The 1,125,543-nt window shown below is 33.0% G+C and overlaps 2 protein-coding genes, 1 long non-coding RNA gene and 2 other non-coding genes across 9 annotated transcripts; 4 read left to right on the forward strand and 1 right to left on the reverse strand.

The window, feature by feature from the left end:
- The first annotated feature begins 137,457 nt into the window (after positions 1-137,457).
- LOC118184651 (uncharacterized) lies at positions 137,458-155,468 on the forward strand. Its single transcript, XR_004757468.2, has 3 exons — positions 137,458-137,631; positions 155,200-155,315; positions 155,398-155,468. It is a non-coding gene; the product is annotated as an uncharacterized LOC118184651 (long non-coding RNA).
- A 115,615-nt stretch (positions 155,469-271,083) lies between these two features.
- LOC118189561 (calcitonin gene-related peptide type 1 receptor-like) lies at positions 271,084-772,627 on the forward strand. Of its 2 annotated transcripts, XM_035360189.2 has the most exons (15): positions 271,084-272,447; positions 475,549-475,715; positions 477,165-477,355; positions 518,104-518,229; positions 608,993-609,087; positions 610,684-610,775; positions 618,154-618,304; positions 640,826-640,976; positions 650,659-650,719; positions 655,901-655,967; positions 674,901-674,986; positions 678,766-678,904; positions 735,736-735,777; positions 763,459-763,597; positions 768,562-768,696. In XM_035360189.2, exons 1-14 carry the CDS (start codon positions 272,400-272,402, stop codon positions 763,576-763,578), a joined length of 1,536 nt encoding a protein of 511 aa, XP_035216080.1. In that variant the 5' UTR covers positions 271,084-272,399; the 3' UTR covers positions 763,579-763,597; positions 768,562-768,696. The 2 variants fall into 2 exon arrangements, with proteins under 2 accessions (XP_035216080.1, XP_035216072.1); XM_035360181.2 differs by lacking the exon at positions 763,459-763,597 and having other exon boundaries at positions 768,562-772,627.
- TRNAM-CAU (transfer RNA methionine (anticodon CAU)) lies at positions 355,989-356,061 on the forward strand. Its single transcript has one exon. It is a non-coding gene; the product is annotated as a tRNA-Met (tRNA).
- Positions 772,628-1,010,230: 237,603 nt separating the features above from the next.
- On the forward strand, positions 1,010,231-1,108,871 carry LOC118197755 (calcitonin receptor-like). Of its 4 annotated transcripts, none has more exons than XM_085820889.1 (14): positions 1,010,231-1,011,456; positions 1,050,990-1,051,156; positions 1,069,552-1,069,745; positions 1,076,263-1,076,388; positions 1,077,281-1,077,375; positions 1,082,102-1,082,193; positions 1,087,072-1,087,216; positions 1,091,275-1,091,425; positions 1,094,258-1,094,318; positions 1,098,328-1,098,394; positions 1,100,954-1,101,039; positions 1,102,891-1,103,029; positions 1,104,675-1,104,716; positions 1,108,271-1,108,871. In XM_085820889.1, exons 1-14 carry the CDS (start codon positions 1,011,400-1,011,402, stop codon positions 1,108,430-1,108,432), a joined length of 1,584 nt encoding a protein of 527 aa, XP_085677015.1. In that variant the 5' UTR covers positions 1,010,231-1,011,399; the 3' UTR covers positions 1,108,433-1,108,871. The 4 variants fall into 4 exon arrangements, with proteins under 4 accessions (XP_085677015.1, XP_085677014.1, XP_085677016.1 ...); XM_085820888.1 differs by lacking the exon at positions 1,010,231-1,011,456 and adding an exon at positions 1,017,183-1,017,343; XM_085820890.1 differs by lacking the exon at positions 1,010,231-1,011,456 and adding an exon at positions 1,024,202-1,024,387.
- TRNAC-GCA (transfer RNA cysteine (anticodon GCA)) lies at positions 1,102,347-1,102,418 on the reverse strand. The gene has a single exon. It is a non-coding gene; the product is annotated as a tRNA-Cys (tRNA).
- Positions 1,108,872-1,125,543: the final 16,672 nt, after the last annotated feature.

Genomic DNA, 1,125,543 nt, shown 5'->3' on the forward strand with positions numbered 1-1,125,543 from the left:
ATTTAAAGCTGTCTGAGGCCGCCCAGATGGTATAGTGGTTAGAGGAGCCTTATGTGGTACCGAAGGGCCAGGGTTCGAATGTCGGAGAAGGCATGGATGTTTGTAAATATGCAATTTCTTTGCGGCATGGGCGCACTCTAAATATATGGCGAGCCGAAACTCCTCTCGTGTGGTTTGGTGGAGAAGGGTAGAAGACGCTCAGACCACCTCGCGGAGTGCTCTTCCTCAAAACTGGGGTGGAAGAAATCGTCTAATCTCCTTGAGGCTCTGGTAACCATTCTTCCTTGAAATACGTGGACAAGAAAGACAATAACAACAACAATGACAATAAGGCTGTTTTAAATAGATATTCGGGTGAAGAAAGTCCTAGAATAATTCTTCCATAGTATATGTATGCCCTCATGGTCATTTGCATATACAGCATGTTCAAAGAAGTCTTTACTCGACCTTTATTTTCGCAACCATTGGTCGTTGACATATACTTCCAGTTATAAAAATGTTTTCAATGAAGCAAATACTTTTTTTGTCATTTTCAAATTAAATAAAACCAGTTTTTATAAAAATTACAAAATCTAACTTTCCATACGGTCAGACAATTATGCTTATATTTAGAACAATTGTACACTCATTGTACACAGAAAGTTTGACTTTCGTATGACAAAAATTAACCGAAATATTTAATTAAAAAAGTGTGGGATATTTGACATCTTTCCCAACTTGCGCTGAGGGATGGTTAATACATAAATCAAAAAACTTCCAGGTTGATGTTTTCCCCTTAATATGCCATAGGATGATAATTTTTTGTAATTTAGTAGTGTGTAGCATTCTTTAATTTTTAGTTTTGTTACAACTTTATACGAGGAAAGCATTTTCACGAATGTAATGTCTTTAAACGCAGAAAATACGTCATTAATAATTTAATTAAGGTTTTGTTGCTTTATTGTCACTAGTTAATAACCATATATTAAATTCATAAATCTAAAAATTATCAGAATTTTAATTCCGGCCAAAAAACAAATTTCGACCAGGCTATGTGATAACTCTCAACTCTGAAACCTGCCAGTGTTTTCTAGAACACGAATTCTGTAAATAAGGTATCCATTTTAGAAGGTTAAAAATGATGAGTACTTTTCACGGCAGTCTGTATAGAAATGCTTTTTATTTAATCTGTTAACATCAGAAACTTTCTTCTAAACCTATACTTTATTTTCAGTTATGTACAAATACAAATATTTCTCTATTCAATTTCGAAACGGTCATCTGAATATAATCGTTAGCTTTTCAACGAAATATCTTGGTCAATTTTTGTCGTACGGGAGAAAACATTTTCATATTTTGTTTTTCTAATGAGCATAAAATTTTTCTACATGTAAGTATAGGGACCGAGGAGCGTATACAACGTTAGATTTCGAATTTTCAGAAAACTGATTCTTAAAATTAATAAAATGTTGATATGATTTTCGCAATGCAAAAATTGTTTGCTAAAATGTTTGTTATGCTTTCATAAATAAATAATACATTCATAAATAAATAATACAAACATTTTCATATATTTACTTGCAAAATTCCTAGATATATTCTTGTATCATATTTTTAGAGACCAGGTATTAATGTAATAAAAATGTTCTTTTATCTAACTGAGAATCGTTAATAAGGGTCTTATGTAGTTGCTCCTTAAAACTGGTCAAAATGTTTCGAATTTCGCTCAGGAGCAGGAAATGAAAAAGTACTAGTACATACTACCTTTAATATCTCCGAAAGTTTTGTACGTAAACGTATGGAACGCATTGTAATTATAATATATGAAAGCATGATAAACATTTTACAGTTTGGAATTTTTTCCCCATGGCCATAGAGTCTTCTGCCGCCTAAAATGTTAAAACATTTTTCTATGATTCCTTGTTCATTTCACCGCAACTTTGGAATTAAAAAGACGAATCTGGAGTCAATATCTATGGAAACAAAGCCTGCAGTAGTCTTTGTAAAACCTCCTCATGAGGAAACTAAGTTAATAATAACCAGACTGAAAGAAACATTTGCATGAGTGAATGATAGTCCATCTTCGGATTCACTGGAATGTCACAGATGAACTAAGAACAAAGGCATTTTGATTACAGGGTACCTTTGTAAAAAATTATAATAACCTCCACATCATTGAAACGAAAACTGAAATAATTAAGAGATAAGCATTAGCTGAAGTGCTAGAGAAACACCGTTAGGGGTTAAAGAAAGCATTAGACAAGAGTTGCTTCATTGACACACAAACAGGCAATTATCCTCTGCGGTGAGGCACGCGAACGAACGTCGAAAGTGAAAGAGATCGGACTAGTGTTTAATAATGTGAACCATAATGCAGGTTACAGTCGCTGTAAAATTTCAGCTTTGGCCCCAGACTGAACCCCACAATTTTCGATTACCTCTTAGATTAACCTAAAAATTGGGTACACAATGAGTCTATAAAGTTTTAGAACTAATATTTTGTAAAATTCTAGCAAATCTGCCAAACGATAACTGCCAGTGTATATCAATACGACATTCTCAATTTATTTTTCCTAAAATACCGTCTAACTGTGGTCAGAATTCTTTGTGCGCTCAATCACTCGTTTTAATGCAGAGAACACCTTACGTCATAGATTCGAAAGCTGAGTAAAGAACAGCAATAGACATTTGCTATGAAGTCAAGAAAACTGCAACCAAAACATTTAAAATGTGTAGAGCACATTGAATTTTCTACATGTCATGATTTGGCTCATAGAACAGATATTAATTCTTATTTTTTCAAACAAATTGTTATTGGATATAAAATTTGTGGTGCTAATTTACTGGACATGAAACTTGATCCTGACGCTAAACCGTAACCATTTAAATGAATCAAAAATGTCTACCACAGCCAAAAATTTCACTTTCAGAAATCCCGAATAAAAATCCCCTTAGTGATTCTTTTTAGATATAAAGGTGTAATTCACAAAGAATTTTTTACAGGAGGACAGATGGTGAATTACATTCTTTATAAAGACGTAACAGACAGACACTTGAAGAAAATTTAGGGTGTTAGGCCTGAAAAGAATCAAAACAGCTGATGTCTGCTGCAAATAATGTGCCATTACATAATTTCTTTTTCATCAAGCAGTTCCTAGCAAAGAAAAGGGTCATCATTTTCAGCGAATCCACTTATTCATGCCCTTATTTCCAAATCTGGCTCCTGAATAAATTTATCGTGGTTTCTCTTCCCTAAAGTGATGCCTCAGGTTAGAATCGTTATTTTAATAGCACTTAAGAGGTTAAAAAAACCCAAATCACATATGTAAGCCCTATTTTAAAAGATGAGCTCTAGCAGCTTGCAGTGTGAACGTATCACGCGTCATATGGATTTACAAAAACTAAACACCGTGCTCTCAAATGTCCTTACCCGGTCTTTAGTTTCGCTATCGTTGGCCGTAGTACTTCCACTCTTAGAAAAATGTTTTAAATGATGCAAAGATTCGCGTTTTGGAATTTTTAAATTTAAAGACGTAAATTATGAAAAATGTTTGAAATCTGACTTTTTATATGGTTTCTACACTTATGCTTAGAAAAATTTTGTACTCATTATAAAATTCAAACACAAAAAGTTTGATTACCCTGCAATAAAAATTAGCCGAGATATTTCATATAGAAATCAGGAATTATATTCAGGACCGTATACAAATTGAGATGCGAAATGTTTGCAGTTGTACATTAAATATCGGTTAGAAGAAAGTTTCTTATATTTTAACAGATCGCGTTACGAGCAGCGCTATGCTGATTATTATAAAAAATATTGATCAATATAATTTTGTTTTTGAAAAACGAGACCTTATTTACAGAATCTTATACACTTCGTGTTCTAGGAAACACTCGCAGGCTTAAGTTTGGCGTGTTGTAGCCAAGTTGTAATATTATTTGCGTTTATTAAAAATAATAAAAATATTTGCACTTAATGAAATGTTATGATTATTAGATTGGATTCTGAAGTAATAAAACTTCATGAGACTATTAATAACGCATTTCTAGACTTTAAAAATTTACAAATTATTTAAGTTAAAATTCTTTTGGCATATCAAATGTAACAGAATTATAAATAAAAATACTAATAAATTATTAAAGAATGTCACTGAATGACATTTAAGAGGAAAAAAGTAAATCTCGAGTTATAATTTATTTAATAACCGATTTTCAAAGAAAATTCAAAATCGCATCATATATGACAAATTTTAAAATTAAATATCTTAATCCATTTTTGTCGTATGGATGTCAAACCATCGTGTTTCATTTTATATTTACAAAATTTTTACCAATGACGAGCCCTCAGCCGACTTGGCCACTACAAAGGCCGGAAGTGGTTGTCACTTTATGATGGAGGCACCGAATAGGTGGGCCACCTTTGCCTCCTAGGAAGGGACGGATATTGACATTCCATTTTGTATAAAGAACAAGTACTGTTTCTTTCCAGATCTTATTTAAATTTAACGCAGAGCTTTTGAAATTAGGTGATGAAAATTAAAAAAATCTGTTTTATGATGTATCCGATGTATGACTTGACTTCTTTGTACGGAATATTAAATTATACGCATTTTTTTCTTGCATTTCCTATAAATTTACTAGATTAAATTAAACTTACTTCGCCGACAGCGCATAAACCACAATAGAATAAATGCATTCTTTAAAATTCACTTTGTTTACCATAGCGACACTCTGGCGCTAGGTTTACTTAACAGTATTATATTTTGTTCATATTATAAGTCATAATGCACAAAATTTATATCATTTAAAGAATAGAATTATCTAATCGTTGCCACAGGTTCTATTCAAATACTATAACAAAACTAGAACGATGTATAAAAGAAAGTAAGCAAACAAAACAAAAAAAGAAACAGTTTTTCACAGACGATTGAGTATTTCTCATTCAATTAATTCAGTTTTCACTTCGCGACAAATCAAAACTACATAAAAACTCAAAATATCTGTATTAAAAATTACGAAGTAAATCTTAAACGCTTATTTCCTCGAAAAAATTCCAGAAAGGATTAAGCATGATTTAATTCGCAATAATAAATGAATGCGTTATTTTTGTGTTGCGAAGCTTAGTCTCTCTAGATTGGCAACAAATCTACAATTCTGCTGTTTCAAATGTAAACAAATATATCCGCCATGTTATTTAAAACTTAACCGCACTTTAAATTGTTGATAATTGTATAAATATTGCTTCCAGATTTACGAAAGGCATAAAAACTTTAACCGGAAGATAAAAACAACATAATTCAATCATTTTTAAAGAAAAAAATGTACAATTTACAAACATATAAGAGTAAAGAAACTGAGATCACTGAGCCGGGTAACAGAGTGGATATATTTATAAATATATTTATATACGTTTGGCGCGGCCGATTGAAACCAAAATACGAGTTGCACATCTACATGTTATAGTAGTGTTATATACAAAATTTCAACGTTCTGAGGCTAATCGTTTTTGAGTTATGTGAGATACGTACGTACACACGTACGTACGTACATACGTTCGTACAGAGGCCACGAAAAATTCTCTTCAGAATTCATTTTAAAGCAGTTTTTTAGTTTTTTTTGGAGGAAAAGAGTCTTTTATTCTGTCCTTACGTACAGATATCATGCAAAAACATCGTTAAATTGCATTCGAAAGCGGTCAAAGTGGATATCTTCTTTGAAATATGCTGCCTGAAGCTTTTAGCGATTACAATACTTTCTTTTTACTTCGTACAAGGAAGTAAAAGGAGCAAACGATGAATAAAAGAAAGAATAATAAATAATGTATTCGTACTAATGAAACGCTAGCTGCACTCAAAAAGCACGAGTCGGAAATTATTGTAGCGTCGTCTTTTCATCTCCTCCTACCTCATCTCTACTCTCAAGTACCATACGTACAAATCTTGGACTACTACCTTAATTCACCGTAATTCAGCGCCTTCTTGCATCAGCGCCTTCTTCTCCGTTATTCGAGCCCAGGTCCTTTGGTAGTGCAGTCGGTTATTTTCCAAAATAATAAGATTAGGAATTGGAGGAACGTGTAAAAAGTTAGACTTTGTATTTTACACAAAATTGACTTCTTTGAATGTAAAATGAAAGTTTGCTTTATTTAAAACATTTTTATAGTTGGAAATGCATGTCTATGACCAACGAAAATAAAAGCCAGGTGAAGACATTTGTGAACATGGTACACATTGAAGGCTAAAAAACAAGAATCTTTTGAATGTTTTATTTATTTATTTTTCACGAACCTTGTTGCAAAACTTTACAGTTTCTCATAAATAGTTAGCATTTAGCTTTGAAATATATAAATTATATGTAACTTTTATTGAACTTGGCTTTGACTGTCATTTGGTTTCTAAATCTGAAACATGTTTTATCTGTGACAATAATCAATAAAAGCCTGAAAAATCATTCATTTTTTTGGTAGCTTTAAATGCCGTATCCTTGGGTTTACAATCAAATGCCTCTTTTCACTCAAATTGCATTTATGTACGTTCTTTGATATCTTTATTAAATTCACTTCATGATTTCCAGTAAGGTAAGAATATTTTCTCTTGTACTTTTCTGATTTTTACTTTTTGTTGCTGAAGTTTGACAGCTGCGAGGATATGAAAAATTGTCCTTATCGCGTCTTCCCAAACACGGCAAAATTAAAAAAATATGTATTATAACTTTCTTGGGATCGTTCCTTGATCATTTTCGCTTCATAGGTTCTGAAATATCGTCGATTTTTCTTTCTTACATATGTTTTTCATCAAAAAATGAACCAGATATGAAACAATTTGTATTTGAATGCTGGTGATTCATCTTTAGTTGAATTTTTTAAACAGCTTTTAAAACCTTTTTATTACTTCGGACAGCTTCATTTATGAACTAAAATATAGTGAAAAAGTTTTTTTCCTTTACGTTTCCAAATGATTAAAATATTTCCTTGCTACTTAGGCAAAAGCATTAAAATAAGAAAAAAGTATAAATTATGTTTGAATGAATTTTTATGAACTCATAATTCTTTCTTGAAATTCTTTCTTGTCATTTTTGCTACTGGTATATTGTTTTAAACGCAGGTGCGGAGTGAAAAGAGTTATATATGAAGATCACACTATGAAACGTATTTTATTTGACACAGTATGGCATCCTACAAGTTAAATAAAATTTTAAAGTTTACTTTAATTTGGACAATAAAGTTAAGAGAAATTCTTCCAGACCAAACAATTAATCAAACACGAAAAATTCTAATTTTTATAATTGGAGGAGGAGCAAGATAATGTAAAACTCAGATCAGATATAAAACAGTCTTAGCTTGATGTAGATTTTAAATCAAGCATTATGAATTTCGAAGCCTATCTGAGAAATGTGCTTCTTCTTCAGAAGCAAATAATAGACATCTAAAGTAATTTACTTTCTTTAATTAATAACAGGTACAGGTACTCATAGGTGGTAAAACAGAATTACACTATTGGTCGAAGAGGTATAGTCCCACCGCTATACTGTAGCTTTCCACTGTTTTGCTGGAGAACATCCCAATATTCCAATCGCTCTTCCTCTGCCACATATCATTCGAGAGGGCTTTCGGCTTGATAGTATTTTAAGTATCCCCATGCAGCACAAACACTGTACGCCTACAGGTGCAGGTGGAAGCCATACCGGCAGTGCATTCCCGAAGGTATATTAGATATCGTAGGGCCTTGTTAACAGTTAAACGCCACCCCAAAGTTTAATAGAGAACATCCAAGGGAGGCGGCCTGAGTGTCTCCCACCAATGTTTCTTTACTACCAAACACTGGGGAGAGGACTTTCAACTCGCCGTGTATTTTGAGTGCCCCGTTGCCTCACAGAGACTCTACACTTACAAACTTCCATACCTTCTCGGGATTTGAACCGGCTCCATTGATACGACAGCGTCACTAATCGCTATAACGTTTGCGCGGCACAATTCCATATTTCTTTCCAACGCTTCCAGAATTTTAATATCTTAGTTATTACATTTCCTTGCTTTATTCTCGATGTATAGTGTAACGTTTGTTTTCTCTATGCTCAGTCTATTAATTTTCTTACAAATTTTTTGTTACTATTCCAATTTTGCAGTTTTTTTTCTCCTGAAGAACAAAGATGTATGTCAGATCGCTCTAGAAGTCATAAAGTTTCGTTCAAGATCTCTGTTAGCCTGAGTTTATTTTTTCCTTAATTTTAGTTATTAATTCTTATTTATATTTTTTTGGTTGGCAAATTTTACATAAGCTGCAATAATTGTTTTCTCCTGTAAATTTCTATGTATCCCTTAGTTCTCTTTTACATCTAAGACTTTTAACCCTCATTTATATACATAAAGAAATCAAAGTGGGCCGTTTTTTGCAGTACAGTGGTCAACATGTAGAATTCAAAGGATTTCAAGGAATTCAAAGGATTTCAAGAATTTCAAAGATTCAAAGGATTTCAAGGATTTCAAGGAATTCAAAGGATTTCAGTTCGGGCAAGGATACAATTTATTTTTGAGGATTCTTTGCTCCTAAAATTTTGATGTCTCCAAAGGGCCTTGGAGGATTTTAAAGATTACTCTCTCTAAATATTTGAATTTCTTAAATCTCCTAAAAATTTTTATTTATTATTAAATTTATTTTGAAATAAAAACTTTCAATTTTTAATTTAAGTTGAATATCTCTCCATATTTTAACTTAAAATTCATATATTTCTCTCTCTCTCGTGCGGTTACTTTTTTATCGGACTTGGCCTGAATTTTAGCACCTCATAGTTTTGCTTTACATTTGAAGACCGTACATTGAAGAAATAAAATTGTTAAATGGGTTTACTGTTTATTTATTAATATGTAAATAAAGAATAAGATAAAATCTTTTTAGGCCTTGGAAGTTTTTTAAACATTCTACTATATATTTCAAATAAAAAATTATGAATTCTAAGGATCTCGAAGTATACATATTTAAAAATAATATAAAAATAAGATAAATGCTTCTTATTACTTTGTAATTTTAAAATGTTTTCTTTTCTGTACTTCCCCAAAAATGATAGGAAATTTAACATTTAGTTGATATTCATATTTTGCTTGAATTTAAAGATATCATCATAAACATCATGACTTTGTTGTGTCACAGGCTATATCTGGTATTCTCAAAGCGGGCGGAGGGATTCCTCCACGAGGGAAATTTCGTAGCTCCAGGGAGAAAAACTGTGGGGTTCCAGACAGGAACTCGTACGTAATTGTAGCAATATGTTTTCCCGCATCAAAAGCTCTAACATACGCATGGCGAAAAAAATTAAATTGTAAAAACAGGTTTCGCTGATAAAGTATTCGAACCATAGAAATATGAACATTTCCTTGATGATATGCAAACATCATAAATCCAATAAAAATATGGTATTGACAAGTTCAGTTTACACTGCTGGCCATTAAAATTGCAACACCATAAGGAAAGAAAATGCAAAAAAGATAATTATTACACTTAAACAGTATAGCATGAAGACAAAATGATTAAATTTGTAAGCATTTTGGGGGCTTACAGGGCTACGAAATTAGTAGAAGCAGATGCCATCCCTAAGAAGCTAAAATGGTCCTTATACCATTAAGCATGGAGTCAAACTGGGCTTGGATGACAGAAAGGGCATCTCTTTCCATGCTGCTTCAAGTCTATGCCACACTTCATCAACCGTATTAGCCGGAGATGGGTGCCGGGTCAGTCTCTCAGCAACCCATGCCCAGATGTTTTCAATGGGTGACAGATTTGGAGACCGTTCAGGCCAGGGAAGAAATCGAATACTCTTTGTATCGAGGAAGATCAGAACACGACGTGCAACATGTGGTCTTGCATTATCTTGTTGGAACATGGCGTTTGGGGACCTCGGAGGTAGGACAAAGACTGGACCTGAGATGTCAGAACTGTACCGATCCGCGTTCAAATTACCGTCGATTCGAACTAGAGATGTGTTGGGGTCGTGTACCCAATGACTGCCCAAGCCATCACACCACGTGCAGGGCCCGTATGTCAATATCGAATGCAAGCAGGCGACGTGCGGTGTCCTCGGACACTCCAGACACGTGTACGGCCATCAGAATACGGCATGTGGAACCGGAACTCGTTTGAAAATGCGACATTATGCCACTCCTGTACCCAGCTTTGCCGTTTGGCGCACTAGAGTCGCCGTTTCTCTCTATGCTACATTGTCAAGGGAAGCCGAATAATGGGCACCCTGCTGATTGTCCGCACTCCTGGAAACGTTGACGCACCTTACGAGCTGATACTGGACGTGCTGCAAATATGCCCATTTCCTGACTAATGGTCCGTGATGCGGTCGTACGGTTTTGAAGGGCTGACCTCACAATATGTCTGTCCTCTCTGATGGGAGGGGGTTAAGATCTTGCACGCCTTTCAGTATGACCCTTAGTATGACCATTGATTCATATTCGCATGACAGTGGTTGGATGTCGACAAGTGCGACCGGCGATATCACAGAACGGTAATCTGCACATTCGCTAGACAACGATCCTGCCTCTATCGAGTTTTGACACTTCCTGCTAAGTATTTCCTCTTCTTATTCGAGGCATGAAACGATATTCTGAGCAAACTCGAACCTTACAAAGCACTTTCCTACTGAGTAGACTAAGACACAACTTATTTTTTATGCTGTGCTTAAGATGTCGTTTCTCCCTCCTGCGTCATCTAAATGCGCTGAAATACTAATCATTTTGCATTTCCCAACATCTTCTTCCTTTCATGTGATTTAGACATTCGTCATATTATTCTTTCCTGGTGTCGCAATTTTAATGGCCAGAAGTGTATTTTTAATCACACATGATTTTTTTTTTCATTTATTGTGAGATAGCGAACTCGCTCACCTCCATCCTATGATATTTGCAGTTGTTATTCCTATTAAGTACTTTTTGTAAATAAATATATGCTATTACGTTTACGCATTTTACTGTAGAAGCTTATAAAGTGTTGCTCAAAATAAGGGAAACTCTTTGCGCAATAAAAGCTAATTTTTATGGCGTTTTCATGATAGATAATAAAGCAGCCGTCACTTTTTCATGTGATTATTTTACACATACTTTCGAGGTTATGTAAAACTGCAAATTTATGTTATGGTTGTAAAATAAGTGAATAAATTGAGTTGTAAAGAGGTCAGATCATTGGTACTCGACTTGTTAGTGCATACATAATGTCAGTCGCGAAACTGTTAGAGTTGTTAAGAGATACTGTGTGAGAAATCATGAAATTATATAATATTTAAGCAAAAATACCATTTGTGAGACATATTTAAGAAGGAAAGATAAATTTACTGAGCCAAAAGAGGATTGTTATGTCAAAAAGAAAAACAAATTCGATTGTTGAACTTAATATGCACATAGAATTCTAGTATATAAGGAATTTAATATGCACACAGTTTCGGCACATAGACTACAAAAGGAAATGCATAGGCAAAGTATCTATAGCAATAAATGCAAAAAGATGGATACAGTTGTACAGAGGACTTAACAATAATTGATTTCATAAGCAAGTGTATCCGTATCTGGCCCTCATATGCCTTCTAGTAATTTCGAGAAGCAGAAAGTACTAGAAATATCTCGGCAGCCGAGTGAAAAGTATATGAGACCGGAGAGACCATATGCTTTTAGTAGATGTTAGTTGAATTCGGAGTAATGAGATATATCCGTGTTAGCTTTAGTCTTTAAATTACTTTGCATTGCTCTGTGTTGAACGTTTTTAGTAGTATGAAGAGTAACTGCTGATTATACTCTGTAATCCTGAGAGGAGCTGCACGTGTATTTTTAGGAAACGTTCTAGAATTGCAAAGTGTTTCTTTTGGTAAAATACATTTTATCAAGCTATCAAAGATTCTGTATGCATTCACTCCATTACGAATCTGTACGCACGCTACAATGTTATTTCCTATCTGTGCTTAAGAATGCAGAAAACCAAAAGAAGCTTTCTATCTAGACTGCTTGCTTGCTTACACGACTACGACAACTGACAATTAATATTGAAGGCATAAAAATGGTTATTTACAGATAAGTTATTGGTCTCACTTTGTGAGGATCGTGCTAGCTGCAAAATTCTCTTTAGCCGAAAGTCTTAGAGCTTTCTGAGTATTTGCTCTGTCTGGAAGAGTTTGCAGACTTGAGTAGTAACGCCCTTTTAATTTTTCGGTTGTATTTCCCATTTTATGATTCGTTATAGTCGAAGATGATATTAGAAGAGCCGCAGAATCATTGGTCGGTCAGTGGTGCCTGAAATCGAGAGTCTTTAATGACAGACACAGTGCAGATCGCTAAAGATCCCTGACACTGGCCATGGAATTATGGATCTCGTAATGTCTAGTGCCTGCATTACTGAAACGTTATTTCTCACGCAAGGTCAGAGCATGTCGTCTCACACCTCATAAAAGCTTGAAGACTGCAACTTCTGAAGGGACCGCACACATGAATTTCTTACCTTTGTGCGGTCTGTCACAGTCGCGTCCATCGAAGTTAAGCTGTTCAGTCGCAGTTTGAAGAACATGCTAAAATTACACATCTTCCCTAGGCTGAGCAGTTATCAACATATCTAAGAAACACTGTGGTTTGTAATGGAAAATACAGCGAGACTTCGATTTTTTCTTTCATCTTTTAAATAACAGGAGCAGTTGTTGATTGCAGAATCATACAAAATATCTGTAACTAGTATTCGGAATTTGTATCCTACTATACATAGAAGAATTTCAAAATTGTTATTTTTTTTTAAGTTAACGGTATTTTGAACAAGCTACTAAGACAAAAAGTGATCACAATTCATACATTAAATATGAATTTACATTCTTTGTAATCAGTGCAGAAAAGAAGCATCAGAGGGCTTATCTTCAGCAAAGGTCTAGGCGAATGAGTCTATGAAACCAACGCAGTAGAAGAAATATTTGGAGAACGTTCATCATTAAATCCAGATTAGGATAAAATTTGTCTTGAAAATTGCGGAAATTCTCTTAGAAACTTGAAGCTGAATTCAACAAAGATGCTCGATGAAGAGATGCATGCTTCCTTTGTCGTAAAAAGCAAAGAAGATTATACACAAAGGGAAGCGATCAAATAATTTTCTTGTAAAACTGTAATGGAAGAGTAAAAACTCCAAGGAGTTTCACTCTCAGATTGAATTATTGAAAGAAGGATAACCGATATGCGATTTATAACATAAGGATAAAGTTGTACATAAAAAAGTTTACAGAGTTTGGCTTATTTACAAGTCAGCTGAGTGAATCAACTGAAGTAACATCATGTTTCTAGTCGCTGGTGTTTGGAAGGTATGTTAATATCAAAAAGATGTTCTGCTTTTGCTCAGCTTTGGAAACCATTAATAATGCCACAGATATTTTAGGAAAGATTTAATATTCATGTTCTTAGAACTGAAAAACGTTTTTTGGGACATTGCTTTCAGATGCTGTACAGAGAAAGAACCAGCCATGTTAGGGTCAGAATCTGGATTTCAAACTTTCTTAAAAAAACTTTCTTCACAAACGAAAGGAAAACTGTACGTTAATAATATATATTGATCTCAAAAACACTTCCAATTTCAAATAAAAAGGCTATCAAGCAACTGAAACTGTGAATTTTGTGAAAGGAGAAGCCATAAAAGCACAAATTTAACTGAGACGGAAGTTATCGGTCTTATTTTAAATTGGTGGAAACAACAAACATTCCAAGATGCAAAATATTAACTTTATTTTCCTCACTAACTGTGAGTCAGAATAATACAAACGTAGATCTAAATCTCGTCTGGACTGTATTGACTGGAACGTACAATATCGTAATTGGTTACAATCAATGTTTCTACTCAAGGCTACAAATGACACTTCGGACCTCAAGGCTACAAATGACACTTCGGACCTCAAGGCTACAAATGACACTTCGGACCTCAAGGCTACAAATGACACTTCGGACAACCTAACTTTAATTAAAATCATACTTACCAATCCATGCCTAATATCTGGCTATTAGTGTTACCCTAACATCGGCTTCTGATGGTAAGGCAAGTCGACGGAACTAAATCATACTATTCTTCCTCTCAGTTTAAACTTCAGAGCTTGTCCATAAAATCTACATAAAAATCTGTACTAAGCGACTACATGATGAAACAAAGTAGTATAAAGGAAAGGAAGAAAATAAATACTTAACTGCTAGTTAAATGAAATGTCACAAAGTTAGTGAAAAGAAATATTCTTCAATGTCAATTTGAGAGAAAGAGAAATTTCTGAAATCTAGTATCTATATATTTTGCAACTCTTGTGAATAATGATTTTACAATATTGAAACTATTAGTAGAAATGCCTTTTAATTTGTGAACAAACTTAAGCGAATATTTTGCAGTGTAAATACTGCTAGTTACCTTTACCTTTACCTTTAGATTAGGATTTAAGGACTTAGTGTTAAAATTTACGTTATGTATTGCGAGAGAACAAATAATTATTTTCTGTGTTTCCGAATCTTTGCTAAGTTAAAAAGCGTTTTTAGTAGGGAACGAAACTTTGGAATTAGTTGAATTTTCTTTATTATCAGCAGAGCAAATAATCTTAAGCATTCAGTGTAAATGTACAAATGTATGTTTAAAATTCAGTATAACTTTATAATAAATGTAATCTTTAGTAGGATATTTATTCGCGTATTTTACCACCTTTTTTAACTAGTTTCACTGTCCGAAGATCGAGAGGGGCAATTTATGGGAGTAATTTAACTTCCGAAGAACGCGGTTACAGTTAGATAATAACAAATGAAAAATAGTCATGGATAAACTACTGGTGACTATCATAATATTATATCTTCAAAAGAAACGCACATTGCAATAAAAATACATAGTAATGTTAACATAACAATATTTGACAGATACTATATTTAAGTTAACGTCACGCTGTTCGGCTCAATTACTTTTTAAAGACCTACATAAATGAATCTTGACCCGCTCCCAAGAGTATCACCGAGTAACGAAGAAGGAGGCGGACCAACGAAAGATCTGGATTTCTACAGGTCCGAACACATGATTAGCAGATAACGTTACAATGAGGTAGAACGTAAATAAGCGATAAGCGACGGAGGACGTGGGCACTGTCCCTTTACCATTTGGGTTAATCAGTACAGCACCACGTCCACCTTTATCTTACATTTCATATTACATTATATATTACGATACATGATTTACACATTGCATTATATACTACATATCAAATTAATTCCTTATACTAACATTACATTAACTTCACATCAACTTATTACATTAAAATTCTTTTCTAATAAACCCTATATTGGTACATTTAGAACGTAAATAAAAGAAATAAGTTGAAATAATATATTTGTAAAATTTCTGAAGTGCGAAAACACCTGCCACATCCAGGTAACTTAGCGAAGAATCTGCACAAAATACTTTTCAGATGACAAATGCAAGGGGAAATAAAATGGATGAAATGCTAATGCAAAAAGGCGAACACAAATATAATACACAATAAATAAAAATAATCAAGCGAATAAAAATATTAATCAAGGAACTGCTATTTATCAATAAAGTAACCCTCAGAGGGAATAAATGTGCACGACAGAGGGAGGAGAAAATTATATGAATATTTTCAAAATATTCGCATAATTCGCATAAAACTAGAGGGAAGAAATACGTGAGAAAATGCGGCATTTAGTATATGTTTTTAAATTTTAGTGTTTAGCTTTAGTATCTAATATACCATTAGACAACCGAATTCAGTGCTTATATATTGTGCTGTAGACGTCTACAGCAACGTTGCTAATAATCTACAGAAATTAACTTACAGCAGAATGAATGTTTCTGTATTTCAAAATAGTAGCTTATTTTAGGATATTAATTTACCTATTAGTTTTTGCAAATAGTGAAACCTCTCTTCACGAAATAATTCGTTCATAAACATAATTCGTCATCCGATATATTCATTAACAGAAACAGCTTTCTTTCGGTAGGAATTACTAAAATGAATTAATCCGTTTATGAATCCCACATAATTACTTAGAAAAGAGCGCTTTGTATCTAATTCAGCAATTCAAAAAACAGAAGAAATTCGTTAACTCTAATACATGCACAATATTAGCATTTACATAAGATTTAATACAATTCTAAATGTATAAAAATTGAATTAAATTTTACCGTATCTCTACGAAGGAAATTTGACCGTGTAAGCAGAAAATGGTGAAGAAGACAAAAGTGCAAAATGTTTTTATTTGAAAGTTGCATCCTGCTCTGTAAAAATATCAGGTAGCTGCTATCTTTTGGGATAATTTTTCTTTTTGTATTCTCTTTCACATGACATCGCTCGCCTCTATTTAAGAATCGCTGAACCGTTATCCCGTTAAAGATTTGTTCACTGTGATTTGTTTCTGCCTACATTTTAAAATGTTCCTAAAGCAATACGCAACGAGAAATTATTTTTCCAAACGTTTATGCTTCAGCGTATTACTGTTTTATCAGGAGGTTAGCGGTAAAATCGTTGAACACTGGTAGTTCAGTCCGGAGTTCGAATCCAGGCGAACTGGCCGTCCGCATAGTGTTTTCGTGGATTTTCCCGAGTGTAACGTGTATATAAGCCAGTTTCTCTTAGAACGTTCTCCAGGAAGACATGCTTCTCGAGTGGTGTGCCATTATCAAATAAACTAAATCAACTCACTGCATTTGAGAGTATCATATATTGCCAGCTTATTCGTTCTTATTCTTCGGCTTATTCTTTTCAGCTGACGAAACATCGTTCGTTAGCTGAGACCTATTTCATTTAGAATATTTATTAGCGAGCCAAGGTTCCACTGTATTTAGTTCCTACAAGATGAAGGGTACATTGAAATAATAGTAATTTAACAACAACATATTACCCAGAAAGCTGTCTTTCTAATATTTAATAATCTAATTGAAAAAATTCATATAGTTTTAATAATTTTTATTTCTTGGTATTGAAAACCACGAAATGGAACTTCATAAAATTTATTTTAAGATGATATAGTTTTATTTGAGAAAGGATAAAGAACTTTCAAGTCAATGAAGTTTTTCACGTGATTAATCTTAAAAAAAAAAAAAAAAAAAAAATCTGATGTGTACACCACATGACTTCCTTGTACGGAATATTAAATTATACGCATTTTTTCTTGCATTTCATTTAAACTTATTGGATTGAATTAAATCTACTTCGCCGACAGCGCATAAACCACAATAGAATAAATGCATTCTCTAAAATTCAGTCTAGTATTTGTTTACCATAGCGACACTCTGGCGCTAGATTCACTTAACAGTATTAATAATTATATAACAGTTAACTTATATAATAATTATATAACGGAAACTAAGTTAACTGTTATATAATCCAATAATTATATAACAGTTAACTTATATATTTCATTCATATTATAACTCATAATGCACAAAATTTATATCATTTAAAGAATAGAATTATCTAATCGTTGCCACATGTTCTATTCTAATACTATAATAAAGCTAGAATGATGTATAAAAGAAGTTAAACAAACAAAACAAAAAAGAAACAGTTTTTCACAGACGATTGAGTATTTCTCATTTAATTAATTCAGTTCTTACTTCGCGAGAAGGCAAAAATACATAAAAACTCAAAATATCTATATTAAAAATTACGAAGTAAATTTTGAACACTTATTTCCTCGAAAAAATTCCAGAAGGAATTAAGCATGATTTAATTGGCAATAATAAATGAATGCGTTATCTTTGTTGTTGCGAAGCTAAGTTTCTCTAGATTGGCAACAAATCCATTAGTCTCCTGTTTCAAATGTAAACATCAATGGCCGCCATAAAGAAGGCTTAGCGGCACTTGGACAACTTTAAAATTATTGATAATTCTAAAAATATTGCATACAGATTTACTAAAGGCATAAAAACCTTAACTGGAAGATAAAAACAACATAATACAATCTATTTTAAAGCAAAAAATGTACAATTTACAAACATATAAGAGTAAAGAAACTGAGATCACTGAGCCGGGTAATAGAGTGGATATACATATAAATACATTTATATACGTTTGGTGCGGCCGATTGTAACCAAAATACGAGGTGCACATATACATGTCAGTACATATACAGAAGCAGTCCTATATATACAGAAGCAGTCCTATATACAAAATTTCAACGTTCTGAGGCTACTCATTTTTGAGTTATGCGAGATACGTACGTACGTACGTGGCATAACTCAAAAACAGACGTACGCACGTACGTACATACGTTCGTACAGACGCCACGAAAAATTTTCCTCAGAATTAATTTTAAAGCAGTTTTATAATTTTTTTGAAGGAAAAGAGTATTTTATTCTGTCCTTACGTACAGATATCACGCAAAAACATCGTTAAATTGCATTCGATAGCGGTCAAAATAGATATTTTAGTTGAAATATGCTGCCTGAAACTTTTCGCGTTTACAATACATCCTTTTTTCTTCGTACAAGGAAGTAAGAAACAATCTATTTTGTAATTAAATGATCGAAAAATAAGCTCCGTTTTAGCCTAGTATTGGTAGCAGTAATATAAAGTTATGCAGATAATAATGCATTTTAAAAATATTTTATGCATACGCAAAGTTGCTTGTCAAATTAGGATACCTTGTTTTTACTAATTCAAAGACTATAAACAGGAAAATCAACTTTTAGGAATATTTTCTATGCTATACATTAGAAATATGTCACAAATTATAATAAAATGACTTCTTAGACGAATGTTGTAGAACAAAATGAGCTATTAATCTTTGACATATTTTCTGAAAACATAAAACCAACGACAGTCTTCCAAGGAAGAAAAACCTCTACACTTAATTGAGTTTTTCTTTTCAATTACGATACAGAATTTTTCTCCGTGCAGATATTCTTTTAATAATAAATAGCTTTTACGTTATAAATGGATTATTTCACGTGATATATTTTGTAAGATACCCACCTTACTATACAGAAAGCCAGATAAATATTGTTAAAGATAATGTTTCGGTTCTAAAAATGTCTTTTATACTCAAGGGCATAAAATATTTTTTTCTTCCTGAAGTAACTTAAGTTTCGTAAAAGGATTAAACGTTATTTTTTCCTAAGTTTTGTTTGTGCTTTTAGTCATCCAACAAAGACGGAAATAGGAAATGTGACCTACAAAATGTGTTTCCGGAGGTAAGTGCAATCTTATTAAGGAAAGAAAAAGTAACCCCAAGAAATAAAAAGCGAAATAAAGGTAGGTATCAAAATTTATTTATTTATAATTATTATTTTTATTACCTTGCGCATAAAAAGTCAGAAAAAAAGAAGAGAAGTCATCGTTAAGGTCTATTTTAAAACCAAAAATAGTGCATACATGTATGTATACTTAAATCTGAATTTTAATGAAATACAGAATAATACATATATATATATATATATATATATAATTTATTTATATATGTATTTTTAATTTTCGAAATTTTTTAATAGTTTCGATTTTTCTGATGCCTGAAGCTGTTTTAGCGCTTCAAAGAACGTTATTCGAACCCACTAGGTTCGAATAGTTTCGATTTTTCTGATGCCTGAAGCTGTTTTAGCGCTTCAAAGAACGTTATTCGAACCCACTAGCATAAGACAACAAATTTACTTCAAAATTAAAAAAATTCTGATTTGCATTGAAAATGATTTATTTTCGAAAACAATATATTTACTAAGATCCTTCTGGTTATTTTAGACCTCAAGACTATAAATAGAAAATTTTTTGTTTAAAATAACAGCTTCCATACAGCAGTTTTTTTGCAAATACGTATTAGCAGAATTATAAATCAAAATATGTATTGAGAAGGGTTATGAAAAATCGAAACAGCATAATAGATTGTTGTATTCCAAGTATGTTATGCTATCTAACTTCAGGTATGAGTAAGGGCATTCTCTTTGTCCCAAGAAAAAGAACGTCCTCAATAAATAACGGCTATGATGATCACTCATTTGAAAGCAGGAATTAAGAAGAGGAAGTTATGCAATATTCGGGTACTCAAAGGAGAGAAACTACGCAATATTTACTCTACTATAAAGAAATAATACTGGAAAAGGGCATCAAGTTATAAAGAAGAATGCAAGGATGTCTCGCCTAGTGAACATAATCCGTTCCATGAGTTACTATGGAAAGAGCTTTACACTAACCCGGTTCAGAATCGCCAACCTTCCGAAAAAACTCCAGAGAATGTTAGAAATGTCACTAATATTGGAAATATTAAAATTTTACTAAGTAATTAGTTATGCACAATGGATGTAAACTGTGTTACAGTTTTAAAATTTCAATTTCAGTCAGTTTTCTTAAAGGTTGAAGACTCAATTATCCTTGATCTTCTTGCAACCTACAGTTGTTTTAGTTTGTCTAGATTTCAAGAAGTTATTTAAAGTATTTTGCTTCTCCCTCGTCTTCGCACATCTGAAATAATGCCTGGCGTTGTCATGCGTTATTTCAACAGATCATCCACTCTGTCCCGCCAGATTGATTGAGATAGTACTGCTTAGCTGGTGCCTAGCATCTTCCTGTTTCTTTACTCGTAGAAAGTTATTGACGGTTTCAGTAGATACGGGGCTTTCATGGTTTCAGTAGGTACGGTGCTGCGATATTTAATTAATATCGCGACTGATTAAAGTCGTACGAAGATGAGAACGGTATCGATGGATTCGAAGAATGTTTTGGAATCCGAGGATATGCGTCTCGAATTTCAATTCGGCGCCGTTCCTTAGATATTCGAGAAAAAAGAATTTGGCACGTAGTCAAATAACTCTAATAGGGAAAACCCAAGAAAAAAATGGAGAATGTAGGGAAAACGTAGGAGAAAATTAGTTTTTAATTAATATCTCGGCTAATTAAAGTCCCAAGAAGACGTTAATGGTCAAAATGGCGTGCCACGGACCTGCGGAATCCAACTGTGTGCTTCGCTAAGCCCGGGAGCCAGCTGTTTCGGAGGAGAACATGTTACTTCACCCCATATATATATGCGGCTTAAGTGTCAGTTTGTCGCCGATAGTTTATTGGTTGCTTGCGTAACTGTACTAGCCAATGGGGTGAAGTTGCCACAGCACAGGATTGCCGTTTCAATTGAGACGTAGGCAATTTACTGTAAAACTTGCCTTTGCTATGACCATCAATAAGTCTCAGGGCCAAACGCTTCAGCATGTTGGCATTTTTTTTTTTACCTGAGACTGCATTTGAACACGGTCAACGCTATGTTGCCTGTTCAAGAGTTCGCGAAAGAACGGACGTAAAATTAAAAATAATGGATGGTCCTCTGCAAGGCGAGCTTAAAAATGATGGAAAGATCTACACAAGAAATGTTGTGCACAAAAAGATCTTTGACATGTGAATTAACATTTCATTATTTAAATCACCTTTATTGATTGAGCTAGCGGTGGCTCTTAAGAAATGAACCGCCAGTGGTTTCCTTCATTCACTGGATATTTAAGCCAGTAGAAGGGAAAACCCCGTGGGGCAGTAAGCAAAGGGGCGTCCTCGCCGCCTGCCCTGGGTAATTCAGTTTAAATTAGCAGACACCTTTGCACAAATCATTTTAATTACAATTTATAATATCTAGAACAGCGGTGATTTCGTATGTCCGTCGGGCTTTCTAGTACGAGGGCAGTCCCAAAAAAAAAGGTCTCCTATATTTTTAGATATACAAAGAACCGTTTATTTTCTATAATTGCTACATCAATTTAAACATTGAAGCATGCGATATTTTTCAACATAATCGCCATTTCGGTCGATGCATTTTTGTAGACGCTGTGGCAGTTTTACAATGCCCATGTCATACCAGCTTGCCGCCATGCCCTTCAGGAAGCGTTGAGGAGCTTCAGGAGCATCCAGATGATCCTCCGATCTTTACGCATTTTACGAACTCACTCAACAATCGCGAACATCAACTCAACTCAACAATCGCGAAAGTTGAGGACTTGTCGGCCTCCCGCTCCTTTCTTCGTCATGAATTTCAGTACGACCAGCTGTAAACTCTCTACACCACTTGCGAACGTTTTTGACATCCATGCACGACTGTCCATACACTTTCTGTCAATAGGCGGTGAATTTCAACCGGTTTAACGCCTTTTGCGTTCAAAAATTGAATAACTGCGCGCACTTCGCACTTGGCGGTAACGTTTATGGGGAGCTCCATTTTGAATGGCTGCCAAGCCAAGACTGAGCATCCCAGCGAAGCGCCTGCGTGCTTATGTGGTAGCGAAGAAGGCACCACTCACAACAGTGTTGCCAACAACCGTATTAAAACTTTCTCTACGTCCCCCAAAAATAGGAGACCTTTTTTTAAGATTGCCCTCGTATATATATATATATATATATATATATGTATTATTCTTAAATGAAATATTTATTTGTAGGCTACCACAAGCTAACAATTAAACAATGCCTAAAATATTTATTATTCGTAGGTTATTACAAGATAATAATTTAAACAATTCTAATAAATAAATTTAAATAGATTTTTAAAATTATAACAGTGAACTTATTTATGATTAATATTTATTCTATTTATATCTGATTTTTTGCATGACTGCATTGGTGCTTTTAGTGTTAGATGGATGTGTTACTAGGAACACAGTGCATCGTTTGACGCAGATTGAACAGTTGTTGCGAGAAACTTTCATAGCTCTTTAGTTTCAAGGTAGGCTCTTCTTCTTTCTTTCAGGGAATTTATGTCCAAAAGTCTACAAATAATCTTAATATTTACTATTCATACAATTATCTTTAAGCATCAAATGTTGAATATTAAAAAAAATTGTAATACAAAAATTTAAATAAATATAAAAATCTAAAAATGGATTGAAAATTAATATTTTTTGTTTTATTTTTCGAAGAGGGATTCATTCGCAACACTGAGGATACCAGGAGTGGCTACTGCTTCTATGTACTTATAGAAATATTGTTCATTAGAACAATAACGTTCAATAACAAAAAGAATCAATTTCGCCACAGTGGTACCGATTTCTCACTAAAAATGAAACGACTTCCTCTGACTGACTGAATGTGTCTGGATAAGTTAGAGCTTCTTCTTCTTCTTAGAGAATTTCCTATGGGCAGAAATAATATTTTTCCAGACATTTAATGAAGGTTCCTGGAAATACGAGTATCTTCTAGTCTCGAATTTCTGGACTTTTCTATGAAAATTAGTATATTATTATTATTATTAAATTATTTTGTTAATAATATTTTATCATTAACACCTTAGTGCATATTATGGACTTCCGAAATACAGTTTTTTCTTTACAGCTAAGAATGCGTTTCTGGGTCCACTGAAAGCTTCTGTGGTCGCCTAGGTGTTCATGTAGATCTCTGTTGGGAAAGGTTGGTCTCAAGCTAAGTACAGGCGATGCATAAGCGGTTATCAGTCTGTCAGAAAAGACTATTCTCTTTGCATCCAGGCGTTACGTGAACTCCAGTTCCGTTGTAATTACAGTAGAACTGGATAATAAATTATTTTTAATATTAGTTTCACATATTGCGTTATTAAAAGTATATTAAAGTTATATTTTGATGCCTTTTCTAATTTCTTAATATCTGTATTTTTTAATATTTTTTATATTCTTTTTATTTATGTCTATTTTATTTATCTATATTCTTTATATTTTCTTTTCCTATATTTCTTAATATCTAACAGCATATGCTATCCACTTTAGTTACAAAATTTCTACTTAATTATATTATTTGTACATTATTTTGAGTACTGTTGCTAAAATAAAAAATAATGAATTAATATACATGTTTAGCTAAAAGCTGTATTGGACAAAAACTGGGATTTTTGATTCTCAAATCTGCAGTTAGAGGAATATTATTAATAGAAGTATGATTGAAGCCTCTGAACTTAATCAGCTTTACATAGGCATGATTCCAATTACTATCAAACCTTAAAACTCTGTACACGTCTAATTAAACGAGAGGTTTTGCGATGATTGGTACTGTCTTAGACGTTCTTTAGAAACCACAATGTGTTTCAAATCATTTACAAAGAGAACAGTATAAATATTTCTTATTATTATAATTACAAATTTATAAAACGAAGTTTGATAAAGATTTACGCAAATCTTCCTGAAATGTTTACTCTAAATACAAATGGATTTCATATGCTTCCCTGATTTTTGAAAGTTTAGTCTGTTGTATATGAGTGATATTAGATAAGAAGTTATGTAATATGCATTACGGATGTCTTAAAAGCAATTATTATACATTTTTTCCTACTTCAATTCTTACATACATTTATACTCACAAATATTCATAAATGGACATGAGTTTAGAAGTTACTTGAAAATAAAATATGCCTTTTTATTCGAAGCTTTATATTTTAAGCCTTTCCTATTACTAAAACTGTAATTACAGCATTTGGGAGCTTATATGTAGTTTATGAGATGATTGGGGAGAAAATCGGAGCTTAGAAAATGAAATCAAAGCTTTGAAACCGAGTTTTGAAATTTCTTAAGTTGAGAAAAAATTCTAAAGTAGTAGTCACATCAGAAGGCGTAACTATGAAACAAGTTTATAAAAATTATTATTATTGTTAAATTTTTTAATTTTTGCACAGAAAGAGTATCATAAACTATTAAGGTCAACACATTATTGATTCTAGTGTTTTTCAAGAAAATAAACAGAAAATATTAATACTACGGAATTCACTGAAGAAGCTAAGAGTGCGTTTTATTTTCCATTTACAATAAGGAAATTTATAGTCTATAATTTTTTTTTGTTTATCAACATTGGAATTGCTTATTACTATATTACTATGTATGTTTCTTTATAACTGCGCAAGTTAATGTTTACTACAAAAATACTAATTCAGTGTCACTTCTGGATCGTATTTGTGTATTATTGTTTACTGAACTTACAGCAATTTATTAATGTGAAAGCAGATGGTGGTGTGGTGGTGTATTTAATTATGGCACAGCACACTAGGGCTATCTGCCTAAGAGGAGGGATGCCTTCGTGGAGGACTTTCTAAGGGAAACTAGCTCGTATACACCTTACACATGGGGAAAAACACGAAAACACCCATGCAGCCAGCCCGTTCGCGGAATTCGAACCTCGGACCGAACTACCAGTGTTCAGCGACTTTACCGCTCGGCCGCTGGTGGGCCTGAAAGCAGATGGTAAAACTTCTGTATACTAGTTCTATTATGCAGTTTTCATGCACCTCACTGGTGCTGCATTTTTAAGCTATAAGCTAAAGATCAGAATGAGAATATGAAGATATAAAGTATTTAAATAAAGGTTTAATGGAGTTTCATTGAAGTGATTCAAATATGCATTCTGGTTCAAATTTCCTAAATAAAAATTTTCTCAAATCTTAGACGTCTTTTGGTTCTATAAATAAGAAAAATTAAATATTTTTGGCTACCCATCTTGAACTTGCCAGATAATGGCAAAGAATGTAACCTTTTTTTTTTCTAACGTTTTGGCAGTCTTATCTTAAGAAAACGTTTTTACAATTTTAAATCTTGAAATAGTTAATGCAAAAGTTTCTAACTTCAAAATATGCATAGAGATGGGCTGTTACGGAAATATCGGATTATCGTACAAATGCTGAGAAAGCAAATAACGTATTTACCTGCAGTCAGTGAGAATACTTATATTTAAAAATCATTAAAAGCTTATCTGATTCATCAACAGTTTTCGCAAACACAGGTCAGGCGGAAATTTTATTAGAAGCACGCTCTCTCAGACGCAGTTGAAGAAATGATTCTACTTTCAACATTTTACTTCTTAATCTAACAATGCTGCTCCTAACACCCTTTACCCATAGCTCTAGCAATCAGAAAAAAGACATCCAACGAGAGAAACCTTCCTTCGCTAATTCGTGCTATAATGGGTTTATATAGAAGAAAGACAGAAAATGGCGGGAAACCCCCTTTGACAATGTGTACCACAATGGATTTCTGCAAAAGAAATGCAGCAGGATGATTGGAAAAGTCATTTAGGAATGTGAACGGTAATGAATTTGTATACAGTGAACCTTTTCCGAGAGCAGACTTGTTCATCGCGATTTCGCATATACGCGTTAACTTGTTTTCATCTTATTTGCCAAACGCTAAAATTTCATTTAAACATGGTTCAGCATACATTCACCAAGACTGGATGCTTGCTGGCATCAGCTCTGACCAGAAGTTATCAACAATTTTACAGGATTTCTGTTGACTGAAAATAAAGGCAAAGAAATCGTAAGAATTGCAATCGCACTTATTGACAAAGGATTTTCTTATGTAAAAGAAGGAGTTAAAGAATTAATCAAGAAATGACGAATGAAGAGCTAGATAATCTTATAACATCAGCTGACAATGAAAGCAATGAAGAAGGAAAGAGAGCACTTTTGACTCACAAGAGGTTAAAAGAATAGTTAAAAAAAGCACAGGAAATGTATGTCTAATTTTGTAATGGAGATTGGCTTAAATGAAGAATGAAACGGATATTTAAAGTGAGGCATTGAAAAAAACTCTGCGATCTTTGTCGTGGCACTTTTAAAGATTTGCGTCCAAGCAAAAGTTACTGGCTTCCTTTTTTAAAAAAATAATTGTATTATGTACTTATTTAGCAGAATTAAAAATTCCTGCCAGTTAACATTTGCTTAATTTTTTTTTTCTTTTCCATAACACTTAGGTTTGTCTAAAATACGCATAGTTTTTTAATCTGAATTATTCCTGATACTTTTGGTCTGTCGAAAATTAATTTTGCGATATGCGCAATGTACTATTAATGACGTAAGCCCCTTTCGTCAAGGATTTACTGTCTAGCATCTGAGTTAAGTTACCGACTGATGCTAATAGTCTAACTACATAAGCAACATTCTCTGACAGCCGCACAGTCGGTATAGTGATTAGGGAAGCCTACTGCGGTGCCGAAGGGCCCGGGTTCGAATCTCGGAGAAGGCATGGGTGTTTGTAAATGTATAGTGTCTTTGTGGCATGGAGGGACTCTAAACGAGCGGCAAGCAGAAATTCCTCTCGAGAGATTGTTGGCAGGGGAAGAGGGATTGGGAGACCCTCGGACCCGTCCGCCTGGGGAGCTCGCGATCAAAATTGCCGGCGGAGCTGGACGAAGTTGTACTGACACCTGTATGTTGCTTAAGGCTCTTGCTAACGACAGTCACAATCTTGCTGTCCTTGGGATGATGAATTTCGTGGTCTTGTTCTGATATTACTCTTAGCCAAGTGAGATAAGTAACAACACAATAGCAACAACAACAACAGATTGTCTGAAAAGTTGAGGATAGTTTCAAGTTGCTGAATTTAACAGATACAGAAAGCTTCGGAATTCGTTATAGCGAATGCTTCAAAAATGGTTCTAAAGGAGGTACATTAACAAAATAGGGATCCTATCAATTAAGATTTTTTTCTCCGGGGGTACAACATTTTAATTGGACAGTGAAAGAAATGGAATGGGGAATTTTAATTGTTGAAATAAGATAATATGCATATGATTCAAATTTAATAATAATAATAATGCATCTTTAAAATGATTGCAGAAATATCATTCCTATAGTAACAATGAAAATTACTGACACTTAAAAAATACGCCAGGTTTAATATTTAGGTTTTTTTTAAAATTTGAAGTTCTGTAAAAAATTGACTAATTAAAAGTTACATTAAATAAATCTAAAACAAATAAGGAGAACTTCATCTGAAAACACTAATTCTAAAACCATTAATTTATGATGTTGGGAGGCCCCCAACTTGTCAGCAACAGTAGTAGTGACTGCTATGAACTGGAAATTACACAAACTCTTAAGAAGGGCTTAACCCCCTTTTTATTTGACTTTAGAAATCACAGTTGCGTTCACTTGACGCTCACAAACTACGCCGACCCGGCGGTTGAACAAAATAGACAAAAATGCAACTAAAAATAAATGACAGGATGAATAAATGACGAAGTCACTATCTACGAGGCTCTATAATCGTAACTAACTTAACCGCGTGCTAAGATACAGCTGAGATTCAGCAAACTTACTCATTAAGAAGTTGAAAGATTCAAAGAACTGCCGAAATAGGCACACAGGCCGAAACGTGCGGTTCTTAAACTTTCTACCAAACAATCTTCACGCTCGTGATTCAAGAAGCACACCTACAATCTCGTTTCCCTTCTATTTAACTCAAATTACCTCTGCTAAAAATTTGAATACTCTGCGCGTTCTACTACGAATTTACATACTCTGGCATTGGCAATTCTAGGCGAAAGTAAAGGCTTGACAGGAAAGATAGCTTAAAATAAATGTTAGTTAAAATAAATATAAATCCTACAAATTTTTCCTTCAATTTCTATTTCTTCATGGAATAAAAGTTAATATGTTAAATATGATTCTTAAATATATTTTATACAATAACTGTTTTATTTAGATTTTATCACGTGCACTATATCCAAGTATTTACTTTCTTTGAGATTTAAAGCAACGAGAAATAGTTAAAAAAGCATTGTCAGTTTTAAAGAAATATATAGAGTATTATATATCCTATGATACGATAAACATTAAAAAAACTGATTTTAATAAAAGCGAAGAAGTTAAAGAATTTTGTTAATAAAATTAATCAATCTAACATATTTTACCATAAATCATGTGATTTTCCTTGGAATAATGTAGTGTATTTTTTGTGTAAAATACAGCTAGCGATAACATTGCGTTAAGTCCAAATAGATGCTATGAGATGAAAGTATAAGGCCTAAAAATATCCATTATTATCCTAAAAAGTGGTTTCTTTTCTCTATAATCTGTTTTAAAGGGATTAAAGCATGTCTTTTTCATACATTCTTTCAGTAAAGAAAAGCACAAGAGAAGAAGATAATTATTTGCTTACCTTAAGTGATAATTATAATCCTATTATACTTAAAATAGGAAAATAAAATTGATTTATGCAACCAAAAAAGTGCACTAACAAAAATACAAGCTCAACTTATTTCTAGAGAGAAAAGTTGCAATCCGAAAACTTCAGATTATATTTTATCTTTTAGAAGAAAAATTTACCATTAAAATAAAAATATAAAGTAAATAAACAAATAAAAAATTTTAAACTGCAAAAGTCCATGCAAATATTTTGGTTCTCTTCTTAAATAATATCTACAGTAGAAGTTGTAGGATAAACTCATAAAACGAAAGCATTTACTGTTGAATAAAATTAAAACTCAATTCAAAAATAAACTCAGTTTAAAAAGTTTCGTGTGTTTTCGCATTTCGTCTTTTGAACGAAAAATGGCGTAAAATTTAAAATATAAAAACATTGAACAAGCATATTACTATTTGAAAAAAATTAAGAGAAAGAAAATTTATCAAGAGGTCTGTGATCCCTACGTTACTACTTACTTTACCTTACTATCTCATCATAAACATTACATTTCATTTTTAATGCACATGAGATGTACATAAGAAGTCAAGATAAGCCTTTTTTAAGTTCTTGACCGACAAAAACATTTATTTCTACATTAGTCGCGATTTTATAGAATCTGAAAATAAGACCTCTCTTTCCAAATGTCGAGATTCGCCTTCATTTTCTTATTTTTACGTCAAATTTAAAATATTCAAACATACAATCAAGTAATATTAAACTATACTGTAAATGATTTATTCTTATATATATGCCATATTATTATTTCTATTAGCCTAAAGGAGCAATTTGCCCAAAAGGCTATTAATTTAAGTTTGGCGTTTTGCGTCGATTCACTATAAACGGCGAATCATTTTTTACTTCCTTGTACGAAGTAAAAAGGAAGTATTGTAATCACGAAAAGTTTCAGGCAGCATATTTCAATGAAAATATCCATTTTGACAGCTATCGAATGCAATTTAACGATTTTTTTGCGTGATATCTGCACGTAAGAACAGAATAAAAGACTCTTTTTTCTCCAAAAAAAAAAATTATAAAACTGCTTTAAAATGAATTCTCAAGAGAATTTTTCGTGGCGTCTGTACGAACGTATGTATCTCGAATAACTCAAAAACGATTAGCCTCAGAACGTTGAAATTTTGTATATAGGACTGCTATAACATGTAGATGTGCACCTCGTATTTTGGTTGCAATCGGCCGCAGGAAACGTATATAAATATATTTATATATATATCCACCCTACTACCCGGCTCAGTGATCTTAGTTTCGTTACCCTTATATGTTTGTAAATTGTACATTTTTTGCTTTAAAAAAATTGAATTATGTCGTTCTTATCTTCCGGTTAAGGCTTTTATGCCTTTAGTAAATCTGTATGCAATATTTTTAGAATTATCAACAATTTTAAAGTTGTTTAAGTGCCGCTAAGCATTTTATTTGGCAGCGGCCATTGATTGTTTACATTTGAAACAGCAGACTAGTGGATTTGTTGCCAATCTAGAGAAACTTAGCTTTGCAACAACAAAGATAACGCCTTCATTTATTATTTCGAATTAAATCATGCTTAATCCTTTCTGGTATTTTTTCGAGGAAATAAGTGTTTAAGATTTACTTCCTAATTTTTAATACAGATATTTTGAATTTTTATGTATTTTTGCCTTCGCGAAGTGGGAACTGAATTAATTGAATGAGAAATACTCAATCGTCTGTGAAAAACATTATTTTTGTTTTGTTTGCTTAATTTCTTTTATACATCGTTATAGCTATATTATAGAATTTGGATAGAACATGTGGCAACGATTAAGTAATTCTTTAAATGATATAAATTTTGTGCATTCTGAGTTATAATATGAACAAAATATAATACTGTTAATTGAAACTAGCGCCAGAGTGTCGCTATGGTAAAAAAATAGAGTGAATTTTAAAGAATGCATTTATTCTATTGTGGTTTAAGCGCTGTCGGCGATGTAGATTTAATTCAATCCAATAAGTTTCAATGAAATGCAAGAAAAAAATGCGTATAATTTAATATTCCGTACAAGGAAGTCATGTGGTGTACACATCAGATTTTTTTAAACTGTTGCCACTAAATATTAGAGCCCTGTATTATATTTAAAGAAATTCAGTAATGAATAATCTGCATAAATGTATGTATGTTTCTCGCATTGTGATAAAACAACTGTACATAGAGCCATCAAATTTTGAATAACGTACGTCTTCACCCGAATATGGGCACGTGGAAGACAATTTGGAATTTGTTTTATTATCTATTTCATATTTTGTAAAGCATTTATGAGTTTTTGATTAAGAGACTCAACGATTTCAAAGCGAGCAATGGCAACACATTACGGAAAAAAAAAAAAAAAAAAAAGTATCTCTAGCGCGCGAGATTGTATAGCGTAAATTCTAAAGCTATACTCTTTTAAATATTTTGTGATATTGCTGTCGAATTGAATTTTATGTTTATGTGCGAAGAACATGATATTTAATAAATAAAGGTAACATTCAAAATGTTAAAAAACACCCTTTTGGGGGTAATATAAAATCCGAAAGCTTTCAATTTTTTTTTTATTATTATATTTTCTAAATGAACAAGCTTTTATGTCAACGGAAAGAAAAAGCTTAATTAAATTCAAAAATATTAGATAGCAACAGTAGACATTTATTAAATACATCTTTATAACTGAGAAAGATAGTTAATAAATAAAAAAACGAATAAATTCAAAATAATATGTTAAAAACCCGAATATCTGAGACAAAAGTCGCGAAAATTCATTCACTAGTATAATAAGCTTTAATTTAATAAGACATAAAAATTCAAAAATGAGAATAGTAATCTACTTAGGCTTTAATTAAGCTATTAATATTTATTTTCACACCGTCGTATAACCTGATAAAAGCATTTCATTAATTCAATGCTCAGATGATTATGAATGGACCACTGCTCAATCTTCTAAATGCCTCCAAACTATCTTTTTTTTTTTTTTTCTTTTTTTTCTTTTTTTTTTTTTTTAGTAAAGATTGTTAATTGGTGTTAATTGATTGATGTCGCAGTGCTATTCGATTATATGAACTTTATTCATTGCCCTTAAGAAATTTCTTGTAACGTGATACAATTAGAGGGCTTACTGGGGCATATTTATGTAAAAAAGGAACAATCGTAAAATCTGTGATAAAAATACTCACCCCACTGGTAGTTCTTGGCATGCACTGATGACGGAATGGGAAAGATAGCCCTGGGGAAGGAGAAGGAGAAATAGGTCGTTGCTTCACATTATGGATACTGAGGCACTGACAAAATATTGAAGGGCCATTCCAAAATCATACTTTGCTAAAACCCCTAAAAAGGACATTTCTCACCCTAAGCAAGCAGGTTTCAAGCTAAAAAATACAGGTTTCAAGCTTTTATCGTGCGAAATATGTTATAACAGCGTTAATAAATCTTAATAAATAAATTCGGAATTCTTGCAAAGTATTTACGTTATTTTTTAATTAATCACATGTGCAGAATGTATTAAAAACCACATGTGTATGACTGTCTTGCAATGCAGCTTGAAAAATGTGGAAGAGTTTCTTATTTGAAGCATTTGGAGTAAATATTAAGTTTGCATGTGTGGTGTTGAAAATGTGACTTCCTAATCTGGTGTGACACTAGGAGTATCAAATATTAATCATGTCTGCATAAAATTAGCTAGCCTGAAAATTAGTGGAGTACATTGCGTTGACAATTTAATAATAGGAATGCAAAAATGGTTGGCTTACCCAATAACCCCCATGCATGAGATTTGTTGAATCATTTAATCCCACATTTATTTCATAAAAAAACTTCTCTTGAATATTAATATATAACTCATAATACGAAAATCATCATGAAGATCTTAGAAACACAAAACTGATATGTGAAACACGCGTGTCACGAGTACCGTCTATTTTGCAGATAGAGAGTCCGACTTATTAATCTAAGAACATCGGTGGTACAGTGCTCAATACTGATTTCTAATTTTACTATTTTATGTGAAGTGGTTGTATTCTAAACGAAAGGACCCTTCTTTTATCATACATTTCTATTCTTTGAGCACATAGTCGGCTTCTTCCGAGGTTGACGAAACAGGTCTACACATATTAGGAACGGCACAGTTCAGACATTCGATGTAGGTTTACCTTTGGTCTCGCATCACGACAGATTAATTTCCATCCAAAATACTTATCACTAAATCATGCACTTTTTAGAAAATGGAGCATATCTTCTCATCCACCTCAGGGAAAAATAAAATAGCAGAGAGACGTGAGTGATGCTCCATAATACGAGGATGAGATGTGTGAGGCCGAAAGGCCCCACACACTCGGTTGAAACGTTGTCAGCAGAAAGAGATCGAAAAACCAGTCTGTCCAGTTTTTATGCATGCGGCGCACGTGGCAGTCCAGCGATTACGATTACAGTAGCGATGAAGATAAGCTGAGCGGCGTGAGAATTTTATGTTCTCACAATCTGTATGTGAGATAAAAATATGTAAGTATGGATTACACATTAAATTAACAAATCCTTTAATTCCAGTTTTTAATTTGGAGCATTTCCCCCTTTGTATTATGAGAATAAAAATAGCTTTTTCGAAAATGCATAATATCTGAAAACTAATTACGCATTATGTCATCTTAACTTTCTGCACTGTATATAGTTCTTAGCCAATCAAATTAAAGAAAAATTTTACTATAAATACCACTGCAATTCAACAACGCTCTTTCACTACTTCGTCGTCTTCCTGGCAACCTGCTAGCCATTCTCCCTTACGTAAGATTTAATTGGTATTTAAAATTGTTTGGCGCGTTTAGCACTCATAGGGTTTTATCAATTAAGAGGATTTACCAATTAAGGTTTACCAATTTATTACAAGTTAATAAATTCGTCATCCCCAAATAAATTATGTTTAACTTTTAACTTTAACTAACTAATCATGTTCGTGCTTCTTCCAAAATTTCATCCGCTAAACCGCAATTTCCAGTAATCTACGCAGTAATTCTCTCAATCATGACTACAAAGTAAACTGGCGCATTTTCTAATCCAGCTCTCTTAATTTATCGACAACGTAATAAATCATTATATGTGTATGCACGTGTTAGTGTTATATCTATAGGCGTGCTAACTCAAAATCAATATCGAAAAATTATTAAGTATTATACACAAAATACTACAATAATACTACATTTTTATTAAATGCTGATTAACAAAAACGAAAGATTTTTCTTCACTTACAATGAGAGTTGTTTTTATCAATTAAAAACCATTCGCTGGCTTATAATGACAAAATCATACATTTTAATGTCCGCCAAAAATTATTTATAGGATATAAAAAAGTGTTTTTTTTAAATCTGATTTCAAACAGAAGTCCCAATAAAATTTGCTATCTTTTAAGTGAATTTAGCGAATGATTAGATTACGTAATAAATTCCTAAATACCAAAAATCTTTTTTATAAAATTACTGAAAACAAAAAAGTTAATTTTGATAAAAAAACAATGATTCTTTTTCTCATGCACAAATTGAATGCGATTTTAAAATACATAATAAGTTTTGGGTTTAAAATTGCGTTGTTGTGGCTAATCTGCTTATCTGACAAGTCCACGAATTGTATCGTGACAAGGAGTGCAAGATCATATCTGTCCTTGACATAAACCTTCGAGCACCATATAGATGGCAACACGACGTTACACAATTCGTCCTAGTTTTAAAGGAGAGAAACTCGCGGGACAGGTCCGAGAGTAATAATCAAATAAACCAATCCAGTAAAAATTCTACTGACTTATTAAATGTAGTTATTCCTGACACTATATTACTACATTAATTTCATTGTGGATCTGAACGTGGTATTTATGTCCGTCTTTTTATATTTATTAAGTAATCAATAATCTGAAAAGTGCATCTAATAGTAAGAATAATATAAATTTAATAAATAAATAAAAATTTAATGAAAGTAGTTAATTACTTTTGTTCCCAGCGGGATCTAGAAATGATAATTAAAATGCAGAAGATGATTGGGATTTTAAAATACATTATAAGGCTTTTGTTCTCAAACTGCCATACCTAACGGACAATGTAAGTTTGTTTTGTAATGTAAAATTAAATTTTATATGCGAAAGTAAACGTATGCAACGCAAAGAGAGTAAACTTCGATGAAGTTAAAGTAATATATTACAGTGTTTTTAATACAGGATGGCTTGAAAAATTCCAGAAAAAGAAGTGAGAAGCAGAATTTTCTCTGCAAATTAAAGCAGAACAAATTGTCTAAAATTTCGTCGCTTTTACATTTGCATATAAATTAGTTTTATTTTTGTGGGAAGGAGGGATCGCTGTGAAAGAGAATGTTTTAAAGAACGTTCACGTTAAATCCATTTTCTGAAAACGCTAAAAGAACAAATGTGAGCTCTTGGTAAGAAAAAATACGCATTTTCTTCTATTCGTTTTTGCTGATATTCATACAGAAATGCTTATTTATTCAATGAAATCCAAGCTACGTATAAAATTAATTTTATGTTCCAATCTTAACACTAAGTGTTGCGTGATGTTAATAAAGTCATATAAATCTTTCAGCTCATAAATAAATCTCTTTATATGAATATCTAGAAGCTAAGATTCGAAAAAAATGTAGTAATAGCTATGGGATAAACGGGGAAAGGATGACTATAATGTAAAATTTCTCATATAGTGATACTTTATTACCACAATTTTAAACAGATTATAAATTATTATATATTTCTAATTGAAACTGAAAAGTTACTTTTCATTTTGTATGCAAATCGTTATGTACATCGTTTCCAACTAAACAGTGTAATATATGTTTTGATATTGCTATGCTGTAATAAATAACTTTAGCAGAATTCAAGTACAAATATGGAAAAACGCCAACAAATTCACTCTTGTTTATAATTAATTTTAACTGGAAACACAAAATTTATTTCTACAACAAACGAACAATATGTTTTCCTTTCTTCTCTTTTATTCTGCCGAAAATAACTGAAATACAGTCGTATCTAAAATTTAAGGATGGACAAAATTTTGCGTGTCATGAGAAAACTATATGTGAATGGAGACAATAAGATCTTTCTTCCCGATACCTACTGCATAGCAATAATTAATGAACTTTTGCAAATAAAAATCAAAGCAGTAGTAGCAAATTATTTACTGAAATGGGAATTAAACACACTCTTCAAAACATATTTTAATGCTATTTTTAGATAAAGAGGGATGTTATCACCTGTAATAAGAAATGATTCGACAATGGAATCATGAAACATGTGAAACTTTTCACAATAGCGGTATCAGGTTCTGTGTTCCTCCTTACTTGCTTTGGGAACATTAAATGTCTTGACTCGGAACAGGGAGCTTACTAAAGCTATGTTCAATAAATTTGGGAAGTAGACAATACACACAGGAAGGGTATACGAAACCCTTTATTTTTCTCTCTTTACAATGATTTCCGGACTTCGGAATACAGAGACCAACCACTTGTGGTCTGAACGTAAGAATATAAAAATATTAACTAAACTCTAACTATGGATTAATCAAACAAGTGCCTACTCCAAGATTGGCCGTACGTTAGCAAAAAGCCGTATGTAGTACAGAGAACTGCTAACACTACGATACGTTTAAAATTATCAAAAGGATTAAACCTCTGGCCTTGAAGGCAACCAGCAACCGAGTAAAACTACTATGGCAAGCGGCCTGCTTCTAATAGCTCCTTCCTCTCTCTTGCTTGGCAAAAAGCCACAACTTAAGTACTTGGCGTTCGCAAGACAAATTTGCATAAATAAGTTAAAGCTTTTAATTCTGGCCGGAAGTAGAAACTAAGAAGTGATAGTAAAGATTTAAAATAAAATAAACGTTAGTAAAACTTAAAATCCTTACAGCGGTCGCCGGTTATGTTGCCAATAAGGAAGATTTCCTTATTGAGAGAGAATTACTTCAAAGGGAAGCTTGGGAAAGGGAAACTGAGGAGGTGGACGGGTAGTCGCTTTAACTTTTAAGATTTATTGTAAAATAAACTCTCCAAAATGAAATTCCGATTCTTGTAATTCACTTTAAAATTTTCTTCACACTTGCTGTAGGTATTATTGTTGCAAGAGGAGTGTTTCTACGTAGATATAAATCGGTTAAAAAGCAGAGAGCTAAAAAGGAATATTTTATGATATTTAATAATACTTGGTAAGGTACATTTTAATTTTATAACAGTTATTTTAAGCTTTTGCTTCTTTCTTATCCTTCCTAGCTTCAACTTACAGCTCCCTACCAGAATGAGGTTTCAGAATCGCGTTAAATGCAAAAGAGAAGTAAAACAGCATTTAAGTCAAGTTCTACTAACTTCGCTAGTGAAAGTTAGGATTCCTGAATAGCGCACGTTAGCCTCTGGACTACATCTTTCTAAGCTGTTATTACTTTCGGCAGGATTACGTGCCTTTTGATAGTTTCGCTGGCTAATATAATATTACGGCCCAACTAGTTTAGAGCTGAGTTAGCTTCGGCTAAATCTCTTTAGTTAGTCATTAGTTAGTTCTTATTTCTTACATTTTGTGTTTAAGCCTAACTGGAGGCTTTGCTTTACGCCCTGAGAAAGGGACCAACTATTCAATATTTATTTCGAGCAAATAAAGGGTAATTAAACCTTCTTGAGTTTACGTTTCTGTTCTTGGACTTAAGCGATTATTCGCTTAGCAGTTCACTAAGTTATCTTATTACAATTAATAAGATAAAAGTGAGTAACCCTACAACTTTACTGCCAAATGATCTTGTATTCAATAACACAGAAGAGAAAAATCTAGAATGCCATAGACGATTTTGCTAACAGAAAAACAAGCAAAATATCACTTTCAAATGTTGTAGCTAAAATTTTATTTTAAAAATGAACACAAAGCTTTTATTTATTTCCTTATATATCTTTTAAACAATTTATAGATTTGAATTTTAGAATAGACTGAATGCAAAAATCTAACTAAACCTCTATGTTTCACATCTTTATCCTAACATCACCATAAAAATAATTTTCTTATATATACTCCTGCTGATAGGTCTCATCATTTTCACATCCGATGAACTGCATATAGAATCCGATTGCAGACTGAATCGTTTCTCATCGGAGAACAATACAGTGGCCCACTGCTACATCGTCCAGTGGGTCTGATTCTATTGAAAAACCTTTAACTGTATTCTTTGGATTCTGCCACATAAAGCATAATTTTATTTGTCATAAAGTCCTATGCAAATCAAGCTTTGAGCCTTAGTTTGACGGGAAATCCTCATTTCTGTGCTACAATAGAAGTGACTTGCAAGCTGGTTTGGCCGGATAGCGTTGATAGTGCTTCTTTGTTTCTGCTGAATATCGATGTTCTTTTATATTAAGGCGTTTGGAACATACAGTCGTTTGAAACACTTCCAAAGGACTGGACGCAAAACTTTGCTAGATTTCAGATCGCACTGCAACTTTGGTGATTCTGATATCTTTCTTCCAGCTTTTCTGTAATCCTTCAGTATACAAAATTCAATACACAATCACATTTGACCAGATAATGTCATTGAGACATGGCGAAACGTTTTGTTTTTAGATTTATACTGTTACCTTTGGAATTTCTGAAAACGTTAGGTTTGTAAACAGTATTAAGTTCCGAGTTACCGTGTAAATTATAAATAAATAAAAGATGTGGAAATCTGCATATTCACTACTGTAATCTTTAAATACGTAAATCGCAATAAGTTCTTAGTCTGATTCTAAGGCCATAACTTTGGACAGCTGGTGTTCAATCTTTAGACACGTTATAATTTCTTTATTTGGCCAATCAGGTTACGTTAATGCTTTTAACATTTGTAATATTTTGCTAAACATAATCAATTGCTTAAGCTCTAATTTATAGACAGATCATCTCAAAAATATGCATCTCCTTCTTTCCCTGCCCTTCTTATAATTTTGGCATATATCTTTCCATACATTACATTTACAGCAACATAACAAATGGTCATATGCAGATATTTGAGGAGTGATGTAGGTTTGCGTTTTGCAATGAATTGTTCCATTACGAACGGGTAGACAAGTCGAAGTCAGCAAGTGTCTGCAGAAAGATATAAAGCCAGCTTTTAGCCAGAAGATTTCATGGAAGTTATTGGGACTTATCCTTCTGATACGAATATTATCTTGACCAAGGCCCTAGAATTCTTCAAGGCCTGCAGTGAGTTGAAGCCTTGGGCACCATATATAAGAGCACAACTTTGTCGAACTTGATCCCACTTTGGATCCACGTTACCTTAGCAGCGACGAAAATGTCTTGTATTTATATTTATTATTTCTCATTTAGAAGTTTTTAAAAAGCACCGTTTGTCTGCAAAATTAATTTTCATTTCACGTGCTTTCGAGTTATCAAATGAACTCTAAATGCAAGATGCGGAATCCAAGGATCTTGTACACCCTCTTTTCCGTATCGCGAACCTTTTGAGACGGCTATCGATTCGACAGTTACTTTAAGTGCCCGCATGAAAAACACTACATATTTACAAATATTCATGGCTTTTCCGTGATTTGAATCTGGACTGAAAGATATGGCAGAGGCACTGCTAATCACCGATCAGATCAGGGTGACAGAGTCATCTATATCGCTGTCTGTAGTGTAGAAATTTATTTCTCGTATGCAGATTCTTCTCATTTTAGAAATCCTCAGTACTGAGCTAAATTCACAAATCTATCTTAGTTCCTGATGAAAAACAAATGGTGCATTTATTACGGCTAACATTCAAGCATATGAAAAATACCTATTTTTGATGACAAATGAATTTTGAAGCATTAATTTAAACAAAAAAACTAGACAAATACCGGAAATACGACAAATTTAATGTTTGCGGCATATAAATATAATATATTAATAAAAAACGTTTATAGCATGAATTGGACTAGTAAATGAAAGACTGCAGTAACTTTCGGCAGGTTTTAACCATGCATCGTTCTTTGGTTTTGAAATCGTTCACAAAATTTTAATAAACAGATTAGAAAATGTAATTCATTGCAAATAACACGCTTGTTAAGATGTATTCTTCATTTGTATTTGATATGCAAATGAAAATTAAAAATCCACAGAGAATGAGATACATTTAGGTTTACTTTTAAAATTAGCTGCATTTTTCTATCTAGTTACGTTCTGGCGCTATGATGTTGTACTCATGATATTGTGACTACCCTTAGTACTGCAACTTAATTTTCAGATATTAGCTCATTTCAGATTATAACTGTTTATTCCTTTAAATATTTTATTTTCAAAGGATTTATAAGAGAAGCCAGTTTTTACTAGAAATAAGAGAGAAATCATTTCTTTAAAATTCAGTCTTAATAATGTTATGTCATTTCATTTTTTATTATTCTACACGTAGGTTTACTGATTTAGTTTGGTACTATAAGGTAGCTTTCTATTTTATTTATGCAAAACATAATATTTCAAAAAACAATTTAAACTGACATTTTATATTAGGAAGCATATGTTTTATTTCCAGAAAGGCTTGGAATTTATTTTGAAACTGATACTATTCTATATGCAGAAATTCTTTTGAATGCATGCATAATATAATCTATATTGGTACAAAATTCCTGCCGTAACCTATTTTGAATTTTAGTGAAACCATATCCAGCATATCACAAACATAATTCTTATAAAATTGAAAAGACATCTACAGTATTTGCGCCAAAGAAAACTGGAAGCCTCAAATACTCCACAAAAAGTTGGTTAGGAATTCTTAAAATTTTATTGCTTTATCTGAAAGCAATTTTTTTTACTACACATAGCCTATATTTATTAAAAGGAGACTGGGTGCTTTGATGAAAATGTTAAACTTTAATAAAAAATCAGCCATAAAAATAATTCCGTATTTTTATTAGAAACCTCCTGCTTCAATAAATTTTCTTTTCATTCAAACGTCATATTACATTCCAAATATGGAATAGATAGACATGATTAGAAAAATTTAAAAGTTACAAATTTAGTACATCAAGCAGATATATATATATATAAGGTTTTGTCAAATGTATATTCGAAACATATGCAATGCTTTTAGATAGGACTTAAAAGGATAAAAAACGAGGAGAAAAGGTAAAGTTTGAAAGGACTGATTTATGTGGATTCCGAATATCTCAAAGAAGTAATTTTGTTTTGCTAGGAATACAGGGAGAATAATATTTTATCAAAACTTTAATTTTATCTGTAGTATGGAATATAAAAATAAATAAATAAAATTTTTAATTTCATAATTTTTTGAAATTTAATAACATTGCAATGTTAATACACAGTAGAATTTCTCTTAACCGGCGGCAACTGAACCTGACCGATTTCGGATAAGAGTTTCTGTATAATTGAATATATATATATATAACTTACCTGTTCATATTAAAGATGCCATGTGTGAAAATTACAGCATTCAGAGCTCGCTCATCGCGTTTTCCGATTTATCAACTGTTGTTAAATAAATAACATCGAAAATCGTACAGCTTATTTAAAACAAAAACTCATACATATAAGTTTTATATTTCAGAAAAATAAATTAAACAATATTTTAAAATTACCAGATATACTTTCATGAGAAAGTTATGAATTTTCTAGTCCGGTGGTTATAACTTCGAATGTCTGCTTGCTTACAAAAATGCCACCGTAGTTTGTTTATACAACGAAACTTCATAACAACATGCACAGGCATAGATGAACATTTCTCATCAAATCTTGTGGTGAAATTCTGTAATCCTTCGTCAGCTTCATTCCACGTAATTTTCTTGCTCTACGTGTCTTCTTCAGCTTCATCGGATACTTGCTCTTCATCATGTTTCTCCTTTCCCAGTACATGTCCGATTATTTCGTTGTCCTCTGCAGAGAGTTCTACTGAAGTAGAATTGCATACATCCATTCAACATTCAATCCTACACATTATCTTCACTAAACTAATCCTCTGCGGTAACTAAATCTAGTATGTTGGACACCGGATTAGTTTTAAAACCAAGCGTATCTTCGTCGTAAGTTTTGTCAAATATGAACATAAAACCAGGCCACAATTTAAGCCAACAGTGACTTAAACTAATATTCTTAAAATTTCTTCATATAAGAGTTAAAGTAAATGTGGTGTCTTTCAACTCGAATTGTTTTTGAAAGTCATGGACACAACCTTCAAAGGTCCCACATCGATGCATAAAAAGAGATCGTTAGTTCATTTTTATATCCCGGATTATTCATTGGTTGGATGCATTAGTAGTTACAGGGGTTGGACAAAAATATGGAAACACCTTTAAAAAAACATGTTTCTTTGCTTAATATGGTGTAGGAAACCCGTTGGCATCCAAAACAGCTTGCAGTCTTCTCGGAATGGATAAATACAGTTCCTGTATGTTTGCCAAGGGAATATTATACCATTCTTCCTGCCAAACGGTGGCAAGTTCAGATAACGATGTTGGCGGTGGATAACGAGAACGCACTTTCCGTTCGAATGTAGACCACAAAGGTTTGATAATATTCAGGTCTGGTGACTGTGGTGGCCAGGGGAGATGGGACAACTCATCCTCGTGCTCAGAAAACCAGTCCTGGACAACGTGAGCTGTGTGAACAGGGGCTTTGTCGTCTTGGAAGACACCATCACCATCGGGGAACAAAGTTTGTAACATGGGATGAACTTGATCGGCCATAATGTTCACATAAGTCTTGGCAGTCATGTGCCCTGACACAGTTATCATGGGGATAGCAGAGAACCACGATATGGCTGCCCAAACCATAACAGAACCCCTGCCATGTTTCACTCTTGGCAACAAGCAGTCTGTATTATAGGCTTGAAATGGCGTTCTCCAGACGTAAACTCGGCCAGAAGTGGGAAAAAATGTGAAAGAAGACTCGTCAGACCATATTACTCGCTTCCACTGCTCTATAGTCCAGGCTTTATGACTTTAACACCACCTTTTCCTGTTAAGGGCATTAGCATCACTGATGAGTGGCTTCTCAATTGCAGCAAGGCCAGCAATTCCCTGTTTATGAAGCTCCCTTCTAATTGTTTTGGTACTCACAAGGTTCGGTAACACAACATTCATTTCAGCAGTAACTTTTGCAGCTGTGGTCTTCTTATTTTTCGTCACAATTGCCCTTAATGATCGTCTGTCACGATCACTTAGGACACACGTTCGTCCGCGCTGTGATTTAGCAGATGATGTTTTTCCGCTTTTCAAATATGCGGAATAAATCTTCGATACAGTACCTTTTGAAACACTAAACACCTCGGCTACCTTGCTTACGGAAGCACCTACCATACGTGCTCCAACAATTTGCCCACGTTCGAAGTCTGTTAACTCTGACATAATGCAATGACAACCTCACATAACAGTACTCCGACAACAACTGAACTGTTTAGCACATTTACGAAGTTGTATAGGTGGCGTCAGTAGTCAAAAACGCCAGCGCCACCTACATATTTCATTAAAATTAATCTTTTTTTTCAAACATACATTTCACAAGGTGTTTCCATATTTTTGTCCATTCACTGTATGTTAGTCAGCAGAAATATAATGCCTATGTTTCCTTTATTTAATTCTTGAAATTATCAGCGCATTACTTAATTTTATCTTATAGTTCTAAATTTTGGATTTAAAATTTTGACTTACCATTATTTTGATATTGCCGATTATTAGAATGCCGGTTATGAGGGATTTTGTAATTCGCATTATATTTCATACCTATATTTGCGAAATAACGAAGTTTCATTTTCCTATTAAAATGAACTTTGTTTTTCAGTTTTCAAAATCAGTTTTCACAGATTCATCGTTAGAAAATATTTGGCTTTCATAATTGTGCGCTAAAACATTATATCCCTATAAATAACGGCAAATGTACTTTTGCATTATATGTTATTGCAAATTTTGGGTTTATGTTTTGTATTTCGTACTTATGGAGATTTATGTACGTACAGTTGTTCATTTATATGTATAAATATCGCGTTTTAATCGAAAATTCTGTATTTATAAACCATGGTAGCTTTCAAGCTGTATACAGGATATTTCTAATGTGAACGATATTTTAGAATTATTGCCAGATTACTTGAACTTTTGGATTGAAGACTTAGAAACTGATAGGTACAAAGTTTCAAGAAAGTTCTAGATATCTTCTTCACCTCTTACCTCATCTGTGGCAAATGCTAAATATGATTCTTGCCGTCATTGTCGTGAATCAGGGAAGATAGCTGAGTAAGTTAGTGTCTAATTTTAGGGTATTTGAATATGCTAAAGCTACGGGGAGGTAAGTGGAGCTACGATCTTAAGAGCAGAAATGCCTTTGCTGAGGAACATTTGAGGAAAACTAACTAGTATTCACTTTACATAGACAAAACCACGAAGACAACCAACCTTTTCCTGGGATCGAGTTCTAACAATATTCAATGATCTTAACCACTCGGTCGCTGGTGGGGAAGATTAAGTTTGAGATTTTAGGTTTTAGCTTATTAAAGAGATTCTCATTTTAGTGCGACTTTTGAATGTTAGACTTTTATTATATAGAATCTACTTTCGAGGAATTTTCATATATAATGATTTCATTTTCTCCTCTTTGTTGAAGAATTTTTGGGTTATATCATCAGTGATGCTAGATTTATATTTTCTTTTCTGTTTGGATAATAACAAGTTAATCACTTTGGAATTATAATGAAAGTCAAGTTTCGTTACCGTCGATATATTTATTCAGAAGATCACTCATTAACGCCTAAAATGTTATAAAGTATTTCTCCCGCCTTCTTAGCATGCCTTTGTGGTGAAGTTGTCAGCACACTCGGCGCGTATTCGAGAAGTGCATGGATCGAGTCCCGGCGGGGCCATTGCTCATTTTTCATATCTCCTGCTTCCAAGTAAACTAATGTCTCTATAGTGGCGTCCGAACTAAAAAAAAAAAGTGTTGGATGATGATTCTTCACTACCAGGATTTGGCGATTGGATCTCCTAATCCCCAGTCGCCCTTTAAAAGGGGGACTATATAAGGTATTTCTCCCGCCTTCTTACTACGCCTTCGTGGAGTAATAGTCAGCATGCTCGGCACGTATTTCAAGAGGTCCGTGGTTGGAGTCCCGGCGACGGCATTCTTCATTTCTTCAGTTTCCTGACATAAAAAAGACCTAATAACTCTACAGTGGCACCTGAACTAAAAAAAAGGTGGTGGATAATGAATGATTCTTCACCATCAGGATTTGGCGATTGGGCCCTCTAGTCCACAGTAGCCTTTTAAAAGGGGGTATATAAGGTATTGCTCACACCTTTTTAGCATGCCTTCGTGGTGCAGTGGTCAGCACATTCGGCGCATATTCGAGAGGTCTGTGGTTCGAGTCGTGGCTAGGGCATTGCTTATTTTTCATCTCTTCCGCTTCGAATTAACGTAGTCTCTACAAAGTGAGGTGTCTAATCATTTTGTAAGAAATCTTCTGATTCGTTTTGCATTTCTTTAGCACATCTTTTATTTTATTGAGTACAACCAGCCAAATTTCAGATTTGACTTCTGATGCTTCTATTTTTTTAACTTCTGATGCTTCTATTTTTTTAACTTCTGATGCTTCTGTTTTTTTATTTTATTCATATCTTTTAACATAATATAAACGCTTGCGCGGCCAGCTGCCTGAAATAGTAATTATAAAAAAGAAAAGTATATATACAACGATTTTAACAAATCCAGCTAATGTCATTCACGGGTCCAATCTAGTAATTAATAATAATTGAAATGAATCTGCGTTTATTGCTTTTAAATGTCTTAGCTTGTTGACTAATAACAGGATGAATTTCAAAGAAATATGAAATATTATCTCATGTTTTGCTAAACGACAACACACTACCACGTAAAAGATAACAATATTTTAATTCGGAGAGTGGCGACACATTTCTTTCAGATCGCTGAGTTTATTGGTTGACTTTCAAAGATTTCGTGTTTTCTTGAGTGGAAACACATTCCTTTTATATCGCTCAGTTTTCTGATTAAATTTGAAATATAAATATCTAACACTTTGCAGAGTGGCAAAAGCCGTTTGAATCGTTGAGTTTTTAATCAAAAGTTCTTTAAATTCGCACAAAACGCGAAAATTTTTAAAAAAATCGAAATTAAAAATTTGGACTTTGGCATGCACATGCTTAGGTAATACGTGTGATGTTAATTAATCTATTATAATTTAAGTCTTTACTAGAGCTTTTTCTTTGTGTATTTCTCACCGGAATGAAACTTAGGTTTTTGTGTATTTAAGGTGAGGGGTTTTGAATCTTTAGATTAGAGTTTCCTAGGTCATTTTGTCCCAGCGCCAGTTGTAGAAAAAACTCTCTTTCAGAATATCTAGCTCTGCGGATTACTCTGGGATGAGATTCTTCCAGTGGCCATAGCTGCACGTTGGTAGAAATGAACCATTGAGCTACCACTTTTAAATATCTTAGACATTCGACGATGGATTGGACTTTCATCTTCTGAGGTAAATCTTCATGTATTTTGTGATGTTTTCGAGCTAGTATATGGAGTAATGCTGTACATACGTTTACAGAAAAAAATGTTACAAAGGTTTATTTAGTATGCAGCTGTAACTGACTGAGTCCTCTAGAATGTAACTCTGCCTCAACTAGAGCTGTTCGCAACTGTAATTGAAATTCCTTTGCCCCACTATTTCAGTAAAGAAATTAGCTTAGACCTAGTAAAGCAACACTTTAGAGTGACTCCACTGTAGCTTAGATTTGAGGGTATCCCTAACCTTGCAAAGCATTTATCTGCAATCGAATTACTGAAATCTATCATTGCACTTCTCTAGCCCAGTGGCATAATTGCCGAGGTAATCAAAATTCAGCACATCATCTTTCACGCGGTTTTTCACCAGCAGAGCTCTTCACTTTAGCATTGTGCGAAGGACCACCAGGGTTAATGCAAAATGAAGCTGCTTGGCCGATGAAATCTGTATCGATGAACTGCCAACCTTCGGCTGAAGCGAAAACAAGGAAGACAGAATTCCAGTTTTTGTATACGATTAAGTTTACCCTGTCAATTCAATGGTTCAATTAAATGATTCAATGATTGTATCACACTAATCCTTCTGACAGTCTGGATTTCCCACTTCATCCACAATCGTAAATTACAGCAACTTTGATTCTTTGATCTTTTACAGCTGAACTAAGAGAGGCAAAGGATTATTAATATATTCTATGCAGAAAGAATGTTTTCCAACTGAAAAGGAATTTCTACAAAAAAATTTACCATTACTTACCAATTAAGCTAGGTAATTGGTAAGTAATGGTAAATTAATAATTGATACCCTTACCTACCAATTATTAATTTAGCATTACTTACCAATTAAAATGAAAAATTGCTCTTTCCAACTCATTTCTGAAAAAGAATATTTTACATCTAAAAGGCAAATTTTAATTTTCACAAGTATCTTCTTCGACATCCTCTGTTATTTGATGGATCTCATCCTTTTGTTTGCCTTCTGATTCACTGTAGGCGCATTCGTCTACATCGCGTAAGTGCTGGCATAGTTCTTTTCGAATTACACTCTAATTATTGGAGGTCGTGTAAGTCTTGCGAAATCATGAAGCCATTAAACGGACACATCGGAATTGCTTACCTTGTAAATTGTCGCTAGCGTACCGGGTAACCAAACAGATGTTCCCCTGCCGCCAGAAAGAGTTACACCTTTCAAACCATTTACTACAACTAGAATAGATTTTACCTATCTTGTAAGTAAACGTAAGACGAAACCCTTGAATACAGCGCATATTGTGCTAATCATATGTTAAAATACTCGAGCGTTGTACCTGGAACTCGCTTTAGCATTAGCATTTACAACTGATAAATTTTTAATAGCATTTTAGAGGTATTTCGGTCGACGAGAACTCCCTTACACCATCTATACTGACAAAGCCACTATCTTCCAAGCAGCAAATAAAGAATATGTCTCGCTTTGGAATGCCATAACAGCTTATACTGTTCAAAATTTGTATGCTACAAACGGCACTAATGGTAAATTTATTGTCCCACGGAGGGTTTATTGGGTAGGTTGGTGGGGAAGTTTAACAAGAAAACGATGTATTAAGAAATTGATTGGTCTTTCGTCGCTAGAAGAGGAAGCACTCTATGCTGCATGTGTAGGAATAGAAGACACCCTGAACAGCAGACTATTAGTGTATGAAAGAGCAAATGATAATTTCTAAGAAGCTCCAGGTCATTTCCTAACTGGTTAGAAACTGAAAACGTTTGCATTAAAACTGAATCCGAAAATGCGAAATATTCAGGAAATTATAGGATACGAAATTATAGCAAGATTTATTGGATACATTACGGAAGAGGAAATCTAAGGAATATTTACTGGAACTAAGCAGTTATCATAAAGTACGCAGTATCTATAAATGAGTTCCCATTAGGAAAGTAAATCTTGTGTTTCTACAGAAGGATGTAAGGCTTCGGCATTTCGACATATGTAGTAAAGAGTCTTTGTTGAAAGGTAATCAAAGTCCGAGACGGAAAATGCAGATCATGCGTGTTGCGTTTTTAATTGCTAAGAAGTGATTCGATCGGTGTAAATGGTCTTATCTCTCCAGGTTGACTAGGGTGGGGAGGATGTTCCGGATTCTAGATAAGCAATGCTAATCATGACATAGTCACGATTTTCTTTCGCGTCGGAATTTCATTGAACTTTGAAATCAGACAACAGAACAGAAAAAAAAAAAAAAAAAAAAAAAAAAAAAAAAAAAAAAATTAAAAGATGATATGTTTAAAACCATTGCATTTTGGGCAACGTAATAAAATATGCGTACAAGCTCAGTAAGATGGTAACGAATTGATTTAAAATAAAAGTCAGCATTTTATAAATGAGAATAATCAAAAGTTAGACTCTCCAGAAAACAGTTACAAGTTAAGTGAAAATTTAGCCTAAAACATTAGTTACATTTTTGAAATAGGTTAGCGTAGTTACGCTAGACACGAGGTCTAGCGTATCTAAAGCTAAAATAGCATTTTTAGAATGACAGAAGATTTCTTTCGTTAGTAAATTTTCTTTGCAAACAATTATTTTTAGCAAAATGAGGAGGATAAACAAATTGCTGTTTTGATTTTTTAGGCTCTTGAGAGTGATCCGTAATAATGTGGTTCCCTTCCAAAGGAGTAAATACACTTACTGTAAGTTGAAAACATAAGATTTAATAGCTGTTCTGTTTCAGTTTAACAAAAGAGATGAATATATAATGTCGGACTATGACACGTAGTAAAAGTATATAATGAATAACAGATGAATATAGTTGGCTGGTAAACATGAATTGAATTTACATGAGTTAGGTAAGGCAAATACTTGGCGGCGCAGTAAATGTAAATTATTCGGAGTCGCCACACCACGGAATGATTCATGGTTGTTGGTCACGTCGATAAGACACAACAGCACGACTCATAGTCTTCACCCCATTTCTTGGATTCTGTCGCAGGATTATATAAGTTACTCTTTCGGCTCAGCACACCCACAAAAGAGGAATGTAAATTTACCAACATAAAAAAAAAAAAAAAAAAAAAAAAAAAAAATCTTTTAGACGTCTATACGGAAAGCAGTAAAAAGAATCTGTAAGGAAGTAGGAGCTATAAGATATAAAAATCTATAATCCCTAAGAATCTATAAGAAATCTGTATGAAAAGTAGTGTAATATATAATCGCATCATAATTTGGAAACTGAGCTTCTAAACCAATTACGTAGCGTCTAGGAAAGGAGAGAATTTTTCCTTCCTTAAAGCCATTGTGCAGCATGTTTTAAAAATGGAGGAAGCCTTCAAATTAATAACTCTTTATTAGTCTTACTTTGAAAGAGGGCGAAGAGTTTATTTTACAATCTATAAAGATTTCGGAACTTTTCAACACAAACATTTTCAGGTAGTAAAGAAATTTTAAAAATATAAGCGACAAGCAGTCCTGCCTTTCATAAAAATAATCTAACGTTTTCGAACATTTGCCAAAAAATTAGAAATTACATTAAAACTTTCGGTACTATTCCGTTTTAGGAACCGTAAAAAATTGCAGCGAAAATATATGCGCGAAAACGTCAAATCTAGCAAGTGCGCTCATTTAACCCCACGCCAAATCTAGCGAACTTGCCGAAATGCATAAATTTAGATAGTTGCATATTTATACGTCGCCATTGAAATAATAGTTTAATTTTTTAAAATTCTTTTCTAATAACGTTATGGATTTAACAGTTTGGGAATTGCCCAACGACGAAAAGCCTGCAATAAAATTTTTTTAAAGAACAGGCATCATTCATGATAGAAAAATATGTTCGAACAACCACGAGATGAAATTATGCTTTAGCGATAAATCAGTAGCGAAATGGCGGTGCAGGAAAGAAACGTGTCATGAGAAGAAAGGATTAAGAAGTCAAAATTGGTTCGAAAGATCGAAAATCCCCCTTCTTTACAACCGTTTGGTTAATCTATTTTTGGTGTACGGAGATGACATCTATTGAATTTTGTATTGTGGTCCATCTATTGTATTGTGGTCCATCTGAAGATGAACCACAATACAACTGTAGACTGGAACAGTTACATGCGTGAAGTGTGTGCCGCAACTTTATTTACTCGGCTTAACTTGAAAATCGGCGGATGGGGCAAAATTATTGAAGTAGACGAAAGCCTTTTCAGTTTAGAAGAAAGAATAACGTTGGATGTGTCCTTCGCCCCAATGGTGTTTTCGGCGGATTATGCAGAGAATGCAATGAATGTTTCTTCTTAATCGCTCTTCTAGAACAATCGGGGAAACTTTATTGAACGTCATAAAAGAAATTATCGCAGAACGCAAGCATTAATTTATACTGACTGTTGGAAATCATACACGTCGGATGAACTGCAAAATGCCGGTTTTGAACATTTTACTCTCAATCACAACTACAATTTTGTGGACCCCGAAAGTGAGTGTCATAGACAAACAGTAGCGCGGCTGTGGGGCAGTTCTAAATGGCGTAATAAAAGTCGTACTGCTCGGCAGCATTTCGATTATTATTTGTCCGAGTTTATGTACAGACGCTGGCACAAAAAAAACTGAAATATTTTCTGCTATGTTGGAAGACACAAAAAAATTTATATCTCCCGTTTAATTTCAGTTATGTTTAGCCTTTCGTTTATAAATTATAACAAAAAAGTGTATTTACATGAAATTAACCTTTCATCTAGACTAAAACAATAATCTTAGATAGTTATTTACTATTATGTTTCCTTTCTTGCGTTAGGGTTACGGTAATAATTTTTGGCAGCATTGGCATCAACAGTAGTTTGGCGATTTTTTACGACCCTTATAAAGGAATAGTACCAAATTTTCGTATAGATTTAAAGCTATTTTTTCCGCTCTAACCAATGATGCAAGCAATAAATTCTTTTTTAATTTGTTAGATAAATGTGCGAAAAAGGTTTTCATTTTTAAATTTTAAAAAAAGCTAAATAGAATTTGGAAGAAATCTCTAATTAAAGCGTATAATAATAAGCAGCACAATTACCGTGAAAATGATTTAAAATGTTTATTGTTTAGTTTTGAGTGACAACGCATGCGCACAGATAAATGAACGTGTAAATTCTTTAACGGTTAGACGATTGCAAGGCAGCCATAAGAAAAGCTGTGTTCTCTAAAAAATTAGGTTAATATCATTTGAAGGGCAATGCAGTTTAAAACTTTCTATTCTCGTGTCATTTAAAAGAGAAGAATATGTAAAACCAAGGAAAAGTAATCTCTAGTGTGCTATTAAGAACGCAGAATGATAATTTTGAACGTAATCTCTGACATGCATTATTTACGCGCAATATGAAAAGTAGAGTATTTCTGAGTGAAACACAGTCTGTTAAATAAAAATTTTTCTTTAATGTATGACATGGTGTTTATTATTTGCAGTAATGAAGTTAGCTTTCGATAAATTTTGAGAAATATAATTGAGTTTGCTTCATCTTTAATGTTCATTAATATTCTTAAAATTTACCGTGAATGTAAAGAAGTAATAACAATTAACTGGACGAAGATTTTAAATTCGGTCTTTCTGTTTTACACTGCTTTAGTTAATGTTTTAATTTAAAATTTGCTCCACTTCGATTCCGGAAGCTTCCAAATGAATGTTTGGCATTTAATTACATCTCTTCCCAGAGTACAACTTTTAAAACTTAATGAGCTGAATGGGAATCAGAGAAGTGGCGAGTCATTTGTCTCAAATAAATTTGCTAGGAGTAGAACAATTTAATGCGCAATGTTTTAAATAAAGATTCGAATTAATTATTTGTTACTTTCAATTCAAAATTACTCCAGGGCATTTAATGACTCATTTCATTAACTTTCGCCGTTTAAGCATGACATTCTTTCATTCAGAAATTTAATTTTAAAGTGTTTCTAGTTTATAATTTAATGTTGAATAAAACATTTTCAAGGTAAATCAAATTTTGAAACAAAATCTTTCACTTCAATACAACGATTTTCTTAATGAGGCATGAAAAAGTCATTTTTAATTTTCTTTTCCTTCGTGTGCATTTCGGAGGCATACCTATTTAGTGTTTATTTTTGATAAACCACACGTATATTATTATTATTATTTAGCTACCTTAGGTTGGCAACAATGTTCCATTTTTAGTGATCTCTGAGTGAAAGCGAAATGGTAACAACCTTGCATCTCTGTGTAAATAAAGTTATATTATTTATTGTTAACAATAGTTTTGCTTTTCATTTTAAAGTTTGAAACATCTAGCATAAGTTTATTAGTGCAAAAGGGCTTTATCTCTCAATGACTATTGTTTTCGTTTTGCGATTTTGTGTTGAATCACTATAAACGGCGAATCACTTTTCAAACTGTTGCCACCAAAAGTTAGAGTCCTGCATTATATTTGAAGAAATTAAATAATGAAAAATCTGCATAAATGTATGTATGTTTCTAGCATTGTGATAAAACAACGGTACATAAAGCCAACCAATTTTGAATGACGTAATCCTCCCGCGAATATGGGCATGTGGAAGACCAATTTTGAAATTTGGAATTTGTTTTATTAACGATTTCATATTTTGTAAAACTTTAACGAGTTCTTGAGTCACAAACTCAACGATTTAAAAGCGAGCAATGGTAACACTCTAGGGGGAAAAATGACTTTTTTATCTCCAGCGCGCGAATCTATGTATTAAAAATTCTAAAGATATGTTCATTTTAAAATTATTTTGCGACATTGCTATTGAACTGAATTTTATGGTTTAAGTGAAAAGAATATGATATTTAATAAATAGAGGTAACACATAAAACGTTAAAAAAACTCCCCTTTGGAAGTAATTTAAAATTTGAAACCTTTCAGATTAAAAAAACTTTTTTTTCAATATTAAATTTATCTATTTAATAAAGCAATAGTTTAGTAATTTTGTTCAAGTTTCGTTGCGCTAAAATGATTTTATGAACGGTATTACTTCTATATAATATTAGGTAAGGAATAAAAAAAATACAAGCAAAATTGTTATTTACAACTGCCGTGTAAAAATAATTTGAATATCTGTAAGTTTTCCATTGTGATGCTTTCTTCTGATTTTAAAAGCAAGTATGCATTATGTTTCAAAATTTTGTTTATTTTTAAAATTATATTATGCCCATGATTTATTCATGAATGAAAACTTGAACTATTGTATCCAGTCATCTTGGTACTTAACTCCAAAAAATTCTTAGTATGACGAATAAAAGCACATTATAACAGTGACGCGAAGATGCTATCATTTTGATTCAGGGGATAAAATTGCATCCATTTTTAATACAGAGAAAGTGGTATCTTTAAAACATGAAAAACATACTAAACATTTAAACATACTACTAACATGAAGAGAGAGACTAAATCTGATATTACCCTCTTCAAGAAACTAATGCCATTTTGAGAAACGGCAGCTACTTTACTTAATTCAAAATATTATAGGAAGTAGTGGAATATACTTTCTTATAGGTATAACAAGCCAGTAAATAACAAGTACGAATTACCAGTAAATTTAGACTGAAGCATACCTAAAATAACAGCTTTAAATAATTTGGCCAGTATGTTTAATGATTAGCATTTGTTCACTCCTTGCACGTAAGTTGTGGAGAAGTTTCGAGTTTTATAGTCTGTATATGAATTATTTTAAGAAAATGTGCGTCAACGCTCAACCCTTATTTTCTAAAATGCCTTGGCGCCAATATACTATTTTGTTTCACTAACGGATTATGTTTATTATATAGATTTATAATTTACAAATTTATGTATGTTACTGCATGCATGCATAAATATAAATATAAATATAAATTAATATAGATAATATACAGAAAATATTGTTAAATATTTAAATTATATGGAATAGCTTAGATAAATAAATATACAGAAAATATATATACATACATAAATAAATATAAATATAATATTAAATATAAATTTACATATGTTTATTATATGGATTTATAATAACTTATGTATTACGTTTATATATGGATTTATAATTTACAAATTTATTATAGGGATTATTAACCCAAATTTGTCACTAAATTATGTGTTAAATTTTGATTGCTAGAAATGTTAATGTTGTTCTTCGTGATATGTTTGAAGTTCTCAATGGTTTTATGTAGATTTGTGTAGAATGGCAGTGTACTATTGAATTGATGCCGTTCAATTAAAAGAGAATATTTATTTTTTTACGAAGAGTTGTGCAGTTTCGAAAAACAAATATTTTCTTAAAAGGACGTATTCCTTTCGCCTGTGAAAGAAGTTAAATTAAATTGACAAGGAAAGAAAAAGCCATCAGCTGACTCTTTTATTTTAGTCACATATTTTGAAAATTGAAGAGTCATTGTCTGATGCTTGAATTTTTACATTAAAATAAAAAACCTGTTAGTCTAATCCATATAACTGCATTTTGGTTTGTATTTTAATAAAACGGCGTTTTAAAATTCAAAATATTTCGTACTATTTTCACATGCACTCTTAAATACTTTCCATTATTAAAAAATTAAAACACATATGTAAAACTATTTTTATTCTTCGGAGATTTGCATTTACTTCATTGCAAAGAAACCGATTCGTAAGGTCTTTTTAAGTAGAAATTTAAATGTTTAGATTATAAGTTTTGTTTAAATATATTCCTTAAATAATCAGTTAAATGTCTATATATTTTCGAAAGCTTTAGGATCTATCGAAAGTCATCTGCATAGGGAATACGAAGATATCTCTAACTATTTATATTAGCTGTAACTATTAACTAGTATGCAGTGCAATATTTTCTTTATTTATTCTAGCGTAAAGGCTTGAAAATAAGTAAAACTTAATGCTCACTGATTGATGGTAAAAATGCAAAATATCTAGTAAAATAATTAAACTTTGAGATTTTATCAACAGACAACATTAATTATTGAGATTTACCAATGAGCCGCCTAGACGGGATAATAGTTAGTGACTTGCCGTATCGAAGGGCCCGAGTTCAAGTAACCGGGAAAGGTATGAATGACTGTAAATGGATATGTGTCTACTATAAATATATGGCCAGCTGAAAGTCCTCTCATGTCATTTTGCGGTAGGTGATCCTCGGATCATCCACGGGAGTGCTCTTCCTCAAAACTGGGGTGGAAGTGGAAGTTCCTCAAAACTCTTGAGGCTCTGCCAATCAGTCTTTCATGAAATATGGACTCGACAATAAACAAACATTTACCAGTGAAAAATCGCAAAAATATTTGAATAAGATAAATAAGAACTTTCGAATGATATCAAATTCTCGAATGATACAAGGAATTTGTTTTAAATATTTAGGAGTTACATTTTGTTTCTTTACTTAGTAAGGTTTATTTTAATTAATTTCTTATTTCTCTTCTGTACTTCTTCACTTTCATGTTTCTTCTACTCTATTAGAATATGTAAATGAACACAGCTTGAAAGAATGGAGAAAAAGTTTAGGAGAGAAACTCGACATCATTAGCCTAATTTTAGCGAAATTACTGTCTATCTTAAGTGCTGTGGCTACCAAACTGGTGAGTTCATCTTTTATTGGGAATTTAGTTAGTAATCGTAAAATAGAATAGGCCGGTTGTCAGGCTTTATTTTAAATCTTGAATAATTTTTGTTCGCCAATGTTACAAGAAATGAAAGTTAATTTTTTTAGTGTTTCAGTTCTCTACTTCAAGAGAAAGTTCAAATAACTTCTCTAGTTGTTTTGCATTGTTGTCTTTAGTTGATACTAAAAGCGAAGACGGAATGAATTTTTGTCCTGCAGTCTATAAAATTAGAATAGTCCTGAAGTTAAGTCAGATTGAATTTACACGTATAATTTTAGTAAACTTTTTATTGAATTAAAAGTTACTTTTAGCAGCTTAAAAAGGTAAAATGGTTATTAAAAGCGTACTTTTAGTGGTCTTAATCTTTAAACTATTATATTTCACAACACCACTTCATAAAAGCTCAAAATATAAATATGTTGTTAAATATCATCTATTATTAGAATATATTAGACGTAATAGCCATATTCAGAGATTTACCAGCCTTCGAAATTTCGCAGTAGTATTTCCATTTACAGTGGCTCACATTCGTTTTCGGACACATGTGTTCTTAAAAGAAGTTTCTTTATTTACAAATATCAGTTACCAAATATTAGGGATATGACTTTATTTTCCTTTCACATACAGTGTAGATCACCTTTACTTAAACTTGCTTGTTTTGAAAAGAGTTATTCAAAACTTTTTTGTAAAAAAAAAAAAAAAAATCTGAAAAGGAACTCATTAGTATTCGGACAATTTGGACACATAATTTATATTTAATAAAGGCACGGAAACAAAGGGTTATTAAAGTTAGTGTTATATTACTTCTTTTTTTTTGCTGCCTTTGATTATTAGTTTCGTGAATTTTTTCTCTTATATCTTTGATGACGGATCGATGCTTGAACAGTAATAAACGTAATACTGCAGATAAAGAAAATATGTCTTCAATCAGTGGTACACTATGAAGAAAAGAAAATATCGTACATATCATGACGGTTATTTAGAGTTTGGTTTTACGTCAACAAAAACGAACGGTGAAGAGAGACAACAATGTGTATTGGGTATGAAACTATTTATTGTCAACGGAATGTATGATCCTACGCAAACTGAAAAGCCTTTTAGAAACTAATCATCACAGCATGGTTAGCAAACCTCATGATCGTTTTCCCAGGAAGTTAAAGGAACTGAAACAACAACAAAAGCAAACTACATTTTTAAGTTGCTTTATTTTTATTTATTCTATAAGATTACATGCACTTGTTTGAAGCAAATTAGTAAATACATTCTGGACCCATAGCATTTTTTACAGAGAAGCGCTTGCGTCAAAGGATCTGAGTGCTGAACTGAATCTGATGTTAGAATGTGTGGGAAATGTGATAAATTTTATAAAATGCCGTCCATTAAAAGCAAGCTATTTTAAAACACTGCGTGAGAATATGGGAGCCACACGCTCTCTAGCAGAGTATGATTGGATCTTTCGTGGTAATCCTTTGTCATGTACCTTCAAACTGCGGCAAGATATTTTTATTTTCCTTCAACAGGAAGGACAGAAAAATGCAGATTTGCTGATGTCGATTTTTAAACAAAACTATCATATCTATGGAACATTTTTGAAAAACTGAATTCCTTTAATCTCTCTTTGCAAGAAGAAAACATGCACCTGTTTAGGTTAATGGAAAAATACCAGATTTTATAAAAAAATGAAGTTCAAACTATGGAGAAGAAAACTGGATGAAGATGCAAGCAAAGACTAATTTTTAATGCAGCAATCTTTGATGTTAAATGAACTTGATCTTTCTCAATATATAAAATCCGTGACTGAAAGGCACTTATGACAGTTAATTATCTAGTTTCAGAAATAATTCCAAATAAAACGTTCTGTAACTTTGCATGGATTCATAATCCATTCAACACTAGTACTCCATCTGAATTTTCTTCCTCGGAAGAAGAGAATCTTGTCGGGTTATCTTGCTCAACAGTTTTAAAGCATATTTTGTAGGCATGAAATTGATAGAATTTTGGATTTTAATAAAAGATGAATACCCCTTTCTAAGTGCTAATGCTCAGAGGAAGCTGGCATTCATTTAGCAAAATTTCAGCCTAGAAGAATATTGAAAGAGACTCTTTTGAGCTAAAAATAGCTGTTAACACCATTTGCCCAGAATCTGAATTCGCGGCTATTTTGACTATTTCGGCTATTTTGAATTTGCATCTGCTTACTTACATGAACGATTTTGATACTGACTCTATTAATGTTTCAAAACCCGTCGTATTTAATTACTGTAACTTGCATTGCGGACGCTCATCTGCCTGATGAGTTCTAGGTGGAAAGGTATTCAGAACCTTCGGACGTGGATTCAGAAATTATAGTAAGAACGAATATTTGATTTCTCTTCAACAGCGATTCAAGTGGCAGCACGCCAAACCCAACCTAAAGATTGACACTGTGGTTCTCTTCATCAAAGATGGATTCCTCCTTTTATCCTGGTCTGTAGTGCGTATCATCTACATTTCTCCTGGCCAAGATAGATTAATCCTGGTGTCCGCCGAAAACAACGCGGAGAAAACAATGCAAGGAGAAAACGTCTTGGTACAAAACGTCGTGGGAGAAAACACCGCAAAGAGAAAACATCATGGCACAAAATATCATGGTCGGAAACAAAGCGGTTCAAAAACTTTGCAGTTTAAAAATATCGTAAAAAGTATCGAGGTAAGAAATAAAGTACCTACAAATCATCGCAGGACGATAACATCGCACACATGAGTTTTCAGATATTGGAAGTTGTAAATACATGTTCGTATAAAGGTCGTAGAGCACAAGAAGGGATTCTTTTACTTCTATATTTCATATACTTGATTGAACTAATAAAGTTTTGCTGAAAAAATAAGAAGGAAACTTAAGCATTTAAAAATTGAAAATGAGTAGAAAATTAATGCAACTTAAAAAGCTTAATAGAATTTAAAATTTATATAGTTAATTAACAAAAGTCATTAATAAATTAAACTTCTTTTATAAAGTTTACCATAATTTTTCATGAAAAATACAGTCTAAAAATGCTTAGGAAAAGGAAGATAAATAACTGCATGAGGTTACCTTGTAGAGCCATTAGGTATATTTTTTTGGAAGCAGGAGAGATGAAAAATGAGTAATAGCCTTCGCCGGGAATCGAACCACGGTCCTCTGGAATATCAGCCCAGCGTGCAGAAGCACTACACCACGAAGGCACTCTAGGAAGGCAGGAGAAATACCTTATAACCTCTGTAAAAATTGCTTAGTTAAAAACCAAATTATTTTCTTTCACATTTGTTAATCAGATATTGTTTTAATGAAAATTACATATTGTTTTGATTCCGAAAGTTTTCCTTGTTAAGAAAACTTTATTCTTAAAGTGTCGTTAACATTTTCATGTATGGCGCGCAATCAATTTTTTGGATGTCGATTTGTTAGTTATGACGAAAGTCAATTACATAATATGTCACTTTGAGATTTGAAAAATGCATGTATACGATGTTATCGACATCCGATAATTTGTAGTTACTTTCTTTTTTACTACGATATTTTCGACGATGATGTTTTGTGCCACGATATTTTAGAACTGCGATGTTTTCTCTACGCAATGTTTTCTCTCACGATGTTTTGTACCACGACGTTTTCTCCGCAAAGTTTTCGGCTGTAACCATTAGTTCTCTTAACCTCAGTCATAACTAGAATTGGTATCTCTAAAAAACCTAAACAAACTTTCACTTCTACCTTTGTATCAGGACTGAAGCCAGATAAGTTGGAAATCCTCACGCTTGACGGCCGACGTTAAGCAACACCATAATAGAGTATGTTTACTTTCATGCTTCTCGTAGTTAATTTACATTTTATTCATTGACTTACGTTGTAGTTGCCATGGATTTCAGAAGGTAGCTGATCTGCAATTAAGTTGACGTGTACTTTTATGTAAATTATATATTGATTGTATTATATTTAGAAGACGTAGTTTAAATTTATTAAAGTTATAAAAAAGTGAAATTTCATAGTTATTTTATTTATATGAGCGGCCAGTAAACAGATTTCGTCCCTCTGTAAATCGTCCATTGAACCTAAATATATTGAAGATTGATCATATGCAGATATAACGTTGTTACAATATGATCCATTACCATGGATTTTGCGACTGCTAGGCATATTTTCTTGACTTTTTACGAACCCACGTGCCCATGTACTCTAAAGTTTCTTCTAACATTTTCAGTGTTAACTTTTCAAAACTGCTGTTCCTTTTAATTGCCTTTAGAAATATGCTTTGGAGTCCTGAGTGGGAACAGGAAGCTTTCTCAAAACTATGTTTGTGCGTGTGCAGAAGATACAACGATAAGAAGGGTTAAATTTATCCTTTATTACTCACAGCGTACAGCCATTTCAGCACTTCTGGAGACAGAGACCAGCATTTATGGTCTAAAACATAGAATATAAAAAATAAACTAAACTAAACAAGAACTAAACTAAATGCTTTACAGAGACTAGTAACGCGAAGATTGGCCTTTTGACACTACGTATGTAGTGAGCGAAATGCAAAAGACTATAATTACATCTTCAAATATAAGCGAGAACTAAGTTTGGCCTTAAAGGCAGACATGAACTGAAAAGCACGCGCGTGGTAAGGTAGCAAGAAGTCGCTTTCTCTCTTGGCTAAAAGCCACCTTTTAAATAATTATACAGTTTGCAACTTCATTAGCATAAACAATTTTATTAGAGCTTATTCTGGCCGGAAATGGAAAATAAGAAAGGATAGCGAAGTTTTAAAATAAAATAAACGTTAGTAAAATTTAAAATCCTTACAAACTTTTACTGGAAACGTGTGTCTGGTTTAATATGTTATATGATAAATCTCCGATTTCTCGTTGCTAGCTTGGAATATGGTCCAGACTTCAGCGCATTTTCAACAGCCCCGCACAATTTACTTCGTTTTATAACAATTTTCAGCACAATTTCCTTCGTTTTAAATATACTTTAACGCTTTATACCTAGGATGGTTTGGATAAATCGAATACTTTCACCATCTTTAAAATGACGAATAATTAAATTTCTAACAGAACTTTTCTTTAAGTTGTAGCGTCTTGTCATATTCACTTCGGATTAGGAAAGCTGATGTATTTCGCTAAACAAATAGTAATTTCTAAATTCAGATAATTAGTTTTGTAATATATTTTTATTTAAAACAAATAAAATTATGACTAGAAGCATCATCTGATAAAGATCTCAACATTCGAGTATACGAATTAGTATGTAAGTTACTGATAATTATTTTCGAAGAAATTATTTTATTAAAGAACTATTTTATTTTGCAACACGAACGGCAATAAAGAAAAAAATAATACGCAAGAAAAAATTTGAAGTTTATGTTTCAATATTTAGTACAAGAACTACGCAGATAAATTTCAAAAATGTACTTTAAAACATAGAAAAAGAAAAGAAAAGAAAGAAAGAAAACCTGAAAGGATTTCAGATTTTAAGATCACACGAGAAAGTTTGTTAAGATTTTTTATGTTATCACTGAGGAGAACAGGTTACCAAGATGCTCTTAGAGTCACTCCTGCTAACATATTTTTTTTTTTTACCTTTTTAGCTTTTTTTCACCTTTCACCTTTTTAGTTTGAAATTTTAAATTTAAATATCATTTAGGTTTATAATTAAGCATCGCTTTTTTTCGCACCTACCCCACATACAAATTAACAGCAAAATCGCGAAGACGTTTAAAAGCAGCGTAGCAACATATGTTTGGAATTCCCGATGCAAAGTGTAGGTATTTTTCCATATTTTCATTTTTTTCTAACTTCCTTATAGCAATATTCAGTTTTCTTAGTAGCAAGACCCACCTTTTTTTGGTCTTTTTACTATAATTTTTTATGTGTTTTACTTTATTTACAAGATATCCCGCTTTCCGCACTTACGCCTTATGAAATTCACCAGCAAAATAACAAAATATTTAAAAACAGCGTATCTCTAGAATTCCCGCTAGAGTGTTAGCAGGTGCCATGCATTTTTTATATTAACTATATTATTTCCCTGAAAAATAGCAACTCATGCGATTTGCATTCTAAAATAATTATCATAAAAAATAAAAAGTATATTGTACTGTTGCACGCCTCCAACCTGCACGCAACAAAGTGGTGACTGCTGAAACTGTAAATTAGACAGAGTCTTGCGAAGGGTTTAAGTCCCTTTTTATTCAACTTAAGAAATTACAATTGCGTGCTCTTGACGCTCACAAACTACGCCGACCCGGCGGTAAAATAAAAATAAGAACCTGAAAAGAAATAATAACAAGACTCTAACTACGAGGCTCTCTAAACGTAACTAACCTCACCGCGTTTTACAATACCGCTGCTAATTCAGCAAACTTTGAATATCACGTTGAACGATTAACAATTCTCCGAGGCAAGCACACAGGCCGAAACGCGGGGTTCTTCAATTTCTGATTAACTACCTCCGCGCTCGTGAAGTAAGAAAGCACACCTCGAACTCGTTTCCTTTCTATTTAACTCAGAATACTTCCGCTGATAATTTGGATCCTTGCGCGTTCTACTAAAATTTACATACTCTGGCATTGGCAGTTCCAGGGGAAAGTAAGGCTTGACAGGAAAGATAGTTTAAACTTAAAATAAATGTTAAAATTAAAATAAATATAAACCCTACAATATAATGATTTTAATGAGCCTAACGAGTGTTATTTCATAAAAATATTTAATATTTCTAATTAAACATCACAATATTTAAATGTATTTTTTATTTAAATCGATCAAATTAAAGGGTAGAAAAACTATTATTAAGAATTGCGTTTATTGCTTTTTAATCACTTCGTTTGCACAGTAACTGAAAGATTAAATTTGAAATTTAAATATCTTACGCTTTACTGAAGGAAAACATGCTAGGGAGTGGAGACAATAAGTATTCTATTTTAGGCAGTGCTTTCAAATAGCCGAATTTGTGGATTAAAACTGAAAGATGTATACCTTACATTTTACAGAGTGGCAATAGTCTGGCCCGCTGGAGGTTAAAATGCTGTATTTTGAATATTAGTATTACCACTTTTCGCTTTCGAATCACTGAGTTTGCTAAAAAAAATTAGTTAAATTAAAAAAAAATTAGGAAATAAATCTAAAACAAATTGGAAATTCAAAAATCGGGCTTTGATGTGCCTATGTTCGAGTACAGGACTATTCGGTGGCTTTAGGTACCGTCGTTTTATCACAGTGCGAGAAAAATGCACACATACATACACGCAGATTCTTCATTATTTAATTCGTTTTTAATCGCGATAGCATCCGGTGGCAACAATGTGGAAAGTGATTCCGACATAAACTGATACAGATAAAAATGCGTTGCGGGACTAACAGTACTTCTGATGCTAACAAATGTCCGAAAACAAATCTGAGCGTAGTCAAAATAGATAGATGGAAAAATAAAAGGGTATTGCCGGAGAATGAAATATATTATTATCTTAACTACTAATTTCTTTGGAATTTAGAAAATTCATCATTCTAACTAGAAGTTTTAACTAAGTTCTTAACTAATTTTTTTTGAGAGATTTTCTATTGAATATTAATGAAAGGAACATTAAGAAGAAAATATATACGAATGGCAGAAAGGAAAATCTTAACAAAAGAACTGAAATCACTGGAATTTGTTACTCATCTGGTAATAGCACAAAGTTGCCAGTAATACTAATAGAAATAGTAAACGAAGTTCTTGACATAAGTTTTCCCGCTAACACTTTTAGCACGGATAATTATTTTCACAGTTCGATTCGGACTAAGGTTTCTGTAAATAACATTGATCAGGATCCTCCTTTCATTAGTTCAGAAATTAAAAGATGGAAATGTGTTACTAATCCTTTATATCCAGGTTTATAAAATTTCTACAAAGCAGTTAACAAAACGGCCACAGTATGTAAATGCATTACCATATGCCAAAATGTTATTTCGTGACAAACAAGCTTTCCCTGTGATGGCAATTCCGCAAGCCATTTTGCCAGAAAATTTCAGCATGACTACTCTAACATTAATTCTGAGAATGTAGTGCACTTAGAGTTATGTTTATTGCTGTACAAATGCGATTTAACTCATCTTCACGACTCCCCCTTTAAAGATGAATCATCATTCGGTCTCATCGAAGCTTAGCAACTGCTCCTTATATGTCAAAGTCGAGCACGCGCCAAGACCAGCCACTTTGCTCTTATTAATATCTTCAATCTGTCTTCCTTAAAGCAATGTTATTATTGTACTTAGCGGTTATGGTGCAAGCGATAATTCAGAGTTTCGGTGGCAGTTAATAAGTGTTTGGTTAATAGACGTAATTTTAACATCACTTTCAGCCGCACAGAAATGATGAAGTAATTTTACGTCACGATATCGGATTCTTTCTGTGTGTTTATGGAATCCTGAGGAATATGATTCTGGGAATAGGATTGAACGAGATGTAAGCGAAATAAACCTAATTAGCATCCAATGAAGAAAGAATAATTTATGAGATTGTTTTAAGCATAATTAAACTGATAAATCCTCCAAAATTATATGGCAGAGCTGTTAATATATATAGGAATTTTATATAAATTATATAGGAATATAAATGTAAGAACACAATTTTTAATTTCGTTTGACTAATGTAGTATCCTGTACTGTAATTTTCGGAAAAAAAATTAATACTTGAATACTCTTATTACATTTGTTTCAGAAGGCCCTTAAAATTTAGTGTATAAATATACTTCGTCATGTTGAGTAATAAATAAAGAGATGTTAGGATTTCCTTTGAAGTTATAACTGGAAGAGGGCTTTTAAATATTAATCGCAAACTTCTTAAGCAATTTTCAGTGTAAAACTATGCACTGATCAAAATTTTTATTCTCACAGTGGTAAAAATTCTGATGTGACAGCACACGATCTCTTGCACATTCTATGTTAAAACATAGGTTTGTCGAAATAACAACGAAATTTAATCCTTAGAAAACCGAAGCCTTTGCTAACCTATGTGCTTAACATACCGAAATGCTCGAAATGCCCTTCGAGAATCACAGCAATTTCGTCCACTCCCTGTCCATTAACGCTCAAAAAAGTGTGAAGATTTCAAATGGCAGGCGGAACCTAAATATAAGTAACTACAAATAAATTCTTTTAGAGCAAGATGTCTGCAATAAACTGATATTACACTAATTTTCAATTACACTAAATTTTAAGGGCATTTGGAAAAATCTGCACCTCATACCGTAGAGGCAGGTAAGAAACTAACATCGCAATCTCGGCGATTTCGGGCGGTAATGGGTCATTTGTAATATAATCTCTAAAATATAATCTTAATATAATCTCTAAAACATAATCTTTATTTACGCTCTTCATGACAGTGACAACGGCAAGATAGTCTTCAATGTAAAGAAAGCTAACCAGGATAGTTTTTCTCATTCATGTAAGCAGTTGGTTGATAAGCTGGTTTAAGCTGTCAAAGTATATTGATTGTTATAGAGATAACCGTACCTTGAATTCTTTCCGTTCCCATGCCTGTCAAAAAGGCAAGAGTTCACTAGGTACCTTGGTGGGATACTGAAATCGAAATGAATGCGAAAGCAGATTAATGCTGCTAGACGTAGATTTCAACAAATCAAAGACTTATATAAACAAAAATATCTACACTACAATATATAGTTATTGTTCAAAGTTCCAGGAGACAAAGCTTAACTTTTGGAGAGATTTTCTATTGAATATTAATGAAAGGAACATTAAGAAGAAAATATATACGAATGGCAGAAAGGAAAATCTTAACAAAAGAACTGAAATCACTGGAATTTGTTACTCATCTGGTAATAGCACAAAGTTGCCAGTAATACCAATAGAAATAGTAAACGAAGTTCTTGACATAAGTTTTCCCGCTAACACTTTTAGCACGGATAATTATTTTCACAGTTCGATTCGGACTAAGGTTTCTGTAAATAACATTGATCAGGATCCTCCTTTCATTAGTTCAGAAATTAATAGTGCTAATAAAAAGCTCATAAACCAAATAAAATTCCTAGTCTTGGTTCTATTTCAAATGAAATTCTGAAGAAATTCATAAAATGTTTCCAAATTTATTTTCTAAAATCTTCAAAACATGTCAAAATTAATATTTCTTCATTGCTGGAATAGAGCATATGTCGTTTTAATGAAAAATGGTCTTCGCATTCCACATTTAGCTTTCTTCTCAATCTTCGCATTAGCTTTCTTAGTATTAGCTTTCTTCTCAATTTCGGAAAACGCCTACAAAAATTGTTTGTTAATAGAATTACCTGGCTCCTATATAATAGAAAACTGTTAAAAAAGCACAGTTTGGTTTTGCTCCTCTTAAGAGTTGTGAAGATGCTCTCTTGTAAATGAAAGACAGAGTGGATGAGGAATTTACCCAAAGGTCTTGTGGTCCTTGATATGAAAGGCGCTTTTGACCACCCTTGATGGCTTGGAATATTTGTCGTTTTAACGATAGCTGGTGTTCCATATAATATTTCTCGCCTTACTAATCATTATCTGCAACAGAGATCTACATTGTTCTCATCTGGACATGTTTCAATTTCCGCAGTTTAGAAACAGGTTACCCTCAAGGCTTGGTTTCTGGACATTTACTAGGGAATTCAATTATGAATGATCTTGTCACTAGATTCTCAGATTGTCCGGTCTGAATTGCTTTTATTTATTCAGTACTCTTTTTAACACGCCTCAGAACACCCTTTGTAGGGTTTCAGATTGATCTAGAGAGTAGCAATTAAAGTTCAGCCTTAATATATCTAAAATTATCATAATCAAAAGAAAGCACATCATCTGTACAAACCCAACAACTGTACGTTGGTAATATGAAATGAAGTATTTTGGCATTATTTCTTGATCATAAATTTTGCTGGAAAAATCATATTATGTAATTATACAAATGATGGGAAAATGCACTTAGAGGATTTAATCGTATTTCTTAAATACTTCTGGTTTAGAACCTAATGTAACTAATACGATTTGTAAACAGGTTAAAGTCCGTTCCTTTTGTTTACTACACTTTGAGAATGTGGGAAACAGCTTTAGAAAAGAAGATTAATCCCCGTGTTCTTCGCAGAATTCAAAGATGAATTTTACTGAGAGATGCACGTAGCTACAGAACAATCAATTATGAAGCTTGTTGCTTGTTTCACAATTGTGAGGCTCTCGCCGACTGATTTTTATGTTTTACATGATAAAGAGTTTAAAGATAAATACAGCAACTCATGTTCGATACCAAGATGTTGTTTGAGGATATTTCTCACTCTGCTGACCGTTACAAATTCAGAATATAATTTAGGACATTTCCGTTTGAAGATAATTTTTCAGTTGTATTATACAGATGGCAGCAAAATTAATAATCGAGTTGGACTAGATTATGTGGTTTTTCACCATAGCTCAGAACTGGAAAACAAACGATTTAGAATTCTTAATGAATTTAGTATTTTATAAGCTCAATTACTGTCCATTAGTATTATACCATCTTCTGCAATAAATTAACTGTCACTTTGAATGCTATTCTTACAGATCTTAATAACAAAGAGGTTGATGCCATCTTCGCCCATGCACGTAGCTACACTAGGAATCTAGTAAAAGACAGGTCTGCCTGGTTGTAAAATCAAACTGCAAACTTTAAATTAACATCATAGCCTAAGACATTTTTCAAGGAAGAAAGTTTGAACAAAACAATTTTCAAGTGGAGTGAATTATACAGAAATTTTCTTCTGCCTCTCTGACTAAATTATTGTTTCCTTCTATTATTCCCCATAGACTCAGTAATAAATAATTTTTTTCTGCAATTTTAAAGTTCTAAATTTCCAGCTGCACGGTAGTTTTAACTCATATCTGAAGAAATTTGAGCTTTCTGAAACAAGCATGTGTTCATGCAGCTTTGGGGGAGTGCAAAATATCAAATATTTATTGTTCTATTGTTCAAAATTTACAGAAGGAAGAAAAGATTCTCACTTCTTAGTTAAATTCTTTAACATTAAATTCCACTCCTCTTTCCATATCCTTGTTCAAGATAAAATGACATTATCCTCACTCTGTGTATTTATTTATGAGTTCTTCTATTATTTATTTTTTACTTACCTCTGTAAGACTTGTGTAATACTATACGGTGCACTAGGAATTTAAATACACTCACTTCCAAAAGTTAAGCACGGTGGGAAAAATGCTAATTTCCGGAACCCAATCAGAATTGTGTAGGATCGGTACTTACTGTCTAGGAATATGAAGTCTGTAAACTTACGTCTTAGGTAACATCTCCTAGGTAATCATAAACGTCTTAGGTAAAGCATGAAGATGTCTTAGGTCTAGGGACTAATAAACTAGTCCGATTTATGGAAAACTCGATAATTTAATGAAACATGAATAGTTGCTACAAACTACAAAATGATTACATGTGTAGAAGGAAATAGATGATTTTTACAGATGAAGAGAATCGACCGTATTTTACATGCAAACATTTTTTAGTCGCATGATCGTCTTAATGGCGGAATCGTCTGACTTCTATCATCGGAAAAGTAAAAGATTTATTCTCACAGCTTGTCGCGTCATCCGATTATAATGAACGATGCCATCCCACAATTGAAGAGGATGCAATTCGCTGCAGAGGTAGATGGAAGTATGCAAATATGTTAGGTAACAGCCAATCGCGCTTTCATGTCAAGAAATGTGCAAAAAAGGAAGTCGTATAAGAAGCCAGCTTTATGAAGGGTTACAGAAGTTGATTGTTAGTGCTGATAAAAGGTTTTTAAATCTTTCGTATAATTTGTTTTCAAGACATACGTGTTTCTATGACTTCCAGAAGACGAATGGAAGATTCTGAGCGCTGGCGTGCTGTGCGGCGCATTGAAGCAGGACAGTCGATCACAGATGTTGCTCCTTTCTTCGGCGTTCTTCATTCTGTAATTTCACGTTTATGGAAACAATTTCAAACCACACAGACAGTTATCCGAAGACCCGTAGCCAGTCGCCCAAGGGTTACAACCCCCGCGGAAGACCAATATAGTGCTATTGTAGCCAAGCGGAATCGCAGAGCGACCTCCACACGTGTGACATCTATGGTTACAGCATCCATTGATAAGGCGATATCTGCAGCTACTGTACGCCGAAGATTACATATGAGGGGCCTATACGCCCGAGTACCTCGAGTTTGTGTTCCTCTATTCGTCCAGTCAAGAGGGGCACGATTACTGTGGTGCCGGGAACATGTCAATTGGAATGTATCTGACTGGGGTAATGTCATGTTTACTGATGAGTCAAGATTTGCACTGGAGCCAGATGACAAGCGTATAAGGATATGGCGTGAACAACGAACACGCAATCAGTCCCAAAACATCACCGAACATCACGCATTTCGAGGCGGAAACATTATGGTATGGGCAGGGATTTCATTAGGATACTGCACCAACCTGCACATCTTTAAACGGGGTTCTTTGACGGCTGTCCGGTATCGAAATGAAGTCCTAGAACCCATTGTGATATTGTACGCTGCAGTAGTTGGCCCTACTTTTGTTTTAATGGACGATAACACACGTCCCCATAGAGCTGACATCGTCGATGACTAGCAGGAGAGTGAAGGGATTGCACGTATGGCGTGGTCAGCATATTCACCCGACCTCAATCCAATTGAAAATTTTTGGGATGTTCTCAGCCGTGCTGTATCTTCACGTTTCCCACCTCCAGCCATTCTTATTGAGCTGGAAACTGCTCTACAAGAAGAATGGCGATTGCTTAATTCTGCGGTCGTTGACCACCTAATTAAAAGCATGGTCACAAGGTGTAAGCTTTGTATACAGATGAGGGGGATCACATACCATATTATTGTCCTTTTTTCATTTTATGCTGTTTATTTTCACTTTATACATAATTCTTTTTAAGTCTCCAGTATGTCATTATCTGACAACTTACAAAAATTTAATATTGTTTTCATTTCTGTATATAATTATTGATTTTGTTTTATGCATAAATATATATGGTATTTTCTTGCCGAATTTTGTGTCCATCAAATCAGTACTTGTTGATTTTTTTTTGCATTTTACATCTTCATGCTTAATTTTTGGAAGTGAGTGTATTTTTAACATAAAAATGTTTAAAAATAAGTATGTTAAAAAATAAGTTAATATGAAAACCTTTTCCAGTCTTTCAATTAGTTACTTTTGATTTTTTTATTCTTCATAGGTAAATACGCATTTTATAATGAAACATAGTGATCTCAGTGTAAAAATACTGAATTGTAAAATCTTTGTTTAGGAGATAACTCTTTGTATGATGCTAAAAAAACAAGCGTACAAGAAAAGCTACAGGTGAGCGTACAGACGAATTACGTTGTTTATGTAAACTTGGCCTATCTATATATGCACTGCAGCACAGTCACTTGATTAACAATGTTAAACGTATTTATTATTTATTATGGTAGACGCATTTCTATGGTTTGTACGATAAAAATGATATCCGAAATGACTCCGCTTCAATTAGTTCGGATAAATTGGTATTCTTCGGAAAATAGCAGTTGTGGAATCTGGAAAGAATATTGGACAAGCTACATCATTAATTTAATTTAGTAGTTACATAACCCTTTGATTTGCAAATTAAAAAAAAAAAGTAGGAAAATATCATTTGCATTTATTAGGTAAATAAGGGATATACAATGCATTTGCATACTTTTAAATATTTATTTAATTTGTTAAATATACTGTAACAACAAGAATCAATGTAAGTTTCGTAAATTCATGTTGCTGGGATCCCCTTAACATTTGTTCTTCAGCGTGTTATTTTTGTTGAAATTCCTTAAATTTATTTTAGAAAAGGCAGAGAACATTTCTTGCATCCAACTTTGATAGCATAGTGAAAAAATTCAATCATCATATTTTAATGTGTCTATGTAGTTTCTGACAGGGACAATACAAAGAATCAAACTGTAGTTTAGGAATCTGTTGGGCAATATTGCTAGTTGCCTTTATGTAGAATTTTGGGCCAAAAGCTCTCACAGGACTGCATTTATCTTCAATCAAGCCGAAGTTAGTGATGCAATCAAGCCGAAGTTAGTGACTGCAATCAAGTCGCAGCGAAAGGCGACGGATCCTTGCTGCTGGACGTAAACTGATCTTGAATCATACATGAACAACGATGCCAAACTACTGAGCTTGGATACAGGTTGTCCATAAGATCCTTAGAAAATACATGTTACGTCCGAGCAACAATACCAAATATTTAGTTATTTCATTTACATTGCAGTCCAAATAAAGTTTTTTAATTTAGGAAAATAATAAAAATAATACGAAAAATACAATTATAACCTATTTATGATTTTATACTTTTGTTCCTCCCACAAAGAGAAATTTTATTTCCCTTTTACTGGGAAATTCTAGGTACCTGCAAGGAAAACAAAACTTTTTTTCAGGCATGATTTACTTGAATTATGGTTATTTAAAAATAAGTTTAAAATTTTTCTTTTACCTCTCTTGTATTTTATCTGTTAAACTCTCTTTGTTTAAACAGTCCTCATTTCGTGTTCTTTACATGACGTAATGCCACCCCTAAAACCCTTTCCTAGCTACTTTTTTTTCCTCAGATAGATAAAAAGTGGGGAAGTAATAGCATAGGTATAACATACTTAGCTCCGAAAATTCTAACGAGTATTTCTGAGAGTGCTTTGTATTCTTTAATTTAATTTCACTATAGCTAACTAATGGTGTCTGCCGATAACATCGCGGACGAAAACGTCGCGGAGAAAACAACGCAAGGTAAAAACGTCTTGCTACAAAGCATCGTGGGAGAAAACATCGCAATTCTAAAACATCGTGGTACAAAGCATCGACATCGAAAATAAAGCGGTTCAAAAACTTCGCAGTTTAAAAACATCGTCGTCGAAAATATCGTGGTAAAAAATAAAGTATCTACAAATCATCGCTTGAGAATAACATTGCAGACATGCTTTTTTTCAGGTTTTAATAATTGTAAATGGATATTCTCATAATGATTTGCGAGCGCAAGATGTAAAGAAGGATAATTTTTACTTTCACATTTTTTTATTAACTAATAAATTTTTGCTGAAAAAGTAAGAAGAAAACTTAAGCACAGAAAATTAAATGCAATTTATAGATTATACTTTTCATGAAAAATTACCAGTAAAAACTTTATAAAAAATGATTTATTAATGGCCTCTGTTAGTTAACGATGTGGTTTAAAATTGTATTAAGTGCTATAAGTTGCATTAATTTTCTATGCTTAAGTTTCCTTCTTATTTTCTCCGCAAAAATTTATTAGTTAATAAAAAATATGAAAGTTATCCTTCTTACCGTCTTGCGCTCACAAATCATTATGGGAATATCCATTTAAAGTTATCAAAGCCTGAAAAAAGCATGTCTGCGATTTTATCGTCATGCGATTATTTGTAGATACTTTATTTTTTACCACGATATTTTCGACGACGATGTTTTTAAACTGCGAAGTTTTTGAACCGCTTTATTTTCGACGACGATGTTTTGTACCGCGATGTTTTAGAAATGCGATGTTTCCTCTTTGCGACATTTTCTCCCACGATGTTTTGTAGCACGACGTTTTCGCCTTGCGTTGTTTTCTCCGCGACGTTTTCGTCCGCGATGTTTTTGCCGCGATGTTTTCGGCTGTAACTCTAATATATGCAATAGCTTATCTATCAAAACAATTAATTATATTTGTTTACGATTTTTTATGGGATACTCCGACATGTTTTTTCTTCTAGAAGTGATCTCGCTTATAGATTTTGTTGGTAAGTATACGATTACAGGAATGATGCACATTACGCTTATTAGCTTAAAAGACTGACTTAAGTAATAGTACCATTTCTGTAATTAAACTGTTCTGTGGTGAAACGAAAGAAAATTATACCGATGTGAAGCAAGAATTTGGTTTTATCAACTTGATGCATACATTTGTTTTAACCTTATTGGATCTTCCTTTTCTTAACTAGCCTTGAATTGAGATAAAACTAATATCTTGGGAACAAATTCATTGACTGCAATTAAGAAGGCTAGGATATGAACTTTTTTTCTTATTTTATTTCTAAGAAAAGGTTCTTCGTTAAACACTATGTTCAGTGGGAGCAGTAATTTGAATGGATGAAAAGAAATTTGTATAAACGTTTTGTTATTACTTTTAATACAGCTTATTAAAAGTAATATATGATATAAAACATTGAAATGATGTAAAAGTTTTACTATTTAGCATTCATATTTTTACTTTCTTTGAGACATTTACATCTCCTTTATTGGAAAAGGTTATGCGCATGGAAAGAGGTTGCTAAAAGGGTTTTGAAATAAATTTGATCTAGATATATATAACGAAAGCAAGCATAGGAAATCCTCAGAAACCGATTTATTTCGTCTCATGACAGAAATATTTTTTATTTGATTTTTATATTTGCATATTCGGTAAGAATTTTAAATTGTGCTAATTAAATGGCAATCAGATATAAATAAGTTTCACGCAATTATATTGTTGAAATATTTTATAAATATTTGAATTTATTTTTTGTAGTTCCCCCCTAAAAGTCCTCCTTTAAGGTATTCCTTTCCTTAGACAGATATATTACCGAGCCTCTTTGCTATAATCTAAGTAATTCTAATCCATATCTTCCCTTTTTCAGTTCTTCCTTCGCTTAAATTTGATGATATAATTAATGTTCTTTTCAAATTATCATAGTCTCCTTTTATTGAAGTGTTATTTACGCTACTACAAATTACTGAATCGAACATTATAACAGAGTATTAATAAGAATATTAATCACGGAATAATGCAAAATTGAAAAAAAAAATTCTTCGCACGAAATTCTGTTAAATATAGCCTCTTGTACATCCTCTCTTGAAGAAAATTGTTAACATATTTTTGGGAATTTTGTTTATTATAGGAATATATTTTTAAAAATTTCTTTTTAAATTTTTCACCCATGATGGAAACAGCAATACAATCTTATTACCAGTTGTTATGAATTATATCTTAATATTATATCTTAAGTTATGAATTTTTAGTGAATTAGCATAATTTAATAATTGATGAATCTGCGCCATTGAATAATAATGCTTGATTATCATCGTTAATAATAATGCATTGATGAATTAGCATCAATAAATAATTCATTAATGAATTATTAATGCATTGTTATGAATTATTAATGAGTTACCATTTCGGCCAAAAAATTCTATTACCAAAGTTACCTTTACAATTGATCTACGTGATAGTGTCTTTGGGTCTGTTCACCAGTGTAGCGATTGGCGATAAAATTCCACTGAATGGGAAAATATTCAACCGGGTTAAAAGTCAGGAATCAGGAATTGAGAAAAAGATTCAGGAAAAGGGTATACTTTGTCTTGTACTATGGATTATTTGTGAAGGGAGAACATTATAATTTATTTCAGTTATATGTAGAGAATGAGGGTGTATGTAGTTTTTGTTATTTACTGTGTATATAACTTGTCATAGCGATTACGAGCTTGTCATAACGATTACTTTTTACTTCCGAAATAAAAAGGAAGTACTGTAATCGCGAAAAATTTAGGGCATCATATTTCAATGAAAATATCCATTTTGATGGTTATCGATCACAATTTAACGATATTTTTGAGTGATATCTGTACGTAACGACAGAATAAAGGACTCTTTTCCTCCAAAAAAGTCATTGTAAGCTCAATGAGAGAGCTTACAATGAGAAAAATAATTGTTTAATTTTTATTTGAAGAAACTCGATTATTTTATTAAGCGCTCAAAGATTTTATCGTCATACTTGTAGAGATATAAGGTTTTTTGGAGTAGGAAACGGGGAAAATAGTATATATGCCTTTTTCCTGGTTTCGAGCCACCGAACTTCCATCTGATAGTTGAACGTACTGAGCACTAACCCAAACGAAAAGGATAATGCGATAATTACTTGTGCATTAAACTAAATAATGCAAACAATATATATCTAAGATTTATTTTCCCTTCTGGGATTTAGAATTCTTAATTAAAATACAGAATATAACTCGTCATAAGAAGTTACACGTCATTTCTAAGCATAAAAGTGTTTTTTCTAAGCTGTTTGGTAAATTACTTTTGTTTCACAAAAACAGTACATACAATGGATTTAATAACATGTTGTTACCTAACATTCTTTAAGTGTTTATATCAACCATCAAAATAATCCACGAAGCAGATTTTGCGTAATTGTTCTTCAATCGGATTGTCACTTGAGTTAGAAAATTTTACCTTGAGCAATGTATAATCATTTATTTTTCTCTTTAGTCAAATAAAAAGATTAAATTAAGGAGCAACGACAAATTCGAATTCAGATTTATTAATTAATCATAATTCATTTAAACCATTATTGCAGAATTTATATTTAACTAGAGGGGAAACTCGACAGATGAGCGGGCAGCAAAAGTTATAGGTCTATAAACACCAGAAATGAAAGTATATAAAAACATTTCAATATGAATAAAATCGGTTCATTCTTTCCAAGCAACAGCAAATTCTTAAATAATTTTTCTGTTGCCAAACCAGAAAACAAAAACCTTTGACACATCGAGTTAATACATATACATATGATTTAATTTAATGTAATATAACAATTTTTTCTCAATATCAGTAAAAGAATCAACGTCGCAATAACATGAAGTATCAATTATCCTAAACTGAAATAAAAAGATTGCTAAATGCAGCTATTTGATGAATGCTGACACTAATGAAACATTATCGACATAAAGTGACGTCACATGCAATAGCGTGATTTCTTTTACTTCAGAATCGGACCTTACATAATAATAATATATTAAATGTCTGCCAATGCTATTTTTTATTTCATATTTTTAAAACTTACAAATTTTTTATTAATAAACTGTACAATTTGAAAGCGTGCAATGGCAACAGTTTTCGAAATAAAGCAGATCTCCAGCGCGCGAGACATACTATTTTTATGATAAAAATGAAGGCGAAAATTAGCGTTTTCATAGTTTTTAATTAATATCTCGGCTGATTAAAGTCGAGTGAAGATGAGAATAATCTAAATGGCTTTCCACCAATTTTTGGAATCCGGGGTGGGGGAGGGGAGAGGCTTCTTTTGAAACTCAAATCCCTGCTGTTCTGGAGAAGATGATGCCACAAACAAACAGACAAACAGACTGAGGTGCACATATTTTTAATAGTATAAATAGTTGGAATTAGTCATAAACAAAGAATGTAAAACCGACGCTCATTATAGCGAGTGTTCAATTTCAATGACGAGGTCAAAATATCTCTAAATGATGAACGTATATTAAATTCGGTTTCGTTATAACGACTGTTCGTATTGTCCTTTTCCTTTAAAACATATATTTGTGACAATGATTTCCAGCCTTTTTCTTGCATCGAATCATTTTAAAAGGTAATTAGTTTTCTTCATATCCCTTTATATTTTTCCTTACAGTGCACAACTCCCAGCATAAGGAGAAGTGGTTAAAACTTGGGAAAGACGACTGGCAGACAAAAATACCGTCTTTCAGGCAGAGCTTCTTGCATTAAAAGCAGCCATCAATTTGGCAAAATATCAATTAGGATTAAAGGTCAGCATATATAGTGACTCTGCCTCAAGTTTGGAGTCCATCCGAGGGCACAAGACAAGGAGTCCTTTGGTGCAAGATATTCAGAAAATTCTTCTAAGTATCCCACCAGATGACAGACCTATCCTGATCTGGGTTCCAGCTCATGTGGGTATTACTGGCAACGAAGTGGCTGACCTGCTTGCGAAATCTGCTGCCAATGACTTCAGTAGATTGGAAAACGCAGTAAGTGTTCCGAAGTCCTATTTAAAAAAACCACGCTCAATAGCCTTTTACAAGAATGGCAGAAAAGATGCAAAAGGGAAAGCACAGGGAGGAGAACCTACAAGTTCTTTCCAAAAGTCACGTGCTCAGTTAATACATACAGCGGAGCACAAACTCAATTCTACACTGGCCATGGTCCCTTCCCACATTATATTAAGAGATTCGGCATACGAGCATCAGATTTGTGTGAATGTGGTGCGGTAGGTGATGCAGATCAGTTCCTCTTCAACTGCCCACAAACCGATAAACTGCATTTAAAAATGCCAAGCAGTGAATACTGGCCGCAATGGGCGGAGAATACCCGCTGCAACAAGCAGACGAAAACTAAAATAGAGGAGGTAATCAGGCTTTGCTCAGCAAGATACTAAGAAATTCTCCCCCTCTCTTGAGAATTGTATCTTCGCAGCATAATTTTAATAGCAATTCAAAATACTACAACTGAATATCAACACTAGGAAAATAGCTTACCCCGTAGAATAATAACAGGACTGTAAGAGCAAAACTATTGTAATGTAAGCATATTACTATCCAGTTTGTATGTACTTGATAAAAATAATATTGTAAAGCAGTTTAAATGATATTGAAAATCCAGTCAATGTGTAAATGAATTACAAGTTTAATTTTGATTATCTCAGTAAAAGTATTGTAAATATGAATTCATATAATGTTTAAATGTACACATAGCTGTCATGATTTTATGTATCTATCATATTTAACTTGTACAAGACAATGATTGTAATCAACATATCTATGCTTATACACAGGCCCTGTATGCCCATGTAATATTTATATGTATATTTTTACACGGAGGAAATTTTCCCTTCTGCCAGGATGACTACTAACACTATAAGTCTTTTACAACAAAGTCAGGTCAGTGGTTATCTCAGGCGGCCCTCGGCGCTCAGCATAATCATAATATAAGTAATTGCACATAAATAACTTGTGGTGTTCCTCGCCCCTTGTCTGTGATAGAACGTCGAGAAACCTTGTGAACTATGTAGCGACTTATCGCTGAGTTCAAAACGACTAAGACGTACACACGGGAAGGGTTAAGATACCCTTTTCACTCAAATAAGAATAACAGTTGGCCCCCTTCTCGGGCTTACAGGCAAGCCTTTACTCAGAAGGCAAACACGCGACACTAAGGTATCCTAACACTCTCCATCGAAGTCAATTGAACCTTACTTAAATACTTCTAACTGATTAGCATTCAATGCAATTTTAAAATCTCATTCAGGTAGGGAATTGTAAGAGGAAATAATAACAGAAAGGAAAAGGTTCCAGAATTAAAATAACTGTTATAAATTTAAAATATACCTTACAAACTTAAAGACAAGAATTAAACTATTAACATTAACAAAAGTTTAGAAAAATTGTTTATTAAATTTCTGTTTCATTATTTTTCCATTACTATTATTTTTGATTTTACAAATAGCAGTCCACTAGCATCAGTAAATTCGTTTATCACAGGTAGTTCGGTGTGAGGTTCGAATCCCGCGAACAGGCTGGCTGCATGGGCGTTTTCGTGGCTTTCTCCATGCGTAAGCCAGTTCCTCTTAGAAAGTCCCCCATGAAGGCATCCCTTCAGTAAAGATCCTTTCCTTATTTCAATATAATGAATATTGAATCTTGTAGGAAGAATAAAGCTAATTTTCAGAATAAACAAAATACTTTTATTTAAATTTTAAAACAGAACCAAAAAAAAAAATAAATACTGCAGCTCTAAACTCTCAAAATTTTAAACTCTTAACTACTGCAGTTAAAACTCTTACAACTATTAAAAAACTCCAAATCTTATACTCTCTAAAACAAAATATATAAAAATCTTTCGAATCCTCTTCTTGTTGCCACACCGTAAAATGCAAGTTCTTGTCCTATTATTTATATTTCACGTTCTCTTTAAGTCACGATCTTCACAAGTCATGATCTTTACAAGTCACGATCTTTACACCTTCCCTTAGGCAGATAGCCTTGATGCTTTGCAGTAATCACGTAAACAAACAAATAAAAAACTTACAAATATAAACAAGTTTCCAGAAGCAAAATCTTAGATTCTAATTGCAGACAAAAGTTTGATTTGATGTATTGAGGTAGTTTTGTTATATAAACAAAACGGCATAAAGCTGCCTAACTTAATTCTTACACCCATTTTGTTAAAAATTTTAACCGATTTCTTGCTTTCCTTAGTAAACTATTCACTTGACTCAGAACCTGCTTTTACTAGATAAGAAGAAGTCATTAATATTGGGTCGGTAAGAACTATTCATTTTGCGATATTTATATCGGTTTTGAATTTCAAATTTTAGATTTTAACATAACCCATGTGTTTTGAATAGGATTTGATCTTGAATAAATTTTCTTCAATGTAGTCGACTCTTCTTCGAACATAATATCAAGATCAGATATAACGCAATTCAGTGATATGAGGCATGCTACCACATTCAAATTTTCAGTATCTTGGGAGCGAACATTAAAACCTTCTTTTAAATATCGCAAGCGGCTTGTACATAGCAATATATCTTCTGTGGAACTAAATTCCTTCACAAAAGGAAAAAAATCTATTAAGTAATCAAAGTAAGTAATAGACTTCTTTTTGATTTAATATCGATATAAATAAGTCAATTTTATAATGAAAACCTATGATAAATTCTTTCAGCTTTTATGAGACTGATATCTCTTCCTTACAGTTTGTTTGAACTGTGAATGTATGCAATAAATATTGCCGCTGCATAATCTACTATCGATTACCAATCGACCCCTAGCTCATTAGTAAACTCCTTTAAAATTTCCTCGATCCTCCATTTGGGAAAACCTCATTTATAATTTCTGTCTTCCTTTTTTTTTTCAGAGGCGAAAGGCTCATATAACGAGAGTTATTATACAAAAATATTTACATTATTTCTTTATTAACTTTAGTTCCTTGATCAAGTAAATACAGGATAAATATCAAGAAATTTTGCACATGCAGCTTCATCAGCATCTGTACGTGACACCGAAAACATAAAACAAACCCTAATGCTTCGCTTATGTTCCTCCTTACAATAAATATGTAAGATGATATGGAATTATGACGAAGTTTTTCTAGCTTCCTATTCCAGAACTCTCTTTATTTGGATAAGAATACTTTATTTTGGGCACTTTTACAGAGGATTATGGTGATAAATGTTTGACATTTATTGCTTCCCATAGCTTACCAGCTCAGTTTCCTAAACATTGTCATGGTTACCTCTCAGTGTCTTTGTTTATTGGCCAATCCTAAATGCATCTTTGCAACAATGGTAACTTTAGAGTCAAGAATATTGAACATTTTAGGAAAATTTAATTATCGACTAAAACACTGAAATATATGATGCGTATGTAGAACAACTGAGCTTCTTGTGATTGAGTAGTGAAATTTAATATGTAATGTCATTAGAATTTTTCGATGTCACATAACTGAAGAAATCCGCAATGCTCTCTCCGGAATTTAAATTACGGGCCTCCCGAATACGCGTTGAGCGTGCTCCTAGTTACAGCACAGCACGAAGGCATGCGGAAAGGAAGGAGAAAATACTTTATATACTTGCCTTTGAAAGGGCGATTGGGAAGTAGAGGACCCAGTCGCCAAATCCTGGTGGTGACAAGTAGTCTTTCAATTCGAGGGCTATTTATAGAGTCTTTTAGAATGTTTCGAAGCAAGGAAATCGAAGAAATGCGCAATAATTTATCTGAGATTCGAACTCTGGACCTCTCGAATACACGTCGAGGTTCCAACATGAAGAAACGTGAAAATGAGAGAGAAAATACTTTATAAATAATTGGTTGAGAATGATGAGTGATATTAATTACAGAGACATTCTATTACTGACTGTCGCCCAGATGACATAGCGGTTAGGGGAGCCACCTGCGATACAAAAGGGACCGGATTCGAATGCTGGAGAAAGCATGGTTATAAGTGCCCGTCCCTTCATAAGAGGTAGAAGTGGCCCACCTATCAGGTACCCCTATAATAAAGGTGACTACCAATTCTGGCTTTAGTTGTAGCCAAGTCGAAGATCTGAGGGTCCGCCATTGAAGAGGGGGGATCACTGACTTGAACTACAGTCTCAAACAAAGTGGAGAACGTAAATGATGTGAGGTGATGAAGTTACGCGTTAGTATTTCAAGCTGGGGGAGATGGTTGTTGCCTTGAAGTGTCTGTATTAAAGTAACATGTCTTAAAGTAATATGTTTAAAGGTATTCTCTACATTTTAGCTCTTATATCTTTCCTGCGAGAATTCTTTTATGAATGTCTGTCAACGGTGAAGCAAAAGAATGCTGAGGATGTACTGAAGTATGAAATGTTAAACTTTTGAATTTTCTTTTAATTCGTGTCAATTATGATCATAGATGTAAGTCATTTGTAAAATTTTACTGTTCATAAAAATAACTGTAGCATAAAAAGGCATGAAATATTCAAAATATTGAAATTAACTAAACTGAATGAAATTTAGCTCTCTGGCTTTAAAAGCTGGATTTTAAAAATTGAATTAAATGTTCTATTTAAATCTTATTAATATTTTTTCTTATCATGCATTCAGTAAAATAAAATTAATCCACTTTTCGTGTAATCTGATATAAAACTTCTAAGAAAATGAAAATTGAATTTCAATATTTCGAATATTTTGGAAATAATTAGTTTTACCATTTTTTTTCCAAATTCATTTCATATTTTGAAAAAAAATGGTAAAATGAAAGAGCGTAAAAATGAAAATATAGGTGTTGAAATCATTGAGATAACTAACAAATAAAATCACATTCGCCTGCCTTCGTCTCATTAGGGGTTAAATGAGTTTTTTGAAGTTTTAATGACAGGAACAAATGTCGCATTACATAAGAAATGGTATTAATTTAGGAAATTATAGTCACACGCCATGCATGTTAGTTATAGTACTAACACCTTCTTTAGACAGCGAAGATTTTTAATTAGTCATGATTTATGACACAAAGGGGAAAAATTAAACTTTGATTAATGGGGGAAGTTAGCCCATTTGGAAGAAGATTAAAGGTTTTAATTGATTTTTTAAAATTTTAGATTAATTCATGATATTTCGCCTTATGAAAGTGTGTTTTAGTTACAAGCAATTTTATAGTCAGCGTTTGCTTGCATTTGCTATTAACATGCTATGCAGATGCAGGTGTTAACATAACACTGGTTAATATAAATGAGTTTATTAAATTATTAAAAAAGTGAGTTATTATTTATTTATATTGCTTATTTATTTCTTTTTGTGTGGTGATTGCAAAAAGAAATCATATTTTTTAACACCCTCTGTTTTTTGCTTTTTTCCTGCTAAATTATATTTTTGAGTGCCTAGTATTGCTTCAATAGTGTTAAGCGCTTTAAAACATGAATTTAATCATCAAGTGAATAATTTTAATCACGTAGATGTTCACCAATTAATTTTATACCTTGTGTGGTGTTTATACTCGTTACATTTAATTTACCTTCGCAGACATAGTTGTTTGATTAAAACTGAAGTGCTTTTCTGTAATTCATGTCAATAGCAGGGTTAATTGGACTAACAAAGCAGACAGTTAAGCTAATAGTGTCTGATTGTCTATGGCAGTCTGTTTTTCAATTATTTAATTAGAAAATGTCACAAGGAGAACACTTTTATTAATTTCTGCTTCAACTGGATTGCTTTTATGAGATTCTTTCGTAGTGAAAATATTTTTAAAATGTATATCGTCTCAAAATATAAAATTTACTTTTGAAAATAACTTTATGCGTAAAATAATATTTATCAATCCGCTTGAAAATCAAATGTTTGACTTTAAATGTTTTGTTAACTTTTCTGAAGAATTTAACAGTTAATTTTAAGAATATCTGCTGCTAATTATTTTTTAATAAATATGTAGCCTTGCATCCTATGTCTTAAGATGTAAACGCGTAATTAAATTATGCTACTTACTGATAAATTAGAGGGAAAATAAAGATGACTTAGATATTATAGATAAGTAGGTATAAAAATCCTGTCTGCGAAAAGCTCAAATATTTTGAATATCTGTGAAACTATTCATGCAACTTTAGTGTAATATAATAAGTCTGGCCTTGTGAAATGTATGAGTATATAGCAGCGTTTTCCAAAATGTGTTCCTGTACTGGCGTTCCATAAACAGTCAGTAAGAGTTCTGCACAAAGTTATGAAATCCAGGTTTAAAAACACCGAAACTGTGTCTGCTTTAACAGAAGTTAAAGCAATCCTTTAACGAGAAAACATAAAAAAAGTGTTTTGAATAGCGAGTATACTAAATTCAGTAATGTACATGTCACTAGATGGCTGATGTTGCCGGCAAATACATACAGAATGCATTTCTGCTAGTATTTGTTTTTCTATCCTCAGAAGTAAAGCAGTACTTCAGTGTCACTTCGCGATAGAGTGCTAGGAGTTGCACACATTTTTTATATTTACTGAGTTAGTTCTTTGAAAGCTAGCTGCTCGAGCAAACAGCTGCCTAAAAGAGTTATCATAACGAAGTATATAATAATTTTTATAGTCTATGTTGGGAATGGCATCACTATGCCAACGAATCAAAAGCCAGATAGAGACTGACCTCAGGAGACACCAGAGACAAGACGAGTTGTTGCGGTTCAGATAGCTACCTAACGTAACATAACATTTGTGGCGCAAAACGTGGGGCGCGATAACAGCTAAAATAAATTGAAAACGGAGCTTACACAATGGAAATGTCTAAGAACTTCCTTTACCACATGTGCAAACAAAATTGATGGAGAACTGAAATCAGATATTCACAATTTGAAGCTACTTTCGGTTCTGGAACTACAGCTTAAAGACAGGTTTAATCGACTTGAAATTTGCCAAATGGAAGAATTCTTCAATCTAAAGAAGATGAGCCTTATAGAGATAATAATTTTTAACTGTGTTCTTAAATCGAAAAGCTGTTGAAGAATTCTTTACCAACTGAATTACCATTGAAACTGCCGAAAATCTAACTAAAGAAATTCAACGGCGAAGCAAAAGGATTTTTGACGTTTTGGAGGCAGGTTTTGAAGATCCATGAAGATACGACAATTCCAGATGAAGATAAGTTTCAGTACCTTCTGCAAGCTGTTGTTCCTCAGTCCAAAGCCGCTCCGGTAGTGGAGACCTTTCCGGCAACGGCGTCAAATTATCCGAAAGCAATCGCCCAGCTTCGAGAGAGGTTTGGAAGAGAAGACTTACTTGTACAGATATATGTAAGAGATCTTCTAAGCATGGTTATGCGTAAAGCAAGCAGTGGACGTGTGAAGGCGGATCTTCCTGCTCTCTACGGTGATTTAGAAACCAAGATTAGAGCTTTATTAGATTAGTCTTGGAAGAACGCAAGAGAAGTATGGTGATTTCTTAAGGTCTTTAGTTGAATCCTGCCTGCATGAAGAAGTATTAGTTGCTTAGGAGAGAAACAGAAATTTAAAAGAAGCACCTCAACCTGATGACAGATGCCTTGAAAATTTGATGAATGTTCTGAAACATGAAGTGAAAGGAGAAGAAATGATTGTGTTTGCCCGCACCGGGTTTGGTTCAGACCATATTTTGTTTTTTTTTTAAAAAGAATACACTAAATAAAAATCTAGAATCCGCCACCGCAGCTGCGTTAGTAAGTACGTCAAATTCTGAGAGCCCAGATAGGCGCAATTTTAACTGTCTCTTTTGTGAAAAACGGAACCCAACAAAAGAATGTTTTTTTGCTAGAAACATGACATTAGAAACTAAGTAAAATATATTAATTAAAAAAGGTGCCTGTTTTGGATGTTTCAGATTGGGACACACTTGTATAACATGTCGAGTAAACAATTCTTGTATGTACTGTAATAAAAATCACCATTTTTTAATGTATCCCAGTCGCCAACAAAAAAGCGCAAATGAAAAGTCTAGAAGTTACGTAACTGAAACCAGCACATTAACTAATTACTGTAAAATAGAAAATGTTTATTTAATGACTCTAATAGTTAAAATTAAATTCAAGGATGTTGAGCTTAAATTACGCACATGACTGGATACAGCTTCTCAGCATTCGTATGTCAGTAAAAATTAGTAGAGAATTTAAATTTAATTCAGGCAAATTAAATTGATTCGGGGGAAGAGAAACGTAAGCGCAGATTCATGATGTTTATAATTGGTGCATTTTGGGGCTAGATGAAACTTTCTCCTTTAAACTCGAAGCACTATCAGAGAACAAACGTTGTGGCATAGGGCCAAAAGTGAACGATATTAAAATTCTTAATGAATTGAAAGATTGCGGCGTCAATTTGTCTGAATTGGGTTCTGATCCTAAAATAATAAAAAGAATTTAGAACATTCTAGAGTTTTGGAAGAGTTTAAAATAATGTGAAAATTCTTTCGGACGGTAGAAATGAACTTTGTTTACCTTTTAAATTTGATATGGCCGATTTGCCGACAAATAAAGATTTAACTTAAAAGCGTATGCCGCTTTCGAAAGCGTTTGAAAGGATGTGTCAGCGAGCACAAGATAAAGCATTTTTAGAAGAATATACTACGTACGATTGTCCGGGAAGCATATTTCACAAGTGCACATCTGTGTAGCCACCGAGGGAGGGGCTTCTAGGATGGACCAATGAGCATCTAGTAATATTTCTGTCATGTCACATGATCTTTCGCGTGCTTTAAGGCCACTTCCGAAGATTTAAGATTTAAGCAAGATGGTTGAAAATATTCTGCCACGCAATTTTCTGTACAAAATAATTAAAACATCGTCGACTGCTTCTGAAACTTTTTATTGAGAAATTAGATCAAATATAGAAAATTATGAAGATTTCACTACCTGGTTGAAATAAATACAAACACATGTTAGACACTTCGCAAAAATATCGATGTGAAATATTACTTAATAAGTGGTAAATAAGATGAAGAAAGAAATATGTGATAAACATCTGAGCCCAAATGCAATCTTTACATAAAACTATGCGTATGAGAAAAATATTTACACCAATTATATATGTAAATAGAAGTCAGCACTTTTTATTGCAGTCTATATGAAAAAGGTGTTCTATAATAATAACCAATGCAGAATTTTATTCAAAGTGAACTTTACTAATTTGCATTTATATACATTTAGTGCGTTAAATTTCACATTTAATAAATGCTCACTCTTAAATGTACTGTCTACACAAGAAATACCCAACAGAGTGAATTTATCGTACTCACAATGAGTATATTCAATTTATTCACATATAATTTTTAATGTTAACAATGGATATAATCAGATTATATGTGTTCTGAATCTTACACTTTAAAAATCAAAAGAATGCAAGCACTGAAATAAGAAAGCATTAGATTCATTGTAACACTTTCAGTCATTCTCAGCTCAGTTAAAAAAAATATACACTTGAATTCTCTTAATCCACATAATATGCCGTGAACATCAATCCTAATATTAACGCGTGATAAAAATCGCGAAAGTGAGATGTTAGCGATTAATCAAACTCAGAAAACAAAAGCACTACGAGAGTTTTTACTATTACGCCATATATTTATAACTGCGAAACAAATGCAAATTAAAACGTAAGCAAAATACTCTGACGTGCATGAAGATTTAACGTCACAAGAGCAGTAGCAGCTCATTGGTCCATTTTCGAAACCCCCTCCCTCAGTGGCTACGCTGATGTGCACTTGTGAAATATGCGTCCGGGAATGGGAAAAATTGAATGTTTATTGAACAGATAATAGATAATATTGACACGACGCATTTTGTACCTCATGAAGATGTTGTTGATATTAATGATGATGACAACAACGACGACGATGATGATGATGACAGTCATGTAGCTAATGCTGCTGATGATGATGTCGTTGATGATCTAATCGTGAAGAATAATGAAGAAACTGTGTAAAATCAACTAAATCAATTTGAACAAGGATGTGTTGATCAAGCAAATGAGAAAACACTTGCTAAAAGTGCAGAAACTCCCAAAGAACAGAAACATAACTCAAGGAAAATACTTATCTCTGACATTCCAGCTGACACTACGATTTCTCAAATTCCCGAACGTTTCCCAAAAGCATCTCAGATAACTCTGAATTTATCACCTGTACATCCAAATGCTACCATCAGTTACATACAGGAAAAAGATGAAGTTCAGGCTCTCGAGACGACAAAGAATGCTGAAAAATCTGGAAGAAAAATTACTGTTTCATGTTCTTTAGCCGTTTCACGCCCAAAGAAACGCCAGAAAAGAGCCTGAAAATACAAACCTCGAGACCAAATGCCAATCCAACTTGGACTTCGTCCCAAATTCTTCAGTCCTTATGAGACAGCGAAAGTTCATCCCTCTGATTGTTACGAAGTACGAAAGATACGCCATAAAGGCACCATTATCCTGTCAACCTCTGCTGATCAGATGAACTGGTGGTGGTGCACAAAGTTAACATTCGCCACCTGAACATTGATTTTTTTTCTCTTTTTTTAATTTGTTTTTTCCCTTTATTTTCAGATCCACCCCGATCTACGGACCTCACTGATGTTTTCGATGTTTGTGACAGTTCTAAGGAAACAAAGACACGATCTGGTAGAACTTAAAGATGCCTCTTAGATGGAACTTGATAGACTTGAATGTTTTGAGTAGCTACCCAGCAACTCAAAAGGGAGGAGGATGCTGAGAATGGCATCACTAGGCCAACGAATCAAAGGCCAGATAGAGACTGACGTCAGGGGACGCTAGACATGGACCTTATAAGAGATAGATTGACTCAGTGGGCGGGGCACGCGTCACCGACATGTCGGCAAGAAAGAGTAGGGACGATCTGGTTTACTTTAACACTGAAACCTATGGTTTTTGTGTCACATAACTCTTTTTAATTATTAAATGTGATACGTTGTATAGTGATGAGATTATAAAAGCCACAGTTTTTTCCAAATAGGATTTAATATATCTCATTAAAGCATTTTTACTGCATTTCGCCCATTTTTTTACGCGTAACTCTTGTACAAACATCCTTACTTTGGTAAAACGGTAAAAACTCTAAGCACAAAATTTATGAACTTAATTTTGCGTAAAAATAAAGTAAAATTAAATAAGATTGATAGTACGCGATGCTTTGAAATAAATAAGTTAAAATTAAACAAGATCTATTAATTTTTTTAAAATTTAATGAACATTTTCATTCAGTGATTTTCCAAACTGTAATAACATTACAAAACGATCATATTTATTTGATTATATGATCATTAAATTATTAACATTAAAGTGGATTAGTTATTTTAATAATTCGTAAAATTCGGAGCATAAAATGTTCTGAGCGTAATGAAGGAAAAAAATAAAATAAAATAAAATCTAGAAGCACTCAGATTATATATTACGCCCAGAAGGAACCTTTTTTTAAAGTTTTGTGTGTTACCTATATTTATTGAATATCATGTTCTTCCCGTAAACCATATACATTTGAAAACAGCACATCTTTAGAATTTCCACACAGGAGAAAAAACTGTTATTTTTCGTACAGTGCTTGCTCTGAACTCCTTGAGTTTGTTAATCAAAAATTCGTTAAAAGTTTACAAAATATGAAATAGATTAAAACAAATTCGAAATTCGGCCGTCCAGATGCCCAAGTTCGGGTGGAGGATTGCATTATTCAATATTTGATGGCTCTAGATACTGTCATTTTTGTCACAGTGAGAGAAATATACATGAATTCATGCAGATTCTTCATTATTTAATTTCTTTACATATAATATAGGGCGATAATATTTGGTAACAACAATTTGCAAGGAGACACGGACATTTATAGTAATAGTAAAACAGCGCAAAATGCCTCTTCGAAACTAACAGCCTTTCTAGGCTATTGCCGCTTTGGGTTAATAAATTAAATTAACAGTAAATAAAAAAAAATCTTATGCAGAACTAAAAATAAATTTAAAAAAAATAATCACTATAAAATACAAGCAAAATTAACTATTACGGTTAAATACAATTTTAATATTAGAATTAAATGTATAAAAATTAAGATGTCAAAAGTGTTTGTCACTATGATGTATTATGAAATATAATTGAAATAAAATTCCTTTATAGAAATTGTGCCATAATACTCATCTATAATTTTAAAAAAGCAGCACAATTTAGAATTTTAAACACAACTTTCAAAAATTCGTTTTTAATTATTTTAGTATTTTTTACTTATTTACTCCAATAAAAAGCATAAAAATTGCAAGAGAAAATTGCTTGTTTGAAATTTTCTATTAGTTTAGATTTAAAATATTATTTTCTAAAAGAAGTAGTTAAAAATTTCCTTACAGCATAGAAAAAGCTAAAAAAATATCCAGCCCTGAAAGCATGCAATAGCTTTATAATTATTTGGAACGTTAATTATGCTTGATAAATATGCTTAATTTTTAAAAATCAATCTCAATTTCAAAAATAAAAATATGTGAGAATTCTAATTTGTGAAATGAGGCGCCACAACCAGCTTTTTCTTGATAATTAAACAAGCTGCAATAGGCAACCAATGTTAAATTTTTGCAAGTCGTCCCTAATCCTCCGGATGTGATCAAGGTGACAGCCGGCAACGCCTCAGACGAGGGAGAAAACCCGTTTAGGTTAGTCTATTTCTTATAAGGTCCGTGACGCTAGAGGAAAGACGAGTTTTTGCGGTTCAGATAGCTAAGAACGATGTTTGCATGATGTAGCTAGATAGATATTTCTAATTCATTTAATTTGTACAAATGTGTAAATAAACCTTTTTCCTTAAGTTTAAAATATTTGAAGTGCTCCATTTATGATAACATTCATCGGGTAGATGACTTATGAATCCTTTCTGAGCTAGTCATTGTTTGAAACCTAACGCCTTACGTAACATAACAGTCTAGCTAGTGTCATTTCATAAAAATATTTAATAATTCTAATTAGATCTATCATGATTTAAATGTATTTTTGTTTAACTCAATTAGATTAATGAGTAGAAAAAATATTCTTAAGGATTAAGTTTATTTTGTTTTCAATCACTTCGTTTGTTACTCAGTAACAGAAACATTAAACTTGAAAGATAAATATCTTGCGCTTTACTGAATGGCAACATGTTGGTGAACAGAGATAATTCAAGACAGTGCCTTCAAATAATCGTATTTGTGGATTAAAATTGAAAGAAAAATATTTTACATCTTGCAAAATGGCAACAGTCTGGCTCGTTGGAGATGTAAATGTTCTTTTCGAACAGTGTTGCTACTTCTAGCTTTCAAACCGATGAGTTTGCCAAAAAAAAAAAAAAAAAAAAAAAAAATTATAATTTGTATAAAATATAAAAAAAGTCAAAAACGAAATTCGGAAACAAAATCAGATCCAAAACTAGGGTTTCAAGATGCATACGTTCGAATGAAGGAAAACTATGTATATAAAAAATTTCGGTGGTTTTAGGTGTTGTCTTTATCCCACAATGCGAGGAACGTACATGTATGCATGCAGACTCTTCATTATTTATACATCAGCATTCACTGTCAACAATACCATTCGCTGTCAACAATTTGAAAAGTAGTTCAGACACAAGAATTGTACGCACAGAAAGGGAACTCGAGAATTATAGCATATAGACCTTTGATGCTTGAATGTATAACGCGAAGCACATAGTTTCTGATAAAAATGACGGCTGTTGACTCGCCTGAGGTCCCTTAGGTAATGGCCTCAATATGCTTCCGAATTTCGGGAAAAAAAAGGGCCTGGATACATTAAAAATAGCTGTTTGAGCATCCTCCTGTTTTTACTAATATTTTAATACCCGTTAACCAGTTAACTATACCTCGCCTTTATGTATTTATAGTACATCTTTTGTCATCTTTGGTCAGAGTTTGGTGGCTTTAGTTGGGAATAGTTATCAGATTCGATTTGCTCGAATCCGATTTATAATGTCAGAGTAAGAATTATAGAGTCTTTGGGTTCTCTTTGGTAGTATATACTGAAGACTGTACAGTAGACTGCTGTATATGCATATACTGTATATGTAGAATACGAAGTAGCGAATTCTCGTTATGTCTTGACGACTAAACAAAGCAGAATAAGATTTAAATAACCTTTTTATTTCAACCAAATTAAAATAGATGCACGCACTTGGTGTTCACAAATCACCACCACTTTCGGCTAACGTAAATTTAACAGAAAATAAGAATGTAACAAATCACTAATAAATTAAGATATCTAACGACTGGTTCTTTAGCTTAACTAAACGCTAAATTGGCTGCTTATAGCAAAACCGAGCCTAGAAATATTAGTATAAATTAAAAAATATCTAACACGGAGTAGAGAGCTAATTTCAAACACGCAGCATAAACTCGGAACTAAGTCCGATACTACTCTATTCGAACTCTTGAAACGCAGCTTAAATACTGCTTCTGAAACACGTTTAGAATTTGTATCTACGTCATACACAATTTAAATTCCGGCAGGCAACTGAAATCAGGAGGATAGGAAAGTCAAACTAAAAATAATTGGTTAGGATAAAGATCTTACAGAATCATGAAATAAAAATATTTTACCTCTATAATAGGTGCACTTTACTAAAATTGAGGCCAACTATAATCCTAAAGTTAGTATTTTCCCGAAAGAAACTCTTAATGCGTTTAATGAAAATCAAACTAACTCGTTTAATGTATATTTGGGAAACTTTTGCTGATTGTAGTTTTAATTCAGAATATTATTTGCATTTACTTTTCAACATATTATTATATTTTTCAATAAATTCAAGCTAAAATACTCTAAGGTTACGCAGCATAAATTATTTCACTTAAATATAAAATACTACTTCACCTCAATCGTAAATCATTTTCACAGCTTTTTCTTAAACCAGCAGAATAAATAAAAGAAAAGCTAAAGCGAAGAAATCAGTTTCATACAATAGCATATGCATCGAAAAATATCTCTGGACAATATTTTACATGCCAAAATCCTTTACTGCATATTCTGTATTATAGCTTTCTCCTATCGCTGATCTCTTTTTAAGAATACGGCTCTTTAGACGTATCTTATATTTACTGAAAATTTATTTGTCTTTTAAATTTTAAAGAAAGCATTTTTCGTTAAAGAAGTCTGACACGTTCCTCTTCGAAGGCATCTTAAAATTATTTTATGATTCAGTAAAAGGGTTTTCTTTTGAGCTGCCAGGCGCTGATGGTATAGTCATGACGTCACGTTAAATGATTTTGTGTATTTACTGAATCTATTTGAGTTAGTTCTGTATTTTGCATATGACATTCTTTTAGCTTGATAATCTAGATAAATACGAATATTAAAAACGACTGGATTTCTGACAGCAATAAAATATACTATAAACTTATGGGTAAATTCTACCTTTATGTCCGACGTCGAAATTCATAAAACAAGGTCATTATCTCTCCTGAAAGCAGTTGTGAGTGCTATACAGCAAAAGCCCTTGTACCCACACACGAGTATAGAGTAGTTTTTAATTCTCTCGATCATTTGCAAACTCAGTGTTTTCTCAAGAAGTGTGCTGTGGTGTATATAAATTTAAACTTTTATTGTAAAAGAAGAATAAATTAATTTTTGATTCGATCAAAATAATAAAAGACTTTTCGTTTCAGTCCATTCAAAAGTACTGTTAATGTTTGCTGCGTTTGTCCACTTCTATATGACTTTAAACAGCTCTGTATAGTTTAAATACATTACCTAACTAATTTTAATGTGATTTAATGTAACCAAACACTGGTTCTTGATCATAAATGGACTTAGGATTTCTTCATAAATGTTGTTTTATTTAAATAATTAAACTCAATTATTTAAATTTAAATTTCTCTTGTATATATAAATATAATAATTAATTTTAAAATTTCTTTATAAATAAGAACAGCTAACAAAGTATTCAAAATTTAATCAAAAGTTTATACGAACTGTTCATCCACAAAAGTACTACTTCCTTAAGCAAACGGTGCAAAATATCAAAGTGTTTAATTTTATTAATTTTTCTTTTGAATCTGTGGACGGCAACAATGTACAAGACACTTTGAAACGGAATTCTAAATTTCCAAACTTTTATCTTTACTGTAAAAATTGTTTCTGCTTGGAGATCAAAAAGGTTCTATTGATTATTCTTTTTAAGAGAGAAAATCTCTTCCGGCACATTTGTTCACAAAGTTTATACGAAAAGCGCACACACAAAAATTTTAATTCACTACCTCAAAACATTGGAAAATGTCAAAAAAATTAATTTAATTATTTGTCGTTTTGAAGATGTGGATGAAAACGCTTTGTAAAGCAATTTAAGTTTCCTAAGTTTTAAAACTTTAATTTTGGAAAACAGGTAAGATTTTAGTTTTTATGCATTTAAAAAACTGAGTTCAATCTTAGAATAGGCTGCATCAGTCCATACGTTGTTTACATATCTTGGACACTCCTTTTTATGACGTAATATTGGTTACGCCTCTTCTTAAAACAAGTATGCTATAGCTTCTTATTTAAAGAAAATTTAAATTATAATTTGATTTAGTTGAAATGTTAGGTTTATAATGTTCTGCACGAGATTTTTTAAATTATAAATCTACTTTTGTGTGTTGTGTGGTAGAGTTAGCATTTAACGCAATGAGTTATTTCTCACAAATATATTATTAAGATACCAAACGATTGGAAACAATCATTACCAAAGGACTGAAATATTGAATGCATGATTTAAAAATTATAACCGTAACTTCTCAAAATACAGAAAAGAATTCTTGCTTAAAGAATTTTTTGATTATTGATGAGTGTGTTTGATTCGGTGCTTCCTGCAGAACGGATGATTATCTGAATCTGGATTTTTTTTTATCAGTTGGAGCGAAGAGGTAAAAAAAGCATGATTGAGTTGTGTATGGAGAAAGGTTTGATTGCAAGATCGTATAAATGCCCAATTTGTGAAACTGATATGAAACTTGTAGAGCGAAAGAACTGTATAGATGGTTTAGAATGGATGTGTAAAGTTACTGAGGCGAATGTAAGCATCGAATTACAAGGTCTGTTCGAAAGCACTCGTGGTTTGCGAAGAGTAAATTGAGCATGTGTGGTGTTTTGCGAGTTAGCTACATGTGGTTGGGTAAATTCGGGAATGATTTTATACGTTCGGAATTACGTTTTGCTAAAAATTTGGTGACAGATTGGAAACGTTTTTGTAGGGAAGTGTGCATAGAGTTATGCTTGAAGAAGAATGTGGTGTTGGGTGGGGTGTTTGAAGGAGAATGTGATAAGGTGCAAAAGGAGAAAACTGAAGATAAGTTTCATTTATTATTCTTGACTTGAATAAAATAGCGGAGTTATGCTTGAAGAAGAATGTGGTGTTGGGTGGGGTGTTTGAAGGAGAATGTGATAAGGTGCAAAAGGAGAGGACTGAAGATAAGTTTCATTTATTATTCTTGACTTGAATAAAATATCGGGTGCTTGTAAAATATGGCAAATTGGCAATTTGGATGTTCGGTAGTTACTTTATTCTGGTAGCTTTGTTTTCGTTTTTGTAATTTTTCTGGAAACATTTTTTTTTACAACTCGAATCAGTGGAGTTGTTTATGCGCGAGTTTCTGCAATTCTCCGATTTTTTTTAAGTGAAAGCAGATTACTGAGTATGTGAGCAATGCCGAGTTTATTCAATGCCTGATTTTGTTAAGTAAAAAGATATCCCTAATTACATGGACAAAGTGCACAGTGCCGAGGTTGTGCACAATGCCGAGTTTGTGCAATTCTCTGATTTTTTAAGAGAAAATTGATGGATGATTTTTTTTTATTTGTATAAATGCTGAAGCTTAAAAATCTTTGAAAATACTGAAGCTGTATGAAACACAAGTAATAAAGACTACGACGTTATTTATCGTTTTAATAATCGGTAGAATTCGCTTACTGTATCATAGTAATTTTAAATATAAACAATTTATTATACTTATTTTCAGTAACGCCTAAGCTTAAATGTTAGAAATGTAAATTTTAATGAAAGAATTTGATGTTAATTAACAATAATAAACAATTCATTACTGTTATTTTTAAGAGAAAACAGAAAGCACGCGTAGCGTAAATGCGAGAATACATGTGATGTCACAAGCTTAGTCCCACCCATTTATATGGATATCACACGGCTCCAACATCTCAACTTTGCTGATGCAGCCTATTCCTTTTTTACCAAAATCTGAATTTTAAGATTGCAATAATACAATCAATAGCATGCCATAAGTTAACAGCATATTATTATTATGACCTAATTTTTATGATTCGCATTCTGTAAACTGCTTTGATGTAAGTTTTAAGATATTATGAGATGAAGGATAGTTAAAGCTTGAGTTTCATGCTTTAATTATTATTTATTGCTACTTTAGTTATTGTCTTTAACGTTAGTAGTTATATCAGCATATTGGTTAATATCATTCAGAGAGATGAAGAGGAAAAACTGCGAAGGAGAGAAGAATGGCGAAGGAAAAAAAATGTGTGAGTCGCAAATATGTAGCTGCAGCTAGCGGTATTCCAAATAATAAATAATTTATTTATAATTAAATACGTAAGTTTATTAAATAACGTATTTAGAAGACACAAACAATTGGAAACAAACTTCAATAATACGTTATAATACATTTAATTTTAGATGTTTTAGTTTTTCTGTTTTCTTTTTCGTTCTGATGTGCTAAAAATTATTGCAACATCGACACTAGTTGAGATTTACAAACATGAATAAAGATTACGTGTAAAAATATGCATATGTAAGTAAGATAAGGAAAATAAATTGATATTTCGATTTTAAACTGTAAGGATCTTAACTTTTACTAACGTTTATTTTATTTTAAATCTTTACTATCACTTCTTATTTTCTACTTCCGGCCAGAATTATAAGCGTTAAGGTTTTTATGCAAAGTTTGTCTGGCGAACGCCAAGTATTTAAGTTGTGACTTTTTGCCAAGCGAGAGAGAGGAAGCAGTTAATCGAAGCAGGCCGCTTACCTTAAAAGTTTTACTCAGTTGCTGGTTGCCTTCCAGGCCAGAGGTTTAATCCTCTTGATAACTTTAAACGTATTGTAGTGTTCACAGTTCTCTGTATTACATACGGCTTCCTGTTAATATAAGGCCAATCTTCCACGTTTATTATTTTAAAGTTAAATTGGAGTTTAGTTTTATTTTTATATTTTTACGTTTAGACCACAAGTAGTGGGTCTTTGTATTCCGAAGTACGGAAGTTACTGTAAATAGAGAAAAATAAAGGGTTTGGTATACCCTCTTGTGTATCCTGTCTACTTCCCACAGTGATTGAACATAGCTTTAGTAAGCTCTCTGTTCCGAGTCAGGTCCTTGCATGTTCCCGAAGAAGGTAAGACGGAACATTGAACCTGATAGTGGCGCCCAACGAAAAAGAATAACCATGGCCGAGTTTCAAGAAGAACCTGTGCTGCCTGCAGAAGCGGCTCAGAATCCAGAAATGCCAGCTGCCGCCCTGGAAGGATTTGGTTACATCGTCCAGACCATGCGCGCTTCGATGAAACCAGAAGCAACATTTAATGGAAACCACCATGGTTAGCCACTTTTAGAACAGTACCTCAGGGTTTAGAGTTGAAATTAGGGTGTGTTACGAGGTCTTGTTATGTTGAATTTTAACACGTTAGTGTTTTGATTGTAGGAGGAAGTGTGGAACACGTAGACAGAAACACATTCGTGTTTGGTGTTCTTTTACAACACATGTCAGAGAGCACGGAGAGAGATAATTAAAATAGTCATGAATGAAATAAGAATGTTAAGAAAAGTATAATTATACATGTTACTTGCCATTTCATTGTGTAACATTTCATTAAACTAGTTTTCCTTCCAGATCTCTGGAAGGAACCAGATTTGAATAAGAGCTCCTGTTTGGATGCAATACAGATGAAAAAAAATTGTTGTATATCCTGGGAGCTGCTATTGTAAAAAAAAAATTCTTTCTTTTAAATTTCTAGTTTCTAGCGAAGTATGTTTGTAAAAGATTGGCCTCGAGTTAGATTCTAGAGCTAAAAGTTTTCAACAAGGTCGTTTTAGACATCAGTTTCAAACTAATTAACTCTGGCGGGAAGTATGTAAGGATCTTAAGTTTTACTAACGTTTATTTTTATTTTAAATCTTTACTATCACTTCTTATTTTCTACTTCCGGCCAGAATTATAAGCGTGAAGGTTTTTATGCAAAGTTGTCTGGCGAACGCCAAGTATTTAAGTTGTGGCTTTTTGCCAAGCGAGAGAGAGGAAGCAGTGAGTCGAAGCAGGCCGCTTAACTTAGAAGTTACTTAGTTGCTGTTTGCCATCCAGGCCAGAGGTTTTAATCCTCTTGATAAATTTAAACGTATTGTAGTGTTCTCAGTTATCGGTACTACATACGCCTTCCTGTTAATATAAGGCCAATCTTCCACGTTTATTAGTTTAAAGTTAAATTAGAGTTTAGTTTTATTTTTATACTTTTACGTTAGACCCCAAGTGGCGGGTCAGTGTATTCCGAAGTACGGAAGTTATTGTAAATAGAGAAAAATAAAGGGTTTGGTATACCCTTCTTGTGCATCCTGTCTACTTCCCACAGTTATTGAACATAGCTTTAGTAAGCTCTCTGTTCCGAGTCAGGTCCTTGCATGTTCCCGAAGAAAGTAAGACGGAACATTGAACCTGATAAAACTACTGCAGACTTTCTCAGCTGATAAAAGTTTGCATTTCCAAATAATGTCTCCAAGAATGTGAGTATGCGCGAACGTAGTGAAAATATTTTAGTTCTCTCTGTGTGTGAGTTAACATCGACACTGAGCGCTCGAAAAAGGTTTAGTTCTCTTTGTGTGCTGTATAAGATTTAACACAAAGATTAACACATTAAAAATAATTCGAAGTAAATCATTAGACCTGAAACGTTTTCAAGAAATAGGTACATTAGGCTGGCTATTTTAATTTAAAGCACTGTTCAATTCGTCAGAGAATCGAAGGCTTACTAGTTCAGTATAAAACACTGGAAAATAAGATTGCTTGATTTTGAATTGATTTAACAGTTAGAAAACTACCACGATACACAAGAAAATTTATTAATTGTTGATTCTATGAGCTTTTATCATTAGTTATGTTACGGGGCACCGTTCAGATTCGCATGCCCGAAATCAGTTTTGTAATCTAGAAGCAATAAAATAAGTTGTACAAAAAATCACAGAAAAACATCTGGAGAAACATCTAGTTTAAAACAGCTAAACATTGGCTGCTATGTTAGATACTTTATCAAGATTAATTGTTAGCTGTCTGCGAACGTTGTTACTTCATTCCCCTTTTTCAACGGCGTGGAACTAAATTGATTGGATCATTAAAAAATCTGCAGTAAGGACCAACAAAGAAAATTGAAGATAGTTGAACCAATTTTAGATATACTCTCAGTATATGTTCTTAAGTTTGTTTTTATAGATTTTGTTTATGTTTTTTGTATCTTTATGTGACATTTTAAAGAAAATTACATTGACTACGTTTCTTCATGAAACGTATCGTCGGTTGAAGAAATTTCTAAGGCGACAATAAATCTTTTAAAATCTTTTAAAGAACTTAAAATAATAAAAGTGTCTGTGAATGCATGACGACAAATACCGAAAATAATTTCAAACTTATTTCCTAATAAAGTATACTATTTCAATACATTAATTGTTCTTGCAAATTTAAAGTTCAATTTTTAAAACCCTTTTACAACTTTCCAAGTGTTCTAAAATCTTGAATTTATTTTTACAAATATAATATATCTCCTTAAGAGTTAGTTTCATAAATCTCGTCAAGAGATATGAACAAGTAAACAATAAAATAAATTTAATGTTTTTGTATGCAAAAATAATGTGCAATAGCAGTTTCTCGGATAGTCTAGTATTTCAAATATTAGTGTATTACAAAACATCTTAAAAAATCAAGCTGCGTATTAAATATAAAAAATTAATTTATATAAAATTCATTGCTTTCCGAAAATATGAATTTTATCCATATTAATTCATTGATACTACAATCCATTGAACGGAAAGTAGTTTTTCTCAATTTAATGGTTTTATGATACTTGATTATTTAAAAGAATCTTATTTAACACTTAATAAATTTAATGTGAATCAAATCAGTGGAAAAATATTTAGTGGTAAAAGAACATACGTTTCTAAGAATTTTGTTTCGGCCACTAGATAACAGAATAAGCATGAGACTTAATCCAAAGAATTTTAAATGAAATTATTCATTTAATTAAATATGCTAGATATTTTGAATACAGCAAAGCTATGAGGGCTATTTGCATAAGAGGAGGGATGGCTTCGTAGGCGGAGCTTCTTGAGAGGAGCTGGCTTATTTCACATTACAGAGGCGAAAAACCCGAAAATAAACCATACAACTAGGCCATCTGCCTGGACTGGATCCAAAGAAGGCCTAACTACCAGAACTCAGAGGTGTTAACCAATCGGCCACTATTGGGGCCCGTTTAATTAAATAAATAACATTTTTGAAAAAGTAATGTGAGCTCAAACACTGTTTTTATATAAAAAAATATAATATTAAAACTATAAATAGTTCGAAATAGTCTTATTACGGAACTGAAATTTGCTATGTTTATCAAAATTCTATTATCATTTTTGTAGGTTGCGAATACTTCAATTTCCTGCAATTTATACATTGAAATCTGGATTTATAAAAGGCACTAGATTACTTAAAAGCTATGTTAAGTAAAAATAAATAGCTTATCTAATAAGAAATACTCTCGAATTTAGAAATACAAATTTTTGAAAGGTGGGATCTAATTTTGTAGAACTTTTAAAATGAATTAATTACTTTTGCTTAAATTTTCATTGTTCTTTGTTTTTCGTATCCAACCGAGCTTATTCTCTGAGATTCAAATTAACGATTATTTAAGGAGCCCAGCTCAAAGTAAGGACATCAGATTTTGATGATTAGGCTCATAGGTCTTAATACATATAATTGTATTATTATTAATATTCTTATATAGTAAGCAAAATCCTTTCATAACAATGTACTGTTTTTATTTGATTTCAGTGCAAAAAATCAAAGGTTTATTCTCTATTACAATTTAATCAACGCTTAGAAATTCTCACTAAAATTTATTACATGGAAACGGAATTGGATGAAAACATCTTGGAATTTTTATGCTCTTCTAATCTATTCTATTCTTGCATTTATAGCATAGACCTGTGCTTTAACCTCTTTCCTGCAAAGCTGATATATTGCGTCCGTTCACAAGCGTCAAGATCCTATCTGCTTTTTTATGCTTTTAAATTATTTTCTGTTGTTTTGTTATTTAAATATAGATATGACAGATTACTTTAATCAGTAAGAATATGAACACAAATATACTCCTAGATGGCATATGAAATAATATTTTTTATCTCTGAGCCAACTACGAGATAATTCAGAGGTCGCCGCCCAGTGGTCCGCGAAAACATTTTGATGGTCCGCAGAAAAATTGGGACATTATTTATATTTTTATGAGGATTCAGTTTAAAAAATGACGAGTAACAAAAACTATTATGGAATATGGATTATACTTTTTTTAAAATTTTAGCTACTACTTTTAGCGAAATTCCTTCTGAATTTAGCGACTTTTTAATTACTTTTGCAGGTGTATCTAGCGACATTTTAAAGTGACAGTTGGCATCTATGGATATGCTGCTGTTATCAATAATAGCGCGAACTGGAATTCTCTTTCCTTTCGAATTACAAACATATGCTATTGTAGTCGTTAATAACACAATTTTTCTCCGTGTCGGTAATTAACTTGATGGATTTTTCTGAGAACTATGCATTCTTGTTTATAATTGCATTACTGGAAGTTTCCTTTTTTTCTTTTGTCTGACTGTTGATAGATGGCGCCATTGTTGAGTAAGCGATGATTATTATGTTTACAATAATTAAAAATTGGCGGCATAACACTTTCAGTTTATTGCTATTGCTTTGAGTTTGTGAGTTTGTTCTCCTTTTCATGAAATTCCTTTTTAGTAATATGGAAATTTGAAGCTTTCTTCACAAGAAGGGAAGATTTTTGCACTTTTCATATAACTTTTCAATGTGAACATACTATACGTATCAGTGAGATGTTAATAGTGTTTTAATTGTTACTCATAATCAGGGGCATAGCCTGAATTTCCATAAAAACATGCTGCTGAAAACCATGTTTCGAAAATTATATTAACAAATGAAAATTAGAATTACATGTATTGGAAAGTTGAATATAATTTTTGAGTATTAATATATTGTTTTCGAGGTATGTTTTAGTTTTTTAATTCATATTAGTGGTTCGCCAAATATAAAATTATATATGTAGTGGTTCCTGAATTTCTAAGTGTTGATGACCGCTGATATAAACACCAGCTCGGAACTAGTTAAATGATACTCACCCGTTCTGCTCATTCAGGCATATTTCCTCCTCATGGGATACGTTATTGTCCATTAGTCTTACATGAGTCATTGAAATAAGAATTTCATCAGTCTATTTTTAGCATTTCCCAAGTAAATACCGTCTCCAGAAAAAATAAGATTTTGTATTCTACAGATTTAGTAACTGCATCTACGTTTTGAGAAATAAATGATCCATTTAAAGTCGTCAAGTGTGTTATTTAATCCCTTCCTGTATGTCGAACACCTAAACATTGCACATATTAACTACTGCAATACTAGTACTCGGTGATTCAGGTAAGGGGATCAATAACGAGTTATCTCGTAACTGGCAAATTAGTCAACTACGAGTAACTCAATAAGTCAACTACGAGTATTCTCGTGGAAGGTAGCGGACGTGCTAATAAGGAATGGATTGCGGTAAATCAAGCGAGCGCTATATTCCTGAGTGGAAGGATATCTTTATCGAAGAGTTTTCTTAAGAGAAATTGACCTTTATCCACATTACACATGGAGAAAACCACGAAATCTGGAATGCAGGTAGCACATTTGCAGGCATTTGAGCCGGGGTCTAACTGTTAGTTTTCAGTGATAATATCTACATCTTAATGACTATTAGCTTAGATTATGTGAATATGGAAAAGAACACAAGGACTATCTGCCTTCTTAACGACGGTCTTTCTGAAATGATTTGACGATTATTTGCTAAGTAGTAATCTTAACAAATATGTAAGATGGCTATCATTACTATAAAATACAAAATTTGAAGTAAATATACAGCTTTCTTAAAGAATATATCTTTTAATTACCATTTTCAACAAAATGATAATAAATAACTTTCTTTTTAACTTTTTATGAAATGGAGAGCATTGCTTTGAAAGCAAAATGTTTGATTAAAGGTTATCCACTTTATTTAATGAAAGCATTATTTTATGCGTTTTTAAAAGCTCTTTCAAAAGACTGAACGTTTTTAGTGAAGACTATTCATTCTGCGCATTCTTCTGTTTTTTGGGACTTTCATTGGAAGATATGTTTCCGTTCCTATTTTTCTCCTTTTCATTATTTACTACTATGCCCTTTCCCGAATGTCTGCATGAATGTTTGCTTTCTACCTAGTTTCTTTCATTTGATCATCCTTTTCACTGAAATTCTTAGGTTAAATGAAATATATTTGTTTCTTTCTCTCGAAGTTCGTATGAGAAAAGAAGCTATAGAAACAGAAATGACCACTACACAAAAGATACTCGTTAAGAAGGATTTAATACACAAAGTTTGATTATTTATTTATATTAAAAATAAAAATCAGTTTATATATGTATATCATAGGGGATGGTAAATTGAATTTATTACAATTATGTTTCTTTTAATTCTAAGAAAAACAATGTTTATTTGTGTATAGTAGTACGTTTATTCATAAGGTTAACAATTGTAATGGGCTTGAGATAAGGTAATAATAGTAATGTTAGTCACTCATATTCTTTAACAGCTCATTAAAAGGGATTTAAGGTGCTTATTTTTACATATATGGCAAAAAGTAATTGAACTTCGCTCACCATCACTGAACATCCTTTCCTTTGGGAAAAACACTGTTTTTTGAAAGACAAATGTAATACCTACCGAAATGCATTTAGTTTAATTTTTTTTCAATTGAAATCAATGTCTATCAAATGACAGATTTTGTATATTAATTAAGAAACATAAAAATTCATCGCATTAAATTTGAAATATTTCAGTACCACGATTAAAACAGTATGGGTAATATTCAGCTGTTTGAATGAATACTATGTGTAAAAGTTTTATTAATATTGACTACACTTATAATAGATGTGAGGATTACTGATACTTTCTGTGTTTCAAGCTTAATTTTGTTATTTTTTTTAGGTGAACGAATTTTAAAGAACTCTTTTATAGAATAAAATTCTACATATAAATAAAAAGTTCTACATATAAATAAAAAGTTCTACATATCTATTTGGAAGGGCAGCATGAAAATGTAAGATGTGAAGCTAAGGAAGGCAGAGACTGGCAAAGAAGTTAAATAAAATATCTGGGGCAAATTTCTTCAATCCTGAAAAAGAGTAGCACTTGTCTTATGACATCTAAATATACAAGTTGTATTTAAAATCTTCAGTAATCTGCGTTTCTTCTGTTATACTTCCCCTGATCTCATTTTACAAAGTACAACTATTATTTAACTTAAGTACGAAATTTGAAACAAAAGTAGTGTAGTGTGTGTATTTAATTATGGCAAAGCACACTAGGGCTATCTGCCTAAGGGGAGGGATGCCTTTCGTGGAGGACTTTCTAAGGGAAACTGGCTCGTATACACGTTACACATGGGGAAAACCACGAAAACGCCCATGCAGCCAGCCCGTTCGCGGGATTCGAACCTCGGACCGAACTACCAGTGTTCAGCGTCTTTACCGTTTGAAACAAAAGAGTTCTTGGAATTGTGGTGGCTTTGCTCGGCGCGCAAAAAAATCATTGCTCCAAATTAGCCGCTGTAAGGCAGCTGCTTAGTGTGACAACATTAAGCATGGTGCTGTCAGCCAAAAGATCTTGGGTATCGTACTTGGCCAAGAGCAGAGCTGTTAAGGTCATCGATCTTCCTAAGTGCCATATATTGGCGAAGGCGGGCATTAATAACTCTGTTCGACGTAAAAGAAGAAAAAAAATGATCTGCACTAATTACCAAACAAAGATGGGGCCAACGATATCAACAAGGTCTTAAACTGATTGTGGACAACATCGTCTGCTTAAGCGGCCGCAAAATCTGGGTAAGGTCAAACAGAAGACATAATCATACGGCTAATAGTAAATAAGGATTAAAATTTAAACATCAAAAATCAAATTAAAAGAATTTTTGAAAACGCAGAGCTTTCAGAAACCTAACTTAATTCACAGAATTACATAATACCTTTTAATACAAAAACAAAAGAGAAAATATCATTAACCAAGTGGAGCTTTCAGCTGAAAAATTACCGACATAAAAAATTAAATTAAATATTAATTTTGAAACATTTATAGTTTTTGTAAGCTTAAAATATAAGCAAAAAGCAGAACGATGTTTCTTTTTAAGAAAGTTAATTAACAATACGATTTTCGGCACAGCAAGTTAACACGACTTTTCTGCATAGTTTCTGAAAATAGTTTAGGCTATTAGCTCTTCAGATATTATATATATTCTTATAGAATAACACCATATATTCTCCATATTGCTTTCCCAAATGAATAAATTACTGCTACTTAAAATTAACCAATCACATTAGAAAGTGACTTCGAGAAAAGTTGTTGGGGATCTCAAAATATAAATCAAAATGTAGTTTATTAAACTACAGATTTAATCAACAAGTGGGAAGCGTTATCATTGATGAAGCGAGTCAGATTAATCAACCTGATTATGAGTCAGTCATCCATTACTGGCGAGTTTGACACCTCATTGGATTTTAATGCTAAATAACAGACTTTCCCATCACTAAGGATTTCCTGAAATTTCATCCCGCTCTCCTTCAGGTTCATAATCCTTTCCATCTGTGTTGAATCTTCGATTCCATTTCGAGCAGAAGTGTATTAACGCTGTAATAAAGATATATTGCGCTGGATATTTCCACAGTACCATATTTAACAATTAAAATATGTCAGAGAAAATTATAAATTGAAGATCAAGTATTGCATCACTATTCATTAATGCAATTTCAGATAAACCGATAGAAAATAATTAAGTACAGAGTCCTTACAATTAGTGGGCCACAAAGCATTTTATGAATATCATGATAATACTAACATCATTAACAGTAAAACATTTGATATCTGTACCACCTTTTTACAGTAAACGCAGTTTAATGCGATCACGATTAATATTGCCATTGGAAAAGCCTTATCGAATTTCTGAAACCCCGCCCTTTGTATCAGAAAATATGGAAAATATTTCGCTTATTATAAAGAACAACTTAGTTAATACGATTAAAATACTATGGAATAAAATTTTTTAAACTAAGGTAAAGCCGTCAAATAAGATCAAAATAGATTAAAAAAAGATCAGGTGACAGAGAAACATCGCTAAATAAGGGATTAGTCAACAAACAGCTTAGTTTCAATTTTTTAACCATTTAAAACTATGCGAAAAAGCAACCTTAGGTTGGCATAAACTTGCACTAATTCTATATCAATTTTGTTAGCTGCTAAGACATAGATGCAGTAAAAAGCAATCTGCAAAATTTTCGTTTCTTTTTTCCTAGCTTCTGAAAAAAGGAAATTGAACATCTACTCAAGTTGCCATTTTTTTGCCTAAATATTAATTTTAGGTAGCAGGTTCACTTTTAATGCCTCATGACCTCTAAGTATTTAGATTAGGAGCACATAATCAACCAAATAATTTTTAGAAATGTTATGACTACTTCATAAATAAACTTTTGCATGGAAACATTATGAACAATTGATAAACAATTTTACCTTTGCCTAATAAAGTATCTTACTTGAATTAAGAAGTTATTATGATATAAGTAAGTCTTTATTATAACTTCTTCTTTCCGTATACATCACCAGATCTAATTTAGGTTTGCGTATATTTAAACTGAAGGTTTTGAATGTTAGTTCAGAACTTTTGGCAGCCACGTCTTGCGTTTAGATACTCCTTTTTTTTAATTAACTTCCACAAATAACTTGGCACATTAATCGTGTCCGTTGCAGCATATTTATATCTTTCAGGTCTTTGACGGAAGAAGAGAAACTGTAAGCAGCAGTCTACCTAGTTGGAAAAACAGGAGCGAAATGTGATGCGTAAAGCTAATCAATCTTAGCTAAAGAAAACAGTAAATTAGTTTCGATTTCAATATAATTTGATAGGTCAATAAAGAGATCCCTAAAATTAGCATTGGTTGTTTTAGTTCGCAAAATTATTTGCGTCAACAAGGTTTTGTAAAAGTTATATAATATGGATTAATCTGGATATGAATCAATCGAGAGAAATTTTAGTAAATAAGCAATTACAATTTCTAGAAAAGAAAGGGAAAATGTAAATCAAAATGATAATTTAAATTTGTAATAGACCCTTAACTCTTCCTTTTAATTTGGGTATTTTGCCTTCTGTTCTAAAATAATTGCTTGCAGTAAATTTTTTCTGTACTGCGTCATTTTCAGATTAATCCATATCATATGACGTTTACATAATGCTTTGACGAAAATACTTACATAAAACTTCAGCCAATAACAATTTTAGAGCTTTATTAATTAACCGATCAAAATGATATCGAAATCGAAACTAACCCACTCTGAATTAAGATTTTTTTCTGAACACGTTGCCTTTTGCTTTTACTTCTCGTTCTAGCTAGAATGCTGCTTATCGATGCAAAGACCTCAGAAAGTGTAAATACTCTGTAACGGGCACGATTAATGTGGCTCTTTTTCTCCTGGCTCTTTCACCAAACAGCACATGTGGGCACGCCCACGTAAAAGCATACAATACAAAGGCGGTCAAATTTTACGTAAGTTTTAAAACAACTAAAAATATATCTGCAAATATTATTCGAAGGAAATGTTTTCGCCCCGATTTCGACGTTTCGATTTTATTGAATAGTACTGAAATCGTTTTGATTGTACTGATTGACTCAAATTGTGCTATCTTAGTAATTGTCATATGCCATATTTTAACTAATGAAATGTTTTGAATTAATATACCATTCAATGGGAATTTTAATTTGAATGAGAAGCCAAATAACGTAAAAATGAAATTAATTTCAAAATATCAGGTATTTTATCTTCTAAACCTATCAAATTTGAAGCTTTTTTGAGTGTCTGAAACAAAAATTTTCCTAGTAATTGAATTTAGGCAATGTAAAATACATAGCGATGTTTGGTTATGCATATAATATGAAAAATTTCAAATTTAAAATGTCTAAAATCTTAAAAGCCAGATATTTTCACATGAAATTTTATTTTTACGTTATTTTTGTATCAAGCTAAAATTGCCACTGTACTGATTCTAGTAAGATTTTTACTGATGGATTGATAAATGGGTTACTGTACTGATTTCAGTAAAACTATACCGACAAGAATGACACTGATATCCTCGTTGGACTGCGTCCCTGCCTCGATGCAATGCACCCGTTTCATGACCGACTAAAAAAGCAGTCTCGATGTTTAGGTGATTATTGATCACTGGCTCACTTGTTCGCCACACATCACACAAATTCTTGCCAAGTTCCGAGTGCGTAAACTTACCACTTGCTCCCCTATTTGCTCGGAACAGCGTTTTTTCTACTAATAATAAGGTACTCATTTACAAGATCATGTTGCATCCCATTCTGACTTACGCCTTCAAAAGATCTACGCAGAAGTTCCAACATGCACAAAATATTATACTTCGGGAAGCGGTAAACTGCCAGAGCTTCATTAGCAACTCAGCGATTCACCGCGAATTCAAAATCCTTGAAATTAATCAGTATATGACCAAACTAGCTGAGACTTTCGAAAAATTCCGGAAGTTCAAAATGATACAATTCCTATATAATTTAAGTTTAAAAAATGTGGATTTCTAAAGAGATTTCAATAGTTGCACTGTTGATAACTGGCTCTACTCGTATTGACTAATGAGTTTGCCGACCACTGTGCTAAGATATTCGAGGCCGCAAATATTTAATTCAAATAAGCCAAACTACTGAGTTTGCTATGGTTGTCAAGTGTGTTCTTCATTACGGGTCTTTTATGTATGCTTCATTATCTATCTACACGATAAATTCTTTTAAATCACTATATATATTCGAAGGTTTTCAATTTTTTATTTCTACATTTTGTTACATTAGAATTTTTTTATTGAGTTTGTCAGGACAACTGTTCCTTCTAATTGCCTTTCGAAACATTTACTAATTCTGAATGGGAGCAGGGAGTTTACTCGAACTATTCTCGTGTGTGTAGGACAAACAACAACATTAAAAAGGTTTAACTTTACCCTTTATTTCATATAGCGTAAAGCCGCTACCGCACTTCGGGATACAGAGACCAGCACTTATGGTCTCAAACGTAGAAAATAAGAAATAAACTGTACTAAATAAGAACTAAGATGCTTTACAGAGACTAGTAACGTGAATATTGGCCTTTTGACACTACGAATACAAAACCTACAGTACGTGTTCCAATATCAGCAAGAACTAAGTTCTGGCCTGAAAGGCAGACAAGAACCAACTGAAACGCACGCGCGTGGTAAGGCAACAAGAAGTCTCTTTCTTGGCTAAAAGCCTCTTCCTAAATACCTATACAGTTTGCAACCTCATTAGCATAAACAATTCTACTCGCGCTAATTCTGGCTGGAAATGGTAAATAAGAGAGGACAGCGAAGTTTTAAATTAAAATAAACGTTAGTAAAACTTAAAATCCTTACAAGTTTAATCATCTAAAATTCTCAGTTTATCTAATTTCCTTACTTAATACATTTTAGGATTTGCTACTCCATGCTATAGTCTTGTTTTTTTCAGAAAAGTTTGTTTTAATTGTAACTTATTCATCATTAATCATTCAGCATTATTTCTAATTAAATCTGATTTTGAATATTATCAGCTGAAATTTCCGATTCAAATTGAAAATTATAGAATTTCTAACATTTAATTAAGTGAATAGAAATAAAAATTTTCAGTTATATTATGATGTTATATTTTTTCATAACACTATTTACACTGAGTACTCATTCTGCTTTCTTCTTGAATGATTGAAACCTTGTTTGAATAAAAAGGCGAGTTTGTACACATTATTTAAAATTTCTTGTTACCATTTTTATTTTTTCTATCAAAACTGTCTTTTTTTCACAAAATCAAAATTATCCATTCCTTAATTAATTTCTTATTTAAATTATCTATTCCTTATTTAATTTATAATTCTTTACTCTTATTATCAAAATTATCTATTCCTTATTTAATTTATAATTCTTTACTCTTATTATCAAAATTATCTATTCCTTATTTAATTTACAATTCAATATTTAATTTACTATTATTATAAAATTTATCTATTCTTTATTTATCAAAATTATCTTAGTCTTGCTGCCTTTTTTTATCAAAATGGTCTCCCTTGTACGACCTATTAAATTATTCACATTTTTTGCTTCATTTAAGGACCCATCAGTGGCCGAATGATGTCGCGGTTTGAATGAGAGTTTTGAATGCAGATAACGGCTGGCTGCATGGCCGCTTTCGTGGTTTTTTCACATGTGTAACGTGTATACGAGCCAATTTCCCTTAGAAAGTCCTCCACAAAGGCAGCCCTCCACTTAGATAGATAGCCCTCGAGGCTGTCCCGTAATCAAATAAAATCAAACGAATAAAAACAAATCTGCTTAATTTAAACTTATTTACTCGAATTATTCTAACTTAATTAACCAATTCCTTAAGGCAAGTTGAAAATGATATAAAGAACTGCAAACTTTGAAAATAAATATTTTTTGTCAGTTTTTGTCGTACGAATGTCAAATTTCTTATAAATTTATCTCTTCATAACGAGAGCGAAATTTTTGCAAATACAATTAACAGTTAGACCATACTAAAAATAAGATTTCGTTATTTGTCGAAAATAATTTTAAAAAAAAATTGTTATTGCTAAACATGAATATTTTTGTCAATAAAATACTTCTTCAACATGAAATAAAAAATTGCTTTTTAAATCCATTTTATAATACGTTTTGGAAAAAAAAAGATTCCTTTATTCTGTCCGTAAGTACAGACTTCATGCAAAAATATCATACAAATGAATTTGGGAACTGTCAAAATGGATATTTCTGTTGAAATATGGTACTCGAAATTTTTCGCGATTACAATAGTTCGTTTACTTCGTGCAAGGAAATAAAGTGAATTTACTCAAATCCAGACTAACCTTCAGAATTCCTTTTAAGTTATTTCCTTTTCTTGTAGTCCTAAAGTTCAGGTAGATGCTTTTCTTTCTTTAAAAAATTAAGTATCAGAATAAAACCTTTCCCTGTGTTTTCATACATTTAAAACGCATTATTTTGATTTTCTTTTTAATCGTGTATTGACAAAAAGCAACATTTGTAAGGAGTTGTTATCCCCAGTCGACCTTTAAAAGGGCGAGACATTTATTGCTCCAAAAATGCACACTAGAAGTGTTATTGGTTGGTACATATTTGTAAGCTGTCTATGTGCATGAGTGTATAATTTTACATTTGTTGATCAGCTTTCTTTTGAACAAATAAAAGAGTTCAAGTTCATTATTAAAGCAGTCTAAATAATACAATTCTTTCCTATAATTGCATAAAACTATTTTTTTTTAATTTTTAAAAATTAAATTTTTTAATTTTTAATTATATAAGGTATTTTCTCCCTCCTTTCTGCATGTCTTCCTGGTGTAACGGTAGCACAGTCGATTCATATTGAAGAGGTCCAGATTGTTCCAGTCCCGGCGAGGGCAGTGCGAATTTTTTGTATTTCCTACTTCAAAAATCCTAATGATTCTACAAGGCAAAACAGATTCCTGCAGTACTCAAATCGATTCTGCAACCTTTGGACGTACAGGTTAACAAACCGTTTAAAGGCAATATAAGACGAATATATGGAGACTGAATGGCCAATGGGAAGAAAGAAAAAGGTCCCAGTGGAAAAAGAAGACTTTCATCGCTGGGAAAAATGCGTAATTGGATATTACAAATCTGGACTTTAATAACAAGCGATATAATTTTAAAGTTTTAAGAAGACAGGTATCTCCAACGCTGTGGACGGAAGCGAAGATGACACTTTATGGAATGACGGAGATTCTTCAGACACCGATTCTCATTGCAACAGTGATAGTGATAACTTCAGTGAAAGTGATTTATTACGATTTATGTATATGCTATTAGAATATTTTGTGAAAATTTTCAAAAAGATTATTTGTGACTATGTCTATGAAAATATTACCATAAAAAGATAAATGCCGCTTTTTGTGTTCAATTGACGGAAAAACTATTTAACAAACAGCACATCTGGAAACATTTGGTAAATTACTAATTTTTTTAGAATGTATATTTTTATACCAGTAATGTTTTAGGATTAGAGTGTACAATATTTTGTAGTAGATTTCCCAGAATAATAATCGCACCTAGACTTTCACTATGAAAAAATGGCAAAAGACGCGTGAGTAAGCACGGTAATTTTTTATCGTTTAGACATTTATTGCTCCAAAAATGCACACTAGAAGTGTTATTGGTTGGTACATATTTGTAAGCTGTCTATGTGCATGATTGTACAATTTTACATTTGTTGATCAGCTTTCTTTTGAACAAATAAAAGAGTTCAAGTTCATTATTAAAGCAGTCTAAATAATACAATTCTTTCCTATAATTGCATAAAACTATTTTTTTTTAATTCTTAAAAGCATATTTTCCTGGAGGAAGTGTAAAAAAACCTACGGATGCAAAATAATACGGAAATAGAATATATGAGAATGAGTTTTACATCCTTGCTCCGATAATTAATTATAATAATTCTCATATGAGAACTGAAGTTAGAAAAAATAAAGTTGTGTATTCCATAATACATTTTTGAATCAGGAAAGCAACAAAATGTTTTATGAAACAGGCTATATACTTATGTGTCTGCCCAGTTTTAAAAGATATTTTTAAGTGTAACTAATGCGATATCTTAAATTTGAAATAAATCAAATGCCTTAACTTTAGAGAGAATCAAAAGTACCTTCGCTATAATATACACATTATATCTAAAGTACAAATAACTATGAAACGGTGAACAACATACATAAAGCATGAGGAGTTAAAAGAAAATACAGATGCAGTTTAAAGATAAAAACTTCACGTAGTCTTTAGTTGCTGCTAAAAGCAAAGAGAAAATGCAATGCATGTATTTCTCATATACGAGGCTATCATAAATGATTCAGCGTATTTCAAACATACATGACACAAAATACATACTTGAAACAGACTGGAAAATCACTAAGATTTCCTCCACTATAGATGTTTTATATGTATCTCATTGATCACGCCAGCATTCATCCAAGACGCAGAGTGCGCGATTTTTTAGTAGTACGGCCTTCCAGGTTTTCTGATAAAACAATTGTTGATTTATTCCTTTGAGCGTTCCTCTGTTGCCAACAAAACTAGTTGAGTTGAGGAAACGCCCCAGTGTTGCTGCACTAACCACTAACTAGAAGAACGCAACAAAAGGTATGGGCAGAATTCGATTTAGTTGATATGTGTGACCAAACCATAGAATATTTAACAATCTGAGAGGAAATTTTGGGAAGTTTTTGGTTATAATCAGATGTTAATTTTTATCAAATGTATAATATTTAAGATGGTAAGTGTTTTGAAATCCGATGAATAATTTAATATAGCCCTACTTTAATGGAACATAAGGATGTTCAAACTGAATGAATGATGAACTTCAGGAACACAAAATGTTTTCATTCTAGTATTTCATGCATGAAAACATTTTCTATTCATATATTATCATGAAGTGAAAACTATAATAAAATTTATTACTTTAAGAGACTGTCAATAAAAATGCTAAAAATTAGTTTATTCGCAATGATGCCATACGGAACTGTAAACATTTATTGACCTAAGTCATAATTATAATATTTTATGTAGAGTTATTCTAATATAAAATAAATACTAATTCTGCATGTTATATACGTTTAAGACGTTTCCAAATTACTACCACATATGATGGCTGTGTTATTTCAAAAGGATAAACAGTTTGTATGACCGCGAAATTATTGTCTACTATTAGGTCAAAGTATTAGGTGCCTTTTGATCTTTATCTTTCAAAGTTCAGTTGTTGAGGAGTTTGAAACATAAATATTGTCATTGTCAGTATTTTTCTCTAGATGGCGGATACCAAATTTACCGAGGTATCCTGCACAGTTGGGATTATTTGTGTGGCTTAATTTATTCTTTTGATAAAGAGCTAGATAATCTATGATTTTATTGTAAATAAAAGTTCCTGCGTGAGAAACCTTTACAAGGGCTATGCCATAAAGATTCGTTTAGTTAAAGAGACCGTTTTCTTTGGTATTTGTAATACTCTAATCATCATGGCATAATCCTCATATATTTTTAGTAGTTACTGTAGGAAGATATTTTTAGATGTAGTCATTGCAGGAAGAAATGTGCAGAGATGGCGGCGATTATGCTGAAAATAGTAAATATATAAACTTTTAAAGTAAGAAGAAAGTATAAATGATGCAATCTTTTCTTGCATTACTTCATTGTTTACGTAAATCTTGTTGACGAAAAGAAGTTTCTAATAAAAGTCCAATTGATTAATTTCAGTTTGAATTTGACATTCCAATACTAACTCAACATGTAAGGTTTGAGGTTTATCTTTCTTCGTCTGTCTAACATTGGTTTGCTGCTGTGACTTTTCCTCTTCTCAACTAACAAATGAATGATCTTCAAATTAACAAAACGATAACCATTGCTACTTGTTGGGTTTCAAAGTAACACAGTTATTGAAAATATTAAGAACACAGCGTAAGTTTCACTTAGCAAGACTCGTTTCCAAAACCCAGTTCTTCCAGCTAATCCTAAAATTTGACAGTAAACAAAAGTCAATTAACATTCTATCTGACAACGGCTCTCAGCAAAATGTTCTAGCTTTGCCTTATTATTTTAATTCAATCTGCATTCTGATGGTGGTCGACGGTAAAACGGAAGGGAAAGGAAATAATTAATATAAAGTAATTTATTAGCTAAAATAAGCTCATAAATGTTTAAAACGTCAATTTGAATGTAAGTATAATAATAATAATAATAGTCTATGAAATTACAGTGTCATGAGATCATGATTTCAGTTGAAAATTGCTATCATCTGGAAATGGTTGGAAGTCACTGAATTAAAGCTTCAAACGCAAATTTTATTTATAGGGAAGAAAAAACAACTTTCACGCTGGATTTGTGAAGAAATTTTGAGAACAAACAGAAGTTTTTTTTTGAAAACTTGATCAGTGATTTAAAATAGACAAACCGTCCCCAGTAACAAAAATCCCAGTTAAAGTACTCAATAATTCAGATGTAAAATGGACCAGAATGAACTATCATAAATAAACATAAAACAAGGAAATATTATTTTTTTTTCTGTTTAACAAGTGATCAGAATTGGGCACTAGAAAACAAGCAAATAGGAAAAGATTTCTCATGTACGGAAGCTCTGAAAGTACATCTACTTTTGGTTTACAAAATATTTATGAATATTAAATAACTTACATGATTTAAATATAAAAATTTCTTACAATTCATATACTTACAAGCATCAGGGTAAAAATTAGTAAGAACACTTAATTACTGAACTACACAAAATTACAGATCGATCTGAAATAATGAATAATATTCAGTTCTTCCTATTTAATTCTGACACTTCATTTGTATAATTTTTCACATCATGTAATAGTCGTATGTGATTAAGTATTATATAATTCATAAATAACTATTTTTCTGTGTGATAGGAAACAAATATCTTCACCTTTTTTGAAACCTTAAACTGATGCATTGCAATCCATGTTTATTATAGTAAGTAGATGGGTTCAATAGCATTGCAGATTCTCCAGAAAAATATACAAAAATATTGCTGTTATTTTCTCTTCAAAATTAAATGCTGTATTTCGTGAACACACAATTATAATTTTGTATACTGCGGTCGATTTATAAAAGCTCTCTTCTCACTTGGTCCTTCGAGAACCATTCATTTTAAGGGACACGGTACATTTACTGGCTTTGAAAAGTTATAAGGTATTTCCTCCCTCCTTCCAGCATGCCTTCATGGTATAACGGTACCACCCTCGGAGCGTATAAGAGATGTCCAGGTTCGTGTCTTGGTAAGGGCACTGCACATTTTTGAAGTTCCCAATTTTTAAAAAACCTTATTGACTCTACAAAGTTAACTAATGATTTTGGGGCCTTTTGGAAAGCAAGTCGTGATTGCAACTCACACGATTTTTAAGATCTGCGTCTGGTGCGGAGTGGTCATGCAAGTTGTGATATACGAATATTAAAGGCGTGTATGCGACTTGCGCATGTCGCGCAAGTGAAACATATACCTTCTGCAAAAGCGCTCTTGCCTTTAAATACTCAGTTAACTCTATATTATTTATCGAGATTATTTATTTAAAGTTTATCGAAAAAAAGCAGACTTTTCCAGTGAATTTAAGCATCGTAGCTGCCAATAACTGGAACCCATCTTTATGTATTGGTGATTATTTCCAGGTATTTCCATCTCTCGAGTGCGTATAGAATTCGTACTCTAAATTTCTAGTATCTTCCAAAATTGCTAAACTTACCTCTAAGTTTATCAGGTTTCGAATTTCAGCAACATCAAATTTACTAAGGTACGAAGTGGTTATATGTACCAAATTGCTTATGCTCTTGGCTGGAATATGACAAAGTGCAAAATGAAAGAAGTACTTAAAAGTTCTATCCTACCAGGTTTCAACCAAATAATTGCGTCAAATTACATGGATTCCATTGACAAATAGGAAGTATCATTGACCGAGCAGCTCTCTAGGTAACCATGTGGTAGATTGTCTGTTCACTAAAATGATTTCCTGGATTATGAATTTTTTTGTGTTTACTACAAAAAAATATGTGAAATGCTTTTACCCTTAATATATTGTATAAATCATTCTTTAATATCTAATTATGTATTTGTCTTGCTTTAAAGTTTAACAGCGAGTTTAGCAAACGCAACATTTAATTGAAAATCTACGGTCAAATCTCTCTCTCTGTATATACGTATATTTCCCTACCCGCATCCATACCTGAATTATTTACAACAACATGATTGCATGACATATAAATGATTTCAATTTCATGAGTTGCATGACATGTACACGAAAAACCACGAGTATTCGCTAATTGACAGATCCTTGACTATCACGAGATAAATATAAGATATCAGAAATTCTTTAGGTATAGTGAACTAAGTAGTTATAAATCTGCGCATTAGGAAGAAACCTTGAAGAAAGCCCGGAGAAATATTTGCTTTAGTTGAACATACTTTATTTTATTATTGCTTTAGTTGAATATACTTTATTTATGAGACGTACTTTATTTTATTAAAGTTCCTTAAGAATTTTCTCATTACTTGCATTAGAAAGCACCTATATTTTATAAATACATTCTTTATCTTATAGTTAATACTCTTATAATTAAATAAAGCCATAATATATTATAATTAAATAAAACGACTATAATAATGATAATAAACGATTAAAAATAAACGTTTTACTCTTATAATTAAATAAAACGAGAAAGCATGGCAGGAATTTTAAACTCAATTTCTGACTTAAGAAATACCTACAACTTATTCATTCATTGGCTGTTGTACAATCGTTAAGTTACGTTACGTTAATTAATTAATCGTTATTTATCATCCATGTTGCCTTGTAAGGATCTTAAGTTTTACTAACGTTTATTTTATTTTAAATCTTTACTATCACTTCTTATTTTCTACTTCCGGCCAGAATTATAAGCGTGAAGGATTTTATGCAAAGTTTGTCTGGCGAACGCCAAGTACTTAAGTTGTGGCTTTTTGCCAAGCAAGAGAGAGGAAGCAGTGAGTTCGAAGCAGGCCGCTTACCTTAGAAGTTACGCAGTTGCTATTTGCCTTCCAGGCCAGAGGTTTTAATCCTCTTGATAAATTAAACGTATTGTAGTATTCACAGTCTCTGTGCTACATACGCTTCCTGTTATTATAAGGCCAATCTTCCACGTGTATTATTCTAAAGTTAAATTAGAGTTTAGTTTTATTTTGATATCTTTTGCTTTAGACCCCGAGTGGAGGGTCATTGTATTCCGAAGTACGGAAGTCATTGTATATAAAGAAAAATAAAGGGGTTTGCATAACCTTCGTCTGTATCCTGTCTACTTACTACAATTAGTGAACATAGCTTTAGTAAGCTCTCTGTTCCTAGTCAGGTCCTTGTATGTTCCCGAAGAAGATTAGAAGAAACATTGAACCTGATAGTGGCGCCCAACGAAGAAGAATAACCATGGCCGAGTTTCAAGAAGAACCTGTGCTGCCTTCAGAAACGGCTCAGAATCCAGAAATGCCAGCTGCCGCCCTGGAAGGATTTGGGTACATCGTCCAGACCATGCGCGCTTCGATGAAACCAGAAGCAACATTTAATGGAAACTCACCGGTAACCAGTTTTTTGGAAAAATTGGATGACCACTTCATGCTCTACCCCGTGCACGAGTTTCAAAAAGTTACCTTAGCTACCAGCGCTTTGAGGGGCCAAGCGCTTAACTGGTTCAAATGTATCGGCAGAAGTCTCTTGGGTCAAGCAGGAAGTCCCACCTATAGTTACGAAAATTTACTAAACCTACTAAAAGCCTTCCCTGTTGTAAGGGATCGTGCGAAATTAGAAACAGAACTTTTCAGTATATATCAACAAAGAATGGAAAACCTCTCGAGCTTTATTTTAAGAAAAATTCACGTTTTCAAGCTCTTGTATGGAAACCGTCCGGATCCTGAAATAATTCAAGTGATTTTGCCGAGGTTACTACCCCAAGTGCAAGACTTTATTGAATTACGAAATCCGACTACACTGGAAAATTTATTTGAGCTAGCAATCCAGTTTGAAAGTAGAAGAACGGCGGACGTCGAAAGAAGACGCCAATATCAACAGCGAAACCAATTTGGTACGCCAAGACTACAGCAAACTCAAGCACATGGCTACGGAGAAAAAGCGAATCAGTGGGCAAGGAAACCCGAGCATTCAAAAACAGCCGGCGAACGTCGACAGTTCAATAGCAACCCAGGAAAAAAGTCTCAAGGCCAGGGGAAAAAGAAGGAAAGCACGGAAAGGAAAAATAATTTAAACTAAAACGGATTTCTGCTGACGAGAGGGTGCGGAAATCCGAAGGCCACGAAAACCCCTCTTCCTACAAGTTAAATACAGTAATGGTGAAAAATTTAACTCTTCCGAAGATTGAAGTCTTGGTAAATAATATCCCGGCCACCGCACTCCTGGATACCGGCGCGCAGTGTTCCTGTGTGGCAGAAGTCTTTTTTAGAAAGTATTTTCGCAAATACCGCATATATAATTCGGATAATACGACAGTATTAGCGGCGCAAGGAGAAGAATGTAAGTTCGTAGGTAAAGTACCTTTATATATCCGTATCAAAGACGAACAAGTAAAGGTGATGTTTTTATAGTAAAGAATTTGCAAGCACATTTAATCTTAGGAATAGACTTTCTTTCAGACGCACAAGCTACACTGGATTTTAATGAAGCGTCCCTTAGGCTGACAATGAAACCAGTGCGTGTAGAAAAGGTTGAACCGCCAAGGTTAAATCTTGACCACCTGCCTAATGACGAGCAAGATAGAATCCGACAAGTGGTAAGTGAATTTGCTTCCTTATTTAGTGATATTCCAGGATTTACTCAGGTTACTAACCATAGTATTGACACCGGATATGCATTGCCAGTTTGTCAAAAACCATACCGGTATGATAAGAATAAGGAAAAAATTATAGAATGGCATATTACCGATATGCTACGTAAAAAGATCATAACGCCCATCTCAAGTAGTTATGCTAGCCCGGTGGTTTTATGTAAGAAAAATAATGATTATCCTTTGGAGCATCCAAAAAGGTGGAGATTCGCTCTTGATTACCGTAAGTTCAATTCCATAACGAAATATCCGGTATATCCGTTACCGATCATAGAAGAAATTTTAAGGAACATAAAATCAACCAAATTTATGACGACTTTAGACTTAACGAATGGTTATTTTCAAATAGGGGTCAGGCCTGAGGACGTGCCTAAGACTGCTTTTATAACCAAGTCTGGCACTTATGCATTTTTGCGTATGCCGTTTGGCCTTTCTGGGGCCCCAGCAACATTTCAGCGATGCATGGACATTGTGTTAAGACCTGTTCTTGGAAAGTCCACATTTATCTATTTAGACGATATCATTATTACTAGTGATAATCTCGACCAACATATACAGGATTTAAGACAGGAGTTTTCTTTATTAAATGAGGCCGGTCTAAAAGTTAATGTCGAAAAGTGCAAATTTGCAGCCTCTGAATTAAAATATTTAGGTTACAAAATATCGCAAAAAGGGATCGAGCCAGATGAATCAAAAATAATCGCTGTACAAAAGTATCCGACTCCAAACACGGCAAAGAAGCTCTCTTCTTTTCTAGGACTTTGTTCATATTATAGGTCCTTTATAAAAGATTTTGCGGCTATCGCTGAGCCATTGTTAAAATTAAAAAGGAAAAAGGCAAGATTCTCGTGGACGGCCGAAGCCAATAGTGCTTTCGAAAAATTAAAACAAGCATTAACGCAAGCCCCTGTGTTGAAATTTCCTGAAAAGGATGAAAATTTAGAAATTTCAGCGGACGCTTCGGATTATGCGGTAGGAGCGGTACTTTCGCAAAATCAGCAGCCCGTGGCATTTTTTAGCCGAACTTTAAATCAAACACAAAGAAACTATTCCGCGACCGAGAGAGAGGCACTTGCAGTTCTGTTAGCAGTGCAAAAGTTCCGAGTCTATTTTGGAAAGGCGCCGATAACAGTATATTCTGATCATGCGGCGGTAACTAGATTGTACTCAGGGAAAAATTTATCCCCAAGGTTAATAAGATGGGCACTCAAGCTGCAAGAATATAATCTGGTAATCAAGCATACCCCCGGAAAGGAAAATATCGTAGCAGATGCCCTATCACGAATTAAATTAGACGAACAGGGTAATACCGTAAAAGTTGAAATGCTTACAGCGTGTACAATAAATTCCCGAGAAACTGTAATAACCGAACTGGGTAAGGATCCTGAGTTTGGAAGTATTTATGAGTATTTGAAGGATCCTGAAAATTTTAGCCACCAAGATATTGTGGCGATAAGAAATAGGGCGGCCCATTACGAACTAATAGATGGTCTATTATTCTACACAAAAACTACGAATTCCAACAACGAATTTCGACCTGTTATCCCAGCTAGTCTTAGATTAAATATCCTGCAAGAGCTCCATGACAGCCCTTTAGCTTCTCATGCTGGTATTCGAAAAACTATCCAACGCGTACGCGAGGCAGTCTACTTTCCTGAACTGCAAAAGTTAACAAGGGCGTATGTCCAGTCCTGCCCAACATGTCAAGCCGTTAATTATATTAATTTTCGCCCGGCCGGGTTTCTAAATAGTATTAAATCCGAATTTCCAAATGAAATAATCGGCATCGATTTATTGGGCCCTTTCCCAAAAAGTCAGTTAAACAAAAGTCGCTATCTCCTGGTTATGGTTGATCATTTTAGTAAATGGACCGAAATTGTTCCCTTAAAACGAGCCTCCGCGAAATTAGTTACTGATTCTATTTTAAATAAATATATTTTAAAATACGGGGCGCCCCTAAAAGTTATATCGGATAATGGTCCTCAATTTGTAAGTAATATATTTGAAGACGTGCCAAAAACTGGGCATACGTCATTTAAAAATGGTCCCGTATCGGCCGCAATCAAATATAGCGGAACGGGTCAACAGAAATATAGTGAAAATTATCCGTAGTTATGTTAAAAATTTTCATAAAAGCTGGGATAACTATGTCAATGAATTTGCTTTCGCCCTTAGGACCGCAAAACATGATACAACGGGCAAAACTCCTGCTGAGTTATTTCTAGGCAGAAAGGTTATAACACCGTTAGATAAACTATTTTATGTGCAACAAAGAGCCCCAGAATTTAAAATGGGTGATATAGAAAAACTAATAAAAGAAGCAAAAAAGAATACGGAAATAGCACAAAGAAAACAGAAGTTATAGTATGATCTGAAACGACGGGGAGTAACTTATAAAGTAGGGGATGAAGTTTTAAAAATTAAGCATTCACTTTCTTCAGCACCAGAAGATAAAACTGCCAAATTTTTTCCACGCTTTGAAGGACCATATGTTATAGAAAAAATAACTCACGCTGTTGTAGTGTTAAAGGCAAGAAATGGTGAAACCTGTTCCGCAAATATTGATCAGATTAAACCCTACTTCGATCGTAATAAAATGAAAATCTTTTCAGATCTTTTGCAGGATCCGGTACGGCAGACACCGCAGGTACAAGTTCCAGAGGTGGGAAAACGACAAGTACAAGGGCAAGCCAATGAGAGACAGAAGCAAGTGAAAAGAAAATTGCCCCGCGGAAAAATTGAAGGTAAAAAGAAAAAGAAGCCGTTCCACCGTCCAGAAAACAGAGTTCACGAACACCCCCAGAATGAAGAAGGGAGAAGGACGACGTATGTGGAAAGGACCGGGAGAAAGGACGGCAACTATAACCCGGCTTTGAAACGGAAGATTGACTCATCCGACAGAACTCTCCGCAGCAAAAGTCGCCGAACTGCGGAAGGGCCATCAGCGGCGGAGGAAAAAGTACAAGAAAAATTTGAACGGCCAACAACGAGGTCCAAGCAGGATCACGACAGAAGTTTCCCGGTTCCGCCAAGACCAGCTGCCTTCAAACGGCCAAGACCACAGGCAGAGGAGAAAAGGAAGGTGTTCAAGGGTGGCCGTACTGGTGAAAAACGGAAGCTTCCAGAGGAAAGCACTGAAGGGCGAGCCCGTACAAGAAGGAGGATAAACCAGGCTAATATCTGCAGTACCTTTAAAGACTGGGCCCAGAAAAGGATGTCCGAATATTACAAAGATAAGTAAAATTTTATGTTACTTTGCAAACTTAAGTTAATCTTTCATTCTTTCTGCAAGTGGCAGATTTCAAGAAGTTTTACCTCATGCGAGGTCTATCTTTATCGCCAAAAGGGCGAGAAATGAGTTGTGACCGATTTTCGTATTATGTTTTTAAATTACTCTTGAGTAAAACTAAAGTTGATGTATAATAGCGTTGTGTAAAGACTTAAATATTGTAAAAAGTTATTGTATAAATTTTATTTAAAACATTCTAGCAAGAAAGAAGTTTTAGTCTGAAAGACTTTTTGAAATGTAGTATTATTTCAATGTAGAAAGAATTGGCACTTGCTTTGAAAAGAATAGAAGTTAACAATGTACTACTAATGTATGTTTTCAAATGTGTAAAATTAACGGCATGTTGATATGTTCTTATATACATGTGAACTGTTATTTTAAATGTTAAGAAATACCGTGATATGGTAAAAGTGAAAGTAATGTTAAAAATTTGTTATTCGTGTGACTGTAAAGATTAAATCATGGCGAATATGTGGTAAAGGTTGAATGATGTAGTTAGGCTCTCTGACGCTACACTTTAGAGTTAGCCACTTTTAGAATAGTACCTCAGGGTTATAGTTGAAAGTAGGGTGTGTTAAGAGGTCTCGTTATGTTGAATTTTAACACGTTAGTGTTTTGATTGTAGGAGGAAGTGTGGCACACGTAGACAGAAACACATTCGTGTTTGGTGTTCTTTTACAACACATGTCAGAGAGCACGGGGAGAGATAATTTAAATAGTCACGAATGAAATAAGAATGTTAAGAGAAGTATATTCTATATGTTATTTGCAATGTCATTGTGTAACATTTCATTAAACTAGTTTTCCTTCCAGATCTCTGGAAGGAACCAGAATTGAATAAAGCTCCTGGTTAGATGCAGTACAGATGAAAAAAAAGATTGTTGTATATCCTGGGAGCTGCTATTGTAACAAATTTCTTTCTTTTAAATTTTCTAGTTTCTAACGAAGTTATGATTGTAAAAGATTGGCCTCGCGTTAGATTCTAGAGCTAAAAGTTTTCAACAAGGTCGTTTTAGACCTCAGTTTCAAACTAATTAACTCTGGCGGGAAGTATGTAAGGATCTTAAGTTTTACTAACGTTTATTTTATTTTAAATCTTTACTATCACTTCTTATTTTCTACTTCCGGCCAGAATTATAAGCGTGAAGGATTTTATGCAAAGTTTGTCTGGCGAACGCCAAGTACTTAAGTTGTGGCTTTTTGCCAAGCAAGAGAGAGGAAGCAGTGAGTTCGAAGCAGGCCGCTTACCTTAGAAGTTACGCAGTTGCTATTTGCCTTCCAGGCCAGAGGTTTTAATCCTCTTGATAAATTAAACGTATTGTAGTGTTCACAGTCTCTGTGCTACATACGCTTCCTGTTATTATAAGGCCAATCTTCCACGTGTATTATTCTAAAGTTAAATTAGAGTTTAGTTTTATTTTGATATCTTTTGCGTTAGACCCCGAGTGGAGGGTCATTGTATTCCGAAGTACGGAAGTCATTGTATATAAAGAAAAATAAAGGGGTTTGCATACCCTTCGTCTGTATCCTGTCTACTTACTACAATTAGTGAACATAGCTTTAGTAAGCTCTCTGTTCCTAGTCAGGTCCTTGTATGTTCCCGAAGAAGATTAGAAGAAACATTGAACCTGATAGCCTGACAAATGTTGCCATTTATGATGTATCCTTCATCGATATCCATGCACCTCGGCAACCTGTCATTTTTCAAACACTGTCATTTGATATTTTAATGAGATTTTTAATCTACACTCTAACCAAATTAATACATTATTAATCGAATGGTTTAAAAGCAATATGCATGTGTCTCAATTTGTACACTTATTTTACCTTTTAATAATATTAAATAATAGAATTTATAATACATTTATTATAACACACATATATATATCTAACTGCAAATGTTAACAAATATTTGCACTTATAAATTAATTAATAAAAACATTTCCAGCACCACATTTTTTAGCTTTTTGCAAAATAAACGTTTGCGGTCTACATAATGACGTTTCCTTTTTTTTAAATTTCGTTTCGTAATAACTTTATGACCAGTTTTTCATTTGTGGATAAGAAGCATATGGAAATTGTTGCTTCGATGTGGTGTAACAGCTGTTACCAATCTTCTTTCTGCTATTATTTTAGGAAGAAAAAATTAAAATTTGAATTTTCATGGCACGGAAGAGCATTCTTAAGATTCATTTTGAAGTTTGAAGTTTTGCTTTTCAACTAACAGTTATGTTATTACAATAAGGCAATAAAATATGAAGAAACAAACGAAAATTAGAATTTGTGTGGACTCAAGATGGAGATTAAAAATAACATGTTCTCGTGGTACGAACAATTTTCTTTGGAAGTTTTTTTCAGAAAAATCTCCAAGAATTATTTTCATAGTAAGGATAAAAGTAATGTTTATTCATCTGAAGTTCTGTGTTTATAGAAACGGCTATGAAAATATTTTTTGTTATATCGTATATGTATACGTTATATGTATACAAGCGAAAAATGTACCATATTATGCTAATGTTAATATCCCCAATAATTTACGATTAAAATCTTTTCGATAACTTAGATTATTTCGTTAGTTTTCAAAGAATACCAAATGAAGTAGTGTATAGATAAGTTAGATTTCCCGATGCAGTGGTACAAAATATAGATAAAAAATTAAATATATTAAATTATATTAACAAAAATATTATATTTCTAGAAAAAAAATCTGATGTGTACACCACATGACTTCCTTGTACGGAACATTAAATTATACGCATTTTTTTTTCTTGAATTTCATTTAAATTGATTGGATTGAATTAAATCTACTTCTTCGACAGCGCATAAACCACAATGGAATAAATTCACTATATTTCGTTTACTATAACGACACTCTGAATGCACAAAATATATATCATTTGAAGAATTATCGTTGCCACATGTTCTATTCAAATACTATAATAAAACTAAAACGACGTATGAAAGAAATTAAGCAAACAAAACAGAAAAGAAACAGTTTTTCACAGACGATTTAGTATTTCTCATTCAATTAATTCAGTTCTCACTTCGCGACAAGGCAAAAATACATAAAAACACAAAATATCTGCATTAAAAATTACGAATTAAATCTTAAACTCTTATTTCCTCGAAAAAATTCCAGAAAGGATTAAGCATGATTTAATTCGTAATAATAAATGAAGGCTTTATTTTTGTGTTGCGCAGCTTAGTCTCTCTAGATTGGCAACAAATCTACAATTATGCTGTTTCAAATGTAAACAAATATGTCCGCCATGGTATTTAAAACTTAACCGCACTTAAACAGCTTTTAAATTGTTGATAATTGTACAAATATTGCTTCCAAAATTACGAAAGGCATGAAAACCTTAACCGAAAGATAAAAAAAAAACATAATTCAATAATTTTTAAAGCAAAAAATGTACAATTTACAAACATATAAGAGTACAGAAACTGAGATTACTGAGCCGGGTAACAGAGTGGATATATATATAAATATATTTATATACGTTTGCTGCAGCCGATTGCAACCAAAATACGAGGTGCACATATACATGTTATAGCAGTCCTATATACAAAATTTCAATGTTCTGAGGCTACTCGTTTTTGAGTTATGCGAGATACGTACATACGTTCGTACAGACGCCACGAAAAATTCTCTTCAGAATTAATTTTAAAATACTTTTATAATTTTTTTGGAAGAAACGAGTCTTTTATTCTGTCCTTACGTATAAATATCAAGCAAAAACATCGTTAAATTGCATTCGATAGCGGTCAAAATGGATATTGTCCTTGGAATATGTTGCCTGAAACTTTTCGCGATTACAATACTTCCTTTTTACTTCGTACAAGGAAGTAAAAGTAGTGTACAAGGAAGTGTAGGGCAAGTACACGTAAATATAAGCTATTTAAAAGAAGGAATAAACTTTACGATATCGTAGACATCAAAATGATCTTTTTTTTTTTTTTTTTTTTTTTTTTTTTTTTTTTTTTTGTCAAAAAATGCATGGTCGAAAATAAACGTTAAAACGCTACTGGGCGTTTTTTGCAAATAAGTTGAAATTTCACATGCATAAGGGAGCTGCATTTTCAACTACTGAGATAACGGAGCAATAATTAAATTGCATGAACGCCACTATGCACTTCACCATCCGACAAGAGGAAGTACCGCTTTGCCCTTTAAGAATTCTTGCCAAAAATTATAGAGGCTGTTCCGGCAACCATCCGGCTTCGTGTGTGTTCCATCATGATAGAGTACTAGCTCAATTTTGAAAAGACATAAGGAACTATCGGGATATCATCTTTACAGATCGATGGATTCAGCATCGAATTGGTTAAACACTCAGACTCCCACAATCATCCGATCTGCAGTGGCTGGATTTCTTAAGACATCCGAATAACTTTGTCTACATGAGACTTCTTTTGAAATTGACGAGGAATTCGCCTTTATAATTACGGTTAATGCTGAAGCCGTGTGTGATATCTTTGGTGTGTCTAAGGAAGTTCATCAATATCTGTACAGTTTATTGCTCGTTGGCGATTTCTCTTGCGAGGAATTGCTCTAATAGATCTTTATTAAAGTTGTTTTCTGTCTTCCGTGAATTCTTCATTTGGACCTACCCTCTTCGGCTTTATTATCCAATGAAACACCTTTATGTTTCATTTTCGAACACGCATTCTGTAGTAAAAGAGATAATGCGGTGCTTTCTACCAGCTCTTAAAATTTGCCTCATCGTTAAAACAACCTGACTTCTAGTTTACTTCGATATTAAATTGCATTTATCCCTTAGCTCCTGCTAATGAGAAGGTCAACCCTTTCAAGACGGCGCCCGTTTTGTTAAGATGTTCCCTTGGGACGGATGGGAGTCGAAATGTTTCATCCCACAGGACAGAAGTTTTGCATCTGTTACTCCTAACTGTAGAGAAACAGAGAAACGATAACCAAAGAAACGTTTACCTCCTACCGTCATAATTTTTGATACTGTTTTAGATTATTACTTAAGCTATCATATATGTTAAAATTAGCTTTTAATAATCTTCTTTCTTTACTTACTGAAAATATATAAAAAAATCGTTTTCTTTGACAAATAATTTTTAGACTCACTCTTCAAATTATTTCAAGTTTTAATCGATAAAATACAGTAATAAACTTTTGAATTACTAAAAATATACAAGATAGACTAGTGAAAGAAGAATTAACAAAATATTTCACGTAAACCTGAAGGCAGACCCTTATTGAGCTCGGTATCTGAAAAAATACCCATATAAGAATCACTAGAAATATCGCTCTCTAACTCTTTAGAAAATGAGTCTTCACTCTCATTCATGTCACTAATTGGCTCAAAAGCGCTTACTCGCCACAATAAACTTAAGGTGTTCCGAAATAAAAAGGGAAGTACACGAAATGTAAGAGCTAAAAGCAATGCAATGTGTATCGAACCCCACTTAGAACCCTAAAAGAGCCTACATAGCAACATTAGTACATAGTACGTTACAGAACACTGGTACAAATGTGTGACTGTCGGGGTTGAACGAGAAAATGCTCTGGTACTCTAGTGTGCCAGCCAGGAAATGAGTGCATTTGTTGCTGGAACACATGCATGACATTCGACGCAAAAGGACATTCCCAATGAATGCTTTCTAAGAAATATCCCGCCATTTGAGGAAAATATGTTTTAGAATATGAAGGAAAGATGAAGATTGCCATTTAAAACGGAAAGGGCACTGCAATGAAGTATTAAAGGAATTCATTACAAAAGGGTACTTACTTAGCAAACTTTTCTGGCTGTCAGGAAGCTCAGAGATATTATAAATTTAATGACATCAAGCAAGAAAAATAATCGCTTATAAAATTTAGTATCAAAATAACACCTAGGAACATTACAAAGAACAAAACTGAGGATTTTTACACAGCTAGTTTCTTTGCTTGCCCCTATTTTAATCGCCGTGCTCGAAGCAGAAGAATTAACCAAGGGTAATAAATTTGTAAAAAACATACTGCGGGAAGAATAATCCTCCAGTTCGATTACTTGATGAATAAAATTTCTGAAGACTAAACAGGTTCTCAAAATAATCTTTATTGTGCCTTTTATTAGAATATCCACGGACAATAATTTAATTAAAAACTCGTATAAAACTATACTTATTTGTCTAGTTAGGTCAAAATCATGACTGAAATTTCATACGGATTTATGAAATGAATATCAAAACATACATAAAAAGCGTAATGAAACGTAACAGAACCATAAGCTTATTGGCAATTTAACATATAGGTTATAAGTAAACATTTGACTAACGGACATGGAACAATTCTAAAGTTAGAAACAACTGGGGCTAAACGAAACACGGTGTTAGCGAAATTTAGGAAAGACGTGTATTTAACGCCATTAGCTGTAAGTGGAATTAGGGAATGAGCTGAGAGAATACGTGACGATATCACAGAAATGTTAGAGAGAACAGTTTTAGTTGAAGGATCTTTAAGGATTAAATATTAACGGCTTTACTTAACAGCTACGTGATCCGATCAGGGTATGTGTTTTAGCTAATGACAAAGTGTTCTATCATCTGCATCTGTTTCAGAGATACCTCGAATCGACAGAACTTCAGGCGAACTAATTTTATCTTTCGGATTGCGATTATGAATGAATCATTTAATGTTGAGATTTAAGTGTTAAATAATTAAATGACTATTATCCATAATCTCTTGAGCGGTTTGGGAAATGTTGGTTGATTTTGAGTACATATCAATAAAAGAAATTTATTCGTTTTACTATTAGATTATTTGAATATAGCAGCAACAAAGCACACTAGGGCTATCTGTCTAGAAGGAGGGATGACTTCGTTGAGACCTCTCCAAGGAAAACTGACTTACATTTATCAGGTTCAATGTTTCTTCTAACCTTCTTCGGAAACATACAATGACCTGACTAGAACAGAGAGCTTACTAAAGCTATGTTCACTAATTGTAGTAAGTAGACAGGATACAGACGAAGGGTATACAAAACCCTTTATTTTTCTTTATATACAATGACTTCCGTACTTCGGAATACAATGACCCTCCACTCGGGGTCTAATGTAAAAGAAATAAAACTAAACTCTAATTTAACTTTAGGATAAGATTGGCCTTATAATAACAGGAAGCGTATGTACCACAGAGACTGTGAACACTACAATACGTTTAATTTATCAAGAGGATTAAAACCTCTGGCCTGGAAGGCAAATAGCAACTGCGTAACTTCTAAGGTAAGCGGCCTGCTTCGAACTCACGGCTTCCTCTCTCCTGCTTGGCAAAAAGGCCACACTTAAATACTTGGCGTTCGCCAGACAACTTTGCATAAAATCCTTCACGCTTATAATTCTGGCCGGAAGTAGAAAATAAGAAGTGATAGTAAAGATTTAAAATAAAATGAACGTTAGTAAAACTTAAGATCCTTACACATTCACTTGACATATGGAGACAATCACGAAAACCAATCAGGGAGCCTGGCAATTCACCTGAGATCAAAATTGGATCGAATTTCCAGTATTCAACTGTCTTAACCATTCGGCGAGTGGTGGAGCATTCGATTTAAGGAATGGAAAGTTTCTAACTCTGCTATTCTATAGTACATTAGAATGACATGAGCCGAAACTAATTGGAATCACAGATAACTGTAAATAGTTGGATAGCTTTTCTTCCTTTGGCACAAATGCGTATGTTATGCAGTTTATTTTAGGTAAAGAGACTTTAGACGTTTACTAGACTGACTTTATTTTACATAAAGAGTCTCCATCTTCCATTTATCATGCTTACTTTTCCATTTATCATGCTTAGTTTCAAAAAAGGTTATACACATAAAAAGAATAAAGTACTTTTATTTTTATTTAAAAATGCTAAACATAATATACTTTTAGCAAAGGTAAATTATGATATTATCTTTGATGTATATGAACTCTAAAACGGATAACATTTTCTCAAAAATTAAGAGAATCCCATAAAAATTGCAGGGTTTATCAAAAGATATCAGAAAGTAACTGTTTGCAACTACACAGCGCACAATAAGACTTAAATGCCTTGGCTGAAAAGAAAATACATAAAAATATCACATAACGGTTACCTTTTTTTAGAAGAGCTATGCAGTGATGTATATATATGCAATAATTCTAAGGCAGTATATGTGTATGCAATAATTTTATAATATAAGGGTTTTGCATGGCTATGTAATAATTAACAGCGTGAACAAATAATGTATTGCTTTAGATATAGAAAGTAATTGATTTTATATTAACACTTATTATACATAGATTTGCAAATAATATATAGATTTGTATTAATTTTATAATATTTAGATATATGTGATAATATGTTACAGATATAAAATTATATGGTTCTAAATAAAATGAAATAAAATAAATATGTACGGAGCATATGCATATGACAGAGGCAAGATACCAATCACAGAACGCCGATTGACAGCAATTCAGCGTAGGAAATCGATAAAATGCTAGGCAGGTATGCGAAGTCACCATTCGGGAACTACATATTGTGACGAAATGGCTTTTCATGTGAAAGTTCGTGGTGAATTGGTAAAATTGTGTAATCAGAATGGGATAAACGCTGCAGAGGCTTTGAGTGTGTATCGCCGAAATCATCTCCAACGACGTGTCCCATGTACTCCGCAAGCTCTGCGTGATTGATATTTTGCTTTTTAGGAGTTAACATATTTTAGGAGTTAACATATTCATTACTTTGATCAACGGAGAAGTAGTAAAATGGACAAAAATCTTCCATTTGCATTTGTTGTAATTTAGAATGGGTGATTGCTGGTACTACAAATTTTGAATTCCCAAACCATGAGCAAGTTTCAGTCAATACGTTAAACTTAAACAACGAGTAATGGATTAAATCATTTTGGAATTGGGAACAAATTCCCACATCGAAACCTTTAACTAAAGTGAGATTTCGGGAAAAACCATTTCGTGTAAAATCACGTGAAAATGGCCATTATTCAGTAAAATTGCCATTCAAACCTAAATGAAATGTGTTAGGTAATTCCAGACCATCAGCATTTCTCAACTTTCTTAGTCCGGAACAGAAACTAATAAAAACTTCTGAAGTATATCAGCATTATAAAGACTTCCCCCCCCATGTCTGAATATTTATCACTTGGACACATGGAAGAATTATCCGATGATAATCTAGATAAAGTAAATGAGCACTTTTACGTACTTCATCATCACGTGTTAAAAGAATCGAGTCTTTCCACAAAATTACACGTCGTTTTCAATGCTAGTGCCAAATCTACATCAAGAATATCGCTTAATGACACACTTATAAATGGTCCCACGGTACAGGATGACTTATTTACTATTCATTTGAGGTTTAACTGCTATCCCATTGTCATTACCAGTGACATATTGAAAATGTATCGACAATTTCAAACTCATGATAAAGATCGCGATAACCAAAATGTATTGTGAAGAGATGATCCATTTAAGCCGTTTAAAACTTACAGGTTGTGCACAGTTATGTATGGGACTACTTGACCTTCATACTTAGCTAATCGCGTACTCAAACAACTAACGATTGACAAAGAGGCCAAATTCTCAAAGGCGGCTGAAATGATATTACATAACTATTATTTTGATGATGTCTTATTTGGTTCAGGCACAGTAGATAATGCTGTAGAGCTAATTTAATAACGCGGTGAGTGAACTTTTACAAAAGGGTGGCATTCAGTTGCATAAATGGTGTACAAATGATTGCTCGATTTTAAAAATTCCATTGAATGCTCAGAACACTAATCCTTCACAGTTGTTGATATTAAATCAATGAAATTATTAGATTTGGAGTGGTATCCAACGCAAGACGAGTTTACTTGTGACTTTGCAAATCTGGAGAACAGAGAGCATTCTACTAAAAAAATTATTTTTTTTCTATTTCAAAAATCCTTCATCCACTTGGTTGGTTAGCACCTTTCATAGTTACTGCAAAAATCTTGCTATTTAAAGTCTTCAAATAGTTCTTCAGTTTCGGTGCGGCTACTAACATCAAAGCCTCGTGTAGCTCCCTTGAAAATAATTTCTATTCCTTATTTAGAACTCTGCTTTGCCGCTCTATTAGTGCATTTCGTTCAAGCTATGCAGAATTCTTTACAAATTCATGTTGACAATATTTACGCATGGAGTGATTCAATGATTGTTTTTACTTCCTTGTACGAAGTAAAAAGGAAGTATTGTAATTGCGAAAAGTTTCAGGCAGCATATTTCAAAGAAAATATCCATTTTGATCGCTATCGACTGCAATTTAACGATATTTTTGCGTGATATCTGTATGTAAAAACAGAATAAAACACTCATTTCCTTGAGAAAAATTATAAAACTGCTTTAAAATGAATTCTGAAGAGAAAATTTCGTGGCGTCTGTAAGAACATATGTACGTACATATCTCGCATAACTCAAAAACGAGTAGCCTCAGAACGTTGAAATTTTGTATATGGGACTGCTATAACATGTAGATGTGCACCTCGTATTTTGGTTGCAATCGGCCGCACCAAACGTATATAAATATATTTATATATATATCCACTCTGTTACCCGGCTCACTAATCTCAGTTTCTTTACTCTTATATGTTTGCAAATTGTGCATTTTTTGCTTTAAAAATTATTGTATTATGTTGTTTTTATCTTCCGCTTAAGACTTTTATGCCTTTCGTAATTCTGGAAACAATATTTGTACAATTATCAACAATTTAAAAGCTGTTTAAGTGAGGTTAAACTTTAAATGACATGGCGGACATATTTGTTTACATTTGAAACAGCAGAATTGTAGATTTGTTGCCAATCTAGAGAGACTAAGCTTCGTAACAACAAAGTTAACGCCTCCTTTATTATTGCGAATTAAATCATGCTTAATCCTTTCTAGAATTTTTTAGAGGAAATAAGTGCTTAAGATTTACTTCGTAATATTTAAAACAGATATTTTGAGTTTTTATGTATTTTTGCCTTGTCGCGAAGTGAGAACTGAATTACTTGAATGAGAAATACTCAATCGTCTGTGAAAAACTGTTTCTTTTTGTTTTGTTTGCTTAATTTCCTTAATTTCTTTTATACATCGTTCTAGCTTTATTATAGTATTTGAATAGAACATGTGGCAACGATTAGATAATTCTTTAAATGATGTAAATTTTGTGCATTCTGAGTTATAATATGAACGAAATATAATACTGTTAAGTGAACCTAGCGCCAGAATGTCGCTATGATAAACAAATAGAATGAATTTTAAAGAATACATTTATTCTACTGTGGTTTATGCGCTGTCGGCGAAGTAGATTTAATTCAATCCAATACGTTTAAATGAAATGCAAGAAAAAAATGCGTATAATTTAATATTCCGTACAAGGAAGTCATGTGGTGTACACATCAGATTTTTTCTTGTATGCAATCAGAACCCACACACTGGAGAACCGTCGTAGTCAACTGCGTTTCGGAAATTCAATCAGTTCTACCGTCATCGCATTGGAAGCACATAAGAGGAAAAGATAATACTGCTGATCGCTCATCAAGAGGAATTTTGCCTTCAGAACTTTCTACTCATGATTTATGGTGGACAGGACCTCAGTGGCTCAGTTTAAATAATATTTCATTCTCTATCAACTTATTGTTTCAGAAGAGTCTTAAAAAACAATGCAAAAGTGTTTCTTGTTCAATTGGAATGTTCGCTTCGCAAATTCCAGTCCTTAATGAAGTTTCTTCATTCTTGAAACTTAAAAGAATCGTATTTTCGTTTTGCGAATAATTCAGCTAAATCTAGAGCTTCGAGGATTAAAATTTATCTTAAACCGAAGAATTGCAATGTGCTAGAAATGCAAATGTTAGAGTAGTTCAAAAAGGTAAGTTTTTAAATGAATATAATCTTCTGAAGGAGAATCAACCATTAAACTCAAATAGTAAATTACTTTCTTTGAACCCCTTTATCCATAAGAATATGTGTCGGAGGAAGATTAAGACAAGCCAACATCGCGTAAGACAGAAAATATCCTATTTTGTTGCCCAAGAAACATCACATAACGCAAATTACACTGAATTAGTTTCATTAATCCCATCTTCATGCTGGCCCCCTGCTATTGCTCTCAGTGATTAGAAGAGAATATTGGATAATCCAATTTAGGTTAGTTACAAAGCAACAGATTTGGAAATGTGTGAAATGACATCGTTTTACGTACTAAAACTCGTCTACCCAGATATTGTCTGACTTGCCATCGTCTAGAGTCGTTCCGTCGAAAGTTTTCTCCAGGGTTGGAATTGATTGTGCCGGGCTCTTTTACGTCATGCCCAGGCAAGTTCAAGGTGTAAAACCAATGAAATGCTACATTTGTGTATTCGTGTGATTTAGTACAAGAGCTACATATATTGAATTAGTATCGAATCTAGCTTCAGAATCTAGCATCATTTACTGCCACTCTGAAGCGATTTGTATCTCAAAGAGGAAAACCGATAGAAGTGCATAGCGATTGTGGCTCGAATTATATTGCTGCAGATAAAGAACTGAAAATAGTAATAAATTCTTTGAAAGAAAATGGATTCATTAATAAGTATTCATGAACTGAAGATATTAAGTGGATATTTAATACTCCTTCAGCGCCTCGTGTTGGAGGATTATGGAAAACTGTAGTCAAGCCTACAAAGCTATATTTCAAGCAAACCATAGGGAAACAATTTCTGACGCAAGAAGAATTTACGACATTGATAGCTCAAACTGAAGCTTGTTTAAATTCGGTTTAAATTCGGTGTGTCCAATGTCTGAAAATCCATCAGAATTTTCTGCACTTACGCAGAGCCATTTTTTAATTGATACCCCGCTAACTGCCTTACTTGAAGAAAGTCTTCACGATAAAAAAATCTCATATTTGAACGCTGGAAGCTTGTTTATATAATGTTTCAAATTTTTTGGAAAAGATGGTCTAATGAATACATTCCTAATTTACGACGACGTTCAAAATGGTTTAAAGTGCAACCTAATTTAATGATTAGTGATTTAGTTATGATAAAAGAAGACAATTTACTTCTTCTACGATGGAAATTAGGAAGAGTTTTTCTGGAAGTTTTTCCTAGCGCGGATAATATTGTGCATATCCTGAAGTTTAAAACTGCCAATGGTGTTTTCAGATGGCCAATTCACAAACATAGCGTTTTGCTTATCAGTGCTTAAAAGTTTTCGCAAAATATTATAACTTTACATTTTGCTTTAAATATATTAAGTTCCTGAATTGTATAAAGACTTCTTTGCATCTGTTTTGAGAACAATTGTGCTTCATTTTCATAATTTCATATTATGTTTCTTGTGAATATTTTATTGTCTTTTTTACATAATTTAATACTGTTATGAAAATTTCATTTGTTAAAGGTATTTAGATTTGAAACCATGTTTCAACGCCAGGCGGAGTGTTTCAGACACCAGATCGTCTGCCTGTTTGTGAGATTTTATTTTGCATCACGCAGTTCGATACGTAGCCTGCATTTTTTTTTTTTTCATTCTTGTAAACGGTAACTGTAACTTTCACGCTTTGCCTTTTGCAGTATTGTGTTCTAAAGTTTGGGAAAATGAAGATCTTGGGCATCGACACATGTATTAGTTTGCGCTATGTGCTACCTTAAATATTTTTTCGCCTTTAAATATTATTACCTTATTTTTTCCTCATGCTGTTCTTTGCTATATAAGTTTACTGCCCAAACGTGGAATGAATTATTTTACTTTGCCTTGAATAAATTTCTTAGAATTATGAGCTAATATAAATATAGCGTGCCACAATGTATTTAAGTAGCGTTAATTAGCTAGTAATACATTATGATAGTAAACTGGTAATAAGTAAATTAGTAATAAATTATGATAGTTAAATTAATTAATAAATATACTATGTTTAATTAATAAATAAATTAATTGATATTTTGATAATAAACTATGTAATTTTTCTTTTATTTTTTTCTTGCCGATGTTTCGCTTTGTGTATGAATTTATGTTTTTGTCTGCTGCTGTTAAATCTATGAAAATGTTGGCAACGATAATAGCTAAAGTTACTTTAGGGTTAAAGTAATATATACTTTTGTCTGATGTTACGGGTCTTTTTGCTGTTGTGTCGCAGAGTGAAAACATACATATTGCCTTGTATTCCATGCTAAATACCTTGATACGAAGCATCTCAACTCTGTCCATTTTGCATTTTGTTTCTTCCCATCATCACGTCTATTCAGCTTTACCAAACACATTCACTACACACACTTGGAGGACACTATTTATTGTAAATAAACACAGCTTCCTTTCCTTTTGACTACACTCATGGACATAACTGTATTTTAGGAAATTTTCTTTTTCATTTCCTTTTCTTACTATAGGTTCTATTTTCCTTCTATTATTTTGGAGCATTTATTTTATATTTTATTTTATCCCACCTTTTCTTCATGGCCTTTCGGACTCGTATAAAATATACGAAGTTCCTTTTCACTCTCTTCTGAAATACGAAATTGCCCCCTTTCTATTATATAATTACCTTTTCTTCGCACCTAAGCTTGATTTTTCGCCTATCGTTGCAGAAAGTCTTAGCGGGCGCAAAACAAGACATTTGTTTACTTTGGCTGTCTGTGTAAAGTTGAAACAGCTGAATAAAAAGTTCAAAATTGACAGTCTTCTCGCAAATGTTGAATTCTTAATGTTTATTATTTTAAATTTAGGATACCGCGACCCAGCAGAACTTCTATTACTAATTTTCAGTAACTTCTTAAATGCTTGAAAATACTTAGTGTGAATAGAACTGTTTAAACACAGTAAGAAGAACAATGGGAATGAATATTGAGTTAAATTAACCCACAGTGTCTACTTTACAAGGAATTAAACACATTTTACCGCTGTCTTTTAGCTTTTCATCAATTCCAAGTATGCCTGATAATTTTCTTAAATCGTGCATTTTATAACATTTTTAATTGATGGTTTTTCCATTACATATTTATGGATGAAATAATAATATTCGTAAGGCAAAAAGCTGCGCCAAATTTTCACGTACTGAGATACATTAACTTATAGTGTTTATTTTACAAGGAATCAGAAAATTGACTAATGTCTTTTATCTTCGTATCAGTTCCAAATGTACTTGATAATTTTCTTAAACCCGTATTTTATAAATTTTGAATTGATAGTTTGTCCATTACATATTTTTGGATTTGAAATAATGTTCGCAAGGCATAAGTCTGCGCCAAACATTCACTCCCTTATTTGTGTCTAAATGTTTCCTAAAAGTTCAAAAAGATGACGTCCTCAAAGTTGAAAAAAGATAAAAGTGTCTAGAGCTCTTTACATTTTTTCAAACAATTCCTATTGTTAGCGATTTAATAATTAATTAATTAACTTCTTATCTTTCAGTAATTTGATAATGTTTAGTAAAACTAGAGTCTTAGATGTTAAAAATGATGCACTTTAATTAGGGGTAACAGATTATTATTTGTTAATTTATTAATTTCCTTACAGATCTTACAGCACAGATCTAATAGCCGTTTTGCTGAAGTAGGCAACCATGAAATCTATCCCATGAATCTCCACGGAAGAAGCGGAAGCAAAACAACATTAATTTCACGCGACAGTAAGAAAAAGAACCCAAGACCTCATTTGTCAACGTAAACTACCTTTTCGCTGCCATGATAACACCTGTTGAGAACATTTATGTCGCCGAAAAAATGTCTTATCCCCTTCGATTATAGTTCTTTGGCAGCGGCGACGGAAGAAAACGAGAGTTTGATGACGTGGCCAAAATTTCATCCGGGTATTGAAGAACCGGAAGGACGTCACACGACAGGCTGGGAATGATCCAGTTTAAGAATCATCATACTGTCATCAGATATGGGATCATGAAGAAAAATTGCTGGCATTTATTGGGCGAAAAGAGCTTTGAAAACGAAAAGGTATATAAAAATAGCTTTATATATTTTTATATTTTATTTTCAGAATAGAATATAAATTTGCAGTATATGCGACATCCTTTAAACTTTCTCTGATTGTAAGCGCGATTTTTCAGACGTAAAGACGCTTATAAACGATGATTCCGAAGAAATTTTCCTTTTTTTGTTCGAAGTGTTGTTTACCATGCGCACAAATAACGTTTTCATAAATAAAATTGTTGCACTAAATTAGCGTATGAAATGGAGGTATCTATGAAAAAATAATTCTCGGTAAAAATTGGTGGTGTAGAAAATGATAACGAATTATTGCTAAAAACGATCTGGAATCATAAATGCAAATATGAAGATTCTGTTGTGACACGTGACGTTTCGGACTAAATATTAAGCTTTTGAACATTTAATTATGTGACTTACAGGATTTCGTTTTTCAAATAACTATAATAAAAAAAAACACTAAAGTGTTCTCTTAACTTCGTAAATGTAAGGAGTTCCTTTTTTCAGTTGAAATAAGATTTTAACATAAAAGTTTCAAGCCATAATGTGGTTGAATGAAAGGAAAGAAACAGAGGTGTAGTAGAATCAAAAACGCTTATTGCTGAAAAATTATTCCAGCACTGTGTTTAACATCAGTTTAGGTTATTGTCTTCACATATATAAGTACATCTGAACTTATAAGGTATTTCTCCTGCCTTCTTGGCATGCCTTTGTTTTGTGGTTTTCTGCACGCTGGGCACGTATTCCAGAGGTTCGACTCCCGGAAAAGGCGTTGCATATTTTTCATCTTGCATACTTCCAAAAAATATCTAATGGCTCTACAGTGGCGCCCAAACTGAAAGATTGTTGGATGATGATTCTCCACACCCACGATTTGGAGACTGTGTCCCCTAAAAACCCCAGTCGCCCTTTAAAAGGGGGAGTATATAAGGTATTTCTCCCGCCTTCGTGGCATGCCTTCATGGTGTGGTGATCTGTACGCTGATCGCGTATTCCAGAGGTCCGCAGTTCGATTTCCGGCGAAGGCGTTGCATATTTTTCATCTTGCCTGCTTCCAAAAGAATCCCTAATGTCTCTATAAACTTACAGTGGAACTGAGTTACATAAATCGAACACTGTAAATGCTTTTTATTAACGCGACGAATTTAACTCCAAAAGTAAACGTTGGCTACTAACTAGATGGCAGCACCTCATGATGCTTAAAGCTTCATGAAAAGAATAATTTTTATGTTAAATCCAGAATAAATACAAAATTAAAGACAAATACGAAACTACAGAGATACAGAATACAGAGATAAAGATACAGAAATACTGATTTTACCAATAGTTTCAGATTACACAGGAGGCATAAAACTGGCGATTTGATTTAACATTTCCAAAAACATTTAAGACTTTTTTATGCAACCTGTACAACATAAATTGAGGTAGGAATCAAAAACAGGTGCTGCTAGGGCCGCACTGACGTTTATTTCCCCATTTTGCGCATAGAAAGTCTGGATCAGGATCAACAAAGTTATATTTATGGTTAACTTTTAGGTATTCATATCCGGCAACTACCAATTCACCCACTTAAAGAATTGAAAATTTAGGACAGAAAGTTCCTGGCTCCTATAGACTGATGTTCATTCTGTTTGCAATGATGCCTTTGCACAATGATGCCTTTGCACAATGATGCCTTTGCACAATATTCACGATCTGATATAAACCACCCAATTTGGCGCTCTGGATGCACATTTGGAGACTGGCACAGAATTGACGGAAAAGCAATATTATACCGTAAATGAAAAATATCTGTATGGCACAATGTCTTACCAAATTTCATAGCTCAGTTTAGTCTATCTTATCTATATTCATTACACTTTTATTAATTTACACATGAGAAAGATAATTGAATGAGTTACAACCACAACTTCAATAGCTCGTAACTTTAATTGAATTATATTAAAAATATATACTGTTTTAAAATTGAAAGTTAGGTTCGCCTTAGTAGCTAGTATTGTTTGCACAATGTAAGTTGAAATACTGCTACTAGAACAATTGCAAGTCGAAACGGTTACTGGTACAATTCTTTTATTTTTATTAAAGCACTCAATTTATTCATTAAATTCATGTAAAACAATTCGATAGATAATTACACATATCATATACTATCATATATTTAGAATACATAAATCATAAATTGTCATACATTTTTAATGCATCAAATGTACATAATATGACATATACTGTGATAGTTAATACATTAATCATATATTCTCATATACTTTTAATACATAAATCGCCTGCTTCCAAACTTCCATTACTATCGCCATCATTTTCAGTACATAAATCATATGCTATCATAGTTTATTATAGTTTATCGCAGTCACCAACTTATTTAAGAATTTTTGTCAAATGTAATTATTTCCATATGTACGCGTCACATAACTTAATTTTTATTACGGCCAGCGTTTAATTTTTTAATTTTGTGAATTCTCGTTAAATGTATATGGATTGTTTAAATTTTCAACAGTTTAAACTTTCAAATAGATTTTCAGATTTGCTAGATTCAATATTTTTTCTACTTTTCACCCACTTAGGTTTTGGATACCAAGTAATTTGCAAAGCACATAGACCAAGTTTAAATGAAAATATAAGAAATACAGTTTTATTTATATTTGTTTATAAAACAAAAAATTGCATTGTTATAGATTTCTCAAAAGGGTGTAGCGTTAGACATCACCTTAGAGATAAAGATGGAACTGTTCTACTATAACTATGCTGAGCAACTTATTCCTGGTGACACAGGAATTCCTCTCCGGTTTAGATATACATTTACTCCAGTATCATACGATACGTTCTTGACTATTTATTTCCTTGAATAAAACAGCACCGACACTCTCATTGCTCGCATTTGTGTCAAGAATAAATGGCTCATAGAAATATATTATTAATATTATATGATTAATGTATTAACTATCACAGTTTGTCGAGCTGAGGATACGTCAGGATTGTCGCAAATATTAAAGCTCCTTATAAATATAAATCGTCACATTCGTTTGACCACAAGAACCTTTGCAAGCTCACTGTGAGTCTGTAATGGTGTCTTGCCATGGAAGAAAAGACTTTCGCGTGTCTCATATAGTAGATGCAAAGCCGAAGGAAATTTCTCAGGTGATGGACATTTATGCGGCGTTTACAATCTTCAAGTGTTCACATTTTGTTTCGATCCGTATTTACACCTTCGGTAGAAATGACGTGTCCTAGGTCACTCATTTAATGTCAGAACAATTTATATTTGACAGGACTTGGCTTTAAATTGGGTTCCTACAATTTCTAAAACACCTTGCTAATATTTTCTAAATGCTCTTCAAAGCTTTTCCCTACGGTGACCATGTCATCCAGGTATATCATGCATGCTTCGTAGGAAAGACCTCTCGGGGCGGTCTTCATGAGGCTTCCAAATGTCGCAGCCCCATTTCATGATCCAAACGCTTCAGTCTGAATTTCCTGTCCGGTAGTAAATGCCATTATTTCTGCGCCATTATAGATGCATCTACGCTTTCCATCACACATACCTGTAGATAGCTTTAGAGTGGATCGAGTAAGCATGGGTATGAATTTAAAGCCGTAACAATCGTTTCCGGCTATCACTATCAATTCCATTGCTGTCATCTTCGTTTTCGGCAGCAAAAGCTTTGTCATCGATTGGTTTTTCTATAACAGATATTTTTTCTTAGATTTATTGTTCGACAGCAGAAACTGTTTTCTAAAACTTTATTTCCAACCATGTCTATTCTGCTTCTCATTGCTTCGCATTTGATTTTATAATGGCAGAATTTTTTCTTCTCATTTAGACAAGCAGAGCGTATCCAATTGTGAATATAAATTTTAGGAATTTTAAACTTAAGATAGTTAATTATTAAAACCGTCAGTATGTTAATTAAGTTCTGAATTTCTCCTGACCTACTTAAATTCTTAAATTTTTTCTTGAACTCATTTGATCACCCATCCATCTTTCTTGACCCGCTTTCATTTCGTCTTTAACGGACTTGACGGCCCTTTCTATCTCTTTCTTGGAACGCAGCAAACGCTGTCTCCAACTATCTTAGTTACTCATCCATCACTTTGTGCATTGGTATTGAACCCCACTCCTGACACCAAACATTGTTAATTGCGTATGGGACCATAAACTATTGAATTCATACAGAATTGTTTAAAGGATGATGAAATTTATATTTCCAGAAACACTTTACAGTTCTGGACCATTTCACACTAAGGTACTTATAAATCTCTCTTCTGTACGAGATAGCATAATTAGGCGTTACCATTTCAAACTAATAAGCATGCTGAACACAAGTCAATGCAAGATGCATAGAAAAGCGAAACCTCGCACGTTGATCTCTAGATACTCTAAACTCTAAATACTCTGAAACTGAAAACTTATGCTCCCTCGGGTCTTACATTGTTTTCGCTCGTCCAGCAGAGAAATTTTCAGCAGCTTCGATTTCTCGAAATGCGTGGAAGGCATATACAGTTGTAATTACATAAGGCCGGTTACAGTTACATTTACACAGAGATAGGATAAAAATGTCGGCAACTGGTCTCCAAGTTTCGTGACTTTTGATGATTTCTTGTAAAATTTGGCAACAAAATTTAGTTACCAAATTATCGCCAGCTTGGCGCTATCCTCCCTAAGGACATAGCCATTTACCTCAATGTTAAATTGATTTCCCCCTCTACCTATATTTTTCCTGCGATGCTTCATATTCTAAGGCTTTTCATACTACTTATACAAGACATACTACAATTTACTTATAATTTCGCTAAGCTCATTTACTACAATTCTTACAATTAAAGTACATAAAATTCATAACAATATTATTAAAAAAACTTTTAATGACCTTACAATTTTTTTTTCAAATGAAATTAAAACTTGTGTTTTTGCACTTATTTTGTATTGTTTCAAGAATGTTTTTGTGATTTTCTAGATATAATTCAAATAAATGGCTATGTTGTTGAAAATTTTAGGCCAAAGAAATTTTAAAATTTTAATAAGGCCAAAGAATTTTAAATTATTTATTACATAATTTTATTTTTTAATATTACTTTTTAGCTCTTTTCACTTTTCATTTGTATTCATTTTGTTTACCATATTTTGATTTAATTATTATCGCTTGAATATTTGATTAAATTAATTAACATACTGAGCGATTTTAATAATTAATTATCTTAAGTTTAAAATTCCTAAAATTTATATTCACAATTGGATACCCTCTACTGAAGGCATATTTTGCTGTTTCCACTTCACCTGAAATTAATTTTATAGACAACTTAGATTATATAATTTCAGAACTTATTGAGGATTATTAATTAGAGGTATCTGAATTACAAGCAAGTGATCTGCTTAAATGGATTTAATATGCTTAACTTTGCATTTAGTTGAATAGTGACTTTCAAACCAGATGTACCAACTCAGAACCTCTAAAAGGAATTAATTGCTGTTGGGCTTTTTCACGTCTGGGAATAAATTTCCGATTGAAGTGAAAACTTGAACTGATGATGGTATGTAGTGATCTAGAATTACTGCCACATAATATGTTCTATTATGTTTTCCTCCGTTATATGTTTAAGCCACTGTGCTTAAATAAAATTGATGGAATTAGCCTCTGAGATGTTTATAAGTACACTTCAGTATCACAATATGCTAAGTGTCTTTAATCCGCGAAATTTGGAAGAAAATGGGATAAGATGCAACGTTTTCGCGTAAGAATTTAGCCCTGATAAAGTAACAGCAAACTACGATGCAAGCATTTTCAATGTCAATATCAAACCTCACTTAAAAAACTTTTAAGACATAGACAATAGCGAATCACATTTGGTGGTTCGGTGAAATTTTGAGTGAAACAGAGGCCAAATGAGTCTCAAATAGAGTTTAATGTGACTACTACTTTGAGACAAAGATAAAACAAGTTGCTTTTTAAAGATAATTTTTATGGAAGAGATTTTCTCATCTAAATAAAAACATCTTTCTTATCATTTTATAATAATACCGCCCATTCTGCTCTGTACACTCTCTAATATTATGTTTACTTTTTTTTATTATATTTAACATCCATTGGCTTTGCGTTAAGAATTTGTGAACAAAGTACTGTTGCAAAGTTTAAACAAGAAATCATCTCTGATTCAGGAAGGAATTAATATACTTTATATTTATTTCTAAGGTGAAAATTGCTTCGGCTTACGAATATTTCGATTGATGAATAGTCTTTCTAAAACGACGTATACTTGTGAACTGGTTTCATGAAATATTGATCCAGGATTTTGAAATAGAGCCCAAAATATTGTCTGATGTATGTTTAGTTCGTTCAATTAAGGGATAATATTTAACATATGTTGCATAATAATCTCTGATTTCTTCAATTTGATGAATCACTCTTGAGTGATTGCACTAAACTCTCCGAAATGCATAGGATTAATGTAAAATGAAGGCTGAGCTGAAATTCAATATGTGCTAGTTTCAGAAGTTTTAAGGTATATATTAAAAAGATATGTAAATATAATATGTTATATATGGTATATATAAAAGATGTATGAGATTATCCTCCTAACAGCCATATATTTGAGAAATTTTGCATATATATATATGTAGATATTCAGTTCTTCTACTATGTAAAATATGCATTGAAAGCTTTAAATGATTATTGACAAAGGATATTTAAACTAACACAAATTATCATTATGCTCAAATACTTGAAGTAATATTTGTACAGAATAAAATAACCTAAGTATACGTTTATCTTTCATTATTATGTTATTCTTAAACTTGGGGTCGCGGGAACCGCAGTAGGGGTTCGCCAAAAATTATAGCAGTTTTGATATTTCTTTAAGTTATTATAATAATTTTACTATTACGAAATATTTTTAGACAATTTATCTGAAAATAGATAAAAAATAAATCAATATAGACAAAGAAAAAAAAACGAAAACATTTCAACGCATTCTTTTTATAATATAAACGTTCATTTTCCTTACTTTACACGTCACTATATCATTTCGTCTGTTATTTAAAATTTTCACATTGTTCTGTGTCTTAAAATTAATGACCTAAAACTGCAATAGTATACTACAGTACAAGTAAAAAAATTGACAATTTCACTCACGCGTGTGTCGGATTTGGCAATACTTATGGGGTCCCACAAAATATTTGTAAATATTATGGGGTCCCACAAAATATTTGTAAATATTATGGGGTCCTGGGGGTTGCGAAAAAATCTCAGTGATAAAAAGGGGTCGTGACTGAAAAATGTTTAAGGAAACCTGATTTAAACCATTAGCATAAGCAGGAATTTTGAACACAAATATAAAAAGAATAAAATAAATGACAAAGTTCGAGTACTTAGTTTGACCAAAATCTCGTTAATTCCGCAGTTTACTAATACTGAAATTGAGCAATTTACTAATACAATAAAAAGGATTACTAGTGAGATTTGATATATGACGGAAATGAATATGCTTAATAAACTGAATCACAAAATGCATAAAATGTGGCAGTAGAAATGGGATACTATTGTAAATAAGCAATAGAGTTATATTAATTGCTCCGACGATCAAACAGTATTCCTTCTTACTAATTTTTTACTGTTTGGATTTAAAATTGAATAGGCCTTCATTCATGAGCTTTTAATCAGCAATAAATGCGTAACACGGAAAATTGTGAAAAGAAATAGCTGGTAACAAGAATGCTCAAATTCTTCTGTCTCATTTAGCTAGATAAAAAGGAAAGTGAAAATATTTGCTATTAGTCCCTGATGTCGAAATAATTGCTGTCTCGCTCATGTCAAGAGCGAGAGATAAATGGCTCTGTCTTCGACAAGAAGGTAACTCATTAATTCACTTCATATCAAAGAGGCTGCTGTGTTTTTTCCAAGAAATATTTGTACCTTCCAGTATAAGAGAAAATTAACTCGGAAAGCAGCTTCTATCATTTTTAATATTTGAATTTAAACTTTCATGACAATTTGTATTCACGCAAGGAAATATGGGATTTAAAAAGTTTTTTATTATATTTTAATGCCGCCACATTTCCAATTTTGTAAAATTTTCACGTTAAGCTTTAATAAATTGCTGCAGAATAGTATGATGGAATAAAATACATTTTGCTGCTAATGAGTTTATAATACGGTAAACTGTGTATTCATTCTATTATTTAATGAATCTCCCTATATTATTAAACGATGAAGAATGAGTTTGTATATACATGTATGTGTGTGTGTGTCTGCATAGACACTTAAGTATTAATTTTCAATTTATGATTACCTCCTAGGCAAAGAAATGCAAAACTATTTTGCAAACTGAAGTTAGTTGATATAGTTATTCATATATGTGTGTGTATATAGATACTTAATTTTTAATTTTCTGTCTATGATTATATCTTAGGAAAGAAATGCAAACCTATTTTGCAAACTGAAGTTAGGAAACGATAATACTAAAGAGGGCTGTGTTAAAAACTATAAAGAACGTGTAATAAACTTAAAGAAAAATTAAAAATCAATATTTGAAATGATATGCGTCAAAATCCTAAATTTCAAAAAAGAAAAAGTATAATACATACGTAAAATTAAGGTAGAACAGTACCTGCATAAAAAGTAAGTAAATTATTGTTGATTTCCTTGTTAAGTCAAACCCCAGATGAGGGTTGACTTAACAAGGAAAATATTTATATATATGTATGCATGTATGTTCCTAGCTTTGTGGGAAAAAACGGCTGAACCTAGAGCCATCAAATTTTGAACATAATGAGTCTTACCCTTGAACATGGGCATTTCAAAGCCTGAATATTTTTATTTATTTCATATTTTGTGCGAATTAAATAAAACTTTGATTAACAAACTCAGTGAATTTAAATAAAAGAATGCTTTTCCACTGTCCAATAAATATAGGGGTACCTTAATATATGTCCTTAATATGGTCAAAATCCTAGCACGTACACCAAACACACTTCTTCAGTAGGAAATAGAATGAAAAATATAATAAATCCGTTCAATATACGAAAATCCTATTGTTATTATTAAAACACTGTTAAATACTAAAACACAAATGCAGTGGATGAAATATGCACTGTAATTAAATAAAGCACCGCATATGTTTTACATAAGTGTTTTTCCGTTGTCCAGAATAAAAGCAAATTTTAAACATGCTCTAACGTCTCAGATATATGTTTGGCAATTGATTTCATACCTTTCGCGAGGTTAGCCGATTTAATATCATCTTTGCTTTTCACGTTCATAGACACCATTGGTACTAGGCATAAGGTACGCAATAGGTCTAAGTCCCCGATACGCATGCCATCAACAATTTCTTTTTTCACTTTTTAACAACTAATCAACTTAACAACAATCTGTTTCTTTACGGAAATCTAAAGCAAACGATTAGCAGGATAATGTTAAATTACATACAGCGAGAGTCACTTGACAACATCTAAACAACAAGAAAGTCTTAGATACACAGGAAGCGTGAAATGATTTGAGTCTAGTAAGAAATAAATACTGCTAAATAGTTAAAGTAATGCAGGAAGGTAGGGTGTGCTTTGCCACCTTACCTTCCTGCAATTTCATGACATTGTTACGCTTTCTCCTCTGCTTTTTTTCAAGTGGAAAATGAACGGAAATGTCAAGAAAAGGCTGGTAATTCTATCAGAAAGACCTCACTTTAATAGAAATTTACCAGGAAAAGATGCAATAGAAAAATTAAGTTCTATCATTTGCATCTCTTTGACGGTAATTTCTTTAAAGTTCTTTCTCTTTGACGGTAAAAGCTTTTCAGAAGAACCGCACGAACCACAAATAACAGAAACAGTATAGTAAATTACCCGTGCTGGGCTGGATTTCGTCATGGAAAATAGTTGAATGTTATATAAAGAGTGTATGGAAATTTGTACTTATTAGTTAAACATGTGTGGCAAATCCTCCATGAATTTCTCTCCATCACTGAAGTGGCTTATCTACTAAATACCCTGAACTTTACTAAATTAATTAAATTAAAATAGATTTAAAATGGTGAGGAATTTTTAAAACGAAAGAAAAAAAAAAGAAAGACTAATTTTGGCTGATTTTGAGATGAAAGGCTCCATTATCAACATTATCGAGGGGTATATTATCCGAAATTCAACTCACAAGTAGTTTGAGGGTGAAGATATAATGGAAAACAGAAAAGAACTATCCTGCATCAAGAAAATGCCTCTACTAACCGTGCCGCAACGGCATAAGTTGTTTTGATCGACAATCAATTCATCTCACTTCCTCATTCAGCTTATTCGCCCGACATGGTCCCATCAGATTTTCATTTGTTGAAGGAGGATGTCACTCTCACAAGGAATATTATGTCATTGAAGAGGTCACTCAGTAAAATGAGAATCAAGATAAATCATTATTTAAGATGATTGTAAATAAATTACACCACAGATTGCGTTAATAGATTGATGTAGGGCTGCTTAGGTAGAGAAATATTAATGAGAAACTGCAGCTCAAACACTCTCTTCAATATGAGGTTGAAAACATTTCACCCTTTATAATATACGTCCCTAAACACCAAACCTACAGTTGTACCTGTTTCAATCTCTGTATCCTTCTTCTGTTTTCCACAGTAAGCAGGACATTAAGTATTCAATACTAACTAAATGCTTTGCAGCGATATTGAGTAAATTCTTCAAAATAGGATTAAAAATTTGCATAAAAGAAAATTTACTAAAAAGATAGATATTGTTTTTATCAATAAGCAAATTTATAAAACAATATTTTTTACTTATTTTTAATCACCTGTCACAATCCTACAGTACTTCCTGGTCATGTTTGCAAGTCTTAACGTCATTTGGAAAAAAAATTAATTTATCGAATATTCCGAATCATAGATTCCGTTCAACGTGTTAAAGTGCGCTCAACTTATCAAACATTTTAAAGTAACAAAGTTCAAGTAATCGTAGTTATACTGCATGATTTCTTTATGTACTGCTATAGTAACTGGACTAATAGTACGTTTGAATACAGTATTCGCAATACTTATTTTAAATGCATACAACTTTAGCGGGAGAATCAATTTTTAATTTCCATAGGCAATGAGAAATCTTTAAAATATTATAGTTGCTTAGATATTTTTTTAACCTGTAGATGCTTTACGTACTTTCGAAACAGGATACATGAAAAATGAGCAATGAGTTCGGGACTCGAACCACGGATCTCTCGGACGCTCGCCGAGCGCGCTAACCACTAATGCTAACCACTACACCAAGCATGCATGCTCAGAAGGCGGGAGAAATACCTTATATACTTCCTCTTTTAAAGGGCAACTGGGGATTAGCGAACCCAGTTGCCAAATCATGGTGGTGAAAAATTTTACACCACCTTTTTTAGTTCGGGAGTCACTGTAAAGATATTAGGTTGTTTTGAAGCAGGATATACGAAAAATGAGCAAGGCCCTCGCCGGGACTTGAACCACAGTCTCTCGAATACGCGCCGAGCGTGCTAACCGTCACACCACGAAGGCATGCTAAGAAAGCGGGAGAAATACCTTATAAACTTACAATAATTCCGCAGTCTCAAAGAAATAAACCTTTAATAGTCAGTTCCTGCGAGAAACATGGTAAACGTAATTTAAAAATTAAATTACATCTTGCATATAAATTCTGGATTGATGAAATTTGATCACGTTATGAATCGTAGTATTTAGATTTTCCAATTAGTATTTAATTATTGCACTTTTATATAACATTCTCATTTTCGTTATTATGGAAAACGCATCAGTTGAGTTTTAATATTGCGAATAATTTACACTCGTACTCTCCCATTCATAAATGAAAGAATTTGTTACTCCCGAAGTCTTTCGAAATCATCCGGAACAACATTTTTTAATTTCCCATTTCTTTCACTCTCGAGATAACTTGAAATCGGATATGACTCTCCTTCGCTCGAAATAAACTGGCGAAACGAAAGACGATCATTTCTTACCAACTTACTCTTTCAAGAGGCCAGTCTTAACGTGATAAGCTATTTCGGTTGCCTAGGCGACGGGCAACATGTTGACGATTTTTCGGTCTGACTGGGTGAAGAAAGAAGGCCTCATTAAGAAGTACTGGCCGTCATAACAGTTTAGCCAATTTCCTTCTGGCAAGAGACTCTTGGACTGCAGTTTAAGATTCGTTTTTTTTTTCTGTAATTTAAAGCTTCAAGAACTTTTGATGAAACCTTATCAAACAAACTGTGTTTCTCTAAAGTTGAATAATGATATTAAAAATTTTATTTAAATCTCACAATCAATAAGGTGTCTCTTTCTTTTGTGAATTCTACATTGATATAGAAATGAATTTAGTAATAATTTAAGCAACTTAGCATATGTATATATAAAAGTGTAACAGATGATTATAATATTAATTTTTAAAATACGTAACAGCATTTTAATTGAAAGAATGTCATTATATTTGTATTTAATTTTATAGGGACCTAATTGTGTAATTTTAACTAAAATGCCCTTCAGACTCCAGTTGGCGAACAAAAGAGTTATCACTCCGACTAAAAACTAAATCCTTTGAAAGTTTAAATAACTTTTTTTTATCTAACGTGAATTTAAACAAAAGACACCACTTGTGCGCGGAAAGAAAACTCCCACACTTGCGAGTAGTAACATAATAAAGTTGAAATTACAAATTAAAAGTATCACACTACCAGCGAAGATTACATACATTTTGCCTAACTAAACTGAATCAAAATTTTAATGCTGTGTTTTAACGTTGGCTAGCAAAATGGCTAAAGCCGATATATTAACGGGCAGAACTGAGCAGAAGAAAACAAAGCTATAGAGCCGCCAGAAGCTCTGCCTCTAAATCATTCAAAACCATTACAGAAAAAGTTTAATCAAAAGTTTACTCTGCAACCTAATAACGTCTAACGGAGAACAGAAGTTCTAGTAAAGTTTCAAATCTTAATTAATAAAAAAATATCTTAAAATTTTAAATGCGTAATGATCAGTTGTATGTTTGCGTATTTTTAATGTACCAGTTTTAAACAATAGTCAGTTTTATTACTGGAAAGGCTTCATCGCTACAATTTTTAAGAACTTTATTTATTCCAGTGAACCGGATGAAATTACTGTTAAAAATTAAAAGAATGAAACTGTTGCCTAACTGCTTAACATTAATTAGCTTTCAAGAGCCGATCTTATAAAGGCCTACTATATAATTGATCAGTTTTAGAGGGAAAAGCTTCTTCCCAAGTTTTAACTTCTTTTTATTACATTTATTAATAAAGAACTAATATTTTATTGTTCACTTTAAAGTTAGGGGCTCGCTTTGGCTGTCAAAATCATTTTTGTAGCTAAATCTGATTGATTATTCACGCTTTGAGAAAGTTTGGTTGAAACTATTTCTGTTATATGAAATATCTGCCATAGGTTTTGCTAATATACAGGAACCCGAAAAAGACTTTGAATTTACAAAACACAGGGAAAATGCTACAGGATTCTGCTTTTAATTTTATCTGGGTGATTAAAAAATAAGATTTCAACTACGAAAAGCCAGAAATATTTAGAATAGTTTGCAGGGAGTATTGGCTACTTACAGAAAACTATGTAATTGGAAAAAGGGATAAGTTCGTAGAGCCATTAGGATCTTTTGTAGAGAACTTCGTGGAAAAGTTGAGTGAATTTTCACCAGGTAACGAACCTCCGTTTTCAGCATAGGTCACTGATTCAGTAACTCATAGAACTAGTGTCTATAGTTACATACGGAAAGGAATTGGTCACTATTTGGCTAACTGAAGCGACTTTTAATTTGATATCCACATCAAAGCTTTTATATTTAAAAAAAGGCCATATACTTGCTATTTGACACATTTGTCCAGAACGGCTGTAGAAGACGGCCATATAGCCGTCACATCGCCGAGAGCGTTGCCCAGAGTGTACAAAAGGAAGCGGCAGATTTTCACCAAGCAGCAAGAGGGTATAGTTATTTATATACTTATATGCTCTTTCCAGGATTCGATCTTGGGTTCAGAGCTATAGTAGTCGGCTCCTCTGTCTGCGTGCCCAACAGACCGACCCCTAGAATGAGATTAAGATAAGAAAAATTCATCAAGAAGGATTTTTAATTGCAGGACTAATGATGATATTAGTATTCATCAGCTTACAAAAGCTGCATTCAATCGGAAATATTTTAATTATCTATAGATTCACCTTACTTTTAATTTCCGTAATAACTTTTGTGGTATTATGAAGTCTGACGTCAATTATTTTGTTCATTTTCTCTGCTTCCTATAATGTGTTACTTTAAAAAAGGCACTTCAAAATCTTTTAGAACCTTTCCCATTTCCAAACGTAACACTTGTCATTGTAGAGCAGTTATTTTCTCCACCTCATTTGAGATTGTAATTCATCTCAGCTTTCATTAGTGGGAGTTTCACGACGCCAAACTTGATAAATTGAAATAAAGTGGAGAAAGGACAGTTAAGGGACTATGTCATCTGCTGCAACTGTCGTCATCATGGTTACGAGGCAAGCCAGGTGGAAAAATGAACCTACAATGCCTATTCTAGAGTAGAAGTCTATGGAAAGTTGTTTCTTACTATTAGAGATTAATCACTCGTAAATGATAGTTTATGTATTTTACACAGTTAAGATGTTTGAGTACACTATCCTCTATTCAGCACAGTTTTATAAAAGAATTGTAAGTAAGAATAACTGTGAAATCTTTATTTTTTAAGTTAGAGACTTTGCTTAAATGAAACGCAAATATAGAATAGAAATCAAAGCTTTCGGTCTTTACAAAGATTTAAATTGAAGTCTTGAAATAAAGAAATTTCAAGAGACTCATTCATAAGTCTTATATATACCTAGTCTTACCTATTAGGCAATAAAATAGCTGTAGTATATTCCAAAAGGAGAAAGTAATATGTTGAATAAGAAATGAAGCACAAGTATCACGCAAGTACAAAATCTTTTTAAGACTTCTGCACCAGAAAACCTCCATTTAGCTAGCACACAGGTAGAATCCATTCTCTACAATATGCATCGTTTGGCGCTCGTTTGTTATTCATGTTGCCAAGTTTCATTATGTAAAAATAAGACTAATTTACGATAAGTTAAACACGAAACTAGATTAGTCAAAGGTTAGTACAAACCTTAACTTTTAAATAAACTCGGAGAAATCAACATCATAAACTAAAATTTGTTGCTAGACCACATATGAACTTAAAAAATTAAACTGCTTCTGTATTTTAGACTCCCTACAAAAAAGCAGCATTGGTGTCTGCAATGCAAGTTATAGAAGCGAACAATTTTTAAAGTATTAAATAAAATATATTTACGTTCGAGCATGCTTTGTCGAACTTAATCAATACATCTTAAATTCGACTTACCTCTGGAAGGGCATTTTATTTTCTCTCAGTGAGTCTAGTGAGCGACTGAAATAGAGAGTGTCGATAGCATAATCACTAGACAGAAAAGCGAATTCAAGTAACTAATAATATAATTTGCATTTAACTTCACTAAGCTAGTTAAAAAAGCTAGTTATTCTTTTTTTAGTAAGTAGATTAATAGGCGTACATATGAGGCCTAAAACATGAGGAAGATGTCATTGTCATAAAAAAATCAGTATTAAAATTATAAATAGAAATAATATACATTAGAATCAATAATATCACTTGATTTAATGATTTAAAAGTGAGCCTTATTCTCTTGTATGAAGTTATTTATCAGAAGGCTATCCGTATACCTTACAGCTCAGTTTCTTACGTTATGCTATAGATTTTTATACTTTTGAAATGGCTGAATGAAGCGGAAGGGACGTAATCTGCAGGAAAGGATTTAAATGTGTCTATTAAATAAAATACTCTAACACGTTACTGAGCTAGAATGAGCACAAAGGTTAAATTTAGGTTTCCATTAGTTGTACAAGGAATCATTACATGCCAACGGGCATATGTTCAGACTGATAGGGTTTGAAAGAGCAGAACTCGAGCTACGAATCTTTCAATTGCTTGTTGGTTGTGATAATTACTTACACTAATGCATGCTATGAATGCATGGTGTTACGTCATTCATTTACATAATAATGGAAGCATATACGCCAGACAACAGAACTAATTAAAGACTGCATAATTTTCTCTGTTTTAATTTACAGCTCTTTATACTAAATAATTTAGAAAACCTGCTCTATCTCTAATGCAATGATACATTGTATTTATAAACTCAGAAACATACTTGAAATTACAGAGACAACAAGCTATTAGAAAAATTACAAATCTGATTCTTATATAGTTTGGAATAGAATAATATAAATATAGAATAATATAATGTTAACAAAATAATAACAAAACCAAAAGAGTATCTCTAGAAACCTGACCAAAAATTTAACAAAAGTCCCAAAAATAAACAATCTGAAAGTTTTCAGATTTTATATTACACCCAAAGGGTATTTGAGTTTTCATTTACACACACATACACGTTTAGAAAGCATTTGGGCTAACGTCCATTTCGACTAAAAATATTTAAAAACAGCACATCTTTAGAATTTTCCATAGACAGTCTCGCAATCTGGAAATAAAAATGTTTTATTTACTACAGTGTTGGCATTGCTCGCTTTGAAGTTGTTGAGATTTTTAATTAAAAATTCATTGAAGATTTAAAAAATATGAAATAAACAATACAACAAATTCCAAGTTCCAAGTTCCAAATTCCAAGTTCGGGCTTCCAGGTGCCTATGTTTGGATGGAGAACTATGTTATTCAAAATTTGGTGACTTTAGGTACCATTGTGTTTTCACAATGCTAGCAATATACATCCATTCATGCAAATTCTTCATTATTTATTTCTTTTAATATAATGCAGTATGATAATATTTGTGGCAACAATTTGAAAAGTGATACATCACTTGTAGTGAATCGACGCAAAATAAAAATACCGTTTGGAGACTAACAGCTGTTTTGAGCTAACGCTTCTTTGGGCACACAATAATAATAATAATAACTCCTTACAGAATTAAGAGCCATTTTTTGAATCAAATTCATGTATACCTTTTCTAGCAAAATTTCTATCTTTTTCTGAACGATTTTAGTCCCAGGCCATAGCTCGAGATATTAATTTAAAATTTTTTTAAACAATGCGTCTCGAAACTTATCTCTACATATAGTAAAAGAAAGAGTATGTCTGCGTGTATGTATTTCGTTCGTGCTTTTTTGCGCATAAACTAATAGACCCACGGCTACGAAATTTGGTACATAGGTGCATCTAGACAAGAGCCAGTGCACCTTTTTAAAAATTCAAATCAGGTTTTTTTTATTTTATCTTTTTTGGTGAAATCGCATCATTTTGAATAGTTCCATTCTTTTAGAAATGTGATTTTGGCAACAGTTTTTCATTCAATGCTTTGTATACTGGACTGCTGACCTGTTGAAAATATGAGATAAAATACTTTTCACTGTTTTTAAGATAATAAAAATTTTAGCACGATTTTTTTGGCAACGGGAAGTTGGTTAATTTATTTATTAGAATAATTAATATTTGTATTAAGACATATTGCTTATTTCATGCTGCCTATTTTCTTTTGATTTTTAGACACGCAACACACACTTCGCAATCTTCTTATTTTGACGAGCGCGTGTCTCGCGAGGCACAACGAGAAGAATTTCCTTTTTTTCCTCTCTCTCTCTTTATTAGCTAATGGCAAAGAGGTTTGTATATTTTGAATTATGTCATCCACAAAGCATAATTTTGATTGGTTATTGCTTTCTGATGATAGTTTTATTCTTTTAGAAATGTGGTTTTGGCAACAGGTTTTCATTCCTTGATTTGGATACTGGACTACTGACTGTTCTCTTGAAAATGTAAGATTTATTGTTTATTTCATTGTAATTTTTTATGATATTTTAATTATATAAAATGTTTTGCATGATTGTTTTAGGAAAACAGAGTTTTTGACTTCCTTTATACCGTTTGAATTCTTAAGATTTTGCAAATGGAAGTTTGTTAATTTATTTATTAGGATAATTAATATTTGTATTAAGGGATATTGCGTATTTCATCGTAATTATTTTAATATGTGATATATTTTTATTGAAATTTTTTTTTGATAAAGTTGTTCTGCAAAGTAAAATTCTGTGCAGGTTTTAAATTTAATGTTTGGTGTTCTCTTTAGGTATTTTTACGGTACATTTAAAAGCCAGACGAAGGCTGGCCGCTTAGCGGCTAGTAACAGATAAATAATATTAAAGGGGGGATACAAACTTGAAACTTTTTAAAAACAAATAATATTAATGCTAAAATTGAAATTGAAATTTAAACAAATAAGTGAGAATGATGATGTGATACAATTAATTTTTAGACATAACAATGGGGAGAATGAGTTCTGTCTCGCAAAAGCAGAGACATGAGGCCCGCCTAGTAAATTCCGTAATGATGAGTTAAGAGACATTTTTTTTTTACTTCGGTTGCTACTGCAGCCATAAGTATTTGGAAATTAGCAATGTTAAAAACGGATTTACTCCTTCACTGGAATTCAATCCACCAACTTTTTAATGCCAGATTGTTGTACCACTTGCAATATCACAAGAGCATGAGCAGAGGAAAGCCATTATTTCATATAAATTAAAATTCTCTCATTTACTGCAGTTTGCAGTTAGATATACTTTAAGAACACAAATGCCTATCCAAGAACTGAAAATTAACAGATTTAGTACATATTTTTTTACAAGAATTTGGTCTATCGTAAAATTGGAGTCTTTCATATGTAACATACAAACTTTATTTTTTGTCTTTGCAACACTACATAAACTTTTCTAATCCAACGACCTGCAATTATTTTGATTTTTGCAGAAAAGAATTCCTCTTTTCTTTCCCAAAATAAAAGACACATAGAAAACATTCTGAAACGCCCAGAACGCATCAGAGGAATAAGAACAAACACTACAGAAAACATCAAAACAACCTATAAGCTATTATCCCTATCCTTTCGAACATCTTCTTCTCTTATTCGCAAAGGTTTTATTTGCTTCGCTTACATGACCCTAGACTGTTTTGAAACTTCAGAACAAATTCCATTTACTTTTATTGCATCTTGGTCCGCCTTTTGAATCTAAGATGCTTTTTTCAACTATTTCAAGCACTCAAAGGACTGCGATGAATCTATACTGGCCTTGAAGAATTTTTGCTTTGTATATACATATAAGTATATATAAGCACTCTAGTGTTTTAGAACGTATCCAGTAATTTATTTATGAATTCTTAGTATGTGAGAGCCTAGACAGTTTGAGAAACGTTCATCGTATCTCATGAATCTTTCATGTTACAAGTGTATCTTAACATTAATGAAAACTATTAATCAAAGATCTATTTGTTATGGAACGGAGTGAATAGCTATTAAACTTTTAAATGAAAATATGTAATTTTAGAAAAAACTTATAATTTTAGGATTTTAAAATTTTTAATTGTAGAAGAATAATAACCGCTTTGTAGGTATGATCATAGGGCAATAGGCTGCCATAAACTTAGGCGCGTTTCGAATCTTGGAGGAGGCATGTAAGTTGGTAAAGTTATAGTGACTTTCAGCATATAGGTACTGAAATTACAATCGAACCGAAAGTTCTGTCATTACGCTGTGGTAGAAGAAGAAGAGTCAGATGTGAGACACTCGGATTCGCAACATGCAACAAGCTCTTTCGTAATTCTCTTCGTAAACTCTATCGTAATTAATACTTTGTTTTCTCTTTTTAGTGGGTGTAATTCGGTCGTCCTTTAGTCAACGTTATGGGTGATAAGACTGCCAAATGACCGATGAAATTGTCCATTCCCGATAAATGTTTAGCTAATAAAGTGTCCGTCATTGAAAATTTAGGATAATAACAGCTCACAGACAAAGATATCAAATATTACGAAGATTCAAGGATTCTAAGCTTAAAGTGTCGCTTTTTAAAATATAGTTTAAAATATAGTTAAGTAGTTTTCGAAATATAGTTAAAAAGAAACACTCTGATTTACAGGTTCAAATTGTATGCAGATTATATATCAATATATTACTATGTCCTACACGTTATGTTATATCCACATCATGTCATAATACATAACTTTTTTATTATCTGCATTACAAAAAATGTGGTTATTTATGAGGCTGTGCTGTAAGTATTGATACTGGAATAATTTTCTAAACTTCTTGTGCTTTCTGACTCCATAACAATTTAAAATAAAATAAACATCAAATTTTTCACATAACGAAAAAATTTATCAGTCAAAATATATCACAAACAAAACTAAGCATTCATCTAATTTTCCTGTAAAACCTCAAGAAACATTTCAGTTTACAGATAAAGATACATTGCTTAAATGCTAGCTGCCTGGCAATATATGTGCACGAGAAATGGGGTTTAGCATTTCACTTTATTGTAGAGGAGATATGGAATGAAGAAGTTAACCTATGTTTGCGAACATAAATGACAGAAAAACTTTGAAGAAACTGTAACAAAGGCATACATTTTTACCCATAATTATTTTAAAACCTGAATAAAGAGAACAGTAGGAGCGAAAATTGTACCCAGAAATTATTTTAAAAGGTCTTTAACTGTGTTAAATACTGAGGTATTATACTTAAAGATATGAGTTATGTATTTCATGTAACAAATATAAAATACGTTTGCTTTGAATTACATTATTGTATTAACACTAGATGTAAAACTTAGCGATAAAAAATTATATCTCCTGTAATTGTACAAAGAATTTTATAAATTGGTTCTAAATTTTTGCTTAAGCAAATAAACTAGATTTGTTTCAACATTTATTGAATAAGTAAATAGAATCACCTTTTCCTGCAGAGAAAGTAAAATGTGCAAGAAGGTAACATAATATGTATAACGAAAGTATAGATATTAAACTGATCCAGAAAGTAAGAGCCGTTTGCGCATTTGTCCCACACATCTAACAGCATGAAGGTCGCGCATGCCTAGTTACATAGTTCAACTGAAGAACGAATTATCCCAGCAATTTTGTTTGTTTACGGTGATGTTTGAAATCATTGTTTGTCGGTAATCATGTTTAAAACAGTCGATCGGCCCACTAGCTCTGAAATAAGAGCCTTTATTGAGGTTTTGAATGCGAGAAATATTCAACCTTGTGAAATTTATCTTTAGATAAGTGAAACTTACTAAAGAGAGAATGCGAGAGAGAATACTCTTGAGAGAATGCGATGAGTGAAGGTATGGCACGAAAATGGTTTAAGATGTTTAACGAAGGCAGGGAAATGTCCATGACGAGTAGCGCAGTGGCTGCCCGTCATTGATTACTAAAGAACTGGTGCGATGCACCGACGAGAAATTTTGTTCCAACAGGCGATTCAAGATTTCTGATTTGTCAATGCATTTTCAAACATTTGACGTTTTTATTACACGGAATTGTAACTGAACATTCTTATTACGAAAAACTTTGTTCGGAATGGGTACCGAAAACACTAACGTACGTTCAAAAATGGAAACGTATGGGAACAGCTTTAGAGATTTTGCAGCGTTATGCGACTGAAGCAAAGGATTTTTTTTAAAAAATGACTGTCACAGGTGATGAAACATGGATATAGTACAAGACACCTGAAACGAAAATGACAGTTACTGGATTTGATTCCCCTAAACGCAAGAAAACAAAGTTACCGCTTTCTTCACGAAAAATCATGTACACCGTGTTTTGGGACTGCCAACGAATTTTAATAGTGGATTGGATGGAACTGGAGGGACAATAAAGCAGTGTGGTATTTTAGGTGGCGATGAAATGATACTGGTGACCTACGTATTGCTGAAATTACTAAATTCGCATACTTGTTTTAATGAATACCGTTATTGAAAAACAACGAAATTCATCATTCCAAAATATTGTGTTTGAAACTTTGGCCATATTAGTTTCTACGTCAGGTTTGGAAAACTAAAACGGCGCTAAGTTTCGAATATTCAAACTTTAAATTTATTTTCAAGATTCATGGGATTGGAGGATTCAAATGATCATCGAATCACTTCATTCGTGTATAAAATTAATTCTGTTACAAATTCTTTTATTGCCGATCCAAACCATATAAAATTCCTGAATTATAATCTGCTTTACTATATTTCGATTTTATGAGGATAATACAGCATGACAGATTCAATAAATCTATTCCGAAATTGAATTTTTCATACTTTTCAAAATGTTGAGCGAGGATACTGAAAGACATTTTAAGAAAATCCGCTGGTGCGAGAGATGAACCTAGTTGAGTACATACATACACAATGTTTAGGTAATGAAAGGGAATTAAACCACTAAACTATTGAGAAAATGATAATTTTATTATAATATCTGAATAAAAGCTAGGTGCTACTTTGGTAGACGGTTGCACGGATTTTGGCGATTTTTTTTTGGGCGAGAGATACGACTTATGGTAAACCCATTGCTGGACAAGTTATGTATGGTAACCGATACTTTGTTGTCATTTTATTTAAAAAATAATGCATTTTATTATGCATAAATTCCGTGTTTTAAATACTTTTTATGGCTTCTAAATATTAAAAATCAATTTAATTTTGCATTTTTATTTGAAATAAAAATTTTATTGTTTATGATATTTTGTATAATTTATGTTGTGGATGATGTAATCAGTGACGTCACCTTGCTTTAAAAGTGATTGGTTTTCATATTTATAAATTTAATCTAATGTTTTAAACATTATTTATGGCTGTTAAATATTAAAATCCAATTTAAAGTTGCATTTTTTTTGAAAAATGGTTTTATTATGTATGATTATTTAAATAATTTTAATTCTAGGTGTAATGTACTCAGCTCCCTGATTGGTTACAGAATATTTATGCATTAACGAGCTGTAAGCAGCTCCCTAATTGGTTACGGAATATTTTTGCATTACCCCGCCAGTTTAAAATTTTATTGTTCATCTCTTCGAATTCCTTAGATTTCATAGGAAACGGATATGTCATTTGAAAAATTAATGTTGTTATTGATAAGTACCAAGAATTATTGGTATCAGAATAAAAAAAAAATTGTCCTTTAAAACCTTATTTTGGCCAACCTGGCTTTCCTAATCAAAGATTTATTTATAAATTGCTACAAGGATCAGACGTCAGACGAAATTTATTTTAAATTTTTGGAGGAAACCTCGCTAATTGCTTCTTCAATGAAGTGCGAGAAATGTGGATCACAGATGAAGATCGTTAGAAGAGCCGATTCTGAGGACGGCTGTATACGGTATTGTGGCCACGGTGGAAGAAATAATCGCTGTAACGGTAAAAAAAGTGTTAGGCATTACTCCTTTTTTACCGGTAATAAACTAATTGCTGTCATTTTACCTCTAGTGTACGAAACATTCTTATTTAGTTATTTTAAAGTATTTAAGTAGTATTTTAATTCTTTTAAACATTGGTATCATAGTCTTTAAATCGATATTGAATTTATGTAATATTTTAATCCAATTAAACGTTGGCGCAGTGTTTTTATTCTATTTTTGTGCTATATGAAAATAATAATTTTACTTTAGTATTTTATACTCGTAGTAAATGTATCTATTTACATTTGCCTGCCATCTTAAAAAATAACGATTTCAACAAAAAATAATCCATTATTTTTAACTTAATATTAATCCATTATTTAAAGTTTCGAATACTTTACTACGCACTAAAAAAACATAAAAACAGCGTTTTTAAAGATGGCTGACGATTGTAAAAACCGCGCCAACAATTGCGCCAAAGTAAATCGCCAAAAATTCGTGCAACCGTCTATCAAAGTAGCACCAAAAGTTATATTGAAGAAATTCAGCTTGTCAGATTTCTTTACTTGTAATATTCCTGTTGCCCCATTATGGTTTGGAATAGTCAAGGAATAATTTCTGATTTGGACACAATTTCGCATAGCTTATTAAATTCATTTAAAAGATTTAAACATGTTCGCATATAGTCTGCGAATTAGCAGTTAAGTCTTTTCCTCCCACGAATGGACACCTGACGCATAACCATAACATCCCATGGATGGACTCCTGATGCACAACTGAAAAATGGCCTGATCCATTGGATACTTCTTTGTGAAGGAACTCAAAGCACTGCCTATAATTCATTCAACAGTGTTGCTAGAATATTGCATACGAGGACAGCGACAGCCGCATGTTAATCTATGTATGGTTGCCCGAAGATTGAACCCTTGTCCAGCAGAGGAGTAACTGCTTAAGGTATAGCTGTTTTCTTCTTTGCGCTTCTCAGAAATTTTTAAAGTAGGACACTGAACAAATAATAGGATATTTGGCGAATGGAAACTTTACATTAACGTACTGTTCACGCAGTTTGAAAACGGAGCTATAGACTTTTTTCCTGAAATGTTTATTTTTAGATGTATATTTCATGCAATTGCAATTATAAATTTTCTCAAAATAACGTCGAGAACATTATGAGAACAACTTCATCTCTAAGGAAGAGGAAAAGCTTTTGTTAATTTATATAAAGTTAACTACGAACTAACTATTAGCTAAACTACATTAACTAAACTGAAAGAGATATTAGAAACGGCATTTACTGACTGAAACGGCATTTACTGAGAATTTTTCATTGTCATTGTTTAGGGGATTTTGTTTATTTTTCGCAAATTTAGGTAAAGGTTGCAAAACAAAAGTTTCTTTGCTTTGGCCATCAAATCGTATAAAATATCACTTACTAATACCTTAATAACTGGCTCTATTAATTACAGTTATCTCCGAGAATTTTGGGAATCTTGGGTGTGGAATAATTTTAATTACGGCATAATGAACGTTTAATTAATTGAAATCTTTTTCTATTCGGATAGTATAAAAATTTGTATTTTGTGTTCACATTTTATCTGCCACCTGCTTAGGAGTTAAAAATGTTTTTTATTAAGTTCTTTATCTTATGTTGACAAATTTTACGTCTGCTAATAAGCGTTCCGTACCTTGCTCCATAGCACTCTTTTTGAACCCTTTATGGCCTTCATATTTTAAAATGATAGTTAAGCCATTTATATATAATGCAGGATCAACGTAATTAAAAGTGACATTATTTTCAAAAGATTACTTCTTTTACTTTAAGCAAAGCTTAGCATAATACAAATAGGCACGCCAAATGCACTTATTGCCAAAGAGAAGTAAACATTTACAGGACTTGGCGTAATATAAACCAAATGTGCAGTGATATAAACTTCGAAAGTCAAATACTAGTTTCATCTTCATTTGCAAGCGATTTTTCTCAATCATACCTGGAGATGTAGGTAAGGTTTCACTTTTGAATTTATATCAGACATGTTGCAGTGGCATGCATGCTAAAATTTCCGTTTAGGATTTCCGTCTTCTACATTTGAGCTTACATCAGGGCAAAAAAGATTTCTGTGACCTAAAAAGGTATAAATCCTGTTGTTAAGAAATGCTTTCATAAAACTATGAGTTACTATGACATGCTTTCATAAACGTTTCAGCACAAGTTTTTAATTCTCAGCTAATATAAAAATATTACAAAAATTTATTTCTCGGGATTAAAAAGGTACTGACTAGAAAGGCTCCATTAGTTCCCATAAAAAGCAACTATCTCTCGCCAATTTAACGTTTCTTGTAGAAATTTTTCTTTTCCGCGCAATTCAGTAGTGCATAAAAAATTCATTCGCTTTGATGAATAACATTCTAGATAAAGCACAGAGAAGAAAGGAGCTGGACAAAAATGCATAAAAAGAACCCGTGTTACCATTTACGATCCTTTTAAGGGATTAAAGTGAGAGCAGTTTTGGGAATTGGGACTGATACTAAGTATTCCCTTGTAAAGTGTATTTTGGGATGTACTGCTTGTATGTACTGAAAATTAATCCAATTTTAAATATGTTACTTGAATATACTCAGAGGTTAACAAAACATTGCTTTGGCAGATGTACTGCACATTAATCATGTTAAGTGCTTTAACGAATTTTAATTACATTACACATGTATTTGTACTGTCGTCTTTTCATATCCTTTTTCTATTCTTTTATTCTACTTCGGACTTTATTATTTAGAACATTTTGCATGCTATTTTTAAAGGAATGTTAATGTGAGACTAAAATACTTCTTTTTATTTTGAATTTCATTAATAAATATACTATTATATATGTTGTTATGTATCCTTAATTATTCTTTACATAAATACAGGTGTTAAAATAATGTTTTTATTGTATGTGTACAAACGTTCTACCCGTTTCTCATTCGAAATAAAAAACGAAGAGTACTAAAAGTAAAGTAGCTATAATTTCATATAATTGTGAGCATTATGCTCGACTATATTATAGGAGAGTTAATAACAACTAAATAGCTTTGCCCAATGATTAAGTTCTGTCGTTATCATGATGAAAGATAATCGTTTCGTTACTCACGAGTGCTGGCCACTTATATGTGAGTTCTTTTCTCAATCTACTTCTACTCAACTTTCATTAATTGAGTTTCAATTTTATTACATCCCCGTAAATTATTCTTTTAATATTTCATCATACACTTAACAAAATCATTTAGGAATGAAGTACATCTTTAGAGATTAACTGCATAGTTTTGCATCTATGCTCTGTGTTGGATTTATTGCCGAGGTTACTGGGTTGCTGGAGAACAATACCATGATCTAACTTTCAGCACCTCGTTGAATCTGTTTCCAGGTGAATTGCTGCTATTATTAAGACAAAAGGTGGAATGACACAACATTCAATAATATAGTAATTTTTGAAATATATTATATCTAATATATATATTAAAATTTAGATAACTAGATCGAAAGTTAGATAACTGATTGAGCAATGTATTACACCGGATGAGAGTTGATTTGATGGAACAAAGATTTTTATAACAAAAGAGTTAAATAACTACATGTATGTAAAAAAAGATAACTAAAATATATATATCAAAAAATTAAATATTTATATTACAGGAGCTGAAACAGTAATTTAGCTATTTGGGGAATGACTGTGATGAGAGCTGTTTCAGGTTACTGCGTTTTTGCAGCGCAGTAGGTAGTGCTAGCATGTAGTTTCGATAGAGCAACATTTTTATTTTGAATATTATTCCACCACACTGCTCGAAATATGGGTGCTGGTTTTTTTAGATGTAGCTTCGCCGTCAAGCGGCATTAAAAGTGATCCTGGTCTGGACTGCCCATTTTCCCACAGTCGCAGATGTCTGTGTTGGATAGACCAAACCTATGCAGATAGGCTTTGTACGGTCCATGTCCTGTTAGGAAATGTGACATGCTGCCAGTTTTGCTCTGCAGATTGATACTTACACTTGGGAGCATTGCATGTGTACTAGGCTGTATACAATACACTCAATGCGCAATGCATATTCAATGAGTATTGAACGTATGCGTACGCACTTATTCATGCAAATGTATACCCCTGTATGTATATCTAATATAGGCGACCTTTTTTATCCAAGTCAGAACATTATAACCTTCATTATACGTTTCTAAGTATGCGTGCTTACTCAATCATGTTTATGAATTAATTTAATTACCCCAATTAGTAAAACGTCTGGAGGTACTATATACTTAATGCATAATGCGTACATGCATTTAATGTATGCATATTTATTTATCCCTGTATCTGTATTTCTTTACTTATCTATGCATGTGTAATGTTAGTGTAATCCAAGTTATAGGTGATTTTATATATCCAAGACAAATCACTATAATCATAACATTTTGCGACGAGTCCTGTATTCTATACTATGTGCTAATGTATCCTAAACCGCATAATGTTATGTATTTACCCTGTATTATATTAAGTAGCTACTGCATATATATGTAATGTATATAAGTATGTGTTATATCATGCGTATCAGTGTTCATATTTCTATGCATATTTTAAACGTACTTCAAGGTATATTTTAATATTTTAAGCAAGTCATATATTGTCAAAGTATTATTCAATGTAACAATATGTGTAACTATAATTTGTGCGGGTAATTATAATTGTTATCGAGGTCACCGTAGGAAATCTTGTAATATGTATCTTGAACGACGTATAAGACCCTGTATTTATAAATATAATCAATGCATACTAAATCGGCGAGGTGCCAGTGCCCTTCTTGCCATCTGGGGCTGTTCTAGTTAATGGTGGACGTGGTGCTGTACTGATTAACCAGTATGGTAGAGGCACAGTGCCCAGGTACCCCGTCACTTGTACTTGTGCATGCTTGAAAGTGCTTGGAGACTTGAGGCGGAGTCCGTATAAATATGAACTTGATTAAGACCATTCCTACGACTGTGGGTGATTGCTGCGTGTAAGGCTATGAGTTCTGCCTGAAACATTGAATTACTTTCGTAAAGTCTTCGCTTCCAGAAGAAGATAATGCTGCCTTTATCCAATTCGCAGAATCCACATCCTGTGCCAGCCTTTGTCTTAGATCCATCAGTGTATAATGCATAATAATTATGCGCCGGAGAATCTGAGTTTATATGGATGATGTCCATTAAGTCAAATTATGCAGGGTGACCAAAGATAACGAGATTTGTATATTTTTCATAGTCTGTGTGGATTATGCTCTGCCCCCGCAGTGATGTATTTTTATTAAGCCTTGTATCTTTTATCACTGCTGCTTCCCTCTCGACTAGAAGATCAAGAGAGGGAAGACCTGCAATGACTGGTAGAGCAGATGTTGGAGAAGTCCGATAGGCCCGACAGATGAACAGAAGTTGACTTCTTTGTATGGAAAGCAAAGTTTTCCTCATGGTAGAAGTGAGGTTCTGGCCCCAGATGGAGGCTTCGTACAAAATAATGCGTTCTGAAATGGTTTTATACCAAGATTTCAGGAGATTTGCCGGTATGCCCCATTTCATACCTGCAGTACGTTTCATACTGTCAGTGAGATTGCCAATGCGCTGCCTTTAAGATGAGGAGTCCATGAAAGTTTATTATCAAAGGAGAGACCCAGGTATGTCATTTCTGAGACTGTTTTTAATGAATGTCTCCGTGGTTTTAGATAAGTTCTTCTCCTAAGGGGATGACGACGTCCTATTATCATGGCTTGCGCTTTCTTTTTCACTTATTTCAAGTTTATGGAATGCAGTGTTTGCCACTAAGTTCCCCAGGGTGGAAACCTAAGCAAGAACCCTGAGGACAGCCACAAGTAATTTATTTTGGTGATGATGTCATTATTCATCGTGATCTGGACTTCTCTGTTGTCCAGGTAACTTCAAATGAGATCTATTATCACACCAGGGCAGGAAAGAGAGGACAAGCTGCTGATAATGTCTGGCCACCAGATGGTGTCGAATGTTCTCTGGATATTAATGGAAATAATGAGGGAGTGCATGTCTGTGCTCTTATTATTTGACAGCCTTTGTTTTTTCTTGAGATGACGGACAACATGTTATGCCAAGGAATTTACAGACAATGTTAATTATCCGTCAACTGTTCAAATTTTAAAAAATAAATTCAGAGAACTTTCGATTCTCACTTTGCATACCTATCTAAACGTAACTGAAGATTTATATAGTACCATATATTTGATAACAATAAGCATTGATACTGTGGTATCATATGCAGTCAGAAAATAATATCAGTTATGCAACTGTTTGTGAAAACTACATATTGCGGCTTGACTAGTCTATAGCATTTGTGGGAGGAATCCGAATAAGAAGTTTTAAACTTAGGCCCTCTTCACGGCAAGAGTTTAAACCGAGGCTTTTGTTGTAGGATACTTCAGTCGATAGTGCAAAATTAACTTCTTTCTTTGATGAATTTAATGCATCAAGTAAAGAACTTATTGGGAGAAAAAAAAAAGACCAAGCTGCTATAGAAATTATTTTGTTAATAACTAATTCATTTCTGTACAGCTCTATGCAGCTATCTCGATGTGGTTTCAAAGATATGATACAGATTTAATACAAAAGACACTTTGTTATCATAGGATCTTTTAGTGAAATCCACAGTTAACTCTAAAAATAAGCATTTGTGATTATACTCAGATAAATTACTTCTGTGATTCTGTTATTTGCTTTACAGTAATTCTAAATGCAATATCGAGCGGTAAAAAAAAGGCCATCTTTTAGATTTGCTTAGATTCTTTCTTTCTTTCGATTCTGCACAAGTGATGCAGCATAGAGAATGACATATAATCCATGCATAAATAATTGTTTCCGAGTTATAACTTCGGAAGGACTATTTAGGTATTATAGTTGTAAATGCATTATCTTCCTTACTGTTTTGTCGGAAACTAAATAATTATTATACTTTAAAATTAAGAGAAGTTGAGTCTTGGAATGCATATAGATTTTATAGAAAGTTTTATAGAAAATTCTGCATACTTCAAGAAGATTTGATTTATTACCTTTCTTTCAAGTAGAAAATCACTTTGCACCATTTAAAAACTCTGTTGTTTTCAGAAGCGGATAACCACGAAAAATGTGGATAACTAAAATCATGCGGAGGCGTCAGTCGTGTAGTATATAATGATGATTAGTACTGGTGCCAGATGATTTAAATTCAAGAGGGGCAGAACTTACTACTCAAGTCGTGTCCAGTAACAATGTTTATTTACGTTGGGAATACTGGTCACTCCCGAAAGTATTATATTAAAGAAGTATCATGAACAAAATATTCATGGTAGGTGGGAAAAGAAAAAAGACCTTTAAGATTTTTGAACATTAATGAAAAAGAAAGATAAGAAATTAAAAGAGTGAAAAGGTTTTTTGAAGTTGATAGAATCTAATAAAAGCTGAAGAATATAAGGAAACGATATTCACAAATTGGAAGTTGTTTCCATAATTGGAGTAAAAGCAGAATATAAAACAAATTAATGGACAAGCAATGACTAGTGAAAACAATATTACATTGTATTATTCTGAAATAAACATTGTGATTTTAATTAATTAATTTTAACAAAATTATATATGATTGGGAAATAAGAAAGTATTAAAACTTTTCCTGAATTCAAAACTTTATATCGACCAGAACGTGAACTGCGCATCTTAGAGAAGATAATTAATTTAAGGTGTAGCGAATGCGGAGAACTCGTCATGTTGAATTTGCATTTACACTTAAATGAAAACTGGGTTGGTTGTTGTAATAGATAATGATTAAATTTAGTACACTGATTTAAGGTACTATGAGATACGATGATAATTTTGAAATCGCTAGGCTAAAAGTTATATTGTGATGCAAAATATGCTACACATAGCTTACTATAGTATTTGATATTTACAGCTGCACGAATTTCGATCTTTTAATTCTTTATAAGCAGTTTTTTATGAAGTAAGTAACTTCTTTGCATCTCAGTTTAAGTATTTGTACTTTTTTTAAAATTATCTCTTATGAAGCAGATTTAATAACCTCCACCAAAATGTTTTTTTATATAAAAGAAGTTAAAAATGCATTTTTCAAGTTTATATTTGAATCAAAGTGCTTTGATATTATGAAGGAAATATAGCGTAGTATATGTTAAAGAGCTAAAGTAACATTAACGCACTTAAAGACTAACTAAAACAACAAAAATGAAGCAATATTGTGTATTATCTATACTATTGAAAATCTATGCATATCTGTCTGTTTGTTTGTAGTATCATCTCCTCCGGAACGGCGGGGAGTTGTTTCGAAAGAGGTATCCCCCCTCGGCTTCCAAAAATTTGTGGGAAGCCGTTCCGACCATTCTCATCTTTGTACGACTTTAATCAGCCGAGATATTAATGAAAACGGAACATGCTTATTTCCTCACTCATTTTTCCGAGTGGCATCATTCTTGCGCATTGGAAATAAAAATCTGCTTTATTTCGAGAAGCGTTGCCATTCAAATCGTAGAGTTTGTTAAAAAAATTTTGTAAGTTTTACAAAATATGTAATAAATATAGCATTGCCAAACATTAAACATATCATTATATGAGGTCATACTTTTACGCTGAAGAAAGCATGCGATTTCATGACGTCATACTTTTATGCTGAAGAAAGCATGACGTCATTGTACGTCGAAAATGTTTCGTTAATGTCAGCAATAGCTGCTGTTGGCAACTTTTTTGTTTCAGGTTACGAAAACGTAGATGGTATATTACTGCCACGTTAATTCTCTTATTGATATTGAGAAAAAGTTTGTAAAGACATAAGGTATTTTTTTGGAAGCAGGCAAGATGAAAAATTAGCAACCCATTCGCCGGGAATCTAACCGCGGACCTCTGGAATAAGCACCCAGCATGCAGACCACCACACCACGAAGGCATGCCAAGAAGGCGGGAGAAATACCTTATAAATTGTTATATGGCATTAAATTTAAATCATGACGTCATGCGTATAGGTATTAAACTGAAGTATCAAAAGTTTTCGTTTCCTGGTCTGGCAACAAAAAATTATTTACGAATTATTTGTTGTTTGGATACAATGGACTGATTTCTTTCATACTGAAATTATTTTATACATTTTCGTTTCAACTGTACATACATTTAAACGTACAAAGAAATAATAAATTTTGCTTTGGCCGCAGTCCAGCCATCTGACAGTCCTGCCGACTAGTAATTCATAAATCTGCAATAAGAAAATGCAAGTGTACCACAAGCTACAGCTGTTTCAGTTTTATTACGTCTATTTATACGATTATACATAAAAAACAAATTTCATTTTTGAAATCACAGCTTAGCAAAAGATTCAGCTAGAAAGATTTATTTACAGGATGCGTAAGTCATAAAATCTTACTAATAACACGCTACACTTATGCTATTAAATATTACCGGAGCGAAGCATGAAATTAAATTTAAACGCAACCTACGTTTCATTACAAAAATAAGCACTGCTGAATGAACATAACCACGAAACGAACAGCATAAAATGTGTATTTCTTTCTTAAGAAAAGAGGTCTTATTCCTCTTTCGGGCTTGAAGAAAATGGATTTAATACCTCTCTTCTTTAAAATATGCTCTTTCGCTGCGGCCACCAGAAAATCTAATTTATATGCAAATGCAGAAGCGACGAAGCTTTAGATAATTTGTTCTTGTTTAGTTTATATAGCGAATTCTGCTTTTCACTTACTTTTCTGAAAATCATCTAGCCTTTCTATGTTAAAGAATGCTATTAATATTTTGTTTCGATTAGAATGGTGTTTAGCTTTTCTTCCCATTGTGTGAGAATATATTTACTTTAATATCACATATTTAATTTTATTTTGGATTCTAGGTGTATGTTGTCCTCTTGTGTATATTGAAGCTATTCTGTATTTCAGCTGTAAGATAATTTTATACGCAAACATATGTAAGATATTTATTTCATTGTTTATTTCGTAGCTCCATTGTGAGCCTAATAAAAGCTGAAGAAATTGTGAGTAGCTCCATTGTGAATCTAATAAAAGCTGAAGAATATAAGGAAACGATATTCACAAATTGGAAGTTGTTTCCATAATTGGAGTAAAAGCAGAATATAAAACAAATTAATGGACAAGCAATGACTAGTGAAAACTTTATTACATTGTATTATTCTGAAATAAACATTGTGATTTTAATTAATTAATTTTAACAAAATTATATATGATTGGGAAATAAGAAAGTATTAAAACTTTTCCTGAATTCAAAACTTTATATCGACCAGAACGTGAACTGCGCATCTTAGAGAAGATAATTAATTTAAGGTGTAGCGAATGCGGAGAACTCGTCATGTTGAATTTGCATTTACACTTAAATGAAAACTGGGTTGGTTGTTGTAATAGATAATGATTAAATTTAGTACACTGATTTAAGGTACTATGAGATACGATGATAATTTTGAAATTGCTACGCTAAAAGTTATATTGTGATGCAAAATATGCTACACATAGCTTAATATAGTATTTACACACATAGCTTAATATAGTATAGTACACATAGCTTAATATAGTATAGTACATACTATATTAAGCTACACATAGCTTAATATAGTATAGTACATAGAAAGTATACAGGGTTTCTCATAAGCTTCTTGTTAGCAGGTGCGGATATCTCATTGACTATTTGTTGGAGCTTGGAGCAATTAGGAAAATAAAGCAAGCGCAACATTAAGTGAATTACAAGATTAACGCAGTGCAGTCTTTTAAGGAAACACTATCTGCATATTCTCCTTTTCATCACTATGGGTGCGATAAGCACCCTACATATATATTTATATGCGCTTATCACGCTTCTAGACAGTAGATAAAACGGAGAAGCAATGACACGCGCTAGCAGGGCAAGAGATTATAGAAAGGTTTCTGAGCATTACAGCAAAGAACTATAATATAGGGCTGAAATCTTTGTTTTTAATTTTTGAAGTGTTGAATGGTCAAGAACTCTAAGCACTGCAGATGAAATAATGCAGATAAATTTTAAGTGACGCAATTTAGATTTTAAGAAGGGGACGTAGCCAAATTAAAGCTAGTAATTTTGAGTCTCACATTTTTCATGTTATGTATATATATATATAATGTTGCATGATCTTAAATTCACTTAGTACGAAATCGAGTTATTCTACTTGCGCAATAGCTGCAAAGTAAGTTAATAATAATTTATTTACTAAAGAAATATTGATTATATTATCTCCTAAGATTAATTTTAGTAGAATTATCTAAAAAAGAGTGAATCCATAGTTAGTAATTGATAAAATTGATTTTCCATAGTTAGTAAGTTTAATTCCGAAAATGAGTAATTTATCAATAGGGGGACAATTACTCAAGTAATTCATCAATTTTTCTGCATAAATTGCTTTTCACTCAAAATTGAATTAACGAAAATGTTTAATCAGAATGAGTTCTTTAGTGCTCTGCATTGTTTCTTGATCCCTTCAATTCACGGAAATATTTGGCCTAACTTAAACTGCCAGGTTGGCATCGCCTTATTACTTGAGTAAAGCACGAAACACCTTCGTATTTATTTCTTAATTATTGTTCATTGAACGGGATTTGGTTTGCTCTCCTTGAAAAGTTAACTAATTTCCGATCAATGGCAATGATTACTTGCTTTTAATTTAATGACTTGCTTTTAATTTAATGACTTGCTTTTAATTTAATTTCTTTTTACAATTGAAATTTTGTTATTCATGATTTAATTCAAGTCCCCGTTAAACATTTTTAACAATTTACATTCAAGTTACTTTAAAACAATTTTCGGAATTAAACTTACTAACTATGGATTTACTCTTTTTAGATAATTCTACTAAAATTAATCTTAGGAGATAATATAATCAATATTTCTTTAGTAAATAAATTATATATATATATAGACATATAGATAGATGAATAGATATAGATATGAGCGAATCATATGTCGAGAAACACTGGATATTGGTTTCTCAAAATTTATTAACATTTAAAAAAAGTTTTGGATTTTTTGTATTTTCTTAAATTTAATTTTTTTATTATTGACTTTACTCTAAATTACTCAGGTCATTCTATAAAATTTTAATTCTTTCACTTTTAGCTAATTTTAACCATGTTTGTACTATTTCGTGCATTTCATTCTTTTTAAAATCCATAAAACATATATATAAATTTTTATTCAATATAAAGTTTCTGAAATGGGATCTTCGCTTTGATTCGAAATTGAAACTAGTTCGCTTTTTCTATGTATTTAATCATCTTATAAATAATTTTATAAATTTCTTTTAATTGTAAATTCTGCACGGACTCTTAATCTTCCTCCATTCTTTAAAAAAACTGAATCATTGATAGGAAAGTACTGCTTGTCAGATGTAAAGCAGTAAAGCGTCTTGAAATTGCGCCCTGGGACAGCCGGAAAATTCGATTTCTGGATATTTTCTACCATTTTCACAAGGATAATACTAGCGAGATCGTATATAGGCAGCGTTTTCGTGAGCACAGACATGAATACAGCATTTTCACTCCTGTATATACAGATGGGTTTCAAGAGAGTTGATCATGTAGAAGCATTCTTTGTAATTGGATACCATACTGAGGTCAAACGACTGCGAGATGCTTTCTCAGTATATAGTGCTGTGCTGGATTAACTGCTATTTTATCTTGCTTTCAGTTTCATGCCTAAGTTACAGCAGAAAACGTTTATTGTTCATACAGACTCATCTAGTGTCTAAAAGCGTTAAAAAGTTTTTCTGAGGCAGATTAATCCCTTATTAAATGACATCTTAAAATTACAGCAAAAGTTTAAGAGACATGGCTGTGAAATTCTTTACTGCTGGGTCCTAGACATACAGGTATAAAAGGAAATGAGCTAGCGGACAGAACAACAAAGTCTGCATCTGTGTTGTTAAATCTGCCTGCCCTCTACAGCTATATCAAAAAGGCCATCACCGGCAGGATTCTAAACGCGTGGGAACTCTTCCGGGTTGGTCAGCTTCTGAATAAACTGAGAAGCGTGAAGCTTAATGTGGAATGTTGGGAAAACACTAGAAACTGATGGAAGGAAATGTTGTTAACACTTTAAGAATTAGTCACTGTCGTGTCACACACTGAAGTGAGAGTGAAACCTCACCTTCTGAAGTGAGAGTGAACCGAGACTGAACGTGTTTGTTCTCCCTGTGTTAGTGTTCTGACAAAGCGTCACTTTTTAATTGACTACTTGTATTTTAACACATTTCGTTAAAAGTATTTTAATGACTCTGACTTGTCTCTTGACCGAATAACCGAGAAAGAGGTCAATACTAATTTATTTCATTACTCGAAAGAAAAAGAAGCTTTTGTCAGCTAATTTGACTATCTAATTAGATAATACTATCCTTGTATTTTAACGTAATATACTTTAATGTCTCATGTTTTAAGATTTTATACCTGCTTCAAATTTCATCCTCTTATATAAATCATGAGTAACTTCATTTCGATATTAATCATTTTATTACTTCTTTTGATCTTGTATGTCTGTTGTTGTATTAAATTTGTGATTGCACTTGATTGTTTTTTGTGTTTTAATTGTGTATTCTGAACATGTGTCTGCCGCTAATAATCTTTCCACGTTGTGCATATGTGCATTAATCCAATTCAATCCAGTTGATTGTGAAATGTGAAATACATATTTTCTTTAGAGTCGTTGCAAGACAACTTATGTTTCGATATATAATTAAAAAATTCTTTAATTTTTACTTTTCTGTTAATTCTGAAATACTATTTTTATTTTTTTACTTCTTTTATTTTTAACATTTTCTTTTAAATTTAATTTTTAATTTTTGATTTATATTAATTATTTTACATTAGTTTGTATTATTGAAAAAATGAATTTGTAATTTTTACTTTGTATTAATAATTTTTACCTTATTTTTTATAAAATTAAAAATAATTAAATTAATTTTCAATTTACCCTTGTGCTTATTATTATATGTATGAAATTCTTTCAGATGTAATTCAAAAATGAGGCTTAAATGATAATTACCTTGGTTGCTTCTTTGTTAGGACCAAAGAATTATCAATTTTATTTATTTATTTTGTGTTTATTGTTTTGCTTTAATTTGATTAATTCATTTACTTAATAATATGATTCCACGATTAATTTCTATGTTTGTAGTTTGTGTTGTTTGATTTTCCTTTCATATTAGATAGTTGGCCACCTTTACATAGATTAATATTCCAATTTTTCTATTTTATTCATATCAGTTTTGCAACATTTTCTGCAAGATTAATAAAAGTTAGTTAAATAATTTCAACTTTATTTCAACTATTTATCTTATTCTTCTTTTCGCCGTCTTTTCTTTCTTTTAGATCGAAATTAAATTACGTATAGCATTTAAAACACATTTGCTGAGTATGGAAAAATAATTCCGAAATCTTTCCAGTAAGTAACAGGAGCAAATCTCTTATTGGAACTGTTGCTTGTACAAGAATTCTGGATATGATATTTTTCACTTCAATATCTGCAATGAAAGAACGCCTGTGATCAAAAATACATCTAAGCCTTAAAATCGTAACATACTCTTTATATTTTAGTAGTTATCACCAGTTGGTTATATATATGTGTTAAATACAGATTTCCTGTTACTTTAAAATTATCACCACTTTAAAAAAAGGGGAAAATGAGACAGACGTGTATTTTCGGAGGCTCTGTATAAATCACGTATTATACTTCTAGTTATGTAGCCCAAAAGAAGAAAAAACTAGTTGAAGTAAATCAAGTATGTGTAAATCACTGAATAGATTTCAATCTAAGAATAGTGATGTATAGATCGAAACTTACTTCTGACATGTATAATCTATCACTTTGACGTATATGTCCAACTCTTCCTGTATGCTTCCTTTTCACGTTTCCCTTATAGCGACCAAAGATTATATTCAACTCTTTTCTTAAAGCATACTTGATAAAAACTTTGAGTAAGGGTGTTACTTCTAAGGGATGTTATGCCATTTTTCAAAGTGAAAATTCAGTTTCGTCAGTTTTTAAAATATTATATGAGGTTTTGATTCTAAGAGTGGAAATATAATAGATTGTTTTTGAGAATTTAAAGATGTTTGAAGGATAAAATTAAGTAGGAAGAAATATCATAGCAGTCAAATATAATCATAGAGGTTATTGGAGTAATCCATGCCATGCTTTTACTTAATGTATAATATTAAAATAATGTTTTCAAATGCGGTAATATTTTAACAAAATACTTTAAAAGAATCCTATCGATAAAACATAAGATAGATTATTTTATTTATGCCATAATTATAATCTGAATTACTATTGTATAAAATTATACACTAAATGGATCAAATTTGGCGTAAACTATATAAGAAATTTATAAAGTTATAAATTTAGAAGAGGATTTATGGATTTCAATTTTTATGGGAACCCATTATTGATTTAAATTATTATTATAAATGTATAATATTTCCAGAAATTAAAGTAAATTGTAAAAAGAAGATGACTCACAAGTTTATTACTCTTTTTTTCATCAAAATAATGTAAAAAATATCTGATGTGTACACCACATGACTTCCTTGTACGGAACATTAAATTATACGCACTTTTTGCTGCATTTAATTTAAACTTATTTTCTCGAATTTCATTAGATATAGATTTCTCATTCAATTAATTCATCTCTCAATTCGCGGCAAGGCAAAAATACATAAACCCTCAAAATATCTTTATTAAAAATTGAAAAATATAGAAAAATATAAAACGCGAAATGCAGTTAAAACAATTAAAAAAAATTTTGCATATAAAATTAGAATTTCTGCGCAAAAACATGCAACTCGGCCAGCGGGCACGCAGACTTTTCAGTGCACAAAACTGAAAGTTTACTTTTGGTCCCATTCCACAAAAAGCTGCAGAAACTGACTGAATTCACAATTCTGCTAATTTTCAAATGTAAACAATTATGGCTGCTATGGTAATAAAATTAGGCTTAGCTGAACTTAAACAACGTTTACATTGTTGATAATTCTACAACTATTGCATGCAGATTAACTAAAGGCATAAAAACCTTAACCGGAAGATAAGAACAACATAATTCAATCATTTTGAAAGCAAAAATTGCACAATTTACCAACATATGAGAACAAAACATGTCAAGACTTGTGTTTCTCTTGATTTGCTTTGGAAGCATAAATGTTCCTGAATAGGTATACGAAACCCTTTATTTTCAATCTTTTACAGGCATTTCCGAACTTCGGAATACAAAGACCAACCACTTGTGGTCTGAACGTAAGAATATAAAAACTACGAACTAAAATTCTAATTAAAAGCTAACTTTGAATTAGTATACAAATGCCTAGCACTAAGACTGGCCTTTATTTAAAAAGGGTACGTATGTAGTACGCCGAGTCACTGAAACTACGATAGGTTTGCAAATATCAAGAGGGCTAAACCTCTGGCCTTCAAGGCAACCAGCAACCGAGTGAAAACTCGTAAATCTACAGTGGCAAGCGGCTTTCTTCCTAAAACTCCTTCTCTCTCTCCCGCTTGGCAAAAAGCCACAACTTAAGTACTTGGGCGTTAGCAAGACAATTTGCATAAACAAGTTAAAGCATTTAATTCTGGCCGGAAGTAGAAAATAACAAGTGATAGTACACTTTTAAAATAAAATAAACGTTAGTAAAACTTAGGATCCTTACAAAGAAGCTGGGCTCACGGTACTATATTCAAGGAAATAACTTTAAATGAAATGCTGTAAAAAATGTATATAATTTAATAGGCTGTACAAAGAAGTCATGTGGTGTCCACTTCAGATGTTTTAAATCTAGTTTATTCTTCATTATTGTTATTTTACTTGTATATTAATGTAGGCACATTAGAGCTGTTTCTCCAGTTTTGCAATGATAACAACTTATTAATGAAGAGAAAAAGGAAATAATAGAATTCAAGAAAATAACTTTGATTACCTTTGCAATCTTTTTTTCTAATTTGTAACGGAAGGCTATTCAAAAGAGTAATCATACTGCATCTATTACTATTATGCGATATAGTTTTCTGATTTCTGTTTTAAATTGGCAAAATTATGAAAAAGAATTAAATTTTTAAAATTATTAAAAGAAAAATGAAATATTCAAGTTCGTGCGTGATGCATACGCCTATACATAAACGTGTTTGTGTGTAAGTATGATTTAGGTTTGCAAATTCAATTTGCGCTCTGCTTGTATTTGTGCTGTTAATATGCGATACAACTCTGTTAGATTTATGGACATAAAAATGAAAGCAAAGTAGGAGCAAAATTATACGTTTGAATGATTAAATAATAATAAAAAATTAACTAACTTAAGAAAACGGGACGTAAAATGTGACAAAATTTGAATTAACTATGGACAAGGAACTGGTAAACGTGCAGGAATGAAATTCAAAATCAAATACGAAAAAATATTGTCTGATATAAGCTTTCGCTCAACCTCAAACCAATGCGTGTTCTTTGGAGGTAGTAATCAAAATTATAACAAACAACAACAGCCAAGAGGAAATAGCAAGTGGTTAAAAAAAGCAAGGTGTTTGGAAAAATTATGTGAACATTTTTCAACGTCGAATTAAGAAAAGCAGACACAGAAATAAATGAAAGTGGCTTTAGAATGTCGGTTGTTTTACGAGCAAACAAATCAGCCCGAAAGGCGTTTAGTTTTATTAAGAAAAATGTTTGATATCTTCTATAGAAAGTAACTCAAATAAAACCAGGGCTCAAATCATAATTCGTATAAATTCTACATAAACATAATGTAATTTAATATCTCAAAATAAGCAAATAAAAGAAAAGCACTCCCTTTCTTAACAGCAACGGGGCCCACCAGCGGCCGAGCGGCAATATCGCTGAACACTAGTAGTTCGGTCCAAGGCTCGAATCCCGCGAGCAGGCTAGCTAGAGAAGCCTGCGGATTTTTCACGAAAATATAAGTGTGTCATTTAAAGCATATAAAGAATTCATGAAAATTACGATTTCCGAAAGAATACAGTTTAATACCTTAATATTGTTTACTTATTTTAATTAACCCTAAATATAAACTGAGAAAAGATCTAATTTAATACGAAGGAATTTTGCATTAACAGTCTCAAAAATCCTAAGCGAGGAAAGTTACTACAATGTTTACAGAAAACAGATTTAACTCGACTTCTCCACTCATCTTGATAAGCATTCTGCACGTAATGTAAACACTCGCAGGTAGGAAAAAATTCTCATCTTAAGAAAAAACTCTGCGTAGATAACTGCCGTACCTCTTTACGTCGAGCGTTTATTTAAAAATCAAAATCTAAGCTAATTATATATATTAATTATATATGTATAGGCTTTCTTCCCCACCTTGATCAAATATTCGAAGTTAGGATTCAGAATTTTTAAGGCAAGCTTTTTCCATACTTTAAAATTTTGAGCTACCATGCCGAATTAAATTAAATTCTTTTTCAATTAAAACATGTTTCAGACTTCTTTCAGAAGTCCGTCCTTATTAATTCATCAAATTAGTAGTAACAATTTATTCTTTGAGTATATTTGTTGCAATGACCGAAGCTATGTAAATTTCATATAATGAAGCCATGTTTATTTCATATGATGACACCATATTTTATTCCACTGTTTAAATTCGATCACCTGGAGAAGTTTTTCGCAGATTATTGTTAAATGTTTTTTGTTAGGAATAAAAACAAAAACTTATCGAAATGTGCAAATTTAATTTCATTGGTAGGAGAATTCATTTTCATGAGAGATTCATTGGTAGGAGAAGAGAATGCCCGTTAGTGTTCTGTTCTTATATTACAGTTATGATTTATTGCAGAAGAACAAATTCAAATTGCGTTTTTCGTGTCTCGAAAGCTAGACTTAGGATATATATTAGATGTATATATAGCATTGTTCTAATATAGGCATTTTGACACAAACTAGGACTTGTTTTTGAAATGACATGCCGATTGTTTTTCCATATTTCGATTCTACGATTCAAATTATGCCTAAATATTACATTTTGTAAAAATTGGTTCGAAATTTACGGAGAAATTCAGAAATTTATTTTGGCGCATTTGTTTCAGTTTGCGAAAGGAATAATTCACTTGTAGAAATTCTGAATTTATAGCAACCTATTTTCCTTTGCCTTTTTTTTTTGTACGAACTGGAAGAAAAGGTCCATCGTTCATACTTTCAAATAATTTTAATAAAATGCGTAAAACATATTCGGCGTTATCATCGCTTATAACTAATATCTCAAATTCACGTATAACTTTGGGAATTTTGAATAAAAACTCTAAGTTTTTGCAGGTGTGCTTAGAAATACATCTATTTTAAGATGATAGTAAAACATTTATAGGTTATAATTAAATTATTAAAAAATATAAAAAATATTTAAAAACTCAAATTTTAAAAATAAATCATAAAAAAAATCCCTAAATAATAATTGGACTGTGATTGGATTGTTGATAATTGGTTTTAAGCTCTAAAAGTAGCGGGAAAAAAGGCTGACAAATAAATCTATATATATATATACAAAGAAGAATGTATGTTTGTGTGTTTGTTAGCGATAAACTCAGTCACTACTATAGCTATCCTCATCAAACTCTCTATCATTCTTTTATGGGTCCTGGGAAAGGTCAACGTCCACTTCCCCACAAAAAATAATTAAAATTAGAGATATTAATTATAATCTCTGAAAACACTAATTTTCGTCCTCTTTTTCCCGAGTAGCAACAGTCTCGCACGCATTGGTCATTGGTAATCAGGATACAATAGGCATTTAGCATTAAAATATATGATTTTACCTATATTTGAAGTTTTCGCGTGAGGGCGCTGATGTTATTTAAATGTTTAAGAGCGCAGGAGTGCTCAAACCGAAATGGCGAATCCATGGGCTGGCGAATCCATGAGTGCTGCCCACTAACGACTAAAAGAGTCTTTTGAGCTGCAGTAGGGGTAAATTTGAAGATTTAAGCTTGAGAAACAATTAAAAATTTACCATTTTGGATTTTGATGAACGGTTCTTGGCCTTTTGACAGTATGTTCAATAGTTGGGTCATAGTTTATAAGTTATCTTATGTGGTGGTATTCTGAGTTTTGCATTTTCTGGAAAACGTTATGCCAAGTAGAAAATATTTCGTCATGCGTGGAATCAATCATTATTTTGTTAAGTATTTGCTTGTTTCGAACATGCCATGGAGCGTTTAAAATCATCCTTAGTAATTTATTTCGAGAAACTTCTAATTTTTTACGATAGGATTTAGCAGCAGTGCTCCAAGCAAAAATACCGTATAGTAAAATGGGCCGAATCATAGTGAGATATAGCATAGGTTTAGTTCTTACGTGAAATTTCGAGTTTCTTTGGCCATAAAGGCCAATAACCGCTGCGGTCTCGCACGCTGAAGATAAAAATCTGCTTTAATTCGAGAAATGACCACTACTCGCTTTCAAATCGCAGAGTTCGTTAATCAAAAATTTCTAAGTTTTACAATGAAACAAAAATAGCGTTGCCAAATATTAAATACATTATTCCCGATTTCAAAAATTCGTGGAAAGTCATTTCGACTGTTCCCATCTTCGTGCGACTTTAATCAGCCGCGATATTAATTAAAAACCCTGAAAACACTCATTTTTCCATTCACTTTTTCGAGTGGCAACACTCTCGTGCGTTGGAGATAAAAATGCTTTATTTCGAAAAGTGTTGCTATCGCTCGATTTCAAATCGTAGCGTCCGTTAATTAAAAATTTGTAAGTTTTACGAAAACTATATATATAAAAAAGAATGTGTGTTTGTTTGTTTGTTTGCGTTATTGATTTCTGGTCAATTATGATCAATGTTTTGCCACATTTAGTCGACTAAAATTGAATATAGGTGAAATATTGGAAGGATCGTGATCTTTTACGACCATTTTTGATTAAAAAGACGAAAACCATTAAAAAGTGCGTGCATTGTTGCTGATATAATGGGAGAGAATTAGCTTATTTTTCTATGGAAATTTTTTGTGTATGTTCCATATTGCATCAGACTGAAAAATATATTACTATGAATCGTGTGTTTTGCATCCTTATTAAAGAAGGATAACAGCGGTATCGTTCTGTCTGTTGTTAAATAAAATACTCTCAATCTGACTTAACTGGCATAGGGTACTTCCGCTAGTAAATAAATAAAACAACAGATATGATTGTTGTTGACGTGATGCAGGAAAAGAGATATCTGGGTACCAAAACTAATAATCGGCGTAAAATAAGTAAATTTGCAGGACTATAGTTTCAAAGGGAAATAGTATCTTTTTTCTTTACTTTCGGAAGTGAATATGACCAAAACTTGAAACTTAAAAGTTGGCTGTTTTATCGGGTAGTTAGCTACTTAAGTAGCTCTTGCCAGAAGGCTCACTGAATCCCTTGTTTGTGCCTGATGACAAATGAATGCTGATGAAGTGGATTTTATAAAAGAATAAAACTTGAAAAGAGACGAAAATAGAAGGAAAAGCAGACGTATGAAGCCTTTGAGAGAGCTGCATGCTGCTCTGTGTGTTCTTGGAAGACTAAATGCGTTAAAAGATTTCATCGAGGACAGGGAAACCTGCATTTACGGTCCACCAGAGTGTAAAATAAGACCATTTCCTCATAATGGTTATAATATTCCTCTTGGTCTATGCTGAATGTAGAGGAACCTATCGAATTGCGTAGCGACTTACCGCTGAGATCAAGTGTAACGGAAAAGTCCAGGGTTAAAATACCCTTTTATTCACTCAAAGAAATAATACAATTGGCTTCTTCTCGGGCTTACAGGAAAGCTTCCACTCGGAATTTAAATCAAAATAAGAAACTATATTAAACTGGCTTAGCCGAAACTAGACACAATTACCTAACGTAGTTGGCCCTTAATTAAATTAGCTGTCCAATATCAACAGGCACGTACAATACGGCCGAGCGTAGGTGGCTTAATAATGAAGTGTCCTTACAGCAAACACGTACCACTGAGGAACTCTTAAGCTCTCCTTCTGAAGTAAGTTGAACCTTCCTTAAATATTCCTTCTACCTCATTTACATTCAACGCGATTCTAAAAGCTCATTCTGATAGGGAGTTGTGAATGGGAAAGAAGAATTGAAAGGAAAGGGTTTCAAAACTACAAATAACTATTAGAAAAATTACAGGGTACCTTAATCTTGAGTAAAGTTTGGAGAGGAGTCTGTTGGAGTGGAGAGCAGAGAAATCCCTGCTATCACGTGTGTATCAGCATTAAAATTGAGCAGTTCTTGAGAGCAATGATACAGCATTGTAATAAAGGTGATAGTCAGTCATTGAGCGAGTTCCTCCAAGTCAAGCGCCGAGGTGGTCGTCGAGTGCATCGAGAGAGTCTTTTAGTGCATCGTCGAATTTTGTCTTAGATTGTGCTGAGTCGAGAGCTATACTCTTGTGTATCGTCGAGTGCATCGCGTGAAGAGTCTCGAGAGTACGTGGAGTTCCGAGAACGACCAAGCAAAGTTGGGAGATGTACTCGGGTGCTTTGCAGTGAAGCTGTCTCCACCGTTATTGCCTCACAGTGTGAAGGCTGTGTCGCTGAACGTGTCAGCGTGTTTATAACAGTTCGACAACTGTAAAAGTGATTTTGGAGCTATCTGATTAATATTGGTAAATAAAGTATGTTTAGATACTTCATGTCGTCGTTATTCACTCCAAATCTACAAAACCCGTACGAACGTAAAGGAAGAAAATAACGTAACAACTGATGTCAAAAAAAAGCAACAATTACCTGTAATGTGAGATGCTCTAACATGCAGACATGCAGTATGACAAAGTAAACAGTTTCCTCCAGGAAAGCAGCAGAGAAAAATTCCAGAATGTTCCAAATAAGTGATAGGGAAAAAGTGCTCCTAATACCATCCAGTGACTAAAAAGGAACTAAGAAAAAGATTTTTGAAAATCTGGCAAAGGTGTTGTGTGGTTTTTGTTTTCTATTAATTCGACGTTAAAAGAATTCGAGACCTGAACAACTGGGATATATATAGAATTTCTTACCAATTTGGTTTATACACACCAACTGGGTCTTGAAACTTAGTGCTAAAGAACAAGAAAGTTTTATACAGAAAAAAGAAACGCTTAAATCTTCTCTTATTACCTGCTGAGTAAAAGTTCTATTTTCCCTTTCTCTGCTATCAAAACTATTCAAAAAACGTCTTCCGTTGACGAATTAGTTTTCTTGGAACCGTTTCACATTCATAAATATCTTTAAGCCCTAGCTAATGGATGAACTTGGTCAGGTATATAGTGTTCTGATTATAAATATGTAACGTTCCGATTATAAATTTGGTAGTGTTCTGATTGCAAGTAAATGAAAAATTCTCCTAGTTACTGAAACTTAATGTTATATAGTTATCTATCCAATATAAGGAGATAGTAAAAATAATTACAAATCTATGGAAAAAGGAGGGAAATAGCTAAAAGGATTCACATTTTAACATCGCACCAGAAGGTGTTAAGCTCTCCTTCCAGCTCGCAGTTTACAATCTGCCTTTGGACTGACAACTTGCACAATATCTTTTGTCTTTTTAAATTTCTAGAGACATTATGATTTTTTCAAGGCTGGCAAGATGGAAAATTAGCAACGCCTTCGCCAGGAATCGAACCGCGGACCTCTGGAATACGCGCCCAGTGTGCAGACCACTACACCACGAAGGCATGCTAAGAAGGTGGGCGAAATACCTTACACCCTTTTAAAGGGCGATGGGAGTTTTAGGGGAACCAATCACCAAATCCTGAGTGTGGAGAATCATCATCCAACACCCTTTTAATTCGGGCGCCGCTATAGAGACATTAGGTATTTTTTAGAAGCAGGAGAGATGAAAAATTAGCAACACCTTCGCCAGGAATCGGACCTCGGACCTCTGGAATTCGCGATCAGCGTACAGACCACCACACCACGAAGGCATGCCAAGAAGGCGAAAGAAATACCTTATAACTCTACTACCAACATCGTTTTCTTTGTACTTACGCTTCACAAAATTCAATAATAAAATTAAAAATAATTAAAAGCGTATTTTTAGAATTTCAGATAGAGTGCTATCGTTTACTTTTGCTCAGCTTTTCTTCTTTTCTTGTTATTGAGCTTTGCCTTTTTAATTTTATTAAACATTTCTTTTTTCGCATTTACGCTACAAAAAATTTACAACAAATCATATATATTTAAAAACAATATATCTTTAGAACTCCCCATAGAGTGTTAGGAGCTGCCGCTCAATTTTTTTAACATTGGCTATAATATTCGTTTAAATATAATACAAGGCGGTAACATTTGATGGAAATATCCTTTATTTGAAAAAGGATTTGACACTAATTCAATACGGGCAGAAAATAAAGATCGATATTAATAGCAAATCCAGTAACAAATAAAACATTTAGGAATGTAACTTCATTTTGACAACCACAGTCAATACACTTTCATCCACATTGAACTTATTTTAATTTTTTTAAAGATTTTTGTAGACTTTACCTTTTAGATTTACCCGACCAAATAGGTTAGCTTTTACAAAATTTCCAGCATAAGAATTTCTGGCATAAAGCATTATTTTGTGCAGTTAAAGTAGTAAATTTAAAGAAATTATTCGACTATACTGCAAATATAAAGACAATCTCTTAATTAAATAACTTAATAAAGAATTCTCTGATGTGGTTAAAAATAAAATAGAAACGGGTACGTTACAAGATGCATACTAGTATGCGCCGTTCGTATGATTATACTGATACTTGTGCTAACAAAAATGTTCAAGCCAATTTTAATTCTTAACGTAAATCGTAGGAAATGTTTTATTTCAAACATTAGAAAGCTCCTTACTTATAATTTAGTAAAAGAACTTGTATTTAAGTACTCATTATTAAATACTTATATATCACGTGCAGAATCCGTAATGAAATTTAAAATGGTATAACTAACTAAAATGTTATCAGCAATTACATCCGAGACGAATGGAACTGAAATGAAATCGCATACCGAAATCTACTTCCTTAACGCTCTTCAATCTAAAAGGTTTGAGTCACTTTAATTGCTTTCCTTACTTCTGAATTGCACTTTAAACATGAAGAGTAGGATTTTGTCTCCTTTTGAATTTTTTTTTCCGCTTGCGTTCAGTGTGGCGAAAGTCGGACTATTCTAACTTTCACTTTTATGTCTGGGATTTCTTTCTTATTCGTCCCTAAAGACTTCCATTTCGAAAATTGTCTTACTCCATCTGTCTTCTTCAGTTTTCGTAAGTGGCTAGAAAGTGGATTGATCTTTCCATTCCCGCTCCACTTTGAGAATTTATAAATATAAATCACTTATATGTTGTCTAGAAATATAAGAGAGTAAGAATTACGACTTACGGAATAGTAATGAAGAAACGAAATCAATGAAAAAGAGCAGAAGTTTGGGAATTTGACGAAAAGTGCTGCCTGTATTAAAATTATGTTGGTAATTTGAGTAGAGTTCAGCATTTTATCGAAATTAAGCTCGGATATTTTTCTGTTGTGATTATAGAAAAAATTATAGTGTTTCCCTAAATGTTTTGCACAAATATTTATCCTTCACGAAAAGGGTGTACCGCTTAAAGCAAATAAAGTTTCCGAAAAAGAATTTTTATTTATCTACATTACGTATCTCTTTATTCAAAATTAATATGAAATGTTGAATTGAATTTAGTTTAAGAATAAAATTTATGGCAAAGGAAAGGTATAGAATAAATGGCACAAAAGTATTTTCTTAAAGCAGAATCGTTTACCATTGAATTCCAGTTGTCATTATCAGGCAGACAATCTATGTTTCGTTAGTAAAGCAAAATTATTTATTAGATTCTAAAGCATGAAATTTTAAATTGTTCCATTGCGAATTGAAGCATGATTTAGATACTTTTGTTTGTGTGGCAATTGGCTGTATGCTTTGTTTTTGCGATTTTCTCCAAGTAGAACATGAATACGAGCCAATATCCATTAGTCACAAAGTCATTCACAAAGGCATCCATACCTTTAGACTCATAACCCCTTTTCTTCTTTGTTATATTAAAAAAAAACCAACCAACCAGTCTTGAGGGTTTTCACATGGGATTATGATGTAATTCCCATGTTTCGTTATTTTTTATGATCTGATACAGAAAATTGCATGTTTGTAAACGGTATATTTGATTGAGAGGAACTCAAAAATGCTAACCCGATGTAATTTCTGATTCCTTATCAAAGCATGTAGAACTCGGGTTTCAGCTCTACCTTTCTGAGTGTAAAATGCCGGAAAACTGCTATTGCGATTTACATCCGACGCTATTGCAACGTCAAACAATATCTTTTCTGTTTTTTCTTGGACAACAGTTTGAGGCTGTCCTTGATCAGCCGTCTATATCATGTAATATCCAACAAAAAGAAACTGCCAGTTCGAAAATATTTTAAAGCACTCTAGTGTGAAATGCCAGAAGTAGTTTAAAATTTAAATATATCCACTCAGATACTACTGTCGGACACATTTCATTAACGTTGTTTACTGAAAACTTTGTCGTGCTACCTTTACAGAATTCTTTGAGCATGCAACGACAACTCGTTTGAAAAATTATTTACTATTTCAACTCTACCACCCATTCTGTTAAAATTTAACTGGAATACGCGCACAACGCAATATTTTAAACGATAAATGTTCTTGCTGCTCATGTGTGTGTCATAATAAAGCTTTCCAGAAAAATATTCCTGGAAACGACAGAATTGTTAAAATGACCTAATATTTCATTAATATTGTTTATTACTATAATTGTAGGCTGATGAGTTTCAGACGCTTAGTTTTAGCTTATATTTCTAGTAGTTACATTCCTTTTATGCTCATCGGTTTCTGAGGCATGAAGCTTATATTTAGGATTCTGCATGAATTCTAAATCTTTATTGATATTTGGTCGATGCTTAAACCATGGATTTTAATTTACAGGGTTCTGTCTATAGACAGCTCTAGAAATTTCTCAAATTCCTGATTTTTCGTCAGGGCCAAATGTTCATATTGTAGTAAATATTGCTAATTTAACTAAATTCATGTTTTGGAAGTCAAATGCCTAGAGTCTGATATGGCCGATAACCTATGTAATTTCTCCCTATTAATAAAACTCGTGGAAGCTTGGTCATTCAATTCGTTTGAATTAAACAGTGTCTCATATATTAAACTATTCAGAGTTAAAGAAACTATACTTAGGCAACTATAACTTTATAAATGTCGGGAATGAATGAGAATCATGATAAAGTATTTATTTCATTAATATATTTACGAATGAAAAACTGCAGATATCAACCAGAGCTGTAGATATCAGATTTAAATTGGAAAACAACAGCCATTTAGCTATAATTTTAATTATAAAGCTTACGAATCATTAATAAAATTTCTATAGGAGTTAAGTTTAAAGACTGTAACTATTTAAAGTAAGGCAAATTATACTGCAGCACATGGTAAGCTGGATTACGCAAAGTTGAAGGCTTTCCATAAAATTCTGACTGGAATTATTCCAGTTTAATAGTTTTATCCAGTCTGAAATTCGTCGGCGAGAGAAGGAGAATTTTGAGTAGATTTAGATGTTTTAAGCTCGAATAATTGAAACTGATAATTCCTGAAACTAGTTTCATGCTAAGCTGTAAAACTGGTGTTTTAAAATGCGTACTATTTCCATCTAAATTAAATGCTGACTGAATTAAAGAAGACGTCCAATTTAGGCGTTAATAGAAATGTGCAGAAATGAAATGAATATTGGAAGTATTGGTAAATTAAATAGACCTTAAATTTAATTTAATTTATAATTCTTTTATATAACAGTTTATTTGAAAGGACAGTACTATTGAATTTTGTATATTCTTATTATGAAAGTTCTGCAGTTGGGTTAACAAATGCTAATTTTATTTTTGCCAAAATATTTCATTCATTCTTTTATTTTTAAAACACCTTAAGTCTAGATTTGCGGATTCAGCTTATTGCGTCTACATTAATAAAATAGTTTTTGATCTTCTATCTCTCCTTTGAAATTTAGGTCAGAGAAATACTGATAAGGTTCTGTGAAAAGTTGGTCTGAGTTAGAAAACATATTGCATTTGCACTGAGTTTAATACCTATGAAAATTTGATCTCTCAGCTATTTAAGGTAATTTCGGCAATTCGAGTTTTAACTTTTTAAAATTTATGTGAAGAAAAGAAATATCTACGAATAGAAGTTAGCCTTTATTACAGCTCTCTTTCCTGAAATGTAATGCGTGAAATTTTCAAATTTTGATTTTAATTAGTTCCGAAATATTTAAATCACTCTTAAAAGCTTATCATACATCTAAATCAATACTATGTAAGCCCGGTGGCGCAGTGGCTAGCGCGTTGCGCAGCAACACCACAGGTCCGGGGTTCGATCCTCGGGCTCGGCAAGGTTAACTCAGCCTTTCATCCATTGAAATCAGTAGGTTGATAAAATGAGTATCAAGTTCCCTTGGGGACTAAACACCGGGGGTCCTGCGACTAGCTGGCCACTTGTTCAGGGTATAGGCTCGCGAACCCCGGGGCCCACGGTCAAGAAAGCAGATTTCGGGCACTGCAGGCCTTGGCCCATTAGGGCTGTTGCGCCAGTGAGTTTAGTTTTAGTTTAAATCAATACTATACCACTCAGAACTAAAATAAATAAATTAAAGAACCCTATCTCATATAGTAGCTTTCTACAAAGTATATTAGTTTATCATAAATTACTCACATATATTAGTTTCTTATATTATTAGTTTAAGAAACAATTTTAAAGTTGTGGAACACTTCTAGGATAATTAGTAGGAAACATTATTAGTATCGAATAAAATAATTATTAGCAATGGAAACGGAAACATTTTTTGAATATTAGGTAGTTAAATTGGAAAAGAAACACGTCGATGAAAAAAAATTAAATTAAAGAAAAAGAAGCTTAGAATTCATATCCAAGACAATAATATCAATAAAAATTCCCAACATAAAAATGTAGAACCACTTTTTTTTCGTGAGAAAGAAAGACATATGGCAACTTAACCTTGAACAAGGCTGCTTTTATACTTGATTTTAACGTTGGATAGTTATTTGTAGGTACAATGATTAATCTTCGAAAAATGTAAACTGAAAACGTAACATCTGATGTTAGAAAGATTTCCGAAGTTTAAGTATGTTTTTTGTTTTGTATGTCTGAGAACCAAAAACAAAAAGTCTGGCCAGCTTTAAATAGCTTCAGCATTAACGTTCATATTTTACGTCTCCACTGCTTCTAAGCTGAAGATGTAAATGGGAAAGACATCTTGAAGAAACTAACTAGCTGAGATATTTATTATTTACCAATACAGTGTTTTTTATTTCAGTGAAAATCGGAAATAAAATAAATATTTTAAAACGGAAGAATCTGAAATATTTTGCAATTTGTTTCTCCTGACTAACTCCAATTATGGTGTTGAATTTACATTTTATTTCAGATATAAATTTTTTATAGGTAATATTAGTAGACTTTTGCTTTGATGTTATCAATTTCATTGCTGGAAAGAAGTTCGTATTTTTGAAGACTCAGAAAAGAAGTTTTCAAGGGTTGCAGAATCTAGTATCATAAATAGTTTTATTTCACATTCGCATTTACATTTTCAGTACTGTTTATCACTTTTCATATGAATTGAAGCCAATAGAATATTATGTTGAACGAAACAGAGACATAAATGTGAAATATAAAAAATTCAACTAAGTGTAATGAAATGCAATTTTTAATTAGCATAATAATAGCTCAATTAGCTTAAATAATAGCCTACTTAATTAAATAGAAAAAGATCTCAATTAAAATAAGCATATTTTAAAAGTTTATTAACTACATATGACTAGAGAGCATAGTATTGGGCAATATGCCTATTATGAATAGCTAGGGGATGGGAATTAAGAAAGTAAACAACGTTAGACAAGGGTGAGATTAGAAAATGATTTTTCTCCCTCTTTGATGGAGAAATAGCGAAAACAAATTGCCTTCAAAATTCTCGAGAACGAAAACATGAATGAATCTTGTAATTTCATGTTTCCGTATTCGCTTCTGAAGTCCAAGCTGGCTGCGGAAGAGCAGTCAGAAATATTAAAGTTCTTGTCAATTTTACAGGAAGGAAACTATTTCAAATTCAGTAACAACTTAGAAATAAGGAATTCAAAAAACAGTATATCTTTTCTCGAGGTAGAACAAGAAGAGGAAAATAAGAGTTATTGATTCAGTCAGTGTTGGAAAGTTTCTTTTCTGAAGATACTGTGCATAAAAAATGAGAGAAATGCAATGAAACCATCCAGCTCTTCAATCGTATTCGCATATTATTGTTGCAAGTGCGCCTTTTATTTAAAATGATTCCACAGAGATACCAGCCTTTAGACTGTATTAAATGTCTAGCCTTTTGATCTCGTGCCACTCTAAGGCCTAAAAATTCTTCTCTATTGAGTTGAGTAAGGCCTAAAAATTCTTCTCTATTGAGTTGAACCCTGAGATGATATTAATCATAGTTAGAATTCAAGATGAATCTGCCCAATGAAAACTCTCACCAAATTAGCTGGAAAATTCTTTACAGATCTTGTCTTTTATATTGAGGTTAAAAAATGTTTGAATCTGCTTAATAATCTGTCTCAAGTTAGCGTTCTATTAAATTAATAATATCATTGTCTTTGCATAATAGCTGCCACAGTAAGTGAATGCAAATTTTAAGGACTAGGTGAGGAAGTTACGGTTGATTTATTGTGGTAATGTGCTTGATTATTCCTTGTTTAACGAAGTATGCATTTATAAATGCTAACCAGACTATCTTTATAATATGAGCAATAATCTTATCGAAATTTTTGCAACCAAGTATTATAGATTATAGTTACTTTTTAAAATTCGGCTAATAAGAAATTTCGGCTAGAAAGCGTCCAGTGATATGCAACGGACAACCTTGATTCTCTGAAAAGATTCTTCTGGTTTCAAGAGTCATTAAATGTAAGAACCTGATAAGCAAATAGAAATATTGGTATCGTTGCTATGAGACAGTTGAAATGAGAATTTTAAATCCTTTTTTCACTATGTAGCTTTCCCACTCGCGATTATTAAGTATTTCTTCTTCACTTTTGAAGAATCGTGCACTTTCCGTATATTTGCGAGGTACTGTTAAACGCTAGGGATTTTTATACAGCATGCTGTCTAATATATACTTTATGTAAAACTGCAATCATGTAGATGCATGTGAAAAGTTCAGTTTAAATTATGAAAGTTCACAGAATTCAAATTATTGAATTAAATATATACCTTAGATTTTTGAGTTTTTCCTGAGCTTAAGCTAAAAATATATATTTATAAAATTTTTTATCAATTCCTTTCTTGTTGAAAATGTTTAGGAATCTATCGGTTTATTCATATTTTGCATCACATGCTTACATTAGCAACAGCATGTGTTTTCATCTTTCTAAAATACATCTAAAACATTTCATTTTTCTAAAACACATGCTATCCGTTTTTCATATCATCAGAACTTTGCTTTTTGTCTTTTTTATCGCCCGTTATTCTTTCTGATGATTCTTTTGTTTTGGTGAGAATAATAATTATATGCACTGTTTTTATTTCTGAGAAGAAATGTCCGATAAAAACTTTTCTGATTCCGAAGAAATGATTTTTAATTTTCCTTCCAACAATACTCTAATATTTAAAACGAAATAGATATCTGTAACACCTATATGTATTTTTCTCAATGTGTTTTCAGTATGTTGTAATTTTTGTTTCAATGCACAAGTGTTTAGTGACGTTGACTGCCGTACTTGATTATGATCCCGGAGGATGTTTTTTAGCACATAATGGCTGTGCTGCACATGGAGATAGGAAGTATTCTTAGTTCCATGGTGCATCAAGGGGATGGGGACGCAAAAGAAATGGTGAGCTGAAAAGTCCTCGCGAATGGTTTGTGATAGAGGAACTGGGGTGAGAGATATTAGGGCCACAGCCCTGGGCATTCTTTCTCAAAACTGGGGTGGAGCAGCACATTTAGTGCGATGGTATATGAGTACAGCATATGATGAAATTCTAGTGTCCCACTTGTACCTGCCCAAATAGAGTTTTACAACTATTTTCATAATGTTCAGTTCTGAAATGTTTTTTCCGACTGTTGTTTTGTGGATTACTGAAAACTACGTACACTATATAGTTGAAAAACTGTTATCTATTCTAACGTAACACTTCACTTGCAAATGTTTTATTCAAAATTTTTAAAACTTTATCTTGAAGTTAGGAATTTGAAACTTTTTATTTCCAAAAACGTATTAGAACAGTAATTAACACTTATTATAACAGTTCCAAAATCCCAAAGTTGCATTTAAGGTTTAAAATTTCAAGAACATTGAGAAAACTGCATGACGTATACAGTAATAAAAATACTGATTTCTATTTATAGGTTTCGTAAAAATTATCCGCAATGTCTAAAGTAGGGAGAAGGTTACAAGCAATTATTTCAGAAGCTAAAATAATTAACAGAAATGAGCGCTTTACTATGTGAACGTGAACAACATATAACGTCGTAACTTGAAGACAATGATAAAATACAGTATATCTCGTAACAAAATCTATTACATTGAAAAGTAAGTCTTCAGAGTGGATTACATACGCTGCTATCTACGCAAGGAATGACTAGATTCTGTTGAAATTTGCAGAGATTTCCTGCTAAAGTACTGATTTAGTTATTAGTGGAGCTTTTGTTGACTACATATTGTTAGTTTATATTTCGAATGTTCTTTAATATAAGAATCGCTAACAGGGGATTCACAGGAGCACATGCTTATAAGCACAAAACCATAGAAGTGGCAGAAGACAGAAGTACGAAACCAGCAAGCCTCTTCTCACACATTTGACTTTGCGGTGCCTGTTTCATCGACTACGATGCTTCACTACCCTTGGTTGGGGAGCTGTGCTTAGAGACCCTGTAACGAAGCTACTAGAGAATCCTGGTATTAACGTCTGTGTAGCAGTTATCTGGAGCAGTTAGCGAAACACCCCCAATGATGTCGATATCATCAGTATCGTTACCTGACTCCTCTTAGTGGAAACGCAAGTGTTCCCAATAGAATTCATGAGCCGACGACTATACGTATGTTTGAAACCAGCTAGAAATTTATCTTTCATTTTCCTTTGTTAAAAAACTAAGGACTTCGTTTGTTGTGTTGTGGACTGTAAGACAACTGAAATTTAGGGCGAATTATTCTGTTACAATTATTTGCTCTATTTCAAGGAATAACCATATTAACAACACCTGCTTCCTGTATAAAATACAGATGTGTATTCGTTTCTTCCATAAAATCAAATGTCTGCTATAAATCGAACTGTTATTTAGGAGATATTCGAATCTCTAAAACGTAGAAATGCTTAATAGGTTCCTTAAGTGAATTTTGCTTTGCGAAATTATTTTTCTTTCTTCTGAAAATAGTCATAAAATTATATGCTCAGCGAAAGATATTCACGTTTAGGAGAGCTTAACTACATTTGTTTGAAGTAGTGTTTTTATGAGAATGCATTAAGTACAGCCTGAAGCAGAAGTAAATAATAAAGGGAAAGAAATGTAAAAAAGATTTGGAAATATAAAACTCCAAATTTGGAACTTGCATGCAACTTTTATACAAACGTAAATGTAAAAACTTTTCTGCTTCATATTTAACTTTACATCATACCTTAACGATGATGTTTTTTCTACACTTTGCCTTTACATTTCTCATAAAAGGGGCTATAAAATTTAAGAATGTTAATAAAATTATGAGGTTGGTAGACTATGATTTTTCTGATTTTCTGTTGCAAAATTGATATTTTTCGAATGTATCTGTATGAATTTTAAAGCCTAGAATACTGTTTAGGCAAAAATATTCGACAGGTGTGGTACATAATATTGTAATTTATCTTATGTTAATTAACCAGTTATTATGATTTAACTAATATGACTTCTCCTTTCTGTATTCCTCATCAGAATGCAAATTAGCTTTGTGTTTATTTCAGCTGAGGGTTCTGAATATTTAGTTTAGAGGTTCTGACTACCGCCTCTTGTTAGTATTTTGGCCAGCTTTGCTTAAATGTTATATTCCGGCCTTAGCATCTCACCAGGAAGTGTTTTAAATCCGTGTTGTTAAACTATTTGAGCCAGTTTATTTTTTATCTATTTAACTTTCGAAGTGCGCTGATAACGTAGTCTTAAGACTACCTTATCAATGTTTGAATTTAATATTCTGTTATGTTAATTTAAATATGCAGAGTGGTAGAAATTTTGTCTGTAGTACAAGTTGCGACTTCTCTGTTTTATTTAAACTCAATTAAAAGGTTATTTTAAAATTCTTCTTCATTTTTTGAGTTGCTTAAGATGTAGTGGTAAAAGTTTGTCTAGTAGGATCTGCGAGAATTTAGCATCCACTTACAACACAAACCCTATAATGTATTGTTCAAATTATTTTGAAGATACGCTTTTCGATACAGTTTTGTAAATTATCTATCCATCTATTTGTGTATATATATAATATACACAAACAGATGGTATATCCATCTATTTGTGTATAAATGAAAAAAATGGAATTTGGAATTGATTTTCTTTAAGTTTCATGCCAAGCAATTTTTATTACCTTTAGCCCACATTTTAAAATTGTTTTTAGTAAGGTCTTATTTTACTTTTTTCAATAATTTTACTTTACTCATTAGCAAAATGAGAAACTGAAGTCTCAATTAATTTAATTTCAGTTTTTACGAATTATATACTATTTTTTTTTTCTTAGTTGTAATATTAGAACACATTTGTAGTCATCTCTTTTTTAGGACCATAGCAAAATTTATGTGCCATTCATTGCGTCTTATCACATTTATGTTTTTATAGTATAATTATAATGTATAATTATAGTATAATTGTAAATCTTTTTGTAAATCTGCATGAAGAAATGGCATAAAATTATTCAAAAAATTGAAAAACTGCTTGCTAAATGATGTGACAACAAAACGTTTTGAATAATTTTTTTTAAAAGCATATACTACATGGCATAAAAAAGACCATATAATAATTACGTTAAATTCTTACATGGATTAAATAAAATATTTTTAACACCGTTTGATGTTATTATGAAATGCATATACTTAGTTGGTTAAATAAATTTATTGCTTTTTTTCTTTTTCATGTTAAAATGGAAAGGCATGAAAATGGTAAAAAAAGGGTTTTAAATGTTATTAAAATGTTTTATTTTGAATAACTCATGCTTTCATCTTGATTCGCAGTTAAAAGAGCTCCCAAGAAGGCATTCTTGGCTATAAGCAGGTAGTCTTCAATTGCTTTACCTCGACTAATTAACCAATCCCAAAGTCTGACATAAAAAGACTTATTGTGTTCAAAGGATAGCTGCAGCATCTTATATCGCTGCCAACACTTTCATTACTAAACGCCCTGTAAAATAGTCGCGACTATGTGCTGTACTGAAAACCTGTTTGTCTTAATAGTCGCTTCGTAGTTTGAATTCTTACTGATGCGCTTTATTGTAACGTTATTCTTTTGGTATTCCATAGCATCATAAAATGTTAATAAGTTTAAACTTTGAATGATGATATTTTCTGAAAAATAATCAATAAAAAGTAGATTTAAAATTTCCAATGTATATTAATTATGCAGAATTTAATTTCGATATCATATCAAAGTAGGTAATGGTAATCTATTTTCGAAAAAAAACACATAGAAAAAACACATACAGAAGAGAAACCCGCCAAGTGAAACATGAAATTACTAACACAAGAACCTTGAGTTTGTTGTAGATTTATGTTAAAATCTCAATCGATTTCGAGGGCAAGCAGGTACAGGTCCCTTTTCTTCAAGAGCAAAGAAATCTGCAAGACTGGAAACCTGGTAGAGCAAGATGATTACTACTAAAATCATTCTCTCTTGTATGGTTGTTTCTCTTGCAATTGCATTATGTATGCAGAGCAACGACATTTACAGAAACCAAATTATGTAATTGCAGATGAAAATCGATACAATAAAGATGTTGAAATTTTTATTTTTAAGGGCAATTCTGTGTGTAGTTTTAGTCTCGTTCATTGCTACGTTGAGATTTGCTTACACATTTGCTAGAACAAATAGCAAAGTGAATAAAAATCTCCCAGTTTCATATCACATTGGACAAACAACAATGTTGCCACTAACGTAATTTAAAAAAATCCCGCGAGATCATAAGAAATAAAGGAAAATAAATCTCTTTATCTAGAGTGGAAAAAATAATAAGTACAGGAAATATTTATTGATTGCGTTTCTGCTTTTCTAGTATGTCCTTAAAACAACACGAAAAAAATTAAATAAATGTTAGTTTTGAAAATTGTTCTTTGTATACTTCTGAAGATAAGTATAAGGAAGACCATCTATTGTATAAGTTTATCAGTTCGTCAGACAAGGAGTTTGATAAAAGAACAATATGTTCTGCAAAAGAAAATAAATAAATAAATAAACTTCAAAATACAAATACAAATATACAAAGAAATAAAAATTAATTTGTTAACTATAACAATATTCTTGGGCCTGTGCGACTAAATAAAAATCGTCGAACAGCAACTAATGTTGGATTTAAAAAAATATGCCATGAAGAAAATTATATTTTTATTTTCCTATATGTAGGGATTTTTATCATACGAAAAAACGATTCCTTACTTTTAAGTGTATTAATTAAAAGTTCGCAGTTAATTTCTTTAATGCTAATTCAAAATTTTATTCTATCATTTGGGGAAACATAATGATGAACGACAACTGCCATCTTTAAACGCAGTAAAACGATTTGCTTTATCAAGCATACCAAAAGAGTACATGCGATATCATCTTTGTTTTAAGGTCTATCGATGCATTTAATTGCATTAAGATTACATACGATTCATTTAAATTTCTATTTAATTTAGAAATCTAATCTGTCATTATTTAAATTTATGGGGCTGCTAACAATGGGAGATTAAATATTTTGATTTTAAAATAGCAAACATGATAGTAAATTTGTTAGCAAATATGATAGTTAGAAGTATTGAATAAGGTTTGGAAAATCAATAAAATTCCGCATATTCATGATGGAAATGCCTAAAGAAGTTTTTAGAAGGTTATTTTCAATCTATCGAGTGATTCAAAGATAGAAAAGTTTAGAATAATTAATTTATTTTTAAACTAGGATATGGGATAAAAACTCAACGAATAAACAAAATTGTTAGATTTGGAAATAATAATTGCTGAACATTGAACTATTATCCTATTAATACGATGTGTATGGCTTAAATATGTGTACTGATTCAGCTTTACGACTGTACCTGTAGCCAAAACCTGGCTTTATTATAGTTGTATGCCCAACTTTAATGCTATAATAGCAGTGACCCCATCATGTGCTTTTCCTACTTAATTTCGGTAATTTTACAATTCCTTACATCATATAATCGATTTCCAGAGCACATTACATTAAGCTCTATTTTTCTTATTTCCATAGACAGGATCCAACAGGTTGATTAGCACCTAACCCAGTGGACCAGCTGTTGTCGATAGCAGAGCTGCAACGATGAAAAATTTGAAGATATATATTGATTGATCAAGAGTAGTCTTGATCGTTGTTGGGGATAGCAAAAGGGCTGCTAGATATGATTCTGTTGTCGATGTGAAGACGCTTGGTAATAATTCTCAATTTGTGTGTGTGATTTTCGGCAGGTACGCTGGAATCTGTGTTTAACTTATTATAACTTCTGGCCAACCACTATAAATCTACATGAATAATTGGATGTCTGAATTGTGAAAGAGTATGACTACTTCGCTCGTATTAGTAATTCTTTCTAATTCATTAATTTATCAGGTTATATTGAGGCACTAATATTGAAAGTATTAACAGTATTCTAACAATTCTTGTTGCCTACATTTATATTAAAAATCGTAAATACGTATGTATAATAATTTTACTCGGTAGGCAGCAGTCAAATATTAATTCCAAGATTTGACTTTTAAACAAACAAACAGAAGTGGCGTTTGTGCGAAAAAATTAATTTGTGTTTGTTTGGCTCAAATTTTGTCATAAAACCGCGTGAAGTGCTTCCAATACATTGCATTAAGTTAGCAGAATGCAAGAGTGTAATGCAATGCTATATGGAACATAAACTCGATTTTATGTCTAAAAAGTAAGGGCAGAGGATTTTGAACTAAATAGACCTTTCCGTTGCTGCTGATGGGAAAGAGAAACGATATTCTTAGATCTTTTGTTTCAACAGTTACGAAAGCATTTAAAGTACTTAGATGCATATTTTACACATGCGTGATTGAAAATGTGGTAGAAAAAAGAAACATACTTAACGTTTTTAAAATTAAAGTTCATATGCTATTTTCCTCGAATTATTTCACCGTACGAAACTGATTAAAGGTTTTTAGAAAGAAATTTTACATAGTATATTTTCAGATTATTCAGAATTTCAGGTTAAACTAATTCAGTTTTTCCCAAAAGTTAAGAGCCCGCCACTAGTGGATTCAGAATGAGCACTGGACATTGGCAGACCGATTATGGCTCTTATTCCAGCAAACGGGCTGGCTGAAAAACATTTCTTTTCTTTTTTTTTTGTGGTGTTTATGCGTGTGTTTATTTACGTAGTATTACGTAAATACGAATCAATTTAATTCAAAACGTCCTCCAAGAAGGCCACTTCTCATTCATGCTGATGACTTTTGAGTATATTGCCATGATAAATTTATCTAAATTTACAGAAGTTAAAATATGTTGCATACAGGAAATTTATGAATTTTGATAACTTAGTTTTAGAGATTTTAAATTTGTTAAATACATAGACTTTGTTTTCATAACCTTCAGTTTTAGTTTTGTAAAACTATATTAAACTATCTTAATATTTCATTCTTCATAATGGAAAAATTAAATCACAGACCATTAATAATTGAAATATTGCTATTTCGAAAAAGTATCCTCCAACAGATATTTTATGCAATAAAGTTCGTGGCACAAAAGTGAGCTATTCAGTTATGTGCTAAGGATTTCTTAATCATAAACTAGAGATATCGTTCTTATGACTATATCACATTAATTTAATATAAGTCATGAAATCCAGATGATATGCAAGCAGCTTAGCGATTGAATCAGTTCCTTTTAGCCGCGAGTTTTCTCTCCAACTTTGTGAGTAATTTGAGCTAGAAATTTTATTAGAAAGAGGCTCTCGTATCAATTAATTTCCTCTAGTAGATAACTGGAATTTTTTGTTCGATTGATTTACTTGCTTTTGAATTTCATCATATTGGTCAAAATGTGTAATTGTAGAATTAACTGTTATAAGAAAAAATGCAGGCACATATGAATGGCACTTGCTGATTTTTTTTCCTTCTTTGATGATGGAAATGTCTTGCTGCGCAATTATGTTTCTCGAGAGTTTTATACTATTGGGATGAGTCAATAACTGTGATGGATGCTTCACTTAGACAACGTTTCGATCGACTGCGTAGAATAAGGCCGAGCAGTGCTTGAAAGAATATCTAGAGTGATGTTTAATGGCATGGTAATTGCAATCTTATCTGATATGTTATGATTTCCTTCCTGTTTTGCTTTGTATAATATTGAAAACAATCCTTATTTTGAATAAACAACAGATGCACAAAATAGGATTATCTCTGGGTCTTCACTGGTATTCACTGAATGACCTCTCATCATGTCATGCAAGAAATCAAGAAAATCAGGAACGCACCTTGGATAAGCCATTATTATGATATTTTATAATTCACCATCCAGCACGTGACACACAACATTTCTCCTAAAATCTTTCATTTCTCAATTTATTGATCATCTTCGAATAAACAACTACTGATGCTACAAAAGTATTAAGAATAAAACCTTATCATAGTATATACTGTCATCATCAAGTAAAAGCTATACATATTTTTTTTAAATCTGAGATATTGGTATTTTAAATCTAAGTAAAGTTACTTGCTTGTTTAAAATTTAAAAAAAGTTGAAAGGCTATTTTCATAACACATAAGAATGCTTATAATTTGCTATTTAGAAGTTTGTTGAAAAGAATTTGAAGTGTTATTACTGGTGTTCTACCATTATATACTGAGTTGAAAGTTCGGTTTCAGGATGGCAATATAAATTTTATAATTTTCTTCAAGTTTTATTATATCCCATTTTGATGAAGAAATTTAAAATTAAATATGTACGCATGCATTAAAAATGTTTATTTTTTCCCTTTACCCGCCTTTTTTTACGAAATATTTTGATAGCTTTAGAAGTCTCAAATAAATATCAGTATTTTTTGCATCCCATATACAATAGGTTAGATTAAAATATCAATTAGTATTGCTTAGATCGCACATGATTTAACGTTTTAGCCCAAATGGGCTGTTAGTCTCGAAAGGGGATTTTGCGTCGTATACTATAAACTACTGTATCACTTTTTAAATTGCTGTTATCAAATATTATCAAACTGTAGTATTTTTAAAGAAATTAAATAATGAAGACTCTCCACGTATGTATGTGCTCCTCACATTGTGAAGAAACGATGGTACGTAAAGCCATTAAATTTTGAATAATGTAGTTCTCTAACAGAACATATGCATGTGGAAATCTGAAATTTCGAATTTCAAATTTTATATTTCCCATTTTGAATATTCACGTTTCCTCTTCTCACAGGTGGTACGGCTTCGGCCACTTTTTATTGCTCGCTTCTTACTGCTAGTATTTCTCTTTCATCCTCTTGCATTTGGTCATGACTTTTCTTCTCTTGTCTGTAGGCTACTTTACCCTTCTTGTTGCCTCTGATTCTCCGTCGGGAAGCTTTTCCTTTCCGGGCTTTATCCGTACTTGTCGATGGCTCTGCACTTGTTGTTGTTGTGCCGTTTCTTGAGAGGTTGCCTACCGTGCAGGATCCTGGAAAAGATCTTGAAAAATTTTCATTTTGTTTCGGTTTTAGTACGGTTTGATTGAATTTATAAAACTTAAATGAATTTTTATTAATATCAAAGATTTAAATTAGAACAGTTGCAACTCTGTACGGAGTAAAATATTTTTATCCCTCGCGCCAGTCTGTATATCGAAAAATCAAAAAGATTTGTCGTTTTTATTTATTTTGTGATTTTGCTGTTGAATTGCATTTCACGTGGCTCAGCTGTGAAGAGAATGCTATTTACAAAAAAAAAAAAAAATAATTTTGAAAGCCATTTTTAGTAAGGAAACTGAGCATTGATATGATGAACGAAGAAAAGATTTGTAGAGACAGGAGGTATATTTTTGGAAGCAGGAAAGATGAAAAATAGCAAACAAGGCGTTTGCTATTTTTTCATCTTACCAGGAATGCACCAGGTTACACCAGGAATCGAACCACGGACCTCTCGAATACCAGCCCAGCGTGCAGAACCACTACACCACGAAGGCACGTCAAGAAGGTGGGAGAAATATCCCCCTTTTAAAGGGCTACTGGAGTATTTAGGTGACCCAATCTCCAAATCCTGGATGAGGAGAATCACACTTTTAGTTCGGGTGCCACTGTAGAGACACTTGAATTTTTTTGAAAAGCCAGAGAGATGAAAAATTAGCAAACCCTTCGCCGGGGAACCACGTACCTCTGGAATACCGGCTCAGTGTGCCGAACCACTACACCACGAAGACACTCTAGGAAAGTGGGAGAAATACCTTATAGATTGAAAAACAGAAATATTTAGGCCAGCACTTAATACCGCATCAAGAATGCTACATATATATGCTACATATATACTGCTTTTAAAATTTTTATAATTTTGATATGAAATTGTATATGGTGTAAGTGTGAAGAAAATGGCGCTGAAAAATAAGGGTTCAAAAAGAAATGAGAAGAGCGTAATAAATCTTAACAAATTCTTCTGGGCGATCGTTAAAAATCTAAGCCCTTTTAGATTTCCTTTCGTTTCTCTTTTATGAAATGCTTTTTTCACAAGAAATATACTTAGTTTATATTTTAATTTTGAAATAGGTTGAAACTCTTGATAGTAACATAATGTATATTGTAAATTTATATATATAGGTAATTATTATGGAAATATTGACACTCAGTAAGATAAATCAATAGGCATAGCAAAACAGAAATATGTTCATCGGTTTTTCAATTAAAAATAGAATGTAATCAAATAAATGAAGTTAAAAGTATTAATATTGAAATTAATCTCATTGGATGAATTTTGCACAAGATCCCCTTTTTTTACATGAAAAAGGCTTTAAGTTCTTGGTCGCTAATTATAATTTGGAATTCTTTAAATTAACTGAAGGCTATCAAAAGGAATTTGAATTAGTATGCATATTTCTTGGAAAATATTGGAGGTAGTAATTAATTCCTTGATTTAAATATATCTTTCTAATAAACAAAACCATTTAAGCCAAAAATTTTAATTTTATTCATTACAGATCAGGTTAAATAATTTTTTTCTCCTTTCAGTAAGATAAATTCTTTCTTAAATTAAATTAGTAATTTAATTAATTAAAGTTGTTCAACTATTTTTAATACTTTCCGATATTCAGCTTGCTGTTTCTATGTATAGAAATGTATACTTTTTAATTACCTTTTAATTTTGTATAGGAATCATTTTCAAAAGCTTTTAATTCCTAACTTAATTTTTAAAAAACTTACTTTTTAAAATTTTATCTTTGCACAAGCGCTATTCTTTCTTGAGATTTAATTTTTTTAAATAAATTCACTCGATTGCATTGGTTTGTGTATTTCCTGAAGTGATGGACATGAGTATGATAAATTCTTTTAGTTTAACTGCAATATGCAAGGAGCAGTTTCAAGAAAGGGAGAGGAAGACCCTAATCATGTGTAAGGTCCCTAACTTGAAATTCTAAGTTAATGTTGGAAGTGAGGAACCTAGGAACTGATAAGCGAATAATCGCTAGAGTTCGAAGACAGGAAACAACAAGAGAGAAGGGTAAGTAACCCTTTATTATTTCTATAAGATTTCACAAAACTCCGCCTGGGAGTAACAAATAAAGTCCGCACTTTGGACTTGAACTTAAAAGACTAAGAATTAAACTAAAACTAAGATTAACTAACTAAGTATAGCCAAAGCTATCAAGGTACAATGAGAGTTGGCCCCTTAACCTATTTTACTACGAAGCTTAGCAAGGGCCTGAGTACGGCCGAGCGTATAACAGCTTTGAGAGAGAGAGCGGCCAAAAATGCAGACGCGCGTAGTTCAGAAACTCTGTTTCTCTCTCTGTCTCGGTAAGTAACTTCGTGGTTTAAATACCGCTCCTTCTCATTAAATATTCAGCAAATTCCAAAACTACGTTCTGGCCGGAAGTAGTAAGTTGAAGTTAAGAATTTGACAGGAAAGGAACTTTAACTTAAAATTTAACTGTTAATAAAATTAACATAATCCTTACATAGCTTCCGACCAGAGTTTAAATACTCGAAAAATAAGGTCTCAAAACGACCTTGTTTAAGACTTTAAAATCTGAAACTTACATTAACTACACTCTTCCAACTTTTACATTAACTAAATGACTTTAAAGTTTCGTTTTTAGGGCCAACTTTACAACAATTCTAAAAGCTAGACTAAAGGTAGGAAAAATAAAAATTTACAATGCATTATTTCTGGACATTATATCTTGACATAAATCTTCTTCCTACATACTCTTTATTCAGCTAGACTTATTTCAGGTCTTGATCCTTCCATATCTGGAAGGAAATGTCATTAGTAATGCATTTTTACAAAACTTGACTTTAAATCTTCGCTTTACGATTTTAATTTATTATTTGGCCCTTATGCGCTTTCATTCATCTACAGATTTATTTCACCTATGCTCTCCAGCAAATGTACTGAAATGTACTTAGGGTCTTCTATGTTGTGTTACCGCGAACAAACTACCGCTACACAGCACCTAACTTTGTTAAAATGTGACACACTAGACCTGCCAAGACTCCCTACACGAAAACTGTTTCCTACTGTAGTAAGCAAAAGCTTATATTTTACTTTTAAACGTGTTAACTGGAGAGCCTAACATTAAACACATATATATCAATATTGCATTCTTCAGTACTCCCATACACAGAAATAAAAATTTATTTTCTATATCCTTTTAATCTTTACGATATTTCCACACAAAGATCAAACATTTCTACATGAACATGAACATTTAAATATTTACACATTACTTTTGAATTCATTTTACATCAACAGTCATAGTTGCTTAATTACACTTTACCAAAATTTACACGAAATTTTAACTTTACGTTAACATATTATAGTATTTCAATAGTCTTCCGACTAAACTTATTCAGAACTTACTTCTCGCAACTTGCGAGTTCTTAACAAAAAGTATTTAACGCTAGTAGTTTCTCGCCAAATTACTAACATAAAAATCTATGCTTACGAACATTTACAAAATATCGCTATCTGCGATTTAAATTTTCTAAACAGCTTTAGCAATTTATAACAATATGATATAATTTGAACTTCAAAGAAAAATTAGCAAAGAAATTTTCACTTATCTTTTTCTGTACTCCTGCATCCTCTCTTTACAGAATTGATCAAATGTAGAAAACCTGATAACATCCACTCTTCTTCTCGATGTTCGATGTTCCGCTCCATTCAGTTCCAGTGCTTTCCTTTTCTGTCCTTTATGTAGGAATCTGGGACTCTTCCGGGCAGGTTGTGGATTCTGGAATGCCAATTTCCTTTTTGACTCCGGTGGAGCTCTCCGTCCTTCAGGGTCTTTGAATCTTCTCTTGGTCCTTCTAACTTGTTGCTCCGGCACGGTTGTGTCTACAGGTCTTTTCTGGCTTTTCGGTCTCCACGCTGGTCCTCCTTGGGTCTGCCTTGTAGTTGTTGATGCTGTAAACTGTGGTTTACGTCTACTTTTAATTCGTCGTTGAGTTTTCTCCTTTCCTGGAACCTTGTCAGCAGGCCTCCCTCGTGTGGTCGATGGCACTTGAGTTTTTGCAGCATCCTGGGTTCTGACTCGTTGATCTGTCGGTGCTAATTTCCTCCTTTTTTGTGCGCTTGTAGCCTTAGTGGTATGGGTTTCTCTGGTCGAAGTTTGTTGGCTCTGCTTTCTTTTTTGTGTTGGGGGACTCGAGCTGTACTCCTGAGCTGACGGGCTTCTCTCCTTACTTCCAGAATCCTGTAATAAATCCTGCAATATTTTAAAGTCAGTGCAGCTGTAATAAGGTTTTAACTGATCGATATTTGCCACCAGTTGTTGGCCATTTTCGGCCTTTAAATAAAACGTGGCTTCTCTTATTCTTTCCACCATGTACGGGCCTTCAAACCTGGGCTCAAACTTCGCCACTCTGTTTTGTGGTGCCGACGATAACGAATATTTACTGGTTGGACAAAAAAAGCTTCAGCACTTTTTGTCCCACTGTATATTCCAATTCCCTTCTATTTCTATCGTAATAAATCTTTTGTTTTTGTCTTGCTATATCAGAATTTTTAATTGCTTGGTCAATAATTTTTGAACGTCTTTTAACTTAAATTCTTCTTGTCGCTGTTGTACAAAGAATAGCTTATCCAACGGCGTTATGATTTTTCTTCCTAAAAATAACTCCGCGGGTGTTTTCTGCGTAGTATCGTGCTTTGCGGTTCTCAAGGCAAAACCTAACTCATTGACACAGCTGTCCCAGCGGTCATGAAAGTTTTTCACATATCCTCTGATAATTTTTACAATATTCTTATTTACGCGTTCCGCTATATTCGACTGCGGTCTATATGGTACCATTTTTAGATGGCGTATGCCAAGTCCTGTGCACAAATTTTTAAATATACTACTAACAAACTGTTTTACATTTTCTGATATTACTTTTATTGGGGCCCCGTATTTTAACATATATTTATTTAAGAAAGAATCTGTTACTATTTTAGCTGAAGCTCGTTTAAGAGGGACTATTTCTACCCATTTTGAAAAATGGTCAACGATTGTTAAAAGATATCTGTTTTTATTTATTTTTGTCCTAGGGTAGGGTCCTAGCAAATCTATTCCAACTCTTTCGTTTGGAAAAGTGGTCTTTATGTTTTTTAAATAACCGGCCAGGCTGTAATTAACATCGTTTATTAATTGGCACATATGGCACGACTTAACATACGCCGTAACAACTTTCCGTAATTGCGGAAAATAAACCTCTTCGCGTACCCTCTTTAGTGTTTTTCGTATTCCGAAATGTGCTGCAGAAGGTAGATTGTGTAACTCCTCTAAGGTACTTAAACGTAGACTCACTGGGATTACTGGTCGGTATTCCTGATTTTCATTAGTTACTTCTGTGTAAAATAACAATTTGTCGATTATTTCATAATGCTGTACCCTATTGCGGATAGCTGTTAAATCTATATGTTCAAATTTTTCAGGGTCTTCCAAGTATGCGTAAATGTCTTTAAACTCTGGATCCTTTTTTAATTCTTCGATTATCGTTTCACGGGACTCAATAACTTTTGAGGTGAGCATGGCACACTTGATAGTGTTTCCCTCTTCATCAATTTTTATTCGCGAAAGGGCATCGGCGACCAAGTTTTCCTTTCCCGGAGTATGTTTTATAATTAGGTTGAACTCTTGTAATTTTAAAGTCCAACGTATCAAGCAAGGCGATAAATTTTTTCCTGAATACAAGCGACCCAATGCCGCATGATCTGAGTAGACCGTTATCGGTGAACTTCCGAAGTAGACCCGAAACTTCTGAATTGCTAATAACACAGCGAGCGTTTCTCGCTCAGTAGTGGGGCACACCAGCGGCCGAGCGGTAAAGTCGGTGAACACTGGTAGTTCGGTCCGAGGTTCGAATCCCGCGAACGGTCTGGCTGCATGGGTGTTTTCGTGGTTTTCCCCATGTGTAACGTGTATACGAGCCAGTTTCCCTTAGAAAGTCCTCCACGAAGGCATCCCTCCCCTTAGACAGATAGTCCTCGTGTGCTTTGCCATAATTAAATACACCAACACCACACACCTCGCTCAGTAGCGGAATAGTTCCTTTGTGTAGCATTCAAGGTTTTCGAAAAGAAAGCTATAGGTTGCCCATTTTGGGAGAGCACCGCTCGAACTGCATATTCGGATGCATCCGCTGAAATTTCTAGACCTTGCTCGCCTTCTGGGAATTTAAGGACTGGGGCATTGATTAGGGCATTCTTTAATTGTTCAACGCGGTGTTCGCTTCGGCTGTCCAAGAAAATCTACTTTTCTTTCTTTTTAGCCCTAGAAGAGGCTCAACTATTTTCGCGAAGTCTTTTATAAACATTCTATAATAGGAACATAAGCCCAAAAATGAAGACAATTTCTTAGCCGTATTTGGGGGAGGATAACTTTTAATTGACTTAATTTTTGAATCATCAGTCTCTATTCCCTTATTCGAGATTTTGTACCCGAGGTATCGTAATTCCTTCGCCGCAAACTTGCATTTTCTTGCATTTATTTTGAAACTGGCCTCGTTAAGTAAAGAAAAAACTTCTTCCAGATGTTTCAAATGTTCCTCTAATGTTTCGCTGGTAACTATTATCGTCAAGATAAATTACTGTACTTTTACCTAAAACTGGCTTTAAAACTATGTCCATAGCTTTTTGGAACGTAGCTGGCGCTCCGCTCAAACCAAAGGGCATTCTTAAAAAGGCACAGACGCCTGACTTTGTTATAAACGCGGTCTTCTGGACATCCTCCGGCTTCACGGCTATTTGAAAGTAACCCGACGTGAGGTCTAGGGTTGTCATAAATTTAGTCGAGCGAATGTTTCTGATGATTAAATCAATTATTGGTAGGGGATATGTGGGATATTTTGTTATACTGTTTAACTTACGATAATCAACTGCAAACCTATACGCGTATGGGTGTTCAGGCGGTAGCCCGTTCTTTTTTCTACAAAGGACCACCGGACTTGCGTAAGGGCTCGTGCTTGGTACAATTATTTTATTCTTTAACATATTTTTTATATGTGTTTCCAAAATTTCTTCTTTTACTTTATCGTAACAGTAAGGTTTTGACCGGACTAGAGGGGCATTCCCAGTGTGTATGGAATGACTAACTACCTGACAAAACCCAGGTTTTTCGTTAAACAAAGAATTAAATTTTCTTACCAATTCTTCAATCTTCTTTTTCTCTTCTAACTTCAAATGATCCAGATTCGATTCCGGCATGGAACCTTCACCTTCTTGTACCGGGTCCATGTGCACCTGAAGCGTAGAATTCTGAAAATTAAGATTTGCGCCGGATGCGCGCAAAAAATCGATCCCCAATATCACTGATGTGAGTAAATTTTTCACGACTAAAAAATTAATTTTTAGGACCTCGTTTTTAATCTGAACATGCAGTGCGGTTTTCCCCAAACATACGCACTGTTTGCCTTGGGCGGCAATTACTTTCTGCCCCGTGGCTTTAAACAATCTGTAACGACGAAAATGTTTTTTGAAAAACGTTTCCGATAGGAATGAACATTGTTCCCCTGTGTCCAGGAGTGCAGTGGTTGGTACATTATTTACCAAAATCTGTATCTCTGGCATAGCAAGATTTTGTATTACGACTGTATTTAGGCAAATTTCTGAGGGGTCTTCTGTCCTACTCGTTGCCCCTTCTCGATCACCGGAGTTGAGTTTAAAGTCTGATTTCCTGCCGCCTCTTTTCGCTGATTTTTATATCCACCGCCCTTAGATTTTTCTGCGCTCTTGCTATTAAACTTTTCACTTTTCCCGTCTGCCGATATGCCTTGTACTGAACTTGTGGTTTCTTTTGGGGAGTAAATCTTGAGTATTGGCTAAACGGACTTGCACGCGCTTTCTCTGCGTTTCTTCTACTTTGAAATTTCATTGCAAGCTGGAACAGTTGCGGATTACGCACTTCGAGAAAATCTTGCGCTGACGGTAGAAGACGCGGTAGAATTAGTTCGATAATTTCTTTATCGGGCCTTTTCCCGTATAATAAATTAAAAATATGTACTTTTCTTAAAATGAACTCTGTCAAATCCTCGAAACCGCCTTGGTATTTACTATACAGTTCTGATTCAAGCTTCGCACGATCTTTAACCACTGGAAATGCTTTTATTAATGCAGATTTGAAATTTTCCCAGTTATATGATTCAGATCCTGGGTCCCCCAACAAGAACTTTCCTATACTCTTCTGCCAGCTAAGGGCTTGACCTTTTAAGGCTGTCGTAGCGATGATAACTTTTTGTAGCTGATTCACAGGATATAAAGTAAAATGTAGGTCTAGTTGCTCCAAAAATGTCAGGACTGAGCCCTTGCCATCGAAAGTGGCTGTCGGTTTCATGGCTGCATGCAGCGTTTCCACGAGGAATCCAAACCCTTCTACTGGATTCGTGGATATTGTAGGGACCTGAAAGGTCGGAGGGGTCAACGTAAACTTCCCGAACTCTAACGACATGGTCCGTTTAGAATTCTTTTCGGGCGCCAATTGTAAGGTCCCTCACTTGAAATTAATGTTGGAAGTGAGAAACCTAGGAACTGATAAGCGAATAATCGCTAGAGTTCGAAGACAGGAAACAACAAGAGAGAAGAGTAAATAACCCTTTATTATTTCTATAAGATTTCACAAAACTCCGCCTGGGAGTGAACAAATAAAGTCCGCACTTTGGACTTGAACTTAAAGGACTAAGAATTAAACTAAAACTACGATTAACTAAGTATAGCCAAAGCTATCAAGGTACAATGAGAGTTGGCCCCTTAACCTATGTTACTACGAAGCTTAGCAAGGGCCTGAGTACGGCCGAGCGTATAACAGCTTTGAGAGAGAGCGCGTCCAAAAAGGCAGACGCGCGTAGTTTAGAAACTCTGTTTCTCTATGAACTACTATGTATGTATTATGTAGCAGGCTTAATATATTATGTACTATGTAAGCATGTATATGTATGAACTACGTATGTAAGCATGTATATGTATGAACTATGTAAGCAAGTATTATGTAAGCAAGATCTATGTATTATGAACTACTTGTATATAAGCATGTACTATGAACTATGTAACTATGTAAGCATATATTATGAACTATGTAAGCATGTATACAGGACCAACGTATGCCCTTATAGTCCCCATGAGGTGTTGCCCGGATAGTTGCGGAACCTGGACTAGACCCGAATAGTCTTAGTAAGCCGCACGGGTGTCCAGATTCTGCTCTCAACTCAACTCAACTCAACTCTTTGTCTCGGTAAGTGACTTCGTGGTTTAAATACCGCTCCTTCTCATTAATTATTCAACAAATTCCAAAACTACGTTCTAGCCGGAAGTAGTAAGTTGAAGTTAAGAATTTGACAGGAAAGGAACTTTAACTTAAAATTTAACTGTTAATAAAATTAACATAATCCTCACACATGGTTTCCAAAATATTTTCTTGTATCAAGGCTGCTTAAAACAATGTTTTTTTTTTCATCAAACCCCTTATATTTTTCTCTATAATATAAAGCATAAAACATAATTATAATATAAATAATTGCACATAAATAACTAAAAATACAAACAAAAAGAAAAAATGTTTATTAGATTCATGTTTATTATTATTATTTATTTTACAAATGTAAACAAGTTTTCAAAAGCAAAATCACAGACTCTTAATTACATAAGAGTTTGATTTTAATAACTGTAATGCCTGCCATTGATATATTGATAAAATTTTTTAAATATTTATCATAAAATTGTTTACTTAATTTTTAAATTTCTTCTATCAAAATGTTTGATCTCGTTTCTTGTTTTCTATAATAATTATTGACTTGACGAAAGCTTTCTTCTGCTGAGTAGGTAGAATGGGGAAAGTCAATAATGTTGGTTCAGTAACAATTTTCACTTTTCTCTCGGATGGCTTTTATGCAACCAAGATATTTCTCTCGGATGGCTTTTATGCAACCAAATGTAGCGTGCATGTATGTTTTGAATAAGATCAGACATTGCATGCTATAGATTTGTACTAACAAGCAAATAAATATCAATCTTCAGTCTTATTAATGGATATTTTGGAATCAATGAAATTTTTATTATGTCGATCAGCTACTGATGCACATACAATTATCGATAACTGATCATTATTGCTCCTTTTTAAAATTTCATCGTTGCATAGCGGGTCCATACCCCCTATACAACGATGTAATTGTAATAAAATGTTCATCTAGGTCAGGGCTGCCGTTGGGAATCCCTTGTCTAGATGAACAGAGAAAAATGACAAAGCTGTTTAAACATTCAGCATTTATTATTTTTAGCTGTGAATAAAATGATATTACCAGTCGGATTTTAAGGAATGGAATTATTTTTCAAATGAGGAATGGAATTGTTTACTTTTTAACTATTCTGTTTTCTTCTGTCAATTGCATGTAGTTGTTAATCATTTTTTTCGCTTTGAGAGGACACTATAAGATAAAGAACAGGATGAAATTAATAAAATCTCGACTTAGAAAATGCGTGCGAAACATTATAAACAATGAGAACAAAAAACATAAATGCCCATTAATGATAATTAATGGATTTTATTGTAAGTATCAGTAGCTTCTTATGCGATTTCTTACATAGTAGGAAAAATATTTTATTGGCACTCAGATGTTTCCTAAAAAATTCCCCTTCCTGAATAAGAAAATATGCTTTTCCGTTCGGATATATCTGCATTACGGAAGCATTCGTCTCTTCCGTTCTTCTAAATAAAAGGATTTAAATGAAACGTAGAGAAAACACTACAGGAATTTAAACGGTCTTTAAACACAATTTAAATAACAATGATGAGTGAATTTTGCTCTTTTTGTTGTTGTTTGGCAAGCGGATACTTTCGTTCCGCCAGGACATATTTTATGCAAATTTAAAACTTAGCCTTTCATAAAGCCAGCTCAAAATAATATATTTTAAGAACGTTTGAAGCCTTTTTTTTTAAATATCCGTATCAAAATGAATGAGAGATCATGCTTACTTAAATATTAATGATTTGGTACTTTCGACCACCAAATGTATGCAGGTTCTAACATGTCACTAACCACGAGAAAAATAAAAATAGCTTTTAATAGGTATACAAATTAAATAACAAGAATTATATGATAGAAATATAATATCATAATAGCGATTAACAAACAATCAGTATGTTTTTCATGACATTTTTCCTGCAATTCAAGTTTATGCTAGAGTTTCTTCTAATGCATAAAGCAAGTGCAAATTTGTCTAAATTTATGCAATTCAAAACGGTCGTTATTTCCGTTTTTATGTCTTCAATGTCGTCAAATCGATGTCTTTTTATTGCAAATTTTAACGCTGTGAAAACACAAAATTCCACGGCCATCGTATTGTTGTATTTTAGCATTCCAATTGTGTTGTGTTCTGTATTCCGGTTCTGTTGTAAAAAAGTATTATACTTTGACATGCGCAAGAATAACACTTTTTTTCTTGCGAAATATTCAGTTACCAAGAGTGTTGAATGAACCATTACGATATTGTATTGTAAGATCTAGTCACTCGTTGACAACTCAGGGCTTATTTGCACAACTCTGCGTCTTAAACATCAAAAACCTTCACAATGAAAAGTTGCAATAACAGTCTATTTCACTGGTATGAATGTTTTGCTAAATAAATGACGAATATCAGAAAGTTAAGGACCATTTTTAAAACCATGAATCCATTCATATACACGTGACTGTAATAAGAAACATACGCCACACTCTGTGTAAAAAATATTCAACGTTTTGCTCATTTTAACGAAAATCTTAATTCCTCTATTTGATTTTTGTATTTGCCATTTCCGTGACAAACGTTTCAGCGATACCCGTTTCTATAAATCCCTAAATCTGAACCCTCAAATGCAACTGCATATAATGCGATTTACTTGCTTTTTTACGCCTAATAAATGGATTTGAAGCAGTGTTGCCAGTTCTGGAGATACAAATAATTTTGTTTTTATTTAATTCTCATTTTTCCTTTTTTGATCATTTTCTGGGTTAAATTAACAGTTGAAGGATCTTCAAAGGAAAATGTGATATCCGTAGCAAGCTTTATTCCACGAGAAAATATAATTTTATAGGAAGTATTTTTAGGAACAATTACAGCCATAAAAAGAAACGAAACAGATTTCGAAAATCCATTTTCTGATGAGTAAGTTCAGTTTTTCGAGATGTTTCCAGTATCTCGTATTGAATGTGTAAGTCCTAGAAGTATAATTTTTTTATAATCAGCCTTTTTCACTGGCATGACGTCAGTATTTCTCTGTTTGACATAACTAGGGTAAGTTCAATTTCAACACTTCTGTCCTTTTTCAGTTCGAACACAGTATTTCAAAGAGAAATCGTAAACGGAAAAAATAGAATCTCGAAAAATATTTTAAAATGTGCATTCATGAAAAGATAAGTCAAAATCAAGAAAGCTGCCCAAGTATATTTTTTAAATGCTATAAAGAAATGCGTTGCATCAAGTATGATTCGATCAAGTATGATTCGATATAATACAGTAAGTGCATAAAAAGAATTTACAGTATTTTTACTGAAAATAAAATTAAATTTCATAATTAATGTTCTGTATGCTGAGTAATAAGACAATTTCTTGCTAGTTCAATTAAATTTATCGCAAGACTTAATTATATCATCTTGACGATTTTAAAAGTAACACATATATGTTTTTTATGTTATCTGTAATTTTGTTAATTTTTGCAATAGGAAAATTGAAACCATAAGCACTAAACATTTTTCCAAAAAATGTTTGGAAACGGTAAATTATTCATCCTCATAAGCTTATTTTTCTAAAGCCATGACGTGAATGTAATGCTATTAAAAATAAAATGAATTTAGTTATTATTTTTTCGGTATTTAAAAAAATCAAATCATTTCATATGAAAAGAAAGATACTCATTCAAACGATTAAATGAAAGTATTTGTTTGATTCTATTGATTTCATGTTCTGCCTTAGGAAATTTTCCACGTTGCTCAGGGAGTCGTTAAGGAGTTCATTTAATGTTATAGTTTTCACCGCTTTATTAAATTATCTGAAGATATTTGGGGTTGATGCGGTTGCTCGAGGTTTGTTTCAACTAATGAATAGTATTTATGAAACTGCATATTGTTGCCATGGAGTAGTAGTATATCAAGACAGTATTTGCAGGGCACAGAAAGAAACATAATATGAAAACAGCAATTACGCCAAATACTATATCAACAATTAATAGTAAATTATAGCATAAATGACAACAGACATAGAATTCTGCATCACAATACTCTATTTATCTAAAATTACAACAAACTCGGGCTTAGTTCATGGTTTCCTTTACACATATAAATAATGTATTGAAGTAAGAAACAGATGTACTTATTTTTACTGAGATAAAGATTAACAGACCACTATTATTGCGATTACATAAGCAGACAAAACGAACGAAATAAAGATACTAACTTTTATACCACTTACAATTTTCTTTTAGATGTAGATAATCTTATGTATATATATATATATATATATATATATAAAACTACAAAACGTCTCGATATTCAACAAATGTGAACGCTTTCGAACAATAATGAAGTTTGCTATGCCGTCAGAATTTTATAACCAAATAAGCAGAAAGGCGTAACATTGCAGGTCGCGTCTGATTTTAGCTTTTCTGAAACACTTACCAGCTCTTAAAATTTCCATCCATAGCGCCTTAAAATACGAAATTCAAACCGCTGTCACCTGTGAAGAAAATTCCACTAAGTAAGAGTTTTCTTTCTGTAGAGTTTAACGTAAAAAGAATAAACACTTCTACGTTTTAAAATTATTGACTCTCCTTTAATTCGAGGGTGTGCTCAAGAAAATTTAAACCTCAGAAAATATTCTCTAGCACTTAAGCTGATTTGCTGCCATTTTCGCAGAGCAGTTACTCTAAACGGAGGCTGTTAGGCTAATGCTAACAGTTAATCAACTAGACAAACAGATGGGTTGGAAGGTATTTTATTCCTCTTTTGTCACTTAATTCACAGCACTCCTGAAAAACAAATTATCGGAACGTCTTTTCCAAGGAAAGAGAAATTTACTATTAAATGAAAGTAGTTAATGGTCCTTCATGTGGAAATCTGTTTTAGATTTTCTCTAATGGAGTTCGATTTCTAATAATTTCATTACTTAATTTGGAATTTTTACATGCCCGTATGTAAGATATATGAGTTTCGTAATCAGTTTAATTAATCTTTATTTTATTTTATTTAAATCAGGATTATTCGGAACTTTCATATAGTCATCGTTAAGAAAAGTACTTCATTATGCCGTGAAAAGTAGAAGCACCTGAATTAGTTGCATTTCAATGAGAATATCTTCTAATATATGATAAAAGAAAGTCTTTAATAGAACAAACAATTTTAACTGAACAAATGGGTATGCGCTTGTACATGACTAAAGTGTTATGTCGAGAATTTCAATTATTAATATGTGTTTCAAGTTATTATTATTCTAATAGGAATATGTTATGTCGCGAATTTCAATTTTTAATATGTGTTTTAAGTTATTATTATTCTAATACTTTTATTTATATTCATGTGTATTTTAATCTGGAGAAAAGTATTCTTAGGCTCTTAAGGTGTTGTTTAACTTGTTGTTCCTGAGTAGGAATTGTAACAAAGGCGAGAGACGGTTGCGAGGACACACATCTGGTTTATGGCCTTTCCAACAATGAAGGTAGTAGGGTATGTGTGTTGCCTTTTTTTAGCTAATGCGTGTGAAACGGAAATCGTTCTTCCTGTCGCTTTGTAAAGCTTGCAGTTTTGTTTACTTCAAAACAGTGGGTGGTTATACTAAGTTAGATAATTGGATGCTCGTAAAAGCTAGTTTCACTTGTTAGTTGGGGGGTCTACTTCTTTTTCTCACGTTATGTGTACAGATGTTTTTCGGATTGCATTGTCAGATTTTCCGGTGTTTGATTCGTCATGGGTGTATCATTTTCTCAATTTAGATAACATAAAATTCCGGGATTTTTAAGATTTAATTTTATGTTTTTTTTTTGAAAGCCTATGAACTCACAGAGGCGGAGAAACCGAGATTTCCTGGGTGCTTGCACCAGGCTAGAGATCATTCTGTTTCCTGATTCTTTCAAGCTAAGAGTAAGAAGAAAACGAGTGGCGGGGGCTTGACCCCTTTGCGGGTCTTGCTCTCGCGAATGCCGTGTACCAGTGGGCGGCGGTCTTGAATTTCTGTCGGCTTTCAGCTGATGAGAATTTTGCTCGAGTTGAGACTAAGTGCTTATGCAAAATATAGCTTTGCTGCTGCTTCGTTATATTTTCCCAAGAACTTTATTTGACATTCTCGAGGTTACCTTAATACAGATTTTGTTGTAGCGTTAGCGTTCCTGATTTAAAAGCAGTTGGACTAGCTGTTGAACTATCTAAAACTCCGTATTAATCCGGCGATGATGGCATTCTCGATCTCTTCGAATGGTCAACGAAATGAGTAGGACGATCTGTTGAACTATCTGCATTCCATATTAATCAGTCGATGATGGCATAGGAGTTTAGTGTATGAACTTCACCCTGTGAGTGAATTTTTTTCTGTCTTTTGTATTTAAATTGTAACCGAGTATTGATACTATATTAATATACGGTACAACCGCCTAAATTGTGAGTTATGTAATGTTAAAAAAAATTAGTACACCTAACATGAGTATAAGATTTAAAATGATATATATGTTAATTTACCTCTTAAGGTTAATTTGTAGGGGACTGATCAGTTTACCTAGTTATCATATGTTTGAATATTCTAGAAATTAATAAATGTGTTTGATATGTATTTTATGTTTCATTTGTTTAATTTAGTGTAATTTACTGTGGTCTGTCATGTCCCTCCATTGGTTTGAGCCGGGAGGCTTTTAAGAAACATGGAATTTAATTGAATTTGGGGTTATTGATTTTTCCTTGGCATAGGTTACTCACAACGCAAACCTAAAGTTAAATTGTACTACCACTATACGAATGTTTATAAGAATGTCGAAATGATATATGAATAATATGAATTAGATTTTGAATGTGAATTATTTGATATTTCATTTTTTTGTTAATTTATCCGGCACCACAGTCAGTCAGTTAAGTTTATATTATAAAGGAATAAGGTATTAAAACAGCAACATACATTTTTTTCAGATTTAACAATTATTGGATATTGGATTTTTTTTTGAGTATTTTGTCCGGCACCATGAATCAAACTTTAAAGTTAAAAATATTAAAAACATAAATTTTTCTATTTAACAAAAGTTTATGATTACAATTAGTGTTTAAATTTATGATTATGGTTAATACTTTTTATTGATTAATGGTCTTTTCTTAATTCTAGTACAGTACTTAACGTGTAAGATTATTACTTAAATTAAACAGTTATTATGATTTGGATCTTTCTTTGTTATAACATTTCCTTTCCTTTTTCCTAACCAGAATATAAATGAATTGGCTAGTATTTAAATTAAGGTTTTTTGGTTTTAAAACAGAGCGTGTTTCTAGTCTGCATGTGTTCGCTACGTTTAGTTCCTGCCAGCTCTGATAGTCGTAATTATTTAGCTTTGCTTTACTTCACTGCCGACACTTCTGACGCTGTAAAATTAAATTGTGTAGTCTTTGATTATTGTTCCACGCTTAATATGCATTTCACTGTCCTTCGATTGCATCACCATGATCTGTGGCTGATACTGTTGTAGAGTCATTAGAATATTTTTAGAGGCAGAAAAGATGAAAAATAGCAAACGCCTTCTTTGGGAATCGAACCACGGACCTCTGGAATACTGGCCCAGCGTGCAGAACCACTACACCACGAAGGACGCTAGGAAAGTGGGAGAAATACCTTATATACTCTCCTTTTTAAAGGACGACTAGGGTTTTAGGGGACCTAGTCGCCAAATCCTGGGTGCGGAGAATCATCATCCACACCCCTTTTAGTTCGGTCGCCACTTGTAGAGTCATTAGGTTAATTGGAAGCAAACTGGAAGATGAAAAATAAGCAATCGCCTTCGCCGGGAATCGAAACACGGACCTCTGGAATACCGGCCAAGCGTGCTACCGTTACACCACGAAGGCACGCTAGGAAAGTGGGAGAAATACCTTATATGCCGACACAGATATAGACCAAAGTCTCTGTTAATTTTTTGTTATTCGCTCAACAGTTTTTTTTTCTCCTCGCATTTTCCGAAAACTCGCGGCCGGGAAGCCGAATTTTCTTCGTCTCCTTCACAAACACGGACTCCCACAATGGCTTCATTTATCGCCCCCCCATTTGGGATAAAATTTTACGTTTCTACCCTGAATGATAGAAATAAGGGTGATTACACATGCGCGCCCCTTTTCACTTAGCCAACGACCGGACACCCCGATCGCCAAAACCAGATGAATGGCAACCTCTGACCTTTGTGTCACGCACATCCTGTTCTAAAGTCGAATTTTGAAAAAAACATTTCTTTTAGAACATTCTAAATGACGAAACAACCCGCGAAAATCATGACTTAGCAAAACCTCCTCCCTTCTTTTCACATTGAATCAAAGCTTGGAAAAAAATTGCAAATAAAAGGGAAAAAAAGTATTCTTTGAAGCTAAATAATATTCTTAGAAGCATCTGTTTTTTCCCAAAATTAAAGCATTAAAATAATAATTCAGAATTAAATTAAGATTTTCTTAAATCAGAAAAAATAATTCACCTGGTTTTTATAACGCGATCAAACAGTTATCTACACAACAGCTCTGATTAAACAATCTAAAATTTCCCTTTAAATACCATCTCTTCCTAGCTCATCTGAATATGCGTTATCTAAAAATAAACTTTCTGTCAGGAAAATCGAAAGGGAGAATGGTTGTAAAGATACTGGACATAAAATAACTGATTAGATAAAATAAATGAATGCTTTACACATTAAAGACTAAATCATCAAATACAAAACGAAAGGACAAACTGTTAACAATGCTTTTTTTCTACAGAGAAAATCATTCCGCCGATGTTCTTGTTTGGAATTATTTCAACGGATAAGAAACTTTAAATTTTAACAAACAGTTGACAGGGTGCACGTTTTATAGTAAAACATAGCTCAGATAATTTAAATCTTAATATGTATAATGAGAAAAATAAAGGTCATGGAAAGCTTTCATTTAGTTAAAAGTCATACTTAGTACGAATAAATTCTTATGAATTTAATAACTTAAATAATTATCAGAAAATAATCATAAAAGTAATTACTATTTTGAACTAAAGATTTACTTTTTTGTATGATTTTAGCACTGTAAAAACTGAAAAATTGTTGATAAACCAAAAATTAATAAAATAAAATTGGTAAAAATTAAATAATAAATTAATAAATATTGCTTCGCTGCTGCTACACGATTCTTGTTTGCTAATAAGTCAGTTCAAAGCTCTCTTAGTCTGGGAGATACATATCCAGCTGCATTTAGGAAGTATGCATTAATTACCAGAGTTCATATCTGGCATTTTTGTTTTAAGGCTGGGGCTCCAAGGTGCATGAAGAGAACAAAAATAACTTAAAACTGAACTTCCGGAAAATTCGATTAACTTTGTTAGCAATTATAAGAGAAAAGGAAATAAAAATGATATAGTTATGGCAATTTGTAATGAAGAATAACATCTATATAATAGAAAGAAAAACTTCAAAAGCTTTTATAAATTACTGAATGAGAACAAAATGGTGAATGAGACAATAGGTCTTTAAATCACCGAGTTCCGAAGTAATCAAACACCAAAATATGCAGAAATTGCTAAGAAAAGAAGGCATTGAAGAGTCTGTTTGTATTCTTAGCAGGACAAATAGATTTTAATTAAGATCGCGAGCTAAAGTTCATTAAAATTCTTTTCAAAATAATTACTTTCGATGTGCAAAAGGATTAAGCACGGGGGAACTTTTCAGTATTACTATTGCTGATAATTACGGACAGAATATTTTTGCTCATATTGCTTAAAATTCTTTTGATTCCATTCAGGATTAGTGATGTTTGTAAGAAATTACCGTATGTAAGATGTGTAGTGTAAGAAAATAGCCCATACATAGACTGGAAGATCAGTAATGCGAATCTCAACGAGGGTATATTTGATTCTTTTCTCTGAGAAAAATATAAAATGATCTCTACTGTGGCACACCGACTACAGTTGAGTGAGAAGTAACTCGCCTTCTTCTATATTTTCATCGACTGAGTCTTTTACTTCCGCCAAGTCGCTCTTTAATTGGGAGATAATGTTGTAGTGTCATTAGCACATTTTTGAAGCAGGAGATGTGAAAAATAAGTTATGCCCTCTTCGGGACTCGAACCTGGACCTCTCGAATACGTGCCGAGTGTGCTACCGTTACAACACGAAGGCATGCGGAAAGCAGGGAGAAACTACCTTGTAACGTAAGATAATATTTCATTACACTTGTATGTTCTAGCTGTTTTAGGCGGTAGCACGTGCAGTTAATACTTAAAAAATGGTTGCCGACGAACATTAATTTCTCAGCTTCGAGAACCCTATTAGATTAAGTATTTACAATGGCGCCTGCAATTAAAACGTACTGCACAATAACCTGTCGCTACGTGAATTTGCTCGACTGGATCTCGTGCCCCAACCCAGTTTCTCTTTAGATGGCGATATTATAATTAATAGTCGCATTCGGGCTGTATGCTGTTGTGGTTAAAATCTCAGAGAATGCATAGTTGATTTCTCATGTTCTGTGCTTCCAAATATTTAACAGCCTTTATTCGTTTTAAGAGTCATTAAGCTTCTGTTCAGAAGCAGGAGTCATGAAAAATGAGCAATGCCCTCTCTGAGACTCGAACCTGGACCTCTCGAATACGCGCCGAGTGTGCTAGTCGTTACACCACGAAGACATGCTGGAAGGAGGGAGAAAATACCTATACGTTGATATTACCATCACATATTAATTTCAAGGGAGCTTCATAAAAATGTTACGAAATTTTTTGGTGTCATTTTTTTCATCTTCTTTCCGGAATTTCTCATATGGTTTTTATCAGTATGGATTCACATTTATGTTCAATTTACACTTGTAAATCAATATCTATATCCCCTTTTCTTTAAGCTTGACATTTTAAATGTAAATCTAGCACAGCGTAAAGGAAAATGTTTTCTGTTTGTCTGCTCCATCATGCTAAAAGTTTTTTACATACAGCGAAACAAATATTTTCTTTATATCAATATATTTTCATGCATCTGATGTTAATTCGTTGCAGTTTGCATTTATTGACGAGTTTAAATGCGTCAGATCTATTAATCCGCTGACAGAGATTTCTTTCTTTTTGTTTTTTCTTACCTTAATATAAAACACAAGTACCCATTCGGAACAATTAAAAAATATCTTGGTATTATAACTGTCCTTTCCCTTTCACGTTAAATTGCAGAATTATGCAGATTTCCTCTAAGTTTGCATATAAGTCATTTTTCTTACCTCTCTAAATATGGTTCATTACTTAGGTATCCCATCTTAGATTTAAATTCTTGGAGAATGAATTAATATATCATATGCCAATAATCTGGCTTGCGACAAAGAAAACTAGGAAGAGAAAATATCTCAGAAAGTATGTCCTAGCATATATCAGGAAAGGAGAAATTACAAAATCTTCATCTTCATTATTAAATTCATATTTCAACTGGAATTTCAATTTTTCTGCTCCTAAAGTCATGTAGAAATTCTCTTCGACGGATTATTTAGATTTCTTCAAAGCTTTTAGCATTCAGAAAAATATGTCAGTGCCAATTCAGTGTTTTGATTTTAATCCTTTTAGTCTACTAATCTAATGCTCACATAGCTTAAATAGCAGATTTTTGTTTCCTTTACTTTTGTATTTAGACGGTGTATGTTAAAATATTTCATGGGGTTAAATCTGAATACAACCGTGAAGTAATAATTTACTCGCAAGCAAGATATATCGGTTCAGTTTATATTTTGTAAGACATAAACCACTGAATCTAAATTTAGTCAAAAAAAAGGCTAAAATTATTCTCTTATATACATAAAAAATTAGAAGCAATGACTATTCTTTTTACGTTTGAAATTTCTGGTTCTGATTGAATCTTATTTTTTATGACTTCTTTTTAAATTTCAAAATGGTTAGAAATAGAGCCTCTATGCTGTCCTACTTTAAAATACATTCACGCAAACTATATTTGTAACTTTTGCTATAGATATTATCTCTCAGTTTCACTAAAATGTTACTTGAAATCTGTCAGTTGTAAAAGTTATTTTACGCTTTTATATGAAGATAAGACGAATAGAGGTCTAATTTGGATTATGTTAAATTAAAGAATAACCTTTACAGAGGTTACGTTCCCAAGCAGTTTAAAAGCAAGTCAAAGAAATCAGAATAACCACAGAATTAGGAAATGGAAACTTTCTAAACAAAACGTTTTTGAGCTAAAATAATCTACCGAAAGCTAGAAACATGTTTAAGAAATAGGTTTGATTTGGTTTGATTTACTAAACACGTAAAAGCTATGCATTCTTAAAATTAATATATGATCAATAGCTATATATATCGTGAGCTTCGTCTAAAATATCCAGATATCTGGCAGATTTGAAACAGCAGTCGTACCAGAAGTTCCACTAATGATGGATGCTTTAAGTTCTGAAGCAGTTCCATGATTTGGTAGTATTATCAGGTTCAATGTTTCTTCTAACCTTCTTCGGAAACATACAATGACCTGACTAGAACAGAGAGCTTACTAAAGCTATGTTCACTAATTGTAGTAAGTAGACAGGATACAGACGAAGGGTATACAAAACCCTTTATTTTTCTTTATATACAATGACTTCCGTACTTCGGAATACAATGACCCTCCACTCGGGGTCTAACGTAAAAGGTATAAAAAATAAAACTAAACTCTAATTTAACTTTAGAATAATACACGTGTAAGATTGGCCTTATAATAACAGGAAGCGTATGTAGCACAGAGACTGTGAACACTACAATACGTTTAATTTATCAAGAGGATTAAAACCTCTGGCTTGGAAGGCAAATAGCAACTGTGTAACTTCTAAGGTAAGCGGCCTGCTTCGAACTCACTGCTTCCTCTCTTCTGCTTGGCAAAAAGGCCACACTTAAATACTTGGCGTTCGCCAGACAACTTTGCATAAAGTCCTTCACGCTTATAATTCTGGCCGGAAGTAGAAAATAAGAAGTGATAGTAAAGATTTAAAATAAAATAAACGTTAGTAAAACTTAAGATCCTTACATACTTCCCGCCAGAGTTAATTAGTTCGAAACTGAGGTCTAAAACGACCTTGTTGAAAACTTTTAGCTCTAGAAACTAACGCGAGGCCAACCTTTTACAAAAAATGCTTCGCTAGAAACTAGAAAATTTAAAAGAAAGAAATTTGTTACAATAGCAGCTCCCGGGATATACAACAATCTTTTTTTTTTCATCTGTACTGCATCTAAACAGGAGCTTTATTCAATTCTGGTTCCTTCCAGAGATCTGGAAGGAAAACTAGTTTAATGAAATGTTACAGAATGACATTGCAAATAACATATAGAATATACTTCTGTTAACATTCTTATTTCATTCATGACTATTTTAATTATCTCTCCCCGTGCTCTCTGACATGTGTTGTAAAAGAACACCAAACACGAATGCGTTTCTGTCTACGTGTGCCACACTTCCTCCTACAATCAAAACACTAACGTGTTAAAATTCAACATACGAGACCTCTTAACACCCCCTACTTTCAACTCTAAACCCTGAGGTACTATTCTAAAAGTGGCTAACTCTAAAGTGTAGCGTCAGGGAGCCTAACTACATCATTCAACCTTTACCACATATTCACCATGATTTAATCTTTACAGTCACACGAATAACAAATTTTTATCATTACTTTCACTTTTACCATATCACGGTATTTCTTAACATTTAAAATAACAGTTCACATGTATATAAGAACATATCAACATGCCGTTAATTTTACACATTTGAAAACATACATTAGTAGTACATTGTTAACTTCTATTCTTTTCAAAGCAAGTGCCAATTCTTTCTACATTGAAATAATACTACATTCTTATACAATAGTCAATTCTTATACAATAATACACAATAGTCTTTCAGACTAAAACTTCTCTCTTGCTAGAATGTTTTAAATAAAATTTATACAATAACTTTTTTTACAATATTTAAGTTCTTACACAACGCTATTATACATCAACTTTAGTTTTACGCGCGAGTAATTGAAAAACATAATAAGAAAATCGGTCACAACTCATTTCTCGCCTTTTCGGCGATAAAAGTAGACCTCGCATGAGGTAAAACTTCTTAAAATCTGCCACTTGCAGTAAGAATGAAAGATTAACTTAAGTTTGCAAAGTAACATAAAATTTTACTTATCTTTGTAATATTCAGACATCCTTTTCTGGGCCCAGTCTTTAAAGGTATAGCAGATAGTAGCTTGGTTGATCCTCCTTCTTGTACGGGCTCGCCCTTCAGTGCTTTCCTCTGGAAGCTTCCGTTTTTCACCACTACGGCCACCATTGAACATCTTCCTTTTGTCCTCTGCTTGTGGTCTTGGCCGTTTGAAGGCAGCTGGTCTTGGTGGAACCGGGAAACTTCTGTCGTGATCCTGCTTGGACCTCGTTGTTGGCCGTTCAAATTTTTCTTGTACTTTTTCCTCCGCCGCTGATGGCCCTTCCGCAGTTCGGCGACTTTTGCTGCGGAGAGTTCTGTCGGATGAGTCAATCTTCCGTTTCAAAGCCGGGTTATAGTTGCCGTCCTTTCTCCCGGTCCTTTCCACATACGTCGTCCTTCTCCCTTCTTCATTCTGGGGGTGTTCGTGAACTCTGTTTTCTGGATGGTGGAACGGCTTCTTTTTCTTTTTACCTTCAATTTTTCCGCGGGGCAATTTTCTTTTCACTTGCTTCTGTCTCTCATTGGCTTGCCCTTGTACTTGTCGTTTTCCCACCTCTGGAACTTGTACCTGCGGTGTCTGCCGTACCGGATCCTGCAAAAGATCTGAAAAGATTTTCATTTTATTACGATCGAAGTAGGGTTTAATTTGATCAATATTTGCGGAACAGGTTTCACCATTTCTTGCCTTTAACACTACAACAGCGTGAGTTATTTTTTCTATAACATATGGTCCTTCAAAGCGTGGAAAAAATTTGGCAGTTTTATCTTCTGGTGCTGAAGAAAGTGAATGCTTAATTTTTAAAACTTCATCCCCTACTTTATAAGTTACTCCCCGTCGTTTCAGATCATAGTATAACTTCTGTTTTCTTTGTGCTACTTCCGTATTCTTTTTTGCTTCTTTTATTAGTTTTTCTATATCACCCATTTTAAATTCTGGGGCTCTTTGTTGCACATAAAATAGTTTATCTAACGGTGTTATAACCTTTCTGCCTAGAAATAACTCAGCAGGAGTTTTGCCCGTTGTATCATGTTTTGCGGTCCTAAGGGCGAAAGCAAATTCATTGACATAGTTATCCCAGCTTTTATGAAAATTTTTAACATAACTACGGATAATTTTCACTATATTTCTGTTGACCCGCTCCGCTATATTTGATTGCGGCCGATACGGGACCATTTTTAAATGACATATGCCCAGTTTTTGACACATGTCTTCAAATATATTACTTACAAATTGAGGACCATTATCCGATATAACTTTTAGGGGCGCCCCGTATATTAAAATATATTTATTTAAAATAGAATCGGTAACTAATTTCGCGGAGGCTCGTTTTAAGGGAACAATTTCGGTCCATTTACTAAAATGATCAACCATAACAAGGATATAGCGACTTTTGTTTAACTGATTTTTTGGGAAAGGGCCCAATAAATCGATGCCGATTATTTCATTTGGAAATTCGGATTTAATACTATTTAGAAACCCGGCCGGGCGGAAATTAATATAATTAACGGCTTGACATGTTGGGCAGGACTGGACATACGCCCTTGTTAACTTTTGCAGTTCAGGAAAGTAGACTGCCTCGCGTACGCGTTGGATAGTTTTTCGAATACCAGCATGAGAAGCTAAAGGGCTGTCATGGAGCTCTTGCAGGATATTTAATCTAAGACTAGCTGGGATAACAGGTCGAAATTCGTTGTTGGAATTCGTAGTTTTTGTGTAGAATAATAGACCATCTATTAGTTCGTAATGGGCCGCCCTATTTCTTATCGCCACAATATCTTGGTGGCTAAAATTTTCAGGATCCTTCAAATACTCATAAATACTTCCAAACTCAGGATCCTTACCCAGTTCGGTTATTACAGTTTCTCGGGAATTTATTGTACACGCTGTAAGCATTTCAACTTTTACGGTATTACCCTGTTCGTCTAATTTAATTCGTGATAGGGCATCTGCTACGATATTTTCCTTTCCGGGGGTATGCTTGATTACCAGATTATATTCTTGCAGCTTGAGTGCCCATCTTATTAACCTTGGGGATAAATTTTTCCCTGAGTACAATCTAGTTACCGCCGCATGATCAGAATATACTGTTATCGGCGCCTTTCCAAAATAGACTCGGAACTTTTGCACTGCTAACAGAACTGCAAGTGCCTCTCTCTCGGTCGCGGAATAGTTTCTTTGTGTTTGATTTAAAGTTCGGCTAAAAAATGCCACGGGCTGCTGATTTTGCGAAAGTACCGCTCCTACCGCATAATCCGAAGCATCCGCTGAAATTTCTAAATTTTCATCCTTTTCAGGAAATTTCAACACAGGGGCTTGCGTTAATGCTTGTTTTAATTTTTCGAAAGCACTATTGGCTTCAGCCGTCCACGAGAATCTTGCCTTTTTCCTTTTTAATTTTAACAACGGCTCAGCGATAGCCGCAAAATCTTTTATAAAGGACCTATAATATGAACAAAGTCCTAGAAAAGAAGAGAGCTTCTTTGCCGTGTTTGGAGTCGGATACTTTTGTACAGCGATTATTTTTGATTCATCTGTCTCGATCCCTTTTTGCGATATTTTGTAACCTAAATATTTTAATTCAGGGGCTGCAAATTTGCACTTTTCGACATTAACTTTTAGACCGGCCTCATTTAATAAAGAAAACACCTGTCTTAAATCCTGTATATGTTGGTCGAGATTATCACTAGTAATAATGATATCATCTAAATAGATAAATGTGGACTTTCCAAGAACAGGTCTTAACACAATGTCCATGCATCGCTGAAATGTTGCTGGGGCGCCTGAAAGGCCAAACGGCATACGCAAAAATGCATAAGTGCCAGACTTGGTTATAAAAGCAGTCTTAGGCACGTCCTCAGGCCTGACCCCTATTTGAAAATAACCATTCGTTAAGTCTAAAGTCGTCATAAATTTGGTTGATTTTATGTTCCTTAAAATTTCTTCTATGATCGGTAACGGATATACCGGATATTTCGTTATGGAATTTAATTTACGGTAATCAATAGCGAATCTCCACCTTTTTGGATGCTCCAAAGGATAATCATTATTTTTCTTACATAAAACCACCGGACTAGCATAACTACTTGAGATGGGCGTTATGATCTTTTTACGTAGCATATCGGTAATATGCCATTCTATAATTTTTTCCTTATTCTTATCATACCGGTATGGTTTTTGACGAACCGGCAATGCATCTCCGGTGTCAATACTATGGTTAGTAACCTGAGTAAATGCTGGAATATCACTAAATAAGGAAGCAAATTCACTTACCACTTGTCGGATTCTATCTTGCTCGTCATTAGGCAGGTGGTCAAGATTTAACCTTGGCGGTTCAACCTTTTCTACACGCACTGGTTTCATCGTCAGCTTAAGGGACGCTTCATTAAAATCCAGTGTAGCTTGTGCGTCTGAAAGAAAGTCTATTCCTAGGATTAAATTTGCTTGCAAATTCTTTACTATAAAAAACATCACCTTTACTTGTTCGTCCTTGATACGGATGTACAAAGGTACTTTACCTACGCACTTACATTGTTCTCCTTGCGCCGCTAATACTGTTGTATTATCCGCATTATATATGCGGTATTTGCGAAAATACTTTCTAAAAAAGACTTCTGCCACACAGGAACACTGCGCGCCGGTATCCAGGAGTGCGGTGGCCGGGATATTATTTACCAAGACTTCAATCTTCGGAAGAGTTAAATTTTTCACCATTACTGTATTTAACTTGTAGGAAGAGGGGTTTTCGTGGCCTTCGGATTTCCGCACCCTCTCGTCAGCAGAAATCCGTTTTAGTTTAAATTATTTTTCCTTTCCGTGCTTTCCTTCTTTTTCCCCTGGCCTTGAGACTTTTTTCCTGGGTTGCTATTGAACTGTCGACGTTCGCCGGCTGTTTTTGAATGCTCGGGTTTCCTTGCCCACTGATTCGCTTTTTCTCCGTAGCCATGTGCTTGAGTTTGCTGTAGTCTTGGCGTACCAAATTGGTTTCGCTGTTGATATTGGCGTCTTCTTTCGACGTCCGCCGTTCTTCTACTTTCAAACTGGATTGCTAGCTCAAATAAATTTTCCAGTGTAGTCGGATTTCGTAATTCAATAAAGTCTTGCACTTGGGGTAGTAACCTCGGCAAAATCACTTGAATTATTTCAGGATCCGGACGGTTTCCATACAAGAGCTTGAAAACGTGAATTTTTCTTAAAATAAAGCTCGAGAGGTTTTCCATTCTTTGTTGATATATACTGAAAAGTTCTGTTTCTAATTTCGCACGATCCCTTACAACAGGGAAGGCTTTTAGTAGGTTTAGTAAATTTTCGTAACTATAGGTGGGACTTCCTGCTTGACCCAAGAGACTTCTGCCGATACATTTGAACCAGTTAAGCGCTTGGCCCCTCAAAGCGCTGGTAGCTAAGGTAACTTTTTGAAACTCGTGCACGGGGTAGAGCATGAAGTGGTCATCCAATTTTTCCAAAAATCTGGTTACCGGTGAGTTTCCGTTAAACGTTGCTTCTGGTTTCATCGCTGCGCGCATGGTCTGGACGATGTACCCAAATCCTTCCAGGGCGGCAGCTGGCATTTCTGGATTCTGAGCCGTTTCTGCAGGCAGCACAGGTTCTTCTTGAAATTCGGCCATGGTTATTCTTCGTCGGGCGCCACTATCAGGTTCAATGTTTCTTCTAACCTTCTTCGGAAACATACAATGACCTGACTAGAACAGAGAGCTTACTAAAGCTATGTTCACTAATTGTAGTAAGTAGACAGGATACAGACGAAGGGTATACAAAACCCTTTATTTTTCTTTATATACAATGACTTCCGTACTTCGGAATACAATGACCCTCCACTCGGGGTCTAACGTAAAAGGTATAAAAAATAAGACTAAACTCTAATTTAACTTTAGAATAATACACGTGTAAGATTGGCCTTATAATAACAGGAAGCGTATGTAGCACAGAGACTGTGAACACTACAATACGTTTAATTTATCAAGAGGATTAAAACCTCTGGCCTGGAAGGCAAATAGCAACTGCGTAACTTCTAAGGTATGCGGCCTGCTTCGAACTCACTGCTTCCTCTCTTCTGCTTGGCAAAAAGGCCACACTTAAATACTTGGCGTTCGCCAGACAACTTTGCATAAAATCCTTCACGCTTATAATTCTGGCCGGAAGTAGAAAATAAGAAGTGATAGTAAAGATTTAAAATAAAATAAACGTTAGTAAAACTTAAGATCCTTACAGTATAAATTGAATATTTCGAACGGTTTTTTATTAGAGTATCTTTTCAGATGCGTCCGCTAATGATGAATACATATAGAGTTTTACTGGTTTCACTTTTAGTAGAGTATTAAAAAAAAAGGACTGCAATCTGAAAAGTTCAGATTGTGATCAAACAGTTTATTATTAAAGTTTCATAAAGCTAAAAATATTTTAAATACAACAAAAATATAAAATATAAAAATCTGAAAGCTTCCAGATATTATATTACGCCCAAAGTGGTTTTTTTAACATTTTGTGTGTTACCTTTATTAAATATCATGTTCCATGCCCTTAAACCATAAAGTTGAGTTCAATAACAATATCGCAAAATAATTTTAAAATAAGCATATATAAATAAGCCTTTCCGATACACAGTCTTGCGCGCTGGAGATAAAAATGTTTTTTTCCGTCCAGTGTTGCCATTGCTCGCTTTGAAAGCGTTGAGTTTCTTAATCAAAAATTCGTCAAAGTTTTACAAAATATTCAATTGATAAGTTTGTGGATAGAAAGATATGATTCAAGTGAAAAGTGGTGGTTTATCTACGAAGATTTGCCACAAACGTTAGCATCAAATGAATAAGAACCGACTGACAATCAGCCATTAATCAAGGAAATTTCCCATGTATTTTCAAAGGTCTCTTAGATATTTTGAAAAAGGATATTTATGAAACAGATCCTTTCCACTATGTATATCACTGTTCTTGTGTTGAAAGGAAAATGAAGAATGTTCTTTCATAGGCCACTGATAGGTGTAAGTTTAAATATGATTTATTAAATTAACTCTTGTATAGTAAAGTATTTGGACTCGGTTTTGTATATTTACGTATATTGTATAAAACACTCGTACTACAATATTTATGCTATGTAGTTCTTCGCAATAAAGTTATATTACAGTAACATATCTCTTCTCACATTTCTCTTCCTCGAGTTTTAGCTCCAGGGTTTGAACATTTTTAAAATGTTTGCGTAATTTCCCCTTCCTTATTCCGTTCAGAGAATGAGTTACCCTAAATTAAAAAAAAATGGATTCGTCTTCGTAGTGATTGCTTTCGTCTTACTAACAAAGACAGTCTCTCTCAAATTACCTGTAAAAGTCACCTCAAAATTTTCTCATCAAAATGTTGAATTTTATGCTAGCTGACATCACAGCGAAACAAGCACGAACTGACATTCAGTCTATGAAAAACTAAGTCAGCTGCAAATGCATCTTTTCTAATTATTTATGGATGATTTGAGGCCTAAGAAGTAGCACAGACAACAATAAGAAAGGGCGAGATTCAGTTACAGGGAAACAGAAATGAAAATATCTTATTAGATATTATATTGTTAATATCACTTTGTTTTCTTATTGGATTGTAGCTTTCTTTTAAAGAAATAATATTGTGGTAGCTACTTGCAGCTTACCTATGATTACTTTTCATTTGTTATGTTCTTCCTGAAACTGCGTAATTCGGAAATTAAGTCATTTGCATAATGATCCCTTTCGGTTTTCGGTCTATAAAATTAGTACCAAAAGATCGGGAAGAGGCAAAAATAAACGTAGAAATACTGCATTTATAATGCTATGTAATTGAATAAGTTGTCTGAATATCAAGAGCTTAGCTTGTAATGCTTTATATGTATCAGGACAGCAAGGAAATAAAATATTATTCTTTGATGACATTGTTTTTATGGAAGCAGATTGCCAATATCTGAAGTTAGCTAAATATCGATCTACATTCTATTCACTTTTATTATAAACTTTAGATGTAACTTCCATGTTATTGTTCCCTAAAAAATATTTCGAAATATAACGATAATTTATTTCTTCGCCTTGCATGTAAAGCTGTCTTTTTATAACTGCACCTTGTATGTCACGATCAATTGAAATTCCCTGAAAAACGTGCAATACCAAAAGAGGCTTCTGTCATAACACCTGCGTTTGCCTTTATTAAGTAGTTTTCGGGGAGAATTTATTGGAGAGATTTAGAATTTTCTCATATGTTTATTCGCAAGAAATAAGGAAATAAGCTCAAAATTTAATTTAAAATGTTGAGAGCGTTCGTCATTTTATTTTTCTGGAGTGAATGTTTGTGAAAAAGCGTCTCAAGCAGTTCGTTTATTGTTTTCCTTTGCTAAAAAGTTGCAAACATTAAATGGGAAAAACATGTTCATTAAGTTCCACCGTACCCATTCTGTGCTAATGATAAGCTTGGCAAACTTATTTTTTACTAATCTTAAAGTAAACCATTTTTTAAACCTGAAAGTAGTCAGAGGCTTTTCGGTTTACGTTTTTTGATTTTGTTTACGATTAAATATTTTTAAACGAAATAGTATTAGATTATTGTTTTCACATCCTAGCAAAAGTATTTGGTTAATCAAATGCATTTTACATAGTTTGTAATTTCGGTAAGCTAAATTGTTGTAATTTATAGAATGCACACTTTAATAATGAAATTGTGAAAACATAACAGATAACATCGGCTAAAATTGCAGCTTATAAAACATAGATAAAAGAAGGCTGAAGGCACGATTTAAATCAAATGGAATTAATTGAAGAAACTGTGCGTAAAACAAATTAATCAGAAATTTTCATATTCGGATTTAAGGTTTTTGTTTCCGTGATAACGAGGTTAAGTTGTTTGAATGCGACAAAGCCCACTAGTACTATCACCTAAGGAGAGATATCCTCATGGGGGACTCTGAATCGTATTCACGTTACATAGATGTAAACACGATATTTCACAAGTAAATTGAGGAAAACATAATTTAATTTTACTATACCTGTAAGAAGGAAAGAGTGAAGGGGATAGTTGAAACAGATGAGGAAAAGATGTTATTGCTTGGATGAAATGTTATTGCTTGTCGAGTAACCGTTTTCTTGTGGCATGCTGTTTTACCTTTACTTTATCTCTTAACACCAGTTGACTCTTTTGAGTTGCCTTTTCCATAAAGGTTCATATTCTTTTATCTTTTCTTTGTTTCTTAGCACCATTTTTTAGCACTATTTTTGGGTCTCACTAGGCCTTCATTCCACTAAAATATTCTCCCATTTGATTTGCTGTGGTCTACGTTTTAAAATGTCTCTAACGTGAGACATGGCAATGAAAATGTATAGACTTTTGTTTGCTACTGATTTGTCAGTGTAATACAGTTATGTAAAACTTTGCATCTTACTCCATTTTGCAAACGTTTCGCGAGTCAAAGAACTAAGGTTTTAACAAGAACTAACTTTCAGAATTGTATTTTGTTACTGCCTCTAAAGTAAACTGTGGTCCACAGTTCATTGTTAACTTAAAACTCCAGGCCTAGAGAAATAATATCGTAGTAGATAAAATTAACGTCCTAAATGTCAGGGCCTCCAGCGATTTGACTTGCAGCAAAATCTGCCTATTACGTTATAAGGTATTTCTCCCGCCTTCCTAGCGTGCCTTCGTGGTGTGGTGGTTCTGCACGCTGGGCTGGTATTCCAGAAGTCCGTGGTTCGATTCCCGGCGAAGGCGAATGCTCAATTTTCATTCTGCCTGCTTCAAAAAAAAACTACCTATAATTTCTCTACAACGTATTTCATGGTCAGAACGTAATTCATGGTCCTATAGGCCACTTGCTGCCAGCCATAGTCCTATAGGTCACTAGCTAATCTCCATTATTTCATTAAAAGTGCTTTTTGTTCAGCTAAGTTGAAGTCCTCTCATGTACTGAAGTATTCTTATATTTCATACACATAAATATTACATAATTTTAGAATTTCAAACAAATACAACTATAATTTTCGAATTCAAAACTGCAAAACAGAAAATATTCTACTTTTAAGAATATTTTTTTTTATTTCACTTTTAATATTTTTAAATATAATCAGTTGGTTGCGATCAAATTGAAAAAACAAATTACTTAAACTATTAAAAATTCTGATGCAAGGATATTTAAATGATTTGTTTTAAAAATAGAACAATATATATATACATAAAGCAGTTATAAAGAAATGAGAAATTAGACTCGAAATCACATATTTAAATCCTATTGTTAAGGAGTAATTTATTTCTCTTCTGTTGATTATTCATTTTATAAATTCAATATGAATTGCCTTAGAGAGTCCTAAATTTTGTTGAAAACGTCAGAGAGAAATGTAATATATACGAATTATATCTGTTTGCAATAACCTTGTTCACAAACTAAAGCGCACATTAAAATTTTGTTTTAGTGCTTTGAGAAAGCAGAATGAATGAGATCAGTTTTGTAAAGGGGTTGAAATTCAGGGATGAAAGGATGTCTCATGGGAAATATATTCGACTTTAACTAACTGCAAATTAACATTTGAGTTATCTTTGCTTTTCAGAACTTCAAGGAACTCTTCGTTAAAATTCTGCTTGAACTTTCAAGAGTTTAGAATGACGGAAACGAGTCTTTGCCTTTTTAACTTCACAGACACGTCTTTAGTAACTTTATTCAAACTTCACTATCTCCGTTAGAATTTTCTACAAATTATCTTTCCGTCCTCATGTTCCAGATAACTTCTACAGATATTTATCAGATACGTAACAGATCTATTTAATCAAGACAAAGGTTGTATTAATATTAGAAAACATGTTGGAAAGAAAAACGAAATAATGAGTACTTTTCCTGTCTAAGATGCTGATTAAAATATAAACATCTGTTAAAACATTGTTGGCATTTAGCACTGAAAGATCAAAATCATCCGTTAATTTTCTTTTACCTACCGAAATCTTTTAATGACGAAGTATAGGGAATCTTAATACTGTTCTTTTTCATGCATAAGGCTATTAACCTTCAAACTCATAAATCTGAGAATTGTTATATATAAAAAAAGAATGAGCTTTGTGAAACTTGAAATTCATCTACACAATAACACATCTACACATAACGCAATTTGTGATGGGCATTTATTTCGCATCATAATATACAATGGATTTCTTTACAAATGACAGAATACCTTTTTCACTTTGATACAAGTGATTTGTTATTGTAAGCTATAGCGAGATGTATGTTTACCTTATTATTATTTACCATTAAATAATAGGCTAGCGTATTTTTTCTTGTTTAAGGTGTTTACTATATTCTTATGTTCTGAGAAATCTGACAAATAGTAATAGCTTCGTTTGCCCTCTGTTCAGCGTTTTGGTTAGGTCTAGCTGGCTATATCATGGCGCACTGGTGAGTGTTAAATTTTGGATGAACTATCAGATTATGTGTTTGAATCCAAATGAGCAATTTTCTGGTTTTTCCACTGAAAAAGAGATATTTTGTTTTTTCTGTAAGTAACAGAGTTCTGTTATTATTAAACATTTTACAAGTGATGTATAATAGTTTTACATTATTTTATTATTATACAATTAATTTAGCATTTGCTCAATAATTTTATATTAATTTACATAAATATCATTACTAGATTTTTATTGGTATTTATAAAGTGCTAAATGTTTTTTTGGTTTTTTATGCACTTAAAATATACGCTGAATATTTCATTTAATTATCAGTAATGTATACAACATTTTATGCTATGTATCAAGGAGCTATTTATTTTTGCTCTTTTACTCAAACGAATGATTAAATACATATATGCATTACATTTCACAATTAGTTACTTGTCTTTCTCGCTTCATTAATTTTTGTTTAATTTGCAACTTGTATTTATTTTTAGTATTTTGCATTTTTATTGGTTTTTTTTTTCGCTTTGTTACGTCTGTCTACTATTAAGTTTGTTAGTAGTATTCATTTAATACAATTTATTTTAAATCCTGAAACTAAGTAAAGGCATAGAAAACTTTGCAAAGTATTATGTTTGTTATGAGGCCGATGGAGGTCTCATATTGGATACAAATCCCGTCATCTGCTTTGACTGCTCTTATTGGCTTAATAACTCAGAGCAACATAGAAACAAAATCGCCTTGTATAGACGAAATACTAGTCTGAGAAGGAACTTTATTGTTCAGCTGAGCAACTTTGTCTCCTCGTGCAGTCGGCTCGAGTAAGCGGTCCTTAATATTTACACTTCCTTTCAAATAACATGATCACAATGCCTGTAAATATACATCTTCTCATTTAATGGTCCAAACAGAAAAGTCGGCTCGTGTAGGCGGGCCTTAATATTTACACTTCCTTTCAAATAACATGATCACAATGCCTGTAAATATACATCTTCTCATTTAATGGTCCAAACAGAAAATGATTAGAATAAATATTTCACAATGTATGGCAGCTGAAAAGTTTTTTGACTCATTAAAAGACAGAGAAAAACAAAAATGCAACATCGTGCATTTTTTATTCGCTTATATCAAAGGAAATTTAGGTGAGGGCTAGAAATTGCGTTTTAAACCACGTTGGCTTAATTGTTTTCATGAAATGTCACACAAATATGCACTTAGATTAGTAATGTATAATTTCACAGCATTTGTTTCAAAACTGAATATAGGCTATTTTTTAAATTAAGTTTTGAATTGAATATTTACGAATTTTTCGCCGTATGCTAGCTTAAACATTTCGAACTTTGCACAATATGTTTTATTAGAAAATGAACTTCTGAAATGGAATTTATTTAGAATTTCTCCAATGGAAATCCAGTTCTCCAATGGAACTGGATTTTCAGAAGTCAAACAACAGAAATGAGCGTTATATTTTCAAATTTTCACAAGACTAGTTTCTATGGTTTTACTGAATCACCATTGTCAGCTGCAAAAGCACAAATGAACGAGATAGGATATAATGATCAGATAAGATAAGAAAGCCTGGACAGAAAATAAGCTAGTGGCGTCATCTGTTAATGAAACCAGAACTAAAACATAATTTCTTTAAATGCCGAAGGCAAAGATGGATTGGAATTAGGATCGTTAACTAGAACAGAAAGATTTTTTTTGAATGTGAAATGCCTCTAAATGTAGAGGCATTTCACATTCAAAAAAAATCTTTCTGTTCTAGTTAACGATCCTAATTCCAATCCATCTTTGCCTTCGGCATTTAAAGAAATTATGTTTTAGTTCTGGTTTCATTAACAGATGACGCCACTAGCTTATTTTCTGTCCAGGCTTTCTTATCTTATCTGATCATTATATCCTATCTCGTTCATTTGTGCTTTTGCAGCTGACAATGGTGATTCAGTAAAACCATAGAAACTAGTCTTGTGAAAATTTGAAAATATAACGCTCATTTCTGTTGTTTGACTTCTGAATTAGTATTTGTTCGGAGTGTTATTGTGCCTTAATCACCTTGTTTGCTCTAATAGTAATATCGCAGCGGAGTACTTTTTTGAATTTCGATACGGTAAAAAAAAAGAAGCTTCTTTAACTAATTCGATGACTACTTCGTTGAACATTTTTTGGCAGTTTGCTTTAGAACTTTTTCACTTTTAAACTTTTCTGCTTAGTAACTCTTATACTCTCTTATAGCTAAGTATGAGGAACACATGACTCACAGTTTAAAAGGCCAAAGTTCTTTCTTGATTAAATAGCACTTAGATTTAATATTAATTGTTATTTTCCTTTAATTTCAGATAATCATAGAATTTAGTGTTTACCGTATTCAGTTATAGAGCTGAATTCAGTTATAGCGCTTTAAGCAGTAAAAATCATAAATGATTAATACTTTAAAGGTATATTTTGAAAAAAAAAAACAAGAGATGTATTATTTGCTTCTCCTTAAATAGTGTTCTGTCTCTCCGCCTATTTGCATTTCAATGAAAATAAGATTTTTATTTAAGAAATTCGCTTTAAAAAAATCTCGAAGTTCTTTCCTCAGTTTTCGTTTTTATCTTTTAATGTGTTTTATTTTCTTCGCACTGCTTTTTTTTTTTTTTTTGACATTTCTAGTTCTCTCTTTTTTGTTCTCTCTAAACAAAGAAAAGTGTTTGGGACTTAAGAGTTGAAGCATTCAGAACTAAGATGATTTTGTCGTGGAGTTTTCTGCTATTGTTCCAAGGAAAGCTGATTTGAAATGAAATTTTTTCCTAGGTAACAGACTCTGCTATGTTTTGTGTCAAACTATTTTACGACGGTTTCTTTTAAGGTACCTTTTTGTTATCCCAGATAGTTATTTACTTTAGCAAGACTCATCTTTTTTCTTCTATTTCTTGTACAATGCAAAGGCTTTTAGGGTCTCTAAAAAATCTGTTGTATGATGTCAAACCAGTTTTACTTAACGGATAAGATAATTTCAGAGAACTGAATTATTTATTTATTAACTGTATTGTTGATTCATTAGTTGATTTATTAATGAATTACTATTTTATAATTTAAACGTCAATCATTCGGAACCCAAATATTCATCAGAACAAAATATAAAAATAATTTTGCTGCTAATTTGTTCATGTATTCCCAACTTTCGTTCCTTTAAATAATATGAAAAGAGAACACAAACTACAGTACTAAATTTTAAGAGATATATTAAAGCATAAAAGCCTTAAAGGGAGAGAAACTACTGAGTTTTGTGTGTAGGCCTGCCGTTATTTTTTATTGCACAAATCATTTTTAAATTATAGTAACTTATCTCTTTCTAAAACTGAAATAAACAAGAATTATAACATAAATTCAAATATTTCTTGGCTTAAAATATGTAAGATACCATTTATCAATTACATCAGGGGTTCTCAACCGGTGGTACGCATACCACTGGTGGTACGCAAGAGAAAAATAGGTGGTATGCAAAGAAGCAAAGTAGTTTTAACTATATTATTATTATTAATTCAAAAATTAAAACCCTAGTATCCTGATTGAGGTTTTTTCTCCAACATTCGTAAATTTGTTAATGAGAATCATTTTTTACGTCGTTTTGCTGTCTCTAACAGTAGCTATTTTGTCTTCTTGTTGCTTTCTATTCCTTAATTTTCTACGCGATTTGAGACTATCGTTGTCTTTTTGAAGAACTCGTAATATATTGTACATTTAAATATTTGTGAAAAAATAATAAAACAAATCTAGATTCTTTCAAAATGGAAAAATGGCTCGATTGACTAAGCGGAAAAGTGACGATTCACAGGTGATGGATCCAGAACAATCTACTAGCACAAAGAATATCGAAAAGAAAAGAAAAATTGTGTATAGAAAGTATAATGAAATTTATTTATCATTTGGATTTGCTTGGAATGGAGATGAAAAGGACCCTCAACTTCAATGTGTTGTTTGCAGTCTACTATTATCCAATCAAAGTATGAAAACAATCGTTTCTTAAAAGATATCTTGAATCTAAGCATGTCATTTCAAAGTATAAATCTGAAGAATATTTTACGAGGAAATTATCGGAGTTAAAAAAAGTAGATATGTAATGAAAGGTTTTGTTACTTCAAGAGGAAAAGCTTTGGAAGCTAGTTACATGATAAGCCTAAGAATTGCCAAGATAAAGATATCGTTTTAACGTTATTCAACTTAAAAGCGTCTAATGAACTTAATAATATTCAGTTATCAAACGGTACAGTAAGTCGATGAATTCATGAAATGGCAAATTCTATAGAAGGTACACTTATTCAAAAAATAAACGAGAGTGAATAATTTGCATTGCAATTGGATGAAAGTACTGATACTTTATTCAATTATTAGTTTACGTACGTTTCGAAAAAGATTGCCAATGATTATTTATTTTGTGAATCTATTCATGATCTATTCATGATGAAATTTTCAAACAATCTACTAGCACAACGAATTAACAAAGTAATTAACAATTTTATGTCTGAGAATGATATTCCTTGGAATAAGCGCATTGCCGTATGCAGTGATGGAGCTCGAGCTTTAACAAGAAAATATTACGGAGTGATTTCTCAAGTAAAGAAAGTCGCATCTGAAACTAAATTTACTCACTGCTTCATACACAGTGAAGCTTTAGTAGCCAAAACAATCCCTGAAAGCCTGAAAATCGTTTTAAAGCCGTTCGTTAATCGTTCTAAATCGTTTTCAATCGTTATTAAAAGCCGAGCTTTAAATTCAAGAATATTTACGATTTTATGCCAAGAGATGGGCAGTGAACATGAAACGCTTTTGTTACATTCCGAGGTAAAGTTTTAGATCGGCTTTTTGAACTTCGATCAGGAATTCAAATTTTTCTCTGTGATTCAAAATTTGAATTGGAAAAATGTTTATTTAGTGAATTATGGATGGCGCGTTTAGCATATTTAGCTGATATTTCTGGAAAGTTAAATGAATTAAATTTAGGATTACAAGGTCAAAATGTTAATTTTTTTACCGTTAGAGATAAAATAAAGGGAATGATAAAAAAACTCGAGCTAATAATCAAAGAATTGGATAATAATATTTTAAGCTTTTTGCCACTTTTAGAAAGTTTTCTAACCGAAACTAATTTAAAAATAGCAGAATTAGCATCCGACATTAAAAATCATTGTTTTTAATTGATAAATAATTTTAATATGTATTTTATCGAGGATTATGAAAAAGAAAACTGGATTAGAAGTCCATTTTGTTCAAAAACACTTGAATTTTTATCTCGTGAAGAAAAAGAACAATTGATAGAAATTTCCTGTGATCGAACTCTAACTGAAGATTTAAAAAATAAAACACTTGTTAACTTTTGGCTGAACCGAAAAAAAGAATTTAGAAGCATTTCAAATAAAGATATTAAATTTTTATTGTCTTTTTGCACAACCTATATATGTGAACAAGGATTTTCTTCCATGTTATATTTAAAAAATAAGTACAGAGCAAAATTAAAGGTGGATTCTAATTTACGCTTAAAACTAAGTGAAATAAGACCACACATAAAGGAATTGATTTCTTTTAAACAGGCCCAAATTTCGCACTAAATTTCAGAATTAAAGTATTATAACTTAAATTTTGATAGTTAAAATGGTAACCAATTTTTAATTTAATATTTTTATGTGTGCATGTTTAATTCAAATAGTCAATAGGTGTCGCAAATGGCAAAATATTTTAGAGCCCAAAGGTCGTTAACCCAGACGGGCTATTAATTTAAAAACGGCATTTCGCGTGGATTCACTTTTCAAACTGTTGCCACCAAATATTATCGCCATGCATTATATGTAAAGAAACTAATATTCTGAGATAATAAATTAATAAATATTCTGAGAATGAAGTGAATATAAAAAATATGCAAAATTAATACAGATAACTAATATGAAGTTATAAGTAGAGGAAGTACGGATTTTTTTCTTTCTTTTTTTCTTACTTTTTAGTAGATTTGTTTTCGGATTTAAATGGCTATTTTTCTCCACTCGTGGTTTGCTCTGCTTCAATGTCTATGATGAGAACATTTTCTCTTGCACGCAGAAAAGACTTTGTGAGTATTTGGGGTAAGTTATCTTGCAGTCCACACGCAATAACAATTTAGTTTTAAGAAAACAGATAAATATAGGTCCCAGAAGAATGAGAAACAAATTATTAAAAAAATTCGATTATTTTTTCAAGTTTTTATTTCAGTTTTATTACAAAAGGTAATTAAAAAAATAATTTTTAGTTTTTCAAAAAGCTATGTTTCACTTTTTAAATCTTCAGTTTTATTTTCAGCAACATGTTGCGACTACACACAAGTCGGCACAATTAATGTGAATGTTCCAAACGTTCTTACATTTTTGATAACTCTGTAGCAAGAAAGCAGCAGCGGACAGACTACAGTCCAGCTAAGGCAAAGCGTAGAAAGCAAGTGCGTAATGTTCAGGATGAAGTCAAAGTGCGTTAGTTTGGTTCTCAAAGCATTTTGATTAGATAGTTAATATTGCTGTAAAATCACTATTGGCTGGTTGAGTTTTAGTTCCGTTTACATCACTAGAATTACGTAAGAGTCATATGACGTAGATGTTTCTTGAAATGATGCATTGCAAATAGATGTAGCTATTTTTAGAATAGAGAAGTGAAATTAATTTACGCTTCTAATTTGATCTTTCACATATTTAGTTTTCCTACATATATATATATATATATATATATCCACTCTGTTACCCGGCTCAGTGATCTCAGTTCCTTTATTTTTATATGTTTGTAAATTGTGCATTTTGTTATTTTGTTATTTTTATTTATTTATTTATTTATTTATTTTATTTTTGTTTCTTTAAAAATGATTGAATTGTGTTCTTCTTATCTTCCGGTTAAGATTTTTATGCCTTTAGTAAATCTCCATGCAATATTTGAAAAATTATCAAAAATTTAAAAATTAATTAATTGCCTCTAAGCCTAATTGTTTTTCCCGTGGCGGCCAACTTTGTTTACATTTGAAACAGCAGAATAGTGGATTTGTTGCCAATCTAGAGAAACTAAGCTTTGCAATAAGAAAGATAACGCCTTCTTTTATTATTGCGAGTTAAATCATGCTTAATCCATTCTCAAATTTATTCGAGGAACTAAACGGAATTGATTCGATTTACTTCGTAAATTTTAATATAGATATCTTGACTTTTTATGTATTTTTGTCTTGCCGCGAAGTTAGAACTGAATTAATTGAATGAGAAATACTGAATCGTCGGTGAAAAACTGTTTTTTTTTATTTTTTTTATTTCTTTTATACATAGTTTTCGATTATTATAGTATTTGAATAGAACATGTGCAACAATTAGATAATTCTTCAGATAACATAAATTTTGTACATTCTGAGTTATAAAAATGAATGAAATTTAACGCTGTTAAATGAACCTAGCGCCAGAGCGTCGTTATAGTAAACAAATATAGTGAATTTTAAAGAGTGCATTTATTCTATTGTGGTTTATGCGCTATGGACGGCGTAGGTTTAATTCAAACCAATAAGTTTAAATGAAATGCAAAAACAAAAATGAGTATAATTTAATATTCCGTACAAGAAAGTAATGTGGTGTACACATCAGATTTTTTAGTATTCATTTGTTATGATTTCGTATTTAATTGATAATTTTATTTTGAAATGTTTTGCTATGTTTCGTTCCTTATAAATTCAATTTAATAATTTAATAAATAAATCCATATTAAAGTGTTACTCTATACTAAATCAATCCATATACTTCTGTTTCAAAACAATAATAGGCTTATAATTTAGCACATCATCGATTACGGACACTTAGTTGGCAAGACACATACAGGACATTTAGCCTATATGAAATTTTAACCTACAAGACGTTTAGCCGACAAGTGTTTAACCGACGAAGTGGTTTAGCTGACAACCGGTAGGTTTAGACAAAAGCATGCAGTAATTTTTTAATAAAATGTTTCCATATTTATCGCAATAAAGTGCTTTCCGGATTCCTGCGAGAAGGTTTATGGGCAACAACCTTTATTCAATGCTATACAGAATATAAATTTAAAAATTAGACAGAGAAACAGTCTTAGGTTAGCTTAGATTTTGAAATGAATTTCGATAGGGATCAGACATTGGTTCCTCTGTTTCAGGAGAGGAATGGAAAATATCGGCATTGTGAAGAGCGAAACATGATCTAAAATCAAAATTGTGATTAAAGACAAGAACTATCAATACTGTTTCAAACTACTTGATATATGTAAAGACACATCAACATGATATCATGTAATTCTACAAAAAGTAAAATTTTAAATAGCAATTTTAAGAATAGAAAAAAGAATTTTACTGCTGTGAAATTAATGTTTAACATATGGATAATCCAAGCAATTTAGTGATTTATAGAAAGATTTAATAGTCCGTATAAATAGGACCAATGTTGCTAAAACATTGTCACATGTTTTTGTTTAAAAGCCCGCTTTGTTCGATAACGTACTGTCGGCTAAATTTCTTGTGAAAAACTTAAAAGTGTTTTAAGTAAACACTTATATAATTCAATAACAATACACTTTGGTAGAAAACGTTAGTTTAATTACTACCATAAGGAGCTAAATTTTTTCTTAAATTCTAACCTTTTTATCTCAAGGTATAAGTTCATGTTTTAAAAGTGCGAGACACTTGCCTCTTACGATAATATGCTGTATATCTTTATCTTCTATGCTGGAATAACAAACTTATTGTCTATTTTGTGTAAGAAGTCAATGAAATCATTTCTATTTCATAAATTGTCGTCTGCAAAGCTTTAAATTCTTACCAAATCAAAATTATAAGAAAACAACATTATAACTTCTTAGCGTTCACTATACAGTTCTTGTAAGTCTATAAAATGTCATACAGTTGCTTGATTCGTTCCTATAATTATATCTTCTTTTAGAATACTGTTTACCATGCTTTTTTATGAATAATTTCAATTCTGTAAGTCTATAAAATGTCATACAGTTGCTTGATTCGTTCCTATAATTATATCTTCTTTTAGAATACTGTTTACCATGCTTTTTTATGAATAATTTCAATTCTGTAAGTCTATAAAATGTCATACAGTTGCTTGATTCGTTCCTATAATTATATCTTCTTTTAGAATACTGTTTACCATGCTTTTTTATGAATAATTTCAATTCTGTTGAAATAATGAACTGTAATGTAAAACTTTTCTAGAGGGAAGACAGAACAGTTTTCAGATGCCAAGTCTGGTGAATAAGGAGAGTGGAGAATTACAATACTTTCCTTTGTAGAAACTGCTTGATGAGAATGGAATTATATGAGGCGCACTATAGTACAGGAAAAGGAATAAAAAATTATTCGTTTAAGCGCTTATAGACCTAGCCGGCTGCATTCTCTTCAGAAGTCTATCCATTAAGTCTTTATGAAATATGGAGTCCATCACCTGTTCCTCAAGAATAAATTCTTCAGGTTTTATCTCTTCCTAATTAAAAATGGTTATCATCATGCTTTTCACTCGAGATTTCTCAAACCGAATTGTGCATAGTAAACTTCTCCAGCTCAGGCAAATAAATAACATTTTGTCTCAACATACATTTTCAAACAACAAAGATTTATATCGATAATTTGAAACATTTTGCTGCTTTATCTATTTTTATAGCAAGAATTTATTGCTTTTGCGTTTCCAGATTCATGGCAATAAATTTTCAATTTACCCAAGGATATCTGTGCTTAAGTAGACAATACTTTGGCGAAAGCAAATTGAGATGACAAAATTGAAAGCTGTCAGTTACCTCTTGCATTACTTAATAAAATTTGTTAAAAATATTAGACCCGAAATTTTACATTTACACTGTACATATTGTATGTGTAAATAAATTAGGAAAATAAGTCACTTCTCACCAGAACAGCATTTTAAAAATTAATTTAGATTAATTTTAAATTAAGATTAAACTACTGCAAGTAAAAACTAGTTTTATTTGAGAGATTTAAATGTGTGCGAAACAGCATTGACTAAAAAAATGCAAATAAAATATTTAAAAAATGTAGGCTAACTGCCTAAGGGTTGAGTATAAATGATATAACAAACTGAAATATTACATCATGAGGGGATAAATACTTCAAAGTCTTTCCTTTGCTACACTTAAAGCATTTTAGTTGATATTGATAATTAAAAGCTACCCTGAAATTCCATTTCAATCAAGGATGCATTTAAAAATAAAAAAATATCCCGCCGTCGCGTTTTGGAATTCTCATGTTAAAACAAACCAATTATAGCAAAATATTAATTAAGTCCTAAAATTAGTTTACTGGGAATTCTCAGGTTAAAAACGAAGTAATTATAGTAATAAAAAGGAAGTTATGACCAAAAATTGACTAAAGTAATTTAATTTACAAAACAATAAGCAATTTTGGAAAAAACACACATAAAAAATAATCCAAAACACTAAAAATAATAGGAAAATAATTTAATGTAACAAAATATTATACAAGGGATTGGAATTAGAAACATTTAATTCGCGTCTAGAATGTAGATGAAAAGGGTTAACAAATTTTAAAACTGAAAAAAATATTAAAACCAAAAACTTACTTTCTCTACCATTTGTTTCTTTATATGAATGTGTGGCTGACTCGTATCTTTCGGTGTGGTGCTAGAGTTGTCGCGTAACGCAGATGTTACTAAGTTGGTGAGAAAACTGGTGAAAAATATTCTGGCAGAAACTTTTAATTTTGCAAATGGCTAAACGATGAAATTGTAAAAATGCTAAAAAGTTTCTGTTTAGGGAAATTTTGTAAAGAAAAAAAAATAGTATATAGAGAATAGTATATAAAATCTTCACGCTACTTGACTTCGAGATGTCTGACTGAAAATAAAATGGACCTGAATTAAGACACAATAACACGCCGAATAAATACTAATTCAGAAGTCAAACAACAAAAATCAGCGTTAATTTACAAAATTTTCACAGGACTAGTTTCGATGGTTTTACCGAACCATCATCTTCAGCTGCAAAACCGCAAATGAACAAGATAAGAAATAATGTTTAGATAAGATAAGAAAGCCTGCAGACTTATTCTTGTCCAGGCTTTCTTATCTTATCTAAACATTATTGCAGGCGAAGGCACTGCATAGTTTTTCACGTCTCCAGCTTCAGAATAGTCTAATGACTATATAAGTGGCGCTCGAACTAAAAGGGTGGTGGACAATAATTCATCCCCACCAGGATTTGGCGATTGAGTCTCCTAACCTCCAGTCGCCCTTAAAAGGGCAGCAAATAAGGTATTTTCTTCTTCCTTTCTGCATGTCTTCGTGATGTAACTGGAAGCTACGTCTCTTGTATCAAAATAACCTAAAGACTTTACAACATAATTACAAATGCATAAAATTAAAGTTGCTTGCACATTTGCCCCTATCATCCATTCGTTTCGGAAATAGAGCAACATCTAACAGTATCAAGTTTATAATTAGCAGTTAATACTGCTTTTTCTAAAATAGAAGTTAAAGAAATTGTTAGGTGTGTTATTACCTTGCAGTGTGTGTGTAAAAAAAAGTATTATTTCTTCCCGTAGATCATAAAATCTGTACAAATATTTTTAATTCTGCTTAACTGATTAAAAAAGTAAAATACCTTTTACTTTTTCGGCAGTGTTATCAGGTTCAATGTTCCTTCTTACCTTCTTCGGGAACATACAAGGACCTGACTCGGAACAGAGAGCTTACTAAAGCTATGTTCACTAATTGTGGTAAGTAGACAGAATACAGACGAAGGGTATACAAAACCCTTTATTTTTCTCTATATACAATAACTTCCGTACTTCGGAATACACTGACCCGCTACTTGGGGTCTAACGTAAAAGTATAAAAATAAAACTAAACTCTAATTTAACTTTAGAATAATAAACGTGGAAGATTGGCCTTATATTAACAGGAAGCGTATGTAGTACAGAGACTGTGAACACTACAATACGTTTTAAAATTTATCAAGAGGATTAAAACCTCTGGCCTGGAAGGCAACAAACAACTGCGTAACTTCTAAGGTAAGCGGCCTGCTTCGAACTCACTGCTTCCTCTCTCTCGCTTGGCAAAAGGCCACAACTTAAATACTTGGCGTTCGCCAGACAAACTTTGCATAAAAACCTTAACGCTTATAATTCTGGCCGGAAGTAGAAAATAAGAAGTGATAGTAAAGATTTAAAATAAAATAAACGTTAGTGAAACTTAAGATCCTTACAGTGTTAGATCGCTAATTGATTACTTTATTAATGACAAAATTTAAAAGTCTTTATTTAGTTAAATTTTCTTATAATTAAGTATTTTAAATCAAGATATTCAATATTTTCCTAATTCGAATTTATTTATTGAATTTTTGACAGATAGAGTAAATTTGGCTCGTTTCAATTGTTCAAAAGCTGTTAAAGGAAATAACGTTATCTGTGTAGCTGTAGGTAAAAGAATTTGTTTCGATTTGTAATCATAAAGTGTTTGTAAAATACTGAAATCTCATTTCATTGCTGGCTCCTGCAAATATCTACACCTCTATACAAGGAAAGTTTAAATTCAGTACAGGTTTTTTTATTTATTTATTTTTTACCGTACTCAGCATTCCCTACGTTTTATTTTAGCCTAAATATAGGCTTACTGAGTATTAGATTATACTTTCATTACATTTTATTTCGTATACCAAGTTTAGGGTTTAACCATGAGGTAGCAATGCCATGCGGGTGGGCTTCATCCCAGATTCTTACCAAGTTTAGGGTTATTATCTTTCGTTCTTAAGTTTGCTTTTAATTTTAAATAAATTACCTTTTAACGTAATTTCGTATCATTTTCTGAAATTTTATATTTACTACTTTATTACTTTTGTTTTGAATTTTATATTTATTACTTTTGTTTTGAAGCAGCTATTAAGCAGCTTTGAAATTTCTTTGATTCCGCATTTCTTTGGCGCTTTTGATTTACAAAATTATTTTTCTAATTATCAATTTATCGAATTGATTTTCTACTTTCTAATTGAAAAAATTCTAATTTTATACTGTCTTATTTTTCTACTGTATAAATTATTTAGCGTCTAATAACAGATTAGATGTTGACTATTAATTAAATTTAATTTTTATTAAATCCTTAAATTTTCTTGCAATATTATGAAAAAATGTTTAACTATCTAGCAGTACTGCTTTAAATTACTTTGAAATTTTTAACTACTAAATTTTGGGTTTAATTTGATAATCATACGGATATAATTCAGAAAAAGGCTCTGTTGAAAAGTTTCTTTGGTTTGCTTCTTGGAAAACAAACAAACAAACAAAAAATATCCCCAAAACAATTATTCCCTACTTCCTCTATAATTTCGTTTTTCCCACTTCTATAAATGCGACGTCACTGAATTTGAACGTTGAGAAGAGCATAAAATTATTTGTTTTTTCCGTTAGAAATTCTCCATGAAGGTATACCAACATGTAGACAAATAACATTTTTGGATTTTGCAGTAAACAATTTAACAAATATGCAATTATTTTATCTCCATTTGAAGCTTACGGTGTACATAGAATAATGTACAAATACCGTTTGCCCCCCCCCAAATGAAGTCTTGATTGATTAAAAAAAAGACCTTTTTAGAATTTACTTTAATTTCTGTTTTTAATAATTTTTTCTGATTAATAAAATAATTATTTTCTAAACAGTAAAATCATTTCTATAAACAAAATCTAACTTATATAAAGAAAAATTTATTTATATAAACTTTGCTATTGATAAAATGTGCAATTATCAAGCTGCAAGAAAAGTAAAACAGATTGCGTAATTTTATTATTTACAAAGGGAGAAAGAAAATACATTTTTCTTAGTCATAACTTACTCTCAGTTCTTAAACCTTGAAATGACGCTTCAAAAATTTTATTCAATGAAACAGACGGCAAATGTTTTTTGAAAATATGAGACTAATGGAGCTTCATTAAAAAGGACTGTAGTTATAAGTGTTTTAATTAATTAGAAACTGCAAAAATACTTCTATCTCTGAAAATAAAACATATTTGTAAAAACTCACTGGAAGCAATTTTTGTAACTTTAATTAATTTCGTGAGGAAGCGATTTGATTTCACTGCATGTTTAATTTATTCTTACCCAGACAATTCTTTATTCCAATGTTCGTTACTTTTATTACTATATATTTTCTTTTGATACAAGCTAAGTTTAGAAATAATTAAAATTAATAAACAAAAATTTGTGCTTGCCTAACCTGTTTGTGGGATAAAAATGCAATGATTTAATTAAGTTAAACATAGTTTTCTCGAATAGTATTTCATACCACCGAAGTTAAATATATACACTCTTAGACAAAAAAAAAAAAAAAAAAAAAAAAAAAAGACGCACCAAGAAGGAGTTATCCGAATGGGACGAAAATTGGTAGAAGTGATGTACATGTACAGAAAAACAAATTATTACAGTTTGAGAAAAATTGGATGATTTATTGAAGTGATAGAGCTTCACAAAATGAAAAAGTCAGTAGCGTGTTTGTTCACTTCTGGCCCTTATACAAGCAGTTATTCGGCTTGGCATCGATTGATAAAGGTTGCGGATGTCCTCCTGAGGGATATCGTGCCAAATTCTGTCCAACTGGCGCGTTAGATCGTCAAAATCCTGAGCTGGTTAGAGGGCCCTGCCCATAATGCTCCAAATGTGCTCAACAGGAGAGAGATCCGGCGACCTTGCTGGCTAATGTAAGGTTCGGCAAGCACTAAGGCAAGAAATAGAAACATGTGCAGTGTGAGGGTAGCATTATCTTCCTGAAATGTGAACCCAGGGTGGCGTGACATGAAGAGCAAGCAACACAACGGGCCTTAGAACTTCGTCGACGTACCGCTGTGCTGTAAGGCTGCGACGGACGACAACCAAAGGGGTCCTACTATGAAATGAAATGGCAGTCCAGACCATCACTCCTGGTTGTCGGCCTGTCTGCCGGAAGACAGTCAGGTTGGTATCACACCGCTGTCCGCGGCGTCTCCAGACTTGCCTTCGGTGGTCATCGGGGCTCAGTTCAAAGCGGGACTCATCATTGAAGACTATTTTACTCTAGTCAATGACATTCCAGTGTGAATGAGCCCGACACCACTGCAAACGGGTACAGAGGTCAATGGTACGTTGTACAGAGGTCAATGGTAGTCGGCCCAAGGGGCGCCGTGACATCAGCCCCCTTTCTGTGAGCCGTCTGTGAATGATCCTTGCGGTCACTGAAGCACTAGTACAATCGATCATTATGATGCATCTGATGATGCATTGGTCACGTACAATCGATGATTATGATGCATCTGGGGCTGGGAGTGCCGTTCTGACGATTGCTCGGTCTTCACGTTCTATCGTTTCCCTAGACCTACCGCTTCCTTCTTGACACTATCTACGGCCATGGTTCAACCATTCCTGCCAACATCGTCTAATAGTGGCATCGCTCCTGCTCAAATGTCGAGCTATTCGCCGATAAGGCCAACCGAATTCTTTGAGCCCAACTACACGAAATCTCTCAAATTCTGACATCTGCGTATATCGTTCGCGCACCTGTATGCGAGGCATAATTACTGTCTACTAGAGAACACGAAATGAAATTCGTGAAGAATTTGTGATCTGAAATCGCAATTTCTCCTCTTCAATATCATGCCAATTGCGCAGATCAAATGCGCTGTAGCGACAACCGTTCATTCATTGGCAGCCAAAATGTAAAATTTTGCATTTTACGTCGAAAACTGTATGCATATCAATTTGTGTCCAATTTGCTTTATATCATCTCGGTGTGTCATCGTGCGTAGTTTTTTTTTTTTTTTTTTTTTTTTTTTTTTTTTTTTTTTTGTCTAAGAGTGTAAGAGTATATATTCTCTTTGCGGAAGAAAATTATCAACATCGAAAAGTATGTTGCTAGCTGCTTTATATGGCATACATCCAAAACGTATTTAAGGAGGTATATAAAGCAGCTTTTCCAAACGTATCTGCATACTAAGAAAATTATAAGACTCACCGGCGGTGACTGGATAAGACAACTGAATATTGGTAGTTCGTCAAGAATTCAAATCTTGTCCAATGGGCTTGCTGCATGGGTGGTTTCGTACATTTTGTCCTTGCACAACCTTAAATATGAGACAATTTGTCTTTGAAAATCTTTCGCGAAGGCATTTCTACCCTTAAACTGTTAACACTAATAAGCTTTGTTTAACGTGTCAACTAACTGAAAGATTTGAGTTCAATTCAGAGGTGAAATATCCTTGTAGAGCAGAATCCCATTCCTTCAGAATAAAAAAGATAATTTAGTAAAATCTTTTCCATAATTATATAATAACTCATTATACTGCTACAGCATTTTCCCTTCAAAATACTTATGTTTAAAATTACTTTCATAAAAAATGAAAATCGGTTAATTCTGTTCGAGAATTTTGACAAAAATTCTATTTTTATTGCATTTTAAATAAAATTATTTTTAGACTTACAATCCTCTTTTATTTCCGTTTAAAATACTTGAAAAAGATAATGTGACTCTTTAAGGACAAAAACGAAACGCATTATGTTTTCTTTTTACATCCTATAGTTTCTCAATTATTAAACCGATATCTTATTAGATGATGTTCGAGGAATGAATAATTAAAATCAATAAAAATATTTTTTTAATTATTAGATAGAAATGCAGGAATATTTATTAGAAAAGGCAATCTATAAAACGTGTTATAAAAACCAAATACTTAGAATATCCCATAAATGACCATTTTCGGTTTTTAAAGATTTCTCTTTTGAAATAAAATTGTTAGAATCACTAATATTCCTCAGGTAAATTTACAAAAATGATAAAACAGCTATCCACAAAATCAAGCGATATAAGCTGATAGATCCAAACATTTCTGGCCTGATATGTTTCTAAACGAAAGAGTATATTTTCGTAATTTATGTTTTCATTACTGAATATATAATCTGCGTCTTTGTCCTCAAAGTGTTCCGTAATTGCTCTTTTTACGCTATCATCTTCTTTAAATCTCCTTTCACGAAGGTCAGATTTTAGTTTACAGAACGGTTAATAATCATCGGAAGCGAAATCTAGACTGTAATGGGGATGGCCAAGCCCCTTAAATTCACCTTTATTTATTACGTCTCTTTAGCAACGATACCTGAATCCACCGGAATATTGTCATGAGGAACATAACTGAGTGTTATACAGATTTTGTTCTTATTAATCCCACAAAGTACTGCTATAACTGCTTCTTTGATTACTGCAGCGTCGCTTACTAGGTTTAGCGCTTCATTCTTTTTCTCTACTCCATCTATTTGCTTTTCGATAAAGATCACAGAATTACCATTTACGATCGACTGTCAAAAATGTGTCTGATTTGTACTGTAAAGTACAAACAACTGCTCAAAATAAAGAACCAGTTGCTGTTCTTTTAATTGTTGAAAAATGTCGTTGCCATATCATGCAGAGACTGTTATCATGTGAAGATATTCATATGTAATGCAAAAAACAATGCAGAAAAATCCCATTTAGCTGTTGTCTTTTTGAGCTTTAACCTCTCATCATTAAATATTTCTTCTCGTATACGAAAAATATTTTTTTCATGTCAGCGCCTCAAATGTATGACCTTCACAAAAATTAACTACGCGTTCCTGGTCGATGCAAAATTACTTTACTCATTCTTTCATTACCGAATAGGAAGGCGATGAATTACCATACACATGATTCAATTGTTTTATTTATTTGGGAATAATGCCTTTTTTAGACAAAAATGTAATTACAGAATGATACTTTATATTAAAACTTTTAGAAAAATTAACCCATCACTTCATGCAGTAAGCAGACAAAAAATGGACGTAGATAATTTCAGAATGGAAAGGTTAATATTCATTAATTTAATATTGACAGGTATGAAAAGAAATTTGTTGCCAAATGATTTTTCATAAGTGATTTCGAAAACGTTTGGATCAATGTAGGTAAATTTACAAATTTATTTTGGATGCACTGCAAGTACTTTTATGCCCACTGATATCTTGGATGTTTCCACATTTAGTAGCTTATTAACGTTACAGAAATTCTTAATTATAAGAGACTATAATTGGCATGATAGCTAAAACAAATATGGGTTTAAAAATGATGTTCTTAACAGATTCCAATACATGTGATCACTTGTTTGCATTATAAGGTAGTATTAATTCAAAACAATGAGAAAATAAAGAAATGGGGCAAATTATGGAAGCTGAAAGTTTTCCAATTTTATTGATTCCGTATTAATTTCCTTTATCCTTTCCCTAAAGCATGATTTAAGTGAAGTTTATAAAAAGTGACTGATATAACGCTGAAGTTCCTTTCGTTTGATCTTTAAATTCTGGCTGTTCGGAGAAAGCTCGCCCATTCACTTTTAGCACTTTAAACTGTAAAAGGAAAAGCTGTTGGGCAATCAGGAATTATCTGAGCCAAGAATCCTGACTTTTGTAATTTGATTGTGAAGTGGATAAAATGAGTTAAAATTAAAAATTCTGTCCTTCATTTTCAAAACTAAGATATCTTAAAAATGTGTGCTTTATGTATATTTTTGCATGTTATATAGATAGAGAGAGTTTCGTACAGTTAAAGTTTTTTATTGTCAAAAAAAAATGAAAATAATGTTATATGTTTTATCTTTTTGTACTTTTCAAACTGTACCTTAAACATGAGATTTTATCAAAATTGAATCATAAGGATTTTATGATATTTTGCACTTGCATTTGCATCAATTAGCGAGAAGAAATGTACTATATTTTAAACTAAAATGAACATCATTAAGAAATAAATTAGTCACTGAATTTCATACACATTTTTGATTTTAACTGGTCATTATTTCATCAAAAGTCTGATAAAGTCTGAAAAAGATTATCAGCTCCAAAACACGAAACGCAGACATAGCTCTTTTAAGAGGAGATTTTGGATTTTATAAAGAGATACCAGATCTTTAATTAAACTTAATTAGCAAAGGGCAATATAGATGCAAGTGGGTAAAGAGCTGAGGGTAATTTGGGTAAGTGAAAGTTTCGCTGTTATTTTTTCAAATAACTTAAATTTAAAAAAAATCACTAAGTTTTACAGTTTTGCAAATTTAGAAAGTAAATAAAATTTTTAATGGATTTTATTTTATATTCTATAAAATACAACTAAATTATTGCCAATTTTACGTAAAAAATTTGATGCATTATATTTTAGATATTATTCATCTCTTTTTAATTCAATTAACGAAATAATGTACAATCTTCTCCTATAATCCTCCATCGTCCGCAATAAATCTTCAACACGTTTAACCCTTCATAACAGAATGTTCTAGAAAGACATCCTCTATTTATTGTAGGAAAACAAGTCAAGGAATGCGACCAGTTTCAAGAATGCTTTAATTTTATCACAGGATGCATATTTTCAGAACTTAATACCAATTTCCTCATTCTTTTAATTGCATATTTCCTCATAGTTCCTGTAGTTCAAATAAGACGATTTGAGCGAGGGAGAATAAAATACCTCTCCATGCTATTACACACTATATTACATTTATATGAGTAATGCACCATTAAAGTGTGATAAAGGTCGCGTACATCAAATTTTCAAAAATTGGAGCGATTTGAAACCGATACTTATGATAAATTATTTTAATTGACAACAAATTTTTACTGTTATAAGTAACATACCACTCGAAATTCCAGTGAATTTCATTAAATTATAGTTTGATGATGTTACCTTTAAAAATTAATTGCTTTGTGGAAAATGGAGATGAGGGTTTTTGAAGAAGAATGAACTTTTATGACTGAGCATTACTTTGCAATAAATTCTTTAGGGAAATTTGTTGAACCGTTTAAAGACATCTTTCTGAATGTTCGTGAACTTAACAAGACAATGATTTTTCACTTCAAAACTTTATTTCGAGAAATTAAAAGCCATTCATTGTAAAAACGAAGTGGCTCTTCTAAATTCGAACAAAGTGAAAGAAGTTAGAAATAAAATGTTGCAGTCGCCAAAACATGTGAGAAAGTTGACATTGCAATCAAAGTTGTACGCCGCGAAGTTATGTTCAATCATAAAAATTGGTTCTTCTTGGGAAAATCTCACCTCCATCTTGCAGCAAATAAATGCTTTTATAGCTAACAGGGTAAAACGCAAATTAAACTTCAGATGTACTATTCAAAATTCATTTTATGTAAGCCTGTTTATCAGTAAAACTCATAGTGCAGGAATGTCCAAAATCTATATTATAATATCAATTCAAAATTGAGTCTAATACAGGGTATAGTTCCATCCTCACAGCCAGGCAGTTCGCACAGCGTGTCTGCGTACTGGACAAGAGGCAGTTGAGAAAACACTCTGTGGCAGTCAATCCCAGTCCTACAGCCAAGGAGTTTCAACTTCGGAACGGATTTCAGAGGCGGATAGCGAGATGAAATTATCTTCTCAATGGCGTCTCAGAGATGCTGCATATATCACCGTCCAGCAATATCACCGTCACCAGCAATATCACCGTCCAGTCCATGCGGAAGTATCCTCTCTTTCCAGGTAATCGTCGACCAGCTTGACACTATCTGGACGAGCGTTGCCGCTCAAAACCAACCGCGATCCTGAAAATTCGAACATAAGACTCTACAATCTCCTTTCTATATTTCACAGTAGGCAGGAAACCTCTGTCCTGCACACGCAGGGGTGGTCGGCAGAATATAATGCCTATCTAAACCAATAAAACTTCACCACCGTAATGAGACTTTTTCCTGATGCGTAAGTAATAATATTATGCTCAGACTCTCTCCAGATACAGATACGCCGAGAATCAATGACCAGAGTGAATCTCTCCTCATACGTAAAAAGCATTTTGCTCTACTGAAGTCTGTTCCAAGGCGCATGTTGTCTGCATTATACTAAACGCTCTCTCCTATCTATTGAAGTGAATGGGACGCAAACAGTAGGTCTTCTGCCATACAACATTATCTCGTAAAGCCTTCGAGCAACTGTAGACCTTGAAACTCTGGTTCCAATGGCAGTACATAGCTCACGTGAGAGGTGTGAAGCTGCAGTAGCTCTGTATTGTCCCTATTATAAGTTCCAAATAGCTATCCTCATTCGCCGGTGTGCAGTGTGGTCGATCTTGTCCAAGTCTTCTCGATACGGATTTAGTGTCTTGAAACTATTTCCACAAATTGCAAACGACACTGGACGTTGCATTGAGCTCTGTAACCATATGCGCTTGTGACTAGCCTTACGTCAATCTATCGACAGTTCCCTATCTCATTCCATCATGCCTACATTTGTGGCTACTCATTTTATCGGATGCTTTATGAAATTTTCCCAACTCTTCCGAGATACATGGCGAATGTTATGAAGGAAAAAGAGCACACAATTCGCCCAAAACCCCACGTGCACTTATACCCCTTCCACAATCAAAGTTCCGCAGACACGCATGATTCCGCTTACGAATTAGATTCTGAGAAAATAGTATAATATGCACTGGATAATTCTTCGGCGGCCTAATGAGTACTTCTGGTTCAATATTTTGTCGTAAAAATAGACATAATTTGCAAATTCTCTTAATTTTGCACTTGAGTGTTAAAGTTATATGGATCATAAAATTGTAGTTAACTCTTGTTGCAAAATGTTTTCAGATTAGGCTCAAACGATTTACAGTGCTAATTTAGTGAGAAATGTAGTTTCATGTGTATTTTATATCTTATGTATTGTTAGCAATTCCCATTTGGCAGGACGAGAGTTTTAACTTTTAGAGTAGGGAAAACAAGAACATCTAATTTCAGATGTATAGAGTGAAAAATAAATGTTGCATGTAATATGGAAGAGGAATACATAATTTTAAAATTTTAGCAAAATTCAAAATTACGCTAAGTTTGTTAAGTTTCTCATTAAAGCCAGTATTAATCTAATGTTGAATTTTACATAATTTTAAATAACTTTATACATTAATTAGAATATAAAAATTAAATCTTTGGTGGATTATTTTAAAAAGATATATTAAAGATCCGTGAAATATTCATTTCGTCCTCTTTTTACACCAAATGCGATGGAAGGGTAAGTATTATGAGACTATTTCGCTGTAGGGTAAATGTCATCGCAACGCATTTGAAGTAGCAACGCATTTGAAGCTTTAAAATTTCCATCACATATGTATTCCAGAAGGATTAAATTACACCGATGTAGTTTGTCGCCGCAGGAAATCTGAAAATATAATGGCGTGTTCTGGGCCTCCTTTTATAATGCAGCAGCGGAGAAGAGAAAATGCACGTTACTGGATGGTATTTCAAGAAATGTTTCTTGCATGTTTACATTTCTACACTATACTCACGCAGAAGCTTTACTAAGGAAGATTTGTTAGTGGTCAAACATTATGCATTTCTTATAATTTCTTTAGAAATAGTATTAAACAAGAAATCTTGCATTACTATTCACCTTTTGTTTACCTTATTTCTTACTATTTGAGTACTCATTATGTTTAAACATCACGTCTTTTTCTTCCAGAAAATCCTCAAAAATTTGCATGTGAAAATTCACTACCATGTTTTATTTTCAACGTGGAAATTCTGACGTAAGTACGCCGCTAGAAGCACTCTTTAGAGCTCAGAATTGGCACTAGTCATTCACTTTCTTATACGGAAATTCTAGATCACTTAAGTGAAAAATCACAATATATGAACAAAGTCGTAAAAAGAAATCTTGAGTATAGTTCATATTTTGAAAATCTTTTCACATTAAAATTTCTCAGAAGTAAATGAAATGCTAATTTTTATTAAAATTAAGTAATAACGTTTTTCAAAGTTCACAGCCTTTCTCTGAATATAATACCAAGACTGTGCTTACTTTTTTTCATAAATGAGATATGATCTGCTTTCTGTATAAGAAAAGTACAAAATGCTATATTGTTGAGAGTATGAGGAACTTAGGACCATAGCATGCAATCCAAGTTAATGCTACACTTTTTAGAAAAACGCTTTTTTAAGCAGTCTTCCAATTTTTGAATTTTTATTACCGCTAATTGTACTAGCAGTATTCATCTTGGCTCGTTTATTGTTATTTGGTTTCATGTTATTGCATTTTGTTATGAATTATTGTTACCAGTTTTTAAGAAGTAAGTCATCTTTCTCATCATCCAATGTGTTATATATATATAGCACTGCTTCAAATACTATACAAATTTGTCTTCTTTTACAGTTTGCGTACGTAGTTATATAACTGAAATTGTCATTTTTTGCTATTATGTTATTATTTAGCTTTGCCATCAATTCGCTCGCTCCACTGCTTCCGCATAAAAACTTCAAATGATTTATTTGTTGGACACTTAAAAGTCTGTAACTGACTGACAAGATTTATAGAAATAACATCTATACTCATTTAATTTATAATATTCTACGTTTTGTTTCATATCCCCTGAATTGAGTTCATGCTAATAGTGTACAATTTCTTGAGAATGCCTGTGGAGCCTGTGAAGCGTTTGCCTGCATCATTTATTGTAGACTAGGAATAAAAGTACAACATAGAATGATAGCTTTAACATACTGTTTTGGTACTTGAATGTGATTAACAAACTATGGAGAGGAGTGAAAAAGTTTTATTCGTAGAACGAAAGCAAAGTTTGCGTTTTTATAGTTCAAAATTGATCTGTTTAAAGGTACGAGTTCCTTCATGCCAGGACATCTTCCATCTCAAAGAACAGTGTTCAGCTGCAGAAATATGCCAGCACTTTTGTGAAAAGGCAGTGTTATAAAGTGGGCAAGTAACAGAGTACACGTTTTGTCCTTATCAGATGCTCAGAAATTTCTTGGAGCGAATACTGTCTTTACATGTGAACATTGTTCTTTTACAGAGATCTGTCTAACGCTTTCGCGCTCGGGATTTCTGTTATATATCAATTGATTAAAAATGTCTTGATTTTGAACAGGAAATACTGTCTATGACACTTATTAAACGGGTACAAATACTTCATAACATGCATATCAAGGTTTGTTTTCTTCGGTTCGTGCGACATTCTTTTTCCTTCATTTGCATCTTGTCCATTTGGTCTAAATAACTGGAAATCGCTTGTTGACATATTCCTAGCTTAGCAAAATCCGCTATGCGTATGATTTGTTTTGGTTTGTTTCATTATGACAAAGTACTCGAGAGCTATCTGCCTTTGTGGAAGACTTTCTAACAGAAACTGACTCGTATATACGCTGCACAAAATGGAAAAAACACGAAAACGCCCATTCATCCAGCCCATCTGCTGGAATTTGAACCTTGTGCAAAACTACCGAATTTCGGCGGATTTATAGCTCGCCGTTAGTTTTTTTTATTTGGGCTCTTTTTACTTCCTTGTACGAAGTAAAAAGGAAGTATTGTAATCACGAGACGTTTCAGGTAGCATATTTCAACGAAAATATCCATTTTGACCGCTATCGAATGCAATTTAACGATGTTTTTGCGTGATACCTGTACGTAAGGACAGAATAAAAGACTCTTTTCCTCCAAAAAATATTATAAAACGGCTTTAAAATGAATTCTGAAGAGAATATTTCATGGCGTCTGTACGAACGTATGTACGTACGTATCTCGCATAACTCAAAAACGAGTAGCCTCAGAACGTTGAAATTTTGTATATAGGACTGCTATAACATGTGGATGTGCACCTCGTATTTTAGTTGAAATCGGCCGCGCCAAACGTATATTTATATATATATCCACTCTGTTACCCGGCTCAGTGATCTCAGTTTCTTTACACTTATATGTTTGTAAATTGTACATTTTTTGTTTTCAAAATGATTAAATTATGTTGTTCGTATCTTCCGGTTAAGCGTTTTATGCCTTTAGTAATCTGTATGCAATATTTTTAAAATTATCAACAATTTTCAAGTTGTTTAAGTGCCGCTAAGCCTAATAATTTTTTTGATGGCGGCCAATGCTTGTTTACATTTGAAACAGCAGACTAGTAGATTTGTTGCCAATCTAGAGAAACTTAGCTTCGCAACAACAAAGATAACGCCTTCATTTATTATTGCGAATTAAATCATGCTTAATCCTTTCTGGAATTTTTTCGAGGAAATAGGTGTTTAAGATTTACTTCGTAATTTTTAATACAGATATTTTGAATTTTTATGTATTTTCGCCTTGTCGCGAAGTGAGAACTGAATTAATTGAATGAAAAATACTCAATCTTCTGTGAAAAACTGTTTCTTTTTTGTTTTGTTTGCTTAATTTCTTTTATACATTGTTCTAGCTTTATTAAAGTATTTGAATAGAACATGTGGCAACGATTAGATAATTCTTTAAATGATATAAATTTTGTGCATTCTGAGTTATAATATGTACGAAATATAGTACTGTTAAGTAAATCTAGCGCCAGAGTGTCGCTATGGTAAACAAATAGAGTGAATTTTAAAGAATGCATTTATTCTGTTGTGGTTTATGCGCTATCGGCGAAGTAGATTCAATTCAATTCAATAACTTTAAATGAAATGCAAGAAAAAATGCGTATAATTTAATATTCCGTACAAGGAAATCATGTGGTGTACACATCAGAATTTTTTTATAGCAGACGAAGATTTATCCAGTAGTGCTTGCAGTTTCTTCCGTGTAAACTTCTACGGACAGCAATGGTGAATCTTAGTCATAAGAAGCGTTTTAATATATTAGTAAAAGGAATAAATAAGTTGCGCTATGGGACGATAATTATTTTCAGCTTTTTTAATCTGTATGGGAAGATAGTTATTTACAGCTTTTTTAATCCGTGTTTCAACTGCAGGTTTATCATTTTTAACGGTGTCTATAACGTTCCATATCATAATTAAGTACTTCAGCTTACAGACAACTCTTTATATACTCATTACCTACAGTTCAAGATTTATTTGCGTAATCATAGGGGTCGTTTTTCGAAAAAACAAGACTGAAAGTGTACAGACGGAAAAACAGATTTTCCTAACGGAAAGTCAGTACAGATTTAAATGACAAAAATATTCATGCTCTCAGTGGTACCAAAAATCTTTATGCTACAGCTAATGGTACAGCTGCAGACACTAAAATTGAAATTGACGTGAAAAAGTACGCAGCCGTTAATTTGAAAACTGACATTTTAGAGATAGTCGTATTTCTTTCCGATCTTTATTTAAGTGTAAAATGTTACATTCACTTAATAACTGAAATATTGAAATTCTTTCAAGATTTAAATAAGTTTCTCTTACTGTTTATTGCTAAATTTACAAGCGTTGCTTTCGTACACTTATAAGTGGCCTTCAATTGCATTATATTATTAAAAGCAATGAATTACAGTAATATTTTTGTCATTGTCTAATTTCCTTATAAACTATTGCAAATTAACCAGGGTTTTCATAAGTTCAGCGTAAAAGCAGATATTTCGCTGAATGAAATTTATAATACTGTTTCAGATATTAAATCTTGGGTGAATATTTTTTGTTTATCATGTGACTAAACACATTTTCATCGGTTTAAGAAATTTTTTTAAATCTCATATTAGGGAAGCCGAAAATTACCACAGAAATTAAACGACTAATAAATATTTCATTGCAGCGCAGTGTTGAAATTCAGGTACTCTGTAGCTTTTTTCCGTTAAAATTATTAGAACAAGCATCTGTTTTTGATGAATTACATTTTTATATTTATGACGTTCATTAATACCTAAGAATTTAAATAAAAAAATATGATGTGTACACCACATGACTTCCTTATACGGAATATTATATTATACGCATTTTTCTTGCATTTCATTTAAACTTATTGGATTGAATTAAATCTACTTCGTCGATAGCGCATAAACCACCAAAGAATAAATGCACTTTAAAAAAAAAAAAAAAAAAAAAGGAAACAGATTTTCACAAATGATTCAGCATTTCTCATTCAATTAATTTAGTTCTCACTTCGCGACAAGGCAAAAGTACATAAAAACTCAAAATACCTATATTAAAAACTTTGAAGTAAATCTTAAACACTTATTTCCTTGAAAAATTCCAAAAAGGATTAAGCATGATTTAATTCGCAATAATAAATGAAGGCGTTATCTTTGTTGTTGCCAAGCTTAGTCTGTCTAGATTGGCAACAAATCTACTATTCTTCTGTTTCAAATGTAAACAAATATGTCAATGTTATTTAAAAATTAGGCTTAACCGCACTTAAACAGCTTTTAAATTGTTGATAATTTTGCAGATATTGCTTGCAGATTTCCTAAAGGCATTAAAACCTTAGTCGGAAGATAAGAGCAACATAATTCGATCATTTTTAAAGCAACAAATGCGCAATTTACGAACATATAAGAAATGAAACTGAAATCACTGAGCCGGGTATCAGAGTGGATATATATATAAATATATTTATACACATTTGGTGCGGCAGATTGCAATCAAAATACGAGGTGCACATCTGCATGCTATAGCAGTCCTATATACAAAATTTCAACGTTCTGAATTTCAACTTCTTTCTGAAATTTCAACGTTCTCGCATAACTCAAAACTACTCGTTTTTGAGTTATGCGAGATACATACCTACGTACGTATTTACAGACACCACGAAAAAATCCCTTCAGTATTAATTTTAAAGCAGTTTTGTAATTTTTGGGGAGGAAAAGAGTCTTTTATTCTGTCCTTACGTACAGATGTTACGCAAAACATCGTTAAATTGCATTCGATAGCAATCAAAATGGATATTTTCGTTGAAATATGCTACCTGAAACTTTTCGCGATTACAATACTTCCTTTTAACTTCGTACAAGGAAGCAAAAGGTTTATGTATAAGAGCTTCTAGAATGTCTTCTTTAATTGGTATTTGTAACAGCTCTTTTTAAATGCATGTTTTACGATCTGTACCTTAAATTTTGGGAAAATAAATCTTAAGCATAAAACTTAGTGATTCTTAATTATTCTCTTAATTTATCTTATTTTTTATATTTGCTTAGTGAGACTTTTCTTTCTCCTATTACGGTAGAGTTTTATGTTAGGGGTCATAAGAAATATTAAGTTCCTGAAAAATTATACCGTTTTGAAAAAGTGTACTTACTCAGAAAGCAAAGTGCACTCGGAGAAAGTAAAGCGTACTCAGAGAAATCGCTGCTTTCTTTAAAACGTTTTTGTTTTAGTTTCAGAGTATCCGAAAATAAATTTAGGAAAAAAACATTGCTCCATCAGAAACTTTAAAAGCACTAAGAAAGACCGAAGCTTTGAATTTCTATAAGACATAATATGGGTCTACTGAATAAATATCTAATGTACTGATACAAACTTACATGGCCAAATTCGCAACCACAAAGTTCTTAGAGAATAATGTTGATTAAGGAAAGATTAATGTTAATTAATTTCTTGTTCATTCCCACCTGAAATGAAGGACTTTAACAATCATCCCTCAGCGTTACAGACGAAAATTTCCGTATAAAAGGGTGACTTTCGTAATCATAACGCACGAACATTTCTGCCAGCTTTTAATGTTTCCGATTTCGGTTTGGATGTATATTGGAAGAGAAGGAATCAGGGTGCGAAGTGAGACAGTAATTTTTTAATTAAAATCAAGAAAATACCCCTTATTCATGACATTTTGAGGAACTTTGAAATTTCAGGGCTAAGTCCGTAACGCTCGGAGGGTTAAATACATTTTAAATATAAATTATCTTAAACTAATATTTAGAAAGGAAATATATGAAGTAATTCGACCAGTAATAATTATTAATGAAATAAAATTGTACCTATATTACAGTAAGCAATTAATGCACTTGGAAATTTTGTAATTTTAAATAATATGTTGCTGTAATTATTAAATACATCATAACAGAACGCATATCTTCCTGTCTTAAAAATTACTATCAATTTTAGGTAGAGTTTTTTAATTACATAGTATACTAAATAGTTACGATGCTTTCTATAAGATAACGGGGTAAGAATGTATGTCATCGGTTCATTGGTAAAGTTCTGTGTTGCAACTCCTCAAAGCGTAATATATTTAGGTTTAAAATTTAATCGCAAAATTTGATGATATAAAAGAAATGTATTACCTCTCGCAATATTATTACAATATCTTTCGAATTTAATAAACAAACTGAGCAACGTAAAATAAATCTGTTGCCCCTTCCTGGATCAAAATATTTTTATCTTCCTCGGAGCGGTATTTTAGCATTCAGCAAAGTGTAAGATATTTAGCTTTTCTTCCAAATTTATTTGGTTATCAATTGATAAACTAAGCGGTTTACAAGCAACAAACGCTGATTTATCTCAATTATTATTAATTACTAACCGCAGCAGTAAAATTACACTGGTTGGATTCATTAGAGTCATCAATATGTATAAATAAGAGTGTCCTTTTCGTTTGTTTGTGCATGTGCAATTCATGCGAATTTGAGGTTTCATTTCGATTTTCATGAAATTTTGCGCACTTGACCTTCAAAGCAAGAGGATAGTCAATGTCTACATAAGATTTAAAAAATCGCCTCACGAGATCCACACTCAAGGTGCTTATATTGGAACTTGTGCTCATATCTACCATCTTATATTCACGTCGCCACTGCTGTGTTCTGGATGTCATTAGAAGTCATATATGCTAAGCAAAGAATTTATAACTTGTTTACAAAATATAAATATTAATACTCCTACACAGTTTCAATTTTGAAATTGCGTCACCGTTGTTACGTTCCCGCTGTCAGTTCTTACTAAAACCGTTAGACAGAACCGTGTTCCTTTATATCTGAGAAAAGTGTGAGATTTTTCGAAGAGTGTATGAACCTTGAAAATAGAATTTTAGTGCGCTCTCTATCAGTGTTTCGCGAAATTTCTAAAATGGTGAAAAAAATCGGCCAAAGTGGATAGTGCTTTTCCGAAAGCTCATTTCTAAAAAATAAAAACTTAACCGATAACAAGCGAGTACCTGTTCTTACTTAAACCGTTATATGGCGTCGTATTAGTTCTACACTTTTATACAAGCTTTGTAAAATTTTGCACGAGTCGCCTCGAACACTGTCTACTTGAGATTTAAAAAAAAACTATCCCCATCCGCCTAGCTAAAATCTCTTTATTTCGAGTAAAACCCAAGCAACGCTGGGTATTTTGGCTAGTAAAATATACTGGGGAGTTCTTTCAAACTGACGCCAAAAAAGTGGGTAACATTGTTATAAGATGAACATTTTGTTGTGTTTTCAACGATTAATTTTTGTTCGAGAAAAAATGTTTTTCACTTCACTGTCATTATCATTCTTTATCCTGTCTTCCTCAATTTGTGCTGTAAATGTTATCATTCTGCTATCGGACGTCAACGTTATCTTCCTGTCTGCTATCTAAACCTTCCCCTACAGCATCACTTATTCATCATCGCTAGATATTCAGTTACTCAGAGCTTTCTTGGAAATCGCTGGAGTCATATTAACGACAGAAATACAGTCTTTTAGCTATAAATACGTGCAGAACCAAAATAAAAAGAAGACAGAAACAGGCAATAAAATGTCACATAATCGTTAACAAAGCGCTTCCGAGGTGTTTATTAGAGTGTATCAATTAAAAAAGCATAAACGTTCAGAAGAAAAGCATAACAGATATTGGAAACCTTCCTGAACTTTGCTGACCATGTGTGTGTTATTACTCCGTAAAGAATAGTAATAACACAAAGCACCTGCCAAAATGCATTGCGAAATAGCAGGATATTAAAATCGAAGTTGCGCATACAGATGTATAAACAAACGGAAAATGCTGAGTTTTAAATTATATGTTTCATTCATAAGGACAATAGAGTCAACTCCCGAACATACGGAGAACGAACTCCACAATTAAACTCAATATCACTGTTAATCCGAAAGTGGTTAGAAACAAAAGGAAAGAATATTAACCTATACTAGTATTATAACAAAAAATATTCGTAAAAATGTACCTGTATTTTTAAATTAATGTGGAGAATAATTTAATTTAGTTTCGTAAATTAAACCAGCATTAAAACCGAAAGCAGTTCTTGTGTAACAAAATAGCATTTGAAAAGCAGAATATACAATAGGCGCCGTTTAATGTGATCGCGTTTGTCCATGACTACTTTGATAACATTATTAAGCGACAAGAAAATTATTCTTCAAAATATCAATGAAAGGTATCCAAATTAATGGTAAATACAACTAGAAACATATAAATATGTATTTTGACAGTATTATAATCAGAGATAAATTACTATTAGCTGGCTATCAGGGATTGTTAAGGAAAAGTTCATTTAGAAAGAACTCATTATATTTCCGGAAATTATTCGACTGACATCTTCTTCTTCAGAAAGGTTATCACACTATTTTCTTGGATTTCCTTCAAAAGCAATAGGTAGCTATCTTCTGTCAATCATGCTGCAACTTGAGTTTTTTAATCAATATTCATCCAAGCATTAAATTACGTTATCTGCAGAAAAAAAAAATCGTATCTCTTAAAATGGTTGTAAACGGCTCTAATAATCTAAATAGCTATTGCGTGCGTACGGGTTAGTGATAAATTGAAAGTCCAAGTCGATCAAAAAATCAAATTTATTATTATCCCAAGAAATAAAACAAAATGCTGAAATTTCCTGAGAAATATTCGTACAATATGGTAATACGTCACAGTAGATATATTTCGAACTACTAAAACGTTAAATAGAATTAAATCCAAAGCAGAGAAAGCTAATCCGACCTCACCGCGAATTCGCTACAATCAATAATAGCACTAAGTAAACAAATGAACTGTGATTTTTAAATCCGGCTTTTATAATCTTTTTAATCAAGCACGAGAACATTCAGGTATTTTCCTGATTTTAAAAGAGTACAATTACGAGATATCCATTTACCTAAATTTGTATTTGATTTAATTTGTATTTAGTATTTGATAGCATTTGATTTGTTTAAAATTACTTATTGCAAATATTGTTTATGTAGTTATTGTAATGTAATTTTTATTATTGCATTTATGCCTTAGTTGTAAGTTTGGCGCGTGCTCCTGTAATTTTAATGTTTCGGCGTAGCTTTCTCTTAAAACTCGTCACGCATTGCACTGCACGGGGGAAATGAAATAATTTTAATTACAATTCTATTGAAGATAGTAAACTAAATAAAAAAAACCGTAACACTGCCACCTTCCCAAGGACTGCACGTCCTGGGCAGTACAATGCCTGGACAGGAAGCCAACAACTAAGAAATAAATGCAATAATAAACATTACATTACAGTAACAACATAAACAATAATTGCAATAAGTAATTTTAAACAAATCAAATGCTATCAAATACTACATACAAATCAAGTCAAAAACAAATTTAGGAGCGAAAAGGACCATGGATCATTAATTCGATTCTTGCGTCGTTGCTGGGAAATGGTCTTATTTTCCGTACCCTAGGCTCTTCCGCAGTTCCTTCGTACGTGGCCTTCAGCTCCGCAGTTCCAGCACTTTTTTCCGGTCTTTCCGTTTTCGTCACACGTCATTTAATTGTTTGTTTAACTCATCTGGGCTATTTTCCGTGTTCTGTGTGTTCTGCTGTTCCTTCGTATGTGGCCTTCAACACCGCAGTCCAGCACTTTAGATATGGTGTCTTTTCTCTCCTGTTCCGTCTTAAGACACTGACTGGTCTTGTCAAATCATCCGTTTCATTTTCCATGCCCTGGGGTGTTCTGCAATGGCATCGCATGTGGCCTTCAGTACCACTTTCCAACACTTAAGAGCCAGTTTGTTCTCACTCCTACTCCGTATCAAAGCATTGACTTGTCTGGATAAATCACCTGAACGAGCCATCAATTGATCCACTGGCTCGTGGACACGCAGAGCCCTGACTGGGTGGAGATCTCTAAGAGTTGCTTGCTGGACTGCCTCGAATTTCATGGCGTACACTAGAACGCTTTTCAAGTCCTTGACATCCGCCATTCACAGAACTTTCTGTATTTCAGAATCCGGGATGCCGTCGTTAAAGTACTGCAGAGAGAGGATTTCCCTTGTTTCTGTTGGACACTCCGAAAAGGCGAGGTGAGATAGGGTAGCCTTTCAACATCCATGGCGAGCTCCTGGATTGTTTCAGTTGGCTTCTGTTGACGGGATTTTAATTGAAGCTCACTGTAGTCTTTTACACATTTCCTCGCCAAAGCGCAGCTCCAACGCGCAGGACAGAGCTTCAAAATCTAGCCTTTTGTTTTCGGGAAGAGTCCACTGTGTCTGCTCTCGAAGTAGCGACATGACAGGCTTTAGCTTCGTGATCCCATCCATTTGCTTCCGCTACTTTAGAAAACTGTGTCTTATATGCTTGCCAAGAAGTCTTCCCATCAGATGTGGATAACTTCATGGAGGAACGAGAAGGCACAAATAAAAATTTAAATCCATCAGAATTGCTTCCTGCTGTCGCTATTCATTTCTTTCAGGTGTCAACTTCTTTGTCGATTGCAGAGACTCTTTCATCAATTTGTTGTTCAACGGCAGAAACTCTCTCTTCTATTTGTTGTTTCACAGAAGAACCTCTTTCTTCAATGTGTGCAACTTTATTTTCAACCGCGTCAATTCTGGCTTCCATAGCCTCGAATTTATTTTCTATTATGTAGGTAATTTCTCTTTTCATCTTCTCTTTTCATTCTTTACTTGCTTCAGCCCTTCCTTGCGTGGCTTTCATCCCTTTTTTAACTCATTCTTGATTAGTTTCATCTCTCATTTAACAGAATCTTTCATGTCTTCTTTAAATGATGCTTGGCCAGCTTCCATCTTTTCATGGAATCCAGCAAAAGCAATGACGAGCTGTCTCAAGTGTTCTTCCATCGCTCTTGTGACTGGCATTCAAATCCCACTTCTGACACCAAAAAGTATTGAGTTCGTACGGATTCGTAAAGGATTGTATGCACAAGTCTATAAAAAGCTAATAAAATTTATTATTATCCCAGAAATAAAAAATGCCGATATTTCCTCATAGATATTCGTACAATATCGCAATATCTCACAGTAGTTATATTTTGAACTACTACAACGTTAAATAGAACTCGATTCAAAACAAAGAAAGCTAATTCGATCTCACCGCGAATTCGTTACAATCAATAAAAGCTCTAAATAAACAACTGAACTGAGACGTTTTAATCCGGCTTTTATAAGTTTTTCAATCAAGCACGAGAACATTCTGGCATTTGTTCGATTTTTCTGGATAGCAAAAGAGAACAGTTACGAGATATCTATTAGTCCACTTCTGTTTCTTAGAACGAGAATTCTATAGGATTCAGTGAATAAATCTCCAGTTCGGAAACGAATTTCATGTTCTAATACTATTCACAATAATCAGCAGTGAGATGCTGGTCATTTAATCTCTTAATGTCAGAAAATTTTCCGAAACTGATGTTTTATTCTTTCTTACGTACAGATGAAAACATTTCGCTTTTCCGTTTGTTTACACACTCTGAATGTTATGTTCGAAATTAATTTCGAGTTCGGGGGTCCAACCTTTTGTATTTCATGTCTCACAGTAAGTACAAAATTTTCCTAAAGATAAGTATAGAGACCAGATAAACGTAGAATAAGTTAGCTTTCGTCATTTTTACAAAATTGACTTTTAAATGCAAAATTGCTAAAACAGAAAACTAGCTGAATTTGAAGGTCAAATGGGCAAAATTTCTTGAAGTTAGGAATAAAACTGTAGATGTGTATGAATTACATGCACAAACAAACAGACACCCTCTTTGTAAATATATAGATGATTTCAATGAGTATAGCTAGTATACGGTTCCTCTTAGCTATTAATAATAAAAAATGAATTTGCGTTTATTGTTTCTAAATCACTTCATTTGTTAATAAGAAAATCAATTTAACAGGAAAATTAAATACCTTACACTTATCTGAGTGACTAAACGCTGCCGCGTGGAAGATAAAAATAATTTAATTCACGCAGTGGCAACACTATTGAGTAACCTTTGTTTTTTTTATTAAAGTCAAAAGACACATTTATTGCGAGTGGCAGCATACTTCTTTTACACCGCCAAGTTTTATGATTAAATTTGAAACGTAAATATCTTGCACTTTGCAAAGTGGCAACGCAAAGATTTTCCCCTCACTGATGTTACTTTTTCTTCCCGCTTTATATGATAGATAAAATTAAACATTGTTGAAAGCATAAAAGTAACTCCCAAGTATCATCTGCTATGCCTGCAATTCAGTTGCTTTGTTTTTCGTAGTCTGGTTTATTTTAGCAAATTTTCTGTCGTTCCGCAATAACCAAACTGAAATTTTTTTTAAAGATGAAGCCCGTTAATCTATCATCGGATAATCGGGATAAGGTGACTGTATTTACGTTATTGTTAAATTTATTGTTTTTATCGGTTAATTCCCTCCCTTATTTAAGAAGATAACAGAATTTTAATTTTTTAAATTCAACCTCTGATAAACAAAACCATTGCAAAAAACGAATTGTGTGCAATTTTATCGCTTGTCTTCCGGAACAATGCTCGAATTATCGCAACCAGAAACTTTATGGAGTCAACTAATAAAAATAAAAAGTATCTGAAAGGATAAATCCGCTAGAGTGCGAGAGATGGCGCAGCCTTCGTTGACTAGAAAAGCTAAGTTACCCAAGCAATGAATCATTGGTGCGAAAGTGGGAGCCCAGTTCCGAGTTGTCGTTTAAACAGTCTCACAAACTCGACGTCGTAACCCGACGGTGTAGACAGTGTTTTTCGGGAAACTTATCCGGTAAATTGTCACAATTTCTTTAAGAAGCATTCAAAGAATCTGAAGACATATATTTTCTCCTTCTTCTTATAGAGCGTTTTTTAAACTGTTTAAAAACTTTATCGAAAGTTTTACAAAACAATGTATAAGGCAATAAACTATATGGAGAACTGTTGAAAATACTTTTGAAGATTTTTCAGAGGTAATTAATTGGCAAATTTATGTTTGCTTTGATGAAAGAGTTGCGCGTTTCGATTTTAGAATTCTTTCCAGTAAAAATAATTTTGTGAGTTATTTCAGGAACACGATTTGTAGTGTTTTGTCTGATTCTACAAGTAACATCCGAGTAACAGCTGCAAAAATAAGCTGGACTTTCTCTCAAGCTGAATTCGTTCAATAATATGAGAAATGAAATTTCATGTTTAATATTTAATTACAAAGATAGGAAAGTTTCGAATAAGAGTGAGTAAATGTTTATGAATAGATGAGTTAAAAACATTTTGTCAGTAAGCATTTTTATTCGAACAATGTTATAAAGAAATTATTTCTCATATTGTCTTTGTACTTTTCTGCTGTTTTATTACACTGCAAATTTTAAAATGTGGTGTTTTTTGGAAAGCAAAATTATTATATTAAATTCAGATTTGCTTTTTAAAAGATCGAGTCAATTATAAGCACGGAGTCATACCTAAAATAAATATATAAGAAGTTTGTATTTGGAAACCAACAAAAATACAAATAAATTTGCCTTAAAATAATTGACAGAAAAGTCGTTGAAGTTGTATTTTCTTTAAAACGTTTGGCATAGTAGGCTCAAATGAACTGATAAACAATTTTCTATAGGAAATACGTAAAAACAAATTGTGCCAATAAGACTTTGTCACTTAAAAAAAAAGTCGGTTCACAGTGTTCAAAATGATTAAAAAATGACTGATACATTTTGCTCTGAAGTCTGGAGATGCTGCCAATTTTAATTTCTTCCATGTATTAATCAGCGAAGAGACATTTAAATGCTATTGCTCAGTTCCAGTAAAGCAAAAAATAAAATTGCAACACCTTTAGAGTTAATCCTGGCAGATGATAGTAGTTTTTATCTCACAGGACTAAAATTAAAACAGTTAGTGTGACTATTGAAGTTAAATCGCATTTTAAAACGTTTTCAAGTGTTTAACTTATTATTTCTTTGTGTTTGCACCCCTGCTATTTCATTCAACAAAGAACAAAAAAGACTAATTACCATCTACAGACAATGCTATCTATTCAGCACTTTTTAATTTATATGTGGGTTCTTTTCAAGGTAAGTCTTCATTACATTTTTACTAAAAAATATTTACTGTCTTAACGTAAAAAATGTCTACAGTATCGTCTTTCCATCATTCGCGTCACATTACGTTATGCCACCGCAGCATTAGTCATCCAATCAGCTTTGCAAATATTTGCATTGCGAATACTGATACTATTTTTTTATGATTAATTTATTTTTGAAATTTTAGCTCTGCATTGCTTATTAGCCATAAAAATGAATTAATTTATACTTTTAAATATTTTTTATATAAACATTGGTAAAAAAGTGTTTATTAATATTCTTCATAATTATAGCTTTTTATGGAAATATGAGTTTCTGCGTGTTATTAAAAGATATGTTTAGCACCGTACGTTATGCAACTCCGTTGTAGAATTACAATTTGATAATATATAAATAATACTACATTTAATTATTTTACATATTTTTTTTAATTTTGGGGAAACAAAGATTTTCCTTTTGTTGTTTGATATTTGTTTGAAAATCTGTTCAATTTCTAATGAAACTAATTTCTTTTATACAGTTTAGATAAGGACGTAATTAAAAATTGTGTTTTACTTTGTTAAAATACTGATAGAAAATTTCTTTTTCTTACCAAAAATTAAAAAATAATTAGGTTTCTAGATATGAAACTAATCGTTCTGCCTTCCAGATAACCGACTTGTTTTGTTATGTTTGGTGCGCTATGAAGATTTTTGCGATTCACCGAAATCTTCGTTAAAAATAAAGTTACATTTAAAAATTATTTAATTTATAAATATATTTTCCCCATTTTTTTAAATTAAAATAATTACGGAAATATCTAGAAGAGATATTTTACGTACTATATTACTAAATACTAAGTTCTTAGTCTAAAAGGAATTATTAAGTTGAATGTTGAATTATTTTTTAAATGAATGAGAAACTAATATATTTTCATATATTAGCTTTCAATTAAAAACAGACCATTACAGAACTGAATTATGAAACCATGACAGGAGAATAAATAAAATTTCCTTGTAAGATTTTAAAATAAATAATATTTCTCAAATTTAATCGATATACGTTTTTATTATCTACTCTGCACGTGCTGTGAAGAATTTGCTCTTCGCATAGACCTGAAAATTTACGAATATTGCTCTAATTCTTGTTGTCTGAACACCTCTAATAACCATTATTTGACATGCTGTTTTAGATCAAATTTATATAGAGACATGTTTAATTTTGCACTTAAAATCAGTAAGTTATTTCGTTGATTTTCTTGCGAATCTTATACTGAAATATATTTTTCCTGTTAAACTGGGGGGAAAAGGAATAAAGAGCATAACAATAGTATTCACTTGTACATATTTTTATTGTTTTGTGCAAAGTTAAGCACTGAAGTTTTGAAAGCAATTTTGGAAATATTTATTCGATTTTTCAAATTTTGGATCTAATTCTTGATTACATGTTTATAAATCTTTACTGTAAATTTCAAATCGATACTATAATTACGAAATCTATTAAATGTGTTTCTGCGAATATTCAGTTGCATTGAAAATTTTAAATTACACTCTTTAATTCAGTTTTGTCAGTGTTGTGTGCTTCATTGATTTAAAATATTCAGATCTTTAATATTCAAAAGAAAACTGATCACATGGTCTAAGAATGCCACGGCCCTTGCAGTTAATGTATTTAAAAACTGTGTTTTTTTCATTAAACTATGGAATTTTTAATAGCTATTGCAAAGCATGTAAGAATACACCATGAATTAAAATCAAACCTAAAAATCAAACCAAAAAAGATAAAAGCGCTTTTTTTTAAACACTCACTAGTTTGTAATTAAATATTGACAATAATACCGCAAAACATTGGGTCGTACCATTTTAAAAGTTATTAGTTTTAAATATGCTTTTTTAAATATAAAAATATAACATTTTGGAAAACCTAAAATATTATTTTTTCTGATATAAATATTGCAAGATAATGAGAGTTAAAAGAAAACTAAAAGTTCAATCATTTAAACTCATGAATATAATTGTAAAGAAAGTAACTTCAGCTGCATCGTAGTTTGCCTAATTCACCAGAAAAAATGAAAAAAGAGTATTTTTCTAATGACCCTTTGTTTATCTTTGAAAGTTCAGGTTAAGTACTTACTGCTGAATCTTAACTTTCTTTCCTAAAGTGAAACATTTTGCAAATTCCTTATATTAATTGTTCTCAAAGTTTGATTGTTCAGTTTTGGCACATTATTTAGAATTTTAGAAGCAATCTTTCATTAACATGAAGGTTTTAAATTACTGTTCATTGAAAGTCAGATATAATTTATAAATAATTTAAGAATAAATTGAAATTGTGAACTATGTATAAGTTATATATACTTTATCACTGAATGCATTATTAGTACAAAAATAGCCAAATCCTCACAAAAAAGATAATTTTATTATTATGCGGATCATCTGGAGATCTTTCCTAAGCCTCCTGTAAACGCTTACGATGCTCTTTCCCGCTGCTTGTTTCCATTATCGTCACATCATCGGAACAATCTCCTTCAGGGTCACCGATGTAGATAAGAAATAAGTCAAGATCCAGGATAAATTCCTATAGAAGAGCATTATAGCCGAAAAAATCCTTAATGAGTTAATAATTCTGCTTTTACAGGGTCGATTGGACACAGAATAACCGTCTCAGGAAAACGGGAAAATGGCTAAGCGTAGTGTATTATAAAAAGTAAATAACCTGAAGTGAAAATCCAAGCACCGATAATAAGCTCTTTTAAGAATCTTAATCAGAAAAAGTTCTGATTAGGACAGACAACGGGAATTAGCAAAACAACAGGAATGTCATATCAACCTATCAGGCAGTATTACTGAAAATGCCTATGAATGTTTCGTAATGATTAGTAATAGTAAAAAATTCCGAAGGTATTAATAAATAAATAAAATGTAAATAAAATACAATATGCTAGCATACCTTTATTTGCAATTTATTTTTGTATTTATTTTTATCTTTAACTATGTTTTTTATTTAGCATTTATGTAGTTAAATACATATTTGTTGCATCTTAGATTATATTTAACATTTAAATTGTTCTAAGTTTTTTAAAAAAGATTTGAATCGAATATAAACTCGTATACTGAATGTGGCATTCAGAGTTACACAATATATGAATGCTCGTTATTAACGAAACATATCGACCTTTTCTCTGTTACATTAAAATAAGCAACATCAAGATCATTCCTCTTCCCTCATAACTACGGTAATGACTGCTGGGGAAAATGGTCATGTCCTGCAACTTGCTAAAACCTTCTAATCCCTTGTGTGCGCTAATGACGACATAACGTTATCATCATATTATATGAGGGAAGGATGGTAGTATCTTGAAAGAACTACTTTAAAAATAACACAGTCGAATATCTTAGGATTTCTTATTTTTATTTTATTTTATTTTAATCTATTACAACAAATTGCATGAGTGTTACTTGCTTAAGATGATTTCCTATAGTGGGTGAATTTCTAACAGGGCCTGTTTCATATTCACCTTATTCATAAAATTGGGTTAGCCTATTTGGATACGGTAAAGCATTCAAGGGCTATTTTTCTAAGACTTTCATGGAGGTCTTTATATGGATGTTTGTAAATATATAGTGTCTGTATGACATTGGGGCACTCAAAATACGAATGGTTTAGTGGTAAGAAGAGACCTCCTGACCCATCCTCCTTGGTGCTGCCCTTCAAAACTGGGATGGAACTGGACAAAGTCAGGCGTACAGTCATTTATATAGTTCATGACAACGACAAACGCAGTCTTACATTCCTTGTCATGATAACGACAGGCTCATGACAACGACAGATGCAGTCTTGCAGTCCTAATCAGAAAAAGTTCTGATTAGGACAGATAACGGGAATTAGCAAAACAACAGGAATGTCATATCAACCTATCAGACAGTATTACTGAAAATGCCTATGAATGTTTCGTAATGATTAGTAATAGTAAAAAATTCCGAAGGTATTTCTTTTTTTGAATCTACGGTAACTTTTCGTACTTACCTCGGCACGAAGCTCCTGAGCTACATATCGCTGAAATCATATAATGCAAGCTTATATGCCTGTGAGCAGAAACTGTTTGAATCTTTAGTTATCTATGAACGACAATGGCAAGATTGTGAAAGTATTTTTAAAGGCATGTTGATTTGTTTTGCGACTGTTAAATTAATGATTGCATCTGAAAATAACAGCGTTCGATGCGTAATTTGGCTTGGAGAAGTAACCGAAAATATTATTATTATCATACTGGTTTTAGAATCGCTCGGAAATATGGCACAGAGTCATGAAGCCTTTATAGTACGCTGAAAACACTAACTCAACTTAGACTTGCTAATTTGTAGGGAAATTTCGCCTTTCTTACTGCATGGCCAGCTAGCAATCTGGAGGTCTGAAGTTCAAATTCCGGAGAAGGCATCTTGACGCTTTATGTTTCTCGTCTTTGAAACATTTAAAAAAAATTCTATAAGTGACGCTCCGACTAAAATGCGGTAGAAAATTATCCGGCACCACCTGCATTTGACTATTAACTCACCTCTTCTTTAGTCACTCTTTAAGTGAATCAGAATGCAAGGAATTTTCTTCTTCCTCGTCGCGTGCCTTCATGATGTAACAGGAAACTCATCCAGCTGGCAATCGGAAAGTCTGGATTTTGAATCTCGGCGAAGACATCGTGTTTATTTCGGTTGTCTGGCTTCAAAATAGTCCTAAATGTCTCTACGAGCAGAAGACGAACTAAAATATGGTCGATGATAATTCGTAACCAGCCACCTAGATTTGGGCAACTTTGTCCTAGATTTGGGACACCTAGATTTGGGCAACTTCCAAGGCCGATGCTTAAGTGGAGAAGAATATAAGGATTTTTTTCCTTCCTTAAAATTTTATTCCTTGCTCTTCACTTACAGAAATACAGAAAGTTCTGTGAATGGCGGATGTCAAGGACTTGAAAAGCGTTCTAGTGTACCCCATGAAATTCGAGGTAGTCCAGCAAGCGACTCTTAAAGATCTCCACCCAGTCAGGGCTCTACGTGCCAGTGGCTCAATTGATGGCTCGTTCAGGTGATTTATCCAGACAAGTCAATGCTTTGATACGGAGTAGGAGTGAGAACAAACTGGCTCTTAAGTGTTGGAAATGTGGTACTGAAGGCCACATGTGATGCTATTGCAGAACACCCGAGGGCATGGAAAATGAAACGGATGATTTAACAAGACCAGTCAGTGCCTTGAAACGGAACAGGAGAGAAAAGACACCGATTCTAAAGTGCTGTACTGCGGTGTTGAAGGCCACATACGAAGGAACAGAAGAACACCCCAGAGCACGGAAAATAATCCAGACGAGTTAAACAAACAATTAAATGCCATGTGACGAAAAAGGAATGACCGGGAAAAAAGTGCTGGAACTGCGGAACTGCAGGCCACGTACGCAGGAACTGCGGAATACCCCAGGTTACGGAAAATAAGACCATTTCCCAGCAACGACGCAGGAATCAAATTAATGGTCATATCGCGAAGCAGATTTTGAACCAGAGTGAAAGACCCCATTTTAAAGCGTTGAAGATTTCTGCTGTGAGTGGCAGCAGGAATAGACTATCCATCAATGGGCATATCGATGGAGTTTCTTGCAATATGTTCATAGGCACAGGAGCTAATGTTACCGTCATCTGAAAAGATTTAGATCAACAGTTTAAATATAAACTCATTTGGTTTCATTTTTGAAGAATTAATTAATTTTTTATATCCCTGCGCGAAGCAGCACTAGACTTATTTGAAGCGCGCTTTTAATATATATATATATATATATATATGGTAATTGTACGCTTTTGGCTTCCAGAAAAATCGAGAAAATACCAGAATATTCTGGCGTTTGATTAAAAAGCTTATAAAAGTCGAAGGAAAACATCACAGTTCAGTTTCTTACACAGTTGTTTACTTAGTTCTTGCGGTTGATTGTAGCGAATTCGCGGTGAGATCGGATTAGCATTCTATGTTTTGAACTGAGTTTTGTTCAACGTTTTAGTAGTTTAAAATACAAATACTGTCAGATAACCATATTGTACGAATATCTGAGAGGAAATTTCAGAATTTATTTTATTTGTTGTGATAAGAATAAATTTTACTTACTTTTCATCGGACTTGTGCTTTCAATTTATTATGAACCCGTACACACGCAAAAATACTAATCGAAAGAGGTTGCATAACACTGTTAGATAATGTATACATACTAATAATTATCAATTAAAATTACTTCAGATATAGTAATAGTAACCGGGAAATATCAAAAACTACAATTGTGATAATATAATTATTCCTGATTTATAATTTTCCTACAGACTCAAACAATAAAAAAGAAGTCATTTATTTAATCGACAGAGCTTGATTTGTTTAGGTAGCATAAACTAATGTGAAACTCTTAACAGACGCAGAACGAATAATCGCTGGGTTTCAAGCAACAATAGAGTCTTATAAAGTTAAAAAAATCTTTTTGTTTTATACAGAACTTGAACATTTTAAACAACATGTCTTATGCTTGAAATATCAACGACCACTTGTAGAAATATAACTTGTAGCAGCAAAGTAACAGTCAAATTCAAAAGATATACCAAGCCTAGGAGTCAAGGACTACATAAGCAACTTTAAGTTCTATTACCGGCATGCAATTTAAAATACGGCAGCTATAAAGCACAGCCGAATAATTACAGAAATCTAAGTAACTTGGCCTTGTGCGGAAGAAATAATCCAAAAATCTCAGGTTAAATACTCTCTAACATATTTACATGGTCCACCAGCGGCCGAGCGGTAAAAGCAGCTGAACACTGGTAGTTCGTTCCGGGGTTCGAGTCCCGGCGAACGGGCTGGCTGCATGGGCATTTTCATGGTTTTTCCCCATATGTAAGATGGATATGAGCCAGTTGTCCTTAAAAGAAACCTCCAAGGGGCATCGCTCCCTTTCCGTGTAGTGCCTAAAGACGGAGTACGTAATAAGCAAAAATAAATAAATAAATAAATAAATAAAATAAAAAACATATTTACATTTCTGCTGAAAAAACGGAAAAGGAGAAGTTATAGTAAAGACCTAATCATAATAATCAGTTAATTAAAATAATATAACCTTATAGATCACGAGCATTCGCAAGTCTATTTGAATTTCTTCTTACAAATTAATATGACGAATATTTAAAGCCTGGCTGTTTCCCAGACTCTCACCATTATCTTCCTACGCAAATGAAATTCTTCAGAATAGTTTTCTACGTTACCTTATTGTTTTGCAAGCAGAAAATTAAAAATAAATTGTCTGAAAATGTTTAACGAATGAAAGTCAAAGGTATGTTTCACAGTATTACTACATAATCTTGCAATTATTAGAAAAAAATTACAGAGAAAAGTGTGATAAAGCACCTTTTAGGATTTCTGACATGAAATGAAGAAAAAGATAAGACGTTTTTCGTAAGTCTTTACTTTTTCTATTTATTGCGATTAATATACTTAAAGGATTTCAATTTATTTTCAGGTTCACTCAAACTGAAAAATAGTTCCTTACATTTCAACCGAATGTTTTTAAATATTCACGGCATTTAAGAACATTTAAAATAAAAACGATGCAAATTAATCATTTAAAATTTTAATTAATTAAGTAAAAGAATAACAGAATTTCATTTAAACAATTAATTTATAGTTATCGAAAAAAGGTATGCACTTACTATGTTATTATTATTATTATCGGTTAATTACAGTGATTTTTATCCATAACAGAGATATATTAAAATGTTTTAGGAAATATATAAAGGAAGCTTAGACAAGTAAATATTCTTTATCACCGCTGTTATTGCTTTCGTTGGAACAAGTATTTTCTCCTCGACTAGTTATTTTATAAGTTCTGCCAAGTTATTTCTCTATTTCACGGTCTTCCATGTTACAATTTTCTACCTAATTTCATCTATCATCTCCATGTAAATCATCATTTTCATCATCATAGCTAAGTATAAGTTAACATGAGTAAATATATTATATAAATGTAAATAATTTAGCATCGGTGAATGCATCATTAAAGTTCGTCTTAGTTGTTACGTTTAAGGAACAAGAATGATGATTTTTAATGAAAACTTCATTTTAAAATACACTTGGCAGAGGGCTCTTTCTTCCCTGGATTTCTATGCTTTTTTCTTTCTTCAGGGAAATGAATTGTATGTAAGCCAGTGGTGTATAATGAATTTTGTAGCCAGATTAAACCAGACTGTATCCAGATTTGTAGCCAGATTTTGCATAATGAAAATCTTAAAATGCGAATTCATTTTGCATGAATTAAAAATTTAAAGAATGAGTCTGCTAAACTCAAAACAACTAATGGATCAATCTGTCAGACGATAATTCCTTTTTAGAATACTTTCCTGAACACCACACCTGACTTGTATGTTGCTTAAAAAATATAATCACACTGTGTATGACTTTTTCTTTAATTTTTACATTACATGAAAATGTATAAGTAAGTAAATACATTTTCATTTAATGCAAAAGTTTGGTGTATATGTTCAAATGTACTTAGACACCGTATAAGGAATGAATGTACAGTTTTTCAAGCAGAACTTCTGTGCATTTATCTTGCCGCCAAATGGATCCAGGATCATGGGACAGCATCCTCAAAGTACCTTATTTGTTCTTATTATCTTTCTTCTCTTCAACTTTTGAACAGTATTACCAGCTGCGATAAATTAGTTATCGAAACCCTAGTAACTGTTAGTTCACTTAATTAGAGGTATTGATATCTGCTTTGCTTATGTGCGCGCTCATCATGGTTTCTACGGAAATGAAAGAGTTGATTTCTTAGCTAAAGATGCCTTAAATTTACCCATTGATAGCAACATTAGCATTCCAAAGTGTTATTGGAAGTCCTTTCATTATAAAAAGCTTTTAGCTATGTGGAATGAGGAATACATTTCATCTTGTAATGCTGAAGTCACCAAAAGTTCCTTCCTTCTATTTACCATAGACTGAATTCCAAGTCTTTCCTCTCGTTAAATTTTAAAGTGTCTCAGTTTTTATCTGGTCACGGTAAATTTGCAAGTTATCTGTTTCGTTTTAATCTACGATCAAACAATTTATGTGAATGTTCAAAAAGAGTTCCTCAGGATGTGGAACATTTGATTTTCTCGTGCCCTACATTTGATGGCCCTAGATTATGCTTACAGAACGATTTGAAAATGTTCGGAGTGACTTGGCCAGTGAACTTATCTGTTTTCGTGAAGTCCAGACTGCTGTTCTCTGCTTTTGTTCGCTTTATATATGCATGTAATTTTTAATGTTTATTTATACATGTAACCTTTAATGTTCTAGTTAACTTACTTCTGTAAGCCCCGTGTTGTACATATGTGGTGCACGGGGAGTCTGTATGTTCTCAAAGGAAAAAAAAAGTTTGGTATTTAAAGTAATTAAGTATTTTTCTTGGAAAACAACATAAAGAATAAAGATCTTTTAGATCTATGGCGATGGTTTTACAAGAATCGGTCTTCGGCGCCATAGAACTTGCTAGACCGCCAGAGACCGATTTATATTAAAACCTCAATTTTGTTTTAGCAAAACTGTTTTATTCTTCTTTAACTGTTTTGTTCTTCGAAAACGCACTGTGGGTTTTTTCTAAAGCCATATTTACTTACGCAAAATCCATCTTATATGATATATTAAAATAATTAATTCTTGAGTATAACTAATTTATGGCGTACTTAATCCCTGCAGTTTCACAATTTAAATGCAGATTTTACTTGTGGATGTTCGTATATTTTTAAAGGTTTCTCTGTCACTTGAGAATGAATTAGTTAAATGGATGTGATGGTGATATATGCAATTCAAATAAAAATTTAGGAAACTATACACTTGTGCAACTAGCCGTCTATATAAAAAAAGAAATATATATGAAGATTTTAATAAGTCCAGACAGTGTAATTTCATAAAAGTATTCAATATTTATTATTAAATACTTCATGATTTAAATTGATTTTTTTTATTTAAATCAATCAGATGAAAAATTAGACAAAATATTCTTAAGAATTGCATTTATTGCATACTAGAAGATTTTAAGCAACCTAACATATATGTTACTCACTAACAGACAGATTAATGAAAGTTAAAGGTATTTCTCGTAACTGAATGGCAACACGCTGGAGCCTGGAAGATGAAAGTATTTTATTTCAAGCAGTGGCAACACATTGGTTTTAAATAGCGAGTTTTTTGATTAAAATGAAAGACATTTTTCTTACATTATATTACATTTTGCTGAATGATAGCAATCTGGCGCACTAAAGAATAAAATGCTTTATTTTTAATATAGTTGCCACTGCATACCGCTGAGTTTGCTTAATCGAAAATTCATTAAATTCGTACCAAAATATGATATAAATAAACAACCAATTCGAAATTCAAAGGTCGAGCTTCGAGATTAATATGTTCGAGTGGAGGACTATGTGTATTCAAAATTCGGTGACTCTAGGTGCCGTCATTTCCCTGCAGTGCGGAGAAACACACATACCTTCATACATACAGATTCTTTATCAGTTAATAGTGGGGATTATTTACCGAAGAATACACGATGACCAAAAGTTTCTCTAAGTATGACTTTATTATCCAGTTATCTAGCAAAAGCATGAAAAGAACCCTGCAGCTATCTGCTGTGGATAGAGTTCCGGTCTTCAGTGAAGCAGCTGTGAAGGAAAATGGTTTAATATTTATTTGAGAGTTGGGGTAGGTTGAATATACTACGTGAAAGTACTATCAACTAATCCGCTACTTCGGCCATTCTATGTTAATATACCTGGTGTAAAAACATAATTTATCCCAATTATATTAACTAATGATAATGTCTTATATTCAACAAGTCAGTAATGCACCCAAAACATGGAAAACGCTACTATAAAATTTTCTGAAAAAGAGCAATTCGTTTTAACGGTTTAACGGCCATTATCAAAATAACGGAACTTTTTAAAGATTTAAATTTAAATCTGTAATTTATACCTATGAGATAGAATGTATGCAATGGGTTAACAATCTCAACACCTTGAACACGGAAAGCATTTGAGTAACAAACCTTATCAAATGTAAGAAAAGCCAATGAATTTTTCAAAATATAAAGGTGAGCTACAAATCCCCTTTTACAAGTCGATGCCTGAGCTTTTAAGGTAGCGTTCAGGACTTTCAGAAACAATTAACATTGAAAGACGTCACATTTACTTTGGCGTTTGCCTGCTAAAATGAAAATAACATTACGTTTCATCGCTGTTGGGATAAATTTGGGCCTATGATCATACTCATACATAAAGAATCGACTGCTTAAGATTATCGTGGTTTTAAGACATGCCGACATCTTGGTTTTCATTGCATATTCTCAGAAGATTAATGTTAATGCAGAGGAGGTGCAAACTTGGATAGATAGATGTAGTTCCGTTTGGTTCATGTCCGTGGTCGGAAGCCATCATAGCGGTGCACTCACTCACTCACTCACCTTTCTAGTCATACTCAGTGCAAGACGATGGCAAAATAACCGACCATGTACTGGGAAAAGAGAAAGAGGAGGAGGAGTGAGGACACGCAGAATAGAAGAATTCGACGGCAGGAAGCTGCTAAAGGATGGCAGAATTTCATAAGATTTGCCTAGCCAGTGTTCATTTATGTCCGTATATGATGTTAATTTAATAGGCCATACAAGGAAGCCTGAGTGAAACCACATGGCTTCCTTGTATGGCCTATTAAATTATACTCATTTTTTGCCGCATTTCATTTAAACGTATTTTATTATTTAAATTATTTTTATTATTTATTTAATGAGTTATATTTCTCATTCAATGAATTCAGTTCTCATTTTGCGGCAAGGCAAAAATACATAAAAGCTCAACATATCTTCATTGAAAATTGTATATTACGGAAAAACTTGAAAGACGAAATACGGTTAAAAAGCAATTTTTGCAATTAAAATTAGACTTACTGAACAGAAAAAAAAAAAAAAAAAAAAAAAAAAGCAATTCGGCCAAAGAGCAAGAAAACAAAACTTTCGGTGCACAAAAATTGAAAATTAACTTTTAATCCCACTGGGCAAAAAGACACTGAAGTTGGAACACTAGTTGACTTAGCACTAGTAGCACAGTGTACTACTAAGAGTCAATTGTAAACAGATATATGTCACGTTAGGCCTAGCGCTTCTTACACTTTTAAATCTTTGATAATTCTACAACTGCTGTACTTTTAAATGAAAAAAAAAATTCACAATTTACCAATATATATATATATGTACAACGAAACGTATATATACGCTTCCCCAATGGCATATTTCGTAATAGCTGTATCGCCACCGAGGAAGTGGCTTCTAGAATCGACCAATGGGCTTCCAGTAACGCAAGTTCCTGTAATTAAAGCATCGTGGATTTCTTGTGAAAATTTTCAATGCGAAGTTAGTTCAAATATAAGCATAATTATAAATGTAAATAATAGAAGTCTTAGCATTTTTATTGTAGTCTGTATGAAAAAGAGGTTCTATAATAACAGCCAATACAGTTTTATTCAAAGTGAACTTTCCTAATTTGCTTTCCTACACATTAGTGCATGCACATTAATAAATGTTCACTCTTAAATATATTGCCTGCATATGAAATACTAAAAACAGAATGAATTTATCTTTTTCACAGCGAATAAATTTAATTTGGTGTATATATAACCTTTAATGTTAACAATAGGTATAATCAGATTAGTCACAATCTCTATTTGAAGCTTACGCTTCCAAAAATCAAAGTAATGTAAACATTAAGATAAGAAAATACTGGACTCCTTGTAACAAATCTAGTTATTCATAACTCAGTAAAAAAATATACACTTGAATACTCGTAATACACAAGTGTTAGTAAATGCATAATATTCGGAGATAATTGTAGTTTGAGCCAATTCCTCGATATAAAGAACGATAACATGCCATGATCATTAACCTGAGTATTCCAGTGCGTGATAAGTTTCGCGAAAATGAAACGTTGACGATTAAATAAAACTATAAAATGAAAGCATTAGCAGATGTTTTACTAAATTGATAGCAGAACTTATACGCCACACACTTATAATTGCGAAACAAATGCAAAATAAAACGTAAATAACAGCATGCGCTCATATGCATAGTTTGAAAGATTCAGCGTCACAAGAGCAATAGAAGCTCATTGGCCTATTTTTGAAACGCCTCCCTCAGTGGCGATACTGATGTGCACTTGTGAATTATGCTCCTCGATGCAGCAGCCCTCCCTACATATGAAATAAAAATATACAAAAACTAATCCAAATGAAATAAATTCAGTATCCAAAAAAGCAAAAGTAAAGTATTCACTATTTGTTGATACTAAAATTCAAATTAAAAATGTAAAAATTACAAAATATATTAAAATTAACGGAGAATAATAGTTTTTGAATTTCGCACTGGTAGAGCAAATACGTTTGGTGCAGCCGATTGCAACAAGGGAGGTGCGCAAATAGATGGTAAAGCAGTTCCATGTACAAAATTTCAACATTTCTACGATTATTCGTTTTAGAGTTATAAGAGATACATACACACGTACGTATGTACACACGTCACGAAAAAATCCCCTCTGAATCCATTTTACAATCCGCTTTGAAATAAAAGAGTAATTTATTCTGTTCCTACGTACAGATGTCACGAAAAAAATTCTTTCAAATGGATTCGAGAGCGGTCGAAGTGAGTATTTTTGTTGAAATATGATACCCGAAATTTTTCATGATTTCGATACTTTCTGTATTTTGTACAAGGAAGTAAAAGTGAACGTTTTTTAAGCGAACGTTGTAAACAGTCTGGTAAACAAGCAGATATTCAAAGTTATATGTCATCACGCTAGAAAATTCTTAACTTTCATATCCTGATATAAACAATATTAAAATATTGTTTACTTTTTATTAATTTTCTGTTTAAATATTAAATAATCTGTACGATTTTCAGTATTATTTATTTAACAAGGTCCGACAACGAAAACATATGGCCAGCGCACTTGAATGGATCAGTTTGTAGAATGGCATAAAAAACGTAAACAGATAAGTTCTAGAAGTATTCGCGTTCCTGCAGGTTAAGAAAGTTTATATATATTATACTTCAGTCATTGTATTTTTAACCAAGAGAAATGTGAAAATTAGGTTTTTTTCATTAGTTATCACCCTTCACAAAATAAATAAATAAATAAACAGAAGAAGAATAACATCTTACGAATCATTTCTGCTTTAATCACGAGAACAGTTACTAACTTTTGTTTTCTAATATTTCTTTCTTTTAATTTCTCTTTAAGTGAAGGGAAGCTATGATCTTAACGAAACTTTTATATCTTGAGAAAGGCTTAAAAGAAACTTTTCGAATGATCTATTGTTTACGAATTGCTTATTTCTTTCTTTGATTGAGCTTTAATGTTAGCATTTTTATTAGATTTATTTTTTTATTCAGCTTATTGTTTCTTGAAATGCAAGTTTAGCTTTATCATGGATGCCCGCTTAAAATAAATGACTACAGTATAATGTTACATGCAAGTTTTTCTCGTCAACATTCTTTAGCTGAAGAGCTGAAAAAAATCTCAACAGCTTAGTTTTTTGCTCTAGTTTTCGAAAAATATTTCTATTCTTAGATTTTTTTACTTTTAATATTTCTTTTCTTTTAGGCTATCTAGCTCATTTTCATTGAAAAAACATTAAAAAAATGTGTTACTGTCATTATTCGAATTTCCGCGAAAAAAGCTGTTTATTAATTGCATCATAAACATTTATAATAAGGTATATATATTTATTAAACATTAATACTTACCAGAATTTAGGTAGCAATATTAAATCCACAGATCTTTTGTTGCTCACAGCGTTTATTTTTATGGAATTTTCATTTTATCGTAATCTTCTGAATTATTCATTTATTTTCTAGATGCTTATTATGAACGTCACTCAAAAAATAACAAAGCTCTGTTTGCAGTGTAGAGAAGACTGATGCAACACAGCAATTACATTTACATAACACATTTTGAACCTAAATACATAAATCTTTTATCACTTTTTTGGAATGTATGTCCAAATTCCTGCCGCTTTTTTGGGAAAGCGAGAGACGATGACTGCCTTCTAGGTAATAATTACATGCTTTTTTTATCTTTATCAACCTTTCCCCTAATCTTCCTCACCAGACATCCTTTACTACTATATATTTAAACTTGATACAATCTCTGCTGTAATAATCCATGACCTGATCATCTGTAACTGAATTCCATAACCTTCGAAGATCGTATTCTGCTCTTTTAAACGTCTTAGAATTGTCACAGTGTTTGCAGTTTTACATAATCCGCGTCTTGTTATGACGCGTCGAAAGGCAAGGAGATATTTCTCACTTGTTAAGCCTGAAAACATTTCTAAATGTATGGCGCGAGTTACTGTATATGAGAAAACAGCAATATATGATTTTTGAACTATACTTTTCATATAAAGTGGTTCTGCAAATTAAATTTCCGAGACCGCAAACGCACACGATTCTTTAACACTATCAAGAGGCAGTGGAGCTGTTACTTGAGTTCCTTGGCGTAGCTTGAAACTTTCCCATTCATAATAATTGTTCAAAACAATTTTAACGCTTTGGAGACTTCTTACTTATTCAATAACGATCTCTAATTTTCACGAGAGTGACAGAAACACCAGAATCGAACACATTTTACTGTTCTCGTATAATTTACAATTCTGTAAAGCGATGTCTTCTAGGAAATATCCAGGGTTAACAGTTAAACATGAATTCTGAAAAGTATAAGTCCGATTTCATCCACTGTCAGGTCAAGGCCAATCAATCGAGAACAATTATTCACCGCTTTTCCTTGAAAAAATTGTATTCATTCGGTTTTGAACTCGGTTTCTTTAACGTATTTAGCTCAGAACATTCCCGTTTCGGGTAATTATTGTTCTGTCACGAATACATGTTTTTTCTGAGTTCCGTTCGATATTGTGAAGAAACATTTTTATCCATGCTTTTACTCGAATAAACCTATGCAAGCTGCTATAATTTTGCGAGGTCAATAACGGTTCGCGATCTGATTTAACTTCATATGCTATCTGCGTAATATTTCACTGAATTTCATTTTCACTGTCCGAAACGTTTAAAGTTAAATTCCTGAAATTTGGAGTTTTGAGACACCTGAAGCCAGCCAGGTCCATTCCATAAAAGCTTTACTCGACATAAAAGCTTTACTCGACACAATAGAAATGTGTTTCGCTCGCGCGCGTAATCTTGTCGCCTGTAATTTGTTTCGCTGGACTAAAACTCCAATTTTGAGTTTCCTATTTTTGTTGGATTTCTCCAGCACGACTGGAGATAAATTGTTTGATTGAAGTGTAAACTGGACATTATATAATTCCCAAATTTTGCCGCTATTAGAGCTTCCAGAAGCTCGAGTCATGGCAGTGTAATTCGCTTAAGGGACGATAATTCAGACTCATCAGTGTTCATTCTGGGGTATCCGTGGTGACCAACCAAAAGTTTTCAGATTTTTTTTTATTTATTTAATTTTTTACTTTCTAATGCTTTTCAAACCTTTATATAGCAGGAGCAATGAGCGATACTAAATTATTACCTAGTAGGGCAATGAACACTTTGTTGCATGGATATTTCTTTCAAAGCAAGCTTTTTATAAACACAAATTTATATCTTCACTTTGCCGTATGGCATCATGTTAAATTACCTTTTCTTTCTAGTATCCTTTGTTAAATAGCTTTCTCACCATTTATCTGAATCATAAAGCATTTTTGTAAAATATTTTAATTTTAAAAATCATCGTTCAGGCATTCATTGTTATCTGAATTAATTTTCCTACAAGAAAATCTAATGACGTACAACTTTAGCAGTGGTTTTCATTTAAAGACTTTATAATTGAAATAAATGAATTCACTGCTGTTTTACACAATGGATATGAGCTAGTACAGACGTTTGGATCATTATGGAAATTAATGGCATTAACTTAGAGTGTGATTTAACTTCCGAACAATCTAAATGAATTAATGATTTATCTTGACATACTTTTTTAAGATTTCTGAACTTCCCGCTGAGTGAACTTGACTATATGATTAATTAATTTTACGTCACCTGCGTGTAATATTCGTGTGCCCAGCTAGGAAATTCTTTTCTAAAATATGTTAAGAACTATTTTTATTGTTCATAAAGTTTAGTTATTTCTGTCATCTAAGTAATTTTTATGCATATTTTTTAGTTTTGAAACCTTACATCTAGAATAAAAACGTGTATATTTGCCAATTTCCTTTAAAAGCTTGATCTAGTCTAGAGATTTTATGAAACACGTCAGCTTACGTTTATTTGAAATTCAGCTGGAAAGGAATTTTATGCCTATATATTTATTATTTCCATATCTGGCCTAAACATAACAAATATAAACTTTAAATCAAATACCTCTTATATAGAATTCGACCCGGATATTGAAAGCATCATTGTTATATTCACTGATCACTTCACTAATCTTTTGCAGAAATCAGAATTAATCTCAGTCTTTTGTCTTTCAGATTTTTCCATTTCATTGGCTAATTGCTGATACTGCGTCACTGCAAATTGCGCTACGAGAGATGATACGGTTCGTTCACTTCCCTTTCGAGAGGCTACCCTCACAATTTGATGAACTGTGAGCAACAAGAAAAGAACTACTACAGTTACTATTATGCGATTCTTTTCCGACTTAAGTCCATCTAAATTAATTGTGAAAATGTTCTGCCTGTTGGTTCTATAATTTATTTCGTGCAGATGCTTAAAATGTTTATAATTTAGTAGTGGCATATAATTGGTTGGCGATAATTACAGTTAGGTTTCTCTGCTTTTAATTAATTCTTTGAAAACAAATTTTTAATAATAGCTTACTTAATTTATTCGCTTGAAAATGAATTTAACACAGGTAAGACACCAGCTTAATTTTTAATTCTGACTATAAAAACGAAATTTAAGAAAAATGATCTAAATAAAGAAGGTTAATAATAATAAATAAGGTCTCTGCAACATATCTTCCTTACTGGCAGCTGAAATAATTTTATATATTTCTATGGCGGTTTTATTCAAACAGATGAAAAAATTGATAGTTCCCTAAAAGTTTGCTTTTCTCGACCAAGATCATTAGCGTGCTGACGTTCTTGACTCCCAATAGCGTCGGAAAAGAAGTTTATTATTGTCTGTCTACTGACTTTGCTTCTGCTGAGTTGCAATCTAATATTTACGCTGTTTACGACACAAATTTACTGATGCTTATGACGTATTGCGATCTGTTTTATGTTCTATCTCCATCGGAAGTATATTTTCCATCTTATTACGAAACCGTATATACCAAACATATAAAATTTCCCACTAACGGTAGAGCGGTAAAACCTGCTGAATACTAGTAGTTCGGTCCGGGGTTCGTATTAGGGAGCGGGTTGGCTGCGTGGGCGGTTTCATGGTTTTCCCCATGTGTAGCGGGGATACGAGCCAGTTTCAATTAAAAGTCTTCCACGGGTCATCTTTCCTTTGCAATGTTGTGCCTAATGGCGAAGCACTTAATAATAAAAGAAAGAAAAACATATAAAACTATTGGTTGCGATCATAGACATACATATTCTTGTGGTTCTAATTAAGTACACTGATATACTGAAATGGAAATACTTCTTGAACGATACTTTCGCACAGGGTTGCCATTTCAATCCTATGCGAAAATCCGGTCTTGATGTAGTACGAATGATATACAGGTGGCTCTTGAATAAAACATATTAGGACTCTTTTCATACGTTTTTAAGGAATATATTGGAAAATATTCTAAAGTTGGTTATAAACTCGCAAATGAACTGCACAACCTAGAAATATCGAAAACCCTCTGAAACGTTATCTGCAAAGTGTGTCGGTAAAATATATGCTAATACACAATGGTGCTATAATATTATAACTTGGTTTGCTTCTACATAGGACTGTGTTAAGAAAGGGTTTTCATCACTTACACAGATAAAACAAAGGACCGAAATCAACTCTTGATATATATGCCGATCTCAAGCGTACCGGCATACATCCAAACAAAGAACAATTGTACAAGAACAGACAGGCGCATACGTATCATTAATATGACTTATGTCAGTAATATTAATTTAAGTTTAATAACAACATAAGAATTATCCAACTAATAACCTTCAATTATATATATATAAATTTATATATATATGTGTGTAATGAAACAATAGATTTAGATGTAATTATGTAGAAGCTTTGATAGAATAGAACGTAAATGTTGGATCCGCAATAAAAAAACAACAAGTTTGGCAGGAGAGGCAGATTAAATATTCATTTATTTGTTTCAATTGACATTTGCGACTAAAAGGGATTAGCACTCTAATCGAACCTGCTCAAGAACATTTACATTTCTGATACTGTTGCGAGAGGAAGAGAGCAGCGAGACAGCGTCTTACGAGAACAGAGGTAAAAGCAAAACTGCGCCTTTATTCAAAATGGAAACTTGTCAAGAAAAAGGTTTCAGGTCTCGAAATTTGGATTTCAAGTTTTTAATTAACTACGTCATCAGCGTTATACAAGTCATATTGTTGCGTTCTACGGGTCTATGGATTTGGAGTGAATGATGACAACACATGATGAAGAGTCTAAACACAATTTATGCATCAGTATTACATAGGACAGTTCCAAAGACACGTTTACAGCTACCGAAAAACTATAATAAACATTCAGCAATACAACCTTCAGGCTATCAGGCTATAACGGTGAAGATAGATTCACAGCAAAGCACTGAAGTACAGATCCGCGTACAGGCAGGGTATATATAGCGTTTGATGTGTCTTCGAGAACGTTCTCGAGAAATCTGGTAAAAATTCGTTCTAGAAAGTTCTCGCTACATTTATGGCATATCACCGATTTTGTCGCCAAATGGCCGATTTCGCGATAAATCTGGTAATCCTGCCGTTTCTTGCCACTTTTTGGCAATCGTAATCCCGCTTTGCGGGGAAGCTATCTTACCACAGCTGTGCCTTTCGTAGCAATATGATATGGTCTGATCTAGAAATGACACAGTACAGAAATAGTAATTACTATTTTGGGAAAAGAGAGAGGATTACTCAAATTAAAAATGAGGAACTAAGGGCTATTGCTAATATAAATTATAATTTTAATTTATGTCTTTTTACATTAAATACACACACACATAAAGCTTTTCCACTATTTACTTACTTGATTAAAAATTTTAGCTAATTGCATTTAAAAATGTAACTATTCAGGTAGTAACATATTCTAAGTTATTTTCGAAGGGGAAATGAGTAAGGTGGTCCACAGAATATTTTGAAAAATGGTCCCCACTACGAAAAAAGTTTGAGAAACGCCAATGTAAGGCAATACTGATATACGTGCTGACAAATAAACAACTAATCTTAGAAACCGAATAGAATCTTAATGGCAAATATGTTAACATTGATAGCAATATACTGCTTTATTGTTCAAATATTTTTTCAAGATATCTTAAAAACATATTTTCGCAAATTTAATTTATTGTTAGAAGAATATGTAGCATATATAAGACATAAAATGGATTATTAAGCTATTTATATTATTGACATATCTTCCATAAATAATAGGCTAATTAGTAGTTGCGTCTCTAGAGATTGAAAAATTACATTATAGGTTTCAAAAGGCTAATGTTTAATGTTACTCACGGGTTTTGACACGTACTTTCGAGAGTTGCTCAATTTCTAATAAGTGAAAAGTTACATATGGGTTTCATATGGTTTAATGTTACCCACAGGATTTGATTCGTTCTTGAGAAAGTTAATGTCAAATGTCACACCCCTGGACTTTTAGTGTTAGTTTAGGCTTAAAATTAACGTAAACAAATTCAAATTTTGCGTTTTTTATATTAAGTTGTCATTTTTCTCAGTTAGATTGTAAGGATCTTAAGTTTTACTAACGTTTATTTTATTTTATATGTTTACTATCACTTTTTATTTTCTAGTTCCGCCCAGAATTAAAAGCTTTAACTTATTTATGCAAATTTGTCTTGCGAACGCCAAGTACATAAGTTGTGGCTTTTTGCCAAGCGAGAGAGAGAGGAAGGAGTTAGTAGAAGCAGACCGCTGCCTTAGCAGTTTTACTCGGTTGCTGGTTGCCTTCCAGGCCAGAGGTTTAATCCTCTTGATAATTTTAAACGTATTGTAGTGTTAACAGTTCTCTGTACAACATACGGCTTCCTGTTAATATACGGCCAATCTTCTCGGAGGCCCTTGTTTGTTATTCCAAAGTTAAGTTAGAGTTTAGTTAATATTTTTATATTCTTACGTTCAGACCACAAGTGGTTGGTCTCTGTATTCCGAAGTCCGGAAATCATTGTAAAGAGTGGAAAATAAAGGGTTTCGTATACCCTTCCTGTGTATCTTGTCTACTTCCCAAATTTATTGAACATAGCTTTAGTAAGCTCCCTGTTCCGAGTCAGGTTTTTGAATGTTCCCCAAGCAAGTAAGGCGGAACATTAAACCTGATAGTGGCGCCCGACGAAGAAGAATAACGATGGCCGAGTTTCAAGAAGAACCTGTGCTGCCTGCAGAAGCGGCTCAGAATCCAGAAATGCCAGCTGCCGCCCTGGAAGGATTTGGTTACATCGTCCAGACCATGCGCGCAGCGATGAAACCAGAAGCAACATTTAATGGAAACTCACCGGTAACCAGTTTTTTGGAAAAACTAGATGACCACTTCATGATGTATCCCGTGCATGAGTTCCAAAAAGTCACCTTAGCTACCAGCGCTTTGAGGGGCCAAGCGCTTAACTGGTTCAAATGTATCGGCAGAAGTCTCTTGGGTCAAGCAGGAAGTCCCACCTATACTTATGAAAATTTCAAGAGTGCCCTACTAAAAGCCTTCCCTGTTGTAAGGGATCGTGCGAAATTAGAAGCGGAACTTTTCAGCATATACCAGAAACCAATTGAAAATCTCTCAAGCTTTATTTTAAGAAAAATTCACGTCTTCAAACTCTTGTACGGAAACCGTCCGGATCCTGAGATAATTCAAGTGATTTTGCCGAGGTTACTTCCCCAAGTACAAGACTTTATTGAATTAAGGAATCCGACTACACTCGAAAAGTTATTTGAGCTAGCAATCCAGTTTGAAAGTAGAAGAACGGCGGACATTGAAAGAAGACGCCAATATCAACAACGAAACCAATTTGGTGAGCCAAGACCACAGCAAAGTCAAGCACATGGCTACGGAAGCAAAGCGAATCAGTGGGCAAGGAAACCCGAGCATCCAAAAACAGCCGGCAAACGTCGACAGTTCAATAGCAATCCAGGAAAAAAGTCTCAAGGCCAGTGGAAAAAGAAGGAAAGCATGGAAAGGAAAAAAGATTTAAATTAAAACGGATTTCTGCTGATGGGAGGGTGCGGAAATCCGAAGGCCAAGAAAACCCCTCTTCCTTCAATTTAAATACAGTAATGGTGAAAAATTTGACTCTTCCAAAGATTGATGTGTTAGTGAATAGCATCCCAGCCACCGCACTCCTGGATACAGGCGCGTAGTGTTCCTGTGTGGCAGAAGATTTTTTTTAGGAAGTATTTTCGGAAATACCGCATATATAATTCGGATAATACGACAGTGTTAGCTGCACAGGGAGAAAGATGTAAGTGCATAGGTAAATTACCGCTATACGTTCGTATCAAGGACGAACAAGTAAAAATTATGTTTTTATAGTAAAGAATCTGCAAGCACATATCATTTTAGGAATAGATTTTCTTTCGGAGGCAGAAGCAACGCTGGATTTTAATGAAGCGTCCCTTAAGCTGACCATGAAACTAGTTCGAGAAGAAAAAACGGAACCGCCAATGTTAAACCTTGACCACCTGCCTAAGGAAGAGCAACAAAGAATCCGACAAGTGGTAAGTGAATTTGCTTCGTTATTTAGTGATATTCCAGGATTTACTCAAGTTACTAACCATAGTATCGACACCGGAGATTCACTGCCAGTTCGCCACAAAGCATACCGGTATGATAAGAATAAAGAAAAAATTATAGAATGGCACATTAGAGATATGTTACGGAAAAAGATCATAACGCCCATCTCAAGTAGTTATGCTAGACCGGTGGTTTTATGTAAGAAAAATAATGACTATCCATTAACACATCCAAAAAGGTGGCGTTTCGCGATTGACTATCGTAAATTAAACTCCATAACTAAATATCTGGTATATCCGTTACCTATTATTGAAGAAATTCTAAGGAACATAACATCCACCAAATATATGACGACTTTAGATTTAACGACTGGTTATTTTCAAATAGGGATTAGACCGGAGGACGTGCCTAAGACTGCTTTTATAACCAAGTGTGGCACTTATGCATTCCTGCGTATGCCGTTTGGCCTTTCAGGGGCATCGGCAACATTTCAGCGATGTATGGACATTGTGCTAAGGCCTGTTCTTGGAAAGTCCACATTTATCTACTTAGACGATATCATTATTACTAGTGATAATCTGGACCGACATGTACAGGATTTAAGACAGGTGTTTTCATTATTAAATGAGGCCGGTCTAAAATTTAATGTCGAAAAGTGCAAATTTGCAGCCTCTGAATTAAAATACTTAGGTTACAAAATATCTCAGAAAGGAATAGAGACAGACGAATCAAAAATAATCGTTGTGCAAAAGTATCCGCCGCCAAATACGGCGAAGAAGCTCTCTTCTTTTCTCTTCTTTTCTAGGACTTTGTTCATATTATAGGTCCTTTATAAAAGATTTTGCAGCTATTGCTGAACCATTGTTTCTAGGACTTTTCTAGGACTTTGTTCTCTTCTTTTCTAGGACTTTGTTCATATTATAGGTCCTTTATAAAAGATTTTGCAGCTATTGCTGAACCATTGTTAAAATTAAAAAGGAAAAAGGCAAGATTCTCGTGGACGGCCGAAGCCAATAGTGCTTTCGAAAAATTAAAGCAAGCATTAACGCAAGCCCCTGTATTGTTTCCTGAAAAGGATGAGAATTTAGAAATTTCAGCGGATGCATCGAATTATGCGGTAGGAGCGGTACTTTCGCAAAATCAGCAGCCCGTGGCATTTTTTAGTCGAACTTTAAATCAAACACAAAGAAATTATTCCGCGACTGAGAGAGAGGCACTTGCAGTTCTGTTAGCAGTGCAAAAGTTCCGAGTCTATTTCGGAAGGGCGCCAATAACAGTGTATTCTGATCATGCGGCGGTAACTAGATTGTACTCAGGGAAAAACTTATCCCGAAGGTTAATAAGATGGGCACTCAAGCTACAAGAATATAATCTGGTAATCAAGCATACCCCCGGAAAGGAAAATATCGTAGCAGATGCCCTATCCAGAATAAAAATAGATGAAGGTAATACTATAAAGGTGGCAATGCTCACAGCATGTAAAATAAATTCCCGAGAAACTGTAATAACCGAACTGGGTAAGGACTCTGAATTTAGGAACATTTATGAGTATTTAAAGGATCCTGAAAATTTTAGCCACCAAGATATTGTGGCGACAAGAAATAGGGCGGCCCATTTCGAACTAAAAATGGTGTATCATTTTATACAAAAACTACACATTCCAACAACGAATTTCGACCTGGTATCCCAGCTAGTCTTAGATTAAATATTCTGCAGAAGTTACATGACAGCCCTTTAGCTTCTCATGCTGGTATTCGAAAAACTATCCAACGCGTACGCGAGGCAGTCTACTTTCCTGAACTGCAAAAGTTAACAAGGGCGTATGTCCAGTCCTGCCCAACATGTCAAGCAGTTAATTATATTAATTTCCGCCCGGCCGGGTTTCTAAATAGTATTAAATCCGATTTTCCAAATGAAATAATTGGCATCGATTTATTGGGCCCTTTCCCAAAAAGTCAGTTAAATAAAAGTAGGTATCTCCTTGTTATGGTTGATCATTTTAGTAAGTGGACCGAAATTGTTCCCTTAAAACGAGCCTCCGCGAAATTAGTTACTGATTCTATTTTAAATAAATATATTTTAAAATACGGGGCGCCCCTAAAAGTTATATCGGATAATGGTCCTCAATTTGTAAGTAATATATTTGAAGACATGTGCCAAAAACTGGGCATACGTCATTTAAAAATGGTCCCGTATCGGCCGCAATCAAATATAGCGGAACGGGTCAATAGAAATATAGTGAAAATTATCCGTAGTTATGTTAAAAATTTTCATAAAAGCTGGGATAACTATGTCAATGAATTTGCTTTCGCCCTTAGGACCGCAAAACATGATACAACGGGCAAAACTCCTGCTGAGTTATTTTTAGGCAGAAAGATTATAACGCCGTTTGATAAATTATTTTATGTTCAACAAAGAGCCCCAGAATTTAAAATGGGTGATATAGAAAAATTAATTAAAGAAGCAAAAAAGAACACTGAAGTAGCACAAAGAAAACAGAAGCTCTATTATGATATGAAACGACGGGGAGTAACTTATAAAGTAGGAGATGAAGTATTAAAAATTAAGCATTCACTTTCTTCAGCACCAGAAGATAAAACCGCCAAATTTTTTCCACGATTTGAAAGACCATATGTCATGGAAAAAATAACTCACGCTGTAGTGGTGTTAAAAGCCAGGAATGGTGAAACATGCTCCGCAAATATTGACCAGATTAAACCATACTATGACCGTAATAAAATGCAAATATTTAAAGATCTTTTGCAGGATCCGGCACGGCAGGCACAAGCTCCAGAGGTGGAACAACGACAAGCACAAGGGCAAGCCATTAGGAGGCAGGAGCAATTGAAAAGAAGTTTCCCCGTTGGAAAATTGAAGGTAACAAGAAAAAGAAGCCGTTCCACCGACCAGAAAAGAGAGCGCACGACCACTCCCAGAATAAAGAAGGGAGAAGTACGAGGAATGCAAAGAGAGCCTGTAGAAATAACAGCAACTATAACCCGGCTCCCAAACGGAAGATCTATTCATCGGACAGGACTCTACGCAGCAAATGTCGCCGAATTGCGGAAGGAACACTAGCGGCGGAGGAAAAGATACAAGGAAAATTTGAACGGCCAGCAACGAGATCCAAGCAGGAACGAGAGAGAAGTGTCCCGGTTCCGCCAAGACCAGCTGCCATCAAACGGCCAAGACCACAGGCAGAGGCGAAAAAGAAGGTATTCAAGGGTGACCGAACTGGAGGGAAAAGAAAGCTCCTAGAGGAAGGCACTGAAGGGCGAGCCCGCACAAGAGGGAGGATAAATCAAACACGAATCTTCGCTACTTTCCAGGACTGGGCAGAAAAAAGAATGTCCGAATACCACAAAGATAAGTAAAACTTTATGTTACTTTGCAAACGTAAGTTAATTTTTCATTCTTACTGCAAGTGGCAGATTTCAAGACGTTTTACCTCATGTGAGGTCTACCTTATCGCCAAAAAGGCGAGAAATGAGTTGTTACCTATTTTGGTATTATGTTTTTCAATTACTCGCGAGTAAAACTAAATTTGATGTAGAATAGGAATGTGTAAATACTTGAATATTGTAAAAGTTATTGTATAAATTTTATTTAAAACATTCTGGCAAGAAAGAAGATTTAGTCTGAAAGACTTTTGAAATGTAGTATTTCAATGTAGAAGAATTGGCACTTGCTTGGAAAAGAATAGAAGTTATCAATGTACTACTAATGTATGTTTTAAATTGCGTAAAATTAACGGCATCTTAATATGTTCTTATATTAACATGCCGTTAATTTTACGCAATTTAAAACGTACATTAGTGGTATGTTAATATACAATGTGAACTGTTATTTTAAATGTTAAGAAATACTGTGATATGGTAAAAGTGAAAGTCATACCAAAAATTATTGTGAATATGTGTTAAAGGTTGAATGAATGTAGTTAGGCTCTCTGACGCTACACTTCAGAGTTAGCCACTTTCAGAATAGTACCTCAGGGTTTAGAGTTGAAGATAGGGTGTGTTACGAGGTCTTGTTATGTTGAATTTTAACACGTTAGTGTTTTGATTGTAGGAGGAAGTGTTGAACACGTATACATAAACACATTCGTGTTTGGTGTTTTATTTTACAACACATGTCAGAGAGCACGGGGAGAGTTAATTAAAATAAAGTCATGAATGAAATAAGAATGTTAAGAGAAATATAAATATTCATGTTACTTGCCATTTAACTGTGTAACATTTCATTAAACTAGTTTTCCTTCCAGAGATCTGGAAGGAAGCAGATTTCAACTAAAAGCTCCTGTTTAGATGCAGTACAGATGAAAAGTAATTGACCGTGCAGCTGATAATGTAAAAACAATTTTTTTTTTTTAATTTCTAGTTTCTAGTGAGAAATGTTTGTAAAAGATTGGCCTCGCGTTAGATTCTAGAGCTAAAAGTTTTCAATAAGGTCATTTTAGACCTCAGTTTCAAACTAATTAATTCTGGCTGGAAGTATGTAAGGATAAGTTTTACTAACGTTTATTTTATTTTAAATCTTTACTATCACTTCTTATTTTCTACATCCGGACAGAATTAAAAGCTTTAACTTATTTATGCAAATTTGTCTTGCGAACGCCAAGTACTTAATTTGTGGCTTTTTGCCAAGCGAGAGAGAGAGGAAGGAGTTAGTAGAAGCAGGCCGCTTGCCTTAGCAGTTTTACTCGGTTGCTGGTTGCCTTCCAGGCCAGAGGTTTAATCCTCTTGATAATTTTAAACGATTGTAGTGTTAACAGTTCTCTGTACAACATACGGCTTCCTGTTAATATACGGCCAATCTTCTCGGAGGCCCTTGTTTGTTATTCCAAAGTTAAGTTAGAGTTTAGTTAATATTTTTATATTCTTACTTTCAGACCACAAGTGGTTGGTCTCTGTATTCCGAAGTCCGGAAATCATTGTAAAGAGTGGAAAATAAAGGGTTTCGTATACCCTTCCTGTGTATGTCTTCTTCCCACATTTATTGAACATAGCTTTAGTAAGCTCCCTGTTCCGAGTCAGGTTTTTGAATGTTCCCCAAGCAAGCAAGGCGGAACATTGAACCTGCTAAGATCATAGAAATAGTACAACATTTATGCCCCCGAAAACAATAAACAAAAAGGTTTGTGGCTATGCACCATCTTATGGCTGCCTAAATGGTTACCCACATTTGTATAATTCATCTTACATAATTTCCAAGACAGAAGTTCTTGATATTTATCACATTCATTTAAAAAAATGTTGCACGTTGATATTTTAATTTCAAACGTCATACGTAGATTCTAATATTAAAGGTTTTTTAATCAAATATACACACATCTGTAGAAGGAAACCGTTCACGAAAAAACTTGGATTATAAGTATGTGAACTGCAAGATTGTTACGTCATATTATTCTCATTCTCATGTTTTCCAAAATAAAATGATAGGCAGGAATTGATTTGAGATTTAGATTGATGTAACTAACAAGAAATATAAATGCTTCAATGCCTCTGCTTGTATAAAAACTGATTAACTTTTATTTCAGATTTAAAAAGATGACTTTAACCAATGTGATTTCTATAATTCATAACCCAGCATGATTTGCGGGGTTGAAAATAAATACTGGTAGACACGTTTAGACAGGCCGTATAGAACATGACAAACATCGAAGTTTAAAGTTACTTGAGAATATGTTACCCGAAATGACTTTTCTTTTCTTTTCTTTTTTTTTTTTTCTCGATAAACGAGTTCTGCTGTAAAAATTCGATCCAAATAATCATTAGGATGGTTGAAAAATAAATTCCAGTCACCATTTTGTATTCATACGCATAATTTCAGCTTATTCTGTTTTGAAATTGCTTATCTGAATTCGTCCAGTTTAAAAAATTTTTGTAAACGCATTACTGATGAAAAATATTTTCGCTTAGCTGACTCTCGGATTATTAAAATCCCGATTTTAATCATGATGTGTGAAAATTTGCAATGGAAATTTTGATACCGATATGCTTATTCATAATAAATTTGTCGCAAACTGAAAATATTGAGTTTAAATTAACTAGTAAATTCGACAAATTGCATGTAATACAGTTAGCTGTATGTAAAGAAAGCAAAAAAAAAAATGTCTGCTGCTTAGAAAAGTTAAGAAATACAGCGTCGTCTAACGTAGAGTCCATACTAAGATTTTCAAACTTAGAAAGATATTAGATGAAAATAATCTACCATCTTAAAAATGATTGGCGTTTGGAGATTCTGCGATGCATTATTTAGAATTACTTAACAAAAAATTTGAAGAAGCTTTAATTCTTCGCATTTTTCTTCTGTCAGAGAAGATTAAGCACATTTAAGTTTAAAATACATTAGATAATCTCTTCTTTCTAAATTAAACGAATTTTACAAAGATATCTTATTTTGTAATGTGGAGCATTTACCGCGTCTCTTTTATTATTTATTTGATTAATGCTGTGAGTCAAAGCTAAGTGATAAAATGTTTTAATTATTTTCATTGAACTTAGATTTAGTTCACACTTGGATTCAGCACTGTAAAAAAGTATGCACGAGTATAATGCAAAAAAGAATACCCATAATATGCGCATATATAATTAACTGGCTGATAAAAATATGTATTTTTAATTAATTTTTTAAACGGAAATAATATTCAAAAATTAAAATATTTTCCTTTTTTACCCAAAAATTACAATTATTGATAGTTTTACCCCTGAGATTAATTATTAATAAAAATCGTCTTATAGAAATTTTGCATTTTTAAATATAAAATATTTTATTTCTAAATTTATTTCTAAATAATTTACCAATTCTGTATGTTATTATGCTTATGAAGTCTTTACAACACAGTTTATAAACCCACTCCCATATTACTCAACATAAAAGCTTAACATTTCATTCCGACTATAAATAGATTTAATCAATTCTTTTATTTTTTAAAGCGTTTTCGAATGTTGCTTACTTTTTTGAACAAGAACTGGAACTTTAATGTTGGGCAGTGCTACCTGGGTGTAAGTCACTAACCCACTCCATTAATCATTCGACTTACACCAGTTGAAATTTTCAAATAAAAAATAAAGTTAAAATAATTAATTCGTTCTTATAAAAAATCCTGTTCTTATTATTACAACACAGTCTCATACTGTTGCGGGGGTATGGGTTCTTAAGAGATGAATGCACACAGCTCCGATGATAGCTTGCTAAATTTATTTTATCAAAAGAAACACTTCAGAGATATGGAACCTTCCACAAAAATAAATGTACAATTCTTCATAACATCACGGAGTACAATCCGTAGTTACACTTCAAACTACTAGGAACGCTGAACACAGCAGATTGCAAAGAGCATTTAAAAGGCGAAGCTCTCCAAACTTGCTCTCAGCTAACAACTACAACACCAATAACTGAGAGCAGATTCTCTCTTCGGCCTTATATAGTTTTCACCCGGCCGCCGAGATATTTGTAACACCTTCTGCTTCTTGAAATTACTGGAAGGCAATATATGAGGGTCGAATGACGGTTACAGCTAATATAGTGATCAATTACATTTATTCAACTATAATACCTATTATGGTGACACAAGCAGCAGGCCAAAATGTCGTTAAATGCTCGCCAAGTTTGGCGACTTTTGGCGATTTCTCGCTAAACTGGGCGACAAATATTAGTCGCCGTAACCTTTGCTAGCCGATCACCGAGATACCCATTTACTCAATGTTAAATAGATTTGCTCCTTTATTCTTAATTTTCCGGCATAGCTTATCTCTCTAGATTTTCATGCTACATTATACAAAAGAAATACTATTTTATTTATAATTTCATTAAAATGACCCATCTGTGTACAAAATTCGTAACAATACTAAAATACAAATGGAGGGAATTGAAACTATGTTATACGTAAATGAAGCACTGCAGGTGGTACTGCACGTAAATGTTTTTTTTTTGCTATTCAGATCAAAAGCAATTTTTTACGTGCTCTAACGTATCTGCTCTTTGCTTGGTAATTGATTTCATTCCTTTCGAAACTTTTGCCGGTTTAATAACATCATTTTTTCAACAATCGTATATTTGTACTCTGAATACGGTATGCAATAGCCAAGTCTCGGGTACGCATGCCATCTTTTGACTTTTCAACTATTTTTGTCACATTCGTGGTTATCCAAACAATTTTCTTCGTTGTGCGACTCTTCATATTAATATTTTTGAAACTCAGTTTTAATGAATTTGCAAAATATTTGTGCGAAAACAAACCACAAAATCGTTTGAAAATTCAGAGTTATACCGCGAATCGTTTTACTAAGTCGTAGATCTAGGCGTACTAATGCTCATGTATAGTCTTCGCATTATCTTGAAGAAGGTAGGCACGCAGTCATGACTAATCGAACTATAATCGTATGTCAAAGGAACAAAAATTTTAACATTCATAGAAAACGTATACAAGGTTTGACGTATATCAATGCGAGTGTATTCTGGAGTACCACTGAAATCAGTTTTTAATTCTTTCCTTTTTTTCTTGATAGTAAATTAGGTTTAAGGAGAACCGAAAACCTTTTGAATATAAAAAATACGCTTTCCAAATATATAAGCACCATTCTGCATGTGTGTAAATGTCCATTTTTTCAATTATCATCCTTAATATCACAAAATTAAATATGTTTACTTCATTCATTGGGCAACCGATTTGTATAATGATCATCGGTGTATGCGTTATTACTTTAGCTAAGTTTTTTATCCTGGTTAAATTGTGGTTGCTTGAGAAACTAGACCTCTAAACGCCATAGATCTGCCCCAGGAAATTTGACGAAAAGCGAAAAGCACTGCTAACTGCGAGGATTATTCTGGACACAAGTCATATTGCTAGGACTCCCAACAGTAGTATCCGCCTTTGAGCATTGATAACAACACTTCTTGCATAGTTCTTATCTTTTTAGCCCAAAGAGCGTTAGCCCAGAAGGGCTATTAATTTCGTTTTGGCATTTTGCGTCGAAATCTTTAAAAGTCTGTATCATTTAAAGAAATTTTTGCCACCAAATATTACCGCCCTGTATTATATTTAAAGAAATTAAATAATGAAGAATCTGCATGTTTCTCGCGTTGTGATAAAACAACGGTACCTAGAACCATCAAATTTTAAATAACGTACGTCTCCACCCGAATATGGCATCTGGAAGCCTAGATTTGAAATTTTCTTTATTATCTATTTCATATTTTTTAAAGCATTTGTGAGTTTTTTATTAAGAAACTCAACGATTTCAAAGTGAAAAATGGCAACATTGTACCAAAAAAACTCCATGGCGCGAGACTGTGTATCGGAAATTCTAAAGATATCCTATTTTTAAATTATTTTGCGATATTGCTGTTGAATTGAATTTTATGGTTAAGGTGAGATAAACATGATACTTAATAAATAAAGTTAACTCACAAAACGTTAAAAAACGCCCTTTGGGCGTAATATAAAATCTAAAAGCTTTCAGATTTTTTTTATTTATTTAATTTTTTACTTTCTAATGCTTTTCAAACCTTTATATAGCAGGAGCAATGAGCGATACTAAATTATTACCTAGTAGGGCAATGAACACTTTGTTGTATGGATATTTCTTTCAAAGCAAGCTTTTTATAAACACAAATTTATATCTTCACTTTGCCGTATGGCATCATGTTAAATTACCTTTTCTTTCTAGTATCCTTTGTTAAATAGATTTCTCACCCTTTATCTGAATCATAAAGCATTTTTGTAAAATATTTTAATTTTAAAAATCATCGTTCAGGCATTCATTGTTATCTAAATTAATTTTCCTACAAGAAAATCAAATGACGTACAACTTTAGCAGTGCTTTTCATTTAAAGACTTTATAATTGAAATAAATGAATTCACTGCTGTTTTACATAATGGATATGAGCTAGTACAGACGTTTGGATCATTATGGAAATTAATGGCATTAACTTAGAGTGTGATTTAACTTCCGAACAATCTAAATGAATTCACTGCTGTTTTACATAATGGATATGAGCTAGTACAGACGTTTGGATCATTATGGAAATTAATGGCATTAACTTAGAGTGTGATTTAACTTCCGAACAATCTAAATGAATTAATGATTTATCTTGACGTACTTTTTTAAGATTTCTGGACTTCCCGCTGAGTGTACATGACTATATGATTAATTAATTTTACGTCACCTGCGTGTAATATTCGTGTGCCCAGCTAGGAAATTCTTTTCTAAAATATGTTAAGAACTATTTTTATTGTTCATAAAGTTTAGTTATTTCTGTCATCTAAGTAATTTTTATGCATATTTTTTAGTTTTGAAACCTTACAGCTAGAATAGAAACGTGTATATTTGCAAATTTCCTTTAAAAGCGGGATGTAGTCTAGAGATTTTATGAAACACGTGTTAGCATTTAATTAGTTCCTTTATTAAAAACACATTCCGTCAAACATTAATTGTTAAATACTTGCTTTATTCAGAAACATTACCGTCAACATTACTGCTCAAAAACTTACAGTTCAAAAATATTATCGTTCTGAAAAAAAACTGTTGTTGCCAATCGGGAAAATACATTTTAAATAAAATTAATACGTTGCGTTTACATTCGGGCATCCTGACTTAGTTACGACCTCGGAACATTAAGAACTTATATTTAAAAATTTAAATCTGTAATATGAATGTTTATAGTCCGAAAGTCTTTAGCTGTCATATAGATTCACCGTCGTTTTCTATTCTTTTTCCGTGTCCTAGTTTTAGTAATATGCGGCGTGTTGTTATCGTTATCCTCAGTAACACTAATGTCATCACCATCATCATCGTCTTATTCTGATTCAGCTTGACACTGCCATGACTTTAATTGGCTCACATGAGCTGTCGTACTAAAGAAATGTCCTTTCACCTTCTCTTCTAATTCACTCTATAGGTATCACTTGGTAAAACTTCTGTAACTACCAAAGGTCCTCGATACTTTTGTTGTGTTTTGGTTGATTCTCCAGTTGATTTAGGTACTCTTCTCATAACTACTATTTCTCCTCGTTCGAATGTTAAAGAATTACTTTTCTTCTTGTCATAATTTGCTTTCATTTTCATCTGCATATCTTCAATTCTCTTTCTAGCTTCATTCTGTAAGATTACTGGATTCTCCCATTCATCTGCGTCTTCATCTGTAATCATCCTCATCAATCCGTCGTTAAATTTTGGTGAATAACCGTGAAGCATTTCGAAAGGAGTTTTATTTGTAGTCTTATTTATCATATTGTTTAGATTTCTTTCGCATTCCTTAATCTTTTTGTCCCAGTCTCTCTGATTCGGATTTTCCATACTCGTTTTAATCGTAACCAAGATTGTTCGATTTGCTCTTTCCACCATTCCATTACCACTTGGATGTTGAGTTGAATTGAGTGTATGACTGATTCCATTATTTTGACAGTACTCTCGAAATTCCTTCGCTGTGAAACATGTTCCTCTATCGCTGATAATTTTTTCTGGTAACCCAAAATCATCTACAAAACTCTTCAATGCAACTAACACATACTTGGTTGCAGTACTTTTCATAGGATATAAGCGTATAAATCTCGTAAATTTATCAATTATTACAAATAATTCTGTATTTCCTCTTAAACTTTTTACGAATGGTCCTAAATGATCTATATGTATAATTGCAAAGGTCTTCTACCAGGTCTAATTGGATGCAGTACTCCTTGTTTCTTACCACTAGGCATTTTATTTACTAGGCATTCGAAACACATCGAAATGTGACGCATAACATATCGTTTCATTCCTTTAAACAAGTATGATTCCTTGATTTTGGCAACAGTTCTGTCTGCTGAAAAATGTCCCAAAAGATCGTGAAATTTTACTACAATGCCTTTTCTCATCGATTTAGGTATGACATATAACAATTTCTCCTTTTCCTGATCTTTCACTTTACGAAACAATCGATTATTCTTCAAGACGTAATTTTCAGTTACATATTTCTCTGCATTCGTTCTATCATTTATCTTTTTCTTTAAAATGTCTATTAATTTGCGTAATTCTGGATCTGAATGCTGAATCATAAGAATTTGTTCATCTATCGTTAGCGTTAAACAAACTTCCAAGTTGTTTTCAATTATAGAGTCTAAAGTTTCTTCTGCCTGATCAACTGGCGATCGGCTCAATGCATCTATGTGACTCATTTTTTTACCTTGTCTGTGCTTTATTTCAAAATTGTATTCCTGGATCAGATTACTCCACCTTGCTATCTGAGGATTTGAAGTTTTCTTCGCGTTTAAATAAACTAAAGCTTGGCAGTCTGTAATTACCGTAAATCAGATTCCAATTAAAAATTGTCGAAGTCGTGTCAAAGTCCAAACTATAGCCATTAATTCTAATTTGCTTGAATGATAATTCTTTTCTGTTTCTGTTGTTCCTTTACTTACACAATAAACTAAATGCCACTTTCTATCTTCACCTTTTTGCAACAGCATTCCTGCCAGCCCTTTGTTGCTCGCGTCTGTGTGCACTTCAGTCTCTGGTTAGGGATTATATAATGCTAGTATTGGTTCATTAGTTAAATGATCCTTTAAAGTACTGAATGCTTCTTGCTGATCTTCGTTCCAACGAAATGTTTCATCCTTCCTCGTCAGTCTCGTTAGCGGCTCAGCTTTCTCTGCGTATTTCGGTACAAACCTTCTAAAGAAACTTGCAAGACATAAAAATTGTTTAACTTCATGTTCATTGGTTGGTTTAGGAAAGTTTAATATGGCTCGTACTTTTCTTGGTCCAGGTTGCATACCATTTGATTTTATTAGAAATCCCAAATACTCAACTTCATCTTTTCCAAATTCGCATTTTGTTATTTTCAATGTCAGCATTGCTTCTCTCAATCTATCAAACACTTTCCTAAGTTTTTCCATCATTTCTTCCCAAGATTTAGCCGGAATTAATATGTCGTCCAAATAGCACAATACTTCTTCATTAAGCAATGGACCTAAAACTTGATTCATAAGTCTCTGAAATTCTGCAGGTGCATTAGCTAACCCAAAGATCATACGTTCAAATTGACCAGTATCATCTGGAGTGATGAAAGCTGTTTTCAGTTTCGCTTCTTCAGTTAAAGGAATCTGCAAATATCCACGAGCTTAGTTCAATGTAGTGAAAACTTTACACTCACTAAGACATTCAAGAAGATCATCTATCCTAGGGAGTGGAAATTTATCTTTAACAGTTTGCGAATTCAACTTTCTATAATCTATCACTAATCGTAATTCACCTGTTTTTTTCTTTACGAGTAAAACTTGACTAGCATACGGAGATCTTGTTTCAGTAACAATTCCATATTTCTTCCATTAATTTATTATCTTCTTTATAGAAGCACGCTCTTCGGCATTGGTTTTATACGACTTCATGCAAATAGGCTTACTCCCTTCAATTTCTTTAATATCCATTTTTGTTAAGTTTGTACACCCTAATTCCTCCATATTTAATGCAAAACAATCTCGATACTCATTTATCAAATGAAAAACTTCCTGTTTTCTTTCTGGCGTAGTATTATTATTAACTTTAATTTCTTCTAAAGTAATCGGTCTCCTAAACTTCTTAATTTCATTTATTATCAGTATTTCCTTTTGACTTGAATTTTCAGTTTTCTGATCTGAACTTGGTTCAACTAATTCTGCTACTTCCGCTCTACCGATACATTGATTCTCTTTCAAAATTAGTTTTCGATCGCTGTAGTTAGTGACTGGTATCACTGTTTCGCCCTGTATTACTTCGAATAATGAGCCCAACTCATCTTCCGATCCACTTATTAAAACATAACCGTTATTTATTTCATCAGTTTTAACTTTCACGAAATTAACCGTATTACTTTCGATTTGAGTATCTTGGGTAGCCTACAGTTTAATTCGCGGAGTGTTGCTATCATTTTGCAACAGTGAAAATGGGCAGTCATTAGCATAGCGTATGTGCAAGGTATTACCTATCTTGGCGTATGCAATATGCGGTAAATCAATCCATGTTCGACCAACTAATAAGTCGCATGGTTGCGTTTCATCTCCTACAATTAGAACTGTAATGTCCTTTCCTTCCACATTATCTATCTCTGAGTTAACAGTTACTTTTCCCAATGTTCTAGCGGCTGGTTTATTCTGGTTCCGCAGTAATTTCTTCTCCATTATTGATGCGAGCATACTTTAAATATACAGCTGGTGAAACACCTGAATTCTGGTTCACGGATAAATTATTTTTAACATTTGTCAAGTCTGGATTCTTAGACGTACACTTTTTAAAAGTATGACCCTTTTCATTACATTTCCTGCAAATAATTTCTTTTTTAGGCTGAGGACAATCCGTCGCTATACGTCCATTATCATTACAATTGAAGCATTTCGGCTCACCCTTTTCATTGCGGATGCCAGGATTATATTCCCTTTTCCTTTCGTCTGTTTTATAAAACTTATCTCTCAGATTGTATTTATTATCGAAACTGTTTTTAAAACCCACTTTGAAATTACCATCTGTCTGCATGGAATCCTTAACATTTCTTTGTCTTGAATACTGATTATAGGATCCTTCATAAAATTTAGAACCAGATTTGGGCTTAAAATTATGCCTAAAAGTTTTATTTTCTACTTGAAATACTTTTATCCCTGCCCGAATATTTTCATATTCATCTAGTTTTTCAGCCAACTCTTCAGGATTAATGAATTTAGACCAATCATCAATGAAATGGTCTCGGATAGCAGCGGGGACCCTCTTCTTTAATTGATCAGTAATAATAAGTTGTTTTAAAGAGTCAAAATCTGTTACATTTAATCTAGCAAGCCACTCTTCAAAATAATTTTTTAATTCAAACGTGAAGTCCTTCCACGTATTACGCAACGTTTTAATATGATCAACGAACTTTTGCCGAAACTGTTCAGGGCTTAACTTAAATTTTCTCAGTAGCAGTTGTTTAACGTGCTTATAGTCGTTAGCTTTCTCTTCTGATTCACGGGCAATTAATTGAGTTATTTCATAAGGCAATAGACCCAACAGCTGAGAAACCCAGTTTTGTTCTTCTAACCCAATACGTCGTGCCTGTCTCTCAAATAAAACTAAATAAAAACTTATATCACCTTCATTCAAATCATACTTATGCATTAATTTACTCATATCACAAATATTACTTCTACTAACATTAGAAGAAACAGAATCATTTACATTACTACTTCTGATTTCCGCTTCTATTTTCAATTTTTCAAGTTCAAAAGTTCTTTGCTTATCTCTTTCTATAATTTCCATTTCAAATGCTCTTTGCTTCTCTTTTTCTAAAATTTCTAACTTTTCCCTGTCTAAACGATCATTTATAATTCTATCTAGCATTTGTTTAGTAAAGTCTTCGTTATAATTCTTACTATTCAAAATCATATCTCTTAAGCCTACAATTTTAATATCAGAAGTGACATCTACATCAAGTTCCAAAGCAAGTTCTTTTAAATCACATTTTTTGCCTCTTGCCAAATAAGCCATCTTAGAATTCAATTTTCAAATACTAATACAATAATTATACTTAAGTTCTTTCCGTTTAATACTTAGACATAACATAAACAGTTTATAAATTCACGTACCTTTCTACTTTCAGTTTTGGCGAGTTTCCACATTCAGTTTAGGCTTAGCGTACGTTGCAAGGCAATACGTTGTTAAATCTAGATAATAATTCTAGTTCATCCCACTTCTGAAATGTTAGCATTTAATTATTTCCTTTATTAAAAACACATTCCGTCAAACATTAATTGTTAAATACTTGCTTTATTCAGAAACATTACCGTCAACATTACTGCTCAAAAACTTACAGTTCAAAAATATTATCGTTCTGAAAAAAACTGTTGTTGCCAATCGGGAAAATACATTTTAAATAAAATTAATACGTTGCGTTTACACACGTCAGCTTAAGTTTATTTGAAATTCTGTTGGAAAGGAATTTTATGCCTACAGATTTATAATTCTCATATCTGGCATAAACATAACAAATATAAACTTTAAATCAAATACCTCTTATATAGAATTCGACCCGGATATTGAAAGCATCATTGTTATATTCACTGATCACTTCACTAATCTTTTGCAGAAATCAGAATTAATCTCAGTCTTTTGTCTTTCAGATTTTTCCATTTCATTGGCTAATTGCTGATACTGCGTCACTGCAAATTGCGCTACGAGAGATGATACGGTTCGTTCACTTCCCTTTCGAGAGGCTACCTTCACAATATGATGGACTGTGAGCAACAAGAAAAGAACTACTACAGTTACTATTATGCGATTCTGTTCCGACTTAAATCCATCTAAATTAATTGTGAAAATGTTCTGCCTGTTGGTTCTATAATTTATTTCGTGCAGATGCTTAGAATGTTTATAATTTAGTAGTGGCATATAATTGGTTGGCGATAATTACAGTTAGGTTTCTCTGCTTTTAATTAATTCTTTGATTGAAAACAAATTTTTAGTAATAGCTTACTTAATTTATTCGCTTCAAAATGAATTTAACACAGGTAAGACACCAGCTTAATTTTTAATTCTGACTATAAAAACGAAATTTAAGCGAATTTTTATGCATTCCAAAAGCACGCTTGATCCATTGTTTGAACTGAAAAATATTATTCCTTTAACACTTTATAAAAGTAAAACATCATTTATACAAATTTTGTGGAACAGACACATAACTCGATTTATTCTACGTTCTTACTTTTTAGAGTCATTGGGTTTATTTAGGAGTCCTAAGCATGAAAATAACAAAGCCCGCGCCGGGATTCAAACTCCAGATCTACCGAATGGTAGCCGCATGGGCTTCTATTCACGCTAAAAACGCACGCAATAAGAAGGAAGAATGTTCCTTATATTTTTCTTCATTTAAAAGGCGTCTGGGGAGGAAAGGACCCATTTGCCAAATCCAGACGGTGAAAAATTATTGTCGACCACATTTTAGTTCAACCTCCAATTCTAGACTTATGAACTTTATTTCTGCGCCGCTCAGACGGTATAGTGATTAGGGGAGCTTGACTGCGATATCGAAGGGCCCGGGTTCGAACGCCGGAGAAGGCTTGGATGTAATTGTCTGTTCATTCATAAAAGAGACCACCACATCTGGCCGTAGGTGTGGCCGATGCCGACATAGGTAAGTGCCCGTCATTGGGGGGGGGGGCACTTTATTTCCGCGAAGGAAACTTGAAAAATTTGCAGTGCCCTTAGCAAGACTCGAACTTCATACCTTCCGATTGGACGTGCTTTCATTTACATCACGGAAGCACGTTAATAAGAAGAAGACAATTCTTTGCATTCTCCTCCACTTTAAGGGCAGTTGGGAAGGTGTAAACCCAACCGACAAAGCTTAGTAGTAACAAATTTTCGTCAATGATATTTTAGCTCAAAAGCCGTTTTGGAATTATTCAGAACATTTAGAAGGCAGGAGACATGAAGAATCAGTGACGCCGTTGCCGAGATTCGAATTGCGTTCTTTCTGATTGCTAGAAGTGTTTTCTCTAATAATACTGCAAAGCCGCTGGTCGGAAGGGATATAGTGGTTAGAGGAGTCTACTGCGGTACCGAAGGGCCCGGGTCTGAATCCCGAAGTAGGCATGCATCTTTGTAAATGTTTTGTGGCATGGGGCACTTTAAATATATAGCGAGCCGAAGGTCCTCTCGAGTCGATTAGTGGTAGAGAAGAGGGATGGGAGACCCTCGGACCTGGGGTGCTCTTTCTCAAAACTGGGGTGGAAATAGAAGTCTAACTTTCTTGTGCCTCCAGGGTAACCATTCTTCCATGAAACTCATAGACAAGACAAAAACAACAACAATATTACAAAACCACGTGATAGCGAAGCGAAAAATTCCTTACAGCTTCATAATTTCATATCTTAAGACCTTTGTAAATGCTAGATAATTTTTTCTTATTTAGTACACAGGATAAGAAAACTTAAATTAAAAAAAATCTTAAAAATCTTTCACTTCTGAAGCCAAGAAGTAAAAGGTCTTCATGACTACAATCATATTATTACTTTTATTTTATTATTTGATTTTCCTGTGTTGCATACGAAATACAATAGAGGAAAGTGTTGCAATCTTGTGAAACTTCACTATTTTATAATCATATAAACACTGGAATTTTATCTATCGAAAGTTTAGCATTCCCTCGTAAAAGGAAGACAATGGAAGAAAGTGCTGTAGTTATAAAATTTCTGAGATTTGAAAGAAATACAAACAATGAATTTTTGTCTCGAGGAAGTCTGCAGTTAAAGTTCCCATTGGTACAACTGAGGTGAAAATGTGTCTCGAGAAAGTGTTTAAAGATTACACATCTGAGCATGAAGTAAATATTTTATCTGAATAGGAATGCACATAAATAAATAAAAAATATATATGGTATGCAGAGTTAGCGAATAGAAATTTATAGTATACGCAAATCTCTATGATGTAATTTTGTATATTATAAAAAAAAGTTAAAAGAAAAATAAATCAGTCTACCAAAGGGGGGGAACTTAGTGCAAACGTAATTAAATTTAATATTTTGCATGATTGATTGTTCAATGGGAATTAAATAAATTGAATTTGAAAATTGAATATTTCGTCATAGACAAAGGCGCAGAAAAGAAATTAATTGACTATTCTTTTAATAGTTTCAGCATTTCCGTTACGTTTAAATCAAAAAAATGCAATTTTGTACATCTTTATGTATGTAATATTTTAATAGGTGTATTGATATATGAATTTGGAATTTTTAATATGCATTAATGGAACAGATTACTTGGATTATTTTAAAGCACGTGAGAACTACATGTCTAAGGAAGTTGCTTGAATATGGCAAAGTAAACTAGAGATATCTGTCTAAGGGGAAGGGGTGTCTTCGTGAAGGATATTCTAAGGAAAAATATTCGTATATATGTTATGCACGAGAAAATTCACGAAAAACCACATACAATCTATTTTTCTGGGCTCGAACCCAAGTCAAATTACCAATTTCAGCCGTCCTAACCACACGGCCATTACTGAAGCTAATGGCTAAGGGAAGGAACGTTTTCTGTAAAGGGATTTGGTTAAACAATATTGGCTCATATTTTCGTTACGCATGAGGAGACTCATGAAAACAACGCAGCCAGCCTGTTTACACGAATTCGAAAAGTGGCGAAAATACCACTGTTAACTGTCTTACCGCTCGGTCGTTTGTGGAAAAATGTACTAATGAATTTGTTCGAAATCTGATCAGGAAAGTTTGTAAATTTTAACTCAAATCTTAGAAAATAGTGCTACACTAAAATTTAAGAAAGTTATATTATATGAGACTGACCTTACCTGTCAAGAACTAATTTAAATGCTGCTTATTATTTTGTCATCTAAAAGCGATTAATCGCCAAGTTTAACTGTATTTATCGCCGAATGATACGGCAAACCTAAAACCATAATAGCAATAAGAATTGTGAAATCATTTTTCTCGGTTGCAAGAGATTCGCCCCCCCCCCGCCGGATTCAAAATGATTGTAATATTCAATATATCATCATTGGAAAATGGAGTTGTTGGCTATTGAAATCTTTCAAGGAAAGAGTATTAAAGTTTTCTTCCTCATTTCCATTAAAAATGCATTAGTTAAAAAAATACTAATTTTATTTGGTTAAAGGTATATGGCGCCTAAACGAGGCGACATTGTCCGTGGTAGAGCCGAGAAACATCATTTAATTTCATTCTTTGCGAGAATAAATGGGTTAGAAATAAGAGAATGGGTAAATTATTTTTATTAGTATGTAAATAGTATCTGTATTCTTGAGTGTTGTCTTTCTGGAAGACATTCTAATAGAAAGCGGTTATTCACTAGTATTTTATGCAAATAATTCAATGAAAGACCCAGCTAGCCTGATATCACGAGATTGGAACATAATATTACTGAAAATTTTGAATTTCCAATAATATTTTTTGTTCAACTAGTTATATGAAATATGGGTTGTAAGAATTTACAGACATCGCCGAAATTAAAGCTTTAGTTTCAAAAAAATCTTCATGAGCACATTTTCTGCGTCTTGACAGGAATTGGTAAATTAAATCAATGATGCACTCACTGTAAATGTTTTGGTTTCGTTTATTTGATTACGGCAGAACAAGCGAAAGCTATGTGCCAAATGCGATAGATACTTCCGCGGAGGACTGTATGAGGGAAACTGACTCATAACAACCTTACACTTGGAGAAAAAATTGAAAATGCCCATGTTGCCACTTCGTTCACTAGGAATCGAACGCAAGTACTGTGTTCAGCGACTTTATTCCTCTGTCGCTATTCAGTTCTGTACTATAAAAGAAATCCAGAATATAATTATTTTATTCATAGCATAAATATGGCACTGATAGCGCTCATTTTTAAATTTCGTTTGTGTTAAATTGTAGTTACAAAGCATTAAATTATATATACATATATATATTGGCCGTCTATTACTTCTACTTTCATATTACAGATTTTGATTTTTCCCTTAGAATTGAAACAGAAAATGTTTACGCTTTATTTAAATACCAAATTTTCCCACTGTTTTATTAAAAATTTCTAAATTCAAAAACGAAATGAACTGCTGTTCCTGTTTCTAGAACTTAATAACTAGCAATTGTGGTGGAACAGTTGTTTTGAATTTTAATTCTTATAACCTATATTTAAATAGCAACGTTTATTATATTTTGTGACATAATGAGTAAATAGAGGAATAAAATCATATCCTGACTCATAATTTTATAGTTATGGTAAGAAAAGTAAATAATTTTTTAATTTTTCGTCAAAAAAAATTTCCTAAAATCGTTAAGATGAATTTTGAACTCATCTGTGTTAAATTTTTGTTGCTTTGGAAAAATATTTGAACATAAGAATACTAATAAAAAATAACATATTATAGTAATCCATTTCCGATAACTGTTATTACTAAGGCCGATTATTGTTATTTCTGCAATGCTTTCGAAATATTAAATGAAAAAAGAGTTTTTTTATAATCTATTACTCTATATCCATTTCCACTCAACATATTTTGATATTTTTGTAAAATGTCAAACCGCACTTTAACTTTCTTGTCTCCTATACTGACATTACTTGATATGTTATTCGAAAAATGAAACTGAATTAATATTTTGCTTTTACATTAGCCGTTTAAAAACTTTCAAATATTTTTCAAGATTAGAATATTTTTAAATGATATATGAAAGTAAGAATGGTATAGAAGTGTAGAAAAAGAAATGTTTAAAACTGAATGATTTTATCCTACTGGCGTACAGATATTCCGTAAATTCAAAGCTAGCTTTTAATGTATTTTAGTTTCTCAATTCCTCCCAAATTCAATTTCAGTTAAAAAGTTTTCGAAATATGTGAGTTATCAGTTTAATAGTTTTCTTAAATATTACATTAAGAAATGTCACTTTTTAAATTAATAATTTTTTTAATAAAGAGAATATGTTTTTCAAAATCCGATGAAAAGTGGTTAAAATTTAAAAAAAAATAGCGCATTTCGTTCCTGATGTAATTTTAGCGGAATTGAAACTCTAATCAAACAGGAAGTTTTGCAACAGTTTTAAAGAATTTATTTCTTAAAATTAGTTTTCAATAAAGTTAATTGTTTCATATTTGCGATGAATTTATTTTACTATTGCGTAATTTCCTGCTTTAGAAACTAGCGAAAATAAAACAAAGAATATATTTTTATTTTATGAATAGTGAAGTTATAAAGTATTTCTCCCGCGTTCTTAGCATCTGTTCGTGGTGTAATGGTTAGCACGCTCGACGCGAATTGGAGAGGTCCGTGGTTCGAGTCCTGGCAAGGACATTGCTCATTTTTCATGTCTTGTGCTTCTAAATAGCCTAATGTCTGTACAGTGGCACCCGAACTAACATAATTCTGAATAATAATTCTTCACTTTGGATTTGGCGACTGGATTCCCTAATCCCCAGTCACCCTTTAAAAAGGGGAGTATGTAAGGTATTTCTCCAGTCTTCTTAGCATGCCTTAGTAGTGTGGTGGTGAAGACGCTCGGTATGCTCTTATACTCTCAGTCGCCTGGCTGCCACATCATATGGAATATTATGTTTTTTAAAAAAAGCAAGAAATAATTACGAAAGGTACCTATGTGCTCTCGTTCGTACAAGCATGAAATATTATATTCGTCATTTTAAAGCATAATACTGTGCAGTTTGAAAATGATTAAAAATATGCAAAATGAGAAGTAAGCTGGTTTACTAGCCTTAGATTCTCTTTCTGATAGAAATGTTTTGTATGAATCAGTTACTATAACATCCGCCAGATTAAAAGATTGTCTACTCATTGTGGCATGTATGAATCAGTTACTATAACAATCGCCAGATTAAAAGATTGTCTACTCATTGTGGCATAATCGCTTTGAGTTTCACGTTTAGCGGAAAATAAGCGAAAATACAAGAAATGTTCCAACTGATAAACAACTTTTGATTTTTTTTCACAAATAAGCAAATTCACGTTGGATAACAATTTGATTTCTTAACTGACAGAATGTATTACAGTCAGGTTCGATCATGATTCGAATTTAGAATTCCTAGAACAGTGTTATGTAGACAGACATGCAACATAAGCGTTTAGCTTACTAATATTCATTTTTATTATTTATTGACATAAAGTAGTTCGATATCTGAAAATATATAAAATCATCGGAATTATATTGAATCCAAAATACGGCATAAAAATGCCGAGTAAATTCACTATTTGCGTTCGTACCAGACATATAAGAAAATTGACCTACTTAGAACTAAATATAAGTTCGCCTTTAAAAGTCATTTAAACCTGCTAAGAAGAGGTGTTTAATGAGTTCTCATCAACAGAGCAGAGCTACGTTCAGAATTCTCGGTTTTAAGTTTGCAATTCCTACAAAGTAGTAGGCTTGATTGGTAGCATACAAGTACATCATACTAACAGGTGGGTTTCTTATTCCAAGCATACCTACATCACGAAAACTATTGGCGACGCTGATGGCCAAATAACCGTTAGTGGTCGTTGATAGGGAATTGGACTTCCTGTTATCAGGGAATATCTAATTTATATATAGCGATTACAAAACCCGAGCCTTAATTGACAGTACTAGTATAGTCCCTGCTACTCTGAGCCGACCATTGCAGAAAAGATGGCTCTAGTCCTGTGAAGGCAGCATGTATAAACGAAGCTAGTAACAAAGGTGACAGCAATGCTACCCGTTAACAGCATAAGTGGGAAGCACTTTATGCGTTGTTGCATCTCCACCACAAAGAGGATTGCTTAACCTCTTGAGACCCGAGAAGTAATTCCTCGATATTTTTATCTAATTTTTTGTGTGTGTACTTAAAATGGAACTATTAAAAAGAAAAAAATACAAAATGTACATTTTGAAAACTTTATTTATGCTACTTAAGTGGTACCCAAATGGGTATCTTGGAACTACATGCATATAATGTCATTATAATGATGTAAAGAGTTACATCAATTTATATAGTTTTTTAAACAGTTATTTCATATGAAATTCAAAGAAGCAATTTCTTTTTGTAAGCTACAAATCTTATCTAATACATCTTACTCTTGATTTACCTGGGCAACCTGGGAGGCAACATTTCATTTAATTTCCTCTTTTTACATGTTCAGGAAAGTGGCCAATTTGTCATACCGTACATTCTTCACGGGCAAAGGAACAATTTGTTGACTTTTGATACGTTGAGGTCTTCCCTGTATTGTTTCTTCAGAAACTTCTACTTTTATTAAACTCTCAGCTATTACAAGCTTGAAGTCTATCAAATGAAATCTATTTTTTGGAGGAATTTCACATTGCTTACAATGACGAATATACATAATCCACGCATTGCAAGTTGCCATATTCAAAAAAAAAAAGCAAAGACAAGCATTGTCTATTTTTTTTTGTTCGTATGGATATCCGGCAATATGAGATTAGTCTGTCCATCATATCTCCCCCGGGATGGGCGTAGAGAATTCTGCGAAGCTACTGGGTAGGATCTATACCTAGGCAATCTCGGCCGCGTGGGTATAAAATTTATGAACTTGGTGGTTCTAAAGGCCCCGGGAATGGTCACTCATTGGTCGGCCTCGGGGTCGGGCATGTCCTGAGCGGTTGGATCCATAGCCGGGGGGGGGTTTACCCCCGGCTTGCTGGATAACGGCCCTCTGTGACGGGGTCGCCCATGCGACTGGCAGGAGCAATTGATGACCAGTGCTGCCTGGTGTCCTATCCAGGTGGTGTGCTGCTCCCTTGGAAGGGTAATAGGGAAGGGTAATAGTGGAGGTTGAACCTTCACGAAGTGCCAAAGGGAAAGTGGACTTGTAGTGTGCGAGTGCACGGAACAGGGAATGCCCAAATCTTGTTTGTTCGTCCATCATATCAACACCTCCCATATAAGTGTTATACGCCCTTACAATAACAGGTTGTCTGACATCTACTCGCTGTCTTTGTTTTTTTGCCCACCTCTTACAGCTGCTTTCAGGTTTGATACCAAATGCACTTGACAAAAGAAGACTTTCATTTTCTTCATATGTTAGAATGCCTTCATTTTCCAGATGTTCAGAATCAGTATCACTTTCTGGAATATTTTCGAAGTCTGGATAATCAAAATCAGAAAGTTCTCCCATCATTTTGTTCAAGCAACACTTTGATTTCTTCATCTGTCAAATATTTTACTGAAAAAAATGAAAAAAGCATTTAGCATTAGCGGTATACTCTGATTCCAAGGTACCCAAAGGGGTACTTTCTTTTCTAAGTGAAAAAAGTCGAAAACAACAACTAAGTAATTTTACAAAAATGCATGTAGAATAAAGCTTATAGACTTCTTAGTTGAAAAAATGAGTAAAAACTTAATAATTATAATCATTAATATTAAAAAAATAAATCAACTTACCTTTAGTCGGTCGCGACGCCATTTTCTCTCATTTCTCGATTTCAAAGCTGTATAAAGTAGTTTGACATCAGTATGGTGCTGCGCTCTTTTAGCAGACAATAAAGATCAGTTATTTCCCAATTGGGTACTCTGGGATTTAAGTCAAACAAACGTTTATCATTGGAGTAAATGCTAATGTACTGAAGTCCCCAATTGGGTCCCAAGGTTCCCAAGAGGTTAATCTTTCTAATAGGAAGCCGAACTGTAGATCATACCAAGCTGAAAAACACGAATACACTGAGGAAACTGCTTCCTTTTAAATACTGATGTATTGGAACACCTTTCACTCTCAGGAGAGGAAATCTGTTCTTTCTTAAATATTAGAATCAAAAACGGAATGCCAGAGATCACTCGATCTGTTTCATCTCGCAAATTAAACTCACTTCATACCAATACTCTTCATAGTCTATCCTCTGCCCTCCAATTTATTTTTCATCCTTTTTTCACTTTTCTCATTTTCTCATCACGTCAAAACTTCTTGAGAATTTCCATCCCATCGCATGAACTTTCTGCTTCTGTTTCTTTCCTTTTGTTTCTTTCGAGGGCCACCAGCGGCCGAGCGCTGAACACTGGTAGTTCGGTCCGAGGTTCGAATCCCGCGAACGGGCTGGCTCCATCGGTGTTTTTGTGTTTTCCTCATGTGTAACGTGTATACGAGCGAGTTTCCCTAAGAAAGTCCTCCACGAAGGCATCCCTCCCCGTAGGCAGATAGCCCTCGAGGCTTTGTCGTAATTAAATAACTTAACCTTTTTTCTTTCTTGTCAATAACTTAATTATTTTTCTCCTAACCTAATTTGAAATTAAAACTGACTTCTGAAGCAACCACGCTTCACATGATCTTACATTCGTCGAAGAGTCTGTCATACCACATTTTCTGAACCAGTTAGAAATCTGTGACATTTGCAATTATACAGCACACTTTTCCGTTTTGCTCAAAAAAGACTAGCAGATTTTTTTAAATTTTTGCCCGCACAACATGCGATACAGTGCATCAAATAAAACGACTCTTTGGAAATAATGGGTCTCGTAGACGCTCTGTCTGAATTTCCTTTCTTTAGCAGATCGAAACGAGCCAAACAATAAACACCTCCGTATTTACTAAGAGGGAACTTTTACAAAGCCAACCCTTATACTTCAATTTCGTCAGAGAATTTGTTTCCTATATGTATCAATTTTCGCTATTTTCATTTCTAGCTCTTTCAACAATAATACTCAAAGGAAAATATTCTTTCAAAGTAAACGTTCTTTTCTCTGCATCGAGCTCCAACGACTCGGAAACGATTTAGATCATTAGAGCGATACATATATAATTGGGTAGGACACCAGAATTTCACCTTTGTTTGTACAAGTGTAGTCTCATCCCAGGTTTCTTCATCTCCACTCCAATTTTGATGGAGGGCACCTCGGTGTGGCCTCAGGGTCATTCACCCGTTTCCCCTACCACCAACCATCTGAAGATGATTTTCGGCTGGCCAGTATTTTGAGTGCCTCCATGCCGCAAAGGCACTATACATTTACAGACATCTATGCCTTTCCCAGATTCGAGCCGAGATCAGTGGGTATGACAGTCAGCGTTACTAACTACTTATTAAAACAACGATTTATATCGACAGAAAATTTCTGTATTATTGTGCTATGAGAAGCTGTAAAAGAACGAGTCTGTTATTCTGGTATTTTGCTTATCTACTTTCCTGACACTTGTCTCAAAAAGATTATTCCTTTTCATGTTATCCAAATAAACAGTTAGTGTATTATCTCTGAAGGCATACTGCTACATAATTTGCACTTCTTATTCTTTTTTTTTACAAATTTATCAGCTCATACTTTGTATTAATGTAAACTTTGTCCTGAAGGCCACTTGACCAATGCGATCGCTCCTGAAATGCACTAATATTTCAGAGAACCTAAAAAGCAATTTCGAGAAATCAGAGGTATTGTAAATTTTTCCGTGAATAAGAGGAAACCGTATAAGATCCGAGAGTACATTAGTTCTCAGTTGAGTTCAGTACATTGAGAGATCACCGTGAGAGCTCCGCTTTTCGATGTGTTTTGCATGCCATGTGTTCAACGTTCTTCATAGTTCGAAGTGGTAACTACTGATTATGCTGTGATACTGAGAAGAGCAGTACGAGTACTTTTATGTTAATATTAATCGATTAAACGTTTATGTAACAGTACTGATAATTAAACAGTAGCAAGTAAAATGCTATACGTAAGCCGATTTATAGCTTTTCTTTCCTATCTAGTTTATAAAGCATAAATTCAGTACAGAAATATACATGAATAAATTACTGAATCAGAAACGATTGAACAGATTCTAATTTAAGAAAACCTTATTATCAGCTTAAAATGAGCAATAAAATGTAATGTCGTTTCTGTAGTTTTGTTTTAATTTCCTGTAATTTGTTGTTTATAGTATACAGGCTACGGCCAAAATTTGCTTAAATTTGTACAAATATTAGATAAGATTTACAGTTTTTCTAGAACGCACTGTTAATAAGACTCCTAGAAGCTTATCTACGTACTCGTTAATGGACGAATAACAGTTAGACCTAGTTAGTCATTTCCATCACACACAGATAAGAATCCTCTAACTCTTATCTGAAAACGCTCCAGTAATTTCCCTGCAGGAATATGGTTTAGGGTGCTTCCGGCAAGCTATTTGTTGCGCTTTGTGTCGCTTCAGACACAGGAAAGAAATGGCGTTACTCATAGAAATGTGATATTTTTATTGTCTACTACTGTAACTGCTAGAAAAACTTCATTCATGAGCGTTGATTACTATTAAGCATGAGCAGAATAAATCATAAGATAAAGCAGCTAACATATTAGTTTTTTTACTGGAAAGTTATTTCTACAGGTGTAATATTTTGTTCTTAAAATATCGCGTATGGAAAATTTTTATACTATGCAATAAATAAACTATATTTTTAGATCTGAATGGTCAGTGAATGGGATTTTTTTTCATCTTTTCGTTTACAGCACAACATGCAGTGCCTCATTTAACCAATCATGTATCCTATAACAAGATTTTATTTTGGGGATTCTTAATGGAGTCTATACACATCGTGTTCACAAAACTCCTTAAGGGGCCTTTGTTTCACAACTCTTAGTTGTAAAAGTATGCTTAAAGTTCCAAAAAATGCTTCAAATGTTTCAAGTATTTACGCTTTGTCTTTTTGTTTAAATTTTAAAATACAAATATATAAATTACAAACGTTAACTTTTATACGGTTTTCCGGTCCATATATTTAGGAGGGAAATTTTGCATATATTATAAAAATAAAGCACAAAACATTCGATAAGTACGAACAAAAATTGACGATTTATTTAATTTCAAAATTTGGGACATATGACATCATTTGCAATTTCTGCCTTCAGGTTCGAATAATAAATAAATTAGAATGCCTTCAGGTTCGAATAATAAATAAATTAGAATAATTCGAGATAGACATTTTCTACTGAAAAGCCTTTGATGAGATTCTTTTATAGTTTACTAGACTATAATATTTTTAAATTTAAACCTTTGTTACAAAGGGGTTTATAACATTGTTACAATGATTTTTCACACTAATTATAAGTTTTTAAAAGCTAAAGATTCGTTATTAATATTATCATGAAGTTCTATTATTTCAGAATAAATATCTAAGAATCACGCAAAAAACTCATGAATCTGGATACATTTTAACTTTTTAATTAATGCAAGCAATATTATGAATTAGCTATGTGCCAATATGAATATTGCCAAATTTTACTTGCACATGAATATTATAAGATTTTGTAAATAAGGTCTCTTTTTATGAAAAAAAAATTATATTGATCAATAAGTTTCACAACAATTTATGAATCGTCACTTCATCATTTAACATCAGAAACCTTTTTCTATGCCGTTATTAATTACTATTTTAGTTACGTGAAAATGCAAATCTTTCGCTCCGCAAACTTTGTATGGCCCTGAATAAGATCTCCAATTTAAAATGAAGTATTTCGGTCAGTTTCTGCTGTACAGTTTCAAACAATTTTTTTTTTTTATTTTTATATTGATTATGACATTTTCCTAAATTTAAATATGGGGATCGTGCGAGCGTATAAAAATTGTAATTTAATTTTGTTTGCTCCGAAGCCGTGAACATAATAGTAAAATATTTATACTGCATGTTTTAAACTAGTAGATGTTAAATGTTAAGTGTATCACATAAATTCTTGAGGAGTATTTATCAACAGCGAGTCATGCCCATTTGCTATTGAAAAGAAAAAGTTAAAAAAAAAATCGGAAAGGTTTCAGATTTTTAAATTACGTCTAAAGGGGCGTATTTTTAACATTTTGTGAATTATCTTTATTTATTAAATATCATGTTCATTGCACTTAAACTATAACATTCAGTTCAACAGAAATGCCGCAAAATAATTTTAAAATGAGCATATTTTTAGAATTTATGATACGCAGTTCCGCGCGCTGGAGATAAAAAGGTCTTTTTTCCCCCGTAGAGTGCTGCCATTGCTAGCTTTTAAATTGTTGAGTTTGTTAATCAAAAATTTGTTAAAGGTTTACAAAATAAGAAATCGATTATAAAACAAATTCCAAATTTTAAATTTGGGCTTTCAGATGCCCATATTCGTAGTTGGATTACGTCATTCAAAATTGGATGGTTCTAGATACCGTTGTTTTATCACAATACGAGAAACATACATTATGCAGATTCTTCATTATTTAATTTCTTCAAACATAATATAGGGCGATGTATTTGGTAGCAACACTTTGAAAAGTGAAACGGACATTCAGAGTGATTCAACGCAAAATCGCAAAACGAAAACAATAGTCCCTCAGGGACAAAGCCCCTTTGAAAATGTTCATATTTTAAGGGTCATCTAAAAGGCTTCTTTTGAAGTTTAATGGGTTATCAGTAGCGATTATCGACACAGGTGACCCAGGTGAAACAGAGAAACAGTTTTTTTTGTGTACTAGATCAATAGATATTGAGAATAACCTGGGTACGTTACTAATCTTGTAGAGACATTAGGATTTCTTAGAAGCAGGAGAAAGGAAAATTTACAACGCTTTCGCCGGAATCGAACCACGGACCTCTGAATTACGCGCTGAGCTTGCAGAATACTACACCACGAAGGCTCGCTAAGAAGGCGAGAGGAATATCTTATATACTCCCCGCTTTTAAAGGTCGACTGGGGTTTTTTTAGGAGGCCCAATCGCCAAATCTTAGGTGAAGAGAATCATCATCCAACACCCTTTTAGTTCGGGCGCCACTGTAGAGACATTTGGATTTTTTCGAAGCAGGAGAAATGAGAATGAGCCATGGACCTCTCAATTACCGCTACACCACGAAGGCTTGCTAAAAAGGCGGAATAAATACCTTATAATCTTCTGTATATTTGTAAAATGAAAAAATATATAACTCTATAAAATATTTAATGTTTTTAATTAGATATATCATGAATTGAATGCAATTTATTTAAGCAGATCAGATTAAAATGCATAATAATAATAATCTTAAGAAATTCAACAATTGCTTTTAAATAGCTTAACTAATAACAGGCAGATTTATTTTGAAAGATAAATACCTAACATTTCGCCGAATGGTAACAGACTTGAATGAAAAGTGAAACAACGCATTTACAGCGGATGGCATCTAAAGTGAATCAACGCAAAATCAACGCAAAATTATAAATATTTTATTTCCACATTTTTTAACAATTTTTTAATAGAGCTTTGTCCTTTTTGCCTATGTTACCTAATGCTCCTATATTATTAATGCTAGTTACTAGTTCCAGGTTTTATTTCGTAATTTTTATATCAATTACTAGTACCAGAGTTATCAGTCACCTCTACTACAATTTTAACCTTTTTTCCTATGTTACTATTGATTTTGTTTAGTCACTGTGCTACTGTAAATTACTTGCATATCGTCTCAATTGTTACTTCAGTTAATGCAGTTATTTTTATATCCTTGTACGAAGTAAAGGAAGTATTGTAATCATGAAAAATTCCGGGTATCATATTTCAATGACAATATTCCTTTGACTGCTATCGAATGCAATTTGACGATGTTTTTGCGTGACATTTGTACGTAAGGACAGAATAAAGGACTCTTTTTTTCGAAAACGAAATAGAAAATTTATTTAAAATGAATTCAGAAGAGATTTTTTCATGACGTCGTACCTATGAATGTATCACGCATAACTGAAAAATAAGTAGCCTCAGGACATTGCAATTTTGTATATAGGATTGCTATAACATGTAGTTGCGCACCTCCTATTAAGGTTGCAACAAAAAGTATATATATATATATATATATATACACTACGCTCCGTGAGCTCAGTTTCTTACTTCCTTGTACGAAGTAAAAAGGAAGTATTGTAATCGCGAAAAGTTTCAGGTAGCATATTTCAACGAAAATATACATTTTGACCGCTATCGAATGCAATTTAACGATGTTTTTGCTAGATATCTGTACGTAGGGACAGAATAAAATACTCTTTTCCTTCAAAAAAATATAAAACTGCTTTAAAATTAATTCTGAAGAGAATTTTTTGTGGCGTCTGTACGAACGTATGTACGTACGTGCGTACGTCTGTTTTTGAGTTATGCCACGTATGTACGTACGTATCTCGCATAACTCAAAAACGAGTAGCCTCAGAACGTTGAAATTTTGTATATAGGACTGCTATAACATGCATATGTACACCTCGTATTTTGGTTACAATCGGCCGCACCAAACGTATATAAATGTATTTATATATATATTCACTCTGTTACCCGGCTCAGTAATCTCAGTTTCTTTACTCTTACATGTTTGTAAATTGCACATTTTTTGCTTTAAAATAGATTGTATTATGTTGTTTTTATCTTCCAGTTAAGTTTTTTATGCCTTTACTAAATCTATATGCAATATTTTTAGAATTATCAATAATTTTAAAGTTGTCTAAGTGCCGCTAAGCCGTTTTTTTATAGCGGCCATTGATGTTTACATTTGAAACAGGTGACTAAAGGATTTGTTGCCAATCTAGAGAAAATTAGCTTCGCAACAACAAAGATAACGCATTCATTTATTATTGCCAATTAAATCATGCTTAATTCTTTCTGGAATTTTTTCGAGGAAATAAGTGTTTAAGATTTACTTCGTAATTTTTAATGTAGATATTTTGAGTTTTTATGTATTTTAGCCTTCTCGCGAAGTGAGAACTGAATTAATTGAATGAGAAATACTCAATCGTCTGTCAAAAACTGTTTCTTTTTTGTTTTGTTTACTTAATTTCTCTTATACATCATTCTAGCTTTATTATAGTATTTGAATAGAACATGTGGCAACGATTAGATAATTCTATTCTTTAAATGATATAAATTTTGTGCATTATGAGTTACAATATGAACGAAGTATAATACTGTTAAGTGAATCTAGCGCCAGATTGTCGCTATGGTAAACAAATATGCTAGAGTAAATTTTAAAGTATGCATTTATTCTATTGTGGTTTATGCGCTGTCGGCGAAGTAGATTTAATTCATGAAATACAAGAAAAAAATGCATATAATTTAATATTCCGTACAAGGAAGTCATGTGGTCTACACATCAGATTTTTTATTCTTACATTGTGCATAATTGTGCATATTTTGACTAAAATGATTGAATTATATTATTGTTATCTTCCTGTTAAGGTTTTTATGCCTGTAGTTAATCTGTGTGCAATAGTTGTTGAATTACCAGCAAGTTGTTTAAGTGCGGCTAAGCCTAATTCTTTTTTCCATAGCAGCCATATTTGTTTCATTTAACACTTAGCAGAATAGAATAAAGTCTTTCTGCACCTTCAGTGTCTTTTTGCCGAATGGGACCAAAAGGTATCTTTTAGTTTTTCTCACAAAAAAATCTGCCTTCTTGCCTGCTGGCCGAATTGCTTGTTTTTGCGTAGAAACTGCAATTTTAATTGTAATTTTTTTTAAAAATTGTTTTATCTGTATATGGTGTTTTAGTTTTTCCTATATCTTTCAATTTTTAATGAAGATATTTTGTGTTTTTATGTATTTTTTACGGACTGCCACGTGAGAACTCAATTGAATAAGAAATATATATCTAATGAAATTAGAGGAAATAAGTTTAAATGAAATACAGGAAAAATGCATATAATTGAATATTTCGTACAAGGAAGTCATGTGGTGTACACATCAGTTTTTTTGTTAAACATTTAATCTGTAGAGATTATTTTAATTTTCTAATAGTTATTTTTAATTTTGAAACCGTTTCTTATAAATTCTTGTTTCCCACTTACCACTCCCTACCAGAATGATTGTTCAGCATTCCGTTTTATGCAAATCAGGTAAAACCAATATTTAATAGGATGTTCAATTACTTCAGTAGAGGAGCTCAATTCTTAGCACAGCGTGTTTTGCGTTCAGACCCCGTCGTTGCTTTAGACCTTTCTTACTACGTTCGACTGTAGTTTTAAACGCCTGTTAGTATTCGCCGGTGAGGTTTAATTATACGCTAACTCGGTTAGTAACTTCTGTACAGCTTGGGTTAAGTTTTCGTAAGTTAGAATTAGTTTAGTTTAGTATTTTTTATCTTAAGTTAAAGCCGAAGTGGAGGCTTTCCTGTAAGCCCGAGTAGGGCCATCTGCCAAATATTTCTTTGAGTGAATAAAAGGGTGTTTTAACCCTTCCTTGGTTTTATAGTTGTAAGAAGACCAGAGAATCGTTGCTAGACTTTTCCTTAAAGTCCTAGTTGCCAAGTACACTAAATTAAATAGAACTTTTTAAGCCCTTTTATTGCTCAATTGTTTAAGAAACTTTCTTATGTCTCATAGGTTATCAAGCTTCGATAAGTATCACAATATATTGTGATAAAATATATCCATGCTACGAAATGCTATGAAATGTAAGAAATGTTTCAATTTGAACTCGTGTTCAGGTCCTTTCCTAATTATAAGTAAAGCTGGATTTTATAAAGTTGTTTCAGTTTACACGATTTACGAGCACTTCATCTTTATAGCTGTCATAAATCATAATTCGAGCGGACATTGAATTATGTCCTTAACGAGACTTTGCTATAATAAAAATATATCACTAAATAATTTTAAACTATAGCCAGAAGTTTAAACATTGAGTATTTTATGACAAGTAAAATTTTGTTATCCGCGTGAAGATGTTAAATTAAGAAATCTGAAAGAACTAACCAAAAGCATGCAAACTAAAATTAAATTTATTGGAAACTGAAGTTTAAATTAGGAGATTTATAAGAGTTATTGAAAAAGATTCAAAATATAGAAAATTTATGATGTTTTAGCAATGTCAGTTAGAGCAGCTTTTATAGAACTTGTGGTGTTGCGCGGCCCCAACCTGCACGCAACAATAGTAGTGACTGCTATGAACTGGAAAGTACACAAACTCTTAAGAAGGGTTTAACTCCCTTTTTATTCCACTTTAGAAGTTACAGATGCGTGCACTTGACGCTCACAAACTACTCCGACCCGGCGGTAAAATAAAAATAAGAAAGTACAACTAAAAATGAATAATAACAGGTCACTACCTACGAGGCTCTCTAAACGTAATTAACCTAACCGCGTTCTAAGATACAGCTGAGATACTTTCACGCTCGTGAATCAAGAAAGCACACCTACAAACTCGTCCCTTCTATTTAACTCAAAATTACTTCTGCTAAAGATTTGAATACTTTGCGCGTTCTACTAAAATTTACATACTCTGGCATTGGCAATTCCAGGGGAAAGTAAAGGCTTGACAGGAAAGATAGCTTAAAATAAATGTTAGTTAAAATAAATATAAACCTTACAAACTAATTAACTGTAATTGGAAGTGTATGATTACGACTTTTGTAATCGGAATTATATGAGTACGACAAACGACTGCGAAAATAAAGGTCGAGTAAGGACTTTTAAGGCGGGTAAGGAGTGTATTTATATATGTATATAATTTTGGTATTGCAGATTTAATAAAAAAGGGAGAGGCACAAATATATATTATAGCAGTCCCCTATGCAAAATTTCACCGTTTTATGGCTAATCGTTTTTGAGTTATTAGAGATAACAACCCTCACACATACGTACACACTTATGTACGCATACATCTGTATATTTGTATATACGTACTCTGCTGAATCCATTTTAAACCAGTTTTACAATCCATTTTGGGAAAAATTGAACGCTTTATTCTGTCCGTACGTACGTAAGTAAACAAATCGTCCAGATGGATTTAGGAGCAATCAAATTGGATTTTCTTGTTGAAATATGATACCCTCAAATTTTGGCGTTTATAATACTTCTCTTACTTCCTACAAGGAAGTAAAAATACAGATGCAGCATTTACCATCTTTTGATTTTTGGCAGTATTGCCAGCAGATCTTTAATTTATTTTCTACGTGCCCTCCTGCACAAGCAATGTTCAGAGTGCCTCATACTTTGCTCAGTAACACAACGTATCGGTCTTTGTCTCAGAAAATCGCAGTTTCAGCTAAAATCTCAGTCTTACGCTTTTTCATTTGCAGAGCATAAGAACTCTAATTTATTAAAAAAACTAATGTATCTTATTGATGAAGAAACTGGGGAATTTAAAAACAATAAATACACTTCTTTGTAATTTGGATCTTTATTTCATCTCCCTAAATGCATAACAAAATACATTTCATTTGCATTATTATTGAAATCAGTTTTATTTTAAGCGGATTTCAAATTTAGGTTGTAATAATAAATCTGACTGACATAAATTAAAATATATTTAATTTTTAATACTATATTCAATTGATAGTTTTTATCAACAATCGCTTTGCCGTGCTTATTAAAGAATGCTTTTTCGAATGTCATAATATTACAGAAATATAACTTTTGAAATTACTAAAATGATTTAAAATTTTTTTTAACATTTTGTAACTTTTTGAAAATTTTCAAAGATATTTTTTTAATATTTCTTCCCCCGTTCTTACATGGCATTTATCTTAACTGATAAAGGGGAAAATAAAAAAGCTTTTGCCTCAATCTCTAAAGGTTCCTCTACATGCTTATCAGCAGTAACCCAATGGATAAGACCACTGAATACCATTAGCTTCATTCAACCTCTAACCTAGTTGAATGCGCAAGATGCACAGGCATTTTGCAAGATTTCTCACTTTGAAACAGCAGCCCACCAGCAGTCGAGCGGTAAAGTCGCTGAACACTGGTAGTTCGGTCCGAGGTTCGAATCCCGCGAACGGGCTGGCTGCATGGGCGTTTTCGTGGTTTTCTCCATGTGTAACGTGTATACGAGCCAGTTTCCCTTAGAAAGTCCTCCACGAAGGCATCCCTCCCCTTAGGCAGATAGCCCTCGAGGCTTTGATAATCACACACACACACACTCACTGTGAAACAACAATAATACGTGATACCTTTCTTCAGAAAGTGGCGATAAACCATTATTTAAATCGGTTTGTTGCATCACCAGAACAGTTTAAACGATAAGTAAACCACATTGATTTAAAGAGAAGGGATCATTTGGGAAGAGTTTATGATTGCTGAATACGGACACTTCATCCTAAATTCAAAATCAAGCAAAAATAGTGTCTGCGTTGTTGGTTTCGCGGTTTTTTACATGTATAGCATTTATAACAGAAAGTTGTTCTTAGAAAATCCTCTACGAAGGCATACCTACTCTTAGACAGATAGCTATCGTGTGCTTTAACATATTCAAATAAACGTTCAATTAAAAAATATTTTTATTGGAAACTATGAGAAAACGTTTGTGTTTACAATTTAATTATATGACATTATGGATATCAGAAATCACATGATTTATTATAATTCTTACAGAACAATTATTTGCAATAATGATTGCATTAAAATAAAATATGAAAAAATAAATTTGCGCAAAGGTGTTGTCATGACGTGATGACCACGCATGCGCAGTTTAGCCGAACGGCCTGCAACGCCTCTCTCTCATGAGACTTACTAGAGAAGAGTAGTTAGTAGGTAGTAGCGAAGTAACGAAGGAAACGTGTTGTATGTCAGTACGAAGTATTACTTGTGTGTTACTCGTTTGTGTTTATTTGTGTGTTAATAAAGTGTTGTGCCGTTAAAATGGCTGTTTTATGCAACGCACACAATACGATACGTCTACGGTAGGAAGGAAATACATATCCAGAAGCTACACGTCCAAGAAAAAGAAGGATATGACAGTGGTGTCAGAACAGGAGGATATGTCATTCTGCAAAGTTCACGGATAAATGCGTAAGTGAGTCTTCAGAAAGGTAAGAAATTTGTTGAATTTATTTTGTGGTAAAGTGGAATTCAAGGTTACAAAAATGGCTGAAGAGCTAACGAAATCTAAGAAAGAACGGAAAGTTATGCGTTCAGCCATTACTAAAGTAACAAATGCTATTGAATCATTAATTGCAGCCGGTAACCTTGAAGACCTTGAAGAATCACTGGAAAGTTTAAAAGTAAAAGCTATTTCTTTGAAAGCGTTAGACGAAAAAATTAAAACTTTGACTGATGTTAATGACATTGAAACAGAAATCGAAAGTGCCTTGGAATACGAAGAAAAAATTTCGAAATGGAGCTTTAGAGGCACAAAATTATTGAAAGAAAAAAGAAATAGCAATAATTCGCTAGTTTCTAATGGTTCTTCTAATGATAGTAACAATTTATCTATTTCTGGTGTCGATAAAAGTTCTGATTATAATGTTAAATTGCCAAAGATTATGATTGATAAATTTTATGGAAATGCTGAAATGTGGCAGACATTTTACAATTCTTTTGATACGGCAATAAATCAAAACGGAAAACTACCTAAAGTAGATAAGTTCAATTACTTGCTTAGCCTGTTAGGCGGTGCAGCTTTAAAAACAATAGAAGGCTTTTCTTTATCTCCAGAAAACTACGACGAAGCTTTTATGATTCTCAAAGATAGGTATGGTCGAAAAGATCTCCTTATTAATTCTTACATGCATAAACTTTTAAATTTACGGCCTGTCGGAAGTTCTAATGACATTAATTCTTTGAGGGAATTATATGATACCTGCAACGTACAAGTAAGGTCACTAAATTCGATAGGGGTCAAGACCGAATCGTATGGAAAGTTACTATACCCTTTGTTAATGAAATGCATACCTCAGGATATAACGCTTGATTTTGCTCGTCAAAACGCAGATGAGGAAACTTTTAATGTCGACAACCTCATGAAATTTCTAAAACGGGAAATTGAAAGTCGCGAACGAACTTCATTAAATCTATTTTATTCTAAGAGTCACGCTAATTCTCTTGGAAGGCATTCACAACCAAATGAAAAGCGAAACAACTTCCACACTCGGAATTCATTCGACGCCAACAAATTTGGCGCCAGCTATTCCCCTAATGTAAGCAAAATTGCAGTTGTTCGAACTTTCCCTTGCTTATTTTGCGAAAGCGAAAATCATGCTTATGTCTCCGGAAGAAAGGAAAAAGAGTTTAAGGGCTTCTAATCGATGCTTTCTTTGTTTCGAAAGGAATTGTAGAATAAAAAATTGCCCTTCTCAATTAAAATGTTCAAAATGTAATTCTAAGTATCATAATATATTGTTGCATGAAGATAAGGAAAGGGTTGCTAAAGAAGAAATTAAGAATAATTCTAACGCCGTAACTGCAAAGATTTCTTCTAAATATTTTACTGCGAATCAAGAGGTTAAAGAATTAATAGATGACTTGCCAACAGTTAAACTTATATGTGATGGTAAATTAATTAATGCAGTAGCAGATACAGGCACCCAATTAACCGTTGTTAAGACCGACATTGTACCAGAAAAATACCGTACGCCATATGGAAGTGTTATCCTCACGTCAGCTTTCGGGCAAGCTTTAAAAGCTCCTCTCATTAACCTACCTTTAGTAATATATTCTGAAAATGATGAATTTATGTCACCTATTTTTATAACATGTGCAATGGTGGATAAGTTATGTAATGATTTACTCTTGTCGTTAAGTGCTTTTAATGAGTTAAGGGGAGATGATAAAAGAAAGTTTAATTTTGAATGTAAAAATGTAAACATTGCAACTGATAGTTTCGGTGAAATGCCTTTTCATGAAACTGAAAATTTTGACGAAATACTTAACCATGATAGGGAAAACCTAATTAATGAAAAATGTAATGAAACTGTTAAGAAGATAATAGAATGTTGTGCGCTTGTATATGAAGATACAGGTAAGGATGATTCCAAAGGTAGCACAAGACACGATCAATGTGTTTCGGATTCAGAACTGTTTCGAGTGCAACAAATAAATGACCCATCTTTAAAAACATGCTGGCAAAATGTTAAGAACGGAAGTAATAACTTTATTGTTATTGACAACTTTTTGTATCATAAAGATAAAGTTCTAGGAGAAAGAGTTTACCAGTTAGTCGTTCCTAAAGAAAGAAGAAAACAGATTTTGGACTTAGCTCATTCTAGCTTATGGGGAAGCCACCTGCGAACCAAGAAGACAGCCGAACGTTTGAGATATTCGTTCTATTGGCCGGAAATCAAGAAAGATGTAAATGAATACTGCAGTGCTTGTACTTCTTGTCAACTTCAAGCGAAAAAGCGTCCCTTTGATGAAGTTCCGATTACGCCAGTAACACGTCCTAAAGAACCATTCCAGGTAATTAATGTGGATATCCTAGGACCTGTGGAGCCAAGCTGTAGAGGTTACAAATATGTTCTGTGTGCTGTTGATCAATGTACAAGGTGGCCCGAAGCGGTGCCATTGAAGAATTTGAATGCCAAAGCAACATGCGATGCATTGTTGCAAATCTTTTCACGCACAGGAATTCCTCAAATTGTTGCTTCAGATCAAGGAACTAATTTTACTGCTTCGTTGACGCAAGAGTTTTTGGAAAGGATCGGATCGTCCCCAAGGTTCTCGACTCCTTATCATCCAAGTTCAAATGGCCTGGTAGAAAGATTTAATGCTGTTTTAAAGGGAATGATACCGTTAGAGAACATTCGAAAGATTGGGAGAAACATCTACCGTATTTACTTTGGGCCTACCGAGAAGTTCCTAATGCTACGACTGGTGTTAGTCCGTTCCAAATGCTTTATGGAAGACGTCCTAATGGCCCGTTGTCTATTTTGAAATCGTCATGGACTAATGAAACTCCTGTTCCTCATGGACAGTTAAGTTCAGTTACCGATTATCTGAATGATTTGAAGACGAAATTGGAAAAAGCTGCTGAATACGCAGGACTTACAGATGTTGGAAAGCAACAAACTTATGCATTCTACCGTAACCGAAAGACTCGTCATAAAGAATTCAAGGAAGGTGACAGGGTTATAGTTTTAATCCCTGATAGCCAAAATAAAGTTTATGCCAGATGGACGGGACCTGCTACGATCATCAAAAAGCATACTGATTATAGTTACATAGTACAAATGCCTGACAATTCATCGAAGCACGTTCACGCAAACAAGATACGAGAGTTCAATACCGCTGTGAATAATGTCGGTGTGATATATGATACAGATATTGATTTCGGCGAAGTTGAAAACGTTCCAAGAATTGTTCCGCGGAAAGCAAAAGAACACTATTCTAATGAGGAATGTGGTTTTACACACATTGAACCGCATAAGAAGAAAGAACTTATGGAAATTTTAAGAAGGTATAAGGACCTAAGAACTGGTATTCCGAAAATCCCCAATGGGAGAGAACACAGCATCAAACTGAAATCTGGAAGTATGCCAGGAAAGCAGAAACCGTATCAAATACCTGAAATTCTAAGAAATGAAGCTGATCGTCAAATAGATAAGCTTTTACAGCTAAAGCTAATCGTTGAATCCGAAAGTGAATATGTGCATCCAGTAATTTATGCGTTAACAAAATGGAACAGTAACATTATGTGTAGACTAAAAGACTATGCTGAATTTATTGATGACGTGACTTAAAATGACATGATTATATTTCCCAGTGAGTGAAACATGACTGATGTTATGAACTATGAACTATAAGACATTTGACTGTTTAGTTTGATTTTCTTTTAGCTAAAATGCTAATTTTTTTTCTAACGTTAGGTAATGTGTTTAAAGATTTAGCTAGGGTTTGCTAAAGTATTATGTTTAATGTTGATGATTGATTTGTATTGTCTCGTTTATATGATAACTGCTTATATAATTATGATTATGTGAAGGATTTAAGTTTGAAAAGTTAGTTGAATGTTACATCCTTTTAATTGAATAGGATTGCTGAATTTATGTTGAAGTAATTTTAATTTAAAATGGTAAGAATTGGTTAATTAAGTTCGAAAATTTCATGAATGTTATTTTATTTTGTTTCAAGAAATGTTTATATATGTGGATTTGACAGGTCATTGAAAGACGCAATCAAATCTTTTCGAGGGGAGGTGTCATGGCGTGATGACCACGCATGCGCAGTTTAGCCGAACGGCCTGCAACGCCTCTCTCTCATGAGACTTACTAGAGAAGAGTAGTTAGTAGGTAGTAGCGAAGTAACGAAGGAAACGTGTTGTATGTCAGTACGAAGTATTACTTGTGTGTTACTCGTTTGTACTTATTATTTTTATTTGTGTGTTAATAAAGTGTTGTGCCGTTAAAATGGCTGTTTTATGCAACGCACACAATACGATACGTCTACGGTAGGAAGGAAATACATATCCAGAAGCTACACGCCCAAGAAAAAGAAGGATATGACAGGTATAATCACTACCAATTTTACTTGAATATATTTAAACTAGCTCATGTCATATGAAGTTCAAAGATATTAATTTAGCATCTTTTTACATACTATATACGTACAGCTTTAGTTAGATAAGGGAAACGTTTCATTGGTTATTTATCCTTTTATCCCACTAACTCTGATGCACTCATTAATCATTATCAATTACCTGAAGACTTTTTTACTCCTTTACGAAGAGCAGTAAATCTGCAAGTAACTAACAGAAAAAAATTCGGAAGCATAAAAATTAGTGCATTGTTCTTTCAAATAGACGGACAGGAAGAGATTTTTGTGAAAGTAACTTCCAATTAAACATTTTATAATAATAGAAAATTTATGTAAAACACATTTAACTCAATTATGTTGATACCTGTATTATTTTTATAATATACCTGAAATAAAATAAATAATCATATACCTGAATTCATATTAAAAATAATCATATACCTGAATTATTTTTAAGTCAGATCCGTTCTGCAATATAAATAAAATGTTTAAAAAAACCCTAATTTATATGCATTTCTCTACTTTTATACATAATTTAGTTGTCGATTAAACTTTTATAATAACGTATAATAAGTTTTTGAATACTCCTCTGATATAAATCTGTCTCCAGTTATTCTGTGATGACAGCCACTTATTCGTAGCCGCTTTCATTTCTCCACCGGTGTTCAGATCTTTCTCAAACAATTTCATCCATTTTCGCACTCTATTGTCAACAGCTGGAGGTTGTTTTTCACAGTAACTCTTCTGAATTAATAATTTTAGTTGACTTTATTTCAAAACGCAATTTATAACCCTTGAAGATATCTTTGAAAAGAATTTCATTTTTCAAATAGCTTCTTAGTGAAGAATGACCAATGCAGCTCTTCAACGTATTATTCCACCACAAGTTCCAGGTGAATCGATATAAAAGTTTGTCGCTCCCAACCAAATTGTTTTGTGATCCGTGAATGAGAGCAGCGCTGGCCAATGAAATTTGCAGTGATCATAGCAACATTTATTTTAATGTATATACGCCCAATCTTTCTGCAAGAATTAAAAAAAATATATTAAGAATATGAAGTGTTTCAAACTGAAATAAAAGCTTTTCAGTTACTTCTTGGAAATAGACAGCAACTCGAGTTGGAGCTTTATTTGCGTACTTAATCGAAGATCAATTACTTACTTGCAAACAGGTTTTCATTTCTTTTACTCATTTGTGGGTTAACCTTAAGAAATGATTCAAAACAATTGCTGCTTTTAAGGATTTTGAGGCTTACTATATTCCTGCAGAAATTTTACCGCATTTTCTACCATCGCAACTAAGACCCACAACAGCATAATGTGAAATTTAATTTAAAACAACTAATACTATGATTTATCTGTAAACATTTTGAAACTTGCAAAAAGGAAAATGAAAGAATAGAAAATTACGTGATTAAAATTATGTAGTTTATATTTTCTCCCTCCTTACAGCATGTCTTCGTGTTGTAATGGTAGCACACTCGGCGCGTATTTTACAGGTCCGGGTTCGTGTCCCGGCGAAGGCATTGCATATTTTTCACATCTCCAGCAATAAAATCACCTAATGAACTCTACAACCTGACTGTCATAATTTGACGTATTCTGTAAATTTTAAATTTATCAGCTCCTGTTAAGATGGTTGTTATAATACATTAGTACCGTAAATTCTTGGTTACTGAAAGGCTGTGTTGATAATTTTCGCTGAGCAAAAACAAAAGTTAGGTGACCATTTATGATTTACTAGAAAGCCCGGCGGTCATACGAAATGACCGCTGTTCTAGATATTATAAAATGTAATTAAAATGATTTGTGCAAAGGTGTCTGTTAATTCAAACTGAATTACCGAGGGCAGGCGGCGAGGACGCCCCTTTGCTTACTGCCCCACGGGGTTTCCCCTTTCTACTGGCTTAAATATCCAGTGAATGAAGGAAACCACTGGCAGTTCATTTCTTAAGAGCCACCGCTAGCTCAATCAATAAAGGTGATTTAAATAATGAAATGTTAATTCACATGTCAAAGATCTTTTTGTGCACATCATTTCTTGTGTAGATCTTTCCATCATTTTTAAGCTCGCCTCGCAGAGGACCATCAGTTATTTTTAATTTTACTTCCGTTCTTTCACGAACTCTTGAACAGGCAACATAAAGTTGACTGTGCCCAAATGCAGGCTCAGGTAAAAAAATCGCAACACGCTTAAGCGTTTGGCCCTGAGACTTATTGATGGTCATAGCAAAGGCAAGTGTTACAGGAAACTGTCTACGTCTCAATTGAAACGGCAACCTTGTGCCGTAGCAACTTCACCCCATTGGCTAGTACAGTTACCAATATCGACGTCAAACAGACACTTAGCCGCATATAATAAAGATATTTATTTATTTAATTTTATTTTATCATCGTTGCCGTTTTCATATATCCGAATTCTATTATATATAGATGTTAAATTTATGTATTAAATGTTAAATACACGTGCTGTTGTATTTTTAATTTTTCCGGCTTAGCTTTCTCATAATATTCGTCACGCGCTGCACTGCACGGGGAATAAAACAATTTACAGTTACATATGCAACCAATAAACTACCGGCGACAAACACTTAAGCCGCATATATAGTATAAGATTATGTTTATTTATCCGTTTCAAACATAGGAATCGTCTTCTATGATGCGAAATGTCATCACACTATTTCCTCTTTCTATCAGCTACAAAGCTTCTTAAATGGGAATTAAAATCTCCATTAGATCAAATTTTAGGTAATTTTTCATTTACTAATAAAATTAGTTGTACAATTTTTAAAGATCCCACAGATCCCACTGATGAATTTAAATCTTGGTGAGTTTATGGTATATTTTCCCAGTATGGTTTGGCATATTTAAGCCAAGCTAAAAAAAAAAAAAAAGTTTAAATTTCGCATCAAAACCACGAATCTTGTGTTCAGAAAGAAGAAATAAACAATTCTTCAATAGCTAATCATAGTTGGAATCTCAGTTTTGACTTTGATTCAGAGAAAAATGTTTACAAATATCTTCATTTGATGAATTGGATTTCTTTAATGTTTTTATATTCCCGAAACTTTTCCTCTTAGGTTGATGACATTAATTTCAAGCATACCTTGCAAAGGCTTTCAATATTCAAATATCTCAGCTTTTCACTTTTCATCACTATTTCCCTCGACAGTTGGCGATGCAAACTCGTTCTGACAATACTTGATTCTCCTACAATGCTTTCTCTCCTTCCACCTTTGTAAATCGTTTTTAGGTCCTGAAAAAGATAGATCTATATCTGATCATCCTCAAATCGATAGTGCTTTGCTTAATCTGAAGTCGATCTGAGGTCGTTTTTTTTCTGTCTAATTTCAACTTTAAATTATCGAGGATTTTATACAAAGTTCTATTGATTTCGAGAGCATAATACATAGTGGTGCCATTATATATATACTCTATATAACATGAAATGGTATCACATGTGACATATTAAAGGAATGTCAGAAAAGTTGCTCGAATCACAGTAGAGCATAAAGCAAACAGCCGAATAAATAGCAAAAACTGCATGGTTAGGCAGAACCAAAAACAAATAATAAAAAAAAAAAAAAGTACTCAGAAAAACAGAAATTGGAAAAAAAAAAGCTAAACATTCTAAGATTTGGAAAATTTGGGAAAGTTTTCGAATTAGTGTAACGTTTTAGAAGATGCCTTCTTCTTAGAAGCAGCGCAATAATCTTGTTGTGAACACATATGTTCCTTCTGTTCGTTACAAAATCGCTCGATTAAACTTTTAGGTTGCTTCTTACTTAATAAAACTCAGTATTCGAGTTTTAAAGTCTCTGCTTTAGGTTTTAGTTCTTGACGAATTTATAATGTTCCTTTTAATTTAATACTTATCGGTCAAACTAAGGAGAATTAAATTTACCATTATATAACATGACTCCTTTAAGAATAGAAGACATGAGTAAATCTTATCTAATAATAACTACTCGTGAGTTTGCCCTTAATTAAAGTTTTGACTTTGTTTCCTTTAAATTGTTAGTCTAAAGGGGCTTTGTCCCTGAAGGACTATTGTTTTCGTTTTGAGATTTTGCGTTGGTTCCCTATAAATGTCCGTTTCCCTTTTGAAACTGTTGCCACCAAATGGTAGAGTCCTGCCATTATATTTGCGGAAATTAAATAATGAAAAATCTGCATAAATGTATGTATATTTCTCGCATTGTGATAAAACAACCGTACCTAGAGCCATCGAATTTTGAATGACGCAATCCTACTTGGAATTTGTTTTATTATCAATTTCATATTTTGTAAAACGTTTACGAATGTCTAACAAACGTTAGCGAATGTGTAACAAACTCAAGGATTTTAAAGCGAGCAATGGCAACGTTGTACAGAAAACCATTTTTAACTGCAGTGCGCGAGACTCTGTATCGGAAATTCTAAAGATATGCTCAATTTAAAATTATTTTGCGATATTGCTGTTTAACTGAATTTTATGGTTTAAGTGCGAAGAACGTGATATTTAACAAATGAAGGTAACAGACAAAATGTTAAAAAAACCGCCCCTTTGGACGTAATTTAAAATCTGAAACCTTTCAGTTTTTCTTTTCTTTTTATTCTCAAATTTTTTCAGTAGGTGAATTTAAATTTTCTTGAAGCTTCCATTTTTTCAAAATTCGACTTCTGTCAGTAAACAGCAGTAATTTCAATCTAGGGTTTCTTAACGCAGTAAAAGTTTTTTTAAAAAAATTATTTAAATATTACGTTATTTATCACGTTGTTTTTAAAAACTTCGCTAATTTCTTGATTATGAAATTTGCCACCGGTATTTCTAGAACAATAATGCGGAAGTAAAATCTATCTGTAGGTTTTATCGGAGGCATTCCATTCATTTTAATTCTTAGCAGAAAACATTTTTATACGTATTTTCTGTCCACATTTTGAAATTTGTAGTGAAATTAGGTCTTCCATTTGCAAAGCCTTGCAAAACAAAAAGCTAATAATAGCTAGAACTGCTAACAGAAATAACATAAGATTAGTTGCATCTTTAACAAAGTTAAAGAATTGATACTGCAACGTAATCTGAAGTTTCATACGCAACAAGAAAAGTTAAAGATTTAAAGAGAGATCTTTTAAGATATGTTAAAATATTTAGATTTTATGGAATTGATTAATCCTTTAAATATCATAAGATATTTTAGAATTATGATGGAATAACAGGCAATATTAACCATAATTGCTTAAATAATAACAAACTACTGCAAAATTATTCGAATCTCTTAGCCGCATATTACCAAATGCTTTATTGTTGCAATAAGAAAGTTTTTCATAATTAAATAGTCATAGATTATAAAGTTTTTGACTTAGACTGAGTTCCTGAACAGCGCATCCGGTAAGATAGGACTGATACTTAAAAAGGTTTTAAAAAATAAAATAAAATTTTAAATTTAAAAAAATCCTGAAAGGATTCAAATTTTAACGTCGCACTGGAGGGTTTGTTAAGGTTTCTTAATGCTGCTGACATAACATTCTTTATCTTTTAAATTTTTATTATTAGACCTTATTTCCTCCGAATAGAATTCAACAGTAAAATCATATATTATTTAAAATGTCACATCTTTAGATTAGCTGATAACCAGTCAAGTGTTATGATACATGTTTTAGCCTAGGCGGGTTATTATTCTTGAAGCTCACTTTTGCATCGAATCACTTTTGCCACCCGCTCCACTTTTCAAATAACTAGCAGGTGGAGTGGACCGAAATTTAAATAATTACTATAATACTATTAAAAAAGAAAAGAAATATATAATTCAGATAGTGTCATTTCATGAATCCATCTGGTAATTAATAAAAGAGATGAAGAACTGCGTTTATTGCTCTTAAATCGTTTAATTTGCTAATCCGGCAGATTAAATTTAAAAGAAAAGATTAAATATCCGATTATTCTTCAAATGGCAACAAACTGGAGCGTGGAAATTAAAAATAATATCAGACTTTTAAATTCTTATATCAGATTGAAAAATTTATGCCAGATATCTCCAGAGTTCCCGATGATAAATTATTAAATGTTGCCATACCTTTCGCTTTTTCTACATTCGCTCTACTATTTATATAAAAATAATACATGGCGATAACATTTAGCGGGAACATTTGAAAGCTTATACAGACCAAAAAAAATTTGGTTTGTGACTAAATTCACATTTGATGTCAATGAATACAAAGGAGGATCTATTCGAATGTCATAATACTAATAAGTGCTTGAGCTGTAGAAATTTTGTCTCCCATTAAGAGAATCTATTTACAAATTTATAAAATGCGTTTCACTTATAAGGTATTTCTCCTGCCTTCTTGGCATGCCTTCGTGGTGTGGTAGTATGCACACTGGGCGCGTATTCCAGAGGTCCACTGTTCGATTTCCCGCGAAGGCGTTTATTCAATTTTCAACAACCTAATGTCAAATTAACCTAATGTCTCTACAGTGGCGCCCGAACTAAAAGGGTTGTGAGTGATGTATTTCGGTTCCCGGCGAAGGCGGTTGCTTATTTTTCATCTTTCCTGCTCCCAAGTTACCTAATGTCTCTACAAACTTATGTTGTAAAAACGGAAAAAAACTTCTTATTGATTAAACATCTTTCTCTATTTTAATTGTTATTTCGAGTAAAATATTTTAAATACTGTGATTTGAAGAATTAAAATTAGGCGTCATAATCTACAAAAAATTGGGGATATTTAGAAGGTTGTGGAGTTGATTATTTATGTTACATGCTCAAAGTTTCGTGTTCTTGCTTAAAAGCTTTCATTTGCGATAAAAAGCTCGCTTCCCACGCGCAGTTGCTGGGCTGAAAGAGTCGCTTATTAAATCATGAGACTAACATTATCTTAGGTCGTCTGTTATTAGTTTGCGATTCTAAATTTAATTAGGATCGAAGTAACTTCGCATATGCCTTACGTAGGCTGTTTATGAAAATAACTATTATTTTAATTAGTTTTTACTTCAGAAGCAAGAATCTAATTTCGATAGTCTGAAGGTTTTTGCTAAGAATCGATTAAAAACTCAGGAGAATATGCGAATGAAAATATCCTTTAACTTTTTAAGCTAGGAATAGTTACGTTTGGCTAGTATTTTCATGTGTAATAAAAAACATAGCATAATGCGTCTAAATACAATGCAGACGAAATTTCACTACTAGACTAACTAAGGAATTTCTTTAATTGATATTTGAATTTAATATTTAAGTCTAATTCTGTATTTTAAGAATTTATTCTGCAGAACGAATGAGAATTTGGAGATTCCCACTTATTGACTTTAAGCAATTATTTTTTTATAAATATACATAATTGCTGATAGATGGTAAACTATTTATATAAAATATTCTAGTCCTCATGACGTATGATGTTCTGGTGCAGTGGTCGACAGCTGTTTTGTACTGATAAGAACATTTATGATAGAGAGCAGTAAAGCGAGAATCTTCATCTTGAAGATAATTTGCAATTAAACATAAAAGCTAATTTTTCTCGAAACATTGTACATTTAATTGTAATTAATACCATGCATCATACGCTCACAAGCACCAGTAAATATTGCGAAAATATAAATTAATTACTCGAATAGGATTTCATTTAACTCTATAAACCTGGTAAACCGATAAACGGTCCTAATAAACCGATATAAATAAAATTAAATTTCTTGTTTTTGTGACTTATCTCACTTTCCTGACAGTAACATCAGCGCAAGCACAAGAAGTTCATCGTGGCAAGGAGTGTCGTTGGCAACAGCCTTGAGCACAATGCAGGTGATAATACGACTTTGCTCCGTTCGGTCCCCAATTTTGACGGGTACGGTTCCGAGATTGCTCCACCTTTCTTTCCCTACTACCAACCTCTCGAGAGGATATTCGGCTCGCCAAATATTTAGAGTACTTCCATGTCGCACAGACACTATACATTTAAAAATATCCATGCCTTCGGGATTCGAACCCGAGCCTTTCGGTACGGCAGTCAGTCTCGCTAACCAATGTCTAGGTTGGGCGGGGAAATTAAATATTGGTTAGGTAAGCGGAAAAATGGGTTATTAAAAATGTGCTAAACAAATAATTATAATAAACAATAATAATAATAAATTTAGGACAGTGCAATATAGGTATGATTATTGTAAACTTTAATCAATATATGATGTTATCTTTCTGCATCTTTGTATGCGTAGGAAGATAAAATTATATACTGTCACAAACTTTTTGTCTGTCTCTGCACCCCCATGAAGTCAATAGGCCTACGATTATGTTTAAATAACTTTCTTTCCTCATTATGAGATTGAATTCCCCGGAAGGATGTTTTCTCCTTCCCTGTAAGTTTTCAGCTTGGACATTGTCGCACAAAAATCAGACTACTGAAAGCGCCATAGCATAAGAATACGTAATCCAACCCGAACCGCAGTCTATATGTTTGTAAGTATTTTACGTTATGTTTTTAAAGTAAATGTTTTAAAATTCCTTGTCGAGTTTTTATTCTGAAAAAAAGAAACTTATGTTTCTATTACAGTATTGATTTATTTGGGAAAAAAAGAATCGAAACGTAGTCTAATCTTATCCCGGAAATTCTCCCTTAGGTCTTCAAGTATTTTTCTCGCATACATGTTAAAAAAATAGCGTTATTGTGAGGATGCTTTGCGTGATACTCAACCGTAAAGTAAATTGCGCAAGCTAAATGTCCTAGCCAAGCATTACACCCTATAGAATAAAATACGTCACTTGTACATCAACTACCAGCTGGTTTTGAGTTTTCATATTATTTCATATGTTCTAAATCTTATGTCCTTCAATTATTTCGAACTGAGCATCATTATGTACACATATTTTTATATCCGATTTTAGATAAATATAGTTCACCGCTATAATATACTAGAAAGCCCGGCGGCCATACTGAGTGATCGCTGCTCTACATATTATAAATTGCACTTAAAATGATTTGCTCAAAGGTGTCTGCTAATTTAAACTGAATTACCCAGGGCAGGCGGCGAGGACGCCCTTTTGCTTTCTGCCCCACGGAGTTTCCCCTTCTACTTGCTTAATTGCTTAAAGTACAGTACAATGAAGGAAACCACTGGCGATACATTTCTTAAGAGTTCACCGCTAGCTCAATCAATAAAGGTCATTTAAATAATGAAATGTTAATTCACATGTTAAAGATCTCTTTGTACACAGCATTTCTTGTGTAGATATTTCCATCATTTTTAAGCTCGCCTTGCAGACGACGATCCAATATTTTTTTAATTTTATGTCCGTTCTTTCACGAAATCTTGAACAGGCAACGTAAAGTTGACCGTGTCCAAATGCAGGCTCAGGTAAAAAAAATGCCAACACGCGTTTGGCGCTGAGACTTATGGATGGTCATAGCAAAGGCAAGTTTTACAGGAAATTATCTACGTCTCAATTGAAACGGTAACCCTGTGCCGTGGCAACTTCGCCCCATTGGCTAGTACAGTTACGCAAGCAACCGATAAACTATCGGCGACAAACAGACACTTAAGCTGCATATATATATATATACACTGGTGTGCAAAAATTAAGGACGAGACGGTTTTTTTCAATATAACTTTGTACAAAAGCTTTCCAAATCAACACATTTAATACCGTAAGATTCCCAATACGTAAAGATATGAGTAATGTAAGCAACACTTACTAAAAGAGAAATCAGAGGGATAAAAAGAAGCTTTATTGAAAAAGTAGCATGGAGCGCAATGCGACTGAAGGCCGAAACATCCCTGAGATGGGTGTCCAGCAAGAAACATCCGGTCTTTAATCGGGCATATGATCTCCCCTGACTGCTAGGCAGGTTTCACAGCGTCTGCCCATGCTGAGAATGAGGGTGTCAATGAGTTGTTGAGGCATTGCTGCCCATTCGTCTTTCAGCGCCAATCGAAGCTCCGGAATCGTTACTGGTGGTAAGGTACGAGCTGCCAAGCGTCTGCCTAGAAAATCCCATACATGCTCGATAAGATTGAGATCCGGAGATCGTACCGGCCAATCCATACGTTTAATATTCTCACTCTCTAAGAGCTATTCAGCTACTGTGCGATGACATGGTGCATTGTCGTCCTTGAAAAGGAACTGCGGACCCATAGCGCCTTTAAAAGACGCACATATGGAAGAAGAATCTCGTTACAATAACGGGTCCCGTTGACTGAACCTGCGTCGAAGATATGAAGGTCTGTACCACTACCAAGGTCTTTCCAATTCCGGTGTTCCAGGCACCACAGAGAACGCCTTCTCCGATGGGCAGGCTAGAGGTACACACCGTACAGGGCGTCGTGCAAACAGACCACCACCGTGCAGTCTTCTGGCCACGGTAAAACGCGATATCGGTCGTCCAGTCGCCTGTGTCGTGTGTCTAGCGATTTCTCCCGCTGCCTGACGCCTGTTTCTTCTGACCTATAAGGCAATATACCGGTCATCTGCGGGTGTGGTTCCTCGTGGACGACCACTACTAAACCCCCAGATAGCTGTTCCTGTAGTTTGAAATTGTCTCCAAAGTCATGAAACAATGCTGTGTGCAATTCCGAAATCTGCAGCCACACTTGTCACACTGCGGCCTTACTCCAACTTCCCAATGATTCGGCCGCGGGTAAAAGCATCCAGATGTCGTCTAACAGATTAATTATTCGCCATTTCTCGCTGAGGCAGCAACTCGGTGTGATTTTAACTGCTATACGGCGTGCAATCTCTTTGCCAGAAATACTGATCTTACACCGACAACATGCTTTATACTACTCAGACACTCCCCCATTACGTCTACCTGCATATCTGTGCATGTGCTACCGTACATCACCTTACTTAATCTCCTGATTGGTCTTTCTGTCCGCGCTGCCTCTTCGTTCAGCTGATATGCTAATTTTTCGACTTCGTCCTTTATTCGTCGACACCAGTGTATATGAGGTGAAGTAACTTCATCTCCTCCGAAACGGCTGGCTCCCGGGCTTAGCGAAGCACAACGTTGGATTCCACAGGTCCGTGGCACGCCATTTTGACCATTCGTGTCTTCTTGGGACTTTAATTAGCCGAGATATAAATTAAAAACTATTTTTCCTCTACGTTTTTCATACATTTTCCAAATTCTTTCTTGGGTTTTCCCTATTAGAGGGATTTGGCTACGTGCCAAATTCTTTTTTCTCGAATATCTACGGAATGGCGTCGAGTCGAAATTCGAGACACCTATCCTCGCATTCCAAAACATTCTCCGAACCCATCGATACAGTTTTCATCTTCGTACGACTCTAATAGGTTGAGATATTAATTAAAAACTTCCGAAATACAGTAATCTGTCGTCTCACTTTTACTACGAGGACAGAGTAAAGAGCACACTAGAAAATTACAATGATTAGAAAAATCCGAAGAACTAATGTTAAAATAATAATTATCAACAAGAATCAGAGTAACGTGAATGAAAATGTCGATCATTAGTTCAGAAGGTTCAGCAGAGTCTTCATCTTTATCTGGAAGTATGTTGCATTATTACGACTTATCTCACTTGTCTGAGAGTAAAATCAGAACAAGCCCACGAAATTCATCGCGGCAAGAACTGGAGTTGGCAAGAGCCAAAAAACGTCTATGTAAAGAAGGAAAGGCTCCATAGACGTAATGTAAACCAGTTTGTCTTCTACACCGCTAGAAAGAAGAGGGAAAATTTGCCAAGGGATTTGGCGACGGAATTTGGTGAGAATTTCCCCTTCTGTGATATACCGGATCTGGGCGAAATTTTCCTCCTCCGCGACGTGTACAGGAAATTGAGGAACACTGGTTAAGATGAATAAGAAAATTAGGTGAAGTTTAACTTTCGTTTTCACTGAACATGTATTTTCCATATCGCAGTTTGATGATTTTATATCCGTCAATATGGTGGGAAAAAATGAAGTCACACAATTTAAACTCTTGATAAACGTAACCGTCGAACCTGTTCGGACTTCGACATCAGCTTCGAGCTTTGGCGCTTTTAGGCGACACATATTTCACGCATGCGCAGCTGTTTCCCTTTTCGTTCGAAGGGAGCCACTCCTGCTGCTGCGAATTTTTCCTTCTTAGCAATACATATTCTTTGTAAGAGCCTCGAGCGCCGTACAGGTGACAAAACGACTTCTCTGAGTTCCGCGCCCCAATTTTGATGAAGAGCACTCTGGGGGGGATCCGAGGGTCGCCCACCCTTCTTCCCCTACCATCAACCTCTGAAGAGGACTTTCGGCTCGCCGCATTTTAAAGTGCCCCCATGATCTGGAAGTATGAAAAATGACATTAGCGTGATATTTTAACAAAAGCATGGAGCAAGTATAAAATTTCTTGAAAAGCTGATGCTAAAGATGGATTAGAATTGGATAGAGACGAAGAACGGAACGGTTTTTATGAATATAAAACACCTCTCTAGAAGATCTAATTCACGTCTGAAAGTTGTTTTTTTTTTAACAATTTTGGTTACGGTTGTGAGCTTCGATTTTTATTAGCATATATCTCATGCTTAGTGCTAAATTTCAAAGTCTGTTCTTGCTTGATTGATGAGTATTAAGTCACACTGGTTAGGAATACTGTGCACACTGCAAGAGCTCGTACGCGAACTCAGAATCTTTAATTAACGAAGAACCTCGTGAGCACAAAGTCCTCTGTCGCCATCTTCATTCGTGCAGCAGAAGCAGAATGCTATTTAACCGCAAACGCTAGTAAATCCATGTACGTTTTGTTAGTGATATTGATTTACATTTTTAACATTTAATTTTTCTACATGTTTATTTATTTATTTATTATTATTATTATTATACTGAAGAAGGTTTGGCAGGAATTGTATTGTCTTCTTGAATTAAAGGGGGATTAAAAGAGATCTACTCAGAATACTTGTAATGAAAATGTGGAGAGTTGTATTAGATTTTACAAATTTTGAAACTAAAGCCATTTGAAAGTGAATCAACTATTTTGTATCATCCTGCATATATAAATGCTATGCGGGACTGAGATTGTTATGCAAGAGTGATATTCAAAATTTTTGGCAGTGCGAACCTACTTGGGACATCGAGTTAACATGCCGACCCAAAAGTAGTTCTCAAAACAGTTTGTCAATGTATATTTATTCAATGAAATTTATTTACTATTTTTTCATCCGTTTTGCGAACCCAATATAACTTTTCGCGACACTAGATCGAATACCACTGTTATGCAAGATGATTGTAAAAAATTTTGTACAGAAAGAAAGTACAGCCCTAAGCTATTCTATGATAGTTTATCTCTAAATTGCTTAATTTTCTATACGCTGTTAATTTTCTGTACGCTGTATTAGTACTGTTTTTGTATTATGTGGAATATTTGAAAAAACGCTTTGAGTTAGATGCCTATGCAGGAGACAGTTTGCATATCAAAATAAAGCATATTTTGATTGAGAAAATTACAGTTTGTTCCAGCGCCAGATCTTTGACAAATTTGTTTCTGCATAAATGTTTGGATTTCAAGATAAAGAGAATAAAATTCAGAAAATTTATTCTCTTCCAGTTATTCAGCTTAGCCGTTTACCCTAACGCCGTTATATATCTGTAGAAATAGTTTGTAGAAGTTTTGTCTACATGATTTCCATCGTGTATTTATAAATTCACTTTCCGAAACTTTTCCGGCATCATCCTGTTTAAACGGGTCAGAGAAAAATTTTTTGGTTGCCATAGTATCTTTCGTAGATGCCTGAGTTTATTCTGGCGCTGTGATTTTATGAGGGTTTAGAATATGTTGCTTAGTAAACAAATTTCACGACTTTTATGAACACAGAAACGTGAGAAAATTCGTCAACGCTCTGAGATGTTATTCTAAGACTGCTATTTTAAGAAGTAGACGCCAGTGCAATATTTGCTCCGATTTAACTTCCCTGATTAATATTTTTGCGTGTGTTTGTCCAGAGCTTTTACAGTTATTGCACAAATAATTTTTGCTTCCTTTCTAATTTTAAATCAGTTTAATTTAGGAAAATACCTCAAATTATCCTCGTGCTTTTAACCAGATTATTTTAACTAACCATCTTTTTTGACTAATAAAGCAATTTTTTGTAACGTTTATTTTAATGTTGTTGCCTGAGATTTCAAACTTAGTACTCCTAGGGGGCAAAAATTATGAGAAGTATTTTCGGTATTTTAGCTATTGCGTTTTAAATGCTTGAACATTAAATTAGCAAACAGCTGAATAATTTAAAACTTTCATATTTATTTACAAAATAGAATATAACTTTTTCTTTGTTCAGTACTATAGAATGGTTAATAGAATAAAATTGTATAAAAGGTTAGCATTTGTAAAAATGCTTGAGTTACTAGACAACTGATGTAACTAATTAAAACGTTTATGTATACATTTCATTACAATGCTAATCTAGTTTCTTTTAAACATTTCATTTACAATGCTAATCTAGTTTCTTTTAAACATTTCATTTACAATGCTAATCTAGTTTCTTTTAAACTACAGAATAAATATTCATAAATATAAAACTAAAAATCGTCATTTACAAATAAATTCGGAATTAAGAAATAATGCAAATTAATTTTTGCTAATTTCGGATAAAATATTAATAATATAAACTCATTATTTATAAGCAGAATGAATTTGCTAGTTGAAGAGGGATGAGGATAAATCTTCGTCGAAATGCTTAGTTTAATTTTTGTAAATTTTTAATATCAGATTGGTGTATTTATTTTCCTACATAACATTCTGCGTCTTAGAAAAAACTTGCTATAATTATGCCATTGTATTCATTTCCCTAAAACGTCACGTATACATATTCTTAAAGTACTTAACAATTCTGCTATGCATTATTTAAATATTATCTTTATAAGTAATTAAACAAAAATAATATATATAATATTTATATTCATAAATAATTTAATAATAATACACCCAAACGCGCGTTTTTTTCATTTACAGACTTTCGAGTGTATTTCGAGTGTCAGTGTATTAATGGGCTAAAAATTACACACTTACAATTTTAAATTGGCAAGAATAAATTTGTAGTTGCCTTTTACTCTGAAAAAATATAATTTTTCATGTGATTTTCAGTTTGAGTGTATTTCTAATTGAACTAACAAAAGTTCTCATTTCCTGAGATTTATTTTTCCTTCGTGATTATATATAATTGGGAAATACTACTCTAGAAAATGTAATCAAGAGCAATGAACTTAGTTGGGAAAATATCTTATGACTTTGATGGAAATACCGGGAATGAATGTGTTGCTTCACCTTTCTCAGGTAATGCATTGTCCTGTTTCGATTTTTTTTTTACTTCTTCAATTCTTTCATTAATGAGCTTTTGTTTTTGCTATCTGTGGAAAAAAATAATCTGGTTTTTAGATGTGAGTGAAGAATGACCAAATTCAATAAATTTGTTGTGGAATTCTCCCTAAATTTGCATGTAATGTACAATTTTTGGGGTAATTTTTTAAATTTTATAGCTCTAATTTAAAATTCTCGTGAAATTGTATCTAAATCCCAAAGGCTAAGCTTAGGCTATCTCATTGTCACTTTGAATTATTGCAAAGAATTTAACAATCATTTAGAGAACAAAATCAATGACAAAAAAGGAAATGTATTGGTCGTTGTTTGTGACTTTAAGAACCTAAAATAAATTGCAGAACAACACAATGGCTTGTGGAGTGAAAGTGATCCTGAGCAATTCTTATAATTTCTTTTAAAACATGTATAATTTCTGCTATCTGGCCCATTAAAAATGATAATCCAGCTATTGAAATTGTTGTGAAAAGGCGCCCCTCTATTCATCACAACTCAGAACTTTACTATGAGCATTTAGATTTCGGGTTGGGGCCCCGAATTTTGAACTACACTTACTTTTACAATAATTTGCGTCTCCCTTTGTTTTAAAGATTGCGATTTCTTCATTTTATTTCATGCATTCTCTGCCTGTATACTTTTTAATTTACCCAAGAAAGCTTATTCTAAATGACGAATCCTGAGCCATCTCCATTCCTCCATTCCATAAGAAAGACGATAGCACCAGCGTGGGAATTTCTGCATTATACCTGCAATCAACTTCCCTGGATCATCTCATCATTTCGAAGAACAGTGCGAAGGCTTTAAACAAATACTCCGTGAAAGACCCTAGGGTGAAATCAAGATTTTTTGGGTCAAATGTTAACAGTTGATGCCAATTACAAAGTGAAGATCCTGATCCTTCCTCATAATTTGCACTGCTTTTAGTTCTAAAGAAGAGTGACTTGTCCCTGAGAACCTTGGGAATAGTTAAAGACTTCTTAAAAATCTAGATCAAAGTAAAATTGCTTTTTACTTAACTTTAAGTGTAAGTAATTTAGAAAAGATGTTGGAATATTTTGACAATCCTTTGACAATTCTTTCTTCTAAACTTATTTATATTTGATTCGATAGTTTAAAATGTAACATTTTATCACTTTACCTACTAGTGGCTTTTTAATCGCTATCGTTTATCGACCAGAAATCTACCATTCCACTATTTTCTCAACAGCTCTTATCGTTAACAAGGTTATTATTACGCTTTAGTTTAGTACGACGAATAATTTACAGTATGGAATTTTTATTACTTGCGCTTTTCTTTTCAGCAAATATTCATATGTATTAATTACTCTCTATCAAAAATTTGGGACCACTAAAAATGATTTCAAACCGAGTTTATTATCTATGGATTAGATATTTGTCACTGTATAATTTCTTCTAATGATATTTTAGTTTTTAAAAGACTAGGTTTATTTTATAATTTATATTTAACTTTATTTAATTAATGTTTACTTAATTTTAGTTTTTTTAATTGTTTTAGACTTCGGAAAAATAAAATTCTTTTCCTATGTAAATTAACGTAATCGTTTATTTGCTTTATGTTATTTCGGCTTACCAAGAGTTTTACAGGAATTTTATACTTACGCAAAGCACAGAAATCCTTATTAGGTATTTATTTCCTTTCTTCTTTCGGTATGCCTTCGAGCGGTTAGTACACTTGGCGCGCGTTGTAGATGTCCAGGTTCGAGTCCCGGCGAAAGCATTGCTTATTTTTCATGATCTCCTGCTTCAACAAAATCTTAATGACTCTACAGTGGCGTCCGAACTAAAAACGTTGGTGGATGATGATTCTTAACCACCAGGATTTGGCGACTACTCCTCGTAAACCTCAGCCGCCCTTTAAAATGGGAGTATATATTTCCTCCCTCCTTTCGGCATGCTTTCGTGGTGTAACGGTTAGCACACTCGGCGCCTAATTGAGAGGTGCACGTTCGAGTCCCGGCAAGGGCATTGCTTATTTTTCATAATTTCCTGATTCAAGAAAAAATTCTAATGACGCTACATCCTTACTTTCGATTTTCCAATTTCATGATAATTCAAATACAGTAGACATTGTGGTCATGTTGGTTTGATAACATTAAACAAATGAAAACATTAAACGATGACGAAATATATCCTTTAAACCCTCAACGACATTTAACTAATTTAATATAAATATAACTAGAAACATAAGCACTTTCACTGCATTTGCATCAAGAAAAGACGAAATCATTCATAAAGTGTTCAAAACGTTTCTAGAAATTTCTTGACCGATGCTTAACCACCAATCTTAAAATTCGTCGGGCATCCCTCATTGGAAAAGAATTTGCCAATGCAGACTATAAAATTGGAGAAAATAGCAACCGTAATTTGGCGCAGGTATTTTATGAAAAAGAAAAAGTTCCGCAGACTTTTTTTGCTGCTAAAGAAGAGGGACTTTTGTCTCTCGAAATCAATAGAGTTATTGAAAATATACTTTAAACTGAGATTAATTGATTCTCTAATTTTAAATGGTTAACGAATGAAACCAAGATATTTGGCGACTTAATCCCTCACTTGGCGACATTTTTCTGCAACCTGGTAATTTTTATAATGAATTTAAAATTTATTTGGCGACTTTAATTCCTTTTAAAAAATGTATTACAAAATAATGTGATTATATTAACCGAATTGTTGACCACAAAAGTGACGTATTTTCCTTGTTTTCATATACAAAAGGGCTGGATCTCGGCCATTCCATAACATTCAATAATATTCGGAAGTTGATAATTCGAATGATAACATTAATCGCAATAAGCAGCATCTACTGTAGTTTTGTTAACCTCTACGAGTTCATATTAACTAGAGTTCATCCTATTTATTTGCTTTCTAAAGGCGGCTTAAGAACAATGAATAATAGTTCAATAGACCGGCGGTGCATAATACTGATTTATTTCATAGTTTTGTTGACGTTTATTCCGTTAAGTCCAGTTTAACGATGCAGTCTTCATACAAACATTAACCGAATATTAATTTTCCAAACTTAGTTCAGCTTGGCACTTTAACAATGAATTCCAAGATGCAAGAAAAAATTCCCATTCTTTACTTTAACATTTAACTTCGCCACCCTGATTTATTGCGGTTTTGTCATTATGTTACGTGACGCAAGAGGGCGTTTACCTACCATCTTGAATGAGATATTGTTTTATTAATAGACCGGTGATTTACATCAACGGTGGCTTCCAACAAGTTGACAACTAACACGTGACACTTCCATTTTACTTTATGTGAAACTTCCGACGGTAATCTAAATATGGGCAGATTATGAGGCTAGACTCACTGATTTATCTTTCCGTGATTGTTGCAAATCTAGAGTTTTAAGTTCTTTATCAGTAATACTAGCAAAGCACTCTGAAAAATGTCACCCGCATGGAGTAGTACAGCTAAGATTCTAACGTTTTACGTAAAAAATATAAGTATAATATTATCTCCTAACCTTTTATAAATAATGTATAATCGCACATCATTTTCTATACTCCTATTCAGCAGATAGACAAATAATGGATACTACAATGTGTAAATCCTTTTACACATAATGTATAATACAACTCGTATCATTTTCGTCACTCCTATTCAGCAAGTAGATGATATTCAGAAGGTTTAGATATTAAAATAAATTTGCTAAAATTGTGTGCTCTTTTAGAGACACCAAAAAGACACCAAAGCAGAAAGCTTAAGAGTTAGCTTATAAGATATTTCTTCTGCCTTCTTAGCATGCCTTCGTAGTGCAGTGGTGAGCACGCTCGACGCATATTCGAGAGGTCCATGGTTCGAGTCCCGGCGAAGGCACTGCTAATTTTGCATCTCTCCTGCTTTCAGAAATACCTAATGTCTCTACAGTGGCGCCCGACTTAAAAACGGTGGTGGATGATGTTTCTCCACCACCAGGATTTGATGACTGGGTCCCCTAATCCCCAGTTGCCCTTTAAAAAGGGGAGTATGTAAGGTATTTCTCTCGCCTTTTTAGAATGCCTTCGTAGTGTAGTGGTCAGCACGCTCGGCGCGTATTCAAGAGGTCTGTGGTTCGAATCCCAAAGAGGGTATTGCTCATTTTTTATCTCTCCTGCTTTCGAAATAAACCTAATGTCTCTACAATCTATACTCTCACCAAGCTTCAAACCGCTGAACAAATCCTCGTTGAGCAGGCTACCATTTACAGAATGAAAGTATGCATGGGGAAATGCGTAGTCCTGTTTATACTTAGAAAAGTCTGTAGCCTGTAGAAATTAGTATTAACACTTTCACTAACTAACAGAATTCATCAAATACTAAGAAAATCATATACTAAAGATTTCAGATTTCTTTTCCATCTAAATCACATTTTTTAAACACTTTGAAAACGTGCTATTGATTTAAAGTTAGCGATAAAATCTTGTCGGTTATAATTAAATGTCAGAAGCACGGCAGCAGCAATGTTGCAGCAAATCAATGATACAGAATTTGTTTTATTATATTCGGTGTAACAAATGAGCTTGGCCATGAAACGAGGAACATGAAAAATATAAAAATTTATTTATCTGTATTTTTCACCTGCATTCTTCTATAAATATTACTTTATATAATGCATGTGATAAATACAATATTTTTTTCATTGCATAATTTATGAATTACTAAATTCTCCTCTTAAGTATGCTTTTATCCACATCTAAACTAAAAGGAAGTGGTGGTATGAATTTTTATATTATCGCAGCGACTGTAAGGTTTCTCCCTCTATTATTTTAAAGTTAATTCCGAAGGTGTTGTATATCCTCTTAGTATTTTAGTTCTTAACCATTTCAGGGCGGAAAGGCGGGAAAAAACCGAAGCTTTTTCAATCGAAACCCTTTTGCATTTAATTTTATTTGATGAAAAATATTTACTTTTATTAATTCGCAACAAGAAACATTACAGCGAAATCTTCTCTGACGAACTTAATTCGTTTCTGGAGATAGTTTGTCGTCTGAAATATTCATAAACCAAAACAATTTTTTACAACAGGAATTAATGTGAAGTGAATTATCAGATCCCAAATGATTGCATAGAAAAACGTTCTGTGTGTCAATTGCAATCCAAAAATAATGGAATTCATTAAATCTAACATATACACAGTGTTTAACGCAATAATAAATACATAAAAAATAGGAAACTTTGAATTAAATTTTATTGCTTCTCTACAGTTGACAACATAAGGAGAAAAAGCTGAAGGAGTCAAGAGTGCAAAATGTTATTGTTTTGAAGGGGAAATCTTATTGCGTAAAATATTAAGCAGCTGTTGCCTTTCTCAATTTTTTACCGCCCTTCAATCTATATAATATATATGTGTAACGGATGTAATGTTTTCGGTACAAAAATTCAATAGTGAGTTTTCAGTGAATAAGCACGAATTTTTGTTCCCGTAGCTCGTTTTAGCTATTGACGTCTTTCGGAGTGTGTGCATGTGTATGACATTTTTTTTTTTATCTCGCGATAATTTTTATATGAAATTTCCCAAAATTTCTATTTGTAGTATTAAAGCTTTCTTCATTCATGTAAAGAGTGTTTTTATATTGGATAAAATTGTGCAAACGGAAGTGGTACTCTAACTGAACAGCTTTCAATGAACAAGCGGAAGAGGTGTTTTACTTGAAGAAAATAACAGTTATTAATAAAAAACTGCACGAAAATATAATGCAAAACTTTCCAGTTTTAGAATTGCTACATGCGTGCGGGTTCGTAGATTGAATGCACACAGAATTTATGATAGCTTAATAAAATTTATTTTATTCAAAGAAGCATTTCACAGTTTTAGAACTTTCCACAATAATACACAGCTCTTCACAGTATCACACTTCAGTATCACACAGCAGTACAGCTCTTCACAGTATCATACAGTGCAATCAAAATTTACACTTCAAACCAATAAGAATGCTAAACACAACGCAATGCAAATCGCAACTAAAAGAAGAAACCCTCACGGATATTTCAATACACCGAAGTCGCTCTGAACTAACAACTACTCAGAAAATAAGGTTCTTTCAGTTCTTATGTAGTTTTCTCCCTGTCGTCGAGAAATATCCAGTACTTTCCACTTCCCAAATTATACGGAAGGCTTATACCTGCCAGATACGGTTACAGCTACATATAGCATCAATTACAGTTATTAGTTACAATACCGATTACAGTTATACAGGCACCAAATGCCATCAAATATTCGCCAAGTTTGGCGACGTTTCGCGATATTTTGGCTATCAAATTTGGTGACAAAAATTAATCACCAAAACCGTCGCCAACTTGCGATAGCTCATCAATTTAACGAGATAGCTATTTAGTCAATGTTATACAGTATCCTTAATTTTCCGAGAAAGCTTCGCTCATTTAGATTTTCATATTACAGTATACAAAAAAACGTGTATGGCAAGCATTTAACCCTCAATCGGGAAATTCTATATATTCTATAAAAATATGCTGCTTTTAAATTTGTCTTTGTTGTCATTCATTTGTAAATTCAAAACACTATATGATCAGAAGATATACTACGTTTGATGCGATGTTTTCAAATGAAAGCAGGAAAACTGATGTGTACATGAGCACGTATAGTTATCATTTTCCATTATATGGGAGAATAGAATAATGAAAAAAGAGTAGTATTTATAGTCATTGAGCCATAATATTTGAAAACATCTAGATTTTATTTACAAACTATCAACCAGTTTCATGCTTTAAATAGCAACGAGCTTTAAGTAAAAATCACTTGAAAGTTTACTTAAAGCTTATTGTCATATAAAATGCGGAATTGGCGGAAGGTCATGGGCTGACCACATCATAATCGTTCCTTTTTCTCTGAACACCGCTGAGCCTTTCTCTCCTTAAAATTTTGTATCTGTCTATGCTTCAAAATGATCCTAAGGCAAGACAAGACATTGTCACTAAAAATATTTATGATACTGTTTACTACTGCTTTATCAGGGTTGTAATATTCTATGAATCTTTGCACGTTACCCCATTTTGCACGAATTTCGCTGTTCAAATACCTAGGAATATCTCACTTCTGTCTCCTTCTGAAGACATTTCCTCCACTGTATTAACTGCATTTTTGAGTATCATTTATGGCCAGCTTGTTAATACTATTTCAAAACAATGCTGAAAGTTTTTTTTTTCGTTTAGAAATGTTTTCTTGAACCGATTAGGTCGGGATCCAAGGCCTTTGTGGATCAGGGTTCCACTGTATACGCATATTTATATATAATGCACTGCAAGTAATTCGATGCAAAAGTGAAGGTACATTAGTAGCGTTATGTGTATTATTAGTAAATTCAATTCCTCAAGCGTAGAATTTCATTAGCCATATGGCGATGCTGCAAAGGCTGAAAGATGGTTTGTCTTGCGCTGAGTGTAGAGCCAACAGTTTCCTGTTTCGACAAGAAATGATTTTCTGAGGATACAAATTTTACCACGTAGTGAAAGTATTAGAATATATTTTTTGAAGTTTAAAATTTTCAAACTAATAACACTTTGCATGAGAAATTGAAACTTTGCGTATATCTGTTCAATACAGTGAAACACATTCGATCCATCACTCTATCAGGTAGTGTTAAGATGCGCATCTGTTCATGGTTTATGAATTATGGATTTGAAGTATCTACCTACACATTACATAATATCAAAGTGTGATGCTAAACTCTACAAATATGACACAAATTGTATTATCCTTGTTTGGCTTTGAAAAGTGATGAGTTATCTTCAATCACAGTTAATATTTCGCTTTCTATTTAGACCATATTTTATTAAGAAGGCTTGGCTGATAGAGTTTCCGTCTTGCTAGAGTCTCTCAATCGGAAGCTTTGTTGAAAACTTCTGTAAAATTTAAAAGGAAAATTGACATCTTCGCGCCCTGGAAGTAAGAAATGCGATGATGTGAGATGCGAGGTCCATTTAACTCATTACACTCGCAAATTAATGGTCTGTTGTTTAAAACTCATTCTATTTCACTAGGTATTGTTATTAATTCCTCGTATGTCAATAAATCTGTTACTGCTATTTTGTTTAGATATTTCGATACTGTTTGTCAGGCGTTCCCCAAATTATCATCGCCATGACGAACTTTCAGGGATGAATTCTCAAGTGACACATATAGACGTTATAAAGTCTCTCAGTGTTGGATCTATGATAATCATTTTAAAACCCTTGAGTATTTCACATATGATACAAAATGATTTTGCATTATCTGAATTACTTTGAAGATAGGAAATGTCGAAGAAATAGAATGAAGCTGTAGAGACATTAGGATTTTTGGAAGCTGGAGAGATGAAAAACTAGCAATCGCCTTCGCCGGGAATCGAACCACGGACCTCTGGAATACCGGGCCCAGCGTGCAGAACCACTACACCACGAAGGCATGCTAGGAAGGCGTTAGAAATACCTTATATATCCCCTTTTAAAGTTCGACTGGGGTTTTTAGGGGACCCAATTGCCAAATCCTGGGTCAGGAGAATCATCATACAGCACCCTTTTCAGTTCGGGCGCCACTCTACAGACATTAGGATTTTTGGAAGCTGGAGCAGAACCACTACACCACGAAGGCATGCTAGGAAGGTGGTAGAAATACCTTATAAAGATTTTTCTTGACATATCTAAGACCACAACAATATTCACTGCTCGAGTAACTAGCTGCAGACGTTGAGAATAATTTTATCATTACTCGTCATCGATGGTTCTTGTTGTCATGTTGTCTCAAGTAAACTTAATACTTTATTTCCTACTAATACTCCATGAATCAAAGTATACAAAATTAGTGAAATTTACTTTAATACCTGGTTAAATTTTCTTTCGCCACACCTCTTCACACTATCCAAAAATTGAAAATTTTTGTTCATACATACTCGCGGCGCAGGGGCATTTACAACGTTTTCCACATTTAACAACATGATACAAGCAACTTTTATAAATGATAATATAGATTTTATGTGATTTCAAATTGTAATCAATTTCTTTCTATTGCGAATATAAGCTTAAGTAAAACTTACTTAAACATTTTCTTCACGGCAGAGAGAACGGGATAATAATAATAATAATAATAATAATAATAATAATGATAATAATAATAATAATAATAATAATAATAATAATAGATGGTATAATTTGAGTGGGATAAATTACAGATTGAGTTTCATAGCACGGCAACTTAAAAAGAATGATTTACGGCAAGCAACTTCAGCTTGCAACTTTAGATTATACGAGTGATTTAGAAATTAGGATATGATCAACTATATCTGTACAGTAACATTGCGGAGGATAAATCCATCATGCCATACATATCTACTTCTACCACAATCCGATGATTACTAAGTGACATGAGATATATATTCGTAATCTTTTATCTATCATTTGAATCCACGCAATGTCATGTTTGTGTGTAGCGATAAAGAGGAAAGAAAGCTCTCCTGTAGAAGAATGACATTCTGTCATTTGGATTATGTAACGACAATATGTTTTTATAAAGACATAGAAATGACAGAAATATTTCAGTACTTTCACAAGAATATGCATAGCTGTGATATAAAGAATATGTTAGCTGCACTATTCAATCATCTGATTGTTTAGAATAAAAATTTAATGCTGACAAGATATATTCAATCTCTGATACGGCATCAGCAAAAAATGTCTCAGCAGAGCAATATAAGTTCTTAAAGCAATCGATCACTTACATTTTTTCAATAATATTGAAAGGTTAAGCTTAACTTAGATTAATTTATACTGACTTATCTTCTCGTGATTAAAAGAATTACAGTTAAATTAACTAAAGTTTCAGTAAGACAAAAATACAATCTGAAGTAAAGATTTATAAGCTACTAGTAGCTACGCGGCCAGCGTTTGGATATTAAATGTACCGCGAAAATGCCTAAAGGGACTACTAAACGTTAAATTTAAAAATTGCGCAGAATTTTATAAAAAAAATTTTAAAAAACCCTCACAAATTAAAAATAAAAACCTGTATTACACATAACAAAATTACAATGAAATAAGCAATATCCCTTAATACAAATATTAATTATCCTAATAAATAAATTAATCAACTTCCCGTTGCAAAATCTTAAGAATTCAAATATTATAAAGGAAGATACTGTAACACGCCGAAAAACTATCAATTCAGAACTCAAACAACAAAAATCAGCGTCTGGTCATTGTACCTTATCTCGTTCATTTGCACTTTTGCAGCTGAGGTTGATAGTTCGGTAAAACCATCGAAGCTAGTCATGTGAAAATTTGAAAATATAACGCTGATTTTTGTTGTTTGACTTCTGAATTGACGGTATAAAGGAAGTTAAAAACTTTGTTTCCCACAAACTTCATGCAAAACCTTTTATATAATTAAAACTATATGTAATTAAAACATAATATAAAAAATTACAATCAAATAAGCAATAAGTCTTATATTTTCCAGCGAAAACAGTCAGCAGTTCAGTAACCAAAGCAGTGAATGAAAAACTGTTGCCAAAACCACATTTCTAAAAGAATGAAACTATCATCAGAAAGCAATAACCAATCAAAATTGTGCTTTGTGGATGACATAATTCAAAATATACAAACCTCTTTGCCATTAGATAATAAAGAGTGAGGGTAAAAAGAAAAGGAAATTCTTTCTGTTGTTCCTCGCGAGACACATGCGCGTCAAAATAAGAAGATCGCGATGTGCGTGTTGCGTGTTCAAAAAATCAAAAGAAAACAAGCAGCATTTTATCTCATATTTTCAACAGTCCAATATACAAAGCATTGAAGGAAAACTGTTGCCAAAACCACATCTCTAAAAGAATGAAACTATTCAAAATGATCCGATAAAATCGAAAAAATAAATTAAAAAAAAATATGATTCGAATTTTGAAAAAATCGCTTCGAGGTCCACTGGCTCTTATCTAGATGTACCTATATACTAAATTTCAAAGCCCTGGGTCCACTAGCTTACGCGCAAGCACGAACGAAAGACACACAGACTCTTTTATTATATGTAGAGATTACTAGTAGACTGCAAATTAAAACCAAAAACGAAACTAATCTACTTGATACTATTGTTTACGCCTCCGAACATCGTCACCGACTCACTCTACTCCGCCTAATATTAGGCCTCCACTGTTCATTGAGTGGTTTATGCCTCTGACTATGGGGAGTTCGACCTCGGTTCAATCCCAGGCTCGCTGCATGATTGTGCTTTGTGGTTTTCATTGTGTGTAACGAAGATATGAGCTAATTTCGTTTAGAAAGCACTCCTCGACAGTTTCAGTGAATTCCGCATGTTAGTATCCAGTAACAGTTTTCTCATCATTCACTTAGATTTAGAAGAGCTACCTATAATAGTTTAGCTTTATTCATAGATTTTATTATGTAACTTTTACCACAGTTTAAGGAACATGATTCAAAAATATGTCGAAGACTTTTCTGTGTATTACAATGTATTTGGAAATAATACATATTAAAGAACATTTAATTGAAATTTCAAATTTAGCTCGAATATAGTTGCGTAATTTAAAAAATACGGTATTCTGACGATATTGGCAATATTTATTATTCGCAGTGCACACACTAGAAGAACTGAAGAATTAAAAATTTCTGAAATTTCTTGTTATTTCCACCGAAAGAACAAAAATTGTGAAATTTTCTGGATTATTAGACGTCTATTATGAAACAATGTAAGAGAAGAACCGCGTAGGAAAGGTTCAGTAATGTTCGGCAAATATTTAGAGAGGCAGGTGAGCTCAGAGTATGAAAATGTTTTGAAATTTTATTTTGATCTTGAAAAACCTAAATTTGCATTAAATTTTGGAAGGAACAAGTTGATTCTCTTTTTGTCTATACTGATTGTTTGCGATAGTTAATGATATTCCAGGCATCCAGTATTAAGGTATGCTGATAATTTTATTTCATGTAGCATAGTTCTTTGAATATATAATTTTGTTGTTTTTGATCACGCGAATGATTTTTATAGAAGATAATACCGTTACTTTAGAACAATATCTTCAGGCTTTTTGAGAGTTATTTATCGTAAAATTTCTTCATAGCATTATAAAATATTTAAAAACTTTATTTCATAATTAGCATTTAAAAAATTCCTTTTTAACCTCCTTGGACGACGTAAAGGGAGTATTATAATCGCAAAAAAATTTCGGGTATCATATTTCAACGATATATATATTTTAACCGCTCTGGAAACTATTTGAACAATGGTTTTGCTTGACATCTGTTCCTACGGACAGAATAAAGGACTGTTTTTACCAAATAGAATTGTAAAATGGATTGAAAAAAGATTTTTTCTTGATTTTGTATGTACGTTCTTTGTATGCATTTCACATAACTCAAGAACAATTAGTCATAGAGCGTTGGAATTATGCATAAGAGACTGCTATAACATGTAGTTGTGTACCTCCATCTTTCGTTGCAATCGGCTGCACCAGTCGTATAGCTCTCTCTTTATATATATTCCCACTTTGTTGTCTGGTTTGGTGATCTAAGTGTTTTCATTCTTATATGTCGGTAAATTGTGCATTTTTTCTTTAAAAGTGATTCAGTTATGTTGTTTTATGTTTTAATTAAGTTTTTTATGCCTTTCTTTAATCTACATGCAGTAGGTATAGAATAGTGGCGAGTTAAGCCTAACGAATCTCCATTTGTTTACATTTTAAACTCAATAGAATAAAGAATTAATTTAGTTTCTGCACCTTCAATGTCTTTGTGCGGAGTAAGACAAAATTAAACCTTTAAAAAAAAAAAAAAAAAAGATTTTAAATTACGTCTAAAGAAGCATTTTTAACGTCTTCTGTGTTACCTTTATTTATTAAATATCACATTCTTTGCACTTAAAACATAAAATTCAGTCTAATAGCAATGCCACAAAATAATTTTAAAATGTGCATATCTTTAGAATTTCCGATACCAGTTCTGCGCTGGAGATAAAAAGCTCTCCCCCCCCCCGTAGAGTGCTGCCATTGCTCGCTTTTAAATCGTTGAGTTTGTTACTCAAAAATTCGTTAAAGTTTTACAAAATATGAAATCGATAATAAAATAAATTCCAAATTTCAAATTTGGTCTTCCACATGCCCATATTCGTAGGAGGATTACGTCATTCAAAATTCGGTGGCTCTATGTACCGCTGTTTTATCACAATGAGAGAAATATGCATACATTTATGCAGATTTCTCATTATTTAATTTCTTAAAATATAATGCAGGACTCTAACATTTGATGACAATAGTTTGAAAAGTGATTCGCCGTTTATAGTGATTCAACGCAAAATCGCAAAACGAAAACAATAGTCCTTCCGGGACAAAGCCCCTTGGAACTAGAAAAAAAAATTTCATCGACAAATCTGCCTTTTTGACCGCTGGCCTAATTGCTTGTTTTTGGTTAGAAACTCTAATTTTAATTGTAAAAATTGTTTTTTTTAAATTGTTTTAACTGTATTTGGTGTTTTATGTTTTGAGGTTTTTCGCATTTTTGCTTTGCCGCGATGTGAGTACTGAATTAATCGAATGAGAAATATATCTCCAATAATATTCGGGGAAATAAATTTAAATGCAGCAAAAAATGTGTATGATTTAATGGTCCATACAAGCGAGTCACGTGATGTCCACATCAGATTTTTGTTGTTGATTTTAAAACACTTTATTATTAATGTGTTGAATTAATGCATTGTAATTTTAAAGTACTTGGAATACGGGAGAGTGTTATTATAATTTTTATGTATAATTTACGTTCGTTGAATAACTAAATGTGAACATAAGGTACAATAATTTAAACAGCAAAATATTTAAAATATTTCATCTACATAATGGTCTAAAACGTTTATTCTAGAATGTTTGAAAACAGAACATTTTTTGTGGGCGCAGCTGCTTCTTCCTGGAATTTAAATATTATATTTTATGCTAATTATACTTCTTGATGATTAAGTACTAATTTCCTTCTTCCAGAACCATTTTTTCATTAAACACCAATTCCCTTTTATTAAAGATAATACTTTTTATTAAATATTAATTCCATAGAAACCTTTTGCAAACGTTTTAGAATTTTCTTAACTTTTAATACCTTTAATAATAAAGTTATTTGGAGTGGAAAAGAATAAAATAAAGTTTTTCCTCGTTAGGAAGTTTGGTTGAAACCATATAAAATTGAAAGTTATTAAATTTAATAATTTTAAGCTAGAAATATCTTAGAAAATATTTCCCGAATTTTTCTTTTGTCTTTAACCTTTCTAAAAGAAAACTTAAACAATCAGAAAACTTTAAACTTCTTTCACTTTTGCTGAAAGTTGTCAGAAATTCCTAAGTAATTTCATATTAAAAAGAACATTATTAACTTTAGAAAGAAAATATAATAGAGTAATTTTTCTTTTTTTTTTTTTGGAAATCTGCATGAAAAATTTAGATTTAGTGGACTAGTAAAATTCAAAAAACCTTTTTCATCTTTCTTGCATACGAAATCATTTGCAATATTTTAAAATCTGAAATCTGTTTCGACTGTATGTAGTGCCTTAATACTAGACAATTACTGAATGTTAATGAAATGTATTAAGACTAATAATTCATAATAAGTATTTTTTGAAACATGCTTAAAGTTTTATATATTTAAAGATTATTTTGTAAAAAAAATATCGCACTCCTTCATATATATTCTTTGATTATATAACCGGTTAGCAAGCCCAGAAATGGAAAAAAGATCCATAACTCAAATTCCAGACATGACACGGCTGATTCTTCATGTTTCTTTGTTCGAAAAATTGAGTATCTCTACTGACGTTTGTATGCATTTTCCTCGTATTTTAGAAAGACGGTGGCATCTAGAAGTAAAAATTTTGAACACACGTAGTCATTCATCCAAACCTCGAAACTCTAATTTCCGAATTTCAAAATTTTTTTTTATTTATTTCGTACGAATTTAAGACGGCTTAGATTAAAAAATATCTCCGATTTATAAGACTTGTGTTGCCACTCGGAAGGATGCATATATTTCAGATTTAGTCAGAAAACTCAGCGATATAAAAGAAGTGTTTTGCCACTCGACAAAACGCAATATATTTATCTTTCGAATTTAATCAACAAAATCAACGATTTGTTGCCAAATGCAGAAATATGTTGCCGCTATTCATGTGGCAGTGTGTTGGCGTTCACAAAAGCGTAAGATATTTAATTTTTTCAAATTTATTCTGTTATTAATTAACAAACTAAATGAATTAAAAGCAATAAACGCAAATTCTTTTCCATTGTTATTAATTACTAAACTGCATCCATAAAATTACATTAGCTAGAATCATTATACATGTATACATATATGTGCGTGTGTATATTATAATAATAACAACATTTGGCGTCTGGCTGCGCAAACGGCTACTTAACCAAAACATTTTCTGTACGCCATTTTTGTATTAGAACATTTTATATTCGAAAAATTTAGTATGGTACTCCAACTAAAATGTGATGGATGATAATTATTCACTCTGTTCGTTGCTGCGTTCCCACTTTCCCAATCATCAATTAGATTTGGTCAATTAAATCTGATGCCTCTCCCCAGACATTCTATAAATAGAAAAAAAGTTACGAACTATCGCATTTCCTTAGTGGCGTGCTCTGGCGATAACTGATGAACATATCCAACTGGAAATAAGAAGATCCTTTGTTTAACAATTCAACGATTTGAAAACCAGCAATGGCAACACGGCATGGAAAAAAAAATTTTTTTCTCCAGCGCGCCAGACAAACTATCGAAAATTCTAAAGCTGTACTGTTTATAAATATTTTTTGATTTTGCTGTGGAAATGACTTAATGTGGCGTAAGTGTGAAGAATGTGATATTTAACAAATATCAAATGTTAACACACAAAGTGTTAATAAAAAACAAAAACAAGTCTAAGTCATCTTACTAAGAAAACTGATCATGGCTATAATGAATAGGTTAGGTTATTTAATTACGGCAAAGCCTCGAGGGCTATCTCGCCTAAGGGAAGGGACGCCTCCGTGGAGGAATTTTTAAGGGAAACTGGCTCGTATACACATTACACATGGGGAAAACCACGAAAACACTCATGCAGCCAGCCCGTTCGTGGGTTTCGAACCTCAGACCGAACTACCAGTGTTCAGGGACTTTACCGCTCGGCCGCTGGTGAATAGATAAAAAATAGCACTAGAAAAAAATATACGTATAGCAGTACTTAACATTGCATTGGGAAATCTAAACATTATGTTGCTATGATGCATTTAAAATTTTGTGATTATGCTTTCGAATTATGGTTTAAGTGCTAATAAAACGATACTTAGTAATAAAGTTAAAAAGATGAAGAAAAAGGGTTGTGTAGAAGTTAGTACAATAGCTGACTGGGTAGACTGCAAGCTCACCGAGAAAGTAAAAAACCTTAAACCTTTCAGGCAACTGTTCAAAATCTGAAATCTTTCAGATCTTTTCTCTTTAGCCCAAAGGGCTATTAATTTCGTTTTGACATTTTGCGTTGATTCACTTTTCAAACTATTGCCATTAAATATTACAGCCCTGTATTATATTTAAAGAAATTAAATAATAAAGAATTTGCGTAAATATATGTATGTTTCTCGCATTGTGATAAAGCAACGGACCTAGAGCATCAACTTTTGAATAACGCCATCCTCCACCAATTATGGGCATCTGGCAGCCCTAATTTGGAATTTGTTTTATTATCTATTTCACATTTTGTCAGACAGTAAAGAATTTTTTCAACAAACTCAACGATTTGAAAGCGATGAATTGCAACACTGTAAATAAAAAGTATCTCCGGCGCGCAAGATCATTTTAAAATTATTTTGCGATATCGCTGTTGAACTGAATTTTACGGTTTAAGTGCGAAGAACATGATATTTAATAAAAAGTAACACACAAAAACGTTAAAAAAACGCCCCTTTGGGCGTAATTAAAATCTGAAAACTTTCAGACTTTTTTGTTCTTTTGTTCTTTTTTTAATGCTTTTCTAATTATTAAAAAAAAATTAAAAACGCGTAATTAAAATCTGAAAGCTTTCCGACTTTTTTGTTCTTTTTTTCTTTTCTTTTTTTTATGCTCTTCTAATTATTAGCACCATTTGTTTGAACTGTGCTATAAGATCAGAACTATATTCTATCCACTGTTTACCCTAATCAGCTCGAGAGCTGCAGTGAAAATGAATTGTAATCGCGTCTGACCGTCTCTAGATATTTTATCTTTTCATGAGTTATATACATCTTAAGTTAAAGTTTCAACTATTATAATACATATACGTTTATACAAACGTTCTTGATTTGGAGTAAAGATTTGCAACCCAGGTATCCAGGTGTATAACGCCATTCTTTCAATTAAAGTGGCTCAATTTTTATGCGATATTGACTTCCTAAGTATGCGGAAACTGTATTTAGCTACCCAGTGTAACTTTGTCATGAGCTATGCCTTTGAAGGCTTACAGATATAACATAAAAATGACATGAATTATGTATTATGAATCATTGGTAAAAATTAATTCACAATACACTCTTATATGATCTTCGTTTTTCATTTGTAGAAATTATAAAATACATTTATCACTTTCGACCAAAATTTTCAAAGGAAAAAAAGTCGAAGGCCAAGCATTAGTTTCAACTTTGTACATTATTATTATAAACAGTTAGCTGCGGAAATAACTTCTCAGAAATAAAAGTAGGCGATTAATTCTCAAATTCTGGAACAGAAAGTCACGCAGTTAAGATCAAATACAGTAAAACTCCCGACGAAAAAGAACCATTAAAACTATATTGATAGTTTAATAGTTTTCAGCGAAAATTTATGTTTTAAATTTCACGTAACTTAAATTCAAAATAACGCAGCAAATTTCGCAAATGTAAAACATAAACATTATGGAAAGTAGTAACGCAGCTATGTAGAACATCTTTTACGACTTCTAAACTATTTAAAAAGGAAATTAGATTATTAATGTATAATATTAATACATGTTACATACTTTAGGTGCGTTAACTGAAAGTTTATACTTTTTGGAAAACGCGAAGAGAATTTAAAATACCAGAGGTAAACCGTTGAGCCATGTACTTAGGGATTAATACGAAAATAAAGGAAATATTAATTTTTACTAAGGGATAATTTCTCCAACTGTAGTAAAAGTTTAACCATTAAACCTTTAAAATAATGTTTCTTCCACTAATATAAACGTCATTAGTACACACACTGGAATAAGTAAGGAAAGCTACATTTAAAGCCTATAAACGGCAGGCAATCTTTGATTCAATTTCTTAAAATATTCATATCTGAATTTATCGAATTCTTGAAAGCATAAAACATTTTCATTTCTCAATCAGCATCACATCTTTCTGCTTCAAGAAATCTACAGAATTATATGCATGCGGAAAACACACGGTCACAGTCAATTCACTCTGGTTATCTATTATTAGAGGCAGCTACTTTAGAACAAGTACTTCAAGGTCATGTCTCCATTTGGCTTTACTTATAACTATGGTAATGACTGCTGCAGAATCTTCTAATTTATTAGAATCCTCTGCTTCTTTCTGTGTTGTGATGGTGACACTGATCGTAAAAGGCAGGAAGGTTGTAACGAACTTGAAGTGCATTATTTTAAAGTAATAGATCATAGGAACATAATAATCCGAGGGCAGAAACGATGTGATAAAATTTTCTAATAAATCTCTAAGGCTGGAAAATTTCATGACCTGATAAATGAGAATATTTCCAAAATATTGAATTAAAAGAGGTTCTTAAACTGATTTGATTGATGTGGAATCTGAAAATATATAGATAAGCCTAAATATATCAGCGAATGATAGCTAAAACAAAAATTGCGAAATTAAATTTTCTCACTAAAATTCCCTTAAGAAAGTCTAAATTTACGCTAAAATTTTAGTTTTTGAATAGAAATAAAAAAATGTCTGTTCAAACAAAAGAAACAAGGAATTCAAAAGAAAATTTCGTTAAGTTTATCTTCGAGATGAAAAATTTTTAAAGATCTGTTCAGGGAAAAATGTGAAGATTGAATTATGTAGAACAGCCCGAAAAAAGATTTTACGCTTTCTTAAAATGTTTAGCGTTACGTATACATTAAAATAAAAATATCATTTCCGAAAAATATATTCGACATGTTAAAGTTTATTAAAATTGTTTTCTTTCAGCCCGTCTTGAATAATCGTGTTATATGCATACTAAACGTGTGCTACACAAAATATTTAATTTAGAAGCGACATATTTACCATAAAACTAAAAATTAATTTAATGCAATAGTCTCGAATTCGGTATTCAAACTCGAGCGAACTTCGCTGAATAGAATAATACCTATCGTAATATAGGCAAGAAACTATCTGTCATTAAGAGTGATTGCTTTACGTGCGTGTCCATGTTAAAGTACTCTTACATTAGTAGGTCCTAACATTTCAGGCTTAACGTTTGAAAGAAAGAGACTAAATTTTAATATTTTAATTTTAATGTGACCTTTTTGTACCTTGATATAATTCTCATATCATTTAATGAGAAATAAATACCACTGAAAAGTAATCTGAAGTTTTATTCTCAAGATGTTTCATAAATGCTTCTTTCATGGGATCATTAAATCTTTCTCCATGACAGTCAGATTTCAGTTTGGAGAATAAATAGTAGTTACTTGATTGCAAAGGTGAGGGATGTAAGCTCCTTAAAGTCACACTTCTGTTTCTGAATTGCATTGACCAGTTGCTGTTTTTGAATTGCTGAAAGAAATCAGGGTGTCTATCTTGCAGAGTGTTGACGGGAAGATGCTCAGGCAGAATACTCAAAACACTTATTTAGATAGATTCAGCGTTACAATGATCTTGAAATTTAATCTCCTGTCATTCAATATTTAACATAAGCCTTTATTTCCTAATGACCATCAATTCATATATTTCCTTCTGACCACAAGCAACATTTTCTTATGTCAGTACCTCCAATGGGTGACCTTTGTGAGAATCATCTTCTACGGATTTTCCACACATGCGAAATTGTTTGGCCAATTCTTTCCCTATAGAGTAAGAAGGAGGCAAATAAAATTGTATATAACCCAAGTGTTGTAATTCTTTGTTGAGATTAATGCATTCTTTTAGTTAAAATTACATTTTTGAACAAACAAGCTCATAATTTCATGTAATAAAGAGCCGAAAATGAACGTAGATGACTTCACCAGTGCAGTTTTCAAATATATTCATTTATTATTCTGACTATCAGTACGCTAGCGGAATTTATTGACAAGCAATTTTTAAATGCTTGAGGTCGAGCATATTTGAATCTACGTACCTATATTCTTTTTAGGCTTAAAACTTTACGGAAACTCGTTCACATGTACGTTTGCTGTACAATCCCGAATTAAATTGATTTTGACTAACGGGTCGAATTTCTCTTTCAGAAAACGTACTTTTGATATAAAGAAGTTCGCTAAAATTACTAATGTTTTCTTTCAATTTAAGTATTTCGCTTGAACTGGTAGTAACAATTTAGCATATTTTTATTGATGAGAGTTTCAGCTATGTGAATGATTACCCAAATAAATGGATTACTGCTGAGACATATATATAAAGTAAATTACTTTGCTACTGCTGAAATGTTCAAACAGCAAAATAAAATGATTTACTGTTCGTTCCAAATCATGCTATGACTATCAGGAACAGCTGCTGCTGAAGCCCTGATAAACACTCTGTTTAACTACGCGCATGTCTAAAACTTAAGGATGTGCAAGAGTAATGTGTATATACATATATATCGCGTCCGTAGTGCATCGAGCCTTTATGTTTGAAACCTCGGTTGTAAACATATATTTCCAATTAAAATATGTTTTAAATAAACCGAAAGATACATGCTTTCGTATTTTTATTAAAGAAAAAGAATCCATTTTACATAAAGTATGAAATCTAGCTTTTTACACGCTTCTTCAGTTCTGACACTTAGTTTAGGAAAATTTTTTATTCGTTATAAAAAATGAAAAAATTTGACTGTTGTACAACTAAAGCTAATTTTTAAATACATAAAACATTTCTGCAGTTCGAACATAAACATTTTTGTATTTGTTTTCTCATAAGCTGTTCGATAAAAAATTAGATATCTAATGTCCTTTCCGAACGGATGTTTTACTCTAGATCTTCATTATTTATAGTAATTATTGCAAAATAATCAGCAATAACTGCAATGAATTTCTGTAAGTATTGCTTATACACACAATTTTAGTTTAGGCAGTTTTTTTTTTTTTTTTTTTTTTTTTTTTTTTTTGTCCTTTAAGACCGCATCTGCATCTACCTCAACAGCTGAAGGCTCTTCCTCACAGGTGTGTCTTCATTACTTTGGATAATGTAATATTGTAGGTTTTAAATTTTCAATTCAGCAGTGTTAAGTGATGAGACCAAATAAACATTTTAATGAATATTTCAAATTTAAAGTACCATGAACAAACTTAAAGTATCATTAAAATGTAAGAACTAGTCATTTAAGCATTTATTTGGGGTCATAATTGTGTAGAAGGACTTTGCGTTGTGATTTTTCCATTAATTTCCGGGACCGTGCTCAGGAAACGATATGTAAGTTACAATACACAAGGGAAATCATAATATAAATTTTAAATTAATAATTTTAAGTCTCAGGTTATTTTCACATTTTTTGTTATAAATTACCTATTTTATAAATTTTGGCCTCAAAATTTATAATAAGACATATTTATTTACGAATAATAATTTTAAAAAAATACACTCTTAATTAGATGGAGTTTTCAGCCCAAATATATTTTTCCGAAGAAAAAGGATACAGGATAAAGACGTAATTCCAAACTGGAACAATTAAAGTCTCTTACAGATTTGAATTCCTAAATTACTATTCATCCTAAATTAATTATAGTCTACTAATTAAATAATGTGTTTTGCTATTTCACAAAAGAAAGGAAAAAATGATTTATTTGGTTGCTGGACATCTTGAAGTGGTTTGGTTGAGTTTATTTAATTATAGCAAAGCACACTAGGGCTACCTGCCTAAGGGAAGAGATGCCTTCGTGCAAGACTTTCTAAGAGAAATTGGCTCGTATACACGTTACACATGGGGAAAACCACGAAAACGCCCATGCATCCAGCCCGTTCGCGGGATTCGAACCTCTGACTGAACTACCAATGTTCAACGACTTTACCGCTCGGCCGCTGGTGGGCCCCATCTTGAAGTGGAAAGGAGCCATTTTTCTTAGGCGCCACCCTGAAAAACCATAGGCTAGGCCTAAACTATGCATCACGTGGCCTCTCAGCATCAGAAGTAGAACATGGAAGTTGAGTAGGTCCTCTTTTCTCGTCTTCTTTTTATAATTGAGTTTTCTTTTTATAATTGAGCTCGCTACCAATATGTCGGAAATCCGGAACTAACGGGCATTTCTACTGAGCAATCGATGTAAGTCAGCTACAATATCTAACGGCTGCTAGTTGCTAAAACCTTAAGCCTTGCATCCTTGGAAATACAGTCCGTAAGTAAGTCGTTGGCCCATATCTTTTCCAGCCTATGACTACTTCCTACTGCAAGGAAAAACTCCAGTCTTAACTGTTAGTGGTTCCAGGAAAAATAGAAGTTCCTCAAAGAAAAGAATAAACTTCTAGGAAGTCTCCAAAGGGTCCCAACATCCAAACAAGGCCAATTAGTCCGCTGTCCATAGACGCGGAATAGAGTTAACTACTAACGAAGAACTAAACAAAGCCGAGTCGCAACCAGCTAATGCTACGAACAGCCCAGCCAAAATTCTCTAGTTACTTCATTAGTTCCGACGATTGCCAAGCAAATTGTGTTCCCCAAACTGCCAGTGGGACCTACAGACAGAGAGCATAATTGCCTCTCCCCTGATTTAACAATTGCAAGAAGATCTAGGGTATATAGATGAAGCGAAAAATATCCTATTAGTTTTAGCCAAATACTAAGGTACAGCATTTGCCAAGTTAGCGAGCATATTGTCCCCATGAATGCGCAGTGAAAGGAAGAATCCACGATACCGAATACAGTTGGCATACCAGAAAAGCAACTGCTTAACCTAAGCTAATGATAATTTGGAAGAGGTTCGCTATTAACTCTCCTTCACAGTGATGATAATTTCTCAAGGCCTGAAGTTTGTTTATAGTCAGTTTTTATTTGAATTATTTGGAAGTACTATCGCTAAAAAACGCCCTTCATAAAAAATAACTTAAATGTTTTAGATTGGTTTGTTGTGCGTCCTGTCAAAGGGCAACTGAAGCATTTTTGGCTATCTGGGTTGTATTTTTGGCTATCTGGGTCATAAGGTACTTTTTAAGGGACTTTGTTTTAGGTTAGACTCAAAGAAAGGTGACAATCTTTCATTAAGCGAACTATTTAGCTGAAATTTGAGCCTGAGTGAACTACCAGTGTTCAGAGATTTTACTTGTTGGCAACTGATGGGCACGTCCCATCTTGTGTGAAATTCAAGGTGCACTGATAATCTTTTTTTTCCCTTGGTGTTCCACTAATAATTTGTATGATCGCTGTACTGAAGGTCAAATGAATTTACCTTCGAAAATGTTTTACATTCTTAGAGTAAATATTTAGAGAATGAGCTCAGGAACTTCTGAATTTACCTTCGCTGAACTTCTGAATTTACCTATTTACGTTTGGACTATTGGGCCTTTTACTGGTAGAATTATCTCTTATCAATTCTAGTGGAGAAAAGGGATAAATTACTAGAGAAAAGGGATGTTAGAATATTTGATTACTTTAAGTTGACTCCGTTTACTGCATGGTTGCAACAGTTATACTTCATACATTTCTACTGCCTTTTTAAACTTTCATTATAAATAGTATATGTGATAAAAAAATTTCCTTCCACAGTTAAAAAAAAAGATCGAAATTCATAACTTTTTTAATAGATGCCAGATTTTATATTTCCGCTGTAAACAATACAGCAATAAAAAATACTGATATTTTGTTATATACTTAATAAATAATTAATAAGACAAGAACATATTTATGTATAGGTATAGAGGAAAACTGTTTTTACCTGTAAAAAGAGAAATTACTTTAAAAAACGAAAATTTTAGATGCTATTTTACCTTTACAACTACTTTTCTTCAATTCACATGTTCGCAAAATATACGAAAAACATATTCATGTTTTTTTTTATTTTCAAAAGAGTTTTATATTTGAAGAATTAAGTACATTTACACTGTATAGTAAATTATTTTATCTGTTTTGTGTGCCTTACTATTCACTACATAAATACCCTAACTTAACAAAAGCGAATAGGTAGAACAGGACGAATACTTATCAGATGTTGACAGAATGGCAGAGAGTGGCAACTTAAAGAACCGGAATTTGATAGAACTGGCGGGAACTAAGCCGAAGTAAGAGGATTTAGCAAATGCAAGATTCTGTGGAAGAAAAAATGTAGTTTATCAGGAAATAGCTATTGAAGATTTTCGCATCCGGATTAGGGGAACCAAATATCCTGTTCATATTTTTCGTACAGATTTATGTCAACAATACAAATGATACAATTGTCAAGTTTAGCGTTTGATAAATCAGAAGGAAGAAATATTTACCTATTTATTTGATGCTTGCAACCGTTCAATAACAAAGAGAAAGCGATCATTCATTTGAATCATAAATTAATCATTTCTAGGATTTGAGTCGAAAATGTTATAAAAATGTTGAATCTTTTAAATCTGATTTAGAGAAGAAATACAGGAAAATGATATACAACATTATTTATTTCAAAGAAATATTGCGTAGTGATGAATAATTATTTAAAAACCTGATTTTGATTTTAGGCAGACTTATAATGGGGAGTGAATTTTTTTGAAATGTTAAATCAGATTTTATGTATTATACTGCTTATCAGCTTCTAAGTTTTTGAAACAATGATGAGACTTGTTTTAGGTGAGGGGGAAATGCAGTGCAGTAAAATACAGGTTACATAATTTCGACCAACCTCTTCTTTACTTTTGCTCGCTAGTGCCTGAGCGGATAAGACAATTAAACATTGCTAGTTCGGTTCGAATTTAAATTCCGGCGAAATGTCTGGCTGCATTGGGGTTTTCGTTATTTTATCTAAGTATAATAGTAGTAAAGTAGATACAAGTGACTTTTGCCAGAAAGTTCTTGGTAAAAGTATGCTTCCCATTCGATAAGTAATCATAATCAAAAACTCGAAACCAGACTTTTCTGTCGCCTTCTAAAGAATGACTTGCACGCTCTCCTCCTTCATGGTATTAAGAATAAACTTTATAGAGAATACTTTTTTATACTTCAGATCAGTACTGATGAAAACTAGCATTCTAAGAAGCTGTTTCTGCAAAGGAACAGTAAAACGTGTAACGAGATGAAGTTATTCGTAGGTTATACGTTTTTCTCACTGGGAAACAGAGAAAGGAAACTGTTACAGTAATACATCATTATACGTCCACTTTGAAATACGTCCAACTCGGTATACGTCCTATTTAGTAGCGAAACGTTTTGTTTGGTACGCGATATTTATTTGGAATATAACTCGAATTTCATGAGTCACGATTTCATACACTACAATTGTTTACCCCTTTCGAGATACTACTACAACTGCCCACGATTTCAGTACGCGCATCGTTATTATTTAAGTAACAATCCGCGCATAACTCTGAATTTCTGAGTGTTTTTTTTTTGTTTTTATGCGGGAATGCGTTTACGTTCCGTAACAATGAGTTGTAAAAATGTTAACGAGAAGAGTCAAGCAACGAAGAAAATTGTTAGGTTCACCTTGGATATGAAAAAAGATGTCGTTAAAAAGCACGAAGGTAGCGTATATATCTGAAACTTGACTATTGCATACTGTATGATGATTACAATAGTGTCCACAACTGAGAAAACAAAAATGCTATTAAATCGGCTAAAGTTGCGAAGAGGTGAAATAGATTACCAAACAAAGATCAGAAATGTTAGAGCACGTTGAAAAATTGCTTTTGATCTAGATAAGCAGAACAGCATTTACGCACAGTATCATGTGTACTGCTTCATTTATGTACACATTATATATTTCATCCACTGCATTTTAGTACTAAATCTTATTTTATATATGCGGCTTAAGTGTGTGTCACCGATAGTTTATTGATTCCACTCGGAAAAATAAGAGCAGAAATTAACGTTTTCACAGTTTTTAATTAATATCTCGGCCGATTAAAATCGTACGGAGATGAGAATGGTATCAATGGATTCGGAGAATTTTTTGGAATCCGAAGATAAGCGTCTCGAATTTCAATTCGGCGCCGTTCCGTAGATATTCGAGAAAAAGACTTTGGCACGTAGCCAAATCCCTGTAATTGGGAAAACCCAAGAAAGAAAGTGGAAAATGTGGGGAAAACGTAGGGGGAAATTAGTTGTTAATTAAAGTCTCGCCTAATTAAAGTCCCACGAAGACGCGAATGGTCAAAATGGCGTGCCACGGACTTTCGAAATCCAACGGTGTGCTTCGCTAAATCCGGGAGCCAGCCGTTTCGGAGGAGATGATGTTACTTCACCCCATATATATATGCGGCTTAAGTGTCTGTTTGTCGCCGATAGTTTATTGATTGCTTGCGTAACTATACTAGCCAATGGGGTGAAGTTGCCACCTCACAGGGTTGCCGTTTCAATTGAGACGTAGACAATTTCCTGTAAAACTTGCCTTTGCTATGACCATCAATAAGTCTCAGGGCCAAACGCTTAAGCGTGTTGGCATTTTTTTACCTGAGCCTGTATTTGGACACGGTCAACTTTATTTTGCCTGTTCAAGAGTTCGTGAAAGAATGGACTTAAAATTAAAAATAATGGATGGTTCTCTGCAAGGCGAGCTTAAAAATGATGGAAAGATCTAAACAAGAAATGCTGTGTACAAAGAGACCTTTGACATGTGAATTTTATTATTTACATGACATTTTATTATTTAAATCACCTTTATTTATTGAACCAGCGCTCTTAAGGGCTCTTAAGAAATGTATCGCCAGTAGTTTCCTTCATTGCACTCAACTAAGCAACTAAGCAAGTAAAAGGACGAAACCCCGTGGGGCAGTAAGCAAAGGGGCGTCCTTGCTGCCTGGCCTGGGTAATTCAGTTTCAATTAGCAGACATCTTTGCACAAATCATTTTAATTACAATTTATAATATCTAGAACAGCGGTCATTTCGTATGACCGCCGGACTTTCTATAACAGAAATAACAAGATTTGCTTTAATAAAAGTGGATTAGTTATGTTCCCTTTGTTTCTTATTGGAAAAATCGTTTGATATTAGTCCTAGCATCAAGAATAGATAAATGATGTATATCAAGGTATCACTGTAGTACATTATGTTGAGATCTGTGCAGTTTTAAGGAACTATAAAATCATTGCATCTTTTTACTCATGAACACTGAAAACTTTGGTCCAGATCGCTTTGACATAGTTATGCCCTTTTGCCACGTGAAGATAATGCGGTAGACTTTATGGCTGCTGTATTTCACTATATTACAACACCTTCTCGACTAATTTTATAACTCATTATTCATTTATTGGTTTTAGGTTTAAACATACGTAAAGTAATAAATATTGATACCTGAGCCATTAATAATGAATAATGCGAACGTGTCTGAGCGTAATTTTAAAATAAAGTTTCATGGTTGTTCTAAAAGGGCAAATATAAATATAAAAATGTCATTACTAACTGTTACGTTTGTTTTACTAAATTTTAGTTTCCACTAACACCCTCTGGCGGAGTGACTAGATTCGAACGCTCTGTGAGGAGCGTCAGGACAAAAACTTCTGCCTTAAAAAAACCAGATACATGCAATATATGAGATAGCTTGTCTTAAAATAATTAGTACCTATTTTGTAAATAATGCATATTAATATATCTTTGAATAAATTATTAAAGACAAGATGGCCTCTTAATTGAAATAAACTCTTATTGGGAAGAGAAAGTTTATTAGAAGCTGGCGATGATCAGGTAAGAGATTTTATATTACTTTTTGTAACAGAGAAACCTGATGCAAAAATTTTACAACTAATTCTGTAATTTCATTCAGAACTATTATCTTAATCACAAATAAGTCAGCTTTCTTTATCTTATCTCTAGCCTTAAAATGAGTTAATTTTTATCATAACTGCATTTTTATTTTATCTCTTCCAGAAGACTTTTTTTTTGGTTCGCTTTTTAGCATATCTTCACCATCTGTGCAGCAGTGAGTCCAATATTGGTGTTTTGGGGTACACCGCTTAACAAACGTTTGCCTTATCTTTATAGTATTATGGAATGGCGAAGGGAGAATATTGATGAGATTTGAATGATTATTTATAAGGCATATGGGGGAAATATTTATGAGATTTGAATGAAGGCATGTGATGGGAAATATTGATGAGATTTGAATGATTATTTATGTTTTGTTTAACTACTTTTACAATGTACGAAAACTCTGATTCTTGAACGAATCCCCACTGCTATTTGGCATTACATGATAATTAATATTCATTATTCATATTGATTTAGGTTTTGTTGAACTAAAGGATATTGCTTAATTAATATCTGCTAAGAAGGGCGTTGGAAGAGAGCCTTTCCAAATAATTTTAATTTTCCCATTAATTCGTTACATCTGATTCCTTGACTTTAGAGATGGCAGTCTTTGAATGTCGAAGTCTTAAATAAGAAATCAGAAGTTAAGTGCATCTTAGTTTTAATAAGCGAAAAAGGAATTTTTTAAGTAAGGCATCGAGAGTTGTTCCTCTTTCAACAATCGATCATAGATTGTATAACAAGAGAAGCATTAAATTTGTGGGCATTCGCCCACACACTGATGTACGAGTCAATTTAACGCTTTATAAATTTGTGATTAATTTTATTAATACTGCGATTACGCTTGCATATTCATTTTGAGTTTTCAAGTAGCTCAAATAATAGACCTTAATATGCTTTTCACATAGGATATGCCCGTGAAATAGGTTTTGCAGAAGAAATTTGCACAAAAAATAATTTATACGGAATCTGTACTTGCGCTGGTACAACATGTATTAATCTGGTACAGTACAAGAAAATGAATCCGGCAAACGGAAAAGCCAGAGCCAGATTTAGACTTAAGGTACTAATCTATTTGAGATATGAGGCCGTTTATAAATCTGTTATAATACATTTTAATACTATTTATACTATATTTTAATTTGGGGGGGGCTCCGACAAAGTGGGGGCTTTAGCTATAGCTTGTGTAGCTTATATATAAATCCGGCCCTGGGAAAAGCAGTGCTATAATCTCGCATAGTAGAAATTCTGCTTTTGAAGTATCTAGTTTCTTTTCAAGGTCTAAAGAAACAGAAAACTACTTTCTAGATGTGAAAGGCTAATAAGTTGTTTCTAAACAAATCACATCAAATCCTTACTTAATTTAGCTTTTATTATTTAATGAATTTAAACGAAATTTTAGTATTTATTTAAATGTAGTAAATTTAGTTCCTGAACTTAGATGATGTACATGCATTACATTCTTAATATTTGGAGTTATTCTGATTACAGTTTAATCCCTCTACATTCCGAGCGAAACTGACTTTGTAAATATTTCCGCAATTTACCTTAGAGCTAAATAAATTAATTCTGTTGTAGTTTACGTCTCGTCGTAGACTTAAATTTGTGTTTCTGTAGGATTTGAAGTTATTTTAATACTATATTTATTAAGACTAAACGTTTTGCTAGATAAAATAAAGAATTTCTTGAGATTTTATTGGGGAAAATTTATTATGGAGCATTATAAAAGAGTAAATTTTAAATTGGGATTTTAGTGCATAAAATATCAAACTGCTGCGAAAAATGTGCCCTTAAGTGTCATCATTTTTTATAAATTTTAATTTGAGCAAAAGTCATGTTTAAGACCCAAGTTCAAACTGAGATTTAAAAAAGGTATTATTTGAACAATTTTACTAGTCAGAAATTATCTGCACTCCTATTTTTTTTCTTTCAGCACATTCGCATAAAAGTGAATATTCAGCAAAACATTTTCCTAGACAATATCTTCTTTCTTTACATTGAGGACCCCGGCGGCCAAGCGATAGTCACTGATCACTGCTAATTCGACCTGGATTCTAGTCCCGGTAAACGGGCTGGCTGCATGGGTATTTTCGTGGTTTATAATGTGAATACGAGCCAGTTTCCTTTAGAACGTTTTCTACGAAGGCATGGCTACTCTTAGGCAGATAGTCCTAGTATGCTTTTTCATAATCAAATAAACCAAATAAAAGCTTCTTTAAATTAAATTTAGTCCTATTGTTCCCAAACTTGCGTATTCTTGCAAAGAGGAAGGTTTATGGCTCAGGCTCAAACATATGATAGTCGGAGAAGAGGAAAATTATGTGCTGGAGATAAGGCCCTGCAGTACCTCGATATCCAAATTGCTAACGATTTCTACAGTCTTGTCTTTTTGCGATAATCTCTCTCTTGGCATCAATTTGCATTTATTTTATGAAACCCAAGATCTTCATAAATGACTTAATAGGTAGAACCTTGACTAATCTGTAGAAAACACGTTATCGTCTTGGTGGTAACTTGACAATTCACCAGTATCATCTCTCGAGCTTCCTGCCTCCTCAGTCAGTGATCGAAGCTTACAAGCGTCCTTTACTATACCTGAGTACCACGTTTTTCTCTTTACTGTCAAACTTCGGTACTTACGTATTAAAGCAACCACCTTGGAGAGATGTAGCGTCTTTTCACCGATAAAAAAGCAAAAGTTACTTTTGCGTTCAAGTTGGTACCTTTTGTCTAATTTTTTAAAAGGATTCTGAAACTACAGTTATTTAACGCAAATTAACCTTCGACATCAATATATGAAAAGCCAACATACTTTAGCAATTAAAAATAGAATTTGTAATTGTTAAATAAGGGATACGTGCCATATTAAAAAACAACTTACATTTGTTTTTAAATTTATCTCTTATTTTTTTTGCGCCATTTTTTCTCCATAGCAACCTTTGTTCCACCGGCTGTCTGTTAAACGCATCTTCTTGTTTTCTTTAGAGATTTTGAGGCAAAATTCTATATTCTTGCAGAAATTTTACCGACGTTTCTTCGCTGCCGGGAAATTTTTCGAACTCATATTTTAAAATTACGTTTAAGGCAAAAAAAATCACGGTTTGTATATAGGAACGGTTAGAACATGGAATACAGCATACGAAAATGGCAACGTTGCTTGACTGAAGGCTTGTTATAGCATAGCTTTCTGAAGAATATATATACTTACGGTTGCATAAGGTTTTCACATTCTGAAATTTGGCGATTTCTACTAAGGTGTTCCGATAATTCGTAAGTACCCAAACTTCTCGATGCATTCACACACACTTCTATGTAACACACAGCTGTCCCCCTAATCTTTTGAATCGGCCTGCAATTGATATTTGGTCCTTGGCACATCTTCAAACCAGAGATTTCTGACTAACAGACAAACTATATTCAAATGATCAACTAGAAAATAGCACTATAAAGGATAAATTTTGACCATATCAGCACATTAGTATGATCTCTACTTATGCATGCGCAGTAGGTAGCATGACAAAATTAAAGAATTTTAATGGTGAAAGGGCAGGTAACTTGCCACTTAGTTTTGTAGGTAACAAAACACGGGATTTTAAAAGAATTGCATTATTTTTAATCCGCATCCAAATAAAATGGTTTAAAAATTGCGTATAGAAGAGTTAAAACAGAATTGGGTATACTCATATTCTTTCGACAGGAACTAGAGAAAATACTTTACTCCTTCTGTCCAGAAATAAAGTGTTTGATCTTCAGATTTTAAAAACGTTTTGAGAAGTGCAAATCTTGATTTTAAGGAAATACATGGCATATATGGCACTTATGTTATAATATTTGGATTAAAGAAGAGAGTTTTTCAGGTTACTTTAAAATAGAAGAGTTTGGAATTTGAAACAATTAATTTTTTTTTCCTAAATGATTACTTTCCACTAAAATATGAATATAAAATTATAAAACAACGTGGAAACTTCTTAAAAAACCACTTTAGGGGGAAAAACCCAACAAAAAAATTTGCTGATAATGATAATCTTAACTTTCCAGCACGCGCGCTTGGCAATTTTACATGAGCAACGCGCGCGTCTTATTTTTTACGACATCCGTCATTTTACCGTTTTGGGTACGAAAAACGACAGAAATGAGTGAATATTTATAATAAATTTAAGAAATAAAATATTAATCTTATTATTGCAAAATACAAATGATATCACATTCAAATGTAAATTAATTTTAAGTTTTTATATTAGTGAGATGGAAATGCAATGATGAGCATTTTAAATTTATTATTTAATAATTATATTTTAAAATCGAAGCTAATTTTAATATTTATCAAAGGCTAGACAAATAGAAAAGGAAAACACCTTCGTAGGGAAAAAAAGTAAGTTTAGCATTACTTTGCTTCTGCAAGGAAATTTATTTCTTACTGTTTACAAAAAAGAACTTTAATATTTTTATTTATTTCTAAAAGAATAGAAATAAAAGAAAATAAGGAATGGAAATCGCTATTGTTCTCCCATCCAAAGGTTTCCTTGTCTTCCTTTTCTTCATCAGATAATTCTTGAAGAATGCGAGCAAAGTCAGCTGGTTGCACATATTTTTTGCCATGAAAACTGTTATAAAATTTATAGAGCCAAATGTATTCAAATTAAAATAATACACGGTAATTAATAACACAAAATTACAAAATATTTGAGAAAAAAAATATTTTCCGAATTTTCACCCACGAACACGCGCGTATCGTAACTTTTACGAAAAGGCTGCCACGTAGCACAAATGCCCAGTAAAAAAAAGCCAAATGAAAAAGAAAAGCCCACCACATTCCATGATGTGGGGAAGGGTAGAAAGGAGGAATAGAAATGACATTCAGACGTCTCAGGTTCGATATGCAAAAAATGTGCATTAAAAACTGAATCTGTCGTAAATTTTGCTCATACGCGCGTGCTGGAAGGTTAAACACTGCTAAATCAAAATTGTTACTAATTCTATAACACGTACATTGCGTGAAAATTACAAGCCATCGGAATCGTACCCTAATGTTAAATACAGCATAATTATTGTTATATAAATAAAATGTTGTGTTCTGTTTAGTAATAGTGTAGATTAAATTATATTTAACTGATTCTTAGCAGTTAAATATAACTTAATCATGAACACTCTCTTTGTAGATACGTAAACTTATCCACAAAGAAAGAAACATTTCAAATCAGTTTTTAATCAATCTAATCTTATTTCTTGGCAGAAGAAGTATCATTTTTACACTGTAATCTGTTACTTAAGAATAGGAAATTCAATGTTATTTCCGCCGTCCGATGTGGTTTGTAAGTATGGGAACAACTGTGGCGGAAGAAAAGCTCCGCATCGCTTAATTCCTCTCCGCCCATTTCATTTCCTTTTTAATGGGCGTTTTCGTGGTTTTCCCCATGTGTAACGTGTATACGAGCCAGTTTCCCTTAGAAAGTCCTCCACGAAGGCACCCCTCCCCTTAGGCAGATAGCCCTCGTGTGCGTTGCCATAATTAAATGCCCAAAATGCACCATTTCCTTTTAGTATGTTTCGCTTCATGGAAAGCATGCGAATGAAAGCTGACTTGAAATGGGGTGTCAAATGAAGTAGAGGGAATAAATACTGTGCGGTGTTGGCGATATGCGTTATGAGCACCAATGGGGAGAGCTAGCACGTCCTTGAAGTTCCTGTTTTAAAGTAACGGACTATAATAATGCTTTGAAAAATTGATTTTTATATCATTAGTGTAGTGACGTAAAATTGCGTTTTAAAAACGGTGTAATGTAATGTAGCGCTTTTCACCACTACTGTAGTGCAGTGATAATTATAACATTCTTAATGTTGTTGTGCTTTAAAAATATTAATTAGAATCATAACAAATAGATCAAATAAGGAAGTTAACGAGAAGTAAATTTTTGTTAAATAACTTAGTTTATTGCTCTTTGCGAACTGTACGCCTATGTTTACTCAAGACTGGCGGTTTGCCAGGAAAGTAACCAAAAAAACAAAAAAAAAAAAAAAAAAAAAAAAACACTTTTGCCTTAAAAAAAAATTGTGAGTACTAACAGTTTCCAGGCTAGTGGAAGAAAATTGATGGGATAGCGTAACGTAACGCTGCTTAATGCAACGGACACAACCCAGAAAAGTTACTAATATAGATATTTCTCACATTAAATTTAAATGAATAATGTTCTGAAAATTCATTCAAGCAATTATCGCAAATAAATTAATTCTTTTATGTTATGGCAGAGTCTATTTCAATCAGCATGATATGATTATTAAATTATATGACAACTCCAAGAATAGTGCGAAAAATAGTTTATTTAGGACAGAAAAGTATAATATAGGCTAAATCGAAAACACGTCCTGCCTTTAACCTTAAGAAATACAAGAGGATCTTAAATTATTCGATTTTCCCCTCACATGTCATCATTTTATGGACACGTAATATGTCAACCAGAGTAGAAACTCCCCACTTGTTACGATACCATAAAAATAAACGTTTTCCTTACTTCGATATAACAAATATTGCATATAAATCACATCTAGAAATGCCTTTCACGGACTCTAAACTGTATTCGTAAGCCCTTCGGAATTCCATCGCCCACCAACGTGACTGGCTTCGGTCTCTCTTAGAATTCCAAGAAGTCTAGTCACGTGCATCCAGGGATTTGTCCGCAAGTTGTCAGTTTTCTGCGAAGGAGGATTTATCGGAGTTAAAAGATTCCAATTTAAAAGGAATCGTTAGTCCAATAATTCCCATTCCCATCTTCCCAAAATATTTGTGAAGTCTCGGATGGCGGGCAAATCTCAGAAAACGACCTTGAAAGCAACTTCATTTATGAAGAATGTTTAATGAAATCATTTGGGAATATTTGTCTTTCCAGAATTCTTTTCATCGAAAGCTATCATTCAAGAATGCTGAAATGTATTCTGTAAATAAATTATTTGGGATAGAAAATATTTTATTTTCACCGAAGATCGTTTAAAAATACTGAGAGGAATGGCGTATTGCAAAGTGTACAGGTGCGCGAAAAATGAAGTTACAGGTTTTTATTCCTTAAATATTGATTCCTGATACTTACTCAAATTCTCAAATTACACTGGTCATCAAAATTAAAGCACAGTGACAGAAATAAAACGTTCCTGATAATTATTGAAAAAACTGTTAACAGAAGTTTGTACAAACACATTAATTAACATAAATTACAATGTTTGGCAGTTTATTAATTGCGAACTATTGAAATTAGAACCAAATTTATGGAAATTGGAAAATGACGGAAAAGTCACCTCTTGTGGAAAAAATTTCTTTAGTTTGGTGCATGGTCTCCTCGGAGAGACATACATACCTCACATCTTGACTTTCATACACTTTACCAAAGTGTTCAAGTCATGTGAAATTACAAGCCACTCTTCTAAATGTGTATTTATCAGCTCCTGGAGTGTCTGTAAAGGAATTTGGAGTGCTGCAATTCGCCGCCGTAAGGCATACTACACATGCTCAAAGAGGTTCAAGTGCCGTGAGTAAGGTGGCCAATCTATTCAAGTGATATCTTCTGTTTGCAAGTATTCTGACTCCACATATGCTCGATGATCCCGAGCAATGTCATCCATTAGTGAAAACTCTAGCATCAACAGCACTCTTTAAAAGACTAACTTGGAGTTTCCTCATCTACATATCTTCGAGCCGTTACGAAACCACTTGAAAGATATGTAGCTCCACGCGGCAATTTGTTGTGCTTTCTCCCAAAACCATTAAACCGCGGTCGCGGAAACGGGATATTTCACGGACAAGGGAAGACAACTTTCTTATTCCTTCTTCCTTCCAGATCAAAACTCTACTAGAATGACTGTTCAGACTCTATTTGGACGCGTCAGAAAACAATACTCTGGCCCAGTCATCTTGATTCGACTGAACATGATGACGGCACCGTTTAAACGAGCTTCTGTGAAAGCCGGATTGAGCGAAACACAAACCATTGGTTTATCGCATACAGTGCAAACTTGATAGACCCTCGTCTTACAGTCATCGAGTCTTCGTTAGTAGAACGGCTAATTTGAGTTTCTGTGTCAGCCTGAAAGTATAAAACCAAATCTCTTGTAGTCGCTTCGCGGTTTCTTCAAGCCGAACTCGACAGGAAACGGTCTTATCTGATGCAATTGTTGCTCTTGGTCTCATTTGACAGGCTGTCTGCCAACTGATCCATTGCTTTAGAAGAGGCTCCAAATTCTTGATATGACACTTTGAAGGATATTCAAATCTTGGGCGACCTTGCATTTGTGTTTGACCTTCCCCTCCGATTCCATCAATTATTTCCCTATGCCTTTAAGCCATAACTACTGAATTTTGATCACTCTCAGAAATCACATTCACTTTAAACAACACTACAGACCGGAACTCCATACATCCATTGCGCACCATATTGTCAGCTATCGAATTTGCATATTTTCGGCGCTAACGTATGCGTGGAAGTGCAATTCTGTGTTCAACAGCAATTAATTACCATAAATAATCACAGCATTGGGCACTGGTTGCATCTCATTATCTTTTAGTTCTGATGACCAGTCTACAACACGCAGAACACGCTTACAAGAAATGCAGAATTTTATCAAAAATGACTTTTTATGACTATGTATGCGGAAATTTCTAATACCTGAAACGATGAAAAGGATACATTTTAAGATATTTATGCAGAAATATAAATAATAATAGCATATATAAATAAAATCTATTTTTATATAGCATCCTTCGAATAAATAAGGCAGTTAAACATTAATCCGAGTATCATTAGTTAAAACAAAAGTTTCATACTTCTGTGAGTTATATTTGGAAAGATATTCAAAACTAAATTTACCGTCATATATCATTTTTCTACGGCTATTACCTAAACAGGATATCTGAGATTAAATTTTATTAAAGATTAGGAAAACACAATAAAAAAGATCTTGTTTAGGCAATTAATGTTTTGCACCGAGAAAAAACGCTTTCATTATTAACTTTATAGTTTGTCTTTGAAAATAAAATTCTATAAAACTTTTTCAACTAACTAATGAGTAATAAATAATACAATGTAGCGGAAATTTCACTCCAAAGAGACCATATAACTATGCTAATTAATAAGTAGAATTTGAATTTTCGCAGTGCTTCTCATTTACGAGTTCGGAGCCCGTTTTCTCCATAAAATTTAGCATTTGCTTCAGAAATCTAAGGCTACTTTATAACAAATAATATTCTTGTGAAATGCTCAGCGGCTGTCTTGTGAGATAGCTTCCCCGCAAAGCGGGCCGGAAACGAAGCTCCTCCAGCGGAGCGGAGAAAGAAGTTTCCATTCAGAAATTCACATATATCTTACGAAATTTCGGATAAAAAGCTCTAATGTTTTGCAGGTATGCTTAGAAATACATAAGATGATGGTAAAAGTTTTATACGTTATAATTCAAAATGTTGTAAACATTTATAAAATTATTTTAAAATACAAATTTTAAAAATAAATCATAAAATATGGGCGAATTTTGTTTGGAATGAACCTAAATTTCGAAATGTGAAAGGAAGAATCAAAAAAATTTATTAAAAAGTGATATTAATAAATGTATATCATATTCGAGTAACATTAAGAAACTGAAATTTTGAGAGCTAATTTTTTAGAAACCTTTCGTGCGATTTTTACACAACTTCGCAGTTTGGCGTAATTTGAGTCATAATATCGAAATATGGAAAAAATCGCATGTCATTTCGGTAAAACTCCGATTTTGTGTCAAAATACGTATACTAGAACAATGCTATTTATAAATATAATATATATCCTAAGTCGCGCTTTCGAGACATGGAAGTTGAATTTCGTCAATCGGCTCAGTAAAACGGGAGATATAGGACCTGTGCCTTTTTTTTTCGCAGTGTACATGTGAATCTACTTCTGTTATGTCTTCTACCAGCCAGTATTAATGCATAGAAAGCATCAATAATTTTTATTAGCTGTTTAGTATCTGTTTAAAAGCTAAACTGTATCGAAAATATTGTTACGTTTTCCCTTTCTTCTGACACCAGTTGTTACGTTATTTTCTTCCTTCACGTTCGTACGGGGTTTGTAGATTTGGAGTGAATAACGACGACACTTGATGAAGTATCGAAACACACTTTATTTAGCTAATATTAATCAGGGACAGCTTTACAGTCGTAGATGAACTACTATAAACACGCTGACACGATCAGCCTTCAGATTATCAGGCTATCACGATGGAGACAACTTCCCGGAAAGCACCCGACTCTGCTTTCCGGAGTAGAGCTCCCGACTCCGCTTGGTCATTCTCGGAACTCCACGTACTCTCGAGACTCTCCGTGCTGCAACTCGCGATGACTCGACGACACACAGAGCACAGCTCCTGACTCTTCGGTTCAGTCGTTCCCGGAGCTCAACACGCTCTCTCGACGATGCATTAACCGCGATACACTACGAGACTCTTTCGGTGCACTCGACGACCCACTCGGCACTCGCTGGCCGGCTGTTAACGCGATCGCCTCTGCAGGGATTGACTCGCTAGACGAGACACACTCACTCGATGAGAGGCGCACACTGACTGCGGACCAGCAGGGTTTATGTAGCTTTCAGCTTGTGTTCGAGAACATTCTGGGCTAAACTGGTAAGAATTCGTACCAGAAGTTCTCCATTCGTCCATGGCATATCGCCAATATTGTCAGTTAATATACACACAGAATATTTCAGAAATGTAGGATTATAAATCCAGGGTATAAAATGAATCAGGATGGGTTTTCAAACTATGAAAATTCTTGTGAAGCGGATATTTTATCAAAAATTTAGAATATTTGAGTTTTTATTGATGTTCTATGCAACTTATGAAGTTTAGATTAGCTACTTATGAAGAACATGCAAACTGAGATGTCAGCCTAACAAAATCAAAGCTAAATTCATTTCAAGAATTCATTGAAAACGCAAGTACGATTTCATTACTCGGAGCTTGTGGTCAGAAATATCATTAGATGATATTCTTGTGTGATCTAGTAGTGAGTAAAATTCTTTAATTTATAATTTGTTTGTAATTAGGATACTGAAATAGTTTCCATACTAAAAGTTTTCCAAAGCTTTAAAAATATGTTATTAATAGTCATATAAAGTTTTATTACTTTAGAATTATAGCATCATACCCATATAAAAATTCATCAAATTGAAATATCCTTTTAATTTTAATTTATGAAAATAATATCACGATTTGGCTGTGTTTTAATTCTGAAGATTGATAGTGTTTTCATGAGTTTTTTAGGATTCTGTGAATAAGGCCACTTTAAAAAAGTTATAATTGCTCTTTTTTTTACAGCAATCAAAGAATTGTTCGTTACTTGGTATTTTGACATCAGGAACCTTTTTCTAAACTGCCATTTTCTTTTCAGTTACGTACAAATGCAAATATTTCGATTTTTATTTTGGGCACGGTCTCTGAGAATGCTTTCAAGTTTTAAAGTTAAATATCGCGGTCAATTTTCGTCGTATAGGAATCACACGTTTTATGTTTCACTTTTTATAACTAGTATAAAATTCTTCTAAATTCAAATACAGAAGCAGTACAAGGATTATTTATCTATTTTAAATTTTTACAAAATTCATTTTAAATTACAAAGTGCTAAAACCTGAACATTTACGTCATTGAGATATTTTTTTAAAATTAGAAATACGTATCTGCGACTAATAGCTTCGAAAACACAACGCCGCACAAGAACATTCTTGGACGCAATGTGTCTAAACCCATGCTGAGAATTGAATACCATACAAATAATACATGTTATAAAATGAAAGGTCTAATGAAGATATTAAACTCGTGTTAAATATTTGCCGACCGTACAATTAATTACAGTAAACTAAATATGGCTAATTACTAATCTCATCTGACCTTTAAATAAGAAATATAAATTTAGATTTAACGATGACAGACTTATGTGACAGTTAGTATTAGTTTTTTTCAGCTGAAGTCCTTATATGCTTTCAACAAGAACATGCGTCTTGCTATTTTCAATAGAGTTTTACATGTAGTACATCATTCATCATAGTCTAAATCTTAAAGATTAAAAAAGTATTCTTTCGTAAAGCAAGAACACTATGAATAAGTTCCTGAAATTACTTGTAGTCCATTAACCTGATGTTAAAGTCGATTTTTGATACTTTGATCAGTTAATGAATTATAGTGACATATTCTTCGACATGTTAATCGTCGATGATTGATGCTGAACCTTGCACTCACGTCTCATCAGTCACCAATGACTGATAGAGTTAAATTTCTCACTGGTACACTTAATAGACGTTATTACTTACTCCTCTAAATTCGAAACATTAATTGTTATGAAAATCACCTTTACGTAAATATATTAACAAAGAAGTGTTGTTAAGGAAATGAAAAGGAAAACGCACGGAACATAAAATAATATAATGAGCAAGCAATGAAGATTTTTTATGGCATTTGTTTTTCGGCCATTTTGCTTTTTCCTACACAGATGCTTCTTGGCGACATTTGCAATTGATTATTGATTGCATGTGTGTGAAAGTCAAGACCATGATTTTCACCAGGCTTTGTTAGATTTTTATAGCTTCTTCGTATTAGGATCATGCATGCTTTCGTTTACTTATCATATTAACTTTTAAGTTTGGTTGCCTAATTGGGAAATTCGCCTAACAAAATTCCGCTAATGGCTCAATAATCATTCACTGAGTTTAATGCTTTATTTTTCTTCAGATTTTGTATCTACTTCTTCAATTCTTGATAATATATCTCCCAATTTTTGGAATACTGAATGCATGCTATTTTAGTTTTTTTTTCCGCATGTATTATCGTTATAGTTTAACTGTGCATTGTTTAATCTCCTCCCCTTTCATTAATTAGAGTGGTTAAAAATATAAAAAAAAATTTAATTTATTTTGTCTGTCATACTGGTAGGATTTCTCTGTCGAAAATTCCCTTACTTTAGAACATGAGTTACATTGTATTGCAATCAAGTGCAACCAGGCTTTTTCTTCAATTGATTATTTCATTCCATGAAAGCTATAACTTGATCATGAGAAGATTGTTGATAATAAATAATAGGATAATTTAAGGCATTGTTTCCTTGCAAAATACTCATAAAATGTTGCTTAGTTAACTTCTTTTCTTTTATTAAGGCAAAGCAATAAAGATAATTTTACGAATGAAATACGAAATTTTAAAAACCAGTCATTTATACAATAAGTCGTATTAAACAGGTTTGAGGATAAACATAAGCGTCTTATCTTAAAGAGGAATTACTATAAAATGGAATAAAAATATAGAATGAAGTATGGTATATTGCTTCGAAAAGTGCTGTAAGCAGGAAGAACTGCTGTTAGAAGAGAGCATGGTGTTTTAGCTGATTCTCCGAAACTGTAACGCAAATAAGAACTGGTTTTTATTCCCCAAATTTTTTGCACGAAGTCCTCCCTCTCCTTAGATAATACATGGGTGCTTTGCCATATTCAAATAAACAGAAAACAGAAACTGCAACAATTTTAGTTCTTTCAAAACTGCATTTCTTACTAGCTTCTATATGGGATTTTATGTTTTCGTCAGTATGACACTTTGATTCGGAATAAATGCTTTTGTTTGTTACCTCGCAGTTATCTGATAATCTGATGAAAGATATGTATTTGTATACTAGATTTCTATTATAGGTTTTCTGAATTCCATATATTCTTTTACATATACTTACATTTCTTTCCATTAAAAAACGTCCCCAAAAGCATTTTTTTTTCATGGGAGGTCGCATGCTTTCCTTTAAATAAATCAACCAAATGTTTAATTTAATTTTCATAGCAGTGTATATATAATTATATTTTATTTGTGGTTTATAAATAGAATATTTTTAAATAAAAAAATTAGAGTCAATAAGTAAGCTATTCATTATGATTAAACTAATCACAAGACAGGCTTCTAAAAATCCCTTTGTAGAATGAAACAAGTCTTCTATTCCATCTACCTGAATTATTTAAAATAACTTTTTTCATAATTTTTGAAGCATATTTGTTATTCTGTTAATAAGATATTCAATACAGTTTAGGTATTAAATACCTTCCTCAGGTTATACGAAACGGTTTCTAAATTTTATTAGGGGCCAGAATTGGCCATGAACGTCTTTTCCGTTTAAATTTCCAAATTTTAACGGTGAGATGTGAACCCTTTAATAATGCCATTACGCACGCAAAGATGAAGAAAGGTTTATCCCTTGTGAGAGAGAATTTACCGATAATATGACAAGAGCGCACTTTAAATCTCATCAATCAAATCTTCTTTCATCATTTCAGCTTTATTTCGCTCTTGTTTTTCGGTAAGTGGTTGCCAGGAAGTTTATATTCTATTAGATGAGATGTTATTTTATCTAACTATTTAACTACTGTTGTGTTATAGTATTTTTATTATTCAGAAAGTTATAGCTATTGTAATTTTCAGTTTAGAATTCGGTTAAGATTACAAAGAAACAAAAGCATCGAGAAAAAAGTCAGATGAAATTAATTACGTTTATGCATAATACATCAGGGTAATTATAATTAGGCCTATTTAGAGCTCGCTCTGATTGGTGTATTTCGTTGAAACATGGTATACTTGTTATACGGTCCATGGGGAAAAGAAATCTCCAATAAAAGGGAATAATTTTGACCACCAGGTGAAAAGCTGGGGCTTAAACAGTAAGCTCAAATTAGAAATATGAAACTTTACTTAACCACATACATGTATTCAGTATGAATTCCAGTAGCGTTAATCACATGTTCAAAGCGCTTTATAACATTTTCAACAGTAGCGCGAATAATATTTTCAGGAATTGCAACAACATGGCATTCACTTCAAGATTCCGTATGATTCCTACATAGACACATCCTTTAGGACAGGTGTAGGTAGGTATTGAGTATCGTCTTCTGCTACACTGAATAGTAAAATTGGAAATAAATTTTCAGTTGAATACAAATTTTTAGAACAGTTCAAATCATATTTATACTTTTTGAGTTTGGTATATTTACTCCAGCAGGAAAATCAAAATACGAATTCAAATAAAAAATTATTCCTCTTCAACTAATAATACCTTGTTGAGCGTTCCACTAAATGACTATTAAATAAACTTTGATTTGTTATTTAATTAATTATGATCAGCATTCAAAAACTGTCTCTTCTGTCAAAAACTGCCAAAAACTGTCTGAGGTGTCTGAGGGAAGATTAAATTTTGGAATAACTTCGAGGCAAGAAGACCATGTTGCGGCTGCGCAGTCATCTCGTTTCGCCATCTAGAATCATTTGTAATGCTATGGTAAATTTTACCTCACGGCTGCTGTTTGGTTAAGAATCAGTACACTGAAGAGTTGTAAATGCACCTGTCTGCGCAGTGGATGTAACTTAAACAATATTGCGTTATTATGTATTTGATGTATATGGTAGCTTGAAGATTTGTCTCTTCAACTACTTGTCGTAGATCTATGATTCTAGTTTCAGAAAAGATTCAAATAAGGTGGGCTTTGAAGCAGCAGTAAGTTTGTGTATACGATGTCGTGTGATAAAAATAAAATTTATGTGGGCGATAACTAGCAAAGAAAGCTGTGATTATTAAATGGTCGCTTACCTCACTAAAGAAACTTTAAGTTATATGACATATTAAATAGTATGTTTTATGGCATGTTATGTACATTATGTACTGCGTCATTGAGTGAACATGTGAAACTACATTCTGCCGGAAAAATGTCTAGTGTAAAAACCGAACAGCGAATCAACATCAAGTTTCTTGTAAAATTTAAGAAATCAACCACGGAGGAAACATTTCAAATGTTAACCGAGGCTTTTGGAAATGAAACTCTGTCTCATGCACGTGTGTTTGAAGGGCATAAGCGGTTTTCAGGAAGGGACAATGTGGAAGATGATGAACGTGCTGGGGGTCATCACGGTTTAATGTGTTCCCAGTGGTCAGACTGTTAATCAATACTATTACATACTATTACGTATACTAAAAAGACCCCGAGAAAAATTAAGAAAAAAGGCCACAGTTGTGGAGTGATGGATGGCTGTTGCACCAGGACAATGCACCCGCTCGCACGGCCCTATCTGCCAAGCAATTTCTGACCAGCAAAAACATTACTGTGATGGGGCATCCTCCTTATTCACCTGACTTTGGTCCATGTGTCTTTTTTATTTCCTAAATTTAAATCTTACTTAAATGGAACCCATTTTACCTTAGCTGAAGAGGTTTAAGCAAAAACACAGAATCTCCTGAAGGGCTTTCCAAACCTCGTTCGAGAATTGTTACTAGCAATGGCAGCACCGAATGCAGAAGTGTCGGAGTGCTGAAGGGAACTACTTTGAAGGTGATAATGTCATGAAGAAGTGATTCTTTAAGTACAATGATTTATTGGACCAGTCTCGTTTTTTCTGTGTCACACCTTGTATATTATCATATGTTACTTTTAAATAAAAAAATGTGGGTAAAGCCCGAAACATTTCACTAGATCACCTTCTTCTACTATATTAAATGCAATTACTGATAAATCATTTCTAATTCCTAATATTGCCTAATATTAGATTCTCAGCCTGGATTATTTTATGGTTATAGAAAGCCACATAGCCTGCAAGGTAGAACGTGCTGCGACCAAGATAGACATCAAATTTTTCTTGATACACAAACCGAGCATAATAACCCCTCAAACAACTCTCCGTCACGCCAATCATTGTAGTCATTAACTAGCAAATACAACTGAAAGTAATATAACAGGCATTAACTAACAAACAGTATATTTCTTAACATCTTGCTTTGCCATCTAGTAACAAAGAATTTTTAAACGTCATTCGACATTTCTTTTAAAAATTCTTTCGCTCCTTTTTTGACAATAATTATTATCAAATAGAATCCTTTTATTCCGCTAAGAACATTCCTTTTATTCCATTAACATGATTGGAAACTTTAGAATTACATGATAAGTTTCATGTACATAGGCTATCAAATCACGAACCATTTCTTCTTCTCTCCTCCAACTCATAAAAGGCAACATTACAGAACGCTATCTATATTGTTGAAATTTACTTTCAATTTATTATCATTTCATAAGTAAATGATGAGTTTCAAATTACCACGTGCTTTATCCTTTCCGCGTATCAACATATCCCTAAGCTCCACATTCTTAGGTTAACAGATAAATCCAGTTAAAAATATAATTACTTTCTCTAACGCACTTTAAATAAGCTCCAATGTAATTGTAAACTGCGTATCATAAGGAGCTGTCACTAGAAATAATGGCACTAATTAAGCTTGTCTTACCCTAGGAAATAGATAGTCGGCACTATTTGACTTATAAATTCTAGATCTCAGCCTGCTTTAGAATTAGAAAATAAGGGACTTTTACGGAAAGCAATGTTCTTAACTGAATAGTATTGTTTTAAGAAATAAATCTTCTTTAGGCACGGCGTCACAAGTACTGTCCTTTTTTCGGACAGCTTCTTAAGCACACGTATATGTAACGTCAATTTTCACACAAATTGTTAAGTACACTGCGGGAAAAAAAGGGACAGTTTTATATCTCCCATTCTACTGGGCCGATTGACGAAATTCAAATTGCGTTTTCATGTCTCGAAAGCGTGACATAGGATATATATTAGATTTTTATATATTATTGTTCTAACATAGGTATTTTGACACAAAATGGGACTTTTTTTGAAATAACATACCAATTTTTTTCCACATTTCAATTCTACGACTCAAATTGTGCCTAAATATTAAATTTTGGTGAGAAATTTAATGAGAAATTTAAACAATTAACTGGTACATTTTTTCAGTTTGCGCTAAGAATAATTCACTTGGCGAACTTCTTAATATATGGCAACCTATTTTCCTTTTCCTTCCATTGTGCAGGAGCAGAAAAAAAGACACAGCGTTCTTAGCTTTTTACATTGTGCATGAGCGAGGGAAAAAGTCATATCGTTTCTACTTTCAACTACTTTTAACAGTGCTTAAACCACGTTTGATGTTATTATCGCTTTCAACAAATATGTCAAATTTCAAAACGTGCCAGTCTATAAATTCACCTATATCTTCGGAAATTTTGAATAAAAAACTGTAATTTTTTGCAGGTATGCTTAGAAATACGTCTACTTTAAGATGATCGTAAAATTTTTTATAGATTATAATTCAAGATCTTTTTCGAAAATTTATTGAAATTATTTTGAAATACAAATTTTAAAAATAATTCAGAAAACATTGGTGAATTTTATTCGGAATGAAACTAAATTTCGAAATACAAAGGAGGAATCAAATAAGTTTAATAAGAAAAGAGATATTAATAAATATATATCAAATTCAACATTGAGGAGCTAAAATTTTGAGAGATAATTTTTTAAAAACTACTCGTACAATTTTTACAAAGCATGGCAATTTGGCATGATTTGAGTCGTAGAATCGAAATATGGGAAAAAATTGGCATGTCATTCCAGAAAAAGTCAGATTTTGTGTCAAAATACCTGAACAATGCTATATATATAAATCTAATATATATATATATAAGTCGTGCTTTCGAGACATGAAAAACGCAAGTTGATATAGATTTTTTTTTTTTTGGTGCAGTGTACATGGGAAAATTTTCATGCATTATGTAATAGTCGTTTACACCAAGGTTTAGAAATTGATATAGCGTAGTGATATGCTCCATGATACATATAACAATTCTGTAAGTGATGCGTTTACTAGTTTTCCAATATATTTGTGTTATTTGTCAATATTTAATTAAAATATATATTTTAATTTGGAAGAAAACTAATACGAAAATCTGCAAAATAAATCGTTAGGGTTCTTTGATTTTATTCTTCTAACATTCATCTAGAGATTAGGATAACTTTTTAATTTGGTACATAATGCTCAGTGAAATTTAACACATCGCATTTCAACTAAAGTATTTCATTTTTCGAATATATGCTTCAAATTCAAAATCCTAAAATTTCCCTAACAGAAATTAACTTAAATTAATTAAATATAATTAGTTCATTAGTTATAGCTGAAGACAAATCAATTAACATAATATAATAAGAAAAATAAAATTAATTAAGTAATTTTTTATCCTGTAAAAATGAGAGAAATAAAATTTAACGCTACCCGGAACGTTATTATTAACACATACTCATTAAGTACTCTTGTTTAATAGTACATTAAATATCTGATTTTGCTTAATTTTGGTAATTTGGGAATGATGGTTTCCTTTTAAAATTTGCTAAACTTATTATAACACCGCTGTTACAAATTTCTGCAACCTCTGTTGTAACGTTGGTCGACATTATAACGTTTATTATTCCGCGGATGTTACTCGTATTTATGTTCTGTCCTAAATAACACTGCTCGCTTGAAAAGAAAATAGCAACTAGTATGTTAGTAATAAAAAAGAAATTAAGTTTTTAAAAATATATAGATCAAATGGCAGCTGAAAATTTGCGACATGTTTTTAAAGATAAGTTTATAAAATTTGCACCCGTTGTTGCACCATTTATATTTTGAAAAACCTGTATAAGTACATGCATGTGATGGCCTACTTTTCCTTTGTTACTACAACTTATATTTCTTTCTCAAATGCTCTTGGAAGCACATGCACACTTGAGATCACATGAGACTCTTTTCGGCATTAGAACCACGATTGTACGAGCAAATGTGGACCGGGCTAACTCGGATAACACGGACTGATACAAAGAAAATTTTACAGTATAGTTTTATTGTACGTACTTTTTTTTACGAACGGCAGGAACTATTTCTTCTTTTTTCAACACTGGCCACTCCTACGGTCGAAAGTGGTGGCCATTTTATTGTGAAGGTACCTAATAGGCAACCACCGTTATTTCCTTTGAAGGGACGGATTCGAACTCGAGCCGTTTGTTATCTTAATCGCATTTCCTAACCACTGTACTCTCTGGGCGACTTGCTATAAGGAATTTATTAACGTACAGTATTCAGGCAGTTACATAACGATGTAAAACATATTTACGTACAAATGTACAGACATACCTCGTACTACAAATCAGGTGCTGTACAGTATGCATAACATATCACACGTTTTTTTTTAAAAACATCAATAACAGCCGTCAGTTTTATAGTGCCGCCTCGTTTTCTTGGCGCCGTAATGCATAGATGTCGAAACATTGTAACTTCACTGATAGTGTGTCTTCTTGCTGTTCAGCACAGAACAGTGTCTTTTGGATGGTGTTAAAGCCATCTGAATCACAGAACAAATCGTATGTCTTCATCATTACAGCTTTCATTGTGTGTGACTAAGCTTACAGTGACCTCATCAGACAGTTCAAATTGTTCATCACTTGTATTCGAATCATTCACATCTTTATTCATTACCGCCTCTGTAACTTGTAGCCACCAATTTTTCATCATCTGCTTCTTCAGTTTGTGTCACTGTCATTTGGCAAATCATTTTTCGAGCTTTTCAGAATGGTAGATTGTTTCACGTCGTTCCATGATTCTCGCAGTAATTAAATGACATCTTTCAGATTAACCTAGTTTAGACTTTCAACAATTGTTTTGCTAATTTCTAAAAACTTCTTCAAGAGCCTGCTTCGGTAATTTCTTTTTAGGTTTACTGAACGTCGTTTCAACGACTGAATGACACTGATCAGAGTAGAAAATTAAGTCCGCCTTATCGGGCAAACTATTTTCATCAAAAAATCGCTTAACACTTAACATAAACACTTCGTGGAACCATGACTTGAATATTGCTGAACCCATTCAAGCGTTTTTTGGTTTGCGTACTTTACAGGAAGAGTTTTCACTATTTACATTTTTAAATACCTATGAGCGTTTCCTAACAGTGAAATCTAAGCTTGTTATCGCCAGATTTGTTGGCACATGCAAATATGTCAACTTTCCTCAACTTCGCTTGTAGCCAGCAGCTGATTGGTCTTGTTTTGATGCTACTGACTTTCTGGGCAACATTTTAAAAATCAGAATCTTTTTGGCACAAATTTAAGTTTGCTTTGCGCCTAGTTTATTTTCTTGATTGATGTGATCCAATTTTTTAATAAAGGAAGTCACTTCATCTGAGTTAGTTGACAAATTCTCATCTGTCATGGTTAATTTTCGCATGTCATATCGTTATATTAAACGAACAAGCCAATAAGTGGTGGCGGCGAATTCATCATCAGTGTCTTTATAATGTTTGAAAAATTTCAAAGCCTTGACTTGTAATATCGAACCTGATAATGGATGTCCCTTTCGTCTCGTCTGATGAAACCATAAAAACAATACTTCTAATGGCTGTTCGTAATCGCTGTCTTTCATTACTTTTCTTTTCTTTGTGACATTATCCTCTCCATTGGCGTGTGCACGCCCGTATCGCCTATATTTCTATTTCTCCAAGTCGCCAACTGTCTCTAGCCACCTTTTTAATCGTTTCACTGCGATCCAGCCTGTTAATAGCAGCAAATTTTTCTTCTAATGATAGAACCACACGTTTTCTTCAACAAGCAGTCATTAGAACACAGACACACAAAAAAAGGCTAAAGTCACTCATTGTTTCTCAATCAGCCGTGTACTCTAGCTCCTGTGCGATAACTAAACACTAACTGATTTTTCGCTCAAAGCTCGTAAGAATCAAGCTCAAAAGATTAACGACAGGTTTCTTGCTTTACGGTTTGAATTAATTGCTAAACGTCAAGCATATGGATTTTAATCTTTTGAGCGAGACTATTTTAAAGACTTTTCTTGATTTATGGCTTTGGGCTAGGATAACGCTGAACCTCGGTTAATCAAAACCTAGATAATCGATGTTCTACCGTATTTTAAGTTTTGTTCTTATATGTCAAAATTGTGGCTCTGCTATTGAATTTTATCTATACTTTTCATAATCTATTTTATTTGCATTTTATGGCATAAAGACAAGTTTACAAAGGTTGTTTGTGACCTGGAGACAAAATTAAATGTATAAACATACTTTACATAATAATGATTTATGTATACATATAATGGCATGTGATCATACATATAATGGCATGTGATCATACATATAATGGCATGTGATTTCTGTAGTATACAGGTACTTCATTTTCATACAATTTCTTCGATTTAGTATTTTTTTATTTCATTTGCTACCTTTTTACATCGAAAACATCTGAACAGATATGTAGGAAAACAGCTCTGAAACTAAATTTTAAATATGCGTGTAGATACAATTTATAAATATTCGATTTTTTAACTGGAAAACATGTCACTTTTGCATAATATCTATATCCTATGATATGTATTAATTTTGCCCTTTTGTTGCGCTGCAGTGAGGTCTCACTTTTTGCATGATCCAAGTTATCAATTTGAGCACTTGTTTAATTGATAAAAGTGATAACTACATTTATGTATGTAATAATATCCATGCAGTTTTATTTTAATACTGTAATTAACATATGTTAATTTAGGAGTCAAATTTAAAAATGAGATAATAGCGATTTAGAATATTAATAATGCATTTTGTGGTATCTTAGATTTCATAAAAATAGAGAAACCCAGAAAATTTAAAATGCTTGTTTTAAAGTGGATCATGATTTCCTAAATTTTAGTCAAATTATTTTATTGAAATGTATATGTCTAAATAAATAAAAATTTTAAAAAAAATCATGAAATGTAGGAAAAGATCTTCTGTCTAAAATTTAAATAATATCTTTATTTGAACTGGAAATTGCACCATTAGATCGATATCTTATTCCAGTTGCTGTTAGAGTAAATGCTTTAATGTTGCCATATTGAGGATCTAAGTTCCTGCACAATATGTTTAATAGGGATTAAGCGATCATCCGGTTTTAGACATGTTTACTTGAGCATAATAAGGTAATTCATTCAAGCATAATTTTCATTGGATAAACTGAAGTAGCGTTTCATATTCGAACAGCATCTATTAAATATGCCTCACTAATAACTTTGCTGATTTCACAAATATAAATTGAAATTAATATACGCAATAATGTTTTTAAGCCCTTGAAACGGGTTTCCGAAAAGAACATGCAAGAAGGAAAAAAATCAATGCATGCTGAGGAGAATGTAAGATTGTTTGCAAGAATGAAAACACGGTCGAAAAAATAAATTGTGTACAAGCATTATGGCATCACAATATTTAATTTAATTTAAATTCGGGTAAAGCGGATTTTAACTGCTTTATGCTTTTATAAACCTACAAAACCACAACTACAGGGAATCATCCTTTGCAAATAAGTATAGGAAAATAGGTATACAGAGAATCAACCTTTACAAAGAAAACAATATATTACTGCTCAATATATTGTTATCAGTAAGTTATTATTTGAATAATTTATAAGAAGAATGCAAAAGTTGCATTAAAATAGGACTTACGTTTATGCTTATTGATTAGGATTTAATCTTAGCTTTTATCTGAACAATTTATGGTGCTATTCCTAGATGAACCAGGCTTACTAAATGTTTTCGTTTAAAGGGTTTCGCTGTTAAAATTACCATATTTTTCAGGATAAATGTATCAATTTATGACTTGTCTATCACTTACTAAAATATTTTTAACACGTTCACCCACGCATCGTTAAATTAAATTTGTTTTTATGTGTGCAGTTAAGCTAGCAGATTTAAACAAAGTGTTTCATTAAACCAAAGAAGAAATATTTATTGATACTGCAGATCAAAATAAAGGGTAATATAGGTAAAATATTATGTATGCTCATTTAATTTCTGTTTTAGAAAATTTAGCCCAAAAAACTAATATTGTTATAGTGAAAAGAATTGGAAATTTGTGGTTAGAAATTTTTGGTTCTTGATAATTGGATAAATATTATACGTATTATATGATCATATTAAAATGAATAAAACCTACTTTATTTTTGCTGCCTTGAGAAAGCGAGAAAAGTTTATTTTGATGTCTCCTAACATTTTAATTAATAGCACTAATTTTCTTTTGTACTTTTATAAATGAACTTGCATTTGGAAATTCGAACAAAAATGGTGGACTAAAATGGCCGTCAGTTGCCCCTCAGCTTTTCTAAAACCCTAAATTAGGTTACTGAAAAGGATTATTATCTGTGAACGATGTGACAGTTAACACAAAACAATGCTGTAACTTACTTGGGTGTTAAGCTTTTATTATGCTAATGTCGAAGAGTTTCGGTTTGCTTTATTCGATTACATGTGTCAAATAAATTCAGGTAAGGCTTTTGAATTAGTTAATCTGGGTAAATTGTGTTAAGCTGATATTTTTCAATCTGGAAATTTCCTTGGGTTGAGTTTGATTTTTGATACTTAAAACACTGAAATTTTGCCTTGATATTTTAATAAAATTCAAGAAAAAGGTTTGAAATTTTATAAGAAACTTTCAAATTAAAGTAAATAATATTCATCATTTTTTAATTAAAAAATTTGATAACAGCATACTTAAAACTGGAGCATTTTAGTTCAATTGACTAACTGGATTTGATATATAAAATTGACAGTTACGCATGCGTCAATAAATAAGGATCGTATTTTAACCAGTCGGGGATTCCTGGTTTGGTTAAGTTTATTATGGCAAATCACACTAGGGCTATCTGCCTAAGGGGAGGAATGCCTTTATGGAGGGCTTTCTAAGGGTATTGGTTCGTATACACGTTACACATGGGAAGAACGACGAAAGCGCCTATGCAGCCATGCCCGTTCGCCGCTCGAACCCAGGTGGGAACTGAGTTCAGCGATTTTTCGCTCGGCCGCTGAGGGGGGGGGGGCGTCCATTGATTCCTGTTTCATCACTAAAGCCTAAACTAGTTGTTAGAAGTGAGATTCGGGAAAGCATGGCTATGAAGAACACGAAATTTAACCGTTATTAGAAAACATTAGAGGATTTGCTGGAGGTGCTCTTGAGAGCATAGAGTGGATCATTATGATGTTTGTTGATATCCCACTTTGAAACTCTTTTTTGTAACCTCTCTTATACTAAATTCAATTAGTACTTCTGGGTCCAGTAGTGTTCGATCGAATAAGACAGGTAAACACTGGTAATTCAAATGTCGTGAGAAAACGATGACTGCATTTTCATAATTTTGCCCATGCATGTACGTGAATATGAATCAATTTTTCTTACAATGTTCTCTGGGAAGACAACTGTTTCCTTAAGCATATGGTTCTAACATGCTTAACGATAATATAATGAATCCAGATTACTATTCTGGTGAGAACTGCGGATTTTGTAAATGAATGGACAAATAACAGAGCAATAAAAATTTTATTTAGCAGAATTAAACTATTAAAAGTCAATTTTTATTCCGCTATGTATTAGAGATTAGTATGAGCTTTTAAAATGTTCGCGGTTTCTTTTCTGTGACAGAAGATGATATTGTGACTATTTATGTGCGTTTTGTGTTCATTTATTCTTATTTATTTATTAGTCCAAAGGGGCAATTTGCCCAGAATTTTGCCAGAACTGTGCGATTTTTGTAACAGAAAATTATATTAAGCAAAAACCTACGACAAAAAAATTATCTTCAACCATTTTTCTTGCGATGAAATTATAAAATTTCACTGATAATGCTGAGTTAGTTCGTTTCTGTTTCAGTGAGTGAAGAACACACTCACTGAAATTGTTTTTGAACTAAACGAAAATATTTGCAATTTACTGCATTCTGTTGAAGGTCTATGCAATGAATTTTTGCCATCAAGTGGTATTTGGAACTAATACAAAAATTTGTGTTTTTATTTCGAGAAAGATTGGATGGTATTGTTGTACTGATGGCATTACATTCCATTTTTACAACTTGTTCGTATTGATCTGTTTTCTCTTGCAGCTGCAAAAAGGATCAAGTTTTAATTTTCTATCTGTCTGTTTTATTTGATAAATCGGCGAGAATGGTCTAACGTGTAACAATAGATGTCGTTCCTTCTGTTAAACATTTTCTCCGTTTACGAGTGTTCTGTGAAAATGAAGTACAAATTGATAATATTCAACATCAATTTTACAATAACATTTAATCTCCTTTAAAACAACTTACATCTGATATTCGAATTGCAGAATATTTTGTATTTAACTCGCAAAGAACTAGAATACCGCGTATTAATAAATATACTAACAGATACGTGAAACACAGATGTATGCAGTGCTGCTCCAGATAAAAAAAAATCTAGTTGTTGCCATTCAGAAAATTTTAATTTTTCCGTGCAGACTAGAAAGTTTTGAGAAATTATGCATTGGGAGAAGAAGAGTAAACTATCACAATTTCTAAATTATAGCATATTCAACTTAAATAGCAGCATCATTCGAACTTCCCAAATAAATGAAACTAAAAAAAAACCTTACAATAAGCTATTTTATCATAATTTTTCTCTAGGGAAGCTTTAGTACTAATGATATACTTTATTTGAAATCTGGCAAACAGCACCATTTTATTCCGAAAGTAATAGCAATGAAACTTATTGGTAAAAAAACGAAAAATTTAAGAAATGTTTCCCCATATTCCTATAAAGAAGAATTTTTGTTTTTTTCTGTAGTTAAAAGTCATTTCTGAGAGGATAAACGAAACTTAAAAGAAGAGAACCCTAGACATACGGTGAGACATTTTTCCTTGCTCTGTGTTCTTTGCTGAATATTTAATTTATAACAAAAATAGTATAATTTATAATAATAGTATCTACTGGGGTTAGTTAAATGTTTTATAATACAATGTTATTATCTTTTAAGTGTTAAGCATTATCTTCTTGAAACTCCGTATACCACGCTTTCATCTGCATTCTTAAGTAACATAAATTGTCGTTTGAATAATTAAGAAAAGCTTCTAAGTAAACATTATTTGCCTATAACAAGGAAATTAGTGCACGTTATTAAAAATAACGTGCGAGAATTCGCAAGAATTAAAACTTAGGTGAGTCTACTCACATTTTATGACAGCTAAAGGAACTAAATCTTACAGTTGGAGCCCAAATGAATCCGGACAAATGGTCCAAAATCGGCCTACTTTCTCGCTGGCCTTACCAACGTCGCACACCCCACTGGCTTCCCTGTAAAGCCATGGAAGGGTTTGAATTGTTAATTGATACAGTGCAGGTCCCCGTTAAACCGCGGTGACATTCGATTGGAGAACATCGCTCATAATATTTTTGGAACGGCTGGATGATCACATTTTTCTGTACCCATCCCAAAAGTTCAACGCATTACGATTGCAATTGCCGCCCTACGAGGACAGGCTTTAAGATGCTAATTCAGAAGTCAAACAACAAAAATCAGCGTTATATTTACCAAATTTTCACAGGACTAGTTTCGATGGTTTTACCGAACCACCATCTTCAGCTGCAAAACCGCAAATGAATCAATTTAAGATGGTTTAAAGGGGTCGGAAATTTTTTACTAGCAGAAATAGGCAGTGAGAGGAATATCTCTGAAAGTTTCCAAAACGGCCTTTTTAAAGGCATTTCCCATGGTCCAAGACAGAATACAGTTAGAAGTTGAATTTTTCAGTAAATATCAAATTAAAGTCGAGGAGTTAGAAAATTTATTTTAAGAAAAATTCAAGTCATTAATTTACCATTTAATACTACGCAACAAATAAGTAAATAAACACATATAAACAATGCATAGATAGCATTATAACAATGCACAGAAACAGAAGTACAATCAAATGGACTCAATATTTGCAACAATTTACAATGACAGTATATTAATAATAATAATAATAATAACATATTTTTTTAAAACAATCATGTAGTACATTAAGTATAATTAAACATGTACTTTTAAACAATATATATTTATTAAATGCTTGCAAAAAATTACAATCCTTTACAATTTCATAAACTGACATTTGGATAAATACAATCTTTTACAATTTCATAAACTGACATTTATTTGGATAAATACAATCTTTTACAATTTCATAAACTGACATTTGGATAAATACAATCTTTTACAATTCCATAAACTGAAATTTGGATAAATACTTAAATACGCCATTAAGCTATCAAAGGTTTTATAACAATTAAAATGTTTTCATTTCTCTTGAAAATCAATTTTTAAAATTTTGCTTATTACTTTTATACATATTTGCTCAGTATTGATAGAATTGTAAAACAATATGGCTTTCAAATTAATTATTATACCATTTCGCATTAAGAAAATGCTAATAAAATATTTTTATTGGTAGTACAAGAGCTGGAACATGGATTTAGTAGACACCGAAGTAATATCTAAAAAAACTAACTCGCTGAATAAATAAGTGACATCCATTTAAAATCAATAGCAAGTTATGTCAATTAATTTTATTCATCTCACATATTTAGGAAGCTTAATTTTATTAAAACGCGTTTACTTGCTCCTTAGAGATAGTAATTACCCTTTAAAAACATTCCTGGTACGAGACAAGACCTTTTCCAAAGAAATTTTAATTACCGTAATTGCTATCGAGTTAGACGAGGAAAGTTTAAATTTTTTAACTTCGTTTTTGTAGGGGAATATCTTAAAAGCTTTCACTTTTTGTTATATTAAAAAATAACATTGTGGTTGTGAAAAATCTGACGTTTATTACCTCTTCTTCCTGTCCTGTCATAAAAATTTTAATTAAATGCTACGGAATGCATTGTCTTCGTTACTTGTATGGATAAGCGGTATTTTGAAGAAAACAATTAAGTCTAGGAATTCTTTCAAAAGGAAGAAAATGTCAAATTTTCGTTATTAAATATAACGCTTTTGATGACTTTGAATGTGTAAAATGAAAGTTGTATTTCATTCTTTTCTTAATTTAATCAGTATTACGTTTCTTTTTAAATACTACATATTTTAATATTCTTAGTATTTCTTCATATACTCTTGATGCTTTGGGCGATTACTAAATTATACTCTAATAAGTAATACAAATATTGTATAATTACAGTTAATAGGAACCAGTCTAATGTGTACTGGCTGTAATATTAAGGAAAGACATGTTTTATGAATAGAATCAATTGATCATACTATTATTTCTGTTACTTAAAAAATATGTAGAAAATATACTGGAATCTCTCTTACCCGAAGCGGACCTCGCCAGTTACGGATAAGAGATTTTTCCGATTAGTTGAACATATATATCTAGAAAAAAACTTGTTCATGTCTTGTAATACCATTTCGTGAAGGCAAGCGTTATAATATTGTGATATTTTAACACACATATAGAATCGAAGTGTGCTGGTAGTGTTTTTTATCAATTAGCCACAATTACATACAGATTATTTAAAACTAAACCACATAAGCAGTAACCAAGCAGATAAATGCTCTAAAGATGAATAGTTTGACATGGGTTCGAATTTTGGGATCACTCGTCCACGTAAACACCCTCAATTTTTTCCCCGAGTGTAACGTGAGTATGAGCCAGTTTGCCTTAGAAAATCACCTGCTATTCTAGCAAGTCAAGAAACTGGAAGTATTATAAAGCCATGTTGCTTTCACGTTAATTCTAATAGGTGTTTAAAGATTATTGTGTGACTTGATTATATTGGATAACACACTGAACGACTAATCGCAGAAAATGACTTCAGGTTAATATCAAACAATGTAGGACAGAGGTTCTGAAACAGGGGGAATTCTAACCTTGGGAAATTTCCTGGTTTCAGGGAGGAAGGCACTCAGCCTTTTTTCACCTGTTAAACATTTAGTTCTAGTGTATACATATAAAAAAAATATTTTTATTCAAGTTTTGGTATTTATCAATATTTTCTATCTTTTCCCTTAATCCATATTGGACCACTCTCAAACATTTCCGCCGGAAAATGTAACGCTTTAGAGATAACAATAACATAAGTATAAGATAAACATGTACATGCAACGTATACAAGTATAAGATAAACATGTACATGCAAGGTATACAAGTATAAGATAAACATGTACATGCAATGTATACAAGTATAAGATAAACATGTACATGCAAGGTATACAAGTATAAGATAAACATGTACATGCAAGGTATACAAGTATAAGGTAAACATAAGGTACACATGTAAAACAAAATTTTTCAGATATTATTTGGATTTTATTAAGTTACAGCCTGTCTTATTAATAGGACGACGGTCCAATACATTACTAAATTTTACAAAAATTTTGCTTACTTACTCAAGAGGCAATTAGCAATGAAAACAGTCGATACAAAGTCTAATATTGCATAATTTTCAAATAGTTGTAGGTTCTCTATTGTATGTCTTTAACTGGCATCGTCCAGTCCTCGGGAATTTTTACTTTGAATGGCACTAAAAGAATAATTATTTGCTTGTTTTACATACCGGTTAGTCTCTACAAATGTACGTGATATCATGTCTTCAGCCATCACGTTAAAAAGTTCAACTAGAGTTTTCCCTAACACTCCATTTAGAATGTTTTGGTGTTCTTGAAAAGAACCACAGCTCGGTGAATACATGAATTGGCATTCACATTTTTTCCACTTAGGGGCTTTTACATCAAAATTAGGTTCTTCAAAGTTTTTTGATAAAATCTTTGTAGTTCCTGCGATATCATCTGTTTCATATTCGCCACATGGTACTGATATGTTACGTTTTGTGACAGAATCATCTTTCTTCATCACTAACTGAATCAGGTTCAGGGAGAATAATAACCACTTGAGGCTCATCTACACTCATGTCCATAAATAAAGGATAATGCAAAATCAGGCAAAGGAAGAGTTAGAAGCAAAACAAATTTGACTTATTTGTAAAGCTTATTTATTAAACAAAAGGTAAAGAGCAGAAAAAGATGCTATATGTTTGATATTATTAAAAAAAAACAGCGATTTTTTCTCCCTGGAGCAAATTACAAAAAATACCTATTTACAAAACACCAATATTACATGGTTGGTATGATTGTGAATACATTGTATGTCTCCCAGACGATGCAATACAGTCCGTACAACGCCTAGGCATGCTGAGTATCAAATTATCGATCTTATCTTGCGGGATATTACACCATTCAAAAAGCAATGCTCTCCGAAGTGCCGGTAGACATGTAGGAGGAGGTTGACGGGCTGCAACTCGTCGGCCAAGCATATCCCACACGTGCTCTACTGGGTTAAAGTCCGGTGAGAATGCTGGACAGTCCATACGGATGATATCCTCCGATTGAAGGCATTCGCTTACTATGTTTGTACGGTGAGGACGGGCGTTGTCATCCATAAACAAAAATTGTGCGCTCATGGCGCCCCGAAACAAACGTACATGTTGTTCCAAAATGACGTCCCGATAGATTTGGCTTGTCATGGTTCCAATTTGAACGTGTAGATCAGTTCTGGAACCCAGAATAATTCCACCCCAAACGAGCACTCCTGCACCACCGTAACGGTGTCGTTCAATGATGTTTTCTTGCTGGTAACGGGTACCTGGAGCTCTCCGTATGAACGTCCGGCGAGAATCAGACTGCAAGCTAAACCTGGACTCGTCGGAAAACATCGCACAAGCCCACAGTTGAGGTGTCCACACTGCATGCTCTCTACTCCAGGCTAACCGCAGGCGACAGTGAGTTCCAGTAAGTGGAACGCATCTGTCATGTCTACGAGCATATAGACCAATCTGCCCTAAGCGTCTGTACACGGTCTGCCTTGAAATTGTCGTACCAGTGGCTGAAGAGAGCTGACGTAACAGGTCTGAGACTGTGCTCCGCCTGTTTGTTTTGGCAGTAACTACCAAATACCGGTCCTCGTTCGGCGTTGTAATTCTGGGGCGACCTGTGCTGTAACGTCTAATCACATTACCATCATCTTGGAATCGTTGCCAAAGCATAGAGATGACACTCTGGGCAATTACAAGTTCGTCTGATACTTGCAGTTGGGTACGCCCACATTCCGGACCGATAATTCTACCACGTTAAAAATAATCCAAATGCGTCCTCTGTGTCATAACCATTCGGTTATTGCACTGAAATGCTTATGAAGCGCCTGCAAACAATTTTACTTCTTTGCCTGTATTCCTTATATATCATTCTCGTCATTGTGACGTTCCATCGGTGTCATCTGGTTACTTCCTGAAATTTGCATATGATTCTTGAAGATGTGTGTAGTGATTTTACAGGTGATAATTTTATTTTAGGGTTCGATTTCCGCGTGACTCCGAATTATCCTTAATTTATGGACATGAGTGTATTTAAAATATTCAACAGAGGAAGAATACGTATATTCAAGAGCCTTTAGAGCTGTTAGAAATTTCCTTGCCATTTTAAAAACAGTGATCTTTCAAAGACAATTGATATTTTCATTCAAGTAATAAGCAGAGAAGTAACTGATTTACTTAAAAAAATACTACGGATTATTTCTCCCCGAAGAACAAGCGCATGTGCAGTTCTATAGAAAGGTTTCATCTCACGTCACAGCTTTAAATGCCCACAAGGGAACCATTAGGATCCAAGGTCAAAAATAAGCTTTCCAGGCTAATTTCTATTTAGAATGTATATTTTATACAAAAGTACACCTGCTACTAATATTGCCAAGAAAACATTATATAGATTAACTTTCTTTTATTCTGAAAAACCTTTTTAGTAGGTTGTGCGACATTTTACTTTTGTAATGTAGTACAAAAGGTACCCAAAAAAAATTCCAGAATAATCTATTCCCTAACCCTTCCATATGTCACTCTAATGTCATTCTATGAATAGCTATTGTTCAAAATTCGTTTAAAAGAATGTGATGCATGAATTTCGGGAGTGACGAACGAAATAAAACTGGGGATCAAACCGTTGTTATATTTACAGGACATATATTTAGGACAGCGGTCCAGTGTTGCTTAATTTAAGAAAACACATTTAACACCGTAACTGTGGCGTGAGTCACTGGGAGATCGTGATAGGTTTGTTTCTGGGGCCTCGTGATCCACTGTTGGATCACAGAATCGTTTACGTTTGTAGCCACATGTACCAATGGTAGGTCACTTTTTCTGCAGTTTTATATGGGAATATAAATTTATTCGGCCTCTAAATCACTCTGCTCAAACTGGACCCAAATTGTAAACGTATACAATTTCATCAATAAATTAGATAAAGTTAATAAGTAAAGAGGAAGAGGATATGAAACCAAAACTATGGTATTTAGAAAAATGGAGACAGGTCTAAAATGTCGTGTCCGGCGTAAAGAAAATCAGCGCTTTCGCTCAGTACGCACGTCCCTCGGGGATGACACGCGGTGTGGAGAACCAAAGTGTGTCACAGACTAGCATGCTGCGAAAGTGGAGGAGCTCACCAAGAAAAACCGTCATGTAACAGTAGATGAAATTTCTGCTTTAGTAGGGATTAGCATGGTAAGCTTCGTGCAGTCATCGCAGACACGTTGAAATTCCATAAAGTGTGCGCGCAATGGGTCCTTCATCAGTTGACACCAGAGTAAGAGGGTTGTTGCATGGCCATGTCTACAACAGTGTTACACTGATGATGGTGACGACATTCTCTCAGCAGTTGTCATAAATGACAAATGTTGGAGCTACCAGTTTGAGGTATCGAAACGGCATAATCTGCATTGGAAGAACACAAATTCCTCCACCAAAAACGCTTTCGCAGTAGTGGTGCCAAGGTAAGGCTTTTGTTGTTCTTCGATCGCTATGGGCCGCTTCTCGTCCAATTCCAGGAGAACGGAGCTACAGACAACGGTAACAAAGATCGTGAAACGGTAACAACGGTAACAAAGATTGTGAAACGGTAACAAAGATCACGAAGGCAATCCAATCGAAACGCCCCGGTGAACATCTTCGTGGTGTCATCCTGTCGCACACATCCAAGGGAACAAAGTTCTACAGAAGTTCAAATAGAAAATATGGAACCTCCCATCCTATACTCATTTGCCCTCCACTTCAGTGAGCTCAACACGCATTGCAGAACAACGCTTTGAAACGGACGATGAAGTCAAGGAGTGCGTCCACAACTGGTTCAAACAGCAGCCAAAGATTTTTACAAGCGTGGCGTTCTGCTACTACTGTCTCAATGGGATAAATTCTTGAATAATTGTGGACAAAACGTTTGAGTTGTACTAAATAATTTTTTGGAATATCCTATGCCTCATTATTTATTGACTGTACCAAATATTTTTTATAACTCGCAAAAATATATAAACCTCTAAAATTTTGAAAATAATATTCATTTTATTTTCTTACAAAATGCTTTTCAAAATATATGAATATGTGCTGCAGTGTTCTGGAAATCATAAGGTATTGTTCAAAAACGAAGAAAATTCATAGCAAATAACATTTTGCGTAATATGCATAATAACTTGCAGTTATGTTTTCAAACTTATCTTATAAATTAAAATATATTTAAGTGTTGCAATATGCCGAACACCTTTATGCGTGTTGGCAGTCAACGTGTTAAAATGAATATTTGAAGTTAAATACATGTATATATTTGTTTTACAGTTTTGGAAAGGGAGAGTGAACCATTAGGAATGGTGAAAGGGATGCACGAGACAAAAAATTTTGAGAACTACTGATATAGGATTTTGATCACTTAATTCATTTAGTGAAAAAGATACAGAACTTAAATCCTCATATGAGATCTGTAGCACAAAATACTGAATGAGAATAACGACTTCCATAACCTAATAGGTGAAAAATTTCCTTATCCTCGTATAATCGAATTACTTAAGTTCGCAGACAGGAATTGCGGATTTTATACATTTTATGCAAAGGAGAGCTACTGATTTAATTTTAAATATTAAATTTCTGAAAATTTTTATGGGTGCGAAATTGGAAGATGAATTTATGTGGTTGGGAATATGTGAAATTTCAATTATATGTTTTCAAGCGGAATTCCATTTTATTGTAGTACGATCTTTAAAATCCATGCTTTTGTTATTTTTCTTCTTTCAAAAATTTTTTGAACTATATAATTTTGATAAATTTTTTGTGGGTCAGTCATTCATGTAACGAAACCACGGTTAATTTCTTTGTACAGAAGTTTTCTTGTAAGGAAAAATTTAGCAGTTAGAATTTTCTCTGGAGAAACCTGCAAAGGAATTAAATGTTGTTTAGTTCTATTAAAATGTCATATGATCAAAATTTTCATAGTCTGAATAGTTAATCTTAATGTGTTAATTTCTTATAATGCAACCAAACGTTTTGTGAAAGAATATTTATAGAGAATGTAGTAATGTTTTCCGCTATTAATACTTCCCAAGAAAACGAATTTTTATTTAAAGGAACCTATTTCATTTTTACGGTTTCGGGCAAACCTTAATTTTCTCCCAAATTACTTACAAAAGTTTTAATGTAAAACATTCTAAAGTTTAAGATTTTACAAACTGGCATCCATTCATTTTATCAGATAGCTATACATTTATCTTTAAAAAATAAATTATTATAAAATAAACAGTAAAGTTCCAGAAAAGTATGCAAAAGTTTAAAATCTATGTTATTTAGTGTCAGAGCATTTTTATCTAATGTTTTATTGTAATAATAATGCTTCGTGATTTTCGACTCAAAACTTACGTAGTTTCTGCATAAATAATGAAATCATTAAAAGTTTTCAACAGATATACTAATGTAAAGTGAAGTCTAACGTTGTTATCTTATACAATCTGAATCTCATTTGAATTCAGAACATTCAAACCACTTTTTTAGAAAAAATAAATAAAATAGTGAGGTAATTTCATTAACGTTTAGCTATTTAATGGATTAAAGAAATATTAAACGTGTTTACAGAATTTTAATTTGCATATATATTTTATGTTAGAAATAAATGTATTTTTTTCTCTTCCAACGAAATCGTCGTAAATTATATTAGTGTGCATCTAGTACTATCACTTCCAGTGATATTATAAATTATTCTGCTTTCATTATTGATTTGAGCCAGATAAAGTTACTCTCAGTATTTCATATTCTTACGCTTTTCGAATCTTATTACTCTTTTAAAGTATTCAGCAACTTAAAGAAATATTCTTGTTCAATTATGCTTCTGAATATTAATATCAGGCTATTAGAACAAGTTTTTAAATTCTTTCAATTCAAAGTGTTTATGACGATATATCTAAGAATACTTCTAGATAAAGAGAAAAACTTTTCTTCCTCAATTAATTAATAAATCATATATAAGACTCATATTTTTCAGGCTTATTAATAAGTATGTGAAAATTGGAAAGCACTGAATATAAAAGTTCTTAGAATCAGTTGAAAACTTATTCGTTTTCTTCCAAGGTTCCATATTTTGCGCCTTGTGTTTCAATGTATCAAAGCATTAAGAACATCTGGTAAAGAAATAGCAGTTTCTTTTCAGGCTAAATTTTTTCTTATGGTGAAGTATGAACGAGGCCTGAAAAAATGTTGAATTGTTCTTCCAATATTGTTTGTTCTTAGCATGTTGCCATTACTTTTTATTTAATTCAAAAGTGTTCAGTAGCTTCTTTTTGTGGAAAGTCGAGAAGTTTGAAGAACTGAAATTTTTACAAAATGCGTATGAATCAATTAATTAAGCAAATTTCATCTTCCTTTAATTAAATTGATGAAATGTCTTTTTTTTTTTTTCATTTCTACATTCATTGCTACTCCGCCAGTCTACACGAACTTAATTAAAAAATTCTTTTGTCACTGAGTTTTAAATATTCCCGAATGATGAATTCCAGACATAATTCTGTGACATTTCATTTTCCGAATGTACTTTTTTTAGCAGAAGAGATGTTAGTTGAACCAAGGTGGGTTGAAATACATCTGAGAAACTTTAGTTGAATGATTTACTTGAATGTAATTTTGGAATGAATATTTGTTATTAATTGGGAACTTTTTTATGAAGATCGTAGCAAGAGTAATGCTACGACAGAATCTACAGAAACCACAGAATGCATCCTCATAGACCACTTTTATAAACTGAAATGTATAATTTAAACACATATGTTGTTGAAGCGATTGTTTTCTTTTCACGTGTATAATAACACGTGAATAGAAATAGTGAATAGAACACGTGAATAGAAATAGTGAATAGAACACGTGAATAGAATAGATAACGTGTTTCATCTTTGCAAGTAATTAATAGAGAAGAAGTACAAACTGCATGCATAATTGAGTTTCTGATGAAAAAAAAGTATGGACGCCACATGCCTTCTTTGTACGGCCTTAATTATACAACTTTTTGCTGTACTTCATTTAAATTATTTCTTCGTATTTCATTAGAGATACAGTTTTCGTTCAATCAATTCAGTTCTCATACCGCGGCAAGGCAAAAAGACATAAAAACTCAAAACGTTTCCATTACAAGTTGAAAAATAATAAAAAAACCTAAAACATCGAATACAGTTAAAAACAGTAGAAAAAAATTACAATAAAAATTCGAGTTTTTACGAAAAAAAAAAAAAAATAATTCGGACAACGAATGAAGAGACAAAATTTTCGGGGCAGCAAAATTTAAAGTCAACTTCTGGTCCCACTGGGCAAAGTGACAGTGAAGTTGGTCACGAACTGGATTTAATTCGCTGTACTACTAAGAGTTACAAATATAAACAAATTCGCGCCACATTAGGCCTGGGTCCACTTACACTTTTAAATTGCTAGTAATTCTACAACTGTTCAATGCAGATTAACTAAAGGCATAAAAACGTAATCAGAACATAAAAATATTATAATTCAATCACTTTTAAAGGGGCAAAAGTCTAATTTATCAGCATAAGACTAAGAAATAGACCTCAACGAACCGGGTAAGAAGTTGGGTATTTTGTACACATTTGTGAGATAAAAAATACGTAATTCGAAATTATAATTTAAGTTATCAATAGGTTTTTCATTCCTCATTTTAATTTGGGTATTTCCCCTCTCTATTCTAAAAATAGTAATAACTGTTCCTGGACAGCGTAATTTATAGATCATTTCATATCGTATGATTTGCATAACTCTGATGACGTAGCGTTAGGGAAGTCGTTTGATATGGAGTGATGAAGAGGAATATTTAATTCAAAATTTCGAGACTTGAAACTTTTTCCATGTGAGCTTCTATACTGGATAACTGCGCAGCTTTGCTTCTACCTCTGTTCTCTCTAATACGCTGCCTCACTGCTGCTCTCTTGCTATCGCAACAGTATTAGAAATGTAAATGCGCTTGAAGGCATGACTTGAGTGTCGAATGAATCGTAAGCGCAAATACCAATTGTAATAAAGATGCATATTTAATCTACCTCGACTATCAAGTTTGCCATTTATTATGGATTCAGAATTTTCTGTGATCTACTCTGTAAATGCTTCTATATCATTACATATAAGTCTCCTGCTTCATTACTATGTACACCAATTCATTTTTCATCAAAAGACTTCCATGTGTCAAGACAAAATTACTGTTCCATTCTATACGAAATGCAAGTAAAAAATGGAAGTGTTAATGGATCTTCGAAATTAGTGTTATTCGATATATTCTACATTTAAAGCCATTTTGTTTAGTTTTTCGTCATGCTTGACATTTATTTTGTGCCTGCATAATATTTTGACCATTTATTCCAATCCTCACTTACATAAGATGTTCAATGGCAATATCTAAAAATGGAAAGAAAAAAAAATCTGTCATCGTTTTACTGCAGTATACCAGCTCTAAAATTTCAATCTGAATGTTTAGAAGAGAGGGATTTCAAGGATCAGGCCAGATGTTTTTCGTCTACTTGAGGTTTAGATATAAGTTAACAGAGATGACACACCATCCCTTCGTGAAACGGAGAGAGATGAATTTGAAATAAAGATGAATATTTAATCTGCTTTGATTCTCATGTTTGCGCTTCATTATAGATGAACATTTTGTAAATCAATATTTCTACAACATAATCACTTCCAAGTCTGCTTCATTACATATATATACTATAAATATATATAAGTAAAAAAAATATGTAAATCAAAATTACAATTTAAACTAACGGCAACCCTTTTGTTCTCCCTCTATATGTTTTACAAATTGTAATAACTTCTCTGGATTGCGTCATCTCTAGACCATTCCATTTCGGATAGCCTGCTCTTCTTTTCAGTAATGCTAATGCTGTGAGTTTTTAGCTTAGCATGATGCCTTCGATTCAAATCAAAATTTTATAGCTTTAAATTAGCAGTTTCGGAAGAGCATATTAATAGTTGTTTGAAAATAAATAAAATGTAAGGTTTCTTTTCTTTAAATGATTTTGCAGTTCTAAAATGTGTGAGTACTTTTAATGTTGTCTTAGTAATGTGCTAAATCTGTTCCATGTCGTTAAAGCAATTTATACATTTAGTAGAGCAGATAAAAATATTTTGCGTTGTAATTGAATTGGAAATTGTTAATTTTTCATTAAATTGTATTTAAAATATGTAACGGTTTTATAAAAATTTAAAATAAAATTTTGTGGTATTAGAAATATAAATTTAAATACCTGTTTTTTAATTAATTTATGATGTTGCGTGGGCCCAACTTGTCAGCAAGAGTAGTAGTGACTGCTATGAACTGTAAATTACACAAACTCGTAAGAAGGGTTTAAATCCCTTTTTATTTCATTTTAGAAATCACAGTTGCGTTCACTTGACGCTCACAAACTACGCCGACCCGGCGGTGTAACAAAATAGAAAAGTACTACTAAAAATAAATGACAGGATGAATAACTAATGAAATAACTATCTACGAGGCTCTATAATCGTAACTAACTTAACCGCGTCTAAGATACAGCTGAGATTCAGCAAACTTACTGATTAAGAAGTTGAAAGATTCAACGAACTGCCGAAATAGGCACACAGGCCGAAACGCGCGGTTCTTAAAATTTCTACCAAACAACCTTCACGCTCGCGAATCAAGAAGCACACTTACAATCTCGTTTCCCTTCTATTTAACTCAATTTACTTCTGCTAAAATTTGAATACTCTGCGCGTTCTACTAATTTACATACTCTGGCATTGCAATTCCAGGGGAAAATAAAGGCTTGACAGGAAAGATAGCTTAAACTTAAAATAAATGTTAGTTAAAATAAATATAAACCCTACAAATTAAGTAAGAGTTTTAATATTATACGTAGTAATAATAATTTTTGGACTGTGTCATTTCTAGATCAATCCACATCATATAATTTGAACAACGCTGATGCTGTAGCTAGTTTGGAAATCGAACTGATAAAATTTTGAGAACTGAAACCTCTTTCTTAGTCAGCTTCCATATGGGATAAATGCAAACTTTTGCTTCTATGTCTGTTCTTGGTTCTATCGCAACTGCATCAAAAATGTTAACATTTTTGAAAAGGCATGATTAGAGTGACAGGTGAATTTTGGCCGTAAATGTCAGTTGAAATAAAGATGAATATTTAATCTGCTTTGATTCTCATGTTTGCGCTTCATTATAGATGAACATTTTGTAAATCAATATTTCTACAACATAATCACTTCCAAGTCTGCTTCATTACATATATATACTATATATATATAAGTAAAATAAAAAATATGTAAATCAAAATTACAATTTAAACTAGCGGCAACCCTTTTGTTCTCCCTCTATATATTTACAAATTGTAATAACTTCTCTGGATTGCGTCATTTCTAGACCATTCCATTTCGGATAGCCTGCGCAACGCTGATGACGTAATAATTGGGAACTGAAACTTTTATCTCAAACCAAAACCTTTTCCTTCGTGTGCTTTCATTTTGGATAACTACGCACTTTAGCTTTTGCCTGTGTTTCGCTTAGACGCTTCAGCAATATCGAAAACGTAAATTTTATTGAAGAGGCACGACTAGAGTGCCAATTGAAATGTAGCCACAAATTTCAATTGCAAATAAAAATGGAATTAAAACTGCCTCGACTGCCAAATTTTTTAGATATTACGAAGTCAACATATTAGCACACTACGAAATCAGAATTCTTCCTGTTCAATATGTATTTACGATCTATAATATCTAGGTATTACGCATCGATGCTGCTCCATCTTTTCCTTGCTATTATTACATATATAAGTAAAACAAAAAACATTTAAATCAAAATTATAGTTTAAACTAGCGGTAACCCTTTATTCTTCCTCTCTATTCTAAAAATCGTGATAACTTCTGTGGACTTTCTTTTTTGTCGTTTCTAGATCAATCCATTTTGCATGTCTTGCGAAACGGTACTGACGTAGCTAATTTTGAACCTGAACTCAAAATTTTGATAACTGAAACCTTTCTAACCTAAACAAAAACCTTCTATTGGTGAGTCTTCATATTGGATAATTGCGCACTTTAACTTCAGCTCTCTTGCTGTTAAGACGCTTCTTCGCTCCCTTTACTTAGTCGTGCTGTACCTAAGCTGTTATCTAAAACGTGTTATTATGTATATAACTGTGAGGTGCGTATTGCGTCCATGATCATGTGTGACGAAAAATACATTTTCGATAAGTAATTCGTATCCACCAATAAAAAATGTATTTAATTTAACGGCGTCTGTCTACAAGTCTCTCTTTTGAATGTTATCTTTCTAACTACTCAGTGAAATCTCCCCAGGATATAACTTAGAGAACCATCATCAATCCGTTGCATTTTTTTTCCAGGTGATCCTATGACACACACACATATACATTTGTTGTGGCCGATTGCCGTAAAAAGGGGAGGTGCGCAAATAGATGTTATATCAGTTCCATATACAAATTTCGATGTACTACGGCTAATCGTTTTTGAGTTATGCGGGATTACTGGAAAAAAAAAGGACAGTTCTATATCTCCCGTTCTACTGGGCCTATTGTCGAAATTCAAATTGCGTTTTCTATGTCTCGAAAGCGCAAATTAGGATATATATTACATTTATATATAGCTTTTTTCTAACATACATATTTTGACACCAAATCCGAAATTTTTCTGAAATACATACTAGTATTTTTCCATAGTTCGATTCAATGACTCAAATTATGCCTAGATATTAAATTTTGTAATTTTTCGTTATAAATTTATGGAGAAATTTAAAAATTTATATTTGCAAATTTTTTTCCAGTTTGGGCCAAGAATAATTCACTGGGCAAACTTCTTTATTTATGGCAACCTATTTTCCTTTCCTTTTTCTTCATTGTCCACGAGCGGAAAAAAAGGTGATTGTTCATACTTTAAAATAATTTTAACAAAGTGCGTAAACCATATTTTCGTTATTATCGCTTATAGTTGGTGTTGGTGTATTTAATTACGGCAAAGCTCATTGGGGCTATCTGCCTAAGGGGAGGGATGCCTTCGTGGAGGACTTTCTAAGGGAAACTGGCTCGAATACACGTTACACATGGGGAAAACCACGAAAACACCTATGCAGCCAGCCCGTTTGCGGGATTCGAACCTCGGACCGAACTACCAGTGTTCAGCGACGTTACCGCTCGGCCGCTGGTGGGCTCTATTATCGCTTATAATAATTATGCCAAATTTACCGACCGATCGCCTATTAATCGGCTTTTTTTCGCCAAAGCCAAGCAAACGATAGCCTATTAATCGGCTTTTTATCGCCAAAAAAGGGACAGTTCTATACCTCCCATTCTACTGGGCCGTTTGACGGAATTCAACTTGAGTTTTTCATTTTGTCAACTTGAATCGGAATTCAACTTGAGTCCGATTTTGTGTCAAAATACCTATATTGGAACAATGCTTGTATAAATCTAATACATATCCTAAGACTTGCTCTCGAGATATGAAAACGCAATTTGAATTTCGTTAATCGGTCCAGTAGAACGGGAGATATCGAACTGTTCCATTCTTTTGGGGAGGGGGGGCATTGTACATACATACTGACATTGACGTCTCAAAAGCGCGACTTAGAATATGTATTAGATTTATATACAGCATTGTTTTAATATTTTGATTTTGGCACAAAATTAGACTTTTTCTGAACTAACATACCAATGTTTTTCCATATTTCAATTCTACGATTCAAATTACATCAAACTACCAAGTTTTATAAAAATCGCACGAGTAGTTTTTAAAAAAATCAGCACTCAAAATTTTAGCTTCTCAATGTTAATTGAGTTTGGTATAGATTTATTAATCTCTCTTTTTTATTAAACTTATTTGATTCTTCCTTTCACACTTCGAAATTCAGGTTCATTCAAAATAAAATTTACCCATTTTTATGATTTAATTTAAAAATTTGTATTTTTAAATAATTTTTTATGAATTTTTCAAAAACAATTGAATTATAATTTATAAAATTTTTACCACCAGCTTAAAGTAGACGTATTTCTAAGCATACCTGCAAAAAATTAAGAGTTTTTAATTCAAAATTTCCGGAGATATACGTGAATATTGGCGCGTTTTAAATTTGGCATATTTTATGAAGGCGATAAAACATCAAATGTGGTTTAGAACACTTTGCTAAAGTTATTTCTAAGTAGAAACGATGCGACTTTTTCTGCTCATGCATAATGTAAAAAGGTAGGAACGAGGTGCCTTTTTACCCGCTCCAGCATAATGGAAGGGAAAGGGAAAATTGGTTGCCGTATATTAAGAAGTTCTCCAAGTGAATTATTCTTGGCGCAAACTGAAAACATTGCGCCAAGATAAATGTTTGAATTTCTCCGTAAATTTCGCACTAAATTTTACAAAATTTAATATGTAGGCATAATTTGAGTCTTAGAACCGAAATATGAAAAAAAAAGTATGTTATTTCAGAAAAAGTCCGATTTTGTGTCAAAATACCTATATTGGAACAATGCTTGTATAAATCTAATACATATCCTAAGACTTGCTCTCGAGATATGAAAACGCAATTTGAATTTCGTTAATCGGTCCAGTAGAACGGGAGATATCGAACTGTTCCATTCTTTTGGGGAGGGGGGGCATTGTACATACATACTGACATTGACGTGACTCTCGTACATACAGACAGCACAAGAAAATTCCTTTTGAATCCATTTTAAATCTATTTTACGACCCATTTTGGAAAAAAAAGAGTCATTTATTCTGTGCGTTAAAAATTTATAAAATTCCATTATAAAAATTAAAGAGTTCTGTGGATACGAATATCCGATAATTTATGTTGCCCATACGCAGCATTCGATTTAAAATACTTTTAATTGCAAGCTGTTTGATTCAACTGAACCATCAGAAATTCACTTTAATTTGTTCTATGGAAAAGATATCAGGGTATCAACAGTAAATTTTTTCAAAGTAGTACTAGTTCCAGTACATGTTTTTAAAAGGGGGTGGAAACAAACTTTTGAAATATTCTTCTAAATTATTTAATTTTAGAAATCACAAACCGAAATTTAATACCTCTAAAATTTTATTTAAAACTGTCTCTTATGAGAATTTCAGAAAATTAAATTCAGGTTGAGTAATTGTGGAAAATTTAATATAGTGGAAAACTTAGAAGTGAAGTGAATGGAAATTTTGTGAATTATAAAGCTAAACTACGCAAACTCATAATTATATGACAGTAAAGAAAGATGCATAAAATGGATTCTAATACAAGTATTAAAAAGAAACATAAATACATTTAGAAATAAAATAAATGTATATACATGGGATAATTTGCAATTATGTAATCCTATTATTTTTGAGATACCAGTAGTGAATTTTTATAGAATGAAGGGGATTTTAGGAGATTAATAGCATGTTTGGTGCTAAACACAAACGATGGCCGCTATGAGAAGCACAGCATAAAAGCCGTTTCTGAGACACTTGTATTTGTTCAAATGCATGCGAGAGTGCCATTGCTTCCTTGAAAACTGACCTTTCTAAAGCTAAATGTCTCGAATAAACTTTAGAGGCACATTCTCTCCACACTAGCTTGAAATAATGTTTTTGAAACTTAATGTACTGTAGTACATTTATGCATTTATCCTTCCTTAGTGTGACAAAACATTTACTATAATGCATGAGTTTCTACGCGGTTTAGAAGTAATTTTTCTTTTATGAGATAGTTCATTCCCCGGATTTTAAAAGAAAAAAATGAAAAAAATCTGGCGCTGACGCCACTTCCTTATACGGCCTCTTAAATTATACATGTTTTGGCTGCATTCCATTTTAACTTATTTCCTCGAATTTCATTAGAGATATATTTCTTATTCAATTAATTCAGTTCGAACTTCGCGGAAAGGCAAAAATGCATAAAACTCTAAACATCTTCATTAAAAATTGTAAAAGACAGAAAAAAAAATTAAACACCAAATACAGTTAAAAATAATGGTTACAGCCGAAAACATCGCGGCAAAAACATTGCGGACGAAAACGTCGCGGAGAAAACAACGAAGGCGAAAACGTCGTGATACAAAACATCGTGGGAGGAAACATCGAAAAGAGAAAACATCGCAGTTCTAAAACATCGTGATACAAAATATCGTCGTCCAAAATAACCCGGTTCAAAAATTTCGCAGTTTAAAAACATCGTCGTCGAAAATATCGTGGTAAAAAATAAAGTATCTACAAAATCATCGCATGACGATAACATGGCAGACATGCTTTTTTCAAGTTTTAATAATTGTAAATGGATATTTCCATAATGATTTGTGAGCGCAAGATGGAAAGAAGGATAATCTTTACTTTCATATTTTTTATTAACTAATAAATTTTTGCTGAAACAGTAAGAAGGAAATTTAAGCATAGAAAATTAATGCAACTTATAGCACTTAATAGAATTCATTATGGGAATATCCATTTACAATTATTAAAGCCTGAAAAAAGCAGGTCTGCGATGTTATCGTCCTGCGATTATTTGTCGATACTTTATTTTTTACCGCGATATTTTCGACGACGATGTTTTTAAAATGCGAAGTTTTTGAACTACTTTATTTTCGACGACGATATTTTGTACCACGATGTTTCAGAAATGCGATGTTTTCTCTTTGCGATGTTTTCTCCCACGATGCTTTGTAGCACGACGTTTTCGCCTTGCGTTGTTTTCTCCGCTACGTTTTCGTCCGCAATGTTTTTGCCGCGATGTTTTCGGCAGACACCAAAATAATTTTGCAATAGGAATTAAAGTTTGTATGCCAAAGCAAGCAATTCGGCCAGCAAGTAGGAAGACGGACTTTTCGGTGCATAGAATTGAAAGTTTATTTCTGGTCCCACTCGGCGAAAAGAAAACGTACTGAATTTTGTGCGCAGATGGACTTAATTTACTATTCTACTAAGAGTTTCAAATGTAAACAAATAGCAGCCTCGTTAGGCTTAGTATAACTTAAACAAATTTTTAAATGTTGATAATTGTACAACTATTGCATGCATATTAACTAACGGTATTAAAACGTTAACCCAAACTTAAGAAACACATAATTCAATCACTTGTAAAGCAAAAATTGCACAGTTTACCAACATATAAGAACAAAACATTTTAGTTCACTGAGCCGAGAACAGAGTGAGTACATATATATATGTATGTGTGTGTGTGTGTGTATCATTGTGAGTTACATGAGTTGCAAAACTGCACGAGGACGCGTAAAAATATTTAAAATCTGAAAAGTATGTGAAAGATGAAATAAAAATGAAAATGGAAGTCAAAATGAATTCCAAAATGAAAATGGAAGACAAGAAATGTTTTTTTTCTAATAATTGGCCAAGCATTTTTTGCTTTGCTGAGGCATCTATATAAAAATTGTGGTGCCTGTATCACAGAGAAAATTGAAATAATAATAGAAAAAAAAAAAAAAAACAGAACTGTGACTTTCAGTTTGGATACAGACACGACATACTGATGTTCCGCTGTATATACCTTAAATTTTAAATCCTTTGAAATAAGCGGTAGCAGAAAAAAGAGAACAGAAATACTAAACCGAAAAAAAAAAAAAAAAACCCGAATCGTTAGTATATGTAAAATGTTAGTTAATGTAAAATGTTAGTTAATGTGAAATTTTACATGTTTCAGTAAATGATTTCATTCTCCCCGAATTACATGAATCTTAATTATGCCGAATGAATAATTCTTAATCATATAAACGTAAATTTTGCCTCTGGACACCGGTATAGGGCCTCTTTTTTCTACATAGCTTTATGTTAATGTTAGCACATGTTCTCCTTTATATGGCCTTTTCAAAATGTTGTCTCTATATAATGCACTGTCTATAAAATTCGATCTGTCAATTGATATTAAACTTTAATAGAGAAATATATTCAAATAGAGCTTCAAAATATAAAATTTCTAATGCAATAATGTAAATAAATAAGGTGAATTCGGAATTTAGTCAGATATTTGGCAACAAAACCAGATATTCGAAAGTATTGTTATGTTAATTCATGTTCCCAAAATATGAATATTTTTTTTTCTTTTACCTTATCCTTTCGGCAAGTGTACACCATATACGTATTATTGTGCAGGTAATGGAATTTTAGTTCTCCTTTTATCATATTCTAATTCATCGAATATTATACAGTTAAAATAATAAAATATGTTTGTTTTCCTTAAAATAAAAATATATTTTGTTTTCATTAAAAAAAATCTTTTTTTAAAAAAAGATTTTTTTTAATTAAGCAATTAAATTATTACGTTTTCTCAACACATAATTCCTTTTAGTTGAAATAAAATAAAAATTATTTTTATTCACATGAAGATTTAAAACTTATTACATAAATTACTCTAAAAAGTATTTTTTTAATTAAGCAATTAAATTATTACGTTTCTCAACACATAGTTCCTTTTAGTTGAAACAAAACAAAAATAATTTTTATTCACTTAAAGACTTAAAACTTATTACATAAATTACTCTTAACTTTTACGAAATTAAAACGATTTTTTTTTTTTTTTTTTTTTTTTTTTTTTTTTTTTTTTTTTGCTGCGTAAAAAATACGTAACCCTTTTTTAGATACTAAAATTACGTAAAATCATTATTTTATTCAGTGTAAAATAATAAAATGAAAAGACGGTATTGCTAAATTTTAGCTCTTTGCATTTGCTTGTAAAGTTATAGTTTTAATTAAAAAATCAAGGAAATTGTTACGGTAGCAGTGTAGTTTATTTTATGCATTTATTATTATCACAGCAATTAGTAGCGAATCTCATTTGGTGTACATATCACTCCTCAAATTGTTGCCGGGAAATGTTATCATCATGTTGTAGAGACATTAGGTATTTTTTGGAAGCAGGAAAGATGAAAAATTAGCAACCGTCTTCGCCGGGAATCGAACCACGGGCCTCTGGAATACCGGCCCAGCGTGAAGAACCACTACACCACGAAGGTACTCAAGGAAAGCGAGAGAGATACCTTATAATGTATTATTTAAAAAATTAACTCTTTCGCATCGAGTGAGGGCAAAATCTCAATTCCCCAAACATCGAAAACGCCCGTATCTAAGAATTTCTCCTGGAATGCTTTTCCTTCGCCCATGACAAGTTGAATACTACAGTGCTAACAATAGCCTTACTTAAGGAAAGCTAAAAACTTCTTTCTTCGACGCTTTGACACTGTGTGAAGTTCCCCCTTGGGACGGGATTGCAACTTCGGGCATCAAAAGTTAACACTGACAGTAAACAAAGGAAAGAGAAGGTGATAAGAACTACTTTTAGTAGCTTCAAGAGATTGATTGACATGCCATTTAACAACACCTGCAAGCGATGAGTAATGCAGTAAAGTGATGGGGGAAAACACTGCGTAGGAAATTATTCAGGCGTTTCGGGCGTCCAGCCGATGTCTGAATGTTCGGGCGTTTGGGGCGGCTTCGATGCGAAAGAGTTAAATAATGAAGAATCTGTATGCTTGCAGGTGTTGTACGTATGTTCTTCTCACTGTGGACAAACGACGACACGCAGAGCCACCAAATTGTAAATACGCATAATCTCCTACCTGAACATATACACCTAAAATCGGATTTTGAATTCTATGTTGTTCTTTATTTATCATATTTTGTACAAATTTAGTTATTTTATTTTTATTAACGAACTCAGAAATCGAACAGTGACAACATTGTTCGAAATAAAACATTTTTTATCTGCAGCGCGACAGACTGTTGACATTCGGCTGAATGTTACGACATTTATCTTTTGATTTTAATAAACAAATTCAGCTGTTTGAAAGCAGTCTGTTGCCACTTTCGTAAATAAAATGCTTTTATTTTCCACGTGCCAGCGCGTTGCAATTCAGTAAAGCCTAAGATATTTAATTTCCAAATTTGTAAGGTTACTGAGAAACAAATGAAACGATTTAAAAACAATTAACACACTTCCCGAAGATTTTTTTAAATGATTGATTTAGATAAAAATGCATCAAAATCATGAGATATCTAATTAGAAAATCATTATAATATTTTTATGAAATTATACAGGCTGTGTTCTTTAAAATTATCATGCCTTCTTTTTTTCATTTTTTTATGATAATTTCTTTAGTAGCCTGGGAGTGAATTTTTAAAGAAATAATGTAGCAAATGTAAGAAAATGCGTGGCAACACTTAGCACTCTATCAGACGTTTTAAATACGTGCTGTTTTTAAATAGTTCGTGATATTTTGTTGCTGTTTTTTCAAATGGGTAAGCGCGAAAGAGCTGATATTTAATAAATAAAGTTAAAATACAAAAAAATAATAACAGAAACACAAGAAAATGTAAGAAAAATTACTAAGAAAACTGAACATTGATATGATAAACTGAGAAAAGATTGAAAAAAATTAGAAAAATGTATGTCATTACTTAAATCGAGAATTATTAACGTATACTGCTTTCAAAACTTTTGTGACTTTGCTGCTGAATTGTATGTGATGTAATTCTGAAGAAAGTTATGTTTAATAATTAAGTTAAAAAATCGAAAATATCAAACAAGTTGTGTTAGCAGGATTGCTTTCACGAATAGATTGGCAAAACCCGAACTCAGCGAGATCATAAAGTCTCTAACAAATCCTGTGGTGCGATGCTGAAATCGGAATATTTTCTGATTTTCTTTTTTTTTTTTTTTTTTTTTTTCTCGTGATTTTATATTGTGCAACTCAAATAAATATAAATAAATATATCCCTTTTAAATATAAACCTTTTAAACAAGCTAGCAATTAGCTTAATTTCGTTTCCAGGGAGAAAAAGTATGGCCAGCTTCTGAAGAAAATACTCTTTTATCCCCCCCCCCCACTGAATCTAGTGTTTCGCTCTGGTTGTGATTTGATAATCTCAAAAGCAATCAGTTAGATAAAGGAGCAATTCCTGATATTTACAAGATTTCTTAAATTACTAATAAATCAGAAAACAGGGAATAGTAATTACCTAGATTGGATAAGCAATTTTCGGAATTGCACAGATTTCTTAAGCCCCTAGTGAAGAGGCAGATAACCTGAATACCTATAGGATAGATGAAGAAACTGTTTTTGGACTTCGATTTTGGCAGTTAGTAATATCGTATAATTTTTATCATATTTTAATATTCATTATCTTAAATACTATTGAATCAACAATGAATGTAACAAGAGAAAAATTAAAGACTCTTGAGGGTAAGCATTTAAATGCAGTCGTTTCATGTGATTTTTGCTTGAGGTTATGATCAGTAGTTAATGTTTTAAGTTATGTGACAGAAAAATGTGTTTACCTTCACATACGATAATAGGTGAAGCGGATATTTGAGAAAATTAAAATTAATAAGTTGAAAATTAGATGCAAGTGCCTGACAGAAAGGTGTCAAGCAGCATTGCAGATAAGAGATGTCAGCAGCTAACAGCCAATGTTCGTTATAATAACCGCTCATTATAGCGATCCATCTCCAAAAATTCGATTCTAATCAAAGTGTATTAAATAGTCCAAATTATCTTTCAATACAGCAACTTCTCATTAAAGCATCTTTTTAATTATTTAGAATGCGACAAGTAGGACGAGTGTTAGTGTAAAAATACAGTTCTACATGTGTATGGAGGTTGATGTAAAGTCGCTAAAAAATGAAGGAAAAAATTGCAGATGGTTATCTTTTTTAATAAGTCATACCAACCAATGATTTTGTTTTTTGTTCAACGGAAATTTCTTTCATGTGAGCAGAATTTCGTGCAATCCATTTACAGTGAACCCCACACGAGAAAGTTTGAGCGAACCTTGTGTAGAGGATTTAATCAATTCCTCATGACGGTATAGCTTAAGCAAAAACTTGTATGTCCTTGATTATGGATGAGTAGAACTCTATAAATTGAACTACTTGTCGGTTCTCAAATGAGCAGACTGGAGTTCTAAACAGTACCAGAATCTGACTGCGTTCGGGTAACTAACTCTCTGTTAAGAGAAGTGGATGTATAATGTTGTGGGATTCCATAATGCTGATGTTTGTTTAATAGTTTTGAATTCGCTATAAGTGAATACAATTATGAATTATCATGCATGCAAAGAATGTTTAGATAATTTTCATGTTTCTTTTGCAAATATATTGTAGGATTATCATAAAGTAAAGTAACCAGTGAATAATAATTTAAAACAGAATGACAAAGGAATTTTAAATGTTTTGAGGTGTCAGTTTGCAGATATTTTGCAACGCTATCATAAAGTAAATTTATTAGTTTATAATAACTTTAATAACAGCAAAATGGCATTTCAGTGGGTCAAAGAAATCAAACGCTTTCAGCGTAGAAAAAGCGTAATAAAATTTTGAAACCCTTGAATTACTCAAATATTTCTTGGCTGTAAATACTAAGGAAAATGCAAGGTCCTACTTGAACAAAAGATGAAAAATTAAAATGCAGCACTTAAAAGCAATCTCAGTAAAATGTGAGATGAGAACAATTTTTAAAATGGACAAAAGCTGATGTAACTTAGCTCAAAATTTAAGGGAATCTAGAATTATAAAAACGTTTGATAAATTGAACTATTCAATGAGAATAAATACTGCGATTTCTAAAGGAATGACATAAGTATTAAAGGTAAATTTATGGGAAAGTATAAGATTTTTCCAGTTCCTGTATAATGTATGTATTAGAATGTATTCATGAAAACTAGCTTTTTATTTTATCCCCAAAATATGTAATGTAATAGTAAGATGCATATAAATTAATTTTGGAACCATCTAAACTTGTAATATTTTGACAAGAAAGAGATTCTTATAAAACAAATTGAGTTTGGATAGGTAAACAAATTATTAACTTATTCCCAAAAAATTAAACGTAGTATGTTTAAGACTTTTAAAATTCCTCAGTATTATTATGATAGCAGAGCGTTCGTAAATCACATTGCTAAGACAAATCATGGCTGCGTGACAAATTTTGAAATTTAGAGGACACCTGCGTCAATGTGGAAAGTAAGATATTAAAAGTTAAGCTTCATTCGCTAATCTATGTACCAAGGCTAGCTTTAATATATTTCTGATAACTTACTTATTTATTGTCCGTTTGATGTATTTCATTGTAAAGAAATTAAAGCACTTCGTTTGGAGGCACTGACTGGTCGTTTACTCTGTGTTTAATGTGAATATAGGGTTGTCTTTTTATCACGTCAGAAAACATGAAACTACTGTTAAAATTACTGAAAAATTCAAACAAATCGGAATTAGTTATGACAAAATAATTTTAAAATAAAAGATTTTTCAAAATATTTCTTTTTCTGCAGTGATTTTTGCAGTGATTCTAAACTAAATTAACTGTTCATTTAAATATATTAAAATTTACACCTTTATAAGCAGTTGCTTATTTTGGGTTTTCACGTGCTCTAATTTCTTATTATGACTCCATGAGTAGTAATTATACATATTATAGCCTGGATTATATGAGATTATAGGAAGACAATAAATAACGAAACGGCATTTTTGTATTTAAAGAAACAATCATCCAAGTTCTGTAATTAAAAGAAATACTTCGTTTTAGCCTTTTAACAATATATTCATTATGTACTCTATAACAGCATATTTCTATACATTTTATATATAAGCTTGATGAATGTTACATATTTGAAAATAAAAATACAACTAAATTTAGAAGAGTCAAGCATACGATTCAGTAATAATATACGTATAAAAATCGCATTCGAGAGCTAAAATTTGGGGATTCGAACCATGTCTCTCTCTGTTTGACTGCTATATGGGTCTTTAATTCACGATCGAAGTCACCGAATATCTTATCCGAAAAGATCAGATCATATAACCAATTAAAACCTTTAACTTTCTCAATTGATAACAATATTGAATATTGGCACTTAACCATGACGAGAAATTATACAAAGTTTTCAGTTGTTTTGCACAAAATGTGCACAACAAAAATAATCAATCACTCGAAAGGATGTGTGAAATTCCGTTAAAATGATAGAGTTTATCGTAATCATTAATATCTTCTCCCTTCACATATATCATAAAATTAATGACTTTCCACCCAAAATAATTAACAGGATCTTTCCTTTTAAATCTTGAAAAATTAAATTTCAACTTTCAAATTATACGTATTTTTTCTTGCATTTCATTTAAACTTATTGGATTGAATTAAATCTACTTCGCCGACAGCGCATAAACCACAATACAACAAATGCATTCTTTAAAATTCACTCTAGTATTTGTTTACCATAGCGACACTCTGGCGATAGATTCACTTAACAGTATTATATTTCGTTCATATTATAACTCAAAATGCACAAAATTTATATAATTTAAAGAGTAGAATTATCTAATCGTTGCCACATGTTCTCTTCAAATACTATTTCAAATACTATTCAAATACAACTAAATTTAGAAGAGTCATGCATACGATTCAATAATAATATACGTATAATAATCGCATTCGAGAGCTAAAATTTGGGGATTCGAACCATGTCTCTCTCTGTTTGACTGCTATATGATATGACTGTTTGACTGCTATATAAGCTAGAATGATGCATAAAAGAAATTAAGCAAACAAAACACTAAAGAAACAGTTTTTCACAGACGATTGAGTATTTCTCATGAAATTAATTCAGTTCTCACTTCCCGAGAAGGAAAAATACATAAAAACTCAAAATATCTATATTAAAAATTACGAAGTAAATCTTAAACACTTATTTCCTCGAAAAAATTCCAGAAAGGATTAAGCATGATTTAATGGGCAATAATAAATGAAGGCGTTATCTTTGTTGTTGCAAAGCTACGTTTCTCTAGATTGGCAACAAATCCACTAGTCGGCTGTTTCAAATGTAACAAACAATGGCCGCCATTAAGAAAAGGATTAGGCTTAGCGGCACTTAAACAACTATAAAATTCTTTATAATTCTAAAAATATTGCATAGAGATTTACTAAAGGCATAAAAACCTTAACCGGAAGATAAAAGCAACATAATTCAATCATTTTTAAAGCAAAAAATGTACAATTTACAAACATGTAAGAGTAAAGAAACTGAGATCATTGAGCAGGGTAACAGAGTGGATATATATATTATAACGTTGCGCGCCTCTAACTAGCACGCAACCAAGAGGTGACTGTGAAAGCTTGTATAAACCACAGAGTCTTATAAAGGGTTTAAGTCCCTTTTTATTCAACGTACTAATTTACAATTGCGTTCTCTTGACGCTTACAAACGGTGCCAACTCGGCAGTCAAAATAAAAATAAAAACCTGAAAAGAAATTAAAGACAATATTCTAACTACGAGGCTCTCTCAAATAACTAACTCACCGCGTTTTACAATACGGCTGCTAATTCAGCAGACTTGAAGCTCACTGGAACAATTGCAACTACTTCCCGCCAAGCACATAGGCCGCAACGCGGGGTTTTTCAAATCTCTATAACTACCTCCGCGCTCGCTAAGTAAGAATAACTCTCTCTCACCGAACTTGTTTCCTTCTATTTAAATCATACTACTTCCGCTGATAATTTGAATGCTTGCGCGTTCTACTCAAATTTACATATTCTGGCATTGGCAGTTCCAGGGGAAAGTAAGGATTGACAGGAAAGATAGTTTAAACTTAAAATAAATGTTAGTTAAAATAAATATAAACCCTACATTTGCCGCTGCCAGAATTTGGAAAACTTGGAAGCAGGTCCTACAAACGACCTGTTGTAAGTTTATCTAATTCTGAACTAACTGGCGAAAGCCTCGTTTACACAAAAATAGTCTTATGTAACAATTAAAATTCTGTTACTCTTTACAAAGGTTTCTTCTTACAGCAACTTTTCCTGGACTTCATCAATCAATCTTGGTCTTTCCTTCCAGCATCTGGAAGGAATAAGTATCAGTATCTTTCTACATACATTATAATTTACACTTTCTTGACACAATAAATTTTTGTTTTTAACGTTTCGTTTTTCTTAGTTATTGCTTACTTCACATTCATTCAATTTTTCAAGCATTAATTTAACTTTACCCTGGCTCTCCACCGTGTGTGGTGTCAAACGGGAATATTCGTGTTTTAGTCTTACAACACTTCCCCTAACCACCATGATTTGTTAGAATTCAACAACCAAATAGACACACCTTACTCGACATTCTACAACTCAATGAGCTACTTTAATATTCTTAAAATTCAAATGTAGGTGGAGAACCCTACAAAACACATTCATTCTAACTTCCCCCTCATTCATCTTTTAAACATGCAGGCTTTCGCTCTAAAGCATGACTTTACAGTTTAATACTTAAATTTTGACTTCATTGCTTTTAAGCATTCACTTTTAGCATCTACAATTTTATGCTTCTAGACTAAATTCTACTTTTACATAACATGCAAGTATTTACATACATTTACAAAAGTTTAATACATATGCTTTTTACAATTTACCATAAAATGAATAAGAGAAAATAAATTTTTACTTTACTCATCCTTCGCCAAGCTGGCGGCACTGAAACTAAAATTCTTATTAGTACATACAAGAATACGAAGTTATTTTTATCTCCGGCCAAATTTTGGCTTTAACATAACAGAATTAGTCTTTCGACCAACAGAAAATGCTTGTTTTTAGCTTTTACACTTAAAGAAAATAATACTTTTGCCTTAGCTAAATAAAGTAAAACAAAACTAAGTCTCAACCGAGACATATTGACTTTCGTCAAAACATAGAACTTCGTACTTATGCATAACATTTCGGAACAAAAGAGAAAAAGATTTATAGAAGGTTTTAACTTATCTTTGAGTTTTCGATGCTTGAAACTCCGTCATCCGTTTTTGACAAAATTGATCCCAAGTTAGAGGTGTCATGGATGTCAATCTTCTCCTTGTTGATCTCCAATTGTCGTCCCCGTTGATCTTTCTTTTGCGTCCTCTACATGCTGGCCTCTTGACGGAGTAATCGTCTGGTTGTTGGCTTTTGCGTTTCTGCCTGGGACGGCTGGTCTTGACGTCCTCCGGTCTGGAGTCCTTGAATTTCTTCTGTTCCTCGTACTTCTGTGCTTCCTGTTGGCGTTTCAGTTTCCGGAACGGCGGCCTTGCTGGCACCTGACTCTGTGGCCGTGTGCGCGTTCTTCTTGATGTGTAATTCCTCCTGCCATCCTTTGTAGGTGGTGTTTTTCTTTTTACCACGGTTTCTTTACCCGGTTCATCTGTACTTTTGGTTTTCTTAAACGCCGGAGTTTGATAATCATTTTTTCTTTTTGATACGGACGTCCGGGTTGTAGAAGTGCTAGGTCTCTCTTCAGTTCTCCGTTTCTTGGGTGGTGGAATAGTTGTTGCAGTCTCTGGCCCTTCTATTTCGTTTAGACTTGAGTCCTGCAAGAAACTTTTAAGGATTTCAAAATCATTGGGATTATAGTATTTTTTCACCTGGTCGGGACTTGCTTTACAGATTTCCCCTCTCTCGTTTTTAAGATATAAAACTACTCCTTTGATTTCCTGAATTACATAGGGGCCTTCAAACTTTGGAGCTAGCTTTGCCATAAAATTGTCTGGGGCACTTGATAAAGAAAATTTCCGTTTCAATACTTTATCACCAACTTTAAAATCTGCTTCACGGCGTTTTTTATCGTAATAAATTTTCTGCCTATTTCTTGCCGTATCCGAGGTTTTAAGCGCCTGATCAATTAGTTTTTGCACGTCCTTTTGTTTGAATTCCTGCTCTCTTTGTTGCACAAAGAATAATTTATCTAAAGGCGTAATTAACTTTCTGCCTAAAAATAATTCTGCTGGAGTTTTTCCCGTAGTATCATGATGTGCCGTTCTTAAAGCATAAGGTAATTCATTTATGTAGCCATCCCAGCGCTTGTGATGTGTGCTAACGTAACTGCGAATTATTTTTACAATGTTTTTATTAACTCTTTCTGCTATGTTAGCCTGTGGTCTATACGGAACCATTTTGATATGGCGTATATCAAGTCCATTGCATATGTTTTCAAATATTTGACTAATGAATTGTTTTCCGTTATCGCTAATGACTTTTATCGGTGCACCGTATTTTAAAATGTATCTGTGTAAGAATGCATCTGCGACTGTTTTGGCTGACGCGCGTTTAAGTGGAACAATTTCTATCCATTTTGAAAAATGATCTACTATTACTAAAAGAAAACGATTTTTATTTAACTCGCTCTGGGGGAAGGGACCAAGGAGATCTATGCCTAAAATTTCATTCGGAAATGTAGCGCGAATGCTATTTAAGTACCCGGCCGGGCTGTAATTAATATCATTTATTAACTGACATTGATTGCAGGACCTGACATACGCCGTTACTATTTTGTATAATTGCGGGAAATATACCGCCTCGCGTACCCTTTTTAAAGTCTTTCTGACCCCGAGGTGGCCCGATGTTTTTTTTTTCGTGCAACTTCCTCAAAATGCTTAATCGAAGCGAGGCTGGGATGACTGGCTTATACTCAAGATTTTCGTTCGTTGTTTTCGTATAGAATAATAAATTATCTATTATTTCATAGTTTTTTGCTCTATTTCTTATCGCATCGATATCTGTATGCTCAAAGCCTTCGGGGTCTTTCAAATAAGCATAGATATTTCCAAATTCAGGATCAGCTTTCAGTTCAGTAATAACCGTATCTCTAGAATCTAAAATTTTTGAAGTCAACACAGCGCATTTAAGTTCATTACCTTCCTCGTCCAGTTTTATACGAGAAAGTGCGTCAGCTACATTGTTTTCCTTACCCGGTTTATATTTTATTGTGATATTATATTCTTGGAGTTTTAAAGCCCATCTTATTAACCTGGGCGTTAGGTTTTTTCCCGAGTAAAGTCTACCAACAGCCGCATGATCCGAAAAGACAGTTACTGGCGATTTGCCGAAATAAACTCGAAATTTGTGTACAGCCATTAATACGGCTAATGTTTCTCTTTCTGTAGCTGTATAATTCCTTTGTGTTTGATTCAATGTTTTACTAAAAAATGCCAGCGGATGGTTATTTTGCATAAGAACCGCACCCACCGCATAGTCTGATGCATCTGCCGCAATTTCCAGGTTTTCGTCCCCCTCAGGGAATTTTAAAACAGGGGCATTAATAAGCGCTTCTTTTAATCTTTCAAAAGCCGTGTTAGCTTCCGCTGTCCACGTAAATTTACTCTTTTTTCTTTTGATTACTAAGAGTGGTTCAACAATATTAGCGAAATCTTTTATGAAAGATCGATAGTAAGAACATAGTCCAAGGAAAGACGAAAGTTTCTTGGCGGTGTTGGGCGGTGGGAAATTCTTAATAGCTTTTATGTTTGAATCTTGCGTTTCTATACCCTTTTGCGAAATTTTATAACCGAGATATTTAAGTTCTTTAGTTGCGAACTTGCATTTTGAGGCGTTAATTGTAAGACCGGCCTCTTTTAATAATTTAAAAACTTGTTCGAGATCACTAATGTGTTGTTCCAACGTACTACTCGTTATAATTATATCATCTAGATAAATTAAAGTTGATTTTCCTAGGACAGGCTTTAGAACAATGTCCATAGCTCTCTGGAATGTTGACGGGGCCCCACACAACCCAAAAGGCATGCGTAAAAATGCATAAGTGCCCGATTTTGTTATAAACGCGGTTTTATGTATATCTTCGGGTCTCATAGCTATTTGATAGTAGCCAGACGTTAAGTCCAAAGTAGACATATATCTCGTCGATTTGATCTGTCTAATGATCTCGTCTATAACCGGCAAAGGGTAAACTGGGAATTTAGTTATGCTATTTAGTTTTCTATAATCGATAGCAAACCTCCAAGCCCTTTTATCCGAAGGAGGAAACTCGTTCTTTTTCCTACATAGTACGACTGGACTCGCGTATTCACTATTTATGGGCGTTATTATTTTATTCTTTAACATCTCCTGAATATGTTCTTCGATGATTACGTCTTTTTGTTTGTCATAGCGGTAAGGTTTAGTCCTACAAGGTTTTTCGGCATTTAATTGAATCTTGTGAGTTACAATCTGACAGTTTCCCGGCTTTTCTGAAAACAAATGAGAAAAATTACTCACCACTTGCTGTATTGCTTTACTTTCCTGGTCATTCAAATGGCTAAGGTCCAATTCAGGTGTCTCCACCGGTTCCACCACCCTCTGGTCCATCTCCAGCACCACGGAACTATCTTGAAAATTTAATTTGGCCCTCGCGGCCCTTAAAAAGTCCATACCTAAAATAAGAGAGTGTTGGAGGTGTTTCACCACAAAAATTAATACTTTGAGATTTTCCTCTTTTACCTGTACGTTTAATGCTACTTTCCCGATGCAGTGACATGTTTTTCTTTGCGCCGCTATAATTTCCGTATTTCTGGTTTTAAAGAGTCGTATCCTATAAAAATTCTTTTTGAAGAACTTTTCACTCATGAAATTGCCTTCTGCCCCTGTATCGATGAGGGCTTCTACTGGTACATCGCCAACCAGGACTTGTATAATTGGTAGCTGTGAGTTTTTTACGATGACTGTATTTAGATGTCTATTTGAGGGTTTTTCTAAAACTTCCGGGGTCTGGACCCTCCCTTTCACAGGCCCCTCTAGTCGTTTAAAGCTTTCCTTTCAATCTGTGTCTTCTGGGTACGCGGATGCTTATTTTCAAATTTTCTTTTTGGGCCTTGTCCTTCAAGTTTCGATGCGTTAGCTTGATAGTTCTTTCCCCCATATGAGCGATTTCCATTTCTTGTTTCCTCCTTCCTTCTGGTACTTTGAGAATATGTTTCCCCTCTCGCTCTTTCCGCGATTCTGCGATTTTGAAACTTCACCGCCAATTCGAAAAGTTCCTGCAATGTGGTTGGGTTTCTAATTTCAAAGTAGTCTTGGACAGCGGGTAACAATCTTGGTAATATTATTTCAATAATCTCCGCATCGGGTTTTTTCCCATACAACATATCCGTTAGCTTGATTTTTCGTAAAATAAAGTCCGTCAATTGTGCTGTATCCCGTTGATAGAAACTATATAGCTCGGCTTCCAGCCGTGCGCGATCTTTCACTATGGGGAAGGCCTTTACTAACGATTTTTTGAAATTTTCAAAAGTATACGTCGGGCTTCCAAATTCACCTAGAAGAAATTTGCCTATATTTTTCCACCATAGCGCGGCCTGTCCTCTTAGTGCTGATGTGGCGATAGCAACTTTTTGTCTTTCGGGCACAGGATAGAGCTGAAAGTGGTTTTCTATACCTTCTAAAAATACGGACACCGAATTTTTTCCGTCGAAATAGACGTTTGGCTTGATTGATGCTCTCAAAGTCTGGACCAGGTATCCAAATCCTTCTAACTGCGTTGTCATTTCTTGGTGTTGTCCAGCGGCTTCCATCCAGTTTTCGGCCATTTCAGTTCGATAAGTGTTCGGGCGCCAATATAACGTTGCGCGCCTCTAACTAGCACGCAACCAAGAGGTGACTGTGAAAGCTTGTATAAACCACAGAGTCTTATAAAGGGTTTAAGTCCCTTTTTATTCAACGTACTAATTTACAATTGCGTTCTCTTGACGCTTACAAACGGTGCCAACTCGGCAGTCAAAATAAAAATAAAAACCTGAAAAGAAATTAAAGACAATATTCTAACTACGAGGCTCTCTCAAATAACTAACTCACCGCGTTTTACAATACGGCTGCTAATTCAGCAGACTTGAAGCTCACTGGAACAATTGCAACTACTTCCCGCCAAGCACATAGGCCGCAACGCGGGGTTTTTCAAATCTCTATAACTACCTCCGCGCTCGCTAAGTAAGAATAACTCTCTCTCACCGAACTTGTTTCCTTCTATTTAAATCATACTACTTCCGCTGATAATTTGAATGCTTGCGCGTTCTACTCAAATTTACATATTCTGGCATTGGCAGTTCCAGGGGAAAGTAAGGATGGACAGGAAAGATAGTTTAAACTTAAAATAAATGTTAGTTAAAATAAATATAAACCCTACAATATAAATATATTTATATACGTTTGGTGCGGCCGATTGCAACCAAAATACGAGGTGCACATCTACATGTTATAGCAGTCCTATATACAAAATTTCAACGTTCTGAGGCTACTCGTTTTTGAGTTATGCGAGATACGTACGTACGCACGTACGTTAGTACAGACGCTACGAAAAATTCTCTTCAGAATTAATTTTAAAGCAGTTTTATAATTTTTTTGGTGGAAAAGAGTCTTTTATTCTGTCCTTACGTACAGATATCACGCAAAAACATCGTTAAATTGCATTCGATGAATGTCAAAATGGATATTTTCGTTGAAATATGTTCCCTGAAACTTTTCGCGATTACAATACTTCCTTTTTACTTCTTACAAGGAAGTAAAAAATTAAGGGCGCCATTACAGACATAATGTTATGGAGGTCTGACGTCTGCTTGAGCTAATACAATGGATAAACACTTTCTTACAATAAATACACACTTTATATAGTATAAATATTTTACTTTGCTTCGGTACACAAAAATACACACACAACTTAATGTTAGATATTTAGAACACAGCTATATGAAAGAAAAGAGAAATTTCGTGTTCCCACGTGGTTGAAACAAAATCATAAAATCTTCGTTATTTAAAAATAGAAATAATTTACTTTTAATGGTTTAAGAATACCAGCAGCGCCCTCTTTTAGTGGTATGTCGCAACAGGAACTTTAGGTTAAAATTCTGAAACCACTATGCAAAATTTCTTTATTAACTGATCTAGAAATCTCTCTTTAGATAATAAGATCTTTTACTAATAATATTAATTCATATTATTAAAATAATTTAAGCATAATAATTTCTTGTATCTGAGTAGCATAATTTGTGAAATATCTGCAGTTTTCTTAACATACAGGATTTTGAATTCTTTGGTCTACAAATGCATTTTAAAATTATTTCTTATAACTGATCAAATTTAGGCTTCATTTCATGTTAAAATAAATCAACTTTATTTTACATGAGCATTAAAATGTCATAAAGTTTAGCATATAATGCAACTCAAGTTAGAGTGCCTTTAGCAACTATTAATTATATTTAAAGGAAGTACCATTAATACTACCATTAGTGAATCCTAAATAGTCATTGGAAAGAGAAATGTAGGTAATTTCGATAAGAGCTTTAATACAAGCATTTCTTTCAAGAAATAATAACTGAAATTCGTCGAAACAAATATATGCTCTTCAATTCATAAGCAATATTATCGTTAATCAATTCCGATTCTCTCCTGTTTTTCTATTAGGAAGTGTGCTTTATTTTCTGCGATGACAAATATACATATCAAACCAAGAAATTAGTCGAATAATAATTTTTAGAAAGGAAAAATTGCCAGAGGGAACTGTGTGATCTCTTGATAACTTTCTAGTTGCTTCGCGTTTGAAGTTTCTGATTTCCAATTACAGGTTTAACTTTTCACATTCATTCAAAGAGGATCTTTCACTAAATGGAGTTCCCATTTTCTGCTCGGGAAACTTCCGTATCTTTTAGATTTGTGTGCAGAGATACTTAAGATAAGTCGGTAAACTTACAATTAAGTGTTCTTTAAATCCAAGTAAATGGCAGCACTGTAATGAAGTGCCGGAAAGCTTTGGTCACTAAGCTTCATACATATGCATCAGGAAAATCTTTTACTTAAACATAGCGAGAACATATTCAATGTTGTTATTCACATAATAAGAACAGTTTGAGACCTATGTTTGTTTTGAGACAAATTGCTGGGATTTGTGTCAATTTAGGAGTTCGGGCAGAATGTTTTGTCTTCCGTTTGAATGGCTTTCAGTTCTGGTTGGTTACATTCTATTCGGAAGAGTAATGTTCTTTTAGCGATAAAACGTGTTAGGAATTCCTTGAGAATCATCAGGTTGCGTATAGAGCTTGAAAAATATCTTCTGATAAAGGCTTTTTTTTATGTCCCCATTATGGTATTTTTTTCTAATATAATGTTTCAATACAATGTATTTCATGTAAGGAAACATCGTATGTAATGTGACATCATTTCATATGATACTGTAACACTTATTTACACAATTTCTGTATGTATTATAAAATGTTTCTCCCACCTTCTTAGCATGCCTTTGTAGTGTAGTGGTCAGCGGCGCCCGTTTCGAGAGGCCCGTGGCTCGAGTCCCGGCAAAAGCGTTGCTCATTTTTCATTGCTTCTGCTTTCAAAAAAATACCTAATGTCTCTACAGTGGCGCCCGAACTAAAAGGGTGGCGGATGATGATTTTCCATCCCCAGGATTTGGCGATTGGGTCGTCTAATCACCAGTCGCCCTTTAAAGGGGGAGTATATAAGGTATTTCTGCCGCTTTCGTAGCATGCCTTCGTAGTGTAGTGGTTAGCACGCTCGACGCGTATTTGGAGAGGCGCATGGTTCGAGTTCCGGCGAAGGCGTTGCCCATTTTTATCTCTTCTGCTTTAAAAAAAATACATAATGTCTCTACAGTATAACTTTTATTTAAGAATATTATCTAGTATTTTTTTACAGAAGAATTTAGAATTTATTTCTAATTTCTATTAGAAATAAATTCTAATTTCTTATTCACAATTCCATCTAGAACTTATTTATTAAGTTGCAGCTGGAAAATAAAATTTATCGTGCCGAAATACTTCATAAAGCCCTTCAATTTTTCAACTATTTTAGCTAATTACATTAATATTTGTATAAAAATACTTGTCAAGATAAAATAAATCAAGCTTTTATATTCCTATCTCTATGCCAAAGGATCCCTCACCCTCTTCACTTCATACCTCTTGAGATGACTTACGGCTCACCATTATTGTAAGAGCCCCTATACCGCACCGACAGTATGCACTTACAAGCATCCAAGTATGTTTCGCTACTAAAATGCAAAGCATTATATGAAACAACATTATGTGTGACCTTCTGCTGCGAAAGAAATATAGAAAACATAATGCTACAAAAGCAAGTTATTTTTTATGCAGCTTTGCATGTCCTACCAACTCGAAATATTATTTGCGTAGAATACACCAGATGTCCTGGAAAAGTTCAGTTTTGCATGGGTTATTCAAGAGATTGAGATAATCAAATTCCATTGGAATGGTACTTTGCTTCGTTCAGGAGATATGCGAATTCAACGTCCGGTTATGTTAAGCCCGATTAGACCAAGTGAGGGACCATATGACTAAGTCTAGGTGATGTTATTTCTGTTTGTTAATGAATAAACATACCCCCCTAAGCATTTTTCTAACTCATTATGTAGAATAAACTGAGCACCATGAGCCCTTGAGCACTCTACCTAAGAACTCATTGCACGCATTTAGTTAGACTTCAATGTTTTGTGTGACGTCAGGTGTCTTTGAACATGTCAACTAGCCCCTAACTTAGTTTCTGTTTTAATTGCTATTATGAATTGAAATAGAGTTTTAAAATCCGTCTAAACTCACAGAAATAAATGTATATGTCTTAAAACTAAAGATATGTACACACACACACATATATATATACATATATATATATTCATAACCCCCCAAAACAATTACCGAACGCATATAAATAAAATTAAATATACATGTAATGAAAATATAAGGTAATTAGTAATATACTAGTGTTATTTATGAGTAAGATACAAATATACCAATAAGAAATAAGGAAGAAATGTATTTCTTCTGACCGATTTTATTCATCATCCAAGAAACGTTTTAACTTTGGTGAGAAATACACCATTTCTAAAATCTTAATTTACCAATGAAATTTGCAGTTCATTCAGTGTTTGATTTTTTTTTTTTTTTTTTTCCCATTCAGGTGAACTGTGATTCGTATGAACTGCCATGTTTATCATTAAGAGTCTTTCTAACACAATGGAAGAGAGCTCGGGTTGTTTTTATCCCTAAAACATTAGATACATAAAACGCCTTGATAATATTAGATTAATTAGTCTTTTACTTAAATTGGGAAAATGTCTTGAAACTCTCTTCCTTAATAGAATAAATTGTTATTTTAGAGACAGAAATGTTTTTATAATGGTTTGGTTTGGATTATTATATTACGGCAAAGCACTCGAGGACTATCTGCCTTAAGGTAGAGATGCCTTCGTGGAGGACTTTTTAAGGGAAACTAGCTCGTATACACGTTACACATGGGAAAAACCAGGAAAACACCCATGCAGCCAGCCCGTTCGCGGGATTCAAACCTCGAACCGAACTACCAGTGTTCAGCGATGTTACCGCTCGGCCACTGGTTTTTATAATAATTCTAAATTCGGTTTTACTCCTCGGAAGTCTGCTGAAGATGCCCTTATTCGGCTTAGTAGTATCTTGCACTATGGAAAGAAAGTAAGTTTATAACAGTGCTTATTTTTCTGTATTTCAAAGATGCTATTGATAATGCTTGGTGGCCATCTATCTTAAAAATTTTAAAAGATGCTGGTATACCACATAATATATATAATCTGCTTAAAAGCTTCTCAAACGGGATGACCACTGAGCATCAGCTTGTGTCTGAAGCTAAGTTTTATTCTCTGGAAAAAGGCTGTCCTCAAGGCTCTGTATCCTGACCTAATCTTTGAAACATAATAATAAATTATCGTTTACGTCATCTCAACGGTTATTTAAAAATCGCATTTGCAAACAACTGACTTTTAATTTTCAAAGGAAAGATTTTGCATAATATTCTTTTGAGAGTACAAGAAGCCCTGGATTTGTCTCCAGTTGGGCGGACTTCTCATAAACTCATTTTCAATCCTTCATAAAGCTATGATTGTTTCCAGAAATTATGATGAGCAAAATATTGCTCCTTTGGCACTCGATGATTCTCCGTTGGAATCTGTAGAAAGTGTTGAGTATCTTGGTGTCATATTTGACCAAAAAGTAACATGGAAAAAACACACTGAATTCTTTTCTACCAAATGTGAAAAAATTATTAATGGTCTTCATTGAATGGCCAAAAATACTTTTGTAGTAAGTTATGATGTCAAGAAAATGATCTATAAGCAGCGTATTGTACCTTTTATTTCGTACGGCTCTCATGCTTGGGGACATGCTCTTGCAAAGAAGGTTAACACAAAAAATCTGAGAAAGATTTCAACGAAGAATTTTTCTTCGTTTTATCAGTGGTTATAGAACCTTAAGTTATATGGCTACTTTTATCTTGCAGGAGTCCCGCCCATTGATTTCGAAGCTGAATAAAAATAATATTTTCGAGGCATTGGCAGTTGATACTTTGGAAGACTGCGTGAATGGAAATGTCCCCTTCGCCGATCTTCCTCATTCAGCTATTTTAGTGCCAATAAATTTATGCTACTATTAAAGAGACTACTGAAATGACTTTTCATTCAGATGGTAGCAAAATTAACAACAAAGCTGGCTTTTCATTTGTTCTTTTTGAAGAGCGATCTGAAGTTTGCTATTTTAAACACCGCATACAAAATGAATGCACAGTTTTCCATCAGAACTTCTGTGTATTTATCTTAACGTCAAATGGATCAAAGGCAAGGGGAGAGCATCCACAGTATACCTCATTTGTTCTGATTCTCTTTCTTCTCTTGAACTTTAGAAAAGTATCACCAGTAACGACAAATCAGTAATCGAAATTCTATTAACAGTCAATTTTTTTAAAGATAGGCAAATTGATATCTGTTTTGCTTTTGTGCGTGCTCATCATAGATTTTATGGAAATAAAAGAGTTGATTTCTTAGCTAAAAATGCCTTAAATTTAACCATAGATATATTAGCATTCCAAAGAGCTATTGGAAGTCCTTTCATTATAACAAGCTTTTAGCTAAGTGAAATGAGGAATGTATTTCATCTCGTAACGCTGAGGGCACCAAAGGGTTCTTTCCTTCTAGTTACCATAGACTGCATTCTGTGTCTTTCCTCTCTATTGATTTTAAAATAACTTAGTTTTATCTGGTTGCGGTAAATTTGCAAGTTACCTGTTTCGTTTCAATTTAAGATCAAATAAGTTATGTGAATGTTAAAAAGAAGTACCCCAAGACGTGGAACAATTGATTTCTTCATGCCCTATCTAGTATGGCCCTAGAGTATGCTTGCAGAATGATTTGAAAATGCTCGGCGGGACTTGGCCAGTGAACTTATCTGTTATCGTGAAGTCCAGACTGCTGTTCTCTGGTTTTGTTCGTTTTATTTATGCATGCGGTATTTAATGTTTTAGTTAACTTACTTTTGTAAGTCTCGAGTACATCTCTGCATGCGGAGATTGTATGTGTTCAAAATATGACAAAATATGAACTGGCAGAATGTCGTAGTGCAGTCACTGATACTATGATCTCTTAGCTATCGTGCACTTGAGGCTCAATAGTCATTATTCGTATTGATCACACTTACTTTTCAAATAGCCATTAACAGATATCTCTATAAAAATTTTGAATACATTTAAACTCATTACATTTTAAAGAAAAAACAGAAATTTACTGCAATGAAGAAGTCATCGCAACACAATCAAAGTACAAGTGATGTAAATACTCTTTTGCAAAAGTACAAATATCTTGAAATAAACTTTAAATAGTGTTTTCTAAAAACTGAATGCATTATAACAGAGACATAGCATAAAAACAGGAGAAAGAATAGTTTGGACATTCTATTTTCTAACTAAATATTTCAAAATATTTAGTTTTTGCAGTGTATATTTTGAAATATTGGACTAAATATTTCAAAACAAGAGTATCAAGAATATATCGAAGCAGGAAATGTTTGCTGTCTTGAAAGACTCAAAAGATATTTTTTAAGTTGTTATTTAAAATAACGCAAAACGTAAAAAATTCAAAGACGTTTTGTTGCACAAAATCTTCGAGAATGGAGCTTGTATTCTTTCTAAAGTAAAAAACGACATATCTCTGATACGTATATATTTATTTAAATACGTAAGAAGAACATTTTCGAAGGAGTATTTTTATTCAAAATTTATATCTGTTACTGCAATATGCAGCAAATCGGAGCCAATTTGAAATAAATGCAACGATTCTTACGAACGTTTCTACAATAAATAAGTAATTTTACAATAAATAAATAATGAACCTGTGACTTATTACAATATATATATAATATGACATTAAATTTGATTTCACTCTGAAAAATTTTAAAACCAATAAAAATTCAATTTGTGCTTACTATATTGCTTTCGGTATTGCGTATGGATTTCACACTTCAAAATAAGCTTCAAATTATTTGAGAAACTATAATGTGAACTGCCTTTTACCAATTTGTCAATGAAATTTCAAAGCGTCAGTATTATTGAAATGCTATACCTTACAGGTTGTAGCATTCCCGAAGGTATATTTGGTAACTGTTAAGCTCTGTCCCAGTTTTGATGGAGAACACCCTGAAGGATGGTTCTAGGATTTCTTGTACTTCTTTCTCTACTACCAACCACTCGAGAGGACATTCAGCTCTCCGTGTTTATTGAATACCATACCCACTTGCCGCATTGACACACAGACATACATTTACAAGCATCTGTGTCTTCTACTGGATTCAAACTTGGGCTATTGATAAGGCAATCATCGTCATTAGCCCCTATACAATATAGGTCGTGTTATAAGTTAACAAAAGTTTCTTCAGCGATATTGTAAATTTTAGCTAATTTGTTCGAAAGAAAATTCTTCATATGGAATGGCTCAGATTTCTTGAATTGATCACGAATCGTAATTTCCTTTAAACACTCCTTCTTTAAACGGATCTAATCTAAAACTCGAAGTAATTTTTTAGCTCCTACAGGAAGTAAGTTTTGGAAACTATTGAAGATGAACAGAAAACTGCTTTAAATATCTTGGCATATTATAAATAATTTCATGAGAAAATTCAATTACTTCTGGGTCTGTTGTTTATACATTCTCATGCAAATGAATGGATGATATCAGAAGGAAAAAATAGATGGTCCCGCAGTTTCGTTTTAATGATCGGTGTGAATTTAATTTGATATCATAATAGTTCTAAACTACTACTTACATCAGTATGTTTCACTCATACTTGAATATATAGTATATATAAAATATTAGACTTTTTTATTCAAAATTTTCTAAGATATACACGAATTTACATATTTTCGCGTTTTGAAATTTGGCATCTTTTTTTTGGGCGATAATAACGCCAAATGTGGTTTATGGATTTTTGTTACAGTGAATTGCCTTGCTATTTTTAACCTTAAATTTCAAGTAAAATTTTACGGAGAATTAATTATATGAAATTTTTTCCCTCAATGATGCCTAATAAATATTTATTAATACAATATGAAAAGCTATTTTTTTAAATTATAGATGATATTATTCAAATTTTTAACTATTTTTTTAATTTTCTCTCTTTCTTCCTTTTTAAAAAAAATAAGAGTAAATTTTTGTAAGAGTAAATTTTTACCTTCGTTTTATCGTCTGCTACTTTACTTCGTTTAAATCGAATTGTCTAAAACTGAGAATTTTCGTTTAATGTTTATTTGAATTTTATGAAAATATATTATGACATTAACTGCATAATTTATTTCTAAACAAACTGTTGCTTATGAAGTGGCTGAAAGTGCGGCTGATAATATCATCCATATTTTTAAAGCACAGTATATTTTTATAGAAACATAAGATTTAGAATAATCATTTTTATAAAAGTCAAATTATGATATAAACATACAACTCTCTAGAGACTGAATTAATGGAAGTTCAGTGATTATGTAGAAATGATCTGCAGCTACTTAATGGCTGGATAAGTCATCAGGTTCTGTAGACAAGTAAGAATAATTATATAAACGACACCCAACATTCTGGATTCAATTAACGACGAGGATACGATGTTTATTAAATGAATTTATGAAGTTTTAAAACATAAAATACCAACTCATTTTTCATCCTAAAACGTATTTTTGTGCGTAACGTATTTTCAATATATCCTTAAAATTCTAATTTAGAATGTAATTGTCAAGAACTGAATCATAATCATCAGTAATATAATAAGTAATTATTACGATTATTAATAAATCCTTCTTATAAATAAATTGCAAATATTTCAAAAAACGTTCTGTCTGAATGCAAATATTTTTAATTTTATATTAATTAAGATTGCACACGTTATTATTTATTTACACTTCAATTCTTACCATCAGCTCTAGTAAAAGTTACAAATCAATTATATTTAATTAAGGATCTAAATTTAGAAACAGCGTATCGTAAAAGCAATTCAATTATTGGCACCGTATCTTTCATGTTACTCCCGATTGGCAAGCTACATGATTTTTAATGAGTATTCGGGTGTTGCTAGTAACTGCACTTGGAAATCGCGCTTAAACTAGGTTAGTTGGTTATTTGAACATAGAAAGAACATGGGAGCTATTTGATTAAAATGCTTTCATAGAGAACCCTTGTAAAGAGAACCCAGAAAACTACGAATACCAACCACACAGCCTAGGTTAGACTTCGCAACAAACAATTAGTATTTGACAATCTTCAAATGCTAGGTAACTGGTGAGGCTCCAATTAAATCTCCAATTTAATATTTTATTTGTAAATATTTAAAATACTGTTGTATTCTTAGACACAAAAACAGAATTATGTTTTGTTAACTCGTTAGTAAACTACCAAGCCGTAGTGCAAATGAATATTCAATTTCTTTTGCAATAATTGTATTCACTTAATATTCTTGGAATATGAGCTGAAGAAGGAACGTTCTCGGAAGATTAAAGAAGTGTTTAAATCCAGTGATATTAGGTTTGTCTGAGTTAGTTATTACAAACTCAGGATCCAAAAGATTCTGCAATTGCCCGAGTAGTTAACTTGTAAAACTAATGGCTAAATGTGACTAAATAGCTGTGAATTAAGCAGATGACTTTTAATCTTACGTTTTCAGTCAGAAAACGTATTCCAAATGTTTCGTATTGCACGACAATGCATCTTATCCTTATTCAATAACCAGTCGGAGAACCGCTTGTGTTCCGAAAAGAAGTATGTGTACTCAATCGTCCTGCATTTAATAATATAATAATTATATTATTAAATCGTCCTGCATTCAAATTTGTCTTCTTGTGATTTTTTTTTCTTTCCCAAAAACTAATGTTGCCTCTCAAAAGAAAGTTTTTTGACATTGAAGACACAAAAGGAGTATGACATCTACTTTTAAAAGGCATGTCAAAAACAGATCTCTACAAGCTTTCTCTTCTATTACATGTTGTGCAGTCAGACAAAAAGTTGCATCAGCGTAAATTCTATAATCTATTTTTATTACTCTCTGATTACTTTATTAACATACAGTGAATATTTACTAAATCTTTTAATTCAGTTTAAGTAATTCGGAATTTTTTACGGAATTGTTGTCGGAACTAGGACTTAGAAGATAAGTCAAATTAAGAGAATGCAGTAACAAGATTTAACTTGCTTTCGGAAAATGCTGGACGCTACATTGAACATGTTTTGTAACACGTTTCGGAAACTATTAAACACATTTTAAACAGATGTTTTCATGCCTTATTTCATTTAACAGTATTGCATACAGCACCATTTCCCCCCTGGTGGTAAGTTTTTGAACTCTTTTTTTTTTTCCCGCGGAAAATAAATTCCTATAACCTCCTTTACAAGATTAACAAGTTTGATAACATTTGGTCCGTTAGTTTTCCTTTTATGACCATTTCAAATTGGAACTTTAATTATAACTACTATGTAAATTAAACTTAAAAAGCTTGACAGTTTGGTTCAAGTCCCAGCTTTAAAAACATATATGTTTTATTTCTTTGTCATGTAGCAAAACTTTTTTAGTTAAAATATTTATCCTTTGGACTTCGCTTTAAACTTTATTTATAGTTAAAATGACTAGAAAATGATAAGCTGTCTTCAGCTGAAACGCAATTCATGTAACTGATATTTTAAAAAATTGACAAGAATGAAAAATTTATGGAAGTCTAGCAATCGAAAAATCTTAATTTTCTTCTGTGAGCACTGAAAATAACTGTAGAAGGAAAGAAGAAAATTAGGGAGAAAAGTAAGCAAAAATTTGCAGGGAAATTTGGCTGTCAGACATACCAAGATGTTTCAAAATTTGGACGCTTTTGAATATACTTTCAGGATACTTCAAAGAATTTAGGTGTTCAAAGAGAAAACACTTGGACGTGTACACCAGCAAATGCCATCAATAGAGCTTGTGTTAACAGAAAAGACAAAAACGATATCACCTAAAGATTTTTTTTCTCTCTGATGAAATAGCGGCCGAGCGGTAAAGTCGCTGAACACTGGTAGTTCGTTCCGAGGTTCGAATTCCGCGAACGATCTGGCTGCATGGGCGTTTTCGTGGTTTTCCCCATGTGTAACGTGTATGCTAGCCAGTTTCCCATAGAAAATCCTCCACGAAGGCATCCCTCCCCTTAGGCAGATAGCCCTAGTGTGCTTTGTCATAATTAATTAAACCAAAACGCCTTGATGAAACCAGTCTTTCCTTTCATCTCATACCTTCAAAATGTTTAGCCTCTAAAGACTGATAAAGGCTATGACCAAATACTGATGAAATGGATTGAATTGGATTATTAAGTTACGGCAAAGCAGGGCTATCTGCCTAAAAGGAAGGATGCCTTCGTGAAGAACTTTATAAGGGAAATCAGCTGGCATACATGGTACACATGAGAAAAATCCACGAAAACGCTTATGCAACTCGTCCGTTTATCGGGATTCGAACCCCGGAGTGAACTACCAGTGTACAGCGACTTTACCGCTCGGCCGTTTGTGGGCCTTTATGAAATGGAACGCGATAACTTTATTTAAAATGATTGTCAGAAATACCAAGATATTTCGAAAAGTTGGATGCTTTTTAATATACTTGCAGAATGCCTAAATAAAAAGAGCAAGAATAAAGTAGAATGCCTGAAGAAAAAGAGAAGAAAAAATAATTTTTTGCGTAAAATTTAGTATTTGTATTTTTTTTAAATTTAGAACTTTTTAAGCTTATGATAATTGATTCTTGCAATTTCAAAAATAAAATATTTGACTAAATTATGATTAACATTTTAAGAAACCAAACGTAGGATAAAATTGTGTAAAGCAATGGGCACAATGATAAAACTGTTTAATGCAGTGTATCTAAGTCATACTAAGTTAAAATGTCAATTATACATCTCTCTTATTTATATATATCTTTTCTGAACGGAACATTGAAAGGCGTGTTAACTGTGCTTTACTGTATTTTCTCTTTTAATATATGCAGTTTTCAAAACGCTTCGTAGTCTGGGTTACAAAGTATTCTTCCGAAAGAAATGCAGTTCAAATAAATAAAATCAAATTCTGAAAAATTTATATTAATAAATATATTTTATATGCTGAGTTCGAATGAATAAATAGAAAATTTTAAAATAATTATCTGAAGAGACAATGCAACACTAACAATTAAATTAAAAGCCTAAAAATTTGAAAATATAACTAAAACAGTAACTATGACTAAAAATATAGTATAAGGAAAACTATTTGAAAAACAAAATAAATAAACGGTGCACCTTTGATTTAAACTACGCAGTTCGAAAGAGTAAATAGAAATTTTTAAAACAGTTAATTCGAAAGAAACCATGCAACTTAATTAAAATGAAATTCGAAAAAGAAAAAAATACTTAAAATAATAACAGTTATAATTAAAAATATAATAAAAAAAGAATATTACTTGGAAAAAAGAACGATTGTGGCTTTTTTTCCTGTCACGGGAAAGGAAACTAGGTTGCCATATATTAAGAAATTAGCCAAGTGAACTATTCTTGGCGCAAACTGAAAAAAAAGTGCCAACATAAATTTGTGAATTTCTCCGTTAATTTCGTTCCAAATGTTACAAAATTTCATATTTAGGCGTAATTTGAGATGTAGAATCGAAATATGTAAAAAAATTGGTATGTTATTTCAGAAAAATTCCGATTTTGTGTCAAAATACCTATGTTAGAATAGTGCTATATATAAATCTAATATATATCTCAAGTCGCGCTTTCGTGACATGAAGAACGCAATTTGAATTTTGTCTATCGCCCCAGTAGAACGGGAGATATAGATATGTACCTTTTTTTTTTTTTTTTTTTTTTTTTTTTTTTTTTTGAGCGGTGTACATTTTTTCTAGTATCCTATGAAACGTTTAGCTTCTCTACCTGAATTACCTGTACTGAGAATATCTACAGATAAACTTTTAAGGTATTTCTGCCGCCTTCCTAGCGTGCCTTTGTGGTGTAGTGGTCAGCACACGGAGCCGGCATTTCAGAGGTCCGTGGTCAGCACGCTGAGCCGGCATTTCAGAGGTCCGTGTTTCGATTTCCGACGAAGGTGTTGCTAATTTTTCATCTCTTCTGCTTCCAAAAAATCCTAATGTCTCTACAGTGACGCCCGAACAAAAAGCGTGTTGGATGATGATTCTTCTCACCTAGCATTTGACAATTGGATCCCCTAAAAACCCCAGTCGCCCTTTAAAAGGAGAAGTATATAAGGTATTTCTCCCGACTTTCTAGCGTGCCTTCGTTGTGTAGTGGTCAGCACACTGAGCTGATATTTCAGACGTCCGTGGTTCGATTCCCGGCGAAGCGTTGCTAATTTTTCATCTCTCCTGCTTCCAGAAAAGTCCTAATGTATCTAAAAATTGCATAAAACTTTAAAAGAGCTCTTTTTGGCGGCCATTAAAATCTGAATCCTTCGTATATTTGTTCTGTTTATTTATTTATGAATTTATTTTAAATTTCAGTCCCCTTCTGATTGTTTAATTGTGTTTTATTCTTTCTGCATTCTAATTATTTCTGTTGCGAGTCCCTTTTCATTACGTTATTTCCGAAAATAAAGTTTCGTAATTCAGTGACTCTTAGATCAGAAGTTACTTCGATTTTGCCGCTGGTTCATACGGTTTGCTTCTGTTTCTAGGTACATTCCAAAAATGCTAAAGTGAAAAGTAAAAGCTCATGAACTGAAATACGTATATACGGGTTCGTTGCAGAGAAGTTTGATTTCGAAAAAAGTACTGATGCTACCTTTAAATTTTAAACTTGAATGATGCATACAATTGTACCGTTTTCAATTTCAAACTAAATATTTTAAATTGATGATGCTACTAATACATTAATATTTAAATGTAAACCAAGTATGGAAATATTATTTCTCTTCCCATTTTAGAATTCTGGCACGCTTTGAATTTATATCACTAAAATTTTAAGTGTAAACTTACACCATAAGTAATGCAAAGAGTGTGTCATTAGAACACCAGCGACTTTTCTGTATAGTTTTATTTATCTTAGACTTGAATCTTAGACTTGAAAGCTGAAATATATAATAGGTGTATATTGCTTTTATTCTAAGATGCTTAACAGGACGCCTGGAGTGACAGTTCTAACTTCGGACAAGCACAATGCCACAGTCTGCAACTACAAACAAAGTGCTATACACAGAGCGATATTCCTGTCTGAAATGTATTTAAAATATAACTTCCGTGTCTCCTTCTTCTAAAAGTGAGAACATTTTATAACAAGGTTAGAGCACAAACAATCATTTTTCAGTAAAGGATGAAAATGGAGTTTCCATTGAACAACTGGATGATAAATTCAATAACTTATTTTAAGCTGTATGTAAAATGAGCAGCAATAAAGAAGACGTAGCTTACATTCTTAATACTAAAGAATGATGAAAATATAAAGTAGTGCTCACCATATGATTTTACAAAAAAGTCCATATCATTCGTAATGGGAGAATGGGAAGTAAGCGATCGAAAATCATTACTTCCCATTCTCCCATTACGAATATGTTTTTATTAGCGATGAGGTTAAGAACTAAGATGGAATTTGAGAGAATTCGAATTATAATAATTAAGAAAACAAATACAAAACTCCTCATGTTCCACGAAGTATTCCACGAAACTTACAGATGTGCCGCGGGCCATACAGAGACTAAAACAATCAAAGACTCTCGATTTCAGAAGGACTAGCTAACCAATGATCCTGCTTTCCCTCTGAGATCGTTCCAGATGTAACTTATCAGAGGATGTAACATACTTATGAAAAGTTAAGGAGGCGTGACTAGTTCATCTGCCGAATTTTTCCATCGAGACAACACCTCAGAATGCTCCTGAACTGTCGAATAGAGAGACCCAGAATGCTCTTGATATGAGGATGTTATTTCTCTTCCCATTTTAGAATTCTGAAATGCTTTGAAGACTAGAGGGACCATTGACATGCGAGTAGCGAGACCCTTATTAGCAGGTTCCTCACGTTACGAGGATTATAATTCACTTCAATAACTGTTCAATGTTATCCATGAATTATACATATTACAAAGAGCTTTTCGTAATTGTAACAAATATGTTTTTAATTCAAAAATTCAGTAAGTATTACGCAACCTCACAAATGTACTAATCGTTATAAGGAGTCAGATGCGCTGCTTCGGAACACACAGAGATGAGAAATTCGTGTGTGCGGTCTCCGCAAGTCACTGTTCCCAAGCTTTTATGACGTGTCCGACGACATCGTCGGACATCTCAGACGCAATAATTCGTTCCTGTTGATAGTGCAAGAGACATAAATTTTCGACTAATGCCAAGAGATTTTAGAGTTCTGCACTGTGTCTGTCGTCAAAGCCTCTCGATTTCAGAAGGACTGACGAATTTGTTTTCCCTTTGATATCGTTTCAGATATAACGAATCAGAGGATGTAAAATACTGCTGAAAAATTAAGGAGGCGTGGCTAATTTAGCCTGCCGATTTTTTCCGTCGTAACAAGACCTCTGGATGCTCCTGAACGTTCGACTAGAGATACCCAGGATGCTCTTGAACTCCCGACTGGAGACCTAGAAGGCTCTTGAACTCTCGATTAGAGAGATCCAGAATGCTTTTGAACTCTCGATTAGAGAGATCCAGAATGCTTTTGAACTCTCGATTAGAGAGACTCTCGTTTGCAGGTTCCTCACATTACGAGGACTATAATTTACTTTGGTAAATGTTCAATGTTATCCATGAATTATATATATCGTAAATAGCTTCTCGTAATTGTAATAAATATGTTTCGAGTTCAGAAATGCAGTAAGTATTACGTAACCTCACAAATGTACTAATTTTTATAAGAAGTCAGATGCACTACCTGCTCAGTCAGCTCGCACATGTAAGCAAATAACTCATAGTACAAGGATGTACAATTCAACAATAAAAACATAATATCTAGGTCTGGTGAGAGCAAAGAAAAGAATACTATTTTAATAAAAATACTAAAATATATCATGAATAATTAAACTATGTTAATATATAAAAGAAAAGAAAACAAACCAACTTAATAATAATGCTGATACAAAGGAAAAATGATATATCAACCGCACAATATATCACTACATAACGTAATCATACATAAATAATACGTAAAATAATACAGTGACACATAAAGGTATAAAATAGAATTATATAAATAATAATACTAAAAGTTCGAAGAACAAATAAAGTCGTGCAAGACTGCAAAGAATTCGGAGCTAAGATCATAGAAAACAGGTGGCCAGCGAAAAGAGTTAAACCTTAAGTTTACTTTAAAAAAAAAAAAAAACTTCCGGCACTCGCATGTAACCAACTTACAATGCAATAAAATATGTTTCACATTTTCCACAGCATCGTCGCAATGGCAGAGTCCGCTAGTAATAATACTGAAATGGTAAAATATTCATTGTTGGACTATGCGGTTTACTGAAGAATTTTAAAACAAAACTTATTCTTTGCGCATGGTGATTATCGTTTAGGAATCTGTTGAAAAAGAAGAAGTTTCAACTTTAGTCAACAATTAGTTTTTATATATTACAAAGTTATTAAAGCCTTCATACAGCTAATCTTATATGTATTTATAAAGGGGAATGTAATCATACTCCGCGATGAACGCTGATGGTACAAAACAAAATTTTATGATTATATTCTTGATTTACTGGAAATAGGTAAAGAATATCATTTTAACTGTTAATGATTCGATAACCTTGAAAATCAGCTTTTGCTCAGAAAATTTTGCATCAATATTTCGCGAGTAAGGTCTGTTTAAGATTGTAGATTAATTAATAAACATTATTTTTATTATTTATTATTATTATATTAGACCTGATCAGAAAGTATAATTTAATATTATACTGACTAATCAGGGATTCAAATATCTGGGAAAAAGAAATCAAATGGGGCATATTCACCATTGGTTAACTCTTACAACTCAAGATCCTCAGAAACTAACCTCAAAAAGGAATTTCGATAAGTCATGTATATGAACTCAAAACATGACCCACCGAAGCTCCATTTTGTGAATAATAACTTTATCACCGCAATTGTTCGAGACTGAATTCGAAATTACTAAGCACCATTCCGCAAAGAAGATAAAATCAGAACGGCTGGAAAAATGCATTACAGCAAAAAGCGAATATGCTGCATGATGGTATGTTTTATAGGTGTTAAACTGTGCTATTGTTTCAATATTTTTATCATCGTTTACGCCTTTTTTAACATCGCATATCTGGCATGAAAGCTAAAACTTCATTAAATTTAAAACTATCTTCCATGAAACTGCGATTATCGTAATTAGAAAATGTTAGCCCTAAGTTATCATGGCATGTTTTCTGCAGCGTCTATATCCTAAAGTGAAATCTCGGTTCACAAGCTTAATTCGTTTCTAATGTCCGTATGTCAACTTAAATGTTCGTAAACCAAAAAAATTTTTCTCAACAGAAATTAATGTAAAATAGATTATTTCGTTCATGGACCACAGATCATTGCTTATTTAAACTTTATAACAATATTCTGTGTACAAATTCGTGACTCAAAATCGATTGAAATCATTCAGGATAAAAAATAAACATGATATTATAAAGATAAATTAAACGGAAACTTTCTTTTTCCTGCACCTGTACAAAGGATGGCTTACGAAGTAGACGGTTGAAGGACGGTGCTGGTTAAAGTGAATGAAATTTTCTTTCATAAAAATTATGTAATTCCCTTTAGAGGGTATCTTCTTTCATCTTTTTCTTTTTTTTTTTTTTTTTTTTTTTCTTTTTTTTTTGCCTCTAAGCGCCACTCTAATCTGCTTGAGACTTACTAGGTCTCTGTTTCACTCAAAATTTGTTCAATGTGATTTGTTGTACCTAATAACAAATTTGTCCGAAGTGAGACTATTTTCAATGAAAATGTTTATACTGTAGCTTAGTACTGCTTTATCAGGATGATATCTTTACATGAAAACTTTGTATCTTAACCCTTTTAGCACAAAATTTGAGAATTAGAGAACATAATCAGAGGGTCTTTTTACTTATTTCCTCTACTTTCCGAAGACATTTTTCCACAATCTAATCTTGCTGTTGTTTCTAAAACTGCGAATTTTCTTTTTGTTGATCATTTTTATAGTCCTTTAGTAATTTCTCCACCTTTTCATTGTTCCTAGATAATGGTTTTGCTTAGAGTCAAAATGTATTGTTATTGTGCTAATAAGGTCGAATTTTTGCTAGCATTATATTAATGCAGAAAATCTTTAAATTTTTAGCAAGAGACAAGTTTTCAATAAAGCGTAATACTTTTGTGCAAAATCTATTCTTCATATTCGAATTTTGCTTTCCAAACAATAAGAAGATAGCATACTTATATGTATTAAAATGCAATATTTTAAAACGATTGAATATTTGATATTCATACTCCTAAAAAAGATGAGATTTAAATAAATAATGTATATTTAAAAGGATTATATGAACTCTGAAATTTGATGAATGTACAAAAGGAAAATTTTTCATTGCTTTTGTCATTTTCTAGGTCTATCATGAAATCTTTAACCTTTTCTGGAACAGAAAAGCACTTTTACAAGCAAAATAATGTTTTATTAAGCTAACGGTTTCATGACTATGGGTTTAGAAAATTGCTATTTATTTTAACAAAATCCATTTGATAAGAAATAAGTTATGACTATAAATTTAAAGGACATTACTAGGTAATGAGTTATTAGCTACTAATAACAGCTTTAAAAATACAAATGACGTAACGAAATAAGTGACATTTGCTTTAGAAATAATTGTATTATAATGCTTAGGCATTTAACATATGAATGAAAAACGTGTAACAAAATATTAGGTTTTTTATGTTGGTATAAACTGGAGTGAATGGAATTATTTTACTATTCTAGCTTAATAATTTCAATTATCTTTAAAAGACAGATTTTCCTAAACCCTGTACATTTATGGAAAAGAATAGTTTAGATAATGATTAAGCACTTATGAGCTATCTGTGTAACGGAAGAGATACTTTCTTAGAGAACGTTTTAATAGAAACTGGTCGTATTTACGATATGTATTCGGAAAACCCAAAAGTTTCTATTCACCCAGTCCCTTCGCTGGAATCTGTACACGGATTGAGCTAACAATATTAAAAATGTGCTACTCAGCAATAGTGGACCTAAGTATTTGCGAATTAAAAGATTTTTATACACCATGCACAACTCAAACAAGTGCGTGTTATCAGGCTAAATGTTTACATCACCAAATGTTTAGTGCTTAGATACCTTTTATTTTTTATGATTAAGTAATTACCGGGTTTTAAAGAATTAAGAAGAAAATCAAAGAAATATTATTTAGTGGAAAATTAATTCATATAGGAAAACAAACAAACAGTTACGAAAATCATTTCTGTGTATTCAGATTTAACTGAAAAAATCTTGTACTCACTGAAAAATAAGCAGAATATTTACGAGAAAGATGTTTTACGAAAGTTTACATAGCAGAGTATAAAATGCGCATATTAAGAGAACGCAGAAAATAAGTTTTATTGTCGTCAAGTATACAGGCATGTTTTTCATGAAATGGTACGTGGGAAACGTGCTTCAAATACTACAAGTCACTCTTTAGAGCTCACAAACTGGACTATTTTTGAAACGAAAACTCGATAAGAGGATTGACCGGCAAGAATAAATTCTCTTTTCCATAAAAGTAAAGTTCTGCGTAGAATCAAAGATGTGTAAAAACTTGAAAATATTTTCTTTATATTTAGGGTATAACGCTTTGTTTGAGTATATTTTATTCAGAAACTTCAGAAAACGGAATAGGAAAGAAGCGTACATTTCCCTTTTAACTGTTAAGTCTAAAATGTATTTTAGAATCGCAAAATGAAGGCAAATGTGAACTATCTCATCATTAATGCAAGGTGTTCATAAATAAATTTCATATTTCAGGAAATATATGACAGGCTAATAAAATAGCATAGTGCATACTTCCATAAAAATTTATGTAAGTTTAAGGGGAGAAATGCTTTTGTTTCAATGTAGTTTCAAATGATGAAAACGATATATCTGCCTACTGTAAAAAAAGTTCTATCGCTAAATATTATTTTCGAAATGAAAATGCAAACGCAAAATGCAAACAAATGCATACATTGTAAAGCTGTTCTTTCAGTAGTAGATCTTTTAAATCATATGTTAATAGAAATTTGAATAAATGATATTTTAAAGTCATTTTCTTAAGATTACAACGTCAAAACTATCTAACATGCTATTGTTTAAATAAAAAGTTACATACTTCTCTCTTTAGGTTTTCGACGTTTTACATTAATTGCTGTTACCTTAGCATCATTTACTGTTATACAAAACGTTTTGGCGATGACGTTTTTGCTGCAAACAAAATCAATCGCCAAAAAAGTTATATTATTAAGTACAAAATAAATTCAATTTAGTTTATCCGAGTTGTAGATTTCTGCAATATAAATACATTTCAAAATAATTAAATATCGCAATGAAAATTTGTAATATCACAACAGGTAGTTAAACTCATTATTTTATAAACAGAGGAGCATTAAAGTGATTACATATATAATTTGGCAAGTTTATATAACTTTATTGAACATATGTACGTTTATCAACTTAAAAAACATATACAAGTATCCAAAGTATATTTTAAATAAGGGAAATTGTGAAAAATTTCATGAGGTGATCAAATTAGGGTGAAGAAATTTGATTGTCCTATTTGAGAGTCACTAGGTCTTTGGTAGGCTAAAAACGAGAGAGAGCCAATTATGGCCTCGCCGGGATCCGTGTTCTGTACCGTCGAATTATTGACGGATGTACATTCCAATTACACCTAAGGAAAGAGAAAATATTTTATACTATACTATATGTTGTTTCTTCAAATGATTGGTCACTTAGGTCAAAATTGTCACTTAGGTGATTAGTCTAAATGATTGGCCATTGGTTATTTAGCCGTCTCATTACCGATAACATTGCACAGGTATACCACATGAGGCGACCGAACAACATTAGCGAGAAAGGAAAAGCTCTGTTCCAGTTTTCATGAAGAATCTCCTTGCCAAGATGAACTTTATGGGCTTTTTTTGATATTATTGTCAAAAAAGTGAGATAATCACAACAGCAAGAGGAACATAATTTTATTTCATAGCACAAACAGCATGGATTTTGGTGGTTGCGTCCTCATCTTCATCTGTCTCGAACTTCGTGAGGTTAGTGGCAAAGGATTCCTCTCCGGGGAAAACTTTTAGATTAATACATTTTATGTAACACAATTCCAAATGTAATCTAGCGAAAAATGTGAGGTTATCTGAATGTGGAAAATTACACGGCAATATCTGTCTTCGGAAATCACTTTGTAGCTCCACTTGTCTGTCTTCTAAGGTGACAACTGAAGTGAGTGTAGAAACTTCACAAGAGAAGTGTTAAAAGCATCCTTTATTAAACTCTTTAAAACTCACAATGCGTCAACCTGACGCTAACACACTAGACCTCACTCAGGCGGTAACTCAAACGATAAGAACTAAGATAAAAATTCGAAGATATTAACAAGTAGTAGAAATCACGCTACAGGGCTCAAAAACTCCTCTTATTTAAAACGTAAGTGCGCCCTGTGGAGGTGTTCTTCTTAAGACGGTTAGTGTGAAGGAGCAACACCAGTTCTGCCAATGGCGATGCGTCTTCCCACACTTAGTCCTGTCCTGTCCTGTTCTGTTATTTAAAAACCACGTCGAAATCTAGTAGCAACAAAGTAATAGCTGTTATGCCATTTAAATAAGCAATAACTGCAGAAACAGAAGCTCACGCTACAGAGGTGACGGCGATGCCCGAACTCTCTCACTTTCTTACTAGAACTCGGTATTTAAACTTTTTCTTCTCAATGCAGAATTTGCATTACTTCACGCGCGCTACCAAATTTAAATGTTCTGGCATTGACAATTAGGGAAATGAAGGAAAAAACGTAAAATTAAATTAAATTGGTTATTTAAAATAAATATAAATCCCTACAACTTATTTTAGGGAAACTGCCTCGATTTCACGTTACACATGAGCAAACCTCGAGAAAACCTCGTGCAGCAAGCTCCTTCATATAAGTTTCAAAACAGGTCGAACTTCCAACATTCATGGCTCTAAACTACTTGGTCAAAATAAATCATGAACCGAAATTAAATATGCAAAATTATTCTTAGTGACACGTCTTTGTGGAGAAAATTAGAATACTGGGATTAGTACAAAAATTCTTTAAAATAATTTCTTAATTAGCGAACTATGTAATAAACAAGTAGTTTTTCGACACCGACATTTTTAGCGCGCGCAGTTTTACAAATGTTTTAATTTTATTAGTGACACTAGATTTTGTTTATAGGTACTTTCATCGTCATTCACGTAAAATATATACTTGCATAACTGAAATAACATTAAATACAATCTTAAAAAATCTCATCAAGCTCATCACCTTTCGGAAAAATATCGCGATTATTTATTCTGGTTTCAATTAGCAGTAAGTAATCCAATTACGTTTTGCACGCTGAATTCATTTCTACCCTCAATGGATCGTTATTTTCCCCAGCAATCATTTCCCAATCAACGATGATAACGATGTAAGCAAATTTAATTTAATTAGGAAAACCTTCCACCTCGAAGTTATGAAGTTCTTGGAAAAATCAGCGAGGTCATGTAAAAAATGATCTGCTTAGTCGTAACGTGGGGAGGAGAGTAATTTTAACGGCTGTAAGTGATTTAATTAATATGTCTAGTTCTTCGCAAATATGTACAAATTAAATGTTTAATAGAAGTTTTAATAGTAGTAAAACAGAAGTATTATAGCGTAAAGGATAAATATAGCAGCTGAATTGTAAGAACGTTATGTTTATACAGAATATTCGAAAAATGTAGCCTCACGGTTTATTTTCTCTTAAATATTGACAAGCATTATTTTCATATACAGACTTTCATAAAATGTAATAAAGAATTTTATAACAGTTTCCATACTTGGTGAAAATTAGGTTAAAAACAAAATTTTTCTTTTTATACCGTCTCTGTAGATCGTACAACAAGGACGTCCAACTGTAAAGAGTATTTTATCAAATATTTTATTAGTATCGATATTTTATTTAAAAGATTTCGTACTTCACGAGAAAAATTCATGATGATATTAGAAAACATAGCTGTTATTTTAAATCACATTTCAAGGAATATTTTCAAAGGAAATTAAATATTCTTTTAAAAACTTTCTGAATTTTCATTAAATTGAAAAGAACATTTACAAAACTAAGATAACTTCGGCTGGCAATTAAAGGTTACACATTAGAAAAACCAACACTAATTAACAAAAACAGCACTTCAGACATAGCCTTGAGAAAATATTAATTAATCTCTTCTCTTTGCATATTACACTTGAAGGTGTGGAACATTTTTTATTTCATTTATCAGCACGTTTCTTTCTATAGAAAGACCATATAAAAACTCATATTTTCATTTACAAAACTTTCCTATCCGCTATGCTAAAGCTGCACATCCAGAATCATCCTTATTCTTATTTTGAAAAGTGTAGCAATTAAAAGTACATGTTTAGAAACAACAGTTAAGAAAATGAAGCATGTAAGCTAATTTTCGAGCAGCTTATATAGCATTCGTGCATATTATAAGGGAATTAAAAGAATTCAGATTTTGACTTCTAGCATTAACTTGGAATGCCTCGAATGAAGCATTAGCTTAAAACTTGAATTGAAAGCAAAGTGAAGTCAATAATTTAATAATTACATGTTAGCATAAAAATGATTTATGGCATATATAGAATTCAGTCAATGATTTTATATATTATGTTACAATTTACACGGTATCTGAAATCTGATTTGTATATTTGATTCAAAATTATTGTTATTTGTCAATTTATTAACCCTTTTGTTTTACATTGCAGTACATAAATACCCCATCCTTTGAGACTTTCTTTGCCATCGTTTAAAAATTTCACAGAGCTTCAATATATGCTTCCTTGAAGAAAATTAACAACTGGTAAAGTTTGCTACTTTGAAACAGGCAGTTCATCGCCCCTCCCCAATTAAAAATCGTAATTCGTGACATCATCCCGTACAGCATTTGTTTTCTTTACGTCAATGGAACTGTAGTTCAACTGTAGTTATTCATTCGCGTACTTTTCATGAAGCGAAACACTTTAAATAGGAATGAAGTGAAGGGGTAGAAGGATTAAGCAACTTAATCTTTTTTACAGCTGTGTTTCCCGTGGTTACGATTCCAATCGGACAGCGGGAGATAATCTTGAAGCTCTTATTTGAAATATGCAACAGCAACTGTATTGGACACAACGGAGATTTTCATTTGTTTCGAATTCATCCAAACTATGTGGTTTTTTCCCTCGTATCCTTTCCATAGTCCACTCTGAAAAGGAAAATAAAATCGCAGGCTGTCAGATATAGATTACAATCAAAAGGATATTCTACTAGGTCATATCTACTGATTGATGGATATTGCTCATGCACCTAATCATGATCCCATATTGAGAAACTTGAAAATGATGTCTACAATCAAAATTTGAAAACAAATTTCTTCTAAATTTTCTTTAATGGTGCAATCTAATTAATTAATTTATTTATTCATTATTTAGTCATTAATGGTGCAGTCTGTTTTAGAAATGACGGCTCTGATTAGTTGCATGTTCGATTACCAAATCAAAATTTTTCTTATATACATCGCGCATGACGAGGTCGCCTTCAGCCAGATTAGACTTTCTGCAGATTTTTTTTTCTGATGGTATATATGATTTTCTCTAAATATAACGTGAATACGAGCCACTTTCCTTATAGAAGCTTCACGGCTCAGGTGAAGTGCATTCGTCGTTGATGGTCACCTGCGTGGAGACGCTAACCTGATATAACACAGTAGACGATTTTCGAAAGTGTAGAGTTTCGAACAAGTAATAGATGGTGAAGTGTAAAAAATCTAGGATAGGGTATTATAAATGCATATTAGCATTTTTTATGCAGGGTAGAGTAACATTACTTTGACATAGCTTCTTCTGAGATGACGGCAAAGGACCAACAAAGAGCCACGTGCTACACCTAACTACCATTTGTCAATAATTTAATAATTATGGACTAGGAGAAACTGCAAGCATCAATACGAAGGTGGAATGTGCGGTTTGCGAGAGCGAAACAGAGTTAGTAAACAAATGCCAGTGATTGCAAAAACATGTTTCGGTGGGACTTAAGATATTATGGCATTCAATACACAAATATACAAAATATTACACTACAGCAGTAAAAGAGAAACAAACAAGTACAGCAGAAAATAAAAGTAATCAAGTTATAAGTTCTAAGACCGCCTTTGGCTTTTTGCGATTACTATTTCATTATAATCTTAATTTAGAATGGGTATAGTATCATTATTAACTTCTGTGATTTTTCAGAATTTTTCGGTAGAATATCTCAGCCAGTTTTTCCATATACATATTAATTTAAAGAATTTTAAATTCACGTTGAATCACCGGAGTTCCTAATGAACCACCGGCAGTTCACCGCTTCACGAAGTACAGTATTTTAAGCAGTTTGGAGCTTCGGATAGATGTTTTACAGGCATAACCCCAGAGAGGCATAGGTCGAGATGGGATGCAATATGGCCTTATAAATGAGTATCTTATTATCAGTAGAAATAAGGCTGTTTCGAGCAATTAAGGTGGCAATTGTAAGTTTACGCATTCGAAACTTGGCAATAATTTGTGTGATGTGTGGGGACCAAGCGTGGAAGTGATGAAGAATAACACCTAAATATTGGGCCTGCTTAGTCCAGGGGATTGGTGTGTTATACATAGATACATGAAGACTGGAATCTATGTTCCTGTTCTTTTATTGTAAACAAGACAGCATCAGATTTCCACACATTGATTTTGATATTCCAGGCACAAAGCCAGCACTCCAGTGGAATGATGTAGTTCTGTAATGCTTGCAAGATTGAGCCTTGAGATGCATGCTGTGTCCTTTGAATACATAGCAAGGATGGTGTGTGGTGTGTGTGGGAAAGAAAGCCCTCCAAGAATGTATCTTAATTTAGGCAGACCGCCCTAGAATAATTTGCCATAAACTCTGGTAATGCATCTAACAGAAAGAAAACCCTAAATATTGCATAAATTGAAAGAACAATTCCCATTATGCTCGTTACTTTTCAGGAAAATACTTTTGCGAGCAGCAGGTTTTTGGTTTGATTTAATTTGGTTATGGCAAAGCACTCGTGGGTTGCTTGCGTGAGGGAAGGGATGCCTTCGCGAAGAACTTTCTAAGAGAAACTGTTTGTATACATGTTACACGTGGTGAAAATCAAGAAAATTTCCAAATTGCCAGTCTGTTCACCAGGATTCGAACCCTGAATCGAACTAACATTGTTGAGGTACTTTACCGCTGGTGAGCCTTAGGGCAACAGATGCCACTTCTTTTAAGGAAGGTTATAAAATATGCTGGAGCTTGAATTGAGATTTAAAAATATATCAATCAAAATTCTTAGAAATGAATTGTGTAAAATTTTTAATTATAATAAAAGGGACTTAACAATGAAAAAGTAAGATATAATTGTTCAGAAATGAGGAAAAATTAGTTAAACATCCAGTTTCCTTCATAACCAAAAAAGGCTTAAATGAAGATGAAAAATATAAATGTACAATTCCTCTCCAACAGCATACGCTAAACGTTTGTATAATTTGTTCAGGTTGATGCCAAAGTCACAATCAGCATATCAGAACTTAAATTGTGTAAGTTCTAAAATGGTTATTAATGGCGAACTATTAATACAAACTATAAATATACCCAATTTCAACTATAAACATACAAACTATAAATTTCAACAACTTTCAACTATAAATATGCAAACTATACAACAAAACTACTTTTAACTATAAATATACAAACTATAAATTAACCCAATTTCTTACTGGCCATGGAATTTTCAAAAGTTATTTGAACAGATTTGAGCCCCGAGTCTGCTATAATTGTAGCATCGGTGGAGAGGAGAATGTTGAACATGTGCTCCTTCTATGTCCTAAATATAAAAACGAAAGAAAAGTCTTGAAACTGGGACTGAAAAATTTTAATATTAACTGGCCTCCAGAATTTTACCAATTTATTTCCGAGAGAAGTGCTTTTAACACTTTTTGTCAATTCATTGTGAAACTTTGTAATCATCCTTAATTTTATTTTAGTTTTTCCTTCTGTTTATTTTGTATTGTGTTTCATACTTCTGTAAGCCCCATTCGATACTATGTGGTACATGGGGAACTTATTGTGTTTCTTTAAACAAATGGCAAAATATTTAAACGTATGGCACCACTATGCTACTCCAAGTATTATATCAATCTAAATTACAATTGCAACTTATACTATCAACTTTAAAATAATAATCAAATCTTTAAAATAATAATCAAGTCATCATATTATGCAAGAGACACTTATATTCACAGGTGGCTCCAAAACTACTGAAAAACTTTTCAGTGCTTTTGTACGATTACAGGGCAAACGGCAAATTTATACCTGGAAAAGACATCCCTAGGTAACTAATAGTATGTTTCTTGCTGAAGCATTATCTATTAAAACAGCCATCTACTTCGCAATTAAAGCAGCATCAGGAAATGCAATTATCTACATCGACAAAACGTCTATTTTATTCGCAATATTGAATCACAAGTATACCTGCCCCTTAATAGTAAATATTCAATGTCTTTTACAATATAATTATCAGATCTATATACAACTTATACAATTTAACGCCCATGTAAGTCTTATAGGTTTCGAAGCAGGGAATAGACTATCTAAAGAAGCAAACAGTAATCATGCAGCAGAGGCGCAAAAATATCCCATCACTTTCTTCTCACCTGAAACGAATTCTCTATGAAAATGCAACACAACAGCGGAAAATAGAATGAAATATAAGAGAAACCTACCAGACGCACATATAGTTTCATTCCTAAGTTAGCTGAAACAAACACATAGCCATCTCACAACTAACACTTATTACGGGGCATGACCCCTTTCCAATCTATTTTCATCGCTTTTCCATCTAATGTACAAGCACATGTGCCTGCGGACTAGAAGGCTCACTTGACCATTAGGCGTTTTATTGTCCACTTACAGCTGCCATTAATTTATGTCAATCGACCTGCAATATGGACCCATTTATTATCAAAAGCCGTGCATCAATACCTGCAATACAATCATTACTGTTTCGGTTGCATGGCAAGATATTTGTCGAACAGAGTGAAGCCATCAATAAAGTTCAGAAGTGATAATTACAACAGAAAAGTGCTAAAGAACTATTCAAAGAACGTTAAATAAACTTCTAAGAGCCTGACATAGATATTTAACTATTAAACGTAGTAATGACATTTTACCTTGTATTATAATAATTACAATATATGCATTTTACCTTGTATTATAATAATTACAATATATGCATTTTACCTTGTATTATAATAATTACAATATATGCGATGTGAAACATAATTTTCAATATTTAGATATAACTTGACTAATATCATTATAAGTGAAACCCACGTTTGCATTGAAAACTTTTATTTATTTTGTACTTAGTTTAAGCTCTTAAGTGGTTGCAGATTTATAATTTGCAATTTTATTGTCTAATTTTCTTATGATTTAGGTATTTTATTTAATTATATTATTATGTTTGTTTAGCTGTATTTTGAGTATATTGTATTTGTACATATATTTATGTGAATTACTGCAGGCATTGTATATACACCGTATTTTCATATGTATACTAATGTATTACTTCGTAAACGTAAAAGACTATTGTATATGAGCAGAACCTCTGCCACTTGAATACTTATATACGAATCTGATGTTTATATACTTCCGATAGAGCGTCTTTATGGACATCAAGGAAGGTGTTAGTTCTCCAGGTAAGAGAAGATGTTGGATAAATCCTTACTTACCCTTTTTAGACATCAGGTATCTCCGTTTTCCGTCACTTTTGTTTCAGGCAAGACATAAGCGAGTTTTTCATAGGCAAAATGAAGATTTATGATTGAGCACTACTTCGTAACACATTCTTTTGTTCTTTTTCTTGGAAAGATTCCCCAAACACTTAAAGAGGCTTTTCCAAATTATCGTGAACATAACAAGGCAATTATTTTTGTCTTGGAAACATGATTTGCCCCTCCCCCGAAAATGCAATCGTTTACTATCAGAAGTGAATAGACCATCATAGCTTCTGAGTTCGGACAAAATGGGCAACGTCAGAAGTAAAACATTGAAACTGCCAAAGAAGATTTGAATAAAATGGCAAATTTATGCATTGCGAAATAATGCTGAGTTAATACAAAATTCATCCTGCTTGCGAAAAACAACAAACAAAAGGTTTTTTTTAAAGCTAATAGCCTAAATTGCGACTGAAATTTCAAGTGATATATTATTTGTTAGCGTATAGGGATGTTACCCATTGAAGCAATTTGCTCTTGAAAGATTTTAGAATTTTGGCAGTTTTTTAAAAGTTTGATGTAGTAGTTTGATGTAACTTTGGAAATCCTGAAAGACTAAAATAAAAGTCTTCTACCACCAACTCTTCCAGAGGATTTCTGGTTCGAGAATATTTTAAGTGCATCCATGGTGCAAAGACACTCTACAAAAATCCATGTCTTCTTAGGGATTTTAACACAGGTTTATCAGCATGGCTATCTGTACCGCTAACTACCATAGACCGTTAACTATCACAAAGCTAAGCCTTTCACTTTATCAGATAGCAGCATAAGTCATCTTAAAATTAATTACTAACTTTGTTTTTTAACATTCTGAAGCATTAAATAAATAGTTATTTCGAGAAATGGTATTTTTAGCATAATGTTGACATAATTTATTAAATTATGATTTTCATAAATAAAGAACGTTCTTTGATGATGGAAATGAGCTGACAAAAGCAAAAGTTCCGTTTCTATAAAATGACGAAAAAAAAAATATCATTTATCTCTTGAAGCCTATTCGAAGCACATCCAGTAATTGTTTTGTTATAATTCACTGTTTACCAAAATCTGATGCATTTATCTGCCTCATCTAGATTCATTACACTGATATTATATTAAAACACATTCTAATACTTCAAATAAATTATTTATATAAAAGAAAATATAAATATTTTAAGTACTAAGAAGAAGTAATTTATAAACTTAAGTGAATGACTACTTTTGAAAAGAAGGTTTAACGTCTGTTTAAACTTATAAACTTTATTAAATTACGATTATTTCAAACACTCCACTTGATCTACGTTTTATTCCTTGATAAGCTTACCAAATCCTAAGCTTTCACGTCGGAAGATTTCCTGGCTGTTTTTTAAAGACACGCCAGGCAAAGTGCAGGGAAAATCCACTTACCTAAGCAAGGAAGTTTTACTGCTTGAAAATTAGATCACTCCGAAGAAAAGACAGAATACTCGATGAGGGCTTAGTTTAGAATGCTCAAATAAAATCCCCTTTGTATGAATGGAGTGGGAAAGAAAATATTCTAAAAGAATACAGAGGCATAAATCACTGAGAAAAATGATTCCCATGTAAAATGACAATCCTTTGAACAGAGATTAGTTAGCTTAAGATCTATAGTTTTGTATTTTTGTTAAATTCATTTTCAAAGGACCTAAATAGGACCTAAAATAGGACTTTATTAAAGAAAGGAAAGCAGAATATATATAACATATTTATCTATATTTAATTCTCGGGTTTCAAGGAGAAAATACTGTCGGCCTCTGAAAAATTATTTAGCAGCTTACTCTCATCAAAAAGACTAATAAGGCATTGGATCATTAGATTAACGCAAGGCGCATTAAGGCCCTTCGCTTATAGGATGGGATGCCTCCTTAGAGTGCTTCTTAAGGAAACTGGATCATATTTACGTTACACATGTGGAAAACCTTCAACACACCAGTATTAGAACCCAAATTCAATAACTCCTGTTTAGAGGCTTTATCCACTTTTCCATTAGTAGAAAGGTACTAATAGAAATTAACAAACTTTGAGAAATAATTTTTCATAGTTTTGTGAGAACATTTTGTGTTGACTTCTAAAAACGTTATCGAAGTTCAACATTTTCTACTTTGAAAATGATATTTAAATAAAACATCAAGATTAGAGAAATACAGTGAATGGACAAAAATATGGAAACACCTTGTGAAATGCATGTTTGAAAAGAAAGATTGATTTTAATGAAATATGTAGGTGGCGCTGGCGTTTTTGACTACTGACGCCACCTATACAACTTCGTAAATGTGCTAAACAGTTCAGTTGTTGTCGGAGTACTGTTATGTGAGGTTGTCATTGCATTATGTCAGAGTTAACAGACTTCGAACGTGGGCAAATTGTTGGAGCACGTATGGTAGGTGCTTCCGTAAGCAAGGTAGCCGAGGTGTTTAGTGTTTCAAGAGGTACTGTATCGAAGATTTTTTTCCGCATATTTGAAAAGCGGAAAAACATCATCTGCTAAATCACAGCGCTGACGAAAGTGTGTCCTGAGTGATCGTGACAGACGATCATTAAGGGCAATTGTGACGAAAAATAAGAAGACCACAGCTGCAAAAGTTACTGCTGAAATGAATGTTGTGTTACCGAACCCTGTGAGTACCAAAACAATTAGAAGGGAGCTTCATAAACAGGGAATTGCTGGCCGTGCTGCAATTGAGAAGCCACTCATCAGTGATGCTAATGCCCGTAACAGGAAAAGTTTGTTTTTAAGTCATAAAGCCTGGACTATAGAGCAGTGAAAGCGAGTAATATGGTCTGACGAGCCTTCTTTCACATTGTTTCCCACTTCTGGCCGAGTTTACGTCTGGAGAACGCCATCTCAAGCCTATAATGCAGACTGCTTGTTGCCAAGAGTGAAATATGGCGGGGGTTCTGTTATGGTCTGGGCAGCCATATCGTGGTTCTCTGCTAGCCCCATGATAACTGTGTCAGGGCACATCACCGCCAAGACTTATGTGAACATTTTGGCCGATCAAGTTCATCCCATTATACAAATTTTGTTCCCCAATGGTGATGGTGTCTTCCAAGACGACAAAGCCCCTGTTCACACAGCTCACATTGTCCAGGACTGGTTTTCTGAGCACGAGGATGAGTTGTCCCATCTCCCCTGGCCACCACAGTCACCAGACCTGAATATTATCGAACCTTTGTGGTCTACATTGGAACGGAAAGTGCGTTCTCGTTATCCACCGCCAACATCGTTATCTGAACTTGTACCGTTTTGCAGGAAGAATGGTATAATATTCCCTTGGCAAACATACAGGAACTGTATTTATCCATTCCGAGAAGACTGCAAACTGTTTTGGATGGCAACGGGTTTCCTACACCATATTAAGCAAAAAAACATGTTTTTTTAAAGGTGTTTCCATATTTTTGTCCAACCCCTGTAAGTAGTTGTACTAAGTTGTGCATTTATTTTTTATAGTAGTGTTATAATTTTTTTACAGAAATAAGGCAGTACTAAGTCATTACACTAAGGTGTAATGTAAACCTTAGTGTGATATCTCAACTTCAGCACTTCCACAGCAGGCCATATTTCAATAGATACATAGATTCTGCTTGCATACCTAATTCTACTTGGGAAAGACAAAGATTCTACGTTTTCCCTATTGCACTGCTCTTCTTTGGCGCTCAGAATTTCATATTTCGTCGATTATCCGTTTATCTAGTCAAGGAACATATTCAGAAAATTTTCATATTTCATCGCTTACCTCCAGATGTGATGGACAAATTTTAATTAAATTTGTATGACATATACTGATATTATAAAATATCTATCCATCTATCTGTATGTATGTATATATATATATATATATATATATATATATATACATGTATATATACATATATATACCATGGAACCGTCATGGTACAAATACATAATTGTAATTGTAAGTACGGCTCATCGGTGCAGTACTGGTCTTTTTTTATTTTAATGGCCTTTTTACTGATTACAGAGTCCGAATTAACACGCCTCAGTGTCGCATTAACATTTGGGAGTGTCGTCTCTTAGGAGACCCCGATTTAATGCATTTATTGCTTTTATATAGACCACAAATTATCAATGTTATCGCCCCTCATGTGAGTATTAAGATTGTCATTTTGTTTCCCCCTGTTAGTTATACAGAGTCCTGCTTGAACTCAAATCGAACAAGAACAGACATGCAATATACATATTTATTTTGCGAACATATAAAGCACTATATATTTTTTCTTTCTTTTTGGAAAGATAACTTTTTATAAATTAATAATCATTTTCTCACACATAAATTTTTGAAATAATGCTTTTTAAAAGTTTAACTTTTGATGAATAATGTATTTTAAGGAGCCGGGTACCTTCAAATTGTTTTTAAAAATCGAAATTTTTAATGGTATATATTTAATTCGATTTTTTACAAGCATTTTAAAGTAAATTCCATGTAAAAATTCTCTCTAGAACCAAAATTATAATAAAAACATTATTCTAAGCTTTCGAAACTTAAAAGGCCATATGATTTCTTTACATCTGTTATTTGAACGAATTCCTGACATTAAACTATCTATATAAATGCTTCTGTATACAATTGTATACAAATATATAGTTACATGTGATTTAAAAGTTAATGCATTTAAAAGTTAATATATTAGTATATCTATTTATACATTTATTACTTTTAAGAACGTAATGTTGTTACAAGATTCCAAGATAATAACGTCTGCAGTTATAATTTTATATAAGTGTGATTTTATTTCTTGTGTACACGACATCACTAAATTGGTTGATTAGAACGTGAAGAAATTTTGATGAATTCTGCAAACATTATATCAATATAAAATGAATAGTTATTGTGTTTCTGACATAAAAATTTCTATAACTGTAATTAAACTTGAAAGTGTGTAAAAATTTCGACTCGTCACATTTCATGTTTTAATTAAAGGTATGGTGAGTACGCATGAAATGTTAATAAAGTAAAAGTACCAAAGCTATTACAAAAGATACTGAAATATGAGTTCAGGTTTGTTAAAATATTTGACGTATTTGGACATTTTAAAGATACATGACTTCTTAACAGTTCGGTAGTTTATCTTAATAATACCTTTAAACAATCTAATTAAGCAAATATTACTAAAGTTTATTAGCGATTTTATTGTAGAGTTGGGTGATTGAATTACCCTAATTCATTATTTTGTTTCAGATCTGCCTCCAGAATTGCTGGGCTGAGAATGGAACAGACATCCCTGTGCGTTGCCGAACAGAACGTGGCATTGCCTTGACCTTCGAGGCTTTTAAACTGGATACATGTGCTCGATGTTACTTCTATCTGCCTCCCTGGGCTTTTATTTCTAGTGATCGAAAACTTCAGTATGTACATACTATAATATATCTATAAACAGTAAAATCATTATTAATTAAATTTCTATTTTGCATTCAGTGACTTTCGCTGCAGTTCTGCGCTTTTATTTTATTTGTTTTGTACACCAGGACAAATTAGATGCTTATTTTATTGATAAAGAAGCTCAAAGAGTAATAAATAGCTGTTTTATTCCTATCAGAAGTTCAGACTCCAGTATGACTAAATTCAGTGACTAGCCTATCATGCAGCACTACAGCTGATCTTTTATAACTTAGTAAGATTTAAAAAAGAACATTTTCGTATTTAAAATCTTAACCAAGAATGTTCATGCAATTTTCGTCAATCATGGCCTACAAAAATATTAACAAGTTTATAAATGCCCATTTTAAAAAATCCTTTTTTTCTGGAATCGAAAATTTGTGATACAGCCTCTGTGACATCGTTGCGTTTTTGAAACTGCTGTTTCCTCAGGTGGTTATTTATGGGCAGTTAATCCGATGGGAAAATGTCCGTGGTATAGGGTGGCTGAGGCAGTATATCCCAGCCCGAGGTTTTAATCACCTCTTTTATCGCTTTTGCCGTATGATGTCTGGTATTATCTTGCAGGAAGAGAACTCATCTTCTGTTGACGAATGTTAGTTACTTGTGGCGCAGTGCAACTGAAATTCTTTGCACTTGTGACGAGCAGACCTCGGCGGCTGTTATGAATTTTCCACTTTCTAGATATTCATAGTGGATTATACTAGCGCTGGTCCAAAATTTTGTTTAAGAACGAAACTTTATTATAGCACGACAGCCAGGACATGCAGACGTTCAACCGTTGGAATTTGCTTTCCTCGAACAAGACTTGAGGAACCCACTTGCTTAGTTTGCATGTCAGCCCAAGGTCATGAAGATGTAATCGAATGGTTTCGTCAGGTTCTCCAAATCTGTGTGCCAACTCCTGCCGGGTCTGATGAAGTTTCTGCGTGATTTCCTCCTCCAACATGAATTTGTCGAACGTGGGATAGACGACTAACGTGAGGCTTGTCTTCAAGGCTCTCTTCTCCAGAAGAAAATCGGCTAAACGACTTTTGAGCAGTCCTTTCACTTAGTTCCGTCTCTCCAAATGCGGATCATATTCTTCTAACGCCCTCTACTGCTTTGTTTGCCAAGTTTGTACTCGTAAGGAAGAATATGCCTTTCCTTTTCCAATGAATGTTCTTTCAAAATTTGCACTTCCAACAAAACCGATAACGAAAGGTGCGATGCACTGAACAACTACCCACTGAATAAGGTTTGAAAGGAATGTAAACATATGATGTCATCAGAATCAATTTCGCTATACTAACGCAAAATTAACTATTCTCCAAAACCGCACGAACATTCTTTGTAATCTATTGTTTTCATTTTAGTTGTAAGAAAACTTAACCTTATTTCAAAAAGCTTATATAGTATTTTACGTTTCAAATTTTTAGATATAACCCAAGAAACGGATTGCTGTTTGACAATGGCACAAACACGAGCTATGCTGCAGATCCTGACAATACGACTCAAACAGTTTACGATACATTTCAGTCAGATTTGTTTGTAAGGAAATGGATGGCTTGCTGCAGGGCAGCACTCGAATGCTGCCACAAGATAACATCGGATCCTCTGCCAGTTTCAGGTAAGTTTTGGCTTTTACATCTAGCTAGGTTATTAATTAAATAGAATTTATTGCCAGCTACTCTCGATATAAATTAAATTTTGGGCTATCTAATATTAAAATTTTCGTTACAGTAAACCATTTATTGCGGTATGAATTTCTGTAAGTATTTTTGCTGTAAGTATTTCTGTAAGTTTCGAAGACTTTGCGAATAGGGGATTGTCCAGCAAAAGTCAAATAAATCGAACATTTTCAGATTTTTTGGGTATTATTTTTTAATTTTTATTACAATTTGCTGGATACCTTTTACGCTTAAATCACTGTTTTGCTACTTTTAATGAAAAGTAGCAAAACAGTGATTTAAGTTTCAGAAAAAAATGTACTTCTATTCAAAAACTCAATGAACTTTAAATTACCAAAAACCTTCCTGGATTTCTGGAATACGAATAAACGATCATTTCAGAAGTTGCATAAAGTAGTTTTCCTTTATCTATCAAAACGATCAAACAAATCGACATTATATTCTGTATTGCCCATTGCTAATGTTATATAAACAACATAAATTCATACTTAATAATTACAAATGAACACCATATTTGAGAAACAACTAGAGAAAAGTTCATTCTGTGTTATGCGGTAGGTAACTGTGTGTATAAGTCACTTAACTGAACATATCAATCAATATTTTAACAATAACGTACTAAGTATTGTGAGCAGTCATAGTGAAACATAAAAACAAAATCTGTAAACAAATCAATAATTGCATTGTGAAAATATTGTTAACCCGTTCTATATTTAAGGTCCAGTGTAAAAGATAATTACAATAAATACAAACAGGAGAATAAAATCAACTTACGTTTATTTAAGGTAGGAATATATTATGATTACAAAACATAAAAAGAGAGTCATGACATTCACTATTGTGTTACAATTAAAACGTGGTGGCTGGTTATTGAACATAGCTGAAGAACACTAAATAAAACATACCTTTAAACAAACAGGGTTAGTGGGGGCCCCAACACCATAAAGGAAATTTCACACAAAAATCTTGAGACTTAAAAGGTAATATGACTCGGGATATCTTTACAGGCATTTCGGCATAACTATGGGAAGGAAAAGATAGAAGTTAGCGTAACTGAAAGTAAACAAGATATGATATCAACATCGTCGCGGTCTGGCTCCGTTCTGCCGCTCAAACAGCAAATTCCGTCAAGAAGGTTCGTTGAGGTTATCATCTGTAGTCCCTTACTGAGAGGTTCAGGAGTCACTTCAGTTTCCCTTCACGGCTTAGCATATCGAGTATGATGTATATTTCCCGAACTTTCGGGGTCAGCCAGGCAGAAGATAGAAGAAGGTCTCATCTAGTCGCTGCAGCTGCCTGAAGCCTCAGAGAAAAAAAAAATGTCAGGGTCGATCCATTCCTCCTCTCCGTCTCTCTTCTGTCGTCTCCGTCTCTCCCTGTCTCCTTCGATAAAACACTGCGCAGCCGTTTTAGTAGCTGGCGCGTTTTTTGAAAACTTGGCGTAAATGGTGACTAGCAGAAAGCCAAAAAAGGCAACCCACACTCTGGATCTTCACGGGAAAGGGTTTCCCGACTACCAAAAGGAGCCGTTTCTCGCCATTCCATCCATTCCATCGTTCAACTTCCAAGGCCACACCAATGTGTCATCACAACTGCAGGCGGAAACAGGTGGAAAGAAACTAGCCTCGCTCCAGGGTCCCAGTCGATAATGCAGATCTTCTGTCTCAACGTATATTTTCCCCCACCATAAGTATGCTGTAGAACATCACCCTGCTAGCCTGGTCCAGCAAAACAGGGTCCCCTTTTCGTGAAACCCACATGGTAAAACTATCAAGCACTTCGCCCCCCACACATGGTGGAACGCTTAGAAGAAAGGAATTTTGGGGTGCAGTACAATTGCTGATAAGAATTTCCGCTGAAGGAAAGAGGGCAAGGGGTGAAAATCTCTGAACTAAGTTAATACAAAATGACTTTAGTAAATTAAAAAAAATGAAGCTACTAATTACACAACATTATAATACATAATAAAAATGTCAGCACTGTAATAATTGTTTCCTCAGCCACCCATTGAGACTAAACACAATTTATCCAAAAGAAATACAAATAGAATCAAATTATTTTTCTTCTACCGCCAGTCAGAAAGTATGTATTCGTTTAACGTTAAAAGAAAGAGGGATACCAATTAAATTACTCAAAGTTAAGAAAAAAAAATTAACACACAAAGGTGCAACAGCAAAGTTTTAAAATAAAAATTAAAGTTAAAAGTTAAACAACCTTAAGGGTCAAAACAACTAGAACAAAAACAAAAATCTAAGTCCCTAAACTCAAATTAAAATTAAACAACTTCAACTCAGAACTTTTAAAAGCAACCTAACCAAAAACTTAAAAGTTTACAAAAGTTACAATTTAAACTTACAACCCACTTTAAACAACAACAACAAAAAAATTAGAACTTCAATTACAAATCAAAACTGAAATAAGCAAAACAACTTAAGCTTAAAAAAATATATAACGATTAATACATAACACTAATTAATGAAGAAAATACCTGTATGTATAAGTACATCGTAGAAAAAAATAGCGAAATAAATGGTAAGTATGATCTAACAACTCTTTTGCCAAATAGACGAGCAGTTGCTACTGATTGCATTCTTTAGAAACAGTATTTTAAAGGCCTTGTCCCGGCGCAGACACTATGCACTTAAACATAATTCCAAACCTCCTCCTGGATTCTAGTTCGAGGTTGGCGATACGTCAGCCAATTTCGCTAACCGTTACATCGACCAGCGCGAATTTTGGCCCGAAACAACGATAGTGTACAGGTTTCCAGACTTGGGTTGTCTAATAAATGCAAATTGCAATTAAAAAGTAATATTATAATTTTTATTTACTTGCATGTTTATTGCATTTCTCTTCTTTATTTCTTGTGTATATCTTCTCACCAAAATGCTAATTTAAATCTTCCACCGCGAAACCAATTAACGTTTAACTCAAACCCTGAAACTCTCAGGAATTCATCGAAATTATCTGCGACTACAACACTAATTTTGCACTTTTTTGTGATAAAAATAGCTAAATATTTATGATAAATGTCTCTGCACAATATGACTAATTATACCTCAAAGTTGTTTAATAATTTTAATAATTTAATTTCAGTAAATGTCAAATTCTAGTAAATAAACTTGAAAAAGAGTTCATCAAATTATATGCAGAGAAAGATTTATGAAAAGTAGCCGGTTGTAACTTCTCTTTATAAAGTTACTCAGTATCAAGTGTAAATATCGAAATGTCATTATGCATAGAAACATGAAGCTGTTTCTGACAAGCTATCTAAATTTGTATTCTAAATAAACCTTTATTATTCATAACTTATTCAAATTTTCCGCTATTTGTTTGCACGAAATTACTATCTATTGCTTATGCATATTAGAGAGAATAAGTATACACATTTATCCTTAAGTTTCATCAGTATATCGTATAAGTTTATTATTCAGATGTCTGGCTTTAACAATTAAGTATATTAGTTAAGTATTCAGTGAACTTAACAGCTTATTTAAAGTTTAAATCAAGAGGAATAGTTAATGGTAAAGCTGGTTATCCGAAATATTTTGATATAACGTTAAATAGAAAGCGTGAAATATAGGTCTATTATTAGAATTATAAGAAGTTAAATGTTATCTTCCCGTGTATCTTTGTAGAACACTGGATTCCCCGGACAGTAAATAGAAAGCCGTGAATTCTATTCTTGGAAAACGCACGCATGGTTGAATTTTCTTTCCATCGGCTCCATGAAAACTAATGGCTGTCTAAAACTGAGAAAACAATAGTCAGGTCTTGTAACATGAAACATTTTTGTCATTATAAAATCAGATACGAGAAATAAACTATTATATAGCACCCCTTATGTACTTCCTGATTTTTATTGAAGCTTCCTATAGATTGCCATGAATTAAATTGTCACACAGCAATAAAAGAAAAAAATAAGAGCGTCTTTAGATGAAGATGTTTTTTCCTCTCTGTTTGCTTGTAACCTTAGGGATGTATACCTTGTAATACTCTGATAAGGTATTTAGAAAAAAATCGCATTTATATTTCCTGTTACTTATGGCTGTTCTTAAGGTTACTTGTTTATTTTTACGTAAGTATTTTATAAGTTCTTTTAACACATTTGAAAGTTTGTTTGTAATGAAATTTAGTTTATGTAATGCTCTTTCATATAATCTAGTTCTACCAACTCTTCATTCGCAACTTAAAACTTAAATAAACGCGCAAACATGGTGGCATTACTACGAGTACTTAACGATTAACTATATGAATTTTCTAGCTTAATGGGAGACTACAAGTAGCTTGCCCTGAACAGCGTATCTTTACGAAATTCGATCGTGTTCTTAGGATTATATTTCTCAGAAACTCAAGAGAAATCAGTAAGCATATAGAAACGAAAATGGTCGGCCCTAATTCCTTTTCCTACATTAGAAAGTTATTATACTTACGTATTAATGCAACCACTTTAGCTCAATTTAGTTCTTTTCTATAGATGGAAAGGGAAAATTTATTTATCAATGGATAAAAGGTATACTGCGAAAAAAAAGGGACAGTTCTATGTGTCCCGTTCTACTGGGCCTATTGAAGAAATTCAACTTGCGTTTTTAATGTCTCGAAAGCGCGACATAGGATATGTATTAGATTTATACATAGCATTGTTCTATGAAACATTATCAATATACATTTCAGCTCCTCAATGTTAATTGAACTTGATATATGTGTTTATTAATATCTCTTTTTTCATTACGCTTACTTGATTTCTTCTTCGAGAATTCAAAATTTGGTTTTATCAATATATAATTAGCACATTTTTTATGATTTATTTTTAAAATTTGTATTTTAAAATAATTTTTATGAATTTTTCGAAAACAATTTTCAATTATAACCCATAAAATCTTAAAGTAGATGTGCATCTAAGCATACCTGCAAAAAATTAGAATTTTTTATTCAAAATTTTCTAAGGTGTATGTAAATTTATATTTTGGCGCGTTTTGAAATTTATCATAAGCAATAATAAGGAAAATGTGGTTTACGCACTTTTTAAAATTATTTGAATGTATGAACGTTGACTTTTTTTCCGCTAGTGGATAATAAAGAAAAAGGAAAGGAAAATAGATTGCTATAAATTAAGAAGTTAGCCAAGTGAATTATTCTTGGCGCAAACTGAAAAAAATTCGCCAAGATAAATTTTTAAATTTCTCACCAAAAATTACAAAATTTAATATTTAGACATAATTTGAGTCGTAGAATCGAAATATGAAAAAAAATTGGTATATTATTTCAGAAAAATTCTGATTTTGTGTCAAAATACCTATGTTAGAAAAAAATGCTATATATAAATCTAATATATACCCTAAGTTGCGCTTTTGAGACATGGAAAACGCAATTTGAATTTCGTCAATCGGCCCAGTAGAACGGGAGATATAGAACTGTCTCCCTTTTTTTTTTTTTTCCTTTTTTTTTTTTTATTTTTTATTTATTATTTTTTTTTTTTTTTTTTCCGCAGTGTGCAAGGAACAAAGTCCAAATGAAAGGTACAAGCTGAAGGTTTTTGCGTCCTTTTCTTAGTTCTCAAAATAACGATATTTATCGCAAGTCGTAAACATTATCAATATATGAAAAATAAAAAAAAACATACCTTAGCAATTTAAAATATAAATTTTAATTATTGAATAAGGATTACGTAATGCACTAAAGAATAAAGCACTTACATACTTCTTCAAATTTTTCTATAATTTTATTCTGCTGTTCTTGTACCGAAGTACACAGCGATCTACTTTCATTTAAATAGCATCAGGGAAATGTGGAGATCGGTTTTGTACAATCCTCGGCAACAGCGGCTATGGAGGAATGCATATTCTCGTTGTTCCCTTTAGAAAAATTTCAGCAGAATTCTGTATTTTTGCAGAAATTTTACCGTAGTTTCTTCCTTTGTTGGTAAATTTCCCAAGCTAATTTTTTAAATCTAATTGTAGGGAAAAATATTATGATTTATTTATAAAAACCGTTGGAATTTTGTAATACGACAAAAAAGAATGCATTTGAAAACGGCGGCGATGTTTTGTTGATGGATTGTTATGAGCATGGTTGCCGGAAGAATGGTTATGCTCACATTGCCAGAGTCTAGTACAATCTCAAAATTTGGCAACTACTACTAAGGTGGTTGCATTAATACGTAAGTACCAAAATTGTTAGTTAAGATCTTGCACATCGTTCAATATTACAAGATTAATATGGAAGATACACAGGATAAAACGCAAAAGGTTTTATCTATGGATATTGTATCTTTTCTTTTGATATGACTTCAAAATGTAGTTTAAAAAGTTTTGATTTTTGAAGTGCATGAAAACCAAGTGTTTTGACCACAATGCTATTTTACATTAAGTGGACACTTAAACTGGTTGCAAATAACGGCACTGAGGCGGATGTTAAAGTATAAGAAGCAAAATTATGACGCGTTCGAAAACATTTGTTTGAGCCACTCATGAATCAAACTTATGATCCACAATGATTCATGAAATGAGTAAATTGATATGATTAAATAAATAAATTTAACCCCTGCATTCCAAATATTTGAGTCTCGCGACCTAAATTTTTACAGTTCCTTTGAAAAAATAAAAAGAAGAAAATGAGATTCATGTTGTCTTTTACTTCAGTATAGTCTTTTCAAGGTCATTTTATCCACCCCAACAATGCCTCATAACCATGGTAACGATTATTGCGAAACAAAATGCTCAAATCTGTAGTCTGCTAAAATGCTGAAGTTCCGCTGTGCGGTAATGACAACATACGTTCCGATCGTAAATGAGGAAAGGATCGTTACATTCTTGAAGTTCCTATTTTACAGTAACAGACTATAGAAGAGAAAAATATAACAGTGAAATAATATTAAGTAATATACACATATGTGAACAATTAATTTGCAGTCTAATAACTGTAAATTCGTTAATAAAATTTTTAATTATAAGTAAATATATATAATGAAGAAAAATTACTTGAAAACTTTATATAACCTACCAAATTTTACATCCACGCCATTAATGTGTTACGACCCACAATTTGGAAACCCCAGGCTCGAATGAAAACTGGAACGTGTTAAACACTTATGTATATATATTCTAAGCATATTTGGAAAATATGTAGTTATAAATTTTGTTATAAATTATAATTATTAATCGTCATGACAACGGTATGCTACTAAATGATACATTTTTATGTCAGATATAAATATTTGGACAATTTAATTTTTTTTAAATGAATTTTTTTAATAAATGTAGATTTTTGTTTCTAAAGTTACTGTAAAACGGAAGTTTGCAAAGTGAAGTATAAGAGTATATATAACTTCAATGGCTTAATATCATTACTATCTTTTAACACTCGAAAATATAATGAGTACAATGATATTATTTTTATTATTAAAGAAAAGGAAAATCACATATGCATTTCATTTCAAAGATTTTTTTCACCTAACAACAATGATAAAAGACATATTCATTTTTACATCTACTTTAGAAGCATCTACTAGTACTACTACTACTACAATGAAAAAACACATTTATTATGTTATATAACATTAACACATTATTGTATTGAACTGAAATATATTTGGCTTACGTGTATGCAATAAAATAATTTAGGCTATAATGGCCAAAGAAATGAAAGAAGTGTTATATGCTTCTTTGAAAAAGCATGTCTTGTTTTCAAATTCTGCTTTGAAACCGGTATATATGACTAGGCTGTATCACAATTTTTGCCTACTTTTTCTCATATCTGACGTAACCAGTAATCGAGTATTTAAGACCGCTGAACACTGATAGTTCGACCTGATTGATGTTCGATCCGAAGCCAAACGGATCGCCTGTATTGTTGGTTTTCGTGGTTTTTCCCATTTGTAACATGAATGCGAGCACATTTCGCTCAAAAAATTTTCCATGAAGGTATATTCAGGCAGGTAGCCCTCGTGGCTTTCTCATATTCAAAATAGCCTAACCTATTATATCTGATCTAAAGAATCAAAAAAGAAAAGAATGTAGTGTTTCCTAATTTTTTTTCCTTTATCGATGAATTCCTATGATCTCTGACTTAATATGTCGAGTAAAAGGCTGAACACATTAGATATTTTAGTTTACAAACGCACACTAATTTCATTGCAGTTACCTAAACATAGACACAAAGAAACCGCCCTTGGGACGAACAACTATCTAATACCGACGGCGGCTATATAAATATTCGCTGGAAAGAACTGAGAAGGAAGAATCTGGCGTTTTAAGAGCAGCTAACTATACTATTCTTTCTGGCCGAGACGCTGTGTTATATTGCTTCATCAATCACACTCCTGTCTGCCGTGATATCAGGCCTTGTTTGCGTTTGAGCTTACCGGAAAGCAAGAGGGCATCAGCAAGCAAAATCAAGAAAATACGAGTTAGAAGAACTCATTTAAAGGGTGTTTTTGATCCTTTGTATGCAGAAGTGAATGAAATAGGAGGAGTCAATTCTTTTTTGAATACACAATAAAGGGATCTGCTCAACTCGTGAATCGTGTTGCCTAATTTCAGTGCAATGAAGAATCACGATGGTGTAATACAGCTAAATTGATGTAATGTGAAATAGAGCCTGTATGAGCAATATTGGAATTTTTATATAATTGGAATTAATATATTATTAAACATAGTTTATTAGCATTTATTTTTGTAATTAGGTGGTGTTTGCTAATTTTGCGGAAAACCTGAGCTCTTTCATTATAATTTCAGGCTTAGTTTTGTTCGAATCTGAAGTAAAAATTGGTTTGTTTTTTTCCATATTTTTCCCCTATTTGTATACACAAAGTACACATTTGTATAACAAATAGCTCCGTAGATTTCCTTCTTATCTCCTTCTTTTTTATTTGTATATTGTAATTGTATTGGGTTTCAAAACACAAGGTAACGTAAAAAGTTAATACGTTGTAACATGTAAATTAATATGTATTATTTATTTTAACAAATAGAATGCAAAAAGTGTTTATTTAGAACCAGCCGAATGCTAAAAAAGTTTTGAAAATAGGAAGAAGAAATAACTAAATGGAAACTAGCGTCTTCTTACATTTCAAATTACTTCCTTTTCTTATCTTCTTTAGGTCAAATTACAAATTTCTAACTCACTGGAGAAACTGTTTCAGTGGTTTAAACATTTTCACTCCGCCATGGGTTTTTGTACCTAACTAGGAGTAATAATAATAGTAAAAATTAACGTAAATTGTTTAATTAATTTTAATAATTACTCCATGTTACAAATGTAGTAACACACTTCCAATGCTACTAAAATAAAAACAACCGATATTTCCCGATCAAAAAATCAGCTGCAGCTTGAAGAAAAGGACATGCGCTTGGTATTTTAATCAGTCAGCTATGTATCTAAATAGTACTAACATTTCTGGCTGATTTGAAGTTGTCAAATGATTGCTCTTTGGTACGGCGTTTTTTTATTCTTTAAGCCGTTAAGAGCTATCAAAATCTGCTACGCAAATCCATAGTCCCAATTGTATTTCCTACCAAAACCTCTCCTTGGACTCTGGGTTCAGCACATATTTAGAATGCCCCCATGCCACACAGACACTATACATTTACAAACATCGTTCCTTCTCTGGGGTAACCCCAGCCCTTCTGCACGGCAGTAAGCGTCGCTAACCACTATCTCGATTGCGTCGATCGAAAGTAATCTACCCAAAACTCAAAACGCGTGTGAATTTGCATTTTGCAATTATTTCATGAACAAATGAACAATTTCTCTTGATCAGAAAAAAAAAAAAAATGTTTTATTTTGAATCTCACTGTTTCAGCGATTTCACAGCGGAAATTCTTATTAGTTTGTGATCTAACTAACTGATTCATAAAATATGCTTGCTTTGAAAAAAAAATGAAAAATAAGCAAATATTTTCATTATTCGTAGTATAAAGAATTTCTTCAAATTATGCGAAAGCATTTTGATTCATTTTTTTCGAAAATTAAAGTAGTCGTGGAAGTATATCAAAAAGAGAGCTACAAGGAATTGTTAGAAAAATAGGTACATAAATAGTTTCTTCGGAATGTGTACTTTATAAAAGAATTGAAAAACATTACACTTATGTTTATAGATCAACCTTATGTCGATGTTCGTAATACGGTTTAACTAGCTCATGTAAAAAAGGCCACCCTGTTTTGTCTGCCAAATTTTTAATAATAAGAAAACTTCCCTATTATCCATAGTGTCTAAAAAAGCATGAGAAATTGCTACATATTGGGTGTTTCATTCTCCTTTTGGACCCACCAGCGGCCGAGCCGTAAAATCGCTGAACACTGGTAGTTTGGTCCGAGGTTCGAATCCCGCGAAGGGTCTGGCTGTATGGGTGCTTTCGTGGTTTTTCCCCATGTGTAACGTGTATACGAGCCAGTTTTCCTTAGAAAGTCATCCACGAAGGCATCCCTTCCCTTAAGCAGATAGTCCTAGTGTGCTTTGCCATAATTAAATACACGCATACACATTCTCCTATTGTGATTACAGCTTGAACAGTAGTAATTAACTTTTAATTTTCAGATTTGATCTGAGCCTCTGAATTAACAATTTATAAATTGTATTGTATTAAAGATTTTGTATGAGAGTACTTTATTAAAGATTTTGAAGGGGTTAGAAATGTAAGCTTTTTTAACGTTTTTTCAGAAGCCAGATTTCATATATATCTTCTCTGCGATTTTGTTTAGTCTATTTGCTTAATTCGAGTTTCATGATGATTAAGTTCTTTCAGTTTCTTCCAATCTTCATTATATTACAGTTTTATTTTCAGTACTTTATTCAGGTTATTCTTTTCTAATTTTATTGTTCTAGTTTATCTTTATTACTAATTAACTAAGAAAATATACATTGTTATGAAATTTTCTTTATCTTCTTCCTATGACTATATATTTCCTTATGTTCAGAAAATTAATGTAAAATATTCAGTCCCTTTTTCGATTTAATACGTACACAGAGGTTCTTTCAGTGTTTGTCATATAATTCAGTAATTTTATTAAATTTTCCAGTTTTATTAGATTATTGTTGCAGTATTGTAGTTCATAACAGAAGCTTTCATTTAAGAAAAGTGCTTTTTTTCTCGTGAAAGAATTTGATCGCCTTTGCTATTTAACGTTCAGTAAATTCTTAGATGTCTTGTTAAAATCCTTTACTTAATGAAGTCTTAGAATTAATGAATGTAATAATTATTTTTACATCAAAATGGATAATTGAGTGGAATGAATAATTAACTTGAAGCATTGATTATTAATGATTTCCTAATGGCTTTAGTTAAACAAATGTATTGTTTTAGTTATATAAATATATTTAGATTAGAAATTTTTTAAATTGAAATATACTGAATTATAATTACAATACCTATAATTACTCATTTTTATTGCCTTTGAAATTGTTATTTGATATACTGCAGAGTAGAAAGAGCGTGAGGAATAAATGAGAATAAATTTTGTTGTTTCCCGAGGTTGAAAATAAGATTTTTCTATTCTCTGACTGATATGTTAAATGTTGCCTCTCCACGATACACGAAATATTACTTATAAAGTTTAAAAAACATTATTTGTTCTAATAAATTTTAAGCAAATTTAGATTTACTATTATGTAAATTCGGTTGTTGAGTTTCATTCATACTAATTGAAAACAATAAATTTTGATAAAATTAAAGCTCTTGCCGAATTAAATCTTGTGTTTTTAGGGATTACTTCAGATATTATAGTTAATAAAAATGTATTAAGATATGTTAAAGTTATTTCATATGCGTAATTTAAATTTAGATATGTTTCTGAGGACTTTTTTAGCCATTAATTTATATTTTCCCCACCATTCCGAAAATTTCTTAAATATTAAGTATTCAAGAATTTTATTTTGCCCTGTTCAAACCTGCCGGAGTTCAAACTGCCCTGCCTTGCTGAAGGAGTGAGCTCGACTGCCACAGGGACTCCTCAACTGTCTTGTGTCCAGGATGTAATCACGCTGTGTGACTTGTCCTAGTTATGAGAGGGGATCATACCCCATATTAGACTCATTTTCAGTTCGATATTATATCCTGGATTTTGGACATAAATGCACTTTCATCTTTACTGACAATCATGCGTACATAAAATGACTTTTGAATAGTACATCTCTCTCTTTGTTATAAATGTATATCCATACAAAATTTCATTAAAATGTGCCCTTTAGTTTTGCACAAATTCAACATAATGTGCAAATTCTCTTAATTTTTCAAACTAGAATATTTTCCCCTTTACGCTGCATACAGTATAATCTTTAAAAAATTGTTCCTTTTATTAAAGCGAAAGTTGGAATTTTTTTTTCTTTTTTTCATTTCCTAGTTAATCTTTTCTAAACTTTTGAAATGCTGTCACAACTGTTCTTTAATATAAATTTCCATCGAGGTATGACAAATCTGCTAAGTGAAGGGATTAAAAATACTTAAAACTTTCTTTGCAAGAATATCTGCGATATTAGCGTTACGTGAAAGAGGACTATTACAGTAACCGTGCCTTTTCTTGTTCTCAGACCCGAACATTTTTTTTTTCACAAAATGCGACTTGAGCGTAATAGCCGTAAACTACGAGGATCTTCTGTTTTACAGTCACATGAGTTGCATAAAGTATGACTTGATTTAATTTATCCTCCCGCGTGAATTGTGTTTGCAAAATTTTCTGGAATGATCAGATATTTGCAAGATATGAAAAATGAAGATATGAAAATTTTCAGCTTAAAGTTTAACTGAAAGGTATTTTTCACGGAGTTGTTATGATTATTATATATGGGAATGATATTTAAAGTTTTTCGGAATTCCATATGGCAGGTACAGAGCGCATTTGAAGCAAGATTGAAGCAAGACCAGCACCTGCACATTTCCAGAGGTATTTTATGTATCGCTGAGCCTTGCTAATTTTTAAAATCCGTCTGTTCTTATGGGGGAATACTCCAAGGGCAGTCTGTGTCTCTCACCTGTTTCGCCTAGCACCAATCACTCGAGAGGACGTTCCTCTCACAAAGTATTTTGGGTGTTGCCGAACATACAATATACTATACTTACAAACAGCCATGTCTTCTCCGTAATTCGAACGCATCCCACCGGTACGGTAGTCGGCGTGACTAACCATTGCCTGGGCGACAATTCCCTAAGACAATATAAACGAAACTTTTCGGGTGTGAACAAAAGAAGATATGCAAAATATGGTATTTTGAAATCGTTATACACCCTAATAACAGAACGTATTAAATAGCGCAATGTGTGAATCAATGAAATTATTAACATAAAATATGAGTTCGTTGTTGTGTTATAAAGCTCAGTTTTAGAAGTTGGCATGTGTGTTGCCCGGTAGTGACTATTGCTAGAATAGTACGTTAAAAAGCACAGGCATGCTCGACCACTAACAGGCAGTGTTGTAGAGAACGAGTATGGTGTTTGATTAGCCAAATGGCTTTGAATCTTTATTTTTATGATACAAATGTTAGTGAAAGGGCTGACGTATAAATACTCAGTATACAACGCAATTCCAGTACACAATGAAAAGCGCTTCGTATGAAATTTGATTGTCCTGTCAGAGCAACAAAATTCTTTAGCGACAGTTGTTCGAAAAGCAGGACAACACAGAACCAAGCATTTTAACGACCCTTTTGAGACATATGGTACAGCAGAACTCATAGTTGCACAAGTTCGTCAGCATATGTGCGTAAGATTTTAGAAGACCCATAACGTGGAATTAACAATTCACTGCTGGCATATAAAGAAATGGACCAAAGAAGGAACTCTCTAACTTTAAAAATCCATCTCATATTTCCTTCATCATCTCAACCATCATTTCCGTGCTGGTTATAATATATACTATATATGGCATGCTTGTGGCAACAATTAAAATTCATCGAAAGTTGCTATAGTAACGATAAGCTTAGAACAACAACCATTTTATATTTGATTTCTGAGATTGTATCATCATGATATGTTTCCTTGCTATACGTAGATATTTTCAACTAGTAAATACATAAAAAATGAATAAATATTTAAATATTAATGGAGTCATTCAAATACCAATGGATGTTGAATACTTATTCGACATCACAAATTGATGATCACGTCTGGGTCATATGCAAACACCTTTAGAGCAACCATACCAGAGTATTAGCTGGGACTGAAACATGTTTCACAAAGATACAATGGCAATAAATCTACAGCATCCGTAGATCGCTTAAAACCTACATTCATACTAGTAGACTTTCGCGAAGAAAATCAGGTAAATAACAACAAAGAGTCTGAAACTGAATCTAGGATAAACCAAACATTGCCAACTTTCACTAAGTCTGGCAGACGTGTAAAAACTGTTCAACCATACCAAGCTTCTTATATCGTCTTCTGGACTGGAAGGGGACCACTGTGGCAATAATAAAAATTCATCGAGAGTTGCCATAATAACGATAAGCTTAGAACAACAATTATTTTATATTTGATTTTGAGTTTGTATCATGATGATATATTTCCTTGCTGTACTTAGATATTTTCAACTGGTAAATAATTAAGTAAATATATAAATATTCAATGGATTCATAATTTTGAATACTTATTCGAGATCCCAGAAACTTTTTACTGTGAGTTTAGCATTATCATAACATGTTGATGGTTGTACGCTTCAACGTTAAACGTAGTGTGACTTGTCCTATACCAATCCCATACACTGCGCCCACATGCGGGGTTAGATATTACAGCTATAATTGTGTTTCATTTTTTATCATACCTGATAGTTTAGTGGCAATTGCCATCAGCAGCATGAAATAATTTTCTATTTACTAGTCGCATTAGCATTTTCAGCATTTATTTTTTATCAATTATTATCTTTTAATTTAAGAAATTGCAAGTAAAGTTTTTTTGTTTTTCTTAAATGAAATTATAATATAATTAAATTATAACTTTATACTCTCATTATAAGGTTAAAATAAGTTAAACTGCCATGCGTGGAAATCTTGTGGCGTGAAAGATAACAGATGATATGTAAAAATCTGTTATTTGCTAATGTTTTTGTGATTAATACAAAAAAGAAACATGCATTCGGATTGAAAGATTGCATCAACATAAAGCATCCTAAAGCGTCAGTTATAACACTTGATTTAGTTCACTTTATGTCGCCCAGACGGTATAGTGTCTAGGGAAGCCTAAGTGCGATAACGAAGGCTCTCGGTTCGAATCCCGGAGAAGGCATGGCTGTAATTGTCCGTCTCCTTCATAGGAGGCGATGGTGGCCCACCTGTTTGGTGCCTCCATAATAAAGAGACCACCACATCTGTTCTTGTATAGATTAATGGACTGTATTGCACTGTAACTGTTTACAATCTGCCATTGGAAAAAAAGTTCACATTTTTTCATAGGAAATTTAAAATTCACGCAGTTAAACAAAGAACGTACAAATTTTAAATATGCCTCATGAAAATAATTTTAGGTTTAAGTAATAAAAAATAAAAACATCCTTTATATATTATAATACCTAATACTTATCGTAAGTTCATTAATTATATGTTGTTGGTGGCTATGAGTATACACAACTAAAATATGTTTACAGCTGCAGAAATTCTCATATTAAATATTAACGGTGAAGAATAAAGTAGAATTCAGGCATAAAATAAAAATAATCTTTCAGAATATCAAGAATTCTTCTAAAATACATATTTAACTTTGAATCCTGTTTAGCTTCAGGAAGCTCTTTATATTCTGAAAGATTTTGCTAGAAATGGAAACAAGACATTTTCAAGTGTTTGCCTCTAAACTTTGGAAGAACTTTTAAGGTTTTGTTTTCTTTTTTGCTCTTTCTAAAGTAAAGAAATGAAATTTCGTGTCAAGAAATATATATGAAATGCTTTTTAAATAGACAAGTATAGAATATTTTATATTACTATATTGAAAATTACTGAATGTCTCGGAATTCGAGGAAAACAAAATTTAAATTTTCGAATATACCTTATTTTATTATTTACTGATTATATTTTACTGATTTTACTGATTTTACTGATTTATTATTTACTGATTTTACTGATTTTACTGATTTATTTTTTTAAACGAACTAATATTATGTTCACTGGAATTGGTAATAATAAAATTAAATCTACAGGCAACCTAAGAGAGAACTTAAAATTTCTTGATTTCACCTTTTTAACTTATATTTGTGTAACAGAATGTAATATGATTCGTAAAATGGGATGATAGTCCTATTTTACGTAACACGTCCCATTTTACGTAAACGAACTTTACGAAATCATGTAAAATGGGTGTTGATGTAATAAAACAAGTTGAAATAAAGTTTAATGAACATGGCGTTCCTTCAGCGGATAATTATTTACCTCATATTATTAACGTAATCGATTGTTCTTGAGATAGATTTAACTTATATTTTTAATATAAAACATCGCGATGGATAGTTAGATTTAGTGAACAGTTACAAGACGATTAAAATCGAAAGTACAAATTTACAGGTGAGTATTTTATTGGCAGATGACATACGGACATTTCAGCAATAGAAAATTACTAAGTGGATAAAAAAATACAAGAGTGATGAACACTGCTCCGGTCTTATATCGTTTTCTTCTGGTCGCCCAGAAATTTCCAGTATCTTTGATTTCTTGAAATTACTTGAATTCATTTATTCTAGAAGGCATACACTTACAGTAACATAGAGAATCGGACCAAAATGGCGTCAAATGGTTCAAGTTTACGGACTTTTGGTAGTTTTTTGACACATTTGGACACAAAAATTAGTCTCCAAAACCATGGCCAGCTTGGCGATATCTCTCTGATTTGGCAAAATAGCTATATAATTCAATGTTAAAGAACTTACTCCCATAACCTTATTTTCTGAAAATGCTTCGCATTTTTTGAGGCCTTTCATGTTACATTATATAAGAGATGCTACATTATATACGAGATACATACGTACATGTAATTTCACTAAAGTTATTTACATGCACAAAACATTCGTAACAATGAATCAAAGACGTAGAAAAGGATACATATTTGCCATGGAGGATTCAGTTCACAAAGTGAAAAAAAATGTCTTTCTAAATAATTATAATAATAAATATCTTTATATTTTGTATTTGTTCTGTAAGCATAAGAATCCTCATTTCATCGATTGTTGGTGCTACACATCCTTAAAAATATATCATTAACTGTAATTATTATTTGTTTTTCGCTTTGTGTTTGTTATACGATAATATTTCATCTTCGAAGTTGCTTGATTTAACGAATTTTTACTTTTTTATCTATCTACTACAGAAATTGTAATTTTCAATATTACTGCATTACTCATGCATTATATTAATAAACTGAAAGGTTTAATTTCGAAAAACTTAATTAATAACAAATATTTAGTAAAACATTCAGAGTATATTACCTAGAAAATATTCCTTTGCAATATGTGAAATTTTAATTTAATCATTCATTACGAAGCAAAATGCAATACATCAGAAAGCAAGAAAATTTCCAATTTAAATTTGTTTTTTCAGTCACACTTGTTTTATTTGAAATGAAGAATTTTGTACCGCTCAGCAGTTTTTGCTTACTACATATTTTTCATTTCAAAAACATCAAACTTTGCAACATTTTATGCTTTAACGAAGAAAAGTAGGAATTTTTACCCATCAGATGCATTTTTGTAATAAAAATATAAATCTCTGCCTTTTTCCTAAGATCTTCAATGTAGAAATCTGAGATAATTTTTGCGTAAAGCGTTCTTATTTTTAATTCCGCCTTTAAAAAATCAGCTCAAATAACATTTTCGAAATTTCATCTGTTCTTAATCTTCTGAATCTCGAGTATTTTAACTCTTTTTCCCCCTCATCTTACTTCATTAAACTGAATCTATAATTTTTTAAGAATATAAAAGCACATATTTCAAGTGCCTAACATTTAGGTTTGAAAATGTTTTACAGCATGCTACATCTTAAATCACCACATAATTTGTTTACGGTAAAGATATAATATATTTTAGATATTTAATAGTTCATTTTAAATTCTTCAATTATTTTCGAAAATTTGAAACTTAATGAGATAATTCTAAACTTTTAGTTATTAAAATTAATTCTAATTAATTGAATTAATTGAATTTCGCTGAAAAGATATATTAAACTGAATCTATAATTTTTTAAGAATATAAAAGCACATATTTCAAGTGCCTAACATTTAGGTTTGAAAATGTTTTACAGCATGCTACATCTTAAATCACCACATAATTTGTTTACGGTAAAGATATAATATATTTTAGATATTTAATAGTTCATTTTAAATTCTTCAATTATTTTCGAAAATTTGAAACTTAATGAGATAATTCTAAACTTTTAGTTATTAAAATTAATTCTAATTAATTGAATTAATTGAATTTCGCTGAAAAGATATATTGAGAAATATTAATTTAGCTTTAAACTTTCGCCGTATTCAACGAAATCGTTAAATGTTTGCTAGTAGATTAATAGCGAGCTTAAATTTTAAAATATGACGTAGAAAAAGGTATACATGGCCCGGATAATTGGAAGGTTCTATTAGTTTTGCTTTTAGCAGTCGCAATATTCTGTAAATAAAGTGCTTAAGATGACAATTGTGGCAATGTTTTTTTATTTATTTTTTATTATTACAGTGCTGATGTAGTTATACTATATTACAAATTTTTCTATTTAAAATCCATCTAAAATATTTTTTGCGCATTAAATGTATTATTATTATATGTAAGAAATTCACATATAAAATATTTCTTTGTTTAGCAAATTCTTTGAATTCTTTTAATTTGCATCAAGGCCTGAACTCTGAATTGTGTCAATAAAATCGAAATAAACGTCTATTAATTAATTAATATATAATTTCATTTTCAGGCTTGCACGTGGAACATTTTCTGTGCATTTTTTATAATTTTATGCGAGGAAAGTTTAGAGCTCTGATTTTTCATACTGAAGTTTTTTTAACATACACCCGAAGCATTTTAGGTTCTCGATGCCATCTCTTCATAATAACTTTCTTACTTCCTGCATATATGATGTTTGTTTTATATATATTTTCAATAATACTAAACATTTGCTTTCATCTTTCGAAAAATCTTATGTATTTAAATATAAGATTATTGTTATAGTGTAAGAGCTACTCTTTTATTGAGTATTTTATCTCAAAATTGTATTGCCATTTCAAGAATTTAGGAATTTAAAGGTATTCTTAATAATGTCAGTATCTAACTTGTCAGAATATAGAAGATATTATACCTCACATAAATCTAATTTTAACATTTTTCATTATTTATGAACACGACTTTATGTACAGGAATTCTTTACGCAAGTTAATAAAACATAATTATGATAACACACCGAACAGGTATTAATTTAGAAGTCAAACAACAAAAATGAGCGTTATATTTGCAAATTTTCACAGAACTAGTTTCGATGGTTTTACCGAACCATCATCCTCAGCAGCCAAAGCGCAGAAGCATCCTCATTTGCGCTTTGGCAAAACCATCGAAACTAGTCCTGTGAAAATTTGCAAATATAACGCTGATTTTTGTTGTTTGACTTCTAAATGAATACAACATGGTTAGGAAAATAATGGTAAGTTTAATGATGGGTTTTAATCCATGTATTCTCAAAACCTTATCGAAATTCTCGCAGACAACTCGGATGTTCCACTGCTTATCTCCTTTGCTGGCTCTTCGCCACGATAAGGAGCCAGCTGATTGGCTAACTGCGGAGAGATACGTGGCAGTCAGTATGCATTAAACTATTTCTAACGTTAGATTTGAAAAATTAATTCCCATCGGCCTATGCAAGCCATAACAAATATAGGTTAAAACTTAATTCTTTGCAATGTAATTCTTTGCCTAAATATCCACAACGGTTCATGATTTACAAAAGTCAGGCTAGATTTCAGTTGAGTTGCTTATGGAGCAATGCATTGTGACACACAGTGCTCATGGTAAAGACCACCTAGAAAGGTGCGTCCATGTTTTTTAGATATTCACACACCTACTCACTTATGTTTCTTGCTATGTAAGGTACATATAGTTAAAATGAATAGTTAAGCAACGACTCATGTTTCTGCTGTCATATTCTTTATGGAAGTCAGTTACAAATATTAGCTATCCAAAGAAATGTAATCTTATAGCAGGTCATTAAATTTAATCGAAGCTATTACTGAAGAATTTCATTTGCGATGTATCTTTCCTGAACGTCTGCAGTTCATTACAGTTGTAAATTCATGCACTTCGGATTGCGACATTTCTTCTGTGATCACATATATAAAATTGTTCTTGATACCGAAAGGCTTGCTTCACGTCGATTACTTTTACGATGGTTTTCATGAATTTTTCTTGAGTAATATAAGTATGATCAGGTCTCTTCTTCAAGCCCATTACTATGAAAATTGAGGGGCTTGTAGCAAGAAGGACTCTACATTTTGAAATTTTCGGACAGTTAAAAAATATCAAAAATTAATTTTTTAACTTATGTTCAGAACGTTTGTCCTCATTATTATGACAGTAAAAAAAATTCTTATGGCTGCTCCAATACACCAGTGTAAAGAACGATTATTTTTAACAAAAGGACCCATGAACACGAAATCTACCAAAGTGGAGCTGAGCCCTTTTTGCTGCAAGCCCTTTAATTTTATGTAGATATGATGTAAGATGTGTTCTCCCTCCTTCCAGCATGCCTTCATGTTGTAACTGTAGCACACTCGACGTGTATTCGAGAGGTCCAGGTTCAAGTACCGTCGAGGCCATTGCACATTTTCAAGTCTCTTGCTTCAAAAAAGTAACCAAATGACTCTAAAAATGGCTCCAGGGTTAAATGGTGGTGGACAACAGTTCGTCATCACCAGGATTTGGAGAGTGGGTAATCTAATCCCCTAGTCACCCAGTTCCCAGAAAGAGGGAGCATATAAGTTATTTTCTCCCTCCTTCCAGCATGCTTTCGTGGTGTAACGGTAGAACACTTAGCGCATATTCCAGAGGTCCAGGTCCAAGTCCCGGCAAGGGCACTGTACATTTTTCGTGACTCCAGCAAATTAGTTAATGAGTCTAGAATGCAAGTTTCACAAGTTTAGTCGATATAAATTAATTTCTTAGCTATTTGCTGTGCTGGCATATTAGTTTCTAAATTTAAAAAAAGACTTAAGGTAGTTAAATGGCGTTTTTTATATTAGAAGAGAAATCATATAACATTCTGATGGATCCAATGAATGTTGGCGGTGGGTATAAACTTTTCAAAATCTAGACCGATTTCAATCTAGAGATTTAGTAGACAAGGGAATCATGCTAGTAGCATAAAGTATATTTCAAGTGATATATCATGTGTAAGTAATGAGGAGTTGTCTTTTGAAGCAATTTGCCATTAATATCCACTCTGGAATTTCCACAAGTTTTGTAAATTTACGTGCGCGGCTTTTAAATCACCCTGCATTTTCACTGATATGTAGTAGTAACTGATTATTTACGAAGTAATTTTTTACACACACAGGTAACAATATCAGCGTATGTATTTCCTTATTCTGTTATTATACGAGATCCATATATGTACGTTTTAGAACGCTGTTTTCATGCAATTGTGCCCATATGAGCAAAGTATGCTACTGTGTTGCGAACATCACTAAAACACCTGATAAAATGTGTATTAGATTGCCACTCTTAAACTATACATAACATTTATTTAATATTATTTATCTATATGGATAGATATTATACATTAAAGAATGTCCGTTATAATTTATTTCCTTTCTAAGCTTTTGTTTTTTACTTTAAATGCAAATTGAGTGATTCGGGTACACAGATTTAAGAACCGGATTCGAATATTGACTTTAGATAGACTGTTTCTTAAATGTAAAATGTTTTACAAGAAAATACATAAAATTCATGACTATTTGCAATATACTTTCTGAACTTCTTATTTAAAAAAAATCGTGAAGAAGCTAGTGCTTTCAAGTGTCTATTTTCATCCAGTCAAAGTGATGAATGTTTGCTTTGCATCCAGAAAGCAATTTTCCATGGAATAACTTTACAAGCTTTGTTTTTTCCGGGATGACGACAGCTAAAAACATCCATTTAAACTTGTCCTGTTAGAGGATTTTCTACCCACACACAAATTTATTTTCTTTAATGTATTTCAATTACGGAAGGTATATTCTGCCATCTAATACTACATATAAATGTTTCTCACCGATTATAGGTTTTCAGAAATAAATATGTCCTCTTGAAAAATATTTTTTTCATTTCTCACTTAATTTTTCTCATTTAATCTAGCTTGGAAAGAAAACATTAAGATTTAGTTGCACATTGATGGTATTTATAAGCAATTAATGCAAATATTAAATTAATTTATATTGATTTTAGGAAATTATACATAAAAGAAGGAAAGGTATACGTTAACTTAGCATATGTAGAAAACCTGACTTTCAAATTGTCAGTTCAAAGCTTTGAAAACTGGGAGTGGAAAAGATAGGTAGATACCTGCAAATGCAAAGTAACATGCGTAAAACAACCTGACTTTTTTTGACCGTCTAGTTTGAAGCTTTGGAAACTGCAGGGTTGCGTTGATAAAAAAATGAGCTTCAGTTAATTGGTTTGGTTTGTTTTTACGGCAAAACACTCAGCCTAAGGAGAGGGATGCCTTCGTGGAGGACTTTCTAAGCGAAACTGGCTAGTATACATGTACCACATGGGGAAAACCGCGAAAACGCTCATGCAGCAAGCCCGTTCGCGGGATTCGAACCTCAGATAGAACTACCAGAGTCCAGCGACTTTATTACTAGGCCGTTGGTGGGCGAGCTTCAGTTTTTTTTTTTTTTTTTTTTTTTTTTTTTTTTTTTTTTTTTGAAGTGATTAATTCTCTACTATAGACGATGTTATTGCTTAAGTTAATTAGCTCAAATTTTATCACTAGAGTTCTTTTTCACAGTTTCCTCTGTCCTGCCAGTGGTAGAATCATTTTTAGAAAGGATTTTTTTTGAAGAATTGGTTATTGGTTTTCTAATTTTATTTTTAGTCAGTAGTCTAGTCTGGATGACATTCATGGAAATATGTTGGCCAATTTGATTCAAACAGGAAAATATCTACTCATTGTATAAATCATTTGAAGATTTAGTAAATTTATAAAGGATTGCCATGATGCTCTTATTATTCCTCCTCAAAAAACAAGACAAGCCAGCCTATTATGTAAATAAATTGCAGTAATCAGTATCCCTTCGTGTCGAAGTTTATTTTGCATAGATACACACATCACCTTAACCGTAAACAAAGTACTTCCGTCAGAAGTACTTTCAGTCAGAAGAGAAACCTTGTCTTGAATCTCTGAGCTTTTAAAGGACAGATGTTTACCAGCGATATATATGACTTACTTTCTAAAATATATAGGCTAAGGAAAGATGTTTCCCAGGATTAAGATCTAGCCCAACGCTGGTTTCTCTCTTTGTTGCAAATACTGAGGCGGAATTTAATTCTTATTGCCAGAAGCAATTGCATGCTGATTGCATGCAATAACATAGCAATCAGCATGCTGATTGTTATGTTATATGAAACAGTAATTCCTGCCTTTCATCTGCTCAAAGGAATATTAATTTGTTTCTTTTCCACAGAAATATTTGGAAACCTCATTGCTTGATTTATGTATATATAACTTTTTAAGCATTTCGTTATATTTTGAGCTACATAAATGGCACAAAAGTTTATATTATTTTTAAACTTCGAGCGAAATCTGGTTTTTCTCCCAAACCAAATACTGCAAAGAGCTAAAATAAATTGCGCAATAGAAGCAAAAACATACTTTACACACTGTAGCATATACGATATACAAGGATGAAGATGACATATCCATTGAGAACTTGCAACGGAAGAATGTTTTTTTATGAACTCTTGCTGCCAAGATTCATATCTCTGCATAATTGATTTAAAACGGGAAGTGAATAAAGTCCTGTATACGTTACGATGTCGAACAGCATGAAAGCTCATATTTCATAAACACGATCATTACAGGCAAAACCCCCGAAGTGTGGTCATAAAAAGCAGTGAATTGCCAAAACAAAATAGCCAGACTCGCATAAAACACAAAGAAAAGGTAATGTTTGGAGGATATCAAGAATTGGAAAAATTATTTTTGTTTCCAAAGACATCAAAATAATTGTGAAAAGAATGAACTCATACGGGATGATTAAAATAATATTTGTCTATTTTACTTGGAAGATTTGAAATACCAAACAAATATCTTATGTCGCAATTAAGATGAATACCGGTTTATAGCGCTAAGCGCGACGTTACCAGTCCCAAACATCATATAAAACAAAATGAACAAAATTGCTTTGCGGGTTTCATTGCGATACGGTTCCCTTACACCAAAATATAATCATTTCAAAGATTTTTGGCAACTTTATGTAACTATAAATGGCTTTAAGGCACATTTTATAATCTTTATGAACATACAGAAAAATCATATTTATGAACATACAGAAAAATCATATTTATGAAACAGTTACCATGCTAAGTCTAACGTTAAATATAATTGTGAGTATGGTAAATTCCAAAAATGGTAACGTACGCCAGTTTGATTTATATGGTAATTGTATTATGACAGATTACGCTAAATATTTACCTGTTCTCAAATTATATGCCATGAAAATAAAAATAATTTTAAATGACCTACATGAAGGAAAAATTCGATTGCAGAAATGTGTCAAAGTTTAATGCAAATTTAGAGTTTAGCTTGCTTTGTTAACGTAAATTATGTCCAGACTTCTTGGAGTATATTATCACTCTTCTGAAAAGAAAAAAAAAACCCTTAGAAGAGCGTAAATAACCTTTTGATTATTACTAAAGTATAACAAAATGCGCACCTGGCGCTTACACACTGGGTCAGCATTTATAGCGATTTAACATAACAGTCAAATGTAAATAAACTAGTAGCCTAAGACTACACAATTAAATTTAACAATTAAGTTCATTCACAAATTCTACCGACACAGATATTCAAATATTGTGAGGAAATATGCAAAGCCGAGAAATTCAGGTTTTCAGAACTGGGAAAAATGTAACGTGCACGTAACACAAACAAAAACACGCTCTGTCTTACTGAATAGCAACCTAAGCCTAAATACTCAATCTAATTTGCATTCTGGTTGAGAAACGGACAGAGAAGTGACAGTAAAAATCTAAATAATAAAATAAATATTTAGATTAACATAATGAAATGTTGCAATGTTTAAGGAAACTTGCAGCGAGAGCTCATAAAGACGAAGTGTATAAACAGTCTGTTTATTAAGTCAGGCTTAAAAAGAAATATTAATAACGATAATTTGATTACTAGGTATTGGAAGGTACGGAAGCTCATTATTTGCGTTTATCATACGGTAAAATCATTTTCCCCTTAATCCAATAATGCAAGTATTCTCAAATGACGAATTTATAATAATATCGAAGTTTCAAGCACAGAATTATTGCGCAGTTGCGTTTTTGGTATTAAATAATTTGAAAATTTCCTATAACACGTATCTTGTGTCTTGTACCTTATTAATGTTAAAGTGCTTATTTTACTTTGTATGTTTTGAGATAAAATGAACACTGTTCGATAATGAAAATTCATTATCGAACTGTTTATAAAAATACGTAATTACCTTCTGTTGTACTTAACACAGTACAGTATAGAAATACAATGTTTGGTCCTACATTATTATTGGGAAATATTGTCATATTTATGTGTTAATTTATGTACTAGTTTCATTAAATGTTGTTTTATTGTCTTTAAAGCTATTATAATCTTCTCCGAGCCTGCAACGAAAAAACTGAAATCATCACATACACAATTATTTTGCCATCACATAGACAGAGCTAATTACGTTTTATTGCACTATGTGATCTATGCCAATTGCTGTCGTTTCCAAACGAACCATATGCGTCATTTGTGATTCAACGGGTTAAATGTACGGAGGTTGGATGGATAATCATGAAAGTATATAAAATAGCTACTTATTATTTTTGCGTTTAAATGGCACAAGTAATGGCTACTGGCAAGGCCTGCTTAAAAAAACCTAGTAATAGATGTCTTTTAGGGTACTTCGAATGCTCATTTTTCTTTGTTTTCGTGATAAAGTGATAAAGTGATTTTCATTTACTTCAATAGTAACTGTACTGAGTTTCCTTCAAGTATTATAGTACTATTCAAGTATTATAGCTGAAAAAAAAATTAGCAATTTAAAAAATCCAAATAAAATCATAATTCTTTAAAATTGTCATTCATCTTTCATTTAAGTATTAAAAAATTAAATAATCTTTCTGACTTCAGTTACTGCCATAAATTTAAGATACGTATTCTTTATTTCTGTCAACCGCATTCATTGCCACATTAGAAAAGGTTTTAGGTACAGAAAGCTTAAATTCCCAACAATACTGATATCTTTTTTTCTTATTGATCTGCTTGAATTTTCAGATGTAATCACAATGCCACGAGCAAGCTCACAGCTATATATTTTCCTATTAGTCGGTAAGTCAACTGTAATACTTGTTTCGTTTTTATCATAATTAAGAGACTTACTGAAAAAAAGAAGCTAAACTGTTTTGCATCATAAAGCACTGTGTTCAGAACTTTTCACTTTTTGCAAGAATATAATTAATTAACGATTAATAAGCAATTAATACTTTACAGCCATTGAATATTACAACCTACTAATGCAGACATATTAATAGCGTGTTTTTTGTTTTCTTTGTTTGCTCTCTGTTATTTAATTAAAATTATAAATGTATTTCTTCGCTATGATTTTTTTTCAAAGGGCTGAATGCTTGTTATTTCAAGCTTTTGTATAAAATATTGTTACATAATTGACTGAAAGCTATCAATCGTTACTTCTGCTAGTCACTTGTAGCTATAACTGCTGTAATTAAAAGCATATTGTTGCGTGCGTACGGATTCGTAATAAATTGACTGCACAAGTCCGATGAAAAGTGAATAAAAATTTATTATTATCACAAGAAATAAAATAATGCTTAAATTTTCTCAAATCTTTGTACAATATCCCAATATCTAACACTACTAAAGCGTTCAACAGTTTTAAACTACTAAAGCGTTCAACAGAACTTAACTCAAAACAGAGAAAGCTAATCCGATTTCACCGCGAATTCGCTACAATCATTAACAGCAATAAGTAAACAACTACAGGTTTCTAAACAACTCATAAAACAACTGAACTGAGAAGTTTTCCTCCCGCTTTTTATAAGCTTTTAAATTCACGAAAATTTTCTCGATTTGCCAGAAATTTTTATACAGAAACATTTCCCTTTTTAAAATTCATTATCGAACTGTTTATAAAAATACGTAATTACCTTCTGTTGTACTTAACACAGTACAGTATAGAAATACAATGTTTGGTCCTACATTATTATTGGGAAATATTGTCATATTTATGTGTTAATTTATGTACTAGTTTCATTAAATGTTGTTTTATTGTCTTTAAAGCTATTATAATCTTCTCCGAGCCTGCAACGAAAAAACTGAAATCATCACATACACAATTATTTTGCCATCACATAGACAGAGCTAATTACGTTTTATTGCACTATGTGATCTATGCCAATTGCTGTCGTTTCCAAACGAACCATATGCATCATTTGTGATTCAACGGGTTAAATGTACGGAGGTTGGATGGATAATCATGAAAGTATATAAAATAGCTACTTATTATTTTTGCGTTTAAATGGCACAAGTAATGGCTACTGGCAAGGCCTGCTTAAAAAAAACCTAGTAATAGATGTCTTTTAGGGTACTTCGAATGCTCATTTTTCTTTGTTTTCGTGATAAATAAAACGTTTTAATCGGTTCTAAGCAATGAAGATCCCTAAATCCAGGGGCTTTAGGCTCGGGGCTTGTGATCCTACATGACAATCAAACCCTGAATACTAATGGAGGGAGTATTTGGTAATCTTAGATACATTCGATACGTAAGTAATGATCGATATTTATCAGTGTGTGGAAGTTGAGAATCACCTCCAAAAATGCTTCATTTCTTCATAATTTTTTGAAAGAATGTGCCACGAACGAAAATTGAAGAATAAAATGATATTTGAGGCATATTAATAATAAGTACAACGTACACTTTTCTGTTTTGACTGCTTACTTTAAGCATTCTAATGGCTATAAAGCATCGATTTTCATTGAATAATCTTATTCATATCTTGCCGATATCAAAATCTGAACACTTAATGTCGAAACGTTTGGCTTTCCCTCTATTTACCAATTTTCTTGGATATCGTAGTTGCTCTATGTTGACGAATGTCCAAGAGGGTCTGAAGACAGACTACGGATAGATTCGTCTTCGAATCGATTTACAGCAAATAACTGACTCACTGCACGAGGTTTTATCCTGATGTACAATAAAACGGAGCCTGTTTCTTTTTCTTCCTGAAAAGCCTTTTTTTCTAGGCAGATAAGTCTCGATTATTTTAATTTTGTTAAATAATAAATCAATTTACTCACCTCGACTGACATGGTTCCCTTTTGAAGTGGTTAAAAGGTACAGGTAAAGCGCGAAAAGAACCTGTGCAGCAATTTAGTCATTTTAGATATCCCGAGGCCTTTTTAACTACAAAGCTTCCTCCCCAGTTGGAATTCGAAGAACACCTAGAAGTGATATTCGAAAATTGTCTCTCCCTCTTCTTCCCCTACTATAAACCTCTCGAGAGGATTTCGGCTCGCGGTACTTTTAGTGCGCCCTTTCATCACAGAGATTATATACATATATATATATATATATATATATATATATATCCATACCTTCTCCAGGATTCGAACTTCGAATCCGGCTCTTGGTTCGGCAGTCAGCATCACTAACCACTGTCCAATCTGAGAGGTAGTTTAACTACACGGGAAGGAAGAGGTAACGTAATGCAAAAATTTTATTTTGCAGTATTTTAAGGAAAACTTTACACTATGTAAATACATAGCTTATAATAATTTGTTTATACAGTAAACTGTAAAATTAAGTTATTTTTTACATCTTATAATTAAATAAAGTCTACTCATATAAATAGAATTAAAAAACAGATATGAGCATATACATATAAAATTTAAATGTAAAATTAAAATGTAGGAAATAGAAACGTTAAGCTTTGAACTTTAAAATAAAGTTTTTATTTATGTATTTTTAAAATTTTATTCCGCTTCTAAATCTCAGAAACGCGAGTTACTTATTAATTAATAAAATAAAAGCTTCAGTTTTTATCTAAATGCTAGAAATGTTAAGCTGGTACAGAAGAAAAGTAATTTTCTGTAGCTTACTTAGAAGCAGATCAATTTAACTGGAAGTTTCATTTAAGCTCTTGTTTGCTGAACCAATTAAGTTACTTGATTGGCTGCCTCGAATTTCATGAAACACCTGCGTAAAACACTCTTACAGACAATAGGCTTTTTTCATTGGTATAGAATCTTTTTTGGTGTTCATTGTCAAGATGTGAGACGGTACTTGTGTCTAATAAAAATAAAACTTTGTTTGATATTCTTATACAGATTTAATGAAATTAATGGAAGCTTTATAAGAAAAGAAAATTTTTAATTGGACATAGGTTTATTTTCATTGCTTCTTAAGTGCCTCCTAACTGCACTGAATCAGCTATTAGTAATGACCGTAAAACGAATTAAAGTTATCAACATTTAATCAACATTATAAATTAGTCAATAATAGTAGCTATAAATTAATTTCCAATTCAATCTCAATCTTAAAATCATTAAAATACCAAAATTAATGTCTTTTCGTCTGCTATTACAATTAAAATCAAATTATCTAAAACGCTACTCTCATTACATGCAATAACTTTTTTTAAATTCCGCTTCATGTTTTGAAGATTCTTCTTAAAATAATAATTGACAAATTATTGCTTTATTATTGTAAATTATTGTACATCCGTTTTGAATTCTAAAAATCTATTATTATTAAATTTTCTGTTATAGTGGTTTAAGAGCAGTGTTTACATATGTTAGCAAATCATGACTGAAACGCCAAATTTTGTGATATATAATATATAAGATAACTATTATTATCTTCTATTGAGCATCCTGTGTATTAAACATCGTATACTCAAAAGTAATTTATAAATACTTAATAAGATTTAGCATAGCATTTAGTATAAGGTTTATGATCCTCTAACCTTTATACTTTTAAATGGTATCTCCTATGATTCTTAATTTGACTTGATGATTTTCTCAGCTAATCTAAGCGATATCCCTTCTAGATACAAAACAGGTGAGTTTTATATGAGTAGATTTTATTTATCTTCATTACACATAACATACGATACATTTACATATAAACACTTTAAATTCACCTTTCAACCGGAATTCCATGTAGAGTAAATGCGAAAAAAAGGATATATATTTAATAAATAAAGATACAAAGGCGTAAAATTAATAATAAAAACAAACAGTTATGCATTTTACCTTATTAAGAAAAATGAACATTGATATGATGAACTGAGAAAAGACTGAAAAAAATTGGAAAATGGATGCCAACATTTACAACTGTATCGGGAAATCTAATCAAATCCTTGTCTTAAAAAATTAGGATTTTCCTGTTGAATTTTGTGTTGCATAAATGAAAAGATAACGATGCTTCATAAATCTAAACTTTCAGAAAAAGTTGCGTTATCAGGAGTGGATCCAAGAGTATATTGGTACCCTGCGAGATCCTGGGCCGCATAAAATCCTTTATCAACCCTCTTGTTAGATGTTAAAATCGCAATCATTTCAAATTTCTTTCCTTCCTTTTCCTTTTTCTTTCCTTTTTCCCTTTTTTTAAAATTTTGCAATAGAAATTATAAGCACCGATGATAATTTGATGCCATTACAATGCCGTACCTGAAGTTTACAATAGAATGAAACTGAATTTACAACTTAAGGCAAGGACAATTAATTACCAAGGGGCATAGAGTACTTTTTGTCTGTTATACCTTTGTTGGCCGTTACATTTTAGATTGCAGTTGGTTATCCTATACGTTTCTAGCGATATACAATCAAAATATCAGTGCAGTGAAAATGTTGATCGACATTTATATCTCAGATATTACGCCGAAAGCTCGATATAATTACCACCTACTGCAGGACAGAATATTTAATTTGTAAATTATACAGTAATATTATGATTTACTCCACCCACAACATTAGACAAACATAAATCTTCTTCTGTCAACAAAAGATGAATAACCATAAATAAAAATAATGTCACAAAATATTACTGCATTCTATGAAAATTCACCATATTCAATGTGCATACGAGGCAGTTTCTCTTAGAACGTCCTCCAAGAAGCAATCCCTCCCTTTAGGAAGATAGCCCTTGCGTCTTTTGCAGTAATCAAATAAAGCAAATAAACGAAAGCCGTGGAAATTCTGACGTATCCGTTAAATCTGATCGCTTTAAACTACGGCTTTCTTTATTTCCTGACCACCAGCGGCCCGAGCGGTAAAATCGCTGAACACTGGTAGTTCGGTCCGAGGTTCGAATCTCGCGAACGGGCTGGCTGCATGGGCGTTTTCGTGGTTTTCCCCATGTGTAACGTGTATACGAGCCAGTTTCCCTTAGAAAATCCTCCACGAAGGTATCCCTCCCCTTAGGCAGATAGCCCTCGTGTGCTTTGCCTTATTCTCAATACACCACCAACTTTATTTCCTGTTATCTTTTTTCTTCCTAATATCTTATATAAAATTTATAAAAAAATATTCATCTCAACTAGTATTAAAAAACTCGTATTCCTGAAATGTATATATTTGAGAAAATGATAAATAAAAATAAATTTAAAATAAAGGTGGTAAGGATTTGAGTTCCCGTAATAATGTTCCCTAGGCGATTTATTACCTAAATGCTTCAGTTGTTGCCCCAAATTACCCAGAAAGCTGAGACTTTCAGTTGAGGTATTGATTAAGGAATTATCGGTAATTTCCTTTCTAAAAGTAGATGGGAACTAATTGTGAAATTTGAGTATGAAGAAAATGTGTTTCATCGTTAGCTATCTATTATCTGTTTCAGATAAAACTAGAATAAGTTTGTGGCTTTAATTTAATCATGTCATACTCTTCAAGATATGCTTAAGTTTATTTGGAACTTGGAGCCAAATTTTGGGCTTAGATTTATATTTGTTTACCAAAAAAAAGGTGAAATTACCTAAGGAAACTATCTAAAATTAAGAAAAAAGCCTAATATTCTAATTATCAGGATTTCAGATGGAAAAGGATAATTTAAGGTTATTATTTCCAAAAATAGTATAATGTTTATCCTAAGTTTTTAACAGTTATCTTTAGTTAAAGCTACTTTCCATTTCTTCTAATTTCAGCTTACAAATTTCCGGCCAAAGTGTGATTTTAGAATCGCGGTTAAATGCAAATGAAGGAATAGCAGTACTCAAGTCGAAGTTCCACAGATTTCGTTAGAGAGCCAGAGATTTTGATTAGCGCGCTTTCGCGTTTCGGCTATACTCTCTCTAAGCTATTCCTACGCTCGGCCGCGTTTCGGGCCCTTGATAGCTTTGCCGTTTAGTTAACATTTAGGAATTAACTCCTGTAGAATTTTGATAGCTTCGGCTATATCCTTTCCGTTAAGCATTAGTTAAGTTTGATTTTCTTAGTACTTTTGAGTTCAAGCCCAAGTGGAGGCTTTTCTGTACGTCTTGAGAAAGGGCCATCTGTCAATAGTTCTTTTGAGCAATAAAGGACAATTAAGCCTTCTTTATTTTACGTTTCTGTATCCTGAGCTAAAGCGATTATTCGCTTATAAGGTTCCTCACACTTAGCTGTAAATTCTAGGTTGGAACCTTATAATAGTATTCAAGAAATTCGAATTCTAGTTTTAGAAATGCATGTAATGTTTTTTCCAAGGATTTCTATGAAACCTCCTCTTTTATAAATTTGCTGGCCTATATGAATATCATATTTTACTGAAAACAAAAACCATATTGAAAGCGAATTAAATCTAGAAGCATACAAATCGAAACTGTTTAGAGAAACATAATTCAAACATCTGCTGTGCAAGAAGAATGATAACTTTTAAATCAAGCTCAAGTGTAGCATATTTAAGAAGGAATAAGAATTGAAGACTCTACTCCCTATCACGCCGTTATAGTCCTAGTACTAGTTACAAATTCCAGATATCAATGGCTGCAGTGTATTATGTTTTCAGTAATAGAATGTCAGGTTTATGATTTTTTTCCGTAGGGAAATATGATATTGATGCAGTTGAAACATAAACAGAAATCATATGAATATTTTAGAACTTAATTAATTAAATTCTTACGAATATACTTGCGATAGTTTTAGATGTGAAAGATCTTTTTCCTTTCCACGTAGTAGCTACAATAGGTTATACGTGAAAAATGCCCATTTTTACATCCTTGTACGAAGTAAAGAAGTTATTGATATGAAGAAACATTTCTGGTATCATATTTCAACGGAAATATCCATTTTGACCATTCCCGCATCCAGTTAGACGAGTTGTTTTGCATTACTTTTCTACATATGAACAGAATGGTTACAGCCGAAAATATCGCGGCAAAAACATCGCAGACGAAAACGTCGCAGAGAAAATAACGCAAGGCGAAAACGTCGTGCTACAAAACATCGCGGGAGAAAACATCGCAAAGATAAAACATCGCAGTTCTAAAACATCGTGGTACAAAACATCGTCGTCGAAAATAAAGCGGTTCAAAAACTTCTCAGTTTAAAAACATCGTCGTCGAAAACATCGTGGTAAAAATAAAGTATCTACAAATCATCGCATGACGGTACCATCGGAAACATGCTTTTTTCAGGCTTCAATAACTATAAATGGATATTCCCGTAATGATTTGTGAGCGCAAGATGGAATAAAGGATAATTTTTACTTTCATATTTTTTATTAATCAATAAATTTTTGCTGAGAAAATAAAAAGGAAACTTAAGCATATAAAATTAATGCAACTTATAGCACTTAATAGAATTTTAAACCGACATAGTTAACTAACAAAGGCCATTAATAAATTATTTTTATAAAATTTTTACTGGTAATTTTTCATGAAAAGTATAATCTATAAGTTGCATTTAATTTTCTATGGTTAAGTTTCCTTCTTACTTTTTCAGCAAAAATTTATTAGTTAATAAAAAATTGTGAAAGTAAAAATTATCCTTCTTTGCTTCTTGTGCTCACAAATCATTAATGGGAATATCCATTTACAATTATTAAAACCTGAAAAAAGCATGTCTGCGATGTTATCGTCATGCAATGATTTGTAGATACTTTATTTTTTACCACGATATTTTCGACAATGATGTTTTTAAACTGCAAAGTTTTTGAACCTCTTTATTTTCGACGACGATATTTTGTACCGCGATGTTTTAGAACTGCGATGTTTTCTCTTTGCGATGTTTTCTACCACGATGTTTTGTAGCACGGCATTTTCGCCTCGCGTTGTTTTCTCCGCGACGTTTTCGTCAGCGATGTTTTTGCCGCGATGTTATCGGCGGACACCGAACAGAATAAAGAATTATTTTTTTTCCAAAAGGGATTTAAAAGGGATTTTTATTCGTGAATTCTGTACGCACGAACGTATCTTCAAAAACGATTAGCCTTAGAACGTTGAAATTTTGTGTGTGGAACTGCTATAACATTTAGTTGTGCGCCTCCATTTTTACTGCTATGAGCAATAGCAAGCGCATATATATATATATAACTAAAATCTATCCTGGGCTTAAATTTCGTGATCGTTGGCTGTAGTCATATACTTCCAGTTACAGTGTTTTAAATGGTGAAAATATTCATGTTGTGGCAATATGAAGCCTTAAAAATTACTTAAAATAATGAAATCTAACTTTTAATGCGGTCTCCAGCATCCTATACTTATATTTAGGAAAGACTTCTACTCGTTACGAAAAAATTAAAAATACAAGAAGTTTGTCTCCCATACCACAAAAATTGAGCGGGATATTTAATTTTAAAATCTGCAGTTTTTGATATTATTTTCAACTTTCCTTTAGGTATGGGTTAATTAAGTTAGAATAATTCAAGGATAAGTTTAACTGAAGCGCAGAAAACGTGTGTGTAATTTAACAGGTCATGAAAGGAAGACACGTGTCCCCACTAGATTTTTTTAATTTATTGTACTGTGTATAACAATGCTATGCAAGCAGAATAATAACTAGTATTATAAATAGGTCTAAGAGTGATAAATATGGGTATAGAGATTTTGTTTCCTTTGCATTGAAACATAGTCTCTCACACACAAAAAACAGGAAGTATAGAAAATACTTCATGAATTTTATGATTCTGAAGTAAGAAAGTACTCGAAGGGTAGGAAAATTCCATATTATCGATGATCTCAGAAGTAAATCGAATAAAAAAAATTCCATAAGCTAAAATATCTTTTCCGTAAGCTTACTTTTATTAATTTTGTGGATACTTTTACCCAGTGTATTTGTTATTTCGCTATGTGGATGAAGATACGATGTTTCTTCCAGAACCTTATTTCTGGAGCAAGATCTAATATTCTGCTTCGAATCATTCTTCAAACTTTGCTTTCCTTTAAAACAAATAAAGAAGAAACGCATTAAAAATAAATGCAATTTATACATTATAACAGTAATCGGTTGCTCTCAGTATCATTTCTTTCTGATATTCCATTTAATAGCTTTACCACCAGAAAATTTCATTACATTGTGAAAAACTGAGTTCAGGGCTGTTTTACTGATGCATGCAATTTTTTTATCTGCTAAGGAGTAAATATTTTGGGCCTCAATATATAAGCATTTTTTTGTAATTAAATAAAACATAATTTACGTCTTCTGAATGTGAATGTATTTTTCAAACGTAGTGACGAATAGTTGAGTAACAATCATTTAATTAATTTTATTTACAGTTGTAAGAGGAATTTAATGTTCTTTTATTCATAAAAAAGACGCAACTAGGAATTTTAGAATACTTACTTTTGAAACATAACATAAAACGCTTACTAACAGGTAGATTAGACCTAAAGTTGGATTACATAACACTGTTATGCCATGGCACTTCCAAAATAATACAACTGCGCAATTGTCTATTTTTTTAACGGCAGCGGTGGCAGAGTTCAAGTTCAAAACATAGTAAAGGAGAGAAACGTCCCTCCGTAAACTTAAACCTCAAAATGAAGGGGAAAATGTATGCAGTTTATTTGTTACATAGTAATAATAAGAAGAAGATCAATTCACGAAACCAGAAGGTCAAATATCTATATTTAAAACAAAGAACTCATATCAATTTTACAGCTAAGAATTTCATTTTGTAATAAATTATAAACTTAGCTCAACTGATAACGTATCCTAATAATCTATTAATAGTAAACAAGAAATTGATCTTACGGTAACTTATGTGTAAAAGTTAAAATCCTCTATAATTATTAATCTTTTCTGTCTAATCAACCAGCATTTTATTGCGGTTTTTACCATGCAAACTAAAGACGAGCCTTTTACTTCTGAAAGTGTTCCGTGGAGTTATTGAATTCTTTTGAATTCTTCACAATGACATCTATCTTCCTTGAGAATATATTTATTATAGCAAACATTTACATTACCATGAAACTATCATGTATATGCATCCTGATCTAGGTAAACTCACGGATATACACTGCTGGCCATTAAAATTGCAATAAAAAGAAAAGAAATACTTCATGGCGTTGCAAATTTAATGGCCAGCAATGTTTTTGTACTGTTAGGTACAGTAAATATCTTTTTTTGTATTTACAAAAAATATATTTATTGTACGTAAGCAGTATACATGAACACAAAATGATTAAATTTGTAAGCAGTTTAGGAGTTTATAGAAGCGTGATATAAGTAGAAAAAGCTCGCGACTCTGTTGCGCAGACCATGGATGACAGAAACAGGCAACTCATTCCATGCTGCTTCAAATCTATGCCATACTTCATCAAACGTGTTAGCTGCAGAGAGGTGGCTGGCAGTCTCTCACCATTACATGATCGGGTTTTCAATGGAGACCGTTCAGGCCTAGGCAGCAGTCGGATACCCTGTGTATCGAGGAAGGTCAGAACACAATATGTAGTCTTGAATTATCTTGTTGCATGATGGCATTTGGCAGGCCTCAAAGATCGGGCACAATAACTTGACGTAAGATGTCAGAAATGTATCTATCTCCGTTCAGACTACCGGAGATCCGAGCTAAAGATGTGCGTGTCCTGCAGCCAATGTCTGTCCAAACCATCACACCCAAAACATCACCAGGTGCAGGGCCAGGTGCTGTCCAAAACATCACCAGGTGCAAAGCCCCTATGCCGATATGCAAGCTGGCGACGTGCGGTCTCCTCGGAACCTCCACACGTATACAGCCATCCCAATAATGCACGCAGAACCGGGACTTGTCTGAAAAGACGACATTGTGCCACTCATGTATCCAGCTTTGTCGTTCGGCGCACCATCTTTCTCTTTGATGGAGTCGCCATCTTTCTCTTTGATGCATTGTCAAGAAAGGCCGAAGGAATGATTACCGTGCTGATGGTCCACGCTGCTACAAACGTCGACGCACCGTACGAGCGGATACTGAGCCTACTGCAAACATGCCTATTTCCTGACTAATGGTCCGTGATGTGGTTATACGGTTTTGCAGGGCTGACCTCACAGTATGTTTGTCTTCTCGGGCGATACTCATATCAGAGCATTGTGATCCTGCATACTGTTCATTATGACCCTCATCAACCCATTGATTTCATATTCTCATGAGAGTGGATTGAAGTCGACTTCTGCGACGGGCGATATCACAGAACGGTAATCCACACTCTCGATAGGCAACGATCCTGCCTTTATCGAATTCTGACACTTTGCTGATAAGCATTTCGTTTCCTTATTCGAAGCATAGTACGATATTCTGAGCAAATTCTGACGTTACAAAGCGCTTTACGAATGAGAAATGTGATTTTGACGGTTGTCAGATCTTTCCTTCCTGGTGTTGCAATTTTAATGGCCAGCAGTGTATTTAATTCATGCATATTTAGCTTTTTGTATAAATATCGGAAGTACAAAATGCTCTCTAAATTAAAAATATCGTAAAATTTTGGGAAAATCACGTTTTCTAGAATTACGTCTAAAAGTCTGGCTTGAATCATTGACTTGAATGTGTAAATTTATACTTCTTTAAGTACAGTTTCTTCACCGGAGCATTCGATCTCATTCGAATGGGCTGGCTGTATGGTTGGTTTTGGTTTCCCGCGTGTAACGTGAATAAAGGTCAGTATCGCTGAGATGTCCACCACGAAAGCATCCCTTCTCTTAGTTACATACAGCTCGGTGTTTTTTCTTTTCCCAAATAAGAATAAGCAATCTGTTTATTAAACTCACTTAAACTCAATGCATTAGCAAAAGCCGACTAGATATTTTCTATCAGGGATGAAATTCTAATTTCGGTTCATTTATATAAACGATTTTATTTCCTCCATCTAGCTTAGTTTATCCGTACAAGTGTTTATCATTTGTTGTTTAAGCCGAAAAAACTTAGATCCTGTCTTGGGAACAAACACGCAATAATCTAACGCAAGAAGGGTGTTCTTCAGACTGAGCAAGACACGGCAGTATTCAGCTTCGATAAACTTTTAAACTATCATGAAACTAGCATAATTTAACTTTGAATAAGTGATTTGATTGTACCATGATTGATTCCACTTATCGCAATATTTTATTAAAAAATTCATTTCTTGTGAATAAATTTTTAAAGAGCTCTTTTTTTTAGCCCGACAAGTTAAGCAGAATTTTTTTCTTCCATCTATCTAATGCATAACTTCTGTTAAAAACGATAGTAGTCACGATTTGAAAATTACAGCTAAGGAAAATTAAATAAAAAATAAGGATTTTACGTCAATGAGATATTGATTTTAAATTCTGAAGCTGAATGAATGAATTCATTATTTGAATTCCACATGAAAAATAACGCTTTGGGTATTCCTTTTTGTATAGCTCGCAGGATAAACTCCTTATTGCCTCAAATGTGAGTAAAGTTATTAGAAAACACGAGGGAGACAATATACTGCAGTACCAATGACTGTGCAATATGACAGCTTAATGAGCACAGTAAACTGCTTTAAAGACTTAGAGTGTTGTCATAGGAATGAGAAGCGTAGAGCCTTAGGGAGTTTATTGTAAATATAGAAACTGAAGTCACAGTTTAGGAAAATGAGAGGAATGTTGTCGATAGTTGAGATTTATTGCAGAACCTATGCGTAAATTTAGAAGATGGGCTTTGGAAAATGGAATATTCAGTTCATTATGAATTGGTAAATTTCTAATGAGTCGAACACTATTCATGAGCGCATGGAGAGTTGTGTTTCGCATATTCTGGAGTTTATTAGAATTGCTTAAGAAGACTTGATTGCAGACAATAATTGCATGGCCATGCAGAGTTTCGTTGAGGTGAGATTTGTTATCCGTTAACTAAAATTATATTTGAATTTACTCGGAAAAAAATAAAGCTTTAAGTTTGCTAATATGAGTTTTATGCTGCAAAAAAGGATTTTAAGGTAATTTTTTTACATTTATGATGTTAAAAGTCACAACACAGATTTTCTTAAAATTAAAAATTTGATGTTAATTTTTTTTCGTTTTATATTATGTTTCACTGTATAACATATTTGTATGATGTATAAATATTTGCTTTTTTTATTCCATTTTAATTTTTAAAATAATGTGAATTGCCTTTATTTATTTATTTATTTACGAATTTAGCGCATTTTATATAATAATTCAAGTGCGTCTTTTTATTTAATTAAATTTGTGGCTACTTTTTATGTAAGTGTTTGTATCATCCCTTATGTTAAAGGTTGTGTAACTCTGATTCGAACGGAGAAAGTTGAAATATAGTTTAATTTGAACTTATATGCGTAAAACACCTACTACCTGGTTTAGCAGTAGTATTTTGTCTTTAAATTAATAATTTTTGGCGATTTCTTGACAACTTGGCGACATTCTTGAAATTTTCTGGAAAATATTTTTAAAGCCTTAAAGAATTACTTTCCCGAAGTTTCCAGTATTGGTGTTCAACCTTATAAATACAACTATGTTTGGGTCTAAGGCCTCTTTGTCAGTTAGGTTATTAATTCATTTTAGATTTGTGCGGCTTTATTGAGCTCTTTCAGTCCCGACTATATTGATTTCTTCTGTGAGTTTCGGGAGTCTGTGATATTCTTCACTGTTAAGGAGAATTTGACTTAATCAGTGTTACTTTCTTAAAGGTATTTATAGCTCTTTACGTTGCTTTCAGTCTTACAATTATGGCTTTCAGTAAGTGTCAATTTCTTTCACCTCATCTGACGTTAAAGGTGCATGTAAAGTTGTAGCGCGCTACGATTTAAATAGTATAATTTTTCAATTTTCCATTCAAAGTATGACATAAAACTGCAATTTATGTGATGTGTATCTTATAAATTTATTTATATGTTATACTTCTTTCTATAAATAACAAATATTTTCAAGAATGTTTTTATTATTATTTGATACATTATTTTGTAAAGCAAATGTTATAAAATAATTTGTAAATATTTCTATAAAATCCTAACATTTTTGTAGAGTTTGTAAAAATTTCGAATTAACTGACGCCATTTAAACTTAGAGTTAAATAACTAACCTTTCTCTACTAAACTGTATACATTGATTATAATACCTATGTGTGTCATCTAATTCAAGCATTTGTTCTTTCAGAAGGTCCATTTTGCGCACGCACATGGGATGGATGGCAATGTTGGCCAGACACGCCGGGTGGCGAAATAGCTGAAAGTCCATGTCAGGAGCATGTCTATTTTACCAGTGAACCGCCTCCATGCCCAAGTAAATTTTTCATTTTTTGCACATTATCATTTCAGTTGTAATAGACCTCCAAAGTCTGTGAGATTTAATATAGAAACACCAAGGTAAACAGAAGCCAAAAAACATAAAGTCTTCTCATACTCGGTTCGGTTATCTTCAGCCCCCCTTCCGTTATATGAAGACAGAAATTCTAAGAACTGAAGTTTTTATTCCCCTTTTTTTATTATGAATTTTTGCCAAAAAGACTCATATGAACTACTTTAGAATTTGGTCATTTTTTAAAAAATGATGCTCGATTTCTTATAAGTTACAATAGACTATAACGAAAGTTTCAAAAAACTGCACAATTAAATATATTTTATTCACCGATCATACACCCAGCACTCCAGTATAAGAATTTAATTAAATGTAATAGGCTTTACAACACTGACAGTTCCAGTCACATGAAAATTCAATAAAGTATACGTTCATTAAGATTTTTAAAGGTCCTTTATAATCAAATTATAAGTGCAAAGTTGCTTCTTTCCTTAATAAAAGCATTTAATCAAAAAATAAAATAAATTAAAAACAGTCAGCAGTATACAAATATAGGCCCCTCAAAAACAATGCCAAAATGACATAATTTAAAGCAGAAATATCAAATTCAGTATCTCAAATGGACCAAATAAATAATCGTCAATGTTCAAGCCGCAAGAAAGGGAGATGCTATTTTAATACCTAATTATACGAGTATATATATATAACTTAAGCAAGTACATAAAATCTTATCTAACACTGCAGTTTGTTCTGCAGAAGTCATTCAAATGACGAAATTATTCATGTTTTGGTAATGTCAAATTTAAAAAAAAAATTAATTTTGACAAATAACGAAATGTAACTACATTAATAATTATAGTTTATGTATGTAGCTAGTCTAACAGTAAATATTCTAACAATATTTATAATCAGTTTATTGCTATAAATATCTAAGTATATTTAATATCGGTTCATTTGTTGTTCTAAACAGTGTATTGTACAAGGAAGTCATGTCCCGACATCAGATTTGTATATTAAAGGAACATATGGAAAGCCCACGCAGTAGATAGATACGTATTGTTTCTCTTCTGACATATTTTCCCCAACAACCTGTCGGATGTTTGAGGGACTACCGCTCGCACTATCGATTTTAAGAACAGAGTTCTGATGAGTGTCGCTTAACTTGGATCTCGCTGGGGACTTGTCTGTTTTCGTAAACTGCAAGAATTTTTTCATTCTGATATGTGTTGCCATGCATGGAAATTACGTACAATGCAATTATGCGCTTTCTCGTAACTCCGCAAAAATCATGTAAAATTCGAAATATACTTATATTTTTGAATTTTGCTTTAGAGCTGTGTCATATTAGGTGGAATTCCAATTTTTACTTCCTTAACGAAGTAAACGAGTAACTATAAACGCGAAAATGTTCGAGTATTATATTTCTACAGAAATATCCATTTTGAACGTTCCCGTACCCATTCTTTCCAGTGAAATCTGTACATATGGACATATTTAAGGACACCTTTTTCCAAAAGAGATTGTTAAATCAAGTTAACATGGTTTCAAAAGGGATTTTAAGGCCCAAAGAAGTTCAAAAGAGATTCAAGGTTACGAATGTATGTATGTATATATATACCTATATATATATAGGTATAATTCAAAACCAATTAGCTATAGAATGGTGAAATTTCATATATGGGATTGCAATAACATCTAGTTGTACACCTCCTTTTTTATTCCAATCTGCAATACCAATATATATATATACGCACATCCCTTACACGATCTTCCATTTTCGCAGTCGTTGGTCGTAGTCATACGCTGTCAGATACAGAAATGTTTGAAATGACGAAAATATTAATTTTTTTGGCATTGTTAAATTAAATTTTTTTTTCGGCAAGTAGAGAAATCTAACTTACACTGAGGACTCCCCGTTCCTATACTGATATATGGGAAAATTTTATACTGTTCATGAAAAAATACAATTATAAGAAATTTTATTCACGTACGGCAAAAAATTGACCGGGAATTTTGAAATTTAGAATGTTTGATGTCATTTTCAACTTGCCTTGAGATTTGTTAATTGAATTAGAATTATTTAAGGAAATAAGCTTAAATGGAGTTCCGTAATAAATATGTAAAATTTAATATACCATAAAAGGAAATCGTAAAGTGTTCACATCAGATTTTTACAAATGTTTTACTAATATTTTACAATTTTTTCTTACTTTGTTGGAGTGAACAGAGAATCGCAGGAAAATAAGTCAAGGGCCACATGCAGCCGCGAGTCTGATATGCCTGACTTAAAGTCTATGCAAGAAATGGAAAAACCGCCAGTCTTAGAAACAGTACAAAAAACTGAATTTCACTTGAAAGTATTGTTTTAATCAAATTTATTTCAATTAAGTTTTTGTGATACACTCACATATCTTCACGTTTCTATGTGAAGACAGCATTAAGAAATTATAAAAGATAGAATTAAGGAAAATATATTTGAAAATGCGCTCTTATGAATTTCATGAATAACTATGTAGAAATGTTAGGTTTATTTTGGAGCAGAAATCATGAAAAATCTTCAGTGCGCGAACCCGGATCTAAACTCCCAACCTCTCGATCGCTGGCCTAACGTAATTTCTAATTACATCAGGAAGACAGGCGGTAAGGAAAGAGGTAATTCCTTACATTGTCCTCCACTTAAAAGTAACTAGAGAAGAGGGAATTCAGTCATCAGATTTCAGCGTTGTCCACCACATTTTAGCCTGATTCCCACTTGAAAAGTCTTATCAGAAAATACCATAAATCAGCACTTCCGTGTCACCAGAATTTAATAGCGGAATTTCTTGATTGCTGGCTTGACGTGCTGTCCAGTTACATGACACGCAGTAAAGAAATAGAAACATTCTTACAACTGTGTTGTTCCGTCGTGAAGATACCGAGCTCTGTAATGAAGAATTTAACTGATGATATGTTAGGTAATTTTGATACTAAGAAGATGAAGTCTGACCGTTCTCCGGTTCGGATGTGAAAAGATTTTTCTCACCTAATTCTTCGTTGAATGTATCAGGTTCAATGTTTCTTCTAACCTTCTTCGGAAACATACAAGGACCTGACTAGAACAGAGAGCTTACTAAAGCTATGTTCACTAATTGTAGTAAGTAGACAGGATACAGACGAAGGGTATACAAAACCCTTTATTTTTCTTTATATACAATGACTTCCGTACTTCGGAATACAATGACCCTCCACTCGGGGTCTAACGTAAAAGATATCAAAATAAAACTAAACTCTAATTTAACTTTAGAATAATACACGTGTAAGATTGGCCTTATAGTAACAGGAAGCGTATGCAGCACAGAGACTGTGAACACTACAATACGTTTAATTTATCAAGAGGATTAATACCTCTGGCCTGGAAGGCAATTAGCAACTGCGTAACTTCTAAGGTAAGCGGCCTGCTTCGAACTCACGGCTTCCTCTCTCTCTCTTGGCAAAAAGGCCACACTTAAATACTTGGCGTTCGCCAGACAACTTTGCATAAACTCCTTCACGCTTATAATTCTGGCCGGAAGTAGAAAATAAGAAGTGATAGTAAAGATTTAAAATAAAATAAACGTTAGTAAAACTTAAGATCCTTACATACTTCCCGCCAGAGTTAATAAGTTTGAAACTGAGGTCTAAAACGACCTTGTTGAAAACTTTTAGCTCTAGAAAATAACGCGAGGCCAACCTTTTACAATCATAACTTAGCTAGAAACTTGAAAATTTAAAAGAAAGAAATCTGTTACAATAGCAGCTCCCGGGATATACAACAATCTTTTTTTTTTCATCTGTACTGCATCTAAACAGGAGCTTTATTCAATTCTGGTTCCTTCCAGAGATCTGGAAGGAAAACTAGTTTAATGAAATGTTACAGAATGACATTGCAAATAACATATAGAATATACTTCTCTTAACATTCTTATTTCATTCATGACTATTTTAATTATCTCTCCCCGTGCTCTCTGACATGTGTTGTAAAAGAACACCAAACACGAATGTGTTTCTGTCTACGTGTGCCACACTTCCTCCTACAATCAAAACACTAACGTGTTAAAATTCAACATACGAGACCTCTTAACACACCCTACTTTCAACTCTAAACCCTGAGGTACTATTCTAAAAGTGGCTAACTCTAAAGTGTAGCGTCAGAGAGCCTAAATCCATCATTCAATCTTTACCACATATTTGCCATGATTTAATCTTTACAGTCACACGAATAACAAATTTTTAACATTACTTTCACTTTTACCATATCACGGTATTTCTTAACATTTAAAATAACAGTTCACATGTATATAAGAACATATCAACATGCCGTTAATTTTACACATTTGAAAACATACATTAGTAGTACATTGTTAACTTCTATTTTTTTCAAAGCAAGTGCCAATTCTCTCTACATTGAAATAATACTACATTTCAAAAAGTCTTTCAGACTAAAACTTCTCTCTTGCTAGAATGTTTTAAATAAAATTTATACAATAACTTTTTTTACAATATTTAAGTTCTTACACAACGCTATTATACATCAACTTTAGTTTTACGCGCGACTAATTGAAAAACATAATAAGAAAATCGGTCACAACTCATTTCTCGCCCTTTCGGCGATAAAGGTAGACCTCGCATGAGGTAAAACTTCTTGAAATCTGCCACTTGCAGTAAGAATGAAAGATTAACTTAAGTTTGCAAAGTAACATAAAATTTTACTTATCTTTGTAATATTCAGACATCCTTTTCTGGGCCCAGTCTTTAAAGGTGCTGCAGACCGTAGCTTGGTAGATCCTCCTTCTTGTACGGGCTCGCCCTTCAGTGCTTTCCTCTGGAAGCTTCCGTTTTTCACCCGTTCGGCCACCCTTGAACAACTTCCTTTTCTCCTCTGCTTGTGGTCTTGGCCGTTTAAAGGCAGCTGGTCTTGGTGGAACCGGGAAACTTCTGTCGTGATCTTGCTTGGACCTCGTTGTTGGCCGTTCAAATTTTTCTTGTACTTTTTCCTCCGCCGCTGATGGCCCTTCCGCAGTTCGGCGACTTTTGCTGCGGAGAGTTCTGTCGGATGAGTCGATCTTCCGTTTTAAAGTCGGGTTATAGTTGCCGTCCTTTCTCCCGGTCCTTTCCACATACGTCGTCCTTCTCCCTTCTTCATTCTGGGGGTGTTCGTGAACTCTGTTTTCTGGACGGTGGAACGGCTTCTTTTTCTTTTTACCTTCAATTTTTCCGCGGGGCAATTTTCTTTTCACTTGCTTCTGTCTCTCATTGGCTTGCCCTTGTACTTGTCGTTTTCCCACCTCTGGAACTTGTACCTGCGGTGTCTGCCGTACCGGATCCTGCAAAAGATCTGAAAAGATTTGCATTTTATTACGATCGAAGTAGGGCTTAATTTGATCAATATTTGCGGAACAGGTTTCACCATTTCTGGCCTTTAACACTACAACAGCGTGAGTTATTTTTTCTATAACATATGGTCCTTCAAAGCGTGGAAAAAATTTGGCAGTTTTATCTTCTGGTGCTGAAGAAAGTGAATGCTTAATTTTTAAAACTTCATCCCCTACTTTATAAGTTACTCCCCGTCGTTTCAGATCATAGTATAACTTCTGTTTTCTTTGTGCTACTTCCGTATTCTTTTTTGCTTCTTTTATTAGTTTTTCTATATCACCCATTTTAAATTCTGGGGCTCTTTGTTGCACATAAAATAGTTTATCTAACGGTGTTATAACCTTTCTGCCTAGAAATAACTCAGCAGGAGTTTTGCCCGTTGTATCATGTTTTGCGGTCCTAAGGGCGAAAGCAAATTCATTGACATAGTTATCCCAGCTTTTATGAAAATTTTTAACATAACTACGGATAATTTTCACTATATTTCTGTTGACCCGTTCCGCTATATTTGATTGCGGCCGATACGGGACCATTTTTAAATGACGTATGCCCAGTTTTTGGCACATGTCTTCAAATATATTACTTACAAATTGAGGACCATTATCCGATATAACTTTTAGGGGTGCCCCGTATTTTAAAATATATTTATTTAAAATAGAATCGGTAACTAATTTCGCGGAGGCTCGTTTTAAGGGAACAATTTCGGTCCATTTACTAAAATGATCAACCATAACAAGGAGATAGCGACTTTTGTTTAACTGACTTTTTGGGAAAGGGCCCAATAAATCGATGCCGATTATTTCATTTGGAAATTCGGATTTAATACTATTTAGAAACCCGGCCGGGCGGAAATTAATATAATTAACGGCTTGACATGTTGGGCAGGACTGGACATACGCCCTTGTTAACTTTTGCAGTTCAGGAAAGTAGACTGCCTCGTGTACGCGTTGAGTAGTTTTTCGAATACCAGCATGAGAAGCTAAAGGGCTGTCATGGAGCTCTTGCAGGATATTTAATCTAAGACTAGCTGGGATAACAGGTCGAAATTCGTTGTTGGAATTCGTAGTTTTTGTGTAGAATAATAGACCATCTATTAGTTCGTAATGGGCCGCCCTATTTCTTATCGCCACAATATCTTGGTGGCTAAAATTTTCAGGATCCTTCAAATACTCATAAATACTTCCAAACTCAGGATCCTTACCCAGTTCGGTTATTACAGTTTCTCGGGAATTTATTGTACACGCTGTAAGCATTTCAACTTTTACGGTATTACCTTGTTCGTCTAATTTAATTCGTGATAGGGCATCTGCTACGATATTTTCCTTTCCGGGGGTATGCTTGATTACCAGATTATATTCTTGCAGCTTGAGTGCCCATCTTATTAACCTTGGGGATAAATTTTTCCCTGAGTACAATCTAGTTACCGCCGCATGATCAGAATATACTGTTATCGGCGCCTTTCCAAAATAGACTCGGAACTTTTGCACTGCTAACAGAACTGCAAGTGCTTCTCTCTCGGTCGCGGAATAGTTTCTTTGTGTTTGATTTAAAGTTCGGCTAAAAAATGCCACGGGCTGCTGATTTTGCGAAAGTACCGCTCCTACCGCATAATCCGAAGCATCCGCTGAAATTTCTAAATTTTCATCCTTTTCAGGAAATTTCAACACAGGGACTTGCGTTAATGCTTGTTTTAATTTTTCGAAAGCACTATTGGCTTCGGCCGTCCACGAGAATCTTGCCTTTTTCCTTTTTAATTTTAACAATGGCTCAGCGATAGCCGCAAAATCTTTTATAAAGGACCTATAATATGAACAAAGTCCTAGAAAAGAAGAGAGCTTCTTCGCCGTGTTTGGAGTCGGATACTTTTGTACAGCGATTATTTTTGATTCATCTGTCTCGATCCCTTTTTGCGATATTTTGTAACCTAAATATTTTAATTCAGGGGCTGCAAATTTGCATTTTTCGACATTAACTTTTAGACCGGCCTCATTTAATAAAGAAAACACCTGTCTTAAACCCTGTACATGTTGGTCTAGATTATCACTAGTAATAATGATATCGTCTAAATAGATAAATGTGGACTTTCCAAGAACAGGTCTTAACACAATGTCCATGCATCGCTGAAATGTTGCCGGGGCGCCTGAAAGGCCAAACGGCATACGCAAAAATGCATAAGTGCCAGACTTGGTTATAAAAGCAGTCTTAGGCACGTCCTCAGGCCTGACCCCTATTTGAAAATAACCATTCGTTAAGTCTAAAGTCGTCATAAATTTGGTTGATTTTATGTTCCTTAAAATTTCTTCTATGATCGGTAACGGATATTCCGGATATTTCGTTATGGAATTTAATTTACGGTAATCAATAGCGAATCTCCACCTTTTTGGATGCTCCAAAGGATAATCATTATTTTTCTTACATAAAACCACCGGACTAGCATAACTACTTGAGATGGGCGTTATGATCTTTTTACGTAGCATATCGGTAATATGCCATTCTATAATTTTTTCCTTATTCTTATCATACCGGTATGGTTTTTGACGAACCGGCAATGCATCTCCGGTGTCAATACTATAATTAGTAACCTGAGTAAATCCTGGAATATCACTAAATAAGGAAGCAAATTCACTTACCACTTGTCGGATTCTATCTTGCTCGTCATTAGGCAGGTGGTCAAGATTTAACCTTGGCGGTTCAACCTTTTCTACACGCACTGGTTTCATCGTCAGCTTAAGGGACGCTTCATTAAAATCCAGTGTAGCTTGTGCGTCTGAAAGAAAGTCTATTCCTAGGATTAAATGTGCTTGCAAATTCTTTACTATAAAAAACATCACCTTTACTTGTTCGTCCTTGATACGGATGTACAAAGGTACTTTACCTACGCACTTACATTGTTCTCCTTGCGCCGCTAATACTGTTTTATTATCCGCATTATATATGCGGTATTTGCGAAAATACTTTCTAAAAAAGACTTCTGCCACACAGGAACACTGCGCGCCGGTATCCAGGAGTGCGGTGGCCGGGATATTATTTACCAAGACTTCAATCTTCGGAAGAGTTAAATTTTTCACCATTACTGTATTTAACTTGTAGGAAGAGGGGTTTTCGTGGCCTTCGGATTTCCGCACCCTCTCGTCAGCAGAAATCCGTTTTAGTTTAAATTATTTTTCCTTTCCGTGCTTTCCTTCTTTTTCCACTGGCCTTGAGACTTTTTTCCTGGGTTGCTATTGAACTGTGGACGTTCGCCGGCTGTTTTTGAATGCTCGGGTTTCCTTGCCCACTGATTCGCTTTTTCTCCGTAGCCATGTGCTTGAGTTTGCTATAGTCTTGGCGTACCAAATTGGTTTCGCTGTTGATATTGGCGTCTTCTTTCGACGTCCGCCGTTCTTCTACCTTCAAACTGGATTGCTAGCTCAAATAATTTTTCCAGTGTAGTCGGATTTCTCAATTCAATAAAGTCTTGCACTTGGGGTAGTAACCTCGGCAAAATCACTTGAATTATTTCAGGATCCGGACGGTTTCCATACAAGAGCTTGAAAACGTGAATTTTTCTTAAAATAAAGCTCGAGAGGTTTTCCATTCTTTGTTGATATATACTGAAAAGTTCTGTTTCTAATTTCGCACGATCCCTTACAACAGGGAAGGCTTTTAGTAGGTTTAGTAAATTTTCGTAAGTATAGGTGGGACTTCCTGCTTGACCCAAGAGACTTCTGCCGATATATTTGAACCAGTTAAGCGCTTGGCCCCTCAAAGCGCTGGTAGCTAAGGTAACTTTTTGAAACTCGTGCACGGGGTAGAGCATGAAGTGGTCATCCAATTTTTCCAAAAAACTGGTTACCGGTGAGTTTCCATTAAATGTTGCTTCTGGTTTCATCGAAGCGCGCATGGTCTGGACGATGTACCCAAATCCTTCCAGGGCAGCAGCTGGCATTTCTGGATTCTGAGCCGTTTCTGCAGGCAGCACAGGTTCTTCTTGAAGCTCGGCCATGGTTATTCTTCTTCGTCGGGCGCCACTATCAGGTTCAATGTTTCTTCTAACCTTCTTCGGAAACATACAATGACCTGACTAGAACAGAGAGCTTACTAAAGCTATGTTCACTAATTGTAGTAAGTAGACAGGATACAGACGAAGGGTATACAAAACCCTTTATTTTTCTTTATATACAATGACTTCCGTACTTCGGAATACAATGACCCTCCACTCGGGGTCTAACGTAAAAGATATCAAAATAAGACTAAACTCTAATTTAACTTTAGAATAATACACGTGTAAGATTGGCCTTATAGTAACAGGAAGCGTATGCAGCACAGAGACTGTGAACACTACAATACGTTTAATTTATCAAGAGGATTAATACCTCTGGCCTGGAAGGCAATTAGCAACTGCGTAACTTCTAAGGTAAGCGGCCTGCTTCGAACTCACGGCTTCCTCTCTCTCTTGGCAAAAAGGCCACACTTAAATACTTGGCGTTCGCCAGACAACTTTGCATAAACTCCTTCACGCTTATAATTCTGGCCGGAAGTAGAAAATAAGAAGTGATAGTAAAGATTTAAAATAAAATAAACGTTAGTAAAACTTAAGATCCTTACAAATGGACTTCGTTGAATATACCATAAAAGATGTTATTAAGATGTTATTAAGAAAGCAGAAGGATGATTTTGATAGCTATTGTATAGAAATCGAATATGTTATATCTGAAAAAAAATTATTATTATTATTTTCTTTTAAATTTAATCTCTTTCAAACTGACTGCTTGGTGCCGCGACAAAAAAAAAAAAAAAAAAAAAAAAAAAAAAAAAAAAAAAAAAACTAAACTACTACTTTTTGTACTTGCATAAGCAAAACTTTTAAATCTAAAAGACATCAAAGAAAGATATCCTCCCTGGGGTTTAGGTAGAATCACGATTAATTGACAAAAACAAAATTCGAAAATGCACTTCTACAACAAAATCTTTAACACGCTATCTCTCACTAAATGAAAACTAATTTAGATCTCCGACCTGAAAACACATAAATTTTAAATACAAAATCTAGAGATAGCCTTAAACCCTTAACACTTCAAATAACACACAGAACTCTTCAAACACCAGGTAAAGATACAATCTCCCAATTAAGAAGTCTACTCTTCAAATCAAAATAAATTCAGTGAACAGATCGTATAGTCACCAACACTTAAAACTGATTTTTTCCTACTACCGCAATATAATTACCCAGGTTCGGTTGAAAAACCATGTTTCCGTAAGGATCACATGGGTGACCTACAGTAGACCACAATTAAAACACACACAAAAAAAACATACAATATTAAAGATAATAAACACATTTATTGAAAATTCCCACACATTATAACTTAAGATAGCTGGCCAGACTACCGCTACAAAATCTTTTAAAAGTTCCTCATAGGTTTTTCATAACAATCTCAATTTAAACATTATTCCATTAACACAAAAATCATAGTGAAACACATCCCAGTTCTTAATCATTTTAAGCAGGAACTCATAAGAGATTAAATTCATTTAAAAAAAACTAATTTAGAATAAAACATATTGAACATAGCACTTAAACACCAAAACAAAGATTCACTTCCTCCAATTAGTTCAATTAACTTCTGACTATTAAACATTAAATAAAAATTTACTTTCTCAGCTAGAAATTTGGTAAAAATATTCAATTTTTATCTATTTAACATGACAACTCTTGCTTTAGTATTAAACATTTCCAAATTTAAAAGGATTATGTATCAAAATAAAACACCAATGAAAATATAAAGTCACTCACGAAATGGGCGTACCACTTTTGAGAGACTCAAGGAGCTGCCCAGATCCAATCGCCGAAACATTAACTGCCAAATCTTCATCGTTGTTTTCCGGAACCGGAGCCTTTTCATAGTTTCCAAAATTCCTCCGTCAAGCAGCACTTTAACTCAATCAACTCAATCACTTTAACTTAATCCACTGAAGATAAGAGAAGGAGGTCGAAACTGGAGACAAAAGACCAAAGCAGACCTCAGGCGATGACGACTTTCCATATTTCCATCTTTTCTAAAGCAAAATAGAAACTCCAGCACGAACGAGCAGTTCAGACTGTTCCACAAATGGGAAAAAGAAACCTCAGCGACGAAATTGAAAATAATTGGCCGCAAGAATTGCCGCCGTCAACATGTCGAGCACCTGCACTGTCTCGGGCCCTCCGTACCCAGAATTCTCGGAGATAACAACTTAACTGTATACCGCGGTCGACCCCCGAAGAGCCGCCGCGTTTTTCCTCCGCTCCATCCCAGCACCTCACTGACCGCGGCCGGCCCCACAGGGGCCGCCGTCAAAGTAGCAAACCCCTAAGGCTCCAAAAAAATCTGCTAATCGTTTTCTCTAAAAATCTCTTTTCAGTCCAAAAGATCCTCTCCTTTTTCCGTGCAACAGCTTAAAAAACCTCGGTTTACACTCTCCAAGAAACGCCTCAAAATTACTATTGGTTCAAACAACACTAAAATTAAAAATTTAGCCAATCTTAAGGAAACTTGGACTCCCTTTCGCCAATTAAAAGAAAGGTAATAAATAGCCACTGAAATTCTCAGAAATTCAAAACTTTCTTTCCCACGCAACAGAAGAATGTTTCCAACCTATAACTCTGTCAAAAAATCGCCGCCCCTTAGAACTATTCGACTCTGAACGAGCAAAACACGTGTTTTCAACCCCCGCGAAAAAAGGGGAAGATGCAGCTGGACAGTGACCTCTAACCTCCAAGGAAGCCGAATCGTGAGAAACGGAAATACACCCGCGCCCTTTTAACTGTAACACAATTCTGCCAAACTTAAAGGAGCTTTGCCGTAAAATTTAACAATATTAAATATTATACATTAAATTTTAAATAAGCACAATACAAATTCATTAAACACAGTAAAATAATATAATAACTAAGAATACATTATGCACAGTAAAATAACACGCAATAATTATACACAACAAAAATACATAAGAATTTTCCATAACAAATATATAATGCTTAGCAAGACAGTTTTAATTTATGAATAATAACGTTTACGCATCCTGATATCTAGCTATTTCTCGGTGTTTCATATATGAACCTCTGGCGTTCTTTATAGACTCATGTGTTGAGATAATTTGTAAAATTACATACATTCATACGTTATGATAAACTCGGACTACACGACCACGGCCGACCACGGACGTGACATGCGTTGTATAAGGTTTTTTTTTTTTCTTTCTGGATGCTAACACTAATCAACACTTTTTTGTCGATACTGAATTTAGTAATTCACAGAATACTTGTGAGCTTCCTTTCTCAAAAGCGCTTGACATATTTATATCATGAAGCAGATTTTGATTTTTAGTTTAAATATTGTTGTGAATTTTATATATATGTAAATAATTTTAGTTAAATTATAAGTGAAATTGTAGTACCTATTGCATAATGCCCCATGAAACATGGCGAAGCTTTGCCAGAGAAATAAGGTTACAGGAAATGTCTATTTAACATTATGATAAAGGGCTATCTCACTAAATTGGCGAGATATCGCCAAGCTGGCCGTGGTTTTAGCGACTTCTTTTTTGTGCACATTTGGCGAGAAATCACCAAACGTCGTGACACTTAGCGACCATTTGGCGACATTTTTAGTTCGGTCCTTGTGTAATTGTAATTGGTTACTGTAATTGTAACCTTATCCGGCACTTATACTTTTAACCGTATATGCCTTCTAGTAATTTTGAAAAATAGAAGGTGCTAAAGATTTATGGAGGGCCGGAGGAAAACTATATAGGCCCGCAAAGAGCATCAGTTCTCAGTTGTTTAGTTCAACGTTGAGTTCGGAGTATTGAGAAATATCCGTGAGAGCTTCGCCTTTGAGATGCGCTTTGCATTGAACTGTATTTTATACTCTTAGTATAGTTCAACCGCTTCATCCGCGACCATGAGCGCAAACACGCATGCGCCATTCGGACCGAATTATTCTCAAAATAGGGTGGAAGGATGGAGACTTTCTTTTTGTCTAGCATAGCTTTTTCCGCAGAAGAGAAGTTCACGTTGCAGCAAGGAATACCGCCCTTTTTGGACGAGTCTATGTGTTTTGGCAGAATGCCAACCAGGGTTGCGCTTGAGACGGTCGATCTATAACTGGACGCGTAACTACCGATTATACTCTGTGATACTGAGAAAAGCTGTACGAATATTTTTGTGAAAAGTTCCAGATTTGTGACGTGTTTCTTTGGTAAAATAAATTTTATCGAGCTGTAATCGCTTCTACACGCATTCACTCTATTACGAACTCTTACGCACGCAACAATATTTTATTAGTCTTATGTTAGATTGGGAGAGTGATTACTAATTTAATTTTGATCAGGAAACTGATGTTAAGAACGACAGTTTAGAATGAAATAGTGGTGAAATTGATAATTTTGGCAGTCATCTTTGTTGTGCAGGTAGCAGAAAATTATTTCTAATTCCTATCCTGCACATTTTTCAGGCATAAAATTACAGCACTGATTGAACAATAAACTCGTTATTTAAGCTGATTGGTAAAATGTCATCAAATTAGAAATGTGCAAATTTCAAATATTAAAACAACATAAATGTTCTCATGTCATTCATAGGTACTATACCAGCCATTAGTTAAGGACATAGGACATTAGGAAATGCATATGAATTTCTAAACTTTTGCTAAAGACTGTGTGGGCTTAATTTAATAGTTTATCTACTACATTAACAATTCCCATTTAGAAATATTTATAAAACTTATCCAAATTACTAATTAAAATTTCAGTAACAAATCATATTTTGCATAATATGATTTCAATATCAATTGCTAATTGCGAGGAACTGATTTTTAAAAAATTTGTTTCAACAATAAATAAATTTTGCATTTATTCAAAAAATGATTTTCAAAACTCTTTTTTTTTTTTTTTAAAGAGAAGTCACCAATTAAAAATAAAAATAAAATAAAACTGGAAATTTAAATTACTAGGTAACTAATAAAGATTTACGGAAATATATTCATCAACAAAAAATTATATATAAGGTAAATGTGCTTATTCTGAGATAGAAGCATATAGAAGAAATTACAGTAGCTAAGTTCCGCACAAAAAGTATTACAGCTTTCATTTAGTTGCTTGAAAATAGAATACTGTATATAAAAATATATATAAATGATATTAAACATGAATGTATTCTGCTTTTAAACAGTTAACTTCTCTTCTCATTTCGCAAAGCCAAAAGTAGAAACATGATTTAAAACATTTAATTTTTATTTTATGGTCAAAATTCACATTTATCAGAAAACAAACAAAATTGCTGACTATATAGTTTCTATGGTATTAAACACAAAAATGAAACAATTTGGTTCTAAAAAAGCTAAAACTTTTTTTCGCAGATCAATTTTACACAATGTATTTATTATGCATTGTGTAAAATAGAGTATTTAGTGCATCAAATTTAACTGAGTGACAGAATTTCTGCAAAACATCGCCAATATTCATTACCAATGTGGATTTAGTTGAATTCTATGTGCCATAAATCATCTTCGATTTTGCATTATCATAAATCTTCCCGTCAGCAGCAGGTGAACTACTTGCTGACAAGTTAATGATAACGTTTCAAAGCCAGAAAATAATGTCATACTGCAATCTGGTTCACAAACATTTAATTTACATCTAATTTACAGAAGAATCGTTCTGACGTTTGGTATGCTAAGGAGATAGTATGAATTAAAATAGACATTTAAAAATCCTTACATGGTCTAAAATTAAATAATAAAGATAAACATTTCTGTTCTTAAGTATAAAAAATCTAAGGTTCACCGAAACTCTTAAGCTTAGAAGGATTTTCTTCTAATTAGCATAACGCTTTGCATTGTAAAATTATTTTCTATTCGAAGTAAAGAAAATTTCATTAGACATCGTTAACTTAGAAATGATAGAACAGAGCTTAGAGATTATCGAAGTTTAAGTCTTAATTTAGGTAAGTCCTAGATTAGTTAGTCTCTTGATAAGGATTTTTAAGGAATCTAAAAATATTTCAAATGAAAAATGTGGTTTTGAAGTTGATGAAAAAAAACGAGAAAGGAATTTATGAGTAAACTTTCGATAAAATGTATCACCTAAATATGTAATTTACGTTAATAAAATGCTAATTTCTGTTCATGTAGAAAGTAAATTGTACAATGTATTGTAATTAAAATGCTAACTTACAATTAAAAAGAAAAGCTTCATTTTATTCTAAAACATTTGTGTACTATTAAAAAAATTTCAATATATTTTTATAAAACTGAGTGTCCTTAAAAGAACGTTTTTGTAACTTAACAAAAGTGTATACATTTAAAATGATTATAGCATATATGTTATTTCGCAGTCTGAAAATTATTTTTTATAGTAACAAATTATATAAAAGAAAATTTGTTATTTAAGGTGATTCTGACTATAACGTGGTAAATTAATATTACGTTCTGGATAAATACAAAAAGCATATTATAAATATTTTCATATTTTATAACATGTAGCTACATGTTTTCTCGTGCTTTAATGTAAGAAATATTAAGTGTAAAACTCTTTATGTCATAGACAGCTCTAGACAAATGTATGTAACAGTTGTTTGATGTAAAATTTGACAAATAAAAAAAAAAGGTTCAAATTTTCTGTATTTAAAAGTTTTGAGAAATCTAAAGATTTATTTCGTAGGAGAAAAGGAAATTGATACTTCTTTGGCTCTCAGTGAGAGGAATATATAAAGAATAATATTCCATACAAGAAAGCGTCGTCCTAGCAAGATCATCTTGGTTAGTTCAGGGAAAGAATTATCTTTGATGCATGATTTTAAGTACAATTTTTAACCATTGAATAAAGATTATTGTATTATTTGTAGTTTCAGTCAGAAACCACTATACGGGCTGGGTGGCTGAAGGAAGAGTACAAGAGGAATTTTTGATATCAAGCATGGTCGTAAACTTCAGTAGGGTAAAATAGGTATACTGCAAAGAAAATAAAAGTCACCTTAGAGCCATAGTTATGAATGACGGAAAGGCGAATGGCGATTATTGATATCTATTGCATTTATCGCAAGCACGAATAATGAGGTACTCTACAGCAACAGTTCTTGAAGCATGTAAGATAAAGGATGCAGAGTATTCTGCGACGTAGGTGAAAGAGAATTTTTGAAATGAAGCAAATTGAAATTGTATATTTAGTTGTAGAGGATATCCTTGATAGAAAGCTTGTTTCTTTTGATAGAAATTATAATTGTTTCAACCTAAACAAAAGAAAAGACAAAGAACATAATTAAGAAAGCTTTTGTTCCTAGAACCAAACAACCTGCCTCAAAGGTTTCATCGCATTTATTTCTCGAAAATAAAATTATTCGAAAGTGTGCGGAATTTGAGGCAGGATCAAATGACAAATCTGAGAATTTTTCAAACTAAAACGTTTGAATTTCTGCTTGTTGCATCATTTTGTAAAGACGTTATGAAATTTTAGATTTATAGAAAGTGAATTCCAACGCTTTAATGAATCATTAATGAAAGCAATAATGGGAAAAACAAGCTGCAGTCCAGTTTAGATGTGCAGGTTTTAGATTAACACCTAAAACAAATTTAAGCAAATTAGTTTCAATCAGATAAATCAAATAATTTAAGAATAATTTCCTCATAAATTAAACCTACAGGACATAAAATATTATGTTTAAAGTACAGGGTGTCTCACTCGAAAGAGGCTCCAGGAGCACTGTGATAAAAATCTTAAATAAAAGGAAACGAAACCAAATTTTTACATGACATACCTTTATGTTTGAAAATGAAAGTGTATTAAAATAGGTGCTGGAAATGATCTTCCCTCACCTGCACAGACAGTTCAACATTGCATTGCGTGTTAGCGTATGTTGCTGCCAGGGTATTGGGCGTCACTCCTTGGATTTCTCAACAGACCTTCTGATGCAAATCGTCGATGTGCGTGGTTTGACCTTGTATGCATTACCTTTAAAACGACTCTACAGAAAACCTGAAGGGAGATCAAGTCTTGAAAAGTGGAAAAGTGATTCCATCGCGTTCGTATTCGCTACAGATGTGTGGCATGCTGTCCTATCTTTCTGGTAAGCCAATTGTCAGCTCCTCATCATCCAACTGGTACAAATTCATGGGGCACTTCACTGGTGACAATAATGCCCAATGATGCAACGTTGTGGTAATGCACAAAACACACCCCTCTTCTGCGAATGAAAGGGTTCTTCGATGGCTGCATGCTGGTTGTCACTACTTCATAAACGTGTGCTTCGTTAGCTCATGTATCCTGACAAGTGAAATCGCGCTTCATCACTCTGCCACGTGTAATCTGGGAGCATACACGAAAATGCAACACCGCGTTGAACTGTGTATACAGGTGAAAGGAAGACACTTCTAGCACCTCTTCTAATGCACTTTCATTTCTCAAACATAAAGGCATGCTGTGTAAAAATGTTTTTTCGTTTCCTCTTGTTAAAAGACATTAATCACACTTTTCCCAGGGCCTTTCTTTTGCGTGGGACACCGTATATTTCAAAATGGCACTATTATATAGCAGGAAAAAATTGTTGTGATATTATTTCATCGTAAACTAATGACACGTATAAATCTGTGCTCTTATTAAATAAAGAAAAGATTTAATTTTTCAAAACGCAGTTATACATTTATATTCCTTGCGAAAGCGACTTGCAAAAAGTATTTGCATTAAGTGACATTTTCTCCCGTTCCCAGGAAGCATATGCGCTGAGTGAAAACAATGCACACTTCGGAAGCAGTTTTTTGAACTTTGATGTGTTAAGAAATATCAGAGGAGCTGAAGTAAAATTCGAAATGAGGAGCATTATTTCAGTTATAACAGCACATTAATAAACCTAACCATAAATACTTTTAATAATATAAATTAGAATTAGGAGTTTCGAAAGAAATCGCTTATCTGTATCTTTTGAAGTAAAATAAAATAAACAATTTACAACTGCATTTATTTTCAACATTTCAGACTTGAGAATTCTTCAAATTTATTCAGAATAAAATAAATCACTTCAAGAATGTTATAGACAAAACGGTAATTTATAGAAAAAAATCAACTTACGCTATCTTACACTTTTAAATTTTCTTTTGCAGTCTTTAAATTACATAACTGTTTAAGCATGACGTATTTATAATAGCCAAAAATTACGTTCACCAATTTTATGAGATATTGTGTTTTCAAAGCCGAAGTGTTAAAAGTACTCCAAATATAATTACAATAATTTCATAATTAGTATACAGATTCTTGATTTGCTTCTCCAAGTCGTATAATTTGTTTAAAATCACAGTATTGATTTTATTAAAATGCAATTATTACAAATGCTCTTCGTGCATGACTTTGGAAAAGAATATTTTATTTGCCATCTTTACATATTTTTGAAATTGCATATACATGTAACTTATTGATTTACATAGAAATATTTTGTATATTTCTATTCGAGTCCTTTTGAAATAGTTTGGGTGAAGTTTTAATATGTTATAATAACGAACAACATTCAGTGAATATTGTGCATAGTTTTTCTAAGAATCACCTGAATGCTTAAAAATAATAAATAGTAATCCAAAAGTATTTCTTCCAGTTGCGAACTCGAAATGCTTAAAGATTGCCCTATACTGTCGTATTCATATAGACATAAGAAAAAGGTTTCGACGGAGATAAATATATGGCAGAAAAAACTTGAAATTCTATACATGTTTTCCCCTTCTTCAAAGTTTAAACTGGAAGTAAGTTATAATAAATCTATCAGAAAAGATATAGCTTTTGTTACATTATATCATGAAATCTTCGAAAACCCATTTACGAGAAGTAACAAGAACGCATAGTTTGGTGTATAGAAATAATATCTTTGTCCATTTTGACTGAAATAAATTGTATTCAATCATTGAAAAAAATAAAATATATATATCTTTTCATTCATATCTTATGCCAAATACGATTACATGTAAATTAAAATATTTATAAAATTAATACTGGCTAAAATTCAAATAAATATGCAGTTTTTGAAAATGTTATCATGTTTGTTTGATGATTAAATTTCTTCAAATTTATTCCTCTTCAGGATTATTTATGTAATTCAGACAAAAGGCAATTTATTCCCGAGTCCCTGTGGATAAAATCTATCAACCCTCATATCATAATAATAGAATAATGAATAAAAATAAAAAAGGTGCATATGTATAGATTTTAAGGAAAAGCTAGAGAAAGTAAACATGATTTGAGAAAATTTAAGAAGAAAAAGATACATAATATAATAATATATAAATTGGGTAAGAAAATTATTTCTGCCAGCTCTAAAAGATTTAAAGCATCTTTGGGGTGTTTGAAAGATGGTACGTGTAAAGATTATTATTAAATACGTAATTAAAATTCTGATTCTGATGTAGACATCACATCATTTCTTTGTACGGTCTATTAAATTATACACTTTTTTTGCTGCACTCCATTAAAACTTATTTCCTCGAATTTCATTAGAAATGTAGTTCTCATTCAATCACTTCAGTTTCCAATTCGGGACAAGGCAAAAAAGACATAAAAACTAAAGACATCTTAGTTAAAAATTGTGAAGCACAGCAAAACCTAAAACAACAAAAACAGTTAATACAATTTTTGCAAAAAACAATTTTTATATATAAATTGTTCTTTATATCAATATAAAAAACAATTTTTGCAATTAAAATTAGAGTTTCTACGAGAAAACAAGCCACTCGGCCAAATGGCAGAAAGACAAAATCTTCGGTGCACAAAATTTTGCGCAAAATCTCATAAATATAAGCATGGTATATCTCTCTGAAATTGGTACTCTGCATATCGTGATGGTTATCTCTGAAGTTCGCTCACCAACTGATTTAATTGATTGTACTACTAAGAGTCTCAAATGTTAAAAAATACACCCACGTTAGGTCTAGCTAGAACGTAGGAACAATATAGTAATTCAATCACTTTTAAAGCGAAAAATGCACAATTTACTCACATATATGAATAAAGAACCTGAACTCACCGCGCTGGGTAAGAGAGAGGGTATATATATATATACAGTGGAACCTCGAGATATGAGTTTAACTTATATTAACTTATTTGACCTGGTATACGAGGTCAATACTGGAACGAATTTCTCGTATCTAGAAACAAGCTTCAATCACTGAAACAAGGAAAATCCAGTTAATCCGTTCTGCACTCCAAAAATATCAACATAAAAATAAATTATTCTAATAAATAACACTGGTAAGTAATATAACCGTAGTTAACTATTATGATAGCTTCCAACACCGAATCGCCTTTTAACTGCTTCTCATTAATTCACACCAACAACAGCTTCTCAACATCTCCTAGGAGTTTTAGGCAATGCTTGGCAGAACGGTAACTCCTGTGGCCACAGCAAGTTTCTTAATTTCTTTCTTCTACTTCAGAATGGTGCAGATCGTCGATGTTGGACGGCCGTAAGTCTTCGCCAATTCCATTACTCTTACACCGCGCTTATGTTTATCTATGATTTCTTTCTTAATTTCAACGACCCATGGCTTTCTTCTTTTTCTTTGAAGCACAAACTGAGGCAACAATCTTCTTGGAGGCATCGTGAAATAATTATTCACATGTTAAATGTAAAAAAACAGTTAACTCACAAGCACACAAACACGTAGATTAGAGAAGATTGAGAGATCTGAAAAGGGAATTCCCCGAGTCGAGCCGGATCGAGAAAAGGTGCCACTATACCAACAGCTTGGCTCCTTGCTTGTTACTCGAATCAATGTTCGTATTTAGATGGTTACAGCCGAAAACATCGCGGCAAAAACATCGCAGACGAAAATGTCGCGGAGAAAACAACGCAAGGTGAAAACGTCGTGCTACAAAACATCGTGGGAGAAAACATCGCAAAGAGAAAACATCGCAGTTCTAAAACATCGTGGTACAGAACATCGTCGTCGAAAATAAAGCGGTTCAAAAACATCGCAGTTTAAAAACATCGTCGTTGAAAATATCGTGGTAAAAAATAAAGTATCTTCAAATCATCGCATGACGATAACATCGCAGACATGCTTTTTTCAGGCATGCTTTAATAAGTGTAAATGCATATTCCCATAATCATTTGTGAGCGCAAGATGGAAAGAAGGATAATTTTTACTTTCATATTTTTTATTAATTAATAAATTTTCGCTGAGAAAATGAAAAGGAAACTTAAGCATAAAAAATTAATGCAACTTATAGCACTTAATAGAATTTTAAACTGACATAGTTAACTAACAAAGGCCATTAATAAATCATTTTTATAAAGTTTTTACTGGTAACATTTCATGAAAAGTATAATCTATAAGTTACATTTAATTTTCTATGCTTAAGTTTCCTTCTTACGTTTTCAGCAAAAATTTATTAGTTAATAAAATATGTGAAAGTAAAATTTATCCTTCTTTACACCTTCACAAATCATTATGGGAATATCCATTTACAATTATTAAAACCTGAAAAAAGCATGTATGCGATGTTATCGTCATGCGATGATTTGTAGATACTTTATTTTTTACCACGATATTTTCGACGACGATGTTTTTAAACTGCGATGTTTTTGAACCGCTTTATTTTCTACGACGATGTTTTGTACCACGATGTTTTAGAACTGCGATGTTTTCTCTTTGCGATGTTTTCTCCCACGATGTTTTGTAGCACGACGTTTTCGCCTTGCGTTGTTTTCTCCGCGACGTTTTCGTCCACGATGTTTTTGCCGCGATGTTATCGGCGGACACCATTTAGATAGGAAATGTTTCGCTCATACTTTCTTTGTATCTCGAATTTCTCGTATGTAGAGGTGCTCGTATCTCGAGGTTCCACTGTGTAGATATATCGTTTGGTGCGGCCGATTACAACTGAAAACTGAGGTGCATAACTTCATGTTATAGCAGTCCCATATATAAAACTTTAACGTTTTATGGTTATTCATTTTTAAGTTCTGCGAAATACATTCAGGAAAACATCACGAAAAAGTTCTTTTTGAATCCATTTTAAATCCATTTTACAATTCGTTATGAAAGAAAGAGTGCTTTATTCTGTCCGAACGTGCAAATGACATGCAAAAAATCGTTCAAGGGGGTTTGGAGCGGCCAAGATAGATATTTTCGTTGAAATATTATACCCGAAATATTTTGCTATTACAATGCTACCTCTATTTTGTACAAGGGGGTAAAAAGGGACATCCAGTATGAAAATATTCATATGTTTAACACTTCTTATAGCTTTTCAGTACTATTTCAATCAGCTCATTGATTGAAACGCAAATAATACGAGAATGTTTTGGGAGATTAAGTTTAGATAAATTCTCATTATGAATTGCTGAAAATTGTGCATTCTAGAGCACGTGGAGCAGATTTTATTTTAACATATATTTTTAGCTGTGTTAGAAAATAAAATAAGATTCTAGAACAGTTTTTTAATTGAAATTATGTTGCGTTTAATAGGACTAAATCTGTTTGATAGTAACATCTAGGAATTAGAGTTCATCCTTTCTGATTAAGCACTAAAATGAAATTATCTTTCATTCAAATCCAGAAAAAATTAAGTTAAAAGTTTTGAATTTTACTTCCATAATTCCATTAGCCACTTTCTTTGCTGCATTAAGGAAGAAAATAAAATTGTAGAGCCGTAAATTAACGAATTCTTTTTAGTCATTCGGCATCCTTAGCATATCTATCAAATTGAAATAGTACATCGAACTAATTTTATGTATATGTATGATACTATAATGATATTCAGAATAAATAAGCACTTACTAATAACCTATTGATATTTCTCCATGACAAAAAAATCTGAGCAACAAAGTGGATTAGTATGCTTCTTCACAACATTTTGATACCTCTCAGTGGCAACCGAACTGTCAAAAAATGTCTGTTATCTTAACTGAGGATTTTATGGATGCAATTTCATTCTTCTTTATATACAGAGTGATTCAAAAATAAATGACAGAAGCACGAAAGCAGGTGCAGGAGATCGAAATAAGCAGATTTGTAGCTGAATATGTGTGAGAGAATGGTATGTATATACATGTAAATTGTGTATGGGAATATGTGTGGGAAAATGGGGTACGGGTTGGTACATGGTGCTGTTGATCAGTGGATGAAAAGTTCTGCCTGCGTAAATATTCCTTTCCCATGCTGGGTTTGAGAGGTTGGCATTGCTACATGAAAGCTGAGCTCGCCGATATGCATTTTATCTATGAGACTATAAATGGAAACGGAGTTTTTACTCAAAGGAACTATTCCTAAATCACTCTCTGTGCTTCGGTTTCAGCAGCAATCTCATAAGTTAAATACATATCGGCAACTTCTACTTTTGTACAACGGTGCACACCGCTCGAAATTCTAATATGGAATGCCGATTACGGCAGCAAAACACTTATACCTGCAGCTGAACAACACCCTGTTCCAAACTCAATGCTCCATTTCAGCTCCCATATCCCATTACAAAAATCTTGCTTATTCTTGTGCCCTCTACTTGCTTTTATTTTTGCAGATAATTTTAATGACTATAGCAATTATTTATGTCCTACCAATCTCTGCGTATGCGAATAAATGAAAAAATATGAAACCATATTTTACATAGTGCTAAAGCCTCTGTAGGGACATAGACTGTGAAATTTCCTATTAGAAGCACATGTATATATGTAGAAAATAAAAACTGTTCTATTTTTGTAACAGGCTTTATGCGTAAATTTTAAGCTCTTATTACTCCTAAAAATAGAAAAACATTCTTAATTAATATTTATTAATCAGCGTCATTTTAAAATTAATAAATGTCATGTATGTATTAAAGATGTATTGGTATGTATTAAATATGTAAGCCATGCACTTGCTAAAATCATTTAAAACCTAATAACATTCACATAAGAATTTTTAGCGACAGCATATGGAAATAAAGTAACTTTGGCGTTTTAAAATATGTCCCAATATTTTAATGCTATGAGCTTTTCATCCTTCTCATCCTGACATATTCTTAAAATCTATTTGCAAGAAATAATCTTATATCGTAGCTAAATGCCGATTGACAGATATTTTAACATCAGCTGATATTGCTGATAGAAATATCTGTAGATATACAGTGGATGGACAAAAATATGGAAACACCTTGTGAAATGGATGTTTGAAAAGAAAGATTGATTTTAATGAAATATGTAGGTGGCATTGGCGTTTTTGACTACTGACGCCACCTATACAACTTCGTAAATGTGCTAAACAGTTCAGTTGTTGTCGGAGTACTGTTATGTGAGGTTGTCATTGCATTATGTCAGAGTTAACAGACTTCGAACGTGGGCAAATTGTTGGAGCACGTATGGTACGTGCTTCCGTAAGCAAGGTAACCGAGGTGTTTAGTGTTTCAAGAGGTACTGTATCGAAGATTTAATCCGCGTATTTGAAAAGCGGAAAAACATCATCTGCTAAATCGCAGCGCGGACGAAAGTGTGTCCTGAGTGATCGTGACAGACGATCATTGAGGGCAATTGTGACGAAAAATAAGAAGACCACAGCTGCAAAAGTTACTGCTGAAATGAATGTTGTGTTACCGAACCCTGTGAGTACCAAAACAATTAGAAGGGAGCTTCATAAACAGGGAATTGCTGGCTCTGCTGCAATTGAGAAGCCACTCATCAGTGATGCTAATGCCCGTAACAGGAAAAGGTGGTGTTTAAGTCATAAAGCCTGGACTATAGAGCAGTGGAAGCGAGTAATATGGTCTGACGAGTCTTCTTTCACATTGTTTCCCACTTCTGGCCGAGTTTACGTCTGGAGAACGCCATCTCAAGCCTATAATACAGACTGCTTGTTGCCAAGAGTGAAACATGGCGGGGGTTCTGTTATGGTTTGGGCAGCCATATCGTGGTTCTCTGCTAGCCCCATGATAACTGTGTCAGGGCACATGACTGCCAAGACTTATGTGAACATTTTGGCCGATCAAGTTCATCCCATGGTACAGACTTTGTTCCGTGATGGTGATGGTGTCTTCCAAGACGACAAAGCCAAGAAAAACCAGTCCTCAGCTCACATTGTCCAGAACTGGTTTTCTGAGCACGAGGATGAGTTGTCCCATCTCCCCTGGCCACCACAGTCACCAGACCTGAATATTATCGAACCTTTGTGGTCTACATTGGAACCGAAAGTGCGTTCTCGTTATCCACCGCCAACATCGTTATCCGAACTTGCCACCGTTATGCAGGAAGAATGGTATAATATTCCCTTGGCAAACATACAGGAACTGTAATTATTCATTCCGAGAAGACTGCAAGCTGTTTTGGATGCCAACGGGTTTCCTACACCATATTAAGCAAAGAAACATGTTTTTTTAAAGGTGTTTCCATATTTTGTCCAAACCCTGTATATCCGAGTGCTATTTCTTTAATGTCATATCCAACTGAAGCTGCTTAGAAAAATAAAATGATTCAAGACATTATTATTGTCTTCATAATATGGAAATCCAGCGCAAGATACTTTTATTTTTTTTTTGAAATTGGAAAATTTAAAGTTTTGTTTAATTTAAAGAAATTTGATATCTCGAAATTCTCAATAATCACGAAATGACTGCAGGAAAACTTCTGATATATTGAAGACATTTTATATATTTCTGATATTGCGGCTTCATGGTTTCGCATTATCGAGAGCTCACTATTAGTATTAAAGTTTTAATCCAAATCTTGGCAAAATTACAATTTATTCCTTTTTCAGGCCCTCAAGATGATGTATATTAATATTACATCTGATAAATGGGGTTGAAATTTATGAAACAAGTATCTAAATTTAAATTTGGAAATATTGCAATTGAATTCGTGAACATCTGAACAATATGAAACATTTTAGTAAGTTTAAGAAACTTAATTCAATAAACTTCCAAAATACGAAATAAGCCCGATGATACAAGTGGGCTTAAGCTGAGTGAGCACGAGTCTTAAAATTCAGGCTTTTTATGAGAATATAACAGTCGTACTTTGTCAGTTATAAAATTCCTTTGAAGTGGAAAAAAACTTCTAATCTGAAATTTCCCAGAAAGATTTCTTTTTTATTTTTGGAAACCCTCAGTATTTTCATGGATGTTATCCCAGAAGATCTGAATACGTGAGGCTGTTTTTATGTGGCCCAATTCGAGCCGTTCCTTATAAATCCTTCATAAAAGGCAGGTTTTCTATGTAGGTAATATTGGCGTCCCTGATTCAAACAAAAAACATAATAAAAAATATTTCTGAAATATATGGGCTCAAAAGCTTTGTTTTAAAACAATGCGATGGACATTCAAAATTCAGAATGTGGAATTATTTTAAGCCAGTCAACTTCTACTGAAAGGGAGTTTTCAAACTTCGGACTAATGTGTTTTTTATATATATATACATATATGTGGGTTTTTTTTTGGGGGGGGGAGATCAAACCTAGGTGAGGCTTGAGTCATGGTCGAGAAAACTGTTGTTAGAACTGGGTCAAAAATCATAAGTGACCGGTGGGTAAAACATTTTTTTTATTTTTTACTGGAAAAATCATTCAGAAATATACCTCTTCTTAAGACTGATATAATACTAAGGGTGCTACACCCGCCTCACAGTTTCAATACATGCAGTTTACATTCTTGATAAGGAAGAAGGCACCAAAGCAAGGGCATGAGTTACTCAGGCAACAGCAAGCAAGAGAAAGCAATGCCGTGTTCCGTAGACCGTAACTAATGTACAAGATACAGCAAGATACATGCTTCTTCTTGATTTTTAATTTGTATACTAACGTGTTAATTTAGTGTAAGATTAAGTCCATCAGTCAGCATACTAAAATGGAAATGGAAAGCGGTCGCGAGGAGAAGGCGGTAGCAAAATTTACCATGACAGATCACGGAAAATGGTTTTAGGGCGAGCTGTTTTGCGTGCAGCTCATAGTCCAGAATATCACGACACTCATTGAAATCAGATCCCTTAATGCTTTCGAAGGTCCTAAGTGCTATAGCTAGAAGGAATGGGATAGCTTCAACTCGTAGATCTCTATGTAGAATACTGGATCTAAGAAACCCATAGCGCGCTTGCCATGATTCGTAGACATTTATTTTGAAAGGACTGAAGCTTCTTCCTATAAGCTGTCTTCGCTGTACTCGAAGCCGGAGCGGCATACATGAATAGCATAGTTTCGTAAATTAACAGTGTAGAATCGATGGCTAGCATCGAGTTTCTTCCCAATAGTGCTATGCAGATCATCAATACAGCGCGTGCTTTGTTTAGCACAGCGGTTCTCAACAGTTTGACTAGCGCGTACCATCTAAACAAAAATTGAAAATCTGTAGTACTACCTCTACAAAGTACTACTACCACCAATACTCTTGAACAAAGCTCATCAGATCTCATAAATTTACGATTGTTAAAAAAAACCTCATAATCTCAAGCTAAACCGATGGTGATAACTTATGTATATACCATGGAACAGAGCCCAGTATCTTGTCCATGTTTATATGAATCACGGTTTTGGCTTAGCTTTTAAATACGAGCCTGTTAAATGGTACAATTTGTGTGCAATAGTACGCAAAGCCTCGCTGACTGCCCATTTAGAGCTATCATCGGCTTCTTCTCTATTACTCGCTATTGCAATGTGCGCAGGTATCTATTGGAAGTCGCTGGCGGTTGAAAGATGTCACTGCTAAACTATCAAAGTGACCAAAACATATGCTGCCTTTCTCCGGAATCGTGAATAAGACCTTCGAATAGGAAGAATCTTTGAATGTTTGAATTTACTAACTATTACAGGAGTATGCCACAATAATACTTGAATTTCTTACGCTCATCCACGTCTAAAGGCAACAAAAAAAAGGCTTTTCGATTTCTAAACAAGCAGTACAAGTACGGTAATGAGTTACCAACCATCACCAGCACTCGGCATGTAGAGAAGCAATTACAAGGAAATGTCATTCCCTCTTTTATGCTCACTCGTATGCTACTATATCCAACTACAAATGATCGATCAGTGTGTCGAATGTCAGTGAAATCACATTTGATATCTCATGTCCCCTTTGACGACCTAATGTGTACTAAATAGGGGTAGAAGTGAAATGTTTAATACATATATGTAATATTCATTTCTTGAACCCAGGCGTCTTCTACTGCTGATAAACATGTGAAAAGAAATAAAAGGTGTTCTTTCAGTATTACATAGGTTATATATTTATTAAAATCGTATGAAAGTATAATTCAACAAAAATAAAAGATTGATAAATTATAAAAAAAACTTGAAACATAAGGTAAACAGAAGTAAGTAAATATATGTCCAGCTGCGTTTTCTCTGTCTCAGTTCATTTAGTGTATTTTCAATAAAATATTCAATAGTTCTAATTAGATATCTCACAATTTAAATGTATTTTTTATTTAAAAAATCAGATCAAAAAGCAGAAAAATATTTTTAACAACTGTGTTTATTGCTTTTCAATCACTTCGTTTGCTATTCATTAACAGAAAAAAAATTGAAAAAGCAGAAAAAAATTTGAAATTTAAATATCTTAAACTTTACTGAGTGGCAACACACTGGTTCGCAGAGATATAAAGTATTGAGACGGTCGCAACACATTGCTTTCAAGTACCTGAATTTGGGCATTAAAATTGAAAGATAAGTATCTTAAATTAAATTTTGACGAATGGCAACAACCTGGCGCGCTGGCTATAAAAGCATTTTATTGAATAGTTCAAATCGCTCAGTTTGTTAAACAAAAATTCATTAAGTGTGTACAAAATATGGATCAAAATGAAATTCGAAGTCCAAAATTCGACTTTCGAGGTACCTATGTTCGAGTGCAGAAGTGGCGTAAATCAAGCACTCGGTATCTTTAGCGGCCGTCATTTTTTTACAGTGCGAGGATCATACTTACTGATTCTTCATGGTTTAATTTTTTTCCAATAATATATCTCGATAACATTCGGTGGCAACAAACAGAAGAATGATATGACTCAAAAATTTTATTGACAAAAATGAGATTTGAGACTAACACACTTCTGGTGCTAAAATCGATGATTTTTGTTTATCATGTTTTCCTTCATCGTTCAATAGTCATTCCTTTCACTAAAGTCATTGAAGCTAAAAATGTGGAGCAATAGTTTGCTTTATATATAAAAAATACTGGTTTACCTTAATTATGCGTTTTTCGCATATAATGAATAATATATAATGAATATATAACAAATATATAACAAATATATAATAAAATATAATAAATATATTACTGTATGAAATTTACTTTACTATAACGAATTAAAAAACCCAGAATATACTGCAGATGACATGAAATGATGATGAATATATTACTGTTCACGGAAGTGAATATAATATTTATAAATAACATTCGGTTGCATTATATTATTTGAATCTTTGTGTACTTAGTATTCAAAGAGTGAAATAAAAAGTCCATAAGAGTAAATAAGACCATTCCATGAGAATACCATTCCCCTTAGAATCTCCAAAATACATTTCAATAGAGACATTTAGAGCAACTACATTCCAGTATTTACTGTAATTAATATTGGTAGCTTTAACGTAAAGCAGTTCTGGAAGTAACTTGGCGGGATTCCCCACAGTTTGCTATTCAAGACATTATTTTAACCATTGTTAATGCATTAAGCCCACTGCTTTACGAGTCAAAACTATGAAGTACTTACTAATACGGAAGCTGTATAATGATAATGCTTAGCCTATTATTCGGTCACTTGCTGTTTCATAAAATGGATCTTATTAGAATTTAGGATCGTTAACTACATCAATGGGAAGCAATTTCACAAAAGGGACTTCGCTTTTCATTTAGTTAACACTTCAACTGATTTATTACGTTGAAGCATACAATGGCATTCTAGTGAATAATCATTGTGTTCGTATACGATACATATAAAATGGCTATATTTCGTATTATGATATAAAACTTAATAACCTGCTGCAAATATGAAGTAAATCGTTTTAAACCACCAGCATTAGTATACTTTAGAAGTAAGTACAAAATGGATTATATTAATGTGAACATTTAATAATTTTCTATTGCTTAAGACTTCATTTTCCTGTGGAAAAATGCAAAATAGAAAGTTTTGGAAATCTGTTGTTACAAGGAAAAGGATTACCATCAGTCAAAGTTTCATGGATCGATGTCTAATCAATGACTTCAAGTACTTGTACATTAAATTCCACAGAATTCCTATATGCACTAAAATATATAATAGATCTCAAATTTGGTAGGCTAAATTAATGTCATTTATTTATTGTGTTTTTTGTATTTGTTTACACAAAGGAAATATAAATTCATTATTTCAAGATCTCATGCAGGTTAAAATGTAGCTAAGCATCTATAAATAGCTTAAAATACTATATTAACATCAGCTGAACCACCCCTGATTGCATTTCTGTCCTTTTTCACTTAATCCGTGAATTCTTCTACCAGAATTACTTACCATTCTCCCTCTAAGTATCATTGAGATTAAACGTTGATGATAGGCGATTTACTCTTTCTTGCAATCAGCATTCCAGCTTCTTACAATCAACGCTGAGATATAAGAAAAGATTTCTTCGACAATGACAAAACATTGCAAGTATAGAATTATCCGTGCGACCTCACTAAGTCCGAGAAGAAATTCAGGAAATGGATAAAAAGCATAACTATAGTACACTTTCCATGACAGTATGCACCAAAGACTGAATGTATATAACTTCCGAATTAATAGCTTTATTGGATTTCCATTAGCGTTTCTAGGGCTGTTGCAGTAAATCACATGCCATATAAGCAGCTTAAATTATATTATCTAAAACAGCGATTCTCAACCGGTGGTACTCGTACCATTGGTGGTACACAAGAGAAAAATAGATGGTATACAAAGAAAAAAATACTTTTCACTATTAAATTCAAAAATTAAATTCCCCTACATCCTGTTTAAGTTTTCCCTCTAACACTCGTAAATTGTTGTTATCTGAGCTTTGTTCAAGGTCTATAGCCGCTCATAGTCTTTAGCAAAATAATACGTTTTTATTTTCACAAATACCCGTTTAGCCATAGCCGTAACACAATTTGTCATAAATTATATTTTTAAAAGGAGGACTAGAAATGGATGTTGTATTTAATAAAAGGAAATAAAAATACGTTCCTATAAAAAGATAATAATATCTCATTAATTTAAGAGTTGATAGATTTATTAGCATGTCTACTAGAGATATCCTGACGTTTACACTTTATTTCGCCACCATTTCCGGGCTCATATTGCCTTATTTACAATTAGAATAATTTTTACGTCAATTTTCTGACTCTAACAGCAGGTAATTTATCTTCTTGTTGATTTGTAGCTCTTACGTTTCTACGCGATTTCAAAATATCGTCGTTTATTTTTGAAGAACTCGTCATATATTGTTCATTTAAATATTTGTGAAAAAACAATAAAACAAACTTAGATTTTTAAAATGAAAAAAATGGCTAGGATTGACAGAGCGCGAAAGAGAAGATTCAGAGGTGGTGGATCCAGGACAATCTACTTGCACTAAAAGTACTGGAAAAAATGAAAAATTGTTTATAGAAATATAATGAAAGTTATTTGTCATTTAGGTTTACTTGGAATGGAGATGAAATGGACCCTCAACTTCAATGTTCTGTTTGTGGTGAACTGTTATCCAATCAAAGTATGAAACCTTCGTTTCTTAAAAGAGATCTTGAATTTAAGCATGCTAATTTAAAGGATAAATCTGAAGAATATATTTAAAAGGAAATTATCGGAATTCAAAAATAGTAACCAAGTAATGAACGGTTTTGTTACTTCAAGTGAAACAAAACATTGGAATCTAGTTTCCTAGTAAGCCAAAGAATTGCCAGGACTGGGCAAGGTCACACTATTGGAGAAAACCTTATATTACCAGTAGCTAAAGATATCGTTTTAACATCTTTCAAAGAAAAAGCGGCAGTTGAACTTAAAATATTCCATTATCAAATAATACAGTAAATCGACGAATTCGTGAAATGACAAATTCCATAAAAGAGACATTCAAAAAATGAAACACAGTGAGTATATCGCATTGGAATTGGATGAAAGTACTGATGTAACGAATTTTGTCCAATTATTAGTTTACATACGTTTCAAAGAAGGTAAACGAACTCGGGATTTAACAATAAAACGTTCCGGTGTCGTTATTTCTCAAATAAAGAAAGTCGCACCTGAAATCAAATTTACTTACTACTCCATTCATTATGAAGCATTAGTAGCGAAAATCATCCCCGATAACCTGAAAATCGCTTTGAATCAAGCTGTGAAAATTGTTAATTTTATTAAAAGCTGAGCTACAAATTCAAGAATATTTACGATTTAATGCTAAGATATGGGCAGTGAATAAGAAACGCTTTTGCTACATTCCGAAGTAATGTAGTTATCCACAGGCAGTTTTAAATCGTCTTTTTGTACTTTAATCAGAAATTCAAATTTTCCCATGTAATTCAAAATTTGAATTGCAAAAATGTTTATTTAATGAATTATGGTTGGCACAATTAGTTAATATTTTTGAAAAGTTAAATAAAGTAAATTTAGAATTAGAAGGACAAAGTGTTAATTTGTTTACCATTAGAGATAAAATAAATGCCATGATAAAAGTACTTGAGCTAATAATCAAAGAATTGTACAATAGTATTTTAAGATTTTTACCACTTTTAGAAAGTTTTCTTATAGAACAATAATTTGAAAATAAAAGAGTTAGACTCCGACATTAAAAATTATTGTTTTTCATAGATAAATAATTTGAATATGTATTTTCGCGAGGATTATGAAAATGAACATTTTGTGAGAAAGAAAATTAGAAATCCATTTTGTTGAAAAGTACCTGAAATTTTATCTCGTAACGAAAAAAAAAAATAATTGAGAGAAATTTCATGTGATTGAACTGTAACTGAAGATTTAAAAAATACCACATTTGTGAACTTTTGGCTGAAACGAAAAAACGAATTTAAAAGCATTTTAAAAAACCTATGAAATTTTTATTGCCTTTGTGCACAAGCTATTTGTATAAACTAGGATTTTCTTCCATTTTATATTTGAAAAATAAATACAGAACAAAATTAGAAGTGGATCCTAATTTACGGTTCAAATCTAACTGAAATAAAACCAGACATAAAGAAACTGATCTGTCCTAAACAGGCTGAAATTTTGCAATAAATTTTAGAATTTCTCAACCGGTGGTAAATAAGTATTGAAAATATATAAATATTATAACTTAAATTTTGACAATTAAAATGGTAACCAATTTTTGATCTAATACTTTTTATGTGAGCATATGTAATTCAAATAGCCAATATGTTGTGAAAATGGGAATATATATACAGGGGTTGGACAAAAATATGGAAACACCTTTAAAAAAACATGTTTAAAGAAACATGTTTTTTTTTGCTTAATATGGTGTAGGAAACCCGTTGGCATCCAAAACAGCTTGCAGTCTTCTCGGAATGGATAAATACAGTTCCTGTATGTTTGCCAAGGGAATATTATACCATTCTTCCTGCAAAACGGTGGCAAGTTCAGATAACGGATGTTGGCGGTGGATAACGAGAACGCACTTTCCGTTCCAATGTAGACCACAAAGGTTCGATAATATTCAGGTCTGGTGACTGTGGTGGCCAGGGGAGATGGGACAACTCATCCTCGAGCTCAGAAAACCAGTCCTGGACAATGTGAGCTGTGTGAACAGGGACTTTGTCGTCTTGGAAGACACCATCACCATCGAGGAACAAAGTTTGTACCATGGGATGAACTTGATCCGCCAAAATGTTCACATAAGTCTTGGCAATCATGTGCCCTGACACAGTTATCATGGGGCTAGCAGAGAACCACGATATATATTCAAACCATAATAGAACCCCCGCCATGTTTCACTCTTGGCAACAAGCAGTCTGTATTATAGGCTTGAGATGGCGTTCTCCAGACGTTAACTCGGCCAGAAGTGGGAAACAATGTGAAAGAAGACTCGTCAGACCATATTACTCGCTTCCACTGCTCTATAGTCCAGGCTTTATGACTTAAACACCACCTTTTCCTGTTACGGGCATTAGCATCACTGATGAGTGGCTTCTCAATTGCAGCAGAGCCAGCAATTCCCTGTTTATGAAGCTCCCTTCTAATTGTTTTGATACTCACAGGGTTCGGTAACACAACATTCATTTCAGCAGTAACTTTTGCAGCTGTGGTCTTCTTATTTTTCGTCACAATTGCCCTTAATGATCGTCTGTCACGATCACTCAGGACACACTTTCGTCCGCACTGTGATTTAGCAGATGATGTTTTTCCGCTTTTCAAATATGCGGAATAAATCTTCGATACAGTACCTCTTGAAACACTAAACACCTCGGCTACCTTGCTTACGGAAGCACCTACCATACGTGCTCCAACAATTTGCCCACGTTCGAAGTCTGTTAACTCTGACATAATGCAATGACAACCTCACATAACAGAACCCCGACAACAACTGAACTGTTTAGCACATTTACGAAGTTGTATAGGTGGTGTCAGTAGTCAAAAACGCCAGCGCCACCTACATATTTCATTAAAATCAAACTTTCTTTTCAAACATGCATTTCACAAGGTGTTTCCATATTTTTGTCCATCCACTGTATATTAATATTTTTATTGAGAAACTGAAAAATAATCATTATAAAATGTAGTCGTGGTACTAAGTTTTTTAAATTTTTGTTTAGAAGGTACGCGTTAGTAAAAAGGTTGGGAACCGCTGATCTGAGACATGCTATGACTGTGTATTAGGAACGTGAATTTTCAGTACTAAGTATTTTAATTTTCGTATATTTTCTAATGCTAAATTTAAGTCTAGAAAACCTTCGCTATGCCCTAACAGAAATGAAATTTACATTTTAATAGTAAATTATAATATTCAAAAGCAGCTGGGAACAAAAAAAAATCTTAAATGTCTTTCGAGAAATGCGGCATCCTATTTTACTATGTCCGTTATAAAACTATCATCGAATTCTTCGGTGTTATCCGTTTCACGTTTGATAATGCCTTATTAAAAAGCAGATTTGCTTTAATAACTATTTCAGCCATACTGTTAACATGCTGAAAAATGGACTTTTGCTAATGTAGGGATATGTTTAGCAAAAGAATGTTATTGTTCAGATTTAAGTGTATATATGCATATGTATCTAAATGTATATATGCATACGCATCTAAATGTACATATGCATACGGAAATATTAACTAACGTTCTCAGTTTCGTTCCTTACGTAGATTCTCACTGTTTTAAAAATCATGCATAAGAATCATAGCAGAAAATAAACACACGTTGTTATTCAGTATACAGTAGAACTCCAATTATCCCAATCAATTGGGACCGGATCATGTTCGGATAATCAAAAATTCGGATAATTGGATTTTTTCCGAAGAACGAGTCTATGTGCACTTGTGTTAATTACTGTATGTACTGCATGTTGAAAATGAGAAAAAAAAACTATTTTTAAAGAAAAATATATTTTAATTAATTAAAATGAAAAGGCAACACTTTTACGTACATGATAGATAGCGTACTGTACAGTGCTTACAAGTGCTGACAGTCATTGCTTGCTGAACATCTCGGTCAAAATAAGCTGCTTGACGGACACCGCGCCTGCACTTCAAATTTCTTAAGCCAGCTGTTACATGCTTTGAAGGATGACCAGCCAAATTTCTGAGCTAAGATTTTAGCCTTTTCACAAAGAATCGGACCCGAAATTGGATTTCCCATAAATCGTTGCTTCAAAAACCACTTGAAAACGACATCTTCTATATCTTTGTTTGTTGCTGCTTTCATTGATTTTCTTGAAGAACTCCCATCTTCGTTTTCAAGCATTGATTACGAAGTTTAAAAGTGTAGGTTTGCTCCTTTTAATGTCGGAAATCGTTGTTGTCCAACACTACGTTTTCGTCTTAATCTTACTGTTAAATTCTGAAAGCGATTCGGATAATCAGCGATTCGGATAGTCGGAGTTCAGATAATTGTTGGACTGTACTTACAGTTTTAACTTTACAAGAATGGCTGCTGACCTCTGCAGTTTCAGCCAAAACTGTCATTCTGTGGGAATCCACTACCTAGCAACCCCATATATAGGGTCGGTGTTGACAGGCAGACGAACATTTATTGAATATTGAAATTCTTTTGCAAAGACACAATTTTGCTTAATAATATACATCAAAATATTAGAATTGTGTAAAATTTAGATGATACACACAGGAAAAATTGTAATACAATAGAAACATATTTACAGTATGCACAATATGTAAACACTAAGTGTGCAACGTTATAGATAAAAATATGCAATATTTAGTACTGTTATGAAAATATTCAAAAGACATGTCACAATTTCGTGCGAAAAGAATTATCTAATGTTGTGCTATTGCAGAAGTCATTCGAAATGCTTTATGTAGTTCAAATTGAGCTGAGGTATTTGTTAAGACATTGTAGTGTTCCTCACTGGGTAATTCTAAGTTACTGTTGAAAATGAAGAATCTTAAGAACTAGTAAGCGAATAATCGCTTGAGTTCGTGTGACAGGAAACAACAAGATGGAAGGGTAAAGTAGCCCTTTATTATTCAAAATAAGATTTGACAGAACTCCGCTTTGAATTTGTACAATAAAGCCGACACTTGGGCTTGAACTTAAGAGACTAAGAATTAAACTAAACTAATATAAACTAAAGAGGTATAGCCGAAAATTCTAACAGACTAATTCCCTGAACGTTTAATAGATTGCAAAGCTATCAAGGGCCTAAAGTACGGCCGAGCGTAATAACAGCTTACAAGAAAGTAGCCTAAAAAAGGCGGACGCGTGTAGCCAAAATACCTTGTATCTCTCTCACTAAGACCGAAGAACTTCACGGTTAAATACTGCTCTTCCTCTTTATGTATTCAGAGCTGATTCTAAAACTACGTTCTGACCAGAAGTGGTAAGTTAAAGTTAAGAATCGATAGGAAAGGCAATTTAACTCAAAATTTAACTGTTAATAAAATTAACATAATTCTTACAACATATTTTAATGGCGGGCACTACCCGTTGTTAGGCTTTCGCCACTACTAAGGCCAGATATTGTGGCCATTTTACTATGGGGTCACCTAATAGGCGGCCACCGTTACCTGTTGTGAGGGAACAGACAATTTATATCCATCCCTTCTCTAGGATTCGTAACCGGTACCTTCGGTATCGCAGTCGGCTTCCTTAATCACTATACCGTCTGGGCGGCTTTTGTTATGATCTATGAGTTGATTGAGTTGATTTTTTATGTATGAGTTGATTGACTCGCTCTAGATATGACAAGAAGGGGACGTGTCCCATGAAGAAATATTAGGACTTGGTGAGTCTTTTAAACTTGACTTTGGAAATGTATTTATAGGTTAGTCGTTCAGTTTCTGCATGTGTCTATTCTTGCTGGCAATCTATGAGGTGATTGATTAATTGCTTCTTTAAATATAATATAGGTAAATGAATATAAGATATTGTTTATTGCACTTTGGGAAAGTTATATCGAAACTGCACTTTCTAGACTATTGCTTCAAGCTATATATTTTACGAAATATTAAATATAGCTCAACAAGACGTTTATTGTTTGTATGCAAATTTAATCTTTAGATAATCATAAATGATGGCAAAATTGAAAGCTTTCATAACCAATGGCAAAATGGCAAATGAGTGAACTTAAACTTCAGCATTAATGTATAGACCCCTAGGTGCAGTATTATAGATTTTTTTTGTTTTTAAAAATCGCTCCGCTATTTGCCATTATTATGCATTTTAAAAGAAAACTAAAATTTGTTTGCACTGTACGTAGGATTTTTACGTAATATAAAATAAGAGGTATGCATGTATTGCTCAATATTCGAATAAGAAATAACGGTAGTATCTTTAACTTCTGCCCGATATTGATTATCGCTCTTCCTTGAATGCCTACACTGTATACATACTAAAAGGAGCGACTGGGCATAAATGACTCTGAATGTTAGATCAACGTGGAGTTTCTGATTATCATAAGAAATGTTTATGTCGAATAAGATTCTGCCAAACTAAGAGATGTCCTTTCTCTCACTAAGACATTTTTTCTTTAGGAACCAAGTTTTCTTTCTTTACTATCTTCTTATAATTCTTCGATGATAATCCGTGTGTGATTTCTTCAGCCATTTTCTATCACATATCTTTAGATGAACGCACGATTTCGGATTTTCCTATAAACCCATTCTACTAAAGAATAATTCCATAGTAAGCTAGGCCTAGTTATTTAGTAACTATAGAGTTACTTGATTATTCTTATTCTGATTTCTTTAGGTTATGTTAATAAAAGCAATGTGTAATAAAATTCTTTTATGAATACATAATTGTTAAAATTTATAAATAAACATTTGCACTCATGTAAATTTCTGGAAACAACCAAAAGCGTTTTACTTAGTTTATTCTAATTTCCGTGAGAAATAACATGACATTTGTTTATGGAACTCAATGGGGAAAAAGCATTGAATATATATATTTATATGTGATAGTTAATAGAGAGCTCAGACAACAGGAATCAGCGTTATTTTTATAAAATCGCAGTATTAGTTTACCAAACCTTGTTCTAGGACTGAAAATGGAAAACGACCAGTCTGTGCTGATTGGATATCAGTATATTGTTTTCGATAAATTCACGCTTATGATTTAATTTTCCATCAATATTAGTTTGTTTCCATTTTTTGTTGGAATTTTCTCAAATTTTCTAGTCTGATATGTCCACCAATGTCACGTGAGCGCAAGTTTATTTTTCGTCATTTTCATTCCTGTAGCTGAATAAGTAGGTTCTGTTGTCAAAACTTCACAACAGATACTGCAAATTTATAGAAATTAACGCTGATTCTTGTTTATTATTAATATTTTAATCTTCTTGGTGAATTAGAGCAGTACTGTTCAAATAAATATTCTAATATACATTACCTTGTAAACTGACTTGTTATGAACTGCTCATAATAGATTCTCCGCATAATTTTGGTTCATTTTTTTAATCTTGTTTCTTAGAAATGGAACGTTTTCATATGGATCAAAATTTTAATTGTATGTTAATTGTATGTAGAGAAACGTTTTCTTAAATATTACTGTGAGGTCGAACTAATTAGCTAGCACATTATATCTGTTTAACCTTACCTTACTGTTGGGTTAAACATATTTCATGTAGGAGATAATTAAATTAAATTTTGCCAAAAAGAAAGTTTCGTTATTTTATGATAACGAATTTCTTTGAACCTTTTTTATTCAGGTTGTAATGCGTATTTTTTTAGTATACAGTGGAACCTCGAGTTACGAGTTTAATTCGTTCCAGCATTGAGCTCGTACAGCGAATTTCTCATATCTAGAAACAAACTTCCCTATTGAAAATATTGGAAATCCAGTTAATCCTTTCCACACCCCCAAAAACATCATTATAAAAATATATTTTTCTAATAAATAACACTGCTAAATAATAGTATAACCGTAGTTTACTTTTATGATAGATTCCGACACCGACTTTTTAACTGCTTCTCGTTAATTCACACCAACAACAGTTTCTCAACATCTTCTAAGAGTTTGGGACGGTGCTTGGAAGTAATGGTAACTTCTTTGGCTACATACAGTTTCTTCCTGTTCTTCAGAATAGTGTAGATAGTCAATGTCGAAAGGCCGTAAGTCTTAGTCCATTCCGTCACTCTTACACCACGCTTATGTTTGTCTATGATTTCTTTCTTAATTTTAACGGCCATGGCTTCCTTATTTTTCTTTGCAGCACTATCTGAGGCAACAATCGTCTCGGGAGGCATCGGGAGATAATTATTTTCACGTTAATTGTAATAAACAATTAACTCACAAGCACACAAACAGGTAAATCAAAGAACACTGAGTGATTTGATGAGGGAATTCCCTGAGTTGAGCCGGATCGGGAAATGGCGCCACGCATACCAACAGCCTGGCTCGTTGCTCGGTACTCGAGTCATGCTGGTATTTAGAGACAAATGTTTTGCTCATGCTTTCCTCGTATCTCGAATTTCTCGTATATAAATGTGTTCGTATCTCGAGGTGCTACTGTACTAGTTTCTTATTTAACAGTTCTTGATTGTTTTACTTCAAAACGTCTTCGTCCCCGACTGAAATGAACTGCCCAGTGAGCTAAATTAATTTTTAAATAAATTAATTTTTAAAATGTAGTTTAATTTATAATTATAAATACATTCAGTTAATAAATTTTGTTTCTGAATGACATATACCTGATTTATTAAGTTTTAAATTATCGTTGTATGAGATTGTATTACATTATTGGGACATTAGTCATCGAAAGAATTGAATATAGAAAGAAGAAAAATGTATCAACTTAATTAGTACTTGGTGAGCAATTAATTACTAATTTCAATTAAATTTAATTGATCAATAATTAATCAGCAAATTTGATTACTGTTTAATATTGGTAACAACGTGAAGAGTTATTTTTAATACTTTGGGTAGTTAATGGTATTTTTGCGTTTTTTTTTTTTCATAAACAATTATTTACACAATAGTTAAATTTGAAATCAGTAAAAATAATGATTATTATGTAAAATAAAAAGCAAATAAACCTAAAAATAATGGAAATTCATCGAAAGTTTCTTTGTCAGATAATGTTTAGAAGAATATTTGCCTATGCGTACACAAGATTCATTTTTATACTGTAATAACTAATTTCAATTTTCAGTTTTATTCTCATAATCTACATGGAGCTAACGTTAAGAACCTATCAATTTACTTATACATGGAAACGAGAGAGAGAGAGATCCTGTATTCATGTGAAAGCAGCAAAAATATTAATGAAATGCAATACATGGTTAATTCGATGTAGGAATACATTAATGATATATTAACATTAAATATTTTTTAAGTAAAGACAGTTTAAATATATATGCTTTGGATACCAAATGTAATATAAAATCTGAAATTCTTTAAGAATATCAAAACTTCTGATTTTCAACAAAAATTCCTAATGTTTGCAGAACACAGTTTTGATATTTAAGTTTTGTAAGAAGTATAAGCCTTTGTGTGAATTAAATTCACAGATTATATTAAATTCATTGAAACAGCTTCAAAGAAAGAAGTTCAGTCTTTAGAAACAGATTTTCTTTATATCACTATTTCTATTGAATGAAAAACGCATTTCTGTTGAAAAGGATGTCGATTCAAAATAAAGAATAAATTCCGTGAAAAATGTTTTCAAATGCACTTCGAAACTATATTATTGAAACGTCATTTAATATACGCTTAACGCAGCAGTAAAATGCATAAAAATTAAAATATAGTTATTTTTAAGAGAGATTTGTATTTTATGGAGAGAAAAATCAAAAACTAATAGATACTTTCAAAATTAGATACGTTTAAAATTAATAGATAAGTTCAAACAGAGTAATAAATATAATTCTGAAATAATTGATAAGAAGACTCCACAGTGGGAACTGCAAAATAATTAAACTATTTAAAAGCGATAATTAAATAAAAAATCACTAGCTAACAGGAAGCACGAATATCAGTGTTGAAATAGATCTCAATTCGTGTTTCTGAAGATTTAATTCAGAAGTGAATCTAGATAAAATTCAGAAACTTGGTACTGTTGAAAAGAGTTTTTTGCTTCTTATTGAAAACGACCAAAGATGTTACAACTATTTGTTATATTATTCTATTATTTAGATAAGTTGTTATGTTTTTGTCTCATTTTTTTATTTGTGTGCACCTTGGTACATCACATCTAGGTAGTCGCCATTTTTAATTGAATTAGTATCTCTTGATTATATACATAATTCAAATTGAAAATAATTACTTAAATAGGACTTACAAAGCAGTATCCTGAACAATTGCTGCTAAGAATAAATAACATTTTTTCTTAACTATTTTATTATTATTTTTAACTATTTTAAATTGAAAGTAAACAGACAGAAAAGTTGAAATGAACTCAAATTTAAAAAAATTAATAAAAGTCAGTGCAATCTTTTATATTAATTTTGCTGAGAAAGTAATTTGCAAAAAATAAAACTGCACGGTAATAAAGGCAAAAATAGTACTATCATTGTCAAACTCAAAACGTTTCAAGAGGAGGAAGAGTCCATCAATGATATAACTTCTTTTTCTGGTAAAATTAGTTATGTTTCGCTTCATTTCCAATTAGCTCAATCGTTGAAATGAATTATTTTGAATTATTTAACCTCTGAAACTTCGAAACGCCTCCCTTACATAACGGTTTTGCCAAAACAAAAGTAAAACACTTCTAACTACTCAAAAGTAATAAAAACTAATTTGTATACAGAGTGATTCAGAATTCATCATCAGTATTTGGTGGGAAGGTGGGGAATAGGAAAAGAAGAGGGCGCTGTATGTACACAACTTCCATACATAAGCACAGCTGTTTGACGTGTGCAGCCAGTCTTCATTCGACTAGGTGACTTTGCAGAAGTAACATGAACAGGTATACGTGGAATAAACTTGCAGATATGCATGTAAATGTCAGGCATATTCCAGAAGGTCCGGTTGTCTATGCACAGCCGTTGTGAGTCATGCATTCTAGCACATGGTAAGCATTTCGAGCAGCTCTTGTAAGTCTGTAAAACCGATGCAAATAAATATTACATGCAACATAATAAATGTTTTTTCCTTACTACTTCCTTTTTATGAGTTCTTTCCATCATTGAACTGGGGTTATTTTGCCCTACTACATGGCATATGCGCCCATGCATTACTATGTGAAATCTCCTTCTTTTCCTATTCCCTACCTTCCCACCAAATATTGATTATGAATTCTGAATCACCCTGTATTATGGAAAATTTTTTAAAAAATGATTAAATTGCTCACAGAAATATTACAAATGAAAATTTCTAAACAAATGCTGTGACATATTTCATTCTAGAATTCTTACTATGTTCAAAATCTGAGAAAAAACGGCAGCTATATCTGTTTACGTTGTCACAGATCGAGAGACTTTGCAACCGGGTTGCTCTTAACAATTTTTAATCCCGCTAAGTAATATCGGTGAAAAACGTTAACAATTGGCAACTTAAACAAAAATGGTTTCTTCAAATGGGAAATGTCATTAAAAGTAAATTCTGGCAAAAGCAAGAACAAATTTAAAGTGAAAAAAAACATTTCAAGAAGAGTAACAGTTTTCGTGCTTATCAACTAGCGATTCGAGAAATTAAAATGATCACTTAGAAACTCAATAAGCCACAATTAATTAGACAAATTTACAGAATTTACATTTACATACTATGAATTTCTCTCGCCTATTCGCCTTAGTTTCTCTTGTTAGATTTATTATAGGTTTCATAATGTGATAAAACTTCGTAGGTCATAGAAAGGAATGGGTTGCAGTAGCTGGAGTGAGTACTATGAGAGTTGGAGCAGTCTGGTAATAGAAAGCTGCAGTATGATAGGGGGAATCAACTATTACCTACAAAGTTTTATCACATTATGAAGCCCATTTTTAAACCTAACATAAGGAATTAAGACGGATGGGTGAGAGAAACTCGTAGTATGTATAAATTTAAATTCTATAGTTTTTCTGTATTTATTTCTAATTAATTCTGGCTTTTACTTTGACCAATAAGTTGACCATTCTTATTTCTAAAGTCGCTTTTGTACGTCGATAAGCGTGAAGAATATTACTCATTTTAACACGTTTTCCCTTTTTCAATTTTTCTTGATTTTTCCTAAATTTAACTTCAATGACTTTCTCCATTTGAAACAATACTTTTTCTTTAAGTCATCAGCTATTTTTGGACAATATTTCTTGGCGGATTTAAAAATCATTAAGAGTAACCCTTTTGCAGATTGGTAAGTCTTTTTTTTCTAGTGCAACCTGAAAAGATGTAACGGTCATTTTTTATAAGATCTTCAAGTACAAAATAGTAAGTACAAATACATTTGGCTAATTTACTTTACTCCTTTCATATTTAAATTGGAATCTAATAATTAAATGTAAGTTTAATAGAATGACTTCCATAATGTACTTTATCACAGAATTTTTTTATAGTTGTTAACAAATTTTCATCTATGAAACTTCTATGGGCAATTTAGCCATTGCTTGAGGGCATCCTATACGAATTAGTCTTTACCTTAATTGAGTAATTAGAATTGCTTTACTTTTGTTAATCAAAACTGTTCTGTAGGGAAGGCAGCCTTTTTTACATTTCAGAGATAAATTAACTCAAAACAATTAATTTCCGTACCTGAGCCAATTTGAAACGAATAGAAACAATAGATATTTTGTCCGAAAAATAATGTTATATCATTTGCGGAGTCTTCCTCTTTTTGAAAATGTTTTTGAGTTCGATTAGTTGGACAGGACAAGCTCATCGTCTCATTACATATCCAGTCATTGCTGCGATGGATGCTGCCACCAGAGAAGACCGACGACAGACGGTAGAAGGCATTCGGCTCATGTTGGGCATTAGTAACAGTACCGCTCACGCCATCTTGATATAATATCTGAAGCTGCATAAAATCTGCGCGCAGTTGGGTTCCCCACAGCCTGACGAAGGAGAAGTTGAACAGAATGTCGACATCACTGCAGCACCGTTTCCTGTACCTGTACCTGTACCTGTAAAATATCGTTTCCTGTACCGTATTTATTGCTGGAGATGAAACATGGTGACATCATTCTGAGTCGGAGAGTAAGTGTCAGAGTCAACAATGGAAGCGCACGGGTTCACCTCCCACCGAAAAACTCCAAATCTGTGCACGTCAGCTCCGGAAAAGTCATAGTGATCCTTTTCTTTGACTGCAAAAGCCCGCTGTTCATTGATTTTCTGGAAAACAGCACCATGACTAACGCACAGCCGTGCGTAGAAACTTTGCAAAAATTGAAGCACGCCATGAAGTGAAAACGCCCAGCAATGTTAACGGACGTAATCATTCTGTTGCAGGATAATGGCCACCCACACGTCGCCACGGTTGTTAAGTCTACATTGCAGATGTTTCGTTGGTAAGCACTTACACATCCTCCGTACATTTCGGATCTCCCTTTGCGTTTTCCATATTCTTGGAGCCTGAAGAAAGACGTTCGTAGGCGTCGATTTGCTTTGGACGAAAAGATGTGTGCCTAGGTACAATCAGGGTTCCATAGGCACCCAAAACATTTTTTCATGATGGCATTGACCGTCTTGTCTCGCAGTATGGAAAATATATTAAAAGTTAGGGTGACGAAACGGAAAACAGTTTAATTACTTTTTTTCATCTGTCTCGTTTTCATTTGACTGCGCCTTATAAATTCTGTTTCGGATGGTGGCGAAGCATCTTTAGTTCACACATGCATACGTATGGACATGTACATATAAATAAACAAATATTTCTGTTCTTTTTAATTAAATTGAATTTAGGTGAAATCGTCTGATTGTATTATATTTAGATATACCTAGTTGTTTCATTCTGGCGCTGTTTGAATTGCGCCTTAGTTCATCAGAACCCAGCTCCGATGCGATTTGAGATGAAGCAAAATTTTAGATGAAGCACACTGAAGCCCTAAATAAGACGACTCCTGCTCTTCTTTTATATAACTGAAACACAATTTCAGCAAAATATTCTTTTGACGTCGAAGAATGTTTTTAATAGTAATATGTCTTAAAAATCAATTTTAACTCCTCAATGCTCCTTTACGCTTTTCTTAGGTTCTGCATCCTGCCTCTATTCTTGGAATGTAAAATTCTCGGTAAGTGAAAATTCGACAGTATTAAGGGAAGGTTAAACAACGTTTACTCTTAAACAACTAACAGTATATATTTTTAGCAAAATAATGTATATTTAATCAAGAGAAAAAAAACTAGTTTACCAAAATTGACAACTTTTTTTAATTTTTATCAGCTTACGATTTCAAAGACTGAGATGACCTAAAATTTGTGGCGTCTAAATCCTGGAAATGGTAAGCTGAAAAAATTTAAAAATTGTCTAAATCATTCAAAACGCTGTTTTACACCGTTTTTACCATTTAAATTAGTTACCCTCAAGTTAATTGCTTTTATTTATAGATGAAATCTAAACTTGAACATTTTATTAAAAGAATTATTCAGAATTACACAGGGTAATCACATATTTTTGAACGATTTCCATAAAACATTTTAGCAAAAGTAAGTAAATGCTAACAATGCTAATAATAAGGTAATAACATGCTTTGGAATAACAGTTTCTGGTATCAGCTTATTATTTGAAATTAGGAATATCGTCTGACACTTTTAAATTTACTCTTCTTTAAAATGTCGGATGTAAAGAAACTTGCAAAAAGGCTCAAGCTTTGGAGGTTTTTGAGCTTTCCGAAAAGAAATATTCCCATTCCATAATTCAAAAACATTGCGAAATACATGGCAAGAAAAGTTTTAAGTGAAAATTAAGCAACAGTATTAATCGGAAAGCGAAAAACCGTCATTCATTACCTCTACAAGCGGTGAAGCCTTGAAACAGATAAAATAGTGTTGTTTCTAATGTTTCTAAAGAACAGTCGTGCGTAACAAGAAAAAAATCCACGAAACGAAAAATCAATTGCAAAGTCATTAAATATCTCTGTAAGAACAATCAGTAAAATAATAAACCATGATTTGCAGCTTAAAAGTAAAACACATGATATTCATCAGTTTTGTTGAGGCTTGAGGCAAAACAATTTATGGAACCCTGTATGAAAGCTATTTAGTGGGAGATAAATGAATATATATTGTGACCCTTGATGAAGCATGAATTTACCTATGACTGCAACAAAACAAAAGGTCTATTTATTTTGAAAAAGAAAAGAAAAAAGTGTGTAAACCTGATTCCGAAAATGCAAAAATGTTTCAGTGAGGAAATTATGATTGTCGCAAGGTTTTCTTCTAGTGGGAAACTTATCATAAGAAGAGCGGAAAAAGTGTTGAAATCAGCTCAACGGACTATTAAGAGACAGTTTTGTTTCCGATACTTATAGAAGAAATTCCATTCCTTTATCCTAATGATTTTCAGAATTACAGAATTTCAGAATTTTCAGAAACTTTATCAATACAAAGCATTAAGTCATACTTCGGAAAGAACTACTACTTTACTTGAAAAAATGAAGACTGTTATAAGTATTGCCTATATAAAGTTTAGAGGTAATCCCGCAAAATTTTCTGATATTGCACTTATAAACTGTTATAGAACATTTAAAAAAGACTCTTTAGACTTTTAGACATTAATTAAACTCCTCGAAATCGTTCTAAAAATGTCTAAACATGCTATATATATAACATAATTCTTATTAAGTGAATAGTTATTTGCCTGTTGGAGGACAATACGAATAGCTAGAAAGTAGCAAAGTCATCTTATTCTGATGATTACACTCAGATTGCAGCTCAAAGTAAAGTGAATCAGTCTCCAAAAATATCCCAAAGATGGTGTTGATAAAAAATGAAAAATGAATACTCGACGCTGTTCTGATTTCGAATATGTCTCCTTCTCCTGCTTTCACAATCCTCCACTATTGCAGGATTGTCTTGCATTGGGAAATTTAAAATAAAAAGAGAGGAAATAAATGTCAAAATCAACTCCGTACTGTCAAGAGAAAATTTTATTTCCGATATTTACAAAATAAATTCCATTTCTTTATCCCAGTTAGTTTCAAAGAATGAAACTTCATCAAGACAAAGTAACAAGTCACACATCGAAAAGTACTACTGCATTTCTTGAAAATATTAAGACTGATACAGGTATTCCATATTTATCTTTTCACCATACAACTGAAATGTGCCCTGATGTTTCAATTTTGACCTGTTGAAAAGAAATCCTTCAAAGGGAAAACTCTTCACAATTAGAAGAAAAATGGAAATTTTACGAAAATACACTTTATCATGGAAATTACGATGGCATCATATAGTCCTGAAAATATTTTCAAATCAAATATTCTTTATATTTTAAAGATTAATTAAACACCCCGAAATCTTTCTAAGATATTTAAATCTCCTCTGTATTTCATGAAAATTTTGTAAAATCAAAACTCGAATAGCATTACATTTTAAAATAAACTTAATAGTAGTTCTCAGAAAAGTACAAATTAATTACTTAACTTTGGACTAGTTATGTTTGTAACTGTTCCAAATGATTATAAGAGTTGTTATAATCAGAAGTTAATAGAAATGATTATAACTCCAAAATTGTCAGTGTTAGAGAATGAAAGCAAAATGAAAACAGCGAGTTAGTTAAATTGCCTTCGAGTCAAGGAAACCTTTGTTGTAGAGTAGTGTACTGACATTTCATACGTGTAGTAAAAGTCTCATATAGAGTCTCCTATAACATATGCACCATATCTGCAAAACTTCTTGCTGAAGTTTTTTTTTTTTTTTTTTTTTTTTTGTAACGAGTGCAAAATTTTCTTAGGTATAAGTACAGGGAGCTTTAAGCAAAGTGTAAAAATTAAATTTCATATGCTATACAATTTTTTTAATTTAAAAATACAAAGACGTGAATCTTTGAGTCATTTAAAACATTTACGTTATTTGGAAGTATATGTCTGCGACCAATGGTTTCGAAAATAAAGACTTCTTATGGATTTTTGTTAGATACGGTCTGTGATATGTAAATATTTAATTTGATTGCGTAATGTTCATGCAAATGCCAACATTTCCTTTTCTTACAGTTGTGACGATTGCTCGGTTTACCATGGCTCATTATAAGCGTGAATAATGCTTGAAACTTCATGCACAAAACGCTGTCCAGGAATAATACAATTATCCTGTCCCTGAAGAACTTATCCACAAAGCGTGCAACAATTTAAAAATTAATCCTTCGACAACTTCGAAGCTAATTTTCAAGATAGGTGTAGTTTATGTTGTTTGTAAAATATGTTCACGGATTCTCTTTTCCTGGTGACGAATGTATTTCAGCGACTTCTTTGCACGATTTCTACGAAACGAATATCCCTCTTCGATCAGCAAGTTAACAAAAATATGATTATATTCGTTTAAAATCTAATAACACAGAATCTGATAATCGTTAAGCAACCTGAATTCTTTTCAATGAAAATATTTGTTTGTATTCCTTGGAAAACCTTTGAGTTTAGTATAAAACAGTTTCAATCCCAGCCAATCCCCCGCGACAGAAAAGAGTGTAACTCACCACCAGCAATATAGAGATTACTTTATTTCAAAAGTCTCATCATTCTTTTATGTTTACTGTGTCTTCTTCATAATTCCACTCCTGGAGAGGAGACCTAAGCTCTTTATGGGAATGGTCAGCTGGCAGCGTAAATCTACTCTTCTGGGAAGTTTGCAACAATTTCGTGGATGTTGTATGATACAAAGAACTCAGGAACGGGCATGGGATGTGATGATGGACAACTACATCAATAATCTCCCGAATAAATAGAGTTTAGTTATCCATTATGATACGTGAAAGCACGTGGCTTGTCTTATCCATCACCTTCTGTTTCGACAACTTTTTGTTAACTTCAGAACTCAATTATAATGCAAGTTGTCAAGCTTTAAGCAAAAGCTTTGGAAGTATGCAAGAATGATGAGTAGCTTTATTTTCAATAAATTTACATCTAACTCATGTTTTCGATACATTCTTAAAGATTTACATCATTTCATTTATTTACTTTGCATGCAATCGGGTCTACTATTCAGTATCAGAATTTTTTTAAATCTCATCGAAGTAAATAACAGAAGTGAAAACTTATTAGAAAAGAAGTGAAAACTTATTAGTTATGTAATTTCACGATAATTTTTTAAAGTTATTCGTATATTTTTAATTAAATTCTGGTAAATGACATTTTCTAAAATTATGTAATATATATGAAATTATATATATACAAATATACTTGTAGAAGAAAATATCCTATTAATATACTTATTTTGTTCATCCTAAAAGTTATAACAATATTACAATCAAAATTGCAGTTTATCTGAAAAAAAGCTAAACATGAATAACGCAGGAAATCGAAACTTTTATGCGAGTATAAATAGCTTTTCTATTTCTTAAAAGTTTTAGGGCATAATTTTTAACAGTGAACCTTGTTTAAAGGCATCTAACCAGTGATTGTCTAACCAGTGATCTAAACATATAAATCTTTGCATTCATTGAGGATGAATATGGTTTGGGTATCTCTATAGGGTTAATATTCATCGCCCTATAGCGATCACCAAATATTCTATGACTTAAAAGGATACTTTCAAATATATAGTTTTATAAATGATTTTATAAATTAATTTCATAAAACCTCTGGGAGAAAATTTCTTTAATCAGAAAAATACAACAAAACAAAAAATCAAAAAAGTTTCAGATTTTAAATTACGTCCAAAGGGGCTTTTTTAACGTTTTTGTGTTACCTTTATTTATTAAATATTATGTTGTTTGCAGTTAAACCATTAAATTTAGTTCAGTAGCAATGTCGTAAAATAATTTTAAAATGAGCAAATATTTAGAATTTCTCCTATACACAGTTCCGCACCTGCTGGAGATAAAAAGATTTTTTCCCCGCCGTAGAGTGTTGCCATTGCTCGCTTTTAAATCGTTGAGTTTGTTACTCAAAATTTCGTTAAAGTTTTACAAAATATAAAATCGATAATAAACAAATTCCAAATGTCAAATTTGGTCTTACATGCCCATATTCGTAGGAGGATTATGTCATTCAAAATTCGATGGCTTTATGTACCGTTGTTTTATCACAATGCGAGAAATAAACATTACATTTATGCAGATTTTTCTTTATTTAATTTCTTCAAATATAATGCAAGTCTAACATTTGGTGGCAACAGTCTGAAAAGTGAAACGGACATTTATAATGATTCAACGCAAAATTGCAAAATGAAAGCAATAGTCCTTCAGGGACAAAGCCTCTTTGGACTAACAATCATCGGCAGATAAACATGATCATCTTTCATATGATAATCGTGTAGTCGAGAATTTCTTAACATGGCAAAGAATTACTTTCAGAAATGAAATTATGTAGATTATTGAAAAGTACATAAGGGCTATCTACCTAATGAAATGAGTTATTTCATGGAGGTTTCAAGAGAAAGTGGCTTGTATTAATTTGAACCTGGATCAAACTATCAGTTTACAGAAATTTTATCGCTTAGCAGCCTATGTGCAGACTTCGGATTTTTAAAATACGATCCTTTCTTAAATAAGATCTTGACCGCGAAGAGTCGAAAACTCTATTCTTTAACTCCTAACGAATTAGTTGCTGTGGTTGTTACTGTCTTATCCATATTACATGGAACAATGGTTGCCAGAGCCTAATCCGAAGAGAGGTTGGACTTCTCTTTCCCACAAACAATTTTGAGGAGGAGCACCCCGGGGAATCTGGGGGTCTCTAACCACTCTCTCTATCCACCAATCCACATGTGACGATTTTCGGCTTGCAGCATATTTAGAGTGCCCCTATGCCACACCGACACTATTACGTTTACAATCATTCGTGTCTTCTCCAGGATTCGAACCCGGGATCTTCGGTACCGTAGTAGGCTCTCCTAATCAATATATCGTCTGAAGAACAACAAATTCAGTTGTTTTCCATATAAGTCCAAAGCTTTTATTACTTCATATCGCTCGGAATTCTTTTCCTAAAACAGTAGTTCCCAGTATTTGCGATTGATGACACAATTACCTTACGTGATTTTGTATCACGATGATTTATAAATATTATTGTTATTACATATATTTTCGCTTAATCGGGTATTAGTGTGAAGTCTACGCTTAGTCATTAACACAAAACTGATTTTATAGTCGTATACCAAAATGCTTCTAAATTTTTATGATTCATCACTTTGTTTCTTTTCTGGGCCTCGTCAGTGACTAAATGATTAAGTCACTAAATACTGGTAGTTCGATACTGTGCGAACCCAAGGAAGCGAAATGGCTTCATTGTTGGTTTTTGTGGTTTTTCCCATATGATGCATTCCATTAGAACGTCTTCTACGAAGTTCCACTTATTTTCCATTAGAATGTTTTGCACAAAGACATACCTGCTCTCAGGTTGATAGTCACCATATGCTTTTCCATATTCAAATAACCTAATCTAATGTGTAAATTTACTTAGATTGTATTATTTTCAGAGAAAATAAGAGAAAACGCTGATTTTCCAAATAGCGTACTTCGTATGGAGGGAAACAATTTTATCCCCATTTAACATATTGTCATTAATTTTTAATTGTTTAAAGGATATAGAATATATAACTTTAGGGCAGTTTAAGATATTTTGAGTACTAATAATCTCTTGATTTAGAACGAAACAAAAGAAACATTTTACTGTATTGTAAGACATCCACTTATTTACAGTTGCCGACCTTGGACATGAAATTATTGTATTCTTGGTATTTTGCCTAATCAGACAGAAGCCTTCGCGCAGAACTTTTTATGGTTTCTAGTCCTCTTACATGTAGGGAAAAACACAAAAAGTCCATCTTTCACCATCCTTTCGCTGGTATTTGAGCACGGGTTCGAATGCTCGCGTTCATCGGTCTTAACGCTCAGGCCTCTGATGGGTTTCAAATAAATATAGAACGTGCATGCTTCCTGCCTTATGAACTCAAGTCAAAATGGCACGTTTCTACATTTTGCATAACACTCGGAGCTCTCTCCTGAAGTTTAGGGAATACCTTCAAGGAGGACTTTCTAAGGCAAACTCGCTAATATTGATATTATACAGAGGAAAATAATGAAACCTAACCATTCAGAAAGCCCGCTTACCTGGGATCGAATCCAGATCTCACAGGGTTTCGACCACTGGTTACTATACGGCCCATCTTCATCTATCTTTCAGACTCGAATCTCTTATAGCTCTTATTACCGAAACCAGCTCTGAATAGTGAGTGTACCACACCATTATTACTAATACTGCTAGCAAAACTGATCTCTTCAGCGCTTTTGAAACCATTTTGATTCCAGAAAAATAAAATAAAATGTACATTTACTATTATTATTTTATATAGTTTATATATGTAACAAAATATTCCTGATAAAATAATGTGATGATTTTAGTGTCTAAATATTACGTTTTATTTAATCAAAATTAGCGGTCTTTTTAAAAAAACATTTAAAATTTTGCGTGTGTACGGTTAGGATAATTACTTTTCATTTTACAACTTTAGACTTACAAAAGATTTCGAGAAACATCTCTGCTTTTCAGAAAGAGAGAAAACAGGTAACACTAGACTACATTCTAGCTTGTTTTGATGTCTTTCTTCACATATTTATTAAAAAGCATTTTTTACTTTTTTCTGGCGAGCACTAGCTATTTATAAGCGATGGCCACTACTAAGGCTGGAAATAGTGGTCACTTTATTATGGAGGCACCTAACAAGTGGATCACCGTTGCATCCTATTAAATGAACAAACAATTTATATCCCCGCCTTCTTCGGGTTCCAACCTGAACCCGAACCCTTCGGTACGCAGTCAGTGTCACTAACCACTTTCCCGTTTGGGTAGCAATTAAAAAACTTTAATAATAATATTTAAACACCAGGCGAAATTGCATATAAACATTATATATATAATATATTATAATTATAAATAAATTATAGATTTAATTACTTAAAAGAAAAGAAAATGTTCTCAACTTTAAAAAATTTTACTGCATTTAATTACTTCCTGGCCATGAGCTGAAAATTAACGTAGGCGATATTAATCTTTGAAATAATATTTTCCGTCCGGAAAACTCGTTTGAAGTTATAAGGAGGTTGATTAATTAAGGAAGTTAGTTATGCAGAAATGAGCTATTGAAATCTCAAGTAGCAAATGAAGTGTTATTAATCCTTTCAAGAGAAGGTGTTCGATTTTCCTAACGCGCTTGGAATTTAGTGAATCAAAGATGAGTGCGCAGTCCCTTTCATTAATTAGAAAAATGCTTTTCAAAGAGATCTTTAGTGATGGGAAAAATTCCTCCTACATTTTTTTGTTTGTTTAATATGTTTAAGTAAATAGCTGTGATTTTATATTAAGTAATTTTGTTGTATAACAAATCCTTCTCTTAAAAGATTTTTGGTTCTGAATCGTAATATTTTATTACACTGATAAAGTGTAATTATTGTTTTTCACAACAGCTGAAAAAGTGTATCATTTATCAGTTTTTCAGTTTTTAATATTTCTTTTAAAGCCTAATCAACCTGACAGCTTTTGTCCTTTTTATGACTCAATCACAGTAATTAATTCCTTTGTGGTTAGCATATGTAAGATGTGTTTATTAAAACTAGCGGGGTGCGACCAAAACAAAATTTATAATTATTAATTTATGATTATGTACACTGCTCAAAAAAAAAATGGGACAGTCCTATATCTCCCGATCTACTGGGCCGATTGACAAAATTCAAATTGCGTTCTTCATGTCTCGAAAGGATATATATTAGATTTATATATAGCACTATTCTAACATAGATATTTTGACACAAAATCGGACTTTTTCTGAAATAACATGGCAATTTTTTTACATATTTCGATTCTACGACTCAAATTACGCCTAAATATGAAATTTTGTAAAATTTGGAGCGAAATTTACGGAGAAATTCACAAATTTATGTTGGCACTTTTTTGTCAGTTTGCGCCAAGAATAGTTCACTTGGCGAACTTCTTAATATATGGCAACCTAGTTTCCTTTCCCGTTAGCGGAAAAAGGCCCACCAGCGGCCGAGCGGTAAAGTCGCTGAACACTGGTAGTTCGGTCCGAGGTTCGAATCCCGCGAACGGGCTGGCTGCATGGGCGTTTTCGTGGTTTTCCCCATGTGTAACGTGTATACGAGCCAGTTTCCCTTAGAAAGTCCTCCACGAAGGCATCCCTCCTCTTAGGCAGATAGCTCTCGAGGCTTTGCCATAATTACATACACACACACGTTAGCGGAAAAAAAGCCACCATCGTTCCTTTTTTCCAAATAATATTCTTTATATTATATTTTTAATTATAACTTATTATTTTAAGTAATTTTTTCTTTTTCGAATTTCATTTTAATTGTTTAAGTTGCATGGTTTTTTTTTCGAATAACTGTTTTAAAAATTTCTACTTACCTATTCGAACTGCGTAAATAAAGGTGCAGCATTTATTTTTTTCAAATAGTTTTCTTTATATATATTTTTTGTCATAGTTATTATTTTAGGTAATTTTTAAATTCTTAACTTTTATTTTAATTGTTTGTGTTGCATTGTCTCTTCAGATAATTGTTTTAAAATTTTCTATTTATTCCTTCGAATTGAGCATTTTAAATATATTTATTAATATAAATTTTCCAGAATTTGATTTTATTTATTTGAATTGCGTTTCTTTCGGAGGATTACTTTGTAACCCAGACTACGATGCGTTTGAAAGCTGCATATATTAAAAGAGAAGATACAGTAAAGCACAGTTAACACGCCTTTCAATGTTCCGTTCAGAAAAGATATATATAAATAAGAGAGACATATAACTTAGGATTGCGACATTTTAACTTAGGATGACTTGCATACACTGCTTTAAACAGTTTTATCATTGTGCCCATTGCTTTACACAGTTTTATCCTACATTTGGCTTCTTAAATGTTATTCATATTTTAGTCAAATATTTTATTTTTGAAATCGTAAAAATCAAATATCATAAGATTAAAAAGTTTTAAATTAAAAAAAAATACAAATACTAAATTTTACCGTAAAAGGTATTTTTTCTTCTCTTTTTCTTCAGGCATTCTACTTTATTCTTGCTCTTTTTCTTTAGGCATTCCGGAAGTATATTAAAAAGCATCCAAATTTTCGAAATATCTTGATATTTCTGACAATCATTTTAAATAAAGTTATCGCTTTCCATTTCATAAAGGCCCACAAACGGCCGAACGGTAAAGTCGCTGAACACTGATAGTTCACTCCGGGGTTCGAATCCCGGTAAACAGGCTGGTTGCATGCCAGAGCCTTTATCAGTCTTTAGATGCTAAACATTTTGAAGGTATGAGATGAAAGGAAAGACTGGTTTCATCAAGAGGTTTTGGTTTATTTAATTATGACAAAGCACACTAGGGCTATCTGCCTAAGGGAAGGGATGCCTTCGTGGAGGACTTTCTAAGGGGAACTGGCTGGCATACACGTTACACATGGGGAAAACCACGAAAATGCCCAAGCAGCCAGCCCGTTCGCGGGATTCGGACCTCGGACAGAACTACCAGCGTTCAGAGACTTTATCGCTCGGCCGCTGTTTCATCAGGAGGAAAAAAAAACATCTTTAGGTGACATCCACTTACATCACTGGATAAACTCCTGAATCTTCAAATAATTCGAATGAGAAAATCATGGGATTCTCCATTTATGATAGATACGATATGATGTTCTATAACGTAATTGAAATTTATACAGCCATATAGTCTAAACCATATTGTCTTTTCTGTTAACCACAAGCTCAATTGATGGTATTTGGTGTACACGTCCAAGTGTTTTTTCTTTGAACACCTAAATTCATTGAAGTTATCCTGAAAGTATCTTCAAAAGCGTCCAACTTTTTTAAACACCTTGGTATGTCTGACAGCCAAATTTCCCTGCAAATTTTTGCTTACTTTTCTCCCTAATTTTCTTCTTTCCTTCTACAGTTATTTTCAGTGCACACACAAGAAAATTAAGATTTTTCGATTTCTAGACTTCCATAAATTTTGCTTTCTTGTCAATTTGTTAAAATATCAATTGCATGAATTGCGTTTCAGCTGAAGGCAGCTTTTCATTTTCTAGTCATTTTAACTATAAATAAAAAAAAGCGAAGTCCAAAGGATAAATATTTTAATTAAAAGATTTTTGCTAAATGACAAAGAAATAAAACAGTCCAGCAGGGTTAATTCTGTACCACCGAGTGACCCGATTCTTATATCGGCTGAAACAATTTAAATCATATTAAAGATCATGTTTTTTTTATACAATCTATAACGCGAGAGAAAAATTAGCTTCTTAAAACATTCTTTCTAAGAGGATTACTATAAAAGATTATATTTATATATATATATTTTTAAAGCTGGGACTTGAACCAAACTGTCAAATTTTTAAAGTTTAATTTACATGGTGGTTATAATTAAAGTTCAAATCTGAAATGGTCATAAAAGGAAAACTACCGTACCAAATGTTATCAAACTTGGGAATCGTGTAAAGGAGGTTATGGGAATTTATTTTCAGCGAGAAAAAAATAGTTAAAAAAACTCATCACCAGGGGGAAAATGACGCTGTATACAAGATTCTTAAATGAAATAAGACACGAAAACATCTGCTTAAAATGTGTTTAATATTTTCCGAAACGTGTTACAAAGCATGTTCAATGTAGCGTCTAGCATTTTCCGAAAGCAAGTTAAATCCTGTTACTGCATTCTCAACAGCAGCTCCTAGCATATCGGGAGGAATGTTACGGACATGTCAGTGTTTAACATTTTTTATTTCTGCCAAATTGTTTAGATTATCACCATAAACAGTGCTTTTGAGAAAACCCCATAGCTAAAAGTCACAGAGGTTGAGGTCTGGTGGGAAGAGGGGAAGTGTTGGCGTATAAGACGTTCATTCGTGAAATGTTGCCTAAGTAACTGTGCGACACACGTGAGGGGGGGCCCAGCCGTGCATAAAAATCGTAGTATCTAAAATGCCACGTTACTGCAGTTCGTGTATCACGAAACATTTAACATTGACTCTAAGTGAGCTGCAATCACAGTGGTCCAGCTGTCGACTGTTCTTCAGAGAAAAATGGTTCAGTTATAAAACTAGCTGTCATTCCACACCAAACGGTGTGGAATGACTGCTATGCAATCGAATGTAGTAGGAGAATGCAATGGAACTAGATAGATAACATGAGGAATTTTTTTACCTCAAATCGATTAAAAGCGTTTTGAATGAGTATCTTCATGTTTTAGGGCCGAATTCAGGCTTCAAAAATTACAAATTAGCGATCGGTAAGAAAACGATTTCCAGATTGTACGCACTTGTGCGAGTGATTTGCGATCTCACATTTTCTAATCGCTAATTCGTGGTTTTCACGGACGAATTTCTCACTTACACGGATGGCGCACTCGACGTTTATCGAATTTAACGCCTTTAAATGGTAATTTTCTTACTTCAAAATTTCTTAAGGGTATGCAACATATTAAACCCGTGTAACAAAAGGTTAAGTTAGATTCCGACCCATATTTCGTTTAATAATATTGCATACAGCGCCATTTTCCCCCTGGTGGTGAGGTTTGGAACTTCCCTTTTTTCTCGGAAAATAAATTCCTATGATATCTCCTTTACACGATTACCAGGTTTGATAACATTTGATCCAGTAGTTTTTGTTTTATGACCGTTTCAATGTGGAAATTTAATTATAAACACCCTGTATATTATTAAATTTTAATTGAAGCTATGCGTTATATGTGTACCATGCGTAAGATTTCCGCTTTTATAGAAAAAATAAAGAATCGAAGCAAATATACTTAGGATACTGGAACAAAACTGAAAAAAATTCCCCTACCTCCGAAAATAAAGTATTGAAACTTCGACCTTGAATTTATTGGATTATCGAAATATTCAATATGACCTATCTTCTAAGTCCTAGTTCCGACAACAATTTCGTCAAAAATTCCGAATTACTTAAGCTGATGTAAAAGATTTAGTATATATTCACTGTATGTTAGTAAAGTAATCAGAGTGTAATAAAAATAGATTATAGAATTTACGCTGATGCAACCTTTTGTCTGACTGCACAACATGTAATGGAAGAGAAGGCTTGTAGAGATCTGTTTTTGACATGCCTCTAAAAGTAGATGTCATACTCCTTTTGTCTCTTCAATATCAAAAAACTTTCCTTTGAGAGGCAACTTTAGTTTTTGGGAAAGAAAAAAAATCACAAGAAGACAAATTTGAAAAACATGCAGGACGATTGAGTACACATACTTATTTTCGGAACACAAGCGGTTCTCCGACTGGTTATTGAATAATGAAAAGATGCATTATCATGCAATACAAAACATTTGGAATACGTTGTCTGACTGAAAACGTAAGATTAAAAGTCATCTGCTTAATTCACAACCATTTACAAGTCAACTACTGGGGCAATTGCAGAATCGTTTTGATCCTGAGCTTCTAAGACAAACCTTATATCACTGGATTTAAACACTTCTTTAATCTTCCGAGAACGTTCCTTCTTTAGCTCATATTCCAAGAATATTAAGTGAATACAATTATTGCAAAAGAAAATGAATATTCATTTGCACTACGGCTTGGTAGTTCTGCTTTTTGTGTCTAAGTATACAACAATATTTTAAATATTTACAAATAAAATATTAAATTGGAGATTTAATTGGAGCCTCACCAGTTGCCAGCATTTGAAGATTGTTAAATACTAATTGTTTGTTGCGAAGTCTAACCCAGGGAGCCCACCAGCGGCCGAGCGGTAAAGTCGCTGAACACTGGTAGTTCGGTCCGAGGTTCGAATCCCGCGAACGGGCTGGCTGCATGGGTTTTTTCGTGGTTTTCCCCATGTGTAACGTTTATACGAGCCAGTTTACCTTAGAAAGTCCTCCACGAAGGCATCCCTCCCTTTAGGCTGATAGCCCTCGTGTGCTTTGCCATAATTAAATAATCCAATCCAATCCTTAATTAAATATAATTGATTTGTAACTTCTACTAGAGCTGACGGTAAAAATTGAAGTGCAAATAAATAATATCGTGTGCAATCTTGATTAATATAAATTTAAAATTTTGCATAGAAAAATATTTGCATTCAGACAGAAAGTTTTCTGAAATATTTGCAATTACTTTATAAGAAGGATTTATTAATAACCGTAATAATTACTTATTATATTACTGATGATTAGGATTCAGTTCTTGACAATTACATTCTAAGTTCGAATTTTAAGGATATAATGAAAATAAGCTACGCACAAAAATACATTTTTACAGATTAAATTGACATTAAATACAAAAATACAGAATGTTGGGTGTCGTTTATATAATTATTCTTGCTTGTCCACAGAATCTGCTGACTTATCCAGCCATTAAGTAGCTGCAGATCATTTCTACATAACCATTGAACTTCCATTAATTCAGTATCTACAGGGTTGTATGTTTATATCATAATTTGATGTTTATAAAAATGATTATTCTAAATCTTATATCTCTATAAAAATATACTGTGCTTTAAAAATATGGATGATAGTATCTGCCGCTCTTTCGGCCACTTCAAAAGCAACAGTTTGTTTAGAAATAAATTATGCAGTTAATGTCATAAAATATTTTCATTAAATTCAAATAAACATTAAATGAAAATTCTCAGTTTTAGACAATTCGATTTAAACGAAGTAAAGTAGCAGACGATAAAACGCCGAAGGTAAAAATTTACTCTTAGAAAAACGTACTCTTATTTTTTTAAAAAAAAGGAAGAAAGAGAGAAATTTAAAAAAAATTGTTAAAAATTTGAATAATATCATCTATAATTTAAAAAATAGATTTTCATATAGTATTAATAAATATTTATTACGCCTTATTGTGGGAAAAAATTTCATATAATTAATTCTCCGTAAAATTTTACTTGAAATTTAAGGTTAAAAATAGCTGTGGCAATACAGTGTAACAAAAATCCATAGACCACATTTGGCGTTATTATCGCTCAAAAAAAAAAGATGCCAAATTTCAAAACGCGAAAATATGTAAATTCGCGTATATCTTAGAAAATTTTGAATAAAAAAGTCTAATTTTTTGCAGATATGCTTAAAAATACACCTACTTTATGATGATGGTAAAAATTTTATAGGTTATAATTCAAAATTTTTTTCGAAAAATATATAAGAATTATTTAAAAATAGAAATTTAAAAATAAAACACAAAAAATGGGTAAATTTTATTTGGAATGAACCTAAATTTCGAAATGTGAGAGAAAAAATAAAAAAAGTTTAGTAAAACAAGAGATATTAATAAATATTTGCCAAATTTAATTAACATTGAGGAGCTAAAATTTTGAGAGCTAATATTTTAAAAACTACTCGTACGATTTTTACAAAACTTGGTATTCTGGCATAATTTGAGCCGTAGAATCGAAATATGGAAAAAAATTGGTATGTTATTTCAGAAAAAGTCCGATTTTGTGTTAAAATACCTATGTTAGAATAGTGCTATATATAAATCTAATATATATCCTAAGTCGCGCTTTCGAGACAGGAAAAACGCAGTTTGAATTTTGTCAATCGGCCCAGTAGAACGGGAGATATAGCACTGTCCCATTTTTTTTTTTTTTTTTTTTTTGAGCAGTGTACATCTGTACAGTATAATTACGTACAATTAAAAAGAAAATGCATAAAATCATTTCAGTGTAAATAAAACCAGTTCATTTTTTCTTGAGCAACACCTATTTCGTAAATAACATTTTGTTGCCAAACCAGGAAACAAAAGCATTTGACGCTTCAGGACATATGACGTCAAGATTTAAATTTAACGCAGTATAACAACTTTTTCTCAATATCCACAAACAAGTGGCAGTCAGTTATTCTAACCTGAAGTAAAAAGGTTGCCAACAGCATTTATTTAAAATGCTAACAATAGAGGAAACATTTTCGACATACAATGATGTCACATGCAATCACGTATTTTCTTCAACGTCATGATATGATCTTATATAATAATAATATATGTAATGTTTGGCAATGTTAATTTTATTTCATATTTTGTAAAACTTTCAAATTTTTTGCTAACAAACTCTTCGATTTAAAAGCGAGCAGCGGCAATTTTTTTCGAAATAACGTAGATTTTTATCTACAGTTGCCAGTCGGAAAAATGAGAGTGAAAATGAGCGTTTACAGAGTTTTAATTAATATCACGGCTGATTAAAATCATAGATTAAAAAATAATGAGAATATCCAAAAAGGCTTCCCACGAATTTTTTGTTATCCGGAGGTACTTCACTCGAAACTCAACTCTCTGCCGTTCCTAAGGAAGCATTGCCACAAACAAATATACAATCTCCCACATATTTTAATAGTATAGATTATGAAATAGTTTCATCCCTATAAAGCAATGCTGTTTGATTTTAACATGAACCCAGAATCAAATTTTCATCATTATTCATTGTGAAATTTTTCCAATGAAATAATACAATATTACAATATTACAATGAAAAAATAAATATTTACTTTAATTAAAAATTACTTTTTCCTGCTCAGTTGTAAACCTTTAAAAGTCTCTTATTTAAAGCAAAACATTAAGTATAGTTACATCTCACTTAAGCAAACTTTAAGGGACCGGAAACTTGGTTCGCTATATCTGGTGGCTCGCTACATCCGATCCGATACGAAAAATGTATTACCTAGCAAACATATATAAAAACTGGAAAAGAAATAACGATATTGAATAATGATAAAACATTTATTAACATTGCCACATCTACCAAAAGAGGTGTAAAGACATTATGCATTTTTGGAAGCAGGCAGGATGAAAAATTAGCAATCTCCTTTGCCGGGAATCGAACCACGGACCTTTGTAATACTGGCCCAGCGTGCAGAATCACTAACACCACGAAAGCACGCCAAGAAGGTGGGAGAAATACCTTATAGAGAGAAAGAAATCTAATTAAAAAATAATATTAAAATTTTAATTGCAATTTTTATTATACGCAGTTATTAAGTTGTTGTACTTTATTTTCCAGTCTGATCAAAGTGTTTGGCAAATTCATTTGACTTTTATGCATTTCTTCAGATGTTGGAAGATTGTGTCTTTCTTAATGGCTAACCGTTGCAGAAATGCTTCTCCAACATCTGTACGCTGCCACTTTCACAACATTTTTCTAATATCCAATTTTTATTCACAAGCTGAAATTATAAAATTTTGATATATTCATATGGCACCAGTTGTAGATTTAGATAGACTGTATTTCTGACAGATATCGATTCGGCTAAATCCATTTTATGTTTTTCGAGTATTGTTCATCATGCGAATGAATTTTTGACACAGAAACAGAGTGCAGATATTTTAGTCAAGAATACGTAAGAGTTTCGCTCTTCTGCAAAATATGGAAAAAGATTATTTCGTCACTTACCTATCTTATCCAATGCCCGCTGAGAATACAATAATTTTCCCCAAGATATATGGTTGCAGCACGAAGATTTAATAACATGTATAAAGAATATCTGATGTTTTACAAAATACATAAACAAATGCAAAACCCCTGTTTGGAAGCTAGAACTTAGAGAGCATTTATACACAAGCAAAATAAACCTACAAGGATCAAAACTTTTCAAACCCTAAAAGAAGAAACAACTGAAACATTGCAAGTACGTAAGATTCACTGCTTCCTCTTTATCTTACCAGCCGAATTTTACCCTTCAGCATCAGCCTTAAAATAAGGCTCTGCCTGGTAGTTCAAAGAACAAATTTAAAAGGAATCAAAGAACCAACACTGACGTTTTTCGGTTCAGTGGTCATTCACACCTAATTGGGTCCTAAGGCATACTTATTGTGTCCTTGTTGTCGCAGAGTCGGATGTTACTTCTGTCTCGCATAGCTTTTGTTTAGAACACAAAGAACCGTTCCATCTCGTACGGAAAAATATTCCATCCATTTTCATCCTTTACAGGTGAATTAAATTCTAATACTTAAAATGTTCTAATGCCTTAAACGTTGATGATTTTATCGGTTTGTAATATTTTCGCTAGAATTTGCAGAACTTCTGGAAAAATATGAAAAATATAAAAATATGTCAACAAATAAAAAACAAACGCATTCAATCAAAGATATCTATGCAATGGTTCCGTTCGAACGGCGTCAATTAAAAATGAGAAGAAAATAAGCTATAATATGACAATAGTTTGGTATAACTACTTGAGGGAGATAAAGCAAATAGTTTGAAGTCTCTTGAAAGAAATAAAATCGGTGAAACCAACAAAATCATAAAAATAGGCGGAAGTCTTTTCACGAAAAGAAAAAAACAACGTTGTAGGTGCTCGAATAAAGGGTATTCAGAGGTTTAATGTCGAGAAAGCAAAGATTGTTTTCTGGTCGCCTTTCCCGATCTTAGTGCTACAACGTTGATGGCTGCCATTGAGGAAAACATCCCGGATAGCAGCATTATATTTTCAGTCTCCTGGGAAGGGTACAAGAAAGAGGAATATTGGGTATGAACATTTCACTGTGAATGATAATTTTGTAGACTCGGATACCGGATGCCATATTGTGGAACTATTGGGGGGGGCACTGGTAAATGGAGAAACAAAGGTCAACAGGGCACTTCTCGCCACCATTTGAATTATATTTAATAGAATTTATGAGGCGTTGGTTATATTTAAAAACTGAAGTTTTTTCTATAATAATATTGAATGATATCCGTAATATTATGTCATCTGTTTAGAATGAATTTCTCTTTGTTTTGTTATTTTTTATTTATGTAAAGAATATTCTAGATTAGAAACTTAAAAATTTTTCTTCCTTTAAGAATTATGAAATTAAAAAAAAAATATTTTTTACAGAAGTATTTTTTTAGTCTTTTGAGCTCTATTATTATTTCGTAATTTTAAACTTGGCAACAATTGGTGGCAAAAAAAGGATTTTTAACTGAAGCCGCTCTAACGGAATAGTACCCATGCAATTTATTACATGCATTTTCGCACTCTTGGATGAAGAGTCGTTATAGCAGTATAACATTAAACGTATAAGGAACTAGAAGGGACAAAAAGATTCGTTAGTTATATCTAGAAACTCTTTATGAGTCGAGTATCTTATATATGGTTTCGATTTAATGTCAATAAGCAGCTCATAAAGCAGAAAAGTGCATTATAAATCATGTGATACATAAGACGCAACAAATACATACAGTTGCATATACGTAAATATATATATAACATAATCTTGTCAATTTACATGCTATGTAGATTTTTATATACATTTGTTTTCATAGCGAGTATATAATATTTCCATATATTATTTTTATAAAATTATTTCGTTAGAATCTTTTATAATATTTCAAGTTTCTGTTTAATATTTATACTTTCCTTTAGCATTTGACCATAAGCATGTTGCAGGGTTTTAATTGAATCCAATTTCAAAAGTTCAGAACTACATGTGAAGTTACCGTTAAGGAAGTCGAGGAAACGCTAACGCAATACAATATTCAATGGAATCAGTGAAAATCTGTCACAACTGACGATGAAAAAATATGTCTGAAACGGGGAAAGCATTAGTTGGACAAATCTTTAAGGGTTGTGAAGATCCTAAAATGTCTGCTAATTCACTCTATTTTTCACAGAGAGCTCTCTGCGGGAGCACCTTAATCTGTCACGTGTTATTGAAAGTAAACTTCATTCGCTCTCATGGACTTAACCATCGGCAGTTTCGTGAATTTTTCTAGAGACTGCTGTTGAATGTCCTGATTTTCCTTACCGTACAGCTATTCCATGGCTTAGCAATAGGGACATTTTGTTGAGATTCTTTGAACTGTGCGAAGTCATAGATATATTTTAAATGAGACAAATAAATTGCTCACAACTTTTATTATTGAACAGCGAATGGATATGGAAGTTAGCTTTTGCTACAGACCTCGTGGAATACCTCAAAGAATTCAGTTAGTAAAATGTATTCTGTCTTAAAGTCATATCGTCGAAAATTTGCATTGTTTGAAACTCAAATAACGTTAAACCAATATGACCATTTTCTATGTTGTAAAAATCTTCAAATGTTAGCAAATCCACATTCTCAAAACATTCGCTCAGGATATATTTTTGGACTTATTCTACAGTTGCAACATCGTTTTGTGGATCTTGATGAAAGTTCAAAAGATGTTTCCGTGTTCAAAACCTATTTGAGTATAGAGAAGCTTTCATCAGACCTTCAAATGAAACTGAGTGATTTTCAAAATGACGATGCGTAAAAATGATGTTTAAAAAAAGGGTCTACTTCAATTTTATAAATATATTTTGGAAGATAAATACGCTGAATTAAAATCATATGCACGAAGATGGATACCCGTATTTGGGAATAATTTAATTACCAATGCGAAAAGATATTGTCAAAAATGAAGTATGTAAAATCGCTGTTCAAATCATTATTAACAGATGACCATTTACAAACAACTTTAACGATAGGAAGTATTTGTTTCGAAATCCTGTATGGTGAAATATTATATCCGGAAAAAACAGTTATAATCTTCGCATTAGAAACTTTAATCCATTTAAGAATAATGTTTTTAATATGAAAATTAAAATTTTTTATTCATTTCTTTTTTTGGTAAGTGTTAGTAAAGTCTGAATAAATGTTATATAAAAGTTTCACCTCAGAATTAACAAAATTAACTTCTTTTCTGAGAAAATTACTCATTCGTATCTTTATGTTTGCTACATGGCCTGCCAAGCCTAAAATCTTTGCAATCTGCCCTTTTCTAAAAAACGTCTGCCATCCTCTGATCTAAAATAATACCAAGATATTTCTAAGGCTTTCTTACATTGACTGAGTGCTCTTTAAGTTTTAGAACAAGAGCCTAATTAAGTATTTGAGACTTCCTTTAGTGCTGGAGCGTAAGCTTATACTCGAAGCACCAGTTCGCGAGAAAATCTAACTTTTGATATGTCTATCATGAATCGTACCTCTACTCAACTATTTCAGAGTATATAGTTAGTAAATATGGCATGAATCACATTACTTTAACGAACTGGCATAGCCGTTGGGACTGAAAACAAAATGTTCTGAATGACACTGTTACATGTGAAAAGTTATCGATGTTACAGCTTCTGAAATGGAAGAGTGAAGGGATGACTGGACATCGAAAGGTTTTTTGAGTTCCAAAATTTAAACGAAAAATCAAAACATGGCTTATCTTCTAAAACAGCAAATAAATTGGCCATGAATAATTCGTGTATAGTTGACGAAGTTCTGCAACTTTTTTTTTCCTTTTTCTTAAAAGCACTAAAAACACTATTAGTCTCAAATTCCACTTTTTAGCTACATTACATTTCTTCAAATTTTGGCACCAATTGCTATCGCTATTGTATTATTTTTTAAAGAAATAATATAGTGAATATAAAGAAAAACATATATGACAACACGAAATAAAAGGATATTGCCCTACTAATCTTTATCTCCATGTATTGTTTTTAAATAAATAATATAGCGATTATAAAAAATAATGTATGGCAACACAGATAAAATGATGTGACCAACGAATGCTATCGCCACATTTCATTTAAAAAAATAATATATTGAATATAAAGAAAAACATATATGGCAACACAAAATAAAAGGATATTGCCACCGATCTTTATCTCCATGTATTGTTTTTAAATAAATAATACAGAGAATATAAAAAATAATGTATGGCAACACAGATAAAGTGATGTGACCAACAAATGCTATCGCCACATTTCATTTTGAAAGAAATAATATAGCGAATGTATTTAAAAATTGTATGACAGCATTTGACACTTTATCGGAAATTCTAAGATTATCCATCATTAAAATCTTTTAACTTCTACATGCCAGTATGTTACCATTTGGCAAAGCGTAAAATACTTAATTTTTCTTTTAAAGTGAACTTTAAAGTTAAGAAACTAAACCGTTTAAAAATAGAAAACGCAATTAATGCTTTATCTCTTTAATTATTTACCAGCTGAACTCGTTGGATAACGTTAGCTGGATTTATTAAAAGCTTTATAATTGTATTTTTATATTAACTATTTTAAGCGGTTGACCTCGCAAGCGGCTAGTTAATTGTAAAGTGAAATAGACAACAAATTTCATTCTACGCAAAAGTGGGGTTCGAAAATTGTAATTCTTCTGGGCTAAAAGGTGTATGGCAACACTGTATTAGAAATTCTTAAGATATGATGTTTTTAAAAATGTTGGGATTTTGCTGTTGAATTTTAAGCGAATTCTAAGCGTAACTATGAAAAAATTGATGTTTCATAGTAATAGAGAAACTAGCAACAGTAGACACGAGGGTCGCAGGTACATTAGCCTCAGTCTTTGTCCTATATCTAGAGACATTTTACTTTTCTTAAATTTCTTTCTTAAACCATTAATACATCTGAATTATGATGTTTCTAAAGCAATGATTCTGCAATGTTAATCCACGGTGTGCAAAACTGTATTTATCATGTATCCTAGAAAAATGTTACACCTTCGCGTTATTTTCTTCGTTTATTTAATTTTAACATTTTTTTTAGCTAACTTTATTTTTAACTTAAAATAATTTCTCTTATAGAATAATAACGCGATAAATATTTTTAAAAAATTTTCTTATTTCATAAGTTTTGTTTAAGCTTTCTAAATAAAAATTTAATTCTGCCATTTAATTCCTATGCGAAAGTTTTAAAAGAATTCGACTACTTAATTAGCTTCTGAATATGATAATTAGAGCACACTTTTTGTAAGTTCCTTTGGTTTAAGTGCAGAATAAAAATTAGCTTTATTGAAATGCTACGCAGCAAGTCTTGTTCGGCAGTTTAAAAAAGTTGTTTTAAAAATAAGAAATTTTATTTTTTGACGTCAAGAATAAAATCCTTTTAATCTTAAAATCCCATTTAGATTAAATAAAATCCCATCCAATACGAGAAGTTATATTTTAGCGTAATCAAGGCGAAAATACGTCGTTTGAAAAAAAGCTTTTCCTGTGTTAATATCAACTTGTTTTATAAACTTATAACTATACACGTTTTAAGAAGCTGATTTTCTTTTGTTAGAACGTGTAGAAGGTGTTTAATACTGTTGAATGAATAACGTATGGTTTAAATTTTATAAGTTTCTAATAACATGGCTTGTATTGACTTTATCGAATGGTGTTTAAAACATTCGTAATTATAATAACTGGAGTTAATACACTTTCTTCGTTCGAAGGTAGACATTAAGCATTTCGGAAGTTCTCTTCCCTAATATTTTCTTATAAGGATATACTCGTATTATGCAAATTCCAGTTCAGATAGACAATGCTAAATAAAGAGAAAGAAATAAGATTGTTTTAGGAAACTAAAAGATAAGCTAGGTATTGTGAAAGTGCTGATTTCTTAAATAAGTTTGCAAAATCTTATGTTATTTGTTTTTTGAATTGGAATTGTTTAAAATTCGTCTAACAGTTGTCTACTGAATAACTTTGAACTATTCGAGTTATTTAAATTTCAAGAGCAGAAAATGACTACTGTATCAAATGTAAAATTTCTAAATAAATTTGCATGTTCCTTTAAAAATTTTGAAATGTTTTGAGAAATTTTATCGAATACAGAGCTGAACAAAGCATAACACTTTTTATTTTTATTATAACATATACGTAGGCATATATCTTAACTTATTTGAGTTTGTTGATGCAATATTCTCTGTTTAGTTTCATCAGTAATGGGAACTTCACAGAAGTGCACGTCATTAGCGTTCTTTAAATATGGCACGGCTTAATTAACTTTCTTTCTAAGAAACATTAATTTCCTTAATTACCAGCAAAATCCTTTCTTAGTAGCGTTTTTAAGAATGACAATTTCGTATACTTTGCAGAACGTTTGAAAAAAACAGACCACGATCTTTAATCCCTTAAATATTTATCTTAGGCAAGTACTAAGTTTCTCAAAACAAGATAAGGAATTTTCTTAGAATAGTTTCAGTAATGCCACTAGAAGGGCTTTTAAGCAGAATAAGATAAACCTAATCTAAATTCGTGATATACCTTACATCTATATATGATATAAATGATTCATCATAAATAAATCATGCACATTGAGTCGCCCTGTTCCTCCAGAGCTAACAAGCATATTGAAAAATGACTAAAGCATTTGCAGCTAAATCTATAACAATGCAAAACCTCTGAATGACATTGGTGTCGCTCAGAATGTTAGGGGTGCTGTAAGTAAAAAAGGGTTCGTAATCATGTAATTTCCGAATATGTAAACATTTCGTAAGTATTATAAAAAATTTTGTTCTAAAAATGCTGTAATTATTTTGGTTGTTAAAAGGAGCATGTGGCGCAAGTGGAATACTATACATGTCTGATCGTATTTTCACTTCTTCACAGTTTGTTCTTGTTTTACCATATGAGATTAAGGCCTAACATTCAAAATGCGTACACCTATCTTTTGATGGGAATAAAGAAGATTTAGTTTATCCAGAGTATATGTATTATAAATTCTATTGTAAGGATCCTAAGTTTTACTAACGTTTATTTTATTTTAAATCTTTAATATCACTTCTTATTTTCTACTTCCGGCCAGAATTAAAAGCTTTAACTTATTTATGCAAATTTGTCTTGCTAACGCCAAGTGCTTAAGTTGTGGCTTTTTGCCAAGCAAGAGAGAAGAAGGAGTTATTAGAAGCAGGCCGCTTGCCATAGTAGTTTTACTCAGTTGTTGGTTGCCTTCAAGGCCAGAGGTTTAATCCTCTTGATAATTTCAAACGTATCGTAGTTTTAGCAGCTCTCTGTACTACATACGGATTTTGTTAAATAACAGCCAATCTTAAAGTTAGGCACTTGTATATTAATCCAAATTTAGTTTTAGTTAGAGTTTTAGTTAGTAGTTTTATATTCTTACGTTCAGACCACAAGTGGTTGGTCTCTGTATTCCGAAGTTCCGGAAATCTCTGTAAAGATAGAAAAATAAAGGGTTTCGTATACCCTTCCTGTGTGTATTGTCTACTTCACAATTTATTGAACATAGCTTGAGTAAGCTCTCTGTTCCCAGTCAGGACAGTTCATGTTTCCAAAGCAAGTAAAGAGGAACACAAGTCCTGATACTATTACCAGGCCATCCAGTTCGAATGAAATTGAATCTGACAATACCCTTCCCTTCCTTAATATTCTTATAATCTGCAACGATTCTGATTTGCCCTTTTCTGTCTGTTTCCCTTCCGATGTCATCTGGCTAAGCGAAAATTGGTGTCTTTCTCTTATTCCATGCTCTCAAAGTTTGTTCCTTAAAACCTTAGCTTACTGATGAGCACAATTATTTGAAATCTGTTGCCATTTACCAAGCATTTTCTTCGTGGTTATTGATAACAGTTTTCATTTTGTAATCAAAGAAGAAATTTTCTGTTAAAAATAACATTAATATCCTTGTCCTGCTTCTATTTCATCCTTCTATCAATTATACAATTTAATGTTCCTCCCTTTTATTCTACTAAACTAAGTGTTGAGGAACCTGGGGAACTACTAAATGAATTCGCTTAAGTCCAAGAATAGAAAGATAAACTTAAGAAGGGTAATTACCCTTCATTTGCACAAAATAAAGATCCACATTTGGCTCCTTTCTCAGAGCGTACAATAAAGCCTCCACTTAGGCTTAAAATGTAAGAAACAAGAACTAACTAACGACTAACTAAAGAGATTTAGCCGAAGCTAGCACAGTTCTAAACTAGTTGATCCGTAATATTAAATTAGTCAATGAAGCTATCAAAAGGCAAGTAATACGGCCGATCCTAGTAACAATGACAGAGCCGTAGCCAAAAGGCAAACGCTCTCTATTCAGGAATCCTAACTCTCTTTCTCTCGAAGTCAGCGGAACTTTGATTTAAATACTTTCTACTTTTCATTTACATTTAACGCGATTCTAAAACCTCATTCTGGTGAGGAATTGTAAGCTGAATCTAGAAAAGATAGGAAAGTGTCGTAAACTTAAAATAACTTTTATAAAATTATAATATACCTTACAACAAAATTAGACTGATTCTCCAGAAGTTCAATTTTCAAGTCGTATCCTCGTCTATCAATAAAATATACTATTCGGTTCTTGAAGATTCCATTTCTGACCTTAATTCTTGGAAATTTAGAGCATATCTTGTCAGTGTGGTTGAGATATATCGGCCAAACTAAAAACAGTATGAAAGTTTCGCATTAGCTAACACGAATCGGAGTTCCCAAAAGGCGAAATTAGCAAGTTTTCGACAGCTAATCATATAGTTTTGACTTTAAGTACTTCTTCCATTAATGAAATGAATTTTCGTGAAACTTTTCACATTCACGACGAATCATCTTCTTTAGTTAATGACTTAAATTCCAATCCAGTCCTTCCTTACGCTTTCTTTGTTGCTCACTAAACTTCGCCTAAAATTTAGTGAATATTTAATTTCAGTCACAAATATTTTTCGTTGAAAAGTGATTTAGTAGTTTTGTCCTTAAGGATCTGGAGTAGTTCATATTTGATTTATTAAATTTATTGTAATATTTTACAAATCGCATTTTAGCTTTTTGAGACCATATAAAGAGTTGGATTTTATATTTACGATAATTTCCCATTTTGTGATCTGCTGTTAGCAGAAACTCATTGCTTGCTCGAAACCGAGAGTGCAGCATCCACTTCTGCGTAAAGCTTGGGTATTTGTGTGCTGATTTCCTCCCGGGTGTGATATTGGCCTACCCCCTGTGGTACACCATAGATTACATTGGTGAGATGGCTAAAAGATCGTTAGGTTCATTTATTCCTGGCAAATTGATCCGAATAAGTATCCAGCCATTTGGAATGGGGTTACTAAATAACATTTGGTTGTTTTAGCTCTAAAAATGAAACAATGGAAAGTACATAGCGAGTAAGTTAAAAGTATGGAGTATATAAGTATCGGTAACAAAAAAGTAAAAGTTATGAAATATGTATAATAGCATAATAAAGGGATTGATTTCTCAACTATTTTAACAAATTATTTTATTTTATTTCGAAATAATTTAAATTGTAAGTAATGCTCTAGAGTCAATATTTAAAGAAATAAAACTTATGATGACATCAGTTTACACAAAAATGTACGTTTGTCTTTTATTTATTTACACTTACAGCTAAGAACAATAGAAAATATAATTTTCTTATAAAGCATCCTCAGCCGAATTGGTTTTTGTCTAAAAGAACATGATCTTTATATCCGTCTCACTTAGAGTCTTCTGTTTTCTTCTGTGAGAACACAGTCTTTATAGCATTCCGGGTATAACTATGAATTTCTTGTCCTGAAATGTTCAGCTGTTTAAAACGTTTAGTGCATTCATAAATGAGAGTGTAATATCGAACCGAGAACTCAAGAGAGGATTTGAGAATTTTATAAGTTCTAGAATGTTAAATAGACATGGAGCCTACTTATTTATAGCACATTTGGTGATGCCATTTCATTTAGCAAAATAAATAGCATTAGCAAATAGCATTTAGCAAAATAAATCATAATCGCTGGAGTTATATCACATAATTGTTTGTATAGGATTTGAAGGCACTGAGATGATATTACAGCCCTTCATTCATATTATTTCCCTCATACGTTCACATTTCATTAAGACATTACTCGCTTGTACACTGCCAAAAAAAAAAGGACAGTTCTGTATCTTCCATTCTACTGGGCCGCCGATTGACGAAATTCGATTGCGTTTTTCATCTCTCGAAAGCACGCCTTAGGATATGTATGAGATTCATATATAGCATTGTTCTAATATAGGTATTTTGACACAAAATCGGACTTTTTTAAAATTAACATACCAAATTTTTTTCCATGTTTCTATTCTACGACTCAAATTATGCCAAACTACCAAGTTTTGTAAAAATCGCAGGAGTAGTTTTTAAAAAATTAGCTCTCGAAATTTTAGCATCTGATTGTTGAGTTTGGTATATATTTGTTAATCTTTCTTTTATTTATTAAACTGATTTGATTCTTCCTTTCACATTTCGAAATTCAGGTTCATTCCAAATAAAATTCACCCATTTTTTTTTTAAATTATTTTTAAAATTTGTATTTTTAAATAATTTTGAATTATAATCTATAAAATTTTTACCATCATATTAAAGTACACATATTTCTAAGCAAACCAGCAAAAATAACAGTTTTTTATTCAAATTTTCCGAAAATATATGTGAATTAATTTATTGGCGCATTTTGAAATTTGGCATATTTTTAAAAAGCGATATGTGGCTTAGAGACAGCCACATATGTCATACTGTCGGGCACACGTTAAACCATCGGCGGGCTTCATGGTGCCCGCGGGCATAGGGTTGGGAGCCCCTGGCTTAGCTTTATGTTGCTTGAAATTACATAATATTGATCTATTAAATAGCAAGTGTTGTCCAGTCAGAACAACAGCTTAAAGGATACTGATTTTTGCACCTATGGGCTCGAGCGCAGATCTCGGCTAAAGTCTGCTCATCTGTTGGTGGTGAAACGGCGGTATATTCGCCCTTTCCTTCCTTTTTTTTTTTTCAGAGACACTCTCATAAAATAATTTAAAAGTAGGAACGATGTGACTTTTTTTCCGATCATGCACAATGTAAAAAGGTAGGAACGGGTCCTTTTTCCCTCTCCGGCATAATGGAGGGGAAAGGAAAATTGATTTGCCATATATTAAGAAGTTTGCCAAGTGAATTATGCTTGGTGCAAACTGAAAAAAATTAGGCCAAGATACATTTTTGAATTTCTCCTTAAATTTCGCTCCAAATTTTACAAAATTTAATATATAGGCATGATTTGAGTCGTAAAATAGAATCCAGAAAAGTTCGACTTTGTCTCAGAATACCTATGTTACAAAAATGCTATATATAAATCTAATATATATCTTACGTCGCGCTTTCGCGAGATGAAAAACGCAATTTGAATTTCGTCAATCGGCCTAGTAAAACGGGAGATATAGAACTTTTTTTTCTTCCCTCAGTGTACAAGTTACTTCTGTATTATTTGTTGTTGGTTTTTGTTTTGCAGAAAGCAACTAAATTAAGATAAGAAGGTTTTTCAAAATTCAATAAAATGTAATATAAAATAATATAGAAACATCATAATAAATGTATCTGTAAATTAATTGTTAATATCAAATAAAATATAATTTATGAAATACTGCATAGTAGCGTTTAAAACTGATTTATATACCTAGTACAATTTTTCATTCAATATAAATGAAATTTATAGGTAATTTACTTGAATAAAGCAAAAGAACGATGGCGATCTGCCTAAAAGGAGAGATACATTGTTCGAAGACTTTCTGAATAAAATAGTTCATATTGACAATATGCAGGGGAAGCACTCGAACGCCAACACAGCAGCCAGCCCTTTCATCTGGGTTTGAACTCAAGTCAAGTCGAAATACCAGAATTCAGCAGTTTGAACCACTGGGGAATTAATGAAGCTTGAAATTTAAAGAAACTTAATACGTATAAAGATTACAGTCATACTTCGGTACCAAACATTCTCTGTCACATGAAAAATAGTGGGCCTTGCGGTAAAAGGGCTGAAAAGTTGTTAATTATTCTTCATAAATGTATTTAATAATATAATTAGTAAAGGAGAAGAAAATTTGACATTTGAAGGATTTTAGCTCTTTGTGAACTGACATTTGCCAACTAGGCATGCGCCTGGGGAAAGGGCGAATATACCGCCGTTTCACCACCAACAGATGAGCAGACTTTAGCTGAGATCTGCGCTCGAGCCCATAGGTGCAAAAATCAGTATCCTTTAAGCTGTTGTTCTGACTGGACAACACTTGCTATTTAATAGATCAATATTATGTAATTTCAAGCAACATAAAGCTAAGCCAGGGGCTCCCAACCCTATGCCCGCGGGCACCATGAAGCCCGCCGATGGTTTAACGTGTGCCCGACAGTATGCGATCACAATAAAAATGTTTTAGTTTTCAACAAAATTCGATGTGAAATTTTTTTCATTTTTAATGAGACAGAAATTGTATCCAACACAGATATCAGCACAAAGAGAAATCTCTTTTGTATTATTAATTCTATCCAATTATAAATTCACCTTGAAAAAGTAAATGTTGCTCGCCATCCAACAAATATTCTAGAAAGTGCTCTTAGGGATAAAATGTTTGAGAACCTCTGAGCTAAGCTTTCGTCATGATCTGTACAAATCTTATTAAATTGGTGGTCCATGAAATATATTATGGGAAGAAACTATTTTAAATACGCTCAGCGCATAATACAGATAATTAATTTTAAATCGCTAGATATAATATATATATAATATATATATATTATATCTAACCTTCTTGTATATACAAGAGGATTAGATTTCAGATACTCTGAAGCAGGTTTTCTTAAATTGTGGCTCACGACCCCCAAGGGGTAGTGGGACCAGCAGCAGGGGGGTCGCCAAAACTTTTAGCAGCTTTGATATTTCTTTAACTTATTATAATAATTTTAAAATTACCAAATATTTTTACACAATGTATCTGAAATCAGATAAACATAAGACAATACAGATAAAAAAACGAAAACGTTTCGACGCATTCTTTTTATAATACAAATATTCATTTTCCTTGCTTTGCACGTAAAGCTGTCATTTCGTCTGTTACTTATTAAAAATTATCACATTGTTCTATGTCTTAAAATTAGAAATTAAAGTTAATGACCTAAAACTGCAATAGTATATTACAGAACAAGTGAAAAAAATTGACAGTTTCACACACGCGCGTGTCGGATTTGCGCAATATTTATGGGGGTCCCACAAAATTTTTGTAAATATTAGGGGATCCTGGGAGTCGCGAAAAAATCTCAGTGATAAAAATAGGTCGCGATTGAAAAAATTTACGAAACCCTGCTCTAAAGTATTTATGCATTCACATAGATCCATCATAATTTATTAAAAACGTATTATTCTGATTAATTACAAAAGGTACAAGGTGCGGCAGGGAAACTACTTTTTTTTAAATGAATAACACATATAGTATAAGGGTTATCAGTTGAATTTTTTCAAAGTTATCGAGAGACACTTAAAGTTATTTTTATTTTTTTACATTTTATTACGGTTTAAAAAGAATATCATTAAGGTGGCCTCCGTTCTGGTCAATGCATTGAGATAGTCGAGTTTTGAAGTTTCCTTTCACTTTTACCAGCATATCAACGGGTATGTTGTCGATAGCAGCTTAAATATTGTTCTTCAGTTGAGCCAGGGTCTTTGGACGTTAGAGATTTCAGATAGCTCCACAAAAAGAAATCACACGGGACTAAATCAGGCGAGCGCACTGGCCACTGACAATCGCCTCGTAAGGAGATAAGGCGTCCAGAAAAAAGTTCTCCAAAAAATCATGGTCCAGTGATGCCTATTCTGGACAATGCACACCAAAGAGTCACGCGTTCCGTATGGAGGGGTTGCTCATGAAATTCTCGGGGATTCGTGCCACTCCATTATCGCATGTTTTGCTTAATGCATACTGCAACGGGAAAGATGAAAATAAGCCTCATCGCTAAAGAACACAAGGACATCATGAGGCGTGTTGTCAAGAACAGCTTTGCATGCAATTTTCCGTGAATGAAAATCGCGTGGAATAAGTTTTTCCATTACTGCCAATGTATATGGATTAAAATGCAGTACGTTGAAAAGTGCGACTCTCCGGAGAACGCGCGCTCCTCTCTCGTCCACTGCATGATCGGTACTGATCCTACATGACATAAAACTTTAGATACCGCTCTTTTCAAATGAGCGTCACCTCACCCTTCTCGGAATAAATGTCGCTAGATGGCGCGCGTTTGAAATAAGGAAGTTTCTCTGCCGCACCCTGTACATTTTAATGATTTTATATTCCTTAACTCGCCGTATAAAATGCACTATTTTATTGTCACACATTTTTGGACTGTGTTCAATAAAAGGCGGCTGTGTTTTATATACTGTATTTACTGGCTTAATTTTTCCCTTTTCCTACTAATTTTATAGCTTGAAAATCGAAAGGGGAAACGCAGTGTGTACTAACATAAGCACATAAACATAACACATTAAAAACATACAAATATAACACATTTAAAGGAATACACATATACTCTGATAAATTCTTTGAGATACATAATATAATAATTTTAATATTGTTATATTTTATGTATCGCAAAGAATTTATCAGTTTCAATAATATGTTTATACTTACTCAAAATAATGTCTTATTTGTGCGTACATTCTACATTGTTACCATAAATCACAAATTTTTAAATCATATGATGAAAAATCTGGGAGGGAGAATACGAGTGGAAAAGAAATATGAGAAAAAAATACGGTGTATTTTGCATATAATTTACATACATTTATATATGTAAATAATATACAAAATGTTATCACATTTTATAGATTTATATTTGTTTCCGCTGTGATTGGCAAGTGCTGGAATCCCAGCTAAAGCCTGCCCATCTTGACTACGGATTCTTCTTTTCCAGATGCATGCCTAATCAGTTAATATCAGTTCATTTGTAGAAAAAGTCAGAAAATTCACATTTTGAATCTTCATGATTAACGTGTCATTATCAAATACTATTAACACATATAATTCACCACTTCTTCTCGAATATTTTCCTGGGAATTCACTATGTTTCATCTGATATAACATCAGTAATACCGCAGAAGTGACGCCTTACACATAACGTTATGTATGTTATTAATTCTGAGCATTCTAGAATTATACATTTATATCTCTGCATTCTTTAAATTTTATTTATATTGAATGAAAAATGGTACAAGAAAAGATCAATTTTAAATTTTACTATACAGTATACTATAAACTACATACATGGGCGTTGCTTTACTTTGAAAAGCTTTCTTATCTGATTTAGTAGTTTTCTATAGATCAGCAACCAGGCAGCGAAATAATACATCAGTCAAGTTATACAAACAAGTAGTGTCTTAACGAATCGTGAGCGTGTGAGTGAAATAAAACGAATGAAGGATTTAAAAGGAAAGCAAACTACCAGAAAAGAGTTATATCGGAGTTTCTTAAACAGATGTGCTGTTTATTTTGCTTCGTAATGGCAAAATCAATACGTTTGAGGTTATCGAGTTGTAAAAGCATTGGTTTTCTCATTCAGGGAAACACGTTTTCTTAAAGAAGTAAAAAAGGACGATATATTTATGTTATAACGACTACTATTTGGGATGCAAACAAACAGTCGGAGACTATATATCGCTGAATAAACTCAGAGGAATTTATACGATTACTCTGTGCAGGATATATATGATTATATTTCTGTTTATTGAATGGTATATAAACCTGACTTCTTTTTTAAAACTTTTCTTTCTGCGAAGGAAAAGAAACATAGAGCTTTTTTCAACAAAAAATTCTTGACATTAGTTTTACCATTTATAGGTGTGGTTTTTTTTGGAAATATGCTCAGCGGTCCAAAGTTTATTGAAGTGATATGAAAACATTTTGCTCGAAATATCGAAATGTTATATTTCATCATAAATGTCTAAATTGTTTATAATGGGTAATAAAAACAAACGACATGAACATCAGGTGATGATAGCAATGTGAAAACAAAAATTTAGAGAAAGTGCGCATAATATTACACGATATAAAGACGAAATCCATTGTTCTTTCAAATGCGCTGAACCACTATGTTATAGAAATTAAAACTAAGCGAAAGCATTGCTTTCCATTTATTAAATTTACTATAATATGATTCGGTTTTGTCATTTAAACAAGAGTATTTAAATTGCAATTTCTTAATTCCTCTGAAAAGTATCATCGGGACTTCTACCTGCAAAGTGATTGTGTGTCATAAAATTTGGTAAATTTAAAATTTTCTAAGATATTAATCTCAAATGAAAGAATATATGTAAACAAGCAAGGTCTCCGTTAAGGAAACAAGTTTATTTCCCGAAAATCAGAGCGGATGCGAGAAACTCTTTCTCTCACTTTTAGCATGTTGCGAGAGATCTCTTGATTATTAAAACAGATTTAATAAATCTACTTGCTTATATCTTTTTCTTATGCAGGTGTATAGTCATTAGGTTTATCGAAGCAGCAGACGTGAAAAATGTGTAATTGCCTAGAAGGGTATAAAACTTCGGACCTTCCGACTGTTGGCCGGATGTGCTTTCCAGTGAAGCCCAAAAACATGCGCTAAAAAGGGAATAAAATCTTACAGTCTCTACCTCATAAGCATAAAAAGCGAAATGAGGAGGAGAGAATCATATTACCAAATATTGGCTGAGCGCCGCCTGAGATAACCACTGACCTGACTTTGTTGTAAAAGTCTTACAGTGTCATCCTGGTAGAAGGGAAAATTTCCTCCTGTGTAAAAATATACATATAAATATTACATGGGCATACAAGGCCTGTGTATAAGCATAGATATGTTGATTACAACCATTGTCTTGTTACGTGGCCAATTGCGGAGTCATTAGGTTTGTCGACTCATTATATTCGAAGCAGCAGACATGAAGAAATCTTCATTACTTTTGCTGGGATTCAATTTTCAGACCTTACAGTTGTAAGCTACGTGTGCATTACAATTACACCACGAAGGCATGCTGTGAGGAGAGAGAAAACCTTACGCATATAGTTAGGGTATCTTCTATCTTAAATGTTTTTTAAGGCAACAGAAACCATAGAATAGTATGTACGAAGCCAGTGTTTAAAAGCATATAAATTATACTCCTGACTATGTAATTGACTTTCAGTTACGTAACTAGACAGAACGTGTTTTTGTTCTGACATGTGTTTTGTCCTAGCATGTCGAGAACATTCTTTTGTTCTAGTTTCATTATATTAGTTTTTAAAAATTAATATAAACCGATCTACTTAATATGAACTGATCTTCTTCTCGTGCCTTCGATGAGAATAGTCTTCTATGGATAATTTATTTATATATTATTTAATGAATTTATATATATAAATTTATTTAATGAGTCTAGATATTACATAATATGGGATAATGCCCGTTGATTTACTCAATCACGTAGAAAAATTGGTGCCTGTCAAAATAAGGTTAGTGCCGAACATTGTAAGATGAGATTTTCGCGAAAGTTTCTAGATATAGTAAACCATAAACGTTAGGAAATCTAAAAGTCTTCCGTCTTCATACTATTTTGTGAATAATATATTATTTTATATTACATAGTGTTTATATTTAACACTTAGTGTTTATATTTAACATTCTTAACACTCTTGCTTGTTAAGAAATGATTATATGTTGGGCTCTGCTCTTTAAGAATGATTATATGTTAGGCTTTACTTTTTATGTAACATCATGCAAAGAAATCTTTCTGAAATTATAGGAAATTGCTATTAAAACCACTGTTGATGATTGATGCAAATTACGTAAGATATACGTGAACTTTTTCTGGGCTACGTTATATTAATATCAGAAACTCCATCTTTAGTTTTAGCAACTCTGCCTGATAATATATACTAAACAACAGAAAACGTGACTCACCAACGGATAGTGTATAAAACAGAAGACATTCTAATGCTAACTTCCATGAGAATGTAGTTCCATCAGCCCGAGTGGAGTGTACCATTGCATCGCAGGCGGTTTTGCAAACAGTATCAGCAAGATTTAAGAGACGTCGTACAATCGGACTAAAGGAAGCAGGCTGGTCAAATCGTAAACTCGCTAGACATTTAACTCGGAGGGATTCTATCATTCGACGATGTTGGCTGGAATAGGTGAATCATGGACGTGCAGAGCGTTAAGAAAGTAACGATCCCAAGTGATACCATGGAACGTGAAGATAGAATGATCGCCCAATCCACGCTTACGACCTCTGATGTGTCTTTTCTGTATAATCTAACGTTTGAGCGGGTCCCCAGTTACTGCATTGACCGTTGCAAATCGCCAGGAACATTTGCGGTTTAGCCAGGGGTATTCGACCTGAGATCTCAAGAACTGGAGTACAATTTTTTCAATGATAAATTCCGCTTCGAACTGAGGCCGAGGATTAGAGACGGCGTGCATAAAGATGATGTCTATTACAGCGGTGGATACGCATCCCACAATCAATCCCTGTTTGGTGAATCAAACAGCCAGACAACCATGAGTTTTGGTACGGGGGTGCCATTTAATTTTTAAAGAGATATTATAATAAATATTAAAAAGGTACATGAAATGCTAATAAAAGGATGTTGCCATTAAACGTTATAGAAGTAATATGGCCAATAAAGAGAAAAGTATGGCAAAATTTAGCACGCTATCGGAATTCTAAAATTATACCATGTTTAAATAATTTAGGATTTTCCTATTGAATTTTATGTGGTTAATATTCGAAGAAAGTGATGCTAAACAATAATGTTAAGAAAATAAAAAAAAGCCATGTAAGTAATTTCTTTTAGAAAAATGAACATTGGTATGGCGAAATGTGAAAAGCCTGAAAAATACAAAAATATATGGCAATACTTAGCAACATATCGGGAATTCTAATTAAATGCTGCTTTAAAAAAAAAATCTGATTTTACTGTTGAATGTTATGTGGATAGTGTAGAGACAGCAATGTTTAATAATAAAAAGAAAATTTTGTTTTAGCAGGTGTTGTGTGAATCCAAGAATAAATTGGTAACTTGAGGACTTAACGAGAATATGTAAAACCTTAACAAATCCTCTGTTGTGACTTTAAAATCTGAAGTCTTTCATATTTTCTTTCTTCTTTGTCTTCCTCTTTTTTAATTACATGTTTTTAAAATTTTATGTGAAAGTTACTATTTCAATTTCAGAAGATCAGTTGTCATACTTTTGAAGTAATGGTTGAAATTAATTTCATATACCGAATATAAGTCAAGCCGTAGAAAAGCCGAAAGGTAAGATTTTCGTGAACAAATTCAGCCAAAACAGGAAATATAAATTCAGCTAAATCAGTCACCAAAAGAGGAAATAATGAATACTCTTAGATAGTTTTTATCACACGATTTGGAGATGAGTGTTTTCAGCTGCCATTCGAAAAATAAAAATGAGAACACTGGAACATGAAAGAGCATTTTTGGTTTTCAACAGGTTCCTCGTTTCTTCCAACTTAAAGAAATACGCATCTTTTGGCTCGTTGGTTTTGCGAATTGGACTTTTGCTCTCTATTTTAATAACCATTCCGGGTCGATCACAAAATACTTTACCCACTTCAGTACTAGAGAAACCTATAAAATATTAATATTCGTAATTTTATAAAATCAATTGTTTTAATTTTAAAATGCTAAGAGTGAATATTTTTATTACTTAAAACATTTTTTGTAACTGGAAGTATATGTCTGTGACCAATGGTTTAGAAAATAAAGGCCGGGAACTGACGCGGTATGTAAATTCTGTGATTATTTTACAACCTAATTGCATTATATCAAACTTGAGTAGCATGTGATTGTTCTATTAATGCCTAAAATACTTTTTTCTTTTAAAGAAAGTCATAAAAATAATCGGATATGCTTTTAAGATAAATAATTTCTCGAATATATAAATTAATTATGAAATACATGTGAGGAATTATCTTAATTTTATCATGCAATATAGGGTCACATACATTTTTCCAGGGCTGCAATTATTTCATAGGGTTCTGCTGAAAATCGTATATCCTTTAAAACTGAGTATAAAATATATAAAATAAATAATAATGTAAAATAGCAAAATGTTGTTTTAAAAATAATAAATTTATAAACATTATTTTTGATAGGTATAGTTGTTGAAACTATCACAATACTTAGTTAATTCAAATAAAGCATGAATATTCTACAATGATTTTGCAACGTAAAGCTCTACGGCCATTCAGTGATGCGTGGCTTGCATTTTCATACAGTTGCTTTGGGCAAGAGTAAACAGGTACCACATCAACTGTGTCACCGTGGGGGCAAAGTGATGCACCGCTTTTTTTGAACTGCCATGGTTTAAAGCTTAAATTTACCGTCGGCCAAGTTTTAGTAAAATAAAAAGAGCAAATATATTTCTTTCTAGAGAATAAATATTTTCCGTATGTCATTCAAGTGAGTACACGAGCGCAAAATGGGAGTTTCAAAATCTCCAGCTGCTGAAACATAATTGATCTTTGAGACAGATTGTTTCTTTTTTTTAATGTTTCCTTGCTTTTTTTCAATGAGAATCGCAACTGACATTCTAGAAAGTTTCTACACTTTTTCGGATGGGGGTGTGAAATATCGCTCTAATGCCCTTGGAACCTGAAACTTGAACAATAAAACAAAAATAGCAAAATGCGTTTTCCGCATTTGGAGTTTTCTTTTTCCCAAACATGTTATGCTCTTTTTCTTTTACAGAAACATATCTTTGTTCTCAGAAGACCCTGAAGAGAAACATTTCAACTTGGTGAAAAACGTAGTTAAAATCCCTGAATTGTTTTCTTCAACAGCTAAATAAAGTATACGGTGTGTGAAAAGTTTTAAGTGTTAAGAATGTTTCTACTTTAAAATAAAAATAGCATTTTCATCCAAGGATCTGAAGCAAATCGGCTTAATTATTTGAAAAACAAAAATTTGGCAGTATACTTCCTTGTTTAAAATTCCAAATTCGTCAATATTATAATAAGAAAAAAATATTTCAGGAATTAAAAAATCGAAATTTATTTAAAGGGCCTATTTATGAATAAGCTAAAATGTTTTAAGAATCAGTTCAAAAATTTAAATATGAAAATTTGTAACTCGGAAACAAAATACAAATTCTTTCTAAAAAACGAGAATGAGTCATAATGTTAGTATCGCGATAAAAATTTAAAATACCGATTTCTTCCAATGTACTGTAGATTTATCATTATATTCGTCAGCTCGATGTTATGTATGCACATGATCTCTTCCGCCTGGTGAGAAATATGATATCGGTGTGGAATCTCGGCATTTGTTGACTTATCCGTGTTATTGTCTTGAGCATAGTGTATTAACAGAGCTAGGAAATTTGACGCTGCGTCATCCCAGTGTCCAGAAAGATGCTGAATGACCTTGGACTTCTAAAAGGGGTCTACTGCATAGAAACCGCACCTCATATTCCGAGCAAAAAGTACGCTGTGGCCTATTTCCAATATATTTTTACTGATTTTTTAAGTTTTTAGTCTAGTTGGTCCTTAGAAAGGCTGCACAATCTCCTACCAGCATTTTAATGCTATGCCACAAGACACCACTGGTCGCCGAGACTCAACATACACTGGTGTGCAAAAATTAAGGACGAACTCGAAAAATTAGCATATCAACTGAACGAAGAGGCAGAGCGGACAGAAAGACCAATCAGGAGATTAAGTAAGGTGATGTACGGTAGCACATGCGCAGATATGCAGGTAGACGTAATGGGGGAGTATCTGAGTAGTATAAAGCATGTTGTCTGTGTAAGATCAGTATTTCTGGCAAAGAGACTGCACGCCGTATAGCAGTTAAAATCACACCGTGTTGCTGCCTCAGCGAGAAATGGCGAATAATCAATCTCTTAGACGACATCTGGATGCTTTTACCCGAGGTCGAATTATTGGGAAGTTGGAGGAAGGCCGCAGTGTGACAAGTGTGGCTGCAGAGTCCGGAATTGCTCACAACATCGTTTCACGACTTTGGAGACAATTTCAAACTACAGGAACAGCTATCCGGGGGTTTAGTAGTGGTCGTCCACGAGGAACCACACCCGCAGATGACCGGTATATTGCCTTACAGGCCATAGAAACAGGCGGCAGACAGCGGGGAAAATCGCTAGACACACGACACAGGCGACTGGACGACCAATATCGCGTTTTACCGTGGCCAGAAGACTGCACGGTGGTGGTCTGTTTGCACGACGCCCTGTACGGTGTGTACCTCTAACGCCTGCCCATCGGAGAAGGCGTTCTCTATGGTGCCGGGAACACCGGAATTGGATAGACAATGAATGGGGACGAGTACTCTTTACGGATGAGAGCAGATTCAGTCTGAGTAGCGATTCTCATCGCATACTCATCTGGAGAGAGCGGGAAAGCCGCAATCATCCCTCGAACATCATTGAAAGGGACAGGTATGGAGGTGGCGGTGTTCTCGTTTGGGGAAGCATCATGCTTGGTAGTCGTACAGACCTTCATATCTTCGACGCAGGTTCAGTCAACGGGACCCGTTATTGTAACGAGATTCTTCTTCCATATGTGCGCCTTTTTAGAGCCGCTATGGGTCCGCGTTCCTTTTCATGGACGACAATGCACCATGTCATCGCAGAGTAGCTGCCGAACAGCTCTTAGAGAGTGAGGATATTGAACGTATGGATTAGCCAGCACCATCTCCGGATCTCAATCCCATCGACCATGTATAGGATTTTCTAGGCAGTCGCTTGGCAGCTCGTACCTTACCACCAGTAACGATTCCGGAGCTTCGATTGACGCTGCAAGACGAATGGGCAGCATTGCCTCAACAGCACCCTCATTCTCAGCATGGGCAGAGGCTTTGAAACCTGCCTAGCAGTCAGGGGAGATCATATCCCCTATTAAAGACCGTATGTTTCTTGCTGGACACCCATCACAGGGATGTTTCGGCCTTCAGTCGCATTGCGCTCCATGCTACTTTTTCAATAAAGCTTCTTTTTATCCCTCTGATTTCTCTTGTAGTAAGTGTTGCTTACATTACTCATGTCCTTACGTATTGGGGATTTACGGTATTAAATGTGTTGATTTTGAAAGCTTTTGTACAAAGTTATATTGAAAAAACCGTCTCGTCCTTAATTTTTGCACACCAGTGTATGTTGTGACATCATTAAGAAACCTATGCTTTGATGTGATTCATTCATACCCTGATGGACTGAGGTTCCAGCGCGTGGGGTTTCTGGTGACTTTTATATTAATAAATACTTTTTCTTATTCGTGTTATATTTTTCCATTTCATGTTTCTGGTTATCTACATTCTTTCCAGAAACAATTCGCTTTGATTTTGAATCTAAGTGCTCGGCAAAGGTAATAAAATTTAGTGTCTCAGAGATATTTTTTATTTCAAACATTTAAATTACTTATTTTTCTAATAATTTTATTACGCAAGTTGAAAAGTATAGTTAAGGAGCAGTTTTGTAAAATTATTTTGATCCATATATTTCAAAACCTGAAGCATACTAAATTGAAAACTTTTAGTCTTCCATAATTACTTTGATGTGAAATAGTTAAAATGTTTTCAACGAAATGAAGGCTAGAGATTTAACTTGTGATTTGTGCTGATAGAAATGTCAGGTTAAATAAAAGTATCAAAATAATATGCATTTTTCGTTATAATTTAAATAGTTTTATTCGACTAATTTATTTCGTTTCTCTGTTTCCAAGTTCTTAATCTTGTTAAATTTCAAAACATGTTAAAATTGCTTGCAAATACTGGTTTTTAAAGAAATATATTTTCATCAAGCAGTGATTCAAGTATAAATCAGATATTTTCAACGTCTGGGTGTGTCCCCTGGGGGGATGTAGTAACTCAAACCGTAGTAAATTCCATCCTCATGTAATTTAGAGCGGTTCTATTCTAGAAAAACAGCAGTTTCATCTCTTAATTCATAAACAAGTTTCAAACATTTCTCCCGTGAATACTATCTTGCCTCGCAATAAAATTGTAACGCTGAATGTACTGCACTCATGTCTTTACCAAGTGCATAAAAGACTCTTGACTTTAGATCATAAAATGTGACTACAGATCATAAAATGCGTCCAGACGCACTGTGAAGATTTTTGTTTCACAAGGGCTTGTATACTCTGGAACTTTCATACACACATAGTACAGTACTACTTGTACTGGAAACTTTCATACACACATCGCGAACTATCTATGCATATTCCGACGTAATTTTTCCCATTTCTATTTGCCTACTTTATAAAATCATTTAAGATAGCAAATAGTACAGGTGCTGTTGCTTTGAGTTCTATTGGTTTGCAAAAGCGTTGTTCTACTGCTGTCGACATATCATAAGAAAATCGAACATAGGTAATGAAATGAGCATCTTTATTGCTATCAGTAGCCTCATCTAGCTGAACTGAAAGCAACTTTTCATGTAACTTCCCAAAAACCTGATGCTTTGTATCTTTAGCTATATTACTAGTTCGAAGAGCAACAGTATCATTTGTAAAAAGTATGGACTGCAATTGTTTGGCAAAATTATCTCCATAGTTTCTACAATCTCAGTTGCAGCTGGAATAATAAGGCTCTTCACCAATGGTGTTTTACGTCTGGCTATTTTATATGAAACTTATAACAGGCAAAGCTTTTCCATTCACAGACAAATTTTAAAAAAAAATATGTTTGCTTTTCTTTATTCGAAAAATTTTCAGAGTTTGTTAACGCACTTCGTGTGAAGCGCTTCCAAGTGTCGTTTAAGTTTATTAGATTTTAAATCGCCTGCTGCCAAACATTTTGAGCAAATGACACAAAGGACCCCAAAATTTAAGTATTCTTGAGAATATTTTCTTGATTTTATTTTTGAAACCACACTCGTAGGTGCCCTTGTTGATGCTTCACTATCCTCTAATGCTCTCTTAAGCGCACTTAAAAATTTATGCATGATTATGTGTAAATCTATTGCCATGAATATTTAAAGCCGTGGTTTGGAATTAACACGCAAATTGCAACGTACATATTCCGCCAACAGCTTCCTGTGAGGGCGGATAAAAAGGTCAATCCCATCTTTACCTATTTCCCTACCAGTTAACAGATTCATATCTTCTAAGGAATCCTAGTTTAGAAGGAGCTTTGTTTCTATTTCTATGATATGCAGTCGAAAATAAGCATATAATTGCGAATGCTATTGATTTATTCGCTTTCAGAAGTCAAGAGCTATGCAGCGCAAATTAGCCACCAGGAAAGTACTTCAGTAACGACGAAACAAAGCGATTAAATGCAGATACAATATATGCGCTTGTAACTTCCCAGAAAAGCAACAAACATATAACATTCATAAAATAGTGTAAAGGGCTAATATCTACTTATATAGGGTAAATAATAGGCGATAGATTCGATGCAACGTCCAGACTGAGACTGGCTGGAACTGAATGAGATGCAACATTTATACACAATGAAATTGCGGTCGCTGAGACGTTCCAGGATGTTCGAGACAAATGGGAAAGTCTAGGAAAGGCGCAAGGATATCCGATATGATGTACGTAGGACAGAGAACAATAGAGTGGCATCAATTCTGGTTTTGTCAATCCAACGAATCGGTGTTGTTAATAAGTTTTATTATGGTTAATTTGAAAGTTTTGTAATTAAGGTTCGGTATTGTAAGCGCAGCTTTAGTGTCAAAATACTTAGAGTATGTTATTATAGTATGCATTGGTTTCGTAAGAGAGGAGACAATGAAAATTATGATTGAAAAAATTGGGTTGTATATAGTAAAAGATAGAAGACGTTGGTCTAAAATGTAACTAAAGCCTCTGCTCAAATTTCAAATCAGGGCGTAAAGAAGAAAAATGAAGTGTTTAATAGCTAATTGGTTTAATAATATTTCTTAAATTGCATTTATGAATTCAGACAAAAGTTTGATGCATTCCTTTCCAATATATATCTTGTCATATTTGTCATCATTTAACTTTTCACTGAAAGTCCGCAAACAGTTACGCATAGTATAATAATCTTTTCCAGACCAAACAAAATTCTTAATAAATCATTTCAATTATTATATCTTTTATGCTGTTTTCTTCGTGTTTATTTGACTTGCTTTAAGTACGGAATTGCCGTTGTACGCTGTCAGCACACAAAAGCAAGAGAAGTTAATCGCGAACGACCAATTTCGTGTTTATATACAAGTCTGAAGCTAAAACATGCTATATTCTATAATAGAAAAAAAGCGTTATAAATAAACACATATATAAACCACTGAATGTTTCCTCCTGTCAGAGTTTAATTACCGAAGCTCATAAAAACCTTGTAAAATATTATGAATCAATGAGCAGAGTATTGATTTTTCTATGTTCAATAAAACAATAGAAATAAGTATCTTATTTAAAAGAATGATAATCTGTTACCTTTATGTACAAAATATCTTAAATAAGTAGATTAAAGTAAAGTACTTTAAGAATCCGGCTCTCTGAATTTATGGCTTGCTACATATAAGGCTCGTAAAAATTAGTTATTTAAAAGGTATGGTTTAAAATAATTTTACTTATTAAAATATGTCAGTAATGCTTTACGCTTTAGACATAGCACAACAGTGACCGAGTGGGAAGACCACTAAATACTTTGTACCTCCACTCGGCTTCATAGTCAGGAGAACAAGCTGCTTACGAAAGGGATTTCAATATATTCCCACGTGTAGAGCAAATACGTGCTAGTCTAATCCTATAATGTTTTATACTGTAATCTGAAAATTCTTATAAATTATTCTATTAGAACATCAATTCTTTACATTGAATTGCTTTGCTATCGTAAGATAGTAAAACTGTTTTTAATTTTTTATTTTTAAAGATGCTCTTAGTAGAGTTTGCGAATTTCCCCTAACACCTTCATAATTTCACTTCAAGGTAAAACCGAAATAGTATACTTTATTCGTTAATTATATTATTAAGGAAGTTTATCTTTCAAAGGTGAAAGTTGTACTAGTTGACAAGATAATTTAACGCTTGTCTAATTAAATCCATTTCGCTGAAATATGACGTGTACAGAAATTTTAGTTCTTGAAATTTTATTCCATTTACATAAATTTGTGCAGTCTCACCTCTTTTTATTTAAACAGTACCGTTTACAAATTATTTTCTTGTGCATTAGGTTGATATTTAAGAGTTTTTCATCCATCATGATATTACAACTATCTTAAAGTTATCGAATCTTCTTTTCAAATCATTGTTAAAAGTTTTACTCTGCCGTCGTGTTTTATGAATTTGGGACTTATAGATTCAATCTCTAAAATATATTTACTCTTTATTTTTTAGGGTATGCTATAAAGAAGTGTTGGGAAAATGGAACATGGTTCATCAACGAATGGAACAATGAATGGACTAATTATAGTGGCTGTGGTCGTGTAGAGGTATGAGTTTCTATCCATTCATTTTCTCCACATAACATGAGTAAAATGAGAGCATATTTCAATACCAATAAGCTCGCCGATTGTAAAATGGCTAAAAAATATATGTAGCCTTCTCATATTCCTTTACCTCCATCTAAACGTGCTGTTTACATGAGGTTGTCGGGGGTTTCTTTATGTAACGCAAATACAAGACAGTTTCTGTTGGATAGCCTTTATCTCAGGCTTATATGTTTGATATTATTAACCAACCAATCATTATTAAACAATAGTTAATTTCAAATTATATAGGCGTCAGCATATGAAGAAGTTATTGCATTGTAAACGGCCCAAAAATTTTACTTAAGTTTTGATGACTAATCAGAATTGTTAAATAATAATATTATAGTATACTTCCTAATTTTTCGTCTTCCTTAGTCACTACTAAGCGGCTGTAAATGACAGTATACTTTTTTTTTCTGAAAATTCCCTGAAACTCCTGAACTTTCTTTTAGGAAACAATCAACTATGCTTATTCCTTTCACAGCCTAGCTCCGGTATTCTCAAATTTTGAAATCGTAATTCCATCTAGACCGCATTCAAGTTCGAAATACGACGAACTCCCATACTGTGTTATATGATAGAATCATAGTATAAAATTCATTTATGAGCGCAATATATTATTTAAAAGTTAGTACATAACTTTCATTTAGTTTTATTTATTATTTATTTTATAATGATAACATAATTTTTATTTAATATTTTAGTTTACAGTTAGTAAATAATTCTCTTTCGTTGGAAAGAGAAAATAAACGGGAAATTTGAAAAACTGAGTAAGAAATCTTTATTGAAATTCGTTGAAAAACTTCATCGATTTCTTTAAGAAGGGCAATTGTATAAGTTGAATCGCTTTGATCCAGATGACTTGAGATGTACGCAGAGAAGATTAAGCCAAAAGGAAGATGCAATTCTATCTGACCGCCACATAGCCTATTCAAAATATTTATCTATATTTTAACCTGCCTATCAAATCTTGCCAGTATTAATTTAATCGGCTTTTTATTTGTTTCATTATTTCATTTAATTTCTGTGGTTTTAAATTTCATAAATTCTTCTTTATCATTAACTTATCTTAATTTTACTAATACGGTTATTCATCTCTGTGTACTTTATTTAAAATTCATTAATTATTGTTTCATTTTGTTCCTTTTTGGTTTTGCTCTTCCGATAGAAATACAGCAGTTCTGATTTTAGAAACTGAGCCGTGGGTGTATATTTAATTTTAAAATATCAGAATATAAACATATAATATAAATGGTGTGTGATGTTGCCTCTAAAGAAAAGCTCATTTTTTGTTTAAAATATACATTTAAACAAATTTAGTGTAACACACAAAGAGAAGTTTATCTTTCAACTGATTTCCAATTTCATCCTTGAAAACCATTAGAAGTCATCCAGATCATAATCTAACAACATTTGTCTAGATATAATTCATTAACATTGTGTATTTATGATCATATATTCAATGAGATCTTCCTTTTCAGTGTTTTCTAAAGGAATAAATAATTTTCCTTTTATTGTAGTTGAAATTTTCTAACGCTTTTTCTTATTTTATTATAGGGCATTCGTAGATTGCAAATATTTCATATTGCTACTTATGCTGTATCCATATTCTTCTTGTTGCCAGCTTTATTCATATTTGGAACTTACAAGTAAGTAATAAACTTGTTATTATTCAGATTTAACATTATGTTCAGTTTACGTTAGGATTCGCAAATAAAGAGCTGTATGTTTTTCGTTATATGAATTATTGAGAACAATAGCCAAGTAAAGACGTTACACACACACACACACACACACACACATATATATATATATTGTTACGTTTTTCCTTTTCTGACACCAGTTGTTGTATTATTTTCTTCGTTCACGTTCGTACGAGGTTCGTGGAATTGGAGTGAATAACGACGACACTTGATGAAGTATCGAAACACACTTTATTTAGCCAATGTTAATCAGGACAGCTCTAAAAATACTTTTTACAGACGTCTATATAAACACGAGATCTACTATAAACACGTTGGAACAATCAGTGACACAGCCTTCACACTGTCAGAAAATAACGGTGGAGACAGCTTCACTGCAAAGCACCCGAGTACAGCTCCCAACTCTGCTTGTTTGTTCTCGGAACTCCACGTATTCTCAAGACTCTCCACACGACGATACAGAAGAGTATAGCTCTCGACTCAGCACAGTCTATGACGAAACTCGACGATGCACTAATTTGTGATGCACTAAAAGACTCTCTCGATGCACTCGACGACCACCTCGGCGCTAGACTTCGAGACACTCGCTCAATGACTAACTGTCACCTCGCTAGACGAGGCACACACACACTCGTAAGTACTGCGGACCAGCAGGGTTTGTATAGCTTTCGGTTTGTGTTCGGGAACATTCTGGGGTAAACCGGTAAGAATTCGTTCCGGAAGGTTCTCCAACCGTCCATAGTATATCGCCAATTTTGTCGCCAAATGTCGCCAAACGGGCAAGTTCTCGCCAAATACGGCAACCCTGCCCTCTTTGCTATTTTATGGCAACCCTAAAACTGCTTTGCGGGGAAGCCATCTCACCGCGCCTTTACATTTCGTAACACTGTCCCGTCCCAAGGACTGCACGTCCGGGGCATAAAAGGAGAAAAACATAAAAGGAGAACATAAAAGGAGGGCAGTACAACCCTCGGTCAGAAGCCTAATTCGAAGAAAACGTAATGAAACAAACATAAGGTATAAATAAATAGCATAACTAAAGAAACAGATATTTACAGTATGTACAAGTCATATACACAAATTAAACGCATAACAGTTTTAAATTATACAAATTAAAGTCTCAATTAAAATCTAAAAGTAAATCTAATCTCTAAAATCTAATATCAAATTAAAGTCTCTGTCTATTCACTAAATTTCAGTCTCTGTCTATTCACTAAATTTCAGTCTCTGTTTATTCACTAAATTTCAGTCTCTGTTTATTCACTAAATTACAGTCTCTGTCTATTCACTAAATTTCAGTCTCTGTTTATTCACTAAATTACAGTCTCTGTCTATTCACTAAAATATACCCGTGTCAAATACATTTCCACTGCAGTTGTCATATATATTTATGTTTTGCATATCACAGTCTGAAGATTCAGTCCTTTGAGACTTTCCAAAAGATCTGAAACACTACTCTGAAGTTTGTTTGCATCATGTGTACAGTTTACATATTTTATGGCAACCCTAAAACTGCTTTGCGGGAAGCCATCTCACCGAGCCTTTACATTTCGTAACAATATATATATATATATATATATAGAGAGAGAGAGAGAGAGACTATTAAACATTTATTCATTTCTAGATTAAACTTACTTAAATTTCCTTAAGTCAGAAAATCAATAAGAGCAAACCAGTTAATTTAACTTTTTTTAAATTCTTTACAAAAAAGACAGGATCTTGTCTCTCTTCTTTTTTCTCTTTTACGTTTTCGTAATATTATTATCCATTTTGACTCTAGGGAGTTAATGTCGGAGGATGAATTTTTTAAGGACTTCAGTTCTCTTTTATTTCTGAACTTAAAAAGGGTAAAGAAAAATATCCAAATAAGCTTCAAATTAATTTTTTTTATTTGTAACTAAGAAAATGAAGCCATTTCTGCTCATACAGGAATTAATTTCTTCCTCAGTAACTGAGGAAATGAAGTCATTTCCGTTCATCCAGGAATTGGATTGAATAAAACATTTTAATGCTGTTTTGGGGCAAGATAAAAGTCTGATCTTTTAATTGGAATCTCTTAAAGTACTGATGGTATAGGAATAATTCATCAAAGCAAGGGGACATTTTCCAATCTGATTTTTATTTGGGAAATTCCTTTCATACCTTGGACCAAGCGACAGCGGATCAAATGATGTTTAACAAATAATTCTTAGTACACATAAAACTGTCACTGAAGGAAGAAAGTAATCGGATGGATGGGTTGGTTTCTAGAAGGATCTAGGTTGAGCAGTAAATAAAAGTTTCAATTTTCAGTTGAGATAAATCCATATGATTGATGTCTTCAACTACTCTACGGTATACTACAGTGTAGCCATGTAAATTCATAAATACTGCATACATGCAGAGTGAAGAGTGACCCATCCCAAATTAAAAATTTTGAGAATAACGACAAAAATCAATCAGATTTATTTTTGCTAACGTTTCATTTCTGTGTTAATTCTTTTCCTTAACATATGTTTCTTCAGTCGACCTTCACCAGAATTTTAGGTACCTTTAGTCTAAACAGGCAATCAACTTTTAATTTAGAGAAAGGAACTGTAGCAAAATATCAACTATCATGTGTTAGCTTGAGACTACAAATCGATTTGCGTATGAATGAGTGAAATTTGTCATCTGTTAGCTTGGAGAGTTCGAGCTGCAATCGTCGAAGACGAGTTAAGAGAGAAATATTTGAATTTGAGATTTAATACTTTAAATATTTAAATACTGAAACACAAAAAGTAACGAGGTAAATTTTAATTTAATCGTAACACAAGACTTTATTTTGATGAAATCTTTAGTTGCATTTTGCTTTTAATTTGTTTACTGTGATTTTGAAGTTTAGTGCGAAGACGAACATTTGTCGATGCAAGGTGCAATGTATATTAAGCACATGCAATTAGCTTCAAAATTAGTTTAATGTTCAAGTACTCTGTAAAAAAGGAGAAATAAAAAGTGAAGAAAATGTTTCGGAGCTCAAAGGTCATAATATCAAAACATTCACTGGAGAAGGATGAAGTCTTCGCATAGAAGATAGCTTGAATTTGCTACGTAGCAATAGATGATTGATTGTAGATAATTGGAGAGAAAAGCACAACTAGCATGATGGTTAAACATTATTCTTATTTTTGAGCAGAAACAATTCTTTAGAAATACATTTTTTCCTTCATTGGTACAACATCAGGGGTTCTAAACGCGCCTCACAATTTTATATACGCAGTTACATTTTAAACAATGAAGAACTAAGTGAAAAGTCACAACTAAGTGAAAAGTCACTAAGCAAGCCAGTGAAGGCGGCAAAAGAAAATGCGTAGTTACTTCCAGTAGTATTTATAAGCTCGCCTCCTTTGTTTTAATGTCGAATAATGATGGGGCAAGAGCTTTCGCGATAACGGAATATTGCAGGTCAGTGCAAAATGCTCAAAAGAGGTTGTATTTATTAAATCAGAAATAAAAATTTTGTTAGTGACTGCCTTTTATATTTCACATTGTTCATATATATATATATGTATGTATAAAAGACGGACACTTGAGATTTACGAGTGAGTTTATAAGGTATTTCTCCGCCTTCTTGGCATGCCTTCATGGTGTGGTGGTCTGCACGCTGGGCGCGTATTCCAGAGGTCCGTAGTTCGATTCTCGGCGAAGACATTGCATTTTTTCACTTCTCCTGTTTCAAAAAAAAAAAAAAAAAAGCTTATGTCTCTACAAGTTAACAGTAAGTTTTAGCGAGGAGCATAAAATTACTTTTTTGTGAGTTGTTTTGGCTTAGATATTAATACCATCAGAGATTGCGCTAATGTAAAAAGGCTTTATGAATCTTGCTTCGTCAACAGAAAAATTTAAGCCATTGTCCTTAGAGTGATGTGGATTCGCTTGCGGGGTTACTCCATGTAAGAATTGGTAGCTGGCTGGTTTGCGTTTTCGTTAGGTTACACATTACTTAGTGCATATCGAATTAAAAATAAATATTGTTACGGATTTTGTATTTAGTTAGCTATTTTTAGTAGGATTGTAATTGAAATTGTTTTATTTCCTGTGCAATGCAGCGCGTAACGAGTTTTAAGAGAAAGCTACACCGAAAAAGTAAAATTACAGTGGCACGCGAAATTAATAAATAGATGTAATTTATATTTAAAACGGAATAAATATAATTGACTTAGCTATGGCCGTAATTATATTCTATTGCTTTCCAAAAATCTCGAGAAAATGGAAATTGCCATTCTCAAGCCCGATTACAAAGCTTTCAAAAGCCGGAGAGAAACATCTCAGTTCAGTTGTTTCTACTGAGTTGTTGTTTACTTAGCTGCTGTAATTCTGAGATCGGATTAGCTTTCTCTACGCTTTGGATTGCGTTCGATTTAACGTTTCAGTAGTTTAAAATATAACTATTGTGTGATATTGTGATAGTGTACGAATATCTTTGAGGAAAAACCTAGCGTTTTGTTACATTTCATGTGATAATAAAAAAAAAAAATATCAACTTTTTATCGGACATGTACATTCAATCTATTACGAACCTGTACCCACGCAACAATATAAAGTCCACGAGATTATTACTGAATGTATAGTTACGATAAGTATTGTTCTCTTTATATGAGGATCTTACTAACGGCAGGAGTCTCGCTAATCGAGAGTCTTAGAGGATCTATAATCTTGCTGTGTCTGAAGCAGTTTGCAGACTGAATCAGTCACGCAGTTTTAATTTTAATTTTGCCAAGCTCTTGCCCAATTTTGAAAAAGAGCGGCACGGGGCACGTTTCCGAGGGTACTAAATTTTAACATATCGGAATGTAATAAATGTATGGTAACGAGGCTGTAGAATTATAAGGATATTTTTAAGCAAGAGAATGAAAAATGATCAATGCCCTCCCCGGGACTCGAACCTGGACCTTTCGAATACGCGCCAAGTGTGCTAACTGTTACACCACAAAGGCATGCAGAAAGGAGGGAGAACATACCCTTTTTTACTTCCTTGTACGAAGTAAAAAGGAAATATTGTAATCGCGAAAAGTTTCAGGCAACATATTTCAACGAAAATATCCATTTTGACCGCTATCGAATGCAATTTAACGATGTTTTTGCGTGATATCTGTACGTAAGGACAGAATAAAAGACTCTTTTCCTCCAAAAAAATTATAAAACTGCTTTAAAATTAATTCTGAAGAGAAAATTTCGTGGCGTCTGTACGTACGTATGTACGTACGTGCGTACCTACGTATCTCGCATAACTCAAAAACCAGTAGCCCCATAACGTTGAAATTTTGTATACAGGACTGCTATAACATGTAGATGTGCACCTCGTATTTTGGTTGCAATCAGCCGCACCAAACGTATATGAGTATATTTATATATATATATATATATCCACTCTGTTACCCGGCTCAGTGATCTCAGTTTCTTTACTCTTATATGTTTGTAAATTGTATATTTTTTGCTTTAAAAATGACTGAATTATGTTGTTTTTATCTTCCGGTTAAGGTTTTTATGCCTTTCGTAATTCTGGAAGCAATATTTGTACAATTGTCAACAATTTAAAAGCTGTTTAAGTGCGGTTAAGTTTTAAATAACATAAGGACATATTTGTTTACATTTGAAACAGCAGAATTGTAGATTTGTTGCCAATCTAGAGAGACTAAGCTTCGCAACACAAAAATAACGCCTTCATTTATTATTGCGAATTAAGTCATGCTTAATCCTTTCTGGAATTTTTTCGAGGAAATAAGCGTTTAAGATTTACTTCGTAATTTTTAATGCAGATACTTTGAGTTTTTATGTATTTTTGCCTTGTCGCGAAGTGAGAACTGAATTAATTGAATGAGAAATACTAAATCGTCTGTGAAAAACTGTTTCTTTTCTGTTTTGTTTGCTTAATTTCTTTCATACATCGTTTTAACTTTATTATAGTATTTGAATAGAACATGTGGCAACGATAATTCTTCAAATGATATAAATTTTGTGCACTCAGAGTGTCGTTATAGTAAATAAATATAGTGAATTTTAAAGAGTGCATTTATTCTATTGTGGTTTATGCGCTGTGGACGAAGTAGATTTAATGCAATCCAATCAATTTAAATGAAATTCAAGAAAAAATGCGTGTAATTTAATATTCCGTACAAGGAAGTCATGTGGTGTACACATCAGATTTTTTATATATATGATATATTTTTATTGATTTTTTTTTTTTTTTTTTTATGAAGTTGTTCTGCAGAGTATAATTCTGCACGGAATTTTTTGTTTTTTGAGTTTCTTACATGTTATTTTTTCACTATTTGTAAGATATTGAAAAGTTTTGCATGATTTTTTTTTCTTCAACGGAAAGTTGGTTAATTTTTTATTAGGATAATTAGTATGTGTATTAAGGGATATAGCTTATTTAATTGTAATTTTTTTAAATAGAAAAAAGTTCTAATTTAAGTTTTTCTAATAGTGAAGTTTCGTAAATTGAGAATTTTTAAAGTGAGAGCCGCGTATAAATTTCTGACTACATACTTATCTCTCGATATTCTGTATTCCTAAGTCAACAGACAAGACAGGTATATTGCTAAAATTGATTTATTTTCAAACATTCAAGATATCTTCCATTTTCTCGATATAGGGAATAGTACCTACATATCATCAACATGCAGAAATTTTCTTTGTACATTTTCCTTTGTAATTTAATTTTTTATTGAAGGATGAGGCTCATTTTTATGTTCTTTGGCTGAAATTATGAAATTAATGTATTAAATATTGCATGAAATGTGTCTGTTTATCATTATCAAAATATGCAAGTAGAAAAAACTGGAGCTTTTGAACTCTTATTTATATGATGTATACTTTCCGGTATTACTGTTCATTCTAGATGGTGAAATAGACGCAAGAAAAACTATGAATTCCAATTTTGATTTAAAGTCCTAATATACTGGAATCTTTACCTTAGAATAAAAAATCTCATTAAGCTTCTTAGAGTTTCAGTACTTTTAGTTGTCGACAGAGATGAAGGCAATTTTAAAATGCTGAAATAGTTAAGAATCAAATTTTGATTCTCTTTCTAATTAAACTATATTACATTGAAAATGTCAATGAAAAGTAATTTAAAAACATTGATTGGTGGTATTTGTTCGTAAGTCTCTTCAACTAATCATGCTAATGAGCATTGATTGGTAGCGATTTATTTGTAAGTCATTTCCAATAATCGAGTCAGGAGAACAAATATATCTAAGTAAAAGTAACCCACTTTCTAAAACATCTGCATTATTTAAATGTTTTCAATATTTCTTATTTTTTCATAGTACATTATCCTAATGGTTATTCTCATTATTAGGCAACTGCAAGTACATCGCATCACAATGCACAAGAATCTATTTGCAGCTCTTCTTCTGAATGCTGCACTCGCAGTCTCATTTAAGACTATTGTCATATTGGATGAATTGGACAATTCCGGAAATAGAAGGACTATTCTTGAAGAAAACTGGGTGAGATAATAAAATCAATACATTTTAAAATTTATTTGTGAATTTAATTTTTGTTTTCGTATTTTAACAAAAGTTAGACTTATTGTTTTAATGTTAAAGTAATTGCTTTAATATGGATAAATCTAATTCTAATTAAGTTTTATAAACTTGTCTCTAGTAAATTTATATCTCTAATAAAGTATAATATACTTTCCTCTAATGAATAATAAAATATTATCGATTAATGCCTGTTTGAAAGGAGTAATACAACTCTTTTAAATAAGAGTCAAAGTGATTGGACAGGATCTTCATTAACACTAGAAAGACGGTATTTTTTTTCTCTTGCTAAATGGTATAAAATCGTCCGTTCGACGGATTAAATTGAAACAAAGAATAGAATATATTTAACGTATTTTTATAAACAAAGTTCATTAACTTAAATTTGAATTTTCTCTGACAAATTAAAACATAAAATACATTTGGATATTTTAAGAGCATTAATAATGAGATCCAAAATGTCATTTTAACTAAAAGTAAAATAATGTTGACCTGTCACTTTAAGTACCTGGAAACATATCCATGTAATTACACAAAATTAATGTAAATAAATAATTTAATTTGAAATTATACGTATACAAACTGTACTGTGCTGCCACTAAGATATATTCAACTTCCCATTTTCCACTGATCAAATTCTATTAAGCGATATTTTTGCATTTAATCAGTGCTAATTTGTTTTCTGCAGCATATATATTTAGTTCTGCTTTTATTTTATTTTCCAATTTGGAACTGTGTATAAATATTTAATTTTGATGCTTAAAAAAAAATTTGTGAAACAAAGCGTGGAGCATATTTGGTAGGCATACATTTTCATTGACGTGTTTTAGAAAACTGCAGTACAAAAATCTTTTTCAAAAATTTTGCCTCCCGTAGCTTTTTCATGCTCAATCTAAGCACTGACTGCAACCAAAAATCTAAAATATTATAGAACACATCCATTAGCTATCTGAATTGTATTGAAGAATTTTGACTATTTAATCTAGAATGCCAACATCATATTTCGTAGAATTAAGAAATTCTACATTCTGGGCAGTTTTTCTGGGTTCTTTTTAATATCTACAATTTGATAAATAATGCTCAGGGTTAATAACTTTATATTCTTCTACTAATACACAATAAATTATGATCAGTGTGTCTATAAACAAAGGTTGAATAAAAGGGATGATTGTGTTTATGTGACCCACTGAAAGGTTTATCTAATTTTCATTCGAAAATTTAGCATTTCACTAATACATAGCATTGCATCATGAAAAATCGCTGGTTTTTCCACATCATATTCATTTTGCGCAAGAAGCTGTCCTTCTGTCAGACTGTTCTGTTTGACTGCGACTGTCAGACAAAAACCATACTGCCTTAAAATTTGTAAAGGACGAACCAGCGTTTAGTCCCTCTTCGATGGCTATAAGCTCACTCTTAAAAACCGCACTGAAGTCAGATTTCCTTTTATTTATTTTAACAATATTTCCATTTGTACATTTAATGACAACTCCACTACCGGAATGAAAGTCCTCGCTTTTACTCCCATCAATATAGATAAGGGTAGCTTTAGTGGGAATTGCGTATATAGTTTCTAAGACAGATTGTCGTAACAGTGACGGAATATAATTTTTCTTGGAAACTCGAGACAAAAGTTCCTTATGAAACTCGACAGATTGGAACGACAGACGGAAGATTGCAGAAGTATTTATTTACACAATACTATTTTAGGAGATTATTTTAAAGGATTCGATTTTGTTTTCTATAATGCTGTCTAAATCGCGACAGTAGATTAAATAAGTATATAACATATTGTTACGAATTTGGTATTTAAAAAGCTAATGTTAGTTCAATTATAAATTAAATGGTTTTATTTCTCGCGTAGTGCAGTGCGTGACGAATATTAAAAGAAAGCTAAGCCGGAAAATTGAAAATACAAGAGCGCGTGCATTAAATAAATAAATATCTCTTTTTGATTTCGAGAAAGTACTGGAAAATTGAAAATACAAGAGCGCGTGCATTAAATAAATAAATATATCTTTTTGATTTCGAGAAAGTACTGGAAAATTCTAGCGCGTGATTTTAAAATCTTATAAAAGGAGGAAAACATCTCAGTTCGTAGTTGTTGCTTAGTTTGTTGTTGTTTAGAAAACTGCTCTTGTTGATTGTAGCGAATTCGCGGATTAGCTTTCTTTAGCTGTTTTGAATTACGTTCTATTGGACATTTGAGTAGTTAAAAGATAACTACTGTGAGATATTGTAATGCTGCATTATAATTTGAGAAAATTTAAGCATTTTGTTGTGTTTTGTTCATTTTTCATCGGACTTGTGCATTCCTTTCATAACGAACCCGTACGCACGCAACAATATTTTCCCCTTTTCATAACTGAATAATGATTTTCAAAGGTGTATGTGTACATCATATAAAGTAAGGAAAAGTCATAGAATTTCAGCAATATGTATGTAATGCATACGTAACTATCAAAGGTAATTGTCGAAAATGACAACCGTATTCTTTCTAGTATTAAATAATTATGGAATTTTATAAAGCCTTTGAAAAATATATATTATTTGAAACAGATTGGAAGTGATTTTATTTAATTAAAACATTCAAAAGATTATAGCCCTGGGCTTTCGGCACATGCAACAGTATTTGACACATAATACATTCGAAATTATGTTAAGTGCAATATAAGGCTAAATGACCGTAATGATTGATAATATTTTTAGACGTTTTTCTTTGTTGAAACTGATATTACTTTCAATATACACTTCCAAATGTTAAAATATTGTGTTTCTTCCAATCGAGCATATGTAATTTAGAAACTTTCTAGTTGCAAACCATTCTTCTATAAGTTCGGCCAATGCTTCACATTGAAAATCATTGAATCGTCAATTTTCAAGATGATGGTTGGGTAGAAACGAACTTATCTAACGACCTGCTTATCTAACGAACTTATCTAACAACTGAGAAGTAGGGGCCAAATCTGGCTAAATACTCGCGCCCCTGCAACTTTATCAAAACTGTGGGTTACAGCGAAAGAATCCATAATGTCATTCTTTTCAAGGAATGAATCATAGAAACAACTACAAGCGTTACAGCACATGCCCAAATATTGTTTTAACATCTGCTGCGCTGTTGGTATATATTGAGAATTTTTTATTTTGTTCATGATTGTTTTGAGAACCAGGATTAAATAAAAGCTCTTTCCATAATAAAAGCCGTATTTCACATAACGCATACTTCATAAAGACTTTCGCTAGTTACTCTCAGAGGCTCTGTATTTGATCTTGCCTGTACATGTAAGGTCACACGATCAATTAGACATTTATCATGATCACCAACGTAGCCAAAAATCATAAGTGTGAAAGTGAAGGATATGTGAATTCATATATTTCATGTCAGTAGGATGTTTATTTAATCAATCATTTCAACAAGAGCTCAAAAACTAAGGTCCATTATCTTGTTTGGATATTTTAACTAATCAATGATTTAAGAGTGAATCATACGTGAAAATTTCAATTCAACGAATGTTTACTTGCTGGCATAGACTATTTAAGCCATCGATTCATGCATCTATTGCACTAAAACTTTTTGGAAAATAAGGTGTTATTTTATTTATTTTTCTGTAACTGTATGCTTGCAAATGTGAGCTATCAGCTGAGAGTATGGGAATGCTGGAGTTATACTCATCTTGTTTTAAATTCTGTCATAACAATTATTATATGTCTTGATACGTAATGGCTTTAGAAATAATTTTGGCTGCGTTTCTCCAAAATATTTGAACTGTTGCTTTGGTTTCAATACGTTTCCTTACATTAGGCTAATATGCATTTCTCATCCATGGGGATTGGTAAGTGTTGAATTGCGCGAAATATATTTTTAATTTAATTTGCATGAGACCATGCAGATAGCTAGTTTTAGAGTGCTAGGGTAAGCCTAAGATCTTAGTTTATGTTTCAAATTTAATGAGTTCATAATTTCTTAAAAAACTGAGCATTTTAAATACAATAAATGAACTCCTGTATAGTTTGAATCAGTATTTTATATTTTGTAGAGATTTATATCTATTTTAAATAATCAATTTTATTTAATTTGTTATTCTTTCCTATAAGCCTTCATTCCTCTAATTGTCAGTGCCAGAATATTTAAATTTGGTAGCGCGTGTGAAGGAATGCAAATTCCACCTTGAAGAAGAGTTTAAAAAACCAAGGTTCAGTAAGTAGGAAAGAGGGAGAGTTAGACTATTGCCCTCACCTCTGCTGCTTAAGCGTCTGTTACCAGAGTTATTGCTGGTTCGCGTGGCTGTCCCTAGTTTTCGACAGGGGTTTAATATACAGGAATTATTCTGAGCCCTGTACTTTAGTTCGACGACTTGTACACATCTTAAATATTTAGTTAATTTTTTTTTATTTCAGTTACCTCCCATGCAGAAGCGTAGTTTGTTAGCGTCGAGCTGACACATTATAAAACTTAAATAGTTAATAAAGGGTACTTCGAACCCTTCTTCTGTGCCGTTACTACTCTTACAGTTTTCACACAGGAGTTACTCTAGTGGACTCTACATTTTGAATAAAATATTTAATTGATAATATATCTAAAATATTTTGATGACCATATGCAGCATTATTGCATTTAACAAATGGTGTATCTAGTGCTACGTATTCTGTTCCTTCGTGCGGAATTGTGCTTTGTTTTTTAAAAAAACAAATTGCTCTTTGAATGACATTTTGCTTTGATTACTGTTTCTAAATTAAAACTCCGGGTATGGGCTTAATAATAGTTTACAATGTTTCGCAGAATTTCTGTCATATCATACACAGAAATTAATCTAACTTGTACAAGTTACATAATAATTGCATGAGCTTATTTTCACTGAACTATAAATTTTATGTTAAAATATGCATGTTAACCTTGACTTCTGTAAGTGGATATAGAAGAAAGTTGTTTTGTTGCGTTCTTTTTTTTGTTTCTATATAGCAAGTTATGTGGCAATTTATGTGTAATTTTTATTTTCCGTAAATTATTCCAAATTATTCGCATTTAATTTGCAATAATGTAAAAAATAATGTTTCGTTAATTATGAAGAGTAGCTAAATCAAGTTAAAATATTTTCATACTTATTTATTAAATGAATGTATTCATTTAATTCAAAAGGCTGTCTTTTGAATGTAATTTTAAGCGTGTAAATATTTTTCACATTAACATAAAATTTGTCTTTTAAATATCTCCATAAAAAGGATTCTGCTGCGTCATTTACCGCAATAAGTTTTCAATCATTGTTCTGTAAGAAGATCCGGAAATCGTTCCATCCTCATTCTCGAAGAAATATGAGCCGATAACTCTATTGGCCATAACACCGCACCAAATAGTACACTTGAATTAAAGTATTGCCGATATTTAAGCTGCGTCGTAACATTTGATCGTTGACAAGAATAGGAAAACTGGATAATTTTAACGCGTTGTTTTGTACTGTATGGTTCCATAATAAATTTCCAAGAATTCAATCATAACCTACAAAAGGAAAAACAAATAATATCAAAAAATGAAAACGTTATTTGCGTTTAACATTGGTAGGTCTTATTGGCCCACCCTATTAATAAAAACGTTTCTAGATTTGTATTAGGAGAACCCATTTAAGCAATGAAAACCACGGAGCATTTCGAAATAGTTTTCGTACTAATTGTTGTGAAAATGATGTTTATATTTATACGTAATAGTAAAACGTTATACATTAATATTATGCATTAATACTGTAATATCCACTCCTAGTGCCTTTTTCACCAACGTTTTTTGTTAATTTTACATTTATTTCGTTTTTACCACTTTTAAAGCATTATATATCTAGGATGATTAAGTTGGTTTTACGTTTCGTGTTCTTTGCAATTACATGTGGAAATTTGGTTTCTGTTACTTTTTGTTACTTAAAACAAATATAATATTACTGTTTAAAAAATGTTAAGTTTACTTAACTCAACAGTTTGAAAAAAAAGTATTTAAATGCAAATGTTTTTAAGTTTATAAAAAACAGACGGATCAGATGCACCTTTCGAGCACCGATTACTTTTTATAAAGAAATAATAGGAAAAAAAATTATATTAACTTCTGTTTGAATTACTTATTTAATTGTTCCTTTTTCATATTTTGTATTTCTGCAAACAGTTGAAGAAATCTTAAAAAATGTTCCAAACTAAATAACACGGCTCTTTGGACTTTTAAAAGTAAATATTTGAATAAATGTTCCATAAAAATTAATTTATCGGTTTATGTTACGTAACAGTAGTTTCGAATCATTTTTAAGTCATGTGGTAAGTACATGGGAAACTCTAACAAGTAAGTTAGGAGGAGGAGTTATCTAAAAACAACCTCGGCTGCGAATAAAATTAAGAAATGATTTAGCGATTGAAAAACTATATAATTTTGAATTTGTTTTTTAATTTGAGAAAAAGAGCATCAGCAGATGTTTTTCTTAATTAACTCCAAACGCGTTTTATTTGTATAGTGAATTTTAAATTCGCAGCATCAAATAAAATGAATATATTCAAATGAATTTCTGGGTAAATTTATCATTAGATTATTAATCGATATTTTTTATTATTAATACTAAGAAATAACTCCTTTTAAAACTATAATAAACGAGTAATTAAAAATACCATATATTAAATAATTTCACATAAACAATCCGTTTTTACTTGAGTAGAAATTTAATTGGTTCTGCGCTTAATTGCTATCAGGAAAGTAAATTATTTTTTATTATTAGCTTTTACTCAGACAACCGTATTGTACATATTCATCCATTTCCTTATTGTGAGAAAAAAGGAGCAAATTTTCATGAATGAAAGCATATAGAAGTGATGTAATATTATTTTGTTCTTTGTTAGAAAGAAAGAAATTGGAGTGATCATAAATATCAGATATATTTGTCAACATTTACAACAGAGAAGCAAATGTTGATTCAAGACGCAACTAAAATTTAAATGCGGTTTTCTTTTAAATTCATGTCTAAGTTATAACCAGAAGAAGGTTACCTTGATTTTTAAAAAAATGTTGAAGAGAATTTTTATGTAAATAAAAACCTTCATATGTCCATGACTGCAAATACAACAAACCATTAAGTTTCTTACATATAACAATGGTTCTGCACTTGCACAATTTTACAATGCTTCCTATATTAGATATTTTTTGCTAGAAAATTTCATTTATGCGCCATATGGTGATAATCAAAGAGGAGGTGACTCGGAATTTTGAAAATTAAAAATATAAACTTTTAGCTGCTACTATAAATTGCTAATTGAATCACTAAGTCACTTTCGTGTAAAATTACCTGGCATAAATAAATAACAAAATTATCATTAGGATCAAATATCTTTAATCCGTTAGTAACAGGCAAATACAGATACTTTTCTTCCTTATATCACTACATACCTAAGCAAAATTAGCAAGAAACAAAAATTTAGAATCTTTTTAAGTGAGCAAACTGAAAAAATCTGCTATCCAGGATTCGAACTCCGGACCTCTCGAGTACACATCACGCGTGCTTACAATTACACCACAAAGCTAAGTGGAAATGAGGGAGAAATCACTATACATACTCCCACGTTTAAAGAGCGACTGAAGATGAGGGGGCCCAATCGCCAAATTCTGAAAATTTCGCATTCATTCGCTTTTGGAAACTAAGTCATGAAATACTTGGATTAAAGTTGCCATTTCACGTACTTTCTTCACAATAAAATTCAGTGACAGGAATGGGGAATCGATGAATCACAGCTTGACCCAATTTTCTTGTTTTTAAGTTGTAAAAACCTCTTTTTTACCGCTGCGACAAAATTAAATTTCTTAGATATATTTTGATATTTTCTAATGACAAAGAATTATTTCAAAAATTGCTTGCCTGTTGAATAGTGGTTCCTACTCAGAGATAATTGTTACTTGCAAATATTATCAGAAACTGAAGGCGGAAGTAGAAGTCACTGCTTATGTTCTGTTAAAAGTCGGAAGAGAAGATGTAAATGTTATTTCACATGCGGATACTTCCGCAAAGTCTCCATAGCTTTTTACAACAATGAATTTTGGTGCACCGCCTTTGTTCACACTATATTTCAGCCGATTTAACGGATTACTACGGTTGTTAATGGCTCGGATATTATCCTGTCCTTATTGAATTTTAAAAAATTCGTTTTACCATCATTCAATAAGAAATTTTGAAATATGTTTTAAATCCATATCATCCAAACAATCACTGTAGTACAATTACTTTTATGGTGTTTATAGAAAAACAAAGTATGATCGTAAAACTGAAATGAAATTACCTTTACGGGTGACTGCATGGAAGTAAACTTCTCCAAATATCTTCGAAAACTATGCCGCCATTCTAATCCTGTTGACTCGAATGGGAATTCCGTGATCCCGTTTCATGCGCAAAACGCAGCAATGGAACAGATAGGAGAAAAGACTGTATTTCCCTGGAAAGAGCTTTATATTTCCAAAAAGATTTAACAATACATTTTCTTCTGTCCAATTTTGAAGTTGATGTTTACCCGGTTGTTTTATATGTTCCTCTACAAACGTGAAGGCGAACACAGAACGGCGAGATATATAGCGTCTGAAAATAATCTTGAAAAACGTTTGCTATCGCTCCTTTCCAAACGGTGTATATTCACTAGCTATTTACTAGGGATCATGCGAATTTCAAGTTTATTCTCAAAATAAAAAATCAAATGTGAATAATATATAAATTCCTTGTACGGCCTCGTGGCAACATGACGATAGAAAAGCTCCTTTTTGCACATTAACAGTTTTACTTTTTCCTCTTTTCATTTTAACGAATTTTTCTATTTTGCGGTTTTTCTTTTAAATCATCTAGTCTGCGGTGATCTTTTTAAAAGACATCTGAAAAAGAAATGCTATTAATGATGTTAGTAAAATGCCGATATTTATCCGTTTTACAAAGGCACGAAAACCGATACTTTTCTATAAAGGCGCTGTGATACCTGATGTTATCAAATATAGCAATTCCTTTTTTTAAAAAATCTTTCTGTGATGTAGCATTTTTTAAACTAACATCGATTATCAATAAATTTCCAGAAGAACTGCTTTTATTTCCTCCTTAAGTAGATTTTTATGTGGCGTAAGTATAAAAAAACTCATTTGAAGACTTAAGACATAAAAGTGATATAAGGAGTAATTCGTAAAAGTATAAAATGAATTTTATTTATTTTCAAAACACGGTAAAAAGTAAAATTCCAGAAAATACCAATATTTTTGCTTAGAATGTTGTTGTTGTTCTCTTTTTTTTTAAATCTGTAATTTTGCTTAGAATGTTATTGTTATTCTCTGTCTTTTTAATTTGTAATTTTGTGTTATAATAAATAATCTATAAATTGTTTGAAAATTTTGCGAAATATAACTTTTGTTTTTAAAGAAGTAAAGAATTTCAGTTTTTGCAGTAAACGGACCAGAAGATATAACTGCATGTCTAGCAAACACATAGATAAAAATTATTTCACTGCTTACTGCAAGCGCATTCAGTTACTCGAAGCAGTTAGTATTCAGCGAAATAGACGTTTATTGTTGAAATGTAGAGCAGGCTGTAGTGGGGGAAAGGCTGTTTGTCATCAAGTCAAACAAACATAATGTCCATCCCTTCATACAAGCTTGCAAATTTTTAACTATGAAAAAAAATTTTTTTTACCTGTTTGTTCTTAATACGGACATATCAAGGTACTTTGCCTTCACACTTACATCTTTCTTCCTGGGCAGCTATAACTGTCGTACCGTCCATGCTAAAATCCTATATCTCCGAAAGTGTTTCTTAAAAAAGCTTCCGAAATGAAGCTGCATTGAGTGCCGGTATCCAGGAGAGCGGTGAACGGGATATTGTTTACTAGAATTTCGATTTTAGGCAGAACTAAATTTTTCACAATGATGGTATTGAGATTGATGGTAGAGGGATTTTCTTATATCGGGTGAGAATTTCAATTCTTGTTGCTGATGCCCCGCCCAAGCAGGATAATGGTAGTGACGTGAACAGATTTGGCTGCCGAAACAGCTATATTTTCTATATTCGAGGAACTGGTTACCAACCCAGCAGATCTGAAGACCACAGCTCCGGGACCAAGTCGCCAAATCAGGCGCCATATATTAAATTAAGTATCTACAAATTAAACGGTTTACACAAATTACAAATGCACAGATTGAAAGCTGAAGAAGAGGTAAATGACACCATGAAATGTACGAATACTAAACATAAATGCAGGATGTGCAAGTTACGCAGAATATGCAAAGGTTACCAGGTAATACAAATACCAGATAGGCATATATAATATTCAAGATGCATAAATACATAAACACTGTTACTAATAATTACAAGTACAAATATAAAAAAGGTATTCAATTTAAGTTTTTCACATGAAATAGTGCTTGAAAGAACTTTTTCCTTTAAGTTTTGTGTTCAGAATTCCTAAAGACTGTGCTGAAAAACGTCGTCTGCTTTAGCCAACTGGCTAAAATCATTACTTTTTATCACGATTAACGTATATCACCCCTAGAAAATATGACAAATATTTTTTGTCTGTCCTTTCTACAGTATGAAATACAGTGGGCACGACGAAACGCTTCTTAAAAAATAATAGGCCTAATAGTTAGTCTACCTACAATTTATTTCTTTATCAGTCCCAAAGTCATTTTAATAGTAAAATGGCGCCGTGCTCAAACGTCTTTCAAAGCTATTACTTATATCTTAAAACTTCAATGAATTTTGTTTACTATATATTCTAATTCCCTAATTTTATCCTCTAATACTTTCGACAGTAATGCAAAATAAAAGCAATTGCTTCCAAAAACAACGTCCTTCCTTTGCAACAAGCCCCCCCCACAACATTGAAACGATTTGGATAACGCCCTAGACCAGGGGTTCTCAACCGATGGTACACTTACCACTGGTGGTACGGAACAGAAAAATAGGTGATACGCAAAGTATTTTTAAGTATTAAATACAAAAGTTAAAACCCCAACATCCTGATCGAGTTTTTTCTCTAACCTCGTAAATTTATGCGATCTGAGTTTTGTTCAAGAGTGGTGGTGGTAGTAGTACCTTGTAATGGTGGTACTAAAGGTTTTCAATTTTTGTTTAAATAGTACGCGTTATTCAAAAGGTTGAAAAACGCTGCCCTAGATACACAAACGGAAAGAATCTTTCATTCCAAGACATCTGTTTTTCTCTTCGCCGTTGTCTGCAACTTATCCACAATCACACTCCAAATTACTTGTCTTTCTTGTATTCAAATAGTTTTCTGAAGCCAGATTGCTACATAAATATCTGACTGCTCTGCAGATGACTATTCTGTATAGTAAATAATAATTCTGTATAGTACCACTTCATGTGAAGTAGCCTTTTTCTTTAAGTTTTGCATTCCAAATTCTTAAAGACTGTGCTAAGTTCAGAAACCTCGTCTGCTTTAGCAAACTGGTTAAAATCGTTGCTTATTGCTTGATTCTTTTTTATAGCTGATGATAAAAAAAGAATAAAGCAAACTGTTAAGCATTATAGCATTTCATCTGCAAAAATAGTATATGAAATTTATTTAAAAGGTTCTTCATAAGGCTTCTTTTTTCAATAGGCATACAGCCTGTAAAATGATTGAGTTATTTTTATGTACCTAGCCTAATTCTTGCACTGCTACAAATGCTTGTAGGAAGATGACGCATTTGAAATACTGTAATGACATAAATTCAAAAACGTGGCTTTATGTTTTTCTTGTTATTCATTTTATTGGTGAAATTTATATTTTGAATGGTTTTGATTAAATAATTATACTATGAAATTGCCTGACGGACATTTTTATTATTTAATATTATGATCTTATTGAATAATCACATTCCTCCGTTTCGCTGGATTTGTTGCTGCCAGTATTAATTTTAATATGAAAAAAATCAAATTTTTTAATGTTAAAATGCTGCACTGAAGGAAGAATGAATTTAAAGAAAAAAAACTAAAGTTAGGAACATACTTTAATGAATTTTATTGTGGTAAAAAAGGAATGTCAAATTAATTTAACTCGTCTTTTGAAAATTCTTCGAGTTAATTTTTCACCTCTGTTTTATTCATTTCTGCATCTGGAGTAGAAATGATCATATTTTAAACATCTAGCCCATTATTTTCTTTCTATAATAATACATACACCACTTTTAGAAGAATTCTTTTTCAATATGTCAGAGAAGTATTCCAATTAAGTTCAGAGATTAGAAGTTGGAAAGTACCAAGCGCTAAATCGATCTCCAAACTTCTTTTAAGCTAAATAACAAAATTTAGAGAAGTTTTCTTCTATTTACAACTCTTCTGCACTCGCGTAAATATTTTATTCCAATTAAAAGTGAAATGCACAGAAATTTTAAGCTGACAATACTAGTTTATTAGTTAATTTTAGGCGTTATTTCTTTGAGATCTGGGTGATTCCTTAGTCTTCCTTCAGTGTATGTATATTCATATCGATGAGGAAGAAAAGGCAAAGGTGAGACCTTTTTTTTTATATATATATATACCGTATTTTCCCTTTTTGTTACTAATTTTATCGGCCGAAGTTTTGAAAGGGAAAATTATGCAAATACATTAATTCCGGAGGACGTAGTTACAGTAAGAACATACTATAATGAAGGAAACGTAGTCGTAGATAAACTACAGTTAACTATCACAATGTTATTTCTTTAAAAGAAATCTACTTTCCAGTAAGAGTACCTGGTAATATTAACAATTACCTGGTATAGTATCTAATAAGATATCTTCATTTCATCTTCTCTGTAACTTAAATCCTGCTTGTTCTTATTGCTGTCTCTGTTACTCCTTAGACCTCAAATCATCCATAATCATTATAAAAGGTCAATGTCCAGCTGACTTATCACAATCTTAGACTTAATATCAGTTCACCTTTGGTACGGTGTGACTGGTTGGTTCTTGTATTAGCCAGGCATAAAAATCAATAGTTAGCAGGGAAAGATTTGACGTAGCCTCCGCAGGTATTTTGCGAAGGTTGGTCTTTCTTACAAGACAAAAACAATCGCTACGTAAACGAATGCATTTTAAAATTTAGACGAAATTTTTCTCTGAATGTACTGAAAACAGGGAAAATTATTCGAATATTTTTAAAATTTTCAGAACCTAGCGCTAAACAGTAAAGAGAAAATATCCGAAGGAATATGGTATTTTTAAAATTTGTATTGTTTCCGAGTAAAATCATCAAGAAAACATTGAGGATTTTCTGTCTAAATTTCTTGTTTAAATGTTCACGGGAAAAATATAAGAATAAATGAAATTTTATTGCATATATATATATATATATATATATATATATTATGATATTTATCACAGAGAAATATTATTGTATTCAGTTTGCGAAAAGTAGAGTCTATTGGGGAAATAAATATTTTCTTTTCATATGATTTATTTAACCATTAAACTTGTGTTTATAAAATTAAATGTGAAATAAAACTGTAATTTGAAAATTACAGATTAAATTAGCATTAAAGATTAGTGCAACATCTCGAAAAAGAGTTCACTATAAAATAATTTAAACATTATAATACATTATAATATATATATAAAATATGAAAATTCAAAATATTGTGCAAGTGTTTTGCGGCTTGATTTAAGCAGAGTTATTATTTACTATTATGAATTCATGAAAGTATTTTTGATATTGCGTAAACATTTAAATCCAAACAAAAAATATCTAATTTTCATAAGCTTAGACGTTTATAATTTTATTTCCTTTTTGAACTCAAAATTATACGCAAGGAAAAACACCAAAATATTAACCATCATATTGAAAATATTAATTAGTACTATTATTATGTGATAGAATTTTTTAAAAAATATTAATGGACTTTCAGTACACTTCAGAAGTTTCTACAAAACTTCATTACAAATATTAGATATAATTTTAACCCCAGGTATTAATGAACACCAAAAGTAGACTTCGAAATTTTCAAATCCACTGTAGAGTCAAAAGAAAAATGTGCAGTACCTTCGCCGGACTCACAAACCCTGGACCTCTTGAATAAGCGTCAAGTTTGTTTTCTAATTACACCATGAAAGAGCGGAAAAATACCTTGTGGACTCCCCCTTTTAAAGGGCGACTGAGGATTGTAGGACCCAATCGCCAAATATAATGGTGGTGACGAATTATCGTCCACTACCTTTTAGTTCGGGCGCCACTGTAGACTCGTTATTTTTTTTTTTTTTTAAGCAGGAGAAGTGAAAAATGTGCAGTGCCCTAGTCAGGACTCGAACACTTGACCTCTCGAATAAACATTGAATATGCTTCGAATTACGCCGCAAAGGTATGCGGTAAGCAGGGAAAAATACCTAATACCGCTATGTTACAGATCACGGCATGCTATATAATATGAGTTTTGCTGTTGATAAAGTTGAATATTCAGCTTCAAGATGACATTCCTGTCCAGGGAAAATGTAAACGTATGATTTATAAACTATACTTCCAGGGAATAAAGTTTCTGAATCATAATCTGATGGTGTTAAATATCTGAATATTACGGGGTTTAAACTTTTATGACTTTTAAAATCTTAACCCTTAAACTCACTAGGTGCCGGACAAAAACTCAAAATAAAGTAAATCATAAAATCATCATACACTGGTTATCATAAATTAAGGAAAAATCACAAAAATCCCGATTACTGAAAAAGTTACATGTAGAATTTTATGAAACTTATCCGCAATGTACAACACATAGTAAGGTATCAAATAACATAAAAATAAATTACCAGACAATTATGGTAGTATAGAAATTAGCACATGTATAAAATGAACAAATCGAAGGTGTCAGTTTGCTATAGGAAACGTACCTTCAATATGGAATATGGTCGCATCTAGAAGCAATACAGCACATACAGCGATGCGTGATGCTTTCAATTATGCGGTCTATCAGTTCCATAGGAAGCGAGAGCCATTGCTCTTGCAAAGCAGTTGCAAGCGCGGCAAGGGTCTGAGGGGGCGGATTGAGAGCAGTTAGACGTCTCTCTAAAGCATTCCAAACGTGCTCGATAGGATTCAAGACCGGAAATCGAGCTGGCCACTCCATGCGCATAATTGTTTCCGGTTGAAGATAATCATTTACGATGCCAGCCCTGTGTGATCTTGCGTTATCGTCCTGTAACAGGAAAGCGTCACCTATTGCCCCGGCACATGGGCGCACATAAGCATCAATTATGTCATCTCTATAAACCGGAGCATTCACGATTTCAGTTGGAAAGACATGGAGGTCTGTCTTTGTCCTGACTTGTATTATGCAGTATATTTATAATTGCAATTTCATTATGTACCAATTGCACATTGTATTATAATCGTCAGAGAATCTCAGTATTTGCTATCATATGTACTAATGCCTGGACGGTTGGGTGAGCGTTGTGTGGAGGGCGCTTTTGGTCAGTTTGACTGCCCTCTGGATAGTTCGAGCGTTGGGCCTCGGCTTTTGGTGCTGGGCGCAAATGTGGCTCCTACATATTGGCTCTAGACAGTGGTGGGCACGGTGCAATACCGATTAACCATTATGGTAAAGGGACAGTGCCCGTGCCCCCCGTTACCTCTACCTATCCTACTGAGCCCATATGTATATAGTTTATATCCTTTTCTTGTAGATGTAATTACTCCTTCTATGTACATCTTACCATGCTTTATTTGTAATGCTAATTACATATGTTAATGATGTTCTCTAAATAATGGTGGGCGTGGTTCTGTACTGATTAACCGCTATGGTAAAGGGACAGTGCCCACGTCCCCCGTCACTTATCACTTATCCTACTGAGCCGACGCCGTTCTCGCTCTGTATTCTGACTACCATTTGAAATAAAGATCACTTATTGCTGCTTGCTGTCTCTGTCTTTTTTCCAAATTTCATCACTTTCTGACCACTCCTTCTTGGTGCTGAATTTTCAATGTCGAGCAGTGTATTCAACCTATAGTTATGAGCACTTTCAGTATTAATTTCAATTAATGAAAGAAGCTTATACTGCGGTTTGTACGTATTTTTTAGCAGAATCTCTGTATTTATGTCTTTTTACAAATTACCTTTATGTAAATTAGATGAGTTACATTTTACAGATGAATAGTTTACATGAAATCATGAGAGGAATAAAAATACTTTATTGTTTTATTATTTTACAATCAATAACTTCATCAGTTTATTGATATATAATGAACACCCATCATCTGGAATATGACGTTCTTGCAAGCGATGATATCTTATTTCTATCATAAAGTCATCAAGTTATCGATTTTTATTAGAAGAATATTTGAGTAATTTTAATTCTTCGTTAATCCAAGAAATGTAAATGTTATTCTTATATCTGGGATTAATAAAATGTCATAGCGAAATTTAAGCATAATAAAGTTAATCTAAAACTTTCATGCATTCATAAAAACTGTAATAAAACTCAAATTTATTATCTGGAGCACACGGAACTATTCGAAACTATTCTAGGCTGTGAAAAGAATTTAGTTCACTAATGTATTACTAAGAATACTTCTTGCTCAGGAAGTCATTCCATTAAAATTACTTTTTGAGAAAAATTCTTCCTTTGAAGGCCGCCATAATATCTTTTGAATTCTTCGAATAATGAGAGAGTTTTCGTTTAGAAACACAGTAGTAATAATTTATCTTCCGAAAGTTAAAGAAACCGACTTTCCTTTGAGTTTGTTTGCTTCCGATAGTGCTATTTTTAGAAGATAAAATATTAGAGTAATAATTCTCAATGAAAGATTTTTTTTCTTCGTTTCAGTTCTTTAGAAAGAAGGAGTGAAAATAATTTTAGTTGAAACGCTGCAGGTTTCCTGTAAAGCATAATATATGTTTATTTCTTTACTATTACGGTACAAATAGAGGCATGATATATGGCGTTCGCAATTTGTATAAAAAACATATTCGTAGCACAATTATAAATAACCTATCGTAGAGTTTGTGATTTATGTCAGTTTGAGTACGTTGAACATGATAGTTAATAAATAAAGGTAACACACAAAACTTTAAAAAAAGCTCCTTTGGACGTAATTTAAAATCTTAAACCTTTCAGATTGTTAGTCCAAAGGGTCAATTTGCCCAGAAAGGACTATTAAATTCGTTTTGTCAGTTTGCATCGATTCACGATAAGCGTCTTTTTTGTTTGTTTGTTATAAAGAGGGCAGATATTTTTAAGTTAAATGTCTATTTAATGTAGACGTTGTACCGAAAATTAGTTAATAAGAATAAGTGTTGTATTTAATCCCTTCAGAAACTTAAATACATTTGGGTTAAAAACTAGAAGTGAGACTAAAATTTATAGCATGCATACAAATTGCAAGAAAGAAGTCGGGTGAAACATTTGATGAATTCGGATCTGGGATTATCTGGTTCACATACTTGTGAATGAATTTTGAAAATTTTCCGACTTTGAATACAAAACAGTATTGTTGAGTTTGATTAAAAATTAAGTACTTTAGTCTCTTTAGATTCTGCAGAGAATCCTTTGGACATACGCAAAACTGAAATCTTAGTTCTTTTCAACATTTCTTGTTTCGAACTCATCGAAGAATTTTTCGATAGTTTAGCGAATCATCACTCTTATTCGGCTTTGGCAACTTTCAAATTGTTTAATAAAATCTTTGTTAAACTTTAGAAAATTGTAAATCAGCTTAAGATATAACTTTAACATAGAAAATAGTAGAATCTGATGAAATGAATTCTATGAACTGATGACAAAGTTTTTTTAACGAATTGCTTCGACTGAAATATATGAAAACGATGCAATTAAAATGTGTAAATACTTATTTTAGAGAAAACATTTCATTTTGCAAAGGTTAACTGGGGAATCAATAGTTCTGCATGCGCTTTGCTTTCAGTCAGCATAGTAGACTAACAGCTAAATCTGGCAGCCGTTACAACTAAGTCACAGCTTGATGGCAGGCATTTGCCTTCATCTCTGTTATAAACTTTCTTTTGCCTCCATATTATCAGACAGCCTAGTTCATTAATTAATTGTCAAAAAATAAGCGGAACTATTTGCCGTACAAGACATATCTTCGAAGAAACCGTTTTGTAAGGGAAACTAGCTTGGGTTTACGTTTATTCTTGGAGAAAATCATGAAAACTCATGTAGCCGAGCTTGTTTACGAGTTACCGGACTTGGGAAAGACTACAGATTTTTACTTATTTTATGCACTGAACTATGGATGGGCATATCATATGCAGTCAGATTCACTAATTTATATTGTTATATTCTCTGTCTTAAAAGCAATTTCTTTTCCTACAGTAGGAAGAAATGAATATGCTTCTGTTAAGTAACAAAACTACATTCGAACTGTAATACAAGCAATAATGCAGTCATAAATTTATAAGGTATTTCTCCCGAATTCTTAGGATGTTTTCTCCAGTGTATGGTCAGCTCGCTCGGCGTGTATTCAAGAGGTCCGTGGTTCGATTCTCGCTGAGGGCATTGGTCATTTTTCACGTCTTTTGTTTCCAATATCTCTACAGTGACGCCCAAACTAAAAAAGGTGGTGGACGGTGATTCTCCACCACGAAGATTTGGCGATTGGGTCCCTAATCTTCAGTTGCTCTTTAAAAGGGAGAGTATATAAGGTATTTCTCCCGCCTTCTTAGCATATCTTCGTGGTATAGTGGTTAGCACGCTCGGCGCGTATTCGAGAGGTCCGTGATTCGCTTCCCGGCGAGCGCATTGCTCATTTTTTACGTTTTCTGCTTCGAAATAACCTAATGTCACTACAAATTGTTTAAATGACTGCTCAGCCCCATAATATCATCTTTAATGAAATACGATATGTATTAGCTTAATTAAAATTTTTCAGAATTAGAATATTATAGAAATTGTTATTAAAAAAATATATATTTATTTAAAGTCTAACATGAAATTAAAGGTATATGTATAGTTTTATCTTCCAAGTGTTCACTAGTTGGAAATTTTATAAAGTCAAGTAAGTTTATCTCTACAGAATGTATCAAAGCTCATATTATCACCCATTGCTTACGCGTGAATGATACTTACACATTTTGTTCCCTCCCTTGCTAAAGTAAACTCATTCCTAAGACAAGCAACGATCGACTCGCAAATATAAAAAATAATCTTGACATTTAACAGGAAACAAGTTCCTCTCTCTCTGTAAACAAACTTAAATCATATTTCTTGAATCTTTTACAAACGGTTGTGTTCGACAAAAAGTTATTGAAGCAGTTTTAAAAGTGGCTGATCTTATAAGCTTGTTATTTTGTCAGTAAGCCTTATGGGCAATTACAGAATCATTTAATATTTCTAATTGCTGTTTTTCATTTCTGAGTGTATGCTGAATATATTTAAATTAAAAATAAATAAAAAGAATGAGTGAAAGGGATTCAAATTCGAGAAACATTAAGATGGTACGATTTCTTAAAATTTCTTGAATCTAAATTGTTAAAGGTATCCTAATTCCTAGCAAATTTTTCATCCAAAATCTCTCTTCTTTATATAAGAATAGAATTGAGGACTAATGAAAAAATCTTACGTAAGTTAAGCTTAATTAACCGCCTAATTATATCTTTACAAAAAAATACCTTAGAGAAATGCTAAAGATGCTATAGCAACAAGAACCAGCGTAGCGTCCGTATAAATTTGCAGATATGATTTCGAAAAATAACTTCTTCATCTGCAGAAAAAAAAGGCCAAGTATAAACAAACAGGACCTCGTTTTTCCTTCCACGACGTCCTGACGACACATAAATATCTAACTTCATTTCCGCTGTGCATCCTAAAATTTCATCCGCATTTCAAATCTTCTTATCCCACTAAACAAGTGCCGACTCATGTTTTCCTTTCTTTTGGTGTTTGCTCTGACAAATAAGCTTTTGATTAAGAACTTATTTTCCTAAGAGCTACTGATCACAGTATTTTTCACATCAAATTATTGGCCAAGCAGTTAAAAAATTTTCATCTCAACACGATATATATATATGTGTGTGTGTGTGTGTGTGTGTGTGTAAGATAAAAATATGAAAACCAAAATTATATTTTAAACTATTTGTAACCCTTTAATTCTCCCTCTCTATTCTAAAAATCGTAAAAATTTCTCTGTGTTGCGTCATTTCTAGATAATTTCATCTTGCATAGTTTGCGCAACGTGACTCTTGGGAACTGAAACTTTTCTAACCTAAACCAAAACCTTTCTCTTAACAGACTGCCAGACTGTATAGATGCGCAGTTAGCTTGCCGGTCTGTTGGCGCTTGGACGCTTATTTCATTTTGCTTGTGCTTTATCTTACTACTAACAGCCGTTATTAAAAATGTGATATTCTATGTAAAGTTGTGGCCTGCGTGTTATTCCCATGATTATGTGGGATGAAAAATGTGCTTTCGAACTAGTTGTTGTGTGTTTCAGAAAACACACGGAATTGCATACAAATAAGTTGGCAATTTATCAGCTATATCTAAAAGTACGTAGTACGCATAAGTATGCAGATGAAGCTATTTCTTTTCTTCTGTTTTCAAACTTATTTATTTATATCCTTTTCACTATTATTTGATATTCTTTTCTAACTTTGACTGCTGATGGTAAATACTGATGTAAGCAAGTCATGATTATAAACATGATATATAAACTAGAAATAAGTTGCTTCTAGCCCCTGCAGTTTATAATGTCATGATCAATCTTTACATGTGAATAACAACGTACTGATAGATATAATGCAATTTCTGAAAATCAGTTATCACAAAAAATACGAATTTTCAAAACTGAGCTACTAAAGTTCCAGCACAATTGTACAGCAGTGCTCAAAAGCTTTCCCCCGCCGGGGGTCGACGTAGAGAACTCTGCGAAACTACTGGCTAGGATCTGTACCTAGGCAGTCTCGGCCACGGGGATAAAATTTATGAACTTGGTGGTTCTGAAGCCCCTGGGAAAGGACATTTATTGGCCGGCCTCGGGGACTGGCATGTCCTGATCGGTGTGGAACCGTAGCCGGAGGGCTTGGTTCCCCCCGGTTTGCTGGGTAACGGCCCGCTGCGACGGGCTCGCCCATGCGACTGGTAGGAGCTTTAGACGACCGGTGCTGCCTGGTGAATTCCAGATGGTGCGCTGCTCCTCTGGAGGGTAATAGTGGAGGTTGAACCTCCACGACGTGCCCAAAGGGGGAGTAGACCTGTAGTGTGATGTAGTTCACGGGCAGGGAAGCCTAAATTGTTGTTGTTGTAAATGTAAGCTTTGTAAATAATGTTTTAGTTCTAACTTAATTCTGATAGTAAACATTGATGTAAACAGGTCATGTTTATAAAAATGATTTGTAACGTGGGAACATCATGCCTGTTTCTAACGCAATATATAATGTTCTGAAACATGTTGCCTGTATCCACTACAATAGATAACAACTTGAAACATGCACTTGTTGAATGCACTTTATTGAATTAAAATTTTTAAATATTGAGACGTTTGTTTTTCAGTATAATTTGCCAAAAATAATATCTGAGTAATAGCTGACTTTTTAAAATATTTCCTTGAATGTTTTAAAATCAATATAAGTGTAGAGAGGAGGCTATTATTCAAAAAATTAACGTATATAAATATTAAACATATGAATGCTAAATTCTTTTCTGAGTTCAAATAAAAGTGCTTAAGATCCCTTAAAATTGCATCAATTGCGTTCGTATTTTAATGAAAGCTTCTGTTTCGTCCGAAGCTACTGATGCCTTCCATATTTTAAGTTCAAATGTTCAGTAGTGCTTAGTTTGCGATTCGATAGATTTAAATGATAAAAAAGGGAATATTCATGTATTTGAATCTCATTTCATTTCCAAAATTCTTCGGATTCGAGGATTCGATTATCCTACCCCTAAAGCCCCCTTATAGAAAACTAAGCGAATTTCTTACTTAGAATTAAGTAATTCGAAAATTTCATCATAATAAATTCCAAAATAAAGAACCTTTTTGTAATATCTTAAGTAAGTATACATGAACATCTTGAAATATGAACAATAAAATAAGGTTGTATATTAAAAGAAAAAGTCTAAGTATAAAGGGTATTTATAATATATTAGTATAAAGTATGTAAAGTACTTATAAGTATAAAGAGTATTTATACTTAGACTATTATAAGTTAAGTATCATTTAGCATCATATTTTTATTTATTAAATATATAAGTATCATATTTAAGAATTAGAGAAGTTAATTTAAGCATCAAATTAAGTATCATATTTAAGAAATTTAAGTATCATATATTTAAGTATCATATTTAAGAAAATATTTCTTTCTCATGGTAGATTTGGGAATTTGGAATTTTGCTGGGAAAAGCTTGGCCGCTTGGGTTAATTATTTGTACATATTTTATTCTTAAAGCTTTTCAGAATTCGGAGCAGACTTTTTTGTTCAGCTAGAAAAGCAAGCACGACAAGAAATTATAATAAAATATGCGAGTGAAATGCTTTTTAATCGGTAAGAATGAATGAATAATAAATTTAGTTTTTTATTTATTTTTGTAGGTTGGTTGCCGAGTGCTTTACATACTAACTAAATATTCCCGCATGACAACGTACATGTGGATGTTTTGCGAGGGTTTCTACCTTCACAAGCTCATAGCTGCAGCTTTCGCAGAGCAGAAATCTCTCTACATGTTTTATTTCATCGGCTGGGGTAAGCATGGAAGAGTTATTTGAAATTTTTATCTAGAATTTGATATGAATATGATACTACGTTGAAAAATTATTAGTCAGGTTACCTATCAGTTAGTTTTATTAGTGAATTATCTATCTATCAGTAAGTTTTGTACTAATTATTATGAATTAATTCTATATACGAGTAATGTTTCCAGAGTTAAAGGAATTTAGGTATAAATTACTTATTTTGTCATATTTCGGCAATTTTACAATGTAGTTTATCAACATAACTCTTATTTAGATGAATACACATATCCCAATAAAAAATTAATTTTTTAAACCGTCCTCAAACAACTTTCTTAGTGTCTCCTCAATACACCAATATATGGTTTGGTTAAATTCTAAAATTGATCACATCATAAATATGCGAAAATATTCCAGAACAAAAGCGTCGGAATTGAATACTCCTCTCGAATGTCGGACAATTTCTGAAGTTTTCACGAACTCTTTCCGAAAAAGAAAAGGATTGCTCTTCGCATCTCCCATAGTTGCAAGACAGTGCTACAAAATTGCTTTTGTATCAGTCAACCAATTGAACAGGTCTAAAGAACATTGCACAGGATAGCTGCATAAACATAATATCCATCTCTGGCGGATAGCGTTGACTGTAAGTTCTAGGAATTGAACTCAATTCTCAAAGTTCAATTTATAGAACTTTGGGAACAGCCTACGTATATTATTGAAAACATTGCCGCATTCTTTATATTTTTCAAATCATCGAAAACCGTTAGAATGATAGATGGACAAAATAAAAAGTACGGAAAAGAAGCAAAAACAGAGATAAGGTGTAAAGTTTAAATCAAACTTCCTACATAACATTGCACTTTATATTATTACTGTTATTTTAGAGTTATTAATGATAAGTTCAAAATAGTCTGAAGGGTATTTTTCTGCGTATTAGTCTTTGGTCTTCTACACTGCCATTGATCTTATAAAAAAACTTTCTATAACTTGACTTTAACATATCTAGTTTTGAAGCGTGAATTGGAGATTATGTCCTAAATAAATATTCAGGTTATATTATACTTTAATAAAAACTATCTTTCTTCTCTTTTCACAATCCTTCAAGCGTGTATACGAGCCAGTTTCCCTTAAAAAGTCCTCCACGAAGGCATCCCTCCCCTTAGGCAGATAGCCCTAGTGTGCTTTGCCATAATTAAATACACCAACACACCATCACAATCCTTCAAGATTCATGTTATTTATAATCCGCAAAGCAAATGAATTAATAAAGTATATTCAGAAATGAGAATACCTTATAAACATATGCCTTTGAACAATTAAAAATATGTGATACACAGAAATGCAGGCAATGAATGTGTATTCATTTTATTGAATAATGAATATATATTCGTTTTTATCCTTGAAGCTATATTTTGTTTAAATTCATTTTCATTTTATTATGTCGGAATGTATAATTTATTCATTGAGTAATTTTATATATTATGAAAATGATTAACTTATCGCATAAATTACTTTTAAATCTTTTGAGGTAGCGTTTAATAGTTTCTATTTCATTTATCAAAATGCCAGTTCTGACAAAACGTAGACGTTTTCTGACTTAGTTCTGCGACATATTCTCGTACAGAAATTGTATATTGTTAATAACGTGTGGAATCTTAAAATTCGTTACGTTTTACAAAAACAAGCAAGTTTTTCACTTTGAAATTTTTCTTTCACTTATAGATTCTCGCTCTCTTAGGAAACAAACTAACGAGCTCTAAAAAGAGTGTATGAGGAATAATCTCGTCTTAACACATCAGAAAAGTCATATGAAGGGTGTAAAGGGCTCTTTATTCAATCACATATTGTTGAAGAGATGGCCCCACTTGGGCTGACATAAAAGCAACACTTCTGGTTTAACGCAGACAGGTAATGTTCAACTTAAAATAAAATGTAATTAAACTAGCCTAATTGCTCATATTATAATTTAACTTGCAGTAAGGCTCTGACTCGTAAATGCTGGCGGAAAAAAGCCTAATGACTAGAGGCACACAACGCTGCAAAATCAAATCGCTAGTAGTTCAAAATAGCAACGGGGCCCTAAAGCAGGCATAGCACGCTCTAAAATCACTTTCAAAACCTTCACTCAAATAGCACTTTTTGCTCCCTCAATTTGAATACACACGCGCTATCTCATTAGGATTCTGGCAGGAAAGCGTGGGTGAATTTAAGACTGAAAGGTGGTGTGTTGAGTTATAGCAAAGCACACGAGGACTATCTGCCTAAGGGGAGAGATGCCTTCGTGGAGGACTTTCTAAGAGAAACTGGCTCGTATACACGGTACACATGGGGAAAACCACGAAAACACCCATGCAGCCAGCCCGTTCGCGGGATTCGAACCTCGGACCGAACTACCAGTGTTCAGCGACTTTACCGCTCGGCCGCTGGTGGGCAGACTGAAAGGAATGCTGCATTAACTAAAAATTAATTATCAGTCAAACTAAATAAATCTTCACATACTTATGAATTTCATACGTAATATCTCATCTATTTCGTAATACAAAACAGGATTTTCTGAGTTTCCCGCTCACTTGAATCTACGGAAGTTACAGTCTGCCGAACAGAAATTTGGGCATCGAAAAGCATTTTGTTTAATTATCTGTTTTCGTACTAATACATACAGACAATACATGTATAATATCCCACTTCTAAAATACAGTTTGATTCTAACGTGACTATTTTTCTTAAATCTGCGTTTAGTTCCGGTACACGTAAACTCCAAACACAAATATTGAATGCCTTTCAGTATCTGTTAATCTTACAGAATTTGAGAAAGTAATGTGTTCAAAATCAGTCGCCATTCGCTGCCTGTCGGTACCGATAAATCTTTCTCAGGTTCTTTTGCGTAAATTTAAAAACCAGCTCCCAATGGAGAAAATCGGTGCTTATAAAGTCAAGTGACCGTATAATATAACAAATGTATTGTACAATTGTAGAGTATTTTATAAAAACATCCTAGCCTTCTAAAGAGATAGGTCGAATTTTCTAAAAAAGCGTTTCTTTACTATTGGAAATTGAGTGTTTTTTAAACTGTCATCATCGCCTTAAAACAAACTTCATCTTTTACTATTAATATTTATATCCATTTTCTACATCAATTTTCAAATTTTATATCATGGAAAAAAGATATATATTATTCCTGTTCTAATAAAATAGATTTCAATCTAATGAAATAAATTTTAACTTAATGTCTCTCACATATTCGCAGTAAACTAATAAATTAATTAAAAAACAAAATCTGAAATGTTTCAGATTTTAAATTACGTCCTAAGGGGCGTTTTTTAACATTTTGTGTGTTACCTTTCTTTATTAAATATCATGTTCCTCGCACTTAAACCATAAGATCCAATGCAACAGCAATATCGCAAAATAGTTTTAAAACTAGCATATCTTTAGAATTTCCGATACAGAGACTCACGCGCTGGAGATAAAAATGTTTTTTCTGCACAACGTTGCCATTGCTCGCTTTGAAATTCTTGAGTTTGTTAATCAAAAATTCGTCAAAGTTTTAAAAAATAGGAAATCGATCATAAAACAAATTTCAAATTTCAAATTTGGTCTTCCACATGCTCATATTCGTTGGAGGATTACGTTATTCAAAATTCGATGACTCTATGTACCGTTGTTTTATCACAATACGAGAAATATACATACATTTATGCAGATTTTTCATTATTTAATTTCTTCAAATATAATGCAGGACTCTAACATTTTGTGGCAACAGTTTGAAAAGTGAACCGACATTTTTGAGTCCGACGCAAAATGCCAAAACGAAACTAATAGTCCTTCGGGATTCAAATCCCTTTGGACTAATTATAAAATTTATTTACACAGAATCTGTAAGTAATTACACTGTTTAACGCATCTCCAGAATACATGATGAGAAAATTATACATAAATGATGAATTATTACGAGAGATTTTGACATCGACCGTTCGAATTATATCTAACATCCATTTCTGCTAGCCCTAACAATGATCATGATCATTTCTCGATCAATCTATCAGCCTCTTCAAAATTTCCCTATTAGTATCTTTTACCTTTTTTTTTTCTTTTACACCGAAAATGATGTAGCTATTCATTGGAATGAATAAGCATTTTGGCCTTGATACCCAAATTATCAGAATTATTTTACAAATTTGTTTTGGTTCCTGGGTCCTAGTAGTATCTGATTCGCTAGATAAGATCGACGGGTAAACGATTTACATTAATTTAAAGTAGTGGTTCTCAACCGTTTTCGCCCAAGCACTCTTTTCACCATTTTAGCAGATCATACCCCTCCCTTTCACACCCAGAAATATATATGCACATTTAATTTGGATTTATTAATTAGATTAATGGCACAGCAGGAAACAGATGAAGTCAGAATGAGTTCATTTTCCTTTAGGGGAATTACCCCCTTGTTGAGAACCCTTGATGTATTGTTCAAGATTACCAGTATTTACCAGTACTACCCTCGGCTGATACTCACGCCTCACATGGTTGCAGAAAAAAGTTTGCAGACAATTCTGAACACGTGTTGGCATTGTCTCTATTTCTACATAAATATTTATTCGTCTTCTTAACTGTAGACTGAGTCTGGACTCCAAAATTTGTATTTTCCTACTCACATGCAGCAGAAAATACATACGTCAAAGATGGAGACAGAAGCAAGACATAAGCCATCCTCCCCATCGCTCCATTTCAGGACTCTCCCCATGGAGGTAGGAAATTTATTCTTACCTCTCACAGTGGAGGGAGGGAGGAAACGTGAGGCCCGAATTGGTTTTTGCCATTCGCTCCCTTTGAAGCAGCGCCTCCCCCCCCTTATTTATGAAAACACTTTATTTATGAAAACATTGTACTTAGCTTTATGAGCTACAGGATTTTATAGATTTAGAGGTAAGTATTTTATAATTACGTCGCAAATATAACCATATATATATATATATATATATATATATATTCTATAAAATATATATATATTCTATAAAATTTCAGAATTCTAGCTATGTGAAAAAATATATTTTTAACAAAATTTCATTCTGAACGAAATCAAATGCTATACTTTTCGCCTGCTCAGAACAGTTTTCAATTAAAAAAATTGATTTCACAAGTTTTGCTAATTAGAAAAAAATGTTTAAGATAATTCGAATTTACTTGGTTAGCGATTATAAAAATTAAATTCAGGGTTTAATGTATTATTAACATTAAAATCACGCATTATTCTTTTTCTATTTATTCGGCCTCTTTCTGAAACGCTTTCTTATATATGAAATGAATTTCATCTTCTGATTTATCTTTCAAATCAAAAGTCATTCAAAAAAATAGTCATTAAAACTCTATTATTAATGATCTGTTTGGTTTATTTGAAATTAGAGCACCTTTAATTTTAATATTCAAATACGTTACATATTGTTGCCGATATTTGATTTCCGTGTTCTTAACTTTGTATGAAGATTTCAGGAAGGGATTAAAATTTAAAAAAAGAAAAAAGGTTTACTAATATTTTTTAAAGCGCTTAAATGTAAGGAACTAATCTTATAAACACATAAAGGAATTTCATTTGACCCTTGAATTAACAATAAACATTCTATAAATTCTACGTTACTAAATCCTTAACTACGCATTACATATAATGCGTTTTCCAGCACGTTTTAATACATTGCTTTCCAGTAAGAACAATTTTTGCTTAAATAGTTTTTTAAAAATACTTGTCAGGAGAATAAAATTAATTTTTACAATTAAATGTTCAGGTCATTATATCTTTAGATAATTTTTATAATTATTATGTAATTTGATATATTTAATAAGTTTGTAAATGAATAAATCTTTCATTTAAAAATACTTTTAATAGTAATTTAATTTATATTTACTTATTTAATTAGAGGTAAAAACATTTTCTAAAAACGATATGAAGGAATACTCATATATCTTTCATATTTTCCATTTTTGGCATATGCAAGTCTTTATTTTCTCTGTAGTTTTCGAGTAAAGTAATTCACAATAACTAAGCATATGTCAGTATATTATGTAAAATATATGTATAAAAATAAAACGAATAAAAATTACTTCATTATTTTTATACGCACTTAAAAAGCAGGTTATATTTCACGTAAGATCAGTATAAGTGCTGAATAAAAGGGGCCCACCAGTGCCGAATGACTAAAAAGAAAAAAAAGATCAGAAGTTCTACCCAGGTTCATATCACAGGCGAAAGAGCTGGCTACGTGGTTAGTTTTCATGGTTTTCTCCATGAATAAGATATATATGAGCTGAATAAGATAAGAATAAGATATATATGAATAAGATATATATGTAGAAAGTCCTGAACGAAGGCATCCCTCCTCTTGCCGAATAGCAAATATTAGCTAGTAGTTAAACACTTTGTGCACATGTTTCCGTATACATTCATTATTAAATTCAAAGTTTCTAATAAGTATATTTGGCAAATCATCTTTTAGCATGGCTACATCTAAAAATCTAATACATAGATGGATACATCTTTTAGCAATTTTATTCAATTTAATAGTCATATGATAATATAATAAGATTGCCCTAATGTGCATTCCAGTCTTGCTTTATTTCTTGGAAAAGTTAAAACAACTAGGTGATCAAAACTCACAAGCATCAGAAATTTGAGCACAGGAATACGAGGTAAATTCATTTTTCAGTTAATATATATAAAACCTTAACCTTAAGTGATTACTTTTCAATTATATAAACCCTAAGTGAGTTTAAAATGAGCAGATAACGTGCCTCTCTAAAAATTTTTAGAAATGAGCTTTCATTAATTACTTTATTTTTTCATTATTAACTTTAATTTTAAAAAATGATGGGTTAGAGAGTTTGAAAAACTATTTTAAATTTACTTTCTAAGAAAATGTAATTCTATTATTTTTAGCATCGATCATTTAAAATGTGCATTATTTTTTTACTATTTTGTAAAAAGACAGCACCAAAAAAAGGAAAAAGAAAGAAAGAAAAGACAGCGAACGTACGGATTTGCTTATCAACAATGCCGAGCGCAGTGCATATAAGCAATATTATGTGGATGAAAAAAATGTATTTTATTAAAAATATGTTAATATTTGGAAACCATTATAAAAGTAGCAAGTACACTATCAAGGGCATCGAAATAAGTACACAAATTTTTACATTTATACTAGTTAGTTATAAAAAACTTGAGCTTTAAAATGTGTTATATGCTTGCGTTATTTTGACATTTTAAGTTACCTTAATCCCTTAAGGCATGTATCATTCTTTACACATAACATAAATATTTTGTTAAAATCTACATTTATATAAGCTTAATTCTAAGCTTAAAATTTTATAAAATACAATAATAATCAAGGTCGCTATTGCAAATTTTTAGAAAGGTAACCAACATGTGATCTGTGCGAAATGCCACTAAACTACTATAGAAACTGTTATTAGCAATCCAGCATTGGATGTTTCTTCGTGCAGAATAGTTCCTGCTTTTCAATTTGTGAGGAATTGTGCATAGAAGTACCACTAGCTGTCCCGATTAAGTGCTCTGGGTGTAAACAAAGGTGCCACACCCCCTTAGACTAAAAAAAAAAATGTTCGGCAAAATTTCTTCAGCCGTGGTGGACGAAAGGCGTCTCCTTCCAGTTCTTCCACCGCGACTCTCAATGCGATTGCAAAAGAATTCGTCGAACTCGATTTTTATCTTCGAAAAGGATTACGATAAAACAATCGATAATGAAGTATGAGGCTTCTTGAGGAAATGAAATAATCGATTCTTGTATATGAGACATGTCCTCATGCCTATGAAGAGGATATATAAGAACTATCATGCAGAAATCATTACTCGATTTTTCTAAAAGCTTTCTAATTGTATGTCAAACTCATGCTGCTCCGAAAAAGATAATTTTGAACAGGTCTGGTTTGGGCACATTGAAAACAAAATGTATTTCTATGTATAATAATTATTTAGATACGTGCTGCTATATATGTTTGTGATAATTAGACTTATTTAAACGTATTATTTAATTTATTTAATTAAAATTATATTAATCTATTGTTTAAATTCATAGTAAATAGTCTATTATCACTGTAATAACCATTGTAACTACTAAAAAGTAAAAACAGTGAAATTTCATTTTTTTTCTGATCCCGTAAATTTTGTCCATTTATTCCTCGAAAAGATTATAACTGTAATCACGCCATATAAGGTTTACCTATTTTTTGGACGTGGTCGAATCAGCATAATTTCGCATCTAGGCATCTAATTAATTTCTATAATCTCATTGAGAATTTTTTAGAGTTACGAACTGAAAAGACTTCCTCAACAACTGATTTCCTCAGTTGTTGAGGTTATTAACAAATCTAATTACTATAAATAGTGATTAACTTCTAATTTGCTTAGTTCTAGTTACTTATATGTAAGATGACTGATAAACACGTTGAAAGTTTTCCATATGGCATGGTAACAGATATTGACTACTCAAATGCAAAGACTTATAGGCAGTTGTTAAAGAATAAAGATAGAGGATAAGATCCAGAATAAGCTGACAACCCTATTGACTGCAAGTATTCATCCAATATTCAGCCTCTTGGAAAAGTGCCATTATGTGTCAGTGCATGTTCCATCCATGTCATAATAGAAAAATGAATAATGACAATATTTATGTTAATTAGGTAAGAAATAGTGCCAAATCCGGAGAAAGCGTATCGATAACATAGATCATTTATGCATTGCTATGCGCTTGTTTTATTTGTAGGATTTGTGTTAAGATACACTTGTCATGGTTACAGAAATATCATATTTTGAAAAATAAGCACGCCTCTTTCTATGATCCATTTCTGCCAAACAATCTGTAAGAATTTCATGATTAATTCTCTAGCATATTTTTTATTTTCATTTGTATTTTTCACCATTTTTTATTTGCTTTTCTTATCTGTATCATTCATTACACTAATAGCGGTTAGTGATTCTGACTGCCGTACACTAAGGCCACCGGATTCGAATCCCAGAGAAGGCATGGATATTTGTAATTATATAGTCTCTGTGCGGCATAGGTGCAATCAAAATATGCGGCATGACGAAAGTCTTCTTGAGAGGTTGTGGAAGAAGGGTTGGTAGACCTTTGGACTCGTTCCTCTCCGAGGTGCTCTTCTTCAAAATTGGGGGCGAAATTGAACAAAATTTCTTGTTACCTGTATGGCGCCCAAGGGTCTTGCCACCTCACTACGATGAATTTTGTGGGCTAGTTATTATATCAGACAAGCAAGATTAGTCACAACAGCTTTTTACCGCTAGAGTAAGTAATATGATTTCTCTGATAATGCGTGCTCACATTAGCATGCTTTATATTTCATTTCCATAGTTTCATCAAAAAACATTTGGATAAATTATGATTTCTGTGGTTACCAGTACATGTTGAAAGTATTTGTTCAGGATGTTTGGAAAAAATATAATCATGGAAGAGAAATTTATCGCACAAAAATATCTTCATGACGATTGGAACTAAAATCAAGATTCAAGTATTTCTTTATCGTTTTCATTGAAAAATGTGTTACTATTTCAATTCTATATCATTTTCATTGAAAAATGTGTTACTATTTCAATATCTGTTCTCATATATGCAGAAATAACGCCATTTTTCACTTTTATTTCGTATTGAATTTTAACCTTTAAATTTCTTTTTCAGTTTTCCCAATTTTCCCTGTGAGTACATTTGCACTATTAAGGTGGAATTTTGCTAACGAACAGTAAGTTTCATTTTTTCAATTCTTCATACATAAAATAAAAATTTTTATTTCAATTAATTGGCTTCATTTTGTTCAGTGTATTTTGCCGTAAATGTTTTAATTAGAAAATCGAAACGCCGAAAATCATGCGATTTCGATGAGAAGTAATATTGTAAAGTGCACATGTCAATTCGTGTAATTGAATATATGAGAAATTCTGTAATGGTTTTCATTTGAAATGAACATTTTAGGTAAATTGCTACATTTCTTTACACTTTAGTTTAAAATATAGATTTGTTTAAACACCCATTCTAAGTAAAATGTTTAAGCATAAAGTGTACAAAATATGCATTTGAACCTTCAAATGATTAAATAGATTAGCTGTTTCCTCTTCTCAAATAATAATCCATTACTTTTTGTCGCTAGGCTAGACGATGAGACACGTTAAGACAAAAAGGATTCACTGAAAGCAACAAAACAGTTGCACAGATTAGATGGTTTAGGCAATAAACTCAGTGCATTCTTGTTTTGCGCATTTCGAATGATATCCATTGAACAGCATTACGTACAGCGTACTGTTCTTTTGATACTTTGCACACTATTATTAATATAAGCTCAATATTTACTTTATAAATGGCTGAAGAACTTAGTGTCTAGTGTCTGATAATAAACTAGCCTAACTCATAGATAGCTTGAATATTTAATGACGACGACATTAACAATTTATATACACTATGAAAATGGACGACAGGAACACGAATATTTAAAAGAGAACTGTCATAGTTACGTAAAATAGCAAAACGTTCTTTCATCCTTTTAACACGTACATCTCGTTTTCGTCGTGGTGGTTGCGTTTCTCCACAAAAACAAGAGTTCTCTTCAGACAGCGTGCTGCGTTAACTGTCTATTGTGAAAGATGACATCCTCCAGCTACTCGACCACACTCATGCATATGCCCTCGCATGTTGGAAATAACATCATTATCTACTGGAGATCTGCAAAATTAAAGACAAAACAGAGAGAAAAAGATAATTTTAAATTTCACTGAGTTTTGCCTGATTCTTCGTCATGGTCATCTCAAAACGTCATCTTTCGCAACTTCATCATATAATCTCTTCGTCATGGAATCTTCTTCAAATCTCTTCATCATGGAATCTCTTCTTCAACGTCGTCTGGGTAAGTCCTTCTTAATACGTCTTCGTACGTACGTCTTCTTAAACATCATCTGGATACGTCTTCTAAACGCTTCTTCTTAGATAGCGTCTGGATACGTCATCTAAATCCGTCTTCTCAAACATCATCTGAATTTCGTCTTCTAAATGTGTCTCTTCAAAACTGCCTTCTTTAACTCTCTTCCTTAATACATTTCATCCTTATCAGAATCGCGAACACTTTCGTTTTTGAAGAATTCACCATCGTCATCAGTTTCTGATCTTAAAATTACAAAGACTCTTCAATATTAAATCACAGTTTTTATCAGAATTTGACTCATAATAAAGATGTAACAAATTACATACATAAATAAAATCTTTTGTAGTGAAAATTTGAGGTAAATTTTAATTCGTTTCGGCGACATTACAATCAGATGGAAAACAACAAAATTTACATCTCGAGCTATTGTTGTAAAATTTGATGTAAAAGTTTAATAAACTATAATAGTATGATCAGCTCTTAAAGAATCTGAGTTTCGAGCAATAGAATTTCTAGAATAGGAATAGAATTTAAAGATTAGAATTAAATTCTTAATTTTCTTAATTAACGATAACTATTTGACCAAGTAAGAATATGGAAATAAATATCGAAACAAACGTACTCGTTCCCACAATCGTAATCTTCGTCGTTATTCACTATACTAGGCTCATCGCGGGCTGTGAACTCAATACGTATTGGCTGGATACTTATTTCATAATTAGTTGCAGAACTTCGTGCCTAGGATCTAATAATAAAATAGTCCAATTGATGGATTAACTTGAATATTAATTGAACACAGTAACAATTTCTACACACTATGAAAATAGAAAAAAGTTTTTCATTTCATCTTATAACGCTATAAGGTATTTCTCACGCCTTCTTAGCATGCTTTCGTTGTGCAGTGGTCAGCACGTTCGACGCGTATTTGAGAGGTCCGTGGTTCAAGTCTCGGCGACGGCATTGTTCATTTTTCATATCTCGATTCGAAATAACCTAATGTCTCTACAGTGGCGCCCGAACTAAAAGGTAGTGAATGATGATTCTTCTCCACCAGGATTTGGCGACTGGGTCCCCTAAACTCAAGTCGCCATTTAAAATAGGGAGTATATAAAGTATTTTCTGCGTCATTCTTAGCACACCTTCGTGGTGTAGTGGTCAGCACACTCGCCGCGTATTTGAGAGGTCCGTGGTTCGAGTCCCGGGGAGAGCATTGCTCATTTTTCACATCTCCTGCTTCAATATAACCTAATGTCTCTACAACGTGTACATCTCTGCTTAGTCTTGGTGGCCTCGTCTGCCTTTCTCCACCAAACACAAGTGTTCTCTTCGACAGCGGGCAGCGCCATCTATCTGTTGTGAATGATGGCATTCTACATTTATAATTAGTATTAATCATTATCCTTAATCACCTGGGGGGAAATATTTTGAACTTGAAACACACATTCTTACATGTAAAAGGTGCTTTGGTTGCAAAGAGATCAAATTTACCGAAAATGGCTAAATGTATCTATTATTGCAACCTGCACTTGCGATCTGCATTCTTCTATATTTTATAGTTTAAAATCCTTTCCGCGAATGATAAATTAGGAAACAATTTATTGCGCAATAATATAAAATTTTAATCATATGTACTTGTGCTTTTCTTGGAATATGCTTTGAAAGAAAAGTTTTTTTTGCAAAATCAAGCTGTCCATTTTCATTATTTTGGGCCTTTAATAGATTAAAATACGTGATCTGAGAAATGCTTTTCTGTTGCAAAATGTGCTTCTACAATTAAAATGGGGACGTTTCGATTTTACTATCGTTCGGGTTATAATATCATTCAATAATGTTATTAATAAGTCGTAAGAGCAACTGAAAACTCGTATTTGTTTTGGTTCCCATTTTGTGCAAAATATATAGGAAATAAAACTGAAGAGTTCCATTTGTTCACTCAGAGTAGAAAACATGATTTTTTACAAAAGCGAGGTCTAAGTACAGGATGTCGTTTTCCACAGATGTTTCTGACAGGAGAGTTCATTCATTTATTTAAAGAAGCCCTTTATTGTACACAAAAATAAAGAACATTCACAAGCTGATTTAAAGATTATCACTTTGAGGATTAATCATTTTATAACTAACATCTGGATAATAAAAATCCGTGTTTATTTCATTCGTAACAGAAATTATAAAACCAAGCCAGAAAGATGAGTGAGAGAAGTAAAGTTTTGTTTTGTTATATGTGGTAAAATATACATAAATACTTATTACGAAAAGGAAAGGTAGCAATGATCCTTCGAAAAACTATTGTTTGGTACATTAAAGTAAATTAAGAAAAATAAAAATTAAGAAATTCACAAAATAAAACTCCATCACAATATAAGCAAATTCAATAATAAAAAGAATTTTAAAAAACGGTGATGCGTATTTCTTAATACCTTTTCAGGATCGTGGTGGCGCGACGTAACGTCACAGAATAGTAATGTTTTTGATTTACTCGTACATAATGAAATAATGAACACTGCTAAATTAAGCTAACAAATTCTTATATTTTCTCATATGAAACAGCTAATTCTCCCTTAGTGTAAACCGACTCTTACTCAACTAAGCGTTAAAAGAGTGATGTTGATGCATTCCGATCAGCGGAAAAATAAAAGTATTTAAGTAAAAAAAAATGTCACAAAATAAAAAAGTAAAATTTTAATGCAGCAAAACCAGTCAGAACTAAAAGTAAACTGTAACATAAACAATAACTACAAATTAGAATTCACTAAATAAATCATAATCCATTTCACTATAACAAAGATTGGATCAACAGCTCATCATTTTAAAGTATGTTCTTCATTTTAGTAATCGAATGCTGGATCTGAATAGACATGTTTTTATGACATTGGGTAAGTATACAGCCCATAACTTAACTTAAATGATCTGAATATGACAAATGTAAAGTTTCATCCCCCCCCCCCCAAATACAAGTCGTCTTCAGTCTTAATAAAAATCTTAATGATTAGTCATAAATAAGTCTTTGGGTGTAAGTATTATTGCTTTTATGCAGAAGTCTTAATTGTGAGAGCTCCAATTAGCGCTACTAAAATGAAGACAGAAACGCTAGCTTGGAGTGTGCTTGATGCCATAATAGCTATCGCCCCATCCTGGAAAAGAACTGTTTCAGTAGATAAATACGCTAATCCTGTTGACGAGTTAGATGACGACAAAGCCCTGGCGTTAGATTTAAGAAGTTTGCTAGCACAGATGACGAAGTTGCCGTACGTATGCTCCAATGAACTTAATGTATAAGCAGTTGTGTTTGATGTCCAAGAAATGTCATCAGAAGAAAATGAGATGGACATCAATCCGCCCACCCACCAGGAAGTGTTACACGTCATGAACACTTCAGAAAGTTTTGCTGCAACATCCGAATTGACCGTTAATTTTACGGAAACCATAAATAAATACATCTGGCCTTAAAGTTACCAGGTATTTTCGTTCTCACGTGTGATAGCGAAATATACAGGAATTTGTCACCAGAAAATGGTCCGTAAGTATAATTTTTTCAAGTTACAGTAAAGTACTTAATGCAGTAATGTAGTGTTTTCTATGACGACATACAAAGTTATACTATAGAACTTATGTATACTCTGTAAATTGCTAAAGTATTTTTAAAAAACGATTTTAGAACTAAAATTTGAGTTCCCATTTAACACGAATTTTTAACGCTATCTCTTGATTTTTTCGAACCTCGGGAGTCGTGTTAACGATGCCTTCCTGTATTACATTACGGTGATGTATAATATCAGTTTCACACAAGTATGAATATTATAAGACTGAAAATAATGAGATTTTTTTTACCTTAAAAGTATGTTTTACATGACTGGATTTTACTACAGTTTGAACTATCACATACGTGACGTTTTGCGAATAATTTGTATTATGTGCCTCAAAATTCTTATTTATTATAAGCGCAAGTGAATATTATTGTAATTTAAATATTAAAATGTTTCTCTATAGAATCATATATTTTTAATGTTTTAGATGTTGGGTAGTACCAGTGAAACCTTATGAATGGGTAACAAACAGCTTGAATCTACTGAGTTTACTAGTAAGTTGATTTAAGCTAAACATTTTATGCCCTCTATAGATTTTATCACTTCGGAAATAATGTTCTGAATTATTTTTAAAATAGATAATTTCTTTTCATTCAACAAAATATTAATGTGATTTTATCTCAAGGATTCAAAGTAAAAATGCGAATAAATAATGTTTAGAGTTTTGATGCTATAATAAGAGATAATGGATTCCCTTTATTATATAAATGGAGTTGTATGCCTAATAGTAGACACAATCCATGATAAATATTGCATATGAAGTTTAATTTTTACTTAATATAATTGCATAATTTCATAAAAAGTAATATGCTGGTGTAGATTCTATTCAATTATAAATCATTTAATGGAATTTTTATTAACTGTAACTCTATGTCACACTTTGCTTAGATGAAAATTTTAATTTATAAAATATTAGATCAATAGAACAATTTAATCAGCTGTTGAGGTAGCTCATCTATCATAAAACATCAATTATACGATCTGAGCTTTTCCTACGGATTGGCATGCTCATATTTGCAAATTGGTGCTCTTTGCATTAATGTATGTCTACTATATAATTAATAGGTTAATTTCTGCTGTATATGTGTATATATTTTAATATGTGCAACTTCGTGGAACTTCTCTTTTTCGTTAGAGCTAATTCCAGGTTCTAAACATTCGGAACCTAATTTATCCGCAGCAGGATTTTTTTATATAAGCAACCTAAAGATAGCTTCCTTATCTCCCGAGGTTTTATCTTTTAATATCAATATAAAAAGATAATACAAAATATAGGATGTTTTAAGAACGTCATTAAATCACTTTTATCTCCTTTGTTTTACATTTTCAGCATTCATTGGGAATTTCGAATCTCTAATTGTAGATATTACCCATCTCTATGCAATAATTTTAAATTTCTTCTTTTAAATAACTTAGTCAACTTCTTTCCAACTTAAGATCTGCTACTAAATCTCCAACTTCGCCGATTACTGACTGGTGGAAGCAAATAATTTCAGACTGATAAACAGCTGAAATGCGCATTTCGCTGAAAGGAAGGAACCTGCTATTACCTTTATTCATTCCAAGTCTATATGTTTAGTACGGATGCTCCCATTATTATTTTTGAGAACTTGTAGAATCACTCTTGTCAGTGCCACTTTCGGAGCAAATATCTACTAAGTACTATTTAACTACCAACAACGATACACATAACTACTTACAGCAACAATTATTTTTACGAATTAACAATTAATAATAGAACACTTAATTAATTTAAAAATTTTAGATTAATTAAGTAAGGCACGGCAACATTCTAACAACGAAATTTATTCAACACAACAAGGCTTTTTTTTTTGGTCATGGACAGATGTTTTGTCATGGGACCTTTTTTTCGATGCCAAAAATGAACTTTTTATCAGGGTATCTTACAGACTACTGCTACTTTGATAATTCACAACATATTATAATCTCTCTAATAAATATCAATATTTATAAATCATTTTATACAATGTCTTGATAGGAGTTGAAATTTATAAGAATATTTGTATTGTTTCTTATTGTCTACTAATACGTCGAATAATAAGCTTACAGAATTCAAAAAGCCCATAAATGCATTCCAAACATAAGACGTATGATAGTCATAAGGAAAGTAATTAAATATAACCTGCAATAGGTTTCTATGTTTTCTTTACAACAGATGAAATTTCAAAGGATTCTATTTGGACATCTAACAGGAATTTCCTTCGAAACTTGCCAAGAAAGAGACATGGAAATCTAAATTAGATTCCTTTTGTGTCTCACGTACGGCTTGAATTTCGTGCATTAACTCGGGTATAGTGCTTTAAGACTAAGATTCATATTACGAATCATTTGTACTATTCTAAGAAGAAATTAGCATTATCGTCGGAAACCTTATAGTGTCACAGACAACAAATGGAACCTAAAGCAATATGGTGTTTGTCTATTAGTTAAGGGGAGATTAGAAATGGAAATGTAAGACCACTAACACACAAAGTTTGTTAAGGAAAACTGACTGGAAGTCACATACGTTTAATAAGGAAAGCATGCTCCTGTATGTGAACAAAAAGAACTAAAATTATCCAAGAAAAAATGAATAGCAACTGCTGTATGAAAATAACCGGCCTTAAATAAATAACCGTACGCAACAAATTACATTAAAGATCTCGTATGAATAACATAAAATGATTCATCTGTGCAAAAGTCTTAACAATAATTTTTCTCAATGCAGATGTTGTCAGATTATTAGACTCAAAAAGGGCAAATTTTCAGAATTATCATGTTAATGATATTTAATGAAAACATTTCAATGCAATGTAGATAATTTAATACTTAGTGTAGAAACTCTTTTTCTGAACCACCTAAAAATGCCTTCAAATATCAATTCAGTTAAGAATTATACGGAACACACTGTATTATCGTACATAACATTTGAGGTAAAAGTCGTGTTCTTCAAATTTTGGTACCTCGCTACTTATTCTATTGATTGTATATAATTTCTTTTAATATCTATTTCATGGTGCCAAATTTTTGTAATTTGGCATTCAATGACCTCCAATTTTCTGTTAATTCTTATTTTCTTCGACACATGTTTTATAATGGATGACTAATTTTCTATCGGATTCGTATCTGAATTACTTTTTCTCAAGACAATATTGCTGTGTCATTTATAGCTAGAGAATTCGAAATATTTTTCACTGACTTCCGTGCAGTGTGTACTACCGTACATGTACGACAACTGCAAGCTGATCCAAACGTCGCGCATATCAGACTTTAGCAAACTGGGAAAATTCCAAAATGGATGTTAATTGCAGTTATTTTTTTCAATAGAGGACGCTGCTATGCTATTACAAGTAATACAACACTAAAAGTTTCAATTAAAGCTACATTTTTCTAACACAAGATGAAGTTGAGATTTTTACAAGATGAGCTGAGTTTTGTGACTGTGCATTACTTTGCAACTTATAAATATGAATTCGATGTAATCTTTACCACACATTTTATAGGTGATTGTAACAGTTTATTCCTGACATTGGTATATTTTGTCCTAGTTTGGCAAAGTCAGAGACCACTTCATTTCTCATAGTGAACGCTTCCAGTTTTTAGATATCAGGTTACCAAGCAGAAAACCATTGTCTTGTTAAGCTCAGGAACATTTGGAAAGGCTTCTTTAGACGCTTCAACAACTTTACTGTAAGAATTCCAAAAAGTCAGTTATACTGAATCAATACTAATTAGAATACTCAGTCATAAAAGTTCGTTCTGCTTGATAAATACTCATCTCCATCTTGGACCAAACAAAGGGCTTTAAAAACTAACAGCTTCAACTGCAACTGAAATTTCAAATGACATGTTATTTGTTAGAGTAAAGGGGTATCATCCATTGAAAAAATTTTCATTAATATCCTGGAATTGTTAAATTCCAGGAAATGGAATTTCTAAAGTCTTTGAAAGATTTTGGAATCTGTAACATCTTTGAAATTTTAAAAATATTTGAAAGATTGATGTCCGAAACTTTTGGATCACCCAGTATTATCGTACCTAGCACTTGAGGCAGAGATCGCTCTCAAAAGTTTGATATCTTGTTACTGAGTACGTTTACCTTTTCAAAATCTTCAGCACTCATCACGCTGATTAGTCCGTCGAATACACTCTAACTTAAAGACACTCTGGTTACTTAAGAACATAGAGTGTTTCAGTTATAAGAGAAGATTGATTTTTCATTGAAATAAACATTAAATCTGAAAGTTTTCAGATTTTTATTACGCCCAAAGAGAATTTTTTTTTCATTTAGAGCCACATATACGTTTCGAAAGCATTTGAGCTAATGTCCCTTTGGGCGAAAACAATTGAAAAAGATTATAGCTTTAGAATTTCTGATAGACAGTCTCGTACGCTGGACATTTTCTCCCGTACAATGTCATTGCTCTCTTTGAAATCGTTGAAATTGTTGATCAAAAATTCGTTACAGTTTTACAGCATGTGAAAGGGCCAATAAAACAAATTCCAGATTCCAAATTCGAGCTTCCAGGTGAGTATATTGGGATGGAAGACTACATTATTCAAACTTTCATAGCTCTAGATAACGCCGTTTTTTTACAATGCGAAAAACATGCATATACTCACGCAAATTCTTCATGATTTAATTTCTTTAAATATAATACAGGGCGATAATATTTGGTGCCAACAATTTTAAAAATGTAATGGACGTCTACGGAGACGCAAATTGTCTACTAGAGACACAAATTGCCATTTCGAGACTAATATCTCTTCCGGGCTAGCGCTTCTTTGGGCTAAAATGTTCAGAATTTCATAAAGAAAATGTGCTTATATTCTAAAAATAATACTTTAATTAAGATTAAATTAAGACAAAAATTTAAAACTGGATAATTATCAGTGCTTTGTTGCAAAATGAATTGAATGAAATTGAATAATAATCAATCCTTTGTAATGAAACAACAAATTAAAGTATAAAATAAAACTGAATAATAATAATTGCTGTGTAATAAAATATTTTCTGTGTGATTTACTTTACTCTATTCTCTAATATTTTTTTATTTCATTATTTCAATCTAAATACGTATATCTATCGTATCTTAAAGACTTGGACATAATGTTAACCTTTTTTATTTGAACCTGCAAGCTGTTAATCTATTATTAAACAATGTTATTCTCTGTTCTAGCAACACTATTTCCAGGTCCATTGAATGTTTTTATGTGTTACATCTATTGACATTTCCAATTTTGTAAGCTCAATTTACTTTTTTATTCTGTTCTTGGCTTCAGTTTCACTTTTTGTCACATTTTTCCTTTCGGATTTTGGTGTAAACAATATTTTAGAACAAATGTTTATAATACAGACCACAGATTATTGAAAAATGTTAAATTGCTTTACAATATCTTTCTCATTATGCTATTTTCATTTAAATATTCATGAACAACTGAAATTTTGAAAGGTAGAAGATCATTTTTCCTATAAAATAAAGTATAAAAAATTGAATCAGAGAAGATGATTAGGCTAGGCTTCTGGAATGTGGCAAAACACATGATGGTTACCTGCGTAAGGAAAGGGATATCTTCGTGAAGGATTTTCTGTGCGAAATTGACTGATGCTCACGTTACATATGTGGAAAACCGGGAAAACCAATTGCATAACCAAACCGCTCTCTTGGAACCCAAACGGGGTCGAATTCATAGTATTCAACGATGGCTACCACTCATCCACTGATGGGGCCAACATTAGGAAACTTAAGGGAAAATATATAAGCTGCTAATACCTACAGTCCTACAGTAATTAGTTTGCCAAAACATATTAAAAGCGGGAGAAAAGAAGTCGCAAATGGCGGAAAATAATAAATCAATATTATAGGTTTTGCCATTATTAAGTTATCAAATGTAACAATAAAACGTGTATTTTTCAATGACTGTTGACTATAATGAATGTGTGTTTTTCAATGACTGATTTAGGCTTAATATAATATCAGAAGTAATTCCATTTATAGAATGATTTTATCCAAATTATTGAATTTTTGTTTCAGTCTAATGATTTTTCACATCCGCAGTTATGTAAGGGATTCCGTTGTGGCTTCGTTTTTGAGCTAAATTAGAGTAGCCTCACTCGTTAGCGTACGAAGAGCTCAGAAAAACTAAATTATCTACTTATATTATAGCAGCCTCAATTGTACGTCAGTGAAATGAAATAATGTGACTTATTAATTATTGTAATTCAAGCCAAAATCAATTTTGCAATGAAGCGTTAGAATGATAAGCAAAGTAAGGATAAAATAAGGCCATAAAACACAATTTTCCCAGGCATATGAATTTCATGTTTCGTAGATATCGCAACATTCTTAACAAATTTAAATGACTCAAAAATCTCAATATTTTAAATTTCATGCTATACCTGTCACTGAAAGTGGTTTTCCCAAGTTCGTATGTTGGCCAGTTAAATGTTAAATTTGGTCTAAATGCTTTTAAACCTTCTACTGCTTTTGCCAAAATGATGTAATATCATGAAACCTTCTACATTTTCTGCCTTTTCTACATCATTATCATCCATAAATCTAACTGCTTTTTGGAATCTTTTACTAGCATCATACAGTTCGGTCGATGCATATCTAACTTTCAAAACTAATCAATCCCTCTGAAATGACATTTCATTTCCCATGATTTCTTACTTATTCAACATTCGAAGACAGTTTTTAACCGCATTTTGAGAAAGAAATCATGCTTTGTTTTAACAATTTTTAAGGAACCTTTCATTGCTCATGATAATCTGTTCTATGGATACTGCAATTAAACGCTTATTACTAGACCAGAGGGAATTCTTGAATCAAATTTTCCCTGCAGTGAACTGTGACACGGCGAATAATCCAAACTCAGCAGTTGAAGTTTAATTACTTAGTTAGCAAGGAAAACTACTATTTTTGTTTGCTGATTTGTTGGAGGTTAGGGTGTAATCATAACCTGGACTGAAACTAAATAACGGTATACTTGCTAGAGAGATTGTTCACTATAGTGATGATAACATTGCCTTGGACAGCAATCAAATCTGTAACACTGCATTACGATGTTTAATACAATGGCGATAACTGAGCTTTCGCAGGAATCATTTCTAAGTAATCGGGTCAATGAATGTACTACTATTTCACAAAACTATGGTATAAAAGCATTTAATGCCTTGTATCATTTATCTGAATGATGACTGGTGGAAGAAGCGAACACCAGGTGATAAATATAAACACGTGATGAATAATTCACAATCACGTTTAGTTCAGATGATCGTAGACAATATTAATGATTACAAATTAGGTAACTTTGAAAGAAGCTTTGAACACAAACTGTGACTACTGGAGAAATCGAACCTGAGTCTCAGAGCTATCAAACTTCCATGTTCACCAATATATCACAAAAGTATATTTAAGGAATGTCTTTAATTCCTTTGCTGTTTAATTTAATATAACGGGAAGAATGGGAAGAATGAATAACAGTTGCACCGAACATCAAAATATCTGCTTGTATAATCCATAAATATGGCACTAAAGAAAAATAATTTTAATCTTAATTTAGTATTCTTTACTTAAAGATGATAACGTGTATTATATATCTGATTTGGTTATTTAGATACCTTTAGTGTATTTCATTCCTGTCTTCTTGGCATTCTTTAATCACACCAAAACGCCTTACAATATCCTTATGTACGTTATTAGTTCTATAATGAATCTGTTACTTGGCGCTGCTGATAGAGAAAAAGAAATTAGCTATACTTGCTGATGGAACACGATTTGTGTACATATACGCAATAACAAATCTCATATTCCCAGAGCACTTACCTGAGAAAAACAACTAAAGATAACACGAGACTATACTCAAACGGCATCGTCTTAAGTGATTACTACGTGAAAGACATTTTGATGAATTCTTTCCGGGAAAATCCAGAATATTCCTAGGGGCTTTGATGCCATTATAAGTTATGTAATATGCAATGGAGTAGCAATCAATTATTTTCCTGCCTGTTATGTATCAAAATGTCAAAAAAATCATATAAAAATTATCATGCAAATTACATTTTTAGTATTTTAGGACAAAAATGTAATTTGAAATAATTATTTATCATGTGCAATTCCGAAGCAGGCATTTAGTAATAATAATACATTTTTATGCTTTTCCGTACTTGCAGTTATAGAAGTATGGAAATTAAGTAAAATGGGAAATTAGTGCTAGTAAACTCTTAGTCTTGATTTATTCAAAATAAATTCTGCAATCGATAAACTGTTTTGCACGACGTCAAATTTTATAAAATGCTTAATCGGAAACCTTTTGAATGTTTACTATTTACAATCTTCTCTTCTATTCTTAAGTTCTACTAAGGCAGGCAAACGAATTATTGTTCCGTCTGTCAAATGAACTGCTGAAACAGAAGAAAGGTTTAAACAACCTTTTTTTAACAATCGAACAAATGCATATCCTATACTTACAAATTGAATATCCGAAACATGCGATATGTCAATAAATAAAAAGTAAACTTAAAATCTAAATTTCAGTAGATGTTGGAGACTACAAATTACTTCGGTTAGCGAAGTGGCTGATGTTGAATTTGTAATCCAAGAAAAACGCGGCAAAAACTCTCGACTCAAAATTTCAAGTACTCTGACTTAAATACTCATATCTCATTTACATCTTGTTGAGAGCTAACGAAAAGATGAAGTGACAGTAAAACTCCACAACATAAAAAAATGGATTAATATATTTTACACAAAGTGTGGCTGCATTATCAGATCACTCTATAAGTATTGTTTTTGTAAAACAGAATATATGCACACGAAGCTAAGGTATTCCAGTAAGTAGGCCATAACAATATGTTATTATTCATTTTACACAAAAACTTCAAATGAAAACCTTGTGAAACTGGTTGTTCATTAAGAATAAACCATCTTTATTCTTTGCAATAGTCTTGCGTCTTATGATATATTGTTATGTGCATGCGTTTTGAAACATACGATATATACGTAACACAAAAATAACCGAAATGGCAACACTGCTGACGATAATTTTATGAATACTAATTTGTGATTTTCGTTAGACCTTGTAGATTAAGATTTCAGGCGCCTATTTGTGGTATGCTTTAGTCGCTGAGCGCATAGCTCTTCTTGGCGTTTCCATATGGGGTGTCAATGTTACGATTAATATGCAACAAGCATTGAACTCCACGCAAAGACCATTTCTTCTGGGCATCTGCAGAGGATTCTATATCTCTCCAACAACTGCATTAAATGTTTTGGCAGTGCTTTCCCCCTGCACTTGATAGTACTGAGTGAGAGTGCTGCTGTGAGAGCATGAGAGCAATCAGACTTAAATAAGAAGTTACTATTTATAGTAAGACTATGTATCCTCAGACTAAGAGAATAACATTGCCCACTCTCCTTGCCACCTTGCAGACGTTGATATAGAAGCAAGATGTAATCTCCACGTGTATTACAATCCTCAGCCGTCTATACTGATGTCAAAGGAGAGCTCGGAACTGGCAGTGCCTAGTGCGTAATGGACGGTGACCTCATAATCCATTCCTGGGCTAAGAAGCTTCATCCCAGTAACTCAGTGTTTCAGGAAGAACTTACAGCCCTAAAGGCATCTCTGGGCTTTACTGCTACCAATGGCAGATATAAGGTAATTTACACAGACTCAATGTCAAGCTTGCTGGCCATCCAGGGCGGTCGCAGTAGGCATTTCATAGTCAGAGATATACAAAAACTGTTAATTTCGATCAATGCAAATCTGAGGCCCAAGCCTTAATGGGTTCCAGCTCATACAGGGATTAAAGGAAATGAAACAGCAGAAGTGATTGCGAAAAGCGCAGCTAATGAACTCCATGTGAGTAGCATTAGTGTGCCCCTTCCGCACTCACATCTGAAAATCATTCTAAAATGTGATTTAATAAAACAATGGCAAAACTACTGGGAGTTGAGCACCACAGGCAGAAGACTGTATAATTTTCAACCAAAGGTAAACCAAAATTTAAATAGCAGCTCTTCGCACCTCACACAGGATCTGACAGAATATGTCCTATGTATGTCATGTCTTCACAGATTTCGTCTAAAAGATAGCGACCGATGTATCTGTGGCAGTACTGGTGATCCAGATTACTATTTGTTTGATTGCCCGCACACAGCCAATTCACATTTAAAAAGACCAGCAACAATCAGTATGCCGTCATGGTTCAAGAACACAATTAAGAATAAATATACTCTGAACCACATTAGAGACTGCATTACCATTGCTAAAAGCATTTCTCACAGCCTGGAGCGACTTTCTTTCCTTGGATACTATGCCATCAGCAGCCTGCTCTCTATATATACTTTAATTTACTTAATGCCTTGTGTTTTTTTAATTGTTTTGCTTTTAATTATGTTTAATATTATGATTAATCCATATTTCATTTAATGTATTTCACAATTTGTAAAGTATTTGTTCATCTTTACATCTGTACCTGAGTCTATACCATATTCTTAATATATCTGTATGCCTAACATGTACCATAATAGTGAAAAGTGTTCCCCTCAGTCTCAGCAATTCACACCATACACCTTCTTTCCATGTTCTGGCTCTTCTTTCAATGTTCCTCGTTTAGCGTGGCCAATTCCCGGAGGACACAGCACGAAGCTCTAAATCTAATGAATTCTCGGAGGACACAGTATTAAGCTATTTATTTATATTTATGTATTTTTAATTCCATCGACGGGATCCAACAGAAGGAAAAGCACTTACCTCAATGGGCCAGCTGTTCCGTCGATTGCGAAAAGAACGAAATTACTTTTATCTTACCCATTCTGCTCAACAAATTACCTTGATTACAGCACATTTTTGCACAACTTACTTTCACAGATTAAGGAAGGTCTAAAAAAGCAGTGTAATGGATAAAAGAGCACCAGAGCAATGTGGTTGAGGTCTAAGAAAATACGTTCCTTTTTGTCAAGAATTATAAAACTGTTTCCATGTTTCCAGCAGAAGCCAAAACTTTAGGAACAGTGCCGTGCAGTGGTTTTTATTGGAGGGGAATAGGCATAAAAAAATTTATAATCGTTTCTAACACACCGCGCAAGAATATTGTTTGTGGTCGTCTGAGAGAGATAAAATTCGGTACTACAATTTATTTATGTTCGCAGAAATACTAGTCATTTTAAAAAATGGTCATCGTAGGAGTTTGTCTTTTTGACGGGGCTATGTTGTGTTTTGAATAAGGAGGTTAATAATATAGTTCGAATAATGGGTAAAATACCTTGATAAATTTATGAAAGTTAGAAAAATATAGGAAGTTAAAGTAATCATATTCTAGTAAAAAATATATTTTTAATCTGGTGGATGTTATAAAAGAAAAAAATAGTTAGAATCGTTTTACCTCACAAAGACCACGAGGACAGCAGAAGAGGTTACTTATTAGTTTGCCATTATCATTAACCATTTTGAAACTATATGCTATTCAACTTCGAAATTAGATATTTTAATAAATATGAGTTTGTTCTTGAATTTTATTTGGCGTGAGTATGAGTATGAAAAAAGCAATGCTTAATTATAAAACTAAAAGGGCACAACAGAATGTGTCAGCAGAAGGGAGCTCAAAGCAGATTGGTAACCTGCGATGCTCAGAGAAAGCATAAAGCACTTTAATAAATCTCTCTTATCCTCTGGCGCAACGTTAAAATGTGAATTCTTTTACTTCCACTCAAACAAACAAACAAAAAAAGACTATTAGTCTAGAAACAAAATTTTGCGTTGTTTCACTTTAATTCGTTGACCACTTTTCATTCGAGTCTCTTGCCGTTTGAAAAAATGAAGTTATTGGTCTCTCATATTTTATCTGAAAGTTATTAATTAACAAACCAAACTATTTTAAAGCAACAGATATAGTTACTATGAATATTAGTTTTTTTATATTTTTGAATATGATTGTTTTAAATAAAAGTGCATTTTAATTGGTGATATATATAATTTAAAAAATTTAATATTTTTAAAAATTACATTACATATTATTCACTTTTTAAATATTCAGAAGATATACAACGATTCCATATTAGTCTAAAATGCGTAGTATAATATCCTATAAAATGTTTCGCTATTCAATAGCGACCAGCTCATTCAATAATTTCAGCTGATAAATTCTATTAAAAGAGTTCTTTTGGACGATCGTTAAAATCAGGAATGTTTCAGATTTTTTCTTTTTAACTCATTTCATGTTTTAAAATAACTAATTTTGCATTTCCATAAAGCTTAATTTTGCATTTCGTTTTACAGTGTTTAAGAGATAGGTAGCGTAGGCAAATTTTGAGATATTATGTAACCATTTATTCTCGTCTTATGTAACCATTTACCATACCATTTAAAGTAAAAGATGGCAATTTGTAATAACGCAGCAGAGAAACAAATTTTTTTGCGTTTAGAAATTCTGTTTAATTTTTACTATACATTGGTTTTACAAATTTTGTAATTATATGTTAAATTTAATTAAATCATTTTATTTAAAATCATTTTATTGAAATTTGATTAATATTCTTTTTCATGATTACTTTCACGGCGATATAGTGAAGTTATGCTCTTCAAATACATGATGTTTAACATTTTGTGTGTATTTTAATGAAACATTTTAAATTCTTCAAAAGTACGAGCACTAATAGTCCATTGGTTAAAACTCAATCAACTCTGTTGATATTGATGGCTAACAAGATTCGTAAATGAAATCTTTTGCACCAAATATTCCAAAGACAATTTTCCTTTGTTCTTAACTTTATAGCTGGGGGTATTAAAAGTTGTGAAATGTCAGCCACGTCGAGACATTGTTCTTCTCTGTGTTTCCTGAAGTCGTAAAAGAAAGAGTTTCCCCAAGAGTTCTTTGTTTTTATTAGCTTTGAAGTGTATAAGTTTGCATTCAGCAATTTAAAGTTTTCTGAGGTCTTTAGAAAAGAAGTTCAAGAATTTTCACTATTTCATTTCATTAATTGAAGAAAGAAAATCATTAACTTCAAATTTAGGTTGATCAGCCGGTTTTAATAACAACATATTTTTAACTAATTATCTTCTGTTAATTAAAAAAATTCTTCTTTTATATCTAATCACATAAAATGTGATTCATAAAACTACAATGATTGTAGCATAAAAATCAATGTATCTCAAAATTTGTTTAAGAAAAAGTCAAGGTTCATAATTTTATATTAACCATACTACAAGATACAATATGATCTCGCACAGCGTTATTTAAACACTCTGTTAGACTTAAACAACAGTTCATGACTATCTTACTAAGGTTTTTTATTTAATATTTTTTATTAAATTTTGATTTTGATACACCCTAGTGTGTTATATTATTAAATTTGCGTTTAAGTGTAATAAAGTTTTCCTTTTAGGTCGAGTCTTAATGTTTGTCTTATGTTTAGTGAAAACAAAGTTACATATAACATTATAAAAATTCATATTATATATATGTACACGTGTGTGTGGGGGGGGGAAATTTGTAATTCATTAACTTTCAAAATTTTTATTAATTTAGTACTTTTTTTTGTAATTCGTTAAGTACTAAATTAATAAATTTGTAATTCGTTAAGTATTAAATTAATAAAATTAATAAAGTTGTAATTCGTTAAGTACTAAATTAATAAAAATTTTGAAAGTTTTAAAGAAAAGTATACTTGAAAATTTAAATAGTTGTTGATTTTAGATAAAGATCCAGACTTTCAAAGGAATTTGAGACCCCCCATTGGCCATTATGTAGAGAGATTCCAATTCCTTTTGAAAAGTCGGGATCTTTCTGCGGAATCAACAATGATTTAAACTTCTATTAAATAATGTAACATGTGTAAATAATATAATATATGCAATTAATAATTTTATATGTATAAATAATGCATTATATGTGTGGCGTATACATGTAATATTTATATCTATTATAGTTTCAATATTTTTCTGCTTTACTCTATATTAAGAATTGTGTAAGAGTTTAACGTAGGCGTACATATTATTAGTAGTTTATAGATTCATCAATTCAACTTTTTTCAAACGTTTAGTGTTTCTTTATTCAAACTTTCTTTTTTAGTGTCAAAATAATTACAGTTTTTTAATAAAGCTTTGCTTTAAAAATATGTGCTATTACTGCGTTGTTGAACCAATTGTGTCATTTGACCTTTGTAAGATTATAGTTTTATGGTAAAAAAATAATGAAATAGCAACGAGAATACTGTCGGGAGGGAATGCCTAATAAACTCTGAATGAAGGTAGTTTTTAAATACTCTATAACTGCAAATTCTTGCTATGGATTATTAAAAGAATTATAGATTATAAATAGCTGCTCTAGCATACTACAAAAGGGTTTCATGGCATTGAGGTTACGGTATTGTGAAGGACAATGGAAGATACTGAAGCTCACTTTCATATTCTTCAAAACAGTCTGTCAACAGTTTTGTAGTGGGACTGCTGCTTTGCCATCCTAATAAGCAACACCCTCTTCGGGTACAATGTTCGACACTGGACCATCAAGACCTAAACCTAGGATAATCAGGAATCAGAATAGTCAGTGGTCTCAGAAGTTTCCTTGTTATAGCGGTCCAAATGCATACTGATTGACTTCTGTGCTTCACTTTCGGCGTATGACGATCTACAATATATACATCTGAAGACATTTTAAGCATGCAAACTTCCTCATTAATATAAAAGTAAGTGAAAGTAGGCTCGTTGCTGAATAATATGGATTGTTACCGTCAACGGTTCAGTCTCCTGACGCCACTGAAGCCTACTAGTGATCGAGAGATAAAATCACTAAACACTGATAGTATGGCATGGGTTGGTTCCAGGTGAACGGAATGGTTGCATGGGCAGTGTCCTGGTTTTCCTTATGTTTAATGTACATACGAGGAAGCTTCCGTTGGGAAACCATCCCTCTACATAGGCGGAAAGCTCTCGCATGTTTTGCCATAATCAAAGGAACCAAATTAAGTAAAACACAACGCCACTGAAAACAGAGCTAAGAATAGGCGCTGATTACCACAGGCTTTACTATTACATGCCCGGTCAGGAATGTGACACATAATTCCAGTAGTCCTTGTGAGTATTGAGTTTTGCTGTAATTTGGTAGATCGCTGCTTTATATGTTTCACAACAATTCTTTAAAATACTCTAAAACATTTTCCAGAAAACTTAATCTTATGCTAACAAATAAACCGATTGGAAGAACGTTTCTTATCTTTCGAGTTACTTCCTTCGCTTCTGGTGTAAATGAAACTCGAAATCATTTAGGGTTGCATATTAGAAGCGTGCATTATGGTGTAAAGTTCGGAGTGCTATATTTTTTATGTGTTTCAGCTTCTTTGTCCAACATGCGTTGACTTAATCTGCATCGTAAAGGAAATCATAACTAAATGGTGCTTCGCGTTTTTATCATATAAATATAGGTGGCCTTTTTTGTGTAAGTATAGATAGTTCAAAAGCCGCTTGGCTTCATCTTTACCCATGGAAAAAATAATAGGGTGGTTACACAGGTCGTTTAATAATTTATGCTACGTTGTAAAGACCTTATTTTATTCTAACCAATTATTTTTAATTTCAGAAACTCTCCTTTCCCTTCTGATTTCAGTTTCCTGCCAGAATGTAAATTTTAATGACGTAGTATGCAAACGTAAAGGAGTTTGTAATTAGTATTTAAGCAGCGGTTTTAAGAGTTTGTACCGAATTTATGGCCGCATGTTTGAATAATATGACTTTGCACGTGAGTAGTTGGTGCTTAGTCACTCTCTTCAGATTATATTGATATTCTAGGTTCGGCGTTTCTGTGTGCAGCTGATTTAATGGTATAGATAAGTAAGGAACCAGTCATGCAGCTAATCTTACAAATTGTGATTTTTACATCGTATTTTTAAGTTACTTAGCCACAAGTGGTGGTAAATTGTGAGCACCGAGCGAGTGCATTTTTTTTTTTTTTTTTTTTTTTTTGTTAAATTCAAATTAACATGTTATTTAAACTGTCTTCTGCAGTCATCTGTTCTTCCAAGAATAAGCAAGAATTCACTACTTAATCTTTTGGTCTAGGGTCTACAGTAAACCAAACAAATATTCCAAAACATAATAGATGATACTACAACGTTCAACGTTATTTCAAGTAATATTTTTCCAAAAAATACCTTTCATATAGACATTTATTTTTTGCCAGGATTTAACTTGAAAGTTCTTTGCTGTGATGAACAGCTAAACCCTTCAATATTTCATTAATTATTGCTAAGAACGTTAAGGTCCTAAGTTTTGTAATCAGTTAGAATAAACTATTTTTAATTGGTTTCGGCAAATTTTCTATATTAAATACTACTAAGACTCTCTGTGTTAATAATTTATAAAATTATAATATCTTTACTTCGATCAGTCATGGGGATATTTCGTCACTTATTGCAAAGATTATACACATTTCAGAATGCTTATTTAATCCATTTGCTTCATTCAATACAAATAAGTCTAAATCGATACGATCCCTGTAATGAAATGGTTTCTACTGTAGCGTCCGTTCAGTAGGTGCAGATTTCAAGATGGAAACTCGAAGGTGATGTTGATTGAATTATTGCTTACCAATCTAATCTAATTAAAGCATTTTCAATATTTCATCTCAACTCTGTTGAAATTGATTTATAAATTTCTCTCTGTTAATAGGTATTGTTTTCGATGTGATAATCCCAACACAGTTTCTAGAACAATTCAATTTCAGTAGAAAAAATTTTCGGTTCAGATGGTGAAATGTTTTGCAAATGATCTTATGTAATTGTTGATCGCGTTAACTGTGCATTAACGAAATTAAACAAAATTTAATATTATTACTTAAATAATGCAATTGATAACAATAACGAAGAATCAATTTGTTAGCTCTTAGCTGAAACAACGTACCTTAATGGTATTTTACTTAACTAGAAATAATGCAAACATATCAACATCAAATCCCTTATTTTTTATCTCTATTAGTAAAATTAATTTATCCTTAAAAACAAGACATTAGATTCGAAAACGAAATCCAGTGAGAAAACTGTTGCCATAAAAAGATAATACAGTAATATGCAAATTAACATTTATAATTATTAGCTCAGAAGGGCGTTAGCCCAAAAGGGCTATTAAGTTCGTTTTGGCATTTTGCATTGATTCATATAAACGGCGAATCACTTTTTAAATTGTCGCCACCAAATATTAGACCGTTGTATTATATTTAAAGAAATTAAATAATGAAGAATCTGCCTAAATATATGTATGTTTCTCGCATTGTGATAAAACAACGGTACCTAGAGCCATCAAATTTTGAATCACGTAGGTGATTATATACAGCCACTCGTATATGGACATCTTGAAAGCCAAATTTAGAACTTGGAGTTTGTTTTACAATCTATTTCATATTTTGTAAAGCATTTATGAGTTTCTGATTGACAAACTCAATGATTTCAAAGCGAGCAATGAAAACATTGCACGAAAAAAAAATTATCTCTAGCGCGCGAGACTGTGTATTGGAGATTCTAATGATATGCTCTTTTAAATATTTTATAATATTTCTGTTGAATTGAATTTTATGGTATAAGTGCAAAGAACATGCTATTTAATAAATAAAGTACGATTTAATAAGTAGCGCACGAAGCGTCTAAAAAACGTTTGGCGTAATATAAAATTTGAAAGCTTTCAGATTTTTTTTCAGTTTTCTTATTTATATCACTTTTAAATTATTTGTATCTTACTTTTAATAAATTATTTATACTTTATTCCGTTACATTTGCATATTTAATGTCATTACAATTACTCTCCTACCAGCAACGAACGTTACGTTGCGGTCCCTATTCTGAAAATCATAATAAAATTAATATATAAATATAAACAGCCTTTTTGAGCCACGATTGGGTCTTACGAATTCTAGCATTTCAGCATTTTCTTAAAGATGATTTAATTTTGGATTGAGCCCATTTTTTCTGGTTTAAATCATAGCTCGCATTGGAGCATTATTTACAATTTTTAGTTGTATATTTGAATATCTCTGAATTTTCCTTGTATATTTCTCATGTTAAAAAAATTTTTTGTAGTAGAATATATGTTGCCTTCTATCTGTCTATCGATACATTTATTTTCTTTACACTTTATCCTGAGAGCAAAATATTTTTGTGAACGATTGATAACAGAATATGGACCTTCATATGGTGGTACGAGTTCGTTCCGAACTCTTAAATATGAAGAAAAGCATGACAGTTGATCCTAAATCTTCATGTACAAATAATCAAGGGATCCATTTCGATCGAGTTTCCTTCGGCTGGATTAATTTCATATACTTTTGTTTAGTTTATTTGTTTTTACCAGATGGAAGGGAAAACTGATTAAAATAAAAATTTATAGATTTCTAACAATGTCACAAATTCAGCAATTTGAACATAATTAATTAAGAATATTTCTTTGATTCTAGAATAGCATAGTAGAATGTATTTGCTACTATGCTATCTTTCCTGTAATTTTCTTAATATCTGTTGTAAATTCTGAAATGTATTGAAGTTTCTGAATCTTCCTTGGAGATACTTTATCGGGATTTTGAGAAAATGCGTAGATAAAGGCTTTTGATCACTATACACTATAAACTTTCGTCCTTTTAACAAATGTTCAAAATATTTAAATTAAAAGTAAATTGTGAAAATTAAGTTCATAATCATATGTACTGTAATTTTTCTTAGTGACGTTAAGCTTCTTTGAATAAAATACGAATGGTTTCCAACTATCATTTTAGGAACTTGTAAAATTGAATCTATTGCCCAGTCCTAAGCATCTGCACAAAACGAAAAAGATATTTCTGGGTCTAGGTGAGATAGAAGAACAACATTTGCTAAATATTCTTTATATTTTTCAAATTGCTGAATAACCTCATCTGTCCGTGTTATTTCCCGATTATTTATTTGCACCTTTTAAGTAGTCGTGTAAAATATCTTAAGTACTAGTGGCATTTTTCAAAAACACGACGATGGAAATTATCGGTTCCGAGGAAGATTCTTTTGATGAACAATGTCAGGCAATTTAACACTATGAAAAGCTTTCCAGGAAGAGCTTTTTGATCCCTCAAGTGCAATTAGAAAGCCTAAAAATTTCATTTTATTTTTGTAACCTCTAAAAACTTATTTTAAGTGTTTCTTGTGTTCTTCATAAATACTTCATTAATAAATTTTTGAAAAGTAGAATGTGCGTTACGTAACCCGAAACTCATAACGTTAAATTCATATAGACTGAAAGGGGTTACATTTATTTTGCTTCATCATAATGATTATTTCTTTATCTGATTTTTTCGAAAAACATAAAATAATGCTATGCAAAAGAAATCTATCTCTACTGTCCTTAGATTTCGATAAATAATTTGTGAGCAGCTTTTACAGTGCTTTCTAATATATTTACTTTTATTTCAGCTGAATCTACTATTTTTGTGCAACATAATAAGAGTTTTGGTGACAAAACTGCGTGCCACTCATGCTAATGAACCCAGCCAGTTCAGGTAAGAAATTAACTCTGGTGTTTTTTTTTTTTTAAACTAACTCTTTTTCTCATTACAGAAATTTATTAAAATTATTACCCAAAATTAATTTTGTTTTATATGTATTTACACATACATATTATTTTTATAGATTAACTTAAATTCCGTTTCATTCGAATTTAGAGAAATAGTGTCCTTTTCTTATCATATAAAATAGAGATTTATTCGTGAAATGCAACGATTTTCGGTACTCTACGGTTAGAACGGTGTCAATTAAAAATAAAGAAAAAATGAGAAGAAAACAACGCTAAAATAACACGCCAAATATCGTGGCTCAATATTTCCAGTTTTCTTTTGAAATATTTTCACACGTTATTTGTTTATTTATTTAGTTTTTGCCGTATTTCCCCATTTTCTTAGCACGATGGACTACACTAATACATCGTGCTAATTGAGGAAGAAGCTGCGAATCTTTATCGCAGCTACTAATGAGGAAGAAGCTGCGATAAGGATTCCTTTAGGACAAAGGAATAATTCATAGCAACTGGCTTTGTACTTAATATCATCTGATGAAGCTAACTTTTGAACTCAAAGAAAGCTCATGTATGGCGTTGTTACGTACGTTTTTGCTGTGAAAAAAAGGATTGAGAACCAAAACACGGTTTAAAGGCTTGCGTCTTCCTAGATTCACTGCCGTTCGTTTTATCTATCTGTGGTGTCAGGAACTAACGTGGACTGAATTTTACCAACTTCAGTTAGACATCATTCATAATATGACAGTACATTGGAATAACTACTTGCGGGGAGGTATGGGCAAATAGTTTGATGTCTCGTAAAAGAAATCAAAGCGGTGGAGACAACAAAATCGTAGAAATAAACGAAAGTCTACAACACATGATTTCCTTGTACAAAATATTACGTTATACGCATTTTTTTCTTTCATTTCATTTAAACTTATCGAATTAAATCTACTTCGTCGGTAGCGCATAAACCATAATAGAATAAATGCGCATTTTAAAATTCACTTATATGTATTTATCATAACGATACTTTGGCGCTAGATTCACTTTACATCTCATTCATTTTATAACTCAGAATGCAAAAAAATTACATCATCTGAAATCGTTGCCACATGTTCTATTCAAATACTATAATAAATCTAAAACGATGTATAAAAAAATTAAACAAATAAAAAATAAACAGATTCAGCGCTACGTACCTAATGCGCATGCGCTACTCGTCAAAATTCTCCTCTGTGCGAAAGGACTGGCTACAGTATTTTTTGCTATTATGAAACACTTATTTCCTCGAATTTCATCAGAGATGTATTTCTCATTCAATTAATTCAGGTCTCACTTCGCGGCAAGGCAAAAGTAATAAAAACACAAAATATCTTCACTAAAAATTTAAAGATATAGAAAAACATAAAACACCAAATACAGTTAAAAATTACAAAAAAAAAGTAAATAAATAAATAAAAATTACAATTTCTACGCAAAACAAGCAATTTGGCCAGAAGGCAAGAAGACAGTTTTTTCGGTGCACAAAACTGAAAGTTTACTTTTGGTCTCACTCGGTAAAAAGACACTGAATGCGTAGAAACAAACTTCATTTATTGTGGACGCTATACTGAGTCAACATATGGGATAATTTAGTAGTAACTTAAATAATAATTCCAGAACGGATTAAGCGTAATTTAATTCGCAATAATAAAAGAAGACATTACTTTGTGTGAGTTAGCTTAGTTTACCTAGATTTGCAACAAATCCACTATTCTGCTAAGTTTCAAAAGTAAACAAATATGGCTGCTATAGCACAAAACTAGACTTAGGCGCACTTAAACAACTTTTAAATTGTCGATATTTCTATAGCTGTAATATGCAGATTATATAAAGGTATAAAAACCTTAACCGGAAGATAAGAACAACATAATTCAATCATTTTTTAAAGCAAAAAATGCACAATTTACAAACATATAAGAATAAAAAAACTGAGCTCACTGAGCCGAGTAACACAGTGTTATATATATATATATACATATATTTGTTGTGGCCGATTGCAAACAAAGTAGGAGGTGCTCATCTGCATGTTATAGCATTCCTATATACAAAATTTCAGCTTTTTGAGGCTTCTGGTGTTTGAGTTATGCGAGATACATACATACATACGTACTGACGTACGTACGTACAAAATAGTGTCTTCAGTATCCATTTTAAATCTGTTTTGTAATTTTTTGGAGGAAAAAAAAAGAGTCCTTTATTCTGTCCTTACGTACAAATATCACGACAAAACACCGTTAAATTGCCGTTGATAGCGGTCAAAATGGATATTTTCGTTAAATATAATATCCGAAATTTTTCGCGATTACAATACTTCCTTTTTACTTCGTAGAAGGAAGTAAAAACAACATTGGATATGTTCTTCCGGAACAATGGTAATTCTGGGGTTTATGCCGGGAAGACAAAGAATGCTTTCTGTTCGCTGTTCCCGATCTTTGTGCTGAAACATTGATGACTTCCATTCAGGAAAACATCGCGGATGGCAGCATAATATTTTCAGACTGTTAGAAAGGGTATAAGAAAGAGGGATGAAGAAATGCCGGACTATTCACTGTGAATCACAGTTATAATTTTGTAGACCCCGAAACCATATGCCTCGGCCAAACTGTGGAGCGACTGTGGTGTAGTGCTAAATGGAGAAATAAATTTCAGCGGTGCATTGCTTGCCACCATTTAGACTCAAATTTGATAGAATTTATGTGGTGTCGGTTATATTCAAAAACTGAAATTTTTTCTATAATATTGAATGATATTTGTAATGTTATGCCACTTATTTAGATGAAATTCTTTTTTTTATTAATTTATTTATGCGTAAAATACTCTATAATTGGAAATTTGAAAAGAAAAATTTACTTTCTTTAAGATTTATTATATTTAAAAATTTACATTTTACAGAAGTAATTTTTTGTAGTCTTTGCGCATTTTTAACTGACGCCGCTGTAACGGAAGAGTACCATATCACTTCGTTTTTAGGAGTACCAACGGTACCAATAGTATCAACATCATTTCGATAGTTATAATTTTATTCGAACGTTATAATTTTATTGTATATTTCGATTATAACCCTTTTCGTTCGAGAATATTTAAGTCTTTATTAAAATGTTTCAGAAAATCTTAGGCACGTACAAAGAATGTTATGGTAGCTTAAGATCTAAATTTGGTAAAATCCTAATATACGGTAAGACGTTGCCGCAATTTTGAAAATTGTCGCCAACACCAATATAGCGCGTTTATATCCATCCGACATATCACCAGTCACCAAATGCTGTGTGTACCGTATACTGGAATTAGAACATAAATTTTTAATATCGACTTATTTCCCTTTCTTCTGTAGACTTACATCCATAAGCATAAAATCATTATAATTTGCACTGTAAATATATATAAGTATTTTTTAGGATTATTCAAATTTTCAAAATTTCTATAATCTTGAGAATTACAAGGTGATTCGAAGGCTGTCAGTATCAGGATATACATATTGTTAGTCTTTAAAACGTCAGGCCTTCACCAACGACATGTATTTACGAATTCTTTTGGCCATTATAAGGACATAGACTAGACTAGCTCATCCCAGATCAAGAGGATGAACGTCTACAATAACAGCAATATGTCAGTAGTTTACAGGGCATCAACTGAACTGAACATTATGAAATTATCTTAATTTAAGAAGCATGTGAATATAACAGTTTTTATTGATGAATTGTACCTATATCTTAACTAAGCTAAAGTTTGGTTTTTCAGGAAAGCTGTTCGGGCTACTTTAGTACTGGTCCCTTTGTTTGGTCTTCACTTTTTCCTGGTCATTTATAGACCACAGTCTGGCGAATGTTCTGTTCTGGAAGGGTATTCTTATTTTAGTTACGTTATGGACGGTCTACAGGTAAGATATTTTACAATTAATTTTAATGCTAAGGAAATAGAATGCCATTGATTACCTTAATTAGAAAGTTAAGTCATTTAAGACGATTAAAGAAGAAGTATGTTTAAGCTATTAGTTTCTTATGAACAAGTGTTTTCCTTCATTAATTGGTACCCAATAAGAAAATTACTGGTAGCAGAGACCTCGGTAACACCTAACAATTCGAAATAATTCTAATGCAATTTAATGTTACTTTGTAGATGTTGCTATACATCTTTCAGCCCCCTAAGCACAACAATAAATTGTGCTGCATGCTCTGTGTTATTTACTGTAAAATGCGTATTTTATGCGCTGTATTATTTACTCTTTTTTTAAAGGTGGAAAGAAATAACATATGATATGCAAGAAATGACAGGATATTATAATGAGCATTTCTTTGTACCAAAAATTTACTTGCTGTTTGAGGAACTTCTTTTATAATTAACTATAATATTACTTTACTGCTTTTCTTTCAAACATCTGCACTATACAAAACGCCTTTCATAATATACATCTCTTATTGATAAATCTGATTTTCATCTGTTTCTTGCGCAAATATAGCCACCCTTCACCCCAGTATAATTATTTTTATTTTCAAAGCATTTCTCTCACACGAAAAACCTAAAATTTCATTTCAATTGATAAAATGAATTTTTAGGTTTTTAGGAAGTTATTGAACCTCTAAGATTCCAAGGTCTAATGTAAAGATTTTACGTACGATTGATTATGAAAACCTAAAATACAAGAACATTGAAGTTTTATTATTCATACCTTCGTTGGTGTATTAATGTAGATTTATTGTTACAGCCAAAGTGTAATCTGTGATTTTGAGTCACTAATCATAGATCCCTTTTGAATAAGCTGATAATATGTTATCTATGTGTCAATACACCGTAAACCATTTATTAATTTTATATGCTATTAAAATTTTTTTGAAGTCTTCCATATCAACTTGCAGAAATAATTTCCTATTTCTACATTTCATATATTTGCTGATTTTTTTATTATTTGATTATTTTTCTTCATTTTTAAAATACCTAATTTGTCTTCATTTTTTATTAAACTACGGCTCGTTCTACGCTTACAAAAAACTTTTTTAATTTGTTTTGTGAAAACTATTTTTATAGCTACACTCAAACCTGTTAGGGACAGCATAATCGTGTAAAAAAAGACCGCACAGAAGCAGGTTTGTGTGTATGCATTATTACTTAATTCCGTTTTCATTCCACTGACCATTTTTCATCTTTCTTTATCTTCACTACACCTTTCCGTTTAAAAACCTACTGAATAAACACGCAAAGAATCGTTGTTTTCATTTCTGATTCATTCACTGTTATGGAGAGAAATAAGAGCTGAAATTTAAAAATATTTTCTTGCTTTTGGAGTTTATTTCCACTACAGTGAAACTGTGCGATAAAAAATGCCTTTTATTTTATGTTTCTTCTATATGACTAACAAAACAATGGAGCACTTTTCCATTTACCAAAGTCATTTCATCTTTCCCTCTATTCAGTTTGGTTAAAAATAAACCATTTTAAATAAACCACGACTGCTCCATAAATCTTTCTTCTTACTTTCTTTGAGATTAAATAAATGAGATTTTGAAGAGTCCGAAAGAGCAATTATTCTAAATCGGCTTTTAAAAACAATTTTCATTAGTTATTACATATACTTCCTGAAAAACATATCCATTTCCAGAGACAGCTTTATGAACTGGAATCGAGAAAAATCTTGTCTTTTCTTTTTAAACCATATTTGTCGAACATCCATTTGCTTTTTGAATGGATACTTGTGTACTGAAATGCATGAACAGGAGCTATTTTTATCGTTTTCTGATAAAATGGTAATGTAAACGCCATCGTTGGTTAAAAAAGGAAACGCACTGCTGAAGGGCAATGGTATACATTTCAATATTCTTGTTCAAGTATTTTTTATCCTCAGATGCTTAAACATGACAAGCATCCATTTAACATATGCATAAAAGCTACATTTAACGTCTTTATTTTATGCGCTCATTTATAACTATAAATGCATCTAAAGTAAAATAATAAACAGTCAAGTGTTTATTATTTCTCTTTTGAATTTAACAGTTTTCTGAACTAAAATTTATTTGTAAGCAGTAGGTGAAATTCATATCAGATGTTGTTGCTAATATAATTAAAGAATGTTAAATAAAAATATTAACATAAAAATTATCGCAAATAGATGTAAAACTGTTGTTCATTGCAATTATTTAGCAAATCTGTTCCAAACTTTCCCGAAACTCTCTTGTTAATGCTGACATGTGCATCAGAAATAATAGTACTACACTTGAAAGTTTAAGTACCCGGTAAAAATACAGACATGTGCTATCTCACACACACACATGTACATATATATATTTAAATGTACTTATTATTTTTTATATTTGATCACCTCAGAAAAGAACTTTTTTTTTTTTTTTTTTTTTTTTTTTTTTGTGTGTGTGTGTGTGTGTGTGTGTGTGTGTGTAAATTGAATGTATAAATACCTGATTCAGAAGAATCAGATAAAATAAACTAATTTAAAATAAAAAGAAAGTATTTTAATTCCTGGAAAAATGCTGACTGATCAAGGGGAGTCAGCAGTTTTCCCCAAAATCGGCAATAATAAGGAAGCTATCGTCGTTCGTCCCCTTCACATGCTTGAATGAATTGTTTGAAGTTTGCAAAAATTTAAAATGTAAAAAAAGGATTTACATTTCTTAATTTCCAAGCTGACAAAGAAAATTGACCGACACTATTTACAAAAGATTTTTTTGTAAATGATTTGAATATTTTGTTTACTTATATATATACATATATATTGTTGCGAAATGTGCAGCCGAGATAGGATACCTTCCCCGCAAGGCGAGTTTAAGGTTTCCAGAAAATGGCAAGGGAAGGCAGGATTGTCATATTTGGCAAGAAATCGCCCATTTGGCGACAAAACTGGCGATATGACATAGACGGACGGAGAACCTTCTGGAATGAATTCTTACCGGTTTGACGCAGAATGTTCTCGAACGCAAGCCAAAAGCTATATAAGCTCTGCTGGTACGCGGAGAGAGTGCCTAATCGAGTCAGTTAATAGTCGGTCAGTGAGCGAGTGCCTCGTAGCCTAATGCCGAGTTGGTCGTCGAGTCCTTTGAGAGAGTCTCTTAGTGTATCGCGAGTTAGTGCATCGTCGAGTTTTATTTTCGAGTGTATTGACCTCCGAGAACGAACGAACCGAGTCGGGAGCTGTACTGTAGTGTATGGTTGCGTGTATCGCGAGTTGCAGCGTGGAGAGTCTCAAGGGTACGTAAAATTTCGAGAACGACCGAGCAGAGTCGGAAGCTGTACTCCGGTTCTTTGCCGTGAAGCTGTCTTCACCGTTATAGCCTGATAGCCTGAAGGCTGTGATTGCTGATTGTTTCAGCGTGCTTGTCGTATTTCTTCGACAACTGTAAATGTGCTTTTGGAGCTGTCTTGAGTAATACTGGCTAATAAATTGCGCTTTCATTCTTCAGCAAGTGTTGCCGTTAATCACTCCAAATCCACGAACCCCGTACGTAAGAAAAAAAATGTAGCAATATAAATTATATAAATTCCTATGAAGAAAAAAATTAAAATATTAATCGTTTGTAATGTTATTTTGCTTAAATTTGAAAGCAATCAGATCAATACTACTGGAATGGCGTAAAATATTCAAACTAGCCATAACTTGAATATTGCCTCTCAGTCTAAATATTTCCAGCTCTTTTTATTGCTTCTTCGGTTACCTCGAACTTCTTTCCTTGCAGCCTAAAACTGTCGCGATATAGTTCTGTACCATCATGAGAGAACTTCTGAACAAACTGTTTTTCTCACTTTTATAAATCTGGTTCTATTCTCTGTTTTCTGCAAATAAATTCAACATAAATGCTTCACAGAGATTCAGTGCAAAGGCTTCACAGAGTACAGAGCATCTTTACATAAACGCATTGGGATTTATTCCATGTATTATATGACCTTTCTTTACGCGAAGGGGAACGAAGGTGAGTAGGAGAAAATTAGACGAATGAGCAGGAAGCTGACCAGGCAAAGGAACCAGAATAGCACAAGTGACATCCTCCGCCCCGATGCTCTTTTACTTCCCTCCATCATTGTCCTTGAACATGGCCAATGCTGCTTTAATGGTGATATTGCATCTAACAGTAGATGACGCTAGGGAAAGCTTTACCAAAAAATGAACGTCTTCTTTTCCTACCACTGAAGAGTTCCAGTGAAATATGTTTCGCCGAAATTGACGTTCTGCCTAGTTGCGCAGGATATTATGCTAAATTCTTAAAGCTGTATTCTTCGTAGGTTTTGCCCTAAAAACTAGTTTTATTATAAATCAACCAATTACATATCTAGAAACCTAAAGTTCTCGGAAAAATTTCTTTTGCTGCATTGTGGGAGATAAGTAGTTTAAGATCTTTAGCGGACAGTAACACGAACCAACATGAGCGAAAATGAAAGACCAACAAATTCATGGGAACAAGTAAAGTTGTGACCAAGGTTAATATTTGCAAGGCTATAATCATTGCAAGGCAACTTTGCAGATCAACAAATGAAAGACCAACAAATTCATGGGAACAAGCAATGTTGTGGCCAAGGTTAATACTTGCATTGTTGCATTGACGCTGGTCACTGGTAGGTAACTGAGAGCAAATTAAATGAAAAGGCTAGAAAACATAGGTAGATCCAAAATAGCAGAGCAAAAGGTGACAAAGAAATCTAACGTTTAAACTCTTATGTCTTTGCTGAATTAACTTTTAGTGGCAAAATCTTTTTCTCCATTTTTTCTCGATTTCAATGTCTTCTCTCTGTATCTTTTTCTTTTTCTCCGAAATGTGGAGTAGCAAACATCATACAGAAAAAGAGGTCACCAGCGACCGAATCAGTTAGCAATAAGTAATACCCGACAAATCAGTTACTTGCCTTCCCTAGAGCAAGAAACCCTTGCTTGTCCCTGTAACAAGAAACTGAGTAAAGACCAAAATGAACAGGAAGAAGAGAGTCAAGCAGAGAAGAATGGCAATTGAGAAAATAGACAGGGCAGAGGAAAAGGAGTACAAAATTTCTATTTAGCTTTCGGACATTAAAAGAGAAAGTAGTAATGAACTTCCAGTTGAAACTCTCCTCCCTCACACCTTTCTATAAAGAGTAGAAGATATTTAAGAAATCGTTACTACTATCCTATCATTTCTTGTCATTTTTACATGAAAATTTGACATGAAAGTTTTTCATAACTCCCCCATTTTCTTCCCTCCTCATTTGCTGTTTGGTTCCTTGCTTTCTCTGATGAACTTGCTCTGCTTTCACTCTTCTAGCATTTTGTCCAAACTGTGAAATCACTGAAAATAAGTACCGAGCAAGGGCATAGTGAAAAGAACAGCTGGAAGCCACCAAAGAAAATGTAAAGTGAACCTGGTTTATAAAAAAAAAAACAGAAAGAAAATATTTTGTATCAGAAAGAGTGTTTCTTGCCCCCAGCCTACTTTGGGCCTCAGTGCCCTTGCTCATATTTGATTGAAGCCCGTTGCTTCCTTCCTGATATGGTCTTCCACCTGACGTATTCAGATGTACCTCACCTCTTCTCTTCCGTCTCCAGTTTCTCTTCTTTTAAAACAGAATAATTTCATCTGCTAGTACAACCAGTGGTAGTTGTCTGGCAGAATGCAATTGAACCAGCTGGGTACTAAATCTCGTAGCAAATGAATACACTCATCCGGTGGCTAAAGAACAAGGGCATACATCCGTCTGGTAGCTCAACCTGGAGTTAGGCCACCGAGTGGGGGTCCAGCTCTTTTCGTTTGCAGGAAAATGCGATATCCATTTGTGACTTTAGACATAAAAGAAGAAGATGTGTTAAAAATATCCTATAAACAAAGAAAATAAGGTTGAATTGACGCAACCCAAGAATCATTTGGGAGAAGGGGTAAAAGGTTATTTTAGTCACAGAGCTTAAGCACTAGGGATAGAGTCAAAGAAGGAATCGAGTGAAAGTCATATAGGAGAGGAATGTCACCGGACTAAGAGTTTCACGTTAGAAAAGGAGGTCTAATGCACAGAATAGTGATTTCAGGAGCTTATTTCTTTTATGCACATACTTGGCTACAGTAACCTGAAACGAAAGCCACCCACATAAGAAGGAACTAAAGGAAAAGAGAAGTGCACGAAGGCACTCTCCTTGATCTCGTCCTTAATAACTTGCGGGAACTTCGCTTCCCTGCCCGTTTGAGGGCATCTTTACATCTCACTATATATACATACACTTTCATATGTTTCTAAATATCATGTTGACAGCTGCATATAACCAAGGGAATCAAATGATTTTGTCATTGTCTAATTTTCATAAGATAAACAAGAGACATTTCAGTGGGAGGATGTGATTTTTAGTTTTTCCGCTAATATTGGCTAAACTATTTAACTTATTCTACAGCTTTATACACTTTGAAGCAACTTAAATAATTTAACTACTAGGAAGAGCATTATTTGCATGGAATTTGAGGATTTAAATAAATATTTTGTTATTAATAATTATTCTTTTCTTAATTTTGCCTAAAAGCTATACTAATGCAACAAAAATAATAACTGACAAAACTTTGAAAACTTGGCTAATAATATTTAAATATACTTGTGTAAGCACGATTGTAAATTATTTAATTGTTATTAGACAAAATATCTATTGAGAAAATGGCAACAGCTAATTTCTGGATGTCGTTCTATTTATAATTTTAAAAAAAGATATTCAGATGATGTACGCTTGAAATGTTTAATGGTACGATGCAGTAAGTACGTTTGTTATGTTATGTACGTTTACGAATACGTTACGTGTAGGTTATTAAGATTTATCTTTAAATAAATGTTTGTCTTTTGCAACCATTTTACGAGTGATTAATTTAACTACAAAAGGAAGTTAACATAAATCAGAAGTGGGATTATTCTGAAACCTAAGCCTAAAGCTACAAGAATTTCTTATACGAAAATAAATTGAAAAGAATTTGAATTTCAAGGTATGTGCATTCATTTCATAACGAACCCGTACGCACGCAATAATTTTTGGTGTCAGAAGTGGGATTCGAACCCACGCCCACAATTTAACTACAATATTAAAGTGAATAAAATGATATTCCATTTTATTTTTTTTCCTACCTATTAATATATTTTTGTTGTTTATTGTCGTTTTAATGTATGATAAGATTCGGTTCAATTGAGGACAATTGAAAAGTCAGGATGGTCGAATATAAGCACGATTGTAAATTATTTAATTGTTATTAGACAAAATATCTATTGAGAAAATGGCGACAGCTAACTTCTGGATGTCGTTCTATTTATAATTTTAAAAAAGATATTTAGATGATGTACGCTTGAAATGTTTAATGGTACGATGCAGTAAGTACGTTTGTTATGTTATGTACGTTTACGAATACGTTACGTGTAGGTTATTAAGATTTATCTTTAAATAAATTTTTGTCTTTTGCAACCATTTTACGAGTAATTAATTTGACTACAAAAGGAAGTTAACACTTGTATAAAGAAATATTCAAATGAACATGTCCCGATGTATATCAATCTTTTGTGATATGATTTGAAATATTATTTCCCGCTTTGTCAAGAAAAACAGTTTCACTGAATAAACAATTTCTGAGATTTTACTGTAAGGACAGTATTCTAATAGTTTCTTGATGCATTAGTTTAAGAATCAAGAGTCAATTTATAATTTTGGTGGCATTTTGCTGAACAGAACAATCAATTTGTTCAAAATCTATTGAAAAGATTGATCTTTTCATTATCCCTTTCAATAACTGCAATTGCAAACATTTTAAGGCTTTCTAAAGTACCATTAACATTAATGACAGAACCAACAGGTAAAAAGTTGATCATTAAAAATTATCTGCTCATCAAAAATGAACCTAAATGTAACTTTTCGGCAGAATATTGTGATTTTGTTTTCTATGGAAAGGATTGGATTTTTCCCATTGCGCAATGTTTCTTTTATTCATAGCTGAAATTTGTGAGACTATGTTTTGCTTATCATGAAGTTTAAGGAAAAAATATAATTGCTGGCCCCCTGAATACTGAATTAGGTGTTGATTTCTGGGATCGGCATTCCAGGGGCCAAGCGGTAAATTCATTGAATACTGATATTTTGAAATGGGCTGGAATGTCGGCATATACGCTTGTTGCTGTGGATTTCCTTAATGTAACTTGAATATAAGCCAATTTCTCTCAAAAAGACTTCCAGGAAAGACAATACTTCCCTTACTAGACCATATCTTTGCCATAATCTAAATAACTAAATGGGAAAGCACTGCGATTAAAATATTTTTCTTAGATTGTTAAACATATCCATCGGCTCAACATTTTCTGCAGCCAAATGTCTTAATTATGATATTATGAATTTTTCCAGCTGATGCCTGGTTCATCCCCGAATACTGAGAGATGAAACAATTATTCAACGATATCCATATGTGCTCGCAATTTGATCATCTATAACTCCCAACGTGCCTTTCTCGAAGCATGCATTGCAAACCTATTTTTCTTTTGCTAAATTGTTCATTTCCCTTGGCTGTCTTAAGCGGTAGGTAGTTTTTTTCCATGAGCAATATTTATATCTATGAATAACGATTTTTCCTATGGTAGATGATATTCATCATATATATTTTTGTTCTGTTATCCCAGCCATTATATGACTTTCATTTACAATATATACTATTTTCTGTAAGTGCTTCATGGATTCTCAAAAGGGCCCTTCGAATGTGATGATAACATTCCTTTTCTTAAAAATGTTTTTTCCAATGAATTTCATTTTCTCTTTTGTAACTTTTTCATTAATTTGTAATATAATTTTTTTCTAACTTCACAATTCTTGAACGTAAAACATTTCAATTTTTTCTTGTATCCACATTTGTCACTTCGCGACAATAATCCTTAAATCAATCAATCTAATTCACCATGTGTTACCAATAAAAATAGTTCGACATAATCTCCTCTGAAATCCTTGTGTCTATGTACTACAGCCACGTGATATAATATCTTTCCATTTGAATGATTCGTTCTTTTAATGAGCTTGGTTGTGCCTTTGGTATCCCCCTCTAACGTTCCAAGTTTGAAAATAATGCATATTTAAAAAATAGTTTAGTACATTTGGCATATTTATCAATATTTTAAAGACTTCCGTCTTTAATGTAAAAATAAAGCAAACGTATCGTTACATGAAATATAAATATGACATCAAGGTGTTTCTATGTTTATTTTCCCACTTTTCCCCATAAACTGTATCAGCAGTCTGGCAGGGCTACTCTACTAATTATACACCTGGTATTATTCAGCATTTTATTTTCGTTTTGCATTTAAATCATTTTTCGCATAAAATGCGTACTTATTCCTTTAACGTTTAGCTATTGCCTGAACAGATATTAAATAACAAAAGTGTATATCACAATTATTTTAGACTAGATGCATCCGCGACCGTCTGCCTGAAACAGTTATCATTAAACAGGAAAAATGTGTAATGAGTCCAGTTAAGGTAATTTTATAAAAATATTGAATATTTATAATTATATGTCTCTTAATTCAAATGTTGTACTTATATCAATCATATCAAAATGTAGAAAAAATATTTTTAAGAACTGCGTTTATTGCTTTTAAATCGCTTGTTTTATTAATCGATAACAGACAGATTAAGAAAACGTTAAATATCTTACGCTTAACTGAATGGTAAGACGATGGCTCGTGGAAGATAACAGAATTTTATTTCATGCAGTGGCAACACACTGCATTTAAATATCCGAATATATTGATTAAAATTAAAAGATAAATATCTTTCATTTTGCAGAATGGTAATAGTCTAGCACGCAACAAATAAATAACTTTATTTTGAACAGTGTTCGCTTTTTTTCGCTTTTAAATCATTGAGTTCATTAATTAAAATTCATTAATTTCATATAAAATATAAAAAAATCAAAAACAAATTCGAAATTTAAAATTCGAACTTCGAGATGCTTACGTTCGTCAAGAGGATTACGTATATTCAAAATTTGGTGGTCCTTCGCTATAGGTGCTACTTTGGTAGACGGTTGCACGGATTTCGGCGATTTTTTGGCGATTTTTCTTTTGGCGAGTAATACAACTTATGGTAAACCCATTGCTGGTTACGTTATTTATGGTAACCGATACTTTGTTATCATTTTATTAAAAAAATAATGCTTTTTATTATGCATAACTTCCGTGTTTTAAATATTATTTATGTCTTCTAAATATTAAAAATCAATTTAATTTGACATTTTTATTTGAAATAAAAATTTTGTTGTTTATAATATTTTATATAATTTTATGTTGTTGATGATGTAATCAATGACGTCACCTTACTTAAAAAGTAATTGGTTTTATTAATATCTATAAATTTAATCTAATGTTTTAAACATTATTTAGGGCTGTTAAATATCAAAATACAATTTAATTTTGCATTTGTTTTAAAAATGATTTTATTATGAATGATTATTTAAGTAATTTTAATTCTATGCGTGATGTAATCAGCTCCCTGATTGGTTACTGAATATTTGTGCATTACCGCGCCATTTTAAAATTTTATTATTCATCTCTTCGAATTTGTCAGATTTCAAATGGAATGGATATCTCTGTTTCGAAGATGAATGTTGTTATTGGTAATTACCAAGAATTATAGGTATTGGAATAAAATATTGCCCTTTGAGACCTTATTTTGGCCAACCTCTCTTTCCTAATCAAAGATTTATTTATAAATTGTTAATAGCGTCAGAGAAAATTTATTTTAAATTTTTTGAGGAAACCTAGCTAATTGCTTCTTCAATGAAGTGTGAGATATGTGGATAACAGATGAAGATGTTTAAAAGAGCCGATTCAATTATGATTTCGATTTTTTTTGTGGTACTTATCAATAAACAAGAGGTTAAATTACTCAAAAAAATGTAAGTACATATTTTTCTTTTATTTTATAATTGTATACTTCAATTTTTGTTAAAAAAATTAATACACTATTTTCAAAAATTGCTGAGATAATTATTGTCACATATGTTTTAATGTTAATTATATTTTATATAACGTATTTTAAAGTATTTGAATTTAATAATAACTTAATTCTTTTAAATGTTGGTAGGATGGTTTTTAATTCGATATTCAATCTCAGTAATATTTTAATCTAATTAAACGTTGGCACAATGTTTTAATAGCGGTGTTTTTATTCTCTTTTTTGCTATATGAAAGTAATAATAGCATTACTTTAGTATTTTATACTCATAGTAAATGTATTTATTTACACTTGCCTGCCATCTTAAGAAACGACATTTTCAACAAAAAATTAATCCATTACTTTTAACGATATTCATTTTTTTTAAGTTTCGAATACTTTACTATGCGTAAAAACAGCGTTTTTCAAGATGGCTTACGATTGTAAAAATCGCGCCAACAATTGCGCCAACGTAAATCGCCAAAAATCCGTGCAACCGTCTACCAAATTAGCACCTAACTATATACTCTAGATGCTTAAATAGCTTGAATCCTTGGATTAAATATCTAGGAGGAGTGATCAGTTTAAATTATGGACTGCGCGTTGTGAGTTGGCATATTCATTACTTCTGTGGCTCCTTCAATTAGCGTTAATAATTAATATGGGAGCAGCAATAAGAGCCAAAACCTGGTGATAGATTTAATCAAAATGTAGGATTTAGATGTTAGATTTCTAGCATAGCTAAAGTTGGAATATGCTTAATTAATCGATTACCCTTCACGAAGTTTTCTCTACTCAGAGAAACTGTGATTTAAATTTATATGGAAACATAATCTAACGTAATTAGCATACTTATAACTATGTTAGGCATTGTTATAAACTGCTGACCATCCAAAACGCAGCACAATGAAGGAAGTATCCTGTCGGTTACTTTAGACTAAAGATACTCATTTCACTAGATAAATGAGACGACTTGCTTGAAACTGACGGACAAGAAGTTTCTTTAAAGGCATAAACATTTTATTTCAATTATTTGCAACAAACCGCTTCATTACAGACTCATTTTTCTATTTAAAAAATATTTAAACTACTGTTCCAATTACAGTCTCGCGATAAACTGAGGCGTTGCCACTCTTTTTCAAACAAAGTGTCAACTGAGGCAATTTACTTAGCATAAGTGGCGTAACACATCCAAACAGCATGTAAGTTGCATCATGGAACCGCGAAAACCATGCCGCGATGGAATTTGCAAATGATTAAAATTTCAGCGCATGCACACATTGTGGCCTAATGCAGCGCTCCTTATATAATCCTTATATAAAGGGAGGAAAAATAATGTGTATCCGTTTTGCTTTATGCGAATTATCTCGTGAGATTTTTTCTGTGTGCAGCTTCAGTATACCTCATAGAAAAACATGAGCATCATTCGATCGCGTTTGAGTTCGACAGAGGTGTAATCGTTGCATACAGAGATTGCGGATCATCCTTCCGGAAAATCGGCCATCGTGTCTGACGTAACAAATAACAGCCATGCGAACATAGAATCGGGAGTCGGGAGATGCAGTAGGGAACGACTGATGGATAGAAGCAATTGCAACAGCCTCGTCACGTCACTCCACGGGAAAGCAGGTATATTGTGCGCATGGCACTGATGGAACGCACTACCACATCCGCAACCATATCACAATGAATGCAGTCTGTAACACAGCAGTTGCTGTCTGCATGAACAATTAGATATCATTTACAGTACAATGGACTGTCCGCTAGGCGTCCATTGCTTCGCTTACCTTTAAACCGCAGGCATTTGCGCTTCTAATTGTTCCTTGAACAGCAGAGATGGGCATAGGAATGGCATGACATTGTACTTTTGGACGAATCACGCTTCTGCCTACAGTACTATTATGCCTACAGTACTATTATGCTCCTTGTTTATATTGCTGTGTTATACATCATCATACTGGTCATGCACCCTATGCTACGGTGTAAGGTGCTATTGGATTCCACTCTTGCTCCTCCCTAGTACGCATTTTTGGTGCAGTAATGAGACAACACTACATCTGGGAGATTTTGCAGCCTGTTCTCCACCCTTATTTTCCGGAATTAACTGTAGCCACATAACAGGATAGTGCGCGACTACACGCTGCGCGTAATGTTCAAACTTTCGTCTTAGCCCATCATATTCATTGTTACCCTAGCCTATCCTTCTTCCAGATATATCGCCCATCGAACATGTCTGGTCAATGACTGGGAACCCCTAGCTCGGCATGCCTCTCCCATTGGTACACCAAATAAACTTGGGAAGGATGAATTTTAGTTTTATTTATTGCTAATGATCTGTTTTATTAGACAGTAAAAGAAAATATAATTTTTAATTTAAAGAAAATTTCAATATTTTTTCTTTCTTATAGTCGTCTTTCTTGTTTACGATTTAACTATTATTCTGTGTGTCAAAATTGTTCAGTTTATTTTACTAAATATTTCCAATTGAAAACCTCATTTTGGATATTTAGTTCATGTATTATACTCACTTACGAACAGGTATTCTTAGTTCGACTCCGTAAGTTCACACTGAAATACTATAAATTTAAGGTAGATTTTAGAAATTAACACTGACGGTGTGAAAACAATCAGTTGTACAAAATTCCTTATTCAAATGTACAAGGTTCTTTATTAAATTATGATATGTTTTTATTGAATAAAATATGAGCAGTTGATCTAAAATCACACTTATTTAGCAGGTGTTTCAACAGAATGAGATCATCATCATACTTATATACAAAATATTCAGATTTGTTTTCCTTGAGAGAGTAAGTGGTAAAGAAAAATAGCTAGTCACAAGTACGAAGAACACCTGCTATGTACTAATGATAAATAAGTATCAAATCTACAAGTAAAGAGTGTAACAGGCAGGAACACCAGAATTTCACCCTAAGGTTGTACAAATATAATCTCGCAGCACTAACTCTGCAGCTCTGTTCCACGTTTAAGGAAGAGCACGCTAGGAAGCGGTTTGTCTATACTTCTTCCCTTACCACCAAACACTCGAAAGAACTTTAGGCTAGCCATATGATTTGAGTGCTCCCTTTACGCATAAACACTATATACCTCCAAACATCTTGATTTCTGTGTAATTCGAGCCCGGACCCATCGATACGGCATTCAGCTTTACTAACTACTATAGCATTTGGGTGGCAGTCTCGATCCCCTTTGCTGTTTCTCTAGAATAAAATACTAATTGAAATAAAATAGATTGAATTTCGTCTAGCGGTAAGAGTCTAAGTCTATTTGTTAAGCGGTACAAGCCCCACTCACTATAAATGTCTTTTACATCAATATAGATACCTGTGGTGAGAAGGGGAGATTCGAGTTCTTCTTATGCAAGTTGGGAATATGTTTTTCAAAAAATCTGATGTGTACACCTTATGACTTTCTTATACGGAATATTAAATTATACGCCCTTTTTCTTGCATTTCATTTAAACTTTTTGGATTGAATTAAATTTACTTCGTCGATAGCGCATAAACCACAATAGAATAAATGTACTTTTTAAAATTCACAATATTTGTTTACCACAGCGACACACTGGCCCTAGATTCACTTAACAGCGTTATATTTCGTTCATATTATAACTCAGAATGCACAAAATTTATATCATTTGAAGAATTATCTAATCCTTGCCACATGTTCTATTCAAATACTATACTAAATCTAGAACTATATATAAAAGAAATTAAGCAAACAAAACAAAAAATAAACAGTTTTTCACAGACGATTTAGTATTTCTCATTCAATTGATTCAGTTTTCACTTTGACAAGGCAAAAATACATAAAAACTCAAAATATCTATATTAAAAATTAGAAAGTAAATTTTAAACGCTTCTTTCCTCGAAAAAAATTCCAGAAAGGATTAAGCATGATTTAATTGGCAATAATAAATGAAGGCGTTATCTTTGCTGTTGCGAAGCTTAGTCTCTCTAGATTGGCAACAAATCTACTATTCTGCTGTTTCAAATGTAAACAAATATGTCCGCCATGTTATTTAAAAATTAGGCTTAATCGCAATTACAGAGCTTTTAAATTGTTGATAATTCTACAAATATTGCTTGCAGATTTTCTAAAGGCATAAAAACCTTAACCGGAAGATAAGAACAACATAATTCAATCATTTTTAAAGCAAAAAATGCTGCACACACATGCAAGAGTAAAGACACTGAGCTCAATGAGCCGGGTAACAGAGTGGATATATATATAAATATATTTATATACGTTTGGTGCGGCCGATTGCAAGCAAAATACGAGGTGCATATCTACATGTTATAGCAGTCCTATATACAAAATTTCAACGTTCTGTGGCTACCCGTTTTTGAGTTCGGCGAGATACACACGTACGTACATACAGGCACCACGAAAAATTCTTTTTAGAATTCATTAAAGCAGTTTTATATATATATATATATATATATATATATTGCATTTTTTTATTTATTTTTTATTTATTTATTTTTATTTTTATTTTTTATTTTATTTTTTTATTTTTTTTTTTTTTTATTTTTTTTTTTTTTTTTGTGGGAAAAGAGTCTTTTATTTTGTCCTTACATACAGATGTCACGCTGAATCATCGTTAAAATCCATTCGATAGCGGTCAAAATGGATATTGGGCAAAAAGGTCTTACTATAATCTTTAAGGTGCGTTAGGTTTTTGCCAGTAAAAGATGGTATTCTCTTCTCCACCTTTGTTCACGATGCATTCGCGGACCTGCTAGGAATCAGACCTGAAAGATAAGGAAATTTCTATTACTAGTTCTTGTGTTTTACGTCCGCAACTAGATGGGCAACAATTCTTACACTGCTCAATATTAGGCAGGTGACAGGTAACGGAGTCTCCGTTACGGAGGACGTCGTTAGACCTCCGTTACGGAAGCCGAGGGCACCTGGCGTCTGCCAGAGGTAAACAGGTGCATGCCTTTCGTCCTCCATTACACAGCGCTTATTGAAGAATTTAAGAGTTTAGGCAAGATAAATGGCCATACACAGGCTAGGTGGCTGTACAATGGCTGCAGATTTGAAAAGAGAGCATGCAAGAAACATATTGCAATGCCAGAATATAAAATAGAGAACATAAAGTATAAAAGTAATTCATTAAATAATTAGTACAACATAAATTATTAGTAAACATTAAATTATTAGTAAACATAAAAATTAAATTATTGGTAAACATAAAAGTACTTACGTAGTAAATACGTAGTAAAATAAATAAGTATTAGACTCACTACTTAAGCAGGAAGAACAGGTTTGCAAGAGAGTATCATTTTAAGAGCTAAAATTGTCTTGAAGCTTTACGGCTTCAGCCCTGTCCTGGTGGCGATTTATGATATTATACCTTAAGACGCGAGGATATCTGAGTATATAGCCTTGCGCTCACAATGAACTTTTCAGAATGAATTAGATAATACTCGAGAAGAAAAGGGCAGTACATTTTGTGAATTTGATTTTCCTTAGGTAGAAATAAATATAAAATGTAATTATAGTTTTTCAAAATTTGGATTATAAAATATTGATTCTTCGTCTATCGTATTTGACTTCATTTGTTAATAACTGTTGTTTAATATCAAAAAATCATTATTTTTCCGTCTCAATAATATAGTCAAAAATGCTAGTATAATTAATTTTGAGAAGGTATCTTTTGTTGTGAACTTGTTTACGTGAATGAAATAAAAATGGTAGGTTGCATAATATGTTCCTTGTATCCAGATACGTTTATACTTCGGTTATTAATGAATAATGTTTTGAAAAATCGGTATTATGTCTGCTTTCTGTCTTACAGTTTTCTGAATCGAAGTTAAAGCTCGCTGAGCGAAGAAATAGAACAGTATCTTTATGGGCATTTTTTCAATTCTTCATAATATGCAATCTGCATTTTTCATAATGCAGATGTTTACGAGTGAATTTTAAACAACAATAACCTTCAGCATTTTTATACAAAGAAGCACTAGAAAAAGAACGACACATTTTATTGCAAATTCTGTAAGGGTAAGATTGCTAATTCAAATGTGCAAGCATCCATTGAGATGTACATACACTGTTTTTAAAGACATGCCTTCCAATAAACGAATAAAATAAGAAAAAAGTGTGTGTGTGTGTGTGATTATGGCAAAGCCTTGAGGGCTATCTGCCTAAGGGGAGGGATGCCTTCGTGGAGCACTTAAGGGAAACTGGCTCGTATACACGTTACACATGGGGAAAACCACGAAAACGCCCATGCAGCCAGCCCGTTCGCGGGATTCGAACCTCGGGCCGAACTACCAGTGTTCAGCGACTTTACCGCTCGGCCGCTGGTGGGCTCCAAATAAGAAAAAAGAAAAAAAAAAAATAAAGAAAATAACTCTTTCATCGTATATTTTCAGGTCAAAGAACTTAATTGTCATTCCTTCTTTGTCTCTATTGTTCAAAGTTAGTTTTAAGTACACTTGAGACCTGAAAAATATTTTTACAAATTTAAGAAATCGGTAACAAATAAATCTAATTTGGAATCTTATGGTTTTGAATAACATACTTATTTTTTGCGTGATCTAGAGCATCGTTTTTGGGCAGCACTGTTAATTATTTTTAAAATGATTTAACCTAGGTAAACACTAAAAAACAACATTATCAAAACAAGTTCTCGGGGTAACTTTATCCGTAAGTCCTTCATTAATTTTATTACTAAGAGAAAGTTTCTTCATCATTGTAAGCAAAAAAATTCATTCTAGAAACATAACCTGGACTTGTGAAAATTTTTAAAAAGTTCAGTTAGCGGAAATCATTAATGTTGCATGGAGATAACAACGTTACTGATCTTTTTATGTATACTTAAGTATGCGGGAAAAGTATTTTCTTAGAGTGCTTTAGTTTTTAATAAACGGTTGCATTGCCTGGGAAAATAACATACTTTATGGATTTGGTTTTGCTTTATTTATGTAGTTTAGTTTAGTTTAATCTAAATAGTAAAAAAAAAATATTCTTTTTAATGATCTAATCACCTCATATACGTTTTTAAAATATTAATAAATTCCTTGTATAAAATTCCATTATGTCAATAATTATAACAGTACGTGATTTACATTACAGTTGAAAGATCTGTTCCAAAACTGATTCAAAGAACTTATTCACTTTACTCCGATTATCACTTCACTTACCGATTACTTGAGAATTTACTCCGGTTTAAGGAAACGGAGTTGAAGCTTTTTTACAGTTCATGAACAGCTGTTGCTGGAAGCGTGCCAGGAACAGAGATCTGCTATTCGTGCACAAACTGATCACTTTACCGAAAGAGCGAATGCTTAATTCTCGAAAAAGGAGCAGATTTCTTGTTGGTAGCGTATCAGGAATGTTGGATTCCTATTTTAGGGTTGAAAAGAATGTTTATCCTCCCTTGTTAAACGAGAGTTTTAATTTTTATCATTTCCCAACTTTTTTAAAAATTTTTATTCTAGACTTTTATTGTTGATTCTATGTAGATACGAAAATCTTAGGGAATTTCAAAATTGCAGTTTAAAGAAATAAGTTCAAGTTGTTAGCGTCTGATTGAGTCCATTCTTTCGATCCCACGGCTCGTTCTATTCTTTTCGCTTTTTCGCTCCAACTTCGTTAGCCGGTCCCAACCTCAGTTCTTCTTCAAATCTTTTCACTCTTCGCCCATCCTTGCTAACAGCTCTTGATTCACCCCTCGTTCCAGATCTTTTACATCAAGGTTATTGTTAATGATTGGTGAATCAGAAAAATTACCGATTCATTTCAGTGATTGAAAGGAACTGATACGATCCCATAAAAGAGCGAATTTATCCGTCTCTACTTCACAGATGATGAACCTCACAGTCTGTTCTCAAACTGTGTTTTTTTCTTCAATAAATAAAATGTTGGATATGAAATCCCAAGCTTCAAACAAACAGCTCACGGAGATATAAGTAATGCATTTTAAAATCATAAACACCTCCAAATTCAGAAAATATCTTTATAGAGAACTTCCAATAGAAATATATTCTTATGTATGCCTTGCGTCGGAAATGAAACGAAATCTCTCGTGCAACTGCATCGTATGCCCTTATTAATATTACAGTTTAATCATAACCGGAAGGTCAATTTTAATCCAATTTCTCGATATTTTAATATGCATCGTTAAGCATTTAGATGAAGTTATTAATATTTATTCACAAATTGCTTTGTATTTGCCTTATAAAGTATTGTCATACTTGAATGAATTATATAATTTAAAATGTTTCTTTTTTTGTTATATTTATACAAGGTATGTTTTCTAGCCTTTTCGCATGCCTTCGTCATGTAACTGGAAGCACGCTCGACGCGTATTCGGGAGGTCTGAAATTCGAATCACTGAGAAGGCCTTGCTGATTTCTTCACCACCGGAATGTAAATGAGTTAGAGGGATTTAAGCTGAGGTTTTTGAATTGTAATACACTCCGTGTTTCTACCTCTCCTGGCCATGTTACATTCTCTGCCAACTCTGATAAGTTTGTAATTTTTCGGCTTTGCGTTATTGCTGCCGACATTTAACTTTGATACGCCGATTAGACCGTTTCCCAACTTAGAAATTTAATATTAAATTAAATTAATATAATTCTTTGACTGTTAGTCTGTGTTTCAAGTTTTAAATGCCCTATTGCTTTAGTCACATCTCCATAAGTGGTCGTTGATTCTGTTAGCACAATAAGTGCGTTTATGTTCAAAATTCTGGTTTAATCAAAAAGTTGTTTAAACCGTTAAAAGTCTCTGTTGCTATTCAGACGAAGCAATATTTCGCTTTACGTTATTAGGTGTTCGGAACACATGCTTCCAAAACAAGACAAACTCTATACTTAAAAAATAAATTGTTGTCTTTTGTCTGTCATATTTATATAAAAATGTTGAAACATTTAAGAAGCAGAAATGCAAGTGCAAAATATATAATGCAAATAAGTAGTCGTGTATTGAAATAATACTCGTATAATGTATTGTATACTAAATTAAAGACTAGGGTTTTACTTTTTACAAAAATAAATTATGTTAATTGCATGTTATATGTTAGTTCGATATGCAACACACACAATTTTCATTTAAATATTTCCTGTTTTATCTGAATAAAATAAATATATAATATTTACAACATATTTTCTGTTAATTTACGAATAATTCAATTGATAAGATTCTTAAAATCCCTTTTATGAGATTGTGTAACTTTTTAGATGTATAAGCAATTTTACTAATATTTAAATCCATTTAATCCCATAAGAAAATACATCAAAAGGAAAGGGAACCTTTATTTTCTGTACTATAAACGCATTAAATATATGTACGACGTTTACTTAGAAAATGTCATATATGCTGAATAATTTAATAAACGTAACATCTTTTTCAATAGTAAGGTAGTACAGCTACAAGTAGAATTGGGCGGAGCACAAGAATTTCATTATTGGTCGTACAGATGGTCGTACAGTTCCGCCACACTAACTGTGATAATCATATAGTATGGGATCTACCACTTTTAGTTAGTTTTGCATTTCTTAGATGGCCCCACTAAAAAAGTTTCAAAATTCAAATGTGTAGTACAATGTTGAACTAAAAAATAACTAACTAACTAAAAGCGCTAGATGGCATATTGCTTTAATACATTTTTTCCCTTATACCTGCTGGTAAAATATCGTAACTAATATCTATGCTAACTTTATTAACGCAAATATTAAACTGTTGCTCATCTTCAGTGCGGTACTGGTCAGCCAAGAAATCGACAAATGATGTCTTAGTGTACCTGAGTTAAATTAGAGTCAGTAAAATTAATTAGGTGGAAGGTTAATAAAGTTATGCCAATAAAGTTGACAAACGTCCAGGATTGATTCGAACGTTCCTGGATACCTCATTATGAAAACGTTCGGGAATTTTTAATGAAGGAATGAAGTTGAAGGAAAAACGGATAATTATTATTTTTCAAAAGAGGTGAGAAATTTTCAGAAGAGGTTACAACTGTCTCCATGTACCATTGACTTAAAAAATCTTCGCTCTTTCTAACACGGCAAGTAATTTTTCATAAACAGCCACGGATTAAACTTTCTAAAATATGGTAAACCTATATGTATAGAAACATATGTATGTTACTTGCACACGTTCCATGTCTTTCTTGTACATACATGCATTAACCATTAAGCGAAGTAAACACCTCTCGAGGGCATCAAGGGAACAGTGTCCTGCTGAAATTTTCTTTATGCGGGACGGGAATTATAAAGGGCTATACAGTTCAAATCTAAAAATGGAGCAAGAAACCCAAATATTTAAAAAAAAAAAAATAAAAAAGAGAGGGAGTAAAATTTATCAAAACATGAAATTGAAATGATTTAAACATTTCCAACAGAAAATTAATTTAAAAGAAGTTTTCCAGTAAATTGTTTAGTAAATTACTGCAATGTAATACCACAAAACTTTGCAATAAACCAACAGAATAAAATAATTCAACCGAACAGCTATTCTTCAAATTAAGATGGATGTCTTTCCATGCATAAGTCATAAAATCGGTTTTGGTGAGAATTTGCTAAAACAGAGCTTTGCAAACAGAAAACGTACCCAAGGATGTCTCAAATGCATGTATGTAAAAACAAAATATTTTTCTCCGTACTTCGTTTTGATTAATAAAATTTTATTTACGATTTGTTTATATTATGCAATATTATATAATAGATATAATTTTGTATTATATAATAATATATTAATTATTGAATAGATGTAATATGCGGCAACATATCTTTTAACGCGTTTAGAGTTTCTAGCGTAATGTGGCTGCATTTTGATGCACTTAGTGTCGACAGCTTTAAAGATTTATAAACCAAAACAAAATTGATTTTTAGGTTTACGGTATCTATTTTTAAAATATGCGCAGTTTAAATAAATAAATAGTAAGCGTTTTTAAACTGTTTGTTTTAAACTATGACGCCTCTTCAATGACTGTGTAAGAGATCAGATTCTAGTAAAAGCATTTCATTTTGTTATTTTAAATTAGTATGAAATGTAATAATGAATAGAAATATGAACATTGCAAAATCATTATTTGAATTTTAGCTAAAATATTCCTCTGAATTTTCGTTAGTTTAGAATTATTTCAGTGATTTTTTTAATGTGTAACGCTCATGCCGCCTTTAATATTATCATCGCATTTACCTTTATGTACGTTGATGGGTGACAGATGCAAAGATATGGATTTTCTCTCCATCTTCGTGATTGTTCTATCTACTGGAAACATCTGCTTCGTCTCAGAGTGATTTCTGCGTTCCTGTAGTGTCTGGTTAATGGCTTTTTTGGAAGAGGTTAATGGTGTTGTAGGTCACATTCTCGGCTACAGAAACAGAATGGAATTTACCAGAAGAAGGATGAACATTAAACGAATGTTCTTGACATTCTTGCTCCCAATGAACGTACTCTTCCATACGTCCATCCTTCGAGGAAATATATTTGAAAAGCATTCACGAGATGGAATAACTGAGTATCTATAATTGCCATAAAAGTATCAACTTAAATATATGGTTATTTCAATGGTATGGTTGTGAGAAGAATGGTTCAGTTTCAAAGAAAGAATTTTAAACTTTGAGAGAAACAGAGATAACTTTGCTGCAACTTTCAAAAAGTAGAAAATTTAACTAAGCGTATTTGACCAGTTATCGCATATGACTGTAATTTAATCTGAATTAATAAGGATCAGTTTTATATTACATTAATTTATAACATCTATGGCATAAAATTAACTAAAGGTTATTCTAATAAACAGCTATGCACACAACCAATAGACTGATCTATTTTCTTATCCAATTCAGGAGATCTTCCTTTAAGAATTATTTAACTCTTTAAATAATAAGACAAAATACGAGGCTAATTGCAATATAGAATAAAATTCATTTATCCACTCCAAATGAATTACGGCAAAAATTTTAACACAAATTAAACTGACTACTCTCTATATTAAGACTAAATGAAAATATTAACGCATGCAGTTTTATTCGGCCCGCGAATATATTTTAATTATGCATTTGTCGCAAATTTATCATTGAAAAGGTTTTAATATTTTAAATTATTTAATTATTAATATTATAAATTTTTCATTTATTAAGTCCTAGTTTATATTATTTCCATTACCATTAAAAACTAACGTGAATAACTTATAAAGGAATCTGCTAGTTGAGCAAGTTAATTTAGAGTGTGATATAAATCTAAGTCAAAGGTTTAAAAATATAGATTTGATGCAAATTTATTCGTATTTCCCCAAAAAAAAGACAATTCAGTTGCGAATTTTTGTACAAATAAGAATATTCGTTCTCTTTTGGAATACCTTATATGTAAGCAATACTTTTACACAGTTGAAAAATAATAATAAAAGTACCCGTTTGACAAATGAAGTTACAATCCACGATGAAGATAATTATTAGCAATTTTTCTTCCAGGGGCGGACTTTATGGAAAAGAAATTTCTATTTACATGCAAAATTCATGATTACGTACATATAAACGTATGTATTTTAATTAATGTCCCGAAGAAAAATTATAAATAAGATAAAAGTACTGGGTTATCATTACTTATTCTCAAGTTTTTATCACTTGGAAAGTTTTTTCTGGAAATTTTGAAATATCTCATAATTTATTAGTTTTTAATATGTTATTTAATGATTAGTTAAGTATATTAGAACTACTTGAAGTAACTATTCATTTGAAATACTAATATTTAGCTCTCTGCATGTTGGAATTATGAGACCAACGAAAATGTCTACCAAACGTAAGATTTCAGGTAGAAAATAAATAACTGTTGGATTTTTTTTTCATTTGCTTTGTTATTATTATTGTTTATGTATATTTTGATAAATATTTAGTGAGCGAAAGTTCAAACTGACTTAAAATAGTTCCACTTTTGTTAGCAAAAAAATTTCATTTTGGTTTAAAAAAAAAAAAAAGATTTCTGGGCCATCAGATCGTGCATTCGGCCCGCATGAAATTTCTGTTTGAAGTCACTAGTGTACACCATCCTAAATTTGCACTTACCGAAGGGACAGCGGATAACTTCATGGAATCAGTCGGAGTTCATTTTCAATAAGGTACATAGATGATGTCACAAGGAGTTCCATTTGCTTTACGTTAAAGATTTTACCCCTAATTTTAAGCTATATATGTTACTTAAAAGAGAAAAAAATGAAACAGACGGTATAAATGCAATAAATTTACTTTAAGAAACAAAAGGTGTGAGTGAAAACAGTAACATAGATATTTTTGCATGTAACATTTACATGTCATTCATTTTGCTGAATGGTTTGTTACATATTTATTTTCCAATCAAATCAAAATTTATGTAGCAGTTCTCATGATTTTAAAAATGTTAATTCAATGAAGTTTTTTTTAATTAAAGTCGAATGAAACTGTGATATTACAATTTAAAATTACATGAACATTTTCAAAAAATTTTATTTCTGCTGAAACATGTGCATCTATAGAATATCTGGAAATTTTAAATATATTTTTCACTTCCTTATCATCAAATAAGAAAAGTCATTTTTTACTATTGCAACTTCGCCATTTATACGTCTTAGAGATAAGTATGAACTAGATTATGATTTGTATTTCTTTTATGAAGAAAAACCATTTCCCATGATTAACAGCATTAAATGAATTGAATTGTTTATTATTAACAGTTACAATCAGACTTGATCAACCTCAGAAGGAAAAAAAGTAAAAATACGTAAATTTCCAAAAGTTGAGGAGCAATAGTTTTACAGCGGAAATTTTAAAGCAAATAAATTAAAAAAACATGAAAATGGACGTTGCATGCTGTACTGCTGAAAAATATATAAAAGCAGGATTACCGGAAATCGCACGAATAGTGAAATATAGCGAATATGAACTGTCGCTCAAAGAAGTAAGAATGACAAATTCGATATGAAATACGTTCTGCCGTTTCGTGAATCCAAGCATAACCTCTCCTTTGCATGCTGCCAACTGAATTATCTGATGCTTCATCGAGATCAAAGATCACACGTGTCGTAATCACCTTTCAGCTCATTAAGAAACCCTGAAGAGCATGATAAAGCAACTGCTCCTCTTCGGATGTGGTGCCAGTGTTGAATTGCATTACGATATGCTGGTCGAAATGACCAGTCCATTCGATGAATACTTTGGTCATGAAGTTAACAGTCGACTATCGAAGTCATTTGAGGTTGGGTTTGGATTGAATTATTTGATTGTGGTAAAAGATATTAAGGCTCTCTGTCTAATGGGAGGAATACAAGTCTGAGGGAAACTGACATATATTCACATTTCACACGAGGAAAACTAGATTTTGTAGTTTTGAGGTAATGTACTTGCCAGAATCTTGCTAGTTAGCAGCTAATCTGTTTGCCAAAATTTGAACTCAAATCGGCCCTTCAGTGAACATCCTAGTTATCCATTTTACTTCAGATGAGCACTGTGAGAATGGGTGTTATTTCCACTAAAGCAAAGCAATCGCCGATTGTGACAGCCTCATTATCTTACATAAGGATCGAAGATATCACTCGTATGCATTTGATGCACGATAGATTCCGCAAGCAATGTGACGGCCTAAACTGATTACAGCGCAAATAAGAATTCTGCTACCTTAGTAAATGTCCTGCTTAACAATGTTCATATGGCTGTATTGAGTTCCTTGCCCTGTTTAGATAATATAAAACGTTAAGTCACACTAAAAAGTACTTGCACTCTTTTGTCAAAAGCACTGAGAGCTTGTGCTCTGTGCTCCATGTGACATGCTTATTTCTTTCATCTTAGTCATTGTGTTTAAGAAAAGGAATGAGGAGAATACAATAGCGGATCATTCGAAAAATAGCTCATGAATTTCCATCCATTTCATCACAGTAGAAAAAGATATATTTCTTCCTGTGAGTGTAAAAATGAGCAACAAGTTAACATTGCCATACTTCACTGCTTTCTGATAGTAAGAATAATACGTAGTTCCTCAGTAAGTACTTCCTCAAAAGGCGTCGACGTCAAGAGATGGAAGAAATTCCTCAATGGAGTTGTCGCCGTCAAAGACGTCATCTCATTGCTACATTTGTTGAGAAATACATTTCACAGATTATATCAGCTCAACTGCTAACATTTTGGACATACGTTTCGTCAAATTGGGGCTGCCACAAATGACATTCTGCATTCTACTTGTCAATTTAGACAGCATGATAATCAGTGTAGATAATTCAGTTTACATAATTTGTCAAACGATTTCTCTGAGATACTGAGTACATTATTTGACTAAATTTTCAACGTAGGCAACTGCTTCTCCGAAACCATTCTCTTTGCACACACCACGCATAGACAAAACATTTATACTTTTAAGTACCAATAATTCTTAAATAAATATTGGTGCTTTCCTGTTGCATACATTGCTTGATTATTTTATTTATTTTTTAACATTTACTTCACTTATGAGCATTATTCGATGTCATTTACGTTAATCTTTTTAAATACGATGCTCGAAAACACTTGCTCCTTAACTTCTGTAGGGCAATATGAAAGCAGATATCAAAATAAAAAAACAGAACAGAAAATGATGTGTAGCTTGGAAATACCAGAAGGATTCTTTCTTCAATAATAAATCCAGGAGTAAAAGCAACATTACCGATCATTTAAATTGAAAATGACAGATTTCTTTCCATCAAGCAGTGTTGTTGAATTTTGAGGGTGTTTAGAGTGCTTGCTTAGTGAGAAACGTGTTAGCTTATCAAAAGAGCATACTGAATATAAGTAGTGAAATACAATGTTTTTAATTTTTGTTTTACAGCTTAATAAAATAGATAAATAGGGAATGCCAGCCTATTCGATTTCTATTACTGATGTGAATTTATTTCTGCTACAGCGCATGTACGCATTTGCTCCTGAATCCAGATACCAGTTATGTGTTCCCAACACGCTCATTACAACGACAACTTTGTTTAGTGGATCCTTCGTCTAGAAATTTTGCTTTTATTTTTTTTTTTTTTTTACATTCCGATGCTTCGTGTCCCTTTCTCTTGTAATTATAGCACTTAAAAACTAAAATAGTATTTTTAGACTTATTTTTCGCGTTGCTGTGGCATTTAGTAACTGGCATATTCTGCATTTGGCTATCTTCTTGTGGCTTTAGAATGGCGACTTTTAGATCCATCTACAAACTTAATTTTTAGCATGTTTAATTCGGGTAATCTATCACAAGGTTCTATCGCGATTCTGAAACATTTAATTTCATCGGTTAAGGTACATAATAACAAAAGCGTTAAGAAGTTTACTGGAATTTCAGATCCTATTTCTGAAGATCTCTAGAGGAAAAAAAAATTTAATTGACAATAATATTAATTCTTGATTAGGCGTAGTTTTTACCCTTATGAAAATTTATGTATGAACGCATAAACTTAATTTTAACCTTGGAAGTAGTTTATTTATTTTTATTTTACATGCCTTAAATAATAGTGAGTTTCGCATGTAAGATGATTATTCCGTAATAGCTAGGTATTTCTGATCGAGCATCTTCCGTTGAAAAATTTTATTTCATATGATCATGATTTTGAAATAACATTAAACTAAGGGAGAACAGAAACACGCTTTCGTATGATCATGATTTTGAAAATAATATTAAATTAAGGGAGAACAGAAACATGCCAAAGTAAAATATAAAATTATTCATAAAAACAACCTTGTGTTATAAAGTTTCTATTAAATCTATGCCAAACATAAATTGTTCTTTTGCCTAGTTTTGTGTTTCTCTGTTGTATCAAGTTATTTATTTAAGTATAGGTTGCAAAGAATATATAGTGTATTAAGTGTAGCATTGAGTTGTAAATGTGCCTTAAGTACCGTGCAATGATCAACACAATGCATATTATGAAATGTAAAGTGTAGCTAGTATGTATAGCAGTGTGTTAACATGTGATGTAGCCAGGAAAATGTATAATTCCGCGTGCAGAAAAATCTATATTTTTCCCTTGTATGGCCATGAACTTTGCCCTTGTATTGTTTCTAAAGTGTAGCTTCAGATAGTTGCAAGATCTGGACGATACCCGATTAGTCTATGTAAACCTATGTCACCTGTCACCTGCCTAGTTTTGTGGATGGACGGCAGTCAGTGTCGAAGGAGAAAGACGTACTTCATTAAGCTCCTGTGTTTGGATTATTTAATCGCGTATTTTTTATCCTGTAGTGATTAAATTTTACATCATAAGTTTCGTCTTCAAAAGATCTTTCAAATGATACGGCTTTCTCGGATGTAGATCCATCAGTCGGCCAGATATTGATTAATTAGTGATTTTCGTATCACGATTTTGTATTCCATTTGTGCTGAAGCATTTCGACTTCCCAACAGGAAGCCCTGCATCGTTTCGCTTCAACTTTCACCGTCGTACTGGTAATTTACGACTTGATCGTAAGCAGTATTCGCCCCTGCAAACCCCGGGAAAGCGCTGTTGTATTCCCCCTTGTAATCGCAAAAGGAATCAACAATAGAGTTTAGGGACCTTTGCTGTCGCAATTATCTCTGCAACTAATTATTATGGAAGATTAGTTCCAACACCTTCTTTTCCAGATCCCAATTACGGATCAGAATTTCTAAAATTCAAGAAATTCTGTCAAGTAGAAGATTCTTTCAAGATGCGTCAGTGTTTTAGGATATGCTTATAACTTTTGTGTGCGAAATAATTACTATTGCCTGTGGATATGCGATTTATGTTTTCACAGTCATTTTTGAGTAATTTGTGAGCATTTCGGTGTCGTATTGTGATACCGCAAATTTGCTGCATGTCTGTGTACCTTTAAACCACTGGGGATTACGTGGTTTTACATTAGTGCTGTGTGTTTGTGTGAAATTCTAAGTTCGAAAATTCATCCTTAATTTAAGAAATTCCTTATCTTGGATACCAATTAACTCATTTAACGACATCAAGACTGCTAACGGTAGCATTCTATATACTCTCATTTTAGTTAAATCTTATTTAGTTACGTCCTGTCCCTCTTAGTTTATGAAAGTAACATTGCATTAAATATATATATATATATATATAATAATTTCTTCGTCAATGTTCTTCGTTGTCTGCCACTGCTTGACTAATGACAACAGCAACGAAAGCCGCCATCGATTTTTGTGTTCCACTATTTAAGTTCTTTTAATGTTTATTCCATTTTGTATTCTAAGTATTATCTTTATCAGTATTTACCTCATCACTCATTTTATTATGTGATATCAGTAATATTTTTATCAGTAATTATTTCTCTTCATTCATTTCATTTTGTATTATCAGTACTATTTTTTATCAATATTTTTATTTTATCAGTTTTTTATGAACATTTTCAGTCCTTTTTTTAGTATTTATTTTTTTCAGTATTATTATTATTATTTATTGTTGCTATAGCATTCTGGTATCTGGACTCATTCTATATTTATAGTATTTGGTATCTAAAAGTTCTCAGTTCTATCTTGCTAACTTGTAATACTTTAAGTTGTGCATTATCGCTTATCTAAGCGTACTCCCTTTTTCATACACTTGCAAATAGCAACACTATATATTCAGTTTTTGCATTACTGTATTAAGATTGATTTACACATTTCGTTTAACTAATACTACATGAATGTACATTCTTAATAATTTGCGTCTTAATAGTGTAATGCATTAACGTGTCCTGGTGCATATTTACTGTCCTATCAGCCCTAAATAACAACTTATTCATTGCACACAATTTTACAACTCGGCATTTCTAGTTGAGCATACACAGTACGCGTACTAGCACGACAATTTAATTTGACACCAGTATTAACTCAAGAACTCTTGATGCAACATGACTGATATGGGCTTATCGATTCACAACAACTTTCTCAACATTAACTCACTCTTGAACTCCGAGTCACTCTCACAAAAAGGAGAGTTACTAGCCCTCCACGAAGAGTGTCGTGAAATTGTCACAAGGGCCAGCAGGACCATTTACTAGCAGTCCTTGACACCTTTAAGGCCTTACCGCTTCAAGGCCCCGATCTTATTGAGCCTCCTCCGGTAGTAGAAGTTGCAGTAAATACTGAAGAAGAGCTAGCACTCAGCTCACTAGCTGCTCCTGTGGAACAGAAGCCAAAGCAAAAAACATTTGCCGACGTACTGTAGAAGGCCAAAACTCCAGCCTAATTACACAACATAAACAGAACACCACACCCACTGAACTCAGGGAGCAACTAAGAAACAAAGTGCCAATTTCACAACTGAAAGTACCAGTAGAAAGCATCTCTAAGAGTGGTAAAGGGGGCTTTGAGGTGTTTTGCAGAACAGCAGACGATGTCACAAAACTGGAAGAGCAACTACATAAAGAAGAAGTCTCTGTAGAATTCACAAGACCATCAAGGAGACGACCTCAATGCGTGGTCCATGACGTCGCAGTTGCGGCCATATCTGAAGAAATTGCCAAAGACCTCAGAGCAGCTACAGTGCTTCCCGGAGGAACATTTCAAGCGCTCTTCCGCTTAAAGAAAGGTCCGATGGTAAGGTCAAATTTATCTAAAAGTAAGATTCAACAAGCTTCGCAGCAGCGCTTAGAATTAAGAATATCTATACAGGTTGGAACAGCCACACAATCCGGGAATACCTGGGAATCAAGAAGTGCTACCGGTGTCAGCAGATGCACCACACACACAGGATACCTGCCAAAATGAGGAACAATTCTGTTCATTCTGTGCGGGAAACCACCACGTGCGGTCCTGCAGAGCCCGATCACCACCTTGTATCAACTGCGGAACTGCAAACTACAAACATGGCACATACCATGACTTTAGACATGCAGCCTACAACCCCGGATGCCCAAAGTATCAACGTATTATCAGACGATTTTGCAACAATACCGAGTACTAGCCAAAGGGCAGAAGGAATCCATTGAAGTCCACCATTGGACAAGAGTCCTTCTGATACAGAACAGGGCGGGCACGGACTGTGATTTCAATGCTCACATAGTTCAACAAGATGAAATTCGCGTATTGCAAATTAATCTTCAGAGGGCTACTGTCCAGCTCCTACAATATGCCATGTAATGTGAAGTGGACTTTATCCTGGCGCAGGAACCTTACTGTCGCCAAAACAGGGTAGCAGAGCTGCCGTTAGTATGGACGGTCATGCAGTCCGATGACGGCGAGAACCCAAGAGTCGCAACGATCTGCTGCCGGCAAAAATATTCCTCTCTAGAGACACTGTCACTATAGGTGTAGAAGCTATAGACATCAGTATATATATTACCAATATTTACATCCCGCTAACATCCGAAATTATGGGATCCAGAAAGAGATCTAGAGATCCAGCAAGGATTACTCAGAAGGTATCCTTCAGCACAACATTTCCTGGCTGGAGATATTACAACGCACATGCCGAGACGAGGGAATACTCTAATACGGATATAAGAGGACGGGAAGTCGAAGACTTCATTCCAAATAGTCCCCCGACATGCGAGAATATTCATGGGAGGGGGTGGCCAGAGTTTACTATTTCAACCGCCACAACGGCGTCGAAAATTTCCAAATGGGCAGTGCAGGATGTCCCTTCTGTCATCGACCATAAGTACATCACCTATAGTATCGGCCATAACCATGCCAAGTTCTCAATAAAACGTTATAATCTGACAAGAGGCAGTCTCTTAAAATTCACCAACTAAATGAGAGAGGTACTTGCACGAATGAATGCGAATTAAAAGACTGCCATACAGTTTCCAAGCTGGACTCTTTTACAGCTCAGCTAATCGCAAGCCTAAGGACCTGTGCAATATGATCTTCTCTCTAAGAGCTCCAAAAGTGCTACATCGTCCGAACTGATGGACAAAAGCACTCAGGACACAGCGCAGTCGAAGGCCTTGAGGAGGAGATTGAAAGAGGAGCACAACCAGGAGGCAAGGCAGCCACTAAGTGTTGCTTACAAACAGGCATTGGTGATCAATATAAGTAAAATGTACTAAAGGCTAAACTAAAAAGCTGACGTAATTTTTTCATGAATAATACGAAAGTGTATGGTACTTTACATAAAATCGCTTCTAATAAAGTGTTCAGACCAGCCCAGCATAGGGAATACGTACACTCAACACATTCCACTTTCCGTTCGATGGAAGCGACACTCACAGCCATCTTGAAAGCAGTATTTTCAGGGGAGCAGCAGGATGAACTGAACCTTCAATCAGATCCAGCCTATTGCTTGTCCACTGATATGGCTAATGATGTGTCCTTCACACCATCTGAAGTAAACGCGGTGATTAAGATTTTTCCAAGGCGAAAGGCCCCGGTGCCGGACTCTTTGGATTATAACATCGTCCGAGCTGTCTATAAAGCCAAGTCAAGCTTTCTGGTTAATTACTTCATCAGACGTTTGGAACAGGTTATTCTGTTCTCAAAGCCTGATAAGGATCAAAATGACTCGGCTTCGTTCAGGCCGATCTGCCTGCTCCTGGCTCTGGGAAAGGTTTACGAAAAGCTAGCGGTAATGCGCTTGAAGCATCACTTAACAATCAGTGGCGCGATCTCTGAGACCCAGTTTGGATTTCAAGAAAATAGATCTACGTTAAATACCCTAAACATTATTCAACATGAAGTGAGAGCAATTAAAAGCAAAAAATGCCATGCAGCCGTTCTTAGTCTGGATTTACAAAGCGCATTCGGTTCTTTGTGGTGGCCGGCCATAATAGGGGCATCGCATGGAGCTCGTATTCCTAATAATCTCCTGCAAGATTTCCATCAGCTAACTTAGTCACCGGACCTACATTGTGGTCCACAATGGGGGGATAATCACTCGAAAGCAGACTCGAGGCTACCCACAAGGATCATGCGTTGGTCCAGAATGTTACTTTCAATTCTTTACTTAAAGCTCAATGGCCATCACACACACGAGCTCTTGCATTTCCTGATGACGCCACGTTTATTGTTCAATGGCATAGCTGAGACATTCTCCAGAAAAATTGCAATTAAGTTATAGCCCTTTTTCATCGTCTCTGTTGCTAGAAACGTATTAATCTCGGAAGAGAAATCCACAAACCTGGTCAAATTATCCAAAGAAACCCATTAATAGAAATGAACGGTAAACGAGTGAAACGAAGCAAGGAACTCGAACTCCTGGGCCTCGTTATAGATGAAGACTTAAGTTGAAAACCATACCTGCGAGAACAGAGAACGAAAGCTTTGCGCATAGCGAATAACCTTAACCCGGCGTAAGGTGCATCTAGAAAAGTTACCAGAGTGGGCGCGTGGGGTATCACATACCCCAATATTTAAAATACGGTAAAAGTAATTTTATTACATTGCAAAGCTTTATTTTCTTTCATAACACATGAATAATACTTGGGTTACAAGAAATTAATTTCCAAAATAAGCTTATAGAGAGTTAAAATTAAGAAAAATGAAAATAATAATAAAATAAAAATAATTTTCCTTGGTCTTATTGCATCTCTAATACACAATCCTCATTTTATCTGTTTACACTTTGAATAAAATGCATTCATGTGTTCTTGGCACAGTTCTCATTTTAAACATTGCATTTGCGTTCTTCTGTCCCTCGCTCGAGGGCAAATTCATCACATCTTTTATACTTAGTTGTTTCGGATTTCATATATTCGTTTGAATTATTCTTCGAAACTTTTGCTCTTCTTTTGCATGCAGTACGTAAGTCTCTCTATAAAGTATTAATCTCTGATCATTGTTCAGTACTTCTTTTTTAACTGTAATGCTGTGTCCCTCAAAAACAGACATCTGCTTCAGTATCTGGTTAGTGGGGTAGCAGTTGAAAGTATTATAATTCGAAAATCATTTGCAGCAACCTTTAGTGGAGAAAACAAAATTAGCATTGACCACCTCCTTTTTATTCTGGCAATTGAAAAACTTCCTGTTATTTCATCCACAGTGTCCACTGCCCCTCTAGTCATATTATAAAAACATACAATTTCTGGCTCCATACAATTTACTTTTCTCCAATAGTATCATTTAAAGCATCATCGTTATGTAATGTGAAAGCATTAGAACAGTTTTTCCATTTTTTAGGAACATAAGAAATTAATGTTTTATTTTTTTTTTCGAAACCCAAACAGTCAAGAAAATATTCCTAGCTTCATTTTCAATTTCCAAAATGCAATCTTCATCACTTTCAACTATTTCTATTAATTCTCACAGTAATTCCATCTCCATTTGCCATAATAAAATCAGAAATCTTTAAAAATATAATTTAAAACACTTTGAAATCGTTTACGAGTGGAAATATTTACTGTTTCACTCTAGAAATAAATTTCACAAATAAATATTTAGCCATAAAAGCACTTACGCGGACAGGCGCGTGGGGTGTGTTATATCCCAGGTGCGACAAAATACCGATAAATCTTTTTCTGAAACACACAGGCAACGGAAAAGCGGTTCTGAAAGTCAACCACTCCTGGAAACTCAGCTACTGAATGCAGCACAGAATTACAGTTTCACACCTTAATCTTCACGTTAATCCAGCCGATTATGAGCACAAGAGGTCGCTGCTTAATGTACATCCAGTGCAACATGGAGCATGTATTCATACCCACCCTATGATGATTAATTGTCAAAATATTTCGGAAAATGCAATTTGCATATATACAGACGATTCCAAGTTCGATGCACGAGTTGGATGCAGTTGCTGTAATAAAACGTAACAATGAAGTTTTACAAACATGGATAGGGCACTTAGAATTAGAAAATACGGTATTTCAAGCTGAAGCGGCCGCAATTAGGCGAGCCATCTTCAGTGATGAAAGACTTTGATGGGTACACGGACTATTCATATCTCCTAGATAACGGCAGATGCTGGATACCAGGGGAATGAAGAAGCGATGAACTCGCCAAAGAAGCAGCAATAAACATCAATCCTCAGCCTGTGCCCATTCTGCTGCCTAGATCTCATCTCAAGAGACAGATGTGGGAGAAGGGATTAAAACAATGGCAAGGATGCAGCTTCGCAAGGCAGAAGAGCTCATATATTTTATAATAAAGCTTCCACTTATCGATTTATCTCGGCACCCTTTGTAACGGCCATGGCCCCTTTCCAGAGTATTTCTGTTAAAGAAGATTTGTCTCATCTAACCTCTGTGTGTACGGTGAGGCTGGTACACCAGACCATTACATAACAGCATGCCCACTCACAGAGATGTGGTACATGGGTCTACCAGTTGATGATGCACCATTCATGGGCTTCTTCATTAAGCAGCCTGCTCTGTTCAGAAAACTAAAACTCATAATGGTGAAACTGCAGGTTTCGGGACAGGACATTTGTCATGTCACTTAGTGCAGTAGAGATTCCTGTCCAATCTTCAGTACTTACTGCCTTATTCCTGAGTGTCTCGTTGTATGGTACTAGTGCTGTTGTGCGGCATGTTAGTGTGCTATTTAGTGTGTCTATGATGGAGCCCAGTACATGAACATTCTAAAGTAACTAACCTATCCACAGCTAGTATATATGTAAAATGCACCAGGGTAACTTATGTGTGTTTGTTTATTTATGTATATGTGTATGTATCATTGTAGAACTGACCTGTAACTAAGAGTAAAATGTTTAATTATTCATGTAGAATGTTTACCTACGTGCAACAACGTACGCATATGCAAAACAAATATTATTGTAATAATTTATTCCCAGTGTTTAAACCTAGGTGCACATAAAATGCACCACGGTAATGTTTAATTATTAATGTGTAATATTTATATAACAGCTGCAGTGTGTGCATCAGAAAACAATTATTGTATTGTAAATTACAATTATTGTAAAATGTTTAAAATGCTCAAATTTCAATATACAGCACCAACAAAAGTTTCTGTTAACCTCCTGGCACCGCGCTTCTGGGCGCAAAAGAATTATCGCGTTGTGCAGTTGCGTATTCCGACGATACCCGAATAGTGCTAGTAAGCCGCCCGGGTATCCGGATCCGCTCTCACTTGTCACCTGCCTAGTTTTGTGTTAACCCCCAAACTCTGATATGTGGGAAAAAGACAGCACGTGCCTGGTATATCTCTGCAAGACATGAAAATAGTTTTAGATATTCTGTGTTGAGGAAAAGGCAGCTTAATTTTCAGTTTGTGGAAAGTGAGAACAGTTATGGAAAGGAAAAGTGGAAAGACATAGAATAAATGATAACGTCGAACCAACAGATATTTGAAATTGTGACTACATTGAAGTACAGGCAAAGATAAAAATAAGTTCGGCTCTTTTAGATTTCCATAGGCACATAAGCTGTTGTCCGTAAGTTATGTCACAGTTTTAAAGAAAAATGCACTCGGTGGCGCTGTCCGAGGGTCTTCCATCTCTCCTCCTCTACCACCACTCTTTCGAGAGGATTTTCGGTTCGCCATATATTATAAATGCTCCTTTTCAACACAGATACTATGCTTTTAAAAAACATCCTTACTTTCTCTAGAACTCGATCCCTGGCCCGTGGGTCATCACTACCCATTAGGCTATCATATCGAAATACTACCACGAATTTGGCAAAGTAAATTCCATTAAAAGTCGTGGTCTTTAATTAAAGGGTCCAGCAGCGGCCGAACGGTAAAGTCGCTGAACACAGGTTGTTCGATACGGGGTTCGAATCCCGGCGAATGGGATGGCTGCATGGGCATTTTCGGGGTTTTCTCCGTGTGTAACGTGGATACGAGCCATGAAATGCTTCTATAACATGAGAAATGTTACAAGTCATACATGTACACAGTATAACATTTTTCTGATAGTATCCTTCTGACTGCTAGCTGTATGGGTCTTCGAATTACACGACGAAAGCAAGCCGCAAGCAGGAAGAAAATATCTTACACAGTTTTTCTAATTTTTGGGGGAGAAGGTATAACAATTTTATATTTTATAATTTTCAAACCGGGGAATAATTTTATTGGCAAGAATAATCATTCTTGATAAGATGTAGATTCTGCCTTTAGAAAATTTTATGCATGTACGTATATAATTAATTTTGTTCTCGAAGTAGTTTATTTATTTTTATTTCATCTACCTTAAACAGCAGTGAGTTCCAATTGTAAGATAGCGATTTGTTTCATTGATTCAGCCATAAACGCATGAAACTGTGAAATATTATGCTGTATTAAATGTTCTTTTCGTGTTCTAAGTCTATTTAATATATTTTGTCTTTGCTACTTCATGTTCGCTTAGTTTGTTAACTAAAGTAATCATATGCATTTGTTAACTGAAGGGTTTCTGAAATTCATTCCTAAAAAGGTTATTAAGTAAATTCTCCTTTTTTTTTTTTTTTTTTTTTTTGAAGACAACCTATATTTGCTATGAGGAAATCTTTTATAAAATGTGTTGGGATTTATTTATAACATCGTTTTAATTCTGTCAACATCACATTATTATGAGGAAATTCTGTATCAACACAATTGTAGCATATATTTTCGATATATATATAAACCAATAACTCATAATAATAGGAAAACTTTCCATATACCATCTCCAAGGAACACTAATTGAATACGTTGAAAGACTGTCGTAAGTTGCATCCTAATTATGCAAAATCGAGTGTTCCTAAAGATAATTTAAGAGACTACACTTAAATTAATTACGTACAATTTAAGGAGGCTGCATATCGTTTCCATATCCTTCGAAAAGTGAAGCGCCTAGTAAATCTGAATGAAAATTTACTAATTGTAATGGGCTTTGTTTCCCTCCAACGCAGCATATTTAAGATTAGAAAATCAGTTAATAGGAAGCTACCGAAATTTTAACTCATTGTTATAGCAGTGGAAAACGTGCATAGTAAACACTTTTATAGAAATTATTTTAATTAGAGTCTCTTTGAGTTGTACAATGTGCTTCGCTGTAAATTTCAAAACATTAAGATAACATTCAGCCGCTAAATCGGATACTTATACGGCACAAGAAGGAAAATTATTTTTGGTGCAAGAAAAGTAATCCATTTAAAATGCATCACAATACTTCTGTTGAGCAGTTACGAAACAGCAATTGTATAGCAGTTGTAAACGTTAACTAATCATTTAAGTTTATTTTTCCTTTCGACTCAAGTTTGTTCAACAGATCAAACTGTAATCACTTATCTAGGGAGGATTCAGATTACATGAATGCAGCAAAGTACACAAGGATTATAATTCCTTTGAAGAAAGTGCTGCGGTAATGAAGATGTTTTGAAGGAAACCTGCCTCGTATTTACGTTATGTATTAAGGGAAACCACAAAGGTTTCATTTCAGTTTGCTTGGAATAGAATCCGAAGTGAAATTGCAAAGTTTCACTATTTTAGCCATTCACGATCACTAATCAGTCGCTTGAGGAAATATTATTGAATTTAAACAGAATTACATGAAAGCTAATTCCCTAGTTTATCGAAATTTCCATTAGGGGGAACGAATGTCTTTTACGCCTCCATTCTCTACCACTAATCTCTGGAAAGAACTTTTGGAGTAACATAATATTTAATGCCCTTCTCTCAGTAAAACCTTTAACTATATAAAACGCTGTCTGTTTGTGAATCCTAGCCAATAGAGCGGCTTAGACAATCCGGCGGCTTAGGCAACGACTTTTTCATAATAATATGATTATCCTCCACGCAAAGCTTGAGAAAATTATTAGTTAGCAGAGAATCCACTTCGTTATTGCAGATTTTTGGCGATGTCTTTTTAGTCTTCTTTTCAGCCGCTGTGGAATGAAGTTGTGCTTTTCACTAAAGATTTGCTGTCGCTATAAGAAACTGTATACTTAATTTCAAATCATGTTAAAGAAAAGCTATTGCAAGTGTTGACTAAGATAACTGTATTTTTCCCATTTTCTACCTATGTTCACAACTTTGAGTTACTTTTATCTGTCTTGTATGACTAATTTCTGTAACCTGCAGGTTGCAGCGGAAGGGCAAATTATGTATACGTATTTCGGCGAATAATTAAAGCTACATGTTATGTTGAGTGTTTTGGTAATATTAGGCTGAGTTGAAGGATTTTCGATATTTGCACAAAAACTTAATTGACCTCTCCTTAATTGATCATTCCTGAAATTGACCTTTCCTAATATAGGAGGGTCAATTATAACATGTGTTTAACTTGTTCAAGCTGCTTAAGATACTTTAAATTTAGGATATTACATTGATCGTTTATTTATTCTAAAAAATGTCTAATTTCATACTCCCATTTGTGATTTGAGCAGCTAAACTATGAACAGAAAAAAACTTGATAAATAGGGTATAAGACGTTGAGAGGTTCTCTTATCTAACTATGTATCATAAATCAAACTCTTCCCCCTGTATATTATCTTAAAGCTATGATGCGAGTTATTGCTTGTAAATTGTTTCAAGAAGGAATTAAGAACTAACAGTGAAAGCTCAACACCCGAGCAAGTAAAACTTGACTTTATTTTTAACCTCACGACTTTGTAAGTAAAATATTACAAAACTCATTGATTTGCAGCAATTAGCTGGCTTTCTTATATATAGCTGTAAGCCTAGTACGTATTTCTACGGAAGCCACAGTACTCTGGGTTGGACAACCTGAAACCTAAATCAAGGTTATGTTACCACCCGGACTAATGTGTGACAATCTATTTCATTAGATCCACGTTTTCTACATACGAGGTAAGTGCGACAGCTGTTGCGCAACCAGACGTCTATCTACTACAAGTCTTACGGTTTGTTGTTCCTTCTCCCAATTTATTCTATGCCAACTGCCTGTCAGATCTGCATAAATTTGTTGATTGAGCTAGTATGTGGCGGCAATAGGCATAAAGGAAAGAAATTAAAGTTTGAACTTTTAGTTCAAAGGGAATGTCACAAGGAAAATTTATAAGTAGATGTTTGAAGAGTCGTAGTGCTATGTAAGCAAAAAGAGATGCATACATTGCAAGATGGAAAAGTTTCCTTGTACCCCAGCACAGCAACAAAAGGGTTCAAATGCTTCTCTTAGGTGACAGAAAACTTCATAACTAACAAAGATCTGGTAGGCGATGATGTGTAAATCTTGACTAAATATGTCTGCCAGTAAACGCAAATCCAACAATAAGCACTTGGAGATTGAATTAGAATGGACGCTTTGAATTACCGCAAAGTACACATTAATTGTATGCTTAAAGGTAGGGATGCCTTCACGGACGACATTTTAAGGAAGTCCTTTTTTCATTCAATGGCGGGCGCTTGCCTATTCAACATTGGCCACTCCTAAAGCCAGAAGTTGTGGCCATTTTATTGTGGAGGCGCCTAATATGTAGCCACCGTCTTATAAAGGGACGGACATTACAACCATGCCTTTTCCGGGATTCGATTCAGGCCCTTCGGCCCCACATTAGCCTCCGCTAACCATTATACCGTCTGGGAGGCTTTTAAGGGAAACTGAATCGTATTTACGTTCCGCATGGGAATATCTATAAAACCTTTTTTACAGACAGCCTTTTTTGTCGGGGCTTTAATGCGGATTAATAAACCAGTGTTCAGGGATCACTCGCTTTAAAATCACCTGCTCAGCACTTTAAAATTATCTGACCAGCTAAGCGTGCCACAAATTGTTTTCACCGATAATGGGACAGTCATCCAATGAGTTAGTATTTCAGCCAAAAAAATATGAGAACTGACATTACAATTGAATTTTTATGATGTGTTCTTTAGATTTGTCATAATAGAGATGGCAAAACGTTGAGATGGTTAAAAGATCAAGAGTCAAGAAATGAGAAAAGAGAGATTCCTTGTTTAACGATTTGTATTGTACAATATGCGAGAATTTTTAACGCATATGTGGTGGATGAGGTTTCAAGCATTTTAGTGAGACAGGAAAGACCAATCTAGGTACTTAATGAATCTATCTTATTGGAAACAAGTGCGTTACGGATCATGGAGCGAAAGCATAAATAAGAAAAGGAAACGACACTTGGACGCTATTTGCAGGGAACATGCCAGACTATTTACAGTGAGGAAGACAATAGATGTGAATGCATTGCAATGAGGCGAAAAAACGCAAGAAAACATTATGTTTTGCAATTAATACATATGCCGCTAATGCTGTGTAGACATACATAAAACGTATAGTGATTAAATAGTCAAGATTTTGTTACTACGGCATATAACAATAGCTGAGCGATTAAAATATATACTAAATTTAAATAATCCCTTGCTACTGGATTGAAGTAAAAGAAAAACTTAATAACAAAGGCACACACAAGACTTATTAAAAATTGTGGAGGTATTTTCTTATAGTACGTATCGTATATACGTACTATAAGAAAATTTGATGTGAACACCACACATGACTTCCTTGTTCGACCAATTAAATTATACACATTTTGTGTTGGAATTTATTAAACTTATTTTCTCGAATTACTAACTCATCCGTCAAGGCAAGCTGAAAATGACATCAGCAACTGCAAAATTTTGAAATTAAATGTACCAGTTAAATTTTGTCGTACAATATTCAAACTTCTTATTTTTATTTTTTTATAACAAGTTTAAAACTTTCCCTAATATAAGTATAGAAAACTGGAGACCGCATTAAAAAGTTAGATTTTGCCATTCGTCGAAAATTAAAAAATTAATTTGGTTACTGACATAAGCAGACTCCGTGTTTCAAAAAAAAAAAAAAAAAAAAAAAAACTTACGCGATGCAAAGGAATAACACATTAAGAGTCAGACTGTAAATGACGTAATGTAATATGCCTTTAACCCAGTCACTTATGTCCGTAAAACTATTAGTTATTGTTCGTAAAACAGAGCTGTTCTCTCCATTACATTAAATGTCACTTGCGAACAGTTTGTTTACTACATTTCGTTTAGACAGCAACACTAGCCAAGATCATCGCATATTATCAGTCGGAACCTGAAGCCGCTAAGTCGTTAATTAAGTATCAGTCCAGAATAAAGTCCTATATAGACAGGAAAACAATTCCCAAATCCTCGCACATTATCATTCGAAATCAAAAGCCAATATTCGAAGTCGTTAGTTCAAATTATTCCGATAGAGCCTCTATATATTATTAAGAAGACAGGAATACAAAGGCCGAATCCTAAGATATCATCAGTCGGAAGCCGATATTCTAAGTCGCTAAATCTGGATTTTGAATGCTCACGCACCTTTTTGCTTCCGTCACTCATTAGAAACAGTCTCGAAAAGAGTTTTTATTGATTTTCACTGTTGGAGTCATAAATTCGCTATTTTTTCTCGTTACAAACTACGTGATAGGTACACAATAGAGATAGTCATAATTGTTTTCCGGGGATTTATTAATTTTCGTCCTTCTTTTTATTCATTCAGCGCAGCTTAATCATTCAGTACAGTTATCGTCTTCTATAAGGCTGATGCGTCTTTCATAACTTTTCTTTTGTCTCGCACATGCTCGAGAATCATCACTGCATTCCTCTGATCTATCTTCTCCATTACCACATATCTTTCTATCAGTTATTATCTATATTATACCATTCACTTTTTTGTATTTTTTTTTCATTTTCCTTAAATTCCCAATGCGACTACAAGTAAAATGGCTCCTTTTTACACATTATATTTTCTATTTATCTCATGATATAATTATTAAACTTATGATGCAACCACTCCTCACTTCGACTTAAATGGCCAATCTCAGTCATACCACAACCTTTTTTAAGGCAATTATAGTCATGCAGCAACTAAAATTAGGCGCCGCACATAGTTTTCTACATCGCCTCAAAGAAAAGCGAATAATAGTGTAATTTGTTTCATTCGCCATGGGAAGATTCCGACCATTTCCACTCCCACAAAATTTCTGTCAAGAAAATAATAAATCCAGTAGAAGTTTGTGTACACTTTCTTTTCCTTTATAGTACAAGGACCATTTAAACAGTAAATAGCTCTTTGAAATCAAGCCCTTTTTTCAAAGCTGCTGCATTTGTTTACCTGCTACAGCGAAATAATTTTAACTTTCTCTTCCAGGCTTCCGACAATTCGCGCGTAAGAAGCATCTTTCAAAGCGTATGTCCATAACTCTAATAAGTATACCTCCCTCAGGCTTGCTTACCTCTTCAAGCAAAAGAAAGCTTTCTCCTTCTCTGCAATAGATACAGAAAGTGAAAAGATCCCTTTATTCACGTTCTAGTTATTTAACTTTTACTCGCACCTGCATTTTAGCGATCATACTATTATTTTTCGGTTTTCTGGTCAAGGAATCCCATAACATTCTCGTTCAATTTTGAAACCATAAACTATGCATTTTATTAGTATTAGTGAAAGAGAATTATAAGCGGGATTTTAGTTACAGTTGCAGCAAGAAAATTTGCCACCATTTGATGGAATCAATGTTTCCAAACAATCAGCAAACTATATTCACTGTTTAAATACACTGAACATTTTAATACTATTCTGGTTAGCTGGATCTGAGTAACTATAAACAAACGAAAGCATATAAATAAAAATATTGGTTCTTACATAGTAACCCGTCGAACGTGAAACTGTCACCAAGCAGCCTACCCAATTATGGGTAAGAATGACAACACATCTCATAACATTTGCTCTTTCGTTTGATGCAACCCAGATTGATTTTTGATAAGTTACGTTTTATTTGTATGAACAAGGCTATAAATTAACTGTTGTTATTTATAATTTGACCTTTCATTTTGAAATAAAAATGAGTTCGAGATTTGTAGAATCATATCTGTGACCATTTCATTGATAACTGATTGAAAGAACATCTATTGAAAAGGGGAGAAACAGCTCGATATGCCTTCAAAAAGAGTAACAGATCGGAAGAATCATCAATGGGGACTTATTCTGAACAGCGATTTCGGTAACCCTGGAGAGCCTAGCAAAATAATAGAAATGAAACAAAGCCCCTTAATGAAGGGAGAAAACGAAGTAGTTCGAATACTTCCACAGCGGTTACTATTTAGTGGATTTTGCAAGTTATACGATATTTTATTCTAGGAATTGCAGGTAGAAGTACAGCTTAGACTTTCGCATGAACGGTTGGTTCAACTTCCGCCAACTTCATAATTCCATCGCAGCCAACTTTCACATTCGACTGAATAATATGTAATATCTGCTGTTTAGTTAAGAAAATAATTGTTAAAATGCTAAAAAGGGACCATTTTTATTGATCTACTTTGTCTATATAATACTACAAATAAGTCATTCTTCAAAATGCTTATAATACTTTTCACCAAATTTGTGGTCAACTTTAATGATTCATTTAACATTTTATAGACCTCAGTATTTCGCAACTTTAATATTTTATTAGCCTGGCTCTTTCGCAAATATCCAGCGAGCATTTCAGAATTCAAGAAAATATATTTGAATGATGTATTGTATAAAACATTCCCAATATAAACGTAAATGAATTCTAACAAACGCATGAATGTAAGGAAAGGGATTATGAAGTCTTTTTGTGCTTTATTGCTTGCAATTCATCGATCCTCGATTCCAAAATGGATGTTTAAAATGCATTCACTTTTACGTTTGAAAAATAAAGTGTAAAATATTTGCTTTTTGAAAGGAAAACTCTAAAGTGATTTACCATTCACAGATATGAGATTATTTTCCGTCGCCAGATTGAAATTCTGTTTCAAGTAGGAGATCAGTGATTCGATATACAAAATAAGAAGTCGTAAAACGTCAGTGTGGATCTGAATCCTTTCTTTATCTCATTTGAATAAATACAAAGCAGAGTTAAAACAGAAAAATAAATAAAAAATTAAAAGATTTTGGATTTATTTTCCCAGATGTCTAGAATGGTTTCCAGCAAAAAAAAGGATCGATCAGGGAATAGTTTATGGTCTTTTTACTGTAGCTGTGGATGCACTTAACTGATTTTAAGAGCCATCATTTAAACCAAGATATTTAAATCTACGTTTTATTGATACCTTAAATTTTGGTGTAAAATTATATTAGTGGTTAAATGGATCAATTAAATGACAAAAGAATTGGAAACACTATTGTCTCGGTATTGGGTATATTTTAAGACTCTTAAAATTTAATTTGGGTGAGCTGGTTTTTGTTCAGCGCCGCAAATATTGACTTGAAGATACAATTTGTGCATAAGGGTGCACTGAAAATACCGTCCAATAAAAGTTTAAAAACTATAAACAGAACATAGTTTAAATTCCACTATGACATATGAAAGACGGTATGTAATGAATTCAGCACCTTATTTATGAAAAATTTAAAATTGAGAAAATCATCATCTATTAATATGAAAACTATAAAACATTCTTATCTTTAAAAATAAGTCTGAATAAAAATAAGTCTTAATTTAGGTGTTAAGGTCACCTATAAAGATTCATTGCAGTCCGAGATTTCATAGATATTTCATTCCGTTATCCTGAGCAACATGTCCATACCCAGGGAGTTTGTACCTTTACTTAACTACACGAAAACATGTCAGTTCTCTTTAAACACGCCCCGAATATTTATAGTCAGATTAAGGTTAAAGGTTTCTACGTCTTCACGATCTTTAGAGAAATACTACTCATTTGGCTAATTTTCGTTCTGCTGACTGTATACTCTTTTCACTGATCACAAATATGTTAATAAAAGCATGATGTTTATTCATTAGTAATTTAGTAATATCTTGGTTGTGCACAAATAAGCGCAGCTCAAAAATTAGCGAGAGATCCGTTGTAGCTCTTGAATATCAACCATTAGAAAAACAGTCCGTTATAGTAGTAGAATACCAACCATAAAAAAGGACTGTAGGAAAACTTGTAGTTAAATTATGCTATTGTCCTACATTCTTACAGACATGTTTTGTCAACTCAGCATGGATTTAACCCTTTCCGGCACGCTACTCTTTAAAGTTGGAATTTTACCAAAACAATTTGTGGGCAGTCTATTTAGCCCTAGGTGTGTATGCAAGTATAATTTTACAAAGATTGCACAAACCGTTTCCATTTTGTGGGTGTGTCCGAAGCGAACACACTGAGCCGCACGAGTTGCATTGCTGTGAAGCACGTATTACAGTAAAATACTTTGTCTATGATTTAAAAACAGTAGAATCTGATCTCTGTAGCAGATTTAGCATAACCCAGGGTGCATCCCGGGGAGGCCTGCTACTCCACACCCCCCAAAAAAAACCGGAAGAAAAAGGAAACTCTTATTGCTTCGGCAATGCTTAGCCTCTCCGAGCCATTTACACAATTTTAAAATTTATGAAAAAATAATTAAAATAGTATAATATTTACAATCAATTATTGACCAGAAAAAATAATTATTAAATATATATACAAATAAAAATTTACAGAAATAAAAAATAAGCAAACTACACACGATGAAAGCAAGAGAAGAAAAGGGTCTGCTCTCGCTGAAACTCAAATAGCTAAGTGAAAACAAAGCACCGGGGTCTTCAAAACTAAAACTAGAAAAGAATAAAAACAAATATAAATAAATCTGCGCTCTCAGCCTCCTCCGTGTTTGACGCACGAGACCAGATTCTGTGACTCACTCCCACGTGACAGGCGCTACCTGTGCAGTGTGTTCAGTCCGAATACACCATACACTGAAGGCTTCACTATACGCAATATTTCAAAGATAAAAATTTTAAATATTTCAAATAATATTTCAAAGATAAGTCATACAGAATAGGCAGATTAGCATACGAACAACAAAATTATATAAAGATTTTTTCATTGATATTATTTATATTAAAAAAAATTCTGAAACATTTCTTTGAAAAATCAGTGTCTTTAAAAACAGAATATATCTCAACGTTAATGATTTGCTTGTGTAGTGCTGCCATCTATTATTCATAAAAGAGATTAAAAGTAACCATTAGTGTAGTTTTCGTGATATTCATTGATTATTTTTAGTGTCTAAAGAGGGAATATTTTTGGTGTGTTCACACCGAACACTCTGCGCTGGAAAGGTTAAGTGGGTATGTCAGAGAGCGAACGGTAACACTATTGAGTGTTGGTAGTTCGATAGTCACTGAAATTTCGGTGAAAGGTTTGGCTGAACTGTGTTTTGTGGCTTTTCCTATGTGTAACGTGAATATGAGCCACTTGAAACATTCTACACTAAGGCAGTCCTTCCTTTAACTCTCATCTCGATTTAATTAAAGAACAAACAAAGGTTATCACATTTTTTTCTGCGTTTCATTAAAATCATCACAAAATGGTTAAAATAAACCATAGAAAAGATATTTTGCCCAGCACAAAAACTGTCATAAAATAACTTATTAGTGGCATATGAAGAGCATTTAAAAATTAGCAAGTCTGTTGTCATAAGGCCCAAACAAAAGTGTTTAGAACTATGAGGCTGCCTCTACAAATCCCCTTATAGTTTTAGTCACATATAATGTTTTTCTATAACATTTTGCTACTTCAGCAGAATGAAACATAGCAGTCAGATTGCTACTTTAACGCACTTTGAATTTTAAAATGAAACAAAGTGAAGCCAACACGTTTTGCTTGCATTTTAACATTGAATAAATACTCCCCAGAAATACATGAAATGATTTTAAAAGTCTACAGGATACATTATTTCGTACAAAAATATTTCCTAAGACACTCAAGCTATTAGTTAGTTTAAAAAAATTGGCTTCCTCTCATAAGCCTTATTGTCAAATAAGAGATTAATACTAACGCGGTGAATACTAACCAGGTAATTATTCCTTAAGAGTTGATAAAACCTTAATGGAAAGCAAATGTTTATTAGCTCCAGTGACAACATTTACACAAACTGGTTTTAGAACAACAAGCTGACATTTTTATTTTTATACAAATAATAATATATATTTAGGATTTATAAAAATTATAACTATGCAGCCTAACATATATGACTGTCAGTAATTTTCAGCCTTCTTGTGTGCTTGTTGTTTTCTTGATTCTAAAATGTGAAATGAATTTGAAAATGTATCTTGTCTCGCTTTGTAGCATTCTTATTTTTAGACCGTATTATTTTAGGTTTTTGTTCTATTCAGTACCTTTTGAATGAAAGATTTCAGGTCTACGAAGGGCTCAATCTCGGAAAAAATAGTAGTTATTATTTTATCCCTTTTACCATGCTCTGGCTAATGATAGAATACATAGAAATGTTTCATATTTAGACTGAAAGGGGAATTCTGTTTCAGAAACTAATAAAGCTATGACTGATTATATGAGGGCCAATTACATAACGTTATGTTACTCTAAGGTAAGTCTCACTCTAAATTAGTTTGCATATATCAGCAAAAACTTCATTTTCACCTGTAAACTACATAAATCGCAAATTAAATTTTTTTAGTTTCACAGGATGATTCTGTATCCAGTGTACAATTTTGTGAAAGAGCTAAAGATCGTTCGGGATCGGATAGTAATGCAGAATTTGAAATGCAAGTGTAACGCGATAAATGAAGTTATTTCGGAACCAGTAAAACGCCTGTTGAAGAACACCGTCATTCAACAACCACTCACAAAATTTTAGCAGGATTATGTTTTCATAAATATGGAGTTTTCAGATACGCATCTAACATATGGAGCTGCTGATTGTAACGGGCGAGCCGTTTCGTTCCTGTACCGGAAGTGCTACCAGACAAGGGTTATTCAAAACTATCAAGCATTTGTTCGGTGGACGTCCTGCACTAACCATAGTATGACTAAAGGATCAATCACTTTGCCATGATATGCGGTTTCACCACTTTCAACCGTTTTTTCGGAAGCACATAAATCCGACATTTGGACAACAGTAGATCGAGCGTGGTGATCCCATTCATTGGACCTGCATGATCGTCAGATTCCATGCGGCGCCGGTGCCACATGGAATCTGTCGTCGCAGCTCGTGAACTTCTGTGACGTCTTATATTTTGAGAAATTAAAAAAGATAGTGTTCCTCACTTATAGGTGGCTCTTTTATTTGTCACAGCTCTGCATACTTACACATGATCTGAATCTACCTGATCCCGGTTCGTCTTTGAGTAATCTATGTTGTATATAAAAATAGAAGAAGGATAAATAATACTGGAATTCATAAATATCATTTTCGTTTCTTATTAATCCAGTCCTTTATCCATGCATACACGCAATCACTAACCAGGTTCAATTTGATAAAAACAGTCTATACTATAGTATAGTAGACATATAGTCAGCATAATGATATATCTGACAACTATTTATTTTTAATATCTCTTTACGTTTTTCACACGAATTTGCATAGATCAACGTCTGATGCGATATAAATTGTTGGAATGATTCTATGTCCGAAATACACCACACAAATTGTGAGTGAATTTAATACACTAATTCGTACTATGCATAAAAATTACACTTGACCAAGTTATGCATAACTGTAATCTTACCTTCAGGAATTTCAAATTCATTTTTATACATTATGAAGAGGTGAGGTACTTTACGTAAGCTGCCACAATAGATTCGGAAGATTTACCTCTAAATTTCTTGGTTATAAGTTCCAAAACATAGCCCTGAAGAGTAGAAAATAAGGTCATCACACTCTAAAGCACACCAAGATTATCGACCTGAAGCATCCAAAGGGACCGAAAGCTCTTAGGAAACAATGGCTTTATCGTTTTCACTCTTCCACAGTAGTTTTCACGATTTAACTCTTGACCTAATTATTAATCAAAACTTATTTTTGACCCAGCCACACCTAAAATGATCTTACACTTGTTAAACAGTATGTCACACCACTTTTACCAAACCAAGCATGCATTATGAGCATGCAATAATTTATTGTTATGCCCTGAACTTTTCCTCTTGCCTCGAATAAAGACTGAAATTTTTTAAACTTTCTTCCACGCAACAAAAGATATAAGGATTTAGTTACTATAATTAGATACTAAAATAATACTAAAAAATATATTCCTTTGTTAGTCCGAAAGCAATTAAATTGGCTCCGTACTTATCTAGAGAATGTTTTCAAAACTACTTCTTATATGTAAATTCCTAAAAGAATTTGTTTTGTATATACTTCAATTGTCCCTAGTTTTAAATTTTATAGATATTTCGACAGTCATCTCCAAAGGCGCATTTTCTTTCACAACAACGTCATTTTCTTCCGACCGAGATCACACGTTTTTGAAACGGTTTGACACATTCACATGACAGCAAGTGTTACTGAAAGGGAAACTCTTGCTACAAGGGAAACTAATTGCATTGCGATAATTCTATTTATTTTTCCGGGAGTACGTCGCAATAAAATCATTTGTCTTTCATTTCACAATATCCATACAAAGAGTAGTGCTATTCCTGAAGCCAGATAGCTATATAACAGTTACCTTATAACGTTGCGCGCCTCTAACTAGCACGCAACCAAGAGGTGACTGTGAAAGCTTGTATAAACCACAGAGTCTTATAAAGGGTTTAAGTCCCTTTTTATTCAACGTAATAAATTACAATGGCGTCCTCTTGACGCTTACAGACTGTGCCCACTAGGCAGTCAAATAAAAATAATAACCTGAAAAAGAAAGTAAAGACAAGATTCTAACTACGAGGCTCTCTAAAATAACTAACTCACCGCGTTTTACAAATACCGCAGCTAATTCAGCAGACTTGAAGCTCACTGGAACAATTGCCACTACTTCCCGCCAAGCACATAGGCCGCAACGCGGGGTTCTTCAATTCTCGATAACTACCTCCGCGCTCGCTAAGTAAGAATATCTCTCCCACACCGAACTTGTTTCCTTCTATTTAAATCATACTACTTCCGCTGATAATTTGAATCCTTGCGCGTTCTACTCAAATTTACATATTCTGGCATTGGCAGTTCCAGGGGAAAGTAAGGCTTGACAGAAAAGATAGTTTAAACTTAAAATAAATGTTAGTTAAAATAAATATAAACCCTACAACCTCTCCCATAAGATTGCATATGAAGTAGTAAGTCATCATGTATAGTAATATAAAATCGCTTTCTACTATTGTTTTATGATGAAGAGGGGTACGAATTCCTTTCTATATCACATTTTCGATAACTTCCATAATCCATAATGTTTTGAATTGCCGCCTTTAATATGTGAATCTGCCATCAAATATGTACTCGTATTATCGCTTAGCACATAATATCTTTTCGTTATAAACGAGTGTTTTGGTTACACGGTCCTATTAATTTCTTTATTCAATATATATGAACGTTTTTCAAAATATTAGCTTAAGAAACCAAATAGCGTAGAAGCGGGCGTTACAGTATAGGAACATTAGGTTATCTTGAAGCAGGAGAAATGAAAAATGAGCAATGCCGTCGCCGGTACTCGAACCACGGGTTTCTCGAATACGCGTCGAGCGTGCTGACCACTATACTACGAAGGCATGCTGCGGGCGAAATACCTTATATACTCCCCCTTTTAAAGGGCGACAGGGGTTTAAGGGGACCCAATCGCCAAATCCAGGTGGTGAAGAATAATCATTTACCACCTTTTAGTTCGGGTACCACTGTAGAGACATTAATTATTTCGAAGCAGGAGAGATATGGTCACTTTATTTAACCTATTCCGCCAAACTAAATGCAGGAGAGATTAAAAATGAGCAGTACTCTTGCCGGGACTCAAACTGCGGGCCTCTCGATCAGCATGCGTCGAGCGTGCTGATCACCACTACGAAGGCATGCTAAGAAGGCGGGACAAATACCTTATAACAGAACTAATAAACACATATATGAATAATTTTCTATGCTAGAGAATGTGAAGTTCAAGAAACATTTAGGTAAAAGAACGTCTGTAAAGATATTGCGTAAATATTATTTATTGGGATCGTTAAATATTCATCGCAGAAAACTAATTCTAAAGAAAGAAATCTGCTTACGTGCTCCTGTTCTCTTGATTGTCAAGTTCTCGTGCCAGTTGGTCAAGGAGCTCCTAATGAATCCGCATACTCTGCGGACCACAAAACCCATCGTGCACTTCTGACACCAGTACAGTAAGTACAGTACTGCCTGGGACGACAGTATTCCTTTTGAGTTTAAATTTTGTATAATGATGCTTTGTATGATACAATAAAAACCTTGTTTTAAACATTAATAACTCCCTATTTTAACCTTTACTCTACTTTTGATATCATAGCAATATTCGTGTAAGATAATCTGGTAGATGTACAGGTAAGGCAAATTTTTATAAGTGCAGGAAGTTATTTTGACGATTGATTTCAGTTTTTCCCCATTTTCGCAATTTAAAACCTTCATAGTACCGGATTTAAAACGTACAACCTGTCTTACTAAAATTGGCATATAGATACATATAAGAGCCGTCAGGTAACAACATGCATCAACGTCTAAAAATTTTATTGTGGTCTTCTTCAGAGCTAAGATTTATATTTTTCTACTACCACGAAAGTCCGTACAGCATTCAAAAATTTACAAATTCGGGTAAAACCTACATGATATATTACTGAACATGAAATGAATAAAAGTAATAGTATGTGTATATATATGCAGAGAGAGAGAAAGATAAATTAAAGTTAATTTCATTACCGAGGTAAAATCTTATTTAGTCATTCCTAAAATTTGTAACTAAACGCAAATGAAACTTTAATTAAATGACAAACAGAAATTTATTACAAAAATGCTTTTAAAATTTCAAAACTTCCAAAAACAATGAGCACTAATAAATGCACACATCAATGAATAAGGAATCAATAAGAAAAACATGATTAAATGTAAAAAAAAAAAACTAAATATGATTTATAAAATAAATGCAAATACCAAAGTGAAAAGTTGAATAAAATATCAAAAACTACTAGCTACTAGATTACAAATCTTAGAATGGAATTTATTTGCTATGTTTCCATTCGTGTTTAAGTGGATGACCAAACACATAAAAATGATATTCTATGTCAATAGTGTGAAACCAGTACAACATTTCTGAAAATCATGAGTTCTCTTAGAAAACCAATTAAAATTCTAGGTAACTAGTAATTTCAGCGCAGACGTTGTATGGCCCCTAAATTAAAATTAAATTGAAAGAAATTTTTTAATTTAAACAAAAGAATTTTTTAAAATGTAATTCAACAAGATTATGATCTATCTAAATATAAACTGTGAGCAATATTATTTCATACTGAGCTTAAAAATTTAAAGTCAGTTTGGAAAAAAAGAAAACAGAAAAAGTCTTAATTTATACATATACATAAAATATTAAATAAAGAGGATTTGTGTGTGGTATCTCTTAGTGAGCACAGTTTTCATTTGTTTAATATGTAATTAACTGCATTATACTTTTTCCTTTGTTGTTGCTCAGCAAAATCATAATCTTTGTTATTTAGTTTCTGTAAGAAAAAACTTGATGCCAGTAAAAAAATGAAAGTAATCATTAGTATTGTTTTATTCAAAAGAAGTACTAATATGTCTTAAAATTTAATGACTGGGGATCTGGCCAGAAAATCATTAACAAATGAAACAGCTCTTTGATGAATCCTCAGTATTTAATGTTTTTACTTTTCTGTTCATTTTGAATAAAGTATAGCTACTTTATATTATTAAATGCTTTCCCATTAATGCTGTTATTGACTTTTTTGTGTTGTATAATACAAATGGCAGAAAATCGGTACGCAAAAAAAAAAGAATTAACTTTTTCTGTGCATATTATGTTTCTGTTGTTAAAGTTTGAAATTTTTAACTATGTTCTTATTGCATACCAGACTAATGTCCTTAATAAATAAGAATATTGTTTGAATGACTTCGGGATTAAGTAATTCGGTATTGATGTAAATTATTAAACTTTATGCCTTACAAATGCTTTTTGGAAATAATCTTCTAGCAGATAAAATAAATCTTGTAATTTCTTTCTCGTAAGATTATAATAAATTTGTTTTTCATGTATATATTATCTAGTGAGCATATTTTATTCGTATCACCTAGTATCAACGGCAGTCGGTTTTAATCTCACTTAAACTGAAAAACATTTTTGTACATCATAAATAACTGCAATCCTAAACTTTAGGAGTTAATCGTGCCAGTTGCGGTTAATTATATCAGTTGTAGTAAAAGTTTCGGTTTCTCTGTAGAGACATTAAGTTTAGGTTATTGTTTTGAAGCAGGAGACATGGAAAATATGCAATGCACTCGCTGAGACTCGAATCTGGGCCTCTCGATTACGCGGCGGACCTAAATGAACCTAAATTTCGAAATGTGAAAGGAAAAATCAAAAAGGTTTAATGAAAAAAGAGATATTAATAAATATATGCCAAATTCAATTAACACTGAGGAACTAAAATTTTGAGAGCTATTTTTTTAAAAACTACTTGTATGATTTTTACAAAAACTTGGAGTCTGGCATAATTTGAGTAGTAGAATCGAAATATGTAAAAATATTCGTATGTTATTTCAGTAAAAGTCCGATTTTGTGTCAAAATACCTATGTTAGAATAGTGCTATATATAAATCTAATATATATCCTACGTCGTGCTTTCAAGACATGAAAAACGCAATTTGCATTTTGTCTATCGGCCCACTAGAACGGAAATTATAGAACTGTCCTCCGTTTTTATTTTTTTTTTCGCAGTGTACAAAATAAATTTATCATTATAAAGAAAAAATGACACAGTTATAATGCAAATATTTAAGTCTTTGTCTTCAAAGGAAACTTGTGTATTCGTTGGCATTGCATGGAAAGGGCAGATATCGATTTCTTCTCCTTTACAAAACATATATTGAATGATATTAAAATCAAAATTAAGGAAAATAGCAGAGACGTGTTCACGAGCACCTCGAAGCATTGAAACACTTATTTGAATATTACTTACTCCTCACAAAAAAGTGCCTGGTGCTTTTAAATAGATTCTGTATGCGTTCAGTATGAACAAAAAACCAACCAACTTAATTTCAGCGTACAGTGCGTTCAGTGTACGAGGTCTTAATAGACTAGACGTTTCACAGCGAACTAAAAATTGTGTTTCAAAACCAAAATCTGCCGGTGCTTTGGTTACGTAAACAAGATGAAGTCAACGTCTTCACTGAGAAAATAAAATTAGTATTGTTACCGACGTTAAATAGATATCTCTGTTAAGCGGAATTATCCCTTTATACAAATACTAAAACCAAATACAGAAGTTGCTTAAATACAGAACTGCACTTAATCATCAGTTGAAATTGAAATTAGAAACACATGCTCAAAATTGCAAAAACACGTGTCTCGTTAAACGCTTTTATGTTATTTTACCTTACATCCTATATTTAAGCCTACTTTTGCTGGAATGCACTCCAGTTACTAAATTTTAATTAAAATTGTTTTTTGAAAGGTATAATAAAAAACAACGATAAACAAATAGTCATTTCACATATATTTTATGTGAATTGGATGTAATGATCAAACCGAAAGACCTGTATTTAATGCATGGAAATTTTTATTGTTAGTGTCACTAATAATTCGTTGAAACGCAAGTGGTTTTATTTACTGAATTCTGACTTTTTGTTTGTTTGTTTGTTTTGTTCTGATCGACACAGCGTTTTGGCCAAACCACGTCATTGGTTGGTAGTTGAGAGTACATCGAGATATTATTGAAAATTTCAAACTTTCAAAAAACGTTTCATTGCATGGATGTTGATACTGTTGTTTAGATAGCTTTACTATCATACATTCCTTTACTATCTATCCCCTCTTCTTCTCCCTACTCTACTTCTAAACATCATTAACTGGTAAGACATAAAATAGACGTAAAGAAGCTATGCTGTAGAAATGATTGTTAAAAGGGATGCGAGAGTCAAAACGTTTGAGAACCGCTGGCTTAAATTAAAATCTTTCTAAGTATATATGGTCTATTATAAAACAGATTTATATATTTTACATAATTCCCATTTTGCGTGTGATCTTCAGAAGAGATCGTCCATTTAATCATAATTAGAGTTAGAATCATTCATGTTTTCCGCTTATTGTTAAATTTTTGTTTCAGCGCGATTTATTTATTTATTATTTTGTTTTCAGCGTGATTTATTTTTGCGCTTATATTATTTTTTGAAATATATCACTTTTGTTTGACTTACTAAAACATCCATCGTAATATGAAACACGTATATTGAAGCACTTGAGAATAATGATAGACACGGCTTGGCGCAACAGCTTTCTTTTAAAGCCATTGCAGCAAGCGATGTCCGTCAGTTATCAGTGATCAGTTTTCATCATTAAGGAATTATATATGTCACCATAGCTTAAGATGTGCTGTACATAATCATTCAGAATATGCTATATAGTAGATAAAAGTATTTGCTTTCTAATTATTGATATAATTCTCCTAATGGTATAAAAGAAGACGCATTATCTGAAATACGTCTGCTTATATACATCTTGAATTCCCATAAAGATTAACTGATGGATGTATTGGATAGAGAAAAATGTAAGAAACTGTATTTATGACACACGGACTTTAAAAGCAACAGATTGTTGCTCAATCTGTTGTTTTTAAAGTCCGTGTTGCTTTGGAATTGCTTTGGAAAGTTTTCTAATTGGAACTGTCATTTCTCAGTTAAATAAAGTAAGAAATGGAGCCGAAGAATAACTTAACTATACGGAGAAAAAGAAAACATTAAATGTCTTAAGATTTACATCGGTAAATGACAGAAAAGATGGAATAGTATTTTAACCTCGTCAACATGCAAACTATTTCTAATTTCACTCCACAGTGCTCATGTACGGTCTGGAATTGTAATTTGTTTGCCTGATTAAGAAGATTGCCTCATGTTTCTTCATCAACTAAAAGCTTTTATTTTAATTAAAGATCGCATTTCTGTCTTTTTCACGTGGCCACTTATACGTTCTCAGTTTATTAAAGATGCTTTAGCGAATTTTGCATGCTATTTATAGATGTAGTTTTAAATCGAGTAATCTAAAATATCTTAGGTAAATAAATTATAAATAATGCATTTTTCTGCTGCATTCAAGTTTTTGTTCCAATGGTATAATTTCAATGTATAAAACTTTCCCTTATTTCTGTAATATTAAAAACAATTTTCTTTTCAGGGCCTACTTGTTTCTCTCATCTTTTGCTACTTAAACGGAGAGGTAAGTGAACGTTTATTGTTGCTGGATAATTACTTTTAAATATATATTTTTATGAATGTAATGTAAAACATTATGATTTTTGTTTTAGTTGCAATATTTACTTTATATAATTCAGTGAGTAATTTGGAAAGTTAATTAAATGTTGGTTTTGGTTTTTGACGAGATGCATCTTCTATCGTATGCCTAATATGGCATCTTTAAAGGCTGTCATTTTAAAATGTAAATTTTTCTAATTTAATTACAACTGGGTAGAACTTTTATTATAATGTCTTATTACGTATAAGAATTTATGCAGCTCGGATTAAAAGTGTCATGTCACTTTCTAGCTTTGAAAGGCTGTATGATTTATTTCCCTTTGCTGCTTCTCAGTAATATATCTAAATGGTCAGGAATGTTTTATTTTAATTTCATTGAGTGGAAGTGAAAAGCTTTAACTCCCACCATATTTATTCGGGGATTTTTCTCTCTTTCTTTGTTAATTTTATCACACGAAATTCGAGAAGGTAAAATTATGCGAATTTAATTTTTATTCCTTTCATTTTCTTCTTTTGTTATCTTCAAATCAAGAAATGTTAAATGTATTAAGAATGAATATTTGCTGACATTTAATACTCATATCTCATTGTTCACAACTAATTTTTATGAAACTTATCCCTGTAATTTATTTTAATTTCTTGAGGGCCATTACTCATTGGATGCAGAGCTAATTACAAATATTATTTAACTTTTGAGAGGTGTACATAGTCAGTAATAATGTACAAAAGCAATGTCAATTTTGTGTAATTCTCCGAACTTCGGAAATCTGGCGCAAAAGTGATACGGACAATGAGTGCGTTTCGAGACCAATAGTAAATCTGAGGCTTAGTAGGTCACGGTGTAAACTGTTTCGCATTTGGAAATATAGCTCTAATTTTAAGTCTTTAAAATAACCTCAGAAGCCACTATCTACTTATACTTCACTGAAGTTTGCGGTTAAAGCCGACAATTTTTTTTAACTTACTGACACATAACGAAACTCTTACTATATGGTACTTTTTTCTGTATACTATATGGTACTTTTTTCTGCAAGGTAAAACAGTGCTTTTATAAAACCGTTCCCTCTACTGAAAACTGTCTAATGAAATACATCACTAGTTTTCAGAAATATTTTTGTAACGGGAAATGTATGTTAGTATTTGAGGATATAAAATATGTAGTGATCTTTTAGAGCACCTTCTGTATACGTTGTACGAGGGCCATCCAGGAAGTAGATTACGTTTCCGTCTGTGTCCGCGTTGCGCAGCTCAGTCTGCATCTAGCCGTGCTAGTGAGAGGTTCGTGCTGTGCTCCGTTCAGATACTGTGACGGTTTGAAATGTCTGCGTTAATTGAAAATCCCGCGAGCTGCGAGGTGCGCTCAGTAATAAGGTTTCTGACTGCAAAAAACTGTAAACCGATAGAAATCTATCGGCAGCTTCGTGAAGTGTATGGGGACAACATTATCACTGAAGGTGGAGTGCGTCAGTGGGTCATAAGATTTCAAAATGGCCGAACCAATGTTCACGACGAAGATCGAAGTGGGAGACCCAGCATAGTGACCGCCGAACTTCTCGAAAAAGTCGATGCTAAAGTCCGTGAAAATCGAAATTTCACAATAACGGAACTTTCTTTGAGTTTTCCACAAATTTCGCGAAGTTTGTTGCACGAAATCATCAGCGAAAAGCTTGGTTACCACAAGTTTTGTGCAAGATGGATTCCAAAAATCTTGACAGAGGACCACAAAAATCAGCGAATGGCTGCAGCGTTGAACTTTTTGGACGCTTACCATAAGGATGGTGACTCTTTACTCGATCGTATCGTTACTGGTGACGAAACATGGGTGAAACATGTGAACTGTGAAACGAAATTGCAATCAATGCAGTGGGGGCACACAAGTTCTCCCCAAAAACCCAAGAAATGCATGCAAACAATGTCGGCAAGGAAGATGATGGCGACTGTTTTTTGGGACAGAAAAGGTGTAATTTTGGTGGACTTCCTGGAAAGAGGCACTACAATAAACTCTCAAAGGTATTGCCAAACTCTCCAAAAACTCAGAAGAGCAATTCAAAACAAGCGCAGAGGAATGTTGAGCTCTAAGATCTTGTTGATTCACGACAACGCCCGGCCCCACACGGCAAATGTCACTCGTAAAGTTCTTGAATCTTTTAAGTGGGAGTTGTTTCCTCATCCGCCGTACAGTCCCGACCTGGCACCGAGCGACTTCCACCTATTCCCAGCAATGAAGAAGTGGCTGGCTATGCAGCGTTTTGATGACGACGCACAGCTGCAAGAAGAGGTAACGAAGTGGTTGAAGGCGCAGGCGGCCGAATTTTTCGACGAAGGAATTTCCAAGCTCGTACATCGCTACGATAAATGCCTTAATTTGTATGGTGACTATGTAGAAAAGTAGTATTTGAGTGTGGCTTTCATCTGTATATAATAAAATTTGTTTCCTATACTTTGTTTATTTTTTTATTCCAAAACGTAATCTACTTTCTGGATAGCCCTCGTATATAACAATACATCCTGTAAAACTGATAGATATCAATGCCACAATGCATTTTGAAATATTATTTATTTGCAGACGAAGACTATGAATTAAAACTTCTAATTAAGCACGTGACTCTTAACATGCTCTTTTATATTATTTAAGCGATTAAAACTTTATTCGGACTGTATAGAGCAATGTGAGACGTACAGTACGCGTACAGTAATTTTTATCCAAAAGCAAATGTGTGATGTGTACTCTATCAACTCATCGTTTTCTCTATATATGTGCTTTCTCTTCTAAAAACAAAAACTCCTCTCAAAGAATTTTTTTCCTTGACATCCAAAGAGCTGTGACGTCTGCTCTTAAGTCTATAGCAAAAGTAAACCTCTACTACGTTTTCCTTTCGTCATCTGATCGAGCCATTGCTCGCATTAAGATAGAAGAGTCGTATTACAAGTGATATAAACCAATGTCAGTTCCACGATTTTTTTCCTTTCATTTAATGCGGTCTCATTACTCAGCTCCATTAATGAGCTAAATATGTATAATGTGTTAAATTATTGTATTTCTAACTAAAATGAACACCACAGCACCAAAGATGGTATTAGTCTATATCCTCACTTTTGGGTTGGTATCACTTTTGTATCTATACTACTTTTCAAATAAAAAGATGTCACCACCAAATCTTATAGCCATGTAATTTTTAATAATAATAATACAACGAATATAAAAAGTACATGGCAGCACAAATAAAAGTATGTTTCCCCAAATGTTATCGCTATGGATTATTTTCTAAAACAATAATGTAACAAATATAAAGAATATATGGCACCACTTTATCTGAAATTCTAAACATATGCTGTTTTCAAATATGTGATTTTGCTGTTGAAGTATATGTGGCGAAAGCGCAAAGAAAGTGTTAATAAATAAAGTTAAAAAGATAAAGTATTGATAACAAAAGACGAAAATGTTTTTAAATTTATTTTCTTAAGAGAACTGAATACTGATATGATGAACTGAATGAAGGCTGAAAAAAATAAGGGCAACATTTAACACTGTAATCTGGAACTTTAAATATGTATGATGCTCTTAATTATTTTGTGATTTTGTTGTTGAATTTTATGTGACATAAGTACGAAGGAAACGATGTTTAATAATAAACTAAAGAAAGAAAAAAAAATGTGCTAGCGGGAGTGAATTCATGGGCGTACTGGTAAACTGCAGTGTCATAGTAAACCTTAACAATTTCGCTGAAGCGACATATATATATATATATATATATATATATATATATAATCTTTTTTTTTTCTTTTCCCCTTTTTTTAAATATTTTATTTATTTATTTAGTTGTACATTTTTTATTTATTTTTGATTGGTATTTTACGCCCTTTGCACATTTTGTTTGTTTATGTTATTACAATAAAAATTACTTCTGACTTTTTTTTTCATCTAATGGTTTTCCCTGGGAACGAGATACTTATATAATGTTTTCTGTTCTTTAGAATTGTTTTCTACATTTATCTTAAATATATATTTTTCCTTATAAATATAAAACATATTTGTTTAGAATATATAAATAAATACAAATATAAAATTACCAATGAAAAGAATGTAAAAAATATCTTGTCAGTTCAAAATTGTATGCAAGACTGTGATTCTCGTTTGTCAATTAAGATAAAACGTGAAAAATTAAAACTGAAAGAGATGAGTTGGTATGTAACAGTAAATAACTAATGAAGATTAAAACACAGAATGAATATTTTTGAAATCCAAGGGCACATAAGAATAACAATAGGCCTTAAATTAATATTTAAAGGATTTTGAGAAATACAATTTTACTTTTAAAAGTCTATTTGTTATTTTTTTGTTTAACTGACACATTTTCATTTTACCTTAGTCTTGTTTAGAAAATGTAAATTTATTGCGCATTTAGGAAGTCGGAATAGGAGTCGAAGTAAGATAATTTTAAACATATTTACTTACAGCGAACATGTGCCGCAATTGCAGTTTTCGTACCGACAGCCATTGTATTCCTACGAATAGCTCAAGTAAGATGAAACTAGCAGATTTTCATAGAAAACGAGTGTCAGCTCCAGAAACTCTCCGTCGGTTACTTCTGTTTAGAATTACTTGAGCTGATATGACAGTTTAAATCGAGTGTCACTCCAAGCCATGATTTTGATATTTACATTTTCGACTTGCCTTGAAACATGACAATTACAGGAGGTCTTTTCATGGATCTTTCTTTTTAGTAAATGCATGATTAGAAACGAAGAAAACATTTAAAACTTTCATCGCTACTTTGATGCCGGACTCATTAACGTACGAGTGGATAAAGCCACTAAACACGGTTAGTACGATCTGGTGATAAAATCGGGTGCATAAACTGTCTGCATGAAGATTACGTGGTTATAAAAACAGCATTAAAACAAAGGTGGCCCGAACAGAGACACAAAGCATCAGAGTGTTTTTATCATTCAAAAAATCTTTTATATATTGTAAGATTTTTAGCTGTGCACTTTTAAGTTACAGTTAAAGAATCTTAAGAACTGGTAAGCGACAATCGCTTGAGTTCGTGAGACAGTAAATAAAGCCTGAGAAGGGTTAAGTACCCTTTATTATTCCAAATTAAATTCACAGAACTCCTTCTTGGAGTTTTACATCGGGCTTGAACTCAGAAACTAAGAAATTAAGCTTCACTAATCTTAACTAAAAAGATATAGCCGAAGCCATCAAGATTCTAACTGAGTTGGCCCCTTAATGCTGAATAACGGCGAAGCTATCAAGAGCCTAAGTAATAATAGCTTAAGAGAAAGTAGCCTAAAAAGGCGGACGCGTGCTAGCCAGAATCATTGGTTCTCTCTCTCACAAAGACAGTAGAACTTCACGGTTCTCCTCAGTTGCATTCAAACGCCAGTCTGAAACTTCGTTCTGGCCGGAAGTTGTAAGTTGAAATTCAGGAAGACAGGAAAGGAACTTTCATTCAAAACTTAACGGTTAAAGAAATTAACATAAACCTTACAATATACATATATACAGATATCCTTACTATGAAGTGGAACAACAATCTGGGAATCATACTACCTAATAAACCGATAAACGCGGTTCTCCTTTTCATTTCTACATTACATGCATTCTTCTGAAAATTAACGCCATCTACATTCTCTCATTTCAACAGTAGATTTTATAAGTGCGAGTCGATTTCCTTTAGCGAATAGTTCATGAAAGTATTCGTTTTTTTATACTGATAATTCTCGCGTGCTTTGCCTTACATATTTAACACGGTAAGCGCGAAACGGATATTGTTGTCTTTTCCTTTCTGCAGGCGGCAAGCGAGCAGTGGGGAGAATGAACAGGAACTACTTCCCTTTACCTTCTGATCCTTCCTTCGGATTAAGACAATGCGGCAGCCAATGCATACGTATGCGAATGGATAAAAAGAGAAGATTATGAGTCAGAAAAAATTAACACGGAAATGTAAAGACCATTTGAGAATTGAAACTTTTGGTTTGTTTTTGAAAGTTTAATACCTAAAATGTTCGGAAGTGAAGACAGCAGAGTAAACTTTTTTTTTATCACCCAAACGTCCACATAACCGGAGATTACTTTCGTTATCCTTGGAAGATGATAATTCCTTAGAACCGGCAATGGAACAATGATAGTCGTAGCATAAGTGCTAACGAAGCCTGTGACCAAAATGAATGGTTCGATCCAAAAGGCAATCAGCCAAATATTGTGCATTTTGCGAGACCGTGCGGGGCCAAAAATATAATAACAAATTTTAATTTTTAATAAAATAACGCAGATAAGTTTTAAATAAGTTTTATTATATTTCAATGAAATTACTATGTTTATATTTTAACTCTGTTACTCTCGGCCCCTAGGAACCGAATCCGGCGAAACTGAAAATTCATTGTCGGTCACCATGAACCGACACTCTCCAAACGGAAACCGATTCCGTGCTTAAAGTGTGGCTTTTCTTTGTTACCTATATGTAGGTGAAAAGTACAGGACTAACTACAGCGTTTCCTTAAAGCTCTAACAATTAGTAAACAAAGTTAACGATTAAAAAAGGACTGGGTCTTATATGTTTCTTTTTGACATCGCATTTTTTCGGTGTCAACCGACTTCAGATACAATAAATCACCTACGGCATATATTGGATTACTTGAATAGTAAAATGCTTCGTTATTTTACAATTTACTCAATGCTGATTTTTTTCACTGCATGCATAAATCAAGTTATGTGTTTCATTACACATTTAGCCTCTTTAATCCCACTCAAATGAATGATTTCTGTGTCATTGCTGCTTATGAATGAAATGGTTGGGGGAAATGTTATTCAGTCTGTGAGAGAGGTAATTAATCACTATTGAAAGACCATATGTTTGATGCAAGAGAAAAAAAACTAACGAGTATATTCCAGCCCGTTAAATATTGAAATTATTACAGGTAAACACAGTATAAAAAATTGAATATGCAGTTTAAGAATGAATTTTACACCAGAGCAGCAACACGATTGAATTAAAAAACCCTGTAGAATACAATTATTCTTTTATTCTTTTCTTACTCTGAAACTGAATTTTCATTTAGTTCTGTGGAGGAAAAAGTTGTCAGCTCAAAAATCCTACGCTTTGATAAAAGAACTGAAGCGGCATGGTTCAGTAAAAGAAGAAACGCTCTCATCAAATAAATTTTAGCTACATTTGTTAATTTATCGATTGAATTAAATATGCAATCTATCATTTATAACTCAACATGCGCTGGAACATTTTAGATAACATTCTAGTAAGTTTCAAGATTATTGTAACAATATAGAATAAGTTGATAAAATACATTTTACAATAACGAAAGCATAAAAACATGCATGAGAGTTATTACTTCATAAGACAATTTATTAAGACTATAGCCTATGGTGTATTATTGTTCTTGCATTGATGAATACATAGGAGTCCGTTGACGCTTGCAATTACAGTATAGTTACAATTTTGTTAACATGCACCTTAATCTTTGAAGGTTTTTTTTCTGTCATGTATTTTAAAAATTCATGTAAAGTATCTAGTTATGCAAATGTAATTCACAAGCGTTTTACTTAGAAATCACATAAACATTTTCAACACATTTCTTTAATCAAACAATTAAATTTTCCACTGCCGTAGACGTATCGAAAACTTTGCGGTTCATTACTGAGCACTCTGGAGACTATTGACTCCAGTTCATTGCTTGCTGTTTTTCGCTATGTTCAGAAAATTCCTCAAGTTTATCTGCGAACGATATAATTTGAAAAATCAGGTATATGCCAACATTGCAAGTTTTTTCAAATAGCGACCAAATTTAGCTCGATTAGCATATCGAAGAACTGAGAATCCTGGTGCAAGTGAAAGTATTTAATCTAGATTTTACACTCAACGATATTTTTCACTTGGTGGGGATCAAGGAGGAGACACAGAGAAAAATATCCTTGTAGCGTGAATGAATTAGAAACAATAATAAACAAATAAAATATAGGATGTAACCATAACATGACCTTCCTCCAAATCCGTGTTTGAATAACTAATTCTGTGTTTTGAATAACATATTAATGGCAACTGAATAACATATAAAATAATTGGTTTATAATTAAATAAAATTAGGTGCTTACAGTATATTTAAAACAAAATATTTTGAAACGAATACCATAATTTAATTTCCTTCTCTATTATTTCTATACTATCAATAAATCTAAATTCATTTTCATCCGCGTGATATTTACGTGACAGTATGCAATGATCTTTCAACTGCAACAATATTTTAGGGTTTATATATGCAACAATATACTGTTATATTCCTTCCTGTGGGTTTGTAACGGATTGAATGCACACAGAACCGATGATAACTTGATGAAATTTATTTTTCAAAAACGTTTTACAATTCTCGAACATTTCACATAAAAGTTAGTGTACAGCTCTTGTCAATATGACAGAGCACAATCAGTATCTACCACTTGAATAAGTTAGTTAAAGTACTGAATTTTTGAACCGAAACTATTACCTACCTTACCTGTGTGTAGATGTTGGTGGGAGGTGAAAGTTATAGCTACTTGTCGTCTCGTATAGTAGCATTTCCTTAAATGAAATAAATCTTGGACACATAAACAATAGCCGATATTTTAAATAATTGTATTAATATCATCTAAAAAGCGTAAACGTCTGCTACTTATAAACAGAATAGTAATATGAGTTGAATAAACTGACAGTAACTTTATATTAATTTAGGATTGGCCGAAGCAACAAAAAGCGTCAGAGCATAAATCCAATAAAAGCATAAATCCAATTTTGTCAAAATACGGGAAAAAGTTAAAATGTTACTAACTAACTCAAAATGCAAAGTAAATCAATCCAAATAAGAAGATGAAAAGTCTTACAGGGCAATAAATATTCCGTCTTTTCCAATTAATATCGCCTTATAAAAAACATTCGGTGTTAGCAGATAGAGAGAAAGCATTTTCTTCCTTGGTTTTAGTATTTTAAAATGAGAAAGAAATTTAAAAATTGCTTCAACAGTGTCGTAAAATATGGTGAACTTAAAAAAATTAAGTTATTTTAAAAAATAAATGTATAATATAGGAAGATAAATAATTGGGTAAAAATTTTTTTAAAGAAAATGGAAAAGAGGATACGGCTGGCTTTGCTTTGTTAATCAAGCGGAGGATTATTACAAATCAACAACATCATTTTCAAAGTTGCATTTCTGGTTATTAAAGAGATTATATTCTGGTACAAGCCCATATGGGAAAATGTCGACGAAAAAATTTTTTTATATCAAATCACTGAATAAAATAAAAAGCCATTATCATATGACCAAAATTAACTCATCTATTATTAAATCAATTCTTCATGAAAAACCTGAGCACCGTATACTAATTTTTCTATGGGTAGGTACATAAAAATTTTGAGAAGGTAAATAACTAAATAATACCCTTTTCATAAAACAAACATGCAGATATAAGCATAGATTTCCAACTCTTATTTGTAGTAAATCTGCATTTCAGTCTTTTTATTTTTTTTAATTTCCTTTAAATATTGATCAATATTATACAACCATGGATGCCTTCGCCATTGCTCGACTTCGACTGAAAGTGCTCCAAGCCATACGAGTATAATATTCAGGATCAAATTTTCATGTCAAGTAAATAAAGTGTATGCGTTTGCAAAAGGTTAATTATTTAGTTTAATTTGGATTTTAATAGACTAAGAATAGCCCGCTTTCTTATAAAGCGTTGTGTGAAAATTAAAAATTTTCTAAAATCTAAATTTTTCTATTAACATTACCATTGAACACTGTTCCTTGCAAGTCTGAAACTGCAAAAATGAAGCAAACAGTAAATTACCGGTAACATGGCTTTTTAAGCAATAGGTACAAATACTTTACTCCACGGAACAGGCTTCTGTCCTAGAAATCCATGCGGAATGATGCTTGTTCATTGGATGAATCTCAGAAAACCTTTTTCTAATAATAAATTATTGGCTTATTACTTAGCAGCTTTAGCGGAAGTTTCAGGCTCATTAAATTACTTATGTATAAAAGTCACTTTAGTTATCTCAGTAAATGTCATATCTTCTCATCAGAATTGATATAGTACTATTATTAAAACTATTGAAATGACAAAGAACGTTAGGTGGTGGATGTATTTTGTCACTCTAAACACGAATTTAGTTTTTATGCACTTTCACAAAAAAATTAGTGTCTTTTTGACATAGTCGCGAGACCTGAGATTGAAAGGCCGTAAATCTTCAAAATGAAGTTGAAAATTGCCTATATACTAGGAAAATAATCATTGTCCTAATAAAAAAAATCGATAAGAAATTCCTGGAAACTCCCTTTTGAGTTCGCTGCTTCATCATTCTCGACGTTTATTGGATAAACTATAATTATGCTACATTATATCTGTACAATTTTATTTTTCCAGAAAGCGAGACGTACATGTACCTGAGTTACGAAAATCTGCCATGTTGTTGAAAATGAAGATTAATTTATTTCTGAAAGTGCTACACTTAACAAAAAAGAAAAAACCTTTTATATACAACGGAGTTTTCTTATGAATAGACTTTAAAAACTGAATTATTTTGACCGATTTTTTTCACAATAGTCTTTAAAGATTTGTTTTTTAAATTAAACGACAGATAACAGGAAATAATGAAAGAGATTTTATTTTTAATAAGATGTGTACTTTCAAAGTTTTAACGCATACTTTCTTTTAAGACTTCTCCTTGAACAAACAAAATGTTATGCCGTTAGCACTTTTTTCCGTTTCCTTTTGTCAAATATTTTTCTACCTCTGCTTCTTTTTAGACACTATGTTTTATATTTTTATTTTTAGACACTATGTTACGCAAACTTTTTATAATATATTCATAACAATCTCATAATAAATTTTAAAATTCATAAAAGCAAGAAAAGTTATAATGAATGGCCTTTAAAAAACAACTGACTTTGGAGGAGCCAAAGAAGAAACCCTAAAAATGCAGCTGCATTTTAAATCAAGCGATAATGCGTCGGTACAGCATTTTCTTTTTTCATTTTTAAAGGAAAAAAACAAAGAGAAGTATTTGTCCATCAGTACAAACTATCAGGATTGTGAATGTTTCATCTAACACGATTTTTTTTCCTTAGAATAGATTTACATTAGAGTCTAAAATTACCCACAAAATGTCATAGTACACAGAAGTAAAACCTCTATTTCCACTGGAAAATTTCACGGAGGCAAAACACATTTTTTAATTAGAGGTAAACTTAGCATCAAAGCACTGAAATATTAACGTTTTTTAACATTAAATGTGATCTTGCTTGCAGTCATTAGTCAATTGTCTTGAAACCTTTAATCAAGAACATGTAAATTAAAATTTACTTTGCAAAAGATTTTTTCCGAAATAAATTTTAAAGCAATAAATACAAAATTGAAATAATGTATGCAGAAAGGAACACCTTCTAGTCTAGTTATAGATTAGAATTAAGCAGAGAACAACCAGCTGAGACGCATTCAAACGAGTAACTGAAAAAGGTATTTTTCATTTCACTACGTTTCATAAAAATGTATGAAATTCTTGTAGGGTGGAAAAGAAATAAATGACCTCATTCTTTCATAAAAATCAAAATTATTATCCAAGTATTGAAACATACTTCTCTAAATTATGCCAGAAAAATATTATATTACAAAATCTTATCTTTATTCTATTATAAAATAATAGAATAAAGAAACAAGATTAAGTTTCATTAACTAAGAACTGCAACAGAATGAAATTTAAATGTATAAATTTTTTAGTTGCGTAATTAGTTTGGGAAATGAGAAAAAAAATATCATGCAGGAATTTAAATCTAGGGTATGATTACATATACTGATATCACTCTGATCTATTTGGTCGACTTCAGTAATAACGTTATTCGTAACTCTGAAGAAGACATTTCATTATTCACTGTGTAATCTTTACTATTTCACAGCTGTCTTTGCCGGCTCTTTAGAGAACTTATTAATGGAATCCACGTTACATTCAAAAAACATATTCATTAATTTATGGACAGGAAGTTAAACTCTTGTTTACTTAGCGATTGTTTAGAAATAAGAACCTTTAATTAAAAAGAAGAAAATAAGTTGGAGAAGCAGAAATGAAAACAAAATATCATTTTGATGTACTTTTCATCGACATTATACACCAGCTATAAGTATTATTAAAATAAACAATTTTTTTCCAGCTCTGAAAGAGTTTTCTTTAATGAATAAATTCTGACTGAAGCATTTCTTTGTTTCATTGTACAACGAAACCCGAATTTTAGATACCCGCATATTAACTTTTCTTCATTTCATGAAATAATTATGTCGCACAGAATTTGGTCCATCGAAATACGTTATAAATTTTCATTCTATTCCAGTTCATAAATTAATAAACGCTTTGTATTTCCTTACTATATTCATTTTTGTAAACTAAGATTTTCTTATATAATTTAGAGAAATACAAGGTGTGGCACAAAAGAAAAAAACGAGACTGTCCAATAAATCCTTGTACTTACATAATTAGTTCTCCTTGGCATTACTACCTTCAAAGTAGTTCTTTTCAGCATTCACACACTTCTGCATTCGGTGCTGCCATTGCTGGTAACAGTTCTGGAACGAGGCGTTTGGAAGGCCCTTCAGGAGATTTTCCGTTTTTGCCTGAACCCTTCAGCTGTGGTAAAATGGTTTCCCTTTAAGTAAGATTTAACTTTAAATAAAACAAAGTCGGCATGGAGCCAAATAAGGTGAATAAGGAGGATGCCCCATCACAGTAAAGTTTTTGCTGGTCAGAAACTGCTTTACAGAAAAGGCCGTGTGATCGGGTGCATTGTCCTGGTGCAACAGCCATCCATCACTCCACATATATGGCCTGTTTTCTCCTAATTTTTTCACAAAGTACTTGAATGTAGTAGTATTGATTAACAGTCTGACCACTGGGAACCCATTCAATCATGATGAACGTGCTGGTCACCCCCTTGGGCACCCAGCACGTTCATCATCTTCCCCTAAAAACTGCTTATGCCATTCAAACACATGTGCATGAGACAAAGTTTTATCTCCATAAACCTCGGTTAACATTTGAGATGTTTGATGCGTGGCTGATTTCTTAAGTTTCGCAAGAAACGTGATGTTGATTTGCTGTTCGGTTTTTACATTAGACATTTTTCCGGCAGAATGTAGCTGTTCGTTCAATGACGCGGTACTCCCCACTGGTGAGTCGGTTAAGTTCAAAATGGCAGCATGGATAGAGGAGCTATGTGGCATGACGTCACCAGAACAGTTGTTGCCAACTCCACTCTGTTTTCAAGCTACACACTTGGTGTCTTTTATTTGTGTCACACCTCATATATTTCAGTATCTGGAAAAGAGATTAAGATCCTTATTTATATTAAACAATAAATCCTTTATTTGCTTTACATTCATTACCAGTAACTTTCATCGCCAGAAACAGTATTATAAAACATTTCTGTCTGTTTCTTTTAATGGATTAAAAAATCGCACGTGGAAACATCATGACTTCCTTGTACGGCCTAATAAATTATGCACATTTTTCGCTGCATTTCATTTAAACATATTTCATCGAATTTGATTACAGATATATTTCTCATTCAATTAATTCAGCCTTCGCGGCAAGGAAAAAGTACGTAATAACTCAAAACATCTGTATTAAAAATTGGTAAAATACAGGAAAACATAAAACACCAAATATAGGTAAAAGCAGTTAAAAAACATTACTGGTAAAATTAGAGTTTCTACTCAAAAAGAAGCTATTCCGTCAGAGGGCAGGAAGACGAAGTTTTCGGTGCACAGAGTTGAAAAGACACTGAAGTTGGTGGACAAACTGACTTAATTCACTATTCTACTAAGAGTTTCAAATGTAAACAAGTGGCGGATTCGTTAGGCTTAGTGCCAAGTAAACAACTTTTAAATTGTGTCTAGTTCTACAACTATTACATGGAGATTAATTAAAGGCATAAGAACCTTAAGCGAAATATAAGAACAAAACAATTCAATCACTTTTAAAGCAAAAAATGTGTAATTTACCAACATATAATAATAAAAACTAAGCTCATCGTTCCAGGTAACAAAGTGGGTACATAGGTTTGTGTATATATATATATATATATATACACATTGGTGCTACCGATTGCAACCAAAAAGGGAGATGCAGCAGTCCCATATATGAAATTTCAAAGTTCTAAAGCTACTCGTTTTTGAGTTATGCGAGATACATACATAAGTATGTACATACGTACAGACATTACGAAAAAATCTCTTCTGAATTCATTTTACAGCCCATTTTGGAGAAAAGGCTCGTTTATTCTGCCTATACAGATGTCAAACCAAAAAATAATCTCTTGAATTTGACAGTGGTCAAAATGGGTATTTTCGTTGAACTATTATACCCGAAACTTTTCACGATTACGGTACTTAATTTACTTTATACAAGGAAGTAAAAATATTGATTTTTTTAGCGTTCATAGTTTAATTTCAGCTCAAAATTTAATTACTGAATCTGAAAAACGGCTGATTTTGATGATGATAATAAAAGTCTTCATCCATAGTTTTTTTTTGAATTAAAGGCTTTTGATTTTAAGCTTATTGTTAAATAAATATCCCATTTGATTTAGTTTGCTAATTTACTTACTAACAGAAGAAATTCGGGTCTTTTCTTCGAAACTTGTAAGTATACAGTTTTAGAAGAAATAATGTAATTTCGATAATCCAAGTCTCTAATAACATATAATTTTTACTTCTTTGTACGAAGTAAAAAGGAAGTATTGTAATCGCGAAAAGTTTCAGACAGCATATTTCAACGAAAATATCCATTTTGACCGCTATCGAATGCAATTAACGACGTTTTTGCGTGATACCTGTACGTAAGAACAAAATAAGACTCGTTTCCTCCAAAAAAAAAAAAATATAAAACTGCTTTAAAATTAATTCTAAAGAGAATTTTTCGTGGCGTCTGTACGAACGTATGTACGTACGTGCGTAAGTACGTACATATGTACGTATCTCGCATATCTCAAAACGAGTAGCCTCAGTACGTTGAAATTTTGTATATAGGACTGCTATAACATGTAGATGTGCAGCTCGTATTTTGGTTGCAATCAGCCGCACCAAAAGTATATAAATATATTTATATATATATCCACTCTGTCATCCGGCTCATTGATCTCAGTTTCTTTACTCTTATATGTTTGTAAATTGTACATTTTTTGCTTTAAAAATGATTGAATTATGTTGGTTTTATCTTCCCGTTAAGGTTTTTATGCCTTTAGTAAATTTGTATGCAATATCTTTAGAATTATCAACAATTTTAATGTTGTTTAAGTGCCGCTAAGCCTTTATTTTCATGACGGCCATTGATTGTTTACATTTGAAACAGCAAACTAGTGGATTTGTTGACAATCTATAGAAACTTAGCTTTTCAACAACAAAGATATCGCCTTCATTTATTATTGCCAATTAAATCATGCTTAATCCTTTCTGGAATTTTTTCGAGGAAATAAGTGTTTAAGATTTACTTCGTAATTTTTAATATAGATATTTTGAGTTTTTATGTATTTTTGCCTTCTCGCGAAGTGAGAACTGAATTAATTGAATGAGAAATACTCAATCGTCTGTGAAAAACTGTTTCTTTTTAGTTTTGTTTGCTTAATTTCTTTTATACATTATTCTAGCTTTATTATAGTATTTGAATAGAACATGTGGCAACAATTAGATAATTCTATCCTTTAAATGATGTAAATTTTGTGCATTATGAGTTATAATATGAACGAAATATAATACTGTTAATTGGATCTAGCGCCAGAATGTCGCTACGGTAAACACATACTACAGTGAATTTTAAGGAATGCATTTATTCTATCGTGGTTTATGCGGTGTCGGCGAAGTAGATTTAATTCAATCCAATAAGTTTAAATGAAATGAAAAAAAAAAAATGCGTATGATTTAATATTCCGTACAAATAAGTCATGTGGTGTACACATCAGATTTTTTTTGTGTAAATGTTAATGTTGAGCCAAGCATCATTAGTAGTATTTGTATATCGGAATCCAAGAAGATATGTTTTCCCTAAATTGTCCGCCGAAAATGGTGGAATTATCTTGCATTCACGACACATTATGTAGAGTTTTGTTTTCTTTACTGAACGTTAAGTACCACTAGCTTCCATTATCTGAAAATTTCTCCTCTGCCACACCTACCATTTTAGCACTAAATATTCGCATGCGGTATTAGCATTGTTGTATGACAGTACGCAGAAATTCTTGTGGGGCTATAGCGCGTAACGTTTGTTATGGCGAAAACTTTTCTTACCAATTATTGTGAGATGTTATAGATTTCCCTTTTGAATTTTGCACTAAAGTCTAAATACCACGCTAGAAAAGGTAGCATGTCCGCTAACGTTTTTAAGTTTATTCGGCGGGTACTCGTATGTAAAGGATGGTAGAGATGAGCAATGAGGTTCAGTATCGAACTTCGTAAAAGGTTCGGCGATAGAGACTTGCGATGCAAATTTCAAAATCAGGGTTATTTGACCATGCTGGAACAACAAACAGTCGTGTAGGATCATAGAAGTATGGTGTCACAGAAGCTTGCGTTTCGAAGTGGCAAAAATGCAAAGAACATCTTAAAATTGCTCATTCTGTTGTTACATATGGCTTTATTGGAAATATAAATCCAAACATATAAAACAGCTCAAATATCACTCATGAACAATGATAAAAAATAAAAAGAACAACTATTTATAAAGAATCAGGAAAAATGAACATGGTAACAGAAGTAAAACGTTTAAGATTTTAACAACAATGACAGGAACATAAGAGATGTAGTCTTTACAAGGAGTTCATGAAAGCTCTGGCATTCTAAATGCTTTACTCTGAACCGCCTTAGCAATAGCTGTTACTCATTTAGCACCACTCAGGAGGCACGTTTGAATTAATGATCTCCACGGACGTGAGTAAAATTGCCTACCTTATTGCTCATTCTACAAGGAATGTTTTTAACAGCCCCCGAGTGGACGTTCCAAAAATACTGAAATGTAAGTAATGGCATTTTTAGGGGTTTCTAGTACTGAATATATCATTAGAATGCTTAATAAAACTTCATAAAATAAGAAGCAACTTTTTCATATCCAAGTTAGAATTTATTTAATACAAATTAAAATCTGTTGTGCATGCGTCGGCAGACATTGCAAGAAAAGCGATTTAAGAAGATCCTCACTCATTCGTGAGCCAGCCTTACTTCACCTCTCCAGTAAGAAACGTGACGGTTTTCTGTCGCCAAGCTGCATTCCGGAAATAAGATCTCTGAGCCGCTGTTCTTCTGTATCTGCATATTGCGTACACAGACGGGTTTTGATCGCTGTATATGGAGCCTCGGCTGGAGGGTTAAGAATAATGTCTCCGATAACCGCTAACTCCTCAGGTTGTAAAGCGGAAACTACGTGGTGAAATTTTGTGCACTCCACCGTTACACCGGCCAACGCGAACTGGCTTTCCATCTGCAGGAACCAGATTTCCGGATTTGCTCACCAGAAGGGAGGAGCTTTCACCGCTACATGTGCTATATTTCCAGTGGCTTGATCTCTGTCGTTATTTTCTATTTCATCAAATAAATCGAATATTTCGGACGAGAAACTGACTAGTTGTAAGCTCCGATGAGGTAAAGTTCATTCAAGCCTCGTGCTTCGTCGATGGAATAAGATTCCCCATTTTCAGTCCATGTGCGTGCTGCGACACCGGGTCATCAATTTAGGAGTTTCTAGTACTGAATATATCATTAGAATGCTTAATAAAACTTCATAAAATAAGAAGCAACTTTTTCATATCCAAGTTAGAATTTATTTAATACAAATTACTTAAGCGCGTAGGTAAACATTACAGCATTTCTAAATCGAAACATACGAGAGCGTTTTTACCGCGTACCTCACAACATCAAGTCCAGAGTAAGTGTAATCTGGCGACGCCTGTCTGCTTTCTCCTCTCCTCGAGACGCATCACCACCTGTTCTCCTATGTCTTCATCCGAGGCGGGCCTTTCAAGAAATATTGTCCTGTAAGATCGCTACAGCATTCATAAGTATGAAACTTACGGTAGGAATGGCTGTTTTCCGCAATGCCATACGAATAAAACACGTGAAGTAGCATAACACATTTAATGAAGCTACATAATTTGAAGCCAGCTCTTAGTGATATCAAGGTGGCTGTAACGCAATGGAATTGTGCTGCGACGTCAAATACATCTTGCTCGACTACTATAGTACGAAGAGCAAACTCACAATGACAGTGGCATTGTCACTTCAAATATCTGCGTCCAGTTGTAGTGAAGAGGCCTAAATGGGGTCAGTATCTGACAAATATAGATCTGAATATATAAATTTAGAAAATATACTTAGTATGTACTATACAGGTTTTTCTGACCTCCATTTTTTTAAAATGACGGGCGAGGGATCGTTTTGGATTCTGATGCATAGGGTAATTAAGAATTTGCTACTTCGTTGCAAGCTTGGATGACTTTGTTTATTTCTGTTGATTTCCCAATTAATTCTTTTTTAACTTTTTCGTGTGATTACTAGAAGCTCTATAAGCATATTCAATGAACCACTGTTAGATATTCGTTTGCCCATATACGTTGCTTTTATGATTTTATAACACTCATGCGATAGACTGATATAAAATGAATTAGTAAATTATCTTTGGGATTGATAGAATTGCAATTCACTTTACTTGTTCAATTCAAACACTCCCTCCGGTGGCGGGAGGTAAGCGAGACACACTGTGCCGGTTGCCTAACACGCAAACTTCTTTCAAGCAGCATTCTGCGTACTGTCATGACTTATACTTTACTTCCTGTATCACAAATAAGCGCTCATCTAAGGAGAAATGGAGTTGCAGTCTATTGCAACGTGTACTAAGTCACAGATGCCGGTCACCTGTGGTAATGATAACTCTTGGCCTATCTTCGGTAGGTCTTCAAGGAGTTGACTTAGTAGTTCGAAATTGGTTTTACCATCGACGTACCCCAGAACGATGGAGATTTAGCCATTATGCTTCTCCAGACTGTCGTAGACCTGTTTCTAATCGGCTTATGGGTCTATAATGTAATTCTGCTGGCAAATGTCGCCTCGAACTCATTTTTACAGTTTGGCTGTCTCGAAACTGTTTAATATACCGTCTTTCATTAAAGAGCGATTCTCTCCTGAACAGCTGATTTTAAGCTGCATCATTTTTACGTAAAGCAATGGCAGCGTCATTCTTTTGCAGAACGCTCCTGCACTGTGTTGCATAATCTATTTTGCTTTTATCTGTGAGATAGCTAAATTTAAAGAATTTCGAACTATATTTAGCCGATTTAATGTGATTTTTCTATTTCTTAATTTTTGGAAACAAGTGTACTTCCAAACAATGTTGTTTCTAATCTAATGACGTCACGTCCTTACAGTTGTTCTAGAACCGATTTTCATGGTAGATGTTATACTCTTGAGGCAAATGTTATGAATTAATCTGGATTGAAAGCTGAATCCAAGAACTGCTACTAAGTTCATTGAGTTAAACTAATATAAACACCACAAAACAATTTAAATAACCTATAATGCATTTATTTGTCTAGCACAAGATCTTTTAGCAAGGGTTTAGTTAATGTTCAAATGTGCTTGGAAGATGCTGATGATTGCAACAAGTCTTCGGTGTAAATTCTGGAGTTAAGCGTCAGGATCATGGAAGCAATACATTGAGAAAAAACTGCTAAGTGATTACTGAGAAAATTGTTAATGATATTAACCAAATATCTGTTGGTTCAGCTGATGATAACGCGTAAAAAATATCGATGTATATAAACGTTGCTTCAATTTATCCATACTAATATTGCTTTCTTCAGAAGGGGTTCGGATGATCTAAGCGTTAATAGGATATTTTATGTATTCAGCATCTGTTCCGTTAAATTAAATTACAATTTTGAGCGTGTTTGTGTCATTTTCTGAGCCGAAGAATGCTGTAACGAGCCTCCTGATTACCCATATCGAAAGGGACTGAACAAAACTGTTTAGGAAAACGTTGAAAGATGTAATTGGCACATTTACATTGACAATAAACACTTCGAAAACATGTAACTTTTTATACTAAATATGTGTGAAAATAATTTCGTTCCTTTTATTAACGATTTACATCTTTATGTCCTTTCCAAGAATAATAATTTCTGCCCTTTTTTTATCTCTGTTACTTTACGATCAAATAAATCTATTAACAGAAAAATAAATGCGTCTTTTAGCATTAATAATAATAATTCTAAAAATCTGTAACTAAAAACATGAAGGAAGAAATGCTAACTAAACTAAAGGAAATTTCTATGTTTTTACTCTAAAGAAAATACCAAAAGTTTTTGCCTGATATATCACTTTTTTTATTAGCAAATATATACGTTTCTTCAGCCATCGATTAAAATATATTAAAGCTGCTTGAAATAAATTTTCTTGAAACAGTTTTTCAAAGTTATATTAAAATATGCAAGTTTTCTGAAAAATAAGAGTGGCGTTGAAATATTACCTTCCGCATTAAAATTTAAGGGATATTCATGAAAGCTCTGCATATCTTTTTTGTTTTTATGGAAGTGGTTGATAAAATTAATATCTTCTTAATGCTAAAGCTTACATCGACGAATATTTAATATTTTGAAAGTTCAGAGGAGCGGCCTTCGTCGATTGTGTATTTATGTCGTTAGTGGTGGCTAGTTATCACGCCCAGGAAGGAAGATTTGCCTTCCGTGAAATACTTTGCTTTTACTTATCAAAGCTTTCTTTTTAAGGTGTCAATAGTGATCTCTTTGATTCATCCCTGTGCGTTATTTCCCGTAATAAGACAGTGAAGTCCCAGGTTATTTATAAAAGGTATCTAGAGAAAAACCGAAAACTAAGGTCATCGTTTAAATATCACAAAAAACACCATCTAAGCAATTGTATGATTAAGAATGACTGTGTAAATGTAAATTAAACAGAGTATTTATATAAATGCTATGAATTTCAGCAGTTTGAGAGAAATTCGGGAGTAGTCGATGTCAATCAAATTTTAATCAGGTTTTTGGTAAATCAATTTGATGAAAAGCTATTAGATAGTTATTTTTCAGTAGCGTTAATACAGCATACAAGGAAGCAAGCAATTGGCTAATATCATTTCTAATTTCAGAAGCACTAGAAATATTACTCAAATTTGAAATACGTTTTTAAAAAGTAATCTATAAAACACTTGATAGCTAATTTGCATTTTTTAAACTAAAACGAGTCATGCTTACCATTGTGTCTGCAAAAATTAGCAGGATGCTTATAGGAAGAGAAACGTCATGAAAAATAGCAATACATGGATCGTAAAATACAATGGTGACAACGTGTGGGGGTGATAATATTTAGCTGCGCAGGTTATTAAAAAAGAGAGAAAGACTGTTTCCATGAGCATAATTGCAATGCAATATATATGAAAGTTACATACTTTCGAAGTTGTTTGCTTTAATCTTAATGCGCTTGTTAAGCCTTCTTTAATCCTCAACAAAGTATTCTTTGGCGATAAGGTTTGTGATTGCGCAGGTTGAACCAAAACTTCGAAGTTTACGTCGTTAAAAATTACTGCATAAAAGTTCAGAGAAGTGGATTGCAGCAACATTTTGCTGTATTTAATAGAGAAAAAAACACGCCAAAATGAAACATAAAATTAGATTCAAAGCAAGAACCTTTTTTTTTTTTTTTTTTTTGCATATATTTTAACGAAGCACGTTTTCTCTTTTGAGCAGATTATAGCTGAAAAAATTTCAAATTACTAATGAAATATTCAGTTTAGTTTTTAAGATTTTACTTGAAAAGCACAGTGAAGAGATCTGTGCAATATTGTTTGAAATTGCGTTGCCAGGAGAAAAAGAATGTGAAACTTTTTTTCATTGTTTATTCTGATACACAATAAAAGTTAAAACATGACACCGGCTATCAATGCAATACATTGTGCAAGCAGGTAAAATGTTTTATACTGAGTATTTGTCACATATTAAATGCATTAGAAAAGCCAAAGTTAGTAATATATTAGCAATGGACTACGAATAAAATTTCGAAGAGAAACAAATGATATGAAAATTAATCAAAAATGAATAGAAAAAATACATGTGTAAATTATTATTCGTAATAAGCTATGAATGTTTCCTTTTTAATAGAATGAAATCCCAGCCTACCAAACTGCCAAATGAAAATTTAACCTTTGAGATTTTACTAAAATTACTGTAAAGACTTTTGTGTATTATGAAATTCAATTTGAAATTTCCTACAAAGAGGAAACATATGACCTTATTACTTCCTTGCACGAAGTAAAAAGTAAGTATTGTAATCACGAAAAATTTCGGATATCATACTTCAACGTAAATATCCATTTTGACCGCTATTGAAAGCAATTTAACGATGTCTTTGCGTGATATCCATACATAAGGGCAGAATAAAGGACTTTTTTCCCCTAAAAAATTATAAAACTGATTTAAAACGAATTCTGGAGAGATTTTTTCGTAGCGTGTATGTATGTATCTCGCATAACTCAAAAAAAGTATGCTCAGAACGTTGAACTTTCTTATATAGGACTGCTATAACATGTAGATGTGCACCTCCCATTTTGGTTGCAATCGGTAGCACCAAAAGAATATAAATATATATATATATATATCCACTCTGTTCCCCGCTCAATAAGCTCAGTTTCTTTATTTTTATATGTTTGTAAATTGTGCATTTTTTGCTTTAGAAATGATTCAATTATGTTGTTCTTATCTTCCGGTTAAGGTTTTCATGTCTTTACTTAACCTGAATGCAATAATTGTAGAATTATTAACAATTTAAAAGTTTGTTATGTGCTGCTAAGCCTAATTTTGGATTAGTATAGCAGCCATATTTGTTTACATTTGAAACTTAGCAGAATAGGGGATTTGTTGCCAGTCTAGAGAAACTAAGCTTGGCAAAAACAAAGTAATGTCATCTTTTATTATTGCGAATTAAATTATGCTTAATTCATCCTGGAATTATCATTTCAGTTATTAGCTTGTTTTTGCGTAGAAACTGTAATTTTAATTGTTATTTTTTAAATTGTTTTAACTTTACTTGTTTTATGTTTTTCTATATCTTTCAATTTTTTATGAAAATATTTTAACTTTTTAGATATTTTTGCTTTGTAGCGAAGTGAGAACTGAATTAATTATTAGCGCATGCGCATTAGGTAAGCGGCGCTGAATCGTCTATGAAAAACTGTTTCTTTTTTATTTATTTAATTTCTTTTATACATCGTTTTAGATTTGTTATAGTATTTGAATAGAACTTGTGATAATTCTTCAGATGATATAATGAAATACACTCCGATGACCTCATAGATCACGTGACTTATGTATAGCTTTTGTAAACAAACATTGCAGATGACCTCATAGATGACGTGACTTATCGTATAACTAATGTAAACAAGCAAGGTCATTCTTGTTTTTCTTCTCCTGCGGAATGTATCTGATTTTTGTGCACTCTGAGTTATAAAATGAATGAGATGTAGCGCTGTTAAGTGAATCTAGCGCTGAAGTATCATTAAAGAGTGCATTTATTCTATTGTGATTTATGCGCTATCGACGAAGTAGATTTAATTCAAAATTCGTTAACTGTTAATTCAATATGTTTAAATGAAATGCAGGAAAATTGCGTATAATTTAATATTCCTTACAAGGAAGTCATGTGGTGTACAGATCAGATTTTTTGAAATATTCGCTTGTTATGCGATAAAATTTAGTATGCGAAACTTATAAAAGTGGGATGAAAAATTCATAAATTTAATTTAGTAAGAACGAGAAGAGAAAGACTCAATATCAAAAATATGTTTGCAAAATAAGAAAAGAAACCTAAATTGTGAGAAAAATTTAAATTTAAAACAGTAAAGAGCAAACTTAAAAGTAATGATTTCGAAAGCCAAAATAAATGTAAGTCCAATTTCACAAACAAACACGCTGATTCGATGAAATAAAAGCTGTATTTTTAGGGAGACCGTGAGTAGTCTTACTCGTTCGCTGTCCTATATGTGGGAAACGATTTCGGCACGTTCGGACAGACTTCTTGCAATCATAATCCTCTATACGAGTGATGTTATGATGGTTTTCACGGCCGAATAAGGTCAAACAACCGGCCTCAATGGACAAACCATAGCTTTTTGGTATCGAGCGCATTTCGCATGCGAGAGGTTGCAGGTTCAAATCCCAACTTGTTAAATTTCGGGGAAATTGTAATGATATTAAAATAAATAATGGAATTAGTTAAAAATAATGACAGATTAAATCATTAAGAATAAAAGAAATTAAATTAAACCTCATGCAATTCTAAAGGCGTGGTTCAATAGATCGGTGCCACTAATTTGGAAAAAAATCGTCGTTGTGACAAAAATAAAAACTTTGAAAAAACGTACTGTGGTGGCTACAAAATAAAAATGAACAAATATCACGTCATTCAAATACGTATGTAGGACATGCGGTTGTCATGTGATTTCAAGATAGCTCGACCACGTTCCTTTTCTGTGACATCACTTCCGCCGGCTGGGGATCTTGGTTTATTAATAATAACATTTAAATAAATGTCGCAACTTGTTTGCTTATTTTTGCGGCTCAAAGTAGAAATTCAACAACCATGCATTTTCCCTTATATTATGGGCCCACCAGCGGCCCAGCGGTAAAGACGCTGAACACTGGTAGTTTGGTCCGAGGAGAAATGTTATCAGGTTCAATGTTCCTTCTAACCTTCTTCGGAAACATACAAGAACCTGACTAGGAACAGAGAGCTTACTAAAGCTATGTTCACTAATTGTAGTAAGTAGACAGGATACAGACGAAGGGTATACAAAACCCTTTATTTTTCTTTATATACAATGACTTCCGTACTTCGGAATACAATGACCCTCCACTCGGGGTCTAACGTAAAAGATATCAAAATAAAACTAAACTCTAATTTAACTTTAGAATAATACACGTGTAAGATTGGCCTTATAATAACAGGAAGCGTATGTAGCACAGAGACTGTGAACACTACAATACGTTTAATTTATCAAGAGGATTAAAACCTCTGGCCTGGAAGGCAAATAGCAACTGCGTAACTTCTAAGGTAAGCGGCCTGCTTCGAACTCACTGCTTCCTCTCTCTTTCGCTTGGCAAAAAGGCCACACATAAATACTTGGCGTTCGCCAGACAAACTTTGCATAAACTCCTTCACGCTTATAATTCTGGCCGGAAGTAGAAAATAAGAAGTGATAGTAAAGATTTAAAATAAAATAAATGTTAGTAAAACTTAAGATCCTTACAATGTAACTATATATATTTTGCGTGTTGCTTACAGTGTACGTCAAAAAGAAATTCATGAAGTACATGGCAGGAAATGCACCATTTTTATTAGTTATAGTTGCTATATTCATCATGGAAAGATTTCTATAGAGCTGGCGTTTTCTGCTCTAAAATACCTTCTCTGAGTAAGTAAGGCATTTCTCCATACGTGTTATCGTGGTATAAGTGGAGAGAAAGTCAAAATATCCAATAGTTAACAATGTTGAAAACCTGTCGTTCGAATCACACTGGAAGAAAAGTTTTTTCTTCATATACTATACTGTGAAAAACTTAATATCTTCACTTCTCTTTCTGTTAAACAGAAATTTCGTATTGCATTTTAATCAATTACAGATTTTAATCAGTAAAAGAATAAGCTGTAAATAGCGATGAATAAATACGAGAGGCAAAGTCTTGTTTACTTAATGGTTTTATTGTGATTGCACACAAGTAAAGAACTAATCTTAAAGAGAAACATCTTATAAATTTGCATGTTAATACTTAACTATTTAAGAATGTTAAATGATAAATTAATGCGCATGTATATTTATGACTTTAAAGTTTTCTTCTTAATTACATTTACTTACAATAAGTATAAATGAATTTATCTAATACTGGGAGCAATGTCAATTTTAATTACTCATTTTTCCTTTCTTAATTAAAATGCAATATCGTTTTGATATTACTTAAGAAAGCCATTTCTTAATGATTGTAAACTCAGTTTCAGTATAAAGATAATTAAATTCCTAAATTTCTGAAGCTTATACTTAGATTAGTTCTTGATGTGTTTATTTACTTTTTCCAGAAACTTTACTCATTATAAATGGTTTGTTTTCCTTGAAACTTGAGAATTTTTAACAGAAATCGAACTATCTTTTGTTGTATATATGTAAGGTGTTTGAAAACATGTTTACAGTCTGCATTTTCTTAAAACTGGCATACAGACCTATATCTCTAGTTATAATCAATGGGTTTGGTAGGGCTCAGCAAAAATAAAAAAATGTTTTCTTATAGTACTCCATATGTTAACATATTGATTACATTTCAATGAATTAAGGATAAAGTGCATAATTTATGTGCAAAATTCATGGAGATATTCAAGAAATAATTTATTTTCCTATTCCATTTTCCTAATTTATTACCATAATGCAAAGCTTTCGAGAACAATTCCGTGTGTCGTTACAAATTTAACTTTACATATAATCCGATGTCTTAATCTATGAAAAATGCAATTGGAAATGTATTTGTAGCACTAACACATAAATAAAGTGCCTTCTTACTGAATACACATGGTAACATCTACAGTATTTCAAACGAAAGTTTCTTTCAAACAATTATGAATAAAATTTATTTATGTTTAAAAATTGCTTAAATATGTACAGAGCAATAAATAGTTTCAACGTCAAATCGGCTGGCTCCAGCTATCCTCATCTACTAAACCTAGACCCTTATAAATTCAAAATAGTCACTGTCTTAAAATAAAACAGCATTCAAACGGACGATTGAGATAATAACCTGCTTTTTAACGCATAACCAAAGCTTTTTATTTTAACCTCTAAATTCATTAATTAATTTCAATTTCAAGAATTCAACCTAATTTGTATTCTAGAGAAAGCCGACAGAATACGCAGAAGCTGCAGGAAATAATTTGTACTAAAATTAGAAGTTAGTTGCAAAAATCTTACATATTTAACAGTAATTGAAAAAATATTTGCAATTAATTCTATTGAACATTTGTGAAATAAAATCACACCTTTTGATTTAAAATAAGAATTAGTCCTCCTAGTCGGTGTAGTGGTTAGTTGACCTGGATGGTGTATCTTTGGCTTTCTTTCAAAACACAGAAAAGGAATGGATAATTTTAAGTGCACAATGCCTGCGCGATATGTAGGCACTCAAAATGCACGACGACTCGAAAGTCCTTTTGAGTGGTTTAGTTGTAGAGAAAGAGGGGTTGGAGATCTCGGACTGTTTCTGGGGTGTTTTCCTTCAAAACTGGAGTCGAATTGTGCAGAGTTTTATAATCACCTATGGGATGCTCAAGGTTGATAAAAACTACAGACTCAGACCTGTGCTTTTTGCTATGATAAAAATTAATGGACTTCTTATGATTAGGTGATACAAGTCAGATAAGCCACAACGAGAAGATAAAAAGTAGTCTATATTTCTTTATTTGTGTCATTCTTGCTGTGCATGTTCTTCTCTTCTCACTGCATGCATTCCTGTTTATTTGGTGCGTTTAATGCATCAGCCTTACTTTCTCTTCTTTTTCCTTTCGCCTTTTGGCCAGGTGCAAGGTCTTCTCATGCGATCCTTCCACCGACTACGATTACAGCGGAAGCTTACAGCGTCATCCGACTGGAGGCGCTCCGTACGTTCTGAAGCTGCGAACAAGAAGCTCCAATGGTAGACCGCTAAGCAGTTGGAGTGTACGTCAATGCTTTTCTTTGAATGTCTTTTCGACAATCAGTGTGCTTTTATGTTTCTGTACTGCATTCTTTCTTGCTTTTACCTAACAGCACTTGCTTTTTATTTTATATAACATCATGCTGAAAATAGCTATTGCATGTATTATGTAAATTTAATTTGACAAATTATGAGCTTCGAACGTGACATTATTTTATAGCATAATTTGCTATCTGTTGATAATAATTAGAAATTTTTGCACTGTCCAAGAACATGTTGTATATCTCTACGCTTAAAAACACTAATTTAATTATCTATCATAAATGGAACAATGCAAGGAATCTAAATCATTAATCAATTAATATACAGGTCATTTAAAAAAACGTTAAACTGCTAAATATCTCTTTAACTATGGGTTGTAGACCTATGAGTCTAACTGAGAAAAGGTTCCATGTAAAATAAATTTTAAGTTTCCATGTTGCAGTAATTTTTGTGATCTTCGATGTTTTAAAAAACATTTGGAAATCTATACATTTCTACTGCAAATAAACCATAAGTGATAATGTTATTAGTTATTGTCTAATAAGGGGGAAATGAGCTCATAACGATGTAATTAAAATTACTTGCGATAATAATCATCAATATTTTAATGGGGAATTGCGAACGTAAACCAATTTGAAAACATAAGTAAAGTACGAAATTATATTTGTCGAAATGCAAATTTCAAGTATTTTACTTGAGGAAACTCACTTTTTATACTGACTTAAATTTCGACAGCTTCTATACTTCTTTTCGTAGGGAGAAAGTAGTTTAAAGATCAAATAATTTTTAACAATTTTCAAAATCATTAAGGCTATTCCAATGTTACAGAACCCTTTATTTTAAATATATTATTAATAAATATGAATTTATTCACTAAAGCTTTATTTAAAAACTGTTATATGGAGTATTTTATATATTTTTTGCTGAAATCAAATGGCTAAATTTTATAACCTGAATGTCTAATCAACTTGCTTTTCTTTAAAATAAATCCATGGAATTTGGCATTCCTTTCAAGAATTGTTTAATCGTAAATCCGATTGAAATACTTTACAGGGTAAATTTCATATTAAAGAATGCTTTAATGAAGTTCTAAAAGTGCATAGGTTTTTTATTTATTTTCGAGAAAATAATTTTGTGGCTTCTGAAACTTGTAAACTTTCCACATTTGCAAAAAAGTAGTGGAAAAATCCTGCATCTGTATGAAGGCGACTCCATTTACCATTCTCTATTTTGCACCATTTTCGAGGAACGTATCTTCAGTGGATTTTCAATTTTAATACTGTCCTTTGGTACAAATTCTGATGCTTCAAAGTCTGCACATACCATTTTCTTAAAGCATTTCTGAGAGAGAATAGAGCAGTGATCTAAGAAGACTGATCTCTTTTAAATTTTACATTCTTAAAGCGCAGTTAAAGAATGCTCTCGAATCATTTCCACTTAATTTTTTTCATGATACTCTAAGAAAATTCTTAATGCAGTCAACCGTCGGACTGTAGAACTTCTGAAGAAAGACATAGCAACGGAATTCATCCATGACTCTCCTCTTATACAAAGAAGCCTTGAATTGCTTTGCCGAAATTCATTTATCCAGTCTTCCATAGTAATCATTATTCTGCTGTGCTTAGCTAAGCTAAACTGGTCTGCAAAACTTAATCAACAATGTAAAAATTTAGCAGACAGCCATGAAATTGCAGAAAAGGAGATCTAGAGATCAGTACAATGAACACGTAAGTCAGTAGAAACGTCATGCGTATGCAAATATCAGGAACGAAATGTCAGAGGCGACGTGAGCGTACACAAAACGCGTGAAGTCGGCGCGCGCAGCTCAACAGTAGAATAAAAGGAAGGACGGAGACGCAATTCAACATATTCGCTGCGAGTGCCAGTGAGTCATTTCGTGAAATATGGCTAGAAGAAATCACCTGGACACGTGGAAGAATGATCGGAAAGCTGGAGGAGGGGCGTACTGTCACTAGTGTAGCTGCAGAGTTCGGAATCAACAAAAGTGTCATTTCGCGCGCTTGGAAAGCGTTCCAAACCACAGGTACAGCTGTTAGAAAGGTTGGTGGTGGCCGCCGGAGGACGACAACTGCAGGGAATGACCGATATATCGTCCTGTAGGCGAAAAGAAGCCACAGCACTCATCAAGCGCCATTGTTCAGCACCTCTGTACAGCAACGGGGCGACAAGTGTCGCGGCTTACTGTGGCCAGACGCCTTCACAAAGGGGGCCTATTCTCCCGCCGTCCTGAACGCTGCATCCCGTTGAAAGTTGGCCACCGACGCCACAGTTTACAGTGGTGCAAAGAGCACAAAAACTGGACAACTGATCAATGGAGTCTTGTCCTCTTTACGGATGAGAGTCGGGTCAGTACCAGAAGCGATTCTGAACGCGTTTTGATTTGGAGAGAGGTCGGAACCCGGATTTATTCAAGTAACATCAAGGAAAGACACCGTAACTGTGGTCCTGGAGTTCTTGTCTGGGGAGGCATTATGCTGAACGGGCGAACTGAGCTCCACGTTTTCGACAGAGGATCTGTAACCGGGGATCGCTATTGTGAGGAGGTACTCATTCCCCATGTGCGTCTGTTCCGAGGTGCCATTGGCTCAGACTTAATTTTTATGGATGACATTGCACGGCCACATCGGACTTTTGCTGTTGAGGAGCTACTGGAAAGTTAAGATATCACTCGAATGGGTTGGCGAGCGTGCTCCCCAGATTTAAATCTCATGGAATATGTGTGAGATGTTTTGGGGAGACGCATTAAAGCACGCTTACGTCCTCCGGAGAACTCAAACAGATACTGATTGAGGAATGGGCACTCCTACCGCAAGAAATGTTGTACCAGCTGGTTCTGAGTATGCGGAGACGGTGCGAAGCAACCATTGCAGTGAGGAGAGGGCATATCCCATATTAAGGAACATCTGCTTGTTGTTCTTCCTCTTGGATAGACAATCATGAGTCACGATATTATGCGTTTAATAAAGCTTGTTTTTGTTTGATTCCATACCGTATGCGTTGTATTCCTTTTTCAGCTCCGATGCTGTCGTCATCCTTTACGTACATAATATTCTCCTTCATTTCTGCATTTCATGTCTCTCAGTTGATTTCTCGTGGAGTTATGGCAAAAAGCCCTGCTGTTGCTTAAGTTTTGCACACCAGTGTACATTCCAGCGCACAGAATCTGGGCTAAGAAAATCACAAGATTTTCTCCTAAATTTCATATTGAGCAATCATTTCACACTGACTTTGAAGTGCATTTTTCTCACACTAAACAGTGATACTGTGCTAGACTCGTTTTCCGAGCGGTATTTGGAGGCAGAGCGTATGAACTAGCTGTTTCCAATTCCTTTACTTGTATACAGAACCCAAAATAACGAACCAATGCAATTATTTTGGTAGAACCATCAGATTATACAAATAGATCTAATCTTGCTAATTTTAAAGTAACATTCTAAAACACTCAGTTTATGTTCAATATCTAAGATCTTTAAAATTTATACAGAAAACCAACTTAATTTGTCGTAGATTTCTTATATTCTACCGATTTTGAAGATGAGATATTTATTCAAAATCTACGGTTGTTTCTAAAGTCTCTAATCTACGGTTGTTGTTTTGCCTAACTTTGAGTTTTACTTTGTATTTTTCTTCCAGTTTATTCGAAGATCCCACATTATTAACTAGTTTTGGTTTTACACTGTTGCATTAATTTTAGGAAGATTATTGCGGTATTTTCTGTTCCCTTAAATATGTAAAATCTTAATATATTTTAAAATGCTTATGAAAATTTTAAAACTGTGTCGCCAATAGATTTACAAGAATACAGGATATCTTCTCTTCTACATAGATTATCTCGGTTTCTGTTTTTTGATCGAATTTCGCGCTGTGATCATAAATTAGAGATGAATAAGCACCATTCACTACAGATGAGCGTAAACATGACGCAAAGAAGAGGACATTTAAAGTTTTATTTATCTTTGTTGTAGCGTAGGTACTGCTTAATATGATTGCGGTTAACGTTTTTATTCATATATCGTTATCGAATATCGTTTGTATATGAAAACATGAAAAATTATCGTTTACTGTGATTTGGTTAATTTTATCAAAATTCTGTAGCATAATGTTTTTAACTGAAGTAAAGTCGCCAAACAAGAAATGAATTCGCCAAATAAAATCATAGCAGATCATAAAAATTGACCAGTGAAAAATATCGCCAAGCAAGAGGTTAAGTCACCAAACAGCTTGTTTTCGATTTTAGTAAATTATTTAAAATTAGATAAAAGAGCAACTTTAGTTTCGCATACATTTTGAATAATTTTATAGATTTTGAGGGGCATCAGGCACAAATCCCTTTTCTTCAGGAACAAAACAATTCTGAAGAGTTTCATATCCTGTTCTTGGAGAAAATATCCCCTGAAAACATCTAAGCGAAAGTAAGGCTGCTTTTGTGCCTAATTTAAAATTTTACATTACATGTTCTCTTCCAATGAATAAGGGATGCATTTCAAGTATTAATATTAGGGTATCACATCTGTCAAATAACGTCCAGAAATGTTATGAACAGGTCATAACGAATTTTTGCGTGAAAGACGTTATCAACAGTTCATAAAAATATTTTTGCGTTTTTCTAAGGATAATTGTATGAAAGTATTTATATATACGTTTCTTAATGTATTTGTGTTAAATTAGTTAAATTCTATTGCTGTTTCGAAAGATATTTTGTCTCAATGTGTTATCATGCGGTTAATGTTACCAAAATAGCCTTAGACAAAAGTGATTACATTAAGAAGCTCATATATGAATATAAATTATACATTAAATTTTATCCGTTATTTTTCCTTCGTGATCGAATTACTTTCAATTACCTATATTCTTCTGAAGTACTGTAAATTTAGAAATATTTGTCGTTATTTATTTTATAATCATTTTATTTCCCACATTGCAGGTGATTGACCTCATCCGCCGATCCATGTACCGTTTCCGTCTACGTTATTCGTTGGACGTCCACCCGTCTTCCGTCACCACTACATCTGAACTTTCAATGGGTCGGTCGAGGCAGTCGACGGATGGCGGAATAGAATGCTCTATTAGGTCATGCCGAAGAAGTACCAAAGAAACAGCAATAATGGAAGCTGAAACCGAGCTCAAAATGTTATCGTCAGCTCAAAATAAGAATTCTACGAACCCGAACTCAATGGAGACTTCACTTATTATACACGAATAACATGTAAAAATTATCTAAATATGTTGGATTTCGCTGTTTCTGCAAGGGTGAAGAAAACCATTGATAGGGCGCCCTATTTTTAGCTTGTGATTCAGTAGAAATGTGCAAACATTTCTTTGTTTATAAAGCACAAACAGAAGAATATTTTGCAGTATATATATTTAGTCAGTAATGGCGAATCATTAGGTAATTCGATAATTAATTAATCCCACTCGCGAATTTGGGATAGGAAAAAACAATTCATTACATGTTTATACATTAAAACTACCAATTTTGATTGATATGCGATGCCATATATTACGTACTGACACAACAGATTTTAAAAAAAATAAATATGAGTAAAATTAATCAGATGCATTAAAAATGATTATTCCAATAATTTCACTATTGTAAGTACTTTCTTGCAGCACATTTAATATAGGACGAAAAGACTGTGATCATCCAAAAGCATATAGTGAGGAAATTAGTATAAAACGCACCTTGTCCAATAGCAGGGAACTTCACCGGATCACTGGCAGTGGCTGAAATCATCGGGCATTTGATTATGTCACAATCAAGATGTATACGTTGTCGTTTATATGTACGTTGTGAGGACGCGCTACAGAGGGCAGTCAAATCTTGCAATCAAGAAGAGACAGTCGCATATAACGAAGCCTTATACGACAGTTGAAGCAGCATCCTCAGTTCTGGTCTTAGCCGTCAGCTTCTACTAATCACACTACCATCCAAGGTAGCAAGAGAAATGATAAAATGTTAAGTATTTGCTATAGAGAAAATAAGAGTTTATTCTGCGATGTCGACAAAAATGTCTGAGTTTAATTTAAAAGTCTGATTTCTGAAGTATTGACTTATTCACCATATGTTATCCTGCTTCATACAGTGATTTCGATAGTTACAGAAAAAAAATGGTGTACACTACATTTCATTTGACTAACAATTATTAATGTTTTGGGGGGAGTGAGTCTTACTCGTGAAGAGTAAAGTTGAAGGCAGGTAGTTTTAGCACTTCACATCCAAAGCAAGTAGCAACGTCAGATTGTTTTAGTTCGTTTTAAGTTATTAATAAGCATTCTATTGATTATTGGAGGTGCTAAGGTAACAGGATTCATCATAATATTCATAAATTTTCAAGACTTGTTTCGAAGGTTTAAATACAGAATATAACATTTCTTCAGTTGCAGAAGTGCAAATGACGAAAGAAAAGCATTTGCTCGGGCGATAACAATGAAATTAAATTACGGTACTGGCAAGTATCCGAGTTATGCAGCTGAAAATTTTTTTATTTGAATCTTCGAATCTAATCCTGAAATTTAATGAATATTACGTTGTTATCTTAACACCTCCAATAATCGTTATTCGGCGTGTTGCCTTCAGTCTGATTATATAAACATGCTGTTGGTTCGCCATTATTGCCCTAGATAACCGAAAATTGAGTATGAATTATTTTTACAGCAGAATACAGCATTTAATCATCAGTTTTGGAATATAATACTTAAATAAATCAGTGAAAATTTAATCCACCGTTAACAAAAAATCTATTTTCAAAATTTAAATTTCAATCCATTTATGTCAAATTTTATTAAATTTGACAGAATTTAATACTCTTTGTATAATTTATAAGAGTTTAGAGGATAATCTAAATGTCAAACATATTTGATTACTTTCGAAATGTATTACGTAATAGCTGGTAAAAGAAGAAGAGCTTCTTGACCATGAGGATGATTTTATGAAAATGAATTTGGAAGCAAAGCATTGACCATTATTTATTTATTTTTCGTTTCCCTTGTAAATGCTTTGAACACTTTTCCACATTTCGGAAGTGTATTTCAAAATATTTATATGCATTTTAAAAGGCTTCTTAATTTCTATTCAAGGATTTACTTACAAGAAATGGTTTAGGTATAAATCTACCGATTTAGATTAAAATAATATGTTATGGCATTCTTGTCTATATGTTAATAGTGGTACTTTCAAATGTATGTACTGTGTATTGGATTTTGATGTCTTTAGCATAATTTTATATATGTATATAACAAAACATATTGCCCTGAATCCGTTTCGTAGCATTTTAATGTTTCAACCCCTCTCTGTATTTAAAACGGTGCTTGTAACAACACACGGTGTTATGCACAAATATATCACGCACTCCTTTAGGGCGCCAAATTTAGCGTAGTAAAATACCATTTTCGTAATGGAACCAATATTCAATGTTTAAAAGTTATGGTAAGCCAATAAAGTTTGCATACATAAAAGATAATACAATGCAGTACACTAAGCAGTGCAGTTAGAAATAATCGTGATACTGAATAAATAAAGCAGGTTAGATTCATTGCAAATCTAATCAAGATATTACAATAAATATTGTTTCAAATTTTATTAAAACGTATGTCATCACTTCGCTATCATATTTGCACTTCATCTGAATACCTTTGATGTCTGTAGTATAGCTTTTCTGAATAAATAAAGTTGTTTTTAAACACATTTGAATTTCGACGCAAAATTTTCAATGAATTAATTCCATCCAGTCTAAAATCTCTTACTTTAAAATATTTATTATATAAAGGATGCGTAGATTGAATAATCCTTCAAGTCTTCTTTAACCTTTTCTGGTTTAATGCAGAGAAGATTTTACTTTACTATGAGCTCTTAGACACTATCGCATATAAACATAAATTATGAATTAACGACACTCAATATTGCATATATTAAAATGTATGTGATTGTAATAGCTGGAATATTTTCTGAACTATGATGAAGACTGTCTGGAGTCAAATATCATTTTATCATACTATAATATTTCTCAATTATATGCTGCAATCGTTTACTTCTATAAAACTCAGAAAGATAGTGCACTTGCGGGAGGCGTTGAGAGCGCAAAACAGCAATTTTTAAAATCAGCAACAGATTAACATGCCCTTTAGATGCTCCCTGTATTGGCAAACATCGCCTTTAAAATATCTAAACTAAACCAGATCAAGGGAACAACTGGTTCATAGTAGTAATTACACATAGCCGCCAGAGACCGGCAAAGCCCCCAAACCATTAACTGCAACATCACATAAAGCTACCCTAGGATGTGACTCACCGCTACTACATTTCGTTATGCCTCAGCTTAGAACAGAATTGTGTAATTTTTCGAAAAAAATTAGTGTCACGTGCTTCTTTAAAAATTGCCATTAAAAAAAATTAATTTGTTTCTTGGATATGCTAATATGCGCAGATTATCTCTGATGAGATTGAAGCTTTCAGAGAAAATCTAAAAATTGTCATGTTTATATTGTCATAAGCGCCGAAAATCTTATAGCAGTCACGTTATGTTCGGAAGGAGAACTAAGAATAGAAGCCCCCACGATCACAAATTTATCTCTTTCATACATAGTGACTTCTAAGCATTCAATATGATTATAAAATGAATTACCAGAAATCTTACTTGCTAAGTTAAAATTAGCTTTAATATACTATATACATTATTAATATTTATAAAAATCAATATTGTATTTTAAAGCACTGGAATAATTTGAAATCTATTATAATGTATGAAAGTGTTGTAAGAAGTTGTAAATTTGATATACATTCAATCTCATTCTCAAATTTTCCAGAACTTTATTAACTATTTTGGCTCATTTTGAAGTGATGCAAATCAATATAGACAAATACAGCAGTTTTTCCTTCTTACATAAATTGATATCTCGTTGTTGTGTATTTTATGTCTGTGTACAATCTTGCTGAATGTAATAATTGTATTTGAATGTATCTTGTTGACATCTATTAAAATATACATAAGTGAGACTTGTTTCTTTGTGTTATTTCGTGTTGTTGCTTTAAAATAAAAAGTAGTAAATTTTTGCTTTTAATACCATAATACTATTTTAGAATAAATATTCTTTTCATTGATTTGTTAATTCTGTAATCGATGTTCATGGTTTTGCTATAGGTTATGGCGTTAAAGCATAAAAAATTCAGTAATCCATGAATCAAGAAAAATGCCACCAATATAAATAATCGATTTCGAAGTTGTCAAACAGCGAATTATGAAATAAAGACTACTTAAGGAGATAGAATAATAAATATATCTACTTAAATTACTTAATTCAAATATCGTACATTTAAAATTAAATGAATAAAAGTTTAGAATTAAAAGTTCTTAATAACTCTTTAACAGTTAAAACAACTGTTATCAGTGTAATAAAAACATTTTCATCCCTTATTAATTGCTAATATTTCATTCAAAATGTTTACCTGTCATGAATTTTTGAGTTTCAAGTTTAGATTTTTATTTTTCATTAGCAGTTACTTTAAAGTGGCTGAAAATTGAAGTTAATTAACAAACAAAATGGCAAACTCCTTTTAAAATTTGAATTTCTGAAACATAGCCAAAATCTTATTGAACTCGTTCATGACTAAAGGTTCCAGTGTTATTCAGTAGATGCAGGGTAAATTAACGATACTGTCCACTAAAGGCACTAAGAATAATTAAGAGCAATACATATATTTTCAGTAAACAGTTCTCTACTAATCGCCACCGTCAATGAACACATGCAAAGCAAGCATTGGAAATGAAAAACTAGGTTCTTTATTGCTGTATAGATATTTAGGATGTTATGTGGTGTGAACATCCATCTTAGTATCCACAAATGATTTCAGAAAATCCTCAGATAATTCGGCCATTGAGTGAATGCATTTACTGGTCATTCTCACAAATAAGATATAGAGCCTTAAACCATTTTAAAATGACTTGCTTGGGCCCAATATGCATATAAAATTAACGTTAAGTTCTACTGCTGGTAACTAAATGCTAAGAGATGTGTTTAATACATATATATACAGTTTTATATGTAAAAAAGGTAAATATTTCCAATAAATAATTGTAATTTCACCTACAGATTTAAAACCACATATATTATGCAGTGCGATTTTCATAAGAATTGAACTGCAGTTAAACATAGATATATTTTTAGATGACATTTAAGCAATTAATTCGTTTCCAAATCACTGTGCTTTAGAGTAGAAGCTTAAAAAATAATGTAATATAATAATTTAAATTATGAAATTTTAAAAAGCCCCATTTGTGCTACATATTCTTGCGATCTACACATGATGAAGTTTCAACTTACAGTAAATTTCAAATAATTATTCCATTTTACAAATTTGGATAAATTTAACAATTCTCTGTATGCAACGGGCGTTTCTTTTACTTCTGTTTGTTTCAAATATGAACATGTTTAAGAAACATAATCGCCGACATTCAATTCTGAAACGTATACTGAAACGTTTTTATTATGTCATCAGAATTTCGTTATTAGAGCAAAAAAGGAAATTACTCGAAAGCTATTAAAATTATTTAATAGCTCTTAAGGTTTAAACGCACGACAAGATGATGGTCCACTTTCAAGAATATTCTAATGAAGAGCAAATATTGTGTTTCAAGAATTTTATTAAACAAAAGATTAAAATCTATATAGGTTTTTTTCGTCAGACGATGATTCAGTATGATGGCATATATAGGAGTCGTACATAAGTGAGTAGACTTACGAAGTCATTAGTGCGGAGCATCAATAATTCCACATTAATGAAAAATGGCATCAATAGTATGGAAAATTCCCCTTACCCGGATTCCCCTGTAACCTGGACATTAATTTTAGGGCAGCCGTTCACATTATTCATGATGTAAAAAATATCTGCAAAAAAAAAATTTAAACAGTTACGTAAGCATTGACATCTGAAATGAACGAAAGACGTGCCTGTGCTTACTGGAAACTTCCTTTTCAATATATGGTTGTTAGTGAAGTTATTCTGCGTCACTATACATGAGACCTGCGTATGTGTCTAAAGAGGAACAAAATTTCGAGATATCATGGGACTTTGCGATGCACATGTGGCTGCGGTGTCCACTGAACATAACGCAGCAAAAACATCGAAAGGCAAACCGCTGTCGCACAAAGCAATTTGACGAAAAGAAAGCAAAAAGAAAACATCCCAAATCTTAAATTATCGTGTTATAAAACATTTTTATCAAAACTAAAGCATTTAAAAAACATCTCAGTTTTAAAAAAATATCGTGGTAAAAGATAAATCAGCTTGTGAGGTTCCTTTATGTTGCTTAACAAGTTGTTTAATGTTTTCGATATGAACTGTCCCTACCCCTTTCCGGTTTCCCACCAGAATGCAAATTTAGTTCGCGTGTGTTTAAAGGAAGGTTTCCCAAGAGTGTATGCTGCCTCTCTTGGCCACGTTACTCGGTCGCTATCTTAGATAAAAGCTCTTTCTTTCGGCCATGCATTATTATTGCCAACAGTTAAATTTCACGCTGGTTAAGTTCTGAGCCAAATTCGCGTTAAATTTACTGCACAGTATGTGACTATAAGTTTATTTGAATTTAAATTTACATTTGACTTATTGTTACTTTACGTTACCTTCCACAAGTGGTTGACAAAACTGTAAGCATACGTGTGCCTTCTGTTCTTATTTAGTTTTAATAAAGGGCCTTTTACACCCTTCCAAAGTTTCAATTTTTATTTAGATTCAACGATAAGTCACTTAACGTGTACCAGGACTTTAGTCACTTTGGATGATTGCTAAAGACGTTAAACTGTACACAGTTGCCGCCGGAACTAAGTAAGGATTATGCCTCAGGAAATCCACGTTTAGTCTGACCCCCCTCCAACATCACAGGCTCCACTGGCCCCAGTAAATGCCGTGAAAGGGTTTGGATAAATCGGAAATATGATCAGAGCGTCGATGAAAACTACTGTGAATTCTGATGGAATAAGTTCGGTAATAATACTACTTATGATGGATACCAATTAGTCTTTAATAATAATCCTCTTGGGGTGGCTAATGAAGTTAAATATTTAAGTATTTTGCTGGACAGAAAATTTAACTGGAAAATGCATATTTCTTATATTTCTAATACGTAGTAATGATTTCAGCATGGGCTGAATGGAATTGCATCTTTTGCTGTTAAATAGAATATTAGCACAATTATTTATAAACCAGTTATTGCTCCCTTCATTTCATATGGCTGCGAGGTTTGAGGATTGCTCCTAAAATTTAAGATTGGCTCTAATCGGCTGCCTCGAGTTCAGAGATGAATTCTGCTGCAAGTTATCAGGAGTAATCGAACTTTAAGTTATAATAATGTCTTCACTTTTGCCGGCTATCTACCGTTGGATATGATTATTCTGCAATGCATAGGTTTCAATGCTAACCTTTCTAATCGCTTCAGTTCTCATTTTGATCGTTTTCTGCCTTTATTTGCTTTTCCTCATTCATCTGTAAGTCAACCAATATAAATTTCGGATAATATGGATACTGATGAAAACTCATTCTCAGTTATGAGCTATGCGAATGGTAGTAGAAGTGCTGACAGAGTCGGATTTGATTTTGTAATCTATGAGGAAGATGTTGAAATTGAGCACCACCAATTTCGTATTAGAAATGAATGTAATGTTTATATTTCTGAACTTCTCCGTATTAGTTTTACAATTAAGTGAATACTTAGCCAGGATAGGCATGTTTCCAGCTACTTAGTCTTTTCCCTGAAATCCCTAAAAAATACCTTTTCTCTCTCTTCCGCGGAATCCCTAAAAATATCTCACGTAATGATATTATTGTTAGTATTCAATAATCTCTTCGGGATCTACTGGAGGAGGGTGTTCAGTATTTTTCACATTTTCTTTTTCATTTCCATATATGCCTACGTGCCCACGCACATAGACATATATGGAAATGAGAGAGCTATTCCAAAATCGTTCTTGCTATAATGATTGAATAATGGAATTATGGTTTTATCAATATAGTTATTTATTATCAGTATAGTTATCAATATAGTTAATAGTTATTTACAGCTATTATAGGAAGACTGAAAAAATAATTAATATTTGGCCAATTTTAAAGTTACTCAATTTTTGTCTGGACATGGAAAGTTTAATAATGTTTAGCTTGAATGGTTTAAGCTGACCTATTACAGTTTATGGCATTGTTGTCTGGGTGTTCAGCAAAATGTCTTCCACTTATCGTTTGATTGCTATTTGCATAATAATGCAAAACATTCATTGAAATGTAGCCTGAAATTAATTTACATTAATTGGCCAACGAACTGTCATAATTTGTTTCTCTGCCTTGGGCCTACCTTGCATATTTTAAATACTGTAATTTTCTTTGTATTTTATTTTGAAATCATATATGTTTGATTTATTCGTGTTATTGAAATTTGACGTGTTTTTCTTCTCTTACATTTTCCTCTTAAGACTTTTGTGATGCTTTGTGGTGCACAAGGAAATTTCTTTTTCTCTTAGTAAAAAAAACAGCATAAATATGCAAAGGCTTGCACATAGCACGAAATAAAAATGAGTTTACAGAAATTTACAACGAAGTCTAAAATTTAAATGTATATAGATTAAGGCCCTTTTGGTCTAGATGTGAAACCCATGTACAGCGGAAGTATTTTGTTTTCATCTTACACCATAAAACTTAAAGAATGTAAAAGTCAGGAATTATTACTTTCCTTTAGAATTGTATTCTCTGTTGCCTCACGTTTCAACGAGAAGAAACGACAAATGATACATTGAAGATGTCGTGTTTGCCGAAGAAAATATAAATTTATGGGTAATAAATAACGTGTAGGCAAGAAAGCTATATATCAAGAAAAGAAGTAAAGAAATCCACGGCAAAAAAGGCGGCCACAATTTGTGACAGTGAAGATAGTTGGCGTTTCCTTAAAAACCATTTTTCAACGGAAATTTTGTGATTTCTAAAAAACTTCTTTTGCTGATGGAAGTATGAAGAAATAACTTTAAAAAGTCTAAAAGTAATATTTTATGCATTGCAGAAAAGTGATGCCGAGGCATCAGAAAGGACATTTTATATCTTTAAAGGTGCATTTGCATTCATTTTTGCATGCGAATAAATCATAGGACGATTTTTTCTGTTCTTTTAATGACGTTATATTTTGCATATAAGCTAGGCAAGGTTTAAGTGTAAGGAAAAAATTACAGTTTCTGGTATTTCCCTATGATTTAAAACTAGTTTTTTATGAAAATTCTGTAATAACTACTACGAATAATACGCTAAATACACTACAAAATAATTCTTTAATTTTAATTTTCGAAGTTACAAAAGGATAGAGATTATTTATTACTAAATCATGTTTAAAGCACGTTTTATAAATAGAAGAAAGGAAAATTAACTTTGAAGTTAACAGCAACACTAAAATTAAATTAATCAAGATTTTTTATTTTTAAAATCAAAACAGCATCCCAGTAATTCACCAAAGTGTTTTTCAAATCAATTTATCTAAACACAACGGAAAATCTTTAAAACTATGTCTATGTTTGAAATTCCAGAAAAATACACAGCTTTTAAGTTTAAAGGTGAAAGTATTGGCAATACGTGAATGTAACAATAGTGCGACTTCAAAATACTTTCAAATCACAGCTGTTTTTCTGTTGCATATATAAACTCGCCCGCAAGCTCGAGATAATATTAGCAACTTAACGAGAAACATAACGACGTAACAGTAGGCCTAACGGAAAATATAACGACAAAAAAAATGGAAAAGATGACAGTTGACGAAACGCATGCACAAAGAAAAAGTTATCCTATTTCGTGATGTTTAAAGTGAAGGTCAAAAAATATCAGGGAACAGAGATTTTTTGTTGCTTTATCAAAATTATGATTAAAGTCTATTCATGGATTTACCAGATGGCAAGAATTTCAGTACAAGTTAGAAGATTAATAAGATAATACTTATGCGGTTATTTCCTGCGTTAAAGGAACTATTTCCTCACATAATCTACTACAATGCATTAAAGTGCCTAGCACCCTGGAGTGAATGTAGTAGTCAAAATGATAAAGAATTAAGAGATTCTAAGTTAGTTTTCGTAGCTTTTGTAAGCAGAGCGAATTACTTTATTCTGTTCGGTTTCTTTGCTACGACATTTGCTGAGAATGCAAAATAATGCACATTTATTTTTATATGGTTTCCTTTGCAAAGAACAATCTGCCTTTACGTTTTTTAAGCTACTCAAGATCAAGCTAATAATTACAATATTATTAATATTTTAACTATTACCTTATAAATATATTCAAAGTGTAACCTTAAAATAAAATAATAATACCTACATTCGAAATGTGTCCGTATTCAAAAAGAAAACATTTGTTGTGTAGATATGTTCTAAGAGATGTCATTAAACATCTTCATATTATTAATTAAATTCACTTCAAAATTTATTTCGGTTGTAAACTTCTGTTCCATTTAATTGTACTGTTGAAGTAGAAGGACGTTATGCAATGCTCCCAGTGCGGGTCTCATTCCTGTGTGCTTAATAAAATATATTTTTGTATCAAATGCGGTTCTATGCAGTTTCATTCATGGAGTCAGATCAACCAAACAACCTTTTTAATGGTAATCTTTTTCATATTTATTTTTGTTGCATGTGTTGTTTTATGTAAATATCTGTGCGGCTCTTAATAAATATCTTTATTTCTCAAATCGATAGATTAAATTATCATATGTATGTTTATAAACAGTGCAAAAATATGTTTTGTTTGTGAATTCTACTTACGTCTGTTTTCAGACAGCTGCAGTGGGCAAAGTAACCAGTGTCTTATGTACTAGAAACACTCTAATAATAAGGATACCACTTAAACCAATTTCACCTCAGCTGAATTCGCAACTGTGAGGCAGTATACCTTTTTATTGAGCCACAGTTTGGTTTACAGCCTTATTCTCGATGGTCATTGGCCTGGAAAACGCCTGAAACTTGTTGTCACATTAAAAACAATCCCAAATTCAAGCATTCAAAAATGTGAAATTGGGCATACAAAGATGTTAAATTCGGCAAGATGAAATTTAGGCATGTAGACGTGTGAAACGAAAGTTTTCGTACAGAATGGCTATTGAGATCGCCCGTCTTTGGCACAGATTTCTGTCAGCAGCCGCTGACAGAAATCAAATATCCGAATATTTCCTCGCGATTCTGTAACTGCAATGAGGAATGGGATACCATTTCTGATCAACATGTTCTCTTATGGGTCTTAATTCAATTTGTAAAGACGATAAACAGCGAGTTCACGGAGATTTGAAAATAGCGGTCATCAAGATCAGCCAAGATGAATCCCATCGAGCATAATGTAGACTAGCGAATCTTGCAAATTTGGCAGACTTTTTTAATGTGTCTTCAAGACTCTCCTCGGAAGTTTTGTGAGATCATAATGCGTCTGTTCGGTGACTGGGTGTAGACATTACAAATCGGTACAAATGATGTTGTTCTTGCTATGAATCCATGCTATCGAATGTATACGCTTCTAGGAAAGATCATCATATAGTGATCGTACGTCGTTATGACATACCTCTGTCAATAAATGTTTTTGTTGCCAAAACTTCTAAGGTTTGCGTTACCTCTCTTACTTATTTATGTATCGGTCATTTATCTGCATTTTCTTACATTAGTGTTTTTTTATTATATCCCAAAACCGTGAAAGTTTCAATGAGTTGGAATCAGTACTTTTCTTTTATACCCCTTTTGCATATTGTAACTTGAGACAGAAATATTTGTACAAACAAGAAAAGTTGTATAAATTCATCATTTTATTTAAATACTTACACTAGCATAATTTCTGTAACTCCATCGTATTCCATTTGTGGAACATTTTTCTGGTGTAAAAATGATGTTGTAAAGGAAGTACTACTTCTTATCTCTTATTCTCATTACAAAAATCTCAAGAGTTTTTTTTAGCAAATAATTCAAGAAAAATATTTAAATGTCAGTAGCAGTCTTAGAACTTAAATTTAATTTGAGAACTTATCAATTTTTTATATGCCTATTTCGTTCAATGCATGAAAGTTCCTGCCAAATTAAACGACTCTAGACTAGAACATATCTAGTAATCACACACGTTTATGATATCAGTGGCTTGAAACGAAACCTAAAAAAAAAAAAAAAAAAAAAAAAAAAAAAAAAAAAACTGCAGAACTAAGCTCAGCTTGAGGTAAAATACTTAATAAACTATTCGGACATTTAGATAAATGAGCATTCCTAGAGGATTTTGCGATTTTATTTCTCAAGAATTTAATCATTATCCTTTGATTAGATAATTAAATCAGAATAGAATCTTTAAGAGAAATTCAAAGATATCTTTGATGACCAGTATCGTTTTTGAAGAATAAAATTCGTAAATCCTCGCAAGATGAGATGATCCAATTATTTTGTTACACGAATATTGGGGAACATTTAAAAGTACTAATGAAATTTGATAACGTAAATCTTTAATTTTTTGTTAATCACTCTTTTTGAAGGGAAAAGTGTATTTTAAGAATACGATAAAGGAGAAGCCCTTCTTTTAAAACATTTCATCTAATGGGACTACTATCCAGAAATTCCTTCTAATGGGTTTTATGTGATCTTCATTGAAAGAGAGTTTGAATCGATTTTTATTAATAAAATGAATTCCATTTGAATTGAAAAGAATTTAATAAAAATTACTTTTGAACAGTCTTTAATAAGATTTAAATAATAATCTTCCTTTAAAGTGCATTAATGTACTGCAACAGCTAGTAGGTTAATATAGTTTCATTATGTACGTATTTTCTATCTAAACAGTTATTTCACCTTAATCACTGATATTTTAATAGCCATGATTAGACATTAAGAAGCAAAGAAATATATTTTGTAACTGATCTTAAATACAATTTTATAAGTGAATGCAGGTATCAAATTTTAAATTAATCAAAATTTTATTCTAGACTGAAACTGATATTCAGTTCAATAGCTAATATTAAATTTTGTTTCACTTTAAAATTCTCTTCTTTAACACTAAATGAAATGTACTTTTAGCTACATATAACATGAAGAAACATACAATACAAAATTCCGTATTTGCAGGATTTCCAAGTTTTGACTAAGAAACTATGTTTACAAAAATGATTTAACTATGAATAATATCTATATTTATTATTAAAATATGCTATTCTAGAAGATTCATTTAATTCAAGAATGATGTTTTCAGAGCCAGAAATTCGAATATATTTTATATCATTGCATAATTTATTTCATATTTAAATAATTTTCTTTGATATAAATTTCGATATTTATTACTACAATTTGTCAAAATCAAAAGAGGGGAAAAAATAGTAATCATGATATAGATTTTTGTTATTCACATTTACCATCGTAAATAATGTACTTTATTCGAGAATAATGTTACCAAAACCCGATATTCGAGTACTTCATATTATTATGTATTTTATGTCATATTTAAATGACTTTCTTTACATTTTACTAAGCTGATTGATTACGAAAAGTTTTCTAGTGAGCTCTGTACTCAACTTTAGTCTCCTAGTCAAAGAAAATCTTTGTTTTAATTGAGTTTACAAATTAATTATTAAAAATCTTAACATTTAAGTTGACTGGGCATTTTTTTAAATACATTTTTCATTTGATGAGTTGGAGAATAAATTATAATCTAGGCAGTGATATCCTATGTAAAAAACAAGATATAAGAAATCCAATCTATTTCATTTAAAATAATAAAGGTAACTAATTTGTTTTTGTGTACTAGATCTATAGCTCTGCATATAAATTAATATATAATATTATCAAATGAAAGTAAATTCCAAACAGATGCTATTCTGAATAACAAACGATTAAAAATACGGTGTATAGCTAGTGAAGCAATTTGGAAATGACATTGATTTTATGAGGGGAGAAGAGAATACATCTACTTCATAGCGGATGAGATACTAGTTTTAAAACGTGCAGTGCATCAAATTGTTGAAGGTCAAACGTGCTGCAAATTATGAGAAACCGAAATTTCTCGAACCATACAGTTAGAAGCTACAGCGTATGAGTCTTCTTTTGTGAATCATACATTATAGCTTGTAGGGTTTATATTTATTTTAACTAACATTTATTTTAAGTTTAAGCTATCTTTCCTGTCAAGCCTTTACTTTCCCCTGGAATTGCCAATGCCAGAGTATGTAAATTTTAGTAGAACGCGCAGAGTATTCAAATTTTAGCAGAAGTAAATTGAGTTAAATAGAAGGGAAACGAGATTGTAAGTGTGCTTCTTGAATCGCGAGCGTGAAGGTGGCTAGGTAGAAATTTTAAGAACCGCGCGTTTCGTCCTGTGTGCCTATTTCGGCAGTTCGTTGAATCTTTCAACTTCTTAAACAGTAAGTTTGCTGAATATCAGCTGCATCTTAGAACGCGGTTAAATTAGTTACGATTATAGAGTCTCGTAGATAGTGACTTCGTTATTTATTCATCCTGTCATTTATTTTTAGTTGTACTTTTCTATTTGGTTTAACCGCCGAGTCGGCGTAGTTTGTGAGCGTTAAGTGAACGCAACTGGGATTTCTAAAGTGAAATAAAAAAGGATTTAAACCCTTCTTACGAGTTTGTATAATTTACAGTTCATAGCAGTCACTACTACTGTTGCGGACAAGTTGGGGCCACGCAACATCATATTGGCGCCCGAACACCTTACGAACTGAGATGGCCGAAAACTGGACGGAAGCTCCTGTAAAACTCCAACAAAAAGAAATAGCGAACCAATTAAAAGGATTTGGATTACTGGTCAAAAAATGAGAGCATCTATCATCCCAAACGTCAATTTCGACGGAAAAAATTCGGTGGCGATATTCTTAGAAGGCCTCGAAAATCATTTCCAGTTATACCCTGTGCCTGAAAGACAAAATTTGCCATGCCACCTCTACATTAAGAGGACAAGCCTCACTGTGGAGGAAGAGTATAGGGAAATTTTTATTAGGAGAATTCGGAGGCCAAACAAATACCTTTGAAAATTTCAAAAGATCATTATTAAAGGACTTCCCCATAGCAAAAGACCGAGCAAAGCTAGAAGCCGAGCTGTATAGTTTTTATCAACGTAATATAGAAGATTTGACGGACTTCATTTTGCCAAATGTTAAGCTGAGAAACATGCTGTACGGGAAGAAACCCGACGCGGAGATTATTGAAATAATCTTACCAAGATTGCTACCTGCTGTCCAAGATTACTTCGAAATTCGAAATCCAAGCACCTTGCAGGAATTCTTCGAGTTGGCGGTCAAGTTCCAAAACCGCAGAATAGCGGAAAAATCTAGAGGGGCGTCATATTCGCAAGGTCTCCGAAGGCAATCCTCAAATCAACAGACCGGAAACACAAATCGCTCTTATAGGGGAAAGAGCTATCAAGCCAACTCATCGAAGCTCGAAGGTCAAGGCCCAAAAAGGAAATTTGAAAACAACCGTCCGCGTACCCAGAAGACTGAAGTTGAAAGGAAAGCTTTAAACGAGTAGAGGGGCCTGTAAAAGCGAGGGTGCAGACCCCGGAAGTTTCGAAAAAACCCTCAAGAATACCTAAATACGGTCGTGGTAAAGAATTTACAATTACCGATTATACAAGTCCTGGTTGGCGATGTACCAGTAGAAGCCCTCATTGATATAGGGGCAGAAGGTAATTTTATGAGTGATACATTTTTCAAAAAGAATTTTAATAGGTTACGATTATTTAAAAATAAAAACACAGAAATTATAGCGGTGCAAGGAAATACCTGTCAATGCATCGGGAAATTATCATTAAAATACAGGTAAAATATGAAAGCCTCAAAGTATTAATTTTTGTGGTCAAATATTTGCAGAGTCCAGTAATCTTAGGCATGGAGTTTTTAAAGGCCGCGAATGCCAAACTGAATTTTCAGGAGAATTCGATCATGTTGAAAATGGATCGGAGGGTGGTGGAGCCAGTGAAACAACCGCAGGTGGACCTTAGCCATTTGCATAACCATGAAAGCCAAGCCATCCAGCAAGTGGTGAGTACTTTTTCACACTTGTTTTCAGAACGGCCTGAACGGAAATCGTAACGCATGATATACAATTAACTGCCGATAAACCCTGTAGGACTAAACCCTACCGATATGATAAACAGAAAGAACAAATAATTGAGGAACACATTCAGGAAATGCTGCACAACCAGATAATAACGTGTAACAGCTTTAAATAGTATTAAAATCTTGTAGTTTAAATAATTTAAATAGATGAACATTAAGTTATTTGTAAATGGCAATATTTGAAACCAGACTCGAGTGCCACGTGCGACTCTCGCACGAAGAATGTAATTTATTTTTAAATGATAGAATATGTTTTCTCTTCTTGTTTGTATGTCGCCATTTTTTTTTGAGTGTTAAATAAAAGTTATTGCTGTGTTCCATCATCCCACCTCCCAATACCGCCAAGAAACTTTCTTCTTTCCATGGGTTATGTTCTTATTATCGGTCGTTCATAAAAGATTTCGCGAACATTGTTAAACCGTTGTTAGCAATTAAAAGAAAGAAAAGTAAGTTTACGTGGACAGCGGAAGCAAATACTGCATTTGAAAGGTTAAAAGAAGCATGCATCAATGCCCCTGTTTTGAAATTCCCGGAAGGGGACGAAAAGCTGGAAATTGCAGCATATGCGTCGGACTATGCCGTAGGTGCGGTGCTCATGCAGAATGACTATCCTTTGGCATTTTTAGTAAAACTTTAAATTCTGCGCAAAGGAATTATACAGCTACAGAGAGAGAAACATTAGCCGTATTAATGGCTGTACACAAATTTCGAGTTTATTTCGGCAAAGCGCCAGTAACAGTCTTTTCGGATCATGCGGCTGTTGGTAGACTTTACTCGGGGAAAACCTTAACGCCCAGTTTAATAAGATGGGCTTTAAAACTCCAAGAATATAATCTAATAATTAAATATAAACCGGGTAAAGAAAACAATGGTGCTGACGCTCTATCTCGAATAAAACTGGATGATGAAGGCAATGAACTCAAATGCGCTGCGTTGACTTCAAAAATTTTAGATTCTATAGAAACAATTATTGCTGAATTGAAAGCTGATCCTGAATTTGGAAGTATCTATGCGTATTTGAAAGACCCCGAAAGCTTTCGACACACAGATATCAATGCAATAAGAAGTAGAGCAGAAAACTATGAAATAATAGATAATTTATTGTTTTATACGAAAGCAACAAACGAAAATTTCGAGTACAAACCAGTCACCCCAGCCTCGCTTCGATTAAGCATTTTGAAGGAATTACACGACGCGAAAACAGCGGGTCATTTAGGGGTCAGAAAAACCATAAAAAGGGTACGCGAGGCGGTATATTTCCCGCAATTATACAAAATAGTAACTGCGTATGTCAGGTCCTGCAATCAATGTCAATTAACAAATGATATTAATTACAGCCCGGCCGGGTACTTAAATAGCATTCGCGCTACATTTCCCAATGAAATTTTAGGCATAGATCTTCTTGGTCCTTTCCCCCAGAGTGAGTTAAATAAAAAGCGTTTTCTTTTAGTAATTGTAGATCATTTTTCAAAATGAACAGAAATTGTTCCACTTAAACGCGCGTCAGCCAAAACAGTCGCAGATGCATTCTTACACAGATACATTTTAAAATACGGTGCACCGATAAAAGTCATTAGCGATAACGATAAAAAATTCGTTAGCCAAATATTTGAAAACATTTGCACTGGACTTGGCATACGCCATATCAAAATGGTTCCGTATAGACCACAGGTGACAGCAGGACAGGGCACCCGGACGGCTTTCTATGACTACTCGGGTATTACCCTGGCCCTGCAACCATCTAGAGACTTCACAGTTGTAAGACGCTTAACAGATGTGTGCTCAATACATGCCACGTTACATCTACAGTATTATATGTGCACTGTCCATTACTGTGCTAATAGCCTTTAACGACACGTCGGCTCGTGGATAACTAAAAACAGTTACATTTCCATACTACGGATACACATACCATTGCTGCCCTAGCTACTTTATTAAGCTTTGAGAATCGTTATGCCAATTATGTTTATTGCATGTGCCCTATTCCGGCCTCCAGAGGTCTATGCCCATTTTTTCTAGCTTGTCCATTATGCTTTTAAGCTTTTGCCGCGTGCCTCGATGTTTTACGAGAAGGCGTTTGAAAGGCAGAACATTGGTGGTTGGGAATTTGATGTGCCATTCTGCTGTTAAGGGGCACTCTGTGACATAATGGTCTGGTGAGCCCAAGTTGTCACAAACACACATATTAGTTGTTGCTAGACCCCTTTCTGCAAAGTACGTCAGAAAGGGGCCGTGGCCTGTTATATATCGCGTGAGGTAGGGCACTGAGATGAGCCGGTTCACCTCTACCTTGGGCATGACCTCATATGCTCTGCGGCCTTGCGGGATTTGGTCCCATTCATTCTGCCAGTTTCCAATGGCGGTATCCTCTATTTGCCTCTTTAGGCATGCCCGGGGTAGGGGCACCTTAATCTGCTCAGTTTCCTCATTTTGTGCAGCCTCCTTGGCAAGAGCGTCTGCTGCTTCATTTCCCTGAATTCCGGCGTGCGCCTTCACCCAGGAAATTTGGATTCTCATTGACTTTTCTTGTAGACGGTGGACTTCTTGCAGGTGCGAGATTAGTGCGGAGCGCTGGAAAGGGTTGTTGATAGCATAAATGCTTGACAGGCTGTCAGTAAATATTGTAGCTCGACTCTGCCGTGTGTCAATTGCCCATTTCACTGCTTTTTGTGAGGGCAACTACTTCCGCTTGGAACACTGAGTTCTGTGCGCCCAGACGGCCCTTCTATTCCTTTGCTATGTTTCCATCTATATAGGCTATATAGGCACTGCCTACAGCGTTATCAATTTTTGACCCGTCTGTATAAAGCACGTCCGCTGGTCCGTTTAAGCGCGGGGTTAACGCTGGTGAGTGGAAAGTCCTTATGCCCAGTCTATATTCCGACTGATTTGTGCTTAGTTTGGACCTGCGTGTTTCGTAGACTTCTGGCAGATAGCATGTATCCCCATATGTGCATGGCTTTTGGAGTTGCGTCACCTTTGCAATTGAGGCTTCTTGCTGCGCTTTGATTGGGAGCGGCATAAGCCCTGCTAATACCGAAGCGGCCGCAGTCGACGTTGTCCTGTAGGTCTTCGTTATGGCCAGGACAAATGGTCGCTGTGCACTACTTAGCAATTTTGCCTTTCTGACTGTCATTGGGGCTGCCCAGATGGCTGCTCCGTAGGTTAGGACCTTCTCCGCGACAGTGGAGTAAAGTATCTTGTAGATATTGGGCCGAAGGCCCCAGTGAGGGCCTTGCATTTTTTGCAGATTGTTTGCGATTCGGCGGGCCTTTTCTCTTTGCGCTTTAAGGTGAGGCAGCCAGGTGAACTTTTCATCCAATATAATACCCAGGAGTTTTAGTTATCTGACCCTTTTAATGGTCTTCCCATTAAGCTGGATGGTTCGGTTTCTTATTAAAGTTTGGCCTGGCTTATGATAAATTATATATTTCGATTTTGCCTCAGAAATTATTAGCTTTTTCTCCTGACATAGCCGTGAGAAGGTATCAATTACATCATTCCAGTTTTGCTGCAGTTCATCTCTACTCTTGCCGCCCACCACAAAGGTCGCGTCATCTGTGTATGGGACGGTCATTCGTATCGTAGGATGGAATCGAAAGTTGCGTTCCACAAGTCTGCACCCGCGCACGATCCCTGTGGACAGCCTTTTGTCTGGCATCTGGTTATGACTCCGCCAGTGTGTGTTACTATGAACTTTCTATTGGAGAGGTATTGCTTGAAAACCTGCAAGAGGTTATCAGGGATCCTTGCCTGGTGCTGTGCCTCTAAAATTGAGGGCCAACACAGAGAGTCAAATGCGCTTTGCAGGTCCAGACTTAGGACCGCTGCATGCTGTTTCCTTTCATGCAAGTGGCTGATATAGTCTCTTATCTTTGATAGGGCAGCAATCGTTGAGCGTAGCTCTCTGAATCCATATTGAGCGTCAGAGATTGTCCCACTCTGCGTCATATGCAATTTAAGCCGCTGGATTAGGAGCTTCTCATAGAGTTTCCCTATTACCGGGAGAAGACAAATCGGCCTAAAAGATGATGGGCTGTTTGGATCCTTCCCTTCTTTCTTAAAGAGCACAACCTGCCCCGTTTTGTAAGGTTCCGGAAAGCTTTTCAGTGCTAGCAGTTTGTTAAAATAACGCGTGAGAAAGCCCGATCATGCTTTATGTATTGCTCTCAAGATTGGATAGTCTATTGAGTCCGGACCAGGGACTTTACTTTTCGGGAAAATTTTGATCGTTGCGGAGACTTCCTTCTCCGTAAATGGCATATCATCTGGGACAGATGTGTGCAGCGTATAAGCCTGGTGGTCGGACGGATCTGTAATATCCTCTTCCGGAAGTACGGCGTCAAGAATTGTCCTGAGCGTGATTTCCGTTATGTGTCCAGCCTGCTGCCCTGCAAAGGCTCTTAGCTGCGGTGGTCTGTAAACTTTGTTCGAAGCTATCTTGTGGAGAGTACCATAGACTTCTACATTCTTAGTACAGAACTCCCTCCAGCTGGCAAGTTTTGCGGTGGTAATTGCCCTTTTGTACTGAGCTTGTTCTTTATTATAAGGAACACTAAGGGCTTGCCTCCTGTCTGGGTCTCTTTTGTCTTCATCTTACGTCTAAATGCCTTGGTGCGACTACGCTGTGCACGGAGCTCTTTCGTCCACCAGTTTGCCACTCTTAAAACTTTTGGTGATTTCAGGCCTAGGGTGGCATCACAGATAGATTGAATATCTCGTATCATACTGGTGGTTAAGTCGTCAGCATCCTTTTTGTTCTGACATTCCATAAGTGCCTCGTCACCTGCTCTAGTACTGGTCCTAGCCTGCTTACAAGTTGTTTTAATTTTCTGCCATTGGTTCTATAACGCTTGTTCATAAACTGCGCATGTGGCTGACCTATCTGGAACGTTATATAGCGATGGTCCGAATTTGAGGGAGTGTCACTTACGGTCCAGTGCTGTATTTTCTGAGCCAGACGCGCTGTTGACAGAGTGATGTCGGGCCATCCTTTTCCCATTTGGGTCTCGAAGGTCGGCAGACTGTCCGGCACGTTATGAAGAATGAGTCCGTTATATGCAATGAAGTCCACACCTTCTCTACCTCTTGGATCTGTGGTCGGATATCCGAGTCCTCCGCATGAGAGTTAAAATCTCCTGCCAATACATGGTGTGCATGCGGGTAGGACGTCAGGATATTCTGCAAGTAATCTAATGTGGGAGAAACGTCTACTGTAGGTGGAATGTAAACATTCGTGACCAGGACACTCAGTCCCACAGCCTCGACTGCAATTGTGACCATGTCTCTTGACTTTGGTAGCACAACTGGCAACCATCTGCTGTGACAACAAACTACTGCCGCTCTTGTTCCCTCACTTCCTGAATCCTGGATGACGGTCCATTGGAGGGGAAATTCTGCTGCTTGCCCTGCATAAAGAAAAGGTTCTTGAATTAAAAGGAAGTCCGCCTCTTCCTCCATAGCATATTGCACTAGCTGTGCAGTAGCCGTGCGCTCTCTTTGGAGGTTGATTTGGACAAACTTGAGCACATTGCTTTCCTCTGTTCTTGAATTCACTTCCATTACTTTTGTAAATTAATTGACTTTTAAGGTAAAATTACTAACTGTGAAAATACTTGACTTGCTTCCTAGAGAGGTGCGCTTGTTATTAAGTGGACTGGCTGTTGTAGTAGGTAGACGATGCCTTGCTTGCTGGGCTATTAAATTAGTTGTCCTCGCCGTAGTCAGTACGTGCTTTAATCTTCTGGATGTGCGCATGGAATGTTGTTCAGTTTGCTGCGTACGCTGCATGGTGTGTATCCACTTTAACTTTTGAATCTCTGTTTGCTACGATGCAGTTAATGCATTCAGGGCAGTCCGCCTTACATTCGTTAATGTCACGACAACCTCCGCAGTAAGCGAAGTAAGGCCTGTGGCAGCAGCCTTTCGACGTATGTTCCAGGTCCTGACAGCGGAAACAGCGCTTGGCTCTTGTAAACTCGTAGATACTATGTTCCGTCCATCCTTGGAACAATCTTCGTTTGGACATGAGGACATGAAAGGCACCAGGGGTACATTCAATCACGCACTTTGTGGCTCTATTCCTTCTGTCCGGCCGCTTGAAGAGGACTCTACACTCTTCATTCCCAAGTTTGCAAGACTTTTGTAGCATTTCTTGTACTTCCACCTCCGACGTGCCGTACGTGTGCTAGCAAGCCGGCATCTATCATCAAACTATCGCTTCAAGAATCGTCATCGTTTCGTCCAAGCCCTTGGTGGCAGTTGTTGGACCGGTTTCTTTCTCTTTGCTGCTGGGAGTTCAAGTGTGAAGGACGGGCTTCGGCCTGTCTCTTCACTGACTGTCTCTTCACCTACGACCTCGTTTCATGATGCACGTTTAACTTTCCTGAAAAGTCCGATGATATGGAATCTGATTTATAGAAAGCCAACTGTAGTTTTTTATTGAATATATTCATTCTATATGCAGTTGCTGAAAATTCGTCCTGGGTGGAATGATGTTTTTTAAGCAAGAATCATGAACGATCTCATTGTGCAATTTAAGACTCATCCATTGTCTATCGCCACGTGGTGCACTGCTCCAAATTAATTCACTGGTAGAAGCTTCAAAATCAAAAGAAATTTCAAGATAAGTATATTCCTGGTCTACATATGTCTTCGATTCCAGGTTTTTCGTGATTTATAGAAAGTGATGCAAATGGATAGTGCTCTGTAGTGTATCGATAAACGAGTGGACGCTCTGTATTTATAGTCGGACTATAGTTATGATCTGATTATTTAATTTTCTTGTTTATTTGTGTGAGCTCAGCAATAAAATTTTTGATAGGAAAGATAAATAGAGTAAATTGTAGACGAATAACTTGTATTTTCTTCTTCAACTATCACAACGCCTGGGGTAAGTACTTTATTTTGCTATCCTCTGTAGGTCACATATTTGATCCCTATCATTCGGGTTATTGCGGAAACAACGTGATGTACTCTTAATCACTGTTATAATTTCATCGCTGATAAAATTGATATTCAAAATTTTGGTTATCACTTATACACCTGAATAATTATATTAAATATTTCTCATAGCCTACAGAAATTAACACATTTTTCATTACATAAGAAATTGAAATATATAAGTAATTTTACTACATACAAATATTTTCACTACATATGGTGCCGTGACAAAAGAAATAACTTAAAATTATTTAGTTCAGGTTGAGAATTCAAATAAAATGTGTGAAGTATAGTATATTTGCTACACATATGATTCATATTGTTGAAAATTTATGATAAATGATGGGTAATATGCCATGAAAGAGTAATTCTATTTTGGATAATTCAAAAAATTCAATTTCATATGCATTGTTATATATATGTGTATATTTAAAGAAAGTTTTAAGATATTTGAATCAAAAGCTGATTTCAGTAATTTCATTGGATTGTGGTATATAATGATAAAATAATGTTCAGAAGTATTAGAATCCAGAAGTGTTAATGATCAATGTCCTTATATTGCATCACTAATTTGATATATGCATGGTTAACGTTACAGGAGATCCTAATTAATTACTAAATTAAAAAAAAAATAAAATAAAAAACAATTACCTTAACTTTGCTATCTACTCTTATATGCATGTTTGGTAAATGTATATGTAAATTATCAGAGAGAGTGCTAAGTGTTTGTGTAAAATAATGTAGATCTCAATAACATTAAAATAGAAAGAGCAGATCGTAAGTTAATGCAACATAAGTAACTATATTTCTTTATCCATGTCAAAGCTTAAAGGTAGATCTAACACTGGTATGGCAACTTCCCTAGCTTCTGCTCTGCCCACATTTAGTGGCAACTTATCTGAAAATGTAAATTTCTTTCTTGATCAAATAAATAGTGTTGCTAAATTAGAAAAATGGTCAGATGAAAAGAAAATAATCATTCTGAAAATAAACTGTAGGGATAAAGCTCTAGATTTCCTAATTAATGATCCAAGAGTGGCTAAGGAAAATAAATTTGAAAATTTAGAAAAATTATTAAAGAATAAATTTGCACGAGTTGAATCCTTTCAGGACATTCTACGGCAATTCTCAAACATTTCTCAAAAGTGTAACCAATCTGTTAGGGAATTAGCTGACGAGATTACTACAACAGCGACAAAATACATAAATGAAGATTCGGTTGAGGATTCTAGTTTACATAAATTAAAAGAGAAAATGAATCTCACTAAATTTCTTGAGGCCCTCAGAACAGACATTAGGATTGAAGTTAAGAAATTAGGTCCATCTTCCTGTGATAAGGCTGTAGAATTGGCAAGTAATATAGAAAATGCATTGAATGATGAGAAAACATATTTGAACAGTATAAATGTTGAGCAAAATTTAGAGATTAATAATCTTCTCAAAGAAAGATTTGAACAGAATAAAATTATTCAGGAGCTAACAGATAAAGTAAATCAACTTTCCCAAAATAAGCCTATAAATACATCTTATACAAGAATAAATCACAATGCTTCTACATCTCAAAATTCTAGCAACTTTAATAGTGTATCTTGTCATATATGTAGCAAAAGACACTTAACAACAGATTGTTGGTATTTTCCTAGGCAAGACCAGCATAATTTTAGAAACAATACATTCAGGGGACACAGACAATTTCGAAACACTTGGAGAAGGAACTATCATCCTTACAGAAATAATAGTCAATACAAAAAAGGTCAGAATAAGCATTTAAACTAGCTAAGGATTCTTGCCAGATATATTACAACAAAAATTTTAGACCCCTTGCAGGAATCCGCAGAGACTGGGGTTATAAAGAACACCTGTATAGACATCATAATCCAAAAAAGATCCAAAGTAACAGCAATAATGTCCAACACAAGTTTGCAAAAAATAAAAGATGTAATAATAGAAACTCAACCAAATTGTTGATGTCTTGTAACTCAGAAAATTCTAATTATCTGCCAATAATCAAACTTAAAATTGGTTCTCAGACTTATGAAGCTCTTCTTGATACTGGTGCAAATTTATCTTTAGTCCAACCAGATGTTATTGAGGAAATTAAACAATTCACTAAAGTTGAATTTGTTTCTCGGATGGTAAGAATAAAAACTATTGAAGATTCATGCATTCCTTACATGTCTGCAGTTAACTTAAAATTCAAAATTCAAAGTAAATGGTTCACTAATTTATTTTATGTCACCCAAAACAATTGGAATTCTACTTATCAGATAATCCTAGGTTATGACTTCATTCAAAGTAACAAAATTTTGTTAGATTCCATAAATAAGAAACTCATAGTAGATAATACTTATTTGGACTTGGAAGAGAATTATCCCAATAAAAAATTAAGCAACTCAGTTAATGTAAGAAGAAAAAATTGTAATTTAAACTCATTAAGAATGGTTTCTAATATAACTGTCCAGCCAGGTCAATCTCAAATCATTTCTTTAGCTGTTCCTGAAGCTTTAAAACAATTTAAAGAAATTTTGCTTTCTCCAAAGCCATCACAAAATAAGTTCCATATCAATGAATCTTTACATATAGTTGATTGTCACAACCACATTCAAACTATTCTTGAAAACAACACCAATGAGAAATTAATTTTTAGGAAGAATTCTGTTATTGGGCCATTTCACTTTGAGGATATTGTTAATCCCAAAAATCATGAGACTTTACAAATCAACACATTAAATCTGCAAGAAGTAATTAAACTTCTTCACAATTTCCCAATTCAAACTAGACCTTACCCTATTCCTAAAATTGCAAAACAGTATGCTCAACAAGAAATTGCAAAATTATTAGAAGCAGGCATAATAGAACCCTCTTCTTCAAGTTATAGTTTTCCTGTAGTATTTGTTAGGAAAAAGAATTTACCTGGTGAAGATAAAAATGCACCAAAATTTCGTATGGTTGTAGATTATCGTCTATTAAACTGTATCACAGAATCATACAAAATTTGTTTACCAAAAATTTCTGAGATTTTGCATAACATTGCTGGTAGGAAATTATATTGTGTACTGGATTTGAAGTCAGCCTTTTTCCAGATCAATTTGCAGGACTCTGATAAAGAAAAGTTGGCATTTTGTACCGAACTGGGTAATTTTCATCCTTCTAGACTTCCCTTTGGAGCTCGCAATAGCACTTCTTATTTCCATACATTAATTTCAAAATGTTTAAATGACAAAGGTAGTAATGTTCAATTTTTTCTAGACGACATTATTATTGCAGCTGATAGTATGAGTGAGTTAAAAGTAATTCTTCAAAAAGTGTTTGACAGATTAAAATCATTTCATTTAACTCTAGATCCAACTAAAGTGCAGCTTTGTAAATCTGAAATAACTTATTTGGGTTTCAATATTTCACAAGCAGGCTTTTCTCCTTCTGAAGAAAATATTTCAAAGGTTACAAGATTTCTTATTCCAAAGGATGTAAAACAAGTTCAGGCTTTTCTTGGCATGATGAACTATTTTAGACATTTAATCCATAATTTTGCTGAGATCACTCAGCCAATAGTACACTTAACTAGAAGACATGTTCCCTTTGTTTGGAATCAAGATTGCCAAGATGCTTTTGATAAATTACAATCAATAATGTTGGACAAACCAACTATAAGGAACATTGATGATAATCATGAGATATTTTTGATCACTGATGCTTCTAAAGTAGCTATGTGTGGTATTCTGTTACAAAAGATTGATGTTAAATTCTTTCCTGTACAATTTTATTCGAAACTTCTCACTCCTGCTGAGTCTAGATAGCCATCGATCAGGCGTGAGCTTTATGCTATTTTTTCTTCTGTCAAGCATTTTTATGAACATTTATATGGCAAAAAATTTACTATTTTAACTGATGCTAGACCACTCACTTTTCATATGCAGCTGGATAAGCAGCCTGACATTGTTGCCAGATGGTTGTTGTATTTACAAGATTTTGATTACTCTCTAAAACATATACCTGGTTTTTCCAATCCTGCAGATTTTCTTTCTAGAGTTCCTGAAGCATCTCATAGTGTAAACAATATCAACTTATTTCATTCAGATAATACTCAGTTAAGCATCCAAAATATAGTTAATCACCAAAGAAATGACAAAAATATTAAGGATATCTTAAGCCAAATTAACAATAATAAAGCTGATATTTGTGAAAAATATTTTATTGATACAAAAATGGTGTAGTAATGATAAAATTAAGACCTAGAGCGCATCATTTAAAGACAAGGCATTTAGAAAATAAAATTCTACTTCCAAATTCTTTAGCAAAACCTTGTTTAGAGATTGCTCATGCTCCGCATTTTGGTACTAGTAAAACTTATGAATTCATTAAGAAAAAGTATTTCTGGAAGGGCATGTTTTTAGATACAAAAAACTTTTGTGAAAAATGTCAACAGTGTTTGGAGAATAAACCAAGGTCATGTAAAACAATTACAAGCAATATAAAAAAATCTGATTTAGCACCTGGAGAAATGTTAGCAATTGACATTGTGGGTAAATTGCCCAGATCACATGATGGCAAATTTTTCATTCTAACTATTATTGATCATTATTCAAGATATTTAGAAGCTATTCCTCTGGCAAATATTACATCTGCTACAATAATAAGGTGTATGAATCTTTATTTTTCAAAATTTGGTATTCCTAAAGTAATTTTATCTGATAATGCTTCAAATTTTTGTTAGCTGAATTTGAAAAATTTCTAAAAGTTCTCAATATTGAACACCGAAAAAGCTCCATTTATTATCCACAGTCTAATGGAATCATAGAAAGAGTTCATCGAACTATGAAAGAAAGCATAGCTTCTTTATCCAATAAGGTAATCGAATGATCAGATAGATTAGCTTTTTTCAAACTATATTACAACCATTCTAAACACATAGTGACAGGTTTTACTCCCGCACAGTTATTTTTTGGGCGAGAACTCAATACACCTCTAGATACAAATAATGAACCGGCAACGGTAGATAATCCTTCACAATACTTGTTACGTCAGAGAGAACACATTAAAGCAACTAGAGAATTAGTGAAACAAAACGAAGAAAAATATTTTCAGTCTCAAAATAAAGTTGTTAAAGGCAGAGAACCACCAAAATTTAATATTGAAGATGAGGTATTTTTAAAGGCTTTACAACCACCTCATGCTTTTCAGCCAAAATTCAATGAACCTTTCAAAATAATAAAAATTTTTCGAAATAAAAACTACTTAATTCAAAACATCGAAGACCACAAAACTAAAAAAAAATTCATTGTAGCAAATTATTTAAAAGAGTTGATCCAAGGTTCAGTTTGATTAATTAAGAACATTTATTTCATCGAGCTTGTTTTTCTTGTTCACTAAGTTAGAAAAAATAAATAAATAGAAGATATACACACATTTGTAAGTGTTAGGAATTTAGTGGATTTATTTCCAACAAAATTTTTTTTTTTTTGAGATTTCATGATTAGTTTGGGTGTCGGTTGGCCACCTTCACTCATACGTTTGGTTGGCTGCAGGCTGGTCCGGGTTGACTAATGTCATGGAATTTACAAAAGAAAAAAAAAGTGTGCAGTACACTTAGTGATCATTACAAGTAACGAGCTAGACATGAAAATTGTGCTACTAAAACAAGCTTGAGTAGTAATATATATATATATATATATATATATATATATATATAACAATAATAAAAAGAGGAAGAAGAAAATTAATGTTTTAAAAAAATGAAATTGTAGAGTAATTGGTCTAGATGAATTTAGTAATTTCAAGGGCAAATTGATGTCATCCAGAAGAATTTATAGAATCTGTATAATTAGAAAAACTTGTCAAAAAAATGATCATTAATGCAGAGTTGTGTTTAACAGTGAAAATGTATGAATGTAAAAATAGGTCTTAGCTTACAATTTCCATTTACATAGAGAAAATTGTAACTTGACTACAGATTATAATGAAAGTGTATGCTGTAACTATATGAGTAACTTGTATGATATGTATTAGTTATTAATTTTTGACTTTACTTCATATGTGTAGCACTTATCCCAGACAGTGAAATTATGATAAAATAATTTTTGACTATTTTTCATTTGATTTAACTATTATACCAGATCATACTTGTAATGAGTGTTGTGCGTCATTAAATTTATCGTGCAATGAACTGTGTTTCGGTGAAATTTATCATGCAGTGTTCAGCGTCAGTGAAGTGCATTTATCATGCAGTGTTCATGCGGTGATCTGTGCTTTTTCTTTGGCCGGAGGGAATGTGCTAGCAAGCCGGCATCTATCATCAAACTATCGCTTCAAGAATCGTCATCGTTTCGTCCAAGCCCTTGGTGGCAGTTCTTGGACCGGTTTCTTTCTCTTTGCTGCTGGGAGTTCAAGGGTGAAGAACGGGCTTCGGCCTGTCTCTTCACTGACTGTCTCTTCACCTACGACCTCGTTTCATGATGCACGTTTAACTTTCCTGAAAAGTTCGATGATATCGAATCTGATTTATAGAAAGCCAACTGTAGTTTTTTATTGAATATATTCATTCTATATGCAGTTGCTGAAAATTCGTCCTGGGTGGAATGATGTTTTTTAAGCAAGAATCATGAACGATCTCATTGTGCAATTTAAGACTCATCCATTGTCTATCGCCACGTGGTGCACTGCTCCAAATTAATTCACTGGTAGAAGCTTCAAAATCAAAAGAAATTTCAAGATAAGTATATTCCTGGTCTACATATGTCTTCGATTCCAGGTTTTTCGTGATTTATAGAAAGTGATGCAAATGGATAGTGCTCTGTAGTGTATCGATAAACGAGTGGACGCTCTGTATTTATAGTCGGACTATAGTTATGATCTGATTATTTAATTTTCTTGTTTATTTGTGTGAGCTCAGCAATAAAATTTTTGATAGGAAAGATAAATAGAGTAAATTGTAGACGAATAACTTGTATTTTCTTCTTCAACTATCACAACGCCTGGGGTAAGTACTTTATTTTGCTATCCTCTGTAGGTCACATATTTGATCCCTATCATTCGGGTTATTGCGGAAACAACGTGATGTACTCTTAATCACTGTTATAATTTCATCGCTGATAAAATTGATATTCTAAATTTTGGTTATCACTTATACACCTGAATAATTATATTAAATATTTCTCATAGCCTACAGAAATTAACACATTTTTCATTACATAAGAAATTAAAATACATAAGTAATTTTACTACATACAAATATTTTCACTACAGTACGGTACATTGTCGATTGTGCATTTCGGTGTTCTCTTCCGTGGTATACGCGTGCGTACTGTATCCTTTAGGTTGTCACGCTAAGATAGGAACTGATTTATCTTCTGTACTTCATCCTTGTTGTTGCATCGCACCGCCGCACCTCCACTATTTAAGTTCGTAATGCCCCGAAGGTTGACATCCAGATCTTCAATTTGGACATGCTTTTCTAGTACCCCGCGTATATCCGCACTCTGTTCATCACGTTTAGGGAGGATCAGCAGTGTCGGCCTGTTCGTGACTTTTCTTTTCCATCTCTGCTTTACCGTATAGACCACAAGCAAACATCGCAGAGAGAGTTAATAAAAATATTGTAAAAATAATTCGAAGTTATGTTAGCACACATCACAAGCGCTGGGATGGCTACATAAATGAGTTACCTTATGCTTTAAGAACAGCAAATCATGATACTACGGGAAAAACTCCAGAAGAATTATTTTTAGAACGGAAGTTAATTACGCCACTAGATAAATTATTCTTTGTGCAACAAAGAGAAGAAGAATTCAAACAAAAAGATATACAGAAACTTATTGATGAGGCGGTTAAAAGTTCGAGTTCGGATACGGCAAGAAGTAGACAGAAACTGTACTATGATCGAAAACGCCGTGAAGCAGATTATAAAGTTGGGGATAAAGTATTAAAGCGGAAATTTTCTTTATCAAGTGCCCCAGATAATTTCACTGCAAAATCGGCTCCAAACTTTGAAGGCCCCTATGTAATACAGGAAATCAAGGGAGTCGTATTGTACCTTAAGAACGAGAGAGGGGAAATCTGTAAAGCAAGTCCCGACCAGGTGAAAAAATATCATAATCAAAATGATTTTGAAATCCTTAAAAGTTTCTTGCAGGACTCAAGCGCAAAAGAAGTGGAAGTTCCAGAATTAAAGCCACCCCCTCCACCATCCAAGAAGCAGAGAATCCAGCGTTCAAGAAGTGCAGGAAATCAACGCCGCCGCGTAAAGAATCTTTGGTAAATAGGAAAAGACCAGATACAACTTTCCACAGTAGAAATTCTGCGTCGAGGAAACCACTTCCAGGGCCAGATAGTCAGGAGCAAACAAGGCCGCCGTTCACGAGAAGAAAAAGACAGAAGGAGGAACGAAAAGATTGGAACCAGCAGAAAAAATTCAAGCAAGACTCCAGACCGGAGGCCGCCAAGACCAGCCGTCCAGGGGCCAAACGGAAAAGACAGGAACCCGAAGACTACCACCCCAAGAGGCCGGCATACAGAGGGCGAAAAAGAAAAGTCACCACGGAGGAAACTCGAAAAACCCAAAAGCGGAGATTGACTTCTATGAATTCTATAACTTGGGATCAATTTTGCCAGAAGAGAATGTCGGAGTTCCAAGCATCGAAAACTCAAAGATAAGTTAAAATCTTCTATAAATTTTTTCTTTTGTTCTGAAATGTTTTTCGTAAATACGAAGTTCTATGTTTTGACGGAAGTCAATTTGTCTCGGTTGAGACTTAGTTTTGTTTTACTTTATTTAGCTAAGGCAAAAGTATTATTTTCTTTAAGTGTTAAATCTAAGAGCAAGCAGTTCCTGTTGGTCGAAGACTAATTCTGTTATGTTAAAGCCAAAATTTGGCCGAAAATAAAATAACTTCGTATTCTTGTATTAATGAAAAATTTAGTTTCAGTGCCGCCAGCTTGGCGAAGAAAGCGTGAAGTAAAATTTTATTTTTATCTTATTCATTTTATGGTAAATTGTAAAAAGTAAAATGCTGAAAAGCAATGAATTCAAAATTTAAGTATTAAACTGTAGATAAAGTCATGCTTTAGAGCGAAAGCCTGCATGTTTAAAGATGAATGAGGGGGAAGTTAGAATGAATGTGTTTTGTAGGGTTCTCCACCTACACTTGAATTTTAAGAATGTTAAACATAGATCATCGAGTTTCAGTATATTGGATTAAGGTGTGTCATATTTGGTCGTTTGTATGCTAATAAATCATTGTGGTTAGGGGAAGTGTTATAATACAAAAACACGAAGATTCCCATTTGACACCACATATGGTGGAGAACCAGGGTAAAATTAAATTCATGTTTGAATATTTGAATGAACGTGAATGTAAGCAGTTAATTAAGGAAAATAAAAGGATCGAAAACGAAAACTTTATCCAGTGTTAAGAAAGTGTAAATCATAATGTATTTAGAAAATACTGATACTTATTCCTTCCAGATGCTGGAAGGAAGAGAAAAGATTGATTGCTGAAGACCAGAAAGGATCCTGCAAGAAGAGATGGTAATTTTATGTATCTACAGAAATGATTCTAATTTTTAAGAAAACAGTTTGTTTTATGTAAACGGGGCTCTTGAGTTTTAGATCAGAATATGGAAACTTTTTCAACAGGTCGTTTCTAGGACCTGCTTCCAAGTTTACCAAATTCTGGCAGCGGAAAATGTAGGGTTTATATTTATTTTAACTAACATTTATTTTAAGTTTAAGCTATCTTTCCTGTCAAGCCTTTACTTTCCCCTGGAATTGCCAATGCCAGAGTATGTAAATTTTAGTAGAACGCGCAGAGTATTCAAATTTTAACAGAAGTAAATTGAGTTAAATAGAAGGGAAACGAGATTGTAAGTGTGCTTCTTGAATGGCGAGCGTGAAGGTTGCTAGGTAGAAATTTTAAGAACCGCGCGTTTCGTCCTGTATGCCCATTTCGGCAGTTCGTCGAATCTTTCAACTTCTTAAACAGTAAGTTTGCTGAATCTCAGCTGTATCTTAGAACGCGGTTAAGTTAGTTACGATTATAGAGCACGTAGATAGTGACTTCGTTATTTATTCATCCTGTCATTTATTTTTAGTTGTACTTTTCTATTTGGTTTAACCGCCATGTCGGCGTAGTTTGTGAGCGTCAAGTGAACGCAACTGTGATTTCTAAAGTAAAATAAAAAGGGATTTAAACCCTTCTTACGAGTTTGTATAATTTACAGTTCATAGCAGTCACTACTACTGTTACGGACAAGTTGGGGCCACGCAGTATCATAAGCTTGTAGCTAAACAACAAATAGGCGAGCAGGAATAGAAAACTTCAGAAAGTGAGTAAATTAATCTTCAGAAATTAAAGCAACAATATTCTTTGTCTTCAGAGAGCAGAGATAATGTGTACAAAATATTTGTGCTCAAAAAGGAAATGTATATTGTTTTTAGAAAATAAGTTTTTACTGTCAGTTGATGGGTTACAAGAATGATGAAATTTTTGCCAGAATATTACAGAGAGCCCTAAAACGAATTCTGCCAAGAACTGTACCCGTTCATGAAAGGCATCATCATCAAACAAAAACTCAAATTCATTGCAGAAACATCAAGACATTATTAAGAATCCATCTGGCAGCCTAGCTATCTTACGACTCATAGCTGAATACCTCATTATAGAAACTAGTTGTAAAACGTTAAGGTTTTAATGCAAAAAAAATGTTAATTAAACGCAATATGAATATTTTTTAAGAAATAATAACAATGTGCTTAATTATTCAATTTTGCCTTCATTCTACAAATACTGCCGAGAAATGTTAAACAAAGCATCGCGAGATTACAATATTACAAAAACCGCAATGGAACAAAATATTATCAAGACATCTAATATTAATAAAACACCTAGGCATAAAATAATGTACGGTAAACAAACCAACAACATACAGTGAAATACTCCAGAATTTTTCTCATTAAACTTAATTAATTACGAATCCTAATCATATTTTTGTAATGGCACAATGCAGTATGGCACATTTTTCATTTTGTAATTTGAATATAACATTGTAAGATTTAACTAATCAGCTTTCGTTTAAAGTTTATCTTACTTTTGTCTCGTCTTCATTCAATCAATCAAGGAAGTACAAATTTCTGAAACACATAACAAGAGACGGATGTCTCCAAAGTAGGACTTACGCAAATAAAAACTTAGAAAGATCCAAAAGAAAAATTTAAGAGAATTTAGCTGGAATCTAGACCCCTGAAAAAAGGCTAAAAATATTTCGATTAGATAAGAGGCAAATTGGGCGTCAAGGAAAGACTCTATGAAAAAAAATTGAGAAACATGTTGGAATAGAATGTACGAAAATTAGCTAGAGTCTAGTAATGATTCACTTACACTGCTCATCAAAATTAAAGGATTTTTACAGAAACAAAAATCATCTGTGATGTTGTAAAAAATGATTAAACATAATTTGCACAAAAATTATTAGTACACATAAATTTCTATACTTGTTAGATTATTAATCTCAAAAATTGGACTTGACTCATGAAAATTTAAAATGATGGAAACATAGAGTCCCTTGTTTTGCAATAAATCTTCCTTTGATGACAGAAATAAAATTCTTAATCTTAATATCAGAGAATTAACCAAATTATTGATCACTTTTCATGAAATTGCAAGCCATTCTTCTGAAAAATCACTTTTCAGATCCGGGAGAGTTCAGGAAGACATTTGGCATGATACAGTTCTTTGATGTAAGGCATTCCATACATAGTAAATCGGTTTCAAACATGGTAAGTATGCAACCAAATTCATTCGAGTTATATCGCCTGCTTTCTAGTATTTTGACACCAGAACCTTTCAATGTGGACAAGCATTTTCATCTGGACCCCTAAACAACCAGTAAACTCCTGCACAACCTTACATGGACTTCCAAAACTTCATCAACGATAGGAATTCAATCAAAGATTTGACTTCTATTTTCAAAAATCATGAAATTCCTTTCGTATTTTCTTCGTGTTCACCGCTCTTTAGTTTAGTTGTTGCTCATTGTTGTCCTTCACCAGAGTTCACATTAACTGGATCGCTGCTTAAAAGAGGTCCTGAGCTCTGTATATGATATCTCGAAAGATATTCATATCTTGGTGACCTCTATATGTGTTTGCTCTTCATCTCTCAAATCTAACACTCACCTGTATCTTTTGATTTTAATTTAAATGATTCCTTTGTGTCATAAATAAAAAATAATGATTACTCTCCGAAACCATATTAACATCAGTTAGCATTAAATACCCATTAACTTGCATCCATTAAGGAACACATTTTAAGTCACCTAATGTGTATATTGTATGCGATTACCTAAGCGTAAACGTTACACTGCGTTTATTTGCAGATAATTAACATGCCTAGTTACATTACTGGACATTCGTTCGAAATTTTAATCCGTTAGCATATTTTTTTCAGATTGTATTTTAATTTTGATGGACTTTGGTCTTAATTAGAAATTATAGTGGAACTTCGAGCAATAAATTATTCTAGCAATTATTATTTGTAATTCAATGAGTAATGAAATGAAATAATTGTATGCTGACTTGGTTTCCATACCTACGTAGTAAGCTATAGGCCATAAGAAAATCACAATGACTAAAACATTATAGGTTGAGAATTAATAGTTAACTTAAATTTATTATATCTACTAAATCATTTTATTAATTTTACAAGATCACCTTTTGTTCGTTTTACCAGACTAGCGTTTTTATGTCATTAATTAAGGCATAAGTGCCTCCCATTTATTGGTAAGAGAAACTAAAAGGTGTCTTTATAATTATTACTTATGTTTCCCGAATGCAATTGTTATCTTCTCTTCTCTTCCAGTCTTTGTCTGAAGTCTCTTTTGTAATAAGAATTATTTACTTTTAATCAAAGCAGCTGTTCCTGATGTAGGCGCTAACGAATAAACACTTCAGAGATCAAATGATGATTAACAGCAAATTCGCAAGATTCGAGAATTAATTCATAAATATTCTTAAATAATCATAGATTGTCTTTTAACAAGTAATAGCATCATATGTGATCAAAGTATTTCGCTGAAGGTTGTTAATTAAGTTCTACTCAATCGAAGCGCATAACTGTGACTGATAATCTCAAAACCACACACTGCAATGTCTTCATAATGATTTATGCCTTATTCTGTTTGAATAGTTTTCTAATGAAAACGCAGTCAAAACATCTCCTTTATGATTAGAATTCCTGTGTTTATTAAATCTTTTAATAATTAGAATGTAAACAGTTTCCAAACATTTGAACAAGCACAGAAATTGCCAGAAAGTTAGTTAGCACATTAAAAGTATTTAAGAAAACTTTCATCATTATAGTCTGAAATATATTGTATTGGATATCACATTATAATCAACATAAATATTTTAATTACTGTTAAAGAATTGGTTATAATTATTTAATTACGTTATACTCTTTCGATTTCTTTCTACTTAAAAATCAGTATGATTGCAGATCTAATAACAAAAGATGTAAAATATGTATTATGCAAATATAATTTAAAGCCATTAATTTTCCTTAGCTGTAAAAAGGTCGCTGTTGAATAAAATAAAACCTCTCTTCAATGGGTAAGAATATATTATTACTAAGTTAAAACAGAAATTACACTTATTATCACTAATTATCGTTATATCGTTATTATCGTTTTTATTAATAATCGTTATTATCACTAAGTTAAAACAGAAATTCTCACAAACTTTCATTTTTCTTTTCACGCAGTGTGGGATAAAAGTCCATTCCAGTGTTCAATTCGTACAGAAACAGAGTGCTATTAACACTTTCTAAAAGTCTCTTTAACTTAAGAGATCGAACGAAACATTGCTAAATAATTAATTGGTGCGTAAAGCACTAATAGCATGCATTCAATCAGCCGGTTATTTACAATACCTGCCACTTAAAGTAGGAACTTTGTTTTAAGTACATTATTCTACTCGTTTGAGTAGGTAAAAAGTTAGTTAGATCGAAGCTAAAAGCAGTTGTTAACACAAAGTACCTTAATAAACATTTTGAAAGGTCACTTTCTTTCTCGAAAAGACTATCTCTCTTAGAAAAAACCTATTGAAGTATTGGTGCCACAGAAAAATGAATGGAGATTTTACAAAAGATCTGTTTGTTTCCATAATGTTGCATTCAAGCAAACTAAAAGGTTGTAGCTGAAGTGAGACTAAATGAGTATTTTTTCTGTTTACCTTGCAAAAGGATGCTTCCTGAATGCCAATGAATAGTCGAAATGTTTCTTTCTAAACAGATAGCGACTAACCTGTTCTGCAACCCATTGAAGTGTTTTAAAAAATAAAATGAATGCATACTATTTTAAGCTACTTTATATGGTTACTGTTAAGTTACATATTACTCTTTCTCTTGTGGTATTTTATTTTTCAGGAGAGTTGTACTGAGGTTAAATTGAAGTGAAGATACGATGTCATATTAAAAAAAAATGCAATAATAAATATTTATTCCTAGCACTCCGTATTATTTACAGGGATTTATATTATGCAAAGTATCTATAAACCTTATCCAACTTTATTTTGAATTCGCAAGAAAACTACAATGATAAAAATGAACTTTTATTTTTAAATGATAGGGTAACAAACAAAGCTTTTATTTAATAGATACTGTGCCTTCACATACAAGTATACCCTTGGTTACTCTGAAAAGATTTAAACTGTAGTCTAGTTCCACACGTCCATGATTTGAAATAGCAGTAATGAAGTTATACACTGTAAATAAACACCAGTTTCAGCTCAGTGAACCATTTCACCTATGTTTCGAACACATTATTCTCAATTAAAAGTGCTAAGAAACAGTTAACGGGGGATAACCATATTTATGAATTAAATCTGATTACCATTCCTAGAAATACCTGATACTCTAATTCAACGGCCAGAAAATATTAGTTGAAACATTTATAAACTTAAAAATGGGCACCATTCTGCTGAAAAATGATATCTATGATATTCTTTATTTACCAAGCCCCAAATTTTGATGACATATGCATTTTTTGCGATTTGTAAGCATGTTTGGCGACTTTTCAGCATTTTTTAGGCCTTTTAGGGCATTTTTTGTCATTTTCAGAACATTTAAGGAGAGGAGGCACATTCTAGTAATTAAACTCAAAAATGTAGAAACCTATGAAGCAACACCCTCTCAATTCCTATGAATTCCTTTTTCACTAGGGATAACCACCAGCGGCCGATCGGTAAAGTCGCTGAACACTTGTAGTTCGGTCCGAGGTTCGAATCCCGCGAACGGGCTGACTGCATGGGCGTTTTCGTGGTTTTCCCGATGTTGTCGAGCCAGTTTCCCTTAAAACGTTCTCCACGAAGGTATCCCACCCCTTCGGCAGATAGCCCTCGTGTGCTTTGCCATATTTAAATACACCACTACCAACACCAACCTTTTTCACTAGGCATCCATGCATCACTAGATAGGCAAGTCATATTCAGAGAAAACCGATTTCGTAATCTGTTAATATACTATGTGTCAGAACAAGCCTTTTACACAAGGTACGAGTGTCGCTTCCGAGAATATTTCCATACAGGCATTTCTTAGATCTTTAAGACATTTTGTGCATCTTCGGTTCTCAGATGCTTTCTAGGAATTAACACTAACAGTTGTCAGTAATACATTTTTCTACCTCGATAAAATCCTTTTTATGGCCTTTAAAAGGGTGAACGCAAAAGTCGTTTGGCGACAGTACCTATCTTCGAACGATTCGGTTGCCTCGAACGTACCACTGAAACGAACAGTGTATTTTTAAACAATTAGAATTTTATGTTTATTAATTATATGTTTTTAAACCTTTCCGCAGGGCGTTGAGACAGGAAATGTCCTTCACATATCAAGTTTAAAACAGAGCTTCCTAGTTTTAAGATAGAAGTTTTCGAAGGTTTCTCATAAGGGTTTACAAGCATAATTATAAAAATTTTCGTTATATTCAGCTATGTTTTGACTAAAACAATTCTGGGTTCCAAATGATCCAGGAAATATCCCTCACTTTGACAGAAGAAGCGAAACGGAAAAAAGAATTTTTTTTTAAACTGAACAAGGGTTAACGATGAGTGGTGCAACTGTTTACAGGTATGCTTTTCAATACTCACCGCAAATGTAGAGAGAAACTCCTCATTACATAAAGCCATATATACTGACAGCAGAAGATCTTTCACTTTCGAATGCATCAAGAAGCACTTCAGTGCCATTGTAACAGATTTCTTTAAAATTGAAAACTTGCAAGAGAAACCAAAATTCAAGTGACCGGTATTTGTAATTGTTTGGGTTTAAATATATTTGTCAATAATAATCTTTAAAAATATAAAAAGTTATGTAACTTTTTATATTTTTAAATCTTTTTGACTGTTGGGAAAGTTACTCTTTCGGACTATTGGGGATTATTCTATCTATTGGGAAAGACTATTTTTCTATCTTAAATGCATTTTCCAACGATTTTAAAGGCATTTTATGAATGTTTCGGTTATTAAAGTTCAGTTCATTATACTTAATTTAGAGTTATTGATTCTAGAAAGTATAAAATACAAGGTACCTTCTTATGCGTTGACGTCCTAATTGTAGTCTTCAGGCATTTATCATCAGATTTAACAAACAGCTGATTATAAGGTAAATGTAATGTAAAAATATAATGTAAATGTTGCTGATTAGTATAGCTTTTGTTCTGTGAAAATATTGTAATTTTCTTTTATAAAACCTTATACTAAAATTTCAGAAAATCTGTACTAAATGTTTCAAATAAATAAAATATTTCAATGAAAATTTGGGAACAGATAAAAGCAAATCGCATACGATTTTACAAAAAAAAAAAAAAAAAAAAAAATCCAGTTGAAGCAATAGGTGTCTGGATGGGGCCTAATTTGCACAAAAGTAAAGAGACCTCGGTATTTCAACTTATTTCGTTCCAAGAGCTAAACTAATTACTCAAAAATAGGTGTTTTGAGAATTGTGATCTTAGTAAGAAACTATAAGTTTTAACCAGTTAGTAATTTTTATAAATGAAGAGACCGTTAAATTTCATATTGACTTTGCTTAGCCTATGCTTTGTAATTTTTTATAGTCATATCTTCATTAAGACCAAATTGGCTCTCAAAATTGTTTCTTCTCAAGATCACGAACAACGATGATCTGATTATCGGAACCCTCATTTTAAAATTACCGTTGTTTAAGAACTCTGTATAATTCTGTTACATAACTTAATTTTTAATTATGTTCACAGTTACTCATCGTAAGCTAGTAAGTAATATACACATTAAGTGAGAGTTAACAAGCTAACTTTAAGTAAATTTGATGATTTGCTTCACTAATCCACCAGAAAGATTATTTTAATTAGTAACATTATTCTTTCACAACGCAGTATTTCTCGAAGCCTGCTCTTGTGGTTGTAGAAATGAAAAACATTTTTCAAAAATTAAATTAATTTTTCCTGCCACTCTATTATTGAAAATCTCAAAGATTGGAAATTACAAAGGGTCTGTCTCTTTTCTCCCAAGAGTGACTTTTATGAAATTTTATTACCTGGTACCCGACTTACGGACATCCTACTCTAGTCTTACCAAAAGTGATATTCGAAGCACTATAATTATCGGCAGACTCATCTAACTCATTATCGGCAGACTCATCTAACTCATTAACTTTTGCATAAATATTTATTGAATTTTTAATGTAAGATTTAGATAATCTAAACTGTAGCGTTGAATTAATTAAACTAAATATACATTTTCGTCTTTGAATTTATTATTTAATATCAGTATGAAATGAAATGAGTTTTAATGAATTCTATTTTAAAACTTTAAGTACTCTGGTAGTAACATATGCTAAAAATTGCTTTCGAAGGGAACAAGAATAAGGTGATCCGCATAATGCTCTAATTTATAAAAGTGCTTCCAGCTTGAAAAAAGGTTTGAGAAATGCTGTCATAATGTGATTAGTAAAATGGATTTTATAAAAACCAAATAATAAGCGTGTGGTTAAATACTAATTAATTTATTACGTTTTCTCTTACGTTCGCTTATGTCATTGTATTATTATTCTAGTAAAAGATATTAATTTTTTAATGTTTTTAAAAAGAAAGCAGCCTTAGTTTGGCGTAGGTATTGAATAAACTGCAATGATTTTGAAGGCAATCGGGAAGGGAAAACAATTGCACAACGGGATCTCAGATCATCATTCGTGTAAGAGGAGTACGGTTTGTGACAGCCTTTACCAATCTAAGTTTTAGTCGTCTCTGGGGTTTAAATAAAAGGGGAAAGAAAACACATTTTTTTCGCTTGCCAAAAATTGCGTTTTCTTGCAATGTGATGTAATAATCATCTCATTGCTTTAAGTCCAATAGTTAGCTTTTCTGATGGTGATTTGGCAGGTCTTAATTGCATGATGATCATCATTAACTCAGATAAAAATTACATGATGCTTTGATTTTTTAAAATGTCGAAAACAGAGTTTAAGCTTTTTATATGGCGAAATTAGATTTGTGCTTGATTTTACACTGTGGGTTTTGTTTGGAAAGCCAGTTTCTTCGTTTATGGCATTTGAGAGGAATAGAAAGTTTTCTTTTGGTTTAATAGGTGGTTGAAATTTTTCTGCAGGTTTATGAAGTTTAGAGATTCTCTTCTTATACGCTGGACATCCGCAATAAGAACTAACTTGATCTTAAACACAGAAAACGCATTTAGGTTTTTCATCTGGTTTTAGAATATATTACTTCTTTGATTTGGACCGTATTTGCAACATCTTTGTGCGTTGAAACATTTGTGCTGACTACGAACCGCTGGCATTTAAAGCACTTGGTCAGACGTTTGTTTTTACTTCCTTGTATGAAATAAAAAGGAAGTATTTCTGCCATGTAATTCAGTGTGAACGTTAAAGTTAAATATTTTCTTAACTTGCATAATATTTCTTCCTTTTGGTTTGGACGATTTCCACAAAATAAGTCAGAAGTTTTATGTAGGAATCTTCGATTTTCTTGGTAAATTGTTTAATTCTGATAATCGGGAAGTTTTTATCAGTAAGGTGTTGAGTTAAAACTTCTTTGGAAATTAAAGAGTGTAAATCGTTGATAACTACTTGAATACTAATTCAGAAGACAAACAACAAAAATCAGCGTTATATTTACAAATTATTGTAAATTACAAAGTACATACTTACATTGTTTTTAAGTCATCAAGTATAAGACAATTGTAATGTAGAAAACAGTTCGTCTAACAAAACATTAGGTAACTGAAGATTTCGTCACCTTGTGTTTCCTGTGGGATAAAAAAAAAACAATGTCGACGATCTACCATCAATTGTTTCTTCTGAGGAAATACTGAGCGCAAAACTTGGTTTATGTTAGAAATTACACCTTCCGATTTGACAGACTTTCGAGGAGAACGCTGGGAAATTGATTTTCTTCCATTGAGTGTCCCGCAAATAAAGAGATTCTTTGTCATGCTCACGAAGAAGAGATTGGCGTCTTTTAGTAAAACCTAAAATAACGGTTACAAATGATTTTTTTTAACTGTTTTTCCAATATCAGTGTACTACGGCTGTCATTAGAAGCGTCAGATAAGATTCCAAGACAGGTTGAGGGAGGTCCGATACTAAGTGCACTTAAGGACATTTATTTAATTTTTGTTTGAAAAAGACTGGCATTATCCGTGAACATATTTTTTACTTCTTTTAGGGACCACATAGTTATTAATTTGTCAAATATTTTGGAGAAGAATTTAATCTGTTGAGGCTAGATTTGTTTAGCAGAGGCTTGTTTTATATTATTCTACAATCTTCTGGAGATTTTTTTTTTTTTTTTTTTCAAAAATATAGGACATCTGAAATATGGCTAAGGTTATGTGAGAATCACTTTGGAGTATAGGATGGACAGTCAAACTTTGAAATTATTGAAAGTGAACAGATTCGAAATGTCGCTTTAGAGAATGTGTGAATTATCGAGGAAGATTAGATTAATTATATTTTGACATTCTGATATACAGTTCAACTCCTCAAAGCTTTAGTAATCGATTTTTTTTATTTATTTATTTATTTATTTATTTATTTATTTTTTATTTTATTTTTATTTTTATTTTTATTTTTTTTTTTTATTTTTTTTTTTTTTTTGACATTTAAAAGACAGATACATACTGGAGTTATGCTTCCAAGGTAAACTATATATCGAATTCGTGTATATATATATATATAAGCGTAAGTAAATGAAGTACAAAGGTAATATGTGATCCAAATCATCAGCAAGAAGACATGAATTCTACCAATTAATATATGAAAAACAGTCAATAAAAATCTAAAATACTAAGATACTACCAAGTAAAAATATGAAATTCTTTGCTCTATAAACATAAGTATATACATTTAGGTATATAAAAATAACCTCACACGCTAACGTTAAATAACCTCACATATTAAAAATAACCTATGTTTCTTTCTTAAAACAGTGATTTTTCAAGTCAATGTTGCACGATGCTTTCAAGCATCGATGTCGTCCACCGCTTGAAAAACTAAATGAATGGACTATTTAGAAATTCTTTTGTTGCTTTGGCATTGTCAACTAGTCCCTGTACCATAACAACCCAGCGTAAATTTAAATGTACGAGTAATATGTAAGAAATATGTGTAAAACTAATTTCCTACATAAGAGATTTCAGAATTTTAATTGTCCTTTTTTTAATTAAATATTTCTCCATCATTTCTATTAGTGAAGTTTTTGTTTGATGAAGCTTTTTTTAATGAGCAGAATGTTACTAGTATTCAATAGAAATATCGATGCAAATAGTGGTATTTGCTGTTTATATCAAATACTTATTTAAAATACTACTATAAACATTAGTTAAGTATGTTTACTTTAATTTCAAAATAATCCCATGAGGTCTAAAAATCCATTAGCTGATAACTTTATTCTGCTACAAAAAGTATAGATGTTGTAAAATCTTTAATTATAAGGATGCTTTGATTTTTAGAGATTTGATTTTTAGAGAAGATGATTCGCACCACCAGTCTTTCACTATTAGATGTACTTGTTAACCATTTACACCTCAAGGACACGCTAAGAAAATGTCATAATTCCTTATATATTTATCTATATCTTTCAACTTCATTAAAGAACACTGTGGGGAATAACTCCTTATACATTTCTTTCATTCAAAAAGCGATTAAGTAAAAGCGCAATTCTCGAAAGCACAAATTCAGGCGGAAAACAGGTTTTGACCGCCACCATTTATAATTGAGCCTAACCACAGAGAAGTTTAGAAACGTCAAACATCAACTGCACTCTCTCTAGGATTCGCATAATGAATCTTCCAATTAACTAATTTCTGGAAATGAAATAATAACTTACACAATAGGAAAATGCGATAATATTTATTGTCTTAGAGTTAAAAATCTTTGTATTTAACGTAATGTTTTAAAGAATCAAATCTTAAGAGTTTATTTTTGCTAGTCTCTTTCGTTTAATACTATTGTAGCCTTCGCTAATAATAGCGTGTGTCCTCCATACAATAAGTAATTTAATTTTACATAAATTCATAAAAGTTCAACTGTATTCAGTACTTCATTCGGTAGCATTATACACAGAATATATTTATTATCTATGTTATTGCCAGGTAATATTCTTAGCTTTAATATTAAAATGTTTGTGAAGCCATTGTATAAACTGCATTCAAATTCTACTGAAATGGCTGAGGACATACAGAAAAGTTAATAACTGACAATAATCAATTATATCATTGAATTCTATTGATATTGATCGTACTCTTTTGAACAGATATGAAAAAAGTTGGTAATATATGAATTCTTGAAAGTCTCGTTTTAGTTACGTTGCCCTTATAACTTATTATTAAAATTATTTATGGATATCACATTATCACTTAAAATACTAGAAATGCTTTTAATTTTGGGATTATATTTGATGTTATAAACTTTTAACTAGTGGTTTTAAAACTGAGAACCACATATGAATTAAAGTAAACGCATAATTTATAACAAATTTGCTTCAAAGGAATTCGAAACAAATTTCAAAAAACAATTTTTCTTTTTGAAATTACAAAGCACAAAAACCAATTTTACACAAAAAAGTACAAAAACATGTACACAAAATAATTTTGATTCTCAATTCATAATCTCATTTTCGTGATTTCACTGAGGAAACATCATCATGTTGTAATTCTCTAATTTAGTAGAGTTAATCTAATTAGTCTCTAATTTTATATCATATATGAAGAAAGTCTGTGTGTTTGTCTTCTAATAACTCAGTCACTACTATAGCTATCGTCGCTAAACTTTCTACGATTCTTTTTTGGCTCCTGGAAAAGGTCGGCGTCCACTTTTTTTCCAAACAAATAGCTAAAATCAGAGATACTAATTAAAAACTTGGAAAATGTTAATTTTCCGCCCTCATTTTTCCGAGTGGCAACAGTCTCTCAAGCTTGAGATGAAAATCTGCTTCATTTCGAAAAGTGTTGCCCCTGTTCGCTTTCAAATCGTACAGTTTGTTAATAAAAATTTCGAAGTATTACGATGAAATAAAAATAGCATTGCCAAGCATTAAATACATTATTATCGATTCCAAAAATTCCTGGGAAGCCATTTTGACTGTTCCGATCTTCGTACGACTTTACGCAGCCGAAATATTAATTAAAAACTCTGAAAGCGCTAATTTTCGAACTCATTTTTCCGAGTGGCAACAGTCTCGTACGTTGGAGATAAAAATGCTTTATTTCGAAAAGTGTTGCTACTGCTCGCTTTCAAATCATAGATGTTGTTAATCAAAAATTTTTAAGTTTTACAAAATCTCTCTATATAAAGAAGAATGTCTGTTTATATGTTTATTTGTTAATTCGCGTTGTTGATTTCTGATCAATTAATAATTTTTTTTACCACATTTAATCAACTAAAATTTAAATAGGTGAAATATTGGATGGAACTTGAGCTTTTACTATCATTTGATCAGGAAGACGAAAATCATTAAAAATTGCTTTCCATTGTTGCTGATATAATGAGAGAGAATTGGTTTAATTTTTCTACCGAAATCTTTTACATGGGTTCCACATCGCATAAGACTGAAAAGTGTATCACTATGAATCGTATTTTTTGCATAGTTATTAGAGAGGAATTTCAGCGGTATCGTTCTCTCCGTTGCTGGATACATTACTCTCAATCTAATTTAACTGGCATCCGGTACTTCCCTCTAGTCTAATAAGACACATAAAAACCATTAACAAATACATACATTTGTTACTGCTATTTTATTTTATATTCTATATATACGTCAGAAAGTTTACATCAGGTTTTCAAATAGTTTTCTACGTTTGTAAATTTTGTCAAGAAGATGAAAATAATTAATTATTGAGGCGCAAATGAATCAAAATATGATTTAAGCAATTTCTGTGATAATCAAAACTACCTGCTTCAAAGCTTCCTGTTCTTAAGATAAATTAACGAATCTTTATAAAGTTAACTTATATATAATCCCTTAAGAGGAACTATTTCAAGAGCGGCTGAAATAAAACTGAAAAGAAAACCGTCCAATACACTGGGAACAACATGTCAGATCCTCACTATTACTTTTGGATTGAGCTTAATGGAATTTCAAATCTCTATTTTCAGTAACAACAAAATAATGATCTAAGTTGTATCAACTGGTGAGAAAAGTGGATAGAGTCTTATCTTTCAAATAACTGTGCCTGTTATTATCTATAGTTATTGTTTCAAATTTTAATTATATCATCCTGATACCTCTTCAGTTCTAGAAAATACTTCCATTTGCAGTGAGCTTGTGTGGCTTAGAATTCAAGGACATTCGCGATATTATGACAAGAATTTATATATTTTTATTTGCGTATTAAACAAAATACCATTTTTTTCACGAAAGCTACAATTTTGTGACAAGAATAATATTTTTATTGCACCATAATTTCTGAGTAACCCTATATTTGTATAAATATGTTCTATATAAAAATTTTTTATTACCATATGAAGAGAATAACAAACCTTTCTATCTTTCTCTCTATTTCTTTCATTAGCTTTTTCCGTTCCTATTTATCTTCGTACTTTATTTATTTTCGGAATATCTTCGACAAAAATACTCTTTTTCACACAGTTACTGTTAGTAACTTAATTTATATATCTATATTAAGAGGATTTATATATCTATATTAGTTTATATATATATATATATATATATATATGCTTACGTCATGCTATAAAAGTATATTATATATTAAACTTACGAACTGCTTGGAGCTCTAAGTATACCTATATTGTTATGTTCATAGATATAATGCTGTACCATTATGTAAAGTGGTTCTAATCACAACTGCAGTTTAAAACAGAAACGAGTTTTTTAAGGTTTTTGTAAATTCACTTTCATAGTCATAACAGCAATACTTAATAACTTGCGAATTTAGTAATGTAAATGATAAGGTTAATTCTTATTTTTTATAAAAGATTTGTTTAAGAACAAATTATTCAGGTATTTTCTTTAAATATATGTTTCTCGCTTTGCAACTGCTTTTTTCCGTTGGACCCATTATTAGCTCAGTTTAATTGATTAGATGTTTTACTCTTTTATTCTCAGATTGTGTTTTAAGAAGATTTATTTTGGATAATTTATTTCTAACTGAATTAAATGTGAAAAAATACAATAATTACTGTGGTTGCAAAAATTGACTAAATGCTCGTATAGACAAATTGAAAACCGGAATCCGAATTTCGTGATTTTTCTCAGAAATTATTTTATTTCAATATTTTCGACCGAAATAATGTAGTTAAATCTTTCAGTTCATTTGTAGAATGTTCAGTGATAAATGATTCTTTTTGCTTTGGTTTTGTTATCACTTACTTATCTCAACGTTGCATTTACATACGTGAAAATATTCTTTCTTGGTTGCCAGAGCTTTATAACAATGAGTGTATTATCTCTTTTTATCAGCGTAAACCATTTCTCCCTGCGGTTTTTACATAAAACAAAGTGCTTTAATTAACTCTCAGATAATTAAATTTTAAACAATTCGTCATCTTCAGATAGTCCCTAAATCAAACTTAATCTCACTTAGAAACCGTAGCTTATCATAAATGAGTTGTGGTAAATGTTAAACAATAAAATTCCTGTGTCACAAAAAAACAAAATATATATGTACCGATGTTCATGAAACTAAATATAATAAACACTACTTGTTAGCAAATCATCATAAAGAAAATATAATGGAATCAATGTCAGTGAGATGCTAGATACCATTTAAAAACGAAAGCTTAATTTTTTTCTTCCGTTAACTCTGAAAGACTAGGTGAGAACTCATTTATAAAAAGTTTCCAAGACCCGAATTTGATACTAATATATGTGAGTTAAAGTCAAACGTTTATTTACAATAGAATAAATAATGTGAGGTACACTTTTAACGTATTCGTGACTTAACGGATGAATAAATTCCAAAGGGAGTGATTCGGTTCGAATATCAAATTACTGTATTTTGCTGATGCTTAATCTAAAGCTCCTTGGAGTGTTAAATAGAAAAGTAATGTAAGGTATTCAAGAAATTCCTACATTTTCCTAATCAGTGTTTATACATATAAGCTTTCAGTAAACATGTGATTCATGATTAGATTCGAGATTCAGTCTCTCTTACCCTTGAAACTGCACTTATTTGCATTAATTTAACTTTTTAGCTTCATGCAGTGGTCGATAAAGTACATTACTTTTTTCTATTTTGGAGCTTACATTTTCTATAATAAATTATGGATTTTTAGTTCTTAATTTACAATTTAATTAACAATCGTGTTTATTGCCAAAATGGAGCACTAAATACAAAATTAATGTCTAAGCAAGGGGAAACTTTCCGTTTCAAGATGTGCTCCTTTTTTCATTTCTAAAAGTAAGAAGATTGAAAAACATTAAAATGTTATAAATGGATTTAGGTTATTCATAGCTTATGTATTAAACATATTGATCTGTGAAATGTCTTAGTAGTTTAAAGCACTTTAAGTCTAATTATAATAACTGAAAACGAAAAATGAAAGTACCAATAATTATAAGATGGACACTCCAATATGAAAAACAGAAATTAATCAAAAAAAGGGACTTTAGGTTGTCATATATTTTTAAATAACATTGCTGTTAATTTCGAGGCAATCAGTGACAGGTTTCTCTTATTCAGGAGTAAAGAAAATTCCACAAAGAAACAAAATAAAAAGAGGCAAAATAAAGCGAAAGAACAATATTTACTATTCACGAAATCCTGTCTTGATCTGAACTAACCCAGAAGTTATGAGACAATATACTTCTGTTCACAAGCTGATATACCAAAACGTTATTATAAATTGAAATTTATTTTACTTAAAGAAGCATCAAAAGCCATGAAATTTAAGTTAATTATAAAAAAGACGTGGGTTCGCCGTTGATATGCAGGCCATGGACATAGTGCACTGTTCTTGGTATACATAATTAAGCTGCCGAATCAGATCTTAGGCAGAAAAAGATGTAGTTATAATTTTTATTATATAAATTATATATATACAATATGATAATGGAAAACTAAAATGTAAACCACAGTGTCTCAGTTAGAGATATGTAAAGCCTACTTAATACATCTCTGACCGAGATCTGGAAGTTGGTGTGTTATTTAGCAATCATAAAGTTAGAGTCCGAATTGAGCAGCACCAATACATTGTTACTACTCGCTTGGCAGAATGCCAGAGTTTGCATGCTGAGGAATTGTGAACACAAATTCTGCGCATCATAATTAATTCATTCACCACTTACAGAATTCGAGGGGCCACCCGACCAGATAGTGGTTAGCGACGCTGACTGCCGTACCGAAGAGACCGGGTTCGAATCCTGGAGACGACTTGATTTTTTGTAAATGTATAGTGTATGTGCGGTATGGGGGCACTCTAAATATGCAGCGAGCCGAAAGTCCTCTCAAGAGGTTGTTGGTAGTGTAAGAGGTGTGGGAGATCCTAGGACCTATCCTTCCCCCCCCCGGGTGCTTTCCTTAAAAGTCGGCGAAGGAACCGAGCAAGTCTCACAGTCACCTATATGGTGTTCAAGGATATTACCAGCGACAGGTACAGTCTTGCACTCCTAGCAAAGATGAATTTCGTGGGCTTATACTGATGTTACTCTCAGACAAGTGAGATAAGTCAAAACAACAACAAAAACAATATAAGTTGAGGAAACGAGTCTCGGTTGAGTTCACTCGTTAGTTGACTGAAGCCTTTGGTATTGTCCTATTATGTCAGGCTTGCTAGACCGAAATTAGGATAGAACTAAACTATGACGAAAACGAAATTAATAACTCTTTAAAATGCAATGCGAATGATGTTAAATGTTTTAAATGGTAATGATCATGAAAGTTGTGGAAAATCATAATATTCTTTATAGTACATAATTAAGCGCGGATTATTATAAAACGTAAAACGCATTTTAAAAGAATGGGAGTGACAATATTGTTTTGCGTAACTCCCTTGAGATTAACCTTTCTTTCCGCTATCCGAGCTCTTATCCGAGTTTAACTCTTTCTTTCCGTTATCCGATCTAAGCAATATCCTGTTAAGTTTGGATAACCAGAGGCTTGCTCTCTTTCAGCAGTGAGTTGTTTTTACAGTATTGTAATAATTTTAAATAAATATATGATTGTTGTGTAGAGACTTTGTCTTATCGCGTTATAAAAACTAGGTGAATGATTTTTCTGATTTATGGAAATCTTAATTTTATTTGATTCTGAATTATTTATTTTAATGCTTTAATTTTGGGGAAAAACAGATGTTTCTGGGAATATTATTTAGTTTAAAGGATATTATTTATTTTTCTTTTATTTGCAATTTTTGTACACGCTTTGATTCATTGTGAAAAGAAGCAGGGAAAGGGAGGCAATTTTGCTAAGTCATGATTTCGCGCGCTTTGTCCTTTAGAATGTTCTAGAAGAAATTTCATTGTGCAGTTGACCTTAGGACAGGAAGTACGTGACAGAAGGGTCAGAGGTTGCCACTTAACCTTCGATGGAAGTAATTCAGGTTTTGGCGATTGAGGGTCCGGTTGTTGGCTAAGTGAAGAAGGGCGCGCATGCGCGATCACCCTTATTTCCGCATTCAGGGGTTGAAAACGCAAATTTTGCCAAAATTAAGGGGGCGATAATTGAAGCCATAGTGGGAGCCCGCGTTTGTGAAGGAGAGAAAGAAAATTCGAATTTCACTTTTTCGTGCGAGGTTTACTGTATGGATGTTACTCTTGAAACTTGCTCTGGGGTTGAGCGTTAGAAACGATGTTCAGAAGATAAGTTCTATTTTTTTGTGTTTGAACTTTAAGTAAGGTTTCAACGACTTCCTTGGAATGTAAAATAACAACGTCGAATCTTGAATTAATTCTCAGGCTTTCAATTGTTTCCCTTTCCCCTTCTAAATTACCGAGACAAACCTTAAGGTTTTTATATGAATTAGGATGTAATAATTTAAGTTGTTTGTGTAATCTTCCTTAGAACAGATATGAATTGCAAATAATATGTTTTCCTTAACCTCTTAGAAATTATAGAACGGGTACCCGTTAAATTAAAAGAGTCATGTAATAGATTTGCAAATCATGAATTTAAATGTAACAAAAAGTAAATGACAAATTGAAGAATTCCCCTGTGTCTAAAATAAGTAAATTGAAAATGTAACACAAATAAGAAATTTGACTCTCTGATTAGGATAAGATTTAATTTTTATTGTGAGGAATTTGAATAAACTGATATTTAATCTGGAAACCTATTACTTATGTTTTCTTTATATCTGTTATGTCTGTTATGTATTGTTATGTGTTATATATTGATTTTACATGTTGTTTATTCGATCCTCTCACGGCGCGGTCCCGGATGCATTTTCACAACGCAATGCATTAAAAATTCACTTATACGATCACTAAAAGTTTGGTAATTAGCAAACTCTTAAGAGTTTACTTTCTCAGTTGATATATAGTTAGTTGCGGTTTCACTTGTCTGTTTCTGCATTAGCTTCCTACCTAAGAGGAAGTTGTAACACAGCATTGGTGCCCATGATTTTTCGGCAAAGTAAGAAACAAAACATAGGTTTCTCTCTCAGAAACAGAACATTGGTGCCGTAGATACTTAACATGATTACATGTAATTTTAATAAAAACGAAATACTATTATTGTTATTATTTCAGTTGGCTGGAGAATTTTAACTTAATGCATTCGTCGAAAATAGCTAGTACCCATCTGTCATTTAGCCATCTCATCACTGAGAATGTAGTCCGAATTGCACTACTAGGGACGTAGTGGCGACCGATTTTACATCAACCAGAATGGAGAAGTTCCGTTCCAATTTTGTTGAAGAACGCGTCGGGGTAAGAAGGAGGGATTCGAGAGTGTTTCACCCCTTATTCTCTACGAACAACCCTCTTGCCGAATGAACAGAGCACTTGCCGTTTTCCAGTATTTTAAATACCTGATACCGCAGAGACACTATATACACTAACAAATATATAAATCTTCTCAGAAATTCGAACTCATTCCAGCGAAACGGCAGCCAGCAGCGCTAATTACCATGTTGATCAGGGAAGGCTTTTGTTTGAGTTTAAAAGCAAATATTAAATTTAAAAAGATATTCTTTAGATAAAAATTATTAATCTTAAATCTAATGACAGCTTTACTTTCATGTTACTAAAATAAAAGCTAATTAGAAACAAGAGATCCTTAAAATTTTGGATATATTAAGTAACCATTAAGAAACACTGAACATTTAATGAAAAATGAAATTTAATGAAAAAAACTGTATGGATGTAACAGCTGATAGAATATGAAACATATGTGACAAAACCTTATTTGTAAAAAAATCGCATTCTCACACTTTTTAATATAGTAAGAACATGAAACTATCATTAGTTTTCTGAGAATACGTCCATGTAACACTTTAGTTTTTTGCATTTTTATGGATGCTGCAATTACGAAAATGTCAAATCATTAAAGAAGTAGTTATGAAGATAAATTTATCCATGCTTTTTATATCTATAACGAAAAAAAGTCACAAATATTCGTCACGTAGTAAAAAACCATAAACTTCATAAAAGGTTTTAAATTCTTGAGAGTTAGGGGCAAACATATACTTTTTTTAATTCTTAAAACGGATACAGGTGCTTTTTTCGTCCTTTGTATTTTTTAAATATTTGATATGAAAAGCACTTTTTTTAATGTAAAATGTAATGTTTTTAGCATGATTTTCGTATGCTAAACCTCATTCATGGTAAGCAAAGTTCTCCAATTAATTTTTTTTTTCATTTTAAGTATGCATATAAACCTAGAAATGTTCCTTAAAATTAGACAAAATTCAATTTTAGACTGACCTTAATTAAAAATTTGGGAGAAAGCTTGTAGAGACGTTAGGAATTTTTTGAAAGCAGAAAAGATGAAAACTGAGCAACGCCTTCGCCGGGAATCGAACCGCGGACCTCTGGAAATGCGCGCCTGGCGTGCAAACCACCAGACGACGAAGGCATTCTAAGAAGATGGGAGAAATAGCTTATAAGCTTTTTTATATTTTGTAAAAATTGAATATAGCTCCCTCGTCTTTCAGAACAAAAATTGCTTTTTTTATTAATACAACTTCATTGCAGCGAAACAAAACAAAATAATTAGCGAGTAAGTAAAGCAATAATAATTATAATGCCTTCCACTTGGCAAGATCGAATAAAAATCATGAAGAGAGTGATGAACCTTTTCAGAAATTATGGATAAAAGACTTAAACTAAATTAACTAAAATTGGCGGATTTTGATGAACGTTGATAGCTTCAAGTAAATTTGTTTGAAAACATCTTAAAATGTTTTGCATGCTTTCAGAAAAATAATTAAAACAATATCTAAGAGGTGAGCAATAATAAAGAATAGTTAATCTTTTCTTTAAGTTTTGTAGAAAAGATTAATGAATCTCTCACACATTCTATTTTTTGCCTTTAATTTTTAATAATTAGTTTTAATTTTCCTTTCTAAGATTAAAACTTTCTCTTCATTTTGAAGACAATGTTATTTGAATTATGCTATGCTTGTTAAAAATAACCTCTTTAAATGATTATTTGTATTTTTTGAATTCAGGAGATTGCGTTTTAACAGATATCCCTTAAGTTAAAGACAGTCTCTTGAAATCAAAGATTATGATTTTTAATGCAAGCAAAGGAAGAATAAAATCGGTCAATTCCGTATATTCTTGCACTGTTTTAGAAGAAATTTTTTATATCTAATATTATGAAAAATAATATATTACAAGCGAAGTCACATTTTTTTCTATTTATGAGCTAACCTTCTGTTCATTATATCTATGAATCATATATGAATGCAAATAAAGCTAAACATATTACAAAATTCTGCATTCAGAACGTTTTTCTTTAGCTCTTACAGGCCCGCCAGCGGCCGAGCGGTAAAGTCGCTGAACACTGGTAGTTCGTCTGAGGTTCGAATCCCGCGAAAAGGCTGGCTGCATGGGCCTTTTCGTGGTTTTTCCCCATGTGTAACGTGTACACGACCGAGTTTCCCTTAGAACGTCCTCCACGAAGGCATCTTTTCCCTTAGACAGATAGCCCTCAAGACTTTACCGTAATTAAATAACCTAACCTACCCTTTAATTCTTAATTTGAAATGTCTTTCCCAATGGCACTATATTTGCAGATTATTATTTTTATTTTAACGACCGATAGTGATAAGGTTCTGACTCACATTCAAAAGATGTTATTAACCAAGATTTATTTTAGGTTTGGTTTGGTTTATTTACTTATGGCAAAGCACATTAGGGCTACTGCCTAAGGGTAGGAATGCCTTCGTGGAGGACTTTCTAAGGGAAACTGACTAGTATACACGTTACACATGGGGAACCATGAAAACGCTCATGCAGCCAGCCCGTTCGCGGGATTCCAACCTCGAACCGAACTACCAGTGTTCAGCGACTTTACCGCTCGGCCACTGGTGGGGCCAAGATTTATTTAAAAAAAATGTTTAATCTTCTAATTTCTAATGACATATTTTCTCCTTTCTAGCTCAGAGATATGGGATTTTAGAAATCAGTAACTAGTAAAATAAACAAAATATGCATTTCTAAATAAAGGATAAATACAAAATTGTTATCCTTGTGAATATTTTGATCTAACTTGTTATCTTTTATCCATAACACTTATACATATATTTCTATTATTTTATTTTATTAATAATTTAGTAGAAAAATACTTAACTTTTTTTTAAGTATACAAAAAAGGTTTAAACGTTTGGTACTGTTAAAGTACATCTATTGTTTTTCATGTCTGTTCTAAGAAGCACTGTTAAATTGCAGTACTATGTATTCTTCTTTAACTTGGTATATATAACAAAATTTTAATTTCATGACGTAAAGGAAATGGATTGAATTTAACTATCTCGTTTGCTTACATTTTCTCTTCCAGGTTTGTCTGTTTTCAACTTTGTTTTTACTAACAATACGTTTTCACTTTACATCGTATTTAATTCAAACAATTAGAATTCTTATTTAAAAAACTGCTGAAATCTTTCGAGGCACTCGTTACTGATTCCGCATAGTACATGAGGTGTGTCGTAACGTTAATGAATGAACCAAGTGAGGTAATTAAGTAGAAAATTATATACTTACACTATTAACAAACTAAAGCGAATATTTATCTTCTATTACATTTAAATTCTAATGGTTCTCTTTCCTTTGTTTCGTACTGATGAAGCTTAAGTGAATAATGAAGGAAATATTTTAATGCCCATTACAACCTTCTTTTGAACCTTAATTTAAATGAATTAATTAAACTCAGTAGTGTCACCGATACTGATTCGAAATCTCTTTTCAAGGAAAAGAACTTCTGACTTGATTTTAATTTCAAATGATTAGTTTCTAAGTTGTCTAAATGAACTAAGTGTTTCTTCCAAATTATATCCTGCAAGAAAACCTGGTAAAATCCAAGTTTCTTAACTTCAGGAACAAACATCAATATTGGAACATAAAAACAAGCTTTTTTTGGTTGATTATTAATACAATATTTCTATAATTTGTCTTTATGTTTAACGTTTTATTAGTACGCGGTTCTTTGTCTATTTATTAATGTATAACTACTATAAAATTTTAAACTGCTTTAGTAAATGGTTACCACTATATATGCAGAAACAAGGCGAAGGTAAAAGGTTAGGAGATTAGAGAAGATAAGCGACATATTTGCATGCACTGAGGCACAGTTCAATCACTATAAATGATACTGTTCGTGAGTTCCTCTGTAGTACCATTTTAGTGTCTATTTTTGAAATATCGTAACTGTAAACTTTGTCGGTAAGGTAGGTTTAAAGAACAAAACTCCTGCGGGTTAAAGGGGTGGGCTAATTATTCCACTGACCGGCGTCTTTTGATCCATTAATTCGAAAACGTTTGAAGCATAGGTTTTTAAATGTATGCAATGAAGGATCACGGATCTTGTAATTTAGTTCTTCCTTTCTACTGTAGGATTCTCCACTGTGTATTTCTAAGTTACAGTTGAAAGTGAAGAATCTTAAGTACTAGTAAGCGAATAATCGCTTGAGTTCGTGTACAGGAAACAAGTAAGAAGGGTAAACTAACCCTTTATTATTACAACTAAAGTTTAACAAAACTCCCTCTTGGAGCTGTACAATAAATCTCACACTTGGGCTTGAACTTAAGAAACTAAGAATTAAACTAATCTTATCTAAAAGAGATATAGCCAAAGCTATCAAAATTCTAACAGAGTTGGCCCCTTAACGCTAATTGACTGGGAAGCTATCAAGGGCCTAAAGTACGGCCGAGCGTAATAATAGCTTACGACAGAGAACCCTAAAAAGGCGTACGCGTGCAGCCAGAATACTTGGTATCTCTTTCACTAAGACTGTAGAATTTCGCGGTTATATACCGCTCTTCCTCATTATCTTTCAGACGTGATTCTAAAACTACGTTCTGGCCGGAAGTAGTAAGTTGAAATTAAGAATCGATAGGAAACGAAGTTTAACTCAAAATTTAACTGTTAATAAAATTAACATAATCCTTACACGACAGGAAGAATATCACGATAATTTTTCTAACCTTGGTTTGGAGTCATATTGCTTTAAACCTGATACAACTTCTGCACCACTTTATAAACCAGCGATTTTTAAACCATGTTCTAGAAAGACAGCATATGAATTTTACTTATAAACTATAGAATTTCTGATTTTTGAATAGTTTTTCAATCAAGTAATTTTATTTTTTCAAATTTTTCTACAAAAATTCCTAAACAATATTGTGTAAATGAAAGGTTAGTTTTTTTAAGTAAATGCTGTTTGTTTTCTTTATGTAACAGTGCTGCATCTTTAAAGCCTGTAAAAAACTACAGTACACTTAGCGATCGTATTATATCTGACATACTCTGAATCAGTAACCAAACAGAAAACGGTTGCACAGCTTCAGAGTTCAATGAAACTTAAAACTATTTACTTAGGTTTTTCTTACAGTCTCCTCTGAATGTCTTCTTTGTAATCACTTGGACGTTTAATGTCATACGAATAATATTCTACTATAGAGATTTAATTGTTAGAAGTTACTGTAAAAATGTCACGGAACATTTTACCTTTAGCAGAAGATTCTTTTTGTGTTCTGTTTCCTTTTTCATTTAGAACCCTACAATAATACTGAAAATAGAAGTTAAGTAATTTCGATTTTAATCATTTTCTAAAATTTATTGTATTGTTAAAGCTTCGGCTTTTGACACCTACAATTAAAAATCCTAATGATTATAATTTGGCAATTCTAAGAGACGTCTTGAATTTCGAAACAAAACTCAGTTGCAAACTGAATATTTCCTTTATCGCATGATCACCATTTTAAATTATAATTAAAAAATTTCTAAATAACGTACCAGATTCTTCATTAAGTAAACAAACGAATTCGGGAAGTCAACATAAAACCAAGCTAATATAAATATTATAGAATTCGTATTCATCTCAAAAAAGATAAATGAGAATGGAAAACGAATTCCAATTTATGTAATCTCAATTTTAGAACTTTAGACTTTCCTAAAATTTATGTTTCCACACTACCACATATATTATACGACATATATTACGCAAATTATACGGTCTCAAGAATATTTTATATAGTGTGCATTTAGTTAGAAACCTAGCCTTTCATTCGCAGATATTTTTACAATAATTTTCATAGCAAAATTTGAAACTTGATTAAAAAACTATTCAAAAATTAAAACTTCTGTAATTTATGAATTAAATTCATATGTTCTGCATATCTGAATTTCGAATCCTAGCGATATTATTCTCTAACCATGTTTGCCGTTTTCGAACGTAAATGACACTAAAAGTGGCGCCCGAACTGGAATGGGGTGGAAGATAAATCGTCACCACCGGATTTGGTGGCTGGGTCCCTTTCTTCCTAGTCGCCCTGAAGTGGGAGGGAATCAAGGTATTCTGTCCCGTCTTATTGTAATCCTTCGTAGTGTGACTAGAAAGTACGTCCATCTAGCAGCGGAAGGTCCGAATTCGAATCAACGAAAAGGTATTGCATATTTTTCATGTTTTCTGCATCGACAAATGTAATGACTGTACAAATGCAATGTAATGTAAAACTCATCATTAATTGTAGTAATTAGGGCAATCCCTGCACAATAACTATTCTTAGAACTATTTTTCCCTTGAGTACAATTCGAAACATTGTTATTAAAATAAGATATTTAATTTTAAATCCGAGTTAAAAGAAAAAATACCAGAAAAAAACTAAAACAAACGTAAATAAATTTTAAAATTAATTGTATTATCAATATCAGAATAAAGTAGAGTTATCCATATTACAAAATATATCATTTTAAGAAAAATTATTAAAGCAATGATGTTTAAGTATATCATACATAATTTTAGCAAATAAAAGATTCTATAAAGCCATCAGTATGAAATTATATTTTAGCACTCAGTACTAATGGCTGTAATAAGTAGATGATCGTAATAAACTTAAACTGGGAACAGAATCGAAACTTCTAAGAACAGGATCGATACGACAGAAAAACTTGAAGACCTCTAAGGAGAACGATTTTGATGATATGAATACTAAAAATATTCAGGTATTGATTGCTGCTGGGAGAAGAGACCGAATAAGCAGATTTGGTGGAAGTGATATCCGAGTTAGAGAAAATTTATTCAAGGCACGAGACACGAGATCAGAAATTCAAAATTTCTCTTAGAAGAAACGGGAAAGCAAACATTTAGCACTGCAATAAGAGTTGAACTTTTTAAATACAAACTTTCTAGTATCCTAAAGTCCGTTGAAAAAATAAAAACTCCGAAAGGAGAAACTTCAAGATTACCTAACTTAGTCCTTCCTAATTTACAAAAATTTGTCCAGAAAAGTGTGTAACATTAAACTACAGAGCGCGTCTACATATTTTTAGAACGATTTCTAGGTCATTTAATTAATGTTTAAAATGTAAAGAGTATTTTTATGTGTTCTGTCTGATGCCTTTTTCTGGACTATTAAGTCTGCATCGTGATTTCCATGATAGAAAAGCTTTTAAAAGAGATTCCAAAGATATTGCTTTCCATTTCTCTTCCACTGTTTTCCAGAGTCCATCAGCCATGGTGGGTTTGCGCTGGGAAAGAGCCCTTTCCAAGCGACCTTTAGGAAACTTTGCTGGAATTTTCCAAGCGACCTTTAGGAAGTTGAATAGGTACATGCAATATCTGTATCAGTCTTCCTTTTTTCAAGGAATGCAGCTGTCTTTTCGAAGTATGACTTGCTGCTTTGGCTTGACGGAGTTTCGCTCTTTGAAAGTCATTGTGATAAAGAAATGTAACTTCTGTAAATAACGGGTGCAAAACTTCCTCATGGTAGAACGTTAATGTGATTTTAGTATTTTTATACTCTTCTTATTTAGTTTCCTATTATAATAAAATACTGCCGGAAATATTATTCCTTTACTGAAACTATCTTTTCCCCCCGTTGATAAAACCAGGTTTGTCGAGGCTATTTGTAATACTAATACACTATCAAAATCGTAAAAAACAACCTTATATTTAGCGTAGGTATAATGAAACACTCAATCGATTTCGAGGGCAGCTAAAGGCCCTCCTCATCAGGAGAAAGAAAAGTTTAGTTAATGATTTGAAGTCCAATCCAGTCCTTCCTAATGCCTTTAAAATTCCACTGTCTTAATTCAATTATTTTTGCCGATAGATGACGTTACCTCCTCGCACTTGGTACTACCAGAGGGTATAAAATCCGTTCAGTGGTTGCTTTCCATTATTTGAAGTTCAGATTTTGAGCGTAATGTGCATTTGCCCCTCGCTCCCTATTTTAACTTCGCTAATATTTCTTTATGCTTGATCAGACAGCCTGGCTCAGTAAAAGTAGGCGGCCAGTGCAACTCTGATTAAAAATCTAGTTATAACCACGTGCAGTGCGGATAAGCACCACGTGTTTCTGTGATTCCTATTTTCTTCTTTCTATGTATTTCTTTCTCCTGATGAGGAGGGACCTTTAGCTGCCCTCGAAATCGATTGAGTGTTTCATTATACCTACGCTAAATATAAGGTTGTTTTTTACGATTTTGATTGTCACATTAGCGTGTTTCTCTTCTAGACTAATACACTAGTTGTATACTAGTATTACAAAAAGTCTTGCTATTGTTCCAAAAATGCCAATACTGACTTTAGTGTCGCGCAGAGCTGATGACCACATATTTTCCTTTTTTAAATTTACGTTATGTTGTTTAAGTTCAATAAATGTTTTGTTTGCTTTATTGTGCTTCATTCTCTGGATTACTTCACTTTAGGTTCAATATTGAACAGTGCTGCTACTATGAGCTCACAGTTTGTATTTCATTAGCAATACGTCAGTAAACGAGTAGTAGCGAAGCCAGGTTTCTAGGCTTATATTTTAAACTTTGAATTATAATTAATTTGAATCACTGTTATCTGTCCAAGCCACAAGAAATGAAACTAATTATGTTAATGTTTGAGTTACTATAACATCAAACTGAGCTGCATAATTAATCATTTATTATTTTATTTTTGTAATTAATTACTGTTCTTGGACTTAAACGATGTGACAATCGTTCTTCCATTAATATAGAAAGATTAAACAAGTGCTGATTAAAACAAGTTGATTTTAGCCTTATCTTTATATATTCTCATCATCTTCTGACCTCACATTTGTATGTTAAAATTCAATCATGATATCATAGACTTTTCTTCAGACACGTTTGTTAACAAAAATCTCGCAATATCTTAATCCGCAAATTGCCTGTTTTTAAAATTTATATTTTAATAGATTTAATGATACATAATACATACACATAAAGAATACATTTCATTATCTTTAGCACACATTTTTGTTATGAAGAGAAGGTATAACATACGCCAAAAATATAAAAATATATCTAATTCATTTAATATAACATAATAAAGTAAAAAAGTTGAAATAACCAGAAGAAAATAAAATTTAATGCATACATTTAAAAATTACACATTTATTAAAATAAAAGCCTTTTATGTAGCCGTATTATTTATTTAATTGTCCAAAGAAAAATACATGTACATTTGCAGAATGAAAAGAAGACACTTACAATAAAATGCTCTTACGATAATCTTACCCTAAAATAGTTACTTAATAAATCTTCATTTTAGAAATTTTTTATTTAAATTCCTTTCACTAAAGAGTACAAGCAGTTAAATAACTAGACATACCTAAGAATATAAATTAAGAAAACAATTAATAAAAAATATTCATTTTTATCCATGGAAGTGCTTTTTGCTTCATTTATTTTTCAGCAAACTATACAAAGGTTAAGTGCTCGAAGAACTCTAACTTTCCTCTTAATTAGTAATAAATCGTGACATTTTTAATAATTTATTCATTAATTATTTCAATAACGGCTTTCCTTCGAGCTGCTTAAGAATATTTGCTTTATCCGATTGTGTACTTTCTTTTGGTAAAGAATAACCATAAAATCAAGCAAATTTGTTGTCAGCACTGAAGTTCTTTTGGAGTCATAATAAATTATTAATTTATTCGAAAACAGTTTATTTTGATAGTAAATTAATTAATTGAGTATGTAAACATACTTTCATGCCCTCAATAGTGCAATATATATCGGTTTCTTTAATTAGAGCTGCGTCAGTACGTGCAAATAATGTTATTATTTATCTAGGCATCACGTAAAAAACAAATTTGTTATTCAATATATAATTAATGATATAACTGAAAACGGTCAGCCTGTTTATTGCACATAAGCGATTGCTTTGGGCCTTTTTTTTTACTTTATCTAATACCTATACTAATACGATAAAAGTTTGAAGTTTCATCACTACTTTTCTTTAGCGGAATTTCTCAAGAATAAAAACAGCAATGCTCGAAGTTTGAAAATGTACCAGTGTTCAAAATATTTAATAGTAAAAAGTTCACTAGAAAGTTTTTAAAAAATATTTTCATTATAAAATGAAAACTATTAGCAACTATTGCTAACTTTTTCTTTTTTTAGCTTATTCAGTTTAACTTCATTAAACCTATTTTTCATGTGAATAAAAATATAAAATAATAAGTAGATAACTGACTACTGCTTTTATTATTATCAATGAATTTCAGTTTGTGGATACACTTTCGATTTCATGATATCGAATTGCAAAAAACAAAGTCATTCCGTATATGTGATCTTATCCTAACCAAATAGCAAATGGACTGAGCGGCAAAATCGCCAAATACTGTAGTAAGTAACGCTAAGTACTTTGACTTGGCAAACGGGGTGGCTGACAAACGTGCTGGCTGTATAAAAATTTTCGTGGTTTTCTCTTTAACTTGGATATGAGCTATTTCCCTGTAGAACATCCTTATACACAGATATCTCTAGTTTGCTCTGCCACTATCAACTAAACCCAAGACGTAAGCATATGTACTCAGTATTTTATAATGTTCCAAGTTTTCAACGATACCTGGATTTAAAATATTTTTTTCTTCTATTTCTGATAAATGAATAAAATTGTTATATGTAATTTCCAGTAGGATTGGACTGGTCGACAGAGATCATCCCATATCCCTTCACTAGCATTAGAGGCCCACCAGCGGCCGGGCGGTAAGTCGCTAAGCACTGGTAGTTCAGACCAAGGTTCAAATCCCACAATTGGGCTGACTGCATTTACGCTTTCGTAGTTTTGCCCATGCGTAAACTGTATATAACAAAGTTTCCCTTAGAAAGTCGTTATAAGGCATCCCTTCTCTTAAGCAGATAGCCCTAAAGCAAACCAAACATTAGCATTTGCTAACGAAATGTTATTTAGTTACATCTTTCGTTTCTGCCTCTTTTAGCCACAAGGTTCATTCATTCCAGAAATTACGTAGATCTGTATAACAAGCAATTTTACTATAAAGTTAGAGAAATTATGGTTAGCATTATGTAAGAGTTTTGGCCTGCTAGTCACTGCTGCTTTGCCGACTAAAGCGTGGCGCTGCTGGCAGCTCCAACGCTGGTCTCGAATTGAGTATTGTAGCATAAGTATAGATTCAGATTTGGTAAATAGTTTAATTTCTGTCGCGGTCTAGGCGAAGCTGTTAGCTTCTCGGGTTAGATTAAAGTGTTGAATGTATAGCAGTTCTGAAAGGAAGCTCATGATTTAAACCTGATCCGTGTGGCTGGAAACTTTATGTCTGTAAATTTTAATTTAATCTCCCTCAAGTGGTAGGGTAGAATAAATTTAAAGCTGTTTTTTTTTTTTTTTTTTTTTTTTTTTGTGTGTGTGTGTCTATTTATTTAGGATTAGAAATTCTGGTGCTTAAATCTACTTTCCAAAACATACGTAACATATTAATCGTATTGCAACTGATTTAGCTAAACGTTTTTTCTACCCATACCAGGTGTTGCAATATAACTAATACATGCTTATTGGAGAAGTAAAACAAGAACCAGAGTTAAATTTTGCAACTATACATTTACAAATACAATGCTGATTCTTGTTGTTTGACATATTTGTAAAGGCTGCATGAGTAGTTTCGATGCTTTGTCGTTAAAGCCATCTTCCTTAGCTGCCAAAGAGCAAACGAACGAGATAAGATAAAGATCACATTTCGTTCATTTGCACTAAAAATAACGAGATCTTATCTCGTTCATTTGCACTTTCGTAGCTGAGGAAAATGGTTCTGTCCTTTAAAGCATCGAAAAACTAGTCCTGCAAAATTTACAAATATAACGCTGATTCTTGTTGCTTTACTTCTCCAATAAACAATATTTAGCGTGGTATTTTAACCTGATATATGCTTGTTCTGGACATCCCTAGTTTCACAATGCAACTAAACATTTTGGCTCAATTCCTTAACAGGTGAGAAGACCAGGTTCGCAAAATTATTCCACTAAAGGAACTTCAAACTCTAGTCCGAAGCCTTCCGATCTGTACTCAGTGTATGAAAGGTGGACTTTCTTAATGTATTAAACATAGGAGGCGATACAATCAACATCTGAAAAGATTGACAATCACGGATAGATAACAGTTACTAACTTGGTTCGTATACTAGTAACACTTCAGATACGTAGATCAAACTAGATATTAGATAGTATATTCTAGATATATAGATCAGGCTGCCTGGTTACAGATATTAGCCAGTTCAGTTAAAAGACCACAGGGAGAGTTAAATATTATGCATATTAAATCATTCATTCTGTGGCTTAACTGCTTATCTGTTAGCAATCTGCGCTCATTCAATTCAAGGAACATGACTAATAAATTGCAATCCTTAGATTCAAAGCTCTTTAAATCCTTCACAGACATTTTCAATATTATTTCAGATCCTTATATAAATTACAATAGAGAATTATAGTGGCAAACGTGTGAGGAACTAGTTTAATTTATTCTAGAAAAGTCTTCTTCGCAATATATATTACTTTCCACTGTGCCTTTTTTCATTTGGTATATAAAAGACTAATTAAATTTAATATTTTGTAATCAGAAGCATAAATATATATGTTTCTCTAATCAGTTCAGGTTGTGATACAAATTTATGTTCTAGAAAATTGCTGTGTCATTCAACTATCATTTCGTGTTCGAAAATATTTCTTTTTTATGCAGAATTTATTGGTCAGATTTGTAAAACTGTATTTTTAAATTATGTTTCTAAATGGTTGAACAGTGAAGTCGTCGGGAAAGGTTGTTCCCGTCGTTCATTTAGTCATCTCATCAATTCGAACATTCCCTAAGATTCAGCACAGGGGGGGACCTATTCTACTGTCTGCAAGTTTGGTGAAGTTCCGCGCCAGTTTTGACGCAGGTTTACGAATCTATAGGTCTCGTAACCTTATATCTATCCCTACCACAAAGCCTCTCGAAAGAACTTTCAGCATGTCAATATTTTAAACTTCCCCATTCGAGCCCGGATCCAAACATATGGTCAGCAGTGTTAACACCTATATCGATTAGGACGACATTTTAAAATTCATTATGTTTTGCTGTAACTCATATTTTCCTCACTTGTTTAGAAGTATTCATAATGGTAAGTAAATGGAGTAGGTTTAAGGTGTTTGTTGAAATTTATGCTGGCGAAATCAGTCTTAATAGTATTTCCCACACTTAAAAATGAAAATGAATATGCAAAATATACATATATTCATTGCGCAAAATAAGATATATAACAGGAATGCAAATCACATCTTAGTAAGAGTCGCGTGTTGGAATTCAGGGAAGTTCGAGAGCGGCAACTAGATTTTGTAAAGGCAGAAGTTCATGTTTACACCACTTTAAAACTGGTGAAACAGGGTTCACATGGAAAGAAACGTCTTATTCTAAACAATCATTCAATCACAGTTTGAAACATGTGAAAATGTGTGTTTAAAACAACGCGAAGTATTGTGGGATCTTCATTTTTTTAATTATAGTCTGATGCAGTAAAAAGTACGTTTTTCAGATTTTAAGTACTCCAGGTTTTCTGCGATACCTACTTGTAAGTGGTGGTCTATCACAGCTTTGTAATACCCACCAACAGCCAGATGGTAAAATCGCTGAAAAATCCTAGTTCAGACCAAGGTTTAAATCCCGCGAACAGGCTGGCTGCATGGTTCTCCACGAAGGCATTACTTCCCTTAGGCAAGATAGACCTCGAGAGCTTTGCCATAATCAAATACACCAAACTAAACCACAGCTTTGTAATGCACATGGAACTTCCGATTCTTCTTAATTCTGCAAAACAATCCCTCAAATCGTTTTTCTCATACACCAAAACTATGCCTTAATTCCCTTGCGTGCTCGTTGCACGGTAAGCAAGCAGTATTTCTGTTTTCCTCAAAATTTACGGACTATAAGAAGTAAGGTAACATCGTCTTCTGAGCTGTGGCAGTCATCAAACTTATTAGAAACTCACAAAATATCCAGATTCCATAAATTTCTTATCAATTAGCACGTCGAATCAAATTCTAAATTATTTTTAACTTGTATAAAACTCAGCATGATACTTAATGTTTTTGAAACATTACATGCGTTTTCTATCTCGCTCACAGACCACCCCAATTTAGTTTCTTCCGCTACTAATGATGCAGAAATTCTGCAAACGCTTGCTGTAAAATTTTCCAATGCAACACCCAAGAAATAATGAAAGTTCTTCATCTTTATTACTAAAGTATGTGGATTGCAACCCATTTTTCCTACATTCATTTCCAGTCTCATTATTGGGTATTAGCATCGTACAGCCATTAAATATTTTCTGTTCTCTCTTTTTTATTCTCGTATGTAATGGGTGAGTCTAAATGAAACTGCAATTTAATTCTTTTTATTCTAATTTTGGTTTCTTCTGACCTAATGCATAAACTGGTACGAATTCACTGCCGATAATCGTAAAATGCATTCTTTTGGAAAGGCTTCTCTTGATGAAACGTTTTCCGCAATTCTGGAACTGTATGTAGGAGCGCTTGAACAGTCTGTATAATAATAACCATAAATAGAATTCATATAATTTTTTTACATCTGCTTATCATCCATCTCTTCTACACGGCTCTCAGTTTGATGCGAGAGGTATATGGCGTCACAAATCAAGCCGGAATGTTTATGTTTGCGTGTTAAGCATCGGTCTTTTGATTTACATAATTGAACCATGTGATTTTTCTTCACTCACTTTGCCACTATGTTTTAATTTTTTATCTTCTGGTCGTGTTCTTTACTACAGCTTTCAGAATTATCGCAATTATTCCGCAAATGGTGTGATTTAATAAGGCGGGGTCTAATATCATGTTTTTTTAAATTCCAAGACTTAACTTGTGCAAAAAATAAAATTATACGCATTTTAAAGAATTCCCATTTACATAAGTAATCATTCTGTTTGGAAAACGCTGTAAAGTCATTAGGATATTTTTAAACAGAAGGGAAAAGTGTACAATGCCATCCTCGGGACTAACCTAGACCCTCGAATACGCGCCGAATACCGTTACACCATGAAAGCATGCGAAAAGGAAGGAGGCAATACCTTGTAACACACAGCAGAACATTAGATTTAAAGCCGAGTGGGAAGAATAATTTCTTTTTGTGGAGAAAAACAAGAAAATAGTATGTATTTTATGTCAAGTAACACTATCGCAGTTCAAGGCCAACAACAACATTATGAATCAAATTAATGTTCTTTCAGCTAACAATTTCATGTTAGTTGCGAGTTGAAAGGAACTAAAATATTCTCTTTATAAGCAAAATTAAATACCTAAACTAAGCTCATGTCAATGTTTATTAAAGAGACAGATGTAATAACGAAGGCAGAATTTATTATGGTCCTCGGTATTGCTCAGGCAAAACCCCCTTCAGTGAACAAGAGTTCATGTGAAGAAATATTACGGAAATAATTTCTGCATTAGATATAGAAAATAAAAAATTGCTCAAATTATTTGAATAAATATACCTATATCTAGAGATATTGAATAGAAAGATAAATTTCTATTATTTCGTATAATGTCATAAGTAACTTGCAAAAGGATTTGCGAACTGCTCACCACTGAGTAGCATTAGATGAATCTACGGACACTGAATATAAACCACAACTAGTTGCATTTATTCGTTCTGTAACCAATAGTTTAGAAGTGAAAAAAGAGCTATTGGACTTTGTTGCACCAAAGATTATGATTCGAAGTATAAATATGAAAATTGCGCTTGATGCTATCTATATCTGGAAAGCATTCCATACCAACTAAGAAATTAATCATCGTCGTAACTGACAGCGCTTCAATTATGGGGGTGAGAATTTAAAGAACATTCATACAGTTTTAATTATTGGCAAACTGTATCCTAATTTATCCCTGTCCATTGGATTGGTCATAGGAAGCATCTAGTAGCTAAATATTTTAAATATGACCACATTATTACAGTAATTTTCAAAATGTTAAATACGTACACTCCAACGCCAAGACTCATTGACAGTTCCAAGCCTTCGGACAACACGAAATAGAAAGCCATGAGCTTCGAGATGATTTAACTGACTTTGTTTAGTAAGATGCCTCTCAGGAAGTAATGTGCTAAGAAAATTCGTTTATTTGTTAGAACCAATCAAAAATGTATCATTAAAAACGGAAACTTTCCTATACCTTGAAGATGCCGAATGTTTAATAGATATGGCGTTTTTCACAGATATAGTGAAACACTCGTAATCATTTACCACTGAAATAACACTGTAAACTTATTACTGATTTAGCACAGAAGCTTCCATAACAAAATTAAACTCTTCGAGAAATATCTGATTCCTAAAACCTTCATTCACTTCCCGCGTCTTACTAAAATGTTGGAAACTTAACGCTTTAACAGCCAACGCAAAAACTAACAACTTTTAATGCTCTAACATCCTGCGCAAAAACTACCTCTTCCCTTACTCATTGTTCTGATGGAATTCTTCCTTTACGTATATAGATACTATAACCCTCGATACATTTAAAATTCTTACTGCGTTGGTAAAGGAAACACAGCAGCCAGACGAAAACTGGCAACTGGTCCTCTTTTGAAATTGAGTAAATCTCCGGATTTGTAGCAAATCCTGTAGTCTTTTAACCCGAAAATGAAATTGTAGGTACAGATTATACAGGCAAGCTAAGCAGTCTGTCAGAAGACATTACTGACAGATTTCGTGAATTAAGAATACTGAAGCAACCTCTACATTTTTAAAAAACAATTTTCTTGTCATTTTTAAGAATGTCTGTCTCGTCTCAGAGTCAGTTGTTGGGAATATTGCGGCTATAGAGCTGAAGCTACTTCAGTTTCAAGGAGAAGGAGGATTGAAACAGGTAAACAGTTAAATAAGTTAGTTTAAAACAGTTCAATTTAGTCAAACGATTTCTAATAAAACATAATGCATCGGCATTCGGTGAAAGTTATAGGGTTTCAAGTTAATCTTTGAATATTACTGAGTTGTGGAAAGAGGTTCCGAAACAATAGTATGCTAAAAACAAAGACGGTGATCTGAGACTAATCTCAGTCTTCGAGTACTTCGTATTTTCATAAGTCTTTGTATTCAATTCTTAAATTTATTAAAAACAAGCATCGGTCTGTTTTAAATAATCAGAATTTGACTGAGCTTCTGCGAACTACTCTAACAAGTCATCAAACATATTTTCGGCATTTAACTTCTAAGATAGACAACATTCGTAAAGTAATTACAAGAAAATCTAATTTATAATTTTCTTTACAAAATTGTTTGATATAATTAGTAAAATATTTTTATTTACTTTTTAAATTATAGTATAAAGTTTCTTAACCAACATGAAATGAAATAAAATAATTAGGCTTTTATTAATCAGTTTACGTTTATTAATAATTTTCTCTAAAATGTTATGAAATGAATTAAATACTTTCTTTTGGACACTGGCTAGTTTTAAATTACCATATTTCATATATATATATATATATATATATATATATATATATATATTATTTGCTTGAGAACCGCACTACTGCCCTGCGAGAACCGCGGTAAGACAATCATCTCTGATATACAAAAAGGTTTGTATGTGTGAATGTGCGAAGCTTATTATTAGCATCTAAGTTGAATCTTTACAATTATATTTCTTCTTTTTATAAATTTTGATATCAATAATCATATATATGTATATATATATATGTACGCTTTGAAAAATACGTTTTTCTGTTTTATTTGCGTCACAAAGAATTCCAAAAGAAGATTAACTTTGACACAAAACGCGCATAACAATCCGTAAAGTGTCTAATAAGATAACTTATAGATCAACTAAGAATAATACGAAACAATATGGCTCTGAAAATGGAACTGAAACATTTGTTTCTATGTTGTAGCAGTTTATTAATATAGTACATGGTCTGTTTTGAAGACCCAGTTGCGAATCCGCTTGGAAATGTCATATAAAAATCTCTTGTCATCATAAAGAGTATTTGCAAAATAGCGGATGTTTCATTTTATCACGAACGAAGAGGAAAATGTTCTCTTCTAACCCAATCCACTATCATACCCCAAAGAGTATGAATGGTGCTGGGACTAGAAGATCATGCAGGATATGAAAAATTCTTAAACTTACTTCCACGCTCTTCGAATCATTCTTTTACCAGTTCTGTTGTGTGAATTAGTGCATTCTCATTCTGCTACAGAGTGTTTCAATTCTCATTCTGCTACAAAGTGTTTCAATTCAACTATTATTACTATTAATACTATTAATTTCCTTAAGGACTACTACATGCTACAGTCCAGACAACATTTATTCCACCTCTATGCTTCAGTTTGTGCATAGGGCCGACTACACATGTCTAAAGGAATTCTCTATTTATAAAATTCTCTTAGAAATGATAACGGTAGTAAATGGGCATTGTTCACTGAGCAAAGACATTTTGCATTGTATTCTGCCCAAGGTTTCGGTTCCTGATACAGCTGAAATTAGTATTTAATAAATGAGCTGATTATCAGAGGCAATTGTTGTAGGTATTTGACCACAAATTTTAACCCTCTTGATATCCCCAATAGGCAGTTATGAGTTAAATGTGTGAGTTCTGAAAACAGTTAATCCTCTCAGCTTTACGACCGGAAAATTCCGTACCGTATTCATTATGCATGAAAATTTCTGCTAGCTTTTAAATGTATTTGATTTCGGTTTGGATGTATATTGGAAGAAAAGAAATCAAGGTACAAAATTAGATAGTCATTTTTTAATTAAAATCAAGAAAATATCACTTATTCATGACATTTGGAGGAACTCTGAAATTTCAGGGCTAAACCCGTAACGCTCGGAGGGTTAAATTTTGCCATAATTTGAGTAGTCGTTGTTTTATATTTTCTTGGTGCAATATTTTTTAACGCTCTAACATACTGCGCAAAAATTACCTCTTCCCTTACTCATTGTTCTTATGGAATTCTTTCTTTACGAATATAGATACTATAACCCTCGATACATTTAAAATTTTTACTGCGTTGGTAAAGGAAACCCAGCAACCAGACGAAAACTGGCAACTAGTCCTCTTTTGAACTTGAGTAAATCTCCGGATTTGTAGCAAATTTCCGGATTTGTAGTCTTTTAATGTTTGAAATCAGCATGTATAATGGAGCTGAAACTCGAAACTTTGCAATCTGTTGTATTTGAAAAAAGTTCAAAATTATCCAGGGTTCGGAATCCAACATGCATACCCCGGTATGTTAACCAAACAAAAACTAGCAATTTATCCTGTTTTGAACCCAAGTAAATCTCCAGTGTATACACTACGGTGTCTTAATGTTTGTGGTCCCGGGACACTAATGCCCGGGAAGGCAGACATATAGTCCTCCTGAAGTTGCGGGATCGTACAGTAACATCAATCTGGGACCCTCAGTTGTACAGTCATCACGGATCTCAAGCAGCCACAGGAACGTTGCTCGTGTACAAGACGGCGAGCGTTAACAATGACAGTGCGACGACGTCTGCACCACGGGGACCACTGTAACGACTTCTCTTCACGCTGCAGCAGAAGCAGGCACGACTACAGTGGTACGAAGACACAGAACACAGGAGAGGCACCAAGTTGTCTTTTCAGACAAATCCCATTCTGTGTACAACATCATGATATACGTATCCCAGTGTGAAAGCAGCTAAGAAAATGAACGTTGTAAGCTTGCATTTGCAAACGATATATGGTCTCAACTCCTAACGTACTACTATGGAATGCTATTGAAAACACATCCCTATCACCTAGCCGGTAATATGGAAGGAGCCCAATAAATTTTTGATGAGCTAACAACTGTGACTGTGCCCTATCTTCGAGACCCACATGATGCCATCTTTAAACAAGATAATGCATGATCGCAAGTTGCTGGTGTTGTCCTGACTTTCCTCAACACAGACATGTTAGGCTGTTACCCTAACCAGTGCGTTCATCAGATCTGACCCATTGAGAACATCTGCTCATGATTCATATAGAGCCTGACATACTACTACGATTGATGAACTTTGGCACAGAATTGAAGTCGCATGGAATAAATTACACGTATCTGCCATCCAAGTTTCAACTCTATTCAATGCGAAACCGACTAAAGCCAAAGTTGCTGCCAGATGCCAGAAATGACAGCTCTGCACACTCTGTAGCCGAAATCACCTATAGATTAAATTACGTGTTCATTCCACTATACATATAATCAATAAGATTCTGCTTTTTGCTTTTCTTCTGATATAGCAAATTTAATTGCTAGCAGTGCAGTAACATATATATTTACGACTTACAGCTGTAACTTTTACTTACATGTAGACTGACAGAGGCATAATAATGTTTAAGTATGTATCGTTAATATTCACATGGCAAAGTGCTGTTCAGCTTTCGCTCAAACTGGCAAATACCTGTCCAACATGGCTATCAAAATGCTGAAGCCGATTTAGGTAATTCTAAGAGCTGAACGAGAAATGTCTCGAAGGTCATCGTCGCTGCCAAACGCTCACTTTAAGAACTTTGTTCGTTAATACTAATTTACTAATTTGGATCCTGATGGGATGATCACTTTAACTAATTTGGATCCTGATGAGAGCGACTGTAAAGATTAAAACTGTAATGTAGCTAATAAACAGAAAGCCTTAAAAATGCATTTTGATTTTTTTTCACTCTGAGAGCGAAAGGCACATTGGGAAAATTTCCAATAATAAAATCCTTTCTTTCAAACTTGCAAGAATCTGATTCACCAATATAAAATCTTCATCAATTTCTTTTTTAACATATTTTCTACTTCAAACTTCTTACCAAAGTTCTGAAGGAGTGCCCACGTGTTCTCCTTCAAAACTTGGGAAGAACTCGTCAAAAGTCATACTGTCGCCTGCGCGGTGTTCAAAGTTAATGCCAACGACAGACACAGTCTTCCACTCCTTTTTATGATAAAATTCGTGGGCTTGCTCAGATTAGATCAAACAAGAGATACTAGCCTCATTAATTACAGAATGATAAGAAATATTTGCCACCGAAGACATTTGACATACTAACATTTGCTCTCCCTGCAAAAATCACTGTAAAATACGTTAAAAAAGACATACAATCCAAAACGTAGGCAGTTTAGCATTCCTTATAAGCTCAAACATTTGCATATTTTAAATAATTAAATTTATATTTTTTAAAATCCTCTCAAAATCCTCTCATTCATTTTTAAATCCTCTCATTCATTTACAGTACGTCTGATGTGTATAAACATTTTCAAAGGGATAAAATAATTTATAAGAGTTTCCCTTTCCGCTATTAAAGTGTTTCTAATCACTACATTTTGCATATTTGTGGAAAGTAATTGCTATAGGGTGAGCGGAAACATAGTTCAAAAGCAAAAAAGACAATCGAATTTCTACGTTCAGCAAATTGAGACATTTCTTTTTTAATTCAGCTAGATAAATGTTTTTATGATTGTAAAACAAATGACTTAATAGACCATGCATGTTTAAACGTTTCGACGGTTCTCAAATAAATTGCTTAAGAAGAAAACAGGTATTCAAGTAAATAACATTTTCCAGCTCATCATAGCGAAGTTAGGAAATATAAGTTAATTTTCCTCTAATTCCACGATTCTATTTAATAAAAGTATTTAAAAGTTATCAGTTTTATCATGAAGAAATAGTTGCGTGTTTTAAATCTACCATAAAATTCGATTTATTAAACAGATTCGATTAAGCCCAGTTTTCCTGTGCCACTAGTCAGAGAACATTTGACATCACTTCAGGAAATAGCTTTAAAAAGTAAATTTTTCAACGTATTTTCTCCTTTTTCAAATTCTTTAGATGAAATTGAGATGCAATTTTCCGCTTAGATATTTTATCAATGTACTTCTTTATTCAAGGAATGCTACTTTATGTCCTCAATGAATGTGTTTGAAATACAGGATGTTTATAAAATCTCTATACACTTCTGCTTTTAAATAGGCTTTATTCTGAAATATAAATTATTTACATGAAAACGCAACTTAATAGAACACTAAATTAGTTTAATTCAATGTGGCCTCCCTGAGTGTCTAGGTACAATTGCCACTACTTTACTACACTCCGGGGCAACTTATCTAAAATTGTTGGCGCAATTTCTGCGGCTGCAGCCATAATTCTTTGTTTTCATTGTTCAATGCTGCATATCTTCACTCGATACACTTTGGATTTGACACAAACCCCACACGAAAAAGTTTACGGAAGTAAGTCTGCTGATCGTGGAGCCCCAAAACGTTGAAATCACAGCCAATCCACCTATCAACTTCATTAAGGTAATTACACACAAAAATGGCAAAATGGGAAGATGCTCCATCCTGTTGGCAGACAACTATGTCAATAATGCCATATGATACTAGCTGTGGCTCAAATTATTGTTGCAACATATCGAGTTAAATTTCTCCAGTAATGGTCCTTTCTGCAAACATGAAAGGTCCGTCGAGCTTAGATTTAGTTAACTTTAGTTGTGTCTCCCTGAAATTCGTCTAACGCGTTTGGTTGTTCATCAGTCCAGATTCGGTAATTATGCTTATTAACATGGCTGCTGAAATGGAATGTGGCTTTGTCGCTAAAGAGAACATTCTCGAATAAGATCTCTTCTCCACAGCTTCCAACAAACCATAACACATGATTTGCCGAACATTTTAGTCTTTGGCTTGAAGCTTATGCACAGTTTGAATATGGTAGGCATGCTTGTTTAAGTGATAGAGTTTTCAAAACAATAGAATGCAAAATACTGAGTTACCGGCTGAGTTTTCGTGTAGATATACCTGGGGGCTACGCGTAATCACCTTTTCTACGCTTTGAACAATTTATGGCGTTATCGAAGTTCTTCCATAACGGTCCTCATCTTTGACACTACCAGTTCGCTTGAATTTGTTTACCAAGGTTTTAATAGCTGCTCTGGCAGGGTCTTATTTTCTTGAATTTGCAGGCGAAGTCCTGCTGCATCTGTTGATACGTTAATTCTCTTGTACGGGCACAAACAATGGCTATTCTTTCCTCTGTTGACAGCATTCTTTCAGATCACTTGCAAAACAATTACAATTAGAACATATTTCTCAAGAGAGAGAGAATTTATAGAGACTTTTATAGACTATATTTTTTAAACCCTGTATTAAAGAAAGTGCATGATGAAAATTAAGCACAAGATATGAAGAAAAATTATAAAGCTATGTGTTTACTGTATTAAAGTAATCTCGCGAATTAAGTTTAGCATTTTATTTAAGAGGAAAGTATAAGTGAATCTATTTCTCTAAGAATATTTAAGTTTTCTCCTAATTTTTGCTTGTTCACTTTCCAAATTTTATTAAGGATTTTTATCTTTCCGCAGTTTTTGCTTCTTTGTAAGGAGTAAAGGAAGTATCGTAATGGCGAAAGGTTTCAGTATCCTATTTCAGCAGAAATATCCATTTTGCCCGTTCCCGAATCCATTTGAACGGTTTTTGGGGTGACATCTGTGCGGAAGGGTAGAATAAAGGATTCGTTTTTCTAAGTGAGTGAAAAACGGATTTTAAATAGATTCAAAAAGGATTGTTTCGTGACGTCTGTACGTACGTATCTACGGATGCATATAGGTATATAAATATATCTCGGACAACTCACAAACGATTAGCCATAGAACGTTAAAATTTTGTATATGCAACTGTTCTAATTGCGTATCTCCCTTTTTCACTTCAATACCAGTCGTATCTATTCTATGTATCTATATCTCTATCTATCTAGCTCTCTGTATATATAACTAAAGACAAAACTAAATTTAATAAATTTCGAACTAATAGCTGAAAGGTATGAAAGAAAGAAATTCTGAAAGCAGTACAACCGAAATCTTCCAATAAAAAAATGTAAAATATCTAAATCAATTAAATGTTTTTAAACCAGACAAAATCCCGAAAACTACAGAAATTCATAAATATACGTACAAAAGAAGAAAAGGAATACAATCAAAATCTCATTCAACTTTATCAAGAGGAGGTAGATCAGATCTCAGTTTAATTCCAAGTCCTAGGAGAACCAACTTGTTTCCGTTCATAACAAATTAGATGCTGAACCATTTTAAATTATTTAATTATTATAGTTCCTCCGAAAATTTTAAATGCCTCCTCTACACAGACGCATTCCTTTCATATGAAATAATAGTATACAAAAACAAATTAAAATGAAATAAATTCAATTTTCTAGTAAAATAAAAGTAATATATACAATTTACTAACATTAAAATTCAAATTAAAACATTAGGCATCCGAATAGTTAAGTGATTCAAACTTCGTTTTATAAGCTACCTAAACAGATTATCGGTTTCAATAGATTAAGTATTATCAACAAAGCTCTGCGAAAAACCGTAGGTTCACTGTGGAGTTAAAATCGAGGAGTTTATTCGATTCTGTAAATCACACATGATAAATTCATACTGAAAAAGCGAAAGGTATATCACTAACAAATTTATTTAAAAGCAAACCAGGAAAACCAGCAAACTGTATTTAAAATGAAATTTCTAAAATAAATTTTACTATAGGAAATTTCAGATTCCAGTTTAAACTTAAAAGAAAACACTATGACAGCATGAAAAAGAGATAAAAAGACTAACTTTTTTTAATAATGAGAAACATATGCATATGGAATAAAAACTAACCAGTACGAAATAGTTAGCTCATTGGCTGAACACACCACATATTTATGCATATATCTGTGCATGACTTGGTAATCTCACAGAAGAGTAAACACTTGGGAACTACAAAAATTTTAATTTATAGATATTATGGCGAGTAATTTGGTAAGATCAGTAACTGGTGTCAAGTACTTCATTTTCATCCAGAATCGGCATTAACAAAAATAAATCTTATAATGTTATGTAAAATAACGTGCTCACGCTTGTGCCTCTGCTTTGTAGCCACGTTACTTCTGATATGAGTGAGAGTGGCGGTTAGCGGCGGACGAGAAAATCTGTGAATCGGCTCATTGAAAGCCATGAGTTATTAATTTTACGTATAATTGTGAGTTTGAGGCATTGTACCCTTAATAAAAGACAGTTAAAGTCCACTCAAGTATTATTTTATTACTTTGGAGACGAAACATTTGGTCTACGTTGATCGGAAAAAAAATGGATTAAAACTGGATTCTTCCCTTTCCTTTTCCCTTTCGATTTGGCGTGAGGACAATATATTCGGGTGAGTGTTTCATTTTACACATTTGTGCTTAGTTTAAAAGAATGTTCATGAAAAAAATGGATATCTAAACACCCAATTGGCTACTGTAAAACAGAAGTTAGCAGTTCCTAACTCTTCTGAAGTCTGATTTAATTGAAGAGAAGCGATTCGGTATCTGCCACATTAAGTTTAGTAGATGGCATGAGTGAATGTGTTCGAGCATAATATTATAACAAAAAGTGGATGGATTCGCGTTATTATTTTTGCATATATGTTGTTGAGTTAAACATTAAATAGCAACACGAAATTTTGGCGGGAAAAGTGCATTAAAAATTAGAGTTTGATTAGTTTAAGTGAGTTGTTAGAATTTCAGAGGAGCCATGATAGGATAAAGCACATCCAAATCCTCTTTAAATGTAAAACGAAATTAGCCAGAAGTTACCACGATAGTTTCTGAAGCGCGCATAAATAATTCAAAATGTATTTTGAGTAGAACTGATTTTTATGTGTTGTTTAAATGTCCTCAATTTAAAAAGCTGCCTGGAAAGAAAAGTTAGAAATTGTAAAAAGAATTGTTTTACTTGTCTTTCTTTCAACTACAGTGTTAAAAACTGTAAATCAAAATGTCCTGTTTCGTGTGTAATAAAAGACAGCACATCAGCTACCATTTTTACGGGGAAAAGAATATAACAAATTACTCTGCAGTTAGCTATCTGGCGAGCAATTTCAGCACATGCTCGAAGATTGATGACCAGAGCCGGTAAAATGAGACTACCCATTTTGGATCAAAGTGCAAAGCACTCAATTGCAGCGACGAGTTCTATGAATAATAAACTACGAACCGTTTTGCTGAGTACATCAACTTGTTCAGTGAAAGAAAAATTCAGTCAGTTTCAACAGTGCAGACCTCTTCTGGATTTATGCACAATTTCTTGACGAAAAAGGTGGCCAGATAAACATCAGTTAAAATGAGAAAAGTTAACTTCATAGTTTCTTTTGTGGATGCTGATCCGTGATGATTAAGGGATGTACTAAAAACTCATTCCGAAACAAAGATAAGAACTTTTAAAGTGAACTGCATTTTTTAATTGTGTACAAAACTGCTTTAACATCATCTAAAATGTTAAGTGTTTGCGCAGAAGGCTTAAATAATGTAAAAGGGACGGGTGTTAACTTTAATATCCCTAATTAATATACTTTTAGGAGCAGAAGTATTTTATGAGCTGTTAAGAGCAGAACAATTACACCTACAAGGCTCTCAATCACCTTTACAAAGTATAGTGTGTCCGGATATGTAATAAGCAGTAGCAAAATCACCGAAAATTATACGAAATTGTATTGTGGATTAGATTTCTTAGAATCAAGAATATTAAGAGTTAAAGCACATGATTGAGATTAGTGAAAGCGAGAAGAAGCAATGAGTATATTATATTTCTCATATTGGAGTATATAGAGGAGTCGAAATAACTTCTTTGGGCTTCAACTTTAAAACTGATAACAACATGAATGTCTCTAAAAGGAAGTGTTATTCATCATATCTCGTAGCTTTGATTCCCTGTGTTTGGTAGTCCCAGAAACGATATTCATGCAGAAATTATGACTCTTAAAATTGAATTGGAATGATGTTCTGCCAGAAAAGAAGGTTAAAGAATGGAAATAATTTTCCACTACCTTGCAGTTAATTAATAATATTAAGTCAATAGATGTATTTTATTAAGTACAATCAAGATAGAGTTACATTACTTCTCTGATGCCTCAGGGGCAGCCTATGGAACAGTGTAAAGCCAAATCAGCTTCAAAACGTACATCAGTAAGTTTACTATGCAGTAAATCTTATATATCCCCCATGAAGAAGATTACAGTCCCGAGAGTTGACCTCTGCACAGCATTTCCCTTAAGGAAATTAAGCATTTCCCTTAAGGACCTTAAGGCATTTTCCTTAAGGAAATGCTGTGCAGCATTAATTGTAAAGGAGTCAACCTCTGTGGTCTATTCTTAATTAAATACAACAACGAGACAAAAAGTACATATCATAATGCTTATGTATGTATATTTATTTGCATCGTTACTAAAGCCATTCACCTGGAAATGATAATAGATCTAACGTTTGAACCGTTAATTGCTACCTTGAAACGCTTTTTTGCCAGAAGAGATTTGTGTTCGAAACTATTTAATGATAATTTTGTAGATGTACGTAAAGCAGTATAAAAGTTAAAAACTTTCAAAATTAGTGGAGGAACAAGATGAGCGTTTGGCTGGCTACTTGAGTTCTGACAATATCGAATGAAAATTTTTCCCTTGCAGAGTGCCCAATTTTGGAGGCCTTTGAGAGACTAGAGTGATGTTTGTGAAGTCTTTTAAGTATCATTTGAAGCGTATCATAGGAATTGCAAAATTGACATTCGAACAATTTTAACAGCTATGACTCAAAATGAAGAGTTTTAAATTCCCGACCACTGACACCCTTCTCTTCGAACACGGATGATTTAGAAGTCCTGACACCAGGGCACATTTTGATTGGCTGGGCAGTTAACTCAATTCCTGAGACAGATGTCACTAATGTTAACATTAATAAGTTAAAATGGCAGAAAGGCATGTACAAAATCGATTTAAAGAGCAAGCCTCGAAGAATAATATAAATGTTGGAGACACGGTCTTAATTAAGAATAATCTGGCTCGTTTTAACTGGTCAAATGGTAGAATAATAGAAGTATTTTACGGTAAAAACGGAAAATTTCGTGTGTGCAATGTAAAAACTCAGACTGGTACATTTAAATGACCATTTAATAAAATCAGTTTTACCACTACAGAAGTGAGTATTTGCCTTTATCGTATTTTAGTACTGAATATACTCACATACATAATCATTTATATACATAAACACAGAAAATATTGCTATTTAATTCAATTTTAAGTTGTATTATAGTTGTTTTTCTTTTGATTTATATCTTAAATGTCAGATTACGGTTTTGAGGATTTTATATTAATTTGTTACATATATATATATACATATATAATCTTAATTACGATTATTTGAATGCTAACGCACTGCAATACCAGGCTGTATGTTCGCGGCTGTGCCTCTGCAATATAGCCACGTGAGTTGTGATATGAGAGAGAGTCATCTTTGGCAGCGTACGAAAAAGTCCGTGAATCGAATCGTTGAAAGCCATGAGTTTATAACTAAAACCATTTTATAACTAAAACTGCGCCATTAGTAAAAGTCACTTATATTCCATTTAGGATTTATTATTACTTTTGAGACGAAATCTGTCACTTTTGAGACTTAAATTGCAGCAGTTTTTCAGTATGATGTAAATGATACATGAAACCGAAGCTACTGAATCAAAGCATACTGAGAATGACCTACATACATGTTGGCCTGGCAAAAATGTAAAGACGAAAAAATTCCTGGTAAAAAAGTAAAGGCAAAAGGGACCAAAATAAAAAAATTTTGTCATGAAATATGGGCACGGAAATGAAGCACTAAGGTGGCAGAAGGCATTGGTCAAATAGTAGGTAGCTGAAAGCCGACCGTCAGTATGAGTCGTCATTCTCCGGAAGCTTTTTGAGCGATATGTAACAGTACACAAACGCGGAGCTCGTCAATATGCATTTTATAATGAGGTTGTAAACAAAAACTGTGAGTTTTATACGTAACTGACGCTATGAATCTTGTATTGCTGTTTCTGGTTGCATATTCAAGCACCTGCTGCAAAACAGTGAATCTTTAGAAAGCTTGTTTCCTTCTGTGTTTTTTTGGTGCTTCCTAGCCGATATAGTGGTTAGTACGCTAACTGCCGTACCGATAGTCCGTTATTCAAATATATGGAAAGGTCATGGATATTTGTAAGTATATAGTGTCTGGGCGGCAAGGAAGCGCTCAAAATACACGGCGAGCTGAAAGTCATATCGAGAAGTTGATGGTAGGGAAGAGGTGTGGGAGATCCTCTGACCGACATCCGGGATCTTTCCCTCAAAACTGGGGCGGAAGCTGAACAGTGAGCTAGGTTTAGCAATACCTCAATTACCTGAGGTATTACAGAGGTACTTATGTATCTTCTACGTGTACCTATACCTGTGCATAAGAATTTCGCATAATTTTTTAGTTGTTAAATTGCTTTGTTGATATGCATTATAATTTCAAAACTTTGAAATGTAAATTAAAGACCATATTTCGCATGGCTGACGATAGCTGTCAGAAGCGGCCTGTTGCTGGTTAAAAACATGAATAATATATGCTGCTGTTGGGCAAAGTTATGCATAAGGAACTTAACGCAGAAAATTTTAAATATTAGACTATAGATATTGTAACGTCAAAGTGATGAATTTCGTATGTTTATGCCACAAATAGAGAGACAGTTTTAAACCTTTGTGAAACGTCCTGCTCAAAATTTATAATAAATATTTTCATACTTTAAACAATTGTTTTTTGCTCAAAGAGAGTTTCTTTTGCCGTGCATATGAAACGGAAGTCATGCATTTTAACTCGGCAGTTATTTTAAAGAAAACCAGCAGAGTATCGTCTCCTGTATTCTATTTTTGGCTTCAAAATATAAATTCGAATTTTCACAAAGTTTTCAGTAGGGATTTGATTACGTTTTTTTTAATATTTTTTTGGGATGGAGGGCTCGCATGCATCAGAAATGTCTTATCTTTTAATTGAATATCCGAGAAATCAGAAACGCTCACTGCTCAGCATTTTCTTTTTTATAACTCGATTACTTTCAGTGACGTAAAGAAATGTTCTGAAACTGAGTGGAGCATTTGTATAAATATGACATTATTTGCCAGCAATCTGTCCCTTTTCCTTCCATGGAGTAAAAAGGAATCGTAATTTATTTGTGTTTATTAATTGCATTTGAGCTAAATACAGCTAATCTATACTAACCATATAAAAATTATGAAACTAACTAAAAAGAGAAAAAAGTTAATTTATAGAAATTCCTTATTAATATAATTTCAAAAGTTTTTTGTAATTCTTTTCAAAGAAGAATTGCATAATAATAATTTTCGTTAAGTACATATTGTTTGGTGGTAAGATCAATAATTAATTATTATTAAAAGGCTTACCTCGAATTTAAACTGAATTATAGATTTACGCTACCTGGAAGCACTTGACTTTGACACAAATAAATAGGATAATAATAATAACAAAATAAATGATAGTAAGACTTTTATAAGCACTATTACTTTTTTACATGTTGACATTTCACGAATATTGAGTTCTTGCACTGTTTACTTTTTACATCTCTTGTCACAACAATATTAAAAATCTGATGTATACACCACATGACTTCCTTGTACGGAATATTAAATTATGCACAATTTTCCTGCATTTCATTTAAACATACTGAATTAACGGTTAACCAATTTGGAATTAAATCTACTTCGTCGATAGCGCATAAACGACAATAGAATAAATGCACTCTTTAAAGTTCACTATATTTATTTACTATAGCAAAACACTGGCTCTACGTTCACTTAATAGCATTAACATTTATTTTATAAATCAGAATGCACAAAAATTATATCATCTAAAGAATTGCCACAAGTTCTATTCAAATACTACAATAAATCTAAAACGATGTATAAAAGAAATTTTTTAAAAAAAAATAGTTTTTCGCAGACGATTTAGCGCCGCTTACCGCGTATGCGCTACTAATTAATTCAGTTCTCACTAATTAATTCAGTTCAAAATGTCAAAATATTTTCATTAAAATTTGAAAGCTATAGAGACACATAAAACACCAAATACAGTTAAAACAATTTAAAAAACAATTTTTACAATTAAAATTACAGTTTCTACGCCGAAATAAGCTAATAACTTAAATGTTAATTCCAGAATTAATTAAGAATAATTTAATTCTTGTTCTTGCGAAGCTTAGTTTCTTTAGATTGGCAACAAGTCCATTATTCTGCTAAGTTTAAAATGTAAACATACATGGCTGCCATGGTAATCAGAAATTAGGCTTAACCGGACTTAAAAGGGTTTAAATTGTTGATGATTCCACAATTATTGCATGTAGGTTAACTAAAGGCATAAATATCTTCACCAAAACAACACAATTCAATCATTTTTATAGCAAAAAAGCACAATTTATAAACATATAAGAATAAAGAAACAGAGCTAATTAAGTCGAGTAACAGAGTGAATATACTATATATCTATATACTTTTGGTGCGGCCGATTGCAAACAAAATGAGAGGCGCACGTTCAACGTTCTGAGGCAGCTCGTTTATGATACGTATGTAAGTATACATGCCATGAAAAAATCTCTTCAGAATTCATTTTAAATCAGTTTTATACTTTTTTGTAGAAAAGAGTCCTTTATTCTGTCCTTACGTACAGATGTCATTCAAAAACATCGTTAAATTGCTGCATTCGATAGGGTTTAAAATGGATATTTTCGTTGAAATATGATACCCGAAATTTTCCGCGATTACAATACTTCCTTTTTACTTCCTGCAAGGAAGTAAAAATACAAATGCAGAAAAGCATCTGGCGTGAGGAGAGCGCCACCTATAGAGAAGGATAAAATAAGGCACAAAAACATTTTGAAACTTAACACATATTAAGACGCCTACATTTACTGAATTTTCTGTTAACTGCGTATCGTTAAACCGAAAATTAAAATTGAGTCTTTTCCCCAGAAATGCTATTTGTCTCGAACTGCACTTTTTTTTCTATATTGCTTTCCTAATTATTGCCACCAAATTTTATCACTATTGTAATGTTTTTGCGTTCCTACGCTGCCAAATAAATATCCAGAGGCAAATGAAGATGTCCTCGCATTTGAAAGATCCTTGTTTAAATATGCTCGAGGTTGAATTAATTTTAGATGTATGTGATACATAATTTTAAAAAAACCTACCTTTAAACAAAATGGGAAATTTTTTAAAATCTTCCCTACAGTATGTGTTGCTTCTAAAGAAAAATATACAAATATGAATATATGCATGGCAACATAAATAACAAAAATGAAAAAAAATCTGAAAGATTTCTGATTTAACACTCACCAGAAGGGTTTGTTAAGGTATCCTAAGTTCTCGCTGAGCTCTCAATCTACCAATCTGCTCTTACCCTCAATCCTAATAACCTAATTTTCTTAGCTTTATTATTATGTTTCATTTTCTCTGCACTTGCGCCGCACGCCACATACAGTTCAAAAAAAAAAAAAAAAAAATACAGAAATTTTAAAACCTGCACATGAGCATATGTATAGAATTCCTGACACAGAGTTAAGTGTTACTATATATTTTATATTTTTTTAAGTCTTTTCCAGTTTACCATAGCAATATTCAGTTTTTCTTCTTAAGATGACTAACAAATTTTTTTTGTCTTTTTATTATTAACTTTTTGTGAGGTAACTTTAGTTATTAAATATCACGTTTACCTTACGAAATATCACCTTACGAATAAAAAATTCATTAATGTGTTACAAAATATGAAATAAATAATAAAAAAGTTCGAAATTTAAAATTTCGGCTTCAGGTGCACATTTTCAGATGGAAGACTAAGTTATTCAAAATTTGGTGGCTCAAGGTTCCGTCATTTTTCTTAATTCGAAGAACATGCACACATATATGCAGATTTTGTATTATTTAACTTCATTAAAAATAATACAGGGAGATAATATTTGGTGGCAACAGTTTGAAAAGTAGTACGCCGTTTATACCGAACCAAGACCCATTTCGAAACTAAAAGCTCCTTTTGGGCAAATAAAAGAATATTGGAATTGAGTAAATAAGAGGCCTTCAAATGTATCTTCAAGGCGCTATGTACACTGGTCATCAAAATTAAAAGCCAATAAGAAAAAATATGCTTACTAAGTTAATTTTGCAGCCAATGACCACCGCTGTAATTATTTATGTTATAAGGTATTTTCCCCGCCTTCCTAGCGTGCTTCGTGATGTAGTCGTTCTGCACGCTGGGCCGTTATTCCAGAGGTCCATGGTTCCATTCCCGGCGAAGGCGATTGCTCATTTTTCATCTTGCCTGCTTCCAGTTAACCTAATGTCTTTACAGTGGCGCACGAACTAAATGGATGCTATATGATGATTCTCCTCATCCAGGATTTGGCGATTGGGTCCCATAAAAACCCCAATCGCCCTTTGAAAGGGGGAGTATATAAGGTATTTCTCCCGCTTTCCTAGCGTGCCGTTGTGGTGTAGTGGTTCTGCACGTTGTGCCGGTATTCCAGAGGTCCGTTGTTTGAATCCCGGCGAAGGCGATTGCTCATTTTTCATCTTGCCTGCTTCCAATTAACCTAATGTCTATACAATGTGAATTAAACACAATTGAACACAAAATTGCACTTCCGCGTATATGTTAAAGCCGGAACTATGCAAATTCGGTGATTGACAATGGATTCCACAACGGGTACATGTTATAATTCCGGTATATAGTGCTATTTGAAGTGAGTGTTGTTTCTGAGTTATAGTTATGGCTCAAAGGCATCAATTAAGTGAAGTTAAATGGGATGTCATTAAATTTGCCTTTCAAATTTAATCCTTGGGTCATTGATTAACAAATTAATAGAGCGATTATAAAAAAATACATATGGAAACACAGATAACCAAAATAAAGGGACGTTGTCACCAAATTTTTTTCTATATACTACTTTTAAAGAAATAACGGGAAAAATATAAAAACAAGTGTGGCAACACAAATAAAAATAGCCCCCCTCCAAATGTTATCGCCAGGTATTATCTTTAAAGAAATGATATAGCGAATATTAATAATGTATAGCAACATTTAACACATTATTGAGAATTCTAAAGATATCCAATATAAAATATTTTTAACTTTCACTCAGCAGTTTGTAGCAGTTTGAAGAAATGTAAAATATTTAATGTTCTTTTTGAATTTCATCTGCTGATTATTGATTCGCAAATTAAATGATATCAATTTTTTGGCAGTTTGTAGCAGTTTGAAGAACTGTAAAATATTTAATGTTCTTTTTGAATTTCATCTGCTGATTATTGATTCGCAAATTAAATGATTTCAATTTTGAGATCACGTCACCCATCATAGTTTAATGTCATCATTGTTGCAATCCTGCTAACAGTTGTTATTAAAACCGCTGGATTGGGCCATGTTTGTTTACTCTACATAACAGTGTAGAACTTTCCAAGACAATGTAACGTCTTTAAAGCAGAATTTAAGCTTTCTATCAGTTTTTCACGAATATTTCGAAAACGGTGAAGAAATTGGCCTAATTGGATGTTGAAATTGAAAACCTTATTTCCTAGAAAAAATATAACGGATAATAAAGCGACTTCTAGTTCTTATTAAAACTGTTACATGACGCCGTGTTTGTTCTACACAGCTCTACTGTTTTATTCGAGCTTGGAAAAATTTTGCACAGTTCACTTTGCACCAAAATGAGAAGAAATCTGTCTACCTGAGTTTTCCAAAAATCTACTTATATCTTGCTAAATGAAATCTCTTCACTCTGCGTTAAGCCCGGATAACGCCGAGTTCTTCAGCTATATTTTTCAAAAATTTATAAGTGTATTTAACCTTATATACTTATATGCCCTTAAAAAATATATAGGTGTATATAAGTAAACTAAATATGAGTGAAAATAAGTTGTAATTTGACAATAAATTATAACATTATAAGGTAGTTCTCGCGCCTTCGTAGTGTAGTGGTCAGCACGCTCGCGTGTATTCGAGAGGTCCGTGGTTCGATTCCCGGCGAAGGCGTTGCTCATTTTTCATCTCCTGCTTCCAAATAATCTTAATGTCTCTACTGTGGCGCTCGAACTAAAAGGTGGTGAATGATGATTCTTCACCACCAGGATTTGGCGATTGGGTCCCCTAAATCCCGAGGGAGTATATAAGGTATTCCTCCCGTCTTCTTAGCATGCCTTCGTCAGCATGTATTCGAGAGATCCGTGTTTCGATTCCCGGCGAAGGCGTTGTTCATTTTTCACCTATCCTCCTTCTAATTTCTAAACTGTTAAAAATTTGTATATGTTTATGGTTATATTTTATCATGAAAATGTTGAAAACGATCTTCTCATTGCTACATAAATAATTAGTTATGTTATTTATAAGTTCCTTTTTAAAATTAAAGCATGCAATATACAATTTGTTTCCTATTTCTGATATCCTAATGGATATCTATTTTTTGCGCAAAATACAGCAGTCGCTATTAAAAAAAACTATCTCATTCTACATTTGCTTATCAAAGTCTCAGTGCTTCTTAACCGCATCTTTCGCTTATTTTTAATTCTGAAAAAATTACATCAATTCTATAGTGACTTATTTAATTTTAAATTTTAATTTTTTTTAATTTATTCCTCATAGAACACTTTGGTTTTGAAATCTACTACGAATGAAAGTTTCGTCTTAGGTATCAATGATATACAGATTAAGACATTCACAGAAAAGTTTCTACAAGTTAGTTTTATTTGTTGTAACGATATGCGTTGTTTTATAAAACTAAATAAGTTCATTTGTTTAATATAAACTCGTATACTTGAAAATAAAGAGAACACTGTGTTTAAAAACCAAATAATTAGAAAGTCTGAAAATATATGAAGTTATAAAACCACATAGCATTCAGAATGCAAGCTACTACGATTGAAGTTTCTACCAGAGACTAAAAGGATTTTTCAGGTGGACCTTTATTGTGTAAAGCAACATTTGCTCTAAGTTCACGTAGGTTTTACGTTCTCCACTAACAATAAAAATTTACACAGTAAATTGTAAAAATATTAAATTAATTTTCACTATTTACTGATACAATGACTACCTGATCTATTGGTTAACTGATTTTACTATAGCCTTACTAGGCTCAGCGTTTCAAAGTTTAGTGAATTTTATCTTTTGAAAGTACTAAATTCTTCCCTAAAATTTTAACCACACTCTGCAGATCTTCAGTGGTGAATGTGATAATGATCGTCAAGAGTTCCTAATTAACTTCAGAAAGCTTCAGTTACCTCTCAAAATCAGCTTATTCTGCACAAACGCACTTTAGATGATGTTGAAAGTTTTGGGGCATAACCCCAGCCATTATGATGCGCCAAGCGTAAGGTTACATATATAAACGTGAAACTAAATGAATCTCGGGAAGCAATCTTCAGAATATGTATATCCAAGCAAAGAAAAGCAGTTTGACTGGGTGACATAACTGAGTATAAGAGCAAAATGAAGGTATGATATAAAAGAACGGCAATAGTAGAAATTTGCGAGCAAAGCTTATAAACTGTTTTCTGTGTGGAAGCACTTGTCTGAATTTGATATATGGTAAAGACCAAATGCAGTTAAAATTTAAATGCGATAATACATTTTAATAGCCTTTAAAAACCTAAAGATATTAAAATGCGGTTGTTTCCCAAATAAATCTATCAGTTTTAGATTTATTTTATGAAGAGGCACTAACCGAAGAGGGTTAAAAAGAGGGCAGATTATTAAAATATATTCAATGGATAAAAGAGAATTACATGAACTGCATGTAGGTTCATTTCCTCCATTCAGTAAATACGGATGACTTAATCTTGAGTGACCTATACGGAGGCGGGTCAAGAAAAACTTCCTCCTTACGATTTCTATTCAATTCCCAACAGTGCACCCTGCCTTTTACACGTTTCAATTTATTGTTCACTTGAATCTTCCATAACTTCTGCCATTTATCTAACATTCTGCTTTCGATAACTGGGTGAATATCTCTAAAGGGTGTAGACTGGTGGACATTTTGGACAGGCTAGTTAGCTGCAATATCAACCAATTCGTTCCCCTTGATTCCAGTGTGTCCAGGTACCCAGCAGTAAATGATGCTGTAACCTCGATCCTTCAGACTTTGATCTAGCTTAGCTACTACCCAAACTAAAGGGTTGTTATTATTGTAGAAGGTTTTCATCGACATCAGGGTACTTTTAAAATCCGTATAGATGACGTATTTCTTCCATTGTTGTCTAGAAATATATGTCAAAACATTATAGATGACAAATATTTCTGAGTGAAAAACTGAAAAGATTATAGGCAGCCTAAAGCTTTCAGTAGTACCACCCCAGCACCGATCCGACATGATTTTTGGTCTTTTGAACCATCCTTAAATATCGAGGTATATCTATTGTACCTGCTTCTGTGTTCTTCAAAGATTTTTCGGAAAACAACGTCGCAAGTATTGCTCTTGTTGAAATTACCAAAACTGTTAAGAGTAGTAATTTTTAAATATGTGGAAGGTGGGGTGTTATTTATAACCTTAAATCTTTAACTTGTATATCAGTTTAATGATACTTTACCAAAGGTGACTGTATCTTCAAAGCGAAGGGAGGAATGAAAGAAGTTCGTGCTTGGTATAAAAGATTGTACCGGTCATCAAGGATAAGTGATCGAACAAGATGAATTGGTTGAGAATTGACTATAAAGTAATACTTCAGAGACAACTGTTCACGTTGTAGGGTTTATATTTATTTTAACTAACATTTATTTTAAGTTTAAACTATCTTTCCTGTCAAGCCTTACTTTCCCCTGGAACTGCCAATGCCAGAATATGTAAATTTTAGTAGAACGCGCAAGGATTCAAATTATCAGCGGAAGTAGTATGATTTAAATAGAAGGAAACGAGTTCGGTGAGAGAGTTCTTCTTACTTAGCGAGCGCGGAGGTAGAAATCGAGAATTGAAGAACCCCGCGTTGCGGCCTATGTGCTTGGCGGGAAGTATTTGCAATTGTTCCAGTGAGCTTCAAGTCTGCTGAATTAGCAGCGGTATTGTAAAACGCGGTGAGTTAGTTATTTTAGAGAGCCTCGTAGTTAGAATCTTGTCTTTATTTTCTTTTCAGGTTATTATTTTTATTTTGACTGCCTAGTTGGCACAGTTTGTAAGCATCAAGAGGACGCAATTGTAATTTACTACGTTGAATAAAAAGAGACTTAAACCCTTTATAAGACTCTGTGGTTAATACAAGCTTTCACAGTCACCTCTTGGTTGCGTGCTAGTTAGAGGCGCGCAACGTTATATTGGCGCCCGAACACTTATCGAACTGAAATGGCCGAAAACTGGATGGAAGCCGCTGGACAACACCAAGAAATGACAACGCAGTTAGAAGGATTTGGATACCTGGTCCAGACTTTGAGAGCATCAATCAAGCCAAACGTCTATTTCGACGGAAAAAATTCGGTGTCCGTATTTTTAGAATGTATACAAAACCACTTTCAGCTCTATCCTGTGCCTGAAAGACAAAATGTTGCTATTGCCACATCAGCACTAAGAGGACAGGCCGCGCTATGGTGGAAAAATATAGGAAAATTTCTACTAGGTGAATTTGGAAGCCCGACGTATACATTTGAAAATTTCAAAAAATCGTTAGTAAAGGCCTTCCCCATAGTGAAAGATCGCGCACGGCTGGAAGCCGAGCTATATAGTTTCTATCAACGGGATACAGCACAATTGACGGACTTTATTTTACGAAAAATCAAGCTAACGGATATGCTGTATGGCAAGAAACCCGATGCGGAGATTATTGAAATAATATTACCAAGATTGTTACCCGCTGTCCAAGACTACTTTGAAATTAGAAACCCAACCACATTGCAGGAACTTTTCGAATTGGCGGTGAAGTTTAAAAATCGCAGAATCGCGGAAAGAGCGAGAGGGGAAACATATTCTCAAAGTACCAGAAGGAAGGAGGAAACAAGAAATGGAAATCGCTCATATGGGGGAAAGAACTATCAAGCTAACGCATCGAAACTTGAAGGGCAAGGCCCAAAAAGAAAATTTGAAAATAAGCATCCGCGTACCCAGAAGGCACAGATTGAAAGGAAAGCTTTAAACGACTAGAGGGGCCTGTGAAAGGGAGGGTCCAGACCCCGGAAGTTTTAAAGAAACCCTCAAATAGATATCTAAATACAGTCATCGTAAAAAACTCACAGCTACCAATTATACAAGTCCTGGTTGGCGATGTACCAGTAGAAGCCCTCATCGATAGAGGAGCAGAAGGAAATTTCATGAGTGAAAAGTTCTTCAAAAAGAATTTTTATAGGATACGACTCTTTAAAACCAGAAATACGGAAATTATAGCGGCGCAAGGAAAAACATGTCACTGCATCGGGAAAGTATCATTAAACGTACAGGTAAAAGAGGAAAATCTCAAAGTATTAATTTTTGTGGTGAAACACCTGCAACACTCTCTTATTTTAGGTATGGACTTTTTAAGGGCCGCTAGGGCCAAATTAAATTTTCAAGATAGTTCCGTGGTGCTGGAGATGGACCAGAGGGTGGTGGAACCGGTGGAAACACCTGAATTGGACCTTAGCCATTTGAATGACCAGGAAAGTAAAGCAATACAGCAAGTGGTGAGTAATTTTTCTCATTTGTTTTCAGAAAAACCGGGAAACTGTCAGATCGTGACTCACAAGATTCAATTAAATGCCGAAAAACCTTGTAGGACTAAACCTTACCGCTATGACAAACAAAAAGATGTAATCATCGAAGAACATATTCAGGAGATGTTAAAGAATAAAATAATAACGCCCATAAATAGTGAATACGCGAGTCCAGTCGTACTATGTAGGAAAAAGAACGAGTTTCCTCCTTCGGATAAAAGGGCTTGGAGGTTTGCTATCGATTATAGAAAACTAAATAGCATAACTAAATTCCCAGTTTACCCTTTGCCGGTTATAGACGAGATCATTAGACAGATCAAATCGACGAGATATATGTCTACTTTGGACTTAACGTCTGGCTACTATCAAATAGCTATGAGGCCCGAAGATATACATAAAACCGCGTTTATAACAAAATCGGGCACTTATGCATTTTTACGCATGCCTTTTGGGTTGTGTGGGGCCCCATCAACATTCCAGAGAGCTATGGACATTGTTCTAAAGCCTGTCCTAGGAAAATCAACCTTAATTTATCTAGATGATATAATTATAACGAGTAATACGTTGGAACAACACATTAATGACCTCAAACAAGTTTTTAAATTATTAAAAGAGGCCGGTCTTAAAATTAACGCCTCAAAATGCAAGTTCGCAACTAAAGAACTTAAATATCTCGGTTATAAAATTTCGCAAAAGGGGATAGAAACGCAAGATTCAAAAATAAAAGCTATTAAGAATTTCCCACCGCCCAACACCGCCAAGAAACTTTCGTCTTTCCTTGGACTATGTTTTTACTATCGATCTTTCATAAAAGATTTCGCTAATATTGTTGAACCACTCTTAGTAATCAAAAGAAAAAAGAGTAAATTTACGTGGACAGCTGAAGCTAACACAGCTTTTGAAAGATTAAAAGAAGCGCTTATTAATGCCCCTGTTTTAAAATTCCCTGAGGGGGACGAAAACCTGGAAATTGCGGCAGATGCATCAGACTATGCGGTGGGTGCGGTTCTTATGCAAAATAACCATCCGCTGGCATTTTTTAGTAAAACATTGAATCAAACACAAAGGAATTATACAGCTACAGAAAGAGAAACATTAGCCGTATTAATGGCTGTACACAAATTTCGAGTTTATTTCGGCAAATCGCCAGTAACAGTCTTTTCGGATCATGCGGCTGTTGGTAGACTTTACTCGGGGAAAAATCTAACGCCCAGGTTAATAAGATGGGCTTTAAAACTCCAAGAATATAATATCACAATAAAATATAAACCGGGTAAGGAAAACAATGTAGCTGACGCACTTTCTCGTATAAAACTGGACGATGAAGGTAATGAACTTAAATGCGCTGTGTTGACTTCAAAAATTTTAGATTCTAGAGATACGGTTATTACTGAACTGAAAGCTGATCCTGAATTTGGAAATATCTATGCTTATTTGTGAAGACCCCGAAAGCTTTGAGCACACAGATATCGATGCGATAAGAAATAGAGCAAAAAACTATGAAATAATAGATAATTTATTATTCTATACGAAAACAACAAACGAAAATCTTGAGTATAAGCCAGTCATCCCAGCCTCGCTTCGATTAAGCATTTTGAAGGAGTTGCAGGAGAAAAAAACAGCGGGCCACCTCGGGGTCAGAAAGACTATAAAAAGGGTACGCGAGGCGGTATATTTCCCGCAATTATACAAAATAGTAACGGCGTATGTCAGGTCCTGCAATCAATGTCAGTTAATAAATGATATTAATTACAGCCCGGCCGGGTACTTAAATAGCATTCGCGCTACATTTCCGAATGAAATTTTAGGAATAGATCTCCTTGGTCCCTTTCCCCAGAGCGAGTTAAATAAAAATCATTTTCTTTTAGTAATAGTAGATCATTTTTCAAAATGGATAGAAATTGTTCCACTTAAACGCGCGTCAGCCAAAACAGTCGCAGATGCATTCTTACACAGATACATTTTAAAATACGGTGCACCGATAAAAGTCATTAGCGATAACGGAAAACAATTCATTAGTCAAATATTTGAAAACATATGCAATGGACTTGATATACGCCATATCAAAATGGTTCCGTATAGACCACAGGCTAACATAGCAGAAAGAGTTAATAAAAACATTGTAAAAATAATTCGCAGTTACGTTAGCACACATCACAAGCGCTGGGATGGCTACATAAATGAATTAGCTTATGCTTTAAGAACGGCACATCATGATACTACGGGAAAAACTCCAGCAGAATTATTTTTAGGCAGAAAGTTAATTACGCCTTTAGATAAATTATTCTTTGTGCAACAAAGAGAGCAAGAATTTAAACAAAAGGACGTGCAAAAGCTAATTGATCAGGCGCTTAAAACCTCGGATACGGCAAGAAATAGACAGAAGTTATATTATGATAGAAAACGCCGTGAAGCAGATTTTAAAGTTGGGGATAAAGTATTGAAACGGAAATTTTCTTTATCAAGTGCCCCAGACAATTTTATGGCAAAGCTAGCTCCAAAGTTTGAAGGCCCTTATGTAATTCAGGAAATCAAAGGAGTAGTCTTATATCTTAAAAACGAGAGAGGGGAAATCTCTAAAGCAAGTCCCGACCAGGTGAAAAAATACTATAATCCAAATGATTTTGAAATCCTTAAAAGTTTCTTGCAGGACTCAAGTCTAAACGAAATAAAAGGGCCAGAGACTGCAACAACTATTCCACCACCCAAGAAACGGAGAACTGAAGAGAGACCTAGCACTTCTACAACCCGGACGTCGGTATCAAAAAGAAAAAGGATTTTCAAACTCCGGCGTTTAAGAAAAACAAAAATACAGATGAACCGGGTAAAGAAACCGTGGTAAAGACGAAAACACCACCTACAAAAGATGGCAGGAGAAATTACACATCAAGGAGATCGCGCACACGGCCACAGAGTCAGGTGCCAGCAAGGCCGCCGTTCCGGAAACTGAAACGCCAACAGGAGGCACAAAAATACGACGAACAGAAGAAATTCAAGAAGGACTCCAGACCGGAGGACGTCACGACCAGCCGTCCCAGGCAGAAACGCAAAGGCCAACAACCAGACGATTACTCCGTCAAGAGGCCAGCATGTAGAGGACGCAAAAGAAAGAACAACGGGGACGACAATCGGAGATCAATAAGGAGAAGATTGACATCCATGACACCTCTAACTTGGGATCAATTTTGCCAAAAACGGATGACGGAATTTCAAGCATCGAAAACTCAAAGATAACTTAAAACCTTCTATAAATATTTTTCTCTTTTGTTCCGAAATGTTATGCATAAGTACGAAGTTCTATGTTTTGACGAAAGTCAATATGTCTCGGTTGAGACTTAGTTTTGTTTTACTTTATTTAGCTAAGGCAAAAGTATTATTTTCTTTAAGTGTAAAAGCTAAAAACAAGCATTTTCTGTTGGTCGAAAGACTAATTTTGTTATGTTAAAGCCAAAATTTGGCCGGAGATAAAAATAACTTCGTATTCTTGTACTAATAAGAATTTTAGTTCCAGTGCCGCCAGCTTGGCGAAGAATGAGTAAAGTAAAAATTTATTTTCTCTTATTCATTTTATGGTAAATTGTAAAAAGCATATGTATTAAACTTTTGTAAATGTATGTAAATACTTGCATGTTATGTAAAAGTATAATTTAGTCTAGAAGCATAAAATTGTAGATGCTAAAAGTGAATGCTTAAAAGCAATGAAGTCAAAATTTAAGTATTAAACTGTAAAGTCATGCTTTAGAGCGAAAGCCTGCATGTTTAAACATGAATGAGGGGGAAGTTAGAATGAATGTGTTTTGTAGGGTTCTCCACCTACATTTGAATTTTTAAGAATATTAAAGTAGCTCATTGAGTTGTAGAATGTCGAGTAAGGTGTGTCTATTTGGTTGTTGAATTCTAACAAATCATGGTGGTTAGGGGAAGTGTTGTAAGACTAAAACACGAATATTCCCGTTTGACACCACACATGGTGGAGAGCCAGGGTAAAGTTAAATTAATGCTTGAAAAATTGAATGAATGTGAAGTAAGCAATAACTAAGAAAAACGAAACGTTAAAAACAAAAATTTATTGTGTCAAGAAAGTGTAAATTATAATGTATGTAGAAAAATACTGATACTTATTCCTTCCAGATGCTGGAAGGAAAGACCAAGATTGATTGATGAAGTCCAGGAAAAGTTGCTGTAAGAAGAAAGCTTTGTAACGACTAACAGAATTTTAATATATAATTGTTACATAAGATTTTTTTGTGTAAACGAGGCTTTCGCCAGTTAGTTCAGAATTAGATAAACTTACAACAGGTCGTTTGTAGGACCTGCTTCCAAGTTTTCCAAATTCTGGCAGCGGCAAATGTAGGGTTTATATTTATTTTAACTAACATTTATTTTAAGTTTAAACTATCTTTCCTGTCAAGCCTTACTTTCCCCTGGAATTGCCAATGCCAGAATATGTAAATTTTAGTAGAACGCGCAAGGATTCAAATTATCAGCGGAAGTAGTATGATTTAAATAGAAGGAAACGAGTTCGGTGAGAGAGTTCTTCTTACTTAGCGAGCGCGGAGGTAGAAATCGAGAATTGAAGAACCCCGCGTTGCGGCCTATGTGCTTGGCGAGAAGTAGTTGCAATTGTTCCAGTGAGCTTCAAGTCTGCTGAATTAGCAGCGGTATTGTAAAACACGGTGAGTTAGTTATTTTAGAGAGCCTCGTAGTTAGAATCTTGTCTTTATTTTCTTTTCAGGTTATTATTTTTATTTTGACTGCCTAGTTGGCACAGTTTGTAAGCGTCAAGAGGACGCAATTGTAATTTAGTACGTTGAATAAAAAGGGACTTAAACCCTTTATAAGACTCTGTGGTTTATACAAGCTTTCACAGTCACCTCTTGGTTGCGTGCTAGAGGCGCGCAACGTTATAACGTCTTAGACTTAAAGATGGCTCATGGCATTTGACATAAAACCTCTATACTGGAGACGTTCTGAATGCAAACCTAACGTTCAGTATTACGGATTTTGTATTTAATTTGCTATTTTTAGTAGAATTATAATTAAAATTGTTTTATTTCCCCGTGCAATGCAACGCATGACGATTTTCAAGAGAAAGCTATGCCGAAAAAGTAAAAATACAGGAGAACTATTAAATTAACTGTTCTATTTAACGTATCTAAGATTTCTATGTATTAGTAGTTTAAAATATAACTACTGTGTGATATTGTGATTTTGTACGAATATATGTGAGGAAAAATTTCAGCATTTTGTTTTATTTCTTGTAATAAGAATAAATTTTGTTAACTTTTCATCAGACTTAGGCATTCAATATATTACAAACTCGTACGCAAGCAACAATATTTCCCATCAAATAAGGCAGAACCTCAGTTTCCTATAACTCCTGCATTTACCTACCACCTTCAGAGCGTATCCCAGAACTTAAAAGGCACCGCTTCAAGTTTTTGCAGGATTATCAGATTTAGACTTGATAATAGAAAGGGAGGCAATTACTGAAAATGTCATCAGACTTGAAAGAGCATCTGATCTCTTGGCGACCCTTATATCATAGCTGATCTCTTGGGCCAGATATATGTACATTCCAAATATGAAAAACGCAAGCCTCTTACACATTACAACTCTGCGCATGAAAACCTGAAGCAAAAGGTGAGTATGGACCTCTCAACTTGCATCTGGTAGTGGAAGTGATCTACATGGACAACGATGGAAAATGGTACTTGTAGTAGCTCTTGCTATCTGCGGAATAACATCGTTCAATATAAGTGAACACGCATTTTTGGATTAAAATAGTCCGTTTCTTAAGCGTAACTAACAGGTCTGTAACATAAGAGTAATCTGTTGCGCAATCGAACATGAGCCGAATGTCACGATTTTCAGGAACTCGACGTCTAGCCTTTAGGCCATATCGGGGACACATATAGAAGAAGCCCATTCGTTCATGTCATTAGCCCCCAATGCTGCAAATCCCTGTTCCTAACAGCCATGTTCTATGTTGAGTTCTAGCCCACAAGAGTACTATCGGAAATGAACTGGCTGATATCAAGTAAAGCAGACAGCAAACAGCATCTGAAAAGGGATTTCAGCTCTCCTCTCGACATCATATCTTAAGCGGGCTTCACAGAAACACATGCTTAATAATTGGCAGGAGAATTAACTCATAACTATTAAAGGTCGTAGGGCGTTCCTGTTCTTTTCAAAGGTTGCAACAGAGCTATGCAGTATCTCTTCACTGACGCAATATTCTGGATACAGTGCATTCTCAGCATATTTGCACCTCTTCCGGATCAGACACAGAGCTTTGTGCGTGTAGTAGGGAAGGAACAGCGTTCCACTACGTATTTGACTGCCCCACATACATCAGAATATGACCTTTAAAAAGAGCTTTCAAAACTTGGTCAGCGTAGGCCGCTAACACTATTTGTAACAGATATGTACAAAATAAATTTGACTGATTCATTACATGTTGTGCCACTTCCCATCGAGCCATGTCAGGCAATATGCAGCCTGCCCCAAACCTGTCCATAACGTAAGTATTCCACTGCAGTGGAAGTAAAATAGTACACTCCCCGTCTATATTTAAATCTGTTATCCAATATTAAACTTCATGCATAGTTCTTCGCTGATTTTTCATTTCGATTATTTGCGTGTAAACTCTCAATATGTCTATATGATATGTAATAAGCTTACGCACTAGCTGCTAGTTTAACTTTATTCATATAACGCTGTAACAGTTTTCCCTTTCAGTGATTGCTCATAGTTCAGCGTGTGATGAAGTCTTCTGTAAGTACCCTATCATCCGCGCTATACGCAAGCAGTGCAACAGATTTCATCTCACTCATCAAAGCCCTAGTATCTTCCTATGAGTTTGCATCTAAACTCCGTATGGCTAACTGCAAGCTGTGATCAATACTAGAGTTCGAGTACTCCATCAGCCCCTTTGGGTATAGCTGCTGTCGTGACTGTCAATACTGTGCTTGGTAAGTGATTTTGATAACGGCGATGATTATGTTCAGTAATAAAACATCTTTTATGATACCTATATGCAACTTGGCGCTCTTTTGCAACGCAATACGTCACTCTCGAACTATGCGTGAATCCTAACAGGGATCAAAAAGGTCCCTTGTCACGAGTTGTCGTGAAGTGCAACTCATTAAAAACAGAAACAATTAATAAAAACAAATTAGCTCTAATGGGCTTCTAATTGAGATCGGAACTTAAAAAATATTACAGTCGACTTGTAGAATAAAATTTGAGCTGGATTATTTCACAAGTCAGTTTAAGTTAATAGGAGCGACAATTTCCTAGCGAATAATGACACGTTTAAATTTCAATTAAAGCTTACTATTTGGCCAGTCATCACCCTGGGAAACTTCTTCACAAACAAAGTTTACAATCAGCCACTCGCCAAATCAGCTAGTTCAATTTCCGAGCTCTACTTCCATTTCTCGCTCACATACAATTTGAATAAGTCTCTGTCCAGACTTTAAGTATCAAGTGTCTCTTATTAAAATCTGGATAACTTTCTAAAGCGAACCAGTTGCGAGGCTAAAGTACGAAAGAAAAGTAAAGTTGTAAAAATAAATAAATAAATAAATCTGGAAGCTTTCAGATTTTACATTGTTTATTTAACGTTTTCTGTGCTACCTTAATTTATTAAATCTCATGTTGTTCGCACTTAAACCATAAAATTCAATTCAACAACAAAATCGGAAATAATTTTAAAATCAGTATATCATTAGAATTTTCGATACAGTCTCACGCGCTGGAGATAAAAATGTTTTTTTTTTTTTTTTTTTTTTTTTTTGGTACAGTGTTGCCATCGTTCGCTTTGAAATCGTTGAGTTTGTAAATCACAAATTCGTTAAAGTTTTACAATACAGGAAATACATAATAAAGCAGATTCCAAATTTGGGTTTTCAGATGCCCATATTAGCGTGGAAATGTACGTTATTCAAAATTTGATGGCTCTAGGAACCGTTGTTTTATCACAATGCAAGAAACACACATACATTTATGCAGATTCTTCATTATTTAATTTCTTTAAATATAACACAGGGCTCTAATATTTAGTAGCAACAATTTGAAAAGTTAACCGACTTTTATAGGGAACGAATGCAAAATGCCAAAACGAAATTAATAGCCCTTCTGGGCTAATGACCTTTGAGCTAATAAAAAAAAACAGACAGACGCGTATAGATTTTAATAGTATAGCTTAACACAAACCGCTTGTGAATAAGCGTTCAGAAGCCACTCACGAACTGCATAGGCAGCAGAAATTTAAACATGAGAAGGAAGATAATTTTGAATAAAGAAATCTGAAAACTTTTAGATTTTCTATTACGCTCAAAGGGACGTTTTTTAACGTTTTGTGTGGCACCTTTATTTATTAAGTATAATGTTCTTCTCATGTAAACCATAAAATTCACTTTCACAGCAATATCGCAAAATAATTTTAATATGTGCATATCTTTAGAATTTCCGATACACAGGCTCGTTCGCTCGAGATATTTATTTCATACAGTGTTGCCATTGCTTGCTTTGGAATCGTTGAGTTTCTTAATAAAAATATCATAAATGCTTTACAAAATATGAAATAGATAATAAAACAAATTCCAAATTTTAGCTTCCAGATGCCCATATTCGGGTAGAGAAGTACTTTATTCAAAATTTGATGGCTCTAGGTAACTTTGCTGCATCAAGTGCGAGAAACTTATATACATTTGTACAGATTCTTCATTATTTAATTAAGTATAATACAGGGCTATAATATTTGGTGGACACAATTTAAAAAATGATTCTCCGTTTATAGTGAATCAGCGAAAAATTCCAAAACGAAATTAACAGCCCTTCTTTGCAAATTGTCCGTTTCAGTTAATAACCTGTAAGTTAAAACTAAATTGTCACATTTTTGGAAGCAATATAATTAATACACAAAATCATAGATACTACTACTACAAATTGAATGCGTTATTAACAAATCCCAACAAAATTGTTAATTAAGCCAAAATCAGAGTTAAATCTTCGTTATCGCACATAACGAAGATTTGAGTCCGTTACTGGATAATCAAAGGCTCACTATATTACCTGTAATTAAAAAATAAAGCATTATTAGTAGCTCATTTATGTCAAATTCATATGTCATTTTTCCTCCCCAAATGATATAAAAAGAGACTGAAGAATTGTCTTTTTCAGAAAGATCGAGATTAAATTCCAGTATTACTTCTCCTCGTTTCTGTTTGAAAGGTTTTACTAGGATCAGATAAGAAATTTTTTCAAAATTTAGACAGCCATTTCCAAAACGACGGCCATAACACTCACAGCCCTCAATGGGTAGCTCTTACTGCCATATCCAATAATTTTCGGTTCTTTGTATGGTTTGTGAAGCAGAAGAACGTTTTCAGACTTTTGAATCATCCCATTTAATAAATGTCCCTCAAATGGTATGCATTTATGGTGACTATATTTATAAAAGTGTTATGTAAATGATTCATTTTAAATTTACTCACTGTCTATTTATTTTCGTATGAGTTGAATGCAATATTTGAATTGATTTCATTAGCATTAGCAATTGCTGTAGCGCAGCAGATTTATTTTCAGTTCTATGTTGCGATTTGTGGTCAAAAGAAAAATAAGTGAAATGTAAATACTATATGATATTTATATCCCTTACAAATTTTGGTTAACCGGAGCTTCTTTTATAGATATTTTATGCATTTATAAAACTAAAACACAGCGCGAAAGATTATTTTCCGCGTGGACTTTACAGGAGGAGTGGAAGTTTCGAGAAGATTTTTGCTCGCCGCATATTTAGAGTGCCCCATGCCGAACGGACATTATAAGTTTACAAACACCCATGCCTTCTCCAAGATTCGACCCTGGGTCCTTCGACACTGCAGTTAGCGAAGCTAACCACTATATCGGTTGGGCAGCACTATTTATACACTTCACGTAAATGTTTTCATAAATGTTTAAGGCTATCTCTTGAATCAAAAATCAAGACTGTTACGTAAAACTTAAATTTATATGCAGATTATATTTTTTTTTTCTTTTTAGACCAAAAGGGCGTTAGATCCAAATGGCTATCAGTCTCAAAACGGCATTTTGCGTCGTTTTATTTTCTGCGTTGGTTCACCTTTCAAACTGTTGTCACCAAATATTTTAGCCATGCATTATATTTAAAGAAACTAAATAATGAAGTATCTGCTTAAATGCATGAATGTTTTTCCGTTGTGAAAAAACAACGGTACTTAAAACCATCAAATTTTGAATAACGGAGTCCTCCAACCGAGCATGGGCACTTGGAAGCCCAAACTTTGAATTTAGAATTTCTTTTATTATCTATATCAAAATCTTTAAAATTTTAACGAATTTTTTTATTAGCAAACTAAACAATTTCAAAGCAAGTGATGACAACACTGTACGGAAAAAACATTCTCATCTTTAACGTGCGACTCAAGATATGATGTTTTTAAATATTTTCTGATATTTTTGTTAAATTGAATTTTACGTGATTTACGTACGAAGAGCATATTTAATAAATAAAGGTACACACAAAACATTAAAAAAACGTATACGTAAAATCTGAAAGCTCTCAGATTTTTTTAATTCTAACTTTTCTTGAAAGATCCATTTGTTTTAAGAACTAAAATATTTCTAAGGAAAAGATGAAAATCAGTAGTATAATTTCGTAGTAGTCGCAGTGTGAATGCCTTTACGTTCACATCTTTGACACAAAAATTCATTATGTTGTTACTTTCGAAGGTAACAGACAACGAAATGCATGCACTTGCTTCAGAACTCCTAATATTTCTAGAAGCACATAATTTTATAATACAAATGTAGCTACATTTTCTAAATAATTGTATATTCCATTAAATACAACCCAGGGCTCATACGTATAGTTCTAAAGGTACAACTTTGCATTATCTCTTCATTCCAAAGAATAAAATCTTATCTTCTTTAATAAACTAAATGCACTTGCAAATAAATGTTCTGACGAATAGAACTCTTTTATTTTTCTTGAGAATACAACTGCTATATTTTAGTAGGAAGATTTCATCTCTTCTTGGAAGAATGGTCTATGCTTCCTTCTGTCCATCAATGTTAAGGAGGAAATGAAAGTAACAACATTCCGCATGCCTTTCTGATTATCTTTATAATGAAGCAGACATCAGTTTCCGAAAGACATTCAAAGAACCATAATGAAAGAAAGTTCATCAACAGTCTGAACAAAAGTTATCACATAAAAACGAAATGCCTTTCGTTAAAATAAATTGAAGCACAGGATTCCTTTGTTTCGGTCCGTAGATTTCTTAGACCAGTCGCATTTTTTCTGAAGGTCTTTCTTCCTTTTTCCCCCTAATTCATTTGGATAATGTGATGATTTAGAGTTTTCCATATAGTAATTCCGCAAAACATTTTTGAGGCAGGAGAAAGAAAATGAGGCGTCATCTAAGGCAGATTTCAAAGCATTGTCTTGCAAAATATCTTTCTTTTAAACAGATAGTCCTCGAGTGCATTGCCATAAATCTTAAATAATACTTAATCCGCTTTTTTGTTAGCTACGATTAAATGTAGTTTAACAATAGGCTTTTTTTTCATGCTTCTCAACACTGATTGTTCATTTTGCCATCAATTAGCTTAACATATTAATTTGCAAGCAAGCAAATTAGCCAGAGCTTAGTCTTGTGTAACTACATGAGCATATACGTAGGTATATGTTTATATGCATGGATATTTATATTTACATTTAAAAAGCATGATTTTTCTAGTTTAATGCAGATATTTAATAACAAATTAGCATACTAATACTTTTACAAATTTTGTACAGATGTAAATAATTTTTAGTGAAATTATATGTGAAATTGTAATACTTTTTTTGTATAAAGTAACATAAAAGTCTAAAGAAGCGAAGCTTTGCCGGAAAAGTAAGAATTAAACTGCAGGTCTATTTAAAATTGAGTAAATGTTTATCTCTCTAAATCTGTGAGATATCGCCAAGGTGGTGACGGCTTTGGCAACTAATTTTTGTCCCAAATTTGGCAAGGAATCCCCAAAAGTCGCCAAACCTCGCCATGTTTTGCTTCGGCCCCTGTATAACTGTGATGGATTGTAATTGAATAACTGTAATTCATGATATATATAGCTGTAACCGTATCTGGCCCTCATATGCATTCCAGTAATTTCAAAAAGTGGAAGATACACTGCACAAAAACAAATGTTACAGTTCGATATCTCCCGTTCTACTCGGCCGATTGACGAAATTCAACCTACGTTTTTCATATCTCGAAAGTGCGACTTAGTATATATATTAAATTCATATATAGCATTGTTCTAATACAGGTATTTTGACACAAAATCAGACTTTTTCTGAAATAACATAGCAATTTTTTTCCATATTTTGAAGCTACGACTGAAATTATGCCAAAATGCTACGTTTTGTAAAAATCGCACGAGTAGTTTTAAAAAATTAGCTCTTAAACGTTTAGCTCCTCAGTGTTAATTGAATTTGATATATATTTATTAATATCTTTTTATTAATTTTATTTGATTCCTTCTTCCAGAATTCGAAATTTAGGCTTAATCCAACTATAATTTGCACATTTTTATGATTTATTTTTCAAATTTGTATTTTTAAATATTTTTTTATAATTCTTCCGAAAATATTTTTTGTATATAACATATTATTTTTGTAATTTAACATATTTGTATACCTATAAAATTTTTAACATCATCTTGAAGTAGATGCATTTCTAGGCACACCTGCAAAAAATTAGAGATTTTATTCAAAGATCTAAAAAAATTAGAGTTTTTTTATTCATTATTATTATCAAAGATTCTTTCTAAGATATACACGAATTTACATGTTGGAATGTTTTGAAATTTAGCATCCTTTTTTTGGGCGATAATAACGCCAAATGTGATTTACGCACTCTGTTAAAATTATTTGAAAGTATAAACCATGGCCTTTTTTCCCGCTCGTCTACGATGAAAAAAAGAAAAGGAAACTAGGTTGCTATAATTTAAGAAGTTAAGAAGTTCACCAAGTAAATTATTCTTGGCAAAAACTAAAAAATTTCGCTAAAATATTTTTTTAAATTTCTCACCTGTTTACGTTCCTGTGTTAGAATGGCGCCGAAATGGATGAAGTAGTTTCGATTTTAAATATCCTTAATAAATTCAACCACTCTCGGTGTATTTAAACAAAACTGCATACATTTAATAATAAAAAATTCACACATAAACATTTAGTAATAATTCAGCAGTACAGATAAGCTTTAAAATAAGAATTAACACAGTTACAGATCAGCTACGCTTTTAGCGACCGAAATCTTCAGACGTCAAATCTCAAAAGCGTGTTTCCAAAGCGGGGCAACGAAAAAAGGAAATTAATTCGATAGTCGTGGAAGTGAACATACTTCCACCCTATCAGGTTTAGTCCTAATACACAGGCAAAGGAGAAAGTTTATTAATTGGTCTTTTGAAGACACCAGTTTTAGTTTTGACTGTAGCTACGCGAACTAATCCGTCCTTGCTCGGATGGACATCGATGATCCGCCCTATAGGCCAAGGTAAAGGTGGAGATCCATGTTCAATGACAAGAACCACCGTGTCGACCTTGAAGTTGGGTTTGGTGTGCTGCCACTTGGATCTCTGCTGAAGAGAAGTCAAGTATTCCCTTTTCCAGTGATTCCAAAATCCACGTCGTAGATTCTGTACAAGTTGCCACCTAGAACTCCTTGTGCGAACAGGCTGATGTGTCTCTGGAGAGGAAGTCAAAGTATCACCTGTAATAAAATGAAAAGGGGTTAAATCATTAATAAAGTCAATATCAGAATCGTTCACGTAAGTAAGTGGACGTGAATTCAAAATAGCCTCGATCTGGGTAAGTAGCGTTGACAACTCTTCGTAGGTCAAGAGAGGCTCTTTCACTAGTAATTCACTAAATTTATGTTGAGAAGGAAGTATGACAGGATGTTTGATGTTAAATACTAAAGATGAATTTCGAAGACGTCCTTCCACTCGTAAGAGACCATCTTTATCTACGAATGGATACAGAGAACGTAGTTGGCTCTTCTTGGGTAAAGGTTTCTCTTCCTTAATGCATTGCAAATCATCTTCGAAATAATTATTCTGAATCCAACGAATAATGAACTTTTCTGCTGCTCGAATCTCTAGTAATGTTAGCGGCATAAGGCAGCTGGAGTTAAGACCACTATGTGAAATGTTCAGAGTAACAAGATGCCTCTTGCAATTAGTAATAAATCTTTGGCAGTAAGCCAGAATACGAATAATTCTACTACGAGAAGAATAATGCTCGAACAAATTAGCTAATAAATCCTTCTATTCACGTATATGAGAAATAAAAATAGGATCAGCTCTTTGTTCAGCCTTTACTTCAGTATCATCTTCAGAGCTTAATTCATATTTAGGCCATTTCTTCTCTTCCTGACGCAACCATGGTGGACCATTCCACCACAAAGTACAATTTGGGTGGAGTTGAGGTTCAATACCACGAGAAATAACGTCTGCAGGATTTTGTTTAGAGGGAACATGATTCCAATGTTTAATAGGTATCACTTCCATGATTTGAGATGTTCTGTTTGCACCAAAAGTTTTCCACTTATGTGGATGAGTGGATAGTCAAGACAGAACTACCTTGGAATCCATCCACGCATAGATTTCTAACTTCTTTAAAACGTTCAAAAGAGATCGCATTAATCTGGTCAACAAATATGCAGCACAAAGTTCTAATAGAGGAATGTATACTTGCTTTATGAGCGCAACTTAATCTTTGATACCAAAATATTAACCTTAACCGTAGTTGGATAACACTGTCCGTTGTAACTATAACACATCTCGGAATTTCACAATGGCTCTTGAAATTTAAACCAATCATCTGAGATATGCTGGGGAACAACTGAATCCCAGTCGCCTTTAACTAACCATAGCTTTTGATAGAATATTTTAATCAATGTAGTGCAAGGAGATAGGAGACCTAAAGGATCGAAAATGCGAGCAGATTCTGCCAATATGCGTTTCTTTGTTATAGGTGCGTCGAGTTGTAGTGCAGCTTTAAAACTGAAGGTATCAGTAGTTTAATTAAGAAAAAGTCCTAAGACTTTCGAACTCGAATTAGGAGATATCTCGAAATCAGAATTCAGTGAACAATGTTCCTTAAATTCAGTTAAGAATTCTACAGAATTTGAATTCCACTTCCTCAAATCAAAACCACGTGCATGTAAAATTGAAGATACTTTCTTGCAGACGTATACTGCCTCATCAACTGTATTTGCACCCGACAATAAGTGGTCCATATACATATCTTCTTGCAATATACGAAATACATCTGATTCCTCTTTAGAATCTAAAGCTATCTGCTTCAGACATCGGGTTGCTAAAAATGAAGCAGAGGAAAGATCATACGTAACCGTTTTCAACTTGTAAGTGCGTATTTCATGGCTGAAATTGTATCGCCAAAATATCAATTGATAATTTCAATCTCCAGGGGCTACCATCACCTGACGACACATCTTCTCTACATCGGCTATGAAAACAATTTTAGGAAATCGAAAATTAATCAAAATCTCAAAAATATCTCTTTGGAATTTCGGACCTAGCCCTAAAAGAGAATTCCTTGATATACCATTTTCAGATTTACAGGACGCATCAAAAACTACTCTTAATTTTGTCGTTGTGCTAGAAGGTTTAATAACCGCATGATGAGGAAGATAAAACTTTTCTGCATCCGATCTGTTAGGTAAATCATCATAAATCATAGTCATATGCCCTAACTGTTCATATTCATGTAAAAAATCTTTATATTGTTTTTCAAATTCCGGATTATCTTTGAATTTTCATTCCATGGAACGCAACCTAGAAATTTCTGCCGGTTTTGAATCACCCAACTTCAAATGCGATTTATAAAATGGAAGTTTTACAACAAATCGCCCATCTGAATTAACAGAATAAGTGCTTTGAAAATATGATTCACAAAATTCTTCCTCGGGTGTCAGGAAATTCCTTCTTCCCAACATCGACACTATCCTCCATTTACCAGAAACGCTTAAGTTCGTAATCAATATTTATATTATCTTCTAGCTTTATGAAGTGTGTATTTGCTGTTTCGGGGCCTTCCATATATTTTCCAACCTTCCCAGCAATCACCCAACCAAAAATTGTATTTTGAGCTACAGGCTCATTTTTCGAACCATATATTTGGCCACATCTTAGGACGGAGAAAAAATAATCAGCTCCTAAAATCAAATCAATTTCTTTGGGTTGAGCAAAATTCGGATTCGCTTACGGAATAGATTTAATGCATTCTACATGCTTTACATTAATGGCTTGTTCTGGCAATGGCAAAGTTAACCTATCCAAAATGTATGCGTTAACATCAATTATTTCATTATTTAACTTTGACCGAACTTTTAAACTAACAAAGCCGCGAGTCTTGGAAGCTGGCACTCCGCCAATTCCACGCAAAAGTAACCTTTGATTCGTTCTTTTTAACCCTAATCTTCGATCAGCTCGTTCAGCAACCGTAGGCAAAATCGCCGAGTTGCAATTTTGAATCGTATTACTGACAACTACCTGATCTTGACCTCGCATGATTCATATTCATTCGAAATTCTCTCTGGAGTGCTTTCGTTTACATTTGGCGTTGTTAAAAGCTTTACGTTGTTAGCTTTAAATCTTCATGCAACAAACAATTATGGTTTTTGAATTACACAAATTACACTTTAACTGTGAAGTGGTGGTGGTAGTAGTACTTTGTAGAGATGGTACTAAAGGTTTTCAATTTTTGTTTAGATGGTACGAGTTAGTCAAAAGGTTGAGAACCGCTGGTCTAAAGAACTTCTTTATCGAGAAATAAAATTAAGTTCTATACGCCACGTCTGCCTATATGTGACATCCTTTTATCTACGAAATAAAGAATCTCCAGTCCATCTATTCGCAAATCATCGCATTACACGCACACATATATATAATGAACTTAAATAATTGAAACAAAGGAAAATTTAAATCCAAATACCAAAATCTAAGTTATGCTGTATAAGCTGCATCAATCAGTTCAGTGTCAATAATTATTAAAATCAAAACATAATCTAAACAGATTCAAATGTATTTGATTTCGGAGTAATGTGTTCTCACAAAACAAGCTAATAATTATTAAAAAACAATAACATGAGAGCTGTTCCAAAGTTTTCGAACAAGTCGACGCAGTCCAGAAAAAAAAAACTCCTGCAAAAATTATTTCAAACACAATAAAAACACAAAAAATCCACCTTGCGGAAATTATTTGTCAGGAAGTTAGGTAAACCGAAAAAGGTAAAAGAAAGAGCCTGTTTCTGAATTAATAAAAGCACAAATAATGTATGAAATTAATCTTAAATTATGAAATTATAAATTAATTTGATATGTACGTTCATCGGTCCTGTAGAGTTCGGAACGGTGATTGAAATTATTCATTGAATTTGTATTAAATAATCATCATCGCCATCCTGTGCCCAGCTGTAGTAAGATACAAAGAAGTTTGCACTTATTAACATACAAATATATGTGTTTTAATTTATGAGTTGAAGGAAAATTTAATAAATATGAAAAAGAGAGTAAGTTATCATTATTTATTCTCATGTTCTGTCCAAATTGGCAAATTTTCTCTTAAAGCTTAGAAAGTTTTCATAATTTTTTTTGTTAAAGTAACTCATTTTAAGATTAACTAAACATATTAGAACTATTTTAAATAAATGGTAGTCTTAAAATTTAATTCAATAGTACTTATCTATCATTGAATAAGAAAATGTAACAAACAGAAATATCTTACAGGTACAGAACTGTAGATTTCAGATAGAAAATAGATATTAATTTAACATTCTTTCTTCACCATATTATTATTTTTATTATTACTCTTCATGTTTGTTTCCATAAATATTTAGTAAGCGAAATTTAAAATTTATTCTAAATATTTTTCGATAAAAGTTTTCATTTTATTAAAAAAAAAAAAAAAAAAAAAAATAGAAAATTTTTTTAAATTCTGGCGCGTCACCTGTTTTTAGATTGTGCATTTGGCCCTTATAGTTCTTTAGTTTCAAACCATTTATCTAACCCTCAACAACGCAAAACCTTTATTTCAAATACTATGCACTTCTTACCTTACTTCCAGTTACATTTTATTAATTTTCTTATGGAAAAATACTGATAACAAACCCCATGATGTCTATGCAGACGTAAAATTTGTATCCTTATTAAATATTCGTTTAAATCTCTCTATCTCTGTTCTACATTTGTTAAGTCCCTTATGAAATTTCTGATTTTAATTCACGATAAATATTAACGAAGTTCAGCATGAATACTTAATTTTTAATTAAAACTGAAAATAACTATAAAATTTAATACGTTGCGAGAACTCCGTAGCAAATGAAAAACAGGAAGCATTTATTTTTACATTTTTAATTTTGGCTCTTATCTTTAACGAATATGAAAATTAATTGATAATATGAGATTTGAAAATCCTCCTCACCATCCGCTAGATTAAATAATGTAGTCAAACTTGAAAACATTATTTTGAAAATCACAAACTGCAAAATTTCTACATTTTAAGATACCACATAATAAATTACATGCATGATATTCATACTGAATTAACACCATATCGAATAAAATAAAATTTTAAAATATGTAGAAGAAAAGTAAGAATCAGTATAAACAACATGCATACTTATCAGTTTGAATTTCGGTATTTTAATTTTTTTAGCTTTAGAAAAGTACTCAGGTTACAAACGAGTAAAATGTCATTGTAATTATGACAGTATAATTAATACAGTAATTTTTAAGGATTTTGTTCCTTCATTTTCATCACCATTATTTTATTTCCAATAAAATTTATTTAAATTATTATAAGTTTCAAAGTTGAAAAGCGTTTTATGTGAGCAAAATCTATCAAAATACTATTACTTATATTATAATATAAAATATATATATATTGAATATAAAATATTGAATGGTACAGATTACATTGATTAGAAAACATCTGGACAGAATTCAGTAAATATTTAAATTATTCGCAAATGTGTTGTTAATGTCATGATATACATTGAGATTTACATAACAGATTAACAGTTAAAATAGAGCCACTGGTACCTAATTTTGTAAATTAGACCAAAAATATAGCAACAGTTTTGAGACATATAGAAGCATTTGACTAAATGAAGAGAAAGCATGCTGATTTTGATGCGATAGCAAAGACTTATATTTTCGAAAACAATTTTTATTTACGAAGAACTTGATTTGTTCTATATTTTTAATTCAGAGTAATATGCAATTATTATCAAGCTGTCTCGAATGTCATTTTTATGTTTAATTTGCTGAAAGTAATATCTTTAATTGATTAACATCTTTGAGTATCGTATGTATTTCAGATCGTATCGTACGTATCCTATATCATGTCGTATAGTATGTATGCGATATACGTAAAATGTACTTTTTCTTAAATGTAATTTTTCCTACAAGCATTTGTAAGCCTGTGAGGAGGAAACACATAAACAATTTTTATTTTGAAGAAACCTGATTTAAACTTACGTTAAAACAATATTTCTTATTTCAATCACTAACATAAAATAGATCAACTGCTCGATATCTTTATTACGATCCAAGAACGAGACTATTATGGAACGCGTCCCGATTGAATAATATAAAACTTCCAGTCCAAAATCAAGCTCTATTGCTTCTTTACTGATAGAAATTGTAGACAGACTTAATTTTCTGTTTTTATAGAAAAATTTCCAAAATTATTTGAGATTCTATATAATCAAGCAGTCCTTACAATTCGAACTCATCCCTTGTTTCAGGCTTACCTTACCCATTGCTATGGAACCATAACTACGCAAGTAAGTCTCAGTAGGAAAATGATTTTGGCTACCTAGCGGGCAATTAGATCTTGCACTTGTCTCAGATTTCCTATTATTCCATCGTGTTTTTACAAGGTTATTTTTTTTCTCAGTTTCATTAGATTTCATAATGTGAAGAGCATGAAATAGCCTGAAATAAAGTTTTCGCTGATGTTTTTGAATCGTCGAGTAAATACTTAGGTCAGAAAAGAAACATTTCTATTGATGAATTGTGGCGCGAGATTAAATTTGTTATTTCGATCTTTTGTTACGCTTCAAAGGAATTGCATTCTTAATTACTTTGGGAGTAAAACCTAGATTACTTGAAAATTTCAGTTGCGAACAGATTTAAAAACGAGAAAAAAAAATTCGTGATATTTTATTTTTATGGTTCAAGTAAGTTCCTTTCTAAGTTTAAAATTAAAAGTATTTGGAATAAAAAGTCTGGAACGGTATTGCGAAACTTGGATGAAGAAAACACTGCAACGCAAGCAATTAGTTGCACAAAATAAAATGAGATCTGGGTTTAAAGAAAGGTAAGCAAATGACAGTGGGTGTGTCTCCTATTGATGAATTACTTTCGAATTTTGAACTCGAAGAACTCAGAAAATTTTATTCCTTTAATACAACAATTTTCAGGAACAGATATAGTTGGAAACTTTTCAAAGCACTGAATTTTCTGCTTTAATTTGAACACCTGAAGCAGACAAAGTATTACGTAATTAGGCTGTTCTCTTTACGTTTATACGAGACCATGATCTTTCATTTGCATTCACACAAATATTTTACTGTAAAGTAAATGCATTCATTGATGCTGTTAGTGAACTTTGAATTTATAATTTTAGTGCTAAACAACATCCAAATAGTCTTCACTAAAACTCTAAAATTCTATTTGTAATTTTTAAATTTGAAGTAATTATAAAAGCAGTGATATTACCATGACATTCCATTTCATCTGTTAATTTTTGTGTTTTTTTAAACATTTAAAAAAATTTTGTTGTGTACATACGCTTTGAAGAAAAACTGCTGAATTAATGATTTATAGCAGATGGATTGTTTGTACCATAAGGCTCAGAGAAGTTTTATTTGCTTAAAGTAGAAATTATAAGATTTTGACATATTAACACTTTTCATTTCCTCAACATGAATAAAAATATGCGTTTAAATAGCCCATTTTCCTAACATTCAGAGAACAAACAGCTTTGCTATGAAATGATTAAACACTCTAAAATTTTCCCTTAAGGTTAAGAAAAATTATCACGTCGCAATTGGAATAACGTCAAGATATATGTGGGCAATGATTGTCGTAAGATAAGGACTTGCTTTAGTGTGAACATTCGTTAAAAGTAATATTTGCTTACAAAATTCTAAAGTGAGTTACGCATTACCTAAGTTAGTGAGGAACGCATTACCTAAGTTATCTGTCATACCCTGTATGATGTTTAGAAACATTTCTTTATAATATTAAAAGATGGCTTACAAGGGTCTGTTCTGTCTGATGTACGTAGCTTCTTCTCCCTCGGATATGTGACAATGTACAAATTAAGGAATAATCCAGTCTTGCTTTAGAATTTGAACTACAATGTGTTGTAAATTGGAATGTTAGAAGTATCCGATGGCACTATTAAGTTTCCGATTTTCAAGCTTTGTAATTGGATATATAATTTTGTTCTGCCTTATGTATACAATTATTTTAGTTTCAATTAAATGATGAAAACCTCAGTCAAACAATTTCTGACTGAAGGCATTTCTTTAATAGTCTCTTATGAACTCGCGAAATGCCGTTACTGTAAAAGTAAAAAAGAGAACAGGCAACGCCATTCAATTTTGACTATAGTGGGATGGTACCTTTACATGGTACATAAGATGGTACTTTACATGGGATGGTACATAAGGTATAGAAGGTGCTTCTCACCCAACGAAGGAGACAAAACAAACGGATGCCATCGCAAGACGATAACGCACCAGTAAACGTTATATAATAATGTAAAGACGACAAACTTTTTCCTGTATATAGATTCATTTTCCTGTTTTATCTACATGTGTTTCATCTTTAAAAACTCTGTTTAATCTACATGTGTTTCATCTTTCAAAACTTTAATTAAATGTAGAAGTTTAACATTCATTTGGATTAGTATGTGAGTTTCCCCTGGACACCTAGAAGACTTCAGCCTTTATTCTATGAAGAGAATTCCACAAAATGAGCCTTTACACTATTAACCTTAAATAAGCTGTTGAGAATGTATTGTAAAGTCCTTATTTTTATTGTATATTGTAAAGTCTAACCAGAATGTATTGTAAAGTCTAACCAATTATTTTTAGTTTGACTTTCTTTCCCTCCTTATTTCAGTTTCCTGTCGAAATGTAAATTTTAATGACATAGTATGCAAAATCTGTATTCAGAAGCAGTATTTAAACTGCGTTTCAAGAGTTCGTGAGGAGTGGTAGCGGAGTTAGTTCCGTGTTTGCTGCGTGTTTGAAATTAGCTCTCTAGTTGCTGTCAGACACCTTTCAGATTATGCTGATATTCTAGGCTTGTATTTGCTGCGTGAAGCTGATTTAGTGGTTTAGATAAGCTAGGAAGCCAGTCGTTAACCATTCTAATTTATTGTGATTGGCTATATTTTTATTTTCTGTTCAATTTAGTTTAGCCACAAGTGGTGGAAAATTCTGAGCACCACGTGCACGTATCTTGTAAAATTTAGTTCAAATAAAAAAGATGTTTAAAACCTTCTTCTGCAATCTTTGTTATTCAAAACATAGCCAATAATCGCTATTTCATCTTCTACGTAGTGTCTACAATTTATGCTTCCAAAAAGGCAGAGACTCTATTGTATTATAAATACTTACCAAATAATATCATATCAAGGCCTAAAAACTTTTCAAAATGTATTTATGTTTAGCAGATATTTTACAAAACTTAATTCATACGAGTAGTTTTTTTTTTTATTTTACAGGCTGGTAAAGCTTAGGATTCATGTCTTTTCAGTAAGTTCATACCAAATTTGCTATTTATAATAAGCAAAACTGAGCTCTTATCATACTGGATATAGATTAAGCTTTTCATCGCGTTTGGAATGAGGGAATAATTTACAAGCTAATAAAGATGGATTTCGATAGCCAGATTATTTTTATTTTAAATTCATTCTTATAAAATAAGGTCTTCTTTGTTAAGACAAAGCTCATTAACTATAAGTTACTTTGGTACGCTTTAGAACTCAGCACTAAAGCCAGTTCTGCATTTGACATATGTATGTCTTATAAGCAAACTTAGAAGCAATTATCTTATGGAAACAGTTGATGACATAAGCTGAGAAATATGACATTTCATTAATTGTAATGAGTCAAATTTAGCTGTAGTTTTGTAGAATAAATTCATGACTTAGAATCCTGAAATTTTGATTCATAATTCTTAGGAAACTGGCAGCCGAGATAGATTAAATCATCATTTTTATTTCAGTATACATGCTGTGACCACAAACTACTTGGAACACTACTTGTGCCTATTTCAAAATATTTACATTTTTGATAGTTTTTCAACAAGAGAGCAGCAGCCTGTCTAGGCTGAAGTGAAGAAAGCAAATAAGTTGTATTCAAGATGAAATCTTGATTCAGAATACGTTAGTTTCGGTTCTCAGTGCATTCGATTAGTAAACATTAGTATCTTACACACACACATATAGTCTCACATTTTCTCCAAGATTCCAACTTGCATCTCGTTTGTAATGCAAAAGACCCAGCTGTCATCATCAAGTCAGGAATTATTATTCAGGAAGTACATTATTAATTCAAAAGAATTTCAGTCATTGAAAATACTCACGTACAGATACAAAATTATTATACATTTATTATATATGTATTATTATATATTTACAAACGCATTACTCTAAAGTGCACAGAACATAGTAATACCTGAAAATTATTTTCTTCATCTAGACCTCCCATATCAAATAAGAATAAATTTATTGTCTTACACCTCGATCTTGTTCTTCACATCAATGCATTTGTATGAGCTTGCAAAGGCAAATGTGCCTAATTATAATTTTTCACATTTTTTGTCTGTGTTCTCATTATTTTATATGGGACATAATATTCAATAATATTCAAGGCCTCTCAACGCCAAGCATTTTACTAGTATTCTGTAAAACGTTCTATGCATTTATAGCGTCATTCCAAAACAACATCATTAGTATCATATGATAAGACTGTGAACATATTCAAAACACAACTTATCTTCGACACTTCAATTTGTTTTGCTAGAAACTTTTAATGGCCTTATAATGTGTTTTCTCCCTCCTTTCTGTATACCTTCGTTATGTAACGGTAGCACACTCGGCGCGTTTTCAAGAGGTTCAGGTTCGAGTCCCGGCGAAAACATTGTTCATTTTTCACATATCTTCCTTCAAAATAACGACTATGCAGCTTTATTGCTAGTTTATAAATATACTGGATTTGAAATAATGACTAATGACAGCTCGTACCTATAACACACATCAGAAAACTGAGTTTCAATATTTCTGGTTTCCTGTAAACTCTTGTGTCCTTTACATTGCTAGTACTGCTCATATACTGATATCATTCCTATTGCCATCCTGTAAAATGTACTACAAGAAGTTTATAAAGCAAAGTTATTTTATATAATAAGCAGATGCGGATGAAATTGTGGAAGTTCTTGCACGCGCAAACTGGAAAACAAATAAAGATACTTAAACTTCCTCCTTTCCAGCCGAAAGATGATTATGTATTCCATTTTACTTACAAACACTGCTCTAAGTGAAAGTCTAAACTGAAGTCTAAAATGTTTTGCGATGAATTTGGCTGTAATAATATACATATTTACTCTGTATTATTAACTCAAGATTACCGTAAAATGATAAATATAAAAATAAAATGAATAATAATAATTCTCTCGAGATTAATTCAGACCCAGTTGGTAATAATTAAGAAAGGTAATCCATTTGATCCACTGAAATGTAAAAGTTTAATCTAATTAAAATTCAAATAAAGAACTGTAAATAACAAACATTTTTATTAATATTTTGTTCAGGGAACGAATGGCTTTGGCGCACATCTGGGACAGACTTAAATTCTTCGAAATGGTTAATATTTTTCCATCCATCGTAACACATTCCACCTCAAGCTTATTGCATCTTTTAATATCCCACTACATAATGTGACACGCTTCGTAACTGTTAGTTTTATATACACCTGAGAATCACTTTAATGTTGTAGATATAATATATAGTTCCGACAGGAAACAAATTGCAGTTCAGTGTTTCCGGTTTTTAAATTTACTGCTTTTTAACTGTAATGGATGCAGTACTTTCTTAAACGTAGGGATGGGGTACTCATATTTTACAATTAGTTTAATGGGTTTCCTTGCACTGCAGATTAAGAATGGCTGTAAACACAATTTTAACATTCATTTAGAAGTACTAAATGTAAATATTATCTTTGGGTTTGAATTCATTTTCAGTCTAGATATCGCATATTAAATGCATTCAGAAATAATTTGCTTAACTTTACTAATTTAATAAATCAAGAGTTAATTCTTCTTGATTCTGTGTTCATTATGTTTTTTCGAAGTTTCTGTGTTCATTATGTTCATGATTCTCTGTTTATTATGTTCATGATTCTGTGTTTATTATGTTCATGATTCTGTTATGTTCTTTCGAAGAAATTCAGGAATAAAGTCAGTTTTCCTTCCAGAAGAAAATTTAATGAAAATACGAAGTTAATGAAAGGACGCCTCTGAGTGCCTCTGAGGTGAGCCGTCAGAGGTAGAGCAAATTTCGATTGCCATTGTTTTCGAATCGTCTGTCAAAAATAAATACCACTGATAAAATATTTTTGATTTAGATACAAATTTCTTGTATGAATTTATAATTAATTTTTAACAATTTCCTTCATACTTTTAACTTCTTCCGTCTCTATGAACAAAGGCTTTTCTGTTTCACTTTGCCCCACCCCCTTCATTTCCAGCCTGAGAAACATATCCACATTTTTAAAATTTTATAACTGTCAGACTCAAATCTAACCGACGGAGTAGCAATATTGTTTGCATTTCTCTTTTTTGAAAATATTTTTTTAAAACACGCAGATCTTAATATGTCCGCTTGTTAGTGCAATCTTTCGTGAAACTGTTTCATTTTTATTCCGAAAATGTGAAGACATTAGAAAGGTAATATTTCAGTTTCCGATAGGAATATGTATTTCCATGAAAAGGAACGAATGCAAGGGTATGCTTGGGAATACATTGGAGAGATTCCGACTTTGAAAATGAAGAGTGTGAGTTGAGTTCCAAATATTTCCCTACAGTCCTTCTGAAAATATTCCAAGAATCAAATTTCTCAATACATTTAAAATATCAAATTCACGAAATTATTTGGTAGAAAATTTTCATGCATCAATATAAGATTTTATAGAGTATTATACTTTTATATTTTAATCCAAAAAATAATTTTCCATAAAAATATATGTTTAATAATTTTGAAAACTACAAAGATCTACAAAGCATATTAATTTTAAAAATTAAAATCTATTACCTCATTTCCAAAGCCTATTCATAGTAAACCGCAAACTGCTTTTTAATTTTTTAAAGAAATATTAATTAATGTAAACCAAAGGATTTACCAGTACATCATATATCTTTAAACATTCTTCAGGACAAAGTATTCGATAACAAGGATGATAATACAGCTGCCTCTGATATATGTTAAATTATTAATAAAGCCTAATAATATATCCTTATTTGCAGTTTGTTTTAAGTATTTGCAAAATCTTAGAAACATTTGATGGGAGACATAATGAATGTCTTTTTTTTATCATCATCCTTAATCAGCCTTTGAGAAAAGAATGTCCAAAGAAACTTCAAGATTTTCACTTATAATAGCATTACTTTAACATAATAACTATGGTTTTAGATTATCGTGATTCTCTTTTTATACTTAGCATTAAGTTTATTGTCAAATGTGTTTCATAAATTAAAGAAAAGTGTACAAATCGCCAGTACATTTTTAAATCTTTCATGAGACAAAATATTAGGAAAATGCCATCTTCAGTTAAACCTGATATAAATTCCAAGCAATTGAAAGTTTTCCAAGCAACTTCCAAGTTTTTTGCAAGAATTGGGAAACGACTATTTAAGGCACGCAGTAAAGAAGGAAAAAATTATTATATTTACTCAATTATTAAAACCAAAACGGTTTGTGCTAGAAATCTGAAGTACTATGAGAGAGGGAGCTCTAGTTATTAAATGCCTTTTGATTTAAATATACTTATTTTTTACCATATTGAACAAGGAGCAAAGTCACTTCAAAATATGTCGAGACTATCAACATTCTTTGAGGCACATAATTTGTGAAAAATTAATTGAACTCTTGCCAGAAATCGAATTAAAATCTTCCAGTTTATAACTGGATGTGAAAGTCTTTAACACCACAGGAACACTAATAAAGAAGTATGGTAGTTTTTTACATTCTAACCACTTAAATAGCGACTGAGTAACGAAACGAGACCCGTTGTTCTAAATTCAAGTGGGGACGAATTATCAACCACATTTTCATTAGAGTGACACTGTACAGATTGTTTGGCTTTAGCCAGCAAGTAATGTAAACGCATATATTGTGTTCTTGCTGAAATTTTTGCTATAAATCTTCCTACTGTTAGCTACATTATACCACCAAAGTAGGCAAGAATAAAAGGGATATTTCCTTCCAAAGCCTCAGTTGTTGTCGCATGACAAACCATATAATTACTAAGATGCTTTGGCATTTTACTCTGTTCGCAATCAAGCTGTTTACTAAATATTTGCTTTCAATTCAAAAAGCGCAAATAATATCAAATCTCATACTTTTAAAGAAAACATTTTTTGCTTTAATATTTGTTACGGCTCATACAGTGTTGCTCTTAAATTACTAAAGAGACATTACTGTACAACACTGTACCGCAAATTTCTGCATACTGATGTGGACGTGAATATATCCATATTTTCATACGACATCTTTTGAGTAGCCAACATGACTTGGTATACTTGTAGCTAAAGCTGTCTCATCTCGAATATCTACATCAGTTGTATTTTTAGTAGTGCTTCCATTTATATTTTCTATTCCCAAACGTTCATTTTTTATTTCCGAATTCTACTCCTTACCATTAGTTATCATCTATTTTTATTGAATCTGACATTTCTGGATATCACGATATATTTTGTCGCTGCATCCACCCAAAGATATTCCATTGTAGAATAAATATGCTACAGATAACATTTGAATTTTTTTTTAACTTAGAATGTAGTTCTTTCGATGACAGGCAAATATCAGCATATAGCATCACAACCAAACACGCGCATATTTTTTCAAACCAGGATCTTTACTACGTTTTAAGTTGCAGAACATAAAATTCTCAATAGAATTATTGGGAATTCTACTGCGCTGCGATTAACATGCCAACTCGCCATCGAAGGTTTGGAAGCTTTGATTAAAAATTAAAGCCTGCTCTTCTCAGTAGAGTTCCTGTTAGATCTTTGTCCAACACCATTTGAAAACGAAGTATGCGGAAGCACCAAATCAATTTTAACACCAGTAGAAAATTTAATTAGTTCACTACTTAAGTATTCTTTAACATTGCTACACTGAATTTTTTATCGAATGATTTGATTTGAGGAAAAACTTCAGTTTATTTAAAAAGGAGCTCTTTTTTTTCAGCAAAGGAACTTAATTAAATAAAGCGTGAAAATTATATATTATAATCAGGAAATAATTTTTACCTACTGTTATACTTAGCCCCCCCCGATATGTGTCACAAATTTTGTATTGTACGTATTATAAGTATTGGTTCTGTCTCTCTGTGTCTTCTCTCCTTTCCCATTGGTGCAGTGCAATGTTTGACATAACTTTACGAATGATTTCCAGCTAAAAGCTCAATGTTCTTGTGTATATTATTGGAAGAGTGACTAAGTTTACAATGTCACAAATCAGAATCACTATCCTTTATTAATAACCAAGCTTCGTGATCTGGCCCAAAATCACAGATGTATTAGCTATGATTATAACAATAGCTAAAATATATGTTGTTAGTTTTGTCAATAATAAACATATTTTGTTTCTTAAAAATTACATTGAAACCTACAGCTTCAATATTTACCGCTGATATTAATTGGCCATTCTGATCTGAATAAAATGAATTTGAGTATTATTAAAAAGCTACTGAATGTTTTGCCAGAAATTTTCGCCACTCCTTTCACACAACACACATTTCTTACTAGGCAGTGAATGAAAAAAAATATTCTTTTCATTAACACGTATAAGAAATAGCTCCAGAATTAATAATAAAGCTTCTAGACATTATATCACGTGAACAAAAGAAATAAATTATGAAGTCTGAGTCTGTTTAGCGGCTGATTTGGAGTTACAACGTTAATAACAACAGTTAACGATTACATAACGGAATTACAAAGAGTTAATATTTCCCGTTTCAAGGTTTTCTACCTGAAACACAATATTTTATTTTTGCATCGCTTTTGCTATATGTTCTTTCTTTTTACAGTGAAAACTCTTTTAGACTTATAAAAAATTCAATATTATCTTTTGATGAACAATAATTATCTTTAACATTTCAGTCATTGTAAGAGGCTTCCACATCTGTAAGTCGCATAATAACGAAGTCTAGGTGAAATCCGCTTTAGATCGATTTTCTAATGCAAATTTTGCCGTTTCAATCTCTGGGGAAAGTGGCATCATATTCATCAAGTCAATGATACAAACTATTGCATCATTGACTCGGACTTCTGCCCTAAATGGTCATGAATTCGTGCCATTTCATTCAGATGCTCTGTCATCGGTATTTCACGAGTTACATTTTTTATGGTTGCTAAAAGTTTCCTGGTAAGTATTTGATTAGGCTCTCCTTTCGAGTCATAATGACATCAGAACTTGGTTAGATGAAATTATTGGAACATGGCAAAGCACACAAGGGCTATGTTCTTAAAAGAAGTTATCTTATCGTGGAGGACATTATAAAGGAAACTGGCTCATATTCACTTTACACATGTAGAAACCACGAAAGTCAGCCATGCAGCCAGCCCTTTTGGCACATTGGGGCTAATTTTTGGTTCAAACCACAGAACGAACTATCAGCATTAAATCATTAAATGGATTTATATGGGGGGCCGCATTTTTTTTCTTGCCACTACAGGACGACTTAATAATTTTCTCTTTCAGTAGAGATATTTAAAGCGCATAAGCTTTCTTTCCTTTAAATACTTCAGAATCTTTTGTTGCGTTCTAGTTCTTCTCCGAGTAAACATGGCCCATCAGTAGCCAAGCGGTTTAAGTCGCTGAATACAGTTAGTTCGAGCAGGGTTTGAATCCCACAGATAGAACTGGCTACATGGCCACTTTCATGATTTCCCTCCACGTGTAACGTAGATACGAGTCAGTCTCCTTAGAAGTCTTCTGCTAAGGCATCGTTCCTTTAGGCACATAGCCTCGCTTACTTTGTCATAATCAGATAAAGCAAAATACAAACCTATAAACTGTTCTTTGGCTGCAAATACTGCTTCAATATGCTGATCCCAAATAGCAACATATCATTCTTTCGAAGACAGTTACACCATATGATCTTAATTACTGGCTACTGCTCACACACAGAATAATTTTTGAGCAATAAAATTAATTACTTATCCAGTTAAGACCACTAAAGCTTGTTTCCTGAACCAGGCTCTGTCAATCAATGATTAAATCAGAGGTTTTCAGTTAGAAAGAATAAAATTTATTTAAATACATATGGGAAACAAAACAAGGAACAAGTAACATCAGATTCATTCAAAAACGGCGCAACAATTACAACCACTATAATCACTGAAATGGACTAGCTGCGTCCTTATTTATATCTATGTGTAGCTCACCAAATCCAGTAGCCACAATCTGGACAATATTTATGAGTTTAGAAGTGAGCTACGTATGCTTTACGTTTTATTATGTCAACCGAAATAAAGCTAGAGAAATAATACGGGACGTGTGAACACATCCACAGCAGTTCATTCTCAATACTTGCCGCTATCACAAAAGAAAAGGAATGAAAAAAAAAATATTAAAGTCCCCTCTTCTTTCCCTTGGGTCATTTAAGCCCTTTAAAACAACTTTAATTTCTTCGTTTCTGCTGGCATGGGCCTGTAGGCTAATTTATGCCTGAGGGCTAATTAATTATAAATATGTAGGTAAGCCTTCAGTTATTAACCATTACGTCATTATATGCATTAATGTTTTCCTTAACACTTAGCTAACGAGGCGTAAAGATTATCTAAACCCAAAGAACTTTCCATAATGAATTGGGATTGTGATATATGGTTATCCCAAGCGCCTCCAGTAATCCTTTAGCCCTGAAACATGTCATTTTCCATTATCGGATTCCCAGGAGTGTTATCGCTTTTGTTAATCTCTCCGATCCGCATACGAGAATTCTCTTTCTGTTTAGATGGGTGACAAAGTAGGTTACTATTACAAGGTGTACAGAAACGGAGAAGATTCAGATACGCTTTAAACGAACACAGTATCACTTACTCCCTAAGGCATTAATTATCTTGTAAACAGAGACATATCTTCATATCAGAGTTAAGAGAAAGAAAGAACTTGCATGTTCTTGTTTGAACATGCATGAACTTGTTTTAAATTAAAGATTTTTTTTTTAATTTCTAGGATCCATTCAGAAATTTTTCTCCAGAAACCTAAGCAGGAAAACCGAAAGAATCCCTGTAAGTGTATAAATGTGCATATTACCTATTTAATAAGCTGTTTTATCAATCAAGTTACACACTATAGCTATCACTGCATACTGCCTTTCAAACCGATGGTCTTATTTCATATGGAATAATATAAGATACAAATCAAATATTAGCTATCTATTGTCTATGTATTGTAGCATTAGTTATGAAGATCAACCTTATCAGTATCATTAAACTTTGACGAAACTAAAAAAATTTACACGTACAATTAATTAAAAGTTCTGAAATTTAAAGGAAAATCTTCATTTCTTTCATATCTAATAATATATCTAGGAATTTTCTAGAGCTCATGTATTCAAAATTCCTAAAGCTAAAATCAATAACACCTGAAGCAAATTTGTGTCTTAACTACCAGCATGACGATTTATGCTTTTTAAATTGTTGATTTTTGATATATGTCCCAACATCGTATGTATTTAGCAAGCTGACAAGCTATCCCAGAGGCATAAACTGCAAACTATTCTTATCTGCGATATGTATTGAAAATGATATATTGACCCCTAAACGATGAAAATAAACCTCACCATTTTGAATCATAATATACATTACAATGGTGATTAGGACGTTATATAAATAAAACATCATAACTGATAAGAAAAATTAATTTCTAAAAATCCGAAGATTTTTATACTAGCGTATAAATTATGCGTTACGTTGTGATTTTATACATTTAAAATATAGCTCTGGAATCTTCGGACCTACATCATAAATTTGGTATTTTTTAATGTTTAGATACATTCTAACTTTGAAAATGAAATTTAATGACATTTGTTAAAACAATTCAGATATGTAACACGAAAAATCTCAAAACTATTTATTTTAAAATCAATAGTCACTTTATCATACATAATCAGAGCGTTAGTGAAAAATTTTTAATTTAGCCTAAATGTAGCATCTTTTGGAATAGTCTAAAAGTTAATTAAGTATTCCTAAATACAGATTTATGAATTTATATAAATAATAAAGATTTGCTAATTAAAAGAAGATATAAATAAAATGTTTTTTCATATTTAGGAAAAGATCGGCATCGTCAAAAAATGAGCCTTTTGGATAACTATGTCATGCGAATATGCTTACAGATCATGCTTATATGATCATGTCATGCTTACAGATCTTTCGTACAGTAATAAGACGTAGAACAGCGGATTAATTCTTTGCTTTTCTTTCAGAAAATTTTTTAAATTAAAGATAATTTTCCTTAAGATCAATGAATCATTCTTGCAAAGAAAAGTGCCATAATTGAAAAATTTAAGTGAAAATTTTCCATCTGCACTTCGCAAAAACAAGTGATATGGCACATATTCTGCACTAAACAAATCATCTATTGCATCGAAAATGATGACCAGGAGCCTACCATTATATCGAGAAAAAGTACACAAAATCATAAAAAATAGCCTTCATTCTTTTACCTAATGTTCTAACTCAGAAGTGCAAGATAATATAAAAGGTCATGAGATAATATAAAAGATAATATAAAAGGAGAAGCAGTGTCTATTTTCAATGTTACAAAATATAATTCAGACGCTCTAGATAGAAAGTAAAAGTTTTTATTTTCTGATATTACTTTTAACCGATGAGTGATTCCTTTATTTTGTAAGCAATGAAAGTGTGAGTTATTTATAAGAAAGAAGCTACCTCAAGAACAGAACAGTAGATACATTATTCAGAAGCTCACGGAGAGGAACTTCATAACAAAACAATTTTTAGAAAGGAACTATGGAACTTACTTAAAAACAAATGCGCGCGTATGTACTTCAAAGATTATCCAAAAAATGTTATTGTTGTGCTCAGATATGTGCAAATGAAGCTGTAAATATCTAATCTGAATAGATAATTGGAATATCATAAGGTAAGTTTCGATTTTAGAAATCTTATACAATATGTATATGTTTTCATTTCAGTTTCAAAAAATTTGAGATATATATAGATAAGTTTCTGAAAAATACAGATACATATTGGTTAATGTGTACATTTTACGCTAATTCATCATTATATTACGTTTTCCTCACCGAAGAAAAATTGCTCATTAATTTCCTGAAACATGTATTTACACAATTTTTAAATTATTGATGTGCCTTGAATTAATGTAAATATCTAACAGGTATTTTTCAGCAGGAAAAATAGGAACATTTTCTTTTGTCAACACTAATTAATTATTTTCACTAATATAAAGATTCGTAAATAGACCTCGCCTACATAGAATTATGAGCATTTCTGTTTGTATGCTATTTACACTATTTTCTAAATTTAATGACACATTTAAAAAACTGTAGAATATTCATTTATTTTGCTAACCAATTATTTTATGTTACTTAGATTTTCTGTCTTCCTCGCTTTCTATTTTCCTGCCAGAAAGCTAATTTCTAATTCGCGCGGATTCAAATGACGAAGAAAAAATAATACTATTTAAAGAAAGGTTTTAGTAGAATTAGAGCGTGTTCCGACTGCTGAAGTCCAAGTTACTAGTTGTTTCTCTTTAGAACAGTTTATCTGCGACGTTACATTATTCTAGCATTTAGGCTTGTCACGCCAAAATTAGGTCTGAATCAACTTTCACGCTTTCTGTCTGTGTAGCCTTTGGACTAAACTACTATTTACTTAGTTAAGTTCAATGTGTGACTCTTAATTTACGCCGTAAATGCAGCCTGGTTCTGTAAACACAAGCTGTACTTTCTCTTAATTCATCTAAGTTAATAAAAGGGTCTTTTACACCTTTTCCAAGTCTCTATCGTAATTTCCAGGACATAACGAGAAGTCGTTTAAGTCTTCCAGAGTTCCCACGCAGGTAATATTATCTAAGAGGGAGAAACTCTGCAAAACGTTTAGCATTCTTTTCTAGTACTTTTTAATAAATACGTTTTTTTTTATTCTGTTTATCGTACTTAACACGTTAAACTTTAATGCTTATATTTTGTATGGATATAAATGTGTGTGTGCTTTACTATACAGGTAAACCCTTGCCAAACACGGAGTCATGTCATTAACACGTTACTCGTACGGCAAAATCGCACTGTGCAAAGCTAATTTTCTATTCAAGTCGATTAAATATAGTTAAAATTGAGAACGAATACTTAATTTATGCAAATCTAAATATTATAGAAATCAAAAGGGGAAAATGAATTAAGTGTTAATTGAAAGGTGCTGCTTTTTAAGTAGTTAGACTATGATGCAAATACTTCTTTAAATAGCTGATAACATTTGCTTGGAACAATTCTTGACTCTGTTCAAATGTTTCTATAAAAGTACTCTTTCCTTTCTTCATTTTGATTAATCTCTGCTGCAAAATCAGACAGTTCTTGTGCCTTTTTCAACTATTCCTTTTTATTTATTAAAGGTTTTTAATCTTCTTTACTATTGCTGCTTTCACCGTCGGCTGGTTAAATAAGATAATTCTTCATTAATTCTTTGATTTCTCCTCCTTCTGCACTTGAAAATCCTTCGCCGCCTATTGCTTTTGCAATTTGTACGATTTACTTGGCTTCATTTTCAATCAATGGAAATCCTTTAAAATTCTTGACAGCTTCTAGCCAGAGCTGATTCCAACAAGCATTCTCGTTGATGAATTCAGTTGTTCCCATGCGAGTTAAATCGTTTTTATGTAGTGTCTTATATGTGTTTTTATGTAGTGTTGAATGCAATACTGTGAAGACTTCAGTACTGTGTCCTGGAGCATTACTTAAATTTAGGAGAACATTAAAGTTTAGGTTTTACTTTTCTAAGTAATGTTTGACTTTTTAATGAATAAACGTTTAAACCAGCAATTAAAGAGGCTTTTGTTACCCAAGCTTTTCTGTTCCAATTCCGCATAACCAGTAACTGCTCAAATTTTTCCTGCAATACAAGAAACATTTTAAATTCATAAATGAGCAGTGGCATGTATTTGATGTCGCTGGATGCATTTCTGTGAAAAACGTAAAATGAGTCTAACCATAAATACTTTAAAACCTGGGGCAGCCTTTCGTGTCTTTGCCATGTAGCTTCGTTGTCTTATTCGCTTAGAAAATAGGTCCGTCTTATCAGTAACGGAAACATGTTGCCGAATGTAACCCTTATCTTCATTTAATTTCAAAAACCGAAGTCTGAAGTTCTCTGCTGCTGCTTTATCTGCAGACCAAGCTTCTCTCTGAAACTTTACATTGTGTAAATTAAAATAACGTTTAAATATTTTATTTAGCCAACCTCTGCTGACATGAAAGTAAATTTTCCCTTATGATTGGCCATTTTTATTTAAAACGAAAAGAAACAAATCTAAAGCTTTTTTTCGTGTAGCAGGCCAACCACAACTGAACCTTTTTCATTTACTTGATTCTGAATCTAAGTTAATAACAATTTTCCATCTTTCCTAGTTGAGGGATTCTTGAAACCTGAGCAACTTTTGCCAAAGTGCCCCCCGCCCCGAAGCTCTGATACTAGACCGAATCTTCTCTTGGTTCTCCGTTATTATTTTACACTTGATTCGTTTATAACTGGTTCTTTTACAAGAGACGAGACACGTATACTATTTTTGAATTTATCTAAATTTAAATTTTCTAAGATTGTTTTAGACCGTTAAATTATTTCCAGTTCCAAAGGCTATTTCTTACTCAGAATATAAACTATATTCCTACTTTATTTAGATCTTTCTTTTATACTAAATTCTTATACTGTTTGTAATTTCTTCATTCTAACATGCATATTTTTACTGCAAAATTTCTGCTACACCCGGAAAAAAATTCTGTTGATTGTACGATAGGAATACTGTTCATAATGTAGTTATCCATTAACATGATATGGAATAGATCCATCACATGTAGCTTTGATGTCATTAAGCTTTGCAAGAAGTAGTATCGACTCTCGAATAACAGAGTTGAAATCAGATAGGCTTTTGATCCCTTTCTTGGCTTCGCTAAAAGCTTCTGGCGTTAATCCGGTTGAGAGAGCTGGCGCTGACGCTTATTATTTATTAATGATGAAACGATCGACGTATGCTTTTGAATTTGGTGCTATCATAGGTTTTAGAAACGCAGAACATCCTCTGAAATTTGAGGTGTGCAAATGATTACAGTTTGCAGCTGTAGAAGGCTTGTTCCTATCTATTTTGCACAAATATGACTAAAGATTTTGACCACAACGTACAGACCTAGGTTCGTGGTTACAGTTACTTTTGGTGTGGTGAAACCCCTGGCAGCGATAACGCTGCAGGTGCCCATTTCCTCCCTTGTAAGGCTTTACTTTGACTTCCATTCGAAGAATGAATAGCACATGATACAGTTCTTTGAACATTGCCTTATTTTATCTATTGTTTTCACTGTTTTGCCTTTTTTTTATTTTATGTATTATTTCTCTTTTCAGTATTTTACTTCTTATTATTTTTAGTATTGCTATTTAGTATTTAACCCTATTTTAGATATTATTTTTACTGTTTATCAGTCACTTTGCTCATACATTGCACTGTACTCATTTATTGTTCACGTTGTGGATGTCTTTTGTAACCACCTATCCTTAACTCTGTAAATATGTAACTGAAATTGTTCTTCTCACCCGCAATGCACCCTTCTTCCATCACTGCACTATCGTCTCGTCCAGCATTTGTTTGCACTGCCCCCAGCACTCGTCTTGAGCACAATATGTACATACAAGTGTGTTATGTTGATCTAGATATTTCCGTCAGCGGGGCTATCTGGCCGATATGCTAACTACCCAGTGGACCGGCTGCCTCGCTGTCGGTGGAAAGAAAGAATGTAATTTGAATCTCTCAGTTTTCAGTAGGGTCACGAGAAAGAGTGGGAGTTTATTGAGTTTCCCTTCACGTCTTCTTGTCACCTGTCGAACATATTCAATTTGAAAACTCAGTTTGATAAGCTCGTTTTGGATGTCTTCTGCTTTGATGTAAGCGAGCATATTACCATTACGTAATCAGAGGTTTTTACTTTCAAGCAGAATGAAGCTGTTAAAGTGTATACCCATATCTTTGGAATATTTTGGCAATCTGACAGTAGATATTCAGGTTTGAAACGAAAGTTTTGGCTCCGTCCTTTATCATTTCGGCAAAGTAATCATTTTTTGGACATTGTGGCTTTCCAGGAATTTCATTAATTCGTACCAGTTGTATCTCTCATCTTTCACTATTAGCGGTGGCACTCTGGGATATTTTCCTGTGGTTTGTTGCACCTGGCGAGTGGCTTGGGTGTCCGTCGGGACAATGTCTATAATGGAGCTCCTATTGGCTGTTACTCCGTATGATAGATCTGCGAGAGAGAATCCGAATTTTGCAGGGGCTGTTATCTGCAAAGTCTTGATTTTAGGTATAAAGTTTATTTAGGATTTGGGGTACGGCCAATATCACGCTTACGTCTCCTATTTTTTATAGGAATAGTCGTAAAATCTATCTCACAGACCTCATCTTGACTATCAGCGTTGAGCGGAATTTCCACATGTTCGACACTAGAGATAAAACGAGTCGTGGCTGGGGCTACATCCTAAAGTAGTGGGCTTAGCGATCTCTTGTAGTAGGGTCGATGAGCCTCTGTCATCATGGTTTCCGGGATTTTTAGTCCATAGGGGCTTTGTCCCTGAAAGACTATTGTTTTCGTTTTGCGTTTGTTCACTATAAATGTCCGTTTCACTTTTCAAACTGTTGCCAGCAAATGATAGAGTCCTGCATTATATTTGAAGAAATTAAATAATGAAAAATCTGCATAAATATATGTATATTTCTCGCATTGTGATAAAAAAACGGTACATAGAGCCATCGAATTTTGAATGACGTAATCCTCCTATGACTATGGGCATGTGAAAGACCAAATTTGAAATTTGGAATTTGTTTTATTATCGATTTCATATTTTGTAAAGCTTTAACGAATTTTTGATTAACAAACTCAAGGATTTCAAAGCGAGTAATAGCCAAAGGCTATACTAGCTTTGAAATCTATCATCATCATAATCACGTGAAGTTGGTTCAACTTCTCACCGGCGCACAATTTAGCTTCCGGCATAATAATGCAAAGCCAAAACTTATCTAGTTAGCTAAACTTACCTTGAAAGGCAGAAACGCGCTCTGTTTTACAATCCGAAAATTTCATGTTATAACTCTCGAACGTATTTCCATTCTAGGAGGGAAACGGAAGACAGAAGTGATAGTACAGATCTAAATCATAAAATAACTGGCTATTTAAAGCAATACGAACGCTATAGACCAAAACAAAAATACTTAGTACAGTTTAGATTGAGAATTACGAATTTGTTATTCAGATAAGCCTAGATATGAGGGAATTAATTTATTCAAGGTTAAAACTAAGATATGTGCAAATGTGTTTAAACATTAGTGTAAAAAATTGTAAATTGACTTTTGATAAGAACACTTTACCACATCTAATTGTCATAGTGTGTGTACAAACTTTAAACTCGACAGATTATAAGGCTAAAAAGGTTACTTATAGGTTATTTATAGGTACTTATAGGTTAAAAATAGTGAGGAAATCTCCCCCTTAGTGAATCATCATGAGTGAACTAAACAAAAGCTTATGATAAAAACATATTTTTTGCTGAAAATAGTACCTTAGATGAACACAATGGAAATAAACATACTTTTGAGTAATATGAAAGTAAAGAGGAATCTACGAATATAAGAAAATATATTATGTCTGCACATTTATTTCAGAATTGCTTAGACTAACAGCTGAATAGAGAAAATACGAATAGACGTATTTCCCGTATTCCAGCCGAAGTTCTAAGCTTTGAGTAACTCAATACTCAGTTTTCTTCTCAATTCTATTGTGAAGCCGCATTGGATTTTTCAGCCTTATCTCTTCTAATACACCTTTTCAAATCTCAAAATCGAAATTTTCTGAGCTTTTGCCTTCCTTAATCTCAAACATCACACCAGAGGCAAAAGTATAAACCACAAAATGATGGAGTTATATTTCGAAACCGATTTCTCGAAAACGAGTCTGATCCAAGTGAATTTTCTTACACGTAAAATGAAAACAAATGTGAAAACAACAGTCCCTGTTGAAATATTCGTCGCAAAAGATTTACTCTGGTCCAGACTAAAGAAATTCTTAACTAGTTCAGCGGTACAAATAAATTTAATATATATCTTCAATAAAATACAGAAAATGAAAACGCTATTGGTTAAAATAAAATAAATCTTGTTGTTTTTCGTTATTTTCGTTTCTTTATCAAGTTGTTTTTCGATACTTTAAGTAAGTTAATGTTATGTGGTATAATCTGAGGCATTATTTCTTTGGGTAATACATGATTCGTATTTAAACAATGTTTGTTTAATATGAATCTCAATTATTGCTATCAAACGGCAAAATTCCGTCATCAATCTGATAGATTTTTCTCAGGAATCGCGATTTATTTAACATTTGTATCCTCTTACTCATTGGTTAAATTCCTATATCACTGAACTACTGATTTTCAAAGATTAGCTATATACATATCTAATACATATTTATACCGGCGTATTATACGTATCTAATATGTATTTATTAATACGTAATAGATATACAATTATATTTATATTTATTTATTTATACGTATTATCTAATACGTGTTTAGTATAAATATGTATTATATACATATGTAGCTAATCTTTTAGCTTCCCATAAGCTTATTTGTAAACAGCCTGTTCTTGCTAAAAGGACCACAAGTAATAAATTTTTTTTTAATTTATTAGATACGTATGCCTACCATAAAATAAACCAGAGGAAAAAATAATATTAAGGAAATCATAAGAATTAACAATTAATGACATTGGAATTAGACATCCCCATGAATTTGCCATTAACACTTAGTAGTTACATCATCCCTGCTGGTATCACAATGTTAATTTCGTCCTGAGTGTTACATTAAAGATTTAAAATAGTTCGATTCAATTTCTTATCATGCTGAAGATGGTTAGTATCCCAATTTATGGAGATTCTTATAATATTGCACTTTGGTTTTTAAGCTTTCTTTGAAGAGATTCTTTAGAGTTATGATAAAATTTTAATTTGAAAACCAAGTCGGCACATTCTATGTGTCTTAAAGATCTAGCTTATTCTACACTTTAATTCATTATGCTTTGTTCTCTATGAATTATAAAGTTGTCATCCTAATAAATTCAGTAAATTACTCTTTGAGAATCCTACAAATGTTACGCAGAAGTAGTCACATGAACGTTTAAAATTTCTAAGCAAACAATATATTCGTAGATTTCTCCACTTCTGCTAGCGTACATGCTAATATTATCACATATTATATACCTTCCTCCTTTGGTATTATCTGCTTGAAGCAATTCAAGTTTGCATATTTATTTAGGCCCTTTTTCTTAATTTTATGCCTTGCACCATTTGAATATAAATTCAGTTTGGATTCAGTAGATCACACGACAAACTTAGCTTGCTCTGACCAGCCTAGTGGGTTTTGGTCTAAATTACCTAAAATTCAAATGGTACTCCCACTTTGCAGTTCCGCACCAGACATCTATTTGATACAGTCTTCTTTCCCCCCATTACTTTAGGCGGGAATGGAGATAGAGAAACCTTAACAGCGGTCTAATAGCCATTCAATTTCATTTGAAATCCTCTTTCGTGGGTCAGATAAAAAATAAATCGGTGGGTAGTCTTGACTGGTCAAATGGCTTTTCTTCCATGATTTTCCCTTCATTTTTACTCCAGTAGAAAATTTATCTGCATGCATTTTTGCACGCACAGAACGGTGCATTTGCTAAAACTGACAAGCTGTCTCCCGTCCTTTAAGCTTGACATTATGAGTAGACAGAAATTTGTGCCTCATTTTCACCATTCACTTACAACTGACTTTCCGAATTGTTGATAAGATCTTGTCTTAACATCCATTTTCCCGTGCCAGAAACTTCACCCACTCTTTAAGAGTATCCGTTTAATATGGGCATGTGGAATGTGCCTTTTCATAACTTTCTTGACATACTAAAAGCTATTGAGTTTGAAAAACAGGGAGGAATTAATGCATTCGACGAACAGTGCTCTGTAATATGATCTGATTATCAACAACTGCGCTACAATGGGGTGTTGTTTAATCTTATAAAAATAATTATCTCTTTTAACAGAAGCATAAAAGATAGTATTAAAATGATCTGAGTAACTAACTTTGAATGGTTACAGTGAAACATCTATGCTGTCATTATGTCAATTTCCTTGGCATATACTCTGTCTTCTCAAGGTCACTCACTTAGCTCTGGAAATTATGCAAATTTTCTCAGCACCTTAATCTAGGATTTTTTTTTTAATTTTCGTGAAGATTTAATATAACATGTACGTAATATCGAAAATATCGTATTTTCCTTTTATGGCTTTTATTTCTGGGCATTTAGAAAGCTAATTAATGGTTTTATTAAGAAATTTTCTTTAAGGAACTAAGCATATATGAGTCAAAATAAAGTTAAAATCTTTTTACTTGTTTTAGTGTTTGCATCCATTGTTTATTTTATATTAACTCTCACAAAAAGTAGATTTGCCTTTGCTTTTATTGCTCTTGCAGTGTGTCCTTTCGAAAATTTAACAAGTCCTTTTGAAAATTTAATCAGACAATGTGATGATGCAATGAGATTAAATTTGTAAGCATTGTTCCTTTTCTTATTTTGGAGACAGCGTTCTTTTCCTTAGTTCCCGAAGATTCACAGGATCAGCAGGAATTGACAGTTGGCGACTGTTCTCTTTCGAATTAGATAACAATAAAATTCGGTTAAATACTTCTAGAATAAGGACATTTTCTTTCAATCGATAACTTCAATTCTGAGTATGATCTGCCTTTCATTACTGTTCCTTGGAGACGTAGCATTGTGTTTTACAGGAGGGCTAACATTGCATATCTTTACTTTATTAGTGTGTTATTTGATAAAACAGGAAGACGTGAGAAATTTCTAAACGCATTTCCAAGAATTCCCGACGTTCCCTTTAAATGTACTTTTTAAAATGACAAACAAAACACTTTTAAAACTCTAACATCGGTTACTCTTATCCTCTGTTTTCAAATTAATATCCCATATTACTTTAAGATATATAATATTCAACTTTTCAAAATGATATTTATTAGTTTTAAAATGACATTTAAAAATATTTGAATTTGATTATTATTACCTGTACAGAGTTTTGATCCTTCCAGTAATAATATTATATTGTATTATTTATAATATTTAAGCCCTTTTGTTCTCTTTCGGCATGTGTTGCACATTCCTGAAATTTGGTAGAAAACGGAATATTATTCAGTTTGTATGTTCCTAAAATATCTTTTAGTTTCAAATACGTTTTAAGTTAAGTGTTTAGAGCTTTCAGATAGACTCTATAAATATCAAAATCTTGGTTATGGGCTTTAAACTGAAGTGATATACTGTAAACTAGCATTGTAAAATAAATCCTGTTAAATAAATTACAATAATTCAAGATTGATTTTCCCCTTAAATGTATCCCCTTCCCATTCAATGGTAGTCTTTTGGGACCGTAGTATCTTAAAATTGTAATTTTGTTCCCTTTCATATGCAGGAAGAATTTTCAGACATATAACGAAGTAACACAAGTAACATGAATTATTCCAATTTAGAAACATAATTTGGTAATGTGACAAGCATTTATTAAAATTCAAATATTTTTAATTTTATGCAAATAACATTACGATTTGGCTATGTGCCAATATTGAAGTCTACAAGTGTTTTCTAGAAAACAAATTATATTATAATCTGTAAACAAGATATACCGTTTGAAAAAATATGATATTTATCACTATTTTTCACAATAACTTGTATGCAAATACTCGGCACCTAATCTCTTAACATTAGAGATCTTTTTCTGAGCTCAAATTTTATTTTTAGTTGCGTACGAATAGAAACATTTCGCTCTTCAAATTCTGCATGGCTCCTGAAAATGATTTTCAATTCAAATATAATATATCTCGGCCAGGTTTTGTCGTACCGTAGTTAAAGTTTTATATTTTATTTTTAGCATGGTGTACACCAGTTTCCTAAACATAAGTATCAGTATTAAAGAAACATATATTCACATTTAGAAAAGTTACATTTTTTATATTATACTACACTAAATTTATATTTAACTCGCAGTTTTTACAAAATTGATTTCTTAAATTTAAAAATGATCAAACTTTAAACTTTGTTTCATTTAAAACAGTTTTGTAAGTGGAAGTTTATATATATAAGACCAACTGCAGAAATAAAGAGCATGTAAGGATTTTTGCGGACACATCGTACATAAAAGAGGTACTGACAGTAAGAAAACTTCAATAGTACAAATGAGCTTAAGCCTTCGGTTTCTTAGCTTTGACGGGTAATAATGAAAATTGGAGGTATTTAATTTCAGTTTAGGTGAATCTGTTAGAAACATTCTTAAAGTTTTCAGAGAGAGAAAATGTGTTTTTAAATGTAGAACCATGAACCATGTAGTAATTAATATTATCAGATACCTTAAAAATGTTTTTCTACCGATTCCACTTTTATAGGAACTTTATTTCTAGGAAAAGCAGATTTTACGGCATAAGATAAATTTCATTATTTAATTTAAATGACTACTATAACGTTTATTGATGTATGAATATCTTACAATGTATTGATCTATAATAGTATTAAATTTTGACTTAGAAAAGTTAAGAAGTGTTGTGCACTTTAAATCTGCACCTAGGAAATAAAAGAAATATATTTGTACAAAAGAGAAAATTGGAGATTTACGTATTATAAGAAGAGATGACACATTAAATAGTTGCAACACAAAATAGTTGCTAACATAAAATCAGATATTCAGTAAAAAAAACCTCAAGCGCATTAAAAATATTTTTAAACTGTCTTTCTTTTATGTAATTTCATGCTATTCTATAATTCGTATTCTAAACGTCCATGCATTTAAATGAGAACTTTATGCAGTTTACTAAATTTCATATTTTTTCTGTATTTCAGCACAGATAAAGACATAAAATATGAGGATCAAAAGAAATAGAATAGAGCAGAATTTTGCCTTTTCTGCTTTTAATAAAGGTATAGATTTTATATACTAATACACTAAACTTAGTTCGAAATTCAGTTCTATGTTTAAACAAATTGCCAGTAAAAACCAGAGAAAGGAATATTTATGAAATAAAAAAATATGATCGACATTTTCCATCAGGGCTCTGGCATTTTTTAGATTTCTGAAATTTGAATTTTTCATATTTCTACAATCTGCCTTAATCTCAGACACTGCAGATCGAATTTCCTCCCTAGCAAATTCGAATCGGAAAATTGAATGCTCAGTAAAAAATAGGACTTCTCGAATTTCCAGCAATGCATTTATCTAAGGCTTGCAATTAATTCGTACTTCAAATGCTTAATCCGCATTAAATTTTTCATACTAATACAGCAATCAACTAATAAAATAATTAATATACAAGAGAAAGTTTCTATGAAGGAAGTATTCAGTACCGATAATTTTAGTGTTCTGAATAGTTTGAGAATAGATAATAATGTTAGAGATGTTATTTAATAACAGAAAGGAGATATTATATGAAAAGAATGGCTATAATTTGGGAGATAATTTCCGTTACAACCATAGCGGGTATTTTTATTAGAGTATTTCATTCGTTCTTCACACTTTTGGTTCCATGCTAGAGTGTTTTCCGCCAAGCTTTTTTGTTTTATTTTTTCAAGTCTCCTCTCATTTTTCCGAAATCTATTTTATTACTAATTCAGAAGTCAAACAACAAAAATCTGCGTTAATTTTTAAAATTTTCACAGGACTAGTTTCGATGGTTTTACCAAACCACCATCCTCAGCTGCAAAACCGCAAATGAACAAGATAGGAAATAATGATTAGATAAGATAAGAATACCTGGACAAGAATAAGCAAGTGGCGTCATCTGTTGGTGAAACCAGAACTAAAACATAATTTCTTTAAAGGCCAAAGGCAAAGATGGATTGGAATTAGGATATCCTAATCCTTAATCGGCGTGTTATTGTGTCTATTTTATTAACTAATTTATCTAAATTGTTCGTATCTGATAGCTTGCAAATTTGAATATTTATGTCCTCTTCAGAAATTCGCGACTATAATTCTTTGTTGTCTCCATTTACGTTCGCACGGAACAATCGAAAACAACAACAAGAGACCAAAGTCCTCAAAAAGTACTTTGTACAGAAGAAAACAGATGCATGATTTTTCCTTTTTATGAATAAGCTTTCGTAAATCTCCACAACTGCTTTAGGTTCAAAAATTTGATAGTGAATTTTCGTTGAATAAGCACGAATTAGAGTCTCCAGAGCATATTTTCATTATTTTTACAACAATGTCTCTCTGTCTGTATGTATATGTGCGATGATTATTTCATTCGTGATAACTGTTATATCAAACTCCTCAAAATTTGCATTTTCCATATTTCAGCTTTCTACATTCATGTAAAGAGTTCATTAAATTTTGAGTAAAACTGGACATACGAAAGTGATACTTAAAACCCATAAGAGATTTTAATGCACAAGCAAATACGGTAACTCTTTTGCAACAATCAACGTATGTTATTGTTGTATATAGAAACTATCATAATTTGATGCATTTGAACGAGCATTGTTTACTGATATTTTAATGAAGCTGGCATATACTTGCAGATAGAAATGAATTTCGACTTGTCGACGCTATAGAAATAGCAGAGAAGAAAATTAAATTATAGTAGTCGTTTCAAAGCATTTATTTTAAATACATTGCAAAAAACTAAACGTTCTTCATTTAAAAATCTATTAAATTAAATTTTCTGAATTGCCCAATAAAATACAATTTTTAGTAAAATGAAATAAAAGGGCATACCTAAAATATATATTCCTAAATTTTGTATTTGAGACCTTTTTATTAATTGGAGCAACAGGTTAGATTTTATTTACAAATAATCTACCGTAAATAATACTTTACTTAAAGCTCGCTGCTATATAAAACACTGAGTTAGCAGCACAAGATTTTTGAAGAAATGGAATAGCCGCGTATTCATTCTGGTCCCAAATCGTAACGTCCATCACATAGAAGATTTAAAACTAAACGTATTCCGATCAAAAATATGTTTGTGCGAACAATGGTTACGTAGACAATTAATTGCTAGGAAAGAAACCAAGCAAAACTAGCAGCACCTGGCGCCAACGAAATATGTTCAAATAAGAGTAAAACGCCCAAGAATATGGCTTATAAAGGAAAAGTATTAATTTATGACGGGGAATCTAAAAGAAAGTTTGAAAATCCAAATTATATTATCAACTCTTTAAAAATATACTTTGAAAAATATGTTAATTAATTCTGCTAGCTATCTGTACTTATATGAATTAGCGTTAGACATTTAGTATCATATCATTTTCTGAATAGCAGGGAAAACTTAGAGGATTTTTAAAACTAATCACTTTTACGGTTCCCTACCATTTTCATCTTTAATAGTCAAGTACACCTTTAGACTAGCTCTTTTTATACTCAAACATTCTGATTGTACTCTATTCATTGTATTTGAATTTTCTATTAATTGCAATGTACACTGCGCAAAAAAAAAAGGGGGAGACAGTTCTATACCTCTCGTTCTACTGGGCCGATTAACGAAATTCAAACAGAGTTTTTCATGTCTTGAAAGCGCGACTTAGGATATATATTCAATTTATATATGGCATTGTTCTAACATAGGGATTTTGACAAAAACTCTGACCTTTTTCTGAAAGGACATGCCAATATTCCATATTTCGATTCTATGGCTCAAATTATGCTTAAATATTAAATTTTGTAAAATTTGGTGCGAAATGTACGGAGACATTGAAAAATTTATCCTGGGTTATTTTTTCAGTTTGCGCCAAGAATAATTCACTTGGCGAAATTCTTAATTTATGGCAACCTATTTTCCTTTCCCTTTTTACAATGTGCACGACGGAAAAAAGTGACTTCGTTTCTATTTTCAGATAATTTTAACAAAGCGCCACATTTGATGTTTTATCGTTTTAACCAAATACGCCAAATTTCAAAACGCGCCAGTATATAAATTCGCGGTTATCTTAGAAAATTTTGAATAACAAATTCTAATCTTTTGCAAGTATGTTCAGAAATGCATCTACTTTAAGATGATGGTAAAAATTTTATAGGTTACAGCTCAAAATTCGTTTTCGTAAAATTTATAAAAATTATTTAAAAATACAAATTTTAAAAATAAATCATAAAACATGGGCGAATTATATTTGGAATGTACCTAAATTTCGAAATGTGAAAGGAACAATCAAATAAGTTAAATAAAGAGAGATTACTAAATATATACTTAATAAAATTAACATTGAGGGGCTAAAATTTTAACAGCAAATTTCTTAAAAACTATTCGTGCGATTTTTACGAAACTTGGCAGCTTGGCATAATTAGAATCTTAAAATCGAAATATGGAAAAACAATCGGCATATCATTTCAGAAAAAGTCCGATTTTGTGTCAAAATACCTACAAGTATATTAGCACAATGCTATATATAAATCTAATACATATCCTAAGTCGCGCTTTCGAGACATCGAGACATGAAAAAAGCATGTTAAATTTCGTCAATCGGTCCAGTAGAACGGGAGATTTAGAACTGTCCAATTTCTTTTTTGCTCAGTGTACATATTCTCTTTTTGCTCTAGGCTAATTGTATATATATATATATATATTTTTTTTGTATTAGGTTTATTGCAGATGTATATATTACGTGTTTTGCCCTAGGCACATTTCCTATTCCAAGTAATTATATAAGCGCATTCAGTTATTTTAGCAAACACATGGTATTGTATATAGACTCTGTTCATTCTTCTGGGAGAAGCTGCTGGAGACCTTCACATTCTACAAACGCTAAACCTCTAGATTGTCCAGTATTTTTAATAGAAAGGACTACAAGTAAGGCACCCACATGTATATAATTTCATGTATTTTCTGTATGTTGTTAATGTCTTAGTTTATGCGTAATTTAGTATTTGTTATATGTGTAAGCATCATGCGTATATACCTTTTTATATGTTATCAATGTTATAATGTTTAATAGGTATGTGTAAATATCAGTCTGCCTTGTTACCAGATTGATATGTAAACCAAACAACTTTCTACTCCAAAAGCTTTTGAAAACAACCCAGCCGTAGATGCCCTTGTTTGGCACTAACAAACAATTCCGCTGAGTAAACTCCCAACGTGGTACTCCAATGGGAACACAGGGAGGTTGAACCAGTTAACTCCCATGGAAACCCAGAGTTCCTTTAAGCCAGAGCAGGACGTGGGACTGATACCTGCTTACTTCTGTTAGCCACCAACGGTCCCCGTTCACCATCAGCTGTCACCTGTAATTATTAAACAAAAGGAAGCAAACAGTTTTTTAGATATCATTAGGGAGAGCACTTAATATGTGATTAGTAGCAATAAACAGTGTATTTTACTACAAAATTTTCATTTCAATTTTTGGGTCTTTGTTCTTCATATAAGAGCACTAATTTCTTTACATCATTACTTTTTGATTAGTTTATTGAGAAACACCACATTTTCTTTCAACTTTATCTATTCTGTCCCCCCTTGTTATTTATTTATTTTACTTCTACATCGAAGTTCCAGATTCCACATTTCTTCGATACCAATTACTTGCATTCATTTACCTTCCTACTATTAAACCCTAAAAATAGCTGTTTCGTTTAAGCCAGAAAATGCTCATATACTTTAAGTGCTTTTATTTAATTTTTCAATTAATAAATTACCATAGACATATGAAGAATGCCTTCATAGCAAATTTTTAATGGACAACTTATCTGCATTTGCATAGCACATAGGAAAATGTATGAAATACAATGCATCAAATAACTCAGCTTTGACAACCCAAGTGCAGTAAGTCCACCAGCAGCCAAATGGGTGAGACAGTTAAACACTAGTATTTCGACCCATATTTAAATTCTGGCGAATGACCTGGCTGTGATGTTACTTGCCTGATTGTGGCATTGCCATATTAAGCACGAATATGAACTTGTTTTCCTTAGAAAATCCAGCACTTAACGTACAAAACGGCAACCACCTCAGTACAGAACGAGAAATTTTCATACTGTGCCAAACTCTGGCAACCACCCGCATAAATAACGTTCAGGCAACCATACTAATAACAATCCTTTCGTTAAGTATCGTCTTCATTTTCGTACCAGTTCCCTTTTTCTCCCTCCCCCCCCCTTTTTTTTTTTCTTTTTTTAATTTCGAGATTTAACGGCTTATATAAACAAATCGTGATTTTTTTTGTCTTCAACTCAATATGAGATCAACAGAAGAAACTTGGTAAAATTTCTGTAACAATAACTCTCCCTCATAGCAAAATTCCTAAAGAGAACAGCGATTAGATGCTTCTGGGGAAACCAATGCACAGGGTTCTGTAATTCTTTGACGTTTGAAAGTGAAAGAAGATCGTTATGTACATGGGGAGAAGAACAGCGATAAAAAATTAAACAAGGATTTCGCGAAAAATTTAAGCGTTTTATTATTTTTAATGTATCATATGATTTTTATTTAATAATAAAAATTCGTATTTTAAATATTTAATATTTTTTACATATGTGTTCACAATTGCTGATAAATATTAATAATCTGAGAATTTTTTGGGAAAGTCTCAAAAATCGGTAACTTGCGCCTGATAATTAATTTTTACGTCACGGTTGTTGTGTTGTAATTACCGAAAATACTTCATAAAGGCATTCCTTCCCTTATGCAGGTATATTTCGTGTGATTTGTCTTCATTCATTCGCCTACCTTAATCAGCTTACAAGGAAAGTCTTCTAATCTATTTTCTTTTTTAAATTATATATATGTCTACGTTACTTACGTATTATCCCGTCGACCGCGAATGTAGGCTATCATCGAACCATGAAAGTTGACGGAGATTTCGCCAAAGTTACGCGCTTCCATCGCTTCCTATTACCTTTTTAAGCCTTCCGATTTTACCTGAAACTTTATTTCAAACACGATGGGTACAAACTCTCCGCCGGTAGTTGTTACAATCAATTACTTTTATTTTTTGTCCATTCATGGAGATAAGAATAAACGGTGGCACCCAATTCCGGCTTACCACTGACGCAGTATTTCCAAGCTCTGATCACCAGAGAGAATTTTTTTTTTTTTTTTTTTTTACATCCTTGACAGCGCTTTGATAGTATTTCCGCGTACTATAGTTCCACACAAATCGAAAACTTTCGCATTAAAGAACTATTCATTGTTGAATGGATAATATCAGTTTGTGTAGTTTAATGGCATTTACGTAACAATCACATCCTGGCCATTTTTCGATAACTTGGAACAGCGATTTTAATTATGGATTTGTTTTATAAAATTCTAAGCTAGTGGAATATAAAAGTATCGATTTTATTAAAATCTTTATGTTATGCGTAAAGAATGTAAAATACCTTAAGGTACCTTTAAAATGTTAAAAATATCGCAAAAATATATATTTAACCTCAATTTCCCTATAACTTGTAAGGATCTTAAGTTTTACTAACGTTTATTTTATTTTAAATCTTTACTATCACTTCTTATTTTCTACTTCCGGCCAGAATTATAAGCGTTAATGTATTTATGCAAAGGTTGTCTGGCGAACGCCAAGTATTTCAGTTGTGGCTTTTTGCCAAGCGAGAGAGAGGAAGCAGTTAGTCGAAGCAGGCCGCTTACCTTAGAAGTTTTACTGAGTTGCTGGTTGCCTTCCAGGCCAGAGGTTTTAATCCTCTTGATAATTTTAAACGTATTGTAGTGTTCACAGTTCTCTATACTACATACGGCTTCCTGTTAATATAAGGCCAATCTTCCACGTTTATTATTTTAAAGTTAAAATTAGAGTTTAGTTTTATTTTTATATTTTTACGTTAGACCGACCACAAGTAGCGGGTCTGTGTATTCCGAAGTACGGAAGTTATTGTAAATAGAGAAAAATAAAGGGTTTTGTATACCCTTCTTGTGTATCCTGTCTACTTCCCACAGTGATTGAACATAGCTTTAGTAAGCTCTCTGTTCCGAGTCAGGTCCTTGCATGTTCCCGAAGAAAGTAAGAAGGAACATTAAACCTGATAGTGGCGCCCAACGAAGAAGAATAACCATGGCCGAGTTTCAAGAAGAACCTGTGCTGCCTGCAGAAGCGGCTCAGAATCCAGAAATGCCAGCTGCCGCACTGGAAGGATTTGGTTACATCGTCCAGACCATGCGCGCTTCGATGAAACCAGAAGCAACATTTAATGGAAACTCACCGGTAACCAGTTTTTTGGAAAAATTGGATGACCACTTCATGCTCTACCCCGTGCACGAATTTCAAAAAGTTACCTTAGCTACCAGCGCTTTGAGGGGCCAAGCGCTTAACTGGTTCAAATGTATAGGCAGAAGTCTCTTGGGTCAAGCAGGAAGTCCCACCTATTCTTACGAGAATTTCAAGACTGCCCTACTAAAAGCTTTCCCTGTCGTAAGGGATCGTGCGAAATTAGAAACGGAACTTTTTAGTATATATCAACAAAGAATCGAAAACCTCTCAAGCTTTATCCCAGCCACCGCACTCCTGGATACAGGCGCGCAGTGTTCCTGTGTGGCAGAAGATTTTTTTAGGAAGTATTTTCGGAAATACCGCATATATAATTCGGATAATACGACAGTGTTAGCGGCGCAAGGAGAAACATGTAAGTGTATAGGTAAATTACCACTGTATGTCCGTATCAAGGACGAACAAGTAAAAGTTATGTTTTTCATAGTAAAGAATCTGCAAGCACATATTATTTTAGGAATAGATTTTCTTTCAGAGGCACAAGCAACGCTGGATTTTAATGAAGCGTCCCTTAAGCTGACGATGAAACCAGTGCGTGGACAAAGGGCTGAACCGACGATGTTAAATCTTTACCACCTGCCTAATGACGATCAACGAAGAATCCGACAAGTGGTAAGTGAATTTGCTTCGTTATTTAGTGATATTCCAGGATTTACTCAGGTTGCTAACCATAGTATTGACACCGGAGATTCAATGCCAGTTCGCCACAAAGCATACCGGTATGATAAGAATAAGGAAAAAATTATAGAATGGCATATCACCGATATGCTACGTAAAAAGATCATAACGCCCATCTCAAGTAGTTATGCTAGCCCGGTGGTTTTATGTAAGAAAAATAATGACTTTGACACATCCAAAAAGGTGCAGATTCGCAATTGACTACCGTAAATTAAACTCCATAACTAAATATCCGGTATATCCGTTACCTATTATTGAAGAAATTCTAAGGAACATAACATCCACCAAATATATGACGACTTTAGACTTAACGACTGGTTATTTTCAAATAGGGATTAGGCCTGAGGACGTGCCTAAGACTGCTTTTATAACCAAGTCTGGCACTTATGCATTTTTGCGTATGCCGTTTGGCCTTTCAGGGGCGCCGGCAACATTTCAGCGATGTATGGACATTGTGTTAAGACCTGTTCTTGGAAAGTCCACATTTATCTATTTAGACGATATCATTATTACTAGTGATAATCTCGACCAACATGTACAGGATTTAAGACAGGTGTTTTCTTTATTAACCCTCCAGGCGGCAAGGCCGTATATATGCGTTCGAAAATAATGGCTCTCATAGCGGCAAGGCAGCATATATGCGTCCAAATATTTTTGTTCTCATGGCGGCAAGGCAGCATATATACGTAAACCTAAATTTTGGCACGAAACGGCAAAGCAGCATATATACGGCCTGTCTCAGAATGCCCTCCCCTCACTGCTCTTAATGTAAACTGACAGGTGATAATTTTTCTCTGCGGGAGGTAATTGAGGAGAGGAAACTATCTATTCGCTAGGAGCAAATGGGTTTTATCGTTAGGTTTTGAATAACAGTTCGAAATAAATAGCCCGTTCAAAACTTCCAGCTGTTCCAGCTGTTCTGTGCTTATACCAGCTATAGTAAACTTAAATGTTTATATATAAATGTAAAGAGAATTTTCATTTTCCAGCCTAATTATTCTCCAAATTTTAGATGCAGTTTGGCAAAATGTAATTGGAATTAAAATTAAAATTGCAAGAAACTGCAACAATATTTTGAAATATGTGATTTCAATTATATTGCAATTGTAATTAGCTTCGCAATTACAATTAGAAAGTAAGTACTTTTTAAATGCAACAATAATGTATGTAATTGCATTTTAATTCTTAAGTCTTACAATTACAATGCAATGATAATCACAAACATTATAATTATATAATCTAATTACAATTAAAAATTTTATTGCATCTAATCACAACTACGGTAATATTAGCTAATTATAACGTAATTTTAACTGCAATTGCAGTTGGTAATTATAACTACGTAATTAGGAAAGTAATTGTCTCTGATAATTAGAATTACTTAACATAGTGAAATTATGATGATAATTGTAATTCTAAGTGTAGTATGCAATTGTAATAAAATTATGCAATTACTAAGTAGTTATAGTTAAAAAGTAGCTGTTTTTTTAATTACAATTACAATTTACGTAATTTCATTTAAATTACAATTACTCTATATTTGTGAAATCCAATTTCATATTCAATGCAACTGCAATCATATAATCTAATTACAATTAGACTGTCATTGTAACTCCAGTAATTAATTATAATAATGTAATTAGGATAGCAATTGTTTCTGATAAAAGCAGTTACGTAGCCCAGGAAAATCATGATCTTAATTGCAAATGTAATTGCAGAATGCAATTGAAAACACATAATAATTGGAATAATATTATGCAATTATCTTGCAATTACAATGTAACAATTTTGAATTACATATACAATTCACTCATACGCATTTTAATTATAATTGCATTTTAATTGTGAAATCTAATTGAATAAACAGTATAACTGTAATTATATAATCTAATAAAAATTACAATGCAATTGTAATGACCTCTTAATTAAAATTGCGCAGCAGATGATTGTAACTATTTAATCAGAAAAACAACTGCCTCTTATAATTTCAGTGACATAAGCTAAGGAAATCGTGATAATTTTTGAAAATTACAGTCAATAATATTATATTCGAAATGTTTCTGCATTTTGGATAATGAGTTTTTAAATAATACAACGGGATAATCACCTATAAGAAAAATATTAATATCTTCTGTCATGTCTTCTGAATCATCTTACATATATTGTAGTTTGTGGTACCAGCATAAATAGGAGTTTATTTAAAGGAAATATTTTATATAGACCGAAATGCACATAACGTTAGTAAGCAAATATGTATGCTTATGATCTTCGATATGCATGTGAACTTAAATTACAAGATTAAGGGAAAGCAAGCAAAGAGTTTATGCCAGTGCAAAGGGATGTTTTCGCAAAGGATTTGTTACGGGACGCTTGTCTTGTTTACATTACACAAGAAATAAATCATAAAAATTACATTTATCCTTTTCTTTTCAGAAAGGTTTGGTTTGGTTTATTTAATTATGGCAAAGCACACTAGGGCTATCTGCCTATGAGGAGGGATGCCTTCGTGGAGGACTTTCTAAGGAAAACTGGCTCGTATACACGTTACACATGGGGAAAACCACGAAAACAGCCAGCCCGTTCGCGAGATTCGAACCTCGGACCGAACTACCAGTGTTCAGCGACTTTACCGCTCGGCCGCTGGTGGGTCTCTTTTCAGAAAGGAGATCATCAAGAACTAAACTAAGCCTCATAATTTTATCCAACCTATTGCTTTAGCTGGTAAAAAAGGATTCTGATCAGCAATCAGTATGCTTAATTGCTGTGTGTATTAGACATTTTACTAAATCCATTTATTATGAATTACCGCCCAGACAGTAAAGCGGTTCGTGACTCTGGTTGCCGTACCGAAGAGCCTGGGTTCGAATCCCGGATAGGGCATGAATGTAATTTCTTCGTCCTCTTCATAGGTGGCAACGGTGGTCCACGTATTAGTTCCCTCCTTAATAACATGACCGGCCTTAGTAGTTATCAATGTCTATAAACGGCTACTACCTGCCATTGGAAAAAAAAAATTACGAATTGGTCTTTTATTCAACATAACACACATTTTCCATAAATAGTTAAAATGCATTATTCAGTTACAAGTGGAAGTACTTGCATGAACTATTTTCCATCATTGTTTCACGTAAGAACAAATAAAAGTACAATTTTCTTATGCACCTGTGATTGTCATATTATTTGGATTACGGTAAAGACTGCAAAGATGCTTCTGTGGAGGACTTTCTAAGGGAAACTGGCTCATGGTCACATCACCCGTTAATAAAAGCAGAAAAAGATCTTTACTTAATTGAATGCAACGAAACGTTTAAGAAGAATGATGTACTCATAGAGAACTTTCTAAAATAAAATGATTTGTATTCATGTTACACATAAGGAAATCCACGGAGCTATCTAAACATTTAGATTGTTTGCCAAAATGGGCATCCGATTTGAACTAGTAGTATTCAAAAGACGACTTATTACTCTGCTGAGCGAAAACTCTAATTGCTTTTGAAGTTATATTGTAATTCGAACAATCATTGTATTACAACTATTATTATTATTTTTTCCCCAAAGGCAGATTGTGAACAGTTACAGTGCAACACATTCCATTAGTCTATACAAGGCCAGAAGTTGCAGTCACTTTATTATGGAGGCATCTAATATGTGGGATCATCGCCTCCTATGAAAGGACGAACAGTTAAAGCCATGCCTTCTCCGGGATTCGAACCCAGGCCCTTTGGTATCGCAGTCAGGTTTCCCTAACCACTATACCATCTGGGCGGCACAATTACAATTATAACTGCATTAGTTGTAGTTTTAACTACAATGAATAACCAGCTTTTCTCAGTCAATAACAGATAGCTTAAACTTTAAAGATAAACGGAAGGTCTTATAATTTGTCGAATGGCAATATTCTAAGAAAGTGTAGTCTCCAGGATTTTCGAAGTTTAATTACAGTCTTACATTTCGCATACTCGCAGCACTTGCCCAAAGGCTGTTCCAAGATTATTTCTGTTCACCTCATTCATTAATTTTGGAGCAGAATCATGTCTAGAGACATTTTTTTCTGAGGACAGTATTTTATATAATAGAAAAAAAAAATAATAATAATGCGTCTCCCTCAAGATGCAGGAAACAACAAGTACTGATAAATTTAATTGAAATTACAATTATAATTTTAGTTAATACAAATACAATGTTACTTTAACGGTTAGAATTACATTATAGTTCTAATGGCAAAAATATCAAATGAGTGTTATAGATTAGTATACTTTTACTTATCACAATATTAAACTTTTAATGCCGTTTTATTTTATTTAGCTTATCACAATATTGAGCTTTTTAATACCGTCGGTACTGAAAAAATGTTTTACTACTGACATGAAATGTATATTCGATAATAAGTTCTCATTGATGTTTTTCTTATATATTTTTCTGCATAATTCATAAATGTTTGCAATGGAAATAATTCTGAGGCTTTTATAATACTTCTAAATTTTCATGAAATAAAGTTCCATTAAAGTTTACTTGAAGGAGACTCTCAGTGCAAGCACTCGAAAAGAAGTTATGCTACATTTACATATTATGAAACGGTTGAATGTACAGTATTTACTTGTAACAGCGGTGCTCAATATATCGCGTTTTCTGAAAGAATGCATATGTTGCCTAAAATCGAATTTAAATCACTATAATCAGAATAATTGGCTAAAGTATTAAATTGTAATTTTTACAACATCAATCGAATTAGTGGATTTTATTGAAGATAAAAATGTGTTGATATTGACAAGCTATATTAGTTTTTGTACTATAATGAATGCTAGCTAGTAGCTATATGAATATAATGAATGTACTATAATGAATGCTACCTAGTAGATACTCTAGTTAATAGCTAGAGTAAAACTCAGGATATGGTAACATTAAATAAATAAATAAATAAAATTTAAAAAAAAAAGAAGAAGAAGCAGAAAACGAAAGCGAAAAGGAACTGAATACATTCGGAAAGAGAAGGCTTACTATGGTGAAACATTAGAAACGTGTAGACAAAGTGTTAATACTATATGTGAGAAAATACTAAGGACAAATTGAAATACATCATAGCTACGTTTGGTGCTTTCTATATTATTTGTATCAATATTAATATAAGTACCAAAAAATACTTAAAAAATAGGTATTTTCGAAACTTTAAAGGAACAAAATTGCAGTCTGAAAATTTATAGCAGCGGAACTTTTGAAGTAATTTCATGCCTTCTGAAGGTCGCCATGAACATAACAATTTATAACTGTCAGCTTTTACAACTAGGAATCAGATAAACTCTATTGTCTGGTAAACCGGACTGTCTAGTAATGTTTTCGGTACTGTCTAGTTTCCGGGAATGGCGATGTATGCAAGCTTTTTCCTCTTTCTGCCCTAAGAATAAACAGCTCATAGGGGAATTCTGAAAAATATATAACCCTTTCATATATGTACTCATACCCTGATATTTACAATAGCGTTTCTTTATTTAGATAGCTTTGAGCATGCAAATTCAGTAAAAATCAGAAAACAAGTACCATACTTATAACAAAGCAGGTTATCTCAGTAAATGAAGGGAATTAAGTACCGGCGATGGCAAGATTTTCCCATGGTTTGAAGACTAAGTAATTTATTCCTTTCAGAAAATTTTCTCGGAAAGCAAATCATCACTTACGGATAGAAGAATGTTCTAAGAACTACGGGACAAATTTATAATGGGAATAAAAGAATGAAAGAAATCGGAAACTCTTTTCTAGTAATCATTTTACTCCTCGAAAGTTGGTTTCAGTATCACCTTTTTAAGGAAATGACACATGAAATGGATTTCAGAAACTGAATCTCGAAATCATCAATAACTATCCAATATTCTGCATTTGTAAATATTTATTTAATTTGCATTTCAACCAAATGTTGAAAACAAAGCGGAAAAAAATCTCCTTACAAAAGGAAAAAGAAAAAAAAGATTCCCTTTTTTTTACAGTGATATTCCATTAAATTATATCAGAAAATCATATCACTGATGGATGCAATAAATACTAATTTCAGACATGTTGCCTGTTTATGTTGTTAACTCTCTTTTGCAACTGAACACTGGTAGTTTTGCCTAAGTTTGAATTCCGGCGAATGCGTTCGTTGCTTGGTATTTTGGTGAATTTTAGGTTGAATATATCAAACCAGTTTCTCTGAAAAAATCATCTACAAACGCATCCTTTTCCTCAAGCAGGTGCCCATCGTATGCTGCCTGACGAATGTGCAAGAATTTTTCTTCTTTTACACAGCTTTCATAATCATATATTACCCACCAGCGGCCGAGCGGTAAAGACGCTGAACACTGGTAGTTCGGTCCGAGGTTCGAATCCCGCGAACGGGCTGGCTACATGGTCGTTTTCGTGGTTTTCCCCATGTGTAACGTGTATACGAGCCAGTTTCCCTTAGAAAGTGCTCCACGAAAGCATCTCTCCATTTAGGCAGATAACCCTCGTCTGCTTTGCCTTGAATAGCACCATACCAATAATACCATAATCACATATTATATTATTGAACATTTTTAATTTGAAAAACTATAAGTTATGGAAAACTCAATGACATGTTTATTTAGATAAATAAAAAGATAAAAATTAAATGCGTCATCGACATCATTTTGTTAGTAATATCATTATATAATCTGGGGAATTAAAGAAAATTTCTCAAAAGTATCATCATGTTTTCGTAAACTGATATATAGTGTTAAATTATTATATTAAATTTCAGTTTATTATAGCAGAAATCGTAAATAACTGCATTATGTATAGCTCTTGCTTCGCTGAGCTTTCAGAAGTTAATCTGCGTCCATCCGCATAATCGAGGAGCAGGTCGATTTGTTTCTCAGTGCAATCGCTGTGGGATCTACTGACCGATGTTCTATAAATTTAAAATATTTTGCCCTGCCTAAATTCTGTAGCTCTCTACATTCTAAAACTTTTGCCGTTGTCAAGTGCCAAATTCTTAGAATTTCGCCATCCCTAAATTTTCTTGTTCGATGCCTCTTTAAATTCTAAGAATTTTTCAGCCATCAATCTGCCTCCTGGCCAGACGTGTTTTTCGATGCCACATATGTCACTGAAAAAGTTGAAAAATCGGAATTTTAAAAGCAAACTTCCTACTTTTCATCAAATAAATTTTATCGATTAGCAGTGCTATGGAAGCATTAAAACATTTATGTAATAAATACACAAATACTTCAGAAACATTTTTTTCTCTCTACTGAAGAAAGGCCTGTCTCTGACTACCTGCGAATTTGATTAAGTTTTATCCAAAATCTACGTCAAAGCGTTTCTTTTTTGCCTAATATTAAATTTTACATTGGCGTGTTCCTGTCCCTGCTTGATGTTGACAAGATTTATTCAAAACTTACTGCTCTTATTTTTTATTTTAAAACAAACAATTTAAATGGAAATCCTCAGCTTGCTTTTATTTATTTAAATAATAACATTTGATAATGTGAATTGAGATCAAGAAGTAATTTGCGTATTTGAACCCAAAAAAATGTTAAACACCAATTTTGAAGCTTTTGTTTTGGTTTGCTTTATTTTTCCTTCAAAGCACGCGAGAGCTATCTGCCTAAAGGGAAAAATGCCTCCGTGGAGGACATTCTAAGAAAAACTTACTTGCGCCCACATTATGCACAGAGAAAACCACAAAAATTCCACTTTGAAAGGTAAAAGTGTCTAATTTTTTAGAGCGAGATTTTCCTAACAATGAATTTTAGTAATTTAATATAAGTGCTATATTTAATTAAGAATTAAAACAATGTTCTTTTGTGATTAACGTAAGGTAACTCTTTCTGTCAAAAATAATCATATGAAAATGCACCGAATTTCAGTACCATGTAATTTAGTTCGGAAACTGAGAGGTATCTGTGACTTGTTGTCTATATGTAGAAAATTTTTAATAAGGTTAAATTTGATTTCTGAAATTTGTTTCAAAATATTCAATATTTCATAACTTCTATCAACCAATAAATGCGATAAAGGTAAACTCATCTTTTATAAATATGAAACAAGATAAACGAAATAAATTTGTGGTAAAATGAATTACAAACATTATGTCGAAATGACTGACACTGAGCATGTGTTTGTTATTTTAATAGTAATTTAATTATCAATTACATGTAGCTTTCAATAGGAATTAGGTATTTTAAGCCTCTTATAAATTTTTTCTTAGCGTTAAAGCTCGATAACATGAATCAAAAGCAGAAAATTAGTTAAACTACACTGTCTCACTAGTCGTAAGATTATATTACTGAAATATGCATATAAAAACAAATTAACATTTTATAAACGTACATTAAAATACCGAAACGCAATAAAAATCAATAACATTTATACTTAAAAAGCAACAAAGCCGGGCTCATGTGAATCACTAGAAGAGGCGCCAAATTGGCTATACGAATTCGAAAATTACCTTAATTATTAGAGGAAATAGGCTTCGTCAAACTTAAATCAATAAAACAAACCAAAAAAATTGCAAGAAAACCTGGAAATTAATGCAATATGCATTTCAGTGTTATTTCTTATTTATCAAAAACGAATTTTTTAACGTTTTCATTTGAAAATTATAAATAATTGGCTACATTATTTCTCTGAATTTATAAAACTACGATTAAAAAATACTTTAAGAATTATGGTATAATTATGCTATAAGAGTTATGACATTTTGATTTAACACAATTACTTTTGCTTAATACAAGTGTAGCTATTTTTATATTTATATGGACGCGCATTGACCTTTCTGCCTCAGGTGAAAAATTATCTTGGCACGGCTCTGATAAGCAATTAAGATTAGAAATATGCACAAAATTAGTAACAAGGCAATACAAAACTTCCTTTTCTGTTTTGGATTTCCAGAAAAAAATATCTTTTTTCGTCTAACCAAAGCATGGACACAAAACGTGTTCCTTCCTCCGTAAGGGCAAAAGCAGCCCATCTGCTTACTCGCCTCTAGGCGGTAATCAAAGGACAGTAGGAAACCATCACTTAAGTGAAACGACTTGTTGATCGCCCTACAAGAAGGGGGGAGAAAATCTAACAAAGGCCGTTTTCAGGACAATTTTGGTTCACACTAAATGAAAAAAAAATTGTAAACATGGTTAATTTTTCCTGCAGTTTTCGAGACGTAAATAGATTTGAATGCGAGCCGCCCGGTGGGTTAAATGAGGCCGGTATAAAAGTTAATGTCGAAAAGTGCAAATTTGAAGCCCCTGAATTAAAATATTTAGGTTACAAGATATCTCAGAAAGGAATAGAGACAGACGAATCAAAAATAATCGCTGTACAAAAGTATCCCACTCCAAACACGGCGAAGAAGCTCTCTTCTTTTCTAGGACTTTGTTCATATTATAGGTCCTTTATAAAAAATTTTGCAGCTATTGCTGAACCATTGATAAAATTCAAAAGGAAAAAGGCAAGATTCTCGTGGACGGCCGAAGCCAATAGTGCTTTCGAAAAATTAAAACAAGCATTAACGCAAGCCCCTGTGTTGAAATTTCCTGAAAAGGATGAGAATTTAGAAATTTCAGCGGATGCTTCGGATTATGCGGTAGGAGCGGTACTTTCGCAAAATCAGCAGCCCGTGGCATTTTTTAGCCGAACTTTAAATCAAACACAAAGAAACTATTCCGCGACCGAGAGAGAGGCACTTGCAGTTCTGTTAGCAGTGCAAAAGTTCCGAGTCTATTTTGGAAAGGTGCCAATAACAGTGTACTCTGATCATGCGGCGGTAACTAGATTGTACTCAAGGAAAAACTTATCCCCAAGGTTAATAAGATGGGCACTCAAGCTACAAGAATATAATCTGGTAATCAAGCATACCCCCGGAAAGGAAAATATCGTAGCAGATGCCCTATCCAGAATTAAAATAGATGAAGAAGGTAATACCGTAAAGGTGGCAATGCTCACAGCATGTACAATAAATTCCCGAGAAACTGTAATAACCGAACTGGGTAAGGATCCTGAGTTTGGAAGCATTTATGAGTATTTAAAGGTTCCTGAAAATTTTAGCCACCAAGATATTGTGGCGATAAGAAATAGGGCAGCCCATTACGAACTAATAGATGGTCTATTATTCTATACAAAAACTACGAATTCCAACAAGGAATTTCGACCTGTTATCCCAGCTAGTCTTAGATTAAATATCCTGCAGGAGCTCCATGACAGCCCTTTAGCTTCTCATGCTGGTATTCGAAAAACTATCCAACGCGTACGCGAGGCAGTCTTTTTCCTGAACTGCAAAAGTTAACAAGGGCGTATGTCCAGTCCTGCCCAACATGTCAAGCAGTTAATTATATTAATTTCCGCCCGGCCGGGTTTCTAAATAGTATTAAATCCGAATTTCCAAATGAAATAATTGGCATCGATTTATTGGGCCCTTTCCCAAAAAGTCAGTTAAATAAAAGTCGCTATCTCCTTGTTATGGTTGATCATTTTAGTAAGTGGACCGAAATTGTTCCCTTAAAACGAGCCTCCGCGAAATTAGTTACTGATTCTATTTTAAATAAATATATTTTAAAATACGGGGCGCCCCTAAAAGTTATATCGGATAATGGTCCTCAATTTGTAAGTAATATATTTGAAGACATGTGCCAAAAACTGGGCATACGTCATTTAAAAATGGTCCCGTATCGGCCGCAATCAAATATAGCGGAACGGGTCAATATAAATATAGTGAAAATTATCCGTAGTTATGTTAAAAATTTTCATAAAAGCTGGGATAACTATGTCAATGAATTTGCTTTCGCCCTTAGGACCGCAAAACGTGATACAACGGGCAAAACTCCTGCTGAGTTATTTTTAGGCAGAAAGATTATAACGCCGTTAGATAAATTATTTTATGTGCAACAAAGAGCCCCAGAATTTAAAATGGGTGATATAGAAAAACTAATTAAGGAAGCAAAGAAGAATACTGAAGTAGCACAGAGAAAACAAAAACTACATTATGACTTGAAACGACGGGGAGTAACTTATAAAGTAGGGGATGGAGTTTTAAAAATTAAGCATTCACTTTCTTCAACACCAGAAGATAAAACTGCCAAATTTTTTCCACGATTTGAAGGACCATATGTCATAGAAAAAATAACTCACGCTGTAGTAGTGTTAAAAGCTAGAAATAATGAAACCTGCTCCGCAAACATTGATCAAATCAAACCCTACTATGATCGTAATAAAATGAAAATTTTCAAAGATCTTTTGCAGGATCCGGCACGGCAGACACCGCAGGCACAAGCTCCAGAGGTGAAAAAACGACAAGTACAAGGGCAAGCCATTAAGAGGCAGGAGCAAGTGAAAAGAAAGTTTCCCCGCGGAAAAATTGAAGGTAGCAAGAAAAAGAAGCCGTTCCACCGTCCAGAAAAGAGAGCTCACGAACACCCCCAGAATGAAGAAGGGAGAAGGACGACGTATGCAAAGAGAGCCAAGAGAAATGACGGCAACTATAACCCGGCTCTAAAACTGAAGATCTACTCATCCGACAGGCCTCTCCGCAGCAAATGTCGCCGAACTGCGGAAGGGCCATCAGCGGCGGAGGAAAAGTTACAAGGAAAATTTGAACGGCCAGCAACGAGGTCCAAGCAGGAACACGAAAGAAGTTTCCCGGTTCCGCCAAGACCAGCTGCCATCAAACGGCCAAGACCACAGGCAGAGGCGAAAAAGAAGGTATTCAAGGGTGGTCGTACTGGTGAAAAAAGGAAGCTTCCAGAGGAAGGCACTGAAGGGCGAGCCCGTACAAGAAGGAGGATATACCAAGCTACTATCTGCAGTACCTTTAAAGACTGGGCCCAGAAAAGGATGTCCGAATATTACAAAGATAAGTAAAATTTTATGTTACTTTGCAAACTTAAGTTAATCTTTCATTCTTACTGCAAGTGGCAGATTTCAAGAAGTTTTACCTCCTGCGAGGTCTACCTTTATCGCCAAAAGGGCGAGAAATGAGTTGTTACCGATTTTGGTATTATGCTTTTCAATTACTCGCGCGTAAAACTAAAGTTGATGTATAATAGCGTTGTGTAAAGACTTAAATATTGTAAAAAGTTATTGTATAAATATTATTTAAAACATTCTGGCAAGAAAGAAGTTTTAGTCTGAAAGACTTTTTGAAATGTATTATTTCAATGTAGAAAGAATTGGCACTTGCTTTGAAAAGAATAGAAGTTAACAATGTACTACTAATGTATGTTTTCAAATGTATAAAATTAACGGCATGTTAATATGTTCTTATATACAATGTGAACTGTTATTTTAAATGTTAAGAAATACCGTGATATGGTAAAAGTGAAAGTAATGTTAAAATTTTTTTTATTCGTGTGGCTGTAAAAAGACTAAATCATGGTGAATATGTGTTAAAGGTTGAATGATGTAGTTAGGCTCTCTGACGCTACACTTCAGAGTTAGCCACTTTCAAAATAGTACCTCAAGGTTTAGAGTTGAAATTAGGGTGTGTTACGAGGTCTTGGTATGTTGAATTTTAACACGTTAGTGTTTTGATTGTAGGAGGAAGTGTTGAACACATAGACATAAACACATTCGTGTTTGGTGTTCTTTTACAACACATGTCAGAGAGCACGGAGAGAGATAACTAAAATAGTTATGAATGAAATAAGAATGTTAAGAGAAATATAATTATACATGTTACTTGCCATTTCATTGTGTAACATTTCATTAAACTAGTTTTCCTTCCAGATATCTGGAAGGAACCAGATTTGAATAAAAGCTCCTGTTTAGATGCAGTACAGATGAAAAAAATTGTGTGTCCTGGGAGCTGCTATTGTAAAAACAAATTTCTTTCTTTTAAATTTCTAGTTTCCAGCGAAAAATGTTTGTAAAAGATTGGCCTCGCGTTAGATTCTAGAGCTAAAAGTTTTCAACAAGGTCGTTTTAGACCTCAGTTTCAAACTAATTAACTCTGGCGGGAAGTATGTAAGGATCTTAAGTTTTTCTAACGTTTATTTTATTTTAAATCTTTACTATCACTTCTTATTTTCTACTTCCGGCCAGAATTATAAGCGTTAATGTATTTATGCAAAGGTTGTCTGGCGAACGCCAAGTATTTAAGTTGTGGCTTTTTGCCAAGCGAGAGAGAGGAAGCAGTTAGTCGAAGCAGGCCGCTTACCTTAGAAGTTTTACTGAGTTGCTGGTTGCCTTCCAGGCCAGAGGTTTTAATCCTCTTGATAATTTTAAACGTATTGTAGTGTTCACAGTTCTCTGTACTACATACGGCTTCCTGTTAATATAAGGCCAATCTTCCACGTTTATTATTTTAAAGTTAAAATTAGAGTTTAGTTTTATTTTTATATTTTTACGTTAGACCACAAGTAGCGGGTCTGTGTATTCCGAAGTACGGAAGTTATTGTAAATAGAGAAAAATAAAGGGTTTTGTATACCCTTCTTGTGTATCCTGTCTACTTCCCACAGTGAATGAACATAGCTTTAGTAAGCTCTCTGTTCCGAGTCAGGTCCTTGCATGTTCCCGAACAAAGTAAGAAGGAACATTGAACCTGATAAACTAAGTGGTGTAAGTGTAAGAATTTGTATAATTTATATATTTTAATTATTTATATAATGTATGCATTTCTGAATTTAGATCAATTACTTATGCAGTGTATTATTAGTAATTATGCAATGTAAGATAATCAAGATTACGATTTGTTGACAAAGACATTAATGTTGTAATGTGAAATGATTAGTTGTTATTTATTATATAATCGGAGAATTATTAAATTAAGTAAAATTGCTAAGTGAGGTATTGAATATGCTCCGCGAAAATGTATTTACTAGAAAATTTGAATTTGGAAATGAATGTATCCACAAACGTTTTTTGTCAAAAGTTTGAAACTTGATGTTTAAATGTAAACATAACATTATGTATGTAAAAATAGCCGTAACTAGGCACTTAGATCAGGTTACGTTTTTTAGGTAGGATAAGGTATGCAAGCACTGTCTGCCTAAAGGGGAAAAGATGCCTTGCGTGGAGGAATTTCGAAGGAAAACGACCTTTGAGTGCATAATAAAAATCATTTAATTTCGTTTTGTCATTTTGCGTTGATTCCTTAACGTTGATTCACTTTTCAAATTGTTGCCACCAAATATTGCCGTTGAACTGAATTTTATGGTTAAAGTGCGAAGAACATGATTTTTAACATGATTTTTTAATAAAGGAAACACACAAAACGTTAAAAAAAGCCCCTTTTGGCGTAATGTAAAATCTAAAAGCTTTCAGATTTTTTTAAATATATCTAAATTTATAATGATTATAGATATTGTCTAAATATATAAAAACCTTCACTTTTAATTGTAAATATAAATTAAAGACAAAATATATTTGTAAAACAAATGTTGACAAATATATTTGTAAAACTATTTTAGCAAGAATTGTTCGTACTTGAAAGCAATCTGTTATGCGGTGTTGTAAAGCACAATCTATGTGATGCGTACTTAACGAAGTAGTAAAGAAGAACTTTTAGAATATGTATTGTTGAAATTAAGGTTAAAAAAATTGATAGGTATTAAAAGAATTATTTCTTTACTTTTTATAATAACACAATTACAAGTTTTAAATAATATATTTTTTAAAACCTTTTCTGAGTCCCTTTTAGAAATACTCCTAAAACGTTTAATATATGAAAATCGGCAGCAATGTTCAACGTATTTCACTATTAAAATAAAAGCTGCTCTAATTTGAAAGGAACCAAAATTTAAAGGCTCTAATTTAAAGGATGCTCTTATTTGAAAAAGTATTTTCTACTTATCAATTTTTTTAACCTTAATTTCAACAATACGTATTCTCAAAGTTCTTTCTCTTATTTGAGAAAGTATTTCAGGAAGAAGCTCTGTAAATAGAAAAGAAAGAATGCGTAATTTAGGTATTAATAATCTTTGATCTTAATTTTTATAATCGTTAACCAAATAAAATTTAACTACCTTAAAATTTCTTTCTAAAGTAATTAACGAAACCTTCTGAAAATATTTCATTCAAATTAAACTGTTCTGAGCAAACTTTTCTTGTAAAAGTATAGCATTTAATTCCGTTCAGAATGAAATGTTGTTTAAAAATGTATTCTTTTCACATACTTAGGACTCTGGAATAGTGTAGAAAAGAAAAGATATATATTTATAGAAATATTTACGACGTAACTACAAAATATTTACCTCCGATCATATCAAAACCCATTGGTCTTAATGGCAAGTCACTGAACGTTTTGGTCTCCACGAGGGGTGCGCCACAGCTTCAAGGCTGTGCATGGGAAAAAAACAGTTAAGGCCTCTCCTCTTATTTCCTGCCTCCATGTGTCCATTAATGCAAACCTTTTTTCGGGGAGAGGAAGATAGGATTTCCTGACTTTGAAATTGCACTACTGCCTGGTATTCTGTAGATGGAAGATCCTAAATTCAATTTTTTTAATACAAAAAAAGTACAGCAATAAACTGTTAATTTGTATACTTATTCATAAGAGCGAAAACTGACTTGTCGAGAATCAATAGGATTAAATCAAAATAAAATAAAATAAATAAAATTTTCAGGTGGAGCATTTGGGCGGCGTTCAATTTGAATTTTAGGTCACAGATTAGCGTCTAACTTTTTTCTTACTACTGGTGCATTTCTAGCTTAGATATGTATACACTGCTTCTCGAAAAACTGAGATTTCGAGGTTGGAAGACCTTTTTCTTTAGTACTATGTACCAATATACTAGACTCATAAAAGTCTACTTTTGTTTCAAGCAATGCAGTCTGCTCATATTTTAAAATCTGACAATTTCGTCAATATTAAAGCTAGAAAAATCCGAAAGATTTGTCAATATTTGATAAGCTGAAATATATTCCTTTTGCATGTAGCTTCAAATTAAGACATATTTCATTCTGTTTCAGGTAGAATTTCAGAAAAATTAAACAGTGGATAAATCATAAATAAAAATAGAATTAGCCTATTTCAGATCATTACTGGTTGAATTTGAAATTAAATTACAGGAAACTTCAAATAAATTTTGAAAACAAAATATGCTTATGGAAAGTAAATAAATAGAATGTATTTCGTAAAATAGTTTGCATCAGAAGTAAACATTTTTGATATTAAATCATAATTAAAAGCACAGAGTTCAGTTAAAAATTAAACTCACGTTTTAAACTAACTATCATACGTGATTCAGTCAGTTCTAACCTCCTGTTACATTAAAATTATCTTTTAGTTTCTTTAGTATATACATTTTCCAGCAAAATCTCTAACTAGAAAAGTCTACTTTGCTGAAACTATATACATTGAACTTAAGCAAAATTATAGGGGTAAGAAACAATTTATCATATTACCAAAATTTTCGTCTCGAAAACTCTTTAATCAAACGATATTAACGGACAGCATTTTCTCAAGCAAGGCGTGTCTTTTGCTTCTAGGAAAGCAGATAAAAATAGCCTCAAATTAAAAATTTTCACTAAGGCAGGGAATAAGGGTTATTCGTTTAGCAGAAAAACTAAGCAACTGTGGACTTCTAGGAGGGTTTTTAATCATCCAAAATATGACGTTGTGTCTTAACGTTTATATGAAGAAAGTTAAGAAATAGAAATAACTACAGCTGATAATAATATACTACCTATAATAATATACAAAAGTAATAATTAGCTTGCAGTTTATAAAACAAAAAACTAACCTAGTAATAATATATTAACGATAGACTACAAATGAATCTATTTCGCAAATTATGCGTTCTCATAACAAAAATTCAATGTACAAAAAGAAAATTAAGTATAACTTACACTAAAACTTTGAAAAGAAAGAGAGAAGGAAAGGCACCTGTGAATTTTTAAACCTAAGGAAGAAGAATGCATTAAGAATTCATCGATTCGTTGCATCATTATTTCTCTTTTTTTTTACTTTAAAAACGTTCGATCGCCATCCTGCACTGTACAAAGGTCAACAGTAAACTTAGGCTTATTTTGACAGCTAAATGACCGATTAATTCGGTCATTTCAGACGAAAGTTTAATATGGAAGTGTACGGCCGTTATAATAATAAGAAACAAAAAAAAATCTCTGCTTTTGCGTATTCATGTATATCACACAGCATTATTCTAACAGACCGCCGTTTACTAGTTTTGTCAATCCCATTAACTGCAATCCAGAGAGTTCACAATCCTGAGAATTTGCTGCCATTCTGTGTGGAATAAATTTTGCAGTTTATCTTTCAGATTAAAAATCTTAAGCGGATTAATTATTACATGTAATGATGTATTACATTATTTATGTACCTTATTCATTTGCATATTCACTACCGAGTTTCAATAATTTTACCTCCACTGAAAATCGAGAGCGAAAACCATGTGTTCCATATCGTATCAAATGAGTAATGAAAAATACTGATAGATTAAAAACTGCATATGAATACAATGCATTACTATAACTGTATTCGATATTTAAATGAATTATTTTTATTGCCTTCGAGACTACTCTTTTTATTGACACGTTATAGTTTGCAAACATTCCAAATATTCCATAAATCAGAAATTTCTAAATCATATAGTGAAAAGCCTTGGAAAGAAAATAAGCTAAAGGTGGAATATTAGAAGAAATAAGACATATAAATTTGAATACGTTAAACTGTCAATCGGATGGTAGCATGTATTGCACTCTTCGTTGATAAATAATGATAATAATAAGCACTGTGGAAAACATGTTAATTGTCTAGCTTTATTGTAAGAAATACAATAAAGAAAGTACCTTATTTTAAATTGTACTTACAACAAAGCATGCACTAAGATTAAAGTATCAGGAAAAGTAGTGAAATGTAAAACCTGAAGGGTGGACGTGTGAACTAATTTTTCTCACTAGCACGTGTTTCTTCAGCAGCAATAACTTAATTTAAATTTACGCTGACTGTCTAAGTTGATTGTATTGGTCTATTTTCCTAACAACAAGTATCAAAAGCACAAACCGTGTCAAGAAGAGATTTACAACCATCGAAGTATATTGACTTCTTGCCATATTCCCTCGGAATCTTTTATCTCGACAGTTGCCGCGTCTTCTTAATTGCGGGATAAATTTAGTAAACTATATTGAGTCGAAATGAATCAAATTCGTCGAAATGAAAGAAATCAAATTTAAGCGAAAGGCCTCTTAATTAAATTAAAACCTTAGAAAATGATGTATACAAAACTATTCATAGAAATTTCTTTAAGATGGCACGTTTTCGTTAAGATAAAATGAATATAAATTTAAAGATTCGAAGCGAAGTTCATACAGTTCCCCTTTGGCTTTAATTTGGTTAATTATTAGGAACTGCAGCAATTAACTTCAAATATTATATGAGAAAACAGATTTCTATTACATTCAATTTCGGCAAGTAATATAATCGCCGAATGATTTAAGACTTCTAACTTGTATCACTGTCATTCACTACTAACTCAGTCATTATGTATTCTGTCTTTTTAATTTCCCATTGTTGCTAGCTACGAAATATTTTAAAATCTTCAGTATAGTATTCACGAGGGCATACAATGGTCCAACACAATCCATTCTTCTCCATACAACATGGCATGCAATAAGTTCCTCATAAACTAAATTTTCGAAGACCCACTCATTAAATAGAAACTACACTTTGGTTTAATGCCTTAATTAAGAGTTTTAAAGAATGAGGAATGAAATTCAAGAAATGATATTCCGATGGTGCAGAAATAAAGGACATTTCTGTTCACAAACTAAATTGATAAGTAGCATCGGGAGTAATCAATTACGAAGTTTTAGCATAACCTGCGGGTTACTTCCCCGAATATTTCTAATCCTAAATTATATTTCATACTTTTAATGATGTTTATATTTCTTGTTTTACAACTAAATTTACAGTTTTATATTTTATTAGCAAATAAAATCATACATGTTATAAAAGTGAGATAAGTTATAAAAGTGAAAAGTGAGATCTTCTTAATAAATAATGAAATATTTTAAAATTTTATAATAAGTAAATTTATTTGAGTTTTTCCTTTTTAGTCCAAAAAGGCAATTTGCCCAGAAGGACTATTCATTTCATTTTGGCATTTTGCGTTGATTCACTATAAGCGTTGATTCACTTTTCAAATTGTTGCCACCAAATATTATCGCCCTGTGTTATATTTATAGAAATTAAATAGTGAAGAATCTCTATAAATGTATAGATGTTTCTCGCATTGTGATAAAACAACGGTACCTAGAGCCATCAAATTTTGAATATTGAACGCTTCCACCCTAATATGGGCATCTGGCAGTCCAAATTTGAAACCTCCGGTAGATAGGGGGGGGGGGGCGCAGGACATATGCCTGTTTACCTCTGTTAAACACCAGGCGTCCCCGTCCTCCGTCCCCTGTCACCTGTATATTTATCACTCGCGTTTGTTTTCAGAATATAGAATATTAATATTGTTCAGTATTAGGATGTATAGCATATGCTTTCATCACCTCTTTGTCTAACGTTTCAGTTTTATTATGTCAAATAAACCAAATAAACTGTGTCATTGGATAGAATTTTCATATTTTGCATTAAAACTTAAATTGCCTTTAAAAAAGACTAATTCCAAAGAAAATTGTTTTTCGCTCCTTTTTTATATTTAAGAACTCTCGGCTCATAAAAAGTTCTATTGTAATAAAAGATATTTTTCTCTCTAAAACATGAAAATATATCCTAATGCAGCATTTTTCCTTTCCCCCTCTAAACTCATTCCTTATTATTTTAGGGCATGAATTGTTTCGACAATAATCCTGTTTGAAAGAATAGCATTTTACGGTTTCACTTGATGACTGTCATTAGGATTGTGTCCTGAGGGTGTGGTAGACACCAAGAAGTTTTTATGAATAAATCAACGGACAAAATCCTGAAAGTGAATGTCGTAATTTTCTTTAACTACATATAATTAGACTCTTGAGAATACCAGATTATTTATATCATAAAAATGAAACGGCTTATCACACATAAAAACATTTTATATAAGTAGTTTTATCCACTTACCCATTTTTTCTTTAATTATACTTATGTCTCTCTGATTCAGTTCCAGCCGTTTGTTTAATATTCTTCCGAACAGCAGGAAAAAAAGAGAAACAGTTACCCATTTATGCTTAGAATTTGTTTTCATTGGATGACAATTACCTTGTTAAGGAAATAGCCTCTTAGATGAGCATTTATTCTATTTACAATTTAAGATAAGATTATGGAAAAATTTAATTGGTTGAATTAAAATTTTCATTTTAGTGTGTTGTGTTACTAAAACATAACAATACCAAATGCAGCTGTTAATCTTGATCTTCGTGAAAATGTAGCATTCATACATACATTTTCCTAAGCTAAAATTTATAAGTAGAAAAGATATGACAAATATATTGACTGCATATAAGAGAAGTAAGGCATGCACAGTTATACTCTAAGCCAGCAGTGGCCAAACTTGAAAGCAGTTGATCCCACATAGTGCAATCTGTTACTTTAAAACAGGCACATCAAAGCCATTTTCCGTCCTCACACCATGCATCATAACCATGGTAACGACTGCTGAGGAAAAACAATTTGCATCGTCTAATTTGTTAAAATTCCCTAATTCTCTAAGTGTAACATGAGGACGACACATGTTATGATCATAATGAGGAGAACGCAACTACGATCTTGCCGTGCCTGTTTTAAAGTAACAGACTCACTGAAGAGCTACAAGTAGATTTACGTTGCTATTACGTATACCTATAAATAAAATTTCTTTTTGGTCTAGTACTGTATTCAAGAAAATATATTCCTATGACTTAAAAATTTAATTTTTCATTTTATATTCTCTAAGTGCTCTATTTTAGACAGAAAATTGTTAAAGTAAAATTATTTCAATTTCAACAAATGGAGCAAAAATTATGACCGAAGTGTTATACGGCTTTGTTTACTTTTTGAAGAAACAAATTCATTATGTGATAATTGTTTACCATTGCATCATTCATCAAGAAGCGCTTTATGTTCAAATGTTTCTAGAAGATATTTGCAATATTCTGGAGTTGGTAATCAAGATTTTTAGTTGAAATAAATAGTGAATACACCAATCTTCTGCTGCATAATAAGGGATGTTGGCTCTCATGAGAAAAGAATTTAAAACATTTCGCTTATTTTTAGAAATTAAATCTCCTTGAGAAGGGTACTCCTTGATTACCCTAGACTGACGGACGATCAGTAGATCCAAAAATTTTATTCCATGATAGACTTTATGTTTGATCTAAATAATCTTAATCTAAAACTATAGCAAAAAGGAAACACAATCTTTTCAATATTGAAACAAATCATTTCGTTAGAAAACAGATTATCTCTTTTCGCTCAAGATTTTGAAACAGAACCATTAGTTCATTTTCCAAATCTGCTGAAAAATCACCAAGGAAATAATTGTGTAATTGGCATTTGTTATTTGGAAGCAACAATTGTAAATATTAGGGAAGTTTTCTACCGAGGTTTGAGGAATTCAGAAATAATAGTTTAGAAGATAGATAGAAATAATAAATAGTTTTTGTTAAGCTTAACTGAATTCATTTTCCCCCTTTTCATATTGACAATGGCGCTTTTAATGTGTAATTACTAGAGTTAAAAAATCTTATATGGACACTACAGAACTTCCTTGTACGGCCTATCAAATTATACTCACATTTTGCTGAAATAGTAAATGATATTAAATATCGTTATATATTTGAAACAATAAACTGATATTAAATATAGTCAGATATTTACAATAAACTCATATTAAACTTTCTTTGATATTTAAAACAAGCTGATATTCAATATTGTTAGAAATGTATTGTTAAACTAACTATATATATAAAATGTTATTATGTATGTAGTTAAATTGCGTTGTTTGCCGAAATTTAATTTTTTGTAATTGACATTGCCAAATATGAATATTTGCATCATTTAAAACACTTCTGTATTTGAAAGTACATGACTACGACCAAACATTGCGAAATAAATATATATATGTATATTTCTGTATTCTAAAAAGTGATGGAATAAGTGGGAAAACATATGCTGAAAGGATTCGTGGCTTGGTCGCAATTGGCATCTCGATATTCTTATTTTCTGATTGGTTGACTAAAATCTTTGAGCTCTGCGTGCAAGTGCTTTTCGATGTATTCAATGAATTATTACAATCTACAGATTAGGTGTTTTATAACTACAATATTTAGCGCTAAGTACTCTGCCGGACTCTACAGTCAGATTATCGTAATGAATGAAATTATGGGGGATCTTTAACAATATGTACTTCCCTTCTCATTAACCCAACAAAGAAATCGGAGACTCTCAAATGGAGTTCTTCCCAAAGGAACGTTTCTTGGCTCCTCCCCTCAAGGGTACTAAGAAACTGATATACTTATTTGTTTACTGATAGGACCAAAGGCCAATATTGTCTACAGAAAACTCCTGAAATAACAACCAAATACTCTCTACTCATTTGTATCGTTTGCGGTCAGCTAGGTAAAATGCTATTCCGATGCTATGAGAGACTGGCCGACTGCTGGTTATTCGTATGACAAATTGTGAGGTCACGAGAAGGTTGTCGGTCCACGGGCCTTTGAATTTTTGCTCTGAAAACGTTCAACAGAATAATGAAGTTCAATAAATTATAAGAGAGAAAATTTTTCGGAAGCTTCTGCTGGTTAATATCTGAACAGGAAACAAAAAAGGAATTGCGCTGGTTTAGAAGGGTGCAAGTGCGTCTTCCTACGCCTCGCTGGTTAATGCGTAATGTCTGGTCTGCTGCATTAAAAGTCCTTATTTCTTCCCAAAGTAGTATCGCTGTGGTATTAAGTTACATAACTGATACATAGTTTGAAATTTTTTAAAACTGCTCTACATATAATTCTAAAAAAATGAAATTACTGATTGTTGAAAAGCGTATGGTAGCATAATTTCTATTCCAAGTTAGAATCGTATTTTAAAAAAATGCTAAGTTCTTAATTATTATTTGATACGATGCATACCATACATAAGGAGCCTTTGAGTCACAGTTTGGTCATACCTGCTCTAAGCAATCACATAGTGTCACCTTCAAAAGGTCAAATATTAAAAGGATATGAGCAGTTTGGTTAGTTCAAAGGTGGTGATTGTGTTAAATCATTGAACAGAACTTTCAAGTAGAGCCAAAAATTGGCGAAAAAAGAAAGAAATTACATTATCTTATTATGATGCTACCTTATATTTAATTACACTGCACGAAAGTGATTTAAATTGTGTTTACTATTTCTCTAAATGCTTTTCGCTTATAAAGACTATAATGAAAAACTTAAAATCGTGTATTATATTATTTAACTGCTTAAATTTACGCTTTCCTATCATTCGTTGGTTTCCAATGGATCATGGAAACTTGTCCTAAAATCCTGACTCCAAAATAAGAACCAAAAGCAAAAATTGGGAAGTACATTTGTGTATTGCATTTTTTTTCGTACAGCGATAATCTTCTTTGTATATATTTCCAAAGAATATATCAATAATGGGTCCTAAGGGAAATCTGTTATGAGAGCCTAGCCGCATAGAGCAAAGTTTAGCAAATTGATGAATATTTATAGTTACAAAGTTAATGTTTAAATGATAGGGCAAAACGAGCATCTATAAAATAATATCAGAACTTACAGGGCAATCATTCAGTTCAAGTAGCGTGATTAGATAATGGTTTAGTAGTAAATTATTACTAAGAATTTATCATAGTCCTGCTTTTCAAGTTTGTTTGCAGTTAAAAATAATTATTTTTATTAGCACTCAAAATAATACAGACAACATTTTTAAAATGCAGAAGCCAATAGTTATTTAAATTTTTATTTAATTGCATTCATTCTCAAAATAAAATGATTTTCTCTTATCCTAAACTAACCGTTTGCTGGTTCTTAAAGACATCATTTTTTTCCAGTGCAGAATCCCAAATATTGCATTCATTTGATGCAAATTGTCTATGATTTCTTTAGGTTTTTAACATTTTTATTAAATAAATCTGATAACTAATCTGTGCTCTTAAGAGTAACTAAAAAATGGAACTGTCAATACATAAAAATATTTTAGTTCTGAATTTTAGTAACACGTTTTGAGAATATTTGATATTTAGGATTACTTCTTTCACTTAAATGTATTTTTTTTTTCCTAAACGACAAAAGCACTTGTTTCAAACCCACACTGTACTTTTACAATTGAGAAAGAATATATTTTATTTATTGTTTCAAACATACAACAAGAATTTCTTAAAGATTTTTCAAATCTTCGAAGTATCCCTATACTTCAAGCAATCCGCGGATTTAAGTGATTTTATTTCGAAGAAAACTCCTCAGCGAAAAGGACAACTGCAACTGCGTTGCGTATTTCATCTTTCCCTATAGGGAACAATTTGATGGACATATCTCTTCATTGATCCATTAGGAACTCAAGGAAAAATCGATGAAATATTATCCTCTGGAGATAATATCGAACGGGAATCAGCTGGTCGCTGAAACCTCAGGAAGAGGAAAAAGAATCTTAATGCCCTCTGGGCTTAATTTGCTAAATTTACTAGTGAACAATTTTTTACGAATGCACTTTTGCGTTCTGCGTATTAATTCTACCTTAAGTTATTTCCTGTCGAGATAATTTTTGAATAATGTGAGCAAGACTTTTATAGTTTTATTTTAATTTTTGCCTGTTTTTTATGCAGTATATAATTTTTAATTTTTCCCAGTTTCCTTTGAAAGTTATTTCTAAAAGTTAGCGGATTATGTATATATTTTAAAGGCATTTTAATGAAGCCGCTCTAACGGCAAAAGAAATTATGCGAAACACAGAGCAAAATAAATAAATAAATTAAAAGGTGTTAAAGAATCAGTTTCGGATTTACAAGGCATGTATATAAGATATTTCTCTCGCCTTCTTAGCATGCCTTCGTGGTGTAATAGTTAGCACTCCCGGCGCTTATCGAGTGTTCCAAGATTCGAGCCACGGAGAGGGCATTGCTCATTTTTAATGTCTCCTGCTTCGAAATAACCTAATGTCTCTACAGTAGCGCCCAAACTAAAAATGATGGTGGAGGATGATTCTCCACCACCAAGATTTGGCGAATGGGTCCCCTAATCTCCAGTTACACTTTAAAAGGAGGAATATATAACGTATTTCTCCCGCCTTCTTAGCATGCATTCGTGGTGTAATGGTCAGTACGCTCGGCGCGTATCGAAAGGTCCGAGTCCCGGCGAAGGCATGGCTCATTTTTCATGTCTCCTGCTTCGAAATAACCTAATGTCTCTACATGTTTATTATTTAGTAATGAATTTAAGTCCATGCGAGAGTACTTGTTTGTTGTTATGCAATAGTTTAAAGGCTAAAATTTTATTGCATTATCAAAATCTCTAAAATCCTCTTAAATTTCTAACTTTTTCAGATATAAATGCATGTGCCAAATGAATATGATTATGAATATAAACGAATGATGCATTTTAAAACCAAAAGTTCAGTGTCTTATCACAAGAGTTTATGTGGTTTCTTATATTATCCAAACAGGACATAGCCGTATAATTAATATAAAAATGAATGGAGTTTTTTAAATAACCATTGCTTAACTATAAATAACCAGTCTTTTAAATCAACAATCGTTGTTCCAAATAATACTGTTGTTTCAAATAATCATTGTCTGAAGCAAATATGTTAATTAAAATTCTGAATAAATCAGCCCATTCCAAACCGTAATATTTTGCATATGTTTAATCCTAAAATGGATCTAAGTTAACCCTAAAATGGAGTTTTGCAAAATTAATTTTATTTTTATACTAATAAGCCCCGATTCTCTAGGAAATCGAATAACTGAAATTGTGAAACTCTGCCAAAATGATGGTGTTACTGCTAAAGCTGAAAATAATAAGTAAAGTGACAATAAATAATAATTAAAGTAAACAATAACTAAAGTAGGTAACTTTATTGCCTTAAAGCTCATTCATCTCAAAAATATCTTAAAACTAACATCAAAATAGTTCGCAGAATTCAAATTATAAAATTAGGTCATTATTGCATTATTGAAATCTTAAAATTCCTAATTTTAAATTAAAATCGTTGCTATCATCAGCTTCAAAACAAAGAATAATTAAATTAAACATTTTTGTTATTTTCGAGGTTTTTAAAACACTGAGCTAATATTTTTGTGTGTTAACAGATCGTCTAAATTTCGTAGAGCCAAAATATGATAAAAATTTCTGTCTTTTTTATAATTCTATACAGTTTTTACAAGTGAAAATATCCGGAACAAAATCGGATATTTTTATTAATTTATATCCAAATATAAATAGTATTGCGAATATAAAGAAGTATGGCGGCGCTTTTACATTAATTAAACATTTTACATTAATTTTACATTAATCAGCTCAATTCGTCCACGCCACACACACTTTTTTTCCTGTTCGCCATTTTTAATAGAAGTTTTTACGAATATTTAGTATAAAGCATTCTCAAGTCAAACATCTTTAGTTATTCGTAAAATTTAGATATAAAATAGTAAAAAATTTCCAAGTTGTTAACATTTTTATGGTATAATATTTGGTAGTGATAATTCGAAAAGTGAATCGGACATTTATAGTGAACCAACGCAAAATGCCAGAGACTAAAAACAAATTTAGTGAACCATTTTTATTTTCGAAACGTTTGTTTATCATTTTTAGGTTATTTAAGTGCCCTTATTTGTATTATAATTATCTTATATGTTGCATATTATGAAGAAAATTAAAGAAGGTTGATGAAGAAAACCATTCTTGACAACAGTTGAAGAACTGCTGCGTAATTTGAGAAATTACGCAAGGTATTTGAGGTATTTGAGGTTCAGCAACTGTCTTGAAAGACAGTTGCTGAATAACCAACGCTACGGCTCTCACTCACGATCCGAACATTTTTGTAAAAATTAATAACCCTGCATTATTTTAAGTCATCATCGATAGTTATCAATTCAAACCTAAAAAAAGGAGCAATAGTCTTTTTTTCATACTATATACTCGTAATAACGTATTTATGTTTCTTGATGAAAATTCTGTTACCTGAGATAACTCCTTCACCCCTACTGTTCTCAATATAAGTCTGCTCTGTGTCGTTAGATATTTATGAACGACATTCAGGGCCAGCTGCTTGAGGTTCTCTTAGTGAAGAGCTCTTTTACTGACGATTGATCTGAGTTCAGAGTTGAATGGTATTATCTTCGAAAGGGAGAAAACTGAATCGACAGAGAGCAGGAAGATACGTTCCTTTTCATTTTGCAGCAAATTATTGCTCTCAGTATGACTATATATTAGTTGTTTTATCCCTCCTTCTCGTATGCCTTCGTAGTGTTACTGGAAGCACACTCGACGCACATTCGACAGGTCCAAGGTTCGAGTCTCGACAAGGGCATTGCAAATTTTTCACGTCTGTAGCGTAAAACATTCTAATGAATCTACAGGACTAAAAGGGCTCTCTGTCTTGAGGCAGCTGTTGTTGATCAATATACGAATAAAATCAGAAATTATTTGCTGATCTTCGAAGCTTTCCATCATTGCAAAGCATTTAATCAAAAGTTGCTTACGTCAGAGCCTGACAGTTTGAAGATCAGCCTGGTACAAGACGATGTCACTTGATCAGCTTTACGGGAGGCCAGTAATAATTCTGGCACCACTGGATTGAATCCTCTTCAGTTCATCAAGATTACTGACCGAAGCAGGCTGGTGAATCTGAATACCATACTCCAGGATACCAGCCAACTCGTAATATTATTTGAGGTAATTAAAAGTAAAAACGATTGTATTTTAATTAATTTTAAATCACTCACAAGTTTTAGTAAAAATATATTAAATTTAAACTTTATATATGCTTCTTTACAAAGAATATTCCAGTTAGTCGGTTATTCCTTAATGTCCTCTTGAAATGTAGAAAATGTAGTGAGCTGTGGCACTTACTTATTGCGTGCCCTTCGTAGTTAGTATATTTTGTTACCATTCGTAACATTCGTGATTCGTTTAACGCAGAGGGTACAGATAATTTTCCAATTCCTCGCTCTGAGAAATCCTTATTCTCTCTTTATGATGTTTTCTTTAATTCTGGCTTAGAGATAAAAACATTCTTCAGTGAAGAATAGAAAAGTAATAAAAGAAATGACGATAAACGTAGAATGGCGTAGTTTTGATTATAAAACCGTAACATTAAACTTTTAATACCACTGAAGGTACTAAAAAGATATATAACGATTCATAGGAATCTATTATAAAGTACTTTCTTAAAACAGCTGTTACACGAGAATTATTCAAAAGTTACTCAGTTTGATTCATCTTTTTTTAGCAGTAAACATAGTTTGTTGAATCTGCTACTTTGATTCAGTTCTTTTGATTATTATAAGGTAAATATTTTGTAAATATTAGCAATCTGATAATTTCTAGATCTTTTCAAAACTCATGTTTCATTTCATACTTTTTAAAATTGCTGTTTACTTTACTTTGTATTTGAAATGCTTGAAAACTCTTTAGTTTATCAGTTGATCTAGGTTGTATACTTTAATATAAACAAGAACTTGAATTACGAGGGCTTTAGAGGGACAGCAAAGCATGGTTTTCATTAATTCTATTATTGCATATATAAAGAATGTATTCATTTTTCTGTATTGATTAGGCGTAGTATAATGAAAATTCAAAATGCTTCGGGCAGCCATCTTCTTCATCTCCCTCCCCCACTTTTTTTTGATGTATTGAATACCTGCCCGCTTCTGAAAGAGCTAATATTTTAAACACCTAGAAACTGTAAAATGCCCGCAAGCATGTCAGAAGTATTGGAAGTACGCTTTGCAAAATTTAGCTGTCACTGTCAAAACTGATACTATTAAGTTTACTCCATTAAAATGTCATTAGTGAATATATTCATGATATCGAAATTCTAGATTGCGGAATCGATATCTCGTGTACCATAGTCAGAGTTAAACGACAGTCTTATAGGCTATGTTGCCCGCGTTATTGCATTATAGTGCTGATATGGGTTTGTGTTATTCCGTGTAATTCGATAACGTTAACGGTACAGTCATCCTCAGCATAAATTTTGAGATTAATTGGCGAAAAGAATAGTTGTCGCCGATATATTTTTAAAATGATGACAAACATGCTGTTTGATGTTAATTATTAAACTGTATCTTGCTCTGCTGTCTAAGACTGACTGCCATAGGTATAACTGAAAAATGTTGAATGGCTCTATAGACATCACACTTATATGTCGTATTTCTGAAATCTTTTCAGTAATCAAAGAAATCAAACAAATTTCACAAATTTGTGAACGAAATATTTTACATAGCAGGTGTTCCTCAAAAACTTCAGATTTCTCTAATTGAATGAATATGCCGGCAATTTTTGTAGATTTTTAAATTATCATATTTCAATAGAGTCAAAATGGCTGAAGATTCGTACTTCGTATTTCAGAGATATCATTTTGCAATATGTATATTTCTTTTAATATCGAAAGGAATATTTACAGTAAATCCTCATTTGAAATATCAGAAGAAGGTGCCGATTAAAAATTGCGCATAAACGAGCGAGAAACATAAGTTCATTCTAGTGTACAGTAGACGCTGCTAAATAGGATCACGTTGGTCTCCGACTATTTCGATAACATTAAACGGAGGATAACGTTAAAAGATTAAAGGAAAACATGCGCTTCAAAATGCCAACGGAATTTACCTAATCTAAAATATAATTAGAAGTATGTAAACGCTGCATTTTAGTTGTGAAAAGGCAAAAATTTTTTCATGAACTGTTCACGATATCTTGAATGCAAAAGTACATTTAGCAACTGTTCATAACGTATCGGGAAATTATTTGACAGTGCCGCTCAGACGGTATAGTGGATAGGGTAGCCTAGTGCGATGCTGAAGGACCCGGTTTCGAATCCCGGAGAAGGCAGGGCTGTAATTGTCCATACCTTCATGGAAGGTAACGGTGGCCCACCTTTCCGCAATAAAGTGGACACCACTTCTGGCCTTAGCAGTGGCAAGCCTAAGTCGGCTAAATGCCGGTCAATGATAAAAAATTTGACCAAAGCTGAACTGAACTCCTAATATTAAGACTTGGACCACATAGCTTGTATTGCTTGATACTTGGAGTTAACTTATATGAAAACGAACATGCATACGTAGAATTAAAAATTCGGGAAAAAAACATAGTTGGTAGTTTCCATTTTTACTTCCTTGTACGAAGTAAAAAGGAAGTATTGTAATCGCGAAAGCATATTTCAACGAAAATATCCACTTTGACCGCTTTCGAATGCAATTTAACGATGTTTTTGCGTGATATTTGTACATAAGGACAGAATAAAAGACTCTTTTCCTCCAAAAAAACTAAAAAACTGCTTTAAAAAGAATTCTGAAGAGAATTTTTCGCGGCGTCTGTACGAATGTATGTACGTATGTACGTATCTCGCATAACTCAAAAACGAGTAGCCTCAGAACGCTGAAATTTTGTATATAAGACTACTATAACATGTAGATGTGCACCTCGTATTTTGGTTTCAATCGGCCGCGCCAAACGTATATAATATATATATTTATATATAAAAATAATAAATTATATATAAAATATATATATTTATAAATATAAATATATTTATAAATATAATCCACTCTGTTACCCGGCTCAGTGATCTCAGTTTCTTTACTCTTATATGTTTGTAAGTTGTACATTTTTTGCTTTAAAAATAATTGAATTATGTTGTTTTTATCTTCCGGTTAAGGGTTTTATGCCTTTAGCAAATCTGTATGCAATATTTTTAGAATTATCAACAATTTTAAAATTGTTTAAGTACCGCTAAGCCTAATTTGATGGCGGCCATTGCTCTTGTTTACATTTGAAACAGCTGAGTAGCGGATTTGTCAATCTAGAGAAACTTAGCTTCGCAACAACAAAGATAACGCCTTCATTTATTATTTAAATCATGCTTAATCCTTTCTGGAATTTTTTCGATGAAATAAGTGTTTAAGATTTACTTTGTAAATTTTAATACAGATGTTTTGAGTTTTTATGTATTTTTGCTTGTCGCGAAGTGAAAACTGAAATAATTGAATGCGAAATACTCAATCGTCTGTAAAAAATTGTTTCTCTTTTGTTTTGTTTGCTTAATTTCTTTTATACATAGTTCTAGCTTTATTATAGTATTTGAATAGAACATGTGGCAACGATTAGATAATTCTTTAAATGATATAAATTTTGTGCATTCTGACTTATAATATGAACCAAATATAATACTGTTTAGTAAACCTAGCGCCAGAGTGTCGCTATGGTAAACAAAATGAATTTTAATAAATGCATTTATTCTATTGTGGTTTATGCGCTGTCGGCGAAGTAGGTTTAATTCAGTCTAATAAGTTTAAATGAAATACAAGAAAAAATGCGTATAATTTAATATTCCGTACAAGGAAGTCATGTGGTGTACACATCAGACTTTTTATGGAAGCAAAGAAGACGGGGGGGTGAGAATGTTTTACAGAATTTATTTCCTTCCTCTTATAAAAGATGCCCCTGTGTCTGAAGGCCCTCAAAAACGATAGCGATGTTCAAAATCTGCCCCAAACTGACTGTTTTATGTTGCTCAGTTTTAAATGGTTGTCAAAATTGAACCCAACCTCTTTGGCTACTTAATCTCTTATTTGGCATATAATTTTATGAATTTCTGTGAAGTGATAAATAAAAGCACTACATAAAAATATAAATTATAAAGTTATAAACTTATATGAAAGTTATAAAAATATAGCATGAAACCATAAAAAATGCAATAATATGTTACAAGGAGAGTCCAGGGAAGAAAACAAACTCACAAAATTCAAAATTATGAATTTAATATGAAATACGATCTTCCCAACCTCTGTAAAGATATCACAATATTCTTACGAATTTTATACATAAATAGATATTTTTAGTAATGAGAAATTATTACATTTTACTGTAGAATGTAACATGAAAAGCTTGAGAGAAAAACGATGTTCTGGAGAGAAAATAAAAATAGAGGAGCTGATCTGTTTGGGTAAATTCCTATCTCGCTAGTTTGGCGAGAATATCGCCAAGCTGGCAACGATTTTGGTAGCTAAGTAGCTTTGGCAGCTGGCAATGCCAAACTCGGCGGCATTTCTGTTCGATCGTTTTATAAGTGTAATTGATATTATAACTGAGTAACTGTAATTGATTCCTTTATTAGCTGTAACCATATCCGGCCCTCATATGCCTTCCAGTAAGAAGTACCATAGATGTCTCGGTGGCTAGAGAAAAACTATATAAGAACGGAGACAGCATATCTATACTATGTACGTATAGATATAAATATATCTATACGTACTAGATCGTTTAACCTTGCAATATCATTATTTCGTCATTTAAAAACATTATTGTTATTGGATGAGGGAAAACATCCGAATATTGTGAAAATAAAAGCTGCATAAGAACTTTCCTTGGACAAGGTTTATGCAGCTAACAGAAAGTTGGACTGACAAATTTTCGACTCAGAAATATTTTACAGAAAACTTATTTTTCTTTGGCAAAGCAGCATTTCAGTATATAAATTTTGTTAGATTATCTATTAATTAGTAAAGTTCATTCTAATATTAACTCTGTGTTCGTTGTAAGAATTAATTCAACCAAATTTGTTTCAACATCAGGTTCTTCCAAGAGATGATATATGAATTCAGAAACGTAGAAATTAAATTTTAATATCACAAATTTACCCTCGTGTGGAAAAGTTTAGTAAAACCTTACTCGGAACAGTTTTCTGTATATGTTATATGATTGGTTGGTATCATACCTAGGGTGGCGATTGGAGTTTAATTTCCGTTGTCATGTCAGCTCTGATTTTATTTCAGTGCCCGTATTTTGATAACTTCGTGATTCTCTGACTTTCAATCGCCAACGAAACAGGAAACAATTTCTACCTATTTCTTACTTGTTTTCTTGTTAAATAAATAGATGTGCCATTTCCCAAAATATTATAGGATATGGACGACATTTTATATCACACATTAATTCCATTTTGCGTATTGTGTACTCAAAGAACGTAAAACCAATTTAGGGAGATAGAAATGATAAATATTATTTCCATTAAATCTTTTAACAGTTTTGCCAATGGTTACCTATAGAAAATATTAAACAGAAATTAAAACTAATCGCAGACAAGCTCAAATTTTAATGCTATTCTTGTTCACTTCATGTTCAAGCTATTCTTGGTTAAAGAAGCTTTGATTTTTATCAATATTTTTAATTACTTATTTTTCGTCTGAAATAAAGTATGTAGGTTCTTAAAATGCAATATGACCATAAAGTGCTTTTGAAACATTGCCTCTTAAGACCGGAATAAAAATCAATTTCTTTTCATTTAATTTAAAATGTGCGAATCGTTTAAACTGGTTCTAAACATTTCCGCAGAAAGTGAAGCAAATCACTTAATTCGCTGCATTTATAACTCAGTTAAAATAATAGCTAATTAAAGTTTAGTAAAATGCAGTTAATTTCTTTGGTTTTAATTGAACACCAAATAATTCAATGATACTACCTGTAGTCAAAAAAATTTAATCTCAATATTTAATAGTCCTCAAAATTATGTTTTAATGTCCTTATTTCTCATTTCTGCACTAAAAAAGGACGCACTTAATTTTTCATGACGCACTTCGTTCTAAAATTAATGAAAATCAAATTATTTTTATTTAAATCAAATTATGCATGCATTAAGTCTAATAGCAAAAAATAAAATTACATCCAACAGTATGCGTAATACTACCTTTAATAACTTAAACCTGCACCCAAAAACAAAATAATTTCTTCATTTTAACTTTTTTAAGTGGGATACAGAGACTAACGTTTTATGCATTAAAATCATTCCACAGGAAACAATTCCACAGTGTCAGCCATTTCCTACTTCGCATTAAGTAGCAAATTTTAAATTCCAAAGAAAAATTAATTTCTTTGAGCCTTCTGTAAGGCAATAATATACTATGTCTCTACCGCCACAAAGAGGTTTCAGATTTCTTAATTATTTTCTATAACTAATATTATTTCTGTTGACTTTCACCAGAATCCAAATTGAGTTAAAATAGACACTAAATTTATAGTTTAAGGAGAATTTTGTGGCAGCCATGCGGATACAGCGAAAACGCTTAAGATGACGAGCTTCCAGTACAGTTGAGCAGCGAATTTGATGAATTACTTTTCATTTAAGATAGCAGATTTAAAATATCTATAAACTATAGAGACGAGTTATTCAGTACTTAAATGTTAGCTACTGTGTTGCGCTTATTTAAATATTTCTGTTACTGTCTCTCTGAAAGTCGCTTTTGCCACGTTTTTTTACAGTAGAAGATGTACTTTTAATGAATCTTTTATTTAACAGTTGCATATGTTAGTAAGGTTTAATTAAATTCCTGTTCATTTGTGAAAATGATCATTGTTTGTATCAAGAGAGGTTTAACAAGTGCAGTTAGAGAATTAATTAAATTTAGACTTATAACAAGGACTCACTTTCTCGCTCCTTTGATTATCTGCAAAACATTTAAATCTCTAGATTCCAAATTTTAAGGGTGGGGGCTTGTTTTCCGCGTTTTACTTTTGTGTTACGTGTTTTGCTGCACTCTGCCATAACTGCTGTGTGATTTTATAAAATAAATTGAATTATTAATATCACCATGTATAAGGTTTGCGTTGCTATGTTATGTAATAATAGAATTTCCTTGTGTAATTATATATTAAATCCATTGTACCACTGATTAAAAATAGGTAATCTGAAGCAGTAATTTAACACAGCAGGACTGTGCCACTAGGAAATCCACTGTGTGCCACTGTTATAAACTAAAACGTTTAAAATGAAAACATAGCGTTTGGTATTTCTTAAAGGCTATTGTATCATTATGAAATATGATATCATTTCTGAGATAAAGCATTTCATATAGTTATTACAATGAGCGTGTAATTATTATAGTGACCAAGCACCTTTAGTGTCTTAAAATATGGCCTTAATATAATAGCTAATTAAAGTTTAGTAAAATGCAGTAAATTTCATTAAAATAATAATTTTCTTCAATTTTTTTTTAATTTAATATGGCTTTGCATCTAACATAGCTTTGCAGTGTATAATATCAGAAGGTCTGTGTCCCAAACGGTATAACTGGCACGAAAAATTTTAATAATTTCTAGAGTATTTTAGATGATTACTAGAATGTGATCAATTCATAGTAAATGAACTCATCACAATTTTCTCTACTTTAAACAAGATTTTGTAGAGACATCATCATTATTATTATTATTATTATTAGTAGTAGTAGTAGTAGTAGTAGTAGTAGTAGTAGTATTTGTAGGAGAAGTGGAAAATGCGCAACATTCGAACCTGGACCTCTCGAATACGCCAAGTGTGCTAACCGTTGCACCTCGAAGACATGCTGAAAGGAAGGAGAAAATACTTTATATACTCCCCCTTGTAAAGGGCGACTGAGGGTTAGGGGATCCAGTCGCCAAATTCTGGTCGTAAAGAATCATCATCCGCCACCTTTTAGTTCGAGCGCCACTGCAGGCTCATTAGGTTATTTGTGATGCTGGACAAGTGAAAAATGTGGAATGCCTTCGCCGGAACACGAACCTGGACCTGTCGAATACGCGCCGAGTGTGCTAAACGTTACACCACAAAGGCATGCGAAAGGAGGGAGAAAATATCTTATAACTTGATGCAAGATTTTACTTTCATTTTGTATAGCACCCTCTAAATTTAAAACATTCAAATGCTAAATCAGGGGTTCGAGTACAGAAGTGTGCGGCTATTTCTTTCGAACTCCCATACAAAATGTAGGTACGATCACAATGTCATCCTTCTTAAAGTAGATAGCCATCATGTCATGTTTTCATGTTTGTATATTTAATCGATATTTTATAATCACTGTAGTGACATGCAGATATCAGGTGCAGTTATTAGTTTTTTCTTACGGATATCAGCTGGACTAAATTTTTGATAGCTTATAATTGCTGTAGTGACATGCAGATATCTGCTGTAATTATTTACTTTTTCACGTGTAATAATGAATAATCTTTAATCATATGTTAACAGAGGAGTTCTTTCTTGAAAAGCATCGTTTGAAAAGACTTGAAAATCATCGTTTGCCTGCACTTTAGTGAAATTTTCAAAAAGAAATCCTGGAAGTTTGAAAGCTCTAGAAATAAAGTAATCGACTTCTCGTGTTAAATGCACTGCAAATTCATTCATTATCACTTTCTTTAATCATTTCATTATCCATTTTTACCATTATTCATCTAACATATCTGTGACGGAATTTTGAAAAAGCACAGAAATTAGTGCTATTTGCATGGCTACCATTATCATTTTTGTAATATTGCTTTTATATTATTAATACCAAAGCTTTTGTAAATTTTTTTAGGATTATGTGAGTTTCAGATATGTTTCTTTATCTAAAATATGAATAAAAGGTATGCACTATTTTAAGTTTTACCTAATATTAAGGTGATTTGCATTTTTATATTGGGGATTTCAACCGAATATCATTTAATCTCCTTCAGTTCTTCTATAAAGCATTAGTTGTTGATTAAGCATTTTTTCTATCTACAATGTGCTTTAGAGGAATTATGAATTATTCTACAGTAGTCTCTAGGCTCCATCAGGTACATATGATATGTTAAAATTTCTGACTGATTTCAATTTAAATATACTTCTTATTCAATCCAAATCTGCCTTACATTACACAAATAAGAGTTTTTGAGGCATTTTTATTTCATCACAAGAAGCAATGTGAATCGAAAATCCTTTTTGTTGTATAATATACTCATTACATATCTAAAAAACAGTATTCTAAAAAGATACGAGAATTGTTCAATTATACACAAATTTCTTTCAAAAATTACTTCTTATTAACACTAAACGAAGAAGTTTTACCTCTTTCTTCAACAAATATCAAACATTTGGCCAGAAAAAAAAAAAAAAAAAAAAGACCTTGAAAAGAATATATATTTATTTGTATATTATAATCTGGTAAGGCTTCTATTTATTCCTTCAGAGTCTTGAAGAAGAAAAAGTAAATTAAAATTATAAAATCACAGTTTATAAAATAAAGCATTTATTTTCAGAAATTATATAAGTTGTATTAAATTAAATAAACTATGACACTAAACTCATGTCAGCAAGTGACATACTAGAGAATTTTGCATAATTTTTGTTTATATATAACAGTTTAAAATTCATTCGGCATTTCATTCAATTTTCATTCAGATTATCATCCGGCATCTGTAAATTTAATTTTAAAATGTAACGAGAAGTAAATTTAAAAAATTTATATTCTGATTAGTTTTATTGTTTCATGAAAAAGATTCAAGAAAATTTAAGAAACCTGAATTCATATTAACACGTTCAACTTTCACGAAGTTTCGAATTTGTGACGGCTCTTGCTGCCATCTATCGGATAGAATGGAAGTTAACTTAATTGATGATCGATTTAAAAGAAATTTTACACTGCATCATGGATTAAATTATGAAATTACCACCTAAAACTCGAATGTACTTGTAATAAAATAAATTTTTGAAGACATAAATACGAAAATTTTAATATAAATTACTACATTAAATAGAAATTTAATATATATTTCTAATTTTCAGTATTTAGTCCTACTATTTATTAGATTTGTATTAATAAGAAAATAATAAAGTGTTTTTAGAAACAATTGTTTTGGGGATAGAATTGTTTATGAATTACATTGATACGAATGTTCCAAAAAGTGTGTATCTAAAGTAAGATTATATGCTTTTTTTAAAAAAAGATCATTAAAATGATCTTTATATTTACAAATTAAGCTGTTATAAAGAGTATTATTTTTTCAAAATTTGTTTTTCGTAAATAAAATTTTTTTTAAACAGCCAGTAAGTATAAATTTACTTTTCTTAATTATAAAAATATTGGCAATTCGGTTTTTATTTAAAATCTTATATCTCACTAGACTAACTTCTTTCTGTAGAATGGTCATTTAAAATTAATGATGATTTTACGGAACATTCAATATGCTTCGCATAAAAAACGTAAGGAGCTTAGGAATAAGCTCATTTAGTCAACTTAGAAATAAGCCACGATATAATATATAAATGTTATTTCAAGACAGTAGAGACATTTATTACAAATATAATAGTTTTGCTAGTAATACAATACCGAGATCACACATATTGTTACGAATCTTATATATATGCGGCTTAAGTGTTTGTCGCCGATAGATTATTGGTTACTTGCCTAACTGTAAATTGTTTTATTCCCCGTGCAGTGCAGCGCGTGACGAATATTATGAGAAAGCTAAGCCGGAAAAATTAAAAATACAAGAGCACGTGCATTTAACATTTAATAAGTAAATTTAACATCTATATATAATATAATTCGGAAATATGCAACCGGCAAAAAACGGCAACGATGAAAAGACAAATAAAATGAAATAAATAAATATCTTTATTATTTATTATATGCGGCTTAAGTGTCTGTTTGTCGCCGATAGTTTATTGGTTGCTTGCGTAACTGTACTAGCCAATGGGGTGAAGTTGCCATGGCACAGGTTTGAAGTTTTAATTGAGACGTAGACAATTTCCTGTAAAACTTGCCTTTGCTATGATCATCAGTAAGTCTTAGGGCCAAACCCTTAAGCGTGTTGGCACTTTTTTACCTGAGCCTGAATTTGGACATGGTCAACTTTATGTTGCCTGTTCAAGAGTTCGTGAAAGAACGGACGTAAAATTAAAAATAATGGATGGTCCTCTGCAAGGCGAGTTTAAAAATGATGAAAGATCAACCAAGAAATGTTGTGTACAAAGAGATCTTTAACATGTGAATTAACATTTTATTATTTAAAAAAACCTTTATTTATTGAGCTAGCGGTGGCTCTTAAGAAATGTACCACCAGCGGTTTTCTTCACTGCACTCTTCTTTAAATAATTAAGCAAGTAGAAGGGGGAAAACCCCGTGGGGCAGTAAGCAAAGGGGCGTCCTCGCCGCCTGCCATGAGTAATTCAGTTTGAATTAGCAAACACCTTTGCACAAATCATTTTAATTACAATTTATAATATCTAGAACAGCGGTCATTTCGTATGACTGCCGGGCTTTATATATTACACATGGGTGTAGCCAGGATCCGAGCTACACGGAGTGCAAACGATCTTAGATCGAGAAAACGAAATTGTGATATGCCACGAATCCCTAAATCGATTTAAAAGCGAATTGATTGGTTGGCTGCATGAGTGTTTTTGTAGGTTTTTTCCCTTATGTTTTATAAATTCAATACGAGCTATTTACCTCAGAAAATTCTTCTCTAAGACAGCTTTTCTTGAGGATAGCACTTACATACTTTGCTACAGTCGAATAAACGAGCAAATAAATAATGCATCTGGAATACATGAATTTAAACAGATCGTTGAGATAAGAATAAAGAAACTTCTGAATATTTTTACTTGGCCTTTAAAATATATTACAACAATTTTTCTGCTATCTGAACTAAAATCGTTTTAAAACTTCTTTTTCTATTTCTCTTCTTTCTTGAACAAGATTTCAATGCACATACGCAGATCATTTAAGCGATTCTCTGTCATTGTAGAGCGCAACCAATTTTTATTCTACTCAGGGTACTAAAAGCAGTCAGTACTACACGTAGTACATGGTTGAGACAAAGATATAAGAAGAGCAAGTTCCGTTTCTGGGATAAAATTGTGGATTCTTTTAGAAAATCTTCCATAGTTAACTCCTTCATGTTGTCGATCTCTAGTTTCTTCGTTTTCCATAAATTAGACCAGAGTTCTTTATCACTGTCAAAACTTTTCAAATTATAAAAATCGCGAAAGCAATCCACGTTTTTGGTAAATCTTTCCACTGACATCTTTAGCATAGTCACAGGATGTAATAACAACTGTTGTATCTCTCAACAGAATTCTAAAAAGGTAAAAAGAAATCTCTTACCTTTCCTTTCACCCGGGAGCCGAGCTTGTTCCATTCTAATTCTTATTCGATGAAATATCTAAATAATTCCAAGCTTTTGCATAAAGACTGCACTTCTGTTTAAATAAAGATATTTAGATACATTTATACATTTTATATACAATTATTAGGTTACATAAAATGACGCGCTCTCCAGCTTACAGTCAATCGAGTTCGGGTTCAGAGTTCTAACTACGTTCTTACGTAGGATTATTCTCGAGTTTAGATGTAATGGTGCTGATAGTTCGGTGTTTAGATGTAACATCACCTCCCACCATTGAGATCCGACGATGCGGAGGAACTCAATACACACAGGTCCAGTCGATGAGGAGGCCGAACAACTCGTCCAGCTCTGGTCATCACTCGAGGACTTGAGGCAGGTTCTCGAATACTAGCAGCCTGATCAGCCTGACCAGTTGCATGGTCATTTCTATCTCGAAGTGCTCTGTCGGGGAACGGAGGGCCAACGGATTCGGAAGTAGAGATCTCCAACGGGAAAAGCCAGGGAACTGGACGAATCAGAATACCATTTCTTGTCTTGACCCTCACTAGTCTAACTATTCCGTCTTTACTGGGGAAAAGCTCGACTATCTTGGCTAAAGGCCAATGTATGCATCGTCTTTGGCTGTCTTCCAATAGAACGACATCGCCTACTTGCAACTGTTGAAATTTTCCCTTCTTTATTGCCTGTTGCCTCAACTGACCAAGATATTCATTACGAAATCTGTTTCGTAGATCATGTCTTATTCTCTGTCGATATTTGGCTCGACGGTTTAGTTCTTTGGAATCTACGTAGTCCATATCAGGAACTCCTGATGACGGCAATTCTTGTAGGAACATCATAGGGGTCAGTGGTGATGGATCTTGATTATCCTCTGATACGTATGTGATAGGTCGCGAATTAATCACTTGTTCACAGTCACATAATATAGTATATAATTCTTCATAATTTAAGGACGTTCGACCTAACACTCTTCTTAAATTTTCTTTCACCATTCGCACATGCCTCTCCCACCAACCTCCCCACCAGGCGGCGGTCGGAGGGTTGAACTTCCATCGTATCCTTTGGATAGAAGCAGCTGAACATATGGCGTTCCAATTAACTTTCTTAAGAACACCGTTAGTCCCTACAAAATTAGTTCCGTTGTCGGAATATATCACATAAGGTCTACCTCTTCTGGCAATGAATCTACGTAAAGATTGGATGAAAGTTTCTGTAGATAGAGAAGTAACTAGTTCGAGGTGAATGGCTCTATAAATGGCACATGTATATAAGACTATCCACGCTTTAGACCCCTCACGGAGATAGAGAGGACCCTCTAGATCTACACCGACGACTTCAAAAGTCGCCCCTTCTCTGACTCGGTCTTCGGGTGGAAATCCTGGCTCGACTTCCACTCTTTGTGAAACAAATCTTTTACATCTTACACATTTTCTGATAATATTCCGAATACTTTTTCTGGATTTTAATATCCAAAAGTTTTCTCTAAGATTTGTTATCTAAGTGCTGACACCAGCATGCTGGAGTTCTAGATGTTTCTCGTAAATTAGTCTCTCAACAAGAATATGTTTTGAAGGTAAAATGATAGGATATCGGAAATTTTCATTATCTTGACGCTGTAGGACGTTCGTTTTGGCTCTTAAAATTCCATTTCGGTCTACGATTGGTCTCAGCGCACGAATAGCGGGATCGTTTATGCCTGTAAATGATTCTTTCTGTACCAATCTACAAAGTGCCTTTTCAGCATTCTCCAATTCATCAACTGAGACATCAGGAGTGAGGTTTTTATCTTTGTTCTTTAAATTGTGATAAAACCTGAAAATCCAAGCGATCATTCTCACGGTTTTTCTATATGAAGAGAAGTATTTGTAGTACCGGTCCAAATTGTCTCCATGATCTAGAAGAGTCAGAATTGTTTTCCTTTTTTCCTTGTTTATAAGTTCTTCATCAGGCTTTTCTTCTACATGGGGCCACTCGTCTTCTGGTAAGTAAAGCCACGATAGGCCCTCCCACCATGCCGATTTCTGTAATTGCTCAATAGTACATCCTCTCGATGGGAGATCCGCTGGGTTTAAACTTCCAGGTACATGCCTCCAGTCAGATATTCTGGTAAGCGATCTTATTTCTTGTACTCGATTGTTAACAAACGTACCCCATGCTTGATCTCTTCTTATCCACCCCAAAGCTGTAGAAGAATCACTTCAGAACACTGTTCTACAATTCTTAAGTTTCAAATCTGATAGAATTGTTTTGGCAAGCCTGGCACCTATCAGACAGGAAAGAAGTTAAAGCCGTGGAATCGTAAGTTCCTTAATAGGGGCTATTCGACTTCTCGCGCTTACTAACTGAACCTTTACACCTTCATGGTTTCAGCTCTTAAAAATGCACATGTGGCATAGGCTCTTTTACTAGCATCCGAAAAAACGTGGAGCACTACGGTATCTTCGTTTTCGTAATCAATATTTAACCAACGAGGAATTTCAATCTGAGATAGCAGAGGCAATTGGTTCATCCAAGTCCCAAACTGCTCACTTAGGGGAAGAGGAAGATCTTCATCCCATTTAATCTTCTGGTTCCATGTTTCTTGCAAAATTAGCTTAGGAATTACAGTTATCGGTGCAGTAAAGCCAATGTGATCAAAAATTTTCTGGGTAATTGACAAAACTTTTCTTTTGGTAATAGGTTCCCTCAAGTTAAATGTTTCTTCGATCTTGCAACTCAAACTATCTTTTTCTAAATCCCATACTAATCCTAATACTGGGACAACTTTCGTCTTGCTCTCTATCTCATCGATCATGTCAATGCGAAAATTTGATCGCCAACATCTCAAATTGAAATGCCCTGAAGCCAAAATCAATTTTGCTTCTTGAACGAAATTTTCGGCTTCATCTACTTGATTTAAGCTAATTAACGAATTATCGAGGTAAAATGAATCCTTCAAAATATTAGAAGTTTCTACAAACTTTTCTGCGACTGTAGTCAAAAGGTGACTAAGTGTAGCGCTAGCAGAAACGGACTTGATGTGAGTCCAAAAACAACTCGATTATGTCTGTAAATTTTAAACTTATGTTGATTATCGAACCATAGAAACCTTAAAAAATCTCTCTCCTTTTCTGCTATTTTGATTTGACAAAAAGCCTTTTCGATATCAGATGACACTCCTATGCGATATTTTCGAAAACGATTCAATATACGTGGAATAATTTCTATTAAATTTGGTCCTTTACTCAAACAATCATCGAGAGAGGGTGAATTCTTAGAACGTGCAGATGCATTGAAAACAGGCCGTATCTTTGTAGTTTCACTAGACTCTTTTATTACAGGTCTGTGTAACAAGTAGTGCACTCCTTCCTACTTTTCCTCAGTTACTACCTCAATAATGTCCTTCGCTTCCCACTCATCAAATATTTCTTCGTAATCTTTTCTTCTGCGTGTGTTAATTAGTTTACTTTCGGTTTTGACGAGGTCTCTTTCTGCCACAGTACGGTTACTGGATAAGACGGATTTATCTAAAATAAAGGGTAAGGTTACTTCATATCTCCCTGAGCTATCTCGTTTTACACTTTTTAAGAAATGTTTTCGGGTTTCTTCTTCCAAGGCACTTTTCGTTTTGTTTTCCTGACTTGAAATCCCCAAGGTGTCTAAACGCCAAAGATTGGACAAATTTGTATCGGAAACATGTAAGGATAAAGAAAGAACGGACAGGGAACTCGACGTATTCGCATTCTCTTTAATCTTGCCCATTAAAGTCCAGCCTAACTTGGTTTCAAAGGCTACGTAATCCCCCGCAAAATGTTCAATTCTTTCAGCGAACAATTGTGCTGCGGTGTCCGCTCCTAACAGCATATGAATCTCTTCCGGATTTTCTTGAAACAGACAGAGATGTCCATTCGCATGATTGTCGTTGATAAGGATTCCCCTTTTTTCCATTACTTTAATTAACTTTTCGTCTTTGATCTTAGGTAGTGACGAACAAATTTTCCTCTGGTCTAGTGCTTCGATTTTACACCTGTACTTTCCATCTAAACTAGTTAAATCTATTTGATAACGATTATGATCTTCCGAAACTTCTACACCCCCAAATAACCCATGTTTAATTCTTTCAGTTCCTATCTTTTCTAATTTCAACGTTTTAGCAGCATATTGACTTATGTACGTGTTCTGACTTCCGGTGTCTATTAGCAATCTTAAATAACCCTTTAAGGTTTTCCCAGCTACCCCTACGACCAAAGTTTGTAAATAAACTTCAGAACGGTTGCTTTGATTCGAAAGTACTTTATTTTCAACTTCCTGGACAGTTTTGATCGTTCCCTTTTTACTCTCGGAATTAATTCTATTACACATAATCGTAGAATGCATTGGGAGCAAAAAATGTTAGAATCACAAAATTTGCTGATGTGATCCTTATTTTGTAAACACCTAAAGCAAGTGCCATTTTTGCGTAGTATTTCAACGTTTTCGTCATTCGTTAGTTTCTGGGCAATAGGACATTTATGGCTTGAATGGGAAAAATCTCCGCAAAAAACGCATGCCTTAATCAATTTTTCTTTAATACCCGTGGACACTAAATCAGAAGCAGAAGAAGCTTTCGTTTCTAATTTATTGCTCTTTCCATCGCTGAAATGACGAGTGTTTATTTTCTGGACTGCATACGCAGACTGACGGCGCCCACTATTCGCTGTCGAATGCTCTGAATTCTTATTTATGACTTCCGCCCTTTCGCGTGAATCTAAACATTGAGCTATAATCAAGCACAGGCTTTTAATATTACAATATGCACTTCCATTACTCATTCTGTTAATCTCAAGCAAAATATCTTGGGGAAGTGATTTCAGAATTATTGGACATAACACACTTGATAAATTCTCGAGAGACTGACCCAAATTTTCTAAACATCTTAATTCGATAGAAATATTATCATAAAATTTTCTAAAGGCGCGAACATCATTCGAGATTTTCAACGGTTTAGTGTTCAAAATGTTATTTATGTGAGTGTAAATGAGCACATCTGTTTTCGCAAATCTTTCTTTTAGAAGATCAATTGCGGAATCGTAATTAGCAGCAGTAATCGGTAATCCTTTGACTGTATTTAAAGCAGAACCACCTAAATGAGCTGTCAAATAATTAAATTTGTCTATTTTATCTAATGAATCATTTTATGAATGGCAGATTCGAAACTGTTCCAAAAGGTTAGCCAGTTGTTTATATCTCCGTAGAATTTCGTTAAAGTTAACTTAGGTAATTTAATTCGAACAGACTCGTTATGTTTTGGTTCGCTTTGACTATCAGTACTGAACTGGTTATTTACTACCGTTTCAGTAGATTTGCGTTTTAATTCGTCGATTCTTTTGGAGGTACAGAAACTGCATTTAACGACCTTTTGACGATATTCTTCAGATTTTTGGAATTCAGCATCAAATTCTTCGACTTTAAAAAGAGGTTCTAATTCCGTATCGACACTTTTAAGCGATTCGAAATTATTCTTTAATATTTCTAAATTTTCTTCCAAATCATGAATTTTCGGATCAATTTCCGAAAGCTGCGATTCCAAATCTTTAAGCGATTTCGTTACTGATGTTCGGAGAGCTGCGCGCTTCTTTTTTAACTTAATTAAGATCTCTTCAGACATGTTCTTAACAGTTCAAAAATTCAAAATGTAATCAATAATTGTATTCTTAATCTTTATTGTCTAATTTAAATTCTTATTCTTAGCTCGGGCGTCCCGGCAGGGATGCCAAAAATTTGTTGTATCTCTCAACAGAATTCTAAAAAGGTAAAAAGAAATCTCTTACCTTTTCTTTCACCCGGGAGCCGAGCTTGTTCCATTCTAATTCTTATTCGATGAAATATCTAAATAATTCCAAGCTTTTGCATAAAGACTGACACTTCTGTTTAAATAAAGATATTATATTTAGATACATTTATACATTTTATATTCAATTATTAGGTTACATAAAATGACGCGCTCTCCAGCTTACAGTCAATCGAGTTCGGGTTCAGAGTTCTAACTACGTTCTTACGTGGGATTATTCTCGAGTTTAGATGTAATGGTGCTGATAGTTCGGAGTTTAGATGTGGAGGCGCTGATAGTTCGGAGTTTAGATGTAACAACAACAAAGAAAATGCTGGTAAATTTTTGCTGAAAAATCTTTCTTCCAGTGATAGTATTAAAGAATCAAGATAAGGAATAATAAGATACCTTTTACAGAATTCATCGTCGGTAGATGCTGGAGGATTTCAGCGATGTTTTAGCAGTTTTACAATTCTCAGTGCTTGCAATTCAGTAACAATGCTCTCAGCCATAGCACTTGCAAGAGACAGAATTTATGGTATGAAACATCTGTTGCTCTACGCAGAATTCAGTAACAATGCTCTCAGCCATAGCACTTGCAAGAGACAGAATTTATGGTATGAAACATCTGTTGCTCTATGCAGTTCTTTTACAAGCATTAAAATTCTGTTTATGTGGTCTACACATTGTAGCAAATTTAAATATTTGGACTGTAAAATATTAGCCACAGGTTCTAGCAGAGCCGAGTAGTTTGCAATTAGTCCTACGCAGACGATAAATTCAGATTTCGTAGGAGCATGATGTAATTGGAAAGCAGTTTTCCTGGTAGATGCATTACCTTCTTTTAATAACTTTTCCAGTTCCTGTACTATGTTTATAAAATGCTCTTTAAATATACTAATACTTTTACGAGTTACGAGACCAGCGTGTGTACATAAGTTTGGAATATTTACTATATATCTTCTTCGTAGAACAGATTCATGAAAACATTTTATCACATCCTTTACAGTAGCAATAGTATTTTTGATTTCCGATGCGCAGTTCAAATCGTTCACAACTAAATTTAGTTTGTGACTGGAACAATTAGAAAACAAGTCTTTTTTATACTTCTGTTGCAAGATCTTCTGCACCACTAATATTTCCTGCCATAGTTGAACATCCATCGTAACCCTGTCCAACACATTTATTTGGATCAAAACCTTCCCTTTTCAGAAAAATGTCTAATTCATTCAGAAAAATGTCTAATTCAAAATGTCTAATTTCTAAGTACAAGCATCCATTGCATTTAGTTCAATAAATCCTAGGAATCCAATAAGAAACAGAGAAAGTTTTTTGCTAACATGTTAATGTTTAAGGGAACGCAAGTAAACTACCCTGCTCCCCTGGTTACACCCACGTTGTAACATGAACGGCTTAAAAAAAGCGAAGCTCTGTCGGGAAAATAAGATTGCAGGTGCAAGTCTATTTAACATTAAGGTAAATGATTATCTCGTTAAACTGCGCCCGCTAGCGGCCGAGCGGTAAAGTCGCTGAACACTGGTAGTTCGGTCCGAGGTTCGAATCCCGCGAACGGGCTAGCTGCATGGGCGTTTTCGTGGTTTCCCCATGTGTAACGTGTATACGAGCCAGTTTCCCTTAGAAAGTCCTCCACGAAGGCATCCCTCCCCTTAGGCAGATAGCCCTCGAGGCTTTGCCCTGATCACACACACACACACGTTAAACTGGCGAGATATTACCAACCTGGCAATGCTTTTGACGTTTAATTTTTGTCGCCAAACTTAGCGAGAAATCGCCGAAAGTCGTCAACCTGGCGACTACCAGACGGCAATTTAGTCCGGTCCTGTACAACTGCAACTGCTGCTGTAATTGAATAACTGCCATTAATCCCTACTTGTAACTCTAACTGTATCAAACGCTATATGTAACATTAAACGTATATGCCTTTCAGTGATTTTGAGGAATGTAAGGTACTGGAAATTCCTCGGTGCCAGGGGGAAAAACTATAAAAGACCGGATAGAGCAATCAGTTCTCATTTTTTCGGTTCAGAGCAGACTTCATTTTTTCGGTTCAGAGTATTAAGAGATCTCCGAGCTAGTTCCACTCTTTAGATGTGCCTTGCAATGCGTTGTGTTTAACTTTCTTAGAAGACTAAAGTGGTAATCAATAATTGTGCTCTGTCCTACTAAGAAGAACTGTGCGAGTACTTGTGGAAAGTTCCCGAACTGTAAAGTGTTTCTCTTGGGAAAATAAATTTTATCAAGCTATTATCGGCTTTGTGTGCATTGAATCCATTACGACCCTGTACACATGCAACAATATGATAATACAAAAGAAAATTCAAAACGCCATTTTTGCAACATTTTATATGATAAATATATTCTTTTAAAGCAATTTACGGTTTTCTGAAGGTAAAAATGGCATTTAATTAAAACTTTACGAGAATACTTTTATAACAAGAGCCAGTCTCAGTTTTCAGTAAAGGTGTATATTTTTCAAAACACTAAGTTTGCTTCTTTTGGGATGTATTTAATGACTTCATAATAGGACATTTGCGTTCATGCAACTATATGTTGGACCTGCTTCGGATTCGATCCCAAGGCGAATGAAGTGATTGCGTGATTGGTTTTCGTGGTTTACCTTATGTGTAATTTGAATAGGAGCCAATTTCTCTCAGAAAGTCCTCCACGAAGGTATCCTTTCTGTTAGGCAGATAGCCCTCATGACTTTGCCATATTTAAATAACCTAACTTACAGATAAATAATATGCTCCTCTTTTTCATAAGTTCACAGAAATGTCACGGTTACATGAGTGAAATTTATAGCAACAGAATTTAATTATTAGAGGACATTAGCATACCGTCCTATAGAAAAATATATGAAGTAACATTATATAGGACAGCACAATTCGTATTGCACCGCAAACCGATTTAAATAACTACCGACCATTCAGCGAAATATTGCCTTTTGAGTAGACCGCATTTGAAGAAAAGAACTCTAATATTTTTTATAAAATAACTTTACAAATCTCTGTCGTAAATTCCAATATAACAAAGCTCTATGTTGAAGATCCATTTACTAGATTTCTCATCCTCTGCTTCTGGTGTTCGCTCGCTTCTGATCCCACTGTTCAGTAATAGATTGTGCAATTTAACTTTCCAGAACTGCTGAAGACACCGAGCTTAGTAGAAGCTACATGTAGTAACAGCGATGATGACGTTGTGTTAAATTTAGCCGTTACATTTGATTGTGGACATTTCGGTAGAGTCGGGAAAAGAAAAGAGGGGATCATCGTTTGTGCTTGTTAGCTCAACTACGCTGGCAGTTTGTTTACTTGCTTGATCTAACCTTAAAAGTCGAGGTTTTGTTCTTTATTCTGGCTGATGTGAAAACATGAGTAGCAACAGGATAGAATAGCATTTTTTGTTTCCTGTTTTACAGCTGTACATATGTTACCAAAACAGCCTGCAAAATTTCTATTAATATTTAATATACGTGCACTCTTTTATGGTTAAAATCTGATTTTTCTTCAGGTGTACGAGAAAGAAAATAGGTTTCTAGCTTTGTGTCTTAAAAGCGAAAACACTTTCGGGATTTTTTTACGTTAACCTATAAAGATACTAACGTAGTCTTTTTGTAACAGCGAATGTTTGCAAAACGAGCTTCCTCAAAGAAAAGAATACCCATATATTAATTAGAAAATCTGTAAACAATAATAATATATTTTGCTGATTTTGCCAGACTTATAAAGAAAAAACTCCTTGTATATAGAATGCAATTTCGCGGGTTTCTAATTAGACTCTCCTGTTTTAAAATATTAAGTAAGAGCCGTTGGCATCCATATCTCCGTTTTCATCTATTGAACCATTAGATATCTGAAAAGGTATATTGAGACAGATTCCTAACGTATAATTTTGAATAAACGCTTATTTTATGAACTGCCAGCATGGGTCTAAAACCATCACGTATATCATTAATCATAAAATGTAATAAATACGTATCTCAAATCAGAAAAGTTTTCAATTAATAGAAAGCGATTTTGAAGCAATGATGCTAAAAATCGAGTTGCGAAAATTTAAAAAAAAAAAAAAAAAAAAAAAAAAAAATTGCGACTTTTGACAGAAGTACTCCTTTTTGCAATCCCTGCATCAAGGCATCTTTTCGTTTCTCACGTGATTTCCTGTAACCAATAAACCAACCAATGTACACTGCTGAGAAAAAAAGGGATGTCTATGCTCCCGTTCTACTGGGCCGGCTGACAAAATTCAACTTGCGTTTTTCGTGTCTCGAAAGCACGACTTAGGATATGTATTAAATTTATATATAGCATTGTTTTAATATAATTATTTTGACACAAAATCGGACTTTTTCTGAAATAACATACCAATGTTTTTTTTCATATTTCTATTCTACAACTCAAATTATGCCAAACTACCAAGTTTTGTAAAATTCGCATGAGTAGTTTTTAAAACATTAGCTCTCAAAATTTTAGCTCCTCAATGTTAATTGAGTTTTGTATATATTTATTAATCTCTCTTTTTTATTAAACTTATTTCATTCTTCCTTTCACATTTCAAAATTCAGGTTCATTTCGAATAAAATTCACCTATTTTTTATGATTTATTTTTAAAATTTGTATTTTTAAATAATTTTAATTTTTTTTTAAAAACAAATTTGAATTATAATCTATAAAATCTTTACCATCATCTTAAAGTAGACGTATTTCTAAACATACCTGCTAAACATTACAGTTTTTGATTCAAAATTTCCGAAGGTATACGTGAATTTATATATTGGCGCGTTTTGAAATTCGGCATATTTGATGAAAGTGATAAAACATCAGATGTGGTTTAGACACTTTGCTAAATTTCTTTGAAAGTAAGAAAGAAGTGACTTTTTTCGCTCATGCACTATGTAAAAAGGTAACCCCGGCATAATGGAAGGGAAAGGAAATTTGGTTGCTATAAATTAAGAAGTTCGCCAAGTAAATTATTCTTGGCGAAAATTGAAAAAAATACGCCAAAATAAATTTTTGAATATCTCCGTAAATTTCGCACCAAATTTTACAAAATTTAATAGTTAGATACAATTTGAGTTGTAGAATCGAAATATGGAAACAACAGGCATGTCATTTCAGAAAAAGTCCGTTTTTGTGTCAAAATACCTCTCTTAGAATGATGCTATATCTAAATCTAATACATATCCTAAGTCGCACTTTCGAGTCATGAAAAACGCAATTTGAATTTTGTCAATCGGCCCAGTAGAATAGGAGATATAGTTACTGTCCCATTTCCCCCCCCTCATACTTTCTAATTGTTTCAAAACCTTCCTTTAAAACGACTGTTGCTTTATTATTACACTACATTTACATTGATTTACCTTTACTACACTACATTTGCATGGACTAATATCAACAAAAATAATATTCAGTTATAAATTTCGGCCATATTTTATGTCTCCTCATGAATTTTTTTTCATATTTTATTATTCATTATTTGTTTTCATATAAACCAAGATATAAATGTTTGCATTAATACCTTCGGTTTAAGCGGTTGGCGGGTGCCACGTAGAGTCACTAGCCAAAAACGATTCGGTCACCGATGGCCGAACTAGTCTGAGCAAAATATTTATTCTCATCCATTCGTGACTTAAACCGCACTTAACATGTTTGAGAAATTTTTATTCGAAGTCACTCTTGCTCATTAACGCTATTTTAAGTCCTACTTTTTAAGCGTGAAATACATACGAAAAATAGCGTTTCAAATTACTTAAAAAGAAATATTAAGCAATGAAGCACGATTGTTTGTTTAAATGTATAGAGTAAAGGAGGCAAAAATAATGCTACGTCTGTTATATTATGATACAAATAAAGCTTCGTTTCTTGTTTAGTGTTCATAAAGAACAGAGTAAATTTTTTCTGATAACCACGCCTTGTTTCTGCATCTCAGTCTGAAATAATTAAAACTTGATATCAAAATAACGAAGCTTTGTCCACAAACAAACCACGCCCTAATAAGCTGTTCATTTAATGATCAAAGTACATCTCATGATTTAAACATCTTGACTTCATATTAAGGTTGGCTTCAACTTCATGCCATAGAAATAAACCAAATTTATTAATTCAGAAGTCACCGCTTTAGGAAGATTCCATGGGAATATCCAGGTTATAAAATCCAGGAGAAATTATGAAATTTCTCCGTCCTACCTTTCTCATCATAAATAATTCGTGGAGAAATTAGTAATATGGAATGAGGAATTTTAGGTGTTTTTTTTTTTTTTTGTGTTTGTTTGTTTGCTTATTGCTAGTATGATGCAAATTTATTCTAATGTAGAAATGAGTGATAATTTTAATCTTAACTTAAGCGATAAAATTAATTAAAGTAACAGATATGAGACAGGAAATCAAATAAAAATATATTTTTGTTCCAAACCATTTCTTACTGTATTTTAACCTGGCAAACCTATATCACGTTGGCACGTTTGACAGTTCACTTTCTGTTCATAAACAACAATTACTTCCCATCACACCAGAAATATAGCTCGATTTTGAATGTCAGGATGATCTTACTTAAAGCTGCTTATAAGTGGTGCTTAAGAAATTTTAGCGTCCGAGTTTTCTGACCACTACACTACGAAGGCATGATAAGAAGGCTGCAGAAATATATACTACCCCTTTTAAAGGGCGACTTGGGTTTTAGGGGATCCAATCGGCAAATCCTGCTGGTGAAGAATCATCATTCACCATCTTTTAGTTCGTTCGCCATTGTAGAGACATTAGGTTATTTCGAAGCAGGAGAGATGAAAAATGAGCAGTGCACTCTCCGCGACTCGAAGTACGGGCCTCTCGAAAGCGCCGAGCTTGCTGACCACTACACTACAAAGGCATGTTAAGAAGGCGGGAGAAATACCTTATAAGTTTATTCCTTACTGCATCCACTTTGTTCAAACCCGAAAGAGACGGCTGGCCAGTTCATTTTTCTGGCGACGTTTCCAGTTCCTAGAATTCAATTTACAGCGCAAAATAATTGTTTTTAGATTCAAGAACAGATTTTTCTAAGTGCTTCAACAACTTTTCTGTCAGAATGCGTAGTGAAGTAATGCTAAGTCATAAAAACTCGTTCTATTTGTAAAAACCTTTTCTCATGCTTCAACAAAACGGATTGATTTTAAAACTAAATGAGTACACTGGAACTGAAATTTCCAGTTTTATATGACCTGTATCAATGCAGGCATTTCATGTATTGAAACAATTCGCCATTTACCACAACTCTCGAAAGTTTGACGTTCGTGGCATTTGAATCACTCAGTATTTTGTTATATATATATATATATATATTACTGTTTATTTAATTACTTTTTTAGTAGAAATGGATAAAAATGACTTAATGGTTTTTAAATTTAAAGGCTTTATCATACCTACACATTTCCGATTTTTTTTCATTACAAGCTCATTTTTATTAAAACATAACTTGAATATTATCATCACCGCGTGCCTTCTATTCAGGTTACTGTATTATGGAAGCTCTGACAAATGAATTATTTTTAAAGTTTGCATTGTTTCGTTGAGCATTATGATTATGTTCTTGGGGAATCCATCACAACATTTACGTTATGATTCATCAACGTTAACAGATTAGGTCATATCCTGTTATGGAATTCTAGTTCTTTTCAAACTTTCTCCAAAACTATTTTTAGAGATTATTATTTATCAACGGTTACTGTTACATGTTCAGTTCGTCAATCAAATGACGGATTTAGCTTCGCTGGGTGATTTATTGCCCTAAAGTTCCGTTTCATTCAACATCCTAATATTGACTAACAAAGACGTTTGACGATGGGCAGCTTATATTTCAGTCCGTGAAGCTTTTGCCGTTTTTTACTACCTTTCAGCAGAAGATATGATATAGTCCAAATTGACCTCCAAACATTATCTGGCTGGATATTCGTTACAAGCAAACGAAGATTAAAAACATATCTCAAACTTTGCGATTATAATTGAATATCGCAATAAATAATGATAAAATGAATATCGCAATAAAACAACTCGGATCCATTTGTCGTTTTTTAATGCATTATGAAAGTTATGTTCACACTTCACATAGTTTAGATTAGTGTTTTTCGAGTTAATATCGCAACAAAACGAGTCACATAAATGCGTGGTTTTTTAAATGCATAAAAAAAGTTATGTTTACACTTCACCCAGTTTTAGATTAGTCGATTAGTGTTTCTCGAATGAATATCCAATAAAATGAGGCACATCAATTCGTTGTTTTTTATGCATAAAGGTTATGCTTAGAGAATACAAAATTTTAATTTGTGTTTTTCGAGTGAATATCTCAATAAAGAGTCACATGAATTTGTCATTCGTAAATACATGCAAAAGTTATGTTTATATTATGTGTACATAATTTACATTTGTGTTTTTTGAGAGAATATTAAACGAGTCCCATGAATTTGTTGTTTTTAATGCATATGTAAGTTATGTTTACACTGTGCATAATTGAGATATGTGTTTCTCGAGTAAATATTCAATAAAATGAGTCACGTCAAAATGCCTTTTTTATGCGTATAAAAGTTAAGTTTACAGTAATTTAGATTTGTTTTTACCTAAGGAATATCGCAATAAAAGGAGTCGCATCAATGTTTTGCCTTTTTAATTTTTTTGTTAAGCATCACTTTCTTCGCACTTACACCACACAAAATTCAACAGTAAAACTCAATACAGCATAACTTTAGGATTCCCGAAACAATGGGTTTCGGAATATACAGAATTCCCAAAGATCATCTTTGGCTGTATGGCCTAATTTTTTTTCTAATTTGCTAATTTTTTAGCCTAATTTCAATATAGTAATAATAAAATAGTTAAAAATATTGTAAAAACTAATATAATGTTAAAGAGAGAACAACGTTAACAAATATAACTGGCAAAACGTCTTCAAACGATTGTCTCGGTACAGCTTGAAATGATATAACTGAGCTTTAGAGTTATTTCGTCATTCGAAATAGAAAGTATGACAAAGAAGCTATACCCTCGCGAGTCAAACTATTAATTGCTATCCAGACGTTTTATCTTTTCTAACATGAGAGTACACACGGGGTTGAATGACTATTCCTTATACGCGTACTTAGATAATCAAGAACCTCACACAGATTAACAGTACCCGATGATCTATGGTTTTTTTCATTGCTTGACCATGAATAATATCAGTGGCGGTTATTAAGTTATAATTAGGAAAACACAGAAAATCTTTATTAAAGGGCTTAAAAAAACTGTTATTGTAATTTCGAGCGTTGATATTTGAAAAAGAAAGAAACTCTTCAAGAGATAAAGAAACTCTTTAAGATCTATTTTATGTCTTTGTATACATTTCACAAACTCAGAACATTCATCCTCTCTTGACCCATAGTGAATCTTAAAAATATCTTCATTCTTTTTAAAGTGCTAAAGGATATTTCAGCAGTGTCAGTTGTTATTGGTAAATTGGTAAAATAAAAAAAAATTCTTGAACTACGCTGTATGTTGGGAAACATTGGAAAAAATTGTAAAGTATCCTTCGGATTGTCAACTTGTTCTGATTTGTTTATCCAATGTTTTTTCCACAAATGTCGTCTATACGTGAGGTTAAGTTGCATTCATATTTTCGAGCGGCATCAATAATATCTCCAGCTGGAAAGTTGGATTCAAAGTAATATTTAGGAACTACGTTTTGTAACTTCCGTATGATATTATTTTGGTTATCAAAGCGGACTCTAGCTCCGAAATAAGAAACTCCAGGAAGAGTAAAATTATATTTACTAAAAAAAGTCCATAAGATCAGTTATGCAAACATTAGAACGATTTTATTGCGATGATTCTAGGAATCCTTATCTCAATGTCCATTTGCTGATAGCTCCTCTTTATTTCTTGGAATAAACTTAAAAAATTTTGTTCAAATTTGTCTAGAATTCTTCGTAAAGCAGATTTCACTGCCTTGACTATCGACATTTCCTTTGTTATAGTCAACACTAGAGCTCAGCAACTATGTCGTCAAAGGAAGCTTAGATGCCTCAGTGTTTGTTAAAGTTTTAAGGTGTAACTCAAATTTGCAAATTGCAGAGAACGTGTTTGAAGTTTTACTTGAGGAATGCGAGCTACTACTACTAATCTTTTCTACTAATCTACTAATACTTTAAGTGCATACGAGTGCATGCAATATTTCTAAAAATTGTAGAATTCCATCATGTCTCTCAGCCTATCTAGTTTCCCAATTTTTTCCCTTTGATGCTTTTTGTGATGGTAAAATTTCTCAAATAGGGTAGATTCTAGTAAAATATTATTTACACTTGTAATTATACAAAGTTTCTTATAATGGACACAGAGCTTCCTTTGTTCAGAATTAAGTTTATCTTATGGTTAGCCTAATGGGTATAAATAGAGAGCCAGCGTATTTAAAATTCTTGGTTTGATACGCTTAAAGCCATCACTGATGTCTTAACCTCTACCATAGCCCTTTTCTATCTGCGGATTTTAACTGCAGGGTTTTAGTTAGATATCTTTTCTGATCTTCTAAGCAGCGTGATTAGAGTCGGACTAATTCATGGGGGAAAAGATTTTGCCATTTGAAGAATTTTGGTATTGTTACTAAGCCATTAACCATCAGAAGTTACTTTGTATTTATGTCCTTTAAAGCAACATCCACAGCAATGGAATCAAGGCAAAATGTAGCAGGTCAATAAAACACTGGAAATTTTTATTTACATAAATAATCCACTATTCATCTAGGGAATCATATGAAATAAAACATAAGAACTTTAAGAAAAGACATTGGAAGAAAAAAAAAATAAAACAAATGAATCTAATCACCCAGAATCTTACAATTGTCATAGCAATGGAAGTTCCGAATAACTGGCTGGTTCAAAACAGGTGCTTTTGTGAATTTTTTTAAATCCAAAAAATAAATAAATAAGTTTCCTCGAGCATCATTAATCACAATATTTCTGTCTTCTAGTGGAAATAGATATTTGAGTCAACAAATCAAAATATAGTGTTATTTCCTTGTACATTTAAATTTGACACCCGTAAAGCTTTTTTAAAAGATAACAAACATTTATTGAAAGATGAAATGCACTTGTAACTTATTAGGCTTATACGAAACTTAAACGTAAATATCGTTAACAAACGTTCTTACTGCACAGTACATATCTATATCTTTCAGAATGTAAACAGAACACAATCATATCTAGCTGTTGCCATTCTTAATAGACGTTCTGTCTAATTACAATAAATAATGGATAATCATGCCTACAATTGTAACAAGGACTCAGTATAAATGTAAGGCATACAAAAAAAGTAGAGCAGTACCTTTGAGAAATTTCTTGATAAAAAGCAAAATTTAGTTTTCATTGGGAAATATTCATTAATTTCGATATTTCTGTAATCCAGTGGAAATCGATAACTTTATTAAATCAACAAATCAAAATGTAAGAAACTCAAGTTTAAATGCGAGACCCACATTACAAAATTTTACAGTTTCAAAACTTAGAAAACATCTATTTCTTACCCTCAGAAACACAATATACACCATCAACTGTGATAACTGTCGAAGTTTCTCATATGTTGATTATACCCCTGGGCTGTTTATTGCACTGTAGAGATCTTTACTCTGTCAGTTTCGGCTCTGTGAATATAAAATACATAGTCAGGTGCTTGCTTAAGATGGCATGTCAGCTTCCCTGAAAATGCTATGATCTAGCTCGAGCAGCTCAGATGGCAGATCTGTGGAATCGATTTGTGGGTGTTCTTAATTACTAATTAAAAGTCAACGCCTTAGAGCAACATTTTAAACATGATGGAAAGGGTTAACGGATTAATATGCTAAATACCCATTGCACCCACCGGTTATGGCCATGGTCCTACTTAAGACTTACCCGAGTGGGTAGCTTGACGGTTTGTCGTCAGAGGACGATTCCACAACTTCAAACTCTGCGGAATTTGTTGAGTAGCCGCCTTCCCGAGGTAGTACAGATGGTTTGCAGAAGCTTCGAGTCCTAGTTTAAAGTTCCCTTCACAAAACAGTTTTCATCAAACCTGCTCCTCCGGCCTTATGCGGGGCTAAGCTTAAAGGGCTGATCCCTTCAGCTGCTTTCATTAGAAGGAGCGGGTAAATAAAACTGATAGAATTACATGTCGATTACAATCTTTGAATACATGCATCATTGAAGCATATGACTCACATCTATGTGGAAATAAAATCCATTCCTAACTTGGTGTATTAATGTCTATAACGGCCTAACTTGGTGTATTGTAGTCTGTAACGGCCTGCACTGTCAGCAATATCTGATCTCTTAAGTCCTGCATGGACATGTGAAATAATGGTTATATTCCCGTATATTTAACACAATATACACTTCTGATGAAAAACAACACATCTAATGCCTTCATCTGCGGCTGCCTTCATCTGCGGCTTTCCTAGGTTAAAGATGTGTAAGAATCTTTTGAGAAGTACTTAAATTTTTTTTAAAACGATGAGAATACAACATAGATGCAAAATGTAATCGCAACAAGTTGTATTCAATTAGAGCGACAGCCAGATTTCGAACAGTTGTCCAGAAAGTTTTACCAAGAAAGGAAAATAACGTTTCTTGTGGCACACTGCGCAGGAAACGTTCATTTTTTAAGAGTTGCTGAGACCTGTTTAAACCGTGCACTAAACTCTTGCTGCTCCGAGATCACAGATCTAGACATCTCAGAACGGAGAATAAGAAAATTTTGTATTCTTGTGAGACCACCATGAAAACCGATCTTAGCTCCTAAGTAAACACGAAAGCGAATTGCAGTCATGAAAAATCTGGGTCATTAGAAGCTTGGATAGTTGTAAATACTGACAGTGGAGAAAGGCAGAAAGAAATTTTTTTCTTAGTTTCTAAGACAGCACATTCTTTTGTATATGCTATACATAAGTAGAACACGACAAGGAAATAGATAGCAGCAAAAGTATCAATTGCGTGGTTGAAAGTTAACCTTTCCATTTTATTAACATTGTCTATGATCTAGCATCTTCGAGAAACAATCACAAGAAATAAATGATTATATTCAGCCACTCGAAAGAAAGATTTGGGAGAAAAATCTTTGTTATTGATCTCTAAGAAATCGCTATTATCGCTCTAAGTAGGGCAAGTGTCTTGAAGGAGCTTTATCGAAATAACCCGTATGTCCACTCCAACTGATGGCGATAAATTATCTTTAATATCGCTAAAAAAAGGTATAAATGCAGATATATGCTTGGTATCAAGAATAATGATTGTTTCAAGGACATTCGAATCATATCGGTGCGATTTTCTATCCTGATTGAGAATTCTGCTCCTAGTTGCATTATGAGTCAATACAATCACTATAAGTCATGGGTTTTCTTGCTTAATTTTTACATATTTTGTATTTTAATTTTCGGATATCATGTTTCAGATTTCTCTGAATGTAGTTACAAAAATATTTCCTTCTGTAGTGTAATGTTAAATACTGAAAGAGCTGAAATAACGAAGAAAGTGGGTATTTTTTTTAATTCCTGTGACATTTGAAAGTATTCTTATTACAATATTTTTATACTTCAAATTAAACTTCAAGCTCAAAATGTTTAAACTTCAAATTATTGAAATATGTAGGATTTTCTCCTTTTCTGACTGGATCAACTAGCTGCTGTTAAATTTGTAGTTACTGAACTTTCAAACATAAGAAAAAATAGCATTCTTCTTATACATATTTCTAAAGTGTTACGTAGATATTAATTATTAACCAAAATTTCAAGATTTCAACTTGAATTTTCCATACAATATGGAGCGTATGAAAATACATGGGATTTATAATCTAGTTAATATCATAAGATCTCAATGACCTAAATTATGCGGTCTAATGAAATTCATAAAGTCATTTCTTTTTTTCATTTAGACATAAAATCTTTTACTTCTTGTACATTTTGAAGGAAATATAGTTTTGATTTTTTTGGTAGCACATAATTCATATTCCTCTTGTACTAGCAAACTCAGGCCAGTAAGAACTCCGAATCTAATACATTTTTAGTAGTATAACAATTTTTAATATATAGAACAATAAACATTTCAAGCACTCTGATGCTATGAATATTTTCATTTAGCATTTTGTGTTTTATTTACAGAAAAATTTAGTTTTGCAAGTTTATTACCTCAAGTTCTCCAGCTTAAATTATTTGTAAAACAGCTTACTGATTCAGTTATGTAATAAGCACTTCCCATAGCAGCTCATACTAGACCTCGAAGACCGTATTTCCAAAATCGGGACCGGGTTCAGAAATGTATGTGCTCATCTATGTGTGTTTATGTGTACGTACTATGTGTATGTGCGTGCATACACGCACTTATACGCACATAGACAAATACGTACGTGAATATATACATACATTCTAGAATCCGGTCCCGATAGCAGAAGAGTAACCCAAGCTCTAAGACCAAATGTCATCTAAGTTTGAATAAGTGTCAGTGTGTCCAATGGAGAACGCGCACACATTCTAATAAATCTTTCCTCGCATTTTCAATACATTTTCATTTTGATAATTTCTTCATGATATTTATAATAAGACACTATAACGTTGCGCGCCTCCAACTTGCACGCAACCAAGAGGTGACTGTGAAAACTTTTATAAAAGATAGAAGCTTGTGAAGGGTTTAAGTCCCTTTTTATTCAACGTAATAAATTACAATTGCGTTCTCTTGAGGCTTACAGACGGTGCCAACTTGGCAGTCAAATAAAAATAATAACCTGAAAAGAAAATAAAGACAAGATTCTAACTACGAGGCTCTCTAAAATAACTAACTCACCGCGTTTTACAATACCGCTGCTAATTCAGCAGACTTGAAGCTCACTGGAACAATTACCACTACTTCCCGCCAAGCACATAGGCCGCAACGCGGGGTTCTTCAACTCTCGCTAACTACCTCCGCGCTCGCTAAGTAAGAGAATCTCACACCGAAATCGTTTCCTTCTATTTAAATCAGAATACTACCGCTGATAATTTGAATCCTTGCGCGTTCTACTCAAATTTACATATTCTGGCATTGGCAGTTCCAGGGGAAAGTAAGGCTTGACAGGAAAGATAGTTTAAACTTAAAATAAATGTAGTTAAAATAAATATAAACCCTACATTTGCCGCTGCCAGAATTTGGAAAACTTGGAAGCAGGTCCTACAAACGACCTGTTGTAAGTTTATCTAATTCTGAACTAACTGGCGAAAGCCTCGTTTACACAAAAAAAATCTTATGTAACAATTATATATTAAAATTCTGTTACTCGTTACAAAGCTTTCTTCTTACAGCAACTTTTCCTGGACTTCATCAATCAATCTTGGTCTTTCCTTCCAGCATCTGGAAGGAATAAGTATCAGTAATTTTCTACATACATTATAATTTACACTTTCTTGACACAATAAATTTTTGTTTTTAACGTTTCGTTTTTCTTAGTTATTGCTTACTTCACATTCATTCAATTTTTCAAGCATTAATTTAACTTTACCCTGGCTCTCCACCATGTGTGGTGTCAAACGGGAATATTCGTGTTTTAGTCTTACAACACTTCCCCTAACCACCATGATTTGTTAGAATTCAACAACCAAATAGACACACCTTACTCGACATTCTACAACTCAATGAGCTACTTTAATATTCTTAAAAATTCAAATGTAGGTGGAGAACCCTACAAAACACATTCATTCTAACTTCCCCCTCATTCATCTTTAAACATGCAGGCTTTCGCTCTAAAGCATGACTTTACAGTTTAATACTAAAATTTTGACTTCATTGCTTTTAAGCATTCACTTTTAGCATCTACAATTTTATGCTTCTAGACTAAATTATACTTTTACATAACATGCAAGTATTTACATACATTTACAAAAGTTTAATACATATGCTTCTTACAATTTACCATAAAATGAATAAGAGAAAATAAATTTTTACTTTACTCATTCTTCGCCAAGCTGGCGGCACTGGAACTAAAATTCTTATTAGTACAAGAATACGAAGTTATTTTTATCTCCGGCCAAATTTTGGCTTTAACATAACAAAATTAGTCTTTCGACCAACAGAAAATGCTTGTTTTTAGCTTTTACACTTAAAGAAAATAATACTTTTGCCTTACCTAAATAAAGTAAAACAAAACTAAGTCTCAACCGAGACATATTGACTTTCGTCAAAACATAGAACTTCGTACTTATGCATAACATTTCGGAACAAAAGAGAAAAATATTTATAGAAGGTTTTAAGTTATTTTTGAGTTTTCGATGCTTGAAATTCCGTCATCCGTTTTTGGCAAAATTGATCCCAAGTTAGAGGTGTCATGGATGTCAATCTTCTCCTTATTGATCTCCGATTGTCGTCCCCGTTGTTCTTTCTTTTGCGTCCTCTACATGCTGGCCTCTTGACGGAGTAATCGTCTGGTTGTTGGCCTTTGCGTTTCTGCCTGGGACGGCTGGTCTTGACGTCCTCCGGTCTGGAGTCCTTCTTGAATTTCTTCTGTTCCTCGTATTTTTGTACCTCCTGCTGGCGTTTCAGTTTCCGGAACGGCGGCCTTGCTGGCACCTGACTCTGTGGCCGTGTGCGCATTCTCCTTGATGTGCAATTTCTCCTGCCATCCTTTGTAGGTGGTGTTTTCGTGTTTACCACGGTTTCTTTACCCGGTTCATCTGTATTTTTGCTTTTCTTAAACGCCGGAGTTTGAAAATCATTTTTTCTTTTTGATACCGACGTCCGGGTTGTAGAAGTGCTAGGTCTCTCTTCAGTTCTCCGTTTCTTGGGTGGTGGAATAGTTGTTGCAGTCTCTGGCCCTTCTATTTCGTTTAGACTTGAGTCCTGCAAGAAACTTTTAAGGATTTCAAAATCATTTGGATTATAGTATTTTTTCACCTGGTCGGGACTTGCTTTACAGATTTCCCCTCTGTCGTTCTTAAGATATAATACTACCCCTTTGATTTCCTGAATTACATAGGGGCCTTCAAACTTTGGAGCTAGCTTTGCCATAAAATTGTCTGGGGCACTTGATAAAGAAAATTTCCGCTTCAATACTTTATGCCCAACTTTAAAATCTGCTTCACGGCGTTTTCTATCATAATATAACTTTTGTCTATTTCTTGCCGTATCCGAGGTTTTAAGCGCCTGATTAATCAACTTTTGCACATCTTGTTGTTTAAACTCCTGCTCTCTTTGTTGCACAAAGAATAATTTATCTAAAGGCGTAATTAACTTTCTGCCTAAAAATAATTCTGCTGGAGTTTTTCCCGTAGTATCATGATGTGCCGTTCTTAAAGCATAAGCTAATTCATTTATGTAGCCATCCCAGCGCTTGTGATGTGTGCTAACGTAACTGCGAATTATTTTTACAATGTTTTTATTAACTCTTTCTGCTATGTTAGCCTGTGGTCTATACGGAACCATTTTGATATGGCGTATGCCAAGTCCATTGCATATGTTTTCAAATACTGGACTAATGAATTGTTTTCCGTTATCGCTAATGACTTTTATCGGTGCACCGTATTTTAAAATGTATCTGTGTAAGAATGCATCTGCGACTGTTTTGGCTGACGCGCGTTTAAGAGGAACAATTTCTATCCATTTTGAAAAATGATCTACTATTACTAAAAGAAAACGATTTTTATTTAACTCGCTCTGGGGGAAGGGACCAAGGAGATCTATTCCTAAAATTTCATTCGGAAATGTAGCGCGAATGCTATTTAAGTGCCCGACCGGGCTGTAATTAATATCATTTATTAACTGACATTGATTGCAGGACCTGACATACGCCGTTACTATTTTGTATAATTGCGGGAAATATACCGCCTCGCGTACCCTTTTTATAGTCTTTCTGACCCCGAGGTGGCCCGCTGTTTTTTTTTCGTGCAACTCCCTCAAAATGCTTAATCGAAGCGAGGCTGGGATGACTGGCTTATACTCAAGATTTTCGTTTCTTGTTTTCGTATAAAATAATAAATTATCTATTATTTCATAGTTTTTTGCTCTATTCCTTATCGCATCGATATCTGTGTGCTCAAAGCTTTCGGGGTCTTTCAAATAAGCATAGATATTTCCAAATTCAGGATCAGCTTTCAGTTCAGTAATAACCGTATCTCTCGAATCTAAAATTTTTGAAGTCAACACAGCGCATTTAAGTTCATTTCCTTCATCGTCCAGTTTTATACGAGAAAGTGCGTCAGCTACATTGTTTTCCTTACCCGGTTTATATTTTATTGTGATATTATATTCTTGGAGTTTTAAAGCCCATCTTATTAACCTGGGCGTTAGGTTTTTTCCTGAGTAAAGTCTACCAACAGCCGCATGATCCGAAAAGACTGTTACTGGCGATTTGCCGAAATAAACTCGAAATTTGTGTACAGCCATTAATACGGCTAATGTTTCTCTTTCTGTAGCTGTATAATTCCTTTGTATCTGATTCAATGTTTTACTAAAAAATGCCAGCGGATGGTTATTTTGCATAAGAACCGCACCCACCGCATAGTCTGACGCATCTGCCGCATTTTCCAGGTTTTCGTTCCCCTCAGGGAATTTTAAAACAGGGGCATTAATAAGCGCTTCTTTTAATCTTTCAAAAGCTGTGTTAGCTTCCGCTGTCCACGTAAATTTACTCTTTTTTCTTTTGATTACTAAGAGTGGTTCAACAATATTAGCGAAATCTTTTATGAAAGATCGATAGTAAGAACATAATCCAAGGAAAGACGAAAGTTTCTTGGCGGTGTTGGGCGGTGGGAAATTCTTAATAGCTTTTATTTTTGAATCTTGCGTTTCTATACCCTTTTGCGAAATTTTATAACCGAGATATTTAAGTTCTTTAGTTGCGAACTTGCATTTTGAGGCGTTAATTGTAAGCCCGGCCTCTTTTAATAATTTAAAAACTTGTTCGAGGTCATTAATGTGTTGTTCCAACGTACTACTCGTTATGATTATATCATCTAGATAAATTAAAGTTGATTTTCCTAGGACAGGCTTTAGAACAATGTCCATAGCTCTCTGGAATGTTGATGGGGCCCCACACAACCCAAAGGTCATGCGTAAAAATGCATAAGTGCCCGATTTTGTTATAAACGCGGTTTTGTGTATATCTTCGGGTCCCATAGCTATTTGATAGTAGCCAGACGTTAAGTCCAAAGTAGACATATATCTTGTCGATTTAATCTGTCTAATGATCTCGTCTATAACCGGCAAAGGATAAACTGGAAATTTAGTAATGCTATTTAGTTTTCAATCGATAGCAAACCTCCAAGCCCTTTTATCCGAAGGAGGAAACTCGTTCTTTTTCCTACATAGTACGACTGGACTCGCGTACTCACTATTTATGGGCGTTATTATTTTATTCTTTAACATCTCCTGAATATGTTCTTCGATGATTAAGTCTTTTTGTTTATCATAGCGATACGGTTTAGTCCTACAAGGTTTTTCGGCATTTAATTGAATCTTGTGAGTCACGATTTGACAGTTTCCTGGTTTTTCTGAAAACAAATGAGAAAAATTACTCACCACTTGCTGTATTGCTTTACTTTCCTGGTCATTCAAATGGCTAAGGTCCAATTCAGCTGTCTCCACAGGTTCCACCACCCTCTGGTCCATCTCCAGCACCACGCAACTATCTTGAAAATTCAATTTGGCCCTCGCGGCCCTTAAAAAGTCCATACCTAAAATAAGAGAGTGTTGCAGGTGTTTCACCACAAAAATTAATACTTTGAGATTTTCCTCTTTTACCTGTACGTTTAATGATACTTTCCCGATCCAGTGACATGTTTTTCCTTGCGCCGCTATAATTTCCGTATTTCTGGTTTTAAAGAGTCGTATCCTATAAAAATTCTTTTTGAAGAACTTTTCACTCATGAAATTTCCTTCTGCTCCTCTATCGATGAGGGCTTCTACTGGTACATCGCCAACCAGGACTTGTATAATTGGTAGCTGTGAGTTTTTTACGATGACTGTATTTGAATGTCTATTTGAGGGTTTTTTTAAAACTTCCGGGGTCTGGACCCTCCCTTTCACAGGCCCCTCTAGTCGTTTAAAGCTTTCCTTTCAATCTGTGTCTTCTGGGTACGCGGATGCTTATTTTCAAATTTTCTTTTTGGGCCTTGACCTTCGAGTTTCGATGCGTTAGCTTGATAGTTCTTTCCCCCATATGAGCGATTTCCATTTCTGGTTTCCTCCTTCCTTCGGGTATGTTGAGAATATGTTTCCCCTCTCGCTTTTTCCGCTATTCTGCGATTTTGAAACTTCACCGCCAATTCGAAAAGTTCCTGCAATGTGTTTGGGTTTCTAATTTCAAAGTAGTCTTGGACAGCGGGTAACAATCTTGGTAATATTATTTCAATAATCTCCGCATCGGGTTTTTTCCCATACAGCATATCCGTTAGCTTGATTTTTCGTAAAATAAAGTCCGTCAAATCTGCTGTATCCCGTTGATAGAAACCATATAGCTCGGCTTCCAGCCGTGCGCGATCTTTCACTATGGGGAAGGCCTTTACTAACGATTTTTTGAAATTTTCAAATGTATACGTCGGGCTTCCAAATTCACCTAGAAGAAATTTGCCTATATTTTTCCACCATAGCGCGGCCTGTCCTCTTAGTGCTGATGTGGCGATGGCAACTTTTTGTCTTTCAGGCACAGGGTAGAGCTGAAAGTGGTTTTCTATACCTTCTAAAAATACGGACACCGAATTTTTTCCGTCGAAATAGACGTTTGGCTTGATTGATGCTCTCAAAGTCTGGACCAGGTATCCAAATCCTTCTAACTGCGTTGTCATTTCTTGGTGTTGTCCAGCGGCTTCCATCCAATTTTCGGCCATTTCAGTTCGATAAGTGTTCGGGCGCCAATATAACGTTGCGCGCCTCCAACTTGCGCGCAACCAAGAGGTGACTGTGAAAACTTGTATAAAAGATAGAAGCTTGTGAAGGGTTTAATTCCCTTTTTATTCAACGTAATAAATTACAATTGCGTTCTCTTGACGCTTACAGACGGTGCCAACTTGGCAGTCAAATAAAAATAATAACCTGAAAAGAAAATAAAGACAAGATTCTAACTACGAGGCTCTCTAAAATAACTAACTCACCGCGTTTTACAATACCGCTGCTAATTCAGCAGACTTGAAGCTCACTGGAACGATTACCACTACTTCCCGCCAAGCACATAGGCCGCAACGCGGGGTTCTTCAATTCTCGCTAACTACCTCCGCGCTCGTGCAGTAAGAATATCACACCGAACTCGTTTCCTTCTATTTAAATCAGAATACTTCCGCTGATAATTTGAATCCTTGCGCGTTCTACTCAAATTTACATATTCTGGCATTGGCAGTTCCAGGGGAAAGTAAGGCTTGACAGGAAAGATAGTTTAAACTTAAAATAAATGTTAGTTAAAATAAATATAAACCCTACAACACATAAATGTTGAATATGAAATATACACTTTTAGATAATCTGACCGTTTAGAGTTTTATTGACACTGTAAAAAATTCAAATTTTGGGCCATAAGCTTCGTAGTAACACAAAAAATAAACTTTATATTTTTAGATTAAAATTTTCAATTCGGTCAACATTTTAGCTACTATTTTTTATTTGAAAATCTTCATTTGCCATAAAATGTAGAGACCAGAAATCACTCAAACACAAATTGAATAGAAATGACTCTTCATGAAAGGTGTTTGATAAATTTCCACTTATCCACGGAACCGCGTTAATTTCTACTGTTGTAATGAGCTAGTTGTTTAGCCAGAAATTCATCTCAGTTTGGCCACTGCAACTGGTTCAATCTCATTCTTTCTGCTTGGCTCTTGCAATTACTCGATCATGTGGTGTTCATCCTCGAGAGACGTGCAGTATTGTGGCTTATCTCACTAGTCTCATCTAATCACAATAAGTTAGCGAATTTTATTGTAGAAAGGAAAGCAAGATTCTGTCCGTCTTTGGCATGGGCCTTGAGCACCATATAAATAACAGTCCCAGCTCTGTCTCAGTTTTGATGCAGAATCCTCGGGTAACCGCTTCGATGGTTTTCCAATCATCTACCCCTACCACCAAATCACACAAAAGGATTTTTGACTCACCGTATATTTTGAGTACTCCATGACGCACAGACACTGTACTGTTACGAACACCCATGCCTTTCCCAAGATTCAAATACGAGCTTAATTAACAACAAGGTTGACAGGCGATCCCGATCAAGGCGTTTCCTCTTTACTTCATCCAATAATCCCTTGGAGCGTTTTGCTTGTATTCATTGACCGTCTCCATCTTTTCTTCCCGAGTGCTGGCTTTTTCGGACTGGATATGGGCTGCTTGCCTTCCATCTCTCTCTCGGACCTGCTGTGCATTTTCGACATTCGCTTTATCTTCATTCTTCCTGCCCCTTATATACTCCACCGCCTCTTCGTTATAGTGCTGCCTGATATTTATAACTTGTTAACTTTTTCTGTACTTTTTTACATAGCACACTTGCAGCAGTTACGGTAGCAGTCGGTGTTTGATTGGTCCTTTTTTCCTCCCTTCCGTTGATTTATCCCTGACGGGATCGCCGGATTTACTACAAGTGTTATACCTAGAACTTCCTTATTAAAGGCATATTGCCCTCTCATAGAATTATTTCATTTTATAAATATTTGCCTCGCATTCCACACCATCCTTTTCTTATAACAAAGGATATTTAACAAAAGATGGTTCCAAATAAATAACAGCTGATATTATCTACTTTCAATTCTAAGGACCTTCAAATTTTGAGATAAATTATAACCTATAACCTTTGTTTGTGGTGCGAAAGGAAAAGAAGGCTATGTGTGCTATGTTTCAAATACCTACGCTAGGTACTGATAAACTACGCTACGCCTTCAGTTTTATTACAAGAATGCTTAAAAACGTAGAATTTCACAGCTACTTACACGAACGTGATGTAGAACTGCACGAATTATTTAACATGCAAACGTTTATTCTGTTACTGAATTGCATCGTATACGGCATTACAAACGCTTTTTGTTAGTTACAGTATTAATGTACGTAAATTATCAATAAGATATTTTGATATTTTATTACTGATGCTTACTTAAATCATTAAAATAGTTTTTAAAATGTCTTCGTATTTTGCTTTATTAATAAGTAGTTTATTACTAAACCCTAAAATATAAAAATAAAATAAAATAAAAACTTTTTAAGAAGTATTGTTTTAAAATAATTGAATTCTTACGTCCATAAACGAAACCCTCATGATTATATATAATAAGATAGAGAAATAAATAAATTGGAAAGATAAATTTAATAACTTTGAAATGGCAAAAACTCTCAGAATTGACAGTCTCCGAGACTATGTGAATGATTTGCATCGTAGAAGCGTGGTGGTATGTCATTGTGAAGCAAAAACCGAAACGTTCGTCATTGTATTTAATATCAGAAACAACACAATTTTAATTTATTTAATGCTAAACAAAATAGCGATTTAAGTTATTATTTTTAACTGCATTAAAAAATATCATTCCATTATCAGAAATCGTATTATTATTCACATGACTTTTCTCCTCTAAAACTTGACAGGTACCGTTCACGTGTCCAGATATAATCTTCTGATGCCAATAAATTCATTGAAGCGTGCATGAACCGTTTTCCAATAACCTTTTTTTTCCGGCGTTTGGCCTCTAAGCATGTGGAATTGTATAAAACAGCAAATAATTTAAATTTTACTCTTGAAGACTTAACTTTTATTCAAACTTCATATTACGCATTTACCCACTTAATACACAGAAAAACAATTAAAATACATACAATACAAACCGTAGGTTCTGGTACATAAATTGTGAAAATGATTATACACCTTATTCACAAACTTCTTATCCGGCCTTTAGTTTCGCAAATCTTGGTCATAGACATGTATATTCCAGTTACAAAAATGTTTTAAATGACCAAAAAATTAACTTTGTGTAAAATACGAAATCTGACTTTTTACATGTTCCTCCGTTCCCTATACCAGTGCTCCGCAACATTTTTTCACCTGCGACGCACAAAAAATCTTTCTGGAATTTCGTGGCACACCAAATAGTTCCGAGTTATCAAGGAAGTGCCGAAAAAATTCAAATGCTGACACACTTACAATCACACACACAACCACACAACAGTGAAATATATAAAAACATTTAAAATAGACATTATTAAGGAAAAACAAATTGTCATTGTGTATTAAATACATGATAAAAAATTGCAAAATATCAACTACATGTATTTGGTTGCGGCACACCTATATCCTACTCATGGCACATCAGTGTGCCGCGGCACACTGGTTGCGGAGCACTGCCCTATACTGTTCCTATACTTCATTTATGAAAATTTATGCTCATTATAAAAATTAAAATACAAAAAGTTTGATTCCCATGTGAAAAAAATTGACAGAGGTATTTAATTTAAAAATTTGCGATATTTGACGCCATTTTGATTTTGCGCTGAGTGTCAAGTAATGAATTCGAGGTTGAATTTATTCCCTTAAATGCCATTATGAGCCTTTTATGATTTACTAGTGTCTTTAATACGAGTCTGTTACATTTGGCATTCTGACAGAATTCTTACACAGGTAATTAGTAAGTTTCCAAAGCCTAAAATTACATTATTAATTAATATTCTCATAAAATTTCATTACTTCAGAATTATAAGCTGGAAATTCTAAAAAAAATTCATGAATTTAAAAATATTTATTATCTTTAATTAATGCAATATGAGTCGCCTAAGTATCAAAACTGATGTCTGCCGTTGCTTACTATTATTTACTGAATTTGTTTCTGTAATATTATGTGAATAAGATCTCCTTTTCGAATATATATATAATTAAAGCACATTTCAGAGAAGTATCGATGTAGTAACACTGAGACGTAGAATCGTAGAAATACTGACTGCGAGAATACTTGATAGTTAAAACTTAGAATTCGTAATGATTAAGAAACTTGGCAGTTGAGGGAGTTTAATTCCATTTTTATTTTCAGCTGACATTTGCGGCCACAATCACTTGGCACTCTAGTCTGCAAATATTCTATTATTAACAAATATTCTATTATTTGCAGACTAGAGACCTTTTTTTAAAACAATATATATTCTTGAATAGAATATTTGCATTTTTGATACTGTTGCGATAGGAAACGGGCACAGCGAAGTTACATCCACGCAGCATAGAAGGAGAAGTTAAAGTGCGTAGTTATCCAATATCGAAGCACGCGAAGATTTTGGTTTGAGTTAGAAAATTTTCTGGTCTTAGAGCTTAGGTTTCCAGTTACTGAGTCATCAACGTTAAGCAAGCTTCGTGGCATAGATTAATTTAGAAGTGACGCAGTCCAGAAATGTTATCATTATTTTTAGAATGAAGATGGAGTTAAAAGGGTCATTATTAATTATTTATTTGAAAGATAGATATTTATATTTTGCATATATATACATATTGATCAATATTTTTCACAATATTTTGCATACAGCTTCTCTTCACGTAATCTCTTAACAATAGAAACCTTTTTTAAAACAATATTGTATTCTTTTTTCAGTACAAATGCAAACATATCAATCTTCAATTATTGTATGGCCCCTGAATATGATTCCCGATTTCTTTATCAAATATCTCTGTTAGTGTTTGTCGTATGGGTGTTATTTTTTTGTGTGCTTTACTTTGCATAACGAATATAAAATTTTTTAACCAAAAGTAAAGGTACCGGAAGATCATGTAAAAAGTTAGATTTCGTAATTTTTACAAAAATGACGTCTGTGAAGTTAAAAATGCTAAAATATTGATCTTCGTTTCATTTAAAATACTTTCATAATCGGAAGTATATGTTTATGACCAACGGTTGTTAAAATAAAGCCTGGGTTAAGACTTCTGTGTTCGCGGAGTATGGTACTAAAAACTGAAGACTACAACTATTGAAAATTGTTTGAAGAGTCATTAGGCAGTTTTTTTTTTTTTTTTTTTTTTTTTTTTTTTACAGCAGGAGACATGAAAATGAGCAATGCCCTCGCCCGGCTCGAACCTGTATCTCTCGAATACGCGCCGAGTGTGCTACCGTTACACCACGAAGGCATGCAGAAAGGGGGGAGAAAATACCACATATGCTTTGCATGCGTAGGCTAAATCTTACATAGATCTGGAATGTGATAGAACGTCTGATAATTAAATTTACATCAAGAAAGAAATTTGATAGCAATTTTTTTAATGTTACATTAGAAATGAATATACCGGAGAAGCAATACTGCGTTTATCAAATTTATTTTAATGAATTATATCATTTCACTTACTTGGTTCACAATCATTTCTGTCCATACATAATAAGAAATACGGATCCTGCAATATCGTAAGAAATATTCATATTGCATTAAACATATCCTAATGAACATTATTTCTTGAAAGCAGATAATATGCTACCAGTGTATCAGCTTACGCGTTGAGAGTTCCAGGTAAAGTCAGTGTTTGCTTAGTGTCTTTTACATGGTCATTTGGATTTTAATCTAGAAATCGAGTTGGTCATTCATCTTCTCTTGGAGAAGTTCCTCTAGTCGAATTCACTACGAACTAGAGATATATTGTACCATGCGTTCACGTATTGGATATTTATTATTCATAAAGGCCTAAGATAGCATTTATCTAATTTCGAGGACCGTGTATTACATTTGTCAGAACTCTATGCAATTAACGAAATGGCAACCCTAAACATTTATTCAAACTCCGGGCCAAATGGTCTTTTTGAAGTATGTTGAGCGAATAGTTGATGTATGATTCTTTCCGCACTCGACCAACATTTTGACTCATCTATAATGAGTACAGATTTCCATTGCTATATATCCAATTTTACATGAATTTACCCTCAGTTGAAGATTTCTAAGGCATGGCAACAAAGGTATGTAAATTTCCTTTTATCTAGAAAAGAAACTGTCATCTTATAGCATCCCTCTTCACAAACTTAATACATGTCTCTGACAGACAAAGTAGTCAAAAATTAGCAGACCTTACGCTCTTTCTCTTTTCTTTACGCCTTCTTAAAATATGAACTAAGTGCCTACAAATAAAATATTTATCTTTACCCTGCTAAAAAATATGAAAATTTTTTAAACGTAGGTTATTCTTCGTATGCTATCGATATGCAGAAGACATTTCTTTCTTATGAGGACATATCTGCTGACGCTAAGTTTCAAATAATTATCTCAAATGTTCTTACTATCTCTATAATGGCCTCATCTGGCAATTTTTAGTCCTATTAAGCTTTATTGTTTAGAGGAACTAAAACTCTCAGACTCTGTAAATTCAGTGGCATTTAATAAAACATCACTACATTCTTCATATATTTTATGCGATAATATATTTTAAGAATTGCATTTGTTGCTTTCCAATCATTTGATTTGCTACTCAGTAACATAAAGATAACATAAATATGTGCAATATTCAAAACATAAATCTGTGCAAATATAATAATAAGTTAAATATCTTATGTATCACTGAATGTAGCACGCTGGAGCGTGGAGATAATAAATACTCTATTTGAGGGAGTGGCAACAATATTACTATTAAATAAGCGAAATTTGTGTATTAAAAATTGAAAAATAAATATTTTACATTTTGCTGAATGGCAACTTTGGTCTGCCGGAAATAAAAATATTTTATTTCGAACACTGTTACCAAGTCTCTCTTTTAAGTCACTGAGTTTATTAAACAAAAATTCATTAAATTTGTACAAAATATGAAATAAATCACAAATTCGAAATTCAGAATTCGGGCTTCCAGGTGTCCATGCGTGGAGAACTACTATATTAGACATTTGGGGACTCCAGGTGCTGTTCACGATACGAGGAACATACATACATACATACAGATTCTTCATTAATTAATTTTTAATGATACATGGCTATAACATTTGGTGGCAACAATTTGAAAAGTGATTTGGACAAAAAGTGAATAGTGAGACTAACAATACCTCTGCTGCTAAAAAACAAAGGAAGTGTGCTCATTCAAATTTTTGACATGTACTTATTTTATTATGTTTCTAATAAGTATTATAAAATTGTTAAGACTGTAGGTTATAAACTCTTATATTTATGTATACATAATAAATGATCTGTACTACACTGAAATCACAGATGAAAAAAGCAAATCATTTTGCAAGATGTATTATTGTTTAAGTAACATCAATTGCAAAAATGTTAGAAAATGTCTTCGTAGTTGCTGTTTATACTTATTTTAAGATTTTACAGATAATATAGCACTATAGTACTGGATTTTAATATCCTTCTGCTGAACATTAAACGAAGATTTTCTTTCAATTGCATTAATACGATCTTAATAAATCTTTTTAAGGGGACTCGTATACCCTAAAACCCATAAGATCTTCGAATATGTGACTGTTGCAAGAATTGGGATAACTTATTTATTTTAAAAGCAATTACTTCCAACTTTTTACAACTGACTACATAATATAGCTGCTTTCTGAAATAGTAATCAGAAAGTTTCTGTTGCCACAAATATTTTTATAATTTAATCCGCTTTGTGACAAACTTTTTCGTCAAGTTTCCACCTTGAGCGCATAGTTTAAAACATTCTGTTGCATAATTTAATTCCATATTTAATATATAGCTTTTATAACATTTGGAAACTACTGTGGACCTAAAATTCTAAGAATTTCATGTTAAATTTTTATTTTATTTGGAGTTGAGTTTATAAATGTATTTTATTAAAAAAATCTGTAATGTTTTCGAGCATAAATTTTTTTAATACTAAAGCATTCATCAAATTTTTGGTTCAGTTAGAAAATAGTACCCATATAAAGAATTCCATCAAATTTCAAGTATGTACCGTTAGCCATTTTTAAAATATCATGCACGCAAGGTGGAAACATGATGAAAACTTTTGTCACAAAGCGGATTAAATTACAAAAATATTTGTGGCAACACACACTTTCTGGTTACTAGTTTCTAAAGCAGCTATATTATGTAGTCAGCTGTAAAAAGTTGGAAGTAATTGCTTTAAAAATAAATAAAATTTCCCAATTCTTGCAACAGTCACATATTCGAAGATCATAAGGGGTTTAAGGTGTATGAGCCCCCTTAAACGCTTTTCACAGTTTCCATATTTAATCCTTGAAATGCAGAAATGTAAAAAATAGAACTTCCATATTTAACCCTTGAAATGAAGTAATGTCAAAAATAGTAGAGTGTTTCTAATTGTGTGTGTCTTCTTAATCTGTAAACCCATGACATCATCAGTTTATTTTGCCTTCGAAATGCATTTACAGCAAACTTCATTGTTAAGCAGGGAAAATCCTAGAGACTAGAAGGACGCGAAAAAGACACAAGAAGGGGATCCACGATTTGGATGCAATGCAGCTGTTAAGTAAATTTAGCATTGACGCCAGCCACCCTTGTGATTTTTCTCAGCTGATTTGGATATATTTCAGTTGAAAGTACGTCAGTAAGGTAAATTTTACCTTATGCACTTATCTTTTACATAAAATGACCTAATTTTCCACTTAGATATTTCTAATAGGTAGTTTAGCTTTGCAATTTATTTTTAAGATCAAAACTCTAAGCTAAAGAGAAAAGCATAAAGCATTTTGCGCTTGTTTCACTTGCTGTGTCATGGATATTTCAGAGGATACTAAATGTTAAACTGCAATGAAACGAAATTTTCATTTTACTTGCTTTTGAAATAAAACTTTAAGTTTGAACTTTCCCTTATTTTATGAGATAAAAACTATTGAAAGTTATATCCAGTCTTGTAGATAAGCCTGATTCGTTGATTTATCGATGCTATATGAATCTAAAATAAACTTATAATAAATCTGAAAAACCTAAAACTATTTTATTTCGAAGACGAGATTTCCGATAAAGTATTTACCAGAAGCATTAGACAAAGCATACAGTTTCCAAAAATATCAAAAACTCCCTCTTTCCTCTAGATTTTGACTTTAGTGAAAGTCATTTTCATTTTTCAGTTATCGCAAGTTTATTCATTGCATTTTCATAAATTGTAAATTATACGCGATTTCTAGCTAGTAAATAAATATTACACTTAATCACATTAGTCTTTCATGTTTTAAATTTATAAAATAAATTTCTATTTAAGCACTGACCATTGAGGCTATGTGTGTGTAAATATATATTGTAAATTGTCCACATAAAAATAGCTACATTTAGTTTGCAGAAACTAATGCAAACTGAAAAAAAGTAAATGATCTGGATTCGAAAAAAAAAATGTGCTCCTTTAGTATTTCCAGCACTATTTCTGTGTGTACTGGAAATCATGCATAAAAAATGTAGTGAATTTAAGATTTTTATAATAATTCAAAAACGCAAATTATTTTTAACAAAAGAAAGGTGACTGCTCTAGTTTTACCTTTCTCAATATATTATAATTATAAACAATAGGGGTCCACCAGCAGCCGGGAGGTAAAGCCGTTGAACACTGGTAGTTCGGTTCGAGGTTCGAATCCCGTTAAAGGGCTGATTGCATGTGCGTTTTTGTGGTTTTTCCTATGTGTAACGTGTCTACAAACCAATTTCCCTTAAATAGTCATTCACAAAGGCATTTCTCCTCTCTTAGGTAGATAGCTCTGGTGTGCTTTGCTATAATCAAATAAACTTAACTAAACCATAAAGCAATGATCCGGTGAAGTTATACTGTCATTCAACGCTCTTTCGTTATACTGAGTGTAGGCTTGGCAAAGAATAGTTTTAAATTTTATTTTTAATTCTTTCAAAATATGACTTTTATGAAGCCATCTTTTCAACTCATCGCATATATCCAAAACTCAATTTCTTTCACAGCCTAAAAGTTTTAAATTGTTAAAAAACGTATTTTGGGAAAACTTTTGTAAGATTTTTATTTTAAACTAAACAGTTATGATTTTGATCTTTACTTCAGTTTCTTCTTTCATTATTCCTCACAAGAATTCAAGTTAGCTTCTAGTGTGTTCAATTCCTGGCACTTGCATAGTGTCGTTAGAATTCCGCAAGCTCTAGCTAAATGTAAATATACCGGCTTTGCATAGCTCTTGGAGCCGATTGATCTAAACTTACAAAACGGTAAAGTTAGGCTCAGCCAGCCTATAGCTTAATTTATTATTTTTGTGTAGGCTTAGACTACTTACCAAAGTTAAAATTTTATTTGACTGTTAACGTTTAATTTACTTTGTCACAAGTAGTGATTATTTGTAGCAGAAAGTCGTACCCTTTATGCTCAAAGCTCCGATTAATAAAAAAGTTGTTCAAAACATTTCGAACTCTTTGTCGTACTATTTCAGACAATAGTATCTCTACCCTCTTAGCATTTAGCTTTCACGAATGCTTCCAAAACAGAAGGAAATACAGATTGTGAATATGCTGTCAAGCGACACAACACGGTTATTAAAACATGGAAAGGAACCTAGCGAGCGAAAACAGTATTTTCCAAGCAGACTTAACTGCAATACAGTAGATACTAAAATATGCAAGAAGAACCAACATCAATAAATTGCACATCTAATCAGCTGCTCGATTGTGAACAAAATTGTATAGTTATTAAGAAGATGCAAACAACAGCCATTATTATTTCATCGATCAAAGGACACGAAGAAAATGATAAAAACGAACAAGCAGAACATTGAGAGAAAAGCGTGATTCGTCGCTGAAGATCACATTTTTCCAATCGGGCACAGTCCACCTGAGCAAGAGTGGCACCATGCGAGACGGCACTGTTTATGATAGAGTGTCAAAGCAAGCGTCTTAATGGAAGTCGAGATCTGAGCTCAGCATCGCCTAGAGTTGCGATGTAGTGTGAATTAAGTTAATAAAATCCTCTTTTTAAATACTTATATTGCGTAGTTGTACACAATATATATATATAGTATATACAATTGATATTATAAACCTCGTAGATGTATTCAGTGGCGGCTCGTAATTAGCACTGTGGAACTGCAGCACTCCCTATTTCCACTTATTAATTTTAATATTTAATATAGTCTTTAATTCTTTCTTTATACTTTTACAATACATAATCTTTAAGTTAATGTCAGTAGTCATCCCCTAGGTGGTCAAAAAAGTATGAAAGTCTTCGTTCGGAGCTGCGCGCTTCCCAGTTCCAGTGATGTGATGTTTAGCTGTTCTGCACAGGCGCACAAAGAAAGCAGCACGCGACCCAGCGAGAGAAAAGAGCCCTGTTGCTCTTGCAGTGCCGAAATTCTGGGGTGTTGTTGGAAACGTGATTTCTTTTTACTTCGAGCGTGTGGTATTCCTCCACAAGATGGAACTTCATCATACGTACTATAAACAGAGCTCATGAAAATTTGCAACCTTTAGAAAATTGCCTTACTGAAATTCAATCAACATCAAATGCAGATCAAACTATTACAAAAGCAACAGGAATTTTAAATTAAGGAAATATGTGACTTTATGCTATGTATTGATATAATGCACAGATATTCTTCCACTAAACACTTGCAGCTGTTAAATTGTTTATGCTTCGCTAGTTTTAGGAATGAACATCCTATAGAAGAAATACTAGTACTGACCACTGAAGCGTATCCAATGATTGACAAAGAAAAGCTTGAAACTGAACTAAAAGTATTCTATTGTACGTCTGATATCCATGAGTACTGCAAATTAATTGAGTTACTGAAATTTATCTTCAAAAATAATCTAGATGACGTTCTTAGTGAAATTTCGAAACTGATAAAAATTCTCTTGAGAGTTCCCATGCTACATCAGAGGCAGAACGTTACTTTTCAACATTGAAAAGAATGAAAACTTTTCTAAGAAGCACTAAGAAATTCAGAAAGACTAAATGCGCTTGCATTGCTTTCAATAAAGAAAAGTTTCCTCAGTTGTCATCCAGAGATCAAGGAGAAAATTATTGATCTTTTCGTGCAAATTAAAACAAGAAGAATGCATTTCATTTTTAAATGAATACATAAAGATTGAACTGTAACAATTTAAGTTAAAGTAATTAAGAAATGTTTAATTTTTTTCTTGTAAGATTTCATGAAGTTTCAAAAGAAATTTTATTTTTATACATGTTTGTTTCCTTTTACACAATTTTAACACAATGGTTAAATTTTTTTGGAACAGCTACCCCACTAATTTTAGCTACGAGCCGCCACTGGATGTATTAGAACAAATATGAAAAATGGACAGCATTCTAGCTGCCGTGCGAATGTGATTGTTTGTTCTGAGTCCAAAGTTCGACTGACTAAATGTTCTTTGGAATAGAGCCAAAACACGAATCAGAGTCATATTAAGTTGTTCTGTTCCGAATGTACGGGAACACCTAGTCTTCTGCGAAGAGCATAATTGTCGCTGTGGGAGTGGCAACTCTTGCAATTGCGTTATCAACTCGTGTATTGTTGGCCCTGAGACTTATGGCGGCTGACTATTGCTTCGCTAAGCCAATGATTCCAACAACGACCACATCGCTTCAATTAACATGCCGCCGGCCAATCCGCCTGTTTGACCAAATAAACTCTTTTAACGCTCTGATGCGACCTCTCTCAAACACTGACAACTGTTCATAACGCCGTCGAGTACGTTCTATAGGCATCTTTCGTTACAATGTCGTATGTCGTGTATCCAACCCGTCAGAGCAGTTGTAAATGTTCGTCACTCGCTGCATCTGCAATTTTATATTCTACCAGCTTCGCACTTCAAAGGAGCGTTGTATCGCTACACAATGCTGACTACTGCTGCAATTTTAATCATTTAAACAACTTTCCAAACCACATTTACATGCCCCATTTCATAGTTATGGCTCAATTTTTTCTGGGTGCATACATATTTTTATGATGCAATGAAGAAGAAGAAGAAAATAATAAAAATATATATTAGTGCTCAGTGCAACAAGAAGAAAATAATAAAAACTTATGTAAATATTAGTGCTTAGTGCAACATTTTGGTACAAATAAGACCACATAAGGTAACCCTTAATACAAAATACATAAATTAGAAACAGAAAATCTGAAAAGTTTCAGATTTTAAATTACGTCCAAAGGGGCGTTTTTTAACGTTTTGTGTATTACCTTTATTTATTAAATGTTCTTTGCACTTAAACCATGAAATTCATTTCAACTGCAATGTAGCAAAATAATTTTAAAATGAGCCTATCTTTAGAATTTCCGATACACAGTTCCGCGCGCTGGAGATAAAAAGGTTTTTTCCCCGTAGAGTGTTGCCATTTCTCGCTTTGAAATCCTTGAGTTCGTTAATCAAAAATACAACAAAAAAAATTTTTTACAAAATATGAAATCGATAATGAAACAAATTCCAAATTTCAAATTTGGTCTTTCACATTCCCTATATTCGTAGGAAGATTACGTCATTCAAAATTCGATGGCTCTGTGTTCCGTTGTTTTATCACAATGCGAGAAATAGACATACATTTATGCAGATTTTTCATTTTTTAATTTCTTCAAATATAATTCAGGACTCTAAAATTTGATGGCACCAGTTTGAAAAGTGAAACGGACATTTATAGTGATTCAACTCTAAATCGCAAAACGAAAACAATAGTCCAAAGGGGCTTTGTTTCCATAATAACATTTAACTGCGAGTAAATATTCAGAACAATACAAGCTGTATTAATCATAAAATTAAGCATTATTAAAGCAGATAATTGTATTACATTAAAATTACACAAAACAAGATATTAAATAAATATAAATACAGATCGAACTGCTGGAATGTTTTCAGAAATGACTAACTTTGAACTGATCCCCGGCGATCAGCGAAAACTGGTTCTGGAGACGTCCAGGGCAGCGGTGGGATACTTGCTTGACTATCGTTCGCTCCACAGCCCAACAGCGAGGGTTTATGATATGGGGTGCCATTTTATTTGATAGCCGGACTCTTTGGCTGCCAAACGTGACACCCTTAGAACACGGCGTTATGTCAAAGCGATTCTGCGAGTCATAGTGTCGTGCTTCCTTTTATGGACCCCTGCCGAGCCCGATTCTTCAAGCTCGGGTATTACTTTTAACGCAGCCTTGCCGTGCATTGAAGCACACCCTGCCTTCAAGCCTGGGCATTACCTTTCAAGACCAGGCATTACCTTTCAATCCTTGAGGATTTTAGATTACATAAATCATTCAACCGGGCATTATCGTGTTGAAACGTAAGAAGGTTGATGCTCGGCTACACATAGCACGCGTTTCTGCTGCTTATCTTCGTGCTTTCTAACAGTTCCTGGCCGACACGATCGCCAAATAACTTCCCATTAGAGCACATTTCTGTTGTGATGAGCAGGATCCTTTTACCTTTCCTAGAAAGCGACGATCTCACTCGCTAACTGGAGCATGTATGCCAAGTAACGTCCCAGGAGGACGTCCGCCAATTGTAGAGATCAGTGCCTATAGACCGGATAACTTACATTAGTGTCAGAGGTGGGGCCATGCGTTATTAGTTTTTTTTTCTCTTTTAGCTGTATTTCCTGAATACAACATTTATTGCCTATGGTACTGCTAGCGTTTCGTTTTCATTATATATGTCATCTATCGATTTCGTCATGTTCGGATAACTCCTCTTTGGTGCGTCACTTTTTATGTTATAGAGTGTATAAAAGGTAAATTTACTGCTAATTTGAAGACTGACATAAAGGTATATGCACTATTCAATTACTTATATTCTTAAAAAATATGTTTGAGATGCTTCGTTTTAAAGCTAAATGTTAGATTACATTAATCCTTTAACACCTGAAATTTATTGTTTTTAAATAACCTATCCTTTTCCTATTGTATTTGATTCATTTGTATGGGTATTCCAATGGCAAGAAACTATGCCATTCAACATCAAAACATTTTTTGCTTTAATTCCTCACTTCTCAGTTGTATATCTGTATCCTGTAGTTAGAAAACATACAACAACAAAATTTGAGCGACATAATTCAAATGTATTGTGTCGCTCAATGACAGCAACACATTACATTTAATCGTTTAACAAAATATATATAGTCTGCAAATGATTGATAATAACTGCACTAGCAAAGTTTGATATTATATCTGCCAAGTAACTGATAATATAAAACAGGCACAATAAATCATATGAATTAATCTCATACAGAAATAATCAAAGGATACTCTGATTATCAGTGATAGATATTAATACTTTTATCTATAATTTTTCGTAGTTTCGGGGAATTTCTAACCACTTTCCAGGTTGTTCTGATTAGTAATAGTAACAAAAAGAAACAATTCAAATTGATAATTCAAGAGGATAGCAAAATATAACGCCGATTTTTCAATTAATTCTATTATCAAAGAGTTTAAAATGAAAGCAAGAACTCCCCCTTTTAGTAAAAACATTCTTTGCAAATGCACACTGTAAGATAAGGTAAGTGATGCACATTGCCTTGTATCAAAGGGAGGATATCAGGACGGAAGAAGCTAACTGCACAACATTCCCCTCTATGCCACTTAATAAATATAGCAAGAAAATTATAATCCATCAACCGTTAAGCTAAAAGTTTTAAACGTTACATTAATATATCCTATGTATATTACGATTTTGTTAAGCCATAGATGGTTTATGTTATAAAATTTAGTTCTGAGGGTACTATCAACATGCAATGCAATAACAACAGTTACATACAGTTTATTATGAAATAATAAACATGAAACAATAGCAAATATAAGTATAGTAAACGTAAAGGCAATAACTGTACAATATGAACAATGGAACATTACTTTATAAATAACTCCCCTTACAAAATTAACTAATTTTCTCACGAAATACCTAAGGTTGACTATAATATGCCTACTATTCAGCAGTGAGCTCTATCATTTACTCTCAAAGCTAACAATCAATAATATCTTCAATTTTCTATCCCTTAGTCATTATTATAAAATAATATTTCTAAACGTATAATAATCCACAATATTTTATGACATTGTACAATAAAGCAAATGTACTTTATAATAGTTCCATAGAACCATAGAACCATAGTTACCATAGAACTTTATAATAGTTCGCAATGAATTACGACAGGTCTGTAGTGTCCACACTGATTTCGAATATTATTCTTCATTTATGAAATGCCAAATAATAATTCTTATTTTCATTGTGCATCTTGGGCGATTTCGGCTAGGTTTTCTCGATATGGAAGCAGTGTCCTGAAAACTGTTTCCATAAGTTACAGACGACACTGGGCGTTATGTTGAGCTAGCTCTGTAGCCACCTGTGCTTTTGATTGGACTGCCTCTAATCTGCTGACAATGCTCCATATCATTCCGTCATTCATATGTTCGTAGCTACCAATTTTACCTGACACCTTATAAAATTTACCCAAGTCTTGCCAGAAACACGTTTAATGTTGTGAAAGAGTACGAGAACACAAATCGCGGAAACCCCCTCGTGTGCTATATCCGCTCTACAATCAGCTCCGCAGACAAGCACATGAACGCTTATATATTCAACTCTGAATATTTGCATAATTCTTCGGCGACGCAGTTAGTAACATTGGTTCAATACTTTTCGTAAAAATTTGCAAATTCTCTTAATTTTGCACACAAGTGTATTACAGACTATAGAGCATAAGATAACATCACCATAATATTTCTAGCGCTCAAATTTATTAACCTCGCTCTGCTTTCTTGGTCTTTATATCTGTTAAAGTTTCGTCTCACGTCCTTTATTATTAATAGCGATTTATGATGTTAATTCTGTCCTTAACATTAATATTATGATGTTAATACTGACTTAAAAGTCGCCATTCGGAGCTTACTTCGTAATACCAAAGGTTGCAACACCAAAGTGGTCCCTGCAAAGATCGACTTTAAAGTTGTCAAAGCAAAGCAATTCATCAGAGGACACGAGCGAGTGAAAATATCTCACTCTAGTTTCTCTTGGTCAAGTTGCAAAACCAAATGACCAGTGGCGCAAAACTTTTAATCTAAACTACCTTTTTCACTTGAAGACTAAAGTGAAAACATACCTAACATACATAAACAAACCTAATATACCTAATATACATAAACATACCTAATATACATAAAGTGTAGCATAGTTGGACCTGTGCAATGCTACCGCTGCCAAAGATTTCACCACAACACGGCAACGTGTAAACAGGTCTGCGCTGCGTCAAATGTAGCAGTTTTCACCTTTCGCGGAACAGCGAGAAACAGAAAGTTAGATCTTTTAAACTCGTTAGATAGATTTAAACCACGCGCCCAGTTTTTGAAAGTGCATTTACTTTCCCAACCCAGCGAGCATAGACTATCCAAAAGTCTATCAGGACAAGATCGTGACAGACAAATTCTAATCTTTTGCTTTCCTGCAAAATACTGAAATACTAAATGTTTTTACGCTTATACACTCATTAATTACCTTCATTCAAAACTCAGGCATCCAGGACCTAGCTTGAAGCCTGAACTAGTAGCAAAGTCCTTTTTGGAAGAATATGGTCATGCTTACCAAGCCTCAAAATGGATAGATACTTCGGATAAATGCAGCACTTCACTCACATTAGTTACATCGAATGAGAGTAACTTGAAGACCAATCTTGACGAGCTTCAGAAATTTACCTTTAGAGTATAACATAGACATCTGAGTGTTTTCGGAATTCCATACATGCCTGTTATATGGTGTTATCTAAAATATAATGTTTATGATCAGCTTTATATTTTGCTTACAAAATCAATAACAAACAAAAAGCTCTATTCTAGGTCAACGTTACCATGAATTAGCATCCTCTATGAGTGAAACATAGGTATCCAGGGACAGGGACAGGGAAAAGTGGACGGAGCACCAGAACTTCGTCAGTGACTTTTACAGGTGTTGCTCCGCCGCACTACTGTACCCCGTTGGGCTTTTAGTTGGCCCGCATCGGATGCTAGCCTACCAAGACATTTACATAGTAATTTTACATTAATACTAGACTTACGTGTTTAATATACAATTACAAAGACACAGTATACAATTATTATAAAGAAATTAACCTATTAACAAAAGTTGGATTATGGCAGATTAATATAACATAATTACTTCGAACATACGTACAAACTTTCATTGTACATTGTACTTCATACAAACAATATATTTACATTAGTATATCTAGTTACATCGAATTACAATAAACATCTTTTTAAGGAACTAATTGGGGAAGATTTTTTTTTGTGCATCTTATTATACTTAGTTGAATTACTAAGGCGAACTATCTTATTAATACATTTCCTTTCATTTTTTGACTTGTCACACACAACTACATTAGCACTGAAGTCTTACATTATTATTTTTGTAAATTAATATATCATAAATACAGAAAATATACATTAGAAAATCACATAATACTTACATTTACACTAATATATCTAATAGAGTCGTATATTATTTTTTAATTAATGATTTAATTATTACATGATTTTCCCCCCTCATCTCCTAATACAGTCCAAATTCTTAATGTAACTATTGTATAAAAACTATTCATACCACATTTAGCCTGTTTCAGACATTTGCAATATTTCTGAAATCTTGCATTATTTTTGCAAGTTGTGGAAACATAGGTCCATCAAACACTTGAACTGTAAATGATCAATCCTTTATTTGCAATACAGCATAAAAAAAGCGTGTGCCTAAGCCCTTTCCAGCGGCTGCGTCCTCTATAATCCCTGGGATATCTGGCTATTACAAAAGAATGGTTGTCCTGGTAGGCTACTACACCAAGATTGGGCACTAAAGTGGTAAAAAGATAGCTATCAATGCGGGGTTTGGCCGCTGATATGATTGAAAGTAACGTAGATTTACCTGCATTCACCGCAAAAATTCCATGTATTTCTCATTAAATTTATTGAAATCAAAGCTAGCAGTCAGTGCAACAAATAATGAGATTCAGATTTTAAATAAATATTATATGCCCAGTGAGCGCCAGTGAAATAAAACTTTTTTGTTTAAACATAATTACACAAAAAACGTTAGACACGGTAATGTCCATACTGCTTTAAAGTTGTGTTAATAATATTAGCTTTTCTTACTGCAAAGGTTACTTTTCAAACGCTTACAACAATATGAAATGCATCTACGGTATAAAGTACTTTGAGTTACAACAAGCCTTTTTATAACTTAACAAAATCTAAGGGTAACAAAATGCGTGTTATTTCAAATTGCCTCACCTTTGTTTTTCATAGCATTCTGTGTTTTTAGAATAACATGAACAATATAAAGCTATACGTTGGAGCTTACTTCGTGTTGACTGGCTACAGCTTACGTTTTTGCACCAACATGAATTCTCTGTCAGAAATGTAAAAGTTTCTTTTTACCCCAATGGCGGGCACAAGTCATCATATCGACGTTGGCCACTTCTAAGGCCAGAAGTGGTGGTCACTTTATTATCGAGGCACCTAATAGGCGGGCCACTTCTGCCTCCTATGAAAGGACTTATAGTTACAACCATGTCTTCTCCAGGCATTCGAACCCAGGCCCTTTGGTATTGCAGTCGGCTTTCTTAACTACTATACCAACAGGGCGATGAAATTTAAAAGTAATTAAAAATAATAATAAATAATCTGTACAAGTTTAAATTTTAAATGTCTTCCGAAAAGGCTCGCTTAACGTTTTTAATACAGTTTATCTGTAAAGATTGTCAATGGAGACCGCTCAGGTAGAATAGCGAAACATTTTATACCATAATAGATGATTTTATACCATAATATCATAATAGATGACCCTTTTATACCATAATAGATGATTTTATACCATAATAGATACCATAATAGATGACGTGCTTGCAATCACAAAAACTGTTTCTACAGAAGTTATTTGCTTACTTGCTGGCATTCCGCTACTCTCAATTTTTTATAAATTTTAGTTAGATTAGATTTTTAATCAGCTATGGTTTTAAAACGATTTTAACATGTGAAAATGATGTTTTAAATGGTAACGCCTTGACAGGAAAAGATTTTATCAATATACATCCAAAAGATTTTAAGGGTATACCGTACGATAAAGATTATATGAATACTAGCATGACTGATATATACACTGATGGCTCCGGATATGAAGGTGCAACTGGTTGTGCTTTTGTTATTTTTTATTACTGAGTCGAAATCTATAATAGAAAAATACGATTAGAAGGAAATAAATCAGTGTATCAAGCTGAAGCGGTTGCAATTAGAAAGGCACTGCGGTGGAGTTATAAAAATTTAAAACAGTACTTTGCAATACATATTTATTCTGATGCTCTCTCGGCCCTACAAGGCTTGGCGAATCCGGAACCAGTCAATAGACTTTTTTGGGATATAAAAAACATTTATAACAAAATAAGAGAGAAAATGGTATATATTTTCACTGGGTCAAGGCACATATTGGTGTTACCGGGAATGAGAGGGCGGATATGCTAGCTAAAGAGGCAGCCCTGGAAGAGGGGGATATTTATGACGATATTAATGATTCCAGAAGAGTTACCTTGAGAAAACTGAAAGCAAGTATATTTGAGAAATGGGCTCGGGAATGGAATGTTCAAATAAAAATAAGGGTTACTTGAAAATTTTGACCATATTTAATAATATAGATACTATTCAAGTTACCACGGATCATGGTAGATTCCCGGCCTATTTAAAACGTTTTAAGTTCCAGGGCAATGATCAATGCTTGGCTTGTGGGAAGTACGCAAATGCAGATCATTTTATGGAAGAATGTAACCTGACCGAGGTGAGGACGATATTTGGAAAGATAAATGAACAGAATGTAACTGAAAAAAGAAAATTCTTGAATAGCTATGCAACAGAAATTATGAGGATTGTGAATGAAAACAAGACTATCATAGGAATAGGACATTAAATATTTTAGTTTTTCTTTTGTTTACAAGTTTATGTGTTGAGTTAGTGAATTATGTGTCGTCTTAGTATTTTTTTGTTTTCTAACAAATTATGCTTATGATTTTCCTTATTTTGCGTGAGTGTATTTTTAAAGATACACAATCTGTGTTAATCTGTTTAATCTGTATTTTATTTTATTTTATTTTGTTTTGTTTTTGTTTTTGTTTTTATCTTTTAACTGTATTTTTATTTGTCTGCATCGGGTGTGCTGCGTTAACCATGAGGCCGATTATTATCGGCCAGGAGGGTTGCAGCATACTCGTAAACTAAACGAAACTAAACTAAACCATAATAGATGAAAATAAATTTAGATTAACATAGGAACGCTATATATCTTCTGGATATAAGAAAATTGGAACAATACCTGACTTAATTGAACTAAATACAATTTTGTTTAAATCAAACATATCAAAAAGTGAAAAAATAATATTCTTATTTGCAAGTATTGCTTTTAAACAGACAGATTCAATTAGAAAGGTACATAAATATCTTAAATTTTGCCAAAAGGCAGCTGAATCCAATGAAAATTGAAACAACATCTTTACAACGACGGCATTTAAATTGAACGAAGGCAAAATAGTCTTCCGAGAATAATCGCACTCTTGGACTAAAAACAATGTATTTCGTTGTTTTGATTATTGTTCGCGAGCAGGTCGCAAATATTTAGAATTAAATATTACGTATTTCCTTATTTCTCACTCACGTCAAAAACATTCATTCAAATCATGTTTACCGCGTGGACCCAAAGTTTTTCTGTGTACTTACTCATAGCCAAAAAGCCTTCAGCTGAACATCACGCGTACATAAAAAATCGCATGCCTTGCCAGAAACACTCTCTGGATGCGCTTCTTACGAGCGCATTTTGGTGTGCAATAATGAAGAATTTCTGCGGAGCTGTGTAAATACGGGTCAAAGATAAACATCCCTTTTGAGCATTTGACAGTGATTTCATTAAATGGAGCAAAAGGTTAAATTGTTTGGACAAGTTGAAAGTCCTTCATTTCGCAGTGAGTAGATTGATGGGGGAAAGCTTTACTGCAAGGCTTCTGAAAAATACTTTCCACATCAAATAGAAACTGTTCTGACAGAAATAAAATGTGGTTGTTTTATCCGTAATCCTTTCCGTCAAAATTGCTCCTCTATCAGCCAGCAGTCAGAAGAAATAGCAAAATAATTTGTGAATTGTTTCTTTGTTATGAAATGTTGCACAACTATTATTTCATCATTGTTTGAAATCTCAAGCTTAAAGATTTTATTTTTTTTCCTGATACATCGCGGATTTAGAGAAATAGGTAATCTGTTGAAATGCTCTTTCTTTTTATGCTATCCCTGTGCCATTTAATTAAAGAAACTTTGTAGACCTGTACTATAGCTGGGGATAGAATCCAAGTTCTTCACTCCAAATAATTAATCTACAAGTTGAAACTACCCGGAGCTATAATCTACCTCTGAGTAATTTCTATGTGATCAGGCATTGACGCAATTTGACCTTAAATATTTTACCCAACACCGAAGCAATCAGATGTTTACGCCATTTCTATATCTACAGATCTTCCCCAAAGGCCGAGCTGAATAACTGAAGTCACTAAATACTTTTAGTTCTACTGGGTTCGATTCCAAGCGAACGTGTTGGCTACGAAGCTCCCTTTTGTGGTTTCCCCCCACGTATAACATGTTTACTATCCAGTTTCTCTTAGACTGCCCTCTACGAAGGCATCCCTTTCCTTAGGCAGATAGATCTCGAATGCTTCATCTTTTAGTCAAATAAATTAAACCAAATCTATTTCATACAGTGCATGTCGCAGCCAAGGCAGGTCATTAAAACGTTCTCGGGGACCTTCTGATCCCCTTTCAAATATTTATTTAATTTGAGAAGCACCATAAATGCAGAGTAAGCATGTCTTGACGTGTACAACACAGTTTTTGTAACAGGAATATGTGAAAAATGGTTAATAAAGAAATTTTCCTTCTGTCTACATATATGTGTGATAGAGGATTAAATGTGATCTTAGTAACAAATTTTACTGCTAGATGCTACTACAGTCATGAACCTGTTATGTCTATTATAGGCACTAAAATTTAAATGATAATGTTGTCGAAATGTCTACTGTCAGTAATAATGATACAGCGTAATTCAAAGAGCTTTTTTCTTAAATTTCTTCTCCTATTACATAATTATCTAGGAAGTAAGAATTCTTAATAGAGGCTTTAAAGCTATCCATTTTAAAATTTATTATAAAGAGGAACGCAGCTTTGAAATGCTTCTAATAAAGGAACGCAACTTTTGAAATGCCACCCATTTCTGTTCCAGTTACTTAATTGCTGCTCTAGTTTCTTAATTACTTAATTTCTTCAATAAATTTGTATATTATCATGTGCAGAAAGTGTTGCGTTCTTTATGGGGCCACATTTATTCATTTCAGGACATTCTGTGTTCGGACCTCAGATGAGATCAAATCTAAAAGACTTCCAGATCAAATCCAAAGATCCACTACAAACAATTGCTGTTAGTAGTAACTAAGATATACGATTTGTTAAAAATCTTCCTAATAATTCCATTTCGCATTATTTCACTTTTATTAGTTTTAGCAGCCCAGGATGTTACCGGATCCAGCCAATTACAAAATTACTGACACGAGCTTATTGGAAAATGGTGCTGCTGAGTGATTTTTAACATAAAATGATTTCCTTGCCTGTTAAAATATCACAAAAATTGCATCCATGTCAAACAAATTTAAGTAAATATTTGTTTGCTTTCTATCCATATTATTTGAGTTTATTTTTATTATTATTTATCACTTATTTCTTATGACTATTTTCGGCACATTTTTTTCTTTGATTTAATTGCAAGTCCTAAAAAATAACTCGGACTAAATACCATCCAAATAAATATGGTAACAAACTCGAGCACAGATTTTACGTAACCCTTAAAAAAGAATGCTCCATTTAACGACAACTTTTTTAATATTTCTAACAGACTTTTCCATTGTCTTCTTCTCCTGTTTCCTGTACATACAAAATACATATATTATTTGTTTCATGTTACAAGTCACTCTTATCTCCCAGGAGAACAATAATTACAATAAATCTTCACAAACACTATGAGGTTAAAAATGTAACAGTCGCACACAAGCAGCTTTTTCATTTTTCCAAATAGTTTAAGCATTGCGGAAGAAATGTTGCATCCTGAAAATGCATTATATTCAAAGAAAGTTGTAGTTAAAATACTACCACGCAAGTCCAGATGCAGTAGAAATTAAACACAATAATTCAAAACACAATATACCTTTATTTAGCTGTCCATTAAACAACTAATTAGCTAGCACCCTTTAAAAATCGCCGCCGTAGGCGGCTGTCTGTGTCACCTATGGTTGGAGACGTCCCTGTTACCACAGTTGCCAAACATTTTGGGTCCAAAAGGGTTTCTTAGAGTAAAACATATTTATTTCATTAATGATTTAAACGCATTTAGCATTTACCGTCTGAAATTAAGTATAAAAAAATAAATATTATTTTATATAGTACGTATTTAACTTGTTGTTAACACAGACATGAAGGACGTTAGGAAAAAAAACCAAATTAAGTGCATTTAGTACAATATTCTATTGCAGGCTTCGGCAACCTATGATCCCTGGATCACTCAGTGATCCATTTCATAATCTGAAGTGACACACTTGAGTTCCGAAAATAATGTACAGTACAATGATCCCTCGTTTTTCGCTGTGGTTAATGGGGACCAGAACCTTCTGCGAAAGCTGAAAAACCGCGAAGTAGGATTTGGCCCTAGGAAGTTTCGTGTATGCGGGTACAAGAATGTTTTAAATATGTAAACAGTATTTATACTTTACACATTTAAGACAAAAATTACAACAGTATACATATTTAGTTAAACGTGTCAGTGCTAATCAATAAGATTAATTACAAAACCTTATACAGTAATAAACATTAATCAACATTGCTTTCTGAGAGAGGCGAAGAGTCTTGCATTGGGGCAGAGGAGAGGCTCTCACTTGACTCGTATAAGATTTAGGCTCACTCGGAGACTCTTCTGCTGGAGGCGCTGACGGTAGAACCAGGGGCTTTACCTTGTCAATGTCTTGCGCAAATTGTTGCATCGCTCTTGCCATGTTGCACAATTGTTGCAGATTTTCCAGGGTAAGGCCACGCTTTTCAGTTTCTTCTTCGTCGTCTTCTTCGTTTTCTTCCTCACTTGCAGACTTTGTCATCTCAAGGAAGTCTTCATCGGTCAGTGGGTCCGAGTAGAAATCGATAAGGGCGCTGATGGCTTCTATTGTCATGTAGACAAATCCTTCATTCCTTATGATGTTAGCCAGCCTCAGCGCCTTCTCCACCGTTGAGTGATGAACTTCTTTAGGAGTGAAGCCTGGATATCCGTGCACCACGTTCGGCCATAATTTCTTCCAGCTAGAATTTATGGTCTCACTCTTCACGTCCTTTAATGCTCGCTGAATATTAGACAAATATGAGGCAATGTCGTAAGTGCGCCAGTATGCTTTCAAGGTGATTTCGTCATAGGCATCATCAACTGTCGAGATAAGGCCCTCCATCGTGAAGCGAGTGTAGAGTGCCTTAAAGGCACGAATGACACCTTGATCCATCGGCTGAATTAGAGATGTAGTATTTGGGGTTAGAAACTATATCTGCACACCGTCATATTGCAGGTCCGTTGCATGGCCTCCTGCACAGTCCTTCAGGAGAAGGACCTTATAGGGGAGGCCATTTTCACCCAGATACAGCTTCACCTGGAGTTATACATCCAGAACACGGGCAACAGAGCCGTATTTTTGTTTTTTTAATGCCCGTGAACTTTTGGCTTTATAAATAAGACCTGGCCTAACCATAAAACCTCCAGCATTGCCAGCCATGATGACAGTCACACTGTCTTTGTGAGCCTTGAAGCCTGGCGTCCATTTCGTCCCTGAAGAGGAATGCACGCGAAGGCATCCTCTTTTAAAAAAGGCATGTTTCATCCATGTTGAAAACTTGTTCAGGGAGGTAAACTCCCATACTGATGAGGTTAGGAAACTCTACTTCCACGTAACGACAAGCAGCATCGTTGTCAGCAGAGAAAGCCTCACCACACAGAAGCACGTTTCTGAGGCCGTTTCTGAGGCCTTTTTTGAAATTTTCGGAACCCGCCTTTGCTGGCTGAAAAGTCTCGTCCTCGAGGAGGCGAATCACTCCTGGCAGCGCTATTACTGGCTTTAGATTCGTCAGCACCTTCTTCAGCCTCTTCATTGTCGTCATCAGGCATGATTTGGTCGTAGGGAGCTTTGGCCTTTGTCCTGATCATATTAGCGTCCAAACTCACTGTCTTTTTCCTGCAATCAGCAATCCACAATGCCAGTGCAGCTTCCATTTTCACATTCTGTTATTATGCGGAGTTACCACACGTTTCGCTTCTTTATTGAAGGTTATTGAAGCAGTTTTGGAGATGCTTGCTTCCTCTTTCTTGATGTACCGCACTAGATTCATTCACCCCGTAATGGAGTGCCACAGATGCATAACTTCTGCCCTATTTGCTCATATCTAAAACTTTCACTTTTTCGCTTATGGTCATCATCTTCTTCCTCTTGGGCGCCCCGGAGGAAGTTTTCTCAAGAGCACAGCGCTTAGGCGGCATTATAAGGGCTTAATTAATAAAAAAACGTTATCGCTTGGACAAAAAGAGTTATCGCCAACACAACACTAAAATACAATATGCAAGACAGGCAACATCATGGACAAGACTGGCGAGATACAACAAAAGAATATGCTATGCGAGGCTGCGATGGTGCGCAGACAAGCCATTCACAGGGATAAATCCACTCGAACTTTCATTGGTCGATGTCGCACCGGAAACCAATCACGCGCCTTTATGAGAGCCTGTGGTATGTACTCTGAGTAAACTCATCTCTTTGTTTGGTTGTATTTTTTCATTTTTATTTTTTGATGAATATTTTGGAAAAACCCGCGAAGCACTGAAGCGGCAAAAACATGAAGCGCGAAATGGCGAGGGAACACTGTATACATAATTAAATTATAAAACATAAATATGAAACGAGGTTTTGAAGAATACATAAAAATGAACCAAAAATAAGTAATAAAAATAACATTTATGTTTGCTTATAAAGTTACAGTAGCGAACATACATTTTTATTTTTCAAAAATAAAAATTAAATTATAACATAATTTCAAGGAGAAATATACAAGTTTGGCAATGGCGTTTCATTATCCACCCAGAAAGTTTTATACACAGCTAAATCTAAATTAGAAAACAGTGATTTCGAGATATTTTAAAATATGCAAGAGTTACAAGAACTAGAAAATATCATTTAACGATAGATAAAATAGTATCTTTGCTTACCTAATTATTAGTAAAGATGATCCCGTAATGCTTCTCATAATAGTTATTACGCAAGTTCGTGTTGCAGTGAAAGCGAGTTAAAATTGAGCTTGAGTATTCTCGCACCAGATAACCTATTCTATATATCTCATACTGTTACTATTGATCTCATACAGATACACGTGACTCATACACATAACAGTATGAGTACGATACACGTGTATACTCTTATGAGTATGAATTTCGTGATACTTCCGCCTGACCGTATATCATTAGATGAATTTGTATGAGATAATCTTAAGCAAATGATTTTACGGACTATGAGAGGAACAATGCCCGCTATAATAGCCCGTCACGTTGCTGAATGGTGGTGACAACTTATGAACAGTACGGGCAAATTTCTAATCATGTAGAGAGACATCGGGATATGGTTTAGATAAATGAAAAGCAGGAATCACTCTTAGTGTTATTGTAGCTGATTATAGTAGTAAACTTATGACTATTTTTAGTGTTAAATAGGAGGAAAATTCATTCAAATTTGCATCAAATGACAGATTCCAAATAGAATCCCTTGAAAATAAATAAAAGTATAAATATTGTAATACTGAAACAAACCTTTCTGAAGCATCAACATTCATAGTACATAAAAGAAAAAACTTCAATAAAATATAAAAATAATACTCATTTCAAACGACAGTTTAGCTTTCAAAATTAATTAATTTTATTAGCAAGAAAATCTTCTGATTTTAATGAATAATGAAGTGTCCTTTTCTTTTCATTTCGATAGAAACTAGAATCGATGTGCTAAGAAACTATATACCTGTTCTTTTTTTAGGTTTGGTTTGTTTCATTTGATTACGACAAGGCACGCGAGCTTATTTGCCTCAGGAGCGGATGCCTTTGTGGAAGAAATTTTAAGAGAAATTGGTTCATATTCACGTTTGGCAAAGATGAAAACTACGAAAACGCCCATGCAACTAGCCTGCACCCCGAGATTTGAACCGGTCGAACTATTAGTCTTATTTACTTTTATTTACTGTCAGTGGTCTTATTTACTCTAGACCATTCTCATTCAACAGAAGAAATTATACTGTAACTGAGCTTCAAACCTGAGCATATAGAGGAAAATTTAGATGCTAATTGAGAAAAAAATTAAATTTTCAATCGTGTCTTTCAACATGGTGAATTAATTTCATATCTCAATACAAGTGGAAACGTAGAAGTCCATCAAAAATCTCGATAAAGCTATCTTCAGCTATAGCAGATTTCATGACAAGATCAAAATACAGAACGTTATTTTTATTTTTTTTATTTTGGGGGAATATAAGATTAAAATTTAATTCAATCAATTATTTAGATCGTGAATAAATATTTAAGCGATTGATTGCTCAGAATTCACGCTTTTCCTTATTTATGTGTTACAATTCAAATGTAACTGTAGCTTATCATAATCGCATAATAAGCTTTCACTTAGTACACATTCGTTGATCAGTTAAGTGCATTTTGAAGACACGTTAACGCGTCTTCATAGGAAACAGGTGCAGGTACTTAACTGTAGGAAGAACGCAAGTTCTTTGTCACAGATTGTCATCAAAATATTAGTTAGTCATCATGTATAGTCTTCACAATACTGCCATCAAGAGAAGAATTTCCTAACGGGTTCGTTACTGACCCCTAAAGGTCGATGAAATTTTAAAAGCATGCATTCAAAATTGATCGGCATGTTCATCATACTATTGATTAAAAAAATTTTTAATAAAATTTTTAATTAATTATTTATTGCTTTAAAGCTGTATCATGTAGCAATAAAGAAATCATAAAATTAATAAAAGGGCCGAATGCACCAAAACTTTTTCAATGCATTTTTTAAATAAATAATATATTTTTAAATATGTAAATTGTTTAAGCAATAAGTTAAATATAAAACGTTAAACGTAGTAACACAAGCAAGAACAAAACAGCGTTATTCGTATCGAAACTTTAAAAAAAAAAAAAAAATACCCACTCTTACCGAAACATGTTAAATTTTTTTGAACGAAATGACGCAATTTTTTGCCGAATATTAAAAAACTGTATCAATACATCAAGCTTTCACATTAATTGAAATTTAACTTTTGAGCATTTAGAAACTGTGATTTTGTTTCTGAGAACTTGCTTATATTTGTGAAATTAAAAATAATAATTAAACATAAATCTAAAATCTAATAAACCATTTTTTAAACTTTTATTCGTATTCTTAATCTAATTATTATTTTTAAATAATTTTCGTGCAGTTTTATGTATTGCGATTGTGTTGTACGCTGTAAAATATACAATAAAATGTAAGTCAGTCGATTAAAAAAACATATTTTTAAAAGGAGTCGATGCAAGAAAATGGTTGGTAATAACTGATCTAGAGTTCCAGTAGACGAACCATTATTTTCTAGATGCAGAGTGTATTAAGTCTAAAGAAAATTTCATGAAATTCTTTTGAGCAACTCGGCGCATTAAATTAGATTAATGATAGCACACAAGGGAAATTTGCTATCGAGTAATTTGAAGGATGAAAGGATTAATTGGATAAAACGAACATTAATAAGCGGGCCGCAATAAAGTTTTTGACAGGCCGGGTCCAACACGCGGGTTGTTATTCGGCTGTCACTTCTCTAGTCAGTCGATTCTTACTTTGAGAAAGCTCACTTTAAGACATACACATTTTTACGTTATCAAGCAGAGATTAAGTCTGGAATGTAGCTCGTAATATAAAATGAATTCAAAGAAAAATAAATACAAACTACTTGTAAACGTGCACCTCATAAATATTACGAAAGAATAACAATCTCTCAACGCAGCTCTCATAAATTTTCCGCAAAGAAAACAGAACCATCAACTACTTTCTTCTCTTCGTATTTTTAACCGACAAAGTAACTTTCGCTAATTCAACTGTCATATATTATTCTGGAGAAGCATTTTATTTTTTGTTGCGCTCTCAAATCCTTGAAAAAATGGGCAAGGGTTTAACAGCCACCATCGTGGCAAGAGAAGAAATAAATGAGCCCTCCATTTTGCTGACTGTTACGTCACCAAAAAGCTTCCATTTGTTTTATTTCATTTATTTGTTTCATTCCCGATTGTAACGTCACCCATCCTCGCTGAACTTGGAGAAGTATTTTGGCCTCATTTGTGCAGGAAACCGGCAGATAGATTACGGAATGTGTTTGTTGCACTGACTATAATTCTTGCTGATAACTTCTGAAGTTTTGTTGAGTGTGGTTGTGATCCGATTATTAATGTATCAATTTTGCGAATCTTTTTATTCCGTTCTTGCAGATTTTAACATCTCTACTTGTATTTAGTTCTTACACTCGCGTCTCCTATCTACTATAATCTAGTTCCAAATAGGTCTAAATGATTGGCTTTAATTGAACTCAATATCAATTATTTTGGCTGATAATGTATTAGTCTAAGTACTTTTTGTCACGAACTTTAATAGTTAAAGTACTAAATTCAATCTAAATAAAAATGACTATTATAACACAGAGGGGAAAATATTAATAAAATGACTAGTTACGGAAAGCTTTTAAAATACAATATGCGCCAATAATCAAAATCATTTTACTACTTTATTATAGGAATTATTATTACACTGTTATACTGTAAAATACAGATGACAGATTTTTAGAGTTTATAGTATTGTACTCGTGGTACGACCAATCATACGGCTTACATGAGGATAGTTTAAAATTAAGAAATATCGCATGTAAAATTATTGCAATCAAGTTATATCTAAATTTTAATCTTATTGTGCTTTAAATATACATAAACTTTTAATATTTTACAGAAAATCGTCGTATCGTCTGAAATAGAAATATTTAAATGCTGCGTATTATATTTGGTGGTAAAAAAACGTTATTTCAAATCTTCGTTTTGGATTTCCTGCATGCATTACTTGTTTTCTTACGTCAGCAGTGACATTATTTGTGAACAATGTGGTATTAGATGAGTGTTTACGAGCAATAATTGTGAAATGATCTCACTGACGTATAAGTATTTCATATGCTTAAGCTTTGATGGCAACCCATAGACGTTTCGATATGAAAGAAAAAAGTAAATATGGCAAACATACCTTTTAAGCGTTGAACACAGAAGTACGTTCGTGATAAAAATTTGTGTACAGATAAGAATATTTCATTGTGTTTGGAGAGCGATCATAGAGGATACTAGCTATTTATCTATTAGAGATATTATGACAGATCAACTGTGGACTTATGAAATGAAGAGCGTTGTTTTTGTGCTGTCATAAGTGAAAAAAATTTAGAATTGTGTGCAAGGAAAATTTTCGGCAATTTTTCAATCGAAATGGTTGTCACAAATCACAGGGTACTTCTTTCGTGCTTGGCACCAACAATTATCACGGTAAGAGCATGTTCTATTTTTTAATATATGTGACATTTTATTTAAATAGATTTATTTTCATTCACGTTTAGAGATCTAAGTAAGTATTATTATGCCCAAAATTTCAGCAAATAATAGTAATTGACATATTTTTATATTTCAGACCGCTGGGGCTCTTAAAATTATAAAAGTATTGAAAGTTAAATACTCCAAGAATAAATTATTGTTGTATTATAATTATTAACAAATGATTAATTGTCAAGATTACCGCTATCGGAATATCGTATTTTTCCTGTTACTCTTAAGCAAATCTTCAGAAAAACGAATCGTAAAAATATCTGCATTTTAAACTGAAAAGCTAGATGGTTTCATTCGTTATCTTTTACGCTATTCAGATCATTTAATGTCTATAGCAGGCGTCTTCAACCTTTTTTTGGCTGAGAATTAAAATCAACCAAAATGTGTGCATTAAGAAGACGTTTCGGGCAGTGGTATTTTCATTTTAGAACAGTCTTTCTTGGTAAGTAATAAGAAAAAATTTATCGAGAAAGTAATTATAATACGCTTTTAACTTTAAACATAAAAATTATAATTATAATTCAAATTATTATAAAAACAAACATTAACTATATTTTTCTCTTCTATATCAATGGTTTGCCTGATGCTGAACTTGTGTCGACAATTTAGTTAACACTTCTATTTAAGACGATTTCATGCGTTTGAATTTTCGGTAGCTAAGCTACTCATCTTATTTAAAATAAATTTCATTTGTCAAAATATTTCCTCACATTTATAAGTTAAACCAAATGCTGACAAAATAGCAATGCTAGTTTTTTGGAATTATGGTTTATGGATCGACGTTGTCAAACTTATCGATTTCTCCCTAAAATTAATTTTATGTTTTTTAAACTCATGTTCGTTACCGCAACTTCGTAAGCATTAAAGAATTTTTGATTAAAAAAATGATTTCAAAGCAAGCAATGGCAACACTACGAAAAAAAAAACATTTTTATCTCCAGCACACTAGACTGTGTATCGGATTCTAAAGATTCTAAAGATATGCTGTTTTAAATATTTTGTGATATTATGGTTTAAATGCGAAGAACATATTTAATAAGTAAAGGTAACACGCAAAACGTTAAAAAACGCTCTTTTGGGCGTAAGATAAAATCTCAAATCTTTCAGATATTTATTTATTTAATTTTTATATATTATATTTTATTTTTCGAATTCAAGTGGGTCACTTGAAATTATGAAATGGGTCATAGGTTGGCGAGGCCTGGTATATAGTAATGTCCTTAAACTCAAATTGCATGCGGGCCGAATAAACGATCTGAAAACAACGGATGGGCCAGAATTTTCCCCTCTTTATTTTTATAAAACGAAACATTTTATTAACAAAATAAAAAATATTTTAAATAAATCTTAAATTTCGCTTACTAAATATATACCAACATATACATAAATAATAATAAATATACAAAAACAATAAAAATAATTCAAATTTAATTTATATTTATTTTCTAGCTGAGCTAAAGTTTCGTACCTATAAGATATTTTTGTTGCTTACTCTTTGTAATTCAAATATATTGACAGCTAAATGTTAAATATTTAGACAAACATTTCTTTCAACGTAATTCTAATATGATTAATAATTAAATAAATTACTAATTATTAATTAAATAAATTATAAAAACGTAAGCTAAAAATAAACTTATTAGGAAAACTCTAAATTTCAGAGAAAATTCACTAAAAGTCCACTTTGGTGGACTAAAATAAATAACAAGTGTTGGTCTCTTTCTCTTATTTATTACATTTTTCTTCGAGGCATAAATAAAAAATATACTTCTTACTATACAGCTTGATAATTAATGGTCAATAGATTATCTTTATTGTAGGCATTCTATTGGTTTTTAGAACAGAAAGGGAAAGTAACAAATTTAAAAGGAAACTGAAGGGGTGTTATAGATATGTATGCAAGGTAAAACTATGCAAAGCAAACTTCTAATTTTAATTAACAATAATTTGGGTACTTCCCCTTTCTGTCCTGATAAGAGTAATTATTTATAACATTTCAACCTTAACCGCGTCATTGCAAAATTAATTCGCATCATGGTGCAGCAATAAAATTATGCGATCTGTGTAAGGCTACGTTAGTCCGAAAGTATTGTCATTACATCTCGGCAATAAATCATCTCCTCCATGTACATCTACACTAAATCTATTATCTGCGTATAATACATATTAATATAAAAATATAGAAGTCAAAGTATTAAATTTAATTTGCAATAATCCTTTAATTATCTAATTTAATCTGGATATTTTCTCTTTCCACCCTTTAGTAACGCTGGTGATGCGGATTAATTCACAGACTGAAACAGTCAGTATCGAAACTTTTAATAGCCAGTAAGAGGATTGTAAATCATAAACTTGTTCCTTAAATATCCGTCTTTAAGTACGACACTTTTTGCTTCTGTTTCTCTTGCCAACTAACACTTTGCGTCTGTTTTCATTATGTGTTTAAAATGTAACGGTAACAACTGAGTTTTTAAGAAACAAGGCTGTTTTGTGAAGATATTTTCTGTTGGCCGTTTAAATGTGTGTGAACCATGAATAAAACGGAATACTATTATTACGCTTACAACTACTTTTTCATGCTTCAGCGTCATGTCTACAACATGCCATCATATGTTATATATATATATATATGTAAAATATAAGATACCTTTCTAATAATAAGTTAACAATAGTCCTTAAACTCTTTTGCTCCCCTCTTCATTCTAAAAATAGCAAAGCAGTACCTTTTCGAATATAATCTTTACTTCGTGAAATTCGAAAAAGTAATCCGTCATCTGATCTCTGTAACGCAGTTATTCCTAGACAGCCCAGTATCCGAAAATTAATCTACTGAAATTTAATTCACTTAACATAAACATGCTTGCAGTGTGATCCGAAATGTAATCTGTATAAAAAGTCTTTGCTGCACAATGTCGTCATCTTCTCTTTGCTCGCTTTTTTTGGTTGACTCTCATATCCCCCTGCTTTGCCCTTTCGCGTCGTCCACTATCTAAATTTAGTTGGTTTATATATGATAACGGAAAAGCCTCGTGGGCTATCTGCCTAAGGGAAGGGATGCCTTCGTGGAGCACTGCCTGAGAGAAATTGGCTCTTATATATATGTTATGCAGAGGCTGTTCGCCCATTTTTAGACGATTTTGGTAAGCGGTAATAAAACATCGTTTGCTGCAAAAGAAGTAATTGCAATTGTACTATGTTTTTAAAAGTCAAAATTATCGTCTGTGGCTTGAGAGTTTTGTTTTTATTCAAAATGGCGAATGTCAAGAATAACTCCAAATACTATCAGGAACATATTTTATCGCTAATTTTTCTGAATGAAATACCATCGCTTTACCCACAGTGCCATCAATCTGCGAGACTCCATCAGGACAAAGCTTGCAGTCACACATCAAAATCCACTGTAAATTTCCTAAAAGAAATGGAACACAAAACTGGTATCAAGGCCATACCCTTCACTGATATCCCTACTAAATCTCCCGATTGATTTTTGGATTTTTGTGCTTTCGGACTTTTAAAAACTGCATTATCCAAACGTTGTCCCAAAACCATAACAGGACTCTGGAAAGCTGTTCGGGAGGAATGGGATAGAATATCTCTTCTGCCACTTCAAAAGGCATTATTATCATGGAAATTGCGGTGTCGAAAGATAGTTCAGAATAAGGGATGTCAAATAGAACATTTAAAACACAAGAATTTTATGTAATTTAGTTTTGTGAATACAATATACATCGTCTAAAAAATGTGTGAGCAGCCTCTGTACATGAGGAAAACCACGAAAACGCCCATGCAGCCAGCCCATTCATTGGATTCGAACCGAACTACCAGTGTTAAGCGACTGCTCAGCCGCTGGTGAGGCTTCTACTGTCTAAGAATATGTAAGTTGTACAAAACTGTGGGGTGTATGTCGTACACATAAATGATACTTGTGAATTTGTTTATGGGTATAAAGACCTTGCACTATTACGAAAATAAAATTATGAGTTCAAATCAGTGGCAACGTCTGCAAGTTTTTGGTTAATTCATTCATCTGCCACGCCAAGTTACTCCAACGAGCTATCTTGCAATTCTATTATATATATATATATATATATATTTCATAACTATAAAATGTTTTTCTCCTATAGATTTTGCTTCTTCTTAGATATAAGTAATGTAATATCCAAGCATTTGATTACTTTAGATTCTTCCATACTTAAAAAATGCTGTCCATCAATTAAAATTCTTTTCAAGTTGTTAGACACAGTTCGTTTTCTGTGCCGTATTATATGAAGTTTCGCTTTACTTTTGGGTTATTGCGTAGTTGTTATCTTCTCCGGTTTTTCATTAAATATCCTAGTTTCCCAGCAGATCACATAATCACCCGGTTTTCAATTTTTAAACTGTCGTAAGAAAAGTGTTCCCAGCAATAAATGAAATTTATTGAACTAATTAAACTTAAATTATGCAAATAACATTCCTTCACTCCAAGTGATTTGCAGCATAATTTTTCACATTAAATTTTGCTTTATATGAATCGTCTTAATCTACTTTAGACACAGAAATTTTTCTGAAGATCCTTTTATTTTGCGCATATTCTTCATTAAGCTACCCAGACGTAGCAAGTGTTCTGACAGTTAAAAAACGGGTGATTTCACCTTACTTCTACTACTCACATGTTGCCTTACCTACCAACCAGCTGGTTGTAGCCTTATTTATTGCTGATGTGTTCTATCTTTTGAAATTTGGGTCCTTTGTTCGACCCCGTTTGTTCGTTGGAAATCGCGATCAAGAGCCATTCATGTGAGATGCCTCTGAAGCTTTACAAGGTAGCTGAGTCGGGCCGTCACCACCGGAACAACTCAGCTACCTTGTAAAGTTATTTTCTGGTGGTGACGGTCGGGCTTATCGAGCTCCCCTGCGCGACGTGTCCGGTTTAATTACTCTCAGATATCAGCTCGATCCGTCAAATATCTGTTCAATGTCCATCAGGTTTTGTAATGTTAATATTACTATACATTTTTATTGGAATGTAGGTTTCTTTTAGAGGAATAATGTTGCGATAGTTACCAGTAGTTTATCCATATTTCTTGTATTCTCACTGTGACCGCGTTGTTTAAAATTTAAATTTTTTTCCTGTTAATTTTCAGACGAAAAAATAAGTTAAACAAAAGGTAGAAAATGTGCGAGAAAATGCTGTATTGCATGTAGTATTTGTATGAGCAAATGATTATTTTATAGCCGAAGAAATACGTGAGTTATATTTTAAGTAAAGTTGGTTCTTGAATACCATTTGAAATTTCTTGCATGCGTGAGAATCAGTGAGATAGTAATTTTTATTAACAAATTTTTAAATATAATTCTAGTTCAATAATATTCAATCAATTTTTAACTTTATATTTTATATAATTTCGAATTTTGGAATAATTTGAATCTAAAAAAGACCCGAATTCTGAGAATATATAAGAAATTACCCACTGTAGAATTATTATTATTCTAGAATTTTTGTTTCATTTTTATTCAAGAACCTTTTGTTCTAGACTATCTGTTATTGATATGCCATAAAACAAGACAAGCAGAACAAGAAGCAGATGACTCAACATTTACTGATTACAGAATATTTGCATTTCTTGCAGTGTCGCTTAAGACTCATCTTTCAGATTAAAAACACTGACGAATTATCTCAAATCGTCTGTCTTTTTAATCTGAAAGGTGAGTCATGTCCTTTCAGTTAAGAGCCGTTAATTTCATTTTTAGCACTCGTACCAAAGAATGGTCTTCGGATAAATGTTTAAAGGTACGTACCTGGAAAATATCGAAGTTGAGAAAAGAGTCAAGAGGAAAAATAATATCAGTAAGTAAATATAATTCCCTTTCTAAAATAATTTATTAACATTCCAAAAGACCAAAATTTAAGCTATAAACTTCTCGTGTAGTTGATCGGTGCTTTTTGAAGTGGTTCAGTTACTCATGGGAATATAACAGTGGTCTAGAGATGCATTCGAAATTGAAAATTTTGTCAAAAATGTGAGACAGTCAGTATGAATGGTTCGAAAATATACGAACTTTAATCACAAGGAAAGGTGCAGAAACAAGATCTTTTAAATCTGGAAGGGTTTACCCTAACTTTACTAATGCAACAAATGTATGGTTATCTACTCTTACTCAAGGTGTATTAAAATTACGTAATTTCATCTTAGTAGACCTTCCGTTAACAAGCAAGCGTAAAACGAGGAAAGTATGAGAGAAACAATTTCTCTAAATACGAGCATTAGCTCTAGTAAAGAGCAATGAGTCAAGCTGTTTGTATGCATGGCGCCATTTCCCAATCCATCTCGACTCGGGGAATCCCCTCGTCAGATCACTCAGTGTTCTTTGATCTACGCTTGTGAGTTAATTAATTATTACATTTAACGAGAAAATAATTATTTCACGATGCCTCCCAAGAAGATTGTTCCCGCAGATAATGCTGCAAAGAAAAAGTAAGGAAGCCACGGCCGTTGAAATTAAGAAAGAAATCATAGATAAATATAAGCGTGGTGTAAGAGGGACGCAATTGGCGAAGATTTATGGCCTTTCAATATCGATGATCTCCACTATTCTGAAGAAGAATGAAGAAATTAGGAAACTTGATGTAGGCAAAGGAGTTATCGTTACTTCCAAGCACCATCCAAAACGCTTAGAAGCTGTTGTTTAAGTGGTTTAGCGAGAAGCAGTTAAGGTCGGTGTCGGAAGCTATCATAAAGGTAAACTAAGGTTATATTATTTACCAGTGTTATTTATTAGAAAAATTGATTTTTATGTTGATATTTTTGAAAGTGCGGAACGGATTAACTGGATTTTCCATTATTTTCAATGGGAAAGTTTGTTTCTAGATACGAAATATTGAAAACGAAGAAAAAAATGTGCAGACCTGTTTCCGTCAGTGGAAAGAAAATTCCAGCAAGGGGTTTACACTCCAGCGGTTGGCTTAAAGAGACAGATACCGAACTTCATTTAGAATCCTTTGCCAAAATTTTGGATATTGATTCTGCCTTCTCAAATGGTTTTTAAAGCTTGAAGGCAGTACTAGGCATGGTATATGGAAACAATTAAGATAACGCTTATAAGCGAAATCACTTTCTGAAAATCCTCGCTTGGTAATGGTTTACTGTATTGCAATATAGTTTAATTATGCATTCTCCAGTTACTTTAAATGTTTGAGAAATTTTTTTAAATGTGCTTATTCTCTTAATTTTGCGCACTAGCAGTAAGACTTGGAACCTTATCGAAAACAATAACAGTTATTGCTGCTATTTTTCTCGATGGCTAGATTTAGATAATAGCTAAACGCTTTTGAGATATTATATAAAACCAACCTAAGAAAAGAAACAGAAGCAAATTGACATTCCCCTTAAGTTACGAGGAATATCACAAATCATCACAATAATTCATACAGCAAAGTAGCACATTCATACAGCACTTAGCATAAAGCTCAGTAGCGTAATTCAGACCAACAATATCGATACAACGATGTATAAATGACTCACAACCTCCTGTTTTTATCGTTATTCATGGGAAACAGTGAGCACTTCTAGAAGCTTCAGGAAAATTCATTTGTTTCCTTTTGGAAACGTAATTTTATGCTTGTCACTTTGTTTGGGAAAAATCTACATGTGTCGCCACCTTCGTAACACTATTTGTCACTTAACCTCAGAAGAGATCTTCTGCTCATATTTCTGATAACTTCAGCTTCCTTACAATTTCAGTGTCGATTGATTCAAAACTAAATGATCTAAAATATAATTCATTAAAAAATTTACAAGTACATTATGTGACTACAAATTCAAATAATATATAACACACAATAAAATAAATACAAAATTATCGCACAAAATTAATTAAATAAACAAATAAGAAAAAAGTATCCAACAAATTAAAAATGTCTGAAAACCAACGAAGAAATACAAATTTTTACGAATATTTATGACACTATATAAGGCACGTGTACGTCAAAACCGCATCATGAGCATTGTGTGCTTGTATTAATTGCTTAATACACATATGGCGTATGTGCGTAGAGTGTTTCCACAGTTCTTGGAATTTAGGTATTTTTTTTATTTCGTCAGTTTTCACCAGTATTGCAATTCAGATTGTCAACATAATCCTCATTTAATTGAATACATTTATCTTAACGAAAAACTAATTTTTAAGCAGTTCTCAAAGAACGCTTCCGGTGTATCCTCAGTATTGTTAAACTTTCAAATCGAGCACCTTGTAAAGGTTCTCTTTAATGTGGGTACAGAATATTTCCTAGCAGACGTTAAACGATTTCTGCATTTATAACACCCTTTTCCCACAAGACAGAAAATAATCCTCTTTGTATCTTCCATGGCTCTACAAACAGTGCTACGAAAATTCATCTTCTCAGTTAAACAACTGAATTGAACTAAACAATATTACTCGGGATAGCTACATAAGTACGTGAAGACTTGTTTTGGCCAATAGCGTTGCCTGTAAGCTCTAGGGATCGAAATAAAGCTCAGTTATTGGGAGGCTGGGGAAACATCTGTGGTATATTTGACTTTTTTATTCAAATAAATCTGCGAATTTTTTTATTCAACTTTTATATTTTCTTGTGAGGAATGCATTGCTCTGACACTTGAAGAGTCGATATTTTGTTACTGCTAGGCTATTGATCTCTCTTGGTTAACACAATCTCAGTTTTATATGAAAGAATTTTCTATCTTCGATTGTTCGGATTTTCGCACAAACTTATATTTGATTAAGATTTTTGAATTATGAACTGCTAAGCGCATTATTTTAAGGCCGCATTCTTCATAGTCTCCTTATGAAGAATTCGGTGCTCTAACACTTGAAGAATCGAAATTTTGTTACCTCTAGGCTATTCCTCTGTCTTCGTAAACACAATCGAAACACTTTTATTTCAAAGAATTGTCGATTTTCGGTTGTTCGGATGTTCGCATAAACTGATACACTGATTAATATTTTCTAATTATGAGGTGCTAAGCGCAATAATTTTTAACACCGTTTTCTTCATAATCTCTCTATGAAGAATGCGGTGCTCTAACACTTGAAGAATCGGTTCTCTAACATTTGAAGATTGGTATTTTGTTACCTCTAGGCTATTAATTTCTCTTGGTACACACAATCTAAAAACACTTTTATTTCAAAGAATTTTGTCTTCGATTTTTCAGATGTTCGCGCAAACTGATACACTTAAGATTTTTGAATTATGAGGTGCTAAGCGCATTATTTGTAAGACTGCATTCTTCATAGTCTTCCTATGAAGAATGTGATGCTCTAACACTGGAAGAATCGGTATTTTGTCACCTCTAGCCTATAATCTCATTTACTAAACACAGTCTTGAACACTTTTATTTCAAAGAAACAGCATTGTTATCAGACTGCAAGATGAAGGTCAGTTTCCTGTTTACTCGAGTCATCCACGATATATATAGAAATATACCCAGCTCTGTATTGCAAATCTTCTCTTTGCAGAAGCAAGTTGTATGCATTTCGAATGAAGATTACGTTTTAGGAATGAAATGACTTAGATAAATTTAGTTTTGCTGAGTCTGCATAAACAGACGTTTTATGGCTTATACAAAATATTTTAAGAGTTATTAATATTCCTTTTCCATCACTCATTATAATTAAATAATGAAGAATCTGTATGTATAAATGTTTCTATATTCCTTGCATTGTGGTAAAACTGCAGCACTTAGAGCCACCAAATTTTGACACACATATTCCTCCACTCGAACATGTGCACCTAGAAGACCGAATTCTACATTTCTGATTTGCTTTTCATGTTTCATATTTTGTGCGAATTTAATGAACTTTTGTTTCAAAATACAGCGATGTATTGGGTTGCCACTTCGCGAAACATAAGATATTTATGTTTCAAATTTAATCAAAAAACTTAGAAATATAAAAGAATCGTATTGTTATTTTACAAAAACCAATATAAACACAACACCTGCGCAAAATGAATTGGTCGCTTGGAGGTCAATCAACCTTTTTTTTTTTTTTTAAACAGCACCCAAAAGATGAGAGGGGGGTTCCGCGCTCTTTTTAATAATATTTCTAGAAATATAGTTAGGGTCTTTATTTAAAACTTTGAAATGCTGATCTGTCGGTATTTTAGACTGTCGAGATTTTAAATTGTCAGCATTTCGGTATGTCAAGATTTCCGGTGTTGGAAATTTGGCTGTCGAGACTTCGGGGGTCTGATATATGCGAACCATTAATTTCACTCCCAACAAGTCTCATTTATATATCTTCAACGAGTTTCTTGGTTTCTTGATTGCTAACAAGCTCCCCGATTTTCTAACACAATGGTCTCCTAAGTGAAGTACTCGAAGTAATACTTAGGGTTGCGCCTAGGACTAAATTAACCAGCAAGCAAACTAAGCACGTACTATTTAGGGCATCAAGGAAAAGGGGCATCACAAAAAGGGCCTAAAGAATTCAGGAAGGAGGCACAGGGAAAACAAATTCTTTAAAGTTCTTAGAGTAGTCATTCTCAATCTTTTTCTTTTTTTTTTCATCACGGCACACTTTTAATAATTTAAAAGTTTGATGCCACATTAACAATAAAATAAATGCAAAAGAATTTCACCTGGTTAATTGATTCATATACTATAACATATTTCATAAAAATGGGATTCTATAGTAATCTCTGTATATGATAAAAGAAAGCGTCTGTGTGTCTTTCGTTCGTGCTGCGCGTGCTAATAGACTCAGTGCTACGAAATTTGGTATATACGTGCATCCAGACAACAGCCAGTGAACCTCGAAGCGAATTTTTCAAAATTCGTATCAGATTGTTTTTATTTCATCTTTTCGATATTATCGCATCATTTTGAATAGTTTCATTCTTTTAAAAATGTGGTTTTGGCAGCAGTTTTTCATTCAATTTTATACTGGACTGCTGACTGTTGAAAATCAGCACTGTTGCCACTTGTAAAAATGAGGGCGATAATTCTGTGCAGTTTTTAAATTTAATGTTTCTCTTGGATACTGAACGTTTGTTGAGAGAATGCAACGGGAAGTTAGTTAATTTATTTATTAGGATAATTAATATTTGTATTAGGGGATATTGTTTATTTCATAGTAATTTTGTTATATGTAACACTTTTTTTAATTTATGAAAGTTTTTTTTGTTTGTTTTGTTTTAGTTTTTTTGTTTTATGAAGTTCTGCAGAGTAAAATTCTGCTCAGTTTTTAAATTTAACGTTTGGTGTTCCCTTCATACATTTTTCCGGTACATTTAAAAGCCAGATGAAGGCTGGCCACCTAGCTGCTAGTTTTCAATAAAATACAAAATAAAATTGCATTAGAAAGTAAACAAAATGTTTAGTTAATGATCAATTACAAATTACATTTAACAGGAAATTTGAGAGAGGCGTTTTTGATAACTTTCGTGATCGAGATTTACGAATCTGGATCATTTTTCATTTTTATGTTAGTCAGAGCCGAATGTTCGAATTCGCACTAGTAAGCTATGGAAAATTGTAATAACACGCTTAAAGTGTTTTGCGATATTGTTGGATAATCATATCTAAGATTAATTAAACAATTAATTTATTCTTCTGAGGGATTTGAAATTAAATATGTGTTATTACACACCTAAATTAGTTCTTCCTTTTCTTTCAAAGTTAGTTCACACTGACGTATCGTTTATTCACCGACGTGTCAAATGGATTTCGAAACCAATCTTTTTTTTTTATTTTTTAATTTGGAAGCTAATGAACAAAATGGGTTTCGAAACCAATCAATTTTTTTTATTTTTAAATTCGGAAACTAATGAACAATTCTTTGCTCTAGTATTATCAAATGATCAAAAACTATTTTATGAATTATTTTATAATCTTTTGTTACGATAAGTAGAATGATTAACTGCTTGTCGGATGGTCCACCAGTGGCCTAGCGGTAAAATCGCTTAACACTGGTAGTTCCGACCTGGGTTTTATTCCAAGCGAACAAGCTGGCTTGGGCGTTTTCGTGGTTTTCTCCATATTTAACACATATACGAGCCAGGTTTTGCTTAAAAGTCCTCCATGAAGACATTCCTCCCCTTAGGCAGATAGCCCTAGTGTGCTTTACCGTAATCAACTAAATCAAAACTTGTCCGATATCGCTTCATGTGTGGGTAATCTCAGTGACGTCTGATGACGTTAAGGTGTACGCAAATCATACCCGCACCATGTAAATTTAAATTGCATGAGAACAGTCTCACTACACATATATATAAAAAAGAGATTATAGCCAGTTAAATTTAGAAGTTTGCTTTCATATATTTTATCTTAGACAAAAGTTATACCTCTAATTTTTGCTGCTGAAATGCTTTTTCTCTCAAAAAAAGCTTCTTTATCGCTCTGCCTTTTTCTTTTGAAAATTAGGGGTAATGTGTAAGATAAAATATATGAAAGCAAACTTCTAAATTAAATTGGCTATAATCTCTTTTTTTCTTATTTAATATGGGGACTTCCTCTCTCTCTGTCTTAGAAATAGCGCCGTAAGTCTAAACTGCGTCATTCAAATTAATCATGCGATCTTACGTAACCATTAATGCAGATATTTCTTGCCCAATCAAAATAATTGTAAACCAAAACTCGGAACTGAAACTTTTATGACTCCCTCCCTTCTTCTTCCCTTTGAAATACTGAAACACTCTCTCTCTCTTTTCTCGCTTACGCTTTCATCCCGTTGAGACGCGGCATCTTCTATGTTCGCTTCTATCGCAATAGTATCAAAATTGTAAATGTTATGGAAATAGGCACGATTGGAGTACCAAGTAAATTGTGGCCACGAATGTGAATTTAAATAAATATGGACTTTAATCCGGCTTGACTGCTTCTTCTTATAAATGGATGGACGCTCTAAGCATCAAGTATGTACGCCATCTGTTTTTCTACGCATCTACATCTCAGTGTTCTTACAGCAGTGCTTCCAAAATTGTGCTATCATATATATATGTAATGTTTTCAGTTATTCCAACACATCGTGGGCGAATGGTGAGGCTATTCCATTACACGTTGTGGCAGATGGTTAACGAAGCTGGGGTGATTGAAACACGGAGTAAAATGACGACTCAGGACTTTTCACTTTTAACAGCAAGCATATCTTTATTTTAATTTATAGCAGATGACTTTTCCAGTTGAAGTTAATCAAATAACTTATTCAGTAATTGAACTATTAGATACGACTTACTTTAAACTTTAATACATCATAACGTTCTAACAAAGAAAGAGGAGCATAGCGGAAGCGTTAGCAGGACCACGGCGAGAAGGCATCTGTCTAGGAGAACTTATGACTCAGCATTTATATGAATGGTTATGTAACAGAGTAGCTTCTAGAAAAATGTAGAAAACTTATGACGCAGCATTTATATGAGGAGGTTATGTAATAGGCGTGAATGTTCTAGCAGGTACTGGGTTAGGGGACGATCCTGAATTGCAGAAAATTAATTAAAGGTTGCTGGTTCGCAAAGAGCAAAGCCATCGTATTTTTTTATATTTTACATCTTCCCCCCCCCCGTCAAAAAGAGAGGCCGGGGTGAGAAAAGCATTAGTACAGGAGTGAAGCAAAAGTATGAGAAAAGACATGAAAACATCCAGAACATAGCGTACAAGCTTTAACTATGGCCTATCATAGTTCATGACTTTCTCATATAAAATTTTGACTTTATAGCAGCATTACAGCGGGTTCAAGGTCGATCTGAGTTAGTGTTTGCAAGTATGTGCGACAGAAAGTTATTTGCACTTCCGCTTTTTCAACAGCTCAAAAATTATTACATTCGTGTGAATCTAGCTCAGGAACTAAATTATTTAATGTGCTTCGGATTCTATAGTTTATATTTCAACTTTGGTTAAAATTTCTGCAATTTGTTTTGAGAAAATCTGAAATTCTTGTTCATTAATTTTTCTAATTTTTCATAATTATGTGTGAGCAAATTAAGTAATTAATTTTAAGCTATTTAAATTATTCATAGGGAAGGATATTAAGATAAGTTTTTATGTTTTTGAAAATTTGTTGAGAATTTTGAATAAGAATTTTATAATTATTCTAAAAATGAAGTAGGTGTAAAAAATAAGTGAAATTATTACAGATACGTAATATGAAATTATGGTAAATGCATGTTAAAATTTATGGGTTATTGTGTGTTAAGTATAGTATGATGAGGGTGTACTGGTTCCTTCAACAGAGGCCTGTAATTACCTCTGTACAGTTGTTCCTTTTACCCTCTTCATGCAAGATAATGTTGGAGGCTCTCATTTTATGAATGCATGTAAATTTTTTATATTATTATTATTATATTTTTTATTATGGAATGTATTAATGCAGTTCTCAAAGGCCAGTTACCTTAATGCAAGGAACGGAGGTCTTTTCAAGTAACTGTCTAGGCACCCTGGGCCACCAGTGCCTAGAACACACTGGTTAGCTCAAGAGGACAGCCCTATTGATGGATATGTTTGTTTAGAAGTATTGCGAGGCCTTCCAGTATGGTAAAATAAAGGAATTGTAAATGAAAGATGATAACGTGAAACCATAAATTCTGAAGTTAAATTGCAATTTATCAGTATAGAAATAAGTATCATAAATATTTATGTGCATTACATTTAATTATAAGTAATGATTATGTAAAAGTTTATTTTGTCATATTCTGCGATAACAAGAACTTTCCCTGAAGAATTATGATTATTGGAACTCTCAAACGAGAAGACTTTTGGACTGAAATGCTGAAAAATTCAATAGGACTCTAAAAATTAAAAATTATTTTTAAAAAATTGATATTTATAAATTATACTTTACAGGATCAAAATTTTATTATTTATATTTTTTTTAATTTGCTTGTGCTTTAACTCTTTCTCCTTAAAAAGGTTTCTCTGTCGCTACGCCTTTTTCTTTTTGAAGGGGGGAATATGTAAGATAAAAATATATGAATCAAAATTATAGATTAAACTATAAAACATTAATTCTTCCTCTCTATTCTAAAATCGTAATAACTTCTCTGCATTGCGTCATTCAAATTAATCATGCGATCTTACGTAACCGTTAATACCAGATGCCTCTTGACAACCAATCACCGAATTGTAAACCGAAACTTTTCTCTTCGCGTGCCTCCATCTTGCATAACGATGCACTTCAGCTTTTGCTCTGCTCTGTGCTGTGCTAAGATGTAATTTCGCTGGCTTGCTTTCTATCTCAACAATATCAAAAATGTAAATCTTCTGTGGAAAGGCATGACTAGAGTGCCAAGTGATTGTGGCCACAAATATCAGCTGGAAATAAAAATGGAATTAAAATCGCTTCTACTGCCAAGTTTTATTTACGAAGTCAACACATTCATTAGTTTACGACGCAATCAGATTACTCCCTCTTCAATTTAGGATAACTACGCATCAACAGTGTTCCGACTTTTTCCTTGCTGCTATTATGACATATATATATATATATATATATTGCACCTCAGTGCGCAAAATTTTTGACCGCACAGGTCTTTTTTAGTTTGTTCTCCTTTCTTCCATTATATATATATATATATATGTATGTATATATAATTGCACACAAAATAATTTTTATTGCATGCGTTCCTGAAACTTGACAGCACACTTCAAGTACCTCAAGGCGTGCCGCTACACAGTGGTTGAGAATTATCGGTCTAGAGCCTCTAAAAGCAATAGTCCGACCCTAGGTACGCCACGGAAATACGGTCTCAATCACTTGCGAGTGTATGATCATGTATCACTTGAGTGTGAGAATCACTCATTGGTCACTGCGTCTTTCACCAATGTCTTTGGAACTCAACGTCATAACTGCACAGACTTTAAAACACATCAGCATTATATTATAGTACATTATATTATATAACATTCTATTGTAGTATATTACATCATATGAGGTACTACTTAAAATTATTTTCGCCTTGGAGATACGTGATTGAAAACTTTGAAGATCGCTGCTCTAATGAAAAGAATAATGAATCTGTAAATGGCAAAAGTTTTTGGCTGTTCAGTGATCTCTCTTGGACTGTTTTGGATTACTCTCGTTTTCGAAAACTTTACTTGTAAACATAAGCATTAATCAGCTGAATGCAGCCATACCATATACATGTTTTCCTCTTTACTCTTCTTTTTTCTTCGACATTTGTTTACTATTTGCCTTTCTAAATCATATTAACCAAGATGCTCATGTCATTACCAACGGTGTAAATCCTAAATTTTTTACGCTGCAGAAGAGGATTGCTGACCCTACGGCTATAAAATTTGCCTCACAGCATTATTGTCCTAATTGCAGAAGCTATCTAATGCTGCTGCGTGCCCTCCGCAGGAGGGACTGCAGAATAGACTGCTATAAGCACACTATGAAAAATAAATTCACAAGGCTATTTACAAATATTTTGAACCTTTTTTTTCAGCTCCAAGCAGTAGCAATTTTTTTCATTAATTATCATCCCAAATATAAATAGTATAGCAATTGTAAAAGTGTACACAACATGACTTCCTCGTACGGAGTATTAAATTATACGAATTTTTTCCTACATTTCATTTAAACGTATTTCCTCGAATTTCATTGGACATATATTTCTCATTCAATTTATTCAGTTCTCACTTTGCAACATGGCAAAAATATATAAAAGCTCAAAATATCTATATTAAAAATTTAAAGATATAAAAAACATAAAACTGCAAATACGGTTAAAACAATTAATTTTTTTTTTTTTTTTACAATTAAAGTTACAGTTTCTACGCAAGAACAAACAATTCGGCGAGCGTGCAAGAAAGCAGATTTTTCGGTGCACAAAACTGAAAGATTAATTTTGGTATCACTCGGCAAAAGGGTACCGAAGACGTAGAAACTGACTTAATTTGTTGTGGACGCTATGCTGAGCCAATATATGGGATAGTTTAATAACCTAAGTGATAATTCCAGAATGGTTTGAGCATAATTTAATTCGGAATAATAAAAAGATGTTAATTTGTTGTTGCTTAGTTTCTCTAGATTGGTCACAAATCCGCTATTCTTCTAAGTTGCAAATGTAAACAAATATCGCTGCTGTGGTAAAACAAAATTAGGCTTAGCCGCACTTGGACAACTTTTAAATTGTTGATTATTTTACAACTATAACATGCAGGTTGTTAACTAAAGGCATAAAAAACCTTAACCGGAAGATAAGAACAATATAATTCAATCATTTTTAAAACGAAACATTCACAATTTATAAACATATAAGAATAAAGAAACTGAGCTCACTGAGCCGAGTAAAAGAGTGGATATATATATGTGATGTATCAGCTTTAGTCGTAGCTTAAATAATCAGACGATAAGTTTAAAAAACAGGATCCATTTATTATTATTCAGGAGAAATAGCAGTTACAAAAATCAGATATCCGGAGTAAATAAAAAAAATTACTAATAACTTTTTGTATGAAGTTTACTGCATCGTGACATTAAAGAAAAAGCCCCGATATTCTTTTGCGAGTCTTTTTATAGCCTCTGGAAAGGCGGAGCTTCCAAGAAATGACGTCAGCCTCGTCAGCCAGTCCTGTTCTCTTTAAATATCTCCAGAACATTCTAAAACTGTACGTGTAGAAAAGGCGGGAAAAACAACTTGACTACGGGGCTGTGGATTTAATTCCACGTACTTTCAAATAAGAAAACGTCGCCATTAAAAATGAAAAGAACATACAGTTAGAATTTTAAGTGTATTCTTGACTATGGAATTTTATTATTACAAATATATATATACATACACATACTTTTTCTCGTCGCGTTTTCTAATATAAAACTGTTAGACTTATTAAACCTCTCCATCTAAAAGTTGTTTTAATTATGTTATTAATTTTAACTTTTCTGTACTGAAAGATAAAAAACATAAAACTAACTGCAAATACGGTTAAAACAATAAATTTTTTTTTTTTACAATTAAAGTTACAGTTTCTACGCAAGAACAAACAATTCGGCGAGCGTGCAAGAAAGCAGATTTTTCGGTGCACAAAACTGAAAGATTAATTTTGGTATCACTCGGCAAAAGGGTACCGAAGGCGTAGAAACTGAATTTGTTGTGGACGCTATGCTGAGCCAATATATGGGATAGTTTAAAAACTTAACGTTACTGCATAATCAGAATACTTAAATTTATATTATTCAGATTTGTTGGAGCACTTAATTATTTAGCTTCTTTTAGCTTGCTTTTTTGGTTTTTATAAATTAAAATTTTAAACTATTAAACAATAAAAATCACTGTTTTCAAATATATTTGTTCAAAAAATGATTCGTTACCACAAAAAAATTTCAAACCATAAAAAATGTATTTGACTACAAAAGACATCACTTCTGCCGCTCTAAAACCAGGCTTACATAATTCCCTCATCCATTGCTGTAGTTAAGGGAAGTTGATTTATCTTCATTTTTTTACACTTTTTCTTATACTGCATAAAAAACATCTAATCATCTCTTCATGGTCATTCATAAAATTTTTTATCTTGGCAGCTTTCAGCCGCATTAGACAGCAAGTATCTGTCAACTGCTTAGAAGATATATTTGTAGACATCCTAAGACGAAGCCAAAATTAGCTGCATTTTTAGTTTATGGATCATGGCGATGAAATTTCATGAAACTATTTCAAATCAAAAACTTGCAGTAGGAACCATAAAAGCATCATCATCTATAACATTAGTGACAGAAAGTTGTAAATTAAGGCTGACCTCATTCTTTTGAACAATACTTCTATTTGTTTGTGAATCAGGCAGTAAGAAGAAATAGTTGCTAATATACTTTTCAACGTAGTGTAACGAATCTGCAATATTTTAAATATGAAAACCCCATCTATAAAAAGACGTGTTGAAAAATGAGAATGCGTATTCAAATGCCAAATGAAATGCATCATTTCTTTTCAAATTATGTATTCATTCATAATCTTAGGGTAACAGAGAATGTAGTCATGGCACTTACAAAGTGTTTCTACATAACTTTTCCGTTTATTCTTGTTTATGAATGTCATTTCCTGGCGAACACGTTCGCTATATGTGCAATTACATTTTTTTTCCTGTACGAGACAGGACTCAGAAAATCCTCCACTAAAGCATTTTATCCCTTAAAATGACCTCCTATTTTGCAAAAACGTCTATTTATTCATTAGTAAAAAAAAATCAAGTTCAAAATACATTCATTCGAAAAATTATTCGTTTATAATCTCTGTTATTAAATAATGAAGAATCTGTGTGTATAAATGTATGTATGTATGATTGCTTCTCGCATTTTGTTAAAAGAGAGGCACCTAAGGTCTATCAAATTTTGAAACCTGAGCACGCATAGTTAGTTTTTCACCATAACAATATACCCATCGAAGCTCGAATTTTGAATTTCTAATTTTCTTTATTTCATATTTTGCACGAATTTAATGAATTTTTGATCAACAGACTCAACGATTCAAAATCAATGTGCTGCCACTGCTCGAAAAAAATTATATTTATCCTCTACATGCCACTGTATAGCCATTCGGAAAAATGTATAGTATTTTTCTTTCAATTTTAATTAGCAAACGGCTGTTTAGAAGCCATGTGTTGCCACTGCGTAAATAAAATACTTTTATCTTCCCCACATAATTATGTTGCTATTTGGTAAGGCGTAAGATATTTAAAAGTAATAAATGCAGTTCTTAATAATAAATAAATATATACGTACATATTTACATATATGTGTGTAAGATAAAAAATATATAAATCAAAACTGTAAGATAAAAAATATAATTTAAATTAACAATAGTCCTTCATTTCCCCTCCTCTATTCTAAATATCGTAATAACTTTTCTGTACTGTGTCATTTGCTCATCTCGTATGGCTTGCGTAATGCTGATGACGTAGCTAATTCGGAATCTAAACTTAAAATTTCGAGAACTGAAACCTGTCTCTTAGTAATGTCTCTTGTAAAATTTAATTCTACCTCTGTTAATTCCTTTATCAAAATTGATTTATTGTTGTCCAGCATTAATTTATGAATTATTGCTTATTAAATTGCAAACTTAAGACACTTGTTTTTTAATAAAATAAACAGTATTATTTCGTTGAAAAACCAGTTTGATAGAACATATGAAAAAACGTCATTATCTTTCATATCGATATCTTAAAGCATTTGAAAGGATACTGCAACATCAAAAATGAATTTTATCGTTATTCATTTGAAAATTAACGGATATTAACATCCGACGTATAATGAAATTTTTTTAACCGAACTTCGTTACATCGAAATACCTCTTTTTGAAATGTAGGAGAAAATTATTTTGAATTAAAGCGTTCATAAGCCAGCAGTTTCTAATTATTTCAAAATAATTTTTTCCATTATTTCAAACTTTAAAAATCAGAGTTTCCAATACTACTGTATTATAAATTATCTGAAATGTTTCGTTTAAATATGCACAGGCAGCAAATCGTTTGAAAACTTTCCTTTCAGAAATGCTCTGTTAATAGTTCATGCTTCATTTCTTTTTATGGTAACAAATAAATTATATTTAAAAAAATTTTTTTTCTTTGGCGCTTTTCTAAATTGTCAAATGCAGTTGAGCAAAGACCATGCATTAAATTTTGTTTTCGCAGTGGAATTTCTGGTACCAAAATGCTTGAAGAGCTGCAAAATATCTTGCAACAACACTTTACAAAAAGCAACCCTTATCTTGAGAAATGTCCCTTACACAGAAAAAGTGTTTCAGAAAGGTGTAAAATGTATTTAAATAAATCCAGAGAAAGTATCGAAGGTGAAATACGTAGGTAGATCTGGCAGCTCCAATTAAATATACCTATCACCATTATTGTCATTATTACTTCCCAACATTCACCCCCAATATCACATGCGCCATGACACTTTGTGCCGTAAAACGTTGACATTGCCGTAGTAAATCATTCACTTCAACTAAACAGCAACATGTTGATCAAGTCAGAGGCTGATTGCTCAACAATCTTAGTTTAAAAATGTGGATATTATTGAAAATTTCTTAAATCATTTGGATCCTGCTAAACTATTCTAAATATCTTTTAGCCTTGCAGTGTGTCACTTCTTGAATTGTCCTAAGAACATTGATTTATGTCCAAGACGACAGCGTCTTTGGGTACCGCAGAAAAAACTTTCTGAGTACCTGAATATACCGGAATTCATATATTGGCGCGTTTTGAAATTTCGCATATTTGTTGAAAGCGATAATAATGAAAATGAGGTTTACGCACTTTGTTGAAATTATTTGAAAGTAGGAACGATGGGACTTTTTCCGCTCATCCACAATGTAAAAAAAGTAGGAACTTTTTTCCCGGTCCTGCACAATGGAAGGGAAAGAAAAATAGGTTGTCACATATTAAGTTCTCCAAGGGAATTATTCTTGACTCAAACTGAAAAAAAATGCGCTAAGTTTTGAATTTCTCCGTAAATTTCTCACCAAATTTTACAAAATTTAATATTTAGTCATAATTTGAGTGAGAATCGAAATATGGAAAAACATTGGTATGTTATTTCAGAAAAAGTCTCATTTTGTGTCAAATACCTATATTAGAACAAAGCTATATATAAATGTAATATATATCCTAAGTTGCGCTTTCGGGACATGGAAAGCGCAATTTGAACTTCGTCAATCGGCTCAGTAGAACGGAAGATATAGAACTGTCCTTTTTTTAGTCCAAAGGGGTTTTGTCCCCGACTATTGTTTTCGTTTTGCGATTTTGCTTTGAATCACTATACAAATGGTGAATTACTTTTTAAACTGTTGCCACCAAATTTTAGAGTCCTCCATTATATATGAAGAAATTAAATAATGAAAAATCTGCATAAATGTATGTATATTTCTCACATTGTGATAAAACAACGGTATATAGAACCATCGAATTTTGAATGACATAATCCTACTGCGAATTTGAAATTTGAAATTTGTTTTATTATCGATTTCATATTTTGTAAAACATTAACGAATTTTTGAGTAACAAACTCAACCATTTAAAAGCGAACAATGGCTACACTCTACAGGGGAAACAACCTTTTTATCTCCAGCTCGTGGAACTGTGTATCGGAAATTCTAAAGATAGGCTCATTTTATAATTATTTTGCGACGTTGCTATTGAACTAGTATTTTATGGTTTAATTGCAAAGAACATGATATTTAGTAATTAAAGGTAGCATGATATTTAATAAAGGAGATCAGTTTGTGGGGAAATCCAATGTATGTGATTATTCTCCGTTAAGAGGTGTGAGTGAGTCAAGTGTAACAATCTCCAGCTCCTTGTTCCACACGTCATGTCAGAGATGTCAGAGTTCGCCATATTTTTTTGTATAGGAGTATATGGGGAAGAGTTTGTGACATGTTATATTAATTTAATGAAGCTTCAGGTAGCTTCGGGTACAGAGACATGAAGCTTACATTGAGGGTCAAATTATATGTACGTCTTCCCTGTGAAGCATTATTCCACAAATCTTACCAATATTTTGAAGTAAGTTGTTTTAGTTGGTACTTGAAATCTGAGCATGGAAGAGTGATTTCAATACCATCTTGATTAAGAACTGCTTCTTTGGCTATTATAATGTTTATATTTAAATAAAAATTAATAGTTAAAATTAGTTCTAAATAATTATTAGTTATAAAAATTATTTAAAAATTAGTTATAAAATTAATTAGTTAAAAATTATTATAAAAAATTATAGAAATGGTAATTGAAATATACTTATTTATATGAAGCAGCTTGCGTTACGTGACTGATTTATTTAATATTATGTAACAAGAACTGTAAGTTTTACAGCCTTATCTGTTTTGAGAAAAACACTTGCAATCAATTAAGCAATTGCAGGCGCAATTTCTCAAGAAGTAATAATTCATGAAGTAATCTTAAAAAACACGTATAAGCTCGTCATTTATTTTGATTATCTTGAAAGCTAATGCCACGTGATTTCTCAGAATGACTTTCTTTTACTGTTTGGAGCTCCAAATCTTAAAGCTTATACTGATTAATTTCTACATGATATGTTAAATAAAAACTTCTAAGCAAGCAAACAAATCTGTTATAACTACGACTTTTCACCTGGAAAATTAAAAATTTATAAAGCATTTATAGAGAAATAATTCAGAATCTGAGTTAAAATAACCTGCCGAATAATGATTATTAGAGGTACTAAAAGGACAAGAATCATCTTAATGCTCATAAATTTGCAGGAACTTTCGAAACTAGCCATGCAAAGTCGAAATTACGTTGATTCTTGTTGTCTTATCATCTCCAGTGATAAAATAACTTATATGAAAATTACAAAGCGTTTATAAAGAAATAATTCAGAGTCTAAGTTAAAACAACATGCCGAATAATAATTATTAGAGATACTAAGAGAAGAATAATCAGAGAAATGTTCATAAATTTGCAGGAACCTTCGAAACTAGTCTTGCAAACTGGAAATTACGCTGATACTTGTTGCCTTATCATCTCCAGTGATAAAATAACTTATAATTAACTACACTTTGATGAAAAATATTTTTTCCTCTTGAATGAGTTATGTAACAAATACACGTACGACAGAACACTTTAATCCTCTGTAATACAGTGAGCAAATCGTGTAAAATATGTGTTAGCATTAACTAATTTTGTTATTATTTTTTTAAATCTGTAATTTCAATAATTAAACCTTTGTCAGCAAATATCTCTTTTGTTACAGTAAACTTCGTAAAATTCTGAGATTTTTTTAAATTAAATCCTGAAAGTTTTAAAAACGAAGTCGAAGTAAAAACATACATTTTATTTCCGGGTGTGTAATGTATGCAGCATAATATAATAACTTCATGTCTTTTATAAATAATTAATAAAAAATGCGTAAATAAAAAGGTTTTCAAGGGAAGCTGACGCATCTTCAACCGTGCATAATACCGGATTTTCATCCTATGACTTCATAAATAACACGTTAAATGATTACATCCGTATCTGATGTAAAGAAGGAAGAAGCACTCGCCAAATCAATTCTCCAGTTTTCATCCCTTTTATATTATTCATAAACGTTTACATCAAGGAAGCTTCGCTAATGGTTTTGTGTGAGGTTTAAAAAATGCTGGATAAACTGGGTAGTAAAACAATAATTTATAAATGCTTATAAAAGAATCTCTTAGATGTATTCTTACTTATAATTTCATCAAAACATTAAAAACAAGTTCTGTAGCTGTTTAGAAGACAAATACGTTTAAAACAAAATTTCGCATGAGTTATTATATTAGGATATAATCTACAAAACTTTCGTCGAACATAGAAAAGATGTTATTTTGAAACCTTTGTGCAGATACTGATCTTACTGATGATCCTGTAAAGTTGCTGATATCAATTAGTGCAATTTTAAAGCAGTTTACACAGCATACAATCATCATCTGACCATGCTCAATTTTCATAATCCTTTAAAGGAGTTACATATTAATTAACAGACGCACATCAGATATTAAAACATCCTATTTTCGCCAATCATAATTACACTGTAAAATATTCGTTTGAATTTATCCTTAAACTGAAGAATATTCTACATTCCGTGATTGAGATTATGCCCTTTTTAACGCTAAATCTACATTTCCTAACATTTTATTTATAGGAGTAGTAAAATGTGTTGAAATTAGACTTCAAGATCTCTATTTCGAGTAGCTGGAAATAGAGAAATAAGTTTATTTGTTTATTATTCTTTAAATAAGACAATGTTTTTCGAAGTAATTAGCTAATTTAATTTTTCCCCAAGGAGAAGGATTAACCCTTAGTGCTCCGTTGGCTCCGCTACGAAGCTGTCCGTCATTTGTTCCGTAACTCCGTAGGCTCCGCTGCGGAGCCCAATGTTTTTAGCATGATTAGGCTTAAGATGTTACAGAATCGTCAGCGTGGACAATTGTTATCTGTAGTTAAAACGTGCTCAGTCTCGCTACTGTTACAACTGAAACATTATTTGACCTATTTTATGGTTAGCAACATTGAGAAAAATAATTATTGTCATGAGAATATAAAGTTGAGTGATAGTAAGGATGTGTTTGAATTTTCATTGTTAGAAGATATTGTGGAAGACAATGTTGATTATAATTCTGACACTTCAAGTAGTGGTTCCGAAATTATACTACCAAAGAGACGAAGAATGGTAGTTATTGAAAGTGAAAGCGAAGAGTCGCCTGAAGACTTAGATGAATGGCGCGATGTCACGGAAGAATTAGATATTCCGGATAGAATACATTTTAGTGTATCGCCAAAGGTCATTGGACCACAAAATTCCTACAAATATTGTACAGCCGACACAATATTTCAAATAATTTACACAAACTAACTGGTAAATGAAATTATAAAAGAAACCAACAATTACGCAAAACATGTTCTGAAGAATAAAGAAATATATAGTAATTCTATTTGGAAAACGTGGCGTGCGGTGGAAGAGGTTGAGTTTTGGGCTTTTATTGGAGTTATTATCAATATGGATACGATACCCCTGGCGAATATGCAGGATTATTGGTCAGTTAAGGAGAATAGTCGAATCCCTTTCTTTCGTAAAATATTTACAAGAAAGAGATTTATGCAGATATTCTGGATGCTGCATTACGCTGCGTAATTGTGCCAGAGTTGCTGGTAGGCAGTGGTACAAAAACGTGCGGAGAGTTAACTATATAAGTCTCTAAGCCCTACTCTTACTGAGAGTTTTACTGTTTTGGAATTAAATTTAGAAAACCATTTCTTCTTTTATTTTGGATTCCCATGTCATGATTCCATTCCAAGTCATGACACTTTTCTACTTTTTAGTAATTAAAATGATACTTTAATGAGTAAACTAATTTTAATTTTGTCATTCGCGCATTTCAAATCATTGATGAAATTAAAATTCTGTACGGTCTACCTTTTGTTCGTTAACCTCTTTCAGTCTTTACTTTACTTCTCTTGCCAAACCATGTCACTTTGCTAAACAACTATACTCTTTTAATATTAGCTATATATAATTACACTTATTCAACGTGAATGGTCTTACTAATTGTCTTGTGAGTCTTACTATTATTTAATACATTTATCATTTAAAAATTTGTATAGTCATTAGTTTTTTTTTTTTTTTTTTTTTTTTTTAAATGTACAGTGCCCTCACCAGGACTCGAACCCTGGACCTCTCGAATTCGCGTAGAGAATGCTACCAATTACACCACGAAGGCATGCGGAAATGAGAGAGAAAAAACCTTATATACTCCCCCTTTTAAAGGGAGACTGGGGATAAAGGGAGCCAATTGCCAAATCCTGGCGGTGACTATTTATCGCGTTTACTATCTTTTAGTTCGGGCGCCACTGTAGTCTTTAATTGCTTTTTTTTTTTCCCCACTTTTAGAGCATCTTACATTTTTCACGTCACCTGCTTTAGCAAGAGAGGTGAAAAATGTGCAGTGCTTAGGCCGGAACTCTATTCCTGGCCCTTTGGAATGCAGGTCGAATGTGCTTCCAGTTACAAACCGACGGCATGCTAGAAGAAGGGAGAAAATATCTTATAAATTAATGGATACATTTAAATAAAACAATTTCACTGCTTAGACTACAACATTTTAAACAATTGTAAAAGGTTCGTTTTCTTCAATATTTTCCCTTTCTTGTAGTTACAATTTGTACCTATTCCTCATAATTTGATTTCTAATTTGTTTACAATTCTGTTACGAAAATTTCGTGTTTAGTGTTTACTGTGAATTCTTGGAGAATATTTCGGTAACGCTCACATTGATTTTAAATTTCTCATTAAATAATATGAACTTAGTAAAATGAGAAGTAGATTCATCAAATGTTATTTACATTTAGCTTGTGGACCATTCTCAGACCCCTCACCTCTTGTAGAGTTATCTAAAATGTTTCTTCGATTTGTCATAAGACTTTCCTTGCATTTTGTTTCAGATTTATCTAAACCTTTTGCTAGTTTTCTCAGAACGTTCAAAAAATTAATATTGCTAAAAAAAAGTCTCGTGATAGTTAGGTCTCGTGATTGTTTAAAGTCTCGTGATAGTTTAGGTAAATATTTCGTTGTATTTGGTTGTTAAAGTTTGCTATTGGATTACCGCTAATCAATGCATCAAAGAGATTTCTTAATTAATTTTAAAAAACCTTTTAGCTTCTATTTTGCCCTTTTCAGGCAGAAAAGCAGTTTTACGTACGTAACTATGAGAATGAAGATTGCCACAAATGATTTCACTCTAGAAAACGGTAGAAATTGGTCACTAAGGCTTAAATTTTAAAAATCTGTAAAAAAAATGTGAAAATTAAATAATTATTTCCTCTATTTAGAGCATTACTTTATTATTCCAAACACAAATTTTTCCTTAATTCTATTGCTAAATTCGAAAGATTTCAGAAATTTAATACTGCTTATAAAAGCTCTAAATACATTCAATTAATTTTTAATGTATATTATACGGTATAATTTTACATAACCTAATTCAGGTGATATAACGGAAGAATTTACTCATGTAGCTGTAAACAAGGAAAAGGAAAAAGATCTTTTGTAATAAACGACAAACTTTTGTAAGTCTTAATTATCGTAGTTGTTGCCGAACTCTAAATCCGTTTTCATTTGCTCTGTTATTTCATTCAGACGTTTAAGTCCACGAATTCTTACTCTTTCTTTGTTGCTCTTTCATTATTGTTTGATTGTTACATTAAAAGCAAAATTTATTTTTGCAACACACACCAAAAAATTTTTTCAACCTCTGCTTTCATTCTGATTTTCGATATTTAACATTCATTGTCATAGTCGGAAAATATTCATTTTGAAAATAACGAATGAACTTTAGCGTAAAATCAAAAAGTTATAAAACGACCCAGAAACAAAATAACACCTGCTTCAACTAGAAGTTCTAATCACAGTAATATGGAATAGACAAGAAACCTTTCGTTTGTTTTAGAAATATGCATCTTCCTTTAAAATGAATTTTTAAAAAAATGAAAGAAATCTGATACCACCAGCATGTTTTAAATTCGAGCTGTATATATCCCTTCCTGTTAATCGTTTGTAAACAAAATTTAATTTGTTGTTTCATTTAAATAGAAAGGCTTGTAATATATAAAATTTTGGATTATATTTTATTACGTATAATTGGTTGTACGAAAAAACTAGTTTTTCTAAATTTATACCAACATAATGAAACGTTTACCGCTTTATATTTGTATTAAAATTATATTTTATTCAGTTGAATAACATATAATTTAATTTAATTTTTAAATAAAGATAATTGTTTATAATGTGTTTAAAATAAGTACTTTTTGAAAACGAGTGTGTGTGTGTGTGATTATGGCAAAGCCTCGAGGGCTATCTGCCTAAAAGGAGGGATGCCTTCGTAGAGGACTTTCTAAGGGAAACTGGCTCGTATACACGTTACACATGGGGAAAACCACGAAAACGCCCATGCAGCCAGACCGTTCGCGGGATTCGAACCTCGGACCGAACTACCAGTGTTCAGCGACTTTACCACTCGGCCGCTGGTGGGCTTTAGAAAACGAAATTTATACATTAATTTTTTTCTATATTTTTATAATAAATTAAAGAATTTTGATAACTAATAATTAAAATAATTTAATAATTAAGAATGAAAATAATTATAATTTCTATAATAAATTAAAATAAAATGAATATTTTCTTCCTCCTTTTGGCGTGCCATCGTGGTGTAATTGGAAGCATACTCGAAGCGTATTCGAGAGGTCCAAAGTTTGAGTCCGGCGAGGGCATTCCAGATTTCTTTAGTTTCCTGATTCCGAAAAATTCTAAAAGATTCTAAAAATGTCGCCCAAACTAAAACAAAAATGGGGTGGACGGTAATTCGCCACCACCAGGATTTGGCGATTGGACTAATTTCCAATCGTCCTTTAAAAAGGGAAAATATATAAGGTATTTTCTCCCTCCTTTCCTCATACCCTCGTGGTGTGATTGGAAGCATACTAGAAATGTATTCGAGAGGTCCCGGGTTCGAACTCCGGGGAGGACACTGCACATTTTTCACCTCTCTTGCATTTAAAAAAACCTAGTGTCTCTACCAATGGTGTCCGATGTAAAAAGGTGTTTGGGGATAATTCGTTAAAGATATCATGGATCCCCTAATCCATCAGTCGCTCTTTAAAAGCGGGGTATATCAGATACTTTTTCCATCTTTTCCTAGTGGCTTCGGGCTGTAATTGGAAGCATACTCGACGCGTATTCGAAAGGTCAAGGGTTCGAGTCCCAGGGAAATTATTGCACATTTTTCACGTCTCTCATCATCTAATAGCCTAATTACTTTACAAGGTTAGAAATCCAAAAATCAAGAAGTGAAAAATCCTTTATATGAAAACCAAAGTGCTGTCCAAAAATGAAATCATGTTATTAGTTTGAAAAATCCATGAAGCATATATAATGCAATGAACTTCAGTAGAATTGAACGTTTAAATAAAAAACAAATAAATCTGTGGCCAATTTAGTCCTCACCTCTATACAGCAGCGTTATTATAGTCATAACTGTGATTTTGTACCTATTATTTCTATACAAAATCGTATGAGGAATGTAAGGAATTGCACTATTACGATAGGTGGTACCATAGTAGTTATCCAATTACGCAAAATAACTGAAAATAATAACCAACATCTAAATGGGCCTCCTTTTTAGCAGTCAGCACATACCGGAATTCTAGCTCATTCTGTACATATATAGTGTTACGAAATGTATAGGCGCGGTAAGATGGCTTCCCCACAAAGCAGTTTAGGGTTGCCATAAAATGGCAAAGGAATGCAGTGTTGCCACATTTGGCGCGAAATCGCCCATTTGGCGACATTTGGAGACAAATTGGCGATGTACCATGGACGGATGGAGAACCTTCTGAAACGAATTCTTACCGGTTTAGTCCAGAATGTTCCCGAACACAAGCCGAAAGCTATATAAACCCTGCTGGTTCGCAGTCAGTCAGTGTGTGCGTCTCTCATCGAGTGAGTGTGTCTCGTCTAGCGAGTCAATCCCTGAGGAGTCGATCGAGTTGACAGCCGGGCAGCGACTGCCGAGTGGTTCGTCGAGTTCACCGGAGGAGTCTCGTAGAGTATCGCAGTTAGTGCATCGTCGAGAGAGCGTGTTGAGCTCCGGAAACGACTGAACCGAGAGTCAGGAGCTGTGCTCTGTGTGTCGTCGAGTGCATCGCGAGTTGACCACAGAGTGTCTCGAGAGTACGTGGAGTTCCGAAAACGACCAAGCAGAGTCGGGAGCTGTACTCCGGAAAGCAGAGTCGGATGCTTTCCGGGAAGCTGTCTCCCCCGTGATAGCCTGATAACCTGAAGGCTGTGTCGCTGATCGTGCCAGTGTGTTTATAGTAGATCTTCGACGTCTGTAAAACATGTTTTGGAGCTGGGCAAATAAAGTGTGTTTCGATACTTCATAAAGCGTCGTCGTTATTCACTCCAAATCTGCACGAACTCCGTACGATCGTGAAGGAAAGAGAAAAACGCAACAATATATTGTTGTAATCTGAAAGGTAACAGCTTTGTATGAATATAAAATTACATACTTAAATGAAGTGGAAATGAATTTTAGTTTAATTAAAGTACTTAGTTTAATTAGCCCATTATATGATTATCTGAATTTTACTATTAATTCTACTTTTCGTTGACTCTACGTGTTGCAAACGAAATTAAGTATACAAGAACAGAATTTTTAAAAATTAAACAGAGAGCTTTGGCAGCGACGCTAACCGTTGTCATAAATCCGTACCCATCTCTGAGACGTTATCCGGCGTTAGCTAGATGACTAACTCGCGCATTTAGTTAGAATTGATAGAATGCTTTTAAGGAAGGCTCGTATACTGTGAATGTCCAGAATCAGTTTCTGTGTAATTATCTTAATTTGAATCTTGCTGAGTCTTTCAGGTGATATTCAACGTATCTTCTGAGAGGGTATAAACAAAACATTTTATTTAAAATTTAATTTAACAATGCATGGGTTTTGCTTACAAATAATCTCCGCGGTTTGCGAGATTTCAAAGGAAATATAGAAACTGTAATTAGAAATTAAGGAATGGAACCCCTTTAGTTGAAATATGTAACCATATAAGAATAGTCATAAGGCTAAATTGTAGTATTTTTTGAAATACTTTTGTCTACTTGGTAAATATCTCCCTAGGAAATGTTTACACTTTCATTAGACTTCAGCTTTGTACTGTTTCTTGACATCTCTTAAAGCCTTCTTCAAAACATAAACTTTCTCACCTTACAAGTTAAGCCAAAAAACGTTTAAAATCTTCATCGTTTATACTGATAATATCCCTAGATATCACACAATTACTTTATAGACGTTCCTTCACTTAACTGTTTCAGTAATTCATTTTTATACATATTCTGCATATCTTGTTTTTTTAGTTGGCATCCTGTCAATTGAACTAAAGAGATTAAACAGGATTGTGAAATCAAAATATTCGGTTGCAAGGTAAACGTGTTCTGTACCCTGAGTATTAATAACACTGTGTCGGTCGCAAATCCACAAACTAATGGAAACCGATTAAAAGTCCGCCGTATAATGAGAGTTCCTGAACTGGACCGGATTAAAAAGATAAAAACCTGTGATCTATGACGAACAAACTTTGTTGAAATGGCAGATATTTTATCAACAATCATACTGACCCTGAAAAGCATGACTATTTTTGTTGCAATTATAAACTACATATTTTTACAAGCTAAACTGTTAGATTAATAATACGAAGTAATTATCAATAATATATTGATTAATTTTCATTGTTACGTTGTTTTTTTTTTTTTAGCTCAAAGGAGGGTTAGCTCAGAAGAGCTATTAGTCTTGAAACGGCATTTTGTATCGTATAATGGCGTATCACTTTGTAAGGACATTAGGTAATTTGGAAGCAGGAATGATGGAAAATGAGCAACGCCTTCACCGGGAATCGAATCACGGACCTCTGAATACGCGCCCAGCGTGCAAACTACTACACTATGAAGACATGCTAACAAGGCAGGAGAAATACCTTATATACTCCCCCTTTTAAAGGGTGACTGGGGTTTAGGGGACACAATCTCCAAATCCTGGGCGTGGAGCATCATCAACCACCAACCTTTTAGTTCGGGCGCCATTAGGTCTTTTCGCCAACAGGAGAGATGAAAAATGAGCAACGCCTTCGCTGGGAATCGAACCACGGACCTCTGGAATATGCGCCCAGCGTGCAGACCACTACACTACGAAGGCATGCTAAGAAGGGGGTGAAATATCTCATAACTTTATAAATTGTTGCTACCAAATTTTATCTCACTGTATTATATTTAAAAAGATTAAATGATGAAGATTCTGCATGAATATATGTGTGTTTCTCGCACTGTGAAAAAATGACGGTACTACAGCCATAAAATTTTGAATAACGTAATCCTCCTTCCGAACATGGGCATTTGGAAGCCACCATTTTGAATTTCGAATTTGTTTTATTGTCTATTAAATATTTTATAAAACTTTAACGAATTCTTGATTAGCAAATGCAACGGCTACTGATTCTGGAAGGAACCACACTTCACAGAAGTTATAAATTTAATCATTTGATACTTGGTCAACATGTTATCAACTAAATAAATTTTGTTGTGATATCTCTTGTCTTTCTTGGTGTTGCAATTTGGGTGGCCAGCAGTGTAGATGTTCCATATCCGTACACTATTTTTGAAAGAATAATTCAAGTGAGCACATATCATTATAACAAGTCAATATATAAGTACTCAATTGCGTTGTGTAGGTTAACAATAACACAGTTAAATAGAAATTTATTGGTCCAGTGTCAAAAATTAATTAAAATTAAAAACAATGCAAATAAGTAAGTAAAATCAGTCTAACGTTTATTTAGTGACATCAATGGTTTATGGTTACATTTTTAATTTGGTGCTGGCGGGTCATCAAAGTTAACATGGTTAGCTGCCACGACAAATAAAACAGACACATACCTTGTATATTAATTAACATTCAAAAATATTGAAGAGGGCCCCTCCGATAGTACACAGGTGTTCTTAACAATCAAATTCTGCATATACAGGTTGCTGGTTCTGTAACGACAAAAGAAAAAAATAAGAGAAAAATATTTAAACATTGGCCACTGGGGCGGCGGTTTGGATCTCCGCCGTTCCTTCCAGTAGGCTTCCTGGCTGTTGGTTCCAACAGGTCATTTTGATTTTCGGTAAGCTTAGCAGAGATTTTCAACGTTGAAAATTTGTGCTCTAGCCTCCAAGGTTCTGCTCTCTTCTCTCACTGGACAGTCATGCCATCCTTTTTCCATATTTCCGACTTTTCCGTAGTTTATGTGACTATAACGCTGCGATGCTTCTTGTTTCCGTTCTCTGCACCATGTCCCAAGTGCCAGCAACAACAACTGGCGAGATCTTGAAATATTTGGCGAAGTCTGAGATATCCAAAACCGCTGAGCACGGCCAGGCCCGCGCCAAGCCTAATCGGCGCCGTCGTGCAAATGTCTAGTGAGCGCCTTTATGCAGTGACGCCTTTTTCGTTTGGTTAACATTTAAAATGAAGCATCATGAACATAATAATATGAAAAACAAAGAAAAAAATACATTTTATCTTTTGTCTAAATATGCAAACATTTTGTGCTTTATTAAAACCCACACTCAAGCATATTTATTGAATAATTATACACACATTTATGTTACAAAAAGCCGCCCAATCGATATAGTGGTGAGCGTTGCTGACTGCGGTGCCGAAGTGCCCGCGTTCAAATCTCGGAGAAGGCATGGATTTTTTTAAATGTATAATGTCCGTGCGGCATGAGGGCATTCCATGCTAAAATACTCAATACATGTGGTAAAGAACTTGGCTAAACGAGGCGCAGCAATCCCCAGATAAGGAATTCTGAGAATCGAATTCCCAGACGACAATTTTGGAAGGAAAAAATTACAGAAGCAAGGAATAGATTTCAACACAATAAAAAAAATTAGTACGGTAAAAATTAAACTATTGTTTAACAATTAAGTTCATTAAAATGTAAACACACATTATAAGTTGTTTCTTCGGAAGAAATTATTTTTTTTTCCAAGACTGAGTTTCTTTTACAATTGGTTGATCTTATCACCAGTCAGAAAATATGAATTCGCTAAACTTTAATAGAAAGAGGGGTAAAAAAAAATAAGTTACGTAAATAAAAATTAGCACAATAAAAGTGCAGCAACAAAACTTTAAAATAATTTAATAAGTTAGAAGTTAAACAACCTTAAGGATCAAAAACAAACAAGTACAAAAACCAAATAAACTTAGGTCCCAAACCTCAAATTAAAATTAAATAAGTTCAACTCAAGAAACATTTAAAGCAAAACCTAAATTTAAAGTTCACAAAAGTTAAAGTTTAAACTTACAACCAACTTTAAATAAACTAAAGCAAAAATTAATAACTTCTATTGCTGATCAAAACTGAATTAAGTAAGCAATTAGCTTAAAGCTTGAAAATAAAAAAAATTAATACATAACAAAAATGGGTTTCTGAAAACTCACTATCATGCTTTCATACAATTAAATATTTCTCGACATTAAAGCAATCATTTGTTAGATAGATTTACAACTCTCACATTACACAATAAAAACCATAGTACGACAGTTCTCAGGTACAAGTTGAAAGATCAGACTGCAATTTTTAAAGATGTTTTAATGCGTGTTTGGGTACATAGGTGAAATTCTAAATTGCTAAATTCATTGATAAAGTAGATATTACTCATTGCTCATATATCTTTGTGGTATTAAATTATTGCGCAAAGATAACATGCGTAGTAATTCTTATCAGTGGTTGCCTATAATTTGCTTCTTAAATTTTCAGTGGAAAAAAATGATAAAACCGCACTCAGTTGTTATGGTAATATATGGGCAAAAAAATTTTGAAAATCCGAAATCTTTCAGATTTTACATTATGCCCAAAGGGGTGTTTTTTAACGTTTTGTGTGTTATATTTATTTATTAAATATCATGTTCTTCCCACTTAAACCATAAAATTCAATTCAACAGCAATATTGCAAAATATTTTTAAAATGAGCATATCTTTAGAATTTTCAATACACAATCTCGCACGCTGGAGAAAATTTTTTTTTTTTTTTCTCGGTACAGTGTACCATTGCTTGCTTTGAAATCGTTGAGTTTGTTAATCAAAAATTTGTTAAAGTGTTACAAAATATAAAATCGTTAATAAAACAAATTCCTAATTTGGGCTTCCAAATGCCCATATTCGGTGGAGAATTACGTTATTCAAAATTTGATGGCTCTAGGTACCGTCGTTTTATCACAATGCGAGAAACATACATTTATATAGATTTTTCATTATTTAGTTTCTTTATATATAACACAGGCGGATGATATTTGGTGGCAACAATTTGAAAAGTGAAACGGACATTTAAAGTTTTTAACCCAAAATGCCAAAACGAAAACAATAGTCCCTCAGGGAAAAGCCCCTTTGGACTAATATTTCAGATTTTAAATTACGTCCAAAGGGGCGTGTTTTTAACATTTTTTGTGTTACCTTTATTTATTAAATATCATGTTCTTCGCAGTTAAACAGTAAAATTCAGTTCAAGAGCAATATCGCAAAATAATTTTAAATTGAGCATATCTTAGAATTTCCGATACCCAGTCTCAGCGGTGGAGATAAAAATGTTTTTTCTGCATAATGTTGCCATTGCTCGCTTTGAAATCTTGGAGTTCGTTAATCAAAAATTCGTTAAAGTTTTACAAAATATGAAATCAATAATAAAAAAATTTCCAAATTTCAAATTTGGGCTTCCAGATGCCCATATTCGCAGTAGGATTGCGTCATTAAAAATTTTATGGCTCTAGGTACCGTTGTTTCATCACAATGCGAGAAACATAGATACATTTATGCAGCTTCTTCATTATTTAATTTCTTCAAATATAATACAGGGCGATCATTCTAGCCTCAGAGATGGCACTGCCCCTGGACTCGATATAATCGGGACAACTTTAATTAGAATTCTGTTCGGGAAATTCACCTCTTTTTATATATTACTTTACAACAAATGTAGGGTTTTAGCGATTTTCCCGATATGTGGAAAATTGATTCTTGTTCCTAAGTCTACAGGTGGACATAGATAAACTCATCACAAAAAGACTTGAGCATTTTTTAACGAAAAATAATATTATCAGTTCAAATCAATATGGTTTTCGAAAGAATATGTCTACTGATTTAGCATTATACAATGTGATCCAACAAGTCAGAGAAAAGCCACAAAGTAAACATGTAGTCCTAGTTTCCTTCGATGTCCGAGGGGCATTTGACTCTTTGACTCTATTAGCTGGTTCTCCCTATTATCTATATTAAAAGAAATTGACATCTCAAGAGATCTATTTAATATGATTAAAAGTTATCTGGAAAATAGAGAACTAATTTTTATGGGCAACTCTAATACAATTAATTTTCATTATAAAATTTAAAAGGGCTGTGCCCAGGGCTCATGTAGTACTCCCCTGTTCTGGAGCCTCATAGCAAATAAATTACTACGAGAAAATGTACCTGATACGAATATTACCTGTTATGCTGATGATATTATGCTAACTATTGCAGGAGACTCCCTCGGTAAAATAGAGGCTACTTTTAACCTGCTTGAAAATGTTTTTAAGAAATGGAGTACTGAGCAAAATATAGAATTTAATATTGAAAAAACAAATGGTATGTTTTTCCCTCGGGGAGGGAGAAATGTTAGAACCCCCAGATTGAAATATGATCAAAAAGAATAAAATTTGTGAATACCTTTAAATACCTGGGTGTAGTGATCGATGATAAGTTGAATTTCATAGAGCATTTTAAGTCAATACAACGAAAGATAAAAAAAAATTTGAAATTATTATAAAAATACTTTTACTCCAATCACACTTTCGGATAAAAGCTTTACCCTGAGGGATATTTACAAAAATGTTACCGAAAATTCTTTATGGTATTGGCGCATGGGGTAATCGAGCAGGGGAGCTGGTTAAGACAAGGCAGAAATTAGACTCATTGCAGAGGGCCTGGATACTTACAATTACAAGATCATTTAGAACAGTCCCGACAGAAGTTGCGTGCTTACTGGCTGGTGTACCGCCTTTCTCACTACAATTCAAATTTACTTATGACAAATTTTGTCTGAAATATGGTATAAAACAGATTATAATGTATGAAGATAAAGCAATTACCAGCGAGGCATTTTTAGAACATGATCTGACTTCAAGCCATCCTAGCGAATATTACGGTATATCCTACGATAAAGACTATATTTCAGCTGGAGAAATTGAAATTTATACAGATGGATCAGGGTTTGCGGAGAGCATCGACTGTGCCTTCGTTGTAATTTTCCACGGTATTGAAATTGATTACAAAACATTTACTTTAAAACCAAGAAATTTAGTTTATCAAGCAGAATTGTTGGCAATTAAAATGGCTTTATCCTGGATCAAGAAATTATCCGTGGGGTATTACATTAATTTATACTCAGATGCCTTATCTATCTCTAAGGGGCGCTCTCTCGCCCCTTTCAAAAGAATAATATTGTTAATGAAATTAAGCATATATATTTAGAACTACGAAAGAAGCATATATTGAATTTACATTGGATCAAACTTCACGCTGGTCTTTATAGAAATGAGAGAGCGGATGCTCTAGGGAAACAAGCCTCCCTGGGGGGTTGGGACCGAAAAGGTTTTTATTCAAGATTCTAAAAAGAAGACATATATTACAAGCTTATTAGAGACTGTAAAAATTTATGGGATCTCTCTGAAAGAAAAAAAAACTATCTAAAATTTTTAAAAATTAGCAAAAAAAATGGGAATTTTAGGAGATGCAGATGTTAATCAAATTCTCACTGCACATGGAAGGTTCCACTTTCAGGAAAATGATATACGTAAAGTTTGTAATAAATTCGGCGATTCAAAGCATTTCGTCGAGGACTGTTGTCTGACTGGAAGTGTGAGAGAAAAATATAAATTTGCGAAGTTTGTGGATTTATTTAGCAATTATAAATTGTTTAGAAAATTTGCAAGAGATATTATGCAAACGGTGAATGAGAATAAGAAGAATATTGGTATCGAGATATAACAAAGCAGAAAATCTTACTGAAAACAGAAATAATTGAGGTAACTTGAAGATCAAAAATGATGGTAAATGAAGATCAAAATTCATCTTAAATTTATAAGATGAATTTTGATAATATAAAGAAGATTTGAATAATAATAACTAATTGAAAGTAAAACTTATAAAGATTTTAAACTTCAGAAAAAAAGTCATAAATGGAAACGACGCATTTATATACTAATTCACCGGGAGTGCTTGGAATGTATGTATGTATTTTATTTTTTTTTTCTTTGTTATGCCTTTGTGTCTTGGCGTGTCGTCCCCTCATAGCCATATGGCAGGTTTCGCATGCTAGGTGGGCTGGGAGCCACTGCTTAGAACTAACTAACTAACAGGGCGATCATATTTGGTGGCAACAGTTTGAAAAGTGAAATGGACATTAAGAATGATTCGACGCAAAATCGCAGAACGAAAACAATAGTCCCTCAGTGAAAAGCCCGTTTGGACTAATAATTCAGAGTCAACCACCACGTACGCTCATGTAAAGGTGAGTAGACAATAGTGTACCCAAGGAGTTTGTATAATCGTGTGATAAGGTGCCTAGCATATGGTCTTTGTAGTTGTCTGATACCTCATAATCAAGGTTCAACCAGCAGATGTGGTGTCAGAAATCCTAGCTTTCCTAAAGAGTTCTCTTATATTATGGAGGTAATTTTAAAGGAGTTCCGTCATAAAGTCTGCATAAAGCCCTGAATTCATGAAGTACGTTGTTTTCGTAAAAACTTCCCAAAAGTTTCTTTTGAAGCAGATGAAGTAGTTCCAGTTTTCTATTTGAGATAAATGCCAAAGGACGCATAAGTAATAATTAGTTGAATGATATTTAAGAAAATATGGCATTTTCCTGCAAGAATTAACTATGATTGCTTATCTAGAATCGAATTCAGTTTGATTACGAGCCGATGATCCTTGTCCTTGATTGTGTTTACGTTACCTTTCCAATAATGCTTTTGTTAATTGTCATCCTCAAATAGTTAATCTCGTCTAAATGTAGTACTTGACATCTGAAAAGAATGGCTTTGTTGCTGGCAGTTTCTTTTCAACTGTGCTTTTTAGTTACAATCAGCTTTCGCTTATCTACATTGATAACGATTTTTCGTTTTGTTATAAGAGTTGAACTGAAGGAAAGAAAAATGAAAACTGGTCAGTAAAATTAAAACATAGCAATATCAAAATGAAATGATGAAAAGTTACTATATGTTGCAATTTACCTTTTCTTATTTCTTTTTCAAAACTTTTTATTCTAGTATGAAATATATTTTTATGCATCTAGGAAAGCTTAAATAATTCATCTGTTTTCTGACGCATAAAAAATGTATGTAAAATTTTTCACAATAGTATGTATCATTAATAGTAATTTTTACTGCCCTCTGTCATTTTCATTAAAAATCTCTTTATTATTTGTAGATTTTCTTCATAAACTCCATCAACTGTGACAAAATAGCAAAGGACATTTATGAAAGTCAAGAGTTCTGCAGAGTATCTGGTGGAGTTATGTTGCCTATCGATCAGTTCCCTTCCTACTCTTGTGCGACGTGCTACCGTCACATTGATGAACGGCTTTTTGAAAACGGGTATCTGTACTTTTTTTTGCTATTTTACTTGCCCATTCTTTCAAATTCATAATAATTACAGGTGACTATTGACAAAGATTTAAATTTTTCATTTTCCTTATTGTCTTTGTAGAAAGGGGCAGTTTGCACAGTTGTGGATCACGTAACTTTTATGCAGGAGGAAATACCACCGCACATTAGTCTGTCCACACAACGGCTGTTGCACCATCACATTTCAGACAAAGAGTCATAAGTTGCTTTTCCGCTTACATGGTCGCCTTGCTTCTCGAATCTAAACCCATGTGACTTTTTCCTTTAGGGTTACTTGAAGTCTCTGATCTATGTTGGTGGGGTTTCAACCTTGACGACCTTAAATGCAACACATCAGATGCTGTGCTGAGCATTACTGTTGACATGTTGCGTTCAGCCTTTAAAAATGTTCTGCGCATTATGCAATGTATGATTCACGAGAAGGATGTCTACATTGAAAGAGATCTGTTCCCTCTTTGAGGAAGTGCTTTTTATTGAATTGAAGTGATATGGTACACTGCAATATCATCTCTGTAACGGTTGGGGTAGTTCATTTGCTTTATTAAAGTGGTATTGCACTGGAATTTCTCCTTTGTTGTTCCTTTGTCAAATTCTCAACTTTGTAGACTACTAGAGCGCCAGACGTTTTGGAACTATTTTATTTTCACGGAATCTTTTACCCTCTGTCGTCGTTAGGCCTCTTGTGAAATTTCGGTGGCATTTTAGCTGAACGATCGAGCTACATATGGCTCTTAGTAGTGTCAGTTTAAAAAACATCTTGTATATTATACAGCAAAACATATACTGTAATTGAGGGCACATACTCAGTTTTCTCTGAAACCTTCCATTTTGATCAGTGGCCGCAGGAAATATTTTTGCTTTATTTAAAGAAAAAAATAATTACTAGAATTTAAAATTATGATTTCTTATGGTTTTCTGTAAATTAAGCTTATTCTGCCACCACTTAACCGACAACATGTTTGCAGCAGTCCACATCACTATAGTTATACATAGAGTGTTCACACATTTTTGTAGCGATTTTGATTTTCTCTATGAATTTAAATATTAATTTTATAATACAAACATGACTTCATCAAATTGGAATAAAGTTTCATTATCGTACGTGACATAATTAATATGAAAGGAAAGAAACTATTTAGCAGGTGAAAATGGAACTATATAGTTACACTTGATAAGGCTTGGATATACTTATCTGATTGCAATAAGAAAAGATCGATTTACTACCGAAAAAGAGCAGAAGAAGACTTAATGTGTTAGTTCAGAGAAAACAAGGAAAATTTCTCTAAACGTTTTATGGTTATTACTGGATTCTCTTACAACGGAAAAATTAAAATAAGGAAAGTAGAAAAAAATATCAAAATTAATTCGGATTACTATCAGAAATATGTTTTAACACCTATTTTTAAAGAAGAAATTCCATTTCGTTATCCAAACAATTTTCACTGTATTAGGTTCCATAAGGAAAAGGCTCCAAGCCATGCCTCTAAATCTACTGCTCTGTTTTTTAAAAAATGAGAAATGAAACTGGTATTTAAGCAAGACCCTTTAAGCATCTGATCTATAGCATATTCTTAATTCTATGCATTCCGATTCAAAAGAACGGCTGCCAAGCTGGTAACACATTAGATGCCCTGCATTAGATGGTAGGGCGTATTTTGAGCTTTTAAAAGCAGAAATGATGATATGATTAAATGAATCAAATTGAGGACATTGCCTTAAAGATTCTGAAAATAACTCTTTATGAAGTAGATGAATATCTGTTAAAGGAGATGATAATACTTATCAACAATAACACTGAAATTTTATCTAAAACTTTCTGTTTACTTTACCTCACTTGATGATTGATAGCTCGATCAAATTATCATTAAGAGAAAATACATATCTTTCGAAAAACGAGATAAAAATTCATAAAAGTACTGTTTACATCGGTATTATCAATAAATGCAATAAATGATATCATTAATACAGATAAAGAAATTATTTTTTATTAGTTCTCAAATTGATCTATCCTATGTCAAAATGAATTATCTGAACAATTTTTCATGTTAAAAAAATGCAAGTTTCGTACACAGGCGTCCGTAACAACATAGTGTGTTCGTTATTAGATTAAGCCCAACCAGCGGCCGAGTGGCTATGATCGTTGAATAGTGGGAATTTGACTTGAGTTTAATACCAGGCGAACGGGCTGGCGACGTGGGTGGTTTTCGTGTTTTTCCAATGTGTGACGTGAATATGAGCCAGTTTCTCTTAGAAAATTCTCCATGAAGTTATCTTTCCCATTCAGTCGAATAAACATCGAGTACTTTTCAATATTCAAATAGGCCCACCAGCGGCTGAGCGGTAAAGTCGCTGAACGCTGGTAGTTCGGTCCAAGGTTCGAATCCCGCGAACGGGCTGGATGCATGGGCAGTTTTCGTGGTTTTCCTCATGTGTAACGTGTATACGAGACAATTTACCTTAGAAAGTCCTTCACGAAGGCATCCCTCCCCTTAGGCAAATAGCCCTAGTGTGCTTTGCCATAATTAAATACACCACACCACAAATACATCATATTCAAATAACCAATCGGTATCAGACCAACCCAGTAAACGAATATAGTTGCAAAATGAATCAGAATTTGCTTATTTTCCCAATGTGTAAGCCGGTTAAAGCTAGACTGCCAAAAATGAGGTCAACTTCATTGAACTAATGGAAGCAGATAATTTTCCCATTGAAAAGATGAAGGATCCTACTCCACCTAAGCAAACTCAGAACAGAATTAATGGTGCTTCTTCTTCCAAATCGGATGAAAAGAATAAAAAACATCGAAGCCTACCATAGTGACTGTTGAAACCCAAGACTCTCCTGAAGTTACTTCGACTAAGACGAATAATAACCAGGGAGTGGGTCTTTTCCAAGAATCCTGCCATTCTGATCCCCTACCCCGAGGAAATTCCCATGACGTTTACTGTCAAGAGTTTTGATGTGCTTGCTGTTAATGAAACTCAATATGACGGAAAAGAGCTGAGGATTTTATTTTCCCTAAGCAGAATAAAAGATTGAATTGGTTGCGCTGACGAAAGATAAGATTAATCTTTTCTTTAGATCAACTACAGAGTAGGCTCAAGCATTTGGACTAATGAAAAATGATATACAATTCAGTACCTTTAGAACTAACACTGAAACTCTAGTGGTTATATATTAATTACCAGTCCTCATGATATTATGACAGAACTCAGCGCTCCAGGATTTCCTGTAAGAAAATCCAGCAATTCTCTAGGAATTCACAAGGAACTAAAGTTATGCTTCCTGTATGAAAGAAAATGTCGCAGGAAGAAGTTCTTGTAAATTTAAAACTATTTATAGCTCTGGTATGCTCAGGCTAGAATCACTATAAAACTGAGAAGTACCTTGACCGGCCCCCAATGGTGTCTGACGCAATTTAAACTCTGGTTTCGTGTGGTTTTCATTAGCATTCTATGTGAGCTTTCTCTTCACATGATCGTCCAAGGAGAGAATGTCCTGGAATTACCTTCCATGATTTTATTGTTATATCCCTGGGGTATAGGGTCGCTGCCTCCCAAGCATTAGGAAACAAGTCGAGTAGACCGACTATCTTTTATCAATTCCGTTATATAGCTTCTTTCATTTCCATTAGTGTATTCTTAGTGAATACAGATCTGACGCCGACTTATTTTGATTTTTTATATGGATTTCCGTAATCTCAATTGACTGTTGCAGAATCTTTCACTGATTATTTAACTATTTGCATATTCGACTCGTGACATCTTCAAACAAATTTCTTCCAGATTTAACTATGATCTGAAGTTACGTCTTTTTATATCAAAGATTTTATTAAATCTTTTGCTGTTTTCCAAAAGGGAAAAGAATAAAGAAAGGAAGATGAACTTTTCGCCCTATGCAACAGTCTGCGCTGCAAAGTATGCTGTGTTTGCTAATGATGGATACAATTTCCAAAATTTACTACACAAAGATTAAGAAGTATAAGGATTTCTCTGGCTGTGGTGATAAATGTACGCGTCCGTTTCTTATGGATGAACCTGGATGTCAGGTATCAAAGCTAGAACATAGATAAGGTATTTGTGACTCCTCAAGAAAGAAAATATTTTATGCTCTCAAATCGCATAACCACATAGTAATTTCCAACGATATATATCATTTTCTGTAAAAAGTAATTTCTGTAATAAACCGAACTCAAAGCAAATGACGAATAATGAATTTTAAGGCTGGAAATGTTGACCTTCCTGATCCAGGCACAGTTTGAACATGAATGATGGATAACAAACATTCACTGCAAATTATTATAACTCGGTCTTGATGGAAGTTGATTATTTCATTGTTTATATTTTTTTTCACTGCGTCAAGAGTTCGTGGATTGATCTGGTAGCCGTTGCCTTTCAGGTTGGTCCACAAATAAAAATATGTACTATAGTTAGACTACGCGACCGTGAAGGCCATAATAGATCCTTCGAAACAGATGTGAAAACTGAGTTTCTAGAAGGCATACGTTATCGCGGTGTCCTGTTTTCGGATATACTAACTCTTTTCGGTTTCCTCTCTGCTATGTTCGGTTCGGTTTATCTTCGGTCACCTTGTATTTTTCACAATGTTGTATCATGTAAAAGTTTGCATGCTTTTACCTTCAAGTAGGATATTACTCTGATATTGTTCTTTTGCTTGCACAGTAAGTTATTGAATGTGTTTCTTTTTTTTTTTTTTTTTTTTTTTTTTTTTTTTTTTTTTTTTTTTGTAATCTGGATATTTCATCACTTGTAAAATAAAATTTAAATGAGTTGTTGAAATCATTTAAGTGCTTTTATATATTTTAACAGAGCATATTTTTTACAATAATATGATACAATTCAAAAAATTATTGGAGGTGTTAAGGCACCAAGTATCAGCATAATATTCATAAATTTACAGGACTAGTTTGGAAGGTTCTCTATTTAAACCTTCGAAGCCAGATCTGCAAATTTGTGAATATTACGCTGATCCTTGGCGCCTTAACACCTCCGATAACAGTTCTTCGACGAGTAATTTTAATATAAATTCAAAAAGTGTTTACCGAGTTATGAGAATGGGAAAAGACCAATTTCACATTAAAAGGCTACAGAATTAAGTCAGATGACTTTTTAAAAAAAATTTTTATATTGCAACTTTTCTGCTGTTTTCTGATAATCCTTTGTTTATCTACTTATAGATGTCCCTTACATTCAGGACTTCACAGTTAATTCTGCTACTGCGTTTAAAATTCCATTTATCAGTTTTAAAAGACAGCATAATTTCCAATTTTAGATGTAAGGCATTATATTCATGTTTATTTATTGCTTTTATTTGTCTGTATATTATGAAACGAAAGTACTATTTATTTCTCTTTTCCTGTAACTCTAATATTATCATGCAGTTTCTAAAATTATCATGCCCGGAATTAAAACGGGGAAAAATTGTATTCATCTTAAGTAGCTTTGATGGGTGAAATTTTATTAAGAGTTTAAACTCTTCATGCGAGACAATAGCCTCTAGTATTAATCTTTTAAGTTTTATCTCTAAATCGCTAATTTTCTAAGTGGGAAGACGCGACGACATCTAAAGGGGGGGCGCGGGCCGGACGAACAGTACTGCGCCGCTCGTACCCACGGCCCCACCCACGTCATCTCGCAGCGCTGCCTTTTAGTTGGGCCATAGAACGTGTATGCTAAGAACGAAAACGTTTCTAAGCAAGTGCAGGAGTGGCTGCATCAGGTCGCAGAGGGAAAATGTACTCCAAGTTTACTTTACAGGAGCTATCCATCCAGCCTTAGTACTTTTTTTGCGCATGCGAATCGGCAAATACCTGTCGAAGCAAATCCACCCCTGATACCTTTTTGCGCATACTCGAAATAGTAGTCGAGTCATTGTCCTAGGTCAAAGGTCACTTTTGTCAAGAGTTCAAAGTTCTGTGATAGCGCTCTGTGTGAATTCTGAATACGCACGTCATGTGCACTTTTCATGCGTAAATAAACTGCCGGCTTGTTATTTTATCCTTATTCATGAATTCGGCGAAAAAACGCAAATACAGGGATGATTATATTAAATATGGTTTTGCTTCTTTACAAAAAGATGGTGTCGGCCAGCCGCAATGTGATATTTGTTACGAAGTATTGAGCAATGATGCTATGAGACCTTCTCGTTTGGAACGACATTTGTCGACAAAACATAGCGCCTTAAAATACAAGCCAAAGGGGGTTTTGTCTGCAAAATGTGCAAATTTGAAGCTTCTGGAATTGTATAACTCTGGATCCTTTGCTCAATCATCAGAAAAAGCGCTCGAAACTTCATAGGAGTTATCTCTACTCATCGCCAAGTCATATTATCAGAGAAATACTCGTCAAACCTTGCCAGTTGAAAGCAGCTGCTATTGTTCTTGGATTGGTAAGTAAACAGAAGCTTTCACAAATACCACTTTCTGACAACACTGTTAAACGTCGCATTGATGATATGGCCGAAGACATAAAAAACCAGTTAGTGCAGTCAGAGAATCAAATTTTTTCGCAATACAGTTAGACAAGAGTGCAGTTGCAAAATATTGTCAACTGTTAGGTTTATACAAAATGAAACAATTAAAGACGAGATGTTGTTTCCTACAAAGTTCATGACTACCTCAAATGCAATTCAAGAATCTCTGAATTCTTTTGAAAAATCTCTAAATTTTTTTTACAACAGTTTCTGAATTCTTTTGAAAATATGAACTGTCATGACAAAAGCTGATAGGCGCATACGGCCCTCCATCAGTGCTTGAATCTAGCCAAGATTCCAGATTCGATCAGAGAAAAAAATCCGAATGTTAGAGCTATTCAATGTGATTTGTTATACATCGTCAAGCCTTGGTAGCTAAGATTTCAATGATGTCGTAAAATTATGCATGAAAATTGTATTTCATGTTTTAAAAGGTGTGCTTTAAATACTCGACTCTTTACGACCTTTGTGAAGATTTGGCAACAGACCATAAAGTAGTGTTATTTTATATGGAAGTGCGCTGGCTCTCAAAAGGAAACATGTTAGCAAGACTATTTGAACTTGGAGATGAAGTGATTCAATTTTTGGATACTCAAAATAATAACGGGGGAACTAGGAAGTTTTATTTTTGGCAGCAGGGAAGCGTGACAAAAAAAAAAAAAATTTTTTGGGAACCCATGTTCTAAATGATGATTTAAACTATAAAGAAACTAGTTTAGTTTTATTAGATTACGGCAAAGCACTCGAGGGCTATCTGCCTTAAGGGAGGGATGCCTTCGGGGAGGACTTTCTAAGGGAAACTGGCTCGTATACACGTTACACATGGGGAAAACCACAAAACGCCCATGCAGCTAGCCCCTTCGCGGGATTCGAACCTCGGACCGAACTACCGGTGTTCAGCGACGTTACCGCTCGGCTGCTGGTGGGCATAAAGAAACTAGAATTAGATCAACATACGTATATTATTGCAGTTTCTCAAATTTTCCTGTTCGCCTCTTTTCAGAAATTTTCTTAGTTCTTAGTTCGTCTTTGAGCTTTTAATCCTATCCTTGCAAAAAATTATATATTAGATGTTTCCAGAATCTTATCTGTATGTACTAATTGAATATCGTTAAAATTTTAGGTGTTTATTGCAACTCCATTAAATAAATATCTAAAACTCATTATGCAGTGTGGAAAAAAGAAACACAATGGTAACGATTAAAGACTTCTGAAAGCATTTACAAGCTTAAGAAACCAGATTCGCATTTTCGATGTTTTAGGAGATCAGTACAGTTGATGCCCGTATGAATTAAACACATTAATAACTCAAAGCAATGTATTTCTTTATTTAGTTGTCATTTCTAAGAAGAATTTAGCTGTGGCCTTCGGAAAATTTGCGCTCTGGGCGACTTCTTAAGTTTTCTATGCTTGATGCCAACCCTGTGATTGTCGTGGGGCGAGTTGGGCCCTTTCTGTTCAATTTAAGATCAAATAAAAAATTATTTCTCACTTGCTTAAGACTGAGTGATAACTTGCCAGCAGTCTATAAGACTTAAATACAAGTTCCCAGTTTCAGTACAACTCTACGTTAGAGTCCCCACGTCGCTATTAAGTTGGCTCAGAATTTTACCGATGTATTTTAGAACATCAGCTACCTAAACGCTGAAGCCGGAATACAAATTAAAAGCAGAGCTGGTGATAAAAATAATAATAAGATACGGCTGCCATAATTTCTAATCTAAACAGTCGAAAACGTCAGCTTAAATACACAAAAATTTGCATTCTGATAAGAAATACAGAAAGAAATTATGATAAAGACTTAGATCATAATAATTGGTTAAATAAAATAAAATATCTTACAAAGTTATCATTGCTTATTGATGTACGTTCACGTAGAACGTTCTACGTGTTCTACGTTCACGTAGAACGTAGAACAAACCTGTCTACGGGAAATACAGAAAAGGAAAAAAAATTATTAGGATAGCATATGATGTGTGTCAGATGAACTTCGTCCCAAAATAAAAATGCTCCAACCACTCTTTACCCGACCGATAGCGGTTCAACAGCATACGCACATCCGACCGGCCGCTCAGCCGTAGAGATTCTCCCTGTTCTGAATACTGTCAGGAAAATCTGATAAATCGTCTAAATAAAATTCTTCAGTACCATTTTTTTCGCTCATCGTGAACGGTAATTTTTTTCAAAACGGTGTGAAAATGTGGGAGTTTACAAAGCAACGTACTTAATGCAAGTGAGCAATCTACACTGCACGAAAAAAAAAAAGGGGGGGGACAGTTGTATAGCTTCCGTTCTGCTGGACCGATTGACAAAATTCAAATTGCGGTTTTCATGTCTCGAAATCGCGACTTAGGATATATATTAGATTTATTTATAGCATTATTCATATAGTACAGATATTTTAACTCGGACTTAAATTCGGAAATAACATACCTTTTTTTTTTTTCCATATTTCGGTTCTACGACTCAAATTATGCCTAGATATTAAATTTTGTAAAATTTGGTGCGAAATTTACGGAGAAATTCAAACATTTATCTTGACGTAATGTTTTCAGTTTTCGCCAAGAATAATTCACTTAGCGAACATCTTACTACATGACAACCAATTTTCCCTTCCCTTCCATTATGCTGAAGCGTAAAAAAAGACGCATCGTTTCTACTTAAAAATAATTTTAGCAAAGTGTTCTAAGCCACATTTGATGTTTTATCGCTTTCAGGAAATATGCCAAATTTCAAAACGCGCCAATATTCACGTATATCTTCGGAAATTTTGAATAAAAAAAACTCTTTTTTTTTTTTTTTTTTTTTCAGGTATGCTTAGAAATAGGTCTACTTTAAGGTGCTGGTAAAAATTTTATAAATTATAATTAATTTTTTTTAGAAAAATTCATAAAAAATTATTTAAAAATACAAATTTTTAAAATAAATCATAAAATTGGGTAAATTTTATTTTGAATGAACCTGAATTTCGAAGTGTGAAAAGAAGAATCAAATAAGTTTAATAAAAAAGAGAGATTAATAAATATATACCAAACTCAATTAACATTGAGGAGCTAAAATTTTGAGTGCTAATTTTTTAAAATCTACTCGTGCGATTTTGACAAAACTTGGTAGTTTGGTGTAATTTGAGTCGTAGAATTGAAATATGGAAAAAAATTGGTATGTTAGTTCATAAAAAGTCTAATTTTGTGCCAAAATATTGGTATTAAAACAATGCTATATATAAATCTAATACATATTCTAAGTCGCGCTTTCGAGACATGAAAAACGCAAGTTGAATTTCGTCAAACGGCTCAGTAGAATGGTAGGTATAGAACTGTCCCTTTTTTGGCGATAAAAAGCCGATTAATAGACTATCGGTCGGTGGGCTTTGGCGAAAAAAAGCCGATTAATAGGCGATGGGTCGGTAAACGTTGGCGATAAAAAGGCCGATTAATAGGCTATCGGTCGGTAGGCGTTGGCGATAAAAAGCCGATTAATAGGCGATCAGTCGGTAAAGTATTAATTTCTCTTGCTCTTTCTTATTGTACGTTAATGTCATTTATAACTAATAAATTTTCTTCATTTCTAATTATATTTATTTCCCACTATTGGGAGTATGTATTTGTTAGCCCAGAAAGGCTATTAATTTCGTTTTCGCATTTTGCGTTGATTCACAACAAACGGCGAATCACTTTTTAAATTGTTGCCACCAAATATTAGAGCCCTGTATTATATTTAAAGAAATTAAATAATGAAGAATCTGCATAAATGTATGTATGTTTCTTGCACTGTGATAAAACAACGGTACCTAGATCCATCAAATTTTGAATAACGTAATGTCTTCACCCGAATATGGGCATCTGGAAGCCCAAATTTGGAATTTGTTTTATTATCTATTTCATATTTTGTAAAGCATTTATGAGTTTTTGATTAAGAAACGCAACGATTTCAAAGCGAGCAATGGCAACATTGTACTCCCCCCCCCAAAAAAAAACTTTTTATCTCCAGCGCGCGAGACTGTGTATCGGAAATTCTAAAAATATGCTCTTTTAAATAGTTTCTGATATTTCTGTCGAAGTGAATTTTATGGTTTATGTGCGAAGAACATACTATTTAATAAATAAAGGTAACACACAAAATGGTAAAAAAAGGGCCGTTTGGGCCTAATAAAATATCTGAAAGCTTTCAGATTTTTAGCCCAAACAACGTGAGCCCAGAAGGTCTATTAATTTTGTTTTATTTAGAATTCTAACTTAATTTACGTAACCAAAAGAACTTATTACATTGCTTAAAAATAAAGTGGCTAATTAATAGCATTTTTGTGGTAATTTTAACGGAGGCTATTCATTTTTCCTATGGTTTGGGTTAACCATGATTGAGTTAACCGTGGATGATATCACCAGGATTACAACGGTTAATTGAAAACTGACTGTGTTTGAAAAAATAATTTTAGTCCTTTAAAATTTTAACTCAGGGAATATGTTTCTCTAACCCTTTTCCTTTTTACTACTTTATCCAACTGATCGTACTTTAAACTAACTTGACTTGATTGCACTCCCATTTAAATCAGAAACTGTCAGTACGGCAAAGTCATGATGTAAAGTTATAGAGTTAAAATAACTACCAGTAATTTCTAAAGAAAGCACCCGTATCTAGAACCACAATCGTCTCGAACCACTATGTTCAAATTTCAGTATACATAAACTTAATTTTACAGTGTAATTAAATTTCATGTGATCTTTAAGAATAAAATGTAAATTGTAAGATAAATTTCTAATAAACATAAAAAACTCATGTTCAATATTGTTAGGATACCTTCCTCTTAGATTTAGTCAGATTGCTTCAGTTTTTGCTATATACAGTGTCTACAAAAGAGAATATTGTTGCGTTCATACAGGTCCGTGCGATTTGGAGTGATTAACGGCAACACTTGATGAAGAATGAAAACATAATTTTTTTTTTGTCAGTATTACTCAAGACAGCTCCAGAAACACGTTGTAAACTACCACAGCTATACAGACATTAGGTTAATTAGAAGCACTAGACATGAAAAACGAGCAACGCTCTCTCCGCGAATCGAACTACAGACCTCTGGAATACGCGCCCAGCGTGCTGACCACTACACTAAGAAGGCATACTAAGAAGACAGTAGAAAATGCTTTATATACTCCCCTTTTTAAAGAGTGACTGGGGATTTTAGAGGATCGAATCTTCAAATCCTGTGTGTGGAGAATCATGATTCACCACCCTTTTAGTTCGGGAGCTACTGTAGCGACATTAGGAAATTTTTGGAAGCAGGAAGAAGGAAAAAATGAGCAACGGCCTCTCTGGGAACGGAACCACGGACCTCTGGAATACGCGCCCAGCTTGCTGACCACTACACTACGAAGCCATGCTAGGAAGGCGGAAGAAAATACCTTATACAGCTACGACACGACAACTAACACACACTGAAACAATCAGAAACACTATAACAATTCAGACTATAACGATGAAAACAACTTCACGACAGAGCTCTAGAATGCAGCTCCCGACTCGGTTCGATCGTTGTCGGAGCTCAACTCACTCAGAATATTCTTCACGATAAGACTCACGATTCACTCGGTACATTTGACAAGCAACTTGACACTAGACTGCTATTCCGCATGAGTTTATGTGGCTTTTTTGGGGGGTTGTCTTCGAGAACATTCTGAGCCAAACCGGTAAGAATTCGTGTTAAGAAGGTTCTCCATCCGTCTATGACATATCCCCAGTTTTGTTGGCAAATATTGCCAAATGGGCGATTTCGCGCCAAATCTAGCAACCCTGCTTTCCTTTGCCATTTTCTGGCAACCCGAAACCTGCTTTGCGGAGAAGCTATCTTACCGCGTAGTGGAAATTTCGTAACAATTTATAGCCCTTTTTTTCCCAACCGTTGGTCGTAGACATATATTCTTCGATTTGCAGAAATATTTTAAATGATACAAGTATTCATGCATTGGTGTTTTGAAATTTAAAAAAATATATATATATATTTTGTAAATAAGCAGATAAGTTCTATGCCTTAATCAAAAAAACAAACCGATTTTGTAAAAATAACTTTTTGTACGTTGCCCCAATCTCTATAATTTGATTAATGACAGTTTATATTAATTATAAAACGTATAAACCGCAAACGTTTGATACCTAATATGAAAAATATTCACCATAATATTTAATTCCGAAATTTGGAGTTTTTGCCACCTTTCTTTGTTTTCCTTGAGAGGTCATTTAAAGAGTAAATTAGAATAATTCGAGCTTTTTTTTTCCCTTTTAATGACTTCAGTGATATTCTTTTATGATCTACTAATGTGTAACATTTTTTAATTTATTATTTTGCTACGCACGATATGCCGAAAGAATTTCAGATAAATTGTGATTGTTGTGACGTATCTCACTTGACCGTAACATCCGAAAAAGCCCACGAAATTCACGAAATTCATCGTGGCAAGGAGAGAAAGATTGCGCATGTCTTTTGACAAGAGCCTTGAGCACCATGCAAGTGGCAGTGCGACCCCACATAGTACAAAAACATCCTTGGGATAGTACATAGTACAATCCTTGGATTCACATAGTACAAAAACATCCTTGGGAGGATGTTGCTCGCGGGATATGCGCACATCCTCAGGTCAGTACTTGACTCAGTTCCGAACCCAATTTTGATAGAGTGCACCTCGGAAGAACGGGTCCGAGGGTCTCCCAAACCTCTTCCCCTACTAACAACCTCTCGAGAGGACTTTCGGCTCGCCTTTTATTTAGAGTGTCCCCATGCCACACATACACTGTAAATGGAATATATATTTCATTTACAAACATTCCTGCCTTCTTCGGGATTCGAACCCCTGCCCTTCGGTACGGCAGTCAGCTCACTACCACAATCCCGGTTGGGCGGCATTTCAGACAAATATTTTATAAGAATTCAAATACGTGGTAATTGTCTCTTTCAGTGGAGATCAAGAATCAATCGGCAAGTTTCACGGTGTTTCTTACCAAATGCTACATCAAACTCGAAACCGAAACCAAAAATAAGTAATAAAAATTCTGAATCTGTTGTTTTCATTTTTAAAAATTCTTTCATTACCCCCACAAATTTAGTATGATGACATTTTGTAGTTTATCATCAAATAAAAACGAAGCCATTATACAAAGCAAAGGATATTTTACCCTTTATCTGAAAGGAGAAAAAGAAGGAGGAGAAAGAAAGCCATTTGGCAATAGTGAAAAACTGCTAGGAAAAGAAAGATTTACGCATCATAAACTACTTTGATGCTTAAGACACAATAACACGCCGAATAAATACTAATTCAGAAGTCAAACAACAAAATTATTGTGTCTTAATTATAGAAGCCCCAAACAGGCTTACATTTTGCTTTCTTTTTTGCACGTGGTGTGGCCGCCATTTTGTGATTGTAGGAGTTTCGGTGAGTACATTTTTGAAATTTTCAAGTTATGTTTATGTTTTGTACATTTGGATATTGTGGTTTGCTTGTCTGATTTCATGCATTTTGCTTACAAACGTTTTGTTTTCTATTCATTTCAGTGAGGGATTTTTCTGCTGTTTTGTGTGTACTTTATTATTGCTCAGTTAATTTAGTTTGATTTTCTGCATTGTTTATCATGCCTTCATCCGTTAATCGTTTCACTAAATTACGCCTGAAACGGCAAAAATTCCTGAATCATCTTGAATTTTTACTTAAATGTAAATGTAAAAAATTGATCCCCAATTTTATTCAAATCAAATCTAATCAAAAACCTTCGAGTCGCGTTTCAAGAATTCTGTTAAATTGCAAGCTTGCCTTACTTCGGTCCGTGATAAGGGATACACGTCAACAATTGTCCGAAATTGAACATGAACTCTATAAGCTTCATCTGGAACTCGCTAAATCATATCCAAAATTCACTGCCCTTGAACAAAAGTCTTGGTCTAGAACGGAGAATGCAGTTAACCGTCATAAAAACACCCTTGCAGTTAAATTCGAAAAACTTCTTTTACAGTCTTCCAGTTCAAGTAGTTCAAAAAATCTCCCCATTGTAAACATCAAGCCAATAGTTAATATTTCTAATTTTAGTCTTTCAGAAGAACAAGAGAGAATTCTAAAATATAATTTTAACTTCTCACAAACCTGTAAACCCTCGATTCCAAAGATTTTGGCTCCTATCGAAAAAGCTTTCAAGTTCAGTAAAGTTTCAGATTCACAGAAAGAAATGATTAGGCATCTTATCGCTCATAATGTGAAATTCAATAATAAACCTTTGAAACCAAATCTAACTGCGAGAGAAAGAGCTACAATGCGCGAAATTCATTCTAACCCGGATATTATCATTTCAAAGGCCGACAAAGGTGGCCAGATAGTCGTCATGGATAAGAACACTTACATCGATGGTGTCACTAAACTCTTAAACGAAGGACCATATAATCCGATCCCTAAAGATCCTTCACCTTCGGACTTATCCAAAATAAAAACTGCGATCAAATCTTCGCAAATCATTTCAAGCAACTTAAAACATTCGCTTATCCCATCTGTTGCGAATTGTGCCAGATTATATGCTCTTCCCAAAATTCATAAAAGTGGTATTCCTTTCCGCCCTATTGTATCAAATTTAGGTACTGCCTCGTATCCTTTAGCTAAATATTTAGTTTCTAGATTTTCCACTCTATTAGACAATAACATTTACACCATAAAAAATTCAATAGAGTTTGTAAAAAAGGTTAAAAACATTTCTCCTAGTAATTTACTCATGGTTTCTTTTGATGTAAAATCATTATTCACCAATGTCCCAGTGGAGGGTGCATTAAGATGTCTAGAAACCAGACTTCGCGAATTTCATTTCTCTTGCATCGAAATTGATGAGCTAATTTCTCTCACTCAACTCTGTTTGAAACAAACACATTTTGTTTTCCAAAATAAATATTACAAGCAAACTGAGGAATTAGCCATGGGAAGCCCCCTCAGTCCCATCCTGGCTGATATCTACATGCATTATTATGAATCAAAATTGTTTGAAACTTTAAACTTCCCGGCATGGTTCCGCTACGTAGACGATACTTTTACCCTGTTTGAAGGTAATAAAGATGATTTAAATAAAGTTCTTTCAACAATGAATTCTATTGATCCTGCTATTCAGTTCACTTTTGAACTTGAGACTTGCAATTCTCTTCCGTTTCTCGACATTCTGGTCACACGTAACACATCCAACTTCAGTACTACAGTTTACCGTAAACCTTCATCGGTTTGCCTTCCACCACACTTTAAAACATGTCATCCGACTAAACAAAAGTTAGCTTCATTTTATTCCTATGTTTTCCGTGCTCTTCAAGTTTGCTCCTCCAAACTAGCCCTTGATGAAGAACTAAATTATTTAAAAGCAATAGCTATTGACAGGGGCTTTTCACCCAACATTATTAATCAAGCAGTTAAAAAATTCTCATCTCAACACACTAAAAGCCACACTCTTATTTTAGGAGATTATAAAAATTCTGTTATCATTCCCTTCTTTCCATCAATTAGCTATAAAGTTGCACATATTTTGCAGAAATTTAACTTTCGGGTTGTTTATTCTCCCATCAATAAAATTCCAACTTCTATACTCAAGGACCCCATTCCGGATATGAATTCCTGGGGTATTTATAGGATTCATTGCCAGTGTGGTTTAATTTACATTGGCCAAACTAAGAGAGCGTTAAAATTTCGCGTCAAAGAACATGAGGCATATGTTAGAAAAAAGGAAACACAGAAGTCTTCTGTTGCTCAACATTGTTGGTCCGAAAATCACACTTTCAATTTTTCTGCTGCCAAAATTATTCAAAAAACATCTTCCATTGGAGAACTGGATTTTCTAGAGGCATTTCACATTCATAAAAATCTTTCTGTTCTAGTTAGCGATCCTAATTCCAATCCAAATTTGCCTACGGCTTTTAGAGAAATTATGTTTTAGTTCTGGTTTCGCCAACAGACGGCGCCACTTGCTTATTCTTGTCCAGGTTTTCTTATCTTATCTAATCATTATTTCCTATCTTGTTCATTTGCGGTTTTGCAGCTGAAGATGATGGTTCGGTAAAACCATCGAAACTAGTCCTGTGAAAATTTTGTAGGTATAACGCTGATTTTTGTTGTTTGACTTCTGAATTAGTACTTTGATGCTACTTAGCTACCTTTCTAAAAGCGTCATGATTTATACATTGTTCATTAGAATAGCTTTATGGCCGCTTTAAAATGAATTGCACCTTTCTAAAAGCAAAAATTTATTTCAAGAAAAGTTTTTTTGATTATTTTTTTAAAATTTTTGTTAGCATGTCATTATTTAAAAGCTCTTTTATCTTTTTTGGGGGGCGGAGATCTAAACTTGGCAACAATTTTTTCCTTGAGTTATTTAGTTTCTGGTTTAATCGACAAGTAGTAAATACATTATTAATATTTTCATGAAATTTCATTAGTTTAGAATCATAATTTAATAGTCATATAAAAATCTTTAAACTAGAAATCATTTTCACTTTGAATGTATGAAAATAAATGTTTGTGTTGGTAATGTGCCAATACTGTTTCTAGAACACGATTTCAGTAACATTTTATAAGGAGCTCAGTTTTGAAAAAAATTATATTGAATAATATTTTTACGACATTCTGTATAGCAATGCTTGTTCCTTCATTTATTAACGTCAGAAATCTTTTCTTAAATTTCTTTTTCATTTTTATTCACTTACAAATGCAAAAATTTCGCTCTTCGTTTTATTCGCGACTCCTGAACACGATCTTATATTTTAAAATGAAATATCTCGGTCGCTTTTGCCGTACGGGACATACCATTTTTTGTGTTTTATTAATTTATTTATTTTTTTTTATTTATATATTTATTTATTATTTATTTTTTTTTTGAACGAGTATGATCTTTTGCGGAATATGATTATAGGGACCAAGGTAATATAAAAAATAGACATCTAATTATTGCAAAATTGGTTTTTTAAATTTAAAACTGTCGTATCATGAATATAAATCATTGCTGTAAATGGAATATTTATTTACGGCCAACGGTTTTTAAAAAAAAGAGACCGCATAAAATATATTTATGGATATGATAAAAGAGTCGCATTGGTACAAAATAACTTTTTGTCAAGATCTTTTTTATGGCGGGCATTAGCCATTTTTAAGCTTCCACCTACTAAGGCCAGAAGAGGTGGTTATTTTATTAAGAAGCACCTAATAGGCCGCTAAAAACCAGCGGCCGAGCGGTAAAGACGCTGAACACTGACAGTTCGGTCCGAGGTTCGAATCCCGCGAGCGGGCTGGCTGCATGGGCGTTGTCGTGGTTTTCCCCATGTGTAACGTGTATACTAGCCAGTTTCCCTTAGAAAGTCCTCCACGAAGGCATCCCTCCCTTTAGGCAGATAGCCCTTACGTGCTTCGCCATAATTAAATAATCCAATCCAATCCTAATAGGCCGCTAGCGTTATCTCCTATGAAGGGTTAAATAATTTATTTCCATGTCTTCTCCAGGCTCTTCAGTATCGCAATCGGCTTCCATAACCACTATACGTCTGGTTGGCGTACAAACTAAAAATATTAGTGTATACTATTGTCTCGGTTGATTAAACTGCTAAATGAAAGCTTTCGTACTCGTATCTATTATTCAATCCTTATTACGAAATTAGTTGCCTGCATGGCTGCTTTTGCGTTTATATACAACAAATAGCCACTGATTACTTTCGAAACTCTTCAGTCCCTTTATAGACACATAACCACACAATTTAAACTAATTAAAATGCTTTGAGAAAATAGTGATTTCAAATTCAAAAATTACTGTTATTTAAAGTACGTATTCTGTATTTTTCATGGTGGAATCGAGTTCAGCAATCTGTATTTCTTTCACCGCAGAACCAAATTCCAACAAGCCGGTTTGTATCTACGAAACCGTACCAGCGGAGAATTACACGAAGCAGCTTTCTCAAACACCACAAGCCCCATCTTCAAAACGTTTCGAACTCGTAAAGTGGAAAATTTGTGGATACAATGCTGTCAAGCTGCTGTCAGATGCTGCGAAAACATGAGGCGAAGCACTCCCTCATCAGGTAAGAAACCCCACAAGATCGCTATTTGGCGATCTTTTTATTTTGATTTGGTTTTTTGAGTTGACATTGAATAAATAAATACTGATTAACTGGTGATTGATGTGTTTATTTTCCTCGACTTGGTAGCGATCCGTTAGCAACGAAGGTTAAAGGATTCTCAAAATATCTATAATAGAATTCTCATGGCTTGCTGAGAATTCGTGCAAGGATGTTTATAACCCAAAAATGTGATATTTATCAACCAAAAATAGCCGTAAGAATTTCGTTTTAACGAGAAACGTTAACGCATATATTTTTCCAAGTTTTATAGCGAACATAAGTTATAGTGTTTCCTCGTGTTAAGTTTTCTGTAACGAAAGTATATTAAGGGTGTAGGGCAAGAATTAATGATGCATTATTGCAAAAGCGACTCTCCTAAGAAAACAAAATTCAAATGTTTTCGTAGAATTAAAGTGTCTAATTATATGTGTACATGATTTTAATAATGAGCTTCAAAACCTATTTCTATGAGTTTAAATAAACAAATTGTGAAAACTGAAAGCAATAAACAAAGCAGAAAGTAAAAATTAAATGCATGCAATTTTTTTTAATCTGAATCATATCATGCACCGAAGAACAGAGGCTCCCAAACGTTCTGGCTCGTGGAGCCCTTTTTAAAATCAATATCTACGAAGGAGCCCCTTAGATGTACTCTATTATCTTACAGGATAACAGTGTTAAGAGTAATATTAGGGGGAAGAGGGGGTAAATAATAGGGGACTCTAAAGACACATCTAAAGAGCAGCAAAATACTTATGCAATAACATTATTTAAAAAACTTCGAAATTTGCAGTAATATCTCTGTTTATTTTCATCTGAGAACTAATACCTATGGTTTTGTCAAAACTTTACCGCATACATTGTTGCAGAAGTTATTGAAAAATTTAATCAATCAAACCATTTACGTTGCAAGAGTGGTGTTATTGGTGATAGTAACAATAAAAAATCCATATAATCAACATAGCTTCTCTAATTAAATTCATTATATCCAATTAAATGCCACCAACACGATATAATAGTTAGGGAAGCCTACTACGATACCGAAGGACCCGCGTTTGAATCCCGGAGAAGGCATGGCTATAATTGTCCCTCCCTTCGTAAGAGGTGACAGTGGCCCACATATTAGGTGCTGCCATAATAAAATGGCTACATCTTCCAGCCTTAGATGTGGGCAAGCCTAAGTCGGCTAAATGACAGCTAATGGCAAAAAAATACCCATTTTTATTATTATTTAATAAAAACATCTTCAATTTAATTTTACTAACTAATGTGCATAGGGCAATAGTAGGTCTAAATTAAGACATAACACATGAGATACATTGTGGTTGCAAATTTTACCCAATTTTCTTACCAAAGTTCAATTGAAAATGTGTGCCAGTGAATGTCTGATTCTGCATTTAAATGGCTTCTGTATTTTGTCTTCGTACTTACATGGGAGGAAAACCCCGTTTCATAAAGATATACAATTGGGAAAGGCAATAATACTAATGCTTTCTCAAATTAGATTTAAATATATCTTGTTAATGCAGTCAAAACTCGGGTAGACTTTGGTGTGGTTTTTAGTTCGCTGTGAAATGTAAAGTCTAAAGACGTTGTATGTTCTTGAATTTAAGCTGGGTAACTTTTTGTCACGCTGAATGCATCCAGAACCTATTTAAAATCGTCAGACATCTTCTCTTGAACTATTGGAAAATAATATTCAAATAAATATTTTAAAGCTTTGAGTTGCTTATGAATATATTTCTGTATTTTTTCTTCCATTTTGATGTTATTTTCATTGAAAAAGCTTTTTGTAAGAGTAAACCAATCGATATCGTTTCCCATGAACTCCCACTACATGAATTTCCTTTTAAAAGAAGGTGCTTAGACGTTTGCATCCAAAACTGTGGTTTTTTTTCTTCCCAATGATAGATTCATTTCATTTATTTTTCTAAACATGTTGCCCAAATGTGTTAGTTTGCATACCTAGGCTTCATCATTTACAATCGTCTCCAGGACAGCGAATATGGTTCATCAAAAATAGTACATCCGCCTCTGCACACGTTCGATCAAATGTATCCTAGAGATTTAACCTTACTTCAGAGTATAGCAGGACGGGCTCACGGTGGATTCCTAATCTTCAGAAGAGTCTGCTTTTAAGAGATCGTGATTTCATATAGTTTATTATTTTTATAGCATCACTTAAACTATCATACGCTTAGAAGGCATTTTCTCGAGACTAGTGCATGTCTATGAAGAATGCAATGGCTGCTTCTACATTTCTTTGTTTTATCTTTAATTTTAGCAATGGTTCCAACATTGTGACCCATCATTTCCTTTGCATCATTAGTGCACAAATCTGCACAGTTTTTCTGGATGGTATTTCATTAGAGCTAAGAATTTATCTAAAAGTTTAAATATTTCACTTGGTATGCATTATGGTTGGCAGTAGTCGACAGAGAAGAAATTCCTCCTGATAGCTTAGTAACTGAGTATAAGGAACCCTTAAAATTACTAACCCCGCTACGCGAGCCACTTCGTCCATTTGCTGCGTGAATTTGCTAAACTTAAAACGACTGATATCGTCCCTTTCACGTCATCAGTCATACCGCTGATTTGCCAAGGAAGGTTATTATTTGACAAACGGAGGTTCATGAGCAAAATATGGTACAAAATATCTACTCATACTATGAACTGTATTCTCCGAATTTATCGATATTATTTTTGTGACCGTTTGATGGAGATATTACAATTATGTGCATTTTAAAATCAAATTACTTCTTCTTTTAGGATATGAGGAGGAAAAAAAGAGCTTTTATTATATTTTCATCATTTGAATTGCCAAAACCGTGCTTAAGTCTGTTTACGATTAATCTAGACTTTTCTTTAAACAGTTTTGGATGCATTTTTGTTTATTTGTTTGTTTCTTTTGTCTTTAATTTCATCAAATTTATTTATCTATTTTCCTGCAGCGTCGCGCGGAGCTCTTTTGAAGTGATGTGCCACAGCATGCTGGGTAGTACGCAGTTGAGGAGTTTCTGGGACAGTTAAGTCCCACTCCTGCAGCAAAGCAGTTTTTTCTCTCTGGAATGGTTATCATAGGGGGATGGCGAGATGAAATTACCCTCCTGAGAACCCTTAAAGTCAAGAAATCTGACTGGCCAATCCATGTGGCGAATATCCTTACTTTCCATGTAATTCGACCACCTAAGCTCTATGCGAGTGAGCGTTGTCGTCCATTAACAGAAAAAAAGGACCGGCTGCTCGCCTAAAAAAAGCGAACATAGTTCTCTAAAATCTCCTCTGTATATGCCATGACAGTCAGGGAGCTTTTGTGAAATACATGCAGGGGTGTACTACCGTTCAACATAATGCTTGCGCAAAACCATTACACCTCCACCACCGTAAGGAGTTTTGGTATCGTGTTACAGGCTCCTTCTAGATACAGGTACGCCGAGAATCCATGGAGGTAGGAAGTAAGAAGGAGTCGCCCTAAACAAGTTTCTCCGTACCCTGCTCTGAAGCACCGGCGATCCCTACGTGGTGACCAAAACATTGGGTCATTTACCATTGAGTTCTATGGGATTTGACGCGTTCGGGTGTAAATATTTTGTAATTACGTCGCAAATATACATATAAATGTATATATTTTCTTTTCCTACAACACTTCAGAGTCCTAAGTATGTGAAAACAACATATTTTTAAACAACATTTCATTCTGAACGGAATTAAATGCTATACTTTTCACAGGACAGTTTTCTCAGAATGGTTTAATTTGAATGAAATATTTTCACAAGTTTTCGTTAATTACATTAGAAAAAAAAATTAAGGTAATTCGATTTTATTCGGTTAAGGTACAAAAATTAAGATCAAAGTTTATTGTATTATTAATATTAAAATTATGCATTATTTCTTTTCTATTTATAGAGCTTCTTCCTAAAATACTTTCTTAAATATGACATGATTTTTTTGGCTTCTTTTAAATCGAAAAATGTAAGTCAATTTATAATTAATGCTTTATTCGGTTCATTTTAAATTAGAGAATTATTAGGAATTAACGAAATACTTTAAATAAGTATTTCGCTAATTCCTAATAATTAAATAGTTATTAAATAGTATTTGACTTTCTCTGAACATTTCTGAAAGGGAATAAAATAAGTTTTTTTTTAAAGTATTATTTAAAACTTGTAACTGAGTTATTATAAAATGTAAAGGGAATAATTCTTTTAATTATACTTATCAGATTTTTTTTACCCTTCATTTCAACAATACATATTCCAAAACTCTTTATTACGTTCTTAAGTGCGCATCTCATAGCATTTGCTTTACAATACCTTTTAACAGATTGCTTTCCAATACGAACAATTCTTGCTTAAATAGTTTTATAACGTATTTGTCAACAGGATTTCAATTTATGTTTACAATTCAATATTAAGGTTATTATATATTTAGATAATATTTATAATCATTATAAATTAGATACATTTAATCATTAGATTTCTTCACAGTACTTTCACAGTTTTTTATAAGGGAATAAATTCTTCATTTCAAATACATTTATAAATAATTTAATGAATATTTAAGTATTTTGTCAAAGGCAGATACATGCTTTTTGCAAGCACATGCATAAATACCCATACATATTTCCTATTTATCATTTCCGGCATGTGCAAATCTTTAATTTCTGTGCATTCACTATATTTTTCGTGTCAAGTAATTTACACTAATTTAGCATACACCCGAAAGTTTTACATAAAAAATATATATGAATATAATTTGAATGAAAATTATAAGTATTATTTTTAATACCCACTCAAAGGTCAGTTTTTCTTCAAAATTCCTCCACGACGGCATCTCTCTCTTTAGGCAGATAGCCCTTGCCTGCGTTACTCTATTTAATAAAAACTTAATCTGACCTATGTGCCTAATTACAAATATTTTAACATACATAATTTTATATTTACATTTAGCCATCAAGTTTCAAACTTTTCAAATCTTCTAGAAAATAAATTTTGGCAGATCTCTTTTAGCAATTTTCTTAAAATCTATATTTTTGTAGTGCAACAGCTTAGAATTTTATAAAACAAATTCATAATCAAAATCGCTGTTGTTAGTTATCGAAAAATAACCAAGATGTGATTTTTGCGTAAATGTCAGTAAACTATACAAATTGCTATTATCCATCCCACTATGAATGTTTCTTTCATGCGAGAGTGTCCCTTTTTCGATTTCTATGGAACTGTCGTGTGTCGAAATGCTATCAGAATCTTGTCAAGCGAGCTTCTGAATGTAAACAAATAACACCCCGTCTGGTGACCCAAGCTTCAAAGCAGTGCTTCACTTCTAGCGCGGAATGGCCCCTCCTCCCTTTCCTACCTCCATGCGAGAATCAGTGTCTAGGCTGGTGGTGGGCGTTGGTGGGTGATGACTCTCTACCACCAGGATTTGGCGACTGGGTCCTCTAAACCCCAATCGTCCTTTAAAAGGGGAAGTATATAAGGTATTTATCCCGCCTTCTTAGCATGCCTTCGTGGTGTAATGCTCAGCACGCTCGGTGCATATTCGAGAGATCCGAGGTTCGAGTCCCGCTAGGTCATTGCTTATTTTTCATGTCTCCTGCTTCGAAAATACCTAATGTCTCTGCAACCCTTGATTCACATCCAAGTGTCTCAGATGAAGTTCTTCTAACACCGAATTACATTTTTTTATTCTTTTATCAACCACAGATACGTTATGGTTTTCCGCCTTTCGTTTGCTTTTTTTCTTGGTGACTTTGTCTTCTTGTGATGGATGTAAAATGTTTGCATTCCGGATTTGATCACTGATCCACCTAATCATATTGCCCTATCAGCACAGAAAAGAACGCATTCAGTAATTACAAAAATCATACTTACTTTTATAGAAGTCCATTTAGCTCTTACAAAGGCATTGGTATCCTTAATGCCGTTTCCTGTTAATTACCTGTTCGTTTAACATGAATAAATACTAAAATTATTCCCACAGTATTCCATTGTGCTATTAGCATTAATAACAAACTTTTCTTGCAGAAATATCAACAAATTCCGATTGGGCATGTAAAAATGAAGAGACTTCAAAGCTCTGAAAAAAATAATTAATCCTTTAACATTTATGTCTTAGATGTAAAAACATGTTAAATTTCACATGTAGTATGTAATAAAGAAATATTTAAATAAATGATATAAAACGATGTGATTATTTTCATTTATCGATTGGAATTATTTGAAATAAGAACTTTGGAGATCTGTATACTATTTTCTTCTTTTCTTCAATTTTATTTTCGAATCGTTCACTGTAAATTATTTAGGTCTGAAATCTGCTAAAGTATTCTTCTTTTAAACCTGGGGTTCTGAAACTGATCTGTTGCCTTATTTTTAATGCATATCTAGTCAGCATTTGTTTGTAAATTTCGGTTTAGTTTGTGTTTGTAATTTTCGGTTTAGTTTGTGTTTGTAATTTTAATTTCATTTACTTCTTGTAGATAAGTTCATTTGTCCTCGTACATGGGATGGGTGGAATTGTTGGCCAGATACACCAAATGGAACTGTTGCAAAAGAAATTTGTCCCCCTTACATATATTTTCATAGCGATGAACCACAGTGCACTCGTAAGTATCGATACCTGTGTCTGGAAATTACCTGTACGTGTAATTATGGCTTTAATAAACATAATATATATTCAAAATCTTATTGATTATCTATTAATATTGGCTGTGTATATCTTTGATGATTTTTATCTAACAATAGAAATGGAGATTTCTAGAACAATATAATAAATATTACTCTAGAAAAAAAAATCTCCATTTTTGGAAATCTCTCTTAGGTAACTCTTGCTGTTCTTTCCTTTATCAGTAATGTATTTCATAAAACTTCATTTCAGTGAACCTAAAATTTATTGGTTGAATGAACCTAAAATAATTTTTTTAATCAAAAATTCGTTACAGTTTTACAAAATATGAAATAGATAATAAAACAAATTCCAAATTCCAAATGTTGGCTTCCTGATGCCTATATTCGGGTAGAAACGTACGTTATTCAAAATTGGATAGTACCGTTGTTTTATCCCAATATCAGATACATGCATGCCTTTATGCAGATTCTTTATTATTTAATTTCTTTAAATATAATACCGCGCTGTAGTATTTGGTGGCAACAGTTTGAAAAAGGAACCGACATTTAAAGTTTTCAAAATGCCAAAACGAAATTAATAGCCCTTCTGGGCTAACGCCCTTTGGGCTAAAAAAAACCTATCTGATATTTAGAGAAAAGTTTCGTGCATATAACTTCAATGACATGTTCCTACAATGACAGCAAATCGTTCAGTATAATTCTGAAAATAGTTAACGATATGGCCGAAAGATGTAACTGAGGTAAACAAATGAAAACTTTTCTTGATTTAATTAACACATTCTCAGTATTTTTCAGTTTAAACATATTCTATATGAAATTCATAATATCGGAAATGTTAAAAATAGATTTTTTTTGTTGTTGTTGTTTTAGATTTTGCTACAAAGACTTGCTGGGAAAATTCAACGTGGTTTCGAAACCACAAAGGAAATGAATACAGCAATTACTCTACTTGTGCCCAAAGTAAGGTAAGATTCCTACACGCGAATATTGCCTGAAGTCTAGTTATAAATAATGATGCACTTTTATTGTCTTAAGCATATTACATGAGTATTGATGTATACTAATTGTCTGGAGCAATATACACATGTAAAGAAGGGAAATCCCTTAGTCATTTTAAATTACATTAGTTAAAAGATTTAAAACACTCTTTTTCCAAACTTCCTGTGTGCTTTAACGGGATTCTGGAATATTAATATTATTAAGGAATATGTGAACATAAGAGCCTCCGAAACATGTAGTTATAAGCGTTATTTTCTTAAATATTGATCAAAGACACTTACTTTAAAATCTCTTAAAATTAGAATAAGTAAAGGATTAACTTATAAAGTAAAAAATTAATTACAAAGCTATTTGCAATGCTTTAATATGAATCCCGGATTTAATACCATTAATATAATGATAATAATATGAAATACATTTAATAATCACATACATTTTCGAACTATATTGGCAAATATGCTGAGCTGCGTCATTTTTTATGCATATTTGCTGAAGAAAAGAAAACTCTCAAAAGAAACACTTTTGAGAATAAATTTAAGAAGTATCTGCAAGACAATGTCTGCTTGTTTCAGTGATTCCGCCTTTGCTAAAACTACATTCTTTATATAATTTGTGTATAATTAGTAATATTTGTATTTATTTAACAAGTTTTACATTAAAAATAAGCAATATGTCTTGCTTATGACAGAATGATTTTGAGCTGTGTGTTTGAAACTTATTCTTAGTAAACGTTAATATCTCTTTGACTGTACATGGTACAATCTCATAGATTTTTACTAAAATTTACTTCTTGCTTTTCGTGTGTTCATTGTTTAAGTTCCTAGTAATGCATTACTTATACATTAGAATTTTTCAGATAACTATGCTTAAAATTCCCTACCTTCCTTAAAAGGAAGTTAAGTGTAGGGAATTCCGATACTTAATATAGTTGCACAGCAACCCAAATCTTGCAATTCCGATACTTAATACAGTCGCACAGCAATCTGTTGCATACCCAATTTATTTCAGCAGAAAGTTGAAAATCAAGTACTTCATTACTACCTTTTTCAGAATTTTGTTTGTCAGCCATCTTTCATTGAATTCGGCCAAGCACAAATAACAGACATTTCAAAGTTTCAGATTTGATTGTCTGATGATTACCAGGATGAGAATAAGTTCTTTCTTTAAAACACATGGAAAAAAGGCAACAAAAAGAAAAGTACTGCAGACAAAATGAAGCGGTATCGAAATAATGTAAGCATTTATTTTTTTTTCAATAAAGCAGCATCACCGACAGCAGACGAGGAGAGTAGATCCTTTATGCCTTTGAAGCCTCAAATTCTTCTCTTTCTTTCAAAACTCTGAAAACTTGTTCCTCTATTCCTGAAGAAAAAACTTTTAAAACCTCGGCTTCTGAAAATTAAAACCGCCTGTACTTTTACTAATGATTCGGATTAGTAATAAAATTAATCTGTGTCCAATTAAATTATTTTTGAAAAAAAAGACGCATCAAAGTAAGCGTATCTTAAAAGAATAAGAATTTTGCAGATATTATGTATACAGGGTGTTTCATAGATCATGGGACAAACTTGGAGGGGTGGTAGAGCGTACTAAAACATACATTTTTTGTATAGGAATGTAGGATCTAAAGTGACGGGTTAAGGCAGGAGCGCAAAAAAAAACGAGGCGAGAGGAAAATGCGTTTATGTACAAAATCAACGCGAAGTGTTTCTTTGCAGCAATATAATATTCACAATAAATGTTCAAGAAAGGGAACACTAACAGTTCCCTTTTTGAACATTTATTGTGATTGGCTGGCAATGCAGTGGTAGAGGGCGGTAGTGAGCCGGACAAACCACGATCCGATGCATCAGAGGATCATTCGCAACTCTGATGTCGAGCGTGATGAGTGAGTTTACGCACAGGGAAAAAACTGGCATGCATCTCATGTATGGTGCTGCTAATCGGAACGGCAGAGCAGCGCTACGGTTGTAACAGGAACGGTTTTCGAACAGGCGTATGCCGAAGCACACAATGTTCGAGGGGTTGCATCGGTCTCTGTGTGAAAACGGGTCATCTTGAACACTGTGCAGGAATCACCTCAGACAAGTACAAGAGCTATAGCACGTCGTCTGCAGCTGAGTCATTCCACCGTTTGGAGATTATTGCATTAAATTGGTTTGCACCCATACCATTTGCAGAGAGTCCAAGCCTTGCAAGAGACACATTACCCTCTTTGAGATCATTTCTGTCATTGGTTCGTGCAATAGTGTGCGGCGCAGGCGGATTTTCCATCGGATTTGCTATTCACGGACGTGGCAACTTTCTCACAAGACGGCATCCTCAATAGCCACAACATGCACGTAAGGGCAACTCATAATCCACATGGCACACGTCCACATGCATTCCAAACCCGCTTCTCCGTAAATGTGTGGGCGGGTATTGTTAACGACTACCTCATAGGCCCATACCTCTTATCTGCACGTACAAATGGCTTATGTTATCATATTTTTCTACAAGAGGTGCTATCGGAATTGCTGCAGGATGTTCCGGCTGTCGTTCGTGATCGCATGTGATTCAGCATGATGGTGCACCAGTCCATAACCACGTGCGGGTCCGCAATTACTTGGATGGGACATTTCCCGGCCGATGCATTGGGCCGTGGTGGACCCGTTCGATGGCCACCTCTTTCGCTAGATTTAAATCCAATCTTGGATTTTTTAATGGGGAACATCTGAATAGCATCATTTACGAGACTCCCGTTGACTCACTGGAGGACCTCGTTGCACGACTATCCATTGCGGCTGCAAGCGTGCGCGAAATGCCTATCGTTTCTCAAAATGTTCGTCAATCCCTTCTGCCACGTTACCAAGCATGTATCATTGCTGGTGGTTGCAATTTTGAACATTTATTGTGAATACTGTATTGCTACAAAGAAGCACTTTACGTTTATTTTGTACATAAACACATTTTCCTCTCGTGTCAAGTTTTTTTTTTTTTTTTTTTTTTCCGTTCCTGCCTTAACCCACTTTAGACCTACATTCCTATAAAAAATGCATGTTTTAGTACGCTCCACCACCCCTCCATGTTTGTCCCATGATTTATGAAACACCCTGTATGTAACGAAAAGAAGCGATGGAAATGTATTGCCAAACATTCTCCTATTGTCGATCTAGATTAGCGACATCCTGGGAAAGTAGAACACCAAACATATCCTACTGGGAAGAGATCTTGTGATCTAACTTTTCAACTAGGTATTATCGTTTTGCAATATAGACCACTAATGGTATTATCGTTTTGCAATATAGGCCATATTTGCAATATAACTTTCCATACCTCGAAAGGTAGCGCGACACAACTGAGCGTAAAATATCGTCCATTTACTGACAAGCGAAAAGATGTCAAGCATGACAACGGATTCGTCTATCAAACGGAAAGGCCCTCCCAGACCATAAGTCTATACTGTCTAGCTGTGTAATAGCTGACCAGTTGGGACAGTATTCCAACGCTTTCCTGAGCACCTCCGATGCGTCTCCAGACATAGTTGATCATCATGGTTCTTGGGAAGAGGACTCATTGCTAAAAAGAATTCTGCTTGACTAGGTAATATCCTTGGACAAACAATACCACTGCAAACGCGATTATCATATGCACTAATGAGAGATTATCGGTAGAATGAGCTTCGTAAAGACAGATCCTGTTTTCTGAATCGCCTATCAATGGGGCTTGCAGGTTATTGATGTCTCGATTACTCGTGAAATCGGTTGACAATGATTAATTAAGATGCTGTCTGTTTCGGACAGCTCTGTCTTCACATTTTGTAGTCCTTCTAAATCTTTATAACTATCTTTTTGACGGTGCCCACCAGCGGCCGAGCGGTAAAGACGCTGAACACTGGTAGTTTGGTCCGAGGTTCGAATCCCGCAAACGGGCTGGCTGCATGGGCGTTTTCGTGCTTTTCCCCATGTGTAACGTATATACGAGCCAGTTTTCCTTAGAAAGTCCTCCACGAAGGCATTCCTCCCTTTAGGCAGATAGCCCTCGTGTGCTTTGCCATAATCCAATAATCCAATCCTATCTTTTTGACGTTAAACTCTGCCCGTGGCTCAATCATTCCCACCAACATCCTAGAAGAATAACATAGCTGTCACCTAAATGTCGAGAGATCTTTCGATTTGACAATTATGCAACTTTTAAATCAATTGCACGTTCTTTCTCAACTGGTGGTATACATACGTATAAAAAACGTGAACCCATTTGAGACCGTCAAAATGAATAAGGCAAATCAAATTTTTGATGGAAATTATTCCTAGGTTTAGAACCCTGCCCTAGGTTTACCCTAAGTCTGAAATTTCTTCTCCGTTGTGTAACATCTGAACCTCGCTTCGTAGTTGCGATGTTCTGTAGCTCCAGCTATTCATTTACTGGCCACCATAATTTAATCATTAGCAAGTTGAGCTGAATGGTATTTGCACATGAAATTTCGTCAGAAATCAGGTATATCTTTATGTTATGGGTTTTAATACTACTACTATTATTATTATTATTACCACTGTTATTATCATTATTATGATTATTATCATTATTTTGTCTCAAAGTGTATATTCCTAAGGACGGCTAATATAACATTTTATGTTGATCTGTTACATTGAATTATATATATGTGAGAAGAAATATGTAAATAATTCTCACACTAAGTTTTTGCAATGGCAGGATATCAGAATACTGTTGAAAAGTCATCTTGTGACGTTCATAATCTCAATTCTCTTGCTCATTCCCGCGCTGGTTATATTTTTCTCGTACAGGTGAGAATTTTTATTTTTATTACTTACTATATACATTGACTTATTTTACGTTAAAAATTGGACCTCTAAGTGCAGGTGAAATTTAAAATATTTAAATCCATTCCGTCTGCACGCATAGGTGCAATATTTAATTCATGAATTGCCTAATTTTCTCGCATACCTCGAGAACATTTAATTTAAGCTATTGTACATATTAAAAAATATATTATCTTTCAGTTTTTCTGCAGATCATCATCAAATTCTTGATTAAATTTTTAAATCGTTGTTTTAATTTTATCTCTATATTTTATACATTACAATAGCTTAACTAAGTTTTAATTAAAAAGTTTTAAGCTTTGACTGAAAAGCTGATTAATTAGGCATTTTTAGGAGAGATACATTCGCTAATTATAAACCTAAATACAGGGTGAAGCAGAAATAAACTCCCACATTTCAAAAAGGATTTGAAACAGAATGCTGCGAGATATCACCAAAAACGATTTCCCAGATGTGGATATAAAAAAGTTCTTTTACTTTAATATTCTTTGATCGGGACGGCTGATTACACATTTTGAGCCATCCTTGAAAGCTTTCCATTACTCTCAGTAGCGTGCTGTGAGAAATTCATTCAATTTCGTCTTGAATAGCTTTCTTTAGTTGGTCCAAGGACAGAGAAAGATGTTTAAAAAGACAACCTTTAGGTGCCCCCCCCGGAAAAAATGCCACAGGGGCTTTAAATCAGGCGAGCGCGAAGGCCCTGTGTCGAATAAGAAAACCATTTGACCCGGGAATATCTCGTGCAAAATTTCACGCGGACGATAAGCTTTATAAGCCGTGTGGGTCGCAGCTCTTTCCTGTTGAAACTAGAAGTCCTGTGTATTGTGTACCACATACTCTTCCCCATACTGTTCAATTTTCGAGCGCAGAAAATTCTCCAACATGTTGCAGTATTGATAAGAATCATTTGTGACCCTACCTTTTTCACAAACGTCAAGTCCCCTGACACCTATAACACAGCACAAAAACGGTCACTTTTGAGTTGTGAAGACGTCGTGTATAGAGTTCTCGAGGAAATTCAGCAAACACGTAGCGAAATTTTGTCTGTGCCAGAAAGGTGGACGTGGGCTTCTGTCAGTGGAAGACGTAACTGCGAGGATCCCATTGCGACAATCGATACTTCATTCCCAATCTGCTGGATACAATTCTCGACCGTAAATATAGGTCAATACGCAGAATTCGCCTCACCGTTTTTTTCCGAAACCTTAAGAGCTGAATAATGTTTCCGTGCTGATCACATTGGAGACAGATGAATAGAGGCTTTTATTACGGTGATGTTTTCTTACATTTTGGGGGCATCCGAGGAATTTTCTCTTCAGTGCAGATTTTGTTGCTCTTTGAAGCCACAGCAAAATCGTTTTTCTCTCTGAAACACTTTCATCAGCACGTACACCGAAATGGCCTGTGCAACGCAACTTCAGATTTGCCATTTTTAAAAAATGCTTCCACTACAAAGTCTCGATGCTAACCCGACCATTGCATGCTGACGACTGAAAATTTTATTATTAAGTACCGTTCCTGACAACGGACCGCATCCTCCTACCTGCTTTGGCAACGCACGGAGATTTTTTTAAATGGAGTTGTTTCTGCCGCACATATAATGTTTCCTCGTATAGCTTATTTTTAAGGTTTCTGTAATGATCCATACTTTTGATCTCTGTTTAATTTTTCTGAATATATTTTTGTAATGCTACAACGATACCAGATACCAAAATCATCTTTGTTTTAAATTATTTTCATTTAAATTCATTTTGAAATTGTAAATTTATGTCCCAGTATTTCATTTTTTATTGCCCCTTACTTTTTAAATATGCCAAGATGGTGTTACCAAATTCACCACTTCAGAAATTTTTAATGTTAAATTTTTAGAATTTTCTTAAATTAAAAAAAAGTCAAATTAGCAGCTTGCTCATTATGCTTACTGTTTTCACTAAATGCAAAAATTCGGAAAATGTTTACCTCCTTTAGAAAGTTTTGCATTGTTTAATGATTATACATCCCATATATTTAAAATGAAGTTCTTTAGTGAGCTAATGGAGGTACTTCATATAGGTTTGTTAGCTAACAAGTTTGCTTGTTGGTTAGATTGCGTATTATTTACTGCTTATAGAACAAAAAACACATTTCTTATAAATCTACGAGAAACTCTATTAAACAATAAAATAACTGCAATTGAAAATTCATACTGAATGTATAGAAACGAGTTATGTAGAAAATAAGTTTTGTCCTTATAATGTAATAATCTTGCTAGCGGCAAGAGTTTCTCTGGTCGAGAGTTTTCGAGCTGTGATTTTGCTTCGTCTGAAACAGTTAGCAGGCTGAATTAATCACGCAGTGTTCTTATTTTTCAGTTGTAATTTACATCCTTTGATTCCTTATATTTTAAGGTGATATCTAAAAAACTAAAGGTCATTGATTTTTTCTCCCCCTGACTTCGAGAGGCTTTGATGACAGACACAAAGCAGATCGCTAAAATCCTCTGACATTTGGGGCAAGTTAAACTCTTGTAATATCAAGTTAAGGCGCTACTGAGAAGGTATTGCTCTTATTATTGCAGAGTATGTCGTCTCACATCTTGTAACAGTTTGAAGAGCGCGATATGTAACAGAACGGCAAACACGAATTTCTATGTTTGTGTGGTACACCGCGTATTCAATGAAATTTGAGAAACACTAAGAAAATTAAATGTTCGTTTTCACGATTAATGATTCTGTATTGAGTAAAATAGCATTTCTTTTTATCTTTCTAGCCCCCTAGCCTTATTAAAACGTTAATTTCTAACATCTTCTCGAATTTTGCATATAAAGGCATGGAACAGTTTTTATTTAACTTGGAAAAGCATTTTAAACATTTAAAAAATTGGATTTTAGTTGTAAGGAAGTTATATAAAAAGCTATATTTTGAATTTTTAGAAACCTTCATAAAATTTTGTCCCTTTTTTGGTAGACCACCACTACCTAATGGCTAAATCTGTTGAAAATGGTTAGTTATATCTGGATTCTAACGTCTTTAAGTGGTTGCATAGACATTCTCATAGTTTTTTATATGTAACGTAAATAACTGCCAATTCGCTTGAAAAGTTCTCCACGGAAGCATTCTTCATGCAGATGCATTTGTGTTCTTTGCCATTATCGATTAAACAACAACCTTATTTTGTGACGATTTCAAAACAAAAATACAATGAAACACTTTCGTGGCCACTACCCCCCTAACTATACCACCTCCTAAAATAATATTTTTGAGAAATAAATAAAAGTAAATACTTAATATCACTCCTGTAAGACGAAATCTTAGGAAATAAACAATACTACTGAATATTACTTCATTTAAGGCTACCTCCTCCACCAAACTATTACCCAGTAAACCGAAACTATTAGAAGGAACGGTGATTGTCTTAAAATTTATTGCATTTGTCTAGGACAGGGTTTTCAGCGGGATTAATGAAACTTTAAAGAAGGTCAGTGATTATCATGGTGTCAATAGGGAAATGTGCACCGATAAATGATTGGAATAATCAAGATCCCATTGATTGCAAAAATGTACTGATAAAATGGATAATTAGTTTATTGATATAGAGCTATTTCATTATATTATTATGCACATGCCACCTACAAAATTTAAAAGATACTGTTCGCTTACCCTCATTGAAAATCTCAATGTGCCAATATGGCTGATAAAACCGCTGGACTGCAATGTATCTGCTCTTGATACTATGATGCAAGAAGAGTTGATTGCATTGGAGGAGGATGTTCAAGCACAAGTCTTATTCAAAACAATAAGTTTTGGAATTTAAAAGTCGTCCGAGAGAAATATCCCAAAGAAAAATTGCTACCGAACAGCATTATCCACTTATCTACTAGTTTTTCTTACCTAGTAGAAGCAGATTTTTTAGTGAAGTCAATAATTTACTACATAAAGCAAGAAATAGGTTGAATTTTCATTTACATCAAGTTTAGCCCTCACACTGATTCAAATCGAAAATTTGCGCAATTAGAATCTATGATGATGTTTCTAAAATATTATTTATATTTGTAAAATTGAAAATGATAATACAATAAATAATAAAACATAAATCAAATAAATCCCTTTTTTTCATTCCTACTCTTTAAGAAAAAAAAGTAGGGATGAAACAAAACTCAAGTGGAATAAATTATACAGAAATTGTACTAGAGCTTCTTTGACTAAATTATTTTTCCCTTCCATTCTTCACAGACTGAATAATAAAAAAAATTTCTGCAATTTTTGAAATGTAAAACTGGACATCGTAATTTCAACTCATATCTGAAGAGATTTGCGTTATCTAATACTGACTTGTGTTCCTGCAGCTCCGGGGGAATGCAAAATGTCGAACATTTGTTGTTCTATTGTTCACAGCTTACGAAAGGACGAAAAGAACTCATTTCTAAGTTAAACTCTATGAACATTACATTTTCTCCCCTCTTCACGTATTTGTTCAAGATAAAATGGCATTCTCTTTCTTCTGTATATTTATCTCTTACGTGTCATCTGTGAATTTGTAAGTTTATTTTATTTTGTGTCGCTGTATTTGTTTGTTATTTTACTTACGTCTCTAAGCCTTTGTAATACTCTGTGGTGCACAAGGAGTTTAAATATTCAATAAAAAGAAAACATTTTTAGTTCAAAACTTTTGTTCGTATTTTAGTTTAATCAGTATCTTTAAGTTATTTATAAGCACTTAGAATCCCTGATCTAGGGTTATTAATTAAGGAAATAACATCTGTAGTAGCCTTTTCTTAATATACTAAATATTTATGTTTAGACAATATTACTTCGATAAATGCTAAAGTAACTAGTATTATTAAGCTTATTTCTTTCTTATAGGCAACTACGAGTGCATCGGATATTTATGCATAAGAATCTCTTCACATCTTTGCTTTTATCTTCATTGTGTGTCGTAATATTCGAAAGCTATTTCATTATGGATTCCATCAATAACCCAGGTGACAGTATGGTGGAAGCAAACGGGGTAAAATATCTCGATATCTCTTGAGTAATTATTTATTAAAATAGGAGTTATTATCAGTCACTGATAAATGTGGATGTTATTGTTCAGTACTGCACCTCATAGCATATTTGATGAATGAAGCTTTATTATTAACATTGTCAGAGATTTCGATCTGTGCATTAGATGTAAGAAAAATCAGTTTCTGATTAAATTATTATTAAAACAATTTGATTCTCATATCTGAATTGTTAATTTTATGAATCAATATGGCCTACTAGATATATGAAATTAATTCACCGAGGAAAATGTGTGCTTTTAAAACTCACACTTAGTGTACGATCGAATTTTGATCAACGACTAGACAATTAATAAGTAAAATGACATGATTAAGACACAATAACACGCCGAATAAATACTAATTCAGAAGTCAAACAACAAAAATATTGTTGTTTGACTTCTGAATTAGTAAAATGACATGGATATCAGAAATTTGAGTTCATACTTTAGTTTTTCATTGTTACTGAATTAATTGTAGTCCAGATGCTGAAAGGAAGCTAAACAATTCTCTAAAATCAGAGCGTATGCTTTACTATGAAATTACTTCAAAAATACATGAAATGTCTTATGCGATGAAATATGGATATGGATTTTTTGCAGATAATTAGAAAAGAAAGGAAGTACAATTCGCAGTGAAAATAATAAAACAAAAGCAATCTATAACGGAAGTAATCAACTGAGATGAAGAATATTGGCGTCTCTTATTGCAAAATAACAATTATTTCATTAGAGGTCACAACGATAGAGAGTAAATAGGTAAACTAAACAGGATGCAGGGAGGGAACTCGGCCCAGTGATAAAGGTCTTTAGTTCGTTGACCGAGAGTGCTGAACCACAAGATAACTGACTGTTCAGGCTTGCCTAAAGTGACTCGATATTCTGTGCTCAGCATTAATGCTTTATTTCTCAATTCATATCCACGTAAGAGGAGGACTTAACGTTCCAATATAAAACTTGAGCATAAGAAAATTTCTATGATATGTATAAGTATGTAATATGACACATAATTAATTAATATAAAATGTGTTTGGCTTTCTTTTTTTTTTTTTTTTTTTTTTTTTTTTTTTTTTTTTTTTGCCTAACTAGATACAACAAACTCAGAAGTCAAACAACAAAAATCAGCGTTATATTTTCAAAATTTTCACAGCACTAGTTTCGATGGTTTTACCGAACCACCATCCTCAGCTGCAAAACCGCGAATCAATCGCGGTTTTGCAGCTGAGGTGGTGTTTTTTAAAAAGAGGCGGAGAGAGGTTTTTCTGTCCTTTTTTTAAATCGGCACAAAGTCCTCACCAGTGAGAAACTTATGACCGACCAAAATTCCAAGCATGGTGAAACTAAGTTATGAGAGTTCTCTTCTTGTCCCCGCGTTCCTTCAGAAAATGAACTTTATATTTATAAGGTGTTTCTCCCACTTTCCTAGCGTCCTTCGTGGTGTAGTGGTTCTGTACGCTGGGTCGGTATTCCAGAGGTCCGTGGTTCGATTCTCGGCGAAGGCGGTTGCATATTTTTCATCTTTTCTGGCTTCCAAAAATTAACCTAATGTCTCTACAGTGGCGCCCGTACTAAAAGGGTTGTGGATGATGATTCTCCACACCCAGGATTTGGCGACTAGGTTCCCTAAAACCCTAGTCGCCCTTTAAAAAGGGGAGTATATAAAGTGTTTCTACCACTTTCCTAGCATCCTTCGTGGGGTAGTGGTTCTGCACGCTGGGCCGGTATTCCAGAGTTCCGTGGTTCGATTCCCGGCGAAGGCGGTTGCTCATTTTTCATCTCTCTGGCTTCCAAAAATTAACCTAATGTTTCTACAAATTATGTGATGCATCGCACGCAGGTAAGGTCTGTTTAGGAAAAAAAATGCATTGTCAAGGACTTTCAATGAAGATTTCGTAGAAGCTCATATTAACTTCAGATAAAAGAAAATTACGAAAACGGCCATGGAACCAAAATATATTTCAATTCTACAATTGGAATTCCTTAATAGCGCACGTTTGCCTTTTGGCTACGTCTCTCTAAGCTGTTACTAAGCTCGCTCGTACTACGTGCCCTTGATAACTTTGCTAGCTAATGTAATATTACGGGCCGATTAGTTTAGAAATTGTGCTAGCTTCGGCTAATTCTCTTTAGTTAATTCTTATTTCTTATATTTTTGAGTTTAATCCCAAGTGATTGCTTTATTATACGTCCTGAGAATGGGGCCATCTGTCTATCTTTATTTTGAGCAATAAAAGATAGTTAACCCTTCTTGAGTTTACGTTTCTATTCCTGAACTCAAGCGATTATTCATGTAGCTGCTTACTAGGTTCCTCAACACTTGGTTAATAGATAAAAGTGAGGATCCCTACAAGATATTAAACTGAAACCATTAAATAAAGTTCAAAAATAACTTTGAATGAAAACTTTTACATTATAAGGTAATTTCACAAATGTTTTATATGAAATGGATTTTACATGAAATTTAATTCACATCAATGATATATACTGCCTTTGAAGAACTAGAGGGAGAGGGTCTTAATAAGAGGTTTTGTTTCAGGACTGTAGTTTTGTAAACTGAACCCTTTATTTTAGTGTCGCATCAGTTATGGTACATTCGAAAAATTTCAATTAGTTCTAATTTGATTTCGGCTTCCTTTCGGTAGATTAAAAATGAAATATATACTTTTCCTGCATTCAGATTAATACTCAAATGCTGAAATTATTCTAGCTTGAGCATTAAAATTTTGGCGCAGCTGTTAGCACCTTCAAGTAACTTAAGAAATGAGAAATCTTACGTACACAAACTCAGTGATATGTTCCAATGGAGAGACGCAAAAGAGATATTGAGGTCCTTGCCTGGATAGTCAAACTCGTAATAAAATGAGGGGGCACAAACATGAGTAAAAATGAACAAGGGCACAAATTGAGATGCAGAGAATAATTCCAGATTAAAGATGCTGATAAACTGGAGTAAATAAGCTGAATATATATAAAAATATGTACGAAAAATTATGCACCTCGTGAGTGATCCATATAAGAACTAAGTAGCATAAAGTCCGAGTGCGAAGTCTTCATACTTAATTTTTTTGGAATAATTTACGTTATTATTACTAATGACTTTTATCAATTAACTAATTGCTTCACAAATATATATTTCTTTTTGCAGTCATAGGTTTTGCTCTGCTGCCATCTATCTACATGTAGTACGGAGAAACACGTGAATAAATATTTAATTGCAATATTTACACAGCGTAATGTTTGAAGAACAAAATGCATTGCTTGCCCTACTTTTAAAACCCTCCTTGTAAAAACTTAAGTATATTCTGGCTTCAACGAAACATTGTTGATTCTCAGATGTTAATTGCACAAGCGTTTTTTATCTTAATGGTGTTCTAATTGTAAGAAAATTAAACTTATTGCTTGAAATTCCTTTAAACAATGAAATACCCTAGGTCTACTATCCACCATTCCATAATCATGTTTATTTATACTCTCCAAAAATGATAGTCACTTTCAAAAGGAGCCGACTAGGAAAATAAACGATATCTAGCATTTTATGGCAAAATGAAACTTTTAAAGAAGAAATTAACATACTTTTTGCACTAAACAAATTAAAAGTTAGTTTAAGTGTTATGTTTCGATCCATTCTTACTTTGATAACGCCTTATAGTATAGTGGATCAAAAAGCACCATTAGCCTGCATGATAAAGTTACATCATGGCAAAATTTTATGATTCAGAAATTATGCAGAAAAACTATATAATCTTTATAAGAGAGTCATTTCATTAAAATTTATGTTTTCTTGTGTTCATCTAATCACTTCTATATGTTTTACTAAGCAGATATAGCAATAGTTATAATGAAAATTAGAGAACTATCTGCTTTAGGAGTAATGTCTATTTCTTTTGCGAAACTGTCTCATATTAACAGTATATCTAAGAACTATGCAACTCCACTTAGCCAATATGTTGAAACACCAACAACTGAATATTATTTCCCTTCTGTTAAACTGTTTGTTAATTAAACATTTTCTTTATTAACTATAGGCTGGATGCAAAATCTTTTACACGATCACCAAGTACTTGAGATTGTCAACTTACGCGTGGATGTTTTGTGAAGGCTATTATTTGCACAAGCTCATCGCTGCAGCATTTGCGGAACAAAAGAGTTATCATGTCTTTTATATCATTGGATGGGGTATGGTTTGAAATTTCTATTAACATTTTATTCCTTATTAACTATTTATGCACCACTTGGAATTTTTTTGTAAAAGTTAATTTTCAGTTTATATTATTGTTTAATATAATTGACTGAGAAAAACAGTGCGCCCATAAATAATTAAATTACAGTCCACAAACTTTGCATGCATGCATTTCTTGAGGAAATATAGAAATAGTTAAAATATTAACAAAATAAAAAATGCTTTATATTTTTAGGTCAATCAAATGATAAATCTATCCCTGTAGCTACTTCAGTGCTACATGGTGAAAATTAAGTTATTTATATCCTGCCTCGGAAGAGTCTGATGAAAAATTTTCTAACTGGTCAGCTAATTCAGTTGTATTATATATTACTGCGCAAAACTTAAACAACAAATTCAGTTTTCAACATACAAGAGTGAAATCGTTGAGGAGGGCTTTTCACGATCACCATGGTGAAAAGCCAACTCAGTGGAAATATGAAGCATATGTAAATATCAGTTCCATGACGACAGAGGATACGCCAGGGGACGTAAAACACTAGGAGTCAGCGCGTACAAATGCAAGGCAACTTAAGAAGGAGATAGCAAGGCGCGTTCCCAGGCATTCTTCTGCAAGTGAGGGTGGCACTGCACGTGCAGTATGGTTACAAGAAAACACCAGGACAGCTTTACGTGTGATAGAATGATTGAAAAGCTAGAGGAGGGGCGTAGTTTGATGTCTGTCGCCCAAGAATTTGGAATTCCTAAAAGTGTTGTTTCATGGGCTTGGAAAGACTTCCAAACGACAGGTTGATTAATGGTGGTCGAGCATTAATCAACCTGTCGTTTGAAAGAATAATGGTGAGAAATGGTTTGAAAGATTAATGGTGAGGTGGCTTAAGACAGATTAATGGTAGTCGACAAAGGAAACCAATTGTGACTGATGATCGATATATCGCACTGCAGATGAAAAGAGATCGAAATTGGACAGCGGGAAACATTGTTCAACAGTTGCGCATAGCATCTGGACGGCAGGTGCCTCTGTTTTCTGTGGCCAGATGACTTCATAAAGATGGCCTATTCGCCTGCTATCCTGAACGCTGCATACCTTGACATCAGCCCATCACCGGCACCATTTGCTGTGGTATAGAGAACACAAAGACTAGATACCTCATGAATTGATTCATGTCCTCTTTATCAATGCGAACCGTTTCAGTCTGGCAAACGATTATTGGCACCTTTCGACTCGGAAAGATTTAAACACACGCACTCATCCAACTAACATCAGGGAAAGAGGCCATTGGGCTAGTCCTGGCGTGCTTGTATGGAGAAGCATTACGTCGAAGGACGAACAGAGTTCCACATTTTCGATAGCTGTTCCTTACCGGCGACCGTTATTGAGATGAAGTTATCCTTCCCCACTTACATCTTTTTCGGTGTGCCATTGCTCCCTATTTTGTTTTTATGGCTAACAATGAACGGCCATGAAGAACTCATGTTTTTGAGGAGCTCCTGGAAAGTGAATATATTCACAGAATAGACTGACCAGCTTGTTCCCCTCATTTAAATCCCGTTGCACATGAAAGTGATATTTTATAAAGACGCCTGACGGCACGATTTTACCCTTCAAAAAATACCAGAGAGAATATGAAACAGGTGCTCCTTGAAGAATCAGAACTGTTAAAACAACAGGGGTTGAGTATCGACAGACGGTGCAAAGGAAACATTGCAGTTAGGGGAGGTCATATTCCTTACTAAGGCTCCCTCTTAATTAGAAAAGAAACAGGTAAATTTAATGAACGTGGCTTGTCAGATTAATTTTTTTTTCGCATTCATTTTTCAAAGTTTCAGATCTTTTATGCCAAAACCGTATGGCATTTTTACAAAATTATGATGTTTTGATGTATTATTTAAATATATTTTTCATGTGTGATGCTTAAAATGAGGTTTGATTCTGAATGCAAATCTCACAAACTGAAATTAGATAACATTTCAGGAAGTTCAATGATGTTACTGTGTGAAATACGAGCCAAAATTTTCAAGAAAAATATTGCCTCGCTTCAACGGAAATGGTACGCTACTAGATATCTCCTCCTAGTATCAACAAATTATTTCACTAGCTATTGGTTTGCCATGGAAAATGTGTTCTTTTACATTGTACGTTCCTGTGAAGTTGTGTTCAAGACATTTTTTAATCAGTATTACGCCTGATTTGAAGAAACAAAGCATTTAAATGAAATTTTGTTTTTTGTCGTTTGCTCATTGAGCATCGAGTAAGCATCGAGCTCTAGCGAGCACGGAGCTTAAACAACGACGTTAAAACGACTCATATGTCATTTCTCAAATAATTATTAGAGATGAAACATGTCTGTGCGGTTATGAACTGATATAAAACAGGGATAGCCTGACGATACCAAACTCACCAAGAACTTGTATGACTACTACTGTCATTTCTCATCTCCTAGATAGTCCCTCCCAGACCCTGTGATCTTTTGTTCCCCAAAATAAAATTGGTTCTCAAGGGGAATAGGTAGATGAGAGGAAGAAGATAATGTAGGATGTACTGAAAGAAATGAGGAAAATAACTTCCACGGTTGCTTCTGTGCATTAAATTTCCATCGGGACATGTGCATTAATGCAAAAGAGTTTATATCAATTGAGATAAAATGAATAATATCATGCAAGGTGTACAGTTTTCTATAAGTAAATTCCCAGAGGGTTTGATTTACTTCTGTGTAACACAGGTATTCAGTAACGTGAATTCTATTTCTCAACAGGGTAAAAAAGTTGCTTCTATTTTACTATATTATAAAATTTTATTGTTTACTTATTGTTTTTGTTTATTCTAGGTGTACCTGTAGTTCCAGTGTTAATATGGGCAGTAACTAGACAAACTAAAGCCGATGAATCGTAAGTAGTTAGTTCTTCATGGCTAATACTCTTTGCAATTCTGTAATTTACAAAATTCTTTAATATTTTTAATGTGAGTTTTTTTACAAAAATTGCGTAAATGCATTTGTATATGCATCGCAGCGGCTTGCTTAGATAGATTATTTGCATAACATATCACCTAGTACAGTAACATCATAATTTCTTAAAGCTGATAAGGATTAACTAATAACTAAGACCTCTCTTCCAAAGACAAATAAGAACTTTAATCTTTTACTAACGGAAATATCACAACCAAGCACACAAGACCAAGCAAAATCGCGTAAAGCTTCGAAACTTCAAACAAAACGCCATAATTTAAGTGAAGATACGATGTTTTAAGTTACATATTTTACTTTAATTCTCGCATCGTTTACTTAAATTATTACAATCATTGCCTTTTTCTTAATGGGGAGTTTTTATTCACCTTTTTAAGAAAAGCGGAGAAAACAAATTACTTTTTTTAAGATATGTCTTTTTATCAAAATCTACGTTTTATTTCTAAAGATTAAAAATTTTGCATTATTTTGTGGTATACAGTTTTTCATGCTGACGAAAAGAAATTTGTATGTGTTTTAAGGAAGTTTCTACACATGAACAAGCAATTTGTCCAGCGTGTAAGAAGACAGATTTTTCGGTGCACAAAACTGGAAGTTTACTTTTGGTTCCATTCGGCAGAAGTCGAAGTTGGTGCAGAAACTGACTTAATTTACTATTCTGCTAAGAGTTTCAAATGTAAACATATGGCAGCTTCGGCAGGCTTAGCAGCACTTAAATAACTTTTACATTTTTGATAATTCTACAATTATTGCATGCAGATTTACTAAAGGCATAGAACCTTTAGTCTGGACATTAGAAGAATATAAATCAGTCACTTTTGAAGCAAAAAATCGACAATTTACCAACTTATAAGAACAAACCACTTAGCTCACTGTTCGCTCCTGAAAGTTTGTAACCGAATTGTTTAAATACCCTGTATATATATATATATTTCTGGTGCTGCCGATTGAAACCAAAAATGGAAGTGCGCAGCTACATGCCATAGCAGTCTCATGTACAAAATTTGTACAGATGTCACGCAAAAACATCGTTCAAATGGATTCGATAGCTATCAATTATTTTCGTTGAAATATGATACCCGAAATTTTTCGCGATTACAATACTTCCTTTACTTCGTACAATGATGTAAAAAAGTTAAAACAAATATGTACTTTTTTTATTTAAGAGAATTAATCTTAAAGATTAGGGATCCATCTTAAAGATTTCAAAATTAGAGTCAGTAAATAATTAGAGTCAGTAATTATGGAATTAATTAATTTTAGATGCAAAATGTGCCAGTTATTTTCTATTCTACGTCATTACAATATCTAACAGAGGGGCCGTGTATTTCTACATATGCATCAGACAGATCTAGTGCATTTTCTACACATGGCATTATACACGTTTTCAACTCTCTCTTTACGTTTTGTTTCCTACCCACATTTTTGTTTCATAAATGTATGTTTCAGGATAGAAAACGTCTAGTTTCCTAACACCCTTAAACAGATATGTCTTTCTATATGTCTCTTTTTAATAACTTCTATAATGGTAGTTAGTTCTACATCGAATTAAGTTCCTTACAAACAGTTTTCCATTTATTACAGCTAGAGTAACATTATTGTGAACTACTTACCAAGCCTTGATAATAATTTTTCTAGAAACATTTTACAATTTTTGTTATTGTTTCTAGAACGCTTTTCATGTGTTCATTTAAGTTGATCAAAATCAGCAATTTTTGTGTTTAATATTCCTTGAAACAGATCAATGTTATGTCATTTCTTAAAACTTAGGGTATAAACGATATGTATTCAGAGTATTCCGATGGAGACAGTATTCCTCATTTGGTACAACTTATTGTTTGAATTACGTTTCTTCCCTTAGATTTTTAAAATCTTCTACAGTTGTTAAGAAGTAAAGATATTGTCATCGTCAATGAGATTTGTCATTGTTTGCTTTTTCCTGTATTTAGAAAATGATTTATAAATTCATATCTCCGTAAGTGTTTCATCCTTAGATGAAGCTCATCTTCCCAAATTACGAAAATGAACACATTTCACATTACCATTTATAAGATACATTTCAAATGGAAGCATAATAAGATAACGTTTTGTCAGTATATATCTTCTCTAACTCTCTAGAAAGATACGTATCTCTCACAATGGTGCATCATTTACAAAATAATGTGTTTGTTTTCTGATATAGTATGTCATCTTCTGATAAGTGTGATGTTTATGGAAGGATGTTTTGTTTATATCTGTATATGTTTTCTTCTTTCATAATTAAGTGGAAGAAGTACCAAAGCAGTTTAATAAAGTTCGCAGCAGTAGATTGATAGTAGTGAAATTGACCGCTGTTCCAAGTACGGATATCTGTAAATCTGAATCTAAAATTAGGTTTCTTGTAGTCTTATGCCTTGCATATTGGTTAGATTTAGGAAAATTTTTGTAGTTTCACTTTCAAAGCTAAACTCTTTTGAAGGGGACAAAGACGTAAATTTTACAATCTGTCGATTTCACCGCTGCTGCAAAAATAGGGGTTAAATCGTCCTCCATGAAAACATCTCTTCCTTATTCAGTTTGTTAGTGTTATGTCGGGATATCTTTTTGCTTACCATAATTAAATATTTGCCTTTATTAAAATTAATTATTTAATAATTATTTTTATAAAGCATGCCGTGTAATAAAAACTCAAAAGTATAGCAAAAGAAACTGAATTAAGTTGACGCTTCTGAAAACGAAAAATGTACAGTTCCATTTTTCTTCCACCCCCAACACTTAGCGGTTTCCCCGCTTTGTATATACAGTCAAAAGTCGTTAATTCGGACACCCATAATCCGGAATGATCTATAATCCGGACCTCAAAGCTAAAAACTTTCTGCGCATGCGCCGCGTTGACACATGCGCATAGGCGTTTACGCGTGCGCATAAGACCTTTTACGTCTGCGCATATGCGTGCGCGTTTTATGTATAACGGACGGAATAAGCTAAAATTATCTAATTCAGTTAATGTTGATGATTGTGTTGTTCCTTAATTTTCGAACTGGATCCGGCTTATTATTTTTTGCAGACTGTAAGAGCAATACTATAAAAGTAAACTTGAACTTTCGATTATATCAAATAGAATTTTCGATGCTGGAGCTCCCAAACGATCTACAAAACGAAAGTATGTTTCGATGTCCATCAAACAAAAAGTGTAATTGCTGCAAAAAAATGGATAAAGACATGAAGAAGGTGACAGAGAGGTTAGTGAAAACGAAAAAATTTCGATTGACAAGTTACTCGGTATTCTCGGCACAGCAATTACGGGATTTGAACAGCGGAACTTCGTAACTGAAAAAGAAATTATGTCTGTTTATATAGAATTAAAGAGAAAGTATTATCACATAAAAAAGCAACTTAAACAACTTACATTGAAAGAAATGTTTAATAAAGTAAACAAATAAATATTAAGCTTTTTTTTTGTAAATTTTGATACCCTTTAGATCATAATTGTTCTTTATTTCATAAATTACGGTTTCATATTTTTAATTTTAGAATTTCTGCATGCCATCTTACGAGATTTAAACTGATGATCTATAATCCGAAAAAATCGATAATCCGGAATCGCCGAAGTCCCGACGAGTCCGGATTAACGACTTTTGACTGTATAATAACTCTTTTGCTCACTGAATACATTTTTGTCTAGGTCTTCAATTAGTATATCAGTATATATGTTTTCTCTGCTTTCTAATTATTTACATATTCCCTTTTAATTTTTGCTATGTTGTAGCGTGCTTTTTGTGGTACATCTGCACAGTTTGATTGTTTTCATCCTTTTGCTCTAAGTGAGACAGAATCACTAAATTAAATTTTTAAAATACTTAACGTATTTATTTTTACGTATGTACATAAGTGCATGTTATATAGCTAAATAAAAGCTAAAATTAAATTTACCAACTAAAATTTTATTCTAGGTGTTGGATAGTACCAGCAGAAAAATATGAATGGGTGTTGCTGGCTCCGATGCTTGTGGCGTTACTGGTAATACTTAATGTTAATAATTTGTAATTTTTTTTCCATTTTTGTGAATAAAATGAAATAATTTTACCTTGGTAGATTTTAAATCCTACAATCTGTGATTTTCAATGCTTACTTTTTGTAAAACAAACCTCTATTGCAGTTAAATGTTTTCCATATCAGAAACAATAAATAGCAGTGTTAATAAAGAACTACCCTTCCAAGTTCTTTGAAATAACTGTATTCGGTACTAAACTAGTTTTCTTAAAAGTTTGAATAATCATTTCTATTACATTGTGCTTATAATTAATTTACATAAAATATGTTTCCTACAAGGTTCTTAAACAGTCGTTTTTGTTTAAAAAAGTATAAAAATAAACCGAATGAGCCTTTGTTTCACTTACTATTACTTACTATACTAGTGTATTTTACACTTATAATTATGATGATGTTTTCGTTTAAAAAATTTAAGGCATTTTTTCAAGAACCCCCTCCCCCTTTTTTTACATATGTATGTTGCTTACCATGCTTCAAAAGGGTAACTCAGGAAGCATGAAACCACTTTGCCCATTTTATACAAAAACTGCCCAGAGCAGAGAAACTGTTAAACAAACAAAATAACAAATTGTGCTCACATCATACAAATTTTAATATTGTGTGCATGTGAACCACATATCGCATAACAAATATTCAGACGGTCGCATGCGCACTTTCTGTCGTAACTGGTAGTAATTGTTGATTATTTCATTACTTACAATAATTATAGCTGATCTTGGGGTAAGGATAGTACATATGGCTACACAACATTCTATCCATATTTCTATCGAAAGTCCTTTACATATTTTTCAAAACTTCTATTATGTTAAGTGATTTTGCTATTTCCAGTGGTTTGAATTTTCATATACATTCTCTAAGACCACCTAGCATTATAACCTTCTTCTTTCTGGATGCATCATACATGCTATGTGCCACCACTACTACCTGATCACCAAAGTTACGATATACCTTCAGGCAGCCATAGAAATCATCGTGTGGATTTGTTACATTGCTTAGGACACCATTAAGAAGTATGTTAAAATGACATATGGTTCGCTCGCAGAGTTATCTGACATTAAAAATTGTCTAACAGTCTTGAACTTTTACTATCGTAATAGGCAGTATGAATAAAGCACTGAAAGCAGTGCATAATTTCCTTTCAATTTCTGAATCGTTTGAAGAGATGATATATCCTTCCCTAGTTGATAGCATTTTATCCCAGATTCCCCAGAAAGGGAAATCTCTTTCTCTGCGGGCGAGGGATGTTACATTCGCATCTAAGTGTTCTATAGTTTTAGATAATTCTTTTCCCGTTTGAATATAATAATTTACTTTTAATGTACTTTGTAATGTATACTTTTAATGTTCGTTACTCATAGAGGAGACCGCATAAATTGTGTTTATTAAGCTATGAGTTATTTATGTTCAGTTTTAAAAAGTATTTTTAAGAGAAGAATTTTAATGTTTGCTGATTTATTCAACAATATCTAATCTAATATTTTTCTGAATATTTTAAGATATTTAATTTTAATATAATATTTTATCCATCGTAGATACGTACTGGTGGGTAAAAGGATACTTTTCTCGTGTTACATTAGCTGTGCAAAGTCTACTATGCCTGTAAGGTACCTTTGTATACCTACACCAGCTGTATATTGAGCCATAATTTAAATAGTTTCTTTCTTAAAATTATCATACACGCATTCGAATATTTGAGATATTTGGAGATCACCTAATTTAACAGCAAAATCAAACTTCAGAAATTAATAAAGAAATCTTTAAATGGAAACAAATCTTGGCGTATTTACATATTTTTTATTCGATCCAAATTTTTTTAATAGAGGCTGATGCTAAACTTTTTCTTATTATTATTATTACTATTATAAAGGCACAGTCCCGATCCTCCTAGCCGGCACAAGCCGTCCGTATGATAAAAAAATTGGACTGGCCAGAAAAAAAAAATATATATATATATATATATATATATATATAAGGGGGGGGAACATGGAAAGTCCAAAATCTGAGTCTCAGTGCCGTATTCCAACTCTCTCTTTGTTCGTATTTATAATCTTCATTATTGTCTCTGCAAAATCTTTCAAATTTGAATAGTTCCTTTTAAAATATTCCTTAAAATTCTTTCTATATGTCTCTCTTGAACTCCGGGTAAGCGTACATACATCGACGAAGTGCCTGGCGTCCCCAAACTTATCACAAATTAAGCATTTATCATTATTCTGTAGATGGAACCGAAAGCTATTTCTTATGTTTCTTCGTCGGACTTTAATTTCTATTGATTAAGAACCTGTTGTAAGAGTTTTTACAAAATCAATAATTTTAACTTAATCAGAAAGTCGAAACAAAATTAATGCGACCAAATGATATTAAGGAATACTTTTCAATAAACTGATATTCGAATTATCTGGATCGATTTCATAAAATATGCCGATTTTACTAAAGTAATGAAATAGTTCTGGTATTTAAGTCAAATTCTTTTAAACCACTTTTCTTTTATCTGTGAAAATTATAAAATTAGTATGTTTTTTCTAGGCTAATTTCTGTTTTCTTGCACATATTATTCAAGTTGTAATCACAAAGTTGAGATCGACGAATATTGACGAACCAACGCAATTCAGGTAACCAATATTGTATTGTTAACACTGAATAGTTTCCAAGCCTTTAAATAAAATTGTTGCTTTAAAATTTTCGCAGTCGTTCTCTTCATAATTATGGTTATAAGTGTAGTTTTAAGAAAATATTGCAGCTGTTGCTGATATCTTTTACATAATGTGCAAAATCGTTTGAATTTCTGATTGCCGGATAGTTATGAAAATAGGCACATGAATAAAAATCGCATAAATATATTTTAATGATAAATATGAATTACTCTGCAGGATACACATACATGAGGAATATTTCCAAAATTTTAACTCTATGAGAGTTTTGATAGTTTAACTATGAACTCCACTATACTTATGAAAATATATTAGAACTAAAGGGATATTTGCACAAGAATAAATAACATTAAATTAAATTTAAAATAAAACGCTTTACATTAAAAATCAAGAAAACGATAAAATTATTTAATAAAAGCATAATTCATATATTTATACAAAATTATCTCTTTATAATTTAATTAAGAACTAATTAAGATAAAGAAGCCGTTTCTTATTAATTATCATATTGTCCTGATTTATAGTTGTCTTGTGGAAGAAAGTACCATATTCTTTCGCATATTAAAATGATTAACATATTGTCCTGAATGATTAAAATGATTAACATAGTGTCTTATTAATTATCATATAGTCCTGAATTATAGTTCTCTTGTGAAAGAAAGTACCATACTCTTTCACATATTAAAATGATTAAGAATAATATGCTTATTTTAAAATGATTTTCACTTAGCAAATAGCTTTTACTTCATTAAAGTTTAGATAAATTTGAAAAAAGTCCCCTTAATAAACTCCAATATTCGGATTAACTGGAACTACAAAACTTCCGAAACAAAATACCTGAAAATTCGAGTACGTGGTACATAAATGTAAATTCCGAGTACGTGGGCTATATATTTCCGAATATGTACTTACTGAAATGTAAGTAAAGAAATTTTACTTTTTACTTTTACGTTTATCGTATTTTATTTCAATAAACATTTTATAGATAAAAAAGCTGATATATTAATTTTTGCTAAAAATAAATTTTGTTGCAAACAATAAAATAATTTTTAATTGTTTAATAACACTAACGGTCTCTTTCGGGGAACTTTTATTTACTGAACCTAAAATTAAATACATTTTTTATTATCGAATTAAAATGAAAGAAGTAAATTATTCAGTTGAAAAAAATCAATTCAAAATAAGGTTAAAATATCATTTTATTGCATAAAATTACATATACATAAATCCTAAAATTACGTATTACTTCAAAATATTAAAGTATATGAAGGGGGCACCCGGGTTTGAACCGGGGACATCTCGATTTGCAGTCGAATGCTTTACCACTGAGCTATGCCCCCACGAGTAAGATTGAAATATTATTTTTATTGCATAAAATACTTAATTTTTTTTCTGTTTAATTAAAAGTTAATTTACACATTAATTCAATTGAATTAAAGCAATAAAATTACCATTATTGTTTTTAAACTTAGCTGTCAGATATTATAAATGAAAAACTTTAAATAAAATAGCAATAAACTTAATTTTACAACATCCGAAAATAAGTACGAATCATCCCCATAATGGTGCTCCCGGATATCTGGAGTTTTGCTGGTTTCAGAATTTTATTAAACTGTTTATATCCAAAGCAGTACGTATTTATTTAATTTCAAAATAAATATTAGTATATAGTGCATTAAAAAGCAGTAGTCCCAATGTTCTCCTCTTAAAATGAATTAGAAACAAATTTCTTGAAGTGAAAAGAACTTCATACAAATATAATGTATTTAAAATAGCCCGAATTTATAAACTGACGTAATTTGTTTTCTTTAGGCGAGCAGTTCGTGCAACTATGGTTCTTATTCCATTATTTGGATTACATTTCCTGCTTATCAGTTACCATCCCACAAAGGGAGACTGTTACATTCTGCAAATTTATAATATTGCAACGTATTCCATGGATGGATTGCAAGTAAGATATATTTTTATGTTTGAAGATAAAAAAAAAATTATAACTACACTATTCTGTTTTTGCAAATTGTTAAAATTTTAAGGAAACTAATTTCTTAGTTCTATTCTTAATTTTATGAAAAGAAAACCCGTCACTTGTTGTAAATAGGTCTGTTGATCATATTTTAAAATATTATTTATCTTGTGATATTTATAATTTTCATTAAGTATGTCGATTTCTTTCCCAAATTCATATTAGAAGTGTAGGCAAATGTTTCGCAATTTTAACCTCAAAAAAGACGTTATATCTAATACTTCACCTTCGAAGGATTCTCAGAATGAGACAAAAATTTAACAGTGTCGGAGATAAATAGGTTAGGGATAAATGATTTTAATTTTCTGGATAACATATCAAGGTATTTGCTAAACATAGGAAGCCTTTGGTAGTTAAGTGGTGTTAAATACTGTTCACGCCATAATAAGTTATATATTCAGTAGCACCACGTAACATTCAGACTGCAAGACATCGAACTGTATTATAAATGTGCAAATACTTATAGTATCTGAGGTACAGAAGGAAGTTTAAAAAATGTTACGCAATCTTCACAGTATTTTTTTAATTACGCAGTCTCATTTCCAAAATATCAGTTTGTGTTTTCATTTCAACCACACAGACCACAATGTATAAATAGGATTTTTTCCCTTCTCTAAAGCTATTACTATTACATATTTTAATTGTTTTCAATTGAATATTGAAGACTCTTCAGTTTAAATTTTAAGAGCTACCATTGTTGATGACATATACGCTCTCCAGTGGCCGAACGAATATGATAGTTTGTTCTCGGTTTGTTGCCTAGGGCTAATAGACTACTTATATAAGATTTACATATCTTTAAAAATTGAATGAGCTAGCATTATTTAAAAAGCCCCTCAAGAAAACAGCCCTTCTTCAGCAGAAGATTCTGGAGTGCCTTGCAGGAATGAATAATCTGCTAATTAATTTATTAAAGGAATAGTTGAAAAACTACTTTAACTTACTTCAGAATTTAAGATTCAAAGCAATAAAGTTATGTTGTTATTAATAACTGTGTAGAAAAACAAATGAATGCCTTCTTGCAGAATAAAAAGAACCTAAATATTTACCATTCTAGGCAATAATAAATAACACAAATAAAGGAAATTCGAAATAAAGCAGCATAAACGTATGCTTATGTAATTAAAAAAATAAAATCTAAAACCTTTCAGACTTTTTTATTATTTTGAAAATGTGATACTAAGTATTATGGTTCAATTCTTAGTAATATCTGTTCAATTTTATTAAATAAAAATCTAGTTACAGGCTTTGTTCTTAAGAACACGTGCCTCAGATTTGTCTGTTTCCTGTACCTAAAATATTAAGTTTAAATTCATTATAACGCATTCTTCTGCCAAGGAAGACCGAAAGTAACAAAGCTTTGGCACATTGGTCACAGAATTTTACTTCTTCTGACTTCCTTAAATATCAATATTTTTTAATTCAGAAAAGGCTTTTGCATGAAGGAAACAAGCGAAATCATGACTATGATAATGAGAGGGTGACTAAGCACTTACGGTTCCTAATAAAGATGCAGTTTAAATACTCATTATTCATGTTTGAAGAAATATTAATAAAATGCTTTTCTTTTTAGGGTGGAATTGTATCACTCATATTCTGTTATTTCAACAATGAAGTAAGTAACAATATATATATATATTTTTTTTTTAAATTTCAAGTATAAGGGTGGATTTATTATTTGATTCACATAATAAATGACTTTCATACCGTTATGTAATGTTATAGTTAATATATAAGTGCGCACACAGTCAGGATATTTCATTGCTCACTAAATACAGCGAAAACATCTGTCACTAGACTTTGTCGGGTCAGGAGGTTTTGTTTGTTATCAATAAATGTTTGCTAAAATGGAATACACTAGTCTCCTTCGAGAATCCGAGGATTTAGGAAATGTATGTTAATAAAGAATATGTGCTCAAAGTAAAATGTCTTTTAACAAAAGTTTGAATGTATTTCTTGAATAAATGATTATAAAAGCATGGGGTTCCAACCTTCGTGTGGTAAGCGAATAATCTCTTTAGTTCAGGAACAGAGATGTGAACTCAAGAAGGGTTGATTACCCTTTATTTCTCAAAATAATAGAATTTAAAAGTTGGCTCCTTTCTCAGAGCATACAGAAAACCTCCACTTGGGCTTAAACTCAAGAGTACTAAGAAATCAAACTTAACGAATGCTTAACTGAAAGATATAGCCGAAGCTATCAAAAATTCTAAGTAGTTGGACCCTAAATATCAACTAGCCTGGCGAAGCTACCAAGGACCTGAAATACGGCTGAGAGTAGTAATAGCTTATATTGACTTAGCAAAAAGGCGAACGCGCGCTAGTCAGAAATTCAGGTTCTCTAACGAAGTCAGTGGAACTTTGACTTAACCGCGATTCTAAAACCACGTTCTGGTGGGAAATTGTAAGCTGAAATTAGGAGGGATAGGAAAGTATCTTTAACTAAAGATAACTGTTAAAAACTTAGGATAAATGTTACAAAGGAATAAATATTTACATGTTAAGAACTGAATCAAATAAAGTAGTGTTTCAAATTTCAATAAATTTAGATAATCGATTCTTTTGGTAAAACTATGTTTCGATTTTTATGGGGGCACTGTAAGGAGAGCTATTAATAATTTTTCCTTTAATCGAAATTTTGCCCTTTTAATAAATCTGAAAGTCTTTCCTAATACTACTAATGATCTTTTGGAAATGAATTTGCTGTTGTATATACAAATTGACCCTAAAAAAGTTCCCAAAATCATATGATTTTGTCAGCATGATACTATTTTATACGGATCTCAGACTATTTAATTAATTATATCTTAGATAACTTTGATCGCATGAAGATTGAGTTTTTTATTTTCTGATTAAAATGGTTTTACTGATTGATATTTTAATTATATTAAGCCCATTGAAAGATACATATTTTGTAAATGGAATTACGACCCACCATTCAAGGAATATTTAAGTCTGCAATTGATTTTATTCCATGGTATAATCAATTACGGTTAATGAACAATAGTTTACTAGACAAGTCATATACGTAGGATAAATCTTAAAGAGAAAATTAAATGCGTAAAAATGGTTAAGATGTGCGTACAGCCCCATTTACTTGACTTAATGTGGATTGAGAGGGTGACGAATTACTGAAAATGTCGACTTTTACAGTAGAAAGGATTGATCATTCGCAACTATAATATTTCAAAAAACATTTAAATCCATGGCAATTTTATTAATATTTCCTTTTTCTCAGCCTCTCAAGTCATCCAATTTCATTTCTATTATTATGTTAATTCCCCCCCCCCGTCTTATTCGACATTGTCACTTGCACAGGCAACACAACGCTTGTAAGCCCGGATATAAACTGAGATACTGTATCCAGAATGAAATTAAAGTTAAGCTTATAATCGAGTGCCACAAAAGCTTTCAAGCAAGCTCTCTAATAGCTAGCAACAGAAAGGAATGTGAGTGCAATCGATAGTGGCTACCTAACTTTCTTCAGCCACTTGGTAATTGAGAAGAGAAATTCGATAAATTGGAATTTTGACGTAAAATACAAAACATATCTCCTAATTCGTCATACGGCTTCTAATAAATAGTGTCATAAAAGAAAAATTTGTGTTTATTTATGTTATTTATGTTTTCAGAATTTCAAAATTAAAATACCATAATAAATCTTTGAATAGAACAAAGAAGCATCCGAACGTTCATATCCATAAATATATACTGCAATTGTAGCAATGCAGTAATTCACATGTACTTATTACTTCTTGCACCGTACAGGCAATGTTAGAAATTAGACAGTATGGCTATTAAAAAATAACTGAATTATTTCAAAGATAATATTCTGCTTGATTAGCACAAATCATAGTGATTAAAAAAGTGATCGTCTAGTTATGCGCAATGTCCAGTAATCGGAAGGCGATTTGCGGGACTGCACTATATTTCGTCCATTCGATCTTTTATTTAAATGCTTGTTGGATCAGAAAGACTCTCAAGTAATCGGAATGTTTAACGCAGAAAAAATTTATGTCTTTCAGAAAGACAAAACAAAGATTAATTGTATATCCATAGTCATTAAAAAATATTTTTAAGCGTTTATTCAAGCGTAGTTGACCTAAACGAGAAAGCTACACATATTAGTTTTTAGAATAAGAAATAAAAGATATTTTAATGATAAAAAAAAACTTTCGTATAAACGCATAAGTTTCAAATTACCGTTCGTAGAAATTCTACGATCAGAAATTTTATACAGAAAGAAATTCAGTATTCTAGCTATCTTTTTTATCTGGTAAAAATTGCTTATTGAAACAATATTTTATCTGGTAAAAATTGCTTATTGAAACAATTTTTTTGAAAGAGGGTTTATTTCTCATAGCATGTAAGTTAATCCATCCTATCATTACCTTCTCCAGAAGGAACAATTTATGAAATAGGATTTTCTCTTCAGATGGACCCTATAAAAATTTAAAACTTCGCCATTTTTATCCTAAATGTCACGTTAGCAAAATTGCAGTAATCTTATAAATAATTGTCGTATTTTCCCATGCGTGCTTTCATAATGAAAGTGATAGCACAACCAGCTAACACTGGATCCGTAGTTCGAATTCTAACCAGTGCAAAGTTAAGTTTCGCGTTTCATTCTCCCAAAGATTTAATGGCCTATATATTATCGTCAGCAAAAATATAGCCGACAATTATTTGTCATATTGATATTCGTCATCTCATGCTTCTCTTAAGTCTTCCTTTAACTGGGGCAGATATGAAGAATTATTGCATTTCTTCGTGCTTGCTCTTGCGCTGTAAGTAAAGAGAGCAACCGGATAGCATTGGAAGATCTAGGTTTGAATTCCAGAGAAGACGTAGTTGAATTTTCACGTTTCATGCCCTAAAAGCACATTGTTTTATACAGTCTTAAAACATATCTAATTTAAACTATTTCAAAAATTGTAACCATGCATGCGCCTACAATGCCTATGCCATTCAAGAAACATTTAGCCTAACAAAATTCGAATAATTACTGCATTTCTTTAACTAGGCTTAAACATTATCGTCCCGATGTGTTCACGTGAGCAAGAATCGTCTTTGCATAAAGTAAATCATTACTTGATAGAAATTTTTTTAATAACCAAATAAGTATGTTTTCAGTTTTTTTTTTTTTTTTTTTTTTTTTTTTTTTTTTAGGTTTTATTTCTTCTGAAGCGAACTTACAGTCGTCAAAAAATGGTTCGAGATATTTCAAGTCATATGAGCAGCAGAAAGAAATCTCGGGAATCGAGAACATCTGTGTCTACAAATGCTGAATCAATTGTTAATGAATATGGTGTAGTTACGATTAAAAAATGACGACACAGAAGGCGCAGGAAGCGCCGTAATCGTATACATCATCAACCAATACTTATCACTGCTTTGTAGATATTTCATAAAAATTGTGAATTTATGTCGATCATTCACTCTGAGAAGTTCCATGTAGAAAAATTTGGCATTTTCATATGCAGTTGCTACATACATTAATCCCTAAAATTCTGCTGTAGGCAACTGAAAGTTTCAAACAAGTTTCCATATTTGTATACCGTAAAAACAACAAATTGCATATATTGTTTAAACTGTGATAGAATGCATTCATCTGTTATTCCTACCAATGCATAATAACTGCAGAAGAGTAATTATTATGCGTTAAGCACGTGTATATAATTAACGATATTGTACATAATGTTTTATATTCATATATGTTCGTAATTTGTTTCCTGTAAATAAAATAATTCATTTTATGAACATGACAAATCTCTTTTATTGCACTCATTTCAAAATCTTTCCAATTGGTGAATTCTGAACACTCACAATCTTACGTCCAGCATTTTTACTTTTTATATTAGCATCATCGTCACTATTACCACTTTTACCTATTGATGTGAAATCTATGACTGGTATGTTCCACATGAGGTTACCGATGGTCCAACTTCTTGATACTGTTTTAATTCCCGATCAGTAGTCGCTTTTTATCATCTGATCAACTGCGTTCCGCCTGAAAGCATAATTTGATTACATGAAAACACTTGGCGCATATATTTTTCATTATGGGGCAACTTATGCAGTTATGATATAAAAGTAGTGAAAGTGGTTGTAATTAAAATGGTCTTTCTCAAACCTCTGAAGAGCCCATTCCGGTTGACGTACTTTGTTAAAAGTTAGTATATAGATTATAAGGATGATGAGGAAAATGGAGAAAAGGAAGCCACAATGAAAAATAATAGTTCAAGTTTCAACTATTAAAATGCTATGCGCTATGCTAATTACGAGCTCTTTGAAATTCCAGTATCCAGTGCCATAAAATTATTTAGTATGTCTTTAAAGAAAAAAAATCAAGCTTATTTGGTCGAGGTTTTTTTTTTTTTTTTTTTTAGAAATGTACTAGTAGTTTAGTTGCGCTAGGAGACGTTTGAAACTCTTAGTCAATATGGGCTTGTCGAACGACGTTTGAAAGGCTTGTCGAAGACTGGTTTAAAAAAAAGCGCTGATTCTCAATAATGATCCAGGAGACAATACTGAAGTCCTTTAACTAATGTATCCGAATGTAAAAGTTTTATTTCTTCCATCGAACATCACTTCCATGTGCCAACCAATGTATCATGGAGTCATAAAAACATTCAAACATGTTTAGATGTTTTACATCTCCGCAAATAAAGCACGATACACAGTTCAACATAAGAAACTGCATATTAATAAATCTCGCATTAGGCACTGCATAACTCGCATAGGGTTAAATGAATTCATCAACAATGAATGCTTGTTGGCATTAGCTCTGACCAGAAGTTGTCAAAAATTTTAAACATTTCCATCGATTGAAAATGAAGCCAAAGAAATTGTAAAAATTTTAAAAGCAATAGGCGGCGAAGAATTTTCATGTATGTATGAAGGGGAAATCAAAGAATTAATCAAGAATAACAGTCGTTAAATGGCAAATAAAGAATTGGATGATCTTATTACACCTATCCTATTTAACCGACGGGGAAAGCAACGATAGTGAAGAATACAAAGAGTTTTTTACGTACAAGAAGTTAAACGAATTATTAGAAAAAGGCACTGAAACTATCTGATTTTGCAATAGAGATTGACCCAAATGAAAAACGAAGAGGAAATTTTATGAGGTATTGAAAAAATCTGTACTCCTACCACGAAATGCTTACTGAGCTGCGTCATGCATTTTCCCAAGCAAAAATCTCCAGTTATTTAAATATTAGATGTATCATTGTTTTCATTTCCTCCTTTAACTATAATAATATTTGGCTTTATAAATTATACATACTTTCTTAATCTGAACTATATCTGAACTATCTGAACCGTTTTTCCATAGGTAAATGTAAACTTCGCGGAACGCGACTTTGCGGTACAATATGTTAATAACTCACCCCGCGTTCGGCAAGAGTTTATTGTAATGCAATTGCACCTTCCACTCTAGATGTTATTTCTAAAATTTTGAATGACAGAGTTTGATATTTTGGCTTAAGAGCAGATGCTAGCAGTCATGGGGCATTAAAATTGTTCCCAAATAATGCAATATATTTATTATGAAAGGAATGGCATTTAAAGTTTCTTTACTTAGACACTTGCTCTGACAGAACTTTTAAAAATACTGCTAACTAATTTGAGAACGCAAATTCTCTGTGAAAAGCATAAATTTTTTTCTAAATACTATGCTGTAGCTGGAACCAATGCAAATATTGACTTGCTTGCAGGACAAGAAAAAATATCAAGCGTATTTGGTCGAGTTGTTTCCTCAGAACTGTACTAATAGTTTAATTGCGCTGCCAGAATATCGACGTTTGAAAGGCTTGTCGAAGAGTGGTTTGAGGAAAACGCTGATTCTCGATAAGAATCCAGGAGACAATACTGAAGCCCTTTAACTATTGTAGAGTATTACTTCAGTGTATGTTCTGCTTTCAAAAAATAATTAAATAAAAGCATCATAGGAACTGGATGCCCAGAATTTATTTTACACAATTCCTTGTAACATGGAGACTCGCTCTAGATATTGAGTCTTTTGTTAAGAAAGTGTCATTTGTCATGTGTTATGCAGTGCATACAGAGAGCTCAAAGATTTCTACGAATTTGTAGACATCAATTACGAACAGCTTTTAAATCATTCCAGAACCATATGACTAAACTTTTATCCAGCAGTAGAGAGAATTCTGAAATTGTACCGCGCATTGAAATCCTACTTAACTCTCAGGACTGGAAATCTGTGCCTTCAGCGGTAAAAAGTTTTCTATGCAATGACTTTTAAAAGCAGTAAATTCTGCTTCTTTCCTTCACCACGCATAGTTTTTCATTGAAAACTGGTATTGATGGAAGAGGAAAGTAATCCAACTGTAGAACTGTTCTAATTTCATTGAAGGGCAGACTTGAGAATTAGTTCATTCATTTTAAAATCAGAAAAGCTTTGAATTCCTTTTCAGAAGATAGCCTGGGGAAAGACTAAACATGTTAATGGAAAATGTATCTTATCTCTATGAAATCGGAACAGAATACTTTGAAAATGGATGCATCCTATGGGAGAATTCACTGGGCTTTAAGTCGAAGACCTAAAGGTCTTAAGGTTTGAGAACATTCTCAGCTGTTTTCGATATTGACAAAGTAAAGGTATGAAAGTAAAAGACTCAAACCTGATTGATCAGTTCTACAAAACTACGAATTATGCCAGAAGTTCAGTTTTGAATAAAGACTTGACACTGCATCAACAATGCTCTTTTTTCTTTAGAACCATGGAATGCATGTCATATCTTCTTTGCCATTCCAGATAGCAATACATATACTGAATGTATGTTTCCCCATACCTGCTCAATAGACAAAAGGAAAGAACCTTTTCAGAAAGCAGATAGAGAAATTCTACTTTACAATTTCAATACAATTTTAAATCATTGGTTTGACTGAGATAACCTCGCTAAGTTTTTATCCAGAAATTGCAATACAAATAAACAAACAATGCAATTTTAAGTACATGTCTTGTGAGTAATTTATCAACTATTGATAAGAATAAATTCTGTTGAAAAATATCATTTCAAAAGAAACAGGGCGGCAAATAAATACTCAGCATTATTTCTAGATAATTAATTGAATTGAGAGTGCAGCAGTTAAGTCTCAATCTTTGATACTTGTAATTAGTTAAGTTATTAGTATCATAACATATTTTCACTACGTTACTTTGAGGTATATTGTCAGAGAAGTGTATACATACTACCTATTGAGTAAATGTAAAATATATTTAATTTGTCCATTCAAAATGAAACTGTGATGTATTTTTTTTAACAAAATGTCCTGCTCTTTGCCAAACAGCGTCCGGCATTTGAAACTATTGAGCTGGTAACACGAGTTACCTAGAATAAATTGCAAAAACATAGTATGGTTAACAGACTTGCACGCGATTCGTCTCAAAGTTCATTTATCGCTATTTTCATTACAAAAACGTCAGATATCACACAGAACAACAGAAACAAAAGAAAACGAATTTAGTGCCTTTTTTGCGATCGCAAAATACAGATCGCAGATAAGACCAAATGTATAATTAAAGCATTATTAAAGAATTAGAATTACATATTTAAAGAATTGTAATTACTATTATTACAGTACTATTAGAATTACATTATTTAAAGAATTAGAATTGCTATTAAAGAATGTAGAAATTTTTGTCATGGTACAGAGACACTTTACACCTATGGCAGTAAATATCCCTTCTGTGATGTGAGAAAGAAAGCAGCTGAGTAAATTCAGAAAAATCAAGTTCAAGTATGCGATTACGTTAGAGCCTCGAATCTATCTTTCTCAGCGATGAATGCCTTCGTGGAGGACTTTCTAACTGACTCTTATACACGTTATGTATGGAGAAAACCATGAAAGCCAGACAGTTCGCGGGATTCGAACCTGAAGCCGAAATATAAGTGTTCGCTCGGCGACTGGTTGGCCTAATCACTAATACTTGTTTACTATTATATCATTCATCAAGAAGCACATTTTGCGCAGATATTTCTAGAAAACATTTGCAATGTTATCAAGACTGTCATTACAGTTGTAGACTGTACTGACAATCTATCAATCAAGACCGTCAATACAGTTGATGACGGACTTGATTGACAGATTATCAATACAGTTGTACTAACAGTTGAACAGTTGCATTTACTTTATTGCATTGTTGTACAGTTGTATTGTTATATAGTTACATTTGCTTGTAATACAGTAATAATATATAACGTACTATTGTAATATAATTGCATTTGCTTGTATTGACTTGATTGACAAACCGTCCATACAGTTCACAAACTTTCAATACACCTTCATTGACAGTTTGTCAATCGAATGATCAAGACTGTCATTACAACTGTAGATAAAGCCTTTTAAAGCTTTATCTACAGTTGTAGCTAAGGTAGCGTGCCGAAAAGGGTTAACCCCATTCTGTATAAAAGCTTTAAAACGCAACTTGTAGGTGAACCAAATTGGCTGTATTTGTATTGTTTAATATGGCAACGCTGTATTGATATGGTCAAATAGATTTGGAGCTTTAATCGCTCGTTCGTTTTGCTGCTTGATCGAAAACAGAATTTGAAAATGGTTGAAAATAAATTTGTTAAAAAATGTTTTATATTTAGAAATAAATTGTTTTTGTATTTAGAATTACATTGCAAACCATAATGAAACTACGCGAACAGAGGGTTTTGTTGATTCTTCTGAAATAACGGACAATCAATGGATTCAAAATTTTTTATTTTCTGATACATGTTACGTCTTATATAAATAATCTCAATAGTAAACTACAGAGGAAAGGAAACACAATTTTTTCGAAGGATGAAGAAGTAATTTCTTTCGAAAACAAATTATCCGGTTTTGCGCAAGATTTCGAAAGAGAAACATTAATTCATTTTCCAAGCCTTCTGAAATATCGCTAAGATAATAATTCGATAATTTACACTTACTATTTCCAAACAACAATTTTAAATATGACGGAAGCTTTTGTGTGGAGGTTTCAGGAACTTGGAAATTGCGTAGCCACGTTAGCCTTTGTTGGTGTGGTGTGGTGTATTTAATTATGGCAAAGCACACTAGGGCTATCTGCCTAAGGGGAGGGATGCCTTTCGTGGAGGATTTTCTAAGGGAAACTGGCTCGTATACACGTTACACATGGGGAAAACCACGAAAACGCCCATGCAGCCAGCCCGTTCGCGGGATTCGAACCTCGGACCGAACTACCAGTGTTCAGCGTCTTTACCGCTCGGCCGCTGGTGGGCCCCCGTTAGCCTTTGTTGAAAAACCTCTCAGGGCTGACTTAATAGAATTGAATTTTTCTCCCTTTGATATTGACACTAGCGGTTTTAAAATGCAGTTATTGGTATTCAAAAACAGAGAATAATGGAGTTCCAAATGTGAACGCCTTAATTCTGATACGGAACAATAAGCGATAAGTAAATGTGATCTTAGTTCACAGCAAAATCTGTCTGTTTTGAAAGACCTGGAGAAGGAAGAGGTGGCAATTTTCAACGCCTGAAAGAATATTCCTGGCTCATATGATTAGTTAAAAAAACTCGCATTTGCTGTTCTTTAACTCTTTGGCTCTAAAATTCATGCGAACGATCTTTTTTAAACGCGCACTTATCAAAAGTAAATTGAGAAATCATCTTCTTCATGAAAGCCTGGAATCCTGCAAACATGGATCATGAAAAGAAATTTGGCTCTAAGTCATAATAATGGTTGAACTGTTGATATTCGGCTCTTTTGAGTAGTGAGTTTGATCTACCGTAAGCAGGTTGTTACGCTTCCAATTATTCTAAAATTGGCCGGATACCCGAGCTGCTGAATTTGCCAGTTGTGTAATCGTCTGGCAAGAAAAATTTATACTTCGTCCTTCGAGATCCTATAGCAGATGCAAACCTTAAGGGATTTATAGCATTCCTTGTCAGTGTGATACATCAGCCGAGAAGATACTGGAAAACATCGTATTAAGTAGCACAAATCTTAGGTTAGTAGATGAAGGAAAATAATACATATTTCTCCTCTAAGCCGTGTTTGATACTTCAGTCGCTGTTTTTTACTGTAAGGCTTATCCAAAATTATTTTCCAGATTAAGGCTTCCTTTAATCTTTTCATATTCATGAAAATATATTAGCTATTCACAATAATTCCAAATCTCTTATTCTAAAAGTGTTAAAAGCTCTATCTCGAAAGAAATTTTCTATATCTTTTGTTTTGTTTAGTGTAGATAATAGCAGAATTGTCGCTTTTATTATGATTCGTGTACCTTCATTTCGCTCTTTAAATAACTAAGTGTTTCAACGTAATTTTCTCCTTGAAGGAGAAAGAACTATATTATATCCTTTCGAAATGCACAAGCAATTTTGAGAAGATAGTAATATAATGTTGAATTTTTGTCTAATTTTAAAATTCATTTCTCTTATCCTTACTGTAAAAATCTGATGTATACACCACATGGCATCTTTGTACGGAATATTAAATTATACGCATTTTTTTCTGCATTTCATTTAAACTTATTTCCTCAAATTCGATTAGAGATAAACTTCTCCTTTAATTAATTCAGTTCTCACTTCGCGACAAGGAAAAAATACATAAAAATTCAAAATAGCTTCATTAAAAATTGAAAGATATAGAAAAACATAAAACACGAAATAGAGTTAAAAAATTTTTTTAATTTACAATTAAAATGCAAAAACAAGCAATTCGGCCAGCAGGTAGGAAGGCAGATGTTTCGGTGCACAAAACTAAATCTTTACCTTTGGTCCCACTAGGCAAAACGACACTGAATGTGAAGAAACAGGACTTAATTCACTATTCTGCTAAGTTTCAAATGTAAAAAAATATGGCTGCTGCGGTAGAAAAATTAGGCTTTGCCGCACTTAAACAACTTTTAAATTGTTTATACTTTTATAACTTTTGCATTCAGATTAACTAAAGACATAAAAACCTCTTTAGTTAATCTGAATGCAAAAGTTAATCTGAACCGGAAAATAAGAACAATATAATTTTAAGGGACGCTGTTAATGCAGATCCGTATTGAAATGGAAGAATTCTAATTGCGTCGTATGCTAATATGTTGACTTGATAATATCATCTAAAGAACTTGCAGTCGAGGCAGTTTTAATTCCATTTTTATTTACAATTGACATTTGTGGCCACAGTTCGCTTGGCATTCCAGTTGTGCCCAATCTCAGAACATCTACATTTCTTTTTTGCGATAGCAAGCAAGACAGCGAAATTATATCATAGCAGGGCAAAGAGCGAAGCTGAAGTGCGTAATTATCCAAGATGGAAGCATACGAAGAGAAAAGTTTTGGTTCCCAATTATTATGTCATCAGAGCTGCGCAGGCCATAGAATGGTCTAGAAATGACGGAATACGGAGAAGTTATTGCGATTTTTAAAACAGAGAGGGAGAATTAATGTTTTACCGTTACTTTAAATTATAATTTTCATTCGCATATTCTTTATCTTACATATATGTATATGTAATAATAAAATTCCATTGTCGAGAATACACTTAAAATTCTAACGGTATGTTCTTTTCATTTTTAATGGCGACGTTCTCTTATTTGAAAGTACGTGGAATTAAATCCACAGCCCCGTAGTCAAGTTGTTTTTCCCGCCTTTTTCTACACGTACAGTTATAGTATGTTCTGGAAATATTTAAAGCGAACTGGATTGGCTGACGAGGCTGACGTCATTTCTTGGAAGCTCCGCCTTTCCAGAGGCTATAAAAGGACTCGCAAAAGAATGTCGGGGCTTTTTCTTAAATGTCACGATGCAATAAACTTCATACAAAAAGTTATTAGAAATTCTTTTTATTTACTCCGGATATCTGATTTTGTAACTGCTATTTCTCCTGAATAAATGGTCCTATTTTTTAAACTTATCGTCTGATAATTTAAGCTACGACTAAAGCTTGTACATCATATATATATATATATATATTTATATACTTTTGGTGCGGCCAATTGCCACCAAAACAAGAGGTGCACAACTACAAGCTATAGCAGTCCTATATACAAAATTTCAGCGTTCTGAGGTTACTCGTTTTTGAGTTATGCGAGATACATACATGTATATACGCACGTACATACAGACGCCACGAAAAAGGTTTCTTCTGTGTCCATTTTAAATCAGCTTTATAATTCGTTTGGGGGGAAATAGTCCTTTATTCTGTCCTTACGTACAGATGTCACGCAAAAACATTGTTAAATTGCATTCGATAGCAATCAAAATGGATATTTTCGTTGAAATATGATACCCGGGATTTTTTCGTGATTATAATGCTTCCTTTACTTCGTATAAGGAAGTAAAAAAAATGAGGTACGGACAATATCAATACTTTTCTGAATATTCAAACCTTTAAATAATAACAAAATACCTGGCTTTGTTATATTCATAGCTCTCAGAAATTTATATTACAATAGAACTGAATCTGAATGTAGTTAATGTATATTCCTGAGTGTTGTTAAGCACATAAAAGGAAATTTAGTCACTGCAGTTGGCATCGGATCTATTTCCCGGTAGTTTATTTATTGAGCGAAAAATCAAAATTATTGTTACTGAAGCGCGAGAAGAAGTAAACTCAAAAAATAACTTAAAGCTAACATAATTTGAGTTTTAAAACTGATGAAATATTTCATGTTTTCCTTTCCTAAAATATAATCATGTTTACTGAGTAAATAAGATGTTAATTTCCTGATTAGGTCCTAACTTCTTTCTACGAATGTTGGTAAGTTTATGTATGTTTTCATATGATTCATAAGGGTATTTAACAGTTAATTATGTAGTTATATTTTCTAACTGTAATTTAATTATAGTTAATTATCTAGTTCTACTTAATTTAATAGTTAATTATTTGGTGGTTAACATTAGAATGCTTAACCCTTTGCACTCGTACGTCTTCTCATCTAAAGCTTTCAGCAGCTCGGACATTTTGCTGTATCTGGCTATGTAATATGTGATTTATTTGAAGGTAAAATTTATATGTAAAATTTAAAAGATAAAATATTGTAAGGTTATTTTATTATTATCATAATGTGAGCATTTTGTAAATGAAAATTTTAATCATAAATTATTTGTAATGATACTATTTAAAGCAATTAGCAGGATGTAGAACTGGTTTACCGATCTCAAGATTTACAAAAATAAACGGTTTGTCTTCTTGCCTGGGTTGAACAGATAAAGCAGTTTTCGCTAATACTATTTATATTTCACTAACACTATCTGTTTTCACGAACACTACCTAAATTTTCTGACACGTTTTCATCACTTTTATTAGAATCACTATTTTGCAATGTCGCTATCATCAGAATCATGATATTCATCACACTAAATTTATCATTACAGCTATCTTGAAACAACGCTTCTTCACATTTTTCTTCATGGTGAATAGTATTTTTTTATTTTTTCGGCCAAACAAATGACTAAATACTGAAATCAACGAAACATTATCTCACATGCAACTAAAATTTAACTGTAAATTATAATCGCGTGATCGTCTGTATAGTATATTGTTGGTGTCCATGAGAAGCATATTTCAAGTACAACGCCAAACTTTTGCAGTGACTATGAGGAGTATTTCCAGTGTAAAGGGTTAATAGTTAAGAAGACATTTTAAAATGCTACAATATATAAAATAATTAAATACTTCTAAATATCTCAAGTCAGTTAATTTTATGTATCTTGTAAATTATCACTACTTAATGTCGTGGCTTAATCCTCATTTCAGTAGCAACTCCGACAACTACTGAGAAAATAGGGCAAATTCTGAAAGTCAGTTATCGGTGGGTTAATGATGAAGTAACAGCTACCTGATGTGCTCTTGTGCTTACAGGTCTGTTAGTGCCTGTAATGTTGGTTTATGTGATTATTTTTTTCATTGGTCAGAGTGAAAGGTATTCAAGTGCTACTAGAGATAGGTGGTTGTGTAAGGCAAATTTTACGGACAGGAACCGGGGAGACAACAAAATATCTTATAATTTTAATATAGAGTTTTTGTGGAAGCCCATGAACAGCACTAATCACCCTAATTCCCTCCATTTGGTCTATATGAGACCGTTAGAAAATACACATTTGTATATTCGAGATATTAAGAAACGAAATTAGCACTGCATTAGAAACCAATTACTAGTAAGCATCGAAGATATCTTTACTATCTAATAACTGCAGAATGGTCACTAAAGATAAGATACGGATCGCATTATGTATATCTATCTTAACTCTAGCTGGCTGGTACAAGGAATGTTTCTTTGTTATGAAATGTCATACGCATAGCGAACCTGTAATTATTATACGGAATCCACACAGTTGATGATCGTCCGTGCCAGCTTCATAAAAATAATGTCAATAACATATGACACCAATTTTATTACCACTCTTATTACGGCATTATGAGATCCTTTTCCATTAAGAATGTGTATAGATAATGCTTAGCGATAGGGAATGATATGAACAGGGATAGCAAGGATTTATATCAGCAGTCCCTGTCAACTCATATATATTTATATGATTTGACAGGGACTGATATGCAATGTAAGGTGTTTTTCCTCCTAACTGCGCGCCTTCGTGGTGTAATTACAAAACACATCCGACAAGCAATCGGAAGGTTAGGAATTCAAGTTCTGCTGAAGGCATTGCACATACACTCTGTTACAAAAAAATATATGCACCCAAAAGAAAACAAACTACTAACACGAAATTTAATATGAATGTAGTGTATGAGGAGGTAAACAAATGATTACAAATTCAGAATAAAAGATCATTATATTAAGATGTTATGGTATGAAAACTGTTACAAATAGGAAAGTAGTCTAATCACATCTGGGAGAACACAATGTGGCATCGAGACAAGTAGATCACCTATAACAACCTACAGACCTTGAAGATTATGCCATTATCTTTATAACTGGGCAGTTAATTCATCAATATTCCGGGACGGCTACAGTTGCCTTCCAAGCATGCCCCAAACGTGCTCTGTCAGCGAGAGGCCTGTGACAAGGCAGGCCACAAAAGTACGTTATGTTCTTGAAGACATTGTTGGGAGAATCACGCAGTATGTGGACAAGCGTGTCTTGCTGATAAATGGCACCTGGGTAACTTGATAGCATAGGCAGTGCAACCGGCGTTAAAATATCGTCCACGTAACTGCGAGCCGTCATGGTGCCTTCAAGGACGACTAGAGGTGATCGTGTGTCCTAATAAATCGCTCCCCACAATGCCACACCTTGTGTAATCGCCGTGTGCCGCTCGACAACAAATACCGGAAGGGACCGCTGGCTTGGCCGCCTCCACAAGCGTGTGGGTTGGTCAGCAGTATTGAGACTGAATCGGAATTCATCGCTGAAGATCATACGCCTCCAATCGGTCACATTCCATCTTGCACGAGAGCCTCAAAAATCCAGTCGACACTGCCTATGATGTGGGATCAGTGGTAGGCGTCTTAACGGACGTCGGCAGCATATATCAGTGTCGACCAGTCATCTCCGAATGGTTTCCCTTGGTACCACCAGATGATTGAAATGTGGAAATGGCGTCGCATCGATGTTAGCGACGTTGTAAGTGCGGAAGTTGCCGCTCTTATGATTGCGCGATGCTCGCGCTCATTTGTCTTCCTGGAAATCCCTGACCCTCCGCGACAATAGACTATCCCGTCTGCGATTGCCAACAACGAGCAACTACCATATCGCTCTGCCATATCCGATACGCCTGTTTGACCAACCTGCTTCTCTAAGGCCTATTATATGTCCCTTCTCAAACTCCGACAACTGTTTGTACTGCCACCGATTACGTCTCAGAGGCATCTCTAGTCACAATATCGTCCATCCAAATCGACAGATTCGTTTGCATAGCCCTACGGCAGGAGTAATCATGCTTTCAAACTCTCCCAGTTGCGTATCTCATATGCGCGTAGCGCGCTTACCTTTGTCTCATTGACGTCGAAATTTAAATCCTTTGCATATCTCTTATCAGATTACATTCTTGCCGAGTTTCATGATTGTGGTTTGATTTCTTCTCGGTGTATATATATTTTTTGTGAAAGCGTGTATTTCACGCCTTCTGTTTCAAAATACCTAATGACTCTTCAGTGACTTCGGCACTAAGAGGCGTATGATATTTCGTCTCCAGCAGGTATTGGCGATTGAGTCCGCTCCTCCCCAGTCATCCTTTCAGTAGGAAAGAATGTCAAGCTTTTCTCCCTCATTAATGCTTGCCTTCGTAGTGCGACTGGAAAACCCGTTCGGCTAGCAGTCAGTAGGTCGGAAGTTCGAGTCTTGGCGAGGATACTACATATTTTCTGGACCTTCAGCTTCAAAATACCTAATAACTTCACAACAGGTAGCTTCAGAAACATTTCACCTCTAATCATACCTTCAAAGGTTGCAGATTCAGATTCTAATAAAATAAATGAGCCAAATAAGTAGCTTTCAGAAGCGGTGTGAACTACAGACAGTTTAATAATAGTATACAAAATTCTTAATTGTATTTCGAGCACCGTAGAAAACAAAATTCAGTGATAAACATGTTTTTATTAATAAGACGTATTAGTGCAATAAATATAAACGCATCATGGATAGGCTTAAAATTATCTGAGATTGAATTAATTAAAGTTTTTTAGAGGAAAACTGGATCAGTGGAATCGAATTCATCACCTAAAGAAACGTTTTGAACAATTTACGCGGAACCAATTGGTAAATTGGGTCATATTAAAATATTTCATATTTACAAAACTTTATCTACTTTAGTTAATGGCATTAATTCCAATCCATTTTTCCAAACCAGTTTAAATTTCCAATATATTGGTTTTTTTTACTTTTAACTAGTGATTTCTTGTATGCGTGACTCTATATTTCGTTTCCTCATTGTTCGGCGCGTTTTCCTTATGTAAATGATTTTTGCTCTGTGCATATTACAGATGTTCTTGATTCTGAAGAAAAGGGGTCAATGATATCGATCGAATTCGGTCGAGTTTTATTCAACTCATTAGAATATGATTCAAAATTTACAACAATCTAAATTTCCTTTTTTACCTAATTTTAAAATACTGTGTAGTAGAGAAACCCTAACTAGAACTACCGATCTGCGACATTTTGCTAAGGAGTGGGATTTATGATATTTATTAGTGCAACATTTTTCAAATACATCGTAATAATTTTTTTTCAGATATCGATGCTTATGTTTTTCATACTTCTCGATGACATTGTCGCACCCATTTTCACCTCTAAGAAAAAATACGAAGCTGAATCTTCACATTTTAACAATTCAGTTTTCAAGAAGAGTAACTTAGACGAGTCATTACGTTCATTGTTCGGTTTCAATTTGTCAAACTTCCTCACATCGACCAACGAATCATTGCCTGATCTTCAGATGAGGACGAACAATAGTGATGCTATTGCTAAATACTTTCATCACGCCCAAGTTCCAGAACTTAAACAGCCAGAACGACGGGCAACTAACATCGATATTCAAGTCAGGAAGCCGAAATTTGATTTCGGTATCGACAAATTGCTTCAGTATTTACAAAAGGAATTTACTGCCCAGAAAGAAAATACAGTTCCTGAAAATAAGGAGCTGAAAAAAAATACCTCATGTTGCGAAAGCAAGAAACAAGGGTAAGTTGAAATTGCATTATACGAAGGCAAAACCAACAATGTTGAAATAACACTGGTGAAATAACACTAATTCATTCATCAAATGTATTTTAGCTATTTCATTGAGTCCTTGTGCAGACGTTTACGTTTTGCTATTCAACAGTTCTTGAAACGCGCCTGTACTATCAGACAGAGTTGGGAAACTTAAATAATTTTTTATGATTTCAAAATTCACCCACTTTTTATGATTTATTTTTTAAATTTGTATTTTTATATAATTTTTATAAATTTTTCGATAAACTTTTGGATTATAATCTATAACATGTTTACCATCATCTTAAAGTAGATATATTTCTAAGCTGGAAGCCCAAATTTGGAATTTGTTTTATTATCTATTTCTTATTTTTTAAAACTTTAAAGAATTTTTGATTAACAAACTCAACAATTTCAAAAGCGAGCAATGGCAACACTGTACGAAAAAATCTGATGTGTACACCACATGACTTCCTTGTATTGGAATATTAAATTATACGCATTTTTTTCTTGCATTTCATTTAAACTTATTGAATTGAATTAAATCTACTTCGCCGACAGCGCATAAACCACAATGGAATAAATGAATTCTTTAAAATTCACTCTAGGATTTGTTTACCATAGCGACACTGGCGCTAGATTCACTTAACAGTATTAATAATTATATAACAGTTAACTTATATAATAATTATATAACAGAAACTAAGTTAACTGCTATATAATCCAATAATTATATAACAGTTAACTTATATATTTCGCTCATATTATGACTCATTATGCACAAAATTTATATCATTTAAAGAATAGAATTATCGAATCGTTGCCACATGTTCTATTCAAATACTATAATAAAGCTAGAATGATGTATAAAAGAAATTAAGCAAAGAAAGCAAAAAAGAAACAGTTTTTCATAGACGATTGAGTATTTCTCATTTAATTAATTCAGTTCTCACTTCGCGAGAAAGCAAAAATACATAAAAACTCAAAATATTTATATTAAAAATTACGAAGTAAATCTCAAACACTTATTTCCTCGAAAAAATTACAGAAAGAATTAAGCATGATTTAATTGGCAATAATAAATGAATGCGTTATCTTTGTTGTTCCGAAGCTAAGTTTCTCTAGATTGGCAACAAATCCGCTAGTCTCCTGTTTCAAATGTAAACATCAATGGCCGCCATTAAAAAAGGCTTAGCGGCAATTAAACAACTTTAAAATTGCTGATAATTCTAAAAATATTGCACACAGATTTACTAAAGACATAAATAAAATCCTTAACCGGAAGATAAAAACAACGTAATTCAATCATTTTTAAAGCAAAAAATGTACAATTTACGAACATATAAGAGAAAAGAAACTGAGATCACTGAGCCAGGTAACAGAGTGGATATATATATAAATATATTTATATACGTTTGGTGCGGCCGATTGCAACCAAAATACGAGGTGCACATCTACATGTTATAGCAGTCCTATATTTGGGTTATGCGAGATACGTACCTACGCACGCACGTACGTACGTACATACGTTTGTACAGACGCCACGAAAAATTCTCTTCAGAATTCATTTTAAAGCAGTTTTATAATTTTTTTCAAGGAAAAGAGTATTTTATTCTGTCCTTAAGTACAGATATCATGCAAAAACATCGTTAAATTGCATTCGATAGCGGTCAAAATGGATATTTTCGTTGAAATATGCTGCCTGAAACTTTTCGAGATTACAATACTTCCTTTTTACTTCGTACAAGGAAGTAAAAAAAAACATTTTTATCTCCAACGCGAGAGACTGTATATCGGATATTCTAAAGATACTGCTGATTTTAAAATTATTTTGCGATATTGCTGTTGAACTGAATTTTATGGTTCAAGAGTGAAGAACATGATATTTAATAAATAAAGGTAACACAAAAACCGTTAAAAAAACGCCCTTTGGGCGTAATGTAAAATCTGAAAGCTTTCAGATTTTATTTTATTTTAAATTTTATAATAAATATTTTAGTTATTTTTTTTTCTTTGAATGTTTATAAAGAGTAAATTTATGCTTTCGCTCCTCCCCCGTTCGATTGTAATGAAAGGAAAATGGAGAATGTTGCCATAAGTTAAGAAGTTCGCGAAGGGAATTACTCTTGTCGCAAACTGAAAAAAAAAAAAAAAAAAAAATGTGCCGAGATAAATTTTTAGATTTCTCCAGAAATTTCGCACGAAAAGTTTCAAAATTTAATATCTAGGCATAATTTGAATCTTAGAATCGAAATATGGAAAAATACTGGTATGTTATATCTGGAAAAAGTCCTATTTTGAGTCAAAATACCTATATTAGAATAATGCTCTATATAAACCTAACACATATCCTAATTTGCGCTTTCAAAACATGGAAAACGCAAGTTAAATTCGGACAATCGGTCCAATAGAACGGGAGATATAGAACTGTCCCTTTTTTTCCCTCTCAAGGTGTACATACAGTATAATTATCATTTCAGCTGTAATTTTTATCATAGTCGTAATCGCCATGTAATTATAATTATAAATCGGGCAGTTACAATTATATTGTAACTGAAATAACTGCAATAACAACTATGCTGCATTTTTTTTTACAATTTATAATATAATTACATTTTAATAAAATTAAATATAATTGACTATAGAACAATGAATACACAACTTGGCTTGATGCATGGTACATTGTAATTGTAATTGTTATAACAACTGTAAATGAATTAATTGACATCTAATTGCTATAATTATAATAACTGTTTTAATTGTAATTGCAATTACATTGCATTTATAGTTAAAAGTAAGTGCAATTATGTGA

Source organism: Stegodyphus dumicola, chromosome 7 (assembly GCF_044657685.1).
Source record: "Stegodyphus dumicola isolate Sdum_Otavi_A_Nest chromosome 7, ASM4465768v1".
Lineage (NCBI taxonomy): Eukaryota > Metazoa > Arthropoda > Arachnida > Araneae > Eresidae > Stegodyphus > Stegodyphus dumicola.

Bases quoted from the DNA above. Each gene is read 5' to 3' on its own strand.
- LOC118189561 (XM_035360181.2), top strand. From the start codon at position 272,400: ATGCTATCTATTCAGCACTTTTTAATTTATATGTGGGTTCTTTTCAAG. The intron at 477,356-518,103 runs GTAAGTTTTGGC...TTGTTCTTTCAG, and splicing joins GGATCCTCTGCCAGTTTCAG to AAGGTCCATTTTGCGCACGC. The intron at 655,968-674,900 runs GTAAGTTGATTT...CTTTTATTTCAG, and splicing joins TGAATCTACTGAGTTTACTA to CTGAATCTACTATTTTTGTG.
- LOC118197755 (XM_085820888.1), top strand. From the start codon at position 1,017,209: ATGTCCTTTCAGTTAAGAGCCGTTAATTTCATTTTTAGCACTCGTACC. The intron at 1,051,157-1,069,551 runs GTATCTGTACTT...CTTTCACCGCAG, and splicing joins GAACGGCTTTTTGAAAACGG to AACCAAATTCCAACAAGCCG. The intron at 1,082,194-1,087,071 runs GTGAGAATTTTT...TCTTTCTTATAG, and splicing joins GTTATATTTTTCTCGTACAG to GCAACTACGAGTGCATCGGA.